Source organism: Ambystoma mexicanum, chromosome 9 (genome assembly GCF_040938575.1).
Source record: "Ambystoma mexicanum isolate Mex_15411 chromosome 9, UKY_AmexF1_1, whole genome shotgun sequence".
NCBI classification, from domain to species: domain Eukaryota; kingdom Metazoa; phylum Chordata; class Amphibia; order Caudata; family Ambystomatidae; genus Ambystoma; species Ambystoma mexicanum.
The window spans coordinates 580,077,665-581,034,208 of record NC_090931.1 but is presented as its reverse complement, the minus strand read 5'-3'; the positions used below and the strand labels follow the sequence as shown (position 1 = coordinate 581,034,208).

Sequence of the window (956,544 nt, the reverse complement as noted above, 5' to 3'; positions counted from 1 at the left end):
GTGGATGGAACATGTTGCAGTGCTTTAAAGGGGGGCAGCAGTGGAATGGGGGTGGACGAAGAATGGTCGTCATGAGGGATACTTGGCTGGGGGTGATTGAGGGATTATGGTAGTTGAGAAGTTGCTCCCTGAAAAAGAGAGTCTTGACTTTTTTTCTATATTGCAATTGTGTGGGCGTGAGGTTGATGTTGAGGGGATTGAGGTTCCACAGTAGAGCGATAATGCGTGTTCTCCCCCTCCCCTATCTCCATTGATCTCTTTTCCGCACCCCCTTGATAGTCCACCTGCTCACTTGCACTGAATGTCTCGGGAGGATAGCTCAGGGGCAATGCGCTCGCACTGGAAGCAAGACGAGGCGAGCAAACAGGTTCGATCCCCGGGTCCGTGCTTAGAAACCTCTGGGTATTAATCGCGTTATAAACAACCAATTGCAATCTCTCTCGCTCCTCCCTCCTCCTTGTCTTCTATCTTGCAGTGCCATTGGTCCTTAGCTGCCCCTGCTCTGCATCCAGAACCCTGACGTTGGTACAGTATTGCTGGCTGCGCACTGATGTCTGCACACGTCTGGAGATTTGCACATATTGGAAATACAAGCCTCCCAGTATTACGCATATGGATGCTTGCATTTTTAATGTGTTCTTGGCGATGCATTCTAAAGCCATTTGTTGGCTGATTTCATATAGGTCAGGGCAATTAATTCAGTGCTTTCAGCATGATGGAAAGTGGCTGCTTATAAATCAGCATGCAGAGTACCCTTACCCTGCCCCCGCACCCTGCCCTCAGCTGTAACATTTCTACATGGATGCATTAAATCGCACATCTCCACTCTCCTTCGCCCTCCCCAAGGAGGGATCCCGAACCTGGAGGTCGTGGGATAGTGCCACATGGGCAACGTATAAAGGCAGGCATGCCACACCCCAGAGCGATCTAGCATGAAAAGAAAATATATTTTAAAAAAAATGTAATTGCTCAGTTAAGGAAACCTGTGTTCTGCCACTCGGGCATCCTTGCTGTTCTGTGTCCTTTGTGCCACACCAATTCGGCATCATTGGGCTCAGATGATCAAGGCTCAGCACAGCATCCGCACAGGTATAGAGCAGCCTGCAGGTCCCCAGCGGGGCAGCATGGCAGGAGGAGGCCCAGCAGCTGTGCTCCAGTGAGGGAGAAGCTGCTGCCCATACGGTGTTTCCATGTTTATTTGGGTAAGATCATTTGGTTGTAGTGACGGACAGTGCCAAAGAATTAGAGATATTTTACCATAGAAAAATAATGCATTTAAAATACATATGTATTGTGGCAGTGGGCTCTAGCCCAAATCAACCAGTGAGTCAATAAATAGAATGGATCTGGTTAGCCCATGAATGGGAGTATAGGATGGGCAGCCAGCCTCACAATAGCTTGGCTAGCGGGCAGAAGATGAGAAAGGCAAATAGATGGAAATGGCCGTAAATACACGCTCCGTGGATGGCAATTAGCCACATGATCAAACAGGACTTACAGTTGAAGGGCACAACTCGCAACTTTCAGACTTAATCGTCAATTGTACATATGTGTATGGTTGCAGGGTACATATAAAAGTTGTGCATCCATCAATAAGGTCAGTTTGGTCTTCTGGCTAAGTACCGGGCCTTGAAAACGAGAGACCCGGGTTTGGATATTGCCATGTGCATTTGTTTTTAAACATATCCTGGGATTATCCAGTGCTTTGGCCGGCAGAGATGGATCCCTGGACCCTGCTAGGGATACCGACAAGGGATCTGCCACAAAGTAGGCACACCACGGCCCGCTTTGCAAATGCCATCGAGATCGGATAGGTGGACTGACATCTCCTCTCTGTGATATGTTTGGGCCACAAGGTGTGTGCTGTTGGCTGGCGCTTTGGACTCTGGAAACACAGAGAGGTGCTTGATGACCTCGGACCTCGTCTGCAGGTCTCAAATATGCACTGTAATGGTGAAACCATATTGAAGGTGCCTTTTGCAAAGCCACTGCTCAGAAGAAATGGGTGAAAATAAAGGACTTACGTCAACTTATTTCTGGGGTGTAGGTGAGAAAACTTTTAAAGCAGGATTGTGTTGTGCTGGTAAATTCGACCCAATCTTTTGGGATTGTCAATAATAATGAGTGGGTTACATTATATTGCATATTCACTACATTTCTTGTATATATCTGTATATTTAAGACATATGTTTATGTATCTCTTTGTACATTCATTGCCTTGACCTTGTTTTTATTATGCATGTAACCAAGTGATGCGCCCGGTTGCCCTTGGGCCTGCGGCGCTTTATAAATAAATAAAATACAAATACAAAATACATTGTCAAAGCCTGCAGATAAATCCAGAAGGAAAGGATCCCTACCTGGCCCAATATGAATTCATCAAGAATGCATTTGCTGAAACAAGAAGGGCTGTTTCTGCGCTGTGCCTAGGACGCAAGCCAGACTGATCTGTTTTAAACAGCATCTCTACAATGAGGGGACTTTTTTAAATGGGTCTGAGGTTTCTGGCCATTTTCACCATTGAGGGATGATTTCTGCAACAATTGCATTCTTGAGGCATTATGCAACTACATTGTCATTTAAGGATTTGTTGATGCAAAAGGTGAGGTCGGAAGCACCCATGTCTGTGATACATCGGCAAGATAAAGTTGGATTTGTATGCAGAGTGGCCACTGGCTTTGACGGTTTAGAGGAGCAGAAGACATTCTTGGGTTGCAGTATGTAGTACCTGGGAGTGAGCTAAATCTGAGGCATTACCTATCTGAAAGAAGTGACTGGAAAGTAATTTGGTGGTTGAAGCATTTGAATCTTATCAACAATGGCAGATTCTAAAAAGGTAAGCCTGTATTTTCATCTGAACTTTCTAGATACTGATGGAAGAATGACATTTGGCTTTAGCAATGGTTTCATACAGTTGCTTAGTCAGTCGGGTACCTGTTTTTCTCTAGCAAGGCTAAAGAAGCATAACGTCTACTTATCACTGCTAAATCATCGGAATTGTTGCATAGATGTTGTACACTTGTGTGCCAATTTTCTGTAATGTATGTGCTTTAGCAATCAACATATTTAACAACCTTAAATAATAATAAAATAGAAGTAAAACAATAAATAACAAATACATATTTGTATATACATATGTACATAAATATATTTTTTTTAACATATATTTTGTGGCATTTGATAATCGAAATAAAATGGACTTCTATTTTGGGGAGGAAATGGGGTGTGCCTGAGGTTCATAGTAGACACTGATGGACCCTAGAGAAGTATGTAGCCTTAGGTCAAAGGCTGCAAGCACCCAAAGCCATCTACTAAGTACAACAAAGCTGGACACATCTGAAGGCTTTGGCCAGCGAGAACTATGCTCGATGGTGGCCTTTAGCCAAGCCTTCAGCACAGTGACTCTTTGGCACAGTTTCCACACAGCAGGACCATTCATTCTATCACAGAGAAAGAGGCCTTCGCTTCAGTGCCAGGAAAGCATGGCTATGCACTAGCACATCAGACACTGCCCCACAGGCAAGGCCCTTGGCCACAGTGAGTGCCCACAGTGCCCCATCACCACAATGCGTCTGCATTATGCTCCAGAACGGCCTGGCCTGCTGCCCTGCCATCTAGGCAGTGGTCGAAGGGGGCAGGAGCGGTTGGGGGCGGTGCTCCTCTACTTTAAAAAAAAAAAAAAGGTTTTACTATACCCATACTTTTATTTTAAAAAGAAACTGTTCTGGAATGGTTTTCGTTTTAAAATAAAAGTGTAAGAAGAAGTCGAAACGTGCACTTCAGTGCACTGCACTGATAATTTCCTTAAAAAGCAGGTGTGTTCGTTGATTTGGATTGTGCGTGGCAATGGGGTTTGTGGGGGGTAGGGGCAAGCCAGCACTTCTACCACTGCATCTAGGCATTGCGCGCTAAGCCCAGGGTCGTAACCTCCAAGTACAGTGCCATCAGCACTGCACCCCAAGCATGCCCTGCAATGACACAGAGTTTGTATTTAGATTTTTAACCCACCCGTTGACCGCCCATGCTAATCCCTATGGCCCTTCCCACCAACTAACTGTGCTTTCCTGCCCAAAATGCACCCTGCAGGGATCTCTTGGAGATGGCTCTAACAAGCAGTAACTTCAAACGTTTTGCTCTTTAGGGCCTGCTCGTGTTATTTCTAAACAGGCGCCTGAGAGTTAACTGCAGCTGTAAATGAGCTTCGATGGTAATGAATGCTTTAATCACGTGTGCTTTTATCAGCTTGATTTATCAGCAATGTGTCCTCACAACTGATCTCAAATGCCCTTGGACTTGCATATTTTTTAGCTGTTGGTTTTTTTTAGGGCCATGTAGTGACACAAAATACAAGCACAGTTTTGGCTTTCGTTAGGTGGCATTTGTTAAACGTAATTGGGCAGAAAGGAGGGACCTCCTGCTTCTCCCTCAGGGTCTGTGGGAGCATTGGGGCATTCTGAATTGTCATGTGGGCCTGTGCCCCCTGTTATTGCCTAATGGGGATGTGTGCAAGTCGCACGTGCAGAGTAACACAAGTTGATATGTTCCCAGTCCAGCTTCGCCGTTAGAACATTGTTTAGGGTGTTATAGCGTTAAAAGCAACGGGGCAGAGAATGTAGATTTAGAGTACAAATGTCCCTTCATTAGAATGCACTCTTTTGACCAATGACAAACCTGTTTGTCTCACACTGCTTGCTTCCACCTGTGTATGCCAGTGGCTGTCTCTGATTTGCAATGCTACACTTACGTGTTAGCATAGGCATGTATTAGTTTGGTTTTTGTGTACTGCTAAATCGCCATATTCCCAAGGCGCAAACCATGTGTTGGAGAAAGGAGTTGGGGTATTGTAAATGGGGAGGTTTGAGCAGGGGTGTTGCAAGGTCTGGAAAAGGTAAGGGGCTAAGCTAACTAGCACCTGAGCTTCTATCCGGGGCTACAACCAAAAAAGACCTGGGGCTATAGCCCCCTCAGCCCCCCCCTTAGCAACGCCCCTGGGTTTGAGCCTCTTATCAAAGTGGTGGGGTTACATTACAGAGTTGGATTTTTTAATTTGTATTTAATTCAACAGAACAGTTTAAGAAAACCATAATACGTAACTGTTCCTGAAGCCATTCACGGAACATGGTTGTGGTAACCGGATATAAAAGGAGAAGTAGCTGCCATTATTTGTATTCTGCCTTTGCTTGGTCCCCAAGCTCTTAATGTTATTGCCCAGTGGTCACTTCATTCTGTTGGTCCCAGGTCTGTTCGTTTGTCATTTTGAGGGGAGTGTGTGGGGGGGGGGGACCAGGCGCCAATGTTGGTTCCTGCCTGGGGTTCAATAGGTCGTAAGACCGTCCCTGACTATCAACAATAAGGGGCAGAAACCAGAGGGGAAGGAGAAGGCTTGAGGTAAGGGAAAACCGGGGGGGGGGGGGGGGTGAGGAAAGAGACAAGGCAGAACTTCACAGAGCAGGAGACTGTACATGCCGTCTGAGGAACAGGAGCGCACACAACAAGGAACTGATGTGCAGAGGGCAGCGCATCACATTTCAACCATAAGCAAGAGAAGGACGCTCTATGGGGAAGGGTCCGAGCAACGCGAGGACAGGCCAGAGTGCACCTGGCGCAAGTGCTGCGCAAATCAGGAGTGAGCGCACAGGCGTTCAGCTGCCCACCGCCTAATGATCAAGGGGAGGGATCTCCTTTTCCAAAGAGGAAATGGTACATTTTGCTTTGTGTATAAATTGAAAACGCTGTTGCCCTTGTCTGCAGATATGACAAACTGTTCCAAGGGCCAGGGTGTTTAAAATGATAATGATGTGTTATTTATATAGCACCTTAATCCAAAGCGCTTTACAGAGCACATATTTACATACAATATCACCCAACCGAAATTGGTACTCATTTATCGACCTCGGAAGGATGAAAGGCTGAGCTGCCCTTGCCGGGATTGCGACCTGCAGATCATGTTCAGATCGCAGCAGCGAGCGCTCAGCCCGCTGAGCTATCAAGCAGTGACACTGCGAATAGATGACCCTGTCAAGCTTGTTGCACTCATACACAGAAGGGCTCTGTTTAATTTACGAATGAAAGTCGAACAGAGTTTGATACGTTGGAAAAGCAGAACGTTATTGAGTAAGTGTTTGGGCTCACCCTGTGGCTATCACTAATCGTGGTGGCTACAAGACCAAGACACACAGAATCAACACGATTGGGCTACACCGTTTTACAGTTGTGCTGAGACACAAAACTGGAATATAGTGAGGCCAGCCGTGTGGCTAGTAAACTGTGGGTATCCCCAAACTACAAGACATTGACAGTATAAGAATGTTACTAGCTCTTCGCGCTTAGACACATGCTAATTATACTTTGTGTTTTTCAAAATTCGTGTAAATACAAAAACAATTAGGTAGTTGTAATGGTGTTCAAAAATAAGTATTTCATTCTCTCGGAGATGGACGTGTTTCGACATTCTGTATTTCTCAGGGCTGTTTGTATCCCATATAAGAATTGAATCAAAACAAATTGCATTTAACATTTCTCAGAATTAATGCACACCATTGACACATACCATAATAGTGAATCGACGGGAGTATAGATGGAAAACAAACAAGGACAATTGGAAAAACGTAGTGTCAAAGAACAAAGCACATAATCTTAAATAACCTATATGTTACAGTTCAGTGCGAATGTACTTAAGGTGTTATTGGTACACTCTAAAGGTAGTAAGTTTTGGAAACGTGATAATCATACGGGTGGAATAGACGCCGCACCCAGATACCCTACCCATGGTTATCAAAGAAGGTATCCATGCATGGTTTGTGTCCACACCCAAGTCTTCAATTGAGTCAAATAGCTCATTATTATTTGCAATATGGATGGGTTGCCTAGTTAAATTCCTGGTGCTGATATGTAGGGGAGGGGGAAGCACAATTTTTGGCTCAATCCCTTTCTTGACCTCCATAGGTACTGCACGTATATAGGTTCATGACACTTGGAATAGCTTTACAAATGGAATCGGACCATCTTTTTTATTCACTGGCATTCTAGCCTTTAAGGTAAGGGACCCTTTGAATTCCAGGAGTGTATGAGCTTGCCAGGTAACAAACATGGAAGAATTACCCTGGTCTGGCTAAAGGCAAATAAGGATGATGAAAGGTTTACGTGAACACTGAACAAGACCTTCCGCACTGCACAAGGCCAGAACAGATGTGTAAAGAGGTCACTAGATCACTTCCTGCCGGAATACCGCACCACGACTCATGCATCAACAGGAGAAGCTCCGGTGATGTGCTGATGGGGCGCCTCGTATAAGGATCTCTGCTGAGTCACCCTTTATGGGCAGTGCCCCACACTAAATATGAGCAAGTATGGTCCATGCAACGGACAGCCATCAATGCCACACCGTGATATCCTCTATTTGGGTGGTTGATAAAGTACTGATCAAGGCAAGAATAGGCGACCAATGCACTAGCTACGTTTCTCTTTCTATCCAAATCCAAGGACGGTAGCCAAGAGAAGAGGGGACCGTGATAATGGCTCAAAAGGACCTACAAATGGTCACAAGGATTTGTATTTTATCTAAGAAGTTGCCCAGTACGAGGGCCTCACCAGACAGCTGTCCGCAGAATGCCCAAGATCTAGGTCCTGCAAGTGAAGATGAACACGAAAGGCTGCCTCCTTCAAGAATAATGGAACAAGCAAATGTGACGGTGGATAACCAGCAAGACCCTCCACTCCCTTGACAGCAAAGGAGCCCGGAAGAGTTGCTCGCTTGAGAGAAGTCCTGGAGTAGCAAGCTATCTATCCACAGACCTTTCAGCGTGCACTAGGTTTCTCTCTGTGTTTGACGTTTCAGGATGGTCCGTTTTGCTATCCAGTGAGTGGGGGAAAGGGGTGTTATGTTTGCACATTGCATTAAGATGCGCTCATGTGTTAGACATTACCACAACACTTATAATAAATAGGGCTTTGTACTTGCTAACATGACCAGACCCAGCAAGCATACCTCTGTGTTAAGTGTTATCCTTCACTGAGCCACATGACGCGGTGAACAGCACCCCATGCAGGTCCCCGCTGATTGAAAAACAGTGTCCAAGCTAAAGGCAGAGCACATAAGGAGGAGGGCTCAGGCCCCATAACCCCCGGGATCGCCTCTGGGCGGCTGGCTGTCATGCTATTAACACCCCACCACAGACAGGGTGCTAGACTTTGACTCTCAATTCTAAAACTAGGGTCAAAGAAAAAAGTACACACTGCAAGGTGGTCGTGGAGCAAAGCATGTTTGGTGACAATAGTGGGGGACAACAATCCTTTTTCTGATTTCATTTATGCCATCAGACTGGAAAAAGGGAAGACCAGGGTGCCATGGAAGATGGTGGTTGTGGCGGTGGATTTAGAGGAACCAGGTACGTACAAAGACTGGTGGGTCAGAGGGGAGTCACCTGGAGTGTAACTGAAATCCTGACAACTGCCATGAACTGTAGCCATAGCAACCATAGCGATGATAATTAACATTTTGCTACATTTGCCAAGATGATTCAAGACATGCCGTAAAGCTACAGGACAAACCACCAAGACCAAGCGTGAATGACTTACCTGAACTACAACGATAGAGACACCAATGTCCAAATGCCTTGAACATGTGAAACTGAAAAAACAGGGACTAACTATGGAGAGGATAGCACTTTACGAAAGACAAAGGCCCAGAGATTGGAGCTCCTATAAAATATCCCAAGGAAAAAGAAAAGGAAGCAGAGTAAAGGCCCAGCTATAGCTCCGAAAAAGAATAGAGAGGAAACCCAGACTAGGAAAATGCAGCGCAAATTGAGCAGGAGACAAGTAAATCTGATGAGAGGGCTAGGGGCACTGGCGCGGAATAAGCCCACCGCAGGAATAGTCTGTCGACTTCTAAAAATTGAGGTTTTTGCGATTATGGCAGAAACAAAGTATGCTGGCCTAATTAACAGACTGCATGTTATGGACTTCTGCACCGCCATTTAGCTCCTCATTAAGCAAGTGACTGTTAGCAAGGACGAAGGGTAAAATAGCACCTGTTCAACACTGTTCCCCCAGGCAGGGCGGTCACGGGGAGGTGGATGGGTGTTCGAGGGGGAGGGGTCAAACTGCCCCAGGCCTTGCGCTTGTGGGGGGCCTTGCGTCACCCTTTCCTTGGTAGAAAGCAGCACAGTCCACCCGTGTCCATTATTTACACGTGGGCTGTGCTGTCTGCTCTCTGCCCCTGCAATGATTTTCCTGTTTGTAGCAAAGCCGTTTGGCTCCGCAACAAACAGCAAAATAATGGGAGGCAGCAGGGCTCAGAAGTGAGCTCTGCTGCCTCCCGTTATGCAGCTGACAACGTAGACACACTGAATGACAAGAGAGGACTCCTCTCCTATCAGAGGAGTTCTCTCCTGTCAGACAGCATGTCTGCTTGTCAGAGTGCCATGGCTGCCCGGGTGCTTTTGAAGGGTGCATGGAGTAAGGTATGCGTTTTTTTTCATTTAAAATTGTATGTGTATATATGTTATTTAAATTAAAGGAGTATGTATATGTGTATGAATGCATGCGTGTGTGTTTGTGTCAATGCTGTGTTTGGTTTTATGTATGCGTGCATGTAAATTGAATGACTGGTGGATGAATGCATGGGTGAAAGTGCTGAAGGTGAGTGTCTGTTCCAGCCCACCCCTAATGCAGGTCACTTAAATAAGGGGTGGGGTCATGGCATCAGAGGTGCACATAGGCCAACATTTTGGGGGGCCGAGAGCGGTGCGGGGTGTGACTAACACTTCAAATGTTGGGAGAGGCACTAACTTCAGAGGATGTGGGGGAGGGGCACACTTATTTGTGTGGGGACATCTATCATCTTTCCACATTCGAAAGAGAATATTCTGGCGAAGCTTCAATGTTACAAGCAACTAACTCTCTCCTTCATTTCTGAAACATCACACTTAAGGACTGCTGTGAGAAGGAGGTTTCTCATGTCACCACTTCCCTTCTAATCACTCCCCTGGCATGGAAGTGCTAAGCCCACATCACAATTTCAATTACCTAAAAATGTATGCATATGAATGCAGGTGCTAAACGTGAAATGTTTCATGTTAGCAATGGCACGGCCTTTGTTAACAGCGAATCCCAGGCACTGTTTAATGTATGTGTCCTGTTCCGTCTGGCCACAACTCTGTTGGTCAGCCCAGTAGGGGGTGGATGACAGTTTTGAAGGCGGATGGTGAGTGGGGCCAATAAACCCGCTTTCAGTCTCCCGACTGAGGGATGGAGTCTGGTTCTTTCAGTGTTTGCAGTTGGAATGGGCCCCCAAGCAGCTGCCCCCGTGCTGGCTGTCTTATGACACAGACACCTACTGATAATCTGCAGCTTTTAACCACCTTGCTGCATTAGTTTGACTTCATTATTGATTTAAGCACTCCACAGGTGCCTTGGCCTATTTTTCCAATCTGTAAGGTGAGGGGTGTCCCCCAAACATCACAAAGAAATAGGCCCCCACCAGTCCGGACACATCTTCAACCAGCCCTGCTCCCACTTCCCTCCGAATTCCCTAATCCCAGCTGGAAAGCTGAATAGCTATTTTACCTTCCCTTTGGCCACTAGTCGTACCTTTCACCCCAATTCAGAGGTGGTTTACTTTCATAATGCTATGCTAATTTCTGGAGAGGTGGGCCATCTAAAATCTGAAACCAGAAGTTAAGACTTTGGCTTTATCAAAATTAGTCTGTTCATATCGCATGGATAGGCTTTTGTGCTCTGCATGTTTGATGTTGCTGCTGTTCCTTAACGAGTGCTATGGGCTGGCGACATACCAAAAGGGGCCTCCTGCCTCAAAGTGGGAGGGCTTCAGCCCTCCCTAGTCGGGGGCTGGTGCCGCCCATGCAGCCAGGTTGAGTCAACAAAGCCCAGCATTTCGGGAGGGGGGCTAGAGCGCAATCTGCTCAATGCTGTTGCACCCTGCGTGTCTTTCATAGAAGTCCTGTTAAAAACAAACATTGGCAAAGTGAACAGTTTTGGCTTGTGCATAAGTATTAGGCATTTGCCCGGCACTGCTATTAGATGCTAAGGTACTCAAACTAGTTTGCAACTGCTACCATCAACGCCCAGTTAATACCAATGAAGCAGTGCCTTTCCCATGCCTACATGAAAGCCCATACTGTTAGCATTGCCAATGCTTGTTTTGCTTTACCCTTGATGCATAGGACTATGTATCAAGGTTAAGGCAGACATACTACTTGGCTAAATTGGTACACATTGAATTTAGGCCACTCTAGCCAGTAAAAACACTTATGATGCACAGTGAGCCTGGGCATACTTTCTGTGGCATGGCCTTTTTTTTACTGGCTGGGAGTCTGTAAATGGCAATACTGGCATATATTGGTGCAGCCTGCATGGACATACATTGGAACAACCAGCATGCATATATTTTTATACTAGCATATTTGGTGTGCAAAGGCGGCATGAAATGTATTGGAAAATGTTCCTGTGAACGTTTGGTGACTTGCAACTTTTGGACTTTTCCATGTGCTTCCATACAAAACCAATTGTAAACTGTATGGATTTCTACCCAATTTTACAATGAAAGTGCTGTCAAATGCATAATTTTAACCCAATGTTTCAGAAATGTTCTTGGGATTGAGAAACCCCCTCAAGCAACCCTTGTTTGGTTTGGGCTTCCTCACTGTGTTCTTCTGTTGATCCTGCATAATTGACACAAACATTTAAGCCTCTTCAGTTCAGAATTTCACCAGCCTCCACTGTACATCATCTATCTGTCACTGTGTATGATGTGTGTTTCAATGCGCACACAGGGGCAGGGTGCTCCTTAATGCCATCATGCCATCCTATATATATATTAATGCATGTGATACAAAAAGTAGTCTGGTATATAAACCACTTTGCTGCAGTTGATTGGCAGTTGTAGTAATACACCATAATTGGGTTCCTCCACACAAACTCAAGGGTAGATTCCTTGAGTCCTGTTTACGCAGGTGCCGCTGTTGGCCCCAGTGCAGAAAAGCGTAAGGGGGCCGCACCAAATGTTTTGCCGCGGCCTCACCACATCTTGTGACAGCCCTGTACCCAGGTGCAACAATGTCACATGAGCGAAGGCAATCCTGAGCCACACCCTTAGGCTACATCATGTGACTTCCACATTATGCTCTAACAAGCCATTACATAGTGCACTGCTTTTTAAAATGTCTACAGCGGTGGCGGCTTCTGGAGCCCCTTCTGCTTGATTGAAGGGAAGAGTTTCTGGCAACGTCCCTGTCGGATGCCCCTCTGGCTTCCTGCATGCCACCTTCAAAGCGAGCAGGGAAATGTCTGCGCTAGTTAGTGGAGGCTACAAAGGAGCTGCATGGTGTCTTACCCTTACTTGGTCAGTTCGGCAGTAGACCTTTCCCTTCTTGGTCCCAGGAAGTGTTCTATAAACGAATACAGTGCGTGACTTAAAGGAAGTGCCTAGTAATCGCTGAGAGCAGCAACCAAGGGATTTGCCAATTTTTGAGCTCTGTGAGGCAAAACAAAATCTGTTATGAAAAATGTATTAATAAGGGGCTACTGTATTTGTGCGCTTGCTGAGAGATGAGGGTTGCTAAAGCAGAGTACCAAGTTCCATCCCTTTTTTGCATGTGCATTCAGCGAGCCCGATTTGGAACACGTGTGTAGTGACGTAGGAGCGCCACGTCATTGCGTGCTCGTGTCACATGGGGAACAGAAGGCGCGCAAAGGAGAGGAACGAGAGGAAGGAGTTCCGAACAAGTCTCCCATAGAACGAGTGTGTGTCGGGGCATTATACATTAATTTAATGTATACAAGCTAGTATATAGATATTTATTTAGCATATATATATATATATATATACTAAATACATATATATTACAAATACCTGCAATAGAGTGATTTGTGATGCCCCAGACCCCACAATGGCAACAAGGAACAGGATCCGGAAAGGAAAGAATACAGAAACAAGAAGATAAATAAAAGACAGAATAAATGAACACGCCACTGAAGCAGAAAACAAAGAAAAATAAAGAAAGAGCAAAGAGAAAATGGCACAATAAGTGTCAACTCCACAATTATTTCTACAAAATGCAGGACGGCCTGTGGCAGATGGGGAGCAGGTACAAGTGGATCTAGGTCCTCTGGCCTAAGCCCCGCCCACCTTCTTAGCCCTGCCTCTTCCTTCCTGCTCTTAACTCTTAGATCAAGGATGTCCGAAGGGAAGGGCTGACAAAGAAAATGGCAATTCCTGTTTGGACCTGTTCGGACCAAGAGGACCCAGGTCCCGATCCCCTGCTCAGACAGCAGGTAAGCATGCACCAACATTTGGTTACTCCCTCTGTTCCCACAGGCCATCCCCACCCCCTCCGTTCCCCCTGTGATGTTCCCATGTGCCTCCCTCCCTTCTCGCACAGAGGTGTTGCATGTTTTGCTTGATTCTTCTACCCTGCTCCCCCTCACCCCCCTGTCTACTTCTGCAGGAGTCTGTCCTGATACATTCTGGTTTCACCATCACTGTCTTGTGGCCAAGGCTGGATTTGACTTTTATGGACTTCATTGATTCACGGTGCGTCATCCTATCTCAACTCTCATGCTGGACTTCCTTTGCATCTTGTACTCATGGTGGCCCTGAATCATGCTGTTCCCATCTTCATTCCGAGTAGGGCGCAAAGGGATACCGGGCACCGTTAAGGACATCGGTGCCGGTAATCCCTTTGCGCCCTACTACGAGGTCCCTTTGCGGCCCCGTCCTTAACGCCTGGTTTTAACAGGCGTTATGGACGGGACCCGCAAAGGGACTTCGGCGCTAATAACGGTACCGTAATTTACGGTACCGTTATTAGCGCCTTCCCCGTTCCCATTGAGCCCTATCAATAGGAACGGGGAATGGCTCTGGTGAATGGGGAATTACCGGTCCCGCCGACCTCGGAGTGGACTGGTAATTACTCCCTTCACCAGACCGGAGTTGGACCGATTTTGGAGGCAGCCATGGCACTAATAGCACCATGGCTACCTCCAAACTCGGAATGAGGCCCTATTTGTTACTACTGACGTCTGCAATTGTAATCGCTCTCCCCTCTTGCTTCTCCATTCTTTCTGACTGCTTACTCTCTGTTCTCTCCTCCTCTCCCTTTCTCTCTTTTCCTCCCCTTACTTTCTTCTATGCACTTACTCTATCAGAATTGTCCCTGGACCAGTATGATAGCCACCTCGTCTGTCTTCTTCCTCCTCCCCTTAGCTTCCCCCCACCCTCCAGCACTATCTGAAAAGTTGTCAGGCCTAGTACGATAGATGCGTGTTTTGTTCCTACCCTCCCCTTCTGCACCCCTCTCCCTTACCTTTTGTTTTTCTCTGGCTCTACCAGAAATGCCATCAGGCCTAGTACAGTAGTCTCCTGTCTGTTTCCATTTCCTTCCCACTCTCCTCCTCCCTTCTTTGCACTATCTGAAATGTCATCAGGCTGAGTAGGATAGTTAATTTCACATCCTTACTGTTAATTGGCTGTAAGGATGTCATTGTATTTTCCCTTGTTCCCTCCCTTGCCTTGAAGCACTTTGAAACACTTTGTGCATAGGCGCTATATAAATAAACTATAATTATCATGCCTTGGCAACAATGGCTCCAGAATTTTAATGTGTAAATGCAAGCATCAGGGTTCCAAGAAATAAGTGAGAAAAGGAAAGCAGCCATATTAAGCAAGTACTCGGAATAAAGGTCAGCGCATATTTCAAACGCTCCCAGTAGAAAAAGAAAATGTTGGATATAAGAGAGAGAGAAAAAAAGTTTGAAAACAGGGGAAATGAACTGAGGACAAGGCTACACAACTACAAAAGGAAACCAGGGGTAAACGAGCCAGTAGATGACTACCTCAGAGCACTAAGAAAATTAGCGACAGATTGCCACTTCGGGGTCAGGCTAGAAACGGGTCGGACTGGGAAAAGAAATAGGCCCCTGCACCTGGAAAAAAGTGGCCTGCTCCTCACCTCAGAAAAAGTGGCCTAAACCCTCATCCATGAATCGTATCAATTCACGACTTTAGGCAATATTATACTTATGAAGGATTAATGGTGTTTGTTGCATGTAATGTTTTGTGTAAACGCTTCAGAAAACAAGTGATGACACTCCTTTTGTTCTTTTTTTAAAAAGACAACATCATCATCACATAGCTAAATCCTGTACTTATTTTGCTGCACCAGACTCAAAGCTCTGTGCATAGAACATATTTACATACAATTATTCCCAACCGAAGTTGGTACTCATTGATCAGCCGCAGATTAATGGAAGGCTGTGCTGGCCTTGCCAGGAATGGAACCTTCTACCTGCAGATCACACACAGATGACAGAACGCAGCAGCGCCCGCAGCAGACCTGTTACACACAGACTGACACCCTGAGAGGCAGCTGCTACCAGTGTCTACTATTCAGGCGCAGCCTCTAAGCACTAGATTTGTCAAGAACCAACCACGGAAAGTCTAAAAAATATCATACGCCAACAGCAGTTAATGGAGAGTATCAGGCTTTTGGATTGGTGACTTACCATCCAATGGCACTCAGAATAAGAGCAAAGGTGACCACTGGCATCTATTCAGCTGTCCCAAGATCTCACCGCACATTGAGTACAGCGGAGTCCTGACATGAGCAGAGTGCACAGTGGGTGAAACGGAAATGCTCTGAAGCTTAGCGCGACACATAACAGTAAGCAAAACAAAGCTGGAACTCAGGGTAAAGTGCCAAACAATATTGTGCCAACAATAGATACCTTTGGGTTAGGTGCCCTATATAAATAAACAAATAAATAAATAAATACATACATAGGTTGTGTCATTCCAATAGGATGCAAAAAGTGTCATGCTAATGCAACAGGAATACAGATGTGCCAATAGCATGTAAAGCTTGCCAAGACAATGCCAAGTAAAGAGAATCATGGCCACACCACGTAAGAAATGCGGGAAATGCCATGTAGACATTGTTATGGCAATACCATGTAAATGGTGTTGTGCCAATGCAATATAAAGTGCTGGGCCAGTGCCATGGCAATACAGTAATAGTGCCAAATCCATGTATGTTGTGCCAATAACAAGTAATTATTGTGTGAATGCAATTCGTCCACTGGTGTTCCGATGCCATGTACATATTGAGATGCCAATCATAAGAAAACAATGGCATGCCCTTGGCGCCCGTCCTCGCCCAGGATAGCATTTCACATGTTTAATCAATAACTAGCGTGTGCCAATGTCCCTCCCCTTTTCAATGAATCACTGAGACCGCATTTATTTGATTGCTGAAGGTGGCTTGAGCCGTCACTGCCCGAACACAGAAAAGTACAGTATTTCTAATGTCTCTTCCTGCCGCTGCAAGAATGAAGGCACGCAGTGGGCGTCTACGAGACTGTGAATCCTGTGGTCTTGCTGCACAGCCCCGCTAGAATTCATGGCTCTGCCTGAGAAATCCACCCACTTTGGTTTCTGCCTGCATGAGTGCAATGCAGTGCCTGCTACAATATCACATTACACTTTCCTCTCTATACTCGGCGGCTTAGCTTGTGTTTCCTACGTATGTATTTTGGGATCTGGGTTGTCTGCCTGCAAATGTTTTGTTCGCAGGTGGACTGTCAGCAGCGTAAATGCACGGGCCCCCTGTTTTGACCGTTCATTAAAAAACGGAGTGGGACCAATTTTTGGCCCCGCCACCAATGTTACCCCCGCACCTCTGAATCCCCAAAATACCGAACATGGGAACTGGGGGACACCCCCGCAGCCCCGCTCCTCATGTTTGGTATTTTCGGCCGCAACCAAAACGGTAGGAGCCAAATCAAACAAAACGTCCATACAATTAAATTGGGTGTTATTGTATTTTTAAAATCACTGGCTGTGTGTAGAATTCCACAGGACCGACTTTGTACAGCGTTGCAGTTTATTCGACACAATACAATCTTCAAGTACTTTGGTAGCTGGAACAAAATGCACTTAAGAGGCTTTAATCTCCTGGGCACGTGTAGGAAAAGGGAATTTGGTTTCGGCCACATGTCAAAGGTCTGTATGTGGTTAGGAGGGGTCTTCTGGTCTCCGCAGAATAGATGGCAGGGTACCGCCATCAGCAGCAGACTATGTCCAGTCGTGCCCATTGACTACCAAAGAGAGTGGCCGTAATGGCCGCCATGTGCAAATATAACCGGTTGTAAACGCCATTTTTACACAACAGCTTCTGCAGCTTTACTTCTCACCCTGAAATGTACAGTTTATTACACAAGAACAGAGCAAAGCTTGCAGTTGCAAGGGAAAAACATGAAGGAATTTATAGGACAAACCTTGTGAAGAAACAGTCATTTCTTCGTACATGGAATTCATATTCGCGAAGCACTGGCAAAGCCAATAGTGGTTACGTGTGTGATGTTGATAAGGTTTTGGAGCGAAGTGGGTGGGAAGTAAATAAGGAGTAGTGTTAGATTGTTCAGGATTCTGTTGGTGTATAAACGAGAATTAGCTCAGGAACAATAAGACACCCCAACAGTTTGCTACCTGCCTGCACAATGCATATAAATCGTCTAATAACGAGTACATATCCTCAAAAAGTCACAATATAAACAAAATGTTTACAAATAGCTTGACATAGAAGACCAGGTGGTCTGAAACCACTTTGGAACAGATCACGTGTCCCCTGATCACCACGGCACCCTCACCCTAATGTGCAGGTTATCTTCATTTCTCTTAGTCGCACTCTTCCTCGTCATGACACCTGCCACTCCCGCTCTGTGGTAGCATTTCCCATGGGGCCATGGTCTCTTAGGTATTACACAAGAGGGTTGAAGATAATGGCCTGTATTTATACTACCTCCACAAGTAAGGTGGGGCGGGTTTGAAGCATGTTTTAAACAGCGTCCTGGCAGGTGGCGGGAAAGCTCACATGTAAGTACTGTGAATGAGGTAAAGTAGGATTAAGGCTGACCAACCAATGGTTGGCAATCAGGGCATTAATAGAGTTATTCATGATGTAGCCAAGTCCATTACTGCCTAAAACAACGATTTGCACATACTATTGTGCACCAGTCATATCAATCGCTATCTCACTTCCTAGACATATGATAGCAGTGTGTCCCTTTTGTGGGTACGGCTCATCACGTTACTTTAAAGCATAGAACCATGGGCCATCCAACACCATGCAGAGGTGTCTGGACACCTCACATGCCTGTGTGGGGTAACTCTCCAATCCCATGCTGGTTGGTCAAACACGATATAAAGTGGTAAGTTACGCATAGGGAAATCTACAACTGTAATGCCCCTGTAAGAGAACAACTCACAACCAAAGGACACTTGAATGCCGAAATGACATGACTGCAGCAGGGCAGACAGCAGAGCACACCTGCTGCAGAATCTGTCCTTTGCCACCGAGTCTCAGACAAGCAATCGTCTCAGTCATGGCTCAAAGTTGTGTTTCACAAGAAGAACAGTCAGGCGGTGTGCACATGTGGGCGGCTAGAAAAGGGTCTGCCCATAGATGAGGTGGCAGTGATCTCGAGAAGGCCTTGCAACGAGGGCATGAGTTAATAGCCCATGGGAACGCTTTACATGTTTCTTTTCTGTTAGGGGGCAATAAGTGAGTGATAGCAGCCTCCTGGTGTTGATAATGGGGCACAGGCTGCCCTCGAGGTTGGCCTCACAAGCAGAGTCAGGTGTTTAAAACATAGCCAACAGCAACGGACGCGCAATACTGAATAATACCCAAAATACTGAGCCTCTGCATTTCACACCCCAAGCCAGTTCTGGTTTTACCTATTTTTTCACATTGCATAGTGGGACTTGTGGTTTTGTTGTTCCATCTCCAAGTATGGGCCTACAAATCGCAGGATGCTGTGATAATGCAATAATGTGGGCTGTTCCATGAAACATTGTCTGCAGAAATGACAGCTCTTGCCATATTCTACCGGAAACGGAAAGGCCTGCACAGGCTTCACTGTACATCTAATGCTAGCGGGGACTGGGAAGAAGGCATGGGGTGTGCGGTCCTCTGAGTGACTGAGTCTGACGTTGAGCCTTTTGCTGACCCTGTGGTCAGCAGATGTTCGCGGTGTGAGAAGCACTTCTGGTGCTGTGCACTTGTTTGATGGGTGCCCAGCTTTTAATTCCAGCAGGGGTGGCTCCGAATCCGATGTCCATGAATTCAGTGCTGTTAGAATGAACAGTGCAAATTATGACAGCGCTCATAACCAAGAGGCGCCCGACATGAAGTGCTACATAAAATTCAATGTTTCAATGAGGTTATTGTGGGTCGCTTTATTTAAGAAGCTCTAAAGGTTCATTTGGATGTCTCCGAGTCTCGTTTTAATGCACGCTGGTCCCCATGTTGCTGTGGATGGCTAGGTTTTCAGAAGAACATATACTGCTGTAAATGTCAGAGGGTCCGATTAACGTTGTTGGCCCATATAGATTTGTAGAACAGACTGCTGACAATTACAAAAACACTTAACCAACTTGAGCCAGTCACTCTGGAGGCTGTTCTCCTTCTTCTCCAACTCCCCTGCCACCCAGCCCCTTCAATTGTATGTTTTTGTTATGGAAATAACTAGCGCATACCACCAGGTTAAACTACATCCTAAGTCGAAACAGTTGATGGCATTCCTGACACCCCATTCCACGTACCAATAAAAGAGCATCCCATTTGAATTGTGTTCGGCTCCATCGGTATTCCAGGCGATAATGACAGAAACACTACATGCTATAGGCAATGAGGGCCTCTTCCAAGCAACTGAGGTATACCATCTCAGCAGCAGGGATGGGACCCAAAGAGAGCCTCTTCCAAGCATCTGAGGTATACCGTCCCAGCAGCAGGGATGGGACCCAAAGAGAGCCTCTTCCAAGCATCTGAGGTATACCGTCCCAGCAGCAGGGATGGGACCCAAAGAGAGCCTCTTCCAAGCATCTGAGGTCTACCGTCCCAGCAGCAGCGATGGGACCCAAAGAGAGCCTCTTCCAAGCATCTGAGGTCTACCGTCTCAGCAGCAGGGATGGAACCCAAAGAGAGCCTCTTCCAAGCATCTGAGGTATACCGTCTCAGCAGCAGGGATGGAACCCAAAGAGAACCTCTTCCAAGCATCTGAGAAATACCGTCACAGCAGCAGGGATGGGACCCAAAGAGAGCCTCTTCCAAGCATCTGAGGTATACCGTCTCAGCAGCAGGGATGGGACCCAAAGAGAGCCTCTTCCAAGCATCTGAGGTATACCGTCCCAGCAGCAGGGATGGGACCCAAAGAGAGCCTTTTCCAAGCATCTGAGGTATACCGTCCCAGCAGCAGGGATGGGACCCAAAGAGAGCCTTTTCCAAGCATCTGAGGTCTACCGTCCCAGCAGCAGGGATGGGACCCAAAGAGAGCCTCTTCCAAGCATCTGAGGTCTACCGTCCCAGCAGCAGGGATGGAACCCAAAGAGAGCCTCTACCAAGCATCTGAGGTATACCGTCTCAGCAGCAGGGATGGAACCCAAAGAGAACCTCTTCCAAGCATCTGAGAAATACCGTCACAGCAGCAGGGATGGGACCCAAAGAGAGCCTCTTCCAAGCATCTGAGGTATACCGTCTCAGCAGCAGGGATGGAACCCAAAGAGAGCCAGTCTCAGCTGCTGGGATGGAACATCACACAAAGAGAGCCTCTTCCAAGCATCTGAGGTATACAGTCTCAGCAGCAGGGACGGAACCCAAAGAGAGCCTCTTCCAAGTATCTGAGGTATACCGTCTCAGCAGCAGGGATGGGACCCAAAGAGAACCTCTTCCAAGCATCTGAGAAATACTGTCCCAGCAGCAGGGATGGGACCCAAAGAGAGTCTCTTCCAAGCATCTGATGTATACCGTCTCAGCAGCAGGGATGGAATCCAAAGAGAGCCTCTTACAAGCATCTTAGGTATACCGTCTCAGCAGCAGGGCTGGGACCCAAAGAGAGCCTCTTCCACGCATCAGAAGTATACCATCTCTGCAGCAGGGGTGGAACCCAAAGAGAGCCTCTTCCAAGCATCTGAAGTATACAGTCTCAGCAGCTGGGATGGAACCTCTCACAAAGAGAGCCTCTTCCAAGCATCTGAGGTATACAGTCTCAGCAGCAGGGATGGAACCCAAAGAGAGCCTCTCCCAAGCATCTGCGGTATACTGTCTCACACCAAGCATCTGAGGTATACCGTCTCAGAAGCAGGGATCGTACCCAAAGAGAGCCTCTTCCAAGCATCTGAAGGATACCGTCTCAGCAGCAGGGCTGGGACCCAAAGAGAGCCTCTTCCAAGTATCGGAAGTATACCATCTCAGCAGCAGGGCTGGGACCCAAAGAGAGCCTCTTCCAAGCATCGGAAGTATACCGTCTCAGCAGCAGGGATGGAACCCAAAGAGAGCCTCTCCCAAGCATCTGCGGTATACTGTCTCACACCAACCATCTGAGGTATACCGTCTCAGAAGCAGGGATCGGACCCAAAGAGAGCCTCTTCCAAGCATCTGAAGGATACCGTCTCAGCAGCAGGGCTGGGACCCAAAGAGAGCCTCTTCCAAGCATCGGAAGTATACCGTCTCAGCAGCAGGGCTGGGACCCAAAGAGAGCCTCTTCCAAGCATCGGAAGTATACTGTCTCAGCAGTAGAGATGGAACCCAAAGAGAGCCTCTTCCAAGCATCTGCGGTATACCGTCTCAGAAGCAGGGATGGAACCCAAAGAGAGCCTCTTCCAAGAATCTGCGGTATACCGTCTCAGCAGCAGGGATGGAACCTCTCAGCAGCAGGGATGGAACCCAAAGAGAGCCTCTTCCCAGCAGTAGCACAAGCACCAGAGCCACAAACCAAAGAGTAGCTGAAGCCCTTCATGGGGATGGCTGAATATTACGCAAAGTTTGTGAGTGACATTTCCAACAAGACCGAGGACTTGAGAAAATTGTTGGGAAAAGGAGAGAAATATGATTGGAGAGATCATTGCAAGACAACATTTAAGGTGATCAAAAAATATATAACAGAAGCCCCCAACCTAAGCCATTTAGCACAATGAATGAGATTATCATTGCAGTAGATGCAAGCGCATATGGAATAGGGGCAGCACTAATAAACCTATACAGTAGCGTTCGAATCTAAAGTGCTGACCGATACAGAACAGCACTACTCGGTCATAGAAAAGGAAATGCTGAAGTGCACTTGGGCGGTAAACCATTTCAGGACGTACATGTGGGGAAAAAGGTTCAAATTATGGCCGTACAACAAGCCCTGAGTAGACATATTAGGATCCAGAAATTCAGGGATCCAGACTCCAAGGATAGCGAGTTTGGCGTCAAAGATGCAGGAATACAGTTTTAAAATCGAACATATACCGAGATAAGAAAATCGACAAGCTGATTGCATATCAAGATTGCTCCAGACTAGAGAAAAGGAAGCCTCGGGAAAAGGATAACATGACTAGGTCATGAAGGGCACACAGGAATGACGCTCACAAAAAGGCAAATAAAAGACACTACTGGTGGCTGAAAATAAACATTGAGACAGAAAGGACACTAATAAACGGCACCCTCTGCAAAAAAAGGAGATAGGAGGATGATAAACAGAATGGTGCCACTGGGAAACGTGAAATGGCCGGAGGAAGTATGGAACCAACCAGGAGAAGATGTCATAGGACCAATGGAACACCTCCCGGTTGAACAAAGGTATGCAGAATGGATTATGCGTCAAAATGGACAGAAGCTCATTTCATGTCAGAAAATATGACCAAGTCAACCATAGCATGTTTCGAAGAAGTATTCAGGAGTGACGGATACCCAAAGTCTATAGTCACAGACAATGCTGAAAAATATACCTTCTAAAACTATGTGCATCACAGGAGATCCACGATATATCACCCTCAAAGGAATGCAGAAGTGTAGAGAATTAATAGATATATTAAAGGAAAAATCCAAACATCCTTCAGAGAGGGTTAGATTGTTGAGAAGAAGGGAGCAAAAGCATAGTCGCACATTTGATGACTACCAACAGTATCACAGGAGTATCTCAATTTTATTTGATGCGAAAACGATTAGCTCCTACGCAACTAACCCTGCAATGTATAAAGAAAAGGACCGGCGGAGAATAAGCAGAAACTGGAGTTAAAGAAACTCAAAGAAGAAAAAGCGAAACGCTAAGGACGTCTGGTCTGACCAGACGTGCTTAGCAGCACCCGCGAGCAGACCTCGTAATGTGGCGGCCCGGAATGAACATGCTGGTCCCTTACCGACACTGTTCAGTCCAAGGCAGGGCCGCCACAGTCTTAGTGACCCCCAATGTCTTGATTCAATGCTCCAGTTCAGGCATGGAAAATACATGAGTACTATATATAAACAGCAGATTGGGGAAAAAAAGAACAAAGACAGATTTGCAAACTACAGTCGAAAAAAGAAATGGAAGATAGGACAAGAAGAGCTGAGAGGAGCAATGAGAGGATGGAAGAGGACGTACAGGAACAAAGAGACGAGAGGAGAATAAGGGAGTCACAAGAACAGGAAGAAGAAATACTAACAGCACCTGTGAGAAACCTGAGGGTATTCTCACTCCTAATCCCCTTGGATCCTCTGCTCAGGTGGCCAGGGAAAAGCCATTGCTCTTGGATCCCGACCCTGGCGGTGGGTAAGCGGTTCTATGACGTTTTACCGCCAGTATTTTCTATGGATTTTCTACCCCAAATAATCCATTGAAAAAACTCGACAATTTGTTTTGTAATTTTAGGGGGGTCCCCCTCAAAGCCCCCATTTCCCTATGTCATCAACCCCAACCCCATATATATTTCAACAGGTTTTTTCAATGGAATTTTTTCAGTAAAATGCCATTGAAAAAACTGCTGTCGGCAAAAGGACATTGTACCGGACAAGTGGGCGAGGATCACCTGGATGGATGGTCCTTGGGGATTTGGAATGGGGTACAGTAGAATGTTTGGTCCTTTATCCGTCATTGGTGGGGGGGATGCTGAGGGGGCTATAGCCCCGGGTCTTTTGGTTGTAGCCCCGGATAGAAGTTCAGGGGGTACAACCAAAAAGGCTAGCTAGCCCCCAGACCTGACAGTCCCAAAATGAGCATAGCCCCGGATCTTTTCCAGACCTAGCAACAACCCTGGCGATCAGGCACAAAGGAAATGGGTGTTGGGAGTATGCGGGTGGTTCAAACAGGTAAATATATTCCTTCCATTTTAGGAGCTGAAAATGTAATATTGAAAAGCCATCCTGCAACGGATGGCAGAAACAGATAGGAGTCAGTAGAGTCTTGTGAGTCTTTCTGTGTTTGCTGCTCTGAGGAACTTTTCCATTGCTCTTGCCTGGAGGTGGAGCATACTTGCTGCCAGTACCATAAGACCCAAGACTCTCTGCGGAGCGGACGTGGAGTCAGCAGAGTCTTGTGAGTCTTTGGAGGTGAAGGGCGAGGTTTGCGGCAAAGGGAGACCTTCATCTCCCGCCTTGTCCAAGAGGGCGAGGACGAGTCCTCCAACATCCCCTGACCCGCCTACAGCTGCGTCGTTGGGCAAGCGATTGTGCCTCCAGACTTGCCTCATATTCCAAAGGCTAAACCGGCAAGAGTATGCACAATAGTGCATTCCACCTGCAAACTGCCAATAATGCATGAAATACCACAGAGTCCCCCCTTTGTGACCTTATCCCAAAAATGGGTCAAACTCACTGCTAATCACACCATCGAGACAACAGAGCTGTCTGAGCATAAAGTGGTACTCCAGCCAACCAATGGCAACGAAAAATGTACGCACAACCAAAAGAACGACTTAGACAGAAATGGGAGCATCAAAAACAACAGTAAATCACAAGAAGGAGGCACTCATGACTTCGAGTGAAACAAAGTTCAAAAAACACTTACTGCGAAAAGTAAAATTGAGAAGTAAAATATCAATAAACATTTAAACACTAAGTATTGTCTATGCTTAGAACGGATAGAGGACATTGAAGACGACTTGTCTCTTAACCGGAACAACGTTCTACAATTACTACACTATGTGCCAAGTCTGCGTATGATCAACACGAACAACATAAACATTTTAGAATTTTTTAAGGAGAATCAAAACGATGCAGTGAAACTTCACATTGACTCTAGAATAATATGTAACATCATACAAGAGGCTACACCAACTCCAATATCAATGGGTTTTGATATTACAGAGACACAAACTCATCAAGAACCTGAAGTCAAAAAACTTAAATCAGATGCGAAGACCTGTAAGGATAGATCACAAAACCAACGCCTTGTACAGAAAGACCCGAAAAATCTCCAAGCTGAGAATGTTGCCAGCTGCCACCAAGAACTTAATGAAAAAAATAAAATACATCAACAAGATGTAACAAGAACCTTCCAAGCGATTGAAATTAGAGGCCCCATTCAGATAGCCGTCGTACATGAGCGTCCCACATTTGGAGGAGATTCTCCATCACCTTGTTTGAATAAATCCAGTGGCGATTCTGCAGACTGGAGTTGGATTTCGAAAGCCTTAGTTGCTCAGAAACGAAGCTAGCGTTGTAAACCGGGACCATCTAAATTGATCAACATTAGATGTTGGAACACCCATGGATTTGCTCACCTTTTCCAATCAAACTGGCTGGGAAACTGGCACATAGTGTGTCTGCAGGAAACTTGGCTCGTAGAGTGTCCAACCATAGAAGGCTTTGAAATCGCCCCAAATCCGGCTATCAAAATAATTACGGGCAGGCCTTTGGCAGGTCTAATGACATTTGTACAAAAGAAGTCTGGCTACAAAATCCAAGAAGCCAATAACATCTCACCATATATCCAAAAAACACTATTGGTCTCTGAAGGTGTAAAAAAGAGCGAAAAAGATCGTCTCCACGTTATCAATGTCTACTGGCTTCGTTGATCAAATTTCACACATAATAGATCAAATTTATGAGCTAGAACTAGCTCAGAAAATTTTAATATGCAGAGACTTAAATATCAACTGCTTAGAGAAATCCAATAAAACACACAATGGAAACAAGTCAAGAATGAATGCAGCTGAGCAATGGTGTTCCAAAATGGAATTGAGAAATATACAAATTATAAACGGTAATAACCCAGGTGACATACCTGCAAAAGCAACCTGGAAGAGACAGATGCAAGAGTCAATACTGGACTACTTTTTCGTCGCTGAAGCCGTGCATACGCATGTCAAATCACTACAGGTAGTTCCAAAACTCGAAAATGACCATAACTTGGTATTACTAAACATCTACGGCCCTCAGAATGGTCCTGCCAGCTATGGGAGCATGAAATAGTGGTTGAATCAAGCAGAATTAGACTAAGATTAACCAAATACAACGTTAAATCCATCAACAACGCTTACCAGAATGAGCATGGTCTTTTGGAATATCAACATTTACTCGCAAACTTCATCGACCAGAAGCAAGGTATGAAAAACCATGTATTCACCAACAAACATGCATTTGACCTTGACATAATGAAATAAAAACGTAAGATGCGAGCTAAAATCAGAGCATGCGGAAAACCACACACAAGTTAAGATGCGGCTAACATCAGAACGATAATACAGTCCTATAAAAACTGGCTTAAATCACATAGATCAATCATATTCCAACATGATGCAGAACTAATGCTCTCAAAAATGAGAAATAATAAGACACGTCAGTTCTGGATCTTGATCAATGAACAAGAGGGCTCCCAGACCGCACTCCAAACAAACATGGTGACTGAGAAAGATTGAACGAGTCATTACGGGCAACTCTATAAGAAGAAAGGCAATTCCATAGATCCTTCATTGCCTGCACCCGACAAGTGGAACTTGCAATTTGAGAGATTCAAAATCTTAGAAGTCGTTAACAGAATAAGCACGTCACGTGCCCCCGGCCCAGATGGCCTAACCAACTTTACACTAAAAGAAAATCTGCAGGCCTGGGCAGATTTCTGTTACAACCTCTATAAGAAAATTGCAAGTAAGTGTGCAACACCAGCATCCTGGAAAAGTGCAATTATCGTACCAGTATTTAAAAAGGGAAACAGGGCAAACCCAAAAGACTATTTCCCAATTGCACTACTGGATGTGCTGAGTAAGATCTATGCCCCGCTCCTACAACGTAAGCTATTACCTTGGACCATCTAGAGTAAGCATATTGACCAGAAACAAACAGGCTTTGTCAAAGGAGTGGGGTGCAGCTTAAACCTCCTAATTGTCAATATCTTGAAGATGGACGCCATAAGAACAAGAACTAAGATTTATCTGGCCATGGTCTATCACACGCTTTCAACAGCATAGATCGAGAGATATTATGGTTGAAAATGATCAAGTGGAAATGCCCTCCAAGTCTTTTTCTAGCAATAAAGGAACTGCACACAAACACAGAAATAAGAATTAGATTGGACCGCTCTGGTAAACTATCCAAGCCTATCAAGACACAGTGCAGAGTAAAACAGGGATGCCCTCTACCTGCTATCATCTTCAACTTGTTTATTTCCGATATCGATCAAGCCATAGAAAGTACCAGATCGTTCTCGCCCAAATGAAATGGAGTGCACATAAGTTGTCTCCTGTATGCAGACGACTTAATACTACTAGATTCAACTGCAATTGGCCTCCAAAGAAAATTGAATGCAATGGGGCAATATGTGAGAATTAATGGGCTGAGTATTAACATCTCAAAATCAGAAATACTTGTCCTTGAAAATCTGAGTGGCCAGAGAAAGCAACAACAGCCACACTTTCGATGGCACCTGGACAAAACTGCATTAAACATCACAATGAATGCTCGTTATTTGGGAATGCAAATTAACTCCAACATAAATGACATCCCGTGGGTTGAAAGAATCCAAAAAAAATGCCACCAACTTGTAATCCAGGCAGCCGTCTTAAATAAAAAATATGGCAAATATTCCCTGATGCCAGCATTAGCATTTTATAAACAAAAGGCGGTCCATGCACTACTTTTTGGTGCTGAATGCGCATTTGGCTGCCCACAGGATCTATGGACTACTTTTGAGAACATCTTTTGGTCTAGAGTTTTGAGTCTACCTAAAGGAACGCCTACAGCTTGTATCCGACACAAACTTAGCTTAACATCCATCAAAGCCCGAGTGTGATGGAACATGCGCTCCATATATAGGAAAACCATGCTGACGGAAACAACTCTACAATTCAAGATCTTGCAAAACACAGACTCTGTCAATGAGAATTCAGTTTTCACGCTATGGGTAAACCGATGCAGAGACCTAATGCTCGAGCTTGACATCAACATGGACAGACTACAAACAAATCCAGAGCTTGCAAAAAAAATGCTATGGAGACGTGATTGGTGTTTAACCTGTGAACAAAAAAGAGACCATTGCATAATGAAAAGAGTTCCATATGACAAGAGAACCCTCAATGAAACTCATTATTTTTGGAAACTATTCCCCGATCCACAACGGAGAAGAACCTACATGAAGTTTTGTTTAAACTTGTTTAAAACAAAAGAAAGAACAAGCACATGGTCAGAAACCAGTAACATGATCGACCAATGCAGACTTTGCAAATCCAACGAAGAAACGCTGAAACATATAACGTTATTTTGCCCAGCAATTCGTCACGAAAGCACGAAACACTTGGGAAGTTTCACATTGAAGCGCCCGACGTTAAGCGCCGAAGATTGGTGGCAGCTAATGTTTTGACGAGACCGATAGGAAGTTAACCATAGAATTGACTTATTTTATGGGAGAAATGTTGTCACGCTTGTAAACAGCATTTATTTCCATAACCATTGTGGAATTCAAAGTAACTGTACGCAGATTTATTAAGTGTAGATTTTTTTCTCTTTTTCTTTTAAATGGCTAGTTTTAGTAGAATGCAGCATGACAATCTGAAGCGCTCCCATAAGCTGAAGTTTAATGAAATTGCACATGAATGTGAACGTATTTTAAAGGTTTGTAACAAACCATTAAAAAAAAAGATAGGAGGGACAACAGTTGCGGAGTGAAGGAGGGTGGAGTGAGGGAGGTTTGTTTGTCATAGGAAATTCTGTGATAGCAGGAGACAAAAGACCTTGGAGGAAAGAGCCAAGAGAGATCATCTAACCTCAGACAGATAGTGCTCTAGTGAGTCAGGTTTACATTTTCAGTTTTTGATAGTGGAGGTTGTGAAGATAGGAGAAGGGATGCAAAAGTGAACTTGAAGGGGGTGTGGCCAGAGGTAGAGGGGTCGATTGGTGGGCTCTGTGTCTGTGCATGTGAGGATTTAAGAGAGGAAAATGGCCTTAGTCATGCCTGGGGAAAGTAAGAAGGTCAATCATGGAGTGGTCCGTAAGAATCACGTTCAACGTGGTGAGCACTGGAGGTGGTAGGAAAACCTATCTTGAGTACATGACAAACGTTGGTGGGTAAGAAGCAGTAGAATTGGAAGGGAGGTTGGCATCTCCCATGAGCACACTACAGTCCCTGGTGGCTAAGGATCCCATGAGGAGATCAGCGTCGTGGTCATAGAAAAAGTGGAGTATGCCAGGGTGGTGGTAATTGCTGGCATTAGTGAGAGGGAATGGAGCAAGTAGTTGTACAGTGTTGTGCTCAAAGGAAGAGAACAGAAAGTTCAATGGCAAAAGTTAAGGAGACTGGTGGGTCTTGGAGATCATAAGGCTGACTCCTCCACCTCATCTGGCCAGTCAAGGGGAGTGAGATAAGGTGGCATAATCCACATAGACTGCAGAAAGCACCGCAGTTGCTTGGGAAGAGATTTAGGTTTCAGTGATGTCTATAACTGAAGTGAGGGAGATGAGTCCAAGAATTCAGAGATGAATGGAGACTTGTTGCTCAGAGATTGGGCATTCCAGAACCTAGGAGTGAGGTTAGAGAAGGGGCAGGAGGTTGATGGTAAGGGGAGAGGCTCCAAGGAGAATATGGTTGGCTGGATAGATGGGTTTCGGAAATGGAAGGGTGAGAGGAGCGGTAATGCAAATTTTTGTGACGGATGCAAAAGGATTGGAATGAGCTAAGCGAGTAGCAAGGGAGGAGCTTGTGGGAAAAATACTTATGGAATCCCCAAGAGAAAAGGAAGAAGAATGTTGAGAGAACGATCGTAAGGATGTGACTGTGCATGATGGTGGGATGGCAGGAGTGATCATGGGTCAATAATGGCACTAGGCCTTAACCAACTGACACAAATAAGTTGTGTATTTTTAAAAAAAAAATGTATTTAAGTGTATTTGATTTATTACAAACCTTTCACAATCAGAAAAAGAAAATTTCGTTTTTAACAAAGAGATCTAGCTTAAATAAGAAAACAACGTAAGAAAATACAGAGGAGAGATCAAAAACCAAGCAACAAACCCTTACTGAAATAAATAAAACCTAACTTGATAGAGACCTTTAAAATACATTACAGATACTTGAAGAATCTTTAAAAACAAATTTTGAACAGATTTTACGATAAAACAGTATATCTTCCTAGCTATACCAATTAGCTTTTTTGCATTACATCTTCTTCATCGCAAAGGTCTAGCTTTTTAAGGGTTTGTTCTAAAAATGTGACCGTTACAACGTTTATTCTTGGAGTTCGACAGTCATATATTAGACTTCACCACTTCTCCGAGTCTAAACCGCATAAATCAACGATGTTGCTGTTTAGATACAAATTTCTGAGATCTTTTAATTTGGGGCAAAATAATACCAAGTGACTGAGGGATTCTTCACTTCTTTTGCACAATCTACACATTGTGCATATCTTTCCTTTGGTATATCTTGCCTTTGTTGTTTTGTTTTGGAGGACATTCAATCTAAAACGCAACAGTAGATCTCTTTGCTTGCAGTTTGGAAATGTTCTCAAGTAGTTCGGTATAATAGACATTACACCCCAATTAGTTTTCGAGAGTGTATGGGTTTTTGACAGTGCTCTTTTTGTTTCCGTATTTGACCAGTCTTCGGCCCATAACATTCTTTTGACAGCTATAGGATAAGTTGTGTATTACTGTTACCTAACAATACTTATTTTCTTTTACTCCCAAGCCACAGTGTATCAAAAGTATTATACAGTCGACAAAATTGTAGACTTTTAGTACAAAACACATAAATAGTAAATCATACATGAATTTTCAACAATCATAAATATACCCATCAAAACGAAAATAGAAAAGAGCAAAAGGAAACATAGCCCTGTCATATTCAACATCAAACAACATAGCTGTGAACTCCGTACTGGAACTCTAGTATAGTCAGTATGTTTTTAATTCAGACCCATAATCTCGTGAGGTGATATATGCAGGCTTCATATTTCCACTCATGAAAAGATTCCATATGGAATCAGTATTAGTAAAATGTCCCAAAGCAATACCAGCTGCAGCCATGTACTTATCTCTGATATAAAAAATAAAGGACACTCCAGCAACAGATGTTTTGCACTTTCAATGCACTGCTCTCCACAGCGTCTGCAGAATCTCTTGTCCCTACAGATGTTAACCCTTACTCCTTTGCTGTGAGGGTGGTTATCATGTTGAACTTCATTTTGGCATACTCCCAGATGAAATAATTACCTAAGTACGCCACAACATATCTAGGGACAGTTACTTGCATTTCGTGCCTTTATCGACTATAGATTGTTCTCTGCTATGGGCAAATTGTAATTCACGCATATTTCGCCTACAAAAAACTCGTAAATTGTAGAGAGCATTATCCGGCAATTGGCTAGTCCAGTAGTTATTTTCACAGTGTATATTTATTTACTAGTAATACCCCTCAATAGTGAATTATGTGTCAGCACCATGTCCCAAATAAAGTTCTGTGTGGTTTCCCTTGAGACATTAACAAGTTTCCAGTACAGAGTCAGACAACGCAACTTAAGCTTGGCTCCAATACAGATATAAAATTTCAGGTATATATATATATGTATATATAATCGATCGGGGTGTTCCTTGGAAGATGAAAATGTCTCGCCAAGGATGAGCGCTCAAGCCTCTCGAGTTCTTGGATATAATTAGCAGCCCATATTTCCACCCCATATAATATTAGGGGTCGAATCTTAGCTATGTATCGCTTAATAAACGTGATCGAATATACACCAAAATGTTGCACCAGTTTCCTGCAGAACCTTGATCTGAACACTATCTAAATGATGTTGCCAATTGAGCCTATTGGCCACCAGTAACCCAAGACTTCCTCGACTCTCTCGTGGTTAATGCACCAGGGATGGTTGCGGTTAGAATATGTTCCTATAAGTCAAAACACCATTATTTTTGTTTTTCCAGTGTTGATTTTAAGCATATTCGAATCTGCATATCCAATTAGTTGAACTGTGCAGATTCTGCAATCCCTTAGGGGTGCCATCCAAAACAGCAACATCATCTGCATAGGCAAGCCATTGCAGCTTCTTATCTCCTGGTTTAGGAGGAAAAGATTCAGAGCTGTTCAATTCAGTTCCAAGCTCCACTAAATAAAGATTAAATAGGGTAGGCACTAGGATGCAACCTTGCTTAAGGCTCGTATGGGTGTCATTCCAATTGGTAGTCATACCTTGCTAGTCCATTTGAACTCTGACATGGGGGCCAACATGGAGTGCGATGATAAAGAAGACCTTCAGGGATGTTCCAATTTCTGAGTTGACTCCATAGCCGATCTCTATGCACTGTGTGAAGCACGGCACTGAAATCAATCAAATCCACGTAGATGGCTTGCTGGTGATATGATATGATGTGGCATTTATGACACACCTGTACACTTGTGTTTCTAGGCGCGAGATCTAGGCTTGTGAATGATCCAGGCTTGTTGGATGGCAGTAAGGAGGGCAAACATATTATCTGTGGTGTGGGCGCCCCATCTAAAGCCTGTTTGGTTCGGAGGAATTATGTTTATCTGCTCTATCCAATTGTTCAATTCAAGTCATAATACTCGGACAAAGCTCTTAGCTGGGGCATCTAACATTGCCAACAATCCGTATTTACCTGCAATAGATCTATTGCCTTTTTTGTAGACAGGGATTATAATGCTCTCGTTCCAAATTGAGAGGATCTTATTTGTCATGCTTATACAACCGAATAAACAGTGAGGGACCATCGCCCAAACGGAAGGATTTTCTTAATTAAGTTGTTGAACAAGCCATCAGGACCTGGCTCCTTTGAGGAAGTAATGGAGCAAATTATGTAAAAAAAAAAAAGCCCTGGATTCTGTGCGCATTGACCCATCGCTCACCCAGTACATCCCTAATGGTCATGCTATTAGTACCTAACGTTATGTTGATGAATATCTCCCAGTCACCACCGATCATGCTCAGGTTTGTATTTTGTTTGAGGAAGGTAGAGGTTTTTCCCTCAGTTTTTGAAAGTGCAGAAGGTAATTTGTTTTGGACAAACACCTTCTTTTGTGAGGTCATCGCATCACATTTCCAAAACTGGGCTTAATGTGGATGGACCGAAACCATCAGGATTCAAACCAGTACTTTCAGATTTCTGCAGTAGGCCCTCAACTCACTGTCCTTTCTCAATTTGGATGAGGGTCTTTGGGGAGTGGAAGTGAGTGTAGATAAATGTTCCTGCTGCAGGTCACACTCTCAAATCCATTGCCTCGTTTGTGGAGGTGAAAATTCATGTTGAAAAAATTACTTTAAATCCCCCCCCAAACCTCCCGCCCTTGCTTTCATGGTGGTAATGCTCTCATTCAGAGGGGGAGTGGGCGGACAGTGGCTGTGCATTCTAATAAATTCATTAATCTTTTATAACGCGCTTAATACCAGAGACCAGTCTCTGAGTGCGAGGCCGGAAACGCGTTGCCCCTGAGCTATCCTCTCAGACCCTCTGACAGTCCTTCCATCTAGGAAAAGATGGACCTCGCCTCCACTTTCATTTATTTTTAGTTGATGTCTGGGTGGAGAATACAGATCTTGGGGGGTCGGGAGGGGCATTAGAACATGAGCTGCTTGGTGAAATCATGGCTCTCTGCTTAAACACGGTGCTACTTACTCTCGCACACTAGGTCTTAACTATACCGTGAAACGGATCACCATGTAACCCGATCCGCTATTTTCTATTGTATTCTTTGCTTATTTTTTACTTCACTATTGAATGTATGTACTTTTCCTGCTGTGCGCAACGACATGTAACTATGTTGTCCATATGATTATGCGCCCAGCTACCCGAGGGTTCGGTCGCGCTCTATAAATAGACTAACTAAACTATACTAAGGCCTACTGTAAGCGAGGGTGTATTTCACTTTCATAATAGCTCCTCTGCTCTTGGTGGCAGCTTTTGGGAAAATCAAAAGTATTTTGCCAAGAAGCCACGGGAACATTGATGGCATGGCGCATTGCACAGTCTTGATATAGTAGGTGATGCACTAAACCACAGGATAGTGGGGAAGGAGCTACAAAAGGGGAACAGCACCAGACAGACTGATCGCTTGCTTCGTCAGTAATTATAGTATTTACAGACATGTGTAGATGTTCCCTTCATTAGTCATGGTAGGGGGTGATAGCACCTCCTTGGAGAGAAGACCGTTCTTAAGGGCGCTCTTGAAGGCGGTCCTTGCTGGGGATGTGGAGATGGGAGTGCCAAGTACAGTGTGCTCAACTACAACACGCTACTCGGCCCACTGACAGGCTTCGTGTTGTTCTATCACAGAGGAAAGGTAAACTAGAGTATCACCCTCCCCTTGAAAGACGAGTGAATTGCCTGGAACATTCTAGGTAGAGCAAGTATGGAAGGTTGTTCGTACTAAGGAAGGATCAAGGGCCTTTCAAGAACATTTGATCGAAAGGAAGCTCGAAGAGACGTGTGTCTCGAGAAGCATTGTTTGTATTAAGGAAGATAGCTTAAAGAATTCAGTCTGGAAAATGTAATGAGAGTTGACTTTTCAAGGTATCTTCTCCTACAGCAGAGGAAACAGCACTCATTGAGCATGACGAGCCATGGGTTGCATGTGCGATGGACATGTGAGCTCTCAAGAAACCAGAAAGGAAGCATGCAAATTAAGCTGATTGTAACTCAGGTTTGGTCCGGGAGAATGTGGAGAAAGACCAGCTGAAGGCACAAACATGTGAGTACTGCCTTTTGCACAGGTGAGTGAAACTTTGTCTGGGCAATGAGATATATATCTATATATACACTTTAAGAAAGTGAAAGTTGTTGCCTCCAAATGGAGTGTTGAAGAAGTTGATGAGGTGTTCACATAAAGGTACTCTAGCATATCAGTCATCAAGAGACACTTTAGGAGCAATCTTCTGGAATATAAAGAGAACTGGACGTTTGGGTGAGGAGATGTAGCTGCTCACATACGAACAATACTTCATGAACACCACAACAGTCTGATAAACTGCAGCTATGCCCCACAAAATCGGCCTAGCTGCACACATAAGCATACTACACAGGCCTAACGCAGCCAGAACCCAGTCTTGGTATCCATCCTCCAGACTACACACTTTCAACTGATATCAAATAGTACCACACCTAATGGTAGGATGCAGATACCATCAAGCAATCGCATCAGCTGCGCACATAATCAGTGAACCCAGGCACCCTATGACACCTTACTCTCTCGCCTGACCTTGACCGGTCCCAGAGGGGGTTCAATTTACCAGCGCTTTGAGGTCATACCAATGATATATAGAGCGCTATATAAATGCTAAATAACACATAACATAACATATGAGTCTGAATAGTGACGATGCACACGTCTGGCTCCTGTTTCGCACATACCTTTTTGAGAAGGTGAAGGGTGTAAGATGACTTTAAGACCTGTTGGGCAGATGTTAAGGTTGCAAATATTGAACCCAGCATTTATTGCTCGCATATATAGCTACTCGGGGGAGGTCTAGGAATTAAATGACCCCCATTTTAGCTCTCTATTTTTGGCATAGCGACACTCCCTTCTTTTTTCATGCTTTAAGGTTGCATGCATGGCAATATGCTCTGTCATAGCAACCATGGAATATGGTCACAAATATGAATAAGCCTTCTTCTGGTGGAGGGACTCGGTTGCTTGAGCTATTTTGAAGACAAGACATTCCATAGACCATTATAATGGCAAATATCATATAATTTATATCAGCATAAAGTTTTTTTTATGTGGAAAGGTATGCTTTGAAGCGTGGCATGCCAGAGTATTACTGTGAAACACAATGGCGGTGTGATTTCTGGATGTACTATTGGGTAGGTGTCAGAATTCCAGTGGCCTGTCACAGTTTTCTTTGCACATGAGTGTCCCACTGTGCATGGTAACCCTGGTGTTACCCGTAATGATCGCAAGTACAAGGTGGAGCTCTTCAGAGAGTTTTGAAGGTGATCAACAAAGGTCCAAGATGAAATGCAAACTCAAGGGAGTTTCACTGGCAAGAATTTCGGGGTCATTACATCTCTGCTGGTCTGGAAAAACAGTGCCAGTATTGCCGTATACCAGTACTTTTCCAGAACGAGAGTACGAGTTTACTGGTGGGGGTAACCTGATTTACCTCCAGCCAAAAGCTAGAGGTAAATCAGGCCCCCACTGGCAAAAAACAGCAGGTTTTTCCGGGACCTGTTCTACTGGTGCCGGAAATACCTGCAATTCTCCCCGTGGAGTCCTATGGGGAAAAACTAGTGCTGCTGGCACCTGGAATATCCCGGAAATTACCGGGATATCAGGTAACAGTAGATCAGTTTCCCAGACTCCCGCTGGTACCAGGAAACATATAATGACCCCATTAATATTACAGAATGAGAAAGGGTATCCTCGTGGGATTGAAACAGGAGTTTTAGCAGGCAACATGTGTATAAGTAACCACATTATCAATGTGACTCTGATCATACAGCGTCCCTCAAAAGTGTTTACTGCTAAGCGGGTAGTAAGCAGCTACTTTGTTCAGCCCGTTAATTTAACCGCACTCGCCACTGTTTAATTAAAGCTGGAAATTCTTGGAGGCCACCAGGGGCGAGCTGATGATGGTCGCCTAAGCACGGTGCTCCCGTTCCACCGAGGGGAAAAGTGAATTGAGCCCCCATTTTGGTTTCCCCCAAGAATATGGTGTGCCTACCATAACCCGACTGAGCCCCTGGAATGCATCACAGCGAAATTTGAAGAATTTTGTCCCACAAGGAGAAAAGATACCCCCATTACAAGACTTGCCGGAAGGAGGTCTGCGACAACACGGTTTCGCTGCTCTGAACGTGTGGCAGCGGTCTGTGACTCTGGGCTGCGGTATGAACTGGGGCCTGTGCTTGCAACCGGGTACGTAATACTGTGGATGCTGTACCGTTGGTGATCTCCTCATGCTCCTGTGGCTACGAGAGGCATCTAGATGGATAAAGGAGCTTGTATGACAGACAGTGGGCCCCCCGGTGCAGAGATCCCTGTGGCCTGAGGCTCGTGGGAGGTGAGCTGGCAGGCCGGGTAGAGTAGCGCTGCAGGACCAGTGCTTTAAACATGCAACGTTCCTGGAGGCTGAGCCCCCGACCTGGAGATGAGAGGGCAGTGCCACCCATGTAAGGTTGGCTTCCCACAAGGCCTGGAGGTAGAGCTTGCACCGGGGCACATAGCTTGGTCCTTTCCCAGAGGCCCAGAGGAATAGCAGACCTCCCAGACTGGCGGTGGACTAGTGCCGGCTGTAGGAGGTCCTATTGGTCCTCTGCTTGATGGAGGTCACGCCCAGCCTATATTGAGGCAAGAAAACTGGGCATCAGGTGTTCAGCAAGTGGGGAGTATCTTGCGAGCAACCTGCCGCAGTGGGACCGTGATTTCAGGGAAATATCCAGCTGCTGGCGTTGGAAGGTGAGGTATTTAGTAGACTATTGTCAGTGATCTCTGCTTGTTGTAGATCCATTGGGACCCCAACATTCACTTGACTTGGTGTGGGCTGGGGTCCAGTAGTGTGATAGGTGAACCTGACCAAATGGATCCCCTGGCAGCCTGGGAGTGGTAGTGGTGGGGCGACCTGTGATTTTACATGAAGGGATAATAAGTGAAGGTTCCTCTTTACTTGGAGTAAAGGCATGCTTGCAGAAGTGCACATATTCCTATACTCTTCAGACAGGACCCCCAGCACCACCACATGCTGCATTAGAGGACTTGAGGCGTCCAACGACCTTACGCTTTCTATTTCTGGGAGGTTGCTCTTTGCTCCTTTACCTCTAACTCCCTCAGGGTCAGTCGTTTTTCAAAGAACGAGCTGGGGCCTCCCTCTGGAACAGCCTCCCTGTCACTCTTAAATTTGAGGAGAACCATCTCCGGGTCTGGAAGCACCTCAAGACCTTGCTCTTTGCTTCTGCCTTCGCTCCCTCGCTTCCCTGCTGATCTGTTCTCTCTTGGCATGTGCACCTGGCCACCCTCTGTCCTCCGGGCTCAGGTACCTGCTCACCCTGACACACTCCTGCACTGCCCCTTCCACTGGGGTCTGTATCTGTACCTATAGAGCCAACCCCCCCATTTTTCTTCCTGCACTTATCAGACCTACCCTGTTTGCTGCTTCAAACCCAGCACTAGCCGATTGCTGGCTGCACTACCACTGTTTGTTGCCTTTATTATTTATGTATTTATTATTTATCTGTTTCTCCTTTGCTGTGCACTTTCCACTTCTCCTCCCTTCCATGCACTTGTCCCCTCCCCCTCCCCCATGCACTTGTCGTTCTCAATGTCACTGGGCCTAGTAAGACCGTTGTTTTTGTTCTCCCCCGTTCCCCTCCCTTGCCTTGTCGCGCTCTGAAACACTTGTGTACGAGCGCGATAGAAATAAAATATCAATATCAATTGACAGAGAGGTTCTCAACCGTGACTGTAGCCGCTTCTTGAACACAGACCCACATAGTAACAGTCCCTGTGTCCAGCTGTCTCATATGTGGGCTATTGGGAGTGCAGACTTGATCGATTTCAGCCAGGGCCACCAGCGGATGGACTGAAAGGCTGCCCTGCAAAGATTTCATTTTTCAGGATCCCTGGAGGCAGCACCGTTTTAGGCATCTGAGAAATGCAGAAGTGCTTGCTGACCCAGTGTGCACGAGGAAGGCCATCACTGCCCTAGAAGCGGCTGGCGACTCAGTCTCCACTAAGAAAGATAGTGCCACCCTGTTGGAGGAGATAGTGGGATTAATTCCGGCATAGAAGTTAGACTACGGACTTGCAGGGCTAGAAACAAATCAATCTTCGTTAGACACAATGGAGATTTACATCGACATGAGGTTGTCAGTACTTGAAAGAAGCGAGGCTGAAATTACCCTTAAGATAGATGACTTTGAAAATCGAGAGAGGAGGAACAAACTGTGTTTTTTTGGGCTGCAGGAGAAAGAAGGAGAAACAGAAAGGGATATTAAGAGAGCCATCAATGTGGTGATTAGACTCCTGTTTGGCAACAACGTGATCACAGAGCCTACAATAGGGCGCACCAAGCGGGTGGTGGGGTAGGTGCCCAAGATTCGTTCTGACGATTACTTTGAGAAATCGAAAATCCTAGACAAGGCAAGGAAAGACGGCCCGATCTCACCCGGCTCTTCTAAGGTACCCATCTTTCAGGACCTTTCAGCATTTCCGTTGGCTAGATGGAGAATGTGTGCACCCCTTCACCCAGTGGCTTAATGGGAAGTGGTTCTGCTATCACTTGGGATTCCCTTTCTCTATTTCATTTAAGCATGAGAGCCACAAATACAAAATCATCACTGAGGGGGATATCCAGAGAGTCAGGAGTGAGTTCATGGAAACCCCAGATGGTAAGGCCCTGGAGGGGGACGTGACCGACAGTGATGGCTTTCAAAAGTTGAAGGGAAACAGGAGACATTGAATGCCAGGTTCAAGGAAATTCAAGAAACTGTGCCCACCCGACCCCCAGGGGGGACACTTGACTCTTTGGCTGACGACAGGGTTTGCCTGATCTTAATCCACCCTGACCATTGCTGCAGCCTTACTCTGTGGATATGGCTGCAGAGGGGAATCTGAGGTAACGGAGGGGGTTGCAGACCTAGGGACTTCAGTATGTTGGATGAGAGCACGAGTAGTCGCGCTGGACTGAGACAGGGTCTGAGGGCAAAGTTATAGGTTTCACGATATGTGTTATTGATTATTTTGTTGCGGGTGGCGAGGGGGCTCATAGGAGTGGGACAGATTGTTTTCGGCGATCCAGTAATACCTGGTGGTCCAGTTCTAGACCAGTGATGGGAACTTGGTGGGACAGGACACCAGAGGGTGGGAGTAGGTTGGGGTTTGGGAGTTTTGAGGGGACAGGAGGATGTGGGGCACTATGTAGGGAATTTGTTTCAGGAGATTATTGTGACCTGGGAATTTTTTGTTGAAGGTGTGTTACTGTGTGGACACCACTTACCGGTTTTATGGCAATGCAAGATGTGAGTAAGGGGGAGGGAAGACTGCCTGCAGGTTTGCACACTGAATGTGAAGGGGTTGAACATTGGTGGCTTGAGAATTTAAGAGGGTAGGGATCAATTTGACCTCTTATTATTTTTCGCTAAGTGCGGAAACGGTGGGATTTCGTGCGCACATAATTTGCCATGTGCACAACAGATTGAAGGGAATGTCCCCTTCCCAAACCTCACCAATTCTTTACAAGACAGTATAGAAAGTTGCATGTTACAGCACTTTTCCCAAAGATATAGGCTAAAAGAAAAACATTTTATATGTGTTTACAAAGAGAGCTCATCAACTAGTTCAAGATTTCAAGATCTGCCACAGTCCCTAGCAAAAGTAGCCATATGCAAAGAAAGATACGTGTATGCACAAACAGCATTGTAGGCTCAGATTAAACAACAGGTTTAGTTGTGGGTAATGATTTTTTGACACTGCTCAGAGACAATGCAGAACGTGTTTTATGCCATTGGAAGAAACACTTTTGTGTATTACAAAAAATAAATATTGCTTATCATAACTGAGGGGGCTGGCAAACAATTCAGTTGTGATAAATTATTTGCCAGGTGGAATAATGACAAAGGAGTGTGCCAATAAACATGTCAATAAGAGTTCTTGTGACACTTTGAGGGAGTAATTCAAGAAGCAGGAGAAGAGAGCTCTCATAAATTGTGTCAGGATTATATTTGCATCAGTATTACTGCAAGGCAGAGTATGATAAGCAGGAGCCCAGTGGCACTACTGATCAACAATACATTTTCCTCTGAGCAGAGCTATGACAACACTTACTCAAAAAACAGCCTCAAAGCTAGGTATACATCCCACCTACTTTTACTCCATACTAAAAGGAAAATGCGCCCAAAATATAATCGGGAGTAAAAATATGCTCAACGAAAAATGGAAACAACTACCACATAGGAGCCTAGCGGCTGATTCTACCCAAAACGTTCCATTAATATTTTCAAATCAGTGACCAGCAGAGCAGTGGCATAAGAAGGAGCTCTAATAATATTGCAGCCCAATCTCACGAGGAAATTTAAGAGGCACAAACATTGTTTAATAAGCATAAAGCATCCCTATTGGCAAAGCCAATTACTCTTTACTCCGGAAAAATAAATAGATTACAAGTACGCAATAACATTTTATCGGAGCCCTGCTTGCAGGTCTGAAATAGGAAGTGAAATGATGACTGGGGACATAATACAGCGAGTAGATGTTTTGCTCAACATTCCTCACCACAAGCAAATCACGTAGATTTGCCTTTTTTTGTTATTATCAGAAATACTCGGACAACAGTTCAAGTGAGTGCCTTCTTCTGTAACTAGGAGCCCGCCTGCTGCAATTCACTGTTATCAGTTAAATAAGATGCTTGGGAATGATCGAGGCACCAAACACAGAACAGGTGATTATATTGGAAAGCCCTCCGCAGTGGAGCATAGAAAGAACACAGAAGGTGCAGTTTCCTAGACTCTTACTAGAGTGTTCTGTCCTCTAAAGCAATAAGACACGGTGCATCTTTCCAAGATGTTTGCTGGGGTGAGTCCACTCTGTTGGCATAATTGTGGAGCAACAGTGGATTATGGGCATATGTGGTGGGGGTGTGATAAGGTTCAGGTTTATTGGGATGAAGTGCTTGGATGGATAAAGGAGATGGATGGCATCCCCTGAAAACGGACGCTGCTACTTGTGCTGTTTGACCTGGAGGAAATTGAGGGGGAATATTTGGGTTTGTCTCACTTGGCACACTGTTTATTGTTGGTGGCTAGGGCATGCCTGACCATGCACTGGAAGAGGTTATTATTACCTGGGAAAATGGAGTGGGTCAATACGGCTAAGAATATTTATGTTATGGAAAGGATTACCACAGTCATTCATGGGCATAGTGGGGAAATGGAGATGGAATAGAGTGGGTTTCGTACCAGGTTTATGCCAACTTGAGGTCTTTTGATTTCAGGAATGGGGTGATGATCTGTTGGAGGGAGTGTCCCTGGAAAAGTGCGATTCTGCCCTTCCACACTAAGGAATGGACCCATTGTCTAGTGATGGGCTGTATCACCAGGGTATGTTGTTGATCTGCCAAATGTATGCTTTGTTTTGTTCTGTATTGCACATTAAGTTTTTGTTGTTGCTCTAATGGGTCATGAGGTTTTGGTTGCCTATACCGGGGGTAATAGGGAGAGGGGCGGGTGGAGCTATGGAAAGTGGGGTGTTGTTGCATTGTTTTCATTTATTGCATTGATGTGGTTTGGTTTGCTTCTTCTCCTTTCGTGTTATGAAAAATTACAATACAAATTTGAATTTAAAAATAAAACTGGAAGTTCTGATTGCAAACTAGGCCACTCTTCATTTGGACTCTCGCAGTGTCCCACTTTCAGAAGAGCCACCCTTAACCAGAGCTGCCATTTAACTCTACATCATCAGGAAGAACCTGTTTTCCAGAGCTCAGCATTCATTTAAGAAACTAGGGGAATCTGGGGGGGTAGCTCTAGTCTAGGATATCTTCAATTTGTCTTGAGCACCTCATAGTAATTGTTCGTGAATGGAATGCGCAGATATCTTGTTGAAACCATTTCAGAGATGGAAACAAAATAGAATTGTTGACTGAGGACTGGTGGATGGTTCTGGTGATCCTGCATGGTGTCGAATTTAAGGATGAGATCCTGAAGTTAGTGGCCAAACTAGTCTGTTATGCGAGCCACAGGGTGCTGTGTCCCTGAGTCGGATCTCGGTAGTGGTGAACTCCGACGTAAATGATATGCCCTCCCTGCTGAGCTTTCATGCTGAGTAGACCAACCCCTTTCTTTTCTTGTTTGAATCCACACCTTCCTTTGCCCCCTTGCTTGGTAGTCAGCTGGTTATTGATATGCAGCTGCTGCAGATCCATGTGAGCCAACCAGCCCATGGTATACTTTAATACTAGTGCTAACCAATTGTAAGGCACCCAGAAATGTGAAAGCTCTGCTGCCTGCCTAAGCCTTGTTGTACTGTGTTTTTTTTGTTAGAAGTGCTATCCTCTCCTTAAATACATACACATCTGACACTTTCATTGTTTTGTTATTGTAGTTGTTTATTGCTTCAACTCTTTCTCTCTTTTCTTCCTCCACTTGCATGGAATTCTCTTCCCATGGACATTGAGAAACAGTCGACACAGATTTGTTCAAAACTAAACTAAAAGCCTACCTCCTTGCCTCCATGTGACCCTTTTAACCTACCTCTCATCTACCTGCTAGCTAACATTTTCCCTAACCTGCCTCTCTCGCCCTCTTCCCCTGCCTCCTCTTTAGACCTTCACTCATCATGGTCACATCCCAAGCACAGCTGGCCGTACCGCCTACCTGCACTTTAAAATGTGCAATGTTGGCTGTCCTTAATCTTTGTATGTCGACTTATGTATTATCCCCAGTGACGGTTCCATTTACTCCCCTCCACAACTTGGTCAGAATGTCCCTCATGAGATTTTATGGATTGAACTGTTGGACTCTCTAAGCCCACGTGGCATGAATACGGAATTTGACCTTATGTGCGTTGTATAAACCTGTTGTCTCTTTGAAAACTAGTATGAAAACTAGTATGCTCTGCTTGTATTAATATGCTGTATTGTATTAATATGTCACTCCAATTAGCACCATTCACACACTCTGCGATCATTATTGTTTGTGTGTTTTAAATTTGACAACATGTACCATCCAGTACGGTACTTACCGCATGATGTATTTTCATTTGTTACCCCATTGCTTTGTTGAGCTCCTCCTCACCTCTCATCGAGGTAGACTGTTGACCTTTTACCTCCCCGATGTTCTCAGTTCTCCTACGACTTGTGATGTCTCCTTGTCAGCTATTCTTCAAGTTCTGACATGAATCTGACTCTCCCTTCTGCCTTGTTGTTGGCTGCTTGCCCGCGCCCAGGGCTTTGAGTTCTCCTCTACGTTTCCATACATCTCGTGGCCTCCTTGAATTGCCCATGGAGATTAGACTCCTCCATTGTTGTCGATTACTGTCACCGTTCCTTTTTGGGCTTTTTAGACCTTTTCTCTTACCTTTGTGGATGCTGGTTAGCTTCTGCTGACCGATCGCCATGATTAATCACTTGCCGCGCCGTGGGGGCACCCCGTAGTTCCTTTGAACTACGGTTGTTGCCCCCACGCGCGCGTTATTTTAACCCCTTGACTAGGTCTTATGTTGGACACGTACTGCCCTTCTCTTAATGACCATTTGTCATTTAACAGCTGTTATGTGCAGCCCTTTCTCCGGACTGCTAGAGACCGCCCCGTCTCTTTCAGTGTGTCACTCTTGTTTACTGTTACATTACCTTGGCAACGCTGCACTCGTTGGTGCCCACACCAAGATGGACGTCGCTTTTGGTGCTCTCACGCACATGCGCAGGGTTACCAAGACGACGCTGTAGTTTTGGGAAGCTCAGTTACTTCGCTCGCACTGCAGCGGCGAGATGTTCATTGCGTGTTCGCATTGGAAGGTATGCATTTTTTGTTTCCCTGAAACCAGTTACACGTTGAAATAACCTGGTCCACGTTCCTCGCTTGGTTGAGACTTTAGTATTATATTATTGTACTCGCTTTTATTATATACCTTGGACTTCACTGTACAGCTAAACCTTACCGGTATGTGTTGCTGCTCTTGTGCAGTGTTCTAAAGCCTCCAATTCCCCTTGTTCATGCAGTTTACTTGCATTTGTTCGCACGGGCTAATGCCTAAAGATTTGTCGTAGTCTGTCATTGTTTACTGTCTGTACTTATATTCTAAATCTCTCTTTCTCTTCACTATGGACTGATTGCCCGTTATTGGTGGGCTTAATAGCTTAACTTTTGTCCTTACCTCCATAGATACCCCAACATACTGTGGCTTTTGGCTATCCGTTGTTTCTTGTCTGGATTACCTGTCTGTTTCCTGGCACTTATATCAGCAAGGTTAGTGACTCTGACTCGTCTCACTATGTTAATTGACTTCATGTAAATCAGAGAGTTTTTATTGAAATATCTTTTTTCTTTCCTACCCCACAGAGACTGTGTTAGAATCTAATGTTTATGAAAATAAAAATGAAGTCTATCCCCTGAAGATGGTTCCATGAACCGAAACGCGTCGGTCTTATTCGGGTCACACCTGAATATGAGACTTCATTTATGAACTGTTGAATGATCAAATCCATACATCTAGAGTTTGTTTGCACTGTAACTATTATACAGCTTTACAATTGTGTTACTCCTTACAAGCGTTTTTTTGTAAACGATTGTTGCTCTCACCTTTGTGATATTGAATACCTACAAGTGTCCTTTCCATGTGCAAATAGGGAACACTGATTGTACTACTGTTTGCTTACTAATGTACGACTTGTTGGACTCAGAAGATTAAAATCCATAAGTCAGCTCTAGTGTTTTCGTTCTGATTGTTCTATCGGTTTGACCTCTATGACTGTATATTGTATCCTGAATAATACTGCCAAATGCTCTAAATGACCCTTTCTGTTGCAAATAAGAGAAGTTCACACGTTGTTAACACATCGTAAAATTTACGCCTCTTTTGGCACCAAATGTTTAATGAATTTTAATAGAAATAGAGGGATATCTTTTTCCCTATTTGAGTGCATCTGGGCTTGCTGTGTAGCAATACACAGCTTTGGATTCTTTTGCTTTCTTCTGTCCCAAGTGGCCTTGTGAGGACAGCCCGATTGCACCATAAGACTGATTGTAATACTGAACACTACCCTTTGTTGATACATTTCTTATTTATAAATCCTACTACTTTCAGACTTTTTACTTAACCTGTCTGTGCACCCCTATACTCCTCTTTCAGAATGTCCCTCACCCCATTGTAAGAAGCTCACTGCTTCTCATCGAATCTGATATCTTATCTAGTGTATGTTCTTTTGTGATCAAAAGAGCATTGTTCCTCCTGTATTAAAATAAATGTATTAATATTGTAGTTTTTGATACATGTAAGCAGCTACACAGGTAAGCAGCGTACCAGCGTAAAAGCAGGCAAATATCCCCCTTAAAAAGATACAATAAAAAGACTCCAAATAAATAGGGAATAACAGACAAATAGGAGCCTGCAAACAGCTGAATCAATATATTCAAAGCACTGCCATAGGAAAGTTCTCCGATTGTTACTGCCTGATCTTTATGGTAAACTTGCATTGTTTATTGTGCATGAACTGCTAGGCGCAAGGAAGTATGATTTACAAAAAGATTGCTATTTCAGAGCATATGTATTTTATTCACCTAACAACAATTAACAACAATTATACTGGGAATGGCAATTAGCTTTTTTCCCTTAAAATAACGTGCACCTAACTCATAAAATAGGGAGCAAAATACTCTCCATTGAATTTGCAAACAAAATGGAGGAGGGAAATGATCAGGGCTAATGGTATAACTGGGCGCACGAATTTTGGGGGTCACTGGCTGCTCTCATTGGGCAGAAATATAACTATTCATCTACCTACCCTTAACCCCCCCTTCTGAGTCCAGTCTTTGATTTGATCTTATATCACCCCTACATGCCCGATCTGGTCCCCCCCCGACGAAGCCAGCTTCATCCCTGGATGCTCTACCCAGAATAATCTGCATCGGTTGTTTGCACTAATGCGTAATGTGAACCCAGAGATCCCAATCGTTGTGGCCGCCTTGGAAACGTATTTGAGGTTCTTCAGCGGTCGGTTATTGGAATTTCCTACCTCCAGTGGGTACGGCTGCTGTACACTGCGCCTAGGGCAAAAGTATATACCAATCGAATGCTGTCCGACTATATACATCCAATGCAGGGTACCCGACAGGGATGCCCTTTGTCCCCCATCCTCTTCGCTTTGGCCGTCAAGCCTCTGGCCTGCGCCTTACGGGAATATCATGCGCATAGAGGAGTAAAGATCTACTCCCACCTTTCCATAATCTCCCTTTATGCAGACAATATGTTGCTATATGTGAAATACCCTAGACAAAGTGTACAACCACTGATGGAGGAGATCTCCCGATTTGGAGACTTCTCCGATTTAAGGATCAACTTGGCTAAGTCAGAGGTTCTTACGTTGACTGCTAGCGTTGATCACCTCAACATTGGCGAGGCCTTCGGTTGTATTTGGGTATGCTTGTGTCACTGTCCCCGTCGGAATTATACAGAGAAAACTATGTGATGACGCTCGAGAAATTGGAACACAAGGTGGATGCATGGATCCTCCTATCGATCTCCCAAGCTGCCCGGATTTCACTGGAGAAGATGGTGATCCTCCCGAAGCTTTTATACATTTTTAACAATGTTCTGACTTGTTCCCCATTGGGTTTTTGGTCCCGGAATAGGAGCTTGATGGTCCGGCTAGTCTGGGCTGGTGGGCAAGCTAGGATATCATATGATACATTAACTCTACCGTATGAACGGGGGTCTAGAATACCCGGATCTATACATTTATTTTCTAGCAGCACAGATACAATACTCTGTCTGGTGGTTGTCTGCCTCGTCTGAACTTCCACACATCCTGTTTGAAAAAGTGACATCACACCTGCATAAGGTAAGAGGGCTGCTGTGGGGTTCCCTGGAGAGGGAGTTGAGAACAGAGATACAGCAAGTAGCAATCACATGCAGAGCCTGGGGTCAGATAAGACGTATGGTTGGACAGGGGGAGTGGTTCTCCCCATTGTTCACCGTATACCTGGTCTGCGGAATACCACTTCCACACATTGGGGGATCTTATTCAAAATGGGAGGTTCATTACATGGAAGGCCCTAAGAGATAGAGGAGAGTGGACAGCAGTAACAATGCTGTGTACTTCCGGTTTCGTGAAGTACTTCGGTCCAAATTGCCAAGCTTCCCGCACACACCTGCAACTCCCCTAGCACTATAGTATATCACAACTCCACCAACCACTAAGAAGCTGGTATGCCCCATATTTAAAGTCGTCCGATCACAGAGAGTTACCCATATATATATATATATATAACAACAAAGTTAAATGGGAAACGGTTCTGGGGAAGGAGCTGACAGACGAACAATGGAAAATGATCTGTACACAAACGTGCAAGCTATCCTTGAACAATCGTCTTCGAGTGATACATTTCAAATGTTTGCATCAAGTGTATTATTCCCTGGCACGCCTGCACAGGTTTTACCCAGACAAACCCCCCATGTGTAAGAGATGTGGAGGTGACTGCGCTGATTATTTTCATGCCTCCTGGAGTTGCCCTCAGATACATCCTTTCTGGATTGAAATAAAGGTGGATATCTCCCAGATGCTACGTACTCAAATGCAATATCCTACAGAACTGTGGTTGTTGGCCCTGGTTGAAGATGGGTCTGGAGCTGAGAAGAAATTGGTGGGGATGGCCTCAGTGGTTGCAAGATCCTTAATAGCCAGGATGTGGGGGAAACGAGGGGCTCCCTGTTTTCAGGAATGGCTGAACAGTATGATCATGCGTCAGAAGAGGGAAACTCAGTATGCGCTGGCCCTCCCAGACCATAGCAGGCCACTGGATAACTGGGGTACTTTCTGAGTTTATAGGTCTCGAAATATGGAGGACCTGTCCTGCCCCTCCCCGGGGCATTATATCCAAACGGTCAAACTGCTCCCTATTTCCTATTCTAAAATAGAAAGGGCGTTCTGCTCTCCGCCGATTCTACTCTATGATCGTGGTGGCTTTTTGATTTCTAGCCAAATCAATAAAACCTCTGGTGGTCAGGATTGCTACCTTTTCAAGAATTAAATACCAGCCACTTTGCAAGTGTAACAACTGGACTCTCTTATCATGAGGGTCACTCCAGGTATCTTCAGACCTTGGTAAGATTTCATTAGGTTGTACAAAATCAAATTAGTAAACTTTACTTTCTTATTGGTTGCAGTCCTCACTAAAAGGGAAACTGGTGCAGCCTTAAATTGTCTCTTTGAGGTATTACAGACCTGCCCTGCCTGTGTCCTGCAAATGTTGCAGTAGAATTTGGGAGTACCAATAGCCTCCTACGAAATGTATTGTGGGTTAGCTGCATTTATATGCAGCAATATGCCATCCCATATAATGCAATAGTTTTGGCCTTGGCTTGGCATGCGCGCCCCATCATTTAAAAAAGTAGCCATAAAGTTTTTGCAAAGGAGAAAATACCCCCAGCAGTGTGGGCCATTCTTATTGCTTGTTTCTCTACGTGCGATTTGTTCCTCAAATTAGCAGAGAAACAGACACCCAGATATTCGTAGGATTGCACGTTGCACATTTCCGATTGCTGCACTTCCTGAATGGAAAGTCTGGAGTTTTAATGAGGATTTCTTGCCCAAAACTGAGACCGCGGATTTACCTGGGTTGACTGACAAACCTCTCTTGCTCATATATATTGTGTATGCATTGATAAGAGTTTGAAGGGAATTTGCCGTCCTTGCAAGAAGCAAACAATTGTTAGCATACGAGAGGATTTTTTTTGGCCAAATAACTTGTGACACACCGGTAGATGTGTTGCACAGTCTCTGGTATAAGGATTAAGGGGAGCCAGGACACAACCCGGCCAAGCCCCCTTCACTACTTCAACCAATAGCTAACCACTGCTCAGTTATCCATGTGCAGATCAAAGATAGCTTGTAAGAGATCTAATGGGACGCCCAAGTGCTCCAGGGTGGGCCATAACTTGGCTCTACCAACCTAGTCAACTTCTGCTGCAAGATCCATATAGGCCACAGAAAGATTTCATCAAGTGCATATATAGATCTGGAATGCGGCCAAACGAAGATTGGGGGTTTGGTGTTCTGTTCCAAACCTTGACATGAAGCCACCTTGAGATGTAGATAAAACCTTTTTTTCCTCTACCAATTTCTGCAGTCAGTTTAAAATATCTCCCCAAATACCTTTGAAGAATTGTCCAAAAGCAATATTAGTCTGTAGTTATTGAGTACAGACCTATCCATCTTCTAATGTACTGGACATATTCTATTTTTCTTCCAGCTCAGGGGGTAGTACTTTGTCTGCAGAATTGAATTAAAAACGCACACTAAGAGGGGATCACATATTTCTATGTTAGCAATATAGAGGTCTGACAGTATCGCCCCCCCCCCCTCCGGCTTCTCCCCGCTTTGAGCACGTTCATGGCAGTTATGACCTCAGCTATATCAAATGGGAATATCTGAATTGGGGTAGCAAGAAGTGGTTACTGATACACTGCTTATGTCACTAGGAATGAACTTCGGGATTTACAATAGAATCTTTTTTCTTCAGCTAACAATCTGGTGTGAACCACATCGGGGAATTATTTTGAATAGGAAAGGACTTATTTGTAGAAAAAGCATCCACTATCTGTTTTGGAAGGAGCTCAAAGTTGGATCATATTTCTACTGGTGATGAACATACATCTGTATGTGAGATGTTATTACTAATGCGTTTTTCCATTTTGCCCTTATCCTTCTTCCCCTTCCAGCGTATAGAATGTCGGTTTGTGGTTATTTCACCCTGTACGATACAATCACTGCCTGAGCTGGTGTCACGACTCGCTCCCTTCGCTCCCGTTCCCACCACTTGGGGGCATGATTTGGGGTTTATTCCCTACTGGACCTTTCCTCCGAACCTTATGCTACAGTGCTGTGATGAATTGGGAGCGCTACATCCCTATTTTCCAAGCTACTTCCCTTCCGGATCCATTCCAGGTTTTTGGCAGCCAGCATGCTTCTTTAACCAAATGACTATGCTTCCCAGAATGCCTGGCCCACTGCTCCACCTCCACCCTTGCAGGACAAGGTTGGGTGGAGGATAGGCAACACCTGTGGCTGCAGGTGCAGCAATCAGCACACCTGAGGCGTGTGCTCGTTAAGCAGCTTTAAAAGCCTCAGTCTTACTTCAGTCCAGCGCTGGTCATCGTTTGCAGTGTTCCTGTTGTGACTAGTTCCTTGTTCCTTGTTCCTTGCCTTTGTACCTAGTTCCTAGTTCCTGTTTTCTTGTTCCTCGGCCCTGAATCTCGGATTCATGCGCTTATTGATTTCTGCTCCCTTGATTCCCTTTTTGTCTTCCTCTGTTTGCAGGCAGCATTTCTCAGTGCTTTCCCCTTTTAGATGCAGCCCAGTTTGTCTGTGTTCTATATTTCTTTGACTCTGTCCTTTGCTGCTGTAAACCCGTATGCCTTAGCCTTCCTCTTAGATTAGCTTCCTGTCTTTTCCTTGGAGGGGTAGGGAGAAGTTTGCATTGGTTATTTTGTTTTCCCCTGCTCCTGATCCTTACTTTCTATTGGGATCCATTCCATGTTTTCCATTGCACTTCTGCATTTATTTCCCATTTGATTATTAGGTGTGGTGTGCGGTTGTAGCTAGCTCCTGTGTGAATGCTTATGATTTCCTCACTAATTTGTAATCACTATTCCAACTTAGGTATTTAGTTTTCCTCCCATTGCTGTTCTAGCCTTTCTGGGTCCCAGTTTCATCAAAAGGATTCGTGGGCTAGCTGACATTCAAGAGGTGTATCTCGTCCTCGTGAGTACAGTTCTTTAGTTCCCTTATTTAATACCATCAAGAGTGTTAGTTCACAGATCCTGTCATTGCTTGCCCTCCACGTGGGTTTAGCGTTGTCAGTACCTGTAACAGCAATTGGTGGTAAGGCGCTTGCCGACTTTCCTCGCGGTCAGGTGCTTACCCCACATCCCTTTTCATATATTGGTTTTGTTGTCACACTCTATTTGCACTCCTGGGTTCTAGCATACATGAGTCGTTGTTCCTGTGTGCACGTAGTTTAATTCGAAGCTATTCACTGTGTGATTTAGTGCACATTTCCCTTGCCATATTCGCTGCCTTTGTACTCGCCTGACTAATCCTGACAGAATGACCAGCCCAAAATTCCCATTGAATATGGCAAGTTTAAGAAAGAAAGGCAGCAAGGCCTCTAACAAGTTTGTACAGACAGCTTCCCCTACATTTACCTGTGACAAGCAAATCACTAGTCCTGACTTAAATGAACTCCTTGTCACGAATGGGCATTTACGTGCAAAGTATTTTTCCCATAGGATGGCACATCCTACATTGCCTGATCCTAGTTCTATCTTTTGTTTTGATCCAGATTCTATGTCAGCGCAAGCCTTAGCCGCAGAAAACAACACACTGTTAGACTTATTATACAAGAGTACCTCTGTTGTTGAACCCCATGATTCCAGTTGTGCTTCACCTCAGATTGAACAGTTTCATGGTACAAACATAAAGAATGGAGGGGTTCCTTGCATAACTTCTGTTTTCTACCCTCAGTCTAAAGCATACTCCTTTGCACAGGTACATACTGTAGTCCCTAATGCCAAGAGGTCTAATGTCAATAGTTTGCTTAAGGGAAACACAGACCAAGTTGGTAAGAGAAACTATAAATCACAGAACCTGCAAGCAGTAGAGGACAATGTACAATCGGTGCACATCCAGATTGCTAGTGCAGGATCCAGCCCTGATGCCACTATGCCTCCCCCTGTGCCTACTGATAGTGATGTACAGTTAATGCAGGGCATGCTAAGAGCTAAGCTTGAGGAGTTAAGACAAGAATTCATTTCTTTACAAGAGGAGAATAAAACCTTGCACTCTTTACTGAATACACCTCAGACTTTATCCGTTGATGTTGATGAAGTGAACACTGTTCAGCCCCTGAGTGCAGAGACTTTGGTAAACCATGATGTTTGTCAATATGTTAGATCTATTGGGAGTGAAAGTCTTTCTTCTAGCACAGAGCTTAATCTGGGCACAGTTTCTAACAATTGTTCTGCTGTTTGTCAGGGATTGCAGTTAGCTGAAGATTTACAAGCCACTCCTTTACCTAAAATTTCCTGTGTAGCAGTTTGTCATAATTCTGAGCTAGCACACATGCAAGCTTCTGATTTCCAAACACAATCCACAATGATGGCATACACAGATTCAGTCACTACAGTAGGCTTAGGCCCTGCTCTTATTGATACAGCTGCTGAGACTGAAGTAGATGTTCAAGCTGATGTGGAAAACGATGTTACCTCTGGGTTCACTCTTCCTTCTGCCAATTCTGATCAATACGAACAGTCAGAGACAGTACAGATTTCATGTTCTGTTGGACTCATTCCACAGTATACAGAACCAAAAAACCGGCAGGCGATTCCTGAACTGTTGATTGTTAATCTGCCTCTTTCAGAAGCTAAAACAGAGGAATGGACAATTGACGAAATCCTGATTAACAGAGACTTTACTATGGTGATTCCACTGGTTGATTTTGACTTCTACAAAGAAAGAGACTCTGTGTCACCCACTAAAGAAAGGGACTGCAAGGGTACAGCTCAGTCTTTGGTTACTGGTGCTAAGGAGTCTACTGCCCTAAAGGTGCCCTCCATTCCTGAGCCACCAATGTGTCTGTCAACTTCTGAGACTTCTGTCTGTCCTCCTACAACCATTGACTCTTCTATGATCCAACCCACAGCCCTGCAGTCATCTTTGGCACACGTGTCTTCACCCAATGAACCGCTGCCGTGTCTGCCATTTATTCAAGAGCCAGTCCCAAAGACCTGGACATGTTTGTATCCAGCAACCGAGATTGCTCCAGCTTGCATGCCTTCAGCCTCAAGGTTTCCTCTGGCCTGCCTGTCTTCAGCTACAGTGACTCATCCTGCAGATCATCCTTCAGCTATAGAGCCTCCGGTAGTCCATCATAAGTGCATGTCTTCAGTCCCGGAGTATACTGAGTATTTGCCTTCAGTTCATAAGACGCCTGTGTCCTGCTTAGCCTCGCTGCCAATATCGGAGGTATACCTGTCTACACCATCAGATCCTGCTGTATTTTCATCTGCTCCAGCGATTCCTCCTGAATCCCAACCATTTACTGTTGATGAACGTCTACCTTGCCTTTCTTTTGCTTCAGGAGGAGCACCAGAATGCCTGCCTTTTCCACAAGACGATTCTCCCAACTGCTTCACTTTAGCATCTGAGCCTCCTAAAAATGCAGCATCAGAGTTTGAGACTTTTGCCAGCTCCCGCTTCAGAGTCATCAAGCTGGACCAAGTGGTGAGTCAGAACCACTCACCTGGGTGTGCACAGGGGGTGGTGCAGACCGGCGTATTACCTACAGGACTTGTGCAACAGAATTCTGCCAAGAAGCACCAGTTGGGTGCTAGTAGCCAAAGGAAGGGAATGACTGCTGCAGTTCAAAATGTGTCTGTTATTGCTCCTTCTGCGAGTGTGCCTGAAATACCAAGTACTGCGTCTATCACTCCTATCAGTATGCCAAACGTCCCTGCTGTTGTATCCCACGTGCAACAAGGTGGTTACACGACTGTCACCAGGAGTACCAGCCTTGTACAACCCATTGGACTTTCAGGTCTCCAAGGCGTAGAACATGTGCAGTCAAACCTTAGTCACTTTCAACCACAAGCCTTTTCCCAGATGGATGACAGAAGAAAATCTGAACCTCTACCTCAGCCGCCACCTTCTCTAATGGCTGAACATAAACCTTTCCTGAAGCCAGCAATTTCCTCACCTCCCGCATGTCCACTCTCGGCAGAAAGGCTAACAGGGCTTCTACCATTGTCTAAGGCATGTTGCACCAGCCTGCCTCCCTCCTCAAAGACTTATAAGGGTCCACTCCCAGTGACTGAGCTTCCTGGACCTTCCAACTCTGCTTCAGGTCCTGCAAGTCCTTCATGCCTTTCTTCGAACCATGAGTCTCTTCCTCACCAGAAGCCACCGTTTCCATCAGTACCACCTCCAAAGACAAAGCGCTCCTATCATGGAAGTCCATCTGCCTTTGCCCACAGGCCACCATTTCCATCAGTGCCACCTCCAAAGAAAAAGCACTCCCATCATGGAAAGAAGATGTCTCGTGCGGGTGGCGGGCACCCGAAGACGGCCGTAGGAGGGGGTATACTGTCACGACTCGCTCCCTTCGCTCCCGTTCCCACCACTTGGGGGCATGATTTGGGGTTTATTCCCTACTGGACCTTTCCTCCGAACCTTATGCTACAGTGCTGTGATGAATTGGGAGCGCTACATCCCTATTTTCCAAGCTACTTCCCTTCCGGATCCATTCCAGGTTTTTGGCAGCCAGCATGCTTCTTTAACCAAATGACTATGCTTCCCAGAATGCCTGGCCCACTGCTCCACCTCCACCCTTGCAGGACAAGGTTGGGTGGAGGATAGGCAACACCTGTGGCTGCAGGTGCAGCAATCAGCACACCTGAGGCGTGTGCTCGTTAAGCAGCTTTAAAAGCCTCAGTCTTACTTCAGTCCAGCGCTGGTCATCGTTTGCAGTGTTCCTGTTGTGACTAGTTCCTTGTTCCTTGCCTTTGTACCTAGTTCCTAGTTCCTGTTTTCTTGTTCCTCCGCCCTGAATCTCGGATTCATGCGCTTATTGATTTCTGCTCCCTTGATTCCCTTTTTGTCTTCCTCTGTTTGCAGGCAGCATTTCTCAGTGCTTTCCCCTTTTAGATGCAGCCCAGTTTGTCTGTGTTCTATATTTCTTTGACTCTGTCCTTTGCTGCTGTAAACCCGTATGCCTTAGCCTTCCTCTTAGATTAGCTCCCTGTCTTTTCCTTGGAGGGGTAGGGAGAAGTTTGCATTGGTTATTTCGTTTTCCCCTGCTCCTGATCCTTACTTTCTATTGGGATCCATTCCATGTTTTCCATTGCACTTCTGCATTTATTTCCCATTTGATTATTAGGTGTGGTGTGCGGTTGTAGCTAGCTCCTGTGTGAATGCTTATGTTTTCCTCACTAATTTGTAATCACTATTCCAACTTAGGTATTTAGTTTTCCTCCCATTGCTGTTCTAGCCTTTCTGGGTCCCAGTTTCATCAACAGGATTCGTGGGCTAGCTGTCATTCAAGAGGTGTATCTCGTCCTCGTGAGTACAGTTCTTTAGTTCCCTTATTTAATACCATCAAGAGTGTTAGTTCACAGATCCTGTCATTGCTTGCCCTCCACGTGGGTTTAGCGTTGTCAGTACCTGTAACAGCAATTGGTGGTAAGGCGCTTGCCGACTTTCCTTGCGGTCAGGTGCTTACCCCACATCCCTTTTCATATATTGGTTTTGTTGTCACACTCTATTTGCACTCCTGGGTTCTAGCATACATGAGTCGTTGTTCCTGTGTGCACGTAGTTTAATTCGAAGCTATTCACTGTGTGATTTAGTGCACATTTCCCTTGCCATATTCGCTGCCTTTGTACTCGCCTGACTAATCCTGACAGCTGGTGCCCCCATCAATGTATGTGTGTTTGTTAGTGTGAGTCTTAAGGTAAAATGGTCGCTATTAGGCCTGGGTGTGACCGCAAAGGAAAGAATAAGATGCCAATGCGCAAGGCCCATGACTATAAAGACGATAACGGTAACTCCACAAGGGCCATTCAATGTTGGTTTTCCTGGGATATCAGGCGTTCACCCTGCCATTGAGTGCCTTCAAACCGTTTTCCCACAGGGCCTTGTGCATACCTAAACCCAACTTGTCCTTTCTAGGGTCACACAATATAGGCTCAGGAATACTGAGTACCATATCTTGGTTGTTATCAAACAGGTCGGCTTTAGGACCCCGCCTCAGATTTTAGTTAAATCATCTGCCTATTATAATCAGGGGGTTGTTTTTTGGCGACATGTGAGCAATCAACTCCACCATATCACTTATGATATCAGTAATATTCTGATTGTGAGATATTTTCAGAGCCCTGTAGCAGTATACTAGTCTGATCGAGTTTGGGCCAGTCAGCTTCACTTTGATAACTTGCATAGATTGAGAGTTCAAATTCACTTTGACATGGGTGAAAAAGAATAAAGAAACCAAGCAACACAATCCTCTGGAGTTTCTGCCAAGCCTATTTTGTATGGCCATACTGGAAATTGCAAAGTGCCCGTCTCTGTTAAATGCATTTATTAGCCAGGTTTCCTGCATGAGAGTTACATCTGCAGAGCCGAGTAGCTGTAGGAAGCTTTTCTCTTCATATTGATTTTAAAGCAGCTACATCCCAGGAAAGAATTGATGGAAGTGTGGCTTGCTGGTGCAGTTGCGCTCGAGTCAAATGAACGTAGATAGCTGTATGAATTGAATAGTCAGTCTACATTCTGCAGGTCATTTAAGGGGTCATACCTATTAGGATGACACAAGCTGAGAGCTAAAGAATTAGAGAAACACATGGGAGGCGACAGCTTTGGTTTACATGTAAGTGATTAATGAAAAGGATAGCAAGAGTCACTGTAATGATGAATGTTTTGTGCTGCGGGCTAGGCTTTGATAAACTAGACTTAAGAAGATAGTTGACTAGGCCAGGTCTTCTTACTGTAGCCAATATACAATATCTCTTGTAGGTTTTCCTAGAAATACCAATCCAGCCAACCCTCCTTGCCATCAGGACTATTTCAGTTCCGGAGTTTGCATAATGACGACTGTTAAAGGGACTGCTTCTGGAAGCAGATCAAATATGCCAATCTTATTAGTAGAATAAAAAAATGCCAGGCTCTGTGCTGTTGTATTGCTTGTGCCAACTATAAGAGACTGAACTTTGGGTCTTGTAAGGGATCAAGAGTAAGACTAAGACACAGTAACCAGTTTTGGTACAAACTTGGTGTTTTATTGATAAGAAATGAATAAGGAGGCTTAGGGTAATTCTATTTGTCCCTAAACCTAAGAGGGGTGTCCCTACCTCAGCAAAACAAAGGAATGTCTGTGTCAGGGTGTTAAAGAAAATAGTGTCCTCCATCCTGTGTCCAAAAATCCTAAATTGGCCCTCATACTCTAAACTCAATATAATGTGTAAAAGGGGGGGGGGATTCTGGTAAGCTATGTAGCTTTCTTTCAAAGTACTCAAAATATTTTTTTTAAGGTGCAGAATAGAAAATAAATAAAAGTTCTAATAGAGAAAGGGGTCCTCCCTTCCCCTATGTTTTCTCTGGTCCTTCACTGTCTATCCAGCACTTCTGTGTATAGGTCAATAACGTGCCACAAAAATAGATGGCGGGGGAGGGAGGGGTCCTCCCCTTCGTTTCGCTCTTCTCCAACTTGTTCACTTCACAGTTTTGAAAGGGGAAAACTTTTTCCTTGAGGTCCTCTAGTTCTTATTTTCCCATAGTATTAAGGAAAATACTTATTTTCTCTTGACTTCCTCTATCTTTCACATTCAGCACTTTAGAGACTTTCTGCTTCAGACCAGGGGAATGACTCTTCCTTTTGAATTCCTCTACCTGTCACATTTTACTTCCACTGGTGCAACTTTACTCCAGGGGCCTGGGTTTTCCCTTTGAGTTTTCCCTTAAGCATGTAGTTCTTTACAATGTTCAATTTCCCACTCTCTGTCCTCCTTCTACCCTTGGTATACTCTCCTGCCAGGGTATTTGCAACTTTCTTACTGATCCTTAAAAGGGGTATGAATCCTCCCTTTTGTATTCACAATTTGAGGTTCACTTCTTCTCTCCTGGTTTACTCTCCTGCCAGGATATCACTTCACTTCTCTTCTCACTCCTGGTTTACTCTCCTGCCAGGATATTACTTCACTTCTTTTCTTACTCCTTTCCTGGGTGTGAGTCCCAGACTCAGTGGTTGCCTAGTACACTAAACTGCCAGGGCTTTTCCGTTCTCTGTACACTCTTTATTACATCCATGTGACAATTTGTTTCCAATATTGGGTCCCTGGCACATTCTTGGCAAAGTTCACAACTGTGTTAATTTCTCTTTTCAAGCTTTGGGTCTCTGTCCCTCTCTCAGCGCTAATTGCATGTATGTTAATGTTAAAGGTATTTATACCGTCACCAATGGAATTGGGCCGCAGGTGCTCGGGCGGAGCTGTAAAACAAGAGGCGGGGCAGTTAGGTTAGTCAGGTGAAGGAGTAGGAAAGTGAGAGAAGTGGTGTGCTGTTGGCAGCTTCAGTTCGGTTTTCACCATGCGCGTAGCTTTGGTGTGAGTATCGGCCTGATGCCAGACCTCGTGTGCTGTTGGTGCGCTTTATGTGTTGTTTGCTTGTTGTTGTTACGGTGTGGTGAAGTGCGTGCGGTTTGCTGGCCGAGAGATGGTTGTGTGGATTTTCGGGTGAGTTAGGTATGCCGAGGTTTGAGCTTGGGTTAGTAGGTTATATATCCTAGGTCATTGCAGGACTTCTTCTATTTGACTGGTATTCCTGTAGGTAAGCTTATTGCCACTTTCCTCTCTTGTCCATGTTACTGTTATGAGTGATGGCATGGTGCATTGCCGGCTGTGTTGTATATGGGCTTAGTGTGATGGGACAGGGTGTTTCTAGTCCCCCCTCCTAGTGTTGGTGCTGTATATTAGCAGTCCCCTACTCCCTTGCTAACTATTTCTGTCAGTGGTCTGTAGGTGCAAGTGTGTTATTCGGGCCAGGCTGCTATTGGTGGTTGTCCTTGTACTTTCATCCTGGTCTAGTTGTATATTCAAACTTCAGTTTCGTCCTGTCATAGCTATCTCTCAGTTGGTAAGCTTGGTATGTCGTAGAATGTTTTCCTTCGATTATGTTTGTAGTTGATTGCTTAGTGGGATCCGGGATCGGGTTCTTTTTTCATCATTGTTTCAACTATGTCTATGCCCCTGTGGGCATTCTTCTAGTTATGTGGTGAAAAGCCAGGATCTGAGGAGTTTCCTGAACAGTAGCTGATTTCTTGTGTTAAGTATGCCCTTTGGTAAGTCGTTCCAAGTTTTTGGTGCAAGGTGAGAGAAAGAAGATCCTCTGAGTTTTCACTTGTTGTAGGCTTTCGGTTCCAAGCAGATGTTGCTTGATCTGAGTCTCCTTGTAGGGTGATGTAAGCTTAATTTGACTCTCAGGAACTACGCGCCTTGGTTGTGGATTGCTCTGTGTGTGATGCTTTTTGATTTGAATTTGATTCGCTATTTTATTGGTCGCCAATGTAGTGTTTTTAGCGCTGGTGTGATGTGTTCTCTTTGGGGTAGTTTGAGGAGTAATCTGGCCGCTGCATTTTTTTAGCAGTCGTTCAGGCATACCCAGGTACAGGCTACTGGTGTAATCTTCTCTGGACATGACGAGAGCGATGACGGTAGATGTTTTGTTGGTGAATGACCGGAATTGTAAGCTCCTTTTTACTGCTCGCAGGAGAAAGAAGCATTTTGTGAGTAGAGAGTTTACTTGTGGTTCTAGTGTAAGTTTGTTGTCTATCAGGACACCCAGGTTTTTTACAGTCGACCCAGGTTTTTTACAGTTGAAGATGGGGCTGGAGTTGTACAGAGTTCCTTTGGCCAATGGATGTAGTGGTTGTCTCCACCGTTTCTTGTGATGATCATTATTTCTGTTTTGCCTGGGTTGTGTTTGAGGTAGTTCAAATTCATCCAGTTGTATATATCAAAAAAGGCAGTTCTCTAATGTTGTGTTTTCTTCTTGAGTGTCTTGTATTTTGTACACTATTTGTGTATCGTCAGCATAGTTGTAGCAGGTGAGGCTGTGTCTTTTGATGATTTTGAGAGATAGGTAGATGTAGAGTAATAATGGAGAGAAGGATGATCCTTGTGGTTCTCCGCAAGTGGATTCCCTTGGGATGGATTTGAAAGTTTTCATCCATATGGTCTCTGTTCTGTTTGTCAAGAAGGATTTGATCCACAGTAGGGCGTTGTCTGTTATTCCCAGTCCTTCCAATCTTGTGGCGAGGATGTTGTGGTTAACTGTGTCGAATGCCTCAGAGAGGTCTAGAAGTATCAAGGCAGTACTGATGTCTGAGTCTGCGTTTGCTTTTAGGTCATCCCAAATTGAGAGAAGTGCTGATTCCGTTCCACTCATTGGTCTGAAACCTACTTGTGCCTGGTCTAGTATGCAGTTCTCTTCTACAAGTTCTTGAGTTGTTTGGTATATGTGTGTTTCAAGCAGTTCAGCTAGATACGGGATGTTGGAGATGGGTCTGTAATTGAAGAAGTCTTCTACATTTCCTGCTGTATCTTTGAGTAGCGGCCTGATGTGCGCTGATTTGAAGGATTGTGGTACTTTCCGTGTTGAGATTGAAAGGTAGAGGACATTCCTGTGGTATTCCAAGGGTGTTCCTTGTTTGAGGATTGATTTGTACATGTCCAGGGGCAGGGATCCGCAGGAGAACCTGTTTTGTTGCTTTGGTTTATCAGTTTGATGAAAGTCCCCACTGATATTTCCAGAAAGCTTCAGAGTTTGTTCGGGCGTCCCTCGTAAGGGTAGGTGGGTTCCGTAGTCTGATCGCATGGTCTGTTTTGTATGGTTTGTTGGATGGTAATGATTTTGTTTTCTAAATGGTCTGCTAGGTTTCATGGATGGTATTGGCATGTTGTTGCAGCCAGGTGGGTTTTTTATTTCATTTATGATTTTAAAGAGTTCCCTTTGTGTGTTTGGTGCTTTGAAGATTCGGTTGTCATAGTATTTCCTTTTTGCTTTCTGTATTTCCTTTTCATATGAGTGGATATGTTGTTGAAATTTCAGTTTATTTCCCCTGTCGTTTTTGTTCCTCCATTCTAGTTCTAGTTTTCGTTTTTTTCTTTTCATGGTGCTGAGTAGTGGTGTGAACCATTTTGCCATTGATCTTTTGCATGAAGGGGTGAAAGGTTTTTCTTTGGCAATTTTATCGATCGTTGTTGTGATCCAGTTGTGGAGTAGACCTACTTTTTGTGCAGGTCAGCTTCTTCCATAGTTTTTGCTTGCGGTTTGCTGAGTTCCAGAAGTTCATTTATGTTGGAGTTTTTGATGGTTCTCCAATTTCTTTTCATTGTGATCAGTAGTTTGTCTTGTTGTTTGTTTATTGGGGTGGTCAGTGTGATTATGAAGGGAATGATGAGGTGGTAGCTCCAGAGTAATTGAATTGGTGGTGCCGTGGTACTGAGTTTTTTTATTGGCGACAATTGCGTCAAGTGTATGCCCTGCAGTGTGGGTTGCTCGTTTGACTAGTTGTTGCAGATTCATTGCTGCTAGTTGACTGGTGTAAAAGAGGACAAGATATCCACTGACGGGCCCATAGGTCAGTGCTCACCCTCTAGTACTTGTAAGACAAGATAGCTGCACCACATGAGGGATGGGGGTGCAGGATTCACTTACTCCAACACGACTCAATAATGAGGACTCAGTAGTTTGGCAAAGGGAAGTCTGTTTAATGACAAGTACATTAAACAGGGAAGCAGTTAGGAATCAGAATCGTTGCGACCACCTGTCTCGCTCTGACTTCCTTGAACTTCAGTTGAACAGCAACCTTTATGCATAAAACACGTCCTCATTGATGTCTAATTCTACAAAAAACTCGACATACAATATAATTGGTTAGGAAAGGTAACAAGTATAGGTGCTCTATCTGATATGTTAATAGAGCATGCGGATTGGATAATTCTTATCAGGTGGGCATCTACGCCCCTCCCTCTACATCACACGTGATAGACGTCACTACAAGTACGACGTCTCATTGGTTCTATGATATATAGGACCCTAGATAACTTGGTCCATTGTGATTGGGCAGGTTACACCCCTAGACATAAATCTCTACTTTTAATTAGCAGCATGCAGAATGGACACCCAGGTGCCTGGTCTCCCAAGTTTCACCCTGCCTCCCTTCCATCAATCAGTATCTTGGGCTCTGTGTCAATTAGGGTTACCAGTCATTTGGTCGAAAACCAACTGATCGAATGCCATTTGATCGAGAGTCAAATGGTCGAACAAATGGTCGAATTTTTTTTTATTTATTTATTTTTTATTTTATTTTATTATGGGGGGTCCCCGCCGAACCCCCCTTTTTCTGTATTAATTTTTTTTTTTACCAAACAAAACTAAAAAAATATATAAATGAATAAATAAAAAAATGCGACCATTTTTTTTTCGACCATTTGACTTTCGATCAAATGGTCATTCGATCTTTTATTTTCGACCATTTGTCGAAATTGACACCGTCAATTAGTTGGCTGGGTATGGCCTCAAAACTGTAGCCTCTTATCAGGAAAAGTTATGGCATCCTCGGGTTCTGGGTGACATCAGGCGGTGGTACCTCTTCGCGCCTGGCTGATCACGTGTTAGTTCACCATGAATCTGCCTCAGTTTCCAGCTTTTAGTGTATTTAATTCTGTTTCGGCCTCGCCATCTGCATGGACCCCCTTATGTTGGCCTTCATGGGGCATGCTGGTATGCTCTGAAGTTTGAGTCTTGTTAGCTGACGCTCTCCTCCCTTTCTCTGTATGACCTCGATTTCCTGGGCATGAGCCGCTCTTTGTTGAGTTTCCATTCCGCACCTTCTCTTGACTCTGGCTGGGTTTATGAAACTTGGCCTGTTAGGCCTCTGGCAGCCTGGATACATTTCTGCTTTACAAAATGGAGTCGCACTTGTATAGCGTGCCTTGTTGAGGTAGATATAGTTGGCGCTTGCCACTCTTTTCTTCTACTATGCATTGCAAGCAGTATCGTTTTCTTAGCTTCTTGCGTTCCAAGCCTATTTACACGCGTTTAACTGGTTGGTTGCTTCCATCTTGTCTCATAACAACGTTTCCTTACGTTTTAACATCGTCTCTTTCCTGTGTCCATTACATCTATTTTCATAGCTACTCGCGCTGGCATGCTATCTTCGATAGCTGTTTTCGTTCATTCGCGAGTCTGTCCAGGCCCTTGTGTCATTTCCACTGGCCTTCCATTAAGGCTCTTTGGGTCTCTTCATGGACCGTCTGTAGGTACTCTTCATTTCGTCTCAGCGGCTGGTACGGCTGTCTAATAGGGTATCATGCTGCCCAGGGCTGTCTGGTTATGGGCGCTTCAACAGGTATGGATCTTCTGATGTACACTGGGCAGAGTCCCAGTGCAGCTCTTTGTTGGTTCATCTGCTCCTCATATGTCACATACCTTGGTGAGTACTCTCCTGGAACCTCGAAATGAGGGGCAGGGGTGCAGGCCATGTCTGGGACCTCCTCTACACTGCCCCCTCTGGTCGGTTCATCAACCACTTCTGCGATCTCTTTTGCATTTATTTCCTTTGATTCTTCGGCGTCATGTTCATCGTCTTCAGGGTTTGTACATGATGGTGTGAATGTGTGAGTCTTTGGAGTCCATATTTTTATCACCCCTTTCAAACTCCCTGCTGTTTTCAAATGTTCGTCTTTGTTCCATGTCATTAGCTGACATTGTCCTTTTGGACTGCAGTAGATCCATTTTCCTTCATACCTTCTTCGTTTCTTAGGATATGTCAACTTTGTTTCTTCTGGTGCAAATTCACTAGCCTTCACAAAGTTTCTTATTTCTTCATCAGTCAAATCTCTGGGCTTCCATCCTGGTTCGACATTGACCATGATTTTCATCCCAATGGCTTTCTTCGCAGTTTTCTGGCATTGTGTGATGATTATCTTGATAACACAGCATCCTAGCAGTACCATTGCTAGTAAGGCTCCCAGAAACTTGAATACATCCGCCATCCATTGTGCGACCCATGAGAATAGGGCTCCAAACCAGCTGTCGTCATCCACCTCATCATTTTCATCAATCATCTGGTTTTTCAAGTTTGTCAACATACTTATGGCCTCTGTTAGGGTTCCGGTTTCTTCATCGTGCGATGGTACAAATGTGCAACATGATTCTCCGATTTTTTGCACAAGCACCTCCATCCATCGCTGTGATCATGTCAAGCACATATCTGTTCTGGAGGGTCATCAGTCTGATTGGTCTCAGCTCTTCTTTGATCGCGTTAAATCCTTTTATAGTGGTATTGATGGTCTGCAATAACTCCCAACTGGTTATCTGCAACCATTTCGTATTTACACCAACTTGGGCGTGGGGCAGGAATAGCGTTGTGGATACTGTTGAGGTGAGGCTAAACAGTCTGTGCTCGTAAGGGATTGCATGGAATGCTTCTTATGATTTGGTACAAAAGTAATTCTCTCTCTTCATCCTGGATACCAGTTCCGCAGATCTCCTTTTTCTTAGATGAGCATCTGTCCTCGGGAAACTGTCAATACACAGGTCATTCTTAGGGATCACTAGTGTGGGAACGTGGACGTTCACCAGTGTGCATATGCCTCCCCAGTTTTTTCGGCAGCCTTATATATGCCTTGGATCCACATGCCCAGTAATGGTCCATAATAACTGCGGTTCCTTGTGTCATTCCTGGGGCTTCAAAGATTCGCCCGCAGTTTACATTCTCTCCCATCTTCCTCGTGCCATTACTTCTGAAGCATAGTTTTGGGCTTTCCAGTGGTACTATCTGCAGGGGTCCTCCTCTGTCTTCGACCCATGTTAGCAGCTTTACCAGTTTTTGCCATAGAGGTTTGCATAACCTCTGCGAATTCTCTATTGCTTCTATTGCTTTGGTAGGCTCCAAAGACCATCCAAGCTCAGCAGATTACTACTCCTTCGTCCCATCCATCTGGGGAAACCACTCTTCCAGATTTGAGCCTGTTCTGCAGTTTTTCCTTGAACGTTCAATCTTGGGTTTATTACCCAACGTGTTCCTGATCCTTTGACGTCAGGATTCTCGTATCTGATCACGTGATTCCTTGTGTGCTCCCTGTTTCTTGTTTTAATGTCCTAGATGTAGCCATGTTCATCCGGGTAATCCTTTTCGTTGGCCCATATCAACGAGGCGTCTCTTCCCATAAATTGTCCTCTGGTGTTGCACATTGGTACATGTGACATACAGTGTACTGTGGGTACATCAATTTCTATAGCCACGAAGATCTTGGATTTTCCCATGCTCTATGGTAGAAGAGCACAGACGAAGCATTCTCCTTCAGACTACCTTCGACCTACTTCCTTCATGTGCTGGTACTATATGTTATTTCCGAGATGGGCTGTGCTGTCCAGGTAATCGTTGAGCTCATTGTCATCTTCATGCGGTTTCTCTTGATTCTCAGCGCTCTTCTGTAGTTTGTTATTACTATGTCCTTAAAAGCATCTGTGCTGCTTTTCCACTCTGTGCGTCTTGGTAGAGCGGGCTGCCTTGGCTGTATCGCAGTGATAGAAGAAGGTTTTGCGTTTCTCTTCCTTTCCTTTTGTAATTTTTCATCAAGGTTCTCTGGCCGCCATTGGCTCACCAATTCCCCAACGTGTGGCTGTGTCGTAGTTCTGGTGCTTGTTAGCAGTGTTCGAGCTGGCGTGCTTGCCGTTATAGTCTCTGTAGTTCTATTTTTCAGCTCCTCGTGCAGTTTCTTTGCTCTGACTATAAATGGGAACAAATAATCTATCAGCATTTGTGTTTTGTCTGTGAATTCCTTTGTGGCTACTTCTGTTCTTTTGAGGGATTTTGCTATGCCTCTTTCATTGGTTTCTCACTTGGTTCTTCTTGGTTGCTTCCGCTATTTTCTCCAACTGATTGTTCGGCAGGCAGTCTCCCCTTCTCTGCTGCCCTCGCTGGAGGCCCTGTAGCCATAGACACTTGCCCTTGTCTGTGTACATTCTGTGTGTGGGTGCGTGCAGTGGTCAGTGCCGCGTTTTCATGCATTCCGTGCTGACCCTGTCTCCAGCTTTTCTCGTCATTCGTTACCACAAGTGTGTCTGAATCACTGCTAATTATATTTAATTTTAGTTCGTTGACTTTACCATCAGGTTTTCTTGGGACTGGGATGACTATATAGGGTCTGGGTGCATTCGTAGGCCCCAGACGTTCATTATCTGGTGGGTGCACTGAGATTGGGACACTTCGCGCACCAATAAAGAAAGCAGTTCTGATAGTCAATGACAGAAAGACAATGATAATTACTACGCATATACACATAATAGACTTGTAGGACATCTGGCAGCATTTCCTTCCAGGGAAGCGGGGGCACCCCTGTGTTGGTTGTAAACCCAGTTACTGTTCTGTGCCCCCATTTCAAACAAGTCCATAGTCAGTTATTTATTCCTTTTCTTGCTCTGATCTCGTAGCTCATGAGTTCATTACTACTAAAGTGACGAGTGCTTTTCATGTGTCCCCCCTCTTGCGGGTGCTGTCGGTAATCTCTGGGTATACAGTACAGGTCCTGTGCTACACTATAGGCTAGCAACTCTGGTACATCACATTCCTAATGCATATTTACAGTAGGTAAAGTCCCAGTGCATTCCTCAAATTTGCCTTGGTTCTGAGGACATGCTGGAACCTGTTCAATGCGAAGGAATGAAAAGGTGGAACTGCTAAAAATCACACAAAAATAAAATGTTGTAAAAATAAAAATGAAAGTGGACATGAAAAATAAAAATAAAAATAAGGAAAAATAGAGGAAGAAGTAAAAAGAAGAAGTAAGATGATGTAGTTCTTGTCTCTGCTCTCCTCGTTCTGTCCTGCGACAGAAAATTGAACAACTGTGTCTCTGTCCTCGATCTGTCACACGATGAAAAGATAAAGCACTGTCTTTCTGTCTCCACGATCTGTCCCACGGTGGAAGATAAAGCACTGTCTCTCTGTCTCCACGATCTGTCCCACGGCAGAAAGTCTCACTGGAGCCACCTGAGGTATTCTCGCTGGAAGTTAGATAGCTCCACCTGGAGCATTATGCCATGGAGGAGTGTGCCCATGTGCGGGAACGTTGGCTGGATCTCTAAGGAAGGTGACAACGTCAACATCTGCAGGCCTCCCCACCATTTCCGTATAGTCTGTGGCCCTCATTCTGACTCAGGCGTTAAGGGGTTTACGGCGCCGTAAACGGCGCCGACCCTTAACGCCTGATTACAAGGTTCCCTTTGCGGGATGGCTTTTAACGGCTGCTTTTTTGCAGCTGTTAAAATCCATGCCGCAAAGGGACCTTGGCGATAATTACGGCACCGCAATTTACGGTGCCGTAATTATCGCCTTTCCCCATTCCCATTATAATCAGGATGAGGAGATCCAGAACAGGGACACAGACGTGCTACGTATGAGTATTTATTATGTACTCACACAGGAAGTAGTAGATAACTCCACAATTTATTATACATTTCTTCCGATAAGCACGGGAGATGGTTAAAAAACACGAACAAGGTTGATTATGCAGTGGTAACACAGATCAGTGTAGGCCTCTAAAGTATAGAGGTCAGCACTACATTTGGATACATGTTTCCTCATATATCGAGGGGGTACGCTGTTACATAAAACAGAAAAAAGCGCACACAACAATCATTGAGTTTTGACAGGTACAGGGTAGTAATGCAGTTGTGACACGTAATTCGACACAGGAAGTGACACAGGGTGTGTTTCGGCCAAAGAAAGTTGCTTGGTTGTAGCCGTCTTTGTGCTGGCCTTCGTCAGGAAAAAGGCACCAGTAGTGGTGCTGTCCGTGATATCTGCTGCTCAAAAGGCAGGTGGGTGCTGTCGGGAAATCCACGAAGAGTACGGGATAACCAGTGCTAGATTAGCACTTGGTGGGAAGGCTGTAATTTATTCAGGGCCAACGTGGTGCAAAGACTCACGATGCCGGAGTGGGACACTTCCTGTGTCACTTCCTGTGTCGAATTACGTGTCACAACTGCATTACTACCCTGTACCTGTCAAAACTCAATGATTGTTGTGTGCGCTTTTTTCTGTTTTATGTAACAGCGGGTTTTTATACCCCCTCGATATATGAGGAAACATGTATCCAAATGTAGTGCTGACCTCTATACTTTAGAGGCCTACACTGATCTGTGTTTCCACTGCATAATCAACCTTGTTCGTGTTTTTTAACCATCTCCCGTGCTTATCGGAAGAAATGTATAATAAATTGTGGAGTTATCTACTACTTCCTGTGTGAGTACATAATAAATACTCATACGTAGCACGTCTGTGTCCCTGTTCTGGATCTCCTCATCCTGATTATTGTGTTTATAAAACGTATACCCACCTGGGTAAATCGGGACATAGCCAGGTGCCCTAAGATTTAAACCCATTCCCATTATGCCATATGGGGCGAGAATGGGGAAGGGTAAAATGGGAAATGGGGATTTACCGCCCCACTCACCTTGGAATGGGGCGGTAAATCCGCCAACCACCATGGCGTAAACATAGTTTACGCCATGGTGGTAAGGGTACGACCCAGGCGGTAACTTACCGCCTGGGTCATAATGAGGGCCTGTGACTAGTCTAAGGAGGATGTTGTGCGCCAGCCGGGTGTCCTCGGGTGATAGGGACATTTGTCCTATTCGGCTGGGTCCTGGTCATGGGCTTTTCTTTTGATTTGCACAGTCTCTGCACCTTCCTGTTGCATGGACTACCACGAGGTGATTTAGTTTAGTCCACAGCTGGTTCAACTGAGCGAGGTTTCTTGGGTCTCTGATGAAAGTATGTGTGTCAGTTGTTCTCCCGACGAGTCCTGGGCATTTCTCGATTATTTGAAAGAACAAAGTGAAGGTGTTCTCTTCAATGTCTGCTGGTGGTGGAAGCATTTGTGTCCTTTTCACTGTGCTCAGGCAGCTCGGCCAAGGCTTCCATGATGACAGTCAGCAGTTGCCAGATTATTTTCTTGTTCGCAGGAACTTGAGTAAAGTCTGTGACACTAGTTTCTCTCCCTATGAGTGACGGATATGATATTACCACCAGCTGAAAGTAGGTTAGCACATCCCATTTGAGGTCTCTGCTGGGAGATACCATAAGTTCTGTAAACAAAGTCTCGACACTGGTTGCTTTCAGGACGCTGTGTTACGCTCTCAAGAAATGTCTTTTTTTTCAGTCTATCAGAGTCTTGATTCTTTATACTACTTGAGCGTGACACTATTTCAAAAGTTCGTTTTATCAGCGTTGTTGTGGCTTTGTCTACGTAGTTCTCTTCTTTATCCTGCAACTGTGGTGCACAGAGTGTCCGTATTATTGTTCTTTATCACCTTTCTCTGGTTCGGGGAAATGTTCTTATTTAAAAGTCACAAATTAAAACAGAGTTCTTTGTCATTGTTTTGCTGCTCATGCGTCCTTCTTCCTCGCCATGGATCTTGTCTGCATGTGCTGAGGTTCTTCCCTGTTGTCTGCGGCTTCTTTGTGGTTGGATGCAGCTGGAGGGCTCTCTCCTATATAAGGTTTAATGTCATTCAGGAAGAGCCATGCCCTTCTGCCCTGGACTTTGACGGCTGAAGGAGTGCAGTCCTCCACGATGAAAGGGCCATTGAATCGTGGCTTATCCCACTTCTTCCTTGTAAAGTTCCTTATGAGAACAGCGTCACCAGGGAAGACGGGTGGCGCACATAGACTTGTGTGGAGTCTGTTTCAGCACCCTTTTCTTTGTCGTTGCAGCGGGCCTGAAATGACAGAGACTCTGGATGTCATACAATTCAAGTAGTCCTGCATCTCTCTCCCCAAGACCTCTTTTGTTGGCTGGGCATCACATCTAGCTCTATCTCGGCGGGGTAAGAGGGGTCCTCATCCTTCTGCCTGTGACGCGTGCAGCGTGAGATGATGGTCGGAGCCTGGTTGGTTCCGAAGTGCATACAATGCCAGTGGTAGACAGTGCAGCCATCCCTTTTTCAATATGAGCTTCAACTTGGCTATCCTCTCGCTGACAGGCCGTTGAGCCGCTCACATATATGATTCCCCTCCGGATGATATGCCAACGAGAACTTGTGCTATATACCAAGCAACAAGCTGATCTGCTCGAAAACTGCATTAATAAAGTGAGCCCCATTGTCTGATCTCATTACCTCGCACACCCCCCATTTAGGAAACACTTCCCTCACTAGAAATTTGGCAGCACAGGTAGAGTCTGGGTTTGCACATGGACCTGCTTCTATGCATCTAGAGAATGGACATACCACCACAATTAAATACCTGTACCCGTTGCACACTTGAATCATGTCGACGTAGTCGATATGCAAGTGCTGGAATGGCCCATTTGGCCGGGGGATAACTCCTCTTACTACTTTTAGTGTTTGCCCAGCGGTGAATTGCTGGCAGATTATGCAGTTCACCATGAAGAATGCAACATGCTCTGTTAAATTCGGTGTAAACCAGTCTTCTGCGAGTCTTCTGCGAGCGTTGCAGCAAGATTTTCTTTTGACATATGTATAGGGTAGTGTAATTGCTCCAATGCTACTTTCAGTACGGCGACAGGCATTACTGGTTTACCAGTGCTGTCTTGCCTCCACAACCCATCAGAGGGGTTTAAGGAACACCCTCAACGCTTCCACAAACTTTTCTCCTCCTTAGGTGCCTCCCCTTGGAGTTCCATTAGCTGAGTCTGTCCCATGTTGCTATAGGCCTCTGGTGTGGCTTGTGCTACCATCATACACTCATGGGTACGTGCCTCCTCCACATCCATGATTGTTTCATCCTTGGATGCCATGCGCTTGGCTTCCGTGTCCGCTTCATGATTTCTACGTGACACGAAATCTGTTCCTTTGGTGTGGGCGGCATATTTCACGACCGCTATGCCCACTGGGAGCTGTAGTGCTTTTATCAACCTGTCCAATAAGGCTGCATGTTGCACTGGCGTGCCGTCCACTCGGAGGTAGCCCCTCCTTTTCCAGCGCGCTAAGCCTGCGTGCATGGTAGATGTCACATAGTCAGAGTCACTGTACACCATTACTTCCTGGTCTGCATGATTCTCAATGGCGAGTATCAGCGGCAATAGTTCCGCAGCTTGCGCAGAATAGGGAGATGGTATTCGTGCACTGACGAGTACCTGGAACTCTCCATTCGCTAGGTGTTTTATCACGGCCACGCCTGTGTACCTTTGTCCATCTTCTTGGTCGATTCTTGATGAGCCGTCAATAAACACAATCTCACCACCTGTCAGGGCATTTTCCTTTACCCTGGGGATTTCATCATAGAATTCCTCATAATTTGCACAGTCATGTACGGGTTCTCCCTCTGTGACCGGCTCAGCTATGAACGTAGCTGGATTCACAGTTTTACATCGCACTATTTTGATCGATGGGTTAGAGATAGTCACTTCATATGCGGATGCTCTCTGAGAGGTTAGCGTGCCCTTAGGCTTCTCTAGTATGGCGAACAACGAGTGCTCGACATACAATGTCATGGAGCATCCCATCACAATGGATGACGCCTTTTCAATGGCGAACGCGGCAGCAGCTAGATTTTGTTTGCATGGGAAGTGGCCCTCCATGACCGGATCCAGACTCCCGCTGTAATATGCTAGGGGCTTGTACCCCCGTGAGGTTCGCTGCGCGAGCACTGCCGTCATAAAATTACCATCGGTGTGTGAGAACAGGTAGAATTCCTCTGCATAATTAGGAATCCCGAGAACTGGGGCCTTACAAATCGCCCCCTTGAGTTCTGAAAACCCCTTTTCCATTGCCTCAGTCCATTCAATTTTTTCCCTTGTCGCCTGGGCCTTCTTTAGGGCCTGAAGCAAGGGCTTGGTATACGAGCTGTAGTCAAAGACCCATGCTCTGACATAATTGCACAGGCCTAAGAAGCTTTGCATTTGTTTTATCGTGAGCAGTTTAGCCGTGTTCATGATAGCTTCAGCCCTTTCTGGGGTTACCTTTTTCCCTTCGTATGAGATTAGCTGTCCTATGTACAGCACCTCTTGCTGACAGTATTGTAGCTTTTCCTTGTCAACTTTATATCCTTTCTCAGCCAGGATAGTCAATAGCTGGAAAGAGTCGCACCTGCATTGTTCCTCAGTGACGCTGCAGATCAGAATGTCATCCACATACTACAAAACAACACTGTCTACTGCAATATTGCTTAGGTCCATCTGCAGGTCTCTGTTGAAAATGGATGGAGACTCACAGTACCCCTGTGGCAGCCTCGTGTTTTTCAGGCGCATTTGCCTGAAAGTAAATGACGTCAGGTCTTGTGAGTCACGGTGCAACGGGATTGAGAAAAACACATTTTTTCAAGTCAATCACCGTGAAATATTTAGCCTCAGTGGGTATGTTGCATAGAATTGTGGATGGATTAGGGACTAGAGGGAACTCGGCTTCAACTATATCGTTTAATGCTCTTAAATCTTGGATTAAACGCCAAGACCCTCCCTTTGATTTCTCGACAGGGTAAATCACAGTGTTGCAAGGTGATTCTGATGGCACTAGGATGCCCTGCTCCATCATGGCGGAAATTGTCTTCATCTGCCTCCCTGGACATAGGATACTGTCGTGCTCTTGGTAAAATTGCTCCTGGTTTCAGTTTAATTTTCACTTCACCTGCCCCCTTCAGGAGGCCTACGTCATAGGGCCCTGTAGTCCATACCGCGGCAGGCACTTGGGCCATGTCGTCATCAAAGTATTCTGGACGTATCAGCGCCAACATCATTCTCTGTGGCACCTCCCGTTTCATAATTTTGACCCAAAATATGAGACTCACTTCCACCCTTGTCACTTCTAAGTCAGGGTGTTCTTCGCACAAATCGTCTTCGGTGACGTCAGTCACTCGATACCCTTCTTCGATGGCGATAATCGCCCACCATTGTCTGCCTTCGTCGTCATATCCTTCGACCAATACCACTTTCCCTCGCACTGCGGCAGATTGTATCATTAAGGGAAATACTTGTCCCTCTTCTTCATGCATAGGTATTCTTGGTCTGAATAGAAACTCATCAGGTGTCCTCATAGTTCTATCTGCAAGGGCTGGAAATCCCGCCATGAGCACCCGCACGCCATATGCGAAGACTTCTGGCTCTAATGGCATAGCTCTCATGGCTACACGTCCCGAGTATTCTCTGATCATTTCGCACACGTTTGAATAATGCATTCCTGGAGTGGAGCATACTATACCATTCTCGGTAAACAAGATTGTCATATTCAACTTAGTCATTAAGTCCCGACCCAGGATGTTTACTGGGGTCTGACGTGAATATAATAAGGGTACATTAATTTTGCGCTCTCCCACAGAGACTGGGAGCGCGTCTGTAAAGGGAACTCTACTGTGAGCTCACGTGAAATTCTGAGTATCTATGGCCTCGCCAGACAAGGAAATCTTGCCTTCTCGTATGCACGAGCGCATCGCACCCGTGTAAACTAAGAAGGAATATTCTTTACCCCCTATGACGACATTCACCCTAGGTTCCCTATTAGGGTCTGGTGTCACTGATAGGATAGAACACATCAGAGTCCCCCGTGAGCTGTCCTATTTCATATATAAGTTCGGCCCACTGTATACTTGTTGATTTCCCACATTTCCAGGGTTGACTCCCCCTCCGGAGCTTGTGCCCTGCGACATTTGCAGTGGTTCCTGCTGGGATTGTCCTGCGAGCCTGACACCTCCTGCTGCACTGTGTGATTTTGGGCACTGCCCTGGTGTGGGACGGCAGGCTGATTCACCATGCCTGTTCCAATTCCTTGGCCGTTTTGTCACATGCCTTGGTTTCCGCACATTCACGCCACATGTCCAGTCATTCCAGACAGCCAACACACTGTCCATCTGGCATAGCTGGACTGCCCATCTGTACGTTCTGAAAGCCACCTTGATTATTCTGAAAGCCTCCCTGGTTACCTCGAAACCCACTCCGATTACTCTGCCATCATCTTCCTCCAAAACCCCTTCCCCTCGGGTAAAATCCTGCGCTACCTTCATTATTCAGCGATGGGTTAGTCGCTTGCTGTGTGCACGGTTCAGCTGGGCTTGTCAGCATGGCTCCCTCGAGAGCATACTTTGAGAGTTTCTTTTGCACCAGCTTCGCCTCCTCACCCTTACGAGTTGCTTCCTTTTTCCGATTCTTTTCTTGCAACAATCTACAGTAATGTGCAATTGTCAACTGTATTTCAGCCCATGGTTTAGCTTCTAATCCTACCAATTTCATGAGCTGTTTTTGCACTGGCTCAGGCAACCCATGGCAAAATATATGGTAGAATACAGGGATAGATTTCATCCAAGACTCACGCGTTTGGAGCACCCACGCGTCTTGAAACGGATCCTCTGACTCTTTCCTTTCTGAGCCATTATAGCCCCCATATCAGAAGTGTCTGGATATAGCGTTTGCAGCGCTTTCCACACTGCTGCTCTACAATTATTAAATGGCGCTCCGTCATGGGAGGTGTTAATTAGGGTTACCCTAGGGTAGCCTGCCCATTTCCATACATAGTCTGCTCTTTCACCAAGTATGTTAATTAGGAGGCCCTTAATGTCCCCTATAGCTAAGGTGACACCCCCCATCATTTTCTCTAACTCATGTATCCACTTCCCGGCCCCCGATGTCAGCATTGGAAGCTTATTTTTTAGGTTCTCTCGGTCCATGTGTGGCCATGGAATATATTGTGGTCTTGCTCCCCCCTTTTCTAGCAGCGGGAATTGGAATGCGCAGTCTTCCTTTTCTTTTCCCATAGCTCTCTGGTCTATCGCTGGGGTGGCATTTCCACACTGCCGTCTCCCTGGCAATGCCCTTAATCTATCTGCATAGGCAGGTGCTGACGCCCCCCTCTGACCTTGGGGTGTTCCTTCATGTCGGCCGGACTGCGCGGCAGACTTTGGTGTCCTACTTGTGGACTCATTAGCATCTGACCATCGTACCCCTCGGTCCCCTGGGAGCCGTTTTCCGCACCGTCTCCCTTCCTCGTGTGCTTCATCCTCCATTTCCCCACCGGAGTCAGATTCTGAATACTCCCAGTTCACACAACTCCTTGCATCTTCTTCGTCCTGCTCAATCTCCAATCTGTCTAGGGACAGTCCCCTGTTCCCACTACTTCGGGTGACATCCTCTGTTTCATATAGCTGAGTGCTCTCAGGCGCTCATCTTCCCTGCCCCCATGGGATCTCTGTTATAGCCCCATCTCATGGTATATCTTATTAATCGTTTCCCTGATGCTTCTGGTGTCGAAGTCATCCTCAATATTTGTCCCACTTGTACCTGGTTCCCGAGTCATGTGCAGGAAAGGATTCTTCTATGTCTTCCCATTCTACAACAGGATTGGGTTTTTTAACTTCCCACTCCAAATATTCAAGATCTCGTGCCCTCTGTCTGCACTTACGTTCTGCTTCCTCATCTATTTGTTGCGCTTCCTCGCTTCTTCTCTAGCCTTGTCTACTTCCCTCATCCTTTCATTTCTATGTTCCTTTGCCCTTCTAATTTCCTCATCCTCTTTTCTCTTCATTCTCTTCTCTCGTACCCTTTGCTCTTCTTCAAACCTTTGCTTATTCTGTTTGTACTGGTTGTAGGCTGCCTTCTGTTTGCGATCGAGCTGTTTCTCTTGCTCTTCGCGATATAGTTGTTCTCGCTTCAGCCTATCCTTCCCTCTTGTCCTTTCATCCCTTCTTTCCTTTTCCTTTTCTCTCTCTCTCCTTGGCATCTCATCAGACCTCTCTCTTGGCCTTTCATCATCACTTCCTTTTCCATCTAGTTTCAGCAATATCTGCCCTCCCATCCATTTGTCTTTTGCGAATGTTATCTCATCAGTTCTACCTTCACTTCCTTTCCCTTTCTTTCCCTCTCTCTCCCTAACAAGAGATGCACAACTCTGTGCCTGATCCTTTCCTTCATCATTGCGTCTCTCCTTGTCCCTCGGGAATGTTGAGGCAATATTAATTTCCTGGTCCTTTTCTTTATTGTTGTCGTTACTATACATAGGCGACTCATATGCGGGGTTGCTATACCCCGTGGCTGCCTTTAGTTCTCTTAACGGGTAGAGCCCCTTTGTCTTACTTCCCTCAATGGCTGACTCAGGCAGGGCCAGTGGCGCGGTAGGTGTCTCACCCCCCTCCGTGCATATGTTTTATATCCAATCTGTAGGAGGTTCTTCCTCCTTCGTCTGCTCAAACATCTTCCATAGTTCTAGAACAGCAAGACGTTTCTCTAGCTTCTTGCCTGTATATGTGGCATGTAGATAAGTCGTCATGTGTTGTAAGACAGCTTTTGATAGGGACCCATTCTGTGGCCAAGGCATAAACATCTTGTGGGTGGTAACCTTAACCCACTCTGTGCTATACTTTTTTAAATTTAGGTGCATGTTTAGGTAGTTGCTTGCATAGATGCGCAAGTGGGGTGACCGCCTCCATTTCAATTCCGTTACCAACAATATTTATACAGTTTGTTATCCTTCTACTAGTATGAGCGAGCACCAGATACGCAAGTTCCAATCCAATCTTTTCCCGCCAAAATTTATACTATCAATTAACTCAAAACCATCAATTCATTGGCGATTCCCTCTTCTTCACAGAATCGCGTAAAATCAAATTTCATCTCACACAATCAACGATACAGTTCTCTTTCATTCAGCATAAAACAGAACACATAGGACAGACACTTGACAGACTAGACGGACACCAGCTATACATATGCCTGCCTTCTAATCAACACCCCGTCATGGAGTTTAAACAAACTCCTTTAATGCGTCTATAAAACGTCATCGTAGTCTAATTGGGCCTCATTACGACCCAGGCGTTAAGGGTTAACGCGTCGTTAACCCTTAACGCCTGATTCCAATTTTAACGGCTGCTTCTAGCAGCCGTTAAAATCCATGGCGCTAACCCGCCATGATGCTAATTACGCCACCGTAATTTACGGTGGCGTAATAAGCGCCTTCCCCACTCCCATTATGCCCTATGGGGCAAAAATGGGAATGGGGAAGGGGAAATGGGAAATGGGGATTTACCGCCCCACTCACCTTGGAATGGGGCGGTAAATCCGCCATCCACCATGGTGTAAACATAGTTTACACCATGGTGGTAAAGTTGGCGTAATTACCGCCTGGGTCGTAATGACCCCCATTGTCCCTTATTATATGGGCTCTGAGTTCACGTTTCTTCTGACCGCTGTATTAAAGCACAGGAACAAAGCGAATCCTTACGTTTTTCTCGCGGGTGCCCCCCTGGTAACCTTACCTTTTTCTCTCGGGTGTTCCCCCACCCCCTTGGTAACCTTACATTTTTCTCTCGGGTGCCCCCCCCCCCCGGTTACCTTACGTTTTTCTATTTTATACTCGAGTTATTAACCCCTTATATATACACAGTCTTCTCTACTTCTGACTATTTTATTTTTCCTCCGCCACCCTCCGTTACCTTTCCCTTGCTTGTTCTTATGCCTACAAGACATTTGCCAAAGTAACGAGTTCGTGTTTTAATCACCGATCGCATCTTTTTCCTATCTGGAGCTTCGGGATCACCGCCCCTTCCTCTTCAGCCTCTTGCAGTCTTTTCGTCTGATTGGCTGCCCGTGGGAATGAGAAGGGTTATGCTTGGAAAGGCGGGTTCATTCAGACCCACTGCAGATTTTTATTGATTTACACTATCATTGTCCACGGGAAGCTTCTCAGCCTACTCGGCCGAAATGGCGAAAGGACTTGTGATATTGCCGAAGGCCTAGAGTTACTTCGTGCTGTCGGTCTATAGGTGTCTTATAACTATATTAATCAATAATCCATAATTCGATGGACGCAACCATTCTCACGCTACCAAGTGTAAAAGAGGACAAAATATCCACTGACGGGCCCATAGGTCAGTGCTCACCCTCTAGTTCTTGTAAGACAAGATAGCTGCACCACGTGAGGGATGTGGGTGCAGGATTCATTACTCCAACACGACTCAATAATGAGGACTTAGTAGTTTGTCAAAGGGAAGTCCATTTAATGACAAGTACATCAAACAGGGAAGCAGTTGGGAATCAGCATCGTTGCGACTATCTGTCTCACTCCGACTTCCTCGAACTTCAGTTAAACAGCAACCTTTATGCATAAAACACATCATCATTGACGTCTAATTCTACAAAAAACTCGACATGCAATATAATTGGTTAGGAAAGGTAACTTAAGTATAGGTGCTATATCTGTATATGATAATAGAGCATGCGGATTGGATAATTCTTATCGGGTGGGCGTCTACGCCCCTCCCTCTACATCTCACGTGATAGACGTCACTACAAGTACGATGTCTCATTGGTTCTACAATATATAGGACCCTAGATAACTTGGTCCATTGTGATTTTGCAGGTTACACCCCTAGATATAAATCTCTACCTTTAATTAGCAGCATGCAGAATGGACACCCAGGTGCCTGGTGTCCCAAGTTTCACCCTGCCTCCCTTCCATCAATCAGTATCTTGGGCTATGTGTCAATTAGTTGGCTGGGTATGGCCTCGAAACTGTAGCCTCTTATCAGGAAAAGTTATGGCATCCTCGGGTTCTGGGTGACATCAGGCGGTGGTACCTCTTCGCGCCTGGCTGATCACATGTTAGTTCACCATGAATCTGCTTCAGTTTCCAGCTTTTAGTATATTTAATTCTGTTTCGGCCTCGCCGCCTGCATGGGCCCCCCATATCTTAACCTTCTTGGGACAGGCTGGTATGCTCTGAAGTTTGAGTCTTGTTAGCTGACGCTCTCCTCCCTTTCTCTGGATGACCTCGATTTCCTAGGCATGAGCCGCTCTTTGTTGAGTTTCGGTTCCGCTCCTTCTCTTGACTCTGGCTGGGTTTATGAAACTTGGCCTGTTAGGCCTATGGCAGCCTGGGTACATTTCTGCTTTACAAAATGGAGTCGCACTTGTATAGCGTGCCTTATTGAGGTAGATATAGTTGGCGCTTGCCGCTCGATTCTTCTACTAAGCATTGCAAGCAGTATAGTTTTCTTAGCTTCTTGCGTTCCAAGCCTATTTACACACATTTAACTGGTTGGTTACTTCCATCTTGTCTCATAACAAAGTTTCCTTATGTTTTAACATTGTCTCTTTCCTGTGTCCATTACATCTATTTTCATAGCTACTCGCACTGGCGTGCTATCTTCGATAGCTGTTTTCGTTCATTCGCGAGTCTGTCCAGGCCCTTGTGTCATTTCCACTGGCCTTCCATTAAGGCTGTTTGGGTCTCTTCATGGACCGTCTGTAGGTACTCTTCATTTCTTCTCAGCGGCTGGTGTGGCTGGCTAATAGGGTATTGTGCTGGCCAGGGCTGTCTGGTTATGGGCGCTTCAACAGGTATGGATCTTCTGATGTACACTGGGCAGAGTCCCAGTGCAGCTCTTTGTTGGTTCATCTGCTCCTCATACGTCACATACCTTGGTGAGTACTCTCCTGGTACCTCGAAATGAGGGGCATGGGTGCAGGCCATGTCTAGGACCTTCTCTACATTGGTTAGTGATTTTTGTGTGGTTGTGGTTTCTTCCTCGAACTAGATGTTGAAATCTCTGAGGACGATCAGATGATTATGCTCGATGGCTCTCTTTGTGATTGCTTCCGCGAAGGCGTCTACAAATGTAGCATCGTAGGTCTGTATATCAATATGAACTTCAGGTTTGTTTTGGGGTTTACTGAAAGGCGTAGGATTAAGGATTCGCATTTGTCAATGTTTAATGGGTCTTCCAGTTTGATAACCAGGTGTTTCTTGTGGACGATTGCCAGTCCACCACCTCTTTTGTTTTTCCTGTTTGCTTGGACGCATTTGAAGTTATCAGGCAGGCAGTAGTTGAGAGTGATCTTTTAGTTGCCATCTAGCCATGTTTCAGTTACAAATAGGATGTCGATGCCTCCGTCTCATAGGAGGTCGTAGATTTCGGTGGCATGTTTGGATATTGCCCTTGCATTGATAAGGTTACAGTGGCTCGTTTTGGTGTTGTATTGTTTATTTTTTGTTCCTTGTTTTGGTAAGTGGTTGTTCAATCAGGGTGCTTCTGTGTTGATGTTGATTGGATGAAGATCAGTGAGGACTGCTTTTTCATTGAAGTTGTCTGCTAGATTAATAGTTGGGCTGTTCAATCGAGCGGCTTCTCTTATCAATGCCAATTGTTTGGGGATCAGCAAAGGCTGCTTCTTCATTGAATTGGTCTTTTAGGTTTGTGGTTGGATTGCTGACTACTAGAGCTTTGTCGTCCCATATGGTGTGTTGTGGGTATTGATAATGCTGTTCTGTTTTTGTGATGTATGGATTGAGGGGTTGAAATCTTCCCAATCTCTTCTTTGGTACTCTGTCTTTTTTCTAGCTGTTTGGGGGCATTCTTTGCTTGTTTCAAGATATATCGGTGTTGTTGAGGTAGCGAGGTTCTGTGGTTGTCACGAGGTACGGTGTAAGATATAAGGATTTTTCTCTTACAATGTTTGTTCTGCTGATGGCGGTTTTCGGCGGAGTGTGTTCTGCATTCGAGGCCGGATCTACTGGGGTCCGTTGGATTTGTGTATCAGTATTAGTTGTTCCATGCTCCTCTTCTCTTTTTCGGCGTCCATTTCTGCGTCAGCATATTTTTGGTCCTCAGTGGGGAGAGTTGGTCTTGGGGTAGCGATTACAGGGCAGATGGCCGTCTGTCATGTCTTGTGCTAGGACAGTATTGCTGTTTCCTCTTAAGATGCTATGCCTAGGTTAGGTGTAGGAGCACTGTCCCGGGGAGTGGGGGGGTACTGGGTGTTCTAGTTTGTGGGGTGGTCTAGGATTTCATTAAGTTAGTTATCGATGGATTGATAGAGGTTTGGAGTGCCAAGATGGTGGGAACTTGGGTTATTTTTTGTAAACTGCTTATTTTATAATGTGAACTTACATTTAATTTTTAATTAGAGGATGGCACACAGTATTTAACGCCTCAACTTGAGAGACCTGGACGGCGAGAGAGAGACCTGGGTTTCTAACAGTCGCATGTAGTAATTAGAGTAACTAGATTTGAGACACCTAGATAACGCGAGGAATCTAGCAATCATTCTAGAAATCACAATGCTATCACAGTGTGCTGCAGGCTAACAGTCACTGTACTATCACTGTGTTGAGTTCTCTAGTACTGAATCAAGTCAACATGAACAAATTCTCTGGGGTGCAATGCAATCTAGTAATCACAACTCTACCACAGTGTAGTGCAGGCTAGTTTTCCCAGTAGTGTCACAGTGTGGAGCTTTCTAGATAGGATTCGAGTCAGTACGAACAATTCTCTGGGGTACGACACATTCTAGCAATCACAGTACTATCACGGTGTGGTGCAGGCTAATATTCACATTACTATCACTGTGTTGGGCCTTCTAGATATGAATTAGGTCAATGTGAACAATGTGAACAATTCTCCAGGGTGCGACGCAAGCTATCAATCACAACACTATCACAGTGTGGAGTGGGCTAATATTCACAATACTATCACAGTGTGTAGTGGGCTAATATTCACAATACTATCAGTGTGGAGCAGGCTAGTATTCACAACACTATCACAGTGTGGTGTGGGCCAATATTCACAATACTATCACTTTGTTGGGCCTACTAGATATGAATTAGGTCAATGTGAACAATTCTCCAGGGTGCGGCACAGGCTATCAATCACAATACTATCAAAGTGTGCTGCAGGCTAATATTCACGATACTATCACATTGTGGTGCAGGCTAATATTCACAATACTATCACAGTGTGGAGCATGCTAATATTCACAATACTATGACAGTGTGGAGCAAGCTAATATTCACAATACTGTCACAGTGTGGTGCAGGCTAATATCCACAATACTATCACAGTGTGGTGCAGGCTAATATTCACAATACTATCACAGTGTGGAGCAGGCTAACATTCACAATACTATCATAGTGTGGAGCATGCTAATATTCACAATACTATCACAGTGTGCAGCAAGCTCATATTCACAATATTATCATGCTGTGGTGCAAGCTATTTTTCACAATACTATCACAGTGTGGAGCAGGCTAATATTCACAATACTATCACTGTGTGGTACATAATATTCACATGCTATAACGGTGTGGTGCAGGCTAATATTCACAATCAGTGTGTAGGTTAGATTGCTAAGAGGTAGGGTATCCAGGGTAGAGTGATTGCTCTATCCTTCACCCTGACCGCTCCTACCTTGATTGTAGCTGCTGGTTGACGGCTGGCAACTGGCTTCCCCTGCTGACACCTGCAAACACGATATGGAGCCGCCTTTGTGGGAGCCGCCCTTTGCCTAGGGCCCCTTAGCCGCAGGGGCTGCACGGACAGACAGCTGCCCTAGGAAGGTCAGTGAATGCCATACAGTAGGGTCGGGATGGGAGGCGGGAGGAAGGTGAAACCAGGAAGTGTGAGCTGGGGGGGGATTGGGAGGCCTCGAGGGGGAAACCACGGGCTGAGAGCTCCAATCCTCCAGTCTCTAGAGGATAGCTCAGGGGCAACGTGCTCGCCTTGGAAGCAAGACGACATGGAGCAACACAGGTTCGATCCCCGGGTCCGCGCTTAGAAACCTCTGGGTATTTAGTGCGTCATAAGTAACCTATCATATCATATATCATAAAGAAAATGGATGCTGTAACTATCCAAGGCACAGGAGGGTCTTGGTGATCAAACACTCGCCTGCTGCTTGGGAGAAAAAGTGGCGACTAGGGGCCTCACCCGCACAGTAGTACGGCAATAGAAAAGCAATAGACCATTCAGGTCAGGGGCGGGATGGGGGGCGGGAGGAAGATGAAACCAGGAAGTGTGAGCCGGGAGAGATCAGGAGGCCTCGAGGGGAGACTATGGGCTGGGGACTCCAAAAGAAAAAGAAAATGAAGGCTGCAACTATCCAAGGCCCAGGGAGGTCTTGGTGAAAATAAATCTCACCTGCTGCTTGGGAGACAAAGTGGCGAGCAGGGACCTCACCCACATAGTAGTATGGCAATAGAACAGCAATAGACCAATCAGGTCTGGGGGTGAGATGGGAGGTGGGAGGAAGGCGAAACCAGGAAATGTGAGCTGGGAGGGATCGGGAGGCCTTGAGGGGAAACCATGTGCTGGGGGCTCCAAAAGAAAAAGAAAATGGAGGCTGCAACTATCCAAGGCCCAGGAAGGTCTTGGTGATCAAACACTCACCTGCTGCTTGGGAGACAATATGAGACAATATGTGACAATATGTTTCCAATATTGGGTTCCTGGCACATTCCTGGCAAAGTTCACAACTGTGTTAATTCCTCTTTTCAAGCGTTGGGTCTCTGACCCTCTCTCAATGCTAATTGCATGTATATCAAATCTCCTTCTCAAGCATGGGTCTCTGACCCACCTTTAACACTGTTTGTATATTAACTTGATAGTATATCAAATCCTCTTCTCAAGTATTTAGTCCCCAACCCTCCTTTAACACTGTTCGCATATGTATTATTTATATCAAATCTTCTTCTCAAGCATTGGGTCAGTGCCCCTTTTTCAACAACGTTTTCATCCATGTCAGTTTCTTTACTGTCTTCAATTGGACTCTCCCGCGTTATCACTCCAACACAGCACTCACCTTCACACGCCTTGGTAACACATTCCTTCTCCCTAGGATTACCGGTGGATTTGGTGGCTCTCTTGTCTTGTACTGCTCTCTTGATCGGCTGACGGATCGTGCATCCTGTCAGTCGGTAAGCTTTTTCGCTCACTTCCTTCGCTCCAGGCGGCTCCAGCTGTCAACGGTCATCAAGCAGTAAGAATTCTTCAGCTCGGTCTCCCTGCACACCGCTCGTGTCAGCTTCCGTGCTGCTTCTTATGACTGTCACATCTCTGGCGTCCTGACCAGCATCAGAACCATTTACATACACCTTCTGACTCTGCCTCTCTCTTCCACACAGAGCAGCTGTGGCAACTTTAAACTTCCTGGCATTGGACAAAAGTTTCCAGAGACAAGAACACTGTGGTGACTTCCCGCTTCTAGTCATCTTCATTGCCCTATTCCTCCCCCTTGTTTCAGTACGAAAATGGGGGTAGGGGGGTAAATAGGGTGATTGTTTGGGAAAACCTGGAAAAACATTATCTATGGCGCAATATGCCATACAGGTATGTTGTTAAGGCACATGGGTGTCATGTGGGATTGGTGCTGAAGGCTATTTTGATATAATGTTTTCCTATCTCTTTTGAGTTGGTCTTCCCTTACGTGGTCCTCCCGCAGATACCTACCCCCAGGGTCAGAGTCAGGGAGCTTCTGCCTTTCCCTGGCCACGTAAAAGAAGCTTCCCTCCAGAGAGTCAGTGACGATATTGCTAGATTCGTCACAGTCTTCTGAATTGTGTTGCCTGCGATGCAGTAGATTTATTGGGGGACATAACATTTGCGTCCTTTAGATTAACAGTTGCCTTTTGAAGAACCTGTGTGCTGGCCGAAGGTGATCTAGGACACTTTGTCATTATGGGGGACTTATTTTAGATATGTTCCTGACAATGCCTCAGCATATGGAAGACTAATGGGCTAACTCTACAGTAGGATGTCTGAAGCTATTATACAAATAAATTCTTACCAGGACTGTCAACATAAGCCCATCTTTATCCAATTATTGTCAACATTGAGGAGTAGGTCCAAAGACTTCATAGTGATCATAGTGAGCAAATTACTGTGCATTAGTTGTTCCATAACTGGGCTGCAGATAGATTCTGACCTTATGTTCGCAGATGCATTGTTGACACCGAATCTCAAGGGCTGCAAAGAATAGGGGTTTGACTTTACTGTGTTCAAAATTGAGGAGGTGCTGGCTAAATTTGGGTTTGTCGAACTGACACATTTCTCGGATCAGTGTCACTTCTTAGAGGCCTGCTTTTGTTGTTGTAAATTCCTAGCGGCTGTGGAGGAATTGGTAGTTGTCTGCTGCAGGGGTTTACCTTGCTTCTGTCAGGTTGTACTTGCCAAAGATCTCTTCTCTCCATGAGGCATCAGCTGGTTCACTAACCAACCATTATTAGGGTAAATAGCCTTCTCATGTCTCTAGTGCGATAGTGTTATCGTGTTATTTGAGGAGTGGACACTCAACTCAGTGAGTGAAGGTCTTGAAGTATTGTTTGAAGATGGAGGTGTGCAACAGATACAGGTACAATTATGTTATCTCTAAGATCTTCCTACTTTGAGTGTACCACCTGCATTACCCTCTGGCGGCACTTTATTCCATCTTAGATCAGATTTAAGTGCTGTAATTTGAGCCTTCAACTCTCCCACTACTTGCTTTAAATGAACATCAAGAGTTAGCAATTTTGAGGTTTTGTAAAGTACAGGTTTTAGCAAGGGAGAAGTTGTCGCTTTTCTTTTGCCCATGTTCAGTTATCAATAACCAGTCAGCATTCAGTGTTTACTGTTTACTTTTCAATGTTTCAGGATTCAAAGTTTAAATATATTTATAAATTAGAAGGCTAAAGCAAAAACTGTGTTTTAAAACAGGGCCGTGGTTGTTTCTTAGTATTTATTCTTAGTGGTTAATGCTTAATGTATACTCAATGTTTGACAAACAATATTTAAAATTGATGACTGAAAATGCATAATGGCATGGAATAAGAAAAGTGTAAAGCTTTTACTTACAGGTAGCATCTGGAACCACGCCATGCCATATTATGCAATCCGGAGTTTAGAAGCCATTTTAGAGCGAGGGCAGTTCTGAAATAGCTCTGCAATGGTGTACCCAAATTAGGTCATCATTCTATGCCTAGATAAGAGCCTCTGCCTAACCACCCTTCAAATTGTCAATAGCAAGGTGGGCAAAAGGAGTGCGGGCCACAGCCCTCGTTTCACACACTCCACTGCGCATCCACTTCCATCGTTGCTGGCTCCTCAACTTCTTGTGGGTCGTCTTGGCTAAAAGATGTTGGAGAAAGTGAACCAGACACTTCCCGTGTTAAGCTGCACCAAGGAAGTGGCCGCCTCTGACATGCAGTAATCACTAGATTATTATTACTTTAAGTAATATTCTACTTCTATCTTTGTTTACAAATATGACCCTATGGAAGCATCTGATACCAAATCTCCTAAAGCTGATGGGCTGAGAAAGTGCTACTTACGGGATTGTAAAGCAGATGAGCAAGGCTGGCATGTGGCTTGCACAAGCTTCCACTAAGAGCGAGGTGTGTGATGTTAGGAAAGATTTGATTTAGGTCCCTCCATTTAATTACTCCCCAAACGTTTTGCTTTTGTGTGGCTATCCTAAACTGACTTTTTCCAGTGGAGCACAGCCTTCAGCTGAACACTGCTGGGCTTTTGCTCACTTGTTATGGGGAAACTGACCCGTCCTTCAGACTGTCAGAACTGGGACTTTGACTATGTTGCTATTTCTTGGTAACTTTTTAACAGTGCACAATGTACCTTGCAGTACAGTGCGCTGGGGCCCCTTTTTGTTTTATGGCCCTAGACACCCTCAAATGATTTTTTTAGTGATTATACAAGTGTTTAATCGTAACTGCTGGTGACAGCAATTACTTTTCAGACTTCTTTACTTCTTTTTAATGAGTTAAACCGCGTTTACTGCGTTTGGCTCAAAACTTTGGCCAGGCCCGAAAATGGACAAGCCACAAAGTCTTTTGTTCTGTCGCATGGCCATTTTGTGCCTTGCCTTCACCCTGGTCGAGTAACCCGGGTTTTCCTTATTTGGGCATGCAGCCTCCCACAAAAAATCTCTTTCGCACCCTTCTGCCTGTCACGTATGTGTGCCCAGCAAGAGGGCTGGGACTATCTAGTCCCAATCCACACTACTGGTGCCAGGATGTCTGGAGTGCTTGAATGACTGAGACCACCTTGGGCCGTGATGGGTCCATATCTGGGATGCCTTCAAGAGAGCAGATCTTCTAATAGAAGTCCTCGATTTTGGCACAAAGCTATCCTTGGATAAGAGAAGGGGCTCTACAGCCATTCCAGGCCGATCACCTGTTTTCTCACCCAAATACAGAAGTAACCAAGTCTCCTACATGAGGAAACTGATTTGTGAAACCACCACAGAAGCTTTGGAAGGTTTTGGCACCCTTGACCCTCTAATGTCCCTTTGGACCCCTGCTTTCATCTTCGACCAGGAAGGCCTGCCAAGGCGTTTTGCCTCTTTCTAGTAGTGGGAACAACTACTCTCGGCACCCCTGCTTACCCACCGAACGAGCCCCTTCGGAAGTGTTTCTGGGCCATCCAGCAAACTTTCCAGCTCCACCTCAGAGTAATCTGCAGCTTAGCCGTCGTCTTGAGTGCAGACCTGGGACTTGGGGCATCGCTTGTTTGTGGTCATGTGCATTCTCCCAACAAATTTTGCAGGCCTAGCTCCTCTGGGTCCTGAATAAGGAGAATGTTTAACACTGCCCGCATCCATGATTCCCACATCACTACCTGGTGGTGATGGTCGCTATAGTTCCCCTGCTGTTCTGCTCTCTTGTGCCCTGAAGCCAGCTGAAAAATAATTTTCTTCATACCTCCTTCGGATGCTGAGAAAAGGCAACTGTCCCATCACAAACGATCGTTCTCCACTGCAGCCGCTGAGAGCCGGAGCACCGCAAAACTGCAGGACTCGAACCTACTAGCAACTGTGACTAAACTGCCGAAGTTTGGTCCGGATTGTGCTGAGGGTCAGTGAGTACTTGGATAACTTAGCAGTGGCCCCCTGACACAGCTGATCCTTTTTACGCCCGAGTATCCCTTAAAGGTATTCGAACTTGGCTGGGTTAGCCTATGCTCCCTAGCTATTCTCCCCTTTTGAACACTGCTTTGCCACCAAGGGCAGGGCCTACTCGAATAGTGGGAACCAATTCTTCATTGCCTCAAGCCCCTTCCTGACTTGCTACAGCCCCTACAAGAAGACACGCTTTTTGTTCAACTGCGCGATCGTCTGTTTTACGCACAACTGTACTGTTGAGCATAAGACCGCCTGTCAAGCTACCTAGATTGGTCTGGCTTGTCTAGAAGGTTCCCCTGTTTCACTAAACTGAGAGTGGCCTCCTAAACTTCCGCCCACCAGGTCAGGGGTTAGAAATCCATCTTAACATGGTACAAAAATAAAAGCATACCATTTTGAAATATGCATCTGAAAGGGTGTGTTTTTTGCATCTATGGAAAATCCAATGTACAAAAACACCTATTTTTCAGCACATTTGTTCTTTTTTTTTATTATGATATAGTTTGTTTCAAACCTTACACAAATAAATGTTTATGATTTATAATCAGGTATATAGCAATACAATTTCCTCTATTAAAATCTTACACAATAATCTTAACATAATAATAACATACACTATGCCGTAGAAAAGCATTTCATAAAACATTCAATACAAATCCTTATAAGACAAAATCATAGAGAGCAAGAGTATTTCCTTCAATAGAAACATCTAGAAGCTGCAATATTTCAGTCTCTTAAAACTGACAAAACTAAAGACACTTGCCTGCACTCGATAATTCATACCCAGAAACCTTCCAGTGAATAGTGTTTTAAACTACATGTGAAAGCTTTGAAGTGCTTCTATCTTATCTCTTGAAATGTGGGACACTCTACAATTAGATGTTTAAGTGTTTCTATGACTTCAGCCTCTAAACAGAAAGGACACGTTCGGCAACTCCTTGGGCTGTTCATTCTTGCTCTGCCAATTTCCTGAGTCGGTAGAAGATACATTTGTAATCTTAAAAAAGGTTCCTCTTTTTTTTTATGCATGGATAGTTTTGTAGATAGAAAGGGACCTTGATGTACGTATGGATTTTCAGCCACTGCAGTATTATTTAAAAAAGAGTGTTTATTTAATGAATCTCTGGTGTAACACCAGTTAGCATCCGATATTGCTTTCTTCACTTTTATGGGGGTTGTGACAAGAGCTGTCTTGGACATATTCATATTAATATTAATATTACATAGGAAACTCTCACACCCAGCTATTCAGAACTTCACATGATTGTCTTCTCATAAGAACCTTTAGGTCTTTTTAAAGGCAATTTTCTGTGGCTCTTCCATACTATTTGAGTTGATAATTAAATCAAACCTAATTCTTATCTCAGTACAGCAACTGGCACACAATTAGGCAGTAACAAAGCCTTCCTTCCAACTTCAACCATAATTGTTCCTCACAAGTATGATTTCTGATTTGTATAGTAAATAAGGCAGCATTTTATATTACCATATTGCAATTATGTAATGTTTTTACTGGGCAATAAATCTAAGACGCTTTGCTTTTAGCCGTTTCAAATTTAGGCCCACTTGGGGTTTGTCATATAAGACAAAACCAAGGTACATAAAATGTACTATTAATTCGAGGTTCTTGCCTGCCAGTTACCATACAAAAGATGCTTTCCTTCTCATCTTAGAAACAGTCATTACATTTGATTTACTACTGTTGATTTCTAAATCCTTCTCCGAAATATAAGCATCTAATGCATTCTGGCTACGCTGAAGACCAATAGGTCAAATTTATATCTGCTACATAAATATTAAAGAGGGTTGGTGCCATGACACAGCCCTTTCGTAGTCCTCGAAATGTTTGTACAGATTCTGATATGGTTGCCAACCTGTCAAGGCGCACCTTGCTAGTATTATCGGAGCATAGCTGTATCAAAAGCCCGAGCAGGACTGCAAGGAGCGCCCAGTTTTCTAGTTTATTCCACAGTCTATCCCAATTTACCCTGTCAAATGCTGCAGAGATGTCAATAAAGGTTGCATGTATGGGTTTACACTTATTCCACCCGTTGTTTTGTATGAACTTTAGAAGAATTCAGTTGTGTACCTAGGGCCTTGCAGCATTCACCCTGGTATTTAACTAAAAAAGCCTCCCTTAGTTGTAAAATCTCTGCAGAATAAGTGAGGCAAACATCTTGCTCCAGACATTCAGCAGCGCGATCAGACAATAGTTTACTGGATTTAATCTGTCACCCATCTTGAATATCGGGGCCAAGTAAGACGTCCTCCTGGACTCTGAGATTTTATTTTATTGAAGTATACTTTTCAAAAGTGTGTATAAAATGTTAGCCCAAAGTTCTGGATCACCCCTCACGGTATAATTTGAGAGGCCGTTAGGGCCATATTTTTTCTACATTTAAACATCAATGAAGCTTCACCAAATTGGACACACTTGTTCAGATCAGCTGCTTGGCAAATTAGGTGACATTTAATGGACAAGGTCAAAGGTTACAGAGGGAAACCCTTCTTGTGTTCCTATGTAAAGTGTCATTGCATCTTGTATATTTTCTTGTGGAATCAAATATTTTCATTGGCAGTTCCTAGTAAAAATGTGAATGAATACAGTTTATCCTTGCACATTAATCAATCAATCTAATAGTGCAGGAGTGTGTTGTGTGGTGTGTAGACCACCATGCAGACTAATTTTATAAGTTCTCCATACTTTTTTTTAACTCAGCCTATAGTGGAATTACTCACTCCAGAGTTTTACATAGCTTATATCATGGTATCAACTTTGTACTTGTAGGTGCTTACAGGCCACATAAGATCTATTTGTGTTCATTGATGAAGTCTCTGGTGGATAGGGTTATGTCCAGCATATGCACAGCAGTTCCTGTATGTATACACGCCCACGCACCACAGCAGTCTCAATATGTTTAGTACAGTGGAGTTGTTAACATGTAAATTTGGTATGTGCAATGTATCTGGTTGTATACAAGTCAGTATCTGTAGTACTTTTTCTACAGTTTTTACTAACATAACTGCAGGATACAGTTTCCTTAGCCCAAAATAATGCATTATTGTATCTACCTTATACGTGTATTAATTCTATAGAGCAAAGTAACTTGCAATGTCTTTCTCAAGCAAGCCCCAATAGCATGTTATTCGGCACTGATCTTCGAGTATTTTTGTAATAACTATACTCAAGAAATATGTTTCACTTACATTTTCAAGGAATGCTTTTTGAAGGTGGCAAAAATATTAGCATGTCAAGATGTTGACGTTTTGTCCAACTGTCACAAAATGTACATAATAATACGAGCCAAGTTGATAATACTTTCTGCGTTTCCACAAAATGTCCCTTTTCTTCACAGACAGTTTGATAGGAAAGTTCCAAATGAACATGCGGTGCACACCTCGGAGGCGCCATCTGCTCCTGGCTCAATATGGCGCACGCTCGAATGGCAGCCGGTTCTCCGCACCGTGTCCACGTCGGCTTTTCAGGAAGAGCAGCTGCCTCCTCACGCTTTCACTGTTTTGCTAACGATTCCTAGAAAGAGGGAGCGTCTCGGCACCAGGCTGAAGGTTATTGAATTTCTGATGACGGATGGTGACCGGATGAATGTAAGGACTTCGGTCTCTGTCAGCAACACGGCAAACCTCTGCTAGCACGCGAGCAGGGGCCATGTCTGCTGCCAGAGATAGTATCCCCATGCATCAAAACGTGCTGATGTGCTTGCTCTGCGCATCGAGAGGGAATGTGCTGTGCTGGCAATATGGCTGACGCAGTGAAATAACGAGCACAACTGTGGCAGTAGAGAATACTGCTCGCAGGACGGAGCACTTTAATGCGCCACATGGGGCAAACACCGCACTGTCTGCAACTGAACCTCATACATCATGCCAACATTATCCATTACATTCGGGAAACATTAGCCCAGGCCTGGTTTCAACTTTGTATTTTGGGATTTGTTGCTCTGGTTTTCCCCATTATAATCCCTGGAGTACAAGTCCCAGAATACAACAGTAAAAGCAGGACTGGACTTGTATCTCCTGAATGGAAAATGTTGGCACGCATGCATGCCAGTATTATAAAATAATTGCAAATACTTTGCAATACAGATAAAAGCTGATTTTTAATTGTTTATATTTTATTTGTGCATTGGTTAAATATCAAACCTTTCACAAAAGAGAAAAGGTCGAATTTTGAATAGAATATGGCATAATACATTTACAGTCTTTCAAATAGTTAAAACATTGTTGGATGATTTAAAAAGAAGATAGAATTAAAAAGATTATGAGGATTCTTAAAAAAGACAATTATCTAATTCCTATTTTCTTTTAAATAAAAAAAAAACATCCCCAATAATACATAATAATGAAAAATGCGGTCACAGTACATAGTAATACTCCACTTAATTCATCATAATGCATGATGCTCCTAATTCAGCATAGATTCCATCAGTCGTCTCTCAATCCTGTACGCTGAGCAGAGTGTGTGCAAGTGCTTGTATGTCCCCCAGCTGTTCATAGCTCATTTTTAAAAAGTGCACCAAAGCAACATATAACGATAGAGATGATCCACTAACCTAAAGCTCATACATTAGCGGCTCCAAGATGTGTCGGCAGGTGTCAGCAGGGGAAGCAAAGAAGCCAGCAGCCTACAGACACCAACACAACTTTAAGTGTGGCATGGGTGGGGTGTGGAGCAATTACTCTACTCCAGAAAGCCCCCCCCCACTCTACCTTACCTCTCCATAACGTAGACTGCCATAGAATTACAACATGGATACTTAGAGACTTGTGACCATCAGCCTAAATCCATTCTTGGCCTGACTGTAAATACTGCACTGCATTACGCATTAACATACCAGCCAATGTTAACTAGGGCCACACCTATAGAGAACAGTCAAGATTAGCCTGCATCACCTTTAAAGTGTATTAATGTCAACATGTACCACACATAGATGGAGTTATTAACCTTAGCCGGCGTCTCATCTAGATAGAAATGTGTATGTTAACATGTACCACACTTAGATGAAATTCTTAACCTTAGCTTGCGCCGCTTCTGGATAGAAATGTGAATGTTAGCATGTACCACACTTAGATGAAATTCTTAACCTTAGCTTGCGACGCATGTAGCTAAAAATGTGAATGTTAACATGTACCACATCTAGATGGAATTCTTAACTTTAGCCTGCGTTGCATCTAGACCGAAATGGGTAGGTTGGCAGGTACCACACCTCGATGAAATTCTTAACCTTAGCTTGCGTCGCATCGAGATAGAAATGTGAATGTTAACATGTACCACATCTAGATGGAATTCTTAACTTTAGCCTGTGTCGCACTTGGATGGAGGTATGAATATTAGCATGTACCACACTTAGATGGAATGATTAACCTTAGCTCGCGTTACATCTAGATAGGATCACAAATGTTAGCATTTGCCACACTTCACCTTAGCCGGCGTCGCTTCTAGATAGAAATGTGAATGTTAGAACACCTAAATGAAACTGTGAATGATGACTAGTGCAACACCTGAATAGAATCGTGATCACTAGCCTGCCTCACATCTAGACAGAATATTGAAAATTAACAAGCACCACACTCTGATTGAATAGTGAATGGTTGCAAGCGTCACACCTAGACACAATTGCAAGGACAGCGGTGCCAAACAACCAATCCACTAACAATTTCACCCCTCTGCATACACCTCTCAAACTCTGACCAAACACACCCACAAGCCTAAAATGCAGCAATCCGCACAAACTTCACTACACTGCAACAACAAAACAAACCGCACATAGACCTGCACAACAGCACACAACCCACCGTGCTGAGGCTGCCAACAGCACATCACTGCTATCTTGCACTTTTCCAGCTCACTCCCACTAACTCACCCCTCCTCCCTCTTTCAGAGCCACCAGAGCGCCAGGGGACCACTTCGGTGGTGATAGTGTGCGGTACAAATATCCTTTAACATTAACATTAACATGATCCCTCCATCAGGCGTGCCCAGATTGTATCGCTAAGCACTGCACTGGTGGAGAGCCCAAATCTACCTAAGAGTCCTATTGGATGATCACCAAGACTCTTACAATACAAAACCAAGTGTTGTGAGGTTTCGATCTGCTGAGATTTACACAGCCTGCATTTTCTTCTTTCATAGGGTAAGCCAATCCTCGGACCCAATACTTACAATGTAAGCATGCAATAAGTCGAAACTTGAATATTGTCATTCAGAAAGCCCTGCAAGGCGATTTTATGAGATAAGGCATACATTAATCGATGTAGCCCTGAATTCCTCATACAATTTCTAAGCACGAATCACCTCCCAGTTTTCAATCCTGTACATTTTTTTTAAAGTCAGATGTTATGGATGAGGAACAGAACTTAGGATCCATTGAGGCTTCCCTTAGGCGTTTTAAACATGGTTCCATGTGTTAAAATCGCTGAAAAAATGGCCATTTACACAAAAAATCATGGCAAAAAGGCTGTGGTTTTGCTGCCACAATCCATGTAAAGGATGTGGGGGACACCCCGGCAACCCCCAGACCCATTATACCATTTAAGGTGAGCGCGGGACACATCCGCAACCCCTGCTCCCCTTAAATGGTATAATGGGTACAACTTTACCGGGTCAAACCACAGCATTTTTGCTGAGATTTTTTGTAAAGGCGACATTTTTGCTGCAATTTTATTACTGCATATCGTGCACGTCCTTCCAAAAAATTCACTATTGATACATCACCTCCCATCTCATAAACCTCCCCACATTTGTTAAACAGAGAGGTGCCTTTAACACCAGTATCCTCCTTAATTTTAAAATACAACCGTAGCTTATTATATTAAAATGCATACCACCAGGAGGAAAGGCCTAGATCCCAACTAATGACGGCTAAGGGAACTGACCTCGGGAAACCCAGGACAGAGACAAAGCCGGCCCTCAATTTATTTTATCCAACTATTAATAGAGTTGGGCAAAAACTCTAAACCATAGAGAATCTTAGGAGTGGCCTTCAGTGTATGAAATTGCAGCAATGGACCTAGTGTGTAACAGCAGAACTTTGCATGTATTATCCTCATCTGGATTATCACACCCTCCAATTTGGTAGCCACCTTTTCCTTAATTGTAGTACTATAACAGTGTGAGGATGAGATGATGATCACTATAAAAAAAAAGGACCCCACGGTTGCATGCTTTAATGTCATGGGAGATGTGGTAATAAGGTAGGTGAGAGCGATGGGGCGTTGGAGACTCTGAAGTGGATGACATCAGTTTTGTGGCGTTAAGCATGAGACATGAAAGTGCCATCCAGTGGCTGATTGCTCTGAGGCAATCAGAAATATGTGCAGAGACATCAGGATGAGAAGTTCGGTAGGAAAAAAAGGTTCTTGTGCCATCCAAAAATAGGGAAGAGGAGAATCCAAAGGAGGAGATGAGTTGTGTGTGGGAAGTGTAGAGGGTGAAATGTAGGTGGCAGAGGACAGAGACCTTTGGGACAATGACCAGTAAGGAGGTCCGTTTGGAGTTGGCCATGTTACAACATATGGAGAAGTAAAAACGACAGTTAGGGAGGCAGCCCAGTTGAAAGGGTCGGCAAAGATCTAAAGGAGATAGACGTGCTCCACCTTACCAAAGGCAGCGGAGAGGTCAAGAAGGATCAAGATAGCAAAAAGTTTACAATGGGGAACCGAGGTCAGATGATTGTACGCATGCTGATGACTTCATGTAGAATGGCCGCTGCGGAATCTGGACTGGAGAGGGTCACGGAAGTCGTTAGTGTCAAGGTAGGTGGCGATCCTGTGAAAGTCAGGCCTTTCAGGATTTTTGAATAAGGAAGGCGAGAAACAGTTACTGGAATTGTTGTGGGCAGCTGAAGACTTCTTTAAGATTGGTAGGACAGTTGCTGGCGTGAAACAGACAGGAAAGGTGGCAAGAGAAAGGGGGCAGTTACAGGGGAATGAGGGATAGTAGCAGGCGGGAGGTGAACTTTCTGACCGAAACACATCAGCAGGGGCACAAGAGGTTACGGAGGCAGCCCAGTTGAAAGGGTGAGCAAAGATCTAAAGGAGATAGACGTGGTCCACCTTACCAAAGGCAGCAGAGAGATCAAGAAGGAATAAGAGGATGTGTTAAAAAAGCGTTTGCTAGCACCAGGCTTTCTAATTTGTAGTCATGACAGCAGCCCAGGTCTAGCTCTGAGGAGCTGGATTCGGGTGGTCGACAAGTACAGAGCACAATGTTTGGTAATACCAAGTCATAAAATGTCCACACACTATGTTTTTATAAAAATATAACCTTTGTGCAGGAAAGAGAAAAAGGAAAACGCTCATAGGCAAGTAACTTTCTAAAACAGAAGATGCCACAATGTATCATGTGAGCAATATAATGTTAAGAGTTCCTTAGAGGAAACCGACAGTCCCTCTTAGTAAGGAAAGGCCGTAATAGTTATTTTAAAACACTTTTCATTCTAGGGTGGCAAGTTCAAGTACGGAGCAGGAGAGATCAGCAGTGCAGATAGGGACAGTTATGGCAGGAAAGCTATCTTTATGCAAAAGAGACACATGGGGCAGTCCCTGGAGTTCCTTTGCAGAGAATCCCTTTGGGATTTCCTTGGAGATGAAGGAGAGGCCGAGGGATGAAGAAATGTATAAAGTAAACATTTATCAAGTGCCCCGGATACTCAGTAGAGCAATACCCTGGGACTAAAAATAGAAGTTTTGCAGTAGTCAGATGATGGTTTTCTGGCGAGCTCGCTGTGATCATTGTTCAGCGACCACCAAGGGCTCCAGTGACAACACACTAAGGGCAGAAACTCTAAGACCCTCGGGAAGAGGGCTTGTTTTCGAGCCAGTGTTCCCAATTCAGGGGTCAGGACCAGAGGAGACTAAGTTTGAGTCGGCTGCGGTCAGCGCTAGTCAGGATGCAGGGCTCTCCCATCATTCTTAGTCACAGGTTTTGGATTCTGTTTGGAGAGACTCCAAGAAAGAATAAATGTTGAAGAAGGGTTTAAAAAAGTTGAACCGGAGAGGAGCCGGTCATGGAAGAAAGACCAGGAAGACAAGTTTGGCAGTAGCAGGGACAAAGGCAGCACAAAACACTCGAGCTTTGAAGTCAGGCTATATGAAACCAGGGCACTTACCTGATGTCCTGGGATAAAGATTCAGAGTCCTGGCAGCAAAGTGGCACCTGCTTCTGTATCTGGCGATTGAGGCCCAGCCATGAGCTTGAGGGAGTTGAAGCCTTGATGCAGGATCAGTGAACTACTTGTCCCCACCAGACCAGGAGAAAAGAACACCACTGTGGGTTCCTTCTGGCCATCCTTGAGAGCCAGAGCCTCACCATCAGATTATTTGAGTTTGAGGAATTTGTAACGCACACACAACAAACTTAATCGAGTCCTGGCGCAGATGAAACCGTATAATAGAAAAAGAAAACATTAGCCTGGTAGAAATTGACGCCACAAAAATCAAACAGAAGCTGAAGTCGCCAGGTTTACTTAAATAGGTAGGTCTTTAAGCCGCTCTTAATCTCAGCAGAGAGTTTGCCTATCTTAGGCTCAGCAGAAGACTGTTCCACAGTCTGTGCCCGACAACTGAGAAACAGCAAATCTCCTCTTGAGCTACAATTCGTCCTAGGGATGACAAGCAGACATTGATCTTCAGACCTAAGGGCCCGAGTAGGTCGATAACGCTTCAGTTTATTTATCAGGTAGACTGGTGCCAGCCCCATCAAGCATTTGCAGACCAAACACCCACATTTAAATTTCATCTGGTCTTCCATCACTAGCCAATGTAGTGATCGATGGAGACCAGAAATATGGGTGTCCTTAGCTACATTACAAACCAATCTTACACCCGCATTTTGTGCTTTTTGAAGGCAGTAAATCTGTTTGACCGGTGCTCCAACCTAGAGTCCATTACAGTAATCCAAATTGGAATTGACTAGAACCCCGACCACCACAGCACGATCAGAAGTAGGGACATTGGGTAATGCTTGGCGCAGAAGCCGGATGTTATAGAAAACTGATTGGACTTTGGCAGAAACCTGGGCATTACATGCCAGGTCACTCTGCCAAATGCAGCCAAGATTCTTTACTTTAGTGGTGTACTTAAAGCTGGTTCCCAAGAACTGGGGTGTGGAGGAGCATTTATTTCCTTCAAGGAGGTGTTTCAGACCAAAGGATCACTTCCGCTTTTTTTGGATTAAGTTGTAACCATTTTCTTCCATCCAGGTTCCTATTTCTTCTAAACACCTACTGACCAAGGCAATAGCTTCCTCCACATCATCAAGCCTGATATATAGCTGGGTGTCGTCAGCATATGAATGACATCTGAGATGATATTTCTCTAAGATATTAATAAGGGCACGAAGATAGATATTAAAAAGAAGTGGGGAGAGTGCCGATCCCTGCAGCCACCACAGCATTTAAGGAGAATTTCTGAAAGAAAGCCTCCGACCTGAACACGTTGTTGATGACCAGTGAGAAATGATGTGAACCACTGTAACACACAGGGGTCTGCATTCTTGTTTTTTTTTATACAGTCCAACAAAATACCGTGGTCCACCGTATCAAACGCGGCGGACAGGTCGAGCCTCACAAGCAGGAAAAGTTTCCCAGCTTCCCCAGCCTGTAACATCTCGTCCCAAACCGGCAACCGTCTCTGTCCCATGTAGGGGACGAAAGCCAGATTGCAGGGGATGGAGAAGACCGTGGTCCTCAACATAGTCCTGCAGTTGTTTGGTGACCACTTTTTCCAGGATTTTACCTGGCCAAGGAAGCCCAGCAATTGGGCAAAAATTATTATAATCCTCAGGGTCTAGACTGTCTTTTTTCAATAGTGGGGAGACAACCGATAATTTCAGGGTATCGGGGACTAACCCCTTAGTAAGTGAAAGGTTAACAAACTTAGGGCCTCATTACACGGTAGGCGGTGAGCCATGGCGCTATTAGCGCCATGGCTCATGCCGGTAAAATACCGGCACTGCCTTGGCGGAAAGGGGATTTACCGCCCCATTCCAAGGTTGGAGGGGCGGTAAATCCCCTTCCACCATTGCCCTTCCCGATTCCCATTTCTGCCCCATAGGGCTCTATGGGAATGGGGAAGGCGCTAATTACGGCACCACAATTTTGCGGTGCCGTAATTAGCTCCGAGGTCCCTTAGCGGGTTGGATTTTAACGCCTGCAAAAAGCAGGCGTTAAATCCCCCAACCCGCAAAGGGACCTCGTAGTAAGGCGTTAAGGATTTACCGGTACCGGTATTTTACCGGTACCAGTAAATCCCTACCGCCATCCGTGTAATGAGGCCTTTAGTCATGAAAAGAGTACGTTCCGAAGTCATTTAGCGACTAGGGCCGGGATTGGAAAGAAAGAATCATCAGTGGGTTTCAATTCAGACAGAAGAGCAGTGGATATCCTCAAACCTGTTGGAAACTAAACTGAGCTATCCCAGTTGGTATCATCTTGCGACCACCAGGATTATCTGTGACTAGGCTAACAGCCTCTGATTGGGGGACTTTATCTGAATTTCTATGGAGCCTAATATTATTTTGAATATTCAGGATTTTATCTCTGCAAAGGTTGTTTAGGCCATTGGTGTGAGTTACAGATAAAGCTCTCACAGGTGCATATATATTGGGGCTAACAAAGTCAGCAATTGTTTTAAATAGTTCTTGAGGACGGTTGATTTCTGTTGTGATTTTGGTTGACAAGAAATTTGATTTTTGATCCCACCAAGCACACTCATGGACACAGGAAGGGCTCTGAGACAAATCATTGAACCCACACAATCCCATACTGGCATTTGCATATTGCCTCTCAATCCCAGGACACACATATCTAGTGTCCAAATATTGACACCTTGAACACAAAGAGGGACAAGGGATAGTCATGTGACCCCTCAAGTGTTTGAGGACAAAAAAGATAATCTCCCTTTTGATTAATGTAGGAGGCATGGACAAAAATGGACTAGCCTTTAAAATGAGTTCCATCCTATGGAACAATTTTGCACACGCAAAAAATCCACCACCAGCCTAGTCACATGATTAACAGAGAGAGAGAACTCTTGCTGGGAGACTAAGGGGCACGTTTACGCTGATGACACTCACATTTTTCTCTCCTTTTCTTCTTTTTCTTCTGAGATTTACCACACTCTTTCTGCTCGTCTTCTGGCCATCAAATCCTGGATGTCTTCTCACTATCTTACACTTAATGCAGGGCAAACCAAGGTTCTCTTGTTCCCCGCTAAAACCCTTTCCCTTTCCACCGTCCTTTATTTCTTTGCCCCAATCTCAGCTTCCAATCTCATCTATGGCATGAAATCTCGGGCTCCCCCTTCACTCTACTCTATCCTTCTCTCATCACATTTCTCTAACTTCACACTCTTGCCACTTTCATCTACACAATATCTGTAAAGCTCGTCCATTTCTTACTTTTCAAGGTTCTAAATGGCTGATCTTCTCTTTTGTCTTTTCCCAACTCTTTTACTGTTCCTCTGCTCTTTTTGGGCTCCCAATTTCCCATCTTGCCCCTCTAAAATCTGTTTTTAACTCTTCTATTCGTCTCCTTTTTTTGAAAGTATTTATTTTTTATTTTTATTTGTATGTGATTATAAAAGAACCATTCCAAACAACAATCATTAATTTGTAATTCATAATCTAAAAGTATACTTTAAAAATGTACAAAAAACATTTTCTTAACACGTTTTCTTAAAACATTTCATTTCATTTCATACCCTTTATAAGGATATAGACTATACATTGCATTCAATAGAATACAATAAAGTTGCGCAACCACTAAATCACAATTCGCAATTAAATCCTAATTAAATCACCTGTCAGCCCTTTTATCAGTCCAGTATTAACCACTAATTGATCACCAATGGTCCATGGCTGTTGCACTTCCCTGCGTACAGTAGATAAACATGACATACCTCATATAAGTCTATCATTATAGGAAGGAAAAGTTCTAGTGTTAAGACCAATAACTTAGTAAACATTAAAATCATAGTAAAATCAATTACATCATTAATCATATTATCAATAAAACCATTCCAGCCCTCACTATTCCACACCTTGCGGTAAAATGTTTATAATGGAACGCCACAGCCAATAAAGGGTAATATGAACAGTAACAGATTCAGTATTAAGGCAACAAAAGTCCCAAAAGGCCTCCTCTTTGATAGCATCAGGGTTGTGCACTCATATACACGGGACCCAGCACTTTGCATTTGGTAAATACATGCCTAGGGGTTTCAAGCATACCTGGGACTTTGCAAATACGGCAAACCCTATGGGCCGAGAGATCTTGAGTTGTGCGCCCTTAAACATAGGTAGGGGTAGCTGATTAGTACCTAATCTTAGATTGACACTCTGAACAGCAGGATTAGGGCATTGTCTCAAATACTTTTGGGTTTGCAGATATCTATGTGTAACTTTTACGCCACACATATACGAGCGTAGAGACATTAAGTGCACAAAATTATTTGCCCAATCCCATTGTCTCGTTTTTTTCAATAAATAAGTGTTTCAAGGTTACAAACCTGGTACCCCAATCAAAATCTGGGCGCCAATTTACACTTCCATACAGTTTATTATTCAATCGTTTAAATTCACCTGCACCTAGGTCATGCTTTATCTCAGTCGCACCCCCCCCTTTCACTCCCCCAAGGCAGGCAATTCACATTTAGCCCGTGAATTAGCTTTTAACTGGAATACTCCCGACCTTGCCAGAAATAAAGCCCCTAGTGACACTAAGCCCAGCTCTAGTCTCAAGTATTCCACCGAGGTAGAGGGTGGCAGTTTTAATATCCTTTGCCAAAAATAACCCTCAAGCGTGTCCAACCATTTTAAATCAGTCATAGGTAGTGCTTCTGAGCCATATAGAACTATAGCGCAGAAACTCTGGCAATAGAGTGTAATAATACTCTCTATAGATTATCCTGTCGTTTTTTTGCAAATACCTCAATGAGGCGTGTCAGCTGGCAGGCTTTAGCTATCTTTGAAGTTTCGGCTGGCACTCATTTCTAATCCCAAATAAGGGTATTTTATAACGTAATGCAGAATACCCAAGCTGGTATTAAAACAGGGCTGCTTAACTTTCTTGGCAGATACCAGCATGACCTTTGTTTTCCCTTTGATAATAACTACATCATTTTCTGCATCATATCTAGCCAAGGTGGCAAACATCCCCCTTGCTCCACTAAAGATGTGGTTGAATATCACAAGGACGTCGGCATATAGCATGCACAGTATTGGCCTTCCCCCAATTCTGGGGCAGCAGCCGACAACTGATGCAAAGCAAAGCAGAAGGTCAGCCAGGTATATATTTTACAGCAGAGGAGCGAGGTTTACAACCTTGCTTAACTCGCCCACAAATTGGCACACAAACCGACATAGGGCCAACATCATCCAATCACACTCTCCCCCCTGTATTGTGGTGCTTACCCTTCAATTTACTCATTAGCCAGATCGGACAACCCCAGCGTTCCATTTTGTGCCAGAGCTTCTCCCGATTCACACAGTCTAAGGCTGCCCGGAAATCCACAAAAATCCTATATAATGCTGATCCATTAGGTGCCGAGGCCCTTCGGAATAAGATATCCATGGCCCTCAGGCTATGTGTGTTGGAGCTCCCAGGCCAAAACCTTGTCTCTAAAAATTGAAGTAACTGCTTTTCTTCCACCCGTTTCTGAAGAGCCCTCAAGACAAATGTGGAAAACATTTTCCCTGTGGTGCCCAGAATTGACAGAAATCTGTAGTTAACTGGCAACAACCTATCCCCTTTTTTATATACCGCGACGAGTACAGATTGCTGACATGAGACTGGGATTTCCTGTTTCAAGCATACTTCATCTAACAGAATTTTTAAGATTATGGCCCTCTTAGCAAGGCCGTTAGGGCCGGGTTCCCTGGAATTTTTCAACTTCCGTATTACCGATTCTATATCCTCATCAATAGCCAAAAGTGGCCAACCCTCGGGGATATATTGTAAAATTGGCTCCCAAACCGTATTATGACCGTTGTCTTTTAAATGTATTAACCATTTGTTCTCCTTAATAGGATTTAAAATCTTCTTTCTACTATCCCTTAGCTCCTGCTAAAATCAACCAGATATTTCTACTCTGGCAACCTCTGAGAGCACAGATCATCTTTTACCAGTGTCTATTGTTGATCGAGCATCTCCACTGCTTACGCCATTGTCTATATTCTGTCTTAATACTCCTAGACTGTCTAGACTATTCTATGTCTGAACATCCAGCCCTAACCACTACTCTCAGCTTTCTTCCCATACTTCTTTTAGACTCGTGTGTCACTCTGTCATACTTATTTGCATGTTTGTCTACTGCCATCAAACACCCATCAGGAAACCAGTCCTCAATTTCATTGCAATTTAGCCTACTTAGTTTCTCTATTTCGCCACCTGTAAACTGCTGAAGGAATTTATACGCCTTGAGGATATGTCTGGCATTCCAACGTATATTATTATCTGCATGATGCAATTGAAAACCAGTACAGTCAAGGGGTTCTGTTACCTTCTTTTATTTACTTAAAGTGAGGACCAATATATTGTGGTCACTGTTATCATTTGATTCCACCTTTAACTCTACAGTGTCTGCTAGGCAAGCATCATTTCCCTAAAAATAATCCAGAGTAGCCCGGCCGTGGTTCCCACCCCAGGTATATTGCCCCGGGATGTCTCCCCTCATTCGACCATTCAGCAATGTGCGTACCGAGTGTGTCAGGAAATTGACCCACTGCGTACCTTTGTTGTTACATCTCTTTTTTACCATCTCACATTTTTTGACCATGTTACAAAAAGTGGCACACTCCTGATCATCAACGCACCTTGCTTTGAAATCCCCAGCTAGGAGGATAAATTGGTTAACTTGAGACCCCCCTCAGTCTGCCAAAATCTCCTCCAACTGTGCTTGTATTTCATCCAAGCATGTGATTTCATGTGAGATATATATATTTGTAATCAGCATTCCACTTCAGTCTCAGCCCATAATTCAACCGCCTGCACCATCCCACTTTCTGTGGTTAAAACAACCTGTCTTGACTCGATATCCTGTCTCACTCCGATTATCAACCCCCCCCAAAGGGTCTGTCTGCCTCTGGCGCCCCTGTTTGCCATCACTTGACATAGATGAAACCCATCAACGTGCATGGGGCATTAAGCCAAGTTTCATATAGTAGAAAAACATCATCGTTATCAAGATGGCACATTGACCCTTCTGCCTGTATTAGTTGGCCAAACCCTCTAGTATTCCAACTAGCAATCCTGTAATTTCAGCTCCCTCTAGTGGGAAAATCCATCACAAACTCCCTTCCCCCGTATGCCGAGGTCGGGACTTTACAGTATTCATGTAAAATGCAATTTTCCCAACTGATGGGGTCTTTCCACCCGTGTACCCCTACTATGTGTTAGATCATTCGGAGCTCTATACCCGGTAGACAGCAAACCACCAATTTAAGGCCTAAAATATACAATACATCTACATTAGTACACAGCAGTGAAACCTCTGTGGGTGATGCAAATCAAATCAATACCGAATTTGTTGCGCTACCCCATTTGGGAAGTTCAAGCTGTAGTATATCCGAAGTAGTGATCATGAACAGCCAAGGAATAGTGGCCCACATCCATAGTAATGAAGTTCGATTTAGGAATAGACTAGTTTCAGTAGGTTGTATCTCTTCTAACTTTACAAGGTACACAGCCTTCTTCTCCCCATTGAGATACTACTAGTTTGTAGAATGTTAACACAACCTTCGCTTACCTCTGTAGCACCCACGGCAGAGGAAACAGTCTGAGGGCCTCTCTCTAGTGTGGCTGCACCCCTGCTAGGCTTCATCACCCTGAGTTCCCTCCTATAATGTTGACTATCACTTGGCCTATAGCTACCTTGGCTGGGTCCCTGCTTGTCCCACCAAGCCCCAAATGTCCTTAATTCACCACTACGGTGGGACCTATCTTATTTTTTGCCAATGAGTTAACTAAAGTAGGCTTCGTCACTGGGCATGTGCATTTGTCCATGGACCCTGCAGGGTAACATTCCGCTTGGTACCATCCCCCAGGGATTTAGAGAAGGTTTTAGGCCTATTAACAAGCACTTGTTTGACTAGCTGACACCCCACTGGTGCATCTTTAGTCAAAGTCTCCTGCGAGAATTGATTTACACTCACTGGGGCAATAACACAATTCACCCCACGTTTCTCCATCTGTTTATTAGCGAGTGAAGTATTTTTCATCATTGTAATTTCAGCACATAATGCTTCCAAAGCATCATCCTCATTCCTCGCAGTGATGTTTACCTAGTCCTGAAACATCAAGGAGTCTAAGGATCCAGCCAGAGAAGTGAGATTGCCCTCTCCGAGTTCACTAACAACCGTGATGGCTTCCTCTAAAAACAAATGGCTTAAACGTTCCTCAGGATCCCTCGCCATAGGCCTGTGGGAGCCTTCCAAGTTCCTTTCGTTGCCCTTCTTACCAGGTGAGTGGGCCAAAAACACATCAGTATTGTCCAGAACAATGTCCACCATCTTAGTAATAATTAGCTTCAACTCATTCTGCTCAGTAGCCATTGTTGAACCAAGGACAATAGTGACTTAGGGCCTCATTACACGGACGGCGGTAAGGGTTAACGGTCACCGTTAATGGCAACGGTGACCGTTAACCCTTACCGCCGTACTACGAGGTCCCTTAGCGGGTTGGTGCTCTAACGCCTGCTTTTTGCAGGCGTTAAAAACCAACCCGCTAAGGACCTCGGAGCTAATTACGGCACCGCAAAATTGCGGTGCCGTAATTAGCGCCTTCCCCATTCCCATAGAGCCCTATGGGGCAGAAATGGGAATGGGGAAGGGCAATGGCGGAAGGGGGATTTACCGCCCCACCGACCTTGGAATGGGGCGGTAAATCCCCTTACCGCCAAGGCGGTGCCGGTAATTTACCGGCATGGTCCAGGGTGCTAATAGCACCCTGTATCACCGCCTTCCGTGTAATGAGGCCCTAAATCTTAGCCAAGATGGTATTAAGCAAGGGTGTCGAAGCACAACCAGTGCCATGTAGTGCACTCAAAAATTAATTGCCATAATTAACCTTCCCTGTAGGCTGTCGGCTAACTGATAACACATTCAAATTGGGGCTAATGGATAAATGACCCCCAATGGTTGTGTCATAGGCAGCAGCTGGGGAGCATGGAGGATTTTGTTTTAAATTCCTACATAGTTTCAACAATGAACCATTATTGTCCAGTGACTGCAACGGGCTAGGCACTTGTTTGGCAGTTTCCACCGCCAAGACACAGCAATTACTTCCGATCCTTGATTTGTCAAGTTGCAATCCAGGCACAGTAACCGTCTATCGAGGGCCTCCAAAAACGTTGCAAATGGCCAACAGCACAACTGCTGCACACTTGACTTCACACTTCCAGAAACAGTCTGAGTTTGTATATATTCCATCAGTAAAGTTCTGGAAATGCAGTAGATGCAGTCAGGCACCTTTTGTAGCGGAGGATTAGTCACTCACCCTTTCTCAGTGTTCTTCTTCACGGGGGACTCTCCACTCCCTCCATCCCACCTGCCAAACTGCATAACTGCATCCACACATGACGCACACTGCTGTGCTCAGTCTCGTTTTTGTACTTTCACTCTTTTAGCTCCCCTTCACTGGTACATCCTCCCCTACACTCTTAGTTCTCGTAAGTCATTGAAGTCTCACCTCTTGCAACATGCTTGATTGTTTTCTTATTATTTTTTGCTTATTCATTTTATTGTACCGTTCCCTGTTCTCTGTACAGCGCCTTAGCTTAAGGCGCTATATAAAACATAAATAAATCCAAATAAATCCAAATGAAAGCATACCTCTTCATTTTACCACCCTACAGCAGTCAGAGCTAAACAGAAATCTGTGTATCAGTGCATTAATGAAGCATGGATAACATCTCAGCATGAGAAGGAACTCTAGCTGGCTTTCTCCTCACAACTCATCTTCCTGATTTTTGGAGAACTTGTTAAGTGGTTATCTCAGGTCTAATGCTTAGGCGCTATAGCGTTAAAGTTGATAAAGGTCCAACCCATTCGCAGGGGATGATATGTTAACCTCAGATTGCCACGTGGGATGTGTCCCTTCATGCCACTGTACAAATATGCAGGTGTAATAGGAGCCATTGGGCCTCATTACGACCCTGGCACTAATGGGTTAACGGCGGCGCCGTAAAAGGCTGGGCGCTGGGAAAACCAGGCGTGCATACCGGGTCCCGCGAGGGGAAGAGGGAGCAAACAACGGGCCATCTCGTAATGGCCCGTTGTTTACTCCCTCTCCCATTCCCATTCAGCTCTATGGGGGCTGAAATGGGAATGGGGATGAACCGTGTCCGTGTCCTGGAGTGAGGAATTACCGGGCCATCCGAACTCGGGAATGGTCCGGTAAGTCCTCATTCCGAGGACACGGACACGGATGTGGTTTTGCCGGCAGCCATGCCGCCAATAGCGGCATGGCTACCGGCATACCTCGTAATGAGGCCCACTGTGTCGTTAAGATACAAAACCATGAGCACTTGTCTGTAGGGAGTCAGCACCTAGGGCCTCATTACGACCCTGGCGGTACGGAGTGAACGGCGCTGTGAAAGGTGCCAGCGCCGTTCACTCCGTACCGCCGCATTACGAGTTCCCCTCGCAGGACACGGTTAGCACGCCTGGGAAAACCAGGCGTGCTTACCGTTCCCGCAAGGGGAAGAGGGAGCAAACAACGGGCCATCTCGTAATGGCCCGTTGTTTGCTCCCTCTCCCATTCCCATTCAGCCCTATGCGGACTGTGTCCGGGTCCTTGGAGGGAGGAATTACCGGGCCTTCTGAACTCGGAATGGCCCGGTAAGTCCTCATTCCGAGGACCCGGACTCCGACGCGATTTCGGCGGCAGCCACGCCGCCAATAGCGGCATGGTTACCACCGAACTCGTAATGAGGGCCCTAGTCTTATCCACTCAGTTTATTGTGGGAGATCTATGTGATTACTACGCAGTGCGAAAATATAAAATTCCAAAATCGCGGTGCGCAGTCATCACATAGATCACTTTCCCGGCATCCCGCATGTACCCCACCCCTCCCCCCACTTACCTTTCCGCCGGTACACACAGAAGTGTGCTGCCGACTCTCCTCTTTCCCTGCAGCGTCAGTTCCCTCCCACTAACGTGGGTCGTAGCCGGCACCGCACGGCCTCTTTTCAGTTTTTTCTTTTTTCTTTATTGTCTCCTGCTTCCAATGTCATGGAAGCGGGGGACACCCCCACAACCCCCGCTCCCCATGTTTGGCATTATGGTCTTCAATTTGTTTTTCCAAACCGAATGTGCAGTGAAAGCGCATTCAGCATTTTTTTTTGCCATTATTTCGTCCAATACGTGTTGAACACGTGCAGCTTCACAGTGTATTCTGCAGTACAATTGTTCTTTTGAAATATTTTGTAGAAACGTTTTTACTTCAGGTTTAAATTATGCTGATCAGTGCTTATCTGTGCTCAGTGTTCATAGCCTTTAGGGATGCTCTTTGTTTTACTGAGGAGCCTAAGAAAATGTCTCAACTTTCTTAAATCGGCGGCTTTGACCAGTTTACACATGGCATTGGGCCGAGATAAAATAATCGATTCACCTGGATTCCTGCAGATTGTATGCACTCTGCTTTTCTAATAAATACCATGAAATTCACTTTGGAAGACAGGACTGACTAGCACACGCTTCTGCTTTAATATTGCCGGTCAGTCATGCTGCCGGAATAGCATGCATGGGATCCAACGGTCATGGCTTAGAGAAATTCTGACAGCGGCATCTCAAACAAGAGACCTTGTAGCAAAGGGTTGAAGGCCCAATTGCAAGATTAATGTCAGGTAATCTTTACCACTGCTGGACTGCACTAGGAGCAAGTATGAATAGCTGGATTTACTCGGGATGTACTTAGGCAGGAGGCTATAAGATCCATAGTCCAGTGCTGTTTGTAACGCCCCAATGGAGTCTGGGTTGCATGCAACAGGCAGACCGTTTTTAAAACTATATGAATGTGATGGACTGACCAGTGACCGCACTGATGCAGAGACGTGCAGCAACAATTCTGCGATGACAGAGGGCAGACCAGCAGCCAGTGACCCCGGCTGAGACTGAGAGGAAACTACCACCACCAAGTATACCGCTAGCAGGCAGGATGGGACTACTGACAGCAGTGATTCCGTCAGAACAGTAAACCGAATGACCAAGTACCTGAGTGGCAGCCCTGAAGGAATAGTACATCGCCAGGGGAAATAGGGCCCACACTAGCTTACCGGGGCGTCTTGGGTCAGGCAGCATGAAGGGCCCAGCACGTCGCAGAGATGAAGGGGGCAGGTGTGATGCTGGAAATGCATCAGAGGGACAGGGCCTCCTAAACCTTGTCCTTTATCACTTTATCATGTATGTTCTGTCTTGTTTTCCACGCAGGAGTTCATGTGGGACTCCTGGCGGTGTGGCTCTTCTTGTATTTGGTTTGGTGAACAGACCCTTGGGATACCCTTAGGGCACCCATGGGTAGGAGTAAAACCCTGTACTCCTAGTGTATGTTTTTGGGCACCTGTGTGTGGCCCACAGAGCAGGGTATGGGCTGGTTGCAGCTCCGTGCCGAATTGACACGTGACCTGAGCATCCTCCATTTTGGGATGCCCAGGCCCTGTCATTGGAATCAGTGGATTCCAGATAGGAAACAAGATGGCCCCTGAGGCCTCTTGCTTTCTATCGCCTGTTAGCTTACTTTTCCCGAAGTCCCAGGAAGCCCTGACTCTGTCGCTTCCCCCTGACTGGCTGTTGGGTGGAAGTTCCATATATGGTGTTGTGGGGGAAGTCCAGGCCAGACTGGCTGGAGCCTTCCCAATGACTGTATGTTGTGGGTACGCCCGTGGGGTTGGACCTAGGTAAATGGAGAGTGTGACGAATATGCATTTCATGTTATGGGTGTCTAGTATCTGGTGTTTGACACAACGATTGAGACAGCCCTGCCCGAAACTGGTATGAATGCAGTGTGTAGTGCTGAATGGCAGAGTGTCCGAGTCCACATTCTGTGTTGTGTCTGGATGGAGAAGAAAGGCCTGAATGCACCATGCACCTGATTGGCTGCCTGACTGCCTGAATGCCCTTCTGTGTGATTGGCTACCTGAGTGTGACCCAGCAGAGTGAATGGGAGGTTAACAGTATATCTGGGGGCCTCTCACTGCTAGAAATCGTTCAGAAGCTGAAGCTGAAACTGATGCTTAACTTTGATGCCCACTGAAAGAAGAAGAACTGCTGCTGCTGTCCTTCGCTAATCTGAAAGCTGCCGTGCCTTCAAGGAACTGATCCAATAGAGAACCTGGCTAGGAGACCTCTTCCCGAGCTACGAGAGACAATCGTGCACCAGCTGATCTTTGCCAAAGCTCCCTGGTGGACAGACCTACGAAAGGCTGCCGACCGGAGAAGGGGACCGCCGAGGAGAAGGAAGAGAAGCACTGGACAGCCGTCCACTGTCGCCGACCGCCGTCACCGACCGGAACCACAGTGCTCCATTTGCCAGAAAACATTGAAACAAGGACTGACTTGCTCATACTCGTCGATCGCTTTCGTCCTGCCAGAGAAAGTCAAGGATGCCGACGACCGAGGAGAGTCTGCTGGGTTTCCCCCCACCCGAAGACCGCAGAGACGCTGACGACTCAACGCCCCTGCTGGGCCAAAGTTCTTCATTGACTCCTTGCAGCAACAAACACTCGTTGTCAACCGATCGTCAACGAGCACCGCAAGAACGGAAGATGCTGCCGCAACGACCGTGTTAACCACTTTTTTCCTCATGGGATCTCAATGATCCGTGGCTACTGCCTTAAAGGGAGCCGCTCAAGAAGGATCGGTCCACGAACCGACGTCGAACTCTGCTATTCCAGGTACATTGGGGTTGTAGCACTATTTAGAAGGAAATAAGACTCTTATGAACAATATATGGACTGTGCTTGTCCGATATCTTTATTTACAGGTTGCCCAGGTGGGAGGATCCTCATACAGAACTGTGTCTAGGTTACGGGCCAGTATCCTGCCAATTGTTCTAACCAGCTGCTTTCTTCCTATGGCTATTGTTGGCTCTCTTTATTACTTGATTTGTATGACATTTAAATGAAGTCCAGTTGATGCACTTTAATGAAATCTGATAGTAATTGTGGTAGCACATAGAACTGTGTATATATTTGCCATTGTATATTAACTGAGCACAAAGTGAGTTATTGTGATTTTGTATATGACCGTGAACTTTAATTATAGAAAGACTGTGTTTTCACTAATGCAGTGTGTGGACATTCCTTTGTGGGTGCTTGGGGACTACACTGTACTTAAGAACCAGCTTGCATCACCTCCTGAGAGCTAAGCCTTGGTTGCTCGACCACGATACCAATAATAGAGAATCTTGGCTGGGGTCCTCTGTGCCTCTCCTCTGCCATATAGAGAGCAGGAGCACAGACACTCCCCTCCAATCTTTAAAGCGGGCTTCAGGGCAAGTTCAGAGTGACTGTTGCAGAAAGGGAGGTGATTGGCCACAGGGAAGGGTGTCAGCGGTATACTACTGCGGAACACCTGGGGGGAATAGAAATCAGGTGCAGGGAATGCAATCAACCAATGGGGTGGGAAGAAGGTGTGTAAAAGGGGGATAGTCGTGCCAGGAGGTGATTTTTTTCACTTATTATCGTTGTGCAGGAAGTTCCTGAGGAAGGAGACCAGGCCGACTGCGTGTGTGCATACTAAGACCAGAGACAAGCCGCGCAGCAGAGACTCAGATCGGGACAGAGTTGAAAGTCCAGACTTTGGTTTCAGTCGGGATGAGGGTGGTGTGAGCTGAACAGCCCCTGTATGTTGAATAAAGGCATGTAAAAGAGAAAATAACCCCTGCCTACCGAGTATTATTTCATACCAAGAGGTGACAAGTGGTGGTAGTGTTGGGATCCCAGACAGCACCATAGAGGCTCTAATGAAAACCCTGAGTGAAGGCCAGCAACAGTTACAGCAAGCCTTCTAGATGCAAAATCAGGAGGCCCTAGCGGACCGAAATGCCTTCCAGCAGGCTATCTAGGTGCAGCAAGCCCAGCTAGTGGATGCCATGGCAGTGTGACAGCACACACAAGTTCCATCTACAGTGTTGCAAATGTTTACACCGGGAGATGATTCAGCGCCTTTCTTTGTTAATTTCGAACAAATTGCCGGAAACACCCAATGGTCCTAGGACCAATGGGGCCCCACTACATAGTGCAGCTGATGACAGGTGAAATGCAGAGTCCCTTTCAGGCTGCCAACCTGACGGGAGATACCAACTATGAGGATATGAAAAAGCAGTCTTTAAATGTCTGGGACATAACAAGGAAACCTTTAGCGTGCAGTTTCGAGAGACTCGACTATTGCCAACCGAGACCCCAAGACAGTTGTTTCACAGGGTCAATGACTTGGCGGATAAATGGCTGCAGACCGCTACAACAACGACAAACGAAATGCCAGACCAAATTGTGCTCGAACAGTTTGTGGAAGCATGACCCACCCCCCATTCAAAGATGGGTGAAGCAACGTCATATACAAGTTTAGTGGAGGTGGTAAACATAGCATCCGCATACTAAAATGCAGGTCAAGGCCAACTCATGACATGCGGTCTGTCTCCCCATTCAGTAGGGCCAACCATGCCCTAACCCGGACCTGTAATGGAAGACCACCGGGCATCCCGAAGAGGTGTCCCGAGGTGGAGGCATACCGAGGTGGAGTCGCCAAAGCCCTGGCCAAATGGAGAAAATGGTGGAGTCAGCCCCAAACCCAGCATCCTGCTTCCCCGACAACCACAATGTTACAAATGTGGCGAGTGGGTCTACATGGTCAGACATTGGCCCTCATTAGGACCCAGGCGGTAAGGGGTTTACGCCGGCGTAAACCATGGCGTACCTTACCGCCTGAGTACGAGTTTCCTTAGCGCCATGGTGATTTTAACGCCTGCTTTTAGCAGGCGTTAAAATCCATGGTGCTAAGGGACCTTGTTGTTAATTACGCCACCGTAATTTACGGTGGCGTAATTAACGCCTTCCCCACTCCCATTATGCCCTATGGGGCCAGGAATGGGAATGGGGAAGGGTAAATGGGGATTGGGGACTTACCGCCCCGCCAACCTCGGAATGGGGCGGTAAGTCCGCCAACCCCCATGGCGGAGTTGGCAGCTTAGCGCCATGGACCATGGTGCAAATTGCACCATGGTCCTCCGCCAAGGTCGTAATGAGGGCCATTGTCTGAGGAAAACTAAGCCGAAGCCCATGGACATTAGTCTTTTTGACGCCCCTCCAGAGGACAGCAAATCCGGAGCCGAGCATGTACATCAGATCTCTCAGTATCCATACACCTGTGAAGCCAATGTGGAGGGTATCCCTACCTGACCCATGGAGGATTCAGGAAGTTTACAGACGGCCATCAGTGAACAACTGGTAGGTGGAAGCAAGGGGCTGAAGGGGGCCTTAAAATACATTGTGTGCATGTGGATGTGAAGTCCTATCCCACCAAAGACATTAGAGTTAACATGGTGGGAGAACAAATGACATTTAGAGCCAAAGTACTACACATGCTGCCCGAACCATTGATTGCGGGTTGCGATGTCCCAAACATACCCTGTATTATAAAGAAAATCAAGGAGGAAAGGCTAGTTCAAGTACCCTTTCATGGGGTGGAGATTCCATAGGACTCTACAAAAATTCCTAAAAGTCGAGCAGAAAAAAATCTTTTACAGAAGCAATGGCATGAGCAAGCTTTGTTACCGGTGGCGGTGGACTGGAAGCTAGATGAACAAGGAGACAGCTTCTGAGTGTCCCAGGAATTAGACACTACATAAAGCCATAGCGTCAGCAGTGCCGGAGGAAAGGCAGGGAGCAGGTCTCTATTTTATGAAGAAAAACAGACTTTATTACTGAGTAACACAAATTATGAACTCGAACCCTGTGACACCTCCGTATATAGAAGACCACACAGAAGATCCCGGCTTATTTCTTTTGGCCAGATGCATATGGGTAAACTTCCAGATTTTGACAGTAGTGCGAGGAATGACAGAAAAAAGCCAGAGCCAATGTACCGAAGGCACCGTTGCAGCCCATGCTGCTGATCATGAAACCCTTCCATCAGATTGGCATGGATATTGTATATCAAGACTACCAGCAGGGGACACAAATACCTGTTGGTGATAGTAGACTATGCTATCAGGTACGCAGAGGTCTTCCCCCTATGTAGCACCACATCCCAACAAATCTGTGATGCCCTGGTACCGTTTATGGCACGAGTGGGCATACCATGAGAAATAGTAATGGACCGAGGTACACAATTTATGTCAGTTGGACTCCAACAAGTGTGCCAAACCTTGCACATCGAACAGGTGAAAATGGCTGTCTACCATCACCAAACGGATGGGCTAGTCGAAAGATATAATCAAACGATTAAACAAATTCTCTGGAAGACCATGGGCCCCACCAATCGAAACTGGGACCGGTTGATTCTGTGGATCTTGATGACATTAAGGAATACTCCCCAGTCATCCCTGGCATTTGCTCCTTTTGAATTACTGTTCTGCAGGCAGGTACATACTCTATTGGACATTCTGAAGAAGTAATGGGAGGATCACACCCAAAAGGAGATAATACTAATAGAGTATGCAGACCAGCTCGCTGAGAGAGTCGAGAAGTTACAGGCTATTGCACACACTCACCTGCAGCAGGCTCAAAGGCTCCAAGAGAAACAGTATGATATGATATGATATGATATTTTATTTTTATCGCGCTCGTACACAAGAGCGCGAGAAGGCAAGGGAGGGGAACAGGGGAGAACACAAAAACAATCTTTCTAGGCCTAGTGACATTGAGAACGTGCAGGTGCATGGGAAAGGGAAAGGGGAAAAGTGCATAGAAGGGGGAGAGTGGAAACTGCGGAGCAGAGGAGGACAGATAAATAATAATAAATAAATACAAATAAACATATAATGGAGGCAGCAAACAGTGGTAGTGCAGCCAGCAAGTGGTAAGTGCTGTGTTACCGGCAGCAGAACTGGGTAAGTCTGATAAGTGCAGAAAAAGAAGAAAATGGGGGGGTGTGGGGGACTGTTTGGGTACAGATACAGTCCCCAAGTGCAAGGGGTGGCCAGGAGGCAGTGCAGGAGGGCGGCAGGATGAGCAGGTACCAGGGCCCTTGGGAACAGAGGGTTGTCAGGTGCACAGTGCCAAGAGAGAGCAGATCAGCAGGGTAGAGGGGGAGCAAAGGCAGAAGCAAAGAGGAAGGTCTTTTGAGGTGCTTCCGGAAACCGGAGGTGGTTCTCCTCAAGTTTTAGAGTGGGACAGAGGCTGTTCCAGAGGGAGGCCCCAGCCGAAGACAGAGCTCTACCACCAGCTTGTTTCTTTGAAAAATGACTGACCTTGATGGAGTTAGAGGAAGAGGAGCGAAGAGCTCGAGAGGGGAGGTATTTGCAGAGGGATAGCTGAAGGTATTTTGGACCCAGGCCCCAGAAGGCCTTGTGGACAATGCAGATGGTTTTGAATTCAATCCTTGCATCCACTGGGAACCAATGGAGAGATTTCAGAGCTGGAGAGCAGTACAACAAGGGGTCCCATCACCGAAGCTTACAAGCAGGAGATAAGGTACTGGTACTGGTGCTATTGCCTACCTCCAAGAACAAGATGCTGGCTTTGTTGAGGGGGGTCTTATGTCATACACCAGGTCCTAGGTCCAGTCACGTACAAAGTCCAGCAGGAGGATCACTGAACACTGACACAGACTTACCATGTCAATCTCCATAAGAAATGGGTGGAATCAGCACTGACCGCAGCCATGATAAGCACAGATCCACAAAGCACTACCGAGATGCACCTGGAATGGGAAGATATTGGGAGGGAGGGCTTGTGTGTCAACCCAGAACTTAGATACAGTCTGAGGATGGAATTGGACAACTTTGTCAGCGAGTTCAGAATACGTTTCATCATTACCAGGTCGAACCACGGACGCATACCATGGGACATCTACCCTACCACGTCTTACAGTACGATTACGTCCATATCGAATTCCGGAAGCCCACATCAGAGCCAGGGACGCAGAGGTACAGTCAATGCTAGAGATAGGAGTCATTGAGCCTTCACACAGTCAATGGTGTTCCCGCATCATACTGGTTCCAAAACCCAATGGCAGTATCAGATTCTGTATGGACTTTAGAAAACTGAACAGCATCTCAAAATTCAACCCATATCACATGCCCAGCATAGAGGATCTTTTGGAGCAACTGGGGGCGGTTCAATACATAACCACCATTGAACTCACAAAGGGGTATTGGCAGATTCCCCTGCATCCAGAGGATAAAGAAAAGACAGCCTTTGCCATGCCAAAGGGCCTGTGCCGATTTACAGTCCTCTCATTTGGGCTGCACAGAACTCTGGCAACGTTCCAATGACTCATGAAGAAGCTGTTAAAAGGACATGAACAGTATGCAGGGGCATATTTGGATGAGATCATTGTCTACAGCGCATCCTGGGAAGACCCCATGAAACATCTTAGAGAGATCTTTGGTACGCTGGAACGATCACAGCTAAAGATCAATCCAAAGAAAACCTTGGTGTAGTTCTCCCACACTAAATATCTGGGATATTATGTTGAAATTGGAACCTTACGACCCCGTCAAGACACAATCAAGGTGATTCAATGTCTACCATTCCCAACAACACTGAGACAAATGAGAGCCTTCCTTGGATTTGTGTGGTACTACAGATGGTTCATTCCGCACTTTGCCACCATTGCTGTCCCGCTAACGGATCTCCTGAAGTTGTCAGCCCACAAGAAGAGAGCCGAGAACCGGGAGGAGTCTGAGAAGGCCTTCCTGACATTGAAGAATATCTTAGATGAAGATGCAAGCCCTGACTACACTGCACCTTTCTATTTGCATACTGACGCTTCAGGTTCCGGTCTGGGAGCTGTAGTATTCCGAAATAAGGATGAGCTAGCGCATCCGTTTTTTTGTTCATCAGTAGGAAGCTGCTTCCACATGAACTATGATATGCAACCATTGAGAAGGAATGGCTGGCAGTGAAGTGGGCTATTGAATCCCTGCGTTGCTACTTGCTGATTCGTCATTTTACTTTGGATCATGTTGGATCTTTGGATCAATAAGGATGAGCTAGAGCATCCGTTTTTTTGTTCATCAGTAGGAAGCTGCTTCCACATGAACTATGATATGCAACCATTGAGAAGGAATGGCTGGCAGTGAAGTGGGCTATTGAATCCCTACGTTGCTACTTGCTGATTCGTCATTTTACTTTGGATCATGCTCCCTTGGTATGAATGGCACATCATAAAGACTCTAATCTGAGGATCTTGAGATGGTTCCTGTCATTACAGCTCTTCTCTTTTTCTTTGATGCATCTGCCTGGTCACTTGATGACTCAGATGGGCTTTCTCTCTCAGTCCTTCACCCTGCCTGAATGTCAGGGCCTGATGAGGGCGGAGTCTGTGATGGAGTCAGTGACCGCTCTGATGCAGGGACTACAGCAACAAGTCTGCAAAGACGGCGGCAGCCAGACGCCAGCAGCCGGTGAACCTGGCTGAGAGGGAGAGCGAACTGCCACTATCAAGTACACTGCTAGCAGGCAGGATGGGACTGCAGACGGCGGTGATCCCGGCAGGCCAGGAAAACGAATGAGCAAGTACCTAGGTGGCTGCCCTGAAGGAATAGAACATCACCAGGGGAAAAGGGGCCCACACTAGCTTACCAGGGGGTACTGGGTTGGGAAGCATGAAGGGCAGCTCATGTTGTGGAGGTGAAGAGGGTGGGGCTTCAGGGCAAACTCAGAGTGATTGTTGCAGAAAGGGAGGTGATTGGCCACAGGGAAGAGTGTCGGCGGTGTACTACTCTGGAACAACTAGGGGAATAGAAATGAGGTGCAGGGAATGCAATCAACCAATGGGTGGGAAGATGGTGTAACATAAAGTGATGCAGGTAATTCTGTTTCTGAAAGAGAGGTTTGCTAATCAGACCCCCCTTTCATGAATGCTCCATGCCAAAATTATAGTACACATATACCTTTGCTGTTACTAGTGTCCTAATATCTACAGTCCCAGCTCTGCCGTGGCAGAGCAGTTTAAAAGGTCACATGCACATGCCTGACAACTGCTTGGGCATGAAGTCTAAGAGAACACCTTAGTCTGGTGTGGTGTGCATTTTTAAATATAATCCATGCCTTATTGTATCATGGTGAGCGCTAAGAGCACACAATTATACAGCCACACCAATCTGACATCACACTATTGTCAGCTCTGTGAGCAGGGATCAGCTATGACAGGGCTAACGTATATTGGTGACTGCCCCGACTGTCTCCACAGCTGCTATGTGAGGAAATGGCAAAGATTCTGCCTCTTCTTATACCCATGCAGCGAAGTGACACCTTCCCACATGGCACAGGAGCTTTCCCAGGGAGGTCCAGGGTCGGACTAGCCCATTGGCCTCTCGGGCCGCGGCCGGACCGAAATCATGTGTCGTCCCTGGGGACCGGTTTCTGCCCACGCCTGGGCCTGTTTGAAAAAAAGAAAAAGAATTGATATTTTTTTTATAGATGTGAAGCAACAAAAGACGCCCGCAATAGTATAATTCATCAAAGCAAGGTATGTGCTTTGATGATTGATTTGCATGCATGATGTGTGCATCATAAGTTGACATGCATGCATCATTCACATACTGCTGCAGCTTGCAAAGTTGAGGGGCCGGGGCTGCTGCCGGGCCGGCGGCTGTCACTGTGCTGTCACTCCAGGGGGTTCCCCATGAAGTGGCTCTGCTGTTGTATTAGTGATAAATATATATTAGTGATATTAGTGATAAACAACCAATTTTAGAGTAGAATAAGCATCCATTTCGGACTAAGTATTTTGCTTTTCGCAAGTTGCAGTAACAGCATGTTTTTTTTCTTCTGCCGTTGTCTCTGTTATGATCATCACAAGACATTCCATCTCGGTGTCCTCGGTCACTTGACAAAATCCTTGTGCCTAAAAGCTTCTGTACAGTGTAGAAAGAGTTGACCATAGCACATCAATTGGCCATTGATTTCATTGTGCCACAATGAATGCTTTGTTGTAATGTGTCTATCTTTCCCATCTCCCTGGCATGCTGTTCAGGATGTTTGTTTCATACAGTATGAGGTAATGAGTGCTCAGAGTATGGGATGTCCTGTGAGTGTGCTGCTTTCTCTATTTTGCCAACCTCTGAAGCCGGAAAGTAGATGCACGCAGGCTTGACATGCAGCCAATTTTGCACCAGACTTACAGATTAACTTAACTGGTCTGCTTTTAAATCTCAGTTACCAGTTTAATGGTATCCACTACAGAATAATTGCTAATTTTGCTATAGCTGATATGATAGCTCAGTGGGATGAGCGCTCGCTGCTGCAATGTGTGTGTGATCTGCAGATTGCAGGTTCGAATCCCAGCAAGGCCATCTCAGCCTTTCATCCTTCTGAGGTCGATAAATGAGTACCAACACAGGTTTGGTGATATTGTATGCATATTTGTTCTATAAAAAAGAGCTTAAGTGTAAGTGCTATACAATAACATATTATCATTTGGCCTTGGACGTCTGCTTGGATTCACAGTAATTTGACAATATGGATCTATACATACAGATATTAATGATACATGTGGTGATCCATTCTTGTATGAAATGTATATCACATTAGTGAAATAACCATATTTTTCGTAGTGTACTTAGGAACAATGCTATTTGATGCCACTTCCTGTTTTGTCAAGGGGTGAAAGGTGGTGTGTCATTGCTTCCCGGGAGGTCACTTTCGGGTGGGGTCAAATGACATCACTTCTGGTGATGCCATCAGAGGTCAAGGGTCGTGAGGCGAGGGGTGGGCAACTTTTTCTTGGGTGTCTGGGCCTATTTCTTGTCCCAGTCCGACCTTGGGGAGGTCTCCCGTGAACCAGTGCTTCAGTGGCAGTACTAACATAACAAACCCACTCTTACACCAGGGTGCTGACCACTGGAGTCCCTTTGAAGTCAGCAGGCATGGGAAACGGGTGGAGTTAACGTAGCCAGAGAGGGGAGGTGGGCTGAGAGAAGTGTCCCACCATCTTCTTATCGGTTTGGGCTCTCTTCCTTTTTATGTCACATCCATTACTTGCAGGCTCTGGGGGTGATGTCATAAAGCATGGGGCTCTTGTTAGAAAAACCTGGGCTGAACCCCTTACGGCAGGCTTGCTTTCGACCAATCAGAATTTGAATATGCCCATATACACTTGGAACATACTCAGGAGATAAATGCATGCAACATGCATATGCACAGACAACAAGCAATACGTAAATATGTTCAGACTTTATGTAAGCTGGATATTCACATAAGCCTAAACACACACACACAAATAAACATACAAACACACATTTTTAAAAGTCTATCAATATTGGAAATGCCAGTATTACAGAAAATGTAAAGTTGACCAATGTTGCGTATGCCAAGCCTTCATAGGACAGCTTCAGAGGTGCCTGGCTGGCTTTGAAGGCAGGTGGAGTCTGGCCTGTTGCCTCTGCACTGCTAACAGATGGCTTGCCTGTGAGCCGCTGCAGTGGTCAGCTTTAAGTTGCGAGATGTAGGGCAGGTGGTGGTGCCAGTGGGTGTGTGTGTGATGAAGATCATCAGTATGCCACTATCGGCAGCACCATCATCCTCTAAGTCTACCTCACCCACTGCTGGTGCCCCACAAGCTGTGCAGGATAAAGTGAGGAGACAGGAGCAGCACTGAGAGGCACAGTGTGGGCATGCAATACCTGCCACCTGGGGAGCCTTGCTAAGTCCTGGCCCTTCCTTCACTAAGCATACAATGGCAGTGTAGGGTGACAGGATACAGGCCACACATGAGGTACATGATAGATATATGATGTCATTCCCTGGGCGTATGGGCACTGGGGTCTTCATTGCAGTGTAATCTAATGGGCAACCTCCTAAAGGTGATGCAAAGGAAGGACGCACAGCAGAATTGGGCAGGGAAGTCTTTAGTAGGCGGTAGTGCAGCAACTTAGCTGCCACGTCTGTTTTCAACTAATCTTCTCCCAACCTTCTTCACCCACTCGCAGCAATATACATACCTCAGGCGTTGACATGCAGCGGGGCATCTCAGTGCATAACACACCAACCCCACTTGCAACTATGCAGAAACACATCGGACACTTCATATCTCCCACTTCACAAAGACAGATCAGACGAACAACACGACCCTCAAATGAAACGCACCTTGCAGCATGATATTGGCATCACTCCAAAACACCATCGTGTAAATGAGATGGCAATTTAGCATAGCCTCCACTGCGAGTGGTTGAGCATGCATTCCCCTGGGATGTTTGAGCAGGAGGTTGGAGCTTGGAGCTGGTTGTTGGACAGAGAATTGGAGAGTGCAGAGCCTGGAGAGATGGCAGAGCTTGGAGACACAGAGGGGTAGATACAGAGAAGAAGTGGGCGAGCGACTGAGGATTTGGAGGGAAAAGGTACAATTCTGGAGGAGGTGGTAACAACAGGTGACAGAGGTGGTATTCTGGAAAAGGTGGCAGCAGGTGCAGGGGTGTATTATGCCAGCAAAAGTAATAACAGGTGGTAGATGCAGTATTTTGGAAGAGGAGGTAAAAGTAGGTGGTAATGGTGGAATCAAGAAGGGGTGACAACATGTGGTGAAGGTACATTTGAAGAGGTGGTAACAGGTAGTACAAGTGGTTTTCAGAAGAAGGGGGTAGCAACAGCTGGTAAAGATGGCATTAATCAGATGGTGACAACAGGAGGTGAAGGCCATATAATGAAGGTGGTGCCAACAACATATGGTACAGGTGGTATTTAGAAAGAGGACGCAACAACAAGTGGTAGAGGCAGTACTAAAGGTGATGACAACACGAGGTGAAGGGAGTACTCAGGAGGCGGTGGTATCAGCAGGTTGTAAAAGGCAGTATTAAGCAGGAGGCAGTGATAAGAGGAGGTGAAGGTGGTACTTAGGAGTAGGTGGTAAAGGTGGTATTGGGGCAGTGTTATGTGACATAGAGGGGAAGGAAGTGTTACTTGGAGCAGTAGGGGTAAAGAAGAGGAGGTGGTAACATGAGGAGACAAAGAAGGTATGCATTAGGGTGAATTTTAAGCGTACCTGTAAATACCGCAGGTCCTCCAGGTAAGTTATACGTGAAATTACAGAAATTGGACCTGGGCAATTGGGGCTAGATAAATCTACTATGTATTCGATAGACAATTTTCATCTTGAAAGATTTATTGTTTTTATTTTCACAAAGCAATTTCAATACTGTTTACTCATAGAGCACATAAATTCATCTATATTCAACATCTTCTCATTCATTTCACCATCCCTACACTTTACCATTCCACACATCAAATGATCAATTTTCACAAAAAAACAACAGGTAGATTTCTCTGGCCCCAATTGCCTAGGTATGCATGAGTGGCAATAAAATCAGGAGTTGAAGGCAGCATAGAGAAGGGGGTGATAAGAGCAGGAGTTGAAAGCCAAGGTAGCAGCAATAAGAGAGGTAAGATCAGAGATGGGACTAGCCAATCCTCCTAGGAAAGCTCTGGTGGGCCAGGCTGGACCTTGGCAGGATCAGAAGGCAGGAGAAGGAAAGAGGACAGGACAGGGAAAGTATATCAGGTGTAACCAGGGGGAAGGAAACGGCCAATGATAAGGCAGAGCAAAATGGACTCCTATCCATCTCACCCTTTGGCATCCCAAGTTTGTCAGCGCATCCCCCGTAGATCTGTAGGACGAAGGATCCCAGTTGTCTGCAACTAGTTAAAACAAGAAGAATGGTTCAGGAGCCCTAGTGCCTGCAATGCAGAACATCTCTGACAGGAGTGAGGAAACTCCTGTTTGAACATTGAAGATACCCACAGCAGCTGGGAGGGCATTGAACGCCAGGGAGCGTGCAGTGGCCTATCCAGAATGGGAAAACAGCCCAGCCTGATATTGGATTTATTATTATTATTTATTTATTTATTTATAGTATGTATCTACCAATAAGGCTTTCAATACAGGAAACTGTCAAATGACATTTATAACAGAATATTAAACAAGCAATAACAATGATAATACAATCAGGAAAAAAACAAGATTTAAATTGCAAGTAAAGTTAAAACCTCTCTAGTAGTAATCCACATATATCAGTGGCACATCATTACCCCTAAAGAATAGTTCCTGTGTGCGTTCAATTCTTTCTGGATTATGGATCCTTAATCCTATGGACCTAAAAGCTTTCCTTCTTATGTTGGTTAGACTATCACAGTAGAGTAAGAGATGTTTAGATGTTTCTAATAACCAAGCTGAAGTATATATTCGCCACTATGTGACTTGGTGGCCTGATCAATTCTGGTCTGTTCCAGGTCGGTGGCAAAACATACACGCTTAGTATCTCTCTTAAAGCAAAGATAGGCACTAAGTGAGGGATCAGTAGAGATGTGTACTCCGCATGCGACCATCATCCATAATAGACCTAAATAGAGGTGCTGCCCAATCCACTTACAGAGATGTGATTGGCTAACAGTATGATGTTGAGCAGTGTGTTTCCAGGACTAATTATCCATTTCCAATAGAGGAGATTACTCCTCACCTGAAGAGCACCACTGATGCTAGGAAGACCACATTCGGCAAGTATATTTTTTTACCAATGATTGTCTGGTCCATTTGGTGATTGCTTTGAGACACATTCCTTCAATCTTTCTTAATCTGGGTAGATGTTTCCTGCCCCAAAGCTCAGAACCATACAGTAGCAATGATCTCATTTTAGCTTTGTATACCTGTAGGCTAGAATCGATAGAATACCCACTATGTCCATGGGCAAACTGAAGAACAGCACCAATTTGCTTTTGAGATTTTGTTTCGATTTTTTCCAAATTGGGTACCCAAAGCAGCCTACAATCGATAGTGATACCTATAAAGAATATCAAGCTGATTATGCCCAATTCCTACCTTAGGCTTTTCTGATTACGGTTAGTACGGGTATCGAATATCATGACTTTAGTTTGGCTAATGTTTATAATTAGTCCATTGTTTTTGGCAAATACTGCGAGGCTGTCCAGTTGAATCTGAAGGCCCTTCGCTTTGTAACCAAGTAATACTAAATCATCAGCATAGCCGAGCCACTGAAGCCGATTCATACCCAACCTAGGTGGTATAATTTGATGATCCTTAAGTGAATTGGCCAGATATAAGTTTAATAAAGTAAGGGCAAGGATACACCCCTGCTTTAGACCAACACAAGTGGGTTAGGTGTCAGTGACCACACCCGTTGACGATATTCTGACTTTAACCCTGGTGTCAATGTGCAGTGACATAATCATTCTTAAAAGGACCAGGGGAATAACCCACTTTAGTAGTTTAAGCCAAAGGATTTTGCACTGTACAGTATCGAAAAAACAGCACTGAAATCAATAAAAGCCAAATATACGCTTTGTTTTCATACCTGCCATGAGTATTCAATGGTAGCGATAAGTGGCAATAAGTTAGTAGGCATTCCTAAACCCTTTCGAAAACCTGTTTGGTACAAAGGTATGATATTCTGATTGTGGGCCCAGGCATTTAGTTCACTGAGCAGTATCTGTGCAGAGATTTTAGAAGGAGTGTCAGGCATCGCCGCGATGCAATAATTTATGGGATTAGCTCGTGGGCCCTTCTTGTGCAATGGGATAATAATACTACTCAGACAAGAACTAGGTAGTTTACCACTAATGCTTATAATCATAAAATTGAAATGCAGTAACCTGCCCCACCAGAAAGGATTCAGTTTAATTAATGTGTTGCACAAGCCGTCAGGTCCAGGAGCCTGGAAATCTTTAAGAGATTTAATTATGCCACTTAGTCTCTTCCCCTCCAGTATACAGCCACTTGTCAGTGATGATGGGCATGACTGCATGTGCTTCACTCTGATGCCCAATATTATTAATTATATGGGCATCAAAGTATGCTCTAGAGGCACCTCCCAATAAGGGTTCTTCAGAGGGTTTGGAATTGACTAGTTTCCAAAACCCACGACTATTGTTTTGCCTAGTTACAAGAATTAGTGATTTCTATTGCTGAATAATTCTCATCCGGCAATGTGCTCTCAGCCATTGTAGATTGTATGTGGGATTTTTGTAAGGATGGTAATCTGTGAGTGATTATTCACTGTTTTATTAAATTCACTGTGGCATGGTTACAAAACATAAATAAACAATATTCTTAAGACATTCCAATACGCTAGATTAATAAAACCGGTTCATAGCAATTATCCCACAATTGGCATTAAAAAATGTAGCATATCTAAATGTATAATTATCCTTCTAAATCAATAAAATATAAAACCAAAGTCTTCATCATTCTGTAATACTTAAAAGATTTTTTGATAAAAAGTCAAGATCTCAAAAATCAAGATCTCCCAGGCTTGTCCATACCTCAGCTAAAAACGCCAAAAGAGCCAATGAGCAGGAAATATGGACAGTGCTCATTAGTATAGCCCATCGAATGGGCCTCATTAGGAGTATAGCGGTAAGGCAACAACGACGCTGGTATCGCTACTGGCACAGTTGCTACTGTACCGCCATACTAGGACTTCTGTTTGCGGGTGCCCTTGCCACCACCTGGTCTGACTAAGTGGCAGTATCGGCACCTGTGAGCAGAACATGATGGTAGCAACGGTACCAGCATGAACGGTATCGCTGCAACCATCCTCCCCATTCCCATTGAGCCCTATAGGGGCTCAATAGGAATGGGAACGTACCGGCTCCCGTAACCGCACAAGGGGAATTACTGAGTCCACCGAGGTCAGAATGGCCCGGTGATTCCCCTTTCGCGGGTGCCGGAGCCGGATGCAAGTTTTGGGGTAGCCATGCCGGTAAAACTGGCAAGGCTACCTCCAACCTCGTAATGAGGCCCATTGTCTGTAATAACGGCTGAAGGAGTGTGAACAAATCTACTAAAATAAAACAACCTTCTGGGCATAAGCTCAGGACATTTTAAAATTAAATGGTATAAAGACTCAAAGTGGGACTTACATAAGCAACAAGTAAAATTTGTAAGCTTGATACGTGGGACCAGCGCCTCTAGAGTCAGATGCGCACGCCAAAGCGTATTTATGGATATGACCATGCAACCTCTCGTCTGCGAAATGGCCATGCAAATCCCTCCATCTTTCTGCCACCTGAAGGCAGGCGTAAGTACACTTGCGCATAGGATTCGCAGCGTGGAGGTGGGTTTGCATGTCGGATTTAGGGGTGCGTGTACGCAGCCGGGGATCTGATCAGAGTTAGGGCTGCACATACGCAGTGTAGTGTGGTGCAGGGACCGTTTATGGGGGTTTGCATGCAGATTTTCAGAGTTTTACCTGAGTTACGATAGATTGTATGCATGTTGTTGGTAACAGTTACGGAGGACCCCGCGCAGGGTCCCCAAGATGCAGAGCCACTTGCAGGAGACCACACACAAGGTTTCAAGGGTGCGTGTATTCACGCCTGACTGAGCATGCATAGGTAGCTGTTCTGGCTGATTTTCCTTTGCGTGGGGGTGTGTCGGGGCATTCCGGCTGCAACTTGCTTATACGGTTACTTTGCGCAGGAAATTCCATGAATACACAGGGTGTGCATACTCAGCTTAGTAGGAATATTCTCTGCGTCCTTACCCAAAAATGTAAAACACAGACTTAATTTGAACCATTTATAATAGAACCACCAGGAATTGCGGCCCAAATCGAGTTTAATGGCTTCAATCGGTATATTTGGAGGAAGGTTTAAAACCCTCCACCACATAGTCCCTTCTTTCACCTTAAACCATTTCCTGATAATCTGTGGCAGTAATTCACAGTCATAAAGAATAGAAGGTGTAATCTTAGTTTACAAAAACTGAATGACTGGCAGCAAAGAATAAAAGCACATCCTCCTATGAATAGCTCTCACATGTAAAACAAAGGCCTCTACTTTTATGTCCAGTCTATTTTTAACCAAGCCCAAATGCTTTTTGGAGCAAATAAATAACCCAAATAATTAATTGGGGGGACCTGTAATGAAATGTCCTTACGAATCGACCATGAGTAGCTCCTGAACTTGGTGAGTGCATTAAAAACGAAAATGTTTGATTTAACCGGGTTAGGCAACCCAGTGTTAAGGCCAGCCTGCACTGAAGACCAATCGGTGTAACATCCATTAATAGAAGATCATCAGTGTAGGCTCGCCATCCTACTTCTAAAGTCTGCAGTCTTATGGGAAGAAAGTGGCATGCAAGTATGGGGCAGGTCTGAAATATACAAATTAATTAAAACAGGTGCAAATACGCAACTCTGACGAAGTCCGGAAAGTACTGGAACTAAATAAGCACAACAGAATATTAGACCATGACTCAGGGTTCGGGTCGTAAAATATTATTGGAAAGCCCATCCAATGTTATGCCCCTGTAAAGTAGCTCCTTTGAGCGTTCTTATGTGCAGAATGGGATTACCATAATAAGTGATCTCAGGCCCAAATAACCAGACAGACTCAAAGAATGTGGGAAAATACTACTTTATTATCAACTCAATAAAGTAGGGCAACCTGGTGAACAGCGAATTGTAGTCCACACACCGACAATTACATTTCAGGCACACAAAGGCTTTACCTTGAAGTGCGTCAGCTGTGACATCATCCTACGGAGCAAATAATGAAACCTATTGGATTGAGGGATTGGCTAGGGGAACATATCTACTTATAGGGCCTCATTCCAAGTTTGGAGGTATCCATGGCGCTATTTGCGCCATGCCCCCTCCAAAACCGGGTCCGAGTCCGGTCTTGTCCAATGGGGACTTACCGGTGCATTCCGACCCTGGAGGGACCGGTACATCCCCATTGAACAAACCATTCCCCATTCCCATTTGAGCCCCCATAGGGCTCAATGGGAATGGGGAGGGCGCTAATAACGGGCTCGCGACTAGCAAGCCCATTATTAGCGGCCTGGTCCCTTAGCGGGAACCGTAAGAGATGTGTGGTCAGACCACACGTTCCTTATGGTTCCGGCTAAGGGGCCTCGGAATTGGGCGGTAAGGGATTACCGGCACCGGTCTCCTTACCGGTGCCCGGTATCCCTTACCGCCCAACTTGGAATGAGGCCCATAGTCTCTATAAGTGTTAGTAGCATCCTTGGCTGCCCCTAATCTAGTAGGCATGTCTTGAACTTCCTCCTAACTACGTATAATACAGATTATAGACACAAAACAGCAATGGAATGGCCCCTGCAACATTGTATGCTCACCATTGCATAAGCCCTTATGATTGATTGGCATTATCTCCCAACCTTGGACCTCAGGCTCATTAGCAGCATGTAAACAAAATGTAACCCAGGTGCAGAGAACAACGTCAGACTACTGCCCATTTGTCCAATTAGTCTACAATATCTCATCAGCCAAGCCTTCAACCAAGGCTTCTTCATTGTTGTTGACCTTATGGACTGTTCTCTTCTCGGGGACTTTTAAAGGAGTGTTTGTACACTACTGTCGTCATCTGGAGCTCAATGAATAGGCCTTGTTTTCAAGTTCCGAATCGTGTGAGGAGACCACGATTTTGTCCATTTCGACCTTTCATTTAGTGTTATTTAATTCAATTATGCTGGGTGTCATCCCTCCTCTTGGCCTCTGGAGACTTGGTTGCTTCGTCTCATATATGCTTTCTGCATCTTTAATTGTCAATACTTGGCATTCACAAATGTTTGCTCATTTATTTAATTTTAGAAAAAGAATGTCCTGCATATATTGCTTATCCTCATTGACTCCCTTTGTACTCTGCAGTTTGCTTCTCGATGTGGCATCTTTGATCTCTGGCCAACAGCTATTCTTTGCTCATGCACAAATTTGTTTTTCCAATGTCTGTAAGCGCTGCAGCCCTGGTCTATCTCCTCCGAGCTTTTATATTACTATTGTTCTGAGCCGACGTCCATCTTTTCAACTTGGCCGCCATGTTATATTTTCTACTGTAGCAAGCTTCTATATGACTCATCTACCTTGTGTTTCTGCGTATATATATTTACTATTCATCTGGTCACTTATCTTCTTTATATATGGTTTCTTCTCACTCATGAACATGTTTATTTTGTTCCTTCAATTACATTTTCATCCTTTATGTGTTTGTATATCGTTTCAGTGCGTCATTGTGTCTTCTTCTTATGTCTTGTCAGATTTCCTTCACAGCTCTTCGATATTCAGTGGTGTCTGCAAATCTCCTGCTGCCACTTCAGTTTGAGGGTACATTCAATACGGTTGTTCAAGTGCATATTGCCTCTCATACACCCGATGCTGTATTGGAATGAGGCAGCGGCACTGGGGTCACCATGCCCTACCCAGGAGAGCCACATCATAGGTTTTCCCCCCTCCCCTCAGCAGGGAAAAATTGTACTTTTGGAGGGGAGTTGGTTCTTGGTTACCAGAAACAGACCACAGCTACCAGAATTCCTTGAGACCAATTGAGACTATATTGTAACACCTGAAAAGACAGCCTCCCTGAAGATTGTTATAGACATGAATGCGCTTGGAAGAGAACAGCAACTTGAAATGCAGCAGGTATTCAACATTGGGAACTAGAGTGTGTGCCTCACCCACCCTCTGTTTCTCTACATACTGTATTGGAATGATACCTGGTGACATGCACAGTGTCTCCTGTCTTTCATCCAATATGTCGGAGGTGAGGAAGCGGGTTCTATCACTGGCGTACATGTCTGCTTCTCTACATCCCTTTCTGATCTGGCTTATAAGGCACTTTTCTATGGACTGTACTTCCGCACAAAAGACATGAATTTCAATACCCTGCCTTCTTAATACCCATCACATTCCCTGGAAGCCACCATGCAGAAGACATCATTTCCAGTCCTTACCCGCCACTGTGTGCTTGCATGCAGAGCCTATTTATTTCAATCTCCCTTCATCGTGACTACGGAGGGAACATTAATTTCCCTCCCCGGCCTGCTCGACACTGCCTTCCAAAGGCTATGAATTTCAACAATACTGTGCTTGGTGCTGCAGTGTGGGGGTATGCATTTTAATCCCCTGCCCACGTGATTCTTCAATGTGGACGATGCACTTTTCAGTGAATTTTTTATGCCATTAAATGCTGAAATGTAAAGGGCCTATACCTGCACAGTCCTTGAAGCCTGAGTGCTATTTGGAAGAGGACATGAAATTCAATTACATCTGTAGGTTGGGTGATACCACAAAAAGAGCAGTTCCCTTGTGTCTCCCTTCCTTGTCTTAGCTACCCAAAGGCATTTCCCCCACCTGGTTAGACTGACATGGTAGGGGCGGGAAATCGATGTGGGTTCCCTAAGGCCAGGGATGCTAGCTCGAGGAGGCTGGGGTGTTGCTAGCCGTGGAAAAGATCCAGGGCTAGCCCAATGTTGGGACTGTCAGGAATCAGCCTTTTGGTTGCAGCCCCTGAGCTTCTATCCGGGGATACAACCAAAAGACCCTGGGCTGTAGCCCCCTCATCCCTCCTCCTTAGCAACGCCTCTGCAAGGAGGGGGTCCCTCAGCCCTGAACAAGTGGAGGTAGTAGGTGTTGCCACTGCCCACCAGCTCCTTCGGTACCCAGGCAATTTACTGAAGCAAATTTCAGAGTGGTACATTTCACTGCAACCATAATACCAAAAATACAGAAAATATTAAATATATGGAGGGTAGAGAGTAAGGGGTTAAAATGGGTCGGGATGGCGTTGGGGTGCGTTAATATGGATAGAAAAACGAGGGGTTTGCGAGGGGTTTGGGGGGGGACCCCCACCCAAATAAAAAATGAAAATAAAATATGGTATTTTTTCGGTATTTTGGTTGCAGTGAAATGTACCACTCTGAAATTTGCTTTGGTAATATCACATATAACCGCTCATTCCTACCAATACTGAATCAAGTTGCAGAAAGGAGGTGGTGTGGGGCAGAGATCGGGCAGCGGCTGAGCTCCTGCCTGCAGAGTAGTAGCCCTGCCGCATTAAAAGGCAGCCACTAAGTAATCAGGGATGGCAGGGCTGGTGGATGGAGGTGGAAATCTCATTCCCCTATCTTCCAAAATGGTCCCTGGTTGTGTGTTATATCTTCCAATTACTGAAGACTTGTTCCCTTCCCTAAGGAGGCATCACTGAAATGTGGGCACAGACGAGGACACCTACTAAATTGCTGAAGGCGGTAATGTTATAGAAGCCAGCCCTTATGTCGTTGATAGTTTGCTGGCCACTGGGAATCTAAATTGTGGGTCGTCACAATGGAACATGGCATGCAACTCCATTTTATTTTCAATGACACCCTGGATGGTGGTCTGGGTGGACAGGATTGTGACTATGGGGTTCATTACAAGTGAGCCGGTCCGGTAAAAATGGCGGATGAAATCATGCTGGTAACACCGGCTCTGGCATTTTTCCCAGGCCCGCCCACTCCAAGTCTGCCGGTAGGACTGTGACGTACCGGCAGGCCTGACCTGCCAATAGATTAGGCCTCTACCGGCAGGAAATTGCCACAGTCACTGGCTACAAGTCACTACTACAGGTGCTGGTGATTTCAGCAAACCCCTTCCATGGAGTCCTATGGAATGAATGAGAACTTAGTGCCATTACCGGCACCAGGCGCCGGTAAGGTGGGCTTGATGGTAACCCATAATGACCCCCTATATCTTTGAAGTCGAGGATCAGGATTTTCTCATGCTCCCCTCCTCTTGCTCCTTCTTGTCTTCCTTCTCCTCCTCGGTTGCACCTGCTGAGCCTGTAGCAGTGTCAGATGGCACTACATAGCATCTCATGCTGCATGGTGACCTGGGGCATTACTTTTGGTGATTTGTATCTGATTGCGCTTGGCATCCAGTAGCCATTTGTGCATTATTTGCACCACCTGTTGAGTGGAGCAATATTTGTCTCTTTTTCAAATTGATAATCACATACACACTCTTATCTGCAACACTGTTGTAACCGCATTCAAGGTTGTGTATGCATTATCCATAGTGGTTTCTCAGCTTACCTGGTAATGAATGGCATGTTGGGTTTATTTCTGCATTCCGGAAATATTGCGCAAAAGGAACAACTGCGCATCGATGACACTGGTAGGATACTCACAGTGGCCCGAAATAAGAGACCCCTCCCTTTCATTTCCCGGGCTGGGCAGGGGCAAGGTGGTCACTCACTGCGGCAGTTAGATTACATGACAGTCGCCCATATAAGAGATCCCTTTCATTTTCATGCCTGGGGATTGGCGGCGGCGGCGGCGGCAGAATGAAATAAATTAGTAAACTCAAAAAAGTCACACTGCACCTGCGAGATAATTTAACATCTTCAATCACTGGCAGCCATCAGGGACACGGCAGGGGTATTTGGAGCGATTCGAGCGCCACACATCGAAAGCATCCGCAAGCGGGGAATGGTCTGTCCACGTGACGTCATCATACCAAATAAGCCCGTGCATATGTTGCTTACCCTACAGTAAGGCCATCTGGCCTTTGCGCTTGACCTCGGGGCTTGGAGGCACAGGTATCTCAGGTATCTACTTCCTTCTGGGAGCCACTGGCGACCCCGCCCTGCATCATAGAGCTGCATGTTCCTCACAGTACAGCCACCTTCCACCTAATTTTCATCTATTTGTATGAAGGAGGGGAGAAGCGGAGCGCAACTTGAGTTTCTGCTGCACCCTTCCTCTCTGCCATACAAATGCTCCACCATCTGCGCAAATGCTGGAGGTTCCCATGGGGCCGCCTGCTTTAGATAGGAATCCATTGTACACGTGAGCATGGCAGGGAGCGTCTACATGACAATTAAACCCTCCCCAACATGCCCGCAAGTCGGGGAGGGTATCATTTCAATTGGGAGTGTTCCAAGTTGAAAGGAAACCCTCCCAGACGTGAGAGCATCTCAGGAGGTTTTCATTTAATTTGAGACCATGGTGGCGCTCGCAAACAAAAGTAAGCACTGCCTGGCAGCATTTACTCATTTTGTAGCACGGAGTGCAAATGTGAAGGGCAAAAGGCGGTGTACACCGCCTTTTGCTCTTTATATTTCCAGCTCCCGCCCCTTCCCCCCGCCACCCCTAGTGCAAATGGTGAACATTTGGCATCAGGGAGCTGCTTACGTTACAGTGTAAATGTAACAGCTCTCTGTCGTCAAATGAGGATTTTGTCCAAAATGAGCCCCCCAGGGGCGGTGCACCTCCGCCCTAAGTGAACAATGATATATTCTCTCTGTGCCTGACCCAGCAGTATTATAGTAACTAGGCCCTGTAACCTGCCATTTATAAACAACATTTCCTGATAATGTGAGGTAGAGACGGTAGGATACAATGTGCATGTCTTTGCAATGAAAGCTTCTCGCATAGCTTGTTGGAATGCTCACTTTCTAATGTCTCACTTCTAACGTGTTTCCCTTTTGCCATATGCAAGCGTGATCTAGGCTCTCGCTTTCCTAAGAAAAACGACGCAGGGGACCGGAGGTCGACACACCGCTAACGCTCTCGCTTGCCACAAAGCGTATGTGAATCTTTATGGAGTTTAGGCACCTTGACTAACTGAGTTACAACACGGTGACCTCAATGATAACAATAGCCTACATGAAAGAGCACAGCTGGTATCAAAGGGTGACTGAGGATTTGCTCTTTGCAGGGGGGATGAATTTAGTGTGCAATCTTGACCTGTTGTGACCACCTCTTACATTGGAAAGCATGAGCCCTGGTGGGTATAAAGACCAGTGGGCACGGAGGGAAGGGAACGCTCAGAACTTTGTGTCTCGTGTTGCTGTTGGGTTTGTGCTGTCACTGCTTTCTACTAATAAAGTGTACACCAATCCACCAGAGCCTTTTCCTCAACACAACCAGCTGCCACTGTCCGGTGCTCTTCCAAGACGTAGGAGGAAACACAGCAGAGATACAAACCATACTTTGTTCCCTTCCTATCCTTGGAAGGGGACGAACATTTTCTGGATTGCAAAATTAATGTGTAAAAGCATCATGCCTTGCCTTTACACTTTCATTTTGTGCTCTAGCAGTTTTAAAATAACCCACACTTGTGTAGCTTGATTTTGTATTTTGCTATCAGATCAATTGGTTTCTGCTGCCAGATGAATTCATTTTACTGCTCATTAAATTCACTGCATAGTTAGTTTATTTTCATTTTGCTTTAACCTAATTCATTTTCGTGCTAGTTTAATTCATCTTGCTGCTAGTATAACTCTTTTTTTATGCTAGCTAAATGTATTGTCTAGCTAGAGTGTTCCATTTCATTTTGATACTAAGCAAATTCTTTATTTATCTGGGTTAATTTATTTTGCTGCTGGATGATTTCATTGAGTAGCTAGACTAATTCCAGATGTTGGTTGCTGGATTAATTCAACTTGCTGTTCTGCTGGCACCCCTTTGTACCTTCCTTGCTCTTTGCCTTTAGTGAGGGTTATAAACAGGTTCACTTTTTTCCACAGCTAGTACATTTGTATGCACAGATAATGTGATTGTTGTAGCCAGATTAATGTTTACATATAGAATGAATGACTATGAATTTCTGGATTGTTATTTGGCACAACTCAAAGGACTGTGATACAGCATGACTGACTCTTGCACAGCTGCAGTGATGGCTGCACAGCTGTACTAATGTTTGTACAGCAAATACACATTTTGGCGGCAAACTAGTTTAATTGATGCAGGGACAGATTAATCTAAGCAAACTGTTTTAATAGAATAGTAACAAATCAATGACCGCAGTTGGTCACACAACATCCAAGTCACGACCAGGAATACAACTTCTAAAAATCTACCTGCAAGCATCCATCAATGAGCCAGCATAGGCTCAGGACGCAAAACACTTCTGGAAAATCCACGTTCAAACTCTGCCAGCGCATATATTTTTCCAATTTACTGAGTTTACCTTCCAAAATGGCCCACCCAAGGATAGAAAGCCAGACAAGAAGGGAAGTAGAAAACGGCTGTGAGTTCACTACAAGAAACAACATATAACCGAACCACGGACCCCTCACGTATGTAACGTCTGGCATCTTCACAGATGACACTTATAGAATGGAGACACCGTAACCAAGAGCAAGAACTCTCTGCATCTCTCACCAGCTCTCAACCTACCTACCCGCATGTACGTGTAACCATACAAATGGGACAGGTATGGACACACTATAGAGCAACACATTGCCTGGTTGGAATGAAGTTCTTGGTACTCTTTAGAAGTATGTATAAATTGTTAAGCTCCTTGAAGTGGTGTCTACCCTGAAGATAGACTTCCTGAATGTTCAGGGTTTAAATTCCCATTTAATGTAAAGGGAAATCACATAATATTTCCATAATCAAAAAGCAGACTTAGCACTATTATGGGGAAACATTTATTATGGTCCAACCAGTATAGATTTGATCTCGGCTCTACCTCTGTACATTTCTTGCCTTGGACGGAGAGAAACGGGCTGGGCTAGCATTCTGCTGGCTAGAAAATTGTAAGTGGAAGCTAAGACAGGGCAGATTATTGGAGCTTCAAATACAATTAGGTGATACAGTATTTACTGTGTTCTCAATATGTAGACCCAACAACTACACAGAGTTTTACACAGACATGCCTCAGTGGATCACCTCATCTCAAATGGGTGAATTCATTATTTTGAGAAGGGATTTGAATCTGTATCAAACTAAATGACCTTATGGATAGGTCAAATCAGAAGTTGGGATCCTCTGCTTTTTGGTCTAATGCTTTGTCAGATATTATACAGGATTTAAGATTAGTTGATATATAGTGACATATGTACTCTATGGCAAAATAATCTATGTATTACTCATGCATTCACACGAGCTATTCATGGCTAGACTCTTTTTTGTTCTCTTGCTCTTTGGTGGAATTCACACTCTCTTTCGGTATAATCCTCAGATTGGTGTCAGACCATTCTCTGGTCTCAGTCAATGTGTCCTTTCAATCAGTTCCATGAGCAGAGGAGGCAAAAGGCAATGATAAATGAATGTTTTTTTCTTAAAGGTCCCTCCCAAGTAGATACTTTACATGAACACCTTACTACATATTTTCCTAAAAATGATAATGGGCAGGATTCAGATCCAATATTGCCGAATGCTATTAAACCCCTTATCAGGGATTAGGTGATCAGCATTGCTATGGCACATAAGAAGGCTAAGTATATGTTGAGATAATCGTTGCACTTAAATATGATGGAATTGGAAGCACAGCATAGCACTGCTGGATCACAGACGATCTGTAGAAGGTTGAGTGTGGCTAGGACAGAGTTAAGTCCATTTGGAGGGAGACAACAGTAATTGACAGACCTATTTCTTTTATCGGTTTCTGCAGAGGTCCTGGAATCCTTGCAGCTAGATATACCGGGGAGGAAATTGGACAAGTAATCAAAACACAGCTTGTCAGTTGTGCTTTCTAAAAAGTTTCAGCAGATTTTGATTAACCAAATGGTATAGATTTTTTCATTTGGCCCCAGCAAATGTCTTGTTGATTCTTCCTTGTAGTTTTTATTGAAACTGGACAGAGATGCTTATCTATGTCTGACGTACAGCCCTATAGCAATCCTCAACTACAATGCTAATGTCTACTCTAAAGTATTGGCCAATCATCTGGCTCCTATACTACCAGATCTTATAAACTGCCCCAGGCTAGGTTTGTAACTGGGGGTCAAACCCATAGCAATACCGGAGGAGTCATTAATACTATTGATGTTACACACACCGAGAAGGGTCCCCATTTGACCTCCTCTCTTTCGACGTGGAAAATCCATTTAATTGAGTGGATTGGAGTTATGTCACTCTGGTCCTCCGCAAGTGAGGCTTTGCTCCCAAATGTATTCATTTTTATAAAAGAAAATTATATATGTTCACAAACATGCATTAAAGATGAATGGATCCATTTCAACACCCTTTAAGATCTCCAGTTGGACTATATGGCTCTCATAACTTGGCTGTCTTGACCGAGGACATGAGAAAATACCCAATGGTTTCTCTCCTAGTCTATGGTGTTGGAGCGCAGCAAAGTGGTTTTGGGGTTCAAGGTGAATTGCATTAAGTCAAGTTTCTTAAATATTATGGTAGCGATTGAGGAAATCCAGGTCCTTGAGTAACAATTTGCTTTCAGAAGGGGGGGAAAAGTATCCCAAGAATGTAGGGATTCATTTAACAAAATCACTAGTTTTGTTTGACGTGAGCATAACAATCCTGGGTTGTTAACTAATCTGTCGGAGAACGTACTCTGGTGGGGAGCTTTAGAGATATCCTGGCTGGATCAGGTGACAGCTCTTAAAATTAACATTGTACACAGGTTGCCTTATACTTTTTTTTCATCTCTTCAGATATGGTTCTCACAACCCATAGATTCCAGAAGAAAGTTTCTATTTTATCTGGGGAGCAGCCACGTCCTGAAACCCTCAAAGACATTTACGTTGAGTAAGCTTAACAAAGGATTGGGGTTTACGGATCTGCAGAGATACCTTATGCAGCTAGGTTGAGCCTTGGTATGGGCTTGCAGGATTGCAAATCTCCAAAATGGTGGCTTAGGGCCTCGTCACGAGTTGGGCAGTAATGCAGTGGTTTTGTCGAGTGTAATTAGCGCTAACGCCAAGCCCCCGGCGGATAGTCCGCCAGATCACGAGTTTGCGTGCACGTGCACAGGGACATGCCGGTAGCGCAAATAGCGCTCCTTGGGAAAACGGTCCAAGAACCTGTAAATCCGGTGCACCGTGCGCTACCGCCATACTGCGCTAATAGCGCATGCCATAAGCGTGCGGGAAACGCGCCACCGCCGGAACGGGAAACAAAGCGGCGGCCATCTTGGAAATCACAATCTGTCGGATATCACAGCCCCTGCAAGCCATCCACCCCTGGGAAGAGTGAATCATGCCACAGGAGTGCACTAGGGGCAAGTCAGCCCTGGAGAGGGTGAGGAAGCCCAGATTTAGTGACCAGGAGCTGGCCGTACTGGTGGAGGAGGCAGAGATCCACCATGAAGAACTGCAGCAGTGCAAGACCAATGGGCAGAGCCGTGCACCGATCTGGCGCAACATCAGCCAAATGGTGTCTGCAGTCGAGCGCGTGCCCCGGGATGGCGAGGACTGCCTAAAGCGCCTCAATGACTTGCTTGTGAGAGTCTGTGGCATCCTCTCACAGCACAGGAGGGCAAGCAGGGGCACTGGAGGAGGGCCACCACCACCACCACCACCCGAACTCACACCCTGGGAGGAGAACATGACTGCCCTAATCGGATTGGGCACCTTCGAGGGAATTGGTGCAGCGGAGGCAGGCACTGGTATTGATCCGACTGCAGGTGAGTCCCACCCCGAATGCATGCAACTGAAAGTACCACACATGCAGACCCTGATTGAATGAATGTGATGAAATGCATGTGAGGCACTGCAGACATCCATAAGTGAGCCCTTGAACCATTGAACTGTAGGGCCGCCTAGACTCCCCTGCACGTGCAGTGCATCAATAGAAGGGGCAGGGGACAGACATCCATAGCCATGGGACAGCTATGTAGAGTGTGAGTGTGCATGAATACACCCCCAGGACCCTGAGCGTGGTGCACCCCAATCCCGCATGTGATCTTGTCACACAAACATTCCCATGCAGTGTACCTCCACACTCACACATCCCACCAATCACCACATGGAGACTGAACAAAATGCAAGTGGCATGCATAATTGATACTGCCTACAATCCCACTTGATGGCATGAACTGCTTGATACTTATGTAGGTTGCCTTGAAGTCAATCCACACCCTACGTACCCCACAGGCACATGGCGAACCCCACAGGATGAAGATGACGGGGAGGAGGCCACTCCATCACAGCGCCCGAGGCAGCGTGCCTCGACCAGCACCACCACCCTACAAAGGGGCCGCACGGAAAGGAACCGACGCCGGACCCATCCCACATCACCACAACGCAGCCCAACCAGACTGCTGCAGCACCCACATGTCCGCAGGGAGTCAACGCCCAGCTCGCCCCAAGCCACCATGCAGACTCCCGATGCAGAGGGAGTCACCTGTGGGTCAGAGCCTGACGTGGGAGTGACACCTCCAGGTACGCATCAGGCAGGACATTTGCATTCCCTCGGAAGCAGTGACGCCGAAGGGATGGGCACACCAGAGGGGACCCCAGGGCCAGGTACACAGGGAGCACAAACCCCACATGAGCATGTGCATCGTGTCCGCACATCATAGCCAGATGTAGACACACCATCATATGGCAGCCCTGAAGACCGGCACTCAGAGCCCGGCAGCCCCATCTAAGCCGGCAACATGTCCCCATGCAGACCCCCCCAAACAGCACACAAGTAGCAGGCCGGTACCTGCCACACCAGGGGTACCCTTTGTCACGGGAGCAGCAGTGATGGGACGACTCGACGTAATTGAGGCCAAACAGGCCAAAGTAGAATCCATGGCCAAAGTGCACAGCCGGCACATCAAGGCCATCAGCGCATCCATACGGCATGGCTGCAAGTACATTGCCCGAGACAATGTGCACACACGCAGAGTGGTGGAGCAATGCACCTCAGCCCTGACAGGGTTTGGCCAAAGGGTACGGGAGTTGTGCGAGGCAGTATCTGCACTCGCTGGGCAGACAAGGGAAAGGGAACAACCGTCTCCATCAGCATATGCAAGCAACCGGGTCAGTCCCATCAACCTCCACTACACCCACGGAAGGATCCCTTGAGCCTTCTCCTAGGCGCCGTTCAATGCGCCACCTGAGGTCCCACACACCAGAGGGGCCAGGACATGGAAAGCACCCGCGACCATCGTAGTTGAAAATGGCATCGTTGTGGGTGCCCTGAGAACAAACATGCACCTACCTACACTGTTGTGGGGAGTTCACTGGGGGAACGGGGGATTGTGTGCTGGGTGTTCACTAGGGGGAAGGGGGGATTGTGTGCTGGGTGTTCACTGGAGGAGGGGAGATTGTGTGCTGGGTGTTCACTGGGGGAGGGGGGATTGTGTGCCTGGTGTTCACTGGGGGAGGGGGGATAGTGTGCTGGGTGTTCACTGGGGGTAGGGGGATAGTTAATCTTAGAATAAATCACGTTTTCAATTTCCACAAAGCATGGACAGTTGGCGTTGTAAGGGCTCTTTAATTTTTAAGTGACATGTGCAAAATGTAGCTGTCATCCGTATAAAAAAAATCATCAATCAAGCCCTGTCTGGCCAACCTCCCCTCCCTCAGCCCAACCCTTTGTGCTTGTGCAACACTTTCTGGCACGTCATCACCATCACTCCCATCCTCAGGTGGCTGCACATGAACATCAGGGGGCAGTGGCACATTCCTGTGACAGCAAATGTTGTGCAGCATGGCACATGTCAGTACAATTTTTCTACCTTTTTCGGGTGCATACATCAATGCCCCTCCCGTATGGTCTAGGCACCGGAAGCGTGCCTTCAGCAGTCCAAATGCCCTCTCCACGCAAATCCGTGTACGACCATGGGCAATGTTGTATGCCCGCTCTGCTGCAGTTTGTGGATGACGCACAGGGGTCATGAGCCATGTGTACTGGGGATATCCAGAATCACCTGCAGGGGAGAGAAAGCAGGTTTGGGGAGAAGGTAAGTTCAGTGGGTGTACAAGGCTCAGTCATCAGTGACATTTTCAGCAGGATCAAGTTTCTGTTGAGTAGGTCATGCCATCTCATTGCAATGTTGGCATCCGACATGCATGGTGTGGGGTTGCCTTACAGCTGTTTATCTATGTATTTGTGAGTTGTCATGTGCATCACACTCATATATCACATGTGGCCTACTTATCATCTGGCCACTAACATTGTGGAGTGTGCTGTGCTAGGAGCAGCATAGATTCAATGGAGTACTCACAACTTGGTACGCCTCTGTTGCAAAATGTAACAGTACTCAGTCCCTTGTCACTGGGGAAGGGGACCCTTCCATCTGCTTGTGCATGCAAGAAGTGGCTACCTCATGTGTCATTGCCATTTCCTTTGGCTGATGTTGCATTTGCTTGTTGGCACTATTGTGTATTGTTCTCCAGGCATTTCATTGGCCAATCTGGGGACAGTGTTTGGGGGATGTACATTGGCATTAATCAGACTACTTATGTGTAGTTCTTTTGTGGATGTGCCGACTTTTGTGTTACATTGCTATGACTGTCGGGTGGCCAGGGTGGGATGTCTGTACTGTGTCTGGGTGGGAAGCCATAGTGCAACTCACACAGGAGGCTTTGTGGTAGTAGGCCTTCCATATGTCACTGTACTGCCACATGTCTTTTACATCCTGAATGGGTGTGTTCTGCTGTGTTGGACATGTCCAAGGTAAGGTTTCTCGTGCAAGGTGCTTACATGGAAATGCTGCAGTGATGGTGCTGCCTATTGCCAGTCAGGGATTTCACTGAATACGGTATACATTTGTACTCACCCAGCAGCCATGTGTTTTGCCCTCGGTGCCTTTCCATGTACGCTGGCAGGGTACTGTTGCGGAGGACCATGGAGTCGTGGGTGGATCCTGGGTAGCGGGCAGAGCAGTGGCTGAAGGTGAGGTCAGGGCCACATATCATCTGCACATTCAGGGAATGGTAATTTTTCCGGTTTCTGTAGGCTGCCTCATGTACCTGGGGTGGTACGAATGCTACATGTGTGAAGTCCAGGGCTGCTATTACATTCGGGACTTGGGAAATGGCGTGGAATTGACCCTTCAGCTGCTTCACCTGTGCCTGGGTGGCTGGCAATGCAATGTGCTCATTCACATGATTCAACAGTGCATCCAGCACCTGTCCCAACATGGCACTGAATGTGGACTGGGCCATGCCATGCATCATGGCAACGGTGTTGGTAGCTGCCAGTCCAGAGGAATTGTAGGACGGATACGAGCTTCACAAGCGGGGGTACTGCTGTGCTGATGGCCATACGGCTGCCGATGTCAGCCTGGATTGTGTCCAGCAACTGGGTGATGGTTGCCCTGTCCAGCCGAAATTCGGTTACCAACTGGCCATCAGTCAGGGCCCATGGTGTTGGCCTGACCCTGGGGATGGCTGGCCGCCTTGCTGGTGTTGCTCTCCTCCTCCTTCTCCTCACCCCCACCACCCCCTGTGCTCCCATGGCTCTGGCCTGGTTGGCTGGCCTCTGTAGCTCCGGGCACAGCAGGTAAATATCCATATCAAGGCTCCCGGCTCCAAATGGCAGCATGGTGTTTGGAAGTTTGTGTTGTGCATGGGTGGGTCCTTTGTAGGCCTCTGATTTGCATTGGTTTCACCTGGGCCCTTATTGCTGTCTCCTCCCTGCTCCTGCTGGTGAAATGGTGTTGGGGAGGGTGTGTTGTGCTGGGCTGGGTCCTTTATAGGCCTCTGATTTGCATTAGTTTCACCTGGGCCCTTATTGCTGTCTCCTCCCTGCTCCTGCTGGTGAAATGGTGTTGGGGAGGGTGTGTTGTGCATGGCTGGGTCCTTTTAGGCCTTTGATTTGCATTGGTTTCACCTGGGCCCTTATTGCTGTCTCCTCCCTGCTCCTGCTGGTGAAATGGTGTTGGGGAGCGTGTGTTGTGCATGGCTGGGTCCTTTGTAGGCCTCTGATTTGCATTGGTTTCACCTGGGTCCTTATTGCTGTCTCCTCCCTGCTCCTGCTGGTGAAATGGTGTTGGGGAGGGTGTTTTGTGCATGGCTGGGTCCTTTGTAGGCCTCTGATTTGCATTGGTTTCACCTGGGCCCTTATTGCTGTGCCCTGTGTTCTTTTACCTCCAGCATTTTGCTGGGGGTATTTTCGGCGGATTATCCGCCGCTTTTCTGGCGCTAATTGCGCCTACGCCAGACTCGTGATTGCTATGTTTTAGCGCGAATGGATACTGGCGCTTTTACAGCCGACGCTTGTACAGCTGGCTGTACTTGCGCCAGCTGTAATGGCGCCGGCGGTATTTGTACTCATGATCCGACGGACCCTTAAATTCGGCGCTGATAGCGTTACCGTCGATTTTAAGGGTTACCGCCCAACTCGTGATGAGGCCTGAGGCCCTTAGTCTGGAGCAGTCATATTATCCAAGTCCTTTAGACTCCCATTTGTGGGGACCTTGAAAATCGCAGCCGAAGTAAGGGTTGTAGGCTTCTCATTTTGTTTTTATCAAACTGGGATGCAGCACAACTTTAATCTAATGTGAAGGCTTCTCTGTCCCCCTTTACAGTGCTTCAAGGCAACACAGAACCCCCACTGGGATGTTAAACAGAAGCACTTAGGCATTGACATTTGTGTAGATTAACAAGCTTGGGCCAATCACACATGAATGGAAATTTTAAATCTCTGGTGGAATGCTTAACTACATTTTCTTTCTATGTGGAGGAAGAATATCAATATTTATAAATAAAACACAGTGGGCCTCATTATGACCCTGGCGGTATGGTATGGACGGCGCCAGTATGGCACCGGCACCGTCCATACCGTACCGCATTATTCCGAGTTTCCCTCGTGGGTTCCTGACAGCTCGTCAGGTGTTACCTGGCGGGCTGTGCGGCACCCACAAGCAGAACTCGTGATTGCACCGGCACCGTTATAAATGGTGCCGGTGCAACCATGCTCCCAACCCCCATTGTGCCCTACGGGGCAGAAAGGGGATCAGGAGCCCAGCATTACCACCTCCCGCGAATGGGCAATTACCGGCCCCTTCATCTCGTAATGGGACGGTTATTGCCCAATCGCGGGAGGCGGTGTCGGTAGCGAGCGTGGCGGTAGCTGTGCCTGCCATACTGGCACGGCTACCACCATGCTCGTAATGAGGCCCAGTATGTATAAGCAAGATATGTTATCCGGAAGCACTTCAAAACCTTTCTCTTTGCTTCTGCTTTTTCTCCTCCTCGCCTCTGTTGACCTCCTGGCTGTAACCGGAACTGCACTGGCTACCTGGACACCCTCTGATCTCTGGCCCAGATCCCCGTCCCCTGCCAGCGTCACACAACTGCACTGGCCTGCCTGCACTTTGGGACTGTTTCTGTCTCCCTACAGTCCCCCCTACTAGCCCTTGACACCTGATGTCTGCACTTACCCATGCACTTGCCACATGCTGGCCGTTACTTACTTACTGCTTATCTATTCACATGTACCGCACTGTCCCTGCACCCTTCCCACACACTTGAGCGATCTGAATGACACCTGGCCTAGTAGGATCATTGTCTGTCTTCCCTCTGTTCCCCTCGCTTGCTGCGTCGTGCCTTGAAACACTTGTGTATAGGCGCGTTATAAATGCCAAATCACATCATATCATATCCTATGGGAGCGGGGAACTGACTAAGCTAGAACTGCAACACCAATAGGTCTCATTATTGCATAACAATTTTGATTCAATGGTTAAGCATTTGTGTATGATTTTATGGGAACAGGACCACCAAATGGAGTTTCATGACATCTCTTGGCTTAACATTTGCCCATGGGCTAGTGAGCTTTCATTATGCACACAGACAACAAAAAGAGGTTTACAAAATAATGATTTACCTATCCACACTTGGGGCGTCATTCTGAGTTTGGTGGCAATTCGGTGGTAATGACTTGAATTACTGCCAAAATCAGAAACTGTTACTGCCACTTAGTCCTTTGGGTTTACCATGCGATTACAAGCAGTGGTAGGGCGGTGTTAGTTTCCATTTATGGAGTCCATAGGACTTCATTGGGGATTTTTGGTGGAATAACATCCTTCACTTTCCCCTCCGAAAAATCAGATGGATTAGCACTCAGTAATTAGGCCAGTGGCAATTCCACCAAAACTTATTTGGTGGTGTGGGAAAATGGAGACAATTCCGTTACCACCCAAAAAATTGTCAGTATTGAAAACCTCCACTTTCTTCCTGCACCTTCAAACTCGGAATGAGGCCCTTTGTTTTTGTTGGTTATGCCTCCTGGCATTTGTTTGTGGTACTGTTGTTTGGTGCAGTCATTATGACACACTGTTAAATTATACATTAAACGAATAGGCTCGCTAGAGTTCCTGCAGGACTCAAAAGTCTTTCTTTTAGGTAAGGTGGACGGCTAACATTTTTAGACACTTACAGGAACCTCAATCTAGAATGGCTTCCCAAATATTCCTGGTGTCACACCTTGGTTGGAAGGCCCCCCAGATCTCTCAATCTATTGAAGTTTGGTGGGATAAATTATGGAGTATGTTACCCATGGATGAGTTTAACTCATATAAGTAGGTCTTTTTATTGTTTATTTATCAAATCTATTTCTTTAATTTTTCTACTCAAATATATGGCAGAAAAGGAGATTGAAAGTTGGGGTTAGGCAATATTGGTGGGTGGCTTGGGGACATGCATGGTCAGTGTGGTCGTGCTGAGGGTCACCCCAGGCTTTCTAGCAAAAAAAAGTAGAGAATAAAAATAGTTTGGAAAATACAACAATCAATAGAGATAAACCTACCACATTAGTGCAGGGATACATACATAGAAACACATCAACATCATGGCTTCCATTTATAGGATTTGTACAAGATTCATGTGAATTGGATGTTATACATAGACGGAAACATTTGAAATCATTTGCTCTGTTGTGAACTGGATTTCTTAGCTCATATATTGGAGGCAGCGGCTTGCTGGGGAGAGTTTGAAGCATCAGGGCCTATCAGGAAGACTTTTATTGTGATTATTATCTTGCATGTTGGGGTAGAGGAAGGGAATACCCCATTTCAATGTATTCTAGGTTGTCCTGCTGTGCTCAGTGTGTATTTTGGTTTAAGCCTTATATTTTGTTTGCATGTGTGCCACCAATGTTTATACAAATTGATTAAAGTCCATCTAACACATACAAAATGCAATAACACAATACATGATTTAAAATTACTGTTCACAATTACATATAAAACCCATTTCCCAGAAGTCGAAAACGTTCAAAACACAGCGCTCTAAAGAAAATAATAAATTCAGGTAACATACAAAAAGGACGTAAAAACCTGTAGAAATTTGATCCACACATACTTAACAAATCGTTGCAATTAACGTCAGAGAATACTTAATAAAAAGGGAGAGAAAACCCCACAAAATAATCCCAGTGCAGTTGCAGTACTTCTTCCAATTATTCAAAACATAGCCTATTTTCAGTACAATTACATGATCAGCCCCTTTCTTCATTACATGGCACTTTTCAGAAAGGTTTGTAGTGCCCATGCTGTCAGGACAGAATCTGCAGTCAGAAGATAAATGACCGCCAGCCTGTAGGTACGGATATTGGCTGACCTAAGCACCAGCAGTATAGTAGACCCTCTGATGTTGGTATAGGCAGGACAAAACAATAAAAGATTAACCATATCCTCTCTAGCAACACCACATGCTGGCTAGCCTGCCACGTCGGGATACCCACTCCATTTTGCTGTGGTTCCCCTCAGTTGCAAACGGTCAAGTCTTGCACGAGTGAGCAGCCAGCGATCTCTCCTGGAAGAGCCCCAGATTAAATAGGGCTGGATCGCCTCCACCCGGCTGATCACTGTATGCGCTCTATCTGAAATGGTTGCAAACTCCATGAGATCTCTTTTCCTCTTAGACATTTCTCGCAAATTAGCTTTCTAGGATCTCATTAGGCTTTTGGTCAACAGGTTCATTGTTGGTGAGAGTGCCCGAATATTTCCACTGGACAATGTTCCATCAATATAGGAGAGCCACAAGATTTTCCTCCAATTGTCCTTGACCGTTAGGGACTTAATAATAAAATGGCATACAGATGCATACTCGTTTGCCCAAAGCCTAATCCAAAACATTATAGAAGCCAAAGCCCACTGGTCCTTCCAAAATTCTACTGCCAGTTCCCTATGAATAGAGATACAGGGAACCGCACCAGGAAGTCCCAATAGCCTTCTCAAAAATGTATTCTCTTTCACCTGAATCTCAGTGGCTGTCTGGACATTTACAAAGAAATCCTCGCCAAAAAAAATGCATTCTATTTTCACAAACTGATGAACTTTTAACTGGAAGCAGGAATTGTAACAAGATCCTTCAGAAGAAGTTGTACAATACAATACAACAGAACACAGGTCTCTCTCAAGGTAGCACTTCAAAGTATCAATTAAACGGCTAGACATTGTTTTGCCGAAGCAAATTACTCTGTTGTAATTTACTTCGAGAGCATTACTTTGGTTTTTTAATGGGGGATCAACAAAATATACATATTTACTTCCTCATGAAGTAATGCTGTCGAAGTAAATTACACCCTAGTAATTTACTTCGGCAAACAACAGCACACCCAATTAAACAGTGTTAAGCCTGGAGGACAAGTTCGATTGACTGAATGAAAAGGTGCTTCAATTAGAAACTGAAACTGCCACCCTTTAGCAGAAAACCTCTGAAAAAGACAAGCAGTGTGCCCAGACAGTCAAGTGGTAAAACAGACGGGCAAGGAATTCGAGGCAGTGATTCAGGGAAGCAAAGCCACAGAACACAGAGTTGAATATCTCTAGAATATTGTACACACCAAGCAAATTAGATTGCTTGTCTTCCCTTCAGGTGTGGAAGGTGATGGCCTGTTAATTTTTGCTTCTACTTTTCCCATGGAGGCGCTAGACCTGGATGTGGAAGTTGACCCCATATAAATTGACTAGTGTTATAGAACCAAGCAGTACAAGAATAGTACAATTGAGACTCTGAGGTGGGGCCAACGCTTATTGATGGCATTGCATGGTTAAATCAGACTGTGCCTGTGCCTATGAGGCAGTAGTACCTGTGCATAGGATAGTTGTACCGAGGAATACCAGGATGTGTCTGGGCATATAAATGTATCTGGCATAAAATGGGTGGTAAATAACGCTACATCCAAGTATGCCATGTCAAAACAGTCATTCAAATAGTATTGCTGTCTTAAACAATGTATATCTATCTACTTTCTGCACTCAACGTGGTCTCTTTGAATACACTGTGATGCCATTTGGGTTATGTAACGCCCAAGCTACAGTCCAACGATTCATGAATTATATATTTCACGACATCATTGATTCCTATGTTATAGTTTATCTTGATATCTTGATCTTCTCACCGTCCTATCAGACTCACGTAGAACATGTTCTGGAGGTTCTCACCCGCCTCAAGGCTAATTGACTGTATGTAAAACCTGAGAAATGTCTTTTTCATGTATCTGTGGTTGAGTGCCTGGGGTTTCATATCACACCGCAAGGTCTTTCTATGAACACTGCTAAGATCAAGGCCGTCCTTGATTGGCCTGTTCCCACTACCGTCAAATCACTTCAATCCTTTTTGGGGTTTGCAAACTTTTACAGACGGTTTATCTCGGGCTTCTCTGCCATTGCATCACTCCTGACGGAACTCACTAGTCTGGAAAACCCTTTTGTGTGGACCACGTTGCACCAGGAAGCATTTGATACCCTGAAGGCAGCGTTCACTACCGCCCTCATACTGCAACACCCTAACGCAGATCTGCCTTTCATAGTGGAGGCGTATGCCTCGTCTTTTGCCTTAGGAGGAGTCCTTTCAAAGTCCTCCACGACTACTGGGCAGTTACACTGTGTGGCTTACCACTCACGCAAATTCACACCTACCGAAGCGCACTACACTGTCACTGGAAAAGAATTGTTGGTGGTGAAAGACGCTTTTTAGCTCTGGGGCCATCACTTGCTTTGGGTAAATGGCCTGTGAGAGTGTATTTGGATCACTGAAACATCCAGGAGCTATCCGCCTTGCAGTGTGTCAACAGCCGCCAGGTCCGTTGGCACCTGTTCTTCTGCGCCTTCGAATTTGTTATTCGGCACCATCCAGGTGTGGTTCATAGCAAAGCGGATGCCCTGTCCGGCATGGTAGGGGGGGCATGCTGCCTGTGTTTCCTGATACCCTTCTGGACAAGTCACATTTTGTTTGCTTGTGTACTCCCTCTTTGCTCCCACTTGCCGACATATGTCAATGGGTTTCCCAACATCCAGAGCAATTGCAGAACTGGAATCCCGTTCTTCTTGAAGGTCTTCCCTTTGTTCAGGATCGGCTGTTTTTGCCCACCCTAAACACACGTCTACAGGCCTTGGAATGGTCCCACGATGCCGCCGTCAATGGTCACCCTGGTCAAAGACGCACTTTATCCCTTCTCCAGCACTGGTGTTGGTGGCCCTCCATGCGGTGTGATGTTGCTGATTATATAGACAACTGCTCCATCTGTGCCCAATGCAAAAATCGTAAAGGCAAACCCCTAGGACTCTTGCAACCCATGCCGACTCCCCAGAAGCCCTGACAGATAGTGTCCATGGATTTCATCACCGACCTACAGAGAGTACAGGGTTTACGACACCATCAGGGTAGTGGTAGATGGTTTTACCAAGTTGGCCCAGTTTATTCCCTGTGCAGGTATCCCATCAGCCCCTACATTGGCCAATCTCTTCTTTTGCCGCATCTTTTGTCTCTTCGGCCTTCCTACAACCCTGGTATCAGACAGGGACTCCCAGTTCACTTCTAGATTTGGGAGGGCACTCACAGCAATTCTAGGCATCGACACACGCATCTCATCATCCTACCATCCAGAAATCGATGGCCAGACAGAACGGGTGAACCAAACACTCGAACAATACTTATGTTGTCTTTGTTTACAATACCAGAGTACTTGGTTTTAGGTTCTGTGGAAGATGGAATGTAGTTCAGAATGCAACGTTGAAGCTGCTCGCATTGGTTTAAATAAAAGTGTTCCTATACACCCGTGCGGTGTATATGAACACTTTCATTTAAAGCGAGCAGCTTCAATGTTGCATCCTGCAAGGTTGAAGCTACTGGCTTTGGTGTAAATGAAAGTGTTCATATACACCCGTGCGGTGTACATGAACAATTTCATTTACACCAAAGCCAGCAGCTTCAACGTTGCAGAATGCAACGTTGAAGCTGTTCACATTGGTTTAAATAAGAGTGTTCATATACACCCGTGTGTTTTATATGGACACTTCATGTATACCAAAGCAAGCAGCTTCAACGTTGCAGCAATGTTGAAGCTGCTTGCTTTGGTGTACATGAAAGTGTCCATATACAACACGGGTGCATGGACACTTCCATTTACACCAAACAAGGTTTCTTGTGGCACTCTTCCAGTTTAACGGCACCAAAAGGGTATCGTATATGTGCGCTAGTTTAGCGCACATATTAAACTGGAGGAGTGCCACAAGAATAGGCTTCCAAAAAGCCAGTTTACGAATGTGGCGGTTGCTAGGTTGGTTTCCAACCCATCCTAGCAACCGCCACATGTATTTTCCAAAAGTGGCGCATTCCTTCCGACTTCGGAAGAATGCGCCACCTTCAGAATAGGTCTTAAGTACGGAAAAGGTTGTTAAGCCTTTTAATGTCCTTTTCGGTACTTAACACCTGGATGAAAATAGGGCCCTGTATGGTCAACACCCCCGTTTACGGCCTTTCTCCTCTCTCCCGGTCTCCTCTACTCCCGCAGCTGATGCTTGTCTCAGGGATCTCACAGTCATCCATGAGCAGACCCTTGTCCATCTCCAGGAAGCACAGGCTGCCATGTGCTGCTCGGCAGAGAAGAGGCGGAGGCCGGCTCCGCTCTACGTGGTCAGAGACATGGTATGGTTATCTACCAAACATCTCGGTATCCATGGATGCCGGAAGTTGCTTCCTCATTTTGTGGGTCCTTACAAAGTCATCAAGGTGATTAACGCTGTCTCCTACCGCCTTGCCTTACCTACATCCTGGTGGCTACATTCCATCTTCCACACGTCCCTTTTTAAACCCTGCCCCCCTTCCACTCGAATAGTGTTACCCCCTAGACCCTTGCTGCAGGGCTATGCTGATGAATACAAGGTGCATGGCATCATGGATTCTTGTTTCTGTAGGGGTCAACTCCAGTACCTCGTAGATTGGAAGGGCTACAGTCCGGAGGAGTGGTCCTGGGAACCCGCTGCTAATGTCCATGCCCCGGTTCTGGTTGCCCGCTTCCATCAGGAACACCTGTCACACCCACGGGTTTGTGGGCCTTTGAGGGGGGACTCTGTCATGAACTCAGCAACACCCCAGCCGCAGGCTCGGCTCAACTTATGACAACGCCGGCTGCACCCTGATCCGGCTGCTCCCTTTGCTCCTGTCCCCGTCATAGGGGCTAGACTGCTTCCTTGCAGGGAACACGCCTCTTGCAGTTCAAGCCGCGTTCCCGCTCCCGGTTACCATGGCGATTGCTCGACGCCCAGGAAGTGCTCGCCTCCGATTACGTAACGCCTAGGGAGTCACATGTTCGAAAACCAAGGCAATGGGTATAAACGGGGCTCGCCCAATACTTGCTGCTTCTCAGCTGTGTCTCCGGCTTGCGTTTGGCGTACCTTGCTACCTTTTTCAACTCGCGTATTATTCGACTTCTGGCTACGCTTCCCTGGACTATTCTACTGGACCTTCCTGTGATTTGATTGCCTTGGAATTTTCTCGTTCTGGATTTCTCCTGTGATTGATCTCGGACTGTTTACTGAACTGCATTTGGACTTCCTGGCTGCACGCTTACCTGGATTGTTCTGGGACTTTGTCTACGCTCCACTGGTGGGTTGCTCCTAGCATCCAGGTTCTCCTGGGGCTCCCCACTGGCTGCTGGAACCTGTTTCTTACCTGTGCTGCACCATATCTGGGTGAGGAAGCGCCTCCTGCACTGCAGGAGCTACTCTTCCTTCCTCACTTCGACGCCATCTCCCGGTCTCTCTGTAGGTCGGCGAGAAGTCTGAGTTTGCATGTCATCAGCTATTACCATACATTGTGTAGTGTCTTACCTGCTCTGTTTCCTTTGCAGCTCTCTGGAGGCCCGGCGTTGTTGCTCCAGCCACCTGTGGCCTCAATAATCGGGCAGCAAGTGATTATTTTCTACCTGTTATTTGGGGCGGAAGGTATTTTAGTCCACACGGTGATCCACGTCTCGACAGGGAAGGAGTGAAAGTTTTTCTTTGGCAATGTTGTTGATAGTTGTTAAGATCCAGGTGTGGAGTAGAGCTACTTTTTTGTCCATGTCAGCTTCTTCCATAATTGTTGCTTGCGGTTTACTGAGTTCCAGAAGTTCAGTTAGGTTGGAGTTTTTGATGGTTCGCTAGTTTCTTTTCATGGTGATCAGTGGTTTGTCTTGTTGCTTGTTTATTGGAGTGGTCATTGAAGCAGCTTCTATTGGGGGCAGTTGCATGTGTGTATCCGTGTCCACGTCTGCATGATCTTGCTCTCTTTCTCTGAGTCCATTTCTGCGTCGGGGCATTTTGGTTCTCGGTGCAGAGATCACAGGGCAAGTGGTCCTCTGTGTTGTCTTGTGCTGGGACAGTGTTGATGTTTCCTCTAATCTTGATATGCTTGGATGCTCTCCGGTGCCGTTTGTCCTTCCGACCAGTGGCTTAGGTGTGTTTCTTACAGGTGCTCTGTCTGGGGGGAGTTGGGTGAGTACTGGGCGTTCAGCTGTCGGGCGGTCTGGGACTCAGTTAAGGTCAGTAACGGTGGGTTCTCAAGGGTATTAGTGGTAGTATAGTGGGACCTAGGTTGCACCAATGTTATGAAAGAGAATGGCACGCAGTGCTTAACGCCTCAAATGGGGACCTGGACGGCGAGAGAGAGGCCCGTGTTTGAAACGATCTCAGGTAGTAGTTCGAATAGCTGGTTTTGAACCCCTTGTTAACTAGAGGAAGGTCTAGGTTTCAGGGCGTGTCAGTAGTAAGACAACACCCAGAGTTGAGCCGACCAGACAGCGGGAGGAGGCCTAGGCTTCAGATAGTGGCAGGCAGTGTTTGGGATGTCTAGTATTTAAGGTAGATATGATCAAATTCCTAGAGATTGGCACACGTTATTATTCAAAGCGCTACCACAGTGTGGACCCTTCTGGGTGTGAATCAAGTTAATCTCAACAAATTCACCAGTGTGCAACGCAGACCAGCAACCACAATACTATAGCAGTGTGTAGCAGTTTAGCAATTACAACTCTATCATAGTGTGGAGCAGGCTAGAAATTACAAAACTATCACAGTAAGGAGCAGGCTAGCAATCACAATACTATCACAGTATGGAGCAGGCTAGTAATCACCATAACATACTTACCTACCCTACTGGTTTAGGCAGTAAATCAACTGCTTTTTAAGCAGTCCTACCGCCTACAGATTTGGGTGACAGATCCTACTGCTTTTTACAGGGGCAGGTAACTTATGTGACTCTAAGGCAGGCTGCTTGAGACCGGCCCAGGACAAAGCATGCAACACATTAGTCTGTCTGTGCGGTGGGCGGGTAAGTGATTACTTTGAGTGATGGGCTCAGACCAATCCAGTGACCTGACAGCTACATGACTCTGCCCTGCACTCTGGTGGGACAGGCCTTAGGTGAACCATCAGTGAAGGCAAGTGGCAAAGCGTACCACCATCACACAGCATCCGCAAATCAGACTGAGGAGGGTATCAGTCTCTATGTTGTTCAGTTATTCATCTTGCACTGCAGGAATAAATATGTATTGCTCATGATGCTGCTACAGAGCTACCAGCTCTGTGTGATTACCTTCTGTGAAGTTAGTTAATTGAATTTGGTGTTAACTTACCATTCAGAATTATACATTTTAAACATATGAACATCTTTCCATGTCGTGCTGTTTGATGGGTTGTGTATTTTAGAGTGCCAACAATGTAGGTTTTGTATTTTCCTGTGATGTAATTGTTATGCAAAGTATTGTTTTTGAAACCTGAACAATCCTACATCTTTTTGGCCACAGAATGTTGGCAAGTATGCCATAATATCACAGTAAATTAACGTTACACATACACCTTACATAAATACATTTCCTTACATAAGGCTATCTCAGATTGCCAGTCATGTATCTGATTGCTATTGACTGCCCTTTTCTCCACTGCTCACCACCATCATCACGGCCGTTTATCTTAGATACATTAAATACCCATAATTATTTGAAAAAAAAATATTGAGTTGATTTGACACAACATTGTCGGTTGTACGCTGCCCTGAGCTGCTGCTCTTAAAGTCACCAGCCATCCGAGGTCGTTTGTTTACATCAGCGCGCGGCACTGCGAATTGATTCGTTCTTTGGGAGGAGGCTCGCAGTCATGAATTGCGAGGGACTCCTTCCCCGGGTGCGGAAGAGCACATATTTCGGATCCAGACGTGCGTCCTATTTAAGCGTCGCGTCGCAGCGTCTGCGCTGTCAGTCCAGCCTCGTCTGAGCCGAGAGCGGACTTTGGGAAGGATAGTATTTTGGAACCTCTTCGTAGCCAGCAGTCTTTGTTCGAAAAGGGCTTTCGTGCGATGTCTACGTTCTACAAAACAGGCAGCACCACGCACCGTGAGCTGGCGAAATCAACGAGAACTAGATATCCGTGTTATGCAAAAGAGAAAATATAGGGCGGCGTTTAATCAGTAACGCGATTTGGGAGTTATGTACCCGAACACGTCGCCTTTCATGTCTATAATAGTGCCAGGAGCTGCTGTTTATCCATACAGCTGTCTGGACCTTGACGGATTTCTTTCATCAAATGGAAACGGAAACGTGCCCCTGCACTAGTTTTTCTTGGAAGAGCTGAAGAGGCTTTCTCTGGCTTGAAGGCGGGAGCCACGGCTTTCACACCAGGCATGACTTGCGGAGGAGCAGTCTCTATATCCAATCACTCCAGCAGGGGTTGGCTCCTCGTGGGGATAGCTGTGCTATTTCTTGGATTGTTATAGCGGCTGACCTCAAAGTTTCATGGAGAATCCCCCCCAACCTCAGTCTGACCCTTTATCTCTGGTATTCCAGCGTGTATGGAACTGCTGAAGGGCAAGGGAGCCCCACAAGGTTACCAGTAAATACGTTTGTTTCGGGGGCATTGCTGAAATTACTGGGCAAGTGCAAGAAACCCTCCTAGCAGCATACAAAAACTGCCTGGCTTTTCTTACCTGTGCGTTGGAATGCTGGTATGTGCAACCATGTGACATTTGTGATACATACATGAAAACACCTGTTAATGTGCATCTGAAACCAGTGATTTAATTGGCAGCTCTCCATCAGTAAGCATGTAACATCTCTGGCACATCCATAGCACCCTATCCGCAAGTCTTTAGTAGAAACTTTAGAGCACACGCACGGGAACCATGGCTGCTTTTGTCTACTTGGTACGCATCCATCAAAATGTATGAACTAACTTTCACTGAAAGCCAAGAACCTGTGCAATACTGAATCTGACACCAAGGACTTTCGTGTTGACCAATGTGCCTTTTGATCATTGTTGAAAAGGCATACGCGGAGAACCTGTGCAGCAGTGTTCATCTAAATCGTATGTCCTATCTGTTATAAACATTGCACTGGTGCCCTAGAACCTGCACACCAGTCTTCATTGAAATCGACCGACATCTATGCTGACCCCGAGTGCGAGTGGTTCTCGTTAATCAGGGAGCACATCTCCATGACAAAGCCGACACATGTTTATCTGCAATATCCATGCTTACCTACCTGTTCACCTGAAAACAGATTTACACTGATGCTCAACTGAAGCTTGTACTTACATGCAAACAAGGATTTGGAGGGTACCACACGACTGTTTGTATGAGAGACAGGGTTCCTGGTAGAAAGAGGGCCAAGTAGGTCCTACGTAGGTGTCCATGCGGATGCCAGCATGCCCAGCAGTGCAACCTGCCTGTCCCTGCGAAAAATGGGGCAACCCAGGTTATTTTTTACTTGATCAACATGAAGATGCATTCTGCCGAGCGGATGGAATTCTGAGCAGTATGACCAACCTGCACCGTGGTCTTTTATTTTCAAGGCAGTATGGCTCTGGAGCCAGACATTAGCAACTGAATAAAAACTTGGCATTGTTGTTCACCGGATTGCCTATCCTGGGTTCCACCATGGTCAGAGCCCCCTGGCCAGAAGATTTGTCTAAGAGCTGGGCAGGGTTGTCCCGGCTGGTGCTGAGAGAAAAGGTGCTGGAACCTTTGAGAGAGCAAGAACCACCTTGTCATTGATGCTCTTCTGGGTCTCCAAGACCAGTGCACCTTGACCATGGAGGTGGTTGGGGATTTTGAGTACAGTAGAAAAGACCTCATAGGACATGGAGCCTTTGCAGTCGTCTTCAAAGGCCGCCACAGGAAGGTACTGTATTGGTTTGCTCTGTTTCAGCACTTGGGGTGTGGGGCTGGGTGAGTGTCTGTTGATGACCAGTTGTAGGTCTGTTGAGTGTCATGTCAGGGTAGCTTGTGTAATACGAAGTCTGTTGAAACTATGTAAGGGTCCCTTCAGTAGCTGTGGAGTAGCCTGTTGGCCTTGCATACCTGACTTTGAGAAGCAGTCGATCACTTTACTGAAATCATTTGCACAGACCTACTAGAGTTATAAGAGAACAAAATATCACATGAACAGAAGCAACTATCCCGTATATGGATTTAAAGTAAGGCAGGTTACTAAATATGTCTACTGGTGTATGGCCTACCATGGTAGGCTTTATTCTTTGTTGGTGGCTTTGTGAGGGCATGTTGTTGTGCGTCTTTGAACAGTGAGTGTTTGTACTATGTCTTTAGGAAGGGTTCCATGAATTATAATTTAGTTGTATCCATTTTAGTTTGTGGAAAGGAGGCCTGTTTAATTTCGAACTAATTTATTTATAGAATACCTCTCCGGCTTTGTCACATTTACTGTTTCTGCTTCCCCACCTCCCACCTGTTCAATTTAATGTGTTAACTACTATCTCATGACTATGTAAAGCACACCACAATGGGGCTTCTCTGGTCATCAATGTGCCTGTTGAGCAGTACAGCCACAAAGTAATTACTAAATACAGTAAGCAATAAGCAGACTTTCTTTGATGGAGGTCATTTTACATAGAATACAAACTACCAGGATTCAAGGTGCTGTGGTGGTTGGGAGACTGCATACTTGATAATGGTTTGTACTGGGGCTAATGCTGTTGTAGTTTTTTTTCTCTAATATACCATGCTGTGCTGAGAAACATCAGGCGCTCCCTTGCACCTATGCTTTGACTATGGCGCAATAATATCAATAGCCGGTCCGATAGCACAACAAGTAGAGCTCTCGCTTTGACATCTGTGCAGAGCCTGCTGATGCAGGTTCGGATCCCGGCAGGGCCAAACTCAGCCTTTCATGCTTCCGATGTCGATAAATGAGCACCACACACCGTGGGTAATAATAAGCAGCGCTCAGATGTCTGAGGGTTCATAGCGCTATATAAATGCTAAATCATTATTATTATTATTAATTGACTATCTCTATAGGGAACCACACAAACCTGATAGTCTCATACCACATAAATAATGTCCTTATCAGCCAAATCAGTAGAATTTATTTTATCTTATTGGAAGGATTTATGGCTGGGTCGTTGCTGATGAGTATCCAGGCCATGACCTATAACTATATATAGATCTTCCCAGCACACATTTAACCACAGTATATTGCTGTAAAACATCCTGGTAGCAGGGTCCTTTAGTGAGTGATCTTCCTGTTTGTGCCATTGGGTGTGTATTTTATGTCTTGGTTATTTTTTAACTATACTTTTGTTGGTGTAACAAACAGTAAACTTTATTTTGCGTGAAAAGCATGGGTCTCATACACCTTGGTTCGTAAAGTTTCACTCTTTCCCTTTTTCCGTTAAACACATATTTCTGATCATGTATATTTCTGAAATTGGCACCATCAAATGCTTAGAACTCTGAAACATACCGGCGCAAAGTGGTGACATCATCTTGTTTTCTTGCATTGGCTTCAGCATTGCTGAAATCCTGCAGCGTACTTTTCCATATTGATGACCTCATCTTGTTTCATTGTTTTCGTGCTGCTAAACCTCTGTAACATAAATTAATATAATCATTGCCTGAGAGTATGTCCTTGCATTGCCTCTAATGAAACCCCATAGTGCATAATTGAATAGTTGCACAGCGCTCACGTCAGAATTGCTTTTCTTGCATGGGGTCTACTGGTTCACAAACAGTGATGTCGTCACTAGCAACCCTAAACTGCTCTGTCCCCAGAACTCACTCCCAACAAAGAATACATTACAGTTTGTCTTCTTTCATTGACTCTGGTACTCCCGAAATATCGTCAACATTGAGATGGTAGAACCCTACAGAACCATGCATGTTGCAGTCTTAGTCACATAGCATCATTTTGTTTAATTTCATTGTCTAATTTCTTCCCAAGCAGTGAACTAATTTGTCACTAACCTCCTGGAACGCACCCTGGCGCAATGACATTAGAGTTTGTTTAATTTAATTGACACCAGTGCTTTCCAAATAGAGGGTCATGGGCAACTAAAGCGTCATCTGGCCACACCATCCAAAGCAACGTTGTCCATAGATGACATCAGAGTTTGATTCCTTGCTTTGACGTGGTTGCTTCCCAAACAGTTATGTCATAAGCAGTGATCCAATCAATAGTCCAAACCTACCAGAAGCATACTTTTGCAAAATGATGACCATCAGCGTTTGTTCCCTTACGACCCATTTAGTGGAACATAATGATACACCTTCTTCTTGACAAAAGACCAGCAGCAGTCATTTTGATTTTGTGACTATTTTTCGTTTTCAGTTGCTCTTTCAAACTGAATTGAAAAAATTCATGATGATAAACTTTCCTTTTAAGTCTGGGTGTAAGTGCTGTCAGTATTGATACAACAATTAAGCATTTTATTGTTGTACAGTGGTTTCTGACACCCTCTAAAATTGTTAACTGGAGATATTATGTTCCTAATTATGCAGACAATTGTGTTTCGATAAATGTCCTAGAGTCTGCATAAAAGACACTGGGTCTCATTACGAGTCCGGCGGTAACCAAGCCAGAAAAATCGGCAGGTTACTGCCGGCTCGTATTATCATTCCGCCACCTGATTCCCGGAATCGCCGGGGCATTACAACCCCGGTGACCCGGTAATTCCGGAGGCGTAATTCGGTAAATCCCCATTCCCATGGACCATTTGACTCCATGGGAATGGGGAATTGGAAACACTGGCACCATGCTGTAATGGTGCCAGTGTTTCCACGTCTGCCTCCAGGCGGGTGGTGTTAAACCCGCCAGGTCAGACCTGGTGGGATTGACACTTCCCGCCTGCAGAACTCGAGATCAACCGGTCCGGAAACAACGGTGGCGGCGGGTTTACCGCCACTCTTATTTCCAGACCGGCTGACTCGTAATGAGGCCCACTGTGTAGAATGTGGAGTGAATTTTGATCATGAATGGTTTGGTTTACTCACCAAGATAACCACACTAATGTCATTACCAATAAAATGAAAGCTTGTATTTGTAGAGAGACTTTAATTCAGATGGAATACCATGGCTGTGGTGTGGTGAACCTACTGTAAAAGGTGTTGTCTGGCTACTATACCATGCTGAAAAATGTTGCTACCAGTCAGGTCTAGGCCATTTTATTACTTAATTTGTTATTTGGTGCCACCATGTTTAGTTTGCGTAAACTGTATAGACATGACTTGTATGTAACGTAATGCAAATACAATAAAACATGCTACATTTCATCATTTTGCCACATGCCAGTGATCCAATGCTTAGCAACATGGCCAAGATAGCGTCCCATAATTTAAAGATATAAATAAATGCTCCGTCTAATAGTTTTATTCTAACTGAATGGTATCTCTGATTGTTTCAATGTCATTGTGGGCCAGCCAGCTTGTGAGGAAGATGGAGCGTTTTTTAATCAAATGGGATAAAATGACAGTGCTTTAGAGATTCAAGCCTACTTCCATGTAATATATATTGACATTTGATCCTTCTGGTTTTTCTCCCATGCGTCTTTAATCTCTAATAATTGATCAGGAAAAGCTCATAGCTTCTTTCAATATGCTGCAAAGCGCATAGCTTTATAAAGAGTAGGCAGTGGTGGATATTGCTCTTCAGTGGATCTCATCATCCTTAAAACGTAGTCAACTGGATATTTCACCCAACAGTCTTACCACCTCTTACAGGTCGTTGCCTGTAAGAGGTTGTAAGACTGGTGAATGAAATATCCATCAATGTTCCTTCTTATCAACATTAATGTTCAATGTTTGTGTAGAACTTTCAGCAGCACTTAATGGATCCTTTGACCTTAGGCTCTTTACTCATGCCATGATACTCAATTTATGATCTGGCTGCAAGGCAACATGAAATCCACTACAGTCCTTCTCTGCAAATGCCTAACAGCAGTTTATAATTGGGTGAAGACCAACTTGAAACCTAACGTTGATAACACTAATTTCCTTACCATATTAGGGAAACCCTCACTGTGGTCCTCTTTCCTACGGCCACATGAGTTAGGATTGTGTCCTCCCCTCACTGAAAACCTTTCTAAACCTTTCCAAACTGAAATTTCCTAACGTCTCTTTTAAACCTCAGATGGGGGCAGTTGCTGCAGCTTGCTTTTTTCCATGTACTCGCTCTTCAGAAAATTATCCTGTTGCTCTCTTTTGAAGCATTGAAAATGGCTGTGAACAAGATAGTTACTTCTGTTTTGATTATGGCAATTCTCTCTACTGTGGCCTTCTTAAATTCTCTATGAGGTGCCTTCCTCTTAATCAGAACGCTGTCTACATTGATGGGATTGGCAGAAGGGACTGTGTATCTTTACATCTGTCAAATCTCAAAACACTTCCTGTTGCTCGCTGTATAGCATTTCGATTTCTAAGCACTCCATGATCAGGGTACTTTTTATTTTGGCCTTCATAGGTCCTCTGCTATACGCTGCAACATTCTGCTTTTCCAGGTTTTTTTGGATTTGAGGGTGCTATACTCCTTGGCGCCAAGACCATGAAACTCGCTTCCTGCAGAACTGGGGCACTTCACAGATTACTTCTTATTTAGGGCGAAACTGAAAACTCCTGATTAACTCTCACTGCTGCTTCAGTCTATCCAGGGCCTTGATATCTACTGTTGAGTTGTGCTTTATGCATTTCTGTGAACATAAATCACATACTCCTACGTCCCGTCCCCTTTCCTCCATACTTGTGGCACATTCCGTCCTTCGGGACGGGACCGGAGCACTTTTGTAAAAAAGCATTAAAAAGTGAAATCTTTTGTCCTTCTATTTTTATATGGGGTACCACACGTGGCTGTAACCCCGCCCTCCTGAGCTCTGCCCTGCGCATCGCCCTGGAGTCCTTTCTCAGCGTGCACGGGGCTGAACGCGCTAGCATCACTGGAATTTTATTTTTATTCCCTTTGTCCTTCCTTCCTGCTCAGGTTCCTCGGTCTTCTTGTCTTCCGTCTATGTTGGAGAGTCTGGGATTCGTGTCCTGTTCTTCATGCGAGCGTCGCTTCGCTAGGGTGGACCCCACTCTCTTTGCTTGGAGTGCCTAGGCCTGGGACATTGTTGGTATTCTTGCTCCTACTGCGACTCCCTCTCCTTCTGGGCACTACAGCATCATCTTCGGTGGGAGGAGGTGTTTCAGCGCGTTCCTCCACCTCCTTTCCAGCTTTTCATCAACGAAAAGAAACGCCCGGTAAGTTCTTTACTTTTTGGGCGCCATGGCCAGGGGACTCCTTCCCGGGGTCTTCCAGGTCTGGAGGGGCTCGTGTAGCTCTGTCACCAGGGGTTCCCCTGAGGTGCCCCAGGGGCCTAATAGGTGTACCAGAGTGTTCTCTGAGGGTTCCTGCTGCAAACCTGCCAGTACTGGATATCGTTCTGAGGTTCACCATTTGGGTGCTAAGATTAAGCCCAGCTCGTCTGTGGCTCTGGATACCGGGGTACGCCCTGAGGTCTCTGTTTCTGGAGCTTTCCATACCGAGTCACGGCTCGAGGCACCCCTTGAAGGAGCTTTACGTACCGGGTTAAAACCTGAGGTTCCTCTTGTTGAGGCTAAGGTCAGTACCGACAGATCCGAGAGACCCTTTTAAAGGTCTTGTCGGTGAGGTATATCCCTCAACCATCCCACGCTCAGGGTTGTGGTGGTACCGGTTCGGTCGAGGGGGCAAAGAGGGTGGTCACGGACCATTACTGGCTCTGCTGAGGTTCCTCCACTGAAGGCTAAGTTTGTGGCTGGTTCTAAGATGTCCAGTAAACATCCGAGACCACCCAGTACTGGCTGTGCCGAGGATCCTTGTGTAAAGGCTAACGTGTTGCTTAAGTCCCTGACCCCACTGAGGAGACAATTGCTTCATCTCCACATGTGACGCAGTTCTCCTCAGGTGTTGACAAAATGGCAGCCCAACCTCCAGGGTCCACGGCGGCCATTTTGGATACCTCTCTTACACAGACGTTCACGCCGCCTGGCTCTGGGAGCATTCCTTTTGGGGCTGAGCAGCCTTTTCCACGCCATGTGGACAACAGAAATCCGTTGTGTCCGTCATTTGACACTGCTGCCGCATACAGTCTCGCTACCTCCTGCTTTGGCTCCACTGATTTACGTGATCCCAGGCTGGTGGTGGGCCTTCATGGCAACCATCCTCCTTGCGTTCATGGGGGTATGCCCCTCACTAGCGGCCTCTGCCTGTACCTACACCAAAGCCTTTTGCTGAGGATGAGTTCTTTGGGAAGTTTCAGATGCTCATGCACTCTGACCCTATGAAGGTGTATTTTAAGTGTCTGTTCAGGGAAATGTACCCTGACCCTCCTGTCCCACCTTCGGCCCGACTGTTCCGATTCAGGTTCTGGTGGTGCCACTCCCTCCACCTCTTCCTTCTGGACCTCCTCCATATCTTCCTCCTCTGCCCCCATTGTCTCCTATAGAGAAGACATCGGCGGACCGGGACAACACTTTAAAACCTCAGGCGGTATGCGTAGTTGGCCAGTCTTCTGCTCCTGCCTCGTTGGATGAGCCTCAAGCGGATCAAGACAGCGTTGAGCAGCCCTGCTCGGTGAGAGCATTCCATGACCGGGTCCTGGATATGATGGCCCTCCTTGACATTCCAGTACCTGAGGCCCCCACTCCTCAGGAGGCGGTGCTTTCAGGAGCCTTTACCCTGTCACCTCAAGAGTGCACTGGCCTGTTCCTCCAGAAGACCTCTTGGCTGAGGCCTGCAAAGTCTGGAATAAACCCCACACTGGGCTACACATCAACAAGAGAATTGACGCTCAATACAAGCTTCACACCTCTGAGGAGATGTCTGCTCCTGTCCTCAACGGTGGTGGCTGCGGCCACCCTCCAGTCCAAACCGACCTCTGCATCTTCAACGGCAGCGGCCCAAATCTTATCCAAGGAGGATAAACTTTTTAACTCCTTGGGCAAGAAGGTTTTTGCCAATTCGGCTCTCCAACTTCGTCAAGCCAACACTGAGCTCATCCTGGCAGTAGCCAATCTGAGGCTATGGAAAGAGTTGGCTGATTTCTAGGAGTGCATTCCTGCAGATAGGCTAGATGACTTTAAAGCCGGTTTGCCGGACGCCAGAGTGTTGGCACAGGATCTGCTGGAAGCTGCGGAACACCACATAGATACCTCAGCTTGAGACCTTATGGTAGGGTTTGACACCTCCCACCAAACGTGGCTCCACACGACAACGTTTTCAAAGGAAGTTCAAGACAAAGTACTGGACCTACCTTTTGATGGCAAGGAATTGTTTCATTCTTCTACCGACGAGTTCACAAAGACCAAAGCGAGTACCCAAAACGCCAACTCTTTATCAGTATTGGCGAAAGCTCCAGCTAAGGCCCCTTATACACAAAGGTCAGAGTCCCAGACTCTATCCTTCTCTGGGTTCAGGGGGTTTCAGGATCGGCGTGCTCGCTGAACTGAAGCTCCGGTTGGCGGGACCAGCCGAAAACAACAACAGCAAGGTGGTTGGTTTTTCTCTATGCCCTCACCCTCTTCTCCAGGGGCAGGTAGTCAAATCAGCAAAATTATATTTTTTGTCGGTCGCACGAGACTCCGGTGGGAGGACGAATCTCGTCTCACCTGGAGGCATGGCAGACCATCACCGAAGACCGGTGGGTTTTGTCCATCGCTCGGGCAGGCTTTCGCTTGCCCCTCACTTCAAACAGATCGGGACACACTCCCTCTGAGCCGAGGTACAGAAACTTCTAGACCTCAGGGCGGTGGAACCTGTTCCCCTTGGGGAGCAAAGGGAGGGCTTCTACTCTAGTCTGTTCAGTGCCCAAACCCGACCAGACTGGCCCCGCGCACTATCCTCGATCTTTCCCAGTTAAATCTTTCTTTTCCCCAAGAGAAATTCAAGATGATCACACCTTGCCATATAAAGTCCTCTCTTCTCAAGGGTGACTGGCTCAGTGTAGTGGACCTTCAGGACGCTTACATGCACATCCTGATATGGAGGCCGCATCGGAAATATCTGCGGTTCTCTCTGGGAGGATAACATTTTCAGTTCTGTGTGCTCCTTTTTGGTCTCAACTCAGCGCCGCGTGTTTTTACGAAGATGATGTCTGCCATCACAGCTTTTCTCCGGCTACAAGGGCGTTCATGTATATCCATATTTGACGACTGGCTCCTACGCAGTCCTTGTCCACAGACGGCATTAAACAATCTCCAGTCTCTCATCCAGCTCCTGTTCCACCTTGGGCAGGCGGAAATCTTCCATGATGGTCTCCCAAGACCTGATTTTCCTGGGTTTCCGTTGGAATGCGATCAATACCAGGGTGTTCCTAACGGCGGACAGGATTGCAGATCTATCCACCATGTGTCAGCTCTTCCTCCAGTCTTCGCATATGACGGCTTGGTGGTTTCAGAGACTTACGGGGCTCATGGCTTCTTGCGTGCTGGCCCTTCCTCTTGCATGAGGCGTACTCAGTTGGCTCTTCGGAGCGCTTGGTCTCAGGCTTCGGACTCGGATTCCAAGATGATCCCAGTTCCATCCTGCATGATGACGGATCCACTATGGTGGTCCTCGACCAACAACCTTTAGTTGTAGCTTCCTTTCAGGAGCCCGGCCCACAAGTGACGGTTACCACAGACTCCTCCCTTCTGGGTTGGGGCGTGACATTGGATCATCTCCAGGTATTCAATCTATGGACACTTGAGGATAGCCAGTTTCATATCAATTATCTGGAACTCCTGGTTGTTTTTCTGGCGCTAAAAGCTTTTTAACCGTCCATCACGAACAAGGTAGTCCGTATTCGCACGGACAACTCTGTGGCAATGTTTTATATCAGCGAGCAGGGTGGTACCAAGCCACCTCTCCTTGTGTACCTTGTCATTCAAATTTGGGAATGGGCCATCCAGAAAGACATTTGGCTCGTAGCTGTACATATTCCGGGTCACATCAATGTAACTGCAGACTCACTCAGCCGCCAGACAGCAGCCAATTACGAGTGGGAACTGAACATGGATGTTCTTTCAGCTATTTTTCGCCAATGGGGCACCCCAGAAGTGGACCTTTTTGCGACTTTTACAAACAGGAAACTTCCTCTTTATGCATCCAGGAACAGTCCTGGAGTATCCTCCCTAGGGGCGCTCTTGAGATCCCGTGGAATAAAATGAAGGCTTATGCTTTCCTGCCACTGCCTCGGATTCATCTGTCTCTTTGCAAGCTCAGGAATACATCGAATTGCACTCTCATGTTCATAGCTCCTTAGTGGCCAGCCATATTCTGGTTCTCGGAACTTCAGCGTCTGTCGATTGTTCCTCTGATCAGATTGCTGTTGATTCCCGACCTGCTTCACCAGTGCTTTCACCAGACGTGGCACCCCTTCACACAATTGTTCAGCTTGGCGGTCTGGTGCCTGAATTCAGATCGTTAGCGCAGTTTAACTTGTCCGAGGACAATATGCACATTATCCAAGCAGCCAGAAAACCTCCTACGAGGTCTCAATATAAAGCAAATGGCTCTGTTTTTGGCACTAGTGCTTAGCTAAGCAAATTCAACCGTAGCATACCTAGGGTCACACAGTCCTATCTTTCGTGTCCCACAGGCATTCGTGTCTTGTCTTTCAGAACTTACTTATCTGCCATTGCAGCCTACCTGTCCAAAGACAGCTGTTCCTTTTCTTTGACTAATCTGGTCATTAAAAGGCATTTTGCTGGGTCTTCTGCATCTTTTTCCGCCGGTGCATACTCCTGACCCCAAGTGGGATTTGAATGTGGTACTCACTGCGTTGTGCCATACATCATTTGAACCTATGGCCACTGCCGATCTCAAATACCTTTAGTGGAAAATCGCCTGTCTGATCGCAGTGACATCGGCAAGGCGAGCAAGCGAGCTCCAAGCACTGTCTGTGGAACATCCGTTCCTCACCTTCCATAAGGATAAGGTTGTGCTCCGTACCAGCATGGTGTTTTGGCCCAGCATTATTAAGTATGGAATGTTTTAGAAACACAATGCTTAGCCCATGTTTTTCCAAGCATTTAGTTGGCCATCCTGATGATGGTACTTAGTTTGTCAACAATTCTCTCAGTATCCTATATAGATGTATATTAGACTTGATTTTGCTAATTCCATTGTGGGGCAGCTGAGTCTGTCGGTCTCAAAGACTAGTAAATATTGTATATAATTGCCTGTTGTGTTTAGAAGGGATATGACAAAAATGTTGAATCCCATCCCTGGGTACCCGAAAATGTTGGTTTTCTTTTGTCAAATGTTTGCATTTTTTCTTGCAAATATACATGGTAAAGTGGGATAGGGGCATTAATTAGGCATGGGGCTTCAGGGGATCTCCATGCACATTTATTTGTAGGAAGAAGTGCAAAAAATAGACATTTTCAGAATTCCAGTAAAAAATTTGAAGTGATAACAGATCCTGTTTAAGAATGACTGAAGGATGTCCTTACCAGATGATGTTGATGCAATGAAGGCTGTCTTGGCTGATTTAGATCCAACTGATAGTATTGCTAGTCGGTAGCATGTTGGTGCATTGATGCGATGTGTTAGATTTTGGGTCGTTGGTGAAGCGTCATTCACTTGTTCTGACTGGACATGCTGTGAGTATACATCAAGTTTGTTTTGTACATTGGCACTTTGTAGGTTCCATTGTGTAGGTCCCTTTGCATGTAAAATGACACCCTGAATTGGGTGGTACGTCTTGTTGTAGATGTAATGTTATTACCTATGGTGTTGAACTTGGAAATAAAAAGAATCTTCAATGGATTTTGTAGGAGTCATCCAGTTTTCCCATTCTTTGGTGTAGTTCTGGAACATGGCTCTCCTGATGTTTTTCTCCATTGATTTTGATGGCTGGGATTGATTGGATATGTAGTCCAAAACCTCTGGACAGGCAAAGGTTCCAGACCCTTAGTGTAGGTAAAGGAAGTCCATGAGTATGGATTATGGGCATCTATAAGTTAGGCGATATGCCACTTAGTGCTGTCTTAGATGTCGGTTCAGAAAGTCCACAGTACGCAGACCCTGATTTGGACCTCAAAGTTTATGTAGATAGTGCTTTTCTATTCCGGATGGGAATAGGTTGCGTAGCAGGAAGTAAACCGTAAATACATGTGATGGCTTAGAACAATCAGGGTGAACTTAGCATGGTGACTGAATGCTCTCATCTCATGAATAAAATGTTTCTTTAATAGTGGTACGCAATTATTTTTATTTCCACTTGAAAATACCGATTTTTCGACATCGGGCGATTGATGCTGAATCTGGTTTAAATGTTCATGTTGCAGTTCAACTGAACAAGCGACACAGAAGTAGGATTTCTTTTTTTTAATGTAACTTTTTATTGTTTTGAAATAAACATTGGTTAATGTACGAACATATTGACTTGCTTGGTAGAACAACCACAGAAGCACCAAGGAAATTAAAATCGTACCACAGCTGGAAAACCAAGTGATGCCCAGCCAGACCAGATTGATAGCAAGGAGGTGGAAAACATTGACCCCTATCTCATCTCTCCCTCACCCACCTGCCCCACACCGCATGGAATTTCTGAGGACAGCTCCTGGCATTATACACTCTCCTTTTGTGTGACACAAATCTATCAACCTCTGCAGATCATCGTCTGAGTCCGGGGCAATCCGCTGAGCCCCACATTGCAGCAATAAGTCTCTTAGCCAGTCCAAGTGTCACAGAGAGAGATGTCATTTCATATCTGGTGAACCCCACCTATCCCCAGATTCCCAGCAAGGCCACCTTTGGGTCACTTGGCACCCGGGATCCCACCAGTGGTGTTAACCTACGAATGCACTTCCCTCAAAAGACCAGAATCTGTACACATTCCCATATTATGTGGTAAAAAAAGTACCCGCCTCCCTCCCGCACCTCAAACCAATTTCTCCATCTGCCTCTCCCCATTTCACCAGAGCTGTCCGTGGGTAATAAACTTGGTGTAGGATTTTGTACTGGATTAGGCGGAGTCTTGCAGCAATCCCAAACTTGCGTGGGAACATGAGGGCCTCAATCCACTCCTCCGGATCTAGTGGGCCAACGTCCCCCTCCCATTTACCCTTGAGTCATGTCAGCTCCTGGGCCCCAAATGCAGTTAGCACCTGGTACAACGTCGAGGTGACCTTTGTGTCAATGCGAACAGGGAAGAGATTGACCTCCAAAGGGGAACATGTTGGACCCTCTGTCAGCGAAGGGAATTGGGAACAGATAGCGGAGACAGTTGTATATATCTATATTGTTCAATGCTGTACCCTGCTTGCCGCCTTCACTAGGTGCGTAGCAGGTGAGTGGGGAAACATCTAAGACCCTCCTGGGCCTTTTTTCCACCATTTTTAATTTTTTAATTAGAAGCCCCGTTGCCACCCAACCCTCTCACCGGTCCCACGTCCCCGTTGTAGCTCTCTCCTCCTGCCTCCCATCCTCACCCCCCACCCCCCAGCCCAGATTGGTCTGAAGACCCTGTTGCTGCCTGGGCCTAGTCCCGGCACTGCACCCTGCTCGCCACCTTCACTGGATGCGTAGCAGGTGAGTGTGGAACATCTAAGATGCTCTTGGGCCCTTTTTCCTTTTTTTAAAAAAATATTTAATTAGAAGCCCCAGCCCCGTTGCCACCCAACCCTCTCCCCGGTACCACTTTCCCATTGTATCTCCCTCCTCCCGCCCCACCCCTGATTGGTCCAAAGACTGCGCTTACTTCACCTCCTCAGGGCAGCCCTCTGCCCGGCAACCCCTGCGGCTAAGGGCCCCAAGGCAAAGTGCGGCTCCTACAGAGGCGGCTCCATACTGTGTCTATGGGTGTCAGCAGGGGAAGCCAGTGGCCAGCCATCAACCAGCAGCAACTATTAAGGTAGGAGTGACCTGGGGAGGGAGTAGAGTAATCACTCTACCCTGGAAGCTCTGACACACAGCAAACTTGCCTACACTGTGATAGTATTGTGATTATTAGCCTCTGGCTTTCTGTATAGTACTGTGATTATTAGCCTGCGCTACTCTGGGATAGTACTGTGATTATTAGCCTGCGTCGCACCCTTAGACATTTATTCATATTGATTTGAATCACATCCAGAAAGCACCACACTAGGATATTACTAGGATTATTAGCCTGTGCCACACTGGAATAGTACTGTGATCATTAACCTGCGTCGCACTGTTAGAAATTTGTTCATACCGATTTAATCGCATCTAGAAACCACCACACTAGGGTAGTACTGTGATTATTAGCATGTGCCTCTCTGGGATAGTACTTTGATTATTAGCCTGTGCCTCTCTGGGATAGTACTGTGATCGTTAGCCTGTGTCGCACCCTTAGAAATCGTCCAAATTGATTTGAATCACATCCAGAAAGCACCACACCAGGATAGTATTGTGACTATTAGCCTGTGCCTCTCTGGGGTAGCACTGTGACTATTAGCCTGTGCCTCTCTGGGATAGCATTGAGTATTAGCCTGTGCCTCTCTGGGATAGTACTGTGATCATTCGCCTGCACCGCACCCTTAGAAATCATCCATATTGATTTGCATCACATCTAGAAAGCACCACACCACGATAGTTCTATGATTCTTAGCATGTGGCTCTCTAGATAGTACTGGGATTATTATCCTGTGCATCTCTGGGATAGCACTGTGATTATTAGCCTGTGCCACTTTGGGATAGTACTGTGATTATTGGCCTGTGCCTCTCTGGGATAGTACTGTGATTATTAGCCTGTGCCACTCTGGAATAGTACTGTGATTATTAGCCTGCGTCGCACCCTTAGAAATCGTCCATATTGATTTGAATCACATCTTGAAAGCACCACAATAGCATAGTATTGTGATTATTAGCCTGTACCAGTCTGGGATAGTACTGTGATTATTAGCCTGCGTCGCACCCTTAGAAATTGTCCATATTGATTTGAATCACATCTAGAAAGCACCACACCAGGCTAGCACTGTGATTATTAGCCTGTGGCACTCTGGGATAGTACTGTGATTATTAGCCTGTGCCACACTTGAATAATACGGTGACCATTAGCCAGCGTCAACACCCTCGCATACTTGATAACAGGGCCTTAAAGTCACATCTAGAGAGTGCTACACTGGGATAGTACTGTGGTTATTGGCCTATGCCACACTGGGATATTACTGTGATTATTACCCTGTCCCACACTGGGATAGTACTGTGATTATTCGCCTCTGCCATACTGGGATGGTGCTGTGAACATTAGCCTGCGTCACACCCTAGAGAATTGTTAATGTTGCCTTGAGTCACATCCAGAGAGTGCCACATTGGGACAGCACCAGAATTTCCCTAGCTATATAACCCTGACTAGACCTTCCTCACTAGGGGTGTCACGGTATTAGTTTTATGACGGTACGATAACCTTCTTACCAAATGACGGTATATCATGGTTATCACGGTATAGCAGGTGGAGTTGACTAACCTTAACAAATATTTTCTAAAAGGTCATAAATTGTCAGATTTATCATCACAAACAAAACTAGACACCCAGGGACAGAATTGGGGTTTTCAACATACTTTCCACTGAAATGCCACCCCTTGCTTCCACCAAACACAAACACACGTGTGGAGAGGAGGAAGGGGGGGGAGCCCTGTGGCGACTGGCAAAGCAAACTGAATTGCTTTTCTCAAGTGGTCATTTAGGCTCAGGCCAAAAGGTGTTAAGTAATCATAGACATGTTACCCTTTGGTATGGCAGCAGGGAATACCCACAGGGATTAGTGAATTTCGCAGTGTGACTTATTATATGTAAATTCAATGATAGAACCAGGGAAATCCCCCATTGTCATATGTTTAGAGAACATTATCCATTATAAATATATAAACCCCAAAGCCGCCAACCCAAAGTAACCCCTTTTCCTTCTTGACACTGTATCTATTCTTCCTATTGCTAACATATTGATTTTGTGTCAGGCACGTGTGGTTTATGGAATGGCATTAAGAACTGCTCCAACTGAAACTACTTGGCAGATGGCACATCCAACAGTGCAAGACCAAGACTGTGCAGCACTTGCTTACTGCAGCCTTTCCAAATCAGATTGAAAAGCACACTTAACGGTATAAACGGTATAACTGTATAAACAATGTGACGGTTATTATTGTTCAATTAAGTGGTTCACGGTATCTTTAAAGGTATACCGTTATACCGTTACATCCCTATTCCCCACAGCCACCAACTACACATAGTCTGTCTCATGTTAGCCACATATTGAACCAGACACAAGTTATCTAGCAATCGCACCACCAGACAGCGCCCAAGCTTCTATCTGACAAATCCACCCCACCCAACCAACCCCACGAGACAGCCGGACTAAGCATGAAACACTGACTGCGCAACAACACCACACCCACACTCAAACACAACGAAGCAAAGAACTGAACAAAACCAATCAGAAAAAATGCGTATAACCGTACAATCATAACAATCGTAACAATAACTGCAACCTCAACCCGAAGGAAACCCAAAGGAAATATAAACCCGACACCAACCCCACAGCGGACTGCCAAATAACGCAAAATGCAGTGAAAACGAATTGGACCAAAAGAAAGACAAAAGGCAGAGAGAACAAACCTAACTGAACACCACCAAAGATCCACAACTGCAGAACACACCCCCATCGTCAAGACCGAAAATAATCACTCACCGGAACAAACCGACCCAACGAACGATTCAAGAAAGAAAGTCTGACAACCAAACACAACCATGCGGCAGAAGAACAGACAAAAACAGACAAAGCTAGAGGTAACAAGAACACGCTTGACGCCCTAACCCCATACATCACCAACACAAGAGGACCCTCCCTTCAACAGCCAAATAATTTAGAAGAGGAACCTGATGAAAACAAAAACCCAAGACTTAACCTAGAAGAGCTATTCAACAACGACACAGATACAACTGTACCAACACCACAACCAGACACCAACTTGGAAGGAAACCAGTCAGAAGACAACACTGATAATAAAGCACAAACCAAACTATACCATAAAAATCCACTGCAACCTAATCAACGCAGGGTCCATGTCAAAACACTCAGCAGAGCTCTTTGGATAGGTCTGCGACAACGGTATTGACATCCTATTCATCACAGAAACATGGCTGGACGACAACTACAAAATCACACTCCAAAGCTGCCTCTGCACCAACTTCAAATGCCTTCGGTTAAACAGGAAAAAAAGGGGGAGGCCTTACCAAAGCATTCCAAGAAAACGTACAAATTAAATAAAACAGACAAACCTCTAAACATCATGACCTGAGAATCCTTGGTCATACACCTATCAGCGAATCCAAAAACAAACATTAAATTCCTACTGGTTTACAGACCACCAACATACGATGAAACTTTCTTCGACAACTTCATAGAAGCCATCACCAACATAGCCATTCAACATGACCATCTGATAATCCTGGGGGACTTCAACTATGGTTCGACGAAAAAAACACGCAAACTCACGAATCGGACAACTAACAACCATGAAACTATAACAGCTGGTCAAAGGAGCAACTCACTTGGTGGGGCACACCCTTGTTGCAATCTTTGCCAATAAAAACGTATCACCACTGCGCCGCCGATACAAATACTTTGGAGCGACCATCTCATCATTCCATTTGTGATCACACTAGAGACCAAAGCTACAATCCAGCCCCTCAAGCTCCCAACCACCACAAAAACAAACTGGAAAACCGTCAAAGCAAGCAACCTAATAGAACAACTGGAACTGACCAAACCTTCAACGACAGAACTTGAGAAGGCAGACCTAGACGGGAAAGTGGAGCTACTCCATAAATGGATTGCTGGTACAATCGAAAACATCTCCCCGGAAAAACCATTTACCCCCTCAAGAAAAAGAGCACTGGCAAAATGGTTCACCCCACTACTAAGCACCATGGAAATGAACAACAAGAAGCTAGAACTAGAATGGAGGAAAGAATATGACCAAGATAAGAAAACTCAGTTGCACAGACAAATCCGATCGTATAAGAAGAAAATCAAAAGGCAAAGAAAAGGCACAATGAGGACACAATCACCAAAGCCACCAACAGACAAAAAGTAATGTTCAACATCCTAAACGAAATGAGAAACCCACCATGTTGCGACAACACTCAAATACCTTCACAGAAACTATGCAACAACTTGGCAGACCACTTCAAAAACCAAATCAACAACATGCGACAAATCATACAAAACAGAACGACCAATCCTAGCACACAACAAACCGGATCCGACGAGGAGCCAGAGCACAAACTCCAAAACTTCCTGCAAATATCAGTAGAGACATTCGTCAAGCTTGTAAAACATAGCAAGAAAGCAGGATCGCCCATGGATCTCTGCACCCCCACCCCAGACATCTACAAATCAATCCTTGCACAAGGAACTCCATCTGAATATTACAGAAATCTCCTGAATCTGTCCCTCTCAACATGGACTGTACCATGATCCTTCAAATCGGCATATATTAAACTACTTCTTAAGAACACAAGTTGCGATGTGGAAAGACCTCTCCAATTACAAGCAGATTTCAAACATTCCCTACCTGGCAAAACTCCTAGAAACTTAGGTTTACAAACAAACACGCTAGACCAAGCACAAGTCGGCTTCAGACCCTCAAGAGGAACTGAATTGGCACTCCTATCCATCTGGGACGACCTAAAAACAAACGCTGACTCCAACACAACCTCGGCCCTGATTCTGCTGGACCTCTCGGCAGCTTTCCAGACAGTAAGCCATGACACACTGATCAAAAGATTAGACAATATAGGTATAACTAACATGGCACTAAATCATTCTTAGCAAACAGAACATAAACTGTATGGATAAAACCCTTAAAGTCTACTCCACGCGTTAATGACTGTGGAGTACCACAAGGATCCTCACCAACACCACTGTACTTCAACATTTACCAGACTCTGCTAATGCAACTACGCATACGACACTCGAATAATCTACAAAATCGAAGATACACAAGCAGATCACTCAACAGTAGGAGAATGTCTAAAATCTATGTCTGGATGAACGCCAACAACCTAAAAATCAACCCAGGAAAAACAGAAATCATGATTTATATCCAAAAACCAAGAGAATAACACCTACATACCCTGGACAATAGAACTGGGAACCACGCCCACACCATCAAAAGTAGTAAAAAACCTGGGAGCCCTAATGGACAATGCACTAACCTTAGAACCACAAGTAAACACAATAATTAAGAAACGCTTCTTCCTCCTTCGCTCAACAAAAAGAATCCTACCTTTCCTGTCCTTCACCCACAAAACACTGACAATAGCGTCACCCTCATCATGTCAAGAATCGACTATGCAAACAGCCTCTACCTCGGGATGCCGGAACACCACCTGAAGAAATTACAACACATCCAAAATGCAGTGGCTAGACTACTCCTAAAACGATCTAGAAGAGATCCCATTACTCCAGCGCTATTATTTTTAAGCAGGGCCACCGAACGTGACAGCAGCCCCGTCTTCCGGAGCTGCGCCCCAGGCATCGCCCTGAAGTCTTTTTTGCGCAGTCGGCTGCAATTGCATCTTGGGGAATTTTTTCTTTTTCTTCCCTTGTCCTTCATATTCCTGTTTTGGTTCCACAGTCCTCTTTCTTCTGTCTATGCCAGAGTGTCTGGAACTAAGTGTACCGAGACTCTTCGAGAGGATTCCGATAAAGCGACTAAAAGCACTGGGCTTACCCTCAGGATCCCCTACTAGGGGCTATATCTAAAACCGGCAGGCTCGAGGGGCATTCTATGAGTGCTCTAAGCCTTCCCACACAGAATGCGGTTGTTGAACCAATCTGCTGAGGGGGCAAAGAAGGTGGGCAAACACCCTAAGTCTTCAAGTACCAGCTTAGCCGAGGTTCCCTCACTGAGGGCTAATTCTTCAGCAGACTCTTAAGGGGTCGCAAAAGCGCTCTAGATCAGCTAGCACCGGCTCTCTCGAGGTTCCCTATCACAAGGCTAAAATGGAACATAAGTTCCCCTGAAGCCCCTGTGGTGACAACAGCCTCACTGACACCTGTGACTTAGCTCTCCTCAGGCAATAACAAAATGGCGGTCCAACCCCGCGGTCTGCGGTGGCCATTTTGACTACCTTTCTCACACCAACATTCTCAATGGCTGGTACTGAGGGGCCTGTTTTTGCGGCTGAGCAGCCTTTTCCACGTAATGTGGATAATAGGAATCTGTTCTGCCCTCTGATGGATTGGCGTGCTCGTTTTCCGCTGCCACACAGTCTTCCTCTCTCCTACGTCCGCTCCCTTGGTCTACGTGGATCCAGCTGGTGGAGGGCCGTCCTATTAACCAGCCTCTTTTCAATCCTGGGGATATGCACCTTCAGAGGGACCTCTACCCACTCCGGTGACTAGGCCTTCTTCTGAGGATGCGTTTTTTTGGCAAGTTCCAGACCCTTATGCACTCTGACCCGATGAAGGCATACTTTAAGGATCTATTCAAAGAAATGTATCCTAAGCCTCCCGAGCCGCCACCTGCTCGGACACTCCTGTCCAGGTTCCGGTAGTGCCACCTCCACCTCCTCTTCCAGTGGGGCCCCTTTCTCCACTACCACCGTTGCCTCTACTTTCACCTGTGCTTAAGACTCCCGTTGCGCAGTCAAGTCCGCCCATGGGGTCTGTGGTGCCACGTGCTGTGGATCAAGATTCTGTTCCCGCTGCACTGGATGACGATGAAGCGACCAAGATATAGAGACGACCCACCCCGATCTATCAGAGCTTTTCATGACCGGATAGTGGGTATGATGGCGTTGATAGATATTCCAATACTCGGGCCTCCGGCTCCACAGGCAAGTGCTCTTTCTGGAGCCCGTACACTGTTGAGACAGGAGCGCACAGGCCTTTTCCTTCAAAAGGATGTCCGAAGTCTGCAAGGTCTGGGAAAAACCTCCTTGCGGGCAGAATGTGAACAGAAAAATTGACGCTCACTACAAGCTACACGTATCAGAAGACATACCCTTGACTGCATGTTCACTCCCCTCATCGACGGTGGTGGCAGTAGCTATGCTCCAGTCTAAGCCGTCCTCTACATCTTCCACTGCAGCGTCTCGAGCCCTTTCCAAGGAGGACAAGCTCCTTGATGCCATTGGAAAAGAAGTATTTTCTAATTCTGCTCTTCACCTGAGGTCGTCCTGGCGGCTGCTAATCTCAAGCTGTGGAAGGAGCTTGCCGAGTTTCAGGAATGTATTCCACCTCGGGCTCGAAGATTTTAAGGGCGTCTTATCAGATGCCAAAGTTCTGGCTCAGGACCTGCTGCAGGCTGCGGCTCATCATAGCAACACTTCTGCTGGGGGCCTTATGGTTGGAGTACACATCTCACGCCAAGCGTGGCTGCATGCTAAAAAGTTCTCGAAGGAGGCTCAGGACAAAGTACTTGATCTTCCCTTCGAAGGTAAGGAGCTATTCCACTCATCTACTGATGAGGAACTCGCCAAAACGAAAGCAAGCACGCAAACGGCTAAATAATTCAGTCCTTGCCAATCACCCAGCTAAAGCAGCTTACGCTCGGAGGTCAGGGTTTCAAATGAGGTCCTTCTCTGGTTTCAGAAGGTTCCAGGACTGATGTGTGCGCCGGGCAAAAGCTCCTGCTGGTGGGCCTCGCGCAAGCAGCAAAGGCAAGGTGGCCGGATTTTCTCTCGGTCAAAGGCCTCCTCTTCAGCAACTGGTGGTCTCCCCACCGGTAAACCATCTAAATTATGTTTTCCATCAGTCTCATGAGACTCCAGTGGGAGGACGAATATAGTCTCATCGTGGTGGCGTGGCAGACCTCACAGAAACAGATGGTTTTTGTCCGTCGCCCCGGCGGGCTTCCGCTTGCCCCTCCCTCCTACACTACCCTCTCACCCTCCTCTTCAGCAGACTGGGTCGCCATCCCTCAGAGCCGAGGTACAGACACTTCTAGAACTCAGAGCAGTGGAGCCTGTTCCCTTACAGCAGCAAGGGGAGGGCTGTCTGTTTACAGTGCCCAAACCCAACCAGGCTGGTTTGCGCACTATCCTCGAGACCTCTCTCCAGAAGGTCGATTGGCGCAGTGTGGTAGACCTTCAGGACGCCTACATGCATATCCTGATCTAGAGCCCATATCGGAAATATCTGCGGTTCCCTGTGGGAACGGAACACTTCCGGTATCGAGTGCTACCGTTTGGTATCAGCTCAGCACTGCATGTCTTCACAAAAATGATGGCGGTCATCGCAGCATTCCTCAGACTGCAGGGAGTTCATGTATATCCATATTTGGACGATTGGATCCTGGGCAGTCCTTGCCCACAATCCGCACCTACCAATCTTCAGTCACTCCTCCAGCTCCTGTTTCATCTCGGTCCGTCGGTGAATTGGCGGAAATCGTTCATGACGGTTGCTCAAGAACTGATCTTTCTAGGTTTCCGTAGGGATACTTTCAGTACCAGAGTGTTCCTGACAGAGGACAGGATTGCAGACCTGTCAACCACATGCCAGATTTTCCTGCAGTCCTCACACATGTCGGCCTTTTGCGTGTTAGCTCTACCTCTTGCATGACTGAAAATGAGGCAAACTCAGCTTGCTCAGTTTCAGGCTACAGATCTGGACTCCAAGATGATTCCAGTTCCATGCTCCATGACGGCGGATATTCAATGGTGTTCTTCCACCAGCAACCTTTTGGCGGGAACCTCCTTCCAGTAGCCCTGCCCACAAGTAACGGTTACTACAGACTCTAGGGTGGGGCGGTGATACTGCTTCACCTCAAGGTGTTTGATTTGTGGACACCCCAGGACAGACTGTCCCATATCAATTACCCAGAGCTTCTCGCAGTTTTTCTGGCGCTTAAGACTTTTCAGCCCCCTATTATCAACAGTGTGGTTCGAATCCGCGCAGACAATTCCATTGTAATGTTCTACATCAACAAACGGGGGGTCACCAGGTCCCCTCATCTGGTTGATCTAGCTATCCAAGTTTGGAATCCAGCACAATGTCTGGCATCAGGCAGTGCGCATTTCGGGCCACATCAATGTTGCGGCAGACTCCCTCAGCTGCCAATCTGCAGCGAGTTACTTGTGGGAGATGAACACTGATGGTCTCACCAAGATCTTCCAGCAATGGGGTGTTCCAGCGGTGGACCTCTTTGCAACCTCAACGAACAGGAAACTTCCTCTTTGTGCTTCCAGTAACGGTCTCGGAGTGTCTTCCTTGGGGGGGATGCTCTCGAGATCACTTGGGACAACATGAAAGCCTTATGCCTTCGCTCCATTGCCGCTGCTTCATCGGTCGATCTGCAAACTCAGGAGTGCTTCCAGCTGCACTCTCCTTTTTATAGCTCCTTGGAGGCCACCCCGGTTCTGGTTTTCGGAACTGCAGCACATGTCGGTGTTCAACCCGATCAGGTTGCCGGAGATTCCAGACCACCTTCACCAGAGCAATCACCACTTGTGGCACCCCTCCCCACAATCCTTCAGCTTGCCAGCCTGGTAACGGAGTTCTGGTCCTTGGCGCAGTTGAACCTTTCAGAGGATAACATGCGCATAATTCAGGCAGTACGTAAGCCTTCTATGAGGGCTCAGTGAAAGAGCAAAGGGCTTCGATTTTGTCATTGGTGTCTAGCTAAACAGCTTGATCCCCGACAGGCTTCTTTTGACTGTGTCTTGTCTTTTATATCAGACCTTGCAGCCTCTGGCATCCATGTCTTATCATGCAGGACATAGCTATCTGCCATTGCGGCCTATCTGTCTACAGACAGTTTCACTTTTTCACTGGCAAATCCAGTCATCAAGAGACATTTTGCAGGTGGTCTTCATCTCTTTCCACCGTTTAGGCTTCCTCATCCAAAATGGGATCTGAATTTAGTCCTCACCGCCTTGTGTCATAAGCCTTTTGAACCTAAACCATAGGCGACTCCGCCGGGTGGTCGAATGGGGGAGCAAGAGCGAGGGTGAAATGGCGGTTGTGTCCTTACATGCAGTCAAAGCTTTTGATTCAGTCAGGTGGTCGTGGTTGCTGGATGCCCTGAGGTAATACGGGATGGGGCCGGGCTACATTAGGTGGGCGAAGTTGCTGTACAGTGAGCCGCTAGCTAGGGTTCGTACAGGAGCGGTGATATCCGAGAGGTGGAAACTTAGCAGAGGCACCAAACAAGGGTGCCCCTGGTCCCCGATGTTATATATTCTGGCCCTGGAGCCCCTGGCAGTGTAACTTTGGCAACAATATGACATGATAGGCATCGAGGTAGGGGGTGAGAAACACCTAATATCCCTGTATGCTGACGATTTGCTATTATATTTGAAATATCCAGAGGAAAATCTTCAGTATATTCTGGAGGTAATGGAAAGGTATGCGGAACTGTCTGGCATAGCGGTGAACCCCCCAAAAATTGAGCATATTCCCATTGGGTAGCTACAGAGGAACTCTTCCGGAGCTGTTGCCAGTGTTGCCGATACCATGGGAGGTTGGTTCCTTCCGCTACCTCGGAATAGATGTGTATCATACGGTAGAGGAGGAAAATTTGCATAACACCGAGGTGGCTGTGGGAAAAATCTGTATAAGCATGAAGTTTTGGGAGAAGTTGCCGTTGGCAATGATGGGACGGGGGGGCGATGCTTAAAATGGTGGTCCTGCCTAGGCGCTTACATTTTTTCAGCAATATTCCATATATGATACCTAAAAAGTTTTTTGCCAAGCTGAATAGTATGTGCAGAAACTTCCTATGGCATGGCACCCGGAATAGAGTGGCACTATGGAAGTTGCAGACTTTCCATGAGAGGGGGGGTATTAAGCTGCCTAATTTTGAGGCCTATTATGTAGCTGGTCAGTTGCAATATGTGGTCAAATGGCTCTCTGATGAGGCAACTCCCAAATTTAGGCTGTTTGGACAGGAATGCACTCCGTTTTAACTGAAGGAAATTATTTGGTTGCCTAGTTCAGAAATGAGGGAGCGCCCGGGAATGATGTTGCTGGGGTGGAAGATGTGGCGTAGAGTATGTCGAATGATGGAGGACCCGTACCCGTGTTCCCCGCAGGTGCCGTTGGTTGCTTTGGCAGGGGAAGACAAGCAGCTAAGGATGATAATCAGGACCTACTGGGAGTCGGTTGGGCTCGTTACATTGGGGGATGTTTGGCAAGAGGGGACCATTAGGGATTTTGAAGGACTAGGGGAAGAGAAGGGCTTGCATAGGGGTCAGTATGTCACGTACCTAAGGCTGGTGCAGAATATTCGTAAAATCTGGCCTGAGACTGTATTGGCGGAGGACCCAGACGCCACTATGGGGACAATATATGACATATCAGAAGGGGGCATGAGATCTCTAGATTGCATGAGATGGTGATGTCCCGGGTTGGGAAGGAGTTGACGCATTTGAGGTTGGATTGGGAAACAGAGGTGGGAGCACAGATGGAGGATGGGATGTGGGAGCGTGCTATGGGATACCACAAGAAGGTGTCAAGAAATGCTAGATTACAACAAATACAGTTGTATATAATGCACAGAGTTTATATGACCCCGATGAGAATATCTAAGTTCGGAAATGCGGGACGACAAGCGTGCCCAAAATGCGACAAGGAAAATGCTGATATGACACACATTTTTGGTCTTGCCCCGTGATTGAGAGTTTCTGGGGAGAAGTGGCGCAAAAATTAGCGGACAAAGGGGTCATGCTCATTATAGATACGGCTTGTTGGCAGGGTTTCCCAGACCACGAAAACGTAAACATGTTGGGAAATTGAAGGACTTGGCATATGTCCTCGCAAAATGCAGGATTGCCATGGGATGGAAGCAGTGTCATAAGCCACGGGTTTAGGTATGGTGGCGGGAATTGCAGAAATGGGCAGAGACAGAAACGGTGGTGTTAGGAAAGATTTCGTTATTGTAGGGAACTTTCCTTCCATGTGGCAACCCCTAAACTTTTTGCTATTGTTTTCAACCTGTTTTCTTGACTTTGCCAGAGAAGTGCAGCCTTCTGCCGTCGTACTCTGGGCTTTCGCTCCTTTCTTACGGGGAAACTGACATGCCCTTAAGACAGTCAGTACCGGGGAACGCTGTTTCCCGTAGTTTCTTTTATCGTGTCGCCATTTTTAGTGCAACACGACACAAGAGGGCACTGTAAGCTAAGTTACAGCTCTCTTGGGTCTCTAGCCTTCTACAGACCCTAGACACTCTTGTAGGATGGTTTTTGGATCGGTGCAAGTCATTCAGGGACTGGGCTGGTGGCAGCGATCATTTGGTTTATTTTGAGCTCCTTTTGCCGTTCTGAGCACCTTTTTGCCGCGAACACGAAAGGGTGGCCCGGCTACCCAAAATGGCCGGACCACGAGGCTCCTTTGTCTCGTCCACTGTCCGTCTTGCTCCCTTTACCTTCCCCCGGGTCAGGCGACCCGGGGCCTTCCTTATTTGGGCATGTAGTTTCCCGCGAAACACGGTTGCTTTCGCGGGCTTCTACATGTCGTTTGAGTGCCCCCAGGATGTGGGCTGGGCTGTCTGGTCCCAATACACATCCTGGGTGCCAGAGAGTCTAGGGTGGTGTGAATGCCTGGGACCACTGTGGTCCGTGATTGGTCCACATATGGTATGTGTGTTGATGAGCGGATCTCCCATTGGCTCCCCTCCGTTTTGTCGCGAAGGGAACCGTGGATAAGAGGGAGCTGGAAACACCACTGCCATGTCGATCTCCTGAGTTCTTACGAACCCAGGGATACAGGAGCCAAGTATCCTGCGAACACGAGGCTGGACCGAGGAATCGCTGGTGACCCCCTGAAGAACTTCTGCTCCTCATTGCTGTCGTCCGGTGAAGCCCTTTCCACCTAAGATCGAACAAGAAGGCCTGTACTGGCGCTTCGACCTATTGGAATAGCAGGACCAGCTATTCCCGGCACCTTCATCAACTCCTGCCGTAAGCCTTCGGAAGTGTCTCTGGGCCATCCAGTTGACTGACCAGCTTACTAAGGAGTCCTGCTCTGTAATCGCCGACAGGTTGGGTGGTATTCTGAGTCCGGGGCACGCTCACACGCTTCGTTTGCTTAGCAACCCTAAGCTAGAGGTGAACGGTGCTCGTTTGGCTTGAATACACCCGGCCGTTCCGTTGCCCTGCCGTGGCGACAAAACTGTGCAGGATTCTTCGATCGGGACGTCTTTTTACTCTGCACGACGACGAGACGTTCCCTGCTCTTCAGAACCTGCCAGAAGCTGCATCTATCGAGGAGAAGCTCGGGCCTGCTTGCTTCGGGGACCGGTGAGTAGATTAGCTAGGATCCGGTCGCCCTCCTGCAGTGCCCCTTGCTTTTCCCCGCTGTAAATACAGCACCCCTTGTCCGTACTCGCGCCCTACTTCTGCCTCACAGTGGAGGCTGCGCTAGAGTCGCGGACCGTGTTCTCCTTCATTAGGGCACCCTACAGAGCTGTCCAACGTCCTCCGAAGAGCTTCACCTTCTGCCCATTGGCACCGGCGTGTGCAGGTACTTTTGAGCGCTAGGCTCCACTCTTCGTAGGGATTGGACTACCATCTAGTTAGGGGCCTCAGAAGGCGGACATATCACACGCATTGGTTCGCACTGCCTGTTTTCCTTCCCCTGCAGGTGGATAACATATTTCGTGCTGCTAATGCTGTGAAACTGTGTATTCTGTATATATATTGGGTGGATAGTGTATGTGTTGGTTTAATATCGTTGTATATTGCTGCTTTTACTGTGGTTATTAGTTTCAAGGCCTTATAATAAATGTGTATCTATTTTTGATATAAACAACTGTTTGGAGTAGTTTGTAAGCGCTCTTGCTTTGTGTGCTCATTGCGGGCTTTCAGTCACCCTCACCCCTCTTGAGACCTAGTCTTGACCGCCGCGATCGCTACCTTGATTGGTCTGGCTTGTCCAGAGGTTACCCTGTTCCAAGTAATTAGGTTGGCCTTCTGAACTTCTGCGCCACCAGGACAGAGTTCAGAAATCCGTCTTAACAAATTGGTGTACAGCGGTGGGATACGACTGAAGGTATCCAGTGTTGCGCACGAGCTAAGGCGTTTTCAGGTTATTCCAACCAGGACACGCAGTAAAGTATTGAATATAACGTTAAAAAGGCCATAGTCCTATCAACAGTATGGAAACGAATACTTTATTAACCTTAAATGCTTCGAAATCTGAAACATTGAAGAAGATGTGTGCGGAGAGAGGGGTTTCCTCTCAAGGCACTAAATTGGAAATGATCCAGAGAATCGTGGCGTGGCAAGAAGCGCAGCTTGACGCTATAACTTCCGAGGACAGTGCAGAAGGTGGTGGGGCTGCTCTCACTGGCAGAACCGACGGTTCTGCCGCTGCACTGATCCATCACGACCACGAGGACAGGGAGGATGTAATGTCTAACGTTTCCTCTGCCAGTGTTGATGGGGAGGCTATGCTTGAATTCAAGAAGCAAGAGCTGCGGTTTAGGCAGCAGGAGCTTGAATTCAGCATAGCCAAACTGAAAATCGACCAGGCAGAAAAACAAAAAGACAGGGATCACCAGTTGGAACTGGCCAAGCTTCAGTTCGCAAATGGGTCCAAGGGTCCTGGACATGGTTCTGGGGCTTCCTCTCATCCACGGTTTCCAAAAGATCTGCTCAGTGTATATGAGGAACGAAATGACATTATGGACTGGTTAAATGCGTTTGAGTATGCATGCGAGGTTCAAGAGGTTGATAATGCGGATAAGATTGCATGGTTACTCAGCAGACTGCCCCATTCTGGTTGCAGTGCCATTATGGAAATGTCGAAGGCTGAGCGCGCTGATTTTGCAATGTTGAAGCAGACTCTCATTTTAAAGTTTGGGAAGACTTCGACCCAATATTTGAAAAGGTTTAGAGAGTATAAGAAAAAGGAAGGTGGTACTTGGGTGTCGTATGTAGCTGAGTCCCTGAAAAACTTAACTGGCTGGGTTGAAGGTTATAAGGTTTCTACCTTCGAAGGCATGATCAATCTGGTCATGCTGGAACACATTTTTGCTTCTTCTTCCCCGGAGCTTAAGCAGCATTTGGCCGATTCGAAGGAGATAGATCCTAAGAAGCTGGCCATTGCAGCAGACTTATGGGTGTCACATCGAGTGTCCCATAAGGACAAAACTCATCCTGGTAAGCAGGAGGAAGGGAAAAAGTCCAAAGATATGGAGGGTGGGGAATCTGCTAAATCTTCTTCCCATAAGGGCCACAAAAAGAAAAATAAGGGTAAGCCATACGAGAACTCACAGGGTAGTGGAGGTTCGCCTCCGAAACAGAACTCTGGTTATAATAAGCCTCCCTACGTAAACAGACCCAATGGGGCTTGTTTTTCTTGTGGAGCAACTGACCATGTGAAGGGGGATCCCCGGTGTAAGGTTAAACCTTTGGGGGTCCACTCCGCTAATCTGGCCTTCTCCTCCTACGAGGAAGAAGAGATTACAGGAGCATCCTTCTCCTCAGACTCGTTTCCCAGCGGGATCGAGGCTGAGGTAGTTTTAGTGTCCCTGGGTTCCTGGGAGCCTAAAGTCGCAGAGGCGTATGCTAGGATTCCGGATAATACCAAGCACTACTTTAAAGACAGTGTGCTGATCAATGGAGTGGATACTCCAGCTCTTAGGGATAGTGGGTGCAGTCGAACTGTAGTGGATTCTACCTTGGTAGACTCAGAGGAAGTTGCCAGAGCTCCTCTGATGCCCACTAAGTTGGCTGACGGCCCCCTCCGTATGTTTCCCGTGATCCCTGTTAATCTAACTTTAAATGGTACAGCAGTTAGGATTCCAGTGAGCATTCAGAGAAACGTCCCGGGAAAGGTCTTGTTGGGCAATGATCTCAGAGCTCTAGGGCTCGTAGGAGACACTGCCGAAAGACCCTACACACGGTCTCAAGCACGGGCAGCATTGGCCAAGTCCAATACGCCGCCCCAGCCGAAGGGGAAACCCAAGGCGAAAGGAGTCAACAAGTCCCGACGGGGGAAAGAGAATATTCCCCCGAGCTCGCCTACCACTGCGGTGGAGGGAGTTGGTCAATCGCCCGAGCCTGACGAGGAGGTGGCGATGCCTGAAGTGTTCAACCCCAACGACCATCCTGAACTAAAAGACTTGTTAGTTGAAGGAGGTCCTGATAGGGACGACTTCAGTAAGGGCCAACGTGAGTGCCCATCTCTGGAAGGCCTAAGGAGACAGGCCTGCTCCCAGCTTGAGGGGGAACCTCCTGGGAAGCATCGGATTTATTGGGAAGGTGGACTCCTGTACAGTGAGCCCACAGAGTCTACAGAAGGAGACCATAGGAGGTTGGTGGTTCCCCTTTCTGTTAGACCCTTCCTCCTGCAGTTGGCGCATGAAGTTCCCCTTGCTGGTCACCTTGGAATGAAGAGGACCAAGCAAAGGTTATCTATGCACTTCTACTGGCCCAAGATGGGGGTGCAAGTAGAAAGTCACTGCAGGAGTTGTGCCTCCTGCCAGTTGTCTGGTAAGGTTGGCGCGACAATCCAAGCTCCGTTGGTACCGCTCCCAGTTGTGGGGGTACCATTTGAAAGGGTAGGGATCGACATCGTTGGTCCCCTTGACCCGCAAACATCCTCAGGCAATAGGTTTATCCTGGTGCTGGTCGACCATGCAACCAGGTATCCTGAGGCCATCCCATTAAAGACTGTAACTGCCAAGTCAGTTGCAAAAGCTTTACTCGGCATATTTACTAGGGTTGGCTTCCCTAAAGAAGTTGTGTCAGATCGTGGCAGCAACTTTATGTCGAAGTATATGCAGGCTATGTGGAAAGAATGTGGGGTCACCTACAAGTTCTCTTCTGCATATCACCCCCAGACCAATGGTCTGGTGGAACGTTTCAACAGAACGTTAAAGAGCATGATTGGGGCTCTGGAGGAGCCCCAGAGAAGAAAATGGGATCTTCTTTTACCATGCTTGCTGTTTGCCTACAGAGAGGTACCACAGGAGGGTGTTGGCTTCAGCCCCTTCGAACTTCTGTTCGGTCATCCCGTACGGGGACCCTTAGCCATCGTCAAAGAGGGATGGGAGATGCCCACTCCCCCTGTTACTACCAATGTAGTTGACTATGTGCTAGGGCTCAGAAAACGGATGGTACTCCTGATGGGCTTGGCTAGTGAAAAGTTGAAGGCAGGACAAGCGCTGGTGAAACATTGGTACGACCAGAAAGCTTCCTTAATTCACTTTACCCCTGGTCAGCAAGTCCTGATCATGAACCCTATAAGGCCTCGCGCTTTACAGGACAAATGGTCAGGCCCTTACACAGTGGTGGAGCCCCTGGGTGAGGTGAACTATTTAGTGGACCTTGGAAGGCCTGGACAGGCTCCAAAAGTGTTCCACGTAAATAGGCTGAAGGCTTTCGTCCCAAGAGTCGAAATCGCAGCACTGCTACTGGCGTCAGACGTTGAGGAAGAGGAGTCAGAACCTCTTCCCGACCTGTTCCAAAGCGGTCCTTCAGATAGCTCCGTTGAGGGTGTCCGAGTGGCCCCTCACCTGACTTCTGATCAGCAGGCTGAGGTGAAAAGTTTGCTTAGGCAGTTTTCCCCCCTGTTTTCACAGTCGCCTGGTTTGACACCTTGGTGCAAACATAACATTGACACAGGAGACAGTGTACCTACCAAAAGTAGGGGATACAGGATGTCGGATAAAGTACGGTCTTATATTAAGACCGAGGTCAACAAAATGTTAGACCTTGGGGTGATTGAACCCTCTAGTAGTCCTTGGTCCAGTCCTGTGGTATTGGTTCCAAAGGCAGGCACTTCTGAATTGAGGTTCTGCGTGGATTACAGGGCTCTGAATGCTGTCACCAAGACAGACGCTCACCCCTTGCCTCGAACTGACGAGCTGGTGGATACCTTGGGTGCCTCCAAGTACCTCAGCACGTTTGACCTGACTGCGGGCTATTGGCAAATAGCTTTAGCAGAACATGCCAAGGAGAAGACAGCATTTTCAACTCCCGACGGGCTTTACCAATTCCGGGTAATGCCGTTCGGATTGAAGAATGCACCTGCCACTTTCCAGAGGCTTGTGAATCATGTGTTGAATGGGTTGGACGAATTCTGTCTTGCATATCTGGACGATATAGCAGTTTTCAGTGCCACCTGGGAAGACCATGTGAAACACCTCGGGATTGTGCTCCAGGCTCTTCAGAAAGCCCACTTGACCATCAAGGCGAGTAAATGCCAGATTGGACAAGGCTCAGTGGTTTACCTTGGGCATGAAGTAGGTGGAGGAAGGATACAGCCTCTCCCCAGTAAAGTACAAGCAGTACAAGACTGGCCTACCCCCACTACACAAACCCAAGTGAGAGCCTTCTTAGGACTCACGGGTTATTACCGCAATTTTATGGCAGACTATGGCACCATAGCTGCTCCTCTGACTGCCCTCACAACTCCGAAGAAACCCAAGAAGGTAACTTGGACTGACGAGTGTGAGAAGGCCTTCAATGGCTTGAAAGACTCCTTGTGCCAGGCCCCTGTGCTCAGGGCCCCTGATTATCAAAGACCTTTTATCGTGCAGACGGATGCCTCTGACACTGGGATAGGAGCTGTACTATCACAAGTAGATGAGAAGGGTAAGGAACACCCTATCGGTTTTATTTGTCGCCAGCTTAAGGACAGAGAGCTCAGATGGTCCACGGTAGAGAAAGAATGTTTCTCTGTTGTGTGGGCCCTAAGGAAGCTGCGGCCCTACCTCTATGGGACCCACTTCACTGTGCAGACTGACCATAAGCCGTTAAAGTGGCTAATGAACATGAAGGGGGAGAATCCAAAGTTGCTTAGGTGGTCCATAAGTCTACAAGGCTTCGACTTCACTATTGAGCATAGGCCAGGTGTCCAACATAGCAATGCTGATGGGTTGTCCAGAATGTTTTACCGACCTGAACAAGAGACTCATCCAGGGGTGGATTAGTTCCCCCTGTCCATAGTCTGGGAGGGGCGAGTGTTAGGAAAGATTTCGTTATTGTAGGGAACTTTCCTTCCATGTGGCAACCCCTAAACTTTTTGCTATTGTTTTCAACCTGTTTTCTTGACTTTGCCAGAGAAGTGCAGCCTTCTGCCGTACTCCTCTGGGCTTTCGCTCCTTTCTTACGGGGAAACTGACATGCCCTTAAGACAGTCAGTACCGGGGAACGCTGTTTCCCGTAGTTTCTTTTATCGTGTCGCCATTTTTAGTGCAACACGACACAAGAGGGCACTGTAAGCTAAGTTACAGCTCTCTTGGGTCTCTAGCCTTCTACAGACCCTAGACACTCTTGTAGGATGGTTTTTGGATCGGTGCAAGTCATTCAGGGACTGGGCTGGTGGCAGCGATCATTTGGTTTATTTTGAGCTCCTTTTGCCGTTCTGAGCACCTTTTTGCCGCGAACACGAAAGGGTGGCCCGGCTACCCAAAATGGCCGGACCACGAGGCTCCTTTGTCTCGTCCACTGTCCGTCTTGCTCCCTTTACCTTCCCCCGGGTCAGGCGACCCGGGGCCTTCCTTATTTGGGCATGTAGTTTCCCGCGAAACACGGTTGCTTTCGCGGGCTTCTACATGTCGTTTGAGTGCCCCCAGGATGTGGGCTGGGCTGTCTGGTCCCAATACACATCCTGGGTGCCAGAGAGTCTAGGGTGGTGTGAATGCCTGGGACCACTGTGGTCCGTGATTGGTCCACATATGGTATGTGTGTTGATGAGCGGATCTCCCATTGGCTCCCCTCCGTTTTGTCGCGAAGGGAACCGTGGATAAGAGGGAGCTGGAAACACCACTGCCATGTCGATCTCCTGAGTTCTTACGAACCCAGGGATACAGGAGCCAAGTATCCTGCGAACACGAGGCTGGACCGAGGAATCGCTGGTGACCCCCTGAAGAACTTCTGCTCCTCATTGCTGTCGTCCGGTGAAGCCCTTTCCACCTAAGATCGAACAAGAAGGCCTGTACTGGCGCTTCGACCTATTGGAATAGCAGGACCAGCTATTCCCGGCACCTTCATCAACTCCTGCCGTAAGCCTTCGGAAGTGTCTCTGGGCCATCCAGTTGACTGACCAGCTTACTAAGGAGTCCTGCTCTGTAATCGCCGACAGGTTGGGTGGTATTCTGAGTCCGGGGCACGCTCACACGCTTCGTTTGCTTAGCAACCCTAAGCTAGAGGTGAACGGTGCTCGTTTGGCTTGAATACACCCGGCCGTTCCGTTGCCCTGCCGTGGCGACAAAACTGTGCAGGATTCTTCGATCGGGACGTCTTTTTACTCTGCACGACGACGAGACGTTCCCTGCTCTTCAGAACCTGCCAGAAGCTGCATCTATCGAGGAGAAGCTCGGGCCTGCTTGCTTCGGGGACCGGTGAGTAGATTAGCTAGGATCCGGTCGCCCTCCTGCAGTGCCCCTTGCTTTTCCCCGCTGTAAATACAGCACCCCTTGTCCGTACTCGCGCCCTACTTCTGCCTCACAGTGGAGGCTGCGCTAGAGTCGCGGACCGTGTTCTCCTTCATTAGGGCACCCTACAGAGCTGTCCAACGTCCTCCGAAGAGCTTCACCTTCTGCCCATTGGCACCGGCGTGTGCAGGTACTTTTGAGCGCTAGGCTCCACTCTTCGTAGGGATTGGACTACCATCTAGTTAGGGGCCTCAGAAGGCGGACATATCACACGCATTGGTTCGCACTGCCTGTTTTCCTTCCCCTGCAGGTGGATAACATATTTTGTGCTGCTAATGCTGTGAAACTGTGTATTCTGTATATATATTGGGTGGATAGTGTATGTGTTGGTTTAATATCGTTGTATATTGCTGCTTTTACTGTGGTTATTAGTTTCAAGGCCTTATAATAAATGTGTATCTATTTTTGATATAAACAACTGTTTGGAGTAGTTTGTAAGCGCTCTTGCTTTGTGTGCTCATTGCGGGCTTTCAGTCACCCTCACCCCTCTTGAGACCTAGTCTTGACCGCCGCGATCGCTACCTTGATTGGTCTGGCTTGTCCAGAGGTTACCCTGTTCCAAGTAATTAGGTTGGCCTTCTGAACTTCTGCGCCACCAGGACAGAGTTCAGAAATCCGTCTTAACAGGTGGTATGGCAGGAGGCATGTAGCATGAGTGGGGAAGAAGTGGGTACCCTGATGGCATGGAGAGTATTAATAGCAGGACTGTTTGGAACAATAACGAATTCTGCAGACTCAGAAGGGGGTGATACCCTGCCACACGTAGCAGATACGGAAAGTGAAGGACAAACAAGCTCTTGAGGGGGGGAGGGATTGGGGGAGCAGTGGTCTTGACTAATTGATGTTCATGTGATTGTTGCAAAAAGCGCTGCCAGTTTGGTTTGTATTGTTTGTTTGTTTTAAAAATTAATAAAAACAGTTTAAAAAAAAAAATGCCTTTTGAACCTATGGCCACCACTGAGCTCAAGTACCTTTCTTGGAAGGTGGCCTTCTTGATTGCAGTAACATCTGCAAGAAGAATAAGTGCGCGTCAAGCTCTCTCTGTCAAACATCCGTTCCTAACTGTTCACAAGGCTGTTTGCACTCGTCCTTCTTTCCTTCCCAATGTTGTCTCTGAATTCCACTTAAACCAATCAATATCATTACCGGTTTTCTTCCCCAAACCGGTCTCCGATGTCGAAAGGGTTTTACACAACCTGAAGTTTTACCACGACAGAACAAGCAAACTTAGAAGTTCTTCACAACTCTTTGTTACGTTTGGTGACCCAAAAGGAAAACCTGCCTCGAAAGCGTCCATCTCTCGTTGGATAGCTTCATGTATGTCCGAGGCCTTAAAAATCCAGGGCCTTCAGCCCCCAAAGGGCATTCACCATGCGCATTTGGTCAGTGGCAAAGCGGCTGCTCTTGCCTTCCAAAAATATGTCTCTTAGTAGTCCATAGCCAAGGCTGCTATGTGGGCTTCCCCTTTGGCTTTTTGCAGACCTTGTCTAGACCTGAGCCCCAGGGCTGATGCCGAATTCGGCCAGGCAGTTCTTAAGAATTTGTTCCAATAAGGGACATTTCCATCCTCCCGTTTTTCCTTTGGTCAGTGCTTGGGAATCTCCCACAAGTATGGAGGAAAGTGGACGGGAAGTAGGAGTATGACAAAGTTACTCACCGTACCGACTATCTTACTCCTAGTCCATAGTCCCCTCTCCTCCATATGCCAGCCGTCCCCTCTAATAAGTATCCTCTATTTTACTAAATGGTCCTGGACCTGGCGATAGAAAAGGACTGAAGGGCGATGCGCGGAGCAGAGCTCAGGAAGGTGGGGCTGCTGTCACATGCGGTGGCCCTGCGTAAAAATAAAAGAAGGGCCTATTAGTTCATTTTTGGATGCTTCAAAAAGTGCTCTGGTCCCGTCCCAATGGACGGAACGTCCTACAAGTATGGAGGAAAGGGGACTATGGACTAGGAGTAAGGTAGTTGCTATGGTGAGTAACATTGTCATTCAGCATTGTGATCGGCCTATAAGAGGCACAGAGCTTGGGAGATTTTGCAGGTTTAGGTAGTACAACTATGTACAGGCTCTCCTGAGGTCGGGGAGGGGGGGCGGGAGACTCCTGTCGACATCGCAGGAATAGGCGATGCATGGGTCCTGTGACCATATCCCCCAGTCGCCTCCACATTTCCTGCGGGAATCCATTGGGCCCCAGAGATTTACCAGACTGCAGCTGTGAGAGTGCCACTGCCACCTCCTCTTCTGCGATATCCGCCTCCAGCCCCAGAGTGGGTTGCTCCGTAAGGCGGGGAAGCGACACTGAGTCAAGAAAATTTGGTGCCACCGGGCTGGTTCCACTACATGACAATACAGTGACTCATAGAAGGCGGCAAAAGCGTCGGCTAGATCCGCATCTTCCTTCAGCGTTTCCGCATTTTTATCCAATATAGCTTGAACCTGCCCCCCACTCCTATTGCACCTCTCCAGACGGGCCAGCATTTTACCAGCCTTGTCCCCTGACTCATGAATCTGGCTCTGCAAAGCCCATAGGACCGATCGGGCGCTGTCCAGTCCACATTGCAGAGGGCTTCTTGAGCTGTGACCAACAGTTCTTGCGACGCCAGAGACTCTGTGACCAGAAAAAGCCTCTGCCGCCCTGACGGCCAACTCCTGCCTTCTCAATCTCCTCTGGTTTTTTGCATCTAGCTGCCACCAGCGAGATGGCCTCCCCCCTGAGTACCGCCTTGTAGCCCTCTTGCAGTGTAGACTGACTGTCTATTGACCCTTTATTTAGCCTGAAACACTATGCCGTTGTTTGTGACATCCCTTCGAGTATTTCTGGCATACCCAGATAGTCTGCATTAAGGCGCCACGTTGCCGTGGGCCGCCCCTGCCCGCTTTTGAGTTCCATGCGTAGAGGGGAATGATCCGAAATGCCTCTGGCTAAGAATTTCACTGTGAGAAGCCTGTGTGTCGCTCCCTGAGGAATAAGGAAGCAATCGATCTAGGACATAGATGCATGTGCGTTCGAAAGAAAAGGAATACCCTATTTCCGATGCATGCAGTGTTCTCGATGCGTTGGACAAGCGCATCGCAATTGCAAAGGAATGTAACTTAGTGGGAATAGCTGGGTTACGGCTGCCAATATGTGTTCTATCCTTGCCAGGTCCATGACCTCGTTAAGTCCACCCAACCCCCCCAACACACATGTGTCAGCTTGAGTCGAGGGTATCATGGCCTGGAGGTCATTAAGTAGCTCAAGCGTGAGAGGGGGTGCGTACTCTGCTACTATTCTCCATGTGGCTCCCCATAGCTCGTGCCTGACCAGGGTAAATCTCTCCCTGGGATCCGTTCGCACCTCACCGAGGTGAAAGGGTAACCTCTTGTGTATAAGGATTAGCGTGCCCCTCCCGAGTAACCCGCATGAAAGGTAGGCGCATAATAGTTCTCTTAAAGAATTTGCATCCTGTCCCTGCCAAATGCGTCTCGGTTAATAATGCAAAGCCTGGTGCGTATCTATGTAGAAGTTGAAGCACCAGCCTCTGTGTAATGCTCCAGCACAACCCATTAATGTTCCATGGCAAAAACGACACCACACCCTCATTTGCCATACCTAACTAAGAAAACTGCCCACATTCTGCAGCCTCCACCCACACCTCGAATTTCAAGTGACCTGAGCAAGGCTACCAACCACCTCTGGCAAGAAGCCAGTTTCCATTCAAGGCCCACCTGCTCCTTCTCCCACTTTCCCTTCCATTCTGCACTGAAGTTCTCCAAGAAAATCTGCAAAACAAGCACCGAAACAACATTAACCCTTTGTGTCCACCAAAAAATTGAAAGCACACTAAAAACTGCTGAACAAACAAAATATATCCCCTTTCCAGCCACACACCCCCACACCCTCCCAAACCATAGAGGTTTTCTCTCAGGTTACAGCATTGGCTAATGTTTCTCATGGTTTTTGCCAGTGTGACGGAAATGGCAAGGATGTAGGAGCCCTGAATTATTTGATTTTTGTTGGTTTAATAAAATTATGTGAGCAAATCAATCTTTGAAACGGTAATCTGCTGATCAGATTCCCCTTTAGGGTGTACTTGTGCCCAGCTGAACCAGTAGCCTGATCTTGAGCACCTGCTTTACCAGTAGGACTGATCAGATTCAGATGTTACAGGTGCCCATTTGACAGTTGCAGTGACATCCAAGTCTCTGCAGCGCAGTGGCTGTATTTAAGATATGCACCTCTGTTCCAAAATCCTACAATTATGAGTCTACCTCCTGGTGGCAGAATCATCTTTCAATATAAGCCATACCTGAGTTATGGTATGCTGGATGGTATTCTCATAATTATTACAGCCACAACAATTAGATATCACACATGTTAGCCCTGTGAGCCCATGCTCAGCTTTGGGAGGATTATGTGTATTGTCCTCAGACAGGCTTGCCCTTGCCCCATTTTTTCCTTTGGAAAGGTAGGTAAGACCCTTCCCAGAAGACGGTCACTCCACTGGATGCTGGCCTGGGAACAGGAATCAAAGGGCACACCCATTTAGAAAAGGCATGGCCTCACACTAGGGTGCTTCATTTCAAAGGGCCTTTGATCCTATTGAGAAGGAAAGGGGGCGGTGTTAGTGTAGACAGGTGGAGCTCTATACAGATGAAGGATGGTTCCACTATCTTGTTTCTCTCTGCCTCCATCTCTTTCCTGTTCCCTCCCCTTCCTTCAGATCAAAGCACTTTGGGTGTGATATCAGAGGGGCAAAGTCCACTTATTTAAAGAGCAGGGATTGGACCTGTAAAGCAGGCTATCTTTGGTTAAATCACCTACAGACTTTTACTTTTAAAAGAAGGGGTCTCACACCACTTCTTTGAATCATTTCTGGAATCCAACCCTGCGAGAAGATTCTGCTGGATCCTGCTTGCAGAGCAGTCCTTTCTACAGTCCTCCAGTTGTGAAGTGGAGGTAGGTATTCAAAGGCATAGGCGAGCTCTGTCCCGTAACCGTCCTCATCGACCATTGGGGGTGAACTCTGCTGCCAGACCACGGCCTGCATCTCTGCCAGCTACACTGTTGCCTTCGACCTCACTGTGTTGCAGGATCCCTGAAGGTGTTTGCCAGCCTCCCCCGTGTTTGGTGGTCCGAGAAAAGGACTACGTTTGGCCCTTGAGTCCCTGGAGTGAAACCCTCGGCTTCTAAAGTCCCGAAAAGCCAAGATCCCTGTGTTTCCGATGCCGACCCGCTGCAAGCCGTGATTTGAGCATGTTTGACGCAGCGCGAATCTCCAGGATCCTTTGAAGTGCCCTTTGGCATTCATTGTTCCCCAAACCACTGTTTGCTGTTATGACTCCATTCACCACTGCACCAGCTGAAGCATGTCGTTGCCACAGCTTAAACCAAGAAGTACCGCTGCCGTGCATTTCTCGAGCACCAGCTTCTCTATTGCCACTCCTGTCTATCGACCCAACCCATGTGCCTCCCGAAGAGTGACCTCTGCATCAAATTGCCTCGCATGCATCCTAGTGCCAGCTCGACCGCCATTGATCCTCAACTGTGAACCAAACCTGGTGACCCTCCCCCTGACCCCCGAGCCCCGATCCACACAGCTTGAGTAGATACTTCGAGGCCGCAGCTACCTTCCTTTTGACACCGACTCAACGTCAGCTTGTCACTGGACCATCGTGACTACTGCATCCTTGACCTGAAATGTACCTGCAATCAATGTCAATAAACCTGGTTCGAGGCAGTGGAATGCCAAGACCTTTGTAAATGTATTATTGACTGTGTGCCCCCCTGGTCCATCTTTGGGTCTTAGATACTGGTTAGGCCGTTTGAATCCCTTTTTGCAAGCCCCAAGAAAGAATCCTTTCAACAGCCTTTTATCCCCCTATCTCATAACCCAGAGTGCTGTACCTTTTCTATCTTTGCATAGTCTTTCTGCAAAGGTGGATTTTTAGAGTGTTTTCTAGTTAAGTATTATTGTACATGGTGTATTTGATTAATGTATATATTTTTATAGAACCTTGTTGTAAATTCCTTTATTTTGGACTGTTATACTTCGCTATTTGGGCTTGTGCTGAACTACATTCACACCCCTTTTGATAGTATAGCCTTCCCTCGACCCATGTTACCACAAGGCGAACGAGGTGTATCTCTTAACTGTGCCTGTTCCTTTATGATTATGTTGGCTCTTGGTTTGTGAGAGGGCTGAGTGGACACTTTAGCCTCTACTCATTCTTCTACTCCTGCAGGGCACAAATCAATTGCTCAGCTCCTGTGGTTGGTTTGCAAGCTCCTCAGAGCGATGGGTGTCCCCTGGCATCCATCTTTGAATCGGGCATAAGTACTAGGCTTCTCTCACCATATTTCTAGCACGGGAAGACACTTTGTACTTCAAGTTAGGTTGTTTCCTAGCCTGCTTGTATCCCTGGGCTTGGATTGGATCCGGATGGGGAGGATCTGATTAACGTTATACTTTCTTAGTGCCTCTTCAAACGGGTATGCGTGAGGGTCAGCGCCATCTTGGATTGTAGTTCACGAGTCTGTGCGGTTTCGCTCCCTCACCAACTATTTCTGTTCATCAGAAAGGGGACTGCGAGAGAGAGTCTTCTGCTCTCCTCCCTAGTATGCAGAGCTTGTGGTTTGTACCAAACTCTTGCAGTGCTCTTTACTGACTTGCACTGTTCACTATTATTCAACTACTAAGACACCCATTAAACTTGCCATGCTTCTCTCTGTCAACTTTCAGTGTGCAATTGATCTCACTCAGTATGAAGGCATTCACAACCCTACATTTGCCACAAATAATTTCAATGGGCAGTTGAAGCATATCCCTTTTCTGGTAAGATTTCTCAGGGGGTCAATTGAAATCGTAAGGTTCACATGATTGGTTCCTGAATTGCCTTTAATCCGTAGAACAATGAAGGTAGGTAATCATCACCTGTTCTAATAGCTTCTGTTTAATAGTGTCTACTTTTTCAATGTGCTTCATATAGAATGGGGTTAAAAGAAGCTCTGCAGCCCTTGCGAAACACGGAGCACGATGTGCTGCATGAAAGATTGTTATATGAGCTGGGAAGGGAGATCAGCGTGCACGCAGGCACAGTTTCCATTGGATAAGTCATGGCGTTAAAGAGTCGCTCCAGACATCACGTGTAGCTGCAGGTGGCTGCTTCCAATTCCTGTACAATGGCTGCTGAGTGATTACGTGTTAGAAACCCAGCCGGGGAAAATGCATCTTGTATTCTTCTAAAGTAAATAAAAGAGGCGTGGGTGTATTTCACATGGTCCTTACCCTTCTACCCACCCCTTCTCCAAACTAGAAAAGCATTATAGAGTCGTTAGTAGGACGTTTTGGGGTATTAAAGAGCAATTGTTACAATTCCCAATTTAAGAACGAAAGAAAAAAAATTAATTAAATAAAAATATGCAGGATTAAAAGACTAACTTACACAAGTAGATCGCCGCAAGACCTTAGGAGTGCTACTAACCCAACCGGGCACGGATGCTACTCAGCCGACCACCTGTTTACCCCCCTTAAAGGATTCGCCGGGACCTTCCCTTACAACTTACTGCCTTGATAAAAACCTTTGGTCGGCACCCTAAAATCCTAAGCATGTAGCTTCAAAACTTGCATATTGAAGAACGTACGCACTAGGATGTATGTCACAACAGTGACAACCAAGGTCAACCAGTGACCGTTTGTCACGTAAGGATACAACCAAATAAAAATCAACATCTGTACCTTACCCTACAAGTGTCCTACATTATTGAAGAATAAAATGCTGCATTGACATATGACAAAGGGTTATTACCCTATCCAGCGCCAATGTATCAAAGGGTTCCAATCCAAGCAAAAAAAATAACTTTAATATGCAAGATTAAAAAGACTAACTTCTTTCTCTACTTTAACAAAGAAGTCGAATCGTACTTTGTGTCCTGCAGCCCACCAACTACCTGTTCATAAAAATAAATATGAATTGTTTCTCCACTCGAAGAACGTGCTGCTTTAACATCACAACGTGTCATTTCCTTCGTCGCCTGATCATTCATTAAGGTGTTCGTCATGCATACAATAGCTCTTAATGTGTTTCAATGCCCTGCAGCCCTGGAGGCCTGCCTGGAGCCAGAGGTCAAAGGTTTGGGGAGGGGAGAGAAAGCGGAAAGACTCAAGTCCATGTAACTTCCCAAGTAATTGCACCCATGACTGCTGTGACATCATTAATGCCGAAGCATGGGTTAATTTCAATGCATTGCAAGGGCAATGATTGTGGTACTTTCAGTGCTGCCATCTTTTGCAATTAGTGGGCGGGTGGTTGAAACCTGTGGTGCTACCTTTGACCCAGGAAATATCCTGGGAGGTGACATCACAGTCACATGCCTTTGGGCGAGACACTATTCTTGTTTTTTTAATGACTTGTCTACTTTCCACCAAAACTAAAAAGTGATGGACGAAAGATTTTAAGTGAATCGTATCCACTGGCATTGCTCTGGGAAACCTTACATACCACACATTGGTGGCAGGATCAAGACCATTTTACAACTGTCTGGTCCCCTTCTCAAATGCGGCCGACAGACTAAAAAATGATGGGCTGGAATGCTGCTCAGAGCAATAATAGTGGTCATGAGGAATTCAAAGCGTTGCATTCCTCTCTTTTAGTGTTAAGAGCCCACCCAAATGAGCCATCACCCTATACAAAACCATATTACGTAACATTGCATATTGATTTCACTCTTTTCCCCTCCAGAATTACATTTCTCATTCATCAACCCTTATTTTTCACCTGTCCACAAGAAGGTTAACCCACAGACTAGATCATCTGAACATTAATTTCTAAGGTAGCCCAATTGGATACACCTGCTGCAGCAATCTGTGTTTGTACTGGCAACGCATGTAATGCTTCTGAGGCTGATACAATGTGTAACATTGAGTTGGCTCATGTCTTCCTGTCTGGGAAGGCACTTAAAAGAAGCAAACGGAGTTGTTCGTGGTTTTACGCCTAAGGGGAGCTTTCCCCAGTCCTCCAGAAGCCACAAGTGGGAGCAGCACGTGGCATCCGCATGTCCTGGATTGTGGGACAGAGGGGAGAAAAACGAAAGCAATATCTGCAAGGTAAGCACATCACAGTATTAGGGCAGCATCCCTAGTGAGTGTCCTCACCAGCACAACCCCACTCTCAAAGTGTATAACAGGTGGAGACCCTACAGCCACTGCCCCAATGCCGATGGGGGCGGGGTGGGGGCCGGTAAGAGTTAAATCAAACTGTGGGACTCCGTACACAGTCATGGCCCAGGCAAGCGCATTTGCCACTCAGACATCATAGTACTTATACTGTAAGTATACATAGCTCACAACAAGTGATGGTGTCATGAGCTAAAGGAAAATTCAGCATGTGATTTGCACTATATAATTGATGTATACTACTAAAATACATGGGGCAAACACTGTAGTCTGTTAAACCTTGAATGGGAGAGTCTTCTTGTGTAATCCACACTTCACTGAATTACTTGTCCGGAACCTAACGTTGGACACCAAAGACAATGAGAACCATGTAGGTAGATTGGGTTGGGCAGGTTCAGATAGATTGGCTAAACAGGGAAGTCTAGCTATGAAACAAGGTTTTCTGATTGCAGTTGCCAAATCTGTTCGTTTCAAGCTGTTCGTTTGCCTGTTGAATCTTTGGCTATCCTGTAATAAGGATGGAGTTTGTCAAGCCTCTAGCTTTTTTAAGCACAGCATTCTCTATTCTTGTACGGTATTTGCATTTATAGAACATAGCATTACATATATCGGAGTGCAATCTGATGAGAGTCTAAAATTCAGGACTCGCTAAGCATCTGACATAAGCGTACTTGCATCTACCTCACAACATCAAAAAATTCACTGCAAATCACAAAACATGGCATTTTTCTCACAGATTCGAAATTGAAGTGGACCAGGCAGGTTGGAACCTGAACTCTTTCCCTACTGCACTCTCTGTTGATGTTGGCTGGGGTCAAATCAGAAAGTTGGGGCGATTGCTGCTAGGGAGAGCTGGGTTGCATAATGCTAGAATGGATATTGCCCCATGGCCACGGCTTCCACTTCTGTTAGGTATGCCAGTCTGAAACGAGGGATCCCTTTCTATACCCTGATGTTGGATGTTCATCCAGGATGGATTGGACACTCTGGATTTGACTGGCACTGAATGTTTTGAATCATCCTGGGCCTGTTTTAACAGTTCTGAGTCTTGAACCAAACAACTTCTGACCTACGAAAGGAAGTTGTCGCAGAATAGCCTTCTGGTAAGCATCCACCTTTTAGTTCCTTAACCAGAACTGCCATATCGACCCCCACTGTTGAACCTGATGCAAACGCGGCAGCCCTTGGGGAATTGCAGGCAATGTCGACAGCAGCTGTATCTGTTTTTACAGTCTTTCTTGGCAGTCTGATCCTTCTTCATCTGCATTTCATAGATATCCACAGTCTCAACACTGGCACTGTTATATTTCTTGACTATGTTGCAGATCTTATGGTGAAGCCAATGAACTCCTAACTTTTTAAAGATGGTTCCACCTTCTTGGCTACCGCATCAACTGGTGGAGTATCCTCTGGAGAAGCTGCTGATTTACATGAGTTTGGGTATGAGAGAATGGACCTTTAGAGGAGTGGGGATACGTCACCTCAAACCCCTGACACGTTTACATTTTGCTGAAAAACCTGGCATGCCATTTTTTTATCTGGCAGACTCCATTTCTTGGTAAACACGTCTGTATTTTCGGTTAGGATAGGAATCCCAGCCGTAGCTGTTTTTTTTAGCAGATGTGTTTTGTCGTCTGAAGTGGAGGTAATGTCATTGTAATGCAAATCTCATTGTAAGGCACATCTAGATTCCTGTACATATAACCCATGATTTCAGGAATGGCTTCCCTGGCCTCACAGTCCGGAGAGTCCTCTTCTGCATCTTGGGACTCTGAACTATTATCCATTGTTTGTTCATCCACCCTCTTTTTTTGTGTGTGTAGAGGGTTAATACATGGGAAGGATTTTCATAACCCAGGGAGCATCCATAGTGGTGTCAATCAAGGTCTGGATCTGTTTTACCATAAGGGGGGCAGGAGCTGCGCAGACCAGTGGGGTGTTGGGTATCGTACCTCCTTTTTATGTTTGTGTTTCCTGTGCTGATCTCTGGGAGGGTCGGACATCTCATGTTTATCTTCTCTGAATGGGGACCCGGGTATCTCTTCCCCAAGCAACTTCTGATAGAGATCTCCGTTTCTGTAAGGCTTATGTCAACCAATCACAAATGTTAATGCCTTTGCAGCAAAATAATACCAGCAGTACACAAACCATTATCCTTACCTGTTTCAATGTCTTTGTCAAAGGTCTCCTCCCCGAAGCGTTTGTCTCCCTGCCCATGCGCAGTGTCACGGGCAAAGCCTTGAGGCGCACACCATCCATAGGGGGAGCTCAGTGGCCGTCTGGGGGTGGTGGCTCTATTCAGTAGCGAGGGCCCTGGTCATATTCGTTAAGTGTGGCACGGCGCCCGGACACACAGAGAGCCCTCTGGGGCTTCTGCCACCGAGCTGAGAGCCTCTGCATAAAAACAGCACTTGCTCCGCAAAGCGACTTAATTCTTCCCCATTTTATAGGTGATTTGCATAGAGTGTGGATCCTCTTAGAACATTATCTTACCTCCTCACCACCCCCAACCAAGGCATCTTCTTCAGATAACCCTTGGGGTGTGTGGGGCTCATACGTAGTCAAATGTCTTGTCTGAAAGTCTTGTCTGAACAGACAAGAACAACAGGAATTGTAGGAGGCGCAGCCTATCTTGTATCCCTTCAGAGAAAGAAGTTTGTTTTATTGTATTATATTCTTTTTTATTTACTGCTTTCCAGTAGAGGGTTGTATGAGAAGCAGTTGCATCACGTGGTTAGGACTGGGACGAGCAAGATTGGTGGATGGGGTAATGTTACACTGACGTGTTCATAATGGCTCTCCATAACACTATGATTACCCTGCTTTGTCTGCTCGCAGCTGAAAATAATCACTGTGGCCTGAGTAAACAAAGAGAAAATTAAGGAGTATTCCCGGCCTCACCTCAGCGCCTGTAATGAATGTTCTGTAGGTCGCCTTCACTCCCTCCCCTCTCCACCCCGCCGGCAGTTGGGAAGGACACTTCACAGCCAATGGCAGCGCAAGTGGATGGGTCTTATACATTTCTGTTCAGTTTGTGGGGCCCTGGGTGGCAGAAGATGTGTGGGCACGCTAATTTGCATAACCAGTGACATCAGTGATATCATAGAATTAGCCTTTAATACGCAAAGGGATCATGGGATGTCAAATTAAAAACATGTTGCCATGCGTAAGGTAGTAGACAAATGCCCTGTGGCGTCCAGAATATGATTTGTCAGTATTACCATTTGCCTATGTGGTACTATCAGGAGTGAAGCATTTTTTTGGTGTAGCAGACAGCTGAATGAATACCTTGTACAGACTTATTATTTTGGCTTAGTGTGATCAAAGCTGCGGGAGCACTCACTTTTTAGTTAAGTGGCAACGGCCGGATTTGAAAGCAATCTGCAATTCAGGAACTTGAACACATCTCATCCCATATGTAATTGATAGAAATGCTCTTAGCAAAAGGTCTGTGGAAGGCATTGCAAAAATATGGTGATTGTGTTTTGCCAACTGAAACTAACGTCTGTTTTTGCAGCATCTTCACGATTGTTTTTATTTTTATTGCGTGTATATTTGGGCATATTGGTCAAATTAGCAATATGCTTTTATTTCAGATAAGGATTATTTTGACTGTCAAAAGAAATAATAGCAAATAACTATATTTATCAGGTGCTGATCACTACAAAATGAGAAGGCAGCCTCACTAATGTACCCACTGATTCTTGATTGGAGGGGAGGAGGAGGCCAAAACTGTTTGCCAGGTGTAGAATAGCAGGGGATCCTATAGCAGAAAGTTGCAAAGGCAACTGAGCAGGTTGGGAGACTGTTGCTGAGAAGTTATATGTTTAGACTTTCCTGTAAATCATGTCTTCTTTCCTATTCCGATGAGAGAAAAATTGGGCGGAACCCTCTTTTTTGTGAAGGGGGCCTGACTCCTGAGGGTGGGTATACTAGAAAAAGAGGAAATGGAGTCAAAAGGCTACCCTGACCCAAGACGGGAAAGGAGGTCACAACATTTGCAGCGAAGCTAGGTAATGGCTAGCTTATTAAGACAAACACCATTAAAGACGGCGAGAGTATCAAGAAAAAACAAGTTTATTTAACACTAACACGATAAACATATTTTCAGAAAACGAGACATATTTTCAAAAAGGGTGCTATTGCATTCAGGATGTGCAACCGTGAGCACATAAAATTCTGCTATTTCGTGGGTTAGTAGGCAGAGTGAAAACTTAGTACATGTATTGCTTGGAATCACAATACGATCGTTGTGACCTCCTTTCCCGTCTTGGGTCAGGGTAGCCTTTTGACTCCATTTCCTCTTTTTCTTTCCCATTCCTGCAGTAACATATGCTGTAAAATGTGTTTTGACATGGGGATGAGTACGGCTCCTTCGCTTCACTCCGTGGGGGAACGTTTGCCCTCATAGCGAAGCTGGCACCCAACAATACGCGCCCAATAAGTGAAAATATCTTAAAGTGAAAGATACAAATTTAGTTCACTTGAATATTCCCCTTAGAAGTAATTGCACCAGACAAAAGAGCATTGCCCTTTCAAAAAAAGTAATCAACAACAGAAAAATAACCTGAGAGAGGACATTTTTCATTAAATACGCTGGGCAAGTATAAAAGGTGGTTGCTCACCTTTTTAACCCAGAACATGTAGTGAAATATTCCCTAGAGCCACGCTACTGTGGCTGCACTTACGGCATTGCTTCCCTGTTTTCCCACTCCCCTCTGCCTTGCACTCTCCCTTTCCCCTTGCACTTCTCGTTCTCGCACTTGCACTATCTGAATGACACAAGGCCTAGAAAGATAATTAGTCTTGTCCTCTCTCTGTTGGGGACAGACCCCCAGGTATGCCAGAGTGACACTGGAAGCCAGCGGACTTGGAGGGCCCAACTCCCTCTCCCAGGGTACACAGAGGACTCAGTCAATGGCAAGTTCAAACTGTGGTTTATTACAGGCAAAACCAAAAGGGACCGACACAGGAACAGAGAACATTCAAGCACATCAAGCTCTTCCTTGGCTCGCAGGCCGGTTTTACTTCCAAATGGCGTCAGCATCTCGTCACAACCTGGGCCCCTACCCAGAAAACCTATTGGACCAAGTGAGTGGGTACTGAGTATTCGATTACTTATATAGGACATTATAATGTTATTCTACTGGCTCTCGCATGTCAGATGGCTGGCCTGTTCCATCCCCAAGTCACTAACTATAACATTTTTGCTCTGTGGTGGACTTATCATTTGTTCTTGGCCATTGCTACCACCCCTAAGGTACTAAACTGTGATTGGCTAGAGCTGACGTTCCCAGGACTGGGATACGCAAAGATTCTCAGCTCACTGTATACCTCTTCAAGGTAATAACGATTATGTGTCTGCATTGTATCTTGTGTGCAGCACCTTTCCGTATAAGAGTGCTCTCCTGACCGGCGCAACATGTGTTACATATTGTTGCATACTTGTGTCTGGCAGCCTGGGACTGGCTCACCTTTCCCACAGCTGATCGCTGTCTATTGTCTGCTTTGGTCTTGTCATGTGTTCAGAGACCACGAATTTGAACTGTGCAGCTCTGAATTATGAGGAATTGTTTGTATTTCCTGCAGCTGGCCCCCTAGTCGTCTGGAGATTGGTATGTCAATCGTATCTCTTGACCTTGGCTGCAGGTCCTGTCTTGCTATATGTCCAGCCTGAATCAGCTCAGCTCGTCTCTTGCTCAGAGGCCTGCTATAATTTTCCTAAACCTTATAATGTGGTTTCTACAGTGTCCATGCTGTACTACGTTTCCATAGGTTAGTCACACTTGGCTCTGTCAGGTCCCATAGGTGCTCCTGCAGTTCCATAGGGTTATTTGCATGTAAGCATCTGCAAGCTCTGCTCGGGATCTCTTGTACCTTGCAGTTGCTGCGTTTGGCTAATGGCAAAATAATAAAGCATTGACAGCATGTATATGTATCTGTCCTCTAACTAAAGAACTGTACGCTCGTGTTCTTCATGTATTCGAGTGCATGTTTGTGTCCCGAAGTGCGGATGGCACGTGTGCTTCATGTTTACTGCTGCTATGTCGTGGTGTCTCTAACAACGTCAGCATCGTGGCTTCTTGGTGTCTAGTCCAAGCTGTCATACAGGTGTCTCTAATCATAGCCTGTGGCTCTTCATCCGCGCATGGATAGATCTGTATGTCCCTTGGTCGGTATGGCTGGCTGAGGGGATGCCTCTCAACATACTTGTCAATCATGTGTCCGTTGGGAATTCGTCCAAATTAGAATGGGTGATTTGTAGTGTTTTCTGGCCTTCTTCCTTGTCATGAATTTAGTAGGAGGAGGGGCGTGGTGGCAGGCTTCCCTATCCCTCTTCAGTCCCCCCATTGACCACATACTTATACGACAGTCCATTTGCTCTTGGCTGCCATATCTTAGTTATTCCTCCGAGGTGCCCATAGTAGTTTGTGTGATCATCAAACGACCAGTTATGTAACAGCACACTCCTTCAGGGTTGCACCAAACCCACTTCCTTTCATAGTACTTTGCATCGCATGGGTTGTCCAGTTTCATTGCTCCAAGTGGGAATAGTTCACATTGTGCAATTCTTTCTCTTATCCTGTTCCTTTCTACCACAATCTCGTCCTTTGCTCCTCCTATATTCACGCCCATCAGGACCTGCATCCCGATAGCTTCCTCTGCTGTTTTCTTGCACCTTGTCATGTAGATTTTAATTCCACATATCGATATTGCTGCCAACACTAGTGCTCCCATTATTACTTTTAGTCCATCTGACAGCCACGATGTCATTCATGACCATATGTACGCTATCCAGCTCTGGTCCTTTCCTGTCCCCTTGCTGCTCCTATTTTGGCATGCATCTGCGCCAGCTGTGCCACTGCATCTGATAGTGTTCCGTTATCTTCATCGTTGGCAGGTTTGAATGTGCAACAGGAACTCACTATCTTTGCGCAAACTCTCGTTCTGTGGCTGTGAGGAGGTCCAGAACATATATATTCTGGAGCACCACCAACCTTATTGCGCTGAGCTCTTCTTTTATTGCATTGAACCCATTCACTGTAGAATTAATAGTCACCATCAGCTCCCAGCGGGTGATCTGTAACCATTTTGCATTTTTTCGTATGTCTGTACCTAAGGTATTATTGATGCAAACAACATTTGCGCCCTGCTGAACAGCCTGTGTTCTGCTGGAATTTCATCTAGTGCTTTCCCCAATGCTTCTGAGAAGTAATTTGCTCCTCTCTTTACTCTGCTCGATTCAGCGGACTTCTCTGCCTTGGCTGTTGGTACCACTTCGATCAATCTCTTCTTTCTTTTGTTATGTCCATTTTCGGGAACTCATCGTGCTTCACATCTGTTTTTTGGCACAACCAACAAAGACATGTTGATGTGTACCAGCGAGCAAACTCCTCCCCAGTCAGGTGGCAACTTATCATATGTTTTCAATCCGCAAGCCCAGTAGTGGTCCATCAGTAATGATGTTCCTGCTTTCATAGCTGCGTGTTGTTCAATGCTCTTGCATCCAACATTTTCACCAACTTCAACTTCGCCATTGTTCTGGTAGCACAGTGCTGGTGTCTTCAGAGTTATTATCGGCATCGGACCAGCTTCATTTTCCACCTGTGTTAGTAACTTTGCACTCGCCTCCCATTCTTTCAGACACTGGTTGTTTTCTTCCTGTACCTTGTTCACTGGCAACTGTTCTAGTATCAGAGCTTTGCTCCCTACCACTCCATACTTCCATCCATCTTCTGTGTACACTTGGCCATTCACTAGTAGCTGTGTCTTTCCCAGCAACCAGGCTTTCCTTCACTCTTGTCCATGGACATGGTAGTTCCTTCTGGGTAATAGTCTTGGTTTTTCCTTTGTCAGATCCATCAGGTATGTACTGCATACCTTAATCTAGCTGCCAATAATTGTTCATCGTGTCTAATGTCTTCTTGTAATCATCTTGATACAGGAATGTTGCTTTAGACATCCAACTCAGCATTGCTGTCTTCCCTTGAAATCTTCCTCGAGTTGTCACCATCGAGAGATACATTCGGCACTGCGCTCTTGCTGCTGGTATTTCAGTTGGTATAAACGTTCTGGCCGCACTCATTGCATAGGGGATTAAGGAGAAGACCTAACAACTCTCCCTGCTTGTTTCCTTACCTACTTTTGTCATGTGTGTGTACCACATGTTAGACACGCGAGCAGTGTTGGTGAGATACATGTCAATCTCTTTCATGTCTGTGTCAACACTGTGCTTACCTCTCCTTACCTTATCAGTAGTGTACTCCTGTCCACCTGCCATGGTCGTTCCACCTGCTCGGGTTGGGGGAATGTTAGTAGAAGGGTAGAGCGGTAGCACTAGCAACGCAGGTAACTTTCCAAAATTCGAATATAATAGCACCGTTAGGAATAAGTTAGATCAACAGATCACATTTTTTTTATGTCATTAATTTCCACTTACGCTGCTTGATCCTTGCAGCTTGAAGATCCAGGAGCCTGGTGAGTGTGCACCTGCAAGCAGCGCCTGAATTGCGGGAATTTTGTTTTTTAAATCGGCAGATCACAAATCCACCCAGCGAGCCCCGTGCTCTCCTTCCCTGCCGCTTCCGCTTCCTGGTCCACCTCCCTCCCGCCTCCCGATACGCCCACAGCCCTTCCTATTGGCCATCCTCCATCCTGCTTCGAGTCTATTGACTCGCGTGCCCCCGCCGACTCTCCTTCCATCCAGGAGCCCGGTGAGTGTGCACCTGCAAGCAGCGCCTGAATTGCGGGCATTAGCAGATCACAAATCCGCCTAGCGAGCCCCGTGCTCTCCTTCTCTGCCACTCCTGCTTCCTGGTCCACCTCCCTCCCGACCTGCCCACCGCCCCCTGATTGGCCCTTGCACCATCTAACCCAGTCCATTACCGACCGTGCCAGGGCAGCCATCAGCACGTGCATCCCCTGCGGCTAAGGACCCGAGGCAAAGGACGGCGCATACAGTGGACGACTCCTGATCGTATCTGCAGGTATCCGCAGGAGAAGCAAGAAGCCAACAACAAGTAAGTGTGGCAAGGGCGGGGCCAGAAGCAACTACTTCAGGCCATACTACCCTACCACTCATCTAACAAAGCATCACCACCGTAAATCCATTATATGTGCATTCAGAAACTCTGCCCTTTACATGTGAAAGTTGCATTTAAAAGTTGTGCCCAACAGCCTCTCTAAGAAAAAGTTGCATTTAGAAGTCGTGCCCAATAGCCTGTGTGTGTATTTAGAAGCCGTGCCCAATAGCCACTCTGAGAAAAGTTGCATTTAGAAGCTGTGCCCAATAGCCTCTATGAGGAAAAAGTTGCATCTAGAAGTGTACCCGATAGCCTATGTGTGTATTTAGAAGCTGTACCCAATAGCCTCTCTGAGAAAAGTTGCATTTAGAAGTCGTGCCCAATAGCCTCTCTGAGAAAAAGTTGCATCTAGAAGTGTACCCGATAGCCTATGTGTGTATTTAGAAGTTGTGCCCAATAGCCTCTCTGAGAAAAGTTGCATTTAGAAGTTGTGCCCAAAAGCCTCTCTGAGAAAGTTGCATTTAGAAGTGTCCGAATAGCCTCTCTGAGAAAGTTACATTTAGAAGTGTGCCCAATAGCCTCCCTGAGAAAAGTTGAATTTAGAAGTATCCCAATAGCCTCTCTGTGAATTTAGAAGTGTACCCGATAGCTTATGTGTGTATTTAGAAGTTGTGCCCAAAAGCCTCTCTGAGAAAAGTTGCATTTAGAAGTTGTGCCCAATAGCCTCTCTGAGAAAGTTACATTTAGAAGTGTGCCCAATAGCCTCCCTGAGAAAAGTTGAATTTAGAAGTATCCCAATAGCCTCTCCGCGAATTTAGAAATGTACCCGATAGATAATGTGTGTATTTAGAAGTTGTGCCCAATAGCCTCTGAGGAAGTTGCATTTAGAAGTGTGCCCAATAGCCTTCCTGAGGAAAGTTTCATTTAGAGGTTTGCCCAATTGCTGCTCATGAAAGTTGCATTTAGCAGTGTGCCCAATAGCCTCTCTGAGAAAGGTTGAATTTAGAAGTGTACTCAATAGCCGCGCATGGAAAGTTGTAGTTAGAGGTGTGCCCAATAGCCTCTCTGTGAATCTAGAAGTGTGTCCAATAGCCTCTCAGTGAAAAGTTGCATTTAGAAGTGTGCCCAATAGTCTCCCTGGGAAAAGTTGCATTTAGAAGTGTGCCCAATAGCCTCTCTGAGAAAAGTTGCATTTAGAAGTGTGCCCAATATCCTAATAGTCTAATATCATCTGTATAATGTAGAATCTAGTACTGTGCCCAATAGCCTAAAATCCCTTTTATACAAAACTTAATCTAGAGGTAGACCTAATACCACCTCCTGTGTACTATCAAATCTAGAAGTGTACCTAATAGTACCTAATACCCTAATATCATCTCTGTGTACAGTTGAAGCCAGAAGTGCACCTAATAGTCTAATATCATCTCTGTGCAAACTGAACTTGGAAGTGTGCCTAATAGCGTGCTCCCACTGAATTTAGAACTACAATCAGAAAGCCCTCCTAAACTCCACCTAAAAGCCAACTAAAACCATACCTGGAGTGTTGCTACATTCAACTTCTTCTTAAATAGCTTACCCATATTCCAGCTTATTAGAAGAATGCCAGCCTACTAGAAGAAAGTCTACCAACAGCGTAACTGTGCTGTAGCTACAACTAAATAGACTGCCTAACTAGCATAACGTAGGGTCTAGCTACACCTCAAAACGGCCTAATATCTACAAACTAGTACAATCCTAAAATCAAGACTACTCACAGCCAGTGATATAGCCAAACATATAAAGTCCAATAAACTTAAGTTTCAATTGAGACCACACCTAACAGCTCGTACTAAGCATGAGTGCACCCACTCCAACAGAGTCTGTCGGAAACGACCACCGTCGACCGCCCTCACTTCCTGGTGTGCCTTCCGCCCCGTACCCCCCTTCCCAAATCACCCCACCCTCCCTTGCACTTCCTGCCATTCCCCTCTCCAAACACTAAGCCAGAGGGGCACGATGGCGAGCCAACCACCCTAAGACCACTCCTCCCCCTGAACCCCACCACCGGCCAGCCCACGTTAACCATGCCCGCTCCCCTCACTATCATAGCGGGCACACCGTGCCCTGCAAACATCCACCCCCGCCTTGCCCACAAACCCCCACCACCTCCCCCCTGAACACACCCTTTCCCGTCCCTAAAAACTGTACACCTAGCCCTAGCAAGAACCGAAGCCGCGTCCCTCCCCCCCCCCTTCCCTCTCTCACACTCCAATCGCAACAGGGAAACTAAAGAGGAATCGCACCTGGTCCCCCTCAATCTCTCAGCACTCCTCGCCTCCCCTGTCATGACCCACCTCCACTTTCCCCCCAATCACCTCCCTCCCCCATAGCTTTGCCTTTCCTGAAACCCCTCTCCCTCGGCTTCTCATCAACAGTAATGGAACTCCTAACCGCCCACACCCCACCTTCAAATCCCCCGAGCCAAACCCGATCATCCGAACACACGTAGCCACCCAATCCCGCCCGAAGCCCGCCAATTCCTCTGCTCGCCCACTCCTCCCACCGATCGTCACCCACCCCCTCCCTCTCCAGCTTCCTCTCTCGCCACCACTACCCCCTTCCGCCCCAACCCCGAGACCAACCTCGCCTGCCGATGTGAACTGCATCCTATTTAATGTCCGATCCGTAGCAAAAAACAGATTCTCCATCTTTGACCTCCTCACCTCTGACAATCCAGACCTGGTTTTCATCACCGAAACTTGGTTCTCTGACAACTTTGCTCCAATCGCCAGTGAAGCCTTCCCCCCTGACTACTCCCTCATCCCACTGAACCGTCCCTCTAGAGGAGTGGGGGTTGCATTCGTCTACAAGTCTCTCTTCCACGCCTCAATCATAAACAACCAACCTTCCATTCCTTCCTGCGAATCACTCCTCGTTAAACTATCCCTCTCCTTGTCGCTCTCGCACAGCTTCCTAATAATCTACAGGCCCCCAGGCTACGATAGACCATTCGCAAACAACCTCTGTGACTCAATTGCCACCCTTCAACTAAACCATCCTAACCTCACCCTTCTTGGAGATTTCAACATATGGCTCGACATCCCCACCAACCCTATGACACTCGCTGGTTGACGGTTTAGACGCAATTAACCTCCAACCCCACATAAATGGCCCGGCTCACTATAAAGGACATACTCTTGATGCTATCTTTAGCTCCAACACCCGGTTTCATTTAAACCCCCCTACCCCCATCATCTGGTCCGATCACTTCATTCTCTCTTTCGCCATCCACTCACCCGACCCCACTCCCGTACTCGAATCTGAAGCACCAAATCTACGCAAATGCTCGAAAAAACTAATAATCGTCCCGGACCTAGCCGACGCACTCCTCCAATCTCCACCACCTACCTGCCTAACCCCCAATGCCTTTGATTCATGGCTCAACGCATCTCTGATGCGGCTCACACCCCCTTGTAAACCATCATCCCGCCATGGCCTTTTCCCCCAGATGGTTCACTCCTGAGTTGAAGACCACTAAACAACTATATAAATACCTAGAACGCAAATGGCAGAAAGACAAAACCAAGGAGAACAGGGCCATATTGGCCCGACACCTCCATCAGTACAAGGCCGAAATCCGGAAAGCAAAAAAAGGCCACTACAACTCCCGAATCCTAAACTGCAAAAACCCAAGCAATGAACTCCACAAAATCATCTCTGAATTCACCAAACCGGCTTGCACCGCGACCGTCCCGACCCCCTCACAATCACTGTGCAACTCACTCTCCCTCCACTTTTACACCACGGCTCTCGAAAGAACAAATACTCTAGCCACCAAACTGACTCTCTTACATCCACCAGGCAATACTCCCCCCTTAGCAGCCAGCCCACCAGCTGCGACCACTACGCAACCAACATTCGAAACCTTTAGTCCAATATCGCCAGAACAATTTCTGTCTGCCCGCAAACCATCCGGCTCCCCGCTGGACCCCTGCCCGGCCACAACCCTCAAAGAAATGTTTGCTTCCACCTGCGCAGGAGAACACGCAAGATCCATCATAAATGCCTCCCTTTCCTCTGGTATCTTTCCCGACGCATTCAAAACGGTTCATGTCAAACCACTAATTAAAAAACCTTCCCTCGATCCTCTCCAGCCCAAAAACTACCGCCCCATCTCAAACACCAGATTTCTTGCCAAACTCATTGACCGAACCGCCTACTCCCAACTAAATGCCTTTGTCGAAGCCAACAATCTCCTAGACCCTGCACAATCAGGTTTCAGAGCCTGTCACGGAACCAAAACCACCCTAACCTCAATCTGGGATGACCTTAAAATGACGGCAGACTCCGCAGGATGTGCGGCACTAATCCTTCTTGACCTATCCGCCACCTTTGACACAATCAATCACTCAATCCTCCTAGACCGCCTCCACTCCCTAGGAATTCGTGCAACCGCTCTTAAATGGATAACTTCATTCCTCAAAGATAGTTACCAAATAACGATACTCTCCACGTATACCTCCCAAGCCCGACCAGTCGACACAGGAGTCCCACAAGGAGCATGCTTATCTGCCCTCCTGTTCAATCTCTACTTGATCACCCTCCCTCCAATAGCTCGTTCACACAACATCCTGTGTTACAACTACGCCGATGACACTCAACTAATTCTAAAACTAATGAACTCAAATCCCAACTCCCGACCTGACCTGGCCTCCTGCCTCCTCGACATTTAAGTCTGGATGACCCAAAGCCACCTCTTGTTAAACCCCTCCAAAACGGTAATCATGGTATGTGGCAACTCCGAGCTTCTTCGGCAACCACTACCCTGGCCACCCGCCATGGGCAGCTCACCGACCCCCTGCAAATCAGAGAAAAATCTCGGATGCATCCTTGACTCTGACCTAACACTTTTGCGCCTAAGCCAACATCTCAAAATTCTGCCACTACCACCTTAAAACCCTTAGGCGCATCTTTCCATATCTCTCCTTTCCTAACAGACTCTCCGCGGTCCAATCAATCGTTATGTCAAGACTGGACTATGCAAACCCCCTATACCTCGGAATCCACACGTACAAGGGCACAAAACGCAGCAGCCAAATTGCTACTTGCGCTCGGCCCAAGAGACCACATCTCCCCAGCCCTTAAGATGTTGCCTGGCTTCCAGTAGCCCGTAGGGTGACTTTCAAAACCTTATGCATCTCCCATCGAGCACTGCATAAAACCGGACCTCAATATCTTCAAAACAAACTAAAACCCTATCACCCCCCTCGCACCCTAAGATCAAGCTCAGCCGGCCTCCTAGTCATACCTAAGACAAACTCAGTCAGATTAGGCGGATCATCATTCTCAGCCTCGGCCCCCACCTTGTGGAACTCACTCCCACCCAACATCCGCCAAACTGAGGATTTAACATCTTTCCGCAAACTGCTGAAAACCTGCCTCTTCCCCTAAAACCAACCGGAAACCAAAATAACCTAAACAGACAAACAGCACCTCAACGACACCAACCCAACAAACTACCTGAGGCGAGAAATGGACAGCTAATAACCCCGAATATAAACTAAAAAGACAAACAGAATTAAACGAGTAAAGTAGATCAAAACAGTGAAGTGGATAATAAGAATAAATCATAGGGAAACAGTAAGGAGTTGTAAACTGCTGAAATGCACATAATGCATGAGGATGGAACGAAGTGAATGGCGTCGATGAAATAGTTAGAATGGATGAAGCGTGTTGCACAGATGAATGCACTGAATGAAAGAATGCATGAGTAGAAGAACAGATGACTATATAGATTGAATAAGTGGGTAAATCGAATGAGTATGTAAATCGGATAAGTGTATAGAATGGATGAACATGTTAAGCAGCTGTGAGTGTAGAGTGGTTGAGTGTAAACAGTTGAATGCACTGAGTGGAAGAATGCATGAGTGGAGGAACAGATGACTACATAGATCAAATGAGTGGGTAAATTGAATGAGCATGTAGCTGGGATGAAGGTATAGAATGGATGAACATGTTAAGCGGATGAGCGTGTAGAGTGTTTGGGTATGTAGATCGGACGAACGCGTATGGTGGATGAGGGCAAAAATACAGAGAAGCGAATGCAGAACTAATGATTGTACTGAACGTATGTGCGTGTAGAGCGGAGGAGCGTGTAGAGTGGAGGAAAGTATATAGTGGATGAGGTTACTGGGCGGATGAGGTTACTGGGCGGATGAGGTTACAGGGCGGATGAATTTATAGAACAAGATCACTGCGTTTTAGCGAATGACTCTAAGGGGCTGATGAGTGCATATTAATGTTGAATGCGGGGAAAGCATGAGTGCATAGAGCCGATGAGTGTGCAGAGCGGATGAGTGCGGGGAGCGGATGAGTTGAATGCGTGGAAAGCACGAGTGCATTGAGTGGATGAGTACGGGGAGCGGATGAGTACCGCAAGTGGATGAATACGAGTAACTGTTGAGCGCAGGGAGTGGATGAGTGAAGCAAGCGAATGAGTGCGGGAGCGGACAAGCTGAATGCGTAGAAAACACGAGTAAATAGAGCGGGTGAGTGCGGGGAGCGGGTGAGTGCGGGGAGTGGGTGACTGCGCCAGGTGGGTGAATGCGAAATACAGGCGCAGACAGGGTGCATGCGTGGTGCAGACGGGAGTGCATGCGTGGGGCAGTAAGGAGCACACGGGGCGGACTGGAATGCATGAGTGCGTCGAGCAGACCTGAGTGTATAGCGCATGGAATGAATAAAAGTCTGTAGAACTGACTGGAGCGCATAGAACCTGCGCAACGTACATCGTATGGTCTGAATGTAGGGAATGTTTGCAAGAGCATGTAACCCATCATATCACACCCCACGCTTACTCTCTTCTTTACACCACCACTCAACTAGAACGCAGAGATACTATGACACCATTCAGTATAGCTGTTCTCATAACAACACCTCCCGCTCACTTCCCATCACTCTAAGTAAACATTGCTGGTTACGCACCCCCCAGCCAGGCGTTCTCCTCAGGCCTAACACAGCCTCAGTCGGTCTGGATAAATCCTGCCAGAACGAACACATACCCCTGATCTCAACCACCACACCTACCGCTAAGAAACAGCTATTTCACGTATACCGCACCAGCTGCACACATACCCGGAGCGCACACGCGCCTTTGACTCTCCCTACTGACCTGAACTTCGGTTCCCAAGGGCGTTCAACCTACCAGCGCCTTCAGACCATACCAATGGTACATAAGGCGCTATATAAGTGCAAAATAACATAACATATAGTTGACTGCCTGAAATGCGCAAAGAGATGCTTTATTTTGTTAGTATTGTAAATGCTCTTAAGCCCCGCGGATTAAATAATCGCTTATTGCAAATGCAAACACTTCTTCCCACACTTCTTACAGATAGATCTCTGTGCGGCCAGGACGGGAGGATTGCCATGCTTAAGGTGGGGGTATGTTTATACTCTATAAAGGCAAGATAGTACACTCTGCTGGATCAGGCTCGGAATCTGCTAGGTCTCTTTATAGTATGGACAAATTGGTTTGAGAAAGTGTGTGGGTGATGGGCAGAGGGCAACATGGATATGAACAAAACAGCAACAGTTACATCTGCATTCACGCAGATGGTGTGCGGAAAAGAAAAATAACAGACACTGTGCCCTAATCTATGTCCACAAGTAGTCTGGTCTCCACTTCTCCTGCTCCAGAGCGCATGACCGTTGGATGCCTTTCTCCTGGTCGTGGTTCAGAATGCGCTTGTAGCAACCCTAGGTGCTGATCGTTGGCCCTGTCGGTCAAGGTGACCACGTTGCCAGGCTTGATAGGGCTTGATGTCTGCCAAGTGGTTCCAGACCAGCTTCCCCTCTAGTTTGACAGCACGGTCTGCCACTTTTTCCACGACATGCAGGCCTGTGAACCTTGGCGCATTCCAGCGCCGGACGAAGTTTTTTTCTTGCGGTGAGCTGTCGCAGTTGCTCTCGTCACTGTCTTCTGCGCCTCCCAGGTGTCGTCGTATCTGGTGAGAGATAAAAGAAGCGCTAGCCACCGAAGAAGTAACATAATCATGCATTTCCTGCCCTAACACATCTGCACTATTCTCACAATCCTTCAGTGCTCTTGTAGGAGTTGTCGGGGGGCGATGCATGCGCTGTCCCATCACCACCTCATGGGGAATTAAAAGGTGGTCGGACCCAGGTTTATTGCACAATGCAAACAAGACGAGAGGTAAGCAGTGCAGCCAGTACTTTTTTGTGCTCTGCTGTGTCTTGGCTATGCACTCTTTTAGGAGGTCGTTCAGGCATTCACACATCCCATTTGTTTGCGGGTGGTACGCACAGGTGAACTTGTTTTGAATGCCCAACGTGCCGTAATGTGCTGGAACATTTCATTGACGAAGTGAGGTCCAATGTCGGACCGCAGGACCTTACACCCGCACCATTTTGGGAACACTTCCCTGACCAGGAATTTAGCTGCTGTAAGGGCGTCAGCATGCGAACAGGGTCCTGCTTCAATCCACCTGGAGAATGGGCATACAACCACTATCATGTAGCAGTATCCTTAACAGACTTGGATCATGTCTACATAATCCACATGTAAATGCTGGAATGGTCCTACTGGCCTGGGTGTGGCTCCTCTCACAACTCTTGAGTATGCCCGTCTGTAAACTGCTGACAAATCAAACAATTGCTTACAAATCCAGCCACATGTTACACCAAATTAGGACAGAACCATGTTTCTCCAATGTCTGTAGCAATGACCTTCTTTGTGTGTGTTGGATAGTGCAATTGTATCAGTGCAGTGTTCAATAATGACAAGGCATAAAATAAGCAGTATCGCATCGCAATTCAAGATATAATAATTGTTTTGCCATTTATTTTTATAATCATGTCGCACCAACTGCGATATGATTTCCACAGAAAAAAAAGAAAAAAAAAAGATTGTGCCTTTTTAAATGTTTCTGCCTCTGCGCACAACATGCACTGCAGGCGAGGCAGAAGCACCGGGCTGGGCTGAAAAGATTGTATCAATGTTTTGTCAGCCCGGCCCGGATACGGCGTCATCACGTGGTGAGAGGAGGTTCTCAGCCCCACTCTCACACTCGGCTCAATGTCCTCAGGTAAGAAGGCCAAGGCAGTGCTAGGGGAGGTTTGTGTGGGGGAGCCGGGCCCTTTTTTCATAATGTTGGGTGCTGGGTGTAAGTGTCTGATGATAATGTTTCTCCCGCCCATTCGGGCGGGAGAAATATTATTCTCAGCCACTTGCTCACACCCAGCACCTGCCGTAATAACACAGCCTGCTGCTCGTAGAAGAGGCCTTCTACGAGCAGCAGGGTGTGTTATTACGGCGGGTGCACGAGCAGCAGGGTGCGTTATTACGGCTGGTGCTGTTGGTTAGAGAGAACCGTCACCTCTAACACCCAGCACCCGCCGTAATAACGCAGCCTGCTGCTCATACAAGGGGCCTTCTACGAGCAGCAGGGTGCGTTAATACGGCGGGTGCACGAGCAGCAGGGTGCGTTATTACGGCTGGTGCTGTTGGTTAGAGAGAACCGTCACCTCTAACACCCAGCAATGGGAAAACTTATTTCCTGGAGCTGACATGACATCTCTAGAAGGAAATGAGTGTACTTGCTAATAACAATTGAGTTTAAAACGTAATTGTTATCGAGGTGGGATTGCACACTGACAAGTTATTTAGACTTCACTGTAGTGCTGTTGCTGCCACTTGGCATTTGTTAGAGACTAAACACATTACTATGAACATAAGACATGGCACGTGGTGATAGTGATCTGCACCCTACTGTGTTCCATTTTGCACAAAAAAGGTTGGCTTGAGTAATTTTTGTAGCCTCCTCGCTCTTTCTCTATAGTGAAATGAAAATGGGTTACAATTTCTAGTAGTCGGGTGGCTCTCCTCAGAATTTGCAATGAACCGTATCACAAAATCAAACGTCTTGCTCGCAGAGGGAATTCATGGGAGTCCCTAAACAGTCTGCAGCAGTACTTGGGCGCACACTTGCCTCGACTGTGTTGATTTCTGAAGCTCTGCATTCTCCCTCATGTGTTTGTGTAGTTAGGCTAGTTGTGGACCTTTTTGAAGTTTGAAAAGGAGCCAAGGGGTAAATGACTGCCCCATCGACGCCATTTCACAAAAATGCCTGGGGTAGCGGAGGTGACATCACATGACTCTTGACCCCCTGATGACATCACATGTCATTTGACCCGACCCTGAAGTGATATCGCGGGAAGCGATGGAACACGACCTTTCACCCGTTGACAAAACGGGAAGTAGCATCACATAGCATTATACGAAAAATATGGTTACGATATGTGATGTACATTTCATACAAGAATGGATCGCCATAAGTATCGTTAATATCAGTGTGTATTAGGCCCATATTACCAAATTACTGTGAATGCAAGCAGACGTCCATGACCAAATAATAATCTCCCTGCAACCTCCCCCTACCCCCACCAAACCCCTGTTCTTTATTTCTTTTGTTTGTCTCCCCCTTCCCCAATGGCATGGCATGCACAAACAATGATTAATTCCCACACATGCCCTCTCTCTCTTCTGGCCTCCCACCCTCGCGCCGGTAACTCATGTAGGCACCCATCTTTCACATCCTCTTTCTCCTGCCCAGTTCGTATCTTTTAACTGACCTTTAATTTCAATTTCACCTTCCCTGGGCTCGTTTTCACCCTCCCAGCACTCCACATGCAGGCACCCTTTCTAGCACCCTTGCTTTCCCTCAGCCACCCATTCACAAAACGCATGTACCATGTCTCTACCAGCTTCCCACACACCCCTTCTCTTGCACCCTGGCTCTCTCCAACATCTCTCACACTCACTTATGTTTTCAAATAATGCTACTTCTCAGTCTAGCTCTCATTTTTACTCAAAACTAGTTTTCATGCGTTCTTGCACGATAGCTCTCAATCGCAGTCACCCACAGTACTTGCACCAGAGTTCTCACTCACAACTGCACTCTAATCTTGCATATAGCCCCCCACTCTCCCTTGCTCCGTGTCCCATGTTTCTTAGAATTCATTGTCACTCTCACTCACCCCACACACCCTTGTTCTCTCATGCCTGCAATAAGTCTTTCAGAGTTTTTAAAATGTTTACCATATCAATCCAACTGCACTTTGATCTTGTCTGCTATCTCGCAGCCTGATGCCTCTGTTCAGAAGCACATGGCAAAAGGTCCTGATCTCGGTGTACCCTCCCCTTTTGCGGCTAATATCTAGTCTTTTGCACTGTTATTATTTTTTTGCACCCCTAAATCACCCATCCCAGCCCCAATTACTTTTTGGTAGCTGGCATCAGTGGAAGATGGCATTTTAACACGTAACAAAAACAAATAAATCTCAGAATCATTGCAGATGCAGCCAATGATTCTGTAGTTTTATGCAGGAAACTTAGAGCTCTGTAGAGACTGCGGCGCTCTGGGGCAAAATACATGCAAACCTGCTAATTTGCATAAAGGTGAAAGGCCCCAACACTGTCCCCGATTGCTGGGCTGGGTGTTGGCAAGTGGCTGCACTGGCATTTGTTCGGCTGTCGATTCTCAAGGCCCACCCCCCAGAGTGAGTGTGCATTGTTGTGGGTAGGTAATGAGTTGCTTTTTGCCTATTTTGTAGGAATTGTTCTGCAGCGTAGAGAAAGATTAGGCAGAGAGGACCATCCCACTTTGACTTAGCAACGTAAGCAAAGCCTAGCCCAACTTTTTATTCTAAAAATATATTTTTAATGTAATTCAAAGGCCTTCTGCAAGCAGGATGTGTTATTGGTGCAGGTGGCCGTGCTGGGAATTACATTTTCTCCTGCCCGTTTCGGTGGGAGCAATATCAATACCAGCCACTTGCTTGCGCTCAGCCCTGCACTAAAAGCACTGCCGCTGCTGGCAGAAAGCCTTCTTTCAATCACAATTTGAATATTAGAATGCTTTCTGAGCAGGCTGTGTTAAAATTGCAGGGCTGTATGCATTTGGTGGGCAAAATATTCGTCCCAGAGCCCTTTGCTAGCACGCAGCTCTGCACTGATAAAGCCTGCAGAAGGCTAAATCATTTGTTCTTTCCTGTCAGCAGCAACTAAGACTTGCAATAATAGATTTGTGGTCATCAGTTAGCACTTGAATCAGAATAGTGCTTGGAAGCAAGAGGAACGGGGAGACCGATTTAGCAAAGTTAACTGTCAAGAGTCCCGTGAATGTGTAAATAAGTAGATGCCTTTAACACCACATTTGCACAGAAAGTGACTCGAAGCTATTTCTTTTTAAAGCTGAGTTCATCCATGAGATCAAACAGGGTTTTGCATTCTGAGATGTGTAGTCTTCGGTGCAGGGTGGTGCAAATACTCCAAGGAGGTTGCTTTGGGTGTGCTTTGCAAATAAACAAGACCATTGTGGCTCTTGTATAACCCAAAACAATAGAGCTTGGAAGTTTGTGACAGGTAAGTTAAATTGCTTTATACAATGGCAAAGGAGGACATTCCTATTAAAAGGTTTTCTGCATTGGCTGAGCAGGAGAAGTGTCATGGTGTTGACCTGGGCTCCAAGTACACTAATGCTGTAACAAGACGAGAGCTTACAATGTGTATTGGACGCTACCTTGAGGAAGAACTATTTAATGTTCTCAAGACTACTGATGCTTTTTCTGTTTTAATGGATGGTAGCACAGATAGCGGTGTAATAAAGAAGGAGTTGGTGTATGTTATATACGTAAACCCACAAAGTGGTGAAGTGGAGGTTTCTTTTCTCAAAACAAAATCAGTTAGTGATGGTCGCAGTGAGGGATTGAAAAAAACTTCTATTGGAAGCCCTAAATGAAACGGGACTCTCCTTAAAGAAAATGGTGGGTTTTGGGGCTGATGGGGCAGCTGTTAACTTGGGTGTGAAACGAACTCTTGCTGCACTGCTCAGACAAGACATTAAATGGCTGGTGTCTGTCCATTGTTTTTCTCACCATTTTGAATTGGCTGTGAAGGATGCATTGGATAAGACTTACTTCAGTGATGTGTCCAATATGTTAATGAAATTGTTTTATTTGTATCAAAAAAGCCCCAAAAGGTTATGTGAATTGCGTGCCCTGGGATTAGCCATGGAACAGTCTGTTCAAAAACCAAGGAAAGCGCATGGGACTCGTTGGGTGCAGCATAAATTACTTGCTACTCAGGCCCTGAATAAATCTTTCCTTGTTGTTTGTGCACATTTAGGAAATATGGCAGCTGATCCAAGCCATGACCAGGCAAAAGCCAGGGGAGTATTGCAGCTTTTAACACTGTTTCAGATGGTATGCCATCTGCTTTTCTTTGAGCAGATGCTGCAACCCCTTGCTAGATTTCCTCTTGCACTTCAAAAGGAAGTGATTGAAATGCCAGAACTCGTGAGCTCTATTTCTACTTTAAAAATGACTCTGCAAACCTTAAGGGGAGAGACTGCCTTGTTAGGAAGTGAGCTTGATACTCTTACAAGTGAGGCCAACAAATTATTGTCTGGAACCTGTGGGCCAGTTTCCTACCGTGGGGTCCAACTAACATGTGAGTGCTCAAGTTCTGAACAGTTTCAAGCAACAGTGTACAAAATGTCACAAACATTGACAAATCTTGTGAAGATAGATTGTCTTTTACTGAGGACAGTATTTACAACTGTGCAAAAGTGTTAGACAGAAGATTATGGCCATCAGAGTTAAAAGAGTTGGAAAAATATGGAAATAATGAAATTGTTAGAGTGGCAGAACACTTTTCTGATTTAATTGTTGACTGCAGTTTTTCAGTAGCAAGTCCTGGAAGAATTCTGTCTCGGTGGCAAGAGTTTAAAGTATTTGCCCAGAACAACCTTTGTAAATTGCCATCAAAAGAGATCTGGGTGAAACTGGCAACCCTCTATGGCACCTCATATCCCCAGCTTGTGAAGCTCATAAATATCTTGAGGGTTTTCCCTGTGTCCAATGCAGTTGTAGAACGCTGCTTTTCCTGCATGAACAAAGTTAAAACTGACTGGAGGGCATCCCTATCAGAAGAGACTGTTGAAACACTCATTCGTATTAAGAAGCAGGGCCCTTCTCCTGCAGAGTTCAAATCCAAAAAGGCTGTAGATTTATTTTTTAGCATGAAACCAAGACGTCCTGGTGTTGCCGATGATGACTTAAGGCCTACCTCTCCCAAAAAGAACAGATAATGCACACCAAGCATGTCTCGAGACACAGATTCTTAGTCCTACACATTCATTTTAAAATGTTTTTCCCAATTTTAAACCAAGTAAAGTTGCTTGTGACCGTTTATGCCAAACACTTTGTAACTTGATATAAAATGAAAATTGCACATGCACAGACACTATTGAGTCTTTAATTGATGTCTTGATGTCTTGTTAACAATATGAAGGACGCATCACTGTGCTGCAACACTGACTGCAAGACCCAGCCGTACTTCAATAGTTTTCTCTGTACTAGTTTCGCTTCATCTATCTTCCTGTCCTCTGCCTTTTTCTTAATCTTCTCCTGCCATAGCCTACAATGAAGAACTATCGTGAGTTGTATTTCTGCCCACCCTTTTGCTTCCATCCCTACCAATTTCCTTAAACTCTCCTGGACTCCGCTCTTTTCCAAACGTCATCAGCTGCATCTCCTAAGATTGACACTAATAGTCCCTTTACGTCTCCCACAGCTAACCTATGTTCCGCTGTCATCTTCTCCATCTCATAGATCCACTTTCCAGCCTGTGCACTCAACGATGATAACCAACACTTCACATTCTTCTTGTCTGTATGCTTCCATAGTACATACTGAGGTCATACCCCTCCTCGCTCTAATAAGGGCATTTGCGTGAACCCTGCCGCCTCCTCATGCGTCCTTCTAGTCAGCCTGACTTGTCGGTCCCCTCGCTCGCTCTCGATGCCTGCACATACATCTATTGGTTCTAGTATGGGTATTCTGGTGCTGTTGTCATATCTCCTTATTAACTGTCCCCTTGAACAAGCCATTGCTGTCTCCCCTTTCCTTCATCCTGGGAGGTCTCTAGGCAGATCGATATATGTAGTGGTGTCATATAGGGCGTGCAAGTCGTTCGACAGTTGTCTTCTCATTCGAGCTGCCTCCCCCTTCTCCCCCGTGTGCGTCCTAAAACTCCCATGACACTCACTTGTCTGTTCCCGTCCCTGTTGAGTGGGATCAGAACTGCTCCCCCCCCCTCTCATCCCCACTGTACCTGTCCTCATTGTCAGACCCTGTGTCCATGTTACTACAGAAATCGTCTGTGAAACTCAGTCTCCTCGATGTCAAATCTGTGTAAGGCCTTGTGCTGAGGTCGATGTCCCTCAGATCATAGCTGCTTTTACCCCCAAGTCCAATAGGCCTGATCCTTCCCTGTCTACTGTGCTCCTGCACAGTGAGCTTGTGCTGTCTGGTTCTGTCTGTCTTCCTCGGTCTGTTGCTTCCCCTGTCTAGAGCTCCTGTGTCTTTACCGCCCTCTTTGCTTGCTCGTCGTCCTCCCTGCGCGCTCGTTCCCTTGCCAGCTTATCCAACTGTAACTTCCACTGTTCCCACTCAGCTAACTTGCGTTTTCCCTGCTCTGCTTCTCCTCTTCACCTTTCGATCTCTTCCAATTCCCTTGTCTTTCTATCCCACTGCTCTTTTCCTTTCCTTGAGGTCTCTTTCAATCCGCTCCTATCGTTCCTTTTCCCTGTGCTCCTTCTGCTCCTCTTTCCTTTGTTCCCTATCTATCCTCCCTCTGCAGCTTCTCTTCTCTCCACCTCTCTCTATCCTTTTGTTCTAATCTCTCTTCCTGGACCTTCTCTGTCCTATACTCCTCATCCATTATCTCCGCCCAGTCTGATGCTTCGCTGCTTCTCTTCAGACCCTCCATTGCATTAGTCGCCCCTTCTGCCTCTCCATCTGTTTTCCCTCCCAGCTTCAGGAGTATCTGTCCTCCTATCCACTCGTTCGTGGCTATGCTCCCGAGCCCCTCCTTTGCGACTTCTGTGCCTCGCTGATTGCCTCTCGCTCCCCTGAGCCTCCCGGCCTCTCTTCCTCTGTGTATGGTGGTGGCTTATATGTCGGATTTCAGTACTCCTCTGCTGCCCTTAATTCTTGCATTGGCTATATCACTTGCTCATCATCCGTGTCATTGCTACACTTGGAGGAACATGAGGAGGAGCGGAGGGATGAGTCCCTGGCTTCTTCACCTCCTGCCTTGCTGCTTCACCCTTGCCCTCCTGAAACATGTGCCACAACTCGAATATGGCCATGCGCATTGTTAACTTCTTCCCCTTGTAGGTATCCTGTATGTGTGTCAGTAGTGATTGCTGCACGTCTTTGGAGAAACTTCCACAAGGAGGCCATGGTTTAGTTACAAATCTTCTCTGTAAGGTGGGAGAGTCTTACACAGGTGCTGAGGGGCGTGTCCCCTACGTACTTCCCCCTGATACATGTTCAATACCTTTACCTGACCTCAAGTCGAGGGTTTCGACAGTCCGCTGTTTAGAGAAAAAGGTACAGTATAATGGCAATACTTTTCAGTTTCTACGAGCCTCTCTGGCTCCACAACTTATCAGGGGTGCACCGCGTACCGCTTCTCCTGCAAAATCACTGCCTCTTCAAGCACACCCACAATCTTGTGCATGCGCCTTCTGGTTCACCTCGTCTGCCAATGCCAAGTTTCCAATACTAGCTCTTCATCATCTCATGCTCTCCTTGTCCTATGTGAAAACCTATGGGTGCCGTCACCAATCTAGACAAGGTAGTGTAGAAAATGTAATGCCGCGCACACACTGTAATGGCCCGGTACTCCCATCCCACACAAAAACCCCACAGCTGTCTTCCCGCCTCCAGGTGGAGTATACCAATATTCTCTTGTGATCGAACTGCACCCGCTGCGTCGCCTAGCGTGCAAAACATCTCACTACGGGAGCCTTAACCAGTCCACTCACCTTTTACAATCTAGGCCAGCTCCCTTGCTAACCCTCACGCGTATACCGTCATCTATGACCCGAGCTAAAATGCTCAACCCACAGGAATACCACTATTTACATATCTTCTGTTATCCTTGACCTCCAGTCAATAGTCTAGGTTATTCACCAGAACCGTTTATCTCTAAAACCGAATGTGCCCTAAACATAGAACGACTTCTACCTCTGCTCCTATCCCTACTAGATTTGACAATACTTGACGATACTAAACAATACTCCACACCCTCCCTCACACCCACAGTTGCAGTTAGACTGGGTCAATACTTACGCTCTGTGGTATGCTTGTGCTGCTCGGCTGCCCACTCCACCAGAAAGTGCTCACTTCCCTGTCCTGGTCGGTCTGGACTCCTCGCTGACTTCAGGCAGGATGATTTCCAGGGGGCTCTTGATGACCTTTTCACAGGCACGCGTTTTTCAGTCTTCTTGAAATATGCAAGGGTCCTGCTTCCTCTCGGGTTTGGCAGAGGAGGAGATGACTTGATGCTGGGCTGGCGCAGCCAACCATCCTCTCTGCTACCAACTTGTTGGGGATGGACCCCCAGGTATCTGGGTGGGACACTGGAAGTCTGTGGACTTGGAGGGCCCAACTCCCTACCCCAGGATACACAGATGACTCGGTCAACAGCAAGTTCAAACTGCAGTTTATTACAGGCAAAACCAACAGGGATCAGCACAGGAACAGAGAATATTCAAGCACATCACGCGCTTCCTTGGCTCGCAGGCCGGTTTTACTTCCAAATGGCATCAGCATTTCGTCACAACCCGGGCCTCTCTCCAGAACACCGATTGGGCCAAGTGATTGGGTATTGAGTATTCTATTACCTATACAGGACATTATAGATGATGTTCTACTGGCCCTCGCATATCAGGTGGCTGGACTGTTCCATCCGCAAGTCATTAACTAGAATATTGTTGCAGTGTGGTGGACTTACCATTGGTTCTTGCCCGTTGCTACCCACCCCTACGGTACTAAACTGTGATTGACTAGAGCTGACGTCCCCAGGCCTGGGCACCTCAAAGATTCTCAGCTCACTGTGTACCTCTTTAAGGTAATACAAATTATTGTGTCTGCATTGTAATGTGTGTGCACCACCTTTGCTTATGAGAGTGCTCTCCTGACCGGCGGAACATGTATTGTTGCATACTTGTGTCTGGCAACCTGGGACTGGCTCTCCTTTCCCACCGCTGATCATTCTCAATTGTCTGCTTCGGCCGCGTCACTTGTTCAGAGACCATGAATTTGACCTGTGCAGCTCTGAATTATGAGGAATTATTTGTATTTTCTGCAACTGGTTCCCTTGTCGTCTCGGGATTGGAATGTCATTTGTATCTCTTGACCTTGGCTGCGGGTACTGTCTTGCGCGTCTTGCTCTCTGTCTAGCTTGAATCAGCTCAGCTCGTCTCTTGCTCCGAGGCCTGCTGTAATTTTCCTAAACCTTATAATGTGGTTTCTACAGTGTCCATGCTGTACTACGTTTCCATAGGTTAGTCACACTTGGCTCTGCCAGGTCCCATAAGTGCTCCTAGAGTTCCATAGGGTTATTTGTATGTAAGCATCTGCAAGCTCTGCTCAGGATCTCTTGCGTCTTGCAGTTTCTGCGTTGTTGTGTTTGGCTAATGGCAAAATAATAAAGCAATGGCAGCATGTGTATGTATCTGTCCTCTAACTATAGAACTGTACACTCGTGTTCTTCATGTATTCGAGTGCGTGTTTGTGTCCTGAAGTGCAGATGGCACATGTGCTTCATGTCTACTGCTGCTATGTCGTGGTGTCTCTAATGACGTCAGCAACATGGCTTCTTGGTGTTTAGTCCAAGATGTCCATACAGGTGTCTCTAATCATAGCCTGTGGCTCTTCATTCGTGCATGGATAGATCTGTATGTCCCTCGGTCAGAATGGCTGGCTGAGGGGATACCTCTTAATGTACTTGTCAATCATGGGTCTGTTGGGAATTCGTCCAAAATAGAATGGTTGATTGCAGCGTTTTCTGGCCTTCTTCCTTGTCATGAATTTAGTAGGAGGGGGGTGGCAGGCATCCCCATCCCTCTTCAGTGCCCAGAAACACTTGTGTACAGGCGCGTTATAAATGACATGACATATATGCTTTGATGATCATTTTATGCGCCTTGTGGGTGTCTGCACTGGAAACATGACAATCTGGGTGAAACCCTGGTAGCCAAATTCTTGAGCAAGCTTGCCAACTTCAAAAACACCCAATGGGGTTGCATTCGCCCTCTGAAAAAATATACACTGTCCACCCACATATCCTTTACTTGTGCCTTGAAAAGCAGCACATGGCCACAATCGCAGAAAAATAACTGCACCAGTCTCCAGGATTGCAACATCTCTTGCCACATCCTGAGGCAAATATTCAGGACTTGCATGCCCTCTCTTCATTCCACTCCTAAACCCCACATCTGGCTTTCAAAAATACTCTGCTTTATAAAGATGACTTCAAAAGTATGCATACCATAGTAAGGTACCCATTCAAATATATAAATCATTAAAGCAATATGTTAGGCAAAAAGTATACAATGGTGGCATTATTCCACCCTCTTGACTGGGAGAATACAAATACCAGAATGCCATTCAGCAAACTGCAAGAAAAATGGCCTTTGGGTTTTGAAAATGTATTTTAAAGAAGTGTAACTACATGGAAGTGTGAAAAGGTTACCTTTTTGTGTTTGACAAATGTAGGGTTCATATATGATGTGATGTAAATATCACATTCAACCAAAAATTAACTTTTTGGTACGTTAAATATGTACATCTGAAAATAATGTAGCTAATTTAAAGCTGTTTTGTTTGATATATTGTAAGTGATTTGGAGGAGAACGTAGAATTAGACAGCTAACCGGTGCTATGTGTGTGCTTTCAGAATGCAAATGCATATTTGCATTTCTTAACACAGAAACGTTATGAACATCTCATTCAAAACTATGGTCTCTTAAATGGGCCATCATTTGTAAATTGCCCCCACTTTAATATGCTACTTTAAGAATGAAAGTGATAAGGCATTCAATAAAGGGCCTGCAGCATCTGTTGGGCCACTGGGAACTAGATAGCCACAGGAGGTTGGGAGGCTGCACTGTGGCCTCATGCGAGCTTCGCACATGGAAGCTGCACAGCAGTTGAAACAGATACTGGTGCCTTGCGCCCCGGGCCCCTCTGACAGGGGGTCTTGCGCGACCGCAGAGACTGCCCATGCCTTGGACCGGCTCTGGGTACGATATCCTAGACCTACAGTGAAAACATACCCATGTTGTGGTCTTGTCTTTCAGTGGAGTCACAGTCCGTTGAATAAACAAATACAGGCTGAACAGTGCCTACTTGGTTGAAATCATCTGCTGTGTATATCCTTGCGTTGAATGTAGGCAACTAATATAGCTCTTCATCACATCGCTGTTATAACCGGCTCCGGCAGCTGTGGGCGAAAGTCACTTTAGATTCTCAGCTAGGTCGACAGCCTTGCATCCTCCCGTAAAATGAATGTATTAGATTGACGTCTGCATTCTAAAGATGGGCATCCATGCATAACTAGGTCAGAACTGTTCTGCATTTAAAAACAAGCATTGGCAATGCCAACAGTTTGGGCTTTTGAGTAGGCATGGAATAGGCATTTGCAAGGCACTGATATGCTACTAACCGGACATTAATGGCAACAGCTGCAAAATGGTGCAAGTACCTGGGCTTATAATACCAGTGTCTATCAAATGCCTATCTAACACCTATACACAAGCTGGAACGGTTGGCTTTGCCAATGCTTCTTTTTACCATGACTTCAGTGAAGGACACAGATATTGCTTATAAATCAAGGGGCTGAAGGCACACCTGGTTAAGACATCTTTATTACACCAGTGGCGCGTTTTCAGCTCCAATTATACCATTAACTCTCAGAGGACTGCTTTGAAAAAAGACAGGCAGGCATCTTTAGTGAAACATTTTATGGCTAAGGCTTGATAAAGCTAACTCAAAGAGATCCCAAGAGAGTGTGTTTTGGGCGGGGAGGGGCAAGGCAGTGGGTGGGAATGGTCTTGGGGATTAGCTGGCCATGGGCAGTTAATGAGTGGGTAAATAACCAAACAACACCTACAAGCACTTTGTCCCTCCTCATATCCATCTCCCACTAACTGTACTGTACTGCAATAGTTTTGGTTTATACATGGCCGTTAAGCGCCGCCTAATAGCCCAAACTAAAAAGCAGGTTTGAGAAGCCCACCTGACGGTTGCGCTCTCTCTTCAAATTCTAGTAAAATATCTAACTACTAAAAAAGTGACGTATTTCAATGCTGTTTTGATGTGCATAGTCACAGATTGTAATGTGTACTTGGAAACAATCTGGGTATCGTGAACAAAATATATACTGCGTTTTTGATAGAAACGCACCATTTCTACACCTCTATGCAAGTCAATATCTATTTCCAGTTGCACTGAAGGGCTCGTGCTTTGGGCAGTACTCCCGGACTGGACTATAGGGCAGTGCCTGAAGGCCCAACCCAGCATGCTAGTGAGGGCCAGATTGATGAGAGAGTGCGCTGTGCAGCGGACAACATTGACCATTTTGACTGACCCAGTGTGCCTTTAGAAATGCAACATTTGTCCCTAAGTTTTCTGTGACAAATTGTCTCCTGCTCTGCAGGAGTATAAGGGTGAGTAGTGAATAAAACTCCTACTCAGCCTACTCATTGCTATTAAACAAGCAGTGAATCCCTTCAAAAGGTGAAACAGGCACAGTCTGACAGGTATATCTCCTTCATCTCTTAGGATAGTGCAGGCCGAAAGAAGGCTATAATCTTCAGGAGGGATGTGAGCTAGTACAAAAGCAGACCAAACAACAATAGCAATGGGGTGCCAAAATAAAAGCATCCACAACCAAAATTCAATAAATATAGGCTACTATATTTAAACTAATAATACAAAGTAATCAGAACACTGTAGTTCACCCGTGTAAAAAAAAAAAAAAAACACAGGGATTGCAGATTTGGGAATAAAGGGCGCACTGCTAGGTGTGAAGAGAGGAATGCTCAGGTGATGATTTCTGCAGCCAAGTGTCAGTTATTGAAGATGCCTTTTTACAAGGCAGAAGGTTTGGTCTTACAAGCCACAAGGGACTTTTAAGTGGGTCAAAGGGACATGGCCACTTCAAATTCCTTTAAATGCTCATTTTAGGAATTGACAGTGCAGAGCCAGGCTTCAAGGTACTTTAAATGGGTTGAGTCAGCGTTGAGACCTTTCAAGCCAGTGATTCCCACTGTTTTCCAGCTGTCAAATTGGTCCAAGAAGGTCCAACATCGGGTCAAATTCTGATGAAAAAACCAATCGGCGAAGGATTGAGTCAGCATCATGAATCGGTCGAATCGGCTCGAAAGTACTTACATGATGCGATGCATTTTTTCAATGGCGATTGCCTCAAACGCTTAACTGCAGGCAGGCGATGGGTCATATCAGTGGCTCGACAGCATATTGATAGAACAGCATTTATCAGAGGCAGCTGCTTGTAGCTCCTCGAAAAGCATCCCAAGGCGTCGAGCTGGCTCGAAAACATATCAAAGCTGAAAAACAGGGTCGGGAATTAGTGCTCAACTTCTGGGTGCTTGAGGGACCTCATCCAGGGTCTTAGAGACAAGCAAAGTCCTTTCTTCTGCGCTTCCAAGCAGAACGTTTGTAGAGAACACTTGTAGGGTCCTGCCACCTCCAGTGAGTAGGTCACAGGTACCAGCGATCTAAGCTGCTTTAGGTCTTGTCCGGCCAGCAGTCACCCCAAACATTCTCTTTGGGTAGGGAGAAGAACTTGCCTTTTCCTTGGAGATCTTGATATATGATATGATATGATATGGCATTTGTAAAGCGCCTATACACAAGTGTTTCAAGGCGCGTCTATGGCAGAGGACGTTGGACCAGACTGTACTCCCAAACAGGTGCCAGATGAATCCTTCAAGTGTTTAAAGATGAATCTCTCCCTCCCTAATATGTAGGCAAAAGACCACAGGGAATTGGATCTTTTCTAGCCTTCTGTACTGTAAGTGGTACAGTCCTAACTAATGTTTCAGAATCTTCTTGCCTGGTTTCCTGCTTTGTCTGCAGGAAATAGGGCCGGGAGTGGGGGCAGAAAATGTGGGACTCCTATGAAAATCCAAGATGGTGGAACTCCCCCTTGCCTGGGCTCTCTACTCCGGACCCTTCCTCTCTCTGCCTACATCAAAGGGTTTCTGTCAACTAACACCCTGGTGGGTGACTTCCTTTGCCATATCAGATCCTGTCCTTTGAAGCATTCCTGCTCCTCAGGGCAGTTCCAAGCGTCCTGGGATGTAGCAACCGTTTTCCAAGGAAGACAACGGCTTTTGCTGGGACTAGGCCCAAATAGTTTGTTTTGTTTGTAAATGGCGAGAAACCGAAATAAAGTATTTATTTATCTAACTTTAGCACTCTTTAGAACATGTAGTGACAAGTACTACTTTACCTTGGACAATTCATTCTAATTCGAACTAATTCCTTTTATTTCAAACTGCGATGAGTGCTTTGGGACCTAAAGGTTCTCCACAATGTCTCCACAATGCTGTTAGCAATCTAATTTTCCACGAGAACAAATGGCATTACGAAATAAACCCCTTTAATTTTAAAAATGGGTACTTTATTTCTCTGTTTGCTTGTTAGACATGTGAAAACTGTTTGCTTTATTGTAGTACTTCAAATATTTCGTTACATAACAGTAAATTGCACGTCCTTGTCAAACAATGACTACAAGCAGGTGCCAGCATAACATAGTTAACTTTGTTCTGTGACTTAAAAATACTGTAGTATAACTCAATACCTTTTTTTTATTTTAGCTCGCATTCCTCTGCATTTTGGTACACTGGAAAAGGGTATTTGTTTTTTGTCGATTTTAATAGTTATACAATGGCATAGTTCATTGGCCTAGTCCACAGGAGCATGCTAAAGAAAATGTCCAATAAATTAAGTAGATCTCCTTTGGTTGCACAGGCACCTGGCCTGGGCTAGCGTGTATACTGTGCAGCCCCCCCTGCCCCCCTTGTTGGGAAATCCTGGCTACAAACTGTTAAGAGGGATTTCTGAACTCTGTCCTGGCGGCGCAGAAGTTCAGAAGGCCAACCTAATTACTTGGAACAGGGTAACCTCTGGACAAGCCAGACCAATCAGGGTAGCGATCGCGGCGGTCAAGACTAGGTCTCAAGAGGGGTGAGGGTGACTGAAAGCCCGCAATGAGCACACAAAGCAACGACACTTACAAACTACTCCAAACAGGTGTTATATTAAAAATATATACACATTTATTCCAAGGCCTTTAAAACAATGACCGTAGCGAGAAATCACAATACAACTCTAGTAAAAAAAAAAAGTTTAGGGGTTGCCACATGGAAGGAAAATTACCCACAATTACGAAATCTTTCCTAACACTCGCCCCTCCCAGACTATGGACAGGGGGGAACTAATCCACCCCTGGATGAGTCTCTTGTTCAGGTCGGTTAAACATTCTGGACAACCCATCAGCATTGCTATGTTGGACACCTGGCCTATGCTCAATAGTGAAGTCGAAGCCTTGAAGACTTATGGACCACCTAAGCAACTTTGGATTCTCCCCCTTCATGTTCATTAGCCACTTTAAGGGCTTATGGTCAGTTTGCACAGTGAAGTGGGTCCCATAGGGGTAGGGCCTCAGCTTCCGTAGGGCCCACACAACAGAGAAACATTCTTTCTCTACCGTGGACCATCTGAGCTCTCTGTCCTTAAGCTGGCGACTAATAAAACCAATAGGGTGTTCCTTACCCTTCTCATCTACTTGTGATAGTACAGCTCCTATCCCAGTGTCAGAGGCGTCCGTCTGCACGATAAAAGGTCTTTGATAATCAGGGGCCCTGAGGACAGGGGCCTGGCACAAGGAGTCTTTTAAGCCTTTGAAGGCCTTCTCACACTCGTCGGTCCAAGTTACCTTCTTGGGTTTCTTCGGAGTGGTGAGGGCAGTCAGAGGGGCAGCTATGGTGCCATAGTCTGCCACGAAGTTTCGGTAATACCCCGTGAGTCCTAAGAAGGCTCTCACTTGGGTCTGTGTAGTGGGGGTAGGCCAGTCTTGTACTGCTTGTACTTTACTGGGTAGAGGCTGTATCCTCCCTCCCACCTACTTCATGTCCAAGGTAAACCACTGAGCCTTGTCCAATCTGGCATTTACTAGCCTTTATGGTCAAGTGTGCTTTCTGAAGAGCCTGGAGCACAATCCCGAGGTGTTTCACATGGTCTTCCCAGGTGGCACTGAAAACTGCTATATTGTCCAGATGTGCAAGACAGAATTCGTCCAACCCATTCAAAACATGATTCACAAGCTTCTGGAAAGTGGCAGGTGCATTCTTCAACCCGAACGGCATTACCCGGAATTGGTAAAGGCCGTCTGGAGTAGAAAATGCTGTCTTCTCCTTGGCATGTTCTGCTAAAGCTATTTGCCAATAGCCAGCAGTGAGGTCAAACGTGCTGAGGTACTTGGAGGCACCCAAAGTATCCATCAGCTCATCTGTTCGAGGCAAGGGGTGTGCATCTGTCTTGGTGACAGCATTCAGAGCCCTGTAATCCACGCAGAACCTCAATTCAGAAGTGCCTGCCTTTGGAACCAAAACCACAGGGCTGGACCAAGGACTACTAGAGGGTTCAATCACCCCAAGGTCTAACATCTTGTTGACCTCGGTCTTAATATAAGACCGTACTTTGTCTGACATCCTGTATCCCCTACTTTTGGTAGGTACACTGTCTCCTGTGTCTATGTTATGTTTGCACCAAGGTGTCAAACCAGGCGACGGTGAAAACAGGGGGGAAAACTGCCTAAGCAAACTTTTCACCTCAGCCTGCTGATCAGAAGTCAGGTGAGGGGCCACTCGGACACCCTCAAAGGAGCTATCTGAAGGACCGCTTTGGAACAGGTCGGGGAGAGGTTCAGACTCCTCTTTCTCAACGTCTGAAGCCAGTAGCAGTGCTGCGATTTCAACTCTTGGGACGAAAGCCTTCAGCCTATTTACGTGAAACACTTTTAGAGCCTGTCCAGGCCTTCCAAGGTCCACTAAATAGTTAACCTCACCCAGGGGCTCCACCAATGTGTAAGGGCCTGACCATTTGTCCTGTAAAGCGCGAGGCCTTATGGGATTCATGATCAGGACTTGCTGACCAGGTGTAAAGTTGATTAGGGAAGCTTTCTGGTCGTACCAATGTTTCACCAGCACTTGTCCTGCGTTTAATTTATCACTAGCCAAGCCCATCAGAAGTACCATCCGTTTTCTGAGCCCTAGCACATAATCTACTACGTTGGTAGTAACAGGGGGAGTGGGCATCTCCCATCCCTCTTTGACTATGGCTAAGGGTCCCCGTACAGGATGACCGAACAGAAGTTCGAAGGGGCTGAAGCCAACACCCTCCTGTGGCAAACAGTAAGCATGGTAAAAGAAGATCCCATTTTTTTCTCTGAGGTTCTTCCAGAGCCCCAATCATGCTTTTTAACGTTCTGTTGAAACGTTCCACCAGACTATTGGTCTGGGTGTGGTATGCAGAAGAGAACTTGTAGGTGACCCCACATTCTTTCCACATAGCCTGCATATACTTCGACATAAAGTTGCTGCCACAATCCGACACAACTTCTTTAGGGAAGCCAACCCTAGTAAATATGCCAAGTAACGCTTTTGCAACTGACTTGGCAGTTAGTTTTCAATGGGATGGCCTCAGGATATCTGGTTGCATGGTCGACCAGCACCAGGATAAACCTATTGCCTGAGGATGTTTGCGGGTCAAGGGGACCAACGATGTCGATCCCTACCCTTTCAAATGGTATTCCCACAACTGGGAGTGGTACCAATGGAGCTTGGATTGTCGAGCCAACCTTACCAGATAACTGGCAGGAGGCACAACTCCTGCAGTGACTTTCTACTTGCACCCCCATATTGGGCCAGTAGAAGTGCATGGATAACCTTTGCTTGGTCCTCTTAATACCAAGGTGACCAGCAAGGGGCACTTCATGCGCCAACTGCAGGAGGAAGGGCCTAACAGCAAGGGGAACCACCAACCTCCTATGGTCTCCTTCTGTAGACTCTGTGGGCTCACTATACAGGAGTCCACCTTCCCAATAAATCCTATGCGTCCCAGGAGGTTCACCCTCAAGCTGGGAGCAGGCCTGTCTCCTTAGGCCTTCCAGAGATGGGCACTCACGTTGGCCTTTACTGAATTCGTCCCTATCAGGACCACCTTCTACTAACAAGTCTTTTAGTTCAGGATGGTCGTTGGGGTCAAATACTTCAGGCATCGCCACCACCTCGTCAGGCCCGGGTGATTGACCAACTTCCTCCACCGCAGTGGTAGGCGAGCTCGGGGGAATATTCTCTTTCCCTCGTCTTGACTTGTTTACTCCTTTCGCCTTGGGTTTCCCCTTCGGCTGGGGCGGCGTATTGGTCTTGGCCAATGCTGCCCGTGCTTGAGACCGTGTGGAGGGTCTTTCGGCAGTGTCTCCTACGAGCCCTAAAGCTCTGAGATCATTACCTAACAAAACCTTTCCTGGGACGTATCTCTGAATGCTCACTGGAATCCTGACTACTGTACCATTTAAAGTAAGATTTACAGGTATTACTGGGAACATACGGAGTGGGCTGTCAGCCAACTTAGTGGGCATCAGAGTAGCTCTGGCAACTTCCTATGAGTCTACCAAGGTATAATCTACTACAGTTCGACTTCACCCACTATCCCTAAGAGCTGGAGTATCTACTCCATTGATCAGCACACTGTCTTTAAAGTAGTGCTTGGTATTATATGGAATCCTAGCATAAGCCTCTGCGACTTTAGGCTCCCAGGAACCCAGGGAAACTAAAACTACCTCAGCTTCTATCCCGCTGGGAAATGAGTCTGAGGAGAAGGATGCTCCTGTAATCTCTTCTTCCTCGTAGGAGGAGAAGGCCAGATTAGCGGAGTGGACCCCCAAAGGTTTAACCTTACACCGGGGATCCCCCTTCACGTGGTCAGTTGCTCCACAAGCAAAACAAGATCCATTGGGTCTGTTTACATAGGGAGGCTTGTTGTAGCCAGAGTTCTGTTTCGGAGGCTGACCTCCACTACCCTGTGAGTTCTCTTGTGTCTTACCCTTATTTTTCTTTTTGTGGCCCTTTTGAGAAGAAGATTTATCAGATTCTCCACCCTCCTTATCTTTGGACTTTTTCCCTTCCTCCTGCTTACCAGGATGAGTTTTGTCCTTATGGGACACTCGATGTGACACCCATAAGTCTGCTGCAATGGCCAGCATCTTAGGATCTATCTCCTTCAAATCGGCCAAATGCTGCTTAAGCTCCGGGGAAGAGGATGCAAAAATGTGTTCCAGCATGACAAGATTTATCATGCCTTCAAAGGTAGAAACCTTATAACCTTCGACCCAGCCAGTGAAGTTTTTTAAGGATTCGGTGACATAAGATACCCAAGTACCACCTTCCCTTTTCTTATACTGTCTGAATCGTTTCAAATATTGGGCCGGAGTTTTCCCAAACTTTAAAATGAGAGTTTGCTTTAACATTGCGAAATCAGCTCGCTCAGCCTTCGACATTTCCATAATGGCACTACAGCCAGAATGGGGCAGTCTGCTGAGTAACCAGGCAATCTTATCAGCATTGTCAAATTGTTGAACTTCGCATGCATACTCAAACGCATTCAGCCAGTCCATAATGTCATTCCTTTCCTCATACACACTGAGCCGATCTTTTGGAAACCGTGGATGAGAGGAGGCCCCAGACCCATGTCCAGGACCCTTGGACCCATTTGCAACCTGAAGCTTGGCCAGTTCCAACTGGTGATCCCTGTCTTTCTGTTTTTCTGCCTGTTCGATTTTTAGTTTGGCTATGCTGAATTCAAGCTCCTTCTGCCTAAACCGCAGCTGTTGCTTCTTGAATTCAAGCATAGCCTCCCCATCAGCACTGGCAGAGGAAACATTAGACATCTCATCCTCCTTGTCCTCGTGGTCGCGGTGGATCAGTGCAGCGGCAGATCCGTCGGTTCTACCAGTGAGAGCAGCCCCACCTCCTTCCGCACTGTCCTCAGAAGTTATAGCGTCAAGCTGCGCTTCTTGCCACGCCACGATTCTTTGGATCATATCCAATTTCGTGCCTTGAGAGGAAACACCTCTCTCCGCACACATCTTTTTCAATGTTTCTGATTTGGAAGCATTTAAAGTTAACAAGGTATTTGTTTCCATACTGTTAGATTTTTAAAGTTATACTACAACAATTCACTACGTGTCCTGGTAGGAATAACTTGAAATGCCTTAGTTCATGCGCAACACTGGATACCTTCAGTCGTATCCCACCGCTGTACACCAATTTGTTAAGACGGATTTCTGAACTCTGTCCTGGCGGCGCAGAAGTTCAGAAGGCCAACCTAATTACTTGGAACAGGGTAACCTCTGGACAAGCCAGACCAAGCAGGGTAGCGATCGCGGCGGTCAAGACTAGGTCTCAAGAGGGGTGAGGGTGACTGAAAGCCCGCAATGAGCACACAAAGCAAGGACACTTACAAACTACTCCAAACAGGTGTTATATTAAAAATATATACACATTTATTCCAAGGCCTTTAAAACAATGACCGTAGCGAGAAATCACAATACAACTCTAGTAAACCAACACATACCATACCAATACAATATATATACAAATACAAACAAGTCTCAAGCGTTAGATGCACGAAATGTGTAGTCCACCTAAAAGGGAAGGAAAACAGGCAGTGCGAAATAATGCTTAGACCCAGTCCGCCTTCAAAGGCACCTAACTAAAAGAAAGCCCGAGCCCTACGAAGAGTGGAGCCTTGTGCTCAAAAGTACCTGCACACGCTGGTGCCAACGGGCAAAAGGGGGAGTCACTTCGAGGGAATCAGGCAGTTTAGTTTAGTGCACAAATGAAGAAGAACAGAGTGCCGCGACTCAAGCGCAGCCTCCACTGTGGGCAGAAGCAGAGCGCGAGTACGGAAAGGCGTGCTGTTTTGACACAGCGGGGAAAAGCTATGGGCTCCTGCAGGAGGGCGACCAGTTCCTAGCTATGCTACTCACCGGTCCCCAATGCAAGCAGACCCAGGCTTCTCCGCGTCAGTTTCAGTCGCTGGCAGGTTCAGGAGAGCAGGGGACGTCTCGTCGTCGTGTTGAGTCTGCAGCAGCAGAGTTGAGTAAAAGACGTCCCAAACGAAGTGGACCCGCACAGTTTGTTACCACAGCAGGGCAACGGAGCGGCCGTGTGTATCGGAGCCAAATGTACACTACTCACTTCAGACCTGGGAACGCCAAGTGTACGTAGCGTGTGAGAGTGACAAGGACTCGAAATACTACACAACCTGGCGGCGGTTACAGAGCAAGGCTCCTGTGTAGGCTGGTCAGTCTGCTGGATGGCCCAGAGACACTTCCGAAGGCTTACGAGCAGGAGATGGTGAAGATGCCGAGAATAGCTGTTCTCGCTATTCCAAGGGTCGAAGTACCAGTACAGGCCTTCTGGTTCGATCAAAGGTAAAAAGGGTTTCACAAGGCGACAGCAGTGCAGAGGAGCAGTCCTTCAGCGGGTCACCAGCGATTCCTCGGTTCAGCCTCTTGGTTGCAGGATACTTGGCTCCTGTATTACTTCGTTCGTGAGAACTCAGGAGATCGACATGGTAGTGGTGTTTCCAGCCCCCTCTTATCCACGGTTCCCTTCGCGCCAAAACGGAGGGGACCCAATGGGAGATCCGCTCATCAACACTCGCACCATACGTGGACCTATCACGGACCACGGTGGTCCCAGGCATTCACACCACCCTAGACACTCTGGCACCCAGGATGTGTATTGGGACCAGACATCCCAGCCCACATCCTGGAGGCACACACAAGGCCTGTAGAAGCCCGCGAAAGCATCCGTGTTTCGCGGGAAAGTACATGCCCAAATAAGGAAGGCCCCGGGTCGGCTCGACCTGGGGAAGGTGAAGGGAGCAAGACGGTCAGCGGACAGGACAAAGGAGCCTCGTGCTCTGGCCATTTTGGGAGCCAGGCCACCATTTTGGGCTAAGCGCGAGAAACGCGCTTAAAACGCCAAAAGGAGCTCAAAACACAAACGATCGCTGCCACCATTCCCGTCCGTGAATCACTTGCACCGATCAGTTACATTCCTAAAAGAGTATCTAGGGCCTGTAGAAGGCTAGAGACCCAAGAGAGCAGTAACTTAGCTTACAGTGTCCTCTTGTGTCATGTTGCACGAAAGCCGCAACATGATAAAAGAAACTACGGAAAACAGTGTTTCCCGGTACTGACTGTCTTAAGGGCATGTCAGTTTCCCCGTAAGAATGGAGCGAAAGCCCAGAGGAGTGTGGCAGAAGTCTGCACTTCTCTGGCAAAGTCGAGAACAAGGTGAAAAACAACAGCAAAAAGTTTAGGGGTTGCCACATGGAAGGAAAATTACCCACAATTACGAAATCTTTCCTAACACATACAACTTGCAAACTATTACGTGCATCCATTATATCAGACCCATTATGCTAGATGTGTCTTGGTGGTCCTTTTTGCAAGTTTCAAAGTGCAGTTAATGTAACATAGGTATGTTTTTATGGCACCCGTTGGCCTGGGAGTCGAACGTAGCTGTTGCTGTCAAGGTAGCCAGCCACCTCTAGGCCAAAAGCATGCGCTAAGCAGCTCGCAGCCACTTCGATCTCTGCAGCGTGTGTACCTAGACATCTGAATTGCATACGCCAAATATAGGGCATATAGTAAAATCACAGAACATGTGCGCTTGCTTGTGAACATTCGCCAGCGTTCTGTTACCGTGCACTGTTTTGTTTGTTTTCACTTCAGTCTTTTCTGCATTCTACTTACTGCCCCTCTGCCACAGTACCTGTTCATGCAAATCATGTTTCGCCACAATTTACTCAAAAGGTGCAGTGCACTGTTTGCCGATCTCTATCAGAAGGAACGGGCCCCACTTCTCTGTTGTTTTTATATGGGCTGTTGGCATGACGAAATCGCCTTGAAAGGATTGGCGTGCAAAGTAGTGCTGATTTACCTTAAGGGTGTATTCATGTAAAGCAGGGTCCAACTGCATTCCGTGGAATATGCAAGCCAATGACTAAAATACACTTCCTACTTTTTGGAAGAACGAATGTTGTTAGGATTTTTGTTGTTGATATCGTTATGTTCAAATGTGATCTATTTAATGAATCATGTTTGTGTATACGGTTCGATGGATATAATAGTGAACACGTAAAACGCACAACTGCCTTCCAGTGTTGGAAGAATAATGTTGTCTAGGACACCTCGCACTCTTTGATGTTGCTAGCGGTTGTTATATCCGCCCTACGTCCCGCAGCGCGGTGACGTAGGGCATGTTAATAAAAGCCCCGCCCCCTGAGTGGGAGGCAGTTCCGGGCGAAGCCGAGCCAGCGTGTGTGTGTTTCTTTGCGCTCCCCTGCCAAGGCCACGCCCAGGCCATGCGGCCTTCTTGGACCTGAGCCAGCCCCTCGTGCTGGGCCTCCGGCACAACGCACGACTTAACAATGGCGACGAGGAAGTGAGCGAGCATCCACGCGCTCCGGAGACCACACGGTCGCTCCGTATAAATTTTTGGACACCCGGTGGGGGCCTCACGACCACGTGACCCCCACCCCCAAAAAAAAAAAATAAATAAATAAATTTTTTTTTTTCTCTTTTCATCCCTCTTTTACACACCTCATCCTCGTGGGGTGAAGAAAAAAAAAAGTTTTTTTCACGTGTCGTCCCAGGCACCACCTGCACGTCGTCTCCTGCACCAATCCATCGGAGCACATGTGCCGGTAGGACGCTGCATCACCACAGGGCACGCACGAACCTGAAAGGTAGACACTCGGCGACTGAGCGCACGCATCACCATGGCGACTGGGCTATCTACCCCTGGACCTTCCACACCGTCCAGAATGGCGGCAAACCTGTCCATGGTGTCACCACCGCCTCGCACGCAGGGAAGTTCGTCGACGTTGATCCAACCATTCGACCCATTCACGGACCCATCGTCCAGTGGGCCCAGATGGCAGCTATGGCTACAGAAGTTCGAGATGGCCATGGAATGTAAGGACGTCACGTCATCCAGAAAAATGAAGGCTCATCTACTCCTTAGTGTGGGCGACGAGGTGCTGCGCATCTTTAACTCCCTGGAGGTGGACGACGGCCAAGATGCATACCAGAGTGCGAAGGACGCTCTGACAGCACATTTTCTCCCGCAATTGAATCCAGACTATGAAACCTTCATCTTCTGCACGACCATCCAGGCCACCGACGAGACTCTCGACGCCTACCACACGAGGCTGAGGAAGCTGGCCATGTCGTGTGAGTTTACGAACACTGAAAGGGAGATTAGGAGGCAAATCATAAATGGAATTCACTCGGAGAAGCTGAGGCGTCTCGTGCTCAGTGAGAAGGGTATCCCTCTACAGCGCATCCTGGAACTGGGCCGACAAAGGGAGCTTGCCCACTCCAGGGCCGCAAACATGGAAGTGACCCTACAAAAACTCCAGCCGTCACTGTCCACAGCATTGGTGGCTCAAATCTCGGACAGACAATCAACGAGGAGCGAATATGGCAGCGGTTACACCCAGAACAGGTGGCAGCCTCGAGCACCAGGACCAACTGAATGTGGATGGTGTGGTGGCCAAAGGCACGGAAGGCGAAATTGCCCGGCGCAAGGCACCACGTGTGGAGCATGTGGCCGGAAGGATCACTACGCGAAAGTGTGCAGATCCGTGAGTACGCCATTGCAGCCCCCACAAGGATCCCAGGAGAAAGGGTCATCGACGAAAAAGAAACAAGCCAGCGCGAGGAGGGTAGCGGTAGTCAACTCCTCGACGGAAGAAGGAGATGATCTCTCAGCCCTACGACAAACAGCAGGCACGGAGAACGAAGGAAAGGGCCGAAAGGTATACTTAGTATTGACACTAAACCAAGGGCCAGCCCAGTCGAAAAGAACCGCCAGGCGACGAAAATGCATGGTCAACATACAAGGCCAGGACATACAAATGACCATCGACACGGGGGCGTCGGTAAACGTCATGCCAACCACCGTTTTCCGAACCCTCGCTCCACGACCCGAGCTAAAATCCACAGACACTCGACTATTTGCCTACGGCAGTCGAAAACCTCTACCAGTCATCGGGAGGTTCCGCACCACGCTTGAGCATGGTGAACAGAAGTTGTGGTCGAAGATCTACGTCGTCAAGGCGGGAATTGAAAGCCTGTTGAGCGGAGATGCGGCTGAAGACCTGGGCGTGGTAAAATTCATATGCCACGTTGACGACACATCCGAGGTCGAGAACTTTCTCAGGCAGCACCCCATGCTACAGAGGGGGATAGGCTGTCTCAAAGGAAAGACCATCAAACTACATATTGATCAGTCAGTGCAACCACGCGCAGTAAGACACCGACGGACACCTTTCCACATGAGGGAACAAGTCGAGAAGGAGTTAAGGTCACTCGAAGCCGCTGGTATTATCGAAGAAGTCACGGGACCAACACCGTGGGTTTCCCCGATGGTGGTCACCCGGAAGCCCAAACAGCCAGGGAAAGTTCGGATCTGCATTGACATGCGCCTGCCCAATGCAGCCATAAAGAGAGAGCGACACATAACGCCGACAATCGATGAAATCATCACTGACCTCACGGGATCGTGTGTGTTCTCGAAAGTAGACCTAAAGGCGGGGTACCACCAGCTGAAGCTACATCACCACGTTCTCAACCCATTTGGGCCTGAGGAGGTACAAGCGCCTGAGTTTCGGCATATCGTCGGCCGCGGAGGTTTTTCAACAAACCATCCAGGAGGTCATCAGAGGCATACCAGGGGTACTGAACGTGAGCGATGACATCCTGATACATGCACCGGACATCAAGGAACACATCGTGAGACTGAAAGCACTACTGGGCAGGTTGGAAAGCGCCGGACTCACAATCCATCGAGAAAAGTGTGAATTCCTAAAACCAGAAATTACGTTTTTTGGATACCGGTTCGACCGCACCGGCATATCGCCTGATCCCCAGAAAGTGGCGGACATACAAGCTGCCAGCCCCCCCATGACTCCCACCGAGGTGCGCAGTTTCCTGGGTATGGCCACCTACTGTGGCAGATTCATTCGGAACTTAGCAACACTATCCGAACCACTGAGGGAGCTAACAAAGGCCAGCACCAAGTGGGACTGGGGACCCGAATGCCAGGAGGCATTTGAGAACATAAAAGACTCCCTGTCAACGGACACCAGGATGGCCTACTACGACACGGACCTCCCGACAGAACTATTTGTGGATGCCAGCCCAGTCGGACTCGGAGCAATCTTGATGCAGGTCACGAAAGAGGGTACAAAAAGGTCGATTGCTTATGCATCCAGGGCGCTCACTGCAACGGAACAAAGGTACTCCCACATAGAGAAGGAGGCAATTGCCGTTCTATGGGGATGTCGACATTTCCACATGTACCTATATGGGCGCAAGTTCACGGCGATCACCGACCACAAGCCCCTGCTACCAATCTTCATTGGGTCATCGGCACACCCACCAGCCAGAATCACCAAGTGGCTGCTACACCTCCAGCAATATGATTTCGAACTTGTCTACCAACCGGGCAGCGGCAACCCCGCGGACTTCCTGTCGAGACACCCACGACCAGCCACCCAGCAGGAAGTGTTAGTCGCCGAAGAAACGGAGGAGCACATCTGTCAAGTGGTCCACACCATGAGGCCCAGAGCGATAAACATCGAGGACATTACGACAGAAACCCAGAATGACCCATGTTGCGATCTGGTAAAGGATGCCATCTTGTCAGGCAACTGGAAAGACTTCATGTCGCATACACGCAATAGAACCGAGGGGGCCAAGGCGTTCCTAGCAGGCATGTTCACGGTTCGACAAGACCTCTCGATCACTGAGGGAGGGCTCCTGCTAAGGGGTGACCGCATCATCATACCCCCAAGGCTGCAAGACAGGATAGTTGCCCTAGCGCATGAAGGACACCAAGGGCTTGCAAGGACAAAGGCACGGATCCGACACAGGGTTTGGTTCCCTCACATTGACGATCGAGTGGAGGACTTGGTGAACACATGTCTACCCTGCCAAATAACGAGTGGACCCCCTGACCCAGAACCGATCCTATCGGCCGAGCGTGGCCGGGCACGATGGGAAGCGATCAGCATTGACTTTTGCAAAATCAGAGAGGGTCTACATCTACTGGTGGCAATCGATGACCACTCACGATATCCAGAGGTCGAGATACTGGAGTCCACTGCCGCGGAGGTGGTCATCCCGGTGATAGAAAAGATGTTTGCCACCCATGGTCTGCCCACGACCATTAAGAGTGACAATGGACCCCCATTCACAGGGGAGGAATTCAGGTCATACCTACAGGAACTGGGCATCAAATACCACCATATCATGCCAAGGTGGCCGCAAGCTAATGGGGACGTCGAGCGTTTCATGAGAACTATCAACAAGGTACTCCGAGTATCTAAGGCAAACGGCAGCCCATGGAGGATCGACCTGTTCCGTTTCCTAAGGAACTATCGTGTCACCCCCCACAGCACCACGGGCATACCACCCGCTGACCTTATGTTCGGAACTGTCATCAACTCGTCGATTCCCCATCATCCAAGCAGAACCCCTGACGACATCGACCATGCACGTGTGGAAACGAGGAGAACACGTGCCAATGCTCACATGAGCGCCAAGAGAAGAGCAAGGCCCTCGAACCACAGAGTGGGCGACCAAGTCATCATGTTGCGAAACCCCACAAAATCCAAGATGGACACCAGGGATGACGAACTGCCATGGACTATCAGCAACCGGCGTGGGACCATGATAACGGTCACACGGGGAGGTCGGGAAGTAACAAGGAACGCCTCCTGGTTCAAGCCCGTGCCCCAGCACCTCTGGACGGATGGCGAAGGGCACCACGACGACAACGAGCAACAAAGCAGCGACGTGCCGGCGCAAGACCCCCAGGAAGGATCTGCGGGGGATTGCAGCTGGCAATCACCGAGACTACCCAGCAGTGAGGACACATGTAATGAAGGTGAGCAGACGGACGCGCCGAGCGGGGACAGCCCCCAAGCGAAGCGGTACAGCCTGAGAAAGACCACGAGGCCGCCTGCGAGGCTGAATGACTATGTATGCTAATTTCCCCAGCAGTGGCAGAAGTGTTATAGTTGAGCATGCGGTTTATGTTTATGTTGTTTAGGTCATGTTGAAATAAAGGAGGAATGTTATATCCGCCCTACGTCCCGCAGCGCGGTGACGTAGGGCATGTTAATAAAAGCCCCGCCCCCTGAGTGGGAGGCAGTTCCGGGCCAAGCCGAGCCAGCGTGTGTGTGTGTTTCTTTGCGCTCCCCTGCCAAGGCCGCGCCCAGGCCATGCGGCCTTCTTGGACCTGAGCCAGCCCCTCGTGCTGGGCCTCCGGCACAACGCACGACTTAACAGCGGTCTATGCATGTGAAGTCTCTTAATGGGACGGTTCATGTGTAAAAAGGTTTGATCGATAAACCAATGAACACACACACACACACACAATGATGTATTTTCCCACTTCTCCTAAAAGATTCCTGTGACCTGCTTCCTGTCCTGTGCTACGTTCATCCCGTTTCCTGAGCTTTGCGAACAACTGTTTTTATTGTCCATTTGCTTTGGAATGATATAAAATGGTTCTGTTCTGAAAGGGCCCATACCTGAATGTTTTGTCCCCATGCGACACCTGCTGTCCATGTCCACGAGTCAGAACCAAAAGAAACTGCCGTGTAAATAAACACGATTCAGACCCGAAACGTGTTTATTTAGCCAGCAGATATTTTAATTATGCCGAATGGAAATGGAAAATGCAGAACCACAAGCCCCAAAAGGCAAGTGCTCTTCGCACATAAGCCTGGCCTGGCCGAAGATGTCCTACACGAGATTGCGCTCTCACAATCCAAAGACTTTCACGTGTGGGCTGCCACAGCTGGGGTGGGTGATTGTTGGAAGTAGTGGTTGATGAAGATTGCGGTAGTAGGCGGGGCGAAATTTGTGTGCCCTTTTAACTTAGAATGGTGAAGGCACTGTCCTTTCGAAGTGTACACCCGGTTGCTTTTATGGTTTGTATTTGATGCCAGTGAAAGGGTGTGAACTAAGAGCACTGAAACATGATTTTCTGATAGGTTTGTGCAAATGCTCTTTAAAGCATAATGAAAATAGAACCCGACGCTTTCTGTGTCCGCCTCGTCTCTAGCTCCGTCCATCCCCTGTGGGTTTAGACCGTTCATTTAGGCAACCCTCAGACAAACATAAATCGCGCTTGTTTATTTGTAGTTTGAGCAAAAATATCCTGAAGTGCTTGCAGCTGGTAAGCTAGTCCGTGCGGGGAATGCACAGGCTGCAGCGATTGCTCGTTTAACATTGTTTGCCATCCCCTAGATGTTGGTAAAAGGAGCGTCACTGGCGCTTCATGGGCAGTGCGGGTTTTGGTGCCTGCAGCATGGGTGGGAAATATATCAATTGAAAAAGTGTTTGCAATCGCGCGCAGAAAAGGCAAGGGCCGCTGGCCTCTGAATGGTGCGTCACAGGTCGTGTGTTTTGCCAGTTGCACTGGATGTGATCGTTTGGAAGGTTGGGAATAACCGTGGGTAAATAAAGACTCGTGCATTCATTAGGCAGACACTGCGTCTCACTGTATTGTAAATAGGATGCTGGTAGCATTTATACAGCCTTGGCAGGCGGCGTGTATGCCCGAGCGCTGCCAATGAAAGCTTATTTGCTTCGAGTGGCATACACCAGAAGCATTTTTTTTCTCTCCATTTCTTGATCATTTCCTGCCCAAGCGCCGCTAGTTCCTGTTCACGATTTGCTGACGGCCATTTCTTTCCTTTTTCAGAAAACCGACTGGGAAGTGGCCGTAAAAAGCATTAATAAAAAGAATCTGTCCAAGTCCCAAATCCTGCTTGGGAAAGAGATTAAAATCTTAAAGGTAAGTCGCCATTTGTTTTTGAAGCAAGCCTTGTCTTGTATGTGCTGAATCGGCGTTATTTGTGCAATTGTGCGTGTCTCTCCTGTGATTGTGTGGGCACTGGGCAGTGGTACTACGAAGAAAATTAACACTGAAATGTGGACTAAAGGTGGCGATTCGAACTTGAATAATGAGTTTCCTGGGCACAGGCCTGGTCTGGGGACTTTTTTCCACTGTCCCGCGAAGCATTTTTACTAGTGCTGCGTGGTAGTGAGGAAGATAATGGGAAGCAGAGGCTAAGCAGTGCTGATTCTCAAGAAATGGGCCTCTGCCAGTAGTTGGCCACTTTGCTGCAGCCATTCCTAGTCTCCCTTTTCTGTTGCTTTCGTGGAATATGCAGGGACATTCACACCTGTCTGAACAGGATGGCTTATTTCATGTGTTAGACTCTTTTTGTGTGATTGCCTATCAGGGAACATGGCTAACCAAGCCACATACCATTGAGGGGGCTACAGTATCTTATCGAAATCGGCCATACACGGCCCTAGAAGTAGCCCTAAGGGTGGCTTGATGCTGGGCGTCAATAATCCCCTCCAGCTCGTTGAAGTGACATGCAACTCAAGCAATGTCTTGATAGGAGGAATCACCCTACCTGGTGAGAGTAAAGTTAAAGGTCAGAAATTAATTTATTATCATTAAAATGTACGACCCTTCTCCACACTCCCCTATCGAGTGCCTCATTCTTAATACAAATTGGACGTCGGTTTTCCATTCTCCGCCATGGCGATTTTAACTCCAGAATTCCTAGAGACACTCCTGGGAATGGGGAAGAGCAGAAGGTACTTTCAGGTCTCCTCCCTTCCGCTAGGTTATACATCACCTGTTGTCTGGGCTAATGTGGTGTATTCCTTTGGCTTCCAAAGGATCAATGGCAATTGCCTTTATGATAACCCCTGCAATACACTAGAATGGTTATAATAACACAGCCAGTATCATTGACCATATTTCCGCTACACAATCCCTTTCTTCTCTGATTGATGGCACGTGTGCTGTCCATCGCCAAGTGAGCGACCGCTTTCCCATCATTCTTAATCTTGCTCGGAAGGGACTATACACCTGCCAAGACACAGGGAATTGTACATATCAATGCCCAACTTAATCGTATTTCTTGCAATACTAATGGCATTAAGCTGGCCTCTCGGGTGGCTCAGGATCTGTTATTGTTGCATTTGTATGATAGTGAGAACCTTATGGCATCCTTATATACTGATGAGACTGCTTACTGGGGGTTACAGAAATATGTGAATTGTGTCGAGACTATCACAGCTAGCATTATTAATGCTGGAAGATTCTTTCGTAAGGGGGTTGCTCTGAAAGCGACACATAACACATATTTTATGTTGTAATTATGAACAAGAAAAGGTTGCTTCTATCAAATCCACGTAATCTGTCTAAACAATATTTGCATCCTTTGCTGCACGCACATTCAGTGAATACACTTGAGGCCAACTACTTCACTTGGCTCAAAAGGCACAGATGGGATAAAGAGTGTGGTAAGTGGCAGAGCTTGGTCTTTAGCGCAACCTCTAATGATCGTAGAGCCTTTTGGAAAATTCTCAATGGCGATGAAGGATGTGGCAGGGACGTGTGTGGAGACATTGAGGAGGATTGTTTTGACCACATCCAGTAATGTCAATGGGACCTGACTGGCACCGTGGACTCTCACTAAGTGTCCGGCTGACATTACAAACATTATTGTTTCCATCAAGTCCTCTAGAGCCCCTGGCCCAGATGGCCTTTGTAACCTTCTTATTAAGGCTGATCCTAGCACCTGGGCCGGGGTGCTCTATTGGTTGTATCGATGGATTAGCACCACACAAAGCCTTCAGTCTTCTTTAAAAAAAAGGCTGCCGTAAAGATCCTCAGAGTCATCAACTTTAAGCCATTTTAGATGCTCCGGCCCAATTCTTGCGAGGGTATTATGAGGAGCTGACCCTTTGGATAGAGGACAACATCATACCTGTCGACCAAACGGGCTTTAGGAAAGGTCATAACTCCACAATAAATGGGCTTGCTCTAGTGATCATTGTGCAGCAGGCCTGGACAATTCACAATCTCTCTGTCTCTGTGTCCATTGACTTCAGTGCGTCCCTTGACACGGTCGACAGGAATAGATTGTGGGCTAAATTAGCAAATCAGTACCTACCAATGGGACTATTGAAGATGATTACCAGCCTGCATGCGAACACCCGAGTGAGAGTCTGCTTGAGTCAGCATGGAGCCTTGACCAGCTGGATTAATACATACACGGGTCTTAAGCAGGGTGCAGGTGCATCCTTGCACAAATCCTTTTCAATTTATATCTGTCGGGTTTGAGTGTTGGCATTACTAATCCCAAATCAATTCCCCCTAAATTAGACAATGGCAATCTTCAATGGTTGGCTTACGCTCATGACCTGGCATTGCTAGATCTCACCCCTGGTGGAGTAGTCCTCGTTGGACTATCTGCACATCTAAACTCAGCAAAATGCACTTCAAACTAACATTGCCAAAACCAAGATCATGATATTCGCACCTAAAAACAAAAAGACTCAGTAACGAAAATGGATGCTGAATTTGGAGTGCCTCGAAGTAGTCAGTTCCTATAAATACCTGGGCATCACCCTTGATGGGAGTCTGAATGGCAAGCTACACTTTGAGCAGATACAAATTAAAGCTGCTTAGGTAGCGGGTGCCATTCACTCCTTTGCATCCTTTGCTGGGTACTCTGTTGGAATATTGATTAGGTTTAGGTCTTATCAAGATGTTACCGGTTATGCTGTATGGGGTGGAGATCTGGGCACTTGGGAGAATTTCCGCACTGATTAAACTAGAATTTAATGTTTCGAGGAGACTCTTGAGACTTCCCTGTTAAACTTCAGGAGAGTCTATCTACCTTGACTATAGTTTCCACACATTAATATAATTTTATTTTATTGAGCATTTGTTAGTCGCTTATACAACAGTATTGTGTTTCAAAGCACCACAAGGCTAAATGGGAAGGGAAAAGAGGAGAGAAAAAACATTGGCGAGCAGTGAATATACAGTCATGGTCCTACCAGGCCTTGTGGTATTCGGACATGCATAGCCAAGGAGGAGGCCCCAGACTAAGTGCTAGTGCGGGCGACTCCCAAGGGAGAGATGTAGAGCCGCCAAGCAGGGGCCCGCAGGGGCAGTGCAGTGGGGGGGGGCAGGGGGAGCTGGTATCAGCCTGGTAGAAGGGCCTGCTAGTATCCTGTGGGATTCATGAGGACCAGGCCACCGATCTCAGCGGCAGTAAGAGGATTAGCGGGGAAGGGAAAGAGGTAGAGAAAAGCAGAGTATTGAGCAGCTGCCAGAACTTTAGCAGGTCCGGCTCAAGTCTGAGAGGGGCAGGGAGGCTGTTCCAGAGGGAGGCATCAGCCGAATAGAGAGACCTGCCTCCGACTATCAGCTTGGAGAAGCATTTGACAATCAAAGAGTTGGAATTAGAGGTGCAGAGAGCTATAGCAGGGGAGTGTTTAGGGAGGGAAAGTTGGAGATAGCGTGGTCCCAGGCCCCAGAAAGCCTTGTGGATGATACACAATTTGATCCTTGCAGCCAATGGAAGCAGGTGGAGAGATTCTAGGGCTGGAGAGATAGGGTCCCTGGCCTTGAGTCCAAGGATAAGTCTGGCACCTATTCTGGATTAGCTGGAGGGGCGTAAAGAGGGAGATTGAGAAAGAGGCTTTTACAGTAGTCCAGCCTAGAGAGGACCAGTGCTCTGGAGACATTGAGCTTCTGGGCAAAGGTGAGGAAAGGAAGAATGCCTCTGAGGAGGTGGAGCTGGAAGTGGGCCTTCATGGAAAGGTCTGTGATGTGAGGAGTGAAGGAGAGAGCGGAGTAGAAGATGATCCTGAGGTTTGTGGTTTTACAGGATGGTGGGGCATAGAGGGACCAGAGAGGGTGGCCAGAGGGTAGAAGGAAAAGAGGGCCCAGGTGTTCCAATGAGAAGGAGCTCTGCCTTACTGGCATTAAGACAGAGATTGGTAGCTGCACACCACGCCTGAATGTCAGATAGATAATCAGGGATGAGAGAGGTAGAGGAAAGTGTGAAGGAAAAGCTGTGTCATCAGAACAGCACTGGAAATGACGAGAGGAGGAGGAGGAGGAGGAGGAGATCAGGTGAGCCAGAGGGGCGTGATCGATATTGAAGAGCCATGGCGATAGGATAGACCCTTGAATGTCAGATAATCGGGGATGAGAGAGGTAGAGGAAAGTGTGAAGGAAAAGCTGTGTCATCAGAATAGCACTGGAAATGACGAGAGGAGGAGGAGATCAGGTGAGCCAGAGGGGCGTGATCGATATTGAAGAGCCATGGCGATAGGATAGACCCTTGAATGTCAGATAATCAGGGATGAGAGAGGTAGAGGAAAGTGTGAAGGAAAAGCTGTGTCATCAGAATAGCACTGGAAATGACGAGAGGAGGAGGAGATCAGGTGAGTCAGAGGGGCGTGATCGATATTGAAGAGCCATGGCGATAGGATAGACCCTTGGGTGACACAACAGGTAGAAAGTGTTGTGGTGGAGGAGAAAGGGCCCAGTAGCAACAGGGAGGGCAATTAGTGAGGAAAGAGGTTAGCCAATTCAGTGCCTGGTCAGTGATACTGAGGGTATCACGCAGTTGTTTTATGAGGATCGAATGGTTGACCGTGCCCAAGGCAGCGGAGAGGTTAAGGAGAATGAGAACACCTGGAGAGTTAGAGTTGAGGTATGCAAGCATGACTTTACGGGTGTTCATGAGAGCAGTTTCCGTGCTATGGATGCCCTGAATCCAGATTGATGGTCATGGAGGTAACCAACAAGATCAGTGTGGAGGGTCAGTTGGGGGAGCACCAGCTTCTTCAGGAGTTTACCCAGGAAGTGGGTAATGGAGATAGGGCGATATTTGTCTGGGCAGGAGGGGTCTGCAGAGGGCATTTTTAAGAGAGGGTGCTTGAGGGAGTGCTTGAGGGATGGAGGGAAAGACCCAGTGGCGAAGGAGTGGTTGCAGAAGTCAACGAGAGCTGCAAGAGGTTGTCCTTAATGGTTCTAAAAGAGTAGGGGAGCACCCGTTTGGAGGAGACCTTCATCGAGCGGATCCGGTGCTATGGGTAAAAGGAAGGAGAGTGTGGGGGTAGAAGGTGGGGAGCTAAGGGTGGCAGGGGAGAAGGCACAGGATTGGAGATGGAGGTGAACGAGAGTGAGGACAGGATGTCCTGAGTTTATAATGCGAAATGGGAGGCCAAAGTGGTGCAGAGAGCCTGGGAAGGAAGGAGAGAGGTGGACACTGCAGCAGGATTGGCGAATTCCTTGCAAAAGCTTGGCCGTGTTTTTAGTGGCTCCAGAGATGCTGGCTTGGATTTGGTCCCGCTTCTTGGAGCAGATAGAGAAATGATATTGTATTTGCAACAGGCGGCCGGCCAGTTAGTCAGAGGGTAAACACATGGTCTGCGGTTCAGCAACTCTGCACTTGTGTTTCAGGGATGCTAGACCAGAGTCATACCAGCCGCTGTTCTTGGAGGAAGGTTTTAGGCAGATCCTTATGACTGGGGCATGGATTTCAAGGCTGTTAGCGATGGTGAGGGGCAGGTTAGCAAGGTCAGGGAGAGTCGGGGGTGGGAGGGGGATGAAGGTGGAAACAAAAGCAGCGACTGACACTCGATTCATCGGTCGGATGATTGTGAAGGAGGCTGGCCGTGCTTGGTGGGGCTCGGATAGAGGGCCAAAGGGTCACAGGCGGGAGGAGAGGAGAGAGTGGTCAGATCAGGAGAGGGTGGTGTTGACCGGATCAGAGATACGGATGTCACCAGGAATGAGGGCATCCAGAGTTTCTGGCTGAGTGGGTCGGGCCGGAAGGAAAAATAGTGAGAGAGAGGGAGTCACAGATGGCATGAACTGTGAGGTGGAGGCATGAACTGTGAGGTGGATGATTCAAGGGAGTCGAGGTGGATATTGAAGTCACCAAGGAGGAGGAGTTTGGAAGAAGAGGTTGAGGGAGGAGGCAAGGTCGGCCCATTCAGAAAGGGAGAGAGATAGGGCCAAGGGGGCCTGCAGATGGTGGCGAGGGTGAGCAAGTAGGCGAGACCTCAAGCTGACAGACAAGGCATTCAAAAGAGGAATAGGATTGAGTTAGGTATGATGGAAGCAGGGACCCACTCAGGAAAAAGCAGGGCCACTCCACTCTGTGCCTGTTGGGTCTGGGTATGGGGATGGTTTTATAGCCCTCTGGAAGGAGATTGTCAAGAGCAGTGACAGAGCTGGCATTGAACTACACCCGGGTCAGAGCAAAGACATCTACGTCAAAGTCTTCCAGAAGGAGACAGCTGTCCGAGGAATGCACAGGTTGACCTGAGTTGCCTTATACTCCATTGGAAGTTGGTGAATGCCCCTGATGGCTCTTTAACTAGGCTTCTTTATGATGTTTTAAACACTCGGAAAAACCTCATGCAGGCTATCAACCTAAGCAAAATCGCAATCATTGCTGAAAAATGTTCACACTTCCACACTGGGGATCTTTTGGGCATGTGGCTCTACAACTTTAGAATCTTAATGAATAAAATGAAAGGTTTAGTTTATTAACTGTGCATGGAAATCATTATGGTAGATTTATCTACAAAAACGAACGCAGAATTGTTTTAGACATATTACTATATGCGCAAGAGTGTCCCTAGTTATAATAGTAATCTCCCGGGTAATTACTTTATTTGGGACTACTTAAAAGTCAAATTTAACACGGTGCACACCTTGGAAATCACTGGGGCTTGGACCATGATTCCAAGAAATGAGACACTGTCATTTATGCAGAGATGAATGTATCGAGACTGCGAAACATCGATTTATGGTTTGTTCGTCACTGTTTAATTTAAGGCAGACATTTCTAGTGGCTGCTGATTTTCTATGGAAATACTTGCCTGAGGATTATGGTCTATATTCATGGGTGGGAATAATGATGCTTGGTCACTATATATGATGACATTTTGGAAGCATATTTTCCTTATTGTTAACATCATAGTATGTAATAAGACTATTTGTTTTTTGGGAACGAAGTTCAAATACTGCTAAACTGAGACTTATACGTTTGAAATAATGATTATTGTTGATTAATTTATGTTGTTTGCGCTATTAACTTATTAAAAATTGACTTGGTCTGCCTGTTCCCTGCCCCATTCTAAAATGTAAGACCCATTAAGTCTGCCCGTTCCCTGCCCACTCCTGAGATAACAGGCCCATCAAGTCTGCCTGTTCCATGTCCCATCGTGAGGCACAAGCCCCATCAATTCTGCCCGTTCCCAGCCCACTGATGAGACACATGCCCCGTCAAGTCTGCCTGTTCCCTGTCCCATCCTGAGACACAAGGCCCATCAAGCCTGCTTGTTCCCTGTCCCATCCTGAGACACAAGGCCCATCATGTCTGCCTGTTCCCTGCCCCATCCTGAGTCACAAGGCCCATCAAGCCTGCTTGTTCCCTGTCTCATCCTGAGACACAAGGCCCATCATGCCTGCCTGTTCCCCTTGCCATCCTGAGACACAAGGCCCATCAAGTCTGCCTGTTCCATGTCCCATCGTGAGGCACAAGCCCCATCAATTCTGCCCGTTCCCTGCCCACTGACGAGACACATGCCCCGTCAAGTCTGCCTGTTCCCTGTCCCATCCTGAGACACAAGGCCCATCATGTCTGCCTGTTCCCTGCCCCACCCTGAGTCACAAGGCCCATCAAGTCTGCTTGTTCCCCCGTCTCATCCTGAGACACAAGGCCCATCATGCCTGCCTGTTCCCCTTGCCATCCTGAGACACAAGGCCCATCATGTCTGCCTGTTCCCTGCCCCATCCTGAGTCACAAGGCCCATCATGCCTGCCTGTTCCCCGTGCCATCCTGAGACACAAGGCCCATCACGTCTGCCTGTTTCTTGCCGGTCAAGCAGGGGTGTTGCTAGGTCTGGAAAAGATCTGGGCTATGCTAATGAGGGGACTGTCAGGACTCGGGGCTAGCTAGCCTTTTGGTTGAAGACCCTGAGCTTCTATCCGGGGCTACAACCAAAAGACCACTGGCTATAGTCCCCTCAACCCCATCCCTCCCATGGCAACGCCTCTGCGGTCAAGTCAGCCGGTTTCCTGCGCACTTCTGAGACGGAAGGCCCACCTAGTCTTCTTGTTAACTGCCCACTCTTGAGACATGTTCTGTATATCATCTCAGTGCCTGTCTTCAAAGAGCAGTCGCCTGGTATGCCTCTGGGTCGGGCATCCTTCTGATATCAGGCCCATTGCTGGATTTCTGAAGTGTATTGAAGAGGTGCCATTGGCACTTTAATTCGTGCTTTAATTCTTTCTGTCGAGCCTTTTAAAAAAAAAAAAAAAAAAATGCCACATAGGCTCCATTTTTTTTTCTTCCATCCCATGTAATCATCTGTAAGAATTTTCACATGCACTTTGCATATCCACACTGGTTCATGAGTTTTTTAGTCTTGCCCGTTTGTCCCATTTTCACGATAAAATACTCCCATATGACTAGCGATATCGGACAGCTGGGCTTTAATCACAAGCCCACACCATTCTGTCGACACTATTCTACAGTGTGTTCTCCCTCAGACCAGCAGCTAGAATTCCAGTCTGTCTAATGAAATGGTAGCTTAACAGGCAAGGTTGGACTATTATGAGGTTGGTGCTGCTGCAAATCTCCCACAGACACACGATTAGACCAAATATAGATGCAATACATTGTAGGCACGGTCAGAGTATTTCCAAAATTAAATACTCATTTTATTAAGACTGGTGCACACTAGAAACATTACCCGAGAAAGTTCTAGGTTTGTGTCCAAAAATCACTTATCACGCCAACCTTTCTACGTAAAGTTAGATAATTTTTAAAAGCTTATAAACGTTTGGAATGGTTGTCCTCTGATGCCTGTAAAGGAAAGTTAAGTGAGAAAATATATAATTGATGCGATATCGGGAGACACTTGCAATTGTTAACAAATGAATGTTAGCTTGGTAGTTAGGTTTGAGTGACCAGAGCGTGGAAACCTATTTGCTGAGAGGCTGACATTGGCCATTGAGATCCTGACTTCTAAGTGGGCCCAGATGTGCATAGGGATCTATAGCGCTAATGTATGTCATCCCAAAAGTCTGTTGAAAACATGACTTGAGTCGAAACTTGGGACTTCTGGGCTGGGGCAAACCCCCTGAAATCAGGCTGTCATTTGGAAGAGAGAGCACGTTTGTGGGCTTGGGGTTTGCTGGTCTGTGGGGACCTCTATCAACAATTAGAAGACATTTCAGTGTAAATCTCTGCACAAATCTGAGAGCAGTCATTCCCTTGATCTGATCGGAGTGCAGGGTAAATGGGAGCTAGTGATTAGAGCAAAGGGCCAGCATCCCTTGGCTTTGCAGAGGATTTTGACTACAACTTCCATCGTCTCCAACCAGCGTAGGCAACAGTGAGATATCATGTAGTCCAAAACAACTGGATAGCCAAAAGTTGCAGACCCATGGGTGTAAAAAATCCACCTGGAAAAGAACATCAGTTGAGTATGGGAAACAACATAGAAAGGAGAGTTGGCGTGCTGCTGGTACAAAAAGGAGCATCCGTGAGCTGCTGATTTGTGGGGGGTATATTTATGGGCTAACAATGCAGTGAGTTCGCCCCCCCAATCAAAAGCTCCATACCAGTATACCATCTAGCCCTGTCTATGAACCATATCATACCACCTAGATCCACTCTCCCTTTAGCAATAGAGCCAAGAACCAGGTTCGTGTGTAGAAAAAATCTATATTAATTAATTCATATGTAAAATTAATCTGTGCACAACATCACACAACATGCCACCTTCTCCGTGTCACCAAAGCAAAGCTTCAATACAAATAAGTAGAACACAATTCGCTTTTGTGGGTTAACTAAAAATCACAGCAGCTATAGCATTATCAAACATACAGTTTTCATTTCAAGTCAAAAAACAACTTTTGGTCACTCCCAAAAATCCCTTAATGACATATGCAGTGCTCTTATTTTTCTCTCCATAGGAGCTTTGCACTGCCAACAGTGTTGTAGCACAACCAACTTTTAATAATGAAACAGTTTTTTATATAGATGCAACCCTTTTTCCCTCACCACTATGCAATGACGAATCTCTCTTCTATCAGGAGTCACTTTCTCACTCTCTATAGAGGGTATGTTTTTTTAAAATAGTACTTTATTGTATTTACTTCAGTCAGTAAGTTAACAAGAAAAACAAGAACATGTAATCATAGCCAAGTCAGACATTCTTAATACCACAGAGTGTTAAGAGCTTAGCGATTGCGGCCACAGGTGTAACAATATTAGAAAGCGAACATTTGCCGAACAATGTCTGAGTGGTCGTTTAACTCATTGCTGTCTAGACTGAATATTACTTTCCCTTCCCAACTCTCTTCGCCCAACCCCCCACATCACGTCGGATAACAAAGGAGAAAAAGTGTAAGAAAAGAAAAAGAAAAACGATTAAAAGGTATTGTTCGTTTCACAACCCCAATATCAAATTTACACTGTTAATAAAGTCGCTGCTCAGTATTGTTGATGGACCAAGGTTTTGCTGGTAAACTGGGAAACGTAGATTTCAATGCAATGTTGGGTTGCCTTTCACTTGTTATGGCGTTATTTCTTCTTGTATGTCTTTGTACGCTGTGTAATATTCTAGAATGGGAAGCCAGGTCATATCTATGTGGGAATGTCGCTATCAATGCTGCCATAATACTCACCATTTGGCATATTTTGGGTACGGAGAGTGTTACGTTTCCATCGAATAGTCAGGCAGCCGCTAGGAGGAGGTACCTAGGTATGTGTGACAGCACTATGTGTACCCCCTCAGTGTCTGTTTCCACCCCAAACAGTATTACCAGGGGGGGGGATAGGCTTCAACGTATGCCATCAATAGCCTGCATCCAGCCCAGGATTTTCTTCTGGTATTTCTAGACTTCCTGACAGCCCCACCATTGGTGCCAATAATCGCAAACTTCAGGGCAGCCCCTCCAGCAGTGGTGTAACCCCTGGGTATATTTTCGCCAGCCTTTGCAGGGTTAGATGCCATCTCATTAATAATCCTCCATTATGCATCTTGTACTATATTCATATTGAGGTGGACCAAACCGCTCTGTAAATCGCTGCATAGGCATCCTCAATGTCTTGCAAACCCAGCTCTACTTCCTTTTTTTCTTTTTTCATGTGCTCGGCTTTGGTAAGTGGCCCCTATAGACCAGGGAGGAATACAACCATGAAATTAACCCCTTGGAGCCCCGACGCCCATTTAGGACACATTGCAGAGGAGTAAGTGGCCTACGGAGGGTGTCGGCCCCATCGCAGGCTCAGAAGCACGCACCTTAATTGTAAATGGTGCAATGGTAAGATTGTGACACCCTGTTGGTCTGCTTCCAGTTCCTGTTTTGTCAAGAAGGCCCCATTCTTCCACATCTGTCCCGTTCTTACCAGGCCACCTTCATACTGGGGCTGGAAGCAGTTTGGGTCGGCCAACAGGTCCCTTATGGGGGTGCCCATATGTAACTGAGCGGTGAAGGCCATGTTGTAGCCCTCCCAACCCCCTGCATACTGCGTGACGGTTGCCAAAGTGACCACCACACCACTAGCACTGGGCGTTAACGAATTCTGCATGGCATGGAGCCAATGGGGACCCATAGCCGTTTGCTTAGTTTTGCCGGGGAGAACAAACCATTTTCCAAGTCAACCCATTGTTTTTCTGTGTTCACCCACAAGTGGTCTATAAGGACACGAAGTTGGGATACTCCGTAATCTTCGAACAGATCTGGGTAGCCCATGCCCCCTTGTCCTTAGGCGTTAGTTGTATATGATTCTCTAGGCCTTTGACCAGCCTGCAGAAACATGAGTAGGGAACGGTTTATGTCTGAGTGAAAGGATTCTGGGATCACTACTGGGAACGATCGATAGTGAAATAGCAGTCTAGGACGAATGTTCATCTTGATAGATGTGAATCTGGCTGTCCAGGACCGTGTCAGCTTAGACCGCCTCTGCCAATCCACCTTAATTGCTTCTCACAATGTCTTATAATTTGCGCCAAACATGCTCTCAGGGTTTTTAGTGATCGTTATTCCCAGGTATTTTATCCCTTCAGCTTGTAGTTGGAATCCCCATTCCGCTATCAGGTGACTCGGGAGGGGTGAAGATTGTTTCCGGGCGAGAGCTACAGTTTTATTCAAGTTGGCGCTGAACCCTGATAATGCCTCGTATTTTGTCAGCTTAGCAAAGAGGGCCGGGATGGACTCTGAAGAGCGGGTCATGCATGCTAAGATGTTGTCAGCAAATAATGTGAGTTTGTACTCGTTTCCCGACTTAACCAGCTCCTGTATCCTCGCATTCCCTCGTATAGATTGTTCTAGTGGTTCTAAGACCAGAGCAGACAGGAGAAGCGACAGGGGGCAGCCTTGACGCGTACCTCGCGTTAAGAAAAAGGACTCTGTGACACGGTTTACATCTATTTTAACTGTAGCGTTTCGATATAGCGCCTTGGCTCCCGCTAGTCATTGTCGGCTCAATCCCACCCATTACATTACTGCATGCAGAAAAGGCAACTTAACTCTGTCGAATGCCTTCTCTGCGTCGATAGAAAGGAGGGTGGGACAGTCATTTGGTTGTCAATGGAGCCGATAAGGTCTAAGGTCTTGCAGACATTGTCTGCTCCTTGCCTGCCTTTTATATATCCAACCTGGTCAGTGTGTACCAACTGGGGAAGGATCTGGGCGAGACGGTTCACCAACACACTGGCGTACATTTTGGCATCAACATTTATTAATGATATCGTTCAGTACGAAGTGCAGTCCACGCTGTCCTTGCCCTCCTTTGGTATGACTATAATTCTTGACTCTGTGAATGAGTTGGGGCCTGGCTAGTTTCCAAAATACCTTTGCACAGTTTCACTAGGAATGGGGCTAGGGAATTGCTATAGGCTTTATAAAAGGCTGGTGTAAACTCATCCTGTCCTGGTGCCAAACCTGCTTTGAGCTTGGATAGGGCTCCCTGTACTTTCTCTATCATTATCGGGGTCTCTACTAGAGTTGGGCTCTCTGCAGGAGACTGTGGTCTGGGAATATTTTTTAAGTATTGAGTCACAACCTCTTCTGTGCCTCCCACCTCTGTGGTGTATAGGGTAGTATAGAACCGGGAAAAGCACCTGGTTATTTCACCCGGATCGGTCAGTCCCTTTACCTAGTCGTCTCTTACCTTGTGGACCGCCCTGTCTGCCCTCTGGATGAACTGTTCCTTCTCTTTAATCTCTTTTTATTAAGTGCCGTTTCTCTCAACAGCCTCGTTCTATTCCTGAACGCTCCCTCTGATATCAGAACGCCCTGGATTGTTGCCTTGGCTGCTTCCCATACTATATTTAGTGAGTGTTCCCCAGTGTCATTGCTGAGAAAGTAACTTTTCACTTCCTCAACGGGATCGTCCCTAAAGACCGGGTCTTTGTAGAGGGTGTCATTAAAGACACATCTGCAATCTGTCTGTAGGGGGGACCTAAGTCTAGTTCTAACATGCACAGTTCATGGTCTGACCATCCCACTATCTCGATAGCTGCTGTCAGTATAGTGTATTCACATGCAGCGTTTAGGAGTATGTAGTCTTTCCACTAGTAGGTCAAGTGTGACGGGGAGCAGAATGTGAATGTTTTTCTTTGCGGGTGTGCTTCCGTCCATGTATCAACTAAATAGTTAGCCATCAGGATGTCGGGGTAGCTGTCTCCCACCGGGATAGAGGGGTGTGGGGGGGTGGGGGGGACTGCACTCTGCCTCATAGAATCCCAATCCATGATGGGGTCTGATACCACATTGAAATATCCTCCACCTATCAACAAGCCCGTTTTCAAGTCTTCCAAAAAGGTAGGAAGATCCCTACTAAAGGCCAGCTGTTTCTGGTTAGGCGCATAGGCCGAGAAAAGGGTTACCATGCATGATCTCACTTTTCCATTCAGCGCACTGTATCTCCCCTCCTTATCACTGTGGATCTGTTATCTGGAGATCCAAGGATTTCCTGTAGATAATGCCCACCCCTCCCCTTTTATGTTGACCTGACACCCATAAAGGACCCCTCTGCAGCCCCCCCCCCTGAATTCCTTCCCTGAAGCAAATTTTGTTTTTTGGACAAATAGCACATCTACGTTAGAGAGTTGGAATTCCCTCATCAACATGGAGCGTTTCTGCACTGAGTTCAAACCCTTAACATTAAGGGACCCAAACCTTATCGCATTAGCCAACGCCATGATCCCATCACCTTTGTTTTCTCTTAAACTTGGTCTGTCTATCTGTTCGCCCAGTGTTTCTGCAGAAGGGAAAACACTTTCCTGAGATTGCATACTTATGTTGCAGATTCTGTCTTGACATTAAAGCATTAATTTGAACGTTTTCCCCAGTTGGACGTGGAACCCCCTCCCCTCCACCCACCCTTATGAGAGGAGCCTCAATTGACGCCGCTCTACTGGATGAGACGCCCAAAAGTAGTAAGGGCCACAGTACAGAGGCCCCTGACTGAGGCTAGTGCATCATTAGTGCACATATTGCTGTAACAGTGGAGACAAACTGCCTCTGCAAACCAAAACCGCTCAACTGAACCGTTCTTCAATTCGTATGAACTGAAGCAAGAGGGAGAGCCTTCACAAGGTCGTTCTACTGAACTCAAACTGTTCCCTTGTCGCTCCAAAGTTTGATCCTCAACTGTTGGGTTTAAGGCCTGTCTCCCTGGCCAGACTGGCTAGTGTCAAAGGAGTAAGCAAACCTCAGAGTTTTAAACTGTCCTTGCCACCTTGGTCTTCACTGGGTGTTGAAGCGCTTATACTTCCTTGAGCCTTGTGCCCAACCCCTATGCGATGAGGAGGCTGCCGCGTTGTCATTTGGGCCTCTAATCTTCCTAGCGCCATTCTGGCTCATGTCTTGTGTGTCTGATTGTAGACCCTCCAGAACTCCTTGTGCTTCTTCCTCTGACGTAACTCTCTACGCTTCTATTCGATGCTCAAAGTTCAGCAAAAAGTGGAAACACCATCTGTAGCACACGTCTTGCTCTTGCAGCCAGGTAGTGAGTGGACAGCAACCTTTTCGCTTGAGGAGTGTGATCGCCAAATGATCTAGGAAAATTCTAATACTAGATCCTTCACATTCGATGGGTTCTTTCTCTCTTGTCTTTCGTAGAATGTCAATTTTTTGTTTAAAGTAAAGTCACTTTGCAAGGACTAGACTCGGGCCTTTTGCTGGGCCTCTGGCCCTGTGTACTCTGTCGAACTCTACGTCTATAGGCGTTGAAGGGTCAAAGAGGGTGGCAATTAGCGCCCTCACCCGTTTTTCCAGGGAGGACGAGGACTCGCCCGAAATCTCACTGAGGCCCATTATGCATAGGTTCGACCGCTGTGCCATGTCTTTCAGGTCGTCCATCTTCAGCGCTAGATCTCTCTCTCCTTCTTTTCCAGATCCTGGAACCAGGCTTCGTTGCTCATTACTGTAAGGTCACCAGTTAATTGGTTGTTCTCGAGCATTCCTCAACCTTTACCATCTTAGAGTGCAGGACGGTGACTTTCTCGGTCAGACTTGACTTGATTGACCAGATCGCCCCTAGCAAGAGTTTAATGTCTGCTTTGGTGGTGCTGTCACGGTCTGCTCCTGGGATATCCGGTCGGTCCTCTGCATTCTCTGTTTCCATGTCTGCTGATGTTAAGCGAAAGCTTTGGAGTTTAAGCACTGAGAGCGGGTCCAGGCTGATGCTAAGGTTGTCAGTCTGTGACCCAGTGCAAGAGCACAGCCCTGTGCTATGTTAGCAGAGTTTGTTGTATGATCAGCGGGCTAGTTCGAAGCTACAGCGGGCAAGCATGCTTTTTTCCCCCGTCCCCTTTCACATCTTTGGTCTGTGCTCAGGCTATGGTACGGTACCTCCAATCATGGAGCATTTGCCTAATTTTCTTAGGTACGGTATGAAGGCGTAATGCGAAGTGTGCTCCTGTGGCTGCCTCTACCCTCTTAAAATCAGGGCTCTAGCTTGTGTAGGTTTTCTCATTGGATCATGCTCTGCGGGGGTAGTCATGCTATTATGAATCCGCGACTCTATGCTGTAAGCTGCTTGAAGTCTTAATGCGTGGTTGCGGAGCAGAGTCCCCTTCTGCGGGTTGCTCGCGCCAACAGCACTTCACCCTGTATGAAGATACTGGCCAGGCTCTACGTGCCTGCTGTGTGCACTGGAAGAGGGATGTGCTCGGTGCTGGCTCGAGGCGTTGCAAACCGTTGCTCCCTTGCTGAGCACCACCTGGCTTAGGTGTTTTAGGCTCTTCGCCCCCTCCTTTACTGCCTTGGGTGCTTCCTGTGGGGGCCTTAGGTGTTGCCTTGAGGTAGGCGATGCCTCTGCTGTCCTTGTTGCTGGGAGGGTCGGGCTTGCTCTCTACATTCTCGTAGCATACGCCATGACTTTTCTGTTGACGCGCACTTTGCTGTAGTCCTGGCAACATTCGGGGTAGTGGAGGGCTCTGTTGCTGCTCTGCCTCGGTCCACTTCTGCCCAAAGAAGTCTGGTTGCAATCGCTCGGTCTGTCTAATGTCAATACTTAATTTCGATGGCTTATCGAACCATCTTCTTTCCTCGGTGAGGGAGACGGTGGCTTGGGCTGCCATTACGTCTGCGCTCTCCGGGGTATGTTTTTTAATCGGGGACTTGACTCTTTAATTTGGCAAGCCACTTTTCTGCTCCAGTACAAACCCAGATGCTCAGTTTATTATTGAAACCCCTCTGTTTTAAGGCATGGTCTGGGGAATGGGGTGCAGTAGGGAATTTCGTTGTATATGCACCCCTCCACTTTAGGGAATTTTGGGGTTGGCAAAAAGAAAATAGGTGTACCCCATTGCTTTAACAGACTATATTTTTATCCGCGCTGTTGTGGATTTCGAACGCCAAAAATTCACCCCCGTACCATTTGGCTATAGGGGAATTAATGACATTATTATTTGGTAAGAAAATGCTAGGGATCTACTTCATTCCCCGCCCACTAAATAAGGGGAAGGTATTAACTCAAACAGATACCCAAAATAATTTGTTCTATTTGACAAGTTTACTTACATTGATCAGCTCTGGGTTTTGTGTTCATAAAAGGACATACAGCCTCATGGGTCATCTCATTGTAAAGGACAGGGATCTGGCCAGACTCCAACATCAGTCATGGCTAGGCTCCAGAATCCATCCCTCCAGTTGACTCTCCTTGTATAGAGCCCAGCCTCTTTTCCTGGTTTCCCCCACCTCCTAGGCGATGTTGGTTCTCTGGCAATTTTTCCTACAGTTCCCACTCAGATGAATTCAGACAGCTCTCTTTTTCCCATTGTGCGTCCCCTTTTAAGATCTAAACCGCACCCACAAAAATGTCTACATTATGAGGCACCAGCTCATTGGTTAGTGATTTGGACTGGGCATCTACTGTCCTCCCCTTCAACAAGGCTTAGCATTTTCTCTTTGGATTGGTTCCTGTAGTTACTAAGTTTAATTTATAGGAGATATAACTCCACCCATTTAAAATTGTAATTTTGTCCACTTCAGTTATGACTTAAAAATCTACAATATGACACGTTATTTTCAATTTACCAAGAAGAGTCACAAATTATTTTCAAATTGGTCTAATTATGCCAGATGTAATGCACTGTCTCTCATTTCGGCACAAGGTTACAGGGCTGAATAGCAGATTTGTGCGTTTTCTTCAAAAATAAGGATTATCATCACAAAAAGGTATATACAGGTATCTAATTTAATAAGCTACCATCTTCCCAACTCTTTGGGACTTTTCCTGGGACGCTAGAATCACATTCATTTGAGCTTCGAACTCTTGGTCCCAATGTAAAATGTGTATGAGAGTTGTATCATTGTATTGCATTGTAGTTGTCATTTGTATAGCACCATTTTCTCATTTGTATGGCCTCAATGGGCTTTTTGGTCGGCATGCCCTCTGGTACTGAAGTCCTGGTATGGGAAATTCTAAGAGTTTACCTAAATGCGCATTCTGCCAGGATTAGGACTTGGGAGGGCTGTCTAGGCTCCCGTAAGCAACCCAGAGGTCAGGCACCATGGGTGGGTGCTGTAGGTGGTTAAGATAATGCTAGTCCAGGAGACTCGATGTGTGCCCAGCTAGACCAAATGTGTTGTAGTTAGTCGCTGTATACTAATGTCAGTGGTGTTGAGGCACGTCAGGGTGAGCAGCTAGAACGGCTTTGGCATAGCCTTAGCTGCATTATAGAGTGCATGGGTGGGGAGCCCTGCCTGTGGCATGTGTCCACAGACGTGGTGCGATTTATACATACCTTAAACTCGGACTAAGTTCATCTTCGATGTCGGTTTCCTAGGTTTCCTAAGCCGATTAGCTGGTCTCGCAAACCGAGAACCAACTAGACTTGAGAGCTTGAGAAGTGGGATAAAAATGTATGCATCGAACACCGCAGCATGTGGAAGACACACCCAAATTTGAGACACAGCAGCAAATGGAGAAACCACCTAGATTTGAGGCAGTTGAGCAGTGGGTGAAACACTTTGGTTTGAGACACAACGGTAGATGGATAGAGGCCTAAATATGAGAGACAGCAGTAAATGGAGAAAAATGAGACATGGCAGTAAATGGAGAAACAACCTAGAATTGAGACACTTGCACATGGGGGAAAAGCCCAAGTTTGTGACACTTGAGCTGTGGGAGAAACACCTAAGTTTGGAACACAGCAGAGGGCAAAGGCGAGGTGGAGGGTCAGGGGAGGGAAGGGGGGTTGCTGTATGGTCGTCTGTGGGAGTGGACGGCATACATTTATCCCGGTGTGCCACTGCAAATGCTGCTGGCATCCGGGGTGGTTTGAGATGGAGTGGAAGAGGGATTTCAAGGAGAGGAAGGAAAAAGCCAGCTATTGAGGGTCTTTCTGAATGTGAGTTATGATATGCTATGATAGTTTATTTATATAGCGCCTATACACAATGGGGGTCATTACGACCCAGGCGGTAAGTACGCCAACTTTACCACCATGGTGTAAACTACGTTTACACCATGGTGGATGGCGGATTTACCGCCCCATTCCAAGGTGAGTGGGGCGGTAAATCCCCATTTCCCATTTTACCCTTCCCCATTCCCATTTTTGCCCCATAGGGCATAACGGGAGTGGGGAAGGCGCTAATTACGCCACCCTAAATTACGGTGGCGTAATTAGCACCAAGGCCGTTTAGCCCATGGATTTTAACGGCTGCTAGAAGCAGCCGTTAAAATCGGAATCAGGCGTTAAGGGTTAACAACGGCGTTAACCCTTAAAGCCTGAGTTGTAATGAGGCCCAATGTGTTTCCAAGCGTTTCAAGTTAAGGGATGGTACAAGGGAAAATACAATGACATTCTTACAGGCCATGAACATTAAGGATGTGAAATTAACTATCGTACTCGGCCTGACAACATTTCAGATGGTGCTGAAGAGGGTGTGGGGGGACCAATTAAGGGAAAGGGGGAGGAGGCAGACGAGGTTGCTATCATACTAGGTCCAGGGACAATTCTGATAGAGTAAGTGCATAGAAGAAAGTAAGGGGAGGAGATAGGAAAAGGGAGAGGAGGAGAGAACAGAGAGTAAGCGGTCAAAAAGAGTGGAGAAGGAAGAGGGGAGAGCAAATGCAATTGCCAAGCCAGGATACAAGATGAAGATGGGAACAGCATGAATCGGGCCCACCATGAGAAAGGGTGACACACCATGAATGAATGAAGTCCATAAAAGTCAAGTCCAGCATTGGCCACAAGACTGTCTGCCCCTTTTCTCTGTCTGCCCCATTTCTCTGTTTGCCCGGGCGAGAGACGCCATTGATCTAAGAGTTGAGAGCAGGAAGGAAGAGGCAGGGCTAAAAAGGAGGGCGGGGCTTGCTAAGTAGGGAAAAAGAGCTGCACCCTGTAAGGCGCCAGGTGACCTAGATCCACTTGCACCTGCTCCCCATCTGATTCTCAATGCTGCGGATGTGGAGCGGCAGAGAGTTCCAGTTGTTGTGAGATTGGACAGTGAAGGAGGATCCACCCCATCTGGTGCAGTTATATTGGGGGATAACTAGGAGAAAAGCTGTGCCAGATATGAGTGTCCTGGAGGGTAGGTAGCCTGTGAGTTTATCTCGTAGGAATACGGCCCGGTGCTGTGGATGGCACAGTGAGTAATGCACATGGCTTTAAAGGTCATTTGTCGACCAATAGGGAGCAAGTGTAGGACTCTGTGTGGGGCTGATGTGCTCTCTGGGAGGGAGGTCAATCAGCAGGTGGGCTCCAGCTTTTTGGATTCTTTGGAGTTTCCTAAATCGGAATGTTGGTGCGCCTTGATAAAGGCAGTCTGCATTGTCTAAGCAGGAGAGGATGATGGTGAGGATGGCAGAGATTCAGTGTGGATAGGATAAGTATGGGGGAAGATTCGCCTGTGGATGCGTTGGTGGAAGAAGCAGGTTCTGGATACACAGTGGATGTGTTGGGAGAGGGATAGATTTGTGTCCAGCATGCATCCAAGGTTTTTCACCAAAGTGGAGTTGTCGGGGTAAGGCCTAGAGAGTGAGGTCAGGGGATAGGTTTGGGAAGGAGCACAGTCTTTCTGCAGACTACGAGTTCTGTTATCCCAGGGTTGAGGATGAGGTGGTTGGTCTTTTCATTAGTTTCTCAGGGATACTTGGGTAATTTTTGTGCAAAGTACGGTCCCCGAAATAATGAACAGAAAATTATGCCCAGGCTGCTATAAATCCATTAACAGTCTTGTAAAGTCAAAGTCCTGAAGATGTGTTTTTATCTTCCTGAACAGAGGGTTATAACTACACCCCTTAGCATCATGTGGCAGTCTCCTGTAATATGTCAATTGTCGTTGTGCTCAGGGAGACCACAAATTGAATATTTAATTCTAACTATTTTCCATACTTCTACCGATGAAGGGCTGCCTCTTTGTTTACGCAGTTGTCACTACTGCACCCCAAACCCCCGTCAGGCCCTGATGCAGCTTCAAAGACATTCTGAGATATGCTGATACGGGTAGGGGGAAGGTGAGCTGTCTTTGAATTGCATGTGAATAAGTATTTTGGGCTAAGCACGAGTTGACGGTGCTCGGCTAAACAGAAATAATTGTTTTTATATTAGTTACATTTTCTTTCCATCTGCAGTTTTGCTGTAGCCCCAAGTTTCCTTAATGTGTGCCTTTTGAATTCACCTATGCAGTGTAGTTTCATATTTAAAAGGAGCAGAAGGCACCCATTTCCATGGTTTCTCTGTTTTATCAAAGGAAACAGCGTTTATATGTTTTGCAGTTTGAAAATGAACTGCTGGCCTTCTCTGCCAGTCCAGTGTGCTTTCAATATCCTTGCACCTTTGGGCCTGAAATGGCCCAAAGAGTCCATTAAGTCCTGGGGCTCAATTTAAACCACACACCATATGAGTGAGTGCTCCAGGATATAAAGAGAGTGAATCCCCTTATTCATCATTAGTTCCCTGGGAAAGGTTTTCGGGCTTGATTAGGCTCAGTAGCTGCAGTTATGCAAACTCTGATTTTGTTTTCTGTTTTCCTAAGCACCCTTTACCCCAGAACACCATTCAGTGACATTAGAAGTAAGAAACAAGAGTATACTGTTATGTAGCTCGAAGTGCAGCACTGATCACCCATTTTCAGTACTTTTTGGTGTGGATCACGTTCGTCCCCCTTCATTTACAGCACCAGATATTGAACACCTGAGCAGCACCAAGTAACTTTGGTGGCCCTTTACTGCACCATGGTTCTACCATGTTGGGAGTAGGAAGCTTCCCGTCTACCCCATGGTATAGTCAAGTAGCGAATGGCCAGTTTCAATAGATCATCTGTGAATAGCATATTTCCCATTTACTCATATGAAACCACTCGGTGGTAACGATCTAACAACAAAAGTAGTTGTACTGGGACCCTGGCAGGGGATTGCAGGGGTGCAGGATCTTGGAGCAACACGTGTTGAAGGGGGGGGGGGTCGCTTGTGTCAGGGTTCCTCACCACACGGTCAGGGTTTCTCACCAGACTGTCAGGATTCCACGATACAACTCACATTTAAAGCATTCTTTCTGGAGGTTTAGGAGTGATGGCCAGTCTAAGGTTTAGGGTGGTACTGAGGTCGAGTATGGTTCTGGGTGATGAATTTGGTTTGCCAGCTTGATAGTTGTTACTTAAAGATTGTTAGGCCAGCAGGCTTAGGGGGCTGGTGGGCGCTATCGATCCTGCAGGAAATGCTGGGCTGACCTGACAGAATGAAAAGCCCATGTAACTAATCCTGCCTGAGTGAAGATGGACCCACAGTCAGAGTTGAGTTTGGGTGCTTTAGGGAAGATGGAAATGAGGTAGGATATGAAAGAGGCTAGAAAGGAAACTTTGTCTTTAGGAGCTAGGATGGAGGAATTAAGTAGTTTTGTACATAAGTCAGATTCCGCAGGCCCTTCAAGGTTGAGTTTGGTAAGTGAGCAAGAACCTCCTGTTCTGTATCCTGAAGGAGGTTTGGGGGGGCAGAAGAGTTTGGCTGGGAAAGATAAGAGGATTACTATTACACCGGGCAAATCTCTAGTTACCACTCCTCTAGCGCCTCCAAAAGATTTGGTGGAGATTGGAGGAAATACAAGTAATTTCTTATGCAATGTGAGTTGCACTTTATGTGTAGACCTGAGTCCTTTCCCACAGGAACCTTTAAGGTAGCATTTTTGATTTCCTATTTATCGGGAGAAGCGGTAGCATGGCTGGTCCCTTTGGTGGAGAAGGGGCTGCTGAGTTACATAGCTGGAAAGAGTTTAAAATGGAGTTTGGTATAATGTTTGACAGGAGAACGTCATCTCAGTGTGTAGATGGAGAGTTACTGGAATTACGTCAAGGAAATCGAGAGCTTTTGGCTTATATCACTCGGTGGCCGGAGGAAAAGGGAGCTTCACTTTTTTGTAGGGCTTACGTGAGGAACTAAAGGATGCATTGGCAACAATAGTAGAGGGACCAACCTCAAGTGAAGATTTTATTTCCTTAGTCATTCAATTAGATGTTAGATTAACCGAGAGGAGGTCAAAAAGGAGGAGACCTGTTTCTGAAAGTAGGGTTTGGAGTAGGAGTGAGCGAACGAAGACAGATTAGGCGGTGAGAGAGGTAAGGGGTCCTGTGCAGGAAGGTCAAGTTAGGCCGCCTTTGACCAAGGAGGAGAAAGACAGGAGGCGTAAATAAAATCTGTGTTTATACTGCAGGGACAGTACTAATTTTGTAGGTAGATGTCCACACACCCCAAATCGATTCCCACAGTGCGCTGGAAGAGGACAATTGGTGGCAAATTCTATTCAGACAGCAGTGCCGCATATCACTCTCAATGTATCCCTGATCTGGGAAGGTAAGCTTGGATGTGGAGGTCCGTGTGTGATTGACTCGGGAGCTACTGGGAATTTTATGGTTATTACATTGGCTGATAAACTGGGGGTGCCCTTGGTAAAGAAGGAAGTTCCCGAATAGGTGCAAGCAGTAGATGGCACACAACTTACCTCATGGTTAATTATACAAACAAGTCCGTTGGGAATGAGGATTCGAGAAGGGCATTGTGAAGACATAGTATTTGAGCTTATATATGCTCCACAGTTACAGATTATACTTGGAATGCCATGGCTTACTTTACACAATCCTATGATAGATTGGGGAAAGAGAATGGTGGAATTTAAGTCAGAGTTTTTTTAGAGAGCAATGCACATTGCAGGTTAAGGAGTAAGATCAGGAAGGAATTTGTGAGTTTCAAGCGGTGTGTTGGGCTGCGGGGGTTGTGAAGGAACATCGTAGGAGCCGTAGCTGGGGTTTTGCCTGAGAGTTATATGGGTTTTAAGGATGTGTTCAGCAAATAGGAAGCTTGTGAATTATCCCTGCATCACCCATATGACTGTAAGATTGACCTGGAAGATGGAGCACCAATTCTATGTGGTAGGATCTATGCTCTAACTGAGAAGGAGAATGAGCGCTTGAAGGAATACTTGGCGGGGAATCTCGCTAAAGGCTTTATTTGACATTCACAGTCGCCAGCGGCGTCACCCTTATTTTTTGTGCCTAAAAAAGGATAAAATTTTAAGGACATGCATCGATTATAGAGCATTAAATAGGATTGCGATCAAGAATCGCTATCCGTTACCTTTGATATCTGTAATGCTTGATGGGATACAGGGAGCTCAAATATGCACAAAATTGGACCTGAGGGGAGCTTCCTATCTAGTGAGAGTTCGAGAAGGGGATGAGTGGAAGACTGCGTTTAGAACTCGCTACTGACTATTTGAATATCAAGTCATACCATTCGGCCTTTGTAATGCTCCGGCAGCCTTTCAATTTTTTATCAATCAGGTGTTTCGTGAAATTTTAGATGTCTTTGTAGTGGTGTATATGCATAACATTGATTTTTTTCTAAGGAGCAAGATCAACATGTAGAACATGTAAAGAAGGTATTAATCAAGTTGCGAGAGAATCATCTGTTCGCTAAGCTCAAACGCCAATTTCACACGGATTGTGTGGAATTCTTGGGAATTGTTTTATCGCCGGAGGGTCTTGAAATGGACTCAACCAAGTTTAAGGCAGAGAAAGAGTGGCCTCAACCCACTTCTGTGGAAGACATACAGAGTTTCATCGGTTTTGCAAACTTTTATCACAGATTTATTCAGAATTTTTCACATGTTGTTAACCCAATCACTGGGCTGCTGAAGAAGGGAGTACAATTTGAATGCAGTGAGGAGGCTGAAGAAGCGTTTCAGTTTTTGAAAGAAAGATTTATTACAGCACCTATTTTATTGCATCCAGATGTTGATCAGCCATTTTTCTTGGAAGCGGATGCCTCCGATAGCGCCATGGGAGCAGTGTTGTCTCAGCATCATCCAACTACTGGTCAACTCCATCCGGTGGCATTCTTTTCAAACAGATTTTCTCCAGCAGCAAAAAACAATACCATTTCGGACAGATAGCTTTTGGCCATCAAAGCAGCTTTTGAGGAATGGAGACATTATCTCCTGGGAAGGCGACATCGAGTCACAGTATTAACAGATCACAGAAATTTGACTTTTCTTTGTACGGCAAGAGCTCTGACTCATAGACAATTACGCTGGTCATTATTCTTTGCCGAAAATGACTTCGTAATTATGTTTAAACCAGGGCGTCAGAATAGGAAACCAGATGCTTTATCCCAATGTTTTCCTTGAACTTTTGTGCACCAATGAAAAATAATTTCATTGTAGGAGATGTGCAAAAGGATACAGATTTTCGGCAGCAAATTCAGCAACAGGTGTCTGGTGAACAACTTAAGGAATGGCAAGCCGAGGATCCGCTGTGTTTGATTGAGGAAGGTTTACCATACGTTGATGGAAGATTGTTTTTACCCTCAGAGGAGTTACGTGAGGAGGTGCTGAAGGCCTGTCTTGGTTCACCATTAGCCTGATGGCCGGTCTTTAAGAAAACTTTTGAATTGTTGTGAAGGGAATTCTGATGGAAGGGGATAGGTGAAGACACTGAAAATTATGTCAAGACTTGTGAGATTTGTTTTCGAGCCCAGTCGGATCATCATAAAGCTGAAGGATTGCTGGTGCCTCTTCCAGTGCCACTGCATCCTTGGCACACAGTATCCATGGACTATATTATAGATCTACCACCTTATAAGGGGTGTTCAACTATATCAGTGGTGGTGGATGTGTTTTCCAAAGCAGGACATTTCATTTCAATTAAGGGGGCCAGTACCGCTACATCTTTAGCACAAGCATTTAAGCAGAATGTGGTGAAACTTCATGGCTTACCGAGTCAGGTGATTTTCGGATTGGGGAGCTCAGTTTGTATCAAAATTCTGGCAAGCTTTTTTCACTGAAGTGAAGATAGAGATCAATCTGACTACCACTTATCACCCTGAGGGAAATGGTCAAACAAAGAGTAAACCAAGAATTGGAAAAGTACATTATGTGCTATTTGGGTTCTGATCAAGGATGGTTAGAATTATTATGGTTAGCAGAATCCTGTTACCATAATACAGCAAAGGATTCAACTTCTATGTCACCGTTCTTTGTGAATAACGGGTTCCATCCACGTTTTGTAAGAGGGGGTGGTTTTAGAAGAGGTGGAGGTTCCAGATGTTGAGAGCAGGTTGAGAGCAATGGGACAGAATCTTGAGCGGGCAGTTCTAGCTCTAAGGAAAGGTAAATTAAGCTACAAGAAATGTGCAGATAGAAGACGCAGAAAGGCTCTAGAATATCATGTAGGAGATCAGGTGTGGCTGTCTACCAAGAATCTAACATTGAAAGGAAAGAGCAAATATAAGTCCCCGTTACATTGGGCCATTTGATGTGGAACATGTTTACTCACCAGTTAGTTAGATTGAAATTGCCACCAGGGTTACAGGTGGATCCTACATTCCATGTCAATTTGTTAAAGATCTGTAGAAAGGACACAAGGATTCATGAGGTTCCAGGTCCTGTGTTCTCTGATGATGAAAATTAATGAGGTACAGCAAATTTTAGATTCTAGAGTGGTTCGTGGGCAACTGCAATATTTGGTGGATTGGAAGGGTTATGGGCAGGAAGAAAGATCTTGGGAAAAGGTTGAGAATGTACATGCCCCCAGATTGGTTAGACGGTTCCATCAATTACAGCCAGGTAAACCAGGCTCTGGGACAGTGCTTTACGGAGGGGGTACTGTCAGGATTCCTCACCACACTGTCAGGGTTTCATACCACACTGTCAGCGTTCCATGATACAATTCACATTTAAAGCATTCTTTCTGGAGATTTAGGAGTGATGGCCAGTCTGGTACTGAGGGTGAGTCTGGTTATGGGTGATGAATTGGGTTTGCCAGCTTGATAGTTGTTATTTAAAGATTGTTAGGCCGGCATGCTTAGGGGGTTTGGTGGCTATTGTCACTCCTGCAGGAAACTCCGGGCTGACCTGGCAGCTTGGTGGGTAGGTTGAAATGGACAAAAACATTTAGTCCGCCTGAATAATTTTTTGGTTTTGTTCGCTTTGATCAAAACATATTTTAGATTCTTCACTCGGGCTGGCAGGCGGTTACCGGCCCTGTACGCCCCGTGCTAAGTGGAGGTGATTGCTACATTGTCTATACCTGCTATGCAGGTTTTGATAGGGCTTGCTACTTCAAATTCCATACAAAGTGGGGTGGTGGCCATTTAGATTTTCCTGTGGTTGTAAACAGTGCTATCGTGTTTTATATTGTTGTGCAGCAGTTCAACACCCTTTCACTTTATAATAATTCAAGTTTTAAGAAAACTGGTGATACAGCTATAGTTTCCAAAAAACAACAAACGTATGTGCAGGGATTGGGGGGAGTTGTGACTTTTTGATGTAACATGTCTTTTTGTCAGATCTGCTGGCCCCACCCCCCGGCCTCTTTCCCCCCGCCATAAGCTCATCTGCGGGTTCTGGCAGATGATTGGTTATGAGGACCCAAACGTGGTGCAGCAGCAGTTACGCTTGTATGAACAAATAATGCACATACATTTGTGGCCCCAAAAAATGGAAAGGGGTGCATATGAATACCAAAATGATATATGAAAGTAAGAAGAAAGCGAAAAAATGTTTCCATCAAGGTTCCGACAGAGCTTTTAAGAACAACAAAATAAGTGACTAACAGACGGAATATGTGTTTCGCCACTCGGACAACATACTTCACAAAATGTACCTATATAAGCAGAGAAGCTCTCCTTGCAGACCTATACATATCCACAGAGGTGCTAGAAGTCAGCACTTAACAAGAGCTTACATATGTTTTACAGCTTACTTGTTCAGTGGCAGCCCAGAAGAAATGGTTAACTTCAAAGAACCCATACAGTGATGTTTGCTTTAAATGCAAACAAACCATGTTTGGATTGTGAAAATGGTTGTAAAAAGTAGTGGAAATTATATCATTGAAAAATAAAAGTAGTGGAGCTTAGTTATCATTAGTTCCAGCTCACTTTGACCTTTGCCTAACAATGTGTTAATCTGCACCTGGACTAAAGGCATTCGTATGCCCCTGTATTAGAGTTGGCCCGCAAGCTAAGATCTCTTGTACACATGATTGCCTAACTAGTCTCCCTATTTACAGTTGATTAGTCCCCTGCTCTAATTTCCCACTCAGCAAAACCACAGACCAGCCATCGACCTTTAACAGGCTCACCACCTCTGCAAAAACCATACCACCTTCCAATAAATTAAAACAATCAAATAATGTATTTTTGTAAATCTCCATTGGATTCAATAGGATCATCTTCCAAACAACTGACTTCAACCACTGTGGCTACTAGCTGGGTTGGAAGACAGTTTGTGTAATAGTCTGAATTTACCAGAAAGCATTGCAAATCTATATATATATATATAAGTCAAAATGTGTCTGTGGGTTTGTGGTGGGATTTGTGGGTTTGTTGCTTTGCGAAGTGTTGTCCCTTATACAATGCCACACTGCCTTACCAATCTGCACCAAGATTTGCAAAGTTACCTGTTAAGACCCTTCGGACATTACTGCTACATGACATTTGGACACCCCACCCCTTTCCACAGATTTCAGCAAAAGTTAAAATAAATGTTGTTGGGTTGTGGCCTGCTGACAAAGCCGTAAACCATGTCCACTGGGAAGGGAAACTAAAAATGTATGAGAGGCGACTGAACCTGAGAGGGGAAGGTGAAGGCAGGGAGCATTCTTTCATAACAACATTTTATTAGGTTGTACGAATCAGCAATACATCAACAACAGCATTATGATCAATAATCTCAACGTTCAGCAATATACTTTTGTGTGGAAGATGAGTTATTAGTCGGCGTTAGGCAGAACTCCATTGTCCGATACTATATTTGAACTTGGTGGATATGTCAGCAGTTATGGGTTAGGTGACTCTAATTGAAGATTATGGGCTGGTCAGTAGAGGGGGCTGCTTTGTAGCCATCTGGTGAGTGGTGGCCTTCTGGACAGAGCCGGGAATCGAGTTGCATAGTCCATGAAAGGATCCCAGATGTTCATGGATTTGGGGAGCATTCTAGAAGTTTCCACATTTTTGCTGTATCAGGTGAAATTACTTTTCCAGGGGAGTTTTGCGAGATGGTGTCTGCCGACAAAGCCGTAAACTATTTTCACAGGGAAGGGTAAACACAAATGTTTGCTGCATCAGGTGAAATTACTTTTCCAGGGGAGTTTTGCGAGCTGCTGCCTGCCGACGAAACCGTAAACCATGTTCACCGGGAAGGGAAATAAAAAATGTTGTTTCTCAACTGGTCCCGACACAAGGAACAAATCTCGAGATCCAGGGATCTCAAAAACCATGTTTCAATGCCCTGGGATATTTGCACCACAGTGAAACTGCACCACGCCAGGTTGAGGCAGAACAGTGACTTAGAGGATTGTTCCTTTTCAACAATTGATGTGTGTTATCATGTCTGTCTACAGAAACCGTTCAGAGAACGGGTACTTCTACTAGTAAAATATAGAAATCAAAAGTGAAGGCATGCTCACACCAGAAAATACAGCCTGCTAGGGAAAAAGACCCAAGACACGCTTGCAAGGATAACAAGTATTTATTTCTACAAAATAGAAATGCATTAGCAAAGAAATCTGCTGCCGCAGAACGTTCTGAGCTCTGTAGGAATGTGCAGCACATTATAAGCACAAACAACGTCACTGATGACGTAATGATGTATAGTACAATTCTACAATACGGATTGGAGAAGCTCTACACATGTAGGACCTGCTCCATATGGGGTGTCAGGCCTTTAGTCCATTTTCATCTGTCTATCTCCATTGACGTGGGGGCTGCTGGGCTGATGCTACCCTGCACCTTGCTGCACAAATCACGGGACCCATTCCAGAAGGCGCGATAGCCTTGCCTTCTGATCTTAGTGATCGATCTAGGGGTGTAAACGTTTTGGGCATGCAAGGTCATGGGATGCAAGCATGGCAAAGCTGTATTTCTCATATGGGGATCGTTGGGGGTAGGAGGCCCTTCCTATCTGCTTCGTGAGATGGTACTGCCAAGAGGCACTCTGCTCCCTTCTCATGACCTTGTGGGGCGCATTCTTCCCAGGATGCGAGGGCCTGTAACTTTCAGAACAGTGGAGGATGTTTGTGGATCTCTGAATACTGGCCAGGGTGGGGGTGGTGTTCATGCTTATGCAAGGGGTCTAATGCGGACACACAAAAGAGCTGTTCATCACGCTTGGGCCTAAATTCTAAGATGGCTGTTGTTTGTCAAGATGGCGTTTGCACCTGCATCTACAATATAGCTTGCAGTGCATGCACTAAGATGATTGTGCACGCCCCTGCTCCCTGGATGTGCTCTCTTAGCTTTTATTCCTCATTTGGTATTGCTTATGGGAGTGGGAAGACCCTCTCTCCTTCCCAACATTCCCCCCTTTTGTTAAGATTAGCTAACTCCCCCGCAGTGTCATTGGCAGCTAAGTTGCAGTATATATTCTTCTCCTCGCTTTGCACCCTCTATAACCATTCAGCTTGACCCATCCTTTGGAACCCATGCTCTGCAAACAACTCGCAAACTTGCTCCAGACTGGGCATATTCCTCTGGGGTACATGTCATGTAAATACAACCCCCATCCCCAGCTAAATCAACACTGCTCTGTTTAATTTTCGGTGTTCGGTGGGTGTGTGGGGACTGTGCCACAGGGGTGTAAGGGATGGTAAATGCTATCATGCAGGGTTTGTTTGGGTCGTCTGTCTGGGTACTGTTCTCTGTGGTACCGCAAGGTGCTTTGGGTGTTTCCTCAATTTAGACCATCATCATTGCGCTACTGGGCACTGCTTTGGCACAACGTTGGAGTCCCATTTGGCATGTGTAAAATGACTAGGATGAAGACGATGATGGGCCCTAGCATTTTTACAATCGTCCCCAGCCAGGATGGAGCCCAAGAGAAAGTCAGGTTGAACCAGTCCTCATTTTGTATTCCAGCTTCTTTCTTCATGTATACTCCCATGTTGTGCACAGCTTCCGTTATGTGTGACAGAGAGCCATTCTCAGCATCTTTGGTGGGCACAAATGTGTAGCAGGAATCCCCTATTTTTTTTTTACACACTCCTCCCACCATTGGGTATCGGGTAATAAAATTGCGGCAAAAATGTCGCCGGTAAAAGAAATCTCAGCAAAAATGCTGTGGTTTGACCCGGTAAAAGTGTACCCCATTATACCATTTAAGGGGTTGCAGGGGTGTTCCCCGCTTCCCTTAAATGGTATAATGGGTCCGGGGGTTGCAGGGGTATCCCCCTGCATCCTTTGCATGATTGTGGCTCAAAAAGCCACAGCATTTTTGCCGCAATATTTTGTATTCACAGCCATTTTTGCAGATTTTAAGACATGGAACCCTCCATTGCAGTAAGCATATTGTGAGAAACCAGAGGGTGTTTCACTCACTAGTCCCCGGGGATCTCTCAGTTTGCCAGGGCATGGCCATCGCCTTTTGGATCCAGACCCTGCGGTGGACCATGGCAGACCCTGGGGTGGACCAGGGCATGAGGATCAAGTGGGTGAGGGGTCTTCAGGGAGTGGGACACCTGATGGTGAGATGCAGTATCCCCCCCATAACACCTTTACTCCCTACCATGTAGGATACCTGGGATCTGAACCCTCCCTTCCCTACATGAACACTTTCACACAGACAGCCTGCTCTGGGAGAAACCAGATTCATACCTGAGCATTTTACCCGACATGTCCCACTACTATGGTCAGACAAGGTCAGGCAATTACTGTTTACAACTCCCACCTGACTTTGATTAAGCTTCACCACGCAGACAAAAGGCGAAGCACAAGAGCACACTCTGAGTGAGGCAAAGCACACGAAGGAACACAGATTAAATGGCATAAGGTCAGGAAGCCAGACTGAAGAATCCTGCATTGTGTGTCGGGTATACCCAGGGCCCTTCTGCATGACTGGCCGAGTCGGGGAGCAGCAGCAGCTGCTGTGGTACCGTCTCCAGAATCAAAGCAGCGCTAGAGAAATCAACCCAGCCGTTGAGTTGGGGAGACCGATGCAGGACAGGTCTGTATAGAAGTCAATGTGGCAAGAGGCAAAATTGTATGAAGAGCGCAAGAGCGAAGAATATTAATGTCTGTGATGAGAGCTGCGAGTAAAGCTCTATTGCTGATGAATGTTTGAACTCTAAAATGAATCGGAGAAGGCACGAGACAAAGTAACAGATTGGTCCGGCACTGCGGATGTGCTCAGTCGAAGGTCTCTGTGTGATGTACCCAGCCAAGAAGTGGCAGAAACAAAAGCAATAGGGTGAAACTTATGGATGAAGTAAATCAAAGTGCCCCTGCGATGGTTTAAGAAAAATCCATCGCACAGTCGAAAGTCTTTGAATGTTGATAACAAAAAGAAAGCAAAAAAAGTGAGATTATAAGGTCCAAGCCTGATCGAGGGAGACCCGAGGTCCGAGCTCGATCGAGGGAGACCAATTATGAACTTGTGTTTAAGGGGGTCTGAGCCCGACTGAGGGAGACCCATGGTGAACAATACATCCGAGAACTTGTGAATGTGCAAATCCTGATGAGAAAGGAACTTTGGTACTTGTTTGTTATGCCCAACACTGCAATATGAGACTTTTTTTGGGAAAGAGACATTGGCGCAGAAGGCTCAGATACCTATGTTTTGAACTGCATCCTCGTGGCAGAGAAGCCAGAGTGTGTGTGACGCTCGAGTGTGCCACCTTGTCCCGTGCTGACATGGGGAAGGGAAGCCAACTGCTCAACTATCCTGACATATTGTTTCTTGAACACTTCTTTTGCATACATCGTTTTCCAACACCATTCATATTTAGAAGTAAGGCTTGGCAATAGATTTAATAGTATAGGCCCTTTTATTTTGCCTGAAACTTCACTAGGACTCTGTTATTATTTGATGGTTGTAGCTTCCTCCCATCCTCAGATTTAGGATTAGATAGGTTTTCAATCAATTAATTGTTCAATAAATACCCTTGAACTGTGATCACTTGTGCGTGTCTTCAGTGTTTGATACCATGCCTTCCTTACAATATCTCGAACGTAGCGATTCTGCATTGTCATTCGCATCAGGGCGCAGAGTTCCACTTTTATGATGATGAACCTTTGCTCCGTGTCGTTAGCCAGAATTAGTTCCCAGTGGACAATCTGTAGCCATCTAGCATTGGTCGCAGCTTGTGCACTGGGCAGTAACAAGGATCTAAAGAAAGTCTCTGCTTTGGTGAAGAGCCGATATTCATCTGGCATTTCCTCTAGCAGGTTTGATGAGTCTTTGGACAGATAGTTTGCTCTTTTATTCCTTTGCAGTGTTACGCCCTTTTCTTTTCCAGGGAAGGTGTGGAACTCTGGCATCAGCAACCGGTTTCTTCTTTCTTCTGCAGGGGTTGAAAAGGTGTTAGGGGCAAAAGTCTCTGTTGGCCCCCCTTGCAAATGTACTTTTGGGATTAAAAGCAGGGCTGATTGCAGCATGGCCAGCGAACAATAGCCCCTGCAGCATGGTGGGAGGTGCAAGTACGCTTGTTGGCCTCACACCCAATAGTAGTCCATCACTGCCGCCGTACCTTTCTTGAGATCAGGAATGAGTAGCATCTTATTGCAATGTTCGATGGACCCTGCCGATATTGTTCCGACACTATAAAAACAAAGTTCATGTGTTACTTTTCTGTGCACCTTCACCGGTTTCTCCTTTGCTTCCATCCATGTTAGTTTTGTGATGTGTTCAGTCCAGTACGGTGCACATGTTGTTTCCACCCGGGCCAGAACCCCTTATTCATTTCCTATTCGACCCTCTGCCATGCAGCTAACTGTTGATTCTTGCCATTTGCTGTTTGTGTATTTCAGTCCTTGTATCACCAGGTAAGGTCTTTTCAGGCATTTGCTACCTTTTGGATTTTTGTCACATTGCAGGTGATCTGGATCAACAAGTTCTAGCCTTACGTTGTTTGCCTGGGAAGTGCCCCTAAGTCTACAGTAGCGCAAGATGTACTAGGTATTGCACCTCTAGAATTGGTGCCTCCTGTGGCACTAGGACCTTGGGTGCCTGTGACGCATGCGGAGTGAATGAGCACACGTAACAACTGCCATTCACTTTGTTCCTCCCCACAAAGTTCATGGCCATATACCAACTATTAGACATTTCTCGGTGACGCACCTCTTCTATGGCGCCAAGACGAAGCCTGTGGTAGGCATCATACTTTGGCCTTCGTTCTTGTCTCGTCGTATGTTTAGATGTACCTATATATCCATTAATAATACTACTAACGGTATTTACGTGGGTAAAGTTTGTATTATAAAGGGCATTAGAAAATCTTGGAAACAGTAGGAACCTAGCAATATATTCTAACAATCTAGTGCGAGATGGTCAATTTTTATTGGGTACAGAATTGTTGACATGTTGATGTGTAAAGTTGGGCCGCAGGGAAAATAAATGTTCAACTTCATTTGAGTGTGTATTCAAGCTATTATTTACAGCAAGGTTGTAATTTCCTCCTTTTTTTATATGTCCCTGTAATATAAAAGACGCCCCTAAATAAATCATTAAAACAAACATTAAAATTGCAAATATACTTGCTATAAAATGCATTGCATGCATATATAAATACGAAAACCTAGGCATAATACTATAATTACAATCTTTTCTAATTTATAATGAGTGATTTGAGAGTGCTGGTTCTGTAACTTTTCTTAGCAGATCTGCGAGTGCACTTGTTTGCGGTGGATAGGGCAGTCCAAATTTGGATGTTGGAAGTGGAAAGAGAAATGAGGTAGATGCACAGTACCAGTCTCTTAAAGTGCCTGTGCAACATCTGGAGGGGTCTTCTGGACGTCGGAGAGCTAGATCCAGTAGCGTAGACCTTCAACTTGCAATGCAAAAGGAGTAAAAAACACTACCTCAAACTGTCCATTGTATCTCGGGCTGTTCCACCGGCAATGGACCGCACGCAGATGAATTCTCTGGGCAGCAGCGGTTGAATGGGTGGGGAATCGGTCGTGGAGTCCGCTGTGGCACTTGGCACGTCCTCTGATCGGGGTGGTGCAATCTGTCAGGAAAAACATTTGAGTGCTCATCCTGAGGTTCTTAAATAGTCTCTACACTTGTCACCTAAAACAGCTGCTGCCTTATGTGAGTCTTATGCTCTTCTGATCGGAGAAATGGGGGGGTGTATTTGGCGACCAGTTACCACATGATGGGGTGGTAAATGGTGGTCCTTGCTGGGCTGCATGCGGAGACTGCACTGTGCCAAAGGTAAGCAATGCACCCAGTTTTTTTTCAGCATGGTGCAAAGCTTAGACAGCTTTCTTTTGAGGAGTCATTTGATCCTCTCCACAATTCTGTTGGCCTGGAGGTGATAAATTGTACACATCCGGTGTTTAATCCCAAGTAGTGCAGTAATCTTCTTAAAAAATGAATTGAAAAAGTGTATGCCATTATTTGACCTTAATATATCACACACGCCCCATCAGGGGAACACTTCGCGACCAGGAATTTTGCTGCGCATTTGGCATCTGGATCTGCACAAGTACCTGCCTCCACCCAACATGAGAAAAGGCAGACGTCAATAAACTGATACCGGGACCAACTCTATCTCTCTGCCATGTCTGCGTAGTTGATATGCAACTCGCAGAATGGCTCAGTGGGGCGGGGCAGAGTCCCTCGAAGTGTTCGTAATGTCTTGCCTGTGCTGAAACTTTGACATGTGGTGCTTGTAATAACCAGACTTATGTGTTCCAGGATGTTTGGAATGAGCCAATCCTCCTGTATATCAGCAGCAATGTGGTGTTTGGAGCTGCGGGAGGGGTGATGGAGCCTATCAAATGCTATTACCAACATTTCATGCGGCATCAATGTTTTTCCTGTACATTCCTGCCTCCACAATAGATCAGTAGGGGATTGTTTGCACCCTCTTTAGACCCATAACTAATTTTCCTCTTCTGGGGCATGTCATTGTTATTCAATTATTTGCGATATGTGCAGGGCATTGTATGAGCCGGTGGCTGGTCAGTGGCAGGTGACCTGACAACATACTACGCCACAGTTGTTACTGGGAGATATGCCTTTATTTTGGCTGCAGTGTCTGCGGCTGCGTTTACGAGTGACACTTCATCAGTGTTGTTTGTATGGGCGGCGCATTTAACCACTGCCACTACAGAAGGCTGTGAGAGTAGGAAAATGTGCTTATCAAGTAAGGCTGCATGATGTACTGGGGAACCATCTGCTCTCCTGAAGCCCCTCCTTTTCCATCTTGAAAGCCTGGCATGCACTGTTGTAGTGACGTATGGCAAATCAGAATAAATGGTCTCATGAGATCCTTGCGATGATTGCAGCGCTTCGATGAGCAATGAGCTCTGCTGCTTCCACTGAATAGTTCATTGGCAGTCTTTCTAGAACCCATATCTCATATTCACCCTTCACTAGGCGCACCACTGCCGCACCAGTATGTTTGAAACCCAATCCATGTCCTGGTCAATCGTCACAGACTCGTCAACGAAGATGACTCCCCTCCCCCCCTCTCAAGTGGCCTGTCTTTTGCATTGGGAATGTCATCCTCCTCCCCCTCGTACGTCACAGTCATTCGTGCCTGGCCAAGTCCTCATCAGTACACATTTCTGTTATGTATGTCGCAGGGTTCACTGTTTTACAGCGTACAATGTGAATATTTGAGCTGGAGAGAATGATCTTGTATGCAGAGGCTCTTTTGGTAGTCGGGGTAGATTTCGATCTTTCTAAAATGGCAAAGACGCCATGTTCCACGTAGAGTGTAATAGAACAGCCCATCACAATTGTGTAACTATTCTCAATGGCAAACGCTGCATCTGCAAGGGCCTGCTCACAAGCAAATTGCCCTTGCAGCACTGAATCTAACATGCCACTGTAATAGGCCAATAGCTTGTGGCCCATTGTGCATTCCTGTGTCAGCACGGCAGTCATGAGCTGGCCGTTGGAGTGCGAGAATAAGTAGAATTCCTGTGTACAATCAGGGGTTGCCAACACGGAGACCGTTGAAATCACCCTTTGAGCTCATCAACATTTTGTAACATTTCTTCAGTCCATAATATTTTGTTGTCAGTTTTTTTGGGCTTCTTTGAGACCCCGTAAGAGCGGCCTTGTGTATACTGCAGAATCAAGGATCCATGCCCTGCAGTAATTGCACATCCCTAGGAACTTTGCATTTCTTTTACTGTTGTGGGCTGGCGCGCACAGAGGCAGCAGTGCGGTCAGGTATTTTTCTCTCGCCATGTGCTGAAATTAACTGCACTAGGTAGAAAACCTCTTGTTGAAAGTATTGCAGTTTTGCCTTGCCAACCTTGTACCCTCAGCGAGCCAGGAGCTGTAAAACTGTAATTGAGTCTTGTCTGCAGTGATGCTCATTGTCGCTGCATACAAGTAGGTCGTCCACGTACTGGATGATTGTGCTGGACACTTGGATGTTGCCTAAATCTGTGTGGAGTATTCTCTTGAAAATGCTGGGACTCTCACGGTACCCTTGAGGTAATCTTGTGTGTTCAAACCTCATCCCCCCCATGTGCAAAAGCAGTGATGTACTGTGAGTATGGGTGCAATGATATTGAAAATAATGCATTTTTAGGTCAACCACTGGGAAGTAGGTTGCCTCCTTGGGGATGCTACAAAAGATTGTGGCAGGGTTAGGAACCACAGGAAATTCTTGCTGCACAACATCATTAAGGGGGCGCAGATCCTGAACCATTCTCAAATTGCCCACTGTTGTATTTTTTTTTATCAGGATATATAGCTGTGTTGCATGGGGAGGTAGATGAAAAGAACCCAAATACTTGCGCTTTCGTAAGTTAGTGAAAACCTACCTCTTTGACTGATAACGCCACCTATGACTTACTGATCTTGAGATATCTCTTGTTGAATTGTCCCGTCACATATACGTTCTGTCTTTCGTGTCCTTGTTTCTGCGCTCCGATACTCGCGAGTTACCGGCGCATTACAAATAAATAAATAATAAATAATTATTCCTTGGTCAAGTAGGGCACTGAAGGTATCCTTGATTCGCTCCTCTGCCTCCCTGGAGAAGTGGGTATTGTCTCACTAGGGGTAGTACTTCTCCTGGTTTTAGTGTTATGTGAACTTGGGTCACTACCTGTAGGAGCCCTACGTCATGGGGGTTAGTTGTCCACAGTCTCTCTGGCACCTGCTCCAAATTTTCCAAACCAAACTGGGGTGGGGCCGCAAGTGCCATTATGCGACACTGGACCTTCCGGTACTGCACCATTATTTCATAGGGGATACATATTGCTAGCTCGATTTCTCCATCATCTGCCCTTTCCTCAAACAATTCTGTGTCAGTCACCTCTGTTAGAGGTATCGTGTTGTCCATGCGCAAAGTACTGTTTGCCACTCGCACCCGTCTTGGTCAGTCCCTATCACAACAATCCTTTTTGCCGATATCACCAATCCCTGCAAATCTAGGGACAGTATTGTACCTGCCACCAATTCAGGGGACACAACAGAGTGAAAAATGAAATCTGTGGGCATTCGCCAACACCCTTTGCCAGTCGGAGGCACCGCCTCTACAAGCACTGTGATTCCATACACAAACATGTCCCGATCTATGGGAATTCCACAAACCACTATCCCCCCTCCCACAGCATGATTTAACAACATTGTTTTGATGACACACATCCCTGTCGTGGAGCACACTATGCCACTCTCTGTGTACAATATTGTCATATTGTGCTTGCTGAGCAGATCCCTGCCCAATCAAAATACTGTAGGGGGGCCTGCACCCGTCCGCCCCTGCTATTTTGATGTCAACCTCTTTAGTGTATGGCACTGTGGAGACCGCCCCAGAGAAGCCCTGCATGTCAAGAGTGTGGCCTGATGATGGGAAATCTCCTTCACTGATGCATGATTTTGTGGCACTTGTGTCGACCATAAAAGTGTATGTTTCCTATCTCTACACCCACCAAGGGTTCCTCATCGGGACGGCCTGTCATAGATGGGACTGGGCACGCAAGCGCTCTCTGTGGGCTGTCCTAATCCGGGTACGTGTTTGACACTGGGAACATGAAAGGGTTGTTTCCCATCACGCTCACACCTCGGAATGGCACTACGGTGCCATTCAGCCCTTGGTTGGGTGTGTGCATTTTGCTCTTTTCGTGCTGGGGCATAGTTTGTTGTGGGTACTGCTGTTGTGTGTACTGATGTTGCTGTACTTGCGCCCCCGGGGGCCGGGGTGGGAGCTGTGTGTATGTGTGGTGTATTTCATAGGGTATGGAGGTCATTCTTGGTGTCTGCATCTGTTGTGTATTCTGCGTTGGTGAGTGATAATTATTGTACGTGTTGTAACCTAGCCCTGGCCTGCTTCTACATTCTCTCGAAAAATGTCCCCACTTCCCGCAGTTCCAACACCGTGAGGAACCCATACCTGCCCCGGTCCCATTCCTCCAAAGTCCCCTCTTCCCTCCCTAAATCGGCCTCTTCCATGCTGCTGACTGCCTTGCTTCCTCTCCTGAGTGGAGTACTGCTGTCCGCCTATCCAGTTGTCTTGTCCTCCTTCTGGCCAAAATGTTGCTATTCGGATATCCGCGGACCCCAGTGCGCTCCCTTTCACCTCTGTCTGTGCAGGTGTGGACACCGCCCCCTCTACAGCTATTTTAGCCAGCTTACTCTGTACCAATTTTCCCTCATTTGCCTGCAACTGCCGTGTCGTTTCTCTCTCACGTTCCTTTATTTGTTTGCAGTGGTGTATTATTATACTCTGAATTTCCGCCCATCCTTTCGCTTCAGTGTGCACAATTTTGTCTAGTGCCTTCTGCACCTCTTTTGGTAAGCCCCTTTTGATAACGAAATATAAAAGTGGAACTGGTCGTTCTCACTGGTCCCCAGTTTCCGCCACATCTCCTGAACCTTAATAATGTACTGTGCAGGGCCTTCGTCATCACCCATGGTGTTTTGGGTGATCGACTGCAAGCCAAAGCATGCCCCACACCTGCGCAATGTTGTTGTTGAAAGGTATGCCGTCGTGCGCATCATTGTCCAACCTTACTCCGGGGTATCCTGCTTTAATGCACACATTCACCGCCTGCTCTCCCACTGTCGCCTCTAAAACTGTTCATATCACCTATGGCAAGGGGTACACCTGCAGTCTGTTTTTCAAATGCTTATAACTACTTCCCCGCCCACGCTGTTACGGGCGGAAGCACTTTGATCAAATTGTTCTTGTCCATCTGCGCACAGAGTACATACTGTGCCCTACCCACACCCACGTGTATCTAAGGCATCTGTAACCCTACTCTCTTCCCTTCCTTTCTTCTGGCACTTCCCTTTTTCCTCGCTACCGCTATCCGGCCAAACCTTCTTACCCTCTCATCCCACAAACTTTCCACTAGAGGTGTTATTTCCGGGAACCTGTTGTGCTTCCTCCTCAGCGTCATCCTCAAACTCATCCACTGTACTTCACCCATCCTCACCCGGATCTCCACCTAAGCCTTTGTCGGACCTTACCGTTTCGTACCCTGTGCTGTGTGCTCGTTCATCTTCTTTCTTCTCTGTATGCACATCCTTTATGGCCGTACTGTCTAATCTGGAGAAAATATCCCCCGTTCTCCATTTGTCTAGTCTGCTCCCCTTTGCCCCACTCTGTGCTGTTCGTAGTCGCTCTAGCTCTGCTCGCGCTGACTCTAGTGCCCCTTCTAACTCCTCTGTCCTGCGCACTCCTAAGGTAGAGGGGTTGCCAGAGTGGGTATATATGGGGGTGGAGGGTCCGGGGCCCAGGTGGACACTTAGGTTTGGTTAGTGAACCCCTTTACTGGGAGCCGTGGCAATGGATGTACCCCTTTGTATTCTGTCTGTTTCCCACCCGCTTCTGCTTGCTTGTCCCCTTCATGGGTGTTCCGCGCCCCTCCCTCATTGGAGTCTTTCACATCCTGAACACGTTTCCATAAGACTAACATTTTCTTTCTGTTCTGTAACTGTTTAGCCTTGTACTTCGCCGCAAGGAATGTAGTCGTATGCTCTGGAATTCCCTTATTTTGGGTGCCCTTCTCTGGCCATGAGCCCCTCGTGTTTCTGTCATCCACTGTTTGTGGTACTTCTCGATCTTCTTTCGGTACAAGAGCAAGGCCTGGTACATGTACTCTAATGGGGTCTCTACTTCCATTGTAGTGATGTATGCACTGTAAAGAGTCCCTACATTTCTAATCGCATGCTGCGCACACGGCAAATATCACAACCAAAAAAATCACTTTGTCTTTCCCTCCTCCACGTCAGCGCACATTGCTTTCCCTCCCCTTCCCCCTTACACTCACCCACTTTCGCACTCCACGCCCTCAAAACACGCTGCTATTTACACAGTGCCCCTACTTGGGTCTCCACCCTACACAACAAAAACAATACGCTAAAATAACAAGCTAAAGTAGCAACCACATTCAAGCAACTACATGACTGTACCAAAGCCTCCTGAATGACATAGTCTACCTTCAGACCGTACAGAAGCATGGAATCCACATTACTCGATATAGGGGTGGAAATCCTCAAATCTATATATGCCTATCAACCTATCACCTGGATACTGCTCGATCTCTCTTTGAAGTAAGATACAGTAGATTGTTTCATCATGTTAACCAGTCTATGCCAGTATATAGAGATTCACAAAAGTGAGAAAAAAAAGGAGATCAGCCTTAGAAACAGTGATGGCGTTCTTAGTGGAAGACATGTGGGGAGTCTAAGATAGTGGGGATAGAGATGCTGCAAATGAGGGATGCCACAGAGGCTGACCTGGGCTTGAACAAGCTAAAAAGAAAAATGGCCCTCCTGTCGCGCTTCTCTAAATAAGATGTTGACACAGGTGATATGTTTTAAACAATTTATAATTTTGAATCAAGGGAATAAACACATGTGTGTTAACAGACTAGTTGGTTGAAGACATGTGAAATAAGGTACGTGAAGAAAAAAATGTGTTTGTGTCTAAGTGGATTTTTATCAATACAAAAATACGTAGTCCTTCGTTATTTTCACTAGGTCTATGATAATATTCAATCACTGCGATGATATGAAGTCCTTTGTTGCTTTCACTTTGTTTTTAGTTAATTTCACTAAATCTGTGATTGTAATGCCCTTAGTCGCTTTCACTAAGTCTTGGTATTTGATTTAAGGTTTCCAGGAGAAAATTGCAGATTTGAATGCCCTTAGTTGCTTTCACTAGGTATAGGTATCAGCTTTGATAGCTTGAAGTTCCAAATTTGAGTACTGTTGATTCTTTGGTTAGAGTTATTTTTTAGAACAGCAGTCCTATGTTGGACTCAACTTGCAAGACAATTCCCCTGGACTCAACTAGCAAGACAATTCCTCAACACGTGTTTCCCCGCCACATGGTTGCAGCGGTTCTTCAGGAGGAGTGTTAAGTATGTTGACACAAATGTTGTCTGAGAGGAAGAGGAAAGGGAGGGTTAAATTAGAGGGAACATTGAGTCTTGTGGTTCGTGTTCTTGAAGGTGAAACTCTATATAGTTACATGGGTACATCATATTAGGTACTTACAAATTTGTGGAGTCAAGATGATAGATGGTAGTATATTTCGCTCAGTCGGATGCAGCATATGGTAGATGTTACAAACAGTCTGGTCTGAAATTATTAGAATGTACACATTTGTAGATGTTCATGTTCTAGGGTACTTATAATATTAATATACCATATAATATGGTCGAAAGATTGAATTGCTAGGAGTGTACTAGTAATATAACTAAATACTAAGCAAGTGTCTGAAAATAATGCTAAATTAAGTTGAGAACAGGGAAAAATATAGTAGATGTGACTGTAAGGTTGGCGGTAAGCAAGTACATAGGTAAGGATGGGAAGCCTAATGTGTAATTCGAAGTCCAAAATGAGGTCTGCTCATAACTACAAAGAAAGTAGAAGAGTGCATAAGGGCCAAGGTGAGAGTATAGTAACGGAATGCTGAGAAAGAAACTGCTTACCGCTATTGAGTTCAAGGTCCTACTCGTTCGATTGCTGCTGCCGTCCTGATTTGGAACGGTATGTAAATAGCGCGTAGCAAATTACTCTCTACTCAATTGAAACAGACCTGTGGTGTGCCCAGAGTGTCCTTCCCACGCCCTTCGATATTTAAGGCAAAAATAGCATCATTGACCTCGAATCGAGAACTGGATCATCGCCTCTCACTTGCATACTCTTGATATGCCTGGGGAAAGACAAGCCAACATTGCAGGGACTTCATTTAGGGGTCGCCAGTGGTCACAGCTGCGACCCCTGAGGTCTCCCTTGCTACCCCTGAGGTCTCCCTTGCTACCTCCAAAAAATGTAAGATTTATTTTTTGCTTTTACTAATGGAACCTCCTGGGCTGTGGCCAGCACCATGTGGCTCTTTGTTTCTGGAGTGGCTGGCTTTCTGGTTCAGGCCTCTTAAAAGAAACAGGGGGTTCCATAAGTGTAACACTTTGTACAGTGACCATAAATAAGAAAGATTAGGAATAACACATAATTTGTGTTTCTTCTATACAATAATGGCTAGACTCATTAAAGGTTTATTTCAGGCGCACTTCAGGGGGTGAGTCCTGATTTAGTCTGGGTTTAAACACCTCAAATTCACAATGCAGACAAAAACTTCCAGAAAGCATTTAGAGTAGAATAATCATCCATTTTGCATTATGTCTTTTGCTTTTCGCAAGTTGCAGTTATAGCATTTTTTTTCTGCCGTTATCTCCGTTACGATCATCACAAGACATTCCATCTCGGTGTCCTCAGTCACTTGACAGAATCCTTGTGCCTAAAAGCTTGTTTACAGTGTAGAAATGTTTGACCATAGCACATAAAATGGCCGTTGATTTCATTGTGCCACAATAAATGCTTTGTTGTAATATGTCTCTCTTTCCCATCTCCCTGGCATGCTGTTCAGGATGTTTGTTTGAATGTATGATGTAACGAGTGCCCAGAGTACGGGATGCCATGTCTGTGTGCTGCATTCCCTGCGCTACTCTAAATTCTTGAATACACAGTTCTGACCCCTCCCAATCGTATGTATTTTCCCAACCTCTAAAGCCTGAAAGGTAGATCCACGCAGGCTTGACATGTGGCCAACCTAGATGAACTGGTCTGCTGTTAAACCACAGTTACCAGTTTAATGGTATCCACTATAGTAATTTGCTTTCTGACTTTGAAAACATTCAGACATTGTAATTGCTCATTTTTTACAATAGCCCGTAAGATAGCTATAGTCGTTAAGATAGCTCAGATCGCTACTGCGATGTGTTTGTGATCTGCAGGTTCGAATCCCGCCTTTCATCCTTATGAGGTCAATAAATGAGTACCAACACAGGTTAGGTGATATTGTATGCATATTTTTTCTACAGAAAGAACTTAAGTGTAAGTGCTATATAATAACGCATCATTATCATTAGGCCTTGGACATCTGCTTGCATTCACAGTAATTTGGTAATATGGGCCTATACACACTGATATTAATGATCCATTTTTGTATGAAATATATATTCACATTACAGTGATATCATAACCATATTTCGAGGGGATTGGGTCCTCCGACGTATTCCATATCTTTGACAGTAATCATCACAGCTGTGCTGCTTCAGAAAGTTTTCGGCGCCTGCGTCGATGACGTCGATGCGCTGTCCTCCTCCGACGGCTGACGTCACCCGATGTGATAAGTAGGACGCACGACACCCGTAGCCTCAGTTCCGTTTTTTCCGCGAACGTGTTCGCTTCGTGAATCTCGGTACGCCTCGACTCTTTGGAGTTTCTGTTGTAATCTTCTCGGTTCTTTGAACCTGTTCGGTTTTGTGAAAAAGCCTGTTCGTGACGATGTCTACCTCGGCTTAAACCCCGCGTCCGGGCTTCAAGAAATGCAGGGACTGTGGGTCCAAGATGTCGGTAACGGACTCGCACGACGCCTGCCTCTGTTGCCTCGGGGAGGCCCACGACACGGACGACTGTGTCGACTGCCAGTCGTTCACGGCCAAGGCCTTGCGGGAGCGCAAGAAGAAGTTATCGGTAGGTAGGGTGTCTAAGCCCCGGAAGTCGAGGTCTGCGGGGCTTTCGACGGATGATTCGAGAGGCGACTCTCCGCATCATCGTCGGAGGTCCAGTGGGTCTCCTTCCAGGAGTCGGTCTCACCACTCCACTGCCTCTTTGAGGCATTCGCAGAAACGCTGGCATCGGTCGCCTTCCCCGTCCTCTTCCGATGACTCTGCCCATCGGCGGGTCGCTTATCCCACCATGCAAGCGACACCAGAGGAATCGGCTTCCTTTGGGAAGAAGATGTTAGCGATTCTCGAATCGTCCGCGCCTCCGAGTGGGGTCGGTCGTGATCGGTCGAGAGACACCGCTCGCACGCCTTCGGGCTCGGGTGGTCGGTATAGTTCACGGGAGAGGTCCCACTCGGACGTGGGTAACCGTTCTCGCCATGCCCGTTCCAGGTTCCGGTCCTCGACGCGCTCGAGACAGCGTGATCCTGTGCAGTCTTCGAGGAAGACGTCGACGCCTGTGGCGCCAAGGTCGTCGACGACCTCTCTCAAGGCTCCGCCTCCGAGGGGGTTGTCGACGCTGTCGGCGCCTAGGTCGTCGAAGGACACACTCGGAGCTCTGGCTTCGAGGCCTGTGTCGACGCCGCCGATGCTGGCGGCGCTGCGGCTGACATTGACGCTGATTCTCTCGACGCCTTTCGAGGCGGTGGTGTCGGAAGGACCCCATGGCACGGGGGTAGCCCCTAGAAAGGCTCTGGCTAAGGTCAGGCATAGCTTTGGTTCCCAGGTGTCTCCCTCTCACAGGGTGGAGTACATTTCAGAGGGTGATGATGGCTCTGATGAGGGTTTTGTTCCGGTTACGGTGCCAGATGAGCTTCTCTCGGGCCATAGCCAATTTGATGACCTGAGGCAGTCACTGCATGATGCCAGTGGACTGGCCACCTCTCCGGAGATGAAGTTTTGTAGGCCTGAGCCTGGCACTCATGCCGATTCTTCATACCGGCGCCTTATGTCTCGGGTCACCGAGTAGTTGGGATGGTCGGCTCCCCCAGGGGAGTTTGTTCAGGATGATCTCACGGACATCCTCGATCTTGGTCCCCCCACTGACCCGGTACTGCCGTTTCATTTGGCTCTGCACAGAAGGGTGGTGGCGGCTTGGACTGCTCCGGAGAGTCTCCTGGCGGTGGGCAAGTCTTTGTCGCGAAAATACCGTCCAGCCAGTAGCGACCCTTGCTACTTGTCCAGGCACCCCACTCCGGAGAGTTTGGTGGTGCAGGCAGCTATGGCCCCGGCAAAGCAGGCGTCGTATCCTACCATCCCTCCGGATAGTGACGACAAACGTTTTGATGGCTGGGCGAAGAAAGTGTTTTCTTCAGGGGGTATGGCGCTTCAGGCGGCCAACTCCGTATGTGCCTCGTCTCGTTTCATACACACTCTGTGGAACTGTGTTGCATTAGCGGATGAACATATTCCCGAAGGGGACGAACGGGATGGTTTCCTTGCTATGGTCCAGGATGGCAAGGATGCCATGTGTGAGGCCGTTCAGTCGGGTTTGGACATGGCAGATTGTGTCAGCCGGTCCATGGCGGCGAGCACCGTAATACGCAGGTTTGCGTGGTTGCGGAAGTCGGGGTTCGCTCCTGATGTGCAGTCCCGGCTCCTCAACATGCCCTTTGACGGTGAACATCTTTTTGGCAGTAAGGCTGACGAGAGCCGTGAGAGGTTGCAGACCTCCAAAGCTGCAGCGAAGTCGTTGGGCGCTGCAGTTCGACAACCTCTGCCTTTTCGTCTTAGGGGACAACAATGAAGGGGAGGTTCCTTTCGTTATTACTCGTCCTTCAGTAAAGCGAGAGGAGCCGTCAGTCAAAGAGGCCACCGTAGGAGTACCAGAGGTGGAAAACAGGGTACTCGAGGTGCCAAGGCCGCTCGGGCAGTTGCCTCTTTGCCCTCAGGCAACGCCGCAGCCGCTAGCACTCACTCATGAGGCCATGTCCCATGGTTCGCGGGTTGGGGGAAGGCAGGAGCAGCATCTTGTAGAGTGGCGTGCCATTACTTCAGATGCGTGGGTTCTGGAGATCATAACCCACGGCTACTGTCTTCCCTTTTGTCAGAGGCCACACGATAATCCACCTGGGAACCTCTCTTTGAAGAGTCCGGATCCGCTCCTTGCGCAGGAAATTCAAACCCTGCTAGAGAAAGGCGCCATAGAACTGGTGCCTGTAGCGGAGAGGAACAAGGGATGGTATTCCCCTTATTTTTTGATTTCGAAGAAAGACTGGGGATTGAGACCCATCATGGACTTGCGCGGTTTGAACAAACTCCTCAGGAAGGAAAAGTTCAAGATGCTTACTTTCTCTCAAGTCCTCCAAGCCCTTCAACTTCAGGACTGGTTGGTGTGTCTCGACCTCAAGGACGCTTACTTCCATGTACCGATCCATCCAAAGCATAAGAAGTACCTGAGGTTCGCGGCTGGTGACTCGCACTTTCAGTTTCGGGTCCTGCCGTTCGCATTGACCTCCGCCCGAGGGTTTTCACCAAGCTCATGGTGGTGGTGGCAGAGCATTTCAGGAAAGGGGGATTCACGTCTACCCCTACCTGGACGATTGGTTGATCAGGGGGAGTTCTCCCGAGCAAGTCCTGGATCATCTGTCCATCACCTGCCACTCCCTTGACAAGCTGGGCTTCTCCCTCAATTTAAAGAAGTCCCATTTGACGCCAACACAGCGGCTCCAGTACATCCGAGCAGTGCTCGACACATCCCTGGGGCTGTGTTTTCCTCCCCAGGTGAGGGCTCTTCACATTCAGCAGATGGTGCACAAGTTTCAACTTGCCCAGACGCTCCCGGCGTTCAAGTTCTTGAGGTTGCTCGGCCTCATGGCATCCTGCATTCTTCTGGTGCCAGAGGCTCGTCCGCAAATGAGATCTTTGCAGTGGTCGCACTCTTCCGGCAGGATGTCAGACCCTGTTCAGGTGCCACCCTGGGTCGCCCAGGACCTTCTGTGGTGGGCCGTCGAAGGCAATCTGATGAAGGGGGCCCCATTTTGGCTGCCCTGGCCGGAGGTGACGATCGTGACGGACGCATCCCTCACGGGATGGGGAGCTCATGCCAACGAGTTGACAGTAGGCGGTCGTTGGTCTCCGTCGGAGTCCAGACTCCATGTCAATCTGTTGGAGCTGAGGGCCGTCAGGCTAGCCATGTGTGAGGAAAGAGTGTTCTGATTCTAACGGACAACACAGTGGCCATGCACTACCTCAACAAAAAGGGGGGGGGGCAGGGCCACTTCCTCTGTTCAGGGAGGCGATGCAGCTCGAGTTCTGGGCTATCCAGGAGGAAGTTTCGATCTCGACTGTTCATCTGGTTGGAGACGACAACGAGACGGCGGACGCTCTGAGCAGGCAGAGCACGATCTCTCGAGTGGGAGCTGGCTCAGGAGATTCTCCTGGAGATCTTTGCCCTTTGGGGGACCCCTCAAGTGGATCTGTTCGCCTCCAGTGTCAACCGGAAGTGCAAAAGGTTCTGCTTGCGGGAATTTCCTCCAAAAGGAGTCTTAGGAGATGCGTTCGTGGTGGAGTGGTCATTCCCGCTGCTGTACGCGTTTCCTCCAGTCCCCGTCATCCCGCAAGTACTGCGGAGGTTACGGAGGTTCGGTTCCCGGATGATCCTCATTGCTCTGGCGTGGGCCCGGAGGACGTGGTACCCGGACCTTCTTGACTTGTCCATCTGCTCTGCACGTCGTCTTCCCTACCGAGACAATCTGCTCTCACGGGAGGGGGGTTAGGTTCTCCATCCAGAGGTCAGATCCCTCAACCTTCACGCCTGGCTTCTGAAAGGTTGAGGTATAAGGATTGGGACCTCCCTGAAGACGTGTTGGAGGTGTTGCTCTCGGCCAGACGGCCGGCAACAAAGTCTCTGTACCGTTGCCGTTGGCGTATATTCTGCGACTGGTGCAGAGTTAAGAATGTGGATCCTTTTGAATGTGACATTCCCATGGTTCTATCTTTTTTGCTTTCTTTGGCCCACAGGGGCTTGCAAGTGGGTACCATTAAAGGTTACCTGGCGGCGCTGTCCATATTTAAGCGCTCGTCTGAAGAATGTTCCTATTTTAAGATTCCTTTAATTTCTCAGTTTTTGAAAGGGCTCACTAATGTGTTCCCTCCGTCACCTTTTCTGGTGCCCGGTTGGGATTTGAACCTTGTTCTTAAGTTTCTTATGGGGGCTCCGTTTGAGCCTTTGCATTCTTGCCCTTTGAGACTGTCAACTCTTAAAACTGTATTTTTGGTTGCAGTCACTTCCGCTCGCAGAGTGAGTGAGTTACAGGCACTTTCAGTTAAGCCACCCTTCACTGTGTTTCATAAGGACAGGGTTGTCCTTCGAGTTTGTCCTTCCTTTCTTCCGAAGGTGGTTTCGGAATTTAATGTGGGCCACAAGGTGGTTGTTCCGGCATTCTATCCTCCTCCGCATCCTGGTAAGGAAGAGGAGAGGCTTCATAGGCTTGATCCTAGGAGAGCGTTGAGCTTTTATATTTCACGCATGTCCCGGGTCAGAGTGGACGATCAACTCTTCATTGGTTACGCTGGAAAGCGTTTGGGACAAGCTGTGACGAAACAGACTGTCTCGTTGGATTATTTTGGCTATCTCTGAGTGTTATCGCTTGGAGGGTAAGGACCCACCGACTGGCTTGCGGGCCCATTCTACCAGGGGTATGGCTGCATCTACTGCCCTACAGAGGGGTGTTCCTATTCGTAACATCTGTGATGCAGCCACCTACAGCTTCTGTACATACTTTTGTACGGCACTACTCCCTCGATTCCATCCGAGGACAGGATCTGGCCTTTGGCAAGGCAGTCCTTTATTCCGCAATTTGATTGGGCATGCCAAATTTGTGTTCTAAATTCTTTTCCCACCTCCTTGCTTTGGTACTGCTTTGGGAGTCTGTCAAAGATATGGAATACGTCGGAGGACCCAATCCCCTCGAAGAACAAGTTACTCTCTTACCTGGTAACGTTCTTTCGATGGGCTGGTCCGACGACGTATTCCATATCGCTCCCTCCCTACCTTCCCCGCTGCAGAATTTCTTATGCGATTGCAGCTTACGTTTCCGCAAGGCCTTGTGTGTCTGACTGGCAGAAGACTGGTGTCACACGTTCTGGGAAAAAAACTACAACTGAGGCTACGGGCGTTGTGCGTCCTACTTATCACATCGGGTGACGTTGGCCGTCGGAGGAGGTCCTCGGGGACGGCGCATCGACGTCATCGACGCAGACGCCGAAAATTTTCCAAAGCAGCACAGCTCTGGTGATTACTGTCAAAGATATGGAATACGTCGTCGGACCATCCCATCGAAAGAACGTTACCAGGTAAGAGAGTAACTTGTTCTTTTCATGGTGTACTTAGGAACAACTCTGTTATGCTACGTCCTGTTTTGTTAAGGGGTGAAAGGTTATGTTCCATCGCTTCCTGTAATGTCACTTTGGGTATGGTCAAATGACATTACTTCCTGTGATGTTTCTTCCGCTACCCATGGCACTTGGTGAAGTGACGTCCCTGTGACATTCATCAATTGAAGTTCTTATGCAGCTTGTTGTTTTCATTCACCTGCCAATCATCAGCGGGGACTCCTCCCGGCTCTGTCATGGGCCATGCTCAAGGAGGCAGACCATTCACTCATTCATCAAATCAAAGCTATGATCAGAAATTGCAACCTGCAACTCCTCTTAAAGAAGGTAATCTCATGCCTTAAACTCAACCACAGGGGGAAATTGTGAGTGCCTTAATTTTTCCAAAAAAATAGACTATATGGCAACATCTATAAGGGTGTCTCTGAAGCAAGACATTCAGACAAATCCACCATTCCAAGAAAGAGCATCTGGCATAGTCCTAGGCCTGGGAAAATACGAACACACCTTTAAAGTCTTACACACTTTTCACAGGCTCGGCGTTCACCAAAGAATAGACTTTATAACCCAGCGTACCACCAGTAAAGCAGAAAAACACAATTGCCCTAAATTCCTTATCAGTCAGGTTTACCTTTGCACTCCATCAAGAAATCTCATCCCGTCCTTCACAAACCGGTTCAGTCAACTAAAATATTGGAGTAAAAGAATTGAAAGTAAGATGGTGTCCATCTGAGGCCTTGAGCGCCAAGACTTGAACTGGATCATCTTAAAGTTGGAAAGGCTCTGGAAACTTTACTCTTTTGAGAGACTTTCCTGAGTTGACAACCAAACCAAGATGATCAGTTTGATTTTAATGTCTCCCTAAACGTGTTCTGTTTGAGTAATCCGAAATGCAAACTACGTGTCTGCTACAAAAGAAATCTGAATTGTTAACATTGTTGCCTCTTCTCTGCTGCTTCTCCAGTTTTTGCCAATCTTTCTTTGGCACTCTCATGCAACCATTACACTTGTTGCATGTTTCAAAACTCCAAATAAATAAAACAATATAGCCTCTTGAAAAGGGAGACCCACCAGATCCAGGCGTTTAGCGTTTTTCCCCACACGAAAACCCACAAAACACATAAAAAAAAAAAAATAAAAAAAATTCGACCATTTGGCATTCGACCAAATGGTGTCGACCAATTGTCCTGTCGACCAAATGTTTTCGACCAATTGACTGTTAACCGGGTTTCCCATATTCTAGCATGGCATTTGGTTGATCAATGCTGAAGGTCTCAGTAACGTTTTCAAAGACTCTAAACCCATTGGGGGCATGAGAAGGACATCTTGTAAAATATTGGGGATGTAAAGCTGGTGCTGCACCATTAAATCCCACCCTGAATGTTGCCCTCTAATGAGGTACACAAGTCGGGGGTAAAAATCTCAAGTTGCAAACTACTCGCCAGACGTAAAAAGTCACTCTCATCCTGCCCCTTGCAATTCTCCACATCTACACAGCATGTCATTTCTCAGCCGCCAAGAGTCAGTTATACCTCGCCAATGGCGAGTGTACATTTTGTGGCCAGCATAAGTTAAAGGGTCTATGATGATAACGGAGATAAACGGGTGTTTTAAAGAATTCCTATGCGTGTTGATTGCTGCAAATTTGGGTTTGAGCATCTCTGCCTGTCAAATCACGATAGCCTCGGCAGCAAAGTGTGAAGCCCTGTGCTGGAAACACTAACCTTTTTGATCAAAAGTGGTGGTATTTTGCAGCCCAGAGTGAGAGGTCCTCTGCTCAAACTGTGATGTCCTCTCTAGAAAACGGTGGTGACATGTTATTAACGGGGAAGCATGGATATTCCCTGCGACAAACAATAAGGCAAAGAGTAATGGTTTTTTCCAAAGAGAACGATTTCGTTTAGCCTAAATATAGGTGCCATTTGCGTCCAAAAGGGAAGTCCTTTGCATAAACTGTTATCATTGGTGGCAACCGTTGGAACCCTCTTCAGATGACTGATGTTCTCTCAGAAATAAGTGACGTATTTGGTGTCAGAGCCATGCGTTGTGCGTCTGAGTGATGCCTTCGAAAGGAAGGAGTGATTTATGCTAGACAGAATACAGCGTGTTGTTGTCTGTGGCAATGAGTGATATGCTCTGTGATCTAGGATGATCTCATCCGTGGCAATGAGTGATATGCTCTGTGATCTAGGATGATCTCATCCGTAGCAAACCGCGACCTTTTCTGTTCTTTAGTGTGGAGGGCCTGTGCTTAAAAAACTCATTTTAATCCGTTTAATAGCATGCCCTCTGTTGTGTCTTAAACATGTTTTCTCGTGCTTTTATGTAGCGCATTGACAGTGTATTTACTTTTCCAGGAACTCCAGCATGAAAATATCGTGGCTCTGTACGATGTCCAGGTTGGTGCATTTTTGCTTTTTCAAGGGCTCGTTGGGCTTGTATTGTGAAATCCGCACTGTGTGGGAGGGTGGTGGCGTTTGTGTGTCCCTTGGGGAAAGGCGTCTGCTGAGCAGGATGTTTGTGGGCAGTGTTGCTTTGTCATCTAAACGCGTTTGGCCTAAAAAGGGTTCGTCCTTTGGGTAGGCAAGGTCTCGGACAAGAGCAGCTTGGACTGATAGTTGGAAACCTTGTTTATTTTATATGTTATATTTGTTGGGTTACATGTGGACCTTTAAACGACTTACTAAGTGTGCACTGCCTTTCAGGGATTCATAAACCGTTTACTAAGAGTGCAGTGCAGAACCTTTCAGGGAACTTTGCCCAGTTTCACCACAGAGCAGTACCTGTCAAGGCAGTTTACATGGCATACCTTTCACGGTTTCCTTAGAGTGTTGTAAACATATGGGTCCTTGACCTAGTTTCTTCAGAGCGCAGCATCTTTTGCAGCACTTTACATGGTTCACAGCACGCCACCTTTCAGTGCAATTTCCTAAGTGCATCATCGCTTTGAAGGAACTTTACGTAGTTTCACAACTGTTCAGTATGTTTCAGGGCACTTTACGCGTTTTTGTAAAATGTGATGCCTTTCGGGGCCCTTTGTAGAGTACAGTATTTTTTTGGAGTGTGTTACAAAGTATTGTAAAAGCCCATTACTTTTCAGGGCACTTAACACTGTTTCTTTAAAGTGCAGTAACTTTCAAGGTGTGTGACACACTTGCCTAAGAGCGCTACTTATTTCAGGGAGCTTTATATGGTTTTCTAGGAGAGCAGAAACTTTTAGCCCACTCTACTCAGTTCTTCAAGGCCGCAGTCGCTTTTGGGGAGCTTTACAAATTCTCCCCGATGATGGCTGTATTTCTTGGCAATACAGTCTCCGAATTTAGAGTTGCCATCTGAGGCTACCATTTTCACTGCGTGGGTGCAATTGATGAGAGGAACATGTGTGGCAGGGCAAAATGCCACGAGTGCGTCCTGTCTAGCTGACGTACGGCTCTGAGGTCTGTGGCCATTGCATCAGGGATACTAATGACTGCAACGGTAATGGTTAATAATGGAACACAAACAAAAAACAGGTTTGTTTAGAAGCACTTGGTTAACAAGTGTCCTTATTGTACCTCAGTGGTATTCATTGTGACGGTAAAAAGCAAGTTCAGGCAGTCTGCTCTGCTGGGACTTGACTCTGTGGCAGTGGGTGCTCAGTTCTAGCTATCGCACTAGCTCAGTCTGTCCAAAGAGGGAAGGAAATACGTTAAGACTTTAAGTAGGGTAGTGCTGATAAAGTCCATATTATCTGTGTTCTTGGAACCACAGTAAAAACCAGATGTTCTATTGGGGTGTTTGACCTGGGGTTGATATTTTGATGCTTGGAGTATTTCTGCTATTTAGGGCGCTTCAGGATACTTTGATTAACCAACAAGTCATCAGCTCTAAACCACCTTACTAAAGCTCTCAGAAAAAAACTCCACGTCAAGAACTTTTCCACGTTTCTTAAAAGTATCTTTTTATTTCAGTTTTAAAATGCAAAACACAACAGGAAACGAGTCTTCCACGTGAGAAGCCTCTACATTGTATGCACATTGATAATCGAACAACATCACATCTTGGGGCTTCTCTGTTACACCTCCATTACATGGGGAGAATAACAATCTAGATTTAGGCGGCAGAGATCTTGTCAGGCTCTTGTGTCACAGCGAGCAATACCTTCTTGACCAAAGAATGTGTCATTATCTTGTTAATCTTGTAATATACGATATCATCCTAATCCCATTGCCTTAGTAATCAGTCAAGTTAATGCCAGCAGATCTTCTCATACCCTTAAGGTATGCTCTTTATATCACAAATTGAAAGAGCTGCAGAAATGTAAACGTCCAAAAAAAGGTGCAGTTATTTTTACATGGGGAGATCATTCCCTGGACCCCGCATGGGTGAATGTGCTCAATGAAAGGCTACCGCGGTGCATACTTCTAGGATACAATATTCCATGTCTGTCACCCTGTGTCGTCAACAGGATCAGTTAATCACTCTTCCCCCTATACCTCAACAGCCAACTGTAAACCCATACCTATCGAACAGCTTGAACCAGATGAACAAACAAAGAGATTAAACTTCTCGCACCTGAGGCCACACCTAAGGTAATTGTCACCCAGGCCTACATCTCCTTACTCCCTTTCTTCCTTATAGCTTTTTCAGGGATTTATTTCAATAGCTCTTCAACCTGCTCAGCATCCCAAAAAATATATTCTCTCCCCTTCTAAGTAACCCTCGGCTTAGAAGTTCTGAGCAATCTTATGTTTACACCACGTTCCAAAAACTGATTTTTTAAATTATTTTATTTCCCTTGAAGGCTGGCTCCATTTGTTGCCCCATTTGAGAAACGTTTGGGTACACTGTTTTTCTAATTTAGTGGTTCTTTCTCTGTTCGAGCGTAGAGGTTCTTATTTCCAGTTGTGCCACTTTTGCGTTCAGTTTGTCAAACCTAGTCTCCAACCGCGACATTGACTTCTCAATTCCCCCGCCATCACTGGATCTTGGGATGGAGAGGCAGGTCATGGTTTCTTTTAGCTAGGCTGCCTGCTTCGTAGTGAAAAAAATCTGTATCGTCCATTTATCTTTTCTCTTGGTCTTCCCAAATGCCATTTTGCCTACATCCTCTCTAAGGTATCAAACCTGCGGGTATGAGGAGAAAGGATGCAGACACTACTGGTCAATAACTTTACTTTAAGAATAATATAACAATTCGACTGTATGTCATTGATCCTGCATGGGTCAATTATAAAATCAGGTAAAAGGGCATTATTTTGGGGAGATAATACATTATTCACTCCTTTTCTATGTAGTGTCGTTGAGCTCCCAGTATTTTATAGTTCATATAGGGTTAATCAAACCATCCCTCAAGAAAGATGGTCGCCCCAGTCTCACTTCACTGTAGATGCATATAGTGTAAACTTGTTGCCCACACTAAAAAGGGACTGAGTCTGTGATGTTAACTTGCCATTCCACCCACACTACCAGGAGCGTAAGGGTCTTCAGATGAGTAATTTTCGAGAGCCGCTGCTCATTATGCAAACCTCATAGTGCCTCTAGTCACCTCTCCCGGTCTTCACACAACTGTGGGCCCTTTCTACGTTAGGGGTTGCACCTCTGTGAGTGTATTTCTCTCTGGGTCATTGAAGCATTAAGGCGGCCAAGGTACAGGGTTTCTAGCTCAGTATGAACTGAACTCCGGTGAAGCTCTCTTGTATTGCCACGATCTTGACCCCCCCCCTTAAAACCTTTCCACGTTTTTAAGGTTATGGAAAGTATATGCTTACCTTGAAAGTTGGTGACTTGCTGAGGCTACCGTCTTCCCTGCCTCAACCATTCCTGCAGTCCGCTCCATTGTTTCTTCAAATGTCTGTGTGCAGGGTATGCTTTTCAATTAGAGCAGTGGTTTTCAGACATTTTTATGCTGAGCCCTCCCTTCAATAAAAATATTGTTGCCAAGCTCCTTCCCCCCTCGCCCCTTCCACCCCAAAGTCATAAATGCTTATTATTTCAATTAACAACAGTACTCCTCTTTAGTGCCTCATGTGCTCCTGTGGACATGCTTCAGCCCCGCCACCCAAGCCCCCGGGAAGCCAGCCCCACAGTTTGAAGTCAACTGCATTAGAGACTGCTGTCGAATGTTTCAAGATCCCAGAGGACCTCACTGGTGAAGACCAAGTCATTCCTAAGTGGGACAATACAATGAAGGCCAGCTACCAACTTGAAACAAACATTGCGGGGGGCGGTACAGACCTCACTTCAGAAACAACTTTAAACTAACCATAAAGAGGTGTGGGGTGTCTCACACAAGATGAGATACCCTAAAGTGCACCTAGTTTGGAGGGAATTTCTGTTGATGAGGATTTGTTAGCACCTTCCTGCATGAGACTGTTCCATCTTCAAAACAGTAACAATATAGTTCAGTATATTTAATAATCCTACTACAAATTATATACTTTTTTATTACAATCATATTTATTTACAAATTGGGCGCCTCATAAAAAACCTGTTCTCACAGGCCACCGCTCTGCACCCCATAGATTGTGGATTCCCTCCCCTCCCAGCACTCGGTGTTTCTATTATGTATTCACTATGAGAGCACAAACGTTGCCGTTGGAAACACGTTTCTCTTAATATGAAAACTTTAACTTTATAACATTACAACATATTTGTTTTGGTTCAGTGTTCTCACTCAATGTGTGTAACGCCAGTCACCTGCAAGACCTACATCTGCAGAACAGTGCCTGACCTAAACTAAAAGTGTTGACATTACATTGGAAAGACTAGTGCCCTATTGGAGCCAGGGACACACACATGCTTGATAGCCACCCCTGTGATCAGTAACGAGATTGCAGCCATGTTGTGCACTTGGAGCCATATTGTGCACTTGGAGCCTGTTCATGTTCACCGACCAGCAATGCTGTCGACAAGATTTCTCAGAGACCAGGTGGGCTGCGGATCAGGCCCACATGGGAACCTCGGGTTGCAAGCAGTAAACTAGTCTATTAGAGTCAAAGAACATCACCTAAATAGCAACTCTGTCAGACAAATACCGTTGTAGAAGTAAGACCCGGTACCGCCATAATCACATACTACTTTAGGAAAAGTAAGAACGCTTTCCAGTTGGATCGGCCATCTTAGTTGGATGATTCAGTTGGTAGAGTTAGTGAGAATTTTCAGTTTCTGAGCTAATTCCCTTTAACCTTAGAGACCCTCAGCTCTTTTGCTAGAATCTTGAATCTTTTTGCTTTTTAACCTCCTGAGTGAGTGGTACTTTTTTGCTACTCACTCATGTGTTTTTCTCTGACTTGGATTTTTAACTGTTTAATGGAGTCTGGCAAACTCCATAGGCATTTGTTTCTTACATAGTGACACACAGCACCCTCTGTGCAGTGCCACTTCTCTTAATGGTAAATACATTTTCTAGGGTGAACTACAGTTTCCAAGAAGGGTGAGATAGCTTCTATCTTACTTACTTTTTCCTTTTGTGGGTCTAGCACATCCCACTTCTCATGTAACCTTTTGTTACAGTAACTAACTTGAATGACTGGTGGCAGTGGTTACTTTTTACTACCTTTTTGGACAGGGAACTTGAAGCCTGATTTCTCAGCTGCAGTACAGCACTATTGGGCTATCATTTGTCCAAATGTCCCCAGTCTTCTTTTTTTGCTATTTCTTGTTTGTTAGTTACCTCTGGGCTTTTACTCTGTTGTATAGACTAGGTTTGGGTCCTTTGTGTGTTTTGCCTTTTGCGGGCTTAACCCCTGAAGCCCGCCCAGGCTCCAGTGTGTCTGGAAAGGCAGGAGGTGGGGAGAGCCCAAAACTTCATTGACCATTGTAGGCATGTCTGGCTGGAACCAGTTCCAACTAGGCGTGTGGCTGTCCTAGAGGACGACCCCCCCTCCGCCACTCCTCTGTGATTGACAGTTGTAGGGTTGTGAATGAGCGGGATTTCGCATAAAAGGCGAGGCTTTCGAGACTAAAGGCAGAGCAGTCCACTGGAACATCATACCCAACGAAGAGGGCAATGAGAGACTCCAGCAGCACTTTCCAGCACCGCAGAAGTGCCGGTGAAGCCTTGTAGCTCTGCTGACCTCGTTTTTGTTTCGACAGGACAGATCTGTGCAGGACGACTTCCTCACTTGGGCTGGTGGGACCAACTAGCCCCAAGTCCTACTAAATTTTGGCTTATCCCCTGACTTGCTGCGACTTTCCTAGGCTGGAGAATCCCAATGCCCGGGGACCCCTGACCATTATCAAGTGCATCGTCTTGCAGAGATCGAATCCGGCCAAACCTTTGTGGGCACATTCAAGGACCTCCAGAAGCAGGAATTCTTCATCCAGAGTCCTCTCATCAAAGTCCAGGACTGAGGGACCGAGGAAACTCTAACCAGAGCTATTATTTGTTTCTCTTTGGTGCTGAGAAAAAGCAGAACCACAAAGAGCCGCTGAATCATGTGCAATACATTACTGCCAAGTCCCTCTCCACAGTGTAGCTGCAGAAGCCCGCCAGACGTCCTCCCTTTCATCATCACGACCAAGGACCAGGAAGGCATCGAGCTAGAACAACTTCTTCAATTCTAAGGTACTGTGGGGCTTGGGGTAAAACTACCTTTAGCCATTTGGAATGCTCCCTGGCTTGGGAAGTACTATTTTAACCCCTTTTTAGTTGACCTCACTCACATGTGCAGGCCTTCCAGCGTGTGCTCCATCAAGTGGGCTCCCCTTGAGCTCCTGTGATTTTTTCAGTGAACTCTTGACTGTTTTGATAACATCTAAGAAAAGCTGCATCAGAACTGGAACTGTCACATTGACTTTGGCTGTCCTGGTTTCCTAAAGGCTCCTCTTCTGAGCCCTCTTGGCTTTGGCAGTGATTGTTCCCTTGCAGGTTTAAATTGTTGACACTATTATTGCTGGCATACAAGACTGCCTAAATCCCTCTGAGAAACTAACTGTTGAACCAGTTGAAAGTGTGTTCTACTTTAACTCTAACCATTTCCCCTTCCCAACCCAATTGTGTAATGGTGAACAAAAATAAGTGCCAATACTGACCCTTGTTTAATGTCACTCCGTGTGCTGAAACATGTTTAGCCTAGAAAAGAATTACTCGCCTACATTATTGATTCTTGTTTAAATTAATTTTATCTTCCATTGAATGTTACTATTAGTTGCTGCTTTTTAAAGAATGATTAATTTGCGTTATGTCTATATAAATAAATAATGTAATATAACTGTGTGTTTACTTGGTGCCTTTACTGATTTCATTGTGCTACTCTACAGCTCACATTACCCCTCCTAAGATGTCCTGGCTGCTCAGTCACTCTACCAATGTGTGTAGTACAGGCCTATATTAAGAGTTGGGTCTGTCTCATACCAAGAGATAAGTCTTGTCAAGTCCCACAGCAGTTGGACTTTACAAAATCTTACCTAACAACAGTAGAGCACTTTGGTCTCCTGCCATAATTTGTTATTTGTTTACTGCTAATTGAGAGGTGTTGTGTACAGAGGCTCACTGGCAGTTGGATCAGAATGCTGATGGTTATACGAAATTCCAGTAGCAATGCAGATTGTGGAAGTTTGCATATAGAAGTTTATTTGTAGTCCGTGCAGGTCGGGGAGTGTTAAAGTCACTAGTAGCCAATGTGGATCTCGGAATGCAGTGTTCAAATTGCACAGAGTCGCATAGAAGCTTGTGGTTTGTCCCGCCAGATCATAAAGAGTCGCATACAGAAGCTCTCTGGTAGACAGTGCAGATCGCAGACGTCGACACACAGTGGTTTAGGGCTAGTGTTAGGAGGATTTTTTCCAAGTCACTAATTGGGGCAGGACTTGCAGAAGCTAACCTAAGACAATAAGGTTGCCTCGTCCAAGGTTTAACTTAACCACTCTCTTAAGGTAGCAATGCTGAGCAGTCCCGAGTGAGTTAAGGAGGCAAGCTGTATTGTTTGTGTAGTACAGTTAAAACTTTGAAAGATTATAAAAGAAACCACACTGGCGAGTAGAAAATACTCTAGTTTACTACATTACCACACTAATGCACACTTTCCACAATTAAAGTAAGTAAAAATAATGCTATATGTGTGTGTGTGTGTGTGTGTGTGTGTGTGTGTATGTGTATGTATATGTATGTATATATATATATATATATATATATATATATATATATATATATATATATACAGATACAGTTTGGCATCCCTCTATGGGTTACTCATTGCTTTAATATTTCACACAGATCTCGCACAATGTACTATAACTGCCAAAATAGAGAATTTTTGGAGATGTAAACCGTAGGCCTTACATTTAAAAGGTAGGTCAAACACAGTGTAGCTAACTTCAGAAGTCAAGTCCATAAATACCAAGAGTCTTAGGATCGATTTAGACATCCCAGAAAGCATATGCAGAGTAACAGATGAGTAGCACAAGGGGTCATCACTCAGGGAGTTCCAAACAAAGAATGAAGCAAGTGTAGATCCAAAACAAAATATTCTCGATATGGCTAAAGTCAAAATTTAGAACTTGATAGAAGCAGCTGCCACCCTTAGGGTTCAAAGGGACTTTATCTAGAAGTACTGGCCCACCACTGACCTGATAGTACTAAGATAGTACTAAGATAAGTAGGGCATTGCACCCAATGATGTTGGGGGTGGTTCAGGAAATGTAAAGGTTCTCGGGCCCTGGAGCCCTCACAAAGGTAGGAATACCCCCACTAGATAGGAAATGAAGACTTGCCCCACCACATCTTTGGGTTCCTGAAGGGTTGTCACGTCGCCATTTCAAGGGCATGCACCGGTGGTTGTTTTCTGGCCCCTCTGGAGACCTCAGACTCGTGGGGAGGAAGTTTGGATCAATCCTGTGATAAAGCAGAGACCCAGACGGACAACTAAACGGATGCAAATCTTGCAGTGACCCTGGAGATGATCGGTGGCTGGACTACAGGTTCCTGGCAGGTTCCACTTCTGGTGAAGGTCAGCACGGTCATGTTTCAGTGTCGCAACAAAGCACCGAGGATGCCCATAAGGATTCTAGCCTCCCGGCTGGACAGAAGTCCTTGCAGCGGTGAAAAGCTGGTTCCTTGATGCAGGCAAATAGCAAACCTGCAAACTCCTTTGGCCGGGGTTGGTGATGCAGCTCAAGCAGGGCAGCTTTCTGGTCATGCCAACCAGTCAAAGGGATAGAGGTGCCTTGCAAAGGTCTCCTCTGATGGGCAGAAGGCCATGGTCTGAAACGCTGTGGTGTTAGACGATGACAATGCCGATTACTGCAGCAGTCCTCTAGTGTCCCTTGGTCAACCTCATCTTCAAATCTCTTCAGGTAACGGGGTTGTGTAAATTTCTGGATCCAGCTCACCTCAGTTCATGGAGAGATCAGGCTGGGAGTTAAAACCAAACCCTCTAGGCCGAGACTTTGCAACATTCAAACGTGGAGGTGGCCATCGAATGGTGGATAGCCAGCCTCACAGAACCTGTCCAGCAACAGCCATGCCCCTGGTGGAATTTGGATTGGAGCCCTATGCTCTCTTCTCCATGTTCTTTCCAGCAGGCACACACTGGTTATCTTTCCTGGGTTACTCCAGGGAAGCCTGCACAATTGCACAAAGAGAGAAGGCCCTGCCACACCTGCAAAGGCAGAGGGGTAACGAACAAATGCCAAGCCATCTTGAGCAGAACTTAAAATAAGAAGAGTATCCATCTTGAGTATATGCTACTCCTAAATGTATTATTGTGGTAAAAAAGGCAACACACAATTGCCACCAGACTATTGTGGAAATGCTTGGAAAGTAACAAAAATGTTACTTCTGACCAAAAAAAGAGAGCAAATAGTGTACCCTTTAAGATGACCTGTGCTGCAATGGTAACTTTAATTTCATTAAACGTTGGTGACGTCCCGTGCACGGGTAAGCATGTGTGGTACACAGTGCACAAAATACTGTGGAGAATGGGAGGGGGCGGCTTAAAGCCCCCTGGCAACTCTCCAGTTAAGGTGGAGTGTGCTTCCATAGGTAAAACACAGATGCTACAACAAACGGAGAGGTATTCCAGAACTGGTAACACAAAAAGTGCACCAGTGCCTCACAAACAAACATGAATTCAACAGGGGAGTGAAACTGACGCGCACCCAGGCCCCCCACTGATCCTAAACATCAATGAAACATCCGGAAAAGTGCAGAAGTTGTGCTGGGGGCTCACTGGAAGCAATTGGAAGATTTGCATGTATAAAAACCCGTCCTAACATAGCAGATTGCAGGTTCTCGCTTATAGAAGCAGACTTCACAAGGACGCCTTGGTCTCCCGTACATAGTCCTTGCTACTTGCGTACAAACCAACTAATGCATCTGGAGCACCTAGTACGCTTCCGCTTCTGTTTAGGGGTTGCTGCACAATGTTGAGCTTTCTGGTTAGTCTGTACCTCTGCCCCACATACAATGCATTCCCAGTCTTGCGGTGGGTGACCTGTCTAACGCGCGCGGCCTTTGCTGCATGGGCCTTTCTCTCATAGGTCATTAGCGCAATGCAAAGGTGGCATGGGCAAACTTGGCCCTCCCGCCCCTTGACAGAGGCGGATAATTGCGGGGGTGCCGGTGGGAAGGTGGGTGGGGGGAGAAAGGGCTGCTTACCCTTTCCTGGATGAACGATTGAGGGGTGAAGGGCAGCGAAGGAAAGCGCTCCGTGGCCTTTGCTGCGTGGGAAAGAACAGCGCAGTAAATGGCAGCGGAGTAAAGACACACGGCCGTGTACAGTATTGAAGCATAAATGTCTCCAGGATCGACATTAGGTAAGTGTGCAAACCTCCTATTCATTACAATGAAGAGTGCAGGTCTTTGCTTGCTCTAGAGTCTAGATCGTTTCCCTCCAAGAAGTACATCTGAAAAACGTTCATATTCATCCATTGTGATGCCATTTCCTCTGAGAGATTCTGATGCATGCGTTTGAAACTAGATTTACCGGTGGGGAATTCTCTTGGCAGGAGGGGCCCCGATCCCCCCTGCACCTGGTCACATGTTCATCAGTAGACTCGGCCTGCAGCCTTATGAATAACAGGCGGGTGACGAGCACGTCAAGACACAAAAACAAGAGCAAAAATAACTCTCTCTGCATTTGGAATGCAACAATTGGAGCCACCCACCCACATGTCATCGGAAAGAGAGAGCGGATTGGCAAGTGCAACATTCCAGTAACCAATGGGAATGGAATAAATAATCCGTGGGCTATCCTTGGCATGGGGCGTACTGTGTGCAGTATGAGTTGCTAGCCATGACACTGAAAGCAAAAGCAACTGTGGGGCGATGGGAGAAGGATCTGATGAAGCAGCTGATGGCGAGTCTCCAGCTTGGGCCTGGAGTTCTGCCAAATATGGCTGGCCCCTGGCCATCACAATGAATTATATTATCTCGCAGTTCATTGCTGTGACACAGGGTGCTGTGTGCGGCTCACGCGTGCTTGTAGATTTGCACTGGGTGGCGTAGCGATAGCATATGACCGCTGACGTCACCGTTTTCCAAATGCTCTTCCAGATGCTTTTAATTTTCCCGTTTGGATTGTGTCCTTGCCCTGTAAATCCGCAATTCCTGGGATGCCCTTCTCCTGCATTACCCCAGCGGGGCAACCTCGCCAACGGCGTCTGTTCTCCTCTAATCTGCACCACTGCGCGTCCTGAAAATTTACCCCACGCTTCAACAAAAAAGTGCTCGTTAACGGGTCCGTGTGTACCCTGTACCGCTCATCTTTGTGAGCCCCTGATTTCACGTGCCTCGGTCACAGCAGGACAGCGGCTATTGAAACTATGGTCCATAGACCCTCCAACACTTCATTTCCAACCACACTCCTCTTGCCTTGTGGGACTTTTATTCCCGTGCCACTTTCCAATCAGGGGCCACATTGACGCGTTCCTTACCGCGACATAATGTGTTTCTCAAGTGGGACTTTCCCACCCAAGCCATCAGCAGGTGAGACCCAGCATAGGCCCTTCCTGCGTCCTCTACAGTCAGTCTCTTCCATTGCCCCGCTCCCCAACTAAAAGAGTTGGCCAGAGGAGATCATTTTCCTCAACCCACTTTCCTGCATGGCTCCAGGATGGACCCTACCCCACCCCAACAAAAAGGCGTGTTCAACTGGGACTATTTTGCCCATCATCCTCCCCGTTCTGCTTTGCTGAACCCGCCAGCCAAACTGAAGGAGCTTGCGGCCTGGGGATTGTTAGCCGACACATGATCCGCCGAGTCCTGCTGACTCGGGACTGGTGGTATATTTCAGGTCTTATCCAGACACGGGTTACTTGCTATTTCTGTACCTGCCATGCCCCCAAGGACTCCCTTTATCCACATGCAGCGATATCCGATAGTTTGAAAAATATATCGAGAGCGGGACAATTAATAAAAATACATTGCCATGAACTGTCAGTACAGATGATACGGCTATCTGCAGAAGCCAGTGAAAGCAAGGTGGAGGGGGGGGGGGGGTGCGACTTCACCTCTAGCGCTAACCGGCTGCCTCACTACTCTACCCTTCAAATCGCACCCTACACCGTTATCCACTCCTTGACCATCACACCACACCACACACACTGATCACATGGCACTCCTATTCACCATGACGTTAGATAGTATTGTTCCCATCCCTTTCGTATCCATTTTATTTTCTTGGTACCAATTTCTACTCCTGTCCTTATGGGAGTGGTCCCCCTCAAAACTCCACTCCCCCCCCCCCCACTCTCCACCAATTCCTGCCAGTTTTCGATTTTTGACAGGAGTTCTTTTTCGGACGTTTTATGTTTGAATACATATCTCTCGGTGCAACTTTGTATAATGATGTGTTATTTAAATAGCGCCTTAATCCAAAGCACTTTACAGAGCATACAATATCACCCAACTGAAATTGGTACTCATTTATCGACCTCGGTAGGAGGAAAGGCTGAGTTGGCCTTGACGTGGTTCGAACCTGCGACCTGCAGATCACGCTCAGATCGCAGCAGCGAGTGCTCCACCTGTATATTGTGTGCTAGGATTGAGAAGAGGCCGAGTGGACCTGTCTGAACTAACACCTTTACACACAGGCGGCGCGGGTGCAGGAACTGCCTGCGCGGCATTGGCTTATGCCTGAGTATTAGGAACAGGTTACTTCCAACCCACTGCACATTCAATGGATTTAATTATGTCCGGTACTTGCCTATCTATTCACGGGAGAAAGGATTGCAGTAATGCCATGCACTTGATGTGCGTTAGCCTAATAAAAGGGGCCATTAAAGAAGGGTCTCTGGGCTGGACCTCGGGAGGATAGCTCAGGGGCAACGTGCTCCTCTTGGAAGCAAGACGACGCTGAGCAACACGGGTTCGATCCCGGGTCCGCGCTTAGAAACCTCTGGGTATAAATAACCAATTGCAATTACTTAAGTCTTCCGGGTACTCTCTGGTCCATGGCTCGGCAAAGCTGATGGAAGTTTTTCCTGTAACTGCCATTCATAGTGCACCCCACATCCGTCTGCAGGAATGGTCTCCAGTCTCAGTGTGTAGAAAGGGAGCACGGAAATTAGCTTTGCTGTTGTATTGAGGTGTGCAGGCCAGAAATACCCTGAGCTCTACGTGCGGATATGTCTGGGGGTTCTGTGTTGAGTGCATAGTTGCCCTTGTGTCCAGATGGTAGCCTCGGGGGCCTGTGATGCTAGGATGCATTGGACGGAGCTGTTGCATGTAAATGTGTAGTCGAGGTGTTGAGCTTTGTTTGTTTTGAGGGATATGAAATTGCTTTGTATGAGTGGCTTAGTTGGTCTGCACATAGTGTCGAACTGTATAACGGGATCTCTAACTAGGTGACCTAGGTTCTAATCAGTGCTCAGTGGATGAGACTCATTAACATGTCAAATGGCGCCTGACGTCACGAGAAATAAGCATATGAGTGAAATGTATGCATTTCTCTTAATTGGCTTTGCATAACCGAACAAAGTACTCTTGAGTGAATGGACATTTGCCTTTCAGAAAATCAACACACAAAATATAACCCAAGAGAGGATATTTTCTTCTAAAAGTGTTGGATTTTTATAAAAGACTTTAAAACCCACGAACCAATCAATGCCTGTGTCTTTCGTGGAGCGCACGTTTTCCATATGTGACCTTTCACCTTCAGTCGTTTCTGTTCTATCATCTAGTCCTACAGAGCAGTGGTGAAGTGCCCAACTTGCAAACCGAGTCCCCACGCTTACAATTTCCAAAAACACAAAGTGACTCGTTTTACCTACTGCTTTTAAAATACCCAGGGGTGACGGGGTACGCTCTCTGAAAAAAATTGGGCGGACACAGTCCACCTGCGCGTACCCTAGATTAAATCCCTGCTTCCTAACATTGCCAAAATGTTGTGTTCCTGGGAAAATCACCTTACATTTCTGTGTCCGTCTCAGTCCACCTATCTGCCAAAAATAGGTGTACGCATGTCCCCACTTTTTTTGTCGTCCTATGTAAATTGACTTTTAAATACATATATTGTGTCTTGCGTTATTCGTTTTTAACCTCTGTTAAGGAAAGTTTTCTGTTAAAATTCAAAAAGCTCATGCACTAGATTTGTGTTCACATTGTGTACACGCTCCCATGCATGGCCATGCCCCTTTCATGGTACTTTGGAGGCCCCCCGCAATTTCATTCCATCCAAATCGCTGGAGGGCCTTCTGCTGCGTGTGAATTATAGCTCAGCGAGTTAAATTAACACGTCGGCCGTGCTTTAAATGGGCCGTGCTTTCCCGGCCCTCAGTACCTGCACTTCTTATTTTTGAGCATTTGAGTACGTGCACTTCTCAACGCCTGAACGAGTGCACTGGTGCTCAACTATGTTGCGAGGTGAAAATGAAAGCTTTTCTTTTCACTTTGTCGCAACTTAAAGGGCTAAGCTTCTGCAGCCTGTGTGTGCTCCTTGTCATTTAATTTGACTGGGCGTTGCCCGCAAACAACCGGGTGCGCCTAAAAGGGACCTGTGCCCAAAGTGCCGCGCCAAACTGCTGCACCGTAATGTCCGGCTTAGTAGCTTGGTGAGTACCTGCACTTCTTACTTCCATTTAAAGCACTGCACGTCAGACATCTGAGCACCATGGCCGGAATGTCGTAAAACACTCCCTTTTTTAAAAATCCTTTTGTGGTCTTTAAATTGTGTACCATTACATTGAGTAATAACACGTATTGTTCCAGTGCTTCGAAACAGGAAGCATCCAGCATAAAGTGCTATATAAACGCGGACATGACATTATTTATGAGGCCTCTGGGTTTATTCTTAGCGCCCCCCATAGTGAATTCTAGACGCATTTGCCCTTCCTTTCCACTTAACACATTGTTCATGTAGCACATGGGGCCCCAGACTTGCAGCTTCGAAGCACTGTAAATGATTGCTAGAACAGTGGTACGTACTCCTTTCATCAATCACTGGAAGATGAAAGGCAGTAGGTGAGCAGGCCATTCTAGGATTTGACCCGCGTGCTGTACATATATTTCTGCAGCAGATGCCGTAATCAACTGCCCTTTCTAACCTTTATGATTTCAAAATGAGTTCTTACTGCTGCAAGACGGTATTGTTGAAAGGTCTCCTTGGAAACGACTATTTTCACTATCGCAAAGTCTACAGGGTTCGCACTCAGCACAACTATGCAGCAGGTGTACAACCCATAGGCCTGGCATATGGCCTACTCTACAACGAGAGGTTCTCTGTTCCCGTTCTGAAGAGGGACTTTTAACCCAGCTGCCTGGTTGATAGGATTAGAAGATAGCCTGCAATCTACTCAAAGCAACCTGCTGTTTGTGCCCTCTATCAGTAGGTTGGGAGGGGCGGTGGAGGGAGCGTGTTCTGTCCTTTGAAGCTTATGGAACCACCTGCCTTAAGCATTGCAATATTAAATCCCTTCTGCTTTGCCTGAGCTTGAAATACAAATGGTTCTTAATATGTGACAATTCTCAAAGGAATGTGTCCTGTCCACATTGGTGGAGTACGCTTGTGTGCCTAACTGTTCCTACCTTTTATATGATGAAGGATACGCTCATGTAAACTCATATTAAATGCCTTTGGTACATACACTGGTATATTTGTCACGGGAGGATAGCTCAGGGCCAACGTGCTCGACTTGGAAGCAAGACGACACGGAGCAACACAGGTTCGATCCCCGGGTCCACAGTTAGAAACCTCTGTGTATTAAGCGCTTTATAAATAACCATTTAAACAATTAAAATACTGGTTGCTTTAGGTCTATTTTTGATAGCATTTGACCGCTCGGGTAGTGCGGGTCGGTCAATGTCCTCTGAGAAAGGAGTGTGTCTGTGTGCGGTCTCTGTCCAGTCTCAATGGCAGATTCACTCCACAAACACCGCACCATCATCTACTTCGGCATTCTTCATGGCACACCTCCCTGTGAAGACAAGATGAGCATGACGTTTCAGCAACTCCTCGTACATGCGGTGACGAGTCACCATCTTATAAATTGGCATTTATCTCGGCTGGGCCGTGCCCAAGAAGAAGCCCAAGAATAGAACCTGAAGAGTCAGATGAATGGGAGGCTGCGGAAGAGCAGGAACCCATATTGTGGACAGGTTTACTGATCGAGGAACCTGCTTGACCAAGAGTCACAGATTACCAAGCTAAGCTGTGAAAAACTTTCAGAGAACAGCGATGCCTTGGTGTTTACGCATCTCAATGTATGGCAGTCGAGCCGAGTTTCGAAGAAGTCGGCCTTATGCCTGGAAAAGTTAGCGTGCAGTGATGCTGCCAGCAGCCCAGACGAAGTCTATGAAGCAGATTAGATGAAAGCCTCCAAAGCATTGGCAGCCCCTACACTGAAAAAGTGTAGCAGAAGACCAACATGGATGTATGTGTTGGAAAGTCAGGTGGAAAGCAGCGAGTGATTGGAAGGACTCCTAGGAAAACATCATGTCAGGTGGCAAGCAGCGAGTGATTGGAAGGACTCCTAGGAAAACATCATGTCAGGTGGAAAGCTGCGAGTGATTGGAAGGACTCCTAGGAAAACATCATGTCAGGTGGAAAGCTGCGAGTGATTGGAAGGACTCCTAGGAAAACATCATGTCAGGTGGAAAGCTGCGAGTGATTGGAAGGACTCCTAGGAAAACATCATGTCAGGTGGAAAGCAGCGAGTGATTGGAAGGACTCCTAGGAAAACATCATGTCAGGTGGCAAGCAGCGAGTGATTGGAAGGACTCCTAGGAAAACATCATGTCAGGTGGAAAGCTGCGAGTGATTGGAAGGACTCCTAGGAAAACATCATGTCAGGTGGAAAGCTGCGAGTGATTGGAAGGACTCCTAGGAAAGCATCCGGTTGAGGAGGTAAAGGCCAAGTTGCTGAGAAACTATTAAGAGGGCCTAAGATACAGCTGACCAACAGAATGGAGAGCCGTAGCCAGAACTCAAAGGTGGGTCCTCCGAATGCCGACTGTGTGCTCTAAGCTAAGGGGTTCCCAGCAGAAATAAATCCAAATACGTAAAGGAGAACAAATCTAAGTGTGAAACTCTGTATGCTGTAAACTAAAAAAAGAAAACACAGTTGCATATAGAATTGAATCAAGAATAAATCTGAGCAACAGAAGATGCAGAGGGGACTGCAAGAGGGAAACTACTGTACTTGACAATTGCAATCTTAACAGTGTGGAAGTAAACATTACTGAAATAAAGGCTTTTTTAACTAAACAGTTTTTTACCTTGTTGGGCATTGAATTGCCACCACTTGCCTTGATGTGTCTGCTGCCCTGAACATTTAGTGGATTGTACATTTTATGCACAGGAGTCGCCACTTGTGAGCTTATATTGTCGTCGCAAATACTTTGAAGTAGTCACGCCTTTTAGCAGATCAACAAAGGGACACGCTCCATCCAGGGTCAGTATATTCTCTCTATGCATCCAAATCCATGCCAGGATCAGCATATTCTGAATACACAGCCACTCCATGCCAGGGTCAGTATTTTCTCTGTATACAGCCAACTCCATTGCACGGTTATTATCTTGTTTGCAAAGAGCCTACTTCATGCCAAGAACATTATCTTTTCCTTACAGAGCAAACCGATATGGTGTGTGGATGGTGGACCAGGCTCCTCTCCTCACAGAGCCAACTCTATGCCAGGTTGTTTGAATCTAGCAACTGTGAGGGAGACATGGTATCACAAGTGAAGACAGACACAAGAGATGCAAGGTTCAAGGGTGTTTATTGAACAACAAGGGTTGGAAAAACTCTTATCTGGACCCTTATCTAAAGATGGGAGCATGTTCTACCATTGAATAATAAATAACACAGTCCTAGTCATGTCTGTTAAAATAAAGTGGCCTATACTAAATAAACCTATCGCCTGCCCTTACGCTATTACAATAAATGGGTGCATGGAAAAAGGGTATGTAAAGGAAAATCAGTGTTATAACATAAAAAATCAAGGTGGCTGAGTCAGCTCTCCTCCCCATTTTGGACAGCATGGAGTAAGGAGGCCCCCCTGTAGACAGGCTGACGCACTCTGGCTCAGGTTCTCAAAACAAAGGCAGTTCAAACCATGGATTGATGCCCGCCTGGCCATACACGTTAGTCACTTTTCCAGCCTTCCAAAAGTTCTTTCTCAGTTCAACAAAAAGTTCACGTAGGTCTCCCTCTACCGGGCTCGGACTCTCAAACAACAAGTACCTGATTCAACGCAGATCTACCTCAGCTGGGCTCGGACCTCGCAATCACAGCACTTGCAGGGGTTCCCTTCCCCAAGCTTAATTCATCCCTTCCCCTAACATATCACAATTCCGGTCTCCCTCAGTCGGGCTTGGACCTTTTACTGATGTCGAAGACTTTCGATTGTGCAAGGCTTTTACTATAGATATACGCAGGACCACTTCAACTTTCTCAAAGTTTGCTACTGGTCTCCCTCTACCGGGCTCGGACCGCTCACTTTGCAACTCAACGTGATTCATTTTCCTTCATTTTCTCTTGCCTTAAAACCAAACACAGTTCATCCTTTAGACTCACAACAGTGCTCGCTCAACAGAGACTTTCGACTGGGAACTGCTACTATGCCGGACCACTCTTATACTGTATTGCTATTATTCGTCACTTGCTCGCTTCAACTCACCGGCTGTGTTTTTCTTTTTTCGTGTCCCTGATTTGGGAGCAAAGGACGATACCAGAGCCGCGGCTTCACCTCCCCAACTTGGCTGGTCACCCGGGAGGGCATCTGGTATCTTTTGAATGCAATGTTGGAGGCATTGTTCTCTTTTGCTCTGTCCTCTCGGGGGGTCTCCTTCAGCCAAGCTCAGACCCCTCCTTAATGTTTCTCACATGGATCTCCCTCAGTCGGGCTTGGAATCCTCTTGATTTGAAAAGTTTTAAAAGTCTTTGGACTTCATGTCCCAGAATGCACTTTTCTTATTCCGCGCCCAATTTGTCATCTCCCCTATACAGCATTCTGAGGTTTCGGGAGCTGCAGGAGGTAAAAGGGATAACTTGCTGAGGTCAGGGTCTCGCCACCTGTCCTTCAAAGGCCTGGGCTTTCCTGTTTTGCCCAGCGGAGGAGCACTGGTGTAGGCACTGCCAGGTAACCCCCAGGTTTGGCTCCCTGGAGTTAAAACTCCCTTGCCACACTGCAGCCTCCCCTGTACTCACAGGCCCAGCAGTTAGGCAGTCCTTCTTCCTCCAGACCTTCCAGGGTCAGTCCTTCTTCCTCCAGACCTTCCAGGGTCTCTCCAGCTCAAATTCTCTCCTCTCGGCCTCTGTGCACCATCCAGCTTCCCCAGCTTGCTCAAAGTGTGTATGTGTGTTCCACCTTTTATACTTCCTGGGAGAGTTGAAAGGTTTCTGGTGGGAATGATTTTAAAGGGAGGCCTGACCTTGCCTTGCCTGGCCTCATTACCGGGACAAAATGGCGACTGCCCATAGGAATCTCTGGTGAATTGGTTTCTATGGGTAATCTTCATAGCCCCCTCTCGCCTCTTCTGAGTCCCAGTGGTTTGGTAAATGGGATTTCTAGAGTGAAGGTAGGAATTGTGGAGTTGTAGTTTTTTTGAGAGGTGGTAAACATATCGTCAGAAGTGGAACGATTTTGTTGTTGTGAGATCTAGGGTGTGTGTTTGTTCTCCTACGCCTCCCTTTGATGTGGGTACCTGTTTGAATTGGGGGGGTGCAACGGGACATGACTTTCAACAACCTATAAAGGTGGAGGAAGTGATGGCTAGGAGTGTGTTGTGAAGATGGGGATATCGCGTCTTGCAATCCGATGTCTCACCCCCACTCCCAGAGGACCCCTCACTTAGGTGATCCATCCGCACTTGTCCACCCCCAGGGTCTGGATCCAAAGGCGATGGCTGTGCCCTGGCCACCTGAGCAAGAGATCCCCGGGGTCTAGATAGTGAAGACACCCTTTGGTTTCTCGCACAACATGTTTGTCCCTTCCGTCATTCCCCCCATTTATTCCAAAAGGTGGTAACTGGCAATGATTTCCAGATCTGGCCCATCCTGCTCAACTGGACATGCTCATAAAAATAGTGGCTTGCTTTAGGATGGTTCGAAGTCTCAGATAAGGGCCAGCCAGGACTGCGTACCCATGGACAACATTCTGTGGATACCTCCACCAGTAGGTTGGCAAACATGTCTAAACTTTCTATTTGCATGGCTTTACTTCTGATTTCACATCTTTCTGCATTTGCACAAGGGTGAAGCCGTGCTGTGGTTGGACCAGCCGCCTGAACCTGTGGCCGTACTTTCTACATCTTCATATCTTCATAGTCTGTGCTGGCTGAAGATCAAATTGGCAAACTTGATTTAGCTGAGCACCTCATTACACGCTGAAATCCCTTGCAATGTCACATGCATTCTGCTTGGTCAACTATCCGTGTTTACCAGTCTAGGTTGAAAGCAACCAGGCGCTCTGTAGGTCAGTCCAGACAGTAACAAGCATTGACAAAGCCAACCGCTTTGGCTTTTCTGTAGGTAGTCATCTATCCCTCATTCACGTGTTTGTAACACTACATCTTGAATACATTGCAGTTTCCTACACATCATCCTAATAAAATTAACATGCCACTATCAGTGTTTTACCATTTCCTTACAAAACAAAACAACAACAAAACTTTACTACGAGTACCTTTTCCACGCAAAAGAAAACCAGGTGCGACAAGATATGTACTTAAATTCAGGGCTGTGTGCTGGGGTGAAGTAAGGTTTAGCAATTAAGATGGACTTAGTTAAAAAAAATATATATATATATACCAGCTGCTGCTTCATAGCAATTACCCTACCTTCGGGCAGCTGATTTTGCTGGTCGTTATGGCTATTTTCAATCACCTTATGCGAGAGGAATCTAGATTACAGAGAATGGGGAGCTAGTTAAGCTACTGTAATATATCGAACCACAAACGTCTGGAAAAAGTGCAAAGCCCACACATACTTTCTACACCAATCTCCCCCCGCCCACCGCCCTCCCCATGCTAGTGCGGTGCCACCGGCCCATGTTGCACTTGTAATCTGAAGGCCGGCCTGCAGTGTAAGAAGGCACATGTGGCCCGGGCCTCTGGCGGTGCCGTGCTCTACAGTCCCCCGACCTTCACAGCGCCTGGCTCTTAGACTCTGGAATACCTGTCGCGCCTCATCCCGTTCCCCTCGCTTGGGAAGGTTAAACAAACAGTTTCAAGGCTCATTCCGTCTCTGTAGCCTTCAGCGGGAACCTGGAGGCTGTTTTACTGCAGACGTTCGCTGCCCAGCCTGAAATACACTGCCCTTTTTGGTCGCCTTTGAATATGGTTTTAGTGGAATTCCATAAAACGCATTAGGTCACAAAACGGAGTTCCAGCATATTACCACAATAAAGTTTTGGGAGGATAACACATCTGTGTGGCACCAATCTCTGAGCAGAGGCACACAAGGCTGAATGGATTCTGTTTTGAGGCAACACAAATGGAATATCGGTTTGAGTTTAGATCGTATCTTTTTTGTGTTCTGATCAAAAGCATTACTAGCCCAACTACTGTTTGTAGAATTTTAATGTTTTGCCCTGAAGGTAGTGCATAGATTCGAAACATGTGCATGTGTAGTTGTTAACATAAAGCATATGGCTGAAAATAAAAAGTGACCTCAACTTGCAAACCTATCCGATAGGCGGATTGATCACAAATCTAGAGTGGTAAAAACCATTTAAAAATGTGGGAACTATAGTGCCATTTAATGATTATTGAGGTTTTGCAGCTTAACCAACAATCCTCCTCACAAATATGTATGCGCTTGGGGTGGGACCACAATCCACATGCCTCTTTTTGAGCATGGCGTTCTTTTGCCTGGTTCGTTGACTGTGTATAAGCAGGGTCCATCACCGGTCCCCACCGCACCGGTTGCCAAGATGTGCAGCCTTTGGCAGCACTGGTTTGTGGTGGTGGACATATTCCGAAGCTCTGCCTCTCGCCTATTTGGAAAAAGACGAATCACTGACTTTAAAAGGGAAACAGCCCAAGGTGATGTGGTCAGCCCCTAATGCAGCAATATTGCTTGGTGTTTGTCCATCCTAAGGAGTGGCTGTGGCAGTGCACTCAGGCCACAAATTGTACATTGTGTCTGACCTCACAACTTACCGACCCCTTCGTGTGCAGAATCCTCTTCATCTAATTCGCCAGTTATATTCTCGTATATGTATGTCAGTGCCACCGCAGCTAGGGCAAACAGGAACTCATTCACCCAACAACCGATAATCCTGCAGGAAACCAAAATTAATTGACTTGACGCCAGACAATGTGATAAGTCTTTTATTTGCCTTATGTCGTGTTCACTGTCTGCCGATTCTGTAAACTTGTTGAGATGGAAGAGACTCTTAAACATTTACTGATTGTATGTGTTGGTCTAAAAACACAAAGAGAAATGATTCTCCGTAAACTCACTCTATCATATTACATATCTCGCTCTGCTAATGAATTATGGTACGAACTGTTTGCCACACCTAAAATCTCAATAAGAATAGCTACTATGCAGTTTTTAAAATCAATACTGCTCCCAGCTGAATCTATAATTAGTCCTCTATGATGAAATATCGTGTTATATTAATGCGAACTCTGTTAAAACTGAATTTTCCGGTGTGTGGCTTTTGAATTATGAATTGATTAATAATTACTATGTAACTATTGATGAGCATAACTCAGATTTCTTTCTTCCCTTTTTTCTTAGTTGTAAATAATTGAAATTAATGTGATGTGTACTTATATATTATGGAAATTTGTGATGTGAATGTACATCATGATGATTGAGAATGGAAACTATGTATTTTAATGAATCCATTTTCTAGAAGTTTTTGTTTTGAAAGGTTAAATTACTTTGACCAACCAAAATAAAATAAAATAAAAATAACTGTCTTTATTTCTTGTTAAATCTCAATTTCTTTGTTTTTATTCCACACATTACATTTTGCATTGGGTATTTCACCATCTCCTCCTTTCCACTGGTAAACCGAGCTGGTGGTGATCGTTGAGCAAAATCTTCACAATACGGCAGTATCCGTTCTGCAGTTGGGCTAACAGCTAAGGCGCTTTCTTAGATTAGCCATGGCGCGCGCGCTCATTCACATTCTCTCACACTTACAGGGACACTGTCTACCTAGGGCTGAGGTATTAGTTGCTTTTGGAGGCTATAAACCAGCAACATGACGAACTTCGAGTTTAGGAATATTTTACTAAACTGGCATTGATTTGAGGACAGGCACTCATTTGGAAGCACAAATTGACTGGCCTTGGTAATAGTTTAACATTAAGGTACCTTGCGGCTTGTGGGTCTTATTTTAAGATCTAACCACTAGTTGCTACTCATGGAGCACATTTGAGGACTTGAAGCACACTCGCCACAGGAGCTTGGGGATTTCTCTCCTGTCCTCCCTTAAGTCATTTGTTCCATCCTTTCGTTTGTCTATTTTACATCTGTCATCAGTCCTGCAGTCTGTGAAGGATCATGGCGCCCCAACTTCTTCCAGAGGCTCACATACATCTGTCAATCTCTTGGTGGGCTCTCCACGATGGCTCAGGCTATGCTGCATTGTAAGGAATCAGGGAGAGGCTTCCTATGCTAATAGAGAGAGGGTGAGGGTACTCCATAATAAACGGCAGCACAGTGAGCTACTTATTTCACGTGCCTTTTACTTACTTTCACAGGAACGCGTGTCTTCTCTCCAGATCTCTCTTCCATCTGAAAAAGGAAGGACCCCTCACTTTCCCAGCGCTATTTCTTATTTCCTCTCACTCCAGGGATCCATCGCCATGGGGACAAGTCACCACTTCCTTCCTGCTTCTCGAACACTATCAGGATGGTACCTTCTAATCCTCCGGGCTGCTACCAAGGACAATGTGCCTATTCTGAGCTAACTAACATGAAGCCTTGTGGAATTCACACAGTTGTCCCACATAACCATGAGACCATCCCATGCCTAGTAGAACAGCCCTGGTGATCCACTGTGTTTGATTAAAGATTATGAAAAACCATTCCCACACTCCCACACATTGGAACTGCAAAAATTACATAACTCGCCCAACCATAGCAAAAAGGCTTCTCTCTCTCTCTCTCGCCATCCATCCCCTTTATTATTATTACCTCACCCCACCTATATATTCTTAACGTTTTTTTCGGTAAAAAAAACAATTTGGTCCCTTCCTCAAAATCATTGGATTCGCTCACTTCTACTGTATCTGCTGGGGCACTTCACAAGACTGAGCCTTTCTATGAGCCCCCCATGTAGAGAAACCCACAACCAGCAGACAGAATTGTGGGACCCCACCTTGGCCATCCCACATAAGCCCACACCCCTCTTGCAGCTAACCCTATACATCTGCTCACACCGCGGGCCTAGTTAAATGACATCCTTTTTGCTTTATAAATGCAGAGTTCATTGCATAACACCACTGTGCTACGCTAGCATGGAGTTGCATATAACAGGCCCGTCCATGATGGATTGGGAGGTTTGATTTTCCGTTGCCAGGAAGCACCACAATTAGGAGGTGGTCTACAGCAACGTATGCGTTTTTAAGGTCTAAAGGTATGGTCTGGTGCGTCTGTAGACACACGTCTTAGTGTGCGTCTGCTATTCCATCGTTGTGTTTTATCCGCCCCCTTCCCTCCCGACAGAGCTATAAATACATGAACTGGTAGTATCTCCATGCTATGTAAGGGAGATGTTAGGTCCTGGGTTATTAAGTTATTTGGCATTTGTATAGCGCCTACTGACCTCGAAGCACTGTGAGGTTGAACGCCTTTTGGAAGACCGTAGTCTGAGTTGAGAAATAGAGAGAGGACTGGTCAAATGTGTGTGTGTGTGTGCATGCTTAGCATGATTTGAAGGTAGGGAGTAAATGGCTAGTTCTCTAACAGCAGCCCACAACTCTGAGGTGTGGAACAAGTGATGTGTCGAATTGGAAAGCGAGTCATGTTATGTGAACAACTAGACCAAATGTTGCATTGGGCTCAGCTGTATTCTATGGGTGGTGGCACTTGGCACAGGGTGAAGTATGTTCATGGTAGGGTGTGGTCAAATATGTGCTTGCTTACTGTGTGCGGCTATGTGAAATGCTGGAGTGACCCCCATGGGATTGACTGCTTTCCGCGGAGTGCAGTGCACAAGTGTCTTCAAAGACAGCAGCAGGGAGGTTCACAGTAGCAAACATGCCTTTGGAATATTCTGTGAAAACGCAAGTCTGGCAAAACTTTAACAGTGGCCAGCTCCAGAGTAGCAACCTAAATTAGGAGCCCTAGTCCTGCAGAGTGCAGGTGCAGCAAAGTACATGTAGTGGCGAGAGCAAGGTAGCAATCTAAAACAGGCAAACCAAACCCTGCAAAGTGGCAAAATACAAGTGTGGCAAAACACAAACAGTATCGAGAATGAAACAGCAATGTAAAGTGGGAAACCTAGTCCCAAAGAATGAGTGTGGCAAAACACACTTGCTTCTTGGTTACAAGTGTGGAGGTCACGAAGGAAAAAGATGGAGGTGCCCGGATAACATGGGTAGGGTCCTCCTCCATCCCCCTGGGTAAGGGTGAGGGTTATGGAAGCGCGCAAAAATCAGGCAAAAGCCCGTGAAGTGCAACAAAAGAAAGGGGCATGCCAATCGGCATATAAGCCGGCGGGTGTCCTGCTGCAGGAGTATCCAGCCTCGAGTAGAAGGACGTCTGCCGCACCGGAGGACTTGTCCGTTGACGTTGCGGAATGGCGAGACAGTGTTTTGGCGACCAGTGGCAAGATAGACTCCGAATGAGCCGTGGGAAAGCCTGAAGGGTCTTCGCTCTTCTCGGGACCAGCGCTTCTTGGGGGCCTAAGCGGCGGAGACGCTGGTGGTAGCAATGAGGGCTCAGCTTCCCCCGAATAAACAACACTCCCCCAGCGCAGGAACACCTGCAAGGGCAGGCGGGGTCAGACACAAATTGTTGGGGGAGGTGGGCCAACTGTGGACTTTGTTCGGAAAAGGGGGAAGCTGGTTTTGGACACGGAGCAGTTGCCGCACCTTCAGAACTATTTTCACAAAGTTGTTTGCAGTGTTTGGACAAATGCCCAGGTTATGAGTGCAACCCTTTGCCAAGCCCATGCTTTCTTTTCTCGATAGTGTGGTGAAACTATATTTCAAACTTGGATTTGTACGAGAAGGCAGTCCGAGGGTTCACGTATGGTGTCCTCCCCGCGACCCCTGTTTAAATGCCAGACTGGAGACCGAAATCTGCTGAGGTAGCGTTGGCACCCAGCTCACCAGCTAAGCAGCACAACCTGTAAAAGCACGATGGGACGCGGCTTGCATGAGTCACCGTGGAAAGGGGCTCTCCTTAACGCACTTTAAGGTGGGCAACTTAATGTGCCAAGAAGCCAGGTGGGCGGAAGCCCATTACAAGGTGGCCTGGAAGTGAAATTACGCGTGGCTGGGAAGCAAACGTGTGCGCTGGTGGAGACGCTTCTCTGTTGCATGAACATTGACTTTTCATCTGCAGAAGAACAGACCAGAAACAGGAAGCATAAAACCAATCCCACACACACCCGTGTCAACAAATGTCACTGTGGGCGGCGGGGGATAGAAACACCCACACTTTGTTGTGCGGTAACGGAGATACTGACCAAGTCTGCCATGATAGGGTAACGTTATAATTAAAAAGCCCCTTTGGCCTGCTGAAGCCCAGATTTTCCACGTTAACGTGTTGTGAAATCATGATTTTATCCATGAAGCTGCTCTAGTGTTGTGGCATTTCTTTTATTCCATCGGCTCACCAGCTTTATATATAACTTTAAAGTTTCGGATGAGGGAGGCAAACAAAATGCTGCCGCTTCAGGGTTCCAGCCTCCTTTGACCGCTGCTCTAGTCAACTAATATCCTGCACCCATAGCTCCATTTCTAATCTGTAGCGTCATCCTTTCTAGTAGTACCACTTTCCTGTTTGCTGGGCGCACTTTCTTTACTCTGCCCTGTTTAGCCTATTTGACTTAAATGCTAATACCAGTGATGCCGGACAATACAAGTAATTATGGACCTGGCAGCCCAACATAACCCGCCCTAGGGACAACCCCCCCCCATTACCTGCCGCCATAGGCTGTCTCACTATAAGCACCTAGAATGGTGCTAGCGGTCCATGAAAGTTGTGTGTGTGCGGTGGAAGGGGAGGGCTGTCTTGTGGTGAGGACGAAGGGCAACCGAGGGACATGGCAGAGAGAGATGCTGGGAACTCCTTGGCTGGAGTGTGGCATGGGTGCCAAATGAGAGGCAGGTGTGCACGGGACACATGCGAATAAGGGTTTAAAAGTGGGAGCAGCCAGGGTAGGGTCCACGGATTAAAAACCGAACGTGTTTAAAAGAGAATAATTACAAATATGCATTGGAGAAAATCAGGTATTGTAGCAATTTATTCCACAGCTCAAGAAGTAGACATTGAAGTCCTATTTCAATTTGTACTGTCCCAAGGAGTAGTTGCAGGGAGTGAAGAACGCATCAGGGGCCGGGCTAGCAAACCTTTGCTCATGCAATTGCGCTTCTGCATATGTTTGATAATCAAGATACAATTAGTCCTTACTTTTGTACAAAAAATTAAATCTGAAAAGGATGGGGAAGGATTTTAACAATTCTTTTGTCTTACAAGGTTCAATAATAACAATCTTAATGAAAAATCCAGAATTCACTGCGGGCCAAGGCCACTCCAGAGTCCTGAACTGCACGCCCAGATGCAGGACCGTAGACGTGCGGCTGCCTCCATGGCAGTGTGAGAGCTTGCTAGCAAGCACAGCACTCGTACTGGAAAGTGCCTTTATGGGGTCTATGGGTCCAAATGAGAGCCGCTAACTCAGGGTGCGAAGGGGTAGTCGAGTACTGGAGCTATGCCCCCCATCTGCGTCTGCACAACTCTTCTCTCCACCAGTGTGACTCCTCCAACGAGAAAAAAATCACTAACTCCCCAAAACGATGACATACCTCCTTACATGGTTAGTTGATGGCATTGGCATCACCAGTTGCTCACATGCTAAATATATTAATATTTTCTTTCAGGGGAAAGCACAATTTTACCCTTCTTGGTTAGGCACATCTAGGCCCAGTCAATTTCCATCATCAATTCCCTTATATACACAAGGTAATCTGAGCATAAAATACTTGCCACAACCCCGCCGGGCAGTTTTGTATATTGCCCCCTTACCTAATGTCCTGCCTCTAGTTCACTCCATCTCTTACATGCACCCGCTACCTGGTGTCCTGCATCCTCTTTACGCCACCCCATTGATCAAACACAAACCCCCTGCTATGCATCTAGCCTCTCCATCCCCTACCCAAAACAGACCTCACTACTTGCCGTCCTTTCTACCCACCTGACCCAACACAGACCACCTGCCTGACACCCTGCCTCTCGTATACCCGATCCCTTTCCCCTCAGCACAAATCCCCTACCTGGCATCCTGCTGCTCCTCCACTCCACCCTCAACATAAACCCCCTTTATTAATGTGGGCTTAAAAATTTCTGTTTTCCTACTGTACTTTCAAGACTGAAATAAACACAGGGAAAGAAAATGCAGCATTGTCATACAATCCTTATGGCGCTCCCCAGGACACTGGTACTTATGGAGTAGGTGGCACCTGGCACTACGCCGTGTTGTGGTTCATTCTGTTAGCTCGCATGCCCCTTCCAACATGGTGGCCGCAGTGTGCCACTTACACCTGGTTACCCAGCAATGTTCCCCACCTACAGCAAGATGGAGCCCAGCACTGCAGTGCTACTTGCATGGAAAAGTGGGCTGTCTAACGGTAAGGAGGTGATTGGGTCTTTGCGTCGCAAAGCTTATTGCTAGCAGGCGTTCCCCATGCATGTTGCTTGCCTTCTGTTGCTCTTGTTATCCACGCTCCCTTCCTGGTTCTTTGATCTCCCAGCTTCCTGCCTGCAATCCCTCATTCCCCTTTACTCTGCGCTGTGAATTGCTGACCACTTTCCCAGCATTGGGTGGTGCTAGATCCTGCTGTTCAAGTTCCAGAGGTGTTTCTTCCCCGTGCAGGTTTTCCTTTGGCTGCCATTCTGGGGCTCACTCTCCAGTCATTAACCTTCTGGAGAAACAGTGTCTAGCAATAGACAGGTCTTCTCTCTAAGAATTGGTGTCAAGCAGAGCAGTTGCATTCAGTTGCTGACAATCGTTCGATCACCGGTCATAATACATACATCATGCAGCTTTATGCGCCCCTCCTCTTTCTAATCTCCCACTATTTGTCCTCTAAAGGGACATGCGGAAGACCAAAGCCACCCTCCACTACCCATGCACAGCTCTGCCTGCAGAGCTGGAACGTGCTAGGAAGCTAGTCTAACAGTGCTGGGAACATCTGATCATTGCAGGAGTAGTCTTGTGTGATTGCTTGAGAATAGGCTTATTTCCTAAGCTGGTAAATGATGTAGACTTGAATCCAAGCTGTCTGAGCATGATAGCTCCGTGAGCTATGACAGTGCCTTTGCTAACTGTCCAAGAATGATGCTCCAGGAGAAAAACAATAAAGGAACAGCAGCTCAAATTTTGTAAAATTAGAGGAGCGTTGTGCCCTGTAGTTCCTGCCCACTTGGACCACTGTGTGAGGTCCACGGTTAGGGGTGCGGAATTCATATTGTCCCTTTAGTGTCAAAGCGGGTTTTGTCCTAGATTATCCCTTTAAATATCTGGTGACCAACAAGGGCACCAAAGGTTTTGTTTCTTACGGATGGGTCCCCTCCAGAAAAGTGACGTGGCAATGGGCTTTCTCCTCTGATTGGACATGTCTTGACACACTGCTTTCTTCTCCCCGACTCTGAAGCATGATGCAGAGAGCCCGAAATTCGGATGTAGACTTTGCAGTGTGTAATAATCTATTAAACTGTGCATTGCTGCCAATTGCTGATGCTTTACATCCGCAGTGTACCGTAGGTACAGAATATGTATATTTTTTAGCGTTTTCTGAAGCTGTGATGGTTTACTTCATGTTGGATCGAGGGAGCCAGGTGTTCTAGAGCCTGGCCGTAACGTGAAACAATGCATCAGCATGAGCCAAACTGAGGGGGCTCGTGTCGACCCAGGAAAACGTTGATGAACATATGGTGAGACTTTTTAGCGTGATGAGCTTGCACATCCTAAATGCACTTCTTGTACTGTGCGGAGTCACTGGCGTCCCCATTGAGCTGTAGTCTGGTTCCCTTTTGCACAGTCGGAAAATAAGTCTCATTACAGTAATCCGAACTTTGCACGGTCGTATGGTTGGTTGGGGACTGTAAACCTTGGCATTAACATAAGAAAACCATTTGTGGAATAATGGATCCTGTGATTGTGTGGGCAGCGCACGGGTGAAGCGGTCTCCTTGGCCTTTGGCAAGGGGTAGAGTGGTAGCAGGATGGGGCAGTAGGGTGCTATGCTCGTTGCCTGCTGCTGGCAGACAGGAGTGGGGGACAAGCACAGTGGTTCTGTTCTCCTTCCAGCCCTCCCAGTTCTCACTTAACATTTTGAGCAGCTGGGCGTTTAATGCCAGTCCGTGGCAAACAATGTCAATATCTGGCAAATGCCGTGGGTACCTATCCATTTGAGTTCAGGACCTGTAGTCGTTATGTTACTGGGTCTTGCACTTGGCGCAGCTGTCGCAATTTGCATGGCCTCATGGCACTCTGGCTCCTGCAAGTACAAAGTTGGGATTTATGTTGGGAGCAAAGCAGTGATTTGTGTGATGTCAACAGTGCGATGCAGAGCAGGGGTCGCCCCTTCATGCATTCTGGGGTGCATGCACTTTATGGGCAGTGTGCGCTGGACCTTTCCTGGCTGTTGCTGTTCAGTAAGCCGGTGCCCGTCACTTGCAAGCGCTAGTGTGAGTAGCTGTGCAAATTATTGCAACACTCAAGAGTGTGTGTACATGATGGTTAACAGCGGGATGTGGTGTGCGTCGACATGTCTGCAATTTCTGGCAAATGGTGTGGGTACCTGGGCAGAAAAAATAAATATCCATCAAATGATGGTGAACCGCTACGGAATACTTGCAACATTTTGTGAGGCACTGGGCAAATACGGGCAAAAGCTGTGAATATCTATGATATGGTTACCTGGCCAATGATGTGTGTGTGTGTGTATATATGGGCAAATTATGAAAATAGTGCGAGTACATGAGCCCATGATGCGAACATCTGGCAAGTGGCATGGATAGCTAGGCATAAAGCTTAAATGTCTGTCAAATGCTTAGGAGGAAGGTTTATGTTTCTCATTCTCTAGTTTCCATGATTTCCAGAGTCATTGATTGCAGTGTGCTATAGCATCACATTTATACTGAATCCAGCTCTCGTGCAGCATTAGTAACCACTCTAATGTGTCTCTTAAGACTGCTTTTACATGCCACACGTGACCTTGGCTTTTCATTTAAGGATTGTACCCTCCTTGCTTGCACACCGTTTGAAATCATTTTTGTTCCATCGTCTTTCCCCTCCCCTTACTGCTTACCCATTATTGCTTTCAAACCATGCACTTGAACCCAAACATAAAAGATGTCCTTCTGATGAAGCTTGTTTTTACAGCAAAACACAATACCATATGTTTTCAAACCGACACCCTTGATGCGAGTGAGGACGGTATGTTTACAACCGACAAGATTGATTTGATGAATATATGTTTGTATTCCTTCAATTTCCACTTGAACCCTTTGGATTAGAAAACAGAACTCTGTCCTAGAGAATTGGATTCTGTATAACTGTCGTGTCCAAGACAAAACAGAAACATTTTTCGTAAACCAGAATATACAAATCCTTGGCAGGAAGATTTCCCTCGGCTTCCCTTGGAGGACATGTTGTCTTCTCTGTTTTTGATCCTTGCAATGCTAATAAGAGGCTCTTCACAATTTACTGCCCTTCTTCAACCTTCAAATGTGAGCCATACCTCGCACAAGATGGGAGAAAGGGATGATTCATGGTAATACCTGGAAAATGGTGTGAGTATCTGAACGTGCAGTGGCAAAACTGTAGTATTAACGATGAGACATAGGTTGTATCCTTACTTAGGGTTTATTATTATAATTAAGCAATCTGAATATGTATATAAGAGGGGATATGAAAGGAGTCTCTGAAGGGAGCTGCCTCAGTCTCTCCAACTGTCTTCTTAGTGTCCGCACTCCACCTCCACATTCTCCTTCCCAAACCCCTGTGAATTCCACATCAGTGTAGCATAAGATGCACATTGCTACACATCCCCTTTCTTTCCAAACACATCTTCACTCTCCAAAGTACATTAAGCGTTTCGGCTTTTGGTATCTTCTCCCGAACCTTGACATCGGAAGTTGAGTTACATTCGGTGCATGTATGAAGTTCATTGGTAAGGAAAACTCCTGGTTCTCTCTACTGTCACCAACATCACTTTTGTCTACACTTCCACCATCAACCTTACCATTCACTTCCATAACTCTTCCATTATTCCATACCCTTCCATCACTTGTTCTTATGGCATGCTTGAACACCTCAATGACTTGTATGGGATCAGACCACTTAATATCTCTCACTCTCAAGGCTTCCGGGAGCTTCGCTCTTACAAAACACCCTACTTTAAGTGTTTCACTACACTTAAATCTTTTCTGGTCATACCCTGCTTTATTCCTGAATTGTCTCTGCTTAATCATATCTACAGCATTACTCGTTACAACTCCCATATTTATTACTTCACCCATCCATCCAGGACAAAGCTTGGTGAATGCATTTCTGCCCCTGCTCAATTTAAATGGTGATATACCTGTCGAACTGTGCAGAGTAAATCTGTGTGCCATAATGACATTCCTGACTGCTTCCTTCCAGCCCATTCCATTGGCCCACGCCCATCTAATGGCATCTTTAGGAATCTTGTTGTACCTTTCCACTATCCCATTGGTTTGTGGGGGATAAACCGCACTGGTCACATGCTTAATCGATCTCTTTTCTAAATAATCTTCCATTTCTTTCGAAACGAATTGAGGGCCATTATCAGATAGGATAACACCTGGATATCTTTCCCTACCACATACCTCTTCCATGAAATTGATAATGTTTTTAGTTGTGACACTAGGCATCATCTTTACTTCTGCCCATCTTGTTAAAATGTCAATCATAACCACACAAAACGTTTGACTGCCCTCACTCCATATAGGACCCATAATATCAATTCCAACTTTCAACCATGGTCTGCTCGGCACATCAGTCATAACCATCGGGTACTCACTACTCACACAACCCTTATCAGACTTATTGCAAAGGATACCGTTCCTTATGACCCTCTCGATTTCTGCATCACTTCCTGGCCACCAGTATGTATTTCTTATCCTGGATTTGGTCTTGGAAATGCCTTGGTGGCATTCATGACCTAGATCAATTATTTTCTTCCTTAAATCTTCAGGTGGAATTAATCTATCTCCTCTGAGCAAATATCCGTCTTGTACACTCAACTCATCCCTGACACTCCACAGTCCTTGCACATCGACCTCCTTGATCTTATTGAGAGGAACATGTTTTCTGTTTATATTTGCCATCATAAACTGCAACTTTGCGTCTTTACTCATTCCTTCAAACCATTCTTCCTTAGCAACGGCTGTGTCCTGCAACACACACATCATTTCCTGTTGATGCTCTTCACCATCACAACCAATGTCCTCTTGAGTACTCGTAAGTCTAGATAAACAGTCTGCAGCATAATTCTTCACTCCTGGAATATACTTGACCCTTACATTGAACTCCTGCATTCTATGTACCCATCTCCGTATCCTTGCCGATACTTTGTCCAGTTTTTTGTTCATGAATAGTTCTACAAGTGGTTTGTGGTCTGTGTTTACCTCAAATTGCGTTCCCCAGACAAAACTCCTGAACTTGTCCACTGCCCACACAATGGCTAGAGCCTCCTTTTCAATAGTTGCATACGACTTTTCTGCTCCATTTAACAGCCTCGAGGCAAACGCAATTATCTTCTCCTCTCCATTATGCAGTTGCGACAACAACGCACCTAGGCCCACATTACTGGCATGCGTTGTGATTATTGTTCGCTGTCCTCTTATAAAGTTCTTCAGTGCCGGTGCAGTTGTCAAAGCACTCTTTATGTAATTGAATTCCTTCTCACAACTTTCATTCCATTCGTATTTGACATTCGTCCTGGTGAGATCCCTCAAAACAGCCATATGATCAGCAAACTTTCTGACATATTTAGAGTAATACTCAGCCATTCCTAGGAATGTTCTCAACTCTTCTTTATTGCCAGGTTTAGCCATATCATTAATTGCAGACATCAAATGGGTGTAATTCCTTGCTCCGATATAACATGGCCTAAATATTCAATTTGCTTCCTGTAGATCTTTGATTTCTCTCTGCTCAATGTCATCCCCATCTTATGCAATTTCCTTAATGCTCCATCCAGAATCCTATCATGCTCTACTTGATCGCTGGCAAATATGAGAATGTCATCGTGAAAAAATATAATGCCCTTATCACCATCAAAAATGTGATGCATGGTCTTCTGAAACACAGAAGCTGCTGATATAAGGCCAAACGGCATCCTCTTATATTGGTACAAACCCTCCGGGGTTATGAACGCTGTCAAATGTCTTGAGTCCCTGTGCAAACGAATCTGATGATATGCTGAAGTGAGGTCAAGAGTTGAAAACACTTTCGCTGGCCCCATCGTTGATAACAACTCATGAATGTTGGGAAGCGGGTGTCTCTCTGGGATGATGCACTTGTTCAGTTCTCGGAGGTCGATACATACTCTCACCTTTCCAGAGCTCTTCCTCAACACAACTAACGGTGATACCCACTCCGAAGCATCAATCCTTTCGATTATACCCTGATCTTCCAGTTTCTTTAATTCACTTTTGACCTCATCTCTCATTGCTAAAGGCACATTTCTAAGTTTCTGTGCAACTGGAGAACAATCTTTTCTGAGCTGTACTTTGTGCGTAATCCCTTTTGCACAGCCTATTTCATCCTTGAACACCACCTTCTTCACTGCCTCTGTAGACATCTCATTGGATTCAATCACATAAACAGACTCCTCAGCACTAGCATCCAATCTAAATTTCAACCATGCCTGATGCGTCCAGCTGAGTAGAGGCGTTGCTCCTCTTCTTGATACATAAACCTTCCCTTTTGCAACTCTATCTTTGAAGGCCAGCTTCGCCTCAAACCATCCAACAATGTCTATCGTCACACCTTCATAAGCACTTGGATTAATGTCTGATTCATTAAGCCATCTGGGACCAATTTTCCTCCAGATATTTTCGGGCAACAACGTATATTTCGCTCCCGAATCAGTCATCATTCTCACTGGCGTATCATTTATCATTATGATAGTCTTTGGACTCTCCAGTTCCATGCCATTCACTGTGTCGCTGACAGCAAATATACATTCCTCCTCTTCCAATTCCTCTGCACTACCAATCCAGTTCATGCTTGCCTTATCAATTCTACAGCATTTGGCCATGTGGCCCTTGCCATTACAGTTCTTGCATATGATATGGATAGCTGGACACTCAGGACTGTTAGCCCGGTGCATGGGACTGCCACACCTAAAGCACGTCCTGATTCTTCCTCTACCTCTGTGACACATTTGAGGGTGTCTATTACTCGTGAAACGTCCTCTGTTGTAACTCCCATAACCACGTGCAAATCCTCTGCCTTTCATATCACTACTGTATTTGTATGTGCCTTGTATTCTAGGTTCCTCTTTCTGTCTCACAACAGCATTTTGATTATTTAAATTGTCACCTTTCGCCACTTGGATTGCATTAATAGGACTTTCAGACTTATTTTCAGGTTTTACAGTAGTGCTTTTCACCCTTTCTTCTAGTGTTTTGACACAATTCTCCATATACTCAACCTCTTTGGCTATGCGTAGTACCGTATCCAAATCAGGATCATCTTCGGCCCATAGTCTCTCCCTGATTTTAGTACTATTACACTCCAACATGAATTGATCCCTGAGTCTTTCATCCAATTGCGGTCCAAATTTGCAATTCTTTGCTAGTTTCCTCAGGACAGTTATGAATTGCTCCACACTCTGTCCACTTTCTTGCGACCTCTTGCCAAACTTATACCTTTCCAGTATTGTACTCAGTTTCCTTTCATAATGTTTATTCAATTTTGCAATACACTTTTCGTATTCATTCATATCCCCCTCATCATCATCAGGAAAGTTTGGCAAGTCCTCATACTTTTCCTGTCCTGCTGGCCCTAAACAGTGAAGCAATAATGATTTCTTTCTCTCCACACTGTAGTTTGTTCCACAAAATACTGAAGCATAGTGCTCAAACGACTTCAACCATCTTTTCCATGGTAAATTAGGCTCTCCAGCCTCCAGTAGAAACATAGCGGGAGGTGGAACTCTATGCATTGTCATGTTTCTAGCCGCAGGCTGATCACCTGCTCCTCTGTTGTCTATGGTCACTGCCGATACATCTGTATTGACAATTAACGATTCCTTTGTTTCTTTAGATCCAGAAACTTCTCCTGTATGGTAAATCACTTTGCCTGTAGACTCTTTCCTTCTAAAAATGTCACCATATGTTCTACTGCAGCACCACTATCAGCTTTATTTGTCTTCCACTTTATTATTATTTCTTTTTTTTTTTTAAAGAGCCGGTACTGAGACGAGTAGGATGAGGAATGGGTCATCCTATCCTCATTCACTTCTAAAACTTATTATTTTTTTTTTAAACTGTAATACGTGTACTAACACACACTGCCACTCGCTGCACTATTTAATCCAGGAGCCCCTCAGTGGCTAAGTGTTGGATAACACTATCGAAACAGTGATGTCGATCGCCGTAATGTTTACTTTGTTACTACGGCTGCCCAATCCAAAATGGCCAAACGCACGCACTCGCGTCACTACGTTGCGGGTGCTTTCCTCTTAAGTGAAGCGATCCACTTATCCTCACACAGCAAGCTAGAGTTCAGTTTCGAACGTATTTACTTTCAATGCGCAGCTCGAGAGGATAACGGGCATTGCACACCGGAACAGTGAGTCACACAATAAACAAAGGAATGTACAAGGCAAACATTTTCTGTTCCTTTTTTTTTTGTTTCCTTAAAGCTATGCGCTTGCTCAGTTTTCACAAAAGTTGCACAAACGAAAAATTCTTTCACGCTCACCTGCCACCTCTACTTCTCAGCACGATAAAGTGACTGCTGTTCAAGGCCATCAGTTCAGTTCCTTGTACATCCTTGTCCCTACATGTAGTATTAACGATGAGACATAGGTTGTATCCTTACTTAGGGTTTATTATTATAATTAAGTAATCTGAATATGTATATAAGAGGGGATATGAAAGGAGTCTCTGAAGGGAGCTGCCTCAGTCTCTCCAACCGTCTTCTTAGTGTCCGCACTCCACCTCCACATTCTCCTTCCAGAACCCCTGTGAATTCCACATCAGTGTAGCATAAGATGCACATTGCTACAAAAACCTAACAAATGATGGCGGCGACTGATACATGATGAACCTTGGGCGCATGATGGCAATATGTAGAGCCATGTTAATATGCTTCTGTAGAGTGCTGAATCGCCATTTTAGTAGTTTTAAAGCGTCCAGCCTAGTCCATGAAATGGCATATTGTGCCCCGGTATTATTACCCCCAAACATCGTAAAAAATTTGGGATGGTAAAAAAAAAACACAACGCCCATAATATCGAACAGGGTGGGCTGGGGTTGCGGGGGACACCCCTGCTTCCCTAATTGGGTATTATGGGATGTGACGGTTGCGGGGGTGTCCCCTGCATACATTAAATGTATAGGGGGGACCAAACAACCAAAATCTCAAAAGCTTGAGTTACAAAATGCAAACAAGTGGGCTTTGTAATTTTTTGTAATTCGAGCTTTTGGGATTCGGTATTACAATGTAGATCCTTACGCCCCAGCACATGGAAGCCAGACTTGTGTCTGCTTGAAGAGAGGGCGTGTAGTAGGGAAAGGTAAAAGGGTGGGAAAACGGAAAAAGAATTTGCTGGCAAAATTTTTAGGGCTAGTATGGATTGTACTTGGTAAAAATATGTGAACTCCATTCTAGAAAGGCAATGCAACAATGCGTTGGGATAAAATATGTCAGCTTTGGAGTAGAGCAAGATATTTAAAAAATGTAATGTTGCGTGCGTGAGGGCCTCGAGAGTGTTCCTTGGGCCTTCGGGAGAGGCGTGTAGAATTAATTACCTGGGGATGTCTATAGTTCCCAGGCTGAATTTCAGAAAGAGAATTCTGGGACTGCCAAGCCAGAGCCACAAAGGGCCTAGAGCTGAGTGCGAATAAAAGGTGAACGCTGTTAGCGCAATGCAAGGCAGAGGAATGGGATAGACCACAGAATTCAAATATTCACTGGATGGAAGGGGAATGATGCGTGAATATTCCTTGGAAATAAAGATGAATTATACTGTGTTCCCTTAATGCAGAGGCCACATGTAGGTGGGGTGGAATAGGCTGTGCGGTCCATAGCTGTCATGCTACGTATTCTCAGATAATAATGCAGCATATAGACTCCAGACTTTGAGGGATAGTTTGTGCCAGGAAAGGTTGTGAATATCTTGACAGATGATGAGAGTGCATGGCAGGTTATGCATCTGGTCATATGATAGTAGTATCTGATAATTGGTTTCAGCACCCAGGAATATAATGGCAATATATTCAATGCCAAAGCTAATATCTGTTAAACCGAACCAGGGATCAAAATTGGGATTTGTTGACCAGGAGCGAAAATCTGCTCCTGGGTATCCAGCATAACCAGTTACGCAGGTACTACCTCTGGGGAACCAGGCGCTAGTACAGACTGTGCAGCAAACTCTAACCTTTTATCTATTTCATGTTATCAGATATGCTCTAAATGGCCCTTCAGTATTTTCTTTATCGTCCTTTATATACATCTACAAACATACAAAGTTAATATCACATAGCTAGGTCTGTATGGCACCACTTGCCCCAGGAGTCAAAACTAGCTCCTGCTAGCTGTTGGTTTCAAGCTAACCAGGCTCCCCTTGGCTATAACCAGGAGCTAAATAACTCCCAGCTCCTTCCAATTTCAAACCCTGCCGTACCCGCTATAAATATCAGCATTGGTATGTAATGTACAATACTGTTACATCTTAGTATCTGTTATATCCTCATGTGACTCCTTCCTTCCATCCATCTCCGCCGGGCTATTAATCTACTCTATGTACAACCTTGTAAAGCACCCTTCAAGGGGTTGCGTCGCTCGTGGCTGATGTTCTTTGCGGAGCATTTCGGTTCAAAGCGCTCACCTCTCGTGTTGAATAAATTCATTAAATACAATTAAATCTATCAAATGGTAACTATCTAGCACATAATGGCAACACCCAACAAACTAAGAATTTGCACTATACAAACCATAAACCATATTCGTTTTCTCAGTCGGTGTTTCCATAACTGGAGTACTCTGAATTCAATTCTGCTAGGTGGCATTCAGCATATCTAAAAGGGGAAAGGGGGGGGGGTCTTTTGTGTTTCAGGAGACCACACTTACTCTTGTGCCAAGATGTGAAGTTTGTGCAGACATGTATAAGGAACTGTGTGCTGAACTTTTACAAGTGGGAGCTTGCCATGGGGCAGGTTCTCCGTGCCACCAGTTTACCTCCTCAGTGAGGTGGTCTGTTTTGGATCAGAGGATGGCTCTGGCAGCCAGTTTTTCCACTGTGGCTTTTTGAGGGGGGGGGGTGTGTGTGGGGCGTGGGAGTGCTGTCACTCCTTCTAGTAGTCTCTGATTTGTTGCTGGGTGCCCTGAAGGGGACTTTGTAGAAATATATCACCGATATATTTCTGGGGCCCCAGATGGTTATGTCTGTTCCAATATGGCAGCCGACTTTATTTTGCCTGTGGGAAGTGGGATCAGGAGACAGTCGGTTCAGGTTTGAGAGTTTCCATTCTCCTGGTATCGCTTTGGGGCATGGGCAGAGGCGGCCTTTGCCCCCACACCAACGAGATTGGGCATTGAGGATCCGAATAGTTGATGTATTTAGTAGTATTTCCTGAAATTAATTGCTTTTTGTGATTTGAAGTGTGGGGGAATTTGTTGCATTTACCTGTTGCGTGTATGTTTAGCCAGCCTTTGCCCCTGCGCGATCAGCTTCCAATTTAAAAATGTGCTGCCCTGCTCTTGGTTTGAAATAAGGTGCTGTCAGGGAACCATACCTATAAAATAGCATGCATTAGACCTAACCTTTTTGTCCTACACCTTTGAGCTCTCCGGTCCATCACTCCACCTGGTTTCCAGGTCCTTTTTTCAGAAATATGGTGTCCTACTTGTCCACCCTTTCTCCCAATTCCTGTGCTTGCCTACTGTCCAGTTTGCCTCTTTCTGCTCAGACGCCTGAACACTTGTGGTAGCATCCTTCCTCCTCGCCCAGTACTTTTCTATCACCCTGTTGCTTTGCAGCTCTCTACTGCTGGGGAGTTCCTGTGCTAGTGGCCATCCGGCTGCCTGCCTGCCCTCTGTAGCAGGGCTTCTCCTCTGCTCTGCCTACATCTCGACTGGATCTGAAGCAGCATTGTTGGGGGGGGGGGGCACACGCCGTTACCTCTGTTTGGTCTTGTTTCAATGCACACGACTAAGCGTGGCCTTGGAGGGGTTGCCCATATAATAAAAGGGTCCGGGACCGTCCCACCCTGCCCTGAGCAGGATTCTACTCCGTGTGCTGCGTTTCATCTCCACACCCAGGTGCTACAGTGGTTGTTTTCTCCAAACCCTGTGATCTTAAGCATGCAAGGACTGGGGGAAGGGCAGCTATCTCTTCCTGGTGGTGTCTTATCGTCGTCCTTGTAGGGGCTGTGCTGCAGTGGTTATCGCTCTGAAATGTACCTTGTTTCTTCAAATGCGGTTTAGAGTGTATCTCGTCAGTGCAATATGGTGTCCAATAGATAAAGGCTGGAGAGGTTTTACGTTGAAGGTGAAGTGATAACACAAGGTGTATTTCTCATGGCATGGATCAGAGATGTTTATTGTTAACCAAGTTCACGGTATTCATTTTAGTGACCTCGAAAGGATGACTTGCTGAGCAGACCTGCAATAATGTCTAAAACAGATCCCCTTAGGTGATCCATTACACCACTGAGCCCCATTCTGCATTGTCCCGCACCATGTGATGACTAAACTAGTCTACACGGCATGACATACTAGCATCCAACACTGTGGCAGGCTGGGAGAAGCTGCTTACACTGGGACCCGGAGGTGGAAGGCCCAGTAACTTAAGCATGGCTGGGGAATTGAAGGGAGGTACGAAGGAAGGTCTTCCTCCATAACAAAGGTGAAGAGGGGGGACAGCCAAACAGCCTATCTCCTTGGCACCAAAGTGAGTAGGGAGGTGACCAGGCAGAATCGAAAGAAGCACCAGATTCCTAGGCACCTGTGCCCTAGGGAAAGGAGCTGGTGCAGGTAACACTTACCTGGGAAGGGGCACACATGCCTCCACAACAAACGAGACCAAAGGGCGGCCACCAACTGGACTGGTTGGGGCCATGCCGCCCCCAGCCGACACAATGAGGTGTCCGGCTGTTCCCAGGCCTATTGTGGCCCATACGATGAGAAGGAAAGGGCCCTCTTCTCCATATTTCCTTCCTCAGCGCGGCAAAGAGCAGCAAGGGGTAAGCACACAACGTGCAGAATCCACCCCCCCCCCCCGCCTATAATGGCCAAATAGGGGAAATAAAACACACACAATCGGGCAAATAAAAATGGAATGACGTAGCTGAACGCTGTGCCTAATAAGTCAGTAAGTTTTATGAATGGCAGCAGGGATCAGCCTCGAGTTGACCCTACGATGGAGCAGGGCCCCTGCTCACCTGATCCCATGTTCCCTAAAAGCTTATTGTTGAGCAGTGTCTTTTATGATGAGTATTTTGTCTGGTGTAATAAAGCTTACGGGCTATGTTTTCCCACCTTACCTCGTTTTTGGGTCTGTTATTATATGCATGCAATGTAGGGTGCAGGGAACGGACATTTGCTACACACAACCCTACCTACTCACTATGTCTTCCCCCGCACTATGCCACTTCCAGGCTTATGATTTGTTCTGGAGCTCCTGGTGAGGCCCTGTGGTTATGAATGGCCTGTTCCACGCGTTGTGTCTCGGGGAAACAGCCACCCTCACACCTGAATGCGCTTCCTCATTTCACACTGAGGTTTGCAGGCTAGTCCCCTCGTGCCTGCATTTTATTTGCCCTAATTGGTTATCATATAACTAGAGTAGTTGTGAATTTCCTGAGCTGCTGCGAAAAGAGCAGGCTTGTCCCTCAGCAATATGTGCACAATATGTAATGCACACTTGCCGAGGAGATCATACTGTACGGGAAGAGGTTTAAAAATACAGCTAGGAAAGTGCCAACGGTATTAGGCTTGTCAAAGACCATCATCCAAACACAATTCTAGGCTTGAACTGCAAGGAGTGCCCGTGTTTGGCACAATGCAGAACCTGCTCCCCAGATGTTCGACTCGAGCATGAGGTTGCACCCCACTTGGATACACTAAACCTTAGCAGCCTCGTGAAGCACTTTGTTGCAATGTTCTGACTAGAAAAGCTGCAAACGTTGTATTTTGAGGCGAGATGAAAAGAATAGCGTTCCAAATAGTGCAAGTAACCTGTCTTTTTTAAGCAGTGCTTTCTGCACTGCCCTGAGTCTAGGTAGTTAATGGCAGGCATTACCCCCTCACGCTGTAATACTCGGGCAAGAGTGTGGTGCCTGCCTGCAAGACGGCGCCCCACAGGCGAGTACACCGCCCACTTCCATGAAGTGCACTCTCACTGCGGGAGTGCTTCATGCTAATGGTGGATGGATGCAGTTGCAGAGAAATCTGCTGAATCGAGCTGGAAGCGGATGTTTCAGCTCGGGTTCATTTTCTGCACAGAACACCGCCCCCTGTTCTGTCAATCAGGCCAACGCATGCAGTGGCCAAGATCAGTGATCAACAGGATCGGGTCCATTTGTGGACCCCATAGAGACAGGCCAAGTTAGAGAGTGAGCCAAGACAGTCCATTGAACGTATAGACTATGCCCAGACCTTCCAGTGTAGTGGTCAGATGAACGCACTGGGGTCATTCCATGAGCTGCACATAGCCCTGTATGTACTGGTCCAAGACGGTCAACTCTAACTGTGGATTGTGTCAATTCAGGCAGGTTAACATATTGACTGCACAGAGACAGTCTGGACTGGCCCATGCAATGACTGCACTGAGACAGTCTGGTTAACATATTGATGGCACTGAAGTGGTTAGTTGGAGGAAAGGACTGCAGCAAGACAGTCCAGCCAATCATGGGCTGCTTAGACAGTTGAGTCGGTGTTGGGCGTGTGCTTAGACGGCCAGTATTTCAAGTGCTGACCCGTCTGCCTTTGTGCAGGTCATACTTTAATTGGAGACCTCCCATTCCTACTGCTTTTCGAGGGGTCTGTTGAAAGATATAGCGAAGAACTGGCCCCCTGTGGTCTTTTGGTGACTCCAAGTGCATGCAACTCATCTGCAGTGTGCGACTGTGTGCTGGGTAGATCAGTGCTGCTGCCACTCCCCTGCAGCAGTGTGAATGTATGTTGGGTAAAGCTGGTGCAGCTGCCACTCCCCTGCAGCAGTGTGAATGTATGTTGGGTAAAGCTGGTGCAGCTGCCACTCCCCTGCAACAGTGTGAATGTATGTTGGGTAAAGCTGGTGCAGCTTGAATGTATGTTGGGCAGAATGGGTGCTGGGGCGCATTGGTGAAACGCTTCAAAGCTTCTCTTGAGGGAGGCATGTTTGGGCTTTTCAGAAATACCTCATCTATCCTCGCCCTTTCCCACTCCTCCTCTCCAAAAACCATTTAAGGGGCTTGCACGCGCAGCACCTTTTTTGTCATCCATCATTCACAGTAAACTGCTGTACCATCCTCTAAGGTAGGGATCCTGCTCCCCTTCTTTACAGCCTCCCTTCCCTAGGTGGGCTACTGTATCACCTGATCCGCTTCCGTCACACAAATCTAGCCTCAGTGACACCTTTTCTGTTTAAACAAAAACCCAGAGAGCTTGCTCAGGCTGGTGGAGCACTGTTTACTGCGCATACACACTACCTGCCAGTATACCTGGCAACTCTTCCCAACGCGCAGGAGCGCAGGATGTTTCCTTCCGCTACAAGCAATGGCCTGCCCGACCACCAGCTTCTCTCTTGGCCAAAAGGAATCCACCCATCAACTTCTTCTGCAAGGCAGGAAGGAGGAGCCTCTAGTACTTGATCCTTTACCCTGCTCACCAGCCACCAGGAGGGAGAAACCTGGCTGGCACCTGCCTGCCACTGTTCGGCTAGATGAGCCATCTGTGGACAACTGTCACTGGTGAAGATGCCCGGGAGGACAGGCCTACGCACAGGTGTCCAAGACTCATGCTCGCTTTAGAAAGCCCTTGAGTTGTATGGGCCCTCATGATGCCCGCAGGGAGAGCTGTTGGCCTCAGGGTAGGCATGTTTGCAGGATGTGTTGGCGAGCAAACAGTCAAACATGCTTCCCGCTTTGTTTTTCCCACTTTCCATACACGGTAAATATTTGCTCTGTGGGCCCGAAACAGATTTAAAGTAGGTTTAGCAAAGGTGCTTTATTTGGCGATGAACAGACGGCCACAAGGAATCTGAACATATTCCTAAGCCGAGCCTTGCCTTACAAACTTTTTCCTGCTTAAGTAATACTACAATCTATATGCCGTTTATTGTGCTCACTTTTCCATGCTTTTAATTGTCTTGCACAAGAATGTCATGTGGCCGAATGTGTTCTAGTAAATTTGCCAGCTTGTCATTTTGCTTGTTGTTTGGCCAAACTGTACACATTCCACTGTGTGCAGGAGGAGGGAACTGAAAGTGTTAGATCGCTCTGGTAGCCTGCTCTGAATGGGGTGGCCGGACGTGTGTGTGCAATGTGGAACTTAGAATGTCTGGGACCGGACCGTGCAGACGGGTGAACGCTGTAGTTGGAGCTGTGCGTGAGGGACCTGGCAGTAAGTTGGCTCTGCGGGTAATACTCCTGCCACTTCATGCATGAGTCAATCTTCCGGATTTTATACCAAGATTGGATTCACCAGTTTTCAGAGTTTCTTGTGCTGGGCACATGGGAGGGTCAGTCCTTCCTTGAGCACACATAATTGGCGGGCTGCAGACCATCTGTGTGCCCAAGCAGATGGAAGCTAATGAGGACGGTTCTTGGTAGCTAATACTCGGTCCTTGTGAGTAGCCGATGAGCTGCACATAGAAGAAAGGAGAAGTTTATTAGTAACGGTAAAGGACGGTCGGTGAAACTGCAGGCGTTCCAGTTATATAGTGCTTGGGGATAAATGGAGAAGCTGGTGATGTAGGATATAATGTTGGCTGTGAGTGAGAGAATGTTATTGTGCCAGTAAGACAACGTGAGTGAGAAGGTTCTAGAGGCAGACCGTTAGAGAGTCCCTGCCTGGGTGATGGGATCCAGTGGTTCTCTCTGAGTATCTCTGTAACATCTTAACTTAACTGGAAGAAGATGTAATAAAGGACTTCTGCTGGAACCTTACATGTATGCCTAAGGATCATACATTGATTCCCTGGTGAAGAGTTTGTCTCCATGAAGACAAGAAACTGACCTGTGTGGCAAAAGAGAGGAGTTTAAGGAGACCAGTCTGCTGCGAAGGGTGCAGTAAAGAGGAGCGAGAAACCTCTGCCCCCACAAGTAAGTCCCACTACCAAGGGCAAAGGAAGAGGAGGGGCTGGAGGAGGTCCAACGGTAAAGACAGAATACCCAGGGTGTTGTAAGCAGGTGCTGTGCCCAGGAAAAGATCCAGAAGAAGAAAGGGAGCTGAGCCCCAGAAGAAGAGGGGGAGCTGTGCCCCATAAGGAAGAGGTGCTGCATCCCATTCCCAAGGTCAAAGAGAGGGGAAGTGGCTGGGGTAAAGAAGCACAAAGCCTTATAGCCCCAGAAGAGGAAGGGGAGATTTGCACAAGATTAGAAGATGTGTGAGGGCGAAGTAAGAGGGAGAAAGCCCAGTACTTCAGAAGAAGAGGGGTAGCCGGTCCCCAGAAGAAGAAAGGGACCTGCGCCACTATAGATCACCCGTGGGAAAGTAGAGGGTGATGTTGTCCCCAGAAGAAGAAAGGCACTTGCGCCTCAATAGATCACCCGGGGAAAGTAGAGGGTGATGTGACTTAGAAGAGGAGCCAAGGCGAAGTAAGCGCTTAAGTTTTCATGCCGAGTAAAAATGGGCACAGAAGAAGTGGCATGTGATGTTGGGAGGAGCTGGTTCTGTGTGGAGTGCGATTCACACTGGCTGTTAGCTGGGCAGGAGAGGGGTCACCTGCTGTTATGCTACCTAATGCATGCATGGTAGAGACAGCAGCATTTTGACTCACCCAGTGCCAGTTTTGTCAGTTAAAGTTCAGGAGCTCCGTTGCCCTCCGTGGTAGGGAGAGAAATAGTGACGTCAGCCATACTGCTGTGGGGAACGGCGATCAAATGGAATGCCGAGGATGGTGTAATTTTGATCCGTTGCAGCGTTCATCGGCCTTCTGGTTAGCTTCAGAGGAAAGCACCTTGCTGCATCCTATGTGCCTTGTTGATGTCATCCTGGAAAGAGGAACTCTCCTATGCACCCCAACCAGAGTGTCCAAGATAGGAGGTGCGCGGCAACGTTCAGCAGTGAAACGGTTGTGTGATGCGTTGCTTTTAAGGAAGCATGGCAATGCGAAAACAACTCTGCTACTGGTGGGACAGAAATAAGACATTTTATAAGTGTCATGAAGAGCGCGTGGTTAGGAAGTGTTAGTTTCTTTCCGATGAGGACCAAGGAGGCAGCAGGTGTACCATTGAGAAGCGGGAATGCAGGCGTACCAACGTGAAGTGGGACTACCAAGTGCTGACTAGGTACAATGTTTGCAGATTCAGAACTGTTATTCCGTAGTGTTAAGAAGTATAAGAGGTAGTATGCCCTGTTCGGCAAAATGAGGTTGGGGGAAAAATTTAAATTGCAGCGTTTGTCATTTACGTTATGGCTTAGATGAGTGTGAAATGGGGTATTATCCCAGTTAAGGAAAGTGGGGAAGCAAAACAAATGTTTTTGTGTTGTAAGGAATTCAATACAGCCTGGTGTTGTTGCATACGTTTGTAGCAATGGTGATGAGCTAACCAGTGCAATGTCATGTATATATGTGATGGAATTGCTAGCTTTAAGTTGGACGGTTAGTAGTTAAGTTGAAGTGCTCGTGACCGTAGAGGTGTAAGTATTGTGTTGACCTATTGGATTTTGTGGAGGCTCAATGTCTAAAGGTAACGTCTGGTCACAGAGGATAATATGGCCTCAGTATCAAATGTGGAGCATGCAGCTAGTTATAAGATGTTTGAAGCATTTCCGGACAAAGCTGACATCAGCTAATGACTTTGCACACACACACACACACACACACACACATATATATATATATATATATATATGTGTGTGTGTGTGTTTAGCGGTTATGCTGAGGGTTGAGAGTGCTGGAATAACGCACTTGAGGAATTTCAGGTTTAAGGCTGTCAGAGAGCCATGGACTTCTAGCAAAAATGTTCTAAAATGTTTACTGATGCACGTTATGAGGATGATTTTGTGTTACAACGTGTTCTAGCATTGACATGTTTTGGGAAGTGAGAGGGTATATCTGCACCAAGGATTTGGTGTGGCAGTGTATATGTGCCCCAATTTGTTGTGTGGATCCGCGAGGAATGCGGCACAGCTCACTAAAGATGTGTTTGTATGCTTTGACTTCCATCAGTAGTACTGTGAGGCAGTTACAGGAGAGGGGTTACATGTTTTTTTAACCCAGAAGAGATAGGGGGTGCGTCCTCTGCAATATGAGCGGCACAGCTCACTAAAATGTGTATGCTTTTGACTGTCATCAGTAGTATTCACGGGCAGTTAAAGGAGAGGGGTTGATCTTATGTTATCTTACCCCAGTAGAGATAGTGGGTGCGCCCTCCGCAATGTTGAGTCACACCACTCGTAAAAAAGGTGATAGATTGAGAGGTGTGTAGTGTGGCGTTAGAAGGTGGTGATGTTGGGTTATGGATGCTGCAGTGTGTTAGGGAGGAGTGTCATTTGATGAAAGCGGCTTGCTTGCTTTGTAGGAGGGTAAAGACATATGGCTCCCACTTGTCTTTGTGTTTGTACATTGTAGCTGGTGCCGCCCCATTTAATTTCACACGTTCCAGGTGCACCCAGAGTGTGGCTGATATCGGAAGTGATGAATGTCGGTAGTGGTGAATATGTGAACAGTGAATGTGTGATATGTATGTGTGAGGGATGTTGGCTTATGTGAAGAAGGGAGATGTGTTGTGATGTGCTTTGTTATATTGTGGTGAGATCTGGAAGGAAGGAAGATGTGTTTATATAGTGTTTGGGATAAATGAAGAAGATGGTGATCTAAGATAGAATGTTGGCTGTGAGAGAATGTTTTTGTGTAAGAGAATGTGTGTGAGAAGGTTCTAGAGGCAGGCAGTTAGAGAGTCCCTGCCTTGGTGATGGGAGCCAGTGGTTCTCCCTAGTTCTCTCTGAGTAAATTTGTAACATCTTAATTTAACTGGAAGATGTAATAAAAGACTTATGCTGTAATCTTACCTGTATGTCATACATTATTTTAGTTCCAAACTTCCATTCTTCTGGATAGGTGGCTGAGGGGAGAGAGAGAGATGCATAGCAAACTGCCAACAAATCCCTTCTCGGTTCATAGAGGGAGAATGAATGCAGCTGTGTATGGGGAATATTAAGGGATATCCGGATATGGAGCTCATACAGCAAAATGCAACAATCTAGCCACAGTCAACCCACTCTGATCACCAGAAAGGGAAAGAACATGGAGCTGTGTATTGGAATGTTATAAGGCTATATTAACTGACTCATCCATCTCGCTTCTGGGCACCAAAGAAGGAGATTAGACGAGCTCTGCATGGAAGCATCGTAGGTTAAATACAATGACAGAAGCTCTCACGCATTGCTCCAGCTGTGACAAAATGCCATCTTGTGAGGGTGGGTTAGCCTCAAGTTTAAAACAAAAATGTTAGCAATAAAAGGATGAAGGTAAATCTGTTTCTAATCGGACCCCCTTTCATAATGTTTATGCCTAAAACATGCATCCATGTACCTTTGCTGTGACCATCCCTCAAAGGTCACGTGCATTCCTAAACCACTGCTTGATTACAACAGTTCCAGCAGGCACTGGTGGATTTTTAACCATCTTCACCTCTGATTCAAATTCTTACAATTGTGGACCTCAGAAGCTTGGTGTGAAGTTAATATCTAAATGTAAGCCATGTTTGCTTTTGGCATGGTTGCTACTGAGATTACACAATTATAAAGCCTCAAGCATTGGAATATCTTTTTATTGTCAGATTGGTGAGGTGACTCCTTCGTGGCAGGAATTTGTGTGTATTAGCTTTCCGGCCTGGGTTTACCCCTAACAACCATCTGGCCCCCTGCCAACGAATCTTCTCTTTTATATCTTTCTCCTAGAGACAGGGGCCCTCCCTGGGAGGTCCCCTGTGAATCTGTGGTTCCTGATATGACAACGACCCTCTCACACCATTTGAAGAAGGCAGAGAAAGGGAGTGGAGTTAGGGAAACCCAGTGGAGACGTTTAGTCCAGAAAAGGGTTCCACCATCTAGTCTTTTGGTATGATATCAGCAGGCACAGGATAGTTGTAGCAGCCTGGATTGGCTCCTTAACAACAATTTTGCTCTGGACCAATCTGATGTAGCGTTTTCCCTATATAATGTGGGGAGACATTATATAGTTCATCTTTGCACCTCAAGACAAGGATTCACCTGGAACTCTGTTCTGGATACTGTCTATTCCAAAGGCCTCTGCTATAGAGGTGAAGACAGAAGGCTCCAAGGAAGAGGAATGCTCTTCTCCCCACTCATCCCAAGTGCACATTTTGGGGTGAAACTGCTATGTATACCAGGCCTACTGCAACTGATATACTGGTAGACAGAAGCCTGCCACTGGAGGTGACAGAATCCCTGCAGGTTCCACCCACAAACCGTCTTGTTGGGAAGGGCAGAATAAAGTACTCACCTGGCCCCTGAGACTTTGATTTTGTCTCCCTAACAACTACAGGAAGTGACCACGATCTGCCTGAATTCTAGTATTGGGCACCTTCAACACCATCCAAACTGCTGCAAGGGACCCTCCAGAGTCATCTTCGACCTAGACTGCCTCTGCACTACTGAGTTTTGCTTGATCCCGGAGCTCCGCGATTTCTGCATCCAAGACCTACTAAGCCTTCTAGCATGCCCAACTCGACACCGCCTAGCTGGTTAACAACTTTGTATCCCAGCCTTGTGTTGTGCCAGTTCAGCTCTCACGCCACTGCAAGCCAGTCTCCCCTTCTCATCACCTTAAGCCGCTGAGTCTTGCAGGGCCACTGACCCAAGATCGCCTGCCGTCCCTAGCATCTGCTATGTGCAGTCAGTTGTTGCCAATGGTGAACAGAACTGCATTGTGGGAACCCATCACCGCCACTCCTCGCTTTGACCTCGGCTCATCGAAGCTGTTAAGCTGTAAAACAAATAACTAAACGTATTTGATGCATTGTCCATCTTAAAGGACCACAGTTACTTTTAAAACCCTCTGCTTTACCTTTTGAAAGGCATTTTCCTAAATTTTGACATCTTGCTGCAAAAATCTTTGCCAGAGTTCCCCTTTATTCTAAAATCTGCTTCCTCTGTGTTTTCCCTTACAGGCGTGGGCCAGTAGAGTTTTCATTAGTTGTGTGTATTTTATTTTTGTTAGTTCAAGTAAAGATCCTCTTTTTACAGAACTTTGGTTGGCCATTCTTTTATTTTGGTATCATACTGTTGTTTGCATTGCATTGACAACGTTATTGTTGTTGAATTAGTGCCACACCTAAGAAATAATAGGGTGCACATGAAGTAAAACAAGTACTTTACTACATGAAGTCTCAAACTGTATGAGAGGCAGATTAGGAATAAGAAACAGCATTGTGAGATTATTAGTATGAGTGAATAGAGATACGCCTGAGCAAATACGTTGAATGTGTTTGGGAGCAACCAGTATATAGATGTGTTTAGGAAATGAAATGTTATGAAGAAAAATGTGATATTACCAGATGTTAGTAATTGTATGTGAAGAACAGTACATTTCTATTTTTGTAGAATATATGGTACAATTGTCTATAACTTGTCAATGTCTGCCATTCTTTGGTCTTGATCAATTGTGTTTTGTTATATACATTGATCACCTGGATGATCAAGACCATACCTGGTATCCTTAGTGATTTTTGCATTGCATTTCTGCCAGCTCACAACCTTTCCTCCACCCACGCTACCAAAAGAGGTGAAGGAGGTATACCTGTCGGGCTCGGCCTGTTTAACATTTGTGTGGGATCACCGCTGTGTTAGAGGTATTGTGGGGCTGAGTATGCACTTTAGCCACCATTCATTCCTGTACTCCTGGAGAGCAGTTGTCGTTTTTGTCACAACCTTGGCAACTCCCTTTTGTGCACCAGCGGAGGGTCCAGTATGGAGCTGCATGTGAAAACAGCGTATATACAACATCAGTCTGTACCCTCCTCACTTCTGGGCTCCAGAGGAGCAGGGAGGAAGGCACTGTGTATGGTGATCATCTCAGATCATTCAGCCAGCTGGAGTGCAATCGCATCTTGACGCCAGAGAGCGAGTTAACCCCTTAAGTGCCACCGACGAGCGACTCGTCGGTGGCAAGCGCTCCAGGTTGCCACCGACGAGCCGGCTCGTCGGTTTAGGCACTCTGTTTTGCTCGATCCCTGCAAAGCAGGGATCGAGCAAAACTGTAATCCAACCCTCGGGCTATGTGACAGGGAGGTCCTCCCTCACTGACAGGGGGCTGGATTACCTTCAGTTTCACATTGGCGTGCGCAATGCACGTCGGCGTGAAACTGAAAATAAATTCCCCGCAGCAGCCATTTTCGGCTGCTACGGGGAAGAGAGAAGGTAAGAGACCTTCTTGCTCCGCCTGGATCTCCAGCTGTATTTCAAGCCGGCGATCGAGGCGGGTATTGTTGGAAAGGGGAGATCCTCCCCTTTCCAACGATACCCATTGTGTGGCATTGCTGCCCGCGGATCGGGCGCAGGGCGCGTGATCCGTGGGCAGAAATGCCACCGGATAAATACAGGTCTGTTTGTGATGCAGGGGGAGGGGGGCTGCTTACTAGGTACTAGGCAGTTGCGGGTGCAACTCTCCTCTGAGTGATGGCGAGCTGTGGTACTGCCACCTGCAGGATATCAAACCGATCATATATATGTTACATTTGCTAATCAAAGAGTGGAGGATAGATTACTTTACACCTCGATTTAAGGCTTTATACATTGGGGCTGCCTGTAATGAACAATGCTAGCAGTCCTCGTTCATGTTCCCGCTATCACTGTATAGCAGGAAATGTTCGATGTATGTAACATATTTCCTTTATTCTGTATATGAAACACATGTTTACAAGATCTGCCGTCTTGTCTGATTTTTTTTAAAAAAAAACTTTTTCTTAATCTAGAGCTTTCCACACACTCGGCTCAAGTCGAGGGTAGGCTCAGGTAGACGGCGACCTCCCACTTTTTTCAGAGGTTGGATAACCCGGGTTATTTTAGAGGCCATGTGTAAAACACAACACATCGACTTGCTTTTTCGAAATCATGATTTTCAGCGCGACCTGGGGATTCGAACCAGGTTCACAGGTTGGCACTTCAACACCACTCCATATAACCTGGTGAAAAATAACCAACCACTGAAGGTGAAAGGTCACAATCCAGGACTGCACTCTCCAGGAAAAACATTGGCTTTGATTCTTGGGGTTTAATGATGCACACTTTTTTGCCTTTTCAAACCCTATTAGACGAAAATATCCTCTGTTGATTTTTTGTATATGTTGATTTTATGAAAGGGAAGTGCCCATTTGGCGTGTACAATTTGTATGTTTATGCAAAGTCAATTGAATTAAATGTGTATGGTTCAACTTGATATGCACATTTCTGTTGACTTCACATCCCATCGCGTATGTTAATGAGCCCCACACTTCTTTTTTTGTGGGACTTGACCCCTGCAGTCGCTCCTCAGGGTTATATGGTATATATTGTATTGGCATGGTTTGGCATTATTTTCCTGTGCTACTTTTGTTTCCCAGACCTTGGCCAGCGCTGCTTATTTTCATTCCTAATGCGTGGGCCGTTGGAGGAGGGAGCACCAGCTATGTATGCGTGGGGAACATTTCACGTTCCACATGAAACTGCAGTCCAGTCCCTTCTGGGAGCTGGAGAGGCCAGAGAGCGAGGCGCTGCATTGAAGGCACCCTGAGTACAAAGGATGGAGTCGGGACTCGGGAGCGGAGCAGAGTGAGAACGCGACAATCTGTTCCTTCCAGCCCCCTCCCTCCCTGGAAGGCCAGGCTGCGCCCTCTTCTGCGGTCTGTTTCACTGAGGCCAGCCGGCCAGCAGGCACAAGATCTGATTATCGGGCACATTCCCTGAAAATCGATGCATTCACGGCCTTCCTGGAAGCGGGCTGCAGTGGCAGCAGGTGCCTTCCCCGGTGGGAGCGCGCTTATTTGTGAATTACAAAGCAAACTGCACAGGAAGCAGTTCTATTTGTGGCCGTCTTCCGCGCCTCCCCACCCCCAGCCTCTGCTGCTGCCTGACTAGCGCTGCTCGGCCTCCGCCTCCGCGTGTCTGTTCTCGAGAGCCAGCAGCATCGCTCACAGAGGACACGGGCGTGATCCACAGGCTCGGACTGGCCTGTGGCGCAATTGGACATTGCCCCGAAGCAGGCCCAACCTGCTAGAGCGAGTGGACCTGTTTTTTGGGTCAAGGTGGTGTGACAGTTTTTTGAGGTACTTCATTCTGCAGCTAGTAGTTAAGAACATGCACAATTTCCAGCACATTGCTTTGGTACGACTTAATCAGTCTGTCACAAAAAGAAACAAGAAGTCATTTGTGATTGTGGGCCCCTTTTTCATTGGTGCTGCCTGAGACAATATGCCCTGTCCAATCCTGACTTCCACAGATTCGAATTTCACCCTCTCCTTGTCAAAAAGATGAGTGCTGTGGCTCTGAGATAAACTAGCACCTACTGCTCCAGCTTATAAAGCGTGCGCGTTGCTCTCTGTGCGTGGTCACTGTATATCTACTTTGACACTGCAGTGTGGTCTGAATGCCACTCCGATGTACGAGTTATCAGTTACACACTAAATTGTGGTATGTTTCGTGTGATTTATACTGCACCCCTCTGCCACCATCTCTTATGTTTGCTGAATCCTGAACTGTGTTAGGAAGTCAAGGTGGGTCTGATGGGATGGGTGGGGCAGCGGTCCTGCATGGGCTTGGAAACCTTACACCCCCATCACCTTCTCGTCTGGGGTTGTGAGTGGTAGTTCCTGGTAGAGGGGCCAGAATCCTCGTGCCCTTCCCCATCCCGCCCAGGTTTTCTCCAGCGATGTGTATGTGTCTGCGCGCATCTGCGAGCTGTTTGTCAGGTGGTGTTCGGTATGGACAAAAGGTGTTTCTGGTACCTTGCCCTCATCATGTGATGCTTTGTGTCCTATCTGGTGGAGGGTAATCTTGTGTAGATATTTTAGCAGGGCGGGCGAGGGTAATCTTTGACAGACAGACATACAGCTGCATTGATACAGATGATGTACAGATAGGTAGAAGACCAATCGATTGAGACTGGAAAACAAGTAGACAGACTGTTCCTAACCTCCAGGTTGCCTGTCCCTGAACGGGCCCACAAGGCTTCATCTCTCTGTGCTTAGCGCCCACTCCACATGATCCAGAATGTAACACTAGGCTAAATGCCCTGGAATGCAACTACTAGGCCATATTTCCTTCTGCTCAACCATATGGCCCTGCACACACTTGGGTCAGAACACTGGCTTCCCAAAGACCCTAACCATCACCCATAGATGGATTTCCAAGTCACCGCCACCCTACCTCTCCCAAAGATTCACCAAATCACACTAAATCAGCCCCATTAGAACACCATACACACAAAGACATCCAAATGAGCTATAGCAGGTGGCTCAAGCTTCCCAGTTATAGCAGCGAAGCAATGGAACTCCCTCCCACTCAAACTCAGAATCAGAGGACTCCTGCTGGGCTTTCTGCAAATCCCTCAAAACATGTCTCTTCAATTAACCCTGCATGATTCATGCATCCGACCGCACCCTGACACTGTAGCCTCATGCATGTACTCTTATTACTGTAAGGCATGTACTTCTATGACTGTATGTTAACACTTTTACTATGTATACTACCTATTGTGCCTAAGGGCCTTTTGTAACTGGTTCACCCTAGTGCTCTGATGCCTGAGGACTTGTGCGCGCTATACAAATGAAAAAATAAATAAATAAGTAGGTCACATCTTTCCATGCTTAACCACTATACCTGCAGTGGTGCAACTCGATACTTCTTGGAAGTTACCTTCTACAGTGGAAGACAGTTATTTATTTTTGTGAAGCACATAGTTCCCTGCCAGGGTGCATAAAGGTAACACTGTGCAGAGAGGGTTCAATCCCCACTATGTTCAATGACCGTGTGCAGGTAAGCTTAGTAGGACCACATATCCGTACCAGTATGGTATGTCTCAAGGATTAAAGAGAAAGCCTGCAGAAAACACGTTTAAATTACCGACAGCCTGTGTTAGGTGATTTGTTCAGTTGCTTATATTTTTAGAGCAGCATATAGAAATCAAGATCCGAAGTTTGAAGTTCCCACCAGGCCAGCACTTCAATATGGCTGCCCCCAGATAATACTTCTTTGTTCAAAGTAGCTGCACAGATGTCTTGGGATCTGGAAGTCTTCTTACCACCAGGTAGCATTCATCTATGGGATTGTCTGGTCTGAAATTTTATGAATGGATTAAAAGAGATTTCTGAGTAGAGGACTATGCCTTTCACCCTTGCCCTTCTGGAGGAAACAAACACTGGATGAGGAACTGGCTTTTTTCATGACGGAATTGTTTCACTTGTCATTTAGAAACTCTGTGAATCCTGAATGCAATATGAGATTACAGCAAAATTGTAGTCAGTATTGCACCCCTTGGTAAAATCCCTACCATGATTTAACGTTTCCCGCCAGAAGTAGCTGCCTGGTGAACTACCAGTCTCATGCCACCTCTGATCATTATAAACAGGGATTGAAAGTGGGATATGTTAACCGTGAGCAAAAAGTAGCTACTGGGTACCGGGCATAACCATTCGGCAGGCACTATCTCTGGGGTACCAAGAACTTGTCAGTTTTATATTATCCAATTTCCTTTTAATGTCCTTTAGGTATGATTTTTATTCTCCTTTATATACATTCCCAAACATACACAGTGATTATCACAGTTAGGTTTGTCTGGTACCACTTGCCACAGGTTTCAAACATAGCTGTTGGTAGCTACGTAGTTGGTTTCAAGCTAACCAGGCTCCATTGGCTATAACAAGGAGAAACTTCGAACCCTGTTGTAAATAAGGCTCACTCACTGGGCATTGAGGATTCCACTGGTAAACAATCTACTCTCTTCTGCTTTGCTTAAAGTGGGACATGCTTCATCATCCAGTGTTTGCCTGCAATCTACTGGCCAACCATAACAAAAAGTTACTTGCCACCTCAATTCTATACATACACAAAGCATACCATTTCTTACTCGCCAAGAGTCCAATATTGCTAGCCAATGGCTAGTGGTGAGCGCACATTTTGCACCCTAGTCCTCTATTCAAAAGTCGCTTCCTAACCAGTCATTAAATCCACCCTGTCACAAGCACCAAAATAAAAGAATTTCCAAAGAAAGTTCTATAGAAAATATTACAAAATACACACAGCTGATAAAAACACTAACCCATCTCTGTAAATGAAAACAAAGAGAATACAGAATTAGAAATAAAAGGGGCACCCTGGGTTTGAAGACCGTGGTACACAGGCAATTATTTCAGCAGCTATGTCAGTTCACTGAAAATGTCTTTTAAAACGGATAGAGAGTAGGGTTTTATAAAAGGATCTGTGTGTATTTTCTATCGCGGAAAAGTCAGTGACGGAAAAGTTTGCATGAGAAATGTACAAACCACAAAAGGTCCCATGCGAACATACATTCATGCAGATCCTACAAATCCACACCCCCACCCTACATACTTTTGAAGACACGCTGAGTCCCTGCGGCAGCAGTTCCCTTTCACTTTTGTGATCAGGAACCGGTGCTGCAGGGTCCTTTTCTTTCTTTTTTTTTTTTTTTACGGGCAGCTGCAGGGGTTTCCCCCGCAGCCCCCGCTCACTATACTGTAAAGTATAGTGAGCAGGGTGTTGCAGGGGACACCCCCGCAGCCTCCATTTATTTTCTCTCGAGTGTGCTGCGGGTGTGTTACCCACAACACCCCGCTCACTATACTTTATAGCATAGTGAGCGGGGTATTGCGGGGGACACCCCCGTAGCCCCTGGCTTTTTAAATTATTTTTTATTTTATTTGGAGGGGATTCCCCCGCAACACAATACCTTTATAAAATCACTAAGGCCATTTCAAATACCCTTAAATGCTTGCTCTTGGGCTCATAAGTGTCAAGCCAGGCTTCTAGGCACTTTAAATGAGTTGAGTCAGCATCAAGACATTTTGGGTCCATGATTCCCACTTGATTGTGGGTGTCGAGACGGTGAAGTTGACTTAGGGCAGTCCAAAGTTGTGGTGCATTCCTTTAGCAGTGGTTGGCTAGAATCGGGTGAAGAAACCAGGCAGCAATGGGTCGAGACAGCGTCTGGAAACAGCCGAGTCAAGTCACAAGGGCCCCACCACAAGCTGTGGTTCTTCAGTGGAGATCGACACAAACACTGAAGCTCAGGCATGCAATCGGTCGAGTCAGCGGCTCATAAGCGGATTGAAAAAGCAGTGATTGTCAAAGACAGTTCTGGGTGCCTGCAGTGGAATGAAAAAACATTTTGAAACGGTTGAGTCAACTCAAAAACAGATCCGAGCTGGGAACAGAGTCCAGAGCGGTTTCTTGATTTCTGGGTGCTGGGTTGGTGAAGCGTGTATGGTTTCTAGGGGCAAGGGAAGTCCTTTCTTCTGCACTTCCCAACCAGGAAGGTTTGCATAGAGCACTGGTAGAGTTCTGTCACTTCCAGTGAGCAGTTTCCTGTGTACCAATGGTCTCAGTTGATGTAGGCATTCTTGAGCCAGCAGTCACCCCAAATATCCCTTGGCATGGTTCTGGGGAAGAACGTCCCTCTTCCTTGGAAATCTTGGTTTTCACATTTATGGGACAGGGCTTTGCAGCAGACTGTACTCCCGACCAGATTCCACATGAATCATTCTTTTTAGTGTAGCACGATGTGATGCTATGTTATGGTAATTGGGGATTGTTGAAAGTGGAAGTTTTCTGTGTTGGGTGAGTCGATGTTCTTTGAAGACATGGGTTTTCATTTATTTGGGGAATTGCAGGAGAGTTGGCACTAGTGTCTTGTGTAGTGAAAGCAGGGGTGGACTGGGAACCAAAAGAGGCCCTGGAAATAATTTTCAGAGTGGCCCTATATTGCACATTTTCAGCAAGCCTAACCCTTTTTTCTATAGGAACATTTGGAAATACCACACAAAAGAGGCTCAGGATGCAGAGGCCTACTGGGAAATCTCCAGAGTTCCCTATAGGCCAGTCCACTCCTGAGTGAGATGCCAATTCAGATCCTGCAGGCTTAGTTAGGGAAGGCTTGTTCCCTGGTATTTCCTTTTTCCAGTTGTTGGTTTCGCAGTCCAGCAGTGTCGATGGTTTTCTTGATCAGACAGAGTGGGGATCTGAATGTCACTCTCTTAGACATTATGCAGCAGGTCTTTAAAATGACGCAGGCCTGAAAAACAACCACTGTAAGTCTGTTAGGTTTGGTTATGCAGCCCATGTGATGATGACCTTGTGCTTCCTTTCAGATGATGATTAGACACTTTGCTGATGAGTGCATGAGTGCAAATGTCTGTGCAGATACTTTCTAGTCGCTATGCTGGTCTTAAGGTTTTCTGCTCTAGAATCTGAGTCTATGTCTATGCGTAATGATCACAGCTCAAAAGTAGTTTTTGCAAACGTGGATACCAACCCCTTCTTTCCTAATGAACCCTAGTGCTCCTGGGCAAATGATACACCCAGGAGTTCCACTGTCCAGGATAAGGAGGAGGGAAAAAGCATAGGATGGTTAGGAGAAGGCTCTTGACAGGATCTCTAGTAAGTGCAAAAGAACACAGATTCATTTTCAGAATACATGAGTAATGACTCTGGTACAGTGGAGGTGTCTAGAGAACTTACTCGATAGACGGTGTTCGGCTGTGCCCCACTAACACCTAACTACTTGTTTCTATCCTCCGTGGTCTGAGAGTAAAGGCAGAAAAAAACGTATTTGTGGTGCAAAAACTGCAATTTACCTGTTTTCTAATCATTGGAACGTAGGAGTTCCAGAAAGAACGGGGGAAGTGGAGAAAGGTGTAGTGGTACAGAAGAAGTCAGCGCAAACTCTTAGGAGACAAAGAGGCACTGCTGACTTGGAGATCGCCACAGGAGCTCTGAGGCTCGGTGTGCCAAGAAGGGGTAAGAGAGCCCTGAGGCAGACTGAGAAGAGTCAAGGAAGTAGTACGGGAATAGGAAGGTAGTGAGGAAAGTAACATGTAAAGCAAAGGGGAAATAAGGAGAGAGGGAAAAAGAGTGAGAGTGAGCAAAAGCTTTGGCCCAGAACGGGGAATGGAGGAGCAGATAAAGTGGTCAGTTGTCCAACGAAGCAAATCCAAGAACAATCTGAAAGAGGCCAGAACCGGACACTTGCAGATTGTTCTTGCAAGAGTCTGATGCACCGAAGGAGGTTACCAAGCAGTCTCTTCACAGTAGTACTAATTATTTATAGGCCCATTCACTACCTTAATAGGCTAGTCCTTTGTTTATCTTTCCTCTGCATCTAATCCAGGGGCCATCTTGGAATGGAGTATGTTGTTTTTCCAAAAACAAACTGGATCCTTTCTCCCTTGCTTTCCTCACCGTTTTAACATCCATGTTCCAGCTTGGCGTGATTTACCACACTTCTTTTAGTTCTTTTTCCATCCTGTTCACTTCCCGTGTATCCCGTTCTCTGAATTCTGACAGCAAGAATCATGATACCCTGTGTTGAAGACAGAGTTCCTCTGTTGAAGACGTTTCGTCTGTTTAATGAAGATACCTAGCCTTTACACAGAAGTCCTTAAGGAATGATTCCAACTAGGACAGGGAAGGTGCCTGGATCACTGCCATTACTTCTGCAAGAAGTCTGTTGCATACATTATTTATTAATTGGCTATTCAGCACTGTTTTAAAGAGATGAGGTGGAAGGGTTTTGTACATTTAATCCCTGGTTCTTGTGGATTTGGTATCTGTTCGTCACACTATCTAGCTCCGCCTAGAAGTATACTTTTTAGGCACTGTAGCTTTTTGCCCATTGGCCTCTGAACTCGCTTTACGCAATGCCTTCTCTGGCATACGAGTAGGCTCCACACATCTCCTTTGGCACTCAAAGGTTGGCAATCTTGAGTTTTTTGTAGTTCATAGAATCCGTCTCCCACAGCATTAAAATAGCTAGGCAAGTTAAGCACTTTCGCCCGAGATCTGCACATCCCCCAGTGATTAATCATACAATTCCATCGCCTTCGGTAATTTGGGCACCTCTTATTACAGCCCTTGAAAGTGGGAAGAATCGAGCATGAAGCACTATCCACAAACGTGGCCGCATTACTAGTGGTGGGAAAATATTTACAACCAGATTTCTATTAAATACAGGTTAAACATCTGATAGTAAATATCAAATGGTTCCATTTGATATTTACGATCGGTTCTTATTTTATTTACCAAAACAGAAAGATTAATAGGAGCGTTTCATCATTTGGAAATGGCCAATTAGTATCTTTAAGATACTAGCTCAATACATTTTTGCTACAACTCCACCATGCTCCACTTTTATTTAGGGGTACGCTTTGGTCAAATCGCTGTCTCTTGATTTATTTCCCGTACCATATGTTTTATGCCCTGGCCACCTCGTAGTTTTCTTTCATGCGCTCTGCTTTTGTTAAATATGCTAAGGCCTCACCTCCTACCTTGCTATAATATTTTATCTATTAAATCTGATCGTAAAGTATTTTTCCTATTTTTAGAGGAAGTGTTTTTGATAGAGTGCCAGTAACCAACGCGGTGGTCTGACGGCACCGGGGCTTGTTCAGAAAGGGTTCTCTAGACCTTAAGCTTTGGGGAATGGAAAGGGGCCTTGGACAGTGTCAGACTGGGGAATAAAATAGTTTCGGACACCAGTGAAAAAGTGGCGCACAGTCGCCAGTGGCAATTCATTCATTTTGTGACAGAGCGTTCGAATAGTACCCAAGGGGCAGGTTTTTGATTCAATGTGATGCAAATTGTAATTTTAAAGAATATTTATTCAGTAACACAGGTCAAAGCGACTTGCCGCATGGTGGAGTAACTTATCAAACTGGCCTACATGGGCCAAAAAAGTGTCGCACTTTGACCCCAAAAAAATGGCCCACACTAGCATTCTGCGTTTTTGGTTTAGGCATTGCCCTATTGCGTTATAGGCCATTCCGAGCCTGGCATCGGAGGACAATGTTGAAGGAGGAGCAGAGTTAAAGACACTGGAAAGAGTTGTACATGTAACAGAGGCAATGGAAGGTAGGAATGAAGTGTTAGGAAAGATTTCTTAATTGTAGGTAATTTTCCTTCCATGTGGCAACCCCTAAACTTTTTGCTGTTATTTTACACCCTGATCTAGACTTTACCAGAGAAGCGCAGCCTTCAACCACACTCCTCTGTGCTTTCGCTCCATTCTTACGGGGAAACTGACATGCCCTTAAGACAGTCAGTACCGGGAAATGTTGTTTTCCGTAGTTCTTTTTCTCATGTTGCAGCTTTCGCGCAACATGACACAAGAGGGCACTGTAAGCTAAGTTACTGCACTCTTGGGTCTCTAGTCACTCTACAGGCCCTAGACACTATTTTTGGATTGTTAACGAACGGTGCAAGTGAATCACGGACGGGACTGGTGGCAGCGATCGTTTCTTTGTGTTTTGAACTCCTTTTGGCTGCTTAAGCGCATTGCTCGCGCTTAGCCCAAAATGGTGGCCTGGCTTCCAAAATGGCCAGACCACGAGGTTGTTTGTCCTGCCCGCTGACCGTCTTGCCCCCTTCACCTTCCCCAGGTCGAGCCGACCCGACCCGGGGCCTTCCTTATTTGGGCATGTACTTTCCTGCGAAACACAGATGCTTTCGCGGGCTTCTACAGGCGTGGTGTGAGCCTCCAGGATGTGGGCTGGGATGTCTGGTCCCAATACACATCCTGGGTGCCAGAGAATCTAGTGTGTCTTGAATGCCTGGGACCACCGTGGTCCGTGATAAGTCCACGTATGGTGTGAGTGTCTTGTGAGCAGATCTCCCATTGGGCCCTCTCCGTTTTGGCACGAAGGGAACCCTGGATAAGAGGAGGCTAGAAACACCACTACCATGTTGATCTCCTGAGTTCTCACGAACGACGGATAATGGAGCCAAGAATCCTGCAACTAAGAGACTGAACCGAGGAATCGATGGTGACCTGCTGAAGGACTGCTCCTCTGCACTGCTGTCGCCCTGTGAGACCATTCTGCCTCTGATCAAACGAGAAGGCCTGTACTGGTACTTCGACCCTTTGGAATAGTGGGAACAACTATTCTCGGCATCTTCATCATCTCCTGCACCTAAGCCTTCGGAAGCGTCCCTGGGCCATCCAGTGGACTGACCAGCCTACCCAGGAGCCTTGCTCTGTCACCGCCGTCAGGTTGCTGCTGTATTCCGAGTCCTTGGCACTCTCACACGATACGTACACTTGGCATTCCCAGGTCTGAAGTGTGAATTGGGCTGAAATACACACGGCCGCTGCGTTGCCCTGCTGTGGTAACAATCTGTGCGGGTTCACTGCGTTTGAGACATCTTCCACTCTAACTTCTGCTGCCGCGGAATCTACATGACGCCGAGACGTCCCCTGCTCGTATCTGAACCTGCCAGCACTGAAACTGACGCAGAGAAGCCTGGTTCTGCCTGCATCGGGGACCGGTGAGTAGCAACGCTAGGAACCAGTCGCCCTCCTGCAGTAGCCTGTAGCTTTTCCTCGCTGTGTTAAACAGCACGCCTTTTTCGCACTCGCGCTCTGCTTCTGCCCCCCCAATTGGAGGCCGTGCTTGAGTAGCAGAGATCTGTTCGTCCTCATTTGTTCACCGCTCTGAACTGTCTGATTTCCTTGAAGAGACTCCCCTTGGCCCGTTGGCACCAGCGTGTGCAGGTACTTTTGAGCACAAGGCTCCACTCTTCGTAGGGCTCAGACTTCCTTCTAGTTAGGTGGCCTCTGAAGGCGAACTGGGTCTAACGATTACTTGCACTGCTTGTTTTCCTCCCCATCTAGGTGGTCTGCATATTTCGTGCTTCTAACTCTTTAGACCCTTCGGTAATTGTATATATATTGTGTCTGATTGTGATGTGTTGGTTTACTTGAGTTTTACCGTGATTCTTTACTATGGTCAATGTTACAGAGGCCTTGTAATAAATGTGTCTATATTTGTAATATAACACCTGCTTGGAGTGATTTGTAAGTGTCCTTGCTTTGTGTGCTCATTGCAGGCTTTCAGTCACCCTCACCCCTCTTGAGACCTAGTCTTGACCGCCGCCATCGCTACCCTGATTGGTCTGGCTTGTCTAGAGGTTACCCTGTTCCAAGAAACTAGGCTGGCCTTCTGAACCTCTGCCCCTCCAGGACAGAGTTCAGAAATCCATTTTAACATGGAGTCTGTGATAGTTTGCATACATCAAGTTCCATTCATGAGGAAAAGGGAAAGCCCATAATGCTGCTGAGAGTAGAATGCATGAGGGCAGTTCACTAAAGAAGTACTGACATTAATTGCTTGCATAATGCTCTGAGCTGTGTTATAAACGCACAACAGAAATTGCCTTCTACTTATGTCTTCCGCCCCACACAAGTAGACGATACGTTTTTCATTGTTGAATGTTCTTCCTTAAGTAGCTCTGTTGTCCCTTGACCCAGCTAGGCTTGGGTTTCTGGGGTGTATGCCTTCCACCGCCGAGGCCAGTTGGAGATCTCGTGCATCACATTGGTTTTGTTCTCATTCGATGATTGTTTGCATGTGTACAATAGTACAGCGTGGACGCAGTGCAGCACACTGTGTCCCAAATTACCGCTCAGTCAGTTCCATAACTCACGGAAACACTCATTACTCCAGCGCCTCCATTTGGCTAGTTAATGGGACTTGGACGCTGTGGTCAACAAGGCAACGTGACCCATAAATGTCTGCTCTAAAGAGTACACCTAACGTGCATATACATTCTCCAACAAAGGGATAGTCAGCTGAAAGAAAAACACCACTAACAGTTCCACCTCTAGTCCAGGTAAGTTATTACTTAACAGACTATGCTTGTATCCCCCTTAAATTAGCACTTGTAAGGCAGCGAGTAGCCAATAAGATTGCTCAGAATGCAGGCCTGAGTCCCGAGCAAGCCGTTGACTCCTCTTTATTGTTTCCTCACAGCACTGTTTCCTACCTACCCCAGCCCACCTGATTAAAAAAAAAAAAGTGTTAGCCCTTTGCCAGTTACCTGCATCTCCACCACCATATATATGCTTCTACGCCTTCACCCACTACCAGCCATGGACGAATGAAAATAACCCATATTGGAAATGTAAATTACTTTTTTACTGCCTAAAACATCAGTGTACTGCCAACTTAAACAAAAATAAAATACTCCCTCTTCAAAATCTTTTCAGGAGCCCTGATCGGGGCTGTCAAATGGGGCAGAGGGCTGTTACCACCCACCTCGTATGGCCTGCCAGTTTCGATATTATTGACTATTAAATTCGCCTCCTGACAGTTACACAGAGGGATGCATGATTAGGACCCCAATTGTGATCTCTTCAGCATCACCAGGGCAGACAGTATACTTCTTGGAGGAGCCTGCGTGTGCCCTTGATGCTTGTGCTGCTTCGCATGGTCCAGGCCCTGTGCCCTACCCACCGTGCCGAGGTCTTCCCTTGCCTACAAACTCTCTTCCAAAGGCTCACACGAAATGGAGGCTTCCATGCTGCCAGCACCCAACAAAACACCTCAGGGCATTCAGTGAGTCTGGGGTGGGGGGTAAGAGGGGAGGCACTAGCAGCCCTTGCAAGGATATCTCGCCTCGGGTTTACTGATAACGGGCATTGCCAACCACTCTAGCTCCCCTAGGACACCCCTCTGGAAAAAACATGAACCTTTTTGGACAAGTGCCTTGAATACTCTGTTACTGGCTCCTCACGGTGCACTCATCTGCATACTGCAGCACAGTCATCGACTCGTCCCTCCATCTTTGCACGGTTTCCAGGGCTTTTACTTCAGACACCTGCACTGCCTTGTGGGTGGTACGCTTATACTCCCCAAAGCAGCTCCAGGCCTCACTCCTTCTCAAGGGCAGCATTATATTATGCCCTCAGCTGCCCGAGAAACAGGGTCGTTCTTACCACGCTCCTCCCTGTGCATCTAAGATGCCTAGTTTCACTTCTCACAAATATAGCCCGTTTCCTATACCGCAGTTCTCAACTTTTACATAGGAGTTTTCTTGTCTGCACAGTGGAAGGATGGAGTTTAGTTATTTCTGGTTTTCATTAATCAGTCAATGTTGCCATCAAACCTGCATTACAAGGTAAAGCTGTTAATCCATGCCTCACTATTGTAGACATGGGAACGTATTTCAGAGTGGCTGAATAGGTCTGGCAGCCTGTGTCTTATCAGATAGGGGAACTACTCCTCTTGTGGATACTCTCGAGGAGGTGGATAGTGTTCTCTATATGTATGTAAATACCATTGTTACCAAGTCATGCCTTTTAAGTCTTAAGCATCTGTAGAGCCATTTGTGGTTTTGCAAAGAATAGTCGAAAGTAAATGAAGGGCGATAACCTGAAATAAACTCTCCTGTGAAGGTTTTGGAAGTGGTGTGTGTAACCTAATCTACAACCCTAGAGTTAGAATTCTGAAACCAATGCTCGCAGAAAGTATTCTGTGAGCTCCATGTGGCAGCCTTACACTGTCCCCAGCCTCAAAGCGTTTCATTGCCCCTTTTGTGACAAGACAAGGGATTGATTGGATTAAAAAAATGGTTCATAGATGCATGGTTGACTGCTTTTGTGTAGTGCCCTGGACCTGTTCCCATGCACCTTCTGTCTTTTTAATTAAACACAACCCCATGCTGTCCCCCTCTGGCTTACAAACTGTGTCCTGTTCCAAAGGGCATGGCCTCATTTGACCCAAGGCCTCATTTGACCCAAACTGGGTTACTGCTGCCTAAAGAAGGCAAAACGAATTAAAGAATAAGCAAATATTTTTGGGATCCGAAAATCATACGAACTCAAAGAAAATGCCTAGGCCGTAGTACTGGTTTTTGCACGTTAGTATCCCATATCTCTTTTGAGACAACGACAAGACCAGCTGTGATGGTTGACCCCTCTGGCAGATCTGCGGTAAACCACGTAAACTGCTTATCAGAGCAGGGCCGAAAGGGATCACCTATCCCGTAAGCTGCCAGGCTAAATAAAGTGAAGGGTAAAGTATAATTGCCAAACGGGAAGGAGTTATCCACTATCACCCTGTGTCAGCCACTTTGTGTTCTATGTCATCCCTTTCTGGGATCCTGTGCTACTCCCGGTGTAGAGTTTGTCCAGTGACTTTCTTTTCGTGGAAATTTAGTTAATGAACTGATGGTGGTGTGGATAGTCTGTCCCTTGTAATCCAATTAAAGGAATACCCGTTCATGAGACGATGCATCCGTCTGGTCTGTCCTGTGTTTATGCAGCGATTGTGACATGCAGTCTGCCTAGAGTCATTTCTATAAGCTTTGTTTCATGAGCCAACCGGTGTGCATACATAGCATGTTCCGTGTTGTCCTTTTCTAGAAAGCCAGGCTCATGATCTGATTATGGTATAGCTCGTCATTTACCAGTCAGTGCTTTCTAGCATAATTAGGTATTGAGATGATTCTGAAATGGCCTACCCTACCAGAAAAATCTGTATTGAAAGTACATTACTACTGGATTGTTCCAATGATTTAAATGGTCTTTACATCCCCAAAATCCAATTGTACTGCAGTGGATTGCATTTGTCTTACTTTTAGCTTAATGCACCCAAAATATGTTAATTAGCAATCCTCAGCCAACAGCAATGCAATCCAATAAAAATCCAAAAGCAATGCGATCCCCAGTTCCTATACAAATCCGAAAGCAATGCAATCCCCAAATAATCCTTTACAAATCCAAAACAATACCCAAATAATCCTTTAAAAATCCAGAGGCAGTGTGATTAAATAAGCCTATAAAAATCCATAAGCAAAGCAATCTCCAAATAATGCTTCAAACATAAGTATATGAATTGTTTTGATTTAGGCACTGGAAAAAAAATATTTTTAAGGCATTTTAACCCAAAAGCAATGTTAACCATGACCCTGAAAAGAAACCCTCCAACAGTGATTACACTCATTGGGTCTTAGTAGTTATTTGGGTAAAATTTAATGGGATATAATCTCTATTGAAGTTTAATGGGATATAATCTCTATTGAAAAAATAATTAACACCTGCCTTTTTTCAATTGTATTCATTAAAAGAGGGACAATGAGGTTCAACCTGAAACTGTGTACATGGCACACAAGCATGACTGTAGCAATCCCAGAACTGAATGCTTTACAATTTGTGGACATGCATTGATAAAAAAGAAAAAAATACAGCAAGCGAGACAAATGGGGACCCAGGCCAAGCCCAGTGAGTCGGGTGGGGACCCAGCCCAGGTAGCAAGGGAGTTGGTTGGGGACCCAGCCCAGGTAGCAAGGGAGTTGTTTGGGGACCCAGCCCAGGTAGCAAGGGAGTCTGGTGGGGACCCAGCCCAGGCAGCAAGGGAGTCTGGTGGGGACCCAGCCCAGGCAGCAAGGGAGTTTGGTGGGGACCCAGCCCAGGCAGCAAGGGAGTCTGGTGGGGACCCAGCCCAGGAGCAAGGGAGTTTGGTGGGGACCCAGAACCAGACAGGGAGTCAAATGGGGACACAGGGCAAGCAGAGAGTTTGCTTTCACATGGATACATTCTGAAATATAAAAAGGAAGAATTGTTTGCAAATAGTTTGAAAAGAGAAAGCAAAATACATCTAACAAACAGGCAGATGTCGAGAGGTATTCTAAAGGCAGTATATTTAATTAAATACTACTACTCCTAATAATGGTATTACAATGTTTTTATATAACGGAAGTTTCGAGAACTGCAATACAGATTCAGTAAGTTATAAAAGACTGACATGGTATGGACTAGTGAGTCACAACAACCTACCACCAGATGATACCATTGTTCCAAAGTAATCGTTTTTTATAATCACATCTTTCCCTTTGTAGTCCTTTTTCAGTAGTATAAAAAAGGCACACATTCTTCCACTGTTGTCGCCACGGATGTCATCAGCAATACGGTCCTACTCTTCTTATCCCCAAGCACTGAACCGTATCATCACTTTCAAAATTCACCACAAATGTGTGCACCAAGATGGGGCCATCGTAATTACATTTCCAAGTTGTCTGAAATACACCGAAATGTACAGATCAGGCATTTCTGTATACAAATAACAGAAAAACAGCAAAAAAGATTATGTATCACTATTCGTGTGGTGTGAAGGGTGGGCGAAAGGGAGAGGCGTTTCAGTTTGGCAAGGAGACTGAAAAGTTTTTAAGCAGTGCACAAGTGGCATAAGAATGGGATGGGTGGTTGTCTTTAAAAAAAAGGGATCCGATCATGAACAAATCATAATAGGAAATAGCTACATTGAAACTTTCATAAACTTTAATATTTAATTTTAATGTATTGTGATGCAGATTATTTAAAATGTTAACATTGATGTTGCCCTTTTGTATACACACACTCAAGCCTTGCTATACGGTTGTCTAGATGCAGCTTTTCTAGGGGCACAGGTTCAAGAGCTAATTTTCGTTTTTGGGATGTCCAGTGCAGTACATTGAATTATGCAGTCCGTTCTAGCAAGGTCAGTTCTGGCAACGCTGGTGCGAGAGCTTACTGCCTTGATTACCTGCGGTACTCTCTCTTACGCAGGAACTCCTCCCTCATCCCAGTACTTCGATCGGGCCCTTAACTTGGACAGCATTGCCGTTACCGAAGGGTCAGCCCACCGCCAAGGTTAATATCGCAGTTAGCACCTGTGTGTAGGTCCCTACACAGGTGCTAAAGGTGTTTCTTTTTTTATGTTTGAAAAATAAACTTACCTTTTTGTTCAACAGTTCAGCGCTGTGCAGTGCTGCTGTCGATGAAGTCTGTTTTCCATTTTGATGACTGTGTAAAGAGAATCATAAACCAAAACCTGCGTGGTAAAAATAATCCAAGAGAGCAAATGATCATTGCACCAGTTTGCAAGGGAAATCAAGGTTTATTACATGAAAAAGCGTCTCAGACGGTCCTGTAGAACTGAACTTGCACAGAGCTTGTCCCGCCCCAAGAAGTTATGGGTGATATAGTGGAAAACCGCACATCAGCATACATAAGTTACAATGTCATCCCATCAACCTCATTGGCTACCACCTATAGAACATGCTAATACCCCCTATGTTCCTTGGACCCATTGGCCACATCTTATCTAAACCCATTCCCCTATTCACGTGGCCCGCTACATCGTCACTATTGAATCCAGGTATGGGATCGGCTCATGAGTATATTGATACACCAATAAGTCGTGACGATCACACAATGTGCAGCCCTTCAATCCAGACATGTTCAAAGTAAACTGGCAAGGCCAACTCTGCTTTGATAAGACAATAGGTCTTCTCATTATACCAGACGACGCAGCGCACACAAGCTGCACCTCTCCCTTGTGCTAAATTCATTGGCATCACCTTTGCTCCTCCTAACCCGAATCGCAGTACATTCCAGACTTGGCTCCCCCTTTATCTCCTTCAAACCCCAGGAACCCTGTAATGACGTAACCAGGGCACCACTCTTGAGTCAGAATTTCAGGGATTTATTTGCTTTGGTTGTGTGTCTTCTTGTAATTCATATGGGATGACTGCTCATTGGGTGGGGGCAATAGCACTCTAAATCTTTGTCTGGCCTTTTGGCATCACAAAACCTTGTGCCCTGTTTTCATGAATTTGTCCTTCGAAGGGTGCATCCCTACCTGACCTCCCTAATATTCTGTTCCCACCACGTTCAGACCCTGCAACTGAATCCAATTAACATTTATCTGCGCACTGTTGGTGCCTCTTATCTAGACTTCTCTCTTGGGGGATGGAAAGGGGATTTGTTTTGGGACTGAGCTATACAGAGCCATAGTGCCACATCAGGGCCATCGTTCTGCTCATTGTGTGCTATAACTAGAAATCCAATATGGCGGCACACCTGCCATGTTAACATGCTGACCTTGCTTCTACCACAGTACCTTCATGACTCCATCTTCCACCTACCTTAGCTCTTTCCTTGTACCGCACTGAAAAACATAACTTTGTATACAATTACTAAGCATAGGGCTTAAACCACTGCCATATCTATAACCTCTGCAACCACAACAGTAATATATGTGTTGCTCCATCTGTGTTGCTATATGTGGGTATCTCATATGTGTCAAAACTAACTACAAGCGATACATGTGCCTTCTGCTGTGCAAAACTCACCCTGCTCACTCTGCGGTACGTGCAAACAGGCTTTTCTCAACCTTAAACCTTTTTGCCTAGCTGGGACGCTGTAAGTACATCACAACAACTGTGACATCATCTGTATGGAAAAGAGACTTGGCTGATATCAGCAATAGCTGGCGCCAGGCCGCACAACAAAGTTACGTTTCTTTGGAGAAAAAAAGACACCATTAGCACCCGTGTAGGAAACTACACGGGTGCTAAGTGGTGATGGGGGAGCGGGTTAGGGAAGGCAGTGCTGGCTGCCCAGGCAGTTCGGAACGCGGGCTTGTACCACACAGTACAGCCTGCATTTCGGGCCTCCTGATTGGCCAGCGCCCCCTCCCAGGGGGCTAATCGGGTCTCTGCACCCCCTGCCAGAACGTGTGAAAAAGAGGTCTGGGGATGTGAACAAGCTATTTCGAGAAGCCTAGTCGGGGTTCAGGGCCCAAGACAGGACAACAGAAACTCTTGTGCCCTATAATAGGCTACCGAAATGTGAAGTGCGCTTTCTTATGTGCGTTGCAGCAACGCCCGTGGCAGGCAGGGAATGGAAGGAAAAATGAAGAGAAGACTGCTTGGCCATCTCACTAAGGGTGCATTCCACCCCCAAGCTGCAGAATCTCAAACAGTGCTTGCGAAACAAATTGATCTTGGGGCACCCAAACCACCTGCAAAAATAATTCTGAATGTTGAGTGAGAGAGAGAGGGGCATGTCCATAAAGGAGGGGAGGACAGACTGAGATGGGGTCCACCTCTGTGTTCAAGACCCCCTTTATGTGGATAACCAGGCGAAATTCTGCATGCTTCTCTGCCCACTCAATTATCTGGGCAGCCACCTCCTCCAAGGATTGAACCCTTGACCCTCCCTGCCTGTTAAGGTAAGCCTTTTGGAGGTGTTGTACATCCGCATTAACACCATCTCTCCTTGTAGGAGTGGCTGGAAGTGGACATTGTCCTGCCATTAATTTTTTCCACTTGTATGATCTGGACAACTGTGATGGAGACCATGTCCCCCTGAAGATAGTAGGAAACAACAGTGACCCCTTCCCATGCACCCCACAACATTATCCCACTTTCATCCATCAACATCACTTCCAGAGGTGGAGGGATCAGAAGAATTCCCTTATCCAGGGACCATCCTTCCGCCCCCACTTAAGTGATCTCCGAATGACTTCCGATACTGGTATTGGGAAGTCAGAGTCTCCTGAAGCCTGAGTCCAATGGTACATAAAGAATGAGCCAACAGCTTTATCTGAGCCCTGGCCAAATGAACCCATAAACTGAAGCCAACATGTTTCCTTGGGTGTTGAGCCACTGGTTGTGCTTGTCTGGGCTACCAGCAGGTTGCAAAGGTGAGTCCTGAGTTGTGGGACCGTCCTGCGCGGAAAAGGGGGGGGGATACTTTTTTCAATATCTCTTTGGAACAAAGGCCCAAAACACGTCATGTTCTGAGTTGGTATAATTGATGGCTACCTGAAGTTCACCAGCATACCGAATGATCTGAAGCTTGCGAAGAGAATTTGGGTTGCATCCAGAGCATAGAAGTGCAAGCAGATGTTCTGTAGATGCAACCACCGCATAATCAGTGCCATTACCCTGGTGAAAAGCCTTGGAGCAGATGTAAGGCTGAAGGGAAGCACAACAAACTGGTAATGATGACCCTGCATGGTGAACTGGAGATACTTCCAGTGACACCTGTGAATGGGAATGTAATTGTATGCATGCTGAAGATCTAGCTTCGTGAGGAATGCTCCCGAAGATGTTAATGGGAAAAATCATGCATGCGGTTTCCATGTATATGGAAGCGCACATCCGGTAGGAAATTCTTCAGGCTCTTAAGGCTCAAGACCACCAAAACGCTCTTGCATAAAACCTCTCTTCCTTTCTTGCAGCAGACAAATACTTTTTCACAAACAATGGATCACTATTAAATATTTCTCACTTTGAGTAGAGTATGGGTTCTGGGTCACTGAGCAAACAAGCATAAACGGTTTTAGGTAGTTTAGCTCTGTTTCTCATTATGCATTTTAGGCACATTTCTCATGCATTTTCCAATAATACCCACATCACTGCCTCTCACAGAGCTATAATGATGCCAGACAGGATTGGTAAGAATGTCCTTCTGATGCATTTCGGGTTAACGACCATCAAAATTTGCAATATTGACTAGCAGGCGACGGATTTGTAATAATTTTAGCAGGCAGAGGATTAGCAATGTTCATCATATACAAATGAATAATAAAGACCACCAGCCTGTATTAGCCTTAATGCACTCATTCAGGAGTAGCTGTATTTACAAATCGAATTCCTCGAACAGTGTATTGCAGAGGTTTTCAGCTAAACACCTTCATCAGAGACTGCCCGTGCCTAATAGGAATCCCATCAGTGACCCCACATGCACATCTCCTGACATCCTACTGACTACCCCTCAGATACACTCCAGCACTCCAACTACTCCTTCTCAGGCCCACGCTTTCCGTTCACCCAAACAGGCATTGCTCCACCATCTAGGCAAGCCCCCATGAGCAACTCCACAACAGTAACACAACAGTGTAATTCACCCCCCCCCCCCCATCTGCCCCTTCGAGGCACATCCACACCCTTTATCAACTCTTCAAATCATCATGTAAACCACTGGCCCCTCTTTTTCTCCACACTCCCCAAGCAGCAAACCACAGGCACATGGGGAGACAGAGAATATAGGGGAGCGCAGGGTAAATGAGGGAGAGGGGAAAGGTGGAGATGATGTGATGGGAAGGAGAGGGAAACACAGAGTCTTGTAAAAGTTGCCAACTTTAGAGCCAAATGGTCTGGGTTCTTATTTGGCTTCCCCTGTGACCAAAATCATGTGATCTTGCGCGAATCACTTGATCTCCCTGTACTTCTCTTGACAAACTGCCAAATGTGGCAGAGTTTAGAAATAGAAATGAGCAACAAAATAAAGTGCAGTGAAAGGTTGCGGTCCAGTGACTTAACTTCCTAATTTGAAGCACAATTATATTAATTCTAATCCCATCGTCTTCACTTTGAATGTGATCATGGGGACATCAGTGTAGCCAGCTGCACTTCAATTGTCTTAGCTGCCAAATATGGGCGATCATAGAAATGAATTGAGCACCAGTAAAATGTGCCGCTGCAACAATGCATCTGGAGGATTGCAGAGCAGTGGAAAGGGGGCAGATGCAGCATAGCTTCGAAGTTACTGACTTTGGAACCAGAAGGCTGAGTCTAATCGTGCTTTCATTTGACCACCTCTGTTTCTTTGAGAGTATATCACCCAGTTGTCCTCATCCCGATTATCTGCCAAATTCGAGAGTGCTTAGAATCAAAATGAACACCTTTTGCACAATTTTGCATCAGAATAAAGACTTGTAAGAAGAGGTTTGGTTAGTGGCAAAATCCTCCACTTTGTAATCAGAAGATCTGGATCATAATCGTGGGCAGCGTTTTAGTCTAGCAATCACCCAGCCTATGCTTGTGGCTTCCATGCTCTTTAGAATTGCAAAGTTAAACTGCAATTCAACTATTCTGACTGCTGATCTGTTAAAGGACATATGCAGTTAGCTTGGTAGTTTCAGTAGCTGGATATCTGTCTTTTTATCAATCTTTAATTATTAACATCCATCCGTATCGCATTTCCAATAAATAGTGTCAACCAGCATACACTGGTCCGTCTATTTTTGCAAGTATCATTTAATGTTCCATCTTGTGATATCATTGAGGTGTCACGTGTTGCACAATGGTGTGTCTGTGACCCTCCCACCCCCCACGAGTTGAATGAAACCTTCCCACAGATTATAATCTTGTTTACAGCAGTTGTGCTGAATTGTGTGATATTTTCGTCCAGTATCGTTTCCCCTCTTAAGTGCTTTGTAATAAGCTGAGAAACATGCTCAGATGCTGCATTCAATCAAAAAGCCTGACACAAAGAGCTCCAGGCACAGATTTTATGGAGTTCTAATATGTTGACTTCAGAACCAGAATATTTGGATTCGGATCTTGGTTTTCCTGCTTGACAAGAATGATTTGTTCATGTGCAAATCACGATTTCCTTGTGCTCCAACCCCATGCTTGAAAATGCCTTTTCTTTTTTACCACATAGAATCTAATATTTTCGGTGTGCATTAATGAGCAACTGTAACCTCTCCACGTTTTAAAGTTGTTTAGTAGACATAGCCTACTTTTGACACATGTCACCACGACCTGGAAGCTGTAGTGAAGACCTGAAGAATGCGAGTCCAGCCATTAACACTGGTGCCGTCTATGTGGTGGTTCGTTTTGCTGACCTCTGGCTGTGCTCATTTGAGCACAGTGATCTACTGGTTAACAAGCACAAAATATTCCCCGCACTGTTTGCCATTTCTCACAAGCCTCTTTCCTTAGTTGGGGGCATATATTGCACATAGGTATGTTTCTTGTATTTATGGTCACTAGTGACCCTGTATTTTGCAGTTCCATCACTTGGGGGCCTGACCGTTGCATTTTGATTCTTAGTGGTCTCCTATCTTGCATTTTGGTCCATGTGGCCCTATTCCACGATCCTAAACCTAAGCTGAGATTTCACTTTGTGGAATGTGGCACCCCAGAACTGTGACTACAGAAACAACCTCTCCCAGAGGGGGGAAGGAAAAAGTAGTGAATCCGGATTACAAACATGAAGAGTAGTAAGTGCACGTTAAGGATAGACGGGGAACTGGTAAAGGCAGGATGCAGCATAAAAGGTAGAAATAACAACAGCGGTCAGTAACCTAGGTAGTTACCACACTTCTAAAATCAGGAGAGGAGCCCTTCTCTTCATCAGGGAGTGGCCGGACTGAGGTCTGAAAGCGGAGAGCTGTGACTGGCAATGTGGAATACTGAATGGGGAATAATGGGAAAGTGCTGTGCTAGAGAGTGTGCTACACAAAACACCAATGATTCGGTAGGGAAACCGGTTGGGTGAAATATGAGGGAAGAGGGATGCACCATAGATCTGGATAAAGCACTAGAAGCAGGGTTGTGGTGGACAAAACACACAGAAGCTGTGTGAATAACCACAGTGTGAGTGGGTGGGGAGGCTTAATGTCTCCGAAGAAGACAGAGCAGTGATTAAGTGGCAAGGTGGAAAGCCCACATTACAGAATCCAGGGTCCGAGAGGCCAGGAATAAAGTCCTCAAACAAACAAATCTCCAAAATGGACGCTTTAGGTGGATAACGCCAACCAGCCATGAAGAATGAACCGTTGTTTGGCAACCATGTTAGTGGTTGCACTGCTGCTAAGGAAGTCTTTGCCTTGACCCCCGTCCCTAGGGCCATCTTGAAAGGGGGCTTCTAATTGTTATGGGCCATTTAATAACAAGGTTTACCCTGATTATGCCTTTCAAATATCCCTGTTTTTATCGATCTCCATTTATCCCAAACCTATCAAGCTCTCTGCCTGATTCCCATATTCCTAAGACTGTGTGTCTTGCATGTGGGTGCTGGTGGCCTTGTAACCTGTAATGTTTTGGTAGTGACCCTCTAACCAGCAGTTTTGATTACTAATTACCCTACTGCTACATTACACCTTGTCCATCACCATTCTTCTCCACATCCCTATTATCCTACTCCCCCCTCTCTTCCTACCCTCTAGAACACCCTTCTTATCACCCTATCCTATCCCTGTCCTTCATATCACCCACTAGATGTACCCTGGCTGACAATCGCTCTTTAAATGCAACTATCGCTCTCTCCTGCCAATCTCTGCCCTCCGCCCTATTCTTCCTATTCTACTTTTATTCTGTCGTTACTGAAGGAACGCTCAATCCCTTGGCAAAAAAATATAACCTTGCTCTCTTACCGCATTGGATCCCACAACCCAGAGATTGTAGTCATTAGTGTCAGAGTCATGGATTGCCCCGTGACACTGCCAGTGTTGCTACCCTCATTCCCTCTTCCTGAGTGGCCAAGAAAGGAGGTGGGGTTGGCTTAATGATTGATTTGAATAGCTGCAGATGCTCCCACACGAGGTCACCCTGGCCTCCTCACTCAAGGCTTGCCATCGTGGGTCCTCATCTGCAAGCTATCTGAAGCTCCAAACATTCTTCACCTTTCTGCTGCCAGCCAGGCTCAGCCTGCTTAATATCTGGAAGATCTGCTCCACCCACCTCCCTCCACTCTCTCCATGCACAAGCACAGCCTTTTAAAATGCATGCTACCACTAAATCTATTCATGGGCTAGCTCCCTACCTTAAATCTGGTTGCTCTGTCACCCCATATTCCACATATTGCACCCGCCGCCCTGGCACCCTTCACAGTAACGTTGTTCCTTGCCCACCATGTGCATCCTTGCAATTCTGCTCCTTCTCAAACTCTACCACTACAACTTCCAATCACCTGAAATCCAAAACAACAATATCCTTGCTTTTAAGACAGCCCTCAAGCCCCATGTCCCTCAAATTGGAAGGGCCCACCACATCATCGCCCCTCCTTAAATTCTTCTCTTGTGTGCCATAAATGTAAAGATACTACCCTCCCCGTGTAAAATATTGCTTGCCTGTTCTCAGTTCTTTTTTTACCTCCACATCCCTAACATCACTTGGTTGACTTTCTAGTGCACAAGCTTTATTTTAAGGCACCCGCTTATGTAAAATGTCCTGGAAACGACCTTCCTGTGTATATTTTCTTCAAAAGCACCGTGCCCTCTTAAATAAGTACAAATGCTTGGCCTTTTATGCCCAGAGTGATGTGGTTTATGTTGGGGCAAAGATCAGGAAGGAGCAATACCCTGGAGAAGTTTCTCACCGCATAGGGCCATGATTTCCGTTTTGAAAGGCTTGAGTCGCACTCGCAGACGGTTGGATGTGATCCAGCCCGAGGTGTTTGGCAGGCAGTGTGTGAGAGTCGTTTCAGCTTGGCCTGAATGGTTGTTTGATGGTTCGGTATACCTTATACAGGTGCAAATGGAAGCCATATAGTTTGCTAAGACAGACTGTGGGTCTGATGCATAGATACAAAAGTAGGGGTGAGTGTACATACTTGTGGGAGTCAAGGGGTGACCTATGTTTGAGAAGCTCTGTGTTGACCTATGCTGGCAGCTTCGGTGCCATCTGTGAGGGCGAAGGCTTAGTGGACAGCTGTACATTGTTTTCTTGTTGTGCATTTGACAAGTCTAGAACGGTTGGAGCAACATTCCCCTCATTGAATAGGAGTTGCAGAGGATTGTTCCATATAATGAATGCACATGAATTGCTCTGAAAAGTTCTAAGGAAAATGTGGACGGTGTCCAGTGAGCAGTGAGACCATAGTTGGGACTGGAGTTTTTTTGATGAAGTGGTACTGGGTGTGCATGGCAATAGACATAGGTGCGGTACGGTTGATGAGGCAAATGGATCTGTAACTTTGAATGGGTGTACGAAAATGATAGAATATTTACTGACAGTGTTTTCAGCATTTTGTCGTTATCTGGGTAGTCATAAAAGTCACCATAATACATAAGGAATAGCCTCTACGGCAACATATACTTAACCTTACAAATGGTGAATGCATCAACCATCGCTCCAGGGGAGCACCACGTTTAGCTCTACAGGTGTTTTCGGCTACTGCTCTCGCTATCTGTAGATATCACACCGAATGGTGAGGGATTATGGGTCTCGTAGTACAAAAAGTCTGAATTGCCAAAGGATGCATAGCTTTTCTTTAGGCAATAGCAATAGTGGGTGCGTCTATGCTTCAACTGTGCCAATCACATGCATTAAAGGTGACCCCTGTCTTTCAACACCAGTAGCCAATTGCACATGTGGCAGTCATCTGAAAAAAAAAAGTCACTGCTTGATCTTTTCATGACATTGACCTGCATTGCGGAGGATATTTCAGACGGTGATGGATCACTGCCAGCCCCGTTGGTAATGGTGGCTGGCAACGCTCATTTGTGAATTCCTAAAGCAGCATTAGATCACCGTAACAGCAGCCTCCTGTAGAAACGATCTAGATAGGGAGGCATGTCCATAGAAGGCATTGGCTCTAGAAACTAAAGAGATTGGCTTGGTTCTTATGGATGATTCATATGAAATCAGGGGCAGATTTTTCAGTGATGAAACATATGCACATTTACAAAATAAAAGCATCTCTCTGTGGGTTAAAGTTCCTCCAGGAGTATGTCCAACTTGCGGGTCACAGAGTCCTAGCCCAGTGAGCCGACTCAGCCTTGTATGCTTCATTCTGATGTGAATACAATCAGTATGATTCTTTTGTGTATTGGAACCACCTCTATGTTTACAGCACTGTGTAACCGGAGGACTCGACAGCAGGCTCCACGTAAAAACAAGTTAGTCTTTAGTTTTAGTTTAGTTTATTTATGAAGCGCTGATTTGGGCCATGGGCATAAGGGCGCTGCACACAACAGTAACATACTAACAAAACACAAAATAAAACAACATTGTAGTTTTTGGGGGGCAAAAAGGGAAACAAGCAGTTAAAAGGGAGGTATCTTTGACTAATTAAGCACAGTTCTTAGATTGGAAGTCATTGATACATGGTCGGGTATTTGCATATGCTCAGAAATAAAGGAAGACTGCTCTCACCACATCTTATAACAATGCAATCTGTGTTGGCCCCGGTGCACCATTCTTTAATATGCATCCTACGCAACATTCCAAAATCCCATCCCCTTACGCACCCAGGACCGACTTTAGAATTAAGCCAAAACCAAACCTTGTTCCTGAGCGCCTCTCTAGTTTCCACTCTCTCTGGCTTTTCAACATTGGTGATAATAATGTTCCTATAGTCCAAAGCCAGCTTTTTTAGTGAGACATCAGATATTGCAGGCATTCTCCATTTCATGACGCAAATATCCCTACCGTGAGAACCCATGGCCATTCTTGACGGAGGATTAACCCGCTTTCTAGTCTTACGTGGGGGTACAACAAAGGCCGCTCTCACCACTCCTGCCACAGCAGAGCCTACGTCAAGGGACTTGCTATTGGACGGAGATGCGTTGATCACATTTGCAGAGTTTTGCTCACTGGTAATCATAGTCCTATAGGTCTGACATGCTGTAGCCATCCTTTTGGCCTTTGGCTCTCTCAAATCACATCGACAAACTTTATCAATTTTGTCCATGGGGGCGTGTGAGATAATCTCATCGAAGGAATCCACCCAAATGCCAAAATCCAGATAAGTTTTACATTGATTCAAATCATAGATGATCTTGTCCTTAATATAATGGCAGTTTACACTTCCACTAGGCTCCTTGTTTTCAGGACATAACTGCGTCATAGCCTCAACAATCACAGCGTCCATGCTTTTCGATGAGGAATGAACCAACTCTATCAAGACCGATGTCATTTGGGCAGAGATATTGGGTGGACAAGGACCTGAGACTTCATCAAATAGACCAACAAGATCCTTCTGAATGGTGACTACTTCCAGCTCCACTGAATCTATCCCTGAAACATACACAACACCCCTCCCCCCTTGCTCCCCTGAGTCCCAACTCTTTTTTGCGGGGACAATGCCTTCTCAGGGCACTCCTAGCCATAACCTGGCGCACACGATTGTTGTCCACGGCTACAAATGTAGGAGTGTCTTCCCTTTAAACCACATTAGATAGAAAGCCAGTTTCACTTAACGGACAAGACTTCTTTTGTAAGGCAGATGCTCTAGTAATGGGCTTAGCGCAAAAACACTTGGTAAGTTACAGCCACAAAGGCAGGCAACAGCAGGCGTGAATCTGAAGAAAACAGACTGGCAAATCGAACTCCTCAGCCCTCTTAACATCGTCACCTTCAGAAATCCTTCATAGTTCTCAACTGCCTCTCAAGAGATTTCTCATGAGGCATGGGGTACAGAGGTACAGGTCACAGAGGCACAGCAGAACGGGATGCGGTACAGAAGAGGAGAAACAAATAGGGTGGTTAGCCAAGTTGATCGTTTCCAGGTTAAAGGAAAGAACCTAGAAGCATGTCGGCCATGCCCAATAAGACTGTCATGCCGCACTGCAGCCGTGACATCATAGTCAAGATATGTCAGTCATGACATTCCCATTACTGTATGATGGAACATAAATCGTGCAGCGTGGCAAGTGTGCATACTATGTAGGGATTGCACCTTTCCGCAGTCTGCTCTGCTTTTGGCTACCATGTAGAGACCGCCAGAGAGAGCTCTAAAGTGCATTATGTGGTTGTGTAGATGCCTCTGAGCTGGTGAAGAATTTGTCCTAGAGAAAGCATGGCTGCAAATGTAGGAAAGTTAAGAGGTTTTCATAGTCGGATGAGAGTTGGTTCGAGTGTCTGAAAACTGAGTTGATTGGCTGGAGAAATCACTGTTGGATAAATTGACTGAATACATGCAACTGAAGGGGGTGGAGGCAGTGCTGGAAATGGAAAAAATACTGGGAACTCTCTCGTCTTTAAAGCGGGAGGGTTGTGGGGAAGAAGAGGCGGGCGGGGGCCGTGGCCCTAGGCCAGGTCACGCAACACAGTGGGCCTCATTCTGAGTATGGCGGTAAGGGATAGCGGCCACCGGTAACGAGACCGGTGGCGGTATTCCCTTACCGCCATACTCCGAGTTCCCTCTGCGCCCTCGCCCTTAACGCCTGCTTGGAGCAGGTGTTAAAGTCGAGGGCGCAAAGGGGCCTCCAAGCCAATTACGGTGACCGTAATGAACGGTCACCGTTATTTGCATCTTCCCCATTCCCATTGAGCCCTATGGGGGCTCATTTGGGAATGGGGAAGAGCCTTGGTGAATGGGGAATCACCGCCCCGCCAACCTTGGAATTGGGCGGTGATTCCGCCATCCACCAAGGCGCTGCCGTTCCGGGTACGGCGTCAACCAAGGCGTTAATAGCGCCATTGGTTAGCGCCGTACTCGGAATGAGGCCCAGTATCTCTTCGTAGAACCCAATCCTGGTGGTTTGCATTACAATGGAGAGCTTTATGGGAACATAAGAATGGCTGCTACAATTTTTAATTTGAATCATGTCTTATAGGTGATTCAATGAAAAACCCTTTTGAGCGAATAATGGAAGTTGGATTTTGCTGTTTTCATTGGTCACAATACTCATCTTAACAAAAAAGAAATCATGGAAATTGCAAGACCTACAGACCAGTTAGGACATCTGCGACACAATATACAAGGCGCTGCCTGTTTCTGTATGCTGTCTCCCGTGCCTAGTTTTCTGAAGAGTTGGCTGTTCCTGCGTGTGGCTTCTGAACAGATCTGACAGTTTCCTCAATTTCCTAACCCTGGATGGAGGAGTCTTATACCAGGGACCATTAGAAAGTAGCACTATTTTCAGAGGACAGAAATAAACGCACTTAGAACTTGATGCACTCCTATTGTCTTATGAAGCTAGATTTTTTTAAATCTCCGAATGTAGTGACTGTGCCCAATGGACTCTTTCTATGCATTTTAAGTTATCAGTGGATTCGGGGTGAAGGTTGGCAAGGAAGAGAACTCTGCTCTTCCCATCACCCCCTGCTCAAACAGCTAACTTGTTTAATATCCCTCCTTCCAACTACCACTGTGTCAAAATCAAACTTGCTGTACAAAACGAATGCTCCTAATCACTTTGACACCTTCTTGGGCATCCAGCAGAGCACCTATAGTTGTTTACTAGCACCCGTTTGCAGGGAGCCTAGCAGAAGTGTCAGAGAAATATTGCATTACAGGAAGTCCTTACTCGGGATTGCTCGCCCCACTCTGCTTTAGCTGCTGCTGTTTAGGACGCAAAACACCAGTGGGATGGCTGTGTGTGAAGATGGGAAGTGTGTGCTGTGGGCATAGGATGGATGTGTGCGGGGCTGTTGTGTTGCCTGGTGTAGGATTGCCACCATTGTGTAGAGTTCACTGGATAAGAGACTGGGTGGTCCTTGAGCGCACTGGATAAGGTCCTTTAACGAGTGTGAAGGGAGAGTCTAGATACAACAAGCTTGTGTTCAGTAAACCCCTATTCACCTCTCTAGGCGTATCTATAAATGAGGTGGAGAATTGTTGCTGATTGTAATTGTGACTTCATCGGGAGGGTGGTGACCCCTGCCCTCTTGGAACTAAATCGGTGCCACTCTGAAACCACACAGGCCACAGACTGCTTTGGGATCGCAATGCATTAGGAACACTACCATCGGCACGTGTTGTATGATTGGTAGAGCCTTCATCAGGCCCTGCTATCGCCCAGACCATATACATCTAGTGACCATTTGGTATATGCAGGTCCGGTATTTGGGAGCATTTGTTGAATTGTTAACACCACCACCCACCTAAAGTTGGAGGAATGGGAGACCCTTCACCAGGCTTTGCTACGCCGCAGCCCTTATCCATTTGTGCGCTGTATTGCTGAGGTGCAGTTTGCTGAGTTTTTGAGGGTTGAGTATTCTGGGGCATTTGTGGAATCATGGCAGAACTTCGAGATCTGTCCTAGCAAACCCACCATTTCATCTAGTCTTGAGAGGCATTGCCAACGATTACAATGTAAAAGCAAGGCTGGGCAATGATGCAGGGCCGCCCAAGTCAAGGCAGAGTAAATGATGTTACCATTCGGCAGGCTAGGAGAGGGGCAGCTCCCGCCCCCACGCCTGCTCCTCTTCCCCACAAGCGCATAGACACGCAGTCTCTGTCACACAATGCTGAGGAAGGGTGAGTTGCGAACATGCGCCTCGCCCTTCCTCCAAACAACAAGGTGCTAAGCACCTACAGAAAACCAACAGGCACGCAGGGCCCAGGTTCAAAGACCTGCCCCCTCCTCAGGGGGCCAGACGTGCCGGCTATCTGGCCGGGGGCTGGCGCACAGCCCCCACTACTATACACATCAAAGACCCAGGGCTTCCCTGGGTCCTATAAAGAAGAGCAGAATGCTCTAAGAAAACACAATCTGTGGACCCTGAACAGGGACCCAAACTGACTGAGGTTCGCTGTTCACTCAGCGTCTTCCACACTTTGCTTCTTGAGCAATCTTTAAAAGTTCACTGCGTACGCAGCGTCTTTTCTCCCCTGCTTTGAACATTTTCCTGTTCAGAAACTCTCAACGACAGGCTAGCAGCGAGAAACCGCGCTGAAACAGAGGACACCCCGGGGAGAACGTGGTAGAAGTAGGCTCCAAGGCCGGCACGAACGAGCGTGGAAGAAAAACAAAGCGCACAGACGCAGACATCCGTGTCTTTTTCAGCTTTGCAGACCTAAAATACATGTGTCCCAAGCGAAAATAACAGGAACCTCCAGCACCGACACAGAAACCGAAGAATCACCCCACTTGCTTGCAGCCATGGAAGCAGCGGAGCACTAGGGCTGGCCCTGGGTCCGAGAAAATATGTACGGCTTACCAAAAGAAGGGGTGCCCATACCAACCAGGCATGAGGACGAGACGACATCGGTAAAGAAAAGGAAGTCTGCAGAAGGCATGGGGGAAAGGTAACAAAAAACTGTCTAAATTGTACGAGAACATGAGTGAGATGCAGCAATTATTGCTAGAAATTAGGGGCAAACAAACACCTCACGCAGCCGAGTCCAGGCAGGCAGACCCCATCTTACCACTAGTACCAGACATCACAGTTACCACCCCCTCACTAACTACAGCTACAGCACCACCATTGCCAGCAACACCAATAACACAGGTGCCAACAAACATCAGCCGTCACAGTTGTAACTATGCCAACAACGACAGCTCCTGACACAGCGGGTGCTTTAAAAGCATGGTCAGTCCCCAATACAAATACCCCAGGACTGGCAGGAGCAAGCAACAACAACCCACAGGACACGGTAATGATTAGTAGTTCCCAATTAGATCAAAAACTTAAAACTTTTCAAGCAGAAATATTGAACAGATTCAAAAGGTGTTTAGCATGGAACATTGACCAAACAATCAAAGAAGCCATATTGGCGAAAGAGTTCATCGAGATTTTTTCACTGATAGAAGCCCAACGCAAGGGGAAAGATGCTTTTAGGGATCCCAAAAAGATAGAAGAGAAAGCCATAGCCAGAAACGCCCAGGTAGAACAGAATTGGGACAACTGGCTACAGGCTTTCGCCATTTTGGCAACTATCTGTGAAGAAAAATTCCCCCACAATGGCAGAAAAATATGGGCATACGTGGACAAAATCAGAGAAGTTAAAGTTGCTCAAAAAGGGAACACCTGGCTAGCATACGACATTAGATTCAGGAGAAGCATGTCGGAGAGGCCATCAATAGAATGGGACGAGGTACAGAATGACTTAAACATGTTAAACGCAGAGCCTCCTTCAGAAGAAGAGACCGCGCAGTTAACCCACAAAAATAACAAAAACTCACAGGGCCACAGACCCTCCGACAATGAAAACCACAAACAAGGGGAGCAGTCCTTTCGGAAGAACCAGCCATGGGGGGCTAAATCTAATACCCAGAGGCAGAACAAAACCATTCTCAGAAAGCCAACACCCCTTGTAAATACTTTGGGAAAAACCAGTGCACATGGGGAAAAGAATGCTGGTACAAACACACGTGCAGAAACTGCAACGGTGACTCCGCAGCGATTAACTGCACCAAACTACCAGCCAAAAATACAAAAGAATAACATCATATGCAGCTCGGCAACTCTTTTCTAACCCCGGGCTGCTCACCCATCAATCCAGACAATTTTAGAGAAGCTCTCATGAATTACCCAGACAGAGAAACCAGTGAAACAATCCGGCAAGGTTTCACCCAGGGTTTTGTCATCCCCCTCAAGGGCAGCGGGTCCCTGAATGTCCCAAACAACCTAAAGTCAGCCAGGGACAACCCACAAATGGCTGAAAGCAAAATTGAGAAGGAATTACTACTAGGCAGAATTGCGGGACCTTGGGACTGCATGCCCCTCAAAGATTACATAATATCACTGCTAGGTCTGGTCCCCAAAAAAGAACCTGGGAAAATGAGGCTAATTCATCATCTATCCTATCCCAAAGGCCGATCAGTAAACGACGGCATTCCGCACACGGAAGCAGCGGTATCATACACACACTTTCACAAAGCGGTAAGACTCATACAGGAATGTGGCACGAACGCCCTGATGGCCAAACTGGACATTGAATCCGCTTTCAGACTGCTGCCGGTCCACCCGGACTCACAGCAATGGCTAGGTTCCACTTTCAATAATACATTCTATGTAGACATGTGCCTCCCCATGGGATGTGCAGTATCTTGCGCCCTATTTGATCAGTTCAGTTCCTTTTTTCAATGGGCCTTTCAAAATCAGAGACCAGAGTCCAGGATAGTACACTACCTCGACGATTTCATGGTAAAGGGGCCGGCAAACTCTGAAGAATGCAGCAGAGCCGTGCGGACGTTCTAAGAAATGGCCGTTCAATGGGGCATCCCCGTGGCAGCCGAAAAAACGACCAAACCAGCCACCAACATAATTTTTCTCAGCATTGAAATAGGCCTGTGCAAAATTCCAGAAAAAAAATAGCAGAACTCCTTGAAAAAATACAAATCTTGACAACAAAAGACAAAGGCACAGTGAAAGAAATCCAGTCACTAGCAGGAAGCTTTAACTTCGCAGCCCGAATTATCCCTCAAGGGAGGGTATTCTCCAGAAGTTTGGAACTAAAAGTCAAATCTTATACCAAACCCCACCTACACATCCGACTAGGCGCAGAGGTGAAACAAGATCTGGAAATTTGGGGAAATTTCCTTAAAGATTTTAACGGGACAACACTTTGGCTTACGCCATTGAACACTTAGACAAAAAGAGTCCCTTTCACCGATGAAGCCGGGAGCAGGGGTTTTGGAGCCATACTAAAAGCAGAATGGGTGGCAGGACACTGGCCCATAACATGGCAAGCTGCAGGGTGGACAAGAAACATCACCCTCCTAGAAATATTTCCCATCTGGCTTACTTTACACATCCGGGGCAGGCAGCTAGCGAACTCGGAACTCTTGGTCTGGTGTGACAACCTGGCGGTGGTAGGTTCCATAAACAGAAGATCCACTAAATGCCCTTTAGTGCTGAAAGTCCTACGAGCCATTACAGTGGTCACACTACAAGAAAACATAGTGGTTAAAGCAAAGCACATTGCAGGAGCAGACAATAATATTACAGATGCTTTATCTCGCTTTCAGTGGCCAAGATTCCGGGAGCTAGCGCTGCACGCCCAGGAACAGATGACGCCAATACCAGCAGAATGCTGGGCAATAATGGGAACTCCAAAATAACGGCATCAACGCCAGTGCCAAAGAGCAATGGCCGGGGTGCTCAAAAAGAACCAAGAACCTCAAAAACGGGTGCCAACAAAATAACGGCATCAACGCCGGCGCCAAAGATCAATGGCCAGGTTGCCCATCAAGAATCGGGCACCTCAAAAACGGGTGCGAACAAAATAAGGGCATCAACGCCGGTGCCAAAGAGCAATGGCCGGGGTGCTCAACAAAAAGCAGGTACCTCAAAAATGTTGGCATCAACGCCGGCGCCAAAGAGCAATGGCCGAGGTGCTCAACAAAAAGCAGGTACCTCAAAAATGGGGGCCTCAAAAATGTTGGCATCAACGCCGGCGCCAAAGAGCAATGGCGGGGGTGCTCAACAAAAAGCAGGTACTTCAAAAATTGGGGCCTCAAAAATGTTGACATCAGCGCCAGAAAGCCTAGGTCGGGATGTCCAACGTGATACAGGCACCTTTAAGACGGGTGCTAACAACTCCCTGCCAATAGAAAATAAGAACCCTGGCACAGGTTTCTTAATAGAGTTGGCAGAGCAAGCCCTGGCAAGCACTACAGCAGCTCAGTACAGTAAGTGTTTGTAAACAGTATTTAGAGCCACAGGCTTAAACCATGTCGAGTTAATAACGATTAAAGACATAAAAACATTCTTAAAATGGGCGCACAAGCAGGGCTTTAAAAGAGACTGGGCTAAAAGACACCTAGTGGTGATCTCAGATTTCTCAAAATTACGGGGTGACTCAGACCCCACCCAGAACGCCCTCATTTCCTACGCCATGAAAGGATGGGCCAGAGCAGAAACGCCCCAGGTAGACACCTGCCGCCCCCTTGATTTCAACAAACTGGTAAAAATAACAGACCAGTTAGATAGCATATGCTGGCACCCCTATGAGATCCTATTATTCAAAACAGCATTTTTTCTGGCCTATTTTGGGCTTTTCGGGTGGGAGAGCTTATCGCCTCCAGCACCAAGGCCACAAACGGTTTAGGTGTTATGGAGGTCAGGGTCAGACAAGACAGCATCAACATAGAAATCCAACAGTCAAAAACCGGGGCCAAAAGAACTATTGATATTTGTTGTATCGATGATGCAACAAACTGCCCAGTATGCATCACCAACCTCTGTTACGCACAAAAGCCCAAGGTCGGGGGAGGTTCCTGATCCACAGGGATGCCTGGGCACTAAGCCGCTACCAATTTAAAGGGGTACTGATGAAAGCAATCATTACTACAGGGTGGGACCCCAAGAACTTTGGCACCCATTCCTTCAGAATAGGTGCAGCCACCTCAGCATGGCAAGAAGGCCTGGCTCCATTACAACTAAAAAACATAGGGGGATGGAAGTCAGATTGCTACAAAAGATACATCAGACCACAGCTAATGTAGCCATCCCCACCTTTTCTCTTCCTTTCCCTCCCCCCCCTGCAGAACCTACAGGCGCTGGGAAGACCTCGCTTAACTCAGCATGGATTGTCGGCCACTCATTCGTTTTAAGAACAGGCCGATGGGCGGAAGAAACCAAAGAAGGTCCGCCTTTTAGAAACACCATCGCTTCATGGTGGGGCTACAGGGGCCTACGGTGGACCGACATCCACAAAACATTAGCAGAGCTGGTCGCATACAGAGACCCGCCTGAATTTCTCATAATACATTTTGGGGGTAATGACCTGGTGAACTCAGGAAGGAGAAACCTATTCGAGGAAATCTGCTCCTCATTGGCGGGCATTTCCCACAACTGGAGGGAAACGGAAATATATTTTTCGGCCATTCTTCCCAGAAAGAAATGGCTGAGAGCCCACTGTTACAAAGCCGTAGACATTGCTAGAAGAACACTCAACAGGGAATTAGAGAAATTCTGTACAGCGAGAGGGCTGGGTTTCATAAAACACCTGGCCATTACCCTGGGTGACCCGGATCTTTTTCACAAGGACGGCACCCACCTATCAATCCAAGGCATGGAACATTTCTTTTGAGAAATCACGACAACTCTTGCATCTAGAGGCTATTAGGAGATACTTTCGGGGGAACACGCCTGCCGGTAACCTGCCCGTGTGTGGTGGCACGGGCCAGAGGGGGTAACCTCGGGACCCGGTGCCCAAAAGTATGATATTATTATGATATGTGATTATTTGTGTATCTGCATAACCATATCTGTGCAAAAAAATCCTACGGCCTTTTATTGCCAACACTTGACAAAATGTTGTGAGACAAATCATTTCGGGTGAGGCTCGGGGTTCGGCCTACAGTATGCATGCATATGGGTTAATCAGTTATTCGGGAGTACACCCAGCAAAAAGAGGGCTTTGTCATAAGTGCTGCCGTGGTGTTTACGCTTTCCATTGCTTTGCAACGTTTGTTTTCTGCCTATTCGCTGAATGTGGTTGCACATGAACCCGAACATGGCTTTAATTCTGCTTCAGTATCTCCAAATGAAGCATGCTTTTATAGCCATGTGATGACGAGATGGAACCTTCTTCCTAAATTAGAGCGTGCTAGGAGGAAGGCTCTGCATTCCCGTAGCTGGAAAGCGTATCCATTGACGTTAGAGACTCTATATAGAGGGGATCAGATGTTCCACGCAGCCTTTTGGTTACTGCCGATATCCCTGTGCTGATGAACCATTAAGGGACACTATGGGTCGTGGCCCAACTCCTTGGCGAGTTGCCCATGAGTCCGTAGGTAGCTCAAGATCAAGCTGTTTTACAGTGGTTTTATTCAAAGTCTGGGCACCGGATATTCAGCTGCCTTGGGTACGATGCATGCCCTGGTTGTACTGGAGTGGTTTCTGCGGAAGTTGCAGAGAGCTTGGAATGGAGGGACGAACACCATGATGTTCCTGGACTAAAGCGTGTTCATGTAACTGGGACTGTTATGTACAGGGGGGTGTTTCAAAAGTGGCTGAATTTCTTGCATCTTCTTAGCAAACATTGCCCGTGTGTACCTGCCCTCTCCCACAACGGTTGCCAGCTAAGCGCCCAAATGTGTGACGCCCAGTCTGATATAGGAGTGTACTTTGACGGGACCAGCCCGTGCGAGAGGTGACAGTGGATGGTGTTGGCAGCAGGCAGCAGCCGGGTAGTTCTCCTAGTAGTCCTGAGAATATTGTTGCGCAGCCATTGGACCGCGTGCTCCCCGTCAACCGCAGTTGTTATTGTTCTGCTTTGGTTTTCAGAATGACCACCACCACAGCTAGTTTCACATTGTTTGGCTAGCATGCGTGCAAGAGGTGTTCCCTCTTTTAAAGTGGTACTAGTGTCAGCCCCTCAAAGCCACGAGTTATGAATGGCACCCAGCAGACCAAGTGCCATTGCATTGAGAGCTACACAAGGGGGACAACTGTGGCAACACGTCCTATGTAGAAAGCAAATCATTATCATGAAGAAGTACATCCCTCTTTCTACAGGAACACATTGATCTGGAAACCTGCATTGTACTCCGGGCTTCCGCTCTTTACCAAACAATATGGGAATTCTTGGCAAATCTCTGTATTCCTGAATTCTAATTGCGTGTAGGAAATGCCTCTAGTGTTGTCCCAGTTGTGTTTTCTACGTTCTTGCTCCCTATCACATCATGGTTTGTGAGCCTGTCGCAGCTGGACCCACACACCCACTTGCTTTGTGTTCAGCACCTCGTGTGAAAGATGCTCCTCCTAATGTACACATTCCCTGTAAAACCCTGGTCGTCTTTTTGGAGCTAGGGCCACACTACAACATGGAATACCATAAAATACATTGCGTTCAGTGTCATGAACATGGCTAGCAATGGCCCTGCCATTACGCTGCATAACTCTCAACAAAGCATCGTTTCTTTTTCACTGGGCAGCCTTCTCTGTATTCCTGGAGCACTGCAGGGTAATCTGCCAATGTGGAAAGTATGCGCTCATGGTGGGTGGAGAGCAACGTGTGTTCTTTTGCTCCAGGGTGGAAAGTCAGTCATTTGAGTCGGGTTTGGGATAGTGTAATCCATATTTGTGTCCAGTTTGTGGAGCTGCTTCTACATTGCAACCGTCCCCTTCACACTGCACTTTCACACTGGCACACTGCACCGCCGCTGGGACTTTCATTTAGAAAAGATGTGAAGGTGGACAAGGCAGCACGCCCCTCCATTGCTGGCCAACTCTGACTCCTCTGTGTGCCAACTGTTGCCCGGGGCATGCTCCGCAGGCCCTCTGCTTATTCTCTGCCTACAGCATACACTGCAGGCCCCCTGCCCACTTCATACACTACAGGCCCTCTGAGAAGATAGCTCAGGGGCAATGCGCTCGCTGCGCGGAGCAACACAGGTTCGATCCCCGGGTCCACGATTAGAAGCCTCTGGGTGTTAAGCGCGTTATAAATAACCAATTACTACTTACTATTAGTAATACTAATAGTCTATTACTCTGCCCACTTCATACACTACAGGCCGTCTGCCCACTTCATAATTATACACGCTCAAGGCACTCTTTCCACTGCAGACGCTGCCTCAGAGCAGTGATATAACATAAGCTTCTTGCAGTAGGACGATTTGGTTTTTCAAACCAAAACCACAGACAGTTTTGCAAAGTCATACAATAGAAGGCAGAATTTTAAATCTGAGGCCTAAAGTTTCTATGACGCACACAAAAGGCTGAATGTTGAAAGTGGCGAGTTTATCAGAGTTGTCTTTTTTTCAGCAGGATTTGGGAGTATTGTTAGTCTCTTTCAGAACCATTTTATGGCCACTGCAACTATTTCATGAGCATTTTAAATAATTTAAAAATGTTGAGGTAAATGTGTGTTCTTGTTCTGCAGCATACACAAGTGATGGCAAATCTGAATAGGAACATTATTGTATCCAAGGATGTCCACCTGCTATTTCTCTGCGACCTCTCCTTTAACTCATGATTCGCTGTCTATCCCTTGCTCTCCTGACCATTCACTGGCCCATTCCTAGTTCGTTCTGTCACTTCCCCACACTGCCTTTCATGGCATGTGCTACTTTTGCTCTGTAATTGTGGTAAACTAGGGCTTGCCGCTTTCACTCCTGTCCGCTTGCTCTCGTCTGTCTTCCCCCCCACTCCCTCCTTATTCCATGGTGCTCTCTATCTCTCCTATCTTCTCTAACTGCTTCTCCATTGACTATCCTGCTCTCCTCATTAAATCTGGTAGGAAAAAGTTTAAAAAGGATATCCTGGTCTCCAACCCAGGCCTCCCTATCGCTGACACCTATACCAGTGCCTCCTCTAAGGAAACTCTTACCGACATCCTCTTTTTCGTGCCTTCCCCTGACCTATGGACCCTTCATATGGTCTCTGTGCTCTCTCCCTTCTCCTCTTCTCCCATTAATGATGGCACCCATTGGGATGTCCTCCTGGCCCCCTTTCCGCTCCTCTAAGGCCATCATTAATGTCTACGCTAATAGGACCGTCTTGGTCCAAGGCCCTCAGGCCAACCTCCACCTCTTTGATAGACGCTTCCCGCGCCTCATCAACTTCCTTTCCTCTCCTGCTGTCCCCTCTTCCCTGTCCTTGGCTACCTTGCCTCCACCCTCTCACCCTGCCCTCTCTCTGGCTCCTTCTTCTTCACCTCCACAGGGCGTACCTCTGATCTGTACCCCTCCCCGGAAGTCCTTCAAGGATGGCAACCTTCTCCACATTGCCACTCTTAACTCTCGCTCTGCCGTCAAACATTCCTCTGATATCTGTCGCCTTCTTGAGGAACTGGACCTTGACATCCTCGGTCTCACTGAGACTTGGTTCACGGCCAGCTCTGTCACCAGCTTTGACACACTCCTACCTGACGGTTACAAGATCTTCTCCTTGCCCAGGCCCAACCGTGCTGGGGGGGTGTGGCCCTTATCTTCCCTGAGTGGATTCCTGCCACTGTCACTCCTACGCAGACCTACTCCTCCTTTGAATGCCTTGTCTGCCGACTCTCTCTCTCTCCTAGCCATTCCCTTACCGTGGCTACTATCTATCGGCCACCTGGTCAAATTTCCTCCTTCCTCTCTGAGTGGGCTGACCTCTCCTCCTCACTCCTGTCCTCAACCACTCAACTCCTCTTTCTTGGAGACTTCAATATCCACCTGGATGCCTCCTGTCCTCCCTATGGACTCTTTCGCGACCTCTGCGACTCTCTCTCTATTCTCCCGTCTGGGCCGACCCATTCTGCAGGGCACACTCTTGATGCTCTGATCTCTTTTGGCCTTCCCCTCTCTGTCCCTCTCTCCACTCCTCTCTCCTGGAGTGATCACTTTCGCCTATCCTCCCACCTCACCTTCCCTACCCCACAGGCAAAGCCACCCTCATCACTGCCACCCACCTTCGTGGTCATCTGACCCATGAAGCGCGTGTCAGTTGAGGCTTTCGCTACCACCTTCTCGCCCCCCCCTCCCCCTTCGGCTGACTCCCACCCTGACACAGCCCTCTCCACTCTCCACATCTGATACCCTTGATATCCTTGCCCCTGTCATGAGTATCCGCCTGAAGCCCAAAGCCAAATATAACTCCTGGTATGACTCAGATCTCGTCACCCTTAAACGCAAGTGCAGGGTGGCAGAGAGGAAATGGTGTGCTTCATGTTCATCCTCTGACAAACTGGCCTGCCGCCTGCTCCAAAGGCAATACCGGCTCTCCGTTCTCACTAAGAAGAGAGCATCTCTGCGGCATCTAACAATTCGGCCAAACTCTTTAAAATCTGCAAGGAGCTGGCCAACCCTGCTGCAGTCTCCACCTCTCCTGTCCCCTCCCAGGCCCTCTGCACGGCACTGGCCTCTCATTTCATTTGAAAAACTCAGGAGATCCTGTCCTCACTCTCCTCCTATCACCTCCCATCCCCTATTCCCTGCTCTCCCTCTGCCCCTTCTGCAGCCACCCCTCCTCCCTCCTTCTCTGCCTTTCCGCTTTTTTCTGCTGACGAGGTTTCGAGACAAGTCAGATCTATGAAAGTCTCGTCAAAACAGGTCCACCCCTGTTCCTCCAAAACTATCAAGGACCACATCGAAGCCCTGGCTCCTTCCCTGACTGACGTCTGCAATTACTCCACTCCTTCGCCTCTGGAGTCTTCCCATCCCCCCTCAAGCACTCCCTTGTGCACCCACTTCTTAACAAACCCTCTTCCGACCCCTCCTGCCCAGCTAACTATTGCCCAATCTTTATCACTCCCTTCCTGGGCAAGCTCCTGGAGAAACTGGCCATCTCCCAGCTTAATCTCCATGCTGAATCTGTTGGTAGTCTTCATGACCATCAGTCTGGCTTCAGAGCTGCCAGAAGCACGGAAACTGCTCTCCTGAACATCCGTGAGGACCTGCTCTCAAACCTTGACTCCAACACCCCTTGTGTTCTCATTTTGCTCGACCTCTCTTCTGCCTTTGACACTGTCAACCACACCATCCTGCTCAACTGTCTCCGTGATAACCTGGGTATCACTGGTCAGGCTCTGGCGTGGCTGACCTCCTTCCTCTCCAATCGACCCTCCCAGGTCCAATTGGGTTCCTTCCTCTCGGACATCTTTTTCTCTACCTGTGGTGTCCCCCAGGGATCTAACCTCTCCCCCTGGCTGTTCAACCAGTATCTGGCACTTCTTGCTCACCGCATCGCCGCTCTCTGCCCCAACTTTCAGTGCTACGCGGGTGATACCCAGTTCATTTTCAGGCTACCCTCGGCCTCCTCTTCCCCTTCCCTCATCTCTGACTGTCTTTCTGCTATCCAGGAATGGTGCGCTGCCAACGACCTCTGCCTTAATGCCAGTAAGACTGAGATTCTACTTATCGGCACACCCACTCCCTCCTTCCCTGCAGCTCTCTGGCCGGCCTCCCTTGGCCCTCTTCCTGCTCCTACCTGCAAGGCAAAAAACCTCAGGGTCATCTTCGACTCCACACTCTCTTTCTCTTCTCACATATCTGACATCTCTAAGAAGTCACACTACCAGCTACACCTCCTCAGAGGAATCCTTCCTTTCCTCTCCTTCCCCCAGAAGCTCACTGTCTCCAGAGCCCTGGTTCTCTCTGAGCTGGACTACTGTAACAGCCTCTATCTAAATCTTCCTGCCTCTACTCTCCGCCCTTTGCAACTCATCTAGAACAGGACTGCGAGACTTGTCCTTGGCCTCAAGCCCAGGGACCGTATCTCTCCAGGACTGAAATCACTACACTGGCTCCCAGTGGCTGCGAGGATCAAGTTCAAAACCCTCTGCATTGTCCACAAGGCCTTCTGGGGCCTTGGGCCAAAATACCTTCAACTCTTTCTTCCTAAATATCTTCCTTCTCGAGCTCTTCGGTCATCCACCTCCAATTACCTCAGGGTCAGCCACTTCTCCAAGCAACGAGCTGGGGGTAGATCTCTCTCCGCAGCAGGGGCCTCCCTCTGGAACAGCCTTCCTGCCTCCCTGAAACTTGAGGAGATCCATCTGCGGTTCCGGAAGCACCTCAAAACCTTCCTCTTTGCCTCTGCTTTCTCTCCCTCTCTCCCCTGCTAAAATCACTGAACCTGCACTGAATCTGCAACTGGGCCACTCACCGATCTCGGTCCTTGGCCCAGCCACACTTCCCTGCACTGCCTACCTGCACTACGGGACTGTCTCTGTATCCTACAGCCCCTTCTCCCGGCACTCACCTTGCACTTGCCACCAGCTGGCCCTATTATTTATCTTGTATTCTACTAACCATGTACTGCACTTCCTTGCACTTGCCACCAGCTGGCCCTATTATTTATCTGTTTTTCTACTAACCATGTACTGCACTTTCCCTTCTCCCCTTCCCCTTCCCCTTTCACTTTTCCCAGTCCCCTCTACCCTTGCACTTGCACAATCTGAATGACACTTGGCCTAGTAGGATCGTTGTCTGTCTCCCCTTGTTCCAGGGGAGTTGCTAGGTCTGGAAAAGACCCGGGGCTAAGCTGATGTCGGTACTGTTGGGACTGGGGGCTAGCTAGTCTTTTGGCTGTAGCTCCTGAGATTCTATCCGGGGCTACAACCAAAAGATCAAGGGCTATAGCCCCCTTTGCCCCCCCCCCTAGCAACGCCCCTGCCTTGTTCCCCCCCTGCCTCGTCGCGCCTTAAAACACTTGTGTATAGGCGCGTTACAAATGCCATATCATACCATATCTCATTTTTCACTTTGCTGTGTTTGGCCATCTGATCAAGTGCCCTGAATAAGGGAGGCAGGCCTATGTCTGCTCTGACTCTCCTTTCTCCCTGTGGCTACAGCATGGTCTGTGCTTACCTCTAGGCAGGGGCGTTCTCTGGTATGGCCCAGTTTAGTGTGGAGGTAACGGCAACCCCTCTAGCCCCTAGTCATGGACGCCGGAGCCACTCCACCAAGCACTGCTGTTTATTAAAGGAGTTACTTGCGGTGAGGATGCAGGGATGCAGGGAAAGAAACGCGATCAAGTCTTCCGGTTGAAAGAATGCAAGAGAGAGCATGTGCCCCGTCACCGCCTCCATGTGAATTGCTGTTCCGCACTGCCTGCTCTGCGCGTGCACATGTCACGCGACTCCAGGCTCTGCATCGTTGAGTCCACAATGTTGAGTCCTCTGTGTAGAGAGGCGGGGTTCCACACTCTGTTCTCAAAGCGGTTTCCTAAAGCTGGGGCATGAAACTTGTTGGGACAGAGGAACATGCTTTGAAAAGCTGGGACTGCTAGCCCCGCCAAAATCGAGATGTCGTCACCCTATCTTGTAGGCAAAGATCACGCTATGGTCGGTAGCTCCTTTATTTGCACATTTTAGTTCCGGTTTCTCTTGATCACCTGGATACGCTAGAAAACAACCACTGGCCGTTCTCCTCCAGGCTAAACGGTCACACCTGCAACACTCATTCAAAGCCGGCTTCTAACATTCCTCTCACCTTCCCATATCGTCCTGCGGGTCCTCGGCATTCCACAGCATGCGTGACCAAGAGGGGAAGACGAGTCATATCAGCACGTGCACTAAAGAACCTGTGCACGCAATGTTCAGACCGCTTCCCAAGGCAGTCCTCCAGGATGACCTCCACCACAGCTAGATTCGCATTGTTTGGGAAACATGCGTGCAAGAGCTGCTCCCTCTTTTAAAGTGGTACTCTTAATTCGTGTCAGCCCCTCAAAGCCACGAGTTATCAATGGCCCCCAGCAGACCGAGTGCCATTGCATTCAGAGCTACACAAGGGGCCAACAGTAGACTCTGCCATCCTCGTTCCCCCCACCTCAGAGTTTTCTGTTTGTACACCCTCACCCTTACCTGTGCTAAGATTTCTACATCTCACGTGGCAACCCACTCCAGTTTACCCTAACCCCCTTCGTGTGCTACTGCTTAAAGCACAGCATCTTTGCAGACAGATAAACTGGTGGGAAGCAGAGAGACTGTAATAAAGTAGTCCTACACAGCTCAACTCCTGCCACTTTGGCGCTGCGTCCTCTAAAACGATGGGGAGTTAATGGGTGCAGATTGGGTGAAGCCATTTTCTGTATGCCTGTGCTTCTTGGTGACCAATGGTGAGGGGACTAAGGGTATTCAGATGGAAGCTCGAGGTGTAGGTATCATGTTTGATTTGCTATGTACAAGATCTGACCTGAGTGCCAGGATTGGCTGGGGATTCGGGGGAGAGGGATGCTGCTGTCGGATGTTGCGAGAGAGCTGCTTTTAGGGTGTGCAGAGGAAGGTGGTACCATCAGCTGTTCGCTGGGTGTGTGTGTGGCTAGCTGATGTGTGCAGTCTAAGGTGAAAAGTAAAATGGTGAGCATGCAGGTTAGTGAGATAATCGGCATTTATTTCAGTAGACCAGTAGCCTATTTTCTTCTGCAACCTAACGACATATAGTCTGAAGACATATAAGGACCACCAAACCCCTGCCCTCGATCTTTTCTTAGCCTAAAGTACCAATTCTAGTCTCCAGCTTCACCCCTGCTTTCATACTGCTTGCAATTTGTATTTATTGATTTATAGAGCACCTTACACCAAAGCGCAGTGGAACAACTTAATACATAAAAACATAAACAATATAACGGTGGAAGCAAAATTACAATATGAATCAATCAACAAAACAGAGGAGAGGAGAATTTCCCATGTGCTTGACCACTGCCTGCTTAAATTCCCATGAAGTCTTTACCCCAATAATCAATCGTTCTTGTGGGAAAACTCACGAGACCCTTACTTTTGCATGGGCGGAACTCCCATATGTTGTTTTGAGTCCCCATTAGCTCTCCTTGCTTTTACTGGGTGGGTGGCAGTTGGGAAATGTAGGTTGGTCGCGGCCGTTCCCTGCCCCGCTTGACAAAGCCAGTCCCTCATGCCCAGTACAGATGGAAGGTTTTTAGTCTGTTTACACTACATTCTAAAGGTCTCCTTGCTCAGGCTACATCTAGGGAAACTCACTACTGGTATCATTCTGAGGTTAGTGACAACCTGGTGCTAAAACAAGTCGGATCACACTCATCATCTTGCTTTCGGTGCTCTTCCTTTCTCTATCCTGGACTAATGCCCATGTACAACGCACTCGCCACAAAATGAATAGTTTCTTCGGATCTATGAACGTTTGCCGATTGGCATTCTTTCTTTCCCGCTGAATTTGCCTTTTTTTTTACCACAAATAGCAGGCATACCTCCACACTCCTCTCCCCACCTTATTATATGGCTTAACCAAATATACCATCTGTAAGCTTGTGGTAAAAAAAAATGGTGAAAAACTGTTGATATTTTCATTCTGCAAAAGTGGGTAATACTGTTTCTTGGCGATTGCATAATTAAGCCATATTATTTAAGAAATATTACCTGAGCAGGGGGGCATTCTGGGACAGGCAATGCCCCGGGTTATCGGTAAAGCCCTTGCTTTGCTCTGTCTACTACCTTCTCCTTTTCCCATTGCGGCAAGTCGCCCGCCGGGAACACTAATGTTGCCGGTGAGGGACATGGAAGCGGAAGATAAGTGTGGTGGGGATGGGAGGGGCAAAACGTGTGGAAAAGGAGGATGGGGGAATCAAGGTGCAGGGGTGCACTTACCTCATCTGGCAGGGGAAAATGGTGGCCTCCTGTTCTGAGGCGCCTTAGAGCTGGGGCTTTACCGTGTGGTAAAACCCCCCGTTTTGATCCTCCTCATTGGCTGGAAGGCCAAGACCACATCCTTGCCAGGTACTAATTAAGCAATAAACCCTTAGCTGGAGGACCATTACCATGTCAGGTAATGCCTCGGGGCCATAGTTCACGAGGGCCTTAATGAAGTCTGTGGCATTACCAGACGCGGTAATGGCTCCCCCAGCGAGGGGCTTATTGCTATTAGTACCAGGATACTAATAGTTTGTAAGTTGTGAAACTTTTCGCAACTTAAAAAAAAAAAAAAGGTTGGCTGTCATGGATCGGGGTCCCTTCTCTCTTTCCATGGCGGCCTTGTGGATGTCGGAGCTGTGGCGGGAACACTACTATTCCCGGTGCAGCCAATGGACAAGGAAGCAGAAGGCAAGTGGAGAGGGGTCTGGGACGCGGGAAAGCACCCTTTCCTTCATAACCCAGCGCGGGAAGATGGCGGCCTCCTGCTCTGAGGCTGAGGCGTGTGGTAAAGCCCCCGCTCGAACCCTCCTTATAGGCTGGGATGTCACCGCCCCCCCAACCGGGGTACTAATATTTGTTTTTTAAAAGCTAAAATAAACCATTTTTTGCCTGGTGGGCTTGCCTGGCATGTTGGTTGCTGGGCAGTGTGGCGTGAATGATGTCACATTTGACACCTTAGTCATTACTGAGACTCTAACTCAGATTGGCTGGCGAAGCATTATTACCTCACAAGGCTCGGAAAGGAGGCCGTTCCAGTCAGTTGATGAGTTCCCACTTGAACTGCCATTTGCATGTTATGACAAATGCTCTTATTACCCACCCAATTGGTAATTATTTGATCGATTGCTGACAGCGAAGGCTCCGTGGACCCGCTCGGAATCCTTAACCGTCAAGTTCACGCCAAGGGAAAATTGTTCTCTTTGGCCAGGGAAGCAGAAGCAACGTTGCCATCCCCAGGCCCAGCAATGCAGGCGGTGACTTTGTGGGTAATTTTAGACCGCGACGCAGGGTGAGTGAGTGCTTGTCATCTGATCACGCTCCGTGCGTGCAAGACTCCAGGGGTCAGGTGTTATGCAGTCTCTTTGCTTCCAGCTCACATGACTGCCGAGCGCGCCGGACCCCCAGCTGCACCCAGTCTGCCAAACAAACAAGAACTTTCCTGAAACCCGAGCCGGCCCCTGCCCTTGTTATGTGGAGGCCTGAACTTGGAGCCGGCTGCCTTTATGACAGCAAGATTAGGGATTCCTAGAACTGCACTTTCGGGGAAAACCGAACAAAAACAAATCTGTTCTCCTACGCACGTCACTGTTCGCTCTGAGAAAGTTATCTGAACCTTTCCAGGGGGTCTGCTGAGCTCTGCAGTCAATGGGGAGGGGGCTGGAGCTTACCGAAAGCGTATACGTGAAGTCATTTTGAAATCTTACTGAATGTTCATCCGTTCTTTTAAAATACCCCAATGTTGACATGCAATGGAACGGCGGCACACAGAGTTAATTAAGTTAACTAAGCAAGAATACGAGGTTGGACTTCACCCTTAAGGGTGGGGATTCAGAATTTTCAGTCAACAATTCCGGGTCAGGTATACAGCGTGTCCTAAACACTGGCATTGCCCTGTAGTATGTGATGACGAGGGTCAATTTCCAGAGGGCAAGATGCAAACGGGGGCTCCTTTAGTAGAGGGGAGAGGAGGCGGGAGTGGGCCAATCATTTTAGTAAACAGTGGAGTGGACTAAGAAAAGAATGGGGAGTGTGTGGCTGGAGCACGTGGGAATAGGAATGGAAGTAAATATGAGAGGAGGGCGCCTTATAGGGAGTAAATATGGGTGGACGGGGCCTATGGTGTCATTATAGCAGGGCAGAGCCCGTGGAAAGGAAGGAATGCACCTTCAGGCAAAGATTGGAGAACTGGAGCAACCTGCAGATGACGAAATGGAAATAAAGATGTGAAGGGGAGGAGAAAAGGCCTTGGGGCGCACGATGGGATTAAGGAAAGCCCTAGAGCGGAATGAGGATCGTTGCGAAGGAATTGCAGAAAGGATGGCATCGGAGGTGGGGGAAGTGGGTGTAGAAGCCAGGGAAGTGTGGAAGGTAATGAGCGCTCAGAGAGAGAGGAAATGGGAGTAACGTTTGTGAAAGTAAGGAGGCAGCGATAAGTGGAATTGCAGCCTTACCCTCTACGGGGCTATCTGTATTGAAGTTCAGAAGTGATCAAGAGGGTGGGATAGGGAAGCACAGCGCACATTAGAAATGTTCCAATACACGAGGGAGTAGGCAGGCACTGCTATTTTAGGGGGGAGTACGGAGAGTACCTGTCTGTGGGTGGGAGTTGACCAGTCCTGAGGGTCGGGGCTACAACCTAATAGTGTAAGAGAAGACGTTTATTTTCTTCCCTTGTTTGTATGTAAAAACGGTGGTGTGATTTGTTTAAATGTAATAAGCGGAGCAGATACATAAACATACAGATAGGACTATGAAGTTTTTGGAAGAAAAAAGGCTATAGGCTTTTTTAAAACCGGAAAAAGATAAGTTCCCTATTAGGGAACTCCCGTCCCCTGCACACTATCACAGGCTAATGGAGCCAAACATTTTCAGGTAATGATTTTATACATTGTAAAAAGTTATTTTGAAGGTTATTTTCGTAGCACACATTTATGAAAAAGCTATCTGATTTAGTGTAGAATATATTTATTATTCACAAGAGGGTACTATGCCCAACGCGTTTCGAGATGTGCTCTCTTCTTCAGGGGCAAATACAATTTCGGATTTTTTCAAACTAATCAAAAAACAATCAAACATGTATGGGACTAGAAATCAGTGTGCGCTGGGGGGACTGCAGGATGAAACGTGTGTACGAGAGGTAGGGAGGGGATGTGAGAAGGCAGGGGGATCAGGAAGTCTGGTGGAAGAGACAGGTTTTCACGGATTTCCTGAAGGCCAGGTGATCCTCTACAAGGCAGAGCGCGAGGGGCCAGAAAATGGGTGCGAGGACAGAGAAACGGACACCTCATAATCTGGAGAACTTGAACGAAGGGATTACGGGGAGGTATGCAGAGCCTGATCTGAGGATTGTGGAGTGGAGGTAGTGAGCTTCTTTTGGAGGAATTCTGGGCTTTTCTTGTGGATTACGCAGTGGGTAATGCACTTGGCTTTGAAAGAGGCCCTTCGGCTGATGGGCAGCCAGTGGAGTGTCGTGTCCTGAGTGCAGAGGAGACGTGTTCTCTGGGGGAGAGTGCGAGGAGGAGCCTTGTTGCAGAGTTTTGAATCTGTTGGAGCTTTCTTAGTTGGGATGCAGGCGCACCTAGGCAGGGGTATATAGAGTAGTCTAGGCGCGAGAGCATGGTGGCCATGATTGCAGAAACTTTATGGAGGTAGGAGAGATGAGGAAAGATCTGCTTGAGGATGCGCAGGTGGAAGGTGCATGATCTGGAGACTGCATGGATGTGACGGAAAGAGGGTCAGGTCTGAGCTAAAAGTGCATCCTAGATTTTTGACTGAGGGATGCAGTGGGCGCTGGCCCTAATGAATGCAGCCAATTGATGAATGGGGGAAGGAGAGCTGTATTTCTGCAGATTAAGATTTCGGTTATTCCGGGTTTGTGGAGCAGGTTCGTCATCCAGAGGTCAATGTCTGGGTTGGGTGAGGACGAGTTCGGAATCTTAAGGATGATCTGGGTGTCGTCGGCATAGTTGTAACAGGTGAGATTGTGGGAACCTATCAGCTTGGGGAGGGGTGAAAGGTAGAGGTTGAAGAGGAGGGGGGGAGAAGGAGGCTCCCTGTGGGATTCGGTGGAGGACTGGGCAGGGGGGGCAGAGGAGAAAGGAGGAAGAGACACAATTTGGGAGCGGTTGGTGAGGAAAGAGGAGATCTATCTGAGGGTGGAGTCCCTTATGCATAGGTCAGAGTTTGTGAGGATGGAGTGGTTAATCATGTATAAAGCTGCTGCAAGGTAAAATAGGATGAGGGCAGTACAGCCCTAGGTCTGTTGTTCTTCTCAGGTGGTCCCATATAGAGACCAGGGGAGGATTCAGTTCCATGGAGGGATCTGAAGCCAGACTGAGCTGGGTCAAGAAGGCTGAGGGCCTCAGTGAAGAGGCTGAGCTTGGGGTATGCCGTGCAATCTATTAATTTGGCCATGAAGCGGTTGTTGGGGATGGGGCGGTAGTTCGAGGGGAAGAGGGGGCTCAAGGAGGGCTTTTTAGGAGTGATTTTACATGAGGTATTGTATTAATGTGGGAAGATACCTGCTGTTAGTGAGTGGTTGGTTATAGATCTGGCAAGGGTGCCTGCACAGGTGGAGGAGATAATGTTTTTGAGGAGGGCCAGGGTGCATTGATCTCCTGGGAAACCTGAGGGCAGCTATTCGAGATAAACTTTGAGAACTCAGGATGGGAGATTGCAGAAAAGGAGCTGAAGAGGGTCCGAGTTGGGGGCAGCGGAAGGGGGCTGCTGGTATAGGGGCGGACAGTGTTAGTAGTTTAGCGTAGATGGTCAGGTTCCTTTCAATGCCTATGTTGAAGTAATGGTCGGAAAGGATGTCGCACAGTGCCTGGGAGATGATGGACATACCGAATGGCAGAGGAGGGAGGGGTTTGAGCTCAGAGATGATATTGTGGAGTTCTCTGCATGGGCTGTTTGCATTGGTGGTGTGGGAGGTGTAGAAGGCATGTTTGGCTTTCGTAATTTCAAATCTGTATGCTTTCGTCTGTCCAGCCAGAGTGGCTTTGTTTTGGGCAGAAGGGTTGGTCCACCAGTGTCATTCCAGGCGATGGCTGAGGTTTTTGAGGAATTTGAGGTGAGGGTTGAACCACCTGGGCGAAGGACCTGTGCAATGGGATGGGGGTTTTGTGGGGATTTAGGGGGTCAGAGCGCCTGAGAGCCATTGGTCGAAAAGGTCTGGGTAGGGGGTTCCTGGGGTAGATTGGGAAGAGAGGAGAGTAGGGCGGAGAAAAGATCAGGGCAGATGGTTACCTTGTTCCAGAGCGGGATCCAGGCGGCAGTAGCAGGGGGTAGGAGGTGGGGAGGGAATGGGGAGCGGGAGTAAGGGCTGAGAAGAAGACAGCAGAGTGATCAGACTGGGTGAGGGGGGAGATCATCAGGTTGGACGAGCTGAGCACTACATCTAAGGTGTGACCTGCAATATGGTTGGGGCCTGATTGATTTGGGTCCGAATGAGGGGTTCCATGTTATCAATGAGATGAGGGGTCATGGAGCTGGAGGGGATATCGAAACAGATGTTTAGATCACCAAGAACAGTGAGAGTCGGGTGAGATAGCAGTATGGCCGTTACAGAGTCACTCAGGGAGTCTGCAAAGGTTCTGTTAGATCCCAAAGGTCTGTAAATAAGGGGGAAGCTGAGGGAGAAGGGAGGAGAGGATTGGAATTTAACCAGCAGGGATTCACAGTCATCATTGCAGGGTTGTTTCTCGACCTGTAAGAGTGCGAGTATGGGTTTGTGGAGGATGGCTATACCACCTGCTCTGCTGGCTCTTTTGTTGGTTATCAGGGAGTAGCCTGGGGGGAAGGCCTTGTGTGCAGAGGGGAGGAAGTCGTCAAGAACCAGGTTTCAGTGATGAAAAGGATGTCGGGGTTTTCGTCAAAGATGAGGTCAAAAATCATTAGTTTGTTTTTTGGCGACTGAACTGGTGTTGATGAGGATGCAAGAGGTGGTGAGGGAGGCAATGTGTTGAACATGGGGCGGGAGGGATCCACTCCTGTTTTTGCTTAGACTTCTGAGAATTTTAGTTTTCTTAAATTTTGAAGGGGAAGCAAAAACTATAAGTCACAGAAAGGGTAAATAAAACAGAACTAATGTTCTTCTCAACTGGAAATGTGCACACTCTGATGTAGCCTTAGCAACACATTGTCATCCACTCTCAGGGCTGTGGCGAGAGGAAGGTTACTTTCACTGCTAGACTACAGAGCTTCCCATGAACCAATCCAGGGAACTGCCAGCTGTGCTTCCCCACAGCCCCTTTGTTAGTTTGGACTATAAGGTAGAGCCACCTATACGCTGGCACAATTGCATTAGAATACAGATACAGAGAAATTGCATATGAGGAGGGACACAACACTTTAAGGTGGTGTTTGGTTATTTCCCTGCCCATTGACTGCACATAGCCATGCTAAACCCTATGGCCATTCCCACCCAGTTCCTGACCCTCCCCTCCCAAAACACCTCCTCATTGGAACTTTTTCAGCTCGCTTTAATAAAGCCTTACCATCAAACTTTGCTTTGAGAAAACACTGGCAAGCACTTTCAGTGCAGTCTTCCGAGAGTTAAGGACTTAATTGTAGCACTTCTGTTGTAATAAAAATGTCTAAACCAGGTCTGTTTTCAGCCACTCGATTTATAAGCACTGTGTGTCCTTCAATGAAGCCGCCCTGTTAAAACAAGCAATGGCCAATCCAACAGTTTTGGCTTGTTTATAAGGGGCCAGGCACTGCTATTCGGTGCCCAGGTACTCGCACCATTTTGCATCTGCTACCATCAACGGTCAGTTAATTACTCTATGGCAGTGCCTGGCAAGTGCCTTTCCCAGGCCTGTACAAACGCCCAAACTGTTGGCATTGCCAATGCTGGTTTGTACCCGTGAGTGATTTAATGCACGTTCTTTGACAATCTTATACAGATTGGGCAGTCTGTAATTTACAACATGGTTTACTGTTGACCCAGTGGAGCATGCATGTCTCAACACCAAAAAGTGGATACATTTGCTTGAGTGGTTTTGAGTATGTGTCGAAGAGGGGGAAGAGGCGGAGGGCATACAATAGTATCACATTTGTATAGTTAAAAAAAATGTTTCAAATGTTTATTGTGCAATACACAGTTAACAGCGCCATTCATAATACATCATGTATAGAAATATTTAAGTAATACATTTTATCAACAACAATTTAATAAGATTATTAAAATTCTCATAGTAAAATACACCTACTTTCCAGCCCAATAGCCCCAACCCTATTCAAATATATTTCCATATATAGTACATAGCCACAATCTAAAAACCGAAACCCCGAACACACTAGAACATTTGTAAAACCTCTTCCAATACTCTCTTGGTATCCAAATGTTATAAAATTTCCTTCCAAATCATAAAAGCAGCAGCCGATATGACAATGGATTCTGCCCCATATACTGTAGACCAAAATTGATCACTCCTGATGTTTTCTATCTTTGTAACAAAGGGTGCATGCCGTTTAATATATCGCTTTATAAGGGCAGGGCATGATGTTAACAGGTGGCGACTTGATTCAGTTGCATTTTTGCACATTCTACATACACCTATATTGTTAATCTTTTTGTTCCATATATCAGTACGATCCCTAGTCGGTAAGATATTAAAATGTAGGTATAATATAAAACGTTTAAGTTTGACTGAGCATAATTACACAAGATGCCTGCGTGGTTTAGAGCCAACAAAACTCTGATGTGAGCATTCCAAATATCTTTTCTTCATATGTAAAGCATCAACATTACAAGACATATCCCATGATCTGGCCTTCTTTTTTATTTTAATTTCATAATTGGGATCCACCTCCAGAATATCGTCATCAAACCCTAAACCCTCAAGGAATGAGGCAGCACTATCTTTCAGATTGAGTACTAATCGGTTTGTTATCTTGTATTTCAATTGAGAACCAAGTAATTTTAGCAAGGAATTTGAGTTCGAGTTACATTGTATTATTTTTGCAAAGAGAAGAACCATCTGTACTTGCCATAGAGAATGAAGCAAACTCTGCCCGAATGCAAGTCTGATTGCCTCCATCAGATCCCCTTGTGGCATATTAATGATAGTACATAATATTTTCGCCTCTATGCGGTTTAGCCAGCTCACCAGACCTACGGGCAAAACCACCATCGCATATAGGATGCCAGGAATAATAGATATGCGATATATTTCTAACAGTCCTTGTATATTGTACCCACCAGTATGGATAATATACTGTATAACAGCCAGCCATTTATCCCAGGTTTTATGTAGTACGTATTCACCATAGTATTACATATGGCGGTTTAAAATAATTGGGAATCCCAAATAGACGTACTCCCTAACATTTTCCAATGACTGATCCTTTAATTTCCATGCCCCTATGCTCTTCCAAGTAGGTTTTTGTTGATGACCATCTCATTTTTATCAGGATAGTTCGCCATTGCTTTCAGGGACCGCTGCAGTCCGATCTCAGTTGGTCAAATAAGATAATGTCATCTGCATAGGCGCGCGAGGGAATGGGGGATAACATTAATTTTAAGTGGAAAATTACGTATTTTCGTAAGCTCATGCTCTATGTCTACAGTATACAAATTGTAAAATAAGGGGACCAATCCACACCCCTGTTTAAGGCCCCCATTTGTGTGACAATATTTACTATATGCCCCTGAAGTATTTAGGCGGACTGTGATAGAAGTGTGGGTGTACAGTTGTTTCTATAAAGTATAGTGCCTTATCAATGCCCATAGCATTCAGCTTTTTCGAAAGGATTGTACATGAGAGAAGAGCGAAAGCCTTACTAAAATCAATGTAGCAACAATAAAGATGAGGCCTGAATTTATCATTTGTTTGTGCAATGAGGTACTGGAGTATAGATAAGTTGGTAATATAGCACTACATTTCTGAGCACTGTAATAGGTGTGATTATTACCCAACCTAATGCTATTCAGTTTATCGTCCCCCGATGGAAGACGGGCTGAGCCGGTCCTGCCTGGATTCAAGCCTGCAAATTACAGTCTGGCGCATGTCTGATACAAGAACTTTACTTGCTAAGCTATCTTCCTGGCTCAGTAGAACAGGCACCTGCTCTTTAGCTTCTTATTTGACAGAAAGGGCAGTACTAACCCACTGCCATTCCTTTCTCAAGTAAATACAAACAAGAAGGCGAGCACTAAAAGACCCAGGGCAGCAGCAGTACAGTTTAGAGGGGGTGGAGGGGACCAACAGGGAATACTTGGAGTAAATGTGGTGTGACCAGAAGAAATGGAAAAACCATTGAGGGGAGAAGGTGGAAGGGAGATGTAGTTTGATGGAAGTAAAGCTTGCAGGAGTGGATGCAGGGGCTACAGGGATGCTGTGTAGTGCCCCAAACGTGCAATCTCTCGTCCTCTTGAAATCAGATGCATAATTTTACAAATTACTGTATGTGGACTCGCTGAACATGGGCAAAATATGGTTTATTAAAGTGTGAAAATTAGATACTTTCATATAGTTAAAACTGCTTGTTCAAATGTCTTTTTATGTTTTTTTAGGAATTGCCCAACTCCGTTTTCCTGGTTATGGAGGTACGTGATTAAATACATTAGCATTGAATGTTGTTTCAAACATGGATGGCAAGATGTCTTACTAGCCCTGGAGGCAAAGTCAGGATGCTGATTTCCCCTATCGCGGTAAACCAGTTTATGGCCGCACTACCCCCTACCACGCCCCCAAGCCATATCTGTTTATATTTTCTATTGACAGCAGCCACTGCACTCCCCTTTTGACGAGGGTTGCGTCCCTGGCCCCCCTCCCCTGGAATTCTCCCTAGGGCGAGCAGCCCCAGAGTTTTAAGACCAGAGATTGTAAACACATTTTCAGTCCAGAGTGAACACAGGAATCAAGAAGCGCTTTCCGAAATGTTGACAGTCAACCTGACATTACATATTGAAATCCTGCCACTAACTCTAGCGATCATGCCTCTTATACTACAATATGAACACAAGTTGCCCTTGAAGAAGTTCCTTTATGGAGCTTGTATTTTCAGCCACCAGTGACTTTGAGGGTACCTGGGATAAACCTCTCATTCAGTGTGGGACTTTCTGCCGGGACGATTAAAGGCCCTAGCCAATTTCCCCCCCGTGTAACAACTATTTTTCTTTGCTCACCTCTGTTGTTGAATGAGTTATTATAACACCCCTGAAAATAACAAAAGCCAGGATTTGTGAGACTTTCCAGATCCCAGCAGCATATAGACCACCCCCACACATAGTAAATACATAGAAAATACCAGAGAATAGAACATGGTCATAGTTTGCATTTGCTGTATAGTTTACAAAAATGTAGTTCATAACCCACTCTTAGAAAATAGGCGTTACTGGCGCTCCCATTTTTGTAAAAATATGTTGTGCCGGTGCTCTCATTTTGTAATGAATAGCAAAGTTTAAAAGCAATAGGAGTTCTACTATATTCTGTGAATTGGGTATGTTTGCAGACTAGTTAAATTCACTGCTCAAATCCGCCACTTCACCTGATAGTTTTTTGTTTACAATGAAAAAGTGCAACAGTCTAGAATCTGCCCCGGTACTGCTTAAGAAAAACAGCAATCTGTATTTCATGTTGTGGGACAGACAGTCCCTTCCTGTGACTCTTGTGTGGTCCTGTATTTCTGACTGTTCCTGTTGAGTTTACCTACCTTTTCCCTGGTTGGTCCTGACCCCAGGCCTCATCAGAGATGTAAATACCATTTCTGTACACTGAGGGGGGGACCTTAAGTCTTGCAAGTTCAAGGTACGCCATGTCCCATTTTCCCTATGCAACGCCTGGCTGCGTGGGCTCCCCTGGTTGGTTGCAGTTCTTTTTTTGATAATTTGGGTGCAACCTGCTGTGTCCCTGGTGGTGCCCCTATTGTAACCCCTATGAAAAATCTAGTTTGGAGTCCAACGGCCAAGGTCTAGTCCTTTGACGGAATGATGCGACTACTCTGAGAGCACGGACTGCAGTTACCAAAATGAAGCAAGAATGTCTGTGTTTGTGAATGGTCTCAGGATTGAAGCCTGAATCGATACCCAAGAGAAAGCTCAGGAAGAAGCCTGTAAAACTTAAATGTGGCCACTAAATGTTTCAGTAGATGCAATTGTTTGATTTCAGCTTCGGTTCTCTCACCCCACTCCCAGTACTTGCAAAAAAAAGGCGCATCTACTTCATTAACTTGTAACACCCGGGGGACTCGTCCTGGTGCACAGGTAAAGTTGCTAACTGGAGTGCTGCTCCTAAGGAAGCCGTGCCTGGCCATGCAACCGGCTGCTTTCTGTCTCAGGACAGACTGTACCCAACTTCGCTCTACCTGAGTGAAAGGCAGGGGTTTGGGACCCACAACTATTGATCTTCCATGTCCCCAGGAACTCAGACTAAACCTGGGTTGATGGAATCCAGGTCTGATAGAACACCAGCCACCCTTTGATGAACTTGTTTTCCAAGGAACATGGTTGTGTATCTTGTGGCTGGGTAAAGGCCCTAGAATGCTCCACTCTCGGACTTGAGACTTTGACTTCGAATTAGTTACCTACAACCTCCATCCATCTGTATCTGAGCCCACCTTTCACAAGATGTGGAGTTTATTTTCATGTAGCTTTGTCTAACAATTCCATACTTACACTTTCATTTATTGCACTTTCCTCTTAGGAGCTATCTCTGATTGCTTGTTCGCCACTACCATTAGGTGTAGCAAGGAAAGCTTAAGGGTTGCCTGTTTACCTATGGTGAGGGAGGCACTGCAAATACAGGATTGGGGGATTTCTCGTAAAACACTTACTCCAGGCCATGGGAGTCATTTTAGCAGAGGGTGGATGGAATTGGATGCCACACAAACATTTATCGGATTGCAAGACACCCTCTCAAATTCAGCGAGAATGCATTTGAAAGTTGCAAATGCAGTCCTGCTCATTAGGGGCCCACGGGTATCAGCAACATGGAGCCTCTACTGGAGACTGTGTAGGCGAGAAGTGAAAGTATCATCCCGACATGACCCTTGCTGGGTGAGGTACCCAATATACCTTCTTTTCAGGGCACTGTAACAGCTTACAAAAACAAGCTAACCTGGCGAAAATGTTCACGCCACTGCTTGGGAGTCACATTGATGGCTGTAATTGCCAGCCGTGTCTTGGTCTTACCATAGCACTTGAAAGCACTTATATCTTTTTTATTTTTTAAGACGTACCGCTTTCAGCCCATGTTGCATGATCAATGAAAATAACACTTTTGGCATCAAGTGTACCAACCATGGTGAGTGTGCACATGTTTTGATTTTCATGGTTGTTGGAGTGGATTTCTAAACTTTGCTCTGGTGAACAGAAGTTTAGGAGGCCACCCTGGTTATTGAAACGGGGAACACTTCTGGGAAGTTAGCCAGGACAATTCAAGGTAGCTTGGAGAGCAGTCAAGGTTAAGTCTCCGGAGTAGTAGGGCTGATCTGTGCTCTTGGAAGAGCACACACAGTAGGACAACAAGAATTACCCTTAGACATTATATCAAAATATACAATTTATTAGGACCAGAAATTAACACAAGTGATTAAACAAAAACACAGTAATATCACTACTTAAACACACACTATGTAAAATATATGTACAGTCATTTTTGGTCAATACGGTAAAGTGCTGAATACTGCCAAAACCTGTATGGAGGAAAAGCAGGCAAACTTTATCACATTGGCAAACTCCAGAGAACGTTATAAGTCCAGCTCTACGAAGATTGGATGCTTGTGCTCAATGTTAGATGTGCACGTAAACACGCTCAGTGGTGCGTAAAGACACAAAGTACAATATTCAAAAGGGTGGAAATGTTAGGGAGAGGATTCTGAAATGTAGAAAACTGGTTCTGTGAGTTAGGGGAAGATCTGCAGCAGAGAACACAGCTATTCCCAACTTTCGGACAGCTTTAGGAAGCAGAGGCCGCCCAAGCCAAGGCAAGCACCACAAGGGATCTGTTGTGGGTAAAAATGCAGTAGATGAACTAGGGGCCACTGTAAGTGGTATGATTACTCACTGCCCTTAGCTCACTCCGTGTCCAAACTTGGCAGGTCTGGAGAGGGTCTCCTGGAGTACAAAATCCCACCCTTGGTTAAGCTTCAAAGTGCCCAGGCGCTGTGGGTCTGGTTTGCAACAGGAGCTGTATGTCTCGTCTCAATTGCTGGACAAAGAAAGCACTGATACAGCTGATCTCAGGACACTTGGAGAAAGGTGGGAAAGTCGCCAGCAGCGACCGCCACTGTTGCACAGTGACGCAGTGGCACCCAAGTCTCGCGGTCTGACGCACGCTTCTCTCTCAAGTGGGATGATGACATTTGGAAAGAAGATGCTTTGCTGTGTTAACTAGGATTTCCTCAAAGCTCGAGGTAAAACTGGATAAGACAACGCTCCTTCCCCGGTTCCAAAGTTTGAGCTGGTCAGTCCACTAGAGGGCCCAGGGACATTCTGAGAAGGCTCATTTGCAGGGCAACAAGAAGACGTCGAGAGTGATTGGTCCCACCACTCCAAGGGGTTGAGGCATTCTTACAGGTCTTAGGAGATCGAGTGGCAAAGCAGAGCTCTCCCGGGACAACAGCGGGGTCAAGGTGCCAACCTTCTGCACGGTTCCAGATAGTCCTTGGGTGGTCCTGCTCGGCTCTTCTGGATACTTTTGGCTCTGTCTATAGGTTGAATTGGACCTATTGATGATCTGCGGGTCTGCATTCAGGACCGCTTCTCATATCCACAAGTTCAGTGAAAGCTGGCACCCAGTTGGCCAATGAGATCTGCTCCACTCATGCATGCTAGAAGTGGTCCAATCAAGGACCACTGCAGCTCTCATGCCCTTGTGCACACCAGACATCTTGGTTACCAGTAGTGTGGATTGGGACCGGACCGTCCCAGCCCACTTCCCGGGTACCTAAACACGTGGCATGCATTCGCCTGTGAAAAGTGGTGTCTTTCACGGGTAAATGCATGCCCCGATAAGGACTCCCCAGGTCACAAAGATCAAGAGGAAGGCCAGCGGACAAAATGGCCAAAGGAAGACAAAGACCTTGTGGTACGGCCATGACGGCCAAAGTCAGAACAGGAAGCTGAAACAAAAGCAAACAGTTTGTGGGTGGTCCAAAAAGGTAGAGGTAAATTAGCAGTAAGTTACATTTTCCCCCTAACCATAATCTTGAGTCATTTCCTTTTTAGCATGACTGAGTTCCATGGAAAATTGCATTTTCAGAAGCTCTTTTCACATTTCTTTGTTTCATCATAAACCCTTGTGTTAAGATTTCCCTGCCCTCCGCGGAATGCACGTAGGTTGATTTCCAAATTTGAATACAAGGAAAAGGTAATATTGCAGGACAAATCTCAACATTTTGCAGCTTGCATGCATAATTAAACAAAGGTTTGGTAGCTAATAAGATTACATAATTCCATGGATGGTGCCTTCGAGGTGTTCCTAATTGAAAAAAGAAGCTCTAACACAGGGTGTTGCCCAGATCATCTGAACTAAGCATCTTGTGGACACTGGTGCTGTGTGCATCCCATAGCATGAATTTAGATTGATGTGTCCTTCAGACTAAGTAATATAAGTGGGAGATGGGTAAATGTGGACCTGTGTACAAATGTTGTATTTTTCGTTGTGAGCGCTTAATCACCTATATGATAGCTTGTGTATTTTCGAAATTTTGTGTACTCTGCAGTAAAAACTACCCTCGTTTTTCATTTGGCGCTTTCTCAAATGTTTAACAGTACTTGCCTTTGGCATTGTGTGTCATATGTGAAATCAACATGGTAAGTTCCAAATACGAGGGGACAAACACAACAATGCAGCTGTTCAAATCCATGTCTGCACTCCTTGTTACGTATTATATACTGCATGCAACTTTTCTTATCACTTAAAATAGCAATGTTTTTAGGCAGGTAACAAGTGAACAGGTTGAATGTTAGTTATTTCCATCTCTCTCTATATAAAAAGCCCCAAATCTGTTAGTTTGTTCCTTATACAATTCCACACTGTTCCAACAATCTGCACCAAATTTTGCATAGTTACCTGTTAGGACCCTCCAGACATTACTGGCTAGATGACATTTGGACACCCCAACCCATCCCCCGGATTTCAGCCCTTTCACGCATGTTACAGTTGCTTGATATTGGCTAAACATCAATGTGATCGTACAAGGACTGGACAACGCTCACGTTCACATCGTCTCGACATTCAGAACAAAACTAGAAGTTCTCTATGGGACCTGCTGGAAAAGCACATTTCAAGGTCCTAGGACACACCATTTCCAAGATATTTGCACCGCAACTCGCCAGGGTGAGGCAAATGGTGGGTAGAACTCGGAGAAGGTCCCGCTTTTCTGCAGAACACCAACTCTCGCCTCCCCTCCACGTCTGCTCTCGGATATGTCAGCCAGCAGCACGCACCCATTCTCAGTGCAGTTTACTTCAGAGTGCTAAGCACATCAAGAAATAAGCGACTCGGAACAGCGACCTACAGGATCATTGATTTTCGGTGATTGAGTGTCATCATGTCTGTCTACAGAACCTGTGCGCAGTATGGTTACTTTTTGCTAGTCCATCTATTAAAAGGCTCACAAGGGTCACAACTATGAAATAACTTCTAAACTTGATAGAAATAGTTCAGATCCAATAATTCTCCAATATGCAGATCCATCTCACAGGTGATTCGCACACCAGACCGGGCAATCTGATAATTCCTAGCTATTGTATTTGAAGGTTTGTTGGAATTGACTGCTGAGCTTCCAACCGAAATATACTCCAAATGAGGCAGCAACACAAACCTTATTCTTACAGTACCTACATGTATACATTTGAATTTTTGTGAAGCACTTCGTACCCAGTAGCTGCTTAGTGTACTGTGGGGATCAGTAATAAGAAAGCACAAGAAAGAGTCCTTATGTTGGCTAATGTTAAAGGAATCATCACTGCGAGACAAATGTGAAGATGTGATAAGTCCGTCACAGATGTCCCTGTATGTGGAGTGAGATGTAAGGGGCTGTGATGACCTACAGAACACAAGACATGTGATGTATGTTTCAACTGTACCATATTCTTCTCAGAATGGGTAATGGGAACACATGCCTATAGAGTATAAGGGTTGATATATGCTTGAAAAGGATTTTCCTTCTGAACAATCCAAGAAAAGGATACAGGAAAAGTATTAATTTTGGTGCATCGGGGTCTCGCATCTAGCGTAGAGGCTCTCTCCCTCTGGATCTCTCTTGTAAACACAGTCTTAAGAATATTGCACCCCACCTGCTTCTTGATACTTTATGCACAGTCTCATTGATACAGTGCCCAAGCTGGCTCTTGATCCTTTAGACACATTCTCAGAGATGTAGTGTGCACCCTCCTTTTTAACCATCTGGCCCTACCCGCTTTTTGTCACGCTAGACACAGACCATGGGATATAGCGAACAGCTGGCTCATTGTCATGAATAGAGGGTCTCAGGAATGGCCCTCCTGTTCCCCATTCGCATGAGAGCCCGAAGAACGAGAAACAGATGTCGGTCACTGTTTGGCCAGCCGTCAAGAAGGCCCTTACATCCTACATATGTGAGCAGATACTCTTAGACAACCGTTCAACCCTATCCAGTTGACGTCTTCGTGGACACAGGCGCCTCATCACTGGACCAGGTTGACTAGTGATAAATATCAAGCTGTGCTGACGTCATTAGTGACACCATGACGTAGTAACGTTTGCCGCGAAGCAAACTCTCATCCCTGCACGAAGTTACACAGGCACGCACGTGCACACACAAAGAATATGCATACAAAGCTCTGTAGATGGAACAGATGTACATACTGTCAGAAGTCTTTTCTATTTCTTTCATTAGCCAAATGCAGAAACGCAAGAGTCATATAAAACAAGCCTGCAGCCGCTTATTGCTACTAACCATCTGGAACTTCAGGGACATATACGGAACCTGGAAGAGTCGAATACTAATAACCTCTAGTTCCCTGTACAGTTAACCTACTCAGCCACTGGTGTTCTCCTCCTACGGGTTTCTGTGCTCTTCACACCATCAGGGAGGCAGTTTTAGCTTGCAGCTCACAGCAAGTGCAGGTGTTTACAATCAATTCTGCTGCAAGGACTTCTGGTAGCTGTAGTAATCAGGTTTGTAGTAATCAGGTTTGCAGTAATCAGGTTTGCAAGGAACAAGCTCACACCTAGTCCCACAGTGGGGAAAGAGATGTCCATCACAGTTCCAGCCGTGCCTTCGAAAGGAGCCGGCGGGGAACGGGCTCAGTCCACCACTGGCACGCCTTCGGGCTCGGGCGGTCGGCACGATCATCGGGAGCCATCGAGGTCCCGATCGTACAAGGGAGATCGCCATAGCTGTGCCAGATCCAGGTCCCGGTCCTCAACGCCATCGAGACCGTCGGAACCTGTGAAGCCTTCCAAGAAGGTGTCAACGCCATCGGCGCCGTGTCCGTCGAGGGGCTCTCTCGAGGCTCCATCCTCGAAGAAGTCTTAGACGCCGTCGGCACCTCGGTCTACGTCGACACCGATTCCTTCAGCGCCCTCGACGCCGTTTGTGGAGGATTTGATGGAGGTGCCCCTGAGGGCTGTGGAACCTCTGAGGAAGGCTACCAATAAGTCTATGAGGCCTGTTTTTGAGCCCTTTTCTGTTCCTCCTCCTAGATTGGAGTTTTTCCAACCTTTACAGGATATTTCAGAGGTTGAGGAACTGGCTGATATGGAGATGGCCTTGCCTGTGCCTCCTGATGTCCCTGATGACCTTTTGTCTGGGCATAATCAGATGGAGGAACTCTGTCAGTCATTGCATGACGCTAGTGGTCTTGACACCTCTCCGGAGGTGGAGTTTGGCCGACCTGAGCCTGGGGCGCAAGCGGATTCCTCCTATCGGCGTCTCATGTCAAGGGTGACAGAATACTTGGGGTGGTCTGCTCCACCTGTTCATTTTGCTCAGGATGATTTGACGGACATCCTGGATCAAGGTCCACCCACTAACCCGGTGTTGCCGTTTCACATGGCTTTGCAAAGGAGGGTGACGGCGGCTTGGACTGCTCCGGAGAGTCTACTGGCAGTTAGTAAGTTGCTTCCGGAGAAAGACCGCCCATCCAGTAGTGACCCCTGCTACTTATCGACGCACCCTACTCTGGAGAGTTTGGTGGTACAGGCGGCTACGGCCTCCTCAAAGCAGGCTGCGTACCTTACCATCCCTCCTGATGGGGACGATAAGTGCTTTGATGGTTGGGCAAAGAAGGTATTTTCGGCTGGGGGTATGGCATTGAAGTCTGTCAACTCCACTTGTGCCTCAGCGAGATTCACACCCACTCTGTGGAACTCTGCGTCTTTGGCGGCTGGCATATTCCTGAAGGGGAAGAAAGGGATGATTTTCTAGCCCTTGTGCAAGACGGCAAGGACACCATGTGCAAATCCCTTCAGACGGGTTTGGACATGGCAGACTGTGTCAGCCGGTCCATGGCTGCGAGCACCGTGATACGCAGGTTTGCGTGCTTGCGGAAGTCAGGGTTTACTCCTGATGTGCAAGCTCGTCTTCTGAACATGCCCTTTGATGGTGAACATCTTTTTGGCAGCAAGACTGACGAGAGCCTTGAGAGGTTGCTGACCTCCAAAACTTCAGCAAAGGTTTTGAGCGCTGCATTACGTCAACCTCTGCCTTTTCATCCTAGGTGACAGCAATGGAGGGGAGGTTCCTTTTGGTACTACTCTTCCTTTGGTAGATCGAGAGGAGCTGCCAGTCAAAGGGGCAACCGTAGGAGTACCAGGGGTGGAAAGCAAGGTACTCGGGGTGCCAAAGCCGCTCGGCAGTTGCCTCTTTGTCCTCAGGCACTGCCGCAGCCGCGTCCGCTCAGTCATGAGGCCATGTCCCATGGTTCGCCGGTTGGGGGCAGACTTGCGCAGCATGTTGGAGAATGACGGGGCTTTACTTCAGATGTGTGGGTTCTGGAGATCATAGCCCACGGCTACTTTCTTCCCTTCCGGCAGAGGCCTCACGGCAATCCACCGGGGAAGCTCCCTTTGAAGCGTCTGGATCCGCTCCTTGCGCAGGAAATACTATCCCTGCTGGAGGAAAGCATCATAGACTTGGTGCCTGTAGCGGAGAGGAACAAGGGATGGTATTCCCCTTATTTTTTGATCCTGAAAAAAGACCGGGGATTGAGACCCATCATGGACTTGCGTTGGTTGAACAAGCACCTCAGGAAGGACAACTTCAAGATGGTAACTCTTTCTCAAGTCCTCCAGGCCCTTCAACTTCAGGATTGGTTGGTGTCTCTAGACCTAAAGGATGCTTACTTTCATGTGCCGATTCATCCAAAGCACAGGAGGTACCTGATGTTCGCGGTTGGCGACTCGCATTTTAAGTTTCGGGTCCTGCCGTTCAGATTGACCTCCGCCCGAGGGTCTTCACCAAGCTGATGGTGGTGGTGGCAGCATATCTCAGGAAAGGGGGGATTCACGTCTACCCCTACCTGGACGATTGGTTGATCAGAGCGCGCTTTCCTGAGCAAACCCTGGATCATCTGTCTGTCAACTGCCACTCCCTTCACAAGCTGGGCTTCTCTCTCAATTTAAAGAAGTCAAATTTGACACCTACCCAGTGGCTCCAATACATCGGAGCAGTGCTCCACACATCCCTGGGGCAGTGTTCACCTCCCCAGGTGAGGGCTCATCACATTCTGCAGATGGTGGACAAGTTTCAATGTGCCCAGAGTCTCCCGGCGTTCAAATTCTTGAGGTTGCTCGGCCTCATGGCATCCTGCATTTTCCTGGTGCCAGAGGCCAGGCTGAGGATGAGCTCCCTGCAGTGGGCTCTCAAGATGCAGTGGTCGCAGTTCTCTGGGAGGATGTTGGATCCCGTTCAGATTCCGACCTTGGTCGCCCAGGATCTTCTATGGTGGGCCGACGAAGGCAATCTGATGAAGGGAGCACCATTTTGGCAACCTTGGCCGGAGGTGACAATCGTGATGGACGCTTCCCTCACAGGTTGGGGCGCTCATGCCAACGAGTTGACAGCAAGCGGACGTTTGCCTCCGTCGGAGTGCAGACTCCACATCAATCTGTTAGAGCTGAGGGCCATCAGGCTAGCCCTGAAGGCTTTTCTCCCGTCTGTGCGGGGGAAGAATGTCCTGATTATGACAGACAATACAGTGGCCATGCACTACCTCAACAAAAAAGGGGGGGCAGGGTCAATCCCGTTGTGCAGCGAGGCGATGCAGCTCTGGTTCTAGGCCATCCAGCAGGAAATTTCGATCTCGGCAGTTTATCTGGCTGCGGACGAAAATGCGGCGGCGGATGCTCTGAGCAGGCAGAGCACGGTCTCTCACGAGTGGAAGCTGACTCAGGAAGTTCTTTTGGAGATCTTCGACCTTTGGGGCACCCCACAAGTGGATCTCTTCTCCACCAGTGTCAACCGGAAGTGCAAGAGATTCTTCATGCAGGAATTTCCCCCAAGAGGAGCCTTAGGGGACACGTTCGTAGTGGAGTGGTCCTTCCCACTGCTGTACACGTTTCCTCCAGTCCCCGTCATTCAGCAAGTGTTGCAGAGGTTACATAGGTTCGGTTCCCAAATGATCCTCATTGCTCCAGCATGGGCCAGGAGAGCGTGGTACCCAGACCTTCTAGACATGTCCATCTGCCCTCCACTTTGTCTTCCCTACCGAGACGATCTGCTCTCACGGGAGGGGGGGTCGGGTTCTCCATCCTGAGGTCAAGTCTCTCAGCTTTCATGCTTGGTATCTGAAAGGTTGAGGTATAAGGATTGAGACCTCCCCGAAGACGTGATGGAGGTGTTGCTTTTGGCCAGAAGCCCGCAACAAAATCCCTGTACCGTTGCTATTGGAGAAAGTTCCGTGACTGGTGCAGGGTAAAGAATGTGGATCCTTTCCAATGTTCCATTCCTTTGGTTTTGTCTTGTTTGCTTTCTTTAGCCTACAAGAGCCTGCAAGTGGGTACCATTAAGGGTTACCTGGCGGCGCTGTCCATATTTAAGTGCTCGTCTGAGGAATGTTCTTATTTTAAGATTCCTTTGATTTCCCAGTTTCTAAAAGGGCTAACTAGCGTGTTTCCACTATCGCCTTTCCAGGTGCCGGGATGGGATTTGAATTTGGTTTTAAAGTTCGTAATGGGAGCTCCGTTTGAGCCCTTACATTCTTGTCCGTTGCGACTGTTGTCCTTTAAAACTGTCTTTTTAGTTGTGGTTACTTCCGCACGCAGAGTGAGTGAGTTGCAGGCACTTTCCGCCAAGCCATTCTTTACTGTTTTCCATAAGGACAGGATTGTCCTGCGGGTGCAGCCGCCTTTTCTTCCGAAGGTTGTGTGGGAATTCCATTTGAGCCAGAAGGTGATTCTTCCGGCATTTTATCCTCCTCCACATCCTGGTAAGGAAGAGGAGAGTCTCCATAGGTTGGATCCTAGGAAAGCTTTGAGTTTCTATCTCTCACGGATGTCCCGGGTCAGAGTGGACGATCAGCTCTTTGTTGGTTATGCTGGAAGGCGCTTGGGTCAGGCTGTTTCCAAGCAGACCTTGTCCAGGTGGATCATTTTGACGATCTCTGAGTGTTACCGTTTGGTGGGAAAGGACCCTCCAGTAGGCTTACAGGCTCACTCTACTAGGGGTGTGGCTGCCTCCACTGCTCTGCAGAGGGGCGTTCCTATTTGCAATATTTGCAAAGCAGCCACATGGGTCTCTGTCCATGAGACATTATTCCTTGGACTCCATCCATGTGCAGGATTTGGCTTTTGGTAAGGCAGTCCTTTATTCAGCCATTTGATTGGGCATTCTAAAATTCTAAATTGTAAATTCTTTTCCCACATCCATAAGTTGGTACTACTTTGGGAGTCTGTCATAGATGTGGAATACGTCGGAGGACACAATCCCCTCGAAGAACAAGTTACTTAACATATCTGGTAACGTTCTTTCGATGGGATGTTCCTTCGACGTATTCCACATTGCCCTCAAAGCCTAAGCCCTCTACTGAATTTACCTATGCGATTGCAGCTTATGTTGCCGCAAGGCTATCTGCAGTCATACTGGCAGGAGATTGGTGCCACACGTTCTGGGAAACAAACGACTACTGAGGCTACGGGTGCCGTGCCCGTCCTATATATAACATCCAGGGATGTTGACCCTCGACAGAGGCCCTCAAGGGACAACGGATCGACGCAGGACGCCCTCTGCCGAAAATGTTCCGAAGCAGCACAGCTGTGGACATTACCTGTCATGGATGTGGAATACGTCAGAGGAACATCCCATCGAAAGAAAGTTACCAGATATGGTAAGTAACTTGTTCTTCTCTCGGGCTTCTTCACTTTCTCAGCTCTCATAATTCTCCAAGGGGCCTCAGCTGGCTGAACTCTCTTGGCTTTCTTAACCTTCACACCTCTGTTAAGTTCTCTTGGTCTTTCAATTCCGCTGGACCTCCCCCCTTTACCTCTAGGCACTCTTGAGGCTTATATTTTGGTTATCTTTCTTTTCGCTTGGTGACTACTCAACTTGGTTCTCTCTCTTGGGTTTCTCAGCTGTTCCAGCTCTCGTAGGTTTCTCAGCGTTGGTAGCTTTCTGTTCTCTGCGATCTGTCTTGTGGTTAACTACAATTACCTTCTTCATCGCCAAGATAAATAAAATCAAACAAAAATCAGTGCGTCAAAATCGATGCTTGCCCTTTCACTATGCCACCTAGAAAAATACATTTTAGAGCAACCTTCACATCCCTGACCCACAAGGACCTTGCTGGCACTCTTGCATTGCTAAAATCGACCTCCTACAAGGACATTATTCCCTACTGCATTATGACAGTTTTCAGGATCTTTTCTTATCCCCTTCTTCAAATTGTTAATGCCTTGCTTGATCAGGGAATCTTCCCAAGCACCTTAAAAACCAGATGAATATGCCCTCTCTTCAATAAACCTGTGCTAACTACCGGATGATTCCTAGTTTTCTGTTCATTGGTAAAAATCATTAAATAGGTAGTTGGGAATCATTTCTGCGATCGCATTGACCAATATGGCCTGCTCTGTAACTCCCAATCTGGATTTAGACCTAGATGCAGCATGGAAACGGAATCCATGGAAATCATAAATAATGACTTACCGCTTATTAACGGAGCTCCAAAGTATGCAGTGATTCTATTTTATTCTTTCTTTGGATGTCTACAAGATAAGTGAGTATCACGTGTGTAGTTCATAGTGTTATGATGTGTTCCAGAATGTGTCCAGTCAATTGTTGTTACATAGTGCGGCAAGTGGATCACCTGCTGATTTCAGCTCTCCTCATACTTTTATCTCTCGGACAGCTACCAAAAAACCCAGATGTATAACTTCAGACTTGATCATCATCTGGCCACTTGTGGAATCCGAGAGGTATTGATACTCTCCTCATTGATAGTCAATCTATATGGGATCACTTTGGTGGTTTTTCAAGGACCCCAATTTCTCACTTCAACAATACCTGAATAATTTTCAGTTATGCTTCAAAAACAATTGTACTCAAGTAATTTCATGTCCCAGAAAAAAGCCACTGCTCCATCCAAGTTTGGATGGCAAGCACCCACTTACTTGAAACTCAATCCCACCAAAATGGAATTGATCCTACTAGGCCACCAATCTCAGAAGCCTATCCAAGGGCAGCTGAATGAGATGCACCATGATGGATTCACACCACAGTATATTGCTTGAGAGGACATGCTGTGGGCTGTACCTCGACTGTACGTTGAGGCAGAGGAGGAGCTACTTTATCAAATCTTCCTGCAGCGTGTAGCCCCGGCATGAAGTGCAGGCGGATACGTACAATCTCTGTGGATTCGCACCACAGTTGGACCCTTGTACCAAATCACTCCAGTTCATTATTGACTGCAATCGCTCCTTCCTGCAACAGATCATCTTGGAGAGTTTCCTGTTCCTAAGCCCTAGGAAGGCCACATTGTGCATCACAGCGCCCTCGCCTCCCAGGTCTCCAAGCCATTGGATTACTGAAATGCATATTTTCATGTGTTCGTGGGGCTTGCAGATCGAGTTCAAATTCAGACTTTGAATTCTGTGGACCTGTGGTAAAAGTCTGTAAATTCGTGGTAGAAGCAAACCGGTAGGAAAGAATAAAAAATACAGGGAGCGCAATTTAAACTTAATGAAAACACATTACTGCCCCTTCCAAAGTACTGACAAGCTTGGTAACCTCACCCAAGAAACACCAATAGGCAGAGGGCAACTCCTGTTAATACAAAATACAGTATAGAAATCAAAATGTCCACAAGCTCTCTTAGACCGTTAGGGTAGAGATTATTGGAGGCCAATCTTTTTCGAAGTTCCTTTTGAGTTCTTTTGGGCATCCTCCTGTTCTGCTGCATCTTTCTTTAGGGCTCTGGGTCCATCTTCTGACTGGTGGAACACTTATTTGCGGATCTACTTTGGTCTTTCCCATGCATGACTGCCTCGATTCCACACCTATGGAGTAGATCAGACTTGCCTCCACTGTAGTGGATGGCCCTTTACCTGTGCTCCTATTCACTCCTATGGAACCTAGAACCTGTTCTGCAACTCTGTAACATTGACTCTGGGGTACTTAAATGCATGTAGACATCTCTCCTGCATCCTGTAGGGGTTCTGTGATCTCCGGATCAAGTATTATATTTTTTGTACTTCCCGTTGATTTTTAAATCATTTTAAAAGTAATGCTCTCTGTTTCTTCAGTGGGACTGCATTTAATTTACATTGTGACTAACCTTGTAATTAATTTCCCCTGAAATGTATGATATGATATAATATGATATGGCAGTTATAACGCGCCTATACACAAGTATTTCAAGAAGCAACGGGGCAAGGGGGGGGGAACAGAGGGAAGACAGAGACAAAGATCTTACTAGACCAGGTGACATTGAGATTGCGCAAGTGCAGCGGAGGGGGGTGGGGGAAAAGTGTGGGGGAAAGGTGGAGGGGGCAGTGCAGTACATAGGATAAACAGTAAAATAAATCAACAATAAATAACAAGTGCGGCCAGCTGGTGGCAAGTGCTGGTAGGTGGCGGTAAGGATACAGAAACAGCCCCGAGTGCAAGAGTTGCCAGGGGGGCAGTGCAGGTGTGCAACTGGCGGGGGCTGGTCCTGGGCCCGAGATCATAAGGTAGCCAGGTAACTGGTCCAGTTTGAGTTTCAGCCAGGAGATCAGCAGTGGAGAGAAAGCAGAAGCAAAGAAGAAGTTCTTGAGGTTCTTCCGGAAACCAGAGATGGTTCTCATCAAGTTTCAGAGAGGCAGGGAGGCTGTTCCAGAGGGAGGCCCCAGCCGAAGAAGATCTACCACCAACTTGTTGCTTGTAGAAGCGACTGACCCTGAGTCAGTTGCTTCTACCACCAACTTGTTGCTTGTAGAAGCGACTGACCCTGAGTCAGTTGGAGGCGGATGAGCGAAGAGCTCGAGATATTTAGGAAGAGGGAGTTGAAGATATTGAGGCACCAGGCCCCAGAAGGCCTTATGGACAATGCAGAGGATTTTGAACTTAATCCTCGCTGCCACTGGGAGCCAGTGCAGAGATTTCAGTCCTAGTGAGATACAATACCTGGACTTGAGGCCGAGGACAAGTCTCTCAATCCTGTTTTGGATGAGTTGAGGTGGGCGGAGAGTAGAGGCAGGCAGATTTAGAAAGAGGCTGTTGCAGTAGTCAAGCCGAGAGAGAACCAGAGCTCTGGAGACAGTGAGCTTCTGGGGGAAGGAAAGGAAAGGAAGAATACCTCTGAGGAGGTGCAGCTGGTAGTGTGACTTCTTAGAGATATCAGAGATGTGAGGAGAGAAGGAGAGCGTGGAGTCGAAGATGACCCTGAGGTTTTTAGTCTCACAAGTGGGAGCAGGAAGAGGGCCAAGAGAGGCCGGCCAGAGAGTGATCAGAAAGGAGGGAGCAGGTGTGTCGAAGAAGAGAATCTCTGTCCTACTGGCATTAAGGCATAGGTCATTGGCTGCACACCACTCCTAGATAGCAAACAGACATTCAGAGATGAGAGAAGAAGAGGTGGCAGAAGGGAGCCTGAAAATAAGTTGAGTGTCCTCTGCATAGCACTAAAAGGTGGGGCAGAGAGCGGCAATGCGGTGGGCAAGAAGTGCCAGGTATTGGTTGAACACCCATGGAGAGAGGTTAGACCCCTGGGGAACACCACAGATACAGATAGAGGCGAGCAAGGACCCAAGTTGGACCTGGGCAGGTCGATCGGAGATGAAAGAAGTCAGCCAAGCCAGGGCTTGATTGGTGATAACCAGGTTATCACTGAGACAGTTGAGTAGGATGGCATGGTTGACTGTGTCGAAGGCAGAAGAGAGATCAAGTAAGATGAGGACTTAGGGGGTGTTGGAATCAAGGTTGGAGAGCAGGTCTTCACGGATGTTCAGGAGAGCAGTTTCTGTTCTTCAGCTCTGAAGCCAGACTGATGTTCATGGAGACAACCAACAGATTCAGTGTGAAGGTTAAGCTGGGAGATGGCCAGCTTTTCGAGGAGTTTGCCCAGGAAAGGAGTGATGGAGATTGTGTTATAGTTAGCTGGGCAGGACGGGTTGGCAGAGGGTTTCTTAAGAAGTGGGTGCACAAGGGAGTGCTCCAGGGCGTACGTTAAGACTCCATTGTTGAAGGGGTAGTTGCAGAAGCTAGCCAGAGCAGGAGCCAGGGTGTCAATGTGGTCCTTGATGGTTTTGGAGGAACAGGGGTTAACCTGTTTTGACAAGACTTTCATAGATCGGACTTGTCTAGAAACCTTGTCTGGGGAGAACAGGGGAAAGGCAGAGAAGGAGGGAGAAGAGGTGGTCGAAGAAGGGCCAGAGGAAGAGCAGTGAGTAGAGGGGTGAGGAGGAGAGGAAGAGAGAGAGGACAGGATGTCTTGAATTTTAGAGAGGAAATGAGAAGCCAGGGCCGTGCAGAGGGCCTGGGAAGGGACAGGAGAGGTAGAGACTGCAGCAGGATTGGCCAGCACCTTGCAGATTTGAAAGCGTTTGTCCGAGTTGTTAGATGCCGCAGAGATGCAGGCTTGGATGTGGGCTCTCTTCTTGGTGTGGACAGAGATCCGGTATTGCCTTTGGAGCAGGCGGCAGGCCAGTTTGTCAGAGGATGTACCTCTCAGCCACCCTGCACTTGCATTTAAGGGTGACGAGGTCGGAGTCATACCAGGAGTTGCACTTGGCTTTGGGCTTCAAGCGGATCCACATGACAGGGGCAAGAACATCGAGAGTATCAGATATAGCAGAATGGAGCATGGAAAGTGCTGTGTCAGGGTGTGAGTCAGCCAAAGGGGGATGGAGTGGGGTGAGAAAGGGGCAGTGAAAGCCTCACCTGACACACGCTTCATGGGTCGGATAACCGAGAAGGTAGGTGGCAGTGCTGGAGTTGGTTTGGCCTGAGGTGTAGAGAGGGTGAGCTGGGAGGAAAGGAGAAAGTGATCAGCAGAGAGGAGTGGTGAGGGGGATAGAAAGGCGAAGGTCTGAAGAGATCAGAACATCCAGAGGTTGCCCTGCAGAGCGAGTTGGGCCAGAGGGGAGAATAGAGAGTGAGAGAGAGTAGCATAGGTCGCGAAAGAGTTAGGAGGAAGGACAGGTAGCATCCAGGTAGATGATAAATTCTCCAAGAAGGAGGAGTTGAGTGGAGAGACCAGGAGGGAAGAGGAGAGGTCCGGCCCACTCGGAGAGGAAGGTAGGAGATCTGACCAGGTGGCCAATGGAGGCATTCAAAAGAGGAGTAGGCCTGCATAGGAAGGACAGAAGCAGGAATCCACTCTGGGAAGATCAGGGCTTCACCCCCTCTGGAACGGTTGGATCTGGGCGCGCAGAGGATCTTGTAGCCATCAGGGAAGAGATTGTCAAAGCTTGTGTCAGAGCTGGCCGTGAACCATGTCTCAGTGGTATGAACCAGGTGAGCTCCTAAAATAGTCTAATCATTCTTAAAAGCATTTAGCGTGGCTTTAAAATGGTTTCCTACTCTCTAACGCTTTGTTTCATTACCAACATGTGTATGTCCCTCGTTGGTGAAAGTTTGCACATTCAAATTAATATTATGCCTTAGAGGGTCCTAAATGTTGCGGAGTACTGTTGTACACTTTGAAGACATTGGCCTATTTTTCCTCCCTGATAACATTGCGTTCCCCTTTTTCTCCCATCACCTGCCATATGCATTAGGTGCTGGCCACCACATATACTAGTGCTGGGATGTGTCTTTGGGATCCAGTACTGCAGGCCCATAGGGGGCTTACCTGCTTGCCAGGTTTTAGGATTCCCTGGTTCTCCCCACCCTCCATTACTTTTTGTTAGGTGCTTACGTATGGTTGTGGGCCCGCATATAAATATTTGGGTTAGGAGAGTCCTTTTTAGAGACATTAATGTTTTTATAACATGCTTGGTATTTTTTAATACTGTGTTTTATTAAATGAGGTGTTTATTTTATTTGCTATTTGTTGCTTAAATAAAGTATGTGTTCCAGTTTTTCACTGTGGTGCATTTTCTAGGGATGTGTGTGGACTAATTATACCTTTGTGCCAACATACTACCCCTTCCTGAGAGTTAATCCTTGTTGCTGACCACGTTACCTACACTGAGAGGTTTCACCTCCCTTTCTTGTCAGGTGTGTTAGCCTTCATACAAGGGTTAGTGGTTGTAGCACCCACAACAGAAGGCGTTACAAAAAACTCCCTTAACATACACCATACAACCCTGGGCACATGACGCAATTAGGAGAAGGAGCAATCACTGCAGCATAGGTTTAGAATATGTTGGAACGCAGGGGGCCAAACAGGACCCCTTACTTGATGTGCTGTTGCTTGATGAAGTGGGACACACATGTGAAAATCTGTATTTAAAGAATAGAGATTAATGCCAGTTGGATTAGGGTGCCACATTTGTAAAAGAATAAAGGGAACGGGCTGTCTCGGAAGAAAGAGCCTGAGTTGGAGCCAGATGAGGGGTGACTTAAGGATAGTAAGTAATAGATACCACCTGCGGGACTGAGACAAAAGGTATCACCTGGAGAGTGGTACAGACAGGAAAAGGTCAGGTTGTGAAGAAAGACAGTGTTGAAGTGAGGCAGAATTTGACTTAAGAACAGAGAGAGTTTAATGTAGAGCAGAACAGAACAGAGGCAATACCACCTCTGGGGAAGTGCCAAGGGGTCATTTTTGGGAAGTGGATGAGAGGTCAGTAGTGTAGAAAGGTGAGAATATTAGAACCACGATTTTAAATGATATTATTGTAAGGAAAATAACAGTTAACGCGAGCCTGGCTAGATATCTTATTGAAGATGAAATTGAAGGAGAGGGAAGGAAGGAAGGAAGGAAGGAAGGAAGGAAGGAAGGAAGGAAGGAAGGAAGGAAGGAAGGAAGGAAGGAAGGAAGGAAGGAAGGAAGGAAGGAAGGAAGGAAGGAAGGAAGGAAGGAAGGAAGGAAGGAAGGAAGGAAGGAAGGAAGGAAGGAAGGAAGGAAGGAAGGAAGGAAGGAAGGAAGGAAGGAAGGAAGGAAGGAAGGAAGGAAGGAAGGAAGGAAGGAAGGAAGGAAGGAAGGAAGGAAGGAAGGAAGGAAGGAAGGAAGCAAGGCTCGCTCTCCATTATTTTTCAATTTTTACTGTTTCATGAATAACTCCTAATCATTTCCTCATGGCCATTTTGCGCTTTATGTAATATTAGCTTTCTTCCGTTGTTTTTTATATTTACATTTTGTATCTCCCCGTGAGGGATCTATTTATTTATTTTTCTCTACCTATTTTGGTCCCACTTCAAACTGACTTCGCCCAGGCGGCACCTACGATTCCTTCGTGTGCCCATACTTCCATATCAGATAAGCCTTTGCTCGCGGATCCGCATTGTTTACCTTTTACGTCATTTGTGCGACGTAATGCACTAGCGACGCCGCCTGCGTCACTTCCGTGACGTACGCGGTAGCTTCTGCATTTCATCGGCCACCAGGATAGGCGGCTTCTGGGACTGTCCCGTTAGTACGGCGCCACTCGATTAGACGAGTAAGTATTCAATTGAATTACTGTTCGTCCTCTATTAGACACCAATGTGTTGAACACTTCATGCTGAGTTTTCTCTATATTACTAGTGCCTTTTGCTTTGATGAAGCGCAATACCACCCCATTTATAAGGGGTTCACTGTAAAGACTGGGGGGGGGGTATCTGTACTCCTTCCATCTATATGGCAGAGTAGAAGCACAGAGCACCCCAGCCGAGTGGGCGTGCAATCCAGGCTTAAGCTCTCGGAAGGTCATGCAGGCTGGTTCTTAAGTACAGTATAGTCCCCAAGCCCTCACAAAGGAATGTCCACACACTGTTAGGTGATAAAACATTTCTTTATTTAAATAAGGTTCAAGTTATATACACGCGCAATAACACACTTTGTGCTCAGGCAATTGTGTAATGATAAAAATATGCAGTCTTTATGTGGTACCACAATTACTCTTGATTCCATTAAAATGCACCAACTGCTGACAGTTTCAAATGGCATTCAAATCAATAGCAAAAGGTATCCACTATAGACTTGGGAGGAAAACAAGTTGGCTAAACAATTGGCAGAATACTTGTCTCGTTACCTAGACACAGTTCTGTGTGAGGATCCCCCACCTGGGCAACGTGTGAATAAAGTATTGACAAGCCCAATCCACATATTGTTTAGCAGAGTCGTTATTTCCTTCTACAAATGTTCTACTACCCCAATGTACAAGGTTTAGCAGAGTTCAACGATGGGTCGTCGACGGATCCTTCTCGAGTGAACTCCCTTTAAGGCAGGAGCCACAGATAATCTAGATCCCTCGAAGAAAAGGTGAACAATGTTGTCGAGATGGCAGCTTCCTCCTTACTGGTGCTCGTCGGCGATCGATCGTGGACGTCCTACGAAGATGAGGCATGTGCTGCACCTCGATGACGATAGTTTGTTGCTGCAAAGAGTCAATGAAGAATGTAGGCCCAGCAAGGGCGTCTGGTCATTGGTGGTTGGCGTCGGCGATCGGGACTCGACCACGGCTGACTTTTGGATCTTCGTCTGCGTCTTTGAGGACTTCGTGCGGTGGGAAACCCACCGGCGGATACTCCTCGGTTCGGCGGCGACCTTGACTTTCTTCATCGGGACAAAGCGGTTGACTGTGATGAGCAAGGGAGTTCTTGATTCAAATGTCTTAGGCAATGGAGCATTGAAGCTCCGGTCGACCATGATGGTGTTAGATGGCGATGGACTTCAATGTTCGGGTGCTTCGCTTCAGATTCCTCGGCGATCCCTGTCACCGGTCGCCAGCCTTTCGATGACTGACTTCCAGGGAGCCTTGGTGAAGGTTAGCTGGTGCATGATGTTCCCTCGTAGCTTGGGAAAAGGTCTCCTTGGCAGGTACTCTCTTGGATCAGTTCTTGAGACACAACAGCTTTCGGATTGCGTCGAAGGAAAGTGGCAGCAAAGCCGCCTTCTTCCAGCTGTGCTTCAAGGTAAGCATCAAGTTTCGACTTCAGCTTCTGAACGATTTCCATCAGTGAGAGGTCCCCAGATATACTGTTCTGTATCTCATTCACACTGCTGGGCCAAGCTCAGCAGCCAATCATTCAGAAGGGCATTCAGCAGGCAGGCAGTCAATCAGTCTCACAGTGCATTCAGGCCATTCTTCTCTATCCAGACACTCGCAACACGGAATGTGGATTGGGACAAGTACCCTAAGTTTCGAACATTTTTCATTGGTGTAGAGCAAGATCATGATATATATGATATGATAACGCGGCTGTACACAAGTGTTTCTAGGTGCGACAAGACAAGGATGGGGAAACAAAGGGAGGACAAAACAACAATCTTACTAGGCTTTGTGTCATTCAGATTGCGCAAGTGCGGGGAAGAGGGAAGGGGAGAAGTGCCTGGAGAGACTGGAAGGGAGAAGTGCAGGTAAATCAATCAGTGTAGCCAGCAGGTGGCTCATAAGTGCAGCTGGAAGATACTGCAGGGTTGCAGGAACCGATGGGACAATTGGACATGTAGGAGCATGGGCCCAAGATGGCCAGTGCACGGAGCAGTCAGGTACATCAGCAGGGGAGAGAAAGTGGAAGCCAAAAGGAAGGTCTTGAGTTGCTTCCAGAACCGGAAGTGGTTCTGCTCAAGTTTGAGAGAAGCATGGAGGCTGTTCCAGAGGGAGGCCCCGGCCGAGGAGAGAGATCTGCCCCCAACTCTCTGCTTGGAGAAGCGATTGACCCTCAGAGAGTTGGAGGTGGATGAGCAGAGTCTTATGCACTCATCTGCCCAGGATATAAAGAGCACAGTGTGTTATAAAGAGCACAGTGTGTTTACTAGTTTTAAGGGTACTAACCCTACTTTTTGCGTGGAGTGAACCTACTGCTTTGGAGGGCAAAGTCATACCTTTTACAGAACAAAGACACCATGATTTCAGTAAGTGGATTAAAAAAAAGAGCATGGTGCTGCCCCCACTGTATGTGGGTTATAGCTAGATAACTGTAATGTGGCCATACATCCACATGCAAGGGTTGTAAGGATTGGCTTTTGGGGTGAAGACCTGTGGAAGTGCAAGGGGGTGATACTTAACTTGTGAGCTGGGTGTCGATTGGGAGTTATGACCTTTGGCTCTTTTTCGTCCCTAGTTTACACACCCATATCATTTGACACCTTGTGATGGGCACCTGTGGGCAACTAGGCTGGTAGCAACCACCAAGAACAATCAGATAGGCCAGGATCAACCAACAGTAAAAACCTTTCAGTTAGGCAGTTGGTGACCAAAATACAAATTGTAAGGTAGGCCGGGTAGTGACCAACAGTACAATTGTTCATATAGGCTGATAGCAAACTACAATAAAAATCCAACCAATAATAAGTTTATTCGGAAACAAATTGTCCATAAACCGCAAATACAAGATAAAAATACATAGATCAGTACAAAGTTCAATTCTACATTTAAAAAATCCATAATATAAACTTACAAACATTGCGTATAAAAAGAGATAAAAAAAGTGCATGTGTTTATTTCAGTTAGTGTCCACCAAGAGACGTCCAAATTGTTCATAATATTTTAATTGTTCGGTCAAGTTTTGAGAGATACATTTAGTTCTCCGGTGCCAGGTCCTTCTCTGGTAATCCACCGAACCCCAAGTCACAGGCATCGTGGTAGCTGAGAGCAAATAACATAGAGCAGGCCTATCCTGAGACATGCCAGCAGACCTGAGAAGTGGCAAAAGTGTTTTCCGTCTTAGATCTGTATAATATGGGCAAAACGACACAAAATGTAAAAGGTCCTCCACCGGCCACTGACAACAGGGGCAGGCTGTAGGTTGTACATTGTGAGACGAGCTTTTTGTTCGAGCCCCTAACCATAGGCAGTCACATCGGGCTCGAGTCAGGGCCCAACGATCTGTGGGTTTGTCACTGTGGAGCAGGTACGGCTGAATGGCATCTGCAGTTGTTAAAACAATGTGCCTTCTATTTGCAGAAATGCCCAGGGCAGAGGACTCCCTATTTAACACAAGAATGGATTCAAACATTTGCTTGTGTGCCCTTACATCACACTCGGTCAAGAAGGTTAAAGGGCACATGAGGTTAACACAATTTAACTGTCTGATACATTTCTGGATATATATGAGCCACCGAATTTTCTTTACAGCTGAGCTTTTCACCAATGATCTTATGTGAGAGAGTGGCTTTCTGATTTGACCATAAGGCCAGCCAGTGCGAAACGGGGGCCAGTAACCACTCATCAGCAATGTGGGGACACCCCAGTTCCAAATGTGTACCATAGTTTGGCGAAGAAAGGAGTTCTCAACATTTTCAATATTTGAAATCCTTTCCATGAACCACAGTGCAGCCCCATAGTTGGTAGCTGTTTTAGTTTGTGCCCTATACACCCCAAGGATTAGTTTGATTGGATGCCCCACACAATTATGTTGAAAGCGGGACAGGCCCCCTAGAGCCTGTCTCATCCTCATATATTGTTTATCAACATGGCCCAACCCTCGCCAATTTTCAGTGAAACAGATTCCCAGGTATTCAAAACAAGTAACCGTAGGAATGGGTTAACTTCCGCTCCATATCCTGCGCATCCTGAGGTGTCTGACACCCGTGCTCCTACATGCCATGACGGCTGATTTTTTGAAATTCACAGTCAACTTATGAGTGGCCATAAATTTAGTGACATCCACCAGGCATTGTAAGGCTCTGGGGGTACGAGCAATTATAACCATGTTGTCCGCATAGCCACGTACTGGGAGGGGGGACACCTCGTACCCTGCTATAGTCAGTGTTGAAATTGACCAATGGCTGATACACGCCATTTATGTAGAGGGCAAACAGTACCTGTGCCACAACGCAGCCCTGGCGAACGCCCAAAAAGGTCTCAAAAAAGCTGTGCACTGTCCCTGGACACCAAATCTAACACAGGCTGATGTATGTTCATGGATTATCTGAAGGATCTTGACTAAATCCTCCGGGAAACCCATGGACCTGAGCACCGCCCATAGCATAGCCCTGTCCACTTCATCAAACGCGGTGCTAAGGTCCATGAATGCTAAATATAGGGGCTCTCCCCTCACATATATAGACGTGGCACCCACCAGGTACAGATTCAGTGCCTGGTCCCTAGTTCCCAAGCCCGGACGAAAAACATATTGTGTCTCTGTAAGGACCCCAGAATCAGAGATCCATTGTTCAAGCTGTGCCAAAACCGCCCGGCCGAAGATTTTAAAAGAAGTGTCCAACAGAGATTGGTCTATAAGGGAGGGGACTACCAGGGTCACCCTTCTTAAAAATGGGAACAATTATTGCCTGCTTCCATGTTACCGGATAGATGGCGAGTTCCAAAAATGCATTAAAGCACTTGGTCATTACAGGTCCACCTCATCGCAGAAAATATCTGCAGGGATGGCGTCTGGTCCGCGTGCTCTGTTGGGGAGTTGCTTTTTAATAGCCATCTCTACCTCTTTTATGGTTAAACGCAGAGGAAAACCTCTGGGCCCGCTATAACTAGAGGGAGGATCTGCTTTGTACAGAGTGCTAAAGTGATTAGACCAGGCCAACGCACTTACATTGTTCTCTTTGTGAGTTTTTGTTCGTTTGTGAGGTGGCCCATTAATGCCACAGTGGTCCAATTGGGGAAGATGAACAATTGGGACCACCAGCGGATCAATTCCCATGACCAACCGCAATGTGTGGTGGTCAATACATAGGTTCTTGAGGACCTCGAACTCCTTGATTAGGTACCAGTCTCTTACATGGGTACAAAAGTAATCAATCGTAGACGATCCCTGTGTGCCCACGAAAGTTGACTTCCCTGGCCGATACACTCCTACAAGGCCATTCAGTGAGTGAATGCCCCACTCCAAAAACCACTCTCCCAACTGCAGTCCCCTTGCACACATTCTTTCATCCACCATTTGTGCAGGAGCTACCCCATGTAGAAAATCTTCACCAGGGTCTATGTTCTCTGTCGGGATCCCCACCCCCAATTTCGCATTAAAGTCAACTGCCACAATTAGCAATGAAGCCTGGCTCCCATTGGCAATGCCATATGCTTCAATCAAATCTTTCACCGCCCCTGGACACCCTTGATTAGCAATATGTGGGCTATTGTAGAGGTTAACCAAAAATATAGGGCAGCCACTGACTGGACGTGCAATAATACATTGTATGTTTCCGATTTTTGGTTTCTTTCACAGTTAGTTAGGGCTAGAGACGCCTTCACCAAAAAAAATTGCCAGACCACCAAAACATCTCCTGTGTCTACCCTTCTCCGCTGAGACACACTCTGCAACATAGCCATCAAAACATAATGGAGAGAGTGCCCACGTTTCCTGGAGGAAAATTATATCATATTCCCTCAGGGTGGCGGCTGTCTCCTTCTGCGAGAACTTGGACGCGGCACCTGCTATATTCCAACATAGAAATGACAAAGAAGTGTGAGAGAACACCTGTTCATTTATAGGGGGTTTTGCCCGGGTTCCCCTCCTTTTCCTGATTTGTCCTTGGACTGGGTTGCCTCCCCCTCGGCAGCTGGTCAATCCAGTTCTTCAATTTCCCCCAGGGCTTGAAATCGATTTGTCAGGTCCACAGTACCACTGGTATCATTGGAACCGACAGGCTCCCACCCACAAGGCCCTCCAAAACCACACGTGGGTTCGGAGTTTTAGTGGTGAACCAAGGTGCGGACAGAGGGCGGTTTGCGGGGTAAAATGCTTCTAAGGAGGGGGAAAAAGCACTATTTTGTGGGTGGAAAGTGCAAGAACGCCACTCGGGATTAATAGAGGAAATTACATAATTAAGCATGGCTGGGGCAATTATAGACACCACCACAGAGTCCCCCTCTGCCCATTTGGGTTCCTTCCCCACCCATGAAACCTTTCTGGCCATAAGGATACCTCTAGGGTTCACCTTCATCCCTGACAGACGTGTATTGATCCATTGTGTTTTATTTAAAACACAGGAAGTGAGTTCCACCTGGCCTGGGACCAATTGAGGGAGCCCCGTAATTACTCAAACAAGTGGAGCAGCTTGTGGGGGAAGGTTGAGCACTACTTGCTCACTGGTAGGGCATTTGTCCTTTAAGATCTTATGTGTGCCCACAGCTGAGGCCCCCAGACGACTCTTGATCCCCTTCTGCAAGGTGCCCTGCAAAAGTGAGGCATAATGGCGTATTGGAAGCGAGATTGGTGTGGCAGAGACTGTGGGGTTGTGAACTACGGTCCCACCCATATGTGGTTTGTTAGGGATATGTAGAGGGTGGTGAACTGGATTTACCGGGTCATTCCAAGGTACTACTGGCCCTGCTTGTTCTACAACCAAATCTTTCATGTCCAGGATATCTTTTTTAAGAACTCTTATTAAATCATCCATAATGCAGAGGGTTGTGCTTAAAGAAGTTTTGAGAGCTCCTATTTTATCTAGGACTGGTGCAAGCTTTCTATCCAGCACCGCATCCAGGATTTTAAAATCACTTGACGCTGACTCCAAGGAGTCATTTAGAGATGTTAATGTTAAAGGATATTTGTACCGCGCACTATCACCACCGGAGTGGTCCCCTGGCACTCTGGCGGCTCTGAAAGAGGGAGGGGAGGGGTGAGTTAGTGGGAGTGAGCTGGAAAAGTGCAAGATAGCAGTGATGTGCTGTTGTCGGCCTCAGCCCGGTGGGTCCGATGGCTGGGCTTGGGGTGTTTTACGGTCTGTAGTCGTCGTGTATTGTTGTGCAGGTCTATGTGCGGTTTGTTTTGTTGTTGCAGTGTAGTGAAGTTTGTGCAGATTGCTGTGTTTTAGGCTTGTGTTTGGTCAGAGTTTGAGAGGTGTATGCAGAGGGGTGAAATTGTTAGTGGATTGGTTGTTTGGCACCGCTGTCCTTGCAATTGTGTCTAGGTGTGACGCTTGCTACCATTCACTATTCCATCGGAGTGTCAATATTCTGTCTAGATGTGAGGCAGGCTAGTGATCACGATTCTATTCAGGTGTTGCACTAGTCATCATTCACAGTTTCATTTAAGTGTTCTAACATTCACATTTCTATCTAGATGCAACGCCGTCTAAGGTTAAGAATTCCATCTAAGTGTGGTACATGCTAGTATTCATACCTTCATCCAAATGCGATGCAGGCTAAAGTTAAGAATTCCATCTAGATGTGGCACATGCTTGGAGGGGATTCTGTCCTTTATCCACCGGGCTGCCAAAAGGTGCAATTGCTTTTACTTCCTCAAATGCAGGATCCCCATTTGGGGGCCCCACACTGCCACCGCCCAATAGATCCCTTTCTGGGGTGGTGTTTTTCAGTGTAGTTTCAAGACATTGCGAGAGGCTGGTAATTGAGGAATTCGGAGAGGGTAAAGGGGGCATTCTTTTTTCACCAATTACACTAGAGTGTAAGCTAGCAACTTCAATGGCTCTTTCTGTGTGTAGAATACACTCTTCAAGTTTTCCTGTCATTTGTTTGAGGTATTTGTTGAGAGTTGATTGGCCTGGGGAGATCTGGGCACCCTTACTTTTTCTGGACTTTGATTTAGGAACATTATCAACAGGGTTAGAACCACCCAGGCCACCTAAAGAACTGGGCCTACCTTTTTTAGTTCTATTGGGTATCAGGGGGGGGCTTTAGCCTTACGTTTGGACATGTTTTAGTAACACTAAAAGCACCTACTTACCTACTTAGCCAAGTGGTGCGTGCTGAAGTGTTTCCTAATAGCTATCAGCCACGGAAACCCGGTTGATAAAGAGCTGTAAGCAGGTTACTTAAAGTGCAAGTGCAAAACAGAATGAGCAAAAATGGTACTCACAGAAACCAATATAGTAAAAGCACACATGCACAGTTTAAATGAAGAAAGAGACCCAAAAGGGGAGAGTAAAATCTAACAAAAATTATGCAGAGAGGACACAGTACAAAAGAAATTTGTACCGTAGGGCTAGGATAGGAGAGGGGAGAGACTCACTCGCAGCCCCTCACCCTATAAGCCTAAGATCATTATATAGCGGAGCCAGGGGTTAGCACTAGGCGATGGAAAAATAACACAAATGGGCCAGTTAGGCCAACAGTCCCATGAAAAGGCACAAAACAACCTTCTTCTAACACAGACTGTAGCAAGAAAACACTGCCTCCGGGGACTGGGACAGAGCACGCCCGACAGCTCAAGGAGCCACCTTAGTCTGTCACTCCGCCCATGTCCCCAGGGAATAATGTGCAGTTGATTATAGAAGGGGAGTCAGAGAAACAGGCAGTGAGGACAGGGCATGCCCGGCATCTTGAGGAGACACCACAGTCAGTCTCTCCCCTCCCCCCTGTCCCTCAAACTGCACTAGCCGCCAAATTCCAGGTGTCAAACAGCAATGACTCGTATGGTGTGGCTGTAACAATAGTAACAACTAGGGGAGTGGCTTGATCTGACAGTATAGAGGTTCCAGGTAAGTTCCAGGTAAGTTCTGAGTCAGCGCTGTTACTACCACTTGTCAGAAACCTTAGTGGAGGGGAACTGCGGCTGCTGAGTACATAAGAAAAGGTGCTGAGAGTAAACCAGCCCAACTTCAGCTTCAGCTGCTTCAGTGACTTAGCTCTGGAGAGCCAGGTGTGGGGAATTAACCCATCCTCTTCCTCCTTGCACAATGCTCCTGGGCACAGACTGCCCTTTTCCGCCCTTCTTCGCCATTGCTGGAGTTTCTAAAGTAGAGAGCCAGGTGTGGGGAATTAACCCCTCCTCTTCCTCCTTGCACAATGATCCTGGGCAGAGACTGCCCTTTTCCGCCCTTCTTCACAATAAAAATGATCAGGTATGCCGTTAAGGCAGTTGTCGGGTGCCAACCGACGGAGTCCCTCAGAAACTGCTGGCCCCACAGACATCTCAGTGGGTGACAGTTCAGACTACCTGTCACAAACTACACACCCCCGGGTAAAAGGGGAAGTGGATAAAATAATGGACCAGATACACTGTAGATTGCTGAGATCTGAAAGAGAAAAAACACAGATTTGGTTCTTAGGTGAATTCTTCATCCGTTTTCCCACTGAAATGGCCCCTCCCAGAACACTTCTGTATCTTTAGATCTGGAAGCCTCTGAAAACAGTTGAGAAGCTAAGAGGGGAAGTTGCATGTAATGCTCTGTTGCTGCTGTTGGTCTACTTCCCTAGTTTAACTTAAGAGTTCACCAAAGGACTTCTTATGAACATATGAAGAGGACCATCCTAGTGAACTACTCCTAACTGCCTGCAATTCAAAACTGAATCAGTCACTTCTGATTCAAAAGGGGGATGGATGAGTCCAGACTCTCTCAGGTAGTCATCTTGTCCCAACGGTAAATATATGCTGAAAGTTTAGATCAATTGAATTAACGTGCGTGGAGTCACTTCCCTGAAATGGAGCACATTATATTTATGGTCTTCTCAAGACTTTGTATTTCCTTCTGGTATGCCCTTGTCGGCTAGTACATTCTACTGTTGTATTGTAGAATACGTAGGGTTTCAGCATTTGTACGTTTCTACTTCGAAGTGTCTCACCATCCTGTGAATGGAACACTGCTCAGATGAAAATTAGCTTCTCATCGGCAGGCATCAGAAGTGGGGAGCTTTTTGCTTGAGCTGCCCCCTTGACCGGATTCTGCGCTAGTTTGCTTGAAGGTCTAATATGACAAGCTTCCCTGAGTAGCCAGGTGGGAACATTAAGGAGTAGTCTCCTCTGGGGTGGCGAAAGGGGAGCACCTAAAAGAAAGGTTTTCTGTCTCTGCACGGAGCAAAGGGTGCTAGTCATTTGAGAAGGGCCTGCCTCTCATTATACTCCGCCCTACCAGTAGATTTATTGATCGATTACCACAAAGGCTTCTGTCTCACAAGGTTTTTCTTTCCCATAGTTGATTTTCTCCACCTCCAGCCCAAATTAGTGGAAAGTCAAGATGAAGAACCTGATCCCTGAGCTGAATGGCTTGAAAATAGCCATACACACTTAAAAAATAAAAAATAAAGATCATTCCAGAGCAACAGGGGATTTTTCTCAATTTCTTTATAAATGTCAGATCAGAATTCTGACATATTTGAGTGCCATGTATCCCATCTTTAGGACTTTGAACTGAATGGACAGTAGGAGCTACATTTCATCCATTTACATTGATTGCATCCCAGAAATCGTTGCCCAGGTAATTGGATAAGCTGAATAACCCACTGTGCAGTTTTGTGATCGTTTCTCCATGACATCCGTGCAGATGAAATACTTACAGTTCAATTACTATCTGACTACAGTGTGCAGTGTTGTAGACACTCACTTGAGACTATGCTTACACATGTCGCCAACTTTCAGACCTCTGCCTTCCACTGTTGATCCTCCTCCATTGTCATCCTCCTTGATGTCTCGGCAGTTGTCCGTGCATTCAACTCCTCCACCTTCTCACCATTTCTGATTTTTACACTTAGATTCCCTCCTTTCTGTCAAACCAGTCTTTTTCAAACTCGTGAAACTCCAACACCTCCATTGCTTGAGTCGCTCAAGGCTCTTCCTTCTGACCTCTTTTTCTCCATCTCCACTTTCTCTAGTTAAATGTGTCTCTTTCTTCAGCTTTCCCCATCAATTATTTATGGAGGTCACCCAGATCTTTAATCTTTCATCCCTACACTTTCCTTGGTGTAGACGACTGCCTCACCGCTGTGCACCACTGGATATCCCTTCAGTGCTTCATGCTCAATCCCTCCAAAATAAAAGCAATCTATCTACCTGCCACTCTGCTTTTTTCACCCTACCTCCAATCACAGAAATGCTAGCCAATTCTCTTCTGTAGAATAGCTCCATCCATAGCTCGAGATGTGTGTTTCTACTTTGTTGGGCGGCACCAGTGTGGTGAAGCTACGTGTTTCTAAGTCAGAGTGAAAAAAGGGGGGGGGGGGAGTGTGGTACGTGTCTGGATTGCCCTTCGTAACTAAGGGTGGAAACCCAAGTCTTTCAAAATTAGCCAGAAATGCTGACCAACATCCACTGGTGGAAAACATCTTAACCTGGTTAATAGAATTTTTCCCAGTCCACTATGCTTTCTACTTTGGGAATAAAGTCCCAGACCTGCTGTCTAGGGGTTGTGAGGGGTCAGAAATGTGAGGTGGACAACTCTTGGATGATTTGTCAAAATACGCCATTTTATTAAATGATAAATGTTATCAAACGCCTCGTTATCCCTACTTTGGTGAGGATTTCCCTGCCTATCAAAACTAAAGCAACACACTCTAACATGGGATATCTCACCTTTACGCTTAAACATCAAATACATAAAGAAATATATGGCAATTCAGAGTAACATCAACAATGATATTCACAGTCTCTCTTGGTAACCAAGGTGAACTACCTGTACCCAGGTTTCAGGGTAAGTCAGTTCAATGGTCAACAAAAAGGAAACAAGGAAATCCGTGTTTGTAACAGTCTCATTTCAGTTTTTGGCTCCTTCAATGTCAAAGTAAAGTTCTGTTAACCAAAGTTCAAACGACAGAAAAACTTCTTCTTGGTGAAATAAAGACTTAACACTTCCTCAAAATAGTGTCAGACATTCCCAGCCACGATGATTTGCCACAACTTCCAGTTGTCCAAGAAGAACTACCACAGATCTTTGTTAGATTAAAGTAAATACAACTTTTGCACATGTTAATGAAACCCAGATCTTGGTTAACCCTTAGTATATCTCTCTTGACACAATTAGGAGTCACATTAGGTATCTTTGTAAGGATAGCTTCAGAGCACCTCTACTTCCACTTCAACAACTTCCAACTTTGAGCAACTTCTACAAGAGTTCACCATGAGGGTCTACTCCTCTGCCTCATAGTATTCCACCTTCACTTGTGCTACTGAAGTCTCAAGCCTACTTACAACCAAATACACCACCACAACTTCAGTACTTTAAGACTCTAAATAGTTTTCAGCTATGACAAGATTCACTTTCAGGTTCTTCAACACCTTCAAGTAGGCAAGGCACTCTTCCTCTGAATATTCATTTTCCAGAGGGACAGCCTCTTTGCCTCTTTTGTCTGTCTGCAACAAACAACAACCTACAAATACCTTTAGGACACACTCCTCTCTTTTCCCTATTGGCTTTGATAATGTAGGTTGTATTAACTTTGAAGAACAATTAAAGTTTAGCAAGTTTCCCTTCCCCAACCTTGCCTTTATCCCTCTTTACTGTTAGCCAGAATAATTACCCAGAAGCTTTGTTGCCACTCTCTTAGTTTCAGGTAAGGCCTGCATACCCTGTTCTTAGGCAATACTGATGTTCTATTCAGTTCACAGTAATATTTAGACTTTTTTTTGTCACTGGGAAAGGCTGGTTTCGGTCTTAATTGGGGAAATATCTTGTTCGCTCTTGGCATTGGCAATGCTTGATCTCTCCAACTTGTGATATCAATGTTTAAACACTTGGCTTCTCTTGGAATAATTGTTGACTGTTTTTATAAAAGATTTAAAGGTCACTCTTCCTCCTAGAATCTTTATTAGGCATACGCAACGACTCCTTTGTGTGCTTTTGACAAGTTTAAGTTCAGCAATCGTGTTTCACATCGCTTTCTCTTCACTTGAGTGAAGAGTGGGAATACCTGATCACACGTGAGTGCTACAGTTCGTATTCCATTGTTAAAGACTCAATACTCCACTTTGCATCGCTTTTACTCTTACGCAAGTGCGTATTTAGCTGCATACTTTTGCTGGCAGTGTTCGCTCAAGGAAACAGAACCCCTGGTCAAACTCCCTGGCATCTGTTTCCCTTCCTCCGCAGGCAGCACAACTTCTACCACTTCTGGCTTCACTCTGGACTGTACAACCTCTTCAACATCTGGCTTCACTGTGGACCCACACCTCTCCTCGCTGAAGGCATCTTTGGCCCAACCCTGTAATTACGGACCTCCTCTCGCTCCTGAGACTCTCGGCTCCAAAGCAACTTCGGGCTACATTCTCTGACACGCTTCCTGCTGTGCAATCTCTGCAATTACACTTACATGTGGATAGGCAGTCTTCCTTCATGCCTTCACCTGTGCAGCCTGTACACATAAGAGTCTGGGGGAACAAGACCCCCACAGGACAAGCAGGTGAAATCGGATGAATCAAAGTCCTGGCTACCCCGTTGGTTCTCCCACTTCTACCTGGATTGCCAACACCATGACTTCTTCCTTCTGCTTCTTCCGCATGCACTCCAGCCACAGTTGAAGCTCCTTCCTGTTGCCTGCACCTGAGGGGGCCTTTAAAGCCTCTCGGCTTTCTCAGGTGTGGGCTATCAGGCTTAATTGCCTGACTACTGCTACAACATCCCTCCCTCTTCCTCGTGCCCGTACTTGTAGGATTCTGGGACTTTTCTATGCTAGCAAAATGTGCCTTTCTGATTTCTTCTGTTTGGCAAACAGCCATCAATATTGTGGGGTTACAAGGAAAGTTAAACAGGGGGGTTTCCCAGTCGTCCTGGCCTGTCCGACGTCCCCATTCCCCCTTGTGATCCTCCCGCAGAACACCACCACTAGGATCAGGATCGCAAAGTGCCTGCCTTTCCCTGGCCACGTGAGAAGGGTCCCAGGCCAGGTTTCTGGGTGAATCGCTACTGAATCATCACAGGGTATTAATGGTGCTTTAAAAAGTATGCTAAGACTTAATGGTTTAACCGTTTGCCATCGACCCCATGTGTAGGTGTCCTTAGCAGTGTCTTTCTAACCCTAAAATCAAACAGCTGTACGTTGACTTGCAACTTCAGAGTACAATCGCTATATTTGTATTTGTTTTATTTGTATTTGTTTCATTTGTAACGCGCACCTTCAGGCCCGGAGGCATCAGGGCGCAACTTAGACATGATTACATAAGTATACATCTATTCCAAACATTAAACAGTGCACAGTATTCAGGGTATACAGCAATATACATATTTACAGGATGTGTGTTCAGGGCATACAGCAATATACATATTTACAGAATGTAGATTAGGGCAGGCGTTTTCCTGGGGCGAGCTGCTAAGAACAAGAGTTCCAGAAGTCAAGGCTGGCTGAAGAGCCAGGATTTGGTTTTAGATTTGAAGGCACTAAAGCATTCTTCAGATCTGATGGTGATGGGGAGGGCATTCCAAAGCTTGGACGCAAGGACGGGGAAGCTAGATCCACCCGCTTTTTGTAGTTTGAACCTAGGAATGGTTAGACAGTGGGTCTGGGCCGTTCTTTGCGGGCGGGTAGGCGCGTGGCAGGATAGCCGGCTGCAGAGATACAGAGGGGGTGGTTGGCTAGGCATTTGTGGGTAAGGCCTAAGACTTTCAGTTAAATTCTCTGTTTGACCGGTAGCCAGTGTAGGTTGGGTCTAGATTCCGAGATGTGGTGGTTTCGCGGGATGTTTAAGGCTGCTCTAATGGCGTTATTCTGGGTGATTTGCAGTTTGTTCAGATTCTCTTGGCTAGTTCCGAAGTAGAGGGCGCTCCCATAGTCAATTTTGGCCATGATGAGAGTTCTGCCCAGTGTGCCCGTGTTAGGGGTGGTCAGAAACAGCCTGCAAGCTGCAATGAGTTTGCAGGTGTATGCTGAGGAGGATCTGACTGCATTAGTTTGTCGGGATAGGGATAGGGTGGCGTCAAGATAGACGCCTAGAGTTTTGGTGTATTTCGAAACTTGGATGGTGTTGCCATCGATGATAAACGATTGGTAGGATGGCTCAAGTTTACTAAGGCGTTGCGTAGTGCCCAAGATGAGGAGCTTGGTCTTATCATCGTTAAGGCATAACTGGTGTTGTGCCATCCAAGCTTGGATGACCAGGTAAACATCGTTCAAGGCCTTAGTGTCAGCCAAGTAGTCTCCAGTGATGGGAATGAGTATCTGCGTGTCGTCGGCGTAATTCGTGTAGGAGACACCCAGATAGTCAAGTACATCAAATAGTGGTTTTGTAAAAACATTGTAGAGCGTTGGCGACACACAATAGCCCTGGGGGACGCCGCAGTGAATAGGGGAAGGATCTGCAGCTGCAGATTGAGAGAAGACCCGCCTGGATCTATTACTCAAGAATGATTTTATCCAGGCCGTAGCTGATGGTGAGAAATGGGCGGCCGAGTGTAGATGCTTGCATAAGATTTGGTGATTGACCAGATCGAAGGCCGCAGAAAGATCGAGTAGAAGTAACAAGGCAAGTTTGCCGTTATCCTTTAGCACTTCAATTTGGGTTTTTAAGTCTAGTAGAGCTGTCTCTGTTCCGTGTCTAGGGCGGAAACCAGATTGTCTAAGACCTAGAAGATTATTGGCTTCCAAGTGTTCTTGGATTTGCAGGTGTGCTGCATGGTCAAGAATTTTTAGCAGGAAGGGGACAGTAGTAATTGTCGGTAGTTAGTAAGTATGCTAGGGTCGAGGGATGGTTTTTTAAGCAAGGGGATCATCCAAGCATCCTTAAGGTTATCGGAAATGGTTCCTGTTTTTAAAGGAGGCGTTAATAAAGGATGTGATAAATGGGGCCAAATCGTGGGCAGATTCCTTAATAATTAGGGCCGGGCAAGGATTGCCTTGGCAATTGGACGGTTTGATCCTCAGGATGATGTTTTCTACTTCCACAGTGGTGAGCGGAGAGAAGGCAAAGTGTTTACCATTGGGCAGGTCAGGGGAGAGGGCCCCTGCTATGGTAGGAGGGCGATTGTCCAATTTCGGGCTGTTTTGTTTGGCTGAGATTTTAGATTGAAGTATGGTGATTTTATTCAGTAACGCTGCCTGAATGTTAGCACACCATTTGCTATCTTTAATGCAGGTGTCGGGGGGGGGGGGGGGGGGGGGGTGTAGCGGGAGTTTCGAGCTCTTTTAGGATCTTAAAAAGTTCCTTAGAGTTGGAGTCAGCATGCAAGATGCGATTATTAAGGGATTCTTTTTTCGCCTCTATAATGGCTGCTTTGTAGGTGAGAGAGGCCAGGAAGAAGCCATCTTTGTGCACGTCAGAAGGGTGGCTTTTCCAACGGTTTTCGGCACAGCGTTTGGTTTTGCAGAGTACTCTTAGCTGTGGGGTGAACCAAGAGTTCAGGTGTGCTCGTGGTTTGGCCTTCCTCAATTTGATGGGGGCCATAGAATCTATTGCTGTCAGCATGCTGCAGTTATAGATGTCAGCTAAGGCGGTAGGGTCATTACAGGAGTCAGTGGCCACTTTGAGTGTGGGGAGTAGTAGAGGGAGAAGTTTCTCTTTGGTTATGTCCTTTTTGTTTCTGGTCGGGAGAGCCGGCGCTATCACGGTCGCGATACGGGGGGCGGCTTCAATGTATATGTTTGCTGATATTGCTGTGAGGGATTTTCTTGTCATTTGTTTATTTCAATATCACATAGGTATTTTCGGCTGTTTTAAAGGTTTGCTTCAATACATTAACAGTAAGATTCTGCATATCTGCTAACCATTTAATGTTTTACATTCCTTTTGCCGCCAAGTAATTGCTCTTCTCTCTTTTTACAGTATTGCAACGGTGGAGACCTGGCTGACTACTTGCAAGGTAAGCAGTCTTTGTGCAATGCTGCAGCTGCACATGTTTCTTGGCCCAGCTGTTTTTTTTTATTGTTGCAGTGACATGCAGCGTGCTTTGCTAAATCAGCACTCTTGGCCGCGCTCCCCAAGGCCGTTGCAACTGCAGACTTGTGAAAAACGGATTCTGTAGCATGGGCTGCTGGGGAATAGGGTGAGGGGTGAGGGGGAGGGGTCTGGGTGGACCTTCCTACATTTGAAAATTAAAAACCCTGAGATTTCGGCTGTGTGTGCCTAACACTGCCCAGAAGTATTGAAATATCTACTATTGCCTCACCACAGGGTAAAGCAGGGGTGGACTGGCCTATAGGGAACTCTGGAGATTTCAAGGTCGGCCTCTGCACCCTAGGCCTCTTTTGTGTGGTAACCTATTTTATTTCCAAATTTTCTCATAGGAAAAGGGTTGGGCTTGCTGAAAATGTGTAATCTGCAGCCACTTAGAAAATGATTCCCAGGGCCTCTTTTGGTTCCCAGTCCACCCCTGAGTTAAAGGTGTGTGTATTTGTACACACACACGCGCCTAAAAACATTTCTAACTATCCAGCATCTATAGAAAGAAATGCAGCAATTGCAATTTAGAATTAACATATTCAATTGATGTACGTCTGGGCAAACTCATATTGCTGATTTGTTTGTTAGTTCAAGACAACCAACACACAAACATTTCCCCAGGATCTCACACTTACGTTGTGGAGCCAATACTTGGAACCAGTCTGCAACTACAGGTCTGGATCGCAGGTTTTGTCAACTCTAGTTGGTAGAAATGTGTGAATTTAAGAATACTATATTGTAAAGACATTACACAAATTATAATAAAACTAATTCATGAATCTAGAAAACACCATGTAAATCTGTTCAGCAAAAAGAATATAATTGTAGGTTTTGGAATGCAAAGTAATGTGTCAGTAACCAGTCAAAGCCCTCCTCTGAACATTGCTCTTTTGGCAAGGGAAATATGTGAGGTCCAGGTAATACTGCAGCTCCCCATTTAAGCACCCGTGCAATCCACATTCTATGCACATATGTTCTCTACCTCTGTTTATAGTTGGATGGCAGTAAGGGGCAGGATGGTCAAGACACAACATGCTGTAAGGAAGCGCAGCTCTTTGAGTTAAATGCTGCTCGCCTTTGTCCTGTCCTCCAAGATACAGGGTTGAAACCCAGTAGGGTATCCAAGCATAATTATTTTCCATTCCCCAAAAAACATTTTACAGCAAACCAGAAATCCCAGAGAGGTCTCGTGCTTTCTCCTGGAGAACCAAAGAAAGCCTTCTAAACCCAGAGTCTCCTGGTTAATCCCGGAGGTTAGGCAGCACTGGGTCCGGGTTTATTTATACAGGTCGCTCCAGGTGTTAGAAGTCCTTGTGCGATGCAGCTCCGTTCACCTACAGCTTATCTTGGTACTTCGTTACTAACTTTAATTAAACAGAAGGTTTACCCATGACCGAGCTGCTTTTCTGAAAGCAAACTGGGTCAGGTGCGAAGTCAGTCATGTGCCTGACTCAGTTATGTTGCTTACTTTGCCTCATCCATACCAACCTTTCACATGCTGCAGCCTCTCGGAAGAGACTAGGGTTACCACCTTTGCTTGATATAAAAAATGGACTAAAAGCCAGCCCAAGAATTGAATGGATCTGCTGTCTTGCTATACCCCTTCTCCCATGCAATGATAAGTAATGGTCGCTGTGGTTTGTTACTTTGTAATATCTTTCTATATTCAGTCATATTAGTTATCAAATTAAGTCCTGGTGCACACACATAATGTTTTGGTTCGAATATTACCATTTAATTCCAGAGCAAATGTCCAAATTGCTCATATTGACCGAATTCTGGACATTTTAGTAAATTCAGTGTTTTTTCCTTTGCATTGAGGAACTTGTTGTTTTGCATTTTGTTGTACATGATGGAGAACAATGGGCCGAATGCAAAAAGCAGTGGATGGGCTATACTCAACGTATATGGTTCTAGTTGAGTGGTGCACGGCCCAGACAATTGAGAAAGTTGTATCTTGCCTTTGTAACAGATTAACTACTTAAGTCAGGAATATAAATAACGTAGTTGTAGCAAATTCAAATTCGTACTTGTGGTTCCAATTGCTTCTCCAGGCGCCATTGCTAACAAGGGACCGTAAAACAACCCATTCAGTCATCTATATGCACAGCTTCCCCGTGTCATTTGTGAGTAAGGCATGCATCTATGGAGTGTGCTTTGCATTCTGGGACCTGTAGTTCTGAATTTAAAATGGGGGAGAGGCATAACTGGAACTCCCAGAATGCAGAGAATAAAACCAGGACTGCGTGACCTATTCATGCAGGTGCAAGGGAAACTTGAGAGCATTCTATATGTACATTTTCTGCCTTTTCATGTCACACGTATTCAACGATCGGCCTATAATTTAGAATCGGTCTATCTCCCAGATAAAGCCCTGCGTGTTTTAGGCCAAGCACTTCCAATTTTAACAATACACCCTTGCAAAGAAGGCCTTTGATCTCAATACATATTTATTGTGGTCTCAGAATGAGAACAGTCCTGACCCTTAAAACTTCTGCCATGCCTCAATTTCACAAATAACAAACATTACACAAGAGTGCAAATGAATTTAAGTTTGGCACCACCACAGATTTGTTTGAGTGGCACTGAAAATGTCTTCATGCAAACAAAAAAAGTCGGCTTCAAAAACTAATTTCTCTGGTTATAAAACTGGCAAGACTAGCAAGCAGTTATACTAACCTATTTAAAAAAGGAGACAACATATTGTATGTGTTGTCCCTTTTACTTGTATTTTTTGTATTTGTAGTTTGGCTTATATAGCGCAAAACTAGCTAGGAAGCAACAGCGTGCTGTACAATTCATTTGGGGTTAACAGAGGTCGATGAAATGTGAACTTATAGGTTATAGTAGCTTCGATATCCTTTACTACAAGGGTGATGGTTCTACTAGTGGTAAAACGTACTAGGTCCTAAGTGACCTTGGGAATCCTGAAGGGCAAGATCGTGAGTACCTTCGAGCACTGCAGTGGTCCTGATTGTGACCTGGATGGTGTTTACTGTAGGCTGGTGCAAAGAACGAGAAGGGATGTTTCTTGTTCTTCTCTTAGTGTGCCAGTTCAATCTTAAGCCTCTGGCTCCTCGAGAAGGGGGTCCCGCCCGAACGTGTGGCTTGGTAGGCTTGTATTTGGGCAGTATTTGCCTTACATGTGATGCAGGAGCTTTTGAAATGTATCCTGGTTGGGATGGGTAGCCAGTGTAATTCTGTTAGGATGTGGGAGCTGTAGTCACATTTCTTATATCCTATTATGATGCTTGCCGCCGCGTGTTGAATGGCCATAATGGGGACAGCTGCATAGCTTGGATAGCCTCCTGTTTAGATGGAAGGCTTATTAAGACGAATTCTGTTTCAGGTTGGTTCTAGTCATCCACGCTTGGATGGAGCCTCTGCATTTCTGGAGTCGTGAAATGTCTTCAGTGCAATTCAGTTTGAGGTATAAATGAGTGACAATGGTGTTTTGGTGAAGTGAGATAGTCGTTGAGTAGCGACCCAGTTGTACCCATACATAAGTATGACCCGAGTGATGGCAGATTATGTGCTGTATCTAAAACCAGATTGGTAGTTCTGGAGGGGATAATACCAAAATAAAGAATGTACACATTTTGATTCCCGAAATACAGAATTTCGGGAGCCCCATTTCTCTCTCTCTCTCTCTCTCTCTCTCTCTCTCTCTCTCTCTATATATATATATATGTATTTGTACCGTGCACCATCACCAACGGAGTTGGTCCCCAGGCGCTCTGGCGGATCTGCGAATGAGAAGGTGGGCTGGGTTAGTAGGTGAAGCGGGAGTAGGATAGTGAGAGGAGTGGTGTTCTGTTGGCATCTTCAACTAGGTATACATCGGGTGCTGAGCTTTGGTGCAAGTATTGGATCGATGTCAGTCCTTGTGTGCTGTTGGTGTTGATTATGTGTTGTTGCGGTGTTGTGAAGTGCGTGCGGGTTGTTGTGCGAGAGATGGTTGTGTGAGATAAGTCTGCATAGATGCTGAGTTTATTTTGTTAGTCGGTTGTATGAAGGTTAACAGAAGTTCAGAAATCTGTCCGAGTGTCACTCGCCAATCCTCCCAATTTCATCAGGGTGGGCAAAAGGGCTACGCCTGCCAGCGTTTGGTTTGTGTGGGGTGCTCCCTGTGCTGTTCTAACGCGCTTTGTAAGTGTTCTGATTGCTCCTCGCCGTTCTATTCTTGCCAGTTCTGTAGGTGTTCTAATGCTGATGGATTGATTAATGTGGATTGGGCATCTATTCTCCTCCTTGGGTGCTGGGGCTGGTGTAGCGGACTCGTCTCAAACTTTCTATCTAAATTCGTCTGCTGGTTTGGATATGGTACGTCCGGGGGGAGTCTGTGAGTCATTTAGGGCTTTCGTCTTGGTCTGAATATGTGATCAGTCTATGGAGATCTCCTTGTGTGTCTATTTCCCATGATATCTTATGGTCTGTCGTGTGGTCGGTTCTTTGGGTTCAGTGTTTGTCCATTTGAGAGTGGTGAAGGTTGGTGTTGTTTTCTTTGTTGTTTTAATGGGGGGTGGGCATTCTAGTGCGTTGCTGTTGTGATTACGCTGTGAAGAGCCATGATTTGAGGAGTTTCCTGAATGTTAGGTGGTTTGTTGTGTTCCGTATATTCTTAGGTAGGTCATTCCAGGTTTTCAGTGCCTGGTGAGAGAAGGAGAATCCTCCGAGTTTTCTTCTGTTATAGGGTTTTGGTTCCAGGCGGATGTTGGTGCTTGATCTCTGTGTTCTTGTCGGTTGCTGTAGGCGTAGTTTATCACTTCGGTATTCTGCGCCTTGTTTGTGTATTGCTCTGTGCGTGATGCACATGGACTTGAACTTTATTCGCTGTTTTAATGGTAGCCAGTGTAGTATTTTTAGTGTGGGTGTGATGTGTTCTCTTCTGGGTACCTTGAGGAGGAGTCTGGCTGCTGCATTTTGTATGCATTGTAGTTTTTTTCGAAGTCGTTCGGGCATACCCAGGTATAGGCTATTGGCGTAGTCTATTCTGAACATGATCAGAGCGATGATGGTAAGTGTTTTGTTGGCTAATGACAGGAATAGTAGGATCCTTTTTGCTGTTCGCAAGAGGAAGAAACATTTCTTGAGTAGAGAGTTTACTTGTGGCTCTAGAGTGAGGTTGTTATCCATCAGGACCCCTGGGTTTTTTACAATTGATGATGGTGCTGGTGTGCTGCCGAGCTCTCTTGGCCAGGGGATGTAGCTGATGTCTCCTCCCTTTTTTTTTTTCCCAACACAATTTATTAAGTTTACAATCAAAAAAACAATAAGAACCGTACATCAAGTACATAATGTCTCACTGAAAACAGCATAACGTAATGAGTTAAACAAATTAAACATCACATAATATCAAACCCATCAAAAGAAGTATAATCCTGTGAAACACAATATTCCAACCAACAGGTATACACAAAACAGCACAATACACAACACAAATGGGAAGAGAAAGAAATAAGACAAAAAAAAATATTTGAAACCCCCTTCACCTTATTCCCCCTCCCCCAAATGACACATCCAACAAAACAGATCCACAATCATATCAATCATAAAGGGCCAAAAAAAGTCCCCATACTCACACGTATTCCTCGTTTTTATCTTTACACTCCATTGAAACCTTATCATACTGTGATAAAACATGCAATTCGGTTAGCCACTCCTCAACATTAGGCTTTCTCTTTTTCCGAATTCTGAGAATCATCTTAGTTGCTACCACCATAGCTCTATACATCCAATTAGTATGCTGCCTAGCACGCACACATCTATCAACATGAGATAACACAATTATGTTTGCTGCGGATCTCTGTAAGGAAATCAATCCTGTCAATAAGCTCCTTCCAAATCAATTGCACTCTCTGGCACTCCCACATCAAATGTAAAAGTGTGCCTCTACCAATACCACAACACTAGCATAAATCATCAGATTGAATGCCTAATTTAAACATCTTAACAGGTATCCAATAAAGCCGTCCAATAACCTTCTGTCGAATCAGACGTAATCCCATGTCTGTTCCCAAGTTAAAATTCACCATCAGGATGCCATCCCAATCCACATCAGTAATGGCCCTACCAATATCATTTGACCAATCTTCCTTCAACCTAGTCCATGCTGAATGAAAATTCTCGTTGAAAGGCATAAATTGCATATAAGTTCTCACACAAAATTGCTGATCTTCCAATAATTTGCTAATTTCTGGTTTCTTCCCTACAGAACCACCACCCAGCACTATCCTCAAATCAATCATAGAAGCCAGAGCCAGGTATCTATTCAATTCTCTTCGATGCAATCCATATCTTCCCTGCAGTGCCTCAAATCGCAACAACTGGTTCCCATCCATCACATCTCCTGTCGTCAGAATTCTCTTATTAATCCAACTGATCCAATTCAGACATTTGTTATTTACTTGAAGAGCTTCATTATACCATAGAGAAGCTCTTCTGGGCTGAAACCATAACCCTGTCCATTCTCACTAAACCACAACCCAACCACCTGTCTAGTTACCACTACTGGGATCCGTTTCAACCTTTTGTTCGGTATCTTACCCATGGTATAAATATTCCCAAGATCATACTGTGCACACACACCCCTTTCCATATTCAGCCAAATTGGTTCCTTCTCAAATCTTTCCCTAAAATAATACGAACTCTTTTTAAGTAAAAAACCTTTATAATACTTCATCAAGTCTGGATATCCAAATCCCCCTTTCTCCACATTTTGCATCAGTACATAGTTTGGAATACAAGGTCTCTTCCCAGGGCCCCATAAAAAGGGTTGAAAGATTTTATCAACTTTTATCACAATAAAGGAATGGATTGGATAACATATAAAGGTTTGGGCAAGAGAACCATTTTGATCGCATTAATTTTTGCCCACAAAGTCAACGTCAACCTCTCCCACCTCTTTATTATTAATGACATATTCGCAGTTACCCGGTCTATATTGTGTTGCAACAATTTACTCAAATCCCCAATAATATCAGTTCCTAAATACATGACTCCACCTGGTGACCACTTACAATTCCATGAGTGCAAGATGTTACTATCACACGTCCTGGACAATGGAAACATTTCAGTTTTGTCCGAGTTGACTTTATGACCAGACAGTCCACCCACTTCTTCAAACATACCTTTAATTATATCCATACATGCCTCCGGATTCGACAACAAAAGCAGCATATCATCCACATATGATAAAATGTTAACTTCCACCCTCCAACCATAATTCCTTTAATGAGTTCACATTGCCTAATGTATGCTGCAAGAGGCTCCAGCGCCAAGTCAAATAAAAAAGGCGACAATGGGCAACCCTGTCGCGTACCTTTCATCAATGAAAATGAACTCGAAATAACTCCATTTACCAATACTTGAGCCTTAATATCATGTTGTAAACAATCTACCATCGTCATGAAAATTGGCCTGAACCCCATTTTTTTCAAAGTATATTCCATAAATTTCCAATTAACCGTATCAAAAGCGTTATCAGCATCAAAGAAGCCAATCACCTTATTTGAGTTCACACCATAATGTTCACCAACCACATTCAACACAGTCCCAATATTATCATACCCATATCTTCCCGGAATAAAACCCACCTGAGACTCATCAATCAGATCTTTCACAGTTAACTTTAATCTATTAGCCCACATTTTTGTAAAATGTTTTAAATCAACATTAAGCAATGAAATAGGTCTGTAATTTCCACAATTCCTATGACGGCTTCGGAATCACTATGATCAATGCTTCTTTCATTGAATCACACAGTAGTCCAGACGTTATAAATTCATTGTAAAGTTCACATAAAATTGGCGCCAATTGAGTATCATATTTCTTATAGAATTCTGAAACCATCCCGTCTGGGCCCGGTGTTTCCCATCTTTTATTTGAGATATGGCAGTACACACTTAGAAACCTCAATATCAGAGTCAAGTACAGCTTGTTTTTCCAGAGATAATTTCGAAATTTAAATCTTTTCAAAGAACACCTCTAAACTGTTTGCATCAGGATTAAGATCCTCCCTATACAGCGTCTCATAAAATTTCCTAAAATAATCACAAATCTCTCAATTTCTGTGCAGAACATCACCTTCCTCTGTTTGAACAGAAGAAACACACGTATCAGATATCATCCCTTTAAGCTTGTTAGCCAATAACCTGCCATTTCTGTCCCCAAACTCCCAAAACTGCTGTTTAGAATAAAACATGCTTTTACTTGCCAAGTTCTGTACTCGAGTTTCCAGCTCTGCCTCTAACTTCTTTAATTTCACCCTATTCCGACTCAGATTATCATTAGCACATACCTTTTGCATTTCATTAACTTCCACTTCCAAATTCTTAATCTCTTCCTGAGTTCTCTTTTTTGCATGAGCCATTCTACTTATCATTTCTCCCCTTAGCACTGCCTTCAAACAATCCCAGACAGGCCTGATGCCGGCTGAAGCAATATTTTCATCAAAGTAACGAGTAATAAATCCTTCCAATCCCATCGTAACCAAATTATCCTCCAGCGCATTGGCTTGCATTCTCTATCTTCTAGTTTTATCCTTCACAGTATCCAATACCACCTGCTTATCCAATAGAGCACGATCAGGGATACCTCTTTCCAGAATATTTGAGGATACCACTTGATCATTAAGAGTTCTACTAACAAAAAAATAATCAATTCTCGAGTGCGAGTCATGCACAGGCGAATAGAACGAATAATACTTTCATTATGATGGAGTTCTCTCCATATATCGATCAGTCCATATTTAAACACAAATGCCCTTAATTCCTCACTAATCTTTTCACTATAGTATCTACACTCCGATTTCCGATCAATCTTACTATCCATCACATTAAAATCACCTCCCAAAACAATTGCCTCACCTTCCATACCATCCAATAAGGAACCCAACTGACTGAAAAACAATGCATTTGGAGAGCATGGTGCATAAATAGTACCAACTATCATTTTGTTACCCTCATACAGAATGTCAAGCAATAAAATTCTACCTTCTTTTTCCGAAACTGACCTCACTATCTTAATAGGCAGACCTCTCCTAATCAAAATACTAACTCCTCTGGACTTAGAATCAAAACTATTTGATATTATCTGAGAATATCTCGAGTTGGACAAATAGCCTTCACTCTGTTCATTCAAATGAGTCTCCTGTAGGAATATCACATCAGCCTCACTTCTCCACAACCATGCCAAAACCTTACGCCTCTTTATAGCATTACCAATTCCTTTAACATTCCACGAGATGAAAGTCAAAGGAGCCATGTCGTTATACCCAGTGTAAATATATCCATATGACAAACTACATACTCTGAAGGGAGAATCCAATAAACAAAATCTGACAATGGAAGAAGGGATACACGCAACACCAAAAGACACACATAAAGACAGACAAACACAAAACATGAGCCATGCTTAACAAATCTAATTTGATATGCATCAAACATATAATAAGCATCAATGTATACAATAAATACAGTATTCTGAACCATATCCACCAGGAACCCTATGCCCTATATACCAACCAAAACAAGTACCTTAAACAATATCCACCCTATACATCCGAAAACCATGTGGAACCCCTCCCCCCTACATTACAAAACCCCAAATTTGTCAATTCCCATCCACCCTAACACCAGCGCAATATCATAAAAATGTATTACATTGTTTCCATAACTAATTTATCCATTAAACCTTTACACTACAGTCTCAACACCATTTGCCCTACAATGACCGACAACTATATTCATATCTATATATATATATATACACACATATACCCGGCGGTATGAATCCACCCCTGCATCAATCCGCCCCATGCAATCAGTCTCAAATTGTCACCAATCCTCCATCCTCAATCCCAAACAGCACTCCAACAAGTTGCCAACCCCATCAAATATACTAATTGAAGTCATCCACTATACTGCAACTCTCAACCTCAGGTTGACCAGCTATTCAACTTAACAGTTGAATGTATCATCTACAACATAACATCTAATAAACCTAGTTGAGAACCGAGTTAGGCCAGACATGAGCCACCCAATAGGTCAAAGTGTCTCCACCCAGCTTCGTAAACGTTGACTCTTGTCATGGAAACTCGGACTGAAAGATGACCTGCCACCCAAATCTAGGTTTTACAAATGCAGTGGATTATCATTAAGATAGATCAGCCCAGACACTGTCAGAATTGCATATAGTTAAACACTAACATAGCCAGACAATGCCAAAACAAATTCAGCCCAATTCCCAAGAGCATAACAATGAACAGCACCCTCCAAGTCAAATTACAGCCTATTCCATGCCCCAGAGGGCGCTTTATCAGGCAAATAACAGGCATAGAAACATACACTGGTTCATGCCGGCCAAGATAAGTCCATATTGAATAATATGCACAAAGCAGGCATGAAGGTGCACCATGACCCCTCCAAATCCGCACCGCGCATGAGGTTGCATGCATCGTAATCCGGGCCCCAAGGAGATTGAGTCAGCTAGCCAAATATTTCACGTTTTTTCCACACTCCCAGACTAATCCTCGCATTCCATTATGCCCCCCTTCCACACAAAATGTTGGAAAACAGTGACAAAAGAACATGCATGATGCCTGGTATTTTTCCTCAATTTTCACGCTTCAGAATCAGTTTCCAAAATTGCTCCATATGGTGTAAATCATTCACATGTCATCCCCCTACTTACATACAATATTCATGCCGGTGCAGGTGTTTAAGGTGGGGGCCTGGCACATAAACAACACCAAGCATACTGCTCATTCCACCACAGAGCCAGCACAAACACATTAAGATTAGCCAGCCTGCAAAGAGGCCAACAATTGTGCGTTATGTGCCATTTAAAGAGCAACATTAGTATTATACTCTGGCAGCACACAACAAGTCCTTAAAAACTGGAGGGTTAGCAGTAATCGAGCAAAGAAAAATGACCAGCGGAAGAAACATTCAGGGTCAGTCCCAACTGCTCAGCACTATGAGCAATATACCACTGAGTTGCTGACAGTGTCCACCATCAGATGACAGTGCTGTCAACACGTTCGACAAGTTGTACAATCCACAGGAGGCCACTGGATGGAAACCAGGGAATATTAAGCCAGCCAAAAATCTTTCAGAAACTACCTCCTCTAAGCAGTCAACAGGTCCTAAATGCATCACATAAGAGGTCCGGTGAAAGTATTTCAGTAACAGATCCAAGTCTGAGTGCCAACTTCACATAAAAGCTCTTCCCCCTCCAGGCTAAAGTCACGCAGGCACTTGGAAGTACATCATACAGGCCCAAAACGATATACACGCGAGGGTCTTAATACACTTGGCCTCTCCTGTAGCACTTCCGCCCGACTCTATTTATATAAGAACACGACTCATTCTACCATGTAGCTCGGTGGGTTAAATCGGCTGCTGCCAAAACGTGTTTGCAGCCTGTCGGCTCACATTATAGAGGTCACACCTGTTACGGTGCCGTGCCGATGTGCCAGGCGCTATAGATGTTGAATGTTTGTTTGGCGTGCGCCTGTGTCCCCCAACCCTCCAGTCCTGCGCCACCCCTATGTATAGTGGCTGCGTAGTACTGGCCCCCTGTAGACCTCCTGCGCCAGTACCCGCAGGGGGCTGCAGACATTGAGGCATGTGTCGCGAAGAAAGTCCCTGCACTGCTTTGTTTGCACAAGTTCCAAGGAAGGCTCAACTCTGCCGGCGGTCCTGGCCCTGCATTGTCTGCGCCCTTATCGCCCACATCCTAAGTGGTGTTTTCAGAGCAACAGGCCCATTAGCTCATCACAAGCCCCTTTGGATGTCAGTGGGAGGAAGCAAGGGAGGGGCACATCTGATTAGCCCTTTCACGTATACCAGTGCTCAATAGTCCGACAAGAATCATCAGCTTTACGACCTGCAATCAAAGAACTCACTGCACACAGGCCGGTGCCCCCGGGCCCGGTAATTGCTGCAACGCGGCCACAAAAGAGCACCGCTCTCACCTTTCATTCTGGCGCTGCGCTAGCAAACTCAGCGCTCTCGGGTGCCACTTGCTTCTGTAATCTGCATTTCGAAGGGATTGTGTCCTCCGACGTATTCCTTATCTTTGATAATATGTTTCCAGCTTGCTGGCCTCGGAAATTTTTTCTGTAGAGGGGGCTGCGCGTCGACTTCAGCCGAGTCGATGTCCATAAATAGCCACGCGCTGCGTCCGTTGCTCAGTTCCGTTTTTCCGCGCTTCGTGGGGCCTCGGAACATCGTTGCTCAGTTCAGTCAGGTTTACTATCTATTTCGACTCGAATATTCCTTATCGTTCTCGATGGCTTCTTCATCAGAACCGACGACGCCGCGATCCGGCTTCAAGAAATGTGGAGACTACGGTAAAAAATGTCAATAATGGATCCACACAGGGTCTGTTTATGGTGCTTGGGGTCCGAGCACCATTGTTCGGAGTGTGAGAACTGCATGTCCATGATGGCGAAAGCCCTGAAAGGGCGAAAGGGGAAACTCGAGAGAGGTAAGTCAGCCAAATCCTCCTCGAAGGTTTCGTCGGCTGAGTCGAGGCATTCGTTTCCTCGCCGTCGAAAACACTCCCATTCTAGATCTCGAAGCAGCTCCCACCATTCGTCGAGATCTAGACATTCAAAAAAGAGACGTCGAAGGTCCCATTCCTCGTCGTCTTCTGTGTCCCCAGAAAGAGTTTCCTGTCCCACCAAACACAGTTCTCAAGCTGAGTGGGAGGAATTCAGAAAGAAAATGTTAAGCGTCTTTGAGAACGCGGCCTCGACCCCCTCGAAGACAGCTGAGGGTGATACCCCGGGTGAAAAACCCAAAAAATCAAAACGCAGCGAGTCGCAGCACCCGGCGAAACATTCCACCCGAGAGCGCCATGAGCCATCGGGTAAGAAGGCACCGTCTTCGTCGTCGAAGGTTCCTTCGACGCACGGATCGGCGCCATAGAAGCCGTTGTCGAAGGGTTCCTCGACGCATCGGTCGATCGACTCTACGCCATCGTCGACATCGACGCCGATGAAAGAGAGGACCAAGGCTCCACAGCCAACAGTGATTTCAAGGGCCTCCGGCACGACGCCGAGACCGTCGTCGATGCCCTCGAGTAGGATCCCGATCCTCTCGAGTTCTTCGAGACCCCTTCCAGTTTTGTCGACGCAGTTTTCGGCGCCTTTGAAGCCGGTTACATCGGCGTCGACAACATCGACATTTCCCTGGGAAAAGCCTTGCCACCAGAGGTGAGGGCTCAAGATATTCTACAGATGGTCACCAAGTTTCAAAATGCCCATCGTCTCCCAGCCTTCGACTTTTTGAGGTTGCTAGGCCTCATGGCATCCTGCATCTTCCTTGTGCCAGAGACTCGGCTGAGAATGAGATCTCTTCAGTGGGCACTGAGAAGTCAGTGGTCACAATTCTCAGGGAGAATGACAGACCTCCTCCGGATTCTGGACAAGGTAGCCCATGACCTTCAATGGTGGGCCTATCCAGAGAACATCTTGAAAGGAGAACTGTTTTGACAACCATGCCTGATGGTTCAAGCGGCAACTTCATCCAGCAGTAGTACTGCTTACCCTACTGTCCCACAGGATAGGGATGACAAGAGGTAAGACTCTATGGCAAAGAAGGTCTTCTCTGCCTGTAGTATGGCGTTGAAGTCCATCAACGCCACTTGTACGCTCGCCAGGTTCAGTCACACACTATGGGAGTGTGCTTCATCAGCGGCTGACTGCATACCCGAAGGAGAGGAAAAGGAAGCCTTCCTTAACATCATTAAAGATGGCAAAGATGCCATGTGCGAATCACTTCAAACGAGCATCGATTCCGCTGACAGTATCAGCAGGGCCATGGCGGCAAGTACAACAATCCGCAGGCATGCATGGTTGCGAAAGTCGGGCTTTGCCCCTGATGTACAGGCCAGACTTTTGACTATGCCCTTGGACGGCTCTTCATTATTCGGGAAAAAGGCTGATGACAGTCTGGAAAAGTTGCAGACTTCTAAAGCAGCAGCAAAATCCTTAGGAGCTGCTATCCGCCAAACTCCTTTTCGCCCCTCAGGAACCTCTGGGAGAGGAAAGTCCTTTCGCTATTATTCCGCATTCGGAAAAGGCAGAGGAACAGCCAGCTCAAAGAGGCCAAAGGAGATCCACCCGAGGTGGAAGGGTCAAAAGTACTAAGACCGCAGCAGCAGCAGGTGCCTCTTTACCCTCGGCATCTGCATCAGCCGCCCCCAAACCACTCTGAGGTCTTTCCACACAAGACACCTGTAGGGGGCAGGTTAACTCACCATCTGACGGAATGGCAGGCTATAACGTCAGATGCTTGGGCTTTGGAGACAGTTGCCCAAGGTTACTGCCTACCCTTTCTACACATCCCTCAGAGTCATCCACCGGGGAACAGCTCCCTAAAAGTTCCAGATCCGCTCCTCTTGCAGGAAATTATGGACCTGCTAGAGAAAGGTGCCATAGAACCGGTACCTGTAGTGGACAGGAACAAGGGCTGGTACGCCCCCTACTTTCTCATACCAAAGGAGGACGGAGGACTGAGACCCATCCTGGACTTGCGAGAATTGAACAAGTTCCTCAGGAAGGACAAGTTCAAGATGGTAACTCTCTCTCAGATCCTTCAGGCCCTCCAGCTCCAGGACTGGCTGGTATCTCTGGACCTTCAGGATGCTTATTTCCATGTGCCAATCCATCTCAAGCACAGGAAATACCTGAGGTTCGCAATTGGCAACTCTCATTATCAATTTCGAGTTCTGCCATTTGGGCTGACCTCCGCCCCGAGGGTCTTCACCAAGCTGATGTCGGTAGTGGCGGCGAGTCTAAGGAGGGAAGGGATCCACGTCTATCCCTACCTGGACGATTGGCTGATCAGGGCCGTATCTTCGGAACAGGCCCAGACCCAGCTAGATTATGTCTGCCACTTCCTTCACAGACTGGGCTTCTCCCTCAATTTAAAGAAGTCACAGATGATACCATCTCAGAGACTCCAGTTCATTGGAGCAGTCCTGGACACTTGCCTGGGAAAAGCCTCGCCACCAGAGGTGAGGGCTCAAGATATTCTACAGATGGTCACCAAGTTTCAAAATGCCCAGCGTCTCCCAGCCTTCGACTTTTTGAGGTTGCTAGGCCTCATGGCATCCTGCATCTTCCCTGTGCCAGAGGCTCGCCTCAGAATGAGATCTCTTCAGTGGGCACTGAGAAGTCAGTGGTCACAATTCTCAGGGAGAATGACAGACCTCCTCCGGATTCCGGCAAGGTAGCCCACGACCTTCAATGCTGGGCCTATCCAGAGAACATCTTGAAAGGAGAACTGTTTTGGCGACCATGGCCGGAGATAACAGTAGTCACAGACGCCTCGCTCACAGGGTGGGGAGCCCATGCCAACGACTTGACCATCAGCGGTCGTTGGTCTCCATCGGAGTCCAGACTACATATCAACCTATTAGAGCTCAGAGCGATCAGCCTAGCGCTGAAAGCTTTCCTGCCATCAGTACAGGGGAGAAATGTCCTGATAATGACGGACAACATGGTGGCCATGCACTACCTCCACAAAAGAGGAGGCGAAGGATCACTGCCACTGTGCAGAGAGGCAATGCAGCTTTGGTTTTGGGCAATTCGGGAAGGAATCTCTCTATCGGCAGTCCACCTAGCCGAAGAGAAGAATTTGACAGCGGACGCTCTGAGCAGGCAGAGCACAGTCTCCCACAAGTGGGAGCTAGCTCAGGAAGTCCTTCAAGAGATCTTCGCCCTTTGGGGAACCCCTCAGGTGGATCTGTTCGCCACAAGCACCAACAGGAAGTGCGATCTGTTCTGTTCAAGGGAATTTCCCCCAAGAGGAGCTCTAGGAGATGCGTTCGTAGTGGACTGGGAGTTTCCACTCCTTTACGCGTTCCCACCAGTCCCTGTTATTCCTCAAATGATCAGGAGGTTGAGAAGATTCCGGAAAACCATGATCCTAATTGCCCCGGATTGGGCCAGGAGAACGTGGTACCCGGACCTTCTAGATATGTCTATCTGCCCTCCAATCCGTCTTCCACTCAAAGAAAATCTTCTCTCGCAGAAGGGAGGTCCGGTTCTCCATCCAGACACCAGAACCCTCAACCTTCACGCTTGGCTTCTGAAAGGTTGAAGTACAAGGATTGGGATCTCCCTGATGACGCCATGGAGGTGTTGCTTTCGGCCAGAAGACCAGCAACAAAGTTTTGCAGCTGGTGTAGGGAAGAGAATATCGACCCTTTTTCATGTGGTACACCAACGGTGTTATCGTTTCTACTCTACTTGGCAAACTCAGGCCTTCAAGTTGGCACTGTAAAAGGCTATCTCGCAGCGCTTTCTATCTTCAAGCACACTGCGGAGGAACCATCGTATTTCAAAATTCCACTAGTGGTACAATTTCTCAAGGGTCTAACTAATGTTTACCCTCCAAAACCATTCCAGGTTCCATTATGGGACTTAAATTTAGTCTTAAACTTCTTAATGGGCACTCCATTCGAACCTCTTCACTCTTGCGCATTGAGATTTCTCACGCTTAAAACTGTCCTACTGGTAGCACTAACATCTGCTAGGAGGGTGAGTGAGCTACAAGCTCTCTCCTGTAAACCCCCACATACAATCTTCCACAAGGACAAGGTTGTCCTACAGGTGAAGCCTAATTTCGTCCCAAAGGTGGTTTCGCAATTCCATATTACTCAGAAAATTACCTTGCCTTCATTCTACCCTCCTCCCCATCCGGGGAAAGAGGAGGAAAGGCTACACAGGCTGGACCCTAGGCGAGCTCTCAGCTTTTACATCAGCAGAATGGCTAGGATCAGGCAAGCAGACCAACTGTTTGTAGGATACTCAGGTCACTAGGTGGGTCTACCCATAACAAAACAAACCATCTCCAGGTGGATTATTTTGGCCATCCTGGAATGTTATAGACTAGCAGGGAAAGAGCCACCCCAAAATCTCAGGGCTCATTCAACCAGGGGTATCGCAGCCTCTTCGGCTCTCCAGAGAGGGGTACCGGTCCGGGACATATGTGCGGCTGCCACATGGTCGTCCGCACATACATTCACAAAATTTTACAATCTGGATTCCTCCACTGCTCAAGAGACCAGATTTGGCAAGGCTGTATTACATTCGGTCCATACCTAAAGGGATACATAACACTATCACTCCCTCCTCCAATTACATACCACTGCTATGGGAGTCTATCAAAGATAAGGAATACGTCGGAGGACACAATCCCTTCGAAGAACAAGTTACTTCTTACCTGGTAACGTTCTTTCGACAGGATGTTCCTCCGACGTATTTGTTATTGCCCCTCCCATCCATCCCCGCAGTGATAACTTCCCTTGTGGTTGCAGCTTTCGCTCCTTCAAGGTTACTAACCGATTCAGGCATGTCTTTTCGAGTGGATTGGGTCCTCCGACGTATTCCATATCTATGACATGTAATCACCACAGCTGTGCTGCTTCGGAAACTTTTTTCGGCGTCTGCGTCCTGCGTTGATGACGTCGATGCGCCGTCGTCGAGGGCCTCCTCCGACGTCCAACGTCATCCGATGTGATAAGTAGGACGCACGACGCCCGTAGCCTCAAGTCCGTTTTTTCCACGAACGTGTTGCTTCGTGATTCTCGGTTCACGCCTCGACTCTTTGGAGTTCTGTTCTTCTCGGTTCTTCGAACCTGTTAGTTTTGTGCAAATCCTTTGTGTGAAGATGTCTTCTACTTCGTCTTCGACCCCACGTCCGGGTTTCAAGAAGTGCGGGGAGTGTGGGTCCAAGATGTCGGTGACGGACTCGCACAACGCCTGCCACTGGTGCCTCGGGGAGGCCCACGACACGGATGACTGTATCGACTGCCAGTCGCTCACGTCCAAAGCCTTACGCGAACGTAAGAAGAAGTTGTCGGTAGGTCGGGTGTCCAAGCCCAGGAAGTCGAAGTCTGCGGGGCTTTCGACGGATGATTCGAGGGGTGACTCTCCGCGTCATCGTCGGAAGTCTGGTGGGTCTCCTTCTAGGAGTCGGTCTCGCCACTCCTCAGCCTCTTCGAGGCGTTCTCGGAAGCGCCGACACCGGTCGTCTTCCAGGTCCTCCTCGGAGGACTGCCCGGCACGTCGCTTACCCCACCAGCCGTGCGACGCCGGAGGAATGGGCTTCCTTCGGGAAGAAAATGCTGGCGATTCTTGGGTCGCAGGGTACTAAGCCGTCCGCGCCCCCGAGTGGGGTCGGTCGTGTGAGGTCGAGAGACACCGCTCGCATGAGTGGTCGGCACGAGTCACGGGAGAGGTCCCGTTCGGACAAGGAGACTCGTTCTCGCCGTACCCGTTCCAGGTCCCGGTCCTCGACGCGTTCGAGACCGTGTGCACCTGTGAAGTCTTCGAGGAAGACATCGACGTCTGAGGCGTCGAGGGCGTCGACAGGCTTTCTCGAGGCTCCGGCTTCGAGGAAGTCGTCGAGGTCATCGACGCTCGGGTCGTCGAGGGACACGCTCGGGGCTCCGGCCTCGAGGGCTGTGTCGACGCCGCCGATGCTGGAGGCGCTGCGTCTGACGTCGACGCCGATTTCCTCGGCGCCGATCCGGCGCTGATGCCGGTTCTCTCGACTCCGGCGCCGATTCGCTTGACGCCATCGACGCCTTTCGTGTCGGAGGTACCCCGTGGCACGGGAGAACCCCCTAGGAAGGCTCTGGTTAAGAGCAAGCACTCTCGGGTGCCTTCTTCTCGCCACCTGGACTATATTTCAGAGGCGGATGAGGATTCTGATGGCCTGGTTCCTAGTCAGGTTCCAGATGAAATTGTCTCGGGCCATAGTCAGTTTGACGATTTGAGACAGTCACTGCATGATGCCAGTGGACTGGACACCTCTCCGGAGGTGGAGTTTTGTAGGCCTGAGCCTGGCTCTCATGCCGATTCCTCGTACCGGCGCCTTATGGCTAGGGTTTCTGAGTACTTGGGAAGGTCTGCTCCCCCAGGGGAGTTTGTGCAGGATGATCTGACGGACATCCTTGATGACCCGGTACTGCCGTTCCATATGGCTTTACAGAGAAGGTGGCGGCGGCTTGGACTGCTCCAGAGAGTCTCCCGGCAGTGGGCAGATCCTTGTCGCGAAAATACCGTCCAGCCAGTAGCGACCCCTGCTACTTGACCAGGCACCCCACTCCGGAGAGTTTGGTGGTGCAGGCGGCCACGGCCCCGGCAAAGCAGGCGTCGTACCCTACCATCCCTCCTGATAGGGACGACAAACGTTTTGATGGCTAGGCGAAGAAAGTGTTTTCTTCTGGTGGTATGGCGCTTCAGGCGGCCAACTCCATTTGTGCCTTGTCTCATTTCACACACACTCTGTGGAACTGTGTTGCGTTGGCGGCTGAACATATTCCCGAAGGGGGCGAACGGGATGGTTTCCTTGCTATGGTCCAGGATGGTAAGGATGCCATGTGTGAGTCCGTTCAGTCGGGTTTGGATTTAGCTGAATGCGTCAGTAGGTCCATGGCGGCGAGCACCGTGATACGCAGGTTTGCGTGGTTGCGGAAGTCGGGGTTTGCTCCTGATGTGCAGTCCCGGCTCCTCAACATGCCCTTTGACGGTGAACACCTTTTTGGCAGCAAGGCTGACGAGAGCCTTGAGAGGTTGCAGACCTCAAAAGCTGCAGCGAAGTCGTTGGGCGCTGCAGTTCGCCAACCTCTGCCTTTTCGTCCTAGGGGACAGCAGTGGAGGGGTGGTTCCTTTCGCTATTACTCATCCTTCAGTAAAGCGAGAGGAGCTGGCAGTCAAAGAGGCCATCTCAGGGGTACCAGAGGTGGACGACAGGGTACCCGTGGTGCCAAGGCCGCTCGGGCAGTTGCCTCTTTGCCCTCAGGTAACGCCGCAGCCGCTCCCACTCAGTCGTGAGGTCATGTCCCATGGTTCGCCGGTTGGGGGAAGGCTGGCGCAGCATCTTGTAGAGTGGCAAGCCATTACTTCAGATGTGTGGGTTCTGGAGATCATAACCCACGGCTACTGTCTTCCCTTTCGGCACAGGCCTCGCGACAATCCACCGGGGAACCTCTGTTTGCAGAGTCCGGATCCGCTCCTTGCGCAGGAAATTCAAGCCCTGCTGGAGAAAGGCGCCATAGAACTGGTGCCTGTAGCGGAGAGGAACAAGGGATGGTATTCCCCTTATTTTTTGATTTCGAAGAAAGACGGGGGATTGAGACCCATCATGGACTTGCGCGGTTTGAACAAACTCCTCAGGAAGGACAAGTTCAAGATGGTTACTCTCTCTCAAGTCCTCCAGGCCCTTCAGCTTCAGGACTGGTTGGTGTCACTCGACCTCAAGGATGCTTACTTCCATGTGCCGATCCATCCCAAGCACAAGAAGTACCTGAGGTTCGCGGTTGGCGACTCGCACTTTCAGTTTCGGGTCCTGCCGTTCGGATTGACCTCCGCCCCGAGGGTTTTCACCAAGCTCATGGTGGTGGTGGCAGCGCATCTCAGGCAAGGGGGGATTCACGTCTACCCCTACCTGGACGATTGGTTGATCAGGGGGAGCTCTCCCGAGCAAGTCCTGGATCATCTGTCCGTCACCTGCCGCTCCCTTCACAGGCTGGGCTTCTCCCTCAATTTAAAGAAGTCCCATTTGACGCCAACAAAGCGGCTCCAGTACATCGGAGCGGTGCTCGACACTTCCCTGGGGCTGTGTTTTCCTCCCCAGGTGAGGGCTCTTCACATTCAGCAGATGGTGCACAAGTTTCAGCATGCCCAGACGCTCCCTGCGTTCGAGTTCTTGAGGTTGCTCGGCCTCATGGCATCCTGCATTCTTCTGGTGCCAGAGGCTCGCCTGCGGATGAGATCTTTGCAGTGGGCACTCAAGACGCAATGGTCGCAGTCCTCCGGCAGGATATCGGACCCGGTTCAGGTGCCGCCCTCGGTCGCCCGGGATCTTCTGTGGTGGGCCGTCGAAGGCAACTTGATGAAGGGGGCTCCATTTTGGCTTCCCTGGCCGGAGGTGACGATCGTGACGGATGCATCCCTCACGGGATGGGGAGCTCATGCCAACGGGCTGACAGTCAGCGGTCGTTGGTCTCCGTCGGAGTCCAGACTCCATATCAATCTTTTGGAGCTGAGGGCCATCAGGCTAGCCCTGAAGGCTTTTCTGCCGACTGTGCGAGGAAAGAGTGTCCTGATCCTGACGGACAATACAGTGGCCATGCACTACCTCAACAAAAAGGGGGGGGCAGGGTCACTTCCTCTGTGCAGGGAGGCGATGCAGCTCGAGTTCTGGGCCATCCAGCAGGAAGTTTCGATCTCGGCATTTCATCTGGCCGGAGACGAGAACGTGACGGCGGACGCTCTGAGCAGGCAGAGCGCAATCTCTCACGAGTGGGAGGTGGCTCAGGAGATTCTCCTGGAGATCTTCGCCCTTTGGGGGACCCCTCAGGTGGATCTCTTCGCCTCCAGTGTCAACCGGAAGTGCGAAAGGTTTTGCTTGCGGGAATTTCCTACAAAAGGAGCCTTAGGAGACGCGTTCGTGGTGGAGTGGTCATTCAGGCTGCTGTATGCGTTTCCTCCAGTCCCCGTCATCCCGCAAGTGCTGCGGAGGTTACGGAAGTTCGGTTCCCGGATGATCCTCATTGCCCCGGCGTGGGCTCGAAGGACGTGGTACCCGGACCTTCTCGACTTATCCATCTGCCCTCCACGTCGTCTTCCCTACCGAGACGATCTGCTCTCACGGGAGGTGGGTCAAGTTCTCCATCCAGAGGTCAGATCCCTCAACCTTCACGCTTGGCTTCTGAAAGGTTGAGGTATAAGGATTGGGACCTCCCTGAGGACGTGATGGAGGTGTTGCTTTCGGCCCGAAGGCCAGCAACAAAGTCTCTGTACCGTTGCCGTTGCCGTAAGTTCTGCGACTGGTGCAGAGTTCAGAATGTGGATCCTTTTGCATGTGACATCCCCATGGTTCTGTCCTTTTTACTTTCTTTGGCCCACAGGGGCTTGCAAGTGGGTACCGTTAAAGGTTACCTGGCGGCGCTGTCCATCTTTAAGCGCTCGTCTGAAGAGTGTTCTTACTTTAAAATCCCTTTGATTTCACAGTTTCTGAAAGGGCTCACTAATGTGTTCCCTCCGTCACCTTTCCTGGTGCCCGGTTGGGATTTAAACCTTGTTCTTAAGTTTCTTATGGGTGCTCCGTTTGAGCCTTTACATTCTTGCCCTTTGAGGCTGTTAACTCTGAAAACTGTGTTTTTAGTTGCGGTTACTTCCGCTCGCAGAGTGAGTGAGTTACAGGCACTTTCAGTTAAGCCTCCCTTCACTGTATTTCACAAGGACAGGGTTGTCCTTAGAGTTCGTCCTTCTTTTCTTCCGAAGGTAGTGACGGAATTTCATTTGGCCCAGAAGGTTGTTCTTCCGGCATTCTATCCTCCTCCGCATCCTGGTAAGGAAGAGGAGAGGCTCCATAGGCTTGATCCTAGGAGAGCTTTAAGCTTTTATGTTTCACGCATGTCCCGGGTCAGAGTGGACGATCAACTCTTTATTGGTTAAGCTGTGACGAAACAGACTTTGTCTCGCTGGATTATTTTGGCCATCTCGGAGTGCTACCGCTTGGCGGGTAAGTACCCACCGGCTGGCTTACGGGCCCATTCTACCAGGGGTATGGCTGCGTCTACTGCCCTGCAGAGGGGTGTTCCTATTCGCAACATCTGTGATGCAGCCACCTGGGCTTCAGTACATACATTTGTACGTCACTATTCCCTCGATTCCATCCGAGCACAGGATCTGGCCTTTGGCAAGGCGGTCCTTTGCTCTGCTATTTGATTGGCTATTCTAAATCTTGATTCTAAATTATTTCCCTCCTCCTTGCTCTGGTACTGCTTTGGGAGTCTGTCATAGATATGGAATACGTCGGAGGACCCAATCCCCTTGAAGAACAAGTTACTTTCTTACCTGGTAACGTTCTTTCGATGGGATGGTCCGACGACGTATTCCATATCGCTCCCGCCCTGCCTTCCCCGCTGCAGAATTTCTTTTGCGATTGCAGCTTACGTTCCGCAAGGCTTTGTGTCTGACTGGCAGTTGACTAGTGTCACACGTTCTGGGGGAAAAAACTACAACTGAGGCTACAGGCGTCGTGCGTCCTACTTATCACATCGGATGACGTCGGACGTCGGAGGAGGCCCTCAACGACGGCGCATCGACGTCATCGACGCAGGACGCAGACGCCGAAAAAAGTTTCCGAAGCAGCACAGCTGTGGTGATTACATGTCATAGATATGGAATACGTCGTCGGACCATCCCATCGAAAGAACGTTACCAGGTAAGAAAGTAACTTGTTCTTCTTATGCTACAAAACGGAACTGAGCAACGGACGCAGCGCGTGGCTATTTATGGGCATGGTGACGTCGGCGCCGATATGGTGGCCGTCGAGGGACATCGACTTGGCGGACGTCGACGCGCAGCGCCCTCTACAGAAAAAATTTCCGAGGCCAGCAAGCTGGAAATGTATTATCAAAGATAAGGAATATGTCGGAGGGACATCCCGTCGAAAAAATGTTACCAGGTAAGAAGTAACTTGTTCATCTGCCCAGTCCAATATAACATGATAAGGGGGTGCTAAAAGAGAGTGATTTCTGCATCAGGAGAAAGGGTGGGGGGGGTGACGGGGCCACGACAGTATAGATCACTTTAGTCTTGGTTCGGGGCATTCAAAGTTATGCGCAGTGAGTGTCCAGTAGTAACGCTTAAGCGAGATGCCATTTTTAAAAGAATGGGTGGGCAGCATCAATCATGTTCAGCACGACTTCCTCACCTAATCATCCACAGTGCACTCCCGAACAGAGCTCCAACAGCATAACCCTATACATGCCGCCGTAACAATCCAAGGCATTCAGGAAGTCAAAGAGCCGTGATTTCTGTGCGGCAAACTACCGTATTACAGGAGGAAGAGGGTGTCATGGCACGTATGTATTGTGTGCTCCACGCAACGTGACTTGATTCAGGTGTTTTCCTTCAATCCCAGTATCACAAGATAGCAAAGCATATTCTGTGTACTTTTGACGCTGGAAACATTCCAATTTCGTTAACATTAACGGAATTTAGCCGGCGGCCATTTTCTCCATTGCAATCAATAGTAAAATAAGTGACAAATGTAATTAAAATAATATGGCAAAAAAAAATTGCTACATTTAAAAAAACAAAAAAAAAACAACCTCCAGCCATTACAGGTCAGATCTTCCTTTCTTTTTCCTCATTCTTCCATTGGTGTCCATAGTAGCAGAGGTTCCCTCCATTGGGTCAAGATTCAAGTCAGTTAAGAAAGCCTCTGCTATTCTGCTTTTGGTAAAGGAGTGCAGGCGACCATCCGCCATCACCCTAAAAATTGCAGGGTATATCATATAGTATTTCAAGTTCTTGTTTCTGGCCTTTTTTTTTTTAGCCCCAATGAAAGTCTTCCTCCGGTCCATTTCATCCTTACTCAGGTCTACAAACACCATTATTTTGTTACCTCCCAAAGCAAGATCTTTCAGTTCACGAGCCTTCCTTAGCACCAGTTCTTTTACAGGGAATCTCAAGAATTTAGCAATGATGTACCTTGGCTTCTCACCCAAGGATAGTTTAGGTCCCAGTGACCTATGGGCTCTCTCGATTTCCAAGGAAACGGCTGAGTCCAAGTTTAAAAATTTTGGCAAGTTCTTTTGCAGAAAATCAATGGCATTACCTTTTTCTACATTTTCCGGAAAACCAGCGAAGCGCAGATTGTTCCTTCGTGAGAAATGTTCTTGCTCAGACAACTTCAAAGTTATCTTTTCATTAACCACCTTCAATTGCCTGATCTGATCCATTAGCTTTAAGGTCCTTTCATCCACTACATTTAAGTGCTCTTCAGCCGAGTCCACTCTTTTGACAACTGTAGTAGACGTCTCCTCTGATTTCAAAAGAGCTGCTTTGATCTCTCCAATATACAAGGTCATCTTGCTCAGCATTTCATAAAGTGTGTCCACTGTTCTCCTCAGTATCACCTTTCTCCACTCCCTTCTGTCTTTTAGCCTCTGGGGTAGCTGGGGCTGACATCTAAAGTCAATATATGTATAAAATCAGGGAAACAGCATAGGGCTAGGCGCACAGCAGTTAAGCCATCCCTGGAGCTGACAGTTCTAGAATCCCTCTCTCCTCCCTTTTTTGAAACAATCATTATCTCTGTTTTGCCTGGGTTGATTTTGATGTGGTTGAGGTTCATCCAGTTGAATATCTCACGAAGGCAATTCTCTAGTGTCGTGTTTTCTTCTCGGGTGTCTTGTATGTTGAAGATTATTTCAGTATCGTCGGCGTAGTTGTAGCATGTGATATATGTTCATGTTAAAGGATATTTGTACCGTGCACTATCACCATCGGGGTGGTCCCATTGCGCTCTGGCGGCTCTGAAAATGGGAAGGGGGGTGAGTTAGCGGGAATAAGCTGGAAAAAGCGCAAGAGAGCAGTGATGTGCTGTTGGCAGCCTCAGCCTGGTGGGCCAGTTGGCTGGGCTTGAGGTGTTTTACGGTCGATAATCGTTGTGTGAGTCTATGTGTGGTTTGTTTTGTTGTTGCAGTGTAGTGAAGTTTGTGTAGATTGTTGTGTTGTAGGTTTGTGGTTGTGTTTGGTTAGAGTTTGAGAGGTGTATGCAGAGGTATATGTGGGGGTCAGGAGGTTAAGTTAATAAAAGAAGGTGGAGTAGTATTGGGGGTCCCTCACGCATATATATGCGGAAATAAGGGGTAAGCATTTTTTTTTTTAAGTCTGTATTTTGGCCTTTGAAATTTTATTTTCGAAGTAATCACATAGATCCGTCATGGCTTATTGGTTAATCTGATTATAGCGTTGGTTAGCATCTGCCTTGTAAATGATTTTACCAATGAACAGAAGGCTGGTGATTGACTGGTAGTAAGCAAGGTTGTCTAGCTCTAGAGACGTTTTTTGTTGAGTAGTGGACAGATTAATTCTCTTTTTACAGAGCTTGGGAAGGTTCACTGATCAAGTGAAGCATTGCTATTTGGATGAGGGGATGGGTCGGACCACGAGAACTGTTTTTTTAAGGTGGGGGGCGGATGCCATCATTGCATGAGTTATTAAATTATGTTTGATGTACCTGTTTGGTTTAATCATTCTCAACAAAACGTTTAAAGCTCTATTAATGCTTCAAATGCCCCCTTTTGCAAATTCATGATGAGTCCTTCCCTTTGTCCGTTTCTCCTATCTTTGTTAAACGGTCTGTATCCCTCCCTGTGTGGTTAGATAAATGGTTTCATGGCTGGGGGTTGAGGTATTAAAGTAGCTAGAGCAAACAGACTTCACATTAGTCTGCTTAGCTGTTGTGTGTCTGTCTCTGTGGCAGTGGCAGAAAGCACAGATGTTCAGCCCAGAGATCATAAATATCTGCCTACACTCTTCTGAAGAGTTGAAAACTGGAATGCAGCTGAGAAATACTGAAATCTGGACATAGCACAAGATATCAGCCAATCTGGTCTAAATGGGGATAGGTGACAATTTCAGACAAAACAATTAGCCAACTGACTCGGACTTAACACCACTGTTTTTTGACCTGACTCTCACCATTCAGAGGCGTTCGCCAATTGGGTTAGTCTGACTCTGGCCTAAATGACTGGGCCTCACACCAATCAGAGGTGCCGGACCATTTGGCCACAGAAAATTGACAAACTCTGCCTCAGCCAATCCTATTTTTCTTTTGACATGCTGTCTGGTGAACTGGACATAAGGCTGACTGGGAGAAAGTTCCAGCGCAATGGAAACCACCTTCAAAATCCCATTTAAGAGAATATAGCCCTTTTATTGATTTTTATTGATTGGATTATTGAATCCTACTTATTTCTCATGAATTAAGTTTTCATTCATTTTGTATTTTAAACTGTCTTTTTTCAGTTCAGTTCCTCTGCCACGGCCACTGCAAGCTAGCATTGACTTAAATTTAAAGACTGATTTTCTGACTGGTCCGACAGCAGGCAGTTTTCTAAGATTAGGCTTTAATCTGGATGGTATTAATGTGGCTGGACAGGTTGCAGTGGGGAGGCTTAGACCCTGGCCTAGATTGGTCAAAATAAGTGTTTAAGACTTGGCAGAGAATAGAGAGACTGTAGGCAAGGACTGAAGAGCATTTTCTGAAATGGATTGCATTGCTTCCTGAAACGAATATGGATATTAATATAACCCCATGTGCACAACACACTCCACTGTCTCCTGTTTTTTTAGAATTGAACTGGAACAAGTGCTATTGTTGTCTAGAGCCAATGGTACCAAATGGTTTGACCAAGGAAGGATTTTATTAATATTACTATTAGGTTATTTATTGATTGTGGACCTACCTTTGGAAAGCAATCGAGTGTTTGACAATGATAGGGGGAAGAACATAGTGAGGGTAGCAGAGAAAAATGGAGCAGGTGAGCTAACGGGAGGGTGCAGGCGGGGAATCGACAGGGGATCTACAAGCAACCAGGGGATGAGACAGTGGGGGAACAGATCACAGAGTTTCACGCAGGGTGGGCAGTGGATGGTGTGTCGACGTAGGAATTAGGCAGGAGCCATTCCTTGAAGATGAAGGTCTTGAGCTATTTCCTGAACTGTAGAAATGATGCTGCAGAAGGATGAAAGGATGTGGTTGGCTCTGCTGGTTGCAGGTTGCATGCAGCTCTCTGCCTCAATCACCCAACCTACTGGGCACTCTACCGTTTGCTCCTAATATAGCTAGCCAGGCTCCTAAGAATTAAACTGTTTCCAGTTCTAAGCTGGCCACCTGGATGATGGATGTTTACCGTTAATGCTATGGGGTCTTGTACCACGCACTGTTGCCACTTGCGTGGTCTCTTGGCGCTCTGGTGGATTTGCAATGGACGGAGGGTTGGGTGGCTTTGCTAATGGGATTGAAAGGCAGCCGAGCAAGAGCGCTTTGATGTGCTGTTGGCAGCCTCAGTTCGGAGAAACCGGTCGCTGAGCATTGGTGCATTTATTTTAGTTGGTAGCCGTGATGTGGTGTTGAGGTATAATTAGGCATGGTTTGGTTTCATGTTGGGTGTTGTGAAGTGTGTAGATCGACAGAGCCCTAGTGTTAACTGTCAACTGACTGTGCAGATGAAATACTCTTTACCCAGTTAATAAACATGCAGGAAAAACAAAGGGCAACCAACCTTGATGAGGAGCAGAACCGCAGAGAATGATACGTCTCCACAGGACCCCTTTTCTTCCCCCCTATCTTGGGCAAAATGACATTTAGAGAGGCAGAGTGCCCTAGGGAAACCCTCTAGGGGGACAAAACCCTAACGCCTAGAACTGGAGCATTGCAGCTGCTGATTCCGCCTCACGTAGGATTCACTGGGTCAGGTATATGGCTGGAAAGCTATGCGTTCGGCTATCCGTGTCTTCCTACGTGTTAGCAGAGAATGGGTTCTGGTGCAGAACGTCTGGCCATGCCATGCTGGGACAGAAGAATACAGAATATCGCTAGAGAAGGAAACGTGCAAAGAAAAAGATTCTAGGTATATCGCATGTGTTTCAAGGACATACCGATGTGTTCTTCTATGGAGACACCATGGTACTTTCTACGCGCACCGGCAGGAATTCACTGAAGTAAACAAAGGAACAGAGTAAGCGTAAAGACAGAATCAGAAGGCAGTGTTCAAAAGCACAGTGAGAAAGGATTTTGAATTTACGGAGCGTTGGAAGAGAAGAGTAGCGACCCATCGTGGTTCCCATGGAGACTGCATATAACCGGTTCTGTCACTGGATCGTGAAGGAAACAGGAAGAATTGGGTATGGACACTAGACCTGCACCCGGCACAATGGGCGCCATGTGGAAGAAGGAAGGTATGCAGCATATATACTCTTCCATCGGTTCCAAACGGGGTGTTGCTTGAATCGCGATGAAACACCTAGCTCAACACTTATGATTTTCCATATTATTCACGCACTTGATAGGGAAGACAGACAGATTGCCTAGGGTAAGAGATCCAACCCTGGTAGGTCTATAGAAAAAAAGGTGAGGTCCTGTTCAATACCAGACAGTCATTTTGAACATTCCAGACAGTGCATGCTTCTGGGGATTTTTGTCAACATTTGCCTGCGCACAGAGCCTGTAGCAACTAGCAGATGATTTCAAAACTTCATTTGAAGGAGCTCATGATGAAGTCTCTATAAAAGGATGGCAGTGGCTGCCGTGTCATGCCCTTTTTAGGTTTTGGCTAGGCACTTAGTGGTACAAAAACTATTGGTATGGATGGTGGTTTTTAGCAGTTATTGTATTTGTTTGTATAGTAAGTATACAGCAAGAAGCTTTGTATGTGAGCGTTTCTTACTGGCCATTCCTATACCTGAATGCCTTACAAAAGCTCAAGAGTAGCAGTGCCAGAAACAGACAGGGCCTAGTAGGGAGACCATTGGACAGGTATAGGGTACACCACAGAAAATACCAGATTAAAATAAGGAGGGAACAATAGAGTATGGCATATTTACAATCTTAAAGAGGTGATCACACACAGTCTGTACATTTGTATGTAGGAGATTGCAGAGGGATTGGGATCAGGGGGTGAGGGGGTGAGGGGAATAGCAGTTGCTAGCACAGGTATTCCTTCAAGAGGGAGGAGTTGCCTTTTTAGGTCTGTTTTGAATCATGACATAGCAGGAATGGACTTTGTCAGGGAGAAGGGTGTAACCAAAGCAAGCTAGGCAGGGTCTTAGATCTTTTGTTTCTTCGCCTTGGCTTGGTCTGTTTACACAAAAAGCTGAATGCTAGTGAGCCATTCCCTAATGTGCCCTTATTTTATTTTTGTTTATATGACGCTTTTCTCCACAGCGCTGAACAAAAGCAGAAGTAATGGTACAATAAATATGAAAAACTATGAAAAATATTTTTGGATGCTTGTGAATCTGCTTAGAATCACATGATGTGCACATAGTCTGACATCTAGTGGTAATCACGGAGTATTGCATCTTTTTGTTTGTAAGATCGAATAGGGACGTCTACATGGGCGTGACTTTGACACTATCCCTAATGTGACGTGTAGTGTATCCAAAATTCTTCATGCGTCGAGGTCCCACGAGATTGTTTTTTCTGCCTATCTATTCAGTCACACATTTGCAGAGCTCGTTAAGAGTCTATATTGCTGCTCCAATTCTTAAGGGGTTCTCGACAGCTGCTTCAACGTCTACTCGACGCTTGATCCTGCCTCGCCGACTATCCTCCCGTTGTCTGTTCGGTGACTGATTTCCACGCGGCTTTGGTCCTCTGGCCCGGCCTCACAGCTAGGAAAGTGAAGCACTGTTATTACTGACCTTCTCTTGAGAATGCCTCTTCTTTACCCCTCCTTCTCTTTTCTGTGGTCTGGCTGCCATTTCCCTCTGGTATGGAGAGGACGCCATTTAATTTCTTCCCAACTTGCAAAGGCAAATTTCCTTGGAAAGATACCCATCGCCAGTGCAATCGGTGCCTCCCTCGTGATCATGACGCGTGGCGTTGCAAGGCCTGTAAACGTTTTCGGCCTAAGACCTTAAAAGAGAAGCACACAAATCGGTGGGCGGCCTATGCCATGCAGGCCGAGAGTCACTCCCCCACCGGCGCCATCGTCTCAGACGAGGAGTCTGTCTGCAGCCTCGGCTCCGATGCAGAGGCCGTTGACCTAACTGGAGCCCTTGCGTTCCCATGTGTCTGTCCCTGGCCTTGACAAGTCTGCCACTGGCATTGAGATGGAGAAGTCACACCCCGGCGACAAAGGCACACACGCACCACCTGCTCATAATAACACATCCCCTATGCTTTTCTTGACAGATCCGCTGAGAAAGCCGTCAACGGCTCTAGGCCCGCCGAAAACCTTGGCGGGACACTCTGAACCTCGCGGTTCGACACCCTCTGCGCACCTGCCATCGCGGCCTACACACAGCAATAAGTCTTCTGTTTCAGCGGGCGCTCCTTCTAAATCACTGGCCCTCTATGCAGTAACGCCGACAAGCGTGCCAAAACGGGTCCATTCGCCAAACGCTCCCGAAGCTTCGGGAGAAGCTTTGTAAAGCGTGTTCACACATTTTGGATGCCAAAATGGCCTCCCCTTTGCCTGAAGGCTATTTTCTGGCTTCTCCTCCTCTTTCCAGGACCCTGCAGCAGGACCCAGCTCTAACTGCCCATCCATTTCCTCCTCCTGATGATTCAGGCTCCTCTGGATGGACCAGAAATAAATTTGAGGCCTGCATGGACAAAATTACAAGAGTTTATTAATTTCTCTGGCCAGTTTGATATTCTCAAACGCCATAGGCCTGTTGATTCCTTTCCTGTCCCTCAGAAGTCACAGATACTTTCACCAGGTGCACAGTTTGCAGCCTTAGAGGAACACCATCCTCGGGATCCCCAGGTGGATGTGTTTCTGGATGTCCCAGATGACCCCAACCAATACATCTACTATGTCTCTGACCCTGCCTCCCATGACCCAGACTGGGATCCCGCAGGTGATCAGGCCACTTGGTATTCTACACCTTCACATGACCCTGTGAGAAACAAAACGTGGACACTCCTCCTGTCTCACAACCCAGGGACTCGTCGCCAATCAACAATCAAATGCTTTTCAAAAACCTTCTTAAGAACACGGCTGATCATTTTAAAATCACCACCCAAGAAGACGTCCCTGACTCATCCTTAAAGAAAAGGTCCTGGCCAGCCAAGCTATCCCCCATTTAAACTCGGTGAAGAAACACCTGGCACCCTCTTTGTTGACACCCTCGCTCACTCGTGCAGTGTACCTTCGATTGCTGAAGATGTTCTGCGTGGCGCCATCGGACCCACTGTACATCAGGGGCCACGCCGTCCGGGATTCACTAGTCGTCGCAACAACACGGAAAACGGCAGGAGTGACGCTATCCTCATCGGAGTCTCATCCAGACAAGGATTGCAAAATTGTGTATGGCCTCTGCAAATGTGCCCCCACCTCTGCCACTTTCTCTATCCCGGATTGCTAACACCACCACACTCTTGGCGAGCTACAGTGGCGTTCAGTGGGGCCTTTTTTAGGAGGGACTCCAGAGTGTCCCAGAACCCGCCCGCATCCAACTTCTAGCCATAGTTGCGGAAGGACTGTAAATGATTTCAATCCGGCACACACCCAAGTCATGCCCAGCATGCAGTGCGAAATTGAAACCCTTATTTATTTTTATCTATAAGTTCAGTATTCTGAACGATATACCACTCGTATCACACCCTTCTCCTGAGACCCCCCGGTCACACTGAACTAGGAATCCGTCTAGTTTGCAAAGGTAAATATTTATGTATTTAGAATTTAATCACAATGGGCCTGATCACGACTTTGGCGGTAATACCGGCGGTATTAGCGCTGGCGGTATTAGCCCTACCGCCGAACTCCCTGGCGCTAATAGCGCCGGATCACAAGTTCGGCGGTAATGTAATTCCCCATTCCCCATTGAGCCCATTCGGGAATGCCCCATTCCCCATTGGGCTCAATGGGGAAAATGCGCGCTTTTACCGCCGGCGGATTTTCAGCGGATTTCAAGAGCTGGGGCGAAATCCGCCGAAGTCCTGATTTGGCGGACCCTTAAATCCGGCGGTAATAGCGCGACCGCCGGATTTAAGGGTTACTGCCAAAGTCGTGATGAGGCCCAATATATTTTAATAGGTAAACAACAATTTCCAATGGGGTGACGGAACACTGGATAATAACTTGAATACACTAGGAATCAAGTAATGAGCACAAAAACAAATGCAGCACAGAAAATAATACTTTTGTGTTGGTTTGGAATAGATGGCACTATGGTTAGAGGTTCCCCCTGCAACACCCCTCAACCCCCCAATAGGCAATTAAAGAGATGGGAGGAGAGAGCAGGTATTCAGGAATAGCACAAATCAAACAGAATATCAGTCCCACCTTCCCCCTTCAAACACAAGAGAAAAACGGAATTGACTTTTCAGCTCTCAGGTTGGCTTTGAAATTGTCTTTGGAATTGACTGAGCAAAAACACCAAATGTGGTCAAAAATACTTAATTTGTTATAAATTCCTATGGGAGCTGCTTTGAACAGTTGCAAACTATCACAAACAATGATTTAGTCAAAAGCAAACATTTGAAATCTCAAAGTCCAAGTGGGAAATACATTAAAGCTATTTCACACGTGTAAAATCGCGGCAAACTTTTCCTTATGCGATATTCGCTATAACGGGAGAATTGCACTGTTTTGCAATGCGGTTTTGGGTTCTATTGATAGCTATAGGTACAAGTAGGAGTTGAATTTTCGTTTCTACTATAAAAGCTGAGGGAGTTATAGAGGTTTCAGTAAAGGTCGTTTTTGTAAAATAGGCACGAGAATGGAAAACAGAAATGCACTTTTGAAAATGACAGATGGGTTGATTACAATAGATTATGACTATGAAAAAGCGAATGCCACAGATCTTACTGTCACGTGATCAGCGTAACCCGCCTGTTGTGGATACTCTACTTCTTCAGATGAGAAAAGAGTCAGCGCAAAGATAGTTCTAGCAACACTCTGGTTCTGAATTAAAAATGGGATGGGTTTGAGATTGGGATAAGACAATGCAAATATACTATGGGTCACAGTTCCTCCTATTAATACCCACAGGATAAGTTATTAATTTGGACCGTCAGTTCTGGTCATGGATTGGATCTGGTCTAGGAAGAACAGCACATCAGGCACGGGATCGGGTCAGTTAGGCCAGTCACCGGATTTGCACAGGATCAGCCCACCTAGTCTGTGGATATTTCAATCAGCTGGATATGAGTTCCTCAGACAAGCCTAGTGGTAGCAAGCCAGAGAATTTCAGGTTACTAGTTCAAAGGGCCTTCTCGCACCACAGCGCTTCACTGGGTTGCAAGAATAAGTTTGAAGATTTAGGCCTTGCAGAAAGTCAATAGTTCTCTACTGCTTGCAATAGTCTTGGCATCTGGATCTGGAAGGATGTTAAAGCTGAATGTAGAATGCTGGATCAGAGTGCTTCGCCGGAATCAGGAAAGTGAGTGGATCTGTCAGTCCCTGTGTGTTGTCAGCTGTCTCTATTTATCCTTTAAAATGACATCACAAAATGGGTGTATGGGCCGGCTTAGCTAAGCTTGCCCATGTGAGCTGGGATTGGATCAAAACATCATCTTCGCCTTGCATTTGAGTGATTGGATCAAGGCCGGATGATGTCACATTTTATGGTTTGCTTTACAGTTCTTAGAAACCTCCCTTTAGCTACTGGTCTCAAAATCGGATTTTATACTAAATACACATTTCTACATTGGTCACTTTTACACAAATCACACACAAAGATGCCATATTTTATGTAGCATCTGTTCCTCAAAATCCTGCAGCTGTGAGATCTTGTTTCAACTTTCTACAGAATTTTGTCCTTTTTGCTATGAACACAATTTCCAAACTTTATGCAAATTTCCACAAATGTGTGTGTTTAACATAGGGATGTGTGTGTACATTTTCACAATTCTAGGATTCATACGTTTCACATAAAACCACATATATTGCCATTCCTGTCCAGAACATGCTATACGGTTCTGCCACCTCTTAAAAAGTGCAGCCAAAAACTAGACTAACAGATATGTCCTTGGTATATTTTTCACCATTTTGAATCACAAGTTATGAGTCTTTAAAATGTGTTCTTTGTTCATGCTTAACAGCAAATGGTACGCCCCTTTTTCTTTCCCTTTAGTCCAGGAGAATCCCCCTCCTGGTTTGTTCCTTCCGGGAGCCATTCACGACCCTCTCACGCCTCCATTTCCTGGTTGAAGGGCCGCATATTGTTCATTCTCTTTCTGTGGACAAGACTCTGGACTAACCCCTGCTGAGAGGAAGGCCCTCCTCTTGGGAGAAACCTGATTGTCCACTTCCAAAGGGTTGCAGCTCAGCCAAGCTAATTTATTCTCAATTAAAATCCAGGAAAAACCACATTTGTTGCATCAAACATAAATACATTACTTTCTTGGCTTTAACTCTGTGGGATAAAAAGAAACTGAGATCTGTATTCTTTTTAGCCACAATCCTTTTTATGTTTGCTGATCCGGCAGACTTTTTAGTTTAGATCACTTTAAAGTTTCATCAGTAACTCATCTGACAGCTGTCATTCAGGTAGCCCAGGGTACTGCACCCAGATTCTGACAGGGGCTGTCAGTTTACAGACAATCCAGTTTTTCTGAAGAAATGTTTTGCTCTTCACATTAAGACTTTGTATGTTCGCAATGCTTCATAAGATTACATGAATTTTATCGCTGAGCAAGATTTTGGATGTTGAGAAGTGTTGTGTTCTAGGCATTTTGGAGTTTTTAGCACCAAAGCAAATGACATTTGTAGGCACATTTTGGAGTTTTATTTACAAAGCGCTGCTTCTCCCTGTGCACTCTGTTGGCTGGTCATGGAGCTCACTGGCACATTTTCTACAGTGTGTGGTCTATTCCACCACACATACACCCTGGGTGGTTGGTTGTGCATCCATCTTTTTGTGTGCTTGAGAGCGCAGTTTTTGTAGGTTTTTGGCGCGCACAAGAGTTTTGCCGCCATTGTTGCAGTTTCTTGCGCCATAAGTATTAGAGTGATACCGCATAGCACAGCAAAGTGGGTCAATACATCCCACAGGACGGCAGGTCATGCAAAATATTCTTACAAATACCCTAGACTCTGCTGAGACAGCAGGGCGCGTCCTCACTCAAGGGACTCTTCTAAAACGCAACGCCTGACTAAAGAACCCGGTATTTAAGCCAGAAACCCATGCTTCCCTCATCAATAAACCAGTGAAGGATGCCTCCCTGTTCGGTAAGGCGGTCAATGGGGCATTGCGTACCGCCAAGAAGGAGCACGAGACCTTAAATCACTCCATCAGATCTCGGCCCAACCCTTCGTCCAGAGAGGATCTTTCAATACCCACCGGCCCTTTTGCGGGCAGTCTTTCTCCTGCTCCACACAGGGACAGTACGGTTCAGGAGCAACCCATTGGTCTTCTAGTCAGGGTACCTCCAGTGGATTTCAGTCCCCACAACAACACAGATTTTGAGAGGAAAGGCAGGGTAAGATACTCTGCTTTCAGAGGCTCCCCAGCCTCCACCACTAAATGACTCAGCAGTATGGGTCCCCTCCCATATTTTCCTGGCCGGGGAACGTCTAACATTTACCCGCACATGTGAGAGGATCACTTCAGATCAGTGGGTACTCAAGACTGTCACTCACGGGTACTGCATCGAATTCCACCAGCCACCCTGCTACTATCCACCCAGGAACAGACAACTGTCATCAGAGCATCTGAGAATCATGTTGGAAGAGGTCCAGGTCCTTCAAGAAAAGGGAGCCATCAAAGTCATCCCTTGTCTCCAGGTAAACAAGGGTATTTATTAAATATACTTCCTTGTACCCAAAATGGATCTAGCCATGCACCCTGTTTTAGAGTTGCGTCCTGCAAACAAATATGTCAAACCTCAAAAGTTCAGGATGAAAACTCTTCAGGAAATAATCTCACTGGTGCAACAGGGGGATAACATAGCCACATTGGACTTGAAAGACGCATACTTTCATATTTCAATGTTGCCAGCGCACAAAAAGTACCTCCTGTTCAAGATAGAGGCCACTCACTATCAGCTCAAGGTTCTCCCCTCTGCATTCCCTCAGCCCCAAGGGTGTTTACAAAGGTACTAGCGGTAGCAGTGGCTCACCTGCATAGGCAATCCATCCCCGTGTATCCTTACCTCGATGACTGACTTATAACCGGAGACTCGTACAGAACATGTCTGGGGAATACCAAGAGGACAGTAGCTCTCCTTTTCAATCTAGGGTTCTCTGTCAACGAGAAGACATCAAGTCTGTTCCACAGCCAAGTCAAACAATTTCTGTGGGCCCTAATTCGGAAGGAAGCCGGTCTAGTCTCCCCCTCCAACGAGAGGGTTCAAAATATGTTGTACCAGATCCCTCATTATGTAGCTAGTTACCAGGTAACCGTACACAAAGCCATGAGACTGCTGGGAATTATGGCATCTTTTGTCTTCCTAGTTCCACAAGCCGGTCTGCGCATGCGCCCCATACAGTAGTGGCTCTCTAACCCATGGTGTCGGACCAACGGGACGATGTAGTGGTCGTCTCGACAGCCCTCGTTTAGTCTCTGCAGTGGTGGTAACAGGAAAACCTTCTGCAGGGGAAACCCTGTTACCACCCCCGCAGTAGAGGCCACTCTCACCACGGACGCATCTCTGTCAGGCTTGGGAGCTCACCTCCTTCAACAGACTGCACGGCGTGTGGTCCCCATCAGTAGCATCCAACCTGTGGGGTGCATTTATAGGCCCGAAACAGAAATCCCCTTCACCTAAAAACTGCATTTAAACATTACCACGAAAAACGTTTGTGCTTTGCTCTCCCTAGCACATGTGGGGAAAGCATTTAAACATTTCATTAAAAAAAACAGCCTTGTGTTTGCTTCTCTTTCATCTGAATAACAAGAAGTTATGCCCTGCATTCAAAAACGACCCTGCATTTGCTTCTCTTTCATCTGAATAACAAAAAAATATCCACTACATCCAAAAACAGCCTTGTCTTACTCGTAATTCACATGAGGGACAAGGATTTCAACATTGCAACCTGACACAGCTTTTGTTTCCCTTTATGATATGAAATGGCATTTATAACGCGCCTATACACAAGTGTTTTGAGGTGCGACGAGGCAAGGGAGGGCAACAGAGGGAGGACGGACATCGATCCTACTAGGCCAAGTGTCATTCAGATCGCACAAGTGCGTGGGAAGGGGGAAGTGACAGTGCTGTACATGGGAAGATGATTACAACAAGTAAGTAACGGCCAGCAAGTGGTAAGTGCAGACATCAGGTGTCAGGGGTCGGAAGGGGGACTGTAGGGATACAGAAACAGTCCCAAGTGCTGGGGTGCCAGGTGGGCAGTGCATGTGTGGGACCTGGGTCCGAGATCAGAGGGTGTCCAGCTGGCCAATGCAATTCAGGTGACAGCCAAGAGGTCAACAGAGGAGAGAATGAGAAAGGTTTTGAGGTGTTTCCGGAACCGGAGATGGTTCACCTCAAGTTTGAGGGAGGCAGATAAGCTGTTCCAGAGGGAGGCACCAGCCGAAGAAAGAGATCTACCACCAACTCGTTGCTTAGAGAAGCGACTGACCCTGAGAGAGTTGGATGCGTATGAGCGAAGAGCTCGAGAGGGAAGATATTTAGGGAGAGAGAGTTGAAGGTATTGAGGCCCCAGGCCCCAGAAGGCCTTGTGAATGATGCAGAGGGTTTTGAACTTAATTCTCGCAGCCACTGGAAGCCAGTGCAGAGATTTCTCTCCTGGAGAGATACGATCCCTGGGCTTGAGGCCAAGGACAAGTCTCACAGTCCTGTTCTGGATAAGTTGCAGAGGTTGGAGAGTAGAAGCAGGCAGATTGAGAAAGAGGCTGTTGCAATAGTCCAACCTAGAGAGGACCAGAGCTCTGGAGACCGTGAGCTTCTGGGGGAAGGTGAGGAAAGGAGGAATACCTCTGAGGAGGTGCAGCTGGTAGTGTGACTTCTTAGAGACGTCCGAGATGCGAGGAGAGAAGGAGAGTGTGGAGTCGAAGATGACCCCAAGGTTTTTAGCCTTGCAGGTGGGTGCTGGAAGAGGGTGAAGAGAGGCCGGCCAGAGAGTTGCAGGAAAGGAGGGAGCGGGTGTGCCTATGAGGAGACTCTCAGACTTACTGGCGTTAAGGCAGAGGTTGTTGGTGGCACACCACTCCTGGATAGCAGACAGAAAGTCGGAGATGAGGCAAGGAGAGGAGGAGGCAGAGGGTAGCCTGAAAATGAGCTGTGTCTCATCTGCATAGCACTATGCTTGCTTTCATGTGAACGTCAGCACTCTAAAACACTGCAAATGAAACAAACGGCTTAGATTTTCCTTTTTACCCCGTGTCAAATCAAAAGAACCCTGTGCAGGAGGCCTACCCCTGCGGGTCCATGGACCAACAGTTAAGGCAAACCGACTCAAAAGGAAAAATTAAAAGAAAACCCCATGACCGACAGAACCTCATTTCAAACAATAGGTGAAATACGGCTTGCACACGTGTGAAGGAAAATAAGAAAAATGACATTTAAAAGCCAATGTGAAATGATTTTGCTTGCACAGAAATGTCAGTGAATTAGTGTGGGTGGGGAGTTAGCTACGCAATGTACATTATGTTTGTCCCCACAAGATTTCAGTCATCTTGAAAAAAGGCTCTGAATACCAGTAAAACCAGTTCTTGGGCTCAGGCACAAAACTCAAGTGAAATCCTTGCCTTCCACTGGAAGTCGCACCCATAAGTGAACCATTTTACAATGACATGTGATATGGCTGAGGGCGTGATGATCCTCTGCCAGACTAGAAGGCAGTACTCGCAGGTAAGACAAAGAAAGCAAGTGTGGCTAGTGCTGGACCAAGAAGTGCTAGTTCCTCCAGCACCCACTCACAAGGACAAACTGACAAACATCAAAGGGTGTAATAAAAGTCTTTTGTTGCAAGCTGAGCCAGGGAGAGACATTTGGCTGTGGGGTTGAAGCACTGCCCTCCCATATGCGACAGATCCTCCAAATTGACATCAACGGATTTATTAATTTTAGGCATTTTTCCCAGCATTCAAAATAAGGAATAACTTTATTTTATGATATTTTTCCATGTGATTTCCAGGGGGTTCTGAAGAGACTTAGCGCATGTTCATAGGACTTTGTGGATGGAAATGGCCAGTAAAGGCTTGTTTGTGGCTGATTTGTAAATGGGACAAATATGAAAATTGGTGAAAAGATGGAAAACGATAGTATAAACATGCTTTATCATTTGCAGAATTATAACTGTTATGCATTTCATGGAAAGGACAAAAAGATGCCATGGGGCCATGCTACCTCGCACAGAGTCACTGATCGGCTTGCCTAATTCCCTATTTACCCCTGAAACCGCCTATCTATTCCTTATGGCGGTGGCTAGTATAAGTTTGAAGTTATGATACATGACTCAGATTTGCTAAAAAGATGACCGGAGAACAAAGAACTATAATAAATGACAAACAGACAGATGATGATCTCCCCTTGAACCAATAAAACCAGGGGGTGGTGAGAGGAATGGTAGGTTGTCCTATCCCAGGGTAGAGTAATTCTAGAGTACTTCCCCCACCAGATTGTAAAATGAATGATGCCATTTGGGCTATATAAGGGGGGACTGTATTAGACAAAAGAACACATCCACACACAAGAATCTAGGGAGACAGGAGGACGGAGGGAAAGCTGAACTTTACCATCCACGAAGAGTGCAGAGACCAGACTCCTTGCCTAGCTGTCCAGCGAGACCTGAGATCAAGCTGGCTGTCCAGAATCTCAGGCAGAGTGCAGAGACCAGACCCCTTGCCTAGCTGTCCAGAGAGTCCTGAGGTCCAGCTGGCATTCCAGAATCCCAAACCAAGGCTTACTTTGTAAGTAGCAAATAACACCAGCCCTAAATTGCATAATCCTTTCCTTTTTGCAACATAACCCCATAGAAAATCCCATTGAAATTTCAAAATTGTTGCTAGTATAATTCATTCACCTTCCCATCGTATAATCTGTATTAGCCTGTCTATGTTAGCATATTCTTTTGATAAATCTCTCAGTTGTCTGTATAAATCCTTAGCATTATTTTGAAGTAAATCAATTAATTCCCCTATTGAAATTCATGCTCAATATTGTCAACAATTTTTTCGAGTGTTTTCACTAACTATAGTCATTAAAGTATAGCCTTAACAGAATTGGGCTGTGTAACTGAAAACCGAATTCGTCCGTGTATTGTGTGCATTACCCCACAAACTCCTAATTTGCATCTTCCTATTAAAAAACTAAACCATAGTCCCATTGAGAGCAATCACTTTTGCCGAGAGTCCGATCTGTTATGTGCCTCTGTCTTTGTCCTTAAAAACTGATTTCCGATTTTGAAAGTTAAACCCCTTACCTTAGCTACCTGTCATTGCAAATCTGTTCCAAAACGAATTTCCATTTGCCGTTTATATTTTTCTTTCACATTTGCTTTCTCCCCAAAATCGATTTTCCCACGTTGCCATGGTGTGTTGATTAGTAGTCTTTAAGCTTCCTTATCTCCTTAAGTGTAGCAACCCAAATATCCTTTCTAGCTGTCCCAAAGCAGTTGTGAGTAGCCGTCAAGTCCGATTCTGCTGTTTTGCTCAAAAAATGGGTTTTCATTTTCTTTTCTGAGTTCCCATCTTGGGGTGGTGGGCTTTATTCCAAATCCAATTTTTCTCCCTCTATCCTTACTCCTTGCCATTGCCTTCCATTCAAATGGAATTAAGTTAGCTGATTGTTGGGGGTGAGTTTTGCAGGGGGAATGCTTAACCTTGGTGCTATTCTTTGAGTTTAAAACAGTTTTTCCTGTTGTTTCATTATGGTCCATGTGAACTGTGTTAAGATTTTGAACCAAATGTTCTGTAGGAATCATTGCATTTGTGTTGCCACATATTAGTGGCTGTTGTATTTTGAATATTTTTTCCTTTTCATTAAATTTTCAATTAATGAATATCTTATTGATGCACACCAGCCTGGTTCCTAGTCCATTGTGACACTGGGTGTTTGTGAAGGTTTGGTGTGAGACGGGTTGGGGGCCTACTCAAATAAAAGAACCTGTGATTTATTAAAGATAAAGAGTTTTTATTGTGCGCCACATTCATTGTCAGGGGAAGGTGTCCCTGGCTGGAGTGTGCTGTGTTATAAAACCGTGACCAACCACAGTAACCATTTGGAACTACTTGCAGTGTTCAAAGGCTTCCAAGCTCACCTACAGAGGAAGACAGTTCTTGTCCTTACAGACAGCACTACGACCATGTACTACCTGAACAAACGGGAGGGTACTCACTCTCCAAGGCTATTCAAACTATCCAAGGCTATTCAAACTATCCCAGAGCATTTGGAAGTAGGCACTCAAACACATGTTCCTACTATCTCAATGTGTTCCAAGGAAACACAATCTTCTGGCAGATGTACTCAGCAGCAACCTCCACCTACCCGTAGAGCACGAGTGGCACTTGCAAGACCACATTCTACTCAACGTCTTTGCAGAATGGAGTTTTCCGGACATCGACTTGTTAGCAATGCTGGAGAATGCCCAATGCCCATATTACGCCTCCAGGTACCCTCAGAGGGTGTCCAAAGGGAACAACTGTGGATAACATGGTCTGGGAGATTTGCCTATGCCTTTCCACCGATTCCCCTTCTCAATAAGTTAGTGCACAGGATGCACCAGGAACAAGTCACGATGATCCTGGTGGCACCAATGTGGACTCGACAGCCATGACTCGTCTCATCTCATGAAAATGTCAGTTCCCCCTCCCAGGAAACAGCCTTGCCCGTACAACATGCTGTCACAAGACCTAGGGAAAACACTGCATCCGTGCCCCCAAACAGTTAACTTAGCATCTTGGCTCCTGAAGTCAAAGAGTTTGGGCATCTCCAACTCCCTCAAAGATGCATGGACATGCTTAAATAGGCACGGAAACCTAACACCAGACCTTGTTACTCCAATAAATGGAAACGTTTTGTCATCTGGTGCAATACTAAAAACGTCAATCCCATTGGCTGTTCACCTAAAGATATAGTCCACTATCTAACACACCTTTTAGACTTGGGACTTGTTTTTAATTCCCTAAAGGTCCACCTTGCCGCCCTCTCTGCGTATACCACATCTTAGAGCAAGGTTTCATGGTGGACAAGTCCTATGTTTAAGTCCTTCATGGAAGGGGTAAAGAGACTTCAACCTCCTATTTCCAACCCAACTCCTGGATGGGACTTGAATGTTGTTCTTACAAGATTAGTGGGACCTCCTTTTGAGCCAATGCATAAGGCTAGTCTTAAGGCCCCAACCTATAAGACTGCCTTCTTTGTGGCCATTAGCTCTATAAGGAGAGTTAGCGAACTGCAGGCTCTCTCAGTTCAGGACCCATTTGTGACTATTCACAAAGTTAAGGTGGTTTTGCGCACACACCCTATTTTTGTGCCTAAATTCATCTCAAAGTTCCATGTGAACCAATCTATCAAACTTCCTGTGTTTTTTCAGAACCACACTAACTTAGCTGAAAGAAGCCTCTGTGCACTAGATGTTAGAGGGCTGTGGTGTACTAACTTAAAAAAACTAAGCCTCTGTGGAAAACAAAACAATTCTTTGCCTGAGTGGCAGCTGATAGAGAAGGGGAGCCCTCCTCTAAATCCGCGATTTCCAAATGGATTGTTATATGCATTACACTGTGTTACTCTTTGGCCAAGAGAGACTTACCCTTTACGCCTAGAGCTCACTCTACTCGGGGCACAGGGACAACCATATCATTAATTGCAAATGTTCCTCTAGATTCTATTTGCAAAGCAGCAACTTGGAGTTATGTTCATACATTCATGCAACATTACTGCTTAGAGACACACTCTAAGTCTGATTCTCAGGTGGGACAAGCGGTGCATAGACATCTCTTTGCTACTGTTCCTTCACACATCCCACGACCATCTCCTGGTACTGCTCGCTAGTCTATGCACATCATGTGATTCTAAGCAGATACACAAGCATCAGAAGACCATCGTATCTTTGATTGTCTCTGCTTAGATTCATATGCGCCCACTCTTCCTCCCCTCTTGGAGTAGAAGGAACATAGACATCTCTCACCACCTTCTTCTGTACTCACTCATGCCTTTGTAAGGCTTCCTCACGGCAGAAGAAAAACAACCATTGGCACCTCGACACGTGAAGGATTTTGGGTACACTACACGTCATGGTAAGGATAGTGTTAGTCACACCCATGTCGATGACCCTTTTCAAGCTTCAAAAAAGGATGCAATATTCCTCAATTACCACTAGATGTTGGACTATGCACAGTATGTGAATCTTAGCAGATATAACCAACAGAAATATGATTACGTCGTGTAATGTATGTCATAAAGCAGCAATCAAGAAAGCAAAGGAAAATTAGTCATTGTTAAGAAACGCTATATTCAGTAGGTATTTTTTTAAACAAAACATAAACAATGTCAACATAGTGAAACCACATAAGTTCAAGGGTAGAGTTTAGGTGCCAGTAGTTGGAAAGAGCAGAAATTGGGGGAGGCATAGGGTGAGCGTTCTGTGTAATACGTAAGAGGAAGAGCGTAATTGTCTACCATGTTGATAAAAATAAAATAGACCCAAAAGATAAGTTGGTGCTAAATTGCGAACACATTTTTATAGAATACACAAAAGATGTTGCCCAAATCTCAAAGTATTTAAGGGCCTTTCTAGTCGTGAAATATAATAAGACTCATGGGAAGAAAAGCCAAAAATCAAAAGAATGCGGACAGCAGAAGTAAGAATACACTGAAGTGGAAGTAAAGCATACATAGGTAAGCCAGCATAGAGCGAACAGCAGTAATTTAAATGGGAAAGAACTAGAGTTTGAATGAACAGCTTTTTCCGATGATTGTAAAATTGAGAGAAACAGGAGTGGCAAACTTAAATGTGATCCTGACATGTTAATGCCAAATGAAAAAATATATACAAGATTACGAGCAGCAGAGACAGCAGTTGTTTGAGAAGTATGGTAACTAAATTGATTAAGGACCTAAAATTAAAGATGAATTAGGAAAAAGTGAAATATCGATCTTTTTAGTATCCAAACCTAAAGAGTAGGTAGCCATCCAGGATTCAACGGCAGATAAACATTGAGAAAGACCTAGATGAGTACAATCGGAGAAGGAGGAAAAGTGAAAAAGATCGAGGTTTCGTTCTCAAAGAAATGTGCTTGATGCCATAAGAAAGAATTAGGGAAACTATAGTTTGTAAGGGTAACGAAATATGTCCCACGAACGAGCATTGGAGAACACCATGCAACGAGACGATGAAGTAGACTAGAGCCTTTGCTGCAAATTGAAATAGAATGCTTTGATAACTATGAAGAAAGCCAAGAAAGAGCAGTATTAGAAATAGTTATTGATGCAAAAAAATCTGAGTGGAGTAATTAACAATATCAAATGCAGCTTTAAAGGTCTAAGAGTACCCAAATAGAAGAACATTTATGGTAAACAGCATGAAGAATAGAATTGCACACAACCAAAGGAGGAGTTGTTTCGGTAGAAAGGCTGTGTATTCTGCAAAGATCTGAGATTTAGTAAACCAAGCTGAGGTGGTTTATGTTTAGGCGAAAAACAATTGCTGAACAAAGAGTGTCTAATGAGGACTGAATAGCTGTATGAAATGTCTTGGTACATGAATCGGCATTGAAAACGGATAAAGCATCAAGTAAAGGGAGAGAAGAGAAAATAGAAGCACTAAGAGTATCAACTGTTAGTTGATGAAGAGCATGCTAGAGATGAGTATGGGTCAATGTCTTCTCCTTTCCTGTGTGTTTATAAAGAGGGAAAAAGTGAAAGATTTTAGAAGCACCTAACAGTAGTAGTGGATAAGAAGTAGTATTAATGAAAAACGTTAACATATGATCAGGCATATGCTTCCTCCTGATGACTTACACACTGCAGTCCAAACCTTTCAAAATGCAGCAGCCTGACTCATTCTCCACCTACCAAAATATTCAGACATCCTAGCTGTTGCCCAGCTCCACCAGCTTCCCTTAACCCAAATAATTGCCTTTAAAGGACTCTTGATTGTTTTCAAAGCCATCCACCATAAAACCATTATCTTACCGTCACAAGAAACTCAAACCCATCATCAACACAAACACCAGCCATGCAAGCCAGCATTTGCTATATGCTATACATTCCACTCTGCAAACTAACATGCACACAAAAACAGCATTTAACCACTGGGCACCCAGGGCATGGAACACCCTACCTCTTCAGATCTGCACTGCATCCTCCATCACCACTTTCAGAATGAGCTTCAAATTACTGTTTCCCAATGAATACCCCCACCCCTCCATCTCCCCTGCTGTCTCTTGTGTATCCCAATCCTTCTATCCTATCCTGAAAACATTTTGTACCTCTGTCTCACCTCCCACCTGTTCAACCTTTAAACCCTATAAAGGTGTCCAATCCCCTTTGGGTAGAGCCAGTGCAGAACAAAAATTCGAATAAATAGATAAATAAAAGTGTACAAAGCCGTACCAGAGAGCAGCCTGCTACACAAGAAGGACCAGGAGGTGAGTTTGGTATTGCGGTTGCACGATCGAAGGTGGTATAGGCCCCCCCCCTATAGCTTCTGAGTCTGGGGAACTGGAACCAGGGCTCTTGCATGATGTCCTGGGATGACGATTCACTGATTGGTTCGGCACAGAGAGTCTTCAGAGTCCTGGCAGCAAAGGGGCACCTGCTTCTGGATCCAGCGAAGCAGGCACAGTTAGAAGCTTCAAGTCTATAAGGCCTTCGAGAAGGAACTGTGATCAAGGTGTCCCCACCAGATCAGGGGGAAGGATCTTTTGCAGATGTAGAGCTTTGCTGTCTGATTCGGTGGACAATTGAAGGATGCTGGTGCACAGTTATCATCCGTCTTCAAGCGGCAGACCTTCCAGGGTGCAGGTACAAGGTTCCAGCTGTAGAGAAGGTGAGTGGGCATGGAGGCCTTCTTTTATTTCCACCAGAAGGCCGTAAGTAAGCTCAGCCCCCTATCACACACCAAGCATAATACAAACAGAGTAGTTTTCTGATACCATCCCTCGAAAGCACACCCATGCATTCAGGAAGGGCTCTCACACAAAGGAGTCCAAACTGCTTTCAGGTTGACTTCATCCCCTAGTCCTGGGATACAGGCATCCAGTGGCCAAAAAAGGCCACCTCCTCTCATATACACTGAGGGTCAAGGGATAGTCATGTGTCCCCCTCAGGTCTTCGAGGCAAACTAAAACAACCTCCATGTTGTGTAATGGAGGAGGGGGCTTCAAGAAAGGACCCAGTTTGGTAAAGTTGGTTCCACACTAGTGGAACCATTATGCACAGGCAAAAATGCCATCACTAGCCTTGCTTCATGACTAACAGAGAAGGGAACCTTCTCTGGTAGACTAAGAAAATACATTTGGAATACCCTGCTTCAGGAGTCATATGGAATTTTAAGGCAGAGCATACAAATCGGAGCCACACTCTTTCAGGCTTTGGAGCCGTGTTGGGAGAAAAAATAAAGTAAAAAACCCCAGAGAATCCAGCACAAATTACAGGGGGCTATCACATGAGATAAATAGTGGGATTCCATCCTAATACATGTTTAATGTGTCTTTTGGATTCCTCCATGTGCAATACTAGTGAATAAAGGGATTAGTATACTTCGAGGAGTGAATTATATATAATATGTAAAGTTTTTTTTGTTTTTGGAATTTGTTTTTTGCCTCCTTATTGAATAGGTGTATGGTGACAGAGCGGCTCTGTGGCAGGCACACAGCATGTCCTAAAATACTAAAAAATATACAAATGGAATATCCCTCCATAAATGCATTGCATCATGTCATCACACCTGTCTCTTTTAAATTGGTGGCCTCCCAGCGTTTGAGGGTCAGAGACCCCCAAAAGGGCAATTTTGAAACCTTCGGATACTCCTTTTTCCTAACGCAAATAGTTTTGAAAACACTGCTGTTTCTTTTTATGTAAACAGGATGTTCCAGTGGTGGGGATGTGTAGGGTGAAGGAATAAAAGCACAAGGTCGGACAGGAAGGGTGTCAAATAAAGGTATAGGGTGAGGTTTGCAGAGGTGTGAATAGCAAGAGTTTGAATAAGCTTGATGGGAGCGGATGCTGACTCCATAAATAGGTTTGTAGACTATGAGAAGGAATTTAAAGGAGTGGTTTCACATGCACAGCCATCCAACACTGAAGGATGCACAGAGGTGGGTAAGGATCGTCAAAAGGCTGAAAAGGATGCAGGTAGCAAAGGTAAGTGCCTTGTTGAGTGTGACATATGTAAACCGGAAGTCTCTTGATAAGGGCAGGGAGGATAGCTCAGAGGCAATTGTCTTGAAAACAAGATTCGGATTGCAGCGCATTATAAAACTATATATATATATATATTTCTGAGGCTTGTGGAATCTGCTTAGATCACATGCTGTGCATAGGCCGACATCTAGTGGAAGCTGCGGAGTATTACACTTGAAAATGGGCGTCGGCATAGGGCGTGCCAGTAATACTATCCCTAGTGTGACGTCCACTGTACCCATGATCCCTCACGCGTGTAGGACCCTCAGATTGTTTTTTTCCGCCATACTTGTCGGAAGCATTTTGCGGAGTTCCCTGGCTTTCAGCCTTTTGCCAAAATTCAATATTAATTTCCCCGTTCTTTCACTCCCACGTCGAGACACCGAAGATCGACGCCGGTCCGAAGAACAACCAACTGTCGAGACTGCACGACGGACTTGGGCCTCGGAAGGCCTCTGGCCTCGGTCCTACAAGTAAGGAGAGTGGGGGGTGGAAACATACTCTACACTCATTATTATTTCCTGCATACAATAGCCCGCTGCCTTAAGGTGACGTATGGAGAGTACTACATTTAAATGTTGCCCTACGTGCAACCGCAAGTACCCTTGGGTTGACAAACACACCACCTGTAATCTCTGCTTGCCGAGGGACCACCCCGAAGCAAACTGCAGAGTGTGCAAGCTTTTTAAAGCAAAAACACTCAGTGACCGCTCCACTAAACGTTTGGCCCACCATGCCAGGCAGCTCGAGGCCATGGAAGCGGTGGGTGGCTTCAGTGATGGCAGTGACGCCGCCTTTTCGGACAGCGAGGGCACAGGGGCGTCGAAAGACACCCAAGCGCTAGTCCCCGACCTCAGAGGATTGTCCGGCAGGGCAGTTATGGGGAACGCACCCGGCGACACGAGCACTACCCAAACTACTTCTACACCTAAACACACGAAGTCCAACCGAGACTCAACACGCGTGTCAAGTTCCTGGAAAAGAGTGGCACATAGAGAGCGTTCCATGGAATCGGTGTCCTCTGGCCGTTCCAGGTCGAGATCGCAGCACGACACACGGCAACCGTCCACAGTTGGCAAGAGTGCCACGCTCCCCAAAGTCACAGAGATACATTCGTCAGAAGACAAATCCACCTCCACCCCCAAGCCGCACACCAGAAGTCGGCTCCGGCAGCCCGTTCTCGTCTGCCTCCGAGTCCTGACGTGCACACTCGAAAGAGAGAGACAGTACCCCCGAATCTCAACGCCAGATGTCGAAAGATTCAGAAAAGGCCAAACCATCAGGGAAACACTCTTCCACTCATGGGAAAGGGGACAAACAGCAGAAAGTGTCATCTCAATCAACTTCTGCACCCCAGACACACAAGGACAAATCAGATAAGGACAAATCTAAGACCCCTGTCCCAGTCTCTACACCCAGACTCATCCCACCCACTCCTCAGGATATGGGACTAGAAGAGGAACCTCAACAGGAGGTTGTCATCTCCAGTTCCAAAGAATGGAGCACTGAGGACGTAGACAGGGTGATGAGGAGAATGCCTTCCTTAGCCAATTTTTATGAAAAGAACCCACAGCATTTTCTTAGCTATATCCCTGACAATGCTACTCCTTCAGGATCCAAAGACCCTCAGCCTCCTAATAAGAGATCTCAGTTTGATACTCCAGCTCAGGGCCTGTCTTCAGACCCTTACTACATCCAGCCTTACCAACAGTATCAGGATGACCCAGACATACAAGTGCTGGACGATCAAACAGGGATCGAGTATTATGGAGATGACGAGGAGGAGGAGGAGGAGGAGGAGAACGAGCAAGAAGTCTACAATATGGACTCTCCAGTTCAGAAGGAACCACAGATTACTGACTCGCCTATAGATAACTAGCCCCTGCTAAATGAGGTCTTGGCCAAAGCTGCACAGCACTTCCATATAGACACTCGGGGTGCACAGGAAGAGAGGGACTTCGCAGAGGAGCCATTGCGCAAGTTGCTCAAGCCATTCCTATTCTATAATCTATCCAGCGAAGAATTGATCCTTCCCTTCTCACTTCTAATCTCACTAGGGCTGTAAACCCCAGAATTGAGAAGTTGTTCAGGGCCGCCCAGTCAGACCCACTTTACATAAGCCCGACTCATTGGTAATCACAAACACCAGAAAGAGGGCGGGGACACCTTTATCTTCATCTGAGGCTCCCCCTGACAAGGAGAGCAAAAGAATTTATGGGTTAGGAAGGAAGGTAGCCTCCACTTCCGCTTACCGGGCAAGAATAGCCAATACCACCACTCTGCTGGCAAGCTATAATTGCCACCAGTGGGAGCAGGTTGCTGCTCTCATTTGCTCCGGAACCACAAAAGGGCCAACTAGCCCAAATTGCGTCTGAGGGTAGAGCCATGTCCGGTTGCATTCTGAAGACGACCTTTGACGCCGCAGATAATGCAGGCCGGCTCATAGCAGAGAGCACTGTCATTAAGAGGCACGCTTGGTTAAGACAGTCAGGGTTTAAACCTGAGACCCAGGCTACCCTTATTGACATGCCGGTAGAACCAAATGTTTTGTTTGGCAAGGCAGTAGAGGACTCACTCAAAACTGCCAAAGACGAGTACGATACTCTGAAGTCCCTGGGACAATTGACAAATAAGCCCACCAATCAAAGAGGGAATAGTAATTTTCGTCGCTCACGCGGCCAAAATTCCCGGAGGTGCTCCAATTACGCACAGGGACAGGGTACATCGTGGGGTGGCAACCAGTAGTCTACCCAAAGTTACGGCAGAGGTAATAAAAGGGGCCGTGGTAGAGACAGCTCAGCTAGAGGCGGTACGCCAACGCAAAACAGTGACGCTCAGCTCAGGGTCCCTTCCCACGCATCCCCAGTAGCATGGGAAGGGATCACATCGGACAGATGGGTGCTGTCCTGTCAGGTTTCCTTCCCTTATTCAGGCTATTTTCCCTTATTCAAGTTTCCTTCTCATTATTTCTCTTTATTTATCCTTTTCAGATTAGCCTTGTGTGGGTGGGAAGTTTTCTATTGTAGTTGGTTTGGCCTTAACTTGCTGATTCAGAATCCTAGTTCTGACCCAAGGCAAAATGGAGTCTCACAGTGACAGCTCTGATTGGCTAGAAGACACTGCAGAACAACAATGAACATTCTAAACTGTCACTCTGTGCCTTTCATCATCTAAACCCCAGCTGAGAGGACGTGTTTAGTGGCTGCTCCTGCTTTAGACTTGGGCCTGGTGGATTTTATCCTTCAGGCGTTAGCAGTTGAGCGGCTACTTTCTTGGGGGTTTCTGGAGAAGCTAACAGTTGTCAGGAATTCGTTTTTGAAGACAGGAAAATCTGAAGATCCTTATGAATTCGCTCAGGAGATAAGTGACTTTATTTGTACTGCATCTCTGTTCTTCCTAATGACATTTTCCTTGAAAATTCGTGAAAAGTTGTCTTTGTACTTGTACTATTGAACTACCTGAGTGCGCTTGAACGCTATTTGTAAATACGCGTACTACTGGTAATCTGAGAATATCGTTGAACTTTAGCGCGCGCAACTGTTCGTCACGTGTGAATTCAAGAGCGCGTGTGTTTTCCAGCGCGGGTGCTCCTTAGCGTGAGAATCTGTTCGTCGCGTGTGAATTCAAGTGCGCGTGTGTTTTCCAGCGCGGATGCTTCTTAGCGCGAGAATCTGTTTGTCGCGTGTGAATTCAAGAGCACGTGTGTTTTCCAGTGCGGGTGCTCCTTAGCGCGAGTACCTGTTCGTCGCGTGTGAATTCAAGAGCGCGTGTGTTTTCCAGCGCGGGTCTCCTTAGCGCGAGAATCTGTTTGTCACGTGTGAACTCAAGAGCTCGTGTTTTCTAGCGCGGGTGCTCCTTAGCGCGAGAATCTGTTCGTCGCGCGAGAATTTTAAAGCGTGTGAGTTTATAGCGCGTGTGCTTTCTGACGCGATAATCTAATTGCCGCGTGAGAACTTTATTGCGCGTGTGGTTTCTTGCGCGTGTTCTTTTAATCGCGTGTATTCGTTCGCGAGTGAACTCTTTGCGCGTGAATTCTATGTGACGTAGTTAGGCAAGCGCGTGTGTTTTCTGCGCGTGGATTTTGCTTTCCGTGCGCGTGTTCTTCAACCCAAGAAGTTTTCAACGTGAAGTTCATCTGTATGGAAATAACCCGCGTGTGAGTTTAACACGTGTTTTCTTCAAGGATTCGCAAACTCAATTGAATTGTAAATAGTTTGAAAAGTTTGAAAGAAAAAGAAAGAATATATAAAGACAATCTAATTGGACATCCAGTGCATTTTGGAAAAGAGACAAAGAACAAAGCTTTCCAGATTTGCCCAAAGTAAGAAGTTGCTGTGAATTTCAAGAGTCTCAAGTAAGAGAGATTTTCAGCTTCTTTTACAAGCTTCTCTAAGAAATTTCAAGAGAAGAGCCAGGTATGATTCTTAATTATTAGTTAAGGATTTAAAGTCTTTCCCATTCCTAAGGTTAAGTAAGTAAATAAAGGAATTGTATCTGCTTTTCTTATATCCTCTGCAGGTTCAGCTCTGGTTAGCCTTGACGCAGTCTGCCTGGTGTTGTTTTGTTATCCACTTCCCCCTTTCCCTTTGGGGTGTAGTTTACAGAGCTGAATTGAAATCTAGTTCTGGGAATTACATTTCAGGGGGATTGTCGGGGGTTCAGCAGCTTCCGCGGACACAGGACCTCTCAGCCTGACATGTCCACAGTGTCCGCAGGATACTGCATCGAACTGCTGGAGCGCCCCCGCAACCACCCTCCACGACAAAAGATACATTCCCTGGACCACCAAAAGATCCTCCTCGAGGAAATCGTCAATCTTCTCGCAAAGGACGTGATAGAACTCGACCCGGGCAACCGGGTAAACAAGGGTATTTATTCAACTTCCTTCCTTGTGCCAAAAAAAGATTTGACTATGCGCCCAGTATTAGACTTACGCCCTGCAAACAAGTATGTCAAGCCTCAAAAATTTCGCATGACTACTCTCCAAGAGGTAACCCCCCTCCTAAAAAGAGGGGATTACTTGGCAACATTGGACATGAAAGATGCCTATTTTCATATTTCCATGTTCCCAGCGCACAGAAGATTCTTGCGCTTCAAGGTGGACAGTCAGCACTACCAGTTCAAGGTGCTGCCCTTCGGTATAGCCTCGGCTCCAATGGTATTCAACAAGGTACTGGCGGTGGCAGCAGCACACCTACGCAGGGAGGCAATCCCAGTGTACCCTTACCTGGACGACTGGCTCATCATGGGGGAAACCCCGGTAATTTGCAGATCCAACATTCAAAGAACTATCAACCTCCTCTTCGAATTTGGTTTCTCTATCACTGAGAAGAAATCACCTTCAAACAGTTCCTAGGAGCTGTCCTAAACATTCAAGAGGGGTTGGCCTTTCCATCAGAGGAAAGAATTCAGAATATCCTACTGCAAATTCCTCAATATCAGCCCGGTCGTCCGATAAGGGTGTGCAAAGCGATGTGTTTGGTAGGCATGATGGCGTCATGTATTTACCTGGTTCCCCATGCGTGCCTGCGCCTGCAACCCATGCCGGAATGGTTGGCGAAACAATGGTCTCAGACAAGTGGTCAGTGGGACGATCTAGTGGTCGTTTCGCCAACTCTTGTACAAAGTCTTCACTGGTGGACGAGAGAGAACCTGTCAAAGGGGAAACCCTTTTTCGATCCAGAGATACAGGCTGTAGTCACTACAGACGCGTCCCTATCGGGGTGGGGAGCACACCTCCTTCACCACACAGCGCAGGGTCTCTGGTCTCACACAGTGGCCAAGAATCACATCAGTCTGCTAGAGCTTCTGGCAGTCTTCAGAGTGCTTCGAGCGTTCGAGCCCCACCTGATGAACCTGATGAACCTGTCAGTGCAAATCTTAACAGACAGCACGACAGCGATGTTTTACATAAACAAACAGGGAGGGACTTGTTCGCCAAATCTGTCCAGGCTTGCCAGAGAATTTAGGACATGGGCACTCAGACGGAACATTTACCTGTCATCTCAACACGTTCCAGGGGGATCTCAATTCACTAGCAGACGCTTTAAGCAGAGATCCCCTCCCAGAAGAACATGAATGGTGTCTACACAGAGAAGTAGTAGAAGACATCTTCTCACAGTGGGGTTTCCCCACTATAGACCTATTCGCCACAAGCGAAAACATGCAATGCCCAGGATTTGCACCCAGGTTCCCCCAGCCAGACTCCAAAGGGAATGCCCTGTGGTTGAACTGGTCAGGGAAGTTTGCCTACGCTTTTCCACCGACCCATCTCATGAGGAAGGTGGTCAACAAGATGCACAGGGAATCGACGCTCATCCTAGTTGCTCCCATGTGGGCGAGGCAACCGTGGTTCCCACACCTACGCAGACTAGTAGTATGCAAACCCATCAGACTCCCGTGCAGGCACAACCTACTATCCCAGCACCAAGGTCAAACAGTGCCTCCTCAAACAAGCTCAATTAACTTAGCAGCATGGCTCCTGAAGTCAGAGTTTGGACATCTCAACCTACCACAGAGATGCATGGACATCCTAAAGGAATTGAGGAAACCTAACAGGAGGCACTGTTACTTCGATAAATGGAAAAGATTTGTTCTTTGTTCTCTGGTGCAGAATAAACAAATCAACCCGGTTGATTGCACTCCTTCCAATTTTGTCACCTACATGCTCCACCAGCTGGATGCAGGGTTGGTATTTAATTCACTCAAGGTATACTTGGCGGCGCTGTCAGCTCCCATAACAAGGTTTCGTGGTGGAAAGTACCAGTGGTTAAAGCCTTCATGGATGGGGTAAAGAGACGACACCTTCCAGTTTCAAACCCACCACCAGGATGGGACCTTAATGTGGTGCTTGCTAAGCTCATGGGCCCACCATTTGAACCCATGCATAAAACCAGTCTCAAACACCTGACCTATAAAACTGCCTTCTTAGTAGCAATTACATCCATAAGAAGGGTCAGTGAAATTCAGGCTCTGTCAGTGCATGATCCTTTCTTTACTGTTCATAAGGATAAACTGGTTCTACGAACACACCCTAGGTTTTCACCTAAATTCATTTCAAAATTTGACGTTAACCAGTCCATTGAACTTCCGGACTTCTTCCAAGAACCCAAAAGCTCTGCTGAGGTGAAACTACATACTCTAGATGTGCGAAGAGCGGTCCTCTACTATGTAGACAAGACCAGGCCGCTAAGAAAAACAGACCAACTGTTTGTCTCCGTAGCTAAAGGCAGAGAAGAAGATTGCGTCTCTAAAGGTGCCATCTCAAAGTGGATAGTTAGTTGTATCCAGCTATGTTACTCCCTTTCTGAAAAAACTTTGCCTTTTGTGCCAAGAGCCCACTCTACAAGAGGCACTGGTGCCGCACTGGTGCCACTCTGGCTTTCATTGCAAATGTACCCCTTGACACCATTTGCAAAGCAGCTACATGGAGCTCCATTCACACTTTTACTCAGCACTACTGCATTGACACTCACTCCAAGACAGATATTCAAGTGGGACAAGCGGTTCAAAGACACCTGTTCGCTCATGACCCTTCTCACATCCCAGCTCCTTCTTCTAACACTGCTCGCTAATCTATGCACAGCATGTGATCTAAGCAGATTCCACAAGCCTCAGAAGGGATACATTACTCACCGTAATCGTATTTCTGATGCTTGTATCTGCTTAGATTCACATGCGCCCGCCCTTCCTCCCCTCTGAGAGAAGGCGCATGGATGCTTGTAGTCTTATCTATCTATCTATCTATCTATCTATCTATCTATCTATCTATCTATCTATCTATCTATCTATCTATCTATCTATCTATCCGCTTGGATGAAATGTACTCGCGTTACTCCTCATGCTACCTCATGTCAGAAAAAATACAATCTGAGGTTCCTACACGCGTGAGGAGTCATAGGTACAGTGGACGTCACACTAGGGATAGTATTACTGGCACGCCCTATGTCGATGCCCGTTTTCGAGTTTCAAAAAACAAACTGTAATACTCCGCAGCTTCCACTAGATGTCGACCTATGCACAGCATGTGAATCTAAGCAGATACAAGCATCAGAAATACGTTTACGGTGAGTAATGTATCATATATATATATATATATATATATATATATATATATATATATATATATATATATATATATATATATATATATATATATATGGAGCAGTAAGCAGTATAACCTCCAGGTTGTGCACTGTTAAGGGGTGGTACGGTGGGGGCTGGAATGAGGAAAGGAAGGTTGGTGGCACTAGAAGCCAGATCGGTAGATTACTTCAGTTCTGGAGGTGTTGAGCATCAGACAGCCAAGTGCCATCCAGTGTCCAATCACGGTCAAGTTGTTAGATGTGGGAGGAAAGCTTGGGGTTAAAGGAAGGGAAATAAAAAAAGATTCAGGTGTTGTATGCAAAGAGATGTGTATGAGGATACATCCACCTTAGTGATGTGCCTGTATTTTCTACTTTTGTATGTTTTAGGTTTCACAATTTGTTGAAAGGTGATCATTCTGTCTGTGCCTTCGTTGCATTTGGTTGTGGCTGCTGTCAGTTTGGTGCAGAGTCTCAGATGTCCAGTTGTGACAGAAAAATATTTGCTTTGGTCTACTTTTTAGTTTGAATTGTGTGCCTTTGTTGTGTTAAGTACTTTAATCATTGTAATCACTTGTAATGGTGTTAACCTTATTGCAGTCCTTTAATCATAGCATGAAGTTTATTGAAGCATGTATGTCGGTTGGTTGGTTTCCTTTTCCTACTCTTGCCTTCTGCTCCCTTTACCCCAGAGTCCACTGCAGTGGTGAGTGACGCAGTATAAATCGCAATCACCTAAAATCATTTATAACAGCCAAAACATGTTGGCTTTGCTACTGCTTGTTTGTATTGATTATCGCAGAACAGTTGTCACTTTTCACCTCTGGGTTAATGCTATATTGAGAGTTCTGTTTTCGGTATTACTACACGCCTGTGTGCCTCCCACTATGATTGTTTTGGCCTGAGGTTCAGAGATAGATCCTAGTAGGTTGTTTCCTGCCATAGACATTGGACAGCATAGTGTATAGGATTATGGAGGGTGAATGAGGTGGTGTCCAAATGGGGACTGTCAAAATTCCCAAAGTGCTGTTTTCATAGGACAGGTTATAAATGTAGGACAGCAAGAGCAGTGGAGAATATATATAAAATTGTGAATAGAGGGATGTGAAATTGCCCCTTATCGGGTTCAATTAGTTCTTTCGGTCCTAATTTTAGTTTTGTGTAACTTGTGAGGCAAAAGGATTGCTTTAGAAAGACTTGGTTGGCATGTCAGAGGCAGTTGTAGATTCATAGTGTTGTTTCACGGCACTACTGTCTCTCACTTAATGATCATCTTGGTGTCAGGCATGTCCCTGTTATCAGTACTTGGCTCTACATGTTAGGGTCAGGCATTGCAGGGGCTGATTACGCACTTACACCGGAACCTAGGAGGGGATATCACCAAGATCGGTCCCCTCCCTCTCCCACCTTACTGTTATTCCAAATGATTCTGGCCTCTTGTGTTCATGTGATGCCTTTTTGAAAAGGTCATGATATGGGAGGTTTAGTTTCCTTTGCCCAGTGAATGAGAACAGCCTAGAAATGCCTTTGATTCTATGTTTCTATAGAGGTATTTCTGACCCAGCGTCCCAATTATGTATTCAGCAGGGAAGGATTCAACTAGAAACAAGTACAGAAGCAAGTGGTTACTTTTCTATGATTGGGCCCTTGAGAAGTTCGACCCTCTGACTGTGAATGTTATGGCTTTTACATCTCATTTGGCCAGCATTGGCTTCACAATTAACTCTTGTAAATATGATCTGTCTGCAGTCACAGCCTAAGTGAACAGGGGAGACCAACTTTCCTCTTTGCAGGACAAGGCCTTGGAGCATCACTTTGACAATTTGCTTCATCTTGACTGCTCTGTCAGAAACAACTCTTCTCTATGGGTTTTGCACTTGACTCTATATTCCTTAATTAGGAACATACCCAGTCGTTGGCCTCTTGCAAACTTGACCTCATCTCATGGATGATTACTTTCCTAGTTGCATTCAGTTCTGCCACGAGGGTGAGCGAGTTGCAGGCTAAATCCCGGCGAGGTGTCTTTTATGGTTTTCCACGCTGATAAGGTGGCTTTAAAAATGGTTCTCTACTTCATTCCTAAACTCAGGTGTGACGGCAATTTGAACCAGGAGATGTACTTGGCTGTTTTTCAGCTGATGACACAATGTCATGGCTCTTATGCCAAGAAGGGACAGGGCAGTAATGTCTCATTAGACAGGTAGTGGTTTTACTTAGGAAGGTTGGGAAGATGTTCTAGGTAGACTTTGGGGAGTGTGAGTCTGTAGGCTGTGGGGGAAAGTCTGGAATTGAAAATGTAATAATGCACTCCCCTAGCACACTGCTGCATCATAATAGTGATTATTATCACTAATAATAATTAGTGATATTATCACTAATGATAGGTACTGCAAACTGCCATGTTTAAACAACTGTTTATTTCCAGTGCAAGGCAGGCCTTTAGGCTTTACTGTGCATGCCCTTACAATGGACACGGTCAACCATACCATCCTGCTCAACCGTCTGTTACAACCTGGGTATCACCGATCTGGCTCTGGCCTGGCTGACCTCGTTCCTCTCTGATCGACCCTCCCAGGTCCAACTTGGGTCCTTCCTTTCATCTATCACCCTTTCTAACTGTGGTGTTCCACAGGGGTCTAACCTCTCACCCTGGCTTTTCAATCAATACCTGGCAACCTTCGCTCATCACATCGCCATTTTCTGCTCCCACTTTCAGTGCTATGTTGGCGGCACTCAACTCATTTTCAGGCTTCCCTCTGCCACCTTCTCTCATCTCTGATTGCCTATCTGCCATTCAGGATAGGTGTGCCGCCAACGAGGCATTCTCTGCCTGAATGCCAGCAAGACAGAGATCCTCCTCATCGGCAACCCTTGCCCTCCTTTCCTCTCACTCTCAGCCCGGCCTCCCTTGGCCATCCTCCTACCCCTACCTGCGAGGCTAAGAACCTCAGGGTCATCTTTGACTCTACGCTTTCCTTCTCTGCCCACATCTCTGTCTCTAAAAAGTCAAAACTTCCTCGCACATCCTCATCCTCAGAGGTATTTTGCCTTTCCTCTCCTTCCCCTAGAAGCTCACTGTCTCTCAAGCCCTGGTTCTCTCTAGGTTGGACTACTGCAACAGCCTCTTTCTAAATCTACCTGTTTCTACTCTCCGCCCTTTGCAACTTATCTAGAACAAGACTGCAAGACTTGTCCTTGACCTCAAGCCCTGGTATCGTATCTCTCCAGCCCTGAAATTCTCCACTGGCTCCCAGTGGCTGCAATGATTGAAATTCAAAATCATTTGCGTTGCCCACAAGTCTTTCTGGGTCTGGGTCCAGTATACCTTCAATTGTCCCTTCGTAAATACCTTCCCTCTCGAGCTCTTCGCTCCCCTACCTCTAACTCCTCCCTCAGGGTCAGTCGTTTTTCAAAGAAACGGGCTGGGGGTAGATCTTTGTCTTCGGTTGGGGCCTCACTCTGAAACTTGAGGAAAACCATCTCTGGTTCCAGAAGCACCTTTAGGTCCTTCCTCTTTGCTTCTGCCTTCACCCCTCCAACCCTGCTGATCTGCTCTCTCTTGGCACCTGGCTTACCTTCTGACTTTGCAGGCCCAAGTACCCTCTCACCTTGCCACTCACCCGCACTGCCTCCTGGCTATCCCTTGCACTGGGTTTTCTTCTGCACTTACCAGACTCACCCTGTCTGTTGCCTTAAACCTAGCACTTGCCACCTGCTGGCTGCACTACAACTGTTTGTTGCTTGTTATTATCTATTTATTATTTATGTGTATTCCTTTGCTCTGCACTTTCCACTTCTCCCCCTTGCCATGCACTTTTGCACTTTTCCCCTTTTCCCTCTCCCATGCACTTGCATGTTCTCAATGTCATGGTGCCTAGTAAGGTAGTTGTTTTGTTCCCCCTTGTTCCCCCCCCCCCATTGCCTTGTCGCACTCTGAAACACTTGTGTACGAGCACGATAAAAATAAAATATCAATTTGTTTCAATTCAATGAAGGCCTTTCGCCTAGTGTGTGACTGTACTCGCTTTCACAACTCTAGCTTCTGATGTGTTTTCCTTTTGGCATTGGTCAGCGTGGTGTGGGCTCCCACTTTCTTCGACAGGCGGCTTTAGCAGGCGGACATCATCATACTGTAAGCATGCTCGCCTGCCTCAGACCATGTGTGAATCTCTGAGGAGTATATTCAGCTCCACTAAATGCATAATTTCATGCTGTACTTCCTGATGACACTATTCTAACGTGTGAGAATGCAGCTGGTATCAACGATTTGATTTGTATAGTGGGGCATTGTTCCCTGATTTTAACATTGTTTCAGTATAATTCCCTGTCCTGTCTGGACCTCCCCTTCTATTGAAATGCATGTGTTCCTTTGGGAATAAGAGAACTAGAGGGTGTTCTCATTTGCATCAAAGTCCCGTACTGTTGTTTGTCCGTTGTCCTGCGGTTTGGTTTTACTAATAAATTGTTCACCAATCCACCGGAATAGTCAGTGGTCATTTTTCCATGACAAGATTGGTGCCTGTGATGTGAGATACCTACTGCCCTGCAGCCAAGTCCAAGGGTTACCAGACTCACCTACCGGTGATCCCCGTAGGTCCAGGGGAGACGATTTTGTCAAAGGGGAGAGGGGGCCAAAGTGCCCAGAGACTCAGGGAAAGTGGACAGACCATAGGCGCAAGAAAAGCTGACTGAACACGGGTAATTGCATCAGTGTATTGTTATAACTTGTCTAGTTCTTGTATAGTATTGTTTGAAACGGGTTGGGGTAAATGTTTGTCTCTGGTTAAAGAATTTGAAAATCTGATATCTAAAAATTGTTGTGATTATCCGAGGATCTGGAGGGAAGGTACCCTGCCTACAGAACTGTGTATTTGAATAAGAAAAGAATTAAAGCAGTTGGCCACCGCAAGTTTATAATAAAGTAAAATCAGTGCATCCATGCTCCCTACTGACTTAAGAGGACCTGAGAGCGCTGCACCGGTCAGAGTAGTGACGTATGGATCAACGACTGGGATGGATGCGTTTTGTGTAAGTGTGAATAAAATATTTTGGATGACAGCCCCGTGATTTTCCTTTCTAAACCCATACCTTCACATTTGAAACCCTAAATGTGCAACTCAGTTGCGACCCTGCTTTATATTTCACACTTTTCTCTATCCTAATATGAGAGCTGTAACTGGCTTTGTTTCTACCGATTAAGTGTCTTGTCTTTGACTCTCACCCACTCAAGTCTCTGAAACAAGCTGAGTACTGCTCTGCATTGAGGGTACCGTAATGGGGGATATAAGCTGTAAACCATTAGTCATCTGAATCTGCGGGTGTCACTGAAATGTATGCATGCGTGGAGCAAAAGAGGCCAGTTGGTGATACCTGAGCCTCTGGATAGACATGGCAGAGCGGTCAGCTATGAGCCGTACCAACTCCACCAGATGACAGTGTCCCAATGCAGATGGAGTTAGTACTGGACCTGGATCCGTAATGAGTTATACCTTGTTTTACCCCTGTGAGAATGGGTTCAGGGTAGTCTAGACAAGTGCCATTTCCTCCTAAAGGAGTGGGAGCCCACACTCACTACTTGCCCAAAGCATGTAAGTACCTGGATAAATGGCACGAATGTACATAGAGCGAGTCATCTAGATGCTTCTCCCAAGAAGGCACATTTGACTTTGAAAATATAATGAACTTACGTAAGGCATTAGAAAAGTGCATGTGTACACCAATGACAATGGGCACTGAATTACACCCAAGAAAAGATCCAGGAGCAAGTTAAATGCCTGAAACTGAGTATTCCCACCTGCAAGTACCCACCCACAAACCTTTGCGGTCCCGCAGAAGAGCCCCCAAGTACCAGTAAATCTGAACAAAGTGGCAACTGGCCAGGTCACTCGCCCCTGGATGTGTCCCCCCAGCGACAATGAAATCCCCCTGAGGTGACAGTGCACTGGTGAAGAGTGGAAGCCACCTCTGTGGACCCACCGATATCAGGTCCCTGCTGTTACCACCTGCTGGTCATTCTCTTTGTTTTAATGACCCTCATGCATGTGTCTCTGGGACTTTAGATATCTCCTAGTTGGAACAACATTTCGCTGGAACGTCCGACTATGGACTGAGGATTTCCTTGTTCAGCACCTGATTTCTGTTGGAACTTTTGAACAGTGACATTTACCTTGGTGCAACTTCACAGTGTCTATAAAACGTTGAATTGACAGCTCTGGCCTGTTGAGCTTCTATCACTTGGGCCCTGCACATCACCTGCCCTGATAAACAGAACAGAACTTAATTTTTTCTAATTTTATTTATGTTTTAGTTTGGTGTCAGGGTGAAATATTGTGGGAAAAAAAAATCTATTGTCCTGGTTTAGGCCTTTCTTCCATTGAGTTCAAGGTTGCTAGAGAGGAAGAGGGAAATTGTGTATATATATTTGTTGTTCTTTCCGCTGAGGATGGCCGCCCATCTTTCTGCTGTGTTCATTTGTTGTGATCCGAGATGAAAGTAGGAGCCAAATTGGTTGCGTTGGGATGCAAGAGACTGGCATTCCATCACCAGATGGAATATGGTTTCCGGTGTATTTTCAGCTTTGCAGAAGCGACAATAGTTTTGTGCTTTGGGGATCTGTCTTGTTGTAGCGAGATAAGAGTTTGTTGGTAGGATGTTCAGCCGAATTCTTAGAAACGTTGATCTGATGGTCTGGTCCGGAAATGTTAGCAAGTACGGCTGTGGTTCGTTTAATTTTCTGTTGTCTTTGCTACATTGGAGAGTGTGTTTGTAGATGTTTTTCAGTTTAATAGTTTTGATCCAGTCGTTCTGTAATAATTTGATTTTGGCGTGTTGGGGGCGCATAGTAAGGAGTTCTTCAGAAATGTCTTCCTGTTCCATTTCTTTAGATTTTTTCAATTTTTCCAACACTGTGTTGTTAAAGGTGTTTTGTTGGGTTTTCAGGATTTGAATTGCCGGAGTTTTGTCGTCCGATAGAAGTTTACGATAGATGTCTAGTCTTTTCCAGCATGCTATAGATTTGATAGATTGTGTTGCTAGTTCGTATCTTATTCTCGGCATCGGATACGAGTGAGGGAGATGGAGAATCTTACGCCAGAAGGTTGATTCGAGTTTCATCCAATTTACTTTTTCTGTATTCAACATTGCTTCCGTTCCGTATGTTATTATCAGGATGTATTTTGATCTATAATAGGCAATGATCGGTTTGAATTAAAATTTTCCATATTTTCTGTGGAGTATGCATCCCTGACGTGCCAATGTTTGTGCCTTTTGTTCGACTTTGTCCAACCATTGTTCTTCAGTTCTGGATTGGTTGATTAGAATGCTGAGGTATTTAAATGTTGTGACGTTTTCCAATCGAATTCCACTGATGTTAAATTGTGGTTGATGTATTGTTTTTGATTGTGGTTTTGTTAGAATCATAGTAGTATTTGTTTTTGAGATGTTGATTGTTAGCTCGTTATTGTTCATATAATTGCTCAGTAATGTCAAGGCAACTTGCAATCCAGATGGAGTTTTGTCGAGCAAAATGATGTCATCCGCGTATGCCATTACAGGGACAGGTGTTGAATTTATTTTCGGTGGATTCATTTGGCTGCTGATCAGAAATTGTTCGATGTCTGATGTGAATAGATTGTATAGGGTCGCTGCTAGGGGGCATCCTTGCTTTAAGCCATTTGATGTGGTTATTGGTTTGGTGGTCAAACCTTGTTTAGTGAGTCTCACTTTTTATTGAAGTATCTGAATAGAGTAAGATGATTGGTTCCAGATGTCCACGGGGCAGTTCCATGTTTTTAATTTTGCCCATAGCTTTTGCTGTGATATGGTATTCAAGGCCATTTTTAGATCAATGGATGCAGCATAAATCGTGGTCTTGTTGTTGATGGCTTCATGTTTGATGAGATCAAGTAGCAGTAGGTTGATGTTAGTTCCAACATTAGGAGTAAAGCCTGTTTGTCGAATTGAGGTCGGCCATTGCATGTTGCCCAAGAAGTTAGTTGCCTCAGAAGTATGGTTGCGAAAAGTTTTCCAAGTGGGTCCAACAGAGCAATTTGGTGGAAATTCGGCGGTTGGTCGCGGGGTCCTTCTTTGTGAATGGGGACAATTGTTGCCGTTCTCCAAGAGGTTGGAATTTGGTTAAGCCTGTTTATGATGTCTATTATCTGGCACATGAAGTTTGCCCATGCTGGAGGATCTTGTTTAGTACAGCGTTTGAATGTCCATCAGGGCCTGGTGCTCTCGATGTATTGAGGTTTTTGATCATACTTAGTAGGTCCTCGTAGGTGGCGCTTACCGTCCATTTTGCTTTGTTATTGGTTGGATCTTTTTCAGGTTGGAAAGTTCGGTCCGCGTAGATGTTTAAAAAATGTGCAACCCAAGTTTCTTGCGGTACATTGGCTGTTAGCTTGTGCTGTTTTTGAGCATTGTCGTTCAGCAGGTTCCAAAGTTCTCTTGTGTTGTTCGATTGGTATGTCTTCATTATGGTTTCTGCATCTGTTTGCAGCAAGATTTTTTGTTTCAACTTTTTCCAGTTGTTATATGCTTGTTTCAATTTCGAAATTTGCAAGATGGTTTCTGCTGTTTTTGTTTTCTTCATCTGTCTTACCGATTTCACCAGGGCTTTTTTCTTTTCCGCTATTTCCTGGTTGTATGTATGGAGATGAGTTTTTTGTGGTCGATTTTTGGATGTTTGTTGGAATGGAAGGAGAATCCATTCGTAATTCAATTTTTCAAGTTCTGTCTTATTTGAGGTAAGAAGTTTCGTCGGTAGAAGAGATACCGCTGCTTGTGGAATGTAGAGCCTTGAAGAAGTTCCTTCAAGTTCGACTGGGCATAATTTCGGGGTTGAGTCTTGGTTAGTGGTGGGATTTGAGAACACTGTTAACTTGTTGTGGTCGCTGTTATCAGAGAGTATCGTTTGGGCTGACTTAACCGATTCATGCAGGGTTTGTGAAAGGAATATATAGTCGATAATTGCAGATGAGGATCCTCTGGCCCATGTTGGCACATAGGAGGTGTCTTCAAGCCACAAACATTTGCGCTGGTGCCACATCATCCTGATTCTTGAAACTGGGCACTCAGTGATTGGACCCTAGTGTACACCATGTCTGGCAATGTTCCTGTTATCTTTGTTATTGTCTGGTTACTAATGTATTATCATTTGACTGTGACTGCTGCTTTTTCTACAATCTGTCATGAAAACAGCCCATCTGCACATCCCTGGATTCACAGTGAAAACAGTTACCTACACCTCTCCTGGCACTATGGCTTACTCTTTAACCTTACTGACTGCTGGATCTGTGGCCACCTGCCTCACGACTTATCCTCTAAGTTTCCTATTGTACCTATACCTTTCCAGTATGAGGAATATCCGTTTGGATCTTAATTTAGTCACCCATTCCCAAGGCCCATGACTCTGTAGGGATGTTAATTCCCTCCTGGGTTTCACCATCCTCCAAATTTCCCCATCCCAGACCAAGTACGCACCAAACCAGAAGCACTCCACCTTTCCTCCTCAACAGCTTTTCTTTTATGCTAAAATTTCCGCATCCCAGACCAAGTACGCACCAAACCAGCAGCACTCCACCTTTCCTCCTCAACAACTTTTCTTTTATACTACACCAACCTGGGTCCTCGGTTCACGGGAACTAGCAAATGTAATTATTACTTGTCCACCAATTCGAGTGTAGTGATCAATAATGTCACATTCACCTTAGACCCTCATTTTTCATTTTCCCAATTTGGGTACATCACGTATTCTGGGACCTATTTCATTTGTGCGGACAGTTTATCCCTGGCTGCCCAATAATGGAGGAGGGAGTTGTTACATGGGGTATGTCCTGTCCCTAGTTTGTCATACTCCCACCTTTCGAACTCTGCCCTGCCCCAGGAGAAGTACTGCCTTTGAAACCTTTACTTCTGGGGTAGGATACCTCCTACCAGCCCTTGGGAGCAAGATATAAACAGAGACCATCTGATACAATTGTCCCGATTGGTAGAGGATATTGCATATTCCACGGCATCCTCCTTGACCCTATTCTCCCGAAAAGAAGTAGCGAACCGAACCATGGTGCTTCAGAACCGTTATGGCTTTAGACATCATAAGAAGGCATCTTCACAATCGTGAAATGCGAGTGCTGTGCTTTCACACCCAGTTACGCAAGTAATATTACTTACATTGTCACTCACATGTGCTACACTGTAAGCCTCCTTCACACCCGTCTGGAGACTTCCTGGATATTTGGGTTTTAGATTCAGGGTCTACTGGGACCTCTGGATCCATCCATTGGTCAGGTCTTACTCATAGCACTGGTGCCGATCGGGTGGAATTCTTTAGTCAGTCACTATAGAACCTTGTCAAGAACTTTCTATAACTGCCTTTTTATCATGAGATCTCGGACCATCGGGACCAGCTTTTTGGAGCTCTGGTCCTAGGCCTTTCTGGGCCCTCAAAAGATTTTTAAAGAACTTACAGCACCAGCTAGGATGCCACTGTGTGACAAGTTGTTTGGCTGATATTCTGGTGGGATTCATTAAAGCTTGTTGTTAAAATGCTAGCAAACTTTAATCCGGCCCTTGGTTTAGGAGCAATTACACTAGCATCTCTCACACTTCGCTAAACTCTTGCAGGTTGTGACAAAGTCAGGATATGACCCTATCAATGGGAACCAAGGACCCCTCTCAAGCTGGGCTGTGGAGCCTTTCAGGGCGATGCCAGAGCCAGACATACCCCACAGATGGTGTGAGAGACTTGAGGGGAACACCGTGACTGAGTCCCTCTTGGAGTCCCGTATGTGTATTTTTACCTCTTTTCCCTGTCCCAGTCCCTATTAGCCTCTGTTCTTGCCAGGCTTATTTCTCTAATCTTGCAGGTGGTTCCCCAAATCATACGTTCTGAGCGGCTCAGTGCACCAAGATAAGGCCCAGCGACTTCAGCTACTGTCATCCACCACACTCCTCATGCCATTGGAAGGACTAGTAGGGAGCAGCACCACCCAGATACCAACAAAGGCACTATAAATACCACCTTGCACCTTGGTCCACCTGCCAAGACCCAGTCCCAGACCCGAAGGAAAGGAATGGTTGCTTTTGTCAGAAATTGATTTCTCTCACACTTCAGGAAACAAACGGGTGACCCAGCCCCCCCTACAGGGTCCCCAGAGTTGTTATACTAGAACAAAGGAGCAGTGGTGCTGGAGCCAGTGGGGAACTGTACGGCAGTAGGGGATACTAGGGAGCGCTCCTCAGACACCCTGTGGACAACAACTTACCTAATACAGGCGGGAAATGGGTGAGGGGTGCAGGTAGACTGGTGAGGGTCGAGAGTAGGGTGGGAGAACATGAGTTCCATCGGCTGTCCCTGGATGAGAACGGGTAGAGGTGTGGGTGGACAGGGGAAGGGATGAGAGGTGGGGAAAGAGAGAGCGTGATGGTGGAAACAGGGTTGCTTGTGGTGTCCCCCTGTTTGGAGTGGTAAGGGAGCGCAAACATGGAATGGTGCAAAGGTTTCTTCGCCACGACACTTGCACTAAAGGTGTCACTCAGAACGGGACACGTAGGACGGGATATATTCTCAATTTTTACAGCAGAGTGGCCAGCTTTCGTTATGACGTGACTGAGCTTACTAAGGTGCTTCTATCTCTGGATACTTGCAGACCCTCATACCGGTCTCTTGCACTTTTCTTGGCACCGCTCTTTGTTGCACTTAACATCCTTATGGGTTTGTGAAAGAGGATATGACCTAGCAGTTCAGTTTGTACTGTCCCTTTTGTGATGGTACCTAGCCTGATTTGCATATGGTCTTCCTACTTATTTACTTTCAGGACATCTATACACATGATCACCCATCACACACTTCTGTGTATCGGTTCCAAGGTCTTCCAATAACCAAGATGCCCCACCAACACCAACTAGTGGCACTCGTTAAAAGCAGATACCTGAAGCTCCTCAGATGGAAATTCCACATAGAATCTACGTTTGGAACTATGCCTTTCGCCAGGCGAGTTAGATCTTTACTGGCCTAAATCAGCACCTGTGCCAGACACATGTTTTGCCAAATCTCCTTGTGGGAATCCTGGACCTGATTCATTCTGGCTACCACAAAGTGATTCTCTGGAATTAAAGGACCTGGATTTCCTGGATCTCCTTTATCACTTCATGAGCTACCGGGGCCAAAGCATCTGCTTGCCATTTATTTATTGGCGTTTAAAGGTTATGACAAAGTCAGACACCCCAAAAAGGAGGACAGACAATTCTGTTGGGGCATTAAAGTTTGAGCTGAACTCAAAAAGAGAAGATGCATGTGATTGGCCAGCATGGTTACTATTTGTCTCGCCCCAACAATTAGTGCCACTTTTCTTGAAACTCTGGCCTAATTGCCAAAAGCTTACAATCAGAAATAGTGTAATAGCTCTCAGCCGTCGAAGCATCCCAGAGCAGAAAACTACTAGGTGCAGTTGTCCTGTCCCCTTTTGATGCTGAGAAAATAATCCCCCCATCGCCATATTGGAAACATCACAAAAATGGTTGAGCGACTCCAAAGTGTGTATATTTACGTTCTGTGGCAGGACTCGCCTCTGGCTGGAGAGGATGTGTGTCTCAAATGTTATGCATGAGGGGAAGAAGATCAGGGCGAGATTTTATGCCACCAAGGTCAGTGAAGATACGCTCCTTAGCTGTGCTGCGGCAGATGCCCTAGAAATTGTAAAAGTTTTATTTGGTGTGTACAAGGAGGTTGTACAGTCTCTGGTTACCAAGTTCGCAGAAGTGTTTTCAGGGATTGGACTGATTAAGGGGAAACCAATTAGCTTACACATTGACGAGTCAGTGCAGCCTGTGGCACTAGACTATCGAAGAATCCCTTTCCATCTGAGGAGAAAGATTAAGAAGGAATGGGACAATCTCATGAAGCTAGATATTATCGAGTTGGTAGAAGGTCCCAGCGTATGGGTTTCCCTAATTGTGGTGGCTCTCAAGCCGAAGGCAACTCTACTCAGTACGCATCTGTGTGGAAATGCACCCCCCCAATAAAGCCATCAAGCGGGAGAGGCATATAACACCTACCCTAAAAGATTTTGTGGTGAATTTGCGGGGGGTGGTATTTTTCTCCAAGCTGGACCTCCAAGCAGGATTCCACCAGCTGGTCCTGCACCCGGAGTAATGTTACATCACAACTGTCACCACCCATGCTTCATCAAAGATCTTGCAACAATATCAGAGCCATTGGGCAGCCTAACAAAGGAGGACACTCCTTGGAAATGGTCCCCTCCAGCATTTGAGGAGATCAAAGAGGCACTGACTGCTGAAGCACTATGGCATTCTTCGACCCAGAGATGGACTCTGAGGTGGTCGTGAATGTGAGCCTGTTTGGGCTGTGGTTGTGTGAGACCAGTGGCGTTTGCCAGCAGGACTATGTCGGCAGCTGAACAGCGAAAACCGCAGTTCAAGAGGGAAGATTTGGTGGTATTGTGGGGTTGCCGGACTTTTCATCTCTATATTTGTCACCCTGTCCCTGTAACCTTCGTCACGGATCGTGAGATGAAATGGCGTTTAAAACGCGCCTGTACACAAGTTTTTCTAGGCACGACAAAACATGGAGAGGGAAACAAAGGAATGACAAAACCACATTCTTACTAGTCGCTCTGTCGTTCAGATTGTGCAAGTGCAGGGAAGTGAAAGGGGAGAAGTACTGAGGGGGAAGGGAAGAAGTTCAGGTAACTCAAAAAGTACAGCCGAAGGGTGTCTCATAAGTGCAGAGCGAAGGGACTGTAGAGATGCAGATACAGACCACAAATTCTGGGGGAGCCGGGAGGCAGTGTGAAGTGCAACTGGACAAGCAGAGGGTAACCAGGTGACCAGTGCGTGGAGCAGCCGCAACATCAGCAGGGCAGAGGAAGAGAGAAAGCGGAAGCGAAGAGGAAGGTCTTGAGTTGTTCTGCTCAAGTTTGAGAGAGGCAGGAAAGCTGTTCCAGAGGGAGGCTCCAGCCGAAGATAGAGATCTGCCCCCAACTCTGCTTGGAGAAGCGACTGACGCTCAGAGTTGGAAGTGAATGAGTGCAGAGCTTGAGAAGGGAGATGTTTAGGAGAGAGTTGGAGGTAGTGTGGTCCCAAGCCCCAGAAAGCTTTGTGGACGATGCAGAGGGTCTTGAACTTGATTCTTGATGCCACTGGGAGCCAATGAAGGGATTTCAGAGCTGGAGAGATAGGATCCCTCGGCTTGAAGCCAAGGACAAGTCTCCCAGTCCTGTTCTGGATAAGTTGTGGAGGTCGGATAGTAGAGGCAGGAAGATTTAGAAGGAGGCTGTTGTAGTAGTCCAGCCTAGAGAGGACCAGCTTCTGGGGGAAAGTGAGGAAAGAAAGAATACCTCTGAGGAGGTGCAGCTGATAGTTGGACTTCTTAGAGATGTCAGAGATGTAAGGAAAGTGTGGAGTCAAAGATAACCCCAAGGTTCTTAGCCTCACAGGTAGGAGCAGGAAGAGGGCCCAGAGTAGGCGGCTGGAGAGGAAAGGAGGGAGCTGATGTTCTGATGATGGGGATCTCAGTCTTAGGGGTATTAACGCAGAGATCATTGGCGGAACACCATTCCTGAATTGCGGCCAGACAGTCTGGAATGAGAGAAGGATAAGAGGCAGCTGAAGGGAGCCTGAAAGAAAGCTGGGTGTCATCCGCATAACACTGAAAGGTGGAGAAGAAGGCAGCAATGCAGTGGGCAAGAGGGGCCAGGTATTGGCTGAAAAGCCAGGGAGAGAGATTAGACCCCTGGTGAACACCAAAGGAATAGAGAGAGACAGAAGAGAGGAAAGACCCCAGTTGGACCTGAGAGGGTCGGTTAGTGAGAAAGGAGGTCAGCCAGGCCAGGGCCTAATCAATGATACCCAGGTTATCACGGAGGCGATTGAGCAGTATGGGATGGTTGACCGTATCAAAGGCAGGAGAGAGATCAAGGAGAATGTTGACAGAGGGAAGGTTCGAATCAAGGTTCGGGAGCAGGTCTTCACAGGTGCTCAGGAGAGCAGTTTCTGTGCTTCTGGCAGCTCTGAAGCCAAGACTGGTGGTCGTGGAGACAACCAACAGATTGAGTGTGCAGATTAAGCCGGGAGATGGCCAGCTTTTCCAAGAATTTGCCCAGGAAAGGGAGTGATGGCGATCGGGGGATAGTTAGCCGGAGAGGAATGATCAGCTGAGGGCTTCTTTAGGAGGGGGTGCACAAGGGGGTTGGGGGGGTGAAGGTTCCAGTGGCAAAGGAATGATTGCAGAAATCGGCCAAGGGTGTCTGTGGTCTTGATGGTTCTGGATGAACAGGAGAGAACCTGTTCATAAACCCCTGTTTGCTATTATGGCTGGCTCCTCGTCCGAGCTGCCAACCAGGATTTAAAATAGTATGTTGGCATTGTTGGCGTGCCAAGTGCAGTTGGTCTATCGCCCTGGTCATGACAACGCTGCAGTCTACCTGTCGAGACATCCGGTCAACCACTGTTCCACCACAGATCAAGACGCTGCAGAGAAGGAAGATTTTATTTGTCTGTTAAATGAAGCTGCTTAGCCGAACTCTATATCTATGTAAGAACTAAGAGAGTTATCTGGGGGTGATGACTGCTTAAGGGTCCTATGGTAGGCAGTGGAAAAAGGAGACTGGAAATGGGTGTTGGCTGGTCTGGCAGAGTGAACAAATTCTGCCAGAACAGCGCTGGGACAGCTGTGGAGGGTCAGGAGTGAATTGACATTTGTGGATGATGTCTTAGTGTTGATAGGTTTGAGGCTGGTGATTCCCTCCAAACTTGTCCCGAGAGTGATTGAGTTGGCACAACATGGGCATCAAGGGACGGCCAAAACAAAGTCATGCCTACGCATGAAGGTGTGGTTTGCATGGTTGGAGGACGGTGTTGAGGACTTTGTGAAGTGATGTGTCATAATGTCATGGCTTCCGCTCCAATATAAAGGGAGCCTTGGATTGAATCCATGCCACAGAGTTGCAAGTCATGGGAAATTGTGCATAGATCTTATCCCTGTGGCTCGGCCGAATGGAGAAGCAGAGCGGTTTGAGAAACTTAAACAAGGCATTCAGGATTGCCCATGGCAAAGAGACTATGTCTTGAGTCAAGCGTGCCCTCTATAAATTCCTGCACGAGTATCGCACCACGCCTCACTGTTCCACTGGTTCCTCCTGCAGAGGCGTTATTTAGCAGAATACCTGACGCAGAGAGTAGAGTTCCAGGTGTGACTGAGGATGAGCAGGTGTTGAAAGAAAGGAGAGTGACCGATGACAATGAGCACATCAGACGAGGTCTGCAGGACTATAACTTGGTTGCAGCAGCTACACACAGTGCTGGTAAGGTGCTGTCGCCCAGAAGGCAAGCTGTCTTTCACTTATGAACCAAGACCGCGGATGTCAATGGATCCATGGTGACGGCAGCCAATGGTCGTGCCACTGCAACCAGGAACTCTTGTTTCTTCAAGGAAGATGGATGCCTGGCACCCCATGCAAGAGGTGAATGTTCCATACCCCTCTGGTGCGAAAAGTTCTGATGATGAGGATGTTCACGATTTCCCTGATGGAGAGAGGTGTTTTGGTACCCTGAGGAACATGGTGCTCCGGAGCCAGGGGTGGAGGTTGTCCCGAAGCATGCAGGAGGGAGGAGGTACCCTCAGAGAGAATCGAGCAGGCAGCTGCAGGACTATATTGTAGATATGTGAGCAATGTACAGTACACTGTATGTTCCTAGTTTGAGTTTCAAGGTTTTGATGTGTTTAAATGTTGAGCATGGTGGTTCAGTTTTATGAAAAGAAGTGTTGGAAGGTCCCTTTAAGAGGCCAAGGACACGCGTTGCACAACGTGGGTTCCTATATGAATGGGGTGTCACGCTGGAGCCCGGACCTAAAAGAAGTGTCTTGTATCTTGTATTTGGGTTCTGGTGTTCCCGCTCCCCTAAGCCATTGCTGCCTCATTAGAACCTCAGTGCCACCATTGCAGGGAGCAATTACCTAGCCAGAGGGCTATGATGACGTCCACAGCAGCAGGAATCCTACTAACATAGTCTGTGGCCTTGGAAGCCGTTATGTTTAAAATTAGCAAAGTACTACGTATATTTAAAGACGCCAAAGCTGTCAATGTTGCTGGCTTATTATTTTGCATGATTCACATGCAGATACACATAACAGCTCTTAAATGCATTACCTCTACTGGTGGGGGCTTCATGGTGGATGGGGGTAAAAGGGTGTGCATGCTATTTATGACCTCAGGCAGTGTCCATGTGTAAAGTCCAGCTTTGTTTTTATGAGACAAATTATTTTGTTTAGTAAATGTGGGCTTTACAGATAAGGCACCTACCTCTTGCTTATCTGGACGTTTTTCTAGGACTTTTCCTTCCTTCCCCACCCCCTCTTCTCCTCTTTCTCCTCATATGCAAATTGTTCTACATACTGTTTTTCTGGTTTGATTCATGTATATTGTTATTGCTTCTACTGTTTCATGTTTGATATATTCTTGTTGTTATACTGTAAAGCGCTTTGGATTAAAGCGCTATATAAAAACAATAAATACAAATCCAAACATCACAAGCTTAACATATTGGGGACTTGCTCTTTGTGAATAGAGGACAAGGTTTTTATTGTGACAGGTGGTTTAATAAAATATATCATTGAGATTAAGTGATAATGACTGGCTCCTTTGGTCATCTGATTTGACTGGATGCTCTGTAGTTAAGAGGAACTTGTTGCCTATGTTGTGCTCCTCGAACAAGTTAGGAGAGTCTTGCAGTGTTTTGGTATGTCAGATGTTTGTCCAAAAACACACCACAACCTCTGCTGTAAACCCGGTGGACATTTTGCATTAATGCATAGGAGCTGGGGTCTCCATTATTTTTCCTGTCCTCGACTTGCTGAAGTGGATTAGGGAATGTAGCACTTTGATGAACGTTATTTCAGTGTCTGGACATTTGGACAGCCAAGAGACTGTATCCACTAATGTGTGCCTTCTTTGGAGGATGTGACGCAGAGAAGAGTTTGATCGGTGTTGCTTCGTTTCCAGCAGCAGCGATACATTATCTTTTTTGAGAGGCAACTCCTGAGCGTTATATAAATATTATATGACTTTGGCCCTAAACCTGTACCTCAATGTAAGGGGATGATTCGAAGACAAATTGAGCATTAACAAATTTATATACATTACATATAAAACCCAGAAAAAATAAGTTGTTTAGATCCTTTTTTGGAAGTTGCTCAATATTGTTTACTTATGATTCAATGCATAATCCTTTGTCTAGTAAATGTTTTGAAATCCTACAGTATATAGTGGATTTCTTTGTACCCATACATTTTTTTTTCCCTTTATATAGCTAAAGGCACTCTCAGTGAAGACACCATCCGGGTTTTTCTTCAGCAGATGGCGTCCGCCATGCGTGTTTTGCACAATAAGGGAATCATCCATAGGGATCTCAAGCCACAGAACATCTTGCTCTCCTACGTGACGCGTAGAAAAGCTGCGCTGAATGGTATCCGGATCAAAATTGGTACGTGTAATTTCTCTGTTTAGCAAACTTAATATTAAGTTCAAAAGACTGGGATTCCAATGAGAATTTGCATACCTAAAGATTCTGCCTTTTGCTTGGTTGTGTGCTTACGTGCCTCAATAAATGGGAGAGAGGTGGAGATTAGGTTGTATGGTGTTTCTTGTGGTATATTTTCTTCTTCTGTACACCAAAGAAAAACATGCAATATAGTGCTAAAGAGCCTTGATGTACCCTCACGCAGTATACAAATTTCCAATTACGTCAACCTTCAAAAATTGCTGTACAGCGTTATTTCACTATGCACATTTTTCTTGACCTGTCAGTGGGACACCATTTTGTGTATTGTATTGTATTCATTTTCCAAAAATAAAGAAGTGCTTTGCCAAGAAGCAAGGTACAGGGCACATATTGATGGTTGGAGCTGTCCCATTGCAGATTTCTATACAATCCTTTACACCTTTACAGAGTCATGCATAGTTAAATGCACTAAACTGCTTCGTGGTGGGGAGGGACCCAGAAACACTAAGTGGGGCAGTGCAAGACAGATTTTTTTTAAAAAAAATGTATTTATTGGTGCACACAAGCAAGCACATACATACAATTTTTCTGGAGTTATTATCTTCAGTATTTACAAATATGTGAAATCTACTTGCGATTTGGTGTGGATGCCTCCATGAAGAGAATGTGGTTCTAAAGGGCGGTCTTGAAGAAGTCACTGTTGGAACGTTTTTACTTTTTGGTGCTATGAAGTTCTGATGAAGTGGAAACAAGACCATGAAGAAGTGAAAGTGGGTGGGTAGTGCAGGGTGGATGGGCGAACAATTAGGTTAAAGAGTAGTTAGTTGCATGGAGAGCCAGGGGGAGAGTAGCAGGATATAGATTCTGTCAGATTATGATTGGTTATTTATAACACGCTTAATACCCAGAGGTTTCTAAGCGCGGACCAGGGGATCAAACCTGTGTTGCTCCGCGTCATCTTGCTTCCAAGGCGAGCGCGTTGCCCCTGAGCTATCCTCACACGATGTAGGGGGTAAACCACAATGGATTTAAACACAAGAAAAATTAAGTTCAATTGGGTGGGATTTTTAATGGATTGTCACACCCTTTGAAGGTGACACACCAAGGTGATCAAGAGAGGCTGTAAAGTGTACAGCTAGCAAAGTTTAGTACTTTGTTAAGGGGAGCAAAGGCACTGAGGCTCTGTCCCAGTAGGAGGGTAGAGCCGTAATCCAGCCTCCTTAGGTCTAACTTGGCAATTAATGTTTTCATGATGTGAATGTGTGAAGAGATATTTGGTAACCTGGTGGTAATATATTTTAGAGATGTTAAAGTAGTTAAGCCTGGCAAGTGATAAAAAAGGAGGTGATAAAATGCTGAAATTTCAGGTGACTGTCAACGAGAACCCCTACACTGTGAGCCTTTGGAGATTCAGGGCGAAATAACCTGGGAGAGAGGATAAGGCATGTGGCATTGGATGGAGAGAGAAAAATCACTTCCATTTGGAGGAGTTGAACATCAGGCAGCACAACGCCATATGTTAGCAGATAGACAATGAAGCAAGAGGATGGAAATGAGAAGAAGATTTGAGTGTCATCAGGAAATAGATATGTGAAGCCAATAGAGGAGATGAGTCTGAAGAATAGGAACTGTGGATATATCTTTCTGGTAACCTGTGGCAAGCCCCCAGTTCCAAAGTCCTGGGAATGGCACATTGTGCATCTAACTATTGCTTTGAGGAACCCCTTTAGAGTCAGAGGGAAGGACCCTATTATGTTGAGTGATTTCTTTTTTTTTTTTTTCTCCGTACCACTTCCTGACACTTGGAGAAACAAACATCCAGACATTTAATCTTTCAGCTCTTTTGATATCCTAAAATCTTTGCTTTAGTAGTGTACAAACAAAGGGTATTACAAAGGCTCGAACTACTTCTGAGAGCAGTGTGGTAAACTGACAACACAGTGTTCCGGGATATGTATTTACAGTGATCAGCAAGATTGGAGGACAGTACACCAGAAGCTAAGATGTCAGAAAATCTGAAGGCGGAAGTGATGGTCCATGGAGCCAAAGGTGGCACAGTAATCAAGGAGAACGAATATACATGACAGATGGTAGTAGTGTGATATAGTGACAGAGTTAGAGATGTGCGGGAGAGCTTTCTGCATCATAAACTACATTCAAATGGGTAACTTGTTATGTTGGCCATCAGATCCTCAGATGATATGGCTGAAAACTGCAAGTTCAAGAATTCTGGAATAGTGAGTAAGGAGCTAGACAGGTCTATAATTGATGGGGTTGTTGGAATATAGTGGTCTCCCTGCCGGGAGTTCTTTTGTGCCCATTATGATGGGCATTTCACAAAGAGTTTTTTTGTCCTGTTGTCATCCCACCGTGAATTCTTTTATCTAATCATTCAGCACCCTCACCCACACAAGTTCTCTTGTGTTTGATCATGTTGGGCTTTCATGCAGGATAGCACGCTTTCATCCAATCACAATGTGCTTCCTCTCAAGTGATCAACTGTCTCAGGCCATGATGTTCTAGCACCCCAAATTCCGCTCACATCTCTGAGACTAGGAGAAGTTTACACTGGCTATCAGTGACACAAAGAATTGCGCTGAAATCACTCACGCTCACACACTCACGCTCGATCACTAAATCATCTGCATACGGGAGCCATCTAATATACTGCATCTGCATCTTGGGAGGACACACCCTTACTGCACTCGGAAAAAGCAGCAGTTCATCTAGGTACAAGTTTAACAGCAAGGGTGCCAGGACGCAGCCCTGCTTCACCCCTCTCGTACTATTAATGGGCTGCATCAAGGTATCCTCACCGTCCAACCTGACACAAACTGTGTTGTCTTCAAGAAAAAGCCTCAAATAGTGTAACAGAAAGGCAAGGCAAGGCAACCATAGCTTTCAAGAGTTTAGCCCGGCACACAGTCAATGCAGATTGAAAGTCATTAAACAGAGCGCACAGTACAAGGCTCACTTTAAGTCTGGCCTCAGTTGACAACAAATCCCCAAATCTTAAATCATGGGCTGTCGAGGATCCTGGCTGGAATCCACTTCAAAATATGTCTAGGAGCCCCACAGATTCTGTCCATCTTTTGAGTTATCGAGTATAAAAGATGCAAACAATTTGCCAGTGGGATCATCCATCGATAGCAGCCTGTAATTTGCAGGTATTGTGCAGCCACCTTTTCTATGAACAGGAATGAATATGGATGTTTTCAATGATGTTGGTATTTTACATATGCCCAATACTTTAAGGAATAAAATCTCTAACACCCTGGCCCAAGCCTCAGATTCACATTTTAATACGACACTGGCCAAACCATTCAGGCCAAGAAATTTTGAGAATTTTAATTTACTAATTTTATACATAATTTCCGTCTTATATGTAGTTAGCGATGCTGTCTACTCACTAGACAGCCCTTGTGGACCAGTTTGTCGGGAATCACTTGATGCCATTACTTCGATGTGATTAATCCATTGAGCCTCATTCACTGGATTTATAATCTGATACTTTCTTTCCCTTCGCCACACCTAACAGGTTCCAGATGTTTCAAGTATTCCTAGAGTTCAAGACCTTCCTCATTCTCTTCCACAAAGCATTTTTAGTAGAAAAATGCCACCAACGAACCCACATTCTAGATCTGTTCTTGGTCTTTCTAATAGCCTTCAGGAGAGTGGAAATATAGTACCTTCATATTTAGCAGAACGAATTTGATGCTTCATCTCTCTCTTCTTATTCCTTATAGTTATATCACACATAGTGACTGCAGTTATCATAAACTAGATGTGTAGACCTTATGGATTAGGTTTCATATCCATTCCTCAATCTCGTCTATATTCATTCGCCCCATACGCTCATATAAGTCAGAGTCAGCAATTTTAATAAAATTAGAGGCCTTCTCTCTATTTTGTGTAGGCCAATTTATACGATTACCGCCATGATTTACCTCTGTTGATCCCAATTTCAGCTCTGTCGAAGGCTTGCTCAGTAATTCAATGACATGACATGATAGGTTATTTATTATGCGCTTAATACCCAGAGGTTTCTAAGCGCGGACCCGGGATCGAACCTGTGATGCTGATGCTCCATGCTGCCTTGCTTCCAAGGCAAGCACGTTGCCGCTGAGCTATCCTCCCAAGACAATGATGGAGACAGTAATGGGAGCATGGTCACTTAATGCATTTGGTTTGTCATCCTTTGTATATGATGTCTTAAAAAGGGGTTGACAAAAAAATAATCAAGTGTAGTTTTCTTATTTCCTGAATAGCATTAATAATTACCCGGGGAGTCACCTTTGCTTCTTCCGTTTAACATATTCATTTCCCAGTCATCCATGAAGGAGAGCGATTTACCGCCCTACTTATTAAAAGAAGTCTGTTTCATCTGTGATTTTTCAATTACTCAAGCACTTTCTTCCAGAATTCTAAGACATTTGCAATACGCATTGAAATCCCCTCTCAGTATGAAACGGTCTTTATTTATCCAGTTCAACCACCACTGGGTCCGTGCTTCAAAAATATCTTCTGTGCATAGGCCCCAACGTGGGTGTCATAAATGCAGATAAGAAGCACTGGACTGGATAATCTGTGAAGTAGCCCATCAACTTCTACGGACATAATATAATCAACAGGACTAGAAGTCAGGATCCTATGGGCAGTATAGGAATGTTTTGTTCCAATTACAAGCCCTCCATAAGATCTCCCTAACTCCCCTTTTTTCGCCTTAATTTGGAATATGGTATAGCCATCTACATAAAGATCACCCAGCATCCATGTTTCTTGTAACATGGATGACTGTTATACGTCAGGAACTCCAGCGACTCCCCAGTTACAAAGAGATAGTTGAACCCTTGAGTGTTCCAGGAAGTCACCCAGACTACTCAATTTTGCAGAGAAGATAAGGACTTGGCCAACCACTTTAAAGCCTCCTGGACTTCCTCAAGGTTGGTTTCCCCCTTCCCGCCACTCAGAGGTTTAAGAACCACTTTGAGGCTACCCAGATTTAACTTAGGTTCTAACAAAGGTAGATTGGATCTGTTTTGTCAGGGTCGGCATCTAATTCCAATCCCAAATTATGCAATTAATTACTATAGTTGCGAATCATGGTCCGTATCACTTGCTTTGCAATATATGCGGGTAACATTAGGATTATTACACTCAAGCTGTCCAACAAACTCCAGGTCTTCTGAAATCAGGACTCGCAAAGGCAGACTCTGCTTAGAGAGCTGATCTATTAATCCATTGGTTTTAAATTTTTTGGTGCAGCCGCTTAACCATCAGGTTGGTTGCCCCAGACTCTGGAGTAATCTCTCCCAATTTTTTCCCTTCAGAAGATGGCACTAATGGTTGCGATGTTAATGGAACCGTCATACGTCGATCAAGTGTTGAGCTATAATCTAAGTTCACCCGTCACCAGTTGGTACATTTTGACAGACTTCAGCCACTTCACCAAGATCACCATCCATGTCTATGCTTGTAATGGATTTCTCGCTGTCCAGAAGCCAGCTAGTTAATGTCCCAGCTTTCTTTGAAAGTCTTTTTTTCTTATAGGCCATTCTCTTTCGGGATTTTTTTGTAATATTTCCCAAATTTACTGAAGAGATTTGTTGTATAGGATTTAAGGGGCTTACATAACACAAGATTGTTTATTACTGGACTTTTGTTTACGTAAAGCTATGCGCCTCTTATTTACACGATAGATGCATTTCAGAACTATCTCTTTGTACGGATTCTATTTCCTGTTCAACCTCAATTATATTTGCCCCCACGATAGGGTTTTCGTGTGATCAATGAGTTTCTGTTGATTGGGAACTCACAATAATCACCCGAGTAATGGTATTATTTATATGTATTTGTTGGACAGGCACATTATTTGAATGTCTTAAGGTTGAATAAGCATTCAGATTTTCATTGATTTTTACCACACAATTTCAATAATGTTTTCATGGCAAATTAAATTGTTACCATGATGCGTAAGGGGTCTACAAGACTTGACCATTCATCTAATGAGGCTGCAGACTCTGAGGGTATGAAAAAGTTAGGCGAGGCAGATAACGTATTTGGCTACCTAATGGGGGGGGGGTCAACAAATCTCTCATGATGTATTTCAGCCGATACCAGTGTTTTCTCTCGCTGTATAGGAGGATTTTGAACAGCCGTGCTAGCCTGAAGGGAGTAACAGAGATCTATCAGGGAATTCTTCTCAATATCCCCCAAATTAGAGCTCTCTTCCATTCTGTCATTATTGACAGGAGGGGAGTTACATTTTATGTTGTTGAAGCTTCAGTGATACTTACTTCAGTGAGATGAATTACTGGCTCACTTTGAAAAAATTAGGTAATATTTCCTTTTGTGCGAGATTTGGAGCCTTGGGCATTTGCTTGAACTGTGTTTGCAGTGGTCTGCTCCATTGGAGAGTTTCTCTCCGATTGAGTTTTGTTGGCTACTGAAGGGAAGCCCTGTCCTTGCGTAAATTATATTTACTTATTTTGGTTTTAGGTTTAGCTGGCATTATTTATTTTATTCATTTGTAAAGCGCCTAAACCCGTGGGCATCTGGGCACTGTTGTGAACCAGTTACACACAAGAAATACGCTTCATCAGGCAGTGCATTACAACGTCCATAATCATACAAATAGAACAATCATCTGGGCGGGTTACTTACATATCTAAAACTCTTACTCATGTCCTCGGGTAGTAAGATTGTCACAAGGGCCCCTTTAGGCAAATAGCCATGTTTTAAGGCCTTTCTGAAAGGTCAGTACGATTCGTCTGCTCTTAGGGCGTAGGGGGTGGAGGTGGCTGTTCCAGTAGTTCCCTGCCACGGTAGGGAAACTGACCCCTCCTCCTCTGGCTCTTTTCACTTTCAGTAAGGCCCAGCGATGACCATGGATAGACCTTACTGGCTTGGTGGTCTTGGTTCTCACAATTTTCTGAGGCAAGTATTGAAGGGCAGTGTTGGTTAGTCATTTGTGGGAAATGGATAAAGTTTTGAAAATAATCCTTTCACGAATTGGGAGCCAGTGAGCCTTTATTCTTCCAGCTGTGGCCTCTTTTCGTCGTGTTCAGTGCTGATCGAAGGGCATTGTTTTGGATTATTTGTAGTTTGTTGATGTTCTGTTTGGAAGTCCCAGCAAAGAGGGCATTGCAATAATCCATTTTCGCCCCGAAAACCGCTCGGGCGATAGTCGGGCATCTAGCCGGTGTCAGGAATGGTCTAGATATGTTGATGAGATTGGCTGTGTATGCAGCTGAAGAGGTGATCTCATTCACTTGTTTGGTGAGGGAGAGGGAGGCATACAAGTGGACACCAAGCATTTCTACTGCGGCTTAGACAGGGATCTGTATCCCATCTATTGTGAAGGAAGTGAACTGGGGCTAAGCTTCTTCAGCATAGCTAGAGAGCCTACCAGCAGGATCTCTGTCTTGTCGTCATTAAGACAAAGGTAGTTCGTGGCCCTCCAGGCCTGAATTGTTGAGTACATTTTATTGACGGTGAGGGAGTCATTGTCATATGAGCTGACAAGGGGAGGAGGATTTGGGTGGCATCAGCATAGTTAGTGTAGGATATGCCGATGGCATCCAGGAGGTCGAACAAGGGTTTAGCGAAAATGTTAGAGGGAGGGGGAGATGCAGGAACCTTAAGGACGACAAAATGAATGTAATTTGTTAAGGATTTCAATCAGGCGACACGCACCTTAGTCTCAGCCCAGTATGCAGCGCGCAATTGAAATGCTTATGTGTGATAGATTAGATTCTATATTGAGATGATACACCACTCATATCACACCCCCTTTTCAAATATCCCGGCTCACAATGGACCATGAACCAGGCTGGTTGATAAAATGTAATATTTATTTATTTTAAAATTCAAAAGCAATCATACCATTTTTAATAAGGGGCAGCAATCACCAATGGGCTGATTAGAACAATAGGAATGTAAGCAATGCACTTAGTTTAACCTTCTATTGACACAACTACAAAACACCAGGGAATTGGCGCACTTTTGGATGTTAGGTAAGATAGCACTTGAGTTAGAATTTCCCACTGCAATGTTCACTCAACCCACAAATAATCAATTTTAAGTGGATAAACAGAATCAGCAGGTAATCAGGAATGACAAATAAGAAACAGATTAGAAATCCGACTTTCCCTCACCAAACAAGAGAGAAAAACGGGTTTAAACTCTGGCAATGCTAAAATGACACTCAGAAATGGATGGATAAACAATGAATGTGTCTAAAACTCTTGAAAGAAAAACAATTCTTTACTGGAGCAACACTGGAAAGATACTAGCAATCGCAAGTAATGGATTGAGCAAAAGCATACAATTCGAAGTCGAACGGAAGATTGAAAACTGTTTATAATCAAAATGGCACGTTGTAAAATGAACACACTTTTGCAAATCCCGCCTGAATTTACCAAAACGGCTTTTAATAAAAACGGGTGAAATATTGTATTTTAGTATTGGGGTGTAGCTATGGATCAGAGATGCAATATGAAAGTGAAATGAGGTCTCTAGCTGTTAAATTGAGTGAGTTATGCAAGATCTAGTGAGGTGCGTTTTTGAGAAAATGAAGGCGCGAAAAAGGAACAGAAATCAATTTTGACAAGAACAGTTTTACTCTACACTAGGGCATTCTGGCTAGGCTACCAGATTGAGACACAGTAAGCTCCGGGGTTGATCCGCGGAATCAACCCTAGCACCTCTGCGCCCACCCTGACGGACCCAGTCCGATCACCCGAGGGAGGACTAAGGGCTTAGGGTTTCACAAGACAAAATTATTAAAGATGTTGGCGCTAACACAAGGAATCAAAACAGGGTAGCAAGAATGATTGTGACAATATTAAAATAATCAGGATAAGTATATGATGACTTCGAGATTGGGATGGAACAAAGCAAGGCAAGGTTTACTATGTTTCTATGGTTCCTACTGATACTCACAGTCCACTTTTAGTTTGTTTTTTGGACAGTCAGTGGTTCTGGTCGCCACACGGGTCTGGTCTAACACAGGGCAGCCGGACAAACTCAGCGGGACAAGGTCAGCTGGGCAGGGACTGGATACCAAATGGCAGCAGCATGTAGTGAGTGGCAGCAAGCCAGGTTAATTCAGGATGCTTCCCAAAACACCACAGCAATTTCCTTGGTTATGGGGATTATTTTAGAATTCGTGCCTAGCTGAAGCAGGATCAGCAATTGCTTGGCCTTGTGGTTGGGATCTGGAGTTTAGATGGATAGATGCAAGATGAAGACAGGAACAGACAGGAACAAGACGCCGGCGTAGGAATCGGGAATCAGTGTGTGTCCTGTGTGTTGTCAGGGGTTCTTATTTATAATGCCAGATGACATCATCACAGTATATGACAGGGGCAGGCTTTACTACACACGCCCCTAACAATAGGATTGGGCAAGGGTAGTAATCTCCACCTTGCTCTCTGCGTGTTGGATTTCTAAGGGAATGTCTGGTTTATGAGGTGAGGTTTACAATGTCCAGAAACTCCTACATTTACTTTACTGAAAATCTGATTTTGCCAAAAACATAGTTATACACTTGTTATCTCTTGGCAAATTATACCCACAGGTTACATGTGATGTGCAGCACAGATTAGTCCAAACCTCCAGTCTGTGCGACCTTGTTTCGCCTTTTTGACACATTTTGGTAATTTTACACATTAAAGATTTGGCCTAAAATTCCACAATTTTATACACAAATGCGAATTGTCCCCAGGGATGTATGTAAAAACTCTTATATTTTCCACATTAATACTTTCCTTGGGATTGGTCATATTTTGTAACTTCTGTTCCCCTTGCGGCAATGAGTTCTACCAAGTTTTAAAAGATGGCCCCCCAAAATTAGATTTAACACTGCCAACTCTGATCATTCTTGCTACAGAAATAAGAATCTTTAAAGTTTCTTTGGAACATAGTCTTTGGCACCAAAAGGTAGTCCCTTTGTTACTTGATCCTTTTTTTTCTTCCTTCCTTCAATTGCAAGCAGCTGTCAATTCCTTCCAGGCAAGGGGTTTTCAGTCTTAATTGAAGGTTTTATTGCACTTTCACACTTGACAGGTGAGTGTCCCAGGACTGCTATTGTCCCAGCCTGGAGCACAGACGAATGTCTGATGAGCATGTGAACTCTCATTGTCCAAACCCATTCAAATTTTTTCAAGCTGGCACTTTGCACCTAAGTGTCCTGGATTTAGGGTGTATCTCCCTTCCTAGGAGGAGTTTCATAGCTGGCAACTGGAATTACAGGTTTCTGAGAGCTTGCAACTCCAGCCTATGTGTTTTAAACTGTTTAATTTCTTACTTTGTCTTGAATTAAACCAACCTATAACAGAAGATATCCTATGTGTGTAGTCACCACTAACATAACTCCTTTACATTGCTAAGTAAGCAGGCTTTCATTAGCAATTGAGTTTTAAACGGGTCATTTTTATCTCTTCAGTCAGCACAGCCCATTTTTCCATGTGTCAAAAACTGCTATCAATTCTTTCTTTAATTCGGTTTGCAGCTCCTCAGATTGCCACTGTCTTGGCAGCTTTAGTCATTTTCCCTGCAGCAGGACTCTTATCTAAAGTATAGATACAATTCTCCTTGACCTGACTCAGTGGGTAAAAAGTCTCTTTGAACTGCTGCGCCTGGATACATTTTGTCAAGAAATAAACGTGTGTTTCCTGTGCGAGTAAAAATTAAGTTGCTTTTGATTTCTCTGAGAGTTGGTTTAACTGGGCCTTTTTACTTACAGTGGTTTCAGAATGACAGATGAAATTGGCATCAAAGCAGCATTTTGAAAGGGTGAAAACGGTTTCATTTTGAAGGGGATTTTGGCTTTTGCAGCAAAGGCAGGCTTTCCTTTTTCGTTTGATTCCATACATGTTTCAGAACACACTGGCATATTTTTCTATGTGTCCCCTTGTTCCATTTTGCCCGGAGTGTGTGAGGCAAGATGGTGCAGCCATTGTTCTGTTGTTGCTGCCAAAAGCAGTTTTGAGGTCCTGGTGCGCACAGAAACCAGCGCAGCCAGGTTACTGTTTCTTGCGCAAAGGCAGCAATTGATGTAAGGCTATGCCGTTGAGTAGGTCAATATATCCCACAGGATAGGTGGGCCACTTGCAATGTCTGAAGAGGCCCTCATGGATCTTCCATCCAGGAAGGAGGCTACACAAGATGCAGCTTCACGGGAGACGTTAGCTGTGGCTGTGAGGTGGTGGCACAATGTTTTATGATCCACTAGGTCAAAGGCGGCTGATAGGTCGAGTAGGAGGAGGAGTGCTGGTTTACCCTCATCTCTGAAGAAATCGAGCTGGTTTTTCCGATTAAGTAGGGCAGATTCTGTGCCGTGGCGTGGCCGGAAGCCTGATTGGCGCATCCCTAGGATGTGGTTAGTTTCTACGTATAGGTGTAGACTGCCCTATTCAGAATCTTTAGCAAAAATTGTACTGTTGTGATGGGGCGGTAGTTGTTAGGTGCTGATGGGTCAAGTAACGTTTTTTTAGTAGCGGGAGGACCCATGACTCTTTTAAGCTGACCGGGACCAGGCTTGAGGTGAAGGAGGCATTAATGAATTTCGTAATGAACGCGACTAGGGCTTCTGTGCAGTCTTTGATGTTAGCTGGGCAGATGTCCCCTTTGCATCTTGAAGGTTTTAGATTTTAGAGTATGTTAGCAGTTTCTGCTTCCGAGACTTCACTAGTGGTATGAAGGTGGGATTTGTACTTTGGTGGTGAAGGAGTGTGGTTTGTGTGTGTTGGTCAAAGCTTGAATCCTTTCTATTGTCTGCTGTAGGGAGCTTATTTGCAATTGCATGGCATTCTGAATATTAATGCACAATGTCTCTTCTTTAATGATGGTGGTACGGGCAAGGATGGCGTTTCTAACTCTCTGAGAAGTCTAAATATTTCCCGGGAGTTGGAATTGGCATTAGCTATTCTAATGTTAAAGGCTTCTGCTTTAGCTGCAATAATGGCCTGCTGTAACGCTCACCTGGTATCCACGGGGATGTCACTCAGCCTGTTCTGACCTCTTACGACCTCGAACCCTTCCCTGGAGTCTACTCGACTGGAGACTGGGCCTGAAACACAGGATTGGTAGAGTTTATCTCCCTGTTGTCTCAGTGTGCTTGAACCCCTTCTTCCCCGGGGTCCAACCCTTCCCTTTGATCCACAGCTCACCTCGTTTTCTTGGAAAGTGTGCTCTCCGTCCTGCTTTCAGTGCAGGGGCGCGTTGATTGATGCAGGCTTGTTGCTACCTAGTTACGTCACTGGCAAGAGTCCGCCAGGTAAGTATAATGAGTCTTTTGAATAGTTCTCTAACTTTGTTCCTTTGCTTCCTTAGATGATGGCCGGCGTCCGGGGATGGCGACGTGCTGCTGAGTTGAGTAGCGCTGAAGGTGAGTGAGAGCGTGATGCAACGCTTTTGTATTTGTATTGAACTGAGTTCTTGTTCTGTGTCTTTTAGGTGCCGCGACATTTTCCGCGTGGATGCCGGTTATGAAGAAGAAATGCGGTGAGTAAGCGCGGTATGCAGCGCCTCTAGATGTTTCCACGCTAACCTGGAGTGTCTTTTCCCTCTTGCAGATAGATGAGAAGTTCCGGAGACAGAGTTCCCCCAGAGTGGCTGGGATTCAGGTAAGCGTTTGAAGCTTGTACAGTCTTTAAAAATAAGCAAAGATTTGCTGAATGCTTACTAATGCCTTTTTTCTTTTCTTTTCCCTTTTCCTTAGGAAGCGGCGTGCCGGGATGGGAATGACACTGCCGAAGATGCCCGCAGAACAGACAGAGTGATGAATGATGGGCAGAAGCGTCGCAAGGTAAGGCTGTTCCTAACAGTGTTCTTGTTCTTGCAGGAGCTGAGCGCAGAAGAAAGATGCAGGCCTACTGGAGACCGATCCGAACACGGTGAGTGTCACGCTGCAGGTGCAGAAAACACAAAGCATGTTTCTCAGCCTGGGCGTGGCTTAAATAGTCTCTGGGTGTCCCAGGTGTCTCTGGGCTGAACCACACCCAAAAGACTAGACTGCACATGCAGCTCTGGGAACCGAAATATGTGGGGGCATCCATCTTGTCCCCATCAATGCACTACAAGTCCAATCCCCAATGTTATCCTATGGGAGTGAGTGAGTCTGGTGCCACAAGCGCCACGTCTGACTCCAAGTGGGTCTTTGGAGGGATGCAGAGGCCCTTGAGGGCCATGTAGGTGATCGTGGCCTGGCTCCAACCTGACATCTTGGAGGGCTGGGGATATGAAGGGTAGGAATCATGACACCTGCTTATATTATTTTGCAATCATGTAAAGAGGTTTTTGGTAGTCGGTACGGTCTTTTCTCCAAATGGCTTCCGCTTGTTTTTATTTTTTAGCACAGGACTTGGAAGTCTGGGGTAAACCAGGAGTTGATGTGGCTTGCCAGTTTGCCCCTTGGGTAGTCATCGGGCCGCCATGTTTGCTGCCTTGGTCAAGGTGTTCAAGTAGATGTCTGCTAGGACCTTTGGGCCTGTGTGGAGTCTAGGTGTTCCAGGCAGAGTGGTGAGAGAAGAGGGGAGGTTGAGTCTTTGGATATCATCCAGGAGCTGTGGGTCAGGGTAGGAGGCATAGCTGGGGGGGGGCGGAAGTTGTTGTTTCAGCAGGGGGAAGGTGAAGCTTAAGATATGATGCTCTGACCATGGACAGGGGCATTGGAGGTGATAGTCATCTGGCTTTTCAAATCAGCTACCCAATCCTAAGTTCTACCTTTGTTATGGGTTGGGGCAGAAACAGTGTTTGAAGCCGAGGTCTGAGAGTGCGTTCGCCATGGGTGTGGCAGTGGTGTCTGACGGGTCTTTGAGGCCTCTGTTTAGTTTGTCCCCCAAAAGTATAGTTCTTGAGGTTGGCTTGATGTTATCCCCTACAATGTGAATGAGGTCTTCCTCGAAGGCGGAGGTTGGGCCCAGCTGTCGGTAGATAATGTGTATGGTAATAAGTCTGAAGGGGAGGATGCAAGTTTAACAGAAAGGTGCTCGCAATTCCCATCCATTGAGCTACTGATGGGTCTAATTTGTGAGGAGTCTCTGTAAATGAGTGTGATGCCTCCCCCTCTGGCGTCTATTCTATCGCATCTGCATATGGTGAAGCACTCGAGTAGTGCTAGGGACAGGGTCGAGCCTGGCGCTTGGTGGATCATGTTTCAGTGATGGCTAATAAATCTAGTTTTTGCTAGGTGATCAAATCATTAATGTCTAGGGCGTGGGCACGGAGTGACCTTGCATTGATGAGGGCTCCATAGAGGAGCGGGTAGTGTAGGTCTACTTGCGGCGAAGTTGGTGTTACATGAGGCTGGGCGCCTGCGGTCTAATGGAGTTGGTGCTGTGTGCTATGGCCTGCGTGTCGTGGGTACTGGTGTCCTTTTAAGATGGTGGCTGCGGTGGGCAGTGGTGGTCTGTTTTGTTTCTTGTATGTGGCTGAAATACCTAGAGGGTTCAGGGCTGGGTTGCCTTTTACTTGTTCGATCACAGTAGGATGTACCCGAGCGTGTTCATAGGCATTGGTGGTGATTCCTCATTGAAGTAGTTACTTGAAGGTGGAGAGGGTTTATTCAAGTTAGTCTAGTACCTAGCCTGCTATTCTGTGCTGTGGTAGTGGCTGGGGTGGAGGCTTCTGCTCCAGTTGACTTGAGGGTAGCTAGTAGTGGAAGCTTAGCAGGGAATTTTGCATGCCATAGGGGCTTTGTGTTGACGCTTGGGAAAAGGGCTTGCCCGCTTTTGGGCAAGGTAGTGTGTTGGTGCTGAGCCCTAGTGAAGATGGGCTGCTATTATTTGGTGGCTTAGTGTTGGCAGACTTCTTGTGAGGCAGTGAGGACCTTGGGAAGGTACTGGTGCTTTGGGCCTTCCTCCTCAACCCTAACGAGGGTCGTGGGAGGGAGGATACATAAGAATGTGATAGGTTATGAGCCAGAGCAAGTGGGTTTACCTTCTGCGAGAGGAGATGCAGTTTAGTGAAGATCTGTTGAGGTAGCAGTTCCCTGAGGAGCAGGAGCAAAATAGGAGCATCATTCATATTACGGGCAGTGGCAGTCATCTCCGCTCCATCACACTGACAACAGGTCTTAGGGGCTGTGGGTCTCACTCCGAAAGCCTTGCTAACAGAGTGAGCTGCTTGTGCTTTGGTGCGGGCAGCGCTATCGGTCTCCGGTTGAACGTGACTGTGGTGGGGAGGAAAGCGGTCAGGCAGGGGGTAGTGAAGTGTCGCGGGTAGTACAGGTACGCTACCCTCCTGGTACAGCTACATAAGAGCTGGCAGTACAGTGATCTACGTCAGGCTTACCTTTCAGCTGATGTGGCTCTGGGAGGGCTGGACTTGGCTCACCCTGTGTCCGCAGCGCCAAGTGGTGGAGAGTGCGATGGCCTTAGGCACAGCCTTTGGGAGCGGTCGACTCCGCCATTCTGCTTCGGTTGGTGGTAGCCAATTTATGATCTCTTGTCCAATCAACTTGTTGGAAAGTGCGAGGTGTTGCAAACAGGTTGTTCAAAATGCGGGCGACGGCCATCTTAACAAGGTGTGCTTCGCCTACACGGCAGTACGTTACACCATGCTGCTTCATGTCCGGGGTTCCCGATGAGGGACCCCAGGACATGTGTCAGAGATAAAAACCATTGCTTACGATAACTAATAGCTTCATATTGCAGCACCACGGTTGCAAAACACGTTATATCAATTTAACTATTTAGTCCAAACTCAGTCTTCATCAGAGGGACAACGTCCAGTGAGGCAGCATGACAGTACTGAACAGGCACTCCACCAGTGCATGCGTGGCATTCTGTTTTTAGCTCAGTCTGGGTCCATAAGGCGGAGCAAATCAAGGTGGCCAATGAAATTAATGGATGTTGTTGCGGGACCAATGAGATGTTGTTGCAGGACCAATGTGATGATTGCCCCACTCAATATGTATACTAAAAGTAGCAGTCCACACTACGAACCAACTTTAGCACAAGGAAACCAGCGTTTTTTGCAGCGTGACAGCACTCAACGGGCACTCCAACAGTGCGGGTGCGCAAGTGCACGTGGGGGCCTGTTTATAAGCTGTTTCCGGGACCATAAGGCAGGATAAATTAAGGTGGCCAATGAAATTAATGAATGTCGTCGTGGGACCAATGAGATGATGGATGCACTCAATATGGATCATAAAAGACCATGATAAAATAGCACAACTCTTTCTTCCAGCTATCCAGAGACCATGTTGAGTAGCGTTGTGGCCCCCTCCCCCCCACTGCTGTAGACAACGCCAGACTACATCTGATATACACATCCAGGCCAACCTAAAATGAGGGACCCACACCCTACGCCCCTACCGGCCCATGCTGCTGCTACCTGCTGGGCTGCTCCTAGCATGCGCAGCCCAGCCATATAAAGGATTTTGGGGCTCCCCACACACAGCTGATGTTTGCCTGCCTGAGATCCATCTGAAGAGAGTGCAAATACCCAGAAGAACATCAAAAAAGAGCAGCAGCAAGAACCTTGAGACAGCCCTGGGCAGGACTCTTTTTTTTTTTTTTTAAATACAGTTTAGATACACAGATAGGTTATCCATATATAGTGTCTTGTGAACCCCACCCTCCCCCCCTTTTCAAAACTCTCAAAAACACTGCTGGTGTACCAGAAGAAAAAAGCAAATATGAGCATAACAACTATAAGAACTGTACACCAGCATTCCGTTGTCTGCTTTTCCTTTTGTGTGCCTGTGTTACTTTACCCTAGTGTCTTTTTTCCTTGGGGGTATTTGGGGAACATTCTGCCCTAATCTTTGCCTTTTACTCCTTTCCACACGTCACAGTAGGGCTCACCAGGGTGATCTTCGACCTGGGTAAGCAGGGTTGGAGACAGATAAGAGGCAGTTCAAGTATTCATTGAAGCTATACAAGTATATTGTATGCCCGCCTACCCCCATCACCCTATAAGGGGCGTGGTATGATCCCCCGAAGGAACCTGTAGAAATTACGTGAAAATGTGTTTTTACAGAAATTGCTAGTATCAGAGGTGGCCCCCACTTTTTCGGTTCACTTGGAACTGGGCACAATGTACCTAATAGATTATTTGAGATTAAAACCACTCTTACTATGGGTCTCAGTTTGGACCAACTCTATGTCAATCTTAATACAAAATATGTAGGCCAACATGTGTAAAAGTGAAGTGGCAAATAAGATTCGATGGCTGAACTATGTGAAAAAACAATTCTTGTGTTTGGTGCTAGAAGCATGGAATGAAAACCCATGTTCGATGAGTGAAAATTCAACAAATAGAATCAAGAGCTGTTACTTCCAATTTTATACCAGACAGAGAGAAGAGCTAGTGAAGCAGAGGGTGCGATGACATGATACTTTGAAGTTTACCCTGGATTGTGAACCATACTTACTCTCGGTCTCGTAAAGGTATGGGTGAAGTGGTGAATCTCTGTGCCGCAACCCCCACAAGAGACTCACCTAAGACGTGCCTGGCGGCGCTGCTCGCTGCAGCGGGACTGCGACAGCAGTGGTATAGCTCACGGCATGTGGAGGAACAACTGGGCATCCAACCTCCAGCCGGCCTGTGCTGGAACACCGGGGCAGCAGCTTGCTCCACTCTAAGGAATGGAAGTGGATGAGAGGCGCTACAGGACCTTAGAGGAAAGGCCCTAGCCTACGGCAGCGTTAGCACAAATCCAGGATTTTTGCAAACACCATAGAACATGTGGGAGGACCCAAGTTCGAATCTCCATAGAGGAACTTGTAAGAATGTAAGGGTGCACCTAAATTGATCAAATAACCTGCGCCCCAAGGATCAGACAAAAAATATTTAAAAAGAGGCACAGACTAAAAGAAGAATAAAGAAAGGAAAAAAGTAAGTCTCATTATTAAAACGATAGAAGTCCAACTGGACAATCGTAAAGAGAGAGAACCTAACACAGGACGAGAATAGACACACCCTCTCAGCCGATCCTGTAAGCAAAGATTTTCAGCCAATCAGCGGACAACAGGATGAGGAGGTGTCTGGCTATAAAAGCAGAGCCAGCTCACTCCGAACTTGTCTCAGTCATGGACAAGTTCCCTGTTCTTCTCTCAAGAGGCTGGTGAATGGAAAAGGAGCTGTATCCCGAAAGAGGAGTTGCTGCATGGGTGCAGGAGCCTGGACTACCCAGGAGCACAACCTACCTGGAAGCTACCAGGGAGCAACCTGGAGGAAAGTGGTTGACCCCGGGGGAAGGAGTGTACTCCTAAAACCCCACCTGAGCCTAAAAGGTGGGAGGGCTGACCTGCCTGGGAAGAGGCTAAGGCAGCACCTCGATAATAGCCTGGTAGGGAGCCAAGAAAAGAAGCAAGCTCCCCCAATAGAAGAGCGGCAAACCCCAAGTCCCCTGAAGAGGAGAGAGGCCAAACAAAGAGAAAAGGGCCACCAAGTAAGAAGTGAGAATGACCCCACGGAGGGGGCAGGGGGGAGAGGAGGAGGAGGAGGAGGAAGAGGAGGAAGAGGAGGAGCAGCAGGAGGAGGAGGAGGAGGAGGAGGAGGACTTCTTAATCGGCGAAGTGCACCTTACGCTTGTATTAATCACACGGCGAGGAACTTCTAAATCATTTGTTTGCACACTTGCTTTATTCCTCAAACCCTGTTTTGTCTTACACTTGCTTAATGAACAGTTGTCTTTGAAAAGTCCCAAAGTCTGAGACCCTTCTGTTCGCCATGTCTTCAACAGCGCCCTTTGATAAGTAAACGCAGATTTAATATGATACCGTTGAAGAGTGAAACCTATCAATGGAGTAAAGAAGGAAATAGCTCATGTGGGTGTAAATGTGGTGTGAGGGCGGTGGAAGATGTTGCACATTTTATGTTATTTTGTCCACTGCATAAAGGCATTCAGGATAGAACCGCATTTCTAATTTTAAGGGGAATTAATATCGACCACCTGTGCTGTATTTAATGGTGTGCAAGGAATCCCATGGTATGCGGCGGTTTCGAATTTTATTTAATCAATACTATTAGAATCGGAGGAAGGTTTTTTGATATATGATGTATTTTATTTTGATTTTAATGATGCTATTCAGTTCAGTATTTTATGTTAATTTAGTCTATTTAGGGTTACTATTCATTCATGTAATTTATAGGATGTAGGGAAACCGTCTTTTCACTCCAACAAAGGAAATTATGATGAATTCCAGACTTGATTTGCACCATCAACATTATGCCTTGCATTTATTTATTTATTTTTACATTTGTATAGCGCACTAAGCCCTTAGGCATCACAACACTTTCACATGACCAGTTACTTGCATAAGTACATGTATAAAGGTGATTACAGGATCTTGCAGAGAGAGAAAATGTAAGTCGGTCGGTTTCAGAAACCGTGTTCAAACAAATAGCAGTGTTAGAGAAATACCGCCATTTATTGTATCTCATTTCCCTCACCTTTTACTGTCTAGCTCGACTCCGCTTTATATACTTTAAAATATTTCTGATAGTGTTTTTACTCAATTATCTAGATCTTCGTAGGAAAAAATTTATTGATTGTACCTTAATGGGGTGCAATGCACTCCGAAATAAAGATGAATCTATTGACATACGTGGACTGTTCTTCTGTCTCATAAACACAGTTCATGCTAATGTACAGAAAAGTGCAGTTTGAAGATAACATACATTGTATCTGATAATGCTGGCATTCAAACAAATGCTGTTTCCTCAAAGTTTGGCTTGCAAATATGAATGTGAAGTTATGAACTATCAAGGCAAAATGAATTGTTAACCATTTTACAGGATCATAAATACATTCATTACGTTGTTATATTTGTAAAGGTGTACAATATGTCAGTGATAAACTTCAATCCATGCATTCTAGATTTTTACTGCGACAGGGAGCAATTTATGCTGGTTGCCATTGGGTTTTATATTTGTAAAAAAATAAAAATGGTGCTCTTATAGCTTGCTTTATGCCAGAGTTCAGCCTCTATGCGTGGGGTGGGGCATCAAACCCATGCTGCTCAGTGTTGTCTTGCTTTCAAGACAAGCACGTTGCCACTGAGCTATCCTCCCAGTTCATGCAGAATCACTATGCCTGGCAAGCCATGCTCCCATTTCTTTTGTATGCATAGGTAATGCATGTGGATTTTTACTTTCTCACTCATTTTCTACTTTTACTCCATTACTTGGTCCCCTCTGTTTTCTATGCTGCAAGGCATATTTGTACATACATAGGTGTCACTTAATTTCAAGATGCCTGCCCCATGACATGTGCTTACTTTTCAAGCAGTGGCGTTACTCCACACCTCAAGATTGTGTCAAGGTTGCCACATCATTTTTTCACTCATGTCTAAATACTCAATCATTGCAACTAAAACCACATACCTCCACAGATCCTTGCTCTGCATTATATGGTTTTATTGGAGATTCCTCTCTCCAATTATCAAATATTATCCCTCATTAACGGAATCAGACTGGTTTCAATTTTTAGGCACTCTCTCTGCATAAAACATAAGTGTCGTGCAACAGGAGTGCCTCAAGAGTGTCCTCTGTTTCTGTGCTGAATCACAGGTACCCTGTTCTCCCCAGACAGTGGACGTGAACCCTATCTTTTGACGCCTGCCATTCCGGGATTGTTCTGCTCTTGGTTGGAGTCAATCTGGGATCCTCTGCTCTTAGCTGGAGCCAATCTGGGATCGTTTGCTTTTGACTCAAGAAAGCTGTGGTGTTCAAACTCGTAGACGTGCGTGTCAGCGTGCGCGTCGTGCAACAGAAGTGCCTCAGAGTGTCCTTTGTCTTGTGCTCTTGTCTCTTGTTCAATCCTTTCTACTTGTCTTTTGATCACTCTAACAAGGTAAGATCACTCTGCTCCTTTTCATACTAGATGTGTCCCCGCGCGCACCCAAAGATGAAATCACAAACCTGTTGCAGGGCCACTTTGCACAGTGCTGTTATATGCGCCAAGTGTGGGGCCAAGACTAATACTCCTACAACATCTACGAAACGCCTGCAAACCAAATTGTCTCAATTTAACAAAACCTCCTTCACGCAACCTGAAATTTCTGTTTTCTTCTAGAAGGAAAGCAAACAATTGGACACTCAAGCACCGTCAATGATGTTCAATGAGTCAGCTAAGCATTCTCAATCCTGTACCATAGACAATAACAATTCGCAACTCAAGATGTGCGTGAATCTTAGGCGTGCATCTTTCGGTGGCACTAAGGGTCCCTCGTTTATGGACCATGAGGACAATGTAATTGACATTGATTTATCCAACTCACCTGATTTATCAGCTCTAGTCCCGCTTATGTCAGCCACTGACTCGTTAGAATCAAGCCTTGATGAGGATGTTGATAACATTGCGAATGTTGATCCTGCGTTGGTAGACAATGACACAGCTATCCTCACAGACCTCTATAGCATCATGGCCAAAGTGGAAGCCCTGTCGATGCTGATTACTGCATTTGCAAAAGACCAGTGGGAGATCAAAGCATTTCTTGCCTAGACCTTGAATAAGCTATTTGCAAACGACCAGTGGGAGATCAAAGCATTTCTTGCCTAGACCCTGAATAATCTTGATGAAGTCATCCCTTTAGTCAGATCCCAAAAAGCGAATCGACTAAACCAGTCAGAACTCCGTGATCTTGATCCGCGACACTGTTGCTTCTCCTAACATGGCACACTGTCCTTTTATACATTCACGGCAAGTAGAAGCCCCGGAGCCAATCTGAGATTACGAGGAAATATTTGGCTCTCCTCCATCTGCACTTTCATATTGGATACACCCCTAGTGGTACACCCGGGCAAACCAACTAAGAGTGTAAAACCTGTGCCTGGCACTTGCACTCTAGGAAAACATCTAATAGAATGGACCATTCAAGGGCTATCCAATACTGCATCGGCCTGTCGATAATACAGGCTGCCCCTTCTGGAAAGAAAATTGTTACAAACAGTTTGCCTGATGGCATTGCACGCTGAGTTGCTCTGAAAGAGTCTCTTGTCCAAAAGTCATTGAAAGGGCCAAAAATCACGCCCAACACCAGTAAACAGGACGGAGATCGTGTACCAACATCTATTGTTGCTAGAACCATCGCCTCAGGCCAGTCCAAAATGAACGTAAATACCCATGCATGAGAAAACGTCATATTCAATACAAGCTCCTATAAGGACCTAGGGTCCTGGACTATAATTGAGGAAATAAATCCATCCTCTGATAGTCCATTTCTGAATCGATTGCAATTATTGGCAGTTTTTCAAGAAATGCCACAACTGAGATTAATAGGCTCCACTGACATTAAGTGTATCGAGCTACCCAGGACAGGTAGCCCCACAAACTGGGCGCTGATCGAATTTGCTTCAGCAGTCATCATTGCCCTTCATATGTCGTATGCAGAGTCTTTAATGGCTTTGGGGTTATCTCTTATCCTGTGCCGCAAAAGTAAAAAGCTGGTTCAGTGTGATTTTCTCATTTGAAAAAAGGAAAATATGGTATCTTGGCCATCGGACAGAGAGAGGATCTCTACGTGCTTTTCTAACCAACAAAGACACAGCTATAACAAACTACTGTGAAAGGGAATGCTGGTTGCCTACATGGATCACAAATGGTGCAAACTGACATTCCGCTACGTACAAAACTTTGTTATGGACATCATGGAACACACATGGTTACAGGTCTTTTCTTTCGCATCCTGTGGGTCTTGCTTCAATTATTTCAAGTCAAGTTTTTCTATTTCACAGGAAACTTGGTGCACTTTGCCTTTCTTTATAAATGGTTTCCAGATATTACACAATTTGGCAACCCTCTCTGTTCTCGGCCGACCGCGTAGAGGCCTTGCAATTGATACTATATTGGAGCACACTTTGAAAAACGTTCCTTCTGCTATTCCCTCTCCTTATGTTCTACCCGCTATGCTCTGTTTCTCCGAGGAGAGTTCTAGCCCTCTTTTAGTTATCAACATGTATGATCCTAAGTACATTATTTCAATAATTGAAGATATCATTTTTAAATGGTTTGTATTTTCTCAATCATGTCTTGTAGTGATAGCAGGCGCCCCGCTCTTCAGCCCTCCAATTGTGCAAGCAATTGGACTAGTTTTGTGTCCTGTCATGAGCTTATTTGCCTTTTAAAGCTGTTGAAGGGACTGAGCTGTCCTACACTTGGACGAACGGTATAGTTGAAACCCATTTTGATTATATCATCACTGATCTGCTACCAAATCAAGGTGCAGTGATGTGACGATCACTCTTAATAATCAAAGCAAAAACGCTGCACTTAAATGGGAATTCTATATTTCTGCCCCACACATACAGAAACACATGGCCGCCAACGAAGGTTCAAACTTAAAGGGCAATTGTATAAGCTGGTCTGCAACAGAAATGATGGTCATTAACGATGCACTTTGGCAGGATAAGCATGATGTTCATGCCGTTCTGCCAAAAACAAATTGGGACCTTACCCAATTGGTACACGTCCATATCAGTCCTACTTGGCAATGGCTAGTGGAGGCACGGTCTATAACGGCACATCAAAAAATAAAATTAATCAACCATATGATGGCATCATCGCTGAAAAAAAAGAAGGCTCATCTCAAAGCTAAAACTTTGGTTAAAGACAGCATAGTAATTAATTTGGAGGACAAATTGTCTTGAATAAACACTCTGGCATCTAGATATAAGAACTGGCACAAACGGCACAAGCACTCAATCAGTGATCAAACTGGCTCCTGCTATTTGGTTGGTTAAAGTCGCACAATATTAAAATGTTTTGGACCAACTTCAAAGATTATAAGAAGGGTGTATATCTCCGGTTGAATTGAATCCTGTACCCGACAATAAATGGGTGGAGTACATCGCTGATTTATATTTTGACTTTGAAGCACCCCACGTACATCTAAAAACTGATGTTGCTAAACTTAGTATGGCTAATTTCGATATTGATGAAGAGTCATTGTCCAACACATTAAGAAATTAACAATCTCTCGTGCCCTGGCCCCGACGGTATACTGAACGTCGTATTAAAGGCCCATCCTGAACTCTAGGCCCAGATACTTGGTTATCTTTACAAGCATATAGAATCAACTGGTCTCATACCCCATAGTTGGCGCAAATCCATCTTGGTCTCTATCTTCAGGAAAGATAATAGGCTTAATCCTCATAAGTATCGATTATTGGCCATGATGGACACTAGCCAAAAGATCTTTGCTTCCATTCTTTTCCGCAAACTTTCTAGGTGGGCTGACGAAAATGCAATATTCAGCCTTTTCCAGTAAGGCTTTAGAAAAAATAACAATACTGACACCAATATATGTGCCCTGCAAAACTTAACAACAGAAACATAAAATACTAACAGACCATACCTTTACTGCTGTTGTATGGATTTTAGTAAGGCTTTCCACCTTATCCCACGGGCACTACTTTGTATATTGTTTGGGGCATTGAAACAAATCTACTCTGCTACATCCAGCAGCTGTATATCAACACATCGATTACAGTCCTATTGAATCTCGCCAGACTGTGCACTGAATATCAAGACACCAACAGCGGCCGTAAGCAAGGGTGTGTGTTATGCCCGATTCTGTATAACCTATTTACAGCGGACCTGATCCTAGTGTTTCGCCAACTTAATAACATCCCACCTAGGATCAAATGCGTACAGATACCGTGGCTTTCTTACGCTGATGATATAATAATGTTCTACCTCAATCCTATCGGCATACAGCTCTATAAGTCCCCTAGCAGACTATACAAACACCTATGCCATGGCCATTGATATAACCAAATCAAGAAATTTGTGTTTGAGTAAAAAAGGTACAGGTAAGGGGAAGTTCGTATGGCATATTAATGAAATTGCCCTCAATAGAGTTGCTGTATATAACTACCTAGGATTTTCTGTTACATCTAACCCTTGCGCCACATTTTACCAGGAAAAGGTAGTTAGAAAAGCATGGAGAACGTGGCTGGCCATAAAACATTATATTGTTCACTGAGGCAGTTATAATAGCGAAGGTCTGTTGGCGGTGTACTGTTAGTATTGTCCCCTCCATACTCTATGGCATGGTAACCCATGAAACACAAGCAGATAGTTAGAACAGCTTGAAGGTAAACTCTTGAGGTCTGTCATTAATGTACCATTATGGTACGTCCAAAGAACCCTCTTATATGCCAAGTTTTTGAGTGACAGTCTAGATTCAAATGATCTGTTATTATTAATGGGAAGAAATGCTGATAACATGGATAAAAAACATCTTTATCATCGACCTAAAGAACACTGCAGTAACTTTTATTTCCTGAATTATGTCTCGCCCCACATGTGTTAATAACGGATCCTAACTTTGAAATCAAAATAAAAAAGAGAGCTAAGTGTTGGGATTTGGCGAACAATGGTGATAAACTCCATGGTAAAGTTCGGTATAACGATCTGTCAAGACAAATTTTTTATGCCCACTTGCCTTTTACCTACTTGACTAAGCTGTGCCCTATCGATCTAAAACGCGTTATCTTGCATTAGCGGCTCAACCTATTGCCTACTATGGACTTTGTTGGTGCATGGTTGAATATCCTTTATGAGGAATGGCTTTGTCGTCTTTGCCATACTGAAATTGAGACTTGTCGCCATGTTTTGACCAATTGTACGTCCCTGCATGCTTTTTACCTACGTGGTTATGTTGACTTTGTTTCCAACATTGAGGATTGTTCAGATGACCAATTCTGGTCTACTCTTTTTGGTGCAACGTCAATGGTTTTAATGGCAGCGGCTTTCAATATATGGAAGGAAGTGGTGAAGAAATTTTAAAAGTATCAACTGTGAAAGCACACAAATGATGACCAATCTATTAATCTTTTCCTTTAGGATAAGTGTGATTATTAATTGTTTTATTGTTAATCATTTTATTGTCTTCCTTTTTTTACCTTCTTATTTTTTCGAGTGCTTAAAGTTTTCTATTAAACTAAAAGCACAATTAAAAAAATAAAAAATAAAATTAAAATAATACATATGTAGTGCCCCACAGTATTACTGGTTTATTCCAGTGCATACTCATCTCTTTTCCCCCACAGAACTAGTCACCCTGGGCCACGTCTGCCAGGTGTGGCCCAGGGAGTCCAGGTGGGCTGCATGTAAGGGGACGCCACCTTGTTTTTAAATGACGTGGCCGAGAGGGCTGAAACTTTGGGCGCTCCCCACCATGTTATTATGAGTGACCGTGACAAGCTGCGGTGACTGGTGGCCTTCTGGGGGTGGGGGGGGAGTGATCACTGTTGCTCTCCTGCTTGTCAGGGGACCGTCTCAATGCAGGCCCGGTCAGTGGCGGGGACCGCCGCAGAGTGCTGCTAAACCCTTCGAGGGTTTAACTGTTATACCCAGCGCTCTACTCGCACTGTTCAATGTTTTTTTTAAGAGTAAAGGAGCCCATGCGTGATCACTCGCCAAGGTCCCTTACGCTAACCTGCAGCGCTGGGAATCCTTTACCATTTATCTATTTTATTCTCTGCAAGGGGATGAAGGGTTGTGTACATGTATGGTTTATCTCATAGATAAACATGTTTCCATGTACAATAGTGGAATACATGTTGCGAAACTCGAACTAAATTGATTACACTATCAGAAATGTTTATAGCTGAGTGATGGCTTCATGAAATCCCATGACGTGGATGCTGGTTTTTAAAAATAAGGCTTGGCTCTTTTCTTTCAGCATGTTTCCATGCATTTAGTGTGGAGCGAATAAACCAGTTGAACTAATTTCTTTGTGCATATCTTCAATAAAATGGTTAACAAGCAAGGCTGAGATGTTTTTTAGTACGATTGCAGGTGCAGTGTTATATCATGCCAATTTTTGCTGATCTCATCATCATCCCAATATATTGAAGGTTACACAGGCATATGATAACCTACACTACTCTGTGGGTGTTGCAGCTAGTAATTTTGGTCTAAGCTCAGTTCTTTGCTAGGTTTTGTACACATGCCAACTGAGCATTCATCAAATCGGTGATGGCCATTGACTAGAGGAAGCCACCAAAGATTTTGTAGGATGGTTTGACGGGTGTGAATAAAGCAGCCGTGACCCTTTTCTAGAATGGAATAGTTTTTCAGGGCGATTCTCTTTATTTTGTTTGATCTGTTTGAGAAAGTTTTGGCACAGAATAGATGGGCTGATTGAGCTTATTTGCTTGGTTGCTCAATGTGAGCTTTTCTATTATTGCTCAAGGCTCTTTGCAAGGACCTTTTCACCAATTAGGTGGAATATTCTTGCTGGCTGCGTTTTTCCTGAGTATAGCAGTTTTATTGTTGATGTTCATCCAGGATGGGTCCTGCTGCAGGAGTTCTTGTGTTTCACCACAATGGGCTTTCCATTTGGAGTCTTATTGTGTTTATCCAGAATGGGCAAAACCACAGGAGTACTCTTGCATCCTGTCCCCTTTTCTAAATACTAATGCATCGTCCCACAGAATGGGGAACGGGATCGGAGCCTGTTGCATAGCAGCTTCTTATAGAACTTTCTCCCATGGATGTACGCCCCAGCATGGCCCCTCCCTCACGCCACCTTGACACCTCCCCTAATCTCTGCATCCCATACACTATAACTCAAAACATCTTGTAAATACATTTACGGAAAAATCAATAAAAATATTTTCAGCGTGATTTACTACAAGGATAATAGCCTAAACGTACTCAAAATACATGTGACCCACCAATTAGGATACACCTTCATTTTCACTTCATAACACCATAATACTAGGTATTTTCACTGATTTAACTATTTAGGGAGAAATTTGCAGTGTGAGCACACTGCTGACAAGAGAGTACATGTTAAAATTTGTTAAATGTTCAGTTGTTCCCTTTTTCAATTTCTTCATTTTGTGCTTCTTCTCTTTTATAGCTGACTTTGGCTTTGCTCGGTACCTGCAAAGTAACATGATGGCTGCCACACTGTGTGGCTCCCCTATGTACATGGTAAGTACCCTCATTAAGTTTCTTTGTGCAATCACACGTGTCTCTCGCGCTCACTCTCCCTCTCAAATGCGCGTAATTTACAGTTGTTCTCATGCGATACCAAATGGGTACTGTACTCTTGTTTTTATGGTTAACATGGGTGTATTTTTCAATGGACGCCTATAGCGTGTACTTAATTTCACAAGGGTGTTTTTTACAAAGTCCTTTTCTGTAGAACCAGGTATTATAGTTGAGGCCTTCTCCAAACAGGAGGTTTGGTCTTGAAATGTGTCTGTAGATTGAACATCTGGTACCTGGAGCATTTTGCTTCAACCAAACATGGTCAATCAAGTATTTTATAGAGAAGAAGCCAATGCAATTGCTGAGTCCTTATTCATAGGGTAGGTATGGTCACTGATGCTTTTGCTAAAGGCAGTTGTATTCACAGATTCTGTTTCTATAGTGAAAGGAATTGTCACGGATACCTTTTTCAGAGGCAGGCATGGTCATTAGCACCTTCCCCAGAGGCAGGCCCGGTAACTGAGTGAGTTTCCAGAGTGTAATGGGAACTGGTTCCGTCTTCACAGGGCAGGTATTGTCACAGCGACCTTCAACGAGTCATGTGTGGTCACTGAGGCCTTTGCCAGAAACAAAAATCTCACTCTCACCCTTGTCGCATGCGCACATGCACACCTTTTTCTCAATGGGAAAACATCTGGGAACTCCTAAAAGTGTAAATGTGACTCTTACAGGGTACCTCCTTTGACAGTGACATTTTCCTAAGTCCCCACTCGGGCCTTGACTTTTGTGAGCAATTCGGTGATTTTCAGAGGAATCAGTGACTTATCTATGTTTGAATAATAAATCGCTGCATCTCACTCTTTGCCATGTGATAACATTGGATAATGTGTGCCTGTTGTGGCTACTGTGTCTGAATTGGTTTGTGTGGAGTTTGTGAGAGGTACTGCCACCATTATTGGCCTAAATATATCCACCGTTTGGAAGTGACGGTTATGGTCCACCCATAGGTTTGATCCCTTTTCTCCATCTAGATATTACTATGTGCTTAGTACTCCCATGTTTGTATTATGTGTTTCAATGTGTAGGATGTAGAAGGGAACACTGTTTACTAGTGTTTTAGCATTTTTTTGTATTCTCTTTGTGTATGTAATGTACCTATTGTCTAGGCATCTCTTTGCTCCCCCTCCTTTAGCATTATAAAGTGTAGGGTATTCTGCCACAAGGTCGTTATCCTGATATTGGCTTTAGGGGTGAGAAGGATCTGGCCTAGTGCCATTTACTGTTTTCTTCTATACTATGTGTATGCTCACCTAGTACTTATTTTAACTTATCATAAGTGAAATGGTTTAATAAAGAGTATATACCATTTTTCAGTATATCCATATGGTGCCACCCCATCTCCTCCTAAGAGTGAAGCCTAACAGCTCTTCTGCATTACACGTTCAGAGTGTATTGGTCTAAGTTGGTGGGCATATTGCTTTTAAGAAGGATCTTTTCACACCCCTCACCGGAGGGCTGTGGAAAAATCTCCCTACAGGTTGCCTTAATTGCTCAGCCATTCCATTAGTTGAAGAGTTTGAAACTCAGAGGAAACGCCCCGTAAAGCAAGTAGATTTATATACCTGTGCCTAACCAGTAAGGCCCAAGAAAAGTCTTGCTAACCGTCAGCATGTTCACTGAAGGCCTTCTACAGATAGGCAGGTCATTGAGGATTTTTCTAAAGACCGGTATGGCCATAGCCGTTGAGCCGTTCTTCATAAAAGGAATTGCTCTGAGGAATTCTACAGGGGCAGGTATGTCCCTGGAGGCCTTATTCGAAAGGGTGGTAAATAACTGATGCCTTCACCAAAAGTGGTAATTGTCACAGCGGTCTTCTCCACAGGGCATGTATGGTAACTGTGAAATACTACAGAGGTGGGGGTATGGTCATCATGAAGGGGTTCTACTGAGGTTAAGCCGGAGGGCAGATGTTGATTTTTTTTTTAATGAAGACATATTGTGTTGTATTTTCTGAATGTTACTTGTTTTTCTCATTTTAGGCTCCTGAAGTTATCATGTCGCAGCACTATGATGCCAAGGCAGACCTCTGGAGTATTGGAACAGTCATCTATCAGTGTCTCGTGGGGAAGCCACCATTCCAGGTACCACTAGTTTAATGTTCCTAACCTAATACTCCTCTGCACACTCGACCCTGAGCCCAGGAGGGCTTCTGGAGCAGCTAGTGTTCAAAGTGTAGCATGGTTTAGGGTGATACACACTAAAGCCCTCATCCCGGTCTCTTGGGATATGGAACCCCTGAAATGTACACACACATGCTCTACCGGGAGTTCAACAACTGATAAAGGGTATGTGATTGCATTGACTACCCAAACTCAGAAACTGAATATGCTACTACTTAAAGGTGCCTGGGATGACAGTGGAGAAGATGACTCCTCTCGAACTAGTCTGTTAAGTCTAAAAGCCCCAGCAACTCCTGGCCACGATGTGAACGAGGAAAAGGGTACAATGATGGTGACTGGCTGTACACAGGCATTCTACTGGTGGATTTTAAGTTGGTTTGTGTCTGTTAATGATGTGTGCACAATAGAATGAAAGGTGGATTACATGTATTTAATGGTTGAAAAAGGCATTCAATAAATAACACATTTTCTACTTATATGCATTCACAAAATATCATTGTGAAGTTACTTTTAGGTTCCCCATCATCAAATGATAATCCATTCTACTGTCCTTTATCTCGCTCCCCCTATTGGAACACAAAAAAGTTTCCCTTAGAATATGTGTTTTGCTACATGTGAGTGAATCTCTTTTTGCAACAGATTTTCAATGAAATATATATTATTCTTTGTGGGCCTCCTTCCTGATTTATGGAGCCTATGGGTCCTGAATTGTGGATCTAATGATTTCCAGTTTATGTGCATGTAATATGTAGTTGGTTTGCTGTCTGCAAGTTAATTGTTTCCTGCATCACTTTCACATGATGAATTTATGTGGCAAATAATAAATACCAAAAAGTGATGAATGTTATGCTTTCAATCATGCATTCCTCTGAGCACATTAACATTCCATCATCTTGTATCCTGTTTGTTCTGTTAAATAAGCTGAACAACAATATGCAAACCAGCCTTGTTTTGTTTATTTTGAATTACTCACTAACCGTTCCACTAAACTGTACCTTACTGCCTTTCCACTGTCACCAGTCTGAGGTGCTAGACTCATCTCCTCTTCATGAAATCACAAGCAACCCATTACATGTTTCGCATGTATTGTAAGGAAGGCATGTTATCAAGAATAGACAGACATACGTGATCACGATTCAAGGGTGTTTATTTAAACGTATGCAGGTTGGAAAACGCATAATCTAAACCTAAATTTAAGATGGTGAGCAAGCTTCGACCATGAAATAATTAATGAAGGCAGTCCTTGTGGCGTCTTGTCTATACAAAAGGCCTATACAAAAAAAACTATAGCCAACCTTACAACTAAATATAGAAAGAGTTTGGGATAAGGGTTTCAATAAAGAAAGAAGTGTTTACAAATAATAAGTCAGGACGTGATTGCCAGGGGTCTCCCTTAACCACTTTTTGAGCACCGGACAAGGCGGATCTCCTGAGCAGAGCACACACTCAGCTTTCCCAGCACAAGCTGACAGTTTTGCACCAGCAATCAGGTTCTTCGATGGTTAAGACTCTTTTCAATAAAAGTCTCTTGCCTTTGAAGACCTGATACTTTACGATTAACAGAATAAAAGTTTGTTTCCTTGTAGCACTTGGAGTGATGATTTCTCACCCCTGGCTCCCCCTCTTCCGGACAATAACCACTCTCGAATCTCAGCCTCTCTCTGCCGGGTTCACCATGGATTTCCTAGCATTCACAAATCTTAATGAAAACAGTTCTCCATGGACCTCCCTCTGCCAGGTTCACATTTGTCAACGCACTGTTTCTTGGGACTTTAGACTTTGCCCCTCTTTATTGGCATCCCTCCCCGTGGTTTACTCATGACACTTTACAATTCCTTTTCCTTTATCTTGATGTGGGATTCACTTCCCTTGCGTTTCAATGGTTTGTCGGTCAAAGACTTTCAACTGTACAGGGATTTGGCTTGACCCCGGTATGACCATTTTGACCTGTCTTGGCGGCTCTCCCATGGCCTTACCAGAGTCTCTGGAGTGAGCACCCATGTGGTCCCTCTACCCTCTGCAGCTGGTCTTCCCTCAACAATTCACAGATCTTTGTATTTGGCCACTTTGCAACTTTTATTCAACACAGTTCGGTTTATCGGTTCTGCCCTCGACTCACCGGCTCTGATGAACCGCTTGTCCTTCTTCGTATCTTGAGTCAAGGCCATTTCACAGTAGCAGGAGTCTCCCTCGGTCCTGCTTATCAGCATAGGCACGCTCTGTGTACCGTTGACATCTGCCACAAGACACTTGAGCTATTGTTCGCAGGCTTCCGATTCCTTCTGCAGAGGTCTCACAGGCCTGGCGTGGAAAGGGCAAGGTCGCTTCTCTGCTTGTCACCCTCTCGGTTTGCGTCGTCTTTTTCCTACTCTTGAACTGCCGTGTCTTGATAGCTGTCTCATTGTGCGGTCTGCCTTGCTCATACTGTGCTATTGTGCTCCACCTTTTATCCCTGTGGGGAAGGGAAAGGGCCGTCCGGTGTGTGTGTGTGGTTCTCCAGCATGGGGTCTGGCATGAATTCACATGCTCATGAATATTCCCCCCGTCGTCAGGCTGGGAATCCTCGGTAAAGAAAAAATCAGCATCAGTTTCGTTTCTGATCTGTCTTTCGTAGTAGTAACCAATCACTGATCTCTGCGTCATACTGACCACAGCCAATGACTGCCCTCTACCTAAGCCCCGCCTCTGGCAGCCATCTTCAGATTTTTACCGCACGTTCAAGTGTTGGGATCCTCGTGCTATTGCTCTCGAGCGTTAGTGCTATTTTTTCACATTTTTTTCTCAAAAAACTTCTATTTTCGGTCAAAAGAGCCTCAAGCTCCACCGTTTCTTCATCCGATCAACGGGGACCCGTGTCAGATTCGTCTACGCCCCTCAAGGGTGAAGATTTCGTCGAGCCACGCTTTTGGAGGACTCCAGAAGTTTCTCAGGCCCATCTCGGACATGGCCCAGGAGAAGGGAAGCTCGACGCCCGGAAAGCTGTTCAGGGTCTGCCCTGGATGCCAGCTTCAGAATGTCTTTAAGGAGGACGAACACTCCCTTTGTCTTTACTGCCTAAATGAGGACAAGACGCACGTGGAGAAGGACTGTGCGTTTTGCGGCAATTTGTCGGAGCGGACCATGAAGGACCGCCATCAACGTCTCGCCAACTGGCTGGAAGGGAAGAGCCCGTCAGGCGAGAAGAAGAAGAAGTCCGAGCGGTCTTCTAAGACCTTTGAGGACGCCCCGGCGACGGGGGTCCAACACAAGGCCAAGCACCGCGAGTCCGCTGGCACCGGGAGCGCCGAACGGTCGGGCTTTACGGGCGCCAGGCAGGGCGCATCCTCCCCGGCGCCATCAACCACGAGCCAACGCTCTGGTTCGGGTAAGAGGAAGGCCGAGCACCCGGCGATGCTCCTGTAGAGACCCCGGTCTAGCTCGAAGGCCCCATCGGAGGGGGAGCGAGGCAGTGACCCTCCCTCCAAGGAGAAGGCGGTGAGCGCACCTAAGGTGGTGAAAGCCTTAATCCATCCGGCCAAGGCCTATATCGAGAAAGTCGCGGCGGCCCTGGCTCAGCCTGTGGAGGCTACACCAGTGGTGGCGACCTCGGGGCTCAGAGTCTCCCTGCCACCGCGGAGGGAGTCCTCTTTTATGCCCATCGACAGGACCCCCGTGAAACCTCCGACGGAGAAGAAAAAGGGGGGGCAGGAGGTCGTCGTGGATTCGGCCTCAACCTCTGAGGAAGAGCTGATCGAAGTCTTAAGCCACGGCGTTGGCGTGGAAGAAGACCAGCCCGTCGGGAGGGACCCCGACGTAGGAGACGACGATAACGTCGAGGGTGCCGACGGGGCCCCTGACCGCCCGTCGGATTCCCCTCAACCAGTGCCGCAAGACAACTCGGCGGCCATTTTGTTGGCTATACAGTCCTTATGCTCGGAGATAAGGACGAGACTGCCGTTACCACCAGCGGAGGAACCGCTCCCTACGGGGGACCCGGAGCCAGGCCCTTCTGGGAGCCCTCCCCCTAAGAGAAGAAGGATTCATCCTCCACCTCCTTTTCAGCCATCGCGCCCTGTTCAGCCCTCCTCCCCGTCCACGACTCGTGGGGATGATACGGGGACTGACACGGCCGCGACGGGTACAGACGAGGATCTGCCGTCGTCACCTCCCACCCCGGCTTCCCCGCCCGACGAGATTGGATCGTTTCACTCCATGATCGCCAGGGCATCCGAGCTTTTCCAGCTCTGCCCGGAAGAGAAGAAGAAGGAAGGTTTCCTTTATCAACGGCGCGAGGCCAAGAGGAAGACGGTCCTCTCTGTACCTCTACTGGACGATATTTGGGATGAGGGCCTCGCCCTCCTCAAGAACCCATCCACGACGCCGGCTAGAAGGGATCGGTACGAGAAGGAAGTACCGGGTCCCGGACGCGGCCCCCTTGTGCCTTCGGGCACAGCCGACCCCGGACTCGGTCGTCTCCGCAGCGGCCAGGAAGAAAGCGGGGGGGGCGCGGCCTCTACATCGACCTCCCCGCCGGACGGCGAGGGAAAGAAATTAGATACGATGGGACGCAGAGTCATCTCATCTGCAGCGACGACGATTAAGGCGGCCAACGCCTTGGCTATCGTAGCCCGCTACGACAGGGAGTTGTGGTACAAACTGGCCCCCCTGCTGGACTTCCTACAGGACGACAAGAGGCGGAAGCCCTAGAGATCTTGCAGGAAGGAGAGGTGGCGTCAGACCACGCCATTACGATTGCGACGGACATCGCTGACACTGGATTTCGCCAGTTGGGCAACGGCGTGTGCCTTAGGCGGCGTGGATGGCTCAAGGCTACTGACTTCCGTCAGGACGTGCAGACCAGAGTCTTGGACATGCCGTTCGACGGAAACAACCTGTTTGGGAAAACAGTGGACGATTCCCTTCAAGCCATCAAGGCAGACACTGAGACGGCCCGGGCTCTTGGGGTTCTCCAGCAACGGCGGCCGCCCTTTCGGAGCGGCGGAGGCAAACAGGGTGCCTCCAAAGGTTCCGGCGGTGGATTTTCAACCTACTGTCAAGCGGCCCGTTCGTTGTCGCAAGAAGCTTACAGGGGACGAGGCAAGTCAGGCGGACCCCACCGTCGTCGCCAAGGAGGACAAGGCGGCAAAGCCTCGTCGAAGCAGGACTGAACCGGCCGTGGAGTTGGGCCCCCACCGAAGCACCCCGGTGGGAGGCCGGCTGGCGAGCTTCGTCAGCGTGTGGGAGTCCATCTCCACCGACCGGTGGGTGCTGGACGCCCTAGCTCAGGGTCACGCGCTAGAGTTTCTAAAGAGGTGCCCGCGCGTCCCCCCTGTGGCCAGGAAAGAACATCATGTCCCTCAACTTCTCTTGGAGGTAAAGGCGATGCTCAAGAAGGGCGCCATCGAGCTCGTCCCAAAGAGGCTTCGGGGCTCCGGAGTTTACTCAAGATACTTCCTCGTGAAGAAGAAGACGGAAGGATGGCGTCCCATCCTGGACCTACGACGACTGAACAAATTCATCAAGGCACAGAAGTTCCGGATGGTCACCCTCCAACACGTTCTGGGTCAGCTGGAGGAGGGCGATTTCCTGTCGTCGTTGGATTTGGAGGATGCCTACTTCCATATTCCCATCCTAAAGGGACACCGAAACTTTCTCAGGTTCGTGGTCCAAGGGCGTCACTACCAGTTCAGAGCCCTTCCCTTCGGACTGAGGTCGGCACCCAGGGTGTTCACCAAGTGCCTCGCACCGGTGGCGGTGCAGCTGCGCCGAGTCGGAATCCACGTCTACCCCTACCTGGACGACTGGCTCATCCGAGCGAAGACGAAGGAGCTCGCCGTGGAACACACGGCAAGGACCGTCCAACTTCTCACGGACCTGGGATTCTCCATAAACTACGCCAAGTCCTACCTGGTGCCCGCGCAAGACGCACTGTTTCTGGGAGCGAAGCTCGACACAGTGTCGCTTCTGGCCTCTCCGTCGGAGGAAAGGACGAGGGCCATCTTGGGCAAGGTGCAGCGGATGCTGGTTGCGGACGCGGCCAGAGTGAGGTCCATCAAATCCCTCCTCGGAATGATGTCTTCTTGCATTTACCTCATCCGCCTGTGCAGGCTCCGGATGCGCCCGTTGCAGGAGTTCCTGGACGCGCGCTGGATCCATACGACGGGCAGCTTCGAGGAGAGGATCACACTCGACGAGAGTTTCCGACGAGCGATCCAGTGGTGGGGCACCCGCGCGCATCTGACGGCGGGCATGGACTTCCAGACCCCCGGCCACCAGGAGACAGTGACCACGGATGCCTCCCTGGAAGGGTGGGGAGCGCACACCGAAAATCTGCACGCGAGAGGCCTTTGGCTCCCGACGGAGAAGTCCCTCCATATCAACGTCCTGGAGCCCTGTGCAGTGTTTTGGGCCCTCAGGTCCTTTCTTCCGTCCCTCAAGGGCAAGGTGGTGAGGATCTTCACCGACAACACCACCACCATGTTCTACATCAGGAAACAGGGCGGAACCAGGTCCCCAGCCCTGTCCATGGAGGCGCAGGATCTGTGGCATTGGGCCGTCGCCCAAGGGATGTTTCTGGTGCCGTTTCATCTGGCGGGGATAAAAAACACCATCGCCGACTCACTCAGCAGGGAGCTGCGCTCGTGTCACGAGTGGGAACTACGACAGGATCTAGTGGACCGCCTCTTCCGACGGTGGGGCACACCCCAGATCGATCTGTTCGCGACGGCGACGAACTCCAAGTGCCGGAGGTTCGCCAGCAGGTTTCCCCAGCCGAGGAGCATGGGCGATGCTTTCTCGTTCCCCTGGGAGGGCCTGTTTCTATACGCGTTCCCTCCATTGCCATTGCTGATCCGGCTCATCAACCAGCTCAAGAGGTCACGGTGCAGGATGATCCTCGTCGCACCTGCGTGGCCGAGGCAGATATGGTTCCTGGACCTTCTGGACTTGTCAGCGTCCCCGTCAATCAAGCTGCCAGTGGACGCGGATCTTCTCTCCAGGGAAGGAGGCGCCATCCTCCGTCACGACCCGAAGTCGCTGAACTTGCAGGCCTGGCTCCTGCAGCGTTGGAGTTTGGAGGATACGACATACCGGCCGACTGCAGAGAGGTTCTTGCAAAGGCCAGGGCGTCCTCAACTCTTAAATGCTACGGACACAAATGGAAGAGGTTCTCTGTCTGGTGCCACGCACAGAAGATTAACCCTCTACGGATTACGGCTCCCCAAGTACTGCCGTACCTACTGACGCTGGCCAAAGCTGGACTGGCGCACGCGTCCATCAAGATTCATCTTGCTGCGATCTCCCGATACACCAGAACCACGGGGCGGACGTCTTTGTGGTCTCATCGTCTGGTGAAAGAGTTCATGAAGGGACTGTTCAGATCGTTCCCGCCGGTGAAGGCTCTGGCCCCGGTGTGGGAGCTCAACGTGGTGCTGACCAAGCTCATGGGACCTCCGTTCGAGCCTCTGCACTCTGCTCCGTTGAAGTTCTTGTCGTGGAAAACAGCGTTTCTTGTGGCCATCACCTCCGCACGATGGGTGGGAGAGATCCAGGCCCTTTCCTGCAAGGCCCCGTACTTGACTTTTCACGACACGAGGGTAGTGCTCAGGACGCACCCCTCCTTCATGCCCAAGGTGCCGTCGGACTTCCACCTCAACGAACCCTTGGTGTTGCCTGTTTTCTTCCCGTCGCCTTCGTCGCCGGCTGAAAGAACTTTGCACTCGCTGGATGTGGCTAGAGCGCTGAAGTTCTACGTGGACTGCACGAAGTGTTTTCGGAAGACGTCACAACTCTTTGTGAACTTTGGACCTGTCAATCGGGGGAAGGCTCTCTCGAAGGCTTCCATTTCCAGATGGCTCTCCGGCTGTATCATGTACTCTCATCGGTTGGCAAACCGACCGCTGCCTGGCCGTCCGAGAGCCCATTCCACCAGAGCGATCGCAGCTACCACGGCGTTCCTATCTGGTGTGCCCTTGCTGGACATCTGCAGGGCTGCTACGTGGAGGTCGACGCACACCTTCACGAAATTCTACTGCGTCGATCGAGATTCCAGGGAGGAGTCCAGGGTCGGCCAAGCAGTGCTGCGCAACCTGTTCGCCTAAGGTGAGCCTGGTGAGGAGGTAAGAATTGCTTAATGTTGAGTTTGATGTAATGCTTAATGTTGAGCCTTTGCCACCTCCCGTGGTTGTGTATGTGTGTACAGCTATGTATTCTTTATTCATGAGCATGTGAATCCATGCCAGACCCCATGCTGGAGAAGGAACAAGTTACTTACCTGTAACTGTTGTTCTCCAGCATGGGTCTGGCATGGATTCACGTGCAAACCCTCCCTCCTACCCCTCTGCGGCTCTTCACTTGGTCATACTGCCACTTTACGTGCTACCAAATCTGAGGATGGCTGCCAGAGGCGGGGCTTAGGGAGAGGGCAGTCATTGGCTGGGGGCAGTATGAACCAGAGACCAGTGATTGGTTACTACTGAGAAAGACAGATCAGAAACGAAACTGATACTGATTTTTTCTTTACCAAGGATTCCCGGCCTGACGACAGGGAATATTCATGAGCATGTGAATCCATGCCAGACCCATGCTGGAGAACAACAGTTACAGGTAAGTAACTTGTTCCTTCTGGTCCATTGCCTGACTTTGCCTGACCCTTGTATTAGGACATGTCAGGTAAACGGCTCTGGTGTTAGTACGTTGTCTTTCGTGCTGTGTGAAAGTGTTCATGTAGCAAGGGGGGGGGGGGAGTGGTTTTGAATGGCCTGCGTGGTAGGATGGGGAAAAGGTGTTTAAAGAAGGGGGATACTGTGTCTCACCCATCGGTGACCCACTCCCCGAATACCCCCATCCAGGTGATCCTCCCTCACTGGTCCACCCCCAGGAACTGGATCCAATAGCGAGGGCCGTGTCCTGGCCACCTGTACGACAGATCCCTGGGGACTAGTTAGGGAGACCCCTCAGGTTTCTCACAGTATGCAGAAGGACATTTCTCTTCTGGCAGGGCACAGTGAGCTAAATCGTTATTTTAGACCCAAGGTGGGCACCATCCCAAAGTACAGGTGTTTTGGTCTTGTTTATACTTAGCAAAGGTGCTTCTGCATTTCTGGCTAATTTTGAAATACCAGAGTTTTACTCTCAATTATTACAGGTAATCTACAGATGAACCTTTTGCTCTCTGGGGCTGTAGAGATACAGTACAACAGCCACACCCCATTGATGAACCATGTGTCTGGAGTTGTAAGTACTCTAGCTAGGAGAATTGCCTGTTCTTTCGGTGTTGGACTGTCCTTTTAGGTGGATCAAAACTGATGTACAAAAGGATATTTCTCCTCTGGAAAGATACAGTTAGCTTAAATGTCATTATAGACCCTCCTGAATGGGGAGTGTTCAGATAATAGGTTATTTAGCCTTGTACATTATCAGTAGATGTGCTAGCACGTGTACAGTCCCTAAGACCAGTGAGCATGGGATGCATTTATGAAGCTAAACCCACATTTTGGGCCTAGTGGTTCTTTTTTGTGGAACTGGTCTGATGTTTCCTGATTTGGAAATCTGTTGGCCTCTGGTTTCTGGACCAGGTGGTCCCTGAATTCTAAACTTGACGGTTCCCGATTTATGGGACTGTTGGCTTTTCACCAGATTACTTGAAGGCTTTTATCTTGTGGTATGTACGGTTCCTTGTTTTTGTACCTCAAGCTTCCTGATTTGTCGATTGCTTGCAGCCGGGGTGACCTTGATTTGTGGTCAGGACCTCTAACCCTAGGACCTCAATTCTCCCGATTTCTTTTACCAATGGATCCAGGTTTGTGGATCTTTTTGTTTTTCAATTTCTGATTTAAGTGTTCAGGTGTGGTATGTATATCTCCCGATTTTTCCTCCCGTGCTCCAACAAGGGGCCCCTGCTTTGAACATACGCCTTGATTTATATTAGCTGCAGGCGTTAAACAGAATTCCTTCATTGTTGACAGTATTGCGTGGAGTTTAAGCATTCATTATTTGAAATTTCACCTGTAACGAACATACATTTTTTCATGACAGGCCAACAGCCCTCAGGACCTGAGACTCTTCTATGAAAAGAACAAAAACTTGCTTCCCAGGTGAGCAGGTGTGCATACAGTTGGTTGTTTGACTGGAGGGAGGTGAATGTGTGTATCAGCCACATTACACAGACGTTGGTAGAAACCCTTCCATTAGTGTTTCAGTAATGTGCTTTTATCTTGTGCTCGCCGTCCCGAAAAGCTTGAACCTTGTCCTCTTTGCTGCATTTAAGGCTGGCACGCAGGGGTGGTCGGTCAGAATGTAGCATTTAAAAATGTTTTCTTCTCGTCTCTGGTTGATAGCATTCCCCGTGAGACGTCTCCATATTTGACCGACCTGCTGTTGGGCCTGCTGCAGAGGAACCAGAAGGACCGCTTGGACTTTGGTGAGTATGGTTGCATATATCTGTTCATATACACCATCACCTGAAAGCTGCTGTTTTTATAAAGGTCACCTCCACCCACCACGATGAATCCTCGCTCCTTTTTATGACTAAACGGTTATCATGTATACAGAACTTGACTACTCTTGGCACAATTCATGAAAATGTGTTCAATAACACCATGCAAAGGTCGCTGGCCAGGTTACTGTAATATTCCTTAAGCTCACTGTGAAAAGCACACCACAACACAACAGAGAAATGAAGAGGTCTCTCCCCTTTCCAGCATCCAAATAGGGTCTATTTTACTTTGGGATGCAAATGACATGACTCAAAAGAGTGCTGTGTTAGGGGTCAGAGAAATGTGCTCATACATTGGTGCGTGGGTGATTCTCTCTGGTCTACTGGACACAAACCAACATTTTTTTCTTTCAACGTAATGTGTGTATGTGCCACTGAAGTAACTGGCGGTGTGAGGAAAGAGTGCTTGCATGGCAAATCATTTGTCTAACAAAAACCCTCTCATGGTATTTCATTGTCAGTATCAAATTCAGGTATTGTACCACCCTGTAATCCAACAAAAAAGGACGGGGCTAATTCAGACAGTTATTAAATAAATAGATTCTAGAATGTTCCATAAAGGGGACATTTCAAGGCACATCTGCAATGAAGCGCTCATATCTTTGTTAATATAGACCGTGTATGCAATATTGTTCTTAAATGTTTATCATGCTTACAGAAATTGGCTACTTTTGCAGGATTCATGAAATTGTGACTAGTAACCCCACACTACTTTTTTCTGTTGCAAAATTAGGGAAGTTAGGTGCATAGACCACAGTTTCTACATAATAAATACATCCTCGTTTCAGGTTTTGTTTTTAACTTGAGAAGCATGCCCTGGTGAAAGCAGATCATGAGGTTCACACCCAGACCACCCATTTTATGATGCAATGAAAGGAACCAGCCCATCACAAGCCTTTCAACATCACAGACATGATTTCATGTACTTCTGAAAATGGACATTTTTCGAAAAGCCTATACATACAGTTTCTTAACATATCTATATTTAGAAAAGTGAAAATGTGTGGGTTTATGGCTGGATTTGTGGCAAAGCGTTGATCCTTATACAATTCCACACTGTTGAACCAATCTGCACCAAATTGTGCAGTTACCTGTTAAGACTATGTGGACAATACTGGCTACATGACATTTGGACACCCCACACCGTTCCCCGGATTTCAGAACCAGTCAAAATGTGTGGCTGTTGTGGCTTGGTGAAGCGTTGTTTCTTATACAATTCCACACTGTTTTACCAATCTATACCAGATTTTGCATAGTTACCTATTAAGACCCTCTGGACATTACTGGCTACATGACCTGTGGACACCCCACCTCTTTCCCCGGATTTCAACACAAGTCAAAATGTGTGGGTTTGTGGCTTGATGAAGCATTGTTCCTTATACAATTCCACACCATTTCACCAATCTGCATCAAATGTTGCATAGTTTCCTTTTTGGAACCTCCGGACATTACTGGCTACTTGACATTTGGACACCCCAGCTCCTTTCCCTGGATTTCAGCAAAACTCAAAATTTGTTTGTGTCTTGGCGAAGCGTTGTTCCTCATACACTTCCACACTGTCACTATAGTCTACACCAAATTGTGCATATTTACCTGTTAAGACCCTCCAGACATGACTCGTTACATAACATTTGGACACCCTGCTCCTTTCCCCGGATTTCAGCACCTTCACACATGAGACGGTTGCCTGAAATTGGAGAAACATCAATGTGACTGTAGAAAGACCAGTCCTCAAACCTAAAATGCACAGTTTCTGCAACATTTGCACCGCAACGAACTGCACCACGCCAGAGTGAGGCAACAAGTGGGGAGAGAGCACAGTAGGTCCAGTATGCAGCAGCACACCAACTGTCGCCTCCCCCCAACGCCTACTCTGGGGTATGTCCGCCAGCCACAGATGCCCATTCTCAGTGCACTTTACTTCAGAGTGCAAGGCACATCAAGTGATAAGCGAATCGGAATAGTGACCTAAAGGTTCATTGATTTTCAACAATTGATGAGTGTTGTCATGTCTGTCCACAGAACTCGTTCGGAGAACGGGTACTTTTTGTAGGTGCTTACTAAATGTAGGGATTCTCAGCCTTATCCTTTTTCACATAGATGTTTTGCGCAAGCCAGAGAATGGACTATTCATCAAGTGACATTAGAGACGATATCAGGGAGTTTGTGTGATATAGATACATGAGACTGCACTTGGCCTTTAGTTGCAGTATGCTATTAATCTTACACTTACCAGTATGACATAATTTCTTGCAGTAACTCCAGGTTGAATGGTCATATAATTACAGTCAAAGGGGGCGTGACATTATTTCCTCTACCTCTGGCATTTTGGTGACTGAAGTCTCATTATGTCTTCCTCCTTTTCAGCTGCAGTATGTTTTCGGAGCTAGACAAGATTTTGATTTAGTTGCTTAAAGTCTCCTGTGCACCTTTCAATGAACGCTGCTCTCACCTCCCTGTGCAAAGTAGATATTGGAGCTTTCCATTGTTCTTGGGCTACTACTTGTTCCCCGCATAACATATGCCAATCGAGCAGATCTTAAAGGTCAATATCGGTTTGTAGTTCAGAAGGACACGTCTGACCCCGTCTTAAATATCGGAATTACCACTGATCACTTCCAGGAAGGGGGCGTAGCTCCCTGTGACTTATTAATGGTCATTGAAAAGGCTAAACATATAGGTAACTGTCTTCTTTTGAATTTGAAAGACCTATTTCTATCAGATGGAATGAGAGGTATGCGCGGTATAAGAACAGTATCTAAGTTCCACCGATTACACAGGCCTCTATGATGTGTCTTTGTTGACGCATAATTGTCAACCTTGTTCCATTGCAGAGTCCGTGTGATGGAATAAGATTGCGTAGTAGCATAATTACAGCACCTAATTTCAGTTTTAGCTAGTGAGGAGGCATCCGTCATACAGCGGTTCGCTCTTTAGAGACTGCATCGTTGAGGCAGTAATTAACAGTTCATTGACACTGGAACCGCCATGCGTTGTGTGAAGAGAAGTGGGGGTGGAAAAAGTATGTTCAAATTATTCCGAATGTTTGCGATAGGGGAAAGTGAAGGTGACAGCGTAGAGCTATGCTCATTCTGTTTGTTGAAATGATAGCTGCTGCTAAAGTGGAAGGGCACACAGAGAGGCACTTTGCCATTTGGACAGGAGAGTGCAAAATTCGAGTCTTGTACCAAACACATCAAAACAATTTCTAGGAGCTGTATTAGTTATAAGAACAGGCTTAGCCTTTCCATCCATGGAAAGAGTGCAGAACATGCTTCAGCAAATACCCCAGTATCAAGCTGGTCTTCAGATAAGCGTACGCAAAACAATGCGTTTGCTATGCATGATGGCATTGTGCATATATCTAGTCCCACACGCACGTCTGCACATGCAACCAATGCAGGAGAGGTTGGCAAAACAGTGGTCTCAGGCAAGCGGTCAGTGGGACGATCTAGTGGTTGTTTTTCCAACACTAGTTCAAAACCTACACTGGTGGTCGAGAGAAAATCTGTTAAAGGAAAAACCCTTCCACGACAGGCGCATCACTCTCCAGGTGGAGGGCTCATTACCTTCAGCACACAACACATGGTCTGTGGACTCACATCATGGCACCGAACCATAGCAACCTGCTGGAACTACTAGCAGTATTCAAAGCACTACAAGCATTCGAAGCGCAACTGACGAACCAGTCGGTTCAAATTCTAATGGACAGCACAACTGCGATGTTCTACATCAACAAACAAGGGGGCACACACTCTCCAAGTTGGCGCAGAAAATATGGAAATGGACACTCAGACGGGCGATATCCCTACCGTCCCAATACATTCCAGGGGTACTCAAAACTCTAGCAGACTCTCTGAGCAGAGATCCCCTACCAGAGGAACACGAGTGGCAACTAGACTCAAGCGTCGTAGACCACATCTTCTCTCAGTGGGGTTACCCCACACTAAACTTGTTCACGACAGGAGAAAACAAGCAATGCCCAGACTTCGCGTCCAGGTTCCCCCAGCCAGACTCCAAGGGGAACGCCCTATGGATGAACTGGTCAGGGAAAATTGCTTACGCTTTTCCCCGACTCCATTAATGAGCAGGATAGTGAACAAGATGCACATACAACAGATGACGCTCATCCTAGTTGCTCCTGTGTGGGCGAGACAACCGTGGTATCCACATCTGCGCAAACTGGCGATGTGCGATCCCATCAGACTCTCTTGCCAAACCAGCCTGTTAACCCAACACGGGGTAACAACAGTGCACCTACAACCACACTCAATTAACTCAGCAGCATGTCGACTGAAGTCAGAATTCTGTCACCTTAATCTACCACAGCGGTGTATTGATATCCTCAAGGAGGCGTGAAAACCAAACACTAGACACTGTTACTTCGACAAGTGGAGAAGATTTGTAATTTGGTGCCAGTCAAAACAAACCCCATAGAATGTACTCCTTCACACATTCTAAATTATATGCTTCACTTGTTAGATTCAGGGTTAGTATTCAACTCTATAAAGGTCCACCTGGCAGCTTTATCAGCTTATACCACCTCTCAGAGTAAAGTATTGCGCTGGAAAATTCCAGTCATTAAGGCATTCATGGAGGGAGTAAAAAGACTTCACCCTCCAATTTCAAACCCACTGCCAGGATGAGATCACAATGTAGTACTAGCAAAGCTCATGGGGCCCCCATTCGAGCCTATGCATAAGTCAAGTCTTAAACACCTGACATACAAGATTTCCTTCTTAGTGGCTATTACTCCCATAAGAAGAGTTAGTGAATTGCAAGCATTGTCAGTTCCGGGCCCTTTCTTTATCATCCATGAAGATGAATTGGTTTTACGTACTCATCCTAGGTTCTCCTCTAAATTAATTTCCAAATTCCATGTGAACCAATCTATTGAGCTTCCGGCTTTCTTTCAGAATCCAACTAGCTCAGCTGAGGTAAAAGTCCACACATTGGATGTGAGGAGGGCGGTCCTTTACTACGTAAACAAAACCAGGCCGCTTAGGAAAACTGATCAACTATTTGTCTCTGTAGCACCAGGCAGAGAAGGAGACCGCATTTCAAAGAATGCCATCTCCAGATGGATAGTCTGATGTATACAATTATGCTATTCATTATCAAACAAAACACTGCCTTTTAAACCAAGAGCTCACTCCACACGGAACACTCTAGCTTTTATCGCAAATGTCCCCTTAGATAGCATTTGCAAAGCAGCTACATGGAGCTCAGTACACACTTTCACTTAGCACTATTGCATTAACACCCATTCCAAAGCAGATACACAGCCGGTACAAGCGGTTCTAAAACATCTTTTTGCCGCTGATCCTTCTCACGACCCACTGCCTTCACCTAACAAGGCACTGCTCGCTAATCTATGCATAGCATGTGATCTAAGCAGATTCCACAAGCCTCGGAAGGGATGCATTACTATCCGTAATCATATTTCTGATGCTTGTATCTGCTTAGATTCACATGCGCCCACCCTTCCCCTCCTGAGAGAAGGTGCATAGAGATTATATGAGCTTTCTGTTATCTATCTGCTTTGATACCCTTATACTTGCACTGCACTTCATGCAACATCATGTCAGAGCAAAACAATCTGAGGGCCCTCGACGCGTGAAGGACCATGGGTACAGTGGACATCACACTAGGGATAGTATTACTGGCACACCCTGTCAACGTCCCTTTTCGAGTTTCGATAACAACTGTAATACTCTACAGCTTCCACTAGATGTTGGCCTATGCATAGCTTGTGAATTTAAGTAGATACAAGCATCAGAAATACGATTACGGTGAGTAATGTATTTTCTGATGTTTGTTAATCTGCTTAGAATCACATGCTGTGCATAGGTCCGACATCCATTGGTCACTGCGGAGTATTGCATTTTGTTTTTCGTAGTCGAAAAGGGGACGTCGACAAGGCGTGTCTGTAACACTATCCCTATAGTGACGTGCGTTGTACCCACAATCCCTCACGCGTCGAGGTCCCTCAGATTGTTTTTTTCCGCCCAGCTTATGGTCGCCTTACGCGGAGCTCCTAGAGAGACATTGCAAAACAATTACTACGGACCTCGGTCCTTAATATATACTTATTGTAAAGATCCCTCCCCTCGACGTTAGCTGTGAAGCTGTTTCTCCGCCGTGCAAGTTTTCGACGGAGGGGAAGAGACGGAGGAGATCCCTCGGCGCTGCCGAACACGTGGCCAGGCCTCGCCGGCCAACATACAGTAGGGAGAGTGGGGGTTCGAACTTTTATCTTCTCGTCGAGAATGTCTTTCTTTCTCCCCTATCTTTCCCTTGGGGTTGTTATCACCAGTTTTTATTGCCTCAGCTATGGAGAGGACACCTTTTAAGTTTTGCCCACGCTGTAGGGGCAAATACACTTGGAAGGACAAACACAAGCTCTGTAATCGTTGCTTGCCCCTCGATCATAAAGAGGACAGCTGCGCGGCCTGTAAGCTCTTGAAACCAAGAACACTTAAAGAACGGAAAGTTAAAAGGTGGGCGGACTACGCTATGTCGAAGTCAGTTTCCTCACCCGCCGCCGCTGTTACAGAAAGTGACGAGGAGGGTGGTAACTCGACGTCCGTTACGGAAGTCATTAACCCCCAGAAGGAGCGCTCGCGCTCCTCGACGTCCGTCCCCGGCCCCGACGGGCTCGGCTCACGCCCTGCTTATGGGGATGCACACCCCGGCGACAAGGACGCACACAGACCCCATAGGCCTAAGCACACAACCCACGGCTCTTCTTCGTCGAGGACGAAGGAGCCACCAGCGCCAAAGGGGACGCAGGGCACTCCGGCGTCGACCTCAGACCGCAAGGGTCTCAAGCCCCACCCGCAAACGCAGCCGCGACCAGCGATTGGGCTTTCATCGAACACGGGCGCTACCTCAAAAACATCCGACGTAACGCTCCATAGAGCGGCCGTCGAAAAACAACGCGCAGCGCAGGCAACGCCGACTCCAGAACCCTCGACTGACAAACTCGTCGTCGAGAGTCTGGCGAGAATTGTTTCCGAGGATAAACGTAAGCGGACGACGAAACAGACGTCGAATACCGCACCCAAGGAAATAGAAACGCCGAAAAAGCACAAGAGTAGCCAGGAACTGCCCCATTCATCTAAAGGCACTTCTGAACTACCGGAGGGCTTTTCTGAGGGCGACGGAAACCTTTCGTCGACGTTGTGGGAGCGTTCGAAGCGTTTTGAAGGTGATAACACTGATTTCCCCCCTCTAGACTATTCAGGGGTTCCCCATGAGACCATGGAAAGACTCCATTCTTGTATGGAAAAGATGGAGAGGTTTTTGGGTAGCCAAAACCCACCCACACCCAAAAGACCAAGAGAATGGACCCAGGATGACCCTAGGGTCAAGATTCCTAGGCTGTTTCCCCCTTCTACAGATGCATATGACCTCACTGAAGAGGAGCAATACCTCCAGGAAGATGAGGAGTGTTTAGGTGGAGAGGAAGAACATGAGGAGGAGAGGTTTGAGGAAGACCCTTACACTAGCGCAGGAGCTTTTGAGGAAGATACAGCTACCTCACAGCCCTGGCACTCCCCATCAGTGCACTCAGACCCTGATGTCTTTCACCCTTCTCCTCCCAAGGACTCACCTATTGGGAACACCTCCCCCATAGATGACCAGCCTTCACTTAATGCACTATTGCGCAAGGCAGCAGCACATTTTGAAATAGACACAGGGGAGACTCTTCCGGACATAGACTTTGTAGAAAAAGTTATTAAAGAAAAAGCCCCAGTCAGTCAGTCCATTCCGCTCCTGGCTTCTATAAGGAGAAGAATAACTCCTTCCCTTTCCAATCCGGCCTTAGTCAGAGGGGTCAACCCTCGGATAGAAAAGCTCTTCAGCCCTTCGTCTTCTGACCCTTTGTACATCAGGGGACATTCTATTCCGGACTCTCTGGTAGTTACTAACGCAAGAAAGAGAGCGGGGGTACCACTATCTACTAGTGAGGCACCACCTGACAAAGAGGGCAAGAAGCTCTATGCACTTGGGAAGAGAATCACGACCTCCGCCGCCTTCTCAACTAGGATTGCGAATAACAATTCCCTATTAGCTAGCTACGCAGATGCACAGTGGAGCAAGCTGTGCAGCGAAGCAGAGGACGCACCAGAACCCCTGCGTTCACGCCTGTTGGCTACTATATCAGAGGGAACTCTTGTAAACCAGGGCATCGTAAAGAACTCCATGGATGCCGCAGAGACAGCTGGACGTTCCCTGGTTCAGGGAATACTTCTCAAACGCCATGTCTGGCTGCGCAATTCGGGATTTAAGCCAGAAACCCAGGCTTCCCTAATAAATAAGCCCATAGAGCAAACACATCTGTTTGGGAAAGCAGTTGATGAGGCCCTAGAACATGCGAAGAAGGAGTTTGATACCATCAAGACTCTTGACCAAATTTCTAGGCCACCTAACAGACGCAGCTATGGCAATAGACGCTCCTTTCGTGGCCAACGCCAGCAGCAAAGCCAACAACAATTTTACTCTGCTACCAATTGGCCCTCTAACCAAAGCACCCAGTTCAGTCAAAGAGGCCAACGTCGTGGCAAAGGAAGAGGGCGCGGCTCCACTCCAAAAGGCCCCACGCCCAATACCAACAAATGACCCAAAGATTCGGGTCCCCTCCCATGCATCACCGGTCGGGGGCCGGCTAACATCGTTCCTTTCAGCATGGGAGGGAATAACGTCAGACCGCTGGGTATTATCCACCATAGCCCACGGATACTGCATCGAATTCAACGGTTCCCCAAAATACAGACCCCCACGGAACCGGCGCATGACACCGGAACACCTCACTATTCTTCTTCAAGAAGTAGAAGAGCTACTGAAAAAAGAAGCTATAGAGGCTGTCCCCCTATCGCAGGTAACAGAAGGTATTTATTCAGTGTACTTCCTTGTACCCAAAAAGGATTTAACCATGCGCTCTGTATTAGATCTGCGTCCAGCGAACAATTTTGTCAAACCCCAAAAGTTTCGTATGGTAACCTTGCAGGATGTAATCCCTCTGTTATCACAGGGGGATTACATGACAACACTAGACATGAAAGATGCATACTTTCATATTTTAATGTTGCCAGCGCACAGAAAATATCTCAGGTTCAAGATAGAGAACAAACACTACCAGTTCAGAGTACTACCCTTCGGGATAGCATCTGCACCAAGGGTATTTACGAAAGTACTGGCAGTGGCAGCGGCCCACCTGCGCAGATTGTCCATCCCGGTTTACCCGTACCTCGACGACTGGCTCATAACAGGGGATTCTTACGAAACATGCTTCTCCAATACCCAAAGGACCGTAGACCTTTTGTCCCAACTGGGCTTCTCCATCAACGAAAAGAAGTCCAGCTTAGAACCCAGCCAAATCAAACAATTCCTAGGGGCTCTAATTCGAACAAAGGACGGCCTCGTCTTCCCCTCCAACGAGAGGGTCCAAAACATGCTGTTTCAGATCCCCCATTATGTGGCAGGTCGAGAGGTTACGGTACGCAAAGCAATGCGTTTGCTAGGGATGATGGCGTCATGTATTTATTTGGTACCTCACGCGCGCCTGCGCATGCGCCCAATGCAAGAGTGGCTCTACAGCCAGTGGTGTCAGGCCAGCGGACAATGGGACGATCTAGTGGTGGTCTCGCAGGCCTTGGTTCTCTCGCTACGGTGGTGGACAAAGGAAAACCTGTTATTAGGGAAAACTTTTGCCACACCCGCAGTGGAAGCCACTCTAACCACAGACGCATCCCTTACAGGATGGGGGGCTCACCTATCCCATCAGACTGCTCACGGAGTGTGGACTCCGAGCTTAGCATCCAAACATATAAACCTGCTGGAACTATTAGCAGTGTTCAAAGCACTGAAAGCCTTTCAGGAACACTTACAAGGAAAGACAGTGATGGTCCTCACAGACAGCACCACAGCCATGTACTATCTCAACAAGCAAGGGGGCACTCACTCTCCAGGACTGTCCAAGCTGTCCCAGAATATATGGAAGTGGGCTCTCAAACACAACATGTTCCTACTATCACAACATGTACCAGGGGAACTCAATCTGCTAGCAGACAAACTCAGCAGAGACTTCCCCCTACCCAAAGAGTACGAATGGCAATTGCAAGAAGACATCGTCTTAAACGTCTTCACGCAATGGGGTTTCCCGGAAATAGACCTGTTTGCAACCCTGGAGAACTCACAATGCCAAAGTTACGCCTCCAGGTACCCCCAGAACCAGTCGAAGGGGAACGGTCTGTTCATTCAATGGTCAGGGAAATTTGTTTACGCCTTTCCCCCGACTCCCCTCCTCAACAAGGTGGTGCACAAGATGCACCAAGAGCAGGTGACCATGATACTAGTGGCCCCAATGTGGGCCCGGCAGCCATGGTTCGCTCACTTGATGGAGATGTCCCTATCTCCCCCAATGAAACTTCCTTGCCCGTACAACATGCTGTCACAAGACAAGGGCAGGACACTGCATCCATGCCCTCAGACCATGAACTTAGCAGCCTGGCTCCTGAGATCATAGAATTTGGACATTTACATCTCCCTCAGAGATGTATGGACATCCTCAGCGAAGCCAGAAAACCTAATACTCGCCACTGCTATTCTAGCAAGTGGAAAAGATTTGTCATCTGGTGTAGAAGTAAGAACATCAACCCGGTTGACTGCTCTGCCACTAACATTATTCTGTACTTGACCCATTTACTGGATTCAGGTCTAGTGTTTAATTCCATTAAAGTCCACCTAGCGGCACTTTCTGCATACACCACTTCCCAACTTAGTGTCGTGTTGGAAGATACCAGTTATAAAGACCTTCATGGAAGGGGTAAAGAGAATACACCCCCCAATAGCTAGCCCAGCTCCTGGATGGGACTTAAACGTGGTACTTTCTAGACTCATGGGCACTCCTTTCGAACCCATGCACAAGGCAACTCTTAAATACCTCACTCTTAAGACTGCTTTCCTAATAGCTATCACCTCCATTAGGAGAGTAAGTGAACTACAGGCTCTTTCTGTATTAGACCCCTTCGTATCAGTTCACAAGAATAAGGTGGTTCTTCGCACACACCCAAGGTTTGCACCAAAATTCATCTCTAAATTTCATGTAAACCAATCTATAGAACTACCAACGTTCTTTCAAAACCCTTCCAACTTGGGAGAAAAAAGTCTGCATACACTAGATGTACGCAGAGCTGTCATGTTCTACATGGAAAGAACCAGATCACTGAGAAAGACTAATCAGTTCTTTGTCTCGGTGGCAGCAGTAAGAGAAGGAGATGCAGTCTCTAAGTCCACTATATCTAGATGGATTGTACAATGCATCACTCTCTGTTACACTCTTGCTAAGAGAGAACTACCCTTCAAGCCAAGAGCACATTCCACTCGAGGCACTGGGGCATCCATAGCATTCATTGCAAATGTTCCCCTTGAGTCCACCTGCAAAGCGGCTACCTGGAGTTCTGTGCACACCTTTACAAAACACTACTGTCTAGATGCACACTCAAGATCTGACTCCCAGGTGGGACAGGCAGTATTAAGACATCTTTTCTCTACTGTTCCTTCTCATAACCCACCGCCAACTCCGGGTACTGCTCGCTAGTCTGTGCACAGCATGTGATTCTAAGCAGATTAACAAACATCAGAAGACAATGCATTACTTACCGTAAAAGCATTTCTGATGGTTGTATCTGCTTAGATTCACATGCGCCCACCCTTCCTCCCCGCTCGGATGGAAGGAACATAGACTTCCTTTTATATCTCTCTTTTCTGTACTCACTCACGTCTAGAAGGCTCCCTCAGGGCAGAAAAATACAAACAGAGGGACCTCGACGCGTGAGGGATTGTGGGTACAACGCACGTCACTATAGGGATAGTGTTACAGACACGCCTTGTCGACGTCCCCTTTTCGACTACGAAAAACAAAATGCAATACTCCGCAGTGACCACTGGATGTCGGACCTATGCACAGCATGTGAATCTAAGCAGATACAACCATCAGAAATGCTTTTACGGTAAGTAATGCATTGTCATATATATATATGTATATATATATATATATATTTATTTTTCTGATGCTTGTGGAATCTGCTTAGATCACATGCTGTGCATAAGCCAACATCTAGTGGAAGCTGCGGAGTAGTACTGTTTGTTTTTCGAAAACTCGAAAATGGACGTCGACCTAGGGCGTGCCAGTAATACTATCCCTAGTGTGACGTCTACTGTACCCATGATCCCTCACGCGAGTAGGACCCTCAGATTGTTTTTTTCGCCATACTTGTGGGAAGCATAGTTGCGGAGTTCCCTGGCTTTCAGCCATTTGTCATTAATTATTCAAAACGTCACTGTTTCTCTTATCCCACGTCGAGACTCCGAAGATCTATGCCGGTACTGAAGAACGAACAGCTGTCGAGACTGCACAACGGACTTTGGGCCTCGGAAGGCCTCTGGCCTCGGCCCTGCAAGTAGGGAGGGTGGGGGGTCGACATACTCGCACTCGTTTATTTCCTACATACACTCGCCCGCTGCCATGTATTAACATATGGAGAGTACTCCATTTCAATTCTGCCCCAAGTGCAACCGTAAGTTCCCTTGGGTAGATAAGCATAACACCTGTAATCTCTGTTTGCCTAAGGACCACCCCAAAGCCAATTGCAGAGCGTGTAAGCTCTTTATAGCTAAAGCACTTAAGGACCACTCCACCAAACGTTGGGCCCATTACGCCAGGCAACTCGAGGCCATGGACGCTGTGGGTTCCTTCAATGATGGCAGCAACGCCGCTGTTTCAAACGGCGAGGGCACTGGAGTGTCGTTAGACACCCAAGCGCCAGCCCCCGACCTCGGAGGACTGTCCGGCGGGGCAGTTATGGGGCCCACACCCGGCGGCATGAGTGCTACCCATACATCTAAACACACTAACCCCTCCTGAGACTCGACACGTGTGTCGAGCGATCGGCAGAAAATGGCACAAAGAGAGCGGTCTGCAGAATCGGTGTCCTCTGGGCGTTCCAGATCTCGATCGCCTCATGACACACAGCAACCGTCTACGATTGCTAAGGGTGCCACGCTTCCTTAAGTCACTGAGGTATGGTCGTCAGAAGACGAATCCGACCTCCACCCCCAAGCAGCACTTTCAAAGTCGACTCCGCCAATTCGTTCCATGTCTGGCTCCGAGTCTCGACGTCCCCCCTCTAAATCTCTAGACCCTACGGAACCCACCTCCGAATCTCGACGCCCGGGTCGAAAGATTCAGGGAAGACCAAGGAGTCAGGGAAACATGCCTCCACACATGGTAAGGGGGACAAACAACAGACAAAACCATCTGAACAGCAGGTTCACAAGGACAAACGTAGATCTTCTGAAAAAAACAAGACCCCTGACCCTGTCACTAGGCCTAAGGTTGTCCCTCCCACTCCAGAGGATATGGGAATGGAAGATGAACCTCAACAAGAGGTGGTCATTCCCAGTTCCAAGGAATGGAGCTCTGAAGACATCGAGTGATGAATGTCTTTTTTGGCTAACTTTTACGAGAAGAATCCTGATCACTTTTTCAGCTATCAGAATACCCCTGCTACCTCTACTTCTTCTGGATCCAAAGACCCTCAGCCTCCTAGTAAGAGACCTTGCACTTAGACTCCAGCTCAGGGCCTGATTTCAGACACGTTCACTATTCAACCTTATCTTCAGTATAATGAAGATCCAGACATACAGATACTGGACGACCAGGCAGGGGTCGAAATATTATGGGGACGATGAGGACCAGGATGAGGAGGAGGAAGACGAGGCAGAGGCCTATAGTCTCGACTCCCCTATTCCCAAGGACCCACCGGTGAATGACTCACCTGTGGATAATCAGCCGTTATTGAATGAGGTCTTAGCTAAAGCTGCAGAGCACTTTCAGATAGACACTCAAGGTGCTCAAGAAGAGAGGGACTTTGCAGAGGAAATTATGGGGGATAGGAAATCTGTTGCCCAAGCCATACCAATTCTGAAATTCATCCAATGCAGAATTGACCCCTCCCTCCTCACCCCTAACCTTACCCGGGCAGTCAACCCAAGAATAGAGAAATTATTCAGGGCCGCCCCCTCCGACCCACTTTATATAAGGGGTCAGCTTAAACATGACTCATTGGTGATCACAACCACCAGAAAAAGGGCGGGTACACCTCTAGCATCCCCGGAAACTCCCCCAGACAAGGAGAGCAAAAGGATATATGGGCTAGGAAGGAAAGTGGCTTCCACCTCCGCTTACCAGGCAAGAATTGCTAATACCACCACTCTGCTGGCAAGTTACAATTGTCACCAATGGGAACAGGTAGCTGCCCTCATTGCCTCAGCACCTGAACCTCTAAAGGGCCCGTTGGCCCAGATTGCGTCAGAAGGGAGATCGGTGTCAGGATGCATTCTCAAGGCGACTTTTGGCACAGCGGACAATGCAGGCCGGCTCATCGCAGAGAGCACAGTCTTCAAGAGACACGCTTGGCTAAGGCAGTCGGGGTTCAAACCCGAGACACAAGCCACTCTAATCGACATGCCGGTGGAACCAAATGTCTTGTTTGGGAAAGCGGTGGAAGAAACAGCCAAAGACGAATATGAGACCCTTAAGTACCTTGGACAGCTAACCAATAAACCCACGAACCAACGAGGGAATAATAATTTTCGTCGCTCCCGCGGCCAAAATTCCCAGAGAGGGTCAAATTACTCTCAAGGGCAAGGAACATCATGGGGGGGGCAACCAACAGGCTACTCAGAATTTCGCCAGAGGTCAGAAAAGGGGCCGTGGTAGAGGGAGAGGCAGCCCAGGTAGAGGCGATACGCCTCCCAACAAACAGTGACGCTCCACTCAGGGTCCCTTCCCATGCATCCCCAGTAGGGGGGCGCATTTCCTGCTTCACCCACGCATGGTAAGGGATCACATTGGACAGATGGGTGCTGTCCACAGTGTCCGCGGGATACTGCATCGAACTGTTGGAGCGCCCCCGCGACCATCCTCCAAGACAGAAAATACACTCCTTGGAGCACCAAAGAATCCTCCTCGAGGAGATCATCATTCTTCTAGCAAAGGACGCGATAGAACTCGTCCCGGGCAACCAGGTAAACAAGGGTATTTATTCAACTTACTTCCTTTTGCCAAAAAAAATCTAACAATGCGCCCAGTATTAGACCTACGCCCTGCAAACAAGTATGTCAAGCCACAAAAATATCGCATGACTACCCTCCAAGAAGTAATTCCCCTACTAAGAAAAGGAGATTACATGGCAACAGTGGACATGAAAGATGCCTATTTTCATATTTCCATGTTCCCAGCGCACAGAAAATTCTTGCACTTCAAGGTGGACAGTCAGCACTACCAGTTCAAGGAGCTGCCCTTTGGTATAGCATCGGCTCCAAGGGTATTCACCAAGGTACTGGCGGTGGTGGCGGCGCACCTACGCAGGGAGGCAATCCCAGTGTACCCTTACCTGGACGACTGGCTCATCACGGGGGAAACCCCAGTAATTTGCAGATCCAACATCCAAAGAACAATCGACCTCCTCTTCGAATTGGGCTTCTCAATCAATGAGAAGAAATCAAGCCTGGTGCCAAGCACCTCCAAACAGTTCCTAGGAGCTGTCCTAAACACTCAAGAGGGGTTGGCCTTTCCATTAGAGGAAAGAATTCAGAACCTACTACTGCAAATTCTTCAATATCAGTCCGGTCGTCAGATAAGGGTTCGCAAAGCGATGGTGTTTGCTAGGCATGATGGCGTCATGTATTTACCTGGTTTCCCACACGCGCCTGCGCATGCGTCCCATGCAGGAATGGTTGGCGAACAATGGTCTCAGGCAAGTGGTCAGTGGGATGATCTAGTGGTTGTTTCACCAACACTAGTACAGAATCTTCGTTGGTGGACAAGACAGAATCTTTCCAAAGGGAAACCCTTTTGCGATTCGGAAATACAGGCTGTAGTCACTACAGACGCGTCCCTGTCAGGATGGGGAGCACACCTCCTTCACCACACAGCTCAGGGCCTCTGGTCTCACACAGTGGCCAAGAATCACATCAACCTGCTAGAGCTTCTGGCAGTCTTCAGAGCGCTTTGAGCGTTCGAACCCCACTTATCGAACCTGTCAGTACAGATCCTAAAGGACAGCACGACCGCAATGTTTTACATAAACAAACAGGGGGGGCACTCGTTCGCCAAATCGCCCACAAGAACATGAATGGTGTCTACACGAAGAAGTCGTAGGAGACCTCTTCTCACAGTGGGGTTTCCCCACTATAGACCTATTTGCCACAAGCGAAAACAGACAATGCCCAGGATTCGCATCCAGGTTCACCCAGCCAGGCTCCATGGGGAACGCTCTATGGATGAACTGGTCGGGATGTTTGCCTATGCTTTTCCACCAACCCCTCTGATGAGGAAGGCGGTCAACAAGATGCACAGGGAATCGATGACACTCATCCTAGTTGCCCCCATGTGGGGGAGACAACCGTGGTTCCCGCACCTGCGCAAAGTGGCAGTGTGCGAACCCATCAGACTCCCATGCTGACACAATCTACTATCCCAGCACGAAGGACAAACAGTGCATCCTCAACCCAGCTCGATGAACTTGGCAGCTTGGCTCCTGAAGTCATAGAGTTTGGCAATCTCAATCTACCACAGAGATGAATGGATATCCTAAAAGAATCAAGGAAACCTAACACAAGACACTGTCACTTTGATAAGTGGAAAAGATTCGTTATTTGGTGCCAGAATAAACAAATCAACCCAGTTGATTGCACTCCTTCCAATATTGTTACCTACATGCTCCACCTGCTGGATGCAGGATTGGTATTTAATTCACTCAAAGTACACCTGGCGGCACTGTCAGCATGCACCACCTCCCATAACAAGGTGTCATGGTGGAAGGTGCCAGTTGTCAAAGCCTTTATGGAAGGGGTGAAGAGACTCCACCCTCCAATTTCCAACCCACCACCAGGGTGGGACCTTAATGTGGTGCTTGCTAAACTCATGGGTCCCCCCTTTGAACCCATGCATAAAGCTAGTCTCAAACACCTGACCTATAAGACTGTCTTCTTAGTAGCCATTACATCCATAAGAAGGGTCAGTGAAATTCAGGCTCTGTCAGTGCAGGATCCTTTCTTTACTGTTCATAAGGATAAACTGGTTCTACGAACTCACTCTAGGTTCTCACCTAAGTTTATTTCAAAATTCCATGTTAACCAGACAATTGAGCTGCCAGCCTTCTTCCAAGATCCCAAAAGCTCTGCTGAGGTAAACATACAAACACTAGATATGCGAAGAGCGGTCCTCTACTATGTAAACAAGACCAGACCACTAAGAAAGAAAGATCAACTGTTCGTCTCCGTAGCTACAGGCAGAGAAGGAGATTGCGTCTCTAAAGGAGCCACCTCTAAATGGATAGTCAAATGTATCCAGCTGTGTTACTCCCTTTCAGAAAAAACACTGCCTTTTACGCCAAGGGCCCACTCTACAAGAGGCACTGTGGCCACTCTGGCTTTCATTGCAAATGTACCCCTTGACACCATTTGCAAAGCAGCTACATGGAGCTCTATTCACACCTTTACTCAGCACTACTGAATTGACACTCATTCCAAGACAGATACTCAAGTGGGACAAGCGGTTCTAAGACATTTAGTTGCTTATGACCCTTCTCACATCCCACCTCCTTCTTCTAACACTGCTCGCTAATCTATGCAAAGCATGTGATCTAAGCAGATTCCACAAGCCTCGGAAGGGATACATTACTCACCGTAATCGTATTTCTGATGCTTGTATCTGCTTAGATTCACATGTGCCCGCCCTTCCTCCCCTCTGAGAGAAGGCACATGGATGCTTGTAGTCTTATCTTATATCTGCTTGGATACTCTGTACTCACGCTACTCCTCATGCTACCTCATGTCAGAAAAATACAATCTGAGGGTCCTACATGTGTGAGGAATCATGGGTACAGTGGACGTCACACTAGGGATAGTATTACTGGCACGCCCTAGGTCGACACCCATTTTCGAGTTTCGAAAAACAAACTGTAATACTCTGCAGCTTCCACTAGATGTCGGCCAATGCACAGCATGTGGATCTAAGCAGATACAAGCATCAGAAATACGATTACGGTGAGTAATGTATCCCACATATATGTAGTTGCTTCTGTAGTGTGAGAAACCACAGGGATGAAGGAGGATCTGAGGGAGTACCAAAGAGCACTGTGTACACCGAGTGAGCATCATTTTGCCAAAAGGTCTGTACTGGGGCTTCATATTGCCCATAAAAGCGTGGTTCCATAAGTGGGATAACTAAGTGATCTTTGCGTCATGTTCATATTAAGGTGAACTCTTCTTTCTCTGTATAATTCTCCTGCTGATGCTAAAGCCTTGAGTCTGATGTGCCAACACCTTCCAGCAACCTTTTGGAGGGTGTTATGCTTAGCGTGGACAGGACCCTCCTTATGCCAATGCTGGGTTCTTTGTGTGTTGTGCGTGTACACGACCCCTCCTCCTGTGCAGCAGTTGCATTATTGTGCTGGTAGAAGGCAACTGGTGCATCCAGATCGATTAGGGAAATAACTGTGTGCTAGGTGAGCTGTTCTTCATGTAATTCTTTGCTTGGCCAATGAGAATCCTGGACTGGTAGGGACAATAGCCACTTTTAGAATGGGTTTATTGTGCACCACTGATTATATGTATGTGTGCATGTGCTTATTGGCTTGGCACTGTTGTAGCGCCTGTCCGAAGGTGCCTGAACCCTGGGCTATTCAAATTGATGCACAAGGAACCTGCTTACCAAAGCATGTTCTCGGGTGAGTTGTTCTCTCATCCAGTACACAGATATAAGCCATTGACAGCAAAGATCCTGTCCACTAGAGCTGGCATATCTTAGCTGATTTAAATATCATTGTCGTCTGTCAGTGTGATATCTTTCTTGCTGGGATTTGCTGCAAACAGTGGCTGTCTCTGTCTGGAAAGAGTTTGTTTGTTTGTTTATTTATTTATTTATTTATTGTGCGCGCCGGACCCTGGGGTAGCAGGGCGCAAAAGAACAAGGAAGTTTACAGCTTAGTTACAGACGTTACAAGTTACAGGTTCCACGGCAGGCATGGTAGACATTTCTTACATTTACAAGGTAGGACAAGTGCAAGTGCAGATAGAGCGCACAATCAGCAGCTAAACAGTCAAATCTGTAGTGTCAGACAGTATAGCAAGTCAAAGCGGGCAATATGGCATGTCAATACGTATCAAGTGAGGTGCAATTGGACAAGCGAGGGGTGGAGAGACATTTATGTCGCATTTTCAGTGAGCCATTTTATAGTGTTCTTTCTGAAATTGCTGAAAGTTTGGTCAGATCTAAGTGCATGAGGTAGGGCGTTCCATAATTGCGCTGCCTTGACTGGGAAGCTGGTACCTCCAATAGTGACTAATTTAAATCTAGGCACTTGGAGGCAGTTAGGGCTGACTGTCCTTGTGAGTCTGGTGGGATGTTTCCTGTTGAGGCGTTCTGACAGGTATCGGGGGGCTTTATTATTTAGGCATTTATGGATAAGGGAAGCAGCTTTGAGGTTGATTTTTTCATGGGTGGAGAGCCATTTGTGATTACGTCTTATTTCTGAAATGTGTGCACTTCTGGGAATACTTAGGGCCGCTCTGAGTACGTTGTTTTGGAGCACTTGGATTCTATTGATGATTTGTTTGGTAGTCCCTATGTAAAGGGCGTTACAATAATCTAATTTTGATAAAATGAGGGCTCTAGCTAGGATAAGACAACTGTCATCTGAAAGGAATTGTTTCCCAGCTCGTAGTAGCTTGCATGTATAGGCTGTGGATGAGGCCAGTGAGTTCACCTGTTTGGTGAACGATAGTGTCGCATCAAGGTAAAAACCTAAGGTTTTTACTTCTCTGGCAACCTTGATCATGTTGCCATCAATGACAAAGGCTGCGTATTTTTGGTTAAGTTTGGAGATGCGGGCTGCCGTGCCCAGGATGATGAGCTCTGTTTTGTCATCGTTCAGGCATAGACCGTGGTTGGCCATCCATGCCTGAACGATGCTGTAGACTCTGTTCACCAAAGCCAGATCCTCAGCGTAATCCCCGGTAAGTGGTAAGAGAATCTGGGTATCATCTGCATAGTTGGTATAGGTGATACCCAGATTATCAAGATCATCGAAGAGTGGCTTTGTGAAGATGTTATAGAGTGTCGGCGAGACACAGGATCCCTGGGGCACTCCACAAGTGATTGGAATAGGGTCTGCTGCTGCTGCGGGGGAGAACACCCTCATGGTCCTGTCACTGAGAAATGACTGGATCCAGGCTATAGCCTCCCCTGAGAAGTGGGCCGCCGAGTCCAAGTGATTACATAAGACTCTGTGGTCCACCAAATCAAAGGCGGCTGAGAGGTCCAGAAGGAGAAGGAGAGCTAATTTGCCCTCGTCTCTGAGTGAGTCTATTTGGGCCTTTAGGTCAATAAGGGCAGTCTCTGTGCCGTGATGCGGCCGGAAACCGGATTGGCGGGTGCCAAGGAGATGGTTCATCTCAAGGAAGTTCTGGATTTGAGTGTACGCTACCTTATCTAATATTTTTAGTAAGAAGGGAACTGTGGTGATGGGTCTGTAGTTTGTGGGAATATTGGGATCTAATGTTTGTTTTTTTAGAAGGGGGAGAACACAAGATTCCTTTAGATTGCGAGGGATGGTGCCCGTAGTGAAGGAGGCATTAATAAGTTTTGTGATGAAGGGGGCTAGATCCCTAGCCGCGTCCTTGATCAGTTGTGCGGGGCATTGGTCACCTTTGCAGTTGGAGGGTTTAAGAGTCAGAATGGTCTTCTCTATCTGAATTACTGAAACCTTGGAGAAGCGGAATTGGGACGATTCTGTGGGTTTAGGGGTGGAGGTTGCATTTAGCGGGGGTTGGGTAGGTAATGAGGCTTTCTTTAAGGCAATTTTAGTTTGGAGATTGGCCACTTTGTTGGTTAGTGCCAGTTGTATGTCTGTACACCAAGTTTTGTCTTTAATGGAATCATCTTGTACTGCGATGGGATTTTCCAATTCTTTTAGGATGGAGAATAGCTCCTTCATACTAGAGTTAGCTTGGGTGATCCTATTATTATAGGTTTCTTGTTTGGCCAGGATAATGTCTTTTTTGTATTGCGAAGAGATGTTTATTAGGTTAGTTTTATTTTCAGCGGTAGGATGCCGGTTCCAAGCTGTTTCGCATTTTCTCTTCTGTAGTCTTAAGTTTTTTAGGTGGGGTGTAAACCAGGAGTTCAGATGCTTTTTTTGGTTTACTGTTCCTGAGTTTAAGCGGAGCAATTCTGTCAAGAGCAAGGGACATGGCCTTATTATATTCGTCCACTAGGGTGTCTGGGTCAGTGTGGTCCAGAAGGGAATTAAGTTTAGGTAGGATGTGGGGCAGAATATTATCTGCTGTAATATTTTTCTTGTTTCTGGTTAGGGTGGGTGTGGCTAGCGTAGGTGTTGAGACTATAGGTCTTTTAGTGTTAAGGGTAAAGGAGATAAGGTGATGGTCTGACCATATTTGGGGGGTAATGGCTGTTATAACAGGGTTACAGTTGTGACTGGCAATCCCGTCGATAATTCTTCCCTTAGAGTGTGTAGGAGTATTCACGATTTGCGTGAAATCTAGTACTGACAGAGTATTGTCTACAGTAGTAGCATGGTGGTCGTTGATATCGTTGAAGCCTAAATTGAAGTCTCCCAGCACTAGTGTTTGGGAGGAATTTTTTGGCTTCTCAGAGATAACAGTGGTGATATCTTCAGTGAAGGTGCTGATAGGGCCAGGGGGTCTATAAAGGAGGTAGATATTTAAGGTTTGAGAGTTAGCTGTAGGTAGTTTGATAGCAAGAATCTCACAGGATTTAGGGAAGGGTGTGGAAATGATTCTCATGGAGAGATCAGATTTGGCGATGATCGCTATTCCTCCACCACGCGCGTCTGGTCTGTCGGCTCTGAGAATGGTATAGTTTTCTGGGACTGCCAGAGAGAGAGCCGGGCCTGCTGCCTTGTGGAGCCAAGATTCTGTAATGGCAATGAAGTCAAGGTCATTATCTCGTATGACATCTGCTATGTCAGTAGCATGGGCGACTAATGATCTGGCATTGATTAAAGCAGCTTTTAATTCAGGTTCTGGCTGCACTGTGAAGGGGAGGTTGGCCATAGGTGTATTGATTTTATAGATGGGTTGGTGTTTTAGAGGTGCGGTGGCTACTAAGGGTTGGAGAGGTTTGGGTCGAAGGTGTTCCAGGTTGATGTTATATTTGGTAATGGGTTCGAATATTTTGGGTAGTCTCGCCCGGAGTCTAAGGTTCCTCTGTGCTAGGAAGCAGGGTTTGGAAGTAGGTTGTATGTGGGCTCCTGAACCCTCAGTGGGCAGAGCTGTAGGCATGGTCATGTAGATAATGATAAGTGTAGCTGTCAGGTTGATGAGCGGTGCTAGGTGAGCTAGGTTAGGCGGGAAGGAGTACATACTGTTACTAGTGGTTGAGCTAGGGAGATACGATAGTCTCTACACGACCGTAAGACGCAGCACAATAGTACAAAGGTCTCTAGGCGACCATGAGGCACAACACAATAGTACAGTGGTCTCTGGGCGACCATAAGGCACAACGCAAATAATGCAGTGGCCGACCATAAGGCGCAATATGATAGTACAGTAGTCTCTAGGCGACCATAGGCGCAGTAAGATAGTACAGTGGTCTCTGGGCGACCATAAGGCACAACACAATAGAGCAATGGACTCTAGGCGACCATAAGGCACAATATGATAGTACAGTGGTCACTGGGTGACCATAAGGTACAATGCAGTGGCACGATGGTACAAAGTATGCGGATTCAGTGTTGTCAGGGGATGGCTAGAGCACCGTATGTAGATGTATGGGCACTCTGGCATAGTACCTAGAGGGCAGATTAGGCTATATTAGAACGTCCAAGTGAGCAAATGGCCTGAAATATATGTAAAGCACATGTAGACAGAGCGGCATTTCCATATACTCTTGTTATTAGTCTTATGCAGGGCTATAGTGTGCAAGCACTGTGGAATTGTCCGATGATTGAGCGTGGCTGTCTGTGAGATGCACAGTGCATAAGAGGGTAAAAGAACAAGTACCTCTAATGGCGGTCTAGGCGGCCACCGGCGAACAACGGCAAACAAGGCCTTTTTCCCTGGCCTTTTCCGAATGGCCGGCTTCCTCCGCCTGCCGGCGGAAGCGCATCGAAGATGTGGTGAAAGGTTGCTCAGCAACCAATGCGAGCCTCGGTTTGAGGCCGCGATGCGCCCGCCATATTGGAACCAGGCACGGCGATCAGGCACGATTCACAGCTGATTTCCGCAAACAACTAAAAACCTATCTCTTTCTTTTAGAGTAATCCCGTGGTAGTTCTTGCTACAGTATTCTGCTCTCGGCGTCTGGATGCCTACGGGCTTTGACGCGGTACAAATATATTAACATAACATAACATAACATGCGGGGCGGAACAAAAGCTGCTCAAGGGCTTACCGCAGCGTACCGAGGCAGATCCACTGGAGCGGGTCCTCAGTCCAGACGATCACGAGCCTCGTGTTGCAGAGGGGCCTCCCGGTCGGATGGACCCTGGGGGGCAGATGCAGGGTGAGAAGGGCTCCTGCCCTCTCTCTGTCTCCTGCAGGGGTGGAATGGGGCCCCATCGATCATCTTTCCGATTAACGGGGACCTGTTTTTCTGATTCTACAGCACCCCTCAAGGGCGGATTTCATTGAGTTTCTTCGTGGAGGCTTCCAGAAGATTCTTCAGGCCTATGCCGCATGGACCATGTCAGAGGAGAAGGAGGATTCAACCCTCCTTTTCAAGCTTTGCTCCGACTGCGGCTAGCGGTATGTCTTCTCGGACAACATGCATTCCCAGTGCCTTTACTGCCTGTACCCGACACACAAGGAGGATAATTGTACGTTTTGCCAGGAGATGCCACCTTGCACGCTGAAGGATCGGCATAGGCGGCTGAAGCAGTGGCTACAGGCCAAGGCCCCTGCTCTGAGTGGGTCCCAGGAGCATGCCTATCCCGGTTCCAAGAAAGCTGAGCGGGTTTCTAAGACCTTTGAGGGCGCCCCTCCCGCGGGGTTCCAACAGAAGGCTAAACACTGCGAGTCCACTGCCACCAGGAGCGCCGTTGCGGCGGGCTCCTCGGCGGCCAGGGCGTGTCCGACGTCTCCAGCGACTTCAATCACCAGTCATTGCTCAGGATCTTCGTCCAAGAGGAAGTCGGACCATCCGGGCAAACTCAAGGAGAGGCCCAAGACCGACCTGCCGGAGAAGGCCAAGGGGGATCGGGGCTCTGATCCTCCTCCTAAGGAGAAGGCCAAGCAGGACAAGGGACCGGTCTTGACCGTGAAGGCCCAGGTACAACCGAGCAAGGCACAGCCTTCCATCGAGGGGGGTGGTGGTGTCCCTTGCGAAGGCCGCTGAAGCGTATCTGCAGGGCGCACCCCTGAAGGCAAGAGTGTCCCTCCCAGCCAGGAGGGAGTCTTCATTCCAGCCCATAGAGAAGACTGAGAGAAGAGGAGGCCGGTCCTCTCCCCGAGAGAGGAGGAGCTCATCTACCTTCAAACCATCCAGGAGGAGGAGAACGTCAGGAGCCAAGCCCTACGACAAGGGCGCTGACGAAGGCAATGATGAGGGCGATGACGATGAGGATACAGTCGAGGAAGACGACGGGTCGACGAGGGCCTGGGTTCCCTGCCTACACCCCAGCTTCCTATCCTGCCTCTGCCGCAGTTGCCACCTCCACTACCGCCAAGAGACCTCTCAGTGGACATTCTCTCAGCACTGCATATTCTGGTCTCCGAGATACAGACGAGGATGCCTATTGCGCCGGCGGTCCCTCCCGCAATGCCGGCAATGGCCGACCCCCTGGTGACGGGGTGTGCCACCCTTCACCTCCCTCTCCCCCCCCCCCGAGGGATGAGACAGATCCGACGCGACAGGCACGGACGACGGTAGGATGGGGGACCGCTCGTCGCCAACTCCCAGATCCTCCCAGCCAGACGAGATCGGCTTGTTCCACGCGATGTTCTCCAGGGCTTCAGAGCTCTTCCAGCTCGCTCCAGAGGAGAAGGAGTGCCTCTTATACCAGCACCGCGAGGTGAAGAGAAATACCATCCTCTCTGTCCCACTCCTGTATGACATTTGGGACGAAGGCTTGTCTCTCATGAAGAACCCTTCTATGGCCCTAGCAAAGAGGGATTGCTTTGAGAAGAAGTACAGGGTGCTGGACTCTGCGCCCAAGTGCTTGCAGGCCCAGCCGTCCCCCAGGCTGTGGTGTCAGCAGCAGCCAAGAAGTCGTCTTCGGGCGCTTCTTCCTCGGCAGCCTCCTCCCCTCCGGACAGCGAGTGGAAGAAGTTATATGCCATGGGACGACGGGTGATCTACTCTGCGGCCACTACCATCAAGGCCGCCAACACCATCGTAGCGCACTAAGACCGAGAGCTGTGGTTCAAGATCACTCCCATCCTGGACTTCCTCTGCGACATCAAGAGGTCGAAAGCGTTGGAAATTCTGTAGGAAGGCGAGGTGGCATCGGACCATGCCATCATGGTGGCCATGGACATTGCCGACGCGGGGTTCTGCGAGATGGAAGACGTTCAGACGAGTGTTTTGGACATGCCCTTTGACGGAGACCATCTCTTCGGGAAGGCTGTAGATGAGTCCCTACAAGCCATCAATGCTGACATGGAGACGGCATGTGCCTTGGGCACTCTTCAACAGCGACGGCCGTCCTTTCGGCCCTCAGGCAGCAAGTCCTGATGATCTTCCAAAGGTTTCGGCGGGAGCTCCTCTTCTTACTGCCAGCCATCCCGCTCCTCGGCCCAGGAAACCAAAAGGGGCCGTTCCAAGGATTTTGGAGGAGGTCTTTGTCATTGCCAGGGACCCCAAGCCGCCCCCTCGACGTCCAAGCAGGATTGAACCGGCCGTGGGGACGCCCCCCCAGGTGGAAGGCCGGCTGGCGAACTTCATCAGCGTGTGGAAAGCCATCTCCACTGACCGTTGGATGCTGGACGCTCTCGCCCACGGACACACCCTGGAGTTTCAACGGAAGTGTCCCCAAATAGTACTGATGGCCCGGCAGGAAAAACACATCCCTCAGCTCCTGATGGAGGTGCGGGCCATGCTAAAGAAAGGCGCAATAGAGCTTGTCCCAAAGAGGCTCCGGGGCTCCGGAGTGTACTCAAGATATTTCCTCGTGAAAAAGAAGGCCTGGGGTTGGAGGCCCATCCTCCACCTCTGTCGACTAATCAAATACATCAAGTCCCAAAAGTTCGGAATGGTCACTCTTCAGCACGTGCTCGGACAGGTCAAAGAGGGAGACTCTCTGTTGTCACTGGATTTAGAGGATGTGTACTTCCATATCCCAATTCACAAGGGACACCGCAAGTTTCTGTGCTTCGTCGTTCAGGGGAAGCATTACCAATTCAAGGCCCTCCCCTTCTAATTGAAGTCGGCGCCAAGGGTGTTCACCAAGTGCCTGTCGCCGGTGGCGGTGCAGCTGTGACAATGAGGGATCTACTTCTATCCTTACTTGGAGGACTGGCTCATTCGGACCAGCTCAAAAGGACATTGCTGTCGACCACACAGCGAAGACCATCCGCCTTCTGACGGGTCTGGGGTTCTCGGTGAACTATGCAAAGTCCTGCTTGACTCCATCGCAGGATGCATTGTTTCTGGGATCCCGTCTCAACACGGCTGGGGAGCATGGGGGACGCATTCTCATTCCCCTGGGATGGCCTGTTCTGTTTCTGTATGCTTTCCCTCCTTTGCTGTTGCTTCTTCGACTCATCAATCAACTCAGATGGTCCCGGTGTAGGATGATCCTCGTCGCACCGGCGTGCCCAAGGCAGATCTAGTACCCGGACTTTCTCAGCCTGTCAGCGTCCCCTCCAGTCAAGTTTCCAGTGGTCGCAGATCTTCACGCCAGTGAAGGGGGCGTGATTCTGCACCATGACCCAGGATTGCTGACCCTGAAGGCCTGGCTCCTGCAGCGTTATAGTTCGGGGGTTACAATCTCCCGGCGGACTGCAAGGAGGCGCTTGCCAAGACCAGAGTATCGTCTACTCTAAAATTCTACAGACATAAATGGAAGAGGTTTGTCGTTTGGTGCTGTGCACAGAAGATCGACCCACTATGAGTCACGGCTCCGCAGGTATTACCATATTTGCTGTTGTTGCCCAAAGCAGGACTGGCCCATGCCCCCATCAAAGTTAATCTGGCGGCTATCTCCCGCTACACCAGATCTCCTGGACGGTCGTTGTTATGGTCGCACTGGCTGGTTAAGGAGTTTGTCAAAGGACTGTTTTGTTCGTTTGCGCCAGTGAAGGCTCCAACCCCGGCGTGGGAACTCAATGTGGTGCTGACTAGGCTCATGGGCCCTTCATTCAAACCTATGCAGACGGTTGCACTGAAGTTCTTGTCGTGGAAGACAGCGTTCCTCGTGGCCATCGCCTCTGCATGACAGGTGGTTGAGATTCAGGCCCTATCCTGTAAGACACCTTACTTGACTTTTCACGACACATGGGTGGTGAAAAGAACGCGCCCCTCCTTCATGCCCAAGGTGCCGTCGGACTTTTATCTAAACGAGCCCTTGGTGTTACCTGTGTTTTTTCCGATGCCTTTGTCGCCGGCTGAAAGGACTTTGCACTCGCTGGATGTAGCTAGAGCGCTCAAGTTCTATGTGGACTGCATGAAGAGTTTCCGGAAGACATTGCAACTTGTTGTGAACTTTGGCCCTGTGAACCATGGGAAGGCCCACTCCAAGACTTCCATTTCCAGGTGGCTCTCTGGCTGCATCACCCATTGTCACCAGTTGGCAAACCAACCGTTGCCTGGCCGTCCGAGAGCCCATTCGACCAGAGCGATTGCTGCTGCTACGGCGTTCTTGTCTGGTGTGCCCCTGCTGGACAATCTGCAGGGCTGCTACTTGGAGGTCGAAGCACACCTTCACGAGATTCTACTGCGTCGGCAGGGATTCCAGGGAGGAGTCTGCGCAACCTGTTTGCTTGAAGGTGAGCCTGAGGTGGTAAGAGATGCTTATGTCGAGCCTTGCCACCTCCCGTGGTTGTGAATGTGTGTTCTGCTATGTATTCTATATTCATGAGCATGTGAATCCATGCCAGACCCCATGCTGGAGAAGGAATAAGTTACTTACCTGTAACTGTTGTTCTCCAGCATGGGTCTGGCATGGATTCACATGCAAACCCTTCCGCCTACCCCTCTGCGGCACTTCTCTTGGTCCTACTGCCACTTTACGTGCTACCAAATATGACGATGGCTGCCAGAGGGCCACAGGTAGAGGGCAGTCATTGGCTGGGGGCAGTATGACCCAGAGCGCAGTTATTGATTGTTTGACGAAAGACAGTTCAGAAATGAAACTGAAACTGATTTTCTTTCTTTACTGAGGATTCCTAGCCTGACGACGGGGAATATTCATGAGCATGTGAATCCATGCCAGACTCATGCTGGAGAACAACATTTACAGGTAAGTAACTTGTTCCTTACTATAATCAATGTTTGGGGTACTAGGTCTTTCTCATTTTAAAAGAAGTAATGCTGTTCATTTTCAAGTCAAAGGGCTGGATACCCCATACTGTGCTGGAGGGTACCCTTTTCTGTGGTGGTTTTGGTTTAGCACCACCCACATGTGCAGATTTGTGGGTGATATTACCAGCATTTACGCATTCTTGTCCCACACTGTAGAACAAGCACACACTAAATGGCACATCTCTTTCCTTCTTGCTATCCTTCAGAAACCTAGCTGTTCACTTTATTCTTGCTGCAATCACCTGTGACGATTCACTAGACGTCGCGTCTCACCGAGGAGGCAACCCTTTCCCATGAGGCTAGAGGTGAGGCCGCTACCCGATTAGTCTCCTGAGGGTGGTATAATACGGGAGGATCTAATGGGGAGGGACTCCCTGCATGGGGATAAGGACAACCATCTATGGTACAACCCTTATGAGAACATCACACTCCCACATACTCTAGTCCCTCCTTCCTCTGCTAACCTCTTTGTAGACAGTAGACCTATGTACTGTTATAAGGCAGAGTACCTCAAGGTTCTTGAAAGTGCTGACAGGAAGGACTACAGGAACCTAGGTAATCCAAGTAAATGGACGACAATGGCCGTGCAGAGCAATGAAGATGGAATTGGTTAAGAGGCGAAGGACTTATACAATGGGCCCAGACACTGCTGGTAACATTGTTTAAAGATCGACAGTGTACTAAACACTTGGATTCGTGCTGCCAAGAGAGACTGGAGGTGTGCTGCGCACAAAACACGCGAGATTCAAACCTGCGTCGCTGACCCGAAGGGGGAGAGCACCAAGTACGCTGGCAGTTTGCTGCATCTGATGATCGGAAGGTCCACAGGAGCGGACCTGTGCACAGCATTGTCAAGAGGAAGAAGGAACGCAGACGGCAGCAGAGGAGGGCGTCGCAGAGCCACAGGGAAAGCAAGACGCCAGAGAAGCTGAACCAAAGGGCCGCCATCCCAGGAAGCCCCGGTGATGTGCCGAAACCCCCGACAAGGTAAAGGGTGGCAGGGGAGACCCGGTGGGGACACAGGGCGGTTCACCAAGAGGGTGCATGCAGTTGTCCCTAGGCCCCTTTGCAAACATAACACTTGGGTGGCACGGCAGGGGCAGAAAGCCTATAAACCTTCTCCTCATCGCAAGGTGGAGCGCAGCCCGTTGACCACCAGGGAAGGGGCGAGGACTCCAAACAGCATAAAGAGAATTTGAGAGGGAGAGTCACTCACAACGGTGGCGGAAATTAGCCCACTGACAGCCAAAGGAGCGTCAGGGACCCTAAACAAAGTATGCGTTATCCTCCTCGTAGCAGTAATTGGCAGGGAAGTGAACCATTTGGGCCAGTTCAAAGAACAGTAGAGACTAGGGTCTGAGACCCAAAGCAAGAAAGTGATACAAGTCATCTTCCCTGTGGCAGTACTTGGCAGGGAAGTGGACCAGTTCAAAGAAGAAGAGAAACCAGGGTCTGGGGCCCCAAAAAAAGTGATATGAGTTCTCTTTTTTTGTCGTAGTACTTGGCAAAGTAGTGGACCAACATTGCCATATCAAAGAAGAGGAGAAACCAGGGTCGTGGACCCTCCAAGCACTTAGAATTGGGTGTTGTAGGTGTGAAGTCAAATGAAAAGAAAACCAGGGGAGGGGAGTCATTCCCCCGTATTATGTGAGATCAGATGCCAGGAGTAGGGAAGACATTCTTTTGGCCCATCCAGAAGAAGAAAACAAGTATTGTTTTGAACTTTATCATCAGGGGAGGGGAGTCATTCTCCCCGACAAAGTGTGGAGACACAATACTGTTCTAAGATTTGGGAATTGTTTTGGATAAACCAGGAACCCTAACACAGGAGAAACAGTAATTCTCCTGGGGCAAGAACAGTACTGCCTTATTCTTTAATTTCTAGCCTAAGGGACAGAAGTAAGGTTTTTCGTGACACAGAATGGTGGCCACTTTTGAGTTGACAGATATCCCGACAGTCAACTTATCTCTTTGGTTGAGGTCGGGAATCCCCTCCTAGGAATCGGGATAGTTAGGTTTTCTTTTTCGTTATTTTTCAATAAAGATCTTAAGCTCAAAACTTGCCACCTTTGTGTCAGCCTCCTTCTTCTGCACCCTTAGACACCCCTCTTCTTGACCCTACACCTTTTGATTTCATCCTGCATCTTGACTTCTTCCCAGACCGAAATTGGCTCGTGATGTGCACACTATAAATTCTGGAATTACATAAGTAAACAAAATGCACAAAACTGAAATAAGCCTTAAGCCACTCATCTGCTTAATTATTATCATTTATTAATTGAAGTTACTAGTGCAACCTTGGATAACAGCCACAGACTAAGGAGCCCACAAGTTGACTCATGTGGAGTGAGTTTACAATTCATCTTTCACACTCCCTGTTTTGTTTAAAAAGAAATAATAATTTGGGCTGTGGGTTGTGCCCAAGCCCACATGGCAAAGTACCCACAGAAGAGTTGCCTGGCATTAACCAATTCTGAAGTGCAGTGATGCAATATCACTGACGATTCACCAATAGTGTGTATATAATACTTTGTGTATATACCATCCTTTCTTTCTATTTCTTCCTACCCATCTCTTCATTATTTCATTCAATATTCTCTTTCTTTGTCCACCTTGCTTTTTTGTGGTTCTCTTTTCTTTATTTTTTCTATCCATTCCTCTTTTCTTTGTATCTGTTTTGAGCCCTAATGTTTGCTTTGAAAAACCAAACATGGAGAGTGACAGGTTATCTGTAAAATGCCGTCCCTCCCCACATCTCCCAAATGAGTTTCAGGGGTAATTAAGATATTTTTACAAGTCTAGTGCCGTTCTTCATGTGCCACTGGTAATTACTGGTGATATTTTTTATTGGATAAAAAAGATCCATGGGTTTCACCCTTAATTGTATAAGAGATGCAGGTGTATTGGAGATTGTGGCAAGCCTATCATCTGGAGTAATGCATTTGAAATGTGAAGGATATACATTCTGGCATCCAAGAAGTAGATAAATATATCTTCTGAAGCAGGGGTCTACAACCTTGGCCTTTCAGATGTTTTGTACTACATCTCCCATCATTCCTACCATATGTATTCACTGCTGAAGGTTCATGGGAGTTGTAGTCCAAAATATCTGGGCAGCTGCAGATTGCAGCCCCCCTGTCCTAAAGGTTACGCGTTACTCTCCTTAACAACTCAAGTGTTCTGCCCATGCCTTTGTGCTCTCCAATTTCATAGGCCTTTTCTACCACGGAGGGCAGATTAACTGTTCAGTTATTTAGGGAGACAGAGTTTGAGTGGGTGCTTATAAATCATTCTTATATGTACTCGTCCCGTCCCCTTTCCTCCATACTGTATGGTCGTCCCTTCCAAGGGACGGGAGACGGAACCTTTTTCACCAGAAAAACCCTTCTTCCCCTTTAAATTTAGAGGTTCGCGGGGCGCGGCCCAGGGAGCATGCGCTGCCCTGACTCTGCCCTCTGGCACCACACCTCAATCCCCTTTTCCACGTTGACAGGAACTGGCCGTATTCACCAGCGCTCCTGGGTTTGGCTTCGGCCATGTAATTCCATGCGCGGATAATTCTTCTAATGGTTTGTGTCCTCCCACGTATTCCTCATCTTTTGATAATTCGTGTCCCAGCTCTGCTGCTTCGGAAAACATTTTTCACCAGAGGGCACTGTGTTTGAGGCCGTGGAGTCGTAGTCCCTCGAGGGCCACCGTCGAGCGTCGACGTCATCCGCTGTATAAAGGGCTCGAGAAGCACCCGTTACCTCAGTTCTGTTTTTCCGACGCAATTGCTTCGTGTTATGAACGGCACATCAGATTTTTCCTCAACAATGTCCTCCTCATCTACTCCCACCACACCCAAGACAGGGTTCAAGAAATGTCAGAAGTGTGGTAGGTAAATGTTGATAACCGCCCCCCATCGGAATTGCCTCTGGTGCCTCAGCCAGACAATCGGGTTGATAAGTGCGGTTCCTGTCAGGCCATGTCCAATAAGGCTCTTAGAGAACGTAGAGGTAAGTTGGTGGTGGGGGTGGAAACTTACAAGTCTTCTAAAACACAAAAGGATTCGGATGAATCCAGTTGAAAATCTCGTCATGCGTCGAGGAGGTCGAGATCAAAGAGTCACTCGGGGAAATCCTCCTCGTCTTTGACTAAAAAGTCAAAAAAGCGACCTCACAGGTCTTCTTCCTCCTCGTCCGCCTCTAAGAGGAGAGTAACTTATCCATCAAAGCACGATTCCCCAGAAAAATGTGAGGCCTTCAGGGCTTCGATGCTTAAAATATTCAAGAAAGCGGGTCAGACCCCCTTGAAGTTGCCGCGTGGTGATCATACCTCTACCCACTCTAAAATTGACAGAGGAAAATCAAGATCTAAACATGCAAGAGTTCAAAAGGAGTCGAGAGTGTCTTCAAGGGAAAGTTCCCGGACGCCTCGTACTAAGTCAAAACCTCTGGTGCATAAATCGGGGGTAGCGGAATCAACGTTGACGTCGAAGTTGAAGCCAAAACTCGACTCGACACATTCGACGACCATAGCATTGAAACCGCCGACGAAAATGGCATTGACACCTTTGGCTGTATCGAAGCCTCCTTCGACATCGTCGAAGCCAGCGTCGTCTTTATCGACGCCTTTATCGAGGCCTTCTTTGATTCCAAGACCCAAGTCGATGCCATTATCCGTACCTAGGTCGATTCCTCCTCCTTTACCTGAAAAAGCTTTCCATCCTGTACCTAGACAGGATTTTCTCTGATCCATGGTATCCATTTTTGAAGAACACTCCTCTGAAGAGGATGTCACTTCAGCTGGGGTTAGGTTTGGAGCCAGACAGGTCCCTGAAGAGCAAGTGGACCCGAATACTAAAATTACAGATCTTTGACTGTCTCCAAAATGCCAGTGGCTTAGACACTTCACCTGAAGTGGATTTTGAAAGAACAGACCCTACAGATCATGCTGATCCTAGGTATAGGAATCTCATGGGAAGGTCCATTGATTTTATGGGTTGGAAGGCAGCTTCCCCAGATTTCAACCAGGATGACATGATGGATATCCTGAGTGAAGGTCCTTTAAAAGATCCTGTTCTTCCATTCCATAAGGCACTGCAAAAAAGGGTGATGGTAAATTGGAATACTCCCGATTCTATTTCAGCAGTAAACAAGTAACTTGTACCAAAATATAGGCCATCTTCAGATCCAGAATATTTATCTGAACATCCCTTCCCTGAAAGTCTAGTGGTTAAAGCTGCAACCTCCACTAGGCAATCAGCTTACCCATCAATACCACCAGGCAGGGATGATAAAAAAGTTGATGCTTGGTCCCGGAAGGTTTTTTCTTGGGGCAGCATGGCCCTTAAATCGACGAATGTCACTTGCACAATAGCAAGATTTACTAATACCCTGTGGGACTGCATGTCATCAGCGGCTGAACGCATCCCGGAAGATGAGGAACGGGATGTTTTCCTGGCTATAGTAAAAGATGGTAAAGAGGCTATGCAGGAATGCCTTCAGTCAGGACTGGACCCTGCGGATAGTGTAAGCAGGTCCATGGCATCTAGCACGGTCCTACGCAGGTTTGCATGGCTAAGGAAATCTGTCTTTGCACCTGATGTGCAATCTAGATTACTTAAAATGTCCTTTGACGGCTTGAGGTTGTTTGGCAGCAAGGCGGACGAGAGCTTAGAGAAGCTGGAGACCTCAAACAAAAGTGGCAGCAAAATCACTTAGTGCCGCTATAATGCAACCTCAACAACACTCTAGTGCAGGCTCATCTTCCTGGAAGAGTCGCCCTTTTCGCTTCTATTCCTCTTTTTTTTGGAAAAAGGGAGGGGGCGGGAGAGGCCAACAGAGAAAACCTGTTTGTGGTGGAAAGGGGAGAGGTGCTAGATCAGCCACAGCAGCAGCTAATACCTCCTCAGCCACTGCTACAGCCGCTGCCAAGCCACTTTGAGGTCTTCACTCACAAGACCCCGGTGGGAGGCAGAATCACTCGGTATCTGGACGAATGGCGGGGCATTACGTCAGATGCCTGGGCACTAGAGATAGTGACCCATGGTTACTGTCTTCCTTTTCATCAAAGACCTCAAGATCATCCATCGGGAGCAAACTCAAGGGTTTGTACTCCCCTTATTTTCTCATCCTCAAAAGGACGGAGGATTGAGACCCATCTTGGACTTAAGAAATTTGAACAAATTCCTCAGGAAGGACAAGTTCAAGATGGTGACCCTTTCTCCGATCCTTCAGGCTCTTCAGCTTCAGGATTGGCTGGTTTCACTGGATCTTCAGGATGCTCACTTTCATGTGCCAATCCATCTCAAGCCCAGAAAGTACCTGAGATTCGCAATTGGTGGTTCTCATTATCAGTTTCGGGTTCTGCCATTTGGGCTGACCTCCGCCCCGAGGGTTTTCACCAAACTGATGGCGGTGGTGGCAGCGAGTATCAGAAGAAGGGGGATTCATGTCTACCCTTATCTGGACAATTGGCTAATCAGGGTGAGTTCACCCGAACAAGCCCAGGAACATCTGGCCTTGACCTGCCACTTATTACACAGTCTGGGCTTCTCCCTCAATTACAAGAAGTCACAAATTATTCCAAGCCAAAAACTCCCAATTCATCGGAGCAATCCTGGACACTTCCTCAGGGAAAGCCTCACCTCCGGAGGAGAGAGCTCCCCACATTCTGCAGATGGTAACAACGTTTCAAAGTGCCAAACATCTACCGGCATTTGACTTTCTAAGGTTGCTAGTCCTCATGGCATCCTGCATTTTTCTGGTGCCAGAGGCCAGATTGAGGATGAGATCCCTTCAATGGGCCCTCAGGACTCAATGGTCCCAGTTTTCGGGGGAGATGTCAGATCTTCTGCAAGTCTCGACCAAAGTGACTCAAGATCTCCTATGGTGGGCTTGCAAGTAGAATATCCTCAAGGGGGAACCTTTTTGGCAACCATGGCCGGAGATAACGGTAGTGACAGACACCTCGCTCACGGGGTGGGGAGCCCACACCAACAATCTGACAATCGGAGGTCGTTGGTCTCCATCGGAGTACAAACTACACATCAACCTTTTGGAGCTGAGGGCAATCAGGCAAGTGCTGAAGGCTTTTCTGCCCTCTGTACAGGGAAAGAATGTCCTGATAATGACGGACAACACAGTGGACATGTGCTACCTCAACAAAAAAGGAGTCATAGGATCACTCCCACTGTGCAGAGAGGCAATGCAGCTCTGCTTCTGGGCAATGCAAGAAGGAATCTCTCTATCGGCAATTCACCTAGCCGGAGAGCTGAACACGGCGGCGGACGCTCTGAACAGGCAGAGCACAGTCTCCCACGAATGGGAACTAGCTCAGGAAGACCTTCAAGAGATCTTCACCCTTTGGGGAACCCATCAAGTGGATCTTTTCGGGACCGGTGCCAACCGGATGTGCGAACTGTACTGCTCAAGGGAATTTCCCCTAAGAGGAGCTATAGGGGACGTGTTTGTAGTGGACTGGGTATTTCCACTCCTTTACGCGTTTCCTCCTGTCCCCGTGATTCCTCAAGTAATCAGGAGGTTGAGAAAGTTCAGGAAAACCATGATCCTAATTGCCCTGGATTGGGCCAGGAGGACATGGTACCCGGACCTTCTGGACATGTCCATCTGCCCTCCAATACGTCTTCCATAAAGAGAGGACCTTCTCTCGCAAAAGGAAGGTCGGGTCCTCCATCCAGAGGTCAAGACACTCAGCCTTCACGCATGTTTACTGAGAGGCTACGATATAAGGATTGGGACCTTCCGGATGACGTAATGGAGATTTTGCTTTCGGCCAGAAGGCCAGCAACAAAATCCCTGTATCGGTGTCGTTGGAATAAGTTCAGTAGCTGGTGCAGGGATAAGAATGTGGATCCATTCCTTTGTAATACTCCAACAGTACTTTCTTTTCTCGTACACTTAGCCAATTTGGGGCTCAAAGTTGGTACTATAAAAGAATATTTGGCAGCGTTATCTATCTTTAAGCGCTCCTCGGAAGAAGTGTCCTATTTTAAGATGCCTTTAGTCATTCAATTCTTGAAATGGCTGACAAATGTATACCCTCCGACACCTTTTCAGGTGCCCATCTGGGATTTTAATCTAGTCTTAAAATTTCTCATGTGTGCCCCTTTCGAACCTTTACATTCTTGCCCATTAAGACTTCTCACTCTTAAAACAATTCTGTTGGTGGCTATAACATCAGCCTGCAGGGTAAGTGAGTTGCAGGCAATGTCTTGTAAGCCTCCTCACACCATTTTCCATAAGGACAAAGTTATTCTAAAAGTCAAACCATCTTTCTTGCCTAAAATAGTTTCTGATATTCATCTGTCACAAAAAATTACCTTACCTTCTTTTTATCCTCCTCCTCACGCTAGTAAGGAAGAGGAAAGATTGCATAGACTGGACCCAAAAAGGGCTCTCAGATTGTACATTTCCAGATTGGCAAATCTTAGACAATGTGACCAACTATTTGTTGGATATACTGGACACAAATTGGGCCTTGGAGTATCTAAGCAAACTCTATTCAGATGGATAATTCTAGCAATCTCTGAATGCTATAAATTGGTTGGAAAAGAGCCTCCAGATGGATTAAGAGAGCTCATTCAACTAGAGGTATGGCAACTTCCACGTCTCTTCAGAGGGGTGTTCCGGTGCAGGATATTTGTGCTGCGGCCACCTGGTCATCAATGCACACCTTTGTGAAGCACTATTGCTTGGATTCCACTTCATATCAAGGAGTACTATTTGCAAAAGCTGTCCTTCATTCAGTCCAGAACTAAAAGGTTTAGTACTCCCACCTCCAAATTTACCACTGCTGTGGGAGTCTATCATAAGAGGAGGAATACGTGGGAGGACACAATCCATTCGAAGAACAAGTTACTTAAAGGGATAGTCCAGTAAAAATGTTTATTAAAAAAATAGATAGGCAATATAAAAAAAAAATACTAGCACTATTTTTTTTTAAACTTCCTATGGAACATTTTGAGCTATTCAAGCTCAGAATTCGGAAAAGCAAGCACATGGGCGCATCCATTTTGTGAAATGGATGCCCGCCTGTGCTGGCTTTTGCTTTTGCGGCACTAATGAAGGAAAAGCCAGCCAGCTGTAGTAAACAAAAGCTACCGCTGGGTGGCTTTTCCTTCATTGGTGCCGGGACTCGGAGGACGCGGACCGGAGACCAGAGCAGGAAAGCTGCAGCTGAATCTCGGTAAGTGCTATTTTTTTTTTTTTTTAAATACGCACTAGCTGCGTTTTCCCCCCAGGAGCAGCGGAGACCCAAAGTGATAGCCACAGCAGGCAGAAACACAACACGGTTGTGTTTCAAAACGCTGCGGTTTTTCTTTCCGAGTTTCTCAGGCTCCTCTGAGCCGGAGGAGCCTGAGAAACTTGGAAAGAAAAACCGCAGCGTTTTCAAACACAACGTTGTATTTATGTTTGCGGTCGCTTCAAAAGCGACCGCAAACATAAATACAACGTTTTTAAAGCTGCGGTTTTATTTCTAAGTTTTCCGGGCTCCTCCAGCCCAGAAAACTTCGAAAAAAAAACGCAGCTAGTGCTTATTTTTAAAAAAAAAATAAATAGCACTTACCGAGATTCAGCTGCAGCTTTCCTGCTCTGGTCTCCGGTCCGCGTCCTCCGAGTCCCGGCACCAATGAAGGAAAAGCCACCCGGCGGTAGCTTTTGTTTACTACAGCTGGCTGGCTTTTCCTTCATTAGTGCCGCAAAAGCCAGCACAGGCGGGCATCCATTTCACAAAATGGATGCGCCCATGTGCTTGCTTTTGCGAATTTTGAGCTTGAATAGCTCAAAATTTGCCATAGAGAGTTTAAAAAAAAAATAGTGCTAGTATTATTTTTTTTATATCGCCTATCTATTTTTTAAAAAAAATGTTTTACTGGACTATCCCTTTAACAACTGTAACGTTCTTTCGATTGGATGTTCCTCCCACGTATTCCTCATGCTTGTTGCACTCTAATTTCCTTAAGAGCCTGAGGACTTAAGACCTAATCAGCTTATACGACCATGAACACCTTAAAAACAGAATTGAGGTAACGGGGGCTGCTCGAGCCCTTTATACAGCAGATGACGCTCGACGGCGGCCCTCGAGGGACTACGACTCTGCAGCCATGAACACAGCGCCCTCTGATGGGAAAAAAAATTCCGAAGCAGCAGAGCTGGGATACGAGTTATCATAAGATGAGGAATACGTGTGAGGAACATCCAATCAAAAGACGTTTCAGTTGGTAAGTAATTTGTTCTTCTCTTTGTCTTTTTTTGTCTTCTCTATCATTCAGGCACTCAGTCCTCAGGCGCCACGCTCCTCCCCGGCGCATGTCGACTTCCACAGGGTTCAGCAGGTGTCCATCCTGCAACTGGCTCTTCCCGATCTCAGACCCCCATGCCCTCTGCCTACGTTGCCTTGGCTCAGACCACGGTTGCCAATCATGTTCGGAGTGTGAATCGAAGTCCTCAAAGGTGCTGAAGAACAGACTAGCCAGGTGGCGGGAGCTGTTCCAGAGGTCGCCTCCAGAGGATCTCAAGAACTTCGTGAAGCATCGAACCAGGCCCAAGGTAGGGCCTATATTTTCTAGCGCACCCCGCAAGGGAGACTCCTTCCCAGGGACTCTTCCGCGTGGGAAGTACTGGCCATGTCCTTCTACCGGCATGTGCCCCGAGGCTGCTGCAGCTACTGTCCTACGGGCCGAGGGGTCCTCGGATCCTCCTGGGCACAGTGTCGAGGGACCTGAGGGTTCTTGTACCGGGTCTACAACCGAGGGGCTACACCCTGTTACCGGCACAATGGCCGAGGGGCTAAGCCCTATTACCGGTAACACGTCTGAGGGGCCACACCCTGTCACTGGCAGTATGTCCGAGGGGGTGCCTAAACGCAGCTCTACCGACTCTCGGGTCGAGGGTGTCACACCTGCCGAGGCCCGAGGAGCAGGGTGTAGGCCTTGTGATCCACAAGCACGAGTCTTGGACCAGGCCGGGCCCAGCGGGCCAAGCAACACGTCACAGGAACGTGGCAGGCAGCTTGCAAAATGGCCGCTGCGCCAGAAAGGGGCACCCGTCCGACGCCATTCCACGAATTCGGCGAAGAACGAGTGTCTAGGTGGGACTGACCTACAGTCTACCCTTCATTTGCGCAGGGAAGCTTTCCTCTGCATCCTTAAGGACCGGGTACGCAGCCGCTCCAGCAGCCCCCCGCTATCCCGTCCGTACCCCCTGCCACATCTTTGGCCAGTGAGGAAGTACTCTTCGAGAAGTTTCTCGGCCTCATGATGTCTCCTCAGATGGGGGTTATCATCAAAGACGCAGTCAGGGAAGTCCTCCCCGCCATGCTAGAGGCACCACAGACGCCTTCATCGGGCCCCCAGGCCCCGGTGCAGCCGCCGCCTCCGGCTCCACAGCCAACTCCGCAACCTCCGCCGCCTCCTCAGCTTCCGGCTGCGGTCCCTGTACCCCAGCCTTAGCGCCATCTACCCCTCCTCCTCCTCAAGATCCTCCAGATGCGCAGGATATGGATGAGGACGACGATTCGGACACGCTATCTTCAGCCAGGGCCTTCCATGAACCTCTTGCTGGCCTGGCGGAGTACCTGGACCTCCCCCCAACCCGAGGTCGAACAGTCGGCAGAGGGGGTTCTGGCTAAAGTCCTCACGAGGCGCCCCCTTGCCAGCACAGGGATTCCACTGCAAACCGATGTAGTCTCCCTGGCCAAGAAAGGTTGGCTCAAGCCCCACTCAGTCCAGCCGGTTAACCGACGCCTGGACGCTAAGTCCAGGCAGAAGGAGGGGGATACACTCTTGCTCACGACCCATCCTCAGCCACACTCCTCAGTGATCGCTGCGGCATCACTATACTCCAAGCCTCAGTCGTCCTCAGCCTCCTCCTCTGCAGCGCTGCTAGGCAAGGAGGAGAATATCTTGGAGGCGTACGCAAGAAGATCTACTCCAACGCCTCCTTGCACCTGCGTCAGACCAACGCAGATGCCATGCTAAGGCCACCAACCAACAGTTATGGCGGGAAATTGTGGACTTCCTCCTGGAACTCCCCACCCAATGCCAATCTCGCTTTAAGGCGGGGCTAGCGGAAGCCAAGCTCGTGGCGCAGGACCTCATGGAATCCACAGTGGCGCATATCGATACCTCCTGCCGTGCCATCTACATTGCCACGGACATGAGGAGAACAGCCTGGCTCCGGGCAACGAAGTTCAACCTGGATGTCCAGGAGTGCATTCTAGATCTACCATTCGAGGGGGTTGGGGGACCTCTTGCACTCCTCTACGGATGAAGAGCTGGACAAAAGAAGAACAGCTCACGAACTGCAAAGTCTTTATCCATTCTTATAAAGACCACGCCCAAACTGTACACCCAATCTCAGCAGCGCTCGCAGAAGGGTTGTACGTATGGATGGTTCCGCGGCTTCCAGCAACGCAGATCCAGGCAGCCGAACCGCTCGCCGTCTCAGAACCGGCGCAAACAACAAAAGGGGGGGTAAAGGCTTTTTCCAGTCCCCCTCCTCAGCCTCCGAAGGAAAGAAGGCATGACACGCCCCTTCGGGTCCACGTTTCTCTGGTGGGGGGCAGGCTTGCTCTCCATGCACATTTCTGGCACCAGAATTTCACGGACCCCTGGATCCTCTCTGTAGTATCCACGGGTTACCGCCTTCCTATCCCAGCCTCTCCTCCCACCTCCCCTCCACTCCTACAGGTTGGGACAGCAACTCTTTTGGCGGAGATCCGGTCGCTCGTAGAGAGTCAGGCAGTGGAGGAAGTGGCAGCCTCCCAGCGAGGCTTCGGCTTCTACTCCAGGATTTTCGCCATTCAGAAGAACCAGGTGGGCCTGAGAGTTCTGCGGTAGCTCTCCACCCTCTCCACCCTCACCCTCAACCTCTCCTTACCCCAGCAAAAATTCAAGATGATTATGCCAGCTTTTATAGCGGAGACATTGGACAACGGAGACTGGATGTGCTCCCTGGACCTGAAGGACGCGTACCAACACTTCCCAATTTGGCAGCCCCATCGTTCTTTCCTACGGTTCAGGATCATGGGCTACCATTTCCAATACAAGGTCCTTCCGTTTGGCCTCAACTCGGCCAGACTCATGAACGCTGTAGCGGTCCTCCTCAGAGCGCAGGGCCTCCACACCTACCCATATCTCGACGACTGGCTTGTCAGGACTACATCTCCGGAAGCGGTTCACCACTCTTCCCATGCTCTTATGAATATGCTGCATGACCTGGGCTTCTCCCTCAACCTCAAGAAGTCAAAGCTGCTCCCTATGCAGACTCTGACATTCCTGGGACTCATTTGGGACTTGTGCTCCGAGAGGGTTTTCCCGTTGGAAGACAAGATCTCAGCCATCAAGAGGGCCACCGCCCACTTCCTCAGCAGAGAGGTGACCTCGGCATGGTGGTACCAACAACTCCTGGGTCTACTAGCGGCGGATCTGTTAGCCGTGCCGCACACAAGAGACTAAAGATGAGAAGGATTCATCTGCACTTCGCGGCCTCATGGAATCGGAAGCGAGGCTCGCAATCCGAAACGATCAATGTTTCTCCATCTCTCCACCCGGACCTAACTTGGTGGTCCATGGACTGCAACCTACAGACGGACAAGCCCGTTCGGCCTCCCTCTCCAGAGGCCACCATCACCACAGACTCCTCGCTCGAGGGCTGGGGAGCCACCCTGGACGATCTCTCGGTCCATGGCACCTGGACTAGACAGGAGCAGGAATACCACATCAGTTGGTTGGAGCTGAACGCCATCAGGCTAGTGCTCAGAGCATTCCTACCACTTCTTAAGGGCAAGGTTGTCCTCATCCAGACAGACAACTCGACCAGCATGTTCTACGTCAACAAGCAGGGAGGCACTAGATCCCCTCCTCTGTGCAGACTGGCGATCAGCATGTGGGAATAGGCCTTGGAAAACGAAATTTACCTCTCGGCAGTCCATCTCCCGGGGGAATCCAACCTAAAGGTTGACAGGCTCAGCAGGTTAGGAGTGGACAATTACGAGTGGCAGCTAAACGACCTCGTGATTCAGAAGATCTTCAACAGGTGGGGTCACACCCAAGTGGATCTCTTTGCCACCTGGCACAACAAGAAGTGTCCCCAGTTCGCATTCTGGCAGGGTCAGGGCCCTGGCTCTCTGGGCGACGCATTTCACCTCTAGTGGACCGGCAGGAAAGCCTACACCTTTCCGCCTACTCCCTAATCCACAGGGTAATTTGGAAGATCAAGGAGTCTCACTGACTCCTCATCATTCTGATGGCTCTCGGAACTACTCAGCCTCTCGGAGGTGCCCCCCATACACCTTCTGACAGGCCCAGCACATCTTCTGGCACAGCAGGCGGGCAAAATCATCCACCCTGCTCCAGGGAAACTAGCCCTCACAGCGTGGTAACTGAGCAGGTAACGCTTAGGCACCATAGCCTATCACAGACCAATCTGGAGATCATACAGATAGATACAAATAGAAATCACCAGGGGAACCTGGATACTCACCCCTAAAGAGGAAACTGTTTCATAATCACTATGCTGGAGCAGAGGTGGAAGGACCCACAGGAGGAGTAAACAATGTAGCCCCCTAAAGAGCAACAGACATGATTGCCTGTGCCACAGGCAAAGGGTTTTTATGTAGTTCCTTAAAAATGTCTAGAAATTACATCCTCAAAAATGGGAGTGTGATGAATTTGTGCATTATTCTAAATAGGTGTTCCGCCAGTGGAACAGGTTGATGTATGAGAGAATTTCCCAGCCGTGAGCGGATGGACACGAAGAAGGTTGGTCTGATGGAATGTGAAGCCTGGCAGGAGCAGAGCTGGGTGGGAGCTAAGAAGTACCTTGAAGCCCCTGGTTCTGAAAGTCTAAATACTGGAAACGTAGGAGGAAACGGCTTTTGTTCATCCTTGATGACTGTCTAAATTTAACCCTACACTCAAAAGGGTGTAGACCAACAGTTTTGGTCAGCAGTACGAAGCTAGTGACTTCCTTCGAACAGACATTATGGACCGCTAACTCATACAAGGAGGGCGCAGAATGTCTTGGAACCTCTCTTTCCTCTGTAGCCCCTGGTCTTAAGTTAAGGAAATTTGATCAGGCCTGCCGTTTTGATCTCTTTGCTTCCTACTTGGTGCCATCTCGATGACGCTTACTTGGATTGGCTGTTTCTTTGTTAGGAAAGGCAGAAGGCCTTGTAGTGTCCTTAGCTTCCTTTTGTGTGGCAAGTGACAACCGTTGCTAGCTCAGGCTCAAGACACACACTCTATGCAGAACTCTCAGGAGGAGACCTGGTAGTAGCTGAAAGGACAATACTGAACAAGTCTCAGTCAAAAAACGTTGCAGGCCCTCTTTGTGCCCCTTTGAGCAGAGGTGAGGTTCCCAAAATGTCAACTCATGGATGACCTTGGTTTAGACTAGAGCCACTAAAGCTTTTCCATGCAAGAACTGCTGTTAGTCTCCTGATGGACAGCTCAGGCACATGACTGATAAGGCCACAAATGGATGCTTTTGTTCTGGATGGCATCTTGTTGCTGGTTTCAACAATATTAGGTCGGCAAAGAAACACAGAAACACCTTCGAGCTAGATTCGGGGTGTCATTTCATGGTGATAGCAGAATTTCTTCCTGCGGTGTACAACCCTTGTTAATTAGTCAATGTGGTGTGATGGTAGGAGAACAAGCTCTTCTTCCAGGATACGAGTTTGCTGAACGACTTAGGGAAGGTAGGCCATGCAAGTCTTCCCTTTGCTGGAGATGCAGCGTTGGAGACCTTGAATGAAAGTGTCACACATGATGGATTGAGGTGATCAGGGCCATGCCATTTAAACAATTGCTATGGGAGGGCTGGCAGACCTTGGTCTTTCCTGGGTGGTTTAGCCAATAAGTAAAACATTGCAGGTGCTTACAAGAAAAAGAAATTTAGAAACCAAGGGCTCATGGGTGTTGAGTGCCAGGCCCTGTCTTTAAGGCGAAAAGGACAGATTGATGAAGCTGAGAGCCTGTGTTAGGATGGACCCACTCATAGTAATATTAACAGTAAAAATAGAAATTTTGAAGAAGTAAAAATGAGTGCTTCTATCACTTTACTTATTTTTCTAAAAGAAATTCTATCCAAATATGTGCATTTTGAATGGATTGTGTCCTCCAACGTATTCCTCATCTTTGACATGTAATGTCCAGCCTCGGCTGCTTTGGAATTTTTTTTGGCAGAGGGTCCTCTGCGTCACTGGCGTCAAGTCGATGTCCCTCGGAGGCGTCCATCGAGGGTGACGTCATTGGATGCTATAAGTAGTACGCACGGCGCTCATTGCCCTCAGTTCCGTTTTTCCCCTCCTCGTGCAGCAGATATGCCCATAGCACGGGCCTGGCAGTACTCAGCCTTGTTGGAATGAAAGTTGTAAAGCATTGGAAGTTCTACAAGTAGGATGATGAGGAATCCAGTCGAAAGAATGTTATGAGGGGTAAGTAACTTGTTCTTCGAATGGATTATGTCCTCCAACGTATTCCTCATCTTTGACAGAATCCCTGTAAGTGATTTCAATCTGGTACTTCACCTAAGTCAACGCCTAGCGTGTAATGCACAACTGAAATCCTTATTTATTTTGTGCCTAAAAGTTATTTTATTCTGAACGATGTACCACTCATATCACGCCCCTCTCTTGGAAACCCCCGGTCACACTGAACCAGGAATAAGTCTGGCTTGCAAAGTGTAAATATTTATTTATGTATTCACAATATAATAACACTATGTTTAATGGGTACACAATAATCACCAATGGGGTGATGTAACACTAAGCAATCTCTTTAATCACAAGGAGTAATAGTGAGCAAAACAATTCAGCACTGAAGAATACTTTTGAGTGTGTGTTCAAATCAAATAGCAATGTGGTTACTATTTCCCCCTGCACACCCCTCAACCCCCCCACCCCCAATAGGCAATGTAAAGAGATAGGAGTAGAAAAACAGGTTTCAGGAATGGCAAAATTCAAACAAAATGTCAATCCCAATTTCCCCCCAGCAAACACAAGAAAGAAACAGAACTGATTGGCAAACTGTCAAAATGGTTTTAAAGTTATCTGAGAATGGATTGGGTAAAACACTAAATCTGGTTTAAATCACTGAAATTGTTGAAATCCTAATGGGAGCCGCTTTAGATAGTTACAGACAAACACTAGCAATGGTTTGATACTAATAAGCAATGTGAAAACTTAAAATTGAGGTTGGATGCAATCAAAAGCTGTTTCACACGGGTAATATTTTCGCAAAATGAAAATTTGAGGCAAACTTTTCCGTGCGCAGTAATCGCGATCGCGGTTGAACTATATGGATTTGGAATGCGGTTTTAGGTTCTATGGAGGATGTTCGCTACAAGCAGAAGTTGAAATTTTGTTTCTAGCATGACATTTGAGAAAGTTATGGACGTTTTTGTGGAGGTCGTTTTTCTGAGATAGGCGCAAGAATGGGAAAAGAGGGATGCACTTTTCAAAGACAAATGGGATTTTGTTTACACTAGGTTATGACTATAGAAAAAAAGAATGCCACACATGAATCTCCATCAATCGTGGCCAGGGACCCTTCACGTGGTGGATAATCAATTTCTTTCTGGGGTTCAATTTATTTATTCACAACACTATTGATTTATGATTTTAGAAAACAAATGAGAGAACTCGGCGCAAGAAACGCTCTGACAATTCAAACTACTCCTAACAATATCTGGTTCTAAAGACAAGATAGGATGGATTTAAGATAGGGATTGACTATGGAAAGTACATATGCTAGTGGCACAGTCCTATCTATAGATACTCACTATATGGGTTTCAAACGGAACCGTCAGGGATTCTGGTCAGCGATTCTGGTTCTGGGACAGACTGCTGGGCACACCGGACTGGACTGGGTCTGCAATCAGCAAGGCGCTCTGGTCACCGCACGACAGGACTGGACAGGATCAGCACACCATGGCACAGGATTGGATTTAATCTGTCCTTCTTGGGTCTGGAGATAATTATTTAGCAGGCAAGCAGTTACAGCACAGCCCGGCTGTTTCTTTGGTTCCCCTTAGGTCTCTGGGATTCTTTCTGGTTCTGGAAATTCAAGGCCTAGTTGAAAATGGTTCAGCTAATGGAATGGGCCTTTCTGCTTGCCAGTTTCTGGAGCAAGGAAAATGGATGTTTCTCTTGCAGGGTGCTCCTCCAGCAATCGGTTAGTGGGTGAATCTGTGTGTGTTTCTAAGTCCTCAGCTGTCTCTTTTTATGCTTATGATAAAGGGGGTGTGTGCTGGTTTATACTAAACGCGCCCCCTTAGGCAGGCGATTGGCTAGAATCACTTCCCTCCCTTGATTGGAGGAGAAAACAGGGTGTCACCATGTTGGTGTGAGTTTGAGTCAGAGAATCCTCCCCTTGTCCCTTGAACATAAAATCTACTTTTGGTACAATACATATTTACATGTGTGCAATCTTTAGAACAATAACATATATAAATCACATATTTTGTGCAGCAGATACTCCTCCGAACCTCATCGCTGTGGGATCTTGTGTCTGCTTCTGACAGAATTTCGCCCTTTTTGACCGAAACACGATGTTCAGTTTCTCCGAAAATGTGTACAAATATGCGCGTTCAACATGGGCCTAAGGGTATAACGTTTCATACTTCTGGCACAAATACATTTGGTGTAAAACCACCTTTTCCGCTGTTTCCCTCTAGAACATTTCACACGGTTTTGCTGCCTCTTAAAATGTACAGTCAGAATTTAGATACACAAATATGTGATTTTTGTCATTTAAACAATTTTAAGTGGTAAGTTATATGTCTTTAACAAAATGTTACTTTGTGAATGTCCAGCCCCAAATGGCTGTTTGTCTCCGCCTCCTTCTGGCTCTCTGCAGTTAGAAGCAGTCTCCTCCCATTTCCTCCAGAGGCCCAGGCCAGTTTACGACTCTTCACACTTAGCCTTCCTTTGACTGGAGGAAGTCCATTGTCTTCTTCCCCTGGCAGACCAAATTCTCCTCCCCTAATCTAATCATCACAGATGTGTGATTTCCTGGTGGAGGGAGCAGAAGGGAGGTGCCTGGCCTCCGTGGGGGAAACTGTTGGACTGGTTAAATTGCTTTAGGCAGGCCTAAATTCAATGTCATTTTGTTACATTTTTACTTGGTTTAAAACAAACTTGCCATTTCAAAACAAGCAGCTAGAAAACTGATTCCAGATTCTAAACCATGGGATTTAAATAGTTACAACCTAGGTTACTCTCAATAGCAGGTCACTTAGATTTCAGACACTAGATTTCAGTTGTATAAGTTTACAGTTTTAAAACAGGCTTCTGACAGCTGTCATGCAGGCGGCCATTGGTACTGCGCCCAGATTTTGACAGATTTCACAGGCAGGCACATTTTTGCTGTGAATGTTTTGACGACAAATTCAGCTTTTCAGAACATTGTATGTTCATAATGATTTCTTGAACTAAGTGAATTGTAGCACCCAGCCAGAATATTGCATGTTTGATGGTGTTTTGTACTGGCATTCTGCAGTTTCAGCAACCAAGAAAAAAATTTAAGAACAAGATTTTGGATTTCTTTCCGCAATGCACTGTTTTTCATGCAGGTTTCATTTTTACTTGTTGGGCAGCCCAGTGAAATGTTTCAGCAGTGAGGTCTCCGTTCCACCACTGACAACATGCATGGTAGATTTGGCAGCCATCTTTTTGTGGTTTGTAAAGCGCAATGTTCAAAGGTTTTGGCACGCACAAGAGTTTTCGCAGCCATTTTGATAATTCTGGCACCACCAGAACACAGTGAATGCCGCAGGGCAGAGCATAAGTGGGTTAACACATCCCAAATCCCGTAGCAGTATCCAAGATAGGAGGAGGGTGAAGAATTTAGACAAGCAGATTTTCTTTTTTTTTATTTTATTTAAAAGGCAGAGTAAATGTCTGCCTTACCAAAAGCAACATCCTGAGCATGGGAGGTATCCAGAGAATAATGCTTAGTAAACGTGTCTATTGATGACCACGCAGCATCACAGATGTTTTTAATAGCAACACCCCTTCGCAGGGCAGTCGATGTAGCCATGCCTCTGGTGCAATGAGCACACAAGCCCTCAGGAGGGTTCTTGCCAGCCAGTCTATAGCATTCAGAAATAGTGACAAGGTCAGTTTAGAAACAACCTGGCCCAGTTTGTGTCCTGTATACCCCCCAAAACAATGGTCGTCCACTCGCACTTTGGACATTCTGGAAATATAAAAGCTTAATGCTCTCCTAGGGTCCAACCTATGGAGCCTTTCCTTTTTCATACTAGGATGCGGAGGAGAATAGAAGGCTGGCAGCACAATTTTCTGACTTTAGTGAAAGTCCAAAACTACCTTAGGTAGAAAGGAGGGTTTCACCCTCAACACAATCATGTCCTTGTGGAATATAATAAAGGGTGGCTTGGAAGAAAGTTCCTGCAACACGCTCACTCTACGTGCAGATGTAATCGCAACCAATAGAATTGTCTTAAAGGTTAACAACCTCAACGGACATGTGTGCAAGGGTTAAAATGGGGCATACATCAGAAATTTCAAAACCAGGTTTAGGTCCCAAACAGGAACGTGAAAAGTAGAAGGTGGGAACACATTTGTGAGCCCTTTAAGAAACTGAGTGACCAGGGAATCTAGTATTAAGATGAAATCCCTGCAGCACCCTGCTCAATTTAGCTCCCCTTTTTTTGCACGGATCTACTTTCGCCAATGAAGGTATAGTTTTAAAACGGGGCCTTCCCTTCGACCTCCCATGCACCCAAGCAATCTTTCAACTCTTTTCATTGTTTTCACCCGCTCTAAACCATAGTGCTCCTTGCCAGAAGTAGGTTCTTGTAGGCTTGATCTATTTTAATGTTTTAATTGTACATTAAAGTGGCTTTTTTTCCCTTAAATGTTTAGCTTTATTATGTTCATTTATTTTGTCCACTTTATTTTCTGGATTATTTTTGTGGAATTATTTTTACATTGTTACTGCACAGGCATAATGACACCTGTGCCTGATCTTTTTTCTAAAATGATTTGCTGCATAAAACCTTCCAGATGTTTGAGTACATTAGTGTGGAGGAAAGCAGATTGGACGTTGAAGTATGAATACCTTCCTTCAAAGGGGTTTCACGGGCAGGCAGGATGGGTAGCTAAAAGGGCCCCCTTTCAGACTAACGTTTATAGTTGTTGCACTGGCATTCACCTTTGAAGTCATACTCTTTGTTTCTTTTATTGTGTATTATTTTAATTAAGATAACCTAGTGCTTCCACCAGAAACATTTTACACGAGTAACAACAAGGAGGAGAGCATTTGCATGTCAAGGTGCTTTACATAAATATATTCCTGAGACGTGGATGACTCTACACCAGGGGCTTTGGTGATTTTTGTTTTACAGATTACCAATTCAGAACTGTACAGCAATTTGTAGTAGTTTATATTTCCAGATGGCAACAGGTAGGTGTGCCTGTTGCCAATGTGTTTGTCAGGTGCTTCCTAATCATGATCATTTGTACATTGTTATTCTTAATAGTGGTGATAGGAGGGAGTTACAGTGGTACAGAGCAAGGACATTAAATGACGAGAAGTGACACTTGGACCGGGAGGGTAGGTGGGGATCAGAGAGGTTGAGTAAGGCATGGGATCCTACAGTGTAAGTTGGAGAGTATTGATAGATTGAGTTAACTAGGCCGGCGAGAGTCAGTACATGTATTGATTTTATAGGCCAGTAGTCCGAATTCGGAGTCACCCTTCATCTTTTCTGCTCCACTTTTTATCATGAAGAATCCCCTGCAAGGTTGCAGCATCACTTCGATACCACAGGCCTTGTGCCACGTCAAAACCTGGTGAGTTGGTGACAGTGGAGAGGGGATTTTCCTTTTGGACTGTGTGAGAAGAGCTTGAGGGAGAGAGAAAGAGGTAGTCATCTAGGCGAAATGAGCAGGGAGTCTAGTCCATGCCCCGACCAATGCCTGTCGAACTGAGCACAGCACCTGATCATGGTAGAGTGAGCTTTGAGGCATCTCTCTGCCTGCCAACTAGCATGTTATGCAAGGCAAAATGGGTGACTGCTGCCCCAAATTCCAAGCAGCCCTTTCTCTGAACCAAAGGTTCTTGCCTCCCCTAGCCCTTAGCTGCAGAGCATGGTAATTGGAGTTTACAGACTGTCCCTTGCCCCGTGTGTGTGTGTGTGTGTGTGTGTGTGTGTGTGTGTGTGTGTACACGTGTGTGTGTACACGTGTGTGTGTGTGTGTGTGTACACGTGTGTGTGTGTGTGTGTACACGTGTGTGTGTGTGTACGTACACACACACGTGGGACCTGTATACAAGAGACCGGAGGGAGGGTTGCAGGTTGTTTTAGCTTGTAGCACCTACTTCCCGTTCTTCTGACTAACCAGCTTCCCTTTAAGGTCTAGCCTAATACCATTTTCAGAATTCCTTTAACTTTTTCACGTATTTTGTGCAGTTTTAAGATATTTTAATTCCCTAGGGACTTGCACACAGACAGAGCTGCGGTTTCTCGACCGAGTAGGGGGAGCTGAGAATTGTTCTTAGTGCTGAGCGATCTGGCTAGAGAAAGTGAGGCTATAACATTGATCCAAGAACCTTTCTTCCGCAACCTGGTGCTCACTCCATGCAATGGAGAATATCAATGTGAGGAATCCCATCTTTTTTTCACTGAACCCCAGAATCTTGTTTTTCTGCACCCTACATTGACTGCTACCTGGGAAGAGTTCCTGGATGTTTGCCTCTGACATCAATGGAAATCTTCCCTACTGTTTTAAAACGCCCAATATGCTAAAGGAGGCCTTGTTGTACACGATGCCTGGAGGTGCGCAACTGCGTGTGTAACCTTTATAAATACAACACCCACATTTGCGAGAACATGTGTGCTATGTCTTCCCTTGCCTTTCCAAAGCTGAGTTTTAACTGTATTTAACTGGGGGTTATACAGATGGTTTTCATTGGACAGCAGTTGACGTCTGAATACTAATGGATGCCATACTGTGCTACTCCTCTAGAGCTATTGGGAGACAGCGAGTAAGATGTCGGAGTGTGGATAGTGCTCGAAGGGGCAGGGGCAATGGAAGCTGCTGTTTACTATGCACTGGTGGGGATACCAAGTCGGTGGATGATGATTATGAAATCTTCCCACTACCCTTTGCCGATACAGATTCGCTCTACTCACAATCTAAATGTTGTCCAGAAGGGTCTAAAAACATTGAAAATAAATAGGGCCTTTGAAAAGCTTTGGCTGCCTGTAGCATGCACATCAGGGTGGCAGGCGTTTGGGAAGAAGTTGCCTGCCCGAAATGAAGCAGGTAGCCTATGAACGGGTCACCTCGCCTGCCTCAAGATCTGCCAAGTGCAGGCTTGGCCCCAAGCACGCCCATCCTTCTCCAAGATGGCAGTGTTCTCCCCTCGGGTAGAGATTGGTGAGCAGGTGGCACACGTGCGCGTGGTGCTTTGGCCTGGGATCCGAAAAGCAGTGCTGCTAGTGGGTGGCAGTGGTCACTAGGCACAAAGCCATGGACTCCCAAAATGTTGACAAAAGTATTGTGAAGTAGCTCCGGGCAGAGCCATCAGCGGACATCCCAAGACACTGGCAGCACCCCACAAGCTTGGAAAACGTACTTCAGAACTTGGCGTTTCTATTGCACACAAGAGTGCTTATGTTAAGCATGCTTTGTAACACTGGGCTGTAACACTGGGTTTCGAATCTGCTTCCTGCAAAGTAAATTGAATGTCAATGTGAACCTCTTTTTAGAACTTTGAAATACTGACTAGGCAATATTTGCTTGTTAAATTCACAAAAACACGTTTCTCCCTTTTCCTGCAATGTATGTCTTTCACATCATTACCTGTGTAAAACAATAAATTAAAGCAGCTGACTTTTACCAACCCAGCTTTTCTGTGCGTCGGGGCAGTGCAGCAGCAGGTGTGTGCGCATGGGATGCTATATCTAGCCTCACTGGACATAGTGGGCCCAACAAGACTTTCCTTGTTGGGGTGAGTCTTACACAGGTGAACCGTGTGCCTCTCACTGTTGGCTGAGTATACCAGTGACTAAGAACATCCAAAAATAGGAAATTGGTGAAGTTCAAAGGTTGCTATAAAAGCCGAGTAATATACCATAACAGGAACAGCACATACAGCTCTTAAAATGTCCCAAGTTTAGCCCCTCACTCTCAGAGAAATACAGTTGTAAGGAAGGCCGCCTGTAAAGTATGCTTCTGTGATGTTCAAAATATGCATTACATGCTGAGTAATGTAGCATAACATAACATAAGCAGCACACTCAACTCTATAAGAAGACATTTTAAAGGTCCAAATGTACCCCCAAACGGCAAATGGTGTGCGCTGATTAGGAAGGGTGCCTGAAAAGTGATATTGTCTAGATCCAAATTTGCTTTAAAAGCAGAATAACATAACACAACATAAATGGCACTTAAAAAGCTAAAAGGTGACATTTTAAAGGTCCAAAAGTAGCTTTTCGCTAACATCCGAGTATAATGGTGGGGAAAAACACCTTAATATCAATATTGCGTGAAGGTCAACATGAGCATTAAAAGCTGAGTACCCTTCTCACTGAGCAAGTTCTTAAACGCGCCCTCTATTGTGGAGATTTTATATTTATCATTGCAGTCTTATTGGTCCTAATTCCTATTATTTTAAAGAAATGCAGATTGAACTAGTATGTGCCAAGCTTTGAGGGGTCCACCAGCGTCGCCAACTCTTATGTTTACACATTCTCGTTTATACTTTACATGTGTTTCATTGCTCATTCTTACTCTTTCCCCTGGGTGTTGGTTAGTATAGCATCCCTTATATGGGGCATACTCGCTTACATCAGACACTGGGCCCTCCGTGGTGGAGTTGAGTTTTCATGGTGGTTCAATTATGCCGGGTCATTGTTTCCACTTGCATCAGTACATTTGAGCTGGTAGAGCACATGCACGTATGGCCCCTGTACAGAGAGTCCTTCTTCCATCTTGCCCTTTCCCCAAAATGGTTCACGACGGTCACCGTCTAAATGGCCGATCATTTGACAGTTGGCGTGGCATTGCGGGATAATGTACCTTGGCGCACAGCAGGCGCCTGAAAAGCACTGCCTGCCAGTCCTGCCTTCACACTTAACGTGGTTTCTTACCGAGCACATCTCTGAGCCATCGCACAACCACGCTTCCACGAAGGGCCCATTACCAGAAACGGCCATCAGTGGGAAATGCGGGCTACCGGGAGCTTTTTATTTGCCCTCTTTCGGGATGGGCTTTCTGCGCGCACCCTACTCCTGCGCTCCTACCCCCGGGCCCCGGCCCTTCCACAGTTCCATGTCATCTCCCCCATGTGCTGACTCTGTGCATTCCTATCCTATCCCCAGGGTACGGCCATTGCTTGGACAAGGCACGTTGGCCGTAAGGCCCTTGTGACGCCGATCGTCGTGGTATGAACGCGGCATAACTCGCTCTGCTTTGTGTGAACGTTCGCTTGTGTCTGGCGAGCGCGCGTCGGCCGGGGCGCTTCACCTGAGAGGCTTCCCTGGCAGTGTCGCATCCCAGCTATTTGTCATCAGGCTTTGGAGCCGCTTCTCTAAATCACACGGGCTGATAAGTGGGAGCGGGCTATTCGGTCTAATGGCTTCGGCATAGAAGTACAGCGAAAACAGATGAGCGGCGGCAAAACGGAGGCCCGGGCCCTAATTGCGGCATTTTTCATTCCGACCAACCTCTCCCTGGCAGTGGCGCGCATATCTTCTGAGTAAACAAGTGGCTGCCAGCTTCGACGGAGATCGCATGATGGCACGGCTTTTTTTATTATCTCATTGGGTATTTACCAGTTTGATTATGCTGACCCTGCCTATTATTGGTTGTTAAACAAAAGTAAATTCCATCTCTGAGACGCATCAGCTGTCACTTCAGTTTTTACAACTGGCTCCTTTTGGCACCCCGGCCTTGATCTTCTCGAATGCCGCCTGGCATCGCCCTCTTATAATTGCCGTGCACCTTGATGTGTGCTGCTGCTTCATGGCAACTTGTGCAGTTCTGCTGTACCTTAATGTGTGCATTCCGCCTCCTGGCGTCTTCTTGCAAGGTGTTAGTTCACCTGAATTAGAGTGGGTGTCTACCGGCGTCTTCCCGTATAATTGCGGTTCACGCGGATGTGCGTGGGTGCTGCCTGGCACCTTCCCATCTTATTCAGAGCACCTTGGTGCGTGGGCGATGCCCGTCTGCCGGGCTTTATTCCCGGGCCGCTGTGTGCTAGACTCTCGCTGTGTTTTGTTCCTTTGGTCTAGAGTTTTACATGCCTTGGCGCAGTTAATAAGATTCAGCTGAAAAGGTACAATTCCGGCGATTATTTACAGCGTTGCTGAGTTTTTTGGAAATGTGGGAGAGCGCGGCAAAAGAACACCGTGTTCTAATTAATATAGCGTTTGAGGCTCCGCGCTGTTTGAGTTGGCAAGTCGGCCGTGTAGGTGCGAGATCTGCGGGGGGTGGGGCCCGTATCCGTTTGTTGCTATTGTGGGATACTTGCCTCTCTGCAGCAAGACGGGTTCTTGTCTGTGTCACGTTTTTAAGACGTAAAAAGCAGGCATTTTGCGGACATTTTATTGGGCAGATAACGAGTTCCTCCAAAAAGCCCCACAAAAGGGACTTCGCTATTGCTCTTAAGCCTTGGTCCCGAACCTCACTAAAAAACCGTAAATACAATACACCCCTTTATTCGCTTCAGAATCGGTGCCGTGTTTTTAGGTGCTGGCTAAAAGTGAAGCAAAGGCGTTTAGTGGGGAATGGCAAATGCACACTTGGTAAGGGTAGTGGGGGATGGCAAATGCGTGATTGGTAAGGATAGTGGGGGATGGCAAATGCAGGATTGGTAAGGCTAGTGGGGGATGGCAAATGCGTGATTGGTAAGGATAGTGGGGGATGGTAAATGCACGATTGGTAAGGCTAGTGGGGGATGGCAAATGCAGGATTGGTAAGGATAGAGGGGGATGGCAAATGCACGATTGGTAAGGATAGTGGGGGGATGGCAAATGCGCAGTTGTAAAGGATAGTGGGGGGAGCAAATGTGCAGTTGTAAAGGATAGTGGGGGGATGGCAAATGCGCAGTTGTAAAGGAATGCGCAGTTGTAAAGGATAGTGGGGGATGGCAAATGCGCGATTGTTAAGGATAGTGGGGGATGGCAAATATGCGATTGCTAAAGATAGTGGGGGATGGAAAATGCACGATTGGAAAGGATAGTGGGGCATGGCCAGGGCAGTTTCTAGCCCATTTGGTCCACAGGGCGAACCAGTAGGAATGCGCCCCCCCCCCCCACCCTGCGCACCACTCCCACTGCACCCCGCGTGTCACTCCCACAATCAATAAATCACTGCTAAACAAATGAACTCTGTTTTATTACATCATGATTCAATAACTTTACAGTAATTCTTCCGACAAAGCAGAGTACGCAAACAGTATATACTACTTATAAAGTTCTGTGTCAATTTTTAGTTTGTTAAGGGCGCTCTCCTTGAACTACTGCTGCGAAAGCATTTATTGCTGCTGCATAATCAATGTTTTCAACACGTTCACTCTCAATTGAGAAAACTCCTCTCATCACTTACCACTGTAATTAGAATTGTTAGTAATATCCTTATGGCAACTCACACATTTGGAAACAACCAATGTATTTTTGAATGATGAATGTGCTGCAAAACTTCAAGGGGCGTAAGCAAACTCTTCTGAAGCGAGGGCTGGATATGTCTCAGTTCCTCAGCCAACTGGAAACCATCTATATCAGATTCTGGTGCACCATCATCACCCTTTGCTAACAATTGCTCCAGGTGCTTACACAGTTGTATCTGTTCTTCTTTTTCATGCAAGAGCTTAATGTTGTACAGGAATCCCCAGTTTGTATTGTGCGCAGACAACTGGGAAAAGCGCCTTTCAAGGGAAGCAGTTATGGCGTCAATCAGAGTATAAAATACGGTTACTTTAAAAAGTTCTTCATTCTCAGGTGTCTCGTCCCGAGTCTCATATGCGCAATTTTCTTTTTTTTCCTATGCCGTTTAGTCGCCTTAAAAGTTGGGTTAACATCTAAAAGTAAGGCTATCTCTTTTGCTGCTGTTACAAGCAGACTCAAAACCATCACTCCTATATGTTTTGACAAAGGCAATGCAGTTCTTAAGCAGGTCATTGCAGACCGGCAAAACAATTTGTTTGGACTGCATGGATTTGCTTACAATGTTCACCTGAAATAGAAGGTCATACCACACAACTAAAGTACAAATGAAACTGAAATCTTCCAAGTGTAAAGCAAGGGATTTAGCCTCGGAGGACAATGTTGGGTCACTGACTTTTTCCCCCAATGCTCATGAGTGCTGTGTTTATCTCAACAAATTGGTACCGCACAGCTCTCAAGCTTTTGATTCTACGTTCCCATCGTATTTCACAGACCTTTTTCAAGGAAAGATTTTTCACATGATCACCGAGAATGCTCCAGCGTTTGGTTGAAGCTGCAAACAAATTATAGAGTCTCTGAAGTACACCAAATAGAGAAACAGATTTCACAGAGGATTTGGAATCATCACCAACGACCAAATTTAAACAATGCACAGGGGTACTGCTCGAGAACTCGCGCTTGGACTCCTTTGTTTACCCCAATCATGTTTGCACCATTATCATACCCCTGAACACGACAGTTGTCCATCTCTAGAGTGCATTCTGACACTTCAGAATACAGAAGGTTTGCAAGTCCTTCACCAGATGTCGTCTGCAGGGCGATACCCCATAAAATATTCTTTCACGGAAATGTCTTTGCCTGTAATATCCACAATTCTTCCAGTGTAAGACAGTTGCTCAGTGTGGCTGATATCTGGAGTACAATCCAAAATAACAGAAATATTTTGCAGCCTTCACCCTTTGTAAAATTGCATTCTTTACTTGCGACCCCATTAAACTAATAAGTTCATTCTAAATGACATTTCCGCAATAGTGACTGTGGATCTCTTGTGAGGCCACTCAGTGCAAATGATCCATCATGATCGGATCAAATTTCTCTAGTAGTTTAACAAGGCCTAAGAAATTTCCATTGTTTGGAGTATGTAACTTGTTTGAAGAGCCACGAAATGCCAAATTATTTTTGGACAGAAAGACAACAACGGACGTAATTCTTTCAAGCAAAGCCCGCCAACGCATAGTCTCTGCCTGTATTTGATCTTGCATGCGAGAATCAATACCAACATGTTCGGTGAGGCACCTTTCAGCATCCACCCACTTGCCACTGGATTTGGCATGTTCAGGAGACCCTTTCGTGAATTTTCAAATAGTCACCAATATGCTTCCAGTTATTAATGCCATAATTACCAAGTTTTGATTTCTACATAGGGTCAGAAAGCATACAGCAAAAACAGCAGACTCTGTCAGTCAAAGTAGAATATTGTAGCCATAGCCTAGAGACTTTTTCTCTGTTAGGGAACACACAAAGCACATATGAATTAGAAAATTGCCTATTGGTGTCATCCTTTGGGTATGCATAACTAGAAGATGGCTTAGCATGTGGCCCTCACATTACATTTTGGAAATGCACATGTCCAGGCATTGACTCAGGCCAAAAGGAAATGTCTTCAAACCAACATGTTTTAGTGCCTTGTTCCTGTTGGTCATCATTGCCTTCTAGTGCTTGGGTTCTTGAGGCCTCGTCCCTTGAAACTTGTAGCATGACTACATGCAGTGCCGTTTCCTCAGGAATGTCTGTTGCCTGGCCTCAGGGAGGGTGCTTATCTACTTATTTTGAGGTCTCCTCTGCCCTCCTGAAAAATGAAGACAGTACTTGGGCATTTCTGATAACTTGCGCCACTTGTTTTTTTCTCTGCCAGTTCTGTGCTCTCGAAGGTTTTATGGGTTTCGACATTGCCAGGACGTTCAAATGCCTGAAGTAAAAGAAATAGCCAGAAAGTATGGCTCAATTATAAGATGTTGCAATATTCTTGCTAGCTAGGAAAAATCCAAACTCCCCAACAATGGTTTCTAAAAAGGCTTTCCAGTTTAAATGATGCATTGATTGCCGAGCAAAGTGGTGGTAAGGAGGCTCCATTCCAATTGTGCATTCCTGCCTGCCAGCTAAGAAGACCTACCTACTACAAAAAAACGGGACCATTGCAGTTTTCAAGGGGGACAGAGTATCAGTAATGCCTTCCAGATCACATCCGCTTCTAACCAATCTTGAGAATTTCAAAGAGCTCAAGACATGTTTGTGCAGAGACTTGCAGCCCAAATAAAGGACGTGGAATGAGTTGCTGCCTGACAAGGGAGCTGGCATGTGAAATTGAATGTTTGGAGACGTGAAACCTGGGCTTTAAAATCAGATTTTTTACAAAAGGTTCTGTCGAAAATAAATGGAATGATGTATGTCTGGCACTTCTTGCTCGTCAAGCAGGTACACAATGATGGTAAGGTAGGTTTCAAGGTTAATAGTTTATATTCTGAAAATAAAATAGCCAAATGCTAGGCTAGGACTAGTAAACACATACATACGTCACAGAATCAATGGCCTAGATGAGCGGGCAGAATATCATCGACCGGGTTGGTGGCATGCAAGTGTGCTTATCGCGTTCATTTGTCTGCCTTAATAAGACTGATATTACTCGCACTATTTACAAAAGTTACAGTGTTGATGCGCACACAGCATTCTTGTCTCGCTTTATGTAATGCATAACAGGAGGTTGTAATTTCCAAAACTGAACAAAAAGTAGGCTGCGTGTAAACAGAGCTGGCGCTGCAGTTGCTCCCAAAAGCAGGAGAAAGGAAAAGCAATCATGGCGTGGCCTCACCAAGTGTGACCTGTAGAAACATCAAGCCTAGCATGAGGGCACGGATGATCACAGTGGACATAGACGCACTGTGGCCATTGTATGCACGCCAATAATGACGAGTGACCACATAAACAGTGTGAGCAATGGCTATATATCCCTATGGACTCTTACTCGCTAGTGGATACATAGCCACTGTATTAGGCGGGTACATACAATGAGGAGTGACTGGCAGGCACTTTTTCATTGTGATTGGTGGATATGTACCAATATTGGAGTCCCAGAATTCCTGCATCTGGTAGCTACTCAACTTAACTGAAATGCTTGAGTCTTAAACAAAGTAGGAAGCTGCCTGTGGTGCAGCGTTGCAAGGGGCACTGCAAATTCTAAACAAAGTAACAACCTTATTGGGCAGTGACGGAGGACAGAAGCCTGCGCTGGCCCGTCTGTTCCAATGCCCCCACCCCCGGAAGCAGCACAAACTTTGTTCATCAACTATCACAAAAATGAGAACCTCTGTTAGTTTAAATCTACCTTACCGTGGATGGGGAAGGGGTGACCATTAACTCCCCCTTCCCCCCCAGGGAAGATACTTGCTAGGACTGAAGGGAGAAGGCTGAGAAGCCGCTAATAAAAAAAATGGGGCAGATGATGGCAATAAAAGCCCACTAAGCCGTAAGGAAATGCAAATGGAGATGGGCATTGTGACAACTAGGAGACTGGGGGTTGAGGGTCAGGAGAAGGTTGGGGAGAGAAAGAGGAGTGAAAGACAGTAAGGAAAAGTATAGAGAAAAGGAAAAGCAAAATGAAAACCAATATAGCAAGTAGAACAGAAAAAATACATAAAAAGAAAGGGATATAGGAAAAAAGATAAAGGGGTGGAAAGGCAAAAGAGAAAAAAAGGAGAGCGAAATGATTGTTACACAAGAAAGAGTAAGTGTAAGAGAACGCTGCAGAATGAAGTGGAAGGGCCAGGAGAACGCAGCCAGTGGACAGAGAACCAGAAGAAGAGAGCTGAAGGGAAGGAAATACATAGAAAGGGGAGGGCATGTGGGTGTTCCAAAAGGGAATCGAGGAGAGTGCGGGAGGAAAGCGGCGAAATACACACAATGACAAAACTAGTCACTTTTCAGAAAAGTCGCACACAATGGGTCTGCGTGACTGCAAGGGGAGTTTGCCGTTGCAATCGGCATTCTCATTGTGAAACTGCCCCAATGCAATAAACTGACATACATGCATACGGCTCACACTGGAGTACACTACAATTCTCATACTTGTGCGCTGACACGCACACACACTCAGTACACGCACACGAGAGCAATCGTGCACAGTACGGCTCTTACAGGGAAGTCTCCATAAATATTGTTGTCGGAAACACAAAGGGGTCAAGGGCTTGGTAAGGAGCCACGTACAACAAAGCATAATAAAACCAACAACATCCAAACATTGCACTGTACCTACCTTCTTTCTTATGTAGCTTTGCACACAAACGAGTCCAGGGTGCAATAAAGTATTTTCTTTGCAGGGTCCGACACAGGGAAGCCAGGAACGGTGAAAGGAAACCAGCTGTGCTGTCTCGAGTTGAGGATTCAGCAAATGGGGGGGGAAACAAGCCACCTGGAAAGGCACCCTTTTATGCACCCATACCAACCCAAAGTGCTGCGAAAGTGCTTAGAGGGAGCCTGCTCTGGCTTCCGTAATGTCACATAGTACATAAGTACTATAAGTACATAAGTACTATGTGACATTACAGTCAGAAGAGGCAGTGCCAGCTCCGGCGCTGCCGAACTCTCGCCTCACGGCAATTGCGTGGAAATTTCAACCCATCCAGCCTGGATCCAGGGCCCGGGGCAATTGCTGCCCGCCTCAGCCGGGCCAAGAAACGGGCCTGGGCATGGCAAATACACAATTGGTAAGGATAGTGGGGGATGGCAAATGCATGACTTGCAAGGTTAGTGGGGGTGGCAAATGCGTGATTGGTAAGGATAGTGGGAGCGTAGTGATCTGGTTGAATTTCGTCCTTTTTGTATGTTTCTGGCATAGTGATTTGCTGAAAGGAGAATATTTTATGAGTCCTTTGTTGCAATTGTTTGTCCGGGCTGTCCGTTTAATGGAAAGAGTACCAGATGTCTTGGGCTTAATGGAACAGTATTTCAATTTTGTATTTTTTAGAGGGTGTGCCTGTTTTGTGTTAAGTACTTTAGCCATTGCTCTTACTTGTAATGGTGTGAGCCATATTGCTGTGCTTTACTGGTAGGTGCATGAGGTTTTTCCCAACACTACAGGCGGCTCCTGGCAATATCACATCCTTAACCAATTAGTTTGCCAATTCCTGTTTATATTTATTTATGAATTTTGTAATGTGTGGCTCGCATCTGGAATTGCTTCAGTGCACATGGTGCGCCAATCTTAGAGAGGTCAGATTAGTTCTATCCTGTGTATGATTCCCACCCATGAGGTTGTGGTAACCCTTTCGGCTGCCTATTTGCAGAGGTGAATGGTTAGTGGTCGGCAACTCTTAAAGACTCGATGTGCCCCCCAGATCAAGGTGGTCGACAACCAGTTCCTGAAGTCTTTGCTCATGCAGCCAAAGAGAGCGCCAATGGCTTGTTTACATTGGGAGTGTCATCTAATACCCCTTTGCGAAATTGTAGCCATTAAACCCCTATTATTTTGCACCAGATTGTGGTGCACACTGGAATTGTTAAAGTATGAGCAAGCAGTTATTAATTTATTGAATGTACCTGGGGATGGGAGCCCTACCATGGCTAAGGCCTATGCACTTAGGATTTGCATATCTAGAGATGTCAAATTTCTGGTCGAAGGCAGAGGGACTTACATTGGGCTCCAAACAAGTAGTGAAAATTAGTTGTCATGCTGCTATAACAAGGAATATGAAAAGGCCATGTGCCGCCCTAAAGACTGGTGCTCCTTCGCTACTACTGAAGCAAACAGAGGGCTTTGAGCCTTACCTGGACGGTGTTTCTCGAGGGTATGCGAGAACACTGTATTTGCAGTTTAGGGCTAATACACTCAAGGTAGCAGCTGTTTCTGCAAGATAGACCAAATCTCTGGACACTTGATGTAAGGTCTGTGGGTACCAAGTGGAAACAGACATTTTTTTACTTCTTAGCCCATGTTATCAATGCTTACAGGAGGTGTTATTTTATTCCTCTTTTTAGATTGACAAATATTATGTTTCTGGAAGCAACCCTACTTCATTGCAAAAGCACTACTGATGTGAATGAAGTTTACTACATTACAAAATGTTTTTACAGGGCTTGGTTAAAAAGAGCAGAATAGATTTGATTAGGTTATGTAATTATTTTATATAAATTGCCCCTTTTTTAATACAGTATTTTTATGTATGACGATTGGTTTATTTTATGCATGACCGGTATTTTAAATGTGTCCTAATTGTTTTTAACTGTATTGATGCGTGTATGGTTTTGTAACCGAATAAAGATCTGTTTGAACAAAAAGAATCGACTGCAGAAGCACGAATTGCCTCAGCGCCATTGTCAAAGGGCCTGTCTCTCACTGGAACGTTCCACGAGTAGCACAATGGTCTGTCAGCCACCGACTATTTGAACAGGAGCTTCTTTCAGTCCTTTCTGAAACATTGCTGGCTCTGCTGGGACTCTAAGGATTGTTGAGTTTGGTTCCAATCATGGCTCTTGGCACACAGTGTTCTTCGTCCATGTTTTTTCCCTTTAAACATCCTGTGGATCAGGTTGCCGTGGCTAAACCGTAGATTCCATGTGGGACATATTGTGAGTTTCCTTCTCTTTAATGTAGTTGATACCTTATTCCCAGAAGGTCGTGATTGGGGTACATAAGCTTTGAATCTTATTCTTTGGTACTTTGGAAACCAATGGAGTGTTTTTTATGTTTGTGGTACGTGCTCATGCTTGCTGAGTTTTGGGCAAGCACTTGCAGGCTTATTCAGAAGTCTGCTGCCTCTGGATTTTAGATTTTAGAAGGTGGCCTGCTTGTACAATGATAGTCATCTAGCCCTGATGGGATACGTTCTTTTCAGTGGCTAGAGCTCAGTAATAGTATACTTTTTCTGAACATGCTTAGTCAGTAGTTCTCAACCTCGCCCACTGTGTTGATCTGCGGTTTAAAGCCATGCCCAGTGCTGCATATAATGGCAGCACTGCTTGACATAACCATTGGATAAGGGGAATCGACTGGTGCCTGCAGCTAAAGCAATTGGAGGTTTATTATTATTGCTGCTGCCATTATATGCGCCTTCCTTTTACCTCAGTTACACATCAGCAACTCTACCTTCCTACGATTTTGGCTGGTGACTCCACTTTTTCAATTGAACATATTGCTATTTTTCACTTTCTCCCACCTAAAATAATTTGAACCCCAATCTAATCCTACAAGGGAATTCATTTCTCCCGCTTTCTGTAATGAAATCTCCCACCCAGGTGCTTCCGAATGTTGGCATATGCATCCTTATTCTAGGTTCGATGCAGCTTAGGCCTTCCAAGATTTTGCTCTGCTTCTGTGATGTCTGCCCACCCATTAGGTTGATCTGGATATAATCTGTTTTCATCTGGAACTGTAGAGGATGCTGCTTGATTAGTTTTACTAGGCTAACAATTCTCACATTGAATTTTATCCAAAAATATTCCTTCAGCGAAAACCATAAAAAACAAGCATTAAATACAAGCACGATCCAGTGAACATTGTGAAATCCACTGTATATTGCCATACAGCTTAATTTATTAGCAGTATTTATTTGCAAGCATATAATTAGCTTCAGATCTGTGGAATGGCACACTTTCATTAAACTCCCCTCCCCTATAGCAGATAACCCTTTGTATCCCCTTTAAGTGCATGTTATCATTTCTCACCAAAGAATACATTGCTACCTCTTTCCAAGATGGTTGACAAACTTGCACAAATCCTCAGTAAAATGGTACACATTATGATAAAACATGCGTAATGACACAAAGCTGTCTAGGATCACTATATCGCTGAAATAGATATTTTGGGGTTTGAAAACATTTATTACAGATTGTTACACAAGTGGACCCTCTATGGAAAGTGGAATTAAACAATGGGATGCTTTTCTTTGGGGCTCAAACATCAAAGCCTATGGTTTTAACAAAAGTCTCTGGGCTTGACAAAGTCTCTGGGTTTGGTAATTCATGAATCCTTGGATAACTTCCCTGATGTATCATCAGTCGCTGACAGTTTTAGGAGTCTGTATCCCCACATTTCTTTCTGGAGTCTGGACCGCTGCTTCTCGTCCTCAATATCTGAGAAGATGCCTCCCTGCGGTCTCAAGGCCCCAAATGGTTGCACGCTAGGCCTGAATAATGACAGACATTAGTGGCAAATGAGACCGGGATGAGCCCCAAATCTTCCACCAGAAGGCTTGCTGGCTGGCTGCGATTGAAGTAAAGGTTGGGTTAGGGTTCTGTCTCCATTCCTCTTTAAAGGTCCTGGTTCTTCTCCCAACACTGCATCAATGTTTACTTCCTGATGAATCACAACTGCCTCGTGCCAAAGGAGACCTTTCTTGCTCCTCCCATTCCCTCCTTGCTTTTCTCTCTCACTCCCGCCTCCTCAATGCAGTGCCACCTACTTGTGCTGCCACCCCCCTCGACTCTCAGCCCTCAACCTTAGAGCCTTCTCTCTTATGGCCTTCTCTTCCAACCTCCTTAACCTTCTCTTTCAGTCCTCCGATGTCACCGAACTCCTCCTGATTATATCCTCCTCTTCCTTGATGTCTCCTTCAGACGTATCCTGAATAAACCTCCCCTTGATCACACTTCCACCCTTTTCTATGCTCATTTCCTCCTCCCTCTATTGCTTTAGCTTTCTCTCCATCAACCCAACTCCTCCTCTGGTAATCCCCCTCACCTTGTCACTGTTCTCTACCTTCTTCTTCCTCTCAGCCACCTCACACCATCCTCTGTCTTCATGCTCCACCTTAGTGCCCTTCTCTTTCCACTGTCTACTCTCTCCAAAGTTCCTTCTCCGTAAATCACCACACTATTGCCACAAAGCTCATTAGAGGTTATATAGTGGGTTGGCCCCTCTTCCATGGACTGGCCACATTTATCTGCACTAGGGTGTTTTGTGCATTCGTGTACTGGTCTCTAGTAGGCTTTGAATCTGATTAAGTGGTGTTCACTTGCAGTTTTCCTGACACTTCAATTGCTCCATCCGCTTCATGGAGACATGTCTGTGTTCTGATCAAGGAGGCTGCCATTTGGGGATTCCAGCCCACTAGTGCTGGGAGCAGGCTGCTACCTTGGAGCTTTGCGACCTGGGTTCACCCATGGTATTAACTGTGCATGTAAATCAGCTGAATAGAGGTTTATTGGTGCCCTGTTGTCCACACATGTTGTGTGAATTTGGGAAACAATATTTCTGGAGAGTTCTTGTGTTTCGTAGATTTTAGCATTTTTTGGGCAGCTTTCTCTTTTGAGGCAAGACTTGGCAAACCCTCCTTTTTGGCTACCCCAGTATTACCTTATCCAGGTTATGGAATGCCATGCAAAAACACCTTGTGGGAGATGAGCAGATGGTCTGGGGTCAGGGGCTCATGACAGCTATACGGGTGTGCTTTTGGAAGTGGTTGGATCACAGGGTGCAGGAGTTCTAGTTTACAAGCACGATCCATGCTTGGAGCCTCTTTTAAAGGGGACAGGGCAGTTTCCTGCCTAATGTGATGCACCACTGCCAGATAGCCGGGAGATGGTGGGGTAGACCAGGGGATCCTTCCCACACCACTGCGGGGCCCCATAGCGGATGGCAGCACCCAGCCCATATGGCCACTCCACCCCAAATATTAGACAGGGGACATCCTCATGGCCATAGATCTATTACAACTACATCAATGTAGAGATTCACCAAGATTGGTCATCGTTCACCAGAATAGGCCTGGGCCAAGGATTCTTGCCTTCTAAATTTCAAGGAAAACAGATCAGATGGTAGTGGGGACAGGACCAACTAAAGGTGTTACCCCACAGGCAAGTATGTGTATAGTAGAGTGTTTGGGCCCCGCCTGACGTTTATTTGTGAAGAAAGGGTTTATTGTATCCAATCCAGAGCTGCTTCTTTTGTTCCTCCCCATTTACATAAGCACAGATTGAGGCACTGGTGATACTGTATTGTAGTTGGCAAACAGTTTAAGAACTATTAAGACTGATGGCTGGTCTTCTTCCAAGTCTGTGGAAAAGCCTTCTTGGGTATACATCAAAACAGACTTGATTCATTGTGCAAGTCGTAAGCCTGGTTCACAAATGTACCTGACTACGCAGGCCTCTACGTAGTCAGGTACATTTTTCATTACTTTCCTCTCAAGGCTCTTATTCAAGAAAAGTGCATTTGATTTGGCACAATTGTTGATTACATTTCTTGGTTCAGCTAAAGGTTTTTCAGGGGAAGGTTGATGCAACCGTTTTATGGAGGGGCTATAAACGTATAGTAAGACAGGGAGGCAATGATCAGTGAGGACATATGCGGGTTGAGTGATATGATTTTTGTTTATGAGATAGGAAGATTAGCTATGAAAAGAAACTCTACCTGAAAACATTCATGGCTGACTGGTCAATCCCAAAAGTGGATGCCTCAGGTTGTATTTCCTGATCGCAGTCCAATCATTTGATTAAGTGCTTTATCAGCATTGCTTCCTTGACTGAGGATGGGCTGACAGGCTTGTAGACTGCCAAAGCCTGCCTTATTAGTGGCCATACTGTGGGAATGGTAAGGTATCCTAATTACAGCTGATCTGTAAAGCATATCTTTTTAACCTTGCAGGTGGAAAAACATCTGGAATTCTTCAGTGTTGGCCTGACATTAAGGGTACATTGTTTAGGCATTCCGGAAACGCTTTTCTCGTGCATTGTTTTATAGCTAATTCGATGAATTTGCCGCAATGATCCTATTGGTGAATTGGGCAGTTTTGACACGCAGGTCTGCTGCTTGTTGCAACTAATACGGTCGGTTTCAGAATTACATTTCTCTAATTTACCTCTGCTTCTTTGTATTGACCTCCTCCATGGTGTTACCTACCATGTGTTGGCTGTTTTGCTTGATTCTTTTACCCTGCACTACCCCCCCCCCCCCCCCCAGCCTGCTTCTTCAGGAGTCTGCACTGGTCCATTCTGGTTTCACCATCTGCACCCCTCTCCCTCGCCTTTTGTTTTCTCCGGCTCTACCAAAAATATCGTCAGGCCTAGTACGATAGTCGCCTGTCTGTTTCCATGTCTTTCCCTCTCTCCCCCTCCCTTCCTTATATATGTCTTAGCTCTTGCACTTTCTAAAATGTTGTCAGGCCGAGTACGATAGTCAATTTCATATCCTTACTGTTCATGGCCTGTAAGAATGTCATTGTATTTTCCCTTGTTCTCTCCCTTGCCTTGACCTGCTTTGAAAGACATTGTGTATCAGCGCTATATAAATAAACTATCATATCATATATTTGTCACCTTTGAACCTGATTTTTGCTTATTCTCTGGTTGTAGTACGACTGACTGTGCCTAAATATGGTGGGGTGCTTTGAGATAATGTGGGTAGGCTTTTGACCTGTGCTGGCATCCACCTCTGCACGTGATCACAGTACTTGGAAGGCATACCCAGAAACCATACCCAGAAACCTCACATTGAAACCCATCTATTTCCTTTAGCCTGGGAGGTTGTGCCCTTTAACGTGTTAGAGGTTTTTTATGCACAATACCTGGTTGAAGACAGGAAGTGATCCAACCATGATAGGAAAAGGGTTCTGGTTTGCAGGTGCCAATAGTTTGTGAGGAAAGCAGGTCCAGTGAATAGTCTGCTTTGTGCGTGGGGTACATCGTATGTTGTTTGAACCCTAGACGCTTCATGTTCTAAAGCAGTTTAGCTGCACATTTCCCATTTGTGTCATCAACCCTCACATTGAAGTCTTCCATGATGTGGATTCTGTCACACGAGAATGGTGGGAAGAGGCCATTTGAGCAATTCATCTGGGACAGGGGTCTGCAATCTTTGGCTCTCCAGATGTTCTGGACTAAAACGTGCACAATTGACTATGCTGGTTAGGACTGATGGGGGGCGGTGGGGGGGGGGGGGTTGTAGTCCAAAACAACTGTAGAGCTAAAGGTTGCAGAAATCTGGTCTGAAATATGGTGCCATGGCCTGGTTAACAGTGTAGATGGTCATGGTCAGTGAATTATTGAGACTTGAAGTGTCCTTGTGTACCGTTTGCGACACCTTGCGCTATTCTTGGCTTTTTAGCAAACAACACTGTCTGATATGATAAGTCATTTATAACGCACCTATACACAAGTGTTTCAAGTATGTGCTTGGGCCACCACATACTTACAGTTTGAAACCTAAAACCAGAAGTTGCAGAATGCAAAGTGCCTTTGTCAGAAATTAAGATTGGGTGAATGTGTTACACATACTTTGGTGATATGTACAATGTTGGGTCCCTATTGGCCATGGTGGGCTCCCAGCTGGTCTTTGGCATTGTGCACCCTACATTGGCCTTCCAATAAAAATTCTGAAGCTGCTGACCGAACCCTTTTTTCTTTGAGTTACCGGTAGCACGACATATACCAGACTGGACAATCTTAACTTTTTCTGATGTATTCTCTGAATCAAATATGTACACCCATCCTACAGGGGCACTGCACCAAAGGGATTGCTGGTTACAACACACCAGTTCAGCTGAGTAAGACGCCTGCAAATACATATATATGCAAATGCATCTCGAAGTTGGTGTCTCGCAGCCAATTCCGTGCAGCCTCTCGTGTGCACACTAAAAAACTCCATTCTTCCAAGGAACATTACTTTGGGGCCTGTCCTTAATGCAAAGCCGCCAAGATTGTTGATGTTTATCCTTAAGGTGCTATGAAGTTACCGATCTTACCGCAGTGAGCACTATTTCACTCTTAAATTCGAAATTGCATACTAACTATGAACTACAATGTGGTCGCGGCTTGTTCAGTAGGGCCCTTTGTATACAAACCTACAATAATTTGTAATCTTACCAGAATGGTCCAGCATAATTAACCCAAACAGTTCCTCCTTTCATACTCTAAGCATCGATATCGGGATGGACTCGGCCCATTTCAGCATTGTTTAATGTGTCTTTAAAACCTTGATCCGAGCTCATACATGTTAGGTTCCAGATGTGACCAGATTGTAGTCATTTCCATTTAATAGTCTGGAAAAAAACAAGTCTGGACCCTACATAATAAGATGGCTCCCACGAAAAGAGGAAGGGAGAGCCACAAAGAAACTCTTTCCATGGCGGTCTGACAAAGGAAGGGGGGAAGCATGGCCAGGGATGAAGAACAGGGCGGCAGATAATGTTACTTAGTTTTTTTGTGTGTGCATTTTTATTGGGAGTGAAGCGTCAATAGGCAGAACCAGCAACCACCAGGCACCTTGAAATGCGGCCTTGTGCCGGTAGCTGCTGTCTGGGGCCTAAGCATCTTGATTGGTTTGCAGTGCATCCGTGTGCCCGTTTGACATGTTTGAAAGTAAGATGCGGGATAGGAAGACAAAAATGCAAGTCCATTGGGGAAATAAAATGCTTACTTGTAAAGCGCCATGTCTTTGCCATAGTCTTGCATCTTTGTACAGCTCAAATTGACTGGTTACATCTACACAACTCTGGCAGTCATTTTTTATAGATCCTGGAAGTGTGGAAGAGAAACAGTCCCATTTCAAGAGCCACCAATCCATGTGGTTACGTTATTTCACAGAGCTAAAGTATCCTAAACCTAAAAAACGCACTGGAAAAGCTACTGAATATCGGTATGATCAAGTGGGGCAGTACGCTCAGGTAATATAAAACATGACGTCAGACCGGCCAATGTATGGGCCTAGTCTCACCACTCCAGTTCGATATCAGGTAAAATCCCCATAAATAATGTCGCCATACATATGGTTGCCGGGAAACGGCATAGGTGACATTATTTATGGGGACAATATATGGGGTAAATGGGAGTGGGGGCTGCAGGGGTGTTCCCCGCTCCCTTAAAAAAAAATATGGGGGTTGCAGCGGTATCCCCCGCAGATTCCATGTGGTAATACCACCACAAAAAAAGACGCCATTCTTGTATGGCGACATTTTTGCAGGGATATTATCACAAGGATCCTCCAGTTCGACACTTTCCTTGTAAAGGAAATCTGGCCCCAGGGGCCTCCCTTTTTAATACTATCATATTTTTTGCCATTTCTTCTGGGAGGCAGTTCTCTGAACACTGACTTTTGCACAAGCCCCAATTCTGCAGGCTTGTGAATCAAAAGAGAAGAGGCAAGGCAACGCATTGACCACCTATTGTACGCTGTGTCCTTTCGGGTCCAAGGATCCCGGAGGTATATTGAATGGGTGTACTTGCTTCAGCCCTCGGCAATGCAGAGACAGTCTCCCACAGAGGTCCATGTTCCAAACCACAAGCCCCACCACCGGAAGTGACTCCAGAACATAGTCATGCATACATGCACAGGAAGAAATGAGGGAGCCGCCGTAATAGCTACATATTGGGAGCATGCACGCTCTCCCATGTCACTATGTTCGCCTTTTGATGTTGCATTATCCCGAATCAACAAGCACACCACATAGCCATTTGTACATACACGTGCATACGCCTTTATCATTTCAGAGTAAGTGCCGCCTTAAAAAGTAGTGTCCAGTTAAACCACAATGTTTTTCAAAATATTCTTACTCACCCACGCACCTCAAAAAAAAGAATGTAAAAGCCTCGCATAGCTAACATGAGATGGGGAAGTCATAATATTTGTTCATAAAGTACTTTTTTTCCCATTTTAGGAGGGCCTAGTAACAAAAGAGGGGGAGTGCATTTAAAAAGGCATTCTATCATGTAGACAATTGACCTGTAATGTTTACCATCGTTAAGGAGAGAGCGATACCAAGTAGATTACCCCAGAATGTTCTATAACATTAAGGAGAAGTGATAACGAGTGAAGGATTGTCCCGCCCTTTTCCTCAGCATAAAAGGAGCAGTAAAAAGCATCCCCCTAATGATAAGGAACGTGAGATAATAGATGCCCATGAGGTGCTCAAGGGGAGAATGGTAAGAAATGTCCCGAGGCATGTAGTACCGCTGAGAAGAGTGGTAAATTGTGTTCCTGGTCTGTTTGCCAGCTCCAAGGATTGAGTGGTCAGACGGCAGCATTGCGGACTGAGCGGTGGTGTTTGCCGCCATTAAGATGAGTGTTGCAACCATTGCTGCTGGGACACCTGTTACCTTTAAGGTGAGAGTGGTAATAAGTCGCTGGGGTATTTGCCAGCATTAAGTTCTTTGAAATGTAAGGTATTGACAGAAGGAAGCCTCGTCATTGAAAATAGAATGGTGTGAAATGGGAGGCGGTGCAAGGAACATCTGACTCCACTGAGCGGAAGCAACAGCTATAGCGGTACACTGCACTTAGGGGCTCCTCTGGTACTCCAGCAAAATTGAAGCAGTACCTGCCCCCTTCTTCCATACCCTGGGTCTGCGGCCACCTTCCCAAGCAACTGCTTTGCCATTTGCGAACCCCGTCTGCGCCGCAGTGTTGAAACCTTGTTGGAATTCTTTTCTTACAAAGGCACTGTCAAGAAGACTCCTGGTTTCTCCTGCCAGGAAAAAGGGCGCGATTTTCTGAAAAGGCCTGTGACGCACTTGAGATTGTGTAACTACAATAAACACGGTTCAGTTGGCACCTGCTTTGCTAGAGTGTGACTATCTCGCTAAGTATTCCAGCATTCATGTGGTAGGAAAGCTTTCTGGTTATATTGCTGTTCTCTATTGGAAGGCTTGTGGCTGTGCAAGATAAACGCATCTTACCAGTAAAGAGCAATTGCCACCATTCATCAGGTTATTTACCCACTTAAGGGGGGGGGCGGGAGGTACTTGCGGCAATATTTTAAGACCTGAAATCACTTTCTGGTTGAGAATGCAGCCCTAAACCTGCACACTTGGCATGCCTAGTGCTGTGATGCCAGTAAGAGAGAGAAAGTATTTTCAAAGTTTGCAAATCAAGCAAAAGTAACCAGAGCTTCTCTGTAAAGTTTAAAAAGGTTTTGTGTTTAACGTTTTTACCAAAAGGCTTCAACCATATTGTAAGGGTGCAGAAGGAGGCTGACACAAAGGTGGCATGTTTGTGGTTTAAGACTTTTATTGAAAAGGAAAGAAAAAAACCACCCCTTTTTCCTAAAAGGGGTTTCCCAGGCTCAACTAAAGAGATAAGGTGACTGTCAGGATGTCGGTCAACTTCAATGTGTCCACTGTCCTGTGTCAAGAAAACATACTTCTTTTGCTTACACTAGAATCTAAAGAATAAGGCATGACTGTTCTGGTCCCAGGAGAGTTACTCCCTTCTCCTGGGTTATGGTTTGTTGAAACAGTTCCACAATCTTGGAACAGTCTCGTGTCTACACGTTGTTAAGGGCAATGGCTCCCTTCCCCTGATAATAAAGTTCCAGACAACACTTTTTCGCTGGGCAGGAGAATGTCTCCTGATGTTCAGTCTCAGATAGCCTGGGGGAATTACTCCTTTCCCCAGGCCTTTTTGTACCTTACTGCCGGTCCAGGTTTACCAGGAGAATGGCTCAATTTTCCTGGTATCTTATCAGTTCCTTACAACCAGGGGGAATGACTCCCTTTCCCTGGTCTTCTTTTAATTCAGCTTCACACCTACAACACCCAATTTTAAGTGTTAGGGAGGGTCAACAACACTGGCTTCTGTTCTTCTTTGATCTGGCCCACTTGGTTCATTTCCCTGCTAAGTAATGCCATGAGGAAGACTCGTATCGCTTTCTTGCTTTGGGTCCTGGTCCTTGGTTTCTCTTCTTTTTTGAACTGGCCTACTTGGGACGATGACTCGTTTTTTGTTTAGGGTCCCTGGCCCTCCTTTGGCTGTCAGTGAGCTTATCTCCGCCACTGTCGTGAGGGACTCTCCCGCTCAAGTTCTCTTTATAGTTCTTGGTGTCCTCAACCCTCCCCAGTGGTCAAAAGGCTTCGGTCCACCACTGTGATGAGGAGGAGAAGGTTTATAGGCTTTCGGCCCCTGCTGTGCTACCCAAGCATTATGACTGCAACGGGCTTAGGTACAACTGCATGCACCCGCCGGGTCTCCTGTGCCACCCCTTACCTTGTTTGGGGTTTTCAACAATCTTGGGGTTTCCTGGGATGGCAGGCATTCGGTTCAGCTTCTCTGGCTTCTTAGTTTCCCTTCAGCTGTGCAACAGCCTTCCCGGCTGCCGTCTACATTCCATCCTCCTCTCGACACTGCTGTGCACAGGTCTACTCCTGCAGACCTCACAATCATCAGATACTGCTGACTGCTCTCTCCCCCGGGAGCAGTGATGCAGGTTTGAATCTCTAGCGTTTGCTGCGCGGTGCGCAGCACGCTTGCCGACTTCCGCGGCTGGCGAGACCAAGTGTTTAGTCCATTGTTGATTTTTATGCAAAATCCCATTGTATAAGTCCTTTGTCTCTTTCACAGGTTTCATCTTCATTGCTCTACGGGACCAACTCGTCCCGTACTTGGATTATCTAAGTTACTGTTGTTCTTATTCGTCTCAGTACTTTCAAGAACCTTGAGGCCTTATAACAGCACATATGTCTACTGTCTACAAAGAGGTTAGCAGAGGGATGAGAGACTGGAGTATGTCGGTGTGTGATGGTCTCATAAGGGCTGTACCCTAGATGGTCATCCTTATTCCGAGAGGGGGAGTCAATCCCATGAGAGCCTTCCGCATTATAGCTCCCGCAGGGGGACTGCCGGGTGGCAGCCTGGCCACATGGGAAAGGGCTCCCCCTCAGGGAGAAGTGACAACATCTAGTGAATGGTCACAATATTCTTTCTGTAATGCAGAGGAAAGTTCTCCTCATCTTCATCTTGTTATCTTCACATGTAATTTCAAAGGCTGCAGAAGACTCCTACTCTTCGTGACATCATAAAAGGGAATAATATTGGCAGTCCCTGCGCACAGTTTTTAGGCTGTGTTTACAACCAGAAAATATTTTTCAGGTTTACAAAAAAGCTTAAAAGGTGTTGTGATGAAAAGGTTTTGGTGGGCCCATCAGGACGTGGCTTCGAAGTCCCTCCGTGACTGGTGCCATACCTCCCCATTGGCCCAGGAAGGGGGTTCTCCCTAACCGGGCAAGGACCAGGCTGATACCGCAAGTCGATACAAAAGATTACAGATATGGGCGGGAATTTTCTCCTTACCACGTAGGTTTAAACTCGCGTGCATTGTAAAGAGTACAGGACAGAGTGCACTCCCAGTCACCATTGCTTGTTCGTATGCGCCCCAACATGCTGTGAGGTGGTTTTTGACTATTCTGTTCTAAAGCCCCACGCAAACTTGGCACTCTATCGCCCACATCTGCGTACAGCCACAGCGGGCCCAGACAGAGTGAATCTCCACATGGGTGAGGTCTAAGCAAATATGCCACTTCACTGGGCTTCTGCCTTTGCCAGAGCAGTCTCAAACAGAGCCAGAGTGACCCCTGAAAGCAAGCATGGGTCTGCATGTTTAAGTCACACGCATGGGGGAACTGTTCAAGTCGTTACAGCACAATGATGTGCCCCCGAGTTGGAGGAGAGTGATGCATCCCCTCAGCTCCCAGGGATATCTACAGCCCCAGGAATAACTCTCAACACACCACAATAGTGTCTAGCACTGCCACACCCGCACCTATTGATGGCTCTGATCTGGGAGCACTATCTTTGTGTGCCTTCTTGGCACCCACTGCCCCAACAGCCCCATCGGACAGGCCCCCAAAGAGCAGAAGCTCTTTGGGGGCCTGTCAAAGAACACTACCTAGCCCAGAGGATGCCCCCACAAATGGCAGATTCAAGCAGTTCACGAATACCCCTGACAGAGGTCCTTCTTTAAGGACATCACAAGGGATTTGTTCCCACCGGCAGGGCCCACAGCATCACTAGTCGTTCGGCTTCCAAGGCCACCCTTGAAGAGCCTTTTGCTACTATTCTGCCGAACCCCCTCTGGAAACAGACGTCCTGAGGCAAATGCCCATGGGTTCACAGCAGCCCGCAGATATGGACGGGGTAGAACAATGCAGTCCGTCAGAGTCTTCCATTTGAGGATGCCCAATATTATGGAGATTGTGGAGGTACATGTTCCAGGGGCTCCCCCCATAGGCACAGCACCGGTGGAGGTGTCAGCAGGAAAACAGACAAGACTGGATCCTGCTTCAACCAGACATTTTGGCAGAAGCAAGGAGGATCTGGGAAAAGCCACATTATGTGGCAACCAGAGACAAACGGCTGGACGCTGGTATATACTGTTCTTGGTGGAAACACTATGCATCAGCTCAAATCCACCATCATTCTTTGGTGGTCTGTGGTGGTCTCCACTACTGCACAAGGGAAAGGACCTTCTTCCCCACCCTCTGCGACAGGCAGCCTCTCCCTAACCGCCTCAGGTGTAGAGGAGAAAACGCTGGATGGAGAGGGGAAAACATCTCCCTAATTGGTGCACTACACCATCTTAGCGGTTATTCCGTGATCAGAGTGGAAGCTTGCTGGCCTGGCGTGTGGAGGTGATGACCGGCAAATAAGGCTGTCTTCAGGGTCACCCAGCGTAGATCCGTTAATGCCATGGGCTCATATGTCTTCTGCATGAGACCCGAGAGAACCACATTCAGATCCCATGGTGCACTGGGTCTCCTTCTGGGCAGTGTAATGAATCGCAGAAGACGAATCCCCAAGGAGGAGCCCCAAACCTGTTCTGCAATACCCTTGCTAGGGGTCAAGGCAAGTGGGACCTCACCGGGAGAAACTCTTCCCCTTTGGGGACAAGGACTCCTGTTCCTGTGAGGAACTCCCTGAGCCAGTCCGCATGGTGGCATATATGGGACTATCAGAGTCAAAGAATAGGATAAAATCCAGAGACTTGGCAGAAGACAAAACTAAAACATACTGTTACAAACAAGAGGATCTGTCTCTTTAAAAGGAGACCTCCATTTAACTGAGACGAGGAGGCTACAGAGAGCACACTACGAGACAAGATGAAGCAGAGATGCATACACAAGCAGGCAAATCCCCCTGACTGTATCACAACTGTGAGAGGCGGAGCTAATGAGAGCCTCAGAGCCTGCGACTTTCAGAACTGCTCCGAGAGCGACAGCAAAACACTGGAAGCCCAGCGTTGGTATGGAGAGAGAAACGGAGGATAAGGGTTCCGGATTCCGGTGGTATCGTGTTTACAATGACTTTGTGGTGGGCAGGGTGTCTGTCTAGCAACGTCAAAACAATTGTGTACAATTTGGGGAACCAACCCCTTACCCTCCGTGTTACTGGTTTGCACAGAGATAGAGTAGTGCATACCAAGGTCCCCTGGATGCATAACACCTGACGGAGGCGGAGCTAGCAAACCTTTTATTCAACCTAGAGAGCAAAAGAGAGACGTGGAGCCTGCAACGAGCAGGCTGGCTCTGAATGGCAGGAGGAGATTCTGGAAGCCCAGCATGTACAAGAAGGGAGAACCAACGGTGATGAGAGCCCAAAACTCGGTGTTGAGGTGACCATGAGGAGTTTATGGTGGACAGTCTACCCATCCAACTACAGTGACACCACCAAGCACAAACCGCAGTAATCGGTCCGGTTCCCATGAAGGTACCGAGACACTGTGAAGGAGAAAGAGAACCTCAAGAAGACGGTGGCGGTTAAACCAAACCGACCGTGCAGAGGAACAAAAGGGAAGGTCCCAAGCCAATACGGGCTGCGCAGATGTCCCCACCCCGTCCGCCCCTTGCCCCCTGGGAGCAGTGAAGGTAACTGGGAGAACGGGAAGACTGCGATGCCAAAAGGGACTCTTCATGTAATCAGAGCTACTCGTCCCAGTGTAAGTGACGAACACAGGAAACAAAAACTCATGAACCTGAACTGTATGAATGTGAGAGAGCGAATCACAGAAGACCCTTTGAGGGAATCCAATAGTGCTTAGGGGTCACTACCCTGGGAAGAAGGGAAACTATTGCATTATTCAGCAAGGAAAGAGTGGAATATAACAGAGAAAACATTGTGAACTGAAAGACAGAGAAATCCCTAAGATAAATCATTTACAAAAGAGACCAGGCTTGAACGAGCTGAACTATAATTGTCCAGAGAGCAAGACCCACACATGGAATTATCCTTTCCAAGGTTACTCAAAGCCCATTAACCTGGATCCAAACGTTTGACAAAGGTTAAAGAAAGACATCTCTAAAGTGTAGAGAAAATCCAATAATATCTTGAGAGAACTATTTGTACTGCTAAAGAAAGTAGTGAGAGGCTAATTAAAAATTGCATATTAACAAGAGAAAGAAAGAAGACCACTGCAAGAAGCAATCATCAGGAGAAGGGAGTCATTCTCCTGACTTTAGTTTGTTTAGAATACTGATAGGGTCAGTTAGGGCTAGTTTTGGACAGCAGACAATTCTTTTGGACATTCAGTGACTCCTGACGAGCACCGTAGTTAGTAATACATGTAGGGAACACCCCACAGTCATAGAGAAAGATAGGCCTTATTCTTTAATAAATACGTCTTGGCAATGTCCCACAGTGTCTGCATCCTCCGTCTGATCTGCCACAGCAGATAGAGCCTCATTAAAATGTCACTTCATTGCTGGTTTTGCCAATGAGACTGTCCTCAACTTTATTCTTGGCTAAGTACGTGACAAAAGAAAGCATTTTGACCCGAGACTCGTGTCAAGCAGGTTTTTGTTGCCACCTAGGCATCAATGGAAGAAGTGTGTCGACTTGTCGAATATTGGGATCCGATGGTAGTCTTCCTTGCAGTTATAATGATCTCCATATTCCTTTTCGGAAAGACCCAGGTGACCAAAAACTAGGTCCATGGGAACTAAGGATACCAATTGTCGTTGGGATGAAGAATGACCCCCCCTCTTGATGTAGACGAGCTGGTATTGTAGGCAGGGATCGTGGCACCTTGCTCTCGAGTGCCCCGATGTCTGGTTTGGTACAATTAGGGTAAGGTGGCAGCTCCTCGTTCTTTTTAGCTTGTGCAAAACTCAACATTATCGAGATTGGTGTAAAAGCGTAGGGCTCTGTACCATGGAATAAGGCAAGCGCACCCTTACAATGCCATTCCATCGAGGAGGCATACAGGATGCATTTTATGGACTAAGTCGCAAAGAGGTTGATTATCGGGGTACCATGTTAAGATGGATTTCTAGAATCAGCCCTGGTGGACAGATTTTAGGAGGCCACCCTAGTTATGATGAACAAGGAGCTCTGATAGGTTAGCCAAAACCCAATCAATGTATGTGGATGAGTAGTCAAGGCTTAGTCTCAGGAGAGTGTGAGTGGGGTCAGGGGCCCTCTGCCCTTATACAGTATAAGGAAGACATGGTATCAAGAATAGCCAGACACAAGTGATCGCAGTTTAAGAGTGTTTATTAAACTGTATAGGTAGGGTGGAAAAACGCCTAATCTAAGCCTATATCTAAGATGGGAGCAAGCTACGACCATCAAATCAAAATAGGGCAATCCCAGTGGTGTCTTGTCAAATGAAAGGGCCTATCCTATTGCCATTCCTTACACTAAATACAAAAAGAGTGTGGTATAAGGTTCACAAGAAAGAAAGAAGTGTTCACAAATGATAAGTCAGGATGTGGTGGCTATGGAGCACGGGACAAGGCGGGACTCCTGTGCATGAGATGACAGTTCCGATTTAGATGCCAGGACCGTCGGTGGTTAAGTCTCTTTTCTACAAAAAGTCTCTTGCCGTTGAGGACCTTGCCTCAAAATAACAAACAAAAAGTTCCTTTCAAATGTACGTTGGGTGATGGCTTTTCACCCCTGGATCTCACCTCTTCCGGACTCAGATCTACAAACTGTTCTCAGCGATATCAGGCCCTTCGGTAGTTAGCTCTCTTGTTTGGAATTGCCTGATACGTTTAAGTAACAAACAACAAAAGGTTCCTTTCCAATTGTACTTGAGGTCATGATTCCTCACCTCTGGGTCTCCCTCCGGGCTCAGAACCCCTTTGAATATCAGCTCCCTCCGTCGGGTTCACTATGACTTTTCACAAATCAGTTTCTATTTTGGCACTCACAAATCTTAATGTCTTTTTAAACAGTTCACTGTGGACATCCCTCTGCCGTGATCACTTTTGTCAACACACTGTTCCTTGGGACTTTAAACTTTGCCCCTCTTTATTGGCATCCCTCCGTCGGGTTTACTCTTGCCATTTCACAATTCCTTTTATTTTCTTCTGATGCGGGATTCCCTTCCCTTGCGTTCTCAATGGTTTGTCGGTCAAAGACTTTCGACTGTACAGGGATTTTGCTAAACTCCTGAATGACCACTTTGACCTTTTACTCGCTTCTCCCCTAGGGCCTTCTGGTATCAGTAGTTTCATTCTGCATGGAATCAACCAGGGTCTGCTGAGTGAACACCCACGTAATGCCTGACCCCTCTACAGTTGGTCTTCCCTAAACAATGTACAGTTCCTTGAACTTTTCTCAATGTGCCACTTTGCAACTTTCATTCAACACATTTCAGTTTCTTTATCGGTTCCCCCCACTCGACTCACCGGCTGTGATGAACCGCTTGGCTTTCTTTGTATCAGGAGTCAAGGCCGGTACCACGGTAGCAGGCGTCTGCCTCTGTCCTGCTCATCAGTGTAGTTATGCTCCGTGTACCATTGACATCTGCTGCAACACACTTGGGCTATTGTTCGCGGTATTACGATTCCTTCCACTGAGGTTTCACGGGTCTGTGTCTAAAAGGGCAAGGTCACTTCTCTCATTGTTAGTCTTTCGGTTCTCGCCGCCTTTCTCCTACTCTTGTACTGCCGTGTTTGGATAGCTGTCTCGACATGCGGTCTGCCTTGCTTCTATTGTGCTCTCGTGCTCCACCTTTTATCCCTGTGGGGAAGGGAAAGGACCGTCAGGTTAGTGCGACCTTGGTCAATTGCTTGACTTTGTCTGACCCTTGTGTTGAGACATGACACGTAAACGGCTTTGGTGTTTGTCTGATTTTTCTTTTGTGGTGTGTGGAAGTTAGTGTTACAAAAGGGGAGGAGGGGTAGAGTGTTTGAGTATCCTATGTGGTATGTTGGGGAAAAGATGTCAAAAGAAGGGGGATACCGCGTCTCACCCGTTGGTGTCCCACTTCCTCGACCCGAGGATCCATGCAGGTGATCCTCCCTCACTGGTCCACCCTCATGAACTGGATCCAATGGCTGTGTCCTGGCCACCTGGATGACAGACCCCCGGGGACTAGTCGGGGAGACACCTTCAGGTTTCTCACAATAGTGCACAATTCAATTTAGACAGTTGGTTATTAGAATACAGTCATTTATTTTAGACCCCATGAACACACCGGAAAATAAATGTAACAGGTAGTATTATCACACAATCAAATATATACAGTCACCATAAATTCACTTAATAGACATCAGATAATTAATCAAGCAAAGCTGGTAAGTAAGTTAGATGCAGTGAATTATGGGAACCAAATCACTCGAGCAATACCCTAACTTAAGTAGTCCAAACCCTAAGATGAATCCCAACAGTCACAGGGTTCAAGACAGTGTTTCTCACTATCATAAGTTCTCTTTAGAAATGATGCAATGGGTTTTTGCTGGTGATAGTTTCAAACTATTTCAAATGTATTCAACAATTTAATGAAGGGAAGGGAAGTGTTTTCCTTTCTTCCAGACCCAAGGCTAACCCATTTGCAGGATACCCGACCGAGGTTCAACGGCCAAAGAGAAGTGGAATGGAGATAGGAAGCAAAGGAATTTGTTTCCAATGTAATCCGATGGAGGTCAGGGGTGGGGACAGGCAAACTGATGGTTACTTACCCCCCTGATTTTGATTTTCCCAGATGTCTTTGTGGATCATTTGGGGGCTTGATCTTCTGCTGTTGGTTCCAGTGAGATGTGCCCAGGAATTGCAGGTTTGAGGATTCTTCCGGTTAGCTGATAATGCAAGATGCAAACCCTATCGGTGAAGGAATGCAGAATCCGATAATGCAGGCCTCCTTTGAACACTTCACTGGGTGGAGGAAAGCAAGTTCCAGTGATGATCACCGTTTGCAGGCAAAAACAGGTGCCCTTCCATTTGCGATCACAGCCAATGCAGCAGCACAGGTTGCTGTGATGGTGGGTAGCTGAAATTCAGGGAGAAAGCGACTTCTGGCACGAGCTGGCGAACACCAAAGGTTCAGACTTCAATTCGTAATGGTGACTGTTCTGGCGAGGTAGCCCACACGAGTACTGGTCAGTCCACCGGGCAGTCCAGTGACACATCTGAAGGCTCTGAAAGGTCGATAAGGCATCGCGACTGGTTGGTCCCTCTAGTCCAAGGTCTGAAACACACCACTCAAGGTCTTTGAAGATCAGGCAAAAGAGTCGTCTTTGTATTTTCAGCAGGCTGCTTGCTTTTCTTCGAGGGATGTTTGGCTGCAATGTAGATCTCCAGAATAAGCGCAGAGGTCCTCCTTTTATGTTATGTTAAAGTATATTTATACGGCGCACTAGAACCACCCGAGTGGTCCCCTGGTGCTCTGGCGGATCTGAAAAGCAAGAGGCTAAGGTAAGTTAGTAGGACTCGGCGGGGAAAAAAGCACGAGAGCTATGATGTGCTGTTGGCAGCTTCAATTCGGTTTACACTGTTTGCTGAGCGTAGGTGTGAATTTCCGGTCGGTAGTTGGCATGTGCTGTTGTGCAAAGCTATATATGGTTTGTTTCGTTGTTGTAATGAAGTGCGTGCAGCTTGTTGTGCTGTAGAGGTATGGTTGTGTTTTGTTTAGAGTTTCAGAGGTGTAAGCAGAGGGATGACATTTTTAGTAGGGTTGGTTAGAGGTGATACTTTATTGTACCCCTCAGTTTTGTCCACCTATGGCGCATATCCCTGCCCATGTCGTGCCTTGTGATATGCTAGGGGTCTCCCTTCTATATTCTTAGAAAAGTTGTGGGTTGTTAGCAGGGCTATTTAGTGTGATACTGCCTCCACCCTCCTCCCCCGTGTTCAGACTAATGGATGTCTACACTGCTTTATCCCTTGGCATATCCTGGTGTGCAGCCACCATAGCCTCCTTGGGCCCCTTGAGGAGGGGGGCCTCTACCCTGTGCCCCTGAGCTCCCTGTGACCTGTGGTTTATCGGTTCAGTCGCCACTCTTTTCCCTACAATTCTAATGACCTCTGTCTGTGGTTCAACTTAATATGTTCCTATCACTCTCCTTAGTTTTGTGAGAAACCTGAAGGTGTCTCACCCGCTGGTCCCCGGGAATCTGTCATCCAGGTGGCCAGGACACAGCTATCGCTTTTGGATCGAGTTCCTGGGGTGGACCAGTGTGGGAGGATCACCTGGATGAGGGGTCTTTGGGGAGTCGACGTGGGACACCGGATGGCGAGATGTGGTATCCCGCTCCCCTTAACACCTTCACCCCATCCTACCAGGTAGGATACCTAGCCACTCAACCACCCCCTTTCCCAACACGAACACTGTCTCACAGACAGCTCACTGTGAGAGAAAACGGACTAACACCTGAGCCGTATACCACACGTGTCCAATTACCATGGACAGGCAGGGTCAGGCAATTACTGATCATTACACTTTCCCACACAGATAAAAGGCGGAGCACGAAAGCACACAAAAGCAAGGAAAAGCACCTGAGGATACAACAGTTTGAAGATGGCAGTTTAATACCAGGCAGAAGATGGCAAGACCGAAGAGGATTGCAAGGAGAGAAGTGCCTTTGACCTTTCACCGAAAGACTGCATCTTTCATGAGCCTTCGAGAATAGAAAGCGTAAGACATGGAATCAAAGTTGAGACATCCTGCATTGTGTGTCGGAGGTACCCGGGGCTCTCCCGCTTCGATAGTCAAGGCAGGGGGGAGCATTTCCTGCCGTGGTACTGTCCTTGGCTCCAACAACAAAGCAGCACCAGTGAAGTCAGCACAGCCGGTGAGTTGGGGAGACTGATACCAAACCGGTTTCTGTGGAACCCAAGATTGCAAGCAGCAACATTGTTTAAAGGAAACTCAAGAGAACGGTGCATGAAGTATGTGTAGAAAGCAATGCAAATATAGCAGCCGACAAGTGACGTAACTTTGAAGCTGAGATACGATACCGTAGGCAGAGTGGTCCGGCATCACGTGGGTGCTCATTCGAAAGTCTCTTGTTATGTATCCAGCTAAAAGGTGAGATCAATGTTCTAGAACTGAACTGTGAAATCGAAGTGGTCATGCAACGGGTCAAGCCAAACCCTGTGCACATTTGAAAATGGATTCGATACTTGAAGTAAATTGAAATTGGACCAAGCCCGGCTGAGGGAGACTAATTGTGTTAAAAAAGGATCTGAGCCCGGCTGAGGGGGATCCGGAGTGAATAGTGAATCACCTGAAGTGAATACTTGTGAACATCTAAAGAGGAAAAGAACTTGCTGATTATTTGGTTGCATCAGACCCTCTGAGTGAAGACACTTTGGAAACAAGGAGACTTGTACACCGAAGGTCCTATGCTAATGATTGAACTGTATCCTTGTGCTAAAGAAGCCAGAAATTGTGCTTTACTCGAGTGAACTGCCTTGCCCGTGCTGAAAACGTGGGGAAGGGAGACCAACAGCCTGAACATCCTGACATATCATTTTGAACACTTCTTTATTTTGTCATAAGATTATTCCCCACACTATTTGTATTTAGAGGTAAGGATTGGCAATAGGTTTATTAATATAGGCCTTTTTATCTTGACAAGATACCACTGGGACTGCGTTATTATTATTTGATGGTCGTAGCTTGCTCCCATCTGTAGATTTGGGATTAGATGGGCGTTTATCAAACCCTTGTTGAAGTTCAATAAACACCCTTAACCAATAAACTGTGATCACTTGTGTCTGTCATAATATTGATACCATGTCTTCCTTGCATATAGTGTCAATAATGGGATATGATTCAATTGTTCAATTGATAAACATTGAAAATCCATGCTGATAATTGTTGTACCCCCGGAAGGTCAAGACAACTTGACGAAATTGGTTGAGTTGCAAGCGAGAACCCTACTACCAGAGGGGTCGACCATACCTAGAAGGCGAAGATCTAGGGAACTTCTTTCTGAATTTTGAATTATTAGCCAAACAGTTAGCATGGGAAGAACATCTAAAAGATGTTACTTAGGGCCCTAGTTGAGAGGTGAATAACAAACCAACTACCAACTACATAATTTTGCCCAGGGAGCCACCTTTACATCCATAAAAGAAGGGCTTTTGAAAAGAGTAGGCCAAACCTGTAACTTCTATCGGCGGAAATTGAGGACTATTAGATTAAATCCTGGAGAAACACCCCTTGAAATGGGTGAAAGTATTAAAAATACCATCACTCTCTGGATTAATAACCAAACAATGGAAGAATTGGTAGAAATGATTACCTTAGAACAATTCACCAATTCTTTACCCCCTTTTTTTTCAAAAGACTGTTAAAATTAAATCGACGTACCCTAGCCATTGAGACTGCTCAAAACCACTTGGATGCTGCCAAACACTTCCACTCGCTACATCGAAGGGAGGAACGGAAAGATTGCAAACCTACCCATCAAGCCCAATCTCAGTAGACAAACAAGGAGGGTCATATAAAATTAAGGAATGGATACCGAAGGAAAGAATGGAAACTAAAACACCTGACACTCGAAATAAAGAAGGGAAAAGGGAGGAACCTAAAGAAAGCAGACCACCTTCTCCAATCTGCTTTTCATGTCTGGTCATTTGGCCAGACAGTGTCCGAAAAATGTAAAAGAAAAGCCTATGGAAATATGCTTTTTAAAGGGAGACGAGTGGGAAGAGCCTGAAGATATAGAAACTTTTAGCATATATTTGTGTCAATCCTCTGTTGACTTCACATATGAAAAGGCCTGGGCAAATGGGAAACAAGTGAAAGCATTAATTCACTCAGGTAGCAAGCAAACCGCCATAAGAGCCAACTTGGTCACAACAACGGACCTCAAGAATGCTTCCCTAGTTAGTTACCTGTGTACGCGGGCACAACAAAATATACCCCAAGATACCCGTCTACATTAACATTAGAGGCAAATCATGTCTGATATCTTCAGCCATCATCCCAGGGCTTCCCGAAGAAGTCCTTGTGGGTCGAGATTTCCCTACGTTTTCCACTCATTTGCAGGAAACTTCACCTTCCTATAGAGTGTTTTCACCCCAGGACTGCTGGCACTCTAATATTCCCAAAACTTTCCAATATGGAACTGGAAGGAGACGGATCCCCCTGAACCTCCCACAAAACATAAGGAACCCATAAGACCAGAGTCAACCCCTAGAGACCAGTTTGTTGGTTATTTTCAAGAAACCAATAAAAACACCTTGCCCCTGCCTACACTGTTGAAAAGAAAAACCTGTGGAATATGCAAGAGTCCTTCGATACGTTTAATCTCTGTTCTTTCCCAGGTCCTAATAAAGAAGAACCTGGACAAAGACCAGTCATAGCCACCTCGCGTAGGGGAAGGGAATGTGAGAAACCTAAAGGGGCCTCATTTGTCATCCAGGCGGCCAGGACACGGCCATCGCTTTTAGGTCCAGCTCCTCAGGGTGGACCATTGCAAGAGGATCACCTGGATGAGGGGTCTTTTCGCGGAGTGGAAGTGCGACACTGGATGGCGAGACACAGTATCCCCTTCCCTCTAACACCTTTACCCCATCCTTCCAGGTAGGATACCTAGGCACTCAAACCCCCAGTTCCCCTTTCCCAGCACCAACACTGTCTCACACGGACTGCTCACTGTCAGAGAAAACTAACACCCCAGCACTGCAGAAAACCATCTTTCTATACTTTCAAAATCTTCAAGCAAGCTTAGAAAAGAGCGGGGAAAATGTGGGAGGAGCTACTGAATGGTTTAGTCCTTGAGGGCCTTTCAAGGGATAAAAAGGAGAGCACTTCTTCCACAATGCCCTTAACAGGAACAGCCTCAGATGAGAACAGTGATGCAGACCCACTGGCTGAACATTGCAGTTTTGAATTTTAGATGTCTTGGAACCTCAAGCCCGCACACCTGGTGCCTTCCTGCTTGCCGCTCTTTTCCCTACTTAAGCAGCCCTCCAGCCTCTTTTTCCTTTCTAGCTGGAGAGCAGGTGTAAGTGGATCTAGGTCACCTGGCCTAAGCACCACCACCTTCTTAGCCCTCCCACTTCCTTCCTGCTCCTAACTCTTAGATCAAGGGCGTCCTAAGTGAAGGGTAGTCAAAGAAAACGGCAATTCCTGTCTGAACCTGTTCGGACAAGGAGGATCCAGGGTCTGACCCCCTGCTAAAACAGCAGGTAAGCATGCACCAACATGTGTTTACACCCTCTGTCCCCACAGGCCATCACCACCCTCTCTGGACCCCCGTGTTGTTCCATTGTGCCCCCCTACCCCCATCCCGCACACAGGAGTCTGTCCTGATACATTCTGGTTTCACTGTCACCGTCTAGTGGCCAATGCTGGATTTTACTTTTATGGACTTCATTGATTCACAGTGCGTCTCCCTTTCTCAACTCTCGTGCTGGACTTCCTTTGCATCTTGTACTCATGGTGGCTCGGAATCATGCTGTTCCCATCTTCATCTTGTATCCTGGCTTGCAAGATTATGTGTTTCTACTGACTCCTGCAATTGTATTCACTCTCCCCTCTTGCTTCTCCATTCTTTTTGACTGCTTACTCTGTTCTCTCCTCCCTTCCCCTCTCCCTTTTCCTGTCGCCTCCCCCCTCCCCTTACTTTCTTCTATGCACTTACTCTATCAGAATTGTCCCTGGACCTAGTAAGATAGCAACCACGTCTGTCGATCCCCCATCTCCTTACTGTTTCTCCCCCCCCCCGTCCCTCCAGCACTATCTGAAACATTGTCGGGCCTAGTACGGTAGTCGCCTGTCTGTTTCCATTTCCTTCCCACTCTCCCCCTCCCTTCCTTATCTATGTCTTAGCTCTTGAACTATCTGAAATGTCGTCAGGCTGAGTACGATAGTTAATTTCACATCCTTACTGTTCATGGCCTGTAAGAATGTATTTGTATTTTCCCTTGTTCCCTCCCTTGCCTTGAAGCGCTTTGAAACACATTTTGTATAGGCGCTGTATAAATAAACTATCATATCATATACCCCGGCCGTATACCTGACGTGTCCCACTACCATGGTCAGGCAGGGTCAGGCAATTACTGATCATTACACACACCTGACATCCATCACACTTCCCTACACGGATAAAAGGCGTAGTGTAAAGACTGGTAGGCGGTGTCTGTACTTCTGCTCTCTATATGGTAGAGGAGAGGCACAGAAGACCCCAGCCAAGATTCTCTATAAGGTAGCAATGGACGAGCAATCAAGGCCTAGCTTCTCAGGAGGTGATGCGGGCTGGTTCTTAAGTACAGTGTAGTCCCCGAACCCCCACAAAGGAATGTCCACACACTGTATTACTGAAAACACAGTCTTTATATAATCAATATTCAAAGGTATGTACACGATCACAATAACGCACTTTGTACTCGGAAGTCAATAATGATAAATGTATACAATTCTAAAGTGGTACCACTAATGTTATCGAATTTCATTAAAGTGCATCAACTGTACGGTTAAAATGTCACACAGATTAATAACGAGGAAACTAGCAATAGAGAGAGGCAGGAACGTAAGATGGTTGAAACAATAGGCAGAATGCTGGCCCCGTTACCTAGATACAGTTCTGTGTGGAGATCCCCCCACCTGGGCAACCTGTAAAACAAGATATATCGCACAAGCCCATTACGTATGTTCAATAGTCTCACTTCTTCCTATTAAGGTTTTACCCCCCCAATGTACCTTGTGGAGTAGAGTTCTCCGACGATGCGTCGACCGATCCTTCTTGAGTGCCTCCCTTTCAGGCGGGAGCCACGGATCGTCGAGAGGTGTTGGGGAACTTGGCGTTCGGTGTCGGGGAATCGACGGCCCTTCTTGAGTACCCTCCCTTTAAGGCAGGAGTCACGGGTCGTCGAACGTCCGACGGTGAACAGGGTGAACTACGGCAAGGAAGTGGCAGCTTCGTTCCTAGCGGTGCTCGTCGACGACAGAGCGTTGGCGTCCTGCAAGGTAGAGGCGTGCGGGGCACCTTGGTGATCATAGTTCTGGACCGCAAAGAGATGATGAAGAACTGTGGCCCAGCAAGGGCGTCGAGTCGTCGGCGTCTCTGTGGTCTTTAGGTAGCGGTAAACCCACCGGTGGATTCTCCCGGCGCGTCGACGGTCGGGCCTCCTCCAGCGGGAGACAAGCGGGTGACGATGCAGACGAGGGCGTCCGATGATCAATGGAAGTCCTTAGGCAAACGGGAGCACGGCGGCTCCGGTTGGCGACGGCGGTCGTCGACAGTGGCGGACAACAGTCCGAGTGCTTCTCCTTGGAGTTCCGCAGCAATCCCCGTATCGGGTCGGCAGCCTGTCGTAGAGCTGTCTACCAGGGAGCTTTGGCAAAGATCAGCTGTGCACGATGGTCCCTCGTAGCTCGGGAAGAGGGCGCCTTACCAGGTCCTCTCTGGGTCAGTCCTTGGAAACACAGCAGCCTTCAGATTGCGAAGGAGAGCAACAGCACTCCTTCTCGTCCAGCGGGGCTTCAAGGCCAAGCGTCAGTTACTCCAGTTACTCGTCGTAGTGGACTTCAGCTTCTGAACACGATTCCTAGCAGTGAGAGATCTCCAGATATACTGTTGATCTCCCATTCATTCCACTGGGTCACACTCAAGCATCCAATCACGACTACGGCATTCATGCAGGCAGGCAGCCAATCAGGCACACAAGGTATTCAGGCCATTCACTTCTCTCCAGACACGCACAACAAGTTATGTGTATTGGGACAAGTACCGAGCCATTCAACACTACAAGCTGCATTCATACCAGTTTCGGGCAGGGTTGTCTCAGTCATTGTGTCAACCACCAGATACTAGACACCCACAACACAGAATGCATATTCGTCACACACTCTATTCACCCAGGTCCCACCCACAGGAGGTACCCACAACATACATCACCGGGAAGGCTCCAGCTAGTCTGGCCGGGCCTTCACAACAACACCATATATAGCACTTCCACCTAACAGTCAATCAGGGGGAAGGGACAGAGTCAGGTCTTCCCAGGACTTTGGGAAAACAAGGTAATGGGTAATAGAAAGCAAGAGGCCACAGGGGCCATCTTGTTTTCCACCAGGAATCAACTGATCCCAATGGCAGGGCCGGGGTATCCCAAAATAGAGGATACTCCGTGCACCTGTCGATTTCAGCATGGAGCTGCCACCAGCCCATACCCTGCTCTGTGGGCCACCCACAGGTGCCCAAAAACATACACTAGGGGCACAGGGTTGTACCCCCACCCATGGGTGCCATAAGGGTATCCCACGGGTCCGTTCACCAAACCAAAAGAGAGAGAGCTGCACTGCCAGGAGTCCCACTTGAACTCCTGCGCAGAAAACACGACGGAACACACGATAAAAAGCAGTAAAGGACAAGGATACGGAGGCCCTGTCCCTACGATGCATTTCCAGCATCACACGGAGCACGAAAGGACACTCTGAGCAAGGCAAAGCACACAAGGAGGCAGCAGTTCCAAGATGGCAGTTTAATAGAAGGCGGAAGGCGGCAAGACCAAGGAGGGTTGCAAGGAGGGAAGTGCCCTTGACCTTTTCACTGAAAGACTGCATCTTTCATGAGCCTTTGAGAATAGAAAACGTAAGACCTGGAATCAAAGCTGAGACATCCTGCATTGTGTGTCGAAGGTACCCGGGGCTACCCGTGTAGATAGTCAAGGCGCAGAGGAGCGTTTGCCGCCGTGGCACTGCCTTACAGCAAAGCAGCACCAGTGAAGTCCGCACAGCCTGTGAGATGGGGCGACTGATACCAAACTGGTCTGTGTGGAACCCAAGTTCGCAAGCGGCAATATTGTATAAACGAAACTCAAGAGAACAGTGGATGAAGTAGATATAGAAAGTGATGCAAATATAGCAGCCAACAAGTGAAGGAACTTTGAAGCTAAGATACGATAGCGTAGGCAGAGTGGTCTGGCATCACATGGGTGCTCATTCCAAAGTCTATGTTAGGTATCCAGCTAAAAGGTGATACATGTTATAGAACTGAACTGTAAAATTGAAGTGGTCCTGCAACGGGTCAAGCCAAACCCTGTGCACATTCGAAAAATCTTCGATACTTGAAGTAAATTGAAACTTGTCTGAGCCTGGCCAAAGGGGACTAATTGTGTAAAAAAGGATCTGAGCTCGGCTGGGGGAATCCGGGGTGAATCGCGAGTCACCCGAAAAAGAATATCCTATGAACATTGTGCCAAAGGGATCTGAGCCCAGCTGAGGGGTGATCCGGGGTGAATTGTGAATCACCCGAAGTGAATACTTGTGAAAAACTGAAGAGAAAAAAAACTTATTGATTATTTGGTTGCATCAGGCCCTCTGAGTGAAGTGACTTTGGGAAGCAAGGAGACTTGTACACCGAAAGTCCTGATGCTAAGGATTGAACTGTATCCTTGTGCTAAAGAAGCCAGAGATTGTGCTGTGCTCGAGTGAACTGCCTTTCCCTGTGCTGAATACATGGGGAAGGGGGAGGACAACGCCCTGAATATCCTGACATATCATTTTGAACACTTCTTTATTTTTGTCATAAGATTATTCCCCACATTATTTGTATTTAGATGTAAGGATTGGCAATAGTTTTATGAGTGTAGGCCCTTTTATTTTGACAAGACACCACTAGGGTTGCGTTATTATTATTTGATGGTCGTAGCTTGCTCCCATCTGTAGATTTTGGATTAGATAAGCGTTTATCAAACCCTTATTCATCAGGGGCGGGGGGGGGCATCAAGAAGAAGGGATGGGATGGGGAGAGGGTAGAGAGGGAGACGTGCTGGAGGGAAGGGGTGCAGGGCTGGGCAAGTGCTAAAGGGTGTCCAGGAGGGCAAGTACAAGGGGGAAACCATGGAGTAGTGGTCAAAGTGCGAGAATGGGGATGAACTAGCCACAGAAGGCTAGTCTGGGAAGGGTGCCCGAGGGGAAGTGCTGGTAGGAAGGGGTGCATGGAAGACTGGTAGAAGGAGAGCCCGACTCCAGTAGGACTCATAAGGGAACACAGGCAACCAGTCATAGTGGCAGGAGGAGACTAGCAGGGAAGGAGGAGGAGAAAAGGAAGGTCTTGAGAAGCTTCCGGAACGTATGGAGATCCTGCATAAGTCGGAGAGGGGTAGGGTGGCCATTCCAAAGGGAGGCTCCTGCTGAAGAGATCTACCCCCCACTCTCTGCTTGGAGAAACGTCTGATCTGCAGAGAGTTGGAGCTAGAGGACCAAAGGAATCTAGCAGGGAGATATGTAGGGAGAGAGAGTTGGATGTAGCGAGGTCCCAGGCCCCAGAAAGCCTTGTGGATGATGCAAAGGGTCTTGAATTTGATCCTTGCAACCACCGGGAGCCTCTGGAGAGATTTTAGGGCTGGAGAGATGCAGTGCGTGGGCTGGAGGCCAAGGATACGTCTTGCAGTCCTATTCTGGATTAGTTGAAGAGGGTGAATGGAGAATAGAGGCAGATTAAGGAAAAGGCTGTTAAAGTAATCAAGCCTTGAGAGAACCAGAGCTCTGGAGACATTGAGTTTCTGGGGGAAGGTGAGGAAAGGGAGAATGCTTCTGAGGAGGTGAAGCTGATATTGGGCCTTTTTTGCAAGATTCAAGCTGGAAGCAAGTCCAAGCCCACCAATGGCAAGGATCTGCACCTTTCAAACAGCCAGTAGTTGTCCAATCAGGGACAACTACTAGTTTCACATCTGCCCCAGAATCAGACTTTCTGGTACCAAGGATGTTGACTGGGTTCCACTGAGAGCCTCTCTCTCTCTCTCCTCCCTCTCCCTCTCCCTCCTCCTCCCTCTCCCCTTCCCCCTACCTCTCCCTCTCTCTCTCTCTCTACCTCCCTCTCTCTCCCTCCCCCCCCTCTCTTTCTCTCTCCATTTCTCCCTCTTGTTCTCTCTCTCTCTTTCTCTAGCTCGTGCATGACTTGATTAGTACTTTCTGGGCATGAGAGGGCAGCAGGAAGACTGCTATTCTGCTCTACACAGATGCTGATGATAATCAATTAGAATTCTGCCGTATATCTAAAGAACGGATTTAACAACCACAGAAGGATTGACATTCTTTATTGAACACAGGGTGAGATTATTTCTTTAACGTTTTACTTTCATCGCCTACATAAATTCAAATGCATTATGCCCCAGTATGATTAACTAAAACTTAAGAGATTGATTGTACTTTCACATATAGGGATTTGAGAGTCCAACATAGGGACATTATAAGAAGAATAAAAGCTTAGTGAGTCCTCACGAAGGAACATTATAATAACACCTAAGCATCGAGACTCTGAGGTGTAAGACACAATGGATAACAGATAATAAGACATGTTTAAACACAACAATTACAATGCATGCAAATGACTGGAATGCATGGAGTGGAATATTAACCACCAGAGTATTCATCAGGAATTCCAGCTTAATACACACACTGTAAATTGACATGGGTGTGAAGGTATATAAACACAGCACTGGTAAGCAATCTGCATACAGCACTAGGATAGGACTCTTTAAATGTTAATCGAACAGATATAAATGGTGAACTATAATTTTGTTTTTGATCATTTTTGTTTTAATCTTTTTCTTTTAATTATTTTATCTTATTTTACTTTTTTTTCCTCTCAACATCCTCATCATAATCATTGAACTGATCTGAATTGGTATGACAGTGGCAATGTTTGGATAATTGTCTTTAGTGCTATGAGTTGACTATATTTTGAAATATTACCTATCGTGAATATGTAGATGAACAAGCATAAAAATGCTATGTAATGCCTTGAAAACGACCAAAGGTCAAAACGCGTGTCAACCAAGAATTCAGTTGCCATTAAATACGACATGGAGATCATTTTTATATGTTAATGATTATAAATTAATATATGTGGCAAATTACTTGTAGGATAAGCGCAACACCAGGAAAGTGTTTAGACCTTTAACGTGGAAGGCCAGGTGGGCCTCGATCCACGTCTTGAACTGCCTTTGTGTTAAGAGCTTGAGCCAGAGTGTGTCATCTTCCCTACAGGGACCGTCTTACTCCGTGCTGTCCAAAGTGGGGAGGATAGCTTACTCAGCTACATTTATTCTTTATATTTGAACACTGACTTTCCTTTGCATACATATTCTCCTTTTCACACTTTTTGTACAAGATATAGGGCAAGCATTAGGTTTTTGTTAGTATAGGCCATTTTGATTTGACAGACTCAACTATGACTGTTTTATTTATTATTTGATGGCCAAGACTACTCCCATCTTAGCTGTAGGGCAAAGTAGGGGTTTCTACAACCCCATTGACACTTCAATAAAGGTTTTACAAATTGTAACTTTTGTGTCCGTGTCATACTTGTGATACCATGCCTCCCTTACAGTGATCAACAGTGAAATGTAATAATTGACAGGGACTGTGGTACTTCTCCCACCAGAAACCCTCTTTAAGTTAGGTCATTTGAACACTGATGATGTGGTCCCTGCTTCTACTGCTATCAGCCCAACCGATAAGGGGTGTATTGGCCACTCCCCAAAAATAGGCAAAATACTTCTGAAAAATAAAAATAGGTAGTCAAAATACTCCCAACAAAAAATAAGAAACACATGTAGAACCTTGTGCTCCTGCTTTCTCTCCCACACAGCTCAGTGGATATGTTTGGACCAGTAGTGCACCTAGTAGCACTGGAAAAAACGTCTATTATTACTGCCTGATTGGAAGAAGTAAACATGAATCTTGTAATGTGAATGAATAACTAGATGCAAAGAAATCATTATTCTAATAACATTTCCATTTTCCAGTTAAAACAAATTTGTACTCGATTGAAATACATGTTTACTCCTTAAAAAATCATTTTACTCCCAACTTTAAAAAAACGGGGAGTAAAATACCCCACTTCCAAATCTTATCTGGAGCACTGACTGCTATGATGAATTGCTTACTCCAACAAACAAGGTTCGCCTTCACGTGCAGATGGAAGGATACTATGATCCCCATAAGTAATCCTGTGTGTAAATAGCCTCTACATCAACCATCACGCGGCATACTTCTGGTGAAACAGATAATTAACACACACACACATTTATTTTTAGTTTATTAAGGTGCGAAAACATGGAACTGTATTTGTTTTGCTGTTTGTTTAGTGTGCTATAACTTGAACAACACAATGGCCTAGTACCGCAGCAAAGGCAGCAAAGGGCACAGTTAAACAAAATTCACTTTTTGCTCTGAGTTAGCAAAAAGAGATGGTTTTAGTTTATTTCATTTAATTATTTTAAAAAATCAAAGCATTTACTTGAGCATTTCGCAAGGTAGTGTTGTACTTTTTCCAGGCACACCTGCTACATTTTTAAAAGGAACCACTTGATCCCAGACAAGTCACTTGTGGTTATGCTACATGATTTAAAGAAAGATTTACATCTTAATTACCCAAGCATGCATGTTAGCTCATTAGTTCATGCCGAATCCGAAATAGAATAAGAAACATGTAAAAAGCGGTGAGGATTTTAACAGTGCTGTGCATAAGATAAATCACAATTATCTAAGACCATATTTGTACATGAAAAAAGCTGTCAATATAGTAGTTTTCACATTATAGATGGATTAGATCTATTTATAAATAGTTGCATACTTTCCCATCTTTGAGTCACGTGTATAAATGTACCTGTATATGTGTATATATATATATATGTGTGTGTGTGTGTGTAAACCGAGTGTTTGGGCGGAACAAAACAGGGAAACCAAGAGACCCAGTTTCTAATAAAACTTGGATACTAACCTGCTGGCCATGCAAAGGCCTCGAGCTGGCTTGTCTGGACGGGGGGAGTACTACTGGAAAATGTACAAGTAGACTTTTGAACTGGCCCAGGAGTCCATATAAAGTAAACGGGTGCCAAACTGAAGGTTGGGAACCTTAGGGGGCATTGCGCTTATTAGGAGGCAGGTGCCCTGGGTGCATGTAGGCCTGGCCCAGGCTTGTGTCTGGAATTTGGCTAAGCATGGAGGCCGCTATTGACACCTGCCTTGAGAGAGAGCAGGTCTTTTCTCCCGAGTGTTCAGGACCTCACAGAGAAGAAGAAAAAAGACCAGCGTAAGGGGGTCCACGTCATTAGCCCTTTGTTGTCCTGAAGTGCTCCACTCCACCGTACCTAGGGTTCCTGCTTTGTTTCTTCTTTTGTGAATATCCTGGTCATGCGTGGTTAAAGCTGCCGACTTGAGTTATAACTAACGCTTTCCGTTTTTTCCAGAAGTCAGACTGTTTTCTCATTGCGTTTATTTGTAGAAACAGAAAACATGACAAAATCAGACTTCACAATGGTATTGATTATTGATTGATTGATTTATTTATTTATATAGCGCATTATACCAAGGCACTATACAGTGGAACAACAAAATACAAAATAACAACAATATTTAACAATGAGAGCAAAATTTACATCATGAATCATTCAACAAAACAGTGCAAAGAGCAATTAACTTGGGGGGGGGGGGTGGAAAGGGGAGAGGGAAGAGGTGGGGGGAGTAGGAGATGGACAGGGCGAGGGAGAATGGAAGGGGAAAAGAGGAGTAGGAGAGGGGAGAGAGGAATCAGATGAGGGTAAGAAGAGAGGGGACTGGGGGGGGAGTGAAGAGGGCAGAGGAGAAGTTTTCAAGGAGGAGGAGGGATTTAAGGGAAGTGCGAAATGAGGTGAAGGTTGTGGTAGAGCGGATTGTAAGAGGGAGCGAGTTCCAATGCAGGGGTGCAAGGAGTTGGAATGAGCGGAAACGGGAGGAAGCGCAAGGGGAAGGAGGAACAGTGAGAAGGAAATGGTCAGCGGAGCGAAGGGAGCGGGAGGGGGGGAGTAGAAGGAGAGGAGGGAGGAGGCATAAGGAGGAGCAAGACCATGGAGGGATTTGAAGACAAGGCAGAGAAAGTAGAACTTTAGTTGTGAGTGGAAAGGTAGCCAGCCAAGGTGAGAGAGCGAGGAAGAGATGGAGTCACGGGAGGTAAGGAGACAAAGGTTACGGACAGCAGAGCGGTATATGGATTTTAGAGGGGTAAGCTGAGATGCGGGAAGTCCAAAGATTAGAGAGGAGCAGTAGAAGAGGCAGGAAAAGATGGGAGAGGAAATTAGGAGTTTGGTGGCGTGGAATGTGAGGGAGGGACGGATGTTGCGTATATTGTAGAGGTGGTATCGGCAGGAGCGGGAGGTGAGTGAAATGTGTTGTGAGAAGGTGAGAGAGGAGTCAAAGAGAACGCCTAGATTACGAGCTTGGGGGAGATAGGGAGATTGGAGGGAGGAAAGTGAATGAAAGGAGGAGGGGAGGGAGGTGGAAGAGAGTTAGAGGGGAAGAAGGACTTCGGTTTTATCGGTGTTAAGAGAGAGAAAGCGGGAGGACATCCAGTTCTTGATAGCAGTGAGACAGGAGGAGAGTTTACGGTGGAGGTCTTTTCTCTTATTCCTTTTGTATTTGTATGATTTGTTTTGTTATTTGAGCAATATATTTTTACAATTGTCTTTATTTTAGGCATGCTTTTCCATTCATATGTGTATCAGTCCACCTACATGACTTTGTTTTATTGTGATCTGGCTATTTGTACCTGAAGCCCCTTTGCATTTCCTCTTATAGATTTATATAATTATAGATTTCTCTGGCTACTGACACTTTTGTCTAAATACCTTCATGGTAAAAGACTTACAGATCCAGAAGAGATTGTGATTCCCCTTCCCGAAGCCCCACGAACAGGGACATGGACAAAGGAAAAATTTGAGAAAACAATGCAAGGGTGTCTGAGTTTGTAACTTTTATGGAAAGCTACCCAATTAAACAAAAGTCTCTGTTTCTAGATGAGGGTGAGCCACCACCCAAATCTACCACCCTTCATCACTCTCCAGCACATAATGTCTCTGAAGACACTTCTAACATGTTTCAAGATGTCCAACATGATCAGTGTGATTTATATTATCACCAAGACCAAGCATATATATCAGAGTATTTTGCAAGGGGACCCTGATCAGGGTACTTGGCCAGCAACTCCCACTCACGATACCCTAGATGAGCCAGATGTTATTTTTGGTTATGATGACGATCCTCTGGAGCAGCCCAGAAACTCGTCTCCCATTGAAAATCGACACCTCTTTAATAATCTGCTTAAAAGAGTAGCAGAGCATTTTCAAATCCAAACTTGGGAAACTATTTCAGATCCTGACTTTGCAGAGGACGTTTTAAAAGAGAAAAAGGCTGTCTGTCAGTCTATTCCCCTATTAAACTCAATTTAGATGAGAATGACACATTCCCTTCTCACACCATCCCTCACACGGGCAGTTAACCCACGAGTGGAACATTGTTTAGGCCTGCAGCAACTGACCCTCCATATATTCGGGGTCAGGTAACGCCTGACTCGCTGGTAGTGACTACCACTAGTAAGCGTGCTGGAGTGCCCCTATCTAATACCAATGCGCCTCCAGATAAATAATGCAAGAAGCTTAATGCTTTAGGCAAGAAGGTCACTGCTTCAGCCACCTACTCAGGACGCATTGCCAATAACACCACTCTGTTGGCAAGCTACAGTAATGTCCAGTGAGGAATACTCCAGAATAACTTATCCGACGTCCCCAAGCCAACTAAGTCTCAATTACTGAAGATCATTAAAGAGGGTAGACCGGTTACCCTTAATATTTTGAAAAATACCTTAGACTCCACAGAAACATCAGGCAAAGTCCTTGCACAAGGAAATGTATTAAAGAGACACTCATTGCTGCCTAATTCAGGTTTCAAACCAGAAACACAAGCCACCTTGATTAACAAACATATTGAGGAATAATTCTTGTTTGGTAAGGCTGTGGGCGAGGCTTTAGAGACAGCAAAAAAGGAGCATGAGATGCTAAATACCCTAAGCCAAATTTCTAACAAACCGTATGTGCAACGCAGTTTTCAGCACCCGTCATTCCTTTCGCTCTTAACCCTTTTCCAGACCCACACACTCAGGGTTCTCATCAGGTTTATTTATTCAAATTTGTTGAGCGCACATCAGCCCAGAGGCATCGTGGCGCTTGTTACAGACATCTTAGTTGCAGAGGAAACCGTAGTTACAAGCAGTACATAAATTACAGGGGAAATATATACAATAGCAAGGCAGTATAATTACATGGCTTCCTGAGAGTTTGCTAGTTATTTAGCAGGAACGAGGTTTTCAGTTTCCTGCGAAAGATGGGAAGTGAGTTTTCCGTTCGGATGTCCTCTCTGTGGTACACATGCCGGGGTACACACTCTAGTTATGAGGCCTAACAATGCAGATTTTTCACACAAGGCAAAGATAGTGATAGGAGTGCAGCTTCTAGAGGCTCCCCTACCAGTAAATGACTTTCCCATCAAGGTTCCCTCCCATGCCTCTCCAGTAGAGGTCGAATTTCATCATTCACCCACGCATGAGAGGAAATTACCTCAGATCAGTGGGTTCTGACTACCATCGCAGATGGATACTCAATAGCATGTATTTTAAAACCTTGTTACCATTCGGAGAGAAACTGGAGGATGTCGCAAAATCAGCTCATCCTGCAAGCAGAAGTGGAGACATTACTTCAGAATGTAACCATAGAACTCGTCCCTTTTATAGAGGTAAACAAGGGTATTTATTCAGTGTATTTCCTTGTACCCAAAAATGACCTCATCATGCACCCTGTATTATATCTGCGTCCTGCAAACAAGTATGGCAAGCCACAAAAATGCAGGATGACTAGATGGCAGGAAGTTATCCCTCTTCGCAAACAGGGGGATTGCATGGCAACATTGCACATGAAATATGCATACTTTTGTATTTTAATGTTACCAGCGCACAGGAAGTTTCTAAGGTTCAAGGTGGGAAACACTCATTATCAATTCAAAGTACTTCCATTCAGTGGCAAGAGTATTCACAAAGGTTTTGGCAGTGATGCTAACCCACCTTCACAGAACCTCCATTCCAGTGTATTCTTATGCAGACTGGCTAATTACAGGAGACATTCCCCAAGCTTCTCTACAGAATACCCAAGCTACAATCAACCTACATTTCCAATTAGGGTTCTCAATCAACGAGAAGACAAAATCAAGTCTCGTTTCCAGCCAAGTGAAACAATTACTTGGAGCGTACATTCGGGAAAAGAACGGTCTAGTCTTCCCCTCCAACCAGAGCGTCCAGACATGCTTTTTCAAATCCCCAAATACGTAGGCAATCGTCAGATAATCGTACGCAAGGCCATGCGCCTGCTCGGAATGATGGCTTCCTGGATCTCTCTAGTTCCTCACGGCCACCTGCTCATGCGTCCGATGCAAGAGTGGTTTGCAAGACAATGGTCTCAGGCAACCGATCAGTGGGACAGTCTAGTTGTCTCGCAGTCACTAGTTCTCTCTCTGCGGTGGTGGTCCAAGGAAAACCTTCTCAAAGGGAAATCATTCACCACATCGGGAATAGAGGCCACTCTTAACACAGACGCTTTCCTGTCAGGGTGTGGAGAACCTTATCTCCATCATACAGCTCATGGCGTGTGGACTCGGATGCTAGCAAACAAGCGCATCAACCTGTTAAAGCTTCCATCAGTGTTCAAAGCTCTTAAAGCCTTTCAAAACCAGCTGCAAGGGAAAACAATTCTAGTCCTAACAGACAGCCCTACAGCCATGTTTTATATAAACAAACATGGTGGGACACACTCTCCAGGTCTGTCCAAACTAGCCCAGAATTTGGTGCTAAAACACAACCGGTTTCTCCTTTTCCAACGTGTACCAGGGGGACACAATCTTCTAGCAGATGTCCTCAGCAGAAACGGTTAACTTCCCGTAGAGCACGAATGGCATTTGCACGCTGACATTTTACACAACGTCTTCACACAATGGGGTTATCCACATATCGATCTCTTTGCAACACTGGAGAACGTGCAGTATTGAAGGAGAGTGGGTCTGTGAAGTTGGTGCCTATGACAGCCACCCCACGGATGTCCCTACCCCCGAGGTGTGATACAGCCGCAGAGGCAGCGACAGAGGCAGCAGGCACCCTGGGGTTGGGGAAAGGCCCTGCGACCGCATCGGCCCAGATAGAATCTCCATGGGAGGTGGACCCACATGCTCCACAAAAAGAGCAGATTTATTCAAGATCCGACGACAGCAGCAATGATTTGCCCGATGACTACTAAACAGACCACGAAGGAGGAGAATCTGAGGATGATGAGCCTATGTACGCTGAACGCAAAAGGAGGCGCATCAGTCCAGACCCTATGCCACTGGCTCCTTTCACCCCTCAACCGAGGGGCGTTTCGCTGGATAGTCTAACGACACTACACACACTGGTCACAGAGATCCAGGAGAGGATGCCCCCTGCCCCGCGCCACCACAAGACCCTCACGAGCGTCTGAGGTTGAGCCCTTCTCGTCGGAATAGAAAGTCTAAGGTGGGTGCTGGTCCTCACCACCACCACGTCGCAAACTGACTCCAGCCGGAGCCCCAGCTCCATGCACGGGTACAGGCACGGCTACAGGTACAGACAAGAATGATTTTATGCCATCTGACAGGGAAACCCCACATGTGGATGACCCCTATAGGGCTTTCCCACCGGACGAAGTTGGATCCTTTCTGTTTCAGCTAGTACCCGAGGAAATGAGAAGGACGTTTTCCTGTACCTGCGGTGCGAGTCCAGAAGAAAGACCGTCATGTCCGTTCCTTTCCTGGATGATATCTGGGAGGAGGGCCTGGCGCTAATGAAGAACCCGAGTATGGCCCAGTCCAAGCGTAACAGATTGGAGAAAAAGTATAGAGTCCCGGATTCAGCTGCCAGGTGCTTAAGATCTCAGTCTTTGCCCGACTCAGTGGTTTCAGGCAGGAAGCGCTCAGCAAACTCATCAACAGCCATGGTACCTCCGGACCAGGTGGGGAAGAAGCTAGAAGCAATGAGCAAGAGAATAATCTACACAGCAGCCTCTACCATCAAGGCGGCTAACATCCTAGCCATTTTGTCCTGATATGACCGGGAACTATGGTACAAGCTTGGACCTATTCTAGACTTCCTGCCCGAGGAAAAGGAGGTCGAAGCACTAGAACTGTTTCAAAAGAGTGAGGTGACCTTGGACCACGCCATCACAGTGGCTGTGGACATCGGGAGTCAGGATTCCGCCAGATGGGGGAACAGCGTGTCCCTTCATCAACAAGGGTGGTTGAAGGCGACAAACTTTGGCCAGGACGTTCAGGCTAAGGTGTTGGATATACCGCTCGGCGGTGAAAACCTCTTTGGCAAGGCCGCCGACGAGTCTTTACAAGCCATGAAGACTGACATGGAAATGGCGCACTCCCTGGGAACCCTGCAACAACATTGACTGTTGTCCTTTCGTTCGTCCAGAGGAAAGCTCGCCAGATCTTCCATGGGTTATACTACCCGTTACCGACAGCCTTCACGCTCCTCCACTCAAGAAGCATACAGGGATCACTCTCAAAGCAGCAGAGGACAGCGTTGGTGCTGCCCACATGGAAGGGCCCTAAGCAGGCCTGAACTGACCATGACATCGGCCCCCACTAATGCACCCCAGTGGGAGGCCGGCTGACGAAGTTCATCAGCACGTGGAAGAAGATCACCAACAACAGATGGGTGCTGGGCGGTCTCGGATCAGGGGCACCCCTTGGAGTTCCAACGCAGGTGTCCTCCTATTCCACCAGTACCGCGACAAGAACAACACGGACCACAGCTTCTGTGAGAGGTGCGTGCCATGTTACAGACGGGGTGATAGAACTCGGCCCCCAGCAGCTCTGGGGCTCCTGAATATATTTCAAATACTTTCTGATTCGAAAGAAAACAGGGGGTTGGAGGCCAACCCTGGATCTGTATCATCTCAACAAGTACTTAAAGTCCCAAAAGTTCTGGATGGTCACGTTACAACACGTGCTCGGCCTGCTGGAGGAAGGGGATTTTCTGACGTTGTTGGATCAGGAGGACGCTTATTTCCACATCCCCATTCATAAGAAGCACTGCAAATTCCTACAATTCGTGGTTCAGGGTCAGCACTACCTGTTCAAGGCTCTGCCCTTCGGCCTAAAATCGGCCCTGAGGGTCTTTACGAAGTGCTTGGCCCTGGTGGCAGTGCACCTTTGTCTTCAGACGTATACCCATACCTGGATGATTGGCTAGTGCGATCCTGCTCACACGCTCTGGCGAGCAAACACACATTGAGGACCATATGTCTGCTGATTGAGTTGGAGATCTCCATAAACTATCCAAAGTCCTGCTTGACGCCATCTCAAGACGCACTGTTTCTGGGTGCCCGGCTCAACACAGTAATGTTTTTTGCGTCCCCCTTGGAGGATAGGGTGGTGGCCATACAAGAGCAGGTACATTGCTTGTCATCAGCACAGACGGCAATGGTGCGGGCCATTAAGCTGCTGCTGGGCATGATGTCCTCCCGCATTAGCCTAGTCTGCCTTTGCAGACTTCAGATGAGGCCTCTCCAGGGGTTTCAGGATGCGAGGTGGATGCAAGTATCTGGCACCTTTGCGGACAAGATCTCCCTCAATGAGGAGTTCCATGGGGCGATAGAGTGGTGGGGTGTACCGCTGTATCTCTTCCAGGGGGCTCCGTTTCAAGCTCTGTTTTACCGGGAGACAGTCACCACAGATGCCTCTCTAGAAGGCCTGGGGAGCCCACACCGGACAGTTGCATGCCAGTGGCCTCTGGCAACAGGAGGAAAAGGGCCTCCACATCAACGTCCTGGAACTGTGGGCTGTATTCTGGGCCCTCAAGCCTTCTTTGCCGTCGTTGAGGGGCAAGGTGGTGAGCATCTTCACAGACAACACCACCACCATGTTCTACATTTGGAAGCAAGGAGGGACCCGCTTGCCGGCACTCTCCAAGGAGGCCCAGGATCTGTGGTGCTGGGCCATTCGTCAAGACATGTTCCTCATCCCTTTTCACCTGGCGGGCGTCATGAACACCATTGCAGACTCCCTAAGCAGGGAGCTGCGTTCTTGCCACGAGTGGGAGTTTGCGCCAAGGCCAGGTGGACCTTTTGTACGATAAATGAGGCCAACCCAGATCGATTTCTTAGCAGCGGCAGCAAACTCGAAGTGCTAGAAGTTTGCCAGCAGGTTCCCTCAGCCAAGAAGCATGGTGGACGCCTTCTCGTTCCTGTGGGAGGGATGGTTCCTGTACACCTTTCCTCCATTTCCACTCCTGCTATGTATGATCAGTGCACTCGGACATTGTCATTGCAGGATAATACTTGTCACCCCAGCAAGGCCAGGTCAGATCTGGTACGCGGACCTGCTGCGTCTGTCAGTGGCCCCATACATCAGGCTGCCACTGTTTCCAGACCTTCTCATAAGAGAGGTAGGGGCGATTCTGCAACACAACCCAGAGTCCCTGAACCTGAGGGCATGGCTCCTGCGTCCCTAGAATTTGGAGGTTATACTTTACCTGCAGAATGTAAGGACATCCTGGCCAGGACCAGAGCCTCATCAACGTTAAGTGCTATGGCCATAAATGGAAGCGCTTCTACGTGTCGTGCCGGGCTCTGGAAATAACCCCTCTGCGTGTCACAGCCCCGCAACTTCTACCCTAATTGCTTTCCTTGGCCAAGGCAGGATTGGCTCACGCCTCTATCGATGTGCAACTCGCAGGGGGCGCTGTTGCGCACGAGACGGAATGGTCGCACTTGTGTGAGCTTCTGCGACGACCAAGGCCGGAAAGCCAAATAAGATGATTAAAACAACCTGGTTCGCATGAAGAACGAGATATAATTGTGGATCAGCACCTCACCAAGCTGCACGTGAAGTTTCAGAGAGAAACTCGCAAGATTGACGGAGCCGCGCCGCGGGAAAGATCGCACAGCCGAGACCCGACTCGAGCAGGGAGAGCGCCGCTTGAGGAGGGGAGGAGCCTGGCGTCCAGCAGCTCGAGCGGCCGGGGACGCGGAGTGTGGAAAGCGGGCGCTGCAGAGGCCGTCGAGCACCTGCTGACCCCCCACCCGCCCGCCTGGGCATATGCATATGACGGCGGATTCCGTCGAGGCCGGGAAGACCGGAGAAAGGGCCCGCGGCCCGCAAGGTAGGCTGGACCACTGCTCCCCGGCGCCTAGCACAGTTAAAGAACCCCGACGATCGATCAGGTGGGGAACGCGTGGGGGGCCCCCGTCCGGCGCCTGGGCTTCCCCGCGCGCCTGGTGACACTATGGGACCCCGCCGAGGCGGCAATAGACCGCGGGGAACTCCCCCGTCCACCCCCTGCTGAGGTCACGCGTCCGAGGGCCCTGGGGCCCATGACCCATCCCTACTACATCGACACTCGAAAGCGGATGGCTCCCTCGCCCCCCATGAGACACCCCGCAGCCGCTCAATTAGTGGGCATTATCATTAAGGAACATTTGGAGGAGCGGGAGATTAGCGGCCCTAGGAGACATCGGCCGCTGACGGCGGGGAATCATCAGCAATAGAAGAGGCTCCGGGACCCTGGAGAGCTGCCACCCCTCCCCCCCCCAACGCGAACACAACTACCAGCAGCCCCACGTATGGAATTAGGGCTCATCAGCCCAGAGGGTGCGGCAGAATTGAGGGATATTGAGGTATCTTCCCCCCGCTCGCCATGATTGCAGGCAACGCACAATTACCCCGATAATCTGGGTCTGAGAAGGCACGGAAGTAAAGCGGTGGAGCTAATTTAAAAGGCCGCCTGTTGCATACTAAACTGGATCCCAACGATGGCTGCGGACCCCAACACTGAAACGCAAGACCGCTAATAGGAGGGGTGGCTGGCATTTGAACTCATTCTCTGGCTCTACCGGTTGTATAAATTAACACGGAGGAAGTACCACAAGCACCACGCATAGGCTGGTTGTGGGCCCTGATCAATCCCCGAATAGACAAGTGGAGGGGTGGAGGACAGGACTCTGTTGGGTATTCAAACCCCGCACAGACAATGCCCAACCGTCTTGGCCACAAGAAAGGCAAGGGAACCATTGAGAGATTCACGAAAGCACTGAACAAGGGAACAAACCCCGAGATGTCTGAAGGCATTCCCCCACAAGAACAACCAGCTGCCCAAGGGGCCATGATGGACCCGCAGGCGGTCTTCCTAGCTATGCAACAGGGGTTCTCAGCACTAAATGTCAAATTGGACGGAATAACAGCTGATGTTACATCCATTAAAGCCAAGCTAGACAAGACGACATCACGCATTGCCGAGGCGGAGACGAGAATCTCTGGAACAGAGGACGCACTGGAGGCTTTGAAGACCACTGTGTCTACGATGGCAATTGATCTGGGGACAGTGAAATCCAAATGTGAAGATTTGGAAGCCAGGTCTCGGCGGAATAATATCTGCATAATCAGGGTTCCCTAGGAAGCATTAAAGGGATCAATGGAAAAGGCGGTGGAAGAACTCCTCTGAAACCTACTGGGGGACCCTGGATGGTCTGCGATGTTTCTCATGGAAAGGGCACACAGGTCACTTGCTCCCAAACCGAAGCCTGGAGCATATCCCAGACCTATTATCGCACGCCTGATAAATTACAGAGACAGAGATCTGATACTGAGAACGGCCAGGGAGAAACAGGAATTGAGGTGGGAGGCTAACACAATCCGCATCTTCCCGGACTTCACTTTGGCAGTACAGCAGGAAAGGAAACTGTTCACGGGGGTAAAGGAGCTACTACGTGAACACCAGGTGAAATACGCCGTGCTTTATCCGGCGAGACTCAAAATACAGCACCAAAACAAAACATACTTCTTCACGTTCCCTGAGGAGGCGGCAAACTTCGTCGAGACACACATCCCAGCCTCCGCTGGGATGCCCGGAAACGAGGAAGACTCAAGAAACATATAAGTGACAAAATACTACCACGGTGCTGATTAGGAAGAGAATGCAGACAGCTAAGGCTCCCCCTCGGGTGGCCCACATGCGGGATAATTAAGACTACATTGATGAATCAGACAGGCTAGCCCACCCTTGCATGTGTTAACATATGTTAGAGTAACAACGGTGAACCAGCCACATTGGAAAGGATGATGTGTGGCAAAGGCAATGGTGGTCGCTACAGCCCCTCCTGTAGCAGGTGCACGTTAAATGTTGGAAGGAGAAGGGGTGGGATTGATGAGCATAGTTAAAGTTTGGGGAACTATGAGGGAGGGGGCAGGGGATGGACAGATGTTTTGGGGCACAAGTTATGAAACAGTTGAGGTTAAAATGAAAAGCACACAAGCCTCCGGCACTACAACTATTGTATGCACAGTCAAAGCAGACAGGCATGGAAATGGTCGTAATCAATTGTTAGATAATGGCTAGTCCAGGCACAGACGGCTTGAAAATATTGAGCTGGAATGTACGCGGTTTGGGAACCCACATAAAGAAGAGAAAGATAATAGCATATGTGAACAGGCTGGGCTCCAAAATAATTTTCCTGCAGGAAACACATCTAGGGCCACAACAAGCAGGACATCTAATACCGAGTTGGGGATCTCATCAATATTTCACAACTTATTCGAAGGGCAAGAGGGGTGGCGATCCTTATCCATAAGTCTCTTTCATTCACCTGTATACATTCAGAAACCGACCCTGAAGGCAGATATGTGTTGCTCCACGGGACCCTCAGCGATAGGGAAATAGTCTTTCTCAATGTATATGGGCCGAACGTTGATGACCCAGAGTTTTATGCTGGAATATTTGAGAAGTTAGCAAACTACCCGAAGGCCCATGTGATTTGTGGGGGGGGATTTCAACACCATCCTTGATGTAAACTTAGATCGCACATCAACAAGAACTAGAGCACTCACCAAGGCGGCACAAAAAATACTTCTCCACGTGACCGACCTCAACCTGAAAGATGCATGGAGAACGCTGAATCTGGATAAAAGGGAATACACATTCTACTCCTCAGTCCATGACATGCACTCCAGAATAGACTTATGACTGGTGGACAATGAGTTGTTGGGGTGGGTTACGGACACACATCTATCCCAGAACGTATTCGGATCACTCCCTGATACAGCCAACGATAAAAATTCCCGGTGTCATGGCAATTAGGCCACCATGGAGGTTCAAGCCTCTGGCCCTCCAGGATCAAGTCTATAAAAACGCAATGGCTCGGCAAATACAGGAGTATTTTGAAATTAATGAGGGAACGGCGTCTAGTCAGGCAATACTGTGGCAGGCATTCAAGGTTTGCATTAGGGGCAGCTCCATATCTGCTGAAAGCGGAGTCCTGAAGGATATTAGGAGTAGACTGACACGCCTAGAAACACAAATAGCTACCTTACAAACTCAACACGCACACTCTCCCTTAGCACAGACAAGCGCCGAAATTAAAACCAGGCTTGATGAATACAAAGAGGCAGCGGAACAAGAGATCCGCTACTTTGACAAGCCAGTGGCAGCACAAAGGTATGGGGAGGGTGAAAGACCAGGGAGACTGCTGGCGAGAATGGTAAGGGGTGAAAGAGGCACGACAACAATACCGTGCATACAACTGCCTGATGGCACTGTGACCACGGAGAATGTTAAGGTGAAGGAGGCATTCTATGATTTCTATAAGAAACTGTATTCCCCTCAATGTGACATCACTGATGAGGAGATAGATGCCTACCTATCCCAAATACCGACAACACTTCTGGCGGACGCCACCAGGGAGTCCCTCGAGAGCCCAATCACCAAGGCAGAGATAGCCGAAGCAATCAAAGCACTGCCCAGTGGGAAAGCCCCAGGCACAGACGGACTGGGAGCGGAGTTCTATAAAGAATTCAGCGATGTCCTTGTGCCCAGGCTATACAATGTTTGGAAGGAGGCTTTGAATAAAGGGGAACTCCCCGAAACTACTAGAGAAGCAGGGATCACACTATTGCTTAAACAGGGGAAGCCGCCGGAGGAATGTGGGTCATACAGACCGTTATCACTAATGAACACAGACGCGAAGATTTTCGCTAAAATGTTGGCAACCAGACTGTCACCGTTAATGCCGTACATGGTACATGAAGATCAGGCAGGGTTTATTATGGGCAGATCCACGGCAACCAATATTAGAAGATGCCACAAGATACTAGCAACAATATCTCCTCAGACCCAAGCAGTAGCGGTCTCATTAGACATGCAAAAGGCATTCGATACTTTTTTTTTTTGCCATAGTTATTTGGGGTTATACGCAACTATGGCTTCGGCCCCAACATCATCAAGTGGATTCATGTCTTATATGTGCACCCATATGCCAGTATTAGAATCAATGGCGCTTTAACGGAAGTCTTGAAGCTGTTGGGTGGCACTCGTCAGGGCTGCCCCCTGTCGCCATTACTTTTTGCCCTAGTAATAGAGCCGTTGGCTGACATTCTCAGGGCACGCTACAGTGCACATGGGATATGGCTGGAGGGGAAGAGGCAGATTATCACATTGTATGCTGACGATATTTTACTATATTTTAGGAACCCGGACCGCACACTAGGCAAGGTACTGATAGAAGTTGAAAGCTTTGGCGGGTACTCTGGACTGAGACTCAACCCTAACAAGTCCGAGGTATTCCCTCTCACGAAAAATACAACAGAACCCCAGGACCTATGCGGTCTCATGTGGAGCCCTACACAAATACTCTATCTGGGAGAATATATAGCGAGCACGGCCCAACTCTCACGGGCACTAAACTATAATGCGCTGTCCGACTCCCTGTGTGCAAAAATTAAACGCTGGAGTGCCCTTCCTATTTCACTAATGGGGAGAATAGCCCTCGTTAAGATGATCATACTGCCGAAACTCTTCTACCTGTTCCATACAGTTCCGGTGTGGCCCGGGCGCACTTTGTTTGTCAAGATGAAGAGTGCTTGCACGATGTTCATTTGGGGAGGACACCCCAGGCTTAACTCGAAGACACTAACTAACACATACCAACAGGGAGGGCTAACGGCACAAGATCTGAAGCTGTAGTACCTCTCGGCGCAGGCTTATTATGCCGCACAATGGGCCACAAACTTTCTTAACCCGGGGCCAACGCCACCTGACCAACAAGCAAGAGAATCAATACTGGCACTACATAAGATAACAAAACTGACCCCTACACATCATAATTCATTAGACCCCACGAAGGTGACAACTACAGAATGGGCAAAAATTACAGATATCTTTGGCCGAGATAGGTTATATCATCTGAGTATGCTGATATGGGGGGACCCGCAATCACCCTTTTCACTGGATGGGGAGGTAGCCATACACTGAAGTTCCAGAGGGATCGCTCAATGGGGGCAGCTGTTCCGGGGCGGGCTCTTTGCCACATGGGATGACCTAAAGGAAATGGTGGGGAACACGAATAGACACAAATGGCAATACGACCGAATTAAAGAAGTTGTGCAGGGTGCTTACCCCTCCTTCCCGGAAGAACCAGAGATAAATATGGGGTTAGGTTACATGTTCACGGGCGGCTCCCAGAAAGTCACAGCTTCTGCATTGTATAAAATCATAACCCAGACGCGCCCAGCAGGGGTACACCCGTCCAGAGCCAACTGGGAATTAGACCTGGGGCAACAAATAGAGGACCACGAATGGACGCAAATATGTATGTTGACCAAAAAGAATTTCCTGTAACTCCAGATATAAGCTGATACACTATAAAATAATACACAGGTTACACTATACTCCCGCAAAGCTTAAGCGAATATACCCCTCTACTTCGGGAAGGTGCCCGAGATGCCATGCCGAGGACGCAAATGTTTACCATATTCTCTAGGAATGTATAAGACTGAAAGAGTATTGGAGGGAGGTCTTTGCAGCGTTAGATGAAATGGGAGATCTACCTGTCTCGTGGTCACCAAAGTTGTGTTTGCTGGGTGCGGTGGGGAAGATGAATCCGACGTGGCGTAAACTACTGAATTTGAGCTTGCTAATCGCCAAGAGAGCAATATTGTTGAAGTGGAAAAGTGTAACACCCCCAACCAAGGCAGATTGGGAGAGAGACATGTTATGGACAAATGACACTGAAGAAATGTATATAGACTCTGTATTACCCACCGCCAGACCCAGGAATATATGGGACCGGTACAAGCAGTACCTTACAGACAAAGCTCTAGCGGAACAATCAGAATCGGGTACTGAATGACTGTGTATTATTGTTGATGTGTAATCAGTTTGGATTTGTAAATGTATGCGCTCGGCTTGTGTGCACCAATAAATAAAGTTTTTAAAAAAAAAATGCATCTCGCAGCCATATCCCGGTACACCACGTCTCTGGGTAAACCTTTGCTGTGGTCGCATAGACTCGTCAAGGAGTTCTTTAAGGTGCTCTTCAGGACTTTTCCGCCGGTGAAAGCTCCTGCCCCGGCTTGGGAACTCAATGAAGTACTAACTAAGCTCATAGGAGCTCTTTTTGAGCCTATGCTCCAGTTTCTCTTGTGGAAGACGCCCTTCCTTGTGGCTCTCACCTCGGCAAGCAGCCTTGGTTGTCTTTCCATGCTTCAAGGGTGGTACTGCGTACACACCCCTCCTTTATGCCAAAGGTACGATCAGAATTCCACTTCAACGATCCTTTGGTGTTACCTGTCTTCTTCCCGAATTAGTCATCACCAGTGGATAAGGCTTGCATTCGCTGGACGTTGCTCGTGCATTGATGTTTTATGTGGCACGTAGTAAGAGTATTTCGGAAGACTTCTCAGTTGTTCAACTTTGGACCTGTAAATCACGGAAAGGCCTTATCGAAGGTTTCCATCTCTAGTTGGCTCTCTGGCTGCATAATGCACTGTCATCGACTGGATAGCAGGCCGCTGCCAGGCCGGCCGAGAGCCCACTCCATTAGAGCCATTGTTGCAACAAGGGTTTTTTTCTCTGGTGTGCCCCTGCTCGACATCTGCAGGGCTGCTATGGGGAGGTCCACTCACTCCTTTACAAGGTTCTACTGCGTCGACGGGCGATTTCAGGGAGGAGTCCCGAGTCGACCAAGCGGTACTACGCAACCTGTTTGTTTGAGGTGAGTCTGTTCCAGAGGTGATTGTTCATTGTTTCTGTTGAGCCTTGCCCCCTCCCATAGTTGTGTATATGTACTGCTGTGTAATCGTTATTCATGGGCATTTGAATCCATGCCAGACCCCCTGCTGGAGAAGGTTTAAGTTACTTACCTGTAACGATTGTTCTCCAGCATGGGTCTGGCATGGATTCACATGTGGACCCTCCCCCCCTCCTTCTCATCTGTGACTCTTCTTGGTTCATACTGCCACTTTACGTGCTTACCAAATGTGAAGATGGCCACCAAGGGTGGAGCTTAGGGGGAGGACTGTCATTGGATGGGGCAGTATGACCCAGAGGACAGTGATTGGTTTAGAGGAAAAATACAGTTTTAAAGTGAAACCGTTTTTTCTTTTACTGAGGTTTTCCCAGCCTGACGACAGGGAATATTCTTGAGCATGTGAATCCATGCCAGACCCATGCTGGAGAACAATAGTTACAGGCAAATAACGTAAACCTTACATCTCCTCTAAGTCTCATTTACTTGTGAAAACTGACATCAAAGTCAGTCAGGACCTTTATGTGAGTTTTTATACATATATCACTGTACATGTATGAAATGTACATTTCCTGCACATACGTGCCAGTTTGTATAGTAGATGAATATTCATTCTGCGTGTGATATATAGATGCATCTTAAAACTTGAATATCTCAAAATTGACTCGATGGATTTTCAGAGCTTTGTCCAGTGCGCTAAATCCTGGCAAGATGTATATGCACGCCAAAAATAGATGCAGCCAATTTTGAGCTATTTAGTTTTTTGTGCCAGCATTGTTTTCTTTTGCCTATTGGAAAACCACAAGTTAAAAGTTGCTCAAAACACAACTAAAGCAACAATTCTTTAAAATATCAAGACATCCATGAAACATTATGAAATTTTCCATGTTGGGCGATTGCTACTTTATTTGGATAGTTCTCCGAGGGTCAACATCGAGTCTTTGCCACTTTCCCACAGTCCATATGTTCACACACTACATACAGGTATTAAAAAGCACAAGGGATATTATCGAGGGCATTATGCAGAAAGACTTGCTTCACTGTGAGGCTGCAGTGAAATGAGAGAACAAAAGGTAAACTGCATCTGGAATTGGTACAGATGTCTCCTGCCATGTGTGGAAGCGTGGATGGGGCGCAGAGACTAGAGGCCCGTCTTCTGTTGATGGGTGAGCATTAAAGAAGCCCAGGAATGCAGCAATCATGTTGCGAAAGAAATTGGGAGGGATGTTTTCTGCAACAAATGCAACCATGTATGCATCATGGGGAAAGAGAGAGAGAGAAAATGCTAGGCCACGTGGGTAAAATTGGGGAGAGTGATCTTAGATTGTGGCCTACAGTGGGAGAGTGCCCTTTCAGTGTTAGCGTAAAAGTTATGATAAGGTCGATAGTACAAAAATGTAATGGGTGTAGAATAGGGAGAGGGTTGAATAAAACATAAGAGGAAAAAACATCATAAAAGGCTTGGACTAAAAAAAATTGGATGGAGCAATGAATATGGAAAAGGGCAAAGGGCGTTATCTAGGGAAGGGGCTTGGTGGGCAGCCGGTTTATGAGTGTGTGAAGATAGCAGAGGCTGGGCTGGGAGCTAGCTTGTTCTATGAGATTGAATAATGGTCTTTAGATGTCAAAATAAGGCGAGTCTCGCTGGTGACTGTTCATTTGCGAAATCAAGGTCTTGTACCGCTCCTTTTACCTAGAGTTGCCGACTACTAAAACCTCATGGCAGAGTACAGCAAGGGAGGAGGTGAGATCTGAAGAGAGGACACAGCTTGTAGGTATTGTTTAGTTATTTACCCACCCATTGATTACCCATGGATGTACTAATTGCTATGGTCATTCAAACCTAATGCCTGTCCCTCCCCACCCAAAGCAGATCCTCCTAGGACCTCTTAGAGCTAGCTCTTTTAAACAATAACATTAAACCTTGTACTGTATAGGGCCTGCCGGTGTTATTTCTACGCAGTCTTCTGGGAGTTCATGTTTTAACTCGTTATAAATGGGTTCCTGGACTAATTAACATGTCTTTGCCAAGTGTGCCTTTAGTCACCTGATCTATAATCAATATCAACGTTCTTGTATCTGTTCCTTGTACTAGAGAAAACCTGGAGGATCCTCTTTCTCTCACCAGGTACTGAAAACCTGGAATGACCTACCTAAGACTATACGGAACACAACAAAGCACCTAGCATTCAGGAAACTCCTCAAATCATGTCTCTTCACAGCGTAACAACAGCGACGCACTAGAATGGCCACCCCACTAAAACTACAACGAAAATAACACCAACCTCGGCATCTCTCAAATGGACAAACGCTGAACCCAAAGAACCGACCACACGACAGACCATAAGATATCATGGGAAATAGCCACAAAAGGAGACCTCCAGAGACTGATCACATATTCAGACCCAGACGAAAGCACTAAATGTCTCACCCACTCCCCTCGGACGGACCATATCCAAACCGGCAGACGCATTTAGATAGAAAGTTTGAGAGGAGTCCGCTACACCAGCCCCAGCACCCAAGGAGAACAATAGACACCCAACCCAGATTAATCAATCCATCAGCATTAGAACACCTACAGAACTGGCTAGAATAGAATGGCGAGGAGCAATCATAACATCTACAAAGCATGTTAGAGCGCCCCACATAAACCAAACCCTGCCAGGTGTAGCCCTTTTGCACAACCCGATGAAATTGGGTGGATTGGCGAGTGCCACACTCGGACAGATTTCTGAACTTCTGTTAACCTTCATACAAACCGACTAACAAAAAACTCAGCATTTCTGCAGACTTATCTCACTCAAAAATCTCACACAACCATCTCTCGCACAACAACCCGCACGCACTTCACAACACCGCAACAACACATAAGCAACACCAACAGCACACGAGAACTGACATCGATCCAATACTTGCACCGAAGCTCAGCACCCGGTGTATACCGAGTTGAAGCTGCCAACAGAACACCACTCCTCTCACTATCCTACTCCCGCTTCACCTACTAACCCATCCCACCTTCTCATTTGCAGATCCGCCTGGGGGCCAACTCCGTTGGTGCCAGTGCGCGGTACAAATACCTTTAACATTTAAAGTATTGTTGGCTTCTGCATGAGTTTCGATTTTTCAAGGCACTACTTTCATGTCCCCAGATACTTCATTATCCAGCTGTTTCCATCTGCTGACCAGTTAATACCATTGTGGCATTATCTGGCAATGCCTATCCCAGGCCTAAACAAAGGTTCTGTCTAAAAAAGGTAGCGTTTCTTTTAGCTGACTTTTTTACCAAAAAATATGGGGGGGAAGAACCCATCCCCCACTCTCTTACTATATACCTAACTCAAACCCACCATCGACTTTTTTTGTGGTAAAGAAATTCGGTAATAAAAAGACCAGCCATTTGATTTTCAGCCAAAAAGGTGAGTCCCTACACAAACACCCAAACCGTTGCCTTTGCCCTGCTTTTCTTCTCAGTGATCATTGTTAATCCGAGATCTGTAGAGTGCAATGAAATGATGTTGTACAATCCTTTCTCCAGCATTGGATCTTTCATGGATTCACATGCTTTGAATATTCCCCGTCGTCAGGCTGGGAATCCCCGGTACATTATATAGACCCTTTCCCGTAGGAAAACTTTTTCGACGCTTATGCGTCCTATCCACCTCGTTTTGTATCATGCGTGCCCGTGCCGTCAGGACGTCATGATATAAATACAGGCCCCGCCCCCGCGCTCCCTCAGATTTCAACCGTCTTTCAAAGTAGTGGGATCCTCGTGTTTACTACTAGTGAAAACTAGGTTGTTTTTTATTTTTTTGTCTGTTTCGCGTAAGCGAAGTTCAAATTCTGGAGAATTATGTCTGGAAAGGCGTTATTTCGCCCATGTGCAACCTGTGGCCTCAAAAAGGTTTATGAAGGAGACGGCCACATGGACTGTATCTACTGTCTCCACCCGCACCACATGGCGGATACATGCCAGGGTTTCTCCCAAAAAACCCTTAAGGACCGTAAAAGAAGGCTGGTCGACTGGCTTAATGACGGAGCGGGTGCCTACCCGGCTTCGGAAGTTGGCTCCACGGCCTCCAGGAGCAAGTCGGAGCCTCCATCGAAGAAGGTGCGGCCAGCAGAAATTCGCGCTGAGGACAAGCATAAGGGGAAACATGCTGGATCCTCCTCATCACATAAAAAGCCCTCCTCCTCCTCATCATCTAAGACGGAGAGGCTAGCGCTGTCTAAATCCTCCTCAGGGGACCGTCCCAGGTCTTCCGTGAGTCGGGAAGCTTCAGCCGGGAAGTCGGCATCGAAATCGACGACGAAGTCTAAGGGCTCGACGACGACGACTTGCTCGTCGACCACGGTGTCATTGACGATGCCTATTACCGTTCAAGCAGCAGCGGTTGGGATTCCTTCGTCGACGGAGACTCAGTCTATGGCTTGGCTGCCTGAGGTCTATGACCCGACCCCCCCTGAGGTCTTACTGCAGCCAGACACGGCCTGCTCGGCGGAAGGGGAAGGTGACATGGTTCTGCAGCCATCGGATTTAGGCTTACGGCCTTCCACGTCGACGACGACTGCGAGCGGGGGTATGGTACCTATATCATCCACGTTACTGACCCCCCAGTCGGTTTTGTCTCTGGATGTGCTTAATACTCTTCATAAGCTACTACAGCGGCTGGATACGCAGTTCCCTCAACCTGGGACGTCATCGTCACTTTTGTCTGTACCTTCCGTCGACGAGCAAACTTGTACGGCTCGCTCGTCTACGAAACACCCATCGGCTCCCCAGGCGGTGAAAGATCGTCCTCGAGCTCAGGAGGAGGGTGAGTTGTCGGAGTCCGACTCTATACGTGATGACTCGGGGTCAGACATCTCCCTGTCACCGTCGAGGGACCCGACATGGAATTCGGATGTAGAATTGGAGTCTACGAGGAGCCAGACACAGCCATCCCCCCCTGATGATGTGGGAGCCTTCCATGCAATGATGGGGAAAGCGTGTTCCGAATTCGGCTTGATTCCTGAGGAGCAGAGGAAAGACTGTTTCCTTTTTGACCATATGGGTCAAAGGAGAAAATCGGTATTTGCCATCCCAATCCTTGACCACGTGTGGCAAGAAGGTCTCAAGACGATGCGCCATCCGTTCTCGGAACCAGCCATAAAGGGACGGATCGAGAAAAAGTTTAAAGCTCCGGAGTCCACTCCAAAATGTCTAACATCACAGCCTCTGTCTGACTCGGTGGTGTCGGCGGCAGCGGCTAGGAAGGCCAGGGTCCAGCAAAAATGTTCAACACCACCGGAAAGCGAGGCTAGGAGGCAGGACGCATTTGGAAAGAAGGTGCTCTCGGTCGGAGCGACGACAGTAAGAGCAGCCAATTCCTTAGCGATCGTGTCACGATATGATAGGGAAATGTGGCACAAATTAGCCCCTATCCTAGAACACCTGCCAGACGAACACCGGAAAGCAGCTATGTTACTGGGGCGGGACGGCGAAGAGGCCTCGATCCACGCTATTAATATCGCAGTTGACCTAGCAGAGTCTGGTTTCAAACAAATCAACCATGGAGTAGTGCTTCGTCGACAAGCGTGGCTCAAATGTACTACTTTCCGTCCTGAAGTACAGTACAAAGTCCTGGACATGCCATGCGAAGGGGAGCACCTGTTTGGCGAAAAGGTTGATGAAGCGCTGAAAGGGATGAAAGAAGACACGGATACTGCTAGGTCCCTCGGCGCCCTTCAAACGGGTAGAAATTTTCGCTCTTTTCGCCCCTTCAGAGGTGCTTCTGGAAACTCCCGCTTTGGTGCCTCGAGGGACCGTGGATTTAACAGGCCCTCGTACTCTTCACAAGGGTTCAGACGAGCGTCCCAGTCGGCACGTGGAAGCAGGGACTATCAAGCCTCCAGGCGGCGAGGCTCAGGTCCGTCGTCAACGAAGAACAAGCAAACCAGCAACCAATGACGGCCTTCAAAACGTCCTGGGGGGTCGAGTCTCTCATCACTTCGACCGATGGAAATGCATCACCAAAGATCGATGGGTCCTAGACACGATTCGCATGGGTCATGCGCTACAATTCAAAGACAAGCCTCCGCGTCTTCCTCCTTTATTCTCGACACAGCCCCACCTCCAAATCCTACGACAAGAGGCGGCGCTTATGTTGCGAAAAGGGGCGGTAGAGAGAGTTCCTGTGGCACAGGAAGGCCAAGGAGTTTATTCCAGGTTCTTTGTTGTCAAAAAGCCAAACGGCAAATGGAGGCCCATTCTCGACCTGAGGGTACTCAACAAGTGGCTAAAGAGCCAAAAATTCAAAATGCTAAAACTCCAAGAGGTTATCAGATCGGTGCAACCCATGGACTATCTATCATCACTAGACCTTCAGGATGCTTATTTTCACATCCCAATACGCCCACGACACAGGAGATATTTAAGATTCGTCGTCGGGAGAAAGCATTTTCAGTTCAAGGTCCTCCCGTTCGGGCTCAAGTCCTCCCCCAGGACGTTCACCAAGTGCTTGGCCCCTATAGCGGCCCATTTAAGGAAGGATGGTCATCATGTCTATCCATATCTAGATGACTGGCTAGTCAGAGGGTCATCCAAGGAACAAACACGAGACAGTCTACGAGCTACAATGTCCATCTTACAGGAACTGGGCTTCGCAATAAACTTCAACAAGTCCTCAGTAGAGCCTTCGAGGACCTTGGTTTTTCTAGGAGCGGAGTTTCATACACACACAAGCCTGGTGAAACCATCCAGCGAAAGAATTCAGAAACTTCAAAACAAGGCGTCGGAATGGAGAGGCGGTACCAAGGTCTCTGTGCGCAAGTACATGTCCCTGCTAGGGACCATGTCGTCCTGCATTCCGTTAATAAACAACTGCCGTCTGTTTATGAGGCCTTGCCAGGAATTTCTAGCGGACCGTTGGGCGCAGAGCAGAGGTCGCTGGTCCGACAGACTGGTCGTCGACGAACAACTAGTTCAAGCACTCGGCTGGTGGAAAGTGTCTGCTCATCTAACGAAAGGGATGCCTCTACTGGAACCAGAGTTCCAAAAGACGGTGGTGACGGATGCATCGCTGAGCGGATGGGGAGCTCATCTGGATATGTTACAGGTACAAGGCCAGTGGTCTTTACAGGAGTCCTCCCTGCATATCAACCTGCTAGAACTGAGAGCAGTGCGATGGGCTCTGAAGTCTTTTCTTCCGCAACTGAGGGACTCGGTGGTGCGTGTCATGACGGACAACACCACTACGATGTTCTACTTGAGGAAACAAGGAGGGACACGTTCCAGGTCCCTATCGACGGAGGCACAGAAAATCTGGCATTGGGCCCTGCAACACAACATGCAAATCTTAGCGTTTCACCTACCAGGAGTGAAAAACGTGGAAGCCGATGCCCTCAGCAGAGAAACGAACGAAGTTCACGAATGGGTGCTGAACGACCAACAACTTCAACAAGTATTCAAGGAATGGGGACACCCTTCCATAGACCTGTTTGCAACGAAGAACAACAAGAAATGCCATCAGTACGCAAGCAGATGGCCTCAGCAGGGCTCACTGGGGGATGCGTTCTCATTCCCATGGACGAACAAATTCCTGTACGCATTTCCTCCTTTTCCCCTTGTCCGGAGGACGTTGCAATGGATCCTCAGGTACCCATGTCGGGTAATTCTGGTGGCCTCATACTGGGCCAGACAGGTGTGGTTTTCAGACCTACTACACTTAGCGGCGGCGGAACCGATGAGATTCCAGAAGACCCCCGACCTTCTGTCTCGACAGGAGGGTGTCGTTTGGCATCACGACCCGGACAGCCTCAAGTTGACGGCCTGGCTCCTGACTTCGCCGAATTTGGTCGGCTAACGATTCCGGAGGACTGTCGACGTATCCTGCAAGCGGCAAGAGCACCTTCCACAAACGCCTCATACGCGTACAAATGGAAAAGGTTCTGTCAATGGTGTGAGGATCAACCAGGTTTGGCCCCGCAATCGATTAGGCCGGAACAGCTCCTTCCATACTTGCTGTTATTAGCTCAAAAGGGCCTGTCGGTGTCGTCAATAAAAGTACACCTAGCAGCCATTTCCAGGTTTACCCGTCGACGGCACTCGGCACCATTGTTCAGCGACCGCCTGATTAAGCACTTCCTTAAAGGCCTCTTTCGGAGTTTCCCTCCAGAGAAGAAATTTCCACCGGAGTGGAGCCTCAATCTGATCTTAACGTCTCTTATGAAACCTCCGTTTGAGCCAATGTCATCATCGTCTCTAAAGTTTCTGTCGTGGAAATTGGCCTTCCTGGTGGCCATCACTTCAGCCCGACGTATTTCAGAAGTTCAGGCTCTAATGGTGGACCCACCATACTTACGATTTTTCAAGACCAAGGTAGTCCTAGCCACTAACCCACAGTTCATACCAAAAGCTCCTTCGGTGTTTCATAAACACTCTTCTATCGTGTTGCCTACGTTTTTTCCGGAGCCATGCTCGGGAGCGGAGCGCATGCTACACACATTGGATGTAAAAAGGGCTCTCAAGTTTTATCTTCATCGTACGCAACCGTTCAGAGAAACGAGACAGCTGTTTGTGGCCTATGGGTTGGGTGCTAGAGGAAAAGCCATTTCAAAGCAAGGACTATCAAGATGGGTGTCATCTACCATTTCGTACTGCCATTCCAGGGCAGGGAAGCCTCTTCTACGACGGCCAAGAGCTCATTCAACTAGAGCAGCGGCATCGTCGACGGCACTGTGGGCCGGAGTCCCTCTAGGGGACATCTGCATGGCGGCTACCTGGGCGACTACACACACCTTTACCCGCCATTACTGCCTGTCGCAGCAACATGCCGAAGACACCCGGATGGGACAGGCGGTGCTTCGACACCTATTCCAGTAAGGTAAGCCCCGGCTGCGGGGTTGCATCCTGTGGAATTTATGACTGTATGTGGTCCGTTTTTTCCTATGTAAACTATTACTGATGTATACATGATCTTAGGGAACGGCCTTTTGCGAAGAAAGTATATGGGTTTGCATGCACACCTCCTCTTGGGGGTAGTACTGCTATGTAATCTATTCAAAGCATGTGAATCCATGAAAGATCCAATGCTGGAGAAGGGAATAGTTTCTTACCTGTAACTCCATTTCTCCAGCATTGGTATCTTTCATGGATTCACATGCGCCCACCTGCCTCCCCTGATCATGCAAACCGGTTCCCCCACTACTTTGGGGGCCGAAATCTGAGGGAGCGCGGGGGCGGGGCCTGTATTTATATCATGACGTCCTGACGGCACGGGCACGCATGATACAAAACGAGGTGGATAGGACGCATAAGCGTCGAAAAAGTTTTCCTACGGGAAAGGGTCTATATAATGTACCGGGGATTCCCAGCCTGACGACGGGGAATATTCAAAGCATGTGAATCCATGAAAGATACCAATGCTGGAGAAATGGAGTTACAGGTAAGAAACTATTCCCTTATTCCTCGATGGTTGGATTGTATCAGAGAGATGATCAAGTGGTATTCGAAGAGCTGTGTTCTTTGCATTTTTTTCTTTTAGACTCGTGTTGAGGTCTTCCTTCAGCTCCGAGAACAAGGTAACTCCTGTTCTGGTCATTATAAGCTTTGGTAAATCAAAATATAGCAAATCAAAATATGGTTTTGAGTTAATGCAAGGGTGCGACGTAGATTGACGTTTTTCATTTCCAGGAATTGATGTGCCTCGCCCCAAATATTTACTTACCATGGTGAAATGTATGTTGTGTATTCGGTGTAGCTGTTGTAATGTGAGCATAAGCAGGTTTCTTTGCAGTTTTTGTGTTTTAAATGTTACACGTCCTCATACGTATGCATTTCCAGAACATATTACAAAAAAGAGAAAGAAATTACAATAAAATAAAAGGACTAGGTGATCCTGCCAGAGCGGATGAAACCACTAAGGAATGAGCAGGCGCGGGACAGCCGGGGCTTGGCTGCTGCACAACCGACCTACCTAAATTCCTCATTGCTTTTCTTTGCTGTTTAAAAATGCTCCTCCAGTGCCTTCCACCCACCCAACCCCACCCCTTGACATTGTACCGGACTTAGGAGAACTGGCCGCATGGCTATGAAAACTCACTCCGAGCATGGAGTCTCACGGTGGGATTGTGAGGGTGGCGGTGCTCCGCATGTATGTAATGTTAATGGTGCGGCATTAAACTGAAAGACATTTCAAGACTCTTTCTGGGGATGGGAGACTGAACAAAACACCCATCCTGGGGGTTATCTGTCATGGAAGTATTCGCTTCCGTGCAAGGTTTGAGTTCCGGCAACCTGCCTACCATGTTGTTTGTTTTAGACATATAATATATGGTTTCTTCTTTTGCAGATGCGTTCTTCAGTCACCCGTTCCTGGAACAAGTTCCAACAGTGAAAAAATGTATGTTATTGACTTTATATTGCACTTATTTGGGAAAAATGATAAGAAACTTCATTGATCATGAAATGTTTTGGTATATACCTCGCTGTCAGTAGACCGTATCTTCCAGTGAACTGTAGAGTTACGTGGTGACATTAAGCAAACCCCAGTTCTCCTTTACATATAATTTGTTTCATAGCATCCAGCGTTTGCTCGATAACAAAGTTGGGCCGCCTTTATTTTGTAAATAATGCGCTGGGAGCGGTTTAGAGGTCCTCTATTACAGTGGTCTAGTGAAAGGCCATTTAGAGTTAAGAAAAGAGAGATGGGACGTGGTTAGCTTGCAGAAGGGCAAGGGCTGATGTAATTTGTTTAGGGCCGCAAGAGGACACGAGGGGAGGTCAGGAAAACAAAAGGAGGAGATTACAGATCGAAAGAGACAGTTTGTATTTTCGTTGAGTTGTTTGTGTGCAGTGCCCACACTGAAATGGGTGACAACATTGAAGAACTTTATTTGTGCATGTACGTTTTCGTAAAGGTGGGCAATATATGTCTTCAACTATTTTCTAACCTGATGAAATTATACTGCAGATCGACATCACACAACTGGAAAACATCTGTGAAACTAAAGTGCTCAGAATTGGAGAATGGGGTGTAACATATGCCAAACAAAAAGTGGGAAACTGGGTACGCCCCTTTTTTAAGTGCTGAGCATTCCCAGTGACCTTAATCACGGCATACACAATGCATGCTCCCCGCCTAAAATAATAACGTACCCAGTGGTGCACAGTGTATTCATGGACAGAAGTCCTGCATCCTGTGAGATGTAGGCCTGTTCAGGCAGCTAATGCCTGTGCTCTGAATGTGTCATACCTCCCTGAAGTGCCCAGATACACAGCTGAAAGCTGCGGAGGAAAGATGGTCTACCTCAGAAGTGAGGCATGCCCATTGTTCTGCACTTTTCGCCTCACAAAGTAACCAGTTGAAAGGGTCTTTGAACAATGTAATTGAAATGTTCTTTCTGGTCCCCACCTCAAGCTTGGTTGCACCTTACAGCATCACATTTGGGAGCATGGTCAAGACTGATTGCTTTTATTCATTTGTAAAGCAGCAAGTGCCTGTAACACAATATTCAACGTAGACAAATTGATAAAGGAAGTCTTAGGTGAGAGACACACTGACGTTTGCAGGTATGATCAGGCTCCATTTCGAAAGAGTTAGGCATGTATATATGGGCAAAGAAGGGCGGAAAAGGGTAGTCTGTGCCTGGAAGCACTGTAGGAGGCAGAGGAGGGGTTAATTCCCAGCACCTGGCCGGCCAGTCCTACATAACATTCACTACCGACGAAGCCGGGCGGAAAAGGGCAGTCTCTGCAGTTTGTGTGAGCTGCAGGATACGGGCTGCTGTTCGCTGCCGATCGTTTATCCCTCACTGCAACTGGAGACTCTGACATAATTAAATTAAAGGTACTGTTTTGGCCTGCACCCCTGTTTTATACTTGGAGTTGACGGAGCTTTAGAGAGTGATTCCTGTAGGGTCCCAGAGTCTATCTGCCTGGTTATCTGCAGGGGTGATACGTTTGTAATTCAGCCTTAGGCAACTGTTGGCGATTCCTACTGTCTTTTGAATAAATTGTTGAGTGGTGTTAAGTCCGCCGCAGCCGGATTATGAATGCTGAGGCTGACGAGTATTCAGTAGATGCAATATAATTTGGACAGAAAATACGATCATTTGCTCCAAACTCTAGTTATTCCAATAATGATATTCAATGATTCTAGTTGCATATATAAACTTTATTATTTTTTTCAAAAGAAAAGAGTTGCTCCAAAGAAAAATTCACAATTGCCCTTTCCACATTTGGGTAGTTAGCCATTTGTTATGCAGAGGAATTGTCTCCCCCCCCCCCTCCACCTCTGGCTGTCTCACATCCTGACACAGCCCTGTCTCTGCTCTACTCTTCAACTTCTGATAATCTTGATGCTCTTGCCCCTGGCATGAGGATTCATTTGAAGTCCAAAGCCAAGTGCAATTCCTGGTATGATGCTGACCTAGCTACACTTAAACGTAAGTGTAGAGCGGCTGAGAGGAAATGGAGGGCTTCCTGTTCATCCTCTGACAAACTGGCCTGTCGCCTGCTACAAAGGCAATACCGACACGCTGTCCTCACCAAGAAGAGAGTCCACATTCAAGCTTGTGTCTCTGCGGCATCTAACAACTCGGCCGAACTCTTTAAAATCTGCAAGGAGCTGGCCAACCCTGCTGCAGTCTCTACCCCTCCTGTTGCCTCCCAGGCTCTTTGCAATTCCCTTGCCTCTCACTTCATTAAAAAAAAACGGCACATCCTGTCCACCCTCTCCAGCCCCACCCCTCCTCTCTCCTCTCCATCTGTGATTGCCGACCCTCCTTTAGCCACCCCCCAACCATCCTTCTCGTTCTTTCCTCTTTTCTCCCCTGGCAAGGCCGCTAGACAAGTACGATCTATGAAAGCCTTGTCAGAACAGGTTCATCCCTGTTCCTCTAAAACCATCAAGCACTACATTGACACCCTCGCTCCGGCCCTTGTTGATTTCTGCAACCACTCATTTGCCTCCGGATCCTTCCCCTCCCCTCTGAAGCTCTCCCTTGTGCATCCTCTTCGCAAGAAACCCACAGCTGATCCTTCTTGTCCAGCTAACTATCACCCAATTTCCATTACTCCCTTTCTGGGCAAACTCCTGGAAAAGGTGGCCATCTCTCAGCTTAACCTTCATTCCAATTATTTTGGCTGTCTCCATGACCACCAGTCTGGCTTCATAGCTGCCAGAAGCACAGAAACTGCTCTCCTGAACATCTGTGAAAATCTGCTCTCCAACCTTGACTCTAACATTCCCTCTGTCCTCATCCTCCTCGATCTCTCTTCTGCCTTCAACACGGTCAACCATACCATCCTGCTCAACCGTCTCTGTGAAAACCTGGGTATCACTGATCGGGCTCTGGCCTGGCTGACCTCTTTCCTCTCTGATCGACCCTCCCAGATCCAACTTGGGTCCTTCCTATCATCTATCTTCCTCTCTACCCGTGGTGTTCCCCAGGGGTCTAACCTCTCGCCCTGGCTTTTCAACCAATACCTGGCAACTCTTGTCCACTCCATTGCCATTTTCTGCTCAAATTTCCAGTGCTAGGCTGACAACACTCAACTCATTTTCAGGCTGCCCTCTGTCACCTCCTCTCCCTCTTTCATCTCTGATTGCCTAACTGCCATTCAATATTGGTGTGCCGCCAATGATCTTTGTCTGAATGCCAGCAAGACGGAGATCTTCCTCATCGGCACACCGTCACCATCCTTTCCCCTCACTCTCTGGCCGGCTTCCATTGGCCCTCCTCCTACCCCCACCTGCGATGCTAAGAAACTTGGGGTCATTTTTGACTCCACCCTTTCCTTCTCCGCCCACATCTCAGCTGTCTCTAAAAAGTCAAACTTCCTACTGCACCTCCTTAGAGGTACTCTGCCTTTCCTCTCCTTCCCCCAGAAGCTCATGGTATCCCAAGCTCTGGTTCTCTCTAGGTTGGCCTATTCTAACAGCCTCTTTCCAAATCTACCTGCCTCTACTCTCCACCCTCTGCAACTAATCCAGAACAGGACTGTGTGACTTGTCCTTGGCCTCAAGCCCTGGGATCGTATCTCTCCAGCTCTGAAATCTCTCCATTGGCTCCCAGTGGATGCAAGGATTAAACTCAAAACCCTCTGCATTGTCCACAAGGCTTTCTGGGGCCTGTGTCCAAAATACCTTCAGCTATCCCTTCGCAAATACCTCCCCGCTCGAGCTCTTCGATCCTCTACCTCGAACTCCCTCAGGGTCAGTCGTTTTTCAAAGAAATGAGCTGGGGGTAGATCCCTGTCTTTGGCTGGGGGCTCCCTCTGGAACAGTCTCCCTGCACTATAAAACTTGAGGAGAACCATCTCTGGTTCCGGAAGCACCTCAAGACCTTTGTCTTTTTTTCTGCCTCCGCTCCCCCTCTCCCCTGCTGATCTTTTCTCTCTTGGCACCGTGCGCGTGGCCACCCTCTGTCCTCCGGGCCCAGGTACCTGCTCACCCTGCCACCCTCCCGCCCTGCCTCCGGGCCACCACTTGCACTGGGGTCTGTATCTGTACCCATACAGCCCCCCCTTTTTCTTCCTGCACTTATCAGACCTACCCTGTCTGCTGCCTTAAACCTAGCACTTGCAATTTGCTGGCTGCACTACCACTGTTTGTTGCCTTTATTATTTATTTATTATTATTTATCTGTTTCTCCTCTGCTTCGCACTTTCCACTTCTCCCGCCTTCCATGCACTTTTCCCCTTCCGCTGTCCCATGCACTTGCGCGTTCTTAATGTCACTGGGCCTAGTAAGATTGCTGTTTTGTTCTCCCCTGTTCCCCTCCCTTGCCTTGTCGTGCTCTGAAACACTTGTGTACGAGGGCCATAGAAATAAAATATCAATATCAATAAAACGACATTCTTATTTTCGAGGGACAATTCCTCTGCATAACAATTGTTAACTGCCCAAACGTGGAAAGGGCAATTGTGAATTTTTCTTTGGAGCAAGTCTCTGCTTTTGAAAAAAATAATAAAGTCTATATATGCAACTAGAGTCATTGATTATCATTATTGGAAGAGTCTGGCGCAAATTATCGGATTTTTCTGTGTAAGTTGTATTGTCTGGCCTGTGGTTTTATTTTTCCTGATCGGTTGCTTGAATTGAGTCTAATGAGAGTGCAACAGGATTTCTAAAGCATTCCTTTGAAGCGTTTTCGATCGTTTGATCGTGTCAGCTTCCAAGCTTCAGCTTGACTGTACTTGCGTTTATTGCACCTGCTTGGGAAAGGAAAGGTGCCCTGCCCCGTTAAGCTCTGCTAAAGCTTTTGTCTGCCTTTGTCTTTCCTCTAAAGCACTGAAGACCATTCATTGTGTTAGGTGTGAGGAAGAGGAGTCGGACTAAGGCAGCCCCTTTAGCCGTCAGGTGTGCCTCACTCTACCACAGGCTTCGTTGGCTATTGAACTGCAAATTGTAGAAGTCGGTGGAGTGTGCAGCTGTCTAATGGCCTTTTTGCTTTTTTTGTTGTTGTTTCTTTTATCTGTATTGCTTTAGACTCTTGGTGTGGACATTTTTGGCTAAAGGGGACAGTGTCTACGTAGTGGGTTCTGTGCAGCCTGCTCATTGTGGTACCTTTAGCATATGGTGCTCTCTGTCGGCTGGATTTGAAATATTTTGGAACCGCATTTGAATTCGGATTCTAGTGTGACAGGTGAATTAGTGGAGGAGGGGGGACTCGGACCGGGGGAGTCCGACTAGGGGTGCCCCTCCACCTTGCACCATATACTGGACTCAGTGTACTTAATGAAGTTTAATCTGTAACGCATGCCAAGACCATACTTCCCTTCTATTTTAATTGTGCAACCTTTTTAACAGTTTTTATTGTGGTTTTTTACTTTTTATCCTTTTAATCCCTTTTCTTTTAATTGTTTTTATCGTTTTTGTTACTCTTATAGTGCTAATTTTTCACTGTTTGACAAATGCGCTGCATATTTAAATTTTTAAACGGCTGAGTCCCTAACACGGCACATTATATTATATAGGGCGTAGTACCGGGACAACCCTATTAAATAATTGTGAATTATGTTGAAAAGAAAGGCCACTAGGGAGATATCACCGGGAGGTGGGCCAAGGAGAATGTTTAAAATATTCAAACCCATGCAGGATGTTAACTTCCTGATCTCTGAAATTGAGGGGTAGCTGCATGATATAGGGGAGGGGGTCCCACTCCCTAAGCCCAAAACTTACTGTGTGATAGAGGATCACCTAAAAGGCATCACTGAGATCACCTTAGATCCCCCGATTGGCCCCCGTTTCTTCCTCTAATAAGTACTGCCTTGAGGGAGCCAATACCTCGATCGAAGGAATCACTGGAGGCCTATGCTATTGAGAAAAGGCCTGGTCAGCAGGAGGGTAAACTGTACAGGTTGGTGGCAGGGAATCCTCATTCAGGAAAAGGAGTTGCACAGTGCGTAATAGAAGTTACTCCTATGGTGAACCAGGCAGTAAACGTGGCGCTAACAATAAGGCTGCCCGCCCGCATCGGATGGTAAAAAGGATAGTGCCAGTATTGATGGCAACGGTGCCCCAGATGAGCATACGCAATACCCACAGGGGGTCTCTATTAGCAGTGAATTTGAGGTTTTGGCCACCATGGTTAAGACATGGTTACAAACTCAAGAGAGACTCCGACGACGGGCCGGGAAGTTGACAAGCCCCCTCTCCCCCCCTGCCTTGCCCTTTACTAGAGAGCCTCAGTTGATTGACATCCCGAGCGACAGTGATATGGTTAAGAAGGGCTGTGAGGGTTGTAAGCATACCTTCAAATTCCTGGAGCATATGCAGGAAGAAAATGACGATCTTGTGTGCGAAATACGCAGGTTGACTAAACTGGTGGAGGGTTTGATGCTACGGTTTCCAATCCCTTGGGGGTGCCTGAGGGCATGAGGTGGCAAGGGTGGAGCAGGAGGGGGGGGAGGCGGAAAGCAAATAGTTCAATCCTACCACCTAAGATCCCTGTATTGCCAATAACAAGTGCTGCTACTTCTGCCCCAATTAAGGTTCGTCGTCAGGGTGGTGGAGGGGGGAGTGAGTCTCTTGGAATTTTAGGCCCCCCGTGCCAGGCCCCTGGACTTAAGAATCAGGAATGTTTTTATCTTATGAATGTTCCAAAAAGCCATGATCCCAGGCAGGAATAAGATGATAGCTTGTTGAATAAAGTTAGTCACTGGCTGAGGCATAGGCGAGGCGGTGCTTGTGTGAGAGATTAATGGGCCCGCAATGGATGGATGCCATCAAAGTCAAGGTAAAGGATCCTCGTCTTAATAAGGGTCTCCTTGAAATGGAACAGTTGGTCCTTCCACCAACTTACTTACAGATTTCGATTAAAATGTCTCCTCCCGAGTGGCTCCTGTGTTCCCCGCTGGGAGGGATTGGCCACCAGTTGGGCTGCCAGAGTGGACCCTATCGTATGTTAGGAACACAACATTATCCACCCCAGTCCCCCTCCACTTGGCCACATAACTGGAGTCTTCGAAGAGGAACTGAAAGATGCAGAAGGGTGCCCAGGGCTCCTTGTCCGAATAGCGTAGGGATACAAGAACGTCTTGTGCGTTGCATCAAAAATCAGGGGTAGGGTCATAGTACTTGATATTTTTGCCACCCTGAGCAAGGTTGGAACAGTACTCCTTCTGCTCTCACCCAGGAATCAGTTGACAGGGTGCTGCGAGCAAATCCAACCCAAATGTGTGGCAGAGACCTTGCCATCTTTGTTGCCTGGGGTGCGGGTTCTGTCCTGGAATATAGTAGGGGTCGATGAACACCTTATTGATGAAGATTGCCATTTGTTTATTAGGGGGCATGAGGTGATTTCGTTTCAGGAAACTTTGGCCCTGGAACTGATACATTTACAGGGGTACGCAACCTTCTTTATACCAGCATCTAAGGGATTAAGGGGACGCCCGTGTGGGGGCCTGGTGACCTGGGTTAACAAATCCTTATTTAAAGCAATTGCAGTGTTGGAGATGCATTCTTGTGATGTTTTGACGCTGGATTTAAAAACTCGGGATAACACCTCTGTCCTTGTTGGTGATCTCTATAATAGGGGCACGCCTGGGACAGGGGTGACAGTTGTAGAAAAGATCACAAATGAAGTTATGATCTGGAGAGGGAGCTCCACAGGACTCCCAAAAACTTTGATTATGGAGGACCTTAAAGCTCAGATTGAGCCGGTGTCAACCCTAGAAGATGCCATGACTGAGGAGGATAACCTCTGGGGTCTGGCCCTTGTTTACCACTCCCCCTAGGAGGCAGTACAAGGCAGTGGAAGAGATTGTTATTTTGTTAGCCTCCTGTTAATCTAGGGGCATGTAATGGCGGATTTCCTGGAGACAGCCCTCCGGCTCATACTTTTGATAATGATCGGTCGTCTAGTAAAATTGACTATATGTTGGTCAACTTGGAGGCCTGGGGATTTATCAGGGCATTTCACCACCCCTTATGTATGGTGGTGAGCAAGGACTTCTGGGGGGACCGAGGAAGGGAGTAAGGTTGCTCATGATGGCAAAATACCTGTCCCTGATTCACATGGACAGGCAAGAAAGAATGTGAGGTGGGGTTGTTTGGATTTGGACGAGTTCTCCCACAGGTGTGTGCTGCCATTTGCCCCCTCATTGAGGCCTTTGCAGGGTCGGATCTGAGGGACGCCACCACCTTGATTAAATTTCATGGGGAAATCATAGCGAAAGTGGGAGCTCATTACCCTAAACCTGTGAAAGCAGCACACAACATAATGGAGAAAGTGACTCCCTGGTACGAGGGGGAGTGTCGTGAAGTCAAGGGACTCGGCTCATAGCGGCCACTAAGTGCAAAATGGGCCCCAGAGGTGTGTTGTGGTTAGGCGGGCAAGAGCTGATTATCGTATGATGCTGAACGATTAGAAAAGGCGGTGGCATGAGGACTTATGGAGGGCGCAATTGGCCTTGGGGATTCTGGGGGGGTCGTGGGGATTCAGGGGGTTTCTGGTCTAAGATGGGGGGTTGCCCATCGGGGGAGTCATTCTGTTGTATGGTTTGATTCCGGGCATGGGCAGATTATTATGGTGACCTCTACAGAGAGGACTGTGGGACTTCGATTGAATCGTGTACCAATGGGAACTGTTTTGATCCAGTTCTGAACCCACCTTTGTCCCATTTGATGCTCATTGAGGCCCAAGTGGAGCTTGCACTGGTGTGCCAAAACTTGTGAATGACCCCAGGCCTGGATAGAGTACTTTTATAGACTTTTTTAGAAATTAGTCCTTAGTCTGGGTACCCATTTTGACCAAATTATTTAACGCATTGTTGGCTAGCACGAAGGTCCCGGTGTCTTGGACCACGGCTGAAATCGTCGCTTTATATAAAAAGGGGGTGCATGGTGACCCTGTTAAATTTAGGCCCATTTCCTTATTGGATGCTGGGGGGAAGACGTTTGCCAGGGCTCTCCTATTCCATCTGGATGATTGGGTTCTGGGTACTGGAGTAATAGACCATCGCGAGGTGGGGTTTTGTGAGGGTCTGAGTATGATCGATCAAAGCCTCTGGCTCTCGGCTATTCAGAGCCTCTATACAAGGAGTTCAGTGGTTCTCTGCTGGAGCCCTGATGGGAGCACTTCCTGCAGGGGTTCTAGATTATTTGTAAATTGCACCCAGTCCTCTATTGGGCCTGTCTGTGGGCCAATCATCATTATGTAAATATAAAGAGGCAGTTATGGATGTTTTGTCCCAGCAAGAGAGCAGCTCCTTAAAGTTGGCTGCTCATGCGAAAAGTTATTGGGTTTGCTGGGTTTGGGGGAGTACTGGTCAAATCCCTCAGTGATTACATCTCTTTCCAAGGAAGTGCTTAAGAGCGCTGCAGGGGCAAAGGCCCGGCAGGATATCTTGGCAAAATCCAGGGTGTGTGAGCAGCTGGCTCGATATCACATAATCAAGAAAGGGGTTGGTTGCGAAGAGTACCTGGATTATGTATCCCTTAGTTGGTAAAGGGCTCTATACCTAAAGTTCCATATTGGAATTCTGCCAATTGCCGCATTTCCGCACAGATGGAACAATGCCGTTTCAGCATCATGTATTCTTTGTGGAGAGCCGAAGAGACTGTTCAGCATTACTTATTACTCTGTCCGACAACTAAGCCTCTGAGGAAGCAATTTTTGAAGCCCTTGTTTTTAAGTCGTACCTGCAGGTCATTAGGTGATGCCATGGCAATGTGCCTGGATACTGCAGACGCAGAGGCTGTCTTTGCTACCACTAGTTACTTGAGTTGGGCAGGAAAAATACATATGAGAAAGGCCAATGTAAGAGAATAATGCCTTGGGGTAGAGAGATTAATTATCTAACATTAGTTGTCTTTTGTGGTAAAATGTTGACCCTGCTTTAATTGCCTTCTCTGGTAAAAAGATAAATTTGTTTTCTGATTGGAAGTCATTTATGATCTAAGCGTTTATGATGTTATTTATATGTGGTTTTGTCACTTGTGCATTGCTTTTATGACTTTTTTGTTGAATTAAAGCTAATAAAGAAATATGCTTAACGCTGTAAGCTGGTTTGAAAGGTAGGGTCTTGCCACATCATAGGTGTTCCGCAAACATTGTGGGTTCAGGAGTACCTATAGGTGTCATGCACCCCTTTATTTAATAAAGCCCTCCTCGCTGACAGCTTCAAGATCATCTCCAAGCATTGATCTCACCGCACTGGTGGGGGGTTGCCTTAATCTTCCCTGAATGGTTTCCTGCTTCCATCTTACCTACGCAGCCCTATTCCTCCTTTGAAAGCCTGGTTTGCAAGTTGGTCATCTCTCCCATCTCCACCCTGACCATTGCTACCATCTACCGGCCTCCAGGCGCCACCACCCTATTCCTCTCTGAATGGGCTGACTTCTGCCCTTCCTTACTTTCATCCACCTCTAACCTCCTCCTGGGTGATTTCAACATTCAATTGGACTCCCCGGGCTCTGCATCCATTCGCTTCCCTGACCTCTGCACCTCGCCTTCCCTCTCCATCCTACCTTTTGGGCCAACCCACTCAACTGGGCACACTCTGGATGCCCTCATTCACTTTGACCTCTCTCTCTTCCCACCGCTAGTCATTCCTCTTTCCGGGTCAGACCATTCTCTCCTCTCCCCCCACCTGTGTCCCATTGGCCCCCTGACCGACTCTTCCCCCCCCCCCAAAAGTCCCACCAACCTCATTCACTAACATCCGCCCAATGAAACGAGTGACTGCGGCAGCCTTTGTCTCCACCATCACCACCCACTTCTGACTGACTCTGACGCTGCCCTCAACAGCCTCCATCACCAATACTCTGGACCTTCTTGCCACAGTCATGAGGATCAGTTTGAAACCTGCCTCTAAGCGTAACACTTGATATGACACCGAAGAAAGAAAATAACCGACATACAGGCACGGGTCTCATGCGCATCCAATAACACGGCTGAACTTTTCAAGATCTGCAGGGAGCTAGCCAATCTCTCTGCAGTCTCCGCCTCCTCGACTCCTTCCCAGGCCCTCTGCAATGCACTGGCCTCACACTTTGCCACCAAAACCGGGACATCTTGACCTCCCTTTCTACACTCCCTCATAACCAATCCCACACCCCCTCATCCCCACCTCCCTCTCTCTCTCCCTCCTCCTTCTCCCTCTTCGCATCTGATAACGTTAGAAGAGTTGTCCGCTCCATGAAGGTCTCTTCTAAACGGGTCCCCCCTTGCTCATCCAGGGCCATCGAGGATGACCTCAGCTCTCTTACACCCGCTCTCGCTGATTTCTGCAACCACTATTTCGTCACTGGATCTTTCCCCTCCCCCTTAAGCAGTCCCTTTTGCGCTCACTCTTGATAAAACCATCCTCTGACCCTACTTGCCCTGCCAGCTACCACCCTATTTCCATCACCCCCTTCCTGGGGAAGCTGCTTGAGAATCTGGCCTTGCCCCAGCTCAACTCACACACTGAACTTGTTGGTGGTCTCCACGACCATCAATCTGGATTACGAGCATCCAGAGGCACGGAAACTGCTCAACTGAAAACCTGTGAAGAACTGTTTGCATCTCTGGACTCCAACACCCCAGCTTCTCAAATTCCGGAAGCTCCTTAAGACCTTCCTCTTTTCCTCCTCCTTTCCCTCCTTCCTCCTCTGCTAATCCCACAGTTGCTGTATTGGTGTCCTGTGCCCTTATGCATCCCCGGGCACTGACCCCCCCCACACCAATTCTGCCCATCTCTTGTCTATCCACAGTACTTGCATCTGCTCATCCTCTGCTATGGTGGTTCGGGTTTACACCTCCCGCTGCCCCAGTTTTTGTAGCACTAAACATTCCTAGCACTTCATCTGTGGCTCACCCTTGAGCTCGGACTCCCCAGCACTTAACACCCACTTCCCCCTTCCTTGCTGCACTTGCCCGTTCTAAATACTCACAAGGCATAGTAGGTTTGTCCCTTCCCTCCTCCCCCCACTGCTCTTAAATATTGTGTTGTAATGTATTGTAATTTATTTCCCTCCCTTGCTCTTCCCTGCCTTGTGGAGGCTTTGAAAAACAGTATGTTCTTATTGTATAGGTACCTAACAAGCAAGCAATAAAATAAATAAAACAAATGGCACCACCACACCACCAGAGGTACCTTTTATAGCGCTTTACAGGAGGCAGAGCAACTGGAACGCAAACAGCCCAGTCTTTGGAAATGTGTGTAAGGTCAGAAGGTTGGTGATGTGTCTATTTGCCAGATGACAGGTCCAGAGACTGTCCCCTAGTCCAAAGAAGATAGAGCATTGAACAATATGGGGAGAAGTGGGCTGAGAGCTAAGTAATAGGATTGAATAAGATCTAACATCATAGGATCGAGTACAGGGAGCCACTTGTTTTTGATCTAATCTAGACATTTGTCAAGAATGGATTTCTGAACAAGGCAGATTAGTTAGAATTGGAGTCTTTCTCTTATAGGGCGCAGATGGAGTGTCCTGAGATCAGGCGTTATGAGATTGCATCTTGGTCATCGGAGGATGGCGCGACAACTTGAAGTTTGCATACACATTACAGATATTTCACTGTAGTGGCTACTGTAGTAGTTATATCGAAATAAAATGGTTGTGGGGACGATGGCAACCTTCTTACAGAAGGAAAGGATGTAGATATTCAGTATAAAGAAGTTTCTTTTTAAAATGGCTGGGAAATAATGACTAAACGGCAATGTGCTTGCTGCCAGTTTTCTTGTCTTTGAAAAGCAAGCATGAATGTATGACACCTTTATTAGAATAATGCATACTTTATTTTGCAAGCCTTTGGGCAAATATATATTCGTTCTTCAGACAATTCTCCTAATTTACAGAACTGTAGCATTATTAATTGCAATAATGGCTTTTTGAGAGCTTGTTTGTTGGACTGCTATAGCTCAGTTCTCCAGCATGGGGTCTGGCATGGATTCACATGCTCATGAATATTCCCCGTCGTCAGGCCGGGAATCCTTGGTATAGAAAAAAATCAGTATCAGTTTCGTTTCTGATCTGTCTTTCTTAGTAGTAACCAATCACTGGTCTCTGGGTCATACTGCCCCCAGCCAATGACTGCCCTCTCCCTAAGCCCCGCCTCCGGCTGCCATCCTCAGATTTTTACTGCACATTCAAGTGTTGGGAGTCCTCGTGCTGTAGCTCTCGAGCTTTTGCTGCGCTTTTTCAGGAGATTTTTCTCTTTTTTCGGTTAAATAGAGCCTAAGCTCCACTGTTTCTACATCCGATCAACGGGGATCTGTTTTGGAGTTGTCTACGCCCCTCAAGGGTGAAGATTTCGTCGAGTTACGCTTTTGGAGGATTCCAGAAGTTCCGAGGCCTACCCCGGACATGGCCCAGGAGAAAGGAAGCTCAACGCCCGGGAAGCTATTCAGGACCTGCCCTGGATGCCAGCTTCAGAATGTTTTCAAAAAGGACGAGCATTCGTTATGCCTCTACTGTCTCCATGAGGACAAGACGCACAAGGAGAAGGACTGTGCGTTTTGTGGGAACATGTCGGAGCGGACCATGAAGGATCGCCACCTCCGTCTCGCCAACTGGCTGGAAGGGAAGAGCCCGTCAGGCAAGAAGAAGAAAAAGAAGTCTGAGCGGTCTTCTAAGTCCTGTGAGGGTGCCCCGGCGACGGGGGCCCAACAAAAGGCTAAGCAACGCGAGTCCGCGGGCACCGGGAGCGCCGAACGGTCGGGCTCCTTGGCTGCCAGGCAGGGCGCATCCTCCCCGGTGCCATCAACCATGAGCCAACGCTCTGGCTCGGGTAAGAGGAAGTCCGAGAACCCGGCGAAGCTTCTGGAGAGGCCCCGGTCGATCGCGAAGATTCCGGCAGAGGGGGAGTGAGGTATGGATCCTCCCCCCAAGGTGAAGGCCCCAGGCGTCCAGAAGGTGACGATGGCCTTAATTCACCCTGCCAAGACCTCGATTGAGGATGTCGCCGCGGCCCTGGCTCAGCCTGTGGAGGCTACACCAGTGGAGGCGCCCTCAGGACCCAGAGTCTCCCTGCCACCGCGGAGGGAGTCGTCTTTCAGGCCCATCGAGAAGACCCCCACGAAGTCCTCGTTGGAGAAGGTGGGGGAGGGGCTGGTGGCCATCGTGGATACGGACACGACCTCTGAAGAAGAGCTCATCGAAGTCGTGGAAGAGGCCCAGCCCATCGGGAGGGATCCCGACGAGGGCGGCGACGAGAGCGACGGTGTTGCCGACAAGGCTCCTCAAGAGCCCTCGCGCACGTCGTTTCCGGCGCCGCAGGACACCTCGGCGGCCATTTTGTCAGCGATTCAGTCCTTATGCTCGGAGATGAGGACAAGGTTGCCCCTTCCCCCGACGGGGGAACCGGAGCCAGACCCGATGGGGGAACCGGAGCCAGGACCTTCGGAGAGTCCACCGCATAAGAGGAGGAGGACACATCCTACGCCACCTCTCCCACCTCTGCGGCCTGCTCTGCCTTCCCCCCGGTCTACTACCCACGGGGATGATACAGGCACGGACACGGCTACGTCAGGTACAGATGATGACGGAGGCGACGACGGGACGTGTCCCCCATCGCCCCCTGCTCGGGCGTCCCCGCCCGACGAAATTGGATCCTTTCATGCCATGATTTCCAGGGCATCCGAGCTTTTCCAGCTCTGCCCAGAAGAAAAGAAGAAAGAAGGGTTCCTTTACCAACGGCGCGAGGCTAAAAGGAAGACGGTCCTCGCCGTACCGCTTCTTGATGACATCTGGGATGAGGGGCTCGCCCTCCTCAAGAACCCTGCCACGGCGCCGGCAAAGAGGGACCGGTACGAGAAGAAGTACCGGGTCCCGACGCTGCCCCCTTGTGCCCCCGGGCACAACCTACCCCGGATTCGGTCGTCTCGGCGGCGGCAAAGAAGAAAGCTGGGGGGGCATCGGCCTCGACATCAACTTCCCCGCCGGACGGCGAGGGGAGGAAGTTGGACACGATGGGACGACGGATCATCTCATCCGCAGCAACGACTATCAAGGCGGCCAACGCCCTGGCTATCGTAGCCCGCTACGACAGGGAGTTGTGGTTCAAAATCGCCCCTCTGTTAGACTTCCTTCCGGACGCCAAAAGGGCTGAGGCCCTTGAAATCCTACAGGAGGGGGAGATTACTTCGGACCACGTCATCACGGTGGCAACGGACATCGCGGACACCGGTTTCCGTCAGTTGGGCAACAGCGTTTGCTTGAGACGACGAGGATGGCTCAAGGCCATGGATTTCGGCCAGGACGTACAAACCAAGGTTTTGGACATGCCCTTCGACGGGAACAACCTGTTTGGGAAGGCGGTTGATGAGTCCCTTCAGGCCATCAAGACAGACACAGAGACTGCCCGGGCACTGGGAGTGCTCCAACAACGACGGCCGTCGTTTCGGAGTTCCGGAGGCAGACAAGGTGCCTCCAAGGGATCCGGCAGTGGCTCCTCCACTTACCGCCAAGCGGCAAGATCTTCGTCCCAGGAAGCCTACAGGGGACGCGGCAAGTCAGGTGGTGCCCGTCGTCGTCGACAAGGAGGTCAAGGAGGCAAGGCGGCCTCCAAACAAGATTGAACCGACCGTGGGGTCGGGCCCCCGCCGAAGCACCCCGGTGGGAGGCCGGCTGGCGAGGTCCGTCAGCGTGTGGGAGTCCATCTCCACCGACCGTTGGGTGCTCGACGCCCTGGCCCAAGGGCACGCCCTCGAGTTTCAGAAGAAGTGCCCTCGCGTTCCACCCGTGGCCAGGAAGGAAAATCACGTCCCTCAACTACTGTTGGAAGTAAGGGCGATGCTCAAGAAGGGTGCCATCGAGCTCGTCCCAAAGAGGCTTCGGGGCTCCGGAGTTTACTCAAGGTACTTCCTCGTAAAAAAGAAGACCGGAGGATGGCGCCCCATCCTGGACCTACGACGACTGAACAAGTACATCAAGGCACAGAAGTTCCGTATGGTCACCCTCCAGCATGTGCTGGGACAGCTGGAGGAGGGCGATTTCCTGTCGTTGTTGGACTTGGAGGATGCGTACTTCCACATCCCCATTCTAAAAAGACACCGAAAGTTCCTCAGGTTCGTGGTCCAAGGGCGGCACTACCAGTTCAAGGCCCTCCCGTTCGGATTGAAGTCGGCACCCAGGGTGTTCACCAAGTGCCTCGCACCGGTGGCGGCGGGGCTGCGGCTACAGGGGAGCCACGTCTACCCCTACCTGGACGACTGGCTCATCCGGGCAAAGACAAGGGAGCTCGCCGTGGAGCACACTGCGAAGACCGTCCAGCTGCTCACAGACCTGGGATTCTCCATCAACTTTCCAAAATCCCACCTGGTTCCATCGCAAGTCACCTTGTTTCTGGGAGCCAAGCTCGACACAGTGGCGCGGCTGACCTTGCCGTCGGAGGAAAGGACCAGGACCATCCTGGGCAAGGTGCAGCGTCTGCTGGCCACGGACATGGCCAGGGTAAGATCCATCAAGTCCCTCCTCGGGATGATGTCCTCCTGCATTTATCTGGTGCGCCTTTGCAGGCTTCAGATGAGACCCTTACAGGAGTTCTTCGACGCCCGCTGGATCCAGTCGACGGGCAGCTTCAAGGACAGGATCCCTCTCAACGAGACGTTCCATCAGGCGATCCGGTGGTGGAGTACCCGCTCGCATCTGTCGGCGGGCACGGACTTTCAGACCCCAGCTCACCAGGTGACGGTGACGACGGACGCCTCCCTGGAAGGTTGGGGAGCACACTCCGGAGATCTTCACACGAAAGGCCTTTGGCTTCCGGAGGAGAAGTCTCTCCACATCAACATCTTGGAGCTCTGCGCGGTGTTCTGGGCCCTCAGGTCCTTTCTTCCGTCCCTCAAGGGCAAGGTGGTGAGGATCTTCACCGACAACACCACCACGATGTTCTACATCCGGAAGCAGGGCGGAACCAGGTCCCCGGCCCTATCCAAGGAAGCCCAGGACCTGTGGCATTCAGCCGTCGCCCAAGGGATGTTTCTGGTGCCTCTTCATCTGGCAGGAATAAAAAACACGATCGCCGACTCACTCAGCAGGGAGCTGCGTTCGTGCCACGAGTGGGAACTACGCCAGGATCAAGTGGATCGACTCTTCCGACGATGGGGCGAACCCCAAATCGATCTCTTTGCGACGGCGACGAATTCCAAGTGCCGGAGGTTCGCCAGCAGGTTCCCCCAGCCGAGGAGCATGGGCGATGCTTTCTCGTTCCCCTGGGACGGCCTATTTCTTTATGCGTTCCCTCCGCTACCGTTGCTGCTCCGTGCAGGATGATCCTTGTCGCACCAGCGTGGCCGAGGCAGATCTGATTCCCGGACCTTCTGGACTTGTCAACGTCCCCACCAGTCAAGCTGCAGACGGACGCAGACCTTCTCTCCAGAGAAGGAGGCGCCATTCTTCACCACAACCCGGAGTCGCTGAACTTGCAGGCCTGGCTCCTGCAGCACTACAGTTTGGAGGGTACGACATCCCGGCCGACTGCAGAGAGGTTCTTGCAAAGGCCAGGGCGTCCTCAACTCTCAAGTGCTACGGACATAAATGGAAGAGGTTCTCTGTCTGGTGCCGTGCACAGAAGATTAACCCTCTGCGGATTACGGCCCCTCAAGTACTGCCGTACCTACTGTCGCTGGCCAAAGCTGGACTGGCTCACGCCTCCAACAAAATACATCTGGCTGCAATCTCCCGATATACCAGGACGACGGGACAGGCGTCCTTGTGGTCTCATCGCCTGGTGAAAGAATTCATGAAGGGACTATTCCGGTCATTCCCGCCGGTGAAGGCTCCTGCCCCGGCGTGGGAGCTTAATGTGGTGCTGACCAAGCTCATGGGGGCCCCATTGGAGCCTATGCAGTTCCTGTCGTGGAAGACAGCTTTCCTCGTGGCCATCACCTCCGCACGACGAGTGGGAGAGATCCAGGCCCTATCTTGCAAGCCTCCATACTTGACTTTTCATGACACGAGGGTGGTGCTGAGGACACACCCATCCTTTATGCCCAAGGTGCCGTCGGACTTCCACCTCAACAAGCCCTTGGTGTTGCCAGTTTTCTTCCCGTCGCCGGCTGAGAGGACTTTGCACTCTCTGGATGTAGCTAGAGCGCTGAAGTTCTACGTGGACCGCACAAAGAGTTTTCGGAAGACGTCACAACTGTTTGTGAACTTTGGGACTGTGAATCAAGGGAAGGCTCTCTCGAAGACTTCCATTTCCAGATGGCTCTCCGGCTGCATCATGCACTGTCACCGGTTGGCAAACCGACAGCTGCCCGGCCGTCCGAGAGCCCATTCGACCAGAGCGATCGCTGCTACCACGGCGTTCCTGTCTCGTGTGCCCCTGCTGGACATCTGCAGGGCTGCGACGTGGAGGTCGACGCACACCTTCACAAGATTCTACTGCGTCGATCGGGACTCCAGGGAGGAGTCCAGGGTCGGCCAAGCAGTGCTGCGCAACCTGTTCGCCTAAGGTGAGCCTGGTGAGGAGGTAAGAGTTGCTTAATGTTGAGCCTGTTGCCACCTCCCGTGGTCGTGCATGTGTGTACTGCTATGTATTCTCTTATTCATGAGCATGTGAATCCATGCCAGACCCCATGCTGGAGAAGGAACAAGTTACTTACCTGTAACTGTTGTTCTCCAGCATGGGTCTGGCATGGATTCACATGCGAACCCTCCCGCCTACCCCTTTGCGGCTCTTCACTTGGTCATACTGCCACTTTACGTGCTACCAAATCTGAGGATGGCTGCCGGAGGCGGGGCTTAGAGAGAGGGCAGTCATTGGCTGGGGGCAGTATGACCCAGAGACCAGTGATTGGTTACTACTAAGAAAGACAGATCAGAAAGGAAACTGATACTGATTTTTTTCTATACCAAGGATTCCCGGCCTGACGACGGGGAATATTCATGAGCATGTGAATCCATGCCAGACCCATGCTGGAGAACAACAGTTACAGGTAAGTAACTTGTTCCTTCTCTGCATTTGGAAGCAGTTCAGATCCAAACCCATGGCCAAGGATTTCTTCTCAATGGGATATGGTCTTTGTGAATATCAACCCATTTTGGCTGTGCCCCTATTGGCAGCAAGTAAAATGTTTGGGGTTGATGCTACTTTAAGTGAATGATGACCTAAGTTTGTTTCCATTCTCTTTGCAATAGCCCTAACACAAATGTCATGCAAATGTTCAGAGAAGCAACCCGCAATAACAAACCAGAGGCTGCCCATATCACTGGATTGTATACAGTAGGCTGTATTGTGGCATAGGCATGAATGACATTTTTTTTAAATTGAAGTTTAACAATTACCATGTCTGTTTTAGAATGATTTGTTAAGATCATGGAGTTGAGTTAGAAAATGCAACCCTCTTTATTTATTGTTGTTAGTTTATGGAGCACTCCCACTCCACCAAAGAACGCACCGCACCGTTGGGGTGGAAATTTAGCTCAGGGACATTGTGTTTGTCTTGTAAACAAGACAACGCAGCGCAACACAGTTTTGAATCCCGATCCTGCGCTTTGAAACCACTCGTTAGTATCAATCGCATTATAAAAGAACAATTATAATTGTCAAAGGGTACATTAATGTTTTTAAATATGACCATAAAAGTACCAGTCACCTTTTACTCACGTTGATTGCCTCAAAATGTAGAGTGCCTGCATTAGTTGTGAAGGCTTCTTCTCAATACTCGTTGTTTTCTCATGCACATACAGAACCGAAAAGAGGGAACATCCGAAGCCTTGTAAGATCATTATTCTATATGATGGTCCTCTCTGTCCAATGGCAATTCCCCTTTATTCTCCTATTTGCATAACCAGCAATTCCAGCCCCTGAATTGGCCATTTGTGTCAAGAGATGCAGAAGACTTTAGTCCCTGACTATGGAACCAGGGCAGCCATCTGCTAATCCCTGTGGCCATAGAGGACTACAGTGTGTGATTCTGAGAAAATACGCGTTTCTACTTCGTTTTACGCGAAAATACGCGTTTTAAATACGCGATTCTGAGAAAATACGCATGCTCAAATGGCTACACCATTTTTAAGAGGTCAATAAAAACGGTGCTTGCGTTTGGTGGAGGGGAGTGCTAGTGCTCAATAAACTTAACAACGATAAATAAAGAGGGTCACATTTGCTTTGCTACACACAGGACTTGGTAATAAGTTCTACTCTCAGCAGCTGGCTCATGGCTTGGAGGAGGCTTTCAGCGGATTTATTAGAGTGGCAACGCCACAGAGATTTGTCTTTGGGAAACGTACATTTTGCTTAAAGCGTAGTCTCAGTGCCTAATCCATCCAGCTATGACTCTTCACATGTGCTACAGCCTTTGGTCTTGAAACTAGTTCTTAAATAATTTTAGATTTTTGGGTACGCTCACTTTTACTGGAAAATCCTGGACAGGATGAGGCTGCCACTGAGCGATGCTGTGCCCCAAATACACATATAGATTTCTTGAACTCTGACTAGGCTCAGAGAGCCCCTAGCTCCAGTGTGGACTCACCATGACCATTGTTTTATGAGATGTGCCTCTTTGTTTTCTGTCTGCAGCCTGTCCTGTGCCCGTGCCCACTTATGCTGGATCAGCCTCCGCCAGCTCCTGCAGCAGCTCTCCGTCGTGCCGTTTTGCCTGTCCTCCAGTAAGTGCTCTCTGGTTCTTTGCGATTGTCGCTACCCCTTCAGTCATTGTAGCTGCACAATGTGGTTCGTGATATTGCAGTTTTCACTTTACATGGGGTGACAGGTTCAGAATACTTTGATTGTTTCACACCCACAATAGTAATTCACAACAGGCATTTCCAAACTCTTTCTACCTTGGCAGTACTTCTTTTTATTTCTTGCTGACTCTTATCTTGTGTGCATTTTACATTTGTTTTATTTGTATTTCTATTTATTGATTTATAAAACGCCTTACACCAAAGCGCTGTACAATGGAACAACATAATACATAAAACATAAACAATATAACGGTTGAAGCAATTACAATATGAATCAATCAACAAAACAGTGAGAAGAGCAATTAACTGAAGGGGATAGGGAGAGAAGGGGAGTGGGACTGGATGGGGGGAGTGGTGGAGAAGAGTAGGAGGAGGGAAGGGGAAGGGTGAGAGAGGGGAGGCAGTAGAGGGGTTAGATAGTCGGGGGGGGGGGGAAGAATGAGGGGGGAAGCAGAAGGGGAAGGGGTTTCAAGGAGGAGAATGGAGGAGGAGAGATTTAAGGGAAGTGCGGAATGAGGTAAATTTTATTGAAGTTATTTGTATATTAGGGGCTTTACCTGAGAAGCCACAGAAGGATCAGCAGAGGACAGGATTTGCATGTCAAGATGTGTGAGATAACTGAGCATACCATGTGCATACCATGCTGGAGATACAGTTACACTAATCATAAACAACAGCATAGAAAGTGTGAGGGAGTCAAAGCATCAGAGAGAGGTAAGTGGGCAAGGTGTAAGGTTTTAGCTCTTCAAGGTCAGGAGAGTGTAAGAGTGCAGATGTTTGAGTCCGACAGTGGTGGCATGCTTTTTATCAAAGACTTTTATTATTGAAAAACTGATCTTGCCCTATTTCTATAAGGGGTTGCCCTACCTCAACTAAAACACTACATAGTCCCTAGTGTTTTAGTTGAGGTAGGGCAACCCCTCATAGAAATAGGTTTGGACTCTGACAGATACGGTTGTGTCGTTAAATGCCGCCCTGTGTCCAAACTTATTTCCGTCCCTTACACTTAATTAACAAAGGAAAACCTGTATGTCTTCTTGATCCAGAGGGGGACTTCTTTTGCTCTGGATACAGGCTTTAAAGTTCAATTCTTTGTACGGAAATACGACTGATTCCTCAAACACAGTTCACAAGTATCAAATCCCAAACGTTGTGTGAAGTCTGGTTCAGTACTCCACCAGACTTAAGTATAGAGCTAATCTTTCTTCTTCCAACTTAAAACTGTAGCACCAAGTCTTGTGAACTCTCCTGTCGGACTTAACTATCAAGCTCAGATTTCCAACAAATGTCCCTTTATCTTTCACGTGGGTCGCAGACCCCTCTGGGTTGTGGTTCTCCCTGTCTTGTTCAACAACTCTTCTCCTTCTGTATGGGTCCCAGAACCCTTTATATTCTCTCGGGGCTCACCCCGACTTGTTCTGGGCCTCAACCCCTTGACCATATATTTCTTTGCTCTTGTATGGGGCGCAAACCCTTGTGTTTGTCTTTTGTAGATCTTGTCCCACCTCATATGGGTCCCAGATCTTGGTGTGCTGCCTTTGTGGGCTCTATTCCCCAACTTCATTCTCTAACCCACTGAACAGACCTGGTGTACTCTCCTGCTAGGTACTACTCCACATGTGATAGCTTGCACAGTTTCATTCTTTTTCCTATTATTTTCCTCTGGGTCCACGACCCATCTACTTTGACTTTGCCTTTGCGGTTCACTTGAGCTCCAGGCCCCTTTGTATTGGCTTCCCGGGACACTTGGTATACTCTCCTGCCAAGTGTCCACGGATGTCACATGTCCCTGTGTCTTTATATTCTCTCCCTTCTTGATTGTGTTACGGTCCCTCACACATTTACTTGGGCTCTGCCTCTGTGGTTTATTTGGGTCCCAGAGCCCTTTGTATTGGCTTCCCAGAACACTTGGTACACTATCCTGCCAAGTGTCTATGGATGCATCATATGTCTGTGCTTTTATATTTAGGTTGGGGTCCTTGACCCGCATTTCATCATCTGCTTTAACTCGTGTGGAGTTCACAATACTTGCTCGGTTCCCAGACCTTCTCATGGGCTCTTCTTGTGTGGTGTCCTCCTTGGGCTTCTCCTGCTCTCTGGGCGAACATCTGCTCCCGCCCTCATCCGCGTCCCTGCTTCAGCTTCAGAGAGTCGGGCTGCATGGCTTTGCTCCAGGAGGCGGCTTCTGTTTGCTTTTTCGTGACCTGCCGGATCTTGGCAGCACCCTTTTGGACTGCGGCTACTTCCCCACCGGTGTCGCAGTCCACAGCTGGTTCTTGTGCTTCTCAGTCTGCCACATTCAAAGTTCGCTCTCGGATCCTCAAGGGCTGGCTTGACAAGTGACATTGTCCCTCTTCTAATTTGTACTCACCATAACCAATAGGCAGTCTCCAGCAACTAGCCTGTGTTTGATGGTTCCCATAGTTATTCTTCATTGCTCCATCCTTTCTCCTTGTCACAGTACTGAACTGATGATCATAAGAAAGTTCTGTAGCACTGTATTTTCGTCTCAGTACTTTCCTGACACTTGATTTCCTCAATGCTACAAAAGTAGCCAGTCGGGGACCACAGGGTGGCAAAAGGAAGCAGGGGATGGAGATGAGGGAGGGGAATACCATGTTCTCCCAAGCTGATAGTCACTGGTCCCATGGAGCCGAGCTGCAGCAGGAGACCTCTGGTTTAAATAATGACAGGAACAAAAAATAAATTAAAAAAAGAGTGTACACCAAGCAAGAAGTAACACAAATGTATTGGACCCAAACAGCTGGGAAGCATGGGTCAGACAGCCCCGTGGAAACTGAACTGAATGAAATGACCGGTCAGCGCCACCCACTGCGGCTAAACGTTTTATACCCGAATCACAAAATGAACATACAACATTTTAGTTACATTTTTAGGACAGGTCACAGGAGCTGATTGGTGGAACTACATCAGTCCCCTATATATGATATGATGCAGCATTTATAACGTGCCTATACAGAAGTGTTTATGTTGGTATATGTTAGGTGACCCTGATTGAATAGACCCTTTCTTTGGCAACAAACACATTGGCACCCCTCGTGATTTCACAAACCTTCCCACAACGCCCCCCAATTACGTGATTGTGCTGATCGGTCAAAACACTTGTTTTGTCAGTGGTTGCCAATACCGAATATACAAAATGGCTTGAGATGGCAGGGGGTGAGACTTTCACATAGAATCTGGGCAATGATGTGCCCTGTGGACATCAGCAGGGAAACTGTCCAATGTTGCACCCTAGTGACACCAACGTCTTTCTCTGCTGATTGGTTCTCTGTAACGCGCCCCAATGCTCTGGCCCCCCAGCTCCGTTCTCACACCTTGCTGCCAAATGTAGTCGGAAAAAACTATACCACACCATATCCTGAGTTTAACTGCATTTAATTTCTTTTTCTCTGCAGGCTTTTTTTTAAATGACTCTCACTTTCTGTCTTAACAATATTTTGTCTCTAAACCATTCATGCAGAGTTGTCTTATCTTGGGGATTGTGTACCCGCCTACAGGTGATAGCTGGCATGAGCACATATTTTGGGCGTCAGGTTGCTCCCTTACAGGTGACTGCATGAGTGGTTATGTACTGCCCTTCAAGGAGCGAAGACCCCAAAGAAAGAGAAACTGCCTTTCAGATGCAAAGGCTGGAGTGGTTGTCTGTTCATGGTAATCTAGTTGCACCCTACTGGCTAAGGATCGAGTGAATATCTCCTAGTTGTTGGAGCGTTCTCTTTCAGGGCACAGCTTGACTGGTTGTCTTTTGGTAATGTTTTGGCCTCGTACGATTGATGGAGGAGTTGCTTCCTTTGTAAAACTCCCCTTCTTTTGAGCGGTTTGTCTTTGCGTTCCTTGGGGCCTAAGACACCAGCCCCAGAGTGTACTCATGCTTTCAGGGTTCTTTTGTTTAGACGTCTTACACCAAGCTTCCAAGCATTACCATTGCATCTTGGATCCTGCCCATTCTTCTGAAAGTGTTCAGAATGTAGAATGCCCTAATGTCACACCCTGTTGCTCCAAGGTAATTTCACTTGAGTCTTCACTGTTGTATGGTATCATCTAATCAGCTTAGCAAGCTCTGTTATTAGGACATCTCTCTGCCATGTGCTCCCCCAAAACCTCATCAGGTCCATCCGAAAAGACTTTGCACCTGCCCTTGGTTGATCTAAAGAAACACATGCCCGTGGTATGTATGATGGTCAAGATGAGAAGCCTGGTTTATTTAAGGGGAAAGCATCATAAAAGCCCTTAAACAGTCATTACACAGAGCTCTTAAGATAACATTAATTTCGATGTATCTTGCACAAACCATTTGAATGCATTTATTTCTTGCATTCTGTTGGAGATGCCTGTTGTAATCACAATTTAGTAAGTCAGTATCATGCTATCATTTAAACTTATGTGTATGAGTCTCTCGTGAGCCCTCACTTCTCTTCAGTTTAACTCTTCCGTAGAGCGCTTATGGAATAATCAAAATAAATGCAATGTCCATTTCTTTCTATTGCCCTGATGCACATTCTTGCGGAATGGTGGTTACTGGAAGGGCCACGAGAGGCACAAAATTTAAACACTCAAAAATAGAAATGTTTCTTCTTTCTGTAGTACCAGAGAATTTCGTGAGTAGGTCAGATAGCTCCTCCAAAGTACCCATGATATTTGCTCAGTTCATCTGTACGAGGGAGCAAGCAAATATTTTCTGATTCGTACGTTGTAATGTTCCATGTGTTCCCACAGAGATTGGCAATGGGAAAAATGTTTTAAACTTGTTTGCTGTTTTTGGGTTTTAGTAGGAGACGCAGTGGTGTCTTCAAGTGATAAAAACCTTCGTAGTGAGACTGTTTGCTAGGAGGATCCCACAGCCATCAATCTTGTCGACTTTCAAGCATCGCCATTCGGTTCCTGTGTAGGATTGTATTATGTTTAAGCACTAGGTGAAATGTGTCCATGCGAAATATTTACCTCCAACCTTGTCTAACAGACGTTAACATTAGAGGCCACTCACTGTTTACCTGTTTCCTTTTTTCATTCTCAACATAGACTATTATGTATTAAAGCAAGTGTACTTCCAAGACTATAGGATAAGTAGGTGTTACAAAAGAACACATTGATAACCGTGCACATAAATCAGCGAGTGAGGGAGACTTGTACTATGTGACTGGGAGCGATACATGATCAGTAAATAGAAATCCTCCCTATTTGCATCAGTGCGGTATCCCCCCCTGATCTCCCTCTCCCTCCTAATACTGCTCCTTTACCCTTTTTTTCAACCTTCCACTGTATAGGCCTTAAGACTACTTGTGGCACCCAAGACCTTCAGTGGCCTCATCTTGCCTCACTAATGCCAAATCCCGCTCGAATTGGAGAGGAGTATAAATACATTGTATATAAGATTTACAGCGTCATATCAGTCTGTAATGTTCCTAATCCATATTCACCACCCGTTCCCACTAAGCACGTTCAACCATTGTAAAGCCCCTGCATCGGGATTGCTTCTCCATCAACGTATTGATAGTAGGGTTTGCCTCTTTTCAGTAAATACAATTTCTAAAACAACATGGTAATTATTCCAAATAACATTCTCTCTGAGGCTTCAGGCTCATGACTAGGGATGGAGATTTGCTGTCAAAGAGTGAGATGAGCAATGCACCCTTTTTATCACAGAATATTTGTTAATCAGATAAATCAGACATCTCCTCACATCCAATGATTGTGTCTTCCCTGTGCATGATGCAAATGTAGTTTCAGATTAGAATGTGGATGCATTCAAACATTTGGAACATAGTCTCCTCACTGTCTGCTAATATCATCTGATAATTTTCTCCAGATATTCTGCAGAACTCCAATTGTCACGTTAGGCATGTGCAAAAGGGGCAGTGGTTTTCTGTTCAAGGTCTCCAGTTATGGAATACTTTGCTGATATTCATCTACAGTGAAAACTCATTTGCATATATACAATTTCTTTCAGTCCAATTAACAATGAAATGTGCATTGTTCACCTTGAAGCATGTGCAGGCAATCTAATTGGCATTGTATTGCTTTGTAGGAGAACTCACTCGTTTAGTTGTCATTTCATTTTCTTAGAGCCTGGTGAACCATTTTCAATCAGGTATGACCTTGGTATTGTATCATTACATGCTCAGGCCATTTGGAAAATCTTATCACTTATAAAGTAATGGCTTGGCAGGCGAAGAACGATGGTCTGGAGGGTTGCCCCGAGCAATGCCAGTGGTTAAGATTCAGTCTAAACCTTCCAGCCATCACCTCTTTGTTTTTGCTTTGTCAACCCGAGTGGGACGGGTATGCCCAGACGTGGGTCCCGTGCCTGCTGGGCCTAGAGACCCAAGCTACTCCTCACTGATGAGCCCCAACAAGGGTGAAACATGTTTGGGGATGCTTGTGGTCTCGTGCAGAAGGGATGTGACCTAGCAGTTCGGGCTGGACTGCCCCTTTTGGGGTGGGGCCAAGCCTGATTTGCATACGGTCTTTCCCCTTCTGTAATGGCTTGGCAGGCGAAGAACGATGGTCTGGAGGGTTGCCCCGAGCAATGCCAGTGGTTAAGATTCAGTCTAAACCTTCCAGCCATCACCTCTTTGTTTTTGCTTTGTCACCCCGAGTGGGACGGGTATGCCCAGACGTGGGTCCCGTGCCTGCTGGGCCTAGAGACCCAAGCTGCTACTCACTGATGAGCCCCAACAAGGGTGAAACATGTTTGGGGATGCTTGTGGTCTCGTGCAGAAGGGATGTGACCTAGCAGTTCGGGCTGGACTGCCCCTTTTGGGGTGGGGCCAAGCCTGATTTGCATAGGTCTTTCCCCTTCTGTAATGGCTTGGCAGGCGAAGAACGATGGTCTGGAGGGTTGCCCCGAGCAATGCCAGTGGTTAAGATTCAGTCTAAACCTTCCAGCCATCACCTCTTTGTTTTTGCTTTGTCACCCCGAGTGGGACGGGTATGCCCAGACGTGGGTCCCGTGCCTGCTGGGCCTAGAGACCCAAGCTACTCCTCACTGATAAGCCCCAACAAGGGTGAAACATGTTTGGGGATGCTTGTGGTCTCGTGCAGAAGGGATGTGACCTAGCAGTTCGGGCTGGACTGCCCCTTTTGGGGTGGGGCCAAGCCTGATTTGCATACGGTCTTTCCCCTTCTGTAATGGCTTGGCAGGCGAAGAACGATGGTCTGGAGGGTTGCCCCGAGCAATGCCATTGGTTAAGAATTAGTCTAAACCTTCCAGCCATCACCTCTTTGTTTTTGCGAACCATTTTCAAGGGCATGGTTGAACCATGATTTGCTTATTGTTGTTTTGTTTAGCCCTATATTCATGTAGTTGCTCGAGTACAGTACCTGTATACAAAACAGGATCAGAGATGATCTAATGGGCATTGGCAGGGAGGATGGGGCTGGTTTCGTTATGGTTGGTTCAGCCTCTGATGACCAACTGCGGTCATCATATGTCCAGGTAGAGCCTCACATTTTCTGATAGCACCATCAGATGTCTAGGTGCAACCTCATGTCCACAATAACAGTCCCATGTAGGCCTGTGCACAGCTGTCTGGGTTCTGTCATTTCATCGACCAGTGTTTTTTCGACCGTTTTTTTAATGAAAAATGCTGAAAAAACCCATTGAACATTTTATTTGCGGCACAGAGTCCCCCCTGAACCGCCCCCTATCATTTATTTTTTTAACTATTGCCTCCCCCAACCCTTTATATGCCCTCCCCCCCTTATATTTTTTTCGTAAAAATGCCTGGCAAAAGAATACACCCGTCGATGAAAGGACGTACTGCTGTCTTACGCTATATACAGCCTTCTATGCCTGGGACAGTTTGTATGCCCACTTGCAGCTATCATATGCCAAATATAGCCTCATAGGCACTGCTACAAATGTCAAATACTAGACATGCTATTTATGCTACCTACAACCTAAAATGCCCAGATGCCGGAGGGTTAGGCGCGCTATATAAATGTTAAGTTATTTGCATTTAAATAGCGCTCTATATTTCATTGGTATGATCTCAAAGCACTTGTAGGTTGAACGCCCTCAGGGACCGCAGTCCAGGTCATAGAGAGAGAAAGTGTCGAAGGGTGCGTGGGTGCACCAGTTGTGTGCAGCTGATGTAATTGCCAGATGATAGCTGCATCCTAGCGTTAGGTGGAGAAGATATCAGTTGAATGTGTGTAGTCTTGTGGGTGGACACCCAGACTGGGTTCTGGCTGGGTTAGGCCTGTAGGACGCTTATGTGAACAGCTAGGCCGAATTGATCAGGGGTATAGCTGCATTCTAATTGTGTGATGGTGTAGAGTAGAGAGTAAGCGTAATGATATGGGATTGGAGTGTTTGCGTGGGATTATGAGCCAGTGCAGCAGGAGCAATTTGTAGGTTGAAGTTATTGATAATATTAGTTCTTCTATCTTAGTGTGGCAATTGCTGACATTTTACTATCATGTTTAGATGTGATGCAGGCTAATGTTCACAACTCTAGCTAAGTGTGGCATTTGCTAACATTTACAATTCCATCAGGGTCCGGTGCAGCCTAATGTTCTAAATGTGGCATTTGTTAATATTCGACAAAATGTAACTAAGTGTGGCAATTGTTAACATTCATGTCATATCTAGATCCTATCTGGCGCCGACTAATGTTCACAATTCTCGCTAGCTGTGGCATTTGCTAGCATTCAAAATTCCGTCGGGTCAGGTGCAGGCTAATGTTCACAATTTTAAATGCAATAAATAAATACTATTATCATATGTTAGATCTGGACTGATATACCAAGGTAATGTTTTTATGTGCCCAGGTATTACATGCATAGGTGACCTCTCAAGGACAGTTAATATTGCCTTCCAACTGCACCAGATCGCACAAGGCATAGAAAGCATCCCCTTTTTTCAAACCATTTAACTGCCATTGACCGAGAGCCTTTATCCCTCATTCTGTAGAGCCCGGCCAACCTACATCGGTCAGCATCCATTGGTAACAACACGGGACCCCACCCTATGGCCAGCCACTTCAGCCAGAGCACCTTGTCATGGCCATCCCTTGACTCTCCTGGGGATGAGATTTTCGAACCTGTCTGTCCCACAGTCATCTTGAGTGGCATCCTTCCCTTCCAATGTCGCATTAAGCATACTTTTCCCTGCTTCCACGTAGTAAAGGCCCATGGTGACCTCTGCACTCTTGACTGTAAAAACATATCCCACGAAAGATTATTTTCTTATCCTCACGATTTAAAGAAGGTTGAAAGACTACAGGGTAGGCAAACCTTGGCTGATATCTACCTCATACCTCAAAATAACTGCTAAAAAAATAATAGTGCCCAAGATCCAGATGATATGATGCTGCAATCAGCCAATTGATTTCTCTTCTCCCTCTAGGAGTTTGATACTCATTTATTTTTATATGCACAAGAGCAAAGCACAGGGAGCGAGAGTTACCCGCACACTCCTTAATATACAAAGGTCTGAGCAGTTATGAATTGTTAGGGAACTTCTTTCATAATGGTCTTAAACATGTGAGGGCAGAAATGTTGATGACGTAATCCCAAGAGGTGGAAATTACTTTGGGCAAATGTGTAGAGCATAACACTTGCCTAACACTGTAAAAAAAAAAACAGTTTGCAATCTCAGTAGAACATATCAAATCACTCACACCATTTTAAACAACCAACATAGTAAAGAACTATTGCCGCCATGTTGCGGTTTGTCTCATAACATTCAGCTGCACCATCATCCCTGTGAGTCTAACAATATAATTCCTAGAAACGCAGAGTGTAAGTAAGCAGAGTGTAAGTAGGTGTATTCTTGGTCATACCTTCAGGATCCATCTGCATTCTGAGTCCCAATTGTGATATTATAACTCCTAGAAAGCTTAGTATAATAACTGGAAGTCATCAAAAAGTCACCATCTAAAGTCTGCAAACCTAATGTAAGCACAAAAGCACAATACATTTAAATAGTGATATTGTTTAGGTACACCAGAGGACCGGTGTTCAGACCACACATACACTGTTCAGAGCACCCAGGGACCAATAAACCCTCCCCCGGTATACAGACTGGGGACTCAGCCAAGGGCAAGCTAGAACTGTCCTTTATTTTCCATAACAGACAGGATCATACAGGAAATAGGAACACCTCCAGCAATCACCGCTCCTGAGCCCGTATCGGGGCCTTTTTTGCTGGGGTGTGTCATCACAAGTCAGGGCTCTTCCCCAAAAACATAAGAGCCTACACAATTGGGTGGCTGGGGTGGTAGTGCCTATAGCCGGCACCTATAGAAGTTAGCTGACTGGCCCTCTCATGTCAGGTGGCTTGGCCTGAGCCTTCCCTGAAAACTATCTATTACATTGTTGCAGGGTCCCATTGGCCCTTGCCCTTTGCCATCCACCCCTGGATTTGTGTTCCTTAATTGGCTGGAATGGGTATCCTCCGGCCTAGGACACAGCTCTCCATGTACCTTCCCAAGGTGATTAGAAAGACTATGTATCCCCATTGTTGCTACAGGTATAACCACTTTGCCTTAGAGAGAGCCTGCAGGTTGCAACATTGTAAAACACATGTATCATTTCTTGCCTGCTTCGTTGGGAACTGCTTCTCTTCCCACTGCAGGTAAATGTCCATTGTTCGGCTTAGCCGGATCAAGTGGGTGAATACCGCAAAATTTAGCTTTTCTGCAATTAGTGAGGATTTATTCTGTTATTTTGCAGTTGGCTCCTTGTGTCTGGGGCCTGTTCTGCTCATCTCTGGCATTGGCTGCAAGCAACAGCCCTGCACAGTGTGCTGCAAAATCTGTGTTCCTTCTTCCCACATTCTGAGGCTTGTGGCTTCATGTAATTCTACTATGGTTATGCTATGATTCTTGCGTTTCTGCTGTCGGCTAATGAGAGAAAATAATAAAGGCTTCCAACAGTATGTATATGTATCTGTCCTCTATCCACAGAACTGTGTAAGCATGTTCTTCGTGTGTGCACGTGTGTCCGTGTAACTTCGTGCAGGGATGCGAGTTTGCTTTGTGGCTAACGTTACTATGTCGTGGTGTCTCTAATGACGTCAACACAGCTGGATATTTTGTCATTTGTTGATCAGGTCCAGTAAGGCACCTACATCCATGATCAGTGTTGAGGCACCTGTATCGAGGAAGAGGTCAGCTGGAAAAGGTTTGAATGGTTGCCTGAGAGAATATCCGTTCGCATATGTGCATGTCACTGGCCCTCCTGGGGGCTGGCCAAACAGTGACTGTTATCTTGCATTTGTGGCTTTTCGAGGGACCCTCTCTTCAATATTTTCTCATGTTCCCCAGAAGCAAAGTGTGTCACTCTAAGACTACTATAAAGATGCTAACAGAGAGCTGTATAAATTAAGACGGGCTAAACTTCCCCATTGTCATAGCGGATTTTAAATAGTCTGTGACATAAACGCTTCTCTCCATCGGCAGTAGGTCTCTTGGGCGTCAATTTCTACAACTCGTCTGCCTTCTCAGCAGCCCTAAAACTACATTTTGTCCTTCCAAGTAGCCAAGCTTTCAAATCACTTGGGAGAGGAAGGATTTCTCACACGTATTTAATCTCTCTCTCTCTCGGTTAGGTAAGATTTTCATATTTATGATAAATCTTCCTGACCTGTGTCAACCAACCCCTGAACCTTTTGCTTGGACTAGGTAACTATTTTACCTTGTCCCTAGGTGAAGGGGAATCCTTTTCCCCTCTCACGTAGTCTTTTACTCTTTTTATGGGTGACCTTTTTATGTCTCTCTATGGAGACTTTATGGTTGAAGTTATAGTTTGGTCCAACTTTTGGGCTACCCCTTTGGGCTTACCTGTTAATTTCTCTTTCATATACTTGGGTGAACTACTGTTCCCAAGTACGAAAGAGGAATTTTCATCCCCTTTACATTTTGTAGAAGTGAGCCAGCACCCCCACCTTATGGGGAGTGCCCGGGGATACCCTTTCATAGTTACCCAGTAAAATTTTGTTACAATTGTGAGTTTTACACGAGTGGCTGGTGGCAGTGATTTTACCTTTATGATGTTTAGTCTTTATTACCCAGAGGCTGTTAATTCAGCCTCAGTAATGCACAGAAGGTCCACCATTTTTCTAAAATGGTGGGCTCCTACTTTTTTCACTGTTTCTTGTGTGCTTGCTGTTTCTGGGGTCTTCCCCTGCCATTCTAGGCAGGAACAACCTCAGTGGAAGTTTTGTCTTCGGCAAGAATCCTCTGGATTCCCCTCCCAGGCTCCAGAGTGTCTGAGAAGGCAGGAAGCGAGGGAGGAGTCCAAAACTCAGCAATCCTTTGTCTTTCACCTTGCCTGAAAAGAAACAACTCCATGTGAGGAGGGGGGGGGGGGGCTGGCTGTCCTGATTGGACAGCCAGACCCCCCCATGCTGTAAAATGCAGGGAGAGAATGCAGATGTTGTGTGTGCTGTAGTGCCAGTTAAATGCACTGAACCTAGAAGCTGCTGACAAGTCGACCACTGGAGCTGAAACCGAAGATGAAAAAACGACAGCTGTATCGATTTCCAATGACCAGAGAGCCTGCTGTGTAACTGAAGCCTCCTGTAACCCTTCCTTCCAATCGACCTGGGTGTCCCGAACACGACTCCTACCCAGAGGCTGGTTAGATTCACTAGTCCTGAGAATACCTGCATTTTGAGCCACCCTACAATGTTTTGCAACCTTGCTGCGCAGCAATACCCCAATACCCTGGGACCATGAGCCATTGTGCAGTGCATGTGCTTCCAAATCTGTCCAAAACTTTGGTGGCCTCCTCCTGATTCGCCAGAGACACAATTTGAATCCCTGAAGTCCCCTCACCAGAGTGCTGGACCATGAGAGTGATGAGAATCCAACTGCCGATATTCGTTCTTCATCTAGCTGCTGAAAAGGGTGCCAGAACCGCATCCAGCTGCGATGAAACCCTTGCCTGGAGTCCTCCCCATTGATCCTTGCTGCAAAATCTCTTCCAGTGTCCTGTCTTCAGTCTTCACAACAAGGAATTCATCAGGTTTTTGGCTGCAGATCCTGAAGACGTCCTGCTACAAACTCTTCTTTCGTGCTGAGGACCCTCACTAACTCTAAAGTGAACTACCTACTTGTTTTGAAGAGACTTCCATAGGAACTCTGACTTTTTCTTCAACTGAACCCTACCCCACCCTCCCTACAACTGGCAAGTAGACCACTAGGGTCCCTCTGCTGCCTCTGATATAACTCATGCAATAGACTAGGGAAGGACTGGATAAGAAAAGTATTCTGCCCCGAATAATATACCGGTTTAAAAGCTACTTGCTTGTAACACAGTTGGTTTGGTAACTGTCCCTCTGAAATGTGCAGTTACAAAAGTTCTTACTTGAAATGTGTTTTGCCCTTATAAGTATACATAAGGGTATTTTACTTGCCTGTGAATTGGTTCCCCCACTTCCCAAAAGTAATGCTTTTGGCTTGACCTAACTATTTATTTCAGAATATAAGTGTATATGTTCACCAACTGGGTCTTGCTTTACCTGACCTGCTGTATAACACGTCCAGACTAAATCTACATTGTGTTTTACCTACCTTCAATTATTCTCAAAGTGTAACATTGGGTTTTGCGTTCCCTGGTCTGCTTTATTTATTTTATTTTCATTTATTTGCAGCGCACTTCTAGGTGCTAGTTTAATTGAATTGTGGAAGTGCAGGTTTTCAAGCGCCTATCCAGGATACAAACCTGTGTTTGCACAGTTTGGTTTTGCTTCAAAAACTGTCACGATTCTAAAACAGTCTTAGGTTTATACATACCTTTAAGTTGCTAGTAGCTTGTTTAAAAGGTATATAGGTCTTGCTCCCCTTGAATAGCTGTGTGCCATTCTGAATAAGTGTACTGTGGTTTAGCTGACCTTGGTCTGCCTGGTGCAATCCTAAAATAGTGTAAAGAGTTATTGCTTACCTCAATCTGTGTTCCCCTCATCTGAAAAGCAACTGTAATAGTTTATTACAACATTGGGCCTTACTAACCTGGTATAACTGAGGGTTTTCCTAAATGTAGTTATAGGTTCATACTGATCCATGAATTTGTGTTCCACTATTCAGAAAATAACTTGGTAACAGGGAGATTCCTTAACTGAGTGTCACTGCATGACCGACAGGGTCTACTACCCTTGAATTACTGACTGTATTCAAACAAAAAGTATATGTAACCTGGTTTTAGTCCCCAAGAATAGCCGATTGCATTCTGAATATCGTATAGGTTTACCTAAGCGTGTACTGCAGACTGCCATTCTTAATAAGGTAATACTTTGGGTTGTATCCCTTAAGTATTGAGTTGGTTTTTATTATTGTGTTTATATGTGATAGTACTTATTTACCCAAGATTCATCTTGGACTACTCATATTTAAGTAAAACCATTTATTTTTACAATACATAGTGTTTCAGTGTTTCTTTGGACCATATATGTGCTACAATTTCTTTGTACCAAGCTGCAGCCCTTTCTCCCTCCTAAGATATGCCTGGCTGCTCTGTCTATGCTACCAAATACTCAGGTGGTACAGCCTTATACTAAGAGTGGAACTTGTACTGTCTGTTGTATGGTTTTTATGAGGCCCTTAGTTGGGCTTCAGAAAAACTGTCCTAACACTCTTCTCAAACACTAGTGCTAAGTCCTGGAAATGAAGAATGTTGTGGTGTTGATATCCCAAGGTCCCCTCCTCATTAACTGCTTTCATAAAACATCTTTATATATCTTGCATCTGATATTTAAATTACCAGTGTTGGCCTTACTTCGGAATCTTGCAGTTTAACAGAGATGTGTGTTTTAATCCTGCAACACTTATCTATGTATATAGGATCCTCCTCGACTTCTCAAGCAAGCAGCTGGTGCAAAGAAATCTGTTCCTCACTTTCTTCACTACTGGGTAGAACTGCCAATCACTCTGGTTTGTCTCTCCTGTACCACATTGTCAATATATTCAAGCCTGGAGTCCGCTGCCCTGTTTCTCTTATTACTGCTTCTTTTCCCAAGTGCCTCACTGCAGGAATTGCTTGGGCACATTGAGAAACCATCTCAGTGGGCTTCTCTCATAGGTTAGAAGTCCGATACTCCATTTGGCAGCTGGAAAAACCAAGAAAAATGACAAAATTGCAGATTGATATCTTTTTTTACAGCACACTGCCCCGCAAACAAGTGGCATCTGTCCAGCCAAGAGACGACCATGCCATTATCTGTCACAAGGACCCCTGTGATGGCTACGCTGGGAGGATAAAAAACGAATCGCGGGCATGCCTGAAAGATAAATTCCATTTGGGCCTCTTTCTCATTTAGATAGTCAAATTTGCCTTTCAGACATGCCACTGTTTTCTTTTTAAGCAACCCCAACGCAGCCTTTACAGGGTCCTCTCAAGAGGATAAAGGCCTGGATGGTTCTTGGCTGGACTGATGCCACTTGTTTGCAGGACTGCGTGCTGTACAAAATTCGAAATCTGTTTTTCCCAACTGCCATTTTCTTATTCCACCCACAAAGACACAAACGCAAGAAGATGACGATTAATAAGGCAATAACCGAGGAAAGCTTTCTTGTCAAAATTGTATCTCAAAATTACATAGTCGGCATGAGAATTCAAAATTTTCCAGCGAGACCGCTAGGAAAGGAGCAGCAAAACAATTTGGAGTTCATTATATTCTTTCACCACTTCAACCTTTCCATGAGCCAGCAAACCCCTTGCGATGTTGAGCCTCTCCATTTCCGTTTCTTTCAGGGAGCAGCCTCATTGCAAATCTGTCATTCATGACAGATATGTAAATACAGCATTTATTTGTTGTCAGTCTCAGGGTTAACACTTCCTGCCATCAAGTAAGATGGGCCACCCACTGCTAAGAGTCAGCTTAAGGGCGTGTGAAGGTTTCCATTGCCAAAAATCAAGATGAGTGCCATCCGCAGCTAGAGAGGACTTTCTGCACCAGTCTCCCCCTTTGGAGCCAGAATCTAAGACCCTCTGTGGGTGTCCTAGGCTGGACCGTTCACTTGACATCTCTCCACCCAGCGGCTGGAGCAAGCTTATCAGTTCTGCTACCCATTCCATATCTCTTCTGGCCCTCACACACACAGATGGGAATTTCCTTGCCCTGTAAGGGGTTCCAGCCATGGTGTCACATCACTTTTCACCCGCAGATATATTGAGAGTCAATCAGTTTCCTCAGAGAAGTTAACCCCGTTTTGGAAAGTCGAAATGGGGATTTATTTTTCCACCTTCATGCACCGTTAAGGAAGTGTGGCCATCTTGTTTGGCCGCAAGCCATGCCGCTGGTATTAGATTTTTATCTCCCTCTCCCCCACAAGCTTTTAGGGCAACCAATACTTCACAATCTAAGAACATACCACAAGAATCATTTGACTGTGTGTTTTAGGCTTCAGTGCTGTTCTTGCCTAACTCAACTGTAGCAAAGAACACAATGGACAATGCAATTCCCATCAACCACCTGAAAAACTTAGTTTAAAAAAAAAAAAATCCTAGCAGTGAATTTTATCCTTTCTCTCAGTGCCACAGCCGACTCTCTCCAGCTATCTCCACACAGAAATGTATTGACTTTGGAGTTCCCCAGGGATCAATGCTCTTGCCACTGTTATCAATAATTGTGTGCAGTATCAAGTGGAGATGATCCTGTCGTTTCCTCTACTGTCCCAAATGTGTGCTGCTTATCTAGAACAATGGAATTGAATCACAGAATGTCTTTAAAACATCTTCTGCTGGATGAAACGAAGATGTCCATGTTGTAGCAATGGTTTGCCCTCTTGGATGCGGCATCAAATTGTTTTATGTTTTCGAGTGTGACGTGAGAGTCGCTTGGGTGAGGTGTGAACATGTTCTGCCACTTTGACAACTTTTGGGCCGTGTTGAATTCCATCTATCGCCCAACCCTAGAAGTAGCTGGAGTCCATGGGCTTTTGCCAGTCTTTGCTGTATGTCCCGGACACTGCATACATCAACATGAGCGCAGGTATAAAAGGGCAAGCTTTTGACTTGTCAATTTGCAATTGACTGCAGACCCCACCAGGAGTGCATATTAGCTCCCACACTCTTTAACCTGCAGCTGGTGACCTTCCCATCAGCATCATTTGAGCTTATCTAATTTTAAGATCAGGAGATGCCATGTGGTTATCCTGATGTAATATGATTATAGAGTCCTTGTGGGCCCAGATCTTTGCGTTCCAAGGAAAGGGAAAGTGGCATGCATTAGAAGATCATTATAGGTTGAATCATTTACACTTCACATAGACAAAACATAATAACTCCCCTTTGGAAAATATGAAGCCTTGTTTTTCGTGGTCGACCATTATTGTCCAGTTGGAAAGGTACCTAGTTAATTCTGTCTGGAATTTACCTTTACCTCTACCATTCCACAGAGCTAAAAGCTGTATGTCCAGCCAGCAGCTAGGAAAAAAGCCATAAAGAGTTTACTAAAATTTAACAGCATAGATGCTCGGTCTCATCACAACCTGCCTGCTTAAGGCCTGCTGAGGAAAGGGTATCCGCATGCTACTGCATGGCTGTGAAACGCGGGGTGATCATATGCGAATAGAGGTAGCCAGTGCTGCCACTGGGCATTAGTTCAGTGCTTTAGGCGAGTTAAGAAATTAAGGGGACCCCAAACCTGTCATGAAGCAATATTTCGGGGTGAAGCCCAAGACGTGTTTGGTGCAGCCTCAGAATTGCGCCTAGCTAAGCAACCTTTACAAGAAGTGGGTTCTATGTAACCAAAGGAGTGGCCTAACAGATATGCTCAAGTTTTCGTTGGGGGCATGGAACGGGTGTTAGATCTGTCTTAAAGAATATGTTTCATGTAAAAGAAGGAAAAGGCAGTGAATAAAATCTATTAAAATGTTAAATCGAAATGAAATAAAAATAGGTAAATGCAGGTTTCAGAACCTCTGTTCATTACATGTAAAATTACAAGGAAATGTATAATTCTCTAGTATTTCTTTTAAATTATTTTAATGGCAAAACTACGTTAACTTTTTGCAAAATATATCAATCTACTTTCTATATTTTGCTTTCACTTTTAGTGCTAAAAATCAGATCGTTTAACTATATTTGCAGTTAACTGGTGGTGTGATTCAGGGGAAGAGTATTATTACCAGTCATCTTTTCTTTGACTGTAGCGCAGGAAGGCAGTTTGGGTAGCCCCACAGAAGGGCAATTTTTGGACACATGCCCCCTACCCACTTAAAGCCCCGGTTCTCCAGCATGGGGTCTTGCATGGATTCACATGCTCATGAATATTCCCCCTCGTCAGGCTGAGAATACTCGGTAAAAAAGAAAGCAGTTTAACTTTAAACAAAACTGCTCATCCCCTCTATAGCCTATCGGTGTACTTTGTGTCATACTGCCCCCAGCCAATGACACTTGTCCTCCTAAGCTCCACCCCTGGTGGCCATCTTCATTTTTTACCACGTGTTTCTAGTGTTGGCAGCCATCGTACTTCGCTCCTCGAAAAATCATTCGTCGTTTGCTGTTTTTTGAAGACTACTGGCAGCGGGGACCTGTTGTTGTTGAAGATCTTCAATACACTGTCGGATCTTCAGCCTGTGGCGCCACTGGCCCAGGCTTGGGCATACACCTCGACTATGATGGATGCAACGAAGAAGAGCCTCTTCAGGTCCTGTGAATGCTGCAGCCTGAAGAATATCTTCATTGAGGATCGGCACCTCAAGTCCATTTACTGTCTTCATCCCAACCAAGATGCGAGCGGATGCTCAATCTGTCAATTCTTTTCATCGAAGACTCAGGAGCCCCGCCACCAGAGGTTGATGGCATGGATCAAGGAAGGTAAGGTCTCTGACGTGGCCTCCGGACCGGACGTAGTCATACCTCGCCCAGGGCTGGCAGGTCCACTGAGCATGCTCCCTCTGGTAAGAAGAGGTCAAGGTCCTTTGAGGATGCTTGTTTGGCAAAGCTCCAAAAGAATGTGAAATCCCACACTCCATCCACTTCCTCGTCAACTGTCTCTGTGGCTGCGGGACCCAGTTCTGAGAAGGGTCGGTAACCGTTGCCAACTCTGTCGACGGTTAGCCTACTGGCTGGTGGGTTGCCTCAGTCCGCGAGGAAATCGCTGGTCTCGTCATCCAAACACAGGTTGTCATTGAAGACGAGCAAGTCATCTAAGGACCTGTCTCCAGTTCAACCGTCGGCAACTCGAGCCTCATCTACAACACCTTCGTCCATCCAAACCGTTGCCCCTTTGACGACAGTCCCATCAACAAGCTCGTCGACAACTCCGTTTGCGACGTGTAGTCTTCCTTTGACGGCTGCTAGCCCGAAGGGCTTGTCAGCGACCATCACCTTTACCTGTTCGACGGTCACCATGCCTAGGGCATCTCTGCCTCCTAGACCTCCATCAGCGGATCCAACAACGATCCCGTCGATGATGGCACCTATTGCTGCTCTGCAGGCTCTAGTTCTCCTTTCCAAAGTAATCTGATCTTGTGAGAGACATGCCTCCAGCTCTGGAATTCCTGCCCAGGCCCACCAAGGCTGTCCCACTCTTTACTCTGGCTCCTCCCCGAGGGTGCCAAGCCATCTACACCAGTCCCGAAGAGGACCTGTCAGAAGATTTGTATTCACATCAGGAAGGGGCCATGGGGAACCTGACCTCATGCCACCCATACCTTATTCTCCCTATACCTCATCAGGGGTCACCGACCCTGGGCCTTTCCAGCCATTTAGCCCTTCAAGGGGCTACGGCCCAGTTACTGCTCCTGCTGTACCAGCTGCACCTGTGCCAAGAGACATGTCCTTGGACATCCTAACCACCCTATACACTTTGGTGGCAGGAATTCAACAAAGACTGCCCACTCATCCTGTCCCTGCTGTGGCCATGAGTCGTCCAAGGCCCCCTCGGCATCAGCCGACAACACCTCACAAGGCCCCTGTCAGTTTGTTCACCCCTCACTCAGGGAGCTCCCTTTTAGATCCCTCCGTAAAGGCTAAAGTCATGACCAACACCTCTCTGGAAGGTTGGGGAATCCACACAGGAGATTCTCACGGCAGAGGCCTGTGGCTCACGAAAGAAAAGGAGTTGCACATTGAAGAGAGGGTCCCTGGAATACCCCTCCTCACCCCCATTAACATGACGGCCCGAAGAGTCAAACGCACAAAGCCACTCACTATTCAGACAGCCCCGAGGAGGGCGAGTGACGTCCACATATGCAGGAAGGTAGTCTCTTAGACGGCCATTCAAACCTTATCCAATTAATGTCTTTAGGGACACCACAGGTGCTTCAACATTGGTCATGGACCCAAATGCCTCATGGATGACATTGACTAATGCAGAGAAACCAGTGTGCTGACGTCACTAGTGACACCACGACGTAGCAATGTTGGACATGAAGCACACTCGCAGCCATGCATGAAGTTATACAAACACACACGAAGAGCACGCTTACACAGTTCTGTAGACAGAGGACATATACATATACATACTGTCAAAAGCTTTATTATTTTTCTCATTAGATAAGTGCAGAAGCACTGGACGCAAGGCAACAAAGAGATGCACAGCAAGCTTGCAGATGTTTCTGGCTATCAACCCGATGGAACTACTTCATTACACAACGAGACTGAAAGTACCAAATACGACTAACCTATGGAAAACCTAGCACGTTATAGATATGTAGAAATCATAGTATAAGTATAATGAGTATTACACAGAGGTTACGAGCCACAGGACGAGAGACGAGGGAAGGCAGAACCAGGCTGCACAGAGCAGCATGCCAGGGCTTGCAGCCAAGGTCGGAGACCAGCAACACATTTCAAACCTAAAATGACAAGGGGCTGAAAAACTGAATACATCCTCATAAATTGCAGACCAAAGGAGCTCGATTTCGTGGTCCTCAACCACGTGATGCAGCTGAGCTAGACAATGGTCATTCACCAGCGGTGGTGAGACAAACGGTTCTCAGTAAACCAGACATGAAGTGAAACAAGGACTTGTTTAGTTTAGTTTCTTTATTTATAACGCGCGCTGAACCCTGGGGTAACTGGGCGCCGGAGACTTAGAGCAAGTTACAACAGATTATAGACATACAAGATAATAACAGTAAGTGCAAATGACCGGGTTACATGGTGGTCGAGAGGCAGACATAGGAAAACAGTACAGTGGTGAGCCAATGGTTGGATGTCAGACAATGGTAGAGTTCTTGTTGGCAAGCCAGGACTTAGTTTTTGCTCTGAAGGTCCAAAAGGATGGTTCTGCTCTAAGGTTCATAGGTATAGCATTCCATTGTTTGGCGGCTAGGACCGGGAAGCTGGAGCCGCCTGCTTTTTTTAGGGAGAATTTGGGGATGGATAGGGAGTGAGAGTACAGCGTTCTGTTGTTAACAACGTTGCAACGTTGAGGGCTCTCTCACAGGCAAAAGTGGTACTGCTAAGAGATACATTGGGAACACATAGTCATTCTCCTCACCTTGAGGAGATTCACAGAGCGCTGAGAACAGAGCTGGGTCCCAGGCCTGGGGAGATCAGTTCCAGCCAATCGGGGGACAGAAATCGAGGGGTGGATGGCAGGGGGCAAGGGCCAATGGAAATCCTGCAACCCTGCCACAATGTAATAGTTTCTTGGGGAAGGGACATGCCAGCCACCTGAAATGCGAGGGCCAATCAACTAAGATCTATCGGGGTTATCCATAAGGAATACCACTCCAATCACTCAACCAAAAATTCTGATGGGTTTTTCAGGGCAGGGCCCAAGTTGTGACACAAGGAGACAACAAAACGACCCGATACGGGCTTGGGAGGTGTGATTCTGTGAATCCTTTAATGCCCTATATATGATCCCTGTCGGTTTTTGTAATAAACAACAGTTCTAAGTTGCCCTTGGATGAGTCCTCCGTTTGTTACTGGGGCAGCGTTGTTGGGCCCTGTGAGCTGAACGGGTAAGCTTGTAGTAACCCCCAGACCTCTGGCATACCTAAGCCAACAACATAAATGTCACAGAACTGCGGGCGGTCTTCTGGGCCCTCAAGTCTTTGCAGCCTCGGCTCCAGGGAAAGGAGGTGTGGGTCTTAACGGACAACACCACCACCACCATGTTTTACATCAGGAAACGGGGCGGATGCGCACCCCCCACCATCTCCCTGGAAGCCCAGTTTCCAGGGGATTGGGTCCTCCAGCGTATTCCATATCTATGACAGTAATCACCACAGCTGTGTTGCTTCGGAAAATCTTTCTGCGTCGATGATGTCGATACGCCGTCCTCGAGAGCCTCCGTCGAGCCGACATCACCAGATGTTATAAGTAGGACGCACGGCGCCTGTAGCCTCAGTTCCGTTTTTTCTGCGAACGTGTCCACTTCAGAGATCTCGGCGCGCCTCGATTCTACTGAATCCTGTTCTTTCGGTTCTTCGAGCCTGTTTCTTCATTGCTATACAAATATGTCGTCTTTGGCTTCTTCCACCCCCCGGTCCGGGTTTAAGAAGTGTCGGGTGTGCGTGTCCAAGATGTCCCTGACGGATACGCACAATGCTTGCCTCTGGTGCCTCGGGGAGGACCCTGATACGGACGACTGTGTCGACTGCCAATCGCTCACTTCGAAGGCCTTGCGGGAGCGTAAGAAGCTGCTGCCGGTCGGTAAGGTGGGCAAGCCCCGGAAGTCGCGTTCCACTGGTCTTTCGACAGACGATTCGAGGGACGACTCTCTGCATCATCGTCGTGAGTCTGGGGGTTCTCGGTCTGGGAGTCGGTCGCGCCATTCCTCTGCCTCTTCAAGGCACTCCAGGAAGCACCGTCACAGGTCGGCTTCCCCGTCCTCTTCTGAGTACTCCGCCCGTAGGCGGGTAGCTTGTCCCAACAAGCATTCCACTCCGGAGGAATGGGATTCGTTCCGAAAGGAGATGTTGGCGATTTTTCAATCGCAGGGCTCCGGTCCGGCCGCGCCATCTGAGGACACCGGTCGAGGCCGCGCTAGAGACACTGCTCGTCCGCCTTCAGACTCGAGCAGTCGTCGCAACCACCTGGCGCCTTCGAGGTCCTGGTCGGACAAGGATGGTCGCACTAGGCATGCCCGTTCCAGGTCCCGGTCCTCGACGCCATCGAGACCGCGAGACTCTGTGAAGTCTTCGAAGAAGACATCGACGCCGGCGGCGCCGAGGTCGTCGACGGCCTCTCTCGAGGCCCCGCCTCCAAGGAAGTCCTCGATGCCATCGACGCCTAGGCTGTCGAGAGACACGCTCGGGGCTCCGCCCTCGAGGCCTGTGTCGACGCCGTCAAAGCTGACGCCCTCAACGCCTTTTGAGGTAGCCTTGTCGGAGGTACCCTGTGGCATGGTGGCACCCCCAAGAAAGGCGATGGCTAGGGCTAAACATGTCTTTGTGCCTTTTTCTGTACCCTCTTTCCAGCCTCTAGATTATATTTCTGAGGTGGATGAGGGGTCTGAGGAAGGTGAGGTTCCTGATGACATTGTTTCCGGTCACTGTCAACTTGAGGACCTGCGTCAGTCGCTGCACGCCGCCAGTGGTCTTGACACCTCTCCAGAGGTAGAGTTTGGTAGGCCGGAGCCTGGCACGCATGCCGAATCTTCATATCTGCGCCTCATGTCGAGGGTCACTGAATACCTGGGTTGGTCTGCCCCCCCTGGGGATTTTCAGCAGGATGACCTGACTGATATCCTGGACCAAGGTCCTCCAACATGACCCGGTGCTGCCATTCCATATGGCCTTGCAGAGACGGGTGGCTGCGGCTTGGACTGCTCCGGAGAGTCTCCCGGCAGTGAGCAAGTCCTTGCCGAGGAAATATCGCCCAGCTAGTGGCGACCCCTGCTACTTGACCACGCACCCTACTCCTGAGAGTTTGGTGGTGCAGGCGGCTACGGCCCCCACAAAGCAGGCGTCGTACCCTACCATCCCTCCTGATAGGGACGACAAATGTTTTGACGGCTTGGCGAAGAAGGTATTTTCTTCTGGAGGTATGGCGCTTCAGGCTGCCAACTCAGTTTGTGCCTTATCTCGTTTCACGCACACTCTGTGGAACTGTATTTCCCTAGCGGCTGATCATATTCCCGAAGGGGAGGAACGGGATGGTTTCCTTGCTATCGTGCAGGATGGCAAGGATGCCATGTGTGAATCCGTTCAGTCGGGTCCGGACATGGTTGATTGCGTCAGCCGGTCCATGGCAGCGAGCACCGTAATGCGTAGGTTTGCGTGGTTGCGGAAGTCGGGGTTTGCTCCGGATGTGCAAGCCCGGCTCCTCAACATGCCCTTTGATGGTGACCATCTTTTTGGCAGTAAGGCTGACGAGAGTCTTGAGAGGTTGCAGACCTCCAAAGCTGCAGCAAAGTCGTTGGGCGCTGCAGCTCGCCAACCTCCGCCTTTTCGTCCTAGGGGACAGCAATGGAGGGGAGGTTCCTTTCGATATTACTCGTCTTTTAGTAAATCGAGAGGAGCTGCAAGTCAAAGGGGCAACCGTAGGAGTACCAGAGGTGGAAAACAAGGTACTCAATGTGCCAAGGCCGTGCGAGCAGTTGCCTCTTTGCCCTCAGGCACTGCCGCAGCCGCTTCAGCTCATTCATGAGGCCCATGCTTCTCTGGTTGGGGGAAGGCTGGCGCAGCATCTCGTAGAATGGCGTGCCATTACTTCAGATGTGTGGGTTCAGGAGATCATAGCCCACGGCTACTGTCTTCCTTTCGGGCAGAGACCTCATGACAATCCACCAGGGAACCTCTCTTTGAAGAGTCCGGACCCGCTCCTTGCGCAGGAAGTTCAATCCCTGCTGGAGAAAGGCGCCATAGAACTGGTGCCTGTAGCGGAGAGGAACAAGGGATGGTATTCCCCTTATTTTTTTGATTTTGAAGAAAGACGGAGGATTGAGACCCATCATGGACTTGCGCGGTTTGAACAAGCTCCTCAGGAAGGACAAGTTCAAGATGGTTAATTTTTCTCAAGTCCTCCAGGCCCTTCAACTTCAGGACTGGTTGGTGTCTCTCGACCTCAAGGACGCTTATTTTCATGTGCCGATCCATCCAAAGCACAAGAAGTACCTGAGGTTCGCGGTTGGCGACTCGCTCTTTCAGTTTCGGGTTCTGCCGTTCGGATTGACCTCCGCCCCGAGGGTCTTCACCAAGCTCATGGTGGTGGTGGCAGCTCATCTCAGGAAAGGGGGGGATTCACATCTACCCCTACCTGGACGATTGGTTGATCAGGGCGCGCTCTCCCGAGCAAGTCCTGGATCATCTGTCCGTCACCTGCCACTCCCTTCACAAGCTGGGCTTCTCCCTCAATTTAAAGAAGTCTCACTTGACGCCAACTCAGCGGCTCCAGTACATCAGAGCAGTGCTCGACACGTCCCTGGGGCAGTGTTTTCCGCCCCAGGTGAGGGCTCTTTACATTCAGCAGATGGTACACAAGTTTCGATGTGCCCAGAGTCTCCCAGCATTCGAGTTCTTGAGGCTGCTCGGCCTCATGGCATCCTGCATTCTTCTGGTGCCAGAGGCCCGACTGTGGATGAGATCTTTGCAGTGGGCTCTCAAGATGCAGTTGTCACAGTCCTCCGGCAGGATGTCGGACCCCGTTAAGGTGCCGCCCTCGGTTGCTCAGGACATTCTGTGGTGGGCCGACAAAGGCAATCTGATGAGGGGGGCTCCATTTTGGCTGCCCTGGCCAGAGGTGACGATCGTGACGGACGCACCCCTCACGGGATGGGGAGCTCATGCCAACGAGCTGACAGTCAGCGGTCGTTGGTCTCCGTCGGAGTCCAGACTCCATATCAATCTGTTGGAGCTGAGGGCCGTCAGGCTTGCCCTGAAGGCTTTTCTGCCGACTGTGCGAGGAAAGAATGTCCTGATCCTGACGGACAACACAGTGGCCATGCACTACCTCAACAAAAAGGGGGTGGGCAGGGTCACTTTCTCTGTGCAGGGAGGCGAGGCAGCTCTGGTTCTGGGCCATCCAGCAGGAAATTTCGATCTCGGCAGTTCATCTGGCCGGAGACGAAAATGAGACGGCGGATGCTCTGAACGGGCAGAGCGCGATCTCTCACGAGTGGGAGTTGGCTCAGGAGATTCTCCTGGAGATCTTCGCCCTTTGGGGGACCCCTCAAGTAGATCTCTTTGCCTCCATTGTCAACCGGAAGTGCGAAAGGTTCAGCTTGCGGGAATTTCCTCCAAGATGAGCCTTAGGAGACGCGTTCGTGGTGGAGTAGTCCTTCCCACTGCTGTACGCGTTTCCTCCAGTCCCCGTCATCCCGCAGGTGCTGCGGAGGTTACGGAGGTTCGGTTCCGGGATGATCCTCATTGCTCTGGCTTGGGCCAGGAGGGCGTGGTACCCGGACCTTCTCGACTTGTCCATCTGCCCTCCACGTCGTCTTCCCCACAGAGACGATCTGCTCTCATGGGAGGGGGGGTCAGGTTCTCCATCCAGAGGTCAGATCCCTCAACCTTCACACTTGGCTTCTGAAAGGTTGAGGTATAAGGATTGGGACCTCCCTGAAGACGTGATGGAGGTGTTGCTTTCGGCCAGACGGCTGGCAACAAAGTCCCTGTACCGTTGCCGTTGGAGAAAGTTCTGCGACTGGTGCAGGGTTAAGAATGTGGATCCTTTTTCATGTGACATCCTGTGGTTCTGTCTTTTTTGCTTTCTTTAGCCCACAGGGGCTTGCAAGTGGGTACCATTAAAGGTTACCTGGCGGCGCTGTCCATATTTAAGCGCTCGTCTGAGGAGTGTTCTTATTTAAAAATTCCTTTAATTTCTCAGTTTCTGAAAGGGCTCACTAATGTGTTCCCTCCGTCACCTTTCCAGGTGCCCGGTTGGGATTTGATCCTTGTTCTCAAGTTTCTAATGGGTGCTCCGTTTGAGCCTTTTCATTCTTGTCCTTTGAGATTGTTAACCCTTAAAACTGTATTTTTAGTTGCGGTCACTTCCGCTCGCAGAGTGAGTGAGTTACAGACACTTTCAGTTAAGCCACCCTTCACTGTGTTTCATAAGGACAGGGTTGTCCTTCGAGTTTGTCCTTCCTTTCTTCCGAAGGTGGTGTCGGAATTTCATTTGAGCCAGAAGGTTGTTCTTCCTGCATTTTATCCTCCTCTGCATCCTGGTAAGGACGAGGAGGGGCTCCATAGGTTAGATCCTAGGAGAGCTTTAAGTTTCTACATTTCACGCATGTCCCGGGTCAGAGTGGACGATCAGCTCTTTATTGGTTACGCTGGAAGGCGTTTGGGACAAGCTGTGACTAAGCAGACTTTGTCTAGATGGATTATCTTGGCAATTTCTGAATGTTACTGCCTGGCAGGTAAGGATCCTCCTGTAGGCTTATGGGCCCATTCGACTAGGGTTATGGCTGCCTCTACTGCCCTGCAGAGGGGTGTTCCTATTCGTAACATCTGTGATGCAGCCACTTGGGCTTCGGTCCATACTTTTGTACATTACTACTCCCTTGATTCTATCCATGGGCAGGATCTGGCCTTTGGCAAGGCGGTCCTTTACTCTGCAATTTGATTGGGCATTCTAAATTTGTATATTCTAAATTCTTTTCCCACCTCCTTACGTTGGTACTGCTTTGGGAGTCTGTCATAGAAATGGAATACGTCGGAGGACCCAATCCCCTCGAAGAACAAGTTACTCTCTTGCCTGGTAACGTTCTTTCGATGGGATGGTCCTCCGACATATTCCATATCGCTCCCTCCCTGCCTTCCCCGCTACAGAATTTCTTATGCGATTGCAGCTTACGTTTCCGCAAGGCTTTCTGTGGTCATATTGGCAGTAGATTGGTGCCACACGTTCTAGGAAAAAACTACAACTGAGGCTACGGGCGTCGTGCGTCCTACTTATAACATCCAGTGACGTCGGCTCGACGGAGGCCCTCGAGGACGGCGTATCAACGTCATTGACGCAGGACGCAGACACCGAAAGATTTTCCAAAGCAGCACAGCATTGGGGATTACTGTCCTAGATATGGAATACGTCGTCGGACTATCCCATCGAAAGAAAGTTACCAGGTAAGAGAGTAACCTGTTTCTCTATGGCACTGGGCCATTCTTCAACACATGGTTCTCGTTCCTTTTCACCTGGCAAGCATCAAGAACACCATTGTGGGATCTTTCAGCAGGGAGCTGCGGTCCCGCCACGAATGGGAGCTTCAGCAGGCGCATGTGTCGTGCCTCTTCAGTGAATGGGGTCTTCCTCAGATCGAACTCTTTGCGACAGCTGCCAACTCCAAATGTCAGAAGTTTGCCAGCTGATATCCTCAGCCAAGGAGTCTGGGGGTACGCCTTCTCATTCCCTTGGGCAAGCCTGTTCCTGTACTCATTCCAGACGTTGCCAGTGCAAGATGACCCTCATTACACCGGCGTGGCGCAGACAGATCTTGTACTCTGACCTTCTCCATCTGTCGGTGGTCCCAGCCATCAAACTGCCTCCCCTTTCAGGCATGCTCTCCAGAGAAGGAGGGTCAATCCTGCACCACAACCCAACGTCTCTGAGCCTCGCAGCCTGGCTCCGGCAGCCCTAGAATTTGGACACTTCTCGCTGCCTTTAGAATGCAAAATCTTTCTAGCCAGGACCAGTACCCCCTCTACACTAGCCTGCTACCGCACATGTGGAAGGGATTTTAAAGTGTGGTGCCAGTCACTGAAGATTTCTCTGCTGCGCGGGACGGTGCAACTGCTTTTTACTTACCTGATCTTGCTTGCCAAGTATGGCCTTGCCCATGCATTTATCAAGGTACACCTGGTCGCCATATGCCTGTACACCCAGGCTCCAGGCAAGCTCTCTCTGTGGACGCACTGGTCCATTAAGGAATTCCTCAAGGGCCTCTCAGAACATTCCCTCCAGCGAAGACTCCTGCTCCTGCGTGGGAGCTACATGTGGTACTGTTGAAACTAAACTGATGGAGCCTCCATTTGAACCAGTACATCGTGCTTCCTTTAAGTTTCTGTCATGGAAGAGACTGCCTTTCTGGTGGCAATCACCTCGGCCAGGCGGGTTGGGGAAATGCAGGCACTCTCCTGTAAGCCTCCATATTTGTTATTCCATTCAGCGAAGGTGGTTCTGCAAACTCATCATTCCTCCATGCCAAAGGTCCGGTTGGACTTTCATCTAAATGGGCCTTAGGTTCTACCAGTTTTCTTTGCAATCCCTTCTTGAGCTGCTGAAAGATTTGTCTATTTGCTGGACATTGCGTGTGCCTTGAAGTTCTATGTTGCACCATGAAGGATTTTCGAAAGACTTCTCCGCTTTTCGTCGACATTGCACCTGTGGGACATGGGAAGTCTCTGTCTAAGGCTTCCATCTCCAGGTGGCTCTCTGGCTGTATCACGCATTGCCATTGTCTGGCCAACAGACTGCTACCAGGCCGGCCGAGAGCCCATTGAAACAACTACAGCATTCCTCTCTGGTGTTCCCCTGCTCGACATCTGCAGGGCTGCTACATGGAGGTCTACCCACACCTTCACAAGATTCTACTGTCTCGACAGGGATTTCAGTAAAATGTCCCGCGTCGGCCAAGCAGTGCTTTGCAACCTGTTTGACGCGAGTCTGTTACAGGAGTAATTGTATTTCCAGCTCCTGTGCGTGATTATGTGGGTTTCGGTCGTTTTGACCGAATAAAAATGGTCGAAAGGACCAAATGTTCGAAAAATTATACCACCAAAGGATCGAACACCAAAAGTTCGATCCTTTGGTGGTAGCATTGGAGAAAAAAACGGGGTCTGCAGGGGTGTCCCCCGCATTCCCCCGCTCACTATACTTCATGGTATAGTGAGCGGGGGCTGCGGGACACCCCCGCAGCCTTCTGTTAAAAAAAACGAGAAGAAAAGGACCCTGCAGCCCCGGTTCCCTTTGACAGAGGTGAAAGGGAACCGGCGCTGCAGGAACCAGCGTGAAGATGAAGGTAAGTGGGGTTTGTGTATGTTGGGGGTGTGGGTGGGGGTGTGCTGGAGGTGTGAGGGGGGGGGTGTTTTGTGTGTGTGTGTGTTTTTGCAAATTATCGCGGCTGTAATGCCCGAAAACAAAGTGTTCGAACTTTTGGTTATTCGAACACTTTGGTTTCTGTCATTTCAGCCTCGATAATTTTGGCTTCGGCCAAATCACTGGGATTCATTATGTGTATGTAGTGCTCTGTAGTCGTATTCATGAGCATGTGAATCCATGTAAGGCCCCATGCTGGAGACAGATCTAGTTACTTACCTGTAACTCCTGTTCTGCAGCATGGGTCTTACATGGCTTCACATGCTAACCCGCCCTCCTTCGGCTCTTCTTGGTTCCTAATGCCGCTTTATGTGATCAACCAAATTTGAAGTTGGCCACTAGGGGTGGAGCTTAGGAGGACCAATGTCATTGGTGGGGCAGTATGACCAAAGTTACAGCAATAGGCTATAGAAGCAACAAGGTTTTACCTTTCAAGCAAACCAGCCCGACGACGGGGAATATTCATGAGTATGTAAATCTATGTAAGACCCAAGCCGGACAACAGGAGTTAAGGTATGTAACTAGATCCTTATGGACCGGCTAAAAGCTTTATCTGCATATTTTCATATTGCGCCTGTAGGAAGCACTTCCTGTGGTTCCAACTGTGGCAGGTCCCCAGGCTGGGGTTTGTGAGTAGGAAGATGGGCATTCCTCTTGAAATGTCTGGGCCTTCGGAACAACAGTTGTATTGATGATGATGCAGTTTCAGCATGCACATCAAAAGAACCCTGCTTGGATCTAATCCAAGTGACCTTTTCTGCTGCAAAGTGGCTAAAAGGCAGCATGTTTGCCACTTGATGAAAATAAAAATAGGCCAATCACAGCCATTATTGGCCCATGAGCATGCCTTATATGTTCAATGTCCAGGGCTAGATAAAGAAAGGGAAATTTTTCCCTGAAAGGGGCACCCTTGAGGGCCTCAGAAAAAAGGATGAGTGGCAGGAAATATTATACCTTATGTACTTTATATACAACCATTTCAGCAAGGTGAGGCTTTTTGCAGCTTTCATGATGAATTGCAAATATAAATGAAATATGTTTACACCACAATTATTTTTTCCCCTTTGTTTTGGTTAAATCAACCTTTTAATAATACAGTACATATAATAAACCTTCGCTTAAAATCAGAAAATCAGCGAATATAACAATTTTGACAGTAAAAGATCTTCAACAAATGATGGTATATTAAAAGAATTGCGATAGCATAAAATATATTATAATCCCTTGATCCCATCAGCAAATTTAGGCAGGACTGATTTACATAGATTTACATTTGAATGCTCTTCGATTCTCCTTGGTTAAAAAGATTTTAATACTAAACCTAGGATCGGTAGTTGTAAAAAAAATGGTGTACTGCCAAAGTCACTGAAATTTGGCATCCACTAAAAGGCTTCATCCATAATATTTCAGGAGTCCTAAGCTTAAAATCTTGAAAAAATGTGTGCAGATAGGTATTCCGTAATTTAAAAAGGGCTGGGCAATAAATAAGGATGTGCTTTGGGATTTCTGGTTCAGAAATATTATTAGTGTCGACAGGCTCCATCAGCTGCTGTCGCTTTTGTCCTTGTTCCTAAGTGTTTCCTAGTTGCCCATAGGTATAATCTGAATCGGAGGAAAAATGACAGTTCTTGTGCGGGTGGAAATGTCAAAAGGTATAATTCTGGGTTAATAATAGATTTTAGGTTGAAGAGTCCATTTTTGCAACGTTGATATTTTTGTATCAGTTGCCACGTATTCTGCCAATTATACGACCACAGTGGAAATTTTTCCTTATTAGGGTTATTCTTTAATAGATCAATTGTAATGTCTGCTGTAGTCATGTATTCCATTGTTTTACGAACCCGGGGTATGAATGAGTTGTCGAAATCAGGGTTAATTAGTTTGGCAATGTTCCCTATCAGTGACTCTGTTTTGGGGATAAGAGGCATTTTCTATAGTGTTAACAATTTCCAGATTACAATTATATTCAGTGATAGCACGCCTAATTCATATCTTATTATCTCCATAGGCACAGAGGATGGCAGCATTAATATTTTTTTCCAAAACATTCCTTCCAGTTTTGTCCAATATTTCGGTCCCTTATACTGTCTAGACTCTGCTCTGTACGTAACTGTGGGGGTTACTTTCTGTTCATAATATATATTCGAGGGGATCGGGTCCTCCGACGTATTCCATATCTATGACAGTAATCATCACAGCTGTGCTGCTTCGGAAAATCTTTCTGCGTCCTGCGTCGATGACGTCGATACGCCGCCCTCGAGGACCTCCTCCGACGCCGACGTCACTGGATGTTATAAGTAGGACGCTCGACGCCCGTAGCCTCAGTTCCATTTTTTCCGCGAACGTGTTCGCTTCGGAGCTCTCGGCGTGCCTCGACTCTTTGGAGTTTCTGTTCTTTATCGGTTCTTCGAACCTGTTCGTTTGTGAAGTATATCCTTCGTGATGTCTACCTCGTCTTCCACGTCGTGTCCGGGCTTTAAGAAGTGCGGGGACTGTGGGTCCAAGATGTTGGTGACAGACTCGCGCAACGCCTGCCTATGGTGCCTCGTGGAGGCACATGACACGGATGATTGTGTCGACTGCCAGTCGCTTACGTCCAAAGCCTTGCGGGAGCGCAAGAAGAAACTGTCAGTAGGTAAGGTGTCCAAGCCACGGAAGTCGAGGTCTGTGGGGGTTTCGACGGACGATTCGAGGGGCGACTCTCCGCATCGTCGTTGGAAGTCCAGTGGGTCTCGGTCCCGGAGTAGGTCCCGCCACTCGTCTGCCTCTTCGAGGCACTCCCGGAAGCGCCATCATCGGTCGCCTACCCCGTCCTCATCCGAGGACTCCGCCCGTCGGCGGGTCGCTTATCCCACCAAGCATGCAACGCCCGAGGAATGGGTTTCCTTCGGTAAGAAAATGCCAGCGAGTGGGGTCGGTCGTGATCGGTCGAGAGACACGGCTCGTACGCCTTCGGGCTCGGGTGGTCGGCACAATTTGTGGGGAAAGGTCCCGCTCGGACAAGGGGAATCGTTCTCGTCATGCCCGTTCCAGGTCCCAGTCCTCGACGCGATCAAGACTGTGTGCACCTGTGGTGTCTTCGAGGAAGATGTCGACGCCTGTGGCACAGAGGTCGTCGACACTCTTTCGAGGCTCCGCCTCCAAAGAAGTAGTCGACGCCATCGGCGCCCAGGCTGTCGAGGGACACGCTCGGGGCTCCGCCCTCTAGACCTGTGTCGACACCGTCGATGCTGTCGGTGCCGCGTTTGGCGACGATGCCGATTCACTCGACACCTTTCAAGGCTGTTTCGAAGGGGGTACCCGGGGCAAGGTGGAACCCCCTAGAAAGGCTCTGGCCAAGGTCAAGCATGGCTTTGTTCCCCATTCTGTGCCCTCTTACCGCCATCTTGAGTACATTTCAGAGGTGGATGAGGGCTCTGATGATGGCATGGTTCCTGATACGGTGCCAGATGAGATTCTCTTGGGCCATAGCCAAATTGAGGCCCTGCATCAGTCCCTGCACAACGCCAGTGGTCTGGACACCTCTCCGGAGGTGGAGTTTTGTAGGCCTGAGCCTGGCACTCATGCCGACTCTTCGTACCGGCGCCTTATGTCTAGGGTTACCGAGTACTTGGGGTGGTCTGCTCCCCCAGGGGATTTTCTTCAGGATGACCTTACGGATATCCTCGACCAAGGTCCACCAACTGACCCGGTACTGCCGTTCCATATGGCTCTACAGAGCAGGGTGGCGGCAGCTTGGACTGCTCCTGAGAGTCTCCCGGCAGTGGGCAAGTCTTTGCCGCCCAGCCAGTAGTGACACCTGCTACTTGACCAAGCACCCCACTCCGGAGAGTTTGGTGGTGCAGGCGGCTACGGCCCCAGCAAAGCAAGCGTCGTATCCTACCATCCCTTCTGATAGGGACGACAAACGTTTTGATGGTTGGGCGAAGAAAGTGTTTTCTTCAGGGGGTATGGCGCTTCAGGCGGCCAACTCTGTATGTGCCTTGTCTCGTTTCACGCACACTCTGTGGAACTGTGTTTCCTTAGCGGCTGAACATATTCCTGAAGGGGACAAACGGGATGGTTTCCTTGCTATGGTCAAGGATGCCATGTGTGAGGCCGTTCAGTCGGGTTTGGACATGGCAGATTGCGTCAGCCGGTCCATGGCGGCGAGCACCGTAATACGCAGGTTTGCGTGGTTGCGGAAGTCGGGTTTGCTCCTGATGTGCAGGCCCGGCTCCTCAACATGCCCTTTGACGGTGAACATCTTTTTGGCAGCAAGGCTGACGAGAGCCTTGAGAGGTTGCAGACCTCCAAAGCTGCAGCGAAGTCGTTGGGCTCTGCAGTTCGACAACCTCCGCCTTTTCGTCCTAGGGGACAGCAATGGAGGGGAGGTTCCTTTCGTTATTACTCATCCTTTGGTAAAGCGAGAGGAGCTGCCAGTCAAAGGGGCCACCGTAGGAGTGCCAGAGGTGGAAAACAAAGTACTCGAGGTGCCAAGACCGCTCGGGCAGTTGCCTCTTTGCCCTCAGGCACTGCCGCAGCCAGCCGCTTCAGCTCAGTCATGAGGCCATGTCCCATGGTTCGCCGGTTGGGGGAAGGCTGTCACAGCATCTTGTAGAGTGGCGTGCCATTACTTCAGATGTGTGGGTTCTGGAGACCATAGCCCACGGCTACTCCGGGGAATCTCTCTTTGAAGAGTCCGGATCCGCTCCTTGCGCAGGAAATTCAATCCCTGCTGGAGAAAGGCGCCATAGAACTGGTTGTAGCGCAGAGGAACAAGGGATGGTATTCCCCTTATTTTTTGATTTCCAAGAAAGACGGGGGATTGAGACCCATCATGGACTTGCGCGGTTTGAACAAACTCTTCAGGAAGGACAAGTTCAAGATGGTTACTCTCTCTTAAGTCCTCCAGGCCCTTCAACTTCAGGACTGGTTGGTGTCTCTCGACCTCAAGGACGCTTATTTTCATGTGCCGATCCATCCAAAGCACAAGAAGTACCTGACGTTTGCGGTTGGCGACTCGCACTTTCAGTTTCGGGTCCTGCCGTTCGGATTGACATCCGCCCCGAGGGTCTTCACCAAGCTCATGGTAGTGGTGGCAGCGCATCTCAGGAAAGGGGGGATTCACGTCTACCCCTATCTGGATGATTGGTTGATCAGGGCGCGCTCTCCCGAGCAAGTCCTGGATCATCTCAGTCACCTGCCACTCCCTCCACAAACTGGGCTTCTCCCTCAACTTAAAGAAGTCCCATTTGACGCCAACTCAGCGGCTCCAGTACATCGGAGCAGTGCTCGACACGTCCCTGGGGCAGTGTTTTCCTCCCCAGGTGAGGGCTCATCACATTCAGCAGATGGTGCACAAGTTTCAGCTTGCCCAGAGTCTCCCAGCATTCGAGTTCTTGAGATTGCTCGGCCTCATGGCATCCTGCATTCTTCTGGTGCCAGAGGCCAGGTTGCAGATGAGATCTTTGCAATGGGCACTCAAGCTCCAGTGGTCTCAATCCTCCAGCAGGATGTCGGACCCTGTTCAGGTGCCGTCCTTGGTCACCCAGGACCTTCTGTGGTGGGCCGTCGAAGGCATTCTGATTAAGGGGGCTCCTTTTTGGCTACCCTGGCCGGAGGTGACGATCATGACGGACGCATCCCTCACGGGATGGGGAGCTCATGCCAACCAGTTGACAGTCAGCGGTCGTTGGTCTCCGTCGGAGTCCAGACTCCATATCAATCTGTTGGAGCTGAGGGCCGTCAGGCTTGCCATGAAGGCTTTTCTGCCGACTGTGCGAGGAAAGAATGTCCTGATCCTGACGGACAACACAGTGGCCATGCACTACCTCAACAAAAAGGGGGGGCAGGGTCACTTCCTCTGTGCAGGGAGGCGATGCAGCTCTGGTTCTGGGCAATCCAGCAGGAAGTTTCGATCTCGGCAGTTAATCTGGCCGGAGACGAAAACGAGACGGCGGACGCTCTGAGCAGGCAGAGCGCGATCTCTCACGAGTGGGAGTTGGCTCAGAAGATTCTCCTGGAGATCTTCGCCCTTTGGGGGACCCCTCAAGTGGATCTCTTCGCCTCCAGTGTCAACCAGAAGTGCGAAAGGTTCTGCTTGCGGGAATTTCCTCCAAAAGGAGCCTTAGGAGACGCGTTCATGGTGGAGTGGTCATTCCCACTGCTATACGCGTTTCCTCCAGTCCCCGTCATCCCGCAAGTGCTGCAGAGGTTACAAAGGTTCGGTTCTCGGATGATCCTCATTGCTCCGGCGTGGGCCAGGAGGACGTGGTAACCGGACCTTCTCGACTTGTCCATCTGCCCTCCACGTCGTCTTCCCTACCGAGACGATCTACTCTCACGGGCGGGGGGTCAGGTTCTCCATCCAGAGGTCAGATCCCTCAACCTTCACGCTTGGTTTCTGAAAGGTTGAGGTATAAGGATTGGGACCTCCCTGAAGACGTGATGGAGGTGTTGCTTTCGGCCAGACGGCTGGCAACAAAGTCCCTGTACCGTTGCCGTTGGAGAAAGTTCTGCGACTGGTGCAGGGTTAAGAATGTGGATCCTTTTTCATGTGACATCCTGTGGTTCTGTCTTTTTTGCTTTCTTTAGCCCACAGGGGCTTGCAAGTGGGTACCATTAAAGGTTACCTGGCGGCGCTGTCCATATTTAAGCGCTCGTCTGAGGAGTGTTCTTATTGAAAAATTCCTTTAATTTCTCAGTTTCTGAAAGGGCTCACTAATGTGTTCCCTCCGTCACCTTTCCAGGTGCCCGGTTGGGATTTGAACCTTGTCCTCAAGTTTCTGATGGGTGCTCCATTTGAGCCTTTGCATTCATGCCCTTTGAGACTGTTGACTCTTAAAACTGTATTTTTGGTTGCGGTCACTTCCGCTCGCAGAGTGAGTGAGTTACAGGCACTTTCAGTTAAGCCACCCTTCACTGTATTTCAGTAGGACAGCGTTGTCCTTAGAGTTCGTCCTTCCTTTCTTCCGAAGGTGGTGTCGGAATTTCATTTAGGTCAGAAGGTTGTTCTTCCGGCATTTCATCCTCCTCCACATCCTGGTAAGGAAGAGGAGAGGGAGGCTCCACATGCTCGATCCTAGGAGAGCTTTAAGCTTTTATATTTCACGCATGTCCCGGGTCAGAGTGGACGATCAACTCTTCATTGGTTACGCTGGAAAGCGTTTGGGACAGGCTGTGACTAAGCAGACTTTGTCTCGCGGGTTTATTCTGGCTATTTCTGAGTGTTACTGCTTGGCGGGTAAGGACCCACCGGTAGGCTTGCGGACCCATTCTGCCAGGGGTTTGGCTGCCTCTACTGCCCTACACAGGGGTGTTCCTAATTGTAACATCTGTGACGCAGCCACCTGGGCTTCGGTCCATACTTTTGTACGGCACTACTCCCTCGATTCCTTCCGTGGGCAGCATCTGGCCTTTGGCAAGGCAGTCCTTTGCTCTGCAATTTGATTGGGCATTCTAAATTTCTTCTTCAAAATTATTTTCCCACCTCCTTGCATTGGTACTGCTTTGGGAGTCTGTCATAGATATGGAATAGTCGGAGGACCCAATCCCCTCGAAGAATAAGTTACTCTCTTACCTGGTAATGTTCTTTCGATGGGATGGTCCGACGACTTATTCCATATCTATCGCTCCCTCCCTGCCTTCCCTGCTACAGAATTTCTTATGCGATTGCAGCTTACGTTTCCGCAAGGCTTTGTGTGGTCAGACTGGCAGAAGACTGGTGCCACACACGTTCTGGGGGAAAAACTACAACTGAGGCTACGGGCGTCGTGCGTCCTACTTATAACATCCAGTGATGTCGGCTCGACGGAGGCCCTCGAGGACGGCGTATCGACATCGACACAGGCCGCAGACGCCGAAAAATTTTCCGAAGCAGCACAGCTGTGGTGATTACTGTCATAGATATGGAATACGTCGTCAGACCATCCCATCGAAAGAACGTTATCGGGTAAGAGAGTAACTTGTTCATTACCGGTTTATAGGTAGATTCTGCACATTTCCTGTGTATTAGTTTAGCTTGAGAAATTGATGTTTGAGTTTTTACTCTCAGGTCCATGCAATATGGTAGATCAACCAGATTGTTGTTGGCATTTAATCCCAAATATCGATATTCACTTGTTGTCTCTAGAGTAGTTTAATAGAGTGTCCATTTAAAGCACCGTTTGTTTTTAGTAGTAGGGCAAATAAGGATTTTAGTTTTTTCTAAATTTATAGTAAGGTGGTTATTGGTAGCATAATTTTGTAGGGCTTGTAAAAGATTTTGCAGCCCTATCAGAGTTTTTGACATCAAGGCAAGATCGTTGGCATAAAGTAGCCAGGATAATATGCTGGAGCCGATCTTTGGAGAAACTGAGCGAATGGCTTTCAGAGTTTGGCCAATCTCAGCAATAAAGAAATTAAACAGGCTTACGGCCAGAGTACATCCTTGTTTAAGATGCTTAAATGTCTGAATTGATCGAGACATTTGGCCATCTTGTGTTAAGCGCATTTGGATCGATGTTTATGAATAGAATTGCTTAAGTAATGTTAAGATATATACAGGACATTTGGCTTTCTCTGATTTCTCAAATAGGAGCTCTCTTGAAATGGAGTCGAAAACCATCTTTAAATCAATGGAGGTTATGTATATAGTTTGACCCATGTACTGTCCTCTATATTTAACCATGGACATAGCAAACAAATTAATTGAGGTTCCTAACCCAGGGACAAACCCTGTTTGGAATGTGTCTGGTAGCTGATTAACTGTTACCCATTTGGTGAAATCTTTCAATAAGAGCTCAGCGAATATCTTCCCTGGGATGTCTAGTAATGCTATTGGTTGATCATTTTCAGGGAGTTAACGGTCGCCTTTTATAAAAATTGGAATGATGATTGATTTTTCCCAGGTTGGTGGAATTTTTCTATTGTGTATACCATTGGTAAATATTCTGAATAAAATGTCAGCCCAAGCTTCTAGATGGGTTTTCAGCATGACATTTGTCAGACCATCATGCCCAGTTGCCCATGAGGCACTTAATTTGCTTATTTGAAGTAGAATGTCATCTCTATCAAACATTAGTGTGTCCTTAGTTGCCCAGGGCACACTTTGTGTAGTACGGTTTTTGATAGTGGATCCATAGAGGTCCCCATAGTAAGAAACCCAGACCACTTCTTGAACCGCATTAATTTGAAAAGGAGTTTGTGTCATTAAAGGCGCTATTCGGAGTTGCCCAAATGTGGCCGCTGTTTTTAGTTGTAATAGTATCATAAGGGCAACATGGGCTTTGCCCCAGTTGCAATACTGAGTTTTTAAAGGGCAGGTTATCTGCAGTCTGATGTCAAGTTCATCATTTGCTGCTGCCCTTCTATTCGTGTGCAGTTGGATTTTCTTTTCTTTCAATTCTCTATTAAAATAATGTTTATGCTTGAAGCACAGTTTAAGGTGATGCAACAGCTGTAATTTAAATAGTGTCATTATAGCAACATATCTGCCCTGTGAGTTTGTAATTGCTGGATCTGGGTTCAAATACCAGTTTTGCATATAGGAATTAAATGAAGCTAAGAGTCGTCGGTCCATCTGAATTTGTTGCTCCCGCCTGTCAAAGTTACTTTAGGTCGATAGTATTCAGGTCCTTGCAATTTAGATTGCCATTTCCATGTACAAGATAACAAATTGTGATTGCTTTTAGTTTGATCAATGATTTCAAATGTGTCTATCAAATTCTAAATGGAGCATTGGACAAATATATAATCTATCGTAGAGACACTATTGCCTCTTTTGCACGTCGGCTTGTACGGAATATCTCCATCAAGGGAGCCATTGAACATTAGGAACTGCCTTTCTTTCAATAGCACTAACCGTGTTTTGGCTATCTGGCTTATATTTGCACTTTTAGAGCGTATGCAAATATTTAGGTCACCTGCAATTATTGCATAAATGACGGTTTCCTCTCCGGGAATCGAGTCTAGAATTTCAGAGATAGTTGTCAGATATACGTCATCGTCAAGCCCATTATGGTTCCAGTAAAAATTAAGAATTGCTATATCACCATCAAGTGTCTTTATCTTCACTAATTGTGTAAAGCGGTTAGGCGATTCCCACGGCTCGAGTGTGGATTGTAGTTTAGATTGTATTGCTACTAAGAGGCCTGCTGTCGGTCAACCAAATTATCCCTTTATAGCTGGCAACAAGGAGAAGATATGCCTTTCCCACACCGGAGTTTCGAGTAGCCATGTTTCTTGTAATATAATGAAATCGAAGGCTTCAAAAACGTCTGTTTCGCTAAATAAAAGATGCTTAAAGCCTCAGTATTCCAAGAGGCTAGAGTATACTTGGTGAGGTTATTTTGAGTGAATTGTTATCTCTGAGAGCGTAGATCTTTATTCAGAGCCGACTTTGACCAAGGTTGGTCAGTTGTCAATTTAAATTGACGTAATTCATCTAAGGATCCTTGAAAATGGGCAACCTTTGAAGCTGGATTACAACCAAAGTTACTATCTAAGTATCGATCTTGGTTGTAAACGGGTCTATGGATTTGTTTTGATTCCAAGAGTGCTTGTTCATTTGCCTGAATTTGAGGATAGTCCTGTGATAAAATAAAGCCCAAGTCATACAGTTGTGTTCTAGCCTGCTATAACCTGTTTCTGATGACTCCAGATTGTATCCACAATTTTACTAAGCCTACATTATTTGGGTCAGTGAATTCTACTTGGGCAATATCACTGGATTGTAGAATCTCTGCTCAAGGGTGGTAAAGTGAGTTGTATTTTGCCATAATTTAATAGGTTTCATTTTGTTTTCATTGTTATTAAATCGAAATTGAATACTGGGCTCAGAACTTAGTTTTGTTCACAATCTAAACTGCGAGTGTATATATGTCCTAATTGTTCTGCAGTCTCAATAAGATCAACCAAAGGTTCAGATTTTCTGGATCAGTCATCTTGGTCTCTATCCAGCGTTGGTTTAAATTTAATGGTATCATTTTTTAATCTAACTGCCTTCATTTTTTTAATCACTTGCACATTCGACTGTAGTTTAAATTTTATCAGGAGTTGTCAAAATAATTAAAAATGTTCTTGGACCTACTTGTAAACCCTTATTAAAGGATTTTTAATTTTTCGTTTTTTTTTTCTCCTAGTTGAACAGTTTGTTTTTTTCCCCCCCTGATTTTGAGGCTTAAACATAACAAACGCTGGTTTATCCACTTCCATTAATGGGTCAAGATTCAGGGCCTGGGCAGCAGGGTTTAATGCCAAACACAGACTTTCAATCACAGGTACTTTATCCACTGCACTATGCAGAGCCAGACTCTTGGGGCGTGAAGTAGATTTTAGTGAGACTGTTGTAGGGGGAAGACACAAGCATTCGGCTAGGAGAGTTTTGCAAATCTATAAAAGTTGCTTGTAATTCGACATTATTGGAATATTGTTTTATAGACCGTTGATCATATAATTTGGTTAACAATTCAGTTTAAAGGATCAATTCATTGTCTAATGTCTCATACATTTTAGCCGGTGACATTAAGGCAGTATTCATAGCTGACAATCTTACCTCTACCAAAGGAGATGGTTCTTTGTTATAATTTCCTAGTCGACTTGGGGTGGGGTCGACAAAGGAGGTTGAAGTACAGCTTGATGAGTCCAATGATTTTCCACATAGAAAGGCAGATTGGGACGACTTAAGGGGTGAAAGGGACGAGATCAAGTTGCCTGATGTCGGCATTAGAGTGTCAGGGACCAGAATGACAATCTGGACTTGATTGCTCTATAGGTACTCTCTCCGGAGAAGTTTCCTCTACATCGCCTGCTGGAAATGTCTACAAATCTGGTTCAGAGGGTAAAGAGGGATTTTCAATGACTCCAGTGGATAAGCATTCCACACTTGATTACTCTATTGAGTGTACCTGTGCTGTAACAGTTGCTAAATTCTGCATGGCCGCCAAATTAGTTCCAAGTATGTTAGTTGTATCTTTTGAAAGTGAATTGGAAACACACTTATTTGCAGATTGAGATCGATTATTAACAATCTGTTTATCTGGGACGCCGGTGGGTTGCTCTATAGCTGATAATGCATCTATCATCAAGGTGTCTGAGATTTCATTAAGGTCTACTAGAAGCAGTTTACCGCCCGCTGCACCTTGCGGACACGTATTCAATTGAGGGCATTACTAGACGATTTCAGTTTATGCAAGTTGTCTAATATTGGATGTAAATGATTTAGCCCTTTTGCGTTTCTCATTTTAAGAGTTTAATAGAGCATTAATTGCAGTAGTCCGTAAAGAGTGTGTTAAAGAACTTTTTGAACTAGGGTCACTTTGTTTTAACGGCATCATAGATTTAAGTGCGTATGGAATAGTCATAGTGGTGTAAGTGAAGTATATAATAGACTGAGCAGCAACAAATTCAACAAGCAGCTTGAGTTGTACTGTTCTCGTTCGAATTGTCAGACTACAGTTGTTTTTTATACAGAACTTTCTAATCACTTTCACATTCATTCAATGTCAAAGATTAGCAAAATAAGTAAAATTAGCAATTCCCTTCAGCCGGGAGCTCTTATCAAATATTGATCACGTTACAGATAGCTAGCTATATCTGGCGCTTAAAATTATGAAATGATAATCAACACATCTGCTTAATAGTAGGGGTATAGACCATTGCTCCAGTTCAATAAATTATTCCAAAGGGCATAAGTTTCGAAAAAAGGGTTTTAGCCCACAAGCATCTTCCACTATGTTTACAGTCTCATTAGTGAACAGGAGCGTGCAAGATTATACCAACAAGAAAACGATTTAAATTCAAAGAACTGTCAGAACTCGGCTCAAAGGCGTAGCCCACAGGCACAGAGAGCCACATTTTTGAGAAACGTTCTAAGGAAAAGAAAGACTATAACAGGATTCAGCTGAGTTGCGCTGCAACGAGTTTGTTCAAACGGCGGTTCAAAGGCCGGAGCCTGCAGTCACCAACTGTTTATGTAGGATCAGACTGAAAAGAACAACATCTGTGTTGTATAACCATATAAAAACATGAACGGTGGGGCCATGATGAAAGCCGATATTAACTAACTGTTCACGTACTATGGAACAAGGAGGAATGACAGCTGACTTTCAGTTTACAAGTTGGTGCACAAATGGTAGTTCAAAGACGATGACCAACAGTCACTAACCGTTCGCGCACTCTCTGTTAAGAAAACTAATAGCTGCATTGCACTTTGTAGGTGGATACACGTACGGGGTTTCAAGGCGAGTGCCAACGGTCACCAACTGTACGCATACTAAAAGTTCAAAGAAATAGCGGCTGCGTTACACTTTGAAAATGTATACACGAACGGTGGTTCAAAGGCAGAGCCAACTGTCGCCAACTGTTCGCGTTTAGTCAGTATTTGAGCAGAGCACAGAGAAGGAGAATCACAAATGGCGACAGAACGGATGAATCAAATCGGCAGTTGCTCACAGTTTGTCTGCTTTGTTTGTCTGCTTTATGTGTTGATAGAAACAGGCAGAATCTAAAGATAGGAGTATTGTAATAGCAACAGTATTCAACTAATATGCATCGGGTGGTTCTAAAAGCTGAAAGAAAGGTTCAACAGTCGCCTTCAAATGTTATAGAAATGGCCGATCCGCTGCCGCACACCAAACACTTAGCTCATCACTTGGCACAGGTTTGAACTTTTGTAGGAGGGTGATGTTTGTTAAAGGGACAGCGTTCCTTCAGTGGCCTCCACAGGGATAATCTTGATTAAAAAGTCTCCAACAAGGATATTGCAGCAGTAACATGAGTCAGAGACCCGTTTACTCTTGAGGTGTCCACCAAAAACTTAGCTCCTCCCTTCACGCCTCACAACCGCCATTTAAGTGGTGAGAATGTGTTGGGAAAAAAGCTGCTGTCCCAAGATGATCGCAATGCACAGAAGGATGAGGGATGGACCTTCTTTACATTGGGACTACCTCTGCGTATGTTGAAACATTTGTGACCACAGCTTGCTTGTAAAAAGATATGTGCACTTAGATATGTGCAGATGCATAGCTGCAAGGATATTGTCATGTAAGTGGCCACCAGGCTGTATTAGTAGATGTCTGCCTGTTAGAAAGAGTAGGCCTAGTTGGTCTCTATCTCTGTCTTTACCCGTAGCTGATAAGCAGCAAATCAAGCGAGATCAGCAAGAGGCATCTGAGGACGTGTCAACTTTGAGTCAGGTGATCAATAGAGGGCCAAGCTCCTACTCCCAGGGTAAGAAATGGGCCAGAATACCACAGAACTGAGCTCCAGCAAAGTTTATCTTGCTGGATCACCGTTCCATCCTGAGACCCTAATGCCTGGGGCAATCCCCAGAAACTGCTCTTGACCCAAGCTCCAGGCTTCAGAAGTCTTTTATATGCTGGCTCAATGTTTTACTTTCTACGAGCTCCGTGCATAAACAGTCGAACCTCACATCCCAGGGGAAAGCTGTCCAAATGGTTATAGAAGTATTGAGACAAATGAAAAAGCGCATTACTTGATCAGAACGGTTTCATGCTGAATTGCATTGACAGACCTATTTCAAATATAAAATGTGGTCATTCTTAGCTTCCTAAAAGGCTCTGTGCTCTTATGCAAATCGCCATGAATTGTGTTCCCTAAAGAGAGAGATTCGATGCTCGCCTTGAGCTGGACTCGGCTCATCAACCTGTACGCAGGGGGTGTTAAAGGTTCCCTGAGTAAATTCTTTCCATTTCCAGCACTGCCCACCACCCCCATTTACAAAAAAATAAGTATGGACTATTGCTCAAAGAACAAAACTACACGAACACGTTTCTTGCAAAACAAATGTGTGCAGCTTTTTTATGTTGATTCATGCGGTTCTTTGCCAACCAGAGGTAGCCCGCCTCCCACGCGGAAGCCTGACTTTCTGGCCAGAAAGAAGCCCACACCGCTGTGTGACAGGAACATATTCCTCATTTAGGGCCATTTTAACATTGATCGGCGAAGAGAAGACTTGAAAACAGAATTCAGATATTGGAGTTCTCGTCAGATCCCAAACTGCGCGATCATAAAACTGCAGCTTTGAGAAGATTGTGATGTGTGCAGAATGTGTCTTTGCCAGTGAAACGAGGCCTTTTGGTGGAGCAATAAAATGGACTTCTCAGCTCGGGCAGAAATTCAGGGTATGCACCAATGTGGAAACATCTTTCTCATTTGTTAGACAAGGACGCCCTCCTTTAATGTGTTAATAAAGCAGATTGTGGTAATCGCTCTCTGCTGAGACCTGCGTCTGATTTAGAGTTCAGTTAAAATCACAATCTTGAAGGGCCAACCAAAGCTTTTTTGGTTCCAAGGCCAATAAAATCAGCCGCAGTGCATTTTGGGCTGTAATATTTGCGTGTACACATGTTTTTTTCTTTCAAATACATGCCTCATAACTAACAAAGTATTTATTGAATTAATAATTCTCTCCACTTTGTTTTAAAAGTCATGATTTTATTCATGTATGTATTGGTTTTTTGCTCAAGTTAAAGCACAAAACACCTCCAAACACACCTGCAGCCCATCACTTCGGGCACAGCAACTCACAGAAATCTAGGCAGAAACGTACACAAGTCTTTAAGGAGGAGGGCTGGAAAGATGCTGGCCACTTTAAAGAGTGCATACTGCATCGCTATGCAAAACATAGACATGTCACTCTTTAGGCGATCAAGACCTGTGTTTGCACTCTCCCATACGATATGTTTGAAATGTTTAATTGATGAACCTCCTTTCCTAAACGCCATAAGAAGCTGGGTTATTTTGGACCCTGACCCACAGCTGACCATTGACAAAAAAATCCCTACACACCTCTCTCCCCCCATCTAGTAATTCGGTGCTTGCTACTGCCTTTTATGTCAAGTTTTTCTCAAATTGCCAGGTATAGCAATTAAATGTTAATTGCATTTTAATATGTCCGGGTGTAGCCACTATATGTGCAAGTAGCCACTGTATGCCTATATAGAAATTGATATGCATTGAGTACAGCCTCATATGTCGAGATACAATAATCGTTTCACATTTGCAGATTCCTTTGCCCATTTGAGACCTAAATCAATTTATTTGGTTCTTACTACCAGCTTTCGGTAACAGCAACTTGCCCTATACATCTGGGATCCCTACCTCCTTAACGGAGGAAGTGAGGAATCCGGCTATGATATTTGGTAGCATTCGCTTGGTTGATTAGTAGCGGAATAATGTTGTGCAATGCTGTTGGATTCATTTAAGGTTTCTCAAATGTCTGTTCAAATTATTGGACAAACCATAGCACATTATAGCCACATTGATGATCTTGTCTGGTCTAGACTTCCCTGTGCTAATGGGGCCTATTAGGGCCTTCTGCTGTAAATGGGCATTAAAGTGTTCCTAGCGCTGGGCCTAGGATTCTTTGTAGCAAAGTGCACCTTCTGTTAGCAAGTGGAGCACTGGGTTCTCTTCATTAGCTTCCTGTTGCTGAGGGAACCGTAGTCCATGGTGTTTGCATGATTCATAGATTTGTCTTTTGATGGGCAGCCTGCCTTCTTTATCTCAGACAGATTTTAGCAGTACACCCTATGACCATCGTTGCAGGAACCCTTTAGCGCATTATTGGACGAACACAAATTGAACTCTCTACCACCCCAGATTAGGGGTCCTTGTGATAACCAGTGATTTGGAAAGAAACCTGCAACAACAACTTGGAATTTATGGAAGCATTTTTGGCTATTCTGATTGGCTCTTAGTAATGTGATCACATGAAGTGAAAAAATGCAATTTTGTCAGGCATTTATTTTGCCCCATCCTGTCATTCCACGGGACCCTGTCCACCGCTTATTTTGGCCATTGTTAATTGCTTCTGATGGATCATGTGGCCTACTTCCTCTCTCTTTATTCTGCCTCACTGGCACATCCAGATAGCTAGTTGCAGCCAAGGAACAAAAGCAGTAAGGGGTAACTCCTGTTTGTCATGTTATGGTCAGGCGACCTGTCCAATGCATTTTATCCCAATCTTGTTGGGCCCTACTAGGACCACGTTCCAAAGATCAATTTCCAAATTCCCTGGCCCTCCTACTCTACTCCACCTTGATATCTATAAGCACCACCATCTGTGTTTGTGTGTACCTACGGCCAAGATATCTTCCTGGTCTTCTGCAATTCTCCTAGGAGAGCTCCATGCACCCTCTCCCCCAACATGGACTCGCACTCCTCCTCTCTCCTCCCACCCTATATCGATACTCCTCGCCTCTCCAAGATGAAAGACTGGTTGTCCAACCTACTTCCTCTTTTCCCCACCAACCCCGGCTCCCGTACTAAACTAAGTCTGGTACTCGAGCATGCCCCACATCTCTGTAAGAAAAACCTCCTTTCTTACCAACAACTTGGACTCCTACAACCCATTTTATGTTACTTAAACACGGATCACCCCACATGGCACGACCTTTCTTGCAACATTGTACACTGATTCTGCTACCTTTTCTCACTCCCCTTGCCTATCTAAGAAATTAGATTATGTTGGACTTATGAGTAATCAAGCAAGTCTATCAGCCCACCTTTCACTCTCGTCCTGTTTCTCTCTAGCATATTGCTGTTCAACTTCTCTTTCTAATGTCTCCCACTACCTTCCCCCTGCTTCCCTCTAACGCGTTTTCCATGATCTTGACCTCTTAGCTCCACTCCTATTCCTGGGGGACTTCAAACTTGCTAAAATGACCCAGGCCCACAAACTCCAGCTGTGCTCGCCACTCTTGTAGAACATTCTCTGGTTGTTCTCCATAACCTGACAACCCATAGTCATGGCAGCTCACTCAAACTCATATTTGGCTCATCCTCAAGCCCCCTCTGTTGACCCACTGACCACTCATATACTTTTCATGTCTGTCCCTCCTCCACTTCCTTGCAACCCACCTACTAAAGTCACAAAGTAAAAATGCAAACCTACTTAGACCAAATCGACGTCTTTCAAATGTTCTCTCAATCTCTTGCTGATTATATTGAATTGGTGTTTCTGACGTTCAGTTCGCCACTGGCATCTCCCTTTCAGCACCATTGCTTGCTTTCACCATCCACTTCCTTTCAATCATACTTTCAACCATGGATACCCCATGCATAGTCAACCGGCACATCGAACCATACACCTCAAACTGCACAACTGGCGCACACGCCACACTGTGCTTTTCCTATCTTTATACAAAGAATCACTCCCTGCTCTCACTACTACTCTGGACATTTCCAAGTCCAACTATTACAGTTACCTCATCTATTCTCTCTGCTCTCGTCTTCACAAGCTATCCATTGCCCTCTTTGTTGTACTTGGTGCTTGCTGGCTCCACTCTTTCTCCTCCTCTCTCTCAACTGATGACTTTGCCTGTTACTTTTCCCCAAAATCTCTGAAAGATGCAGCAAACCGGTCTGCCTCCCTTCCCCATCCCCTCTATCCTCACCATCCTCATCTTGTTTTAGAACTTGACACCAACTGCCCTCCCATCCCACACCCCATCCCTCTTCCCGGGCCAGCTGAGCTGACACCCTCTCAGCTTCCAACACCTTATGTTTTCAACCATATGGCCTCTCTGCACTTTTCATCCATTCATGTTTCTCTAGTATCTTTCTTGCCTTTTTCGGATTGACCACCACCATTTTGAAGAAACCTAGTCAACAATCTACCCTATTAACAACCCTATTATCAACCCATCTCCATCTTTCTTTCCTTTTTCAAACTTTTTGTACATGTAGATTTCAGCTGCATGCTTCATTGACTTCCTGAGGACGAATGAGCTTGGGGACAACCTCCGTTCTAGGTTTGGCCACAGAGATTTATTGGAGTTTGTGTTCACTCATGTTTCTAACTCCTTCTCTATGGCTCCCTACCACGATCTATACTAAATTTTTCTTCTGCTTGATTTCTCTATCCTTGACACAGATGATATTCCTTCTCTCCTCTAGACTCTTACATCTGGTCTTTCAGCGTGCACTCCTTGCTTTCTTCTACGCTTCCTGGATTACTGGGACCTCGTAATCACATCCCACACTGCAGAGGATCTGCATGCTTTTTGCCTTGGCCCTCTTATCTTCGACCTCTAAAGCTCCTCTCCCTGGAAAGACACCTCCTCTTTTGACTGCTCAGATCTATTTCCCAATGGTACTATAATATTCTTCACCTTCCCGTGCTCCACTCCAGAGCTGTCCTCTCGAATAACTAACTGTAGCTTTGCTATCAGTCCCTGGATGGAACTGCCATGCCTGATGCCCAGATCCTCTGGAATGTAAGTAATCTTTCTCCTGGCCACCACTGCCACCCTTTCGCCCCTCTCTTATTTCCTTTCCCTTAGACCTCCTTAGATTATTCCTCCAAAGCGCACAATCTATGAGTACTTGGACATCAACCAGAAACTTCAGCACTTCTACTCCACTGCTTTGGCTGCCAGGCTTAACCTTCTGAACATCAGGAAAAGTCATTGTCGCCTTACCTTTCACTCATCCAAAAAACTCGGTTTTACTCTGGTGCACGGCAGGCTGGATTACTGCACTAGCCTCTTTAATGAACTCATTCTCTACTCTTTCTGCACCTCTCAAGAAAGTAGTGCTTTGGAAGGGCTTTCCAACCACAATTGGCTTCCAGACTTCACATGAAAACCACCTCTACCAGAAGGGAGCCACTGAATCCTATATGGCATTCGCTAAGGGGGTTCTGTGGCAGTGAATGTTGATAAATCCGTGTTTTATGTAATGCTTTCTGTGCTGTCAACGATCTACTTGTGGAAGATATATATCTGCCAAAGGCTAGCACATGTTTTAAACTTTCTTGCCTTTTTTTCCCCTCAGTCTATGCCGGACATGCACCATATTCAGGAAGACCTCCTTTCCTCACCGCCCTTGGGCCCCCCCGACTATCTGCACGTCTCCAAAGATTCTGCCAGCACCAGCAGCAAGACCTCTTCCTGTGATACGGACGACTTTGTCCTGGTGCCGCACAACATCTCTTCAGATCACTCATGTAAGCATAGGCTGAGATTAAAATGAAAACCTTCCTCTGCCAGCTACCCAGCAATCATCGTGAACCTCTGCCCATTGGGTGCAGGCCACTTGGGGCCCCTTTAGAACCCTGGATGGAGATATGTTCAAGCTCTGCTCGCTTTCATTTCTCTAGAAGAATGAGCTCTCTTGAGTGTTAGTATCTGAGCAGAATTGTAAAAGGACAGCAATACAATCTCAGCGATATGTGGTAAGCAACGTTGGCTTTGTTCCTCAGTTTGCAGAGGGTTCGCTCCCTGAATAGCCAAGCAGTGGCCGCCATTTGAGACTTCACTTGATTGAGTAGCTAGGTAGTGTAAACGATTGAAGCTGTCGCTGGTTAGTGCTTATGGGCTTATTTTGATCTGGCTGGTAAGTGCAGGATACGATCGTCCATGTAGGTTGCACAATGTATAGAGCTAAAACCTTTGTGTAGTTCTATACCTACAGTCATCTGTTGCCCCCAGGGGAGACGTTCGCATGTTTGCCGCAGGTCATTGATCTCTCTGACAATGTGGTTTACTCAAACTTCGTGCAGACTTGAAATAATACTAGAAACTTTGATGGCTTGTTTTCTTACTTAAAAGGAAAATGATATGCCTGTAAGGCTGTTGAAACCTATAATACACAATCTTTCAAGTAATGTTCCTTGTTAGTTGATTGGATCAAGCACTTTGGGGCAGTTGGATTGCATCAAGTAGTTGGCAAACAAAACATTTGAAGGGGGGTTTCCATGCATTTTGTCAGCCAATAGTGTCACTGAATGTGGGTAATGTTGTGATTTATAAATGGGCACAGGGAACCCCCCCTGCATTCCTCTACATTCATAATGGCAAGTACTGTCTTTTTGTAAATGCCACACTGGCTTGTTATTGCAAAGTCCATTTATTGTGAGCTTTTTGTTTTACTGTGCTGCATGCCCTAACCGAGTCTACCCCATGAGGTCACAGACTCGGGTCTTTTCATGGTTCAGCTCCCCAGTAAGCTTTTCCTTAAAAGTTGTGTTTTTACTTACAGATGATATGCCAGCGGGAGCTGCCAGCAGACGGACATCCGGCGAGTTTCTGATGTGTGGAGGGTATGGTTCAAGAAAAAACATAAAATACGATGCAGCTATTTCATTGTTTCAAATGGTCTAAAGTGTGGTCACTTGAGTTGCTTCAAGGCACTATTAGTGTACGGAGATGCCACAGATCCCATTGGACAGTTCCTGAAAGATGGGCTGCTGTAGCAAACTATGCTTATGTGAAGAAGGAAGTTTATCTCATGGTTATCTTGCTTCATTAGTTGAAAGTAATGGTTCTAACACAGTAGTTGATGCGATACAGGTTTCGCTTTTATTTGTGCTAGTGCTCGGTTGATTTTTCACATTTGATTGGTATGCATTGAGTACACTTGAAGGCAATTGTGTGCCTTATTTGTCAGCCGACACGTGTTTCGACCCGTAGGTCTTTATCAAGGCTGATCACAATTCAAAAATCATGTGAGGGGTTGTGGTTTTTGACATTTGTGGCATGGATGATTGTATAAGTGCATAAAATGGTGTTAAGGTGAGGTGAATTATTTAAAAATACCATAGCACGTGGTTCAAAATAACATGGCACATGAATTAGATGCAATGACATATTCATTCAAGGTAGGAGAGAGGAGAAAACACTGAGTAAAGTTAGCAAGGTAGTGGTGGGGGTAGTAAGTCATGATTGTTCATGGGGAGGGATGGTGCCTCTTACCTACTGTCAAAAGTCTCTAGCCCCCTGTGGGGTCCTGGTCTGCGGTAAAGGTGCTGTCCTGTGGACAACCTTGGCTCCTGTTGGGCCCTGAAAGATAGTAAGTTAATGTTAGGGGTTTGATTGTTATGAGGGATTGATGCATCAGATGAGCAATTCTCAGGGGGTGTGGATGCCTGTTCCCATGTGTGATGGGCTTAGCTGCAGAGGCGATAGGGTGCCTGGGATGGGCCCTTGGACTGAGGTGTTGGTGGTGAGAAGTGGGGTGGCCTCATCATGTGTTCCCCCATTTGGGAGCTGTGGTTGGGTGAAACTGGTTGTAGGGGGTGCTGTTCCCAGCCGTTTAAAGCTGGAAGGTGGCTGGGTCCAGTTAGGGTGTTGAATGGTTGGCGCGAGATTGCAGGGGTAAGTGCTTCTCTCCGCCAACTATTGCGACCTCGAACCCAACACCCATCAGCCAGATAAGACTACAGCATAGCCCGTCACCCAGCACGCGCACCCCAAACCGGAATCCTTCGGTTTTCCACCACCCTCGGGCACACCGTGCCCCATGGGGACACTTTTTCCACTTTCACATGCACAAGGGACTCCTCCCCTCGTCACAGAGCAAGCAGTGCACAATGTCACGCACTGCTGCGCATGTGCTCTCCCCAACCACATCTCCCCTGCTTCATGCGCATGCGCGCATGCAGGAACACTACTCATCCACACATGCGCCGTAGTCCCAATACGTGACTCGGCACCCATAAACGGAGGATATTTAAAGTCAGATCACAGGCACCAGACCGGACCGAGGATATATGCCGCTGTTAAGGTAAGCCACTTACCCCTGCAATCTCGCGCCAACCATTCAACACCCTCACTGGACCCAGCCACCTTCCAGCTTTAACCGGCCGGGCTCATACTCATTGGATTTCACTCCATATGCATGAGCGCATCACAGGCAGAATACCCCCACGAGGATTACAAGATTATTATCCTTCCATCTCCAACAGGCCTCACATCATTCTCATCGCCCCGCACCAGGCGAGTGCCTGAACCGGACCGCTGTGATTAACTAACACGGCTGGCCAGGTCAGCCACCTCAGCAACATGCCCAACACGGCCATACTTAATCGAGGCACCGTAGACGGCCACACCTTGCAAGGGGAACAGCACCCCCTACAACCAGGTTCACCCAACCACAGCTCCCAAACGGGGGAACACTTGCACACCCCTGCCCACCCGTACTCCTGGGCCAACCCAGGGGGGATGAGGCCACCCCCACTTCTCACCACCCACACCTCAGCCCAAGGGCCCATCCCAGGCACCCTATCGCCTCTGCAGCTAACCCCATCACACATGGGAACAGGCATCCACACTCCCTGAGAATTGCTCATCTGATGCATCAAGCCCTCATAACAATCAAACCCCTAACATTAACTTACTATCTTTCAGGGCCCAACAGGAGCCAAGGTTGTCCACAGGACAGCACCTTTACCGCAGACCAGGACCCCACAGGGGGCTAGAGACTTAATAGGTAAGAGGCAACATCCCTCCCCATGAACAATCATGACTTACTACCCCCACCACTACCTTGCTAACTTCACTCTGTGTTTTTGTCAGGTTGACACATTCTTACTTACTTTGGGTCAGGTGTTACATACATTTACTTAGTTTTACATACATCGGGTCCGGTGTGGCACATATGTAGGTAGTAAGGGTTTTGGTGTGTTATGATTGGTTTTATTTGAGATACAGACAATTTAGCCTTAACCTTAATTGCAGCCTTTGGAAAAGGCCCCAAGCCAAGATGGAAGTGCTCAGCCTAAGTTTTGATTGGCTGGTGATTGTTTATAGGAAGGACAGTGAACATTCTAAACTGCCTTTCATCGTCGAAGCCCAGCTGAGAGGTCGTGTGAAAAGCTGCTCCTGCTTAGCTTGATCAGGGGTTTCAAGTGTCAAGCGGTCGAGCGGCTTCTTAGAGTTATAAACTGGAAAATAGTTTGGATTTCGTTTTGGACACAGGACAGGAGTGAGAAGATTCCATTATCAGTGAGAAGAACTTTTCTGAGACTAATTCATGAGATAAGTGCTTTCTAATAATTTTTAAGTGGAAGGAAACTTAAATACAGAACTATCTTAGACTTATGTAATTTTTGTAAAAGGTTAATTTAATTGAAAAGGTTCACGAGCAAGTTCATTGTATCCACGCAAAACTGTAATGCGCGCGCATGCTTTCATAAGCTACGTGACTTTTCAGAGCTAGCGCGTGTTTGAGCCGTTAAATAAAGCAACCGCGCATGTGCGAGAATCCTGCTACGTGAGTCAACTGCGTGTGTGCGCGTGTTTGCTACAGGAATTAATCGCGCGTGCGCGAGAACTTTGCTACCGGAACTAAAGCGCGTGTGCATGTTTTCTGCTACGTGGATCTATAGCGCGTGTACGTGTTTACTGCTACTGGAACTAAAGCGCATGTATGTGTTTTCTGCTACATGGAACTAAAGCGCGTGTATGTGTTTTCTGCTACATGGAACTAAAGCGCGTGTGCGTGTTTTTTGCTACGTGGACATAAAGCGCGTGTGCGTGTTTTTGCTACGTGGAATTTTAGCGCGCAAGCGTGAATTTTACTACGTGAATTCCCTTCGCAAGTTTCAAGCTCTACATCTTTAGGAGACTAATATTAGCATACAAAAACCTTTACCAGATTGGATTTCGTTGGAACTTCCTTACTTCATATTGAACTAAAAAAGTTTGTAAAAGTAAAAGAAGATTAAGAAGTTACTGGGAAAGACTGTTAATGCATTCAAGGACCTATCTAAGAAGGGTGAATGATCCTTAAGCTTTCCTGGCAACTAGTAAGGAAGTCTTATCTACTAAATCACTTGTCAGGGCATTTTCAGGAGAAGTATCAGGTATGGTCTTTTTAACTATTTAGTAAAGGATATAGTTTATAAGGTCAGTGACTCAATGAGTAATTGTGGTGCTGTATATGCTTTTGTCTCAACTACAGGTGAGGAACCAGCTAGTTGATAGCGTCCAGCCTGGTGTTTGTTATTTTATCCACTTTTCCCCCTTACCCCTAGAAGTGCGGTAAACTGGGCTGAAAAACAATTTGGAGCTCTGAGTGCTACATTTTAGGTGGTTTGTCCGGGGATTCAGCAGCTTCCGCAGACGCAAGATCAGAATCTCAGCCTGACAGTTTTCTCCTCTCTCCTTCTACCTTGAATGAATATGTCATTGCATCTAATTCATGTGCCATGTTATTTTGAACCACGTGCTATGGTATTTTTAAATAATTCACCTCACCTTAACACCATTTTATGCACTTATACAATCATCCATGCCACAAATGTCACGAACCACACACCTCAAATGATTTTTGAATTGTGATCAGCCTTGATAAAGACTTACGGGTCGAAACACGTGTCGGCTGACAAATAAGGCACACAATTGCCTTCAAGTGCACTCAATGCATACCAATCAAATGTGAAAAATAAACCGAGCACTAGCACAAATAAAAGCGAAACACGTATCGCATCAACTACTGTGTTAGAACCATTACTTTCAACTAATGAAGCAAGATAACCAGGAGATAAACTTCCTTTTTCTACTTAACAATTTGGGGTGCTGGCTAAACCCCAACAGCTCCTGTGATCTTGCAACACGAGAACAACTTAATCAATCTTGGACAACAAAGGAGCTTAGCACAGGCTGTTTCCACACCCAGAGCCAACCACGAATCTATATTCTTATGTGAATCCTACGCGTTCTGCTGTTACTTTCCTGTCCAACACATTCAAATGTATTGCAGTTCACACTCCAGTTTTGGATTTTTCCTACTGCCCCATAACTTGCAAAGGACCATTTTAAGACGACTCCACATTCCTTTCCCCTTTCACATTCTCAAAAGTTGGCAGTCATCATCCTGGGTATGTCCTGATGCCTTCTGTCCCATACATCAGCTAGAGTGGACTGCATATGCCAAGTCGTAACTTCAAACAATTGCTGGGGCACTGATATTGTAGCAATGCTAATCGGATCTGAATCTTAATGTCACACTGTCCTCTCACCGCTCAATCTTCTTCTGATAGATCAAATGCAATTATTGATCCCGGAAACCATCACTGCGTCAGAAGGAATGCTGTCCACGCATCCAAATAAGGGTTTACTGAGCAGGGGCTTAAAGCGGGTCCTGGCTAGCTGGCATCCCCCAGTAAGCAGGAGCTATTCTGGGCAACTAGGAGCTAGCGAATAGCGAATTGCAAATCTTAACTCCATAAGAGACGCACACTATATTCTTTTGTCCATTATGCCGACCCATTATAGCTTAAATGTCTTCTAGATGTGACCTAAAGTTTTCTTTTGACACCTTCCTAAGCACCCAGCGTAAAAGTGACATGAGCATGCTTCTACGACACCAGTAGGTCTGAGGAGTCAGGCTTTTCTAGACTACTCGCAGGAGCTGAATAGTGCCCAGGTCCTAGTCATTTCGAACCCTGCTGTGGCATTAAAGCTTCACTGGTGAAATGTTTCTGTTTCTAACTCCCCATGATCAGCTGCACAAACACGTGAATAGCTCTGTTCATAGTAGTAAACCAAATAAGGCATTGATTGCACTAGAATATTGTTTTACTATCTAATTAGGAGTACACTTTTCATGTTTGCCTAAAAATGCCTGCGTCCCCTTAGCCCACTTTGACTTATTTAAAGGCCATCAGCTTTACTTGCAAACAGAAGGCTGCTTCTTGGCACCGCAGATCTAAAATGCCGATAATCCATTAATGACAAATACTAAACTAGTACAATAAGGGGAAAACATTCTATGGTAAGAAATCACCTCTTACTCATCTGAATTGATTCCCAATAATATCACCACCTCTGGGTACTCCTCCTACTATGGCTTTCACCCCCGCAGTTAGGGGCGGCCTTTGGCTTGTAACTGCCCGTCAGCCCGTGTCAAGGTAGGGCGGAGAGAAGCAAAGGCCTCGGCGAGGGGTGTGGTCCGTTACTGGCCAATGCCACTTCCACTGCGGGGGGTGAAAGCCATTTGCACCTAAGGGTCTAACCGGGGTGCAAATGTTTTTTTCTCCCTCTGGAGATTCGCACCACTTGCACAGCCAATCTCCTGAGGGGGAAAACAATGAAAAAAAGATGCCCACTGCCATAGAGAAAAGGGACTTAAGTCCCTTTTCCATTTCTATGGGGCCAGCCAGGAGGAGCGCTGAGCACAAAGCTCAGAGCACAGAGCTCTGATTCAGCAGGTAAGTGGGGGGAGGGAGGCGTTGGGGAATGTGTTGTGGTTATTTTGGGGGGTGGGGACGGGGAGGCAACAGGGAGAGGTTCCCTGTTGCCTCCCGACATTAAAAAATACAAAAGATTTCACCCGAGGAAGAGCCTCGGGTGACTGAAACAGGGAGCAGATAATGTGTATTCTCGCCCAGATACCTCATTGACTAAGCTGTCTTCCCCTGGTGTGAATTTGCATCTACTCCACCGTGCCAGACCTCCAGACATCACACTTACCTCTCATTAATGTGTCAATCTTTCCAAAAACGGAACACTACCTGCTACATCTGTTGCAGATGATTAAATCCTTGAGTGCTGGAAGGGTGTTTATATGCAGCGTTAAAAATGTGGTCTTGCATTATGCGTGCGTGTGCTTGCGTGTGTGCGCGCGCGCGCACGGTATACACAACAGGTCAATCCCCAATTCTTTGTTGAGGGGAGGTGGGGGGGGGCAAGTGGTGCATCAAAAAAATACCAATAACCTCAGACTACCCTGTACTCCTGTTTCTCTAATATTTAGCCTATAAATGCCTTAGGGAGCAGTTATATAACTTTTCTTGCTACTCCAGCCCTTTTGATACAAAAAGCATTCGAAAACATTGATTTTTCGATCAGATACATACTTATTTTTTTATTACAAATCTATAAAACATTTTTAAAAACACAACACATATACCATATGTCATATTCTAAAGTGCAATAAGTGCAATTTTGCAAATGGGGTTAAAGTGCCAAAGAAATTGAGCAAATAAGCAAAATACAATACTCGGCCAATTTACAAACATTGGTCCGAGGGAGTGTCGTAGTCCTTCCAATCGCAGTTTTATTATTGTACTCTAGAATTAATACAGTGAGGTCCCAAAAAGAACTCAGTCCATATCACTACTGATTTTACAAAACTCTCACTGTCTTCTCATTGCTCGTTGGTTGAACATTGTATTGTATTTTGCTTATTTGCACAATTTTGTTTGTCACTCTAACCCCATTTGCACAATTGCACTTTTTGCACTTTAGAATATGGCATATGGTATGTGTTGTGTTTTTTAAAATGTTTTATAGGTTTGTAATAAAAAAAGTATATATCTTATTCAAAAAGAAATGTAATTGAATACATTTGGTATCAAAAGGGTTGGAGTATGAAGAAGAGTAAGTTCTATGCCTGCTCGCTTAGCACTTATAGAGAAACAGGAAGAGGGGGTAGTCTGTGGTTCTTTGTATTTGTATATATGCACATACAGCATATATGGTATTGGTGTGTTCCAATTGAGGATGGGGGAGTGTCCGCACTGGGCTCTTCTCCCCAACCTCAGGAACCACTGTATAAAACCATAAGGTCCTCAGTTACCCTTGTGCCGCGATCGAGGCTTTACAAATGATACAGATAAAAATAGGGATACATGAAATCTTTTTAAAACAATCTCCTTTTAGCTGTTTTAAAGAGTATTCAATTTTCCTGATGTGCTTTTTGTCTGGATTTTAAATGGCGCTTGATAAAAAGTAAATAATAGGAATCCTCTACAATTTAACTTTTCTTTTAATCGTTTCGCACTTCTTAAAGCCCATCCGAATGTGACATTTTTACATTTGTTTGTATTTTTTAGTGTGTATGTATATATATATATATATATATATATATATATATATATATATATATATATATATATATATATATATATATATAAAAAATGCCTTTGCGCTAGCACAAGGCATAGTTAAGTGTAAGACAAGGTCTTTATGACGTTTCAGAAAATGACTTTTCGATATAACGTCCAAATGCTGCCATGAAAAAATCTGAAAATATTCCTGAGTTGTATTTCGAGGCAGCTGTTGCCTGTGCATGCACAATTTCAGATTTCTACATTAGCGGCTTCATAGTTTAAAAAATATTTACTTTGATTGTGTTTTGAACAGCTTTTAACATGAGGTTTTCCATAGGGGAAAAAACATTTCGGCTCAAATATCTCAAAATTGTCCGCTTCGATTTTCCTAATTATCTATATATGCCGCATGTGCAGAATGAATACGCCTTTTTCATGCGAACTGTAGACAGAGCGTATGTGTTTTACTGTACGTACATTACACAATTAGCATCTACAAACTCACATCCAAGGCATGTCACAGCTGACTTTGATGTTAGTTTTAATATGATGCATAAATGTGCAAACTGTCCACAGAGCATGCACTTACGACACTTGCTCCCATGACACATGCTCTTACAACACCTTTTGCCATAACAAGCGCTCCTACAACACGCACTCCTATCATACATGTTCCAATGATTCACCCACCTAATACACATGCACCTATTGCACATAACATGTGGGCACACAGCACGTGCTCTCACATACACCTAGGAGACACACTCCTACCACACACTCCTCCCACACACACACACACACACTGACACAATCCTACGACATGCGCTTCTACAACATATGCTCCTATGACGCAAACTCTTACAACCCATACTCCTACCACAGAGGCAACTACAACATGCGCTGCAATCCCGTATGCAGAGCATATGAGTTTTACAGTTGGTCCATTACAAAATTAACATCTCCAAAAAAAATCACATTTAAGGCAAGTGACAGCTGGCATTGATATCTGTTTTAAGGTGATAGAATAAATGTATACTTACAATACGAACAGTCCACAGAACGTGTACGTTTTACTAAACGTACATTACACAATTAACATCTCCTAAAAACTCATATTAAAGGCAAGTCTCGGCTGACTTTAATGTCATTTTTAAGGTGATGGAAAAAATATACACTTTTCTTACAAACTGTACACACAGCATGCACCTACGACACACCATCCTACTACACATACCCTTATGACACACACTTGCCACACACTCTTATAACACACACACACACTCTTAGAATGCGCGTACTCCTACAACACCTGAATGCGCGTGTTCCTATGACACCTGCTTCTACAACACACACTCCTAACATACATGTTCCTATGACACATGCACCTCCTGCACATATCATGTGGACGTACAGCACATGCTCGCACATGCACCTACGACACATGCTCCTGCCACACACACACACACACTCTTACGACATGCAATCTAATGACACACTCCTATAACACGTGCTCCTACTCCACACGCTGCTATAACATGTGACCCTACAACACAAACTCCTATAATACATAATCAGCCCTACAGATAAAAAGTGTATTGGCCACTTTTACTCCCTAAAAATAGGCAAATACTCCCAAAAAATAAATATAGGGAGTAAAAAAACTCCCAGCAAAAAATAGAAAACAGACGAGTAGAACCATATGGCCTTGCTTTCAGCCACATAGCTCCATGAATACGTTTGGACCAGTAGTGCACATAGTACCATAGGAAGAAACTACAATTATAGCTGCCTGATGTAAAGAAGTAAACATGTATCTTTAAATGTGCAAAGAATTAATTATAACAAAAACATTTCTGTTTTCCAGTTAAAACGTATCTTTACTCGCTAATAAAAATACTCTCATTGGGAATTGGACTTACATTTTTTTTTCTTCCTAAAATATCATTTTACTCCCAACTTTAAAAAGTATGGAGTAAAATACTGCAATTTCCAAATCTTAATTGGAGCACTGCTTCTACTACATATGCGCCTACTACACATAACATAACATGTGTCTAAGGTCCCAGCTCTGAAGTCCTGCAGGAGCAGATGAAAGTTCTCCAGACCCTCTAGTCTGATTCTTCCAGCTGTCTGATTTTAAAAACAACTACTGAACTGACCAGGGGAAAGGGGAAGTGGATAAAATAACAAATGATCAAGCGTCCTTCAATTTTCTCCAACTCTTGAACCTCTGTCTTTTCTGGATAACCTGTTACAAAAACATCTAGATTAAGCATCACAATTGAACTACTAACCTCCCCTTGATTTTTCTCTCCTTACTCGCAACTTTACCTGACTGCCTCCACCCCAAGTCTGGAGGCTAGTCTTGAATAGGAACGGGAAGCCTGGAAAACACTTCTGCTCTGATGCTGCTGTAGCTCAAGTCCCTGAATATAACTCTTACTTTGGACGTTTTCTGCTCGGTAACATTTAGTTCTGTATTTATTATTCCCTCAGCATTTCTAGTTGCTTTAGTCTTGTATCAAAAATACTTTCTCACTTCAAACAATATGCTTCTTATCTGAATTGCACAAAGTCTTTTACCTTAGAATCTTCCAAACATGAAGAAACTGCTGGTTCTTCTTTTTACTGAAACTAACTTCCTTTGAAAAGTGGAGCGATGTGCTCTGTGAAACCGACAGAGTTCTTTTCTCCCTCTGACGTGAAGAGTAAGCGGTTTATGCTTTTATAATGCGAAAACATCCATGTAGCAAGAAACCGCGGGGTTCCGTGAAATTGATAGTTCCTTTCGGTCTCCGACACCACAGAAACTTTCTGTGTGCTGGCTCTCTTATCTCCAACTGCGCAGTTTCTTAAAACAAGAACCCAGGGCTCTCACGCGATCGCAATATGCATCCCTATGGACGCAGGGGCATACCAATAGGTCCTTTCCTCTAACGTCACCAGAGCTTCATGTGCGCTCCCGCTGGAAACAATCTATTTACACTAATGTTAAATCCGAAAAAGATTCCGAGGTTTGACTGCTTTGCTTACACTGTAGAACACGTGCAAGGCCTTTAATAACTCGCCTCCCTTAGCAGCTGCGGAACGCGCGCTTTTAAACACATGGCTTCTCAGCTGGTTAACTTCCTGTTAGGCAGAATTACATAAAGTACCCTTTGGGAACACTACACACAATTAAGACTACAGGTGTAAGCACAATCTCACCTTTGGTACAGGCCTGTACTACACAGTTATGTGGTAGCAGTGGCTGAGCAGTCAGACTTATCTCAAGAGGGATGTGAGCAGTACAAGATGTTACACAAAGGACTAGCAATTACAGTAGTTCAAACAAACACTTACTCAAGGTTTCTTGGTAAAAGAATATACATTTATTTACACATTTAGATAGAAAACATTCCACTAGTAATAAGCAGCTCAATATCACACTATCCTACACTACAGTACACAACCAATAAGTTTCTGAACAAGTTAGGCTCTCCAGAAGTGGGAGCAAAATGGCACTTCAGTAACTTTCAAAAGGGGTAGAAAGACAAAGGTTATAAGAATCAAAGCACAATTACTTTCAGAGGCTGGGCAAATAGTTTCAGTTCACTACAAGAGGCAATTCAATTCAATAGACCTGGGCCAAAGTCAGTGGTTCAGTGGCTTGGATAAGTTAGCACAGTTCTGGTAGTCAACGGTAAAATATTTGCCAATGTTCTTCGAAGTAGTTTGCCAGAAAAAGAGTTCTATGTCGGATTAGGAGCGAACAAGACTCCACAGTTGGGAAAGTTTCACAAACTTTCACTGCAGCAGAAAGGATTTCAACACCGCGTTCGCACAGTACCTTATGGATGAAGAAAAGCTGTAGCTGGGGCAGTTGTTCCTGGGAGTTCCTGCAGATCTCGCTGTTCCTGAGCTTCAGTCGTGGGGACAAGGACGACGTCGTGAGGTTCCTGCACTGCCAAGGGAAGAGGCCACCAGCTTGGCAAAACATCGGTTTTAAGGTGTGAGTGCCTTAAAGTCCACAAACTGGTATCCTTCTCACTGGCTATCCGGTTTTCAACAGCACTCTGATGAAAATTCGACCAGTATGGAGACGGTGTCCAGGTAGCTTGCGAGTTGGTTGTTCCCAGCAGCTCAAGGGAAGAAGTTGTCCTTGAAGGGGTTTCTCTGCCGAGGGAGTTTCAAGCAATTCGGACCTGCAGCAGGGCTTCACTGGGCAAACCAACGGTCCAGGAATTGCAGCAGTCGTCTTCCTTCAGCTTGTCTTCGGTTCTTTCGTTCCAGTGGTCGACTCTGCCTTCCAAGTCCCAGAGACCTGCTTTTAAACAGTTTTCTCCCATTCATTCCAGCCTAGCTGTCACTCACCCAGCAGGGTGGCTTTCCTTGCCGGACAGTCAGCCGGCCAATCACGCCAAAATGCATTCAGGTCTCCTAGGAGACTAAGCACAGGGAGTTTTGGGCACCTCCCACACATCCTGTCCACCCCAGACACTCAGGCGCCAGAGGAGGGCTTCAGCACTGAAGCCCACCAAAGGCCATCAAACAAAGGGACCAAACCTGGTTTGGCGTGCAGAGACAAACACTAGCAGGACCTTTCCTAAAAGAAACAGCGAAAAAAGATGACCGGAGTCTGTTTTTACATAGGGGTCTTGGGCGCCATATTGAAGAACATGGCTGACCCGATTTTTTTAGCTACCAGTGTTCGCGGTCGGTGCAAATCATGGTAGTTCGTTTTCAAACCACTGCCACCAGCTTTTTCAAGAGGAAAGGGTAACATTTTACTGTTACATGAGTGTTTAGACACAGTGGATGCTAGGCAACCCCTCCAGCACTCTATAGGAAGATAGTGTGTGCTGGGTCTATGAATTTAAAAGACTAGCAAAATCAATTTAACTTTACATGCTCTGAGAGACAGTAGTCAGTCCCAGAGAAGGTATTTAAACCTTGGGAAGTCTGAAAGACATCCCTGTGTCACTGCGGTGGAGGTGCTGTGTGACACACAACAAAAAGATGATGCCTATGGAGTTGTCTAAAACTCCATATCCAAACAACACAAAAGTAAAACATAATCAAAATACATGAGAGTGGGGAAAAAAGGCTCATGCTCCTTCCAGCTGAAAATTAAAATCCTAGAAATCCAGAAATGTTGCTGGTGGTCTCAGAAAGGTAAGGGACATTAGCACATTTATGATAATTCTCCCTAACATTTCCTTCAACTTATGCTACTGTATTAACACACATCTATAAGAGCTTGAACTTCTTAAACTAAATAAACTCGGTAGCTGGTCATAAATTAATGTGCTTTCAAACTTTTCTTGAGAATTGACAAGTTAACTTCTCTCAATGTATTTACTCTGGCACTTATCTTAGTCTTTTATTTTCCTCTGGCTCTTGGTTTCTTGGTTTCTGGACTAAACTGCTGGCAACATTGAATTCTTGTTCTATTTTCTTTGAAGCTTCCTTTAGTTTTGTCCTCTCGGGTGCTAAGCTGCAATGAAAGGCAGTTTAGAACCCCTCCTGAGATTGCAAGTTACCTCATCAGATTCTTCAGCATTCACTGCTATCCAGCAGAAACACCATCTTGAGTCGGGACAACATCAGATGACTGGCAATATAGTTAAGGTGTTAAACGAAAAACTCTTCCTAGAACCTAGACCCCAGACCCCTAGCCTCCTCATAGCTGAGATATGCCTAGGAACCCTGACAATGTGGACATACAACACATGCTCTTATATGCACATGCATGTACAACACATTCTCCTATGACACAGGCTCCTACCACACACACTCTGACAACACACAGGTAATGACACAAATTCCCAGGACACATGCTTCTACGAGACACGCTGCTATAACAAGCGTTCCTACAACCCACACTCCTATAATACATGTTTGTATAACATAACACGTGCACCTACTACATAGGCAGCTTCTGCAGCTTTAAGTGTAGTTTTCAGGCTAAAAGGTGTGGTTTTAGGGACACCAGCAAGCACAACACTCCCTAGGTCCAATTGGAATATGATCATGGCTTGGACCATTGTGGGCAAGTCAGAAGGTACAATCAGATTTCATAGTTTCCTCACCAAACAGACTCATTAATCAGCTGGCTCAGCAATGCTTTGGGCATAGAATGTTAATGTAAAAAGTCAGTCAACTTAAATGTCACCTGCACAGTAAATAAGTTAGTTTAACCAAATATGAGAAACTGGGAGTTTTCTCCCCTTTTATCAACTGTGTAGAGGATATTTGAGGGATGCTCTTGGGGAGCCCTTAGGCGAGACACAGTATTCCTCCTTTCCTAGAGAAGTAGATGACTATATTCCTGAAGCATTTATGAGATATTCTGGTATCTACACCTTAAACTCTGGGAAAGTTCTGAAACCATATCGAAATCCAAGGAAAAGGAAGAGAATAAGAAAATCTAAGGACAAGATTGGGTAAAACCTTTCTTTTGAAGCCAACACTGACCTGTGTGCCCTCCATCTCTTTTCCCAAGTTGTTGTGAAAACCAGCAGTTTCATTCCTTGCTTTCCTTATCTGAGAATGATAAAAGAAGGAAAGGATTAAATACATGACACATTTTACCTCAATAACATATCTATCCCCCCCTTCCTTGATAGTGACCTACCCAACACCCCCTCAGCCTTTATAGAACCTGTTAAGGCACACAACCGTTTCCCCCCCCCTTCCCCCCCAAGTATCACTCAAGTATTGTGATGAGGAAGAGGGAGTCAAGAGGAGTGCAGACTTCCTATGGGAAACAGAAGATGCAAACAGAGTTAAAACAATATGCTCCATGGAGATGTCCCACTAACAAGGTCAGTCAAAGTCAGGCACTTGAAGTTGACTACACTCGCCTGCAGCCTGTTGCCTCTCTCAGGGAGTATAAAAGCAGCAAGCTCAGAAGGCAAGATGAGCGAGTAGGGAGAGGAGATGAGAAGCTGTGGCTGTCCACGACCAGCTGGAGGAGAGCAGGACGCATAGAGGCTAAAGGTCTGCAAGGGGAAGCAGGAGAGGAAAGTGTGGCGAGGGAGCCGTGGCTCCAAGGAGCCAGGAGAGTCCATGGAAGGGACTTGCTAATCAATTTTAAAATTGCTAACCAGCAATACTCATTCCCCTGAGCCAGCAAAGGAGTCCAGAAGTGTCTGAGGGGCAGGCGTTGAGACCCTGACCTCAGATCGCAAAGACAATGATAAAGAAAACCCAACAGGTGAGTGAAGCACAGTGAGAGCCCGGTATGTGTATTGAAAAGGATACATAGTGGCAGAGTGGTCGTGTGTACGATTACACTTTCTGGAAAGACTGTAAAGAAAGGAAGTGTCTGCAAAGAGGGGAACTGTACGCAGAAACGAAGTGTGAGCGAAATTGAGATCCTAAAGAAGGGGAGCTGTGCGAGAAAGGAAGTGGGAGCAACATTCCCAAAACGAATGGAAAAGTATTGACAGTAAAGCAAAGAGTGTTGGAAAAGCATTGGGGTGGCCTCCATGCAAGAGATTGATCAGGATGGCCGCAGAGACTCCACAACGAGAAATGCGCACTGGGGTGGCATGCAGGTGGGAGATTAATCCAAGAGGGCCGCAGAGACCCCACCATGAAGAGATAAGCAAAATACATGTGTGAACTTTGTGACAAGTTGGTAACATATATATGAGGGGCAGGTGGTGAAACCTTGACCTCAGAGGAAGGTGAAAAATGGGTAAGGGAACCCCCGAAAGAAGCTAATGGAACTGTTAAGGAACTTTTGTGTTTTACAAGTTTAAGATTTGTTCTAAAGTGAGTGGAACTTTGTGAAATCAAAGGGGGACTTCAACAGGCTTCTTAGATTTTCCTCGCTTAAGTTTGAAGTGTATGTTTAAGAAAGTTTTGAATCCAGGAACTTTGTGTAAAATGAATTTGTGATGACAAGAAGGTTCTGAGCTTGGACAAGGGAAGCCTGAGAGACCCGTTGTGAGAAATAAGGTACTTTGGACTTTTGAATCCTGAAAAGCATGTTGAACTTTGAGATCCTGAGTGCTTTGAACTTGGGTAAGGGAGCTACAGAAGAACTTGGTGCCATCCTGATTTAACTTTGAACACTATTGAGTTTATCCAGTCGCCTACACATTGCTATCATATGGAAGTGAGGCAAGTATAGGTTTTGACACAGACAACATTTTAATTTTGACTAACAGACTTAGATTTCCCTTATACTTTCTTTTAGGGAACATTTCCACCTCAGAGCTAGGGCAAGTTAGGCATTACACCATCCTGACCAGTAAAATAAAGGTTTTGAAACTGTATCACTTGTGTCTGTGTCATCTCTTGATACCATGCCTTTCTCACACAATGTAGAATAGGTAAGAACTCATTGTTCGTTGGTGGGGCTGGTTTAGTTTAAGGGAATTGTAAAAATACAGCAGCAGTCAAGTCAGAAGCATGGATTTTAATCGAAGCTACAAAAACCGTCTTGAACAGCGCAACATAGACCACTGGTTATCAAAAGACTGAAAGAGACAGATTGCCTTCAACCACAAGATTTGCCCACATTGGATACCCCTTTGTCTGCTGGACAATGGCCAGCACAGAAATACTTCAGCACAGCTCTGTGCTTTAAAGTCCCACAAAAGATTTTACTTTAAATGTGCAGATCCCCACCAAGGTATTCATTGATGTATTTTTCTATCTACTGGCAAAACGAAAGCAATGGTCTAGCTGAGGCAAGATGCTGGTCAAGAGAACACTGAAAGAAATAAGTGGCAGGGCAAGTGAGGTTCAGGAATCGGGGAAGCCCCTAGAAGAGAAACTGAGAATGATCAGATCCCCAGGAGTAAGAAAAAAGAGGGATTCAGAGGAAGCATCTATGCCAGACAAATACACTACATTGGGAATATACAGTTATCCTGGCTCAAACCCACATTGCCAGATAATCCATTAGGGAGACAGGCAGCAAAGGTAGAGATTAGGTGTATTAGGTGTATTTCCAGACAGCTGTTCATAAAAGGGTTGGGAAACCAGCATAATGTCCCCGTCCCAAAAAGTTTGGCCCAAGCTCTGAAACCTTTGGGTTTTATACAGTTTTGCACAATGAACCTCATACAGAAAATTCAGTGAGATACATTAAGTCTCTTACCTTAACAATGGACTTCCTAACGCTACCTCCTGCTTGGCATCGCTTTTCAGGACCAATCCAAGCTTGATGCAGTACTGCTCAGCCCACCCACATGACATAATCACCTCCTTTGGAGCTTTTCGTTACACCTAACTCTACAAAACTCTGGTGTCACCATTCACGTGATGGTGTTCTGGTTCTCAGACAGCTAAACTCTCCTTCATGAGCTACTGTTGGGTGTGCAAGTAAGCGTATCTGCACCTCCAATGGTGGCTTACTTTATCCTCACACAGCACTATGGGCACTCGTGTGCTTGGCAACCAAGCGCTATTCATTCTGTGTGCCCTCCCCTAGCATGGCTGTGACTACATTGCCACAATGATGGCTGTCGTTCAGCATCGTCCAAAGCTTTTGTACGTCAAAGGACCTAAAATAAAATGCCATCAACTTCCGCACCTGTTATCATGGTGACCTCTGAAGGGTGGTAGTTTAAAGGACCAAAGGGAGATTGAAGGGAGGAGCAATAGTTGTAGGTTTAGGGTGTGCCTACCTCCCTTTCCTCCCAAAATAAAAAAGAAAGCATACAAACACACAGATTAAATGTATCAGTTAAAATGATTTGAGAATTTGGCATGCATTCCAATACTGTGCCATCCAACCCTCTTGCAGCAGCGGTGCCTCCGGCATTGTCTCTCTGAAGATTGACAAAAGGAGATGTGGTTGGGTGCCTTCCTGATAATCATTAATAGCAATGCCCATTAGGGCCTCCAGATCCCCCACTGTCTCCATTGCTAGATTAATGTGTATGAATGCAAAGGTGGATTCCTGAGGGATGTAAATGGGGAACATGTTCCAAGAAGGTGACCCTGAAGACACCAGACTCATATATAGTGAGAACGCACCATTTTGTGACTTATGGACAGTGTCTGAGCGAAATAAAAAGGAAATAAACCTGATTCTTAATGCAATCCCAGAAATGGGTGTCCTACACATGAGACAATCAGCACATATTTTTGAATATAGCATAATGACAGGTAGAGGTACCGCAAAAAAAATCGAATGTATTCATAAATATTAACATTACATAAATGAAACCAAAATGGCACAAATATAGTGCTATACGTAAAGCCTACATGTTTCAGCCCGTACCATAGTAGGGTACCTTCCTCACGGGCAGATGGAAGTGAAGTGATGAGAATGCAAACACCCACCCCCAAAATGAAGGATATTAAGTAATGAAAAATACAGAGACCATTGCTCTCTATTGTGTTTTGCGCTTGAGCTGATGGAATGCTTCACAGTAATTCTTCTGTGATCCTTGAAAGCATGACTTGCTTTGTGGACTGCAATCTGGAAGGATCTGGTAGGGAAACCACTTTAGAAGCAGCTTTAGGGGCTGGTTGATGCTCAGTGAGTAGTTGCACATTGATTGTAATCCTTTTTTGGCCTGTTTCATGTACTCTATTGGAGTGGTGAGAGTGTTTATTTTTTTCAATCATTTTTGGTGAGCAGTGTGTGCTAATCTGGTCAGTTTGTCTAATGTTTTTGTGGCTTCTGACCCTGTTTTTCTATGCTGGCCTGCATCTAGAGTGTGCAGTCCTTGGGGTGTAGTCCTTTGTTTGTGTCTGGCCTTTCCCCAGTCCCGCCCTCCCGCATTCCAGCCCGCCTACCTCCCCGGATTGTTACATCCACCTGGTCATAACTGACCTTCCCTGGGCAGCCCTCTGCCCGTGTTGTCCCTGCGGCTAAGGGCACAAGGCAAAGGGCAGCTCCCACAGAGGCAGCTCCAGGCTGTGTCTGCAGGTGTCAGCAGGGGAGGCCAGCGGCCAGCATCAACCAGCAGCAACCATCAAGGTAGGTGTGGCCTGGGTGGGGAGTAGAGCAATCACTCTACGCCAGAAGTCCTGCCACACTACCTGCCCTCAGACCATACCAGACCAGGATATTAACACTAACCTGCTTAACAACTAGATAGAATTGTGAACATTAGCCTGTGTCGCATCTAGATGGCATTGTAAATGTTAGCAAGTACCACATTTAGATAGACCTGTGAACATTAGCCTGCATCACATCTAGATAGCATTATGAATGTTAGCAAGTACCACATTTAGATAGAATTGTGAACATTAGCCTGCGTCGCATCTAGATGGCATTGTGAATGTTAGCAAGTACCACATTTAGATAGAATTGTGAACATTAGCCTGCGTCAGACCCAGACAGAATTGTGAATGATAGCAAGTACCAAATTTAGATAGAATTGTGAACATTAGCCTGCGTCGGACCCAGACAGAATTGTGTATGATAGCAAGTACCAAATTTAGATAGAATTGTAAACATTAGCCTGCGTCACATCTAGATAGCATTATGACTGTTAGCAAGTGCCACACTTACATAGAATTGTGAATGTTAGCAAGTACCACATTTAGATAGAATTGTGAACATTAGCCTGGTCGTATCTAGATAGAATTGTGAATGTTAGCAAGTACCACGTTTAGATAGAATTGTGAGCATTAGCCTGCGCCGGACCCGGACACAATTGTGAATGATTGCAATTCCCACATTTAGATAGAATTGTGAACATTAGCCTGCGTCACATCTAGATAAGCATTATGAATGTTAGTAAGTGCCACACTTAGATAGAATTGTGAATGTTAGCAAGTACCACACATCTAGACAGGATTGTGAATGTCGGCCAGTGCCAAATCTAGATAGAATAGCCAATACTAGCCATTGCCACATCTAGACTGCATTGGGAATATTACCAATGCCACATTTAGATAGAATTGTGAATGCTAGCTTGCTTCGCATCTATACAGGATTTCGAAGATGGGCCAGTGCCATATTTGCATATAGTTGTGAATATTGGTGTGTGTTATATATAGACAGGATTGTGAATATTAGCCAGTGCAAGATCCAGATAGAAATGCAGAGATATTCATGCGTCACATCTGGAAAGAACCTGGAATATTAACACATCACTTCTAGATAGCGAGGCCAATAACCAACCCACTAACAATTTCACCCCTCTGCATACACCTCTCAAACTCTAACCAAACACTATCACAACCCTAAAACTCAACAAACCGCGCCAACTTCACTACACTAACAAAACAAACCAAACATAGCTTCGCACAACAGCACATGACGGCTACCGACCGGAAACCACCCCCAAGCTCAGCGAACAGTATTAAGTGAACTGAAGCTGCCAACAGCACATTACCTATCTCTTGCACTTATCCTGCTCGTTTCCACTAACTCAACCCGGACTCCCTTTCATTTTTAGATCTGTCAGTAAGGGGACCATTCAGGTGGTGATAGTGTGCGGTACAAATATCCTTTAACATTAACATGTTCTTGTATATTTTAAGAGACTTTGCTCACAAAGTTGATACAGCAGCTCTAGTGAACCTTGGTTCATCAATCTTCTTCAGTGGTGCAATTCATGACAGGAATCAAGAAATCACATTTCCCACTAATGCCTTCACCTGGCTCTGGGAATATTTCACATATGTTCCTTTTGGAAGTTTGCAGTGCTTCAGCAAAAATGAAGTTACTGCTAACACGAGAAGACTTCTTAATGGAAACTCGAATACTAGCTTCTGATAAGCCAGACTTTGCAAAATGCCCTAATATGCTCCTAACCATTGGGCCTCATTACAAGTTTGGTGGTATCCCAATTGGATACCACCATATTGTATTACCGTTACCGGCACGTGGTCCGGCGCTATTACCGCCGGAATATGAGTGCTAGCAATGGTTGTAAATCGCCATTACATGGAGTCCCATTGGACTCCATGGGGGATTTGCCGGTATTACTTAGCTGGAGGTAAATTAGGTGCACGTGCCCCACTGGCCGGTGCGCTAACGTGCCGGTAAACGTTACTATCGGCATGTTATTACCAGATCGCCCAATTTATAAAGAGGCCCATTGTCTTTTGCAAAAGCCAGGTGGCTAGCTCATGGGTTCAGTGGTCGCCTCGGACATGAGACAAGCAGGCACTTGTTAGAATCCCAGCATGATCGACTCAGCCCTCTATCCTTCTTTGGTCGATAAAATGAGTTTCATAAAATCAAGTATTTATTATAGATATGATTACAACCATTAGAAGTGTGAGGATTCCAGCATGATGCATTATATTCAAACCTGACATTATTACTGAAGACAGTGGTGCTTAAATGATTTGCAGAGTAAAATCATTGTTCAGAGGGGGAAGGGGTCGATTTCTGTGTGCGCATCCCCATCGCCTGGGCCTAGACCAGCTCTTTCAGACTTTGTGACATTGTGTTATATCATTCTAAATAAACACTTATCTGCTTTTAATGGGTTCTAGACCAATGCCAGGGGGTCTAAATTGATGGGTTTCTTTGAATTGACATTTACCAACAGAAACTAAATGTATCTTTTCTAAGAATAATCTTTACCTCAACCCGACACCTTTTCAATGTTTTCCCTTTGGTATTACCTTCCCTACTCCACTGTCAGGTTTCTTTTCCTTTATCTCTTTATTATTATTACTATCCCTTTTAGATTGGCCTTATGTGGGTGGGAAGTTTTCTATTGTAGTTGGTTTGGCCTTAACTTCTTAATACAGAATTTTGATTCTGACCCAAGGCAAGATGGAGTTTCTCAGTGACTGCTCTGATTGGCTAGAGAACTCTGCAGAACAACAATGAACATTCTTAAACTGTCACTCTTTGCCTTTCATCATCTAACACCCAGCTGAGAGGACGTGTGTAGTGGCTGCTCCTGCTTTAGTCTTGGGCCTGGTGGATTTTATCCTTCAGGCGCTAGCAGTTGAGCGGCTACTCTCTAGACGGTGTCAGGAGAAGATCTTTGTTTACCAGGAAAGTGATCTGAAGACAGGAAACCCTGAAGATATTTAGAAATCATTTTGGAGATAAGTGACTATCTTTTGAGATTTTAGTTCTACTGCTTTGCCTTCATCTTGAAGTCGTTTGAGAGAGAATTCGTAAAATGTTTTCTTGGAGCCTTTAAAGGGATAGTCCAGTAAAAAAATGTATTTAAAAAATAGATAGGCAACATTAAAAAAAAAAAATACTAGCAATTTTTTTTTTAAACTTCCTATGTAAAATTTTGAGCTATTCAAGCTCAAAATCCACAAAAGCAAGCACATGGGCGCATTCCACTATGTTTTCTAAATTAGATTTGAGAGGAGCTTACCATCTTGTGCGTGTGCAGGAAGGGGACGGATGGAAGACAGCTTTTAAGACCAGGTTTGGGCTGTATGAATACCAAGTTATGCCATTCGGTTTGTGTAATGCTCCAGCGGCTTTCCAATTTTTTATTGACGAAGTTTTTAGGGAATTCTTGGATATTTTTGTTGTCGTGTACATTGATGACATTTTGATTTTCTCTTCTAACTTGGATCAACATCAGAAACATGTTTGCTTAGTCTTACAAAAGTTGCAAGAAAATCATTTGTTCGCCAAACTGGAAAAAAGTCAATTCCATACAGATTCAGTGGAGTTTTTAGGTTTTATAGTTTCACCAAAGGGTTTAGAAATGAATCCTAAAAAAGTTCAAGCAGTTCTAGAATGGCCTACTCCAACTAAGGTTAAGGAAATACAAAGTTTTTTAGGGTTTGCAAATTTTTATAGGAGATTTATCGAAGGATTTTCTCAGCTAGTTGCTCCTATAACGAGACTGTTGAAAAAAGGAGTGAAATTTAACTGGGACCTTGAAGCAGAAAAAGCTTTTCAAGAGTTAAAGGAAAGGTTTACTTCTAGTCCGATTCTAATAATCCAGATCTTTCCAAACCTTTTTTTGTGGAGGCGGACGCTTCAAATTTAGCATTGGTGGCTGTACTTTCACAAAGACATGAAACTACTGGTCATTTACATCCAGTTGCATTCTTTTCAAGAAAGTTTTCTGCAGCGGAAGTTAACAATACAATTTCAGATCGTGAGCTGCTAGCAATCAAGTCCGCTTTTGAAGAATGGAGACATTTTCTTAAGGGAGCAAGACACACGGTAACGGTTCTTACTGATCATCGAAACTTATTGTTTTTAAGATCTGCAAGAACTTTGTCTCCACGACAGCTTCGTTGGTCCTTATTTTTTGCAGACTATGATTTTGTCGTGACCTTTAAACCCAGAAGTTTGAACAAAAAAGCTGATGCCTTATCCCGCCAATTTCCTGGAAGTGAGGTGAGAGAGGTTCTGGAGCCAGAACCTCTTATTGCTCAGAACGTTTTTTGTTAGCTGGAGTCATTAAAGGCATGGACGTCTTGAACGAAGTTCGCCAGAATATGTCCTTGCAGAAGATGGAGGAGTGGGTGAGACTAGATCCAGCCAGACGTTTAAAAGATGGTCTACCATTTTTTGACAACAAGCTTTATTTACCTACTGAAGAGTTAAGAGAAAAGGTTTTGAGAAACTGTCATGAATCCATCTTGTCAGGACATCCTGGTTTCAGGAAAACTCTGGAGTTAGTTCGAAGGAACTTTTGTTGGGAAAAAATTTGCCAAGACACATTGAACTTAGTTCAGGCATGTGTAGTCTGTGCACAGGCAAAAAGTCAAGTTGGGAAGCCGCATGGTTTATTGGAGCTGTTACCTGTTCCTCCTCGTCCTTGGCACACTATTTCTATGGATTTCATTGTTGATCTTCCTCTGGATAAAGGTTGTACTACCATTCTAGTTGTGGTGGATCTTCTTACTAAAGAAGCGCATTTTTTACCGATGGAGGGAGAGGTTACTGTGGAAAAATTGCCTCATAGTTTCTTACAAGGTGTTGTTAGACTGCGTGGGCTCCCTAGTCAAGTTATCTCTGATAGGGGATCTCAATTTATCTCAAATTTTGGAGGGCTTTCTGTAAGAAACTTGGGGTGGAAGTTAGTTTAACTTCTGGGTATCATCCTGAGACTAATGGACAAGTAGAGAGAGTAAATCAGGAATTGGAGACATTTTTAAGGTGTTATTTACAAGCCGGAGAGGAATGGGTGGATTTAGTATGGTTGGCTGAATTCTCTTACAACAATTGTGATAAGGATGCTACTTCTATGTGCCCGTTCTTTTTGGGTAGTGGGTTTCATCCTCGCTTTCTGAGTTTTGAGGTTTTTGAGGATTCCGGGAATCCTGGAGTGGAAGATCGTTTGCTGGTAATGAAGAATAATTTGGATAGAGCAAAAAAGGTGCTGGGGGAAAGCAAGATGAAGTATAAAAGATGTGCTGATTTGAGAAGGAAAGCAAGTCCTGAGTACAAGGTAGGAGAATTAGTGTGGCTTTCTACCCTGTATCTAAAAATTAAGGGGAAGAATAAATTCAGTCCACGATTTGTAGGCCCTTTTGAGGTAGAGAAAATCATCAATCTGTGGCAGTGCGATTGAAATTACCCAAGCAATTGAAGGTACACCCCACTTACCATGTTAGCCTTTTAAAACCAGTTAGTTCAGGAACTAGATTTAGAACACCACCTCCCCATGTGATTTTGGAGGATTCATCTGAGGAATTTGTGGTTAAACAGATTTTAGATTCCAGGAAAGTGAGGGAAAAGTTGCAGTATTTAATTGATTGGGAGCGATATGGACCTGAAGAACGAACTTGGGAAGATTCAGTTGATGGACATGCTCCCAATTTAATTGCTAGGTTTCATGCCAAAAATCCACATAAGGTAGGCCCAGGGACTGGGCATTAGGAGGGGGGTACTATCAGGTTTCTTTTCCTTTATCTCTTTATTATTATTATTATTATCCCTTTTAGATTGGCCTTATGTGGGTGGGAAGTTTTCTATTGTAGTTGGTTTGGCCTTAACTTCTTAATACAGAATCCTGATTCTGACCCAAGGCAAGATGGAGTTTCTCAGTGACTGCTCTGATTGGCTAGAGAACCCTGCAGAACAACAATGAACATTCTAAACTGTCACTCTTTGCCTTTCATCATCTAACACCATCACACATCAGCTGAGAGGACGTGTGTAGTGGCTGCTCCTGCTTTAGTCTTGGGCCTGGTGGATTTTATCCTTCAGGCGCTAGCAGTTGAGCAGCTACTCTCTAGAGGGTGTCAGGAGAAGATCTTTGTTTACCAGGAAAGTGATCTGAAGACAGGAAACCCTGAAGATATTTAGAAATCATTTTGGAGATAAGTGACTATCTTTTGAGATTTTAGTTCTACTGCTTTGCCTTCATCTTGAAGTCGTTTGAGAGAGAATTCGTAAAATGTTTTCATGGAGCCTTTAAAGGGATAGTCCAGTAAAAAAATGTATTTAAAAAATAGATAGGCAACATTAAAAAAAAAAATACTAGCACTTTTTTTTTTTAAACTTCCTATGTAAAATTTTGAGCTATTCAAGCTCAAAATCCACAAAAGCAAGCACATGGGCGCATCCATTTTGTGAAATGGATGCCCGCCTGTGCTGGCTTTTGCTTTTGCATCACTAATGAAGGAAAAGCCAGCCAGCTGTAGTAAACAAAAGCTACCGCTGGGTGTCTTTTCCTTCATTGGTGCTGTACGCGGAGGACGGGAACCGGAGACCAGAGCAGGAAAGCTGCAGCTGAATCTCGGTAAGTGCTATTTATTTTATTTTTTTAAATAAGCACTAGCTGCGTTTTTTTTTCTAGGTTTTCGGGGCTGGAGGAGCCCGGAAAACTTAGAAATAAAACCACAGCTTTAAAAACGTTGTATTTATGTTTGCGGTCGCTTTTGAAGCGACCGCAAACATAAATACAACGTTGTGTTTGAAAACGCTGCGGTTTTTCTTTCCGAGTTTCTCAGGCTCCTCCGCTTCGGAGGAGCCTGAGAAACTCGGAAAGAAAAACCGCAGCGTTTTCAAACACAACCGCGTTGTGTTTCTGCCTGCTGTGGCTATCACTTTGAGTCTCCGGCGCTCCCCCAGGGGAGCACCGGAGACCCAAAGTGAAAGCCAAGGCAGGCAGAAACACAACGCGGTTGTGTTTCTGCCTAAATCTGCTTTCGCATTTGGGGCTCTCGGGGGAGCCCGAGAGCCCCAAATGGGAAAGCAGATTTAGGCAAGCAGATTTAGGCAGAAACACTGCAGCATTTAGCATTTCCCATTTGGGGCTCTCGGGCCCCCCGTTGGGAGCCCGAGAGCCCCAAATGGGAAATCAGCTGTAGGCAGAAACACCGCAGCATTTAAACACAACCAACCGCGTTGTGTTTCTGCCTGCCTTGGCTTTCACTTTGGGTCTCCGGTGCTCCCCTGGCCAAAAGCGCTTCAAAAGCGACCGCAAACATAAGTACAACGTTTTTAAAGCTGCGGTTTTATTTCTAAGTTTTCCGGGCTCCTCCAGCCCGGAAAACTTAGAAAAAAAAACGCAGCTAGTGCTTATTTTTAAAAATAAATAAATAGCACTTACCAAGATTCAGCTGCAGCTTTCCTGCTCTGGTCTCCGGTCCCCGTCCTCCGCGTACAGCACCAATGAAGGAAAAGCCACCCAGCGGTAGCTTTTGTTTACTACAGCTGGCTGGCTTTTCCTTCATTAGTGCCGCAAAAAAGCAAAAGCCAGCACAGGCGGGCATCCATTTCACAAAATGGATGTCCCCATGTGCCTGCTTTTGCGAATTTTGAGCTTAAATAGCTCAAAATTTTACATAGGAAGTTTAAAAAAAAAAGTGCTAGTATTTTTTTTTAATATTGCCTATCTATTTTTTAAATAACATTTTTTACTGGACTATCCCTTTAACTTTGAATTGTTTAAGTGCGTGAACTTTGGTGTTCGTTTGAAAGTAAGCGCAAGGTTTAACGTGTGTTATGTGCGTGAGCCTTATATCGCGAGAATTCCTCGGCGCGAGAACTTGTCTGCGCGAGAACTCTACTGCTCGTGTGTAACCAGTGCGTGTGTTTCTTAGCGCGAGAATTCGTCTGCGCGTGAACGTAAAAAGCACGAGTGTGTTATGCGCGTGAGATTCCTATCACGAGAATTCCTCGGCGCGAGAACTTGTCCGCTCGAGAACTCTACTGCGCGTGTGCTTACCAGTGCGTGTGTTTCCTAGCGTGAGAATCCTTCTGCGCGTGAACTCTGCTGTGCGTGCGTTTTCAAGCGCATGTGTTTCTGCGCGGGTACTCTGCTGTGCGTGTGTTTTCAAGCGCGTGTGTTTTAGCGCATGAACTCTGCAGTGCGTGGACTCTTCAGCGTGTGGGATTTTAGCGCGTGTTCTTCTGCGCGGGTGTCCTTCAACACGTGGACTTTTCAGCGCGTGTGATTTTAGCGCGGGTATTCTTCAGCGCGGGTGCGCTTCAACACGTGGACTTTTCAGCGCGTGTGATTTTAGCGCTGGTATTCCTCAGCGCGGGTGCGTCTCAACACGTAGACTTTTCAGTGAATGTGATTTCAGCGCGTTTGTTCTTCAGCGCGTGTGCATCTTTGCGCGCGTTTCTTCAAGAATCCACATACTCAATTGTATTGTAAATAGTTTGGAACTTAAGAAAAGGATAAAACAAAGACATTACTAAAGACAATCTTACTGGAACAATTTGTCACCTTTGAAAAGGCAAGAGCAAGACTTCTCAGGTTTGCCATGAATAAGAAGTTGCTGTAAATTTCAAGAGACTCAAGTAAGAAAGATTTTCAGCTACTTCTGCCAACTTCTCTAAGAAGTTTTAGGAGAAGAACCAGGTATGATTCTTAACTTATTAGTTATGGATTTAAAGTCAATTCTAATCATTGAAGTTAAGTAAGTAATGAGAGGATTTGCATCTGTTTTCTTGTATTCTCTGCAGGTTCAGTTTCGGTTTAGACTTGACGCAGTCAGCCTGGTGTTTTAATGTTATCCTCTTCCCCCTTTCCCCTAGGGGTGTAGTTAACAGAGCTGAGTTGAATTTCTGGTTCTGAGAATTACACTTCAGGGGGATTGTCGGGGGTTCAGCCGCTTCCGCGGACACAGGAACTCTCAGCCTGACGGACACATAATAAACTGACCACCACCTCTCCAGCTCACATAATGCACTCACCAACAGCTTCTACCACTCACTTGATAGTTTCACTGGTTCTATCTCATATTTCTGCATTTTAAAGACCGAAAAAAAAGACTGATTTTTTTTATTTTTTTTCTCAGCCGCTTTTCTGTTGGCTCTAAAATTACAAAATGACATATTCCCCTTTCCCCCACCCACACCCTGTCCCACTAATTTATTTCTAAATTTGGGCGTTTAAGCCCCTGATCCCCCATTTCTCCTCTCACCATCCCCCAGCACAACACACACTGACTACATGCACACACACACCCACATTTACTTACCCGACACTCCCGCGCCTGAGCCCCTGCATGCTCCTGTGAGCCGCAGGGGCATGATAGTTCGATTTAGTGCGATCACAGAGCGGTCTTTTCAAATCGATCTTTTTTTCTATTTTTTTAAAGGTCTTTTGACCTAATACCAGTTTCACCACCACCTTCTACAGTTCATATAACATACAATCTCCTGGCCTTACCTCTACCACTTCTTTCGCCAGCTCACCTAGTGACCTAACCAGTCAATGTTCCCAGCTCGAGAAACTGATTACCCACTTTTGCGTATAATAAATTCACCATTGTCCCTCCAACTCATATAACACACTCCCCAACTGCTTTAACAGCTCACTTGGTAGTTTCACCAGCGCCACCTTCAGTTCACAAAACATCAGCACCTACCTCGCCAGCTTGCAGAGGGACGTCATTATTCAGCTTGCATAATACCGTTGCTGTCCATTAGTACAGCCTACCTAATAAACGTAACCACCTGCTTCTATAATTCACAGAATAAATATGACCGCTGCTTCTCCAGCTCACATAATAGTTTCTCCATCCACTTCTGCAGCTCAAATAATAAGCTCATCACCAGCTGCTTCTCAAGCTCGCATGACAACCTTACCCCTTGCTTCTTCAACCCACATAATGGTCTTATCCATTTCTGCAGATTGCATAATAAATTCACTCCCTGCATTTGCAACTCCCATAGTAAGCTTACCACTGCTGTCCTCACTGTGTGCAATAAATATAACCATCCGCTGCTTCTGTTCACACACAAAAACACCAAAGATCCTTCCAACTGACAAAATGTTTTCCCACCTGCTCCTTCAGTTCACCCATTGCTCCCCTATTAATTACTCCTGGTCCTCAGTGCTTAGCACTAAATAGTGCAACTAACAGCGGGTAATGAGCTCTTGTCTAAAATAGCCCACGTCACTGGAGCTGGCTTCCTGAGTGTGAACTGGACATTTGTCCTTTGAGTTGGTTGCGAAACTAACAAGTCTGGTGACCTAGATGGACAATAAGTAAGGGCATTACAGTTCTATACATAATGTCAGTCATTGCTGTCACCTGGTTGTCACTATCCTTTGCACCTGTGTACTTTTCTTGCCTAACGCACTGGATGAATGACTGTTGACCCTATTGAGCCATCTCTAGGCACAAGAAAAAAGCTCTTCGTGTTGAAAGGATGAGTGTGATGTACAGTAACGTAGGAAACGTAGGGTGGTCATTGGACACATTAGTTGGGTTTGCATGAAGAAATGTTGACTGGAGAAAAAACCCAAAAATGTCAAAAAGCTAGTGAAGATAGGAGCAGGGCAGAGCAGTGAAACAATGGTGCCTTCCATTGCAAAGAAGTTCAGTTACTCTGGCCTGGTCATACCTTATGGTGTACATGTCATTTTATAGGGTCCAGCTATAATTGGCATGACTTTACAGGGCTGTATCCATGTCGAAAAGGTCTGTGTCTTCGCAAATTCACGTGCCTCACAGACCGGATTCTGGTGTTTGATGAATGGGCCTTTGTGTGCTTTATATGTTGTGACTCACGGGTGGGAGTTGGGGTGGGAGTGCTGCTCTGCAATGGTGCTGTTGCTAGATTTAGCAAAGGTAGGCTATAAGGCGAGACATGCTTGGAGGGTGGACACATAGTCTGGTATTGGGTTCCTTGCAGGCCCCACCTGGGAGGAGCAAAAGCAGAATCCAGTCTGAGGATTGGATTGAGCTAGATTTGGGTGGATTTGCTGGTTGTGCATGGGTCAGGTGATCATGCTATGCTATGAATCTGAGACGAGCATGGGGGGGCCTGTGTGGCCCCTGGAGAGAATAAGAGTTAGCGATTGCCAGATAAGGCATGTGTTACAGTGATCTGTGCAGTGGTGTGTCTGTGCATGTTACATGAATATCACTGCGTGTGTGTGTGTTATAAAAGTGTAACTGCACAGGGGAAATGTTTACTATATAACTGCATATACAGGTCTATTTGTGTGTTGTAGGCAAACGATATAGGAGAAGAATGCGCCATACGAGTGGAATTGCACAGCTCTCATTGGTCAGGGGTGTTGGGAGGGTGTAATGTGGGAGTGTTTCTGCACAAGGAAGAGTAGGTAGCAGTAGTTTAGATGCAGTGTTATGTTCTGAGTTTTTTTTAACACTTTATTTACAACAACAACAATATATATCCACAAATTTACAAAGTTCATGAACAAAGTCATATAAACATCAAAAATAACAATAGCACAAGAGCAAACCCCAAAGCAACCCACAGTTCACATCATACTATATACAAAGTCAGATTCAGTATAGAGCCAAAAATTTCTCCCAAAACTTCGCGAATAATACCATCTTCTTCTGCTTCCTATACAAACGCTCCTCCATACCCGCCAAAACATGCATCTCATTCAGCCAAATTTCTTTCTCCAATGTAAAAGTAGTTTTCCAATTCCTAATGATGATTTTCTTACCCACTGCAGCACCCCTAAACAACCATTTCTTTTGGCATTGAAAGAGATCATCCAAGATTGAATCATTCCCCAAAATTAATGTCTCGAAATTGAGATCAATTGAGGTATCAAGGACTTTCTCACAAATTTCACTAATATCGTACCAAAATCCCTGCACCTTGCCACAATCCCACAACATATGCTCCAGCGTGCTGCTCTCTTGAACACATGCCCAACAATCCGGATCATCTTTCAAACCTCTCTTCCATAATCTCTCCGGGGACCAATAGATCCTATTTACGATCTTAATTTGTTTTGTTCTTTCATTCAAACTCAATGAACAATGTTTGACATTCGAACACATCCTCGACCATGTCTCCACCGTAATGTCAGAGTCAATTCTCCGACCCCATTCAATTCTTAACAAATCATTGTTATTGTGTTCATGCAGAATCTGCCTGTAAACCCGGCTAGCTAGGCCACCCTCATCCACCAAAGATCTTCTTGTGAGGGAATCCAGATTCAATCTAGCCTTGAACTCAATGTCACCAACTGCAACTTTCAATTTCCTGTAATCAGAGAATCTGAAATTCTCTATACGAAATTCTAATTGTAAGTCTCTTGCACTCTTCCATTTCCCCTCGCTAAAGAGATCATCAATCCATCTGATACCGCCCAAAAACCAATCGGACAAAATATCACTTTGCCACTCAATTTAATAGAGGGATTCAACCATAACGACGCACCTGGATCTTTGCACGCATCCACACCCAACAATCCAGATAGTTTCCTCAAGGAACTTTGCAAACATGTGGTCAGTGAATCTCTCACACCTCTCGATTCCGAGTTATGAGTTTGTGTACTTCACTGCTACACTATTCCCCACCACAGTGGTCGAACAGGGCTGCGGCTTGTCAAGATAGTGGTGTATTGTCCCTCCAGCGGGGGTGCCTAGGCGGTGCGCTGCAGGAGACGCATAAAGGGGCAGCAGGGGAGAGGAAGGATAAAGGGAGAGTAGGTTAGACACGCAGCCTATTAGTATAGGTAGGAGAGAATGGGGAAGAGATGGAGTTAGTAATAGTTTGGATGCCTGTAGAGTTAGTGTAGATGGAGCACAGCGTGACACTGATTGGAAAGGAGCAAATGCTCAATGCTTGGGAGAATGAGCACCGCAGAGGCAGTTTCTAGTACTTTTAGGCAAGTATGTAAAATTAGTGAGTGAGTGGTTGTGTGATGGACTTGAGATGTGCTCAATCGCACCACTGAAATGTGGAGGGATGTTTCTACTATGTCCTATCATAAAATGACAAACACCAGAGACAGTAATGTGGGATCGCCCAACTGAGCCAAGAGTCTGCATGTAAAGGTGACTGCGCACTATTCTCGGGGAAAGAGAAATAGAGCGTAGGTAGTGGCTTGGGGTGTCCAATAGTGTCCCATATCTGTCTGACTATACACTGCAGAACAGGTCCTATGGGAGAGAAGAGGTATAACCTGGTCACTAGACATGGAGCTGGGGACCTAAAGAATGTCTTGGTTAATAGACCAAACACAATACATTACTATGGAGAGAGAATTTATGTCCAGCCCAAAGGCAGATATGCATGGTATATAATGGTATATAAACGTGGTCACAGAGAGAACTGGCATTACATTTTTCCAAAATATTCAATTTCTTTGTAAAAAAAAAAAGAAAAAAATGAATTTTAATAAGCATCGTAAGACATTAGGTTTTCCAATTTGTATTTGCTTCCCACAAAACGTATCTTATTAGTTCTATTCATTATTTACATTATAAAATACTTAGAATCCTATATCTGAGGTCTGTGCAAACAAGTCCACATACATCGTTACCTTTGTATCATAAATCACGAGTAGTGGTGGTCCTAACCGAGCAATACTTTTGATGTTGGTTAAAGGCATGGTCTTGTAAAAAAATTTATTTAAAAAATAGATAGGCAACATAAAAAAATAAATACTAGCATTCTCTTTTTTAAAACTTCCTATGTAAAATTTTGAGCTATTCAAGCTCAAAATTCGCAAAAGCAAGCACATGGGCGCATCCATTTTGTGAAATGGATGCCCTCCTGTGCTGGCTTTTGCGGCACTAATGAAGGAAAAGCCAGCCAGCTGTAGTAAACAAAAGCTACCGCTGGGTGGCTTTCCCTTCATTAGTGCTGTACGCGGAGGACGGGGACCGGAGACCAGAGCAGGAAAGCTGCAGCTGAATCTCTAAGTGCTATTTATTTTTTTAAAAAAAATAAGCACTAGCTGCGGTTTTTTTTCTAAGTTTTCTGGGCTGGAGGAGCCCGGAAAACATAGAAATAAAACCGCAGCTTTAAAAACGTTGTACTTATGTTTTCCGTCGCTTTTGAAGCGACCGCAAACATAAATACAACGTTATTGTGTTGGAAAACGCTGCGGTTTTTCTTTCCAAGTTTCTCAGGCTCCTCCGGCTCGGAGGAGCCTGAGAAACTCAGAAAGAAAAACCGCAGCGTTTTCCAACACAACCGCGTTGTGTTTCTGCCTGAATCTGCTTTCCCATTTGGGGCTCTCGGGCTCCCCGCGGGAGCCCCAAATGGGAAATCAGCTGTAGGCAGAAACACTACGCGGCATGTAAACACAACCACCCTGGGAGCACCGGAGACCCAAAGTGATAGCCACAGCAGGCAGAAACACAACGCGGTTGTGTTGGAAAACGCTGTGGTTTTTCTTTCCGAGTTTCTCAGGCTCCTCCGAGCCGGAGGAGCCTGAGAAACTTGGAAAGAAAAACCGCAGCGTTTTCCAACACAATAACGTTGTATTTATGTTTGCGGTCGCTTCAAAAGCGACCGCAAACATAAATACAACGTTTTTAAAGCTGCGGTTTTATTTCTAAGTTTTCCGGGCTCCTCCAGCCCGGAAAACTTAGAAAAAAAACTGCAGCTAGTGCTTATTTTTTTTTTTTAAATAAATAGCACTTACTGAGATTCAGCTGCAGCTTTCCTGCTCTGGTCTCCGGTCCCCGTCCTCCGCGTACAGCACTAATGAAGGGAAAGCCACCCAGCGGTAGCTTTTGTTTACTACAGCTGGCTGGCTTTTCCTTCATTAGTGCCGCAAAAGCAAAAGCCAGCACAGGAGGGCATCCATTTCACAAAATGAATGCGCCCATGTGCTTGCTTTTGCGAATTTTGAGCTTGAATAGCTCAAAATTTTACATAGGAAGTTTTAAAAAAAGAGAATGCTAGTATTTTTTTTTTATGTTGCCTATCTATTTTTTAAATAAATTTTTTTACTAGACCATGCCTTTAATGTAAATGATAGTCCGGAAAGTGTGAACCCGTCCCATAGAGAGCCATGCTGGCTTGGCCATGTATTGGGTGGGTCACAGAGCAATGGAGTATGATAAATATGGCAGCTGGTAGCATGTACTGTTGATAATCTTTCTTCCAAAGACTGTGGCATGGACCACCCTGGGAGGGGGGTCTACGGCCACCTTTCTGGATAAGCTTCAGCAGTGGAAGACCATGGGCCTCATTACGACCCTGGCGCTAAACCATTAGCACCATGGTCCATGCCGGGGTCCGCCATGGTGAATGGCGGAATTACCGCCCCATTCCAAGGTTGGCGGGGTGGTAATTCCCCATTCACCATGGGCCCTTCCCCATTCCCATTTTTGCCCCATAGGGCTCAATGGGAATGGGGAAGGCGCTAAGTACGGTACCGCAAATTGCGGCACCCTACTTAGCATCAAGGTCCCTTTGCGTCACCCCACTTTAACGGCGGTAAAACCAGCCGTTAAAGTCGGGTCCCGCAAAGGGACCTCGTAATCAGGCGTTAAGGGTTTAACGGCGCCGACCCCTTTTACGGCGCCGTTAAACCCTTAACGCCAGGGTCGTAATGAGGCCCATGCCGCCACACCAGTGGGGATGGCGGGCGCAGTATACATGCTTTTTTTAAACAGAAGAGGCCTCTGTGAACTCGAGCTACACAACCCCGCCACAGCTTCGGACAGATATTTTCATTTGCTGGGAAGTTAAACATTACCTGATATGACCGTATTGTTCTTGGGAATGTCTTTCCCGGGGCTCTTAACTTTGCCATTGCATAACATGTTTTCATTGTGTGCGTAACCATGTAGCTTGGCCAGTATCTCGTGTCTCCGTGCTTCTGTGAAGTTCTGAGAACACTGCAGCATGTCCGGCTTCCTGGTCTCCACAGAGTGGCCTTTTCCTGGAAGTCCTCTCTCTAGGAGGCCAGTAGGGCACGGGGCCTCCTGTCGGCCTAGTGAACGTGCCCCTGTTCTGTTGACTGGTGTGCTTCCTTCAGTACAGCAGCCTCGGTGGAACAGCCCCCAAGCTCACACAGCTGGAGTGTTATATATAAGCAGCTAAATCATTGTACTAGGCCTCGGTACTAAATAAAATAAAGCCGTCACAGGAAAATCAGAGGATCCGCGCGGTGCTGTAATTACAGACCTCGAACCTGCAGCTTTTACGGTACTTTTAAGATTCTTGTTCTGGTGCAGCTTGGAGAGCGGCCCCGAGGCCAGTACTCACGCCCGCTTTCAATGCTCTTTAACTGCAGACCGAGCCAGCCTTCCGTGTCCCCACGCAGCGAAACGGCGCCGATTCCAGTGCCCACCCAACTGCGCAATTACCAGCGACTGGAGCAGAACCTGACGTCCACCAGCCCAGTATCAAACCCTCACGGATCTCCAAGGTAAGGCGCCTCTGCGCAGCAGCCACGTGCCGGCCCATGCTTGGGCTGAGGGCTGCAGCCCTCCCTGTGTCTAACCTTAGAAACCGAGGGAAGGTATTTTTATTTACGTGATTTACAGCAAGTAAACCACAAACAGAATTACGTATTATGTTTCCTATTATTGCAGGTTATGAATGTTATGTCGTGTACAGTGTTGTGACGATGTGTTGTGGTATTTTATGATATGCCATAAGTGATTGTTATGGCATGTTGTGGGTTGTAGGACATATCATGCTAGGGTGTGACAGGCTTGTTAGTACATGTTCTGCCCGCATGTTATTGTAAGTTGTGGCATGGTATGTTGTGGTGTATCCCATGTAAAGTAATCTTATTGTATATAGAATTGTATGGCATTGCATCGTGATTTTTCTGTATGTTATGTTTAAGTGTGCTATAGCATGGCACACCATGAAATGGTTCGATATGGTACATTATGCAGTCTGAAACATGGTTTAGTTTGAAAACTAGCATACAATGCACCCACAATCCCCCCCCACCCCTAAATAAACCATCCTGCATTGATGATGCATCGTGTGATGTGCAGCAGGTGGTTCACTCTATCAAAACACCACTTGCAGTTGTGCCTGCCAGGCAGCGTCCTTCTGTTTTGGCGTGGACTGCAACTTCAGCATGGAAATGGCGCAGAAATGAACACGATCTTTCCCAATTCATTGGGTAGGAGAGAGGACGGTTTTCATAGTTTATTAAAAGCTTATATCAAGGAGTACGTTTGGAGACAAATTCATTATATAAAAGGAAATTCCCAGTTGAAGACATTTTACTGCAATGTTGGTGGGTTTTGTAACTGCAATAACTCCTGCTCTTTCTCTCCCAACATTCCGAATCAATGCTCGGCGTCTTTTAGCCAACGACCCCCCTTAACGAGGCTCTCTTCATGGTTCCAAGCACATCCCTGACCAGTATTCTTTTATCTTTAACTTGTGTTTGCTATATTATGATTGCAATACAGCCTGGAGAAGAGGGCAGCAACATGTGTTATTGTCCTTTGCCCTCATTGTGCACTCCTGGCTTCACCTCAAGCCCATAACCCCATGGTCTGTCATGCCACATGAGTAGCTATCAAAAGTAAGTGGAAGATTTGACTCTTTTCGCATGTCTTTAATGTGGTGGCGTCCACGCATTAAAACAAGTTATTGGAGGATTGGAACATGTACAAGGGTATATATATGCCTGTCGGTTTCTTGTGACCAGTGAATTACAGGAACAGGCAACTTGAGTTATTATCAGAGACCCAAAGAAAGAAGGAAAGATGCTAATTTGGGATTTGAGTGCAAGGCTGTATTCATTTATGATTGAGTCATGTCAACATTAAATAAATGGTCCCGAAGACTGTGTACTCGTGAACAATACAAAGATTATGTGGCTACTCCAAACATTATAACGTGTGGGCTTGCATAATGATAGAGAAGGGGTGAGCCCCCAGAACTGTAGAATGTCTGGGCATGTATGGGCATCAGAGCAGTGGTGGGGTCTTAAGCCCCCATTCCAAGTGCTGGAATGTGGGCTAACGGCCCAGCCTGGCAGCCCACTTAACAGCCCGAGCGAAGCGAGGACCATTATTGAGGGCTCCGAGCGATTACCCCCCCGTTCCAGCAGTTGGAACGGGGGATTAAGGCCATTAGCACCCCGGGTTACCAAAGTGGTAACCCGGGGTGCTAAAAAAAAAGTATTTTTAGTCATTGAACGGGATGCCTCGCGCGTCTCGTTCAATGACTGAAAATACTGTCTTAAGATGGCCACCATGAAAAGGGAAGGCCGGACTCCATACAGAGCCCCTCTTCCCTTTCCATGGTGTCCTGTGGGAGCCAAGGCGAAGGAATGGTGTGCGCCACCAAAATAAGATAAGTAGGGGCGTGGGAAATGAAAAAAAGGGGGGGAGATGGCGGCGGGAGAACCGGCCGTCAGGCAGCATGGCACGCTGGCTGGATCGCCGGTTTCAGTCTGCATTCCTAGCCACCTGATTGGCTGGCTCTTAAGCATACTCCCAGAACAGTAGGCAGCATTATACACAAAGCATTAAAGAGAACACATTGGCACACAGAGCGTTTGATAGTGTGTGTGGCTACCCAGAACAAGAGATTCAATGAGTGTGCACGCATAGCAGGGGAACATGTGGGCTGCCAGAACAGAGAGCATGTTTGAGCACTCAGACTAACGTAACATGAAGGCACCCAAAAACAGATGCATGCCCAGAACAGTAGCGAGAAGGTGTGGGCAACCAGAATACTAGCATATTTGAGCACAGAGAATAACAGAGGAAATGCACATGCTGCTGTTAATCACCAGGACAGAAGTTCAATCACACTAAAGGGTGCTCATTTTTACAGTGAGAATGGTTGCATTATGGAATAGGTATTAATGTTGCAGAGAGCAGTTCCTTCCGGGCATTAAGAATGTCCTTCCCCAGTCTTTATAATTCACAAAAGGGTTCCATTCCCTCTTCTCACTTACCTGGATGTTGCGGTTTCTGAGTTTCCAGAACCCTTATTCATGTCATAGGGTATTTGTGGGTTTTCTGGGGACCCATATCCCAAGATTAACTCTAGAACATTGTACGGCCTGCAGACGGGTCAACAGTTGTAGCCAGGGGTGAAAGCTGGAGAGGTATCATTTTAGGACTGTCCTAGCCGGGGTGTCTCCTGCTTCTGCCCCACTGATCCTACGATGTCCTCCCTGGACCCTCTCATTTCTCTCAGCTTATGATCTTGCCTAGGGCTGACCTGGCACACCAAAACATTTCAGATCTTGTAGGCTATGTAACTATCTTCCTCTGCCTTTCTTTGCCTCCTGATGTCATCTGTTGTCCTCCAGCTACATCTTCTGATATCACCTCCTTCTCTGTAGATGTAAACGGAAGAGAGAGCCTTCCAAAGACCCACCAAACTATCCCTAAAAACTGTTCACTGATGAGGCCTCTGGGATTCTTTCTTGGCCTCCAACCCACACAACACCAAGAAGGTTATGGTGGGTTAAAAAGGTTTGAAAAAAAACCTTTCACCTGAAATGTGAAATTAGGAAAGTCCATTTGAGCCAAGTCACACATATATGGTGAAAAATCTGCTCTAGTCGTTGGCAAGTGATATGACTCTTGGCGAGAATGAAATGGTGTGCTTTGTGTATGCATAGAATTGAGGTGCCAAGTGACTTTTTTTATGGCTGGCTAGTAGCTTGCAATTTGAATTTCTTCCCCCTGTGTGTATATACACCTTCCAGAGAGTACTAGTCAAAAATCTTCCTGTATCTATATGCAGATCTGAGGTTTGAATGCAGAAGACTTCAGACACTACTCTTCTGTATCTCAACTGAGGTTGATTTACTTCCCGACCAGGCTAGTGTCTCCTCTCTGAGCTTAATCTAAATGCTTGTTTCTGACTTGAGCTTTTTGATAAGTGTCTACTGCCACACACTATGCTTGCCTTTTAAAATCATGCCGCTTGAGTTGTGCTGATGGATCTCCGCTCTGTGTGCGCTTAGCTAGCTCACAGGCATGCGCAAAGAAGAGACTGAGTAACGTTGGAGTGCCGAAGAAACCTCTGTCCCACTCTCTAACGAAGGCAAAGGCCTACACGACCACTTAATCGCTGCTTCTAGCTCCTCAAATTTAGTTCTTTCTTAAAAGAGAAGTGGAGCAGTGACTCAGAGCTTGAGTCTTCACTTTTAATTGTTTTTTCAGTCAGTTTCCTCTAGAGTCTTAAACCAATGCTTGGCAAATAAGTCATATATTATATTGGATTTTCTCTTAATTCCTTCTCTGCACAACACCAGGTTCCACTAGTATGTCCCACAAAGGCTCACTCTGATCTTTAATTATTTTATTGGCAGTTTTTAAGAGTATTTCTACTTGGAAAGAGACAGAGAGGTCCTGAAAGGGACCTGTTCCCTTGGCTTTAATGCAAGACAGTTAAGAACCTTTTTGTAGGTTCCGAACCTCATGCTTTGAGCCATTGATGCAATCAGTTTTCAGCACCTGCCTTGCCATCTTGGCCTAGACATGCCTTGTCTTCTGAGACAAAATCTAGTCAAGAAAAACACCATCAGGACCAAACCTTCACAAATGAAACGCAACAACACCCATGGAGCAGCTCCTAACATCTTCTCTGCACCAACTAGATTTTAGACTCTGGTCGACCTGAAATTACCATCTCTCTCTCTCTACGCCATTTACCTACTGGTTTTGTTACCGCCACCTTCCCTTTAGATGTTATTACCACTTCTTTCTGACCATCTTAACCTTCTGGGATCCTCCTTCCTACCACAGGATGTTACCACCCCCTTCTGCCCTCCTTGTCTTTGACACAAATCCTCCTGTCACAACCGTTTGATTTTCCAAGACGTGAGAACCCCAGAGAGTTCCGTCCTCCTCCATGATGGCACCACACTCTGTGATATTAACACCTGGGTCCTGAATAGTTTTGTGGAAAGTGAGGTATGGATCTCCCAAGTGGAATTCTGTAAAGAAAAAAAGGGTAACAAGTTTAATATGATCCCAATGAAGTATCCAAAAACAACCCTTTGCTTTCCCACGCTACTCAATTTTGGGGTAGACCAGTTCTTAAGGGCAAAATAAAGCTGGAGAATTACCCTACTGTAAGGGCAAAAGAAAGCTGGAGAGTTACTCTACAGTGGAAATGGCAGTCTCCACATGTGGACCCCTGATTGCCTTCAGTTGTTTTTCACATTTGTCACTAGAGTTTACTGTGGATTTTCTGTATTTTCATTTTTTACAATGTATTGCGGAACTTTTCCCAAATGTATTTTTCATCTTGCACTGTATGTGACTGTATATTTCCATTTCCCTTCCTATGATCTACACAGATTCGTCCCCGACTACAGTGTCTGTGCTTGTGTTGATGTTGCCGGTACATGCATGTTTCCCTGTATTTTATTTATTTTTACTTTATGTCGAAATCTGAATTTACGCTTTACTGTACTTGGTTACAACATTGCCTGCTCACTGCGTTTTGTGCTTTTGCAACATGATCTCTGTAAGTTGCTTGGCTCCTGGCACACTGGGCATTGCCCGCCTTTCACCCTGTTTTCCTGCACTATATGGATAGCATACATTGTGTCTTTAGTGTGTGTGTGTGTGTGTGGGTCTGTCTGTCTGAGACCCTGCCTTGCTATGTGGACATATGTTGAGTTATTATGTTCTTCCACTCTGTGTCCCCTGCACTGTGGGTAAGTATATGTGGGAGGCTGTGAAAAACCAGTCCCAACAAAGGGACTCCATTCCCTCCAAAACCACCCAATCAACCCTCCTGAAAACAAACCTTGTTCCCAGTCCAAGCAACAGCTGCCAGTTCTACTGCCAGTGTAATTGACAGCCCAAGGATGGCCCTTTTCTCCCTTCCTGAGAACTCTTCCCCCTCCTCCACCCCAGAAACAACATATATTGTCCCTGCCTGTGTTTGACCACCTTTCCTACACCCTGTAGTTTCCCTCCCCCTTCTTGTCACTAACCTTCCTTGGGCCCTGGAAACAGCAGAGAAGCCAGTTTAAACCTGTCCCTAGCCCAGGCAACAGCTGCCAGCTTTACAGCCAGAGTAATCAAAGCCTAGGCTGGCCCTTTAATATCTTCCTGAGAACCCCCTCCCCTGTGATGTTCTGCCTTGTGCCTGCAGCCCCGTGCAGACAATAACCCATGTCCAGTGTGTCTAACGTACTCCTCAGGCAATAGGTCTACTTCTCTGCCAGTAATAAATCTTTCCCCGATTTCTGACCCAAACAAATACTCTGGTGCATTCATTGGAGTTTGCCTTCTTCTGTGTAGCCTGTCTATTATTGCAAGAGTGGGCACCCAGTCCGCCTGCATACACAACACACCCTCACCAGGTCTGTTAATCCCTGTCCCAAAGCTTTGGCTCCGCATCTCCCACATGGCCTTCCCCACCTTGGCCTGCATCCCAAGTCCACACTACAAATTCAGGTAACATAACGGAGAAAAACATGTGGAGAAAAACAAACGTCCATAGGCCAGAGTTGCCCACCCATTGAGAGGTGACGCAGGGACGAGATACTGAAATGCACCAAAAAAGTAAATAATACAAAATATAAGGGATCTGCCCTGGATGGCATGAGGGAGCAATAGAGGCAAGAGATCTAGCACAGTTTGCCTTTCTGCTGCTGGGGTCCAGGGAACAAGATTACAAAGGCTTTAAATGACCCAGTGAGGTCATAGGAAGAAGTCTAAAAAATCTAATCAGTTGGTCAAAGCACCATCCAGTATTCTTAATTGAGAAACCCTAAGAAACACATGTCGAGATAGCCAGAGGTTAAGAGGCCAGGCCCGCAGTAAAGAGTTACCAAAAGGACAGAAAACAGTAAAGTTCAAAGAACAGGACACCAGAAAAAAATGCTACTTACTCACTCAATGGAGTAGTTGAGATGCACAGTCTTTTATTGAGTTTTTTTTTCTTTCTGGTTCCAGGCAATTGAGGGACATGATTGCTTATGCTCTTCCACCAATCGGGTTTGCTGCACCCATGTGTGCTTTCAGGAATTGGAGTCACATGGTCATAGAGGAGCCACAACAATTTCCAAAAATGAGGGACTGAAGAAATCCGCTTCTTCTCTGTTTGGTTCCCCATGTGACACCTTAACTCTCTTGGCTGTCACCACCTCCTCTTGCCCTCCACTGCTTTCACTACTCTGCCTTTCCCATCTCTCCAGCCTCTTCTTTCTCCCACGCAGTATCCATCCACCACCAAGTAGCAGCCTCTTCCTGCAGCCCTGATAAACTCACTGAGGTCTCCAAATGTTTTGGTGATCTAACTCCTTATCCTGGGTTGGGATTTTGGTGAAGGCCTGCTCCTGCGCCGTGTAATAGGAATAGTGTTGCGATTGGTTGTTTCTTCTGAGTGCACCTGGCCTTACTTTGGGCTTCGAGGCCCGAACCAAGCCTTCATTTTGTTATCTTGGATTGCACTCTTCTTTTCCTGCCACTGTCTCTTGCTAATTGTGAAAAGCTACGGGCTCCTGTGTCCTCTGTGTGCATTGTGTATTAAAAAAACCTTAGGTAAATTGTTTAAATTCCCTGACAGCCGAGAAAATGGTTGCTTGAAGTGAGTTTGCAACATTGTATCATTGGTGAGGAAATGGTCTGCCGGGAAACAATGAAATGGTAACTTTGTGTCATATGCAGAGAAATCCGTATTCAGAAAACTGCACGTTAGCAGAACTCACATTTGGAGAAACCAACACACTTGCTACATTGTATCAAGCTCAGGTCTATGGAGCTACCGGAGCATCTCACTTTGGGATTTTGGAAAAACGTGTCTGCTACCACTGACAGGATTGTAACAGTATCAGAACAAATGTTATTGATGCCTTAATAAGTGTAGAGATGATGTAAGCTCCGACTCTCTTGTGCCCTGACTATTGTAATAACCTCCTGTTGAGTCTCCCAACAACAGCGATACGGCTTCAAGCTATTTAGAGCAAAGCAGCAAGGTTTCGCCTGGGCCTCAGACACAGGAATTGCATCCTGCCAGATGTACTCTCACTTACGTGGCTGCCTTTGTGTGCATATATTGACTTCAAAATCCTCTGCTTAGCCACAGAGCCTCCTCTGTAATGGGCAATGGGCTGCCAACCTGTTACATGTTAAGGATGAGACAAAGTTAGCCCAATGAAAACCTAAGCACTCCAACAGCTGCAGTGTGCAGAGGAGGGAGCCCTGCTGAATCGGCTTTGGTGCGGGCAAGCTTGGGTTCACTACCTCAGCAGCGCATACCTAATAAGCCAATCAAGGGCAAGGGTATTTTGTTTCCCCCAAGTTTCATGGCCCATTGGCTTTCTGAGGTATTGTACTCAGAAAATGGAGTAGAGGATGGTAGGAGGGTCTGGGGTGTGAGCCGCTGCTGCACTGTGCCCAAGCCTGAACCAGAACTCGGGGAGAGGTGTAGGATGTTTGCCTTCCCTTGCTTTTTTGTTCCTGCATGAATGGTGCACCTAACAGGCTTTCCGGAGCAGCATATACAATAAGCAGGCGTCCAGAGGTGAAGTGACACGCCCTGCAGGGTAAACAAATATTTTAAAATGTGTTTGTGTGTATGTATGAATACATGCAGTCAATGTGTTGTGTTTGTGAATGTGTATGGATGCTCGTATTTGTGAGTGCAGCGTGTATGTGGCAGTGTAGATGCAAGCTGGGTGGAGGGGGCTGGTGAATGCTCATGGTTGAATGATGTGCGAGCAAATGAAGCGAATGCATGAGCATATCAATTCAGGGGAATGTATGTATGAGTGAATGCATGAGTGAATTAATGCAGGGGTGGTGTGTGTGGATGCCTGCTCGCAGTGAAGGGAGAAATACTGGCAAATATTGGTGCAGACAGCAAGAACATGTTTTCTAACAGTGGCATGTCACTTTTACTGGCATTATGGTCATCGTCAACATGATGAGTGTTCTTACATGGGGATGGGCCTGTACTGGTGCAGCCAGCAGGAATATGTTTGTTTCCTAACAGTGGCATGACTTCTTACAGCCATTATGTGCAAAGACAGCACGATGAGTGTTCTTATGGGGGGGGAGGGGTTTACTGGCCTTCATTGTTGCAGCTAGAATGGACAAGTTTTGTAACATTGGCATATCATTTGTACTGGTGTTATGGCCAAATACAGTCTGATAATTGTTCTTACATTGTGATACTGGCAAATAGTGGCACAGCCAGTAAGAACATGTTTTCTAACAGTGGCATGCCATTCTTACTGGCATTATGATCAAAGTCGACATGAGTGTTGTTACATTGGGAGAGCCCCTATTCTGGTGCAGCCAGCATGACCATGATTTCTAACAGTGGCATGGCCTCTTACTGCCATTATGTGCAAGGTCAATGTGATGAGTGTTTTTACCTGGGGATGGGCCTACATTTTTGTGGCCAGAAAGAGCGTGTTTTCTTATATTGACATGCCCTTTTACTGCATCCTGGGCAGGATTCTGGCCTAAGCTAGTGCAGCGAGTATGTTTTTTTTTCTACAGTGGGCTCATCCGTTTTATTGACATGATCAAAGCCAACATTATGATTGTTCTTATGTGAGGATGGCCTACATTGATGCAGCCAATATGGAGAGGTTTTTCTACAGTGGAGATACTAGCCTATGTTGATGCAGGCTGCATTGATTTGTTTTCTTACTGTATCACTACTGCCATTATGGACAAAGCAAACCAGTATGTATATGGTCAGACAGTATGGACATGTTTGGGCACAGCCAGCATGAAAATGCTTTTTGTATACACTGCCAACATATACAGTGTTACTATTTTGCCAAAGGCATCATGAACCTGCATTGGAAAATGTCTATGTGCACAGTTGGTGACCTGGCATCTATTAGATTTTTCATTTGATGTTAGACAAAACCGATTGTAACAGATGGGTTTTTTGCCCTCATTTTCATAGGTGTTCTGAAAAATGCACAATTTTAATCCATTATTTGAAAAATGTCTTTGGGAGAGAATGCTAGAATCTTGATAGGATGCTTTGGGTTCTCTCAGTCTCATGTGCGCTTTTATGGGACATAAAAGACCAGAGAGATTGCCCTACCAATTAAAAAAATCCCGAGCTGCCACTGAATATCCTAGTGGTCATTCGATCCTCTGACAATCATCTTCACTTATGCAAAAAGACTTAAAACACTTATCTTTAGAAAATCCTTCAGTTTTGTTGCATGTGCTCCTTCTGCCACTATGAAACTGTCTGGCGCCCAGACCCGAATGCTGGTCCACCCTTTGACCCACCTTCAGCAAACGCACTACCTTGCTCCTCCCACACCCAACTGCTTGATCAATCTTTTGCTATGCACTCATTGTATTGTTATTTCTATGCGCTGTTGTGTTCGCCTGTGCTCTTCCCCCTATTCCTTGCCCTCCACTTAACTGATCTCACTGTCTCCAAAACCTGAGAAACATTAGATTTCTTCCTCCTCTTCTCTTTTTCTTGGGAAGTTCTAACACATGTCTCTGTCCGGGGTTGGCACCTCATAAAACTTCAATAATGTTGAAAAAATATGATATTTCAGCTAACCTTAATGGAGGTAATCGAGCACGCTTCAGGGAGGTAGTTGCGCCCCCACATTGGAGAATGTCTAGCTACCTTACATGGATATCGATGACACTCATGATGGACATTGCCCGGCTTCCTGGACTGGGATCATTGAGTGCGTGCAGTGGCTATTGATGAGCAGTCTCCGAGAAGTTCCGCAAGCATTTTTTATGAAGATCGCTGATCACTCAAACTTCAGCTCAGCGAGCGCCCTTAATAGAGCTCATCCAGTCACCCATATGGAGATTGATGAACGACCTTAATGCAGAATGTGGAAGAAATATAATGGATATTAAGCACCACTAATGGATGTTTTCGTGCATCCTAAGTGGACATTGCTGAGCACTCTTAATGCAGATTGTTGAGCAGTTGGTGTTTCAAAGCCCAACACAGAAATTCAGACACATCCTAGAAGAAAGCAATAGCTACTATGATGCGACTACTGTCAGCACCCCGACGTTTCAAGGGCATAGCGCAAAGAGTACTCTAGATGCGCTTGGTCCGGAGATTCTGGCATTTCACCTTAGGGACTGTACATGTAGGGTTACACTGAGGAACAGACTCGCTCCCTTTTATTCAGATCCTTTTTCATATATTGGTTATAAATCCCGGCTATAGTAAGAGGGTAGACCACCCCATACACCTATTCTTTTCAGCATTAGGCTCAAGTATTGCTTCATAATAACAAGGACCTGTTTTATATAGTGTTTAATGCCCTATTCCTCTGGCTTCTGAGCACCTTAATAATGAGTGTTAGTAAATTCTAGACCCACTTCTTCAGGTTCATCCCTCCAATCAGGAATTGGACACTCTGGATTCTCATATTGGCGGCTTTCAGTTTTTCGGGCAGCTGATCCTTCGTTTTTCTCACCATACTCTGAATGGTGGCGCCTGCACATTGTTGGTATTCTGCTTTGATTGACCTCGGGTGTATTGGTGGCACAAGAACGAGGCCACCGTTTCTGTCAGTTTCACCTCTACAGAGATCACTTTTGTGCACAGCGTCCCTCCCGTTCAGTTTTCTTTTGCAGTGCAGATGCCTTCAGGGCTTTGCCTATTTCCGCCAGGCCAGCCATGGCATCTCCAGAAGATTCGTTGGGATCCTGTGCTGGAGATTGTGTTATGGAAAGCTCCTCCCATGGGAGGCTAAGGTGCCCATGGTGAGTGCACTGGGGTGCTCCTTCTCTGCCCCTCATCTCCACGTCTGGGGAATCGTCTTGAAGCATCTGTGCGTGCCAATTTCTAGGTCACTTATTTAATCTCTGCACCCCTCAGTCCTCTGTGTGCCTGCTGTTCTACATCCACGACAGCTGTGGAGCATCAGCGATCAAATGAGTGCCCATCAGTGGGCATCCACCATCTAAGCGTCAGACAGAGGCAATTCTAGATACAACAAGGTGGGTGTGAGCACTCTTCAGTCTTCTATGGGAACAGAAGCAGTGCACCCTGAGAGCCTCATCCTTTATCTACTGCCCCACAGCCTTAGCCCTTTTTACTCTGGGTACCAGAGTTACTTGATTAAGGTCTGGGTGAGTGGCATAGCACCATCGTATATTCAGCAACTACTTCTGAATCCTGTGCCCCAGCCATGCACAATGGCTATGTCGCCACCGCAGCAGAGCAAACACTGCTGCCTTAGTGATGTGTGCACGGACGTGATTCCAGAAAGGTGAGCCGAACATGTGGTGCTACTGCTGCGCTGCGTGTGGCTAGCTGAGGGGGCAGCTCGTATGCCTAACTCACTAATGAAATGCTGTGTTTAAGGTGATACATGCTGCAACAGGCTATACGGAAGAGAGATTGGAGGATGGTGTGTGAGCGAGAGGGACAGGGAGGCACCAGGCAAGACTGCTGTCTGAAGGCAGTGGAAAAATTAAAGAGGGAATGCGGGTGCAGCTAGAGGGAAAGGCACCTGTGTGCACAGGGGTGCAACAGGCATTGGTGAGTATAGGGGCGCTGTGGACAGATGGGGGTAATTCAGGAAAGAAAGTGCAGAGGCAAAAAGATGGAGTTGGTGTGGCAGGGGAGAACTAAGTGTCTGCGGAGGAGGGCTGCAGTGATGGGCATATGCGAGCATGGGGAGAGATGTGCAGGTTAAGGGACTGCTGGTTGCAGTAGCGAGTAGTACCTGCTGGAAGTGTCCGAAACTCAGCCCCAACATGGTAAAACAATTGCTCCTGAATCCAGGTCCCTGCTATTTATTCCCAACCACTTTTCTCGAAACACTGTTAATTAAAGCGCAATACTACTCTTGTCCAATAGATGTCACTATCACTCCATGTTTCACATAACAACATCAGTTTCATTAATTTGGAGATTTCGTTTTGTAATACTCTAAAATCAAAATATAATACAGGGAATACACTCAGCCTCATTCCGAGTCCAGCGATCGGGGTAAAAACCGTGATAACGGACTTTCTACTACCACAAAATGAGTAAAGGGAAACCCAGCATTAGATTTGAAGATAAGGGCTAAGTGTGTAGCTCTCTCTACAAACAAAGAACATCAGCCATTAAAGAGAATCATGATGCTCTTACAAAATCAGATATCTTTAAATACATATACAAACCAATGTACAGGTTGAAAGTTGCAAAAAACGTTGTTCAATCATAAAATAGGTACACATAATCAATAGTCGTTCCAATTTCAACATATGCGTGAATAACCTCAATGCCAGTTTCCAGAAACACCCCAGTATAACACTTACATTACCAAAAAATCACAAACACATGTAACCACGTTAAACACATGAACAACAAAATATAAATACATTGAAAATAATTTGAAACACATCAAGTGGTTTACCAACAAACGTAAACCAGACACATGTGCATTATATATGTGTTGACAATAATAAGTGAATTCCTGGGTGTATAGGCTAAGTCCACTGTCTCTTCTAATGGAGCAAACTTAATGGACATTGAGGCGAAATGGATTATGGTGCCAACTTAAGTTTCGGCTGAAGTGGCCCGATAGGTCATGGCCCCAGCCTTCCTCTGGACATAAGCGTAGTTAGCAAGGGTGAACGACTTTATGGAATTCATTCTTCAGTACAATGCAGCTTCCATTCATTTCTAACATTAGTAGCATATTCGTGATTGGCAGGTAATTGACCTGGAAGCAGCGGATCCAGGCCTGTTTTTTTTAAATAACGCCGTGATCCTTGCGTTCTTAATACATTCCGGCACCAGGCATTCTTCTTTAAACGACACGTTGACACATTTTGTTATAGCAGAGGTCAGCGTGGGGTGACACGCTTTTGCTATAATCGCAGGGCATAAGTCTCCCCCACAGCTGGTGGGCTTCAGCTTCATCGTCGGGTCTGGCAGATAAGTGAGCAGAAAAGAAGGAGAGGAGGTTCAGGAGGAGAGAGGTGAAGAGAATATGTGTTGGTGTCCACAGATGGGAGTGAAGAGAGAGATGTGGGTTTCTTGGCAGGGACAGGAATGGTACAAGAAGACGGAGGCTGTCTTTCAGGGCAAAAAAAGGCAGGCAATGTTTACACTGCATTCGTTTTTCATTGTACAAAATAGAAACATGCTCCAACATACCCATCACGTCAGGGATAGTGCTACTAACGCCCATGTCAACGTCCCTTTCGATTTTTGAAAGAAAGATGCAATACTCTGCGATTTACACTGGATGTTGGGCTATATGCACAGCTTGTGAATCTAAGTAGATACAATCATCAGAAATGCTATTACGGTGAGCAATGCATGTCATTCCAACCCTTCCTCTTGCAGTGAAACCTGCCACTTCAACTAGAGATGGGAATAAGTTTCAACGGTGGAACCTTGCCACTCATCCAGCCATGCTGTCCCCGTTGCGCTTTGAGATCCTCAGTGATATTAATGGAGATTGGAAGGGGCGTGTGTTCTTTTATCTCTAAAGTTCCTTTAAAGTTCCTCCCCACCTTTGGGTATATTCGTACCATTGTCTCACCAAGACTTCCTGTTTGCTTACCAACCACACTGGGACTCTGGAGGAAAGCATCCCAAGGGCTGTGACGAGGAATGTTAGAACTTGGGTAATGAAGATTATCTGTAAGGAATCGGGCTGTGCAGTGTGCTGGGGTCTGTGACAACCCAGATGTGCAAGAGGATGCAAGAGGCATCGGACTGCAATCCTCTATAGAGAAGTGCATGCAAACATGCAGGCTGGCTTCCTGCTGCTGCCAGCAACATTCAAGCTCCTGGGAGCACTTCCGAAGCACGGCAGAAGACGATCAGCTGAGCGGACATGGGGCTGTGAACTAGCCTTGCAGCAAAGGCCTCGAACAGTAAGGGTGGCGTTGCACATCATGCATCCAAGTCTGCAAGCTAAGATTTCAATTTACATGATTAGCCTTTAGTAAACGTCCTGCCTTGGGGTCTTGCTAATGCCTGATTTAGTTGGTCACTTATCGTCCACTACTACCTTCAAGAAAGCAGCGTTCTTTCCTATTTGCAATTAAAAAAGACATAAAGCAGGTAAGGAAAGCCCCGAGCTGGCAGCTTTGCTCTCATTCCATAGCTGCTCCATTGGCTTTTATTGCTCATTACAGACGCCGTCTTGCTCTGGACCCTGAAATACGACCACGCACACACAGGCTCGTGGGACCCGCGCCAGGCAGCATTCTCTGTGAGGACATTCATTGATACATGCACCAAGGAGCTGACTCGGTGGGTTACTGCGCATGCTGCAGACATCTGTGAAGGCCTAAGTTCAATCCTGGTAGGCTCCACTCGTCTCTGATCCTTCTGTGACTAATACAACGAGCACCGTTGTAGTTGGGTGATAACATCTCTCCAAAGAAACATTGCATTATCTCCCCCCCCCCCCCCACTATGAACTTTAGCGCTGTAACTACCCCCACCCTCCGAGTGGAGTTGGTAAACGGGAGTGCCAAGCCAATGTTTTTGCCACATGGATCCGGACCTGGAACAAGTCTGTGTCTGTAGAAAGTAACTCGCAGGGAATTCACTGTGGGTATATTCGAGTGACATCCGTAACAAACAGTATTTTCTTAAAAAATGTACCACACTTATGAAGCACTGCTTCCCTAAGAGCAGGGGGCGCTGTACATGTAGCAACAATTTTACATAAAGACAAAAGGGTAACATTACAATAAACAGAATGTATACTCCTAAAATAACACAATTATTAAATAAAAATATAATTATACAAAAAATTACAAGAAATAGGAGAAATACAGGATGCAAAATTATAAAAAGCTAAGATTTTGAAAGACATAATATTTTAAAAGTTACATGGATGGAAGAAAAGCGAATTTAAATTTAAAAATGTATCCAATCTGAAAGATCAGCAAACCTCAATTATCAAGGAGATGGATACATATGGAGCAGCTGGTGAAAAGGCCTAATTTGCAAATACAGTTTTTTGATTGATGGATTGTCCAGGCGCTTTACATTTGTGCTGCTTCTTTTCCTTGTACTGCAGGCCGCCTGCAGGTGGTTGACCCAGTATGCTGATCCTGGGGAAACGATTACTGTAGTGTCATTCTTATAATCGTTTGAAACATGGGTATGCCGTCTTTATAACGAATGAAAAAATAACGACAGTGTTTTCGATATGTTCATTATTTTCTTTAAATGCACTATCCAACACTTTCTACAAATATTCTAGGACTGGAGTTAGTATATACAATTACACCAGTCCTAAAATATGCTGGGGGAGGGTGTTTGCTGCATTTAAATAAAATAATGAAAATATCGACAACACTGTATACCCTTGGTTGGGCCGTTTGTCATTACGTAAGGGATGGGCAAAGGTAAAAGATGTATGTGTCCATTTCAATTTCGTCCATCACGCACATCACAAAATAGAATAAATACGTGGATATTGAAAGCTTATTAAAACATACCATTTCGTGATCTTTACATCTCATAAGCAGAAGGAAACCAACCCTCTCATTTAACTACAGGCCTACATGCGAAACACGATCAGCATGTGTTGATATTCATACTCTGAATCATCAACACGATGGAGCACTATTTGCTCTCACAGGCAGCGTTTTCTGAGACTTTAATCTTATTTTCCTAGTGGTACTCACGAATAAGCAAACGTATAAACGTGGTGCCACTTTAGTTACCAGAATTGCAGCTTTACTTGTACACACTCCAAGATTTCTCAACATAAGCGATAGTTTCGTGGTTTGGAATAAAGTGGGAAGAATCATTATAAGGATTCCATGTCTTTGCTCCACTGGCCTTTCCAATGCTGCAAATGCATTAGCGGTCTTTACCTCGCTGCCTGTTCCCTGACCCAATCCAGCATGCTTAGAAGGGAGGACCCGCTGTCACACCATCCTCTACCTTGTTCTTCCAAGAAGCCCTCCCCCCCCCCCACTACTCACCCCTTCTCTCCCCACACTTATCATAGTTTGCAGCTACCATTCCGGTGTGTTCGGGACAGTTTTCTAAAGTCCAACTAAGGCCATCTGAGACACTACAAAAACTCAATTTTTAGCATAATTCTGTACCGCCTGAGAATGTGGGTAGCATGGACAGAGCAGTCAGGCTTCTCTTAGGATGCAGAGAGGGCTGTAGCTTGGTACAAAGAAATTGTAGCATCCATATGGTCCAAAGAAACACTGAAACACTATGGGCCTCATTACGAGGTAGGTGGTAAGGGATTACCGGTAAGGACACCAGTGCGGGTAATCCCTTACCACCCTATTCCGAGGTCCCTTAGTGGGTCCCTTCCTTAACGCTTGGTTTTACCAGGCGTTATGGATGGGGACCTGTTACGGGACTTCAGAACTAATAACGGTACCGCAAATTGCGGTACCTTTATTAGCTCCATCCCCATTCCCATTGAGCCCTATGGGGGCTCGAATGGGAATGGGGAATGGTTCCCGGAATGGGGACTTACCGGTTCCTCCAAGGTTGGAATGACCCGGTAAGTCCCTATTTTGGGAACCCGGACCCGGAATGCGGTAAAGGGGTAGCCATGGTGCTAAAAGCACCATGGCTACATCCTACCTCGTAATGAGGCCCTATGTATTGTAAAAATACATGGCTTCTTTAAGTACATGTAGGTCCAGATAAATCATGTGGAAATAAGTACTGTAACATATCATATAAACACAATTATAAAAACAAACTCAATACTTATGGGTTACAACCCAAAGTATACTAAGCAGCCAAGGTGAGTCAAACCTACAACACATTCAGAATGGCAGTCTGCTATTCTTTGGCAGTAAAATCAGGTTATATATCCTTTTAGAATACCATCAGTACTTCAAGGGTAGCAGACCCTGTCAGTCCTGCAGTGACGCTCAGTTACATAAATCACTTAATACACCAGCCCATTTACAAGTATACACCTTGCAACCAATGTTACTTTGTAGAACACAGCCCAGAGCTAGTCATGTAACTCATTTACTTTCTAGAGGTGCCTTAAGCTATTCAATGATAAGTAGGAACACTCAATAACTATTTTAGAATGCACTTAGCAATTAGTGGAAATCAAAACCCAATGTTTCCAGTTTAGAAGAGCAGCAGCTGTTCCGGGTAAGTAAAGAACCATATACGTTTAAGAGGGGCCACAAGCAACTCAAAGACAAGTTTTAAGACCGTTTAAAAAAATGCACTGAGCAGATCAGGGAAAGCAAACCCCAACGGTACACTTTAAGAATGAAAATCTTGTTATTCAATGTAGGTAAACCCTATTGGTAAGCCTCAACACTCATTCAGTTAAGAATAATACAACAGTACCAACACGTATTACTTTTCAGAAGGAGGAAAACACCATTCAAAGTAAGTATATACTTATAAGATGGGCAGAATGCAACTCAAAGGCAAGTATAAACTTAAGGACACTTTGTAACTTATTCTATTGCAGCAATACAATTACCACACTCATTTCTTTAGCAAGCAAGTACTTTTACACGTTATACGTTTCAAGACAGAATCCTTGACTTATAAAGTCCTTCCCTAGTATATGGCATGAGTTTTCTCAGAGGCAGAAGAGGGACCCTAGTGATCTAGGGGCCAGCTGTAGGCAGGTCAGGATAGGGTTCAGTTGCAGGAAAGTCAGAGTTCCATAGGAGATATTCTCAAACAAGTATGTATTCAGGTTAGAATTGGTTGCAAGTGTTTAGGGACTTCACGGAAAACTCCTTATATGCGTTCCAGCCTTAGGCCTGGGCAAGTAGTATGGGCAAACTCCCAACCACATGAATCACCCCCTCAGCCTCACAGGATTCACACAAGACATAAGGCAAATATTACCCAAGCCAACACAGTACCTTAGGAAAAAAGAAGAGCATCAGAGTTGATGCCTTCAGGATGCAGCAGCACAGCACTCGGTCTTTGGATTCTTGATCTGGAGACGAAAGAACTGGACACTGGATGGGAACTTGCGGCAGCAGTCCTCAGAGGAGACTTCCAGCAAAGGTTTCTTCGCAGATTCTCATGGCTCTGTGGATTTGGTGCCCTTTTACAATTACCTGATGAGGAATGAATATCGCAGTCGGATTCTCTTCACTAATCTGGTCCTGCACTGTGGTGAGGGGACCTCAAGGATTCGAATCGTGTCTCTGGAGATCCAGCAGGAGTCCACCAAAGATTTGGACAGATTTATATTTCGGAAGACCATGCACCGCACACTGGCTTGATGTACCAGGGTATTGGCGGTTTGCAACCCAGCAAGGTCACAGCACATCGTGGGATGACTCAAAATGCAGGTCTTCTTGAGACTAGTGTGTCTCATCAGCCTCTGGGTAGGAGTCACCGTTTTCGGGACCCTCAGGTCGATTGGAAGGAAGTATTGCATCAGGCTCCGGTTACACAGTAGGCTCTCCGGTCAATGGAAATCGCTCCAGACGTCTTTTCTTCATCTTCCTCTTCGGATTCAGGTCCAGTGGTCGATTTGTCAGCAGCTTCCTGGATCGGAGTATTTATCAGGAACTACAGCACCACTTCTGCAAACTCTCCCTGCAGTTTACAGAAAGGGGCGGTCTGACTGTCCAATCAGCTCAGCCAGCCCCCCAGTGGGACTTGGTTCTTCCAGGCAAGATGAAAGATGAAGGGCTGCAGAATTCTGGACTCCTCCCTTGCTTCCTCCCTTCTCAGACACTCTGGAGTCTTGACAGGGAATACAAAGGATTCCTGCCGAAGACAAAACATGAACCGAGGTTGTTCCTACCTAGAATGGCATAAGAATACCTATAAAACAACAAGCAAATGACAATTGGCAAAAAAAGAAGGAATCCACCATTCTAGCTGAATGGTGACCCTCCTGTGCATTACAGAGACTGATTTGACAGCCTGTGAGTAATAATGACTAAAAGTCATAAATGTAAAACCACTGCCACCAGCCATTCAAGTAAACTTGCAATTGTAAGAAACAATTTACCAGGCTCACTAAAATCAATGTAAATGGGATGTGAATCCCACTTTAGCTCTTGGCAACAGTAGTTCACCCAAGAAATAATAAGAGAATTAAAAGGAAGCCACTGCATTTTAAATGATGTGTGCCTCCTGGAAGGAACTTGTGGTGGCAACAGTAAAGACAGACAGAAGTGATCACAGTTCAAGGGTGTTTATTGCACTTTACAATGGGTGAGATAAATGCCTAATATAAACCTAAATCTAAGATGGGAGCACGCTTCGACCATCAAATAATATTAAGGCAGTCCTAGAGGCGTCTTGTCAAATAAAAAGGGCCTATACTAAAAAAATAAAACTGTTGCCAATTCCTTACTGCTAAATTACAAAAAGTGTGTGGGATGATGTTCACCAGAAAAGAAAGAAGTGTTCACAAAATGAAAAGTCAGTATGGTATGGCTGGGTCTTCCTTCATCACGTTTGAAGCCCGGGACAAGACGGGACTCTGGAGCACAGCACACGCCTGGGCCTCGCCAGCACGAGGTTCACAGTTCCAGTTCAACGATATCAAAACCTTCAGAGGCTAAGTCTCTTTTCTGACAAAGTCTCTTGCCTTAAATGGCCTGCTGATTGCCAGCGACAAGGTAACGAGAGGAATGGCCCTTAATGTGGAAGGATATGGGGCTGATAGAAAGTATGAAACAAGAGGGGTGGCTCCTACCACATAGCAAATTGGTGACAATAGATTACTATTCGTATGTCTATTGAATTTTACAAACAAGTTACACAAAATGCTTCAAAAGTAAGCTAGGCGTCCCTGGACTTAGTAGTTTGTATGTGGACTCAATCCATACATATAACATTGAGCAGTAATTTAACTCATAAGTCCGCTTTATTAGTTTAGCAGATATTTTTTGTCTGTTTGGTAGACAGACCTCTTTAGTATTTTCACTTCATACTTATGGACTAAAAAGGTATACCACCTGGACTAGGCACAGATACAATATTAAACATAACAGACATTGTTCCAATCATAGGTGTGTTAGTTTTGTGCTCAGACAAATATTACATCATATTTGACACTCACAAGTATATTAGAACCAGCTTTTTTTTGTTCTAAAGAGGAAAGTAAAGAAAAAGGAACCTAAGACTCTAGTCTTTCCTTATTGCATTTAGATGAATCCGGAACCTAGCTGAGGGGACCAGACTGGGGTCAACTAAATGCTAAATCAGAGGACCAAACCATAGGACCACTCCGACGCCTCACCCTACCCTCTCCTAGGGCCTTCTGGTTCTTGTAGTTTGTAAACAGGTCCTGGTAAGAGTCTTCCGAATGAGCGCCCACTTGACCCCAGACATCTCTGCACCTGGACGTCAAGTGGGCTTTCTTTAAAGTTCAAACACATACACAAGTTCTTTCTCGTTCGAATTTCTTGCATTCAAAATGGTGCTACTTGCAACCTTGGGCTCAACATAGTTCAGTTTACTATTGGCTTCCTCTGGCTCACTGGCTGTGCTGAACCCGTTGGCTTCTTTGTTCTCTGGAGTCAAAAATAGTACCACGGTATCCAGCTTGCCTCTCCACCTGCGTTATCAAAGCGGGAGGCACCCGTGGACCATTGACATCTGCTGCTCCGCACGCCAGCTGTAATTCCCAGTCTTATGCTTTCCATTTCAAAGGCTTCAGGGGTCTGAATTGAAAAGGGCAAGGGCAAGTCCCCCTTCGTCATCCTTCCAGGTCTCAACGCCTTTCTTCTCCATTTGAACTGCCAGTTTGGTGTAGCTGTCTCCACTTGAGTTCGACCTTGCTCGAAGTGTGCTTTCGTGCTCCGCCTTTTATGCCTGTAGGGAAAGTAAAGGGCCGTCAGGTGTGCTTGGTTATTGTCAATTGCCTGACTCTGCCTGACCCATGTGTTGGGACATGTCAGATAAACAGCTCTGGTGTTAGTCCATTGTCTGTTACCATGTAAGAAAGTGTTTGTGTGGGAAAAGGGGGTGTGGAGCTTCTAAATATCATACAGGGTAGGATGGGGAAAAGGTGTTACAAGGAAGGGGAATACCGCATCTCAACCCTTTGTGTTCCACTTCCACTCCCGAAGACCCCTCGCCAAGCTGATCCTCCCCCACTGGTCCACCCCCAGGAACTGGATCCAATAGCGATGGCCGTGTTCTGGCTACCTGGATAACAAATCTCCAGGGACTAGCGGGTGAGACACCTTCAGGTTTCTCACATTCCATAGTATATTACAGTCAATCCAAAGTAATAGAAAAATAGAACTCCAATCACACAATATGGAGGGACATAAAAAGGTCACCCATAAGACTAGCTGAGAGGGAAAAAAGATTCCCACTCACCTAGGAACAAGGTAAAATAGTTACCAAGTCCAAGCAAACAGTTCTGGATTTGAAACAGTTCAGGAAGATTTATCATAATTACGAAAATCTTACCTAACACAGTGTGCCTCCGCTTCCGCATCATCTTCGGTGCCCCACCACCTTCCGACCCACCTCCTGACATGGACCCGAAAGCCCCAGCTTACCCGCACCAATTTGCATCCCAGTAAAGACCAGCGCTGCAATGGCAGAGTGGATAAGATGCATTACCATAAAAAATAGGGCAATATTCTGACTGGTCCCTTCGCAGACTGAGCAAAGCCATCCAACTGGTCATTTCTATTCCAGTGAACTATGAAAGAGGATTTTTGGAAGTATGCCTAAATGGTATTTAATATACAATATTCTATTGTATGCTGGAACAACTGCTTCTAAATAGGCCTCTAACTTGTAAGTAGTCATACTCCCCAAGTAATTCTTCATACAACGGCCTGGTTTATGCTTCGCTATCATCTCTCTTAGCCACCAATAGTGGTTAGCCTGCTTAACTACTGCTATACTCCCATTGTCCAAAGAGTTATCCCAATAACTAGGTACATCTCTAGAGCACATGCTCCTCACATCATCAAACTAGGCAAGTGATATGAAACCTTATAATGATACAGGATCGCTCAGTGCCTCCTTGTATTTTATAAGAGTGGGAGAACTCCAAATCCTGACTCAATACAAATGTGGTTTCACCCTGGCTCTATTTTCAATGCCTATGTAGCTCTGCTCAAGTAGCAAAGGGGTTATCGGTGCACTTTTCGATCTTCCCATTAACACCCTAAGACACCTGTTCTCAGATCTTTTAATGGGAGAAGGGTCACTGGAGGCCCACAGTTACTCAGATGCCTGCTGCTATGGCTTGAGCCTTGTAAGTTGTTGATGATATGGGTGTTGTTGTATATTATAAGATGGCCAACAGCTTTCATTGATGTGCCTCCTGAAAAGAGGTGTTTTAAATTATTTCGGTTCAGTACAACATAGCCCAAATGGAATTGCGAATTTCTGGGGCTTGTCCGGAGAACGATTGCTGACGACATTGTTGCTTTCTAGATTTCAAAGATCGCAGGGGGAAAGATGTCCTTGCTGCGTTCAATGTGTGTTTCACACCTCTGCCTATCTCTTCAGCAGTTATTAACATTTTGTGCAAAAGGGGGCAAGAGTTTTTGAGTGGAAACAAACACTGAGGTGAAGGGGATTGAAAACTTCGATCTCAGTTTGTTAGGGAAGAGTTGCAACAAATCCTCTAATGTTAATTGATATCAATAGGATTTTAAATTTAAGTGCATAGCGACCCCATTTTTTCTACCTGTTGGAGGATAATTGGACCTGAAATGTGGAATTAGGGTTATGACAAACCTCTTGCTCCTTCTTCCTCTTTGCATTTGCCTGTCGATCGTACTGCTCTTTGCACTTTTTTGACACATTAAGTGACACATTTTGCGCTTTAGAAAATATGGTTTCTATGTTAATAGAGGTATTTTGAATTAATGATTAATCAGGAGAGACCTTGCTCTGTTTGATTTTTACTTCCTATTAGGGCCAGAAACCATTCTGTTTGTCGTCTGTGCTGAATTGATGTTTGATGTTGTTATGATTTGTATTACTATTTTTAGAAGCAAATGCACGCAAAAGCCTCATGCAGGTTTTGATACAATTTTCTGGTGGCATTTGAAATAGATCTGTGGAGTCCAAAAGCATCAGCTCCCATGCCATGCCTGGAAAAGCCTCCTCTCGCACATCAGACTTACCCCACACCCCCAATGTTGAAAGGAATTGAAGACTGCTTTTCATGGTGCGGTTCTACGTTGCTACGTAGACTGATGGTCTACTATTTTTGGTCAACCTAAACATGCCTTTTTTTTGTTTTGTTTTTTTATGTGGTTCCTGCCCCCATAACCACCTACCTACCCCATCATCCACAATTCCTATTCCAAGCTCCCCCTTTCCTCTTTAAACACATATTCATAGGTATCTATTTATTTGATCGAATCAACCAAAATAGTCGGCCAAATTGCAGGCTAATAAACGGTAGTCTTTGAAACATAGATATACCCGCCACAATAGAAAGCACCCGCCTGTCCAACACCAACGCTTCCTCTTTTACCCCAACTCCCTATTGTGCTTTTGTACAAAATCTTTAACGATTCCCTTTTGCCTCCCCCGACCCCCAAGGGACTCCTCGACCTGCTGCATAACACCAAACCGTTCTCTACCAAGGTCAACAATCATCAAACTCATGTACAAAATACAAGTTGTGAAAGTGTGTTGAAGACTATATGAGCTAGCAAATCTAATTTTTGTATTTTTAAGAGTTAATTTATGTAGTGTGGCACCATTGATGACAATAAGAGGCCTTGACGTCCAACATTAGAAGTGTGAACTTTCCTCCTTTTCCCCATCTGGTGTACCTTCTTATGTCATTTAGGCTTGTCTGCATACTAGCTTGAATCCACTATTAATGTCATTGAAAAGTAATAACTACTGACTGCAACAAGTCCGTTATCTATGTGTAATAAATGGTGTCCAGAGGGTAGGTTTATGAGTAATGTTAGAAGGTATTATTGGGCAGAAAGATTAATGAATGCAAGCAGCAGCTCACAAGTAGCAGTGCTGGAGACAGAAATACAGGAGCGATAGTAACTGGAAAGCAAGTGGCAATACTAGAGACCCGGTGGAGTCTGTGCGTTGAAAGGAGGCATGCAGCATACATGAGGAAATCTGGAGAGCCGGCTTGAGCCTTTTCTTCACGCACCTTAGTACATTTTGTTCTGACATTCACCACGTTAAGAGCTTATGGCCTATTTGTGTTTTACTCCTTTCAAGATCCGGTGTAGTGAGAAGGTCCAACACCAGCCCCATGGGCTTCGCGAAGGTGGGCTCTTGCTCTCCAGCAGCGGCAGACACAGTCCAAGCAGTGACCCGGAGGTTGTCCACGGGGTCTTCCAGGCCATACTCTCCCTCCCCCCTGGGTAAGCTCACCTTTCAAACAGAACACAGTAAGCTTCTGCGTCAGTCGTTTTTAACCCTAGTCGCACTGCCAGATGTTATGCTGCCTTGGTGAGATAGGATGGTGGGTTGGGGGGGGGGGGTGATTTCTCTCCTATACAGTTTTTAAATGTGTATTTACTGTTTTTAAGTCATCAGGTTTTTCGGGTGATGTGGAAATATTGTCTGCTCTGCACATTATCTATAGTGCCAATCTCCCCATTTGTTCCTACTAGCCTGCATGACATTCATGGTTGCTGCCATCCTTTAAACTTTAATGTGCCATCGCCTACATAAAATAAAGACTTAATTTCCAAATCACCATCCATCCATTCCATCCATCCATCCATCCATCCCACAAGGCCTAATTGGGGGTTGCAAACATCCCAAAGACAAATCTCTGGGTGTAACACGAATATTCCCATCTCTCAGGGTGAGAGCCCCCAGAACTTTAAAAGAAAATGCACAAACTGCTGTCAAAATTGAACATACCCCATTTCAAACATTGCTTTGGTCTATAGCCTACTTACTGTTGCTTTGTCCTTATTGCAGTTGGCATCATACCAGAGCAGCTTGGACACTGCTGCTGTGGGCATCTGCAAGGCCATGAGTCACGGAGCCGGAACTCCTCCGGGGGTATGCTTTTTTCTTAACTATGTAAGGTATAAGGTGTCTGGCTCTCTTTTGCCTCTTGAAATGAGTAGAAAGTCATGCAATTGTGGAATAGTCCAAATTCTTGTAGACGCATAGTGCAATGCCCAACAAAGCAAGGTGGGGCAAGTTTTGTTAACCAGTCTGATGATTTGGAGGGTTTATAGTGATAAATTCGAATGACATTATGTCGAAAGTCCTAATGTCGAGAAAAAAAATTCGAAAAAAAAAATTTGAATGTCTATTTTTAATTGCTTTTTATTCGAAATGGGGCAGTTCCCACCTAACCCCCCTTTTTTTAAAAAAATGTTTTTGTTTTACCCCTTTTTTTTTTTTACTCGCGGAACCCAACACAAACATGTAAATAAAAAAATAAAACATTCACATTTTTTTTTTGACATTTTTTTTTCGACATTATGTTTTTGACTTTTTCACTGCCTACCGATTTGGAGCATTATGCAGCCAGGTTGTTCTGACTAACGCTACTGGAATGCATCGCCAAGTAGACATGGATTTTTCTTGAAAGTTCACGAAATTGCAGCACACTTTTTTTTTTTTTCTTCAGCCCAAGCCAATAGTTTCCCCCAACCCGACTTTAGAAAAGCCACACTGTGGAAAAGGCCCAATTTGGAAATCCATTATGCCTGTCTCTTTTGCAACAAAACCAGCACTGTCTACAAAAATGAAGCTCCACTCGGATAGCACAGTTCAAATTTGGCCTGGTGCTATATTTTTCTGCTTTGGGGCGAGTTGGCTCCATGAATCCATGGCGTCTCACTAAAACGTAAATGACCCTCAAGGGAGCGGAAACATTGAGGGATTATTTTGCAAGGCTTGCAAACTGGTGTCTGAACTGGCAATGTTGGCAATTTCCCCCTGTTGGCCAATCCTACTTTGGGATTCTGGAATCCCCCAGTAAAAAAATCACTCTGCTAGGGTGCTGTCTGCAGTGTCACATCCTTAAGTGGCTATGATAATAATGGCTATCACGCATGCAGGGTGGCTACCTCACGGGCTAAACACTCATCCCTAACATGTAGCAAGCCTGCGCTTCGCAAGGTCAGATCCCGGTAGGGCAGGCTCAGTCCATCATTCTGGGATCGATAAGCTGAGTACCATTACATTTGATAAGAACTGGTATCATTACAGCACTTAGAAGTCAGTGGAATCTGTCTTGAAGGTCTATAAAAAACATTAGAAAAAGATATCAGAAAATAGGCGACAGACCCATTCGGTCTTTAACTTTTCCTCCATGTTTTTGCAGCTGGAATGCCCACTTTTCCGTGTGTCCCTAAATTTCTGCTTTTTGTTTATTACATGCCTTTGGAAGCACTGTTCTACTTCTTGCCATGCCACTTCATCTTAAGCCTCCTCGTCCATCCCCTGCAGCCTCCCAGTATCCCCTGTGCTTTCAGCACTTAAAGAATCCCCCATCCTATTTTGCACACACAGCCTGTTTTTTCAGCACAGTTGCTGGCATGGTGCCCCGCTCGCCCTGCCACCTTATTCATTCCCTGCTCGTCAGTATTGGGGAATAAGTTGGCATCCTCTGCGGCATCTCTGTGAGCTGAGATAGATGGGCTTGCATCCAGCGGCTGGCGTTTCCATTTATCTTTAATGCCCTCACCCCTGGTCCTCTCGCCGCCCGCTGCTACTGACCTGCTTTCCACTCCTTGCTCTTTTGAAAGGCTGGGGGAAGCTCTTCCCCCCCCCACCCCTACAGCCCAGCTGTTCAGTAGGATTCCTACCAGCCCCCACTGAGATGGCACGTGATTGTGCCTCATTTTCTCAATGGCATCCCTCTTCCCGAAGTGAGGACTTGCAATCCATTCATGCCACCGGGCTCAGCTAGGGAGCGGACAAGCCAATTATAGAGAAGGAACCTTTCATTAAGTGCATGCCTCGTGTTGGTACTTATTGGCGCTGTCCCCGGCCACGTTGTTTTTGTGTGATACGCCAGCGCCTTTGTGTGGGTCCTGCATCTGCATAATTCTTCACAGATCATGTGATACATGCAGTATTGCAGTTCCCCACTCGGTGCCATTTTAGTTGCTTGTAAAAAAAGCCTCCGGATGCTTGTAAAGATGCCCCCGCAAGGTGCGCAACACAAATACAAAAAATACAGAAAAGATCTCTTTTTGTCCTTCTCCCCAGGTTCTCCTGCCCCTCAATCCCAGTCACCGCAGTCGTTGCTAGGGGCTAGGCTCCAGAGTGCCCCCACCTTAACAGATATCTACCAGAACAAGCAGAAGCTGAGGAAGCAGCATTCGGACCCAGTCTACCCTTCTTATGTGGGGTGCGGGTACAGCCACACACCACCGCCTCCCAGGCCCGTCAGCCTTGGGGCTTCGCCCACTAAGCTCATGGGAACATCGCCCCGGACCTCAGACTGGCTCTATAAATCTCCCCTGCCAACTATCATCGGATCACCTACAAAGGTCTGCTTTCAGATTTTATTATGTTTTGTAAACATTTGTAGCGTTCAGAAGAACCTCTTAAGTAACATTTTAATGTCCGGCTTAAGTTGGGTCATGGTCACCCTGCTACTCAATTGCAGGCACACATCTACTGTATACTTTTGAAGAACACGTAGTTATTTTGTAGATACAAAGAAGACCTATATTTTGCTTTGCCACTAAATTTCATTAAGTATGCTACCTCCTTTCTCATCATATTTCTTTTATGAAGATGCTCATGCCTTTCCAACAGGCACCCACAGATGATTTTTCAGCCCCTTTTATATTTAAGCATAAACTAAAATCCCTTTTTTCAAAGTGACAGCGGAACCCTGTAATGGAAGTTGCCCAAACTGGCCTCTCCTGTGTTTTTGTCTTTCTCATGTGATGGGTCTCCAATGTTATTTATTAACTTATTGGAGGTTTATAATGTGCCTTATGCGGACAAATCACTTCTGGGTGTATTAGAGGAGTTTTCCTAAAGTATACCTACAGGTGAGACTTTATACAACTATCCCTTGGCATACTGTGGTAAGTACAATGAACTCTGTAAATACATAGGCCCGAAGAAACTCTCACACACTTGTAGTTATAGTAAAATAGACATTTATTTTATATGCTCAAGGCAAAGTTATATTCTGTTATGTAAGAACCATTTAAACTTATCAACCCAATAGAACACATCAGCAATACTTTAGGTGAGTTAACCAATATCAATAAATTGTACTGGTCATGAACACATTTCAGAGGTAAGTAAAATCACGTATTATAGTCACTCAGGAAATGTTCTGTTGTAGGAATAAAAAGGGTTAATCAGCACCAGCATAAGCTCTTTACTACCTGTAATACTTTTCACAGATCTCAATACTTTATCAATTGGTCCCTAACTAGTTAAGAGTTCTTCAAATCATTTGGAAGGGGTTGCAAAGTGGGGTACAGCAGCAGAAAAGGTACATTTCCACAGGATACTTCAATTACTCATAAGTAGGATGCTTTTGTTGAGCAGGAAGTTATCAGGGGCCTTGAAAAGGGCTCCGTATAGACACCCAAGCATTTGGCCTGGGCGATTGGTTTGGGTGAACCCAAACACCAGATACAGCACTCCAATAACATAGGAGTGAAAAAATGGCCTGCAGTAAGTACTTCCCTAAGCCCCACAGTACCTGAGGAGTGATGAAGAAGATGCAGCTGGATTGTTTTATTGTAAGGGATGTTGCAGCAGCAGTCGAGAGAAAGGATTCTCAGTGAGGAATTCATTGTACTCGCAGGTCGGTCTGCAGTTTTGACGCCTTTCTATAAGCTCGAAGGATGAACGATTACTGCCCGGTCAGTCTGCCTCGAATCTTCAGTCCTGCATCTGGCGAGGGGACTTTGAGGAGGGGATCTTGTCTCTGGTGGTCCACGAGGAGCTCACCAAAGGTCTGGGAGGGTTTGTTCATGGGAAGAATGCACTGCAATTGGATCGGAGGTCCCCTGGCATTGGCGGTTTGCAACCCTGGATGGTCACAGCACATTGGAGGATGGCTCGTTCTGCACGTGGTCTTATTGCTAGTTGATCCCTCAATCCAAAGGGAAGGAGTCCTCTTCAGAGCTCCTCTGTCAAATCAAAAAGAGGGTAATGACAGCAATGGTATCTTTGCGGTTACTAGAAGGGGCTTCTGGCGTCTCTGGCTGTCTTCTTCTTCAGGTCTTCTTTTCCAATGGTCGACTTGCCTTCTACCTCAGGAACCTCACCTTTTGTCAGGATTTCACACTCATCCTCTGCAAACCCTCCCTGCAATTTACAGAAAGGGGCGGGTGGCAGTCCAATCAGGACAGCCATCCTTCCAGTGAGAACTGGTTCCTTTCAGGCACATCAGAAGACAAAGGATAGCAGAATTTCGGGATCCTCCCATTCTTCCTGTCCTCGCACACAGATTGGAGCCTCAGCCGGCTACACAAAGGGTTCCCGCCAAAGACAAAACTTAAATCAGGATCTCCCCCCTCCCAGGATGGTAGAGGAAGGACCAAGAAAGAACAACCACACAAGAAACGGCGAAAAAATGATAGTATAGGGTCATTTTGAGGACCTGCCCAAAATGTCAGTCAGGTCGTCCTGTTCAAATGCAGGAGCTGGTCTGCTCCATCCCAGGAATGCCACCACTCTGGACATTATCTGTATAATGCATCTGCATGATCAGCCGGGTCTGGTGTCCCAAAATCTAGTTCTGGGGAGGCCTCTACCCCACTAGCTGTCTGGAGGGTGTCATGTAGTTCCGTAACCCTGGTCTCTTCTGAAATGAAACATTCAGCTATGTTAGTATTTTTTTTTTAATACTTGGAGTATCCAATTGGAGACCACATGGAGGGGTATCATCTGAAGTTTCATAGCCCTCATATATAGATGTTAAGGATCTAAAGAAAGGTAAAGGTTTAAAATCCTTTTCCTGTCTTTTTTGTGGTATAGGCGAAGGGGCCCACCACGTTGGAACAAACATGACCCTACTGTGCATAGCTGCAGCTGTGAATACAGCCTGTGGTGGAAAGTTGCACAAGTGTTGGTAGAATACGTCCACTGCCACCAGCCATAACTATAGGGTTCTTACTGCAACAGAAAGGTTACGGGAGCTGAGAGAGGAGGGGGATACTAGGTAACCATGCAGCACTCCCCATAGGGTTGTGCGTGCTGTTCTCTCAAAAAGAAAAGCTTAGAAGGCTAAAAAGTACCCCCCTAACCTTGAGAACAGTAGTTAAGGAAAATAAAAGAATATAAAAAGGAGAGCCCAAAGTGCTCCTAGCAACACTACATAGGGTGCTGTGTGCTGTAAAAGTGAAACACAGATGCCTTTAAAAAAGGTATGGAGGAAAGCAAGACTCCATAATATAAAGTAAAACCTATAGAACAGGGTCCCGTGATCAGAGCAGAAAAAATGGATGCAGGGGAAAGCTCCCCTCATTCAGGAGAACAACAAAAAGGTCCAGAAGCCCAGCAAAAAGTGCTGGGTAGTCGCACTAGGAGAGCGGATTAAGCATACAACTGATAAATCTGCCTAACGGGGTGCTACAGGGAAGGAGTGATAGCCTGAAGGTGTTAAAGGAGGAAGTGTAGGCCACATTACCGTTTCAAGTAACAGATTTTCTGAGACTTGTGCGTCTGCTTAGAATCACATGCTTTGCTTTGCTTTGGCCGACATCTGGTGGTCGATGCAGAGTTTTCTGTTTTACGAGGCCCCATTCTCGAAGCATAAGAAAGTGCTCATGCTACAGTCGATGACAAGCATGAGGCCAAGGCAAAACCCTGCGTGCACTCGAGCCCGGGTAATAAGTCTAAGACTACTCGAGAGTCTTGAGTACTCGATGAGACAAGAAATTGTCGAAGAAACCGTTGAGTCAAGGGTCATGTCCCTGGAAGCACAAGACCAAAGTCACGCCGTCGACACAATCCAAAAAACATTGACGCTGGCTGTACATTCTTCGCCTTTACCACAAAAAAGCCAGGAAAAGGATTTTAAACCTTTACCTTTCTTTAGATCCTTAACATCTATATATGAGGGCTATGAAACCTCAGATGATACCCCTCCATGTGGTCTCCAATTGGATACTCCAAGTATTAAAAAAAAAATACTAACATACCTGAATGTTTCATTTCAGAAGAGACCAGGGTTACGGAACTACATGACACCCTCCAGACAGCTAGTGGGGTAGAGGCCTCCCCAGAACTAGATTTTGGGACACCAGACCCGGCTGATCATGCAGATGCATTATACAGATAATGTCCAGAGTGGTGGCATTCCTGGGATGGAGCAGACCAGCTCCTGCATTTGAACAGGGCAACCTGACTGACATATTGGGCAAAGGTCCTCAATATGACCCTATATTATCATTCCATGTGGCACTGCAAAAAGGGTTGCAGCAAACTTGAAGGCTCCAGAGTCCAGCCCTGCAGTAAATAAAAATCGGACAAAAAAGATATAGGCCATCCAGTAGTGACCCCGGCTAAATACATCCAATTAAATCCTACTAGTACAAGCAGCTACATCCGCCTCCAAGCAAGCAGAGTGCCCAACCATACCCCCTGATAGAAATGCCAAATGCATTGACTCTTGGGCAAAGAAAATCTTTTCTGCTCGCAGCACAGCCTTAAAGTCTGCTAATTCTGCATGTGCCCTTGCAAATTTTACATTCACCCTGGGAGACTGCATAGTGATGGCGGCTGATCACATCCCTGAGGGTGAGGAAAGTGACGGCTTCATGCACCTGATCAGGGATGGCAAGGAGGCCATGTGGAAGTCTCTTCAATCAGGTTTGGACACTGCTGACAGCGTCAGCAGGGCCATGGCGGCAAGCACTGTCATGCGCAGATTTGCTTGTTTGAGGAAGTCAGGATTTTCACCTGATGTGTACAATCCAGACTCCTTACATTTGCCCTTAGACGGCTCCCATCTATTTGGAAATAAGGCTGACGAAAGCCTTAAAAAGCTGCAGACCTCAAAGAAGGCAGCCCAGTCCCTAAGTGTCGCAGTCAGGCAGCCACAGCCTTTTCACTCCAGCAGATCATCTTGGAGGGGTAGGTCTTGCCGCTACTACTCCTCAGTTGGAAGAGTGAGAGGACAGGCTGGACAAAAAGGACAGAGAAGATTCCCTCATGGTGTATGAAAGAGAGGTGCAAAGCCTGCCGAAGCAGCTGTGTCTTTACCATCAGCCGCTGCTTCAGGCACCTCAAAACCACTTTGAGGTCTTGACTCATGAGAACCCCGGTGGGAGGCAGACTGTCACAGCATCTGAAAGAATGGCGAGGTATTACTTTGGATGCATGTGCACTGGAAACAATAGCCCAGGGTTACTGCCTCCCCTTTATACAAAGACCTTGAGATTATCCACCATGAAACAATTTGCTAAATGTTCAAGGTCAATTCCTGTTGCAGGAAATGTTGACCCTGCTAGAGAAAGGTGCTATAAAACCAGTACCTGTGATGGAGAGTAACAGAGGATGGCATTCTCCCTATATCATAATCCCAAAGTAGGACGGGGGACTGAGACCTATCTTGGACTTGAGATACTTGAACAAGTTCCTCAGGAAAGACCAGTTCAAGATGGTCACAGTTTCTCAAATCCTTCAGGCCCTCCTGCTCCAGGATTGTATGGTATTGTTGGACCTTCAGGATGCTTACTTTCATGTGCCAATCCATCACAAGCACAGGAAGTACCTGAGGTTCACCATTGGCGGTTCTCATTATCAGTTTCGAGTTCTGCCATTCAGGATGACCTCCGCCCGAGGGTTTTTACAAAGGTAATGACAGTGGCCGCAGCAAGTCTCAGAAGAGGGGGGATTCACGTCTACCCCTACCTGGATGATTGGCTGATCAGGGTACGTTCACCCGAACAGGCACAAGAACATCTCAGCATCACCTGCCACTCCCTCTACAGACTGAGCTTCTCCCTCAATTACAAGAAATACCACATTATACCATCTCAGAGACTCCAGTTTATTGGAGCAGTCCTGGATGCATCCTTCTGAAAAGCCTCGCCACCCTAGGTGAGGGCTCAAACATTTTGCAGATGGTCACCAAGTTTCAGAGTGCCCAGCGTCTTCCGGCTTTTGACTTTTTGAGGCTGCTCGGCCTCATGGCTTCCTGTGGGCCCAATTCTCAGAACACTGTGGGCCCAATTCTCAGGCAGGATGTCAGACCTCCTTCGGATTCCGACTAGTCTCACAGGACCTTCTGTGGTGGGCCTGCGCTGAAGGGAGAACCCTTTTGGAAACCATTGCCGGAGATAATCGTATTGACAGATGCCTCACTCCCGGCGGGTGTGGGGGGGGGGGGGTTGTGCCCACGACAACGATCTGACAATCAGCGGTCGTTGGTCTCCATCGGAGGCCAAACTACACATCAACCTTTTGGAGCTTAAGGCAATCAGACTAGCGCTGAAGGCTTTCCTGCCCTCTGTAGGGAAAATAATGTCCTGAAAATGACAGACAACACCGGCCATGTTACTACCTCAACAAAAGAGGAGGCGTAGGGTCACCACTGTGCAGAGAAGCAATGCAGCTCTGGTTCTGGGCAATTCACGAAGGAATCTATCAGCAGTTCACCTAACCGGAGAGGACAACACTGCGCCAGACGCTCTCAGCAGGCAGAGCACAGACTCCCACAAGTGAGAACTAGCTCAGGAAGTCCTTCAAGCGATCTTCACCCTTTGGGGAACCCCTCAAGTGGATCTGTTCTTCACCAGTGTCAACTGGAAGTGTGAACCGTTTTGCTCCAGGGAATTTCCTCCAAGAGGAGCTATAGGGGATGCGTTCATAGTGGAGTATCCACTCCTGTACACGTTTCCTCCATTCCCTGTCATGCCTCACGTGATCAGGAGGTTGAGAAGGTTCAGGAAATCCATGATCCTTATTGTCCCGGATTGGGCCAGGAGGACGTGGTACCCGGACCTTCTGGACATGTCCATCTGCCCTCCAATACGTCTTCCTCAAAGAGAGGACCTTCTCTCACAAGAGGAGGGTCAGGTGAAGACACTCAGCCTTCACGCATGGTTTCTGAGAGGCAGAGGTACAAGGATTGGGACCTCCCGGATGACGTAATGGAGATTTTGCTTTCGGCCAGAAGGGCAGCGACAAAATCCTTATACTGCTGCCGTTGGAACAGGCTATGCACCTGGTGTAGGGAAAATTATGTGGACCCTTTTCAATTTGATACACCTACGGTGTTATCTTTTCTACATTTGGCAAATCTGGTGCTCCAGGTTGGAACAATCAAGGGTTATCTAACGGCGCTTTCCATATTCAAGTGCACCTACTGCAAAATACCCGTAATAATTCCATTTCTTAAAGGACTCACAAATGTGTTTCCTCCTACACCATTCCAAATACCAACTTGGGACCTTAACTTGGTTTTAAAGTTTTTGCTGTGCGCGCCTTTCGAGCCACTCCATTCCTTCCTTTTAAGGCTGCTAACTTACAAAACCATTTTGTTAGTAGTGATAACATCAGCCTGCAGGGTGGGTGAGTTGCAGGCATTATCCTGTAACCTCGGTTTACCACCTTTTACAAGGATAAGGTTGTCCTTAAGGTCAAACCCTCTTTGCTACCTAAGATTGTATCGATTTACCCTTTAGCACAGAAAATTGTGCTTCCGGCTTCTATCCTCCACCTCATCCTGGCAAGGAAGAGGAAAGATTCCATAGACTCGATCCGAGGGGAGCGCTAAGCTTTTATATTTCAAGGATGGCAAAGTTGCAACAGCACAACCAACTTTTCATTGGTTATACAGGGCACAAACTAGGTCTGTCAGTTGCCAAACAGACTCTATCCAGATGGATCATACTGTCTATTTTCTAGTGCTACAGGCTAGCTGGAAAGATCCCCCAGAAGGTTTAAGGGCTCATTCCATTAGGGGCATGGCAACATCCTTTGCCTTTCAGAGGGGAGTTCTGATAAAGGATATCTGTGAGGCAGCTACCTGGCCCATCTTCCACACGTTCACAAAACATTAGTGTTTCAACACCTCCAACAACGGAGGAAGATTTGGGAAGGCAGTTCTATGCTCCATTCTGGACAAACATTAACTCTCAATTCTTGCTCCCTCCTCCAAAACAAACTAATACTGCTTTGGATTTCTATCATAGATGAGGAATACGTTGAAGAACACAATACATTCGTAGAACAGGTTACTTAGCCCTGGTAACGTTCTTTCGACTCAATGTCCCTCCCACGTATTCCTCATCGCCTCCCAACCTACCCCGCTGTAGAATTTCTGAGCTTTATACCTTGCGCTCTTTTAAGGTCTGATAATTTAAAGGCACTTACCAAGGCTGATGATTCTGCGTATCGATGGCAACAAAACAGATCTGAAGCCAACGGGCGCTGTGCATGGTATATGGACTCAACGATGACATCAGCCAAGATGGAAGTCGGCTGATGCGTCGAGTCTACTGTCTCGACGCAAAGCGCCCTCTGCCGAGAGAAATTTTTTTCTGAAGCGGGAAACGAAGATATCATAAGATGAAGAATACTTGGGAGGAACATCCAGTCGAAATTCTGGCTTTAGCTTTCATAGAATTCTGGCTTTAGCCTTCATAAAATAGGGATGCCAAAGAAGCAAGATGCACAAGGCAGACTTGTTTTGTTTCCAATTTCCAAGGTGGAAAAAGTTATTTTTCTGCTTGGAGACCTGGTCGGGCCTCAGTCCATAGTGAGTTAATTGTTGGCTTCTCAGGACACACGGCCGGTGCCTACTTCCTCATGATCTGCTTAATTTCAGTGAAGTTTTAGCTTCATGTATCTCAGGACCTCCGATGTCTTGCAGTGGTGGCTGGTACAGGGAAATCTTCAGCGGACGCCCCCACTTTCACCCGTGTCTGTAAGGATTCAACAGAAGCCACCAGACTGAGATTGTGGGTGTGTACAACATTGCAGCCTTCTCCTGCCTATGGTAGATGGGTGGGTGTTCAAGGAATTGGCTGCCATCTCTAAAGTCGTGTTGTTTTTTCTTCATGATTGAAAGGGCCATCTGTCAATTTCAGGCTGACCATCCAGGTGGGGATGTCATGTGGAGGGAGCTGAGATCTTGGTTCTTTGAACTATATGGTTTTCAAGAAAAAGGTGTATCTCGAGCAGTTTCATTTCATTGCAATCCGTTCATAAACCAGGAATGAAGACTATGCTGACTGACCAGCTGAGCTGGTTTCCTACCCCTCGCCCCCTCTTCCCAGCCTCCTTTCTTCCTCAGAGAGATTTGCCATAGTTTGGTTCTCTAATTTTTAAACTGTTTTCCAACTGTCACCAATGTATAGTTCCAAAGGTTTTGGGGTTGTGAGGCATGTACTGTCGTCCAGTTCACTGCAAGAGATACTGAATGCTTTTCTTCGAATACCATTGATTCACTTCTTTAAAAATCAGATTCAAAAATACCAAAGGTTTATCGTGTTGACTCTTTCCTGGTGTGAATGCCTTATTTTCCACTGGTCAGTCCCTGCCCCGTGGTATCCCAGCCTTTCCCAGTGTCTCAGTTGCCTACATCGCTTAGTTGAAAATTCACCACTAACATAGCATTTGGGGTTGGCACAGAATTTGAACCTCTTTTATAATGGTATAGCAGTGATGTTTGCCCACTTACAGTTTGATTATGTTCAGGCCCTATCGTTAGTGCCTGAGGGTTTTTCATTGGGCAGCACCGTTTCCTCTTCGGCAGTAATATGTTTCAGTATAAGAGCTCGTGGGAGAACTTTGAAAAGTTCATGGGTGTGCCACCTTGTTTTTGAGCTGTTTCGGCCACCGCCTCCATTGAGTCTCTCTTCTGGGGGTCTTGCTCTAGGGTCTTGAGCTTTCCAGTCTACTTCGTTTGAGCTTTTTGCTGGGGTTGTTCTGAATTGTCTTTACTGCAATGTATTTTTCCTTGTTGCTGTAATTCTGCAAGATTTCTGGACAATTGAGGTTTCTTCTTTGTTCTTCCCCATATTCACACGTCTCTTTCCCAGTTGTGTTGATTTGCTACACCGATCCTTGTGTCTTGACAACATTTATCTCATGCTTCAACTTCAGCTAGAAGGTTATTTTGCCTTTTTCTTCTGCATTCAATCTTACTGTGAAAGTGGGGAATGGGGGTGTTAGCAGTTACCTTTGTAGATTTGATGACTTGTGGAGATTTCCCTTTTTAGAAGTTTGGATTTGTGCAAGTCCGACTCTTGCAAGCTTTGAGGCAACTAACGTTAAACTTAAACACACACACCTGCAACACCCCTCCTCCCACGTTTTAGATCCCCTATGCCTTTTTGTTTAGGGATATGGAAATAGTTTAAGGCACCTCAAGTATTAAAACTTCAGGAATGGGAAACTGGTCTATTCCGTTTTCGTTCTGAATGATGCCAAATGAAGCAAAGGCCTTCCTGTTGAATACTTTCACAGCCATTCCTTGTGCGAACAGCGCGTTAGGGAAGTCGGGTCTGGACTCTCTTTTATCCCTTGTCCCTAAATGTGCCCCATTTGGCATTGTCCCTCTTTATTTTTGGTGTCCTGTCCTGCAGGTTTTTTTCTACTTGTGTTGTGCTTATGCTGCACCAAGTCCATCTCAAAGTGTTGATGCTATGCTATGCATAGACTGAGTCAAAGAACATAGAAATGGTAACGAACAAGGTGGGGGAAAGTCGGTGCTTGAGAAGTAAACCTTTCCAATTTTTTTGTGATCTAGGACTTTAATACTAGGTATTGCTGAGGCTTCCCAAAGCAAAACTCGTTGGCAAATGAAGGAAACCTAGCCCGTATTGTTTTTTAGGGCGGGACTAGTTATGCATGCTTCATCTTGTGATTAGGGAAGAAGTGGCTATTGATTTTTAGATAGAACATTAGTTTGGCAGGGTGTTTGTGCAAGAGAGCACTGGCCATGTTGAATGAAAGCTTCTTACTAGCCAGAGAAAGAATCGATGCTTATAAACCTGCCCAAGGGTCTAGTTGGAGGGAAATCTGCAGTAACTTTTTAATTCTATCCCTATGAATGTCATTGTAAATTATTCTCTCGTGTTCTCTAGGCAACGGCCCCCTGCAAGATACCAAAAACTCAGGCGTCCTCGAACTTGCTGGCGTTGGCCAGGTGCCATGCTTCAGGTGATACTGCCCCCTCGAAGGATGTTCAGGAGCAGAGAGAATTCGCCCACTTTCTCTGTGCCCATGCAGCAGAGAGGCCTATGTCTGGAGAGTACGGCAAGACGACGTTTGGGAGGTGAGTCGTGTTCCTGGACACGCTGGGCTTTGAGAATAGTTTAACCATAATCGAAAAAAGAGATGTTAAGAAAGTACCCTAAAATGTAAAGTGCTTATGATTGATCTGTAATTGGTTACCATTTCCATACAAGGTATTAAGCCAAGAAAATACATACATCATCAATAAGGTTATAGGACCATCAGGGCTTAATTGTAACCAAGATAAAGAGGCATGCTCACCATTTAACTTCATTTTTCCAGAACATCATTTGTGCATTTTAAAAGCATGCCATTTAAGTTTCTCAAAATATACTGTGAAACATGCAAAGGGGTCTGCTTTTCAAAGGAAAGGATTACAAAGAATGTTAAAGGACAACTTATCTGTGTCGCATGGATTCATTGAGGATGTGTTGTCTAGTTTGAAAAAATGGGCATCTGTCCTGTGGCAACTTGCACCATTATTGCCTGTATTGATAGAAAATGGCTGCGGCTAAATAGTTTACACGTCTGTCCTTCTTATGGCCTGGGCGGCGCAGGTGGAGGAAAGAGAGGGGCCGGGGGCTCTCTCCTGGTATCTGCTTGCTGCTGAATCACTTCAAGAGTCTGCGCTCTCTGGTATTCTTCTGTATTCTAGCTTTTTTACAATTGTCTGGCCCATGGGTATGTGTGGCATGTCACGGCCCTTGCAGGGATGTAGGTGTGCTTGATTCTGTTCCTGGTAGTTGGTACTCTCGGGTCATTACAGGTGGCTGTGGGAATGTCGCTGAGCTTTTCATTTGTGCGCAGCATTAGTTGCACACCTACAGTGTTGTTTCTGGTTTGTAACGGGGTTGGTTGGGTAGGTATGCAGTGATGTTATCGAGGAAAAAAGAGAAAGAATGCATTTTGAAAGAACCCAAAACGACAAAAACGAAAATAACGATTTTTTAAAAACAGTACAAATGTAGTGGGGAGTGGGAATAGTAGTTTTGGGGAAGGGGGAAAAGTTTTTTTTTAAAAAGTAGTTATGGGGCTAACAACGAAAGTAAATTTCGTTATATTGTGTTCTATGTTCTGGGTTTGTCAAAAATGTATCCTTAGTTTTTTTTTTTTTTTAAACATTCACATGAGTTGTTGAGTAGCATGTGACAATCCGCAGAATCAGCAGTATTTGTTTCATTTGTACTGGCCCCATTTCTTTCTTAGATAATGTGTTGTAGAACTGCAGCACTCAGTGAAGTGAGTGGTCTTCCTTCTTCTGAGCATGTGAAGTCCCTGATACAGTGAGGACCATTGTTAAGATTCATGGCGGTTCCTCCGAGCCACATGGAATTGACCAGTCTCTGTCAGAGTAAAGGGGTACCATTTGTATATTATTCTGAGTCTATTGTCTGCTACGCCTCCCGCACCCTTTACCTGCAGGATGTTCTTTCAGAGGTAGGCGTTTACATGGGGGTGTGTTATTTCTATGAAGACTCATAACAAAACGCAGCAAAAAGCCCCCTATTTCGAATATCGGATTTCAAAATGTATTTAGAAAGTTTACCAAAACGTATGGAGGACGGGGTAAAGCAAGCAGAAAAATGTGTGTTTCCCCATAAAGCAAATCAGAAGAACATCAATTCATAAGAAGCTGCCTTTGCATAGTTGTCATTTGGATTTTGATTGTTTTGTTGACATTCTGAGACCTTTTAACATTTTTGCAAAGCAGGCCACTTAAGCAGGTGGCCCCTCATTAAATCCTCTTCTCTGTGCCTTACGGTCTGAAGACTGTAATCCCTGTAATATTGTATATGTACTCCTTTCCTAGTAAAGTACACCTTTACGAATGGCATGGGTTAAGTGCAAAGTAAGAGATTTTGAGTTGAGCTGGGTGGCGGAGAAAAGGTGTGGGTAGGACATTTCTCTTGTGCTACTAGACTAGTACAGTGACGAACCAAAACACATTTAATACAAGAAATGCATATAAGTGGAGAGAATTTCCTTTTTTGGGGAAAACAAGTAAAGTAAATGTACTTATGTTTTACTTTCATCGGTTTGATGCCTCAATGGTTACTTCATGCATCACTTTCAGTGGCTAATCATTACGTCTGTCAGCCTGGGGCAGTATTCTCTGGGTGATGTTACATGGAGCTTGATTTTCTTGTGCTTGTTCAGGTGTGTCAGGGGTCGAGTCCTTTGCTCTGGCGTGGGGGTCGTGGGATAGATGATTCTGGTGATGATATTACATGGAGCTTGATTTAATTGTGCTTGTTCAGGTGTGTCAGGGGTCGAGTCCTTTGCTCTGGCGTGGGGTCGTGTGATAGATGATTCTGGTGATGATATTACATGGAGCTTGATTTTCTTGTGCTTGTTCAGGTGTGTCAGGGGTCGAGTCCTTTGCTCTGGCGTGGGGATCGTGGGGTAGATGATTCTGGTGATATTACATGGAGCTTGATTTTCTTGTGCTTGTTCAGGTGTGTCAGGGGTCGAGTCCTTTGCTCTGGCGTGGGGGTCGTGGGATAGATGATTCTGGTGATGATATTACATGGAGCTTGATTTTCTTGTGCTTGTTCAGGTGTGTCAGGGGTCAAGTCCTTTGCTCTGGCGTGGGGATCGTGGGGTAGATGATTCTGGTGATATTACATGGAGCTTGATTTTCTTGTGCTTGTTCAGGTGTGTCAGGGGTCGAGTCCTTTGCTCTGGCGTGGGGGTCGTGGGATAGATGATTCTGGTGATGATATTACATGGAGCTTAATTTTCTTGTGCTTGTTCAGGTGTGTCAGCGGTCGAGTCCTTTGCTCTGGCGTGGGGATCGTGGGATAGATGATTCTGGTGATATTACATGGAGCTTGATTTTCTTGTGCTTGTTCAGGTGTGTCAGGGGTCGAGTCCTTTGCTCTGGCGTGGGGGTCGTGGGATAGATGATTCTGGTGATATTACATGGAGCTTGATTTTCTTGTGCTTGTTCAGGTGTGTCAGGGGTCGAGTCCTTTGCTCTGGCGTGGGGGTCGTGGGATAGATGATTCTGGTGATGATATTACATGGAGCTTAATTTTCTTGTGCTTGTTCAGGTGTGTCAGGAGTCGAGTCCTTTGCTCTGGCGTGGGGGTCGTGGGATAGATGATTCTGGTGATGATATTACATGGAGCTTAATTTTCTTGTGCTTGTTCAGGTGTGTCAGGGTCCTTTGCTCTGGCGTGGGGGTCGTGGGATAGATGATTCTGGTGATGATATTACATGGAGCTTGATTTTCTTGTGCTTGTTCAGGTGTGTCAGGGGTCGAGTCCTTTGCTCTGGCGTGGGGGTCGTGGGATAGATGATTCTGGTGATGATATTACATGGAGCTTAATTTTCTTGTGCTTGTTCAGGTGTGTCAGGGGTCGAGTCCTTTGCTCTGGCGTGGGGGTCGTGGGATAGATGATTCTGGTGATGATATTACATGGAGCTTGATTTTCTTGTGCTTGTTCAGGTGTGTCAGGGGTCGAGTCCTTTGCTCTGGCGTGGGGGTCGTGGGATAGATGATTCTGGTGATGATATTACATGGAGCTTGATTTTCTTGTGCTTGTTCAGGTGTGTCAGGGGTCGAGTCCTTTGCTCTGGCGTGGGGGTCGTGGGATAGAGGATTCTGGTGATATTACATGGAGCTTAATTTTCTTGTGCTTGTTCAGGTGTGTCAGGGGTCGAGTCCTTTGCTCTGGCGTGAGGATCGTGGGATAGAGGGGTCGAGTCCTTTGCTCTGGCGTGAGGATCGTGGGATAGATGATTCTGGTGATTACTGCCGCTGATGGCCACACCTGTGGATGTTTAAGGCAAGGAAGAGTTGCACATTTTTAGGTTGTTTGAAAGGTTTCTATTGTCAGTCCTTTGGGAATTCGTTCCTGCTTATATTGAATACAGTTAAGAGGCTTGTGTTAAAGTCAACTTTAGTTTGTTTCCTCCAGAGTTAGCATATCCTGCCCTTTAGGCATCAAACTGTGCTTATGAAATGTATTGACCACAAAAGAAGTGCACACATGTTAGGAGGCAGACTGGCCCCTGCATCTGGTGTAATGCTAGTTGAGTCTGAGGAGGTATGCTTAAAGGACATCTCCTGCTTTACACAACAGCATTCGCCAGAAAAGGTGGAAGATGCTCTGACCGCAGTGCACAAAAACAAATCCAAATAAACGCTTTGGCAAACATGCAGGTACTAAACGGCACGGTGGATCTCACCCTCAGCTGCACTGTGTTACTTACTACGTTTGGAGGAGGCTCCCTTTTTTACTGACTTTAAAAATATCTTTGTGGCTGCAACAAAAACAGGAGTGATTCTTTTTTTAAATTAGTATTTATTAATGAACGGCGAGGTTCCTGCTCTCGAGGCAGCTCTCAAACGGATACATGGTTTTTAACTATGTAAGTGTGGAAGCATCTATCCGTGCATCCCTCCAGGATTGTGTTCTCCCAACAACCACATAGAAGATTGCCATCCTCGACTCTAGTGTAACCCAGTCTAACAGTCCTATGTACTGAAAAGCCGGTAGATGGGGAGGAACCGTGGCATGGCAGGGGGAACTTCTGCTTCGGGCAATTTGAGCGTGTGCTACCTTTCGCAAAGGGCTCAGGGGTTTGCCACTGGACTGCAGTGCATTTAAGAGATAGAATAGGTTTATAGAGAATCTCCTCCAATCACATTAGACCAGTCACACCATTCAATCCAGGTCCTACAGAATAATGCCCTGAGAGCCGCGCTTAAGATCAACAGGAAAGAGCATATCTCCTCTATAAGAAGAGAATATAAATGGCTATCCACTCAGGACAAAATCCAACTCAAAATTGCCTCCCTTACTCGCAAGTGCCTCAATAACATGGCACCACCCTACCTCATGGACAGGCTACACTTAAGAACCTCACCTAGACCAACAAGAATGGTCAATGCGAATTGCCTCTATGTCCCTCGCTTTAAACGTGCCACTATTGGAGGACATAGCTTCGCAGTCAAAGCAGCACAGCTTTGGAACTCCCTACCACATGACATAAGAGAACCCCAGCCCTTTGCGAAATTCAGGCAGAATTTGACCAAGTGGCTGAGAGCTAATGACATCTAACTAATCCGACCTGCTTGACCTGACTGTCCCTACTAGCGATCCACCTGCATGCCCCAGCTCTGATACCACGTTCTGTATTTTACACCATTGTATATTACTGTACTTATTCCACTGTATATCACCTCCACATTGTTAAATATTCCTGTACCCTTATCACCTCTTGTCTGGACCTAGCTCCAGCCCTGCTCATTCTTGCTTATTGTATACTGCATTATGACCATGCACATGTACCTGTATATATTTTATTTATTGCAGAATGTACTATGATTATGTAGATGTACCTGTAACAAAGTTGAGCATATTCTTGTCTTGTGCGCCCTGATGCTCCAGGGCTTGGCGCGCCCTACAAATAATAAACTAACTAAACTAATATACTCCTTTCTGCCGGTCAGGCCACACAGCAACTGATAATTCATTGGTACAATGTATTGGTTAAATGTAACAAGCTCACAGGGCAAACTAATGATACTGAGTGCATACCTTAATTCTTTTGTTCTCCTGCACAGGTCTGTAAGCGCAGGGAAACTGTCAGACCAGCAGACCAGGCCATCGCTGGGCGTCCAATTTTATCAGGGTAGCACCGACAGCCTCAACGCAGAACGACCAATGGACACAGGTACAGAATGCTGAAGCTGGGAAGGTCATTTCTCCCCTGATCTACAAATCTGCAATTATCCATCACATTTCTAGTGTTATCATGTACATCATGTCAACTCACACTGTCTACGTCAATGACCAAACAAGGCAACATATTCACGCAGTTGTTTTGATTACAATACCCTATATAGCTCAAGAACGAATTGGTATCCAAGCACCTGTATCCAGAGTCTGTGGCTATCTGACTGTCCATGTTAAGGACAAGGGCTGGTCCTTTTTTTATATCTAAATTGTTTGAGTTCTTATTCTGATTTGAGCTGTACACAAAGAGCATTTGAGAACATAGGACCCTGCACTGATAAGGAGCTGTTTTATCCGGTGCTAAGACTTCGCGTAGCGATGCGGGGAAGAAGGGTCAGGTTCTTCAATCCCACAAACATTCAAATGTGGCAATACTTATGCACCATAACCTAAGCTATCATTTACCAAGATGTTTAAGTGCTTGACATGTGAGATAGGGAGATTCTCTAAATCATGCTTTTGGATTGTTTTTTCTTACAGAAAATGATGTGCCTAAATATCTCTTTTTGAAGTTTTTCCCAATGATCAAAGGCTCTGGATTTGTTGTTTGGGCCAGTGGCTTAACTCTGTGTGACGAGTAAATCTCTATAGATCCAAAAAGCGGGGGGGACAGAGAAAAAAACAACAATAACGGTCCTACTAGGCCTTGTGTCATTCAGATTGTGCAAGTGCAGTAACAAGAAATGCAGGGGGCGGAGGTGTAGGTCGGGGGAAAGGCTAGGGTCGGAGGGAATTGCTGGGCAAGAGGAGGTATACAATGCAGGGAGGGGCGAGTGGAAGAGGAGGGCCCATTGGGCTAGGCAAGTGCTAAGGGGAGGCCAGTGGGCAAGTGTCGAGGGATGCAGGGAGTGAACGGGGTGCTCACCGGTACCACATGCTAAGTGCCAGGAATGGGGGTGAACCAGACTCGGCAGGGATGCACACCTCGCCAGGCTAGTCAGGGTAAAGGGGCCCAGAAGGAGGGCAAGTGCAGGTTAGGGAGGGTTGGGGGGGGGTTCAGGAAGACATGGCGCTGGGGTAAACTGGACGAGGAAGGCCTGGTGCCTTGTGGAGCTAAGAAGGGACCAGGCAGCCAGTCAATGCGACAGAGGGGGGCATTAGCAAGCAAAGGAAGAAGAGAAGAGGAGGGTTTTGAGATGCTTTCAGAATTTAAGGAGATCTGGCTTAAGTCTGAGAGGGGCAGGGAGGCTATTCCAGAGGGAGGCTCTGTTGGAATTGAAATGATATTATGCCTCCTATCGCAGTATTTTAATGTGTGTTGGCCTACGCCAAGTTGTCTAAAATATCATGTAAATAGACTCCGCGGCAAGGTCTTGACCTTAATGAAGAAATTATGTAAGTCGCCATCTTGGATTTAGCCGCCATTTTAGGTTCTCCTGTAATGTGGAAGTCACCCTGAACATCAAAATGGAGGCCGAATGACATTCTGAGTGAGATTCTGGCCGTTGTGACCTCCGCACACATGAATAAGTAATATGCCTGCAGGCCACTTGTCGGGGTCGCGAACTGAGACCTTGTCCTATCCCTGACCTATGTGTAAATGAACAACTGTATCAGCGGAACTGATCAAAATGCATACATTATGGGATTGACCTGGCAAGGAACCCTAGGCCTGGTCCCAAGAATGGTTAACCCGCGAGGGGGTTGGCCAGGGCTCGAAAAAGAATATAAAAGCCCAAGTATTCCAATGTACGCTCTCTCTACTAATGCATCGAACCTTCGTTGAAGTTCGTTACGTTACTCTGAGAGCCGAATAGCTATCCGTTTGTCAATTGACTTTTTGGTAACTGTTGTAGCTTTTAAATAAAGCACTTTGTATGTCCTTTGTAACCTGTGTTGGCGTGTTTCCTTTGGGCTTCCCAGCCTCATATCAATTTTTATGTTTTCACAGCTCCTGCCGAGGAAAGAGATCTACCCCCCACTCTCTGCTTGGTAAAGCGTCTGATCTGCTGAGAGTTGGAGCTAGAAGACCGAAGGGCTCTAGCAGGGAGGTATTTAGGGAGAGAGAGTTGGATGTAGCGGGGTACCTGCGCCCGAAAGCCTTGTGGATGATGCAGTGGGTCTTGAACTTGATCCTCGCAGCCACCAGGAACCCGTGGAGAGATTTTAGGGCTGGAGAGATGCGGTCCCTAGGTTGAGGCCAAGGATAAGTCTCACAGCCCTATTCTGAATTAGTTGAAGTGGGCGAAGAGAGGATACAGGCAGATTGAGAAGAGGCTGTTTCAGTAGTCCAGCCTGAAGAGGACCAGAGTTCTGGAGACATTGAGTTTCTGGGAAGGTGAGGAAAGGGAAAATGCCTCTCAGGAGGTACTGCTGAAAGTGGGCCGCAATTTGAGGAGAGAAGGAGAGAGAGGAGTCAAAGATGACACCAAGGTTTTCAGCCTTACAAGATGGTGAGCGAGGGGCCCGATGGAGGGCGTCCAGAGAGTAGGAGGGAGCAGGAGTCCCATTGAGAAGGTTCTCAGTTTTACTGGCATTAAGGCAGAGATCATTAGCAGCGCACCATGCCTGGTTAGCAATCAGACAGTCAGGAATGAGAGAGGAAGAAGTGGAGGGAAGCTTAAAGGAGAGCTATGTGTCGTCTGCATAGCACTGGAAGTGAGGAGAGAAGGTGGAGATCAAGTGGGCCAGAGGGACACAGTAGATGTTGAGCCACCGCAAGAGTATTGATCCCTGAGGGACACCGTGGGTGGCGAATGTTTCGATGGAGATAAAACGGCCCAGGTGAACCTGGGTTAGGTAGGTCAGATAGGAAGGAGTTTAACCAGTCCAGTGCCAGGTCTGTGATGCCAAGAGTATCACAGAGCCGATTTATAAGGGTGGCATGATTGACCGTATCAAAGGCAGAGGAAAACTCAAGAAGGATTACAACGGAAGGAGAGTTGGAATCGAGATTAGAGAGCAGGTTTTCACAGGTCTTCTGGAGAGCAGTTTCCATGCCTCTGGCTGCTCTGAAGCCATACTGATGTTCGTGGCGACAACCAACAGATTAATTGTTGTGGATCAGTTGGGAGATGGCCAGCTTCTCCAAGAGTTTGCCCAGGAAGGGGGTAGTGGAGATAGGGCCGGAGTTAGCTGGACAGGAAGGGTCGGCAGAAGGCTTTTTAAGGAGAGGGTGCCCAAGAGAGTGCTTGAGGGGTAATGGGAAGGAGCCAGTGGCAAAGGAGTGATTGCAGAAATCAGCCAAAGCTGTTGCAAGAGAGGTAATGTTGTCCCTGATGGTTCTGGAGGAGCAGGGGGAATCACCTGTTTTGAGGCTCCTTTCATAGAGGGGAGAGGAGGAGTAAAGACTGCAGTAAATTTGGCGAGTCCCTTGCAGATTTTGAACAGTTTATTTTATTTATTTTGATTTATTACATTTATATAGCGCGCAGGCAGCCCAGGGCATTGTGGCGCTGTTACTTGTAAGGGAACTTAGTTACAGGTACATGTTGTGCCTTGGGTTACAGTGAGGCCGGTCCCTGAGTTAAGCAATAGGGAGAATCATCAAGCAAGGTACATCAAACACCATGGTACATCATACATGTTAGTCATTAAAGTATGAGCATGTGAAGTTGGTTAGGTGAACAAGGTAGTTTTCATGGCTTTGTGGAAAGCAGTCAGTGAAGGTTCAGCTCACAGTGAGGTGGGAAGGGTGTTCCAGCGTAGAGCAGCGAGGTAAGGGAAGCTGGCGCCACCTGCTCTAGCTCTTTTTACCCTGGGTACTGAGAGCAAGTTGGCATAGGGTGTCCTGGTGGGTCTGGGTGGATTCTTTGGGAAAGGTACGCTGGGGCTGAGAGATGGACACATTTGTGGGTGATGCTTAGCGCTTTGAATATAATCCTTTCCTTTATGGGGAGCCAATGGGACGCTTTCCTGGCAGTGTGGAGATGTGTTCTCTCTTGGTAATGCCTTGTGCAGAATGCAGGGTGCTGTTCTGAATTACTTGCAGCTTCTCGAGGTTTTTGTTGGAGATGCCTAGGAAGAGAACGTTACAATAGTCTAGCCGGGAGCCAGTTATGGCTCTGGCTATGTTGGTGCAGGTGTCTTTGGATAGAAAAGGCCTGATTGCGTTGAGGAGTTTTGCATGGTAGGCAGCAGAGGAGGCGATCGCGTTCACTTGTCTGGTCATAGATAGGTTAGAGTCTAGGTAGACGCCTTGTGTTTTTACTGTGTCAAGTACAGGGATTCTGATTGAGTCAATGGTAAAGGGGCTGAACTGGGAGTCAAGTTTCTTGGGGTGTCAGGGGATCCTACGAGAAGGAGCTCAGTTTTGTCTGAGTTAAGACAAAGGCCGTTAATAGCCATCCGCATTTGGATTGTGTTGTATATGTTATTGAGAGTAGCGCAGTCATAGTCGCCTGTTAGTGTGAGAAGGATCTGAGTGTCGTCAGCGTAGTTAGTGTAGGAGATGCCCATGGCGTCAAGGATAAGGAAGAGGGGGCGGGTGAAGATGTTGTATAAGGTAGGGGAGAGGCAGGAGCCTTGGGGCACACCACATAGCATGATGGTGGGTGACGCCGTGGCTAGGTCAGAAAAGACCTGCATGGTCCTACCTTGGAGGAAGGAGGTGATCCAAGTGGTAGCTTCTTGGGAGAAGTTGGCTGTGGAGGTGAGGTGATGGTAGAGGATGTCGTGATCTACAAGATCGAAAGCTGCAGAGGTCGAGGAGAAGGAGCAGGACATGTTTGCCTTGGTCCCTTGCGTCATCCATTTGGTTTTTGAGGTCGAGTAGGGCGGTCTCTGTCCCATGTCTAGGCCGAAAGCCGGATTGTCTCAGTCCTAGGAGATTATGCTCTTCGAGGAAGTGCTGGATCTGCAGGTAGGCTGCCTTATCCACAATCTTGAGGAGGAATGGGACTGTGGTGATGGGGCGGTAGTTGTTGGGGGAGGTGGAGTCAAGTGTAGGTTTTTTTATGAGCGGTCGGACCCATGCTTCCTTGAGGCAAGAGGGGACTCTCCCTGTGGTGAAGGGTGCATTGACGAATGCTGTTAGGAACGGAGCAAGGGTGTCAGCGCAGTCTTTGATGATGGAAGCGGGGCAAGGGTCTCCTTTGCAGTTGGATGGTTTTTCATGATGTTGATCATGTCTTTCTCTTGAATGGTTTTGAAAGAGAAGGTAGGGGCGGCCTCTGTGGGTGAGGAAGTGGTGAGGAAGTGGGGGGGGTTGGAGGGGGGCTGGGGGGTGGGGAGCGCTAGTTTAGTGTTCAGAATTTTGGCTTGGAGTGAGCTGATCTTGTTGCGCATAGCTGTTTGGATGTCATCACAACATGCTTTATCTTTGGTGAAATTTTGGGGGGTTGGTGTAGGGGTCTCGAGTTCCCTGAATATGGCGAACATTTCTTTGGTGTTTAATTTGGCTTCGGAGATTCTATCTTCAAATGATTCGGCTTTGGCTTTGATGATGGCTTTCTTATATTCATTTGCGAGGGACTTGAAGCTAAGTTTGTCTTTATCATCACGGGATTTTTGCCATTGGGCTAGTGCTGCCCGCTTGTCTGTGCGCAGTTTGAGAAGGTCTTCGGTGAACCACGCATTGGTGTGGCTGGTGCGTTTGGTTTTGCGCGGTTTAAGTGGAGCGATGGCATTGATTGCTGCTGTGATAGCAGAGTTGTAGTTCTTGGCAAGGGTTTCTGGGTCATTGGAAAAGGGGTGTCTAAAGGCAGGTCCCTGTAGGAAGGGAAGGAGTCTTTCTTTGGTCAGTTGGCGGGCACTTCTTGTGAGAGTTCGAGGTAAGGGTAGAGGGGTGACGAGGCGGAGGTGGGGGATGTTAAAGGTGATGGTGTGGTGGTCGGACCATGGGGTGGGGGTATTGCCTGTGACTGGACAGTTGTGGTGAGCTATCCAGTCTAGTGATCTGCCTAGTGTGTGAGTGGGGTCTGTGATGGTGTTTGCGAATCCTAGCGTGACTAAAGCTTTGTCAAGTGATTTGGCAGCAAGGTCTTTGGGGTCATGCAGGCCTAGGTTGAGGTCACTGAGGAGAATGGCTTTAGATTACTTTTTTAGGTTGTCGGCCAGGAGGTGAGTGAGGGAGGCCTGGAAGTCTCCCAGTGGGCCTGGTGGTCAGTAGACGAGGTGTAGGGTGATGGTGCAGTGGTGTGAGATGGTGAGTTTCAGTTGGAGGTAGTCACTGTTGTTATTTATAGTTTTGTCAACCTTTCTAATGGAGATCGAGTCTTTGGCTATGAGAGCAACACCGCCTCCTGTGGTCAGGCGATTTTGTCTAGTGCTGGCATAGCCTGGTGGGAGAGCGAGGGATAGAGCCGGACCTGAGGCTTCGTGTAGCCAGGTTTCAGTGATCATTAAAAGATCTAGGTCTAGGGTGGTAATGAGGTATTGGATGTCTAGGGCGTGTGCATTGATGGATCGGGCGTTTATAAGGGCACACTTGAGGTGGGATTCGGGGGAGGCATTAACATTAGTAGGTGGCAAGGCTGTGGTAGAAGAATTGCACATTGCGGTAATCACATTAGGAATATTGGTGGGCACATTTTCTAGGGTCATAGGCATGGATAAAGTAGCATTTACATTGGTCGGTGGCAAGGCTGTGGTAGAAGAATTGCACATTGCGGTAATCACATTAGAAATACTGGGGGCACCTTTTCTAGGGTCATAGGCATGGGTAAAGTAGCATTTACATTGTCGGTGGCAAGGCTATGGTAGAAGAATTGCACATTGCGGTAATCACATTAGAAATACTGGGGGCACATTTTCTAGGGTCATAGGCATGGATAATAGGCATGGATAAAGTAGCATTTACATTGGTCGGTGGCAAGGCTGTGGTAGAAGAATTGCATATTGGTATAGCCACATGCAGGCCTGTGAGTGGTGCCTTACCCGGGGTTTTGGCCAATGTTACAGAAGCATTGTGGTCAGGGTAGTGCTTACTGCGTGTGCTCTGATCCATAGTGTGGCGCAGCCTTTGGGGATTGCAGTTAGGTGCGGCTGGATTGTTTGGGCTAGTGGAGAGGTTCATTGTTCTGGTCTGCAGGCGTGCGTTTTGTACGCTTGTTGGTGTGGGTATAGAGGGTGGTGTACATGTAACGGTATGAGAACGCAGACGCTGGGTTCTGGTGGCGAGTGAGTTAAGTTGATCAGGAGTGCGGGACTCCTTACCTTGTGATGCAGGCAGGGTTTCACGTCGGACATGGCGAATGGCAGACTTCGAGCAGCGAAGAGCTGCAAAGAGGAGTGCAGGCCTTGTCCTCTGGCCTTCTCCTCGCTGCTTCGCCTGGCGGTGAGCCCCGTCTCCCTTTATGATGGGGGGTGTGGAGCCGGAAGGGCGGGAAGCCGTATCAGGCTGTGGGCTGCGGGCAGGAAGAGGCATCGGGTCGGCGGGAGTTTCAAAAGATGCTTTTTGAAAAGCATTGTTGCAGACGGTGATCATGCCTTCCATGGTGGAAGCCTCTGAAATGTGCGCAAAGCACGCAGGGGCACCAAAACTAAGGTCGAACGCTGCAGTTCAGCCGTGTTGTTGGTGGCACCAGATATGCGGGCTTAGATATAGGCCCTCTTCTTAGAGCGGATGGAGAGTCTTGCTAGGATAGCGATCCCACAGCACTGCAGCATCTGTGGCACTTATTAGGTACTGATATTTGGCACATCTAATTGAAAGTTCTGCACATTAGCCAAAGAATGTCACAACTCAGTTCCACCTGCCAACTGCCTACTTCCCAACATGTTATCTAGTTGATAAACTTCCCCTGGGACCGGAATGTGTTGCATAAAAACACCCTTGCCCTGATAGTTATGTGGGCTAATAGGTGCAACACATAAGCATAGTGGTTGCTTTGAAAGGGGGGATCTCAGTAGAAGTCCCTCTACTTACAAAATGAGAGTGAAAAAATCATAATTTCCAACCACACATGTGTGAAGTATGAGAAACCATAGGGTGACTCACTGGCTAGCCCCTGGGGATCTCTCTCTCTCAGGTGGCCAGGGCACGGCCATCACCTTTGGATCCAGACCCTGGGGCTGGACCAGTGTGGGAGGATCACCTGGATGAGGGGTCCTTGTGGAGTGGGACATCTGATGGTGAGATGAGGTATCCCTTTCCCTGTAACACTTTTAACCCCTCCTACCAGGTAGGATACAGGGACTTTAACCCTCCCCCTCTTCCCTACACGAACACTGCTACACAGACAGCCAGCTCTAGGAGAAAGACTAGTATCCAGGCAATGTACCTGACCTGTCCCACTAACATGGTCAGGCAGAGTCAGGCAATTACCTTTGACAACACACACCTGACTATAATTGAACTTCCCCACACACATAAAAGGTGGAGCACGAGAGCACACTTTGACTGAGGCAAAGCACACAAATGAGCAGTTCTTCCCAGGCAGTAGCTGAGCCGATGGAGAGAGGCGGCAGACCGAGAAAGGAGAACAAGAAAGGATATACTCTTGACCTTTTCGACGAGTGAATATTATACTCCTAGGAACTTGAAAGCACCACGAGTAAGGCCAAGAAGGGAAACCAAAGAATCCTGCATTGTGTGTCAGAGATATCCGGGGCCCTCCTGCATGACTGGCCGAGTCGGGGAGGAGCAGCAGCCGTAATATGTGAATGTGAAAACGAAGAATAGAAATCAAGTAAGAATGAATAGAAGTGGTCCTGCAAGGTTATAAGTAAAATCCCTTGCACAGTTGAAAGTCTTTGGTTATGAAAAAATGCAACAAGGTCCGAGCCCGATCGAGGGAGACATACTGCGAATTTGTGTATAAAAGGGGTCAGAGCCCGGCTTAGGGAGAACCACAGTGAACCCGAGGCTTTGTGTTTATCCAAGGCATTCTACGAATTAGAGACTTTTAAACAGAAAGAGACTTTCTCGCAGAAGTCCATGGTTTATATCCTGAACTGTATCATCCTGCTGGAGAAGCCAAAGTCTGTGCTAAGCTTGAGTGTGCCACCTTGCCCCGTGCTGAAAACGTGGTGAAGGAAAGCTAATTGTCTGGCTGTCCTGACATATTGTTTCTTGAACACACTTTCTTTAGAATAAATAGGTTTATTAGTATAGGCCCTTTTTGAATTCACAAGACTCCACTAGGACTGTGTTATTTTTATTTTGATGGTTGTAGCTTGCTCCCATCCTTAGATTTAGGATTAGATAGGTGTTCATCCAACCCATTGAAGTTCAATAAACACCCTTGAACTGTGATCACTTGTCTCTGTCTTCTCTGTTTGTTACCATGTCTTCCTTGCATAAGTCCTTAAGGAGCTTAGCATGGGAGGGAGACCCAGCACTATAGTTTCGAACAGGTAAGCAGAAGCAGTCTTTGCCTGAGTGATAGCTTCCCAAAAGGAGCAGTAAATCACTAAACACAGTTAGCAACCTACACAGGGTACAGCTACTTGCTCAGCACAACAATTGCACACCAAAGGTGAGTATAACAGTTTTGAATCACTGTCATGAAGCCATTGAAAAAGAAATACTGGACACATTAAATATTATTTATTAAGGTCTTTATTTAAAGTTCACAGGCGCTCAGGAAGGGAAAAATGGGGAAAGGAAATTCCCTTAGTGGTTGAAATTTAAACAAATGAGAATAATCCCAAGGGGTACTTCTCCCTGTCATTTCTCTCCTCCCCCAATAGATATGTTGCTGGTAACCCTTGCCCTCTTCTGTAAGTCACTCTGGTCAGGTTGGCTTATAACTAAATGTTGCCTATAGGATTCCCCTAGCTAGCTAGTAGTTCACACGTCAAGTTCTAATAATGTTCCCCCAGATCTTTTGTAGACCTTCCCTCTGACATTAGAGACCACTGGTCGCCTCTTTGAACCACTCTTTCAAGAGGTTTTTACAGAGAGTGGGTGCAAATAATTTACAAATCTGTTTCCCCCCTTTTTTTTTTACAAAGCAACGTCTCTGATAAGAATAAACGTTGGGTCTCTCCCATACTCAGTCTTTGGCTGCGCTGCCCTGCCGACGGTATATAATTCTGCATGGGTTCTACATCATTGGTCTCCTCATCAGTTGAAAGTGAACCTTATTTTTGAGATGTAAAGACATCCACAAGTAGATTTGTTTGCAACCCACATCAGTCAGAAATTGCCTCCAGTTTGTTCCAAAGAGATTTCTAAGAGGGGTGCTCTAGGCAGTGCCTGGCTGCAATAAATGGAAATTCACAATAACCTATGTATTTTCTCTGGTTCCTCTGGTGTAGTTAGTAAAAAGGAGATGCATGTAGAAGAAGATGATCCTGCCAAAAGGTGGCACAGGGTTTCAGTATGCAGAGCTGTGCAATGCTAGCCATGGAGTGAGTTGGAGTGTTACATTAATTCTGGATAGTCGGACACAGAATGATGGCCTGATTTGCCATCCGGACTCTGGCAGCTTAAACCTTCACTCGTGGTTTCTGGATTCTTAAGCTTTCAGGGCCAAGATGTGTTAGAGGAGGTTTGCACAATATTGTTGATGCTTGTGGGCAACGTTTGAGAAACCTGTGCTCCTGTAGATGTCTATGCTTTTGTAGATGGCGTGATCAACTACAGACCTGCTCCTTTTCAGCGGCAGTGTCAGTGGTGCTGAATTTTGCACTTTTGGTTAATGGTAGTGTGCAGGTTTCTGCGGTGGGAGGAGGCGTGGCCGCTTCATCCATCTTTACTCAAGTGCCCATACAAGTCTTTCTTTGATACAACCGTTGTCAAGTAATTCTTGATGGTTTGGTCTTTCGTTACCCGCTAGCATCTTAATACAGGTGAAGAGTGGCTTGATTTTGGCGCAAATGAGGCTCCACCTGTTGAACTGATGCATAAACACGCTGTTAGGTTGCTCGCTCTTAAAACGGTGTTCTTGATCGCCATTGCATCGTACAGGCGTGTCAGTTACAGGCATTGCCCGCTAGCAGCACTTAGTTTTAAAAGATATGGGGCTGCTTTGTATTAATATATCATCTACTTAAAGTGATTAGTAATTTCTATACCGCCCAGTCAATGTAGCTTTTCAATTTCTTTCCCAAGCCGCAGACATGCAATGCTGAGTAGAGTTTGCACAGGCAGGACCCTAAGAAGGCCCAGACACTACACTTCTAGGTCTGACAAATAAAGGGGAGATGGATAACTCTTTGTTGCATTTAGGCATGTGTCGAGAGGAGTGGATGTGATGGAGGAGGCCTTCTCGAGATGGATTCTCTCATACAGTAGGTTCTGTTATGAGTTGGCACACAGGACTCCCATTCCACAAGGTGTTGTGTAGCTACAACCATGCTTCTGAGAAGGGTGTAGATTCAGGGTCTCTGCAGTGCTGCATCGAGATCAACTCTGTATACTTTTGCAAAGCGCTATTGCTGGGACTACAGTGCTAGTGTGGCGTATCTTTTTGTTAGGCCAGCCTGTGGTGCCAATACATCTTCCGATTAGCAGATCTCTTTATTGTTGGTACAGCCATGGTCTCTCCTCCTTAAATTGTTAGCCATTGCTTGGAGATTCTTTCAAAGTTAATGAATCAGCAGAGGAGTTAGTAGCCATTAGAAGAAGTTACATTTCGTGCATGTAGCATTGGTTCTCATGAGTGCATTGTCTGATCTGCAGATTCTCTGCTACCTGTCTTGATTTTATTAGCTCACAACTTATTTGGCCAATATTCTTGCCTTTGTATGTGTTTTAATAAGAGAAAGAGACTGCACTTTCTCCTCTACATCAGGGTTCTACAACCTGCAACTATCCCCATTTTCGGCACTACAACTCCCATGATCTCTCGCCACTGACTATCATCACGGCTAGGGCTTGTAGCACCGGGCATATGGAGGGACAAAGGTTGCACATGCCTCCCTTCCCTAGGTGTCTATACTTGTACCATCTATGCCCAGTCCCCCTATTAGCCTGCTTCATCTTTTTCAGTTCCAAATAAAACCACATGGCTGCATGTGTTTGGTTATAGGAAGACTTTCTTGGTGTCACTTGCTCAAGTGAAATGGAGAATCCTTTGTCGTAGCAATTAGATTCTGGCAGATATACATCACTTGAAGATGTTTAATCAAACGCAAACTACACAACTTGTAGCACAGTAGCTTCCCGAAACATTTATAGGTGTAACTTTTGGACCGTTTAATGAATCCCAACCTTGTAGTCTAAGGTTTAGCCTTCAAAAAGGAATGAAGAAATGGTCTGATCATATTTAGCAAAAACAAAGAGGTGATGGCTGGAAGGTTTAGAATTAATCTTAACCACTGGCAATGCTCTGGGCAACCCTCCAGACCACCGTTCTTCGCCTGCCAAGCCATTACAGAAGGGAAAGACCATATGCAAATCAGGCTTGGCCCCACCCCAAAAGGGGCAGTCCAGCCCGAACTGCTAGGCCACATCCCTTCTGCACGAGACCACAAGCATCCCCAAACATGTTTCGCCCTTGTTGGGGCTCATCAGTGAGGAGTAGCTTGGGTCTCTAGGCCCAGCAGGCACGGGACCCACGTCTGGGCATACCCGTCCCACTCGGGGTGACATAGCAAAAACAAAGAGGTGATGGCTGGAAGGTTTAGAATTAATCTTAACCACTGGCAATGCTCTGGGCAACCCTCCAGACCACCGTTCTTCGCCTGCCAAGCCATTACAGAAGGGAAAGACCATATGCAAATCAGGCTTGGCCCCACCCCAAAAGGGGCAGTCCAGCCCGAACTGCTAGGCCACATCCCTTCTGCACGAGACCACAAGCATCCCCAAACATGTTTCGCCCTTGTTGGGGCTCATCAGTGAGGAGTAGCTTGGGTCTCTAGGCCCAGCAGGCACGGGACCCACGTCTGGGCATACCCGTCCCACTCGGGGTGACATAGCAAAAACAAAGAGGTGATGGCTGGAAGGTTTAGAATTAATCTTAACCACTGGCAATGCTCTGGGCAACCCTCCAGACCACCGTTCTTCGCCTGCCAAGCCATTACAGAAGGGAAAGACCATATGCAAATCAGGCTTGGCCCCACCCCAACCTTGTAGTCTAAGGTTTAGCCTTCAAAAAGGAATGAAGAAATGGTCTGATCATATTTATGGAATTGGATATTGTGCCATGATGTTATCTTCTAAGATATGAATTGTGTCAGGTGTAATGGATTATATTACTTCATGCAATCCCATTGAGGTCAATGTATCATGCACTTCTGTGATGTGCAGATCTATAGAAGAGTCACACCAATGAGGTCAGGTCTCCTACAATGGTGAGACTGGGAAACTGGAGAAGAGCTAATATTACAAGTTCTAGGAAGGAGTGTATCTGCTCCGTGTTACCCCCTAGAGCAAACAAACCATCCCAAAGCACTTGCATATTCAATAGAGGCAATTCAATTTCCCTCGGACTGTTCTCGGTGTTTTCTACTGACCTTAAGGTGGTCCTTGTTGATACTAGCCACTCCTGCCCCTGTGCCTCTAGGACAAGCTACAGGAATGATGTTCTATACTGGTGGCTCCATGTTGGCTATAATGGATTTAGAAGCAGGGGAGAGGGGAGATCAGGTAGGTCTCTGTGAGGCAAAGGCTATCGAGGGAGCCTTAATGATAGGATAAGGCAGCTCAGTCACTGTAAGTGACTGCTGACTGGTGTTTAAAGTTGCATTATCATTGCATTTAATGGGTGATGTGTTGAGAAGGTGTACCTGTGGAAGGTATTCATGGCTATCCACAAGGATTCCCAAAGGTGTTTGCGGATGAGAGCACAAAGGAGAGATTTGCCCTCAATGAACCTGAAATAGGGTTGTTAGTCAAGTGATCACAGAGTGGTTTATCCCTTTGCAACAATAGGTGCTTATTTAAAACCTGAATGTTGATGTGTGGCAGACATTATAAGGCCTTGGCATCCAAAGTATGGAGCGAGGCTGTTTGGGCATGTGGTGGCCAAAAATGATTGTCATAAGCCGCATTTTTCCCTATGCCGATGGCCTGAGGATCATGAATTCCATATTCTTCTGTCATGGCATCATGATGCAGCATTCAAAAAGGAAAATGGTTTCTACTCAAGCACAGAGCACAATAGAATCAGAAGTGGGTGGCAAGCATGTTTCTGCGAGGCAGATACTACCTCGTAAACCTTGAGTGGTGAGATAATGTAGCTCAGTGTGGTATTTGCGGGCTGGCGGGAGTATAAAGTAACATGAGTATGGTAGTTAAAGGGTGATGTATTGAGAAGCCCGAAATTGGGTAATTATCCCTGTGGTTTGCCCTTAACTGCAGTCAAATCATATTTAAAACACAGAGAAAGATGTAATATAAACTCTAAAGCCATGCCATACCAAGTATAGGGGCCATACTGTGGCAAATGGTTGCCAACGGTGGTGGTCCTCAGCTGTAGTTCTTTGCTGTGCCACTGCTTCTTTACATAATATATACAGAGATGAGCAGCAGTGACGAGGGCACGCCTGAGCATGTCCCAGCCGCCAGGGGTTCTGGGAAGTGCAGTTTTGTTCGCCTGAGCATGTCCCAGCCGCCAGGGGTTCTGGGAAGTGCAGTTTTGTCTGGAGGCCTGGTGATGCCAGCGTTCGATCTTCTTTGAAAGATGCACTTGTCAAATGCAGCCGCCTGGTCACACTCGAGCAGCAGTGTTCTGTCTGGGGTCGGCCCATCTATAATGGATTAGAGAGAGTATGTGTTGGGGAGCACCAATGAATGAGACTGTGAATGAAAGAGTTTATGTATGCGCTGTATGAATGTGTGTGCTTGCGTATGTGCCGGGCGGGGACAGGCATCTAATTGGGGGCGGCGTTTTTTTTTTTTTTTACTGTCATCAAGGGTAAAGCCAACATGATTGTTTTTACCTAGCCATACTGTAATATTTTCATGTGTGCACAAACTACTGGGTGTTGATAGACTCTTTATAATACCCATTCCCCGTCTGCACTGTGAACCCATAGAATACAGCAGAGTCCCGTGAAAACCTCAGTACAGCTGACGCGTGGCCACTGACATATAAGTGAAGTCAACTCTGTGCCTAAACACTTTGCCTTGCATGGTTTTTACACTGTTTTATAATGTTTTAAACTGGTAATTTCTGGAAGTAATGTAAAAGTCACCTAATTTCCAATTACTATTGACAGGTAATGCTGTTTTATTTTAATGTGTGGACAGACTACTGTCTGCCGAAAGGCCTTTCTCCCCACAGTGCTTCGAAGCCATAACAATGGCAATAGACACTATGCAAATAACATAACATACTGGCCTACGTTGATGTAGCCAACCTGGGCATGTTCTTTTAGCGGGATGGCATGTTTTATTTGCAAAGCCAACATCACTTCGTTTTTACGTTGTTTCGGGAGGATAGCTCAGGGGCAACGTGCTCGTTTTGAGTGCAAGACGAGGCAGAGCAACACAGGTTCAATCCTCGGGTCCGCAATTAGAAACCTCTGGGTATTAAGCGTGTTATAAATAACCCATTACAATTACGGGGGTATACTAGCATATATTGGCAGAGCAAGCATTCATGGGCGTGTGTTTTTACAGTGTAATTATTGGCGTTATGGGCAAAGCAAGCATGAGTATGTTCTTATATGGGAATGCTGGCATGTATTTATGCAAAAAATAGTTCTCGAAAGCACAGTGGGGTAATTTATGATATTCAAAGAGGTGTTTCAGAGTTTGTATAAATTAAGTGTGGCTGCCTATAGAAATATGCAACTTGGGCACACAAAGCTGTTGCTATGTCAAAACCAAAAGTATAGTGTCCTAAAGTAGTGGATACCCCCGTCCCCTGCACACATTGATACTGAACAAAGTCAGGCAAAACGTAATTTTCATCCGTACATTTAAATTATTACAACAAATTGGTTCGGAATAGAACAAGTAACAGTATCCATAGATATTTGTAATTTAATAAGCAATAAATAATAAAGGGAGTTCAATGCGTTTCAGGTTCAAACCTTCATCAGGAAAATATTTCTCTGAGGGAATTTATAAGTCTTCAAAGTTCAAGAATTTTCTGAAGAGCAAGTACAAAGAGATTTTTTTATATATATATATATATATGAGATCAGTGTCATTCTTTTTTCAATTGTTTACATATAAAATATGTATTTGGATTCAACTAATTAATGTTGAACTTTTAATCGCCTGGCTGACTTTGTCCTCAAGATATCTTCTTTTGGGACAGTAAAAGAGATTCAGTTCCTTTATTTTCTCTAATTGTCTCGGCACCTAATAGGGCGATATTAGAGATAATGTATATCTAATGTTCATTCAGTTCTACTCTGAATCAATAGTTCTGGATGTGTATGTGAATGTAAAGGGAGTAGCCCACCTCATATTCGGAGGTATCATGTTGTTCCGCTATGTGTAAATCGCCACTCGATAAATTCAAGGTGTAGTATTAGAACGGCTGCCTAAATCATCTGCAATAAGTATGGTAATATTTTAATATTTAGAAGGTCCTCCATCTCTGATGCATTCCAGAAATAATCTTAGTATGTGGTCACTCACCCACAAAAAAAAAAAAAGTTCAGGGTTGTTCATTCAATTAAAAATGATTCTTTGATCTATAGGAGAAGAAAGGCACTTGTTTGAGTGGTCAAGCATTAACTCAATAACCCAATGTTGTGAAAGTAAAATAAAATCTCTTAATGAAGCCCAAATTTTACTGTGGGCTTGTATTCTGTGGTTCTGGAGAGATGTTTTATTGGAAGTATGTGCCTCATCACGAGTTGGGCGGTATCCCAGGTGGGATACCGCCCACCTTTATTTGCGTTAGCACCCAGCCGTCCAGGTTGGGTGTTAACTGTTACTCCCCATTGCCCATTGGGTCCATTCAATGGGGAATTTTTGGCACAATTACTGCACGGTAATACCACCGATCATGGCCATTTCTTCGGCGTGTTTACCCCCAGCTGTTAGCTGAGGGTAAACATGCCAGACTCGAGATTGGGCGGACCCTTAAATGCGGCAGTAATACCGTTACCACTGCGTTTAAGGGCTACCGCCCAACTCGTGATCAGGCCCTATGGCTGTAGCAAACAATCCATACTGGAATGTTCAGAGCATGAATCTGTAAGAAAGGCGTATAAACCCCTTAATGTATGGACAAATGATGGCCAAGCGCACTCACTGTTTTTTTTAAATGTAAATTTAGATTCTAACTTTGTAGTTATTTCAGCATCTCCTCTTTCTTCTCCCAATTCAATGGCAATCTGTGTTCCTAAAGCGGTCACGTTACGAACCCAAAATGGCCGACCACTATACCACGTAACTCGACAATATATTGATGAAGCCAGCATGGAAATGTTTTTATGCTAGCATATGTAAACTGTGACTTTTTACCTAGTTGTAAACAGAAAGTGTGACGTAAAATGCACCAGTTGAAGCCATTATTTAAAAAATGTTCTTGGGTGGAGGACTCCCCATTCCCCTTCCGCCCCTCCAAACTCCTCTTGGTCGGGTGGTTCCCTCCCAAGCTTGGTTGCTCCTGCGTATAAATTGGAAGCATGTATGCCCCTTCAATTAAAAAATTCCCCCGCCGCCGCTGGACTACTGGCTAGCCAGTTTCTAGTACAGTTGCTGTCTACCACCTGGGGGGGTAGTCCTACCTCTAAAGTCACTATCATTTGGAAAAGTCGCCCTCTTTCTATCTACTTTCCCCTGGCAGCAAGTCGCATCTTTCCATAGAGTTCAGTGGGGTCCACTCCAAGCAAGGTTCGCTTAAGGTTCGCCTCCCAAGTGGTGCTCATCCCCTGCCTTCGAGCTGCTCTAACTAAAAAGTCCACACGTTGAGAAATAGGTGGGGGGCCGTGGTCATCGTCCTTGAACCAGCTGGTTTTGCAGTTACCACCCAAATATGCTATCTCTGATCTCTTAGAGGTTTTATTTTCTGTGCAAATCTATAACGCTTCATCCTCAGATGGTATATCCATCCCCCAGGCTTGGGAGAATGCTACATTCCTGGAGATGTGATTCGCACTCTCAGTAAAGATTTTTTAATAATGGGCTTCCTCTCATGTTTAAACTGTTTCTCGCTCGTGGCTCTCGTTTCCGGATGGTGTGTGGCCAATCTCTGGTTGCTTCTGCCCACTTTGCTTTTTACAATAGGCTGAACAGGGACACGTTTCTAAATAAATAATTTTAGGACGAGTGCTTTCCTAAGAACAAATGCTGTTTCTGCACTAAGTGGTGCTTCATAGTAATAAGCGTGCATCTTCTGCCACCTGGTGGTAGGATGCGAAGCAGGCATTTTACAATATAATCGTCAATTGGAGTCACCCGGAGCAGTGATTTTCGGATCTTGACTGGCAGGACAAAATCCCCTGATTTCAATGGCACCCTCATATATTACACCAGCGGAGACGTATTCCTTCTCCCGCCCTATGATCAAGTGGAAACAGTCAGAGCTGGGAGGGAGACCATGAATCCTTTGTGCAAATTGTGACACTGGGTGTCTTTGTTGCCAGCCAGTGCCTGCCTCAGCCCGCACTGATACACAAATGGTATTCAATTATGTTCCTACGGTTTTTTAAACAGTTGCATTATTTCTGAAAATGCCCTTTTCTTACAATTTCTACAGGGCCTTGCGGTAGTGCTGTGGGAACGCCCCCGATGGCAACCGGAACAAACCCCAGGGTTGTGATGTTTACAGTGGGGTCCCCGCCTAACAGCTCCACGCCTCCAACCTGCACCCACATGTTCATGAGGACAAGAACGACCTCAGGTAAAACTGGGAAAATGACGAGCCCACGTCTCAGTGTTGGAGCGCCGAGGGTTAAATGTGTGCACGGAAAGGTCGCTAGGTCCGTGAAATGTTAAGCTTTCTCTGCACATGTCACTGATTTTGCCCCAGCCCTGCCGACGCGATAGGGGCGCATGCAGATTTCCTCGGAGGCAGTGCCCGCGGGTTCATCCACTATTCAGTGTGTATCTAACTGCAGACGGGCACTGCCTACGCTTCATACCGTGGGTACATCAATGAATGAGGCCAGTGTTGACTGTGCTCGGAGGATAACCCGCTTTCTGCAGTCTCGGGACATTTGCGGCAAATCACTATTGTATTTCATTTTTTATAAATGTGAGATGTTTACAAAGTAAATTCGCGCAGATAGCAGCAACAAACTGAATTGTGTTATGTTATCTTGCCTTTGTATAGCGACTCCTGCCAAAGGTTATGGCGTCCAAGCGCTTGTGACACAGCCATACCCCCAGGCACATCGTTTACTGTTAATCGTGATGCCATTGATCAGACAAAGATACTTTGCCCACCCTCTTAGACCAACCTACTATCGTATCCCATATAAGATCGCATTTTAACCTGCCCTGTGAACCAAGCTCTCCACTTATTTGTTGAAAAGGAGTGGAACCCCATCAAGGTATCCTGCTAGTCTTTCTCCCATGCCCTCATATTGTATTGGTGTGTGAGTGACTCCCACATATTTTGCTAAAGCATGAGGAGATATACCCCCTTCAGCAGCTTTTGGATGCTCATTTGATGTAATTTAAAAAAATGTATACTGCTGAGACCTGCTCATTTTCTACCTCGTTTAAACAAGGCAAAATCATTCTAGTTAAAAAATATATCCAGTCACTAAGTGACCATGTAGCAATAATTCGGTCAGACACAAAATGTAATTTTTTAACACTTTTATTTCTGACTTAGTTACGTCCTTTTCCCCTTTCCTCCATACTTTTGGGACGTCCCACGTTGCAGTGGCTGGACGGAGCCTGTAGCCAAGCAGCAGAATGAAGAACTTTCCAGAACCTCCTTAGCGTGGGTGCGCACTTGGCCACAACCCCTTGCGGCTCCCCTGCTGCTCGCCCCGCCCTTTTCTCAGAATCTGTCAAAATGGACCCTTGCGGCGGTGCCGCATTGTGCTTACATTTTAACATTTATTCCTGCGTCTAATGCCCCAAGTGTTAAATGTCTGTGAGGGTTGTCAGTGGAGCTACTCCTACACTGAACCAAATAGCGGTTGTCCTTTTTGCCTGGGAAGCGCACACAGGTGGCACTCGTGCAACACGTTCTCAAGCTGTTCATTACTCTAGAGATGCACATGATGGGAAGGGGCCCTCAGGACCGCTCCTTTACAAGACATCAAACGTTTCACTGCACGAAAGCGTTGAACACAAAGGTAAGTCTGCCTCTTTTTTCCAGGGTGCATCATATGGGGGGGACTCCTTCTTGTGCCCCCCCCACATAAGGGGTCATTCAGACCCTCGTTCTCCCCTGCTCGAGGAATTCACTAGAGTCTGGTCTGCGGCCTGTCATGGGACTCGCACAGTACCCCACTCTGGTGCTTCCATGGCTCCACAAGTCACCGGCCCATGCGCAACGATTGCTGTTGTTGGCGCCACCTGCAGTTTCTGACAGCTCCCTCTGGCGTCCGTACTCAAGTATCCTTGCAAAAGTGATCCCTCTTTCACTCCGGAACATTCTGCGCAGTTTCTCCGAAGCCATGCCATTTATTATCTGGCACCTTATCTCTTTCTCGTTGTCCACAAACTCGCAGGACAGTGCCAATTGCCTCAACCTCGTCTGGTATGCGTCTAGGGTCTCTTCTTCCGATTGCCCTGTGGAGCAGAAGTTAAAGGTCTCAAAGTCTGAGATTGAGGTCTTGCATGAAGTGTGCGGTCAGAGCATCTCTGGCCATTTGGAATGTGTCTGCGCCGTCGCCCATCACTAGCAAATTGAAAATGTGTAAAACATCATCACCAACATTGAGCAGCAGGTGTGACTTCATTTATTTTGGTGTGGTGATATCCTTGTTATCCATGGCCATTTCAAACTTCTGTATCCATATTGTCCAGCGAGGCCCCACGAATGATGGGTGCGTTTGGGGTCAAATGGTCCAAGTGCTGCTGTTATCCTCCCTTGGTGGTGGGGTGGGGGGTGTCTGGGGTGACAGTGTTGCTGCCATCCTTGCCGGCGTACTGGCCCTGGGTGTGGTGAATCCCATGGCCATGTTGCTGCACGTGGGGGTGTCCACTTCTGTGTAAATGGGGGGGCCGGAGTGTCATCCTCCTCACCTGTGGTGTGTGTCCACTTTGTTGAAGGCCTAATTCTGGTGGTTTATCATTTTTCTTCAGTGATGTTGAATATCAGAGAAAGTGAATGACGTTTGCTTGCCCTTCTTTTTTTCTTTCTCCGTTTTCGTGCCGAGGAGTGTGCCTCCTCAGCAGTTCCAAAAATTGTCAGCGGGGTCGACCGAGGTCAAACCGCCGTATTGTGCGCTGATGTGCGTGGCCCATACTAGCTTCTCGTCGCCAATGTTATAATCCTGTGCCGGGAGCACCGGCGGGGAATGCGTTGTTGATGGGCCGCGCCAGGTCGTTAGCGTGGGTGCAGTGCGGGAGCTTAAACAGACAAATCATGCTGTGTAGGATTCATGCTTCGCTCTGCCGTTGGGCGGGCGGGCGGGGCTTTTATTACGCCTCACAGCATCGCGTTACATGAGACGTGAGGAGGATACAGCCATCATGTAAGCCAAATTAAATCCTGCTCCACTCCATGCCACTAGTCTGGGAGGGTCGAGAGCCATCTGCGCAATAAACACAAGACTACTCTGTGCATGTGCGGGAGAGATTACCGCAACACCATAAGGAGTTAGTGTATACCAGAAATCGTTCTGGCGCTGAAACCCATTACCAGGCTAAGCACTCACGCCGCATTAATGTGCTCCTGTCACAGTGCAGGGTACAGATCATGGAGCAGAGACTCCTCTCTGCATGGGACTTCTCGTCCAGCACAAGACGAAAAAGAGCATAGGCTCGGTCCCACTCGCTCAACATCTTGATTTAGGCATATAGCTCACACGTGTGAATTGCACGGATGTGGAACCCCACATAAAGACTTGTACCAGACATGTTTCTACTGTACAGGAATGGGCCATGGACTCTAGGGAAAGTGAGCCACTTGTTCTGCCCGTTTTTGAGAAGCAACCCACCCATGCTTCCTCTGCTGAGCACACAGCAGGCCTTAATCACACATGAATTTGTGGCACTGGTTCAATGAACGAAGCCTGTGCGTGACCCCTTTTTAAGTTCGCCTATCTGTCCTCTGCTTCACAGACAGCTGGAGAACTGGTTTCTGCCAGGTACCTCAGTCCTACACACAGTGGCACTACCCAAGAAGCCAATCCAGTATACTGGTGTAGACCAGAGGGCGCTTCCTGTCCAAGGAGATGAGGCTTTCACTCGTCAGTTCCGCCATTTCATGCTGGGCCACATGAGACCCTAAGTCACTGGCCCCACCAGTAATAACTGTAGCCAGATTAACAATGGCCACCCCATCTCAGGTGGTTGGACCTGCATCTACACCAGCTCCACAAGTGGATTCTGCCCCTTCGACAGAGGCAACGGCAGAGTACAAGAATTAACCCCACTCAAACCCATTTTTGGACACTGCGGGTGACGTGAGATGAAACGTCATACTCTATTAAATCCTTCCACAAACGCATCACTCATGTGATGGAGTTCCTGGAACTTCCACCTCCACGTGGAAACAGAAGTGCTGGCTGGCATCTAGTACAATAAGCCAGGCAAAAGTGGGATCCCTCTGGAAACTTAATATATTTAAGGAGGCCAGAAAAATCTGGGATAAACCACATAATGTAGCACCAATTTTTATTAAAAAACAGGATGCTCGCTACCATCGGCGGTCAACTGAAAAACTGATGTGTGCGCTCCAATCCTCCTGCAGAATTAGCATTCGTTTTTGCTTCCTTGCTTCATGGAACACCTCCATCTTGGATCCTAGCCTCATTCAAGAAATGGGGGGCTTTCCATCAGACCTGACTGGTAACAGGAAGAAGCAATTTCTTGCTGGCCAAAGAAAGGCAACAGACATTGCCCACGACATCCTAGAGGTGGCTACTGGGTATGTGAACTCTGCCTCAAGGGGGATGTGCCTTGACTTGGACCTTAGAAGGGCTGTTTGGCTAACAGGTACCAAACTCCAAGAAGTACATGACACAGTAAAGGCATTCCCTTTTGAAGGGCTCACCCTTACCCATCCCCCTGCAGATGAGGAACTTAACAAGGAGAAGACCCGTTTGTTAACTGCTAAAAAGAATTTCCATCATTATCGGACCAGGTTGGAAATTCTCGGCCTATCTCAACAGAAGAGTAAGCACAAGTGAACCAATGGCTTTCGTGGCTTCCGTGCCCATGCGCAAAACCGGGACAGAGGTGGGCAGGCATCCGGCCCACAGCAAAAGAAAAAACTGCATACAGCGAAGGATTTTGTTATAACCACAACTACCCAGAGCGAAAAAACCGAAAGTTTCACAGTGGAAACATCTAGCTGCATTCCACCCCAGTTGGGGAATGGTTATCTCTTCACTTACCTTGTGCGCAGCTAACCTTGTATCTTTGGGTGCTTTCCATTGAGATTAGGGGGCACAGGCTCCCACTTCCCATTCCCCCGCTAGCCACCCCTCCCCACCCCAACTATTTTCATCAAACCTAATGCAGGCCTTTCAGAAATTAATTAAGCTGGATGCAATAAAACAGAACCCTTAGGCACAATATTGGCATGGTTACTTTTTCTGCTTCTTTGCCCTCCCCAAAAAGGAGAAGGAGGATGCAGGACTATCCTCGACCTCTTAAGCTTCAATGATTTTCTCCTGAAGGAGAAATTCAGATTGGTCAACCCGATAGTGGCGGCCCTTCTCGTGTTGGGTAGGCTGTGTGCTAGACTTACAGGATGTCTACATGCAATTATTGATCTGGGAGCCAGACATAATGTTCCTTCACTTCTCAAATTTGGATGCTCATTACCAATACAAGAACCTGCTCTTTGGGCTGAATTCAGCCCAGAGGGTCTTTACCAAGGTGATGGACAGCATCATGTCCAAATGCTTCTACAAGGCATACACATTTACCCATTCAGTCGACAGCTGACTGATCAAGGGCTACACCTTCTCCTTTACGCTCCAACGGTTGCTTGACCTGATGACTTATTGTATCCTTCTGGTCCCAATTCCAGGCTGCACTTTCAATTGACTCAACTCCACCTTTCCGCTCATTGGTTGCAGGCCTCTCAGCCTTAAACAGAGCTCATTCTGGTTTCCTCTAATATGCTCCATAACCACTTCTGCTGGATGGAAGAATCCTACCTCACTAGTGGCTTGCCCTTCTTTCCGCTTGCAGCTACAAGGGGTCTCTCCTCAGATTGCTCTGACTGGTTCGGTCTATTAATGGACCACGGGGATATCCAGGACTTCTGGGGGATGGAAGAGTCATGGCAACACATTAGTTACCTGGAACTGAAGCCCATCTTCTTAGGAATAACGTCTTTTCTCCCTTGACTACAGAGTCAACGGGTGTTCATCTATATGTACACACTAAAGCACTGTTCTATATGAACAAGCAAGAGGGACCAGGTCCCCACTCCCTTTGGCTCTGGGCTGAAGAAATCTGAATTGGTGCCTTCAACACTCCATCTTTTTTATTAAGTGGGAGAGAAAAATGTGCAGGTATAGAAGACATCTGGAGTGACCAGTCTCGCGCCCCACACAAATGGGAGCCCCACCAGGATGCATTGATTCCAATCCTGGTGGACTCCCCTTGTAGACTTGCTAGTGACGAAGCACAACAAAAAGTGCCATCTGGATGCGTCTTGTTAGAGTGGGAGGGGCATGTTTTGCACTGGGATTCTTTCATTCTGTCCTGGGATGGCCTGGTTGCTTTTCCTCTCCATCCCCTACTAACAAAGGTCCTGAAGGAGCTGAAGCAGACGGCAGGCTGTCACCTCATTCTGATTGTGCCAAAGTGGCCAAAAAGAATATGGTTCTTGGGCATCCAGAACTTGAAGTGCCTGCCGCCCAGACATTCTACTTCAACTTGGGGATTGATGGTCCTTTGCCTCCCCCTTCCAATCATTCTCTTTAGAAAGCAGGTCCCTGAGGGATGTCCATGATTAGTTCTAATACGAAATGTGCGAGGGAGAAAAACATTATTTTGTCTCCCGTGGACATTTCTTGCAACCCGCGCCCCCAAACCTCTTACTCACCTTCCGTTGGCACACATCACAGTGTGCTGCCGACTCTGACGCCCCTCTCTGACGCCGTTTCCCTTCACGTACGTGCATGGGAACCAGCAGTGCAGGGTCTTTTTTCTTTTTCCCCCCACTTTATCATTTAGGTCGCAGGGGACACCCCCGCAACCCCGATGCAATTGTAGTGAACAAGGGTGCGGGGGACACCCCCTGAGACACTTGCTCCCCTTGTTCACTATAATCGAATGGTAGATTTGATCGAAATTTTCTGCTGTTTGAGGTTTTCGTTCAACTGAAATTCAGTGAAATCTACCATTTTTTTTTTTTTTTTAGATTTTTCTGGGTACGTCCCTGGAGATCTAGTCTGTGGTGACATAGGTCTCTCTCAAAGAAACGGAGACCTTTAGGCGGCACAGAAGGGCTCTGCCAGATTCTACTATACCTGTAAATTGAGTTGACTTTGGTGCTTGTGCTAAGGGAATAATGTCAGTGCCCCAGAATCATCTGTCATTGACATGCTCTCATTCGTGGCTCATTTGTTTGAATCGGGTGTCTTGTCGACTCATGCAGAAACAACCTTGCAGTCATCAGTGCATATTTAAATGTGTGATTATAGACTGTTTCACTGCTAACCTAGTTGTCAAAAGGCACTTCGATAGGCTCTTGAAACTTTTTCCGCCCAAAAGAAGATCCTGTGCGCCTTAGGAGCTTTACATAGTTCTCTCAGAGCTAAGGCATATAGCCTGTGAGCCCATGGTTCCATCGATCTACGGCGTGTGACAGTCAAGACTGATTTCTCGGTGGGCATGATTTATGGTCTTTCCATCTAAAACTTTCCAACAAAAGTTTTTGCATCGAAAACCTAACCATCGAAAATATTAGCATCAAATGCATTTTGTTGAATTTTTTTTTGTGGGGGGGGGTCCTTCTGAACCCTCTGTTTTTTACCCTTCAAAACCCGCCTAAACGAAAATCAACCCTTTACCCATCACATATATGCAATCAATGCATATATTTTCGATGGAAAAGGTTTTGTTGGAAACCTTTTCGATGGAAAAACAAGACACCGGTGGGCATTACTTCGTCCTGCAGAATAGACAAGTTACAGGCCCTCTCCTGCGAGGAGCCTCTTATTATCTTTCATAGCTAAAAGGTTATCAAGGCATATCCCTCCTTCCTGCCTACAGTTGTGTCAAATTCTCGTCTTAATCAAGAAATTGCTCTACCACAATTCTTTCTGTACTCCACCTTTGAAGCAGACTGGACTCTGCATTACCTGAGTGTGGTGGGGGTTTTGAATATCTGATGTTAGTTTAACCTGGTATCTTCGGGATCGCTGTGGCAAGAAGATGTACGGGCAATCCCTTCAAGAAGCCACAGTGTCACCAACAGGTGTGGAACCGCTGGTGTGTTGGTGGTAACTAAAGGCATACTCCAACATGACAGAAAAAGCGATTTTGAGGAAAAACCCTCTAGCAGGACAGCAGGTGTCTGGGCAGATTATTATTATTGTTATATGGTTTTAAGAGCATGAACCTAACTCCAGTCTAATGGGGTACTGTACAGGTCATAGAGCAGAACATTGGTAGCGAGAATTTCGCAGAATGGGAGATTTGAGAGTTGAACCAGTGCTAGCTCATTTTGTCCAGTCACCTTTAAGTGGGTTCTTGCATGGAGGGATAACCAAGGGGTATGAATTTGGTCTTGTTGGCTTAACACTTTAAGTAGGCATCAAGGCAAGCAATAGCTTGTGGGCCTTTCACCATTTGTTAAAACTGTGTATCATCTGCGTACTGGTGCATTGCCATGTTGGCGCAGTCTAGGAGTGACACCACCATTCCATATAGAGATTAAAGGTTATCTTGGAGAGAATGGAACCCTGAGGAACTCCACAGGCGGTGGGAAGGTGTTCGGACCTGATGGACCCCATCTGGACAGCCTGGTGTCTGGCAGATAGATTAGGTGAGAACCATTTCAGGACGGTGGCAGAAACGCCCATCCTGCGTCCAAGGAGGGTGTTTAGGGTTTGATGGTCACTCAAGTCGAATTCAGCCAAGAGGTATAGGAGGACTAGAAAGCTTAATCGATAAGCTGAAGGGCGATGTCGACCACCTGGAGAGTGTTCTTTTTTTTTTTTCCTGCTGCATTTGCGGTGGAACCTGGATTTGTAATCCCGGGGAAAATAAAGTTGCTCAATTTTTGTAAGTAAATGATTAACCTTCTTGATGACTTAGCTGATAAAGGGGAGGCTTACAATTGGAAATAATTTTGTTTGGTGCGGGTTGGTCGATTGCGCTGGGCAAAGTAGATATTAGACTTATTCTCTGAGCAGAAAATCTCTAAAGTCGCAAATTAGTCTGTATCAAACAAACTTATTTCCAATTTTGAAGGCTTTGGGAACGGCTTCCGGGTTATGCGTGTTGCTGCGGCCTTGAACTTGTATATCATCACAGCAATATTACAGAGCCAGTGCACACCCACCAGCGGAGTTACCCCAATTCTGTCATACCTGAGGCTTACAATTTGTTGGTAGTTTGCTAGCCTTCTAGGTCGAGGGTGGGTTATTTCAGAATTTGGTGCAAAAGCCCTTTTTTTGTACATCTGGGAGCGTACCTTCATTGAGGGAGAAGTTGTTGGTGTAACATGTCTGTTTTAAGGATTTGAGCATGTAGAAAAGGTCCTCAAGCGGAAGAGGAGAGAAGTTAATCCTAGCGTTAACTGCCATGGGGTCTTATAGGGAGATGAGAGGGGGGGGGGGGTTATAGGATTTGGAGTGCTCGATGTGGAGATTTGATGGTGTCGTTCTTGTTCGTAAATAACTTGTAACCTTACATCCCATCCCCTTTTCTCCATACTCTTGGGACATTCACAAAAAAGGGGAGGGCCCAGATCATGTTGCTACACAGCAAACAATAGAATTTTCTGATAACACCAATACAGGTGCGTCCCTACTAAGCCCTCAATCAGGGATTCTGATCATGGAGAGCAATTGGCCTTATGTGTTAGTTAAGGTAAACGTTTTTCAACACACAAACACACTTCTTGTAAAGCAGACTGCATTTAGGGACACATTTTTGAAAACACTAAATGTGTAAACTACCATTCCCCTAGACGGAAGAACACCCTTTCTCTAGCGTCGGGTGTCAGTCCCTCGGTAGCGCGTGGTGGAACGCCTATCTAAAACGGAAAGACCAGGAGAGCTGTCCCTACATCTACAATGTTTATTTACTATGATTTTCAAACAAATATCAAAAAGGTTTGCCACATTGGCATTTCAAAAAGGAACTATTTCCATACGGCACCTGCGCCTTATACAACTTTATTGACCTTCCAAGGAAGTGTGCCAACGATGTACTTCTAAAAAGATTTCTACTAAAAAATTCAAAAGAATTCAAGGGTTGTGGACGGGGTCCCCTTGTCTTAAAAAGGTGACTTCTATCACAACCTCGGGTTTCCCCGATTACAATTGTTTGGATTAGTTAATCAGATATAAGAAAGAGGAGAATGTGTGTTCTCCAGTACAGTGGTTTTGATTATATCCTGAATCCCATACTCCTTAGGGGATATCATCAATTCAGGTGGTCGACCGGTTTCGATGACCTTCTTGCGTGTCATCTTCATCAGGACCTTTAACTTTCTGCGTCTGGTTAGATCGTTCACGTCACAGGATATGGTATCAGTAACACATCTACCTAGGGAAAGTTAAAAAAAATATATTTTTTGGGTCTGGGTTCGGTAGCGTTATCTTGATTGCTATATGCTCTTCTTGCATCAACACGTATAGTTTAGTTTAGAAAAAATATATATATTTTTTTTAACGGGAGGTTACATGTCCTGGCTAGTGCCATGGTGGCTCGTGCCACCCCCTTGAAACCTCATAACTTTTTTGTTTATATAAAAGGTCTAAATAGACTACAATCAGTATCATACTTTCAGATAGTTACCTTGTGGCCAGATGTTATGGGCCTACATATGGTGGTGTGAAGGGCCGGTCTCCTGTTGGTTGCAAGAGATCCTAGGTGCACAAGCTTATTGTCATGTCCCCTAGAAAGAAAATGGGGGAGAATGTAGTCACCCGTCACTAAGCTCCGTTTGTTCACATGATCTTGTGTACAATTGGTCATTCTGAGTCTTAGGCCCGACGTCTAATCCATTATTAGGTGTTCAGATGGGAGACCCTCTAATTTATACAATCCTAATACTGGTATATTCGTTTTGCGTGCGCTTTTAGCTGCGGCTGTTCAACCATCCCTATCTGCAAGCCGGTTCCCTTTTAATTGTCCTTATATGTGCACTATAACATCAACATGTGCTTTTGTTATGGTCCAATTCTTGTGAATAAGCTGCATTGCTATTCTATGAAGAAAAACACATAATATTATTTATGGTGTAACAAACATTTACATTGGGGTGCTTTTTATGTGCAGGTGCAATTACCTGTTTTGTGTAAAACTTGATCATTTATTGTGTGGAACGAGAATGTGTATGGATGATGAGATGATGTTGAACACTTGTGAATTGATGTGCTCTAAGAGCAAACAGTATTGACATTTTTTTGTCAGAATAATAAAAATTCTTCAAGATAAAAATTGTCCATTGAATAGATAATAGATCTCTCTAGCCTCATTTGCCAGGTCCAATTTTTGTGTTTTCGTGTATAACTTACCTGGAGGACCTGCATTATTTACAGGTACCTTTAAAATTGACCAGGATTCACGTGGAGCCTCGAGATGCAAGGGCTCAGAACAAGGAAGCAGGCTCACTGTGCTTCTACCATTGGAAGAGTGGCCCTGTGCAGAGCCAGTGGAATGACCAGTATTCTCAAACGTGGGCCTACACATTAAAAAGTGACGTGGATGAGGGAACCATGTAGAAGGCAAGTCTTGGTCGCCGAAGGTTGTGTGCCAGACAGAGAGGCAGAACCCCCTTGCATTTCAGACACTGAACTGGCCACAATTGGAGAATGATTGGCACCCAGGGCGGTGCCCTTTGCCCAAGCCCCCAAACAAGCACCACATACATTTCCGCCACGTGTACAGTGAACGACAGCCTTTAGGGAGCCATACATGGGTGTGCCCTGTTAGCAGCCTGTGCACGCACACCTGTACAAATTAGGACAGAACACACAAGTACTGCCACAGCAGCTCTTTCGCACAGTGAGAGCTGGCGAGAGGACACTTCCGGGTCACTCGGTAAGTCCCTTATGTGAAGGTTTAAAATCTGTATGTCCAGCCTAAACATGAGAGGATTTTTTAAAGGCATCCTCTGAGATATGTTCCTGCTTGCGGGACCATCCGCTGCAGTAAATAGGGACCAGTTGCAGATTTTCCTCTAATTATTTTTCTCTGTGTGCGGCAACTCAGTGCTTGTTTGCACAGAATTCTTCATTGTGTGTGCAGCTAAGTAGCGTGTTGAACCACAATTCAAGCATAGCGCACTAGGGGGGACCAAAACACTGCATCATAATTAAGGAAAAGAGCATGAGCAGGCAAAGCCTCTGTAGGCACTAAGTCGAGCCAGGCTGAAAAGCTGAATGTTTGACACCTCCCAGGCCCAGCAGCATTCAACACCAGTAGGCAGACCGATGTCCCTTCAAGTTACATTGTGGATGGAAATAACAACAGCCTCCTGGACTTTGCCGGTAGTAAGGAGCGGATTCAAACTTTCAGTCCCTTTCCCTCGTCCCACTCCTATCCTCTCAACAATTGTCATCAAACCTATTGGAGGGACTTCAGAAATGTTTGAGGTTGAACACCATGGAGGAGGTATGTTAAGTTTATTTTCTGACGGCTACTTCTTGAGATTTCTCACCTTGACCAAGAATGACCAAGCTGGACTATCCTCAACCTTCATCAAATATCTCCAAGCAGAGAGCTTTACGATGGTTACTCAAAGGCAAATCCTGTCTGCTTCCTCATGGAAAGGGATTGGCTCTGTGCACTAAACTTGCGGGATGCATACATGCACATTCCGATGTGGATGCCGCACAGGAAATATCTCTGCTTCGGTAATCAAATAGGCACTACCAGGGCAAAGTTCTGCCATTCGGTCTAAGCTCTGCGCAGAGAGTTTTTGCCAAAGGGATGGACACTTGCATCATCCAGGGATCCATGTATACCTGTCCCTGTACAACTGGCTGATTCTGGGATCTACCACATTTTGTATGGTGGTATCGGTCAACTGTGTCATCAAAGTGGCTTTTACACTCGGCCTGACAATCAGTCAATTGATTGTAATATCAGAGATTTTAGTACATTGCACCAATATAGGATTGTACATGGAAGAAGACTTAACCACCGAAAGAATGGATCATGAGACTATTAAATTTGTGCAGAGAGTTCTTCAACAGCATGCACCTGCCAGCTATAAAATGTCAGTATTTGCTTGGATTGATGGCCATGTGCATCTTAGTGGTACCCCAGGTGAAATTATGCATGAGGAGGACACAAATACACCTCACTGATGGATGGGCTCAGACCTCCAAGGCCTCTACGGAACTGATAGAGGTCAGGGGCTGTTGCTCACAGACCTGCAATTGTGGATGGAAGAGAGCAATCTGATGGAGGGTTGCCCTTCACACCCCACCTCCACCAGAACCGCTGCCACAGACTCGAGACTCTCGGGTTGGGGAGCAGTGATGGTTCAGCAGGAAATCCACAACATGTGTAGTACTGAGGAGCAGCTTCACCCATAAATATACTGGAACTGAGAGCTATCTTTCTGGAATCAAAAGCGCTTTGCCTCCATATGCAGGGGCACCGGTTGTTGATCTACACCGACATCACCATGATGATGTTTTATATAAACAAATAAACAGAGGCATGACATCAACACCCCTCTGCTCATTGGCCCTCAAAACTTGGTGCTGGTGTCTGTTGCACTTCATAAACTCAATAGCCCCTCACATCGTGGGAGAGGAGGATGTCACAGTGGATGTCTTGAGCCAGAAATCATATATCCCTTACAAATGGGAACTGCACATTGAGGTGTTGACACTGACATTTCCAGCATTGGGTATGCCAATATTCGACCGACCTGCAACCCGGTGCAACAAGAAGTGCACACTCTACCCATCCTGTAAATTGGGGTGGGGGACGAACGAGGGCTCTTAGTGAGATGCCCTCCTTCTCTGTGGTACAGACAGACTCTCTATTTCTTTCTGCTGGTCCCCTTAGCATTGAGGGTACTGCACACATTGAAACACTTGCTGAACTGCCACCTTATCCTGATTGCTCCAAACGGCCCCAAGAGGGTATTGTATTCAGACCTGGAGTCTCTCAGGACCAGAAGATGGACCTTCTGCATCAACAATGGGTATGACCCTGCATCCAAGCCCATAGTTGCCTCCCTTAGTGGCCTGGTCCCTGAAAGAAATGGGGATAATTAGGGTCGTTAGAAAAGATTCCACTAACGCCCAGTACGCTGGTAAATGGATGCTGTTCTGCCACTGGTTCATAGGAATCGACAGGGAATATCTTTTGAGGGCAAGGTCGGCTTCTGTCATGTACCAGAGGCAAGTGTCCCAGCAGTCTTTGTGTAATGTAACTAATCCAGTGTGTTGTCACTGCTTCTGTGGGGCAAGCCCCTTCCTATGAGGCCAGGGAGGGTAGGCCGCTACCTGGTAGTCCCGCTGGGGGTGGTACTGAGCAGGAGTTTCTCATGGGGTGGGAAACACCCTAAGGTACCAGTGACTACTATTATTGGATAACGTGGTATCTACATACTCCACCACCCACCTCCCTCATCCTCCTACTGTATGCAAACCTCTGTAGTTCCCAATACTTCCATATGTTTTTGTAAAATAGAAGACCCCATCCTTGTGAGACATACTGAGACGAGGTTGAGTAGGGACTACCCATATAGAATGCATGAGAAAACTGAGATGAGGAAGAATCCACCTAACCCAATAGCAAGTTTATCATGTCAGTACTGGGGCGAAGAAGAAATGCAGAGAAATGAGGAAGGCACCGCGGAACCAATGTACGCGTTCCAGACAACACGAACACTCTGAGGATACAAAAAGGGAAGGAGGTCTGCACAAGTTGTCAGATCCTCACCGGAAGAACTGCGAGAGCCAGCATGTTCCAGGAAGTAGAAAAGCAGACCAGGACGTTGAGAAGAGAACGGGAAGGTCCAGGGCCGCTCAACAAGCCCAGATAGAGAAGCTCCAGGCGTTCCTAAAGGCTGCAGAGTGTGAGAAGGGAGAACCATGCTGCCCGAAGGAAGCTTGCAACTGCTGAGCCACTTCAGAGCCGCTGCAGACTGAAAAAAGACCAGGAGAGCCTGGGAAGCCCCACGGCTGGTCGCAGGCGTCAAGGAAGGCCCAGGACGATTGCGTGCCGCGATAGAAAGAAGCTGAGAATACAGGGTCTGGGACCCTGACAAAGGTAAAGATACGTTGTTATACCTTGGGTCGCATGATAGTACTTGGCAGGAGAGTGAACTAAGTCTATCAAGGAGGAAAGCCAAGCAAGTAAGAAGAAGAGTCTGGGGCCCACACCCATAAAATGAAGAAAGATCATCATTCTTCATAGTCACAAGCTGAGAAAGACCAGGTGAGGAGGTAATTCCCACTGGCACTGCAAACTGTCTTGAGAAAGGCCTGGTGAAGGGAGGCATTCCCCAACCAATATTGAACTGTCCGAGAATGCCTCAGTGAGACAAGGGGGAAGGGAGACATGTGCCCATCGTTCATTGTGTTATCTGAGAAGCCTGAGAAAGGCTAGGGCAAGGGAGACATTCCCCCTACAGAGACTTCAGCTACCAAAAACCTAAGAAATGTTAGGGGGATGAAGACGTCCCCCTAATATGGTGAACTGGGGCCAGAAGGGAGGTGGGGGGAGTCATCCCCATGGTCAGGAAAAATGACATCCCAAGGACACCATAGTGAAAAGAACTATGACAACCAAGGGACAGATCTTGTGAACCGTACTTGAAGAACCTGGAACTTTGTTGATTCAGAACGAGACTGTAACCTGGGGAATGGAGGCATTCCCTCAAAACAGTCTCATTTTGGCACTATTGAAACCCCCTCAGATATTTAATTTCATTCATAGTGTAAGGGGAGGAAATAGGTTTTCGACAAAGGATGGTGGACTCTTTACTTTGGACTACCTGACAGATTCCATAGTACTTTTAGTTGAGGCAGGAAAACACCTCTTAGAAATAGGGCGAGATAAGCATTATTTTCTTCACTTTTATAGCACAATAAAAGTCTTTGCCAATCACTGTGCCACCATTGTGTCAGACTTGTATTTCCGCAACCTTACAGTAAGTATTCCTTGATCACAGCTCCAGGAACAATGCCACATTTAGGCAGCGATTTTGCAAACTTTGCTTGCACAGTAGGGAACCAGCTGGGCCCGTTAAATAAGGGTTGCTTTGGAATCTCCCCCGAGTATGGAGGCTAGGGTATGGGATGTAAGAGTAAGTCACTCAGTATAGTGACACCTGAACCTATAGTCCCCAGCCCCTTGCCTTCATATGCCTGCCCACCAACATGCGAATAAGTCACCTAATCCGACATAAAAAAAGGGAAATACGGTTGGACGGTGTGTGGAGTATGTTTTGCGCACGGGCGTGCCCATGCTGGTACCTTCAGAGAATTGTATTGTTTGCTGCATAGCAATAAACTATGGTCCCGTCCCCATTCACAGGAGGGAAGGGGGACTGAAGACTAAAGAGTACAAGTGTCACTATGGTGCATAACCTTTTTCGATAGCCTGACACTTTTCCTGGTATGTCTGGGTGTGGCGTGGGGGGTTGAGAAGCATTTGACTGCTGCTAAAATGGCATTGTTCGAGACTGCTATGATGATGATGGTGGCGGTGGTGTAATACGTAAACCTGGTTTTAGATATCGGGAGTCTGACATTTGGAACGTAAGGCCTTAAGCGATAGAAGGTCCTAATTTTTTTGGTCCTTGGCAAGCATTTGTCAACAACTCTAATGGACCATTTGTTGATGGAGAACTCTTGAGTATACTAGGGGTGAATGTTTTGTTTCTAGCGCATACAACATTTTCCAGAGCGAAAGTATCTGCCAACTCTTTTGAGATTTTGCTAAATGATTCTAACGACACAGGGACTTTCGCTGTGGTGGGGAAGTTGTAAGAACTGTTATCCAGCGCCTCTACTGGAAACCTTATGAAGGATTCTGCCTGGGGTGTTTATCCTGAGCTTTGTGGGCTGTCAGGGAGTGTGATAAGGAGAATGGGATGGCTGAATGATTTGTCCAGTCGAGCATGATGGGTCTGCACCGGATAGGAGGGGGACGAGGATAAGATGAGGTCTAGAGTATTACCCCTAATATGTGGTTGGGGGCTAGTACATATTAGGTTGTGTCCATCGGTTCTACCAGGGATAGGAATGCAGGCTAAACTGTGTCTTGATCCAAGCTTGTAGGTTTAAAGCTACATCACAAATTCCAGGATGTCTGCTACTGCCAGCAGAAGCCATTAGTTTAGAGGGACACTGTGACATCATCTAAGAAAAACGTTATTTCGTGCAGAGCTAAGAAAGCTCGCAAGGCTTCCTCCTCCCCTCAGAGCGATTCTCACTCGAAAAACTTGAACAGCACATAAGAACTGGATGCAGGGGCACAGGGCCATGCTTTACCAGAGAGATGGAGCTAATATGTTGAAGATTTTAGCAGAGAAAAATATCGCCAAGATGTGGACAGTATTGAATCAAGCTCTTGGTCTCCATCAATTAGATTTACAAATCACCCTAGTTGATACCCACCAGTGGGTCTCATACTTTGAATGTTTGTACTCACTTCCCCCTGGTTCCAGGGTCCAAGAACCATCATCATCAATTGAGTTTCATCTTGAGTTTGATCGAAGTGCAATTTTGAAGTTAATCAAATCAGCAAGCAATTCTCGGGCTGTAGGCCCGGACGGCATTTCAAATCATGTTATGAAGACTTATCCAGAGATTTGGGCGTCCATACTTGTCAACATATCCTCTGCCATTAATCAGAAACAGAAATTGGCGAAAACATGGACTCAATCAATTATGTTCCCAATTTATAAAAAAGGTGATTGCAAATTGCCTGAAAGTTATCGGCCAATCTCATTATTAGATGCCCCTGGGAAAATCTTCACAAGGCTAATTCGGAGGGAACCTAATATATGGGCCGACGCAAAACATCTGAAAGACCCCCTGCAATCGGGCTTTGTAAATGGATTGGGTACGATACCGAATATCCTTGCACTTCATATGATACAAGCGCACAAAGTAGCGTGTGGCCAATCACTATACTTGGGTTTCATCGATTTCAAAACTTCATTTGATTCGATTGATAGGACTTTACTATTTGCAAAATTGCGAAAACATCATTGCCCTTCCTCCCTATTAGCTCTGATAATATTGCTCCACAGTGATACATCCATGCAGTTAAGAACGAACTTTAATGGAAAATTGTCCCCAATAATAGCAAATCAAAGAGGATTGAAGCAAGGCTGTGCCTTAGCCTCCTTTTTGTTTAAAGGATAGTTCTGGGACTTTTTTTTTATTGTCCCTACGGTTCGGCCATGTGTTTTTAAGCATAAATCGGTAGATCGTAGAAAACTTTCCTATGGACCCTACCCGACTTTTCGTCCATTAACGCACTCGAAATCAGCCGCCATTTTCTGATAATCCTATCATTTCCCCCCATCGCCCTGGCTCACCTGCTTTTGCGGCACTAAATCAAATCCCCCGCCCCTGAGCCTGACATCAGCAGACGCGTACCGCCCATTTCGCAACGCCAAAGCACGTTTCGTGTCAACAATCGCTGCGCCTCAGCTAATGAAGTGTCGCCATGGAAATGGCAGGACGCCTCTTTCCTCAATAAGTATAAACACACCGTTTCACAACACACAGCAGCAGATTTTCGATTCCATTCCTCTCTCTGTGTTACTTTGAGTATTCTGTGACTCGTTTCTGTGCTCTGGTCAGCTACCTTCGCCGCTTCTAGGCCTTGTGAACACCTGTACCATCTCTGTAAATTATTTTACTTTCTTTACCACACAATGGCTACAATAATGCCGTATATGTACGAGCCCGAGTACACCGAGGAGGAACTACTGGTAAGGCAAGCACGCGAAAACGATGGGGATTCGGACGGCAGTTGGGAGGACCAGTCAACGGATGAAGAGCCTGGACCATATCGCATGGACGGCGTCTCCACCTGGTGCACGTGCAATCGGTGCGAGCTAATGCCAACTGAGGAGGAGAACTGCTGCTGCCGTGAAAATTCCGGGTGCTTGGCCTACATTTCGGAAGGCGAGCCAAGTCCGCAATGCATCACCGAGCTGCCAGAGTTCAGGGAAGCCTGCCTCTCACGGACCGTGTTGAGGATGATGATGGTGCTTATGCACGAACTTCGCGGCACTGTTCGTCCGCGTAATCCGAGTAACGAGTAAGTATACTCTGGTTGTGATGTCAGTGATGCCACTACTATTTCATGGTCGTCTCCCACATATAAAATTACATCTACATATCATTCGAATGCATGTAAATTGGTTCCATATTGTGCATTTTCTAGATAGAATTTTTTTCAAAGCAGAATGACATTTTTTACCTGAATCGACAGTGATAAGAAAGTTTTGTCATTTTAATACAGTTTGCATCTTTCTTTTTCACAGGTGGTACAGGCTGGTGGCCTATCGTTGCTTCACTTGGTGGCTTCACGGGAGGCTCGGACACCGCGTTCGGAGAGTAATACCTGCCTGTGCGGTACTTGCCATTAGACAACATTTCCCCAGCGACAGTGGACAATACCGCGGATTTTCCCTGGATGTGCTGCAACCGGAACTTTACAATGTGTAATGTTTATTATTTATGTTCAATTGAAATTAAGATCTAAAATAAACCCCAACATATATTTTAACAATGGTTGTTTTGATTTTTTAAATGAATCTAGTGTGTCTCCATTGAATAGTCTTCCTGTGCCTTGTCTTGTCACACCACATGTCTCCGGCCAGCATCCTCCCTCACGCTGGCCGCCCACCTTCAATCCACATAACCGTTGAACCCATATGCAGCAGACATACATATGTTATTTTGCGAGTTGGCATCAAGCCTCCCGGCCTTGCCTCCTCCCCCAAAAATACTTACCACACCAGTTTGTTCAAGCGTTGGCAATAAAAGGCCGTTGGATTTTATTGATACAAAACATGGTTATAGGTAAATAATGAATATGGTTGATCATAATAAATCATCCTTTTGGGCACCGGGTACAGAGATGACCCCCTCTGGCCCGTGCCGCCTTGCCACCACAGGCCAGCCTGCTGCTGACTAACTGCCTAGGCATCCAGGGTCTCCAGGGTGAACTGCACCCATATATTCTCCTGGGAGGGTGAGGTATTTATAAACTCACCCCCCTGCCTTCCATGTACTAGATCCTGCAGCCTGCCTCTTACATGCAGTTAGATGGCCTCTCCTTGGTGAGGCCCTGCGGCAAACGAGTCTTGTCTGCACGACCACCGCCCCAATCCACCCCCCGCCCTATCAAAGGCAGTTCGCACCAGGGTACTTGTGCTGGCAAGTGGAGCTGTCAGGGAGCGATAAAGGCCAAGAGGTGCCAAAGACCATGTACACTTCAAAGTGGTCTATAGAGCATGGGTTGTTGTTCCCATGTCTACCTCCAGACCCCGTGTCTCCTGCCAAGCATCCCCCCTCACGCTGGACGCCCCCCTGCAATCCACATAAGTGTGTCTCCATTCAGGAGTCTTCCTGTGTCTTGTCTGCACGACCACCGCCCCAATCCACCCCCGCCCTATCAAAGGCAGTTCGCACCGGGGTACTTGTGCTGGCAAGTGGAGCTGTCAGGGAGCGATAAAGGCCAAGAGGTGCCAAAGACCATGTACACTTCAAAGTGGTCTATAGAGCATGGGTTGTTGTTCCCATGTCTACCTCCAGACCCCGTGTCTCCTGCCAAGCATCGCCCCTCACGCTGGACGCCCCCCTGCAAACCGCATAATGCCACGACATATACACGTCATTCATTCACAAACACACCCCTGTTTCGAATTCTTTATAACCCACTTCATATTTCTAATGAGAACTTCTTTGCGCTTTGCTAGTCAACCCGTGAAGGTGCTGGTTATCTGCTCTTCGTCTCTGTGAACTTCCGTGACCACTTCAAGGAAACTCGTCAGTTTGCAACCTGTGAACTGCTCTCTGTTCGACGACAAGAAACTACTCTGATCCCTGCATCTAACTGTTTGTTCGTCAAGGTAAGGCCATGTACCATAATCATTTTGCGTCCAATTTTTTAATTTATATCTATTTGCTAGTAGTCATCAAATTGCATCCATGTTTTCTTTTCGTTCAAGACAGTACATGCAAGGAACTAGTCACATGTTCTGAGTTTAGTCAAATTATTTTTCTATTTTTTTAAAGTTATTCAAATACTTATCCGCATGTGAATAACGTGTATAGTTCCAAGAACCAAAACGAACCTTGCATTGAACCTTTTATGTGTCATTTAATTTTTTAACACATTGGTATTCATAGAGAATTCTTGATCTTTACTTTTCAGAACTTTCCACAATGCCTGCCTGTTCCATTGGCGGTTGCCCTTCGAAGACCCATAATAAATCTGAAGGTACTATAATGCATGTTTTCCCTAAGACAATAGATCAGATAAGAGAATGGGTCCGATATTGCGGATATCCACCGTCTGAGCTTGAAAGTAGAGTCCTAGAAGTCTTTGCGGACAAGAGGGGTGATCGATACCGCATCTGCAGCAGGCACTTTAGCTCAGACATGTACTCCACATCATTGCTAATAAAGAAGAACACACCGCGAGCGAAGTGAAAATTGCTCTTAACCGCTATTCCCACTCTATTCGTCCACATCCCTCCACTGGTGAGTCAAGTTTACGTATTTAGCTCTCAGCCTTGCGGTAGTGTGTAGCATTAGCTAACAATAATTTCCCCATTTATGTATCCACTCAATATGAAGGCGGAAGATTCTCCATCCGTGTCGTTATTGCAGTCATCAGCCACTTCAAGCGGGTAATCTTACTTAGCTATTCTGCCACTGACTTGTTTTAGGCATGTAAATCAATAGTTTTAATTTATCGTGTAATTATTTTACCTAATGGTACACCCTAGTACTCGTCCTCTAGTCTTTGTTTTCAGTTATAATTATTGTTATCCAAAATAATGCAAGTACTGTCTTTCAGGGAGATGCTGAGGAGTCCAATGCATTGACGACAACCGTTGATGTCACTCAGATGCTCGAGGTACGTTTCCGGACAGTTCCATCGATGTAGATCATCAGATCTTGCATTCTTGTAGCGTGATTGTTACACACAATGTTTCTTTCGTTTTTAGCCATTGATATGTCCTTCTGTCGTCGCCCTCCTATGTGTCTTCTTTTTTCAATATTGTGTTCATTACTAATGAAAGTCCTATGTTTCAGGGAGTCGATGGAGCATTAGTCCAAGAAGAAGGGGGAGCATGCAGGTACGGGTCGGCGCAACAGCTTGCAGAAGTGTGCACCACAGTTACATCGTCCCTTGATGTTCCTATGCATTTCGAGGTATGGATACTGACAGTTCGATCAAGCGAAATCATATGACGTGATTACATCCCCTATACTTCCTTCTTTATTAACGCAAGTACTATGTTTCAGGGAGATGACGGAGCTTCTTCTACAAGAACATCACCCCTAGTAGTTGATGCAGATCTCTGGGTGGTGACACTTCCAACGATCGAGCAAATCGAATCATATTTAGATATCCATTATTTATTTTAGACAACTGATCATTTGTGCAGGTCTATTTAGATGAGCCGTTGACGCCTGCACAAAGTTTATGTTCTTTTTAACAAAATAGAAAACCATACTAATGCAATTACTGTGTTTCAGGGAGTTACTGAAGCATCATCTTCAATAATATCATCAATGGAAGTCTATGAGGAGCCCGAAGTATGGATCTTGACAGTTCCATCTAAGTAGATCAACAATGCGTGAATAATTGTCGTTTGAATGTTCTACACAAAGCGTTCATTCGTGTTTTGCTATTGAGATGTACGTGGGTATTGGTCCCCAAGTACATTTTGTGTTTTCAATATTATTATACATACTAATGAAAGTTCTATGTTTCAGGGAGTCGATGGAGCGTCAGTGCGTGATGGATGTGCTTATCATGAAAATATAGTCGTTGCAGCGCAAGAGGAAGTGGAGACATGCACACACGAGTCGGAGCAACAGCGTCCTGATGTTGAAGTTCGAGGCAAGAAAGTTTCAAAGAAAAGAAAGCAAAAGAAGGTTAGTGTCCTGGTCACTATATTATGTTGTTTTTCACTGTTAATAGTTCAATACTGTAAGTTGTGTTTAAACTGAACATCCCTTTTCCAATCTGTCCTCTAGTTGCGAGTGGGTGTACGAACTAGATCTACACAGACAGTGAAGCGAACGAGAGATGTTGCTTGTCAAACCTTTTGGCAGGGACTTGAGACTGGAGATGCATCGTGCCAATGGGAAGAATATGAAGTGATTGACAACGGAGCTAGTGAATGTCCTCCTGGTAGTTTGGATGCAGTCGGAGATCAATTCACAGAATCCACACCCGCAAAAACTAAGACCGCGAGAAAGTTGAAGAAATTGTTTTATTCACCCATCGCCGGAGAAGGAACAGATGTTGCTATGGAAGAGAATGAAGTGGACGACAATGAAACACCATCAATATCACTGAACATAGCGGAAGACGATATCAGAGATTCTACCTTTCATGTGAGTGACATGTCCTCAACGTTACAGGCCGAACCAGCTGGGATGCAGAGTGACAGTATAAGGAAAGAGGCCAAATTCATTGTATTCGATAGTTGTTTGATTGATATTATTATTCGGATGAAATGTGGGCATTCGGTTGGTGGAGAAGTATGTGGGGAGCCATTGATTAATGTGACTCGTGCAATTCGAGGCACTAACCTTAAAATACATGCCACCTGTACAAAATATCATCCTTTTTCATGGTCTGCACAACCCATGCTGGGGCAACTGCCAGCAGGCAATCTACTTTGTGCAGCGGCTGCACTTTTTAGTGGTTCAAGTTTTAAAAAGTTAGTCTTTCTTTCAGTTTGTGGGAATCCATTTCATTGCGAAAACTCAGTTCTACAAATACCAAACCGATTATCTATTTCCAGCCATTAGCGAAGCTTGGAGAATGGAAAAAATGTCTATTGATAGTACATTCGCGGGCAAACGGTTCAGGCTAGCCGGTGATGGACAGTGCGACAGCCCAGGATTTTCAGCCAAGTACTGCACCTACCACTTTCAGGACATGGAAAGTAAGAAAATTGTGAGTTCGGTGGTCGTGCAGGTGTCACAAAGTACATCCTCAGTGGCCATGGAGAAAGTTGGCTTTGTAGCATCATTGCAAGAACTACAATCGCGGGGAATGGTGATCGACCTGATAGCCACGGACAGACACGTTTCAATTGCCAAGACAATGAGAGAAGAGTACAAAAATATAAATCACCAATTTGACGTATGGCATCTTGCAAAAACAATCAATAAAAAAATGTCGGCTGCAGGTAAAAAAAAAGATATGCAAGGTATTTCACAGTGGTCCAAGTCAATCAGCAACCATCTTTGGTGGAGCTCAAAAACATGTGGAGGGTCGTTGGAAATTCTACTGGAAAAATGGCGGTCAGTAATGCTACACTGTAGCAACGTTCACCGCTGGACCACAAACCAACATTTCCACAATTGTGAACATGGCCATTTGTCCACAGAGGAGGCACGGAAGAAGAAGTGGTTGATTCCACCCACTCACAAAGCCATTGAAAAGATTGTATTTGATAAAACTATAACAAGAGATTTGAGGGGACTCATGGAATTCTGCCACACAGGAGATTTGGAGGTGTTCCACAATATGTGCCTAAAGTACAGGCCAAAACGATTGCATTTTGGCATGGAGGGCATGATAAATCGGGCTCTTCTAGCGGTCTTGGCACATAACCATAATGTTGGCCGTCAACAAAGTAGGACGACTGGAACTTTAGGGACGCTTCGCTACAATAAGGCCTTCACTAAAAGAAGTAAACAATGGGTGATCAAACCAGTGTTTGAGGATATGCAATATGAGTTTATTGAGAGACTTATTGTTGATGTCCTAGATAGGCACATACATGGAGTTGTGAACGAACCTGTGCAGGGGACAACTGCATTGCCACCCAACATTGCCTCTGTTCCATGTCCACCTAAAGCAGAGCTCATTGAGAAATACACATCACGGTTTAAATGATTGTAATTTGATTGTCTGTTCTCTCGAGTCTCCTCATGTTGCAGACCCATTGAATATGTGTATCTATGTAATGTGTAAATAAAAGTGATTGCTCAGTGTACATGCAATGTGTCTCTCCACCCTTGCCCCTCCCTTCACCGTGCAGTTGTGCGAACCACCCGGGTGTCACCTGTGACTTTGCTCTGGAGTCTCCTCATGTCGCAGGCCCATTGAATATGTGTAGCTATGTATTGTGTAAATAAAAGTGATTGCTCAGTGTACATGCAATGTGTCTATCCAACCTTGTTCATTTGCGCATTAAATTAAACCAAACAGTAATATAAATCATTTTTCAAAAAATATAGAATGTCTCCGTATTTATGGTTCTCTGGGGCTGCAAATGCACGCATACAAAATGCAAAGATGGAGTGTAAATTTCAAGTCCTGTGAGATGGCCTTACACTGAATGTAGCTAACTAGGAATGTGTGCTCGTTCAAAGTGAAGGTCAGCTGCTTTGATTTTTTGCTCGGGTGCCGGAATGGCCCACGACTCAGTATAAGGTTCTATTGTTATTTGACCTTGACAGGCCGGGACCATCCCGAAAGACTTCTTTTTGGGGGTGTGGTGCAATAACGTAAACGATAATGAATATAATTTCAGAAACGAAAGCCATTTAATGTTCGTTCATTAGAAGAAATAACGTCGGCATAGAAGGAGTGGTATTTCGGGGCTGCCCTACGCACAGACACAATGGAAAATGCAAATATAATGTAAGTAACTCTTTAGATGAGTTTATACCGCAATTTAATTACTATACAGTCGCTTTAAAGACGGGTTAAGTTGTACTTGTTCGTTCTATGTGGCATATTGTTTTGTACCGCGCACTATCTTGAGGAGAACCATCTCCTTTTACGGAAGCATCTCAAAACCTTCCTCTTTGCTTCTGCTTTCTCTCTCCCTCTCCCCTGCTACAACTGGTCCACTGTCTGCGACCTCGGTCCTGGGCCCTTCCACTCTCCACCTGCACTGCCTCCCTGTCAACCCCTGCACTGGGGGACTGTCTCAGTATCCTACAGCCCCCCCTTGACGTATAATACCCAGTTGCACTGTCCTAGCTATGAAATAATTTCCCGACCTAATATATAAAATGAATAATTTTAATAAAGATCTGATGGTGAGACTAATTTCATTTTTTATGTTTTTAAAACAGGTACATCCTTCATTATTGTATGTGTCACGAGTACCAGACACCGGCGGATGGCTTTTACAACCGCCAGTTGCTTCTCCGCGTGAACAACGTTACCACCCTGACCATTTTATGGGACGATCGCCAAGTACAAGTATGCCCTTACGCGGTACTAACGGCTAGATGCAACATACAGACCGTTGTGGTGGCCTAGTGCCTCGTTGTTGGAACAGCCATGCGATTATCAGTGCGACCGAAGAGCTTATTTTATCGTAAACCAACACCCTGTGTACTGCACACGAACATCGCTTGCCTCAAGACGAACTATTTTGGATCGAGAGCAAAGAAAAATGCAAATCGCTGAATATTCTCTAAACATTTGATGTCCAATAAATGTACTTTGCCAAATGTACAATCTTGCCGTTTGATTTTAAACCACAGTTTCATATTCCGAATTGTGGCGCTGTATTGTGAGATGATCTAAGACCCTGTGTACAGCAAAGGAACATCGCGTGCCTCAAAACGAACTTTTTGGAACGTGAGCAAATAAAAATGCAAATCGCTGAATATTCTCTAAACATTTGATGTCAAATAAATGTACTTTACCAAATTTACAATCTTGCGGTTTGATTTAAAAGTACAGTTTCATATTCCGAATTGTGGCGCGCTGTGTTGTGAGCTGATCTGTGTTTGTTTACAGGTTCTGTGTGGAGTCGCGTAGAAGACGCCTGGGCGCGTTTGCCTACGCAGCACAGTCACGTCACGGGTAGAGGCGGGGAATATGAATGTTTTGATAAAGTCTGTTTCAGGGGCGGGGGATTTGATTTAGTGCCGCAAAAGCAGGTGAGCCAGGGCGATGGGGGGAAATGATAGGATTATCAGAAAATGGCGGCTGATTTCGAGTGCGTTAATGGACGAAAAGTCGGGTAAGGTCCATAGGAAAGTTTTCTACGATCTACCGATTTATGCTTAAAAACACATGGCCGAACCGTAGGGACAATAAAAAAAAAGTCCCGGAACTATCCTTTAATTTCTTCATTTTGGACATCGGGAAGTCGATCATGAATTGCATGGGTGATCCTCCGCAAATGGGGGTTCAGAGAATTCCATACTTACTCTATGCGGACAATCTGATATTGTTGTCCCAAACCCCCAGGGGGCTTCAAAATATGCTCAAACAAGTAGGCTCCTATGCATTGGACAACAATCTAGTTATCAACACCCAAAAACACACAAATCATGGTTTGTAACAGCAATTTGTCGGGGGAAAAAACAGATACAAATGGCAATTACAGCAATGTGAACTTTTAAGTGTGTACCAATATAAGTATTTAGGTGTAACCATTCAGCATAAGGAAATAATGTGACATTTCACCTGTGAAATAAAAAATAAATTGCAATCCCTAATTTCGAGGGGATTGGGTCTTCCGACGTATTCCATATCTATGACATGTAATCACCACAGCTGTGCTGCTTCGGAAACTTTTTTCTGCGTCCTGCGTTGATGACGTCGACGCGCCGTTGTCGAGGACCTCCTCCGACGTCATCCGATGTGATAAGTAGGACGCACGATGCCCGTAGCCTCAGTTCCGTTTTTTCCGCGAACGTGTTGCTTTGTGAATCTCGGTTAACGCCTCGACTCTTTGGAGTTCTGTTCTTCTCGGTTCTTCGAACCTGTTCGTTTTGTGAAAATCCTTCGTGTGAAGATGTCTTCTACTTCGTCTTCGACCCCGCGTCCGGGTTTCAAGAAGTGTGGGGAGTGTGGGTCCAAGATGTCGGTGACGGACTCGCACGACGCCTGCCTCTGGTGCCTCGGGGAGGCCCACGACACGGATGACTGTATCGACTGCCATTCGCTCACGTCCAAAGCCTCACGCGAACGTAAGAAGAAGTTGTCGGTAGGTCGGGTGTCCAAGCCCCGGAAGTCGAAGTCTGCGGGGCTTTCGACGGATGATTTGAGGGGTGACTCTCCGCGTCATCGTCGGAAGTCTCGTGGGTCTCCTTCTAGGAGTCGGTCTCGCCACTCCTCAGCCTCTTCGAGGCATTCTCGGAAGCGCCGACACCGGTCGTCTTCCAGGTCCTCTTCGGAGGACTCTGCCCGGCACAACGCTTACCCCACCAGCCGTGCGACGCCGGAGGAATGGGCTTCCTTCGGGAAGAAAATGCTGGCGATTCTTGAGTCGCAGGGTACTAAGCCGTCCGCGCCCCCGAGTGAGGTCGGTCGTGAGAGGTCGAGAGACACCGCTCGCAAGAGTGGTCGGCACGAGTCACGGGAGAGGTCCCGTTCGGACAAGGAGACTCGTTCTCGACGTACCCGTTCCAGGTCCCGGTCCTCGACGCGTTCGAGACCGTGTGCACCTGTGAGGTCTTCGAGGAAGACATCGACGTCTGAGGCGTCGACAGGCTTTCTCGAGGATCCGGCTCCGAGGAAGTCGTCGAAGCCGTCGACGCTCAGGTCGTCGAAGGACACGCTCGGGGCTCCGGCTTCGAGGGCTGTGTCGACGCCGCCGATGCTGGCGGCGCTGCATCTGACGTCGTCGCCGATTTCCTCGACGCCGATCCTCTCGGCGCCGATGCCTGTTCTATCGACACCGGCGCCGATTCGCTCGACGCCATCGACGCCTTTCGTGTCGGAGGTACCCCGTGGCACGGGAGAACCCCCTAGGAAGGCTCTGGTTAAGAGCAAGCACTCTCGGGTGCCTTCTTTTCACCACCTGGAATATATTTCAGAGGCGGATGAGGATTCTGATGGCCTGGTTCCTAGTCAGGTTCCAGATGAAATTGTCTCGGGCCACGGTCTGTTTGACGATTTGAGGCAGTCACTGCATGATGCCAGTGGACTGGACACCTCTCCGGAGGTGGAGTTTTGTAGGCCTGAGCCTGGCTCTCATGCCGATTCCTCGTACCGGCGCCTTATGGCTAGGGTTTCGGAGTACTTGGGATGGTCTGCTCCCCCAGGGGAGTTTGTGCAGGATGATCTAACGGACATCCTTGATGTTGGTCCCCCAACTGACCCGGTACTGCCGTTCCATATGGCTTTACAGAGAAGGGTGGCGGCGGCTTGGACTGCTCCGGAGAGTCTCCCGGCGGTGGGCAGATCCTTGTCGCGAAAATACCGTCCAGCCAGTAGCGACCCCTGCTACTTGACCAGGCACCCCACTCCTGAGAGTTTGGTGGTGCAGGCGGCCACGGCCCCGGCAAAGCAGGCGTCGTACCCTACCATCCCTCCTGATAGGGACGACAAACTTTTTGATGGCTGGGCGAAGAAAGTGTTTTCTTCTGGTGGTATGGCGCTTCAGGCGGCCAACTCCATTTGTGCCTTGTCTCGTTTCACACACACTCTGTGGAACTGTGTTGCATTAGCGGCTGAACATATTCCCGAAGGGGACGAATGGGATGGTTTCCTTGCTATGGTCCAGGATGGTAAGGATGCCATGTGTGAGTCCGTTCAGTCGGGTTTGGACTTAGTTGAATGTGTCAGTAGGACAATGGCGGCGAGCACCGTGATACGCAGGTTTGCGTGGTTGCGGAAGTCGGGGTTTGCTCCTGATGTGCAGTCCCGGCTCCTCAACATGCCCTTTGACGGTGAACACCTTTTTGGCAGCAAGGCTGACGAGAGCCTTGAGAGGTTGCAGACCTCAAAAGCTGCAGCGAAGTCGTTGGGCGCTGCAGTTCGCCAACCTCCGCCTTTTCGTCCTAGGGGACAGCAGTGGAGGGGTGGTTCCTTTCCCTATTACTCGTCCTTCAGTAAAGCGAGAGGAGCTGGCAGTCAAAGAGGCCAACGCAGGGGTACCAGAGGTGGACGACAGGGTACCCGTGGTGCCAAGGCCGCTCGGGCAGTTGCCTCTTTGCCCTCAGGTAACGCCGCAGCCGCTCCCACTCAATCATGAGGCCATGTCCCATGGTTCGCCGGTTGGGGGAAGGCTGGCGCAGCATCTTGTAGAGTGGCAAGCCATTACTTCAGATGTGTGGGTTCTGGAGATCATAACCCACGGCTACTGTCTTCCCTTTCGGCACAGGCCTCGCGACAATCCACCGGGGAACCTCTCTTTGCAGAGTCCGGATCCGCTCCTTGCGCAGGAAATTCAAGCCCTGCTGGAGAAAGGCGCCATAGAACTGGTGCCTGTAGCGGAGAGGAACAAGGGATGGTATTCCCCTTATTTTTTGATTTCGAAGAAAGACGGGGGATTGAGACCCATCATGGACTTGCGCGGTTTGAACAAACTCCTCAGGAAGGACAAGTTCAAGATGGTTACTCTCTCTCAAGTCCTCCAGGCCCTTCAGCTTCAGAACTGGTTGGTGTCACTCGACCTCAAGGATGCTTACTTCCATGTGCCGATCCATCCCAAGCACAAGAAGTACCTGAGGTTCGCGGTTGGCGACTCGCACTTTCAGTTTCGGGTCCTGCCGTTCGGATTGACCTCCGCCCGAGGGTTTTCACCAAGCTCATGGTGGTGGTGGCAGCGCATCTCAGGCAAGGGGGGATTCACGTCTACCCCTACCTGGACGATTGGTTGATCAGGGGGAGCTCTCCCGAGCAAGTCCTGGATCATCTGTCCGTCACCTGCCACTCCCTTCACAGGCTGGGCTTCTCCCTCAATTTAACGAAGTCCCATTTGACGCCAACACAGCGGCTCCAGTACATCGGAGCAGTGCTCGACACTTCCCTGGGGCAGTGTTTTCCTCCCCAGGTGAGGGCTCTTCACATTCAGAAGATGGTGCACAAGTTTCAGCATGCCCAGACGCTCCCAGCGTTTGAGTTCTTGAGGTTGCTCGGCCTCATGGCATCCTGCATTCTTCTGGTGCCAGAGGCTCGCCTGCGGATGAGATCTTTGCAGTGGGCACTCAAGACGCAATGGTCGCAGTCCTCCGGCAGGATGTCGGACCCGGTTCAGGTGCCGCCCTCGGTCGGCCGGGATCTTCTGTGGTGGGCCGTCGAAGGGGGCTCCATTTTGGCTTCCCTGGCCGGAGGTGACGATCGTGACGGATGCATCCCTCACTGGATGGGGAGCTCATGCCAACGGGCTGACAGTCAGCGGTCGTTGGTCTCCGTCGGAGTCCAGACTCCATATCAATCTGTTGGAGCTGAGGGCCATCAGGCTAGCCCTGAAGGCTTTTCTGCCGACTGTGCGAGGAAAGAGTGTCCTGATCCTGACGGACAATACAGTGGCCATGCACTACCTCAACAAAAAGGGGGGGGCAGGGTCACTTCCTCTGTGCAGGGAGGCGATGCAGCTCGAGTTCTGGGCCATCCAGCAGGAAGTTTTGATCTCGGCAGTTCATCTGGCCGGAGACGAAAACGTGACGGCGGACGCTCTGAGCAGGCAGAGCGCAATCTCTCACGAGTGGGAGTTGGCTCAGGAGATTCTCCTGGAGATCTTCGCCCTTTGGGGGACCCCTCAAGTGGATCTCTTCGCCTCCAGTGTCAACCGGAAGTGCGAAAGGTTTTGCTCGCGGGAATTTCCTCCAAAAGGAGCCTTAGGAGACACGTTCGTGGTGGAGTGGTCATTCCCGCTGCTGTACGCGTTTCCTCCAGTCCCCGTCATCCCGCAAGTGCTGCGGAGGTTACGGAAGTTCGGTTCCCAGATGATCCTCATTGCCCCGGCGTGGGCTCGGAGGACGTGGTCCCGGACCTTCTCGACTTATCCATCTGCCCTCCACGTCGTCTTCCCTACCGAGACGATCTGCTCTCACGGGAGGGGGGGTCAGGTTCTCCATCCAGAGGTCAGATCCCTCAACCTTCACGCTTGGCTTCTGAAAGGTTGAGGTATAAGGATTGGGACCTCCCTGAGGACGTGATGGAGGTGTTGCTTTCGGCCCGAAGGCCAGCAACAAAGTCTCTGTACCGTTGCCGTTGGCGTAAGTTCTGCGACTGGTGCAGAGTTCAGAATGTGGATCCTTTTGCATGTGACATCCCCATGGTTCTGTCCTTTTTACTTTCTTTGGCCCACAGGGGCTTGCAAGTGGGTACCGTTAAAGGTTACCTGGCGGCGCTGTCCATCTTTAAGCTCTCGTCTGAAGAGTGTTCCTACTTTAAAATCCCTTTGATTTCACAGTTTCTGAAAGGGCTCACTAATGTGTTCCCTCCGTCACCTTTCCTGGTGCCCGGTTGGGATTTAAACCTTGTTCTTAAGTTTCTTATGGGTGCTCCGTTTGAGCCTTTACATTCTTGCCCTTTGAGGCTGTTAACTCTGAAAACTGTGTTTTTAGTTGCGGTTACTTCCGCTCGCAGAGTGAGTGAGTTACAGGCACTTTCAGTTAAGCCACCCTTCACTGTATTTCACTAGGACAGGGTTGTCCTTAGAGTTCGTCCTTCTTTTCTTCCGAAGGTAGTGTCGGAATTTCATTTGGCCCAGAAGGTTGTTCTTCCGGCATTCTATCCTCCTCTGCATCCTGGTAAGGAAGAGGAGAGGCTCCATAGGTTTGATCCTAGGAGAGCTTTAAGCTTTTATGTTTCACGCATGTCTCGGGTCAGAGTGGACGATCAACTCTTTATTGGTTACGCTCGAAAGCGTTTGGGGCAAGCTGTGACGAAACAGACTTTGTCTCGCTGGATTATTTTGGCCATCTCGGAGTGTTACCGCTTAGCGGGTAAGGACCCACCGGCTGGCTTGCGGGCCCATTCTACCAGGGGTATGGCTGCATCTACTGCCCTGCAGAGGGGTGTTCCTATTCGCAACATCTGTGATGCAGCCACCTGGGCTTCAGTACATACATTTGTACGCCACTATTCCCTCGATTCCATCCGAGGACAGGATCTGGCCTTTGGCAAGGCGGTCCTTTGCTCTGCTATTTGATTGGCTAATCTAAATTTTGATTCTAAATTCTTTCCCTCCTCCTTGCTCTGGTACTGCTTTGGGAGTCTGTCATAGATATGGAATACGTCGGAGGACCCAATCCCCTCGAAGAACAAGTTACTTTCTTACCTGGTAACGTTCTTTCGATGGGATGGTCCGACGACGTATTCCATATCGCTCCTGCCCTGCCTTCCCCGCTGCAGAATTTCTTTTGCGATTGCAGCTTACGTTCCGCAAGGCTTTGTGTCTGACTGGCAGTTGACTAATGTCACACGTTCTGGGGGAAAAAACTACAACTGAGGCTACGGGCGTCGTGCGTCCTACTTATCACATCGGATGACGTCGGACGTCGGAGGAGGTCCTCGACGACGGCGCGTCGACGTCATCGACGCAGGACGCAGACGCCGAAAAAAGTTTCCGAAGCAGCACAGCTGTGGTGATTACATGTCATAGATATGGAATACGTCGTGGGACCATCCCATCGAAAGAACGTTACCAGGTAAGAAAGTAACTTGTTCATCTCAATCAGAAATACTGCAAGCAAAGTTCAGAAAGTTCTCGCTAAAGCACACTCTGTTTTTACAAAATGAAAGTCACACCAATCATCTTGTATGGAGTGGAAGCTTCACTCCCACAAGGTCGCCAGTTTTGGGATCGCATTGAGTCCAAGTATTGGAAATCATTTTTACAACTACCTTGCAGTACCCGCACAGCAATTTTACGATACGAACTGGGTCTATTATCGCTATATTCCCAGGTGACATGGAAGCAATGCGCACTTCTTCGTAAAATGTTGGAGGGTTTAAGGAAAACGACCATCTTGGAAATATTAGCACATGATTTAATGACATCCAAGAAAACCTTCTTGATCAGGTGGCGGAGTCATGTCTTGAATGCAGCAGCTGATGCTGCCGTAACAATAGACCTCCTCATAACCAAAACAGATCGAGCGAAGGCAAACATTTTCCAATATGATTGGTCTGGGAATCTTGTGAAATGCTCTAACCATAAAGATTTTAACATACATTTTTTTGGTACCAAAAAATATGACACCATGGCGGACTATCTTGCAAAATGTCCCTCTCAGTATTTCCGGAGCAAATTCTTGAGGTTCAGATTGAATCAGTGGAATACTAGGGATATACTGTGTAGAAGGAAGCAGATCACTTCAAAGTTGAATTTCTGTCGTTATTGCTTAAACATTAATCAAAAAGAGACCTTGCAACATCTCATAATTGACTGTTCCGCCCTGAATGATGTAAGACGCAAATGTTTTCAAAGAAAATTGATTGTACAGCAGTATCTGGATAGAGAACAACTATGGTACCTTTTATTCTAACATCCGAGAGTCGCGATACAAATAGCGATAGTTCAATATCTTGGCATCGTGCTGCCAACGTTAGAACTCCAGAATAATTAAGAAATGGCCAACTCATCTAGAGAAGTCCTTATACTTAATTGCTCTTATGAACTAACACATTGTGATGCGATATTACTAACAAGCTGTGCTTAATGAATTCTCCTTTCTTTTTCTGTTGTACGCATCACACCGTATTGAGAATGATGATGATTTTATATATGTTTGAGAAAACTTTTATATGTACTATGTTGTTCTGTACTCCTTATTTTTCTTACCTTTTTGTATTTTGTATTTTGCATAAAGAAAATTAATTTGAAAAGTAGTATATTAAACTAAACAAATAAAATATAAAACAAAAGAGGGACTCTGTGTCCAAATGGGCATAAAAAGAAGCAGCACACAGTGTAGCAGTAGGGAGATGCAGGAGGAAGGCACAGCAGCCAGCGAGAATGAGGTGGAAGAAGGGCAAATAGGCTGAAGCCATGGGGAGCTGAAGCAGGGAAGAGATGCGGTTTGGAAGATTGAAAGCAGAAGCAAGTTCTGCGCTGTACACAAAGGCGCATGCTAAGACATACAGCTAGTGCTGTAGAAGCAAGGACAGGGGGACGCAAGGCAAGCAAGGAATAAATGCAGGTCCCTCGAAAACAGGAGTAGCCCAGAGAACGTCATGCAGTAGAGTCTGAGCTGCGACACGCCGATTTGTGTACAAGGCTGGTTTACGTTCTGGTACACAGCTGCATATTGTGGTGTGACAGTGTCATCTTTTATTGGGCACCGTTATATAGTGTGCAAGAATGGCAACAGCGAAACCAAAGATGAACTGTAACCAGGATCAGTTACACTGAAATCCTTCCACAAGCGAACCAAAGGAGTAAAAAATACCACTGCGTATTTTGCTAGATTTCACAGGGCCACCCCAGGCTCAGCAGCCTCTGAGGCACCTAGAGCCCTCTGGTTGGTTTCCACTATTTTAGGAGCCAACAAGTTGAGAGTCAAGACCCCTTGACACAGAGACTTCATGAGCAACTATAGAGAAAATATTCCTCAGTTGTCTTCCAGAGGCATATTCCTTCAGAAGATATCTGCAAAACGGTCACCAGGGCCAGCCCTCACACTTTCTGCAAGCCTTATTCTCTGAGCTCTAGAAAACAGTGCTGCTTTGAACAGGTCGTACTAATAAATGTATTTACGGCAGATCAATAACCTTCCAACTACACTCATTCTTTAAGAAATTCTTAGTTTTCAAGTTTTAAATTTGAATCAGAACTTGCATCTTTTCCCCTGTGCAAAATTGGGGGTGTTCTTGCATCCTGACATGAGAGTTCAAGATTTGGTGGGCAGGCAAATAGGAGCAGTCCGGCAAACCTCCAAACACTTAACCATACCCACAAATGTGTGGATTTGGAAGTCTGGCTGACCTTGAGGCAGTTTAGATTGGCCTAAACCCAAACCGCGGAGGCCTTTGCTGGCTTATGATGGGCCTATGACCGCAAAACAGCCATGAAATGCCACAAAAAGAAATATGCGGTGGTGGGGCTTAAAAGAAATACGTAAGTACCCCAATGGCACCCATATAAGGGTATTGGGCAACTAATGTGGTATACGGTTCTACAACCGTGGTGTAGCCAAAACAAACATACAGCTGCCACCTGCCTTTTCCCCATAGAATCATCTTGGGGCCAAAATGAAATGCTTAAAAAGCACGCATGCCCTGGTAGCTGTATAGGCTACTACAGAGCAGCACACCACTACGAGCCGCAGTATCGTGGAACTCCCGCATAAGTACTTTTAAGCACAAAAACGCAAGTAAGAAATCAGAAGAAGCCTGTAAATAGTTTAGGGAACTCACAAGTTAGGAACACCAACAATTGGACTCTGCCCTAACACCCGCATATCCACATCTACATCTACATGTATATCTGCATTGCAGTTACTCACTAGTGGTATGAAGAGTTCTTCTCCTTTAGGTCGTAATTATCACGGAAACATGCTCATCGTATATACACGATGGCAGGACTGACGCTATGGCAAGTCAATACTAGATGACCACCTGGGGTGCCACCAGCACTAGGGTATCATATTGACCATGAGTCTAGAAAGTATAGCTTCAGGAGTGGGTCACCAAAATTGTACTTTGCCTGATTTGGCATAAAGACTTATACTAGCCTCGGATGATTTTATGATGGGATGTCACTAGTGGTTATCGTGCGTGCCACGACAGCCAGTTTCCCAATCTCCTTTCTACCTTTAAACTACCTGGGATTGGGATGTCACTAGTGGTTATCGTGCGTGCCACGACAGCCAGTTTCCCAATCTCCTTTCTACCTTTAAACTACCTGGGATTAACATGGCCACATCAAGGCATGAACAACAGCGTAAAATACTATTATATAAGGAGCTGTAGGTTCATTTTGCTTGTTGAAAGTTTATAAAATGTGATTGCTCAGCATTGCTCGCTTGTAGATGCCTCCATATCTTAGGATGATTTGTTTTGTCAATGTGGCCTCTCGTCTTAAAAGTAGTATAGTGTGGTATTTGTTTTAAGAATGACTGCTGTGAAGTAATTTGGTAAAGAGACTTGTGCAACCCAAAGCCTGTGCCACACACATATATCATGTTTCTTTCCAGTTGGTTCAAACAGCTCAGGTGGCTCGCTGTGCTCCACCAGTGGGCGGGTGCACATTGGTTCCCCTCCAGGCACATACCTGGGGTCCTCACCCACGACAGCAGAGGCAGCACCATGCTCACGCTACATGTCGTATGGGACGTCCCCCCCCAGCCTGGAGGATTTCATCACTTTCGAAGCCCCCGAGTTACCAGAGGAAACACTGATGGAGGTAAGACTCGAGGTCTTTCATCGAGACACCCAAAACCTCAATATTTGACCAACAAAATTGTTTTTGACATGCTGATTTTATGCCAAGAAGAAAGCTGTGGCACCACATACTTTGAGCTGGATTAGTGAGATAAAAATGATAAAGCCACTAGTTGGAGAGTAATTTCCATCTGAGGGGCATGGTCTATCAATTGGGGCCCAGTTCCTCTGTCCGGTATGTGGGTGACAAAGTTAAAGGGCTCTGAAAGGCTGCATGTTGTCAAGTTCCATCCTCAAAATGGTCTTCATTTAAAACATTGCAACCAGATGTATCATTTCCGATCCACGTGGCATACTTATTCAAAATGCATCCGGTTTAGAAAAAAAGAATGATTGGCCCTTTAATGACGCAAAAACTTGCTGCTGCAAGTTGCATGGTTAATGGTTTTCCTCTCTATTGTAACAGCCTTTGCTCCTTTTTCCTATTGTTCCCCAGAGAGAGCATACCGACACCCTACGGCACCTGAATCTGATGCTGGCCTTCACAGAGTGCGTCCTGGACCTAACCGCGGCGCGAGGAGCAAATCCAGACATGTGCGCTTCAGCAGTGTCACTCTATCAGATTCAGGAGAGCGTTGTTGTGGATCAAATCAGTCAGCTTAGCAAAGAATGGGGGTAAGTCTGGACCCAGAGAGTGAGATCAGGGGCAGGCAGCAGGCATGCAAGAGGCCCAAGGTGCACGTAAGGCCCATCAAAGCAGCAGTAGATTTGAATTGTTGTTCTTTTACCGTGGCGGAAAGGTCAGCGACGGAAATTACCGCATGAGAAATGTACAATACAAATAAATGTTCGTACATTTCTCATGCGGACATTCGTTGTAAAACAACCCCAAAACCTAACCCCTGGCCACACCCCCAATACACCTCACCCCCTACTTACCTTTCACCTCGAAGCGCAGTGTCCCTGCGATGCTGGTTCCCTTTCACTTCCATGATAGGGAACTGGCGCCGCAGGGCCCTTTTTCTTTTTTAATCTTATTATTTTGTTTTTGTTTTTTTGTCTGGCAGCTGCGGGGGTGTTCCCCCCCACCCCCCCCTCAATCCCCGCTCACCATACTGTAAAGTAGCAGGGTGTCGCAAGGGACACCACCCACAGCTTTTTTTTTTCGGGTCAGCTGCAGGGGTGACCACCACTCACCATAGAGCAGCCTGTTGTTTTTTTTATTTTATTTTTTTTTTTTTATTTTTACACCTACCCCACCAAAACATACATACCACAAAAGGTTCGAACTTTTTGTAGTTCGAACTTTTGGTGGTATGTATTTTAGGTCTTTTGGTGGGGCAAGTAAATTGGATACGGTCATTTCGGCCGAATCCGTAAATGTGCCTTGGAAACTGCACAATTGAAGTATGCTTTTGACCAGAGTGGCATAACCACAGTCAGCTAATGGTTCCACAGGAGTTGACTCTATGATCTCCATATGTACAGTTATCCACAGTAGCTTTATGCCCCGTTGCTTGCATGTATCATCACCCTCTTTGTTTTTGTCTTTTTAAGCACGTGTGTTGAAGCTGCCACCATGTCAGCCTGTTGCCATTAGGCAAACCAAATCAATATAAATTGGGTGGAAAGCACCTCTGTGCTATGGTTTATCCATAATCCATTTTCATTGTTGAGCTCCATGATGCAGCAATATACTCTTAAAATCCCCCCCCCCCCCCCCCCCAACTTCCCCCAACCCCATCCTCCCGCTAGAACAGCATGACCAAAGGAGGAGAACGGGCCACATGAGTTCAAATCTCCTTGCATGGTCCTAAATACCTTCATAGGTGTGTTACAAATGGCCCAGGAATTTATTGGATCAGAGGTTTCGCTGCATTGGTCATATATTCCCGTGCATGCTTTAACCTTTGCAGCAGTCAGTGCAGTTTATGAAGAAAAGCTACATCTTTCAGTAATTGCATGGCATTGTGTTCCACCTGCATATGCTGTTTCACCACATTGGATGTAAAATAAAGACTGGCTTGTGTTTTTCCTTCTCACTTAAGTTCTGCCTAATGTCCCTCTTCACCCACGTCCGATAGTCGCCTGTTCTACATTTCTCACTTCTTCTCTGGTTGGGCCAACAGGTCAGGACTCGCACTGGCAGCCTCACTCTGCTCCAGTAGTTTGTTTCTTGGCCTCACTACCTGCTTTCTCTGCTTCTCACGTCTCTCCGGTCAGTCTAGCTTTGGCTAGGGTTTGCTTCTCATCTGCACTACTGCTAAAGCAAAGCAAAGTGAAGAATTCTGATCGCTGAGATGACTCTCACGCTCTCTCTTGTGGGTCTAAGGTTAGAGGCAGAGGAGTCTATGCATAGCATTGGCACACCGGAGACTGAAACCCAGCAATATTTGTGAATGTTTTTTCAATTATCTTTCATAACATGAACATAATCAAGCTATTCAAACCTGCAGCTCTCAAGGTGTTTTGCACTATGACTCCAGCGATCCATCACCATTGACTGTACTGGCTTGGGCTGATGGTAGTTGTAGTCCAAAACATCTGGAGAGTGAAAGGTTGGAGACCTCGGCTATATATAGTAGTTAAAGTATCATGAGTATTACGAGAGCTGAACTCCTACTGCTTAATGTGAAAATAAATGTTATGTAGACTTCTTATTCCACATGTTAACTGTGGCAGCAATTGTATAATGCTTTCTGCTCTAGGTTCAAGATTAAAGGAAAAATAAAGATACACTTTGTGGTACTCGCAATATTTTCATCATTGCAATGAACCGTGTTTTATTCTTTTTCATAGTCAAGTCGAGCAGCTGGTATTGTACATGAAGGCAGCTCAGATTTTGGCATCTTCATTGCAGCTTGCCAAATCCCAGATCAAGTCCGGTAAAATGAATCCATCCTCGGCTGTGAAGCAAGGTATGTGCAGGCTATCCCAGCTTGACCCTCAAAGCTCTGTATCCTCATCTGTGTTATTCCTCATCTTTCTTATTATCTATGTTACCTTTATGCCCAGGCAGTCTCCGTCCTTCCCAAATTGTTAGGAGCTCTCCTCCTTCAGCAAGCCAGGCTGTGAAACTCCCTCTAAGGAGGCTGCCGAATGCAGCTTTACGATTTGAGTATCCCAGTTTGGAAGCTTCTCTTCTCCAGCATTGGATCTTTCATGGATTCACATGCTTAGAATATTCCCCGTCGTCAGGCTGGGAATCCCCGGTACATTATATAGACCCTTTCCCGTAGGAAAACTTTTTCGACGCTTATGCGTCCTATCCACCTCGTTTTGTATCATGCGTGCCCGCACCGTCAGGACGTCATGATATAAATACAGGACCCACCCCCGCGCTCCCTCAGATTTCAACCGTCTTTCAAAGTAGTGGGATCCTCGTGATTACTGCTAGTGGAAACTAGGTTGTTTTTTTCTGTTTCGCTTCGGCGACGTTCAAATTCTGGAGAATTATGTCTGGAAAAGCGTTATTTCGCCCTTGTGCGACATGTGGCCTCAAAAAAGTTTATGAAGGAGATGCCCACATGGATTGTATCTACTGTCTCCACCCGCACCACACGGCGGATACATGTGAGATATGCCAGGGTTTCTCCCAAAAAAAAACTTAAGGACCGTAAAAGAAGGCTGGTCGACTGGCTTAATGACGGAGCGGGTGCCTACCCGGCTTCGGAAGCTGGCTCCACGGCCTCCAGGAGCAAGTCGGAACCTCCATCGAAAAAGGTACGGCCGGCCGAAAACCGCGCTGAGGACAAGCATAAGAGGAAGCATGCTGGGTCTTCCTCATCACATAAAAAGCCCTCCTCCTCCTCCTCATCATCTAAGACGGAGAGGCAAGCGCTGTCAAAATCCTCCTCAGGGGACCGTCCTAGGTCTTCCGTGAGTCGAGACGCTTCAGCCGGGAAGTCGGCATCGAAATCGGCGACGAAGTCTAAGGGCTCGACGACGACTACTTGCTCGTCGACCTCGGTGTCATTGACGATGCCTATTACCGTTCAGGCAGCAGCGGTTGGGATTCCTTCGTCGACGGAGACTCAGTCTATGGCTTGGCTGCCAGAGGTCTATGACCCGATCCCCCCTGAAGTCTTACTGCAGCCAGACACGGCCTGCTCGGCGGAAGGAGAAGGTGGCATGGTTCTGCAGCCATCGGATTTGGGCTTACGGCCTTCCGCGACGACGAGTGCGAGTGGGGGTATGGTACCTATATCATCAACGTTGCTGACCCCCCAGACAGTTTTGTCTCTGGATGTGCTTAATACTCTTCAGAAGCTCCTGCAGCGTCTGGATACGCAGATCCCTCAACCTGGGACTTCATCGTCACTTTTTTCTGTACCTTCCGTCGACGAGCAAACTTGTGCGGCTCGCTCGACAACTAAAAACCCATCGGCTCCCCAGGCGGTAAAAGATCGTCCTCGAGCGCAGGAGGAGGGTGAGTTGTCGGAGTCCGATTCTATACTGGGTGACTCAGGGTCAGACATTTCCCTGTCACCGTGGAGGGACCCAACATGGAATTCGGATGTAGAGGTAGAGTCTACGAGGAGCCAGACACAGCCATCTCCTCCGGATGATGTGGGAACCTTCCATGCAATGATGGGAAAAGCGTGTTCCGAGTTCGGCTTGATTCCTGAGGAGCAGAAGAAAGACTGTTTCCTTTTTGACCATATGGGTCAAAGGAGGAAATCGGTATTTGCCATCCCAATTCTGGACCACGTGTGGCAAGAAGGTCTCAAGACGATGCGCCATCCTTTCTCGGAGCCGGCTATAAAGGGGCGGATTGAGAAAAAGTTTAAAGCTCCGGAGTCCACTCCAAAATGTCTAACATCACAACCTCTGTCAGACTCGGTGGTGTCGGCGGCAGCGGCTAGGAAGGCCAGAGTACAGCAAAAATGTTCAACGCCACCGGAAAGCGAGGCTAGGAGGCAGGACGCCTTTGGAAAAAAGGTGCTCTCGGTCGGCGCGACGACGGTAAGAGCAGCCAATTCCTTAGCGATCGTGTCACGATACGATAGAGAAATGTGGCACAAACTAGCCCCTATCCTAGAACATCTGCCAGACGAACACCGGAAAGCAGCCATGTTACTGGTGCGGGATGGCGAAGAGGCTTCGAACCACGCAATTAATATTGCAGTTGACCTAGCAGAGTCTGGCTTCAAACAAATCAACCATGGCGTAGTACTTCGTCGACAAGCGTGGCTCAAATGTACTACTTTCCGTCCTGAAGTCCAGTACAAAGTCCTTGACATGCCATGTGAAGGGGAACACCTGTTTGGAGAAAAGGTTGATGAAGCGTTGAAGGGGATGAAGGAAGACACGGATACTGTAGGTCCCTCGGCGCCCTCCAAACGGGTAGAAACTTTCGCTCTTTTCGCCCCTTTAGGGGTGCTTCTGGAAACTCCCGCTTTGGAGCCTCTAGGGACCGTGGATTTAACAGGCCCTCGTACTCTTCACAAGGGTTCAGACGAGCGTCCCAGTCGGCACGTAGAAGCAGAGACTATCAAGCTTCCAGGCGGCAAGGCTCGGGTCCCTCGTCGACGAAGAACAAGCAAACCAGCAACCAATGACGGCCTTCGGAACGTCCTCGGGGGCCGAGTCACTCATCACTTCGACCAATGCAAATGCATCACCACAGATCGATGGGTTCTGGACACGATTCGCATGGGTCATGCGCTACAATTCAAAGACAAGCCTCCACGTCTTCCGCCTGTATTTTCGACCCAGCCCCACCTCCGAATCCTACGACAAGAGGCGGCGCTTATGTTGCGAAAAGGAGCGGTAGAGAGAGTTCCTGTGGCACAGGAAGGACACGGAGTTTATTCCCGGTTCTTCGTTGTCAAGAAGCCAAATGGAAAATGGAGGACCATTCTCGACCTGAGGGTCCTCAACAAATGGCTAAAGAGCCTAAAATTCAAAATGCTAAAGCTCCAGGAGGTTATCAGGTCGGTGCAACCCATGGATTATCTGTCGTCACTAGACCTTCAAGACGCCTATTTTCACATCCCAATACGCCCACGACACAGGAGATATTTAAGGTTCGTCGTCGGGAGAAAGCATTTTCAGTTCAAGGTCCTCCCGTTCGGGCTCAAGTCCTCCCCCAGGACGTTCACCAAGTGCTTGGCCCCTATAGCGGCCCATTTAAGGAAGGATGGTCACCATGTCTATCCATATCTAGACGACTGGCTGGTCAGAGGTTCGTCCAGGGAACAAACACGAAACAGTCTAAGGGCCACAATGTCCCTCTTACAGGAACTGGGCTTCGCAATAAATTTCAACAAGTCCTCCGTAGAGCCTTCGAGGACCTTGGTCTTTCTAGGAGCGGAGTTTCATACACACACAAGCCTGGTGAGACCATCCAGCGAAAGAATTCAGAGACTTCAAAGCAAGGCGTCGGAATGGAGATGCGGTACCAAGGTGTCGGTGCGCAAATACATGTCCCTGCTAGGGACCATGTCGTCCTGCATTCCGTTGATAAGCAACTGCCGTCTGTTTATGAGGCCTTGCCAGGAATTTCTAGCGGACCGTTGGGCGCAGAGCCAAGGTCGCTGGTCCGACAGACTGGTCGTCGACGAACAACTAGTACAAGCACTCTGCTGGTGGAGAGTGTCTGCTCATCTAACGAAAGGAATGCCTCTACTGGAACCGGAGTTCCAAAAGACGGTGGTGACGGATGCATCGCTGAGCGGATGGGGAGCTCATCTAGATACGTTACAGGTACAAGGCCAGTGGTCGTTGCAGGAGTCCTCCCTGCATATCAACCTGCTAGAACTGAGAGCAGTGCGATGGGCTCTAAAATCTTTTCTTCCTCAACTGAGGGACTCGGTGGTGCGTGTCATGACGGACAACACCACTACGATGTTCTACTTGAGGAAACAAGGAGGGACACGTTCCAGGTCCCTATCGACGGAGGCACAGAAAATCTGGCATTGGGCCCTGCAACACAACATGCAAATCTTGGCGTTCCACCTGCCAGGCGTGAGAAATGTGGAAGCCGATGCCCTCAGCAGAGAAATGAACGAAGTTCACGAATGGGTGCTGAACGACCAACAACTACAACAAGTTTTCAAGAAATGGGGACATCCTTCCATAGATTGGTTCGCGACGAAGAACAACAGGAAATGCCATCAGTACGCAAGCAGATGGCCTCAGCAGGGCTCACTGGGGGATGCGTTCTCCTTCCCATGGACGAACAAATTCCTGTATGCATTCCCTCCATTTCCCCTTGTCCGGAGGACGTTGCAATGGATCCTCAGGTACCCATGTCGGGTAATTCTGGTGGCCCCGTACTGGGCCAGACAGGTGTGGTTTTCAGACCTGCTACACTTAGCGGTGGCGGAACCGATGAGATTCCAGAAGACCCCCGACCTTCTGTCTCGACAGGAGGGTGTCGTTTGGCATCACGACCCGGACAGCCTCAAGTTGACGGCCTGGCTCCTGACTTCGCCGAATTCGGTCGGCTAACGATTCCGGAGGACTGTCGGCGTATCCTGCAAGCGGCAAGAGCACCTTCCACAAACGCCTCATACGCGTACAAATGGAGAAGTTTCTGTCAGTGGTGTGAGGATCAACCAGGTTTGGCTCCGCAATCGATTAAGCCGGAACAGCTCCTTCCATACTTGCTGTTCTTAGCTCAAAAGGGCCTATCGGTATCGTCAATAAAAGTACACCTGGCCGCCATTCCAGGTTTACTCGTCAACGGCATTCGGCACCATTGTTCAGCGACCGCCTGATTAAGCACTTCCTTAAAGGCCTCTTTCGGAGTTTCCCTCCAGAGAAGAAATTTCCTCCGGAGTGGAGCCTCAATCTGGTCTTAACGTCTCTTATGAAGCCTCCTTTTGAGCCAATGTCATCATCGTCTCTAAAGTTTTTGTCGTGGAAATTGGCCTTCCTGGTGGCCATCACTTCAGCCCGACGTATTTCAGAAGTTCAGGCTCTAATGGTAGACCCACCATACTTACGATTTTTCAAGAACAAGGTAGTCCTAGCCACTAACCCACAGTTCATACCGAAAGCTCCTTCAGTGTTCCATAAACACTCCTCTATTGTGTTGCCTACGTTTTTTCCGGAGCCATGCTCGGGAGCGGAGCGCACGTTACACACATTGGATGTAAAAAGGGCTCTCAAGTTTTATCTTCATCGTACGCAACCGTTCAGAGAAACGAGACAGCTGTTCGTGGCCTATGGTTTGGGTGCTAGAGGAAAAGCCATTTCAAAGCAGGGACTGTCAAGATGGGTGTCATCTACCATTTCGTACTGCCATTCCAGGGCAGGGAAGCCTCTTCTACGACGGCCAAGAGCTCATTCAACTAGAGCAGCGGCATCGTCGACGGCACTGTGGGCCGGAGTCCCTCTGGGGGACATCTGCATGGCGGCTACCTGGGGGGCTACACACACCTTTACCCGCCATTACTGCCTGTCGCAGCAACATGCCGAAGATACCCGGATGGGACAGGCGGTGCTTCGACACCTATTCAAATAAGGTAAGCCCCGGCTGAGGGGTTGCATCCTGTGGAATTTATGACTGTATGTGGTTCGTTTTCCTATGTTAACGATTACTGATGTATACATGATCATAGGGAACGGGCTTTGCGAAGAAAGTATATGGGTTTGCATGCACGCCTCCTCTTTGGGGGTGGTACTTCTATGTAATCTATTCTAAGCATGTGAATCCATGAAAGATCCAATGCTGGAGAAGGGAATAGTTTCTTACCTGTAACTCCTTTTCTCCAGCATTGGTATCTTTCATGGATTCACATGCGCCCTCCTGCCTCCCCTGAACATGCAAACCGGTTCCCCCACTACTTTGGGGGCCGAAATCTGAGGGAGCGCGGGGGTGGGTCCTGTATTTATATCATGACGTCCTGACGGTGCGGGCACGCATGATACAAAACGAGGTGGATAGGACGCATAAGCGTCGAAAAAGTTTTCCTACGGGAAAGGGTCTATATAATGTACCGGGGATTCCCAGCCTGACGACGGGGAATATTCTAAGCATGTGAATCCATGAAAGATACCAATGCTGGAGAAAAGGAGTTACAGGTAAGAAACTATTCCCTTCTCGCGCCTGGGTCGCCAACCTCCCTCCCCCTCCACACCCAGCTCCAGTAGCCCATTTGCACGTCTCTACTTCAGTATACATTCCTCATCTTCGAATTACGACCACCCAACTTGAAGGACCCTCCAATATATCTCCACAAACCTCCTTGCCACAGGGTTTAGGCAAGCACATTATGCACTTGATCCAGAGGTGCGTGAATATCAACTCTGCCACTACCACAAAGTTCAGACCACTGATGCATGACTTAAATAACAATTTGACCCTACTTTATGTAGGCCACACTGGCTCCTCCCAATCAGAGCAAGGATCCCCTTCCATGTGTCTAGCGATGCCTATCTGCCAACCTATTAAAGCCTGATCACTCTCAAGTAGCCAGATATAATAACCAAATAGATGGCTGCATCTTCACCCTAGCTCCTAAACTCCGGAATGGTGATCTTCCACTCTGTGATGGGCCCTACACAAGCAGGAAAGCCCAAAAACCTTATTAGCTATTCGACTACGATATTTCAGCAAGAAACATCATGATAAGTTATTGAGCTGTAGCCCTGGGCAATTGTGGGCCTAAAGACAGTTAAGCTTACATATCTCAAATGTAATGTAATTGTCATGTGTATAACGCCTTTAACTTTTGGTATGATCTCAATGCGCTGTTGGTTGAACACCCTTGGGGACAGAAGTCCAGGTGTGGGGAATTCTTCAGAGGGCTGTAGCATGCATCTGTACATTTAGCTAATAAGAAGAAAGGTATGGGTGGCCAGCTCCCTGCCAGTCACACACGTCGAGCAGGCATTTGGATGGGTGTTGAGAGATAGTCGGGGAGGAGAGTAGGTGAGAAGACATGTATGAAGCTAGACTGAATCTTGTTATTGTGGGGGATAGCTACATTCTAATGGCAGAGGTGTTGTACAGTGCGTCTTAGAATAGTACATGTAGTGGAAGGGTGATGAGATGAGTTGTCAGGAGAGTATCCTTAACATTCCAGCAAGTGTATCTCAAATCACCTATATTAAAAAATAAATGGTGACAACTTGGTCTGATTCTTTAAAGCTGTTGAAAAAAACTTCTCAAGTTGCATTTTATTCTGCTTCATTTAGCCTTGGTTTTGATAGTACGTTATATTTGTCAAGGTGATTTCATAATTATTTTAGAAGACAACATGTACCCATCCCGATCTGTTGCTTGTTAAAGCTGGCAGAGCTGCATGTTTGATTGACAGGTACAATAAGCGTTGGTGTTTCTCCTTTGTCAGTTTATGCTACAATTACTGACGTTTCTATTCCCTCAGTGATCAAAAGCATGAATGAACAATACAAATTCTGCATCAGCATGTGCAAGAAATTAACAGAGAAGCTGAACCGCTTCTTCTCGGACAAGCAGCGGTTTGTGGATGAGATTAACAACGTTACTGCAGAGAAACTAATCTACAGCTGTGCTGTGGAGATGGTAAGCACGGCTTAACATTCCAGCAAGTGTTTAGATTGTCATAGATTTATTCACAGTTGGCTTGCTGATTAACTTTTTGAGTTTGGCCTTCGTGTCTGCATCAGAGGTGACTGGGGGCGCTAAACTATTCAAATTGTGTTGGTGTAGGTTAGCTTAGAGTATTTTTCTGGCTCAAACATTGTTTATTAAAAGTAATCAATTGTCGGATCCACAAGATGTGTTCTTCCTTATCTCAGAGGGTTCCCTTATGTAATGCCACTTTGTGTCCTGTTAAGCCCCCGCTTATCAACCGTTACCCTATCAGCGAAGTCTTGGGTGTTCTGATGTCTCGTTACACAATCAGGCCTGTTTTCCCTTTGTATTCGAGGTTATTTTATCCTGTATTTTGTAACTGAGAAAGGCAAAACTATAGGTCCCCTCAAGGCAAAAACAGAAGTAGGACTCTATAAGCGCCCACGTTTTACAGTAAACAATCTAACGGCTCTTCTATGCATGGGGTGACTTGTGTTTTTCATGTAATCTATGAGGGCTTGTGTTAGGAAAGATTTGGGGTTGCTGTAGGCACTCTTGTTCAAAGGAGGTTTGCCAGGCATTTCGGTGCTGGACTGCCCTTGTGTGCGGGACAAAAACTGATATGCAAATGGATATTCCTCCTTTGGGAAAAGAACAGTGAGCAAAAAGCGATGGCCGCGGACTCTAAAAGTGGGTAATAACCAAATAACAGGTTATCAATTTCAAGAGAGGGGCACCTGCTGCCTTTTTTGTATTATCTGCATTGGTATGACGTGTGCAACCCAATCTGCGTATACCTTGATGCATGCGCCCTAGTGCTTATGTCATGGTCACTTCTACTGTTCGCAATGAAAGTCTCAAGATGAATGGAGTATTTGGGAGCCCCAAGACAGCAGGCAGCTGTCATAGCGTCTCACTAGAGGGTGGTCTTAAAGTGTAGTATATTCAAAAAGTGCATTCATTTTATGGACAAGTTGGGAGTAAAATTATTTTTGGAGAGTAAAATAGTGAGTCCCATTCCCAATGGGAGTACTTAATAAGCAAGTAAACATGTTTTGACTGTAAAACAAATGGCTTGTAATATTTATTTGCCCCACGTTATTCATGCACTTTAAAATATACATGTTTACCTCTTTCTTCAGGTCAGGCATTGATAGTAGTAGAGTTTCTCCTTGTAGTACAACGTGTGCTACTGTGAAGCTGTGTGGATCAAAGCAGTGGGACATGCCCCTATGCCCTCTCTTTGTTGGGAGTATTTGCCTATTTTTAGGGAGTAAACGTGGCTGATAGACCCCTCATCTCTAGGGCTGCACCCAGTCGTTTGGCGCATTGTGATGAAATGTGTTTGTGAGAGAATTAATATTAAAGCATTTATAAAGTGCTACCATACCCACGTATTGAGGGAAGCCGTCCTATAAGGAAAATTGGAGATTTGCCAATGGGCAGCTGCCTCTAAAAGGCTGTAGCAGGATCAACAACACGCACAGTAGAGGGTTGCTAGGTAACCTTTTCACAGAACTGGTAAATCTTCCTGAGCTGGGTCAACCCCAGAAAATTTTGCTTTACTAGCGGGATATTTTCCCTTAATACCTATGTGAGTGGGAACCTTTTACTCTTTTTATGGGTGTCACTCTCCATAGTGTATTTTTAAAGTTATCCTCTTTAACAACTTATTGGCAAAAAGTGCCTGTTGTTGCTGGGTTACCCTAGAGGCTCCCCTTTTAACTTTCTCTTGTTAACCTTGAGTGAACTACTGTTCCCATGGGTAGAAAGAATCTTTGGATCCTTTTTACATTGTATTTTGTGAAACCAGCACACCCCACCTTATGTGGGGTGCTGGGGAGATACAATGTATCCCCTTTCACACTAAAACTGTAACAATTCTGTTAAAGGAACAAGCTTACCTTCAATGGCTGGTGGCAGTGATACCTTGTATTAATTTGGTGCACCTTTACCGCAGGCTTCGTGCACAGCTGCAGTAAAGGCACCTAAAGGTGCTAATTTCACCAAATTGGCCCCTGTCTTCTTGTTTCACCATTTTAGTGTTTCTTGCCCTTTCTTGTTCCTTTCCCTGACATCCAGGGCAGGAAATTCCTTTGTGTGATTTTTATCTTCGGCGGGAGTCCCCTGGACTCCCCACCCAGGCTCGAGTCTGTCTGTGAGGGCAGGAAGCGAGGGAGGAGTCCAAAACGCCATTGCCATTTGTCTTCCTCCTTGCCTGAATGGGGAAAAATCCCAGTGGGGGGCTGGCTGTCCTGATTGGACAACCAGACCGCCTCTTCTTGTAAAATGCAGGAAGAGAATGCAGAGGTTGTTTTGTAATTCCTGTTAAATACTGTGAACCTGGAATCTGAAGACCAGTCGACCAATGGAACTGAAACCGAAGGGGACGATGAAGGAAAAGCGGCAGAGATGATTTCCAGCGACCAGAGAGCCTGCTGTGTAACCGGAGCCTGCTGCAGCCCTTTCTTCCAATCGACCTGGGGACTCCGAAAACAACGACCCTGATCCAGAGCCTGGTGAGACCCACTAGACTCAGGAAGACCTGCATTTTAAGCCATGCCACGCATTACTTCGACCTTGCGTTTCTACAATACCCCAATACTCTGGAACTCCAAGCCACTGTGCAGTGCACGGTCTTTTCCGAAATTCAGAATCTCGCTGAAACTTCGTGTGCATCCTGGTGGATCTCCAGAGACATGAAAAAGTCCCCTCAACAGAGTGCTGGACCTTTGTAACGACAAGAATTCAACCGTGATTTTCTGTCTTCTGTACTCCCTGAAAAGGCGCTAAATCCGCAGAACCGCATTCAGCCATGAGGAAAATCTTACCTGGAGCCGCCTTCTTCGATCCCTGCTGCAAAGTTCCTTCTGATGTCTTGTTTTCAGTCACCACGACAAGGAATCCACTGACCAGGTATTTGTCTGCAGACCCTGAAGTCCTCCTGCTATAAAATCTTCTTCAATGCTGAGGTACTTTGTTGGCTTGGGTATGTACTTACCTTAAGTCTGTTAGGATTTCTGTGTAGCTGTAGGGTGTTTTCTGTGATGAGGAGGCCTCTCATCCAATGCACCCAGTTCCACTGCTAGCATCCTGCTAGGGCGTCTTCTGCAAAGTCCCTGGACCCTCTTCTAACTCTAGAGTAAAGTACTCACCTGTTTGCCCAGTCTTCCCAAGGAACTCTGACTTTTGCTACATAAGAACCTATCCTGACACTGCCTGTTGGTGACTAGATCCTAGTAACCCCCCCCCCCTTCTGCCACTGAGAACACTCATGCTCCAAGAATAAGGGAAAGACTTTTAAGGGATTGGGCCTTTTGCCTAGAAAAGAAAATAAGTGTTTAAAAGTAACTTACTTGTAAAGAGTTGGTTGGTAACTGTAACTCTTTAAGAGTGAACAGTTACAAAGTTCTTACTTACCTTGGATGTGTAATGCACTATTCTTAAAAGTATGTTTAACATATTTTCTTTCCTTAGAAACTGTTTTGCCATTCTAATAGAAAGTAGATATGAAGGTATATTACTCTCCTGTGATTAGATTGTGCCTCTTCCCAAACGTAATGTGTTGGTTTCACCAGATTATTCCTGCAGGATAATTGTATGAATCTCCCCCATCTGGGTCTTGCTTCCCTAACTTGCTGTTAGCCTGTGCAGAATAGGTCTGTATTAGATTGTTCTAACATTAGGGTTTATTTTCCATGTGCTATATAACCCAGAGTCTGAGGTTCTAACGGTCCCTTATAAGTCCTACATCAGTCACTTGTATAGTTAGGAAAGATCTAACCTGGACTGCTTGTGAGATTTTTAAAAAAGTATATAGGTTTTACTTACCTTGAGTTAGCTGTGTGCCATCCCAAAAATAGGTTACAAGAGTTACTGCTTATCTCAATCTGTGTTTCACTGATCTCAAAAGCACCTGTAATTGAATATTACATCCTTAGGTTTTACTCACCTAGTATAACTGTGTGTTATCACAAAAGTAGTTATAGTTTTTTTACTGTACCTAGAATAAGTGTTCCACTATTCACCCAAAGTATATTGTCCAGTTGACTGATTATGTGATTTGTACTGAGAGTCACCGTACAACTGGTAGGGTCTACTGCCCTTTCATTACTGAATGTAATTGTGAAAGTAACCGTTGGTTTTTACTCCCCAAGAATAGCTGTGACCTATACTGAATGTGTATTTAAAGGTATTGACTCCCATTGAACTACTGGTGGGTATTCCCAATAATGTTTATACTTTAGTATGTGTACCTACAAGTATAGTGTTTATAATTGTGATTACATATAATGTATGATATTACTTATTTACCCCTAGATTTATCTGGGCCTACTTGGATTTAAATAAATCCTTTATTTTTACATATAGTATTTCAGTGTTTCTTTGGACCATTTGTATTACAATTTCATTTGTACTGATTCTACAGCCCTCTCTCCCTCCTAAGATAAGCCTGGCTGCTCTATCTACGCTACCATATACTCCGGTGGTACAGCCTTAAACTAAGAGTGGAGTCTTGTACTGCCTCAGTTGAATGGTTTTGATGAAGTTGGTAGTACTTCAGAAAAACTGTCCTAGCAAGGGTGATATGTGACTGACTGCCACAGGCCATCTGACCTAACAGAGGCAGGGCATAGTGTGTAAACCCACCCTAACCCCTTTCCTGCCCAAGGGGCTCCTAAGCCTGTCTCATGGTCCTTAACCCTGTGTTCTTCTTTCAGGTTCAGTCTGCAGCGCTGGATGAGATGTTTCAGCAGGCAGAGGATATTGCATATCGCTACCACAAGGCTGCAATGCTGCTCGATGGCCTCACCAAGATCCTGCAGGATCCAGTCGATATTGAGAATGTGCAGAAATGTAAGCAAATGACGATTGCGGAAAGCCATTTTTCAATGCTTGGGAACCCTTTCCTGTCAACTCTCACGCAAAGGCCTACCCATCCCTGTCTCACGCGTTCCCCATTTTTACTTCTGCTTTCATTTAATGTTATGCTATGTTTTTGGAATTTATACCATAATCTGCTGCTATTTGCATTGTCTCATGGTGCTTTGACAGAACTGAAAGAGGGTGGGGGCGAGGTTAGTGGCGAGAGAGATGTAAAATGCAAGATAGTACTTGGTAGATGTGTGCTGTTTGGAAGTTACAGGGTACTGTATGCCGGTCTGTTCATATAGGTGGTGTATGTGAAGGCTATAGAGGAATCTGTGCCCAGATGGGAGCCTTGTTCGCCTGTGACGCTAGTGTACATTGGCGGGGGCATGGTATTTAAGTTATTTATTGGAGGTGTAGCGATCTGTTGTCTGATATCTGCAGGAAGTGCTTGTAAATTGCGCTGTGCCAGTGTCCTAGTTGGTCTGCGTATAGTGTGTTTGGGTATGAAAAAGAGAGTTTTGAGCTTTGGGCAAACTTTCTAGGATGCTAAGGAGCAAAACACAGTGGGTCAATGCCGAAAGATTTTCTTTGTACAGCTTTTCCTCCATTGACCTCAATCGAACCCCCAACATTGTGCTATTTGACTGCTGAGCTGACTTATTGTAGGTAACTAAAGCCTTTTGCCTCACTAACCTTGCTTAGTGCATATATTTTGGTGGCACTGGTCAGTGCCTAAGGCTACCAGAAGTGATCCCTTGTTGTTTTTAAGCTGCTCATATCACCTTACAGTGAAGTGTGGCAGGGATACTTTGTATCCCTTTTTCTTTTAGTAACACTTTTGGTACTTTCACATGTCCAAAACAGACTATTGGCAGCGCATCATTTTTTCTGTTTTTCGTTTTTCACATGTGTACTTTTGCATTTTATATTATAATGCCTTTTATTAGAACCATACACTCAAAATGGCCGTGCCACATGTTTTTCACCATGTCCTTTGGCAATCTTGTCCTTTTGCCTTGTTACTACCCTCTCACATCAGAAAATACCATACAAGGCAAAGCCCCTTCCCATGCAAAGCCTTCTTTTTTCCAGGCCAAGCGGCTTTGTGTGAACCTGGTCATATGTGGGGGTGCGATTGTATGGTTCCAATCACCACTCTGGCCAGGGGTATGTCATTTGCTATGTAGATATGGGCCAAGAGGCTGTCCAGGATTGGACAACCCTTGCCAGCAGATCCTTCCCATTGGTGATCTGGGGCGGCTCTGGCTCAACTCTAGGGCAAAAGGAGGACTCCTGCAGCCATTTTCCAGATTGTCAAGATCCCTTCAAAGTGTTGCAGCTTTCTGGAGACCTAAAGACGACCATTGAAGAATTCCAGCATTACCACAGCCAAGTCCTGGAGAATCCCTGCCTCTCTTGACGAGTCTCCTGAAAACCCTCACTAGTTCCTTAACCTTTGGGCTGGTGGGACTAACCATGCAGACCTCTGCATGTATATCCTGCCCACTGGAGCCTTCAAAAGTATCGCAGGACCATTTTGTGTGCTGACCAGCTCCACAGGGCATCTGCTGTGCCTGTCGCTGTTTGAGTTCAGACCTGGAGGTCTAAATCTGTCCAGCTCGTGGCTTACGAACAAACCTCCTTCTGCTGGTCTCCATTCGTAAGAGGGGACTTTCTGGAGAAGTTTCTTTGTGTCAGCCAAATGAGTTGCCTGCCGCCACTTGAGTGCTGTGACCTTGGCTGCTTCCCACTTCAATCATGTCCTGGGGGTGTCCTTTCATTATGGCAATCATGGTGGTCTGCGTTTCCGGGTGCCTGGATCGTCCAGCTGTCAAGTCACAAGAATTGTCTCGCCTGAATTCGGAACCGACATCTAGCCGGACCCGATACTGAAAAGAACCTCTGCACCCATGGCCCCATGATCACCTACGACTGGAATTAAGCGCGTTATAAAAGAACAATTATAATAACGCTAAGGGTACTGTGTAGAGAAATCTTAGTAATGTGGGCAAGCTTGCATACCTGTTTGCACACACACCCCTGCCATAGAGTTGTAAAGGTGCAAATTCCTGACCCTACCGATCCCTTGCCTGGTCGTGATTGGTGGAGCTCTGACAGAGGATCATCCCATCCCCTGGGCTTTTCCTACTGTGGTGGGATTGAGCGAAGAACCATAATCACTGGAATTTGCATGTGTTCTTTTATCACTGGAACAGTTGGCTTGTCTATTGGATTTGTCAATGCTTGTTTTTCTCACTTAGTGAACTCCTGACTCCTTGCTAAAGGTATCTGCTTGGGTCATTTTTGGGCACTACGCCGACATACTTTTGCAGTTAAAGACTGTTGAAGTATTAGGGGCCTAGTTTTAAGGCAAAGTATAATAGTTCAGTGTGTTATATTGTTCTATCTTGAATTCCAATAACTGTGCTATTGCTTCTAATATAACTGTCTTTTATCTTGACTTCATTCCACACAGTTTTTACCCTTTCTTAATGGACTGAAGTAAAGTGTTGGTGACCTTTAGGAGATCAACCCCCTTGTGATTGTATAAATGTGTATTGATTTGATTGAGTAGTGCTACTTATCTGCTCTTTACATTTATTGTATTTATTTTATTTGTAAGGCACCGAGCATAAACACAAGGATACAACAAAGAGACAGGACAGATAGTTCAGCTAGACCTCAGTGCAAATCCAAAAGAGCTTTACTCCAAGGGAAGGGTAACGTTTTTATCTGTCGGCAAAATCTTTTGCAGGCCTTTTGTTGTCTCAGATCTAGAGAAGAGAGTTCCAGAGCTTGGCTGAGGTGACCAGAAATGACCTTCCTAGGCCGTTAGCCCTCTTGAAACTTTGTTGACCAAAGCTAGTGTGGTTGATCGGAGCATTCTTGTACGCTCAAATGAAGACACCATGCTTTTAAGTTAAGCTGGTATAGTACCATGTATGCATCTGTGAACAAGCAAGCTGCCTTGAATTGTACACATGCAGGGACCGGGAGCCAATGCAGATCTTGTCGACTGCTATTGATATGCTCTTGTCAGGCTGAGTCTTGTCCATTGATCTGCGGAAGCTGCCGAACCCCGACAGACCCTCAAGGGTGTGGAACACTCAACTACTTTAGATCTCAGCTAAATACTCCACACCCTCAGGGGAAAGGGGGAGTGGAGAAAACTAAGTAACAGATTCCTTCCGGACCTCTAACCTTAGGATGACCTGTTAATCCTCTGCTCCTTGCCCAGAAAGTAGAATTACCATGCGCAGCACAAAACTGAAGAATCACTGCACAGCAAATAGTTTTTTCTGCAAACAGTCTAAATCCGCCGAAATCACCAAAGAACACACATTTTTACTTTGCTTTAGTACTTGCACCAGAAAGAAAAAACTCTTACATCAACTGAAGTGTACACAGGAGACAGATTCCCAAGTTGCGCTCAGCAGTTTACTTTGAATGACTTCTGCAGGGAAGAAGCCCTTTTAAGCAGCTCAAAAAGGGTTAGTCTGATTCCAACTCTGAAATGTAACTGTACAGTAATTGAAAATTCCTGCGCTCCTGTCTCCACTAATAGAAAGTTAGTCACCGCGCACCCAAATTGTCCTAGAACTATCTCCTGGCCAAAGGCTCGACCGTAGATCCTCAAAGTTCCTTTTAATCCTTGCCACTGCTAGATTACTTTAAGTAAATTTTGTTTTTATGCTCAAGTGCGATTTTCTATTATCTTATAACTATTTATAAACCTCTAGTTATTTCCTCTTGCATTACTAAGATGGGGAATAAGAATAAACAAATTTGAGGCGGGCGGGGACCGCAACCTATTTAATTCAACCTAATCTTTTGCCTTGCTTCATTACTTCGCATCCACGAAGAAACAGATAAAAACGATGCGGCCGGCGACCGCAACCAAAAGAATAAACACCACGAAGCCTGTTGCTTAGCTTCAGAAACTCTTGCTGTTAGACAGAGCGTAATGAGTTTTCCTCCCACAGCTGCCGCTGGGGTTGAGAACAGTGGCAGATTTAAGACAAAGGGCCCCGTGGGCAGCACGTGATAAAGGGCCCAAGATGGGTTGGTCATAGAGGCAGATCTTAGGGTGAGCGAAGTTAATTGTGATCACGAGTGCGGAATGGCAAACTTTAGGAACAAAAGCAATTTTTTATAATGTTGGCTTTATTGCGGGAATGTGTTAATTTATTCACGTCTAGCCCATGATGTGTTTGGTCTACTTGGAATAAACTGGGAGGTGAAATGGAAAAACAGCAAATGGCCATCATCTTACGTGATGCCTTTTGTTTAAAGTTCCTTCTGGGCATGGAAGGGTTGTGTATTTGCCCCCCCACCCATTGACACCCAGAGTAGAAATTCTCACCAGGGGGAAAGGCCTGGCTATGGGGAGGCAACTGCTGCTCAGGTGGAGATAATGGGCCCTTGTAAATGGTGGGAGACCACCAACTGCCTATTCACAAGAGGGCACATCGCAAACCTGTTAGTTATGCATTTCTTTGGCATCACTTGAGACACCCCCCACCCCCGCATTCATTAAGAGCAGTTAGGGCACTTCTATGCATAGTGAACTTGGCAGCCCCTCCACTTTAATGGATTCATTGCTCAGTCAGTGTTCACACAGAACACGCGGGGCCCCATGAGCGCTGCTGCCTCTGCCTGACTGTGAAAACAAATGGGAAGGAAGGGAATGGGGGGAGGGGCCCGGTCGCCGTTTGTCTGCCTAGCGACCGCTAAATCCGCCCCTGGTTGAGAATCCACCAAAGTTTTACTGTTCACAATATCCTTTACTCCATCAGAGTCATAGGGACTCAGACGGAGTTATCTTCCACAAAGAAATATTTTAGATATTTAAACTTTTCTCTCAGCAAACGAAACTCTACTTCCAAATATTTTTAGACTTAACAGTTTAACAGTGTCTGGTTAATTTTATGGTTCACTTTTACTGCAGGGTTACTTTTGAGGAAAATAAAATAAAGTCAAATAAACATTTAACTTATGAACTGGAACCCCAACAGCATACTTAACAGTGTCTGGTTAATTTTACGGTTCACAGTTACTGCAGGGTTACTTTTGAGGAGGAAAAAATAAAGTCAAATAAACATTTAACTTATGAACTGGAACCTCCACAGCATACACGCTGTCCTTTACCTCCTAAACTCCTGTTTGTTTTCTTTTCACTCGTTATCCTGAATTGGCCCCTGAAGGAAGGCCCACTGAACTGGAACTTCAAATCTCCTGACCTGCTCAGCTGTATTTTGTCTATGAAAGGCAGTTGAGAACTCCTTCCAACAGAACAGGAGGAGTTCTCAACCAATCAGGTCACTGATGTGCATCTCCATCTTGGCTTGGGATTCTATTAACACTCTAAAAGATCGAGTCAAGGCCCAAACTGCATAATATTGTGAAATTCACAGAAAAACCTGCCTAAACCAACCCCCAACCCACTTCCATCTCAGAATTAGCCATGTGACCTAGTACAGCAACCCTGACAGCTCTCTCCTAGCGTTTCCTTTAACGATACGCACAGCATCATTTTGTGTCACTAGCAGCTTTTGCAAGCTCTTCTTGTTCTTTTGCACCTGTCAATAGTGCATTACCATAGTCGAGCCTAGATAGTATTATTGCCCGTGCTATAGATGCACAGTTGGACTCTGAAATGAAGTGACAAATGTTCTTCAACAAACTGAGATGATAATAATAGCAGTTATTAACAGTCTGATTGACGTGGGCTTCAGAGCTAAGGGAAGACTTGCAATGGAAGCCTAATGTGCCTTCAGGCACATCCAATTAAGATTCATCCAGGCTTCAATTTGAGTGCATATATGCTCCAGGTTTATCGTATCAGGCTCGTAATCTCCACAGAGAACAAGAAATAGCTGAGTATCATCGACATAATTGGTGAAAAAAGCCTCTGTCTCTTCCAAAAGGCCACATAAGGGCCTGATGTAAAGGTTAAAGAGTAGATGGGAACATACAGGCCCCCTGTGGGACACTGCAAACAATAGCTGCTGGTGGAGAGGTAGCATCTCCCCAGAGAATTCTGGACATCCAGTGTGACAGAAAGGACTGAACCCAGTTGATTGTTTGCAGGTTACATAGCCCTACAACTCTAAATGTGTGAAGGAGGCGCTCATGATCTAAAAGATCGAATGCTGCCGACAAATCCAATAACGCGAGCAATCCTGTGTTACCCTTAATGATGCCCAACATATGAGTCTGTAGATCTAAGAGAGCTGTTTCTGTGCTGTAAAACGGCCTAATACCGGATTGAATAGGATGTAAAATATCAGACGCTTCTACAAATGTTTGGAGTTGGGCAGTTGCTTTTTTATCCAGTATTTTAAGCACAAAAGTGTATTAAGGCCTAATAAATAGAATATTTTTATATTTCTCCAGCATTGGATCTTTCATGGATTCACATGCTTAGAACATTCCCCGTCGTCAGGCTGGGAATCCCCGGTACATTATATATACCCTTTCCCGTAGGAAAGCTTTTTCGACGCTAATGCGTCCTATCCACCTCGTTTTGTATCATGCGTGCCCGCGTCGTCAGGGCGTCATGATATAAATACAGGCCCCGCCCCCGCGCTCCCTCAGATTTCAACCGGCTTTCAAAGTAGTGGGATCCTCGTGTTTTACTACTAGTGAAAACTAGGTTGTTTTTTGTCTGTTTTCGCTTCGGCGAAGTTCAAATTTCGGCGAACTATGTCTGGAAAAGCGTTATTTCGCCCGTGTGCAACCTGTGGCCTCAAAAAGGTTTATGAAGGTGATGGCCACATGGACTGTATCTACTGTCTCCACCCGCACCACTCGGCGGATACATGTGAAATTTGTCAGGGTTTCTCACAAAAAACCCTTAAGGACCGAAAAAGAAGGCTGGTCGACTGGCTTAATGACGGAGCAGGGGCCTACCCGGCTTCGGAAGTTGGCTCCACGGCCTCCAGGGGTAGGTCGGAACCTCCATCGAAGAAGGTACGGCCAGCTGAAACGCGCTCCGAGGACAAGCATAAGAGGAAACAGGATGGTTCCTCCTTATCACATAAAAAGTCCTCCTCCTCATCATCATCTAAGACGGAGAGGCTAGCGCTGTCGAAATCCTCCTCAGGGGACCGTCCCAGGTCTTCCATGAGTCGGGAAGCCTCAGCCGGGAAGTCGGCATCCAAATCGACGACGAAGTCTAAGGGCTCGACGACGACGACGACTTGCTCGTCGACCTCGGTGTCATTGACGATGCCTATTACAGTTCAAGCAGCAGCGGTGGGGATTCCTCCGTCGACGGAGACTCAGTCCATGGCTTGGCTGCCCGAGGTCTATGACCCGATCCCCCCGGAGGTCTTACTGCAGCCAGACACGGCCGGCTCGGCGGAAGGAGAAGGTGATCTGGTTCTGCAACCATCGGCTTTAGGCTTACGGCCTTCCACGTCGACTACGACGGCGACGAGTGCAAATGGGGGTGTGGTGCCGATATCGTCCACGTTATTGACCCCACAGACGGTTTTGTCTCTGGATGTGCTTAATACTCTTCAGAAGCTCCTGCAACGGCTGGATACGCAGTTCCCTCAGCCCGGGACGTCATCGTCACTTCTGTCTGTACCTTCCGTCGACGAGCAAACTTGCACGGCTCGATCGACGACGAAACACCCATCGGCTCCCCAGGCAGTAAAAGATCGTCCTCGAGCTCAGGAGGAGGGTGAGTTGTCGGAGTCCGATTCTGTACTGGGTGACTCAGGGTCAGACATCTCCCTGTCGCCTTCAAGGGACCCGACATGGAACTCGGATGTAGAGTTGGAGTCTACGAGGAGCCAGTCACAGCCATCTCCCCCGGATGATGTGGGAGCCTTCCATGCAATGATGGGGAAAGCTTGTTCCGAATTCGGCTTGATTCCGGAGGAGCAGAAGAAAGACTGTTTCCTTTTTGACCATATGGGTCAAAGGAGAAAATCGGTTTTTGCCATCCCAATCCTGGACCACGTGTGGCAAGAAGGTCTCAAAACGATGCGCCATCCGTTCTCGGAGCCGGCCATAAAGGGACGGATCGAGAAAAAGTTTAAAGCTCCGGAGTCCACTCCAAAATGTCTAACATCACAGCCTCTGTCGGACTCGGTGGTGTCGGCGGCAGCGGCTAGGAAGGCCAGGGTCCAGCAAAAATGTTCAACGCCACCTGAAAGTGAGGCTAGGAGACAGGACGCCTTCGGAAAGAAGGTGCTCTCGGTCGGAGCGACGACAGTAAGAGCAGCCAATTCCTTAGCAATTGTGTCTCGATATGATAGGGAAATGTGGCACAAATTAGCCCCTATCCTAGAACACCTGCCAGACGAACACCGGAAAGCAGCTATGTTACTGGTGCGGGATGGCGAAGAGGCCTCGAACCACGCTATCAATATCGCAGTTGACCTAGCAGAATCTGGGTTCAAACAAATCAACCATGGAGTAGTGCTTCGTCGGCAAGCGTGGCTCAAATGTACTACTTTTCGTCCTGAAGTACAGTACAAAGTCCTTGACATGCCATGCGAAGGGGAACACCTGTTTGGCGAAAAGGTTGATGAAGCGCTGAAAGGGATGAAAGAAGACACGGATACTGCTAGGTCCCTCGGCGCCCTGCAAACGGGTAGAAATTTTCGTTCTTTTCGCCCCTTCAGAGGTGCTTCTGGAAACTCCCGCTTTGGAGCCTCGAGGGACCGTGGATTCAACAGGCCCTCTTACTCTTCACAAGGGTTCAGACGAGCGTCCCAGTCGGCTCGTAGAAGCAGGGATTATCAGGCCTCCAGACGGCGAGGCTCGGGTCAGTCGTCGACGAAGACCAAGCAATCCAACAACCAATGACGGCCTTCGGAACGTCCTGGGGGGTCGAGTTTCTCATCACTTCGACCGATGGAAATGCATCACCACAGATCGATGGGTCCTAGACACGATTCGCATGGGTCATGCGCTGCAATTCAAAGACAAGCCTCCGCGTCTTCCTCCTTTATTCTCGACACAGCCCCACCTCCGAGTCCTACGACAAGAGGCGGCGCTTATGTTGCAAAAAGGGGCGGTAGAGAGAGTTCCTGTAGCACAGGAAGGACAAGGAGTTTATTCCAGGTTCTTTGTTGTAAAAAGCCAAACGGCAAATGGAGGCCCATTCTCGACCTGAGGGTACTCAACAAGTGGCTAAAGAGCCTAAAATTCAAAATGCTAAAGCTCCAAGAGGTTATCAGGTCGGTGCAACCCATGGATTATCTATCATCACTAGACCTTCAAGATGCTTATTTTCACATTCCAATACGCCCACGACACAGGAGATATCTAAGATTCGTCGTGGGGGAAAAGCATTTTCAGTTCAAGGTCCTCCCTTTCGGGCTCAAGTCCTCCCCCAGGACGTTCACCAAGTGCTTGGCCCCTATAGCGGCCCATTTAAGGAAGGACGGTCATCATGTCTATCCATATCTGGACGACTGGCTGGTCAGAGGTTCATCCAAGGAACAAACACGAGACAGTCTACGAGCCACTATGTCCCTCTTACAGGAACTGGGCTTCGCAATCAACTTCAACAAGTCCTCCGTAGAGCCTTCGAGGACCTTGGTCTTCCTAGGAGCGGAGTTTCATACACATACAAGCCTGGTGAGACCATCCAGCGAAAGAATTCAGAAACTTCAAAACAAGGCTTCGGAATGGAGAGGCGGTACCAAGGTCTCAGTGCGCAAGTACATGTCCCTGCTAGGGACCATGTCGTCCTGCATTCCGCTAATAAACAACTGCCGTCTGTTTATGAGGCCTTGCCAGGAATTTCTAGCGGACCGTTGGGCGCAGAGCCGAGGTCGCTGGTCCGACAAACTGGTCGTCGACGAACAACTAGTTCAAGCACTCGGCTGGTGGAGAGTGTCTACTCATCTAACGAAAGGGATGCCTCTTCTGGAACCAGAGTTTCAAAAGACGGTGGTGACGGATGCATCGCTGAGCGGATGGGGAGCTCATCTGGATATGTTACAGGTACAGGGCCGGTGGTCCTTGCAGGAGTCCTCCCTGCATATCAACCTGCTAGAATTGAGAGCAGTGCGATGGGCTCTAAAATCTTTTCTTCCGCAACTGAGGGACTCGGTGGTGCGTGTCATGACGGACAACACCACTACGATGTTCTACTTGAGAAAACAAGGAGGGACACGCTCCAGATCCCTATCGACGGAGGCACAGAAAATCTGGCATTGGGCCATTCAACACAACATGAAAATCTTAGCGTTCCACCTGCCAGGCGTGAGAAATGTGGAAGCAGATGCCCTCAGCAGAGAAATGAACGAAGTTCACGAGTGGGTACTGAACGACCAGCAACTACAACAAGTATTCAAGAAATGGGGACACCCGCCCATAGACCTGTTTGCAACGAAGAACAACAAAAAATGCCATCAGTACGCAAGCAGATGGCCTCAGAAGGGCTCTCTGGGGGATGCGTTCTCCTTCCCATGGACGAACAACTTCATGTACGCATTCCCTCCATTTCCCCTGGTCCGGAGGACATTGCAATGGATCCTCAGGTACCCATGTCGTGTAATTCTGGTGGCCCCATACTGGCCCAGACAGGTGTGGTTTTCGGACCTGCTACACTTAGCGGCGGCGGAACCGATGAGATTCAAGAAGACCCCCGACCTTCTGTCTCGACAGGACGGTGTGGTTTGGCATCACGACCCGGACAGCCTCCAGTTGACGGCCTGGCTCCTGACTTCGCCGAATTTGGTCGGCTAACGATTCCGGAGGACTGTCGGCGTATCCTACAAGCGGCAAGAGCACCTTCCACAAACGCCTCATACGCGTACAAATAGAAAAGTTTCTGTCAATGGTGTGAGGATCAACCAGGCTTGGCCCCACAATCGATTAAGCCAGAACAGCTCCTGCCATACTTGCTGCTCTTAGCCCAGAAGGGCCTGTCGGTATCTTCAATAAAAGTACACCTAGCAGCCATTTCCAGGTTTACTCGTCGACGGCACTTGGCACCTTTGTTTAGCGACCGCCTGATTAAACACTTCCTTAAAGGCCTCTTTCGGAGTTTCCAGCCAGAGAAGAAATTTCCTCCGGAGTGGAGCCTCAATCTGGTCTTAACATCTCTTATGAAGCCTCCTTTTGAGCCAATGTCATCATCGTCTCTAAAGTTTCTATCGTGGAAATTGGCCTTCCTAGTGGCCATCACTGCAGCACGACGTATTTCAGAAGTTCAGGCTCTAATGGTAGACCCGCCATACTTACGATTTTTCAAGAACAAGGTAGTCCTAGCCACTAACCCGCAGTTTATACCTAAAGCTCCGTCGGTGTTCCATAAACACTCCTCTATTGTGTTGCCTACGTTTTTTCCGGAGCCATGCTCGGGAGCGGAGCGCATGCTACACACATTGGATGTGAAAAGGGCCCTTAAGTTTTATCTCCATCGAACGCAACCGTTCAGAGAAACAAGACAGCTGTTCGTGGCCTATGGCTTGGGTGCTAAAGGAAAAGCCATTTCGAAACAAGGACTGTCAAGATGGGTGTCATCTACCATTTCGTACTGCCATTCTAGGGCAGGGAAACCTCTTCTGCGACGGCCAAGAGCTCACTCAACTAGAGCAGCGGCATCGTCGACGGCACTGTGGGCCGGAGTCCCTCTGGGGGACATCTGCATGGCGGCTACCTGGGCGGCTACACACACCTTTACCCGCCATTACTGCCTGTCGCAGCAACATGCCGAAGATACCCGAGTGGGGCAGGCGGTGCTTCGACACCTATTCCAGTAAGGTAAGCCCCGGCTGAGGGGTTGCATCCTATGGAATTTGTGACTGTATGTGGTTCGTTTTCCTGTGTTAACTATTACTGATGTATATATGATCATAGGGAACGGGCTCTGCGAACAAAGTATATGGGTTTGCATGCACGCCTCCTCTTTGGGAGTGGTACTGCTGTGTAATCTGTTCTAAGCATGTGAATCCATGAAAGATCCAATGCTGGAGAAGGGAATAGTTTCTTACCTGTAACTCCATTTCTCCAGCATTGGTATCTTTCATGGATTCACATGCGCCCACCTGCCTCCCCTGAACATGCAAACCGGTTCCCCCACTACTTTGGGGGCCGAAATCTGAGGGAGCGCGGGGGCGGGGCCTGTATTTATATCATGACGCCCTGACGACGCGGGCACGCATGATACAAAACGAGGTGGATAGGACGCATTAGCGTCGAAAAAGCTTTCCTACGGGAAAGGGTATATATAATGTACCGGGGATTCCCAGCCTGACGACGGGGAATGTTCTAAGCATGTGAATCCATGAAAGATACCAATGCTGGAGAAATGGAGTTACAGGTAAGAAACTATTCCCTTCCTGTCTGATTTTGATTTGAGTGCTCTGTGTGTATGTCATTATATCACTACACCAGCCTCATATCTCCTGAAGTCTAAGCCTTACTGCTTAGCTACTGTAACTTGATTGTTTTTGGCTAGACTCAACTATCTTTTCCCTTTTCGCTACAATAGGGAGGCCTCACAGAACCCTCCCTCAGGGCTGAATCATAAAATCTATTTTGAACAGCCAACAACCAAACTAGGTCAAACAATTTACCAGAGCAAACAGCCAACACAGTGGGCAAAACACAGTGGAATAACAAACCACTCAAAGCAGTGTTTATACAGCATAATAGCCAATTATGTCTACAACGGATGTACACATAACCTTCTATTTATTGTAAACTAGCAGAAGTACCCATTCTCTGAACGGGTTCTGTAGACAGACATGATAACAATGATCCCGTAGGTTGCTGTTCCCATTTGTTTATCGCTTGATGTGCTTTGCACCCTGAAGTAAAAGTTACTGAGAATGCGCACGTGTGGCTAGCTGACATACCCAGAGCAGACATTTGGGGCGGGGGGGAGCGAGAGTTGGTGTGCTGCTGCATACTGGGACCTTCTGTGTTCTCTACCCACCTGTCACCTCACCTTGGTGTGGTGCAGTTTGTTGCAGTGCAAATATCTTGGAAAGCGTGCATCCATGGGCCTAGACCTCGAGTTTTGTTCCTTGTGTCGGGACCGATTGAGAAACAACATTTTTTGTTTCCATTCCCGGTGAACATGGTTTACGGCTTAGTCGGCAGGCACCATCTCGCAAAAATCCTCGTGAAAAGTAATTTCACCTGATGCAGCAAACATTTTTGTTTCCCGTCCCGGTAGTGCTGCAGATAAGATTTTGAAGTGGAAGTATTTTACTCCCTATTTTTGAAAGTGGGGAGTAAAATGATTTTTTAAGGAGTAAAAATGTAAGTCCAATTCCCAATGGGAGTATTTTATAAGCAAATAAAATGTTTTAACTGGAAACGGAAATGTTTTTGTAATAATTATTCCTCTGCACCTATTTATTCATGCTCATTAAAAGATACATGTTTACTCTTCCGATCAGGCAGCAATAATAGTACTTTCTTCCTGTGGCACTACGTGCACTACTGGTCCAAACATAACGATGGAGCAAAAATACTCTGGAAAAGTAATTTCACCTGATGTGGCAAAAATGTGAAAACTTCTGGAATGCTACCTGCCTTCGCCTCTCAGGTCCATTCGTCTCGTATACATTTTTTGTTTTCCTTCCCGGTGAACATGGTTTAACACTTTTTTGGCAGGCCACAAACACAATTTGACTTTTTTGGAATCCGGGGAAAGGGGTGCGGTGTCCAAATGCAGGGTTCGAAATTGAGGGGGGCTGAGAGGTATTTAGCTCCTGCTTCTAGCACAGTGGAGCCTGGTTAGCTTGAAACCAATCACTACCAGGAGCTACCAGGAGCTTCTTTTGGCTCCTATGGCCAACTGGTGCTTTCCAAACATGTAAATGTGACATTAACCTTCAGTGTTTGAGAATGTTATTAAAGAAGAATTAGAACACATCTAATATACATTTAAACACAATGGTTCATACAAACTGGACAGAACATTAAAGGAGCATCTCTGGTAGCTCCTAGAACCCCAGCAGTTGCTCCTGCCTACTGCCCAACACCCAGAAGCTGGTTTTAGCTCAATTTCGAACCCTGATATGTCATATAGCCAGTCATGTCCAGAGGGCTCTAACAGGTAAGTATGCAAAATTTGGTGCACATTAGTGAAGCTTTGTGGAATTGTATAAGGGACAACTTTTTCGCTAAGCCACAGACATTTTGACTTTTGTTGAATTCCAGGGAAAGAGGTGGGGTGTCCAAATGTCACGCAGCCAGTATAGTCCGGAGGGTCCTTACAGTTAACTATGCAAAATATGGTGCAGATTGGTGAAACAGTGTGCAATTGTATAAGGAACAAAGCTTCGCGAAGCCACAAATCCACACATTTTAACTTTTAATTATAGAGATCTCTTTTAAATATATATATATACTTCAACAGTGCAGTCTTGATGTTGTACATTAAAAGCAAATTCAGAAATTCATACATCTCTCTAAAAACAATCAGTTCCACCTTCTTGTCTATATTATTGAACACATCTTCATTTCTACACTCAGCAAATATTGTAACCATATGAACATATCAAGCAGTGTACATCTTTTTACTTAACACTAAATTTCATTCTAGACTACATATGCATACATATATTGTTAACCATTATACTCAACATGTTTCTGTTCCTGTAGTTAAGTTTGGAACCTTTGTCAATAGATGAACTTTGGAATCATATCTGCAGGCTAATAACTCACCAAAGGTGGGGGATTCTCACAGCTTAACTAGATAGTATACCTTATTTTGTAAAAATCTCCAGTATGCAAACAAAACAATGATATCAGTCTTGACTATCTTATGTATTATTATATTACAACAAAAAAGGGCTGATCAGATATTGTCAGGCCTTACAAATTCAGGGCGTGTTCCTTAGTTTGTTTACTTAACCTAAGAGAAATGCACTCGCCCCATGGTGATGAGCGACAAAATATTTACCCTTGCTTTCTGAAAAATGGTGCATGTCACCATAAGCATACTTTATATTTGGTGCAATGCTGCCACCCAAAGGCCAGTCATGCACAGTGAAACGTTCATTTGCCATTTAATGCAAAGTTGGTTTGCAGTAAATATCAAAAAGAAGCTTCAAACATCTCCATGCTCGCCAGCAAGGTTGAATGCCATGTAAATGGGGTTCTGTGTTCATTCATCGCCAGTTTTTTGTTTTTTTCGCTGCACTTTGTTCCGAAAATTTTGCTGAAAATGATCATCGAATTTGTTTATTTGGGGGGTCCCCTCCTCCCCATCATTTATTCCCTATACACTACCCTACCCCTTATATGCCCGCCAACCCCATTTGTTTTGATTTTTTTTCTCGGCAAAAAGTGCTGCGCAAAAATAAATGGGCCTAGAATGAACGTCGTCCCGGAAATGGTACTCGCCCTTCAACTACTTGAAGTACCTGTAGGTTCAGACCTGCACTGGTATGTGTCTTGTCTTCAAGATTTGTTTATACTTCAAATGTCCAATTCTGCTTATTTAATGATGATAGCCCTGTTATATTCTGGCTCTGTAAAGGGCTGAGTTAATTCTTCTTTTCCGAAAGGATTGTATGATTTGCTTTTTGTGAAATCAGAATGGACAGGCTCTCACTGGGTCTAACTGTTGTGCATTAAAGTCTCCAGTTTATTAGAATTCTTACCTTGAAGTTACAAGGCCATTATCTTTTTGCGTTACTGATAGCTGAAACGCCATTCAGCACATGTTATTCAACACGCAAAAACCACCGCCCACCTTGTGAACCACCACTGCCTATCTGAGGAGTCTGAGCCTTGGCAGGAGTCTGGTTGCTGCATTCCGTGCTCTGTGGAGACGGTTGTAAAGGCAGTGCCAGAGGTCTATGTGTAGAGGCTGTTACCATAGTCCAATCATAGAAGTACCAGTGTAATGCATACAAGGGTTCTGTATGTCAGTAACACATATTTATTTATTTAATTTATAAAGCGCACATACAGCCCTGGGGCATCCTGGCGCTGTTACAGAACATTGTGAAATAGTCGGAGGAAGGCATAAATAGTAATCAGTATACAGTAAGCAGAAGCATGAAGCGCATCTATCTAAGCAAACAGCCAAGTTTTGAGTGATCTTCTAAAAGCCCAGTAAGATGGTTCTGCTTTTCGTGAGGTTGGTAGGGCATTCCACTGTTTAGCTGCTATGTAAGGGAAGCTCAAGCCCCCAACTTTGGACCGTTACATTTTCGGTTCGCGAAGATGGTGGGCATAAGGGGTCCTAGTTGGCCTCAATGACTGGGATCTGTTGAATTTCTGCAACATGTAAGGGCGTGATAGACATAGTTTCAACAATTACCCGTTCACGGATTGGGAGCCAATGGTCTGCTCTTCTCGAGCCGATAGGTGTTCCCGTTTGTGAATATTGAGGGCTGCTCTAAGGGCATTGTTTTGAAGGACTTGCATTTTCTGTAGGTTTTTAGCAGAGGTACCAGCGAAGAGGACCTTTTCAATAGTCGTGTCTGGATCCAATAACTGCTTGTGCTATAGACAGGCAGCTGGCAGTGGATAGGAAGGGTCTTGATGCATTTAGGAGTTTTGTGGTGTAGACTGCAGAAGACACAATATTGTTCACTTGGTGGGATAGGGAGAGAGTCGCGTCAAGGTAAGCACTGAGCGTCTTCACCGTGGAAGATACAGGTACTTGGATGTCATCAATTTGAAAGGATCTATATTGATCATTGTTTTTTTGCTATGCAAGTAGACCTACTAGGAGAATCTCTCTTATCCCCATTCAGGCAGAGACGGTTCTCCTCCTTCCGGGCCTGAATAGTGGAGCAGGCGGCGTTAAGTGTGTTGGCATCTTCATAATAATTACTGTTAGGCAAGATTGTATGTAGTAACCCTATGGGAGACTACACCAGCCTTGTCCTCTTGGCAATAGGTAACCCAACCTTTGGTATAGGCCAGTAGTAGACAAGTTGGTAGAGTGATTGAGCAGCCAGGCTTATACCAAGATGGGTCAATGTAAGCTGTAGAGGTGCAACATAGCGTTTCACAGTGACAGCTACTCAAGGTTTCTTATTAAAATAATTATTAATTTAACATTCAGTTTTAAAATAAGCCTTCTTAAGAAAGGGCAATATGCAACAAAACACTTCAAAAATACACTCCTCCAGTTTCAGTTAAGTAAGTAGATACCCTTTTGGGATGTCACACACATACTTCCTACACCCTGAGGTGACTTCAATTGCTAGGACACTGTGGACATTGATATATCACTTTTACACTTAGTTCACTCTAAAATTGTAGTGTCCCAAAAGATGGGCAATAATCAAAAACATATATTAAACATATTTTTAAAGAAAGTTCCTATGTAAACTTTTGAGCAAACGAGGCTCAAAGTATTTACATGGGAGCATCCATTTTGTCATTTCAAGCAGCCTCTTCTGCTCATGTTAAGCTCGCCCTGGCAGCACTAATCAAGCAGCCAGAGCCGAGCTGAACATGGTGGTGGCTGCCTTCACTTTCATTTTACGTTTTCAGAGCTCCCCAAGCCCAGGGAAGCACAGAAATCATAAAATGAAAGACAAAGCAATTATGAATACTTCGCCGGCTGCTTGATTCATAATTGCCTGGACTTGCCTACAAGAAAAGGCCCTGAAGCCTGTGTTAATCTCTGTTCTCCGGCAATAATGAAGCAAAAGCCACCTGCTGGTAGTTTTTTGTTTATTACAACTGGCTGGCTTTTGCTTCATTAGTGCCGCAAGGACAGAGATCAACACAAGCACAGAAGGCACATCCATTTCACATAATGGATGCCTCCTAGTGCTTGAAATGTGTGACTTTGAGCCTCATTTGCTCAAACGTTTACATAGGAACTTTATTTAAAAATATGTTTTATATATATTTTTGATCATGGCCCATCTTTTGAGCCAATAACATTTTATAGTGAACTATCCTTTTAATGCAATACTGAGGTTGTGGAAAAAGTAATAGGTGAGGGAAGGAAACAAAGGTTAACAAGTTTCTCCAAACAGGTAAGCACTTTTCAATCCCCCAATGAAGTATAGGTTAACCCTTTCCCAGCTATACAAGTAAAGAATGTGTGACTTTTTGGAGGGACAGATCAACACAAAGTCAGAGGGTAAGAAGAGTCTTCAGGGAGCCAGGACAGCCAATGTCAATTGAGCAAAGTCTAGGGGAGCTGAGGCACCTCTTGAAGATAGCACAAAAGTCTTGCACAATGTTATAGAGGATTTTGTTGTACAGAAGAAATCAGTGTTGGGCCACAAGCTGGGAAGGCTTGTGAAGAGCAAAGATGCAAGCAACTCTGCAAAGAGCAGCAAATGCAAGTCTCCAGTGAGAACAAGCAAGCTACACACACCAAGAGGTAAGTACCCCTCAGTTACACAGTACCTTGAGTCTGAAGCAAAGGTTCCAGCAGGCTTCTGTTCCTGTTGTAGTCCTGCAGATCCTGTTGTTCCTGGGCCTCATTCATGGGGACAAAAGGGAGGACGTCTGGCAACTCCTTCACTACGATTTGAAGGTTGGCAGTAGCAACGGGCACACTCCAGATCAGCGGTACTTCGCTGTTTAAGCTACTCGCAAATGGCACCACTGTGTTTCTTGGACACCTTTTGGGCTTTCCTTGCTTCTGGGGTCCAGCACTCTGTTGTGGTGACTCAGGCTTGGATAGTCCTGCTTCGAGGTAGTCTGGAGGATCTTCATGGAGCTTGGTTTTGGCTTAAAAATGATGCACTCGATTCTGCTATTCCTGTCCCCTGGCACTCTGTTCCAGCAGCAGCAAAGAATTACAGCCAGCACGGAGAGGGGTTCCAGTGAAGTTCGTCTTGGGGTCAGTTGATCCCACCAACCCAAGGGAAGAAGTTGTCCTTTCCGGGCTTCTCTAGACGATTCGAAATTTGGAGCTTCAGCACTGCAGCAGGGCTACACCGGGCAAACCAACAGTCCAGGAGGGTGCAGCAAGCTTCTCTTCCAGTTACTTCTTCGGTTGTTTCGTCCAGTGTTCGACTCTGCCTTCATTGCAAAAGAGACCTCGCCTTTTATCCAACTTTCTCCCGTTCCTTCGCAGACTATCTGTCACTCACACAGCAGAGTGGCTGTCCTAGAAGGACAGCCAGCCAGCCAATCGCCTTTGGGTGCATTTCTGTAACCAAAGAGACTAAACACAGGGAGTTTCGAGAACCTCCCTCGCTTCCTGCCCTGCCAGACACGCTGGAGCCAGAGGCGGGCTTCACCAGTGAATCCTGCCAAAGACAAAACAAATAAAGGGACCAAAACTAAGTAACCCCCAGCACTCCACATGAGATGGTGTGTGCTGGGTCTACAAAGAGAAAAAGGTAAGTAAAGTCAGTTTCACTTTACTACTCTTGGAAACAGTAGTTTATCCAAGAGAAGGTATTTAAACCTTTACAGAAATCCAAAGGACTTCTCTGTGGCACTGCACTGAGGGTGCTGTGTGTCACAATACAAAAAGATGATGCCTATGGAGTTTGTCAGACCTCAAAACCAAATGAAACACAGGGTTCAAATCAAAGAAAAATAGATGAGAGAGTGGGAAAAAGGTCTAACTCTCTCCAGTATAAAAATTAAAAAGTCCTAAAGGTCCGCAAAAGAGTTGGGGGGTCTCGAAGGTAGAAGGGTATTAAGACAGAAATGAGAATTCTCCCCAAGTGGGAGAAGGATTTGGGTGTCATTGCCATAGTTGATGCATGCTATGCCGATGGAATCCAGGATATTAAAGAGAAGTCTGGTAAAAATGTTATAGAGCGTAGTTGAGATGCACAAGCCTTGTAGAACCCCACAAGAGAGAGGTGTGGGATGGGCACTCGCGTTCTCGGCAAACACTCATATAACTCTTCCCTCTAGGAAGGCGGCTATCCATGAGGTTGTTTCTGGGGCGAAGTTGGCTATAGTGTTGAGGTGGTGGCAAAAAATGTTAGGGTCAACCAAATCAAAGGTGGCTGATAGATGAAGGAGGAGGAGGAGTGCACACTTCAAGGTCTAGCGTGTTTTTTGTTGTTGTAGCAGAAGTATCCACGCTTCTTTGAGGCTGGAGGGTACTGTTGATGTGGTGAATGAGGCATTGATGAAGGCGGTGAGGAAGGGTGCTAGGGTTTCCGCGCAGTCTCTTACAATGGTGGCAGGGCAGACATCCCCTTTGCATCTGGAAGGTTTGAGACTTTTCATGGTGGCGAGAGCTTCAAGTTCCCAGATTTCTCTAAATCGAAAAGGTGGGATCGAGAGGGTCCTCAATGGGGGAGCAAAGTCACCCTCCGAGACATGGGTCGGGGTGTTTAGATTTGCTTGATTAATGAGGATTTGATCATTCAAGGTGTCCATTTCTTTGAGCATGGCCATTTGGATCTTGGTGCACCATGCTTCGTCTTTGATCAGGGCAGGCGGGGTGTGGCAGGAGTTTTGAGTTCCCTAAGGATGGCGAAGATCTCCCTGGAGTCAGACTTGACGTTGCAGATTCTGGCATTGAAGACAGAGGATTTAGCCAAAATAATGGCTTGTGTGTATAGCTTTGCTATCTGCGAATACTCGAGTCTCAGGACGTCAGAAGTATTTTTTTCCATGTCGACTCGGCCAAGCCTTTTCTATTCCTAAGCTCTAGGAGGTCAGGGGAGAACCAAGAGTTGGAGTGTTTGACAAATTTGGCTTTACGAAGGGCTAACTGGGTGGTGGAGTTAACAGCTATGGTCAAGGTGGAGGCCTAGAGAGCAGACAAGGCGGTAGGGTCCTTTGAGAACAGGGACTGTGAATCTAGGAAGGGAAGTATGCTTTCTCTAGTATGCTTGCCAGAACTGCGTGCCTATGCTGGTGGTAGGGATGTGAGGGCAGGTTTCAGTTTCTTGAGAATGGGGAATGAATAAGTCAATAATATTGTGGTCGGACCATGGACATGGGGAGTTGGAGCCAATGGTTATGGAGCAGTTAAGGTCAGCTATCCAGTCCAGCGTGCGCCCCTTAGCATGATTGGGGGAGTTAGACCGGTGAAGAAAGCCTAACGCTTTGAGGGAGTTAGTGACAGAGTAGGCTTGAAGATCCTCTGGGTCGTTAAGGCCTAGATTGAGGTCACGTAGGAGTAGGATTTTCAAGGAGGCCTTAATGTTGTCTCCCAGGACATGGAGGAGGGTCTCTTTGAAATTCAAGGTTGGGCCTAGGGGCCGGTAGACGAAATGGATATTGATGGTACTGGAGGGTGACATGGACAAATTGATGGAGAGGATGTTGCCATTTGCTTCAATGGAAGAATCAAACGGCCTGATGGGAGAGGAGTCTTTTGCCACAATAGCAACCCCACCTCCTCTAGCATTGGTCCGGACTTCATGGAAGATGGTATAGCCTAGGGGGACAGCTAGCGAGAGGGCTGGGCGAGAGGTCTCATGCAGCCATGTTTCAGAGATGGCTAAGACATCGAGGTTTCTGGAGGTGATGAGTCATTGATGTCCAGCGCATGAGCTGGTATTGAGCAAGTGTTAATTAACGCACGGATCAGCTTGGGTGTATTTTTTGTCGTAAGGCTGACAAGGGGTTTGACGGGCCTGGTGCCGTTGGATGAGTTTAGGCCGGGTACAGTTATCAAGCTGTGGTTGTATAATGATGTAGGGCCGTTAGGCAATAGGGCATCATTTGTGGCCTCGAAGGTGGGGACTCGCCTAATTTGCACTAAGATGGTGCAGGGCAGTCTTGCGGTAATGCATCATACTTGGCCTCAGGAGGGGAGAGCGGGTACAATAGGAACATAATTACAAGAAACAATGTTGACATTGGGCAGGGGGGCTGGTACAATAGGCATACCGTTGAATGTTAGAGCAAGGCAATCTTTCAGCATTGTAACATTCTCAGCCTAAGGCAGGGGAGAAAGTACAATAGGCACATAGTTACATGCAACATTCTTGGCATCAGGCAAGGGGGCAGGTACAGTTTGCACATTTGCACATAGATGTTAGCACAGGGCAATGTGAAGGTAGTACAACCATCTTAACAGGTGGGGGGGCAGGTACAATTGGTACAGGCTCACATGTTGGAGCAGGGTAACGTGGCGGTGGTACAATTATCATAGCCTTCAAGGGGGCTGGTGTAGAAGGTGTTAGGTAGTTGTATAATAAATCAGGGGTAACTGGCGATAGTGCACTAACCAAGGCACGTCATGGTACAGGGCCAACACAGTCTGTCGCCAAGACAGGTGATGATGGCACACATGGGTCATTATTTCTCGTGAACTTAGAAGGGCATTTCTTGATGTAACTGGTCGTGGGCAAGACGGCCTCGAGGCTCCACCGGTTCTGCACCAGAGATTAGTGTTACGCAGTAAGCACGGGAGTGGAGCAGTGATCAGGCCCGAGTGTTTAGGGCTAGTGACACTTGGACTGCAGCAGCGGGATCCTGTGAGGTAGATCTTAGACAGGGAGTGGGTGAAGTATTCGTACGGGCCCAATGGTGGCCGGTGGGTAACTGCATGTTGTAGCAACCCTTTGAGGGAGAGCAACCCGTGGTAGCGTGCAAGTAGATGGCCTTGTTAATAGGTGTCTGTTGCGCGCTGCCTTGATCGGGTTAGGTGGAGCGCAATGTGCAGCGTAAGGGGTGCAGGCAATGGAGCTGGGAGGCGGCGCTAGTCCTTCCGGTATTAGGAGTACAGTCGGGGTGGCAAGGAGATATTAGTTGCGCTTGACAGGGTGAGAACAGCAGGGGTAGCATTGGGTACAGCAAAACTTAGCAAACTTTGCTTACCTGCTGGCAGCTAAAGGGGTTTCTTTATCCGGGTGTAACCAGCATAACGGACAGGTAGTTGAGAAGAGAGGATTGCTGGCTTGGAATCGGGGACCCACTCCACCCGGCCTGACAGGCCCAGACAGGGACCATCCTTGCCAGTGATACTTGGAGGTGAGCCGGCTCCGCTTGCCGGCTTGCCGCCAACACTGGTTGAAACGCTGGCGGCAGCGGCAAATAGCCTTGAGTAGCCAACGAGATGTTACAGTAGAGCAGGGTGTCTTAGATGAGGTGCTCTGCACGCAGGGGGCACTTGAGATTCCCATATCGAATATCAGCAGCCATTTTAGCAGGGAGCTCCAGCTACGAACCGGCTTTGCTTTCCATCATAGTTTGTATTGTATTGTTTATTTATTTATAGAGCGCACCGGGCCGTTAAGCAACTGGGCGCTTGCAGAAAGTAGAGTCTTATGTTACAGGTACATAGATATTATACATTGCTAATGTTATAGTTTCACATATACAAAATTTCTTGTGTTACAGGGTCATATGGCTTACAAATAGAATATGTTGCAGGTTCAAGTATTATACATTAAATATAAAGAATATTCGGTGGCATTGAAGCACCGTCATTGGTGTGAAGCCAGAGTTTGACATTAGCTTTGAACACATGGAAGGAAGGAGTAGCTCTGAGTGAATCTGGGATGGAATTCCAAAGTTGGGCTGCTAGTACTGGGAAGCTGGACCCTCCAGTTCTTTTCAATTTGGAGTTGGGGACCTTGATACCATTTGATTGAGCCTTTCTGATGGGTCGGTCAGAGGTGTACTTTGTGAATTTCTCTTTGAGGTATGCAGGAGCTTTATTATTCATACAGTTGTGTGTAATATTCAGAGTTTTGAGTTTGATGCGGTTATTGATAGCCAGCCAGTTGATGGCTCTTCTTTGGTCAGATATGTGTTGCCCTTTAGGAATGCCTAATGCCGTCCTCAGGGCATTGTTTTGCGAGGTTTGGAGTTTGTTAGTGTTGTGTTTACTGGTGCCTAGGTACAGTGCATTGCAGTAGTCTAATTTGGAGAGGATGAGGGCTCGCGCTATGGTGGTACAACTGTCTGTGGACAGGTAAGGTTTGCATGCGTGAATGAGTTTGCAGGTGAGCTAGTTGGTGAGGCTGTAGCATTTACTTGCTTGTCAGGGGTGAGCGCTTAATCAAGGTAGAAACCTAAGGTTTTGACTTCCTTGGCTACCTTGATTTTGATACCATCAATAGTGATGGCATTGCAGAGACGGGATAGTGGACCCGATGATTAAGAGCTCAGTCTTATCGTTGTTAAGACATAGGCCGTGTATAGCCATCCAGGTTTGGATGATTTGGTAGACTTTATTTATGAGGTTGGTGTTGTTGTCATAGTCTCCTTGGATTGGGATAAGGATCTGGGTGTCGTCAGCATAGTTTGCATATGAGAGCCCTAGTTTGTCCAAGATATCGAACAGAGGCTTTGTAAAAATATTGTACAATGTGGGGGAAACACATGACCCTTGGGGGACTCCACGGGTGATGGGGACTGGATCAGCTGCTAATGTAGGTGAGAAGACTCTAATAGTTCTCTTATCCAAGAATGAGTGTATCCATGCGGTGGCCTTTGTGGAGAAGTTGGCAGCTGATTTGAGGTGGTTACAGAGAACCTTGTGATCTACCAGATCAAATGCGGCTGATGGGTCTAGGAGTAGGAGAATAGAAATGTCTCCTCTATCTTTAAGCTCATCTAGTTGATTTTTGAGATCAAGGAGAGCCGTTTCGGTTCCATGTCTCGTTCTAAATCCTGATGGTCTTGTCCCTAGTAGGTTGTTGATCTCCAGGTAGGATTGGATCTGTAGATATGCAGCTTTATTTAGGATTTTGAGGAGGAACAGGACAGTTGTTATGGGCCTATAGTTTGTTGGGACATTGGTGTCCAGGTTTACTTTTTTTTAGTAGAGGTAATATCCGAGCATCTTTAAGGTTGGTTGGCACCGAACATGATTTGAATGGTGCGTTGATAAATGATGTGACGAAGGGGGCTAGTTCATGTGCGGCCTCTTTGAGAATGGAGGCTGGACAGGTGTCATCAAGGCATAGCGAGGGTTTAAGCGATGTAATGCTATTCTTAGTTTCCACAGTAGAAATGGCTCTAAAGCTGAATTGGTTAAAAGGTTTGGTTTGGTTGGCGGCAAGTTCTTGAAGGATAGTTTCTTGCGTGGAAAGGGCAATCTTGTGGAGGGAGGTTTTTTTGGCTGCTATTGTGTCTTGTAGCATTGTGATTTTGTTGCATAAGTCATTTTGAATGTTTGTGCACCAGGCTTTGTCTTTGGTGCAGGAATCTATGGGTGCAATAGGGGATTCTAATCTCAGGATGGTGAAGATTTTCCCTAGTATTAGAATTCGCTTTTTTTATTCTGTCCTTGAAGGTCTCTTTTTTGCCTGAATGATTTGTTTCTTGTAGCTGTTGGTGAGGTCAGTAAGGATGTTTTTGTTGTGGGGAGAAGGGTTTTTTCTCCAGCATGCTTCTGCATGTCTTTTCTCTTTGCGTAGGCGTGAACCAGGCATTGAGATGGGCATGAGGTTTAGATTTAGTAAGCTTCAGCGGCGCAATGGCGTCAATTGCTGAGTTGATGGTGTTATTGTACAGGTCAGCTAGATCCTTAGGGTTGGTGGTCAAGCTGGAGTGATTAGTAATAGGTTGGTTCAGCGGGAGGAGGTTTGATAGTGTTGTATTTTTTTTTTACAGCGGGTGAAAGCAGGAGGAGCATGAGGTTTAGTCGGTTTGGGTTGGGGAAGATCTGAAATGGTCAATGAGATCAGGTAGTGATCAGTCCATAAGCAAGGTTCAATTGCCGTTATGAGGGAAACGCAGTTGATGTCTTCTACCCAGTCCAATGTGCGGCCTTTAGAGTACGTAGGGCCGTTGTTACGTATGGTGAGGCCAGTTTCCTGGATGGTATTGACTATGGTGGAAGCCTTAGAGTCTTTTAAGTCATTGTAGCCTAAGTTGAAGTCGCCTAATAGTATGATTTGTGTTCCTGGTTTAGCATTAGTGTTTTAAGAGGGTAGTTAGGTCTTCTTCAAAAGTGCCTAGTGGGCCAGGGGGTCTATAGATAAGGTGCACCGTGATGGTGCGTGAGGCGGAGATTTCTGGTTTTAAGGAGAGTAGTTCAGCTGACGGCATGGTAATGCTATCTATTTCTTTGATGGTAAGGTTGGCTCTGCAGATAAAAGCTATGCCACCTCCTTTGGAAATGTCTCTGTCTTTTCTAAAAATGGTGAAGTTCGGGGGTATGGCAAGCATTAGGGCAGGGCCAGCAGCTTTGTGCAGCCAGGTTTCAGTAATTGCTAAGAAGTCAAGTTGGTTGCAGGTGATGATGTCAGCAATTTTGTTACTGTGTGCTCCTTGGCAGCGAGTGTGTGCAAGGTCAGGGCCTCTCCTGTTGTTGCACCGTGTACAGGCCGTGACGGGGACCATCCTTGCCGGTGATCCTTGGAGGTGAGCCGGCTCTGCCTGCCGGTTTGCCTCCAGTAGGACATGATTCATTGAATTAGGTGGAAAAAGGAGTTTCTGACCAGTGCTTTGAATGTGTGCTTACAAAGTAAAAGAATATTTCATATGGTTTCAGAGGTTTTGTGTTGTCACAGTGGAGTGAGGGCAATCTCCCATCTCATTCAGCCAATGGATTGTTCTGGGCTATGTTGCCTTATTTGACAGAAAATGACTTCACTTTTGTACAGGCTGCGATTTTATTTGTTCTTTATCATCTAAGAGTCTACTAGTGATGTATTTCTGGGTAGGTCTAATTGGCGATCTCTTGAGTCTGGGATTAGTTGGTAGATCGTTTGGGTGTCATCTGTATAGTTGTAGCACCCAAGTCCCTCTTTGCTATTGATTTCCTTGAGTATTGCCATGTAGATGTTGAAGAGGAAAGGTGAGTTTGGTCCCAGCTGGACCCTGCACTATGTTGGGTTGATTATAATGGTTGCATGTGAGTGGTCTGCGTCCTCTTGGAGAGAATTTAAGATATCCTGCATAATGACATCATTACTCCTAGTGCACCCTTCTTGTCACAGTCCTTACTACGTGAAGGCTTGCTGCCTCCTTGTCAGGTGAGATCAGGAACTGTTTGCAGAAGCTGCCAAAACCCACAGACCCACAAGAGCATGACGCACTCAACTAGTCTAAGAAACAGCTGAGCACAGAACACTCTGAGGGAAAAGGGAAGTGGATCAAATAAAAAACCTGATTCCAGCCTTCAACTCGCATAGGAATCTGCAGGGGCAAGAAAGAAAGGGTAGCATGCATGGTTAGCTTAAACAATCTCACTCTACCCTCACTTTTCCCCTTAGTACATAAACCATGAAAGTCATAGTACCTGAATATTCCTCTGCTTGTGCCTAGAGTATATATTTAACTTTGTATTGTTGTGAAATGTCTCTTGAATCTTAAACATTAATTCACAGAATAAACTGTTCCAAACTTAAAACCTGCAGCAGTCTTGAGAGCATTATTGGGTAAACAACTTGCTTGAAAACTAAGTGAACTTCTTTTCACCTTTATTATGTGCCAGCAACTAACTCTGCCTCCTTTGTTCCTGCTGGCTTTGTACTTGCAAAATAGGCTGTTCACTCACTCTGAACGTGCTTCCTAAATTTACTTGTCACAGCCCTTCCTGTGCCTTTGTGAAGTCTAATCAAAGTATCCTGCTTCCAGATTTTGTCTTTGCGCTCCTGCGCTGTAACAATCTTCAGAAATGCTCACTGCGCTGCCCACACATTACCTGTGTCCAGATTACTTAAGGTAATCACAGTGCTGCCTGTGCATGCTAATTTGTTCCCAAATCACTTTTAGTCAACGCGCTGCACACGCATTAGTATCTGTCTCCCGAGCTCAAGCCGGGCTGTCTGTGGAAGCGAAAAAAGAAAAATGTGCGCACAAGGCAACCCAAAAAAGAACTTAACAATGACAGAAGCCATGACGCTTCCCTGGTTTCCTGGGAAACCGAACGAGGAAGACATACCCACTAGGGCCTTTCTTCTAAGGAGTCAGTTATTGGAAATAAACGGTTTTCTCCAGCGCTCGAGCCTCGCGTAATGAAATAGACACACACAAGTAATAAATAAACTGCAGTAATGTTAAGGAAAGGTACAAAAACGTGTTCAAGAGTTTATCCTTTTCGTTCAATCCACAGTATTTACATGTCAACCTTTACTTTAACAAGAAGATGGCAAACAACTTAGCCTTTTCTTCTGGATTCCTACTGCCTCAATTCTTGTAGTTTCCTGCTTTCCTGTCCTGACGAGTACCCCGTGAATATTCTTCCTGAATTAACTTCTTACTGGAAAAAGGCCCACTTTACTGGAGCTCCAATGTTCTGACCTTCACAGCTGGGCAGTTGACAATGGAAGGCAGTTGAGAATGTTCTGCAACTGACCAAGAACCTTCCCCTTACCAATCAAATCGCAGGGCCAAGACCTCCATCTTGGCCATGGAAAGTACCAACACTGTCAATGATCAAAGGTGAGGCCCAACCAACAATCACAGGAATAAAATTGTAAGTAAATGTGCACATATGTACTGGAACGCATAATCAAACACTCACAGCCCAAACACACAAAACATGAGGACCTGACACTCCCCGGCATAAATCAACAAGTAGTCTAAAGATTTCTGGAGTGTACCTCTGCACGTTTTTTTCCTGTGAATGTTTTCTTTTTTCCTATCCCCCGACAAGGAGAAAGAAGAACTCAGGAAGGATGGATGCAAGGACTGTGATGAGACGAGGCTAGTATGTTAGGTCCTGAATAGCTGGAATCCACAAAAGTTGATGAACCCCACAGACCCTCACCGATGTTAAGTCTGCAGCTCGCTACTGATCGATGCATCCAAAACACCACTCAGGAAAGTAATGGAAAAAATACATGACCACAGATTCTCCTTTGTCGTCTGGTTCTGAGATCTGCAGTGAGGTGGGAGCAACAGTGAAGCGAAAACCAGGACAATGAGTAATCTGGTCTTCCTTATTCTAGTAACCCTCTAGCCCCTCCCCAACTTGCCCCACAACCAACCCCCCTGCACTTCTTTTCTAGTTACTGAACTCCTCTTTGGAGTGCCTGGAATAGTGTTGCCTCTTTTCGTTACTAGTATCCCTTGTAGAATTATTTTGATTATGAATCGTGTAAGAGTAATGGTTCTATACCATAGCTCTTTTTGTTAGGTATTTTCCAGAAAGAGCTGGCATTGGGGTCCTCACTTACTGATGAGAGACCTCCCTTGTATATATTAAGTAAATATATACAATTCATGGACTCAAAAATCGACTCGTAGCTTGGTTATTCATTCTGACTCTCACTGTACAATAGTAGGTGAGTTAGGGTTGCACACACACACACACGTTGTCTTGAGCCGGTAACCTGTAGCATTATTACTCCTACGTCCTGTCCCCTTTCCTCCATACTTTTGGGACATTCCGTCCTCTGGGACGGAACCTGAGCACTTTTGTAAAAAAGCATTAAATTGAAAAATGTGTCCTTCTCTTTTTACGCGGGGTACTGCACGCATCGTAACCCCGCCCTCCTTAGCTCCGCCCCGCGCATCGCCTTTCAGTCCTTTTCTCCGTGCGGTCGGGGCTGGACGCACTTGCATCACGGGGAAGACCTTTTTTTCCTTCCCGTTCTTCTCTCCTGCTCCGGTTCTGCGGTCACGTAGTCCTCTGTCTATGCCGGATCGTTTGGGATTTGCTACTTGTTCCTCTTGCGAACGTCGCTTCGCTAGTGCAGATCCCCATTCTCTCTGCTTGGAGTGTCTTGGACCGGATCACCGTTGGGACTCGTATTTATACTGCAACTCCCTTTCGGTCCGGGCACATCAGCATCGTCTTCGTCGTGGGAGGAGATCTTCCAGAAAGTTCCTCCATCGCATTTTCAGCTGTTCTACGGAAAAAAAAGACGCCCGGTAAGTTTCTTACTTTTCAGGGCACCTCAGCCGGGCGACTCCTTCCCTGGGACCTCCAGGTCCGGGAGGGGCTTCAAAAGCTCCGCTACCAGGGTTTCCCCTGAGGTGCCTCATCGACCGTAACTCCTCTGTTAACAGCATTGCCGAGGTTCCTCCTTTCGAGGCTAATTCAAGGGACAAGATGTCCAGTAAACATCCAAGGCCCCATAGTACCGGCTCTGCCTAGGATCCTGGTGTCAAGGCTAAAATTTCGGTCAAGTCTCCTGACCAGTCTGTGGAGTCAACTGCCTCATCTACACATGTGACACATTTCTCCTCAGATTTTCACAAAATGGCGGACCTTTCCGCGTGGTTTATGGTGGCCATTTTGGATTTTTCCCTCTCACCCACGCTGTCGATGGCGGGTGCTGAGAATCTTCTTTTCGGTGGACAACCTTTTCCATGCGACAGTTAAAATCCGTTCCGCCCTTCCTATGACTGGCGCGCTCGGATGCCACTACCTCATTCTGTCTCACTTCATGGCAGCCTCTTCATCAGAGGTTGCCTTTCTTGGGAAGTTTCAGAGACTTATGCACTCTGACCCCATGAGGAAGTACATTAAGGGCCTTTCTTGTAGCTCTGTAACCAGGGTTTCCCCTGAGGTACCCCAAGGGCCTAACGGGTGTACCGGAGATTCCTCTGAGGGTTCTGACGGACCTGCCTGTACCGGACATTGTTCTGAGGTTCACCATCACAGTGTTAAAGTTAAGCCCAGTTCAGCTGGGTACTGGGATACCAGGGTTCACCCTGAGGTCTCAGTTTCTGGAGCTTTCCCCGCTGTAACCAGGTTTAAACCTGAGGCTCCTCTTGTGGAAGCTAAAGGCTGTACAGAGTCCCGACTCAAGGCCCCTTTTAAGGGAGCTTTATGTACCAGGTTGAAACCTGAGGTTCCTCTTATGGAAGCTAAAGTTTATATCAACAAATCTGAGAGGTCTTCTCTGAGGGTCTTGTCGGTGAGGTTTTGTCCTCAACCGTCCCATGCTCAGGGTCGTGATGGTAACGGTTCTGTCGAGGGGACAAAGAGGGGGGGTAGTTACGTATGTGATGCAGTTCTCTTCAGGTGGTGACAAAATGGCGGGCCAACCTGCGTGGCCTACGGCGGCCATTTTGGATACCTCTCTTACACCTACGTTTGCAACGTCTGGTGCTGGGAGCATTCCTTTCGGCAATAGTAACCGGTTCTGCCATTCTTTGACCGGCGTGCATGGGCTCTACTGCCTCAACCGGTCTCGCTCCCTCCTGCTTTTGCTCCACTGATCTATGTTGACTCGGCCGGTGGTGGACCCTCCTGGAAACCACCTCGGCTGAGGATGAGTTTTTGGGAAGTTTCAGATGCTCATGCATTCTGACCCTATGAGAACGTATTTCAAGTGTTTTTTCACTCCTGTTCCACCCCGACTGCTCCGATTCAGGTTTTTCTTTTAAAACCTGAGGCGGTAGGCATGGAGGACCAGTCTTCTGTTCCCGCCTCGTTGTGATGAGCCTTAAGCGGTTGAGGACGGCGATGAGCAGCTCTGCTCAGTGAGAGTATTCCATGTCCGGGAGGGGCTTGTGTAGCTCTGTTACCAGGGAATCCACTGAGGTGCCTTAAGGGCCTAATGGGCGCGCACCAGAGTGTTCTCTAAGGGTCCCTCAGAGGACCTGCCAAACACGGACTTGGTTCCGAGGTTCACCGTCTTTGGCTCTGGATACCGGGGTTCACCCTGAGGTCTCCATTTCTGGAGCTTTCCACACTGATACCAGGGTATGCCCGGAGGTCTCCTTTTCTGATGCTTGCAACACCGAGCCACGGCTCAAGGCTCCTCTTGCGGGAGCTATATGTCCCGGGTTAAAACCCAAGGTTCCTCTAAATACAGTACCAACGGAGTTGAGGGATCCTCTAAGGGTCGTGTCGGTAGGGTGCATTCCTCAACCGTCCCACGCTTGGGGTTGTTGTTGTTATTGTTATTTTGCATTTATATAGCGCCTTATATACCATTGGTATGGTCTGAAGGCGCTGGTAGGTTGAACGCCCTTGGGAACCGAGGTTCGGGTCAGTGGAGAGATTAGAGAGGGTCAAGGGTGCGTGTGCGCACCAGGTATGTGTGCAGCTGGTGCGGAATTTCTGTGGTAGCTGCTTCTTAGCGATAGGTGTGGTGGTTGAGGAATCAGGAGTATGTGTTCGGTCTGGCAGGATTATCCAGTCCGAGTGAGGCAGCGTTAGGCCTGACGAGAACTCTTAGCTGGGGGTGAGAAACCAGCAGTGTTTACTTAGAGTGATGGGGAGTGAGCGGCGGATGTTGATATGAGAACAGATATACCGAATGGTGTCATAGTATCTCTGTGTTCTACTTGAGTGGTGGTGTAAGGAGAGAGTAAGCGTGGGGTGTGAAATGAAGTATGCTCTTACAACGGTTCCTTGCGTTCCACATCAAAGTCTGCACATTACGCAGACCGGTCCGTGCGATGTGTTTTGTTTCTCATCTGCTCTTATGCACTATTCATCGGGTCGGCGAATTCTTCCGTATAGCGTACTCCTCCATCTAGCCGTCATCCGCCCTCCGCCGTCATCCGCCGTGGTGGTACCGATTCTGTCAAGGGGGCAAAGAAGGTGATCAGCAACAGGCCATCCAGTACCGGCTCTGGTGAGGTTCCTCCATTGGAGGCTAATTCTGGGTCAGTTTCTAGGATGTCCACTAAACATCCTAGATCTGGCAGTACCGGCTCGGCCGAGGATCCTTGTTTCAAGTCTTAAGTGTTTCTTAAGTCCCCTGACTCCCCTGAGGGGACAGTTGCCTAATTTTCTCCTGTGACGCAGTTGTCTTCAGGTGTTGACTAAATGGCGGCCCAACCTCCTTGGTCCACGGCAGCCATTTTGATACCTCCCTCACACCAACTTCCATGACGACTGGTGCTGGGAGCGTTCCTTTTGGGGCTGAGCAGTTTTTCCATGCTATGTGGATAACAAAGACCCGTTTGTCGGTCCTGGCGATAGCTTCAGCTAAGGCCCCTTGTACATATAGAGGTCAGGGTCCCAGACTTGGTCCTTCTCTGGAATTAGGGGGTTTCAGGGTCGCCATGCGCGCCGATCTGAAACTCCTGTTGGTAGCCCCGCCTTAAGCGGCAGCGGCAAGGTGGTTGGTTTTTCTCTCGCCCATCAGCCTCCTCTACAGGAACAGGTAATCTCCCTTGCCGAAAAATCTCCAAACTATATTTTTTGTCAGTCACACTACATTACGGTGGGAGGACGAATCTCATCTCATCTGGAGGCATGGGAAACCCTCACTGAATACTGCTGGGGTTTGTCCATTGTTTAGGCAGGTTTTCGCTTGCCCTTTTCATACTACCCTACCCTTCAAGCCTCTCTTCTGACAGATAGGGATGCCCTCCCTCAGAGGTACAGAAACTTCTATACCTCAAAGCGGTGGAACATGTTCCCCTCATGGAGCAAGGGAGGGGCTAGTGCTGCGGTCCCTTCACAGTACTCAGCCAAGCTGGCATGCGCACTATCTCCAAATTTTCTGAGAGAAATTCAAGTTGTTCACGCCCTGCGAAATAAAGTCCTCTCTTTTGGAAGTCGATTGGCTCAGTGTGGTGGTCTTCCAGGATGCGTAAATGCACATTCTGACTTGGAGCCCGCGTATATGAAATATCTGCGGTCCTCCGTGGGAGCAGAACACTTCAGATTTGGGTACTCTTTTTAGTCTCGGCTCAGCGAGACGCACCGAAAACTCCTCTGAGGGGCCCTGCAGCGGTCTCCCAATACCGGATCTTCGTCCAAGGTTCCCCATTTGGGGCTAAGGCCGACTCCTGTTCTGCTGTGGCTTTGGTTCCCAGGGTTCGCCCTGAGGCTTCTCCATCTGGAGCTAACTGTACCGAGTCTTAGCTCGAGGCCCCTCTCGAGGTGGCTATAAGACATGGGTTAATCCTGAGGTCCCCTACTTGGGGCTAAATCGGTCACCAACAGAATTGAGAGTCCCTCATCAAGGGTCCTGGCTGTGAGGTATATCACTAAGCCTTTCCTCGTGCGCGCCCGGCCGATGTGATAACAGTTCTGTTGAGTGGGCGAAGGAAGGCGGTCACGTACTACAGACCTTCCAGTACCGGCTCTGCCGAGGATCCTCCACCAAAAGTTTATTTTGGGGGAAGCCCCTAACATGCCGAGTAAACACCCTAGATCTGCCAGTACTGGCTCTGCCGAGGTTCCTTGTTTCAAGGCTAGGATGGCACACAAGGCCCCTGACACCCACTTGCTCTTGTGACGCAGTTTGCCCCAGGTTTGTGATAATGGCGGCCCAACCTCTGCGGGCCTTGGCTTCCTTTTTGAATACCTCCCTTAAAAGCGAGGTTTTACATCAACAAGCAGGACGAGACAGACTCTCCTCTCCTTGTGGATCTTGTCATACAAATTTGAGCTGGGCCATCCAGTATATTGTTTGGTTCCAAGCTCTACACATCCCGGGTCACCTCAATGTGACCGCAGATTAATTCAGTCACCAGTCGGCATCGGTTACGAGTGTGAAATGAACAGCAATATCATCTCCAACCGTTTCCAGCATTGGGGCACGCCAGAGGTGGTCCTCTTTGCAGCTTGTCAACATGAAAGCTTATGCTTTTCCCTCATTGCCTCCTATTTATTGGTCGCTCTGTAAGCGCATTGAACTGTGGCCAAAGCAGCTACGTGGTCTTTCCCACCAGCTTTTGGTAAGCATTACTGCTTAGACTTGGCCTCCAGAGCCGATGCTCAATTCGGCCAGGCTGTTCTTAAGAGCCTTTTTCAGTAAGGAGGTTCCATCCACCCGTATTTCCTGTGAGGAGTGCTTGGTAATCTCCCAAAAGTATGGAGGAAAGGGGACGGGACGTATGAGTATAACAAAGTTACTCACTGTAGTGACTACATTACTCCTAGTCCATAGTCCCCTTTCTCCATACGCCCGCCCGCCCGCCGTCCCCTCTAATAAGTATCCTCTATCATTGCTTAAATGGTCCCAGACCTGGCAATAGAAAAGGAATGAAGGGCGATGCATGGGGTGGAGCTAAGGAGGGTGGGGTTACGGCCGCGTGCGGTACCCCGCGTAAAAAGAGAAGGACACATTTTTCAATTCGATGCTTTTTTACAAAAGTGCTCCGGTCCCGTCCCACTGGACGGAATGCCCCAAAAGTATGGAGGAAAGGGGATTTTGGACTAGGAGTAAGGTAGTCACTACGGTGAGTAACTTTGTTATACACATGCAGCGAAGGAACGTCTTCTGCATTCTGCCATAGCCACATTCAGTGTCAAAGAAGCAAGCACACATGCAAGCCAAACAGTAGCGCCTCCCAGAGATCTCGAGGACCTCATGGTCTCGGAGACACTGCTCCCAAACAGTTCACTGCTTGGGTGATGCAGAGAAAATCCTATGAGGCCTAATTAGCATCACTGAAGCCCCGTGCATTAATCATTTGCGATTGTAGTCTTCCATTGAAACCCTGGCTCTTCCAGTCACAGAATCTTTCTCAATGTGTGCGCATATACAAGTTACTTCTCAACACACTGTCAAATTCTAGGATGTCTCGCACATGCTCTAGCACAATGCTCCCAGTGTGCTTTTTCTAAAGCTATCCCCAGTTGAATAAAGATTCTTCTGCTTTTTAGCTCAAGGTGTCTCTTTCTTACTCAAAGGTTGGGCCCCTACTCGGGAGCCCTGAGCGATCAGCACCTGCTGGCTAAGAAGCTACTAAAATGAAAGGCATTTTGAAGTGATCTCAGTGTTGAAAGGCATTTTAAAATGGCCTGTGTTGAAAGTCATTTTTTAAATGGCCTCGTGTTCCATCATACCTCAAGGTTCCAGTGCAACAAGAACTCAGGTCTGCTCTCACCATCTTGGATTGGGGATAGGAAGCCCAAGCGACAAGTAGTTAAGGAAAAGTTCTTCTAATCCCCACATAGATTCTCCAACCCAATTCAACAAAGAAACGTCCCCAATCCAGATCACCCTTACAACATCTTCTAAAATTGAAATGACTCGCAACTCTTTGCACAGTGACTAAACACCTGCGGAACATGAGAGTGTGAGTAATGAGGATTAGCATACATAATCTTGCCATTACCGCCCATCCCCCATTTTCTCTTTGCAGTCCTTCCTGCGTGAAGATGTATAAAGCAGGGCCTTTTTCTACTTTACACAAGTGTAAAGAGCTATATGGCTGCAGGAAGAATATTGCTTGACCACAAGGGGCCTCCAGAGGTCTCCATGACAACTTAGACGTACTGCAGCTGATAGGGCCTGAGCTCCTTGAAGGAGCCAATTGGAAGCCAGCAGGCTGTAGTGCCATCACCCACACAGAAGGCCCACAACAAACGGCCCTGTCTGGGCCAGGAAGGGCACGGGAGGGCCCCCACCTCCTTGCCCCCTCTACAAGCCATGATGCAGCCTTCTGTGTACAACCTGCTTCTCCATGAACTTGGACTGATACTCTGTCACGCTCCTTACTGCTCCTCACGTGAGTGATGGCTGAACTTTTCACTGTCTCCTCATCCTATCACCTTTTACCTATAACTGTACCTATCCTTCTCTGCCTTTCTACCATAGCCATCCTACTTTCTCATTGCATTGTGTTCCTCAAAAAAATCCTTTTTGCACATTGCATTTGTGATCCATTAAAAAAAATCGTATCTAGGTGGCTTTGCTTTACATCTTGCATCATTTTTGTGCACTGCATTCATTTGTAATCCATTTTCAAAATCGTATCTAGGTGGGTGTGCTTTACATCTTTTTGTGCACTGCATTCATTTGTGATCCATTTTAAAAATCGGATCTAGGTGGATGTGCTTTACATCTTTTTGTACACTGCATTCATTTGTGATCCATTTTAAAAATCATATCTAGGTGGGTGTGCTTTACATCTCTTTGTGCACTGAATTTATTTGTGATCCATTTTAAAATCCTATCTAGGTGGGTGTGCTTTGCATCTTTTTGTGCAGTGCATTCATTTGTGATCCATTTTAAAAATTGTATCTAGGTGCGTGTGCTTTGCATCTTTTTGTGCACTGCATTCATTTGTAATCCATTTTAAAATCGTTTCTAAGTGGGTGTGTTTTACATCTTGCATCTTTTTTCTGCACTTCATTCATTTGTGATAAATGTTTTAAATCAGTGTTTGCACCCCCACCTATTACTCTGCATTTGTGCCCTCCTTAACTACTAGAGCGCGTTGGAGTATGGGCCAGGATTGTGCAGTGCAGCCCTCCCCTTTTACTTTCCTGCTTCATCTATCCTCTGCCACTGTTATCGCACTGACCATCTCTCCTATCTTCTCTAACTGCTACACTATCGCCTAACCCCCCTCTCTCTCACAAAGTCTGGAAGGTAAAATTACAAAAAGGACATCCTGAGTGCAAACCCTGGCCTTCCCATCGCAGACACCTATGTCAGCGCATCTTCAAGAGAGGTCTTCACTGATATCCTTTTCTCTGTCCTGTAAGGAAGGCATATCATCAAACGGTGAAGACAGACACAAGTGATCACATTTCAAGGGTGTTTATTGAACACTTAAATGGGTGGGTTGGTTGGACGCTTATCTAAACCTAAATCTAAAGATGGGAGCAGGCTACGACCATCAAATAATAATAACGCAGTCCTAGTCGAGTCTTTCAAAATAAAAGGGCCTGTACTAATAAGCCCTTTGCCAATCCTTACTTCTAAATACAAAATGGTGTGGAACAATAGTGTATGCAAAAAGAAAAGTGTTCAAGAAATATGTCAGGATAGTTGAGCAGTTGGCTTCCCATTCCTGCGTTTTCAGCACAGGGCCAGGCGGCACGTTCGAGCTTTGCACACACTCTGGCTTCTCTGCCGCGAGTATACAGTTCAAAGCATAGATCTCAGGGCCTTCTGCCAAAGTCTCTTTTCCAATAACAGTCTCTTACTGTAGAGGGCCTGTCGTGACAAACAAATATCAAAGTTCCAGTCCTATCAGGATCTTCACATGCACACGTTCTTGCATCCGGTGTTCATCCTGGGTCTCCCTCCTTCAGGCTTGGACCCCCTTTTTACCACAATGTTTACATTTGGTCTTCCTCGCTCGGACCATTTATCTCCCTCGTTCAGGCTCAGATCATCTTGATATCAAAATCGAAGACTTTCAAATGTGCAATGGGTTTTGCTTAAACCATCGCAGGACCACTTCGATTCACTTCACACAATGTTCTTATCAATCTTGTACTTTTGTTTCGAAGGGATTGTGTCCTCCGACGTATTCCTCATCTTAGATATCTCCTTCCAGCTCTGCTGGCCTCGGAAAATTTTTCTCTAGAGGGCGCTGCGCATCGACGTCCTCCGAGTCGATGTCCCTCGACAGCTGCCGTATCGACGTCGACGTCATCCTGCCTATAAAGGCCGCGCGCAGTGTCCGTTGCTCAGTTCCGTTTTTCCGCGCTTACTCAGTGCCTCGGAATATCGTTGCTCAGTTTTTGTCAGGTTAAATCTATTTACCTCGAGTTATTCGATACCATACTCGATGGCTTCTTCGTCGGAACCGACAACTCCTCGATCCGGCTTCAAAAAATGCCAAGATTGTGTGAAAAAGATGTTGCTGACTGACCCTCACAGAGTTTGTCTGTGGTGTTTGGGAGCTGAACACCATTGTTCGGAGTGCGAGGACTGTATGTCCATGACATCTAAGGCCCTGAAGGAGAGTAGGGGGAAGCTGGAGAAAGGTAAGACTTTTAAAGCTTCTTCTTCGTCGACGAAGTCAAGACATTCGTCTCCTCGTCACCATTCGCGTTCCAGGTCTCGGAGTGGGTCCCATCACTCCTCGAGATCGAAGCACTCGAAGAGGAGACGTCGAAGATCCCCTTCTCCGTCTTCCTCTTCCTCTGTTTCACCAAAGAGAATCCCTTGCCCCACGAAACATAGTTCCCGGGCTGAATGCGAGTCGCAGTACCCGGCGAAGGAAACCTCTCGAGCGCGTCTCGAACCCTCGAGTAGGACTATGACCTCCAAACCTTCCTCGAAGGTTCCGTCGACGAAGGTTCCGTCGAGGTCGATGTCTTCGACGCCGTTGTCGAAGGGACCTTCGACACACGGGTCTGTCGACCAGCTTTGACACCGGCGTTGACGCCAAGAAAAGTCACGGTCACGACACACCCAGTGACTATCCCCAGGTCCTCGATGACGATGGCTTCGAGATTGTCAAGTAAAATCCCAATTCAGTCGAGGTCATCGAGGCCGCCGCCTTTGTTTTCGACGCCACGCTCAAAGCCTTCGACGTCGGCGTCGACGACATCGACGTTTTCGAGGCCGATTATGACAAGTTCGGCACCCTCTGCCTTGGAAATGGGATTTACACCCTTTATGAGTTCAGAACAATTGAGAACTATGTCCTCAATTATGGAAGAGGGTGAATTGTCTGAACAGGAAGACACATTTGAGTTGCAGGGACCTGTAACCCCAATTAGAGAGGGATTTTCCTCTGAAGAACGCAGGTTAAAGGATCTTCATGATTCCTTACATGAGGCAAGTGGGTTAGACACTTCCCCTGAGGTAGAGTTTGCTAGGCCAGACCCGAGGGAGCATGCTGAAACCCCCTATAGAGCCTTAATGGCCAGGATCACAGAGTTTATGGGGCGGTCTGCACCTTCACAATCTTTCCAACAAGATGACCTCACGGACATTCTTGACAAAGGCCCACAGGAGGATCCTGTGGTGCCTTTTCATAAAGCTCTTCAGATGAAGATTATGACGAACTGGGAAACCCCAGATGTCGTCCCGGCAGTAAATAAAAAACTGTCTACAAAATATAGGGTATCCTCTACAGACCCGGAATTTTTGTCAAAACACCCATCCCCAGAAAGTCTGGTGGTACAGGCAGCATCTTCTACCGATGTCAAGACGGCTTATCCTACCGTCCCACAGGACAGGGACGATAAAAAAATATGATGCTATAGCAAAGAAAGTTTTTTCGGCATGTAGCATGGCGTTAAAATCTGTTAATGCTACTTGCACCCTTGCTAGATTCAGCCATACACTTTGGGAGTGTGCTTCTACAGCGGCTGACTGCATCCCGGAGGGAGAAGAAAGGGAGGCGTTCCTGAATATCATACAGGACGGTAAAGACGCTATGTGCGAATCCCTCCAGACGGGAATTGATTCGGCTGACAGTATCAGCAGAGCAGTGGCGGCAAGTACAACAACCAGGAGATTCGCTTGGTTGAGAAAGTCTGGTTTTGCCCCTGATGTGCAAGCCAGGCTCTTGAACATGCCATTCGATGGCTCTTCTTTGTTCGGGAAAAAGGCGGATGACAGTTTAGAGAAACTGCAAACTTCAAAAGCAGCAGCAAAATCCCTAGGCGCTGCAATCCGTCAGACACCTTTTCGTCCCACAGGAACCTCTGCGAGGGGCAAGTCCTTTCTCTTCTACTCCGCATTCGGAAGAGGTAGAGGACGTCCGGCTCAAAGGGGACAAAGAAGAACTACCCGAGGTGGACGGGGTAGATATTCAAAAGCCGCAGCAACAGCAGGTGCCTCTTTACCATCGGCATCCGCATCAGCCGCCCCAAAACCACTCTGAGGACTTCCCTCACAGGACACCTGTAGGAGGCAGGTTGACTCAACATCTGGCGGAATGGCAGGCTATCACGTCGGATGCTTGGGCATTGGAAACAGTTGCCCAAGGTTACTGCCTGCCTCTCCTACGCATACCTCAGAGTCATCCACCGGGGATCAGCTCTCAGAAAGCTCCAGATCCGCTCCTCTTGCAGGAAATTTTCGACCTGCTAGAGAAAGGTGCCATAGAACCGGTACCTGTAGCGGAGAGGAACAAGGGCTGGTACTCCCCTTATTTTCTCATTCCAAAGAAAGACGGAGGACTGAGACCCATCTTGGACTTGCGAGAATTGAACAAATTCCTCAGGAAAGACAAATTCAAGATGATCACTCTTTCTCAGATCCTCCAGGCCCTTCAGTTCCAGGACTGGTTGGTATCTCTGGACCTTCAGGATGCTTATTTCCATGTGCCTATCCATCTCAAACACAGGAAATACCTGAGGTTCGCAATTGGCAACTCTCACTATCAATTTCGAGTGCTGCCATTTGGGCTGACCTCCGCCCCGAGGGTCTTCACCAAGTTAATGTCGGTAGTGGCAGCAAGTCTAAGGAGGGAAGGGATTCACGTCTACCCCTACCTGGACGATTGGTTGATCAGGGCTGTCTCTTCTGAACAAGCTCAGATCCAGCTAAATCACGTGTGCCACTCCCTTCACAAACTGGGCTTCTCCCTCAATTTAAAGAAGTCACAAATGATACCATCACAGAGACTCCAGTTCATAGGAGCGATCCTGGACACTTCCCTGGGAAAAGCCTCGCCACCAGAGGTGAGGGCTCAATATATTCTACAGATGGTTACCAAGTTCCAAGATGCCCAACGTCTCCCAGCCTTCGACTTTTTGAGGTTGCTAGGCCTCATGGCATCCTGCATTTTCCTAGTGCCAGAGGCTCGCCTGAGATCTGCAAGTGAAGCCTAATTTCCTCCCAAAGGTGGTTTCTGAATTCCATTTCACTCAGAAGGTTACCCTACCATCTTTCTATCCTCCTCCTCATCCGGGGAAAGAAGAAGAGAGGTTACACAGGCTAGACCCTAGAAGGGCTTTAAGTTTTTACATCAGTAGACTAGCCAGGATAAGACAGGCAGACCAGCTGTTTGTAGGTTACACAGGTCACAAGCTGGGGTTACCAATAACTAAGCAGACCATTTCCAGATGGATCATTCTAGCCATTCTGGAATGTTATAAACTGGCAGGGAAAGAGCCCCCTCAAAACCTTAGGGCTCATTCGACCAGAGGTATTGCAGCTTCATCGGCCCTCAAAAGAGGCGTGCCGGTTAAAGACATCTGTGCGGCCGCTACATGGTCGTCTGTCCATACCTTTACACGATTTTACAATTTGGATTCCTCCTCCAGTCAAGAGACTAGGTTTGGAAGGGCTGTACTGCATTCTATTCATCAATAGAAGACAGCGTGAAGTCAGTACTCCCTCCTCCAATAATAGAATACTGCTATGGGAGCCTATCTAAGATGAGGAATACGTCGGAGGACACAATCCCTTCGAAGAACAAGTTACTTCTTACCTTGTAACGTTCTTTCGACGGGATGTTCCTCCGACGTATTCCTCATCGACCCTCCCATCCATCCCCGCAGTTCTACTTCCCTTGTTGTTGCAGCTTACGCTCCTTCAGGGTGATTAGTTTAGTCCAGAAAGTATTATTGTGGGCTACAAAACGGAACTGAGCAACGGACGCTGCGCGCGGCCTTTATAGGCAGGATGACGTCGACGTCGATACGGCGGCTGTCGAGGGACATCGACTCGGAGGACGTCGACGCGCAGCGCCCTCTAGAGAAAAACTTTCCGAGGCCAGCAGAGCTGGAAGGAGATATCTAAGATGAGGAATACGTCGGAGGAACATCCCGTCGAAAGAACGTTACAAGGTAAGAAGTAACTTGTTCTTCTCTCTGCACAATACCTTACAGCGACCTTCAATTGAGCACATTCACGGTGCAGAACCACTCTGTCAACAGTATTGTATCTTTCCTTCTCAAGTTCAAACATTTATCAGCAGTTTCGCTTTACTCGTGTCTTTCATCACACGCGTTTAACAATGTTCTTTCTGGCGCTCATTATACAGTGTTGCTACTTGCATCCTTGACTTCAACACAGACTGATCTTGCATCGGTCTCCCCAACTCACCGGCTGTGTTGATCTCCCTGGTGCTTCTTTGTTCATGGAGCCAAGGACGATTCCCCGGTGGCTGCTGCTCCTCCCTGCCGTGGTTGGTTAAGAGGGGAGGGCCTTCGGTATCTTCGACACACAATACAGGATTCTTCAGTCTGGTTTCCTGAACTTACGCTTTCTGACTCGAAGGTTTCTTGAAAGTAACGGTTTCTTGTCAGTAAGGTCAAGGGTGTTTCCCTCCTTGCGAACCCTTCTTGGTTTGCCGTCTTTCTCCCCTTGTTCAGCTGCTGACTTGAAACTGCTGTTCCTTTGTGTGCTTTGCCTCACTCAGATTGTGCTCTCATGCTGCGCCTTTTATCCGTGTGGGGAAGTTTAATGGTAGTCAGGTGTGAGTGATTGTCAGTAATTGCCTGACTTCACCTAACCATAGTAGTGGGACATGTCAGGTAAACTGTTCGGGTGTGGGTCTGTTTTTTCCCAGAGCAGGCTGTCCGTGTGAAAGTGTTGGAGAAGGGAAAGCGGGTGAGGGGGTCAAGTTCCCACGTATCCGACCTGGTAGAATGGGGTGCAGGTGTTACGTGGGGAAGACCCTCACCCAGGTGATCCTCCCGCACTGGTCCACCCCCAGGGTCTGGATCCAAAAGTGATGGACGTGCCCTGGCCACCTGAGAGCGAGATCTGTGGGGACTAGCAGGTGAGACACCTTCTGGTTTCTCACAGTCCCCTCTCCAGATATATAACTCCTCATCTCTACTCTCCCCCCTTTCACATCCTCTCCCATTAACAGTGGCACCAAGTGGGACGTCCTCTTGGCCGGCTTCTCTTCATCACGTTGCATTGTTAATGTCTACCACACAGGCACTATCCTGGTTGAGGGTGCTTAACCGAACCTCCTTCTCGTTGATGGGCTCTTGCCGTCCCTCATTAACTATCTCCTGCGTTTACCCCTATCACTCGCTCTGACTCTCCCCCTCTGACTGGAGTACCACACCCCTGTACTCCGTCTCAGAAAACCTTCAAAGGCAGAGACCTCCCCCACCTGGTGACTCTCAATGCCCGCTCAGCCAACAAACACTCTGCTGTCATCTGCCTCCTTCTTGAAGACACTGACCTCGACATTCTCGCTCTTACCGAGACTTGGTTCAGTGCCAGCTCAGTCACTGGTTTTGACTCCCTCCTCCCTGACTGCTTCAAGATCATTTCCAAGCCTCGACCTCACAGTGCTGGTGATGGTATTGCCTTAATCTACCCTGAGTGGGTTCCTTCTTCCATCTTATCCACCTATGTCTTCTCTTCCTTTGAGAGCCTGGTATGCAAGCTGGTCATCTCTCCCTCTTCCACCCTCACCATTGCTACCATTTACCGGCCTCCAGGCACTACCACCCTGTTCCTCTCTGAATGGGCTGATTTCTGTTCTTCCTTACTTTCAACCACCTTCAATCTCCTCCTCTTGGGTGACATCAACATCCAATTGGACTCCGCTGTCAGCATCCACTCTTTTCATTGACCTCTGCACCTCTAACCCTCTCCATTCTCCCTTCTGGTCCAACCCACTCGGCTGGACACACTTTGGATGCCCTTGTCCACTCTGACCTCTCTCCCCTCCTCCCCCTTTGGTCACCTCTCTCTCTTGGTCAGACCATTCTCCTCTGCTCCCACCTGGGTCCCTTCAACCCTCTGACCGCCCACCAAAAGCTCTGCCAACCTCATTCACGAACATCCACCCAATGAAACGAGTGTCAACTGCTGCCTTCGCTTCCATCCCCCTTTGCCCTCCTCTTCGGACTCTACCAATGACTCTGCTCTCACCAACTTCCACTTGGCCATCACCAATACTCTTCACATTCTTGCCCCAGTCATGAGGATCCACCTGAAATCCACCTCTTGTAACACCTGGTACGACTCCGAACTTTCAGCCCTGAAACGAAAGTGCAGAACGGCGGAACAGAAGGGGCAAACCTCAGGCTCAATCTCTGAAAAACTGGCCTGCCACCTGCTCCAAAGGCAATACAGACTCTCAATCCATGCCAAGAAAAGGGCCCACATTCAGGCACGGGTATCTGGTGCATCCAACAACATGGCTGAACCTTTCCAAATCTGCAGGTAACTAGCCAACCCTTCCCCAGTCTCCTCCACCCTCTTCCTTCACAGGCCCTCTGCAACGCTCTGGCCACACACTTCGTCACCAAAACTCAGGACATCCTGAACACTCTTGTTACTAACCCGGACAACCCACCTCTCACCCCCTTGCCTCCCTTGGCACTCACCCTCCTCCATCACCCCTGTCACTCCTGAAGAAGTTACCAGAGTTGTCCGCTCCATGAAGGTCACTTGAAAAAAGGGTTTCCCCTTGCTCATCCAGAACCATCACTGACATTATTGGCTCTCTTGCCCCTGCACTCGCTGATTCCTGCAACCACTCTTTTGCCAATGGATCTTTCCACTCCTCCCTCAAGCACTCCCTTGTGTGCCCCCTCCTGAAAAAACGTTCAGCAGACCCTACATGTCCCTACATGTCCAGCCAACTACCGCCCTATTTCCATTAGCCCCTTCCTGGGGAAACTGCTGGAGAAGCTGGCCTTGCCCGAACTCAACTGGCACACTGAACTTGTTGGTGGTCTCTATGACCATCAATCTGGAGTCCGAGCATCCAGAGGCACAGAAACTGCTCTTCTGAACACCCGTGAAGAACTGCTTGCATCTCTGGACTCCAACTCTCCAGCTGTCCTCATCCTACTCGATCTCTCATCTACCTTTGACACAATCAACCATTCCATCCTCATACAAAGGCTCCATGATACTCTTGTTATCTCGGAATGGGGAGTGAACTGGCTGACCTCCTTTGTAACTGACCGCTCTTCCCAAGTCATCTTGTGTACTTTCCCCTCCCCTCTCCTTCTTCCTTCTCCACCTGTGGTTTCCCCCCAAGGGTTCTATCCTCTCCCCTTGGCTCTTTAACATCTACCTTGCTCAGTTGGCACTCCTCATCTCCTCCTTCTCTCCCAACTTCCAGTGTTATGCAGATGACACACAACTCTTTTCAAACTTCCTTCTGACCGTCTTGCACCTTCCTTCATCCCTGACTGCCTATCTGCCATCCAGTCCTGGTGCATTTCCAATGATCTCTGCCTCAGTGCCAGCAAAACTGAGATCCTTCCCATTGGGACCCCTGCTCCCTCCTTCTTCCCTTCACTCTGACCTTCCTCCTTGGGTTCCAGCCCTGCTCCTTCTTCTGAAACCAGAAATCTTGGAGTCATTTTCGACTCCTCTCCTTCCACCCTCACACTCAGGACATTGCCAAGAAGTCCCACTTTCAGCTCTTCCTTCTCAAAGGAATTCTCCCTTTTCTCACTTTCCCCCAGAAGCTCAATGTTACCCGAGACCTGGTTCTCTCTAGGCTTGACTACTGCAATAGCCTCCTCCTGAATCTACCTTCTTACACTCTGCAACCCCTCCAGCTAATCGAATATAGGGCAGCAAGACCTATCCTTGGCCTTAAGCCCAGGCACTGCATCTCTCCTGCCCTAAAAAGCCTTCTCTGGCTCCCAGTTGTTGCACAGATTAAATTCAAATCCCTCTTCATCATCCACAAATCTGTCTGGGGCCAGGGACCACACTGTCTGCAACTCTCATACTAAATACTCTCCCTCTAGACCTCCACGTTCCTCTGGTACCAATTCCTTGTGTGTAAAGCTTTGCTAAACAGAGGGCAGGAGTTCAATCACTTTCCTCAGCTGGCTCCCTCCTATGGAACAGCCTCCCCCCAATCCCCTCTTGAGCAGGACTTTCTTAAATTGCAGAAGCTCCTTAAGACTTTCCTTTTTACTTCCTCCTTCCCTTCTTCTCTCCTCTGCTAATCTCACAGTTGCTGTGATTGGTGTCCAGGGCCCTTATGCACCCTCTGGGCCCTTGACCTTCCACACCCAATCGCCCAGCTTCTGTCTACCTTCAGCACTTGCCTCGGCACACTCCGCCCTGGAGGCTCGCACTTTCCACCCAACGCAGCTCCAGGCCATGTAGCACTTACCATACCTTGCACTTCGTCTGTGACTCACTCAAGAGAACAGACACCCCAGCACCTACGCCACTGCCCTCTTCCTTGCTGCACCTGCACATACTGAATACTCACAAGGCATAGTAGGTGTGTCCGTTCATTTTAATCTGATTTCATTCCCTTGTTCCCTCCCTATTGCCCTGTGGGTGCTTTGAAACAGAATTTATTTACTGTATAAGCGCCTAACAAGTGAACAATAGATACATTGCTGATCCAGAGCATGAGAAGGAGTCATATGATGATAGTTCCACTGATGTGCTATGGAATGTCAATTCACCAAGGTACACTGTAACAAACACCACTCTACTGTAACAGAGTCCAACCTTGGGAACCCTCACCACGGTGGTCAACTGGGCTGGGTAACACCCAGATGAGGTTAAAGGCATCCCCAGCCCACCTCAGCTTTGCTTCTACCCTAAGGTTGGAAAAGGAGAAATATGTCCTGGAGAATGGAAGAGGAAGACTACCCAAAGAGGAGTGATGAGGTTAAGGCTCCTAGGACCTGTGGCAGAGTGGAAATGGCTAGTGGGCGAGATATCACCAGTCCTGAGGAGGTGGGAGGAGGCCAGTATCACCTCTAACCAGTGTGAACATGGAGGTTCCAGCAAGCCAGTTCGCTCCAAGGCAGACCTCAGAGTAGGTGGGAGGTGGTTAGAGATGGTGTAAACTCACCAGGGGCAAGGTAGTTTACATTAGAAGGGCTCATAGAGGGGTGTTGTGGGAACCAAGACCCTGGTGCGGGGGCGTGGTCGTCTTTCCAAAAACATCCAAGGTCACATCACCCCTAGAGGCTGGCCTGGAAGGGAGCCAAGCCTCCGCAAGCTTTCCTGCTGTCTCGATCTCTTGGAGGAGAGCCACCTGATGACTTTATGTAGATATGCCATGAGCCATGTAGCTCAATCCGTGGTAAGTCTGGAGAGGGGCGATAGTGTTTGTATCTCCCTCCGAAAGCTGAAAAACAGTAGTTCCACCCTTGGGGCCTAAACTCAGGGAAGACGGGTGAAAATTCCCTTGTTTACAGCCAGGTGTGGTCACCCAATTAACAACTGGTACAGCAATAATAGGAAGGACATATATTTTTCAATGAACTCCTTGCTTACCGAAGATGTGAACACAATGAACTAGTGACACTAGGAACCAGTCATTATGAATGAGACACTAAGCCAGGGTTTACCTTAATGTGAAACAAGGAGGCATCAGATGTATGAGTGTTACCCCTGAGTCATCAAGTGCAAACCCTTTGGCACATCAATATCCTAATCCATTCCGCAGGAGAAAAATTAATTATAACACATAAATAGGTAGGAGGTAGTAGGTTAATATACCCCTAGACATAATAGTAGCAGCGAACCATTCCACAAAAGCTGATCGTAAAACTGCTACAGCTAATTGCAGTGTGTAATGTAACTTGATATTCTCTGAAGCATATACAAATGTGACTCTGTAAAGTCGCATGCAGATAGAGCCTGAAGGATACAAGGAAGAGCATAGCAATTCAGTACTTATCTTGTTGCACACTGCCTTAACGCAGCAATCACGATGTGAGAACCTGACATAACAATGGCAGACCAGACTCTATGAGATGGTATTCCCACCAGCACAATCAGAACGAGAGGGGAATCAACGCAAGGGTAGAAGTAACCCCTGCAGATAGAGAATCACAGCATTCAGTACATTGATGGATACAACCCAATCTCTTAACATGTATACAAATTTGTTTGAGACTGAATCTCCATCCTTTAATCGTCAAAGCACTTATGGAACGGGAACAATACAATAATACAAATAAAAACAATTCAAATCTACCATGTCCAGGAGGTGTTTTTACTGGGAGGATATGGTGAGGGACCCAAAGAACAGCGGACCCCAGGAGAGGTGCTAGACCCAAGGAGGAGGCTCTGAAAGCTTTGGAGGAGGTAAGGGCAGAAAGGTTCTGGCAGGCCAGGTCTGCCCTACGCCAGACCAAACGGTGGGTGGTGGAAGGAGACTGTCGGTTCAGAGAGGGGAAGGTGGAACAGTGATGGGGAAGGGTCTTGGGCCTAGAGGGTGGTGGGGACTTTTGGTTCCAATTTGAGAAATGCTTCAAGGTGCTTGAAGTGGCACAAGGCCAAAAACAAGAAGAGCAACAAACAGCGACTTGATTCTGGACCAAATTCGAAGACTGGCTGTTAGACAACTGCGGGTAGAGGATCCAGGAGAGCCTGCACCTAGTTGGTTTGCCAGAACTGAAGCCACCTTGGGATAGGAGGACTTGGCTGCACAAGGGTAGAGACTGGGCTTTGTGAGCCTTAGGACCTTTACATTTCCTGATTAGTTTTGGCTGTTATGTGCCGCAACTATTGCATTAGAGTACAGGGTGGGAGAAATGGCATATGAGGAGGAAAAAAAGCTTGTAGGTGTTTGGTTATTTGCCCACCTTTTGACTGCCTGTGACCATGCTCATTTCTATGGCCATTCACACCCACTTCCTGCCCCTCCCCACCCAAAACACATCCTCCTGGCATCTCTTTGGACTAGCTTTATCAAGCCTTTGTGCTCGAAGTGCATGCCAGATTTTTTCTCAAAGCAGTCTTCTGAAGGTTAATGACTTAATTTGAGCTGTAATGCGCTAATGGTGTAATTAAAATATCATAGCCAGGTCTGCCTTGAGCCACTCGATTTGTAAGCACCCTGCATGCATGAAGTCCTGTTAAAAACAAGCATTGGCAAAGCCAGCAGTTTTGGGTTATGTATAAGTATTAGGCATTTGCCAGGCACTGCTATTATATGCCCAGGTTCTCACACCATTTTGTAGCTGCTACCATTGATGGCCATTTAATACCACTTTGGCAGTGCCTGGCAAATTCATTTCTCATGCCATGAAAGCCAAAACAGTTGGCATTGCCAATGCTTGTTTTGGTTCTCTGTTCAGCCGTGGCGCTTGTGTAAATAAATACCATAAACTCTACCAATTGAGTCCAGGCATGTGTGCGTCCTATGAGACCTCTGTAACAGATCTTACTCTCATAGAGAATGTACTGCTGCGCAACTCTTAACTGGCGGACGTTGTGCTCACTCCACAATTGCTCAGGATGTGTCCCCACAAGCTGCCCAACAGAAGCACGCTTCCACCGAGACTTTGCCATGGATGCCCTAAACTGTCTACCAGGCCCTCCATCAAACCTCCCTCATGAACATCCTCAACTTGTACGCTTAAACGCCCTATACCCTGACCAGCAATGCCATCTGTGCACAGCAATAGACTAACCCCTCCTATCATACTTCGAATATCCCAACACTACGCAACTACTACCAACCACATTATATACCACACCTCATGGCCAACGCTTCCTAGGACCACTGACACATACACCTATAAACACCCCCACACACTGAGCTCTGAATACTTCCAGGTTGCATGCATCAACACAACAGCAAAGCTTTCTTGCATTTTCCTTCTCCTATCTCTATCCCATTCAGATCCAACAGAGTCTCTGCAAATGGCAGCGGTGAATGGTACAAATCCCTGAAACCTCATAATATGAATGAATGCCGGGTGCAGACAAAATGAGTTATCTACAGAAAAATGCTGGTGGGAAATTGATTTTAATAGCTCTAATTTCCAAAATCAATGTCTGTGGTTTTGAAAGCGAACCATTGCACAATGCAATTAGTGATTTCCGCCATACTCTGGACACAAATGTACCACCGAAGGAAAGCGCGATTGTGCGGTGGCTAAAGTTGTTTTGGCAGTGCGGTTTCTAAATCTGGAAAGAACGGATAGCAAAGAATAGTTTGACTAACAAGCTGTTTGTTTTATCCCCAGATAAAGCCAGTGTTGAAGGACGGCTGGCTGCACTTTGCTGCAGTGCCGTAGCAGTGTACGAACAGTAGCAGCATCTCCAGGACCACAACACAACGTACACAAGGGACCACTTCTCAGTGCATCTGTTCTGTTTTCTCGTATTGCTACACCTTTAGTATTGTTTGTGTCTTAGCCCCAGCGAGGAAGCAGTTTTTTTTGCAATAGGAAACAAAGATTTCTGTGGGGACTACCAAAGAAAAGGTGTAAAATCAAAAGGATGAATGACTCTGAACATACCCTGAGAAGAGAACGGGCTGTCCAAGACAGCCACCACTATCTCACAGAGGCGCGAGGGTCGCTTGACATTTCTTCTCAAGTCTTTTGTATGATTATATTGATCAGTAATTGATCAGCAGATACATGATTTCGCTAGGATAAAAGGAAAAGGATTGGGGATGGAAGCCGTCAATCTTCTCTGCAGAATTACCAGGACACATGAATGGGACCCTTTGAATTGTTTGTTCGCCAGTACAAAAGTAGTGTTCCGAATCATCGCTGGTCTTCACCAAGTATATGGAACTGCAGCTGTGTGTGAGATAATAAAGTTGGGCTGATGGCCCAATGTCCAAGCCGTGGACTGTGCTAGATACAGAAAGGACTGGACTCTCAATATTAGGCCCAGCATTTTGCATTTTTTATCTTGCCCCCAAGTTCTGACTTTTAAAAGAGACTCCCAGTTCTTCAAGTAAGAGTGGGGAGACTGCACTTGATACAGGGTAGCAAAGCAATTCGATGAAAGTGTTTCTGTCATCTGGCAAAGACGCCCAAACCATTTCACCAGACAATGTGGATATGATGTCACGATCTTCTTCCAAAACACTTCTTCATTTTGCACTAATCAGGTAGAGTGATTGTACATTGATCTTCTGCTAAAGTTATAATTAACAAATAGACACACAAGGCTTGTCTAGTAAAAAGAAAATGTCTTACTTTCAAAGTTGCAATCATAGTTCGCATTTAAAACCCCAACTCTCTTCTGAAGTAGAGAACCACAATATTAAGGCTCTTTTATGCGTGTAACATTTTCCCCCATTCATCTATTGCTGTTACTTGGAGTGACCATGGCTTTGAATTTTCCTAGTATTAAAATGGATATTTTGGGTTTCATTGCTATCTGTAGGTCTATGTATGTGTATAGATTTACATAGATAGTTCTGCTGTTAGTTACGCATGTGAAATGTGCATTATTGCCAGTAATCACCTTCGTATTTGTTATGAAGAACCTCCTGCCAGCATTCTTGGACAGTGTTAGGATGAGGTATGCTGTAACTTCAGGGTCTTCATCGGCAGCTGGGCAGCTGAAGTACAGAAGCAGACCTGTGTACTGATTTGTCTGGTGTCAAGTCCCACACAGCGATTTGCCAGAAGGTTAGGGGCAATCTAAGTTACCTCAGAACAAGGCTTCAATCATCATTTACATCACATTGTAGCCAGTCCTTGCATCGTGTGGGTAGGCAACTGCTCCTGGAAACGGTTTCGGCGTTTTAATATTTTTTTTATTTTTCAAATGCTTGAATACTTGAATAAACTGTTCTCCAGAATAAAATCATTTTAAAGTCTTTTAATAGACAAAGTGATCTGCAATATTTGTCAGCAGTTTTACATCTCTAGTGCATATGTATGTTTCGGTATTTCTAAAAACCATTCTTCATTTTACTCTAACAAAGTTGAGCAATTTTTACCTTATTTATCTTAATGAAATTCCAACAGTTAATTTGAAGTTGTTTATTTATATGTGTGTCTGTACATAAACACGTTTGTATTGTTAGGTCTTTAATACAGTGTTTCTACCTCTCATTTGTAAACTGCATGCAATGTTCTTGTAACCGATAACTCACTGGCCTGTTGCAGAAACCGCCTTTTTACTATGGCCTGTAAAAAATGTATATTAAGGTACAATAAAATTGATGATGGAAACATGCGTCATGCATTTTTAAATGTTTCTAAAGTGTGGTCCACCTTGTCGCCAAAAAGCATATCCTCTTAAAGAGGCACGTTCATAAGAATAGATTTGACATCCCTCAAAAACATCCACCACGAACAATGGTGCTCTCTGTTCAATCCAATTTAAATGTTATGATTGGACAATTCATACCCATCTAGCACTACGAGTCCCATGGCCTCACATCCGGTAAATGCTATGTTGTCTATGCGACCACCTGCACAATGCAACCGATACCACTCTAGGGTGGTCGTTGCATTCAATGACCTAATAGCCAAAGAGCCTTCTTTTATGCCACGTCATGTCTGTGTTTGGACTCGCTAACATGAAGCCGGGTCAGAGCACAGGGCACGCTCTCTCAAGTCGGCAACATGAACCACCTAAGAGTCCGCCTCTGAATGGTTAAAAAGATGTGACGTCTTTCCAATCTCCTACTTCAAATTCCACATTTCTCCCAGTAATAAATCAACCTTTCTGAGCCATTCAATGCGAGGGGTCTCAACCTGGAAGCCAACCAACCTTACAACACCACCAGTAATTTTACCAAGCATAGCCATGCTGCCCTCATGCTGCATCACCCCTACAACTCTCAACTCTATTGAGCCATTTTACAAAGCTGGGGTATTGGATTTCTGAGAGTCCCAGGACAATCATGAGCCATGGGCAGAGCATATCCGCAGCCATGTTAGGGAGGATGATGCAGCAACTGCAGCTATGTTTGATATGGTGGTGCTTTGAGAAGCCTAATTATCCGGGAAGCACTCAGAAGCCCGTAAGGTTGTGCCAGCATGATGATCGGGTTCCGCGCAGGTATGCCCAATGGTGTGTTTTACATCACCAGTGAAGGTGTGCTTAACCATAGCAATGTAAGCGCTAAACTCCAGATTGGGTCTTATTGCATATAAGGGAAAGACCCACTAAAGGTGGTGCTCTGTGTCACGCTGGTAGGCCAAGCAGAATCGTACAGGTCCCACATGGTTGGATGATGCTCTATCACAATATCCATTGTTAATGTAACAGACTAAATTTATCTTAGTGCTTTCTGTATGAGGATTACTGCATAAAACCCTATAGAAACCCTGAGGTTTCTGTGCTTGTGTGCACATTTGTGGGATGGAGATACTCTGCCATTTTCCCTGTCCATTTCTGCACAGCTGCATGGAAATATATCCTGCCTCTACCTTTGCTGCCTGGGGTTGTTTATTGGATGACTTGGTCACTTGTTTCCTGGTTTCTACAATTGGTGCCATCACTCCTCAGATTCATCATGCC

General features: G+C 46.4%; 1 protein-coding gene and 1 long non-coding RNA gene across 3 annotated transcripts; one reads left to right on the top strand and one right to left on the bottom strand.

Moving 5' to 3' along the window:
• The first annotated feature begins 154,175 nt into the window (after positions 1–154,175).
• Positions 154,176–955,247, top strand: ULK2 (unc-51 like autophagy activating kinase 2). Of its 2 annotated transcripts, XM_069615185.1 has the most exons (27): positions 154,176–156,116; positions 246,571–246,663; positions 299,359–299,400; positions 407,431–407,463; positions 444,732–444,768; positions 519,076–519,249; positions 547,098–547,171; positions 549,211–549,312; positions 559,366–559,424; positions 559,668–559,750; positions 681,497–681,547; positions 702,108–702,196; positions 751,946–752,117; positions 753,152–753,212; positions 788,018–788,152; positions 812,791–812,936; positions 813,505–813,588; positions 815,758–816,041; positions 826,569–826,759; positions 832,295–832,404; positions 850,904–851,047; positions 887,517–887,725; positions 888,200–888,378; positions 890,503–890,621; positions 898,044–898,201; positions 902,935–903,070; positions 953,292–955,247. In XM_069615185.1, exons 1-27 carry the CDS (start codon positions 156,027–156,029, stop codon positions 953,357–953,359), a joined length of 3,123 nt encoding a protein of 1,040 aa, XP_069471286.1. In that variant the 5' UTR covers positions 154,176–156,026; the 3' UTR covers positions 953,360–955,247. The 2 variants fall into 2 exon arrangements, with proteins under 2 accessions (XP_069471286.1, XP_069471287.1); XM_069615186.1 differs by lacking the exon at positions 850,904–851,047.
• LOC138488303 (uncharacterized) lies at positions 367,945–399,137 on the bottom strand. Its single transcript, XR_011274632.1, has 3 exons — positions 399,010–399,137; positions 368,690–368,756; positions 367,945–367,990 (listed from the first exon to the last, which is right to left on the bottom strand). It is a non-coding gene; the product is annotated as an uncharacterized lncRNA (long non-coding RNA).
• Positions 955,248–956,544: the final 1,297 nt, after the last annotated feature.

Coding starts and splice junctions, on each gene's coding strand:
- ULK2 (XM_069615185.1), top strand. CDS start 156,027: ATGGAGGTGGTTGGGGATTTTGAGTACAGTAGAAAAGACCTCATAGGA. Junction 156,117..246,570: donor TCAAAGGCCGCCACAGGAAG/GTACTGTATTGG, acceptor TTCCTTTTTCAG/AAAACCGACTGGGAAGTGGC. Junction 246,664..299,358: donor AAGAGATTAAAATCTTAAAG/GTAAGTCGCCAT, acceptor TTACTTTTCCAG/GAACTCCAGCATGAAAATAT.